We start from the raw sequence: 1,153,433 nt of genomic DNA on the forward strand, positions 1-1,153,433 counted from the left end.
CATACCATATGTATATCATAACATATGATATCATAGCGCACTATATTATTACATACTGTATCATAACATACTATATGTATTTTAACGTACTATATCTTAACGTACCATAACATAACATGTCATATCACAACATACGATATCATCACATGTGTCATAATATATCATAGTGCACCATATTATAACATACTATATCTTAACATACCATAACATAACATGTCATATCACAACATACGATATCATAACATATGTCATAACATATCATAACGCACCATATTATAACATACTGTATCATAACATACTATATGTATTTTAACATTCTATATCTTACCATATCATACCATAACATGTCATATGACAACATACGATATCATCACATGTGTCATAACATATCATAGCACACCATATTATAACATACTATATCATAACATATGTCATAACACATCATAGCGCACCATATTATAACATACTATATCATAACATATGTCATAACACATCATAGCGCAACCATATTATAACATACTATATCATAACATACTATATCTTACCATACCATACCATAACATGTCATATCACAACATACGATATCATCACATATGTCATAACATATCATAGCACACCATATCCATACTCAGTCCTTCCAATTTACAACTGCAATACTAGTCCATAAACCCAACTCAGTCGCTCAGCTACAACGAAGAACACTCGACCAGTCACGTGAGCGAATACTATTTCTCAGAACCGTACGATTCTCGATCGCGGTATCAAGAAGCCAGCGACCGGCGGCACAGAAATTCGAAAAACGGAATACTTAATCTCTGGCTGCATATACGCATTTATCTGGCGGCTTACGTAAGGTATTTGTGTCGTACAAAGAGTCACCTTTGCTGATCGCAAAACAAATTGTTAATCATCGAAATACGGCGTATCTTGGCGTTACGTAAATGGTTTACGCATGGTAGACACCCGCACACATGCAGAGGGTCCCGCGTGGCCGCTTTTTTCGCCGGCATTTCAGAAGGACGAGCAATCTTTATTATTCCCCGCACGCAGTCGCCCAAACGTGCACTCTTGCCAAAAATCCTGCACGATCTTTCCAGACTTATGCCACGCGACATCGAGTCTATGATTACGTCGATCGTTCTTCTACTTTCGTGAGATACTTCGGGACGTCGCGAGAATTCGAGATATTTGCAAGCAGGAAACATTTTACGAATTTTGTCTTCAAATAGAATGAAGTGGAGGCTTTTTAAACGATAGGTGTTTACAGTGGATATTTTAATTTAGAAAAATAATCGAGATTCGAAATATTTCTTCGTTTTTTAATAGAATATTCTGTTTGCAATACAAGCAAGTTTGATTTAACTCTTCTAAACTAACCCGAGAAATTAAAGTTTGATTAAAAATAAGGTTACAGACGTGTAAAGAAATTGTGATATTAAATTTGATACATTTTTGTGAAATTTTGAGCCCACACGAGTCTTGCCGATCACAGCTGTTTTTATTCGTCAAACGATACTGAAAGGTTCATCTTCATTACCTTCATCAATGTGACGTCACATACCCCCAATACTCCACTATCTTCCTCCCCGCAACTCAATCTTATTTATTATTTTCTCTGTTTACACTTTCTTCTGGCGCGTAATCGGGGGTCGAGTAAAAATAACGCACGATTGCCGTATCAATATTTGTTTAATTAATCGTTGGTTATCCCAGGAGCGAGTATTTTCCCGCATTTTTTCCGCCTGGGAGCTAGACCCTCTGACATAACTCGCCGCGAGTTTCACGAGACCCATCAGGTTTTCGCAATCTCACGGTAAACGCGCGATTTATGGAATCACTCGCAACTGGAGTCGCTGGTGTTCGGCTCGGCATGCGGGATGAGAGAATGTCCCCGTGGGGATGGCAACACTTTCGGGACGCGGTTGCGACACTTGGTAAAAATGTGGCTAGAGCCGTTCCGCTGGAGGACTATGTTTGGAAGCGTTACGTAAAGTCTCCTCCGCCTGGCGATCTATTACGAGGGGGACCTTATTAGATCAACGATGGAAAGCCATCCGCTTGTAAAATCGCTGTCGACCAGATACGATGTACAGTCGAGAGCAAATCTGACTTCTCTAGAAAAAAATGTAGCAAGGTAGAGGTACTCTGTTCTGTGTTATTCGCAGAGTTTTGGGGATTCGATATTTTGTGAACAAGTTAGGAATTTGGCAGTTGAGGTGTTTCACGTTTGGTGATTGAAGGTGTAGGAATAAGAAGATTTAGAGATTTGAGGAAGTAGAGAATTGAGTTTAGGACTTGACGAGGTATAGATTTGAAAATTTAGGGATTTGGAAGGCTAGGAATTTGGGGAGCAAGACAATTTAGGGGTGTGAAGATATTTGGGGGCGTAAAATATTGAGGGTGTAGGAATTTGGGGACCAAGAAATTTTAGGATGTAGGAATTTGGGGACGTAAGAAATTGGGGGAGTGGGAATTGTGGAAAATCTAGGAATTCGGGTATCTAGGGATTTGGGAATGAAGAAATTCGAGAATTTGAGTATTTGTAGATATAATTAATTTAAGTATCTAAGTAATTTAATGATTTACTTCTAAAACTTCCAAATCATAAAATTCACAAGTTTTTCAATTTTACAAAAAAATCACAAAAATTAATTGCCTATGACTATTAGTTGCCAAAAACAGTTTTTCCCCAAAAAATACAATTTAAATTAATAACAGGTTGTATTAGATAAATACAAAATCTGTTCAGTCCATAAATTGAAGTAAAAAAAAGATACATTGCACACTTTTTAACGTAAATTTCATCTTTTAGCCGGAGTTTCACAAATTATCGTTTTGTTCCACTAGGCACCGTTCCAAGAGCAGAGTAGTATGCACTGCTTGCCAGTGATTTCATGCGATCGATATCGTCGATCTTTTTACCGTGCATATTCTATTTGGAGCTAATTTCGTGTGATTATAATTCTTGAACTTGGTAACGTATTCCGGCGTTCCTTTCTTGAAAATTTGAGGAGAAGTTATGTCAGCAGTCTATTAATTGATTACATCGAAATCTATGTACATTCTACGTATTATACAGATTCAATAAAAAAAATGGTATCGATATGTTTTCATTATTTATTATTCGTAAATCATATAGTATTATGATTATATTACAGAGCGTTGTTAATGTAATTATACTGATTCGTTTGCAACAAGTTAAAACATAATATTTTTATTATTATCGTGACGAAGACAGTAACAACAACAATAACAACGACAATGTAGACGATAATAAAGATGATAACAGTGGTAGGAATAATGACAACGAAAATAATAATGGCGACGAGAACAAAAACGATAACAGCAAGAAAGACAATAAAGACTGAAAAATACTATGAAGATAATAATATCAATTCTACTGTTATTGGAAATAACGATGATAACGGCAACAATGACAATGGCAAAAAATAACAGAAGCAATTATGAGCGATAACGAGGCAATTATAATGACAACAATAATGGCAATACAAATGACAACAAAAATAGCAGTAGCATTAACAATAGTAATAACAATAGCATTAACAATAGCAATCACAAAAGCAGTAACAATAGCAGTAACAACAGTAATGACAATAGCAATGACAATAGCAATGACAATAGCAATGACAATATCAAACACTATAGCAATTACAATAGCAATTACAATAGCAATGACAATATCAAACACTATAGCAATGACAATAGCAATTACAATAACAATGATAATAGCAAACACTATAGCAATGACAATAGCATTAACAATAGCAATCACAAAAGCAGTAACAATAGCAGTAACAACAGCTATGACAACAGCTATGACAATAGCAATGACAATAGCAATGACAATAGCAATGACAATATCAAACACTATAGCAATTACAATAGCAATTACAATAGCAATGACAATATCAAACACTATAGCAATGACAATAGCATTAACAATAGCAATCACAAAAGCAGTAACAATAGCAGTAACAATAGCAATGACAATAGCAATGACAATAGCAATGACAATATCAATTACAATAGCAATGACAATATCAATTACAATAGCAATGACAATAGCAAACACTGTAGCAATTGCAATAGCAATGACAATAGCAAACACTATAGCAATGACAATAGCAATGACAATAGCAGTAACAAAGCAGTATCTATAGCAATATCAATAGCAATTTCAACAGTAATATCAATATGAATAACAACAACAATAGCACTAACAATTGCAAAAGCAACAGCAACAGAACGCAAGTAACATCATCAATAAAAATAAAAATAACAATATTAGTAGGAATAACAAATCGGATGACAATAACAACAATATTTTGCTCATACTGTCGCTCAATCTCATGTCCACTGTGATTTAGCTGTAACGTTAAAAGACAGGTTCTTGAAAAAAGTGCAGTATGCGCGATTATCTAACAGCAGTCGCAAACATGTCGATAATACACGATGATAATCTCAGATCGACGATCAAGTTTCGAATTAACCTTCATCACGTTTTGACTGATCAATGAACACCGATGACTCAGTTTTTGGAAGGTGACCAAAAATTTCCGCTGTCACCGTTTCCGTTTCCTCGTTCAAGGTATCAAAGAAGAAAATTGCACGTCAAGGAAATCGCGAGTTCAACGACGCACGTTACAATACGGTTTATCGCCGCGTGACGTGTACTCGTAGTTGATTCGGCGAGGAAAAAAGAGCGGTCGCGATAAACAGCTATATAGGGAGAGGGTATCGCCGATCGGATCGCGGTGAACCGTCGTCGATTAAAAATAAAATGTAGCCGCTTCTCGGTAAACACCGGGAACCTTTATGTAATGAATGAGCGTGAATTAACAGAGCGTCAACGGGTAGGGAGATCGAGTTTAGACGATACAACTCGAACCCGCTCGATACGCATACATGTCGCATGTGTAGACTAATAGTACTCGAACATGACTTCGTTCTTAACGTTTGAAAATTGGACGGAGAATTTTTATCAAGGTAGTCAGCAATGTGTGAGAAGGCATTTTTATTATTAAGGTTGAATTGTTAGCCATGCTTGGGTGTCTCATGCAATTTCCAAATTCCCCAATTTCCCAATTTCTTAATTCTCCAATTTCCTAAATCTCCAATTTCACAATTTCCCAATTTCCCAATTTCCCAATTCCCCAATTTCCAACTTCCAAATTCTCAAATTTTCAAATTTTCAAATTCCCTAATTTCCAAATTTCCAAATTCTCAAATTTCTATTTTCCCCAATTCCTAAATTCTCAATTTTCCAAATCTCTAAATTTCCCAATTCTCAAATTCCCAAATTCGCTTATTCTCTTATTCTCTCATTCCCCCATTTCCCTATTTGCCCATTCCACCATTCCCCCAATCACCACATTCATAATTCTCCAATTCCCCAATTCCCAAACTCCCAAATTCCTTAATTCTCAAATCACCAAATTCCCCCATTTCCAACGTCCCAGTTCCCCATTTCCCCAATTTCTAAATTCCCAAATCCCTATTTTCTCCAATTCCTAAATTCCCAATTTCTCATTTCCCAAATTCTCACATTTCCAAATTCCCAAATTCTCAAATTCCTCAATTCTTAAATCACCAAATTCCCCCACTTCCAACGTCCCAATTCCCCATTTCCCCAATTTCTAAATTCCCAAATCCCTATTTTCTCCAATTCCTAAATTCCCAATTTCCCATTTCCCAAATTCCCAAATTCTCACATTTCCAAATTCCCAAACTCCCAAATTCCCAAATTCCTAAATTCTCAAATCACCAAATTCCCCTATTCTTAATTTCCCAATTCCGCAATGCCCAAATGCCCAAATTAACAATTATTTATTCGATAACACACATTATATTTCAGCAAACTTCAGTTGAACGTACAAATATAAAACGTCGCATTTTTATTATAAAGTGGATCGCCATGTCAGCCATATTTGGGTGACGCTCTAATTTATTCTTGAACTGATCTCCCAATTTATGAAAAAAATTCTTCATTTCTTAGTAGTGAGTATCTCTATTCGATGTTACTTATTTTAGTAAACAACCTTTTTATACATAAAAGTGGGACGAAGCATCTTTATTATTAAATTGACCGACATGTCAGCTATGTTCGGGTGACGCGCTAATTTATTCTTGAACTGGTCTTGTATTTTATGAGGAACATTTTTAAATTCTGTGTAGTAAATACCGTTATTTATTTGATAATTTATATTATATTTTAGTAAACATTCTAACTTATTAAAATTACACGAAGTATTTTTATTATTAATTTGATAGCCTTGTCAGCCATATTTGGGTACTTTATTCCTGAACTAGGTCATCTATTTTTTGAGAAACATTATTAATTTCTGAATAGTAAATATCGTTATTTGATAACAGATATATTTTACTGAAGTCCATTTATAACGAATAAAAATTAGACGATGTATTTTTATTGTTAAGTTGACGGCCATGTCAGCTACGCTTGGGTGACGCACTAATTTATTCTTGAACTGGTCTTCCATTTTGTGAGAAATGTCCATAATTTCTGAGTAAAAATATCGTTATTATTGTTGTAGTTATTTTTTGTTATTATATTGCTTATCGTTATATTTGTATTATATTTTATTAACCTTGTTATTTCAACTATAGTTAGATACGTTTATAATAATGTATTTATAACAAAGTTTGATATTCATCCATCCAACATAGATAATAAACTTCTGAATTATATAAAAGTTACGTCAACGTATTAATAATTTTATTATACATTTTTGATAACAGCAAAAAAGTCTTACGTAAAATCTCAATAAGTCGAGCAAAATAGTAACAGAATTAAATAGTTGAAAATATGTATAATAAAAAGAATGTTGTAAAAATTGTGTATCAGGTTCGTTGAAAACAAAATTAGCTCTGATTTTCAACGAATTTCAACTGAAATTATATAATCATCGAAATTATATAATTATATAATCAATAGCAGACAATCATTGAAAATTATTTTTAAAACGTTATCAAAGCCAAATGCGTAAAACGAAATATAATTAAGTTATATTGCACATCGTTCGAACACCTCCCTTTATCGAATTAATATTTTAATTAACCTTCGCTGTTAATTCACACAGGCATTCTTACATTTTTCAAAAGATAAATATAATTCAGATGAAAAATTTGTTGGTTTATGAAGTATTTGATTGTGTGTAAAATACTAAAAAAAAAAAATAATAAAAATAAGAATCAATTTTTCTTTGAGTTAAATCTCTTTTGCGAATGGCTTAAACAAGAAACAGTCAACTTTGCAACGTCGAAAGTCTGACACGGATGACATAATACATTTACTTCGTGGTGTATAAATTTAAAACCTGTAATTCAACAAAAAAGTTTCATGAAAATAATTTAACAAGTAACTGTTTAATGATAATGTTTGGTAAACTATACTTTACTGATACTGTTTAATAAGTTTCACGAAAATGTTTAATAAGGTACAGTTTGAAAAAAGTATTTAATAAAGTACAACTAAATGAAAATATTTAATAAACTACAATTTAATGAAAATATTCAATAGAGTACAACTGAATGAAAATGTTTAATAAAGTACAACTAAATGAAAATATTTAATAAACTACAATTTAATGAAAATATTCAATAGAGTACAACTGAATGAAAATGTTTAATAAAGTACAACTAAATGAAAATATTTAATAAAGTACAATTTAATGAAAATATTCAATAAAGTACAACTGAATGAAAATGTTTAATAAAAAACATTTAACTGTACCTCAAGAAAAAATTTGAATTCTACAGTTTCATGAAAAAAATTAATAAATTCAAACTTCGATTATTATTCTTAACATAAAATATCCAATTGCCAATTACAGCTAGAAATACTCGAATTCAAACCTTATAAAAAACCATGCAGCCATATTTCACTATTGATATCAATATTATTTCAATACAAAATCTTAACATAATTCACAAAAATTTATATCAAAGCCTAAACACATGGAACAAAATAATTTTATCTTTATTAACAATGAAAGGTGTCATACAAAAAATTCACAAAATATCAATTTCCTTAAAAATGAGTTAACTCAACACATCAAAGCTGTATCTCACATATGTATTATTTTAATTTGAATTGAAAAACTTTCTAAAAATAATTGTTCAGTCCCCATCAGAAAATACATTTAAAATTTGACGTGGTAAATTATTAACTGTATGGTAAATTGTTTATGGTATATAGTAACTGAATAAAATATATATGCGAGTGGTAAATCGTAATCGAATTGAGTCGACGCCACCGAGTTTTATTCTCGGAGCGGTAAACAATACGTTTTACTAGAGAGCACCGATCGGTTAGAGTAGCCCGTAGAATCAGCATTATGTAATATATTTTAGATAGAATTCGTACCTTACATAATTGCGTTGCGCTCGATTGGAGTTCGCGATAGTAGCCAACTGGGGACTAACACCGAGTCAAGAGTTTCCTGCCTTGCGGCGGATCTTATATCGGCGCTTGAACACCTTTTGTTCGCGAGCCTATGAAAGCTTTACAAACTTATTTTTCTCCAGTTGTATAGGGCTGTAATTTTACATAAATTATTGGTATTTGTTACAATATTTTATTGATATTAGATATTTCAGACTGTAAGACTGACGGTTAGTTTGAGTCTCAATTTATTTTAGTTGCAATTTCTGTGAAATAATATTACATTTTGTATTGGAGATATTATGATTGATTATGTAAGTTAATTTACAAGTTTGAGGGTTTAAAAATTTAGAAAATTTCAATTCTACATTGTAGTAAATGCAATGAGAATTTTACAAGAATTATAAGTTTTAGAATTATACATTTAGAATTTGGAAAGTTGAAATTCTGAAAATTTCAAATTGAATGCTTGGTAATTTACAAAACTAAAGCTAAAGGTTTAAGATTTTTAAATTTCTAAATTTTCGATTTATCAAATTTTTTAATTGTGAAGATATAAAAACTGGTAATGTATAAAATTAGTAATGAAAAATTTGGAAATACAGGAACTTAGTGATCTGGTAATTTAATTTCAAAATATATAACTGTACAAAGTAAAGAATTTGCAAACTTAAAAATATAAAAATTTAGAAATTTAGAAACTTGAAAATGTGCAAATGTGAAATCTCTAAATTTTCAAATAACAAATGACAAATGCATAATTTACAAATGTAAGAATGTAGAACTTTCTAAATGTAAAAATATAAAAATATAAAATATAGAAATTTCGGGACGTAGAAATTTGTAAAATTTTCAGATTGCGAAATGGGTCCATGAACAGACTTAAGTGCCCTCCATTTGCACAGTTGATCGCCCCTCGAGAGCCCAATCGCTCATTGCTGCCAAAAGATTAATACCACAATATATCATGTCTGACAATTCCATAAAAAATTGATCGAAACACAAGAGTGAATTTAACAAACAACGATTAACGCAGGTCAAGTTAAGAAAACGAGCAATGACGTTCGAAGATTATCGAAATCGGTAAATAATAAGCACACGTGACAATCAGCTCGCTTTAAGTCGCTTAATTCTGAGAAAAGCTTGTTTTTCATGAAAATTAACGCTATATGATGCCGTGACGTAACAATAGTTACGCAGACGAAACACGTTGGTCGACGACGTGATGTTTCTCGAAGCTATTGTCCGTTTCGACGGTTCTTGCACGAAAGCAGGCCGACGCAAATAAAATTGACAATATCATACAATAAACAAATAAAATAAATATTGGCACATAAATCTATAAAATAATCGAAGAGTAAACAAACAAGTTCATTGACAAATAAAATCAACAAGATCATTGTTGAACAAACAAATAAGATCATTGACGAATAAATGAATAAAATCATTGGCAAAAAAATCAATAAAATAATTGAAGAATAAACAGACAAGATCATTGTCAAATAAAATCGACAAGATCATTGATGAATAAACAAATAAGATCATTTGTAAATAAACTCTATCAGATTATTGACAAAAGAACAAATAAGATCATTGACTAATAAACCCAATAAGATTATTGACAAAAGAACAAATAAGATCATCGACGAATGAGCTAATAAGATCATCGACAACTGAACAAATAATATCACTGACAAATAAACAAATAAAATCATTGATAAATAAACGAAGTTCATTGAAAATTAAACAAGTAAGCAAATAAGATCATTGACGTACAAATGAGTCATCCACAATTTATATTTTGTGTAAAATGTCTCATTGTCTCATTATGACCCGTGACATCCCCTATATGAAACAATATCACCATCTGAACTAAATATTCAATATAAGTTGATGAAGCTAAAAAAATGCGTGATTCGAGGCCAAAAACGCGTGTAACTTTCGCTAGCCAAGTAATTAATTATACAGGATGCGATGTCTGTTTACGAAACAGTCCGTCTAATTATAAGCTGCTCTCGGACGATATTTATGTAGAAACTTACGCGACTCTAGAATTTCGGTTAACATTAAATCAATCCGTTTAGGTGATTATATAAACACGATATCAATGTTGACAATGGAAAAATCGGCGAAAATAGAACGATTCGGAAGAGAAACTGGATTAGCGCGTTAGGGTTGCGAGAGCTGCCTGTCATAGGAATAGTCAGGAGTAAATCTGGTTTTATTGGAGGAAAATATTCTGAGTGTAGAGAATGGGGTTTACGATTTTATGATTTTTAAGGGTTCAGAATTTGTGTAAGTTTGAGAAATTGGGGATGAATTAAGAATTTGGGGATTTGGTGAATAGGGGATTTTGGTATTTGGGAATTTGCGGATTTGGGAATTTGGGAATTTGGAAATTTGGAAATTTGGGAATTTGGGGATTTGGGAATTTGAGAATTTGGGAATTTGGGAATTTGGGGACTTGGGGATTTGGGGATTTGGGGATTTGATGATTAGGGGATTTTGGTATTTGGGGATTTGGGAATTTGGGAATTTGGGGACTTGGGGATTTGGGGATTTGGGGATTTGATGACTAGGGGATTTTGCTATTTGGGGATTTGGGATTTCTAATAACAGACTATTATTAATTGTATTAATTCAACTTACTAATTATTTAACATAAAAATATAACAGTACAAAAATGACCAAAAAACGAAGTAAAAATGCTAGTAGCAGAAAAAGAATAGTCGACAACGTATTAAAAATAACAGTAAGTGCTAATTTCTTCACCTTCGTTAACTGACTAAGGAAACATTATTAATACTTATGTAACACTGAGTTAAAACTGATCTAAAATCGACTGGGGGAAGGTTAACCGATATCGAGCACCTATATAAGAAATAACGAGTTGCAATTCTCAAATTCTCAAATTTCCAAATTTCCCAATTCTAAGTTTCTCAATCCCAAATTTCCCAATTCCAAGTTTCCCAATTCCCAAATTTCCCAATTTCCCAATTTCCACATTTCCCAATTCCCACATTTTCCAATTTCCAAATTTCCCAATTCCCAAATTTCCCAATTTCCACATTTCCCAATTCCCACATCTTCCAATTTCCAAATTTTCCAATCCCCAATTTCCCAATTTCCACATTTCCCAATTCCAATATTTCCCAATTCCTATATTTCCCAATTCCCACATTTCCCAATTCCCACATTTCCCAATTCCCACACTTCCCAATTCCCACATTTCCCAATCCCCAAATTTCCCAATTCCTAAATTTCCCAATTCCAAATTTCCTAATTCCCACATTTCCCAATTCCCACACTTCCCAATTCCCACATTTCCCAATCCCCAAATTTCCCAATTCCTAAATTTCCCAATTCCAAATTTCCTAATTCCCACATTTCCCAATTCCCACACTTCCCAATTCCCACATTTCCCAATCCCCAAATTTCCCAATTCCTAAATTTCCCAATTCCAAATTTCCTAATTCCCAAATTCCCCATTTCCCAAATTCAAAAATCCCTAAATCTCCTATATACCAAAACCCAAATTCCCAAATCCCCAAATCCCCAAATTCCCCAATTCCCAAATCCTTAAATTCCCCCAAAATTCCCAAATTTCCATATCCCCAAATTCCTACCCTTCAATCTCCCAAAACTCCTATACATTCAAATTCTGGAATCTCCAAACCCCAACTTAAAAATCCTCCAAACTGCAATGTTCTCAGCTCCTCAAAGTTCACACAAGGCGATCATCGGATTCCGTTCAAATTATTTCAGCCTTATCTACGGGACAAATTATCAGTCATCGATGACGTTGTTCTGAATAATCAGTTACATAAGAGAATCAGTTTTTGTCGATGGTGCTCAACATCGTTGCTACGTGATCGCACGCTGCATCGTTTACAATGAAATTACGCTTTTTCTACGCGGTCAAAAGCATAAATATTAATGTACCGATGTATGTAAACAAGAATCATTCTCGTAGCGTAATTTCTTGAAACTATGATTACTTGTCAAAAAAAAGGAGAACCTACTCTTATATGTGGAACGTATGCAATCGTACCGTTCAGTGTTGTGTAAAGCAGATAAAATAGTTGTGAACTGTAAATATTCCGTGGTTATGTTGGTGTTATTATCTGTGTTAATTGATTCGTCATTATATAATCGCCGGTTACTGTTTATACAGATTTGTCTCCGTTGGAGCGCGAAGACGAGATACGCGTCGCGACGCACGCTTTATCGCTCGTATCTTCCTCCGAAAATGTTTTTATACGGATTTAAATTATTTCTTTATCGAAATGCACGGCTGCAACGATACGACGTTAATCCTACCAGCGTATAATGCACGCTGGTTTCGAAATTGAAAACGAATTCGAAAAATAAACAGATGATAAAGCGTAAATTATTGTACAAATTAATTCTTTATCTTGATAAAAGTCGACGTAGATTTCGAGAGCACTACCTTAACAAATTGTGCAACTAGTAATGAGAAACTTGTGAACCGGTCTTTGGTAATTTTAGTGTTAATACGTTCACTGTTACATCATGGCGCTTAGCCCCTTGCATTTCAATATCGCCTCCCACACGTGACGCATTCACTTCGACTGTGACAAATCTTACTCGTATATTTAGAATGCTTTAATTTGGAGTTTAAGTACAATTATAACTTGCAGAGATTGAATAGAGAAATAGTGTAAGATTTCAACTTCTTTTCTTTGATTTGACATGGTGTGATTAGTTGACGCACCTTATGCGTCATAAAATAAGATGTTAATACTGGATTTACGGAAATCATCAAAATGATGGGTCTTAGATTTCTTATTCTTAGCTACGAACTTTATTTCAGTAATAGCTAAGTATGATAGTCAATAGGTTTTTGAAACATTTTTATTAAATTCATCTCTCCGGATATATGGCCATGCATGGTTCTGAACGGTGGTTGTATGTGCAAACATTTTTTTAGATTCACTGTCAAACGATTCAATTCTCACATTATGAAATTCTGAAATTTTAAAAGATTAAAGTACTAAAATTTTATAATTTTGAAATTTCAGATCTACATAGTACTCCAACTCTTCAAATCTACAATTCTAAAATTCTGTAAGTCTACAATTTTTCAATACTGACACTCAAAAATTCCGAAATTAAAAAATTAAAAAATTGGAAACTTGAAACATTTGAAATTGGAAAATTGAAGAATTGAGAAATTGAGAAATTGAGAAATTGAAAAACTGAAAAATTGAGGACTTGAGAAATTGAGAAATTGAAAAACTGAAAAATTGAAGAATTGAGAAATTGAGAAATTGAAAAACTGAAAATTTGAAAAATTGAAAAATTGAAAAATTGAGAAATTGAAAAATTGAGAAATTGAAAAATTGAAAAATTGAAAAATTGAAAAATTGAAAAATTGAGAAATTGAAAAATTGAAAAATTGAAAAATTGAACAATTGAACAATTGAACAATTGAAAAATTGAAAACTGGAAACCTGGAAAACTTGAAAATTTGAAAATTTGAAAACTTGAAAACTTGAAAATTGAAAAATTGCAAAATTCTAAAGTATCAGTATTTCAAAGATAAATAATTGCACAAATCTCCAATTCTGCAATTGTAAAACAACTTTAAATTTGCAAGTAAATTTCATGAAATCGTAGAACATTTAATCGCCTTAAACCATACAAAATTCATTCCACGGCATGCTGTTTTGAAATTAAATTGAAAAGCTACATCGTGGCATTTGATAATAGAAAATGTGGCTATGATACGGTTATTAACTATGGTTTCGTTGCGCTTTCCCTCCACTTTGCTTCAGGCTTCAATCAGCAAGGAATTTTCTCGGGTTAACTTATGAGAAACACGTGGAATGCAATAATGTTAGTAACACTGAAAAATGTCTGTTTTTTCCATTGTGTCGTTACATATTAATTAAGAGAGAAACACGTCTAATTAGCTTATGCATCCTACGAGATCGATTAACATTTTTCATTCACCTTTTTGCTACTTGTTGCGAGGAATAAAAAAGACTCTTTTGTAGTCGAAAAATGACTCAGTTAACAGCTGTCAGGAATTAGTAGACTTTTTGAGAATCGAATAAGCGTCTGATCGTTGTCAATTTATTGATCAGATCGTTGCAGATGTTTTTGTACAAAGAGAAGACTTAATAGAGATGTTATGCAACATTATTTTCAAAACTGAAATTTTTTTTTACAGCACTCATAAAGTGTATCTGTATTATACTTATTTTTTTATTGTTACGATAACCTCGATAATGTTTTTATCTTTCGAAAATTAGGAAAAACATGTAAGTGTTATATAAATTGCAAAGTAGAATTTAGCATTGATATCGCAAAAATTGTAAAAATATTTATTATTTTGTCAAGATAACTTTTTTTTTAATTTTGCACAAACAAATTTTGATGAATTTGTAAAATAATTCTTTATAATTGCATGACAATAGTTTTTCATAATTTTTGTATGAATATTTCAATTAATACTTGATTCGTAAAGTTTTTTGAATTCCCAAATTCCACGTTTTCCAAATTCCTTAGATTCCAAATTCCACAGTTTCCAAATTCCCTAGATTCCAAAATCCACATTTTCCGCATTCCCTAGATCCCAAATTCCACATTTTCCAAATCCACTAAATCCCAAATTCCATATTTTCCAATTTCTACTTTTTTCAAATTCCCTAGATCCCAAATTCCATATTTTCCAAATTCCCCAGATCCCAAATCTCACATTTTCCAAATTCCGTGGATCCTAAAGTCCACATTTTCCAAATTCCCCAGATCCCAAATTCCACATTTTCCAAATTCCCTGGATCCGAAAGTCTACATTTTCCAAATTCCCCAGATCCCAAATTCCACATTTTCCAAATTCCTTGGATCCCAAAGTCCACACTTTCCAAATTCCCCAGATTTCAAATTCACATTTTTCAAATTCCCTGGATCCTAAAGTCCACATTTTCCAAATTCCCCAGATCCCAAATTCCCTATTTCCCTATTCCCCAAATTCCTTTGATCCCTAATTCCATATTCCCCAAATCCCCTAGATCCCAAATTCCCTATTTCCCAATTTCCCTATTCCCCAAATTCCCTAATTCCCAAATTCCCTACTTCCCAAATTCCCCCATTTCCCAAATTCCACATTTCCTAAATTAGATATTCCACAACCGTGATTGATCCATCTTTCCTAATTCTGATTTATGTTGATTTTCTTATATACATTTTTAAAATTCTATAAATTATTATTTTTGAAAATTATCATTCTAAATATCATTTCAAATTTTCATTCTAAATATTTAAAAACCAAAATAAATATATATGCAATTTGATAAAAATTGTGATTTATAGCAAATAGATTTATGCTTATCAGTTGAAAATATTATTAAAAAAGTGTATCTTGATCCGGAGGTACCAAGTTTGTAACGTAGAATTAGTTAAATGGTTATCGTATCAAGAGTTTTGCAATCATCCAATACATAAGAACAGTGATGTAATCATGCATTAATTATTAGCACTTTTAAGACGTGCTCGTTATGTCACGACTATTTGCAGTTCTACCTTAAAATTATACCTACGTTATTTTACTCTATCTTTTATTAAATATATTTCATCAAACAGCAAAAATATGAAATGCCTCTTTGAATTCTATACTTACAAATTTATTATTTACAACGTATAACAAACATTTTATATACATTTATAAAGATAGGAGTCCACAAAGAAATTCATATATTTGATAATGTGTTGTATTATTTATAATTCATATAATAAATAAATAATGCATTTATAATATTATTTCAATCATACATTAATGTATATTTCAGTGGAATATTGTATACATGTATTCATCTAAAAATTTCAATTATATATTTTATATACGTTATAAATTTTGTACCATTTCTATTATAAATTTCTGAGTTTCCAAGATACGAATTTTTACTTATGTTAACAAATATTACATATACAGATAAATATATAATGAACACGTCGCCCCAATTTTATGAAACAAGGTGATAAGGAAACTATACTACATTTTCAACTTAACATAGAAATGTTGCATAATGGCATTCTCATGCTACCAGGTGTTTAAAATGTTCAATTATACGCAGTTGTATTCTTATCGCTCCGCTATTTACTTGTTTCTCAATTATTTCATCCAATATTTCAGACGTATGAAAACTTTGTGCTTCAAAAAAGTTAAACTGCGTGACAAGATATTAAATTATGTGTCAAATCGTGACAAGCCGATGAACTATTACGATCTGAGAAAGTTTAATCATCGTGTTTTTTGAGGTGGTAATTATGATCGGTGTCTTAAGATTTGACTGATCGATTGATTTTTAATTTTGTGTGTACTTTCACTAGAGGTGGTGTTGATATAAATGAACGGCAGAACTGAATCAAAATAATTCTTATTTTATTTTTCTGGTATTTTTTAAATTTTCCAAATTGTAGAAATTTCAAATTTTCAAGTTTCTAAATTTTCGAGTTTCTAAATTTCTAAATTCCCAATTTTCGAAATTCCTAAATTCCCTAGATTCCAAGTTCCCTAAATTCCAAATTCCCTAGATTCCAAGTTCCATAGATTCTAATTTTCCTAGATTCCAAATTCCCTATATTCCACGTTCCCTGGTTCCCAAATTCCCTAGATTCCAAGTTCTACAGATTCCAAATTCCCTAGATTCTACGTTCCCTGGATCCCAAATTCCCTAGATTCCAATTTCCCTAGATTCCAAATTCCCTAGATTCCACGTTCTCTGGATCCCAAATTCCCTAGATTCCAAGTTCCATAGATTCCAATTTCCCTAGATTCCAAATTCCCTATTTCCCTGATTCCCTAGCTCCCAAATTCCCTGTTTCCCAAATTCTCTATTCCCCAAATTCCCTATTCCCCAAATTCCCTACTTCCCCAATTACACATACCCTAAATTCCCTATTTTGCAAATTCCAAAATTACCAAATTCCCAAATTCTGTAATTTCTATATTTCCAAACCTTCAAACTCGTCAATTTCTTACTCTTTTCAATTTCTAAATTTCCAATTTTCCAAACTTCCATATATCTAACATTCGCAGATCTCTAATCCTACATATCTTCAGCCTCCCAAATATCCAAATTCCTAATTTTTCGAACCCAGAAATACACAAACTCCCAAATTCTCAATATCCACATTACCATTCGACATTTTTAAACATCCCCGTCCATCCCTTATACAAAAATACCAGCATCAGTAGTTTTACCAGCATCGGTAGCCTGACCGTCATCGGTATTTTTGCAGGAAGAAGGAAGAAATACCAGAAAACATTCGTATACCACACCGTTTGGCAGTGACCCGTGTCACGGATGACTTCGCAACATAAATGTTAGAAAATTTGCACTTCGGGCCAGGTTAAACACGTGCTCGAGTCGCACGCCGATCGTCGCTCCTCGGGCTGACCACGTGCGCACAACTATGCTCCAACATTGGCCTAAACTTTACATAACACGACTTGGTCGCACGCGTGCGCTCCACGTACGCGAACGATCCATATGTACATATCAACTCACACGTACGTACATATCTGCTTACACGTAACTGGGGACGCGATACGTTAGCTTAGCAAGAAGTCGCCGTCCGCCTGTTTCTGTCTAAGCTTTATGTAACCAAAGATCGCATTAAATGGACTCCTCTTTCTCCATCTTCCTCTTATTTTTGCAGGAACGAAGTCTTTTTGGATTTGGGATTAATTAAAATCCAAAAAGGATTTCCTCTTTAGGGAAGGACATTTGATTTAATACCACTTTAGTTTACTAGAGAGGTTCATTATTGATGGTACTTTTCAAATATTCTTTTGAAATGGATGATGATTAGTAGGATGAAGATTAAAAAGGGTACTTTTTAGTCGGATTCGAACTATGGTTGTGAAGGATTGTGAACATTATGAACTCTTGACTCTTTCATTGCTGTACGGGAAGTGGAGCTAAGGTGCTTCATTTTTATTATGATGGCGTTTGGTGACAAACAGCCAGACACCCATAGAGATGATGGCGCCTGCAGGGTCTTCTTATGATAGGCAATAGGCAGTTTTTCACACTGTTACATTTAATTTCGCTAATAAACTAACATCTACTGTGCTGTATATGTGGATCAGTTTAACACTACTTCCAGTTTACTACTACTCCAATAGTACTTTTCAAGTATTTTGTTCATTAATCTTCAGTAAGCATATGATGTGTAAACAGTACAGAAAATTAACCATTAAAATGACTTCATTTCTATGTATTTAAATAGGCATGTAAAAGTTTTGAGCAGTTTTGAGCAACTGTGGATAACTAGATATATGATTAACTAGAGTGTATTCAGAAGCTGCAAACTTCGATTACTTCATCAATCGTTTGGTAATTAGTCATGCATAAATTGTTTTAATATTCATAAATTGTTGTAATATTCATAAATTATGTATTTCTTACTTGAAGTCCATTTTGACGAACACAAACGAGCTGTAAACTTAATTTGATTGATGTTAATTTGACTGACGTCGTTGATTGTTTGGTGATTGGTCATTGATAAGTCCCAATAAACTGTCGTAATATTTGCAAGTTATGTATTTATTAGTTAAAGTTAATTTTAAAGAATTACAAGTTAATAGATAGCACAATTTTGCTGTCCCTACACGTTTATTTACCAACGAATATTCTTACACTCATATAAATTTCCAAAGGGATAACATTAGTTTTCTTTCTTACGAGCACGAAGACAAATCAACAGGCAAAGACTACCAGTGAAACAGCGATCTAAATCATAGTCAGAGACTGTGACTAATCCTAAGCAACGTTTACTCATTCAGTTTCATCATACTCAACGATCCCCCACAAAGGGACACCATTACGCAAAAACTGAACGTACAATCCGGTCTCCATTTCCAAACTGATTCACTACATTTCCTCCTACATGCTCTTTCTCTTCTCTGCTAATAATTATTCTCTTTTTCGTTTTGTAACTTCACATGCAACAGAAGTTGTTCAATACTAGAACCATCATTTTACTTAAATTTAAATAAAACAAAAAAATGAGTATATGAATAGTAAAACGCCGATGGATGTAACCACTCTTTATTTCGATAAAATGTGGTAGATATTTTGACGAAAGAACGGTAACAAAATGTGAAACTTGAAGCCGGCCATTTTGGTTGGTAGTCCTAGTATTAAAATGATTTCTATCATACTGAAAATTTAGACAGATAGTATTTTTATGAAATATATGTCGTGGAAGAAAGGGGGCGGTTTTGATAAAACGTAATTTATTTCAAACTTGACAAGATGAAAAATGTATTATTTGATTTTACAGGATGTTAATAATGTGAAGGTGTCAGACAAACATTTCAAAAATATTATGTTGTGGATTATTCAACAAAATTTCTTCGAAAGTTTCTTTTTGAAGATCGTGCCTTCGTAAATATAACTTGCTATACTAACAAAAGTAATGTTTAGATAAATATAACTGAAGATTTGGATGCTTGAAAATTGATGAAATTTCAGATCCTGGGAATATGAAAATTTGTAAAATTTAGAATTTGAGGATTGTAGAAATTTGGAAATGAAGAAAATTGAATATTTAAAATATTTTCACATTTGAAAATTTGAAAATTTAAATTTAGAAAGTTGATAATTTGAAAATTAAAGAATTTAAGGATTTAGAAAGCTGATAACAGGAAAATTTGAGAAATAACTAATAAGGTAGAGGTTTGGACATTTGAACGTTTTGGAAATTTCCGACCTTGGAAATTTGGAAATTTGCAATTTTGGGAATTGACAAATTTGCGAATTTGAATTTTAGAGAAATCTGTGAATGTAGAAAATTTGATATTTAAAAAATTTTAGAAGTGTAAAAATTTGGAAACTTGAAAAATTAGAAAGAAAATCCAGAATTTAAACACTTGAGAAATCTGTAAATTATAGAAATTGAAACATTCAAAAAATTGTTAAATTTCAAATCTTAAAAGTTCAAAAATGACTACACTCAAAAGTTTAGATATTTATGAAAATATATAAACATATAAAATTTGCAGACGTGGCAATTATCAACCTATCATTCCGACATTGAATCACAAAAATAAAAATAACACAAATAGCAGCAAAATCATTATTTAAAGTCATAATGACTTCCAAGTGTGTGCAACAAAACATCTTTCAGACGAACAATACAACGTTACGAGTAACAATGTAGCGATTTGCTGAATTTTCATAACCGTAACAGGAACAATAGCAATTTACGTAAATGTTTAATCGCCAACCGACATTGAACAACGGTGTCCAAAGAAACGGCTTGCGTAACGTCCAGCTGTTATTCAGCGAGAGATGAAAAATCTATAAATTGAGCACGTAGAGTAATCGAGCAAGTTTCTAAGAATAGATGAAAAGATGCCGCATAGTTGACTAAATATCGCAGCATCATAAACGCCTACATTAATTATAATTGCATCGTAAATATTGATTTCGATATTTAAACAATGATTATTCTTATCGGTACAGTTGCAATTTGCCAAGAACTTTGACCTCATTCGGCTGACTTCTCACAATCGAGCAATTTTTTAAGATAATTGTTATAGTTTATGAAATATACTAAGTATAAAATTATGCTTTCTTTTGTATGATAAGGATAGTTATGGAGTGCATTAGTGTGTATTGTTTGGTTGTTGGTTTGTTGGTTTTAAGATTTTGGAAGTTTAAGATTAGGGGTTGATTTAATTTATTTTAGTTGAAAGGGGAATATTTGAATTTGGGGATTTGGAGATGTGAATATTTTGAAATTGGGTCAGTGGAGATTTGGGATTCTGCAAAGGTGGAAGTTTCAAATTTGGGAATATGTGGAATTTGGAAATTTAGGAGTTGGGCATTTGGTAATTTGGAAATTTAGGAGTTTGGACATTTGGTAATTTGGAAATTTAGGAGTTAGGCATTTGGTAATTTGGAAATTTAGGAATTTGGACATTTGGTAATTTGGAAATTTAGGAGTTGGGCATTTGGTAATTTGGAAATTTAGGAATTTGGATATTTGGTAAATTGGAAATTTAGAAGTTTGATCATTTGGTAATTTGGAAATTTAGGAGTTGGGCATTTGGTAATTTGGAAATTTAGGAGTTGGGCATTTGGTAATTTAGAAATTTAGGAATTTGGATATTTGGTAATTTGGAAATTTAATAGTTGGACATTTGGTAATTTGGAAATTTAATAGTTGGACATTTAGTAATTTCGAAATTTAGGAGTTTGGACATTTGGTAATTCGGAAATTTAGGTGTTTGGACATTCGGTAATTTAGAAATTTAGGAGTTTGGACATTTGGTAATTTGGAAATTTAGGGAATTGGGGGTTTTTAGATTTTAGAATTATGGCATTGGGGACTTAATATTTTCATTTGGTAATTTGGTAATTTGCAAATTTTGTAATATGGAAATTTGGCATTTTTGAGATTAGGAAATTCAGCTGTTTTGAGGTTAGGAGAGGTTGGGAGTTTTGAAATTATATTCGAAAACTTAGAGATTTGGAGACATAAAGATATGAAAATTTAGAAATGTCATTCAGGGATTTGGTAACTTTGAAATTGTAATAATTGTAAATTTTCAACTTTAAAATTTGGGGAATATAGGTATTTTATAATAGTAACTTGTAAGTTTAAAATTTATAAACCTATAAATTTTTTTAAACAAAAATTAATAAAATGTCTTATTTCCCTATTCATAAAATTGCACTCTATATTTATTACAGCAAAGTATGTCTTCTAACAAAGTTGACTCTGTAGTTCTAAACAAAATGGCGACGACAAAATGCCACATTCTACAATTCCCAAACTTCATAAATTATCTAATTAAATTTTACATCAACTGTTACTATAATTTTCCAACTAAAACTTCCAACATATAATAAATTAAAGCTAGCCTGACAATTTATTATAAAAATTAAACCGAATTAAGTAAATATAAGTTTGTCGAAATAAAGGAAAGTATCTCGAAGTTACAAGTACTTCTTTCAGTACATATCGAGAGATTGATATTTCTTGCCGCTACTCTATCGCTTTTCTTTCATCATTTTTCCTCGAATCTCTTTTGTATCAATCTGACCTCTCCATTGTTCACGAGAAGCATCCCGCGTTCCATCGTCCTCGCGTTTTGTTCAGCGGATTCTGTCACAGGTCGCTTACAACAATAAGAATATTCGTGCTCGACAGCGTCGCGACGTCGCCGTCGTCCTCGCGTCTTTCAATGCCTAGTTCGACCATTTTGCAAACGCGATTCTCCAAACGTTCCCGAAATTCTCGTTCGCGAATTCCTCGCGAGCGTATCGCACGTTAGACACACATTATTTATGTAACACCATAGATCGTATTGTAAGTGTTATGTAACGGAGGTTATGTAACGTGTTTTCCAAAAGTGAAGAAACAAACTTAGATCTCACCAAGCGATTTCAGCAAGAGGACGCATGAACGCTTTGATCTTCTCTTTTCTCCTTTGGCTGCCTTTTCTCTTTGGTGCCCCTATTCGTTTCTACCTACGTATGTGTACGTGTGCCTTTACAGCTGGAACGTTTCGTGGAAAAAGTATTGGGTTTTCAAAATAATCATGGGAACTGAAGTTGTGCATTTGAACGTTTGAAGTTTCGACTGACTGCTGGATTTTAGATGTTGAAGTTTCTGGTGGGAGGTGGGGGAATTTTGGCATTTGAAAGGTTAGAGGTTTGCAGAGACGGGGATTGGGGAATTTGGGGACTTAGGAATTTGGGGAGTTAGGGATGTGGGGATGTTAAAAATTGGAAGATGAAGGTATTTGGAGATGAAGGGATTTGAGAATTTGGGAGATTAGGGATGTGAGGACTTGAGAATTTGGGGATTAAGGGATTTGGAAATTTAGAGATTTAGATATTTAGAAATTTGAGAATTTAGAAATTTGGTAACTTGGTAATTTGGTTGTTTGGTAAGTTGGTAATTTGGTAATTTGGTAATTTGGTAATTTGGTAATTTGGTAATTTGGTAATTTGATAATTTGGTAATTTGGTAATTTGGTAATTTGGTAATTTGGTAATTTGGTAATTTGGTAATTTGGTAATTTGATAATTTGGTAATTTGGTAATTTGGTAATTTGGTAATTTGGTAATTTGGTAATTTGATAATTTGGTAATTTGGTAATTTGGTAATTTGGTAATTTGGTAATTTGGTAATTTGGTTACTTGATAATTTGGTAATACAGTAATGTAGAAATTTGAAAAATTGAAAAATTGAAAAATTGAAAAATTGAAAAATCGAAAAATTGATAAATTGAAAAATTAGAAATTCCAGATCAGAAAATTTCCCACCCTCAAAGACTCAAAAACTTCAAATCTTCAACCACAAAAAATGTCAACTTGTCAAAGTCTCTGAAATCCTCCAGAACTCCCAAAATCCCTAAAAACAGCTACAGCTGTACTTTCTACTGTCAAAAAATGAATCAGAACGGATCGAAAGTTATATTCAAATCACATCGATGTATTCATTAAATCACTATGAAACGTGATTCGCATGGTTCATAATAGAATAGTCACGCACGATAAATCAATCAGAATGGACACCCTTGATCCGTCAATAAATAAAAAAAAAGTCATCGATCGAAACAAGTTCGCGCCTACATGATCTGAACGAGCGAATGTCCGTGAGTCGCTATCTAATGAGCCGCGTTTAATCTACATCGTACAATTTGTTCAAACATTAAACGACCGTTACGTAAAGAGTAACGCAGCACGGTATCAGCCGAGCGTTGTATAAGCCCGTGATCGGTGTGTTGTGAAGTAAGGGAAGTTCAAATAACTGTATTGGCTAGGGTTTTTCGAAGAACTGCAACTAAGTTGCACAAGATATGTTTCCTTGGCTGCTCGACCATGCAACCTAAAGGTAAAGGTGCGTTTACAACGGACGGACGGATGTTTGATTTCTTTGTTTACGGTAGATTTCAATGTGTGGAAAGAAAGGAATGAGTATTGGTTTATTAGGATATGTTTCAATTACGATGATTGTAAATTTGTTTGCACGATCCTATATTCATTAAAACGTACTGATACATGAATGTTATGTATGTACAAACATATGTGTCATTAATCAATTATTTATAAAGATTTTATTTATTTTATTTTATTTATAAACAAATGTAGTCGTATGTGTCATATATGTTAAGCATATCAAATTATATCATATATGTTGTGTCATGTGTTCCATATGTGCCATATGTGTCATGTGTGCCATGTGACATATATATGTAATATAAGTTAGGTATGTCACATAGGTATATCATATATGTTATACATACATGTCACACATGTCATATACGTATGCATTTCATGTGTGTCATATGTGTGATATGTTGTCATATGTATGTACATCATATGTATTATATTATAGCATGCTTGTCATTTGTATCATATGTGACCCAAACATCATACATACATGATTTCTATGTATATGTCATATACTGTCACGAACGTCACACATGTCACATGTGACATGTATGTATTAAATGTCTCAAACATATCAAACAAGTAAAATCTGTCAAAATGCCAAATATGTTACATATATGATACATGATGTACGTGTCAAATATGTCATATACGCCCTATGTGTCACATATGTATGTCACATACATACTGTCCTCGGATATACTACACCAAGAACATTCTCCAAAAAGCGCAAACCAGTATTACAACACAAATACGTTCAATAATAAAGTATACCAATCTAATACAAACTTCATTAAAATTTTTTACAAATATGAAACAAAGTCCAAGCATCGATCTGCATATAAAAAACTTGTTCAGAATGTTGTCCCAGACAAAATATATCAAGGTCACTAAAATTAATGAAGTGTATTGACTGAATATTGAACGAGTATTGAATTTTACCAAAGCAAAGATTAGAGCAACATTTGCTCGCTCGGTGTAAATGCACGATAACGTTGCATCGTTGTTTTCCGTCTGACCGGGTCGATCGATCGATCGGTTCGGAATTATTATCGAAGTTCCACGAAATTTGGAAGGAAGCGACGTGCTGTTACTCACGGAATATACCAACTTACGTAACCTCCTCGATCATTACCGAACCGTTAGAACCGGAGATCGCGTGGCATTCGCCGAAAAGAAACCTCCAGACATCCTTTATGCGAGTTTCGATCGATCGGACTGTATAATCGAATCTCAGACTGATAATGCAGTGGTGATACGTCGATAGAGAGGTACAGCCATCGATTATCGATATCTTATCGATAGTGATTGTTATTTAGACTGATATGAACAACGTTATAACGGCAACGTAAATATTGTATAGACGCAATGTTCAGTCAGGTGTCGATTAACGAAGTATTGATAATATTAGCATCGCTGACGCAAGTTGAAGGAGGGAATGGTGAAGTTGATTGTTTAGAATTTGAGAGACGGAGTGGTTGGGAAGGTGGAGGGGACATTGTGAGAGTTAGTTAGTAGCAGTTAAAGGATTTAAGGATTTGGGAATTGGGAATTGGGAATTTGGGAATAAGGGAATTGGAAATTTGGGAAATTTGAGAAGTTGGGAATTGGGGAATTGGGAAATTGGGAAATTTGGAAATTTAAGAAGTTGAGAATTTTGGAGTTGTGGAATTAGGGGATTATGGAATTGCGGAATTGTGGAATTGTGGAATTGGGGAATTGGGGAATTGGGGAATTGTGGAATTGCGGAATTAGGGAATTTGGAATTGGGGAATTGGGGAATTGGGGATTTGGGAAATTGGGAAATTTGAAAATTTAAGAGGTTGAGAATTTCGGAGTTGTGGAATTAGGGGATTATGGAATTGCGGAATTATGGAATTGGGGAATTGTGGAATTGTGGAATTTGGGAATTTGGGAATTGTGGAATTGTGGAATTAGAGAATTGAGGAATTGGAGAATTGGGGAATTGCGGAATTGGGGAATTGGGGAATTGGGGAATTGGGGAATTGGGGAATTTGGGAATTGGGGAATTGGGGAATTGGGGAATTGGGGAATTCGGGAATTGGGGATTTAGGGAATTGGGGAATTGGGGAATTGGGGAATTGGGGAATTGGGGATTTAGGGAATTGGGGAATTGGAGATTTTTGGAATTTGGAAATTCGGAAGCTTGAGAAGTTGGGAATTGAAAAAATTGGGTAATTGTGAAATTGGGGAATTGAGGAATTGGGAAATTTGCTAATTCAGAAATATTAAAAACTGGGAAATTAGGAAATTCGGGAATTGTGAACATGGCTATTTGATAACTAGACAATTTAACAATTTAAAAAAATATAAATTTAGAAAATATTTGACAATTCAGAAATTTCGAAATCTGAGAGTCTAAGCAGAGAAATATAAGAAATAAAAAGCTCCTAACATTTGGAAACGATTCAAAAAATCTTTCGCTGCTCCCCTACTCCAGATATCCCAAGCAATATTCCATCTGTTACTTAACCAAGCACTAGTAGGACTAATCAAAGGCGAATAAAAAGGAGCGTTCGTAATCTCATTCGCATCCAGAGTTAACGTTGAACGTCGGCGTTACCTAAGGAGACTTATTCGCGCCATTTTCGTAACTGCATTATTACACAGATAGGTATAGCCTCCTACTTGTTGTGCAAGCGGCCGTGAGGTTATTCGTTACGTCTCCGAACCCAGGCAAATAATCGTTCCCTGTCCCGCTTTTCACTCTTACATCTATAACCGTATAAATGATAACGAAGAGAAAAATTTCTTTTCGTGACAGACCATCGTTTACGTAATCGGTTCCAACAATTGTCACAATTTCATGTCAATACGTAACGCCACTGCCGATGATACTTTTTGTCTCGTTCTCCAAGACAGATCCATTAAACGAAACAATTAGTCATCGAATATTGTATTATTCTTACTGGTGCGTGAAATTGATGGATCGACAGAAAGAAACAATATGACGAATTTAGATTGTAAATGGCTTCGGTGGAATCTACTCAATTTTAATTCATTCTTTCATTTGGAAAGCTGGTGACGTTGCAGTAAATTGAAGAGAATATATGTATTTGGGGAAGTCTTGTTTGTTTTTAATATATTTTTGTATTAAGTTGTTTTTATTAATATGTTTGCATGGTTAAATATGATGTAAGTAGAATATGGTTTGATTAAGTAGGTGTAGAGTGCAAGACAATTATTCATTTCTGAATTTCTAAGAAACCAGAATTTCGAAGTTTCAAATTCTCAATTCAATGATGAATGAATCAATCAAGGAATCGATCAATGATCATTGAATTTTGACATTTCCTAATCTTAAGATCTAATGTTTCAAGTTTTCAACTTATTAAATTTTAAATTACGTAAATTATCCAATTCCTTCATTTCTAAATCGCCAAATCCACAAATCTCCAAACCTAGAAATATCTATCTTCTCTAACTTCTCAAATTGTTAAATCTTAGTGTTTTCAAAAGTCCCAAATCCTCAGATTCACATATCTCTACATTCTCAAATCTCCAAACCCAAAACTCTTCATATTTCTCCAAATTTTAAATTGTCAAATCCTAAATTATTCAACTTTCTCAATTCCCAATTATCAAATTTTCAACCACCCTATCTCCCAAGTTCTCATTTGACTAAACTCCATAATCTCCCAAATTCTCATCTGACTAAACTCCATAAATTCCAAAATTCTCATTTGACTAAACTCCATAATCTCCCAAGTTCTCATCTGACTAAACTCCATAAATTCCAAAATTCTCATTTGACTAAACTCCATAATCTCCCAAGTTCTCATCTGACTAAACTCCATAATCTCCTAAATTCTCATCTGACTAAACTCCATAATCTCCCAAATTCTCATCTGACTAAACTCCATAATCTCCCAAATTTTCATCTGACTGAACTGCATAATCTTCCAAATTTTCATCCGACTAAACTGCATAATCTTCCAAATTCTCATCTGACTAAACTCCATAATCTCCCAAATTTTCATCGGACTAAACTCCATAATCTCCCAAATTCTCATCTGACTAAATTCTATAATCTCCCAAATTCTCATCTGACTAAACTGCATAATCTTCCAAATTCTCATCTGACTAAACTCCATAATCTCCCAAATTCTCATGTGACTGAACTCCACAAATCCCAAAATTTTCACCTAACCAAACTCCATAATTTCCAAAATCCTCTGACTAAACTCCACTGTAGAACTCTGACTAAATTCCAGAACCCCCACCTGACTAAACCCCACAATTTTCCAATATTCCATCAACATTTTCTCATCCGAAGCCCCCAAAAATGGCGACCTGACATGTCGACACAGCCCCCGCTCAAAAACTTCTGCAACACTTGTATCGATCGATAAAAAGAATTCGCCAGTGCGAAACTGGATGAAATTCGATTCGTTCGATACGCGTGTACCGAGGCCCGCGATTTTTAAGCATAATAGTTTAAGTAACGTCGTGTTTCACAACACGGATTCCACGTTCAAGTTACTCAGCAGGAAAGTTATAATATGATATAATGTAATCGTCATTTCATAATTGCTAGGGATACGTTTTACCGTTTATGTAACCGGGATGAACGAAGAGCAATCAAAAATCTTGCGTAAGTCAACGTATCCATTTGGACGTTTATTCGGGTCGACGAGTTATCTCGACGCGCGATCAACGCTTAATTTTCTACGTATTATATACCTGAGAAATCCGAATTCGGCCATGGATCGCCATTTTTAGACGAGATACATGCCTGACCTCGTCCTTGAGACGAGAGCAAAAAACAGTTGATAATAAAATATGAACGGATTACCGTCTGCTGGAGTTTAAAACAACCGATGGACGGATCAAATTATATTTAACTGGTTAACTGTTCTGTTGGGAATCTGTGTCAAAAATTAATTTTTAGTGAGTTGATTATTGAGTTGTGTAATGTGATGAGTCAAATTAGAAAATTGGAGGGAAGGTTTGTTTTTAAATGAAAATTGATCTTTGGGTTGGACGCTGTGAAAGATAGAGAAGGAATGCGAGGGACATATGAGGGGTATAATTTGGAGGGTAATTAGTAAAGTTGGGGAAATTTAAACTTGCAAGATTTCCATTTTCCAAATTTCTAAATCCACAAAGTTCCAAATTGTCAGGGTTTCAAACTTCGAAATTTCTAAATTCTCAGAGTTCGAAATTTCCAAGCTCTCAAACTTCTAAATTTCTAAATTCTCAGAGTTCTAAATTTCCAAGCTCTCAAACTTCTAAATTTCTAAATCCACAAAGTTCCAAACTGCCAAGGTTTCAAACTTCTAAATTTCTAAATTCTCAGAGTTCTAAATTTCCAAGCTCTCAAATTTCTAAATTTCTAAATTCTCAGAGTTCTATATTTCCAAGCTCTCAAACTTATAAATTTCTAAATTCTCAGAGTTCTAAACTTCCAAGCTTTCAAATTTCTAAATTTTTAAATTCTCAAAATTCTAAATTTTCAAGTTCTCAAACTTCTAAATTTTTAAATTCTCAAAATTCTAAATTTTCAAGTTCTCAAACTTCTAAATTTTTAAATTCTCAAAATTCTAAATTTTCAAGTTCTCAAATTTCTAAATTTTTAAATTCTCAAAATTCTAAATTTTCAAGTTCTCAAACTTCTAAATTTTTAAATTTAGAAAATTCTGAAAATTCTAAAACTCTCTAATACTCAACTCTACTCATACTGTAATACTTCCACATTTCCAAATTTTTCAAAGTACCAAACTATCAAATTTCAAAAGACCAAATTTCAAAGTTTGAAGAATTATTTTTGAACATCACATAAAAATAATCGAATGTTAATTTTATTTAAAAAGTCGTGATATTTATTTAATAGGTATGACTCACAGTCGAACCAGCAACACAGTCAGATAATTAAATAAAATGTTAAATCGTGAACAATAAAAGAATAAACATCACGTCGGAAGATAACATACATTGATTAAGAACAAGTTAGTATCGGGAGTAAGAAAAACCTTGAATTCTGAAAAATATTGATAACTAATTATAGGACTTGGTTCGAAAGATAAAAAAGAGGTCATCTTTTGCAAATAGAAAAGGTGTCGTCTTCCAATGAGATAGCGTTAAATCATTTGTAAAATTCATACAATTTTCCAAATTTTCTATTAATTCAATCTAAATGTATAAAGTCATATATTTAAAAATTTGTAATTAAAAAAGTTTCATTTTTTCACATTTTCCCATATAAAGTCAAAATTCCCAAATTTTCCCACGTCCTAATATTCAATCTACCCAATGTAAATTTAGAAACCCAGAAATTTAGAAGCTTAAAAATTTGAAGAAAATCTACAGATATTTTTGTAAGACTAAAACTTGAATCGGAACTTTTACATAACTGTTTTTTGCCGAAACGGTCCGCGTAAATCACATTAAGACTAACGCGAAGATACGTCCGTAAAGGGTGCTCTATCAGACCTCTTTGCGTCATACTCCGCGCTTTGTATTGCGTTTCGATGTTGAGATCTATTGTGGGAAAGAGTTCAATTTATGTAACGTGTAGATATTGCTCGGAGGTAGGCGCATTCATACTGTTTCGTCACGGAGTTGGAAAACTCCCAGTTCACCACTAGGTGAATGTTTGATAGGTCGGAAATAGTTATAGAAATATAAATTATGACTTTTCTGAGGAACGTTAATACTCACTGTTTCGACACAACTTTTCTCGGTAAAATAACTTCATTTTGCTTCATTTGTTATATGGCCTTTAAGGACCAAACTTTATTTCGTGAATACGGTTTACTTTTATACTGCTATTGACAGCTATTGGCAGTATAAGAAATTGTTGTATGGTGCTTGGAAATTTTTATATCTACAAACTTTTAATTTAATGTATTTATAGGTTTTATATCTTTGAAATGTTGTTAATTTAGGTTTTTGTAAATTTGTGATTTTTAAGGGTTTTTGTTAGAAGGTTCTTTAATTGAAAGAATTTTTATGTTTGAGAGTTTGAGAAGTTATGAATTTATGTATATGTAAATTTGAAATTTTTAATGTCTTTTTATCAGATGAATTTTTATATTTTTTAGCTTCAGAAGTTGTAAATTTAAGTACATATAAACTTACAATTTTCAATGTCTTTCTATTAGATGAATTTTTAAATTTATTAGCTTGAGAAGTTGTGAAATTAAATAATTGTAAATTTGCAATTTTTAAGGTTTTTTATTATGAGGTGCTTTAATTAGAAGAATTTTTAAATTTGTTAATTTAAGAAGTTGTGAATTTAAGTATATGTAAATTTGCAATTTTTAATGTCTTTTTGTCAGATGAATTTTTATATTTGACAGTTTGAAAAGATGTGAATTTAAGTATATGTAAATTTGCAATTTTCAATGTCTTTTTCTAAGATGAATTTTTATATTTATTAGCTTGACAAGTTGTGTATTTAAGCATTTATAAAAAAGTTCTTTAACTTGACAAATCTCTAATACAATCTAGAGCTTCATGAATTCCACTGTTAATTCTTGCCATTATACAGTTTCATTCGTTAAAATATTAATTTAAATTCGTTTAATATTAATTCATTCCCTTCAAACATATTTCTTCAAACACCTTTTCATTATTCAACCACAGACGTTCACATAATCAACCCCCTCTTCACGACTCTCCATCCCCCATTCCCTCTTCCATCTTTTTCTCTCCATTCCCTCTTCTCTCAATCCTTCACCTACTCAAGTCCTCCTACAAATTGAATCATATCAACCTAATAGAGAACTTATATCTCGTTAAGATATTAATTTCGCGACGGTGAAAGACTTAGTTACGACACTTAACATTCGGCAGAGACCGGCGCGGTATGCAGCCACGTAATGCACAAGAAAATTGCGAGTTGTTGCTGTTGCTATTGCTGCTGGCAAGAATATGATGTGGTAATCTCACTGGAAGAAAAAGAAAGCGCATTTAGAACGCCACACGCGATTCCCGTTTCCCATTCAATCAAACGACGTGGGCGAACGGAAAATTTACCGACACGAGTTTCATGACTCTCAATGATTCTATTGATGGACTTTTATGAACTTCCGATGCGTCGTAAAGTGTACGATTATGGAACTGTATCGGGCTGTTACAAATTTTTTAAACTGTTGATGTATGACGTTCATCACCAAACTTGTGATGTTAAATTTCATGTAATAGAATTAGTAATGGAATTTGATTATAATGAGAAGGGAAATATTAATGAAAAGGACGTATTTGGATATACATTTGGAGAGAGGACATATTTGAAGGTGAATTAATATGAAATATACATGTGGAGTATGTGGAGTTAGAACAAGTGTCAGTTTAGAAATTTTCTAGTGGAGTATTTGGGGATAAGGGAATTGGAAAATTGAGAAATTGGGAAATTGAGGAATTGGGGAATTGGGGAATTGGGAAATTGGTGAATTGGGGAATTGGGAAATTGGTGAATTGGGAAATTGGGAAATTGGGAAATTGGGAAATTGGAAATATGGGAATTTGGGAAATTTGGGAATGGACAAAATTGGGAAATTAGGAAATTAGGAAATGGGAAAATTAAGAAATTGGGAAATTGGGGAATTGGAGAATTGGGGAATTGGGAAATTGAGCAATTGGGAAATTGGGAAATTGGGAAATTGGGAAATTGGGAAATTGGGAAATTGGGAAATTGGGAAATTGGAAATTTGGGAATTTGGGAAATTTGGGAATGGAAAAATTGGGAAATTAGGAAATTAGGAAATGGGAAAATTAAGAAATTGGGAAATTGAGAAATTGAGAAATTGGGAAATTGGGAAATTGAGCAATTGGAAAATTGGTGAATTGGGAAATTAAAAAATTGGAAAGTTGGGAATTTGGGAAATGGGGGAATTGAGCAATTGGAAAATTGAGCAATTGGGAAATTGAAAAATTGGGAAATTGAGAAATTGGGAAATTGGGAAATTGGGAAATTGGGAAATTGGGAAATTGGAAAATTCTTAAATTGCAATGTAACATTGAATTATCCCAAAAATCTACACCTAATGCAACTAATCGTTCTCACACCTCTAGTCAAAAAGAACGAAAGCAACGCGACATCCATGTTAATTCGTGACGCAATATCGCACCTATTGAATTTGGCAATCAAATCCAGGAACAAATCACCGTGCTAAAATAACCGTTTAATGAAATAAACACCGCGAAAATAGTATAATTTTAAAGGTATAATTAAAACGTCACGGGAGACTTGGAAGCGTAATCCGACGGTTTTAGTTGGCCGGTTCTTTCTTTTAGCGCGGGAGAACGACGTTTACACTGGAACTCGTAATTGAAACTCGTAAAGTCGACGCACGGATTTGTCCCGACGTTCTTTAATCAGGTAAGCTTACGTAATACGGTCCAATTTAGCACGAGTTCGTTCGGTTTGTTCGTTCTCCAGCGATGGTGTACATGAACAGAGCGATTCTTACAGTTGCGATGGAGATTGGCCAAGAAATCTGCAAACTTGCAAAAACGAATCGAAAGTATATACCGTTTCGAACTTAGTTAAACTCGTATAACGTTAAATATTGTAAGGAATGAGATTTAGGGATGGCAGAAGTTTATGAAAGTTCTCAAGGAAAAAATGGGGGAACGTTTGCAAAAATGCTAGTTTCAGGTTTTGGAACTTTGAGCTTCTGTAGTTTGGGAAATTCTTTATTTGCAGGGTGGGAAATTTTTTATTTTCAGAGTATGAAAAGAGGGATGTAAGTTACAAGATTTCAGATATAGGAATTTAGAAATTTTTTATGTTATAGGGTTTTGGAGTTAGAGAATGTTAAATTTAATATTTTTCAAATTTCAAAATTTTCACTTTTTATATTCTCAAGATAGTAAATGTTTAAATTTTCAAATTTTTAAGCTTACTAATTTCTAAGTTTTTCAATCAATAAAATCTGCAAATTCACAAGCGTTGGATTACCACGCGTTGGATTACCACGCGTTGGATTACCACGCGTTGGATTACCACGCGTTGAATTACCACGCGTTGGATTACGACGCGCTGGATTATCACGCGTAGGATTACCAGGCGTTAGAATACGACGCGTTGGATTACCAAGCGTTGGATTACCAAGCGTTGCATTACCGCGCGTTGGATTACCACGCGTTGGATTACCACGCGTTAGATTATGGCGCGTTGGATTACCAAACGTTAGACTACTACGCGTTCGATTAGTACGTGTTGAAGTACCGCGCGTTGGATTACCACGCGTAGGATTACCAGGCGTTAGAATACGACGCGTTGGATTACCAAGCGTTGGATTACCAAGCGTTGGATTACCAAGCGTTGGATTAACACGCGTTGGATTACCACGCGTTGGATTACCACGCGTTGAATTACCACGTGTTGGATTGCCACGGGTTGGATTACCACGCGTTGGATTACCACGCGTTGGATTACCACGCGTTGAAATACCACGTGTTGGATTGCTGCGGGTTGGATTACCAAGCATTGGATTGCCAAGCGTTGAATTACCACGCGTTGAATTACCACGTGTAGGATTACCACGCGTTGGATTACCACGCGTTGAATTACCACGCGTTGGATTAACAGGCGTTAGAATACCACACGTTAGATTAGTACGAGTGGAATTACCACATGTCAGATTACTACGCTCTAGATTACCACACGTTAGATTATGGCGCGTTGGATTACCACACGTTACACCACTACGCTTTGGATTACCATACATTCGATTAATACGAGTTTGGTTACCATGTGTTAGATTACGGAGCTCTGGGTTACCACACGTTAGATTACGGCGCGTTGGATTACCAAAAGTAAAAATTCACAAACCTACAAATTTATAAATCTAAATTTACAAATTTCAAATCTGTTTATGCATTGTAAAATTTGCAAATATTTGCATTTAAAAGTATATGAATTTAGATATCAAATTTTTATAATAAATTGCAGCATGAAAAAGTGCCACTATAGTTTTATTAAATACCATATATTGACTGTAGGGTAAAGTATAATAAAGCACGTGGCATTTAGGGTAAGTATTAAATTGCAATTAATACAAACTTGTCTGGAAGCTAGAAAATGTTGAATAACGACATTTCACCGTGCGCCATCTTACGTAAGTACGTATATTTTTAAATTATAATACTCGAATCTGATTATCAATCAGAATATTCGAGTTGATCTATAAATACAGATTCCAGAACGTAGCGGGACGAGAACGATCGAGACGTATATTTTTATATCGTGGCCGTAATTCCTCGTTCGAGCGTCGTGAACTCGTTTTATGGCCGTTTGATGGATTTCGTCGAATCGTTTACATAGGCCCAGGAACGTTACCAAGCTGAATTCCCTTCTGCTTGCAGTTAATCGATACAAGAATGACCGAAACGTTGCCGACAGTTAATTAATTTTGCTAATGTGTCTGGGCTCGTTTTACCGGCGCGTTTAATTATTCGATACGTTTCGTGATCGCATATTTTATTCGCCTAATAGGAACGCGTTAACGAACCGTTCCCCGTTCGAGCGAACAGGTTACAGATCGTGTGCTGCTCGCTAACGATCTCCCTGGAATTAAAATGCATAAAACGACGAGACGTTTGCTGTACTTGCATGATCTTGTTTTAAGGAGCTCGGGAATTGAAATCACTGGGACGGGAAATTTCGCTTTATGGGGAGGAACTTTGTTTTAGTGAATATGTTTTGTTGCAAATACATGTTGAATATGTTTAGTTGCAAATACATGTTGAATATGTTTAGTTGCAAATACAGGTTGAATATGTTTTGTTGCAAATACAGGTTGAATATGTTTCATTGTAAATACAAACAAAAGTTTTATCTGACACTGCTGATAAATGAAGATTGTTGACAAATAGTATAGAAATATATTATTTTGTTGAAATATGTTTTCATGTATTTAAATGATAGCTTAACATTGCTAATAGTTTTAGATTGTCCTTATCGTAACACTGTTACAATAACAATATAATAGGTTTGTTTCAAGCTAAAAATAAATTATAATACAAATTGTTAAACCATATGGATAGATTTTTTGAAATTGTTCATATAGCTTGAAATAAAATAACGTATTAAATATGAACCACATCTCAACTTATTATAATTCAATCTTCTAATATAATAGATTAATTAAAAATTTCGTACCATTCCACCACACACACACATGAATTGTATTCAACACATGAATTCAAACTTAAAAGAGTAACTTCCCAAAATTAGAACTGACACCCGTCAGCGCCTTCATCTTCGTAAAGCCATTCACAAACAACTCAGAACCAAATTTACTATATTCAACAATAATATAAACTTGTGTAAACTAACTATTGTTTGTATAGTTTAAAAATTGTTATGCATCATTCAAGTATATAACGTAAAACGAAAAGTAAAACTAACAGGATTAAATTATTTTTAAAATTGATATCAGAATTTTTAATTCTATTCAATGCACGTGCTTACATTAATGAAATGATAATTAGGTTTAAACAAAACTTGCCATTAACAACTCACCTGATACAGCACTCACATAAAGGTATTAATATTTTATTATACTGACACAGTATCCAAAAATAAAATTATTTACTGTAAAAATTATCATCATCGCCTGAAAAGGAGCGTCTCATCGAACAAAGGCTGTAGCCCTCGGGTACGGGCGTGTACACGCAGCAGGATGAGGATAAAAAAGAAAGAATACGAAAGAAGCGCATCTTGCAGGCTGCACCGCAAGTGCATCCTGGTAGCTCGATCATACGACTCTGACCTTGTCTGGATGTTCACCCCACGTTGTTCTGCTGGTTTGTTCGTTCGTTCGCTCGATGCTGGTCGCTTCGACTTTGGGGCCGAGTCTGAGCCGGCTCGCTTATGTAATTTAAAGCGGGTCACGGCCAGACACACTCGAAAAACCCGCCTTTCGCCGTCGACATTAGAATCGGCCGCATTGCAGAACCCTCGACAGCTACGTTTTACTGTTAAGTGAAAACTTATGCAAAGATGTGCACTTCTGCGATCTTGGAGGTAGATAAATAATATTGCAGTATGATGTGGTTTGATATGATTCCGTGTTTTGGGATTATTTTTGCGATGAGTTATGTATACAGTTTAGGTGGGAATTTTAGTTTAAGGTAGATTGATGGGGTAATTTTTTTGGTATTATTGTGATTTTAGATTTTTAGAGTAGTATGTGTTAGATTGCTATGCGTAGGATTATTACATGTTAGATTACCACACGTTGGATTATTGAATGTTAGATTATCACGCGTTGGATTACGACGCGTTGGATTATCACGCGTTGGAATACCACGCGTTGGATTACCACGCGTTAGATTATGGCGCGTTGGATTACCATACGTTAGACTACTACGCGTTCGATTAGTACGTGTTGAGTTACCACGCGTTGGATTATCACGCGTTAGATTATGGCGCGTTGGATTACCAAACGTTAGACTACTACGCGTTCGATTAGTACGTGTTGAGTTACCACGCGTTGGATTACCACGCGTTGGATTACCACGCGTTGCATTACCGCGCGTTGGATTACCATACGTTAGACTACTACGCGTTCGATTAGTACGTGTTGAGTTACCACGCGTTGGATTATCACGCGTTAGATTATGGCGCGTTGGATTACCAAACGTTAGACTACTACGCGTTCGATTAGTACGTGTTGAGTTACCACGCGTTGGATTACCACGCGTTGGATTACCACGCGTTGCATTACCGCGCGTTGGATTACCATACGTTAGACTACTACGCGTTCGATTAGTACGTGTTGAGTTACCACGCGTTGGATTACCACGCGTTACATTACCACGCGTTGGATTACCACGCGTTGGATTACCACGCGTTGGATTACCACATGTTACACTACTATGCATTGAATTACCACAAATTAGATTATCACACATTAAATTACTACGCATTAGATTACTACGTCCCAAAAATGTAAATGGTACAAATGTGACTTTTTTATACATACATTTTGAAAAACACTAAACGCAAGTTTTAGCTGAATTTCGTAAAATTTTCACCATCAATGACAAACGATGTTACTAATCTATCTAAACGAATCAATGCAATTCACTTCGGCAATTAAAAAGAAGTAATCAACTTATTGTTCGTTTATCTTGATCACGCGTAATTGTCATTATTATATAAAAAGACTATTCCTGATTAGGTATAGCCATCCAAGGATATGAATTTGCAAAACACAATGCATATCTGGCATCAGTGACACGAGGGTACTTAAATAGCATTGGAAAGTGGCATCGTTGCGTTAATTCACCCGCATTGCAGAATTTTTAACAGAGTGAATGTAGCACACGTTGTATTTGGCAGGAACATACTTGCTAGAAATTTGCAACTGCAATGGAGAATATTGATTGAGGGTTACGAACGATTGTGATCACGTTTGGATACTTTGATTATTTTACTTTCAGGTAAAATTTTCTTTTTCATAATTTTGTTAATACTTTTAATTTTTGGAGTTAGTATAATTTTAGTGTCTATTTTTAATTTTGTGGGGTTATGTAACAAAATATATTGCGAAACATTATTGTTCTAAAACAATTTGAAATTTCGCAACTTTAATCATTTATATATTTGTAAATTTTTAGACAATTTGAAAGTTGGTGATTTTGAAAATTTGTTAATTTCTAAATTTCTAAACTTAAGGATGTTAAACTCTCAAACTTTTATATCAGAAAATCTGAAAGCTAACGAACTTGAAAATTGTTAATTAAAAAACTTGTAAATGTATTATACAAACTTTACAATTTCATAATTCTGAAATTTAAGCATTCCAAATGCAAAAATTCCGAATTATCTAACGACAGAAAATTCAAACTTAAATTTTCCCAAACTAAAATTTACAAATCCGAATTTTATTAACCTGCATTATCATTCGTATCTAACAAATTTTCCTTAACATCTATAAAAAATGATAATACCACTAAATCAGTAATAAACACAATAAAAACAGCAATAAATTATTAAAAACCCTTACGCATAAAAATAATAGCAAAGTTATAAATAACTTTTAACGAGTATACCTAACGAGTCCCTTGTTAGTCTTCGTAAGGTTAAAACGTGCTCGCAACTTTATTTACGTTGGCCAGAACTAACAAATCTTTCCAGAGTCGAGATAAAAGTTCATGTATACGATCTCGACACATGGTGGAACGTATCTAAAGGAGGAGCAAGGATCATGTTTTAGAACGACGGCTCGTAAAAAAGTCGGTTTTACGGATCCAAAATAATTTGTGTAAACCAGACTGGGAGGTTGAGGTAAAATTAGACAACCCTTCAACTTGTGCCTGCTTGTGCTCCGCTTTGGTATATTTACAACCTCGATGTCGTTGTACAAGAACAATGCTGGGTAATCTTTTACCATTTGTCTTCGAGGAATAAATAGTCAACACGTTTCGCGCCATTTCAACAACAAAAGGAAGTCGACGGTGCGTGAATCGCATTTTAACTGATGAGGAGTCTTCAACTGGCAAATGATAATGGACTAAAAATATCAGCGCTAAATACTTTTGGATTTTTCTCTTATTTTTGTTTTCGTATATTTTCGGTGACCTACATGAATTGACATTTAAATTTTTCTAATTTTAGATGTTTGAATTTTTGTTTTAGAATTTGTGAGTTCGTATGTTTGTTAGGTTCTAGAGGTACAAATTTCTGGATGCTTGAATTTTTATATTTTTGAATTTCTAGATACCCAAAGTCTCAGTTCTCTGTATTTCCAAACTTCCAGATTCCACAATTTATAGGTTTAAACATTTCTGAACTACAAATTGAAAAATTCCCAAATTTCAAAATATAAAAATTTGCAAAGAGTTAGACTCCCAGATTCCTAAATTTCTAAATGCCTGAATTCTCAAATTTTTAATTTCCTCCACTTCCAAATCCCAATATTTCAAAATACTCAATTTTAACAAATTCTGAACTTTACATTTGAGGTAAAAGTCCCTCAATTATTAAATCTTCAAATTCCCTAAATTTCCTAAATGCAAAATTCACAATTTCTTTCACTTCACCCCTAAACCTTACGCTAACCGCACGCCAAGGCGTGGTAATCCAACGCGTAGTAATCCAACGCTTGGTAATTCAACGCGTCGTAATCTAATGTGTGGTAATCCAACGCGTGGTAACTCAACACGTGGTAATCCAGCGCGTGGTAATCCAACGCGTCGTAATCCAACGCGTCGTAATTCAATGCTTGGTAATTCAACGCATGGTAATCCAACGCGTGGTAATCCAACGCGTGGTAATACAACGCGTGGTAATCCAACGCGTCGTAATTCAACGCATGGTAATCCAACGCGTGGTAATCCAACGCGTTGTAATCCAACGCGTGGTAATCCAACGCGTGGTAATCCAACGCGTGGTAATCCAACGCGTGGTAATTCATCGCGTCGTAATTCAATGCATGGTAATCCAACGCGTGGTAATCCAAACCGTGGTAATCCAACGCGTCGTAATCCAACGCGTGGTAATCGAAACCGTCGTAATCCAACGCGTGGTAATCCAACGCGTCGTAATCTGAGGTGTGGTAATCTAACGCGTAGTAATCTAATATGTGATAATTCAGCTCATATAAATCCAAAGTGTGGTAATCTAAATTGTAAATTTCTGAAGAATGTCCCGAAATCTTCGAATCTCCAAATCTCCAAATCTTCAAATCTTCAAATCCTCAAATCCTCAAATTCTCCAATCCTCAAATCTTCAAATCTCTACCTTCCCAAATACCCACTTAACCTAACCTAACCTTCGTAACACATTTCCACCGTACATTAAAAATCCTAAAATTATACAATTTCTAAACCGCTCAAGAAAACAGTTCTTCACCGAGTTTGCATCGCAAACGTTATGAAATGCAATGTGAGGAGGCGGGGTTGCACGATTCCGCTCCCCGTTGCATAAAGTCACCTGTGCAGCAAGAAATGGACCCGACACGATCGATCTACCCACGATCGTTTTTCTCGAATAATCACTCGACGATCGTCGTCCCATTGTTTCGCCTCGAAGTCTTCCTAATTGCGAAATCATGGGTCGCGAGAAAATCTCGACTCTTCGCAATGACATGAACGCGTAACCGACTCACACAACCTTGTCATGTTCACAGTGCCGGTGGCATTTTATTCTGCACCCTGGAATAAACTAAAATATTTCAAATTTGATTTTATTTAACGTAAGCCTTCATTACCTTTCTATGATCATTATACAGCACGACATATTTATATGAGAATTAATAGTTACATATTTCACAATTAATATCATTTTGAAAACTGTACATACATTTCTTTAAAATTCCTTCGTTCAAAATCTTTTCCTCAATTCTTTAAAATTCCTTTCTACCAAAATCCATAATTTTTGAACTGTGTCATAAGAGTCGTTAGACTTCTTCAGTTATTATTATGATCATACTGTTTAAATAATTATTATTATACTTCTAAAATTACTTAGTATGCATGAACTTCTATATGACCATCTTATGAATCAAAATTAAATACGCAATTGAAATTTTATTATTAGAAACATTTTATCTGAATTTTTACTATAAAACTGTAAAACGAATGCAAGTGTAAAATGAAGACATTACAAAGTTTTTGTAATATCTTCACAAGAAGATAAAGTTGTTAATGGAAATATGGAAATACCTTGGTATTTAAGGGTTAATTCTAGAGTCGGCCCTGCATGTTCATACACTATTTACACGCTGCGATCTAATGGCACGATTAATTGTGGTTTTGGCGCGGGCGAACGATCGAGATGGCGGCAGAGATACGATTGTTCCTCTGACGCTATCATTTTCTTGCCATGCCGTGGAAGTGGAACGAATTTTGCTGTCGATGTGGAAATTGAAAATGGACGAAGCTTATTTATTGCTTGGACTGGTTTCGGTGCGTTACGAAACTGACGGAGCAATTAAATTGTTCGATCCTGTGAACTGATATCGGTTCGACAGAACGCTAGATACTGATACTTTCCACTTGTATTTTATACTGTACAGTTATTTTGTTGCAAGTATTACATTTTCTTCGTTTGTATGTAATATTATTTCTTAACAATTTTTTGGTCAATCATTTAGTTATTAAACATCAGTAAATATTCAATGAAAAATATTTTAATGTGTATTCGAAAATATCAAATTTCCTTGCTTTTAAAATTTCGAATTTAGAAATTTTGAGATTTGGTGCTTTGGCAATTTGAAAACTTGGAATTAGGAAGTTTGGTGACTTGTCAGTTTGAAAGTTTGGTAATTTAATATTTTGATAATTTTCAATGCAGAATTTTTAATTGAAATTTTTAAATTATGATAATTTAGTAATATAGAAAATGTGGTAATTTTATAACGACGCCAGAAGAAGACTAAACATCACGAACAACTTCATTGAAGCAGCCACATAAACAGCATACCAAAACACATTATTAAAATTCTGTAAAACTATAGGAATCCTCAGCCAACTGTGAAAAAGTGATGTTAGGTCATCCACTTCCGACCATAACCCTATCCCCTTAAACTGGTCAACAGTCGCTAATAACCTTGGTAGTTGATGCGACTTTAAACCACTATTTAAAAAAAATGTGGTAATTTTGAAATTCATAAATGTACAAATCTGTAAACTTAAAATCTTGAAATTGACAAATTCCAAAAAGCACAGAAGTGAATTGCAAAAATCTGGAAACTCAGAAATTCAGGAATTTCATAACAGAATGTAGAATGTCTTTAAAATTCCTCAGGTGAGGAATACTCTACACATTCCACACAAATTGCGCGGCCCTGTTCAAATCGTTCCAGCAGCTGTTACCGCGAGCTCCGCGCGCGTAACCTTTCGTGCGCGTTTCTATTGTCGACTGTTCGACGAAGCTGACGAAATCAACGTGCATTATGCTGACTAGCGAGTGGTTAACCGTGAGTAGGTGCTGCTAATCGAACCAATCTCCCAGAATTTCTCGAAGTACACTGAACTTTCGTTATATCTTCGAGGTCGACTTTGAAAATTTCAAGATTTTTTTAATCTTCTTTGAGTTTCAAAAATTTTTGGGACGTTGAAGAATATTCGATAAATTGTAAGCACTCATCGACAAAACGTCAAAGCGTATTTGAAAATTTCCGTCATTCAAAATGGCGCCATTATTGATGTCACCTATTAACTTTTTTATTCTTGCAACTTTACTGATATTCCACTAGCGTAAGATAGTATAAAATTAATACAAAAAATGATAGAAATGTTATTTCGTTGATTCCTGTCTTTTATGAATGAGCTTTGATGTATTTTTTCAATAAATACCCATTTTTAACCTATCACACAATAACAACGTGCCACACACGTGATTCACCCGCAGTTCAAGTCCTTTCCTATATTTTTAGCCTGGTTGAATGTTCAATTTAAGACTGATCGTATTTTGCAGAGTTAAAGATCGTTAAACGCGAAACAGGCATGACATTTTAACTTTCTTCAGTCGCCTTAACATTGTAGCAGTTCGCATGTCTGACGCATCAACCGAATAAATGGTGGTGCAAGGGTTAATAAAAAATCTTGTTTGAAAGCAACTTGTTTAAGGATTCTCGGTCACGTGCAAAGATCAAAAAGGACCGTCTTCGAGCCCACGATTGCCTTAATACAACGGTTTGACTTATAAACTTGTTAGTCAAATGAGGTCATCCGTTGATCAGTGGACGGAAAGTGATTCACTGACACTTAACGTCGGGCATGATGTAACTCAAGATAGTTAGAGACGATGATACAAAGTAGCTCGAAAATCGTCTGCGCCGCTTTAAAATAACAGTCGTGAAACGACGGGAGTCGAACACGAAATTTTTCTGCTATATCACCGCCATAAAACCGTGCTTTTGTTTTTCTAACGCATTCACGCTCCGTTACGCAACCTATCTAATCAGCTGTTCTCCAATTAAAGTTCATTGGCGCGATTTTTTCCGCGGGAAAGAAGAAGCGTCACGCGTCTAATTACCCGATGATAATCATTACAACCTCTGCACGATTGCATTTCTTGCCAGTGTACGCAACCGAGAAATGTCACGCGAGTTCGCACACGAATTGCTTTTATCTCGAACGATTATCTTCGGTTTCGCAAGTAGAGGCGATATTCGAAACAGTGAAAGTTTGTAAATTTTCAATCCATCTTTCGGGAACAATACGGTGTAACACGATCGTACGATTTTCTATCAATAACTCTACAAATATTAAATTACCATTTGCTATTTCAAATATTTGGATATCCACGTTTGTGTTTATGTTAACCGATGTAAACTAACCTGTAATTTAATCCAAGTATATGGAGTTTTAATTTAGGGCCAGTTCCCCAACATCCATCTTCCCAATTCTCGAATTCCCTAATTTCTCAATTTCTGAATTCCCAAATTCTCACATTCCCAAATTTCTAAATTCTCCAATTCCTAAAATTCTTAAATTCCCTAAATTCTCAAACCAAGCATCCAAACCCTGTATTCTTCGATTCTTAAAATCTCCAATTCCACAAATCCCCAACTTCCCAGCTCCCCAATATCCATCTTCCCAATTCTCGAATTCCCCAATTTCCCAATTTCTCAATTTCTGAATTCCCAAATTCTCACATTTCCAAATTTCTAAATTCCCCAATTTCTGAATTCTCAAATTCTCACATTTCCAAATTTCTAAATTCCCCAATTCCTAAAATTTTTAAATTCCCCAAATTCTCAAATTTCCAAGCATCCAAACCCTGTATTCTTCGATTCTTAAAATCTTCAATTCCGCAAATCCCCAACTTCCCAGCTCCCCAATATCCATCTTCCCAATTCTCGAATTCCCCAATTTCCCAATTTCTCAATTTCTGAATTCCCAAATTCTCACATTTCCAAATTTCTAAATTCCCCAATTTCTGAATTCTCAAATTCTCACATTTCCAAATTTCTAAATTCCCCAATTCCTAAAATTTTTAAATTCCCCAAATTCTCAAATTTCCAAGCATCCAAACCCTGTATTCTTCGATTCTTAAAATCTTCAATTCCGCAAATCCCCAACTTCCCAGCTCCCCAATATCCACCTTCCCAATTCTCGAATTCCCCAATTCCCCAATTTCTCAATTTCTGAATTCCCAAATTCTCACATTCCCAAATTTCTAAATTCCCCAATTCCTAAAATTCTTAAATTCCCTAAATTCTCAAATTTCCAAGCATCCAAACCCTGTATTCTACAATTCTTAAAATCTCCAATTCCACAAATCCCTAACTTCCCAGCTTCCCAATTCTCGAATTCCCCAATTTCTCTATTCCCTAATTCTCCAATTTCCCAATTTTCCCAAATTCCCCAATTCTCAAAATTCCTAAATGTCTACCGCTCCAAATCTCCAAGTGTTTGACCAAATTATGATACTAATGAAAACTTCACACTGCTCTAAACTTATTAATTTCTACTGCTCGTTACCTAAGTAATTAAATAGAAGTTTCGAATACATGGAAGAAGAAGTCTAATTAAAATTGATGGAATGTCGTTCGTGTTTTAAAGGGATTAACGAAAGATAGAACGAATGAAATAGCATAGGGGAGAAAGAAAGATGGTGATAGAAGGAGAGTCTCATAATATGGTAATGCCACACGTTCAGTGGGGCATAGACGTTATATAATGGCACACGGGAGTACGGGAGACATCGCGATACACAAACTGGCTGGCTATCAGAAACCTCGAAGGCATTATACAACAGACACACGAGCAACAAAGAATCGAGAACATCATTACGAAGGTACATGGACGTGATCTATAAAGGCAACCCTCGTATTCAATTATTCGCTATAATCTGAGAGCTACAGTTTCTCGGTTCTAATCACTTGGCTCTTACGTATTCACTACTGTAATATTTCAAATATCTTCGCGTATTTTATTAGATCTTTTCTATTTTTGTTTGTGGCTTTTGATGTGTACACTATATTTAAGACGATTGAATGATTATTTGCAGATTTAGTAATTGAAATTTTAATTAGGTTCTCAATATCAGCTGTTGACTGTTCCTAAAATACCATCTTTTTATTATTATTTAATTTGAGAAATTCTGAAAATGTTTAAGTTTCAAAACTTGTAAGGTTTTAAATTCTTAATTTTGTGGCTTATTGAGTTTGGAAGATTTCGAAATTTTCATTTACTGGATTTTTGAGGATTTTGAAATTTGAAATCATGACCTATTAGAGATTTGGAGACATGGAAATTTGATAATTTCAAATTTTGATCCACTGGAAATTTGTAAATTTAAAAATTTGGGAACGTGAAGACTTGAGAATTTAAAAAATTCTAAAACTTCAAATTTTCATAATTAAGCATACCTAACTTTAGAATGAAAAATTTCTACCCTTTTCCAAAGTAGCATCTTGAAAAATTAAGCTTAATCCAGTTGAAATAATTAAAACCTTAAAACTTTGAATATCTTTAAAACTACTCTAATATTAAATATCAGACTTATAAGATTAAAAAAGCTAATCAGATATCGCACTAATTAACGTAGTTTTTCTACAGCGCCATTTAACGCGTTAATTATGCACGCAATTACTATGTGCTTTAACTATGTGCTTAAGTAGACTTACGCGTTATCTAACTGATTTAAATACCTATTTTTGTGACGCGATAATCATAAATTCTTCAACGAAATATCGTGTATAATATAGTCGATTTTATAGTGACAAGGGATAAATGTAATGGTGTAACAGAACTTGTTTCGGAAACGCGAACACCGTGTACGTATTAACGTGACATAAGGTTTATTACATAATATCTGTTCTATATTAGCGAATTTCCATATTTAGCAACTGAAACATTTGGTTTACTTGTTTCGGTGTATACCACTAAAATTACCGCCCCGTTGTTCGTCCACCACATTCTATTCCTACATTTGCAAGTTCTTAAATTCGCAAATTTTCAAGTTTTCAATTTTATAAATTTATAAATTTGTAAATTCTCAACTTTAATAAATTTTTACATTTTCAAATTTCTATGTCTAGTAATCCTAAACTTTTTTCAATTTTTCAATTTTTCAATTTTTCAATTTTTCAATTTTTCAATTTTTCAATTTTTCAATTTTTCAATTTTTCAATTTTTCAAGATTGTTAAGTTCCCAAGATTCCAAGATTTCAAAATTCCCAAAATTCCCAAAATTCTCAAGATTTCTAAATTTCTAAAATTCCCAAGATTCCCAAAATTCCCAATATTCCCAAAATTTGGAAGATTTCTAAATTCCCAAAATTTCCAAGCATCCAAATCCTGTACTCCTCGATTCTTAAAATCCCCAACTTCGGAATTTCCCAACTTCCCAGCTCCCCAATATCCATCTTCCCAATTCCCCAATTCCCCAATTTCTCAATTTTTGAATTCCCAAATTTCCAAATTCCCCAATTCCTAAAATTCTTAAATTCCCTAATTCTCCAATTTCCCAATTTTGCAAATTCCCCAATTCTCAAAATTCCTAAATGTCTACCGTTCCAAATCTCCAACCGCTTAAATTTAGAATCGAATATACCGTTCAAATCCAACACCCCTTTCATACAAATCACCCCTGATCAAACAATTAATTAAGTCCAAAGATCCCAAAGTATGTGATAACCTCCCAAAAACCTGCTACAGAGTTGCCCACGCTATCGCATAAATTATCCCCGATTGTCTAATGAATGTTACCGGTTTAAATTAATGTCATAGACAAAATTAACATCTGATGAACACGGTGTAGAGTTTAACGAGGAGTGCGGTTTCGTTTCGGCAAAGGACCGCAGAAGTGATTCACCATCGGGTTTTCATCGTTCGCTTTACGCGACAGCTCGTTTTCCGCGATGTCGAGAATTGAAAGTCACGGTATGCATTCTGCAACGCGAGCTGCGGTCGCATTTATGCTATGAACCGCGAGCTTCTCGTATTATTATTATAGCGTCTATATTTAGTGCCAATTAATCAGCTGTCGGGCGTATCCGCTTCAGTGGCGGTCATTTTTAACGAACGCTCGCAAAGAATGTCGTTCTCGGCTACATTGAAACGTGTCGAAGTTGCACGATTTGTGACAATTTGCATAATTTTTTTGACGAGAAAAATTCGATGATTTATAGATTAAACCTGTCGGGTTGGTATTAATTCATAGTTGCTTATTATAATTTATACTTAGTTTGAAATTGAAACGTATAAATGGACAATGAAACGTAGATTATAAACAAACGAGTATTTGTTTATCTTACCCGATAAGTTAAACGTGTACCGTTTGAAAGGTGTTCGTTCGTTCACGCAGAAACGATGAGACATAAGGGATAGAAAACAATCGAATCGCGTTTCTACGGCTTTCGATATCTACGCTGCGCCCATCTTCCTTCGAATTTTATTCAAACCGTGCGAGAATAATGAACCTGATTTCCATTGTTCCCCTAAATGTCCGTAATCCATTGTTCGAGCTCGATGAAAGCACGTGAACGCCTACATGCTCGGGAACTAGTTATGAGTAATAATAGCCGGACTCTTATGTATTGAATGACCTATTTTTATCGGGGATCTATTGCCAAATTTTAATGGAACTGTTGCGATTAGTTATTGTCGAGCTAAAAGGTAATTTGATAAATAAGAGGTATTGATTCAAGGTTTTATTGTGAGAACGGGTTTTACTGGAAATGGAAATTAGTGCATGGAGGTGTGGAGGTGGAGGTGTGCATTTAGGGGCACTGATGGGGAGTTGGTTTTGTGAATTTTCAAGATTCACAAATTCTTAAATTTCCAAATGTACAAAATTCCAGTTAGCCACATTCACAAATTCCTAAATCTTCAAACTTCCAAACTTCTAAATTCCCAAATCTTCAAATTATCAAATCATTAAATTCTGAATCCTCCAAACTCTCAACTCTTCAAATTCTGAAAATTCCAATCTCTCAAATGTTCAATTTCTCCAATGTTCAAATTCCTAAATCTTCAAACTTCCAAACCTCCAAATTCCCAACTCTTCAAATTACTCAATCATTAATTTCTGAAACCTCCAAATTCTTAACCCTTCAAATTCTGAAATTTCCAATCTCTCAAATGTTCAATTTCTCCAACACTCAAATTCCTAAATCTTCAAACTTCCAAACCTCCAAATTCCCAAATCTTCAAATTCCTAAATCATTAATTTCTAAAACCTTCAAACTCTCAACGCTCCAAATTCTGAAATTTCCAATCTCTCAAATGTTCAATTTCTCCAATGTACAAATTCCTAAATCTTCAAACTTCCAAACCTTCAAATTCCCAAATCTTCAAATTCCTAAATAATTAAATTCTGAAACCTCCAAACTCCCAAACCCTCAAACTCAAAAATTTTCAATCTCTCAAACCTTCAATTTCTCCAACACTCAAATTCCTAAATCCACAAACCACGCGTCCACTTCAAATATCCAAAACCCCACTTCCATCAGCAAAGTCCACATCCAAGAACTTTGAAACTTCAGCCAACTGTAACCCATTTCCTGATAAGAAGACATTACTTCCGAACATTACTTAAAACTTCAGGTTAAATCTATTTGCAGAATCACGTTATCTGCAAGAAGATCCACATCAAAAGAATGCAGGAGCATCAGAAGTTAGCGGACTGGTTGAGAGGACCCCCCTCTTGTAAGTTGAGTAGATCGTTCTTCCGCTTGTCAGCTCTGCAAAGATTCCCGTCATAATCGACGGGACCAATTTCTCGGACAAAGAACGAAGTGGATCGTCAGTTAAAGATTAGCCAAGTCGACGATAACCGGGTGGGATCGATAAATTCACGGTCGTGGTGTTGTTAGCTCGTTATATAAGTCACATAGGACGTTGCCTCGGCTTATCCTTGGCGCCTCGTTCGAACCAGTGTCGAATAGCTGGATCGTGCATCGTTTATCGGGGAGATCTTTCTTCCTCTCGTTTCTTGGAACGTGAATCGTATTGTCCTTAATTCTATTCGTATTCAATATTTTTATGAGTGTTGAATAATTTTGTGAGTATAGAAATGGTTGGAAATTAGGAGGGAAGTTTTTAGTTTTGTGGAGATTTGGATGTGGATTTGGAAAGTTTGGGAAATTAAGGATTGGAGAGTTTGGAAGTTTGGGAGAATTTTGGGATTTAGGGATTTGGGGATTTAAGGATTTGGAAGTTTAACTATTGGGGGACTTTGTGATTTGGAGATTTAGATATTTAGGGATTTAGAGATTTGGGAAGTTGGGAAGTTGGGAATTTGGGAATATAGGAATTTGGGAACTTGGTAATTTGGGGATTTGGGGATTTGGAAATTTGGTAATTTGGGGGTTTAGGAATTTGACTATTTCGGGATTTGGAAATTTAAAAGGTTAGGAGCTTGAGAATTTGGGGATTTAGGGATTTGGGGATTTGGCGATTTGGGGACTTGGGGATTTGGGGATTTGGAGATTTGGGGATTTGGGAAATTAGGGAATTTGGTGATTTGGGAATTTAGGGACTTGGAAATTCGAAGATTTGGGAATGTGGAAATTCGGGAATTTGGAAAATTAGGGATTTGGAAATTTAGGGATTCGGAAATTTGAGAATTTGGTAAACTAGGGGTTTAGGAATTTGACAATTTTGGTATTTGGAAAATTGCAAGGTTAGAGGTTTGAGTGTTTCAGTATTCGAAAACTTGGAAATTTACAGATTTGAACTTTGAACAATGTGGAGATTACAAATTAAAAAATTTAAGAATGTAGGAATTTGAGTATAACTATTAATTCGTCACTTTTAAATTTTCTAAAACATAAAAAAGATTCATTTAATCTCAAATGAATTCTCTAGCTTATCTCAAGTGTAATGTTGAATAATAAGAACTTGGCATGAGCGAACCATATTGTTACTACGAGACAGCTTAAAAATCAAAGAAGCATACGAGCAGTAACGTTCTGGACCAGCTCCTAACATTCCATGCATTATGCGTGTTCCATAATTAATCGAGCCACGCCCTTGCCAGAAGTCTCAAGACTGCGAGTAGTATCTTACGTATACCTACCACGTACATAAATGCATCGAGCGTTCGTTTCAGTGAGCGCATTTCCCTCTGCATTTTGATCGAAACGACCAAATGAAGAGCAGGTTTCTTGCTAGAAATTTTGTTACGAGATAGAAACTGTGAGAGCTATCCATTTCTAGAGGAAGTGCGCTTGTAGACTCAGATGTGACATACGCAGATGTACTTTGGGTAAAGATTCACATGTGAACTTGAAATGGTTTACGTTCATAAGGTAGTATGGGAACGAATTCTTTAATTTTTATATTTTTAAACTTTTGAATGTTATTTTTTTTTCAAATTTTCGAGGGTTCAGGTATTCGGAGGTTCAAGTGTTTAAATTCTCAAACTTTCAAATTCTTTCATTTGTTAGGGTTCAAATTTACGAATTTCTAGGTGTTCCAATTTTCGGTTGTTTAAGTGTTGAAATTTTGAAATTTACAAACTTTCAAAGTTTCAAAGTTGCAAAGTTGCAAAGTTGCAAAGTTGCAAAGTTGCAAGGTTACAAAGTTGCAAAGTTTCAAAGTTGCAAGGTTCCAAAGTTTCAAAGTTGCAATGTTTCAAAGTTTCAAAGTTGCAAAGTTGCAAAGTTGCAAAGTTGCAAGGTTCCAAAGTTTCAAAGTTGCAATGTTTCAAAGTTGCAAAGTTGCAAAGTTGCAAAGTTGCAAAGTTGCAAAGTTGCAAGGTTTGAAAGTTTCAAAGTTGCAAAGTTTCAAAGTTTCAAAGTTTCAAAAGTTTCAAAGTTTCAAAGTTTCAAAGTTGCTAAGTTGCTAAGTTGCTAAGTTGCAAAGTTGCAAAGTTTCAAAGTTGCTAAGTTGCTAAGTTTCAAAGTTTCAAAGTTGCAAGGTTCCAAAGTTTCAAAGTTGCAATGTTTCAAAGTTTCAAAGTTGCAAAGTTGCAAAGTTGCAAAGTTGCAAGGTTCCAAAGTTTCAAAGTTGCAATGTTTCAAAGTTGCAATGTTTCAAAGTTGCAAAGTTGCAAAGTTGCAAAGTTTCAAAGTTTCAAAGTTTCAAAGTTTCAAAGTTGCTAAGGTGCTAAGTTGCAAAGTTTCAATGTTGCTAAGTTGCTAATTTTCAAAGTTTCAAAGTTCTAAAATTTCAAAATTGCAAAGTCTCAAAGTTTCTAAGCTTCAAAGTTGCAAAGTTGCAAAGTTTCAATGCTTCAAAGTTTCAAAGTATCAAAGTTTGAAATTCTGTAGTTGAAATTCTCAAGTGAACTACATTATTGAATTTACTGTAAGCGGCTTGGTAAAAATGAGAATAAATAAATTATAAACAAGTTTCTAATTAACCCTTCATCCGAGGGTTAATAGAAATCATTGCATCGCCTCATGCATAGATTTGCAACTCGAGTTGCATTTCGTTGCAACTCGCGTTTCGTGTTTCAGTGGGTTTACAATTTCCCCCAGAAATTTTGTTGCAAGAGCTTTATGTAGCAACATTGTAGAGACTGCATAGTTGTCGATACCGATTGCACCATTGATATTCAATACATTATTTCTCCTCATTATACACGGATCAATGTTGCTCGAACTTGTTTTAGATATAATGTCAGCTGCATGTTTAATAACTTTTGCATGATTGAATTGTTTTAACCTGAATCGCAATAATAACCAGTATCTATATTTATATAACTCTGCAAAGTGAATAGTTTTTTTTTAGCTTGCAACGTTTATCGATGCAAATTATAGGCATAGTTTAGTATTGTCAACTTGTTGCATTGTCTTGCAAACATGCTGAATAAAATAGTGTATTATGAAATACTTGGTCACATTTTTAAATGCCATATCTTTTTATAAAATGCACTTTTCTATATTATATTTACAATCAAATATATTTTTGAGTATTATATTTTTGTTAAACATATTTTTGAATACTGCATTTTTATCAGACATATCTTTCAGTACCATTTTTATGATCAAATTTATTTTTAAATATCACATTTTTATAAAACATCTTTCAATACCATTTTTGTGATAAAATTTATTTTTAAATATCACATTTTTATCAAGTATATTTTTTAATATCATATTTCTATCAAATATATATATTTTTAAATATCACATTTTTGTTAAATATATTTATAATTATTTTTGTCAAATATATTTTCAAACATCTTATTTTTATCAAACATATTTTTAAATATTACATTTTTATCAACTATGTAACATTAAGCAAAATATTTTTATTTCAATATTTTATTTAATTTTTATTCTAAGTTTATTCATTTCTTCCAATTTTTTATTTTACTTTATTTTATTTTATTTAAAAATTTTTCAATATTTTTATTTTGAACACAACATATATCGATTGGTTTGGTAATCAATGAAATTATCAAAAAAATTTCTCACGGTTCACAATTAAAATTTGCGTTCTACTCTTAAATTTTTATGATTCGCAATATTATGTTAAATTAACAAAATTTTCAATTAAATTGTTTTTCTTTTAAATAAGTTTGAAGGTAGAAGAAAACCTGTTCGTGAAAAAGAGGTATTTCCATTGATACCATTTACGGTACTTGAAGAATGAGTTTTTTAGAAGACTGGAGATAATCATCTAACGAAGGGTTAACGTGTTCGTAACTAAGCATGACAGGTATGAATACGAACGTGTTAAGAGGGTCATTATCGAGCGAAGTAAATACTTTGTATCGGCGGTGTAATTAGCGTAAAATAAATGTTGCTTCGCGACAGACGAAGGCTTCGCGGGAAAGTTGATTCTTGGAATTCGATGCTGCAACTAAATGGAATTCCAATTTATATCGTGATCGTTTTTAACAGTATGATACGGTTTAACATCGTATCTATCAAATCGATGAATGAAAATTCTTGATGACAATTGCTTCATTGCTTAAACGAATCGCATTGCAAATCAGTTATTGTGGCTTTTTATGTCTCTAACGCTTTAGGGTTGCAAACATTCGAATATTTAATTATTTCAATTATTTTATCAAAGATTCTTTATCTCGATAAAGGTTATTTCAACTAAAACTTCTTAATAATTTTTTGTAACAAGGAGTCTAAGATCTGCCATTTTGTGTTCTGCAAATCTCGTATTAAATGTCTAATTAATAGCAGCGTGTACCTTTAATACGCCGCGAAGAGGTACGAGAATTAATTAACCCTGATTATAAATAATCGCGCATTAATCACGCGAATCGCGGGTAACTGTAGTTGGTTACGTGGGAAAACGCGTTTGATGCGAGTACCGATGAGCGATAAAGGTCATCGCGATGTTGCGAGTAGATAAGAAGTTGTGGATCAAAGACACCAATAAGATCGATGGGTCTTTTTACTCTGTCATTCCTCCACAAACGACCTGCACTTTATTAGGTCTTAGATTGCATATTACAGCGAGGGTACTCGCAATCAGTACAATTTTTTAGTGACACAATAGTTTAACCATGCAATAGTTTTTCGTTATTTCACATTCGTAGTTTCAAATCAATTCTTCAGTACAATTTGTTTAGTCTTGAACGAGTTTTAATTGGATAAATAGAACACTGGGTGCAATGTTTAATAACGGGTTATGGTGTTCCTGAAGAGTTAAGAGCAGGTTCGGTTTTATTGGTGGCATATTTTTCTTCCGGTTTGTTTGTCACTTGAAGACATTTGAATTATGTATAGAAATTTTTGTGGGATGTGGGATGGATTGTGGAGATGTTTGGGATGCATTTTGTTTTGGAGATATTTAAGGGTTGAATATTAGAGGTTAGGCTGTTTAGCTTGGTTAGGAGATTTGGAAGATGGGGAAAGGGAGTATGGAGGTTGGGGATTGAAGATTTACAGATTTGAACATTTGGGGATTTGACAATGTGAGAAGTTGAGACTTTTAGAGTTTGAGAGTTGAAGAGATGGAGAGTGGGAGAATTGGAAAATTTGGCAATTTAAGAATTTAAGAGGTTGAGAAGTGGGGAAGTTGGGAATTTGAGAATTTGAGGATTTGGGAAGTTGGAAATTTGAGAAGTTGGAAATTTGAAAAGTTGGAAATTTGAGAAGTTGAAAATTGGAGAAGTTAGAAATTTGATAAGATGGGAATTTGAGAAGTTGGGGAATGTAAGAAGTTGGGAATTTGGGAATTTGGAAATTGGAGAAGTTAGAAATTTGAGAAGTTGGAAATTGGAGAAGTTAGAAATTCGATAAGATGGGAATTGGAGAAGTTGGGAATTTGGGAATTTGGGAACTTGAGAATTTGGAGATATGGAAAGTTCTGAAATGTGAGAAATTGGGTATTTGGAAATTTGGAAACTTGAGAATTTGTTAATGAAGGAAGTTGAGGAATGTGCGAAGTTGGAAATTCGAAGATTTGAAGCTTTGAAATTTTGAAAATGAAGAAATTTAAGAATTCAAAGATTTGTAGATTTGTAAATTTGTTTAATGTGCACATTTGTAAATTCAGAATCTTTCCATTGTTTATTCTAAGTATTTCAAAATTGTCGTCCAATTGTATAATCTATACTCCATCTACATCCATACTTAATCAAAGTTTGCATTGTGTCCATGACCACTATTGTAGATCACTATTGTATCTTATTACGAACATGTACATTAGTCATTGAAATCCAGCCCAAAATAATTCTGTATCAATGTAACACGTAACTGTGCATTATTGTAATAGTTCAGGGAAATTAATGATCCTGTTTAGACTGGCTTTGCATGATACGTTTTGCCACATGATCGTTCTCTTAATAGCTATCATGATAGGTGAGTAACCAGTATCTGGTGTCATTACGTAACATATCTATTATTATTAAGATTTTAACGAACAGGAAGGTTAACACCAGTGAAATTTGGCGAAGATTACTCGGTCACAGATTTATTTATATATCTTTATTTTGTTATTTTTTATTCTTTCAATTAATTCTTTTTTATTATTTCTTCTTTAATTTTAATAAGTAAAATGCATATAATTACATTTATTTCTTATCGTTTTTTATTTTAGTTGAATTGAAAATTGAAAACTTGTCAATAATTTCCCCGTTGATTTCAGGAAATTTAAACAAACGTAAATAAACGAAATAAACGTTGAACAAGAACAAAAATTCAGAAACCTGAAAGAATTGAAAATGAATTGTTTATAAATGAATTTGTTCACTTACCTTTTACAAAAACTCCGATCTTTTTCCTTAATAATTCAAAAACGAAGCTTCATATCTCATTTTTGCAAAGGGAAATCTTATTCAGAATCACGTCAACTACCCCTCATTTCAGGGACCTACACTAATTGTGAGACACCCTATACAACGCTCATACATTACATTCATCGTACAGTGTCCAAAATAAAAGGTACACAATCATGTTCATACAAAAAATGTTTACAGAGCTCACCGATGGTACATGTAAGATTGTTTACATACATATTTGAAATATAATTTAACCAAATAGAAAAGAAAAATGTTCTTCGGGGTAGATAAGTCATATTAGAGAGTAGATAGCGAAGGTGGTGTCGATATTCGAAGCACGTCATTTCGTTTCACGCTCGTTCCAACGAATTCGTAACGAGGGACGCTGTAACGCCTTGTTACAGAACTACCGCTCACGTAACAATCAGCGCGTTGAGTAACTCGTTCCTTCAAGTTAGACGTTACGAGGTGAGCTTTACATTGGTGCCCACGGGCGTAAGAGCGACACGTAACCTGCTTTACGACCGTTTATTGTCCTGAAAAAAAGAGAAGAAGAAATGAGAATTTTGACGATGTTACCAGCGGAAGCGTTAGAGCCGTTTTGTTCGCGCACGCGATCATTATTCTTCGACTTACGCAACCGTGTAATTCGACAAAATACTCCTGTACAAATTTGGTAATCGGCAATTTTGTCCTTTTTATCGCGTGAAATTCCTCCATTTTGTAAATGGAATGTTCTACGATAGGTGTTGCGACAGCTAAGTGGCTGAAGGAGTTTCTTCGAAAGAGAATTTGCGTGGTTTCTGGGAAATTGAATTTGGATATTTTATGGGAGAAATGTTTAGAAAGACATTTTAGAAAGAAAATTTATAGCAAGGAACATAATGAGTTAAATAATATTTTCTATATTTAGGACTTCATATATCTACAGATCTTTATTTTTCTAGACTCTTGCATCGCTAGATCCTTACCTCCCCAAATTTCTATTTTTCCAGATCCCTATATTCTCGAATATCTATGTCCTCGGATCTCTATGTTCACAGATTCCTATATTTCCAGATCCCTATTTCTCCAATTTCTACATCCCTGAATCCCTATCTCCCCAAATTTCTATTTTTCCAGATCCCTATGTTCTCGAATATCTGTGTCCTCGGATCTCTATGTTCACAGATTCCTATATTTCCAGATCCCTATTTCTCTCTATCTCTATTTCTCCAATTTCTACATCCCTGAATCCCTATCTCCCCAAATCCATATGTCCCTAACTCTCTATTTTCCCAGATCTCTGCATCCCCAGATCTTATATCCCCAAATCTTCACGTCCACAAATACCCATATTTCCAGATCCCTATAACCCAGTATTCCTATATTCCTATATCCCTATAACCCAGTAACTCTATATCCCTATGTCTCTCTAACCTTGTATCCCTATAACTCAGTACCTCCCTATCTCCAGATCCCTATAACTCAGTACCTCCCTATCTCCAGATCCCTATAACTCAGTACCTCCCTATCTCCAGATCCCTATAACCCAGTATTCCTATATTCCTATATCCCTATAACCCAGTAACCCCATATTCCTATATCTCTCTAACCTTGTATCTCTATAACTCAGTACCTCCCTATCTCCAGATCCCTATAACTCAGTACCTCCCTATCTCCAGATCCCTATAACCCAGTATTCCTATATTCCTATATCCCTATAACCCAGTAACCCCATATTCCTATATCTCTCTAACCTTGTATCACTATAACTCAGTAACCCCATATCCCTATATCTCTCTAACCTTGTATCTCTATAACTCAGTACCTCCCTATCTCGGCATCCTTGTACTCCTATATCCCCCTATCCCCAATATCACTTGTATCCCTATTACCTTGCCTCCCCATCACTTACATCCTTACTCACCGATGACAAAGCTATACAATTTCGTTTGACGACTAACGTGAAAAGATCGAATGTAACTTTTGAAAGAGGTGTCACGAAAACGCGACGTGACATAACAGAAGTCAGCTTCCTTAAACCGATAGACACGAAAGACCATTTTCGAAATACGAATTTGCATTTCACGATAGCACGTCGCCACAATATCATTTGCCAAGATATTACATAAGATTATATAGATATGGGTTATTGCGCAACAGCCATTAATGCATTTAACGACTCTTACGTTGTCGTACATTAGGTGGTTTTGAGTTTGAGCATAGCAATGAGCAATATCTGATCGTATATTTATTTTTGTTCGCTAGCCAGACGATTCTTGAATTGATTGAGTAACGAGTGATTAATCGTGGAGTTTATTGCATTGTACAGGCGTTTAATTATGGAAGGTTCATAGGACAATTAAATGTAAATGGCAGGATTGTTATTAAAATATTTCTGTAAATGTATAAACGTTTCTGTTGTAGAGTCGTTTTAAAGGCATTGATTTTATTGAAATTCATTGAATTTTTATTGTTTGATATTTGTATATGGAAATTGTAGTTTTTGTTTGTTGTTACAATGTTATGATTTAATTCTCTGCGTCATTTTTATTCATTATAACAATTATAATTGAATGATAATTGTACGTACGTTACGAGTTAATTGACGTATAATCTTCACCTACTTGAAGCAATTTTTCAAATTATATCACATGAGATGTTATATAAATTACCAAGGTGCTCAAACATCTTTTGTAGGAAATCGCAGGTCGTAAATCATTTAAATTGCTTCTTTTAGCTGATTACATGCTTCTTCGATAGTTATCGACTACATTTTACATTTAATACGAACAATTGCAAGATAACTTTAATACAGTCGCTATTAAAAACGATTATAGTCGCTCGTTACGAGGCGACCGCAGCGAAAGTGTTGAAAACGCTAATGAAAATATATGTGAAAATAATGTAGCGTGTTGAAATAAAAATGCTTTAGATCAATACCAATGTATGAGATATGTAAAGCAATCAGCATAAAATAGAATGAATAAAAACATTTTTAAAACTTTATAGCAACAAATAGTGAGTTTGAAAGAAGTTATTGTAAAGAGAGTAAAGAATGTTTTAATATTTTTTGGAAATCTTTTCTTGTATTTTCATGTGATAAACATTAACAATATTAATTGCTGTTGATATTAACTAATTTTATCAAAGTTAATGCAGGTATTGATTAATATTATCAATGTTAATATAAGGTTATGTTAGGTTAGGTTTGATTGGTTAATATTATCAAAGTTAGGTTAAGTTAATATAAATATTAATCAATATTATCAAACAAAATTAATATAAAGACTGATTAATATTATCAAACAAAATTGATACAAATATTGACTAATATTATTAAACTAATCAAATGATCGACATAAAAGTTTCTTATTTTGTATAAAAATATTTGTTAAAATGGTTTTTGTGAAATCTGTGATTTTTAGAATTATTGTAATGGAAACAAAAAATTAATACGTACATCAACTTATTTATTTATCTTTCGAGATCACTTTTAATTTTAGGTTAGTGTGCACTCAAAATGGCGGTTTAAATTACTGTATAATTATTTCCCAACTTCATTTTCAATTTTAAATTAGTCTGCACGTATTTCTCTACATCATTTTTCATTTTGAATAAGTTTGTATTCAAAATGGCGATTTAAATTACTGTATATTTATTTTTCAAACTTCATTCTTATTTTTAAATTAGTGTACATGTATTTTTCTACATTATTTTCAATTTTAAATTAGTACCAACATATTTAGTGCTAAAAAGTCATTCTTAAAGTCATTCTTAAAAGTCCAAAGCAAATAAAAAGACATTTTCTGAAAAAAACATAAATATTATAACAATATCTTGTCACATTTATTATGTATTTACTATATACAAAATACATTTCAGTATATGTTTCACAAAATTTTTCATCAATGAATGTAAACAAAAATTGTAAAAATAAATTTCTGAATACATTAGCTTGCCTCAGTTTCTCCTACAATATTTTACTGCTCGGTCGGCGAATTCTAGCTACCGCTGGAATTTCATTTGAAATATTGCTGCAATGTAAATGAGATTTAACATGGTACCTTACGAGTGCATCCGGTTTTGTGTCGAAACCGGTCGTGCGCCGCTCGTTACCATCATTAAAAGACCCCGCTAATGAGAATAGCATTGTGTTTAAGCGTACACGCTCGTAACACCTCGTCCTCTTTTTGTCAATCGACTGTTCATTTGCTATCAATTTTACTCGACAATTACGCACAATTTGTACGTTTCAGTTGGATGATGTTTAAACGAAGTGGACACAGAGTGTACCAAAAGAGAATCAAATTTTTTTAATAACAGAACAAGTATTATTTTTTGGGGGAAGTCAAGATGTATGTTTAAAAAGTATTTCTTTTTGGATAAGTTGGAAAAATATGTGAGTATATTTGGGTTAATTCATTTTATTTTGAAGTTTATAAATTTTGGAAAATTTGATAATTAGAAAACTTTTAAGTTTTGCAGTTTTCGATTTGCTAGATTTAAAAATTAAGTTTGTAAATTTCAGGATTTGATATTTTCTATTTCTGAATTTTTAACTGCTCAGAATCTAAATTAATAGATCTCTACACTTGGAATTTTGCAAATTTAAAATTAAGAAATTTGAGGATTTGTAAATTTTTATTTTGCAAATTTCTAAATTTCCTTTATTCCAAATTTGTAAGTCTGCAAGTTCTCACTATTTCAAATTTGCAAATTTCTATATTTTCACTGTTCCAAACTTCCAAATGTGTAAGTTTATAAATTTCCAACCTTCGAAATTTCTATATTTCTGAAATTCTAAATATCCACATCTCAAATTACTAGATTTCTACATTTAAAAATTTGAAAAAAGTATAACCTTGTAAATGTTCAAATTTGAAACATGTGCAGTCCTAAATTTCCAATCCTCTACATTTTCAGATTTCTACATTTCCATTGTCCCAAATCTCCAAGTTCGTAATCTTGTAAATTTCAAATTCTAATATTTTCACATTTTTGAAAACCTAAATGTCCACATTCCAATATTTCTTAATTTGGGAAATCATTCTGAAAATGTTACCTTACTGACATTTTATACTTCAATATTAAATTATTGAATACTAAACTTCCACTTGACAAAACACAACAATACAATGTTTGTATCATTATTATATACATATAAGTGCACACGTTACTTATTCAAACACGTTACGTATCATGTTATTTCATACCGTAATTAATTGATTAACATGGTTACATGCGCATGTAAACGCATGTTTGAACAATCGTATACAGTCAGTACGATGATACATATTTCCTTTAGCCGTTCAAGATATTTACACATCTTGTCGCCTACGTGTAAGTAAAGGCTAGTGCTCAATGATACTCGCTGCGGTCCGCTTCATGAATAAAAGAATCCGGCCATAAAGCAACAAGTTAATATCTCTGGCAATGAACAACACGTTAATCTTTCTGCTTTATTGTCTACCGGATAACTCGTGATTCAGATCTGTCCTTTGTGAATAATTTCCTATGCAACTGTCAGCTGTTGCAAACGTGACCTATTATAGTGGAATGATAACGTGGTCAGTGGCGTAACTAGATGGGAACCGGGGTGGGTCACTGTGATATCTGGATGGAAGGTTCATAAATTGGGACTGAGACATTTAGTTGTTAGAAATTATTGGAATATTTGCGTTTGATTGCAAAGTAGATTTAGGGGGGTTGTATATGAACATTTCGAGAGCTTGAATAATTTTATTTTTAGTATAGAAGAATTGTCGAGGTTACAAGAAGCAAATTTCTCTATTTACAAGTTCTCGTATTGTGAAATTAAGAAATTTTCAAGTTTCTGAATTTTTAAATATTCCAGGTTAATTTATGAATTTTCTAACATTTTTAAATTCTCATATTTTTAAGTTCTTGTATTCGTATGAACCTAAGTCCCCCAATAACCAAATTCCTAAATTTCCGAATCAGTAAATACCTAAATCCCTAACATCTCAAATTTACCAAATTCCTCATTTCTCAAATTCCTAAACTTTTTCAAATTCCCCAATTTCCAAATCCCACATTCCCCAAATCCCAAATCCCACAAATCCCAAATCCCACAAATCCCGAATCCCACAAATCCCGAATCCCACAAATCTCGAATCCCACAAATCTCGAATCCCACAAATCCCAAATCCCACAAATCCCAAATCCCACAAATCCCAAATCCCACAAATCCAAATCCCACAAATCCCAAATCCCACAAATCCCAAATCCCACAAATCCAAATCCCACAAATCCCGAATCCCACAAATCCCAAATCCCCCCAATCCTAAATCCCACGAATCCCAAATCCCACGAATCCCAAATCCCACAAATCTCAAATCCCACAAATCCCGAATCCCACAAATCCCGAATCCCACAAATCCCGAATCCCACAAATCTCGAATCCCACAAATCTCGAATCCCACAAATCCCAAATCCCACAAATCCAAATCCCACAAATCCCGAATCCCACAAATCCCAAATCCCCCCAATCCTAAATCCCCCAAATCCCAAATCCCCCAAATCTCAAATCCCCTAAATCCCAAATCCCCCAAATCACAAATCCCCAAATCCCCAAATCCCAAATCCCAAATTCCCTAAACTCCACAAATTTGCCAAATTCCCCAAAATCTCCAAATTCTCCCAATTCCCCAAATTCCAGAAATTCCCCAAAATCTCCAAATTCTCCCAATTCCCCAAATTCCAGAAATTCCCCAAATTTTCAACATCCAACTCCCAAAATTTCTGAACTTTCCCACTCCCAACCCAGAATCAACCCAAACCATTTTTAATTACACCAAAGAAGCGTATGCGATAACAGAGAGACGTCAATTAAGCAGACCAGTCCGTCGTCGAACGAAATAAATCTAACTTCGTTGTTCTCTCTGTCGTAATCGAGAATGCGAAACGTATATGGCGGACGATATTGTAACAAGTTATCGGGGCGCGGTTGTATGGGCCATAAATCAAGGAAATCGTGCCGATCGCGTCTGTTATCCGCGGGTTGCTGGTGCCACGGAATTTCAAACGGTCCCGATTGTAAGAAGGGCAACGAACGCCGGATTTGCCGGCTGTCAGCTTAGAAAGGATTACATTATCGTAATTGAACGTTGCTCCAGACATGCTAATGGCAGGGGCTGTTCGTAATTATTTAGCTGTGGCTGCAATACGCTCCTCACGTGAAAGCAGAAACGTTGCAATCAAGTTTTGTAGAAACCTTGGAGCTCACTCGTTAGGAACGTACAATGTTCCAAATTAACAATGAGTTCGGGGACTAACATAAAAATTAATGAAACTGGTTAAGTTGTGGGGCTAAGGCCGGGGACATTCTGTTGTCACGTCACGTCACCGCACGTGACGAATTAAGATTTAAATTAAGTATTTTCATTGAGAAGAATGGAGTGTGTTCACGTTGCAAATCACGCCATTTCAAGTGTGAGTGTGATGACATTTTTTAATTTATATTTACAAAATTATTGGTTTACCAATTCATCAATTTACTAATTTGTAACATTTGCTGAGTATTCAATGTATTCAAATGTATAATACAAATATTTATTCTTCCTGTGAACGTTTAAAAATTGTGTAATTTGAAAATCTGGTAACTTAAGCGTTTGGTGATTCATAAATTTGGTAATATGCAAATACCATGTTACCAAATGTTCAAACCGGAATATTGTCTGCATGTTAAATTCATAAGTATACTGTTCCATTTAGGCCTTCTCCGAAATATAGTATAGAACGTACTTATAAGTCACGTTCTTTTCAAGCTTTTTTAAACGTCTTTATTTACGTTCTTAAACGTCCTCTAAATTCTCCTCTTCTAAATTAAAAATTTAATTATAAACAAAATCTACTCTCAGACGTAACCCAAACAATCAGTATTCTGTCCATCGCACCGCTGCCTGCATCAACGCTTCATTCAACCTCTCCAGCATACAAATTGTTAAATTACTGTCTTGCATTAATCCGAAAGAATATTTGATAACTCCGACAAGTTTTTTAAATAACCTAAGAACTTTTCCCGACCGTTATCTCGTCACGTCCAATAACGAATAAATTAATCTGAAGTTTTCTTTCGTCGTAAACGTCAATATTTTCTTCCTAGCGTCAACGTGGCTCATTCATGAAACTGGTTACGCTATTTATAAATAACATATCACCGTTTAATTTACGTAATATTTCACGAGTATTTACATATCCCGATAAGTGGAATCTAATGGCACGATTTATGCTTCTGAATCGGAAAGGACTCGGGTTGCGTAGGATTGTCGTTAGAAAAATATCCGATCTCACGGTATCGCGCTGGCGAACGGTTTTACGATCGGAAATATAAAAGGGGGAAAAAATGTCCACGTTTCCCGATTCCCATTGTACGTGCAAACGTTGCTCAATCAATGCGTTGACACGCGTACTTACGTAACCCCGTTGGAATTCGAGAAAAATTTGAAATCCATCTGGAAATAGAAACTCGATCGAGTCACGCTCGTTCGAGATAATCGTCGGTTCGCCTACGCGGCTTATCTTTGTCGACACTTCGATCTAAAAGTTCAATGTTCGATTCCTCGTGTGACACGAAACAATTGTGCAATGATTTCGCCAGAAAAAAATCTATTCTAACGATCTTATTGTGTATTCTCGCCGTTTAGGAGAGGGAACGTAACACGAGTGCAATTGGCGTTAAATAAATACTGTGAGTTATATCTTTTATTCACTGCATTTATATTTCTATGTTTTTGTTATCGATATGCGGGAGTTAATAATTTTTTCGATACAATTTTATGAGAATACAAGGTGGGTAATCTAATGCTTTGATATTTGGTAGTTGCACATTTGACCAAATGATACATTTAATATTCACTTTACACTTTTGTTATATTTCGTATTCACTTTATACCAGTAAACTTTCAAGATACCAAATGTCTATACAGGGCGACTCACAACTAGTGTAGGACCGTGAAATGGGGAGTAGCTGACGTACGGACCAATCAGAACGCGAGGATCACGCATGCGCAGACGCGAAAGCAACAGCTTCGGGCCTAATGGCTGAGGGGGCGTAATCCTCACGCTCTGATTGGTCCGTACCTCAGTTACTCCCCCTTTCACGATCCTACACTAGTTGTGAGTCGCTCTCTATAGACATTTGGTTAATAAAATGGGTACACAAATTTTTTGTCGCAAACTGTATAATAATAATCTTAACTTTGAATGTGGTTAACCTACCTCGTGTAATAATTATTGAAATATATTTCAATGATTAAGTTATCCAATAAGAAGAGTTTAAATACTTTATAAAATTTCAGAATTATTGAATTATGGATCTAAAAATAATTGTTAAATGCTCCCCAGTTTCATGAACGATTTACCTGTCACAAAAGAATTCGAATTTCAATTTTCCTGCCGATATTAAAAACACCGTATCACGTTTGAAGGCTCGTATTTAACACGTCGACTGGAACGACGAAAATGGTCATAGACTGCGAGACACGTTGTAATTTCAGTCAAACCTTAAATCCGATTCGTCATTTTTTTTTAATTTAACATTCTTTTTTCTAATTCCACTATTCGTGGAAGTAATATCATACTATTTGTGGAGATTAGACAGATTGCGGTTGTTTAACTCTTCGATGCATGATCTTTTCAATTTTTGAGAAGAATGCGTTCCTAAATAATTATACATTAATTATATAATAATTATGTATTGTTATATATTGTATAATAATTGTATATTATTATATGTTATTATTATTAACTGACGAATAAATCATAGTTCAAAGAGTTAAGGTTTCGTCAAAATGTTAATGTTCGCCCAAATAAAGAACCACTTATTATACCAATAACTTGTCAATTAAAAATAAGTAAGAATATGAGAAATTAAAGATGAAGAATACAATAAGGTATAAATATGGAGAAGACGTTAATAGAACAAGTAATTGATAAACTACCATAGTCCCCAAATATTAATAAGAGTGACTATAACGATTGCATTCTCACATTCGCGGTTAAACAGTGCAATACGGTTACAGCTTACTACAATGGGGAAGAAAAATCTGCACGTGAAAGTATCCCGGCTTTGACTCGATGCTTACGTAACACGAGTGGGAGTAAAGAGTAAACGTTTTAAAAGCGTGCAACTGTGTGCTATCACGATTTGTTCGGTAGACATTTAAGGGGAAGTTATAATAAAAATAAACGAATTATTGTGTCCCGTTGTCGCGTTGCGTTGGCTTCGACGGCATTGTCGAAGATTATTTCGAGTCGGAGGGAAATAACCTCCCACGAATCCGCTGAAACTATTATATCGTAGCTTGATATACATTTAATAAATTTATGACGGTCGTTCACTTTTTGGGAACGTTTATTGAAACTCATATCTGCGGATTTATATGCAGCTTTCTAAAGCCTTAAATTTTCGTATTCTTATGTCGTTGGTGTTATTTGATTTTCAGGTTTGTAGAAATGCAAGTTTGTGTGTTTTGAAACTTTCAAGTTTTTGTATCAACACGTTTGCAAGGTTTTATGCTTTTTAATTAACGAAATCTTCCGATTTCTGAAGATTCTCAAATTTTTCAATTTTTAAGTTCGAAGACTAAAGAGCGGAGGTACAAATTCTAACGTTTTTACATGTACAAATTTTCAGATTCATAAATTGCAAAATTTTCCAAATTTATCGGATTCATATACTCTCAGGTTCGCAAATTTTTAAATGACTAAAACCCCAAATTTTCAATTTCCCACATTCTTTAATTTTGCAATTGTCCATCATCCCAATTTTCCAATACTTCAATTTCCAAATTTTTGGTCACCCTAAATTTAAAAATACAAAATTTACAAATTCTTCAATTTAACATTTATCTAGTTGGTTAGTTGCCAATTCCATGGAAATTGTGGATTTCCTAATTCCCTAATTCCATAAATCTCAAATTCCAATTTCCTCAAATTCCCCAAATTCTCCAATTAGGCAATTCGCAAATTCTCCAAATCCCATAAATCCCAAATCCCACAAATCCCAAATCCCACGAATCCCAAATCCCACGAATCCCAAATCCCACGAATCCCAAATCCCACGAATCCCAAATCCACCAAATTTCCCAAATCCCCCAAATTTCCCAAATCCCACGAATCCCAAATCCCACAAGTCCCAAATCCCACAAATCCCAAATCCCACAAATCCCAAATCCCACAAATCCCAAATCCCACAAATCCCAAATCCCACAAATCCCAAATCCCACAAATCCCAAATCCCACAAATCCCAAATCCCACAAATCCCAAATCCCACAAATCCCAAATCCCACAAATCCCAAATCCCACAAATCCCAAATCCCAAATCCCACAAATCCCAAATCCCACAAATCCCAAATCCCACAAATCCCAAATCCCACAAATCCCAAATCCCACAAATCCCAAATCCCACAAATCCCAAATCCCACAAATCCCAAATCCCACAAATCCCAAATCCCACAAATCCCAAATCCCAAATCCCACAAATCCCAAATCCCACAAATCCCAAATCCCACAAATCCCAAATCCCACAAATCCCAAATCCCACAAATCCCAAATCCCACAAATCCCAAATCCCACAAATCCCAAATCCCACAAATCCCAAATCCCACAAATCCCAAATCCCACAAATCCCAAATCCCACAAATCCCAAATCCCACAAATCCCAAATCCCACAAATCCCAAATCCCACAAATCCCAAATCCCACAAATCCCAAATCCCACAAATCCCAAATCCCACAAATCCCAAATCCCACAAATCCCAAATTCGCCAAAACTTAAATTCCAGTTTCCCTATATTCCCTAACTTGCCTAAATGTCAAATTCCTCAATTCTCCAATTCCCAAATCCCTAATTTTTCCAGTTCCCCATTTCCCAAATTCCCATTTTCCAAACAACCATAACTCTAAATTCCTCAATTCTTAAAATCCCCAACTCCCCAATTCCTGAATCCTTAAAATCCCCAACTCCCCCATCCCTACCTTCTCACCTTCCCACCTCCCCACTTTCTCAAACTTTCAACAATTCCGAAAGCAAACACAAAAATACATCGAACAAAGCCCGCATCTACTTGATAATTACCACATTTACGTAGATAATTGACGACAATTATCGATTAGGCGAAACAGACGGTAGGTTAATTGCAAGTTAATTAGCGAAGTACGTTAATACCGATCAGTTTTTCTGTCCAACCGTATTTCCATATCACGATGGATACGAACGAAAACATGGACGGCACAGAGATGATCGTAAAGTAAGGTAAAGATCGTGTGTTCGTTTAAATGTCGGTATCGTGTTCTGTCGGCGCGGTCGCGTGCATCGTCGAGATTAATCAACACCTACGAGTTGCGAGCTTCCAGCCACGGTAAACGTAATCATTGTCGTGTACCTATGATGGCACAATCGTGTTTGCAATAAAGTGGTAACCACGATCATAATTGTTCCTTACGATCGTAATTTGTATCGTCAAGACATTAACTCGACGCAGCAGCTTCAAATTAAACTGATTTAATACTTTGCGATTTTGTTGCACGACTTGGTTCAACTTTTAACGAGGCGAATTGGGGAATTTTTTTTTCTTGGAATTTAGTGTTTGGAGAGAATTTTAAAGAGGGGACTTTTTTTAATTTTTGAAGTTTTTTTGGTTATAGTGATATTGGGGTTTTGAAACTCAAGAACTTTTACTGTTTACTATTTAGTATTTAAATTCTATTTAAATTCTTCAATTTGTGAATATGACAATAGGTAAATATCGAAATTCCTGAATTTGTAAAAATGACAATCGGTGCATGTCTAAATTCCTCAATCTTGAAATATGGGAAAGAATTTTTCTATTTCCCAAACCCCAAATCCAAAATTTAAATCTAAAATTCTCTAACTCCCCCAGTAAATTCTCGCGCACGAACTTCATTAACCAGAGTCTCCATTTTGAAAATTGCTATCGTTACCATTTCGTGCGCACAGGTGGCCATAAAAGCGTGCAGCAGTAAATTGCAAAGCGTACAACGTAACTGGATATCTCAATTGACGAATTAGATGTTCACCCTCCAATTCCGTAACAATCTCCCATTCCAAAGTATTCTCCAGAATCCACGACCACAACTTTTCCTATACTTTCAACTTGAAAGTTTCAACGTGTCATAAATATTCGATCGTGTAAACAGCTTGCGCGTTAAACTCTAACAACTTCATCGTGATCGCTTCATAACATTTTTCTAATTCGATCTCCACGAAAGATCTGTTTGGCAAGTTTGAAAACACGTAGTGTTTGATGAATTTATCGACTAGATTGGAGCGAAATTATCGGCAGCAAACACGAAAAAAAAAGAACATTACGAAACTGCCTGGCGATGAGTTTAAGTGACGTTCACGATTCTTAATGGTCACTTTATGTAACAACAATTCTACGCCGCTCAATATCTCGAGCGAACCGTTTGCTTCTTTGGCACTAAACGCGATCGTATATACGTGTGTACGTGCAATATTATTCTCGTTTGCTCGTCGAGTTCACGTAAACGAGCGACGGCATTATAGACGGCATTAATTCGACTTGTGCGCGGTCGAATCTGGCTTCTTTAGAAACAAAACATAGCAATCAAGTAGGAAGAACATTTGTTGATTTATAGAGTCATTTAGGAACTTGAAATTTGCCGGTGAGTGGAGGATTAGAAGATCTGGGAATTTGGGGAATTTTGGGAATTTGTTATTTGGACAAATTGAAGATTTAGGGATTTAGACGATTTGAAGATTTAGGGATTTAGGCATTTAAGGAATTTGAAAACTTAAGGATTTAGGGAATTTGTCATTTGGAGATCTATGAATATGGTAATCTAGAGAGTAGTAGCAGTGATAGTATTGGTAATACTAGTAGTAGCAGTAGTGATAGTAGTGGTAATACAAGTAGTAGTAGTGGTAGCAGTGGTAAAACTAGTACTAATAGCAGTAGTAGTAGTAGCATTAATAGTAGTAGTACTAGTAGTAGTGGTGGCAGTCGTAGTGGTAGAACTAGTAGTAGTACTAGTAGTAGTGGTGGTGAAACTAGTAGTAGTACTAGTAGTAGAGGTAGTGAAACTAGTAGTAGTACTAGTAGCAGTGGTGGTGAAACTAGTAGTAGTACCAGTAGTAGTGGTGGTGAAACTAGTAGTAGTACTAGTAGTAGTGAAACTAGTAGTAGTACTAGCAGTACTGGTGCTGAAATTAATGGTAGTACTAGTAGTAATGGTGGTGAAACTAGTAGTAGTACCAGTAGTAGTGGTGGTGAAACTAGTAGTAGTACTAGTAGTAGTGGTAGTGAAACTAGTAGTAGTACTAGCAGTAGTGGTGGTGAAACTAGTAATAGTACCAGTAGTAGTGGTGGTGAAACTAGTAATAGTACCAGTAGTAGTGGTGGTGAAACTAATAGTAGTACTAGTAGTAATGGTGGTGAAACTAGTAATAGTATCAGTAGTAGTGGTGGTGAAACTAGTAATAGTACCAGTAGTAGTGGTGGTGAAACTAATAATAGTACTAGTAGTAATGGTGGTGAAACTAGTAATAGTACCAGTAGTAGTGGTGGTGAAACTAGTAGTAGTACTAGTAGTAGTGATAGTGAAACTAGTAGTAGTCCTAGTAGTACTGGTGCTGAAACTAATAGTAGTACTAGTAGTAATGGTGGTGAAACTAGTAATAGTACCAGTAGTAGTGGTGGTGAAACTAGTAATAGTACCAGTAGTAGTGGTGGTGAAACTACTAGTAGTACTAGTAGTAATGGTGGTGAAACTAGTAATAGTACCAGTAGTAGTGGTGGTGAAACTAATAGTAGTACTAGTAGTAATGGTGGTGAATCTAGTAATAGTACCAGTAGTAGTGGTGGTGAAACTAGTAGTAGTACTAGTAGTACTGGTGCTGAAACTAATAGTAGTACTAGTAGTACTGGTGCTGAAACTAATAGTAGTAGTAATAAATACAAAAAAAATATCCCAATACCTAACAATTTCTATTCCAAAAATTCATCCCCCCAAAAATTAACACTACATTCTCACTCCCAACCCAACACTCAATTTCAAATTTCCCCTTTTATATAACCGAAATCAATTAACCCTTATCAAAACCTCCCTTATCATAACCTCCTCTTATTAACCTCCACCAAGCTAAAGAATCACTATATACCTTATCGTCCACGACTTATCTATTTATATAATTCACTCCCAATTTAAACCTATATAATCATTGTACATCCATACATGAAGGGTGCAATCGCGCAACATGTCGCTTCGCTACAATTTCAGATCGCAACGCAAGAGCATCTCAGCAAGGTTCACCGAGAAATCTTTCTCTGTTCCCTTTTCGCTCTCGATTTTTCTTTTTGTCGCGTAATCGAGCAACGTTATACCTATCGATCGTCTCTATTAACTAGTCCGTTACACAACGAACTATAACTATTGCCAAACAATAGATTATGCCGTGGCTGTGCGCCGCCGCTCGACGCGTAGGCCTGGTAGGGGTCTACCTTATGCAATCGTTACATACATTTGGTTATATTATCGGTATTACGTAAAGGCGGATTACAAGGCGCGAGAAGGGAGAAAAGTGTTATAAATTGTCGATATTCAGGATACTCGTTGATACACTACTTAACTGGGTTATGAGAGACAAAATAAACGTAACTGGTCATGGTGCTGAGACTATTGCACAATTTGCGCGGGAAAAGTTGACTTTGGGGCGGTCTGCCATCTAGTGAAACGTGCGACACGTTTACTACTTATGCAAAACAATATTTTTATAGTAATACTGTTTAATATTCTTAGGGAATAGATTATGGCCATTAGTAAAATTTTTGTCGATGCAGTAATTTCTTAAAAATCCGAACTGATCGATTATTAAGAATTCGTGCAGGAGTTTTAAAAGGTATGGTGAAATGTTTTTTACTTGGACTTAAACTAATAACTCTGAGAATATTATTATTAAATTTCATTTTAAGAGTAGTTTAATATTTGTTTAAATTTATTTTTGTTGTATGTGAAATGGGCTATGTAGCTTTTAAGAGTTATATTTGGTTATTAAGTAGTATGTATGCAGGTAATAATTTATTTTGATGAATACAATAATTTTTACTGTAATCGTCAATACAATATTATACATCACAGTATTAAAAATAACAATGCAAATTGTAACAAGAATTATTATAATATAATTCGCAGCAATAAGTAGAAATAGTAACAATAATTTTAATAATGTGTGACAGTACAAATCATAATAATGACCAGAACAATGTAATTTGCAATAGTACAACTTATAACAGCAATAATAACAATGAAATTAATAATAGTACAAATTATAATAATAACTATAGCAATGTACTTTATAATAGTACAAATTATATAAATAAATTATAAAAATGTAAACTACAATAGTAAAAATTACTTTCATACTGAATTTATCAAAATTTATAAAAATAATTGGTTGCGCTGTTTTATTTTATGTAGAAAATATTTCTTATTATTATAATAATATACCATCTTATTTTTTACATTATATTGTACATTGCATATATTATCCTCCCAATTCATGTAAACATTTTATGTGTAACATTGCATGTTATGTATGTAGTATAAGTTACATCATCAATTAATAAATAAATATATTATGCTATGTATACTTGAATTTTCTTTTGGTTTACCAAATCATAAACTAAAATAGCAGAATATTTTACATATTTTAAACTAACAACTCCACTCTATAGTCAACCAACCAGATCTATTTACGAATATAAAAGTAGTATCTGACCGCCATATTGTAATTCTTATATCAACGATATAAAGAGAGGATAACTCGACTTGGATTTCCAAGACTTGCTGCCAAACATAGTGGTCGTTCTATACATCATTTGATTCTCAGAACTGTGACGTAATTGTTAAGAATTCAAATCTTCAAATGCGAAGTTTGATATCGCGTTCGTAAGTAAAATAGACAGAGGTTTTATACCTTATTCTGCAATCATCCAATTAGTCTCTCTAAACGTATCTTCAAGATGTCCAAGAAATTACTCTTTGTTACTTGCTGAACAGCAACATATGGTTATTTTAAGGGTATAAATCGGACGACTACACTAATTCCATTAAATTATCCATCAAAATATCAATTTGATGAATCAATTTATAATATTCTTTATGCTGTAGTATTCCAATATGTAGTATTTCAATATTCCAGAGTATAAAACTCTCACGGTTCAAATGTTGACTTTCAGAATCCTTAAGTTCTAAAATTCCGAAATTACAAATCCTTAAAATCCCCAGATTCCATGGTACCAAAACTCCAACATTTCAAATTTCCATAATTTCACAAAGATTTTAAAATTTGTAAAGTTCGAAAATATTAACAATTTCAAAGTTCCAAGGCACCAAAGTCCCAACGTTTCAAATTTCCAAAATCTCAGTGTTCAAAAATTTGATACTTCCAAAATCTCAAAATTCCAAAGTCTGTAAGTACCAAAATTTCTTAAATACAAATATTCTAAAAATTCTAAACTTTCAAACTCAGGGGATTTGGGGATTTAGGGATTTGGAGATTTGAAAATTTGGAAATCTTAGAATTTGGGGATTTAGAGATTTGGGGATTTAGGAATTTGGGGATTTAGGGATTTGGGGGTTTAGGGATTTGGGGATTTAGGGATTTGGGGATTTAGGGATTTGGGGATTTAGGGATTTCGGTATTTAGGGATTTAGGGATTTGGGGATTTGGGGTTTGGACATTTTAAAATTTGGAAATTTTAGAATTTGCAGATTTAGAGATTTGGGGATTTAGGAATTTGGGAATTTAGGGATTTAGAGATTTAGAGATTTAGAGATTTGGGTATTTAGGGATTTGGGTATTTAGGGATTTGGGGATTTAGAAATTTGGGGATTTAGGGATTTGGACATTTTAACTCAAACGTAGATCACCCTCCTCGTTAACCCTTGCTCAAACCTATCAAATTCACAAGTTTCTTACCATTTAAAAATAAACAAAGAAACCAACATTCTTTCATAAAAATTCCTAAAAATTTGAAAAGCGATTCTATTATTCTATATAAACTAAATTTAAATCGCGAATCTTCTTTGAAGCGCACCCTTCAGCGCTGTCTTTAAAAGAAAAAAATATAAGTAAATCAATCGATTCTTAAGTACCTTTGATTTCTGTTTTTGTTGATAGTCAAACATTACGTGAAAGAGGATCGGAATCGGTGACTTTGAAACGTTCCTAGCTAGTTACGAAACGGGTCTTCTTACCTTGTGTAGCGTCGCATTATACGTTTATAGGAGAGGGTCGGTATAGAACCATTCGCGCGCGTAAGAGGTTGGTTACATGAGCGTGTAAACATTTCGCTTACGACGAACGGTTTATACATTGCGTTATGCGCACCTCTCCCGGTGCCTTAAACCTCGAATTACGTAAGCGATGCCGTTTGAAGTTTATGTAACGTCATGCCACGTTACCGACAAAATCAGACGTCGTCGCCGTCCAACGAGAAGCAGCGTCAGAAATAAGACCTACTTCTGCGCTTCGATTGGCCGCCATTTTAATGGTACGTGCCGCCATCTTGTTGTCAGGTTTTGTGATACCTAACCAAGTATTGGTGACTAGATACATATATTGGCGAAATTTTAGGTAAAATTTTATAAAATGTCATGCTTTGATATTGATAAAATTGAGCAAATAAGCTCTTTTTGCAAAAGAAGAAGTTTTTGACGGCACGAAAGAAAATTTGTTGTCATTCTTATGTCATTCCCTATATCATTGACGAGATACAGTATAGTGTACGAATTTTTGTGAACACGTAATCCGCATTTTCAGACCCTTGAAATATATTGCAAATCAATATTAATAAGTATATACTGTATTATTTAATAAAATTAATATTAATTGAATTTTTACGAAAGTGGAGCAAGTGAGGTGAACTGGAAAATGGAAGAGGTGAGCTACACACTTTTGAAACGGTAATTTAATTAGTTCTCAGGTTCTACCCCTAGATAGCGATGGACAAGACAGAAACGTGGTGATCATCAGAGTCGCTGGTCAAGAAGAGTTCTGCTATCATAGCCGTCGGTCAAGAAGAGTTATACTATCATAGCCATCGGTCAAGAAGAGTTCTGTTATCATAGCCGTCGACCAAGAAGAGTTCTATTATCATAGTTATCGGTTAAGAAGATTTCTGTTATCATAGCCGTCAATCAATAAGAGTTCTGTTATCATAGCCGTCGGTCAAGAAGAGTTCTGTTATCATAGCCGGCCGTCGAGAAAAGTTCTCTTTGCAATTCTCAACGAATAATCAATGTTTAAAGCAATCATCGTTTGATCGTATTCAACTTTATTGTAAAAGCAAAATCGTTTACTATTCATTTTATAATTGAACATTCATTCAAGAACATGTATTTAAATTAAATACAAAATCAATTTGAATGAAATTAGTTATTTTTGTGAAACTTCAAACGTTAATCGCTTATTTCTACCCCTAGATGGCTAAACATGTCGAGATCTGTAGACAAAGTCAATTTGCAAATAAATTATAATTTTATATCAAACATCTTTTGTTGCAGAATTATATCTTTTTGCAAATAGTTAGAAGCGAGACATCATTGAGAAAGCATTTAAAATATTAATCATCCAATTAATTAATTTGCAATTAGAATTTAAACGTGTATGCGTTGAAAAAATTAATTTGACTAATTTAAATTATAAAAAGAAGATAAATTTAGTAAATAAAAAATGTTTAATTAAAATACACGTCACAGGTCCATAAAATGCAATTTTAAAAATTAATTAATTTATTCATTTAGCTGGAGCATAAGTAGTATTATTAATTTGTTCTCAAATATAGCAATATTTGGTACGCAAATATTTGTTAATTTAATTTATAATATTGGCTTGGGGTGTTCCATTTCTGTACACAATGAGGAGATTAAAAATGAGATATATTTAGTGAATTTATAATGAATATTAAAAATGCGTGAAAGTTGATTTAATGAAATGACAGAATGAAATAATAATAATTTCTAATAATGAAATGCAGTAACAAAAAGAGGAAAGAATACTAATAGATTAATCATTGTTCCACTTGTGAAGTAATTAAAACTGCGAAATTAATTGTTTTGTATAAAAGTTTGATAAACAATATATGACGTCTTTAACATCTATGTAAAAATGCATCCCACTGTATTTTTAATTAATATTACAAAAATTAATGAGTATGGTTAATGAAAATTAATCAAATTTAGAGAATTATGTGAAATTACAATCATCTCATATTATGTATATTCAGACTATAACATATATTAGGTAGCTTCCTATAAATCTGTACTAAATTTATTTCAGTAGTAAAACTAATAGAATTTACCTAATACTAATAAAATAAATAAAAACTGATACTAATACAATTTACCTTTATTCTTCAATTGAAGCATACTTTTTTCTTCGTTTCAATTAATACTCATTCATTCATCTCTTACATCTCCAGTTTTTCAGATATCCCATATTCCTAATTTTTATTAAATATCCTCTCGAAATTTTTACCCAAAAAGAACGATTTCCCGTAATGAATACCCTTTCACTTGTATAAATACCCCATTACCCGATCAAACGACTAATTCATCGAATATCGAATAATTCATACAACCATATTGGCAGCATTACTTTTTCATCTCCAATTTGCACGTATGACGAAACATTACGAAAGCAAATTCAAACATGATTTATATCGCAGTATTAAAGTGTCACAGGAAAATAATATGAAATATTCTCCTATCTAAAAAAAAGCAGAGTATAAACACAGAGAACTTGAAGTACTTGGTTGCCATTTGTTTTGCGCTGCAAGAAGAAAGGGCTGTTATTGAATAGTTTTTTTCGTTAACAAATACGCTTTGAAAGGACACAAAGACACAACACAGAGCCAAATTGGAACAGTGGAAGCTTTTAATCGCAAAAACTCCTTTTAAAGATTTACGGTATTTCGTGCTTCGTGTTCGGATATCAAAAGATCTGGAACAAATTCAGGTATTTGATGAATATTTGAATCTCCAATATATCTGAAAAATAAAATAACGTCTATTTTTCTGTAGTTCTCTTTCTCTATGCATACAGAGAAAATGTTAATTTTAATGCACTTACTTAACAATTTTAATCTTTAGTTTATGAATGATTTGTTTATGAGTTTGAGAATTTTAGAATTTGGGGATTTGAAAATTTGGAAGTCTTAAAATTTGGGGATTTAGGAATTTGGGGATTTAGGGATTTGGGGATTTAGGGATCTGGGGATTTGGGAATTTAGGGATTTGGAAGTTTGAAAATTTGGAAATCTTAGAATTTGAGGATTTAGAGATTTGGGGATTTAGGAATTTGGGGATTTAGGGATTTAGGGATTTAGGGATTTGGGGATTTAGGCATTTGGAAATTTAGGCATTTGGGGATTTGAAAATTTGGAAATCTTAGAATTTGGGGATTCAGGGACTTGAGGATTTGAGAAATTGGGAATTTGGAAATTTAAGAATTTGGAGATTTGAGGATTTAAGGATTTAAGGATTTGAGGATTTGAGGATTTGATGATTTGAGAATTTGAGAATTTGGAAATTTGGTAACTTAAGAATTTGGAAATTTGGGAATTTGGAGATTTTAGAGTATAGGCTTTTGATAATTACAAAATTTTCCATATTTACGAAATCTGAAAATAAAAAAAAATGCAAATTAAAAATTGCAAAATATGAAAATTCGAAAATGTGGTCACTCGAAAATTTCAAAACTTCAAAACCCGAAAACACTCAGAAAATTAAAGAATTTAAAAAATTAAAAAATCATCAGTATTATCAAATTTGATAACATACAAAATTGGCATCTTAAAAATTTGACAGTATCAATATAATTTAAAAATGGAGTTGGAAATTGGACAATACGAAAATTCAATAACTGAAGAATTCCTAGATCCAAAAATTCGACAACAAAAAAATGTCAAATATTTGAAGATACTCACCGTTATGGCGCGTTTAAATTTCCATGACAACGCGTAGCCTCCATTTGCAGAAGACAGCTACAAAGCGAAGCCGCGAAAGCTCTTAACAAGCAGACCATTGTGGCTAAGCAGCTAATTAATTCTTCGCTGTGCTAATTTACAACAACACCGGCATACGAGTTCGGTGTACACGTAATTAGAGCTCGTTTCGAATAGCACGCTGAAGGTGACAAGGATTTAAGTAAAACAGACCAGCGGGACATTATAAAATCCGTATACTTGCGTACTTTCTACATTTACAGATCAATTATGCGTCGATAAATACAGACAAATTATTTCAATGACGAAGGAAGACTATTTTCATCTACGATCGATTATTTATTTGTATCGGTGGTTTCTAGCAAGTGTAGAATTTTATTTTACGAATGTTCCTTCTTTTGGAGAACACAGTTTCATGGGTTAGTGTTCCTTTTTTAGTCGGAACACTAAAAACTAGCATGACTTTCAAAACGGTAGAAATTGATTAAAAAGTTTGTCGATACATTATTCTATAGTATGTTGAAACAACCAGTGGAACCGAAAACAGTTTTAACCCTTAGAGTACTAGAGACGTACAGATGTCAACCCACGAGTTGGCGCGTGACCCAAAGTAAAGGTTCACCACCGTGAACACTTCCAGTTACATTTCGGCAAATGAGGATAATAATGACGATAACAACTGCTGAACGCAATTCGCACTATTTCTCGAGACGTTCGTCTGTCATTTTCGCCTAATTGGAGAATTTTGGAGTTTGACAAATTGAGAGTTTGGAAATTTGGGAATTTGGACATTTGGGAGTTTGGGAACTGGGTAATTGGGGAATTGAGGATTTGGGAAATTGGAGATTTGGGGAATTGGGGAATTGGGGATTTGGGGAATTGGAGATTTGGGGAATTGGGGAATTGGGGAATTGGGGAATTGGGGATTTGGGAATTTGGGGATTTGGTGAACTAGAGAATTTGGGAGTTTGGGAGTTTGGGACTTTGAGAGTTTGGGAATTTGGGAGTTTGGAAGTTTGGAAGTTTGGGACTTTGAGAGTTTTGGAATTTGGGAGTTTGGGAGTTTGGGAGTTTGGGAGTTTGGGAGCTTGAGAGTTTGGGAGTTTGGAAGTTTGGGACTTTGAGAGTTTTGGAATTTGGGAGTTTGGGAGTTTGGGAGTTTGGGAGTTTGGGAGCTTGAGAGTTTGGGAGTTTGGGAGTTTGGGAGCTTGAGAGTTTGGGAGTTTGGGAGTTTGGGACTTTGAGAGTTTGGGAGTTTGGGAGTTTGGGACTTTGATAGTTTGGGAGTTTGGGAGTTTGGGAGTTTGGAAGTTTGGAAGTTTGGGACTTTGAGAGTTTTGGAATTTGGGAGTTTGGGAGTTTGGGAGCTTGAGAGTTTGAGAGTTTGAGAGTTTGGGAGTTTGGGACTTTGAGAGTTTGGGAGTTTGGGAGTTTGGGACTTTGAGAGTTTGGGACTTTGAGAGTTTGGGAGTTTAGGAACTGAGTAATTGGTCTATCGAAGATTTGGGGAATTGGGTATTTGGAGAATTAAGGAATTTGGGAATTTAGGAATTTGGAAATTTGGGAGTTCGACAACTGGATAATTAGAAAACTGCGAATTTGGAGAATTGGGGAGTAAAATTTTTCTATAGAAAACTTCGAATTTCCAATTAATTCATTATTACATAAAAAGTATGGTCTGCTAGGTACTCTAAAGGTTAAAATTGATCAAAATTAAACAGTTCCAAAATCTTAAGAGTATTTCGAATAATTAAATTCGCACTTTACAATATAGTTGTATATTTTCGAGTACTCAGGTAGTAGAAAAGAACCGAACGACAGTGTACATCTAAAATAAATAAAATGAACGATTAATTTCGCACTTTTAGAGAAATCACAGTGATTTTAGTCTTCGATCTTCACGTTCTCGATGCTTCTTTCTTCCAAGTACCGGCGGTTGGTAATTTTCGATTACTCCGGTCCAGATTACTTCGATTCTTGAAGCATTTTCGACACGTCAGTCGCCAGAATGCCAGCCGAAAGTCGGCTGAGTAAAAAGCGTAGATGAATGGATTTATGGCTGAATTGATCCAACCTGAAATTAATCAGTAAAACCTTGTTAAATCATCAAACTTAAACTTGAACCTAATTATAATTATCATGGATTCTTAATCCATAGTTCTGAACACAATATACTCTTGTTATATTGCCATTTTATATGCGAATTTTTAAACTAATTTTAAAAATTGTCAAACTAATGTTAAACTAATTTTTATAAATTGTAAACAAATTTTACTAATTGTTAAAGAATGTTAAACTAATTTTAAATGTAATTCTATTAAATTAATTTTAAATACAATTCTATTAAACTAATTTTACATATAATTGTATTGAACCAAAATTTAAATATAATGTTGTTAAACTAATTTTAAATATAATTCTATTAAAATAATTTTAAACGTAACTTTATTGAACTAATCCTGAATATAACTGTATTGCACGAATTCTAAATATAACTCTATCATACTAATTTTAAATACATGTCACTATATTAAACTTCATATAATTTTATTAACACTTTAATGGCCGCCTACGTAGTCATGTCGTCAAGCAATATTTCTAAAGATTTAATTTATGAAAACTTTGTGTAAATTCATGAAATAATTCAACGTATGCGAACATACAATTACGACACATTTAATACAACAAATTTAATTTTCTTCTTTGTGAGATAATTATTAAAGCACCATCTACGTTCATCAATCGTCACGCACGCGTGAGCGGCCATTAAAGTGTTAACCTAAAAAGTACAATTCTATTTCCTTTTTCTATAATTCAATTTATTATCACTTTTAAAAATCTCCTATTAGTGGAAATATAACGAGAGTCTACTGTAACATTCATTCACAAATTGTCAATTTTTATTTAGTATTATTTCTAATCAAATTATGATAAAACCTACAAAACATTGAATTAATTAAAATTAAAAGCTAATAATTTTTTTTACATTGAAAAATCTAATTGATATGAATAATTTAAATATTAAAATTCTGTAGTATTATAAATTTATTAAATATCACAATTATTTAAATATTAAATATTAAAAAAAAATTGTCCTCCTAGATGAACACTTCTCATTATCATTCCTTGATATTTAAATTATTCCAAGCATCATTTTTCGATGCAAAAAGCATCTTCCGTTTTTAATTTTAATTAAAGTAACGCTGTATACATTTTACCAAGTTCGGGTCACGATTAACCCAGCTTTGCCGTTCAAGATTTAAACTCGAGTAATTAAAGTTTCGAAGTTTCCGTACTTGCTTTTGAAAGATAAAAAAGAAATGACGATGAAACAGGTATTCAATTTTATCTTGGGATCGCTATGGAAAACGAAAGTTAACTTAATCTTATAAGTTATAAACGGAAACACAATTACAGATAACGAATGTGAAGACGCACGCGTGGAAGTTCATGCTGCGGTTTTAATCCCACACATTATACGGTTGTTTGTTTATAATTTAATGTTTTTACGACGCTAGTGTGCCGTTTGTCCCATTTAAATTTTCATTAAACTGCCGCGTGCAACTTTAAAAATACAATTTCATTTTCTTTATACATACAGACGCGTAAAATTTTCACTCCATTTTCTATAAAATTGTTGTTATGATTAAAATGATTGAAATTAATCAATTTTTGTCGAAATATAAATTAATGTAAATAGTGAGACATAATATTAGAATGTTGAATGTTACTGTTTGGGGGATTTGAGAATTTGAGAATTTGGGAGTTTGGGTGTTTGGGAATTTGGGAATTTGGGAATTTGGGTATTTGGGAATTTGGGAATTTGGGAAATTCAGATTTTGGGGATTTGAGAATTTGGGGATCTAAGAATTTGGGGTTTGAGAATTCGGGGATTCGAGAATTTGGGAATTTGAGAATTTGGGAGTTTGGGAATTTGGGAATTTGGGAATTTGGGGATTTGAGAATTTGGGGATTAGAGAATTTAGGGATTCGAGAATTTGGGAATTTGAGAATTTGGGAGTTTGGGAATTTGGGAATTTGGAAATTTGGGTATTTGGGAATTTGGGAAATTGAGAATTTGGGGATTTGAGAATTTGGAGATCTAAGAATTTGGGGATTAGAGAATTTGGGGATTCGAGAATTTGGGAGTTTGGGAATTTGGGAATTTGGGAATTTGGGTATTTGGGAATTTGGGAAATTGAGAATTTGGGGATTTGAGAATTTGGGGATTCGAGAATTTGGGAATTTGGGAGTTTGGGAATTTGGAAATTTGGAAATTTGGGAAATTTGGGAAATTCGGGAAATCAGGGATTAGGGAATTTAGGTATTTGGTAATGTGAGAATTTGGAAATGTGGGAATTTGGTGTTTTGGAAATTTGAGAATATGGGAACTAAAAATTAGAAAATATGAAAATTTAAAAACGTGGTAATTTGAAAATTTCAAAACTGCAAAATGTGAAAAGACTTAGAAAACGAAAGAATTTAAAAATGAAAAAACTAGCAGTATTTGAGAACTTGATAACATACAAACTTAGTAATTTAAGAATTCAACAATATCAAGATACAGATAATTTGAAAATAAAGCTAGAAATTCGACAACACAAAAATTTGATAATTTGAAAATTCCTTAAGACTACAAAAAATATTTCTGTAACAATAAACTACTTAAGAAGATAATACCCAGATCCCTGACAACCTTCCCAACACATAGAAATATGAACATAGCTACCTAGCCAAGTGAGTGCCGGCATAAGGATATCCGGTGGCGCCATGGGCATAAAAGGAGTGGCCAAGTACAGAATGAAAAAGGGTAGCCAACAAGCTACAAATCCACCTACGACCACTGCCAAAGTGCCAGCTGTTTTTGTTTCCCTCGCAACTCTGTTAATGCAGCTCTGCTGATGACTGCGTACTATTCCGGGCTTCTTGCTGGTCGTCGAAGGTTCCACTTCGTCAGAGCCCCTGTCATAAGTCACACTTCCGGTCACACATTCCGTTCTTCGTACTCTGATACTCTTCGCTCGTTCGATCTGCAATCATCGCTAATTTGAATGCGTGCGCGCGGTTAATTAACTATCGAATGGCGGAGCCGAATCGAGACAATGGCGCACAGACTACAATCGGGACTTCAAAGGACAATTGTACAAAGACGAAATGAGGTACTTTTTACTGCCATATTTGAACTGTTGAAAATTACGTCCGGTAGTATTTCTTCGTTTCAACTTAAAAAAATTTAAATGTTATTAAAAATTTTCATGATAGTTATATTTATTTTTTGTTAGAATTTTATTTGTAATATAATGTGCATCTTAAGGGGATGATGTGAGAGTACATATGAGAGTTAGTGATGTATAGCACAATTTTTAGGTTAATTCAGAAATTTTTACATTTGAAAGTTTGCAATTAATTTGTAGTACGTGTTTGGAAAAGGGGATCGTTGACATAGTTCAATTGTTTAATAGTAATTTAACGAGTTACCCTGTTATGTAAATTATATTATTAGTAATTGTGCATTTTTTGTATTTGGGTAGTTCTTTTTATTTTTCTTTGTTCCCTAAGATTTTTCATAGTTTGAACTTTATCAATCCTATGAATGTGACTCCACATTTTTCTTAAAAATAATTCAACTAAATTGTTTGGATTTTGTACAGCTTTATGTAACTTAGCTTAACATTTACTAATACGTCAATTTAATTGTACACAATTCATTCTTAACGTACTACGAATTATTATTTAAAAAATGGTGGTCACAATTTTCTACCGGAAGCTCAGGTTGAAACAACGAAGGGTTGTATTTACAAACTGTACACATCACATCTTTTCACTTACTAAACATCCAAAAAATCCATTCACTCAAAAATTCTTTAATATGAACTCTCAATTTTAATTGACTTATTTATTATAACCTCAAAAATTTTAATATCGATTTTAAAATATACGAATGATTGAAAAGAGGGAGTCAACAATTCATAAGAATTTTCAGTGTTTATTCAAGGAAGTAATAGTCAGTTAGATAATAACTTTCCCCTACAAATATTTTTCATTTCATTAAAGAAGTTCCATCGAATGAAATCCCCCTTGAGAAATTTTAATAATGAGTCGAGGAGAAATAAAAGTTAGTATTCGCTCATGTACATCGACTTTTATTAAAGTCATTGTGCATACTTTTATCTCGAGGAAGAAATAACTGAATGTATGAACAGATGGTTTATTAAGTTGGCTTCAATATGAGACCTGTTATGTATGATTGCTTTCGTCGCACGGAGGAATGTCTGTTTACATGGAAGAAATTATGAGTTCATATTTGTATATTATTAGAAATTCAAAAATTTAGAAATGTAGAAGTTTAGGAATTTAGAAATTTGAATTTTAACAGTTTAGTACTTTTTAAAATTGAAGAAAAATTTGATTTTTTTCTCACAATAAAATCATATAAATCAAAGTAGAATACAATATTGATATCAAAAGCAGTATTGAATTGAATATGTTAAATGTGCACATAAATACATATTCATGAGTTTCGCATTTAGCAGTAGCAAAGCCTTCGAACGGTGCCGTCTTAACAGGTTTATAAGCATTAGTATCAATGGATTCAAATTGCCAATCGATTTCTCATTTACACGAGCTCCTCGTTCTTTCCATTCAAACTAAAATCTGTGTTCGATTCATTCCAGCAGTCAATGAATCAGCTGGAATTTCAAATAGAACTGTGCTCCTCCATTTAAGTAAAAAAAAAGTTCCTCGATACTTCTGAGAAAATATCTATGCACAAAATGTAGTCTTATATAGATACAATTTTTGCTTGCATTTACATTCATAAATTATTAATGAATTTGGAATTTGGGGAATTTGAGATGTGGGGAATTTGGGATTTGTGGAATTTGGAATTTTGGGAATTTTTGATTTGGGGAATTTTGGATTTGGAGAATTTTGGATTTGGGGAATTTGGAATTTGGGGAATTTTTGATTTGGGGAATTTTGGATTTGGAGAATTTGGGATTTGAGGAATTTGGAATTTGGGGAATTTGGAATTTGGGGAATTTGGAATTTGGGGAATTTGGAATTTGAGGAATTTGGAATTTGGGGAATTTGGAATTTGGGGAATTTGGAATTTGGGGAATTTGGAATTTGGGGAATTTGGAATTTGGGGAATTTAGAATTTGGGGAATTTGGAATTTGGGGAATTTGGGGAATTTGGAATTTGGGGAATTTGGAATTTGGCGAATTTGGAATTTGGCGAATTTGGAATTTGGCGAATTTGGAATTTGGGGAATTTGGGATTTTGGAAGTTTGGGGAATTTGAGAATTTTGTGGAATTTGGGGAATTTAGGAATTTGGAAATTTGGAAATTTGAAAATTTGAAAATTTGAGAAATAGAACTCTTGCTAACCAACATTTCAAAATATAGAAATTTGCAAATATAAAAACTCAAAACCTTGAAAATTATACCAATTGAAAATTTGAAAACCCCATTCACATAGAATTAATTAAAACAGCAACAAAAAGACCATTTTAACCTTATGCATCCCAATCATTCCACCTCCACACTACTAATCAACCAATATTCACACAATGTTCAAAAGAAAAACATTCCACCACATTTCCCCTTATTTAATTTCCAATACCCAAAGTTATCTCCTGACCGTACATCAAACAAAAATAATAAAATGTTTGAAAATAATCTTACCAAAACATTTCTTCGTGGTCGCGTATTTTCGCTCTCGGTGGCTTCGAGGTTTCTATGTCGGCTGGCGATCACACAGGATATCCGCCCGTATACGTAAAGCATTACCAGCATGGGCAAAAAAAACGAACCCATAGCGGAAAATATCACGTACGAGGAGTCCATATTGTACGAGCATTTTTTACTGTCACGATTTGTCGCCCGTGGAAAGCATCCTAGTAAAGGTGGACTTGTTATAGCACCAGCTAACACCCATACAGCCACAATCATCAAACCAGCTAATCTTTTGCTTCGCCGTCGTCGACTGTATATCAACGGTTGAGTTACGGCTAGGTACCTTCGAAGGAAAATAAATCTGCTTTTAGATATTTTATTTCTGTAGAAAATATTTTATAAAAAGTGTTCGATTTTGCAATAGAGAGAAAAATTAATTTGGACGTATTTTAAAAAATGGAGAGGTAAATATTGTTAGTGGTTGGTTGATGAGATTGAGTGAGGATAACTGATTTAGTGATTCATGTTAATATCAACATGTTAGTATCAACTAGCAGATATTATTCAATTTTTGTGATTTCAGTTATTTAAACTTCAGTGTTTGGGAATTTGAGAGTGAAATGTTGGGTTCTTTCAGGATTTGATAATGAAGAAATTTGATAAGGGGTGCAATGATATATGAGTTTGGTAATTTCAGAATTTTTAGAGTTAGGAATTTGTGATTTGAGAATTCCATAATGTACAAATTTTGGTAATTTGAGAATTTATGAATATAAGAATTTGATAATTTGAGAATTTGTGGAATTAGATATTTGTTAATTTGAAAATTTGACGATATAAAAGTTTGATAATTTGAGAATTTTACAGTACAGGGTGTTTCACGACTAGTGTAGCACCGTGAAATGGGGAGTAGCTGACGTACGGACCAATCAGAACGCGAGGACTACGCCCACTCAGCCACTAGGTTGAAAGCTGTCGCTCTCGCGTCTGCGCATGCGTAATCCTCGCGCTCTGATTGGTCCGTACATCGGCTACTCCCCATTTCACGGTCCTACACTACTTGTGAGTCACCCTGTATAGACATTTACTATCTCGAGAGTTTAATGGCATAAAAATTTGAAAGTTTGAAAATTTATTAGATTCAGAAATGTGGTAATTTGTGAATTCAATAATTTGCCAATTCCTAGATTTTAATATTTGATAATTTACAAATCTGACAATATAAAAATTTGTTAATATCAGAATTTGTAAATTTTAAAATTCAGTTTAACAGTCCAACAAACTTGAAAATTAAAAAATGTTAAATATATATAACATTATCCTTTCTTTCCTATTGTCCCTTCATTTTCCAAAGAAGGCCCAAAGAAAAAAAATTTAACAAGAACATTTCCTTTCACGCGTTCGAATAATAAATCACGAATCATTTATAACAATCAGCTCCTTTAACCTTTCCTCCACAAAACGAATGTTACAGATTTCCCATAAATATCTTGTACCGAAATTTCTGAAACCTAAAAGCCTATTTACAACGGTTTGCCCCGTTCTCGAAATCGTGGCACGTAAACGAAACGAGATTACCTTCGGTGATATTTTCCTATGCGCCATGTATAGAACGTCCTATCGAATTTCACGAGTACAAATTTCCCGTTTAGTTGACGAGAACGTTGGAGAAAGAAGATCGTGCGAACTTTAAAGGAGATTTTCTGTTAACAAGAAGAAAACGCGGTTTTATTACAAATTAACTGGCAGATCACGTATGAGGTTTTTTCCTGTATACGCGCTTTGTATCGATCTATGCTTGAGGATACGTTGCTAGGTCATGGTTGGAAATTAAAAGCACCTCTGGCAAATTTTTATGTTCCATTTCAATTTTGCTTACCTATCTAGTTGAAAATATTTTATGGATTCCTAGGTGAAAATATTTTATGGATTCCTAGGTGAAAATATTTTATGGATTCCTAGGTGAAAATATTTGCTGGATTTTTATTTGAAAACGATGGGTGATGAGGATTCAATACATTACTATTTTAGCGTGAAGAACATATGTATACATATAGTTGTAATGTAGAAGTAGTGAAATAGTGTAGACAATTTATACTTTCAAGTACTAGGTTTGATATAGTATAGACAATTTATATTTTCCAACAACAAGTTTGAAGTAGTATACATAATTTACATTTTCAAGTAGTAGATTTGAAACAGTGTAGACAATTTATATTTTCCAACAGCAGGTTTGAAGTAGTATACACAATTTACATTTTCAAGTAGTAGATTTGAAATAGTGTAGACAATTTATATTTTCAAATAGTTAATTTGAAATAGGGTAGACAATTTATACTTTCAAGTACTAAGTTTGATGTGGTATAAACAATTTATATTATCCAACAACAGGTTTGAAGTAGTATACATAATTTACATTTTCAAGTAGTAGATTTGAAATAGTGTAGTCAATTTACATTTTCAAATAGTAAATTTGAACTAATATAAATAATTTCATATATCAAAGTAACTATAAATCTACAAAAATCATTTAATTTATAACATCCTACAATATAATAACCTAATTATCTAAACCTAACCTAACCTCTTACCTACTTTTCCAAAATGTATATTTCACTCCATAACAACACTACAACGTGCATTACAACCTTTTCACTAAATATTCAATTGTAATCACAGTTAAAATATATCAAAATCTCGATGTAAATCACATGAACTCGTTTCCATATTAATTTGCAATTTCCTGTCAATTCTATGAACATTTCGAGGATGTGACATGAAACTTTAGATTTTAACGCCATGTTGCTAATTCAGAACACCGAAGATTAATGTAGTTTGGAATATTCTGAAGCATACCGATGCTTTTGTTTCGAGAGTAATAGCTAATGTCAAAAGAAGAGAAGGGTGGATGCAGTGTTTCGTGTACGAAATGTGGGTACTGTGTGAATGTGCTGATTATGCCTCCGGAAACACTTGCTTCAACTGCGGGTTAATTTTAAGACGCAGAGCTAGCGTTTATATAAGACATTCTTTTACATCTAGGTTATGAGAGAAAATATTTTCATTTCCTTCTCTTGATTTTGTAAAATAACTTGATTTTGTTGAAGTTTTTTAATTTCATAAAATGATATGATTTTATTAAAGTTTTTTAATTTAAAATATCGATTTTCAAAATTACTTACTCGGTAACAAAATTAATTTATATCACCTTTCAGTTTGATATTTCAAAGTTTCGAATACTTCTTATTTTTCATTATTAATGAGAACACGAAATAAAATTATTTATTGAAGTAAATGTACCCATTAGCGATGATGTCCTCATTAGTGACCACTGTTTATTTCGTTTCATTAAAAAACAATAATTAAAATCATCTGTTGGTCGAAACTTTAAAACGCAGTTGCAAGTATTTTATTTAGTTCTTCAAATATTATGTTGTTACTAAGAATACAAACAAATTTAACAAAATTTAAATAACAAATGCAATTATAGATTTTTATAAAATAAGTTATGGAACACATATGCATTTTAGGTGGAATTGTATAGAAACTTAGAGCAGGTACCATTGAATGATCACTATATTATGTAAAAATCTGTATATTTTTGTAAAAATATGTATTATTAAATCATCATATTTTTCTTTATCTATGATGAGATTTATCTTTGTATGCCTAAGATATTGTGCATTTTTATTTATTGCTGTTTATATAAAGTTTTATATATTTACTGTAAAGGCACAAAATTAGCTTAACGTCAACACAACCATTTTTCATCACGAAAAAATAGAGGTGACACTAGATACGAGAATCGATGAAACATCAATTGTCTCTTTCCGCGGTTCGACAACTCAATTCTCGTTTTTTCCTGTACATCAAAGGCTACTATCAGAATTCGCAATAAAATTGATATTAAAAACATTGTTTGGAAGGAAATACTCTAAAAATGGTTTCTTTCTCTTGAAAATCCTCAAATCTATTATTTACAATTTTATTAATAATTGTGTCAAGTATATTATTACTAACAAACTTTATCTTTAAAAAATTGCACATATAGCATGTAAGTAAATTGTAACATAAAAAATTGTAACACCTAAGGAAATTGTAACATAAAAAATTGTAATACCTAAGGAAATTGTAACATAAAAAATTGTAATACCTAAGGAAATTGTAACATATAAGGAATTTGTAACATGTGTTGAAAAACACACGTAATAAGCAGACTTTCGCAATACAAAAGACTTGCTGATCAAAAGGATATATTGTCAGCTCCAACAATTGTTTCATTAGACAGTGTAATAGCAGTGTAACGAGAGTATATCTTTGATCTTAAGTGCAACAGTTATTTACGTCTAGCTTATAAACAATTATGTATAAACTTACCTGTCTATAGATATGGCGCATAATGACAGAATACTGGCAGTACAAAGAAGAATGTCAAGGGAGACCCACGAGTCGCAGAGTACTTCGCCCAACTCCCAAGTACCACCTGTGAGCTTCGACAAATTTGTTCGATTAAACTAATGTGTTGCTTAAGTCATAAATCCCTAAGTGAACTAACCAGTGTCCCCATGTTTCAATATTTTGTACCTCTCCAAGGGATTGCCTACTTCCAATTATTTTTTAATTTTTTTTGAAGCAGGGGTGAATGGATAGTAGACACTCTGAATGGATACGGAAATGATACAAAGAATGGATACGAATGTTGATGAAACAATGGATAGGGATAGAGAAGAACAAAGGAAAAAGAAATGGGAAAGATATATTTAAATGTACATATTTAAAGATATATTTAAACACTTAATATTTGTAATTAATTAAACAGTTAATATTTGTTCGTTTCCTTCGTTATCGTACTTTGCTTATCATGATTACTTTTTATTAAGTGATGCTATTTTATTGTTGAAACAATAATTATTGTTTTTAATTTCATTTGAGACGTCGTATATTTTCTGCTACATGGAGGACACTGATTTGAGGTTATGTTTTATGCAATTTGTTCATGATTTCTTTTTTTGGTATCAATTTTACCAGATATAAGTAGATCCTTAAAAAATTCTCTTTCAACGTTAATATTCTTTACTATCAATTTCCCCTAAATAATATCCTTTAATAAATTTTAATTTCTTTTTACATTTTTGAGGTTCATTTTTGTCTCAAGTTGAGATAATTACCCAGAGATTTCAGAGGTAATTCCTTCATTTTTGTTACTTTATATTTTGTTTCCTAAATTGATAGCAATATAGCTTATCATTGGTCATCTTCAATTAATATATTTATTAATGAAAAAACTATTGATATTAAAAGTATAAAATGTACACTTAAAAATGTTTTAATTTTGAGTTAAATATCTCACATACGGAAAAGTAAATTTTAGAAATCTGTGGTCTACCATAGTTAACCCACTTCTTTATGCAGATTTGCAAGGCTTCGGTATCCAAGGGTTAAACACAAAAGACTTCGTATTTCAAAGCAATCGCGGTTTGCATCGCAGTGCAACATCTAATTTGCGTTACAGATTCTTTTTGTGCGTTTCCCTCGTTCTATTTTAATCTGTAAATGGATGTATCCGAGGAATTGAGCCTCAAGGATTGGAAGTGGAGATGTCGAGACCGCTTCAGAGCCATATTTATTTTCCGTTAGATCGAATCGAAAAACATGAGAAATAATAAACTAGAGAAACCATAAAATAAAGATTGCTCTGTATGCAGGTACTCGATGTTGCTATTTGAAACGATTTAACGAACAATTTGGTGAAGTGGGCGCGTTATATCAGATTCAGCCTTAATTGAGCCTCGTTAATTGCACCGAATGCTTAAGCTCGTCAGCTAAAAAGAAGCTAGAAGTAAATTATTCTCGAGCCAGGAGGGCACTCTAGAGAATATCCTCCGTTCGTTATTTTCATTGATATTCCTTCATGGTGTGTTTCATTTACTAACACATCTTTCGGACCATTATGTTATTTTCTCCATAAAACTTGCGGACCAAATTGATAGTGCAAATTATGATTGCTTTCCATTCTTAGCTTTAGATTGCCACGAACAGTTATGGCTAAATTACTTCCTTTTTTATTAAGAATTTTTCTGCAAAATGTATATGGAAATTGTAATACTTTTATTACAAAATATACAATTATTATTACTCTTTCATTTTTCTTCAGAATTGATGTTAGATCAAGACATTAATACATCAAGTCTATTTGTAATTAGGGATTCAAATATTATTATAAACTGTATATTGTTACTAAACTGCAAATTTTAAATTAAATAGATCTATGCAATGTTTGTTAATAATATTTAATTCAGTGCAAATATAGATTCAAAATGAAATATATTTGAAGATATCGTGAACTCTGTGAGCGGCCATTTTGGGTCCGTAATCACCGTAAATAAGAAAATGTAACTGAATGCAATGAGAGTCTTAGACTTTAAGAAACGTCTCCACAGGATTTAGTTGATTGGATCGCGTCGTTCATTATGAGTCGTCTCGGCTTCAATCTATATGCAAAATTGCTCTTCGCCTTTCAAGAAGAACGAAGAATCAATGTTGGTAATTGTCACGTGACGTTGTTGAGTCAAGTGGTGAACACATTCGAAAAGCAAATGAGAAATTTACAATTCTTATTTCAAATGGCTGCTGTTTAAATGGCTGTTGTCTGTGTAGCAACAGATGAACTGTCGAGTCATAACTATAAAATATCAAGGTATAACTATTATTTCATGGTTATCAAATATTATTACTGAAAAGTACTAATATGTATTAATATGAGTATCAAAAAATATAATGAATTAATTATTAAATGGAATATTATAATTATCATGTATATTGTATATTGTAATTATCACTACAAACTAACAAATACAAAAATTACAACAAGTATTAAATACGAATGTATTTATATTGATATTAGATCAATAATATGTATATCTATTAATTATCAGCTACTAATAATGTATCTATTGTTAGTAAATATTTGAATACCTATTAACTAAAAACCACCAACTAATAATATTTATTAACTAATCAGTAATAATAGATATAATCAGTAATAATCAGTAATCGATAGCCTTTCAACACGTATTATCCAACAACCAGTAATCGATAATATTTCAATACTTCTTAATTAATAATTAATAACCGATAATCTCTCAATATTTATAACCAATAATCCTTAACATTTAAATATCTATTATTATTCAATAACTGCACATCAATGCATATCAACTAAAAACCGATTAAGAATATTTCAATACAAATTAACCGATAATCAATAACAATTTAATAACAATTATTCCTTAATAAAGAATAACCAGTACAGTTTGAGTAACTAATGTCTGACAGCGATTTAATAAATGATTGTAATGGTGATTTTAAATTTACACAACAGCCATAAAACACTGCATTTTGAACGAGTTCAGGCACCGTAAATTTTATCGAGAAATTTCTTTCATTCCTGTGCTGTGGTCCATTATTATCATACGCTGCGATGAACTTCACGAATGCACGAGTATGTGAACTTTATTGACAAATGACTTCCTATTGTTTACATGATTCTGAAGTACGTTTTTATACCTGTAATAGTACTGCTGGCGGCATCACAGCCAGGCCTACCAATAAATCCGCGGCGGCCAAACTGGATACGAAACAATTAGTTACGGATCGAAGACGCCTAGTTGTTATCACTGCGGCGATAACCAGTGTGTTGCCTACCTGTGATAAAACAGAAGGTTCGAATTTTAGTAGGAAATATTCACCACGTTGTCACATTCGCATCGGGTTACTTTTCATGTAAATTGGGATACTTTAGCAATCTAAAGGTATTTTAATATATGTGCTTTGGAACAGTAGCAACAATAATTTTCGTAATTGATATATTTTAATTGAAATTTTCAGAAACTGTATGCAAATAATTGGCCACAAATTTACGTATTGTTATATAAGAACTGGTTAAGAAAATGGAAGATTCTTGTTTTCCGATGCGAATGTATTACGTGTATAATAAATTTATTATTGCATAGAGAATACATTATACTATTATAATATATTATATATTATATTATTGTATTATGTTATATTATACTAGTTTGGAATACACACTGTTATATTTTATAGAATGAATTATAGTAATTACTGTAATGAATAGTAATGATGTCTGAGCAAATTGCTTAAGTACGAACATAACCTAGTTTCAAGAATTCTCTAACATTTAGATATACATATATTTACTCTCACTTAAAAATTAATTTCACTTTTACTAAAATTATATACCTAAAATAATTAAGTAATAACTTAATAATTTTGTTAATAATTTATTAATTCGAATTAATAATGATACTTAATAATTTTAATAATTCATTAAATAATTAACTACATGTGTATCATATTTAAAAAAAATTAAAATAATATTACAGTTATTAAAAAGATTCAATGAGGAGAAAAATTATTAACTGAAAGAATTTTTCACAATTTAAAAATGACAATCCAAATACCAATAATTAAAAGAACGAAGAAAATATACAGCTCTATTCTAAAAGAATATTTAATTAAGTTACGTCAACATCATCGAATAATTATTTTAAACATTTCACAATGTGATTGGCAGTTTCAAAGATATTCCAAGTTAAAGCTTCAGCTACCTTGGCATAGCTATTGTGTAACCGCTATAAATCTTTCATATAGTTACCGTATAGGTAACACACATATGTACATGTAGTATACGCGTGATTTCGCGTTCTATCGCGCAAAACGTCCGTTTTCGAAACTTGAAGGTAAAATTTCAACTCCATACACAAAGTTTCGAGCACCGTGGGCGACATGCTGTCATAAAATTTGCAATAAAAGACAGAGCAAATACCGCCAATCAAATCAAATTCATTCGATAATATCAATTCGTATTTCAATACACTTTTCGTGGACATTGATATGAGAAAAATAACAGAAACATTCGAGTACAGTGAAATCATGCGACGTGAGCGAGGAAGATGGCGAGATGCAAAAGTTTCTGCCTTCGGATTGATTTGCAGAAGAAAAATCGAGAACATGTCTTCTTTGATTCACTTTTCTGCGATGGTATAGGATGCGGTAATATTAAATTCTTCAATCAAGCAAATAGCAAATCTTCATCTAACGTGCGCTCGTAAACATATTGCGAAAGTTTGTGGCTTTTTAAAACTTGGCAGACATTTTGAATGTAGGGAAGATTCAGGAAGTGTGCCAAGATCTTAAGGTTAATGCTTATCGAACGATTTTGGGAATTTGGAGTGTGGAAATTTGGGAATTTCAAGGTTTAGGGGTATTTTACAATTTGGAGGTTTTGATACCGTGAGGGGGGAGGTTTGGCAAATTTAGAGATTGAGGAATTTGGTAAATTTGAAACTTTGGGGGTTGAACAGTTGGAAATTTATAAGAATTTATGAATATGTGAGTATGTGAGTATGTGAATATGTGAGTATGTGAGTATGTGAGTATGTGAATATGTGAGTATGTGAGTATGTGAGTATGTGAGTATGTGAGTATGTGAATATGTGAATATGTGAATATGTGAATATGTGAATATGTGAATATGTGAATATGTAAACATGTGAATGTGTGAATGTGTGAATATGTGAATATGTGAATGTGTGAATGTGTGAATGTGTGAATATGTGAATATGTGAATATGTGAATATGTGAATATGTAAATATGTGAATATGTGAATATGTGAATATGTAAACATGTGAATATGTGAATATGTGAATATGTGAATATGTGAACATATGAAATTGTGAATATGCGAAATTGTGAATATGTGAATATGTAAACATGTGAATATGTGAATATGTGAATATGTGAATATGTGAATATGTGAACATATGAAATTGTGAATATGCGAAATTGTGAATTAATTAAAAAATACTTGAAAAATATGAAAGATCAAAAACTCCTACAATATTCCCCTAATCCCCAAAGCAACAGCTTATCGCTTAATCCAACAGTGACATCATTGCACCAGTGCAGTATTAATCTGAACTACACCCAATGGTCTGATTGTTGCTTACTATAGTGACGATGATTAACATGGTGAACAGTCCCGCTAAAACAAGATCCGTCCAATTCGGCAGGTAATATTCGGTCTGTGTATCTCGTTCAGTGGTCGAAGTGGTACTATTCCATTGATAAACGTCCCCATAGTAACTGGTCGTTTGATTCGCCATGGCGTTTAACCCCGGTCCATCGACGACGATCTCTGCTCAAGAACTTGCGCATTTCCGAGCATCATACAGCAGCTTCCTGCAAGATAAATTTTCACGAGATGATTTTCGAACTGGACCATTGTGAAACGAAGAAGAAGAAGTCTCTTTCTCTGAATTACTTCTTTCACGGCGATCGAACAAGACATTTCCGGGTTTTATGTTGCCTCGATCACTCACGATCGGCAACGTAGGATTACCTTCTATGAAAGAGAACAATGTACACAAGAGGAGGTTCTGAAAGGGTACACCTAAGTATCTCTGTTACCGCAGATGCTCCGAGAAAAATAATATCTCGATGCTGGATGTACAGGGTGCACTTAATAAAATGTACTTTGGGATATGGTGAGAATTTTAAGAAATTGTGGAGGATGTTAATCTATGTTAACATTTTATATCTACATATTTTTCAATACATGTTTTTTGAAAAATATATTAGCTGGAACCATGTTGGATGTACAGGCACTCAATAAATTATATGTTGTCACTGAAAATTATTATATTTGCTATTATGATGTTACTACAAATTATAATATGTGCCAGTATATTGCTGCTACAAATTAGTACAATTTTGAGTGCTGTTACTGCAAATATTATTATTTTACAAATTTATATCATCTGCATATATCTAATTTATCATAAAATTTTTAACTTAATAATGTCAGCATGGAGTATTTTTTGCTAATTGTTTATTAGACTTGTTCTATTATTATTTTACATAAACTTCTTCTGCAACCCTCAGTAGAGATAACCATAATTAAAGTCCTTTTCGGAGTTTATAATTTTAATTTCAAGTTGCAAAGTCTCCACAGAGATTTTCTTTTTAAATATGCCTTTCAAGTAAAAATATGAAGAGAACAAAAATATTACTCTTTGAATATTATTCCATCAGAATATTATTAAATTTCTTTTACCTTTTATCATACTTCTAAGTAATTTTATCGCAGTTATTTATCTGGAGAATCTCCAAAGAGCCATTCCTCAGTCATGAAATTCCTTAAAAATTGATAAATCGTTCCAGATGAACGATAAGCCAAACAGACGCTCTAAATTCTCAACAATCGTTGAAAATTTCATTGAAAGGAATCATAGCAATCAACACATTTGGAACAACCCATTACAGCGAAAACCAATAGAAAACTATTGATATAAATCACCGGAATGGGATAGATTCCAACATTGTTGGCAATTAATAACTTCGATGGGATCTTAAAGATTTTCCGGGTAAGTTTTCGGCCCAGTTCTTGATTGCGAGACGATAAATTCAAAGGAAAAATCGATGGCTGAATTCAACCAAGCTACACAGCGTTTCTGCTGTTTCCGTTCTACGAACATGTTAAGATCACGATGATAACAGTAAATGGATTCGAAGCAAATAAAGAACGGGAGCTCATCGTGTCTTTAGATTAAAATCGCCTCAGGTGAAATAAAATTCTGCGATAAACTGAGTTATATACAACACTGCAATAATAAAGTGCAATATAATTAAACTATTTATTCTTTTAAATTTCTCTGTAACTTCATTTATGACTTATTGCAATTTCTTTAAAATTTTTTATAAAACTTGATTTAAAAATATGAGGAAGAAAATTGAACGGATGGATAAATTGTATTTATTGTGTTCCACATCTGCTGTTACATAAAATACTGTACGGATATAACATTTCATATATGTCATATTAACTTCACATAAATAAACTCAATTTTAACTAAATATAATATTAATACAAAACCTTTAACCTCATATCTTTTAATTTCATTTTTTAATTTTTCTTTCGATGGACTTCGTGCTGTAAAAAAATATAGGTTAGAAAATCTTTACTGTCCTTATTTCTGTGCTTAACTTGTTCAAAATTCGGTATAATAAATTTAGTATTCGTAGTATTAAATAATTATATATAATATAGCAAAGTAAAAATGTTTAATTTTTATTATAAATAATATTTTCGTTGCATGCAGAAATAAATCAATATGGCGCTATAGCAACACGGCGTATCGAATGTCTACTGTTATACAGTAATGGTATCCCGTAATAAAACACATCGTAAAATATGGTAAAAGATAAAAATCGTAAGGGAAGGTCGCGTGAAAGCAAATCGAAAATAATAATAAAAACAATAGAAAACAAAAGCGCAGGGACGACAAAGAAATAAATGCAACATGAATAGTGAGTGCTATATCACGTTTTACGTTTATAGCAATTCACAGGCAAAGTATTTTCCGTTGTTGGATGATAATGTTCTGGTAGTAATGCGTTATTTTTTACGTCGTGAAAACGTTATCCCATACAGAAGAGCTCGCGAGTTATCCACAACCTACATCTACACTCGTAGATACTTTTACCAAATGCACTTCCCGAAGGAAATACAGAAAATCTTCAAATTGTCTGGCGAATCACGAAGTATAATTACTAAATGGACAATTGTGGAGAGAAAGAAAGAAAGTTTCTGTACTGTGGATAATAGTAACATCTTCGTTCTGTTAGCGAATGTATTTACATAGGATTTTATCATTTCTTGCGTTCTTACTTTAGAATCATCTGAATACAAATTTCAAAATGGACGATAAAATATTATTAGTTAGAAATGGTGTTATAGAGCTTATTACAGTTTTATTATTACTACAGTTGTAGTTCAGTATACATACAAAGATGTTCTTATTTTAGTAAGATTTTGAAGAAAGTGGATAAGGGGGAATTTTTTCGCACTGATATTTTATGTAAGGAATGATGTGAGAATGGCTTAATATTGTAGATGTCTTCTATCACCTGTTGTTCAGCAGTTATGGTAAACATATGGGACACTCTGCATAGTAAGCGATTCTCAACCTCCTCGTGAGTATGTACCATCAAAAGCTGAATTGTAGAATTTTAGTACCAGTAAACAAAATGTTATTACATGTGTAGAAACTTAAGAGTATTCACCTAATTACTGTCATAAATTTAATATTAATAAAAATTTTCTTAAAGTTTTGTTAAAAATAAAATTGTAGAATTTTAGCATTAGTAATCAAAATATTAATATATGTCATATTACTGTCATATACTTATGTGTTGTTTATAATATAATAATTAAATGCACAGAAGAAATCAACGTACCTAAATAATACGATTATTCTTAAACAAAATAATTTCGTTTAATGTGATATTTGTCTTCCATAAAAATCAATTAATGTATGTTTGATTTAATTTTGCTTAATTTCTAAAAAGGAAATTCACGTCTGAAAAAGTGATAACCTTAAAATTTCCTTTATTTCTTCACACAAAAAGCATTTACGTCACAGTAACCATCTTGAGCAGTGTCTCTTCTATATTATATAAGTCTTATATAAGATTTATTCATGTTATTACAAATAATGGAAATATTCGAGGTAAAGTTCCTCCTCCACACGGAATAATGTAACACAAGAAACTCTTGAATTATAATATCTTCCTCCATAACTCCATAACAACTTTAATAGCTTTAATAACTCCCTTTAATTTTATCAAAGATTTTAACAATTTTTTAAGTATCAATTATTACGCTTCAAGGAATGAAAATTAGTAGAGGAGAACGAGTTAAATTGCAATTAAAATGGTGATTAAGTGGTGTCACTAAATAAGTGCGAAACAACTTCAATAAACAACGATTCTCGGATTGTAATTAACCCATTTTTCTGTAAGCTGAACAAGATTGCGGTTTCGTGAGCGATAATGAATGTAATTTCGTTGAACGTTCTTCCTGTTTTGTACGGTCTAATTATCGCTTTAATTGCTGAGGATTTAACTCTTCAAAGATGAAAGATTATCGATTCGCAATAATGTGATTGTTCATTAAGATTCGATTGGAAGCTGCTACTCTTAAATATTATTTACAACTCGACTTTCTATGATTTAGGTTAGAAGTCACTTTTATTATTTTTAGGTTAGGTCTGGATTATTTCCTGTTAGGTATAATTTAATAGTGTATTAAACAAACTTCAACTTCACATAATTTTTAAATATTAATTATTATATTATTGAATAAATTACAATATTAACTAATATTATATTAAATGTTGATAATTGAAATCATATACTTTTGTTTTCTAATTTCATGATTTTTCTCCAGTATTTCATAAGATGCATTCTAATTATCAAATTCCGCAAGCTTCTTTACCACGAATTTTTATTCCCGCAATTTAAATTCCTCCAGAATTTCCTTCTCTTGATATTTTTAATTTACCCACAATAAATATACCGCGGAAGTACACACCATTTCAGAAGAAGATAGAGAAGCTGGAAGATACACATATAACGTAACCGTATAATATTTAAGGAATAAATGCAAAGGATATTCCAGCTGCTTGCTGAAGCCAGGATTTTAAGCCTGCAAGGACATAAATTTCCGCTCGCAATAAACCTAGAGACATCTGCACAGAATAATTTGTAGTCTAGCGTACAACTAACTTGCATCTGTCCTCATTTAAACTGCATGTTTCACAGCTAAGAACATCTACATCCATTACATTTAGATCACAAATTACATGTTGATTAGATAGCAACTTTCTGATTGTATAAATTACTTTTAATTGCATTTATGGTGGCTTATTTTTATTGGGAGAAGGTGCGTCAGTTTGCGTCATATTAGATAAGTATGTATGTTCAAGTTAGGTTAGGTTAAATCAGTACATATATTTTAGTTATGTTAGGTCATGTTGGTACTCGTGTTTAAGTTAGGTTAGGTTACATTAGATCACATATTGAAGTTAGGTTAGGTTACAGTAATATATATATTTTAGTTAGGTTAAGTTAAATCAGTATAAGTACCTGAATTATGTCAGTTCAAATCAGCACGTACGTCTGAATTAAGTTATGTTATAATTTTCATTAAATAATGCAACTTAATATCACTGTTTGAAATTAAAATACTAAATACTGAATTTTTTGTTTGAAGATTAAATTAGTTTATTTAAATAGAAAGTAACATTCTTACAATAAAAAATAGTATCGTATCTCATCTATACGAGAATATTTAAACATAATGATAGAATAATCATGAAAACACAGTAATTCAATAAATTAATTTAATCTAACAGGACATAAAAATTATAGGCAAAATAAAATTCTATTAATCAGTGAATAGTTAATAGACAGCAGTGAATAGTTAATAGTAAGTAGACAAACATCAGCAGAAAGAAGAAGACATGTTCATTAAAGTAGAATAAGAAAGTGAGGGTAAGGGTTGAAAAGTGGTGAAAGGATGAAAAATTAGTTCACACGTGTCTGCCCTTTACTCGAACACGAGAACCTCCTTTACTTTCCAATCTCTTTAGCCTGTCGTCATCGGGGAGAAAGAACATATATACTAGATCGCGATTGAAATGGCGACATTCTAAAAAACGGCCCGACTACAAGGTACGAAGAATACGTTTCCATGTCATTGTGCAGTGCGCTGAGAATGCAGGGAAACTCTGCGCGTATATATCTACCCGCGAAATATTCTGCTGGACGGAATTTGCCGGGTAGGTGGCGTTTAAAATGAAACGCTTTCTTCGACGGTACTTAATTTCCCGCGACGACATTGTCGAGTAATTCTGCGGTGGTCCCGAAATGCTCCCATGCAGTGAAAAACGGGCGAAAAAAGGGGGAGAAAACTGATTGGAAAGTTCGGAAGTGATTTAACCCAACCAAAGGATTCTTCATTAGAGCTGGAACTTTCTTCTTTGAAATATTAGTCTTTCTAGAGAAGCTCGTTATCTGTTATAATATTCTATTGTAATTATCTATTTTAATTGTCTATTATAAGAATTAAGAGATGTAGTTATCTAATGCAAACTAATTATCTTCTTTTCTTTTTATTTAAATAGTTCCGTTCATACTGTGACTATTTTCCGACATACTGTGCATAATAACCCCCCGCGTTAATCAACTGACGCACTCGCAGTGGTAAACCTTGTTTATATTTTTAGTACGGTTCAATTTGAGTCTAATTGTAATTTGCACAGTTAAATGCAAAACAGTCACAGTTGGACTTTCTTCTTAACGTTGTACCAGTGAATAGTTCGTTATGTCCAACGCAGTAACCGGATAAATCATTGAGGTAGAGGTTAAGATGGTTCACGGTGCTTACGAAATGGTATTTAATAACCCCTGTTATTAATAATTTATAGCGTGCTATTAATAATTCTCGAAAAAGTCGCTATAAAATCTCCAGAATTTTCTCGTGATATCTTACTTATTTTTCTGGGAAAATTAATAGCATGCTGAACGTAAAATATTTTGCATAAACTAGAGGATTACTGTATATTGCATTAGTATATTACAAATAATAATATTATAATAATTCATTATAAATGACGACGTTATAATAATTCACTATAAATAATGATGTTATAATAATTCACTATAAATAATAATATTATAATAATTCATAATAAATGATGACGTTATAATAATTCACTATAAATAATGATGTTATAATAATTCACTATAAATAATAATATTATAATAATTCATAATATATGACAATATTAGAATAATATTTTAACAAAATCTTTTAGAGTAGTTTTTGTCAGTCTGAAATTAATTTTGCAAATAAATTAGAAACCTTACTCTACTACATTATAGTTTATACATAATACCTTACGCATGAACTTAAATACTACTAGAAATGTTGTCAAGATAAACGTAATTTTGTCAAGATAAATCTAGTTTGCATATCATACATTCTATTTTCTGCATGTCACCTTCATTTTTCTCTTCACCTCCAGCCTAAAAATAAGAGAACGTAAATCTAGCGTTAACCGCGATAAAATTAAAAAAATAACCGTATCACAAACACGTATAATAAATGGTTGAAATAAGGCGAAAATGATCGATAAGCGGAGTAACCTCTAAATATTCATCCGCAATGATTTATGCCAGCAATTTTCAGCTCCCAGCGTAAACAACGGTTACGTGGGTCCAGATTGGAAAGAGGCAAAATAGGATGAAAACAAAAATGCTGATCGATCCAGCCTTGGGGCGATCTTGTAATTTGGAAACTTTCTAGTCTAATCGATCAAATACTGATAGAGATATTCCCAGTTGCAAGGGAGATTCTCGGTCAGTCATAAATAATCACCGTTCCAACACGGTACCGAGGATGTATAAAATACGACTCACGGAAGATAGTGGATGAACGGGTCGAGTGTAAGAAGTATGAACCTGCAAACTGTGGTCGATCGATGTGAAAAATAGGAGGAAAGGGTGGATAGGGAATTCGTGGTGCATGATCGAATGAATGCTGCCCTTTTGGGAATATCAGCGATACTTATTCTTCTACAAGTGATAAGTAAAATGCTGACAGTGAGATTGACATTAGAACATCCCCTCAAAATGGTTCCAGGTCTGACATTTTATATCTCAAAATTTTGTTCAAATATCTATCTTAGGTTGCTGAGATAAAATATAGTCGATGATGCTTCATTTTACTTTATTTTCTATTTACAAGTAAGTGTGCATTTATTAGTGGTTCTAGGATTAATCAATTTCATTTTGGAGCAAGTTAACACAAACAAACAGAAAGAATGCCAATCTTCTGAATTTGTAATAATTTTCTTCGAGGGTAAATTAAAATTAATTCATTGTACGTTTCGTATAAGTTGAAATATTTAACAAATCTTAATTTTTAAGCAATTCATTTTTGTCTTCATTGTAATCGTAGGAAGAACATTTATCTAGAATGTAATTCATAATCCTGTAACACCTAAAGGAACGAGGTTAAATGAAAAGGAAATGCGGGTTGGTTTAACTAAAATCCTATCGCACGACGACGACGTGAATGCAGGTATTTTTAAACGTAAAATGCTTTATTTTCAACAAAAACCTTTTGAGACATTAAAAGTAACATAAACACATTCTATGACCGGTTTATAAATTTTTATTAAGTGTCCAATATTTACAGGACCTCCTTTTAATCACAAGAAAAATCTTTAAAGTATTTTTAAATAGAGGAAGATATTAAATAATGAATGTTTATAAATAATAAGCTTGAAAACTGTAACCCACGTTTTTTATTTTTCGACAACATTTTACTCAAGCAAAATTGTAATTCTTAAAAGAAATATATAGTAATTGTCCAATATTTACAGGACCACTTTTCAATCACAAGAAAAATCTTTGAAACATATTTAAATGGTGAAAGATATTAAATAAAGAACGCTTACAAAATAATAAGCTTACAAAATTAATATACAAGCTAAATCAGAAATATAAATAAAAAAAATTAAGCATTAAAATATACAGTGATATTTTATTCAAACAAGAATATTTTTATTGTCACAGTAAGATTGCCCAAATTGCAGGGAACTTAGCATCTAATGTATACCTCGAATTTATTTTAACGGCGTCCAATCACGAAAGCGAACCATTTGAAAGTTTCCTCGATGTAACGGGTCTCAATTGAACCAAGGATGTACTAATCTTCCTTGGAAACAGTTTTCCATTCGCCGTATCTGGAGTTAACCTCCAAGAATTCGATTTTCAATAAATTTACTCTGAACGAGGTTGATCCTGATACTGCTACGTTCTTCACTTCGTTTGCATATCATCGTTGGCTACAAACGGTTTACTCAAACGCGAACTTAGGATATCCTACCTTCGCTCAAATCTTATTCGTGTTTCATATTTTTATCTTACTTTACATTTTTGTTACTTTGAAATGAACTGATGTCCACGAGCTACATATGTTTTCTTCTATTTTAGAATAATTTTAGTATGTTGATTTTCATTGCTGTAAGTAGTACAATTATTATTAATATCGTTGGAAAAATTTATACTAATTTATACTGTTAAACATGTCTCATTTCGTACTATTTTTTATAACAATTCTCACCTAAACTTTTATCATTGTTATAATTAGTAAAATTGTAATATTTACAAAACTGAAAAATTAAATTTACATAATAAGTCATAAAAAATATTATAAAATGCAAAATATGTTCTTAATGTTTCAACAATTGAATCTCGAACTGTCTAGTTGTTATAAATTTCTTTTCGTAACTTAACCCTCTTTAAAAAATTTGTGTCCATTTAATATAAAAATGTTTTTATTCTCCTAACATAAAAATGATCGTGTTCACTTAATATTATAACGAATAAAAATAGAAAAAAAATTTGTCAGTGCCCAATAATTTAAATTCCACATCGTCAAAAAGTGACTGATATAAAAATTATTCAAATACGTCCTCACAAAAGAGAAATCGTAAAGGAAGAACTGCGTCAGCTTTTTAAATGTAAAATATCTCTTTATCTTCTTACCGTATTACAAAGTCAATGCATAACACAATTTTCCCAAAAATTTAAACGAGGAAGTATAAAAAATATCCAAGCTGCATAATATATACGTAGTTTTACGAGATCCCGTTCATTTTGACACGCTGCACGGTGCCAAACGACACTTTAACAGCGTTCGTCTAAAACGAACAAAAAAGCGTTTCTTAAAAAAACCCGATAAATTTGCTCTTTATAGCGGTCATGGTTGGAAAAAATGACTACGACGTTTAAATACGAAACGTCAATTTTCGACAGAAATGTTACGTTTTATCTTGAAAAAAGTGTACGGTACGCTCAGTAATGAAAAAATTTTGATGCAAAGGACTAGCTTTTCCTTTGTGAAATGTACACATTTTCAAAAGGATCAAAATATCCTGCTTGTGTGCCTCGGAGCGTATCATTTTACTTCCCTGATGCTACTTGTGACTCTTGCCAAACTAGTTTGCAAAAATCGTACTCTGGAAATACGGGAATATTCGACAAGCGAAAATTGTCAAACTTTAAATTTTGCTAGAGAAATTACTGTAATATCTGACACATGAATGCGTGGACTTATGTTCATTACTTAATATTTATTACAAAACATTATTTTTGGTTAGTGTCAAATGATGAATCAAATAGCTTTGATGAGTTATTTAATTTTATTTTTAAGGAATTTCAATTTTTTAAGACTACATTTCACTGTAGGTCTTTCGACAAAAATTCCATCCTATAAAATTTTAAATAATAGGTTATTGCATTTTTCATTTATAACAAAATATATATAACAAATTGATCAAGGTGGTAAAAAATGTAACAATTGTCCCACTAATCAAGTGCATATTTATGAATATAATATTTATAATTATAATACATCAAAGTCTACAAAATTACATAACCTATAAACAGTAGCTCTAAGACATTATACAATTTTTACAGATCTCGACATATTATAAATACCATACTATTTGAAAGAGAGGATATTCGGCGTGTACGTCACTGGTCGTGCGTCGTGTTTTGTCTTTGATGCGTTGGTGTCTCGGAAGGCATTGTGCGTTCGTGCAGTTCGTGTCGCTCTATCCCGCCTATCAGACACGTGTCGTGTAAAGTATAAATAAATGTAATGATACATATTAAATAAAGCTCACTTCTATCAGGTTCTGGGCCCAGGGAACGCTACCCCTGCGCGGTTAATAAAAATCGAGTGAGTGTGCGGGAAATTCAAGTAAAACGACGCGTAGAAAAGAAAAAGAAAAGAAGGTAAAATGGCCACGCATGGAAACCACGCCATAGAAAAACTAACAGATTCGAATTATGAATCGTGGAAGATACAGATGAAGAGTATATTAGTGTGGAATGATTTATGGCAGTATGTTAGCGGAAAAGTAGAGCAGACGGAAGCAAATGCACGTGAGTGGGAAAATAAAGATGAAAAGGCTCTGGCGCAAATCATCCTCGGTGTGTCCAGTCTACAGTTAAACCACGTAAAAAAGGCCAAGACCTCTCGAGAAGCATGGACGACTTTAGAAGAGCTACACGAATCAAAGGGCCCAATAAGAAAGGCCGTATTATATAAACAGCTATATAAATTGAAAAAAGAAGACAATCAAAGTATGGCGGAGTTTGTTACTGCATTTCAAAGTAAAGCGGAACAGTTGGAAGAAGCGGGCATCACGATACCGCAAGAACTCCTGTCGATAATGTTGCTGAATGCATTACCGACGCAGTATGCCAGTTTCTGCGTCGCGATCGAGTCGAGAGACGATGTGCCAACGATGGATGTTTTGAAAGTCAAGTTGGTAGAACAAGAAGCAAGACAAAATGAACAAATTCAGCAAGATGAAAATCAAAATAATGCCTTTTTACTCAAAGAAAGTTCAAAACCGAGAGAGCAGAATTGGGTGCGAAAGCAGCATGCGCGCACGCAACATAACCTCAAACAGTCGAGCTATAATTCAACGTGTTTCAAATGCAACAAAAAGGGGCATATAGCAGTGAATTGCCGAACGAAGACAATTCCAAAGAAGAAACCATCATATGGTCAAGGTGAAGCCATGCTGGTTGAAGTGGTTTTGAGTACAGAATCACGCGAAAGAGGACAATGGTATTTAGACAGTGGTGCGACGAAGCACATGTGCAATGATCGCGGGAAATTTGAACAGTTTGACGAACGATATAACAGTCAAGTATTCACAGCTACAAAACGTTCGCTCGAATCGAGAGGAATCGGAAATGTGAGACTGCGGGTAAGTGGATTAGGAAAGTATGTGAACGATATAAACTTGCAAAATACAATATATGTGCCCGAGTTCAGAAACAATTTGGTGTCCGTGGCTCGAATTACTGAAAGTGGTTACTCAGTAAACTTTGGAAGAAACATTGCAACAGTGCGTCGAAAGAATGGAACAGTGGCTATGATTGCAAAGCGCGAAGGTGATTTATATAGAATAATCGATAAGCACAGCCACGTTGCACAAGTGGCAGAATGTAGAAAAACTGGTGAAACAATGAAGTGGCATAGCAGGTTTGGACACCTAAATTTCAGTGACTTGAAAAGACTGCAAGCAGAAAATATGGTGCGTGGGTTGTCGGAAACGTTGTTAGACTCGTTAAACGATTGTGAAACTTGTGCGAAAGGCAAAATAAATCAGAGTCCACACCCTCCATCGACAAGAAGAGCGAGTGAAGTGTTGGAATTAATACACTCTGATATATGTGGTCCTATGAGCTGTCCCTCACTTGGCGGAGCAAGGTTCTTCATTACGTTCATAGATGATAAAACAAGGTACTGTGAGGTAATTATGTTAAAGCAGAAGTCAGATGCTTTGCGAGTCTTTCAGGAATATGTAAGCAGAGTGGAGCGACAAACTGGTCGTCGTGTCAAGACATTGAGAACAGACAATGGTAAGGAATATACGTCTGGTGAATTTACTGCTTATTTAAAATCATTAGGAATAAAACGAGAGCTGACAGTACAGTACACACCACAACAGAACGGTGTAGCCGAACGGGCAAACCGGACTTTAGTTGAAATGGCAAGATGTCTCATGATTGAGGCAGGTTTACCTCAAAGCTTATGGGCTGAAGCAGTCAATACTGCTGCATTTTTAAGAAACAGATGTCCAACAAAAGCCTTGGAGAAGATGACTCCATTTGAAGCCTGGACTGGGAGAAAGCCACATGTTGGTTTCCTTCGCAAGTTTGGAAGCGGAGCAGTCACATTGATCAAGAATCGAAGAACAGGAAAGTTCCAAGCTAAGGGACAAAAGTGTGTTATGGTTGGATACTCCCCAGAGTCGAAAGCGTACAGACTGTGGTATCCAGGTACAAAGACAGTGATAAAAAGTTGTGATGTACGATTTTTTGAGAACAATCAGCCCCAGTCCGTATTAGATGATCAAGCAGAAGTATTTACAGGAAGTGAGGAAACCTTACAAATCAAACTTGATCCACAGGACATTACAGAAGAAGATGTACCTCAACGAGAAGAAGATGTACCTCAACGAGAAGAAGATGTGCCTGAACAGCAAGAAGAAGGTGAATTTAGGGAAATAACCAGCGAGGAAGAAACATTTGAAGATGCTGTAGAAGAGGTACGCAATTCGCCAAAGAGAGCACGAGGAAGACCCAAATTATTGAAAACTGGAAATGTGGGAAGGCCAAGAAAAATATACCATGAGGCAAACATAGCAGAAATAGTGGAGCCGCAAACGGTTGAAGAAGTTCTTGGAAGAAACGACAAGCAATTATGACTAGATGCTATGGAAAAAGAAATGGAAGCGTTAAAAGAAAACAATACATGGGAGCTTGTAACAAGACCAGAAAATAAACGTGTGCTCACCAACAAATGGGTTTTTAAAATTAAAAGAGATGAGAATGGCCAAATAGTGAGATACAAGGCCAGACTTGTGGCAAGAGGCCATGAACAGAAGTATGGTCTAGATTATGAAGAAGTCTATGCACCTGTAGCCAGATATGAGATTATTCGTATGTTGTTTGCGCTGGCAGTGGAAGAAAAGATGCACCTACATCAGATGGATGTCGTGACAGCGTACATTCAAGGCAACCTAGAAGAGGAAGTGTACATGGAACAGCCAAACATGTGTGATGTAAAAGGTGAAAGTGACAAAGTGTGCAAGCTTAAACGGCCAATTTACGGTTTGAAACAATCAGGCAGAGCATGGTATAAGCGTTTAAATGAGTTCTTATTATCTATAGGTTTTGAAAACAGCGAAGTGAACCCATGTGTGTATGTGTGTGAGAACTGCGGCATAATAACTGTGGTAGTGATATACGTAGACGATTTATTGATAGCGTGTGCAAATAAGAACAATTTAGAGACTATAAAAAGACGATTAAGTGCAGAATTTAAAATGAAAGATATGGGTCCTGTCAAACAAATATTAGGTATTTCTGTAGAAAGAGATGGTCCTGTAGGTAAGATCAGTATAATGCAAAAACAATACATTGAAGATGTAATGAATAGGTTCGGTATGAACTGTGCAAATCCAGTAGCTACTCCATTTGAACTAGGCATGAAATTAACGAAAGAAATGGAGCCTAAAACAGAAACAGAAAGGGAAATTATGAAAGAAAAACCATATAGAGAGTTAGTGGGTAGTTTAGTTTATTTAGCAAATGTTACACGCCCTGACATAGCTTATGCGAGTAGTGAATTGAGTAAATATTGTGAAAACCCTGGTGTACAACATTGGAAGGCAGCAAAGAGAGTTATTAGGTACTTAAAAGGCACTAGCGATTACAAAATAGTATATGAAAAATCGGAGAAAGATCTGTATGCGTATGTAGATGCCGATTGGGCAGGCGATTTAAATGACAGAAGGTCGTGCTCCGGAATGGTAATTATGTTCGCGAATGGACCTATAAGTTGGAAATCAAAAAGGCAGAATTCAGTGGCATTGTCAACCATGGAAGCCGAGTACATGGCGTTGTCTGAGGTAGTGAAAGAATTATTGTATTTGAGACGATTGCTTGAGCATATGAAAATGAATTGTGAGAATGAGAGACCGTCGACAGTATTCTGCGATAATCAAAGCGCGATACAATTAACGAAGAAAAATGTACACCACGGTAGATCTAAGCACATAGATATTAGATATCATTTCTCAAGAGAGGCTTACGAAGCAGGAGAAATATCTTTAGAATATAAATGTAGCGAGTTAATGGCCGCAGATGTGTTAACTAAAGCGTTGAGTAAACCAAAGCATGACAATTGTATTAACCTTATTAAAATTAAAAGGTAATTGCGGAAATTTACATTGTGACACTGCCGAAAGGGGGAGTGAAAGAGAGGATATTCGGCGTGTACGTCACTGGTCGTGCGTCGTGTTTTGTCTTTGATGCGTTGGTGTCTCGGAAGGCATTGTGCGTTCGTGCAGTTCGTGTCGCTCTATCCCGCCTATCAGACACGTGTCGTGTAAAGTATAAATAAATGTAATGATACATATTAAATAAAGCTCACTTCTATCACTATTTAATTAATTATTTAAATGTACATTTATTTTTAAATGTATCCAGTTATTTAAATGCCAATGATGGTGATAAAACTGATCAATTTTTAAATGTAACCTAAGGGTTAAAACAAAACTTCGTATATTTTCCTATTCTTTTCTTCTCGCACGGTTCAATCTTTCATCGTCGTTCACACAATCGGATCTCTCGTTTTTGCAAACAAAGCTTTTTCTCGTACTGACCTACGGGGATGTAGGTAATAAACGGTGAGTTCGGCCTTTTTTACTATACGCACTATGCGTATTTCGGTAAAAAATGGGTCACGACGTTTCTTGGTATCCCGATCGCCATTTATCTACCCTTTAGGGTAAGTGAAACTAATTTGACACTTTGGAAGCCATTTTATATGTCAGAGTATCATTTTAGAACAGCTTAGACTGAAATATTATTTTCAAATGTACATATGGATCTTTCGTTATATTATCGACTCGTTTTAGGAAAACATATGTGCACATTTAATTTTTTTTAAGTTCAACAGTAACTGATATGTGAGTATTCTTTCTTGTATAGTATTAAGAAAGTACAGTATAAATCTTTTTTCAAAATCGTGAAAATTTCAGTTCGTGAAATTTGTGCGAATTTAAAATAAATAAAATATATTTGCATAAATAAAAATGGTGGAAATGAACTAACATTGTATACTGAAATTTCTAAAACTCTCAACAAGTCATAAAGCTTTCTTAATTTAATACATTTGATTGTATAAATCATTTGATTGTATAGATCTCGATTTTATTATAAAATTGTTCTACAAGCTTTCTGAACGAACGAATAGTTTCCATTATACGTAAAATGAGTTGTCCTCATAAATTCAAAATAATGTTCCACTTCGGGGGTGTTAATACGAAGAAAGTGCAGAATATATTTTTCCAAATTACAGTTATGAATCGCAATTTCCGGTAAATCTGGACAGTTTTCGGCGGGTCTAAAACGATCTAACGGGCGGAAGATTAATTCCAAATGAATTTTCCATTCCTCGTTAAACGATTCTGTCCTGCTAGCACCCGTACCGGATATCATCTGACTGGTTATTAGTTTCCGAATGAATGAGTCTGTCGTAGTGTGACTGCTCTGAAAATACCCACCTTAGTTAATCAATCTAAGTTATGATGATCATTACTTATAGTTTCTTGGTAATTTTCAGGTAATTCGATTTGTAACCTTTTCGTGTTGATATTTAGATAATTTAGTCTGTTACATTTTCTTGGTAATTTTTAGGTAATTCAAACTGGTACATTTTCTTGGTAATTTTCAGATAATTCTATTTGTAAAATTTTCTTGCTTGCAGGTAATTTAACCTACAATATTTCCTTGATAATTTTTTGATAATTCAGTGAAAGTTTCTTGTAAATTTTCAGATACTTCAATCTGTAATATTAACCTGTTAATTTTTAAATAATGCAATCTATAACATAGTTAATTATCAGATAATACAATGTTTGACATTTTCTTGAAAATCTTCACATAATTCAATCTGTAAACTTTTCTTGTAAACTCATATTATTCAATCTGTAATATTTTCCAGACACACCAAAATACTTTACTTTTTCATCTCATTTAATATTCAATAAAATAAACATATTAAATTAAATCATTCGTATACATACGCAATGCAATTAATTTCATGCGTATTTCATTTTCTTCTTCATATTAGTAGCGCCATCTTAAATTTACAGACCAATATTTAAGCAAATATGTTTCAATTTTTATCCATACAAATTCAACCGAAATTAAAAGTACGCAGAGTGGTCCAATTTTTTTTGGAACCACACCAGATGTCAATTTCATTTTTTCTCCTTAATTAAATCAACTCGTGCTTCATTTAGTATGCTACAAATTTAATCACAGCTAGTTGAAGACTCTACTATTTACATTCATTTCTCAAAACAAAATAATTCATTTTTGTTTACATATATTAAGTTATAAATTCTACAAATTGCTAGTAAAATATACGTTTTTATAAAACATATTTAAAATGCATTTTTTATAAAGCGTAAAATATACATTTTTATCAGATATATTTCAATATTATGTTTAAAATTAAGTTTAAATATAAATCAAATTAAATTAAATTCTAAATTAATGTTACAAATACAAGTAAATGAAACTTAGAATAAATAGACAATGAGAAACAAACACAATCCAAAAGAGATGCTTACGTTCTGCTGAAAAAGATCAAAGAACGCGTTTATTTCGTCGGTCCCTTCCCAAGAGACACTACTTTTCTTTCATGATTCTCATACTTTCTAAAGTAAACTTTTTTCCCATTTGTTCGAGCGTGTTAAATAGTAACCGTTCCGTGTAAAACCAAGTTTTTCCGTATTTCCTCAACCGTGTTAATTCAAGTATCTCATAAATCAAGTGCTAGATATACTATTTCACGATTAACCGCGTAATAATTATCGAATCAAATGAATTTCCATATATTTCAAACAAAAAATTAATTTCCAGCCAGTTCCGAAGAAATAAAAATGTTATTCCGCTTCAACTTTTTACATTTTCAACGTGCAACATGCGGAGGTTCGTGCTGGTCCAGTTAATAAGCCAGAACGAGTGCCGAGCTAATTGCACGCGAAATAGGTGTTTCTCTAAAAACGACATGCACTCTTGAATATAACTAGAATCCCTTGTGCCCGAAACCGGGAAAACATTTTTACTTAAAGTCTACGAGAAAATATGTTGACACATATTGTCGACTGCTTTGCGCTTGTTAGTCAAAAATAAACATGTTCCGATAAACTATTAAACAAACAATTTATGGTCTGACACTTCTGTAATGACTTTTCACATTTCTAATTGTAGATGAACATAAGAACATCTTTTGTTATCAGAAAAATTTTTAAGGTGATACTAATTTATTATTGTTACATATTTTTGTTTTAATTATTGCTTTAATATGAGCTCTAAATTAGATTTTGATATAAAATTATTTTACGTTATTTTTCGTTAACGTAAAATTTAAGTACGCACTGTTTAAGGATACTATTGTTTTTATATGGGAAATTGGGTAAAATTTGACCCTATTACATAGAGTATACATGTATGTTTGTATGTATGTATGTATGTATGTATGTATGTATGTATGTATGTATGTATGTATGTATGCATGCATGTATGTATGTATGTATGTATGTATACATGTATAATACATATGTATGTACATATGTATGTATACATGTATGTATGTACATATGTACAGTCAGTGTAAAAAGTATTCGTACAGTAATTAATTTCAACAAAAATGTTGTGAAACGTCATTTATTAAAAAAATTTGAACAAATAAAAAATACATACACATTCTTACATATAATACATAGACATCTAAGAATATGTATGTATTTTTTATTTGTTCAAATTTTGTTAATAAATGACGTTTCACAACATTTTTGTTGAAATTAATTACTGTACGAATACTTTTTACACTGACTGTATGTATGTATGTATGTATGTATGTATGTATGTATGTATATACATATGTATGTACTATTATTACACGTATGTATGCATGTACAATGTAAGTATATGCACATGTGAGTATATATATGTGAGACTATATGTATACTCTCCTCACTCAAAACATACTCCTACTAATAAAAAATCTATTCATAAATCTCCAAAATAATAACCACCTTGACAACCCAACAAAAAATAACTAAAAAAGAAGTATTACCCACACACAAGCCAAAATAAATCACATAATACATTACATTTCAGAATCCAGAAAAATAATAGGTAACCGAAGAATAAAAAAAGGTTTCTTCGAAAAGGATGAAAAGTTTCCTATACTTGTAGCCAGTTAAATATGTTGTGTCATATAATATGATACGGGATGTAGAGAGAAACAATCGTTTTTCCTGCAACTGTCGGTGAGTCCTTCGGGAAAATCCTGTCTTATAGCCCTCGAAATCGGCTTTTCTACACATGTCACACGCATACGGTGTATTTGTCATGTAACTGCTTTATCCCGAAGGAAGTATATAAAGTATCCGATTCCCAGATGTACGTAAACTTGTGCACACAAATAGAATAGTAGTATCGCGTCGTGTATTAGATGGATCTTCCCTGTGTGTATATTGGATTTTACCTTTGGTCACAGCCAAACATTCGATAACGTGATTATCGACGTAACACGCGATGTGTCGTCATTGACCATCGATAATAATATTAAATTTATCCGGAGTGAGTGTAGAGGGATTGGATACTTGGGGATTTGAGGTGTTGGGAAATTAGAGGTGTGAAGTTTTAGGAATTTGGGAATTTGAAGATTTGGGAATTTGGGGTTTTAGGAATTTGGGGTTTTGAGAATTTGGGGTTTTGGGAATTTGGGGTTTTGAGAGTTTGGGGTTTTGGGAATTTGGGGTTTTGAGAATTTGGGGTTTTGAGAGTTTGGGGTTTTGAGAATTTGGGGCTTTGGGAATTTGGGATTTTAGGAATTTGGGGTTTTGAGAATTTGGGGTTTTGGGAATTTGGGGTTTTGAGAGTTTGGGGTTTCGAGAATTTGGAATTTTGAGAATTTAAGGTTTCGAGAATTTGGAATTTTGAGAATTTGGGAATTTGAGAATTTGGGAATTTGGGAATTTGGGAATTTAGGAATTTGGGAATTTGGGAATTTGGGAATTTGGGAATTTGGGAATTTAAGAATTTGGGAACTTGGGAATTTGAGAATTTAGGAATTTGGAAATTTAAGAATTTGCAAATATGTCTCTATAGACCTTACCTAAAATTACAAATAAACTATAATGACATATCCCCCACCTTGAAAAATGACTAGTACAATTTCAATAATTCCCTCTACAATAAAATTTGCAAATTTAATTATTAACTTAATTATACACTTTTGACAGTTACATTACACAAAATATCCACGATAAACAATAGTGGAATTATCAACAATTTCCAAAGAATTTATAACTGAATTGATTCTGTAAATAAGAAGACGATCGATGGGTTACATGAATCATTGTACCAAGTAGAATTAATATCGTAATGTGTACAATAGAAATCCCTTATCATTTGAGCGCTATTGGTTTAAGCATTCCAGTTGTTTAAGCAACGAGATACAGTAAGAGGAGAGCAAATATTTTATGTATATATCCATTCACGCGGACACGTATCGTAAGTGCGATATTATGAATTCATCGATTTAATGCGTATCAAACTGTGAAATAATAAATCAACAGGAAAGGGGTAAAATAGTGTGGGATAAATTATAAATGAGGAAACTGATGTACGCGTAATTTATAAACAGAAACGAAATTGCGACGAAACAATTAATTGATATAAGTGAAAAGGTAAACAATTTGATAAAGAACAAATAATAAATTCTATTTTAAATTTTCAAATTATTATAAAATATTAAGCAAACTTAATATATATAGATAGAATTATATAGACGTAAAATATTTAAAATTATTTTACTGTAAATATTTTTTTATTCAAATTTGAAATTTGTTTCAAACTGTTATAAACTATTAAATAATTCAATGTAAGTGATAAGGAGATACATCAACCATGAATGATACATGCAATTATTAAGTTAAGCAGCTTGAAACTTTTCCAAAGCTAAAAGCATGCCGCGACTTGTTTGAAAATTCTATGCGACAAAAATCCGATACAGAGTGAATTTAAACTTTCTGCATAATGTTAAAGAAAATCACAATTTTAATATGATATACAGAATTGAATAATAACACGTTATTGTGGAGAACTTTACACGAAAATTATGCAATTTTATGTAATAAATTACAGAAATATTAACTTCTGAAATTTGGTAACATTAATTTTTATTTTTAGACATTTAGGAAGAAAAATTTTTATTATAGAAAGTACATAATCAATAACTATATTGCTATCAATCAATGAAAGTACGTAATCAATAACTATATCACCATTAATCAATGAAAGAACATAATCAATAATTGTATCATTAAAAATCAATGAAAATACATAATCAATAACTATATCACTATAAATCAATGAAAATATATAATCAATAACTATATTGCTATCAATCAATGAAAGTACGTAATCAATAACTATATCACCATAAATCAATGAAAGAACATAATCAATAATTGTATCATTAAAAATCAATGAAAATACATAATCAATAACTATATCACTATAAATCAATGAAAATATATAATCAATAACTATATTGCTATCAATCAATGAAAGTACGTAATCAATAACTATATCACCATAAATCTATGAAAGTACATAATCAATAATTGTATCATTAAAAATCAATGATAATATATAATCAATAACCATATCACTACAAATCAATGAAAATACATAATCAATAACTATATCACCATGAATTAATGAAAGTATATAATCAATGACTATATCACTACAAATCAGTGGAAACACATAATCAATAACTACATTATCATAAATCAATGAAAGTACATGAATGAACAACTATCGTTTCAAAAAATTACCAATATATTATATTTCAAACTAAAAGTACAACTACACTTATTTTTCATAAAAAATAAACTTAATTATAACGAATAACAGCAATTACATTTAAAAGTATAATTTGGTTAAAAGTAAGTACATATTGAATGTGACTAAAAATGAAGGATCCGCTGGCACACAACGTTAGTTTCCATGAATATAATAGAAGGATTAAACGGGAAAGACGTGCATTCTGACAAATGATTCAGAAGAAAAGTAAATAGTTTAAACGGAGGTGCATAGCTAATCGTCATCGATTTTCAGTGGATGTTGCGTTAAGCTGACAACGAGAAGAAAAAAGTTTGATCTGTGAAATTGGTTATAACGTGATTACCGCAGGAATGCCCATGGGAATTAGATTAAAATGCAAATCGGCCATCGTCCCAGTGCTGTTCAATGTTTTATCCCGATTGGATGTAACGTTTCGCCGCAGAATTGAATTTAGAATTAAACTGATTTCGCATCACTTCCAACTGCTAATTGCATGTGCTGTTGCGAACTGAGATTGCGTATTGAAAATTCACTGTATATTGCAGTTGCTTTTAATGATGGCAATTAATCACACCTTAACACATATGAACAATTCGGAGAATTATTGCAATAATCCTCAAATTCGAATTTATTCATTCGAGAATTGCAATCTCTGTTTAAAATAAAGTACATTCTTTGTTTAAAACAAGAAATTCTAAAATAATTTTTTAATATATGGAAGTTGTTCCAAGAATTTTTAACAGCAGCCAATTTTTTTTGGATTACTAATTTTTCTTTTGTAATGGATATTGATATTGTTCATTTTTTGAAATTATGTATAAGCATTTACTTATACATAATTAGTACGAAGATTATTGCGAAGATAATTACGAAGATTATTACGCGTTGGATAACTACGCGTTGGTTAACTACGCGTTAGATTCCTACGCTTAGAATTACCACGCGTTGCATTACTACGCGTTGGATTACTACGCGTTGAATATCCATACTCTGGATTACTACGCGTTGAATATCCACACGCTGGATTACTACGCGTTAGATTACCACGCATTAGATTCCTACGCTTAGAATTACCACGCGTTGCATTATTACACGTTGGATTACTACGCGTTGAATATCCACACGCTAGATTACTACGCGTTAGATTACCACGCATTAGATTCCTACGCTTAGAATTACCACGCGTTGCATTATTACACGTTGGATTACTACGCGTTGAATATGCACGCGCTAGATTACTACGCGTTGGATATCCATACGCTGTATTACTACGCTTTGTATTACTACGCGTTGGATTACTACGCGTAGGATTATCACGCGTTGCATTACCACGCGTTGCATTACTACGTGTTGGATTATCACGCGTTGGATAACTACACGTTATCCGAAGCTATCACTCTCGCGTCTGCGCATGCGTAATCCTCGCGCTCTGATTGGTCCGCGTTTTTCCTTAATAATTCAAAAACGAAGCTTCATACCCCATTTTTGCAAAGGAAAATCTTATTCAGAATCGCGTCAGCTACCCTCCATTTCAGGGACCTACACTACCCTGTATTAAAAAATTGATTTTAGTGTTCCAAATCCTCCAATATTTTCTATTTTTCGTTTTTACGAGATAACGCATTATTCATGTATGGTATTCACGAACATGGTCGACTTTATGCATGAATAATAAACGTCTTTTATCCGAATTTCACAACAGATTTTCGGCTTTAACCCTTCAAGTTTGCATCATATTCGTAAGATTAAGTTCCTTAATAGTCTCCCTGTTCACTATCAATATTGGATATGCAAATGTCTAGCTATATAGCCACTCCGAACTTCGACTTATTTACGTATTCAATCTAGTGATCGCGTGTTAATATTAAATTTCCAAATCGAGCATTCGCGATAACGTATGTGGATAGAAACGTGATTATGTCGTGGAAAATTTGCGAACCTATGGTTATCAATAGATAACGAGCATATTCATCTAAACTGCAGTGAAAGTGTAATCATTAACAATTTATGTGTTCTGTATATTCTGTTTAATTTATTAATTGTTAGATAAATGTATATTTTTAATCAAACATATTCTGTTCAAAGTAAAAGGTATAGTTCTGCAATTTATTTTTTTTATTTAAATATCTTTGTAGGTTTTCAAAAATAAATACAAATAGCTGTAACCATTACAATTAACATTTATTATTATCACTGTATTTAATATTTATATTAATTTATATTTGACAGATTTAATATTATTTATTCTGAAATACTCTATGATCTCATAATTTAAATAGTATATCAGGTGTTACTTATTGAACTTATTGGATTTACAATCTAACTTGATTTATCCTTGATTATTCAAATAATTTATTGCCTAGAATAACTTAAAGAATATCTCGTTTTTATTTTACTTAAAAATACAGTATAAATTTGCTAATTATAAATTGACTCTAACGAAAGTAATAACAATAAATCTAATCAGTGGACAGATAGTATACTTACAGACTTAATAAACAATTTGCGTGCCTTTCAGCATGAGATAAAACGGCCAATGCAATTTTTTAAAGGAATTTTTCAAAGGCTTTACTCGGAGCCTCGGAAACTCGCATTTCCCTATACCATTTTTCCCTTTAGTGAAAAATTTAATCTTTCCTCTCAGCGATCGTTAGGGGAACAATAATCGTTCACGTAATTGAACATGTAGCATCGATGTGCATTTACATGCAAAGCTGACAAGGACAGGCAAAGTGGCGACGTAGAAACCGTCTCGGATAGATATGAAAATACCAGGGAAATACCAGGGAAGGTACAGTCACGAGCAAATCTGGCTTTCCTTGAAAAAACATGGAAATGGATGAAGAAGAGGCCTACTATCTATTGATTTTTAGGAATTTTTGAAGACTTTAGGGTTGAAGAATTTAGGGTTGTAGGAAATTGGGGATTTTTATAAGTAGAGATTTACTGGTGTGGGAATTTAGGGATTTGGCGATATAGGAATTTGGGGATGTGATGATTTGGAGATCAGATCTAGGAATTTGGGAACACATGTATATTTTATGATACATTTAGAAATTAGGGAATGTACATATTTAGAAATTTGGGGATTTGGAGACATAATGATCAGAGAATCTAGGGATTTTAGAGTGTAGCAATTTGGGGATGTAAGGATTTGCAGACCAAAACTAGGATTTAGGAGTTGGGGGTTTTGAGAATTTAGGGTTTTAGGAGTTTGGGGTTTTGGGAATTTTGAATTTTGAAAATTTTGGAATTTTGGTAATTTGGGACCTTGGAATTTTGGAATTTTAGGGATTTGAAATTTTGGAATTTTGGAATTTTGGAATCTTGGAATTTTGGAATCTTGGAATTTTGGAATCTTGGAATCTTGGAATTTTGGAATTTTGGAATCTTGGAATTTTGGAATCTTGGAATCTTGGAATCTTGGAATCTTGGAATTTTGGAATCTTGGAATCTTGGAATCTTGGAATCTTGGAATCTTGGAATTTTGGAATCTTGGAATTTTGGAATCTTGGAATCTTGGAATTTTGGAATTTTGGAATCTTGGAATTTTGGAATCTTGGAATTTTGGAATCTTGGAATTTTGGAATCTTGGAATCTTGGAATTTTGGAATTTTGGAATCTTGGAATTTTGGAATTTTGGAATCTTGGAATCTTGGAATCTTGGAATCTTGGAATCTTGGAACCTTGAAATCTTGGAATCTTTGAACCTTGAAATCTTGGAATTTTGGAATCTTGGAATCTTGGAACCTTGAAATCTTGGAATCTTTGAACCTTGAAATCTTGGAATTTTGGAATCTTGGAATCTTGGAACCTTGAAATCTTGGAATCTTTGAACCTTGAAATCTTGGAATTTTGGAATCTTGGAATCTTGGAATTTTGGAATTTTGGAATTTTGGAATTTTGAAATTTTGGAATTTTAGAATTTTGGAATTTTGGAATTTTAGAATTTTGGAATCTTGGAATCTTGGAATCTTGGAATTTTGGAATTTTGGAATCTTGGAATCTTGGAACCTTGGAACCTTGGAATCGTGGATTCTTGGAATCTTGGAACCTTGGAATCTTGGAATCTTGAAATCTTGGAATCTTGGAATCTTGGAATCTTGGAATCTTGGAATCTTGGAATCTTGGAATCTTGGAAGTGGTAGAATTTTGGAAATTAGGGGTTTGGAAATTTGGAAATTTAGAAACGTGAATATTTGCAAATCTGCGATATAGAAATGTAGGAACACAAATATCTGAAACATCGAGATTCTGATATTTAGAAACTTGTCCCGCCTAGCAATTTGATAACATACAAAATTTAAGTATCGTTAGAATTCAAAGTCTTCCAAGTTTCCGTATAAATTGAAAATCAAATCCAAGGATATCCACGTTGCATCCGAGTGTACAGAGTACTGAGGTCATACCACGCTGCTAAATCGTCTGGTATTTCTGCACGTTGCTAGGCCGTGTATTCGCGACCTCGATACACAGATAACTACGAACGGTTTGGTTTCTATCTGGTCGTTTGTAAATCCACGTGAACGCTTACTTTGTGTATCTGGCTCTATGGTAGGTCCGATAAAAAAGGTGGCAAATCTAACGAATCGGTCATTTTCAGATATCTGCTGAAAAGGACATTATTCGTGAGTTATTGTTATCAAGATATCGAATGGGGGCAATGTAAACCGATTCATATAAATAAAAGTGGATTATCTGTCTTCTATTTTGAAATAACCTCATCTTCGACGTACTGCTGCTATTTTCATTTTGATTCAAATATGAGGAATATTTGAAAATTACTTTAGATTTATTTTTATGAAATATTTATTATAATAAAAATAAGTATTTTTATTTTTAATGAATCTTGTTTGTCATTTTCATAATAACTTATTATTTTTAACGTGTATAATTGTAAACAATTGATAAAATCATTTTAAATTATGCAGTAAGAAAACCACTTTCAATATGGACGATATATTATTATGGAAATTTAATAATAGCAGGAGCATCGCTCCGCTCATAAATTAAAACTAACATACTTAACTAGCATACTAAACTAACTAAACGATTAATGAATATTTAACTCAAGTTAAAGGTATTTTCATAAATTCTACTCCTGCAATTCAAGTATTTTTAGAGACTGTAAAATTTTGGTACAGTTAATAAATTATATTTGAATACTCGCAGTGTCTGTAGCTGGTACTACTGTACCACCATTTTGTTCCTCTTTCAGCTTGGTAGTGGACGTTGGAAGTTGTAGACAAAGTATTTCATTAATATAAATATCTATAAAAAGTATCTACATATTTTATTCTATACGTATTTGTATCTTGCATATTTCATGCTTGTCTACAAACTATTGTCTACAAAAATATATTTTATAAAAGATATAAATTCAAAAGATGTTAATCATTACTCATCGTTTTTATTGAATTATCTGTCTTTGGTAAATCTTCAGATTAATTTCATTAATTCTACTGTTTTATTATTTTGTTATTTTTTCTTCGATTTCTTAAGAAAAGGGTAGTATTTCTATTAAGGCTGACATCAGTTTACTCGTAATAATGTAAAATGAATAAAGATGGTAGTAAGTTATCAGATTTATGGTTCCACTAGCAAGCAAATCTTAATGGATCCTGCGAGGCTGGGAACATGATGAATGAATAGCTATTTAGTAAATGTTTTGCTAAAAATTTATGAAGCAGAGAATATGAAAAATTTGTTGTCAGATTTGAAAAACTTTTAATTTGGAAATACCGCATTTTAAATTGATCTTTTATGACTTGTGATACTATCCACTCTTTCTTCCACAAACAAATTATCAGTCAAATTTCACAAGAATAAGGTATCTGGGACATTAATTTTATTTCATTATTTTATCTCGAAAAAAATTATAAACAACCTTTGAAAGTTGTTCTAACATATTTCACAGCCGATTTCAGTAAATTTAAACGTTGAATACGAATCAAAATTCAGAAATACGAAAAAATTGAAAAGACGATGTTTCACAGAAAAATTCAAAACTTTTTTCGATTTTAATACAAACAGCGACAATTTTAGCTGAACACTATTGACATGTAGCAGCTTGAAAAAAAAATAGTAAAAATACTGAACTTTCAAAAAATTTTTAAAGTGGTTAAAATTGTAGCTAAATTGGCTGGGCTCGTTTCACATCCCAGTTTGATTAAAATAATTAAAAGAAAAAATATTAAAATACATGAATATACCAGTAAGAGAAGGGATGAATTAATATCAATATCAATAAAACATTTTCTAATTACGAAGAATAATCCATGCATATGTGCCAGTGTTTATAATAATCAAATAATTAAAAGAAAAAATATTAAAATATATGGATATAACAATAATAAGAGGATTAAAGTAATACTTATTTCAATATAACGTTTTCTAATTGAAAGAAATAATGAATGCATATGTGGAAGTGCTTATAAAGTATTAAAAAATAATTAAAAGATTAAATCGGGAAGAGTAGTCCAAGTGACACTAAAATCCAAGCAGTAATATGAAACAGCAAATTGAAACATTGGATCAAGAAACTAATCCTTAATATCCACGCTAATCCATATTATCCTGTGCCATATCACGCTCGGATAATTCTATTACAGCGGCCAAAGTGTTGAAATATGTATGTTTCATTATAGTATTCAATAACGTACGCCGTATGATGTTAACCTCCCTAGAGGAAATTACGGTGAAGGAAAAACATGTATCATTTGCTGTTTAGCTGCTAAAGTTTCAAATCTACCGATAATTAAATTTAGAAATTCAGAAATTACTAAATTATTAATTTTGGAAATTTAAAAACTTGTAATATAGAAATTGTGAAATTTTTAAATTGTGATTTTAGGAATTTTTGTATTTGAAAATTTGCTGTGCAGAAATTTAGTAGTTTACGAAGTTACAGATTTTCAAGTTTGGAACTTTGGACATTTGGGGATTTGGAAATTTGGGAATTTGGGGATTTGGAGATTTGGAGATTTAGGGATTTGAGGATTTGGGGATTTGGGAATTTAGGGATTTGAGGATTTGGAGATTTAGGGGTTTAAGGATTTGGAGATTTAGGGACTTGAGGATTTGGGGACTAGGGAATTTGGGAATTTGGGGATTTTGAGATTTAGGGACTTAAGGATTTGGGAATTTGGGAATTTGGGGAATTGGAGATTTGGAGATTTAGGGATTTGAGGATTTGGGGACTTGGGAATTTAGGGATTTGAGAATTTGGAGATTTAGGGATTTAAGGATTTGGAGATTTAGGGACTTGAGGATTTGGGGACTTGGTAATTTGGGAATTTAGCAATTTGGGGATTTGGGGATTTGGAGATTTAGGGACTTGAGGATTTGGGGATTTGGTAATTTGGGAATTTAGCAATTTGGGGATTTGGGGATTTGGAGATTTAGGGACTTGGGAATTTAGGGATTTGAGAATTTGGAGATTTAGGGATTTAAGGATTTGGAGATTTAGGGACTTGAGGATTTGGGGACTTGGTAATTTGGGAATTTAGCAATTTGGGGATTTGGGGATTTGGAGATTTAGGGACTTGAGGATTTGGGGATTTGGTAATTTAGGGATTTGAGGATTTGGAGATTTAGGGATTTGAGGATTTGAGGATTTGAGGATTTGGGGATTTGGGGACTTGGGAATTTGGGGATTTGAAGATTTGGCAATTTTAACACATGAGAATTTGAGGATATAGCAAATCAAGAATTTTTAAGCATATAAATTTAAACAAATGGAAATTTTGATATTATAAAGGTTTGAAACTCTATCAATTTAAATATTTATACATCTAGTAACTTAAACACTTCAAAATCTGTAAATTTAAACATTTAAAAATCTATAAATTACTTGAAAATCTGAAAATTTACGTACATTCAAATATCTAAAACCATGAAAATTTGCAAATTTTATAACAGCACTCACAGTAACATCACCCCGCACAAATTACACAAGACTTAATTGTCTATTTACAAGAGCAAGTTAATACCAGCAGATCTTATTTGCTAATTTGAGGGAAATGTTCGAGCAAGGTACGGAAACTCGTGACGGAAACGTCGGATGGATGCAAACAAATTGAAAATGCAAACACTGGTTTTGTATGATGCAAAGCAACTGGTTATTGTGATTCATGAAGCGTCTGCTGTCAACGGGGTGGTGTAACGGATTTAATTTCCGTTTTAACGCGAAGAACTCGGCCAGCAGGAATTAAAAGGGCAGATGGAATTCGCCGTTCGTGCATTTACATTTTTATACAAAATATTCCAACTAAACATTATCATTTCAATCGCATTTGCTCGATGTTCCCGCAACGACAGCGGAAAAATTCAATCTACGTGGGGAAACTTTTTACTGGGATTGCATTTTTATGTTTAACAAAGCGAACTAAGTGTCACTTACTTTTAACACCTTGGGCGAGAAAGCGTGGGTGGAAATATGTTTAATTTATTGGATACTTAATAATCCTTTGATGGTTTGTTGAATTATGAAGAAAGCCATTTTGTGGAAGATGATTTCTAACCTCTTATCGTTTAATTTATTTGTCAGATGCTGTTAAGAAGTAAAGTACACTTGAACTAACTGTCAGCCATTTTATATTGCAAACCTAAAAAGTGCTTATATATTTTTATTTTCATCCAGAACTTAACTTCAAACTGATGAACCATTATTATTGTTATGGAAGTTTGTTTTTATGGAAATTGTTTTATGAACTTAATTGACGTCAGCCATTTTGTGTTTCGAATTCAGCCATTTTGTATTGCAGACCATAAAAAGTGCACACTTGTCATGTTCATTCAACGCCTAACTTTAAACTGATGAACCATCATTATTGTTATGGAAGTTTGTTTTTATGGAAATTTTTCTATGAACTTAACTGACGTCAGCCATTTTGTGTTTCGAGTTCAGCCATTTTGTATTGCAGACCATAAAAAGTGTACGTATTGTCATTTTCATTCAACACTTAACTTTACATTGATGAACCATCACTATTGTTATGAAAGTTCGTTTTTATGGAAATTTTTTTATGAACTTAACTGACGTCAGCCATTTTGTGTTTCGAATTCAGCCATTTTGTATTGCAGACCATAACAAGTGCACACATTGTTATTTTCATCCAAAACTTAACTTCAAACTGATGAACCATCATTATTGTTATGAAAGTTCGTTTTTATGGAAATTTTTTTATGAACTTAACTGACGTCAGCCATTTTGTGATTCGAGTTCAGCCATCTTGTGTTTCTCATACTCCACATACTAAATTCAGTCATTCGTTCATTAAACAGTTGCGATCATAGAATTAAACTTGCGAAATTGTAATCTGTTTCATATCTGTTTGAAATCAGCTCGCATTTCCTCAAACGGAAGCGATATAATTTCAAGTGAATTGAAAGTGGTGTAACTTTAAAATGTTGCTCTCTCAAGCATCATTGAACTATTTCTCTGACGACAGCTGCGTTTAATTGCCTGCAACGAAATGCGAACTTTTAATTGTGCCGTATCTCCCTGTTTTCACTGCACTTTTATGGTAATCTGCAGTAGGTGATTAAAGCCGTTCCCTTATCAAGCGGCTAGCTTTAAAGTAAACGACTGTTAATTACAATGCAGCTACATTCGATACATAATTTCTGTTAATGCGTTGTTTGGGTTTAGATCGTGTATAGCTCAGCACCTGCGACTGCAATTTGAAGCGAGATCAAATTGCGAGATATGATTATATTTTCTGTTCAAAACGGAAAAGTTAGGTTAATACTAGGTTAAGTTAGGTTATAGTTAGGTTAATTCTGTTGCAATATTTTGTCCCGTGTGTGACGCACTTCAGTTGTGACAAATTGTGAATGCATTAAAAATTCGAGTAATATTAATGTATTTAACGTATTAAAAATTTCAGTAAAATTAATATATTAATGTATTAAAAATTCCAGTAAAATATTATTGTATTAAAAATTTCAGTAAGAATTAATGTATTTAATGTATCAAAAATTCCAGTAAAAATAATGTATTTAATAAATTAAGAATTCGAGTAAGAGTCAGAACTGAAGCGCGTCAGAGTGTGTAACACATGGGACACGATATTGCAAAACAAAAGGTCAACTAAATTTGTTTTCCACGCTTTAATTTAAAGTTTCCAATTATAATTTTGCATGGTCGATTGTTGACAAATTGACATAAGATTTTAACTTTCTCTGTTTTGCAGCTGTGATTAGTCAATTCGGACTGACGCACCTGACAAACGAATCATAAGGCAATTAACCCTTACAATATCGTGTCCCACATGTGACGCACATGTCTATTGAACTGCGACAAATCTGGCTCGTATTTTCACCACGATTGAATTTCAAGTTTAATTTTAACTGCGACGCAACAATGATCGCCGTGTCCAAAATAGCTCTAATTTGAACATTCGTTGTCTGTTTGCACAATGAGTTGGAAATTAGAATTTTATTAAAATTTGCAAAATTTAGGATTCGAAAATTTTTATCTACTCAAATAATTTCTTTGTATATTATATCCTTGTATATTGTATACCTCTTTTGTATGTTATATTAATTTTACAGAAAGGTTGTAATAAGAAAAATAGTTTGGTTCAATAGTTTTAAGCATTCAATCAAAGTTCGAAAATCAACTATTACCAGATCTTAAATACATTTGAGAGAACTTCGTGAGGATGTCAAAGTTTCCACTTTGTTATACACAGCTCTGTGAATAACTATTAAACTGTCTCGAAGATTGAAATTTTAGTCTTGTTACAGTTGGGTCAGGTAAATCGATACAAAATTGTTGAAAATCGGGTCATGGGTGAAACTATACCGTAACGGCTCTGCGCTCTGCATACATGCATCTATTATTTGAGGGTTACAAATGTTCTGATTGGAAGTGAGGAAAATGAAAAAGATTTTTATCCTGATTAAAGTTAAACTTGCAATCGTTCGTATAAATCACTTGTTCAAGCATTTGTATACATTTAAAATGATTCTAATCTAAGTACAGCTTTAAATTTTTTAGTTTCTCAATGACCACAATTGAAAATTTTTTAGTTTATGTTTAGTTAGGATGCTTCAAAATTGTTAAATTTCTAAATTTTAGAAATTCCATACCTCATTTAAAAATTTTTAACTTACAAATATCAACATTTTAGTTCTTCTAATTTGTTCACAACGGCATTTACAAATTAGTGTATTCATAAACCTCATCATTTTTAAATTTCTAAATTTCTAAACTAACAAATCCATAAATTTCCCTATGTTACACTTTTCGACATTCAAATTCCTCAATTTCCGAATAATTTCCTTATTGTAATCAACTAAACTTCATTCATTATCAAATTAGCTAATAACAACGTCATCAAATTTTCATAGCACGAATCGCGTAAAAAATCCACGTGTGAAGATTATCGATTTGCGTGACGATAAGTGGCGATACAATGACAAGTAAAAAGGAGTAAAACAAGTAAAAACAATCGTGAATCGAGTACATATGTTTTGGGCAATTATACTGGTGCTACACTGGAAAGCTCGTGTACATCTCGAAATCATGATTGCATTATCTACATAACTCTCATGAATGCAGCCATCAGAGTACAAGCACTCGGGATGTCAGTTCACAATGCAATTGAGCTGAATGCGATTCAGATCTGGCCGAATACTACGCATACGTGACAGATAAAGAGTTACGAGGAATCAGGAAAGGTTTGCTAATATCATTGCTTTCGATTGCTTTCTGATTGATCTGGTAGCTTTGATGAGCTCTTATGTCGATGAGGAATTAAACTTGGAGTACATTAACGCCTGATATTAATCGAAAATTAAGAGGCAATGGGTTTAATTCGTACTGTGCTGACTAATTAGGGAAATGAGGGGGTTGATTACTGATATGTTGATGCATAGCCAAAAGGCTTCAGATGAATCAAGTTTCAAATGAACGAATTTTGATTCTGATGAAGAATCAAACTTCAAGTAGAATAACTGATAGCAGTCAAAAATTAAGATTTAGTTATTTTAAGTGGTATATTAATGAAGGATTAGGAAGATCTGGTGTATGATTTATTAATTACACATATGTTGATGCATGGTCAAAAAGCTTCATATGAATCAAGTTTGAAACGAGATGAATATTAATTTTTATGAGAAATCATACTTGAAGTAGATTAAATGTGATATGAATATAAGATTAAGAAGATTTAATTGGTTTCACTTGTATATTTATTTAAGTTAATTTCCGAATTTTTCAGTTTCTAAATTTTCATGTTTCAACGATTTTAAATCTCTGACTTTTTAAATGTCAATATTCTTAAATTTCTAAACTTCTAATTTTTTATTTGTTCAATTTTTCAATATTTCAATAATTCAATAATTCAATTCTACAATTTTTTCATTTTTCAATTTTTTCATTTTTCAATTCTTCAATTCTTCAATTCTTCAATTCATTAATTCTTTAATTCTTCCATTCTTCAATTCTTCACTTTTTCAATTTCTAAACCTCAATATTTCTAATTTTTCAATTCCTCACCATATAAATTCTGAAATTTTCAAACCCTATCATTTATAAATCTCCCAGTTCGTATATTTTTATGGTACTTAGTACGCGCGCCATCTCAACTCCTCACTTCTTTATGAAAAGCAAAAAAAAAAACTGGCTGAAAATTGCCTTTTTCCTATCCCTGTTTTGCTATATCATCGTTCGCCGTTTTATTTCAGTATAGAGCATAAAACAAGGACTTACCATTCTCGATTATCGCCCTCCTGTCGTAAAGTGGCTTCTGTTTTGCAAGCATTACCCCGAATCCGATGAGAAAAGTGAACTACAGCTTGAAAGCTCCGTTTCAAGATGCTGTTCCTGTGAACCGGAATTGTGCATAAAATTACATTCATGGATAAATTTACACTCTATTTAGTTTTGTCATTAACACGTTTACTTTTCGTGCAAATATTCTTTTCACGAAAAGTAATTCAGTAAAAGTTATTCAGTTTAAACTATTATATGTATTATTTAGTACAGATCTAAAAAATTAATTTTAATAAAATTTGTATAACGAAAGTAATTTAATAAGGAAAAATGAGAAAATGATTTAGTTACATTAATTAGTATATTACATAAATTATTTAGTTACATTGAAAACTTCTATAAATATGAAATTTACATATTTTTAAATTTCCAACCATTCATATTTTCAAGCTCCCCAAACTTTTTTAATTCACCTAAATCTCTTGATTTCACTAATACTTCAAAGAATTTCACTAATACCACAATTCATCACCACCTAAACAACGTTAGAAAAATTTGCATTTAGTCTATTAAAGGAAACAGTGCTTGCAACATGACCTAATAATTTGAATAATTTCGTAATTCGGTAGCTTTGACCTAGGTGGCAATCTGACTATCAGATAGCTGCATATGAAACAGTCAATTTATTAGTTCAAGAGCTACATCCTTTACTTGAGAGACACCGTGTGTATAATGAACTTGTCATTTCGTGACACAATCGCTGTCACCTCCAGAATCCACGCTCCGCTTAACCATGAAATTACAGATAATTTTGCCGAGCTTTGAACCAGCTTACATTTTGTTGATCTTCTTGTTCAAAATTGAAATGTGAACGATAAAAAGCTCGCCAAACAAAGTCGGATAAAGAACAAACATTCTGTTTCAACAATGGGGAATGCAAACAATTCACACACATACTTTTCGAAATAATTAAAACACTGGTTATGTTTCGATTCTAATTATTTCTTTGAAACTTAATTATTACTCTGTTACATTTTAATTATGCGAAATTATTAAACTTCAAGGATAATTAATAGAAGTGTGTGGTATAAAGGATATTAAAATATGAATAGAAACTGGATTGGTTTCTTTGATAATATATTTTTTTGAATCTGCTTCAGTTGCATTATATTTTAATTAAATACTTTAATTAAATTTCATTTTACCTCTACTGCATTCCATGCTCTGGGGCTTAAATTTCAAACGTTCTATAGTAAATTGATCAGACCGAACACTCTGAGTATATCAGTTTCAAGTAAAGAAAAAATTTTCTAACAAAATTATATTCTTTATTTCACATTTTTAAGTGCACAGCCATTTTTCTCAACCTGTCATAAATTTTCAACTCATATTAAGATATGAACCCACAAACTAATTAATAATTTATTACCTTGAAACTCGATTATCTTCAATTGAGTCACACTCTAATTACGTGGCACTTTAATTAAATTTCACGAACATACGAACAAACTGTAACTAATAGTTTCTTCAATAATTTATTGCTTTGGAACTCGATTATCTTCATCTATGGTTTAGTTATGTGACACTTTAATTAAACCATATTTTAACATATGAGCAGTGGAACAAAATGGTGTAATTGATAGTCTCTGACAATTTATTAGTTTGAAACTCGATTATCTTCAATTATGTTACATTTTAATGTGCGATGAGACAGACTGGTTGGTTTTTAATTACATTTTAATGTACGATGAGACAAACAAGTGTGATTAATAGTTTTTTACCGAAAAAATTATTTTATTAATAGCCTTTGGACAAAAGCAGTCTCACTTTGAGGATTTAGGGCTGATGAATGAGGTTTATGGGTCATTTAGGTTCTCCTATTTTATATTCACAGGGCGCGATAATCGAAGAGCTTCGGGCAAGAAATGGTCGGGTCCAATTTGTCACGGGAAACTGCGAAATGAAATGGCGCCCTCGGTTAGAGACAATGCTGTATGATATATCTAATAAGAAGATTGCATGACTTTCGGAACGCCGATTTACTACAAACTTGGTACGATTGTAGAAGTCACAGCAAATAATAAATCAAGAAGATTATAGGGAGAATATTGTTGAAGTATGTAAGATCAAAGTAACCTTCAATTTCTATTCAGCTGATAAGGTTTGAAGATTCGAAAGTTTTGGAACTTATGAACTAAGAAATTTATGCGTTTGAAAATTTGAAATTTGAGTGGTTGAAGTTTATTTGATTGTTGAGTAATTTTATGCATTTATTATTTGATGATTTATTAATTTTACAAGTTCATTATTATATGAGCTACTAACTTAATGATTTAGTAATTTTATAAATTCATTATTTGATGAGCTGATAATTTAATGATTTAGTAATTTTATAAATTCATTACTTCATGACTTAAGAATTCGTTGATTTAATAATTTCATAATCGAGAAATTTGATACTGAGGTAATTTGATAATTATTAATAATAATTTGATAATTTAATAAGATAATAAATTAGTAATTTCACAATTAAATGATAGGCTAATTGGATAATGGGATTCAATAAATTATTAAATTAATAATTTAGTAATTAGGTAACTGAATACTTTGATAACTTGGTAACTTGATAACTTGGTAGTTTGGTAATTTGATAACTTGATAACTTGGTAACTTGATAATTTGGTAGTTTGATAATTTGATAACTTGGTAACTTGGTAGCTTGATAACTTGATAACTTAATAACTTGATAACTTGATAACTTGATAACTTGATAATTTGGTAAGGTGGTAACTCGACAGCTTGACAACTTGATAAGGTGGTAACTTGATAGCTTGATATCTTGGTAACTTGGTACCTTGGTACCTTGGTAACTTGATAACTTGATAATTTGGTAAAGTGGTAACTCGACAGCTTGACAACTTGATAAGGTGGTAACTTAATAGCTTGATATCTTGGTAACTTGGTACCTTGATAACTTAATAACTTGATAACCGAGCAATTTCATAATTTATTAATTCAATAAGTCAGCAATTTGATAATCGAATAACTTAATAATTGAATAACCTATTCATTGAATAATTGTGCAATTTAATAACTTGATAACAATTAAATAATCCTAATAATTCAGTAATTCGATACTTTGCTAATTTCCTACTTTAAAAATTAAGTACCTTGATATTAAAATAATTTGATATATATTTCAATTCATGAATAACTTTCTCAACTCCTATAATTCCTATAAACAATTCATATAACAAAAACATGTTCATTTCAAAAATCTATACACCTAAAAGTTTGAAAAAACTCGTTATTTACCATGGTCACTAAATTGCAACGGTGTTACACACGAACCAACACCGTATCTCGAGCGTGACATGGCAACATATCGCTATGGATAAGTACAGGAAGTATTCAGTACAATAGGAAATTACCCTCTCATGCGCAACCACGGGCTCAAACCATAAAGATGACGACGATAATAATAAATCGCGGCTATTAGTAGATCCACGTGGAAGCTTTAAAACGGCGATACATGTGAAGTAGCATCAGCGATATGTGGCTCGTCATTAGAACAGCAATTTATGCACGAACAGATACGTGACATTTACGACAAACCGATTATCAGAATTGGTAGCTACCCCGTTTAACAGAAGACAATACATCAGCTGTCCTAGCACGTTCATACGTCGGTCTTAGGTGTTCTCGACCAATTATACTATTATCGTTTCAGTCGATAACGCATGAATACTTAATCGAGCTGTAAAGACGTCAGAATTGATTTCATATGTGCTTCAAACTCTGTCGCTTGTTCCAACGAAGAATTTAATAAAATTCTTTCTATCTTTTATTAAATTCTTTGAGAGTTGCAGGAATTAGTATTGATTTGGTGGAAATTTGTGGAGGGGGATCCTGATATTTTCCTGCGTTAAAGGCTCTGTGGGCGGGGCTACAAGGCTAATTACAAGGTTCAAATTAACAGAATCTATACAAGTTTTAAATTATTACAAGGTTCTGAATTTCTTAATATTTAATATGCAAACATTTCCAGAATATTTGTTGATTTACTGATATTTTCCTGCGTTAGGGGCTCTATGGGCGGAGCTAACTACAAGGCTAATTACAAGGTTCAAATTAACAGAATCTATACAAGTTTTAAATTATTACAAAGTATTAAATTTCTTAATATTTGATATGTAAACATTTCAAGAATAAATATTTATTAATTTAAAAAGTGAATTTGGTACATATTAAACTCAGCAATTCAGAAATTCGACAGTTTAGAAATTTCAGAACTCAGTGATTTATTACATAAAAATTTATATAACTTAGAATTGACTAATTTAGAAATTTGATTATTCAGAATTTGAAAAATTGTTCATTCAGAATTTGAAAAATTAGAAACTTAAACCAAGTTCCTCAATTTCAACAAAATAACATTCTGATGCTCACATCATACATAAATTAGTATCTAACTTAGTTCCCTAATAACTTGTTAATCATCCGAATACCTTAATTCCTATAGGGACAGCAATAATTATTGTTGCTGACGTAGAATAAGCTCGCGTAACGTGTTCGTAACACAAACACTGTACATTATACGTGTAGGTACATACATTGTATCCCATTTCACAGGAGGTCAAGCTGGCACAAGCTGGCTAATATGTCGTAGTAAGCGGCTCGTTAATATCTTTCAACGATACACACACGCTTATTCATTTTCCTTGCGCTACCCTCAATTTTCGCAGCTTGAACGATGATTTCCCAACTGATTCCTTGGACCGTTTGCATCTATGTAAATAAACGACAATCGAATTACTCCGTTAATCTTTCGTAATTAACGAGGGATCGAAATCATCCGAGCGTGTTTCGCGGAAGTCTGTGAAATGATAGGACTCCGTAATTAATTACTCCACTCGTTGATTGGTAACTTGCTTAACGGGGAATGATTTATCGGTACCGTTTTCGAATTTCCGTCTTACTTTCGAATTTATCATCTTGGCAATTATGTGGAAACATTATGAACAATCGTTGAACCTCTATCGAACTACCGTTGAATCGTTAAATTCCCAAGTTTGCAAGTTATTATTTATATTTCTTGAAACTGTTATTAAGAAGCAATGTTTACATGTCCTATTACCCGTATTTACGATTGTATTTATATATAATTTATCGTTTATGATTCAGAGTAGTGACGGACCAGTTCTTGCTTGAGGGGAACAATGCATTAATCTAATTTTCAGCTCACCTTCATTGTATGCTGTAGTTAGTACCTAACCATTTTCTGCTGAGAAGATTAATGAGTGGTGCATGTAATGATTTTCCGTAAACCTTAACCTTCCTGGGATGTGACATAAGTGTTACTGTTGCCAAAGTTTATTTGAATTTTGTGCCATTTGATGATTTAACATGTACAACTTTGATGTTTGTCATTCGTTATAATTGATGCTTAGCTATTTTATATTAAGATATTAAGGTACTAGTATTTTCGTTGAACTTCAACCTTGAAATTTAAGTAACATGTACGTATTTTTGATAATTTTGTGTTATGAAATAATATGTGACTTTTATTCAGTAATATGATAACAGCTATAGTTTTGATATTCTTTGATTGTAATTGATAGCTAGCTATTTTATATTAAGAATATTGAAAGGTGCATGTATATCATCATTTTCTTTGAGCTTCAACCTTGAAATTCGTGTGCCACAAGTGTTAATTCTTTATAATTTTCTGTCATCAATATTAAGTTTCACATAACACATTCGTGAAACTTCAGATTTGAGGTACACTGTTCTTTATAATTGATAGTCAGCCATTTTGTATTAATAACGTTAATGAAAGGTGCATGTGTATCATCATTTTCTACAAGCTGTAAACTTTGTATCGACATTGCATAAGCCTTAATTTTCGATAATTTTCTGTCATCAATATTAAGTTTCACATAACACATTCGTGAAACTTCAGATTTGAGGTACACTGTTCTTTATAATTGATAGTCAGCCATTTTGTATTAATAACGTTAATGAAAGGTGCATGTGTATCATCATTTTCTACAAGCTGTAAACTTTGTATCGACATTGCATAAGCCTTAATTTTCGATAATTTTCTGTCATCAATATTAAGTTTCACATAACACATTCGTGAAACTTCAGATTTGAGGTACACTGTTCTTTATAATTGATAGTCAGCCATTTTGTATTAATAACGTTAATGAAAGGTGCATGTATACTATCATCTTCCTCAAAGTTTAACCTGTATTTTGATGTAGTATAAGTGTTGATTTTCGATAATTTTCTGTCATGAAATTGCATTTGTCTTATATGCAAAAATTTGATATGCATTTTGTATTAAGAACATTATTAAAAGGTACGTATGTATAATCATTTTAATTCTTCTAAATCATCAAATTCTATAAAACTTTTATAAATAACTTACTATGTTATAAACAACTAATAAACCTTACAATCTTACAATTAATAACCAAGCATTTCCTGCCAATAAAATTAATTAAGTTTGATCAAAATGATTTTTGCTTTACTCTTCAAATGAGTACTCTTCAATCATCTTAAATAATTTTGTCTTCAAACTTCAAACTCTGAAATATACCAAAAGAGTATTATACCTTCATATCAATTATATCACATGCTCTTTCATAATTTTAATCTTCAATAATCTTATTTGACTTTGTCTCTAAACTTCAAACTCTAAAATACACCAAGAGTATTATACTTCCACATCAATCATATCAAACCGTGACAAATTTCAAACTCGACAAATTATCTTAAACCGATAAGAAACGATAATGATGTTTCATACAATACTAAAATTACACTTCATTAGCCGATAACGCTGATAAATGATAACGTAAAGTATAGTACAACAGAAGTGCTCTACGTGAGCCAATTTTTATGACGCTATTTAATATCAAAGTTGCTGCTTCCGGCTAAATGTTAAAGCAGCATGGGTGATAAGTGATAATTACAAGTCTTTAGGTTGGTTCTCGTCCATTCTAATTTGCGACATACCTTCCTCGAAACCTTCCATCTATTACACAGGACGTGAACGTAGTACGGTCTTCTCGTTGTATAAAATTAGTGAATTGCACCCGGTCTGGCCAGACGAATTGTGCTTTTCTTTTATCTTGCACCCCTTTGACTGCATTCAGTTTAGTTTAACACAATCCGTGCATAAAACTACACCTGATACTCCTCTTTTTATTAGAAGCCTAATATTTTTTATTTTCTGAAACGTTAACTTTATTGAGGTCCTTTAACCAGAGAGTATCAATTTTTTAAATATAATTGATATTTACTTGTTCAAAGATTCATCGATATTACATCAGATCAATGAGAAATATTAATATTAATACTCTGAGGACCACTGATCGATACTGCAATATTCGGTTAATTAGGTTGACATAGTGGAGAGATAGTTTGAATAACACTGCTATGTTTAGTAATAATATTGCTATATGTTAATTTAACATCTTTTTCATTTTTAAATTAAGTCAGCTTCTCTACAAATTTATATCAAAAAATAAAATTCAATTTAATTCAATTTTGATTGAAATCTGAAAAATTAATTTATTTAGAGCAAAATTTAACAATAATTTTGTACAAATATTTTCAGTATACTGTTTGAAAAATTAGTATAAATAATTTGAAGTTTGATAAATAATACATGATCATTTTACATTTTCTGCAATATAAATTTATTGTTAATTTAAAAAAGAAAGAATTTTATATTTTTTACAAATGTGCTATGTACATTTTTACTAAAGTTTGATAGTTTTTTATTATTATAGTTTAAATACACAATTTCACTAGGAACTAAATTAGCAGCATTAAGCAAGTTTATTAAAAAATAAATTAGCAGCACCCAGCGATTTTAAAATTTACAATAATTTATATAAAAACGTGCATCGACATTTTTCCAATAAACTTTTCCCGAGTTTATCAATACCGTGACAGAACCCATTACCCGATGTATGTAAACAGAAATTATTCAACCCTTTTTGAAATAAGGCCGATTTTCTTGGGTCGAGCGTTGTCAAAGAAAGTATTTCCGTTCTCATAATCCACGATTTCCATTACTTGAAAAGACGTTTCAATTAAACGAACGCAACAAACAGCCTTCCATTCGTGCCAATGAAATATCGGCTAACCAGTTTCTGACAAACGCGGTGAAATAAAAGAACAAATCGAAGATTCGATACGCCGGATGGCCAGCTGCCGATACAATCTTCGGCTCGTCGAATATCGAAAACATTAGACGTTCAAAGGGGTGAAACGAGTAATACGGATCGAGATTTCAAAGGACTAACCTTTGCTAAAACCCCAAGCTATTTCCCTTTCTTTCTTCTACGATTCGGTAATCGCTAGAAATCGACGACAGAGGTGTATCGAATTTGTTCCAGAAAAGCAACCACAGTTTTCGCCGGACTATTTCCGTCCGAAGCTTTTGTAGTCTAGATAACATGGTTAAAGGGTCCCTGTCGTTATCAAAGTACAATAAACACTGGCGGTAATATATTCTCGATGGTGATAAAGGGAATTCGCTTAAAGCTGTCCCGAATCGTTCAAGTCAAAGAGGATCCACTTAAGGCTTTGAACCTATCGAACAGCAATTCCTTCTATGCGGTAAAATTGAATCCAGGAGACAATAGAGTTAATAATTAAGATGTGATTGTTGTATAGCAGAAGATGTAACAAGAAATCGATTGATAGGGTTGAATATTTTCGATTTGGAAATTCCCCTGAATGTTTATTGTGCGCGGTGAGTGTTTCTTTTTGATTCGAGGAAATCGAAACCTGAGAGGACATCGATATTCTTTCCTGGGATCTTGTGTTTGTACAGGGGAATTTATTACAAATAACACTTGGTTTTCCGTGACGGTTTTCTGAGAATTGGATTTCAATGTTGTGGAAAATTGAGGAGTGAAGAGAAAATAATTTGTACTTATTATTGATGTAATTAATTTTGGTAAAAATTTAAGGAGTGTTGGTTTTTTAAAATATACACTTTTAATGTGGCGTGTTTACAGATTCAAGTTTGATTACTCTTTAAGGTTTGCAAAATTGATGAGAATGTGTGGATCATGTTTTCTGATATTTGTTAAAAATTTTGTACTTTGTTTATTAAGTTAGGACAAAATTTTTAGATGTTCATTAAAATACATAATTTCTATATATTTATTAAATTAGTTCAAAATTATTGGGTTTATTAAATGAGTACAAAATTATGTTTATTGAGTGAGGACACAATTACCATATGTTTACTAAATTAATTAATTATCAAATGTTTATTAAATTAGTACAAAATTATCACATGCTTATTGACTTAATACAAAATTATTATGTAGCAATATTGAAGCACAGTTTCAATACCAAATACAGTTTCACTGTACCAAATATGTTAATCACCATATTATCACTTTCTAATTATGTTTACAATATCTATTTAGTCAAAGATCAGCAATAAAAATAACTGCATTACTATTTTTATAAATTAATTTTACTGCTTGTCTAATGTAACAAAAGAATTCATTAAACAATTCTGATCCTTGGAAGTTGAATAGGTTAGGTTACCAATTGTTATCCTAACCTATGCAGCACATTGAATTCTACGTTAAGTCAGCATTTAATTTTTCAATGATATTTGTAGAATTTTGTATTAAAAATTTGAACACTGTTATAATTAAATCAACATACTCATACATCCTAAATTTTGAATACTTAGATACATAATGTACATACTATACTATATTATATACCCTAATTTTTGAATTAAACAGTATCAATATCTCCTATTTACAAGAATCCATTACACGTATAATAACTGATATATTACTATCTTACAACCTGCATTATTCATTCCACGTGAAACGCACGTGTCTTATGAGTCAACTCACGTACCGAAACTTACGGAATTCAATTACACGTCAACCTAATTGGTCAGTTCAACCTGTGCCCGTTAAAATAGCAAATTCCACCTTTGCATAGTCAAATTTCGAATTCATACGATGTACCTGACTCGTGTAGGGCTCTAATACACTGTTATGCAATAGAGTATAATATTCCCTAATGTCGTAATAAATATTCTAATCTCCTTCGCCTGACACTATTCTCGTCTCGAGCTAACAGGAATTACGACCTGCAGTCTACGAAATTCTGTTGCCTCTTAGTTTAACTAACTTCGATACTTAAAGTCGACTTAATTCTGTGTTAGCTGCTCAATTTGAAATTAAGAGACCGTTTAGGGAAACTTTATTAGCTATGAATCCTTTATGCTTGATTTTAGTGGTTGAGTACGCAAAGTCCCGTTCTGAATGTCCAAGTTCAAACTTTTCTTTTGTACTTTTATAAGAAAATAATTCTTTGTATATTTTTACTAATATTTTAGTAAGAATTTTCGACGCGAAAAATTGCGTTCACAAAATTATTTAATTTATTCGTTTTGAGACACGTGTCTGATACAGGTTCTTTTGTATTATTTCAACTTTAATATGGTTTACGAGATTCTTTTTCTCCCTTACATAATTTGTACTATATTTTACGTCCAGCTTAGAGCATGGCAAGGAAACTAAAATGGTTCACATTTTTTATTCCTGCTCCTATGGCTATGGCAGTATATTGTCTGAAACCTCTCCAACGAATTGCTGTAAATAAAAAAAGAAGGCGCATAGAAATTGGACAATCGATTCTTGAAATAGTCATGCATGCAGGGAACTGCAGTAATTTAGAAAATGACACCTTTCATGTGTCATTTCGACTTATAATACTTACATTATTACATAAACATTTTTAGATAAACATCAGATAAACATTATTAGATAAACATTATTACATAAACATTATTAAATAAACATTTTTAGATAGATATCAGATAAACATTATTAAATAAACATTATTACATAAACCATTATGTTAACATAATAAAAGATATACTAACTTTCAAAAAATAGCATAAAATTATTTCAGTACTGGACATTATTTAAATGACAAGTATTGGATAAATATTAAAAGATGCAAGATTTTGAAATTTCGATACTTACATTTTTTTATATGCAAATATCTATTAATTTATGGATTTAAAATAAAAATGAACAATCTATATAGATTATTTAATAAATCATTGCAGAGTTTTCGAAAAGTACTGAAAGTACTGAAAAATAAATGAAGAAGAAAGATAATATTAAAAAAAGAATAACAAAATAATACTGAAGAAATATAAGAAAGAAAGGTAAAAGGTAAAAGGTAAAAGAAATGAATCTAAAAAAATAAAACTCATTACATTATTCTAGTATAAAATATCTATTGTACAATATCCCTGCAGAAGAAAATTGATATTTAAATACCACAGGGTACCATGATATGTAAGTATCATACTCTAATATGTAAATAAACATCTACGATAAATATTTAATCAGTGTTTCAACCTTATTAATTTTAAAAGTCCCCATGTATCACAATGTCTCCAAGTCGGTTAAAACACGGCACGGTGACGACTCAACTTCTATATGACCCGAGTGAGACATTACCGACATTGTTGGTACGTAGAAATATATACGGTTTCTACGGGAGCATTAGAGCTAGTAAACTACCCACAACGAGCAATAACTTTCCACGGCTACGCGTAATGGCCATAAAAACCAGCTACCTAGCAGAACGAACGAGATTTACAAAATAATTCGTGGTGGTCTTTCAACGTCGAAAATTGTCGATTATTATTGAACGGGGTTCGTTCTGTTGTGAGTACCTTTGGTGAGCGAGTCTCATTCCGTGGATGTGCACTCGATAATAAATACACGTACAGTGCGCTCATAGAGTGCACCTGGGGAGACACCATAAAGTACGCGACATCTATCTTATAAAGTGCAACACGGGAAACATTGGACGCATAAACTTATAAAATTATCGTTGGCTCGAAAGCGCAAATATATGTGGTAATTCGTGTTGCAGATTTATTTTGTTTCTAGCTTTATGTAAAACTTGTGCAATGAGTAATATTTATTTTTTCAAGTCTATTTTCCTGGAAACATTATATAATTCTATTTATTACATGTGTACGATGTCTGTTACTGTTTTTGTAATTATTATTTTATCATTTTATTTTTGATTTGTTTTATTTCTTATATTTTTGCGGTTTGCAAGTTGAATAAAGAATACTGTTTTTATTTACCGTTTAACATGTATGTTTTAATAGTACGTACTTATGTATTTAACCTTACTGTGATTTTACTTTAATTTAATAATTTAAGCACCCCCAAAAGAATAATTAATATTACTCGAACATCAGATGTTTTCCAATGACCAAAATGGAAAGGTAAAATATTACGAGAAGCTTTTATTTCTGAATATTTGTCATTCAAATTTCTCGTTGGACAAATCGTGAATTATTTACGCTTCGGCTGTATTTTCTACTACGAAGAAACTAATGTTTCCTCATTAATGCAAACACGCAAACGGGCAAACAATTGTTAGCCGCATTCGTAATAATGTGAGTTATGAAAAGGGTCGCCGCAATCGTAAATTTTAATTGTAGCATTGGCCACATTTGCAATCGTATAAATCGGTATTTATCACGTTAGTCAATATTTATTATAAACAGTGAAAATCAAGCATTTGTGCAACATTTTATACAAAGTGTGTTACGCTTGTTTTGAATCGTCCTGTATATTCATAATTCCTATGTTCATTAATTTTTATATAAATTTGTACGTCAATAAAGATAAAAATTTAAATATTTTTATCGCGAAATGACAAATACACTGCAGAAATACACACTTTTATAAATTATTATATTTCCTGAAAAGAAAAGAGAAAAAGATAAAATGTGCTGTGTAAATTTTTAGCGCGTGGAAAATCGTTTCTATGTAAATTGAACATGTTTACAGTAAATGCATTTGTCGCTATCGATTGTAAATATTTGAACGTGTCTGTTTGAAATATGAAACTATATTTTTAAAGATAAATACGAAAAAAACAAGCAGCTTTTGTAAATTATAAACTGTTCATAAATATCTAAATAAACGCTTGAATGTCTGAATGAACATCTAAATAAATTCTTGAATGTATGAATGTACATCTAAATAAATTCTTGAATGTCTGAATAAATATCTAAATAAAATTCACTAAAATCTTTTTTATTAATTTTTCTAATAAAAAGTTGTAAATAAATGAATTCTCGTTCTACATATTTTACAGATTTCAATTTAAAATTTAATTTTTGTTTACTACAAATGTATAAATCTAATGTTAAAATGGAAAAGACATCGGCACCAAAATTGACTTACATTATCTCGAATTTCCCGCCACACAGTTCTTTATTTCTCTACAAAACAACACGCTTGTTATTCTTCGTTTAGCGTTGCAGACTGCAGAAGAATTTCATTCTCTTTTCTTCTTTTCTACCCTCCCCCATTTCCTGTAGCAGGGTAGTCACTCTGGCTTTTTTTCTCATTTTTATTGCTAATTACGAACGAGCTGTTTCGGGATTTGGGTCATCCACTCAGCTTCTGCTTGTTAGGACAGAGACGAAGATGCACCATCAGGTTCTTGCAATCTCCTTTCCCTTGCTTATGTTCTTTTTTCATTTGCATATTGTATATACATTACACCATTTCTATTTACAGGTATGTGAACTGTATCTGCATTTCAAGAATTACTTTTAGCAACTTTTGATTTTTAGATTAATTTATTTCAAAATTTATGTTCTTATATTCGGTTTGAATATGTGATTCAACAAAATTTTAAGGTTAGGAATCAAATACTTGTATACAGTTCAATTGGGTTGAATATTATTAATAAATAATAGAGAAAGGAAATAAAATACTTTTTAGAAAAATAGTACTTATGTTTAGAAATTAGATTTTAAATAACTTCTTCATTATTATTTACTCTTTTAATGATGTTAATGTCAAGTTTGGTATAAGTGAATGTTAGTATACATTCTACATAATTATTTATTACATAATTTATTATTATTATTAACTTCGCCATTTTCTCTGTACACTCTGTTACATAATTTCCTATTTTCTCCATTTGCCATTAATAACATATTAGCTATTAATTATTTGTTAATATACGAGGATATAGCAATAGTAAGTAATCTTGCGCACCATCTCATACCGAATTCCACGAGTGAATTAGGAAACCTAATTAGCACTGTTGCCTCTCGGTTATCTAAATAACTTCTGGCGCTATTATTCTCAAACCTAATTTATGTTTAATATTCATGGGAGCTGTGAATCAAAACTAACGTCAATTGTTATCTGTTTCTAAATGTTATCATAAATACGAGATATGACATGAATTTTCGTTTTATTTCCCCAAATCAATTAATCTTGAAATTTATTTATTGCTCTTGAAATCTATTTCCTATTACTATGTTATTTATTACATATTTAATAGACACTTTCTTCTTAAACAAATAGTCTGTTTCTACAAATTAATTTTGACAGTAACAAGCTAAAGGAGTAGTACTTCTTGCATTCTGCATTGTTTGGTGCAATGAAGATATTATTGCAATTTGTAACGATGACATATTACATGAATTTTAGTTTCATTCAAATACTGTTTGATTATTAATAAATTGATGTGGAGTTTCGGAAATATAGGGATTCGGGGACACAGAGTATTTGAGAATGTAGGGATTTGGGGGTGTAGGTATTTGAGGACGTAGAGATTTGGGGGTGTAGGAATTTGGGGACGTAGAGATTTGGGGATGTAGGTATTTGAGAACGTAGGGATTTGAGGACGTAGGGATTTGAGGACGTAGAGATTTGGGGATGTAGGGATTTGAGGACGTAGAGATTTGGGGATGTAGGAATTTGGGGAGGTAGGAATTTGGAGACGTAGAGATTTGAGGACATAGAGAATTGAGAACGCAGGGATTTGGAAATGTCGAGATTTGGAGACGTTGGAATTCGGGAACGTAGGTATTTGAAGACGTGGAGATTTGGAAATGTGGGTATTTGGGGACATAGGGAATTGGGAACGTAGGGATTTGGAGACGTAGAGATTTGAGGACGTTGGAATTTGGGAACGTAGGTATTTGAAGACGTGGAGATTTGGAAATGTGGGTATTTGGGGACATAGGGAATTGGGAACGTAGGGATTTGAGGACGTTGGAATTTGAGAACGTAGGTATTTGAACGCGTAGAAATTTGGAGACGTAGGGATTTGGAAATTTAGGAATTTGGAAATTTGGAAATTTTGGGACGTAGGGATTTGAGAATGTGGGATTTCGGAGACGTAGGAATTTGAGAATATAGGAATTTGAAAACGTCGAAATTTGGGCACGTAGAGATTTAGTGACGTGGGATTTCAAGACGTAGGAATTTGGACTTGGAGACGTAGAAATTTACATACATAAGAATGTGTGAACGTAAGATTTCGGAGACGATTTAAAGATTTCAGAATGACAATTATTTGTTTTCCCTCTTCTCTTCTTTTTCCAACAACAGATTTAATAAGCACAAAACAAGAAATATAAAAATTCAACAACTGGCAATGCTACTAGCAGTTAGTTAACAGTAATGTAGACGCGCTCTAAGAAAATCGTACTGGCACCCTCCAGTCTAAGGACCTAAGAATGTCTGTCACCGAAAGCCATGGTAATAAACACAGTGCAAGCATAGTTTCTATTTTCCTTAAGTGGACGTCCAGATTTTCTTTTTGGGGATCTCAGCGTAGCTTCACTTCTCGTACACTTTTGAAAGAGTCGAGACGTTCTTACGAAGCATAAATAAAGTTCATAATTTAGAGAAGAGTACTGTTATTTCTTACTTATTTTCAATGGGGTTTCTTCACAAAATATGTACGTGCGAAATATTTATGAAATTATTTTTATAATGTTTACAAGTTTTAGTAATATTATACAATTAATCAGATGTTTAACATTTTGGAGTCCTATGTCGACTATGGCTTGACATCACATCTCATAAATAATTTAGATAAATAGATTGATTGAATATATTATATATATCTTCATTTATTTAGTATTTATAATTAACTATTTGTAATAAATGAAAAATTTATATGTCACATACTGCACACTGTTGCAAATATTATTGAGAACTTCTTTTTGATCTATTTTGTAAATGAAGAAGTTAGTAATAGAAATTAAGGAGTGCAAAGGGTTAACAGGTAATTGAAGTAATAGGATCAGGTGAAGCAGCTTTTGCGATACTGTAACAGCGATAATAAAATATATTTCTTGACGTTTTTAATACATACTAGATGGACAATTCAACTATATCTTTACAGATGGACATTGCTGTAATATATCAACGGTGTGTAATGAAACGTATATTTATGGCAAAGTGCCATTTTAAACTGACAGAGTTTTTTGTTGACAACTCTGTGACTCGACGTGGATGATTTGTGAGTTCATTTTTGTTCATCTGTTGTTTGAAAAACAAACTGTGAAATAAATATTGAAAATATTTATTTTAAAAGTGGAGCAATTACATGTACGAATGGTGACATGAAGAAATAAATATGGCATAAATATACATATATTTTGAAGAAATTAAAATTGTATGTCTAAGTGGTGAAAATACATCTATCTGAATATATTATAAATTTTATAATAAATTTATTATAAAACACCTTTGCACTCTAGAAGTTTGAAAATCTTCTTTTAAAATTATGTAGGTCTTGTTATACATTATTTAATATATGTGAATGTATATATTTTAATCGAAGTGTCATTTAATCTTGACTTACTGCAATTTAAAGTTAATGCATGTTAATTTGACTTTAGTAAATAATTTCAAAATTATCATAATAATCTGATCACCCATTCAAATTAATTATTATTTATTCTGATGACAGTAGGTAATTATGGTAATAGTCTGTAATCAAATTATTGAAATCAAAGCTGTTCGATTAATTAGAACATCAGATTATATCATCAGTATACAAACAATCATCCCAATTATTGTCATTCGATGAGGTTTATTTTAATTTCAAGCTTTTAATCGATACATGAATGTTACTTTGCAACAGATGTGTCATCAAATCATTTTAATCTCCACGCTAATAGGTTAATTAGTTTCGACCTTATGCTTCGAAATCATTTGGTGCAATTAACAATCATTAATAATTATTAATGAATATATGCAGTCATTTTCTCTGAACTTAAACTTCGAATTAATATGAAAGTTTATTTTTATGATAAATAATTATTTAGTTAATAACAAGACAATAAATACATTAGTAACAATAATAAAAGTAATTAATATAGTTAAAGTATTTAAAAACAGTAGTTTTGTTTCATTCTATATCACACACATATATTATCAGACTTTCGAGGTTATAAAATCAGTTATCTAATAATATTAATAGTATATTAATTACTAATATAATAATATAATGTAATAACATCTAATCTGATTATACTAATATGATAATCTTAAATAATCTAATATAAACTACTAACATAAACAGTACAAATTTCAGTACCGATTGTAGTATTATGAATGCATAATCTCTCATTATATTGCCAAAAAGTTTTTCCCTTAATTTTCACTGGTAGTTCCACAAAAATCTGTCCAACTGGATATCATAACCCTGAATCCAGTTACCTAACCTAACCATATATAATACCTAACTATTAATCCTTATTAATATTCAAAATAATTATGAAAAATTGTAGAATCGCAAAACTATGTCAAACAAAGTTGATCAATTAATAAATGCAACTGCATAATGTCAGCAAATTATTGAAAGTTGACCGATCATTCGAAAAAAAGTCTGGTTCAGTTTCTTTTTGAAGAGCTGGTAAATATTTAATTTCAATTCCAAGGAAACAGTACTTATTCAAGTATTCAGTAGACTTCAGAATATAACAATGGAAAGGAAGCGAATAAATCTTTTCAATGTAAATTTCTTTGTACTCCAGAACGTACAAATGATATACACTATTCATGAGGATCCGTAACGAGGAAGCTTAAGACACATAGAAATTAAAGAATAATTAGAAGAAATCTTATGACTATTACTTCCATGCTTTTTCATTCACTTAAACAATTCTTTCTTCTTTGTCTTGGAAACAATAAGTTGTGTTATTCTGCGTGTTTACGTCGTTCTTTGTTTTATTATTGTATGTTTAATTAAATATCTTTTAAAGTATATGTATATTTAACTGTTCATTTAAAAACGTAAATTTTAACTTCTTTTATGATTATTAATGATATTTAATTTTATTTTTATGAACCGGAGAACCGGTGTCATTTAAAATTTAGTTTATTCGTATATTTTAAACAAAATTTGCAATTTGTTACAATATGTAACATGTATATGGTACAATATGTGTAAAAATTAGCAACATAAATATTAATTTATTGCTGATTACACGTCTCATGAGTCTGACATCAGTATAAAAATATTTATTCATAATAAATTTAAGAAAAAACTAAGAAAACTAAGACAGTATTTACCTAAAATATGCAATCGAAAAGTATAGAACCGAGATCGATCTGAATTTAATGAAAATGTCATGTAACACCAACCGAAGGAAAATTTCCATTTAATTAAAGTTCATGCTAAATGCCCTAACTGGAACAAGATAATTTTTAATTGACACTTTAATTAATTTCAATAATTATTCAATCATTAATTACAAAAATTGAAATTAGATTATGCATTTTGTATCAAATTTTATTTGCAGATCAAAATCATTTAATATTTTAACAATTTAAATAAAAGAAATTCGTGAAGAAATTAGTAATCATAAAAATTAGTGAACTCATTTTTATTAACTTGAAATTATATAAGTTCAAAATAAAATTATATTCTGAAACGTATAATTACACAAAAATACAAAATGCAAAAACTGTAAAATTATGAGTACTCTTTTATATTATATTAGATAAATGTTAATGTAAGACTACAACTATTTAAATTTATGAACTAAATTATAATTTATCTATTGAAGTATAAAAATTTGATGCATAGTTACGTAAAATTGACAATTTAATATATTTACAGTTTCTGATCATCGAAACAGTAGCACACGCAAGGACGAGCAGGTTAAATTTCCCTAGGGAAAATGGCAATGTTAAACAGGCTTCATTAGCATGCAACTGGGGAAAACTTCATTTAGCATTTTTTGGTTATAATATTAGATTCCGTAATCAATACTCCAACAACCAATATCTAGTTAATCGCGACCGACATCTGCGAAATTATTTAACGATATTTAGGTGTAGGAGATAACGTATTAATTTTCAGAAAAGACGGCTCCACTGGAAAATAAAAATAATGCTGGATAGAAAGGTTAATATAAATTGTTGTCGCAGTAGTTGGCCACTGAAGAGTTTATGATTGGAAATGGTATGAAATTTTTTCCAAATTAATATTTTTAAAATTACAATTTTAAGAGATTTTGGGATTTTTGGTATTTTAGGAATTTTAAGAATTTCAGGAATTTTAGGAATTTTAGGAATTTTAGGAATTTTAGGAATTTTAAGAATTTTAAGAATTTTAGGAATTTTACCAATTTTAGGAATTTTAGGAATTTTAGGAATTTTAGGAATTTTAGGAATTTTAGGAATTTTAGGAATTTTAGGAATTTTAGGAATTTCAGGAATTTTAGGAATTTCAGGAATTTTAGGAATTTTAGGAATTTTAGGAATTTTAAGAATTTTAAGAATTTTAAGAATTTTAAGAATTTTAAGAATTTTAAGAATTTTAAGAATTTTAAGAATTTTAAGAATTTTAAGAATTTTAAGAATTTTAAGAATTTTAAGAATTTTAAGAATTTTAAGAATTTTAAGAATTTTAAGAATTTTAAGAATTTTAAAAATTATTCTTTCGTTTAATTATTTATGTTAGATTCTCAATGTGTTTACGTGTAAAAGGTTTACGGAGATTTTCATTACTATACATTAATGCCAGAAATACTGCGAATACTATGCTGTCCACTACATCGCCATTACCCCTAGGGAAACCTACCATAATTACGTACTGCCCCACCGTGAAAGTTCAAATTAAATTATAAATAAAGTTGAACTTACGTTATCCACGTTACATCTAACATTATCAGGTAAATTAAAGCAGTAGAGTAATTTAATCTATTTAATCCTGTACAAATTTACAATTTCTATAGAAAGAACTCAAATTATAATTTAACCTAGCTAATTTGTTGTAATAAGGATTGTCTCAAATTTTGTTTTTATTTAGGCATCCGTTTAGATTAATTTCAGAATATATAATTTAATGTACATTTCATGCAATGTTAATTTCTCCCGTCTTTTTCTTCATATGTCTTTAAAAGACATAATCACATAAGTAAATTCTTGATAAGCGTTTTTATACGACATTAAAAAATGCAAAGCGTTTCCTTAAGAAAAATGAAATATCTCCCTTATTAGTAAAACACAATACACTTTTCTTTTCCATTTCCTTTAAATTCTCACTGCATCTAATAAAAAGACTAGTCCACATTATCTTGAACACCCCATGCATAAGTTTGGACATGGGTCAGCAGTCTGAAGGATATTCACTCTTCAGATACCAAATAGATTTATCATCCTCATTACAGAACAAACACAGGAGAATTAAATTTGACACCCAAAAACGAGAGCATAAATCTCAAACTTGAAAACAAGAATTTATTTCAAACTTCAAACTTGAAAATTTTTTATTTGCAGAAGAACGTAAAATTTTAGACAGAAACATATGTGAAAACCACTCACGCTATAATGAAAAATAGTATTCCTGAACAACGTTACCATTCATGGTGAAGTGTCAAGTTTCTTTAACTTCGATGCAGCATCCACGAGAGTCAAAGAGAAAAAAATCGCGAAGAAAGCATATAGCGTTTGTCCCTGGAGCGTCTCTAGGTGCATTGTTCAGTCTCATCAATCATGCATGTCCCGCGAAGCAAAATGGGAGCGAGAGTGGATTCAATTACAACGTTACACATATTTTTCAATCTCTTCTTTTGCCTCACTGTCCGAGAACAGTTTCGCGTTTCCGACTAAATATGTATCCTGAGCGTAGTTTCGAAGCAACTGGCTGTATAAAGTCCGCATCACGAAGGAAACACGTAACGAACATTATCGTCTGCTAAATCCTCACAAGTCACGTATTCTCTACGAATAGGGAGATAATGCAGCTCATAGAATTCCAACGGGAATTCGATTTAAATAACACTCACCCGCAATCGGGATCGGATGTTGTTCAGAAACAGTTTTGTCATCTTTATGTTTATTTTTATTATCGATTTTAGTGCTACTTTGAACTGTGGATGCTCTTCTAATTACAATTTTTATTGTCACAATTCTCATTTTTTAATTACTATTTTTATCGTCACATTTTTCATTTTTTAATTACAATTTTTATTGTCATAATTTTCGATTTTAATTACAATCTTTATCGTCACATTCTTCCTTTTTTTAATTGCAATTTTTATTATCACAATTTTAATTTTTTAACTACAATTTTTATTATCGCAATTATTTATTATTTTCAGTGAATGTTTTGTATTAGGTACATATATTGTTAATTAATATTATATTTAGTCGTTCCCATTTGACAAACCTCCAAGTATTTAATAAAATATTCAAATTTAAATTATAAAATTTTAAATTGATAAAATGTTCGAAAAGTAGTGAACACTTTATGAACGAGCCTATACATATTTACTTTTATCTGAAGAATTTTTCCAACCTGAATATTTAATCATCTTAATCTATCAAATTATAAATTGTCAAAATTTTTTGAAGATATACAACATTTTGTGAATGAGTCTATACATATTTTACTTTCTCTGCAAATTTTTGTTCTATCTACATATTTATTTATTTATTTGAAATTGTGAATATACATGTTTATTTGAAATTATGAAATTACATTTTTATTTGAAATTATGAAATTACATGTTTATTTGAAATTATGAAATTACATGTTTATTTGAGGTCATGAAATTACATGTTTATTTAAAATTATGAAAGTACATGTTTATTTGAAATTATGAAATTACATATTCATTTGAAATTATGAAATTACATGTTTATTTGAAATTATGAAATTATAAATCAATAAAACATTTGAAAAGTAGTGAATATTTTGTGAATGAGCCTGTACGTATTTGACCTTCTCTGAAAATTCCTTCCAATGTACTAGAAAAGCTTTTTAACACACAAGCCTGCTCTTAAATCAGCATTTTCCTTTGTCTGTTATGAATTACAGCGGAATCGAAGTATTCTTACGAATCTATAATCCTTGGCATTTAATGAGACAAAGGGAAAAACTAATTTAGTAAAGAATCACTTGATCGTATTCTTTGTACGTATTCTAGTACTATGCAAATTATTGTGAACTGGCCAACTTCATAAAATGACAAGTGGAAGATTAATAATTTTTTTAGCCTTGTTTGAAAAGTACGAGTAAATAAATATTAATTAATTTTTATTGTAATTAATGTATTGTTGCATTGTATCAGAACAACTCAATTTTTCCGACGGTGAATACGCACAGTTTATTTCAATTATTATATAACACACGTATTATAATTTAGTCTGCGAGTGACATCAATATTACAATCAAAGCCGAAATACTTGATCCCGCAACGAAAGTCTTTGCAAAATATAAGTAAAGTCCGTAATGACAACAAGTATGTCCCGTAGTGACAAGTTATAAGTGAAGCCTCGTAAATATAAAGAATGAAACGCGTAGCAACAAATATAAGAGAATGAATCGAAGTGAAGTGCGGGCCCGGTGCCCTCGCTTATTTTATACGTTTCACTCCCCTACGACGTCTCCTAGCAACCACCCGATTTCTTCGAAATCTGCCACGTGCCCTCCGTCGACCTTGGCTTCGCGGTCATCCCTCTACGACCGATCCTTGCGATGCCGCCCGCCCTTTGCGGCCGAGCCGCCGCGCCGCCACGCCGCGCGCCGATACCGATGTCGCGCCGGCACTTGCCGGTACCCGCCGTCAAACGGAGCGGTCCGCGCCTTTGTACTCGTTTCTCGAAAATTACGCATCAGGAGACGTCGCCGAGGAGTGTCTTTCTTTTCTGCCGAAGTGCGCACCTGGGTTCGCCGGCATTTCGCGGTGGATCAAATACTTATTAATTGGCATTTTTCTCGGAATTTCAGAGCATGTGCCACGTGCCACTTTTGCCACGTGCCATTGCCACGTGCACCACGCACGTGTACATTTCTTAGAAAAATTAATTATCTATCGTCTTCGAGTGCGACCGATCCCGCAGACAGCTAGCCGGAGCGCAGGGCAAGCAAGCTCGCCCCCGCCCGGGTTCTCACCTCTCCCGAGCGGAGTGGCCCTCGGTGTTTTGGTGAGCACCACCACTCCCGGGCGGATTGGTTACCCCCGGTGCTACGATGGTGTTTTTCATGCCGAGACACTCATGGTGTTCGACGAATACGGCCACAGGTTTCCCCGTGCACGTAGGGCTTCGAGGCATGGAAACTCGCCATGCCTGCTGCTTTTGACCAGTCGTCCCCGAAAACCCCGCTAAATTCATTAAATCTTATGTTTATCTTTAAATTCTCATCCCATGCTCTGAAATGCCTCAATTGGCCAGTTCTATCCGTAACATGCATGATCTTCTCTATTTAAAATAAAAATATATTTTGAATTATAAGTAACAATTATTATAAAATAATAGTAAATAATTATTTTGTATTTTAAAAACTTATTCACAGAAAAATTGTATAACGTTAACAATTTTTTAAGGGTATAGTAAAATATGTTAATTGCAAAAGAAAGTAAATATATTCGATAATTTAATTAGTCACAAAAAATGCAATTTTATTCTTGACAAAACATATAAAATAACACTTTGTATACGTATAACAAAAGAAAGAAATTTTATAATTTTCCACCTCCGAAATATCTATAAGGTCATTTAATTAAATAATTAAGTATTATCGTCTTCGATTAACACTCGAATTACTAGCATTTTTTAATAAACGTCATTTGTTCGAGGTATACATGCAATGATTTCAAGCTCGCTTCAAATTGCTGAGGTCGGTTTAAGAACGCGCACATACCAAATTCTAGGTCAAGAGGTTAATCATTATGACTTTTCGGGTTTTCATCGTGTTTGACGTTTTCGTTGTCTGACCATAGTTGTTTTCCTCCTGTTTATGACCAAGCTTTCTAATGACTTTATGGAACATAACGCAGTTCGATCGTAAAATAAAACTCTTCGCAATTCAACAGTTGACAATAAACTGATTGGACAATATGTCTTATGAAGTGTTCGAGACTATAAATATTGGCGACAAATTTTTCGAAGTAAAATACTTGAATTTTGAAAAGGGAGATCAATTTTCATTTCATCAAGAAATATATTAAACAATTTAAATGCATTGAATATTCATGTATTTATTAAATGTATTTATATACGTATTTATTAAATGTATTTAAATATGTATTTATTGAAAATAAAGCATTTGAGAAAAATAAAATTTATTAGATATAGAGCTTAAATAATATTATTTCTGCAATCTCATGAAAATAATGTAATTAGTCAAAAAAAAAAAGAACATAATCTATTTAATGGTTTAATCACTCAAACCAAAAAGTTTACTTTGTGGAAAATCTGTAGAAAATTTGCAAAAAAGAGCTATGGTTGTTTTTTGCGTCTCTTTCGATTCCATTATTGTAATTGATTCACCACAATGATCTACGCAAAACCGCTAAAAAAATCAATTCTCCAAACAACGAGGACTCTTCCACTGGGAATTCGTTTACACGCTAACTGAACCAATTATAGAGGTACTAATTGTTTCTGGAAATAGACAGCAATCGATAAAAAAAGAAAGCAGAAAGAAAATAATTATACTGATTGTCTTTAGATTTATTATTGTTTCCAACAATTATTACAATCGAACAATTACAATATAATTGTATGTAATTTTATTGTGTCATAAAAGGTATCATTATAATATAATAAGGCGAATATATATTTACAAAATGTTGAATTATTTTGTTTATTAACTAGCATCTTTGTATTGTTAACTAGCATCTTAAACATATACATTTAGTTTAATAACAGCTTGCAGTTTACTTCGAAGTAATAGAACTTTATATCTCAATTAACGTAATAAGTAGTATAGGTCGGTAATTGCGCAAACATGGACGCCTACTCTGATTTCAAGTGCTATCAAAGTTTCTTAATTAACACATCGACTTTCGGAGTAATGTTGTAATGTTGAATACACAACTTACCTATACATTTTCATAATTTCGTATAAACAAAGTATTAAGTAACTAATATTCTACAGTTCTGAAAGTAAAAGTAATTAATCGAAGTTTTGAAAGTAAAAGTATCTATAAACAATACACCTTTTGTTCCGATAATTATTTGGGTATAATAAGTTTTTAATTAGGTTGAAACTATGTTCTCCAGTTACTGTAATATATTTATTAAACTTTTTCGAACTTGTAATATTTTATAATAAATCATTTATTATTATTTCTTTATTATATTTTAATATAAACAGCATAATTAATATACAAATTAATCATCACATGTAATGTTAATTAAGATCAGTAGATATTAATTTCATCAAATCTAATTGATCGAATAATTATCTGAAACCATAAAAGCATAGTTTGAAACAAAATGTTAAAAAATTTTATGAAGTAAGAGGTGAATTTTAAAAAACAATTATATGAGTAAATAAGTTATGATAACTAACTTATATAAATATATAATAGCAATAATTTATACAAATATTATAAAATATTTTTAAATACAATACATATCAAATAAATGAAGCTATGATAAATTTAAAAATTAATGCCACAGTAATAAAAAAATAAAAACTACCTTTAAAAACAATTCCCTTGTTTCTTCCAATAAAACAAACACGAATTTTGAAAATAAATAACACATATTCTAAAAAAATAAATAACTGTGTATGTAAACTGTATTTTTGTAAATAAGCAATTAGAAAGTTTGAATTTAATATCTGTTTAAAACACAAAGCATCAAACGCAAAAACAGCTTCACGCTTTTCAGTTGTAGTTATAAACAAACATACGTAACTCGAGTGGTTGTTTGAAATTATCGCTCGAAAATTTCGCCAGCACGCGAGTAAAAGTTTCACATTAAAAATGTAGAAATGTTCTTGTGAATGTGAAATGTGGTTGAATATACAGTTGGCTGTGGTGTGGAGAACCGTGATGGGATTACGGAAACAGCGATATTTATATATACACAAACGAATGATCTCTACAGCCCATAAAAATATGTATGCATAGATATTGAACGATTTTCGTGTCAATATCCAACCAGGTTATCTAAACACGCTGATAGAAGTTCTGAATCGTTTACTCCTATTCGACACTGCTTTCTTTTTAGTTCGTGTTGCATCTCGACTGTATCAGTTTTTAGATACTTTTGAAGTGTACTTGTATTTTCAAATGCATTTTGTGGGGAGTTTGAGAAATTAAATAGGATAGGTTTGTTGGTAGACTGTGGACATTGAAATTATACAAATTCATACTTATTTTTTGATAAATATTTTTCAAAATTTTTCAAATAATTTTTCAATGTATAAAATTACAGTACATTAGATTTTAAATTAAATTTATTTAGAGTAAACTTACTTGAATGAAATGTATCTAGATTAAGTTAAATAAAATTGAATTATATTTATTTAAATTTGCTTAAATTAATTTAAATTAAATCTATCAAAATTAAATACATATATTTGGGTTTAATTTAATCAAATTAGGTTAAGTCAAGTTTATCTGCATTAGATTAAATATTCTCTAATTTATGTTAATGACAATCTGTATTTATTTTAAGTATCTTAAAAATGATTTATATAAAAACCTGTCTGTGTCCAAATTTCTCAAAAATAAATTGAAGTCAACTCATTTAATATTGAAACCAGTAGCTGTTTAATTTGTATGTAACATATAGTTGTCAATAAAAATCACTTGATTACATCATGTACCAAAGTGTAAATCTAACTACTTCAATGTAACTACTTCATTAAAAATTGAAAAAAGACCTGCAAAATAATGTAATCTTTTTAGAAGCTATTTTCGACGCTCAATATTTGAAAGAAGAAAATAGCAATCCAAGAATGAAACATTAAGTAATCACAGCTTTAAAATATAGGAATATCAAGGAAAGTGGAAAGCTATTGGATATTTAGAATATAGGAAACGAGGATAGTAGCAAACTGGATAAGCTGAAAAACAACGAAGATTGAAGCCCGAAACAATAGAAACAATAGAAAGGATCGAGGCACTAGAAGTCCACAAAGCTAGAAAAATAGAACAGCAAACAGTTGAAATGCAGCAAATTAAAGGAACCTGGAAACTTAAATAATCGGAAAAGCTAACATCAATGTAGGGAATGAAGTAGTCCGCGCAAAGAGCAGTCCAATTGCGGGTAATTACGTATGAATTATAATTCTAACATTTTTAGAGCAGAAGTATTAACTTCGCTCGTTAAAAATTACTTCGCGAATCATAATGAATTCATTTTCATAATTTTATGTGAATTATGAAATTTCTTTTGAACTCGGACTAAAAGGTGATTTTAGAAGAGTCAGTAAAGATTATAAAGTGAAAAGATTGTCAACTTTAGGAATTTTTATGATATTTTAAATAAATTGTTATATATATTCGTTATTTGTAGCTTTGATATAATTTATTTCTTGTTCACTTGTCTAAATTTTTATTAATTTCTATTCATTTTTATTTACTGTTATTAAATTTTCATTAAATTTGTATGCTTAATTATGCAAAATGATAATAATAATAATAACAATAATGTAATATAATATTTAATAATTGTTTCTTTAAGTATTTCTTACATACTATCCACGGTTTCTTATATGAAATAAGCTAAATTATATTATACAGGGTGTCTCACAATTAGTATAGGTCCCTGACGTGATTCTGAATAAGATTTCCCTTTGCAAAAATGGGGTTTAAAGCTTCGTTTTTGAATTATTAAGGAAAGACACGGTCCAATCAGAGCGCGAGGATTACGCCCACTCAGCCACTAGGCTCGAAACCGTCGCTCTCGCGTCTGCGCATGCGTAATCCTCGCGCTCTGATTGGTCCGCGTTACGTCAGCTACCCCTCATTTCAGAGACCTACACTAGTTGTGAGACACCCTGTATACACTTAACCCTTTGCACTCGAGAGGTGACTGACATTCACCATTCAGTTTAATACAACAATTTGATATAAATAATTTTTAACTAAATCTATAACATTATACATGTATGAACACAGCAGAACAGACAATAGCGGCAATTAACAATGGTCGAATCTTAAAAAAATTCAGCAATCTTTTTGAACTGAAATGTTTCAAAGTTGATATCTGGCTGCAGCAAAAATGCCTTCGAGTGCAAAGAGTTAATTTCTGAAATACGAATAATAATGTTATTTGTCATCGAGTTGTTCTAATAAAATTATTACAGTAAATTGTGAGGCTCTCGTCTTTTGAACGAGATTATACATTCAAAATTAGCTTAAAAAAGATCCAGTCCCTAATCACCCAGTTCCTGAACGTATTTTGTTACCGACAGAAAAAAGAATCCGGTTTGTAAAAGAGGAAAAATGTCTGAATAGTCGTCGTAGCAATAGTGAAATCCCCGTTGTTCGTGATTCCTCTTCTAAACGATAAAAAAGTACGATGGGATTCGCGCGTCAATCAAACAGACTTGTGTAACTATCGTGCCTGGAAATCGCACAGAATTGTGAACGTTTTGATCTGTTCCGGAAATTCAAAGAACGTGTTAAAATTTCCGGAATTCCTATATCCTCTTTGTATCACTATTTGTTTTCTTTTTTTTTCCTCGGGGCGATCAGTTCATGGGTTATCTTTATTCAATGGAAAAGTATTCATATTGCAATTTTGCGTACTTCGTGTAAAAAATATAAAAAGTTATAAAATATAGTGTATGACATTGATTTATTGCAGTTTCATGTTATTACAAAATTCTTTTATAATTTTGTTTAATATATTGTGATAATAATATCAAAACGTGACGTTACAAAAAGATGGTACAAATAAAGATAAGAATAGTACAATAAATAATAAAATTAAATAAGATTATATTTTAAATAATAAGACTCAGTATATATAATACAGGAAAAACATTTATAATTTTAATGTAACTTAATTTAATTTTGAATCATAACAAAAGAACGTAATTTTAAACTTGTTTAAAGAACTTAAATAGAAAAATATTTAATATGAATTGTTTAAGAAAAAAATGAAAATAATTTAGAGAACAGTTTCAGAAATAAGAACTGTCTTTTTCAACGACTTCTGTTCAATGATTGACAGTAAAAGTATTTATTCTTATTATCAGATTATTTTCTATTGCCAGAAGTTTTTATTTACTTTTCCACAACCTAACCCATATTATATTAAATATTATATACTCTACAATAAAAATTGTTGACAAAAATGACCTAATTTGTCAAACTTACTAACGTCCTAATTTCCTCACTTGACTGCCACGATATATTGTAACAACTTAACCTCAAATTCTGCTTTAGAAGGTTAAGTAACATATTATATTTAATGATCCTGAAAATTGATTTCCAATGTTATTGAATTTAAGAAATAAATTTAGTCCCATTTTTTTGTAAAATCAAGTCAGTTCCTACGGGTATCTATATTGCAAATTCAATTTAAGTGATAGGAAACAGTTACGGTCAACTGGAATTTATACATAGTGAGCTACGTTTCTCTAGAGAAAATGGTGATGCAGGAAAAAGAAGTCTCACCACTTCGAATGAATAAAATAAATCTTCATGTTTATAAAGTTTCAAATGCAAAGGATTATACATTATTAGATCTTCCAATTCACTTGTAAATTTTACATTTAAAAATTTTTGTATATGGAAATTTGAAATTTTCGAGGCGTAGATATTTTATGATCTTCAATTGCAGAAATATTCAAATTCAGGCTGTCAAGTTTTCACATTTACAGACTACAAAATTTAAGTTTTCAAATTGTCGAGTTTTTGAAGTAATCTCGAATTTTTAATACAAGTTTTCAAGAAAGTTTTCAAACTTTCAAATTTGAATATTTTCAAACCTGTTACTTCAAAAATCTTCAAATGCAAAAATGTTCAAATACAGACCCTAAAATTTTCACATTTACAAACTCCAAAATGTAGAAATTTTCAAATGAAATTATCGAAGTACTGTTTCTCAAATTTATTAATTTAAGAACATAGAAATTTGAAAATGTTCAAATTCACAAATTTAAAAAGTTTTTAACTTACTAACTTTAAGATTCAGACATCTCTTCTATTTATGAGAAAAGAACATAATGAAATGATCTTTCAACTACAATTGTAAAATAAAACTATAAGTAAAACGCAATTTTGCATTTAAGTTCTTTAAAGCGAGAGTTACGACACCTGTCGCAAAAAACTTGGTCAGTATGCAAGTGTACGGGTTTATACTGCAATAAAAACTAGCTCCTTCATTTTCACGAAACGCTGTTTTAGCATATACCTACATATCTTTCTTCCATTCGAAGCTTTAATTAAATTGCACCTTGTTACGATCTCTCTCTCTTTGACAATCAACATGGCAATTCGATTTTATTTGCAACTTGTTTAGTTCTTTACAATATGTACATTCTTTGTAATGATTTAATGCTATGAGTTTCTATTAACGAATGATCTGACACTAATATGATTATTTTTATTAATAATAAAATATTATTTTCCTTTCAAATAAAGTGTTTTACATAGAACAAATGAATCGTCAGAACAATATGTGTTGTCTAACAAAATTGAATATTATCAAAATAATTTTTCGATATAAAAAGTACAGTAATTTAATTTAGTACACATTAATGATAATATTTGACGAGCAATTCTGTAAATGTATTATTAAGAAGGGAACATAGGTGCTTTGCAAATAATTCATAAGAGAATAATATTCAATATCGAGTTGTGTTAATGAACGAACAATTTTCAATAGCAAACACATTTGTCATCAACTCTTACATGTTTTTGACTTCAATTATTACTTAAAATAAAAATTCAACTGGTAAATCATTTAAAAGTAACTCCTTTGATAAATACAATTTTTTAATTTGTTTTCACAAGAACTTATTTGTTGCCACATTCGAAGCTACTCCTTTCACTTATTTGTAGCTTTCATTTGAAATAAAAATCGCATAACCTCTCTATCCCAGAACAATCTGCAGTTCAGAACAAATTTGATTCCAAGACATCAAAGTATAAGAAAATATGACCAATGTAGTTGAAAGCTGTGCGCCATGAAAGTTTCGAGAAATCTAGAGCAGATTTGGGAATCGAAGGAAAACATTAAAAAGTATACGAATAGAAATATTTCCGCTGTTCCATCGTCATCGTACTATCGACCCATCGAGAGTTTTTGAATTCTCCTTGACCTGAACCGTAGTGCCACCAAATATCCTACTGAATTTTCCTACCAAAATCTACTAGTTTTACTTGTAAACACTTCGAGGTTTCATAAGTTTTCTGCGACCTATCTTCCTGTAACTTCCAGACTTTTTCACCAACTATTATCGTGGGTTCTCTTTTCGAATCTCAACTTTAGCTCCAAATTATGTTAATAGTATTTGTCTATCTTCTTTTTTCTTTAAATATAAATAATTTGCGTTTGACGTGAATTTTATTAATCTTTATTTTTGTAAGAAGTATCATAACAGAGAATTAAGAAGCAAAAATTTTCAAACATGCTTGAATAACACTGTAATTAGAGATACTTCATGTTTCGTTTCCTAACCTCAAAAACCCTCCATTCACATAACAATTGCGTTTAATTCTTAAAATAAAAATTGCATCGCGTGCACTCAATAATTAAATTCTGTCTCCGTCCAATTACCAGAACGATTTTTATAATCTAATCCCAGAAACCTGCGATTTTATCTGAAATAAATTGAATTAAGCTCGTCACGTGCAATTGTAATAAACGCAGGTGAACAAAAATTGTCAATAATTTAAAGCGAAAGACACCTAAATAAAATATAATTAAAGAACTTCACAAGGCTTTTCTTCGTCAAGAATTCTCGAAGAAGAGGACTAAAGTGGGTTATAATTTTTTTACGGTGTATATTAAAATAACAAGTGAATTTAATTTCTTCGAACCGAGCTATGAATTTATCACGATAGGTCTCCAAAAGATAATATCATCACTTCCCCGAGAAAATTATACTTGGCCTGTCGCCAAATTAAACTTGGCGTACATCCATCCGGTCCTAGAAATCATAATGTTCTACACTAGACCTAACCGCGGGAAAAAAGTATTAATGTTTAACCGATACCGCTGAAAGGAATATTAAAATTGAAGACCGACTGCAGCTACCGAGTTAACCGTTAAATAATTTAACATGGTCGCTACCGACACTCGATTCATAGTTCGTACGTTGTAGACCGCTCTTTTTTTTTAACCTTCCCACGCGCCATTTTGTAACACGATTATCCGGCCGCGCGTTGCATTTTTAAGTAACATCACGATTTTATTGCTTTTTCTGCGACTCTCCACCTATCTTTCGTTTTATTTGGAATTCTAGTTTACAACTTTCTATGCAGAGGATAAGAGATTAATCGAATTTTTGTGCTTCTGCACTGATAAAGTGGACGTGACACGGTTTTTTGAAACGTAACTCTGTTAGCATTTTTGTTTGATGTAGTTGTTGTGACGTGGAATATTTTGCACTTTGTGTTACATTATCAAGGTTTCAGTATTTTAAATCTTTATATAATAATGTCTTAAAGTTCCAATATTTTAATATCATAAAATTCCTATATCTTAAAAAATCAATGTTACGAAATCTCAATATCCTAAAAACTCATTATCATGACATTCTAAAATCTCAATATCCCCAAAACTCAAAACCACTATATACCAACATCTCAATATCCAAAAATTTCAATATCCCAAAAATTCAATATGACGATATTTCAAAATATCAATATTCCTATGTCCTAATATCTTAATATCCCAACGACAAAAAATTCCAACATGCTAAGAGCTCAATATTCCACCATCCCAAAATCCCAATTGTCCACTGCCTCAACATCTCAATATGTATCTCAACATCCAACAACCCAGTATCCAAAAATCGCAAGATCCCAAGATATTAATATCTCAACATCTCAATATATTAATATCCCAAACTTCCAATATGTCAAAAGCCCATTACCTCAGTATCCCAAAACCTCAATGGTCGAATAACCCAATATCTCAAAATCCCAGTATTCCAATATTCCAATATCACAATATCCCAACATTCTAACACCTCAACATCACAGTATGCCAATATTCCAATATCCCAAGATCCCAATATCCCAAGATCCCAAGATCCCAAGATCCCAAGATCCCAAGATCCCAATATCCCAATATCCCAATATCCCAATATCCCAAGATCCCAATATCCCAATATCCCAAGATCCCAATATCCCAAGATGCCAATATCCCAAGATCCCAATATCCCAAGATCCCAATATCCCAAGAGTTCAACATCTCAATATCTTAAAAATCCAAGATTCCAATATCCTAAAAATGCAATACCCCAATATCTCAAAATCTCAGTATCTCAATATCTTCATATCTCACTACCTTAATGTCCCAAACTCCCAAAACCCCAATATTGTTATATCTGCAAACTCGATAACGTATTTCAATAACCCAATATCCCAAAATCCCAAAATCGCAACATCCTAATGTCCTGAAACCTCAAAAGCCCAATATTCTATAACCTCAAAAGTCCAATTACCCAAAATTTCATACAAGTAATAAGCTACCTCTCTTAAATAAAACTTCTATACAGAAATAATTTTATATTCCACCAATAATGATGTACTTGAAAAATACATTGAAGTGGACAAGACACGATGCAATCGCAACATGTTCATCCGTAGGATTCAAAAATATGTTCGATGTAATCATCTTCTCAACATCACAAAAGGTAAATTGAAGATATTGACAGAACAGTTATCGAATATCCTCTGTTGCTTATTGTCAGGATAATTCCCTTCGACTATTGTACAGCTTAGTCTCGACAATACGTATTGTTCCGTACTTACAATTAGATTACACGGATTTATTAAGCATTACTGATGTTCAGTTGTGCGTGCATGTTTCGACGCCATTTTCTTTCTTAATCCTACGTTGCGTTGCATTATACTACATATAACATAATGCTCTATGAGATATTAGGTAAATAAAATCGTACGATGAAATTGATTGTAATAATTGTAATGATTGTAGTGAAATTGATACATTGTAATCAAACGTAAATGCAAAATGATGTAAATGATACGATGTTATTAATAATAATGATCAAACATACATTAGTATTATACATTTACCATTGTTGAAATTGACTTTCTGAGTGTAGTATTTCATTTTAAATAGAAATTTTGCAGTATTGTATCAATTTTCATTGAATAAATTTTTAATATGGAAAACCATTGATTATTATTTCTGAAATGTGAATAACTCTTTAAAAGATGTGTCACACTCACCATTTTATTTAATACAAGAACTTGGAATAGGTATTTTTTAATTAAATCTATGATGTTGTAAGGTGTATACAGAGTGTAACAGCCAATAGCAATAAATAATAGAGAGATTCTTCGAAAGAATTCATCAAACTTTTCAAAGTTTCTATCTGTTGACAGCAGAAATATCTTCGACTGCAGGGAATTCCTGTAAAATTGGAAATATGACATCCAGCATAACTGTTGGAAAATCAATATGCATAATCCTCTTATTAAAATACAACATTACGAAATAAATTGATAAAATAACAGTATAAATACATTATTAAACGTAGCTTGATGTTTTTACTAGAAATTTAATATTTTTATTTCGAAAATTCATAATTAAATTAGTGGAACATATTAATTTCCACTAATATAAATATAAAATATGTCGATAAATTGGATCAAATATAATTTTTGTTAAATATTTAATGACACATAGTAAAACTGTTTCATTTACAAAACCTAGAATCAACGTAAACCTAAATCAGAACCTAAATATCAACGTAAACCAGAATTATTAGAATAAACCTAAATCAATGTTGAATACTAAGAGAACTTTTACTAAAGAATAATTATTTTGAAACTCATATGTTATTTTTGAACGACATGATCATCTCACATGACGAATAATGGGACCATTTAGTTATAATTCAATTATGTATTCTGAATAATGTGCATAATTACGTAGGCGCATCAACATATTCAAATGCATTATCAAAGCAGAAGCACTTATCCAGTTGGTAGCTAATCAAATTCTGCAAAAGAAGTTGTCGAACGCAATCTAAACTTCGCAGGTAAAGAACGTTAAGGTGCAAATGCACTGTCTCAACTTGTTATCAAAGTTGAAAAACAAAAATAACAGGAAACCATGAGCAGACGCTGCATTTAATATACTCCTTTATTGCGTTGTTACAAACATGGAAATTCTGACGACATAAAAATACCGTGAAATGTTATTAATTTATTTAATATCATCACTTTGTTGCTGAAAATATCTGTACGTGTCAGTAATATTTTTAATGCAGTGGCGGGTACACAAAGAATTCTTTTGTTCGTTACTGTCGAATACGACATATTTTACGTTACATTTATTTCATAAAATGTTTTGTGCCTTTTGATGAGGATATTAATTGCAATTTATTATGTAGATATTCTTCTTTAAATTGCACAACCCAATATATTTTACTCGTTAACAGTTTACAAACCACGCTAAAATTGATAAAACAGCTACCCCGCAATCTACCAAAAGATTAAAAGCCCTTAACGTACATCGAAATTACGAAGAATTTATGAAAATTTTTTATTAAGAAATTATGAAGAACAACTTCGGTAATAAGATAACAGCAAGTAAGCATCGTATGCAAAAAGCGCTGAAACACCGTAAAAGTTTCTTATTTCAGTCCCGAGTTCCGAGTCATCCCGAGGCAAGCAATCAATCAAAAATGTGCACAGAACATGCAGTAAATTTGAAACTGTCCACCGTTCAGAAGCATCCAATAAACATTCTCTAACTGCCACCTTCGAGGTCTTGTCCTGGATAGTTGGAAACATTTGACATTTGCCAGGGACGAAAATCAAAGTAAGAAAGCACGAGAATCGTACTTTGTTAAAGAAAAATATACTCCGAGGAGGATATGTCGTGGACTAATACGGAACGGTAAAAAAAGTCTCGACTGGATTTATAACGAATCGTTACAACATCGATTATATACCTTTTCCTTCCTCCGTTTTTATTTCAGATATTTTATGTTTACTTCAGAAGTAACTACATATACTCTTTAGAGTGTAATAATTTATTAGTTGGTAATATAATGCGCGGCTATAGAACATGTAGCGATACCACGTGCTGTTATGTAATTTATGACAGCGTATTGCGGAATGATTTACGACGTGGTTACACAATATGTTGTGATATAATGGGTAACGATCTATTGCTTACGATGTGCAGTGGAAATGCGTGATGATACGATGTGGAGCAATATAACGAATGGTCATATAACGAACGGAAATACAACGCGTAATGACATAACTTATTAGAATGCAAAACGTAGTAATATCACGTGTAGAAACAACGCGTGGAAATACAACGCATGGTGATATAACGAGTGGTGATAAAACGCGTGGAAATACAGCGCGTCGAGGTACAATGCGTGGAAATAGAACACGTGGTTATATAACGCGTGGTGATATAACGCGTAGAAATGCAACGCGTGACGATATAATGAGTGGTAAGATAACGCGTGGAAATACGATTCGTCAGAATACAACGCATGGAACTAGAACGCGTGGCGATATAACGCGTGGTGATATAACGCGTGGAAATACAACGCGTGGTACTATGACGCGTGGTGATATAACGCGTGGAAATATAACGCATGGTAATATAACGCGTGGTGATATAACGCGTGGAAATACAACGCGTGGTGATATAACGCGTGGAAATACAACGCGTGGTGATATAACGCATGGTAATATAACGCGTGGTGATATAACGCGTGGAAATACAACGCGTGGTGATATAACGCGTGGAAATACAACGCGTGGTGATATAACGCGTAGAAATGCAACGCGTGACGATATAATGAGTGGTAATATAACGCGTGGAAATACGGTTCGTCAGAATACAACGCATGGAACTAGAACGCGTGGCGATATAACGCGTGGTGATATAACGCGTGGAAATACAACGCGTGGTACTATGACGCGTGGTAATATAACGCGTGGAAATATAACGCATGGTAATATAACGTGTGGTGATATAACGCGTGGTGATATAACGCGTGGTGATATAACGCGTGGAAATACAACGCGTGGTGATATAACGCGTGGTGATATAACGCGTGGTGATATAACGCGTGAAAATATAACAAGTGGCGATATAACGCGTGGAAATATAACTCGTGGCAATATAACACGAGGCAATATAACGCTCAATATTACACAAAAAAAGTACAATTGCAAAAAGATACTCTACAAAGATTAAAAATGCCTATCTTAATTTGCAATATAACAAGAGTCCTATATCCCAATAAAAATCACAATCATTTTGTGATCACAAACATAATTTTTATGAATAAAATTAATGATATTTGCACAACAGTAACTAAAATTTAACACTGCACTAACACTAATTAAAAAATATTTTTCCTCCGTAAATTGTACTGTAAATACTTCTCCGTTATTATTTATATACCAAATCCAATAAAAATACTTTTAACTGAGATTACATTTCAAGAATTCGACAAGGAAGATCCTCGAACTCGACCAAGTCTTGCAGCATTACTCGATTCGTTTAATTACTTCTTAAAAGACTTCCGGACCGAGGCGCTTCACACTCGATGAAACTTCCAATGATTCTCAAGGAAAACATGGTTGCACCAAAAATGAAACAGTTATTAAAACTCAGTCGGTTAAACGATGACAATTGTGTTAGTTGCAGGAGAGTACCCCTTTTCATTTGATACCTCGTTAAAGGAATTATAAGTTCTCGTTTAAAGTTTTGACTCGGTTTGAGGACTTATTTGACGGGTCGTTTATTTTCTTTCCTATCTTCGCGATCTGGAGAATTGTTTTACTTCCGGAGAGAAGCATTGAACAATTAATGATATTTAAATGAAATTTCTTTGTGGTGTGATAATTTATGAAAATTAGATTGGACAAGCTGTTTGGATGTTATTTAAGTTTTATTAAAGCAGTTATAGAGTACTAAATTAGTAATCTATTTTAGTAGCTTATTCTTGTATTAATATTTCAGTTTAATAGTCTCGTATATGAGACCCATATATGAAGTCAATTTCTTAAATTTTTAAAAATTTTTCAACTTTTGTAAATAAAAGTTAAATTCGTTGTCAAATTAAATATGAAAGATTTTAAATGTTAATTTATAAAGATAAAATTTTTACGAATCTTGTTAGTTTTCCATTTCAGAATTACTGAAATTATGTGACATTGGCAAACAACTAATATTTGAATGTAAAATTTCACGTCTTCTTCCAGCGTCGAATGTATTTTTCAAATTATGTTAATTTCGATTCCCACGGGCGATGATTCAGATTTTTATGACATTCGTTAGAAAATTGAGAGTTCGCGCGTGATCTGAATGGTCGCCATATTTTAATGCACGCAGTGTTTCAAAATGAAAGACCGAGTAAAACTACGCAAATACTTTGTGAAAGCAATTGGGAACTTCTGTCATTTTACTCTGAAAAATTATCTGATAATAAATTATGTTAACTTATAATAATTAATACTGTGATAACGTTATTAATAGTGACTAATATAAAGAACTAAAGTACTTATAATTAGTCATATTATAATAACAACACTTTAAGAATTATTGTCTAATCTTAAATTATTATGTACTCTTCTCTTACATCATGTAAGTTCCATTTCGTCACGAAAATTCTTTCGATTTATTATTTTTATACCAATTTCCAGTGTCACTGAATAAATGAAAATTTACTCAGAGCCGAGATATTTGAGTTCAATATTTCACCGGCACTTTTCGTTAATTTTCTACTCGTTCCTCTCCGTCTTTCGATATAATCTCGAATAATCTAAAAGTAATATTAACCGAAGTAAAGCAGATTCAATGCAGAGAAGAGAACAGACAAAATGGGATAAATCGATTCGTGGCTGAATGGTAAAACCGCGTTACCGGCTCTCCTTTGTATTTGTAGTCTTTAAAGCAACTGCTACAGCGCCTACCGGTTCGAATCACTTACTTATCACACTGAACAATGCAATCTAGTAACTAGTTCGAGATATTGTACGAAGTACGGTTCACGACGCCCGGCATTGTTTGCGATTCGATATAATTTACTAACTTTGGAACTTCCAATCTTTACAGTTTACAGATTCGAAGTTTCTTGACACACGGTGAACCTGTCGTTTTCTTTGATACAATTTCAAAACCGCAAACTCTGCAATTTCAGTTCTATAATTACAGTTTATATATTTATGCGTGTACTTTAGAAATTGCGAACTTTTAAACCTGCTGTATTATTAAATCAATTTTTCAGTGGATTCTATTTTAACTTCAGAAGCTGCTAAAAATTATGTAATTTTACAAAATTTATTTATTTTTATCTCAAGTTTTAGTAAATAGTTAAATATACTTGAATCATCTGAACAAAATCAAAACACGATAACATTGAATTTTTTCTCTCACTACAAAAATCGAAAACCATTTTCTTCAAGATTATATTTAAATGAATTGACTGAAATCAAGGTCGGTTTGTTCATTGTCGACGAAACAAGCACCTGGTTAAGCAGAACCTTTGTCTTAAAAGAAGTCAAACAGAATTTATCGAAACAAAACAAATTGGAGGCACCCGTGAAAGAGCATATAATTTTCATTGCAAAATTAGGAATTGTTTTTGGGAACAAAAAGAAAGATGCATGACCATGACCATTTATTGATCCTTCCTCTCTCAAATAAGTCTTACTTCAAAAATATTCTTGTTTAAGATTAAAAAGTATGAAAAACTTTTATAAAAAATTTCCCTAATTTTGTCATCTGTTTTACAACTGTATTTTATTGCAAAACAGAGGAGACTCCTTGTAGCAGGTTGTCATAATGAAGAATTAGCAAATTTTAATATTTTAGATATTTTTATTTTTGACTAACCCTATCAAATATGATAATAATATTTTTATTTATTGCCCATAGTACCAAGTAGTTAATTGTACTAATATTTTGAATTAAATAAGTGAACAAATCCTTAATAATATCATAGTTGATATTATGGAAATATGTCACCTATGGTTGACGTGTCAGTCAAAATGTTAAGGAGTGATATTCTATCGTGTATTTATTTTTTAATTTTATTTTTAGTTTCAAAAAATGCTTCCGCCGTTGGATTTAAAGTTAATGCAACGTTTAATGGCGTCTAGAATCTGTCATATACGTATGAACACCTGAATCTTCTCAACAATATCGACTTTTGCCCCGGGCCCTGAAAATCGAGTGTCACCTCGCTAGATATGTGAAGAAGTAAATGTGTTTGAGTATATACAGGGTGTCCCTAGTAAGTTGCTGAAACTAAATGTACATCATCACCGTTTATGGCTTCGTAAAGTGTTCGTTGGACCATAATCGTTTACCTGGGACTCTACAGGTTTATTCTACCTTCAGAAGCGTGCGTGTCAAAATGAGTAATCTTACGACGGAAGAAAATGTATGACTCATCGAGTGTTTTTTTTTTTTTAGAGAAAAAGTTTACAACAGTGCTTGCAGAATATATACAAGAGTACTATAATAATAATAAAAGAGTACTGTAATAATAAGAAAAGGGTACTGTAGTAATAAGAAAAGGGTACTGTAATAATAAGAAAAGTAAAAGTATTCTAATAATGTAAAAACTCATTATTTTTGTACATTCATGTGCACCATTCTAGCTTCAAAACACTTTTTCATATTACTTGCATCTTTCGAATTATTTCGGATTATTATCTTGCAGAATTATCGACAATTTTATTAAATATGAGACACACGGTATTTGAGCCATTTATTATGAAACACCTTGTATGTATCTTCCGTATATATTATACAGAAATGCATAAAAACGTGTATGGTGCATCTAATTAGCACAGCGACTAATTAACCACTTATTCTGTAACGTGTCAATTAATTCGACTATGCAACAGCATAAATTTTTAATAATATTCATAAATTAAAGTGATAATGAAGTCGGTCGTTATGTGACAACGAAATTAGGTCATATTTAATTTGATAATTGTACAAGTTACTTGTGTCGTTATAAATATATTATTTAAACAAAATATGCCATGATATAGTTAATAAATAACTATGATAACGATGATAAATAACTATTTATAATTTATGATGATTTCATATATTCTGTATAAAAATTTATAATGTACGTAATGCACAATAATTTATAATTTATAATCATTCAATAAAGTTACATATGACAATGTATAATTTATGTTAATTCAGTAAATTGTATTTGACACTTTATAATGTATATTGATTTAATAAATTTTGAATGATAATGTACAATTTATATTAACTCAATAAATTTGACATAGCAAGCTAAAATGTATATTAATGTAATAAATTTTACATAACAAAATTGAATATACAGTTTTTTACAAATTTTACCATTTTTACAATTTTGTATAGTTTTAGATAACATTGCAGTAAATAATTTTTAATAAATTGTGAAAAAATTTTCATTACAAACAAGAAAGTAATTATACTAATATTTCAGCTGCTGTTAAAAGTATAGCATTAAGTATGAAGTGTTGTGTTTCATAATTCTTGGAAGTTTCTGACAGGCAAGATGAATAATTAAATTATTTAAAAGCATTACTTTCTCATAATTTATCATTCAACATATCTGATTCTGAGTGTTCGTAATTTATAATTACATTTATTTTCTTTGTTGATTTATTTTCAGTGGCAATGCATGTAATATGAAACGCGTTAATATGCATGTTGCACATTAGGTTTATCTTCTCGGTTAATATTACAGAGGCTGAACTATATTTCCGCAATAATAAATACAGTGTAGTGATTAATAACAAAGAGAAATGGATACAATTCACAATGACAGCAACGTCAACGCGCAGAAAATCAAAAAGAAAAAAATTATATCAGCCCTTAACTGCCACATTTCATCAGAATAACATATCTAGCACACTTTAAGGCCCCAGCCACTAAAAATGTTTCTTACAAAAAAGCTACTCATTATTTTAACTCGAGAAAAATTACAAATAATCTTTGAAAATTGCTTTAACATATTTCACAGCCGATTTCAGTAAATTTAAACGTTGAATATGAAAGAAAATTGAGGAACGTGAAAAATTGAAAAGATGACGGTCTTCACAGAAAATTTCAAAACTTTCTTCGATTTTAATATAAAAAGCTAAAATTTCAGCTGAACACTCTCGAGATAAAATAGTTTCAGGAAAAAAATAGTAAAAATACCAGGATTTATTCAAATTGTCAGGATATAAAATGGCTGAAATTGAAAATAAATTAGTTGGGGTCATTTCATATCCTAATGTGACCGTTAAGGGTTAAAAGTGGAAGAAATTATTTATCAGAAATGCACAAAATTATTTCATTAAAGTCAATGTTCCTTTTTCATGATGTAAATATTCTTCAGTTATTTTTATAAATCTATGTATCTTATATTAAATACACTTCTGCAATTCAATTTTAATTTTTTATATTTTTTATGGTAATTTCAAGGATCTTTTCGTGTAGTTATCCATTACGGAATATTCACTAATTTTATTCAATTTCACCATTAGTTTCGTTGAAAAAAACTTTTTCTTTATTGTTAGCAAGCTTTTAAAGTCAGGTGTTCCATGTCAGGTGCAGTTATATATACGTCTTTTGTAGTCAAACGGATAATGAAGAAAAGCCCGATTTCAGAAAAAGCAAGTGCTTGCGAAAAGCATTACCATAATAATTTAAGTCCGATTTCAGAAACAAAGGCGACTGGAATAAATTCCATTAATGGAGAACTAAAAGTTTTAGTAAAAAGCTAATGTCGTATATGAAACATCGATAAATAAGGTTTAAACAATATATTAAACAATTTAATAAATAATTTGTTCTTAATAAGAAAGAAGGATTCTTTAATCATATTTAGTTATCAAATATTAAATATTTAGGAATATTAGAAATTATTTGTAATCATTGAAATGTTTGCTTTTAAATATAATATTGGTGTTTGGTCAAATATTTATATTTCAATTATCCGGTTTGTAAATTACTGGATTACTAAATTAGTTTATGCATTTTTGAAATTTTTAAGCTTCTGAATTAACAAATTTCCATCTTTCTAAATTTAGAAATTTTCTAACTTTTAAGCTTCTAAATTACCAAATCTGTAAATTTCGTAATTTCGCAACTTTCAAATTACCACACTTAAAATTACTGGATTTCTAAACTTTCAAATTAACAACTATAGAAAATGTCTAAATTACTAAATTACCAAATTACCAAATTCCAAAATTTCTAAATTACCAAATTATCAAATCATCAAATCACCAAATAACCAAATTACCAAATTACCAAATTACCAAATTACAAAATTTCTAAATTACAAAATTTCTAAATTACCAAATTACCAAATTACCAAATCACCAAATAACCAAATTACCAAATTATCAAATCACCAAATTTCTAAATTACCAAATTACCAAATTACCAAATTACCAAATCCCCAAATCCCCAAATCCCCAAATCGCCAAATCCCCAAATTCCTAAATCCCCAAATTCCTAAATCCCCAAATTCCCAAATCGTTAAATCCCCAAATCCCCAAATCCCTAAATCCCTAAATCCCTAAATCCCTAAATTCCCAAATCCTCAAATTCCCAAATTCCCAAATCCTCAAATCCCCAAATCCCCAAATTCCCAAATCCCCAAATTCTAAAACCCCAAATCCCCAAATCCCCAAATCACCAAATTACCAAATTACAAAATTTCTAAATATCCAAATAGTCAAAATTGCAAACATCAGAACTAAATTCTTATATTTCTAAATTCTTCATCCTATCACCCACCTCATCGTATTCAGCCCATACCGACCATCACCCCTGAATTCAGCGACACACGACCTGTCCATCACCGTTCAATAAATAATTCAGCGAAGTGACCGAAATAAAAGATCACTAAAAAAGAATTGACCAAAAAGATCAGACAGCTAAAACAGTTTGGCAAATAAAAAGTAGAAGCAAAATTAGATTATCAAAAAAGTACAAACGAAAAAGATCACCAATTAATCCGTTTAACAAGGATAAACATCAAAACATAATATCAATAAAAGAACACCACGAGAAAATAACTAAATTCGAATAATTGTTGGTTAAACACTTTTTCCCTCGCCAGGGATACAACTTCCGTATTTTCTCCCCCAACGTGTTACGGCTGTTTCCTGAAGTTTCTAAGAAAATACAAAAACTACCCAACACTGCTGTTTCCTACATTACTCTAAGTGTTTTTAGTGGAGAAGTAATTACCATGTACTCCCTTTAAAGTGCGTTTAATATCACTCGAGAAATTTCCAACTTAAACTTCAACAGACCTGGTAGTCCATTTCTGTTCACGTCGCGACGTACAAAACTTCTGTGTACCTTCCAAATGACAAACAAAGGAAAAGATTGATGTCGGATCCGTGAATAAAGTTTTGCTAAATTAAGTACAGTTTAAGCTCCATGGAATCGCTTTTGCTGAGTATTTTAATTTGCGGTCAACAATGGGTTGCGATAATTCGAGTTACTGTTGGGTGTGAAGTTTAATAGAATCGGGTTCAATTTATACTGTTCGATTGCAACATTGTGTAAATTGAGGGACGTGTGTGGAATATTAGGTAGCTGGTATTGCATGGGGTTTAAAGTTGAAATGTACGATATTCATAAATATTTCAAAGATATTTCGATATTTTTGAATTCAGGGCATAGGGGTTTGGGGTACAGAGATTTGGAATTTAGAAATTTGGGATTAAGGGATTTGGGTTATTGGAATTTGGGAATTAGGAATTTGGAAGATAGGAATTTGGGATTTAGGGATTTGGAAGATAGGAATTTGGAACCTAGAAATTTGGGACATGGGGATTTGGGACATAGGGATTTGGGAATGTAAGGATTTGAGAATGTAGGGATTTGGGAATGGAGGGTTTTGGGGACGTAGGGATTTGGAAATGAAGGAATTTGGGAGTGAAGGGATGTGGGGACGTAGGGATTTGGAAATGAAGGAATTTGGGAGTGAAGGGATGTGGGGACGTAGGGATTTGGAAATGAAGGAATTTGGGAACGTAGGAATTTGGGAATGAAGGGATGTGGGGACGTAGGGATTTGGAAATGAAGGAATTTGGGGACATAGGAATTTGGGAATGAAGGGATGTGGAGACGTAGAGATTTGGAAATGAAGGGATGTGGGGACGTAGGAATTTGGGAATGAAGGGATGTGGGAACGTAGGGATTTGGAAATGAAGGGATGTGGGGACGTAGGGATTTGGAAATTTAGAAATTTGAAAACTTGATAATTTGGGAATTTAAGAATTTAACAATTTGACAATTTGACAACTTGACAAAATGCCAATTTGAAAATTTGAGAATTACAAAATCTAGAAATACACAAACTTGTAAATCATACAACTTCATACTTCAGAACTTTCACAATTTAAAACATTTAATATTTGAAGCATCATCCTAATGTCTATCGACCTCTATTACATTATTTTGATCTAAAATATAAAAATTCTCAGCAGACAGCTGATCGACGCAGATGTTCCTATTTTACGAGCGTTTTTTATCTGTAAAACCATCGGCTCCAGAAGCGTTACATTTCTTCCAAGTGGATCTTTTTTTTATAAAATTTATACAGTGGTATTCTGTAACGATCAGCTACAAAAAAAGCAACTGTGTGAGAGAAATACGTGATAAGGTTATGTATGAAGACATGTCCTTTTCTGATAGGTATGCAATGCGTGCATCCAACGCAAACGGCAAAATCCCTACAGTGACTGTAAAGGAAAAACCTCAAATATAATTTAATATTTTAGTGTTATTGATAAATTGCATTGTATTCTTCAAAATTTTATATATTTGAAAAAAGAAAATATTTGCAGTTATAATTTTTAGTTTCTTACGTTTGATTTCTTTATTTTTGGCACATTTGTTAATGTGGCTTTTAGAAAAAAGTACAATCAAGTTTTCAAATCTTAAAATTACAAAATTTACAAATTTTTAAATTGCCCTTCAAATTCTAAACTTCGAAATTCAATTAAAATTATTAAAAATTCCCAAAATTTTCTGCAACAGTAAAACTTAAATTTTCCAAAATTCTTACAATTCCAAATTCCCTAATCTCTACATCTCTAACATTCCAAATTTCGAAACTTACAATTTCCCAAATATTGAAATACAATTATTTCTAAATTTTGGAATTCTTAAATTTTGTAACTTGTTAAATGTCCAATTCTCCAATTCTGCGATTCTCAAATTGTCTCATCTCGAAATTGAAATAATTTCCGAATATTCATGTTCATTAACGCGGTAGGTGAAATATGTATAACGCGCCGGCATTATACCACCGAGTGTATATGAGACGCACTCTGCTGTACTCCAAAAGATTGAAATTCTAGAAAGCGCGGGTTCCAAGATTTCCATCGTGCTTACAAAAAACCCCGACATAAGGTAAGTAATTAAACTTTATATTTTCTATACTTTATAACAGAATATTCTTAAAAGCAGAAAACGGCTAATTACTTCTTTCGTTGAAACGTCAAACATCCAATTGCTTCATCACTTGGGAGTTCTAATCGTAAAAGAAGTACGCTTACTATACCAAAAAAGATTGTTTCTTAAAACACGTTGAAACCACAGTTTAGATAACACCATAACAGAGTCGCCACATAATTTAAAGTGTCGATATAACGTAGCAGTTTATCCGCGTGGCATGAATTATTACGCAGAGGTAGAACAAATAACCTTGCACCTCTTTAAACGTCTCACAGACCACACACTGTGATTACAAGTTAATGGAAAACAGCAAGTGGTTCCTAACTTTCATGATACTGTACGTTCAACGCTATATCCCACAAAATAAATATAAATCGTTCCATTTTTCACAGCTACCCTAAACGGCGTAGAAAGTTTCGAGCGCAAGCGCCACTCGCATCGAGAAGAAAAGGAATCATAACTCCGTGATCCTTTAATGTGTGCAAATCTCCTTCGTAGTCTCTAACAATAAGTATTCATAGAGAATTTAACGAGGCAATTCAAAGTGTACTTCGCTGGCAAAACTCCAGTGGTACTCACCGTGGAATCACACCGATAAAAGAAATCCCGTTGTTATCAAGATGTAGTTATCATTTGAACGGAAAGCACTTTCGCGCGCTTAGTCTCGGACCGGAAGTAACCCTTGTCGTGTTACACTTGAATGCGAATTTTTTATTTTTTAGATCATTTCTAGGTAAAAAACACTACTTTTTTTTAGGTTTCACTCAATTAAATCTTTTACCGCCATTTTCTTTACACTGAGAGCATCAAAACTCTTCAATAATCGTTTTACAAGCTTCTTATTTTGAATTGTAAAATTTGTTAAGACGGGTAAAATTATTTTACAAGGTTCTTATTTTGAATTGTAAAATTTGTTACGACGGGTAAAATTATTTTACAAGGTTCTTATTTTATATTATAATATTTATTGAGATGCTCGAAACTGTTTTACAGGACTCTTATTTGAAGTTATAAAATTTGTTACGATGGTCAAAACTGTTTTACCGGTTTCTTGTTTTAAAATATAGAATTTGTTACGGTGGTCAAAAACGTTTTACCAGCTTCTTATTTTAAGATATGAAATTTTTTGTATTGGTCAGAACCATTTTACAAGGTTCTTATTTTATTTTGTATAATATTTTAAGAGGGTTAAAATAATATTACAAATTTGTTATAGTAAAGTTATAAAATTTGTTACGGTGGTCAAAAACGTTTTACCAGCTCCTTATTTTAAGAAATAAAATTTATTATGGTGGACAAAACCATTTTACAAGGTTCTTATTTTATTTTGCAAAATTTGTTAAGAAAGTCGAAATGAAATTACAAGTTTGTTAATGTAAAGTTATAAAATTTGTTACGGTGGTCAAAACTGTTTCACCAGTTTCTTATTTTAAAATATAAAACTTGCTATAGTGATCAAAACCATTTTACAAGGTTCCTATTTTATTTTGTAAAATTAGCTAAGAAGATCAAAATTATATTATAAGTTTGTTATAGTAAAGTTATCAAATTTGTTGTAGCAGTCAAACACATTTTACAAGATAAAATTTAATTTCCTTCAAAATAAGAATTTAATGCATATATTGATTTTTAATATTTTTTATATTTAATCATTTGTAAACTCATCATTTAATTTCATTTCTAATTTCACTGCAAATGTGCATCTTACACTAGTAAGTACAATAAGCAATTATGGTCACCTAATCTATAATATTTTCGACACTCCAGTCAGAATAAATAACTAATGCAGTAATATAAACAAACTTGAAATCGCAGAAAAGACATAAAATGTCAAGAAAGAGGATTTTTTAAAAAATTCGTATTTTCTACCACGACACGAAAAGCCTCGAAATCCCAATTTATAATACTGTAAGGAAGCACGTCCCAGAAAAATGTGACAAAGTAAAGATTTATTTTGGAATGCACTCTTAAAAATCCTTAGTTCACAAGATTCTTAAACGATACACTCTTCCCGGCGAATTTATACCGTTTTGCATTGGGAATATCAAACAGCACCTCCCTTTTGCTTCTTTTAATTTTAACGCTTCCGCCGTGTTTCTGCAACGCTCATTTGCATTTTCCCTTACGTTACAAATTCACGCGTTGTGTAAATTCAGTATTAAATTTAAAGTGGATTCTCTTGTTTTTGAAATACATTCGCACTGTGTCTGACAGTGCATGTATTGATGCAATCGTTATTAATTTTCAATTAATTTTTGAACGACGCTTTCGTTTTAACGCTTCATTGATCGAGGAATATTCCGAGCAAACATTCGTGATTTGTTGCAGACGGACGATGAATGTAAACCACACGCGAGGTATTAATAATAATTGCGCCTAATAGGATCGATTCGTAGCTTGAATCTAATCGCTGCGATGAATATCTGATTGCGCGGTACCGATAAAAAATATTGGACCAACTTGACTTTCAACAGAATCATAAAATAATATTAACGAGAAGTGAAACATTATATACGTTACATTATAATATTTGTATATTTAAAAATAAATTTGATGTTCTTAATAGTAGATGGTAACCAAAATTACTGAAATATGTCCAAGCAAATACTTATCGAATACCCTCGAAAATGTCTGATGTAGCTTCGACATAAGCGTGCATGAAAATAACCCTTACCGCAAATTAATTAGAAAGTGCAAGTTTGATGGAAATGACCATATACATGCACTCTTCATTAATATTCTGAATACAAAATGGCTAGATTCTTGTTACAGCAAACAATACATTAACCAACTTACAACTTAGCTGTATCGATTACTATAACTGACAGCCAACAATTTTGTAACAAGGGTAATGAAATATGCATGTATATGGTCACTTTCGTTAAACTTGAAGCTCGAAGTTAATATTACATAAGTGCGGTTTCGCGGTGCTTTTATGACATCAAATTGTGTCGCTTGGTATTTATGTTCAGCGAACGGTCATCGTACGCTGAAACACACTGCCGGCCATTTTATATTAACTCTGTGGAGAACACATTCGGAAAGTGATAAATGATAAATTGTCGTGATTTATGATACTTGTTAATCATTATTTTATGTCAGTAGTGAATGCACAGTGTTTATTGGGGTGAAGTTTGTTTAATTTAAAAAATTTGGAAATTTTGGAATTTGGGAAGGTGAGGATTTGGGGATTTAGAGATTGGGGATTTAGGGATTGGGGATTTAGGGATTGGGGATTTAGGGATTGGGGATTTAGGGATTGGGGATTTAGGGATTGGGGATTTAGGGATTGGGGATTTAGGGATTGGGGATTTAGGGATTGGGGATTTAGGGATTGGGGATTTAGGGATTGGGGATTTAGGGATTGGGGATTTAGGGATCGGGGATTTAGAGATTTGGGGATTTGAAAATTTGGAAATCTTAGAATTTGGGGTTTGAGAACTTGGGGATTTGAGAAGTTGGAAATTTGGAAACTTGAGAATTTGGAGATTTGAGAATTTGAGGATTTGAAGATTTGAGGATTTGAGGATTTAAGAATTTAAGGATTTGAGGATGTGAGGATTTGAGAATTTAAAAATTTGACAACTTGACAATTTAACAATTTGACGACTTGACAACTTTACAAATAGGAAATTTGAAAATTTTGCAATATTTATGATTGTAAAAATTTGTGAATATAGAAACTCCAAATATAAATAATATATTAATGTATACATATGTTCTCAAATTCATGAATATATAAATTTATAGGTTTGAAGACCTCAAGTTAATTTTGAACAAAATCACAATTAACGCTTTACCAAAAATAAAACAAAGGAATCCAACGAATCCAGTTTCAGTCGAATTCGAGAAATCGGGAAACGAGTTCCGGTGAAAAGTCAGCGTGAAAGGAATGCTCGTCAAGTATCACCTTCGAGTGCAGAAATTAAAACGTATCGATCGTAGATTTTCAAGTGAACTCGCTTGTTTGCTGTTGAGCTTTGCCACAGAATTCTGACGACAAACTGTACCAGCATAATGGCCCATTAAACAGGGACTTTCTTCACCCACAAAAGATATCAGCAACTAGGAAGCAGAAAAAAGAATAGGGTGCACTCGGGTGAAACGTGGGTTTCCTTTGGCTAAGAACCAAGTGTAAGGGAACAGCTTTGCACCGACTGACTTCGATTTTAGAAAATCGTGTATACGAAGGTGGAGGTTTTTAAATTTTCAAGTTTTTAGCTTTCCGAATTCATGAATATGCAAATTGTCTTGTGTATGAACTTCTGGAATTTTACGTCTCTTCATTTGTAGCTTTCCAAGTATACAGATTTATTGTATTTTCGTGCTTCTGTGAAATGAAATTTGCTAATTAGAAAGTTGGGAATTGTTAGATTCTTAGATTTAAATTGGAATATTCTTAAATTATTGTGTTGGATTTATGGAGTTAGAAATTTTGGGATTTGCACATTTTTGAAGGTTTACATTTTTAAATGTACAAATTGTGGAAAGTGTAAATTTCCAAATTTTCAAATTTCTAAATTCCCAAAATCCTAAATTTGCAAATTTCCAATTTTCCAAATTTCCAAGTTTCTAAATTTCCAACTTTCCAAATTTCCAAATTTTCAGATTTCTAAATTTCCAATTTTCCAATTTTCCAAATATCCAAGTTTCCAAATTTCCAAATTTCCAAATTTCCAAATTTCCAAGTTTCTAAATTTCCAACTTTCCAAAATTCCAAATTTTCAGCTTACTAAATTTCCAATTTTCCAACTTTCCAAATTTCCAAATTTCTAAATTTCCAAGTTTCCAAATTACCAATCTTCCAACCTTCCAACCTTCCAAATTTCCAAATTTCTAAATTCCCAACTTCCTCAATATCCAAATTTCTAAATTCCCAACTTCCACAATTTCAAAATTTCTAAATTCCCAATTTCCTAAATTTTAAAATCTCTATGCTTGAGATTTCTAAGTTTTCAAATTCTCAAATTCCCAAATTTTCAAATTCCCAATCTCTTAAATTTGTCAAATTCCACAATTTCCATATTCTCAATCTTCCAACCCCACAAATCCCAATATTGCCAAATTTCTCAACTCCTAAACTTGAAAATGTGCTGTTCAAAATTTCCAAACAATGTATCAAACCTAACCTACAAATGAAGAGGCCATTTTCTCTTACACCGCCATTTTGTCCACCAAAGCCTTCTCTTCACTACAATACTTCTCATCTGAAAATACAAAATCTCTCCAAAAATATAATAAATGAAGTCAACATAATATTCTCAATAAAAAATTAATATCTAAAACCAAAGTATTAAAACCTTCCACTACAAAAATTGGTACAAATTCTTTCAAAACACAAATAACTTACAACGTTATAATTTCGTTCTGTCGCGCACCGTAGATTTGCAAGCTCTTTCACGCGCACCAATACCTCCTACAAAGAATATATTTTTTGAAACCACGACTTGCTTAAAATCTATTTTACGCCATGTTATGCATCCATTAACCGATAAATATTTTCTCTGAAAGTTGTATTAAATTATCAGCGGTTTTCGCTGCACATCAGTTCACGAATTTCGTTCCAGTTCATTGATCGGTGCGGTTGATAAACATTTTATATGAAGAATGTTAATAGAAAGTACATGCACATCTACTTACGTAGTCATTTACATGAAACTTTAAATTTTCAATTGACATCATTTTTATTTTGAATTACTTTTTAGTTGAATTATGTAGTTTTCGAGTGTTTGTACAAATATGTGAAATGAATGGACGAATATGTAAGATTAATATATGAATATGTAAAATTAATAGAGGATTATGTAAAATTAATAGGGCTTTTGTTTCCAAGTGAAACTTCTTCGTGAACTTTTTGTAAAACCATTTATATTGTTGCTTTTGTCATACATTAAGCTTTGTAGTTGAATTATGTAGTTTTCAAGTGTTTGTACAAATATGTTAAATGAAGAGACGAATATGTAAAATTAATAGACAAATTTGTGAAATTAATAGACGAATATGTAAAATTAATAGAGCTTTTGTTTCCAAGTGAAACTTCTTCATGAAGTTTTTGTAAAACCATTTATATTGTCGTTTTTGTCATACTTTAAGCTTCAGATTTATGTGCTACAAGCACTCATTCGCAATATTTTTGTGTCGACGAATCGTGCCTGACTTTTATGTAGTTTCAGACATTAAGAACCATCGCTTGATGTTCATCGTTTGTTGCAACTGACAAACATTTTGTTTTAAGAATATTAATGAAGGGCGTATGCTGCAATATTCTACGCATTTCAAGCTTTAAATTGATGTGGCATATATGCTATTTCCTGACACTTTTATGTCATGAAATCGCGACAGACTTTCGTACAGCTTGAAATATTACAAATTTCGATGCATATTGTTTATTGTAACTGACGTTTTATTTGAAAAACTTTGATCAGAGCATGTTGTCATTTTTATTGGGTTTTGAAGTTCAAATTGATGTGACGCTATTTCGTAATCAGCTTGCGTTATCAGATTGTGAAACGTGAAAGTTTTTATATTTTGAGACAGGTCGATTGGAAATTTATTTGGAAAAGTTATCAATTTGGGAATTTTTGGGATGTTGGGAAAGTGGGATTTTTGGAAGATGAGAATTTTTATTGCAAGTTTGGGATTTTAAGAATATGGAAATTTTTATCTGTGAGATAAAAATAACACAACTTAAAGAACGGCTTAGCAAAGCCATAATTACCTTCTTTAGAAATAAATAGTTCGTGACCGAATGTTGCAAATTATGAAAACCCTTAGACAACCCGTGTTTTGAAACGCACGCTTTAAAGCATGCACCCTAATATAGAAACCTTAATCCCCAGATTGAGGTTTTCATTGAAAATCTTGAAATTTTCTTGAAACCGTGCTTCGCTGAAGCCTTCCGGCAATGAAACGGTACCGCTATAATAGGCTATCAAAGACGATCCTTTTCACCATCCCCCCGAAAGAAACCAACAACGAAAACAAAAAACGAACGGTGTTCCATGTACGGAATCCCTGTACGATTGCAACGTTCTTGAAAATTCATCTGCCTTGAAGTAGAACACGTCCATATCCGTGGCGTGCGCAGAAAGAAAAGAGCTCTACTCCCTTTGATCTTATTCACGAATTTCTTCGTTCCTCCCCCGCACACGTACCTACCTAATTTACGTTCCACCGCTTCAACGCGTTTGCAGTCTTCCTCTTTGGCTTTGCGATCCTTTATTCCTGCGCTGAAACATCTCTGGCATGTTGTTTACCAAAACAACCATCCGATACTTCGAACTTTCTTCGACAAGACAAAATCGTTAATTACAATGCTACCTGGTGTCCACAGTGCACCGGTCTTTGATTCAACATTCGAATCTTGACAAGTCACCCGAAGCTCGAATTTTGCGGAAATTTAATTAACTCGCGAGTCGATTGATTTAAATTAGTGGAGTTCTTAATGAGGTGGTGTTTTTAATGAGATTCACAATGTTATTTTTTAGTAAGTTGTCACTTTGTTGGAGGAACGCGAGCGGCAGCCGTGTTTTCGGCACGGCGATCGCGCGCGTACTGAAAATCCCAGTAACCACCCCCATTGACGGCCACCCCCTTAACCGCCCCCGGATTCTAATACAGACACCAACCTGGACGAGTGTGTTGGCCTGTGTACGTGTGCACGCGCACATTCACACCCGGCTGACTCTGGGTTCCACGAAATTGTCGTCTTATCGGCTGCAAAACAACCCTTCGTTTCACGCTGATAGTGGCTGTGCGATTCTGATGCTCTTCAGGTATCACGAGTTGTTCGTGTCTTACTAATTGCATCGTAATGTCAACCTGAAAACTCGGTTGGAGCTTTGAAAAATTGTTATCGCCCTGGGTGAAGATTGCCACGTAATTTTTATTATTGTAAGGGTAGTTTGTGATGTTTATGACTTGAGGACTGCAGACTTCTTCTTTTGCGATTTTTTATTTTGGAAGATTGAACATTTGATTTGGAAAGTTTTTAGTTTGTTTAATTTTTAAATTTTTGTAGCTATAAATTTTCAAATTATCAAATTTATAAATTTTTTAACTTTTAAACTTCAAAATTTTTAAATCTTCAAGTTCCTCAATTTTCAACTTCTCAAATCTCAAATTCTCTAATTTTTGTAATTTGCCAAATGTGCAAAGTTAGCGCTTTTTTGACAATTTCTATAAAATTTTAATTATAGTTAATTTTGATTTGGTATTTATTGCTCTGGATGAAAAGATTTTAGTTTTTTTATATTGACAAACTATCAAGTGCTTAAATTTTTTAATAGTGAAGTTTTTGACCTCTCAAAAGACAGAATTACTAAATTTTTTAATTCCTCAATTTCCAAATTTCTAAATTTCCCAATTTTTTTATTTCTAAATTCCACATCCCTGAATTCAGAAATCTAAATTGTCTATTTTCTCAATTTTCCATTTCAAATTTTCAAAGTTATTATCTTTCCTACAATTTCAACAAAATTGTTTTTGTATCACTTCGACCATACATTTCATTCAAATTTAAAAACTGAATACTAACAATTGGTTTATCTAATACTCTTCATTCCATTTTACAGTAATCGGCTTTAGCATTGAAAATGTTTGTAAAACTATTTTCGTTGTAGTAATTATTATTTTCGATTATTTATTAATATTCTAACGATGCATATGTGCTAACAATATGCTAATATGGTAATAGTAATATATTGTAATAATAATAAACACTGTTTTCTTCGTAGATTTAAATTAAAATCTACGAAGAATAATAATAAATTATTATTATTATTTGTAATAAATTATTTGACTAGAAGGTGTGACCATCGACACAAAGTGAATGAATTCGATTCTCGGAAGACGTTTTCTGAATCTATTAAAGCATTCTGAAAGTTTTGCTTACGTTTCATTGATTGCAAGACGTTTGAAACTTTGGACGGTATTCAAAAACATTCTAAGAAGTTCAGTTCGCCTTTCGATAGTTTCCAGACTTATGAAATTTCATGAAAACGGGATCTCTCTGCTTTGCAGCAGTGAAAGTATTCTAGATTCGCTCATTGTTTCTTATTGAACAGCTCTTTGAGAACGTAAATAAAGATATATGTGGAGAGGAAGTAGAAATATAAATGTACCTCTCAAATGCAAATTTATTTAAATGTCAAAATTAAATTTATTTAGTTATGTTAATAAATTCGAGAAATGAACAAAAATATAAATGTGTATAAATCAATAATGTAAATTTATTTAAATATTAAAAATAAATCAACTTATTTACCTTTAATAAATTCGAGAAATGAACAAAAATAAAAATGTATCTAAATCTAAAGTGTAACTTTATTTAAATATCAAAATCAAATTTACTTATTTACTTTTAATAAATTTGAGAATCGAAAAATGAATAAATGAATGTAATAATAAACCAAATTCGAGAATTGAACCCAATTAAATCTCAAAATTAACTTTCAATAAATTTCAAACTTAATTTAAATAAATTTCAAAATTATTGAATTAAAAAATTGAACTTATCTACATCTACAAAGGAAACCAATTACTAATAAATATAGAAAGCATTAAATTAAGAAAACCATGAAATATTCGTCAGTAATACGTTCCGAAAATTCTGATTGATTCCTTGAAATTTTATTAGTCTGTTCACGTTCGAATGAATTTTAATCGATCCTATAAATTCAGTCGCACCTCAGTAAACATTTTTGTCCCCTCAAATTTTTATCAACTCTTTTCAGTTTCATTGAATTATTCTCACCAGAATGAATTTTAATCGATGCTATAAATTTAAACCAACGTCGATAAATACTCTTGAAATTCTTATCAATTACTTCGAATTGTATCAAAGCATTCTGAGATAATTATGAATAATTATCTGGCATTAGCATACGTTGTTTCAGCCTTCAATGCAATTGTGATTCATTTTATCATTGCATGAGATCATACTTATTTGCTCAAACTTTTATAATTATTACTTCCTGATAATAACTGTTTGATAATACATATCGATCTATAATTGCATGTTGCAGGAAGTGGGATTACATCATTGATAAAAATGATTTTTAATCTTACGTGAAGTTTATAAAAATTGTTATCTTCGAGACGTTTCTAGAAATTGATAGAACTATTGTTCCACTTGTTCGATTCATTGATATGAATACTGCAATTTATTTAATTTTTGAGTACTTCGAAAGTAAAATGGAGTATGTGATATTCAATATAATGACATTGAACATAATATTGTAAAACTGTTCATTTAAAAAAATTAAACAATGATGAAAATTTATGGAGAATTAAATTAGTAATGTACAGGAAATAAAGAAATAATGTAGTTAGGAAATAATTACATTTAGAAAATTATAATGTAATGAAGAATTAAGTGAGTCAGTAATGAAATAACTGATGAATTTAATAAATTAAACAGTAACAGAAACATTTAACATTAGTATTATATACTGCTGATAACACTATTACATCATTATAAATTAAATAATGCAATCAGTTGAATTAATGTTAAAATTTGTAGAAATATCAAGTCCTTAATTTTCAATAAAACTGAATTTATTCTTTTAAAAAGATTTGTAGTAAGATAAAAAATTTGAAAGAAAAATGTACAAATATATAAAAATAAAAAAGTCGGCTAGAGAGAAATAGCATTTGCAATTAATTAAAGATTTTACATTTTAGAAAATAAAAAGAAAATTTTTGTGTTACAAAAATTTGTAGAAAATTGTAAATAATGCTGAAAATTAAAAAACGAGTTGAAAAACAAGTATCCATGAATGACTTAAGATGGCGTCTCAAGAGTTTCGTGGATTTATACTATAAGACAATAATGGAATACTAGAATCGGATTATCATTTCCATTGACTTATCCTATCTCTTATCGTTATGTTGAAACTCGTGATTAACGCGTTAAAATAAAAAATTTATGACGAGTATATATAACGACAATTTCCAGTTGCAACTATGCAGTTTGCAGTATCCAGTGTAAAGTGTCACAAATTCGGTGTAGTAATCTCCAAACTAGAAAATGAAAAGTAAGTTTGGTATCATAAAACATTTCTTCAAAACTTCCAAAAATGTAGTATTGAGCATTGTTCGAATAACAAATAACAAATTTTCCTGTCATTTAAGTGAAAATAGAATTTTATTCTGAGGGTTAACTACAAAATATTAATTCAATCGTTCAATAAAATTCGTTGTGATACGTATAACCGTTAGTTACCATAATTACAAAATATAAACCGTTAGTTACCATAATTACAAATATAATGGGCCATAGATGAGTCAAGTTACCTTCTTCATTGACCCAGTTACCTTTTCACTGCACAAGTTTTATTATACTTCTATTAGTTACATAAGTATCAAGAGTTGTTAAATTTATCAATTAAGTCTTTTTTCCTATTTCTTTCAAGTTTCAAATTTTCAATCAAGTGAATATTAACGAAAATTGTTTTTCAATTTTTAGCAGTAGCATTTGCTGTAGTTTTCTTGGCGGTCGTTTATATCGCGCAAGCGATTGAATGTCCGCCACAAAATGAAGCGGACGTCACTCTGCTCCAAAATCCAGACGATTGCTCGTCTTTCTACCTGTGCAACGATGGGATACCATACCTTATGTTATGTCCAGAAGGACTTCATTTCAACCCTAGATTAAGGGTGTGCGATTTACCTGCAAATGCACGATGCCTATCTGGAACATCTACCACAGAAGAACCTGAAGAACCTTCCACGACCCCAGAAGAACCTAAAGAACCTTCCACGACCCCAGAAGAACCTGAAGAACCTTCTACGACCCCAGAAGAACCTGAAGAACCTTCCACGACCCCAGAAGAACCTGAAGAAGCTTCCACGACTGTAGGCACGACGGAACCCAATTTGAACGCAACCGTGATAGATTAAACAACAGTATCCAATGCCACAGAAGAAGCTTAATTCATTAAAAATCAAATTTTGATCTAAATTCTAAATTTTTGTAATTTCATTGATCAATTTTGGTACTAAATATGTATTAAAAGAGTGAATTATAATTTTTAATCTGAAAAGCATTTTGTAGTTAAATCCTTTCTCTACTTGTCTCATCATTATTTTATGTTAATCGTAGTTGTGATAAAACATGATCCCATTTATACTACGGTAGCGCAGAAAGAAGATATTCTTATAAAAATATTTATAGATTTTACAACACCCGAAGTATTCATTTTGTGTATAAAACTGGATTTAAATAAATATGTTTTCCAGAATTAGGTTTTAGTTTATAGTGTTTAATTTATACAGTTATGTATTAGATTGCTTTGAGTCGCTCTCGCGTCTGCGCATGCGTAATCCTCGTGCTCTGATTGGTCCGCGTTACGTCAGCTACCCCCTATTTTAAGGACCTACACAACAACAATTTGAAATAAATAATTTTTAACTAAATCTATGACATTATACATGTATGAACACAGTAGAACAGACAATAGCGACAATTAACAATGGACGAATCTTAAAAGAATTCAGCAATCTTTTTAACTGAAATGTTTTGAAGTTGATATCTGGCTACAGCAAAAATGCCTTCGAGTGCAAAGAGTTAATTTCTGAAATATGAATAATAATGTTATTTGTCACCGAGTTGTTCCACTAAAATTACTACAGTGACGTAAATTGTGAGGCTTTCAACCAACTTCTGTTCGTTGTATCGAAACGATAAACTGATTATTGATATCTCAAGATTCCTTTTATCGAATTTGTTACGTAGTAACTGCTTCAATATATTATTAGTGTTTAGTTGTAATACGCGATAAAGAATAAGATAATTAAATTTTAACTTCTAATTTATGTTCAGCAGAATTCATCTGATCTCTTAATTTACTTTACACGTTTTCTTAATTTATCTTATACATTTTCGTATTTTCAAGGTAAATTATTAAACTATTAAAAACTGAAGCATTTAATGATTAAAACGAAAATAATTGTACAGACTATTGTTATGTAACTGGAATGATACGTGTTATCACGACATAATTCAAGGATGATTCACCTTATCGTTTGGATGAAGATAATAAGATCCATTGATAAGCTGCGACATAATTTGATGGTCATATGATTCTTAAAGAAAAAGAAGAAACATAGTCATTTAACTGTACAATGCATTATGTTTCCAATGTATTACATAAAATAATACGCTGTAATATAAGAACATTCCGTTAAAATATAAATGAATAACAAATTTCATATTTAAATGAACAATTTCATAATTACTAAAAATATCTTTCGTAATCACAAAATTATGAATTAATGTATTTTAAAAAATAATTTTATATAACCTAATTTGATTTATTTTGAATATATTCGTATGCAACATTCCAGTTCATTATTGTGGAATTTATTATGAAAATATCAAAACAGATATTACTAAAAACATAGTTACAGAACATTAAATTGTGTTTATATTAAAACAATAATCATGTGTACATTAAAAAATTAAATACAAGTGTATATTGGAACACTAAATTGTATTTAAAAATGGAAGGCATTATATTAATTAATAAAATACTTTATTGAAACATTAAACACATATATTGAAACATTAAAATACAGTGTATACTCAATGAAATATTAAATACATTATGTGCACAATGAAAGAGTTAATACACCATGATTAAACGTTGTGTATATTGAGACATTAAATAAAGTATGAAGTGTTAATTACATTGTGTGTATATTGAAACATTCGGTATATTATGTGTTTATTAAAACATGAAATACATTATGTATATATTATTGTATTAAAGATGAGCCGGCTCTTCAAAGAATTCATTTTCCGCGTCCAAGGGTTTTGCGGGACAACCAGCTTGGGGCACACATTTTGCAATCCATGGCCATTCACATCTTTGTCTTGGAGGGTAGAATTGAAGACCTCGAGGACATGGCATGGGAGTAGGACCGGGTGGAGTGCAGACATAGTAAGTGTTGCAGTCACATGGATGAGAAACCAGTAGCGGATCTTTTTCTTTCAATTCCGGGCATTTTACTTGGATGTCATTTTGAGCGTTTATGTAGACCACGCAGGCCAAGAGGGTGAAGAGCAGTACTAAAAAATACAAACGGAATTAGGTACATTTTAGAAATGTAAAATACGCGACACCGGACGGTCGTAGCACGAACTAATCAAAATGGCGGCCAGTAGAGATCGTAAACAAGCATAACAAAAATATGTAATAACGAAGAAACTTAAGGAACTACTAAGATTTATAATTTCAAATTTTTTATTAAGTACATTAAAACTTAATTTTCTATTAAGTTTTTTATTAGATTGTCAAATTTTTATACTTCTAAAGTGCCTTTCCAAGTCAACCTTCCCTTCTATGTTTATGGATGTAGGAATAAGTTTCGAATTTTTTAATTGACAAATTCGTAAATTTAAAAATACATAAATTCTTAAATTACTAAATAACTAAATTCCGAATCCTAATTCCTGAAATTTCTAAATTTTCAAATCTCAAATTCTCGATTAAACTGAAAAGCTAAATGCAACAATGAAATATTTTAAAAAATTATACTCCTTGTTAAACCCTTAAAATGTGACTGTACTTTCTATAAACTTTCACACTGTTTATAATAAAATTAAAGTTTACAATTACACACATATCCTTGAGTGACTTGTCTAAAAATCAGTAATGAACATTTCAATAAAAAAATTCTTAAACTAGTAAATAAAATACTTTGAAGACTTTGGTTAAATTGAATAAACAACGTGTCTATTAAATTCGTAATAATACTTCAATACTGAAATACTTGTTACATAAGCTGTTTAACTGGAAGGTCTCTGTATGCCACAATATTTAAAAAGCAATGACACCTCACGCGATACCGCGTGATTGGCAACAACGTTGTCAACCGAGTACACACTAACAAATGAGTGACAGCAAACATTATCTACTTATTTGCACATATTTTTATTCGCGATAAAAGTCAATATCTTGAAGAGAATTTTGAAACTGTAGAAATTAGGTTAATTAACTGTATTTAGAAACTAAAAAGTATTTTGAAATTGTAGAATATATTGTGGAAGAAAATCTTGTATAAGGACAGAAGATTGACAGAATGATGGATTGCAATTCTTGGCAATCAACTCACCTTTCATTTTATCTTGGTGATATAAAGAGACCAAAAGTTCACGTTACCAAACCAATCACGACTACCCAACAGAATTGTCGGCCGCTTTATATATTTATTCGGCTAATTAATCTATCTGTAAATATCGATCACTTCCTATCCCTCAATTTTCTTACGGATCTTATCGTTTCCATTACAGCACATATTCTTCGTGTGTAAGTTTGATATTTCAATGGGTAATCGAAGATACAATCGATCAGTTATTGATGTTTGAACAAGATACAGAATGTATAACACTTCTGAACAATTACCACATACGCTGCTCAAAAGAAATATGGCATAGAAAAATTTTAGGCAAAAATTGGCCAAATTTGACTGATGATAACTCCGTGAAAACTCATTGCAAATGTATGCTCTTTTTTTTTAATTAATGCTTGAGATCTCTACTTTAAGACCCTGTAGTTTGATTTTAAATTTAATGCATCCCTACCACAATGACACCGTAAATGTGAGGTCATGTTTGCAATATTGAAAATTACAAAGTTTGACGAAATGCATGGACTTGCCACATTTTTTTTGGTGATACCGTTTAAAGAAGCATAAAGTCCAAACCTTCATCTTTAATTTCTAATATGTGAAAAACCTCTACCATTTTTTTTCCGCAATGATACCGAACTTTAAAGAAACCCTTGCATTTATGGCATATAGCGCCGGCATTAGCATTACCCGATATGCACATCGGAGAGGTTGCTGTACAGATTTTGCACATCATATGGCTCTGACAAGAGCCTTTTTTTGTGTGTGAGTATCTTTTAATTTAAATTAATTTACTTTTCTATTATAATTTAATGCTCCTTTAGTTAAATTTAATTTATTTTGTTAACTCAATTGAATTTAATTATAATCTATAATTTTATTATAATCAATCCATATAATCTATATAACATATTTCAATGAAGTGAAATTAATAAAATAAAATCAATGTAATAAAAAATTCAAATATAACCTGCATGATAATTTGTTAATTTGTTATAAATTAATATACTACTACTAGAATAATACTTTCAAAATTCCTACATTACAAAATTTCACAGTAAAATCCCAAAATTCTACAATTCTGCAATTCTAAAATCACAAAATTTCATAATGCTAAAATTCTAAAATTCTAAAATTCCAAAACTCCGCATTTTAACATTTCTCAAGCCCCAAAATTCTAAAATTCAAAAGTTCCAAACTTCCACAGTTCTAAAATCCTGAAATTCAAAAATTCAAAAATGCCAAATTTCTAAGGCATTTTCTAAGACTACGTTTTAATACTGTTGCTTCATCGTCCATACTCTTCCATTCATAAATGAGAAAAAGCAGATATCTGTACGCATAAACAAAGAAGTTCAAAGTACAACGCAATTTACATGACAAATTGTAAAATATAATCTGGACAACTTAATACGCGCATTGTGTTCTGACAGGAAGGAAAGTAGCTCCCAATGATATCTTATCGATTATTTACCCCACTTCCAAAATATTACAGATATCGATCATTAATGTCTCATACAGCGTCATTTCACGGAAAAAAGAATTCCTTTTCAAATCTTGCTTCAACTTACATAAGGTTTCGTAAAGATAATAAAAATTCGTTTAGTCACTATCATTTCCAAGTATTTATTATCGAAATCGTGTTCAACAAGACACGTAGCTATATTCCGACCACTCGGCGAAAGCATCAAGCATAACGCATTGCTCGGCAATGCATCAAAATGTACCCGTTGTACCGTTTCGCAAACTCGTAACAGAAATCGGGAACAAATATTACATATCTCGGTACAATGGATGCGGTAATATCAATTAATCATTCTGATACACGTTATCAATTAACAGCTTAGATAAGAAATTTTCTGTTCAACAAAATCTTAAACAAAGAAGACTGTTAATAAACATTTCAATAATTATGGTATGTATTTTATTTTCGACATCAAAAAAATATTGACTCATATTTTTTTTAAAGCAGTTGTAAAAATTATAACTTGTACTGGCGTTTAATAAGATGACGACAATGTAGATATTGATCTTAATATCTCAGCACAGTCTTCTCAATTTTATTTCTTTTTAACACGAAATTTGTCTTACGACTTTTTTCTTGAGATCTGACAGAAATATTCTTTAAGTTTAGGTTTTTTAAAAGATACCAGTGCTATATTATTTTGTATTATTTTCAGGTGATTTTTGGGAATACCTTGATCGTTTATGTTTATCAGAGAGATAATTATGAAGTGCAATGAAAAAGATTTGGCAAATTAAAAACAGCAATATGGATGTGAAGGTGTATTATAATTTTTCTACTATCGATTTATCTCCCTACGCTGATTTTTCTGGTAATTATAACATTCAAGATGGCAAAGATATCATACTAGTGTGCTACCACTTCTAACAAACTCCAGCGCTGAAAGATCGGGAAAAATAAACGCGATATTCGCATGACACTGATATCGCGACGGATAAGAATAATCGGCAAAAATAGAGAAGGATGGACTTCCAAGTGCGAGAAAGAGGATACAATTAAGACTTATAATAGAAAGATATTTCGGCAATTAATAATTGGTCGAATGAGTATATATAGTGGCACGGAAATTCTGCAATCCAATCATAGTCAGTCTAGGAACTCGAAGCATCAAGGAGCTAAGTGACTCAAAATGAAAGGTGAGTTCGTAATAAAATTGTGCATAACAGAAGTAATAAAAAAATTAATTCTGACTATGTAACAGAAATCGGTGCTCGTACAATTGATATATTTATTATAGGGTTCATATTAAATCTGATTTCTAATCCATTATTTTGTGTTTACTGTAGCTTGGAGAAGGTATTGATTGAGGATTAATTTAGAGATTTGGGAAATGTGGGGATACGAAAAATTTGAGGATTAGGGAATTAGGGAATTTACATATTTGGTGTTTTGAAATGTAACAATTTAAAAATTTGACCATGTGAAAACTTAAGAAATTAGGATTTTTTAATTTTAGAAAATTGAGAATTTCGAGATATCGGAACTTGAAGATTTGAAAATTTTTAATTTTTAAACTTGACATTATGGAAATTTGGTGACTTACAAATTTGGGAACTGAGATCTTGAAAATGTGAATATTTGGCAAGTACAGATTTGGGAATTACAATACATTCATCCTCTGTACTCGCAGATCTCGTTTGTGCATTCAAAACGTCACCTCCGAGGCGACAATCGAGTGCATAGGATTAAATTCATATACAGAAATGATTCGATCTAATATTTAATATTTTTCAGGACTGCTGTTCACCGCCCTTGCCGCCTTTGTTGTGGTCTACGTGTATTCTCAGGACGAAATCACAGTAGAATGTCCACCACCCAACGAAAATGCTACACTCGTTCCACATCCATGCAACTGCAGCAGTTACTTTGTCTGCTTCGCTGGCGATAAAATTGCCATGCCATGTCCTCCAGGTCTTCACTTCAACGCGACTGTCCATGTCTGTGACTGGCCATGGAGAGCAGGCTGCAAAATTAATGAACTGTGTCCCAATTTAACAGCGAAACACGAATTGGCCGAAGGACCGGCTTACGTTTAAAGCTTCTTATGTATAATATGTTTAGTTTAATTCGTTAAGTCAGTGTCTCAATTACACTATCGTTAATGACACCTTTGTCTCCGACGTGTAAGTCGTTCAATAGAATACATTTTCGTCTGCAGCTTTAAAAATCCTGGTTATTAGAAATTTTTATCAATATTTGATAACATTGCCGTGTTATGTACATGTATATTTGACTGAAATAAACAATACTTTCTTTCACGACACTTTTCGTTAATGTGATTTGCTTCTTCTAGTTTTGGGGACTGATAGGTAGCATTAAGTTCATAGTGCGAAAAATTTAAAAAGTTGTATATTTTAAAACTTGCTTGCTGTAGTGTACTTATGTTTCCCTACATATTTTCGTATACTATTACAAGCATAAGTTGAGATGAAAAGTGTATATAACATTTTTGCGGACCATTTTAAGAGTTTTATTCTTTGCTTGAAACTTTTTGCTCCATATTCAATAATTTGGGTGATATTTAATAAAAACTGTCAAAAGGGAGTTTAAGGGGGACTGTGGTTGAACGAGACCTCGCTAAAAATCATTTTAGGGATTTTCTTTTCTAATCAACGTTAAAAATTTAAAAATTAAATTACGTTAAATTAAAATATTCTATTAAATTAATAAAAATTTGGTTAAAATTCCAACGCGAACAGAGATTTGTGCTTTTTACAATTTTATCCTTATTTCTTTCTATATTTCTTATTGTCAGATCAGGCTAAGGTTTTCTTGTACTTTTTTCAATCTTCCACGAATCGATATATCAAGTTTAAAAGTACATAAAAGGCGGATGACCCTCCGATTTCACGGTAGTTTAATTATCGATTCACTTGCAATCTTCCCGTATCGTGAACTCTTTTTAAAGGTATACATGTATACAAGAAAGTTTCGAGGTATTAAAGTTAATTATCGTGAATGTATTCACGTAGCATGCACGTCTTTACGTTGTATCAGTTGGTAAAGTTTGTAAATTGAAAAATCGACAGATATGAGAATTTATAATCGTGAAAAGATGAAAAACTTAGGAAAATTGAAAATGGGAATTAAAAACAAGAAAATTTATAAACTTGTAAAAAATTTGTCTACAGGGAAAAAGAATTTCTAAATTTGAAAGTTTGCATAAATATAAATTCGTTGGTTTGTTAATTTGTCAATTCGTTAACTTAAAATTATTTTAATACTTTTAAAAAATGATACACAAATATTAAAACACGTTTAAAATTATATTTCACAAGTTATACATGTAAAGTACAATTTTATACATATCTCTTATAAGTTGAAAGTTTTTGTATGATTTATTGTCTTAAAGAGTACAATTATACTTAATAACCATAGATAGTGAATTAATGGTTTCCATAATAATATGTATTTCATAATATACTCGAAATGAATAATTTTTATTTACGCTGGTATCGTTGACTTAAAGTGCATAATGCTTTACAAATTTTTCACGGTATGAATTATGTCGCTTTCTGGCACAGTTGCTCCAACTTGTCTATTTAACAATTCTAATAACATCAAGCAAGTACTTGATAGCGAAAAGTGTCGTGATAGAATATATTGTTTATTTCAATTGGTTTACAAATGTACTTACTAATACGGTAATATTACCGAACTATAAGTAGATTGATAAATAACAATCCTGATCAACAGGATCTTCAAAGTTGTAAACGAAAATATATTCCATCGAACGACTTACATGTAGGAGACAGGAGTTTGATTAACGAATAACGCTTGAAACGGAGATATAACGCGATAGACTAAACATATTGTGCATAAGAAGATTTAAACGTAAGCCTGTTCTTCGGCCAATTCGAGTTTTTCTGCTAATCTGGGACACCGTTCATCAATTCTGCAGCCTGCTCTCCATGGCCAGTCACAGGTATGGACGGTCCTGTTGAAATGAAGACCTGGAGGACACGGCATGGGAATGACTCCATCAGCGAAGCAGACAAAGTAACTGGTGCAATCGCAAGGATGTGCGACTAATGTAGCATTTCCGTCCTTAGGATCTGGACAGTTTACGGGGACCTCTTGAGAATACACGTAGACCATAACGGCCGCAAAGGCGATGAAAAACAGTCCTGAAAAATATTAAACAGATCGAATCATTTTTGTATATGAATTTAACCTTCTGCACTTGATTTTCGTCTCGAAGGTGACGTTGTAAATGCACAAACGAGATCCGCGAATAGAGAGGATGAATGTATTGTAATGATATTAATTCTTTTGCTTGTCGAAAGATTGTGTCATCGTGTCAATAGGTGACCTTAAAACTTGACCTGCAAACTTTCAATCTGTAAATTAGGAGAACTTCTAATTTCGATGTTCTTAAATTATCAAGGTTATAATTCTTAAATGTTCAAGCTTCTAATTCTTAATTTTTCGAGGTTCTAATTCTTAAATTTTCAAGCTTCTAATTCTCAAATTTTCAAGGTTCTAATTCTTAAATTTTCGAGCTTCATAATTCTCAAATTCCCAAATCTGCACTTGCCAAATATTCACCTTTTCAAGATCTCACCCCCAATTTTTAAATGACCAAATTCCCAAGATTTCAAGTTTAAAACATACAAAATTTTCGAATCTTCAGATTCCCATATCTCAAAATTCTCAGCTTCTCGAAATTTCTAATTCCTTAAACCCCCAGATCGCCGAGTCTTTTAACTGATAAATTTTCAAACTTGTAAATTCCCGAATTCAAGAACTTTTCTAATATCTCTGATTTCTATATCTCTAAATTAACCCTGAGTTAATACTTATTTCCAGGCGATAGCGAACCGAAGATAATGAATGTAGAGAAAGTACTTCGTTTAATCAAGTTTGATTACGATAATAAATTTATCGATTGTACGACCGAGTACCAATTTCTATTGCGAACTGAGAATTACTTTTATTATTACATATAATTTTATTACGAACTTACCTTTCATTTTGATTCACTAAAACTACTCGTAGTTCCAAGTTGCAAGATTGATCACGATTGTGTCCAAGAATTTCAGCTCCAGTATATATACTCAATCGACCAATTATTAATTCGAATTATCTCCTGACCTTCACTATGATCAATTTACTATTTCGTTGTATTTCTTATCACTCTGTGTCACGATAAACATTATTAATGATAAAAGACATATTTTGATGCGAGATCAAGAGATTAAGGTTTAGCTTCGAATGTTCGAACAAGAGTTTGGCATCTTTGAACTGTTATCATCTCTGACGATATTTAGGGCACACCTTGATTGGTAAGAAAGAAACGTTTTCTACTGAAAATGTCTGTCGTGTTTAACACGTTTTTTAAATTTTATGATAATTTGTAACAAACAGAAAATTGCAGTGATATCGAAATTGGTGTATTTGCAGTTTGTGTTTACACCATTTTGCTTTAAGTTTGAACACAAAAATATTGTTTGTCGTTTGACTCAGATGATTCAGTGGAGATTGTGAGGATAACGGACTTCATAATTCATTTTTAGGGGAAAAGTATTTCTGATTGCAAGTAATGAAATTTTAATAATTTCAAATTGTAAAATTCTGTGATGGCAAGATTATCAGATTATAAAATTTTCAATCTATCAAATTGTAAAATTCTCGATTTTGGTAATTTATGAAATTTCAAATTCCGAAATTATCGAGTTCCCAAATTCCCAAATTCCCAAATTCCCAAATTACCAAATTCTCAAATTCTCAAATTCCCAAATTCCCAAATTTCCAAATTACCAAATTACCAAATTACCAAATTGCCAAATGCCCAAATTCCCAAATTCTCCAATTCCCAAATTCCCAAATTCCCAAATTCCCAAATTCCCAAATTCCCAAATTTCCAAATTCCCAAATTCCCAAATTCCCTAATTCGCAAACCTCCAAACCCCCAAACCCCCAAATTCCCAAATTCCCAAATTCCCAAATCCCCAAATCCCCAAATTCCCAAATTCCCAAATTCCCAAATTCCCAAATCCCCAAATCCCCAAATCCCCAAATCCCCAAATCCCCAAATTCCCAAATCCCCAAATCCCCAAATCCCCAAATCCCTAAATCCCCAAATCCCTAAATTCCCAAATCCCCAGATCCCCAGATTCCCAAATCCCTAAACCCCCAAATTCCAAAATCCCTAAATCCTCAAACTCCCAAACATTCAAAGTCTCGAACACCTTTTGCAAGACTTTGAATATACAAATTTATAAAAGTTACAACTTCTACATTTTTAAACTACGCAATTAATATATATTTATCAAAAACTCTGGCTCTAAAACGTAATTGAATAACAAAGTACAATAAAACACACGTGTATCAAATTTAATCTGATTTATCTCACCATTACATTCTGTAGCTATGGTAGATTTGTAACGATAATAGTAAGTGATCATTGGGATATCTTTTTCATCCACCTGCTACTACATAAATACAATTTTGATGAAAATTTTGTTTAGAACGTTAAATAAAATATATTAATATGATACATTAAGAATAATCAGTTACACAGATAAAAAAGTTACAAACAACTTTTCTGGACAATACTTCCGATATTATCGATTAACGTTCTGTTTGCTATGCTGATCACTGATAATCGACATTTTAAATTTTGCGTCATCGAATTATTATGAAAATGGAAGAAACAACAAACTGTGAACAACACTGATATTACATTGTCTAATAACTAAATATTTAAAAACAAATAATGTGTGTATTTTTGAGCACGTTTTTGGAACTCATTTGACATTCATTAAATCTTAAAAAAAAAACAGATAATATTTTTCTCAATCCACATTTTAAAATTTATTTAAAAACATTCGAATTTTCTTACTTTCAACAAAATCTACGGAGCATTAAATTTCCGAATCATCGAAGTGATTCCCTTTTCAAAGTTCCATGTTTGCAAATTCACAAATTCCCTACTTCGCAAACTTCAAAATTCTGAAATTATAAAATTCCCTGACTATAGTTTATATCTAAAGTACGTAATTATACTTTAGAAAAAGATCCCTAAATTCACAGAATAAAATATGGTTTTTCTTTATAAAATAATACTAATTATTTCATAATTATTAGAACTATTGTTTATATAATTCGTACATAAGATTTCCACATATCTTTACTTTTCAGACAATTTTCAATATCTCCTTTTATCAGTTTTGTAATCTGTCCTTCACGTAATAACGGCTTAAGAAGTTTACACAGCGACGGCCCTTTAATACTTCAAATGAATCGAATGAGAAAGAAGATACAATAAACCAGTGTAGATTATCAGTTAACCTTGTATAAAGAAGTCTAATAAATTGATATTTAGGTAACACATGTCGCTTGTGATTGAAGGTAAATAAAATTGCTCTTAAATGTCTTTGACTATTATCCCGCTTCCAAGAATAATCTCAAAGAATGTGTACCACGAAATCATAAATTATCTCCACATATTGAAAATTTTAGATAAATGAGTGATTAAAGATCAATTGATTGTCTATCAATGGTATGCAAATTTTACAAAGTTATGTGTACTCGTCATTTTTACTTACGTAAATTGCAAAGTATGAGAGATGAGAAATACAAAAATAATTTAAACAGTTAAAATAATTTTGTTATTGCTATTTGTAATTCCATCTTTGTATAAACTTCCCAGCATTTCATATATTCAGATTCCTAAATTAATTTTGACAAAAACCGGTTTGAATTTATAATTCATAATTGTAAATATACCAGGTGTACCGGTTAATATTTCGTATTTTTTTTAAGAAACAATTTAAAGGGTCTAGTCAAATGTGCCCTTGACTCAAATGAAAAACCCAATATGTCAGTAGATAGCATACACAAAAAACCTCTCGCACCAAATTTCAACCCTCTATCTCCGTGGGAATAGTGAAAAAGAAAAAACGGAATTCCAGTTTTTGGCTGATTTTGCCTACTTAATTTCGTAAAAAAGTTCTGAAATATTGAGGTCCACATGCCGCATATTATAGAATTTTTTTAGATTTTTTGATCGCAAATTGTAGCTGTGAAAAATCAAAAATAGAACAAAACGCTTTATTGAAAATATACATCATTAGTTATACGTTTTCCAATCCACCCTTCAAATCCTCCCCAAAAAATTGTTCACATACTGAGAGAAACCAGTCATCGATATTTTTCGACATCTTAACCGCTGAAGTGTTCCTGAAAAAGTACGTGAACCACTGATGAAAACAAGTGGTACGAAAGGACCAAGTCTGGTGAGTATGGAGTGTGGGACAAGAGTTCCCAACCAAGTGCAGCAATTGTGCTTTTAACCGTTTCCGCTGTCTGTGATGCGACGTTGTGTTGCAAAATCACTTTTCCGTGTCTTCTGGCCCAATCAGGACGATCAATGCATGGTTCAAATTGATTGTTTGTTGACGGTAGCGATTGGTATTAACTGTTTTCACGTGGTTTTAGCTCGTGACACCTGGTCCAAGCAAGTGCACTGTCTTTCTGCAGAAGTGATTCTGAATGATGGAAGTGATGGTGGTTGTGTCAACCTATGACTTTCGCGTTTTGGCTAAGCAAAACTAAAATATAGTACTAAAGCAAAATCAAAACGTGCGTATTTCGGTAGGACATAGTCATCGTAAGTTTCTACAAGAAGGCTTACTCTTGCGTTTTCCTTTTTTAAAAGTTACACGATTAGAAAATTAGAAAATTCGAAAGGTGGAAAATTAGAAAATTAGAGAACTACAAAATTAAAAAATTAGAAAGATAGAAAGTTACACAATGAAAGGATTAACATATGATTTATTTCAGTCGGTTTACAAACATACATCTACATAATAGTACAGTAATGTAATTGAATTCTAATTAGGTGGATAAATAATAATACTGACAAAGAGGATCTTCAAAATAGCAAACGAAAATGTATTCATAATAACGCTTGAGATATTAGTTTAACGTGTTAGGATTATTATACTGCGCTTAAAAAGATACTTTAAAAGGAGGGCTCTTCGTACTCCAAGTGGGGTTTTGGTGGTGGACAGTCGGGACTAACTTTGCATTTCGCTCTCTTTGGCCAGTCACAGACTTTTTTCTCCTGGTTGAAGTGAAGACCCTTTGGACACGGCATGACAATTTTTCCAGTAAGAGAGCATACATAGTAACTGCTGCAATTGCACGGATTTGGGAGGTATACAATCTCTTCGTCATTAAAGTCTGGGCATTCCGGGTCGATTTCTTGAGAATACACGTAGACCATAATGGCCGCAAAGGCGATGAAAAGCAGTACTGAAAAATAATAAACAACAGATCGAATCATTTTTGTATATGAATTTAATCCTATGCACTCGATTGTCGCCTCGGAGGTGACGTTTTGAATGCACAAACGAGATCTGCGAGTACAGAGGATGAATGTATTGTAATTCCCAAATCTGTACTTGCCAAATATTCACATTTTCAAGATCTCAGTTCCCAAATTTGTAAGTCACCAAATTTCCATAATGTCAAGTTTAAAAATTAAAAATTTTCAAATCTTCAAGTTCCGATATCTCAAAATTCTCAATTTTCTAAAATTAAAAAATCCTAATTTCTTAAGTTTTCACATGGTCAAATTTTTAAATTGTTACATTTCAAAACACCAAATATGTAAATTCCCTAATTCCCTAATCCTCAAATTTTTCGTATCCCCACATTTCCCAAATCTCTAAATTAATCCTCAATCAATACCTTCTCCAAGCTACAGTAAACACAAAATAATGGATTAGAAATCAGATTTAATATGAACCCTATAATAAATATATCAATTGTACGATCGAGCACCGATTTCTGTCACATAGAATTAATTTTTTTATTACTTGTGTTATGCACAATTTTATTACGAACTCACCTTTCATTTTGAGTCACTAAGCTCCTTGATGCTTCGAGTTCCTAGACTGATTATGATTGTATTGCAGAATTTCGGTTCTCTTATATATACTCATTCGACCAATTACTAATTGCGATTACCTGTCGACCACCACTATGTTCAATTTTCTATTTCGACATGTTTCTTATCACTCAATGCTACTAAAAATATTATTAATGATAAAAAGCAGTATTCAGATGATAGATTCGGAGATACTGTTAAATGTTCAAACAACAGGTTAGCATTCGTGGACCGTTATCGTATCTGACGGTACTAAGACCCTTTGACTGTGAGGACAGACACTTTTCCAACCTAAAATGTCTGTCGTGTTGAACACGCTTTTAAATTTCAGAGTAATTTATAACAAGCAGGAAATTGCAATGATATCAGTGACGTTATATTAGCAATTTGTGTTTACACTATTTTTGCTTTAACGTTAAACACAAAAATACTTTTTGTTTGTTGCTGATGAATCAGTGGATGGGGTGGAAGGGGTGCAGCATCGTGATTCACTTTTCAGGGAAATTTGACTCGTTCCATTTGAACAAGTTAATGATATTTATATACTTCACATTGCATTAATTATTAATTCAGAGATATATTAGATATGTAAAGACAAATCAGCTTTTGCACTCCATTTGCAGATTTTGATGGGTATTTCTAGCATTTTGCAGTTGTCAAATTCTTCAAAACTCATTGTTCAAAATATCTGTAGGTATTTCTGTGTTTTCACATTTTTTAATTCTCAGATTTTCGATTTATAAAATTCTCAAATTTTCAAATTTGAAAACCAACAAAAAAGGAAATCCACAAATTTCTAAATTTTCCAAAAATGTCCAAGTTTTGCGTATGAAAATTTGTGAATTTGTGAACATTATTAAACTTCGAAATTAACATATACTTAGCAAAGACCTTGACTATAAAACGTCATTCCATAGCCACGTATAATAAAATACACGTGCAAGAGATTTAATCTGAGTTATCTTATCATTACATTCTGTGGCTATGGTACATTTGTAACGATAATCGTAATTGATTATTCCAATATATTTTTCAATCACCTGCTACTACATAAATAGAATTTTTACGAAAATTTCGTTTATTGGAATGATAATTAAAATATATTAATATAATAGGTTAAGAATAATCAGTGACGCAAATAAAAAAGTTACAAACAACTTTTCTGGACAATACTTCCGATATTATCGATTAACGTTCTGTTTGCTATGCTGATCACTGATAATCGTCATTTTAAATTTTGCGTCATCGAATTATTATGAAAGTGGAAGAAACAACAAACTGTGAACAACACTGATATTACATTGTCCAATAACTAAATATTTAAAAACAAATAATGTGTGTATTTTTGAGTACGTTTTTGGAACTCATTTGACATTCATTAAATCTTAAAAAAAAAACAGATAATTTTTTTCTCAAACCACATTTTAAAATTTATTTAAAAACATTCGAATTTTCTTACTTTCAACAAAATCTACGGAGCATTAAATTATTAAATTTCCGAATCATCGAAGTGATTCCCTTTTCAAAGTTCCATATTTGCAAATTCACAAATTCCCTACTTCGCAAACTTCAAAATTCTGAAATTATAAAATTCCCTGACTATAGTTTATATCTAAAGTACGTAATTATACTTTAGAGAAAAATCCCTAAATTCGCATAATAAAATATGGTTTTTCTTTATAAAATAGTACTAATTATTTCATAATTATTAGAACAATTGTTTATATATTTCGTACATAAGATTTCCACATATCTTTATTTTTCAGACAATTTTCAATAGCTCCTTTTATCAATTAAGTGATCTGTCCTTCGCAGAATACAGGCTTGAAAAGTTTACACAGTCGCCACCCTTTTATACTTCAAACGAATAGAATGAAAAAGAAGATACAATAAACCAGTGTAGATTATCAAATTAGTTGACCTTGTTCTAAGAAGTCTAAATCACTATTTGGATGACACATGTCGCTAATAGCTCGCATAAAGTTGTTTGACAGTTATTTGGCTCCCGGTGATAATCTCAGAGATCGTGTACCACGAAATCGTAAATTATCTCTACGTGTTAAAAATTATAGATAAGTGAGTGTTTAAACTCATATCAATTGATTTTCTATCAGTGTGATGCAACTTTTACATTTATTCTTATTTAGCGTATAAATACGTATGAAAATGAGGAGCACAAAATTTGTATGCTACATTGCTACCATTTAACAAACTTGTTGCGACAATGAACAACTTGGATCAATTTTGCACGCCACTCTTGATGGCCAGTCGCAGAGTTGTGTCTCCGAGTTAAAGAAAAGTGGTGGTTCGCACTTCTTGACGTATTTTTCACCATCTCTACATTCGAAGTAAACGTCACATTTGCACGGGTGTGGGGCGTTTGCATAATCTCCATATATGGGAACTGGACACAGCACACTTAACTCTGGACAGTCTGCAGATGCGTAGGCCACAATGACCGCGAAAACGATGAGTAACAGGCCTGTAAAGTATAAACATATCCAATTATTTCACATCTGTAAATGAAGGAAATTAGATCTATGAATTTTTGACAAAACCACACACTGGCTATCAAAATGAGCATGCAGTGTCGATGCAGAGATTTAAGAATAGTCGTTTTTTATGTGGTCCTGAAAATGACTAGGTCGCATTTTGCGGCACCGCTGATCTCGATGTTAAGTGATTTTTCGGTGATTAGTAAGTAATCTTGAAAGAAGTAATTTGAGTGTGTGTGACCTATCAGGGTGAAAGTCTTTCGATCATGCGAGTGGTGTAATCCGTATGTACGGGAAGTCGGGATTTTTCGTGAGAGGTCAAAAAACACCACCAGAATTGACATCTAAACTCTTGTTATCGATCATTCTCATTCTGAACGATTTCGATAGTATGCCATCAAAATTTCTTTGCACGAAAAAGGGAATATTTGAATAAATTTACAATTAGTTTTAAATGAAACGATTTTAAAAATTTAATTCACAAGTTTATTTTAGTACTCTCATATCTCATTTCTAAATTTTTAAACTACCAAAGTGATTCTCAGAATTATTTTATTTTAAAAAGTGAACTGTTTAAATCTTTTGCTGCGACTTTGGAAAAGTTATTGTATTTTAAATGGTAGTTTTTTTGTGGATACTGCACTTTACCCGTTTCTTATTGAACACAGTAGAAAATCACAAGATAGTTTTTATGAATAATTTGAAAAACAAGCATATTTTGCACAATTGCCGATTAACACCAGTTAAATCGATACTTAGTTCCTTTTTCGTGAGGCAGTGGTTGTTACTGATGAATTCTCTGATCAACTACCGATATAGAATTATCGACTGAAATGTACTATAGTTACCTTTCATTTCGTGTTGGAAACTTATCGACGTTACGAGTGACTAAATTACACACGAATGCTCGGTAGAGTTTCAATTCTAGGTTATATATACTTGTTAAACCAATTCACTAGCATTATCTCATTAAATTTATTTTGCGCCTCTTCCTTATCACTTTATGTTATAATAATAAGCATTGCCCATACACGAATATAATCAAGAGATAATTGATCATCACTTGTTGTACATGAGTTTGCGTAATTGCAAAATTATCATTCTAACATTTTAGAAAGGCACTTCAATGAGTGTCTATCATGTTTTCCAAGTTTCGGTAATTTTCAATATTGTTTAAACGTATTTAAATTTTTACAATGGTCGAAGAGTATATATCATTTTATTTATACTTTATAGGATCCTCATTTCTAGTGAAATAACAAGAAATTCTTAAAGTAGAGAATTATCTTCCTTTAAAACATGGAATTTCTCTAATTAGTGCATCAAAGTCTACCGAAGTCTCATTTGATGTCGTGACACAAAACACGTACTGTGGAGTCTTATCTCTTCCAAGAAACGTTCTGTTTCAATTCGCAGTGATAAATGTTTTGAAGAAAATTGAAACGTATATTATTTAAATTAATTGGCAATTAAGGATAAATGAAAAGAGAGAAATCATTCATTTTATTAAACAAAACTATTGACATTTTGTTAGTTTTGGAAGAATTTTGAGAATAAAAATTTTCGAATTTTTCTACATTTCTAAATTTCCGAATTCCCAAATTTTCAAATGTGTAAACAAGTATTTTTAAATTAGCAAGTTTGCAAATATTATAATTTCTATATTGCCAAATTATCAGGCAATTAAATCTTCAAATCTTCTAATTTGAAGAGGTTCAAAAGTTTCGACATTTCAAATGTTCACACATTCAAATATCCAAACTCCCGAATTCTGTATTTTTCAAATCAAAAAATATTTGCAAATCCCTAACTTCGTAAATTATTAAATTCCTGAGTACTCTTAAATTAAAAAATATCTGAACTCCACTTCTCAAAGTAATTTGATCGTAAACTCTTGACACTACACCTGAAGCTTGTAAATGAATATGACCACATAATTGCACCCCGAAACGAAGTAATAAAAAGAAGTATTCCAATAATAAGTGTTCCAAGTAATATAATTCAGGCTCCATACCTGCCAGAAACAAAAGGATTACACTCTACCAGCTGGTACAGGGTTTTTTAATTCATGTAGTCCGAGGAACCCCTCTTAAACGTATTTTCTATGGACCCCATCCTATAATTACATTTTTACTAATCATTAGTTGTATGCAAAGTTGAAAGGCTCATGGCCTGCATCGATCGGTCGATTTCTATTTTCTAACATTCTTGTCAACAATTTCCGAAAATTTTATATCCAGAAATACAGAATCTATAGAAAAATGTGAGTCAAGTTTTATAATGTTTACATGTGAGAGGCTGAAACGCTGATCATAAAACGCAGGTCAAAAGATAATAAAATACATAATGTAGTAGATTAAATCTGACAAGCCTTAGCACTATGCTTTTTAAGAATATTAATCTGTAAAGATAATGGCACTTCCGTTTATTATTGAACTTATCTATACCGAGTACCATTACATCAGATTTTAAATTGCGTGTTATTTCCACGTGAAAAGATATTAAAGAATGTGTCACACGCGTGACGGCATAGATTTACGCATACAACAAAATAACACGCTATACATATATGCAATGAAACAACATACTATCAATGCAAGTATACAGGGTGGCTCACCACGTTTTGCCATCTAGATTCGCGTCATTATTACTCATAGCAAACAATGTTTCAGATGAAGCTGAATGGTTTCGAGAGGGGCATATGCTGGTGGTACATATTTTTTGTAGGTGGACGTGTAAAGGACATATGAAGGTCATTAATGTTTTTTTTAATGGAATCATACATGTTTTATTGCATCAGCTGATACTCCTTCATATTCTTTACAAAAAAGTATTAATCTATTTGTGTGAAAAAATCATTGGTTTAGGAGATATTTTAATTTTGATGTCTATTTACAGAAAAGGTGAACCACCCTGTAGAATACATATATTACTTATATTTACATATATTACATAGGTTACTTAATAATTTACTACATCTATTATTTAATTGAATTACACATGAGATAGGATGAATATAAGGAAAAAGAACTTTACATGATATTAATGTTACAGATATGATGTAAGATATGAAAACTGAAATTTGAAGAATAAGTTTGTGGTTGACCGAAATTTATAAACTAAATTATATATTTATTTATTAAATTTAGTTACATTTACAACAATACAAATGCGATAAAATTATACAAAGAGTAAAACTATATAAAAATTCATAAAATATGAAAACTTGATATTTTCATATTTCAAAGTCTGTAGATTTAGAAATTTATAAATTAAATTATTTATCAAATTTAGTTACATTTACAGCAATACAAATGCAGTAGAATTATACAAAGAGTGAAACTGTATAAAAATTCATAAAATATGAAAACTTGATATTTTCGTATTTCAGTCTGTAGATTTAGAAATTTATAAATTAAATTATTTATTAAATTTAGTTACATTTACAACAATATAAATGCGATAAAACTATACAAATTTGAACAAAGTAAACTCTATTTCATAATTAATGCAGTTCAACAATGTATAATCATACATCATTTGCGTTTGAACTTTTGTTGGAACTAGAGGACTTTATTAGGGGTTCAAGTGGTTCGACGCGTAAAGCACCATGAATGGCCTATGCCTCGAAATACGGGTCAATGGAGGACCTTTTGTTTACCAAGTCTCGTGCGGATCAGTAAACACGTGCTTGCCATAAATCGTTTAACGTATACATTTTTTTGCAGTCTTTAACAAGCTATAGACACTTTGTTAACATTCCATTTAAAGTCTTAAGATGTTCACGAGTTTTATTTTAGTTTTATCTTCATAAGGTAAAATAGAAAATGGCATCGTACTGCTGTACAAGTACGTCAGGTTATACAATTTTTATCTGAAACGTCTTTCATATTATTCCAAATGTTTTTTAGTACATTCAAATAAACCGAATTTACTGTATAGTGAATACTGAATAATTATGGATTATTTCGAGCAATTATTATATTAAAATAAAATATATCCAAGCTTGATATATCATTACCCAGTTCTAAATGGATTAACAACACAAATGGAGATCTTCGAAAGTGATCAACGAAAAGAATTCGCATGCAAAGAGATTTAGAACAAACTGTATTTGAAGCACAAAGAAAAATGAACTTGAAAGACGAGAAGAGGAATAAGAAATAAAAAATGGTAATGTTAAAAATGTTGTACAAAGGTAATTGTAATTATTTATTTAATATTACATTTGAAAACGATATTGAAGAAGGACATCTTTTGGTTTTTACATTATCCATTATATAAAGAATATTGTTTACATCTAATAAGAAAAGATACATTGGCACGAGTTGAGACATTCTGTTGCAACTTTGCAGTTCACTTTTTGTGGCCAATCGCAGATTTGTTCTTCCGCGTTGAACTCTAATGGCGATGAGCAAACCTTCACATCTTTTTTGCCATCTCTACATTCGTAATAAACGCTACAGTTGCATGGATGAGGAGCAAATGAAACGTCTCCATATACGGGTTCTGGACATACTACTGCTAATTCTGAAGAGACGCTGACCACAATAGCCGCGATAACAAAAAGTATTAGTCCTGTAAAATGTAAAGAGATTTAGTTATTCTAGGACGCATCCACAAATAAAGACTATGAATTTTTTCTACATGTATTAATTATCAAATTATTAAACTAATAAAGGGAGAAATTTATAAATTTGTAAATTAACTAATTATCAAATATAAAAATTGTCAAATTTATTTTAACTTGTTCATATTTGATCACTTCTGAAATTACCGAATTTCTACACATTTAAATTGTTCAATTTATTAGTTTGTAAATTCAGATATTCAATTATTTATTAATTTCCAAATTATGAAACACCTAAATTAGAATGTTAGGTAATTACTAAATTACCAAATTACCAAATTACCAGATCACCAAATTACCAAATTACCAAATTACCAAATTACCAAATTACCAAATTACCAAATTACCAAATTACCAAATTACCAAATTACCAAATTACCAAATTACTAAATTACTAAATTACTAAATTACTAAATTACTAAATTACCAAATTACTAAATTACCAAATTACCAAATTACTAAATTACTAAATTACTAAATTACTAAATTACTAAATTACCAAATTACTAAGTTACCAAATGACCAAATTACCAAATGACCAAATTACCAAATTACCAAATTACCAAATTACTAAATTACTAAATTACTAAATTACCAAATTTCTAAGTTACCAAATGACCAAATTATCAAATCACCAAATTACCAAATTACCAAATTACCAAATTACCAAATTACCAAATTACCAAATTACCAAATTACTAAATTACTAAATTACTAAATTACTAAATTACTAAATTACCAAATTACTAAGTTACCAAATGACCAAATGACCAAATTACCAAATTACCAAATCACCAAATTACCAAATTACTAAATTACTAAATTACTAAATTACTAAATTACTAAATTACTAAATTACAAAATTACAAAATTACAAAATTACAAAATTACAAAATTACAAAATTACAAAGATATTCGAAATTTTCCTAGATCTTTAACACTTGATCACAGAACACAGCAATGTGCACAAACTTCTTAAAAGCACTTTCTATATCCAAAAAAATTGTATTCTATTTTAAGTAGCATACAAATAATTTCTATAGACCCTTTATTACTCGTTCCTCATTATGAGACGCAGTAAAAAATCACAAATAATTTGTACAAATAAACTGAACAACATTCAGAAACAATTTTAAAAAATAATACACATTTTACACAATAGCCGAAGTTATTCAGTTCCTTTTTCCTAAGACTGTTATAAATCTAATGTATCATCTATGCTCCACTACAAAACACTTTACCTCTCATTTTCCGTTTGCTGAAAATGAATTTATGACAGGCCTAACTTTTTACAGGGTTTGTCTACCTTAATCACGATTCTTCTGCTGTGATTTAAATTTGCGATATATATTATACCCGATAAGCCAACTGACTAGTGTTATCAACAGGGGGGTCCCACTTGGACGTCGACCAATTGGACGGTCCCGATTCGATGTTCAAATTCGAAGCTGTTAGGTTAGGTTAGGTTAGGTCCGATATGCTCTGCTTTGAATTGCAACGCGTCGAATCGGGACGCGTCCAATCGGTCGGCGTCCAAGTGGACATCACTTGTTATCAATGAATATTAGCAGAACATTTCTTATCATTTTGCGTTATGATAGTAAAAATCACTAATATAGAAATACAACTGAATGGTGGTGGATTAAACTTTGAAGTTTCAGTATTAGTTTGGAACCATTGATCAAATATTATTAAAGCCTCGTAAGCAGATATCTTACACTATTTATACGCATCGGCGAATTTAGTAATTGATAAGAAATAAATTTTGATTATATCGAATTTGTTATATTGCAACTATCTTTTGTGCTACTTTGCTACATGATGGACTCATAATATTCGTGAAAGTCCCTTTTGAAAACGTCTTGTCATATCAAATAAAATTAGGTGACAAATAAAAATAAAATGTAATAATAAAAATAATAAATACGTATAATAATAATTTATGATATAATAATAAATAATAACTTATATATAAATACATGAGAAGCTATTATAATTTGAAAATGAAGATTATTTGAAAGAGAAAGGAAAATGAACTTCAGAAGAAAGACAAAGAAACAGAAAAAAATATACAAAGGTTATACATTTAAATAAGTGTTAATTTATTTATTTGCTTCATTTTTTACGTGAGAAGTCTTGTCAAGTAAAATGTGTCTGCAGTTACATAACATGTCTTACCAAAACTATTTAAAAAAAACTAACCCTGGGTATTTAATTAAATATATTGCCTGTGAGATTACATAGATTAAAATTGTTTAGGCATTAACAACAGGATTAGGTTTACATGTAGACCAGTCAATACAAGATTGATAAATTTTGCATGCCGCCTCCTGCGGCCAATCACAAATTTGTTTTTTCTCATTAAAGTAATATAACGGTGGACACGATCTGACAACCTTTGTTCCATCTTTATAGCATTCGTAAAAAGTTTTACAGTCGCAGGGATGTGCAGCGGCTGCAACATCGCCATATAAGGGTTCTGGACATATTACTGATAATTCTTCTGCTGATATGCAGACCGTAATGGCCGCAAGAAGGACAAGTAACAGACCTGTAAAATATAAACATTTCCAATTATTTCACATTTGTAAATGAAGGAAATTAGATCTATTTTTGACAAAACCACACACTGGCTATCAAAATGAACATGCAGTGTCGATGCAGAGATTTAAGAATAGTCGTTTTTTATGTGGTTCTGAAAATGACTAGGTCGCATTTTGCGGCACCACTGATCTCGATGTTAAGTGATTTTTCGGTGACTAGTAAGTAATCTTGAAAGAAGTAATTTGAGTGTGTGTGACCTATCAGGGTGAAAGTCTTTCGATCATGCGAGTGGTGTAATCCGTATGAACGGGAAGTCGGGATTTTTCGTGAGAGGTCAAAAAACACCACCAGAATTTGTATCTAAACTCTTGTTATCGATCATTCTCATTCTGAACGATTTCGATAGTATGCCATCAAAATATCTTTGCACGAAAAAGGGAATATTTGAATAAATTTACAATTAGTTTTAAACGAAACGATTTTAAAAATTTAATTCACAAGTTTATTTTAGTACTCTCATATCTCATTTCTAAATTTTTAAACTACCAAAGTAAATCTTAGAGTTTATTTATTTTAAAAATTGAAATGTTCAAATCTTTTGCTGCAACTTTGACAATTAGTTTTAAACCCTCTCAATTCAGGGCGAGTTTCATTAATCTGTTTAATATTGTTTATAAGAGTGTCTTATTTGTACACATCCTATCGAATATCTGCTTAGTCATCCGATAGAGATAATGTTTCGAATTGTAATTAAATGATTTCGAAGAAGAGATAATTCGATATTAATAACTTTTTTGTATGATGAAATTTGAAAGACGTCTACACTGAAATTTCTGTACTTTCAAGTATTCAAATTTCACAATTTTTTAATTTAAAAATTTTCGAATTTGCAAATTTGTACGTGTAAATGTAGCTACATTAATGAATTTCCAATTTATGGAAATTATAAAATTGTCTTGAATTTTTAATTTTAACTACAAAATTTCCACACTTTTAAATTATTTAACTTATAGCTTAGAAATCTAATAATCCTATATTTGTAAATTTATAAACCTGTAAGTTACGAAAGTTCGAAATTAAAAATATAGAAAATTAGAAAACATGAAAATTAAAAAACTAGCAAAACCACGAAAATGTAAAAGCAGAAACCCGAACTCTAGTACTTGTTCACTGCACACACCGATGACCATAATTTTTACACAAGAAATTGTATCGCTTCGTACAATTTTAAAGAAATTTTAAACGATATAAAAATGATTTCTGTGGACACTCTACACTTTGCTCGTTCCTCGTTAGCACATTGAAAAGACACAAATAATTTGTATAAATATATCGGAGAACGTTCGAAAACAGCTTTGAGAATTGAAACACATTTTACACAACGGCCACTCTGAGTTAACACCAGTTTTAACTTAATTTCTTGCTCGACATTAGTTGTTTTGTCAATTCTACAATGCACGGTTTATTATCAACTAAAAGTAACTATTATTTTACCTTTCATCTTTTGTTCACCAAAAATAACTTTATAACAAGCTTTGGCTGTCTAACGTAAGCGCGATTGCTCAGGAATGTTTTACCTGTACGATATATATACCCGATAAACCAAGAAATTTATTATCGCCGAATAATAGCAGTATTACATTTTTTTATAATCCTTATCATTTTGCCGGATGATACCAAATTTCGTTAAAAGACAATTAATAGCTTAAATATTTCAACAAGAGTTTTGCAATACTGAGTTATTTTATTTGACGGTACTTCGAACAGAAATTTCATGAATCAGTGTCACGTACTCACGAATTTCATAATTTACAAGAAATATAAGATTGCAATTATATTCGTCACATGTACAACTCACTTTTATGCCATTTCGTTTAAATGATTCACAGATGCCTTATAATATTTATTAACTAAACCTACCGGTGTGCAACAGACTTACTCTGAAACTAAAAATGAAGTTGAGAAATAAATAAGCAAGTTATAAAACATAAATTAATATACATATTAATTCTTTACTTTCATGAAGATTAACAGAGATTCTAAAGAAATTGTCTTAAAAAATTTTGTAAGTTAAAATGAGAAACTTGTGAAATCATTTGACGTTTTTAGTAGTTGTAGTGTTAAATTCTACTTCTTCGAAACACCTTGTCAACCGAACAAAATTAGGTGACATGAATAAATAAAAAGTCATAAATAAGAAAAAGAAGGAATAACAATAAGTGAATTTTCAGACACTGTTAAGTCTGCAAACCATTTCTCATCACTCCACTTTTACAGAAATTCAATTTTAAAGATAGAAATAGTTTCTAAAATTAACAATTTTACATATTTCAATCAATGTAAATTCGATTCGGTAATTTTCAATATTGTTTAAACGTATTTAAATTTTTATAATGGTCGAAGAGTATATATCATTTTATTTGTACTTTATAGGATCCTCATTTCTAGTGAAAGAACAAGAAATTCTTAAAGTATAGAATTATCTTCCTTCAAAACATTGAATTTCATTAATTAGTGCATTAAAGTTAAAATTTAATATCGTGAAACGAAATACGTATCGTTCACTGTTATCTCTCGAAAGGAATGTCTGTTTCAATATCTTGTAACGAAACAATTACAACTGTTTATTCATCGTATTATCTGGATTAAATGATAATTACAGCTATAATATTTGTCATAAGCAATCGATTATTGCAAACACAGTTAATTAATTGTGACTCGATTTTTGGAGGTTCATCTTGAAACACTGATGTCATCTTCACAACAGCAATCATCTTCACAGCAGCAACCACCTTCGCAGCAGCAACGACCTTCGCAACAACAATCACATTCGCAAAAGCAACCACCTTCGCAAAAGTAACCACCTTCGCAAAAGCAACCACCTTCGCAAAAGCAACCACCTTCGCAAAAGCAACCTTTGCAACTGCAATCGCCTTCGCAATCGTCTTAGCTGGCATCGCGACGACTACCGGTACCAATAAAATAAATACATAATGTAGTGTTATTCTACTTATTTGTTATAGCCTAACTACTATTCTCATTACAGATTAACAACAAAAAAGACTGAGGACAAAGAAAACAGAGCAACAACAATAACAACGGCAACAAGTAGTGTGGAAACGGAGGTCATTGAAATATAAATAAGAGAAGAGCAAACCATTAATGTTGAAAGTATGACTATCATTATAAATCGTTGAAACTAAAACTATATTTTTAAAATAAAACTATAACTATATTTAAATAAAACTATATTATAAAGCGTTTATATTATTTGTTTATTTAGCTCACCTTCCTTCAAGTAATATACAGTAAAGTTTCTATTGTAAAAGATTTCTTAGTTTACATTATAAAATGAATATGTTATGTGACTTAATTTCTATAAGATATGAATTAAATAAATGATATTTAGTCAATTGAGATCTATTGCTTTTATTGTAAATAGTCTATTAGCTTCCTCTTCATAATTTTAGAGAAAAATTGCGCCGAACAGAATTTTTGTGGCTTTTTGGATTATAAGGGTGGTAGTATACTTAACCCAACTTACATTCGATGATTGCGAAAATACTTCACAAATATTAACAGAATTTCTAATTCAATATAAATACAAGTTCATTTGTCTGTATTCTAAAAACTGCAAGACACTTCGCACTAAAAACGTTATTTGAAAGAAGATGAACCAATTCGGTATCTTCTAGGTTAAGTATACTACCAACCTCATATTTTGGAGAGGTCACTCAAAAGTCGTATACTACCGAAAACCTAAATACTAAGTAACAGGTTCATCGGTATCGTTTAAAAGATCATCAATTCCTAGAGTGAACCTATCATTCTTTTTTGTAGTAATACTTCGAAGTCCAATATTTCCGCTAAAAGCTCCTATTCTTTGATGAAGCGGAATATAAGATTGATCTATGTCAGCAAATTCGTTAATAGATTCATCAGCAACTGTACTACATTCACCAGGCTTTATTTCAAAATCCCTTATACTACTTGTACCAAAATTTAGAGATTTTTTACTCAAATTACTTTCATCTTTACTTATCTGTACATCTACATCAAATTGAAAAGCTCTTTCTTTGCATATATTGTCTATTATTTCTGACATGTCTAAATCAAAATCTTCATTATCGCTAACAAAGTCATCAGGCGAGAGTTCGTTGAACATTCTGTCTAATGTATTATTTAATTTGGAATTTACTTTCTCTAACTGCAATACTTTATCGAATTGAGGACCTCGTCTTAGTTTAATATTTTCTCCTCTATTTTCTTGTTGTTCGACTAAGGGCTTAGATCTTTTGGGTGTAATACTTAATCTGTCGAATGATTCTTCCAATGATAAACAGCGATCTTTACTTATGAATTCGTCGATCTTTCTATTGCCTTCTACAGCTACAGGTACTTTTCCAGCTTTCCTCTGGCGTCTTTTTACTGGTTTACTTTTAACTCCTTCAGGATCGGCATCATTTTGTACTTTACTCTTAACTGTTCGTTTCTTCTTTTTTGCATTTCTTGCGTTTTCAAATACTTCGACTAAGTCTGAATAACATTCTTTCACAGCGTTTTGCGGTTCAATGCTTGTTAATTCGGACAGAATTTCTTCACTATTTTCTTCATCGTTTTCTTTACTCATTGCTATGTATTCTTTTAATCTGCTTATCACATCGTGATCAGTTTTCCATATTATTTCATAACATGCTACTGACCTAATATTTCGAATCTTTTTTATTTGTTCAGGTATAAATAAATCAGGTATAAACCGACTTTCGATAGAAATATTTGGAAGATGTAAAAGTTGCCAACGTGTCGCTAAGGGAAATATCTTTTCAAACGCGTACTGCGGTTCCCAAGACAAATGTCGTTCCACAAAGTCCTAATTCAAATAGATTCATATTTAATCATTAGAATGATAGTTTTAAATTTATATTAAAACTTACAATGAACTTATCAACTTGTGGCTGCTTCCATTGGATATCGAGTTTTGTAGGCACTGAATCTTTTCTAATAAGAAATTCGTCTATCAATTCTTGTTTAGGAAAGTCTGGAACAAGTAGTGCTTTTTTTCGTAATGAAATTTCATTCAGTATTAATGCCCTTTCTTCCCTAGAAAATAAATATCATAGTTATTATATTTTATAAAGCCATAATATTACTATTGAACAGAAATTTACTTGTATGAATTATTGCACTTCACCACAGTACCACAGTCTATACAACCTGATTTTGTATGCTTTTGCACTTTACCGCTATGGCCGCAAGATGAACAAACATTTGGAGACAATAACTGTGATTCTTTATGATCTAAAGTGTCATCTGTTCTCCAACTTTTTAGGCTACAGAAACCAGTAATATATACACATATTAACTTTCTATAAAACATGTAATAAAATTTTGTGGAGTTGTGTTATACCGTTCAATAATATCTTCATCTTTCACAATTTTAAAAAGTTTCATAGCAGCCTCCTTGCCAACGCCGTTCAATCCCTCATCATAGTCACACCCACATAATAAAGCTAAAGCTATCATTTTATTCCTTCCTAAGTCTAATGCCTTTTCTATTTTCTCTATGCTGTACTCATCCACAGCACCACCTGTACCTCCACGATTTCCCTGAGCACTTGTACAAAAATTTCTGTAAACTACTTTTGCTCCATAAAGGAAACAATCGCTATCTTGACTAATACATCCATGGACAAGCTACAAAAACATTTACCAAAGTAAAAACTGAAATGAATTCTTTATTGTACATATGTGAATGTAGCATACCCCATCTTCATTTAAATGAGCACACATTGCTTCCGCTTCACCTTGACCTTGTATACATGCTAAACCCATATAGCCAAGTAGTTCTTTGCATTCTTTAAGAATTCTATTAAGCTGCGGTCTTCTTCCTTTACCAGCAGTTTTCCTTTCTCGAAATCCATTACGAATATTATTCCTTTTCGCGATAGCATTATGTTTCAAATCCGGTGCTTTCCCTTCTAACACAAATACTGGTTGTATCTCGTGCATAAGGAGAAATGCTGTACGAAAGTACAAGTTCCTGTAATAATTTTTCACTTCTATCCAACTCTAGTCTACTTCAAATGTACAAAGTGTCACTGGTAAACAAACCTGAGGTACATCTTTGGTTGAGCATGATTATCAGTCACCGTTTGACTGTCTACGACCCAACCACTTATGTCGATTGCTACTGTTTTCCCTTGAAGCTCAAACATTGGTTTCCTCTCGCACAAAGGTGACAAAATATTCCACAGATCTTTGACTCCCATTTTTAACAATTTGAATCAAACACTGTAAACAGTTTTCCAGAGAAGATGACTGCGACTGCGTCAATAGGCAGTGCCATCTAAATAGAACAGAAGAATTTACGAAACAAACACACTGATGATAATACAGGGTAGTGCAATTTTTTGTTTTGAAAATTCTTCACTTTTTGGCTAGTTACTAGTGGCAGTTTTCTGTCAACGCGTATAGAAATATAAATTTTAAAATACTTGTAAGAGTGAGATTTTCTAAATGTTTTGAAAATGGGAATCTGACCAAATGTTAGCTTCAAAATATTAGCAAATATTATATCGAATTACTGATGTAAATACAGCATAAAATTAATGTAAAAAATACAGTACAATTATCGGAAAAGCAGTACTGTTTAGCAAACTGCAATCAGTACTTCTTTAAAATGTTACCGTTCTCCGATAATGCACTTACCGATCTCTGAAATGATGTAACTGCAATATAATTTTTGAAATAATGAAACCATTTTGCAGATAACGATAATTAAAACTTTTAAAACGAATCTATAAGTTATCAATCTCAGTCATTCAATAGATTATATCTAAAGCAATCACTCCTTTATCGCTTTTTATTATATTGCTATATAAAATTATATACTGTGTTGTAGTTTGTTTGTTTAATATATCTTTTGACATAAGCAGTTTTTTTCCCCATATTCTCATATGGACATTTTAAATGTTACTTTAAAGTTTTATTTATAACAAAATAGTAACGTATTTGTAAAAAGAAGTTTTTAGAAGATGAAAGCTTTATTATATAGTTTATTTTTATTTGCTTTTTAGTAAAAATTGTAGTAATCATTTCAAAATACTGAAAATAATATTAACAAAAAGATAAATAATGAACGAATAATTTCTTTCGATCAATAATTATAACTTGGTGTAATTTTAATTTTATAACGTAAAGAACGACAGATTTAATATTTTTAGTCCACAATTTTTTCTAAGTCGACAGCAACTTTACACTGTGAATGTTTTCCAGATGAACAGATATTTTTTTAAGTCTACAAATTTCCTATCCTAATTTTCTTGAAACGATTCTTATTTAAATATTGTCATTGCACAAAATTACTATTTTTTAATGCAAAATAAAATTAACATTAAAAGTTTGTCACTATCAATAAAGTCGAATAAGTAACTTAAGAAGAGATGCTGACTAATAATAACCTCTATAAAAAACAGAAGAGGAAAATCAACGTCAATAGTATCATTCCGATGTTTATCAAGATATCGTTATATTTTAATTGATTGTGCAACATCTGAACAATCACGAACTGATATGCGAGAAAAAAGTGCAACTAGTATATAAAGGAAGTTTCTAACTGCATTTGTACAGTTATAGTCTTTCCCTATAACCGAAAGAATCAATTACGAAGTCAACATGAAAGGTAAGCTCAGAAATTTTTATAACGTAACATTGGTACACAAATCATGATAGAAAATAATTTCTTCCTTCTAGTTAGGGCATTTCATTTTATTTTCGTTAGGTTTCAATTCACATCAACTATAAATCTCATTAATCGAAAAGGTTTTCATTAAATTTTGTATTCATCTTAACTTTGCCAGTGGATTTTGGAAGATAGTCCAATTATGGACTTAGCCATTTTTTATCAGACCCTTTTTGAAAATATTTTATAATATAAATACTGTCTTATGTCAATTCAGTTGTTTAATTAAGGAGTTGAAAAGTAATGTGTTTACAATTTTCAGCGATATTCGCAGTAGTGCTTGCGGCACTCTGTGTGGCTGCTTATGGCGCTGAGATCAGCTGCCCTCCAGTCAATGGTGTGGACGTTACTATACTTCCGAATCCAGAGGACTGCAAAACTTTCTACATCTGTAACGAAGGCATACCGTATCTGATGAACTGCCCTCCTGGACAGGAATTCAACGCTGAATTAAGAGTATGTGATTTGCCAGAGCAAGCAAATTGCGTAACATCGGGCCACAAACCAACCCATCCACCACGACCATCAACTACAACCCCTCCTCCAGCAAAACCATCAACTACACCAACCCCTCCACCACCAGGACTAATAAATACAACAACCCCCGCAGTTGAAGGAACTACTCCAACTCCAGCACAAAATTGTCTTGGATAGACAATTATATAAAACATGCAATATAAAGATGCAGATATTTCGGACATAATGTATTTGTATTTTCTGACAAATTCAGTTTTAATGAAAATAAGTACATGTATTACAATTTATTAATGAATACGGAGATGTTCAATATAATTCAAAAGCAATAAAGTTGTTCAAAGCATTGTAAAAATTGTATTTATTATCCTTCACCGGAAGTAACAAGTGAAACAGTAAATTTAAAATAAACATCTACTTCAATTCTATTTTTTAATATTAAGAATTTTTTGTTGGAAAATATAAAAAGTAATATTTCGCAAATTGTTTGTTTCGCAAATGTTATTCATCATTTTGCCTATTAAGCCCAAAAAATCAATTTTTATTTGACCCCTTTACTGCGTGTACGGGCATACGTTTTTTCAGTTTAGTTCGCAGCTTCGCCGCTAGATGGCGCCACTACTTTTGTCCATAAAATGACATTTTTTTATTTTCTTTATTAAAGCCTTTAGAAAGCTTTTATTGCATTATTTTGCTTTTAATGCGATCACATAACACTTTCTGGGCCACAGAAGTACTCAAAGTTCGCTAATTTTCGTGAAAATCGCATTTTTATATTTTTGTAGTTCCAACTTTCACCGCTAGATGGACGCCAATTTTTTAGTCCACGTTTAGACCTATTTTTCTATTTTCTTTTCTAGCGCTTTTAGGGGGTTCTGGTGGCATTATATAGATTCTAGAGAGGTCACAGAACAATTTCTGACCCTCAGAAATACGTAAACTTGCCTAATTTCCAAAAATTGATTTTTTGGCTTTATTAGGCATCGAAACGCATCAAACCCTAATAGAAATTTGTTTCTAAATGCCTCGGGAACCATACTACGTCGCGTAAATGCCGAAATATTCGAATTTTTTTATTTTTCTTATATGCGTGTTGGACCCTCATTTTTTCGACGCCAATTTTTTAGTCCATAAACAGCACTACTTGTAACGGTTTGCTACTGCGCATGGGGTCAAAATTCAAAATTGTCCGTTAATTTCCAGAAGTGTATTTCAGCGCAGAGTGAAATTTTTTCACCCCTTAAACCTGGGCGGCGAATTTTCCCGAACCATATTGTCCCATAAATTTCATAACAGAAATTTATATTGCAGGATAGGTTTGTGATTATAACAATTGAAATAATGGATTAATTTTTATATACATCTTATATACATTTAAATGAATTTATTAGATAACACAATGAAAACATTGAAATTATACTATAGAGCTTATTAATTCGAATAAAAAATTTTAATAACATGGTTATATCATAATACAATATATCCTAAAATAATCTACATGTCGCATATTTGTTTAAGGAATAATTTGTTTTGCATTGAACATTCATCACATTCTCTCGTACTTCTAATATCCTTCCACACGCACACCGAATGAATTAACAAAAAGTTCTGTAGTTACAAAATTTCATAATTATAGTATTAAATATTGAGCTACCAATTTCCGTCGGTTTTTGTAATGCCAAATGTTTAAAATCGTCATGTCCTTAACACTTCTTGCATATAATGATACAAAAGCTGTTAGCAGAAAATGCCACAATATAAGTCGGTTATATACAGAATTTACAATTAGATCTGCTTTTACGAAAATTCGATTAAGTGGGTAATATATATCATGTAGAACACTTCTGTGCGAAGTTTCTCATTTATATATTCAACATTTCTAAATTATTCATTAATACAGAAAGAAACAAAAGGTTTTTACTTGAACTATTCTTTACGCACGTTTTTAAATACGCTTTATACAATTATAAAGCATTCTAAGTTATGAACAAATTTTAAATTTCACGATTCAAATTTAAATTAACGTTGACTACACCTGATCACGCATGCTCAAAAATAAAGATTCTACAAATGTATCGTTGTTTTGTTACAATTTTGTTGTATACGATACATGACGATGCGCTTTATTTGAGTGCGCAGGATTACTGATTCGTAGTCCTACAGCTGTGTGCAATTAATTTTGTTTTGTTTAAACATATACTGTATAAATATAATTAATTTTTCTCCTCTTTCTTTTCAGGTCCATCTTCTTGGCTCTGGCTCTGGCTTTGACTTTGGCTTTGTCCCTCCCGTTCTGCCGCCATCTATAAATAACATTTGACGAGAAATATTAAATTCATGTTTCAGACGAACAGCAAAATATAGTGCATACCTTCTTATATGCCATTTCGAACAACTTGAGACTTGCTTGTTGAAGTTCGTTTGTCTGTCTCTTAATTTCTTCTGGTTCCATGTCGTCTTTCTTAGCCAGTGTTTCTCGCATTTTTGCAACCAATTCCCTCAACTTATCACACTGCAAACATTAAATGAAGTTATAAATATATAAATATGAAAACTAAATAAATACAATCAATGTCCACATAAGAACTGGAAAATGTTCATATAACAGTAGCCTTACTTCGTCTTGTGGTAATTGCGCTTTGAATTCTTCTAATTTTGATTCTGTGTCGTGAATAATACCCTCGGCTTGATTTACGGCTTCAACTCTGTCCTTCTTAATCTTATCTTGCTTGGCATACTGTTCAGCGCTCTTCACCATGTTTTCAATATCATCCTTACTAAGACCACCGCTTGATTGAATAACAACTACAAATTAAACAAATTAGTATAATATATTTAAATTAATTTAAATTTATAGAATTAAACTATCTACATACTTTGCTGTTCTTTGCCGGTTCCCTTATCTCTAGCGGATACATGCACGATACCATTGGCATCAATATCAAACGTGACTTCTATCTGTGGTACTCCTCTGGGTGCAGGCGGAATTCCGACTAAAGTAAATTGTCCTAAAAGTTTATTGTCAGAAGCCATTTCTCGTTCACCCTGATGTACTTTAATTTCGACTTGGGTTTGGCCGTCAGCCGCTGTAGAGAATACCTGACTTTTCTTAGTGGGAATAGTCGTGTTTCGGGAAATTAATCTCGTGAAAACACCGCCCAACGTTTCAATACCTAAGAAAGAAACACCAAATTGAAGCAATAGCGTAAACATAATTACAAAATTAACAATTTATTATAATAATATATTAACTCAGTGTGACTATATTCATCAAATTGTATCAGTGAGAAGATTAGCCATTTGAAACATCACGGTCTATGAATAACTTAGGGCACATATGAGGAAATAATTATTTACCAAGTGACAGAGGAGTAACGTCCAAAAGAAGCACGTCCGTTACATCACCAGCAAGTACACCACCTTGAACCGCAGCACCAACGGCTACAGCTTCATCAGGATTTACGGCTTTCGATGGTTGACGACCGAAAATGTCCTGCACAGTCTGCTGAACTTTAGGTACTCTTGTCATACCACCAACCAGCAATACTTCACCGATATCAGACTTTGTTACTTCAGCATCAGAAAGTGCTTTCTGGCATGGCTGAATGGTACGTTTAATTAAATCGGAAACGAGGCTTTCAAATTTACTCCTTGAAAGCTTAAGGTTTAAGTGCTTTGGTCCACTTGAATCCATAGTAAGATAAGGCAAATTAATGTCGGTTTGCAAAGAACTCGACAATTCAATTTTCGCCTTTTCAGCTGCTTCTTTCAATCGCTGCATAGCCATTGGATCTTTTGCGACATCAATACCTTGCTGTAAGAGGAAGATTAGAATATGCGAATAAAATGAATTTTATCACGATGAAGATATAATTCGATTTTGATGCACATACATCTTTTTTGAATTCCGCCGCAAGATAGGTGACTAATGCATTGTCAAAGTCTTCTCCTCCTAAGAACGTATCTCCGTTCGTGGATTTAACTTCGAACACTCCTTTCTGGATTTCCAAAATTGAAATATCGAAAGTACCACCACCTAAATCGTACACTGCAATACTGAAAAACATTGTATATGTAATATTTCTCATATGCGAGAAAATAAATAAGACTATCATACTAGAATTAGTCAGTAAATAATTTCAGCATCTTTGATGAAATCATCCTAAGCGACGAAAAATAATAGCATCATTCTTTTAAATATATCATAACAATATTTATGTGGTACCAAAAGCACCACAATTCTTACATTTTATCTTCCGTTTTATCCATGCCATATGCAAGGGCGGCTGCTGTTGGTTCGTTGATTACTCTAAGTACATTAAGTCCAGCAATTTGACCAGCATCCTTGGTAGCTTGTCTTTGGGAATCGTTGAAATACGCGGGAACAGTAATTACGGCATTTTTTACTGATGTACTTAAATACGATTCGGCTGTTTCCTTCATTTTCATGAGTACAAATGCACCGATTTGACTAGGAGAATACATTTTACCATCGCCTCCCTGCACCCACGCATCCCCGTTAGAAGCTCGTACAATTTTGTATGAAACTGTTTTCCTGCAATTAGACATAAGTAGGTATAAATTGTAATAATATATTAACAATAAAACATGTAATACATACATATCCTTCTTTACTTCTGGGTCGTCAAATTTTCGTCCAATTAATCGTTTCGTAGCGTAAAATGTGTTTGCTGAATTCGTAACTGCTTGACGCTTAGCTGGCATACCAATTAAACGTTCTCCATCTGAAAATTGGTTAGTTCTTCATAAAACCAAAGATGATTTAAATATACTAATATAGCATTTATATATCAATTTAAGAACTTTGAAGCAGCTACCATATACTTTGAATTGCTAATAGACAATGGAAGCAGTCTGTTATGTTAATTATATGTAGATGATAAGAGCAGTTACAGAGTTAAGGTAAATATTCTATAGGATTGATAACAAATTACTCTTAATAAGAGTATGATGCAATACTAATTCTAATCCTTTTCAGGTGAAGTGCTCTTAAGCTTGACATAATGCATGTATGAAATACTGTTTATTTATATTATATTCACATAGAAATAAAAGCTTTTACCTTTAGTGAATGCCACATAAGACGGAGTTGTTCTCGATCCTTCTGAATTTTCTATAACTTTTGCTTGTTTTCCTTCCATAACAGCTACACATGAAAATGTTGTTCCAAGATCAATACCAATAACCGCGCCTTTGACACCTTCGGATCTGTACAGGTAAACAATTGCTTTGATACAACATAAAATCAAGTATTACATAGTTAATTATGTTATTCCAATGAACAAATATTTAACTACCGTTAACCTTATAATGCATACAGAGAAATTTTAATAGTTACAATCTCACTGTAACTATCTCAATGACTTTAGATATACGTGTATATAATGATCATACAATAATATTTGTAATGTCTAAAAAATGTAAAGATGTTTAAAAATAAATATTCAAAAGTATAGCAGTTATATCTACTTATTAGGAAACCAGGTCAATACATGTTCATGCTATTAATTGCTAAAATGATGTATGTAGTTTGATTTGTTAAAACGATGTATACATTCTGAATTGCTGCAACAATGTATGCGTTCTAAGGTTAAACACGCTATATAAAATATTTTGTCGAACTTACTTGTATCGATACTGATGTAGGTCTGTAGGCCGTTGTGGCGTGATAAATGCAGGTGCTGCAGCCTGAAAAATATTGAATAATAATAAACATTTTAAAACGTTCAATTAACCAAAGATAATGTGATACCGACTATGAAATAACAATAAAAGAAACACGTGTTATAAACAATATATATAAAATCATAGCTACAATAAATGTTGTTACATACACAAATTTTTTCCACGAATAGTTTAAAAGATATAAAGACTAAATTGAGACCACATCACGTGCCGGCTACAAAGTCGGCACGTTTTAAGCGTTCATATTACAAGTATTTCTGATCAACTAAGATGTTCAAAACTAAAAAGTAGACATGCTAGGATAAATTTAGCGTCGAGTATGCGACGAATTAGATTTGGTATTCTACAAACTGAATACGACGAGAAAACGTTCAATAAAAAGAACGATGATCAGCGTGTCGTGAATCGCCATCGTAACTTACATTTTTAAGGATTGTACTAAATTGCTGTTTCCTTGTGACATCGCAGGTAATACCAGTACAGGTACGAGATAATAATCTAGCAGCAGCCAACATTTTGATTTTTACGCGTTTTGTCGATCGAATTTATGAAAATCTAGAAGAAACGCAAACAGCCCAACTTCACGTGTAGTGATGCAACCTTCAGAGAGACTCGTAATGCGCACACTACGCGCGCACTAGAAATTTGTCCCCTCCCACTCCATTGTACGTAATCTTATCCCACCAATGACAGCTTGGCTCTAAACGAATTCACCAATCATCGCTTTGCATAGCCATCCTGTTTCCTAAAGCTCGAGAAGTATCCCGAATATTCTACTACACTACTGATATTATAATTGGCTGATTAAATATTATGACGAAATACCTGTTATTGAGAAAATCACAAATAAAAAGATAATTTAATAATTTAGATAATCCGTGAGTGTAAGCGGACAATGATCATCGTTTTTCTGTCTTCTAAATCAGAAGAAATAGTTCTTCAACAACTTAGTTTGTATAGGAAGATGGTGCTCGTAGTTTCCGGACTTTAAATGTAGTCTGATGCAACTAGCTTATAAGGTTGCTGTGTTTGAGTTAATAATCAAAGACAGAAAGATTCCATACAATTATTGGTGTATGTAAATAGACCATATTACACTAATGTAAATTACATATACATTACATTGTAAAATTATAAAATAAATAAAGAAAGAAGTTCAATTATTGTTTTTCATGTACATGCTGAAATCTTTCAGATATATTCATATCAATGAATATTACAATTACATTGTTTTCATATTGAAAGATAATAATAAAAATTCAATAGAGCTAAATTTCTTTTCCTTAACATGAAATTATTTGTTACTGTAGGAAATTAAATTACTGCAGAGAAACAATAATACCAAATTCAAACGTTTATGCTTACAGTTTGCAGTAATGAAGTTCACATATTACAAAATTATTATTATAGATATTGCAAAGATACAAAAGAATTAAGTATAAAAGTACAAAAAAGAATGAAATATTTGAGACGAATAATTAACATGCAAAGTATTAGATAACGTTTTGCATATAAAGAATATCGTTTACAGTTTCTAAGTACAATGCTTTTTTTAGCTAAACATACAGTAAAAAAATTACACATTATTTACAAGTGATTCATTTTCACGCTAAATATTTTATGGAAGAATTTATGTTGGATTCTCATTGAATATGATAATTATATTTAATAATTGAGGAAACAAGTACCTACACGTTCCTTAACGTTAAATGCAACTTAAAATTAGCACGGCGTTTAATTTCTTTACGGTAAGGAACAATGCTGATTATGTGAACACCTGGCCTCTCTATTAATAATAATTAAGAATAACGCTTGTTATGTACAATTAAACATCGCTTATAAAAAGCGTAAAAATTAGGACTTCTGTTCCTTCCAAGCAGCAAAATTCGGTGAAAGACTCGTTAGTGTCGTACAATTTATCATTTCATTTCTGAAAACGAAATATTTGTCATTGAAATACGTTAGAGTTCATTTTATTGGAAACAACGAACTTACAGAAAACGGTCTCTGAGAAGAAATGCTCTGGGCTGCATCCAGCTCAATCTTTCTCCATTGTAACACAAAATTTGCGCCATCTTAATTTTCCTAATTTCCTCTAATTGATTCAGAGTGAATGATCCGGGACTGTTCGCATTTTCGTACCAATATCTGTCACCTACAAGATAATTACAAAATTAGGTAATAATTATGCATAGATATAAATTAAACAAAGTGACCATTCATCTTAAATTTCTTAGTATAGTATTGATTTTTAAACATTTGTACTGTTAACAAAATTTATTTGTACGAATTTTAATATAATTGACTTCTAAAAAATTATTATATTTCATTCCAACTAAATGCAAAATATTTTTGTATAAATCTAATATCAGAAATTTAATTAAACTTTCTCGGCTATATTAAAAAGTTAGAACATAAATATTGATTAAATATTATTTTTTACTAATTGCTATTCGCTATGAAAATAAATGATCACTGTACTGTTGAAAACTAGTTAAAATTACTTACCCAAACGAATGTTTCGAAAAGTACGACCTAATAAGCAGAGAAACGTGGGTCCCAAAACAGAATCAGGTAAAGGTGCTTCTGAAAGTGCTCCAGTCACTAAATCAATATCTTCCACATTTCTATAAAATTGGAAAATTAATAAATACAAAATGTGATAGTATTAACTATATATGTGGTATTAACAAAAAATAAAATAAATAAAATATATTGATTGGGGTTGATATCAATATATTTTGATTTAATTATTAATTTACTGTTTAAGTGATGTGACACTTTTTCACATAATTGTAAACATTACCGATAAACTCTTCGAAGTCTATTTATGGTGTCCATGGCCATTATCCCTCTAAGATCATCGAAACTATTGATAGGCGATAAACCGCAGAACGATCGCCAACTGACGTAAGGCGGTAAGCCATGATCTCTTCCCTGTTGTATGATCTGAGCAGCATAATCCACCGCAATATCGTTGCTTTTTCCGTCGTGGAAATATCGTTCCAAAAGGATTTCATTCAGTCCCGGTGGTAATGGCTTCCTAGAATGTCCAGCTGTCGCGGAAATTAAATCTTGCATCCTAGGTCGTTATTAAAACCAAACTCCCATGGGACAATGTGTCGGAAAAGCAGCGTTCAGTAAAATTTCATTCAATTTCTATTTGCATATACATTTAAAAAGAAAATACTTGAAGCTTCGCCGAAACGTTAAATTAAAATTGGGATAAACAATTCTTCTCCCGAGAAAACTTTTATGTTGAACAAAAAATGGAATCAGAAAAGTGAAATTAGCATTACTCGCCGTTCAAATTCAAGTTTTTCTACAAAGTTTTAATTCATCCGCTATTATTTCGTGATTTTAAACAGATGTACATAAGTGATACAAAGCATTGTAGGAACATAATTCGATTACATAAATCGGTTCATTGACCTTTGATCACACGAGAAGGTAATGATGTAACTAGAACCCTCGATACTTTCGAATGTGACATGCACTTAGTTCATGCCATTTGAGGCAGCGTCGATTTTAATGACAAACCTGTGCCGGTCTTAGCTTCTTAAACAGAAATTCTTCGAGACGTTTAAACGAGAAATAACTCGAACGACAGATTTTTAGCACGGAGTCATTTTCGTCGAATTTGCATACAATTTCAACTGACCTGTAGCGCCGACGATCAAACGATCAATAGCACCAGCTTCATAGAACTCTTGAGGAGCGTAGAAGGCCGATAGCAAAGACCTTTCTCCAGACTTTAACGCCGATCGAGAGTCAACTAGGTCGAGAGTTTTTGGGGTCAGCGTGGCAATGAAGAAGAGTCCAGCAGAGGCGGCAGAGTTTGAGAGTGTCGCGTCCGTTCGGGTGTCATATCCTCGAAAATATCCTCGATTTGCTAACCGCAACTGGTACCTTCCGTGCATTAAAATACGCAATTATTCTTTGGATAAAATAGAACATCGAGTTCATGAAATCCTGAATCCAGCACGCTTTAAAATTAAAAATGAAACTGGGAAATAAATAAACTTATCTTGATAAGAGTAGATGTAAATTTCAAGAAACCTTCACAAATTTTGTAATAGACACGTTAATACGAGAATGTTAATACAAAAATTGAACTAGTAAATGAAATAGTTCAAACATCAGTGTTTGCTGATTTCAACCAACTAATTGGTTTACTTGTTACTATCAATGAAATTAAGCAAACAGCTGATCACGAATGGTGACATGATCGAATACATTTACCTCAATAATGTAATAATTCAGTAACATAAATAACAAGATCAATACAAAAAGAAACTGATGCAAAATCAGTCAATTAACGCAATTAGAATTTCAAAGGGTATAATTCCCCAAAAAGCATACTATATTAATTAAAAAAAAAATATATAAAAAGAACATAAGAACGGATTGAAAGTTTTGTTGAATTCGTTTGCCGAACGAGTGGAGCCTGTTAATCCGTTAAATTAATTATAAAGGGAAAGAGAGTACACGTACTTGTCGAGAGTTGTTTCGCCGAGAACAACGGGCAGAAACTCGTTATAAGTTATATGCTCCATTTCCGCGATAACGATCCTTCTTGCTTCCTGGTAGAGTCTTTCGTCGTCCCAGTGAGGATTCAGTTGTCCCAGCTCTGTTGCGACTCGGTTATGTTCACGTAGAAAAAGTACGTGCATTAGAGTGAGACCAGGATTCTCGTTTACCCGGGTATCCCCGCTAAGAAAACACGGGAAAGCTTTGTTCATGCTCCTGCAACTTTCGTACTTCGTCGAGGGCATGGGCAAGTTCTTCCTTTGCGTATTAAGCAAACCACCCTTGCCGGAGCGCAGTGCTTTTGCTACCTCTTCGGAACTCCCATAAACCGGAGAAAGGTCTAAGTACGATGTTGCTTGGTTGATTTGCTGTCGAGGACCCAATTTGCATCCCTACGTTTAAAAAATTCTTTTTTTAACTCGTTCACAATTAATGCATCATCAAACTTTCAAATTTCTAAAGTTTCAAACCCCTGAATTATTACACTTCCAAATCCTCTCATTTTTGGATTTATGAATTTTCATATTTTCAAGTTTTTTAATTATTCGTATTCTATAAATTCTTCACATTCTTCAAATTCTTTAAATTCTTCAAATTTTGTATATTCTCCAAATTCCTCAAATTTTACAAATCTTTCAGATTCCCCAAATTTCTCAAGTTTCTCAAATTCCTCAAATTTTATCAAATTGTTCAAATTCTTCAAGACTCTCAAATTCTCAAATTTCCCAAATTCGAAAAATTTCAAATAGCTAAACTTCCGAACTCAAAGCTCCGCAAATCTGATCTTCGATCAACCAAAATCCAACTACTCATACTCTCGTTTCCCTACCTAATTCTTCTATGGAAGCCGTCAACTACAAAGGTCCTATTAATCAAGAACAAGCGAAAGACTCGAAGGTTAGCACGAGCATCTACATTACCTGTAGCGAGTTTCCTGGGTGCGGCGCCGACCTGGAATATTCCATGCAGCCGACAGCATTATCGGCTCGGATTGGAAAGCATTCCGGATGGAAGTGTTCGTAATCGACGTCGCAACATTTCAACCTGGCCCCATCAGGTAGTTCCATCTTCGGCGTATGAGCCAGATCGTGAACGAGAAACTGTCCAAATAACGCGGTGAGCGCCATCAGGTACGGATGTTTAAGATCGGATCCTCCCGAGTGCACCGCCAAGGAGACCTCCCTGGCGCTGGGCAAATCCGTCCGCGGCAAAGAAACGCCGTCCACGTATTCCGCCGGTAAAAATCTCACGTAAGCCTCCATGGCGGCACCCCATGACGGATGCAAACCGTTGTTGCATTTCCCGGTGTGCGTTCTGTAACGAGGATCCACGTTCTCGCAGGTGTTCGTCAGCTGCAGAAATGTGGGCGAACCGTTGCAACTGATAGCAGCCACGGAAGGCAACACGGAGGATGCTTCTTTAGAGGACATGTTCAAAGCCTCTACCAACATCACAGCCATCGTTTCGATTCGCAAGGCCTTCCTGGACAGGTTCTGAGCGTGTTCGGTCATCTCGTGAGACGCGCCGAGGAACCATGACGGTGATCCGTGATTCAGATGGGTGTGCGATGTCAGTATCGCCTGTTCCGCTTGTTGGTACTTCTCCATGGATATGTTTGTACGTCTGCCCAGATCCAGCAGCATGTTGGACGGCAGTATAGCGCTCTCGACCAGTACGAACAAGGTGAGCAATCTGCGAATCGGAATCTAGGGATAGGAAATACAAACTTGTTCGTGCGCAAAGCTGGAACATGGAGGGTTAACTTTTATCCGGTCAAGGCTTATCCGCTCACATTGATAATTCGTTTGTGGTACAAAGTTACCTAATAAAAGGACGATGCTTATTTAATATACAAAATTTTTCGTATTTGTCTTGTCAATATTTTCATCTTTATAAATAACATAGTCGTTATTTTTATACACTTCCATCGAAGAGACCATAATGAATTGTTTGTTTGAAAGTTTAAATGAAACCTTCTTTTTGGTATATTATAATTTTAAAACATATTTATGTAATATTTAAATATTATTACAAAGTAAATGAAGCATTCCTAAATTGGGTTGAAGTCGAATTTTTAATGTGGAGATATTTTTATCAAAATTGTTTGAATATCAATAATATTTTTATCTGTTCTATCAATATATTTTATCTATCCGGATTTCTGACTACCACGATTAGATTGAGTGTGTGTTAATATTTACATGAATTAATATCGTTGATAATGAAAGTAGAGTGCGAGATTGTTTTCACAGAAAAAGGGTTAATGACAATGGTGGATGAAAGGATCCTATGAGAACAGAAAGGATTCGCACAACAGATACTTCGAGGTTCTTGCAATAATTCTAGTTACTTGAAGTGTAATCTTGTGAGAATATACTCGTCAATTATCTGTAATAAAGTCGAAGATAATGCGCTTGTATGAAATGTCTTTGGTATTCATGTCGTGAGAACAAGGGGATCTTTACGTTGTTTCAATGTTATGTTTATAAAATTGTCAAGTTTGCGAAACATTTAAATCTAGTAACAATTCGTATTTGTATATCTCTATATTCTAGATCTACAATTATATCTAGATCTGTATACCTAAATCCCCATATCTCTGAATTTCAACATTACTACATCTCTATACATACCTCGGATAGATGTCTCGACCTTTCTCTAGTTTTAAGCAGATAATATCTAATCACACGATAAAAATTGAAGAATTACTAGATACGATTTGCTAACGATCTTGAACTTTTAATATCGCGAGAATTGAACACTGCAGTCAGTTCATACTTTCCTTTTGTGAAGACGTGAGAAATAGTTTATGACTGTTATCAGAAATGGTTGAATTCCAATAGGCTTAATTATTGTAATTGATTTTGTAACATAAACGCTATGGAGATTTAATTAACAATATAAAAACAAAATATATTTCACAATATAAAAAGTGAAAATTGATGACTTCTATATTAGTGAGAATATTTACTATCAGAAGTGGATGAACTTATTAATAATTTTTATGAATAATTTAATTTATGATTAATTCTTTGCTGCATGACTTTTTCAATTTTAAGAAAAATATATTATCGTACTTTTCCATATAAAAATAATAAACAAATAAAGAATATTAAGTTGCAAGATAATAAATACAACCATGTATAATTATACTAAAAAAAAATTATGCTGACAAAAAGAATAAATATTTTCGATTATGTCATCAACTATGAAATCTGCAATTCATTAATGTTTAACAAAATACGAAAATATTTTTATGCAATACAGTTGCAACACGCTATAACAAGGGTTAGTAATAATTTTAATTACTCATGTGACAGAGATATCGTAAAAGAAAAGAAAATGCACTGGGTACGTGGAAAACTGACAACAACGAAACTTAAACGCGCGACATCATGAGAATAGAAAAGATGTTGAAAACACCATAGCAATTTTTCAGCGTCCTCTTGTGAAGCCGTGAGAAATCATTTGTGACTAGAAGCATGCGTTGATACGTGGAGCAGGACGTTGCCCAATAATTGTCATGTAAATTCAATGCATTCTTCATAACCTAACTCAACAATCATGAGATAGGATCTGTTCATTAAAAATACAATTGTAGGGTTGATCGCATTTGGATTATAAATCCCTACGTCCGTTGCAAACGAAACTAATCAACATTTCCACGCGATGCGACCGAGGGTAGAAGAATATTCACACGATTCCTCGATAAATTAAGTTTCTCGTTGGTAAAATAGTCGAGCTAATGAATTTAACGATAGGAGAGAGCATCGCGTGACTAGTTTCAACATTTATCGCAAGAATCACAATGAATCTTAAGAGACCTTGTCCAGGTGATGGCATTTCGCTTGGATCGTATTGTTTATCGCATTAAATTCATTCATCGATTCACCTATGTTCCGAGGATAAGCCTTTCGATCAGTTAATTGTCTTTTCTCTTTTTTTTTGCCCCGAGTGGAGATCGGGGAGGACACGCTGTTTGACATTTAAGCTCCTTCCTGATCCTTTTGTGATTTTCTTACGTAATCCTAGCTGTTCCCGTGATTAGTGTTCGTATAAATTGATGGGAGCCATTATCTGGCTACGTGATTCGCTTTTACGAAAGAAACTTTTTACAATCGTTAATTTTCTTCTGACACCGAAACCGAATGGTTGCTATTCGTGCTACGTGCTTCTTTAATGTTCGATTTTATGATATCATTTCTAATAAATCATGCTTAAAGCCCGATCTTTAGTTTATGGAGTAATTCTATCACACAAATAAATAAAATAAGTTTTTTAACTAGATGAGTATGAACACTGTGTGTGTATGCATAAATTAGCATTTTACATAGTAATAATTTAAACTTGATCTTCAAAATATTCGTTTTTGCATTATGCAAGAGAATTTTGGTCCATAAAATTATAGTTATGCTAAATATGTATAATATATAGTTTATTACTAATTTATGATACTAATGTGAAATTCTAAAATATTGTTATTTCTGTAACTAATGTTTTTGGATGAATATTTTGAAGATTAAATGCAAATTTCTGTGAGAATCACTGCAATAAAATTCTATTATGTAAAGTTAGTTATATAATCAATATTTTATGCATCTAAAAATCCAGAAATACATTTTAATTAAAGAAATAATTAAATGGCGCTTAAAAAGCATCAAAATATTTTTTTAAAATGAACCAACTTGTTTCGTGCAGGTAACTCGCACATATCAAGCTACATCTAATTTTATTTATTAAACAATAATACCAAAAATAATATCTTTTGAAATGATATATTTCATTCTTTACGAATATTGATACAGAATGAAAAAGATTATAATTTTAAGAAAAACTGTTTATCAATTTACAACACATTTTATGCCTCTACATTTTCATAGCAAAAATATATACAATTGATAATTCGTTATATATTCAAAATAAGAATTATTCTATCGTTCATATAACGGATGAAGGAATTTTTAAAGCATTCAATTATTCGAAGACTCAAACTTTATTTGCAAAATAAATATAACTGTGCCCTTCGTTTTAGTACATGATAATTTTAATAAAATAATATATACAATATACGTTACAAGATACACGTTTCCAATTGTTCTGAAGTATTACATTTTATTATAAAAATAAGCCGTAGTGTACAAAATAATTTTATATAAACACGTGTTATGAAACAGCGTCTATTCGGTGACAGGTAATATGGAAAACGCACGATTAAGTATTATCAGTAACTGACTGATCAGTCTACCAATATTTTCAAGTATTTAAACGAAACTTTATATCTCCTTCTTACCCTTCGTCGCATTTTTTCAATTTTGAAAAAAGATGTCTCACAAATTTTACTAATAAATAAAGTATAACAATGTGTATTAAAAAATCTTTAAAGAAAGATATGTTTCATCTAAGACATAAACATTTCAAGACATAACAAAAAATTGTAATTTCGAAAGATAAGAAAAATTTTCAATAAATCGTTCAAATATGAAATTTACTAGTTACGTTTAAAATACAAGATTTTGCTATTGTAGCATACATGAAATATGCAACGAAAGGTTAAGGACCCAAGTGTTTAACTACCCACGAAGTTATGTTAAGAAGCTTCAATCGTTATTCAAACAGTAAGAAAATAATCTCGGGGTTGCGTTATCGGTCATCTCGAAGAATGAAACACTCACCGCGACAGGAAGGCGAATGTACCGTTGATCGGTCTTCGTTTCATTTTTCAGAAAGTGCAATGTCAATTCGCGATAGAATTCATTTGAAATCTCGTAACGGTCACACCGGTTAATATGTGCAAGAACACGAAGCTGCAAAGCTGAACTAAGACCGATTCTCGAACGAAAGTAAAACTCTACCAGTCCTGCACGGTCGGTTCAAAGAGTGGGGCCCCTGTGAGGATAACGGTAATACAGGGTGTCAACAATGTACAGTGTATTGTACGGTAAAAGTGTTGCATCGGTGTTACGAGCAAGACCAAGGTTCACCTTTCATGGAATCTAACTCGTAGTCGCGGTTGGACGTACAGTTTCAAGGCCCATCAACGTGCACTCGTACTTTTCTATCTTATGGTACGCTCTGTGGACACATCTGCGCAGTACCGACGTTTGCGCCGGGCAATCGGGCCATTTGTGTGCCCAGACCCTGTGTTTGGGACTAAAATTATTTAATTTTGGAACTTTGGGACTTTAGGATTTTTGAATTGTGGAAAGTTGGAACTTTGGGACTTTTGAAATTTGGAAAGTTGGAACTTTGGGACTTCTCTCTTTTGGAAAGATAAGATTTTGGGACTTTGGGGCATTGTGCTTTAGAATTTCTAAATTTTGGGACATTAGAATTTTTTAATCACAGAACTTTGGTATTATGATTTTGTGAAAATTTGGACTTTGGGATTTTAGGACTTCATAATTGTTTAACGTTGATACTCTGAGACATTGGAATGAGAACTTGAAATATTGTGATTTTACAATTTTTCTAATTAGGGACTTTAGAAGTTTGGAATGTTTTAATTTCAGAATTTTGACGCTTCAAAACTTTGTCATTTTGAGATAATGAAATCCAGAGATATTAGGTCTGTTGGCACTATGGGGTTTTGGAATTGTGAGGTGTTGAAACTTTGGAATTGCAGAACTATAGGGTTGTATAATTTAGAGACTTTGAGATTTAAAGATGAACTTTGTGACTTTGACATTTGGAAAATTTGTAATCTAGGAAAATATACTCCATAACAAATGTGACAATGGGTAGTTTTTGTGGTGTCCTTCATTTACTGTCCTAAGTGCTCATTTTGCTTGATAACAAATTTCTGTTTTTATTAATAGAATTTGAGTTAGCGTCGAGATAGATTTGAGTTACATTTTCATAAGGCTGTATCAATTACAGAGTCTAATAGTATCAACAATTTGTTACATGTATGAGATTCTGAAACCAAATGTCAGTGAATAGTTCATCATAAATTTTGCAAAACACTACAGTATCATACTGTCAACCTAAAAGAATGGTACAACTCAAAACCATCATTTACAAAAAAAATAGAGAAAACCAATAGTCGCACATTCTAAACATCTCAAGCTTGAAGTAGTGTATATTTGAAGCGTATCAGGTTTGAAATGTATAGATGACACTACTTCAGTCTGAAATTATTTTAGAACCGGGTGTACATGTGCTGGTGCCGGCTCTGTATCTATCTTCTTGATCACATGGACTTTTACTCAGGGTTCCACAACCTTTAGAGGCGGCTCTGATCCTGTGTGCATCTTCGCGACATACTTTGCGTTTTTTTAGCAGCACAGTGTCATCGCGCTATGTTAATTGACACTCGCAGGCTTGACCGTAATGTCGACTATGGATTAACATTCTTGGAGACGACGTTGTGATTGATTCACTGCTTTATGCGCCTACGATCTTACTGCGAGAATCCACAAAAGGATATTATGCGTCACGTGCAGTTATTTATGTCGCGCGTGGGAAGACATACTGAAAAATATAGTCTAGAGTTTAAAGAATGAAAGTTTGAAGTTTTGTCAAATGATCAATGTTCTTCAAGTATAAACTAAGATTCAATAATAGAATCACGTAAAACGAAACATAAACATATTTTTTAATAATACCTTGAAGGTATCAACAAATTTGGAATTCATTCTAAATGTTATTATCACTTTGTGAATATTTGTTCAATAGCTAATGGAAAGTATAATCTTGAATCGAATATCGATATTTACATAATATGTAGCTATATTTCTGATTCATGAATTCACGTCGAAGACTCAACTACACATCTTGGATCCAAGGGTCTCTAGCTACTTGAAAAGAAAACTATGTTATCAGAGGCCTTGAGCACTTTTATTTTCGCGCTGTGTGCCACTGCTTACATTTTCACTTTCTCACTATGCTTCCATAGTAATTACTTATTTAAATCGTACTGAAATTATCTATAGTTGCATTTGTATTAGCATTAACATTTATTGCTTAAATTACAGAGTGGCTTCTAAGAATGAATATCATCCGTGTTATCGAGAACCGCCCCACTGTAAGCTAAATCCCAGTAATGTTCAACCTGGTGTTTCTTAAAATGTTCCCGAGCCATCTTTTCGATCGGGCAAACCTTAAATTTGATTTCCCCAAAATGACGTTGTTTACTAGTACCTTCCCATACAAGTACACATTTGTTTGGTACATCGTTTCCATCGTTGTCTTTTATGATATCTTCCTCCCACTTGATACGATGCATCATCAATCGTTTATATTTACTTAACTGTTTTGCTCCCCCTTCTACTACGACAACATTGCAGTCGCGGAAAAGCATTACACAGCCTGTGAGATACAGCTGTTTCGCGTTTGTTTCGACTTTAAACTTCTTCGAAGCGTTGTTTACAAGATCGCGTATTCTGAAACAGTAAAAATAAAAAATACATAAAGTTATGTGCAGTAAGCAATTATGATTTATAGCAACGTTCAGATACCCGAGATTATAAATTGGGGTTAGTTTCCGTGATGTAAACAAAATATGTTTCGTTTAGAAGTTTCAAGGTTATCTGACAGCATTTTGTTTGAAAACAAAGAACCGTATTTTTCTGAATGTAAACCGAAGTTACTTGACATATTAGGTTATCTGGCCCGTACGGAATTATAATGAATTAAATTTTACCTATAAACAGCTACATGTACACCAAGTGTAGTGTCCTCCTTAAGTTTCCGCGCTTTCTTTTCACGTCGTTGATCAGCAGTGAGTCTACGTGCCGCATTAGCATCCTCATGGGCCTTTAATCTTTTAGCCATTTGCTGCCGAACATGGGCTTCAATTTTAGTGGGGTCTTGTACGGCTTCTGTACCTAACACTCGCATAAGATTTGAAATTCGTAATTTTGGTTCTGGTGGCGGCTCCAGACCTAATCGAATTTTCTCTTGTTCTTCCTTCCAAGCCTCCCGTCTATTTTGTCTACGTAATTTTTTGCGTTCCTTCTTTGTTAAAAATACAGGCATGTATATCGGTTTTAATGGATCGGCTAAAATAAAAGGAAGAAAGTAATTACAACTGTATATATACATCCGGACGATGAATATATTCAAATACGTACTTGGCGGTCGCATTTGTGTAGGATGTTCCACTAGATTCGTAATAGTAGAATTTTTAATGGTTGTAGGTTCATCTTCATTTGGATATCCCCCTGTTAATATAACAGAATCCCACCATTCTACGTTAGGCACATCTTCGCTAAGGGCTTCAGTTTTTGGCGCTATGAGCGCCAACTTTGTCGCTGAACTTATACCAGTTTTTCTAGCAATTTGACTAATTTCATTTTGCAATTTCTCTAACTGGGCTTTCATACGAATTCTTTCGGCCAACTGTTGGAATTTTCCCGGTTCATGAAATTTCAACGTACGCTTGCCACGTATTGCAGGTTTCACACCTATTCTGGTGTCGAAGAAGTGCGTATCCTGGATTTCTTCTGGACCTTTAGATTCTTGTAACTGTGCTTTGAATTCTTCGCGTTTCTTTGCTCGGATATTTGCTTTTAACGTTGGCACTACTTGAGTAAGTTGAACTTCCTTGCCCGTTATATCTACAGTTCTTCCAGATTCATCCAAGATCAATGGAGTTGGTTTATCTGGTACATTGACATTACCCAGTAATCCCGAGCTTAGTTTACTTCTAATTTGAGCTTGTAATGCAGCAATTTTTCGTGCTTTGTCCGAATCTGTTTTACTTAATAGACCTTGATTATACATGCTTCCTACTGTTGGCAACGAATCTCGCGCTTTTAATAAAGGTTTCACTGGTGCTGATTCTTCCTGTTTTATCGCTTTCAATGCCCTCTTCCTTTCTTCGATCTCTCGTTGGGCATTAGCCATCATTTGTCGTATCTGCATAATGAATTAATAAACACGCAATTAATATATTATTAACATCATTGTACTTATATATACATAAACTAAATACCTTATCTGCTGATAGTTGTGCTTCCGTTGTTTTCTCATTTTTGACCTCATCGTCCCTGAATCTAGGTTTCTTCGCATCTTTGTCTTTATCTTTGTCTTCCACATGATTACGCTTTTTACTTTTTTGTGCTGCCCTAGCATCGTCATAAATCGCAAATATTTTCTCAGTTAATTTTGAAGCCTTTTTGTCTTCCAACAAAGCAGATAATTTATCTGTAAGGTATTTATATATTATACAAACAATTATTGAAGAAATATATTAAATGATTCAATATATTATAATTATGTTACTTCTTATGCTCCAAAATAAGTGTTATACTTATACATTTTTATATCGTAATAATGTTACTTTAATTTTAAAGTGAATCGTAGCAATGAGCAAATACATTTATAAACTGTAAGTAACAAATAGCATTTATAAAACTGTTTTACAGTCTTTATTACAATGCATTGAGGATGGAGAATCAAAACACAGCTGCGTTCCAAGAGTTTAAAGTAAGAATTAAAAATTTAAGTATTAAAATAGTTTTTGGACAAAGGTAGTACATAATTTTTATTAAAAGAACCGACTACTAACCCGCTGTTTTGCGTTTATCATATCCAGAAGTAATACAATTGACAGCAGTGGTAACAATAGCAGGTTCTCCAAAACCGAGAAACTTATGAACCGCTTTTTCAATTTGCGGTTTCATTTCATCTATTTCCTTTCTCGTCAAATACGACATTTTGCAAGGTTTGTTGTAAGAAATTCCTTTAAAAAGTCTTTGACTTCGTAGAAAATTATTTACTTCACAACATAACCTCTACAAACTATAAGGTTAAGTATCGCATTTCAGTGATACTATAGATCAGAAATCGATATTTCATATTTTATACAGCACCGATCGATCACTTAATTTAGACAGGATTGTCATGATACTTGTTTATAATGTAATATTCGTTTGTGAATAAATCTCTGTTAACATAGTCCACTACTATCGACAGCACATTGAAACACCGTGATTGTTATTTGGCTATGTTCAAGTATTTTCAGCCAGCGCCACCAACTTTACAAATTCGTTAAAAAATATATTCCTAGGTAACCTCATGAATCTAGTAACATATGCAAACTTCCGACTTTTACGAAGTTTGACACTCGTCGATTTTAACGAAATTTGAATATGATGCAGAATTCGAAAAAATATCCAATGCATATTTCTTTTTATCGTCCACTTCGAAAGGGTTGCCTTTGAAGTTAGGGTTGCAAACCATATTTAGCCGAATGTCAGAGAGATATAGGGGGAATATTGAAATACTGCTGCTATGTCAAATTCATTTATATAAAGAGACTTACGAAAAAGTAATTTACTTAAAAAATATTGGATGCCTGCAGGTTAATAAATTTTCGTTATGAAACTGATATTTTAAGAACACTAATGCTTTTACTATCTCATGCATTTTATTTCGTAAAATAAATGGAATAACAGATGAAAGGTATACCAGGGAACAGGAAAATAAAATACATTTAGAATAAGCAAGCGAAAATGTAATAAAACATTTTATACCCTCGACGCTTTATTTATTAACTATTAAAACATGATAGTAGTGTTTTGTAAAGTGTAAAATACAATATCTTTCTTTCAAGATTATATTTAGCGTATAAACAAAAGGAGGAAAGAGGATCGACTTCAAATTTAAATTATCACATCAAGTTCATAATATCAATTTTATTTTCAATTTGACAGCAGTGGAGAATAATTTTATAAATTTTACATTCTACTTATTGTTATGTTACAATAAAATTATAATTATGGGAATACAGATAATGGATAGACATTGATTATTAATAATTATATTTAGTACAAAATTTATAATAACCTATTTAATTAATTAAAAAATTGTTGAAATTTTTATGTTCACTACAATAAATAAAAATTCAAATAAATATTTTGGAAGACATACAAATTTAGTTGTACTACAAAATCTAATACAAAAAAAAATTTATTCTACATTTTCTGACAATACTTGGACATCTTATACTTAAATCTATTTTATTCTGTACACTACATTTGTTTAATTAAGTAATATTAATGAAACTTTTACCTAAAACCAGAGAAACCTGAAGTAAGAATATACCAAATATCAAACAGGCGAAACGTTTTCCTCAATCCTGGTGTCACACAAGAAAACAATATTATCTAACAAGTCAGCAGTAAATCATGTTACGCGTTCAGATAAGTTCAATAAGTCTTACAATATAAGGTAAACTTGTTAGAACAAAATATATGAAGGTGTAAGGGGACGAAAGCAGTTTGTGGGGAAACGGAATGGTAGTGGACCGACGACCGCAAATGAGAATGGTAGAGAGAACTACGGTGTTCCACGCTTCCCTGGTGACCGATGAGGCCAATTCATGGAACCACATTTGTTTCATTCGAGGCTGTTGTTCGAAACTTTTCTGTTAATTGAAACGAAGAAATTGGAATACTGCTGGCCAACGGTTATCTTGGTTCGTCGAGTTGGAATTTTATAAAAGAAAAAACTAGCGTCCGCAAACGTGGACAAGTGGTTCGGGAAATCGATTTAGGATGGCAGAGAAATGTACATTCATTAAACCACTTTAAATGGTCTCAAGGAAGCTTACCTGGTTCGAACTGTACAAAGCCGATTGGTAACTGTAGCTGAAAGGACGTTGCAGTTTTTATAGTCGTTGAAATATCGCTTGCCCGAGATATTTTGTACTCTGGTCACTAAATAAATTAGTGCGACATTGTGGAAGATGTACAGGCATTGGATAGTTTAAAATTGTCTTTAACATGGATTTCATGTTTTAAAATGGGACGCGTGATTAGGTGGCACTTGGGGATCAGAGATGGGAAATTTAGAATTTAGAAATTTGACAATTAAAAATTTGAAAGTGTAAGGATTACAAGCTTGAAAATTTGGGAATTAGAAATTTGGGAATTAGGAGTGCAGAATTTAAAAAATTGAAGGTTCAGAAATTTGGTACTTTATAAATTAGAAATGTGGAAATTTAGAAATGTAGAATTTACTAACTTGAGAATTAGAAGTTTGTGGCATTTGGGAATCAGAGATGGGAAATTTAGAATTTAGAAATTTGACAATTAAAAATTTCAAAGTTTAAGGATTACAAGCTTGAAAATTTGGGAATTGTAAAGGTGTAAATTTGGAAATTTGCAAATGAGATATTCGGGAACTGGAAGTGCAGGATTCCAAGAATTGAAAGTTCAGAAATTTGGTATTTTATAAATTGGAAATGTGAAAATTCATAAATGTAGATTTTACAAATTAAACATACAAATTAGAAATTTAATAATATGTAAATCTGTAGCAAATATAAAAATTCCTAAATCCAGAAATAGGTGAAGTTATCCAAATTCCCAAATAAAAATTTAAAAACCTTGAAAAACCTTGAAAAAGCTTGAAAAATAAAAAATTTCTAATGCGAATTATACGAGTTCCCCACAGCAAGAACCAATCCATATTTTGAGTACGCCAGACGCACCCTAATCCCCATCTATCCACACGTACATCCTATTCTCGTGTCGAAAAAGCGTTTCCATCGAATTTCATTCGTAATTTATCTCGATGACCGGGTTTTTTCTCCGCGACCCAGGGAAACTCTCACGTTTCTGTCGGCATTCTGACGCACACAACATGCATCGCGTGGTGCCACTAATATTCAGTCAGTACGTATCGGGCCAGCCGTGTTCCTTCGTGAATTTAACGATTTTACCAGCAGACGTGGCCACGTCCCGAAATGATGTACGGTTCGCTCGTATGACTCGGCAGCTAATGCTTTAATATGCGCAAAGGGTGCCATGCCTGTGTCACGCGGATTACCGCTAATTGTAGTTTATGCTTTATACTACGCTATTCTCTGTACGTTCTGTCGAGCATTGGGTATTCGATATACACACATACACTCACACGGATCCTCTGTTTACTTGTGTATCGGCGAACGCACCTTCCCTAGGGTACGTAAGTACATATCCGTACAACAATTTGTATTTGCGGGATCTTGTTGCGTTATGTATCAGATACAGTTTGTACAAGTTGCTCGTTTCTGTTGACGACAATACTGTTATTGTGCGCCAGATTAGATGCTTGCGTGGGAAAACTTGCAGAGGATTTTGATTATCTTTGATACTGGAGGTGTTTACGTACGGAAAATGGATTGCCGTCTCAAAATTATTGCATGCGGAATGATATCGTAAGGGGGGCTGTTTTAAAATTCAATTTTCAAAATTGGGGTTTAGAAATTTGATGAATGGAGAATTTGGAAATTGGAGATCTGGATGACTGACAATTTGAATATTGTATTGCTGTCTGAAAGTTATTGTGGTACGAGGAATGGAATCTTCAAGGGAGAAACTGTTTTAAAATTCAATTTTTAAAATTGGGGTTTAAAAAATTTAGAAAGATGGTGATATAGAAATTTGTTTAGTAGAGAACTTGAAAATTGGAGATTTGGATGACTGATAATTCCTATATTGTAAATTTGGAAATTTTTGATATGGTATTTGAGAATTTGAAAATTTGGAAAACATAGAAATATCCCAGTTCATAAAATTTGAATTTGGGGAATTGGGAATTTTGGAAATTGCGAATTAAGCTTGAAAAATTGGAAACGTGTCAGTTTGGGTATTTTGAAATTTGATGCTTTGCAAATTTGGGGAACTGGGAATTTGGGAAATTGGAAATTGCAAACTTGACAATTTGAGAATTTTGAAATTTGATGCTCTGCAATTTTAGAGAACTGGGAATTTGAGAAATTGGAATAAGGTCTTGGAAATTTGGATACTTTGAAATTTGATTCTCTGCAAACCTGAATTTGAGAAATTAGAAACCTACCTATTTAAATTTTTAGAAACTTGATACTTTGCAAATTCCCAAATTTTTACATTTAAAAATTCATTTCTAAATTTCTATATTTCCAAAATTATCAATTCCTCAACATTGAAATCTCCAAACTCAAGTTCTTAAATTTCTAAATTTTCTAAATTGTTAAATTTATAATATAGAAAATTTTCTTGTCATCTTTGCATCTGTGTTCAATAAAAGCTCTAATTTACAGAGAATTTATAACCATTTTAAAAGCATATAGTAATTCAATCGTATAAAACTTTTAAATAAGATTAGAATGATTTCGTTTTAATTAAGGTTTCGTCGTATCCTTAGAACTGTGAACATTACATTAACGTTTAAATGCATTGCATGTATTTGGTCATTTTGAAGTTAATTCGATTAAACGAAACCGAGATATCTATTCATATGCACGAACGTTGGCTACAGAAGCGCAACGCTAATTAAAGCTAGTAGGTGTTACGATCCTCCTTAAATGGATTCGTTGCTGCATACGTTTACGTTGTGTAGGATAAAACCGAAATTTCTCTTAATATCTCTATAAATTTTATCAAACTCTTTCAATACTTCCCCAAACAACAAACTTTCATTGGATTTATAAATTAAATTGAAAGATTGCAAAAGTTGTGAATTTAATATTTTATTACAAAATAAAATAATGACTTAGGTACCTTTTTTTATTTTTACTTAATTTTCTTTTATCTTAATATTTTTACAAATTTTATTTTTTAACTTGACTTCAAATTTAATTAATTCTTAATATTTATATAAAATACTGTATGTTTAACACTAAATAGTCTTCCTAAAAATGTCAAATAAATAACATTTAAAAAACAGCACATTTCATAATTTTTCTCTGAAGTAATGTAAAAAATTGTACTGCAAAAATTCAAGCACAAAAAAGGAACTTCTATGTAAAATATATTATAATTCCCACCTGATCAAAATTAATAAAAGAATATCATCACATATGAAATAAAAAGTAAGTTCCCTTATCTCACAGCTTATAAATAATGAATTTATACTTACTTTGAAGTTTTAAAAATTCCTCCCCACAGTTTAGACATAAACCTTGCCAACAGCAAAAACCTTGTATGATTCATGGTTTTATTACGTTAAAAAGGGATATTAAAGCAGAAAGTCCTTTACAACGATAAAAAGTTAGTTCCTTAACAGAACATTTTTTCTTACAAAATTAAACTAGGGAAAATTTATCAAATTCATACTATCAATTTTGTATAGTATATCAGGTACAACCTAATTTCTCGTTAGGAAGGATACAAGTTCTGCTATCAAACAGCTTTTAACGGGTTGTTAAAACATTCTATGTAAAAAGGAAACCGTAAACTGTACACAGTGTTTTCTAGGATGATATGCTTGATAATGTCAGACAAAACTTATGCTTCTGTTGTATCGTTAATCTTCTGGTCAGACTGGTACACTTGTTCGTGTTCCACGTCTAATCTACTTATAATCTACAATATTCTTACTATCTTTGAATAAGCTTGTCGTATCTTATTTTAGATTGTTATCAAACGGCAATATATTATTGCTTATTCGTGATGCCGCAGGAATCTTGATTAGAGAAGTTCATAAAAACCAGGTGGACAGGGAAGAATAAAATCGTAGAACTGGTTAAAGGTATAATTTATTGTTCGTTCACGTGTATCGCTTAAAGTTTAGTTTCTCCTGGTGAATGATGACGAGAGATTATGCTTCTAAGGTTTATATATTGCACAAGTTCAACGATTAAGGATAGCGGAGCGAATCGATGAGACGATTCTTTCGATTCACTTCTTTTTTTTTGTGTTACTTTCGTTTTTATATTTTTTGCGTTTACGCTGCTTTCTGGAATATTATTTTTGAGTGGGTGAATTTGAGGGTTTTGCGTTTTTTGAACATTGGAATTTTAGAAATTTTTGAATTCTGGAATTTTGAAATTTTTGAATTTTTAGTATTTTTGCAGTTTAGATTTTTGGAAATTTGGGATCTTGGAATTTTTGGAATTTTAGGTTTTTGGAACTTGGAATTCTTGGAATTTGGAATTCTTGGAATTTGGAATTCTTGGAATTTGGAGTTCTTGGAATCTGGAGTTCTTGGAATTTGGAGTTCTTGGAATTTGGAGTTCTTGGAATTTGGAGTTCTTGGAATTTGGAGTTCTTGGAATTTGGAGTTCTTGGAATTTGGAGTTCTTGGAATTTGGAATTCTTGGAATTTGGAATTCTTGGAATTTGGAATTCTTGGAATTTGGAATTCTTGGAATTCTTGGAATTCTTGGAATTTGGAATTCTTGGAATTTGGAATTCTTGGAATTTGGAATTCTTGGAATTTGGAATTCCTGGAATTTGGAATTCTTGGAATTCTTGGAATTTGGAATTCTTGGAATTTGGAATTCTTGGAATTTGGAATTCTTGGAATTTGGAATTCTTGGAATTTGGAGTTCTTGGAATTTGGAATTATTGGAATTTGGAGTTCTTGGAATCTGGAGTTCTTGGTATCTGGAATTCTTGGTATCTGGAATTCTTGGTATCTGGAATTCTTGGAATTTGGAATTCTTGGAATTTGGAATTCTTGGAATTTCGAATTTTTGGAATTTTTACATTTTATGTCTGAAAAGTTGTAATTTTCAAATTTTTAGACTTTGAAAGTTTGGAAATTTGACATTCCCAAATTTTGATATGATATCATTGAATATTTAAAATCTTAGAACTGTCAAATTTAAAAATGATGATATCTTAAATTGAAAAATTGTCACATTCTTAAATTTTACAATTTTTCAACTCTTCTGAATTTCTAAATAATTCTTGACAATTCATTTTACATAGGAATAAGAATTTATAAGAATAAGCTGTACTTACCTTTTTACACATATGATCATTCTCTTACACTAGACTCTCGTTATATTGCAATAATCGAATATTCATAAAATTCATAAAATGTATAATACATTTGATAGACACAAAATTTCCTGCTATGATATTACATAGAAACGTATACATAAAAAACGGTAATATAACAAGAGTCTACTGCATACTGCATATCTACCTATATAAATAAATAAATCAGACGAAGATTAATAAAAACATGCATCGATACGGAATAGGTCTGGCAATAAAAATAACAAGATACATTTTCTATAATATATTTTACATTATAAACCAACCATACATCATCATAATAATATCTTATACTCTTAAGCCTAAGCGTGTTTTTAATCCTATTCCCGTTTATATACTTCCTTCATATTTATACTTTGTTTACTTCTTCATAGTATTTATATATATATTTTTTTTATTTATTTATATTCATCATTATTTATAATATACTTTATACGCTATATTATGTATATATATAATATCATACATGTTTTTCATTTAATTTCACGCACATCCCAGGGCGTTTCTCATTTTCATCGTTAACATCCTTTGAGAATTGTCTTTTGGAGGTATCTATCCTTTTCTTTTTCTTTTAACCACGTGCACGTGTTCTATTTCATGGTAAAAGTGTCTGTCCGTCACGTCATCCCTTTTATGTGTACGTGTGTATGTAAGTGTGTGTCTGTGTTACAAATTACATGTACATTATTACAAGATTTTCATCATTTTTTTTGCCCTACCGTTGTTCCTCAAAGCTGTGGCTAAATTTGCAACGTGGCTGCCGATGGGACCCCGGTAGCCATTACAATTATTTTCTTCTTAAGCTTCAAAAAACCCCTTCCCTCGAGCCCCGGCGATACATAATTTTTTTCCATTTTCTTTCTCGTTTCTTTTGTTTTTTGACCTCAAAATACATACACACGATGAAGTGAAAAAAGGCACCTTACTCCTTAGCGTACGGTCGTAAGTGATATGCCGCGTACCGCGCCGAGGGTGGGGGTCAAAAGCGACCCATGATATAATTAAGGGCCCGGGTTTCACCTACAGGTCGAACAGGAAAATACGAAACAACGAAGGAACGTTGTAATCGTTACTGGAATTTTAACCCTCTTGGGGATGCTGGATCATTCTAGACGCGACTATCAATGATTTGATAATTTCGTACAAAACAATTGCTTTTTTTCAATTAAATGTACAGGTGACTCAATCTATATACTCAATATATCTGTATCGTGTTACATGGACAATGTGCTTACACGAGTATCTTTTAAAAATATGACACATGTTTTTCAGTTTCCTAATAATTTTATAATTTCGTGACATTGAAACGAAAATTTTATTCCAATCTTCGTACTGTATTTTGAACTTGAGAAATTTTGCCGAAATGTTCATGGAACTTATGTATAAAAATTGTCCGATTTTATAGGTTATGTAACAAAATGGCTGTGCAAGGAATTTCGTTCCAACCCTTTATTTTTTGTGTGCTATGGGTGATCAAATTATTGGCACTCTACGAAAAATATATTTAATATAAATATATGTTTGTGACAAATAATATTACGTTGTCAGATGTATATTTGCAATTTTCAAACTTTTATGAAATATTTTGAAAATTTAGTACGATCGAAGATTTGATTTGAAATTATATTAATGTAGAATTTTTGCAGGTGGTGTTAATAATTTGGTCATCCATTGTAATACACTTTTAAATTATTTGAATTTTTCAATGGTTTGTCTATTTCGTGTTATGCTTGTGTTCTTAAATTATAAGATTAGCTTTGGTATACATATATTGTACGCACCAGTGTTAAATAATATTTAATTTAATTATCGTAAAATACAAAACTAGTATTTTGGATTAACTGGATTTCATCCATTGTATTAACTAATACAACTTTGCATTACAAAATAATATTTAAGTAAGTTTCGAATTTTTTTTCGAAAATGAACGAAAACCATTTTAGGAAAAACATTCATAATATAGAATTTTAATTAAACGATGAAAAAATGATGATTAATGTTACTGATGTTTATAATCAATAAAATTTTTAATCGTGAAAGCAAATTTAATTAATCGACTAAATGAATCGTAATTTTTAACGATTAATTTCTTTCACTCGCAGACGTTAATTAATCAAACAAAATAAAAATTTTAATCGATTGATGACTAACACGCGTACACGTCTATAAAAATATTGATTAAATTTTTACCTCTAAAGACTTTAATCTAAACAGAGATGATGCATACATTCACTGAAACATATCGCAAAACTATTATTAATGTTCAAAAAATGAAAACGAAAATATTGACACTTTATTCGATACATTTATAAACATTCGCATATACTAAAATAAACATGTACATAAAATATACATTTTGTTATCATAAACTAAAGTTGTCATATGACTATAAATAAATAAATAAATAAATAGACTACAGAATTAATCGTGAATTAATCCTTTTTTAAAATCTATTAAATTCATTTGGTTTACTAGCTTTAAAATGTACTGGGTTGATCAAACACCCCCATTTAAAAAAAATTCAAACATAAATCCCACATGTACGTATAAATAAAATTTTACTGTATATTGACTCTTTTTCTTTAGTTTATCATCTTCGACTTTCCTATTTTCACTTGCGAAAAGGTGCACTTTTTACAAAATGAGAGAATACAGTTTACATCTTATGACAAGATTGTGCCGACATCTTTATAAAATTTAGAAGTGAGCTTCTAGGTTATGTATGAATTTTTTAAAACAAACCTAACGTTTACCTAAAATTAGTTCTTAGAGAAACTTCTTTGGTCAATCCGATAAAACAATACACGTAACTATTATAATATTATAACTATGGTAAGTGCAGTTGCGAATATTTTTGTAAATAAAACCCTGGAAAGACACAAAACTTTATATCTTTATAATCCTTCAGACTATACGAAATTTTATATCTTTACAATCTTCCAGATACAAAATTTTATATCTTCATAATCCTTCAAACACAAAATTTCGTATCCCTGTAATGCAAAATTATAGTCCTCGTATTTCCCGAAAACGTCTTTACACAAATTATCAAAGTCGCCATCGAAAATGAGCCAGCATCCGAGGATAGACTTTGCTTCTCGAATCAGCTAATAATTCTTTCGCACGTTTCTTCATTCACTCCTTAGCAGATGCATACTTCCTTCCGTTTCATTTTTTCCTCATTTTCATCGAATCTACGAATGTGTTGAAAGGGCCGAGGGGTCCTCCAGGCTAGCCATAACATCCTCTCCGTACATCGCCTCAATTTGTTTTCAAGTTATCTTACGGCTAAAAGGTATTTAACACAGTACATCGCGGAGCACGCTTTTAACAGGTGTCGCGTTTCCGCTTCCGCCCGTTCCTTTTCCCATCTCTCGGTTTTCTAAGCTTTTATACTCGATATAATCTCTAGAGTTGTCGGCTAATGTTATCATCTTACACATTTATATCTGTTATGTATATATAATACACATGTTCTTGTAATATTATACGTATATGTGTGTATATATACACATATAGATGCGCTTGTTGGTTTTTTGTAGTCTTTTCTTTAAATATATATATATACGTATTTTTATATATATATATTTATATGATAATATACATATGTTAGTTTAAGGTATGCTCGGTGACTATGTTTACGGCTCCTACGGTTTTTCTTTTCTTTTACTGCGTGCATCGTCTCTTAACATTCTTGCGTTAACCTTAAAAACTGTTTTTTCACGGCTCGCTCCGCATCGGTTATTCCCCAAAAATGGCCTGACTGCTGCCTTCCTAACCTTATGCTAGTTCCCGATACACCGGATGGCGGGGCTGAATTTAAGCGAACGATTCCTGAAAAGATTTAGAACTAACATTGCTGATTTTCTTTTTCCTGAATCGGTCGAACCTTTGTTGCCACAGTTTTGTTCATTTAGTTTGCAAATTGAAATACAGCCTTTGAACAAATTTTTTTTTAATGTGAAATATGTAGTTTACTTATCGTAAATTACAGAAATAATTTCTGTCGAAAGTTTTGAAGGCTTTGATTAATATTTTTTATTATATGTAAAACATGTAGTTAGTATTAATTGAATATATGTATACAAGAATGTAATCACAGAAAGAGATTCTCAACCAGTGTTACATTTTTAAAAAATATATTTTTTATTTTGTTACTTTTTGAATGATATATTCAAGGTATTTAACATTGTATTTAAGAGATACAGAACAAAATTTCAATTAGTATCTTTATGTTTAAAATGAAATATATAGTCAAATATACAAAGAGAAATTAGTATCAAGCATGTTACATATTAACTATTTTGTACAATTTATTAGAATCAAAATGTGAATATACCATAGACATTCTCTAGTAATATTGCAATCTATGGATTTTAAATTTGATGGCACCATTATATAAAAAGGTTGAGAACCATTGTCAAAGAAATAATATAAAAACAGAAAAATATGTACATAATTTATATATTACATTTCACAGTCAGGACAGAATATTAAGTCTTATATAAGTATTCATTAATAAATCAAATTACCCAATATTTCATTGGTTTAATATTTAATTACTGAGAAATAAATACTTATATAAGAATACACAAATTACAAAATTTAAGTAAATATAATAAAGCGAATATTAAATGCTAAAGAAGTATACGCAAAATTGTAATGCATTGGATAAAATATTAGCATTATGCAGAAATGTTTATATATTTTATAACATTTTGATGTTTTATGCGTTATAATTTGGGTAGATGATAAATCATGCTCTTAATCAATATGGACGTTTAGTGATAAAATCAATCGCACTTTTTGCATTTTTAGTTTAATGTAGATACTTCAATTTACAAAATTAACGAACGTATTAATCGATAGTACTTTCACTGAAAATTCCTTTGACTTTTTCGCGGAAAAGGAAAATCAGACTTTTACAAAAAATCCTCTTAACTCGTTTTTCTGAAAGTCACGTTTTTGAAACGCTTCCCATGATATTACTCGGAATAAGGATTAAAACTTATGAGACTTTAACCTAAATAATATTTTATCAATATTTAAATATGGTAAATAAAATAAGTAGTATACTTTTCATGAAACCTGTTAAATTCGAGCTGTTATCATTATTTTGATTAATACAGTCAAAAAATCTGGAGTCATTCATAAAATACCAATAATTTATTATAAATAAATTTGTACAATAATTATTACAAAATGTAAAATTATTTTTAGGAAACAGTTTTGCATTAAACAAAATAATGGTACTAGTGCAAATTTAAAACTATTTTAATATTTTCTTAAATGTTAAATATTAAACAAAATATTATTTATGTTCTTTGCATTATCATGGGCAGCAAAATTAACAACCACTTTTTTTAATTTTTCCAATTTGGCTGAAGTCATATTTTAATTGAAATCTATTTAATTTTTCGGAAGCTATGCAAAAATTTGTTCTTTAAACACAATGAACCACCGAGGCAGCTATGATTAAAATTTAATTTCAGACCCTCATTCATTTTTATTTGTATATTCTTTTCGACATCATTGTTTTAACACGCGCTCTAATAAAGCGGACCATTGAGGAAATGTGAATTTAATTCTGCAACCTTTTCAATTTACTAAATATACTCCGGATATCATTGTTTTTAACTCGCGAAAATTCTTCGAAAAAGTAATTTTCAAAATAACTTTGCGAGCTAGAAAAATTTCATTAAACGATTTGGTGCTTCTTTAAAAAAAGAGGTTCTTCTTCTTGATTTTTCTTTAAAAAAAATGGCCTAACCCAGGCCATTCGAGGGTTAAACACCGACGCAAGAGGTTAAAACAGCGCTTCGTTGTTTGCTCGATAAAAGAATGATATCGCAAAAATGAGATCTATGTGACATTGTTTCGCCATTTCCTTCGGTGCCGGTGCCGGTAACCCTCGATCCATCGTTCGTGAAAGCATTCCGGAACGTCGATAATTATTTCCATTTAGTCATTGGTAAAAGAAACTCGTACAAAATCTCTAAACGTATGTTTCTTCAATGATTGTCGGCTACCGTAGTCGGTAAATTTCCACGAGAAGAATCTTTCTGTGTTAAAAATCGTCTGCAGAGAGGTTAGGTTCGTCCGGCACGGAAGGACCCGAGGAAACCGGAGAAGACGGAAAAAAGAAGAGGACCGACCGGTGACGGAAGAATGTCGCCAGGCCTTGATACGTAATAATGAAAAGGGAGTAGAAGATGCCAGTAAGTGTGAAAGAAGAACAGAAAAGAGAGAACTGGGTCGTGGTAACGCGAGAATGCCGTGATTCGATAACGGCTAGGCGGTTGGTATGCCAGCTTGCTGAAGCTTAAACGACATGACGGTAAAAAAAAATCCTCGAAACGATGAGAATTGCACTATCGGCCACGTTAAAGGATCCTACAGTGTCACGAGAGCATGGACGAAGGACGAAGGCAGCAGCCGCAGCTCGTTTTCTTATACAACTGTTGTCTTTCTTTTTTAGTTACAGGGATTTTAACCTAACCCGCTTCGAAACCCGGTTAACCCGTTGGTCTCGATAGGTTACGGAGGTTATCCCCTGTGGAATTGAAATTCTGGCTAATTGTAAGTTTTACAAAGCGTTGCGGAGAATTTTCAGTTTTAATGAGGATCTTGATCAAATATTCTCTTTGTACGGTTGTGTTCGTTGTACAAAGAATTTTTAGTCTTATGAAGCTTTTTTTGGTAATATTTTTAGAAAGATATGCTGCTATGGCGGATGTGACTGATCAATCGAATTGAATGAATTGTAAAGAGATAAGGTAAATTTCGAAGGGATTCGAAAGTTGAAATTTGAAAATTAAATAATGTTATTAATTATAGTTTTCATGTCTTTACTGTCAATGCATTAACTTGCTCTTTAACTCTTTGTTATTGTTTTGAAAATGCAGTTTCAATTTTATTGAATAGCAGAATCCGTATGAAACTATGAATTTTATTATTAGATTGTCAATTAATATTGTTGTAAAATTAGTCTTATAGTCACACATAGAAACCCTAATTAAAGATATGTGCATGTAGTAAATTTCGAAATTTAATATTCAAATTTGCTATATCATTTATTAGTATAATAGCAATGTTATAAAAATTTCATCCTCTTTCCTTGCTATTAGGTTAGTCAGTCAGACATATTAAAATATAAACATTTCATTTTCAAATTTAATCTTCAAATTTGTTGCCTTATAACACAATAAAAAATATTCGAAACGCTTTTTCCCTTCCTTTTTATTACTAGATCAGTTACTAAAGGGACTTCCATATTTTCTTCGCAAGATTGTTCATTCAAATTGTACAAATTAAAATTCCCAAACATTTTAATTAATACTCTTTTGTATTCATTCGTGACAGAATTTCAATCTTGGAAGAAAATAGAAAGTTTCAAATTCAGTTTCTAACCTAATACTAACTCCTTTACCTCAAGATTTAACATCTATCATCAGTGACCATCATAGCAGTATAACAATTTCCTATTTTACCCAATAATAACAAATTTTCCTTAACATCTCTCTCTTCCGAATTATTCTAAATTTTGATATCGCTAATTCAAAAACGAGACCACATTAAAAAGTACAAATTACGAAAATGTTCACAGTACTCCAAAGTAGCAGGTTAACCGGGGAACCCGATCAATAATTTACGAAAAATCCCTAACCGGGATTCGACTCCTGATTCTTTACGTGGGTTTACTATACTCACCACGTTAATACTAGATTCTACAGTCTCCTTTTCAGGATTCCTTTCAAAGAGTTCGTCAAAGAACCCTTTGGTTAGGGTTAAAATCCCTGGAATGTAATGTGTGAACGTCTGCGTGTGTGTGTACGTGTACACGTGTTGTGCTGTGTTACGGTGCTGATTGTGATCTGCGGATATAGTTATTGCGCTATTTTTTTTCCATTTTACGTGAACATTTTTCTTTTTTCTTTCCTTATTTGTTAACCTAGCGAAGCTAGACTAGATTAAACTACGTTTAGAGCTGTTGTTAAGTTTCTCACTTCTACGTTTTACATGTACGCTGCTTTTCTTCTCTGTAAGAGTTTCGTGTACGTGTACCTGTGTATTCTTATCATTTTTTTTCATTTTTTGTGCGTGCGTAAGTGTAACAACTGTCCTTGTGTTTCGTTCTGAGCGCGATTATGCACACGACTTAGGTACCATATACGCGTTCTATCATTTTTTTTTTTGTATGTTTGTTTGTATTAAATGTATCACTCGTGCTCTCTCTCCCTTTCACACTTTTTCGTTTTTTCCTCTTCTTGCTTCTTTTTATATTTTCAAGCATCACACACTTTTTACCTAAACTTTTTACACGTTATACTCCTTGATTCTCTATTCTCGCCTCATGTTCGTTTACTTTCCGAAACTCCTACTAAATTAGATATACATTAATTATCTACTTATCACTTTATGCTACATTTTGGTTTCCCCTTTGCGCCACTTTCACTTGGCCTGCATCGTTTTATTCCTCGATTTATTACCTAGACAACATATTCGATACTATCGCCTCAACGCTCAAGGCGGTAATTCTCCAAATATCTTCTTTTTTTTTACAGGACGAGGATCCCCGCTGATTCTTTAAAAGAGTGGGGTGGGGATCGCTCTCTTTCATTTCATCTTTTTTTTCCCGCTGAAAGTGGAACCGAGTCGAGAAGGGGTGCGTGATTATACCGGGCGAAGGAAGTGTTCAAGGGTGGAAAGTGTACCAGACTTTTGTGATTTGATTTTCTTGCTCCTTTCTTTTAATCGATTTGTCCTTTCACTTTAAAAATCCAACGATTCCGTCCGCGTACACTTTGACCCTTGCCTATCCTCTTCTCCCGCTCGTTCCACTTTTCAAAAAATAACCTATATTTTTACTTTTTTCCCATTTTTCTTTTTTAATCGTTCGCCTAGCTAATAATGTACACGATATTTTGTTTCACTTATGTACTTTAAAGTCGCCTCTTAAAAGCTATTTTTTATCTCACGCACAGCGCTTTCTGGTTTTTTTTCTCCCTCTTTTACGACGATTCAAAATAACAGCTTTCGTCGCCGCTGCACGATAGTTTATATATATATATATATTTCTTGTATTTATATGTATGTATATATTTATTTATAATTCTTTCGTTTCTTTCCTCGCGACTGGTACCGTGTCCCTTAGGCTGCGAATGGGTCGAGAAATGGAGAATGTTTCTTTGTTTTGTCACGAAAAAAGTTTGCCAATGCTGTTCCGAGTGACGTACGAATTTCGAGTTATTTCGTTGTATCTTCGTGCGATTGTTTACGAACATCTCTCGCGTTAATTTCGTATAAAAAGCAATTGACGGACATACGGTGAAATGTGTTTGGTGTTGATCTTGGGCCACAATTCTTATGTTTTTTAGGTACTCGATAGAACATTCTGTATGCTTTTGATTCGTTTACGGGGCTCTCTAAAGGGGCGAAAACGAACCTTAAAAGAAAGGTGATTCTTGAATCGCTATTACCGTACAAAAGATAAAACTATTTTCATTCAAGGAAATAATATTCGAATTAACGGTCTAAATTTCAACAAATGACTACGTTCAAATTTCAACTTCGAGATAATTCTTCGTACTGGGAAGACGCTATAAGAGATTATCGAATCACGCATAGTCTCGAGATATACATAAACTTACGTTTTATATATGTTTCAGGCGTGTAAACGTTTGCTCGTGTTCGCCCACCGAAATATAGAACGATCATTATGTTTACGAGGAATTAATGGCACGAAATATTTGTGGTCCGCGAGATGGACTGAAGGCACACCTTTTATAATCCATAACCACGTGCTAGCTATCGAATCACTCGGAAAATTCATTAATTTTAATGATTAATTCCTAAACTCTACTGTTTGATTTCATTGTCATTCTTTTGTTAACTGAAACTTCGATTTCAAACGATTCTATAGAAATTTATATGAATTGACAGCTTCAGATTTAAACAAAAATAAGACAATTTATTATGTTTCTTCGCTTTAGGATTTTTGTGAAACTTTCATTGTTCGATTATTATAAATTGTATTTGTTAGGATAATATGGAAAAACCTTGCCTCAGGTGAAATATGTGAAATGAAACAAGAACGAAAAATATGATTTTTGTAACATTTGGATGTGATTATTATATCTTGAAATATTTATGGTAGTATGAGTTATCTGACCAAATATTAAATAATTGAATGTAACATAAATTATTAATGCAATCTAACATAACACGATATAAAATGTAACATGAAAATGTAATGTGATCTAATATAATATAAATTGTCAATGCAACCTGACCTAACTAAGTAATTAGTGTAACCTAACCTAATAATCATAGCTCAAGTACTTAAATGTTAAGTAACCAAATATAGTCTAACATAATATTAGGTTGTTTAAGAAAATAATATTTGGGTTATGGCTAAATTTTGTTGATCTTCGTTTAGAAGATAAAATAAAATTTTTGAGATAAGAAAGTTTTTGATGACAATAAAAAATGAGGTTTGGGGCGAGGCTGATTTTGATTAGGTAGATAACCTAATATAGATAATCTAATATTAGATAACCTAATAAAATATAGATTACCTTATCTAACCTAAACTCATAACCTAATACAATATTATAACATTAATATTAAATATCAAACTTTATGTAAGATAATAGAAAATAAGATTTAAGTACGTAGAAAATAAATAACATTAGATTAACATAAAATATCACAAGATTATCTTAATATTGATGAGATTGTTTAATCTGATCCAAGTCATATTTGAGATAACAAAAGTTAGGTTAGGTGACTTATGATATTAATATCCATATAAACTAACCAAATAATATCTGTCCACATCATAAATTTAATTTTCTAATTTAACTTAATTCAGAAAGAAGTTGAAGATTGCATAATAAAATTAAATAAAACCTAACCTAAAATTTATTAAAAATAAAAACGAGACAAAATAAATAGTTTACCAATTTCTACAGATATTTTCACTGTCTAAAGCAGCCATTTCGTATCTATTTTTATAGTTACTCTTTCGTGTTCGATCGACATTCAACATCAACATTTCAGTGTCGTTCTTTGATCATCGAGTTTTTGATTCGTGAACGTTGAACGTTCTTTTGATTCGTTTAAAGCACGATCCGTCTATCCTTTCAATTAACAACAAAGTCACCGTCTATCGTTTCTTCTATTTCCATTCTCCTCTTTTTCACTCGTCTAAATCCCGTAGGTTTCATTGTATCACAGTGAAACTCGTGGATTTTATGACGAGACAGTTTCATTATCGACACGCAACGAGACTATCGATAGGTGATTTCAAGGGAATTGAAACAGAAAGAGAATAGCACTGGATCGTGCTTAAAATCGAAAGAGATAAAACATCGGGGTAAGAATAGTCCAAAGCGGAAGCCGTAGTTAGACAAATGTCGGCTGCAATTCTTTCCAAACTTAAAAAGAAAACGTACAGCCTTTGGAACATTAACTTTGCGCAGTTACAACATATAATTCCACATGAAAAATTATAACAAAAGAGAAACAAAGAGAATTAAAAATCAAATCAAATTTCACAATAAAATAAACAAGAAATTTAAATTTCCACTTATTACATTTCAATTTACGAATTTTTTTCTATAAAAATATGCACTTGCATTAACAAGTGTAGTTGATGACGTATGCAAATAAAATTTATTTATTACAGAAAACAAATTATACATTCAAGTATTAGGAAAGATAAAATCGACACGCGTGGCTGCGGCTTAAGGCACCATATTGATTTATTTGGATTACAATATATGTATTATGTTTCTACACCAGTCATCTACTGCTGCACAAAACTGTAGTGGACTATGTACAATAATGCGACAGTAGATTAGGGACAATAGATATGTTGTAATTCGAATAAATTAATTCGACATGTGATATGCTGCCTTAAGCCGCTGTTACGCGACTTGTTTTTGATATCGGTACAATTGAATATTTAATAATTACGTTCATTTGGGGATTTGAGAATTTGGGAATGTAGGGATGTTTGAAATTAGATATTCGCAAATTTTGCGACTTGGACATTTAAGGATTTAGGGAGTTAGTGATTTAGAAATTCAGAGATCTGGAAATCTTTAAATTTGAACACGTGGGATTTGTGGACATGGAAATTTTAAAATTAAAATAGAATAAAAAATTTGCAAATTATGAGAAAATGTACAGATGTACAACGTGTACAATATAACTTTGCAAAATACTTTTTTATCCTCAATTCCGCAAAGTTTGGACGAAACGTTCCAAGGGTAGTACGCTAGCATCATTAATCCTCTCGAACGTTCCTTTTGTCACCTACTGGCAATAGTTTCGAACGATTTGTTTTCTCGATACGACGGAATTAAATAGAGGCAACCATTGAGTGATCGAATCGTAGGACAGGATACACATTCGCGAGGAAGGAACTCGACTCATCTAATCTAACTTTCTGTGCTGTTTGTGCAATGTGTCTACCTACGAATTGTTTAATTTCTTTCTCGTCTCTCTTGTGCTGTAATTTTCATTGTTGTTTCACTCTCACTCATTCTCACCCTTTTATTTATTTTCAGCGTGCTCGTTCCCTCCCACGCATGCTGTCTTCATTTTGTTCTTCGTTAAATCGGCCAAGTCGAAATTCGGGACGCAAGACAGACCGTACGGATCGAGATTCATCCCTGTTTCTTTCATATTTGTTTCCTCATGAAAACTCACCCCCCTCCCCGAAAAAATCTATACACCTTTCGTTGTCGCGAATTCGTAGTTTCACAAAGCTGGACAGCTCAGAGCGAGTTTTACAGCAGAGAGACGCGAGGGTTTCGTTCTCTTTCCTAAGCTTAACGATTTATTGCTTAAGCGTCTTAAAGTGCAGACCTTTATTCCCTTTTGTTTTATCCTCTTGGTTCTATGGTATTATATAAAAATCTAAGGTATAAGTTAAAAACCACGGTAGACCCGAAACACGATTGATTGAGAGTCGACCGCATCACCGGACGCCCCGTTATGTTCTGCAAGACACGTCTCGGCGCATACGACTGATCTTTTATAAAAATATCCAACTGTCTAAGTGCCGCGATCAGAAGGATCAAATCGAACAATAAAAACGACTCCTCGACCGTTATCATTTTTATATTTTTATCTTTGGCGAACATGAGTCTCTGATGTACAAAGAAACGCAACAACCGAAGAGGGAGGGTCTCCTTGCAATGGCGGAGGAGAGTCCTCCATTTTGAATACGCGTGGATCTATCGGTTCCGTGGTTCGCGAGAAGATGAAACAGTTTCTCATGGAACGCGGAATCGTCGAGTTCATTTTGTTTTTTTTTTTTCTTTTTGTTTCGCTTGAAGGTCTGTTCCCGCCGAATTTCGAATAGCCCTCGAGCAACGGTTTCATTATAACGTACCTACCTAACTATCTAACTACGGTTGGATTTTCGTTTATAATAACTCCCTCTTCTTCATCTTCATCTTCCTCCTCATCTTTTTTTTGGTTTCTTTTAAATTTACTTTATGTATATATATATTTTCTTCACGAAGTGTACACGTGTTCCGTTCATCTCTCCTTATAACTCGTCGTTTTATACACCATTGATTACTCTTTTTTTTTGTCGGCCGTCGTATCGCGCTTCCGTTCGCGTCATCGACTCGATAACGCTTGTTCTCGCTGTTTAAAGCCCAAAACTACAAAAATAATGAATCCGGGTTATACGGGTCACGTTTGTAATTGGCTGCGATTCCGTCGATTGGTTTCTTTCTGTCTTTCTCGGTGTTTTCACGCTTTCTTTCGTTCTTTCAATTTTTTTTTTTGTTTCTTTCACGAGCTGCTCGTTTCTCTTCTTGTTAACCGATCCTTTTGTGGACGATGCAACACACACAAACACACACATACACACACAGAGAGAGAGAGAAAATATTGGCTGTTTACGTTACAAACAGGTCTTTGATGATCACATTGGGTGGTCCGCGTATCCCGGAATTCGTGTTTCATTACCGAAGCTTTGACACTACCGTGACGGCAACGCTATCTATTAAATTCAAGCCGAGAGAAACGGTTACATTATCCTTACTAGACTGGACGAGAGGATACCTCCTGATTTTTCGTTTCACGGTTACACCTGGTGTTCCTCTTTTATTTGTTTATTTGTTTGCTTTTTGTTCGGTTCAATTTGGACGTGAGAATTTACGAGAATTCCGTTCGTTTCTTTCAGAGACAACAATTCGTTCTCTCCATTTGTCTGTCGTTCACACGTGATTTGTTTTTCTTTTCTAAAATACTCTTTTTTTGTTTTTATCTCCGGGCGATCATTGCCCTTTTCGTTTACGATCAAGCCGGCAGCGGCACGATCTTTGTCGCTTTTGCAGTCGCGGTGGCGTCGACGGTGACGGATATTTTGTTGTTGTTGTTGTTGTTGTTATGGTTGTTGGTGGTTGTTGTGGTTGTGGTGATAATGGTGGTGGTAACTGTTGTTGCTGTTGTTGTTCCTGTTGGTTGGGTGTACTTGCTTACCATCACACTAGAAGGCTAGGCGTCAGCCAGTCCTCATCCGCTAGCTGGACCGCAACCAAGAACACACTTTACCATTTGAACACACAAATGCTGGTTAAAGTCTTGGTCCGAATTTCAAGAAAGTAATAGAAATATTCTCGACATCTATTTCATTCGTTCAATCGTCATCTGCCACGCACTATTGGTTCGAATTCGCCAACGATCACTTTGGCGCGAAACTAATTGCGGTTTCTAGCCAACTTCAAATCGCTTCTATGATAAATTTTTGCTTTATCATTCTTATTTTCATTTTTCATTGCGTATCATGTATCATAGGGGTAGATTTGTAGATATTATATGATTTATACAGAGACAATATCTTAAATAATATATGTACACGTTTATGGGGTTAGGTCATGTGACCAGGAAGGATCTAAAACTCATGTATCTTTAAATATTAAGAATAGTTTTTTATTCTTAATTACTCTTAATGGTTACTATGAAGTAATAGTTTTCTTTTTAACTATTCTTAATAGTTACTATTAAGTAGTTACTATTAATCTAATAGTTAATTATGAGAATAGTTTTAATTGTTTTTAACTGTTTTTAACAGTTTAGAAGACTATTCTTAATAACTAAAGATACAAAACAGGGGTAAAATTAAATATTGTATTTCCTATATTTTTTACTGATTGCACTTTGCAACTGTATTCCCTATTTCTTCTTGTAATGGAACTATGTACAGGTAACTGTTCTACACACGTATACACAGGTTGCAAAGTGCAATTGCATTATTTTAGTCGAACTGTGTAATTAATTATTCTTACACGAGTCGAATCTTTGGTTTATTTTCTGTACAAAGAAAATTGTAGCTAAATTTTGAATTAAATAATTCAAGATGTAATTTAACTCTTTTGATGTGATGCGGTAACTCTTCTATAAGACTAGATTTCTAGTCTTTCCCTATTAAACTAGGGACTAGAATTCTTATTATGTACTAAAATAAAAAAGAAGATATGTATATTATATAAAATTTGACATTTCATATAACAATTATGAAAAAAGGACTCATGTTTGAAGTACCTTTAGTAATTACAAAAATCTGAGATGTTAAATGTAAATTACCATAAATAAAAGTACTATTTCATTTCTTTATATTTTACTTTAAAAGAATATTGTATACAATATTACAATATTTAAAAAAAAACTAAAATTTAAAATTGAACATTCGCAAAAGTTTTAAAAATTTTATTTCAGGAAATCAATATTTCATTTTAGGAAATTTTTTAACATGTTTTTCGTCAGATGTTTTTTTCTTCCTTCTTTTCTTTCGATCACATTTTTATCATTTTATGTGACAATTTTTATCTTTTCCAATTTATTGGGCACGTTTTGAAAAGTGAGTGACACGAGTCATTTATCTGCTTCCTGGATCGTGTCACTCACGCGTGAGTGACATCTTTATTATAAATATACAGTAACCTTTATTTGTTTATTTGCCTATTTTTATGACATTCTGTATCGTTTGCAATAAAATTGATTGAAAGTTATATGGCTTTAAAGAATAGATATCATTTGAAATTTTCCAAATAATTTTTAAATTCTCAAATTTCTAGATCTTTTGAAATTTTTAAAATTTTGTAATTTTTAGATGTTTAAATTTTGGATTTTTCAAAATTTAGAGTTTTCAGATTTTTAAATTTCCAAGTTACAGAATTTTTAAATTCTCAAATTTTCGAAGCTTCAAATTTTCAAATTCTCAAGTTTCTAAAATTTCAAATTTTCAAATTCTTAAGTTTCTAAAACTTTAAATTTTCAAATTCTCAAATTTGCAAATTCCCGAATTCCCAAATTCCCAAATTCCCAAATTCCCAAATTCCCAAATTCTCAAATTCCTAAATTCCCAAACCTCCACATTTCCAAATTTCCAAATTCGAAATCCCCAAATTTGCAAAATTCCTAAATTCTCAAATTCTCAAATTCTCAAATTCTCAAATTCTCAAATTCTCAATTTCTCAATTTCTCAAATTCTCAATTTCTCAAATTCTCAATTTCTCAAATTCTCAAATTCTCAAATTCTCAAATTCTCAAATTCTCAAATTCTCAAATTCTCAAATTCTCAAATTCTTAAATTCTCAAATTTTCAAATTCCCAAATTCCCAAATTTCTAAATTCTTGAGTTCCAAAATTTCTAAATTTCTAAAAATTTCCAAATTCCAAAATTTATAAATGTCCTAATTAAAAATCCACAAGCCCCTCTTTACTTATCACCATTGTCTCTACATAAAACTAACATTCAATATTGTACCCTATACATATTCAATAGTGATACATGCATACCTATGTATCCCAATAAAAAATCCCAATAACACCAATACTTATAGAAGAGTTACCTCAGCTCCACCCAGAAACACCATAAACCGCAATTACTTTCGCGCCAGTTTTGATTATTTCCTCTGTTCACACAACCCCTTTCATATATCACTCAGATACACGCGCACACGCACACACTGATTCGATCTGAATCTACCTTTACCGTGACTCAACCTCAATTGCTTTTAACAATTTAAAAGCAATCAAAGAGATACTTGCCCTAATAATTGTGTTGCACAACGAGGGGGAATGTATCAGTGAGGTGTTACATAAGTCTTGTAATTACTTAAATGATGGTGTTCGAATGTTATCTATCATTTCTTTTGACGGATTAACGGTTAGGTTGAATAGCAACGTGATCGATACAATGAAAGTCTCTCGCCGTGTTTTTCGCTTTTGTTTCTTGAGTCTGTCCCATTTAATTGGCATTTTATGCTCAACGACGACAACCATTCTATAAATGCGTTCTCCAGCGACATTTTTCTGGTCGATTGCGAGGTTGAGCCCGGTCGTAGATGCAGTTTTCTTGATGCAAAGTGATATTTGAAAGTAAGGATAAGCCAGGCCGTGCGATGATAGTGGTAGCGATCACTGTGCCTGCGAATCGAAATATGTAAATAAAAATGATTTTTTTTAATGGTTTCAAGTATCTCCCCTGGTTAGGTATCGTTTCGGACAATAAACTCTCGTTACATTGCAGCTTTCACGACTTACATATTAATTAATGTGTTATACATTAGTATTAATAGCACGTTAATCATATTAATATTAACACATCAAGTATGTGTATTTATAATACTATATTACATTAACATATTTTATTAATATCATATTAATATTAGATTTAACAATCATATTTTATTAGATTTTATTAACATTAATCTATTTAACATATTTTATCTTTGTAATGCAGGGGGTGCACAAGGGATGCACAACAAAATTCATTCAAAATTCATTTTCCCGCAGTTTCATTGGCAATATAAGGAGAGTCTACTGAGCCACTTGTTTTTCACGTAACTATAAATATTTCATGAAAGTTATCTTCTATACAAATCTGAATTATTCGGAAATTCATATTATTCATAGGATGCTATTTAAAACTCATTAAAATTCATAGAGTGTTATTTTTTATACTCTTCTCGTGTTGATTTAATTTTTATACTAGCCTAGTATAGACAATCAATTTTTTGTTTTCAAATATTTCAGTATTTTGAGTTTTCATACAGGGTGTCTCACAACTAGTGTAGGTCCCTGTAATGGAGGGGTAGCTGACGTAACGCGGACCAATCAGAGCGCGAGGACGCATGCGCAGACATGAGAGCGACAGCTTCAAGTTTAATGGCTGAGTGGGCGTAATCCTCGCGCTCTGATTGGTCCGTGTTACGTCAGTTACCCCCCACTTCAGGGACCTACACTAATTGTGACACAACCTGTATATTTCTACAATTTAAAAATGAAAATCTACTAGTTTTCAATAATGATGAAGATACTTTTTAATTTTTAAATTTTAATGAGTGTTTGATTATTTGTTTATGTACATAAAGATTAATCATATTGATAACATTATTTACAATTTTTAATTGCTTCACTTCACGTTACTTTTTAATATTAAGATTTTAACAAGTGTTTGATTATTTGTTTGTATGCACAAAAATTAATCAGATTGGTAATATTATTTACAATTTTTAATTGCCCTATTGCAAGTTACTTTCTAATATTAAGATTTTAATGAGTATTTGCTTCGTTTATTAGTTGCTTTATTACAATATTGGAATTCAGGATTTTAATCAGATTTTGAAAGCATGATTTGTTGTATTACGTGTCTGATAACGAATCGAGAATAATCCCAGGGAGATACTTGATTTTAAACAAATGAAATTGAACAAGCGTGTATTTTAGCCTTTTAATGTTACAATAAACATTCGTGCACCATGCAAAATTAAATAAAAATCACTGTAATGCTTATCTACAACGAATTTTGAACTTTATTGTTCAGCACAGTCGATAAACATGTTGGAAACAATTTCTCTGTTTATATTGCATGTAATTGGAAAAAAGAGTAAATGTAAAATGTTGATACGGTCTGAATAATTTCAATTTTTTACAAATTTATACGAGTTTTCATATTTGCTCTCGGTATAAAAATTAAAATTGTTATTAGCATGGAAGTTGAAATTCTGTTCAGCAAAAATAATTTTTTACTGAAAATAATTCCTTATTTTGTACGTGGCTGAAAAAGATAAATGAAAAATCGTGAAACTGGTATTGTTCTCAATGATTCATTATAAATCAATATGAATTTTCATCCCCTTTTTAAATAAATTTTAATCGTGTGTATTTAAAAAAGAAACCAGACAGAGCGAACAAAAAAGGGCCATCCAATATGTAGGTTTAATTCGATCATATATTTATATTGAACTCTGAGGAAATCAATAAGTTTTATTTAATCCTGGGTTTTATAGATATTGGGGATGAAACGTTAATACTAGAATCAATTGACAGATTTTGTCGATAATAATTTATAGGTACGTTACAATCGCAATTTTCTAGGTTATTTATTTACTAGTAGTTATTCAATCCACAAATGAAAATGTTGGAAAGTTAGTCCTTGTTATTATAATAAAAAAAATTTATTTGTCAAATTTCAGCCTCGAAATATTGTTATCAATATTTTAGCATTCTACTGTAAAAATCAACATACAATTAAAATAAACTTTGCAACAATTACAGTGTCCTGTAACTTTTCACAAACTTAAAACTACGCAAAAAGAAAGTTTTATAAAAATGAAAATTGTACAGTGTACAACACAAAATTCCTTGTACATGAAATGTGTCAAAAATCAAACGCACAAAAATATGTAAAATGTTACACAATTTTTCAATAAAGAAAACTCATAGTGTTGCAAAACAAAGTACGTGTTGTACGATGACATGCATGAACAAATTATTGAAAGCACAAACAAACGTTAATTAAAGCTCTCCTTTTTAAGGAAAAAAATGCAATTAGAGATGACTTGTGGAACTGCGTGCACAACAAGATAAGCGATCAAGAAAATGCAAGTGAAATTCGCTGTGTAACATGTGACAGTCGAAGGGCGCGGCATTTATTGTGCAAAATGGGAGCAAATTTCAAAATGGAGACATTCACTGAGATAATGGAACCAGCATTCCTATTGTAAAGCCACTCGTAACACAAGTTTCCGTATGAAACGTCATTCAATCATTCTCAACAGATCTTTTATTGTATATAGAAGCCAAGACTGTATAAATTTATAAAACTAGTTTACAGAATTTGGTTCATTCATTAGGTGGCGATCGTCAGTAAATTGTATAAAATAATTGTACGAAAATTCTAAGAATTGTACAGAAGAAGTATTTGTAATAATGAATTGTATAAAACAAGTATTTGTGATAATTTAAAAAATGAACGAACTTAAACATTTAAGTGCATGGTATTCGAATTTAATAAAATATTTTGTTAGAGTTAAAAGAATTTAAGTGAAGAATTTAATTCCAAGAATTTACCAAAAGCTACTTAATAAAAAATTGAAGGTAAAAGTTCAATGACAATTTATTTAAAATTAGGTTAGAAAACAGAAGAATGAAATTGATAAAAGATGAAAGAATTCAGGTAAAGTTAAAAAGAAACGAATGTGCACAAAGTTAAATTAATTTAAATTTAGTAGTTGTCAGAAAATCAAAATAATTTAAACTAAGTAGACAACAGTCGAAATGTATAAAAAGTAAAGGGAATTTAAATAAAGAAAACGAAGTAAAAGGAAATATATTAGTATTATCTTAATTCATTTTTCATTTCACTTTTTTCTAAAAGAAAATTATTTATGTGAAATATTTTTACATAAAATAAATTTCAATACTTACAACTTAAAATATAATGAATAGACTATGAAAATATTCAATTACAATTAATATTTTAGTTTGTGAAAATAATTTTTTTTTTATACAGATAAACAAGTTCAAATTAAAAACACTTTGATTGCCATACCAAATTATTTGAAATTCCCTGTAAACACTAATAAATATTTTTATTTTTAATACACAATTTGTTTCGTTTATCAATTGTATTTTAAATCCATATTAATTTACACTTATTGGTACAATAATTTATAATTATAATTTTTCATAAAATTCTTTATTAATTTCTCCCCTTGTGTACTGGAATAATTTATAATAATTTTTATTTTAATGAAACTTTTTATAATTAAGTATTTTAATACATATACGTATACAAAAGATTAATTCTCTATAGACTGCCATTTTTTCCAAGATTTCCCAAAAATTATATTTCATTTGAACAATATCATAAAATCTCTTATGGAAGACCATAATTTATAATCAAAGATTCATTTTGATTTTCCTACACCTAATTACAATTACGTAAATTTATATACAATTATACATATACATGTACATATACATATGTGTACGTACACATGTATGTATTATTATTAAATCTTGTAAAAATACTCAAACAAAATTACGTACATACTTATCAAATCCAGTTTATGTACTCCCATAAAACTGTACACAATTACCAAATCCCAATCCCTCATACTTGTCCATAATTACGTGTATAATCACCAAATTCCAACATACGTGTTGGAGATATATGTGAAATTCCAACATACGTGTAAGAACCAATTCCCGATGAAAACACACATATTCAGATACTAAACACTATATTCAAACACTAGTGGTATGGCAGTCAAATTGTTAAAGGAAAAAAATCTTTCCATCGCTTTCCGCAAAATTATATCAATTGTCGCCACAGTTTCCCAATGAATGAATCAAAAAGATAACACTCGATGCAAAAACCATGTAAGGCAAGGTACATACACGTACCAGGTAGAGGTTAACATACATATGTAACGAAATGTGCAGGTGTATAAATAAAAGATAGGGAAAAGTAATGGTTACCTGGAACTGTTGCATCGGGTAAGCCATCATTTGCGCTGGGGGTGGTGGTGGTGGGGGTGCGGCTTGCACCCCTGGGGGTGCCGCGACCGTCGTGGCGTGGTGTGGCGGTAACTGTGGTCCCCCAGGTAATCCCTGGCCCCAACCTGCTGCCGTGCCAGCGGCATGGACACCCATTCCCATTCTGTATTTACAAAAGATTACACGTGTAATTTTCATCCGAACACATAACCGTGTTTTACGGAATTAAAAATGTCACGCGATACATCGTGAAATTAATTGCGGTGTGTTGCTGACTTTGGCGATAGATTTACGGAAACTGCCAAAATTATAGATCTACGGTTCTTATAGGACTTATAGTTCTATACAAAATTGTGAATTTTAAGTTATGGGATTATGAAGATTTTCAAATTCTGAATTTACTAATTTATAAATCTTTGGGTGCTTAAATTCGTAAAGTTTTAAAATTTCAAATTCTTAGGTTTTTGAATTTAAAAAATTTGAGGGAATGTATTTTTATATTCTAAATTCACAAATTTATGAATCTTACAATTCACAAATTTAATTTTCAAAATTCCGAATTCTCAAAGCTCTAAATCTTGGAGGTGGTGAAGTTCAAATTCGCAAATTTTTAAGTTTTCCAAATTCTGAATTTTCGAGTTCCCAGATTGAAGATTTCCAAATTTCCAAATTCCCCAATTTCCAAATCGTCAAATCTCTAAATTTTCAAATCTTCAAATTCCCAAATTCCCAGATCTTCAAATTCCCAAATCTCCAAATTCCCAAATCTCCAAATTCCCAAATCTCCAAATTCCCAAATCTTCAAATTCCCATATCTCCAAATTCCCAAATCTCCAAATTCCCAAATCTTCAAATTCCCATATCTCCACATTCCCAAATCTCCAAATTCCCAAATCTCCAAATTCCCAAATTCCCAAATTCCCAAATTCCCAAATTCCCAATTTCCCAAATTCCCAATTTCCCAAATTCCCAAACTCCCAAATTCCCAAACTCCCAAATTCCCAAATTCCCAAATTCCCAAATTCCTAAATTCCCAAATTCCCAAATTCCTAAATTCCCAAATTCCCAAATTCCCAAATTCCCAAATTCCCAAATTCCCAAATTCCCAAATTCCCAAATTCCCAAATTCCCAATTTCCCAAATTCTTTAACTTTAACTTTAAATCAGTATTTAAGCAAATTTGAATTTGTATATCATTTTTGTGTACGTGGAAAATTAACAGATATATATTCTTTCATACATATCTATCTTAAATAATAAATATTCAACTTGCACGATTAGGTTAAATCATGTAACCAGGACAAAGCTGTATCTCTAAAAAATATTATAGAATTCATTTGTCTTTAACTATTATATCTTTAAGAATTAAAAATAGTACAAGATAAAAAATGATAGTCTTTATCAAGAGTAATTTTTTATCTTTAACTATTAAGATAATAAAGGGTTACATCGTCTTTTTAACCTAAGCTAATCATTTCTTTCTACTCGAGTCGTTTGAGAGAGGGGTTGACCTAACCTAACCTACATTGTAAGATCTTCGGGTCGCCGATTTAGTTGAAACTTTGCATACTGGTAGATTTCGTTATTCTGTTTATGGAAATGTAGTATGATAGGGGTAGATACTCAATGGTGAACACGAGATTTAATCTTGCAGCCGAGACGAAACGAATAAGAATATTTTTAATACATATTCGATAAAAGTCAGCAGGCGATTACATAAATTTATTCGGGGAATAAAATGATATTAGAATTTATAAACGAATCAGAATATTTTTAATACAAATTCAGTGGATGATTACATACATTTATTTGAAGAATAAATTTTCGAAATATTTCAAGTTTGTATTTTTTAAATTATTATAAACTTAAATTATTAAGTTTGTAATTTTGTGAATTGATTAAACAAATCATTTGAAAATTAGCAAGTTTCATTATTCCCTAATTTGTAAATGTATGGTATTGACAATTTTTAACCTACAAATAAAGTCTATATTAAACATAGTTTATAAATATAAAAATTTCTAAAATTTCGAATTTGTGATTTTGATAACTTCAACTTAAGAATTATGATTTAATAAACACCTAAATATTCAAACTTAGTATTTAAAAAATATTTTTAAAAAATTCATAATTAAAATTTGAACTACGAATTTTCAAAGTTCATAATTTTCTTCAAATAAAAATACCTAAAATCAAGAATTATAATTTACGAAAGTTAAATATAAAAATTCTAAATTTCATCAGAACCTACAAAGACAAATTGCAGTGCCACATTCGAAGAGCCAATAAAATATTGAAGGCGTTATATAACGTGCCGCTGGTCTCCGCCATGTTAACATAACCTATCAGTAATAAATTTCCAAAGGAGCAACATGCTGTAACGTTATATTTTCGACAGGAAAATGGTTGAAACATGAAGTCACACGTTTTAGATTCATGAATAAATGTGTCGTTACATAAAAACGTGAAGAAGGTTTCAAAGCTTTATCAACGGTGCACGTGACTGAAAAGTTGAGGCTATCTAGGATGTGTTACAGTACATGTTTACAATCGTGGTAATACTTGAAAAGCATTCGGGTACGATGTTTAAGGGCACCGTTTCACGGATCGTAAAAACCCTGAAAGATATTCTGCTTGCCAGAAAGCACCCTCGTTCGTTCGTGCCGTGTAATCTCTAAAAATTGCGCGATCGGCAAATGCACAAATTCGATTTGATGTCTATGTTGAGGGTGCATCGCGTGCCGTTTTTACCATTTTCTTCGACGATCAGAACGGTTAGGCATTCTATAAAAATCTCCTGAAATAAAATTCTTCCATTATCGTAACGTTTAATGCAGTTTTCTTCGGATAGAGAATTACAAAATTTCTTAAATTCACTGCTGAATTTTTTGTGTAGTTATTTTGTTATCTGGGGACATTATGAGAGTTAAGAATAATGGTTCACGAATGGATTTTCTTAAATTCTGTATAGTATTATTTTATTAGTTGTTTTTTGTAGAATTTGTTGTAGAATTATTTTGCTGTTTAAAAACTAGGGATATTATTATTAATAACAGGTAAGAAATGTAATCACTCAACAATGGAGAGAACAGATATTACAAATCGATATAATACGAAGTTAAAATAAAACTTCATATGCACTTAATTATATTTCTATAATAAAACCACTGAAAATATTTCTTGGCTCTTGTAATTACAATTTCATGTTTTATCTCTGCAAAATATCGTAAATTAAAAACGTTACAAAAATTGTTTAAATTCATTTTTTAATCAAAAAGTATTCATTTACTGTTACTATTTATAAGATAAACCATATTTTCATAAATTATAAATTGTACAAATGTATTTCTAATATTATAAAATGGTTCACTAACAATTTTCAACACTTGATTAAATTTATGAAACTAATCGTTTTCAAGGATGAAACAGAAACAAGCTCGATGTTTAAAAATCATAACTGTATTTTTAACTTACATTTAACTCGCTTTAAGAACGAAAAAGGATACTGTAGTTATAGCTATAAATTCGTTACGTTTACGTGTCATAACCATTCGTTCGTACAAAACTTTTCCAAGAACAACATAAAAGTTATTATTAGAATGAAAACTTCTTCCGTGTTCACGAAGAAATGGTTAAAAGTAATTTTTCAACAAACTATTAAACTTGATAAATTGTCAGAGATATTCAAACAGTTTTATTCAAAAGTTGTACCAAACGAAAGTAGTTTGAAATGTTATTATTCGTCATTTATTTAGACCATTATTAAATTCGAGAAGTGTTCTCCCAAATTTATTAAAACTTGCAATAAAATTTATTGTTTAAAACTGTAATAAAATTTAAACGTTCTGATGCTTTTCTAAATTAACTAAGCAGCTGCTAGAAAAAAATGTAGGGTGTTAAAAAACCAGAGTTAACTCCAACCAAAAGTTTTATACGTTCCAATGTTTATTTATGTGAACCATAATTAAACATGCAAGAAAAGAGATTTTGTCTTATTTTCCCATGAATAAATGTTTAAAAGTATGTTTTCAGAATCACCACGTGTCTTACTACAGTTCTGCAAGTGATTTATTAACGGTGAACGTCGGAAAGAATTCGAGAGCATGCCTAGCGTTTCTGCAGCTTTTCTGCTATTCAAATCTCAAAGGGAGCGTAAAATGACAGTTTCAGCCCTGCGTTGCGCGACGCACACACAATTGAGAGCTTTAGCTTATTTCCAACGTGTACCGTTTCTACTTTACAATCCTGAGAATACTCCAACAGCATTCGGATACCCACTTTAAGGGCGTCGTTTCATAGATCGTAAAAGCGTCGAAAGATATTCTATTCGAGAAATTACGTTAAGCTTTATACCATGTGATCCTTAAAAGTTGTGCCCCTTTGTACCGCGGCCATTTGCACTGGGCGTATACCATTTTATGACATCGTCAAATTTTCAATTAAATTTATCCGCCGGTTTATCGCGCGCAGTTCTTGCAAAATACGCATTGTATAATTCTGAATAATTGGAAATTACGGGAGTACGAAAGCAAAAAAAAACCGGGAAGAATATAACGAGAAAAGATTACTCTTTTGGACGAGCGGAAGAAAATGTTTCGACGTAATATTATTGAAATGCACGAATAAAGAAGTTTCAGCTTGTTTTCTTTCTCAAGCTTCTCGTTTGTTCCCTTCAAGTTTGGCTTCTGCAAATGAAAAGTATCTCTTTTGAAGGTCTCTTTGCAATTCGTTTTTCAGTAAAAATAACCGGAAATAAATGAACCTGAATAATGAACACGGGGATATTTTTGATAAATTGACGGAATTATTGAAATGTTGGGAAACTAGTATTATTACAACTTATCGGAATATTGATATATTCTGACTGAAATCTTATCAAGTTTACTATCAAATATATTTGTGTGATTGTATCAGACTTTATCATCGTTTTTTGACAGTTTATATTAAATAATTGTTGTAAATTAAGAAAAGTAACACAATAATAACATAATAAATGAGACAATAGGATAGCACTATGCTGAATCGAAAACTTAACCTCAAAACCTAGTAAACTCCACTAACAGTGAAGTTACTAGCATTAAATGTGAAATTAGTTTTAGGTTACTTTGGAGATCTTGCAAAATTTTCTACAATCATTAACAACTAGTATTATACATTTCTTTCACATCTTCACATCAGTTTCAAATCTTTCACTACTTCATTAAGAGAAGTTTCTAATTTTTTATAATGTGAAGCTTGTATCTTTTAAATTAGCTACTAGGTTTTGCAATTGGTTTTGCAATTTGCAATTACCCAAATAGTTGCTAACAAAAATTAGCAAAGGTAGATTTTTACATATTACTCGTATGTACCATATCAGTATAAACTAAGATGTAGATATTTGTTATCTCCCCAAATTAAGTTTCCTAACGTCAGACGTCTGATACCTGTTACATTTTGTCCCCCTGTCCTACTATGTGCCTGCCATTCCCTAGGGCATAGTTTACCTGTCTGTAGTAAGTAATTGCCCAGGGCGACAAAATAACTGCTTCAGACGCACTGAGTTGATTAGGCCTGTTCTACCACCTAACCCAAGAGTCTGCTTCAAATCTTCAATATTTCGTTTCAGGGAAAATGTGTTGAAGTCTTAGTATAACTATAAATCTTTTTTAGTTCTTATGAACTTTTTTGGTAATGGACCTTTTCTGGCTGTTATAATAAGTCTTCTGTGTCAATTATAACTATAAATATTTTGTTGGTTAGTATAAACATAAATATTTTTGTGGTTACTATAAATGTAAACCTTTCCTGATTAGGTCACTCGTAAACCCTTCGGCTAATAAATGTATCTTTATAATTATAAATTATAAAGTATCATTAAATAAACATTTTCTGACTTGTATAGTCATAATGTCTTTCTGACTGGTAACAAAACTTTAGGCTAATATATGAATCTTTATTAGCTGATATAATTATAAGTCTTTAGAATCAAGTACAACTATAAGAATTATATCATAAATCTTTTCTGTCATCCGTGTCACTACTGCAGGCACCATGTTTGTTCATATTAACAACATGGTGTAAAAGCAAGTACCAATTTGATGGCACCTGTATCAGTATCAGACTTTTTGGGTCTTGTTGAAGAATTGATTTGAAGCTACAAGTGTGAATGATCGAAAACCCGTTATAATATTGTATCGTTAGAATCTTGTACTCGCTGTAATATGAATCCTAAGATCAGATAGGGACTCACCCCATGTATTGCGCCTGTTGGTAACCAGCGAATTGTCCATAAGTGTATCCTTGCATTCCCTGCAGAAAACCACCGGCCTGCATCTGCGTCGCTGTCGTTGGATAAGATTGGGGCGGATACCAGTATCCGAGCTGTCCAGCACCGCCGACGCCGCCGACGCCTCCGACGCCCGCGACGCCCGCCGCCGCCGCGGCGGCAGCCGCTGCCGCCGCGTAGTATGGGTACGTCGCCGACGATAACGCCTGGAAGAACACCGAGATCAATGAAATAGAAAAGAGTAAGAACATTGCCTGGATTTTATGCTTAACGATGTCAATAGGGTTAAGGATGGTAATACCGTTCCCGACAGTAGGATTCTCGTAATGTCTCACATGTGCCGTTAAATTGTCAACACGCCGACGATTCGACGATTATTTCAACATGTTGCAGCGTCCTCGTGGGATCTCTTATTCGAATTAACGAATCGGACGTTTCTTTAGATCGTTGCCAGTGGAAGGGTGTTACCGCTTATTGGCACGGGACGTGAAATGTTGAAGGAGTTGGTGATAACGGAAAGGAGGATGCGAACCAATGTTCCATATGTTATTAACACCGGAAGGAAACCGATTTCTGGTTTTAAAGCCGAGGAATTATTGAGTTCTCGATGTGCAACTTTTGGAGGAATTCTAGAATTTGATTTATTTTGATTTCAATTTTATTTAATTTTGTTATTTTTGTTAATGCAATGTAAGAAACGGAGGACCTCTTCTAACGTTAATTCATGTAACAAATCATTTATAATGTTAATCATATAATTATTGTAATAAATCTTTTATGACCTAACATATTTATGACCTAACAGGTGTTCTTCTGCTATTTGATGAATGTGGAAAAATAACTCTTAATATATTTGCGAAACGACAAGGAAAATTTTATTTACTTAGCAAAAAATGAATTGTGTCAACATGAATCTAGAGTAGTTAAAAAATGACTATCAAGTTAGATTAAGGTAGAAACTACGAGTCTTGTTCACAATTAGCTAGGTTTAATTTTGTTATAAACGTGTTTCTATATAGATCTTCATATATAAAATCAGTTATTAGTTATTTTGAATATACATAAAAAATAAGGTTTCTATAGAAATCTTTATATATAAAATCAGTTACTAGCTACTATACATAATATCTCGAAAATACGTGTTTCTGTATAAATCGTACGTCGAACTGTTTCAAGTACAAGGCTAAGATCTGATGAGATGCGATACGATATCTCAGTAGTTGGTATTCCCAGTGAGAGTACGGCGTTATGGGAATAGGGATCAATTAGAGCGATGTCACGGGCCGAGTAACAGTGGATGGATATAGATGGATGGATGGATAGATGGATGGATGGGTGAGTGCAAGGGACGAGGAGAGGTCGTACTTGGGCCACCATTCCCAGATCGGACGTACTTACTCGTCCTACCAGCGCTAATTGCTGAGAGACCTCGACAGACACACTTTAGAGAACAGGTCTCGTGAATAGAATCTTGCCCGAATCTGTCTTCACCCTTCCGTTTTTACTCATACAGCTTGTACCAATCGGCCATATATCAAACGCGAAGTCCGATCCAGATTATCTTTCTTTCGCGGTTGATTTATTCTCTTCGATTTTCGTAACCGGCTGCTCTGTTTATAGCAATTTAGGGAACAGTCGATTTTTATCTTTAACTACTAAGATAATAAAGGGTTACATCGTCTTTTCAACCTAAGCTAATCATTTCTTTCTACTCGCGTCATTTGAGAGAAAGGTTGATCTAACCTACATTGTAAGATCTTTAATTTTGTATCAGTTTGTATCGATACAAGTTTGTACAAATCCATGAAACGTAAAACCTGAACGAATATGTTTTCTCTTCCTGCATTAGAATTGCACGAGGTAGAAGTATTTTTTATAGCTTACTATCCTGAATTTATACATAATTTATTTCAAATTTTATAGAATACCATGAGCTAAATAAATAAATGTCTGCATGTATCAAAGAAATGAAATAAAACAGTGAATTTTGCTAGATTTTAATACCACAAAAATTGTTATTTTTCTCTGTTCACTATTTTTGTTCCTAACTGCAAAATTCATTCACGTCGCATTTTTAACTACAATTTTTCCCAGTCTACCATTTTAAAGTACAAAAAAAAATGTTGGCTTCAAAATAATGGAAATAGAAATCGTGTAATAACGAAGGATTGTACTTTGAGCTTTCTTCTGATTTAATTTCAATTGGAATGTTACCCAAGGAGATATATACGATGTCGATCGAACGGTCTTATACGATAATGCATTTGCCAAGATATCTCAATCCCTAATTCAAACCAAACTCGGTTCTAGTTCAAAGTGAACTTGGTTACTAATTGCTAGGATCTCTGGCACATACTCTAAACTTCAAACATAGTTCGTTCATGAACCTGTCGACTGATGTTCTTTCCAAATTCATATAGCCTTTTAATCTTTGTGGATTCAGGTTACTGAATTTTATCCATCATTCAGAGATTCGTTAAACAAGTATTCTCGTAAGATTATCTCTGGAATATTGTTTTGAACTAAAAATAATATTATTTAATTTTTAGCTTAATATTTTAAATATTTTATATTAAGCAATGTTTAATATATTATTTCAAAGTAAATATAATATTGCTTTAAATATTATATTAAATTAAAAATAGTACTGTCTTAAATACTGTCTAAAATTGAAAATAATTTAGAAAAATAAATAAATGAAAAATATATTGATATACATATATGTAGTTATGTATTCATTTAGATGAAAAATAAATGTACTTTAATAATTAATGTAAAATACAACAAATTCTAATAAAATCAAGAAATTCTAAAAATGTGACTAATAAAAGAAAATACAACAAATTCTTCAAAATACAATAAATTTAATACAAAATAAAAGATACAGCAAATCCTTCAAAATACGATAAATTAAATACAAAATAAAAAGTACAAAATTCTTGGTAATACAACGAATAAAACATAAAACAAAAATATAACGAAACACAACGAATTACAAGAAAGAAAGCTCGTATTAGTAAAAGAATTTTACGTAAAGGAATATCCACTTTGTAACGGGTAAACGTTTGTAAATGCTCTGTGTTGCAGAGACATTTTAAAGGAATTTTTCTGTTTTCCTTTCTATCGTCGGTGTTTCTCGTATGACCGATAAAAGAAGAGGGTGATTTCGAATGTTACTCGAAAGTTTCTCTTAAGTATCGTTTGAAATTTCATTCGGGTTTCAATCGTTTACCTGTCCAGTTTGTTGAGCATTGTTTGGATCTCCGCTCTCCTTGCCCCAGCTGCATTTTACCGTCTGGCCATTGATATCGGTGTTGTGTACCGCCACAATAGCGTGTGTCGCCGATTCTTTGGTAGAAAACCTGGAATACAATAAAAAAAATTCGCATTAGTGTTTTATAGATTTGAAGATAACGTTATATAATATTTTATTTATTATATCAATGATTTGTGTTTGATGTGTTTGTATTTGTTAGTTGTAAATATATTTTGATGTTGGAGCAACAGTAGGATTTTAAGAAACAAACTTGAAAGTTCTAAGTCTTAACATGTATACATGTATATATTTTAGTTGTTGAAGTGGAGAATTGAGACTTTGCTGTTTAGGAATTTTGAGATCATCAAAGTTTTTAGATTTAGGAGTTTGAAATTTTTGAATTTTATGTAGGCTTGAATTGTAGTATAGGAAATAGGAAAATAGTAGTGCAATGGTATGGTGAAATAGTACAATAGTGGGAGAGTTAAATATTAAAATAGTGTAATATTAAAACAGTCAAACAGTCAAGTAGTCAACTAGTCAAGTAGTCAAATAGTCAAATAATAATCGAATCATAAAAAATCATCAAATAGTCAAATAGTCAAATGGTCAAATGGTCAAATAGTCAAATGGTCAAATAGTCAAATGATCAAATGGTCAAATGGTCAAATAGTGAAATAGTAAAATAGTAAAATAGTAAAGCAGTAAAATAGTAAAATAGTAACATTGTAAAATAATAAAATAATAAAATAGTACAATAGTAAAATAATAAAATAGTATAATGGTAAAATAGTAAAATAGTGAAATAGTAAAATAGTAAAATAGTAAAATAGTAAAATAGTAAAGCAGTAAAATAGTAAAATAGTAAAATAGTAAAATAATAAAATAGTACAATAGTAAAATAGTAAAATAGTAAAGTAGTAAAGCAGTAAAAATAGTAAAATAGAAAACTAATAAAATAGTAAAATAGTAATACAATAGAAGTATAAAACAATATAATCAAGAACTATGTCCCAAATTTCTGTTTGCCATAGAGTACAACATAAAAATTCAGTTATTCCAAACTTTCGAATTCCAAAATTAAAAAACGTAGAAATATAAAAATTTTATACGAATCCAATAAAAACCCTTCTTGCACCCAAGTGTACAACTACGTTCACTGACGACGTTAAAGGACTAAATCTCTCGATAAATTCGATGATTTTTCGTTGATCGTAACTACCAGCCGGTATCCTATTCGTCAATTTACCACCCAGACCTCGTAAGATACTCGAGCGACGAAAATTGATCGAATTTTGTTGGGAAACGTGCTAGGAATGGATGAACGAGGAGCTCGTGTTCGTTTTAGGATAACTAGATAAGGCGATACGAACATTGAAAGAGATACGATCTACCATTATTTAGATATTTGTAGTTTGTTTCAAAATATTTCAAACTGTAGTTTTATGGAGATTATTAGGATTATTTTATGGAATGATATTTATTATTCCTTATTTAGATTTATAAATTCTAACAACCATAAATTTCAAGGTTGCTAAATTTCTATGCTTGCAAACTCTTAGATTCAGTCATTCAAGTCATTCAAACTCTTTAATTATGCTAATAGATCTATTTCTGTAAATATAATAGACTACAGGTTCTTAAACTGTGGTCTGCGAAATAACTTTACATCCTTCAATTCTTCTCTGTTATTCAAATAACCTATTTAATAAAAATTTTACATGAATAATATCTCTTGTTTTAGTTGTTACTTAACTAGTTATTAATAGAAGTAAACAATAATTGATGAAAATATAATTATGGTGTGGGCAAGAAAAATGTTGTTGAAGAGGTGCCCATATGTTGTACATATGTTGTATACATGTACATATGTGAAATTATGAATATATGTTGTGAAATTAGGTATATATATTGTCTAAGAATATGAAAAATAAATGATCTTTCCTTAAAATGATTTTGTTCACAATATATGTATTTTCAAGTGACGTCACACATGATTACAAAGATGCGCAAATAGCAAGAACCACCCTATACCTACTAAAATACTAACGAATAACATTTCTCTATTTCTAATCCTTCCTCACATTTATTTAGAGAATTCAGATTCGTTCCCTATACAATAAAAGTTTCTGTGCAGATCTGGTGCACATCCTCAAGAATGGTCATCGTCAGCAACCTAACCTCCTTCTCACACCCAGCTATAAAGCCTGGACCGATAATCAGCAGCAGATAAGATTCTTTCTTTTCATCGAGAAGAAAGGAGCTCTCGTTCGGCGTCTCTCTTTCACCCGTCCAGATTTGGCCGGCTGTCCCTATACACAGTACCCAGAAGTACGTCCATACGTCATCCCGGGATATTCGTTTCCGGGGTTCCTGACTACGGAAGAATGGACGAAGGAAGAGCAATTAGACGGAAGATATCCGAACGACGGACATTGTCCACGGGTGGCGGAACTGCCACGGACACAGAAGAGATACCGGATGACGAAATGGCTGTTACCGTTCGAATCCGACGAAAGAATGCGACGGAGAAACGTCAACCAGGTCGAACACCGCCACTACCAGGGGAAGAAAGACTTTTTTCGAACCCTTATTCTGCTCGTTTACTACCCGACTCTCACGTTTCAGCTGAGGTAGGTCAGGGAAATCTAGCTGTCTTTAAGGGAGCGTTCACAGCGTGACTGGAGCTAGTAGCCTTGTTAGTAGGTAGTCGAATTCTTGCGATTTTGCTTATATTGGGTCGGGTGGAAGGAGGAGGCAAAGGAAGGAAACCTTTAAAGAAAATTTTCTTGGAGGGACTTTTGAGAGTTTTAGAACTTGAAGAGGGGAGAATACAGGGATTTGGGAGGTAGGATTTTTGGGCAATTTAATGATTTGGAGGTGCAGTGATTTGAGGTAAGCGATTTGGGGACTTGGAGATTTGAGGATTTAGGGATTTGGGAATGTGGGGGTTTAGTGAATTGGGGGTGTAGGGGTTTTGGCATGTAGGGAGTTGGAGATGTAGGGATTTGTGAACGTAGGGATTTGGGGACGTAGGGGTTTGGAGACGTGGGGATTTGGGGACGTAGGGATTTGGAGACGTGGAGATTTGGAGGCGTAGGAATTAGGAAACGTGGAGATTTGGAGACGTAGGAATTTGGGGACGTAGGGATTTGGAGACGTGGAGATTTGGAGGCGTAAGAATTTGGGGACGTAGGTATCTGGAGACGTAGAGATTTGGGGACGTAGGAATATGGGGACGTAGGTATTTGAAGACGTAGAGATTTGGCGATGTGGGTATTTGGAGACGTAGAGATTCGAAGATGTTGGGATTTAGGAATTTGGGAATTTGGGAAAATGGGAATTTGGGGAAATGGGAATTTGGGAAAATGGGAATTTGGGAAAATGGGAATTTGGGAAAATGGGAATTTGGGAAAATAGGAATTTGGGAAAATAGGAATTTGGGAAAATGGGAATTTGGGAAAATGGGAATTTGGGAATTTGGAGATTTGCAAATTTGAGAATTTGAAGATTTGCAAACTTGAGAATTCGAAGAATTGCAAACCTGAGAACTTGGAGATTTGCAAACTTCAGAATTTATAAATCTGAGAATTTGAAAATTTGCGAATTATTTTATAAAATATAATAGTATCGTTTAAAGTCTCTTCAGTAATCAATGAACTTGAAATCAAAAATTAGTAACAACGTGGTAACAATTTTTCCCCAGTCTTTAAACTAGCAAATTCTCCAGTCTTAACTAAAGGAAATGTACTTCACGAGATACCTTCTTTAAACAAAAGACGATAAAATGCAGAAAGGACGTTTGACTAATCAAGAACAATCTGAAAAGATTTTCAATTCGCATAACTTCTGTGGAATCGGAATTTTAAAAAGCAATCAGGATAAGAATCATAAGCAAAATGGAAATTCATCTTCTACGTCTCGTGTAGTATAAGCTTTGAAAATTGTAATAAAATATTTTAATGGAAAATCAACAAAGTTTCATGCATAATGTCTTTGCTCAAAAAACGAGGAGGATATGCTCTTTCATAATAGTCGAGGGTAGATTCAATATTATACTTTGGATGTTAATATAAAAAACGATAGAAATTTATGGAGTGGCGTAATAGATTCAGTTTTCATTTGTATCATTCGCAATTAATTTCTTCGAACAATTCACAATCTATTATTTGATATAAATATTTTACTTAGAATTTTTGTTTAATTTATTACAAATAAAGAACTTGTAATTGAAGGAAGTAAATTGACATGGAATAAGGAAGATATTTTTTTTTGAAACAAAAATGAAATGTCGAATGTTGACAAATTTTTTATAAACTGAAATGCTGAATTTTTATTAAAATAATAATAAAATATATAATTTTAAGTAATATTGTACAAACTTAAATGTTTAATTACCTTTTTACTGAAATAAAAAATAGAAAATATAATATTGAATAATATTATGCAAACTTACATTTCTGGTCACATTTTTATTGAAATAAAAATTGGACACTGAAAATGATACAATTTTAAATAGTCTTAAATGTATAATTAAATTTTTATTAAAATAAAAAATAGAAAATATATTCAAACAAATGTTGAATTCAATTTTTGTTGAAATAACAAAAAAATAAAACATAGAAATAAAAAGTAACAATCTTTTATAGAAATAAAAAGTAAACATAGAACATAAAACAATTTTATATGAACAGAAATGTTCCACAGCATTTTTGTTGAGAAAATAATTTCCATGTAACATACAACAAAATTGACATGAAACACAGCAATATATTGTGTATTACTGTACACATTAGATAAATTACAGCCATAGGCATCATATAATTTTCCTTCTTTTACGATCCCCTAAGCAGTGAATAGGTTTTTCAAGATCGTAAAGTCTTCAACGCTTATGAAACTGGTACGCTTTATCGCTTTGCACCCATTTTAAAGCTCATACCAACCCATCGTCTTCAAGTCTTCCTTGATTACAGCATTTACGAAATCGAAGAGTATTAGCGAGAATTATTTACAATAAATAAAATAAATAATAAAATTAGTACATATCCTAATTTAAACGTCCAAATTTTCAAGAATCCAAATATCTAAATTCTTAAATCCACGTATCTCCAAATTTCTAAATTTGCAAATCCGCAAATCTCTAAATGCACAAGTTCCCAAATATCTAAATTTCCAAATCCACAAATTTTTAAATTTCTAAATTTCCAAATTTTCAAATCTGCAAATCCCCAAATTTTTGAATCCATAAATCTACAAATCTCCAAAGGTCTAATTTTCCAAATCCATAAATCTCCAAATTTCTATATTTCCAAATTTCCAAATCCCCCAATCTCCAAATCTCCAAATTTCCAAATCTCAAAAGCTCAAAATCACCAAATCTCCAAATCCCCCAATCTCCAAATCTCCAAATCTCCAAATCTCAAAAGCTCAAAATCACCAAATCTCCAAATCTCCAAATCCCCCAATCTCCAAATCTCCAAATCTCAAAATCACCAAATCTCCAAATCTCAAAATCACCAAATCTCAAAATCTCCAAATCATCAAATCTCCAAATCTCCAAATCACCAAATCTCCAAATCTCCAAATCTCCAAATCTCCAAATCTCCAAATCTCCAAATCTCCAAATCTCCAAATCTCCAAATCCCCCAATTTCTAAATCTCCAAATCTCCAAATCTCCAAGTTTCCAAATCTCCCAATCTTTGAATCCCTAAACCCATAAATCCCCAAACTTCAAATAATTAATCGTCCAGAATGCACTTTACGACAATTATTTCGACAGTACACAAAGGAATAAAAGACTAGAGCTAAGACGGGATAAAATATAGCACAGTAACTTCTTTTATGATAGCGTTCGCAAATTGCCCTGAAACAGACCAGATGAATTTCTGGTTATGTGCGGTCTCCGAAATCGCTCGGTCATGCTCATTTTCCTTCCGTCTGTGTTGTACCGACATAAAAGAATATCGATTCGATACGTAAGTGATTTTGGCTGCATTCCGAAATCAGCTATTAATTTTGAAAGCATCATTGCACCCTTGTCAAATGCCAAAACTTTGGGTAAAGACATCATGATGTTGTTAATGCTTTCAACGATCTCCATGACGCATCTTTCCTTGCACATTTTGATTGTACTCTTTTTGCCAAAGGAAATTTGGCAAAAGAACGCTTTTGGCTCGGATTGATATCTTGTGTAGTTCTTTTTTTTTCTAAATGACATCGTTGCTAATTAACAACTATTTGTTATTATTTTATGGGACATTTTTATTCTTGTCAGCATTCTTTATTAGAATTTGTTATTTGTTATCTGTAATGTGCAATTTTAATGCAGGGTTTTTAAATATTATTTTTATTCAAATCTTTAATTATTTATAAAACAGAAATTGTTTGAAAAATTGTACTTTGTCGTTTTCTATCAATTTTATATAATTAAATGTAATATAACACGAATTTAGTATAATTGAATATAACATGGCGTGAATCCAATATAATTGAATACAATATAACATAAATTTCATAGAATTAAATATAACATAGTATGAATTTAATAAACTTGAATGTAATATAAGTTCAGTGTCATTAAATATAATAAAATAAAATGTGAATATGTAAATACGATAGAATAAAAATTTAATCAAATGTAGTATAATATAAACTTAACATATTGTTCATAAAACAAGTTAAATAAATATTTTTTGCTATTTTTAAACAGTGAAATTTAAAAGACAACACTATTGTTTTTAGAAAAAACAAACTATTTCCTAAAACTTTTAACGAATGCTTTGAGTCTCGTTTTATCTGCCATATTATCAAATATTTCTCTCGAGCACAACTAACTTCCTGTATCAGAACAACTCAATTTTTCGACGGTGAATACGCGCAGTTTATTTCAATTATTATATGACACACGTATTATAATTTAGTCTGCGAGTGACATCAATATTACAATCAAAGCCGAAATACTTGATCCCGCAACGAAAGTCTTTGCAAAATACAAGTAAAGTCCGTAATGACAACAAGTATGTCCCGTAGTGACAAGTTATAAGTGAAGCCTCGTAACAACAAATATAAAGAAAGAAGCGCGTAGCAACAAATATAAGAGAATGAATCGAAGTGAAGTGAAGTGCGGGCCCGGTGCCCTCGCCTATTTTATACGTTTCACTCCCCTACGACGTCTCCTAGCAACCACCCGATTTCTTCGAAATCTGCCACGTGCCCTCCGTCGACCTTGGCTTCGCGGTCATCCCTCTACAACCGATCCTTGCGATGCCGCCCGCCCTTTGCGGCCGAGCCGCCGCGCCGCCACGCCGCGCGCCGATACCGATGTCGCGCCGGCACTTGCCGGTACCCGCCGTCAAACGGAGCGGTCCGCGCCTTTGTACTCGTTTCTCGAAAATTACGCATCAGGAGACGTCGCCGAGGAGTGTCTTTCTTTTCTGCCGAAGTGCGCACCTGGGTTCGCCGGCATTTCGCGGTGGATCAAATACTTATTAATTGGCATTTTTCTCGGAATTTCAGAGCATGTGCCACGTGCCACTTTTGCCACGTGCCATTGCCACGTGCACCACGCACGTGTACATTTCTTAGAAAAATTAATTATCTATCGTCTTCGAGTGCGACCGATCCCGCAGACAGCTAGCCGGAGCGCAGGGCAAGCAAGCTCGCCCCCGCCCGGGTTCTCACCTCTCCCGAGCGGAGTGGCCCTCGGTGTTTTGGTGAGCACCACCACTCCCGGGCGGATTGGTTACCCCCGGTGCTACGATGGTGTTTTTCATGCCGAGACACTCATGGTGTTCGACGAATACGGCCACAGGTTTCCCCGTGCACGTAGGGCTTCGAGGCATGGAAACTCGCCATGCCTGCTGCTTTTGACCAGTCGTCCCCGAAAGCCCCGCTAAATTCATTAAATCTTATGTTTATCTTTAAATTCTCATCCCATGCTCTGAAATGCCTCAATTGGCCAGTTCTATCCGTAACACTTCCATTTACACTCGTACCAACTCACCAGAACAACCAACACAAAGAAAACTAAATTTCAGCAAATTGCATCGCCCGCACTTATCAATGTAATAAATTCAATTAACAATAAACTCCATTTTCCTTTCTTATCTATTAAATCTTAATGCACATAATTTACTGTGTGACGCTATAATTTCAATGCACATAATTTACTGTGTGACGCTATAATTTCAATGGACATAATTCACTGTGTGACGCTATAATTTCAATGGACGTAATTAACTGTGGGACGCTATAATTTCAATGAACATAATTCATTGAATGGAGCTATATAATTTTACCAAAGTACATACATTTTTTTCTGACAAATGCATGACGTATATAATGTATTGTGCGAAGGTATGTCGATGTACTGATCTCAACCCACGAGTTGACGCGTGAGGACTCAAAGTAAAAGAAGCTCTCACATTTTCAGTTACATTTCAAAGAGGAACGAAATCTCACTTTCACTGTCGGTAACTTAGATTGTTTATAAAATATTAACATAGCGTTGCATTGTCTTTTTCTTCATAAGTAGAATTACAGGACGATAAACTACAAGAACGCATCGCATCCGAAGATTATAACTCACTATAAGTATTCCATCAACGAATGTCAAGTCTGCGAATGAATTACTCGGAACACTAGAAACTAGCGTGACTTTCAAAACGGTAGTTTGATTAAAAAGTTTGTTGATTATTCTATAGTATGTTGAAACACCCAGTGGAACCGAAAACAGTTTTAACCCTTAGAGTACTAGAGACGTACAGATGTCAACCCACGAGTTGGCGCGTGACCCAAAGTAAAAGCTCCCCACCGTGAACACTTCCAGTTACATTTCGGCAAATGAGAATAATAATGACGATAACAACTGCTGAACGCAATTCACACTATCTCTAGAGACGTTTGTCTGTCATTTTCGTCTAATTGGTGACCGCTCAGCCAATAGTACCGCCGAAAATACGTGTGAGGCGTCCATTTTTCTATTCTGACCAATCGGAGCCTCTTCTGAACACCTGGGTCAACCTCACGCGCCAACTCGTGGATTGACATCGGTACATAAAGAAAGTTGAAATATTAAGTCTATTTTGCATTTGGTTGTTGACTATGCAAATTATAATTCGAAGTAAACTAGAATTTAGAGAAGTGGAAAATTGGTAATTTGGGTATTTGAGGATTGGAGCATTTATGGATTTGGGGATTGTTGACATCGGTTCACTATATTTTATCTAAGTAGATTTACCTGATAAATGCATAACCCTTGTCCTTGAATACACGAATCTCTTGGATGGATCCAAAAGGCGAGAAGGTTTTTTGCATTAATTCTTCTGTTAGACCATTGGTTAGTCCTCCGCAATATACCGTGCAGTTGGTTGGACTACTTTGATTGTACACTTCGTCGAATGTCAATGGCTTCGCATTTGCTGCAAACAAAAAATAAAAAAAAGAAGGTTATTATGATAAATCTACCGGCTCATAAATCAGGATAATCCTGCAACATGAAGTGACTTCAACATTATGAAATATTATAATTTTCTGCACGTTCACAGTATGCTCACTTTATTATTAGGCTGGTGCAGGTGAAATGTCAGATTGCTATCGGTGTTAAAAATTGTTGGGAATGTTTCGGGTACGTTGTAACGATTGAATTATGGTTGTATAAAGAGTTATTACACTAACTACTCTTTTATTAGCTTCGAAGAGCTAATATTATATATAATAGGCTTCCGATTTCTGGATTTGAAACATGTTTCAAGTTTAATTAAGTTTAATCGCTTTAAGTACCTCGAAAATAGAAGAGTTAAATTTATAACATTTTTTATGTGAAAATGCAGACTTAGAGAATAAAGAATTAGTTTTTTTTAATAAATTTAATTTACTTGCTTATATTACTTAAATATTTAAATATGTCTAAATATATAATTATTTTAAAAAAGTAAATTTAATAAATATAAACAATAGATGGTATAATGTATTAATTAATTTATAACGAAACTTTGAATTTAATAGAAAGATACTTTTTAAATAGAAAATTTTTGAAAACGATTTAATAATTTACTGTTCTAATAATTTTTATATTAACTCTTTCTAGAAACAATTTTCTAGAAACTCTTTTCCTCATAGTTGAAACTTCGTTACATAAAATTTAGACATCGACGTAAAATATTCAAAGTAAAATTTTGTTTGACGATAACACATGTCACTCAGAAAATACATACGTGACTAATTAAACATAATTAGAAATTTTCGATCTAAAATTCCTCGTAAAATTGATTAGCTTATCAAAAGTTACACTTAAGTCTAGTTAGCTACAAAGTTCACTTCCACTACGAAGATTAATCGTAAAATTGAAAATAAACGACGTGCTAGCTACAAGGAGGGTTAGGAAATTTCATCAGAAAATTAACAATCTTCAGGGTTAATTCTTGTTCGATACAGTGTTTAAACGATGACTAGTACAACGGACATTTTACATTGTTACATAAACCACTCAAACTTTAGTAATCTCTGTTAAATGTACACTATCGTTTAAAAGTTTTAGGTTACTTAAAAGGAGTGCACTTTCGAAACACTGATTGGGTGTAAATTTTGTGTGGTTATTGGAGATGTCGAAGATAATTAATTTCCAAAATTGTAGTTGTAAATTGTATTAATTTCCAAAATTGTAAAAATACGAAGGTAGCAAGTAAAAATATTTAATTTTATAAATTTCCAATTTTCCCATTTTCCCATTTTCTAATCTTCCAAATATCTAATTTCCAATTTTCCAAATTTCTAATTTGCAATTTTCCCATTTTCCAATTTTCCAATTTTCCAATTTTCATAGGGACATAGGGATTTGTGGATGTAGAAATTTCAAAATGCAGAATTCTGGACATGTAGACACATATGTGACTCTGGGGATATAGGGATCTAGGTATATAGAGATCTATAGGATAGGAATATAGGGATATAGATTTGTAGAATAAGGATCTATAGATATAAGGACATAGTGGTATAACCATATGTGGATCTGCGAATGTAAAAATACAGGGATATAAATTTATAGGAACTCGACATATAAGGATAGAAGGATATGATCTGTGAACCTTAGGATTTAGATATCTAGATATCTAGATATCAAGGTATCTAGGTAATATGTAGGATTCTAGGTACCTAAGTATCTAGACATCTACCTGTCTAAGTGACTAGAAACATAGATATCTGCAAATATGGACACCTATTAGAGGGAATAGGTATCCAGATATCTGGGTATGTAGTTATCTAAATTTCTGGTGACCTACATTTGTATCATACGTTTATATGATGCATCCAGATGTACCTAGGTATCTAGCGATCTAAATACCCAGATATTACTCAGATAATCCAGATAAGTTTCCATGTACTGTTTCTAGATACCTCAGTAGTAGCTATCTAAGTACCTACACATATAGTCATCTATATATCTATCTACCTATCTATCTATCTAGCTATGTACCTACGTATCAAATGATGCAGATTACCCAGCAATCTGAAAACACAGAGATCTCAAACTCCGATGATATGCATCTCCACATAATGCATACCAGTTCCTTTCACAGCACATATCAACGACGCTCTATATCGACGTTTTAACACGATAGATATCCATCGTTCGCGCGTCTTAGGTTCGCCGATATGCGAGTAAAGGGGTCAGGTTTGACGACTCGGAACTAGCTAGCAGCAGGCTAGTTGTTCGAGATATCGAACGGCAATGCCAAAGAGGTTGAACCCCGTCAGCTAAGTTTACGATCGCACGGGGGCTTAGCCTATACGAAGGTAGCAGGCCACGGGTGTAAACGCGACCGGTAAACCACGGCCTGTAATTGCCTCGTTCGAGGATAGAAGGTTCTCAGGACGTCGGAACGTCCCGTTAAGAACTTACCAACGGGGACGTTCTCTTCGTTTCTGAAAGCTCGGCATTATCTCTTTATTGCCCCCTGAACGTTATTCTCAGTATTCTCGGAATGTCGCTACCGCGCGCTCGCCTCTGTTATCGGTTCGCTTTAAAAAAAAAAAAGGGAAAAATTTCTTCCCGCTAAAACGCTTACGTTGCCGCTATAATATCGATTTTTCTCTCGTGTCCATGAAATTATTATTTCCCTTTTACGAGGCCTCGAGACTTTCGATCGATGCTGGATATCGTGAATGTCAAAGCATCGCGAGTGGACATTCGATGCTCTTTTCTTCCCTTTAGGACTTTGCGTGTAAAATATAGCTGAAGACTTACTGAAAAACTTGAGGTAGCCTTTTCAACGCCGTTGGAAAATAATTGTGAAGAAATATTTTATCTGGGAATATTAACACTAAAACTATCAAACCGATCAAATTACTGATCCATAAGCTTCTTATTGTAAGGAACACACTTTGTTAAAGTGCATTCTTTAAAATCAGAATTGATTTTCATCAAGATATAGAATAAATATTGTACTAATTTATGTTTGGTTGTTCGTTTATTTATTTTTCAACTTCATTTTTAATTTCAACTTAAGTACACATTATATGTCGGTAGGTTTAGTGTTAACTTCCACCTGACTCTTGATTTGACGAGTTTCATTTATAGCTCAAATGTGACAAACCATATTTTGAATACTTCAATTTGAAATTTAGGTACAACTATTGCTTGCATTATCAAGGATTCCTGAATATAAAACACTCACATTTTAATGGCATAATACTTATAGTATCAAAAATTGAATCACCCTGTATTTTTCATTACTTCATATCCCAAACTACAAGTTAATATATGCACCTCAAAAGTTAGGCTATCTATCAGATTTATAATAATATAAACTAACAATACTCCTTATAACAATAGTATATTATATTTTGTACAAGGTATACTTTATACGTCGTATAGAATTTCAATTTACAAGAAATTATTAAAGAAAATATAATTCATGCTTCCTTTAAGCAACTTTTACGAGTTTGTCCCCGTAAAATAACAAAGCAATAAATCATCCCGCTGTTAAACATCTTATCAAACGTTACTTCGAACATTCATTATATATATAATAACTGAATTTATAATATTTTCGTTTTTGTGCTGGATAATTTGTTATCGGACATTGTGCAGAACTTTTTTATTTGGAAAGTTTGTGGCGACACGCACAATCTTTTAATCGGACGGGATACTTTAACAAGATGCAAATAATTCTTCTTATCGCGAACAATAGGCGTGTCAGATAAAATTATAGAGGATTTAATATATTAATTTTGAACATGCGAAATTACTTTCGCTATATGATTCTGTTGTTACATCAATTAATTCCTTTGTATGAAAATTTTAACTCCAAATGTCTTTCTTTTTAATTACATTTAATTTATTATAATTATATTTGATTATTTCTAGACGATTTTTTTAGTAATTTTGTCATAATGAATTATAATATTGTATAATATTATCGTTGTATTGTCTAATTAAAATTTATTGTTATTAACAAAATACAAGATTTTTCTTCATCTGTTAGTATTAAATTTTTGGTAGTTAATTTGCTAAAATTTTAATAAAGAAATTAAATTATTAAATTATTCTTTTTAAATTAATTTAATGTTACGTTATTTGAAATCTGCCTTCACCATTGATTATTCAATTAAAAAAGAAGTATTAATTCACATTAATTTTAGACACAAGTTTACATAAAAATTCAAATTCTGTAATTTGTATCATAAAACTCTATCCACAACGAACAATCACTTTTTAAATATTCCGCGCATGGAACATCGATCGATCGCATTATCATACTATAATTTCCAAGCTAATAGGAAAGGAAGTCAACTGATTTCCCCGAATATTATATCTTCGTACTCTATCTCTCACGGAATCGATGCCCGAAAAATCGAAATTCATATCGGATGATCTATTCGAGAAATTGCCACGGAAGCTTTAAAGGAGTTACATCAGGTATACTTGGCTGAAAAATCGAGGGGTTTACTATAGATCCATACTATCATAAAGGTTTTCATACTAGCAAGACATCGTGAATGAAAATCAGCTTTAAAAGAAAAGACCGTGAAGATGAGATTGGTTTCTCTTGAGAGGCTTCCTTAAGTAGAAAGAGTAACGATTTGCGATCGAAAATTCTATCCGGGCTTATTCGTGCCTGAAACTTTACTGAATTTTGAGTTATTCATCATAGATTCCTGTTTAAAATAATCTGATTTTATGTCGCCACTAAAATATATAACCTATATTCAAGATACCCAAATTTTGACAATTTTTAGCAATTTCATTTTCATTATCTCTAAATTCATTACATTATACATTCATTGCCTAACTTTTTCTTATTAGTCAAAAAAAATAACAATACCATATATTAACTACTAAAAAATTATTTAACAAAAATATGTTACAATATTTCAACTATTTTGAGAAGGTAAAAACTGTGATATCAGTAAGAATATATAAAAATTATTTAGTAAAAAAAATTTATCTTAAAACTATCTATAAAAAAATTTATCATAAAAATTATCTATAAAAAATTTATCTTAAAATTATCTATAAAAAATGTTTAAATCTATAGATACTTTTAAAATAGTAAATGAAAAGTAACTAGTATGAGAGCAATTGTCAGAAAGTTTTTAAACCGCATTGTCCTCGAGACTTCTTTCCGCAAACATTCATGAAAATTCCCTAAAAGTAGGCGACACTTTATAACCCCAAAATTTCCTGCACCATTTACTCTCCAACAGTGGCGTCTTTCAATAAGCGATCTATATTAGGCGTATGCGCGTCGCAGAGTATGAAAGACGGACACATCTCGTTTAAGGAAATCTATCCGGTTCTATATTTACCGAACCTTCCGATTCATCGTGTCGCGGTGTAAGACGGCCGGTGATTTATGGACCGGTCGCTACATGAGTACACGGCGTAAAGGTACGCCATTAAGGAACGAGCCTGTAGCTCGACGCAAGCTCGGTTCATTAGGCAGAGTTGATTACAGGAACGCGACTAAATCGAACTTCAACATACTCAATCAACTCGTGCCCGTTCGAACTTTATTCTTATCTGGTCCGTGGAACAACTTGGCGATCGGGTAACTAGATTTATCGCATGGATCTAGGAACTTTTTACTCCCGATAACTCGTCCCGTTCCGCTCGGTCCGGTTCGTCCCGAGATGAAAGATCAACAAGAAATTCGAGGGGTAAACTCGAAATTTTCCCTTGACCGAGCTAGCTCGTAGTTTCGAGGTCAAACAGAAAAAAGGGGATGGCGAGGGGTGGGAAGAAAGAAATGGCGGGAAACAGGGAAGCGAGAAAAGAGGAGAAAAAGACGAGAGGACGATGTTGGACTTTCGCTTGCTCTCACTCCCCGGGAAGGAAGTTTCCACTTTTCTCCATTTTATGGCGAATGGAATCTCTAGTGGTCGACGATGGAACTCCAATGTACGTATCTCGTACCCCCTTAAATAACGCAGATACTTGAAGTTTCGTTGGCACTGGCCAACCCTTAGCAAACGCGCCAATATTCCGCCGGGGTAAATTCGTGCTAGCGACCACTTTAAGTGGACATTGGTTCTCCGTCATTTTTTTTTAACCGTTTCTCTCCATCCTTTTGCCAGTCACCGTTCACAGATATTTCAATAATTAGTTCTCTCAGGCTGTATTTATAACTTTTCCGTGGCCCTTTAGAGCCACGGGCTCTATCGACCCGCTATGAAAAAGATAAAAATTGCCTTTCTGCTTCCATTCTCTTCTCTTCTATTTTGTGTCTCTGAGAATGCTTTGCTACTAGCTCCGCACTTTGCGATTGTTGTACCGTAATTGTTATCCGTTTTTGCGGTACTGGAACAAGCGTTTTAAGTCATTGTTCGGTAACGGTCTTACAATGACTCTTGTCGAACAGCGATCGTTGAATCTGGTACAGGTTTAATTTCCACTGAATACAATTAAGGAAAATGTGTAATATTTATCTCTCTTTTAGTCGTTGACACTGAGGGATTCACCTAATCTTTGCTGGTAATAATAGCTTCTTTAATGATACTGCTTCAAAGCATGTATTCTTTTTTCAAATTATTTTTAGAAATGTTACTTATGTTGATGTCTTTATAATTATTCAAATATATGTTGGTAAAATATATCTTTATAACCAATAAGTGTTTAATAAATACTCACTCGATAAATATCCACTTATGTTACATATAATACCATAATATAATATAATCGCATAAATGTTATAACTGATAATAATTATATTTTATAACAAACAAATAAACTAACTGAATTAATTTTATTCATATTAACAATTACTATCTTAAATAAGTAAAAAACTAACTTCGATCACCTTAATTATTTTTATTATATTTAAAAATATATATAGAAAAATTTATTTATGAAAGTTGGGTGATTAAGAGAGTATACTTGTAATTGTTCGATAATTACCCAAAGAGCCCCTAAATCGGGAATTTATCGAGTGAGTACCACGACACATTACATAAAAAAGAATTATTCAAGTTATATTTTTCTTTTGGTAATAAAATATGACTTTCTAAAAAATATACTATATTCGACAATTATCTTAGAATATAATACATTTGAATTTCTTGTGGAATATTCTAACAGAGATTAACCGTTTCTAATAGTTTCTAACAGAATAGTAAATAAGTAAATAACCATGCACAGTGGTATCCTTCAGATGAATCAACGCTACTTTCGTTAAAAAAAGGGAAGCTATGGATATACGTTATTTTACTCTATCATTATAACTCTAGTCTATAGTCAGGCAGACTATGCAGGATTCGATCAAAACTATTCGCTATCTCGAAAATTCTTCGACACAATACTTGAAGATGATGTCAATAATATGCACGTGGATAAAAGTGCGCAAGTGATACAAAGAATAAAAAAATAGTTACAATATAGTTATAAAATAGTACTAGGAACTATGTGCGAAATATCACACGGATTGCTTCTATCGGTGTTAGTTGTTGCTGAAATTGTATTATTCAGGAATTGTGCATACACATCGGTGCTCCTTAGGAAGCACACGTTTAATCGGTACCTTCGTTTCTAAAAAAAAAAGAGACACTGCAGAATAATAGTGAAAGTATCAAAACAAAATGAAAAGTATCAAAAGTGAAGGAAAAATGGTGAAGAAAATTTCAGCTCGTCTTTTTTCTCTCGTTTCTGCAACTTTACAATCTTTCTCTCTTTCTTCCTTCCGCTCGTGTTCTCCGCGATATTTGTTGCATAATTTAGAACGCCTCGTGTCGAAGTATCTCTCGAACAACGGAAAGTATACGAGCATGCATACCAAAGCCAATGTGTACACATTGCATTATAAAACGTTACGATACAGAAAATTACTTTGAACAGGACTCGAACCTGAACATGGATACACCGGGTATACGGTACAGGTACAGTTTATGCGTAAGTAGGGTTATATGAAAGGAAATTCATGGTTGTGACAGTTGAATGAACTAATAAAGTATCCAACGTTTATTTGGGTGATGTGTAATCTTTTTGGTAACGATGCAGTTGTATTTAGCTTTGACATTTTTTAATCGTGGAATTAGGTTTAAGAGTGGAAATTTTGGAACTAGGAAATTTCAAATTTAGTGAGGCTAATTTGCTAAGTTGGGAATTTGGGAAATTTGGGTTTGGGAAATTTGGGAATTTTGGGAATTTTGGAATTTTTGGAATTTGGGGATTTAGGGATTTTGGAATTTGGGAATTTTGGAATTTGGGGACTTTGGAATTTGGGAATTTTGGGAATTTGGGAATTTTGGGAATTTTGGGAATTTTGGGAATTTTGGAATTTGGGAATTTTTGCAATTTGGGAAATTTGGTGATTTGGGGATTTTGGAATTTGGGAATTTTGAAATTTGGGGATTTTGGAATTTGGGAATTTTGGAATTTGGGGATTTTGGAATTTGGGGATTTGGGAATTTGGGGATTTTGGAATTTGGGGATTTTGGAATTTGGGAATTATGGGAATTTTGAAATTTTGGAATTTGGGAATTTTGAAATTTTTGAAATTTGGGAAATTTGGGGATTTAGGGATTTTGGAATTTGGGAATTTGGGAATTTTGGAATTTGGGGATTTTGGAATTTGGGGATTTTGGAATTTGGGGATTTTGGAATTTGGGAATTTTGGAATTTGGGGATTTTGGAATTTGGGAATTTGGGGATTTGGGGATTTTGGAATTTGGGAATTTTGGAATTTGGGGACTTTGGAATTTGGGAATTTTGGGAATTTGGGAATTTTGGGAATTTTGGGAATTTTGGGAATTTTGGAATTTGGGAATTTTTGGAATTTGGGAAATTTGGGGATTTAGGGATTTTGGAATTTGGGAATTTGGGAATTTTGGAATTTGGGGATTTTGGAATTTGGGGATTTTGGAATTTGGGAATTTTAGGAATTTGGGGATTTTGGGAATTTGGGAATTTGGGAATTTGGGAATTTTGGAAATTTGAAGTTTTGGAATTTTGGAATTGTGGAATTGTGGAATTTGGGAATTTAGGAATTTGGGAATTTTGGAATTTAAAAATTTGGGAATTCAAAAATTTAGAAATTTACTAAATCAGAAATTTAGAAAATTACACTATTACAGTTTCAAAGCTACAAATTTACAGTGTTACAAAGTGTACTAATTTACAAATGTACAAAGTCGAAAATTTACTAATTTTCTAATTTACTAATGCAAGAATTTATTAATATACTAACCTAGTAACTAATTTACTAATTTGCTAATATATTAACTTACAAATTTAAAAATGTATAAGTTCCAAATGTCCAAAGTTACTAATTCCAAATTTACAAATTCTCGAATTTCAAAACTTACAAATTCTTCAATCTTCAAATTTACAAATTCTTCATTTTTCAAATTCACTCCTTTAAATCCTGAAACGAGTCTATACCACCGGCAATATACCACCTCGAAATTTTAAATTACATTGACCATGCATTGATACGAAATATACAAATTTGCAAATAGAATTAAAAAAAAAAAATACAAAAGGCATCAAATTAATTTACAGACTCAATATACTCTACTAATAACAAACTGAAATAATCTCTGTACCGTAATATAAAAATCCAATAGAAGGTATCTAAAAATCCAATATTTGATCCTTATCGATAAATTAAATAATCCTGCAAAAACGCAGTGTTGTCGCAGCTAACGTGATAAGGACGAAAGAGAGAAGAACAATTGTATATACAAGGAGAAAAATAATAGCTATGAGTTGTTTTTTAACAAATCGATTTCGAGCTTGCTGATATTTTTCTCCACGAGATAACGTACGTATTAATAAAGGACGAAGAGAGTGGAAAATGTAAAGTTTTAAGAGAACGTATAATATAATATAATAATGTTAATTAATAAATACAACGAATATAAATGGTAATATTAAGGTATCGGAAAAGTTAGAAGAAATACAAGTAATGATATCGAAAAAGAGAATAAGAAGTAAGAATAAAATTGTATGAGAAACGTATTTTTAATAAAGGGTAAATTAGATATAACGTTCGTAGCTAGCTTGCTTTGAGTTTTGGTACACTTACACACTTTGTCTAAGCTCTCATTCCCTCTCTCTCTCTTTCTCTTTCTCTTTTCTTTGCTATTGGCCTTTAACTCCTGCCGTATCACCCTCCTGCAAAATATCCGTGTTAAAACGACACGTACGAATAATGGCGAATGTGCAACGACGCTCCCTATAGAATACGATCTTTACTACTCCCTAGTATTTTATTTTGTAAAAATATTATTGCTGGATTTGGGCATTGCTCGAATAATTTTTTAATACTTTTCGATAAAACGAATATATCTGAAAATGACTGGAAAGATTTTATAATGCATTGTTTCTTGGGAGATTTCGTTAAAAATATGGGGTTGGTTTGATTAGTTTCAAATAAAATATTGAATTAGTTTGTTTTTCTTTTGAACAATATCCTTGGTGTAAACTATTTTACTATTTTGAGGATAAGGTTAAAGAAATTTGTATTTAGATATTGTACTTGAGTGATTTTTACTATTTTTAAGGATTTCGAGTTAGGTTAAGCTTATCTTATATTTTAAAGAGGTTAAGTGTGCTACCTTATAGTTTTAAGAGGTTAAGTGTGCAATTTTATATTTTTAATAGGTTAAATTAAGTGTGCTACCTAATATTTTTAAGATGTTAGGTTAAATTTAAGTTTAACATTAGGAGGTTAAGTTACTGCCTAACCTTGTGTTTCGAAGAGGTTAGGTGTGCTATCAAGTTTAAATTTTGAAGAGGTTAAGACAGTTCTATTAACCTTATATTTCTTTGAGGCACTAACCTTGTGTTTCGAAGAGGTTAGGTGTGCTATCAAGTTTAAATTTTGAAGAGGTTAAGCTAGTGCTACTAACCTTATATTTCTATGAAGTTAGGTTAGGTTATTAATCTTATATTTTTAAACAGTAAGGTTACATACGTTATCAACCTTATATTTTTAACAACTTCTACAAAACAATTCTTAATTAAAGTTAAATATACAATCAGAATCAGTTTTCATTTAAAATAAAATTTTATTTGTAATAGTTTTCAATTTAAATAAAATTATATTCGAATTATTTTTCATTTTAAATAAGCTTTCACTTGAATTAGTTTTAATTCAAAATAATATTCTATTTCAATTAGCTTTAACTTGAAATAAGATTTCTCTTAAATTAGCTTTTATACAAAATAAAATTTATATTTTAATCAAGAATTATTTGCCTTGTTTGAATGACTTGTTCAATTTTTAATTATTCCAGTAAATCTTCGTTTATAACACAAATTAATTCCAATAGAGAATTTGTAATTTTCAAATATCTTTGTTTTATTTTAAACTTTTATTAGAAAATTACTCGAATAATGCCCAACTGTGTGTTTGACATATAATAATACAGTTAGAAGTGAAATGAAATGAGAAATAATCAATAGACAAAGAAAAATACTAATTTAATACTTGTAACTAAAATATAAAATAGATTATCACATAAATACAGAATTATAAAATAACTATTGGCAGAATTGTAAATGTATGTAATTGAATCGCAATTTACACAAATATTCTATTATTTCTTTTTGTACCGATTTTATAAAACTAAATAAATTGTGTAGTTTGACATGTTAAAATAAAGTTGTGTAGGTCATTTAGAAAATAATTATGGTAGTTTCTTATTTTTTCTATGACTTCATCATCTAAAACTTTCAGACATCTCAAATTCCAGAGGTTTCAGATTTTAAACTTCCTGCAGTTTCAAAATTCTAAATGTTAAAATATCTAGTACTTTATTTTCCAAAGTTTTTAAGTAATTAAATTGTACAAATATGTAAATCCTTAAATTAAAAAATTTCTTAAATGTACGTCTCCAGTTCTTAGATCACCGAATTCCCAAACTTCTCAGTTCCTAAATTTCAAACCATCCCAAATTCCCAAATTTCTCCAAGTCACAAACTGTCGAAGTCCTAAACATCGATATAACCAAATTCCCAAACTTCCCAGAATTATAAAATCCTAAAGCCCCCATATTACCCAAATGTACAAATCTCGAAACTCCTAAATTCTTAAGTCGCCATATTCTCAATCTCCTCGGTTTCCAAACTCCAAAACATCCGAATTCCCAAATTCCTCCATCACACAAATCCTCAAAGACCTCAATTTTGACATCACCAAATCCCCAAACTCGCTTTCCAAATTAAAAACTTTTCAAATTCCCAAAGTTTCTAAATCCGAGACCCGACAACTTCCAAAACGAATGCACGAAGAGCTGATTCCGTGCCGCCATTTTCCCTAAGAAAATGCACCGCGCTCTGCAGTGTACAAACAGATGTTTGCTATTAGGTCATGTTTGACTCTGCAGTGTCACGTTATCCGAGGGTTAATGTTTCAGGGTTTGTTAGTTGTTCGTTCTTCCGAGCAGGATAATTGTTGTTGTTGTTGTCGGTGGCGCTACAAGTATAGACCATTAACCAAGATTTACTCGTTCACCGTTGTAACAAGCGTACGGCTGTAAGACGGCCGTGGATTTCTAAATAGAGGTGTTTTCGGTCTGGCAATCGATTACCGTAGAATCTGGAACTCAAGGAGACTCCTAGAAACGGGTCTAGTCATGGCTGCTTCGTGCTCTGCAACGTTCTACATACTTGGTTTTCAACTCCCTTCTCTGTGCTAAGCCAAGATTTGTAGTCGCAGCATAAATTTGAGCTTTCGACCCTCTCTTACTTGCTTTAATAGATTAGTGTCCTCGATAAAGCAGTCCAATACGTGTATTGAGCCGTTTTATACTCGTTCTCCTCTCTACCAGCAATTGATTTAAATTAATTTATCGAACGTTTAGTTTGTTCCGCGTCTTCGATGGAGCTCTTCGTTCTGGGAAGGTGATTTTCTCTTTGGAAATAACAAAGTGCTTCCCATAATTTCTTTTAGTTATTTTCCTATTTTTAGAACCGGTACCTTAAATTATGATATTTCTTCTTAATTATTTTTATGTTATATTTGTATGGACTTATTTGTGTCATAATAACGGTTGATGTAAGGATTGTTTTCAAATAAAATTTTATTTTCAAGAATTTGTTATCTACATTTTTTGACATAGAAATTTTTAATTTTCAAATTTAAAAAGTTAGGTGGTTATGAATTTAGACATTTCAGGAATTAGAAATTTTTGTAACCACTGCAATATAACCTCACTCTACATAACTTTGATGATAATAAAGAAAAGAGTCTTGTCAAATATGAACTGCAGTGTGCATCACATGTGTGACACGACATTGCAAGATGAATATACTTTACAGCATAAAAAATATTTTGACAATATTCGTTTTGACAAACAATATTGACAAACGTATCCTCTGATGAGTACAGTGTTAATGATAGACCTAACTGTAGGAAATCCGTGTTTATTTTCCAAATGACACGTAGAAGTCTCGATACGGAGAAAGTGGCAGGCCCGAAGGCAGTAGAAGAAACGGAAAGTAAAGAGGGAAGGTTAGCAGCAGGAACCGAAAGGAGATAGAGGAACATGGCGAGAGCACGAGAAACCGATCCAAACGCTTAAAGAGCCACGGGGGTGTTCAACAGCGTTCCGCACTCGACGACGAAATGGCCTCCCACCGCTTTATCGAAACGGGAAAACCAATCCTCTCTCTGCACCTTCGTTCGCCTTTCGCGTATGTGCCTATATTACCTTCGATCCGCATCTCTGCAAGCCCTGGCCATCCCCTACAGCCCACCAACGTTTAACCATCGCCTGGAAACACTCCACCAACCCTCTATCCGCCCGCCAGCCCTCGCCCCATAGCTAACGTGTTCGGCATCCCTTCCCGAATCAGCCTTCACGGAGAACTAGGAGCTATGTTCCTAACCGAGACCCCTCAGGAATTTCATTTCGTATGCTAGGATAATTGTACGCCGGAGTTTTACACGTGCGCTTCTTCCTCTTTTATCGCTGGGCCATCGTTATCTTCTGCTTTGTTTATGGACGAACGACTTTTGTATGATCGTGGGATTATAGGTTCTTTGATTTTTCGCGATTTAGGACTGTTTTTGGGAATAGTGGATGGGGGAATTTATTAAGGGGGGATATGTGTGAGATATTGGTGTTTTGATATGTGTGACATGTGTGAGTGATGATTAGATGGGGGTAAAGTATCTAACTGATAGTTACATATGTGTACAATATATGTATAATTTATAATTCGACATGTGTAAAATATCTAACTGACAATTACATATGTGTAAAACGTACAATTGATAGTTACACACGTGTGAAATATCTAGCTGATAATTACATATGTATAAAACGAACAATTCATAGTTACACATATGTAAAATATTTAACTGATAATAACATATGTGTAAAACGTACCATTGAAAGTTACATATGTGTAAAATATCTAGTTGATAATTACATATGTGTAAAATATTTAACTGATAATAACATATGTGTGAAACCTACAACTGACAGTTATACATGTGTAAAATATTTAACTGATAATTACGTATACGTAAAACATGCATTACATATATGTAGAAAGTTATTCCAGGCAAGAGCACCAGGATTGAAAAACTTCTCGCGCAGAGAAATTCAATCATATTCTTAAAGAACGTCAAATTAAAATTTACAACACGTAGTTAATTATTTAATTACAATTTTAATTTACCTATATACATCGGCAGATTACCGCTCGCCCGAAGGCTACGCTATAATCGAAAGCAATTTCGCGTACAGAATCTCATGCTCTTTCCCGTGAAGTCGTTACGAAACTAATTTAAATTTCTTGAAAACGTTAAATTCTTTGAAGCACTCTTAAAATTTTAGAATCGCAATTGACCCAATTGTCAGCCATCCCGTAAATTCAGGGAAACAAGAAACCGTTCGTTCACGTAAAAACCTATCCCCACCGTCGCCATTTTGTTCTATTCACCGTGTAGAATATGGATTTCGTTAAAATTGCTTAAACTTTCGAGCGTTTCGCACCGGTAACGAGGATCCTTTAGACCACACGAACATACGATAACTGTTTCATGCAGTTGTCGCATCCACCGAAAGCAATCTATCCGAGAAAACGATACGGGGGGATCGAAGGGGGATGAAGAGGAGAGTGTGGGAAGGGAAAATAGTCGAAAAAAGAAGATTGCTCGCGGGAAAAGCGTATTATTGTGGGGGTTCGCTCTAATACGAAGGTGCTGATAGCTGTGATTGCTCGACCAACGACATAGGGGTTGGTTAGTGGTTGTAGCGGTGATTCTCCCGGCAACCAACCCCCTCCACATTCACCACCACAAACATTCAGTCGCTGTTCGGCTCACCAACTCTTTCCGTCGTTGTTTCTTTGCCTATCCATCTTCGTTGCCAACCGTGCCTATGTTCCTTCTAAAAAGGATCATCGTTTTCTTTGTTCGATCATCATTTACCTCTTCACGGTCTGTGATCAACGGTAGGATTAATCTTTGCTGTTTTTGGTTTCAAAAGACCGTACGGGTTAATTCACGGTTTGGAGGTTTAATCCATTAAATTATTTTCACGGGTTTAGGTTTTTGGTATTTAAGGGTTAGAGGTAGTTTTGTGAGGGTTTGAGTTTGGGTATTTAGATTCGTATAGAATTTAAAATGTGAATTGTATTGTATGTGAGGGAATTTGAGTAATATAGCAATTTAGCAATTTAGCAGTTAAGTAATTTAGACATTTAGCAATTTAGAAATTCAAATATACATATAGACATTTGAAGATATGAGTTTCTGAAGATTTTGAATTTAAAGATTTAAAAATTTAGAGATTTGAAAATTTAGAAATTAAAACATTTAGTAACGTGAAAATTGAAAAATGCAGAAATTTAGAAACGTAGATATTTAAAAACACAGCTATTTAACAACATAGATATTTCAAAAACGTCGAAATTTAGAAACGTAGTAATGTAAAAACGCAGAAAAATACAAACGTATAAATTTAGAAATGTAAGAAATTGAAGATATAAAAATCAGAAATTTAAAAATACAAAAACATTAAATTCTTAAATGGTGAAGTTTTCTACTTGATCAAGTTAAATATGAAGATAAAAACCGTTTTAAGGTAACAAAGTGAAATTTTTCATTCAACATATGCCTTCCTTTTTCCCCTTTTCAAATATGCATTACAAACGAGTGGACCGCTAAAAAAGATCCCTTCTGAAAGCAGATCTTGACCCAAAAATTTAGGAAGCTCTTCTAAACGCACTCTAACATAGAATCTCTCATTTTCTCATTAATGATCTTCTTTATCTAACAAAATATAACCCTAAATTGCACGAAATTATACGTTATATGTTAATAACATATGATATACATTAAATTCTACAAATTCTCTAAATTAATATAATTTTATATATTTTTTGTTAAATGTCATATTTTTTAAATTTATCTGTTTTTATATATTTTTCGATTTTCATTTAATTTTTAAATTAATACATTTATTTATATTTACTAAATTAAATTTCATGTTAATAAAAGATTGATTAAAATTCATAAAACAACTGATTTATATTTTCTATACATTTTTTGCTCAATTTCATATATTTTTTAAATCAGTACATTTTCATAAATTCACTAAATTAAATTTCACGTTAATAAAAAATTTCTTAAAATTCATAAAATAACTGATTCATATTTTCTATATATTTTTTGCTAAATTTCATATATTTTTTAAATTAGTATATTTTCCTAAATTTACTAAATTAAATTTCATGTTAATAAACAATTTCTTAAAATTCATAAAATCATTGATTTATATTTTCTATATATTTAAACGTTTCTTAAAGAATAGTTACAAAAGTTACAATAGTTAACTATGATATATTTACAATTTCATTATTAGAGTAAAATAATATATTTTATTAATTACTTCACACTTCGTTTCTGTCTTCCATGTTGAAGTAACCAGTTCACAGAAAGCACGATATATCAAAGTTATTTGCAATAATAATTCCCTTGGTCTATTTCCATGCAAAAAGATACACGTTTCCAGCGGTGCACTTGTGACCCCTGAAAGTGATGTATGATCTTGATTGGTTGAATCGAAGTAGACGTCGCCGAGAGAACAAACGAGCGACGATTTATATTGGAAATCCGGCCTGGGGAAATTGCACTAGGACGGAGTAGGTTTATCGGTACGATTTGTATAATTATCAAAGTTTTTGGAACCGCATCGAACAGGATCCTACACATACTATTTCAATAAAACTTTATTCATTTTCGTGGTGATTCAATTTTGACAAAGTTTAGAAAAATTACACCAAATTCACTGAAACTTCATTTCAGAAAATTATTAACAATTTAAATTTGATACTTCATCATCGAATTAACTATCTGCATATCAGCTTACAAAAATAAAGTGTCTAAACTGTTTCGTCATAGCAGTAAATATTAGCAGAAAATTTCAAAAACTAGTTAAAATAAAAAGTCTGCAGTATAATTTCCTCCAGTACAAATATTTGCAAACCGACGTAAATAAAAAGCAGATACGATCAACGAAATAAAAATCTGCCAAAAAAATGTAAACCAAAATTTTTCCCGTAAAAACTAATTTGCTCTGCGTTCCAAAAAAAAACCGAACATTTGTAACATAACCGCAAACAAAGCCTAATTTCGAAACGGTAAAAACGTGCAGTTTCGAAAACAATTCTGCGATAATACCGTTTCACCGTTTCCAAAACAATTTGTATAATAATGTGATTCGTGTAAATACCGTTCGAATACCAAATCACGGGCTATTATGTAAACTTTAATTAAACGCTTTTGAAGCTTAATCGGACACAAATTACAAACCACTCCATTGAAATCATATTGCGGAAAATAAAACAATCGATTAAGTAAATTGATTCGGGACAAGCGAAAAAACGGCTTTTAAAAGAACTAGCTCCATTTTAGCTGTTTACACTGTTCGCCCCGAATACGTGTACCTTAAGGCGAGTTTCAATGTAATTATAGCGAGAGAAATAGCTTTCGATCGGTTTTCGAGAAGAAGAAAAAAAAATAGTGAAGTACCGTCTGGATGTTTTAATGGCCGAATGGATCTTGCGACTCGGTGTTTAACTGCAGCTCAGGATGGCGATACAGAAAAGATACATAGCCAGGATACATTGTCTCTGGTGCAAAATACATCTCCGGTAGAAGCACTTCTCCCAACAATACCCTACGGGACCCTGTGCTTCACCTGTACGGATCAGGTTTCCGAAGTATCGCCACCTTCGAAAGAGGTCACCAAATGCGACCCTTCATTGGTTTGTTAGGTTGTCGGAAAACGTACGGATGTAATTGGTCATTTTCTCGGGATACCGGGACTCCTGGAATTCGATCAATAAACCAATTGGGAAAAATTTATCGAGGAGGAAAGACTATAACAAATGCTTCTATAATATTACCGGCCATTCTTAATCTCTAATGGCCTGAAAAATTTATTGCTAGAAAATCTGGAGATCGAGACTTGGGCGGAAAACACAAGTTGAAGATTTTGTATTTTTATTGATTATTGGAGACTTGGGTTAATTAAAAATTAGGATGTTCTCTTAGCAGGTTTTTAGGAGGTTCATTCATTTTGCAGGAGCAAGATATTTGAAGTGATAATCAAAATTAATAAATAATACAAATTATCGTGATATGAATTTTTGAAAAACTTAGGGAGTTACAGAGATGGAGTTTGTTTAACTTTTTGTGTTCGATAAAAATTACTGAATTTTGACGAAACCTTTAAAACTTGTTTTCGTATCATTTGAGTGTTATAGGTTATGTTTGATCAAGTATATTTTAGGCTATAATATGATTCAATGAGTATATTACAGGTTACATATGATTTAGTAAGTACATTGTAAGCTACATATAGACTACATATGATTCGATAAGTATATTACAAGCTAAATACATCTATGATTCGATAAATGTATTGTAAACTACATATAGGTTAAGTGTGACTCAATACACACATTATAGGTTATATGTATGTTATAGGTTACATACAGATTACAAATGATTCAATAGGTATATTATAACTCGCACGTTTCAAATTATTATGGATAGAAAAGAAAAGATTATCAAGTGGAAATATGATAACATCAGCGACGCACTGACACGTGACAGCGAAACAAGCGATTATGGCGGCAAAGTGTCGACAAGTGGACATTTTGTTTCCTGATTTTATAAATCACCCTTCAAATGGAATGACGTGAAATGTCAATTAAATACAGAAGTACCACTACTAAATACAACAAACAAGTTTAAATAATTTATGGTTCAGTAAAATTTTGATATACGGAATTTTCATATGAGAACATACTCTTAATTTATATTTTGTGCAGTTTAAAATTTAAGATTAATGCTAATTATTCAGTATAGACAAAATACTGCTAATTAAAAAAATGTTAAAAGAACTGAATATTTTTTCTGTTATGGTTAATCCACTTCATCAAAATATGAAACATTGTAATACAAAATCAGGAACGTATATTCGTAAGATTAAGAGGAAGGTTCAAACAAAGCTCATTAACACAGACGAAACTAAAATAAATAGCTCATTATTTATTCTTATTCGTAAAAGCCTGCATTTTTCTCCTATGTGAACGTTCCGCCTTGGGGTTAACTTTTTCCGCTCCCTTTATAAAATATTTCCTGCATCATTTATTGTTAGCTAGACTGTAAGTTGCGATATCCATAGTAATAAGGGTAAGCGCGAGATACCTACTCTGCAAGGTGGTACTTTTATTTTTTATTCAGTAACTCTATTATACGTGTAATTACGGACTTTATGAGTGGAAAGGCGGAGAAAAAAGAACGTGGACGATATATGAAGCCGGAGAAACAGTCGCGAAACTTTTCCAGCCGGGCACACGCTCCAAGTAATCCATAATACTTGTTAGGTAAATCATTTAGCAGTTATATTTTACCAGATAATTTCAACGAGGTGAATGAATATGAAGGTTCATCGAGTGTGTTGCTCGTTGCTTTAACAGTTTATCGATCGGCGCACCCTGCGTGTCTCCTTTCTCGACACCTTTCGCATTTAACCGTCTCTGGACATGTTCGCTTCCACCGAACACATGGTTAAACTCTACGGATACTAAACGTGTTTTGTCCTGGAAATAAACTCATCAAACTAATGGATATACTGCTTTTCGATAGACTTATCCGGCAATCAACTTCTTTTGCCTTTTCAAGCTTTCAAATTCACGCGAGACACTGTTCACATAATTTGTTAACAATTTTTATTTGTTTGATTAAAATCTTAACTCATTAAAATCTTAATATTAAAAAGTAACTTGCAATAAAGCAATTAAAAATTGTAAATAATATTATCAATCTGATTAATTTTAGTGTATAAAAACAAATAATAAAACATTCGTTAAAATCTTAATATTAAAAAGTAACTTGAAACGAAGCAGTTAAAAATTGTCACTAATGTTATCAATATGATTAATTTTTTTGCATACAAACAAATAATCAAACACTTGTTAAAATCTTAATATTAAAAAGTAACTTGAAATGAAGCAACTAAAAATTGTAAATAATATTATCAATCTGATTAATTTTTGCACAGACAAACAAATAGTCGAACATTCATTAAAATCTTAATATTAAAAGGTAACTTGAAACGAAGCAATTAAAGATTGTAAATAATGTTATCAATATGATTAATCTTTATGTACATAAAAAAATGATCAAACACTCATTAAAATCTAAAAACTAACAAGTATCTTCATCATCATTGAAAACTAGTAAATTTTCATTTTTAAATTGTAGAAATATACAGGTTGTCTCACAATTAGTGGAGGTCCCTGAAATGGGGGGTAGCTGACGTAACACGGACCAATCAGCGCGCGAGGATTACGCATGCGCAGACGCGAGAGCGACAGCTTCAAGCCTAATGGTTGAGTGGGCGGTGTTCACGCGCTCTGATTGGTCCGAGTTTTACCTTAATAGTTCAAAAACGGAGCTTCAAATCCAATTTTCGCAAAGAGAAATCTTATTCAGAATCACGTCAGCTACCTCCCATTTCAGGGACCTACATTAATTGTGAGTTACCCTATATAGTATGTCACTCCGCCTTGTTGCAATATATTTTTTAGAAAACCTTCTTCTTCTATTTTGTAAATTAAAGAGGTAGGTAAAATACATGGAAAGAAGGGTTAGAAGAAGAAATCTATAATTTTGCGTTGAATTATTTGAGCACGATATTTAAAATTTCGCAGTTAACCGGTTAATTACTATTGGAAACTGGATGGAATTTATCCGTTAACGACGCTTCGATCCTCGGTTCGACGTAGCCCGTCAACGCAACTCCGCTTCAGATTCTCCTTATGTATGTACGTGTACATAAACCCGTTCCGAGAAACATCGATCTCTCGCGCCTTGACAAGCCACGTATTCCACGCAAACTTTCCGTTTCCAAAGTAGCAATCTAACTTGTCTCATTAAGATAATACAATAACGTGATACAGTCGTTCGTAGCCGCGAAGCGACGATCGACAGAAATTGTCAGGCATCCTCGGCAATTTAAACGAACCAGAAGAGAATGGCAAACTATTACTCTAGCTCAACTCTTTAAAAACTGTTCGAACGGCAGGAGTTTCCAATTCCTTCTAGTGCCGAGTATCTCTGGGTCAGTTTGACTTTCAGACTAGGTAATGCGGCGCGATGTAAAACTTCCGGACAGAATACGAAATCCGCGCGTGATTCGAATTACGGAAATGGGAGCCGGGACAGTTCGTTCCTTTGAACACGACGTAAATCCAGCAGAGTCGGGATGGAAAATTCGACATTTTCCAGGGAAAGTTGCGTCAAAATGACGGCCGAGGCCGTTAGCACAAGTACGCGAGAACGTTGCAGCTGCCAAATTGAAGAAAATTGGAAGCTTTGTTATTTACAATTGACTGGGGAGGAAGTGACGGCGGGACCAGCTTATCGACCCCCTTTAAATCCTTCGCTTCCTTGTTCTTGTTTCTGAATTCTATTTCCTTTCTTTTGTGTGCTTGTGTCTTTGTTTAGCTCGAATGTTATCGTGAAGAGATGTGTAGACTAATTAATATTGCCAGTATGGTTACATACTGCACTTATATTGCAATTTCTTTTAGGTTATATTGAACAAAATTATTTTGTATGATATTATATTATACAAAAATAAATTATGCATTCATTTGACAAATTCTAAAATTCCCCAATTCTCAAATACCAAAATTTCAAAATTCTAAAATTCCTAAATTCCTAAATTCCAAAATTCTCAAATTCCCAAATTCCCAAATTCCCAAATTCCCAAATTCCCAAATTCCCAAATTCCCAAATTCCCAAATTCCCAAATTTCCAAATACCCAAATTCCCAGATTCCAAAATTCTCAAATTCCCAAATTCCCAAATTCCCAAATTCCCAAATTCCCAAATTCCCAAATTCCCAAATTTCCAAATACCCAAATTCCCAGATTCCAATTTCTACCAATTCCAAATTCCCCAGATTCCAATTTCCCCCAATACCAAATTCCCCAGATTCCAATTTCCCCCAATTCCAAATTCCCCAGATTCCACTTTCCCCCAATTCCAAATTTCCCAGATTCCAATTTCCCCCAATTCCAAATTCCCCAGATTCCACTTTCCCCCAATTCCAAATTTCCCAGATTCCAATTTCCCCCAATTCCAAATTCCCTAGATTCCAATTTTCACCAATTCCAAATTCCCCGGATTCCAATTTCCCTAAATTCCAAATTCGTCAGATTCCATTTTCCCCCAATTCCAAATTCCCCAGATCCTAATTTCCTTAAATTCCAAATTCCAAATTCCAAATTCCCAAATTCCAAATTCCCCAGATTCCAATTTCGCCAAATTGCAAATTCCCAAATTCCCAACTCCCCAAATTCCAATTTTCAAAAATACCAAAATACCCTTAATCCGAAATTTCCAAATTCCAAATTCTAAAACTCAAATATTCTCCAACCTCCAATCTCCACATTTCCCAATTTCTACTCCAATAAATTTCCAAATTCTTCCATTTCGAAACCCCGAAACTTCCAAAATCCACATCCAAATATTCGCAAACTAATTTAAAAATTTCTCCTTCCAAAAAATTTTGTAACGTCCATATTCACAATTTACCCAAACTAAACTAATGCCGCAAAGGAACGTTTCCTTTTCATTTACAAGCAAGACTGTCCATTTCACAGGATGAACACGTCATTCAAAATTCCCCATTTCCAAGGGAATAACGGGCGATTTATACGGAGCGGAAGTGCAAATATTGATTCTCTGATAAATTACACCGTTTTGTTTGCGGCTGAATTTATTTATAAAGGGAACATCGAGCGTTCAAACAAAATTTCAAGTGATACAGATCCGCTTTGAGCAGACACTTTGCGGCCTCGGCAGCCACGGTCGAGATTTCATCGCAGCTTTTCCAGCAAACAGTCGTTCAATGGTTAATCCCGCTTCGAATCGGTCTATCGATGCCAATTTATTCGCTGTCAGTGATCGATGCACGACGAGGATGCCCGCAGGGCATGAATCGTTCTCGTTGCTCGCAGCGTTATGATAAATGTTGAGACTTGCCGGAGTATAACCGTTGCTATATTTGTTCAGAAAAAGAACAACATTGGCGCACATTGCTAATTGTATTCTGATGCGTTTAAATTTTCAATGCAAGCATACCCTACAGGGGCTGCATTGTTATTCAGATTTATGCGATGCATGCATCTATGGTTTGACTAAAATCTGTCATCCGAATTTCCGGATGAAAGACTTGTATTGATAAAATGTTAATTTTATTTTGTACCTAATTTGAATGAGGAGTCATTCATTGGATTTAGTGAATTAAAAATGAAATTTTGATCTTTAAAAAATGTTGGATCATGAATTCAGTTAATAGTTAGGTTATTAGAGTCAGTCACAATTCACATTACTGTACTCAATCCACATTATTAGGCTTCTGACTGTGAATGCTAGATTCAATGCACATTCTTAAAGTCGTGTGGACAGTACATGTAATTTACATTCTTAATCTCCCAAATGAGACTACAAGGCTTAATCCACATTCTTAAGCCTCTGTGGAGGTACACACTCTTAATCTTTCAAATGAGTGCTACACTGAATCTACATTTCTAAGTTGTATGGATAGTAGACACTTCAAATTCTTCAGGTTTTAATTAAGATTTCATTCAGATAAGTTTCCAGCTAAATCCACATTAGCTTTGTATACTCCATCCATACTCTTATCCTTCCAACTATAAACACTAGACCTATTCTATGTAGTTGATATGTAGTCCACATTCTCAATCTTTTACGAATACCAGAATGAAATGATTGTGATGTGAAATGATAAAGTTTAGTGATAATTTCGGCGTGATAACTGTAGGGTTTATTCAACGATTTTTGCAACTGTGTATTGCAGTTACAGGATGGTGTCCTAGTTCACCGAGCAGCCTGTTCATTTCCTAAGGGATAGAAACTTCCAGTTCTGCTACAATTCCGGTAAATTTACTATTTATGCCGCTTCGATATACTCCTAGCCGTGAGCTGTTGTGATACGGGCAACCAATCAAAAACTCTGGTCGGAACAACCGGCCAACCCAGCCGTCGGCGCAACAAGCAGAAACCTCGGTTCACCGCCTGCAGCGAGGATGAATTGGCGGCGAGCGAGCGAAAGAGACAGGGAAATAGAAAGCAACCGGGCAAAGGTGGGTGTAGGAGGGCAGAAGGGTTATATATGCTCGTCTGTTGTTGGTAGGTTGTTCCGTTTGTTGACGTTTCATCCGACCACCACCGGTATTTCATACACGGCCACGCATATGCGAGTACAATGATGTACACTTAGCGTGTACACGTTGCTCACCGGTAGAGAAAAGACCACTCGACTCGCCCCCTTAGGCTATAAAAGTAATTATCGCCGGTTGTTAACGATTTAGCGTGCGTGCACTTTCGAGATCGCGTTTCAACGTTGCCCTGAAGCAGACCCAGGGAAACGGATATTACCACGAGTGGTATTTAAGTGCGATGAGCATAAAGGAATCTATTGACGTCGCTTAGAGCTTTAATTACCGATTTATACGCTGACGATGGAAGTCGATGGTCCTTTAACAATCAACATTGTTTTGAAATTTTTCACGGCTGTCACGTTCTCCTTTGCTCTTCTAATATTTTAAACTCAGGATTTTGGGTTCACAGTTAGTGTCACGTGGACCCACGCTTGAAGTGTAATTTGGGACTACTTTTACAGAGTTATTTGGAACCATAGTATTTAGTTTGGATCAAACTTTCTTGTGTACTTTGGATTTCTACTTAAAGTGTAATTTGGATGCATAGACTATAATTTGGATACACAATTACAACAATATTTGGGTACACATTTAGAGCAATAGTTGGATTCACATTTACCCATTATTTACCCATACATTACCCATCATGTGGATCCACATTTCACTAAGTGAGACTCGTCATTTGAATCCACATTCTATGTGTAATTTGGATTTACATTTAATTCAGTATAAGTGGAACTATTACTTGAAGAAGCATCTAGCATTTCTAGAACATGTGTGAAGTTTCACTCGCAATTGTACTTTTCTGTTATTATTTATTATATAAATCTGACATAACAGCATGAGGTATGAACAAAACTGTAACTATAAAATAAATGTAATGCACGTTCACATGCATCGATATGACAAGTTTTGTAATACATTATAAAAATAGTTAATCGGATCTAAAATAAGATAGCAGATGAAAATATATTTCATGACGTTAACGTTCACGTCGAAAGGTTATCGAAATTGGTGAATATCTTTTTCTGTAATTGGTGCACATTTAGGCACGCATCGAGAAATCCTGAATGACAATTGGAAATCTTGGAAACGTCGTGACCCAGTTCTTCTTTTCTGGAAACACACGCATCACTAGTAGCGACAGTAAAAAAACGCTGACTCAGCTTTTGACGTTAACAGTCGCACAGGTGTCAAGTTTAGGTTAGGTCAGCAAAGACGTGCGAGTAGGAGGTTCGACTTTACGAGCGAGAAAGAAATTGCTTTTCACTATAAACGACGAGATCTCGGCAACTGAAAGTCGTAACGCGATGAAACAAAATTTAAAGAAGAATCTATCGGAAATACATTTCATTATGTGAACTATGAATATTTATGCATTTATGATATATCAAAACAAAGTAAACAAAGCATAATGCATTCTCTGTTATTCTCCTAAAATATACGATTTATTTGTATTTTGAAAACATTGATAATTCATGAATACATAAACATTTGATGGGTTAAATATGTCCTGAAGATACCTGATATCTTCACTTAATTTTAATACGATAGTTATTAACAAAATTCTAATAATAATAGTAATAAGTGTATAATGATAATTGTAAAAGAAAATGGGGACTCTAACAAGCAATTGATGACTATAAAAGAAAATGGCGGTTGTGTAAAAGGCAACTACCGGTTCGACTGTATTATTGAAATCAATATGTGGAGCAGCGTAACGATATAAAAATAGATTGGCGTTGGAAGCTCGCTGTAAAGAATATGATGTAAAATATAATATTTACAAAACACATGTTGTTTAAATAAACCTTTTAATAATTTAAAATGATTTAAATTACTGTTGAAGGTAAAATTACAGGGTACCATTCCGATATTTTAGCATCCATTTTATTTTGTTTATTATTGCGAATAATGTATGCATTATTTACCGTTATTATTTACTGTTGTGAGAAATGCTTATGAACAGGAGAGTGTTTAAACATTTCGAATCGTTTGTTAAAATATATTATAGCTAATTTACTGATAACGTTAATTTTATTTGTAAGGACGACGTTGATTATATTTAGAAAAATAATGTAAATTATATTAATCAAAATAGGGTGAATTATATTAATAAAAATAACGTTAATTATATTAATAAAAATGAACGTTAATAGTATGAATAAAAACAACATTCATTATATTAATCAAAATAAACGTTAACAATATTAATAAAAATAAACTACAATAATATTAATATAAATATCATTCATTATATTAATAAAAATAAACGTTAAATACATTTATAAAAATAACGTAAATTGTATTTAAAGAAATAACGTTAACTGATTATATGAACACATAAACAACGTTAAATTATTATTATTAACGAACGAAAGTTGTGTTGACTGAAATATTTAGCGAAAGTTTTCAGCATTTAGAAGATTAGTAATAATTTTCGTTGACGATGAAAAATATAATATCAGAAGAACTTAGGTAGTCAGTACAGTGAATTCCGCGCTAACAAAGTATCCTTGGTACGACTAAATATTCAAAGTTTCTATTTAGCGAGAAAGTTCAGGAACGGTGCGTAATTTAATATTAAGCGTGTTCGAGCACTTTCTAAGTAGTCCCCAAGTTCTCGGATTCCGTCCGAACTCGATTCTACCTTCGATCGTGAGAAAAGCGTCGACAACTGCCTTGTAATAGAAGCTCGATGCACGGTATCGCGTTAAAGTTTGCACTACTGATATGAAGGACCTATTGCATATACACGTATGCAAATGATACGAATAAAAAATTCAACAGAAAATGTTAGATTTATTATCATCAATGAAAATACACTGGTTTGCAAAACTAGTTGTACCTGATAATCTATAAGTTGATCTTCTAAAACTACTGTACTTTTCAAACCAGTACTAAAATGAACCTCAACCAATCAATTGTTCAAATGATCCTCTACCAAACAACTATTCAAACAGTTTTCTACTAACCAAGTGTTTAAATGTTCCTCCATCAATCAAATGTTCAAATGATCTTCTACCAACCAAATACTTAAATTGTCTTCTATTAAGCGAAATATTCAAATAGTCTTCTATCAGCGAATTGTTCAAATGGTCTTCCAGCAAACAAATATTCAAATGGTCTCCTACTAATCAAGTGTTCAAATAATCTTCTACCAAACAACTATTCAAACAGTTTTCTACTAACCAAGTGTTAAAATGTTCCTCCACTAAACAAATATTCAAATGGTCTCCTACTAATCAAGTGTTCAAATAATCTTCTACCAAACAACTATTCAATTAGTCTTCTATCAAGCAAACATTCAAATAGTCTTCTACTAACTAAATATTTAAATAGTCCTTCATCTGTCAAGTGTTCAAATGATCTACTAACCGAATACTTAAAATGTCTTCGGTCAAATAAAATATTCAAATAGTCTTCTATCAACGAAATGTTGAAATGATCTACCAACCTAATATTCAAATGGTGCACTAATTAAATGTTCAAACAATCTTTCACCAAATAACTATTCAGTCTTCTACCAAGTAACATTCAAGTGTTCTACCACTCAAACGTCCAAGTGGTTTCCTACCTTGCTCCAATATCGTGATCTAGATTTGTGTACCTATTTTTGCGTCCTTAGCGATAATAGGCCTTAATGGTAGCGTCGGTGCGTATAAATGGAGCTTTATACGTTCGATGTCCGTAGATATGAACGTACCTTAACGATGAGACGGTTATTTACGAGTCGACTGCACGCATACGTTGCGTTCGAGTACACAGAGCTTGTACAACGATGTATCCCTTCTATGTTCTCGAGCTGTTGGCCACTTTAGTACCGGCAAGCATGCCGCCAATTTCCAACACGGCTCGACACTTAACCCTAGCAAACGGACTGGCTCGCTTATTCAATGCTGCCACGTCGACTCTACGTCACTCCTGATGGACTGGTCTTCCGGTGCGTTAATGTTGCGTTAAGCCTGCCTTCGCAAATCCATTCGCGTGTGTGTACCAGCTTCACGCATTATTACCTGTATACCAACGGAGAAAATTGCTGCCGGTGAATCGAGCTTCATTTCATCCAGGATTTTCGTATTTTCCTACCCCTGCAAATTCTATTTCGTAGGCTTCGGGATGAAATATGACTCGTATTATGCTCCTTTCCGTTTATGACCGGCATAAGTGGAATTGATTAGCTCCCTTTTCTTCCTTTCCTTTATGACGCCCGTAATTCTTCTCCTTTTGATTGGATTTCTTTGTTTATTACGTCGCGTTTTTTCCTACTTGTTGCTATTCTTTTTCGGTAATTGATTACCTATTTTCTCCTGCGTTCACGAGGGTCCTTTTCTTTTATTTCTGCTTTTTTACCGAAGACGGAGTTTTTCGTCTTTGCTTCTGTGATTCTTACTTTTTTGTGAGGCATTTTCTCATAGAAATTCGAACAGCGAAGTTGTGTTTTTGCTCTTTGCTTTTACTTTTTTATAGTGAAGGATTAATTTTTCTTCTTGCCGTGGGAATTTCAATTTCTTCTTCGTCAAGTTTCATTTATGATACATTTTGTTACCTACTTCTATTTGTTAGGAATTTAAGTATAAATAACTTCTATTCTTTATTTTTCACGCAATGGAAATTATTTCTCTTGATTTTTTTATTATTAATATCAATTATAATGGATACTAATTTTTACTGTAGTATAGTTTGGACATCTACTATAGTTCATTAGAAATTCTTATTCTTTTGATACAAAATATAATTGTGACAAGCAAAATTAATCTAATACGTAAGAAATGTTATGAAACATGTGAAATCACTAATTTCACATTAAACGAATAAATGAATCAATATTTCCTTCTCTGCATCTAGTGATTCATTATCCTCAATTTACAGTATTTTGATTACAATGGAAATATTAATTACGACATCTAAACTTCTATTGTTTGTGTCCATTCATGCTACAATATCTATTTCATTTTAATGACAAATTATTATGTTTAATTAAGAAATGTTATTATCGAATATGATTCCAAATTCAATCACAGCCACCTGATTAATTGCAAATATAACTGTTTGCAGACTTGCTTCTTTTATACATCGTATAAACAACCATATTATTAATTTAGTATGAATTAATATGCACGTTTGTTGATCAATAATTTAATTATCAGTAATTATTGAGACAAATAATGTAATTATTACTCGAATGTTAAAATGGATTTGAAGAGAAAGTTGAAGATAAAAAATTTTTCTTAAAAATACATTCACAATTATATTTAAAATATTCTTGAATTTTGAAAATAATTAACTTAATAATTAAAATAATTAATTTATTTTGTGGACATTGAAGTAATTAATTTATAAATAAGTTTTGTATTAATTTGATAAATCTATGAATAGATTTTATTTCATAAATAAATTTCATTTTAATTTTATTAAGTTAAAAATAAATTTTATTTTAATTACATGAATAAAGAAGTATTTACCATTTTTCTATTTATTTATAACACGTTAATTAATACATAAAATAAATAAAAATAGCTTTTACTTTTATTCTTGTACAAATTTTAAGGCTCCGATATTTTTCACGATTTTCACAAGTATTTAAACTATCATAAAAGAATTGTTAAAACTTCTCGTGCAAATTGGGCATAAAATACTCCTCCGAAAACATCGAACCACTAAAAAGTTTTAAATCACGCTTAAAAAAAAGTGAATATCGGTTCTTGTATCGAATCGAGCGTGCGATCTTTGACCGATTAACTTTCTCAACTCGAGGTAAAGTCATGGAGAGTTAAATGCTAATAACCAACACGAGACCGGTTAAAAGCGATAAAAAGAAAAACCAGCGGAGGTTTGAACGTTTCATTTTTCTAAAGGAAGCCTCATTTTGAAGCTTTCATTACTTCTCCTGTCTTTAAATAGGATACGAAAACCTTGTTGCTTTATATCTCTGCAATAAGTTCCGTCTCAGAGATTAAAAGTCGGAAAATGAAGGAGAGTCGTTTGGTTCTTTTAAAGAGAAACGATGCGAAATCGACAGTAGTCATAGTTCGGTTACAACCACGGCAGATACAAAACTTTCGACATTAACCAAAGCCCAACTTGGTCTCTTTCACACGCCAGCAATCATATTTTTGCCTGGCAGCAAAATTATCTAATTGCTGGGGCTATAAAATATTGACCCAGTTGCTGACGAACTTCGGGACTCTCTCGAATTAAATGCTGCTTTGCCCTGATTATTCTGTCCTTTTCTTTCTCTTTTCTACAATTCTAACTAATTACAAGGTGACCATTGTCTCCCTTTCTTTGTTACGTTGTCAATAGACGTTTATACTTTCATTATATCTTCAAACCTAACCCCACTTTTCTGCGCCATTGCAGTTTTGCCAAACTGAACTGTCACTGGTACAATCAGTATATTTCTAAAGTAAGAATATTCTAATAATTTTCAGGATGTATAGATTATAAATTTTTTAGGCATAAATTGCTCTTCAGGAGCAAACCTCACTTGTCAATAGACGTTTATACTTTCATTATTCAAACCTAACCTCATTTTTCTGCCATTGCAGTTTTGCCAAACTGAACTGTCTTTGTCACTGGTATAATCAGTATAATTCTAAAGTAAGAATATTCTAATAATTTTCAGGATGTGTAGATTATAAATACTTCAGACATAATTTGCTCTTCAAGAGCAAACCTCTATGATTGCACCACATATGCAAGTCTTCACATATTCCAGAAGCAAAAGTATGCCACTGATATGCAAAAATCTTAACATTTAAAATGATGAAGGAAAATATTTGACAAGATAGAGTTTGCAATTTATTCAAAATGATGTTTCATATTAATTCTCCACATCTCTCCATTTTCAATTTAAGAGTAAAAAGCTTTGATATTATTAAACGTCTCCGACAAAAAGCGAGATTTCTGATACATGATCCTCAAATATTTCTACACGTTTTCATCGTTGATAAAACGCAGTCGAGCAATTATCTCGTCGTTACCTACATTACGGGGACATAACCGTGCATTCGAACTTGCAGGTTACGTCTGCGTTCACCTTTTCTTGAGTCGTGCTTTAGGGAAAAACGTGAAATTCTTCGCGTACCAGCCCATGAAACGTAATTTTGTATTGTCTGGCTGGAGCGGCCGTTTCCATTAAAAGCACTCACCTCGGCATTGAAGTGCGCTATTTGAGCCCATGCATTATATTGAGACTATTTACTGTCTCGAGTGTTCTTATTGTTATGGAGTAACGAGCACTAAGCCGGGGACATTTCGCGAACAGGCTTGAATAAATAATAAATTGTACGTGATCCGTATTAAAGATGAACGTCACAAAGGATATCATACTTTGTATGATTTTATTGTCATTAATCAATTATATATAATTGTTACAGGCAGCCATGGATCATTACTTTCAATTACAGTTCTCGTGTTATTCAATTAAATGTTCCATCAACGGTGGAAACGAGTACAAACAGCACGAAGAAAAAAAAATGTATACACGGTTGTTATGTTCTACTTCTCTTTTTTTCGGTGAATAGCTTTCATTGAAATGTTCGCCGTGTTTACAAAGGTATCACTGATTAAATAAACGAAAAATGTTTACGAACGTAAATGTATCCGACAAACATTGATGTTAATTACACTTGTAAATCGAGGACCATTGTTTGGTCATCGCTGAATTGAAACACCTTCATTCCTATTTTTCGTTTTATTAACATTGTTAACTTGCGCTATTAGTATGAAAAAAGAGTCGCGTGTGCGAAATATTTCAAAGAGAACAATCGGATTTTTAATCGAAGAATTCAATCGACAACCATAAACGCATGTGTTTAACTTCCGCGTTGAAATTGCGTTATTTTAGGGCGAAAGATAAGGGTTGATAAATGAATAAACGAGCCTTATGATAAGGGACGATAGAAAACGTGAAAAATGAAGGTCGGAGCCGAGAAGAGCGAAGGAGCTGAAAACTGAATCAATAAGAAAAGAAGACTGGAATATTGTCGAGGAAAATAGTATCTTTGACTTCCAGAAATTTTATTACCGCACAGATTTTATTCTTCTGGCTCGAAATTAAAATTCTACCAGGTTTTATCTCGTGTTACTCTAACAACGCAGTGCATCTGACGGAATAAAATTCTTTTCATTGTTTCAAGAACGCGTAAAAGTGTTTTTAAAGGCACGTGTGTTCTGTCGATTTAAACTTTAATTTCAATTTTTCTGAATAAATTTTAAAATCTCATCCTGAGACGAAGTGGTCGAAGTGACATTTTGATGTAAATTGAACTGTAGGACATTTTATTAGTCTGGCAATTTGATGACATCAAAGTATCACAAAATGGCGGCTATGCTACAACCGAAGCTTAAGTTTACGCAGCAGACTTATGCATAAGACAGCGGTACGAAACTAATACAAAACGGTACAATTTATTAACAAAGTATTTAGGAATCAATGTTTATATGACATTTTTTATTTAATTTTGTTCATAAAATATATTGGTGAAGTCTCGTTGAAAGAAAGTGAGACATTCTGTTTAAAATCCAACAGCAAAGTTCTGATTTTAATAGAACGAAAGTAGAAAAGTACAAAAATAGTACAAAACTGTTACGACTTGTTAATAAAATATTTGAGTCAACGTTCACCTAACATTTTCGCAATTTTGTTCACATAATATATAGGAAAAGTTTAGAAATAAAAAATTGGGACACTGCATATAAACAACAAAGCGTCATGATTTCAAAAGTATGAAAGTACAAAAGTACGAAAATAAGTACTCTATAATAACTTGCTACTAAAGCATTTAAGAGTAAATATTTATACAAAATTTTAAACTTAATTTTGTTCACAGAATATTAGCAAAGTTCCACAAAAAGAACTGCACATAAAAGAAGTATAAAATCAGTACTAGTTTATAATTTTAATAAGAGCCAACATCTACACAATATTCTTTCGAAAATTCTGTTCGTAGAATGTGTGAGATTGTTTTTACAGTATAATGGGTTGGTAAGAGTGTTGAATGAGGTTCGTAAAAGTAGTAAGAAAGGTTGGTTGCTGAGTGAAGTTGGTATGAGTGAAATATTTTATAAGTTGGTATGAATGTTGAGAGAATCGGGGGTTGAACGGAGGGTGCTTTGAATGAGTAAGATGTCCCATTGATACATTGAGTAAGGCTAATTAAATATTGAAATTATGTATGTTAACACTTTTACGACCGCATCTTTGCGCAGTGAAACGTCGCCATGAGCCGGCAATACTTTTGACATCACGTGGGAGTCAACGGCTAATAACAACGCCCTATCAATGACACCACGTAAGTGTCACCGGCCAACAACGACTGGCCTGCCTATGGCACCACGTTGGTGTCACCGGTCGTGAAAGTGTTAATTATTATAACTATTAAATATACAGAAAGAAGTCTTCAATATTTTCCCCCAAAGAATATACCAGCAGAAGGAAAGTAGTACACCCTGTACATAATTACCGACGCTTAAAATGCAAGGTGATCCTGACATCCAAAGTCTGGTTCCGAATGAAAAATCGAGCTCCTAAAAGGAATCTTTTACAACGAGTGATCCCACATATAGAGATGTAGGTCAGCCAGTGATTTACACATTGCTCAGCATTAATCGTCATTAGCCCCATAAAATTAGCACCGTTAACGCCAAAGGAGTAGCTCGGAGCCGGTATAAAAGCACGGTGACTCGGTAGGGATGGTAAGAATCCAATTGAAGTTATGAACTAAACGCATAATGAGCTTGGTAGGTAGCACTCCGAGAGGCAAGTAAGTATTATTATATTATCATAAGCGGCTCTTCTTCTCGTCGACCGGCGGACTCCGTTGTCGTCCATCCACCGAGTCACCTCCGACCCCCTATCTCTCCTGTCAGCTAACTAATTTCATTCCGCAAGTCTTTAATTAGTATTCGTCGCCGAGCGTCCCAAAGTTTTTCACTAGACTCGTCCTACCAGGACCGTTCACCCGTATTTGCATAGGCGAAAATTTTCCAGCGTGAAACACTTTCTTGCACGGCTCACCTTCGCGTTTAATAATTCCGTCTCGTCTCTTCCTAAATTTCATATCGGGAAAAATGATTATTCGTTAATGAAATTTCACTGTTGCCCGTCTACTGCGCCACATGTGCACGCCGGTTATAAATCCCTTTGTGCCTCGCTCCGCGTTATTTATACATGTAAATCGAATTAAGCTGAACCAGCCAGGGAAAGGAGAACGAAGAATAATTACGAGACGGTTACGATCACTCGTTATTCTGCTAAAACGTGGTTTATTCGGGGGAGGGGGCAATAAACATTGCGTGCTTTCTCGAAGGTCTTTCGAATAATAAATTCGAACGTTATTTTCTTCAACGGGAAAATGGAACAGGATTTTTTTATCTCGTTTTGGCGGTAGTTTTAGAAATTTATTTTATCTTTTAAAAAGTTATGGTGGAGGCTAAAACTGTTAAGAGTACTTGCAAAGGTACTTTACTGTGCGTTTCTTTGGAATTCAATTGGATCTTAATGATAACGATGTGAACGCTATTGAAGTTTTAGTGGTTAGGTTAGGTTGTAACGTAAGGGTGAAATTATAACATTCTCATAGGAAGAGTATTTTAAATTTATAAATTTAGGTGCATCTTAATTTTTAAATTTATGAATTTTCACAGATAGAAATCCATTTCAGCAACATTCTAAATTTGAAACTTTAGAGGGTTGTGAATTAAAAAATGTCAAATTTTAATTCTAATCATTTTACAACAATTTCTGCGTTCAATAAAGGAATATAAAATGTAAATAAATTATGGCACCATCTTCCACACTCGAAACACATGTGCATCTTACAAATTTCCCTTGCAACACATAAAATTTTACGGAACCGAATTTCGTCGAATACGTTCCAACGAAAATCGTACATTTCCTCTCAGCTCCGAATTTTCATTTTTATATCTTTTAAATGCGTTCATCCTGTTCTTGAATCTGTCGCGTTTATCACCCTCGAAGGATAGAAAAAAAACGTTAAAGCACGAAGAATATCGGCCAAGGCCAGAGGTAGCTTAGAGGCGTGTCGTTTAAACTGAAAGCGTTTGAAATCTTGCTGCGCGATCTCTCAGAGTCTAACGAAACCCACGAGTTCTGGGTGAATCTGTTCCCGTCGAACAACTTGGGGTTTTTGGTGAAAGTTTTTGCATAATGTCAGAGACCAATCATCCTCGTTAAATTCGTATTTTCATCTTTGAACTTAAGTTTTTAGAGTTTCTGCCCCCGTGAAAGGAGCTTTGGACGGTTCAATTATAAAATGTATATTCACTGTCGTTTAAAAGATTTGGGACGGACAAGAATATGGTAGGATGGATAATTATGTGAATTAAATGAAATGTTGTAGATGGAAAGTTAGAGAAGATAAATGATATAATGGGAATTTGGAGGAATTGGAATGGTAGGCTGTTTGAATTTTGGCTGGTGAAAGTTAGTTGGGTTTTTAGTATTAGATTCTTGAAGTCAACGTTAGTGAATTTTATTCACGTAAATGTCAAAATTTATTTGAAATTTAATTTTATTCAATTTTTCAATTTCTTAATTTTTCAATTTTTCAATTTTTCAATATTCCAATTTTTCAATTTTTCAATTTCTCAACTTCTCAATTTTTTAATTTTTCAATTTTATAATTCCACGATTTTAAATTTCCAAAATTTCCAAATTCCAAAATTTCCAAATTCCAAAATTGCCAAACTCCAAAATTTCCTAATTCCAAAATTTCCTAATTCCAAAATTTCCTAATTCCAAAATTGCCAAATTCCAAAATTTCCAAATTCCAAAATTTCCTAATTCCAATATTTCCTAATTCCAAAATTGCCAAATTCCAAAATTGCCAAATTCCAAAATTTCCAAATTCCAAAATTTCCAAATTCCAAAATTTCCAAATTCCAAAATTTCCAAATTCCAAAATTTCCAAATTCCAAAATTTCCGAATTCCAAAATTTCAAAATTCCCAAATTCCAGAATTTCCAGATTCCAAATTTCAAAATTTCAAAATTGCAAAACTTCCAAATACTCAAGTTTCACAAATCCAAAATTCCAAAACACCCAAATTTAAAAATTGCAAAATTTCCAAATACTCAAATTCCTAAATTCCTAAATTTCTAAGTTCCTATGTCTCTAAATTACTATGAAAGTAAGTTGCTAGATTTCTTAATTTTCAATCCTTCATATTTAGATTCCTAAAAATCTACATTTCCAATTCTTTAAATTTGAAAATTCCTGCATTCATAGATTTAATTTCCTAAATTCTTAAAATCCTAAATACCTACATTTTTAAACGTCTATATCGCCAAATAAATCTCTAACTTTCCATATTTGATAACATGTAAACTTGATATATGTAAACTTAAAAACTCAGTTTCAATTATAAATTTGAATTCAATTTAAACAGCCTACTAATATGTGCAAATACATACGCGTATAAAATTACGTATATATGTATATTTATTTCGTGTATAAAAGTTCTAAATTTCCAACGAATAAAAATGTATTTCAATACACAAATATACCTAACTCTAATAAAATTCTTATATACGCATCAGAAAGCTTGTTGTATTAAAGAAACGAACGTTCGAAGTTGTTGAGAGGCAGAACATCGAGGCGCACAATCTCGTCGGCAATAAAATTAAAACGCAACGAAGTAAGTACACAGAGGACAAAAAATCACAATACAGTATCATGAACGAGTGGATCGCATTAATTGTAGACGCTTCGTGTTCAATTATAGCTCATTAAGTTCCTTCTTTTCTCATATTTCCGCTCGTTTGCGTAGGCCGCGTTTTAGCTCATCACCGTGAAGCCTTATTTTTACACTAGCTCCTTCGTTTCGTCATTGATCCGTGGTATGCGTTCGCACTCATCCGTTTTATTCGTTGAATAATTTTACTGCTTCCCGAGTTGATCCAGTCGGCCAACAAGGACATTGAAAAATGAAAATAAACACGGTTGTTTCATTTCGAATTCACGACTGGACGGCGATCAGATAATGGCGGTGATTGCGATCCTAACCTAAATATCTAGTTTTATTACACAGCATCTAAATAGTAGGATTCGGTTGCTCTACTGACTCTATTTCTTACTGGAAAATTTTCTCTTTTTGGTGTTTTATATATTTTTATAAAGAAAATGTTAATATACGTTAATTAGGGAATCAATTGGTTTAATTTCATTTTTTACTGAAAAATTTTTCTTCTTGATATTTTTAAATGTTTTTACAAAGGAGAGCTTATAATGCAAAAATAGATAATTAAGGAATCAGTTGGTTTACTAAATTTATTTCTTACTGAAAAATTTCTCTTCTTGATATTTTTAAATGTTTTTACAAAGGAGATCTTATAATGTAAAGATAAATAATTAAGGAATCAGTTGGTTTACTAAATTTATTTTTTACTGAAAAATTTCTCTTCTTGGTATTTTTAAATGTTTTTACAAAGGAGATCTTATAATGTAAAGATAAATAATTAAGGAATCAGTTGGTTTACTAAATTTATTTCTTACTGAAAAATTTCTCTTCTCAATATTTCAAATATTTTTATAAATAAAATACTGTTATAAGTAAAATATTATTTTGCCAACTTTGGTACTTACAACTATATTTATTTTCACTCCACAATTAATTTTTTGTTAGTTTAAAGAATTATTTTAATGTTACGTTAATAAAATAATTTAGTTTATTTCAAGTATAACGAAATATTAGAACAGAGGATCTTACAATATGTTGAAGTGAAAATATTATTATAAATACATGAAGAATATTTTATATAGAAAATTAATTTTTTAGAAGTTATAAATTTGATACTTCTATTGAAGAAATTAATTTCTTCTTCAAGATGGTGTCTTGATAAATATTTTTGTTATGAATGCAGATATTAGAAAACATAAGTAATATATAAATTGATATTTCTGTTAAGTACATATAGTTATAATTGAACATTGTGGGTACTGTTAGGTTAGGTTACCTCTTCAATGGCGTTCGAATTCAAAGCTAACGATTTTCAAAAGAAAGAAAAAATTAAAGAAACTCCTTTGTCAAAATCGATCAATTTCGCACCCGATGACTTGTTTCGAAAGAAGAAACTCTTTCGCATGTACCATTAAAATTGTACAGTGGATCATGTTAGGTTAGAGTACGAATTCGTAGCCGTTTTCGAAAGAAAGGAAAAACGAAGGAAACTCCGTCGAAATCCATCTCGAGGTATCGATTAACAAACACGAGCGATGCCTTTGCAGGTTGTGGTTGTTTTTTGTAGAGCAACCGTTCGCGGTGAAACCGTTTCGAATTTTTCTGAATGACGGGGCGAAAGCTCTGTGTGTCGAACGAGCCTTCCGTTGCCGGTAAAAGAGACGGACTTTTTGAACGAGTAACGCGATCGTGCGCATCCATTTGTGCAACGTGGAGTTTCGCAGATCTAATCGAATTCCGCTTACGTCAAGGAAAATTCCGAGTCCGCAAACGGTGAACACGATATTTAATTTCGACTTGGCGGTTTCGGGTTCGCGCAGCTCGATTCCGCGGATATAAATACAAGGGATTTCAAGAAATAAGGGGAGAAAATTGTCCGGAATGCTTGACTTGATTCATCATAGACGGAATTAGGTGGAGGCCAAGGATATTTTAAAAGAATCAATTCAGAGAAATGCGATTTGGGAGAATTATGGGCAATTGTGAACGTGGGAGCGCGATGTATGAACGTAAGTGGCGGGCACTTATGGGTACTGATAAGACATCGGTTCTCAAATATGAAAATTTTAGGTTCTTGCATTTTTCCGAATTTTTCAGATTGCAAATTATTCAATTAGAAATTGTATTTTTAAACTTGAAAATTAGAATGTTTGTAAAATTGAACAATTTTAATTGAAGTATATCTAGGATGTCAAATTTATAAATTAACAAAGTTTGTAAATTATTCAATTATGTTTTTAAACATGAAAAATAGAATGTTTGTAAACTTGAACAATTTTAATTGGAGTATTTCTAAGATGTGAAATTTGTATATCAACAAAGTTTGTAAATGATTGAATTACATTTTTTAACGTGAAAATTAGAATGTTTGTGAAGTTGAAAAATTTTAATTGAAGTATATAGAGAATGTGAAATTTGTAAATTAACAAAGTTTATAAATTATACAATTATAAATTATATTTCTGTATTTGAAGATTAGAATGACTGCAAATTTGAACGATTATAATTCCCGTATTTTTTAAATAACATATTTGTAAATTAACAAAGGTGCTAATGTTTTATACAATTGAATTATGAACTCCACCAAACTGCCAAATTTTTAGATATGTTTTCCAAAATATTAAAAAAGAAATTGGTCAGAAACGTTCAAACTATAAAACAAAATAAACTAATTTATTATGTCATGTTAAATCTGTCCTGTTAAATTTCCACATGCCCCGAAATTAAAATTACTAAACCTTCTTAAAATTAAATAAATGAATTTTCCTTGTGTTTTCTCTATATTTTCATTCTTCCTAATAAGTTACTTCAAAATTTGAAAAAATATTATTATAAAAATGTTATAGAACGAAAACACAAGTGAGAAGAACATTGGAGTTAATAAAACTGCAATAGATAGCTTTATCTAGGGGTTGAAAACAGTTACGATATCGATTTTGCTTCTCGAAACAGTTATAAAGAACGTTTATTCTGAATAACTGTTATAAGAAATTGAAATTTCTGTCCATATCTGTTTCGCTCACGGTTTCAATATTGATTCTCATATCGGCTCTATATCGTTCATAAAACAATCTTAAACCGATTTTCCTATGGACTTTACAGTACTTGATTTCACCACATACCATCGAATAATGTAATATTAAAAATTACATTTGGTTACGAGAAAAATATTTCTCTCAAAACTATGAAACATTTTATTTATTATAAGCATCATTTTCAAAAATCTAACATTTCAGTTTCAAACAATAAATTTGTAAATAAATGTACTCCGATCTTACATTTACTATTTAATATAAATCACCTCATTATTTTTTGTTAATACCTCGAAATACCTTTATTTTATATTGTATTAAAAACGGTGCTCGATTTTGAATTGAATAATGTAATAGCTACCTATCTTCCGATCACGCGAGCCGCTCATTGCAACAGAGATCATGCACCATCGTTAACAACAGAATGCGAAAAGAAGGAATGTGTATTCTTACTCACCTTCAGATTTTGGCGCAGGAGGTTTGCGAGTCGCCCAATTCGTTCGAATACTCCTGCTACCCAGCCATTGTCCATTCATCGCACCGATAGCACTTTCCGCTTCCTGAAACAATGATACCAAACATTGTATCTAACACTGAATATAGATTATATTTACAACACAGAAAATTGTTCTGCATCAAAAAGTGAACAACTACTCCAAGTACATGGTTAAAATTCTACTTTAGCTTCAATTCTAATTGTAATCCTCATAATCAATAATTGTTAAATGCAAAACTTGTCTAACTTTTTAATTTTCTTGATTTGTCCTCACGTTGTAGCAATTATTATTCATTTCTGCATGAAAATTGTTTTAAGTTAAAGGATTAAAAGTTCTATTAAAATCTTGTTTATACTATATTAACATCGACTAAAATAAAAGTATCTTAATAAAAACCATATATTTCTTTAAAAACAGCAGAATTTTTGAAAGATACAAAATCGCAGTGAGTCGAAAAAAAATGAAAGACCGTAGTTAACACATTTTGATCAAACACAGCAAGTAAATTGTATGGCACGTCGTTTAACGTGTTAAATACTTGCCGTAAATATGAAATTTCACGCGCCTCAAAATCTATATTCCTTTTGGGCCGATAGAAACAAAAATTGTTCATATTTCCGGGTAACCGATACGCGATAGGTTCTCCCATGTTCATTTACTCGTTGGCTACGATCAAAGTGCTTCCGATTTAGGGGAAAGCGTTCGTGTGCAATGGAAGCCAAAAAATAGAATGATACATTTACACGAAATTGTTCACCGCATACGATATTCCTTTTAGATGCTTCACATCGATATTCGTATTCATACGTACTTGAATATGCACATGGCCTATCATGCATGCACGGGCTAACTAAATATTCTGGTATTAGAAGCTGAATGATTGGAAGCTGTTTACGTATAATTTTATTAGAATAATCGGACAAAATATACTGTCTGTCTTTATAATGTAAACATTTTATTTTTGGATATTATATGTGTCTGATTACATAATATTTTAACTTTTATTATTTGTTTTAATAATTTTAACTGAAGCACTGAAGAAATTGTACATTAAGGGATTAACCCTTTATCCTACAATTTTTTAAGCAGTTCAGTGAAGACAAATAAAGAAAATTGAAAAATTATGCACGTTTTGTATTCAATCCTTAATTTCGAAGACTGCAATTAAAATTGAACCCAAAATTCATTTGCAATGAAAATATAAGTCTGGTTCATCATATGTGAACTTTCAAATGTTATGACGAATCTAGTTAATTTTTATTACAACTGAATTATATGTATGAGTTAATCTTATGTATCAAATATTTATTCAATACAAAATATCAGATATTTGAGAGCTAGAAAATATTCAGTAACTCAATAAAAAATATTGTAAATGTCACTCATCTCATAGAGTATCGTATAGATATTATAAATTATGTTTATAAAATTGTATTTACAATAAAATATTTTTTATATACATTTTTATTCTTAATCCATATATTTAGATTACCAAAGTACGCCTATAATATTATAATACTTTACGAGTCATAATTAAACAAATGGTTTAAATAAGTCAACTACCAGTTTATTACTGTTATCGATGTGCTTATCAATTTTAAGTTTTTATATTTTATGTCTGGCCACAATATTTTACCAATCGCAATAAAACAGTAAATAAAACAACTAACAGTTTATTAGTGTTATAGATGTTTACCAATTTTATGTTTGAACATTTTATATCTGGTAATATTTTACGAGTCACAATTAAACAAATCAACTAACAGTTCACAAGTTTTAAATAATACATTTTATGAGGAGTTGAAATGAGCACACGGTATGATGGAAAAAATGCTGACAACCCATATTTCAAATAGGAGTAGAACAATAGATTCGATAATAAAGCAAAACAATAGAAAGATATTGCTTTCACGCTGCTCCGTAACTGCAGGACACCAATAACTTTCTCTGTAAAATGTCGCTTACAATGAAACATTTTTTTCTCTACGTATTTTTATTTTTATTTGTCATTATCAAAATAAATGTCAACCAATAATTTTCTTCTTAATCTCTATTTCTCATGTTCTCTGTATATTCGTTCATTTTATATATAAACATTGCTGAAACACTGGTGCACAGTGTTTTATTTTAATATTTATGAATGGTTCAAATTTATAAACTTAAATTCACGAATTTAGGAAGTTGGAAATATAAAAATTTTTAAATATTCAAATTTATAGATTTTTGAATTTGAATGTTTTTATGGTTCTAAATTTCAAATTCGAAAATTTTATTATTTTGGAAATCTGTAATATTTTGTGGAAGATTACGAAATTTTAGAATTGGAAATTTAGAAGTTTGGAAATTTGGAATTTGGGAAAATTGGAATTTGGGAAATTTGGAATTTGGGAAATTTGGAATTTGGGAAATTTGGAATTTGGGAAATTTGGAATTTGGGAAATTTGGAATTTGGGAAATTTGGAATTTGGGAGATTTGGAATTTGGGAGATTTGGAATTTGGGAAATTTGGAATTTGGGAAATTTGGAATTTGGGAAATTTGGAATTTGGGAGATTTGGAATTTGGGAGATTTGGAATTTGGGAGATTTGGAATTTGGGAAATTTGGAATTTGGGAAATTTGGAATTTGAGAAATTTGGAATTTGGGAAATTTGGAATTTGGGAGATTTGGAATTTGGGAGATTTGGAATTTGGGAAATTTGGAATTTGGGAAATTTGGAATTTGGGAAATTTGGAATTTGAGAAATTTGGAATTTGGGAAATTTAGAATTAGAGAAATTTAGAATTTGGGAAATTTAGAATTGGACAAATTTAGAATTGGAGAACTTCAGAATTTGGGAAATTTAGAATTGGAGAAATTTGGAATTTGAGAAATTTAGAATTTGGAAACTTAGAAATTTGGAAATTTGGTGATTTGGAAATTCAGAAATTTAGAAATTTCTAACTTGACATATTAATTACACATAATACAATAGTTGTCCACCACTACATCTACCAATATCCAAAAAAATTATCCAAATATCATTTCAAACATTCCCTCTTAAATCTCTCTTTCGCACACCCCCTCAATTAAAATAAAATCCAAATTACACAAGACAGTACCTATACATCAGAACCACTTAAAAACATCAATATTCATTATCCACTAAAAAATAAAAAAATAGTGGCATAAAAAGTAGAACAAACTTCTCGAATGACCTACTTCACAGGAATTAAAATTGTAACCAGTTTATGGTCCATTTTACCCTAGGTGCAACATCGATGGCCACTCTCCGTTCGGATACTTGGATAAGTAAAGAAGGGACCAAGAAATAGATGTGTTATCCGGCGTTAAAAAATAGATCGTGCAAGTGGAATAAACAAAAAGCTGGGAACATTACGACCAACAGCTAGAGACCGTAACTTGCAGTACACAAGATGGTAGCCGTAACTTTTATTTACTACTGCACTGCTTTGAGAAGCATAGCACGAGTGGATTGAGAAAAGTGGTCTATTACTGTTTCCCCTGCATGGAACAGCCGTAATAAATACGTATACATTACCAGAATATTTTCTGTTTTACATTGTGATACAACCGATGCTTTAACGTTGTTATTTCATAGAATTATTCGGTTCTTCGGGAGTTCGTAATGAAATTTCATGGCTTTAAGATAAAACTTTTATGTGATCAAATGGTTTTAGATGTTATTTGTAGGATTTTGGAAATTTCTTTTGAGTGATGCGAGTTTCTCTTATTAACCCCTTGCTCTGTGATTTATTTGTCAGACGCGTCAGAACTAATTACAGCTACAATATTAAAACAGACAAATAATTGGAAATGTGATGTCAATATGTTATTGTACAATCATTGACTATGTAAATTATAATTGGACTTGAACACCAAATTGTCAGACTCGTCAAAATAGTGCAAGGGGATCAAGTTTTTAATTCATTAATATTGTTAATACATGTGATGGATTGTTATATATTTGTTAACAGAAAACCAGGAATTCTTTACTTTCATTTTGAGACTCTCTACCAAACATCAAACACTATCACCTCAAAATAGAAAAGCAACAGAATCATGTAGTCAGTGTGGACCACATTGAAAACAGTCAAAAATTAGTTGAATGCTGCCAGAAAACCAGGAACCCTTAACTTTCATCTTGAGATCCTCTACCAAGCATCAAACACTATCACCTCAAAATAGAAAAGCAACAGAATCGCACATAGTTAGTGTGGACCACATTGAAAACAGTTAAAAATTAGTTGAATGCTGCCAGAAAACCAGGAACCCTTAACTTTCATCTTGAGATTCTCTACCGAACATCAAACACTATCATCTCAAAATAGAAAAGCAACAGAATCGCGCATAGTTAATGTGGACCATATTAAAAAGAGTTAAAAATTAGTTAAATGCTGCCAGAAAATTGGGAACCTTTAACTTCGTCGTGAGATTACCAAACATGAAGCACTATTACTAGGGGATGGAAGAGCAACAGAAGTCCACATTGAAAGCAGTTTGCTCTGCGTGGTAACAAAGCAGTCACTCTAGTCCGTCTATCATAAGTCCATTACGCTATCCGTATGAAAAATAAGAGGAATCGTAGAAGCTTGCAGAAGAAGGTCTGGGAGCCAAGAAGAGTTAAGGCAGATGGAGGGAGGCGGTGTTCCGCGGTGAGGCCGTTGCGGAGGAGAAATGGATGTGGAATAACAGAGGACGACGTTGGTAGTAACGCACACAGACGCTCGGTTGCGCGTAAATGTGAACGTTCGTGACAGGGTGCCGGTGGCAGTCGAATGGCTGATGCGAAAAGAGGACGGGATAGGAAAGCTAAAAATATTCCCGTCGCGGGAATCCCCCTCCGGAAGGCTCGACTGTTCGAGAAGCTCTTCAGCAATGCGTACGAAGAGAGAATTCCCCCCTTCCCTTTGCCCCCCTCTGCTAGCCATTTGCGACTTTTCGAGGATATTCTCGGGTCCACCTTCAGACGGTAACCTTTCTCGATTTCCTCGTTGCGGTACCATGTCCCCACGTTTCCGGCGATCTTGGCATCACACCGCTCCTCCTCTGACCTGCCTCCGCGGGATAAAGTGTTTCCGATTCGAATTTCCATTCACGATATCACCGGGAAACCCAATACTCGCCTCTAAGCCGATTCTAAACTACGCTCGATAAGTTGCTACTATCCTTTAACTATGGGGTCAAGTAGACATCGTGAAAATGTCCCGACCATTTATGGACCGTGGAAGATCGTTCGTTGTTCGGTAACTATGCACGTGTAATTACGTCATCTGCTCGTGATGGCTGAATTTATGCAACTATTCCTTGAGGTTCACGGGTGTAAGCTGTGTCCCTGCGGGATTATGCTTCGACGTTTCGTATTAGTGCGTCTTCAGACTTCTGACGATGTGAAACGTCGGAACACAACTGCGCAAGGTTTGCACTTTCAGGAAGAGTCGTAACCTGGATCTTGATGGCCTTATTGCGGAACTAAATCATTTGGAAGGTGGGAGGAATCATTTAATATAATCAACCTTATATTAAAACCGACTTTATATTAACACAAGCCTAATTCTTCATTGCACTGAAAGGTCGTTGCTGCCTTTGCAATAATTAATAATATGATAATGTACTAAAGTAATAATTGTAGTAAAGTTGAAGTTTTAAAATCAAACACTTAACTGATACCTCATTGATCACAAATTGGTGCTACTGTATCAATGCTTGAATAACAAGGTGAGCATCTTAATATTCGTTTTGGATAAAATTACTAATTTAATTAAAAATATCTTTGAACGCTGCAGCTATATTTTGTGCCTTTGAATAAGTTATACATAAAGACATTCATTGAATTCCACAAACCACATTTTGATTGAAAACCGTAAATGTAAAGGTAGCCACATTTTTATCGAGAGTCGTAAATGGTAAGGTAACCAGGATTTTTGACTGAGAGTCATAAACCTTTACGTGACTAGGATTTTTGACTGAGGGCCATAAACGTTAATATGACCAGGGCTTTTAACTGAGAGTCATAAACGTTAATGCAACTAGGATTTTTGGTTGAGAATGTTGATGCAATTAGGATTTTTGATTGAGAGTCATAAATGTTAATGTAACTAGAATTGAATCCCATAGATTTACTGGTAATGACAAGGTTTTATATTAGGAAAGGGCTTTTGAAGTATTTGGAGGTTTGGGAGTTTGAGGATTTTGACGATTGAGAATTTGGGGATTCTAGTCTGATTTATCTAAGAAGTTTACACTAGATTTATGAACTTCTGATGACTACATATTTTATTAGGTATTATTTAAAATGAAGTGAAAGAAAGTAGTCTGTACAATTGCTGTTTAGTTATGTAAACTAATATGTTAACGTAATACAGTTAATATGTGAATTAATATGTGAACCAAGCTAATATGTGAACGTCGTATGTTCACATGTCGATGGTGTAACATAAATTAATATGTTGGTACTCTAACGTAAATATGTTAAAAGTTTAATGTAAGCTAACACGTCATCAATTTAATGTAAGCTAACATTTTAATAATTTAATCTAAACTAACACTTCATCAATCTAATATAAGCTAACATGTTAAGAGTCTAATACAAGCAACCATGTTAACAGACTAATCTGAGCTAACACGTCAACAATCTAACGTAAAGTAACATATCGGCAACCTGACGTAACTTAATAAATTAACAGCCTAACATATGTCAACAGTCTATCTTAACATACAAGTTGATAAAAGCTCCCTAATAATTTGTAATTTGAAGTAAATAAATTCGAGATCTATTAAACGAGTTTGAGAAACCTAGCGTTGATTTGTCCAAGTATCCATCAAATCGAATTTCCTACACGGTTAGAAAGTGTCTATAGACCCATCCGTTCTAAACAAGCGAAACCAAGCTGCTTTACACGCATTATTAAGTCATAGACGGATTACGTGGCTTTAACGAAACCGCACACCTCTTTCCATAGGGGGACGGTGACGTCACGGCTGCAAAGCACCCGGGGACCAACGATCGGATATTTTATGGGGATATTATGTCGACGCCAGTGAGGTGGGTAGAAGGAAAATTTTGGAATCAACAGCGACGTGGAAATTAAGAATATGAAATGAATTTTTTGCCGAACCTTTCCTTCCGACCTTATCCCGACACGGATTTTATCGATGGAACGTTATGAAAGCTTTTTTCGGGTTACTTGATTTATTGCTGGCCGGATTTATTGATCTCAGGTTTTATCGTTCGAAGTGGCCAACTTTTGGTACTATGATATAATCTCGGTATTGCCTTTAAGACGATTTTATATGTTCATTCTTGATCAATAATTTTTTTCTTATTTAATATTTCGAAATGGAGCACTTTTTAAGCTTGAATTGATTTCACATTTTAGCTGGAATAGTTAAGATTTTTTTTAGTTTAAGATTAATTATAATTTTCTTTAAAATTAACACTGTAGTTAAAAATTTGATTGAGTAGTATTTTTAAAAAATTTTGTCCAATATTTTCACAATTTTCGTGATAAATCAAGTGACGAATATTTTAAATTAGACCAATAATAAAATTTTTAATAAAAAATGATTCACATTCTCTCATGTGTGTTGACCCGTGAAAAAATGTTTATTTAAAAATATTTTACATTACGTATATTACATACATCGTGTATGCAATTTGAACAATGCAATTTTAAATGTAATTTATTTGTAAATGAAAAATTACTTTTTTAGTTACGAGTTCATTTCGAACACATACAAGTTTAAATATACTATATTATGGAAGTTGTTAGTATTATTTTTAGAAAAGATGTACAATGCGGAGTCTAAACGTTAGAATGGCGGTTATTTGCATCTGCCTTATATCGTTTCCGTAGAACTTGAATAGCGAAACCAGGTCAATTGTGACTCAGACCTTTGAAACTTCGTCTACAACGGTGTTATGAATGTTAGACTAGGGTTAGTATACTCTACCAATGTAACCTAGGCCTTAGTAGTCTATCAACTGTACTGATCGTTCACATAATCACTTTTTTATTGGTAGTTACTTAATTAATTGGTGTAATCAGAATTTAGAGATAATTTTTAGTTAACATTATCTGATAAGGAGTATCATATATTCCCTTATTTCCATAAGGAGCAGATTCATTGTTGCTTCATTTGCTGTTATATAAAATAAAATTGTTATCTCACATATGATAACAATTCATAACAAAATATAACAAAATTTGTATAATTTATAAATGCACAAGATTACACATGTATAAGATATTTACATTTAGGAAAAGTTTTATTGTCTCTCTATTCTTTATCCTAATAAACTCAATTGTTGGTTCATTTGCTTTTATACAAAAATTGTGATCTGACATATTGTAACAATTAAAATAAAACTTGAATAAAATATAATCGAACAAAGTAATACCTTCTGCAAATTGCTGACGTGTCAGACAAGTTCTCTTTATCACTGTTCTACCCTAACAACTTAATTATTGGTTATCTCTAGCAAAAATTCCTATCTCATCTATCAAGACTAAAATTCGTATAATTTATAAAAACACCAAAACCTATAAATCGTCAGTGTGTCAGAAGAATATTCATCACCGCTCTACCTTCACTCAACTGTCCATACCCTAACAAACAACTCAAGCTTTCATAAAAATTCCAGTCTCACGTAAAAATTAAGACAAAGAGCAAAATGATACCCATAAACCGTTAAAATATTCGTCACCAGCAGTTTCCAATCAAAACTAAGTTTACACGTTTGAATTTTTTCCGTAACCATCTTATGTTCCAAAAGTAGCAAACAACTGCAGCGGCAGCAATGAATGGCGGTGATCGAAAGCATCGGAAGTCGTATTGCTTGAATGGCCGTTAAACGCAGTTGGATGTCGAGTAGCAGAGTGTAGGTCGAGGTGAAACGAGAATCCTGGGAATTCGCATTTCCTCGTACATCTTAAAAGAGGTAGGATGTTGGACGCCCGGTGATTAGAACCCGCGATTTAGGTACGTGTATCCGGCGGTCGAAGGATATAGTGGCGGCAGGATACGGGAACGGGTTTCGGGGGGGAAGAAGAAGGTGAGCCAACGGGGACGGGGGGCAGGAGAGGAGACGGAGAAATTTTCGCGTGTTCCTCGAGGTTAACGGAGACACCCGGAAAATTTATACTTCGGTAATAGTAATACCGTGGGTGTGAGGGCAGGTGCCGGGCGGTTGGTCCAGATCGATAGAACATTAAAACAGAGGGGAAACGAGAGGGTCCGTAGCCCGGGGGCAGCCTCCCCGACGAATAACCTCGCCATAAGCGGACGAAGGACTTCTTTTACTCGCTCGTACATCTAACTTCGTCGTGATTTACGTGGTGGATTTTCGTGGGTCACGGTGAATGTCGGCTCGCTATGTGTTTCCTACCGAAAAATCATGCTCTAAAGCCTGACACGTTCGTCTCCTCTCTTTATTTAATCAACGGGATGTTTCGTGAAACTAGACCTTATGGAGATAACGGCGATCCTTCTTGGGAAATATAATTTCATATATAGTTTTGTAGACGGTGGCAACATTTGATTTTTAAGGTTTCCTTTTCAATGAAACGATGTGATAAAGTTAATATGGGAAATGTGGAATAAAAGGGGTGTTTTTGGGTGGAGGAAAAACAGGTCGGAACTGTTTAAATGAGTCACAACTATTTTATAGTTACTTATTATTGCTTAATAGCTTGCCTATTATTAGTTATCTACTGATGCATTCTTGTTACAGCAGCGTGATTTGTTTATTATCGGTTTCTTGCGTTTTCTTTATAACTATGAATCAGCTAATAGTGGAAGAGAAATTTTTATTGTTGAACTCTATTTATCGTAAGAAGTTTTGCATTTGCATCATTTATAGTGTGAATTTAATATGTATATTTATACAGGGCGTTTCAAAAATCGCAGCACAAACGTTTAAATAGTAATTTTACAAACAGAAATGAATAAATAAGAAAAGAATTTAATTTTGTTTATCATAAAAAGAATTTTTTGACGAGTTATAATTTTTTTTTATTAAAGTAAAAATGCAGCTACTCATCATAAATGATTGATGATATTTTTTCTAATCAATGCATAAACTATTTTAATAAAAATTGAGCATAAAAATGTACTAGCCAAATTTTAGTGTAAAAAAGCAGCATGACCGTGAATAATTAAAGCTTACTCGGAGAGTAATTAGCTGAAGAGAAGCTTGTAGCTAAGGCTCTATCCTTGAAGGATTCATTATCTTAGCTACAATTCTATTTGCATCAATAATAACAAATTTAGTGACTTACCGCTTTTTTAACAAACGAAACAAATCCATAACCCTTGGATTTGAGTGTCTGTGGATCTCTCACGACTCTGCAATCTCTGTAACAAAAATAAACAAATATTTTAATATGTTATAATTATTGTCAATCAAGTTTCAGTTTTTATTTAAACTCTTTCACAATTTTTTGAAAAGTGCAATGGTTCTGATATTAAACAGGATTGCATACGTTTTAAAATCAATTTAATAAAGAATATTCATGAAATTGAATCGCAAAATATGATACCTATTTATTACGAGAAATTGGAAAATTTGATGCCTTCATTGAATCAAATTTCCTGAGGATTAAATAAAATTAAAAGTTAAATTTGTCGAAATTGAAAATTGTTGAGGATTGCTGCTATCTTTTTAATAATACTTGATGTGTATATACAAATCAGAAAATGAAATTTTATATTGTATATTCGGGTCCTAAACGACCCACTACCTATCGCATTCAAAAAATTAAATGAATTAAATAATTCCTGACTGAACAGTTTTTTTCTGTTTGTCAGCTATTTCAAAAATTTCTCTGGAAAGATAGAAATCTACAACATTAGTGATGATTTAATAACGCTTCGACGAAGAGCTTAATCTATTTTACGTTCCAACAAATTTCGAAGCATTCGTATTCTCTCGAAAACTGTCGACAACATTGTCAAGCGAGTTGGAGCTGGACACCCTCAAATTCTTCCTCATAATTAAGATTCCTGCAATGCCTAGCAGACGAAATTAGGAATACTCCGTCACGGTTTGTAGCTGCTGATCTTCAACGTCGTTCTTCTTCGTTTAACCCTTTCGTAATCAGCGGGTCATATACGTAACTTGTTCCAAGAGTAATGAGACCGTATTATTTACAGTCGCTTTACAATGTTCTGTTTTACTGTCTTTTATTGGCAAACGATAAAAACGTATTGTTGTAGTAAATTGTAGTTAAAATGTAATACTATGTTTTATTAAAATATGATAAGATAATGGTACTGTATTTTTTTAAAGTAATGTAATATTATTGATTAATAAAATAGTTTCTAAAATGTTCAATTCATCAACGGTGTCATCCACATAAAGTTTAATTAATTTCTCCCAATATTTCAAAATTTAGCAACTGAATTTTTGAAGTACAAAATAAATCTAAATCTGCAAACAAAAATATATTTCCTCCAAAAAATTTGCAACGTAAAACTTTTGCAAGTTCCCAAGTTCGAAAAGTATGAGAAATTTTGCTACTGGGACATTAAATAATTTAAAATAAAGTTTAGTCAAGTGTTATAACTATTGGACTTGAAGACATAAATAATTGTGTACAGTGCAACAACAACAACAGCGTATGAGCATCTCTTTCATTTCCCATTTTCATCGTAAAGTAGAACATCAAGTGGTAAATTGAAATAAGAAGGTCAAGTAAGAGCTCGAATAGGCAGTAGTTTCCAGCAAATTTTATTTAGAACTGCTGTGCCGCACAAGAACCTAAATAAAGTTGTGGTCAACTATACACGTAGGCTTTCAGTAAAGTTAGGCATTTACTTTCTCTCTTTATCATTAAATACTTATGCTCGTTTAAATTGCTTTTTCGTCAAAGTCAGTATTTAGTCAACTCTTAATCGTCCCAGTTTTCACGCAATAAAGGCGAAAGCATACATTTCATCTTTATTTCTCTCGTCAAATTAAAGATCCGCTTTTATATATTTTTCGGTGAAACTCATATCTTTTGACGTTTAGAAAACAGTTGATATCTAAAAGTTTCAGTGTTATTTATAAATAAAGCGATTCATAAGCGGATTTTCTTGTGTAATTAACTGTTAATTAGTAAGATGGAAATTTTTATTTTTCTTCTTTCAAATTTATAAGCTTCTAAAAATAGTAAGCTCGGTTCTTTTAGATTCATGAATTTTTATACATTTTAAGCTCTCGGTTTTGGAAATATGAAATTAATAGTTTAGGGATTTATTTGGAAGTTTTTAAATGTGGAAAATTAGAAATTTTAGGGTTCCGGACTTTACTAAGATCACTGCAAATTAATATTTTAATTTATTAAATTTTTATCATTTTTATTTATTAAATTAATTGTTCTGCGAGGAAAGGATATAACTTTTTATATGTATTATAATTTCATATATTTTTCACTCTAATTTTATCATTTTTAAGTACACACATACATGGTATAATTTTAAAATACATTATAATGTATCATAATTTAAAAAAACATTATATGTATCATAACTGTAAAATACATTATACATATCATAATTGTAAAATACATTATATGTATCATAATTATAAAATATATTTATTAAACACTATAATATTATCGAAAGCTAAATTTATAAGAATATCCTCTTCAAAATAAAAATCTATGTCATAAATAATTAGGCTAATGAAGTCGAATTCTTAATGTGAGGATATTTCTGTCGAAATTGCTCGACTAATAGCAAAAAATACGGTTTGCTTTAATCGTTTCTGATTAATAATCCAACTCTAGACTTATCAAGAATTTAATGCACGAATTCGTCACTAAAAACATTAATATCTCTCTTTAAATTATAACGAATACAATAATATTTGTAATGTTTCTCAGTAAGAAACTAATGGCAACATTTCAAAAATAAAATTAGTACGTTTTGTGGACATTCAGTTATTTTCAGACCAACAATAAATAAGGGATGAAACACAAAGTAGCTTGTACAATTATTTTTCATGTAGACAAAAATTAAAATGTATTTCGACAAAAGCAAATCTTAATAATTCAACTACCAAAATTTTACAAATACAAATTAATTAATTATAAAATTTCTTAATACCATTTTCTTGAAATATGTGCTAATTTTCATCAAGATAAAGAATTAATACGTTCATTTATGTTTGTTTATTTATTTCTTAATTTCAAAGTATACATTGTACCTGATCTGATAAGTACAAGTGTTTTTGTGCGTCAGTAGGGTAGCCTAAATTTCATTATTTAATTCCAGTTTCAACTGTAGTATACGAAAACTAAAAAATTTATTTAATGGTTTAAGCAGCATGAAACAGTACATATTTGAAAGCGTCTGTTCGAATCGCGTCATTGTTTCCCGTGACTTTTCAGTCAATGCCGTGGAATGTCACAGTGCTACTCGCATGAGTAATAGTCAATATAAGTTAGATGTAGAGCACGCCAGTCGCATATGTCGTTGCCCACACTTCCAAGTCTCTCCCCACCCGCGGTTCTTTCGCATTCGATATAGCCAGGAACCCCCTCTGGCACGTTCTCATTTCAAATCCCCACCTTTTCGCCCTCCTTTTTCGTTCTCTCTGCACGCCGCCGCCGTCGGAGAAACGAAACAATCGTCGGCTGTCGTGGATTTACGTTTTCCACCGTTAAAAATCGTAAATTAATGCACGGTTATTGACGCGATAAATCTCGAAATTTAATTCAAGTTCCATCGAGAGCTGTCCAACCCCGACACCATCCCCCTATCCCGCGTCGGTCGGTGATATAGCCGCGACAATGGCGGAGCTTCGTGTAGCTTCGACGACAAAGCCCAGATAGGATAAAGAGTTAGTTTTTAGATTTATTGCCGACCATGCTGGCCGAACGCGATGGACGTCAGAATGGAAACCCAGGCACACGAACCTCGATGATTCAAATTGCACGTCGTAGACACCGTGTCCGGTCGTACATAAGCATTGCCTCGTCTTTCACCCCGATCCACCCTTTCCAGCCTTTATTCTATCTGACTGTCCAGATATGTAAAGATGGCTTCTATTTATTTGCCTCTCTGAATTCAAAAGTCGATTTGTGATTTTCGGGAAAACTGTTCAGTGAGCTCTAGAGGCAACATTGATTTATATCGTGGTTTTTGGGAACTGATGTAACTAAAATTATTTGGTATTTATTAAGCAGTAAGTATTTTATATATAGGTGAAATGGGAATTGTAATTTTTGTTACTTTTTTGGTCACTAGGTTTGTAGAAGCCTAGATTTTTATGTTTATATATTTATAGTTTGCTGTATTTCTTTGTCACTATATTTTGAGATTTCTAGGTCTCTAGAACCTCTATTACTGTAGAACTTATATTTCTACGTCACCACATTTCTGAATCTATAAATCTCCATATCTCTGTATCTCTACACATCCACATATCCACATCTCTGTATCTCTATATCTCCATATCTCTAAATCTCCACAGATCATTATATCCTCCTACCCCTATATCCCCAGATCATTATATCCTCCTACCTCTACATCCCCAAATCCTCATATCCATCTACCTCTACATCCTCAAATTCCTACATCTCCACATCCTTTAATCCTTAAACCATAAAATCTCTATATCTCTAAATTTTCTTAGTTCATAAATAGCACCAGGTACACAAATTAAAACTTTTAATATTTTCTCGAAACGATAAGTCTTGAAACCAAGCGAAACTTAATGCAATGAAATGTTTTTATACTCATTCAGGTGGTTTCGCTTAATCCAGTAAAATATTTTATCGTGGCGAAGACGATAAGAGATTATCTTACGAATTTATACTACCCGTGCTCTTATTATAATCCAAAATGATATTATTGTAATGAACGAGCTTATGCTGAGAATTAAACAAATTTTATGCTAAAGATTATGTAATGAAAGCAGTTTTGGACAATAGATTTAGATAACTTGTAAACTACTTCTTTGTTAAATTAATATGAAACGGTAATCACAATAAATTTCCATTTGCTGGTTGAAAATTTGCTACAATAACTTGAATGTCGATATCAATATAGATTATGTGTAACGCCAACCGGATGCAATTACGAAACTGACATAGGAAATTACACCTGGGATTTGTCTCGCATTTCATCCAATTAGGCAACAATCATTCGCCACGTGTTCGTATCTGTTACTTTAATTTAACACCTCATTATCTGTAAACCTCTATAAATATTTAGGTGCAATGTTCCAAACGTAAACTGCAGTAACAAAATACAGAATTAAACACTGTTGTCTAAAGTTTCTATTTAAATAATAACAATTTAGTGTTTTACATCCAACAAGGAAATTCTTATTTAACACAGTTCAAACAAGTTCAAATATTACAAAATTGTTTCTCAAAATTAGATAAAATTTATGAACTTCATTTTATACTGTTTCTAATTTAATACTCATACTTTTATTAATTAACTACCTAAAATAAACATGCGCCTCCATTTTATCAGAGTACACTTCAAAAACCTACAAAATATCTTGCGACATACACGTAATTAAAAATGAGAATCAGTTGTTATTTCAATAACTCAGAATTATAATTTAAATTAAGAAAAATTCTGAAAGCACATCATAGACATATTAATTAACGAAATTTAATCGAAGTTTGCCTTAAAAAAACCTGTACACGTCGAACAACAAAAGGTCGTGCCACACACCAGCAAAATCTTGTTCATTTTTTCATCAGCTAACCCTGCTCTTAACCCACGAAACTTTTACGCTTTAGCTGTCACTGGCGACACTTTTTCATGTGTCGTCAGTGTTCCATGGCAATCTAGGTACCCATAGAAGCAGTTTTTCTCGTCGTCATCGGACCGAGTCGTGAACCCATTAATTACTGACAATAAAAAGGAAGACGCGTCAGCACGAATATCTTCGTCCTTATCATCATACACGTAAGAATCGAACGGAACCAGCGACGAAGGATATCACTTCCGAAAGACCGGAAGCATCTACACCGCGAGGGATAAGAGATATGAATGCTCGTTTCTGCAGCTTCATCAATCTATCTGCTAATAACTTGGTTACAGTGTCACTTTCCTCGGTTTGATCGTTAACGTTGCTCGTTTTAATCCAACCCTATCTTTTACAGACATTACTTTATTCTGTCTGTTTCTGTTTTACAAACTCTATTTATATTTTTATAGTGTTCATAGGGAGAGAGATATTTTCTACAATATTATAAAATGAGATAGTTAAGGAATACATTAACTAATAATAAAGATTTTGTTCAGAATATTGATCTAATAATATAATGTTTAATTTAAAATACATAAACCAATGATATAAGTTTGGCTTCATCAAATTGCTATAGTTAATGTTGCAAGAAAGACATTCGATTTATACTTGACATAACTCTCTTTCACTTCGAGTCTGTCAATTATAAATAATTTTGTTAAATATGAGACATTTCCAACGAAAAACGATTAAATATCATAAAAGTTGCGTAGCAGATGCACTGAAAATATTCAAAATCGTCTGCGCAAGCGTAATCTCAGATGTACGCATGCCAATGTGCGCATGTATCAATCTGCGCATGCGCCGACCAACCTGCGCAGTTGCAGTCAAACTTGCTAATGCGCATACACGTTAGAACAGTTTCAAAACTCTTCCAATACAAATTCCATTGATTTGTATTTCATAATTAAATACCTAAACCTCTCTCTTAAACAAAGTATGAATATTTATAAAATATAATCATGTATCTTACTGTGGAGCTAACGAATTACTTGAACTTTTGACGCTCGATCGATCTCGTAGCTTCTAAAAAAAACATGACGAGCACGATCAAAAAAATTTACGAAGGGAAGTCAAGAGAAAAGGAAAAAAGCAATCGTTCAATATCTTGCAGCAGCCGTTGAAACAAGCCATCGGTGAACTATAGTTCGTAGTTATCGCGATGTTGGTAGAAACCATTCCGGTATCGGATGAAAACGAAAGGGCGCACAACGGGGGGAACTGAAGTGGAAAGGCGGGGGGCAGGGGGTGGAAGTTTGCTTACTTTTCGCTAAGTGCACTCAATGCCGAGCGCGCGAACTAATTGTCGGTAGGATAGGTTGGCCCCAACGATGAAGAGAGGGTGGGGTTGAGACAAAATCGTGTGCTCGCCTGCTATCCAGGGACTCTCGAAGATTTCAGAGTGGGCTTCGATTTCGAGATGCTCGATAAATGAAACGGGTCGTCGTGGAAACGTTCCCTTCTCGATCCGTATTTTTTTGCCGGTGTAAACCGCTTATTAATGTCCCCCTTTTTCGCTTCGGTGCGACACCGAATTCGTTGATTGCCATCGCTCTTTTTCCCCCCAGAGCACCACGGTTTCTAGCTTTAATTCTGCTAGGGCTCTAGGATCCCCGAGCGAAATCAGAACCGGGCCGAATTGATTTATGATGCTTATGAAATTTCGGTCGATCGTGACGCGAATAATTCCGGATCGTGGCAAACGCGTGACTGAAATCGTCTAACGCGGATTACTCGAGTTTCTTTGGCGAACGGAAGTACGTATGTATGATTCCTGGCTATCCGAGACGTCGTCGACGAATCAAGTTTGAACGCTTGCTTTGGGGGATGAAAAACGACTGTATATCTTTTCGTCGAGCTACTTCTGTATATCCACAAATGCTGACCGTGAGAAATAACGGAGGGATAAAGTATGAGTGACGTTTATAATACGCTCTTTTTTTCACCGGGAAAGTATAATGGAGGTCACTGAAGGAAAATGGAGGACAACTGATTAATTGGGGAATACACATTTAAAAATCTCCTGCGAGATAATTGTAATTAATTTCAACAATGATGAACGTACAAAGGCAGGGAAAAACATTAGCCTGTTATTAACAAGAAATTATTTTCTTTTTAGCTTATTCTAAATAATATTTTATTTTATACAAGTAACCAATAACCAGGAAATTTTTGATCGACATGTCGAATGCGATTGACTGGTTAAAAAATTAAATTTGAGAGGTACCTAAAAAATTGATATACTAAAAAATTTTGGAAACATAAACTTACAAAAAGTATTTGAAAATTGTTTCATTTCTAAATGAATGAGCCTTGAAATTTTATGCAAATAAGTTAATGACCGTTTGAAGAACGATAACCCGATATAACATCGAAGAAAAAGTGTAATCCTTCACTTAACGTGAAAATTTTTATCATCTTTGCATCATATTCCGGTTCACGTCTGCTTACGAAACGAGCTGGCAGTTAAATGACATCATCTAGAACATAATCTCGTAAAATAGTTACGGCAAAGTGGTCGGCGCACAATAAGATGGCGTATAATCGTAATTTCAAAATAACGTCAGGAATATATTGAACGAGAAATAGGCTTCTAACTGCAGGTTGCCCGAGCGGTATAATACATTACCACATAATTACTGTGCAACTCCAACGGCGGGTTCAGTTTTATTTAAGTTCCCGGTAACTGTAATTATCCTATTTACTTTAGACGCAAGTACAACACCGAGCTTTGCACGGAATAATTTACCTTTTACGCCTTCTTAAATTTGACTTCCCGACCACTTTAAAGTGGCGTTTGATTCCGAGACTGCAGTAAATGCCGGTGATTATTGTGGGACGGTATTATCTTTCGATAAACTGGTTGATTGCGAATTTATTTTTAATTCTAATTAATTTCAATTCTTTGATGACCTGACGACATTCGATGCAATTTTAATTCAAACATTTCATAAAATTCATCGAGAAATTTTATTCTGTGTACCAGAATTCTTACTGATTATCATTTATTTGTTTGTTAATATTAGCTCATTTATTTGTTATTAATATTAGGTTAAGATAGATAGGATAACTTGGGTAGGTTAGTTAATTCTGATTTAGTTAGGTTAGGTAACGGTAGGCTAGCTTAAATGGGATCAGTCAAGTTTAGGTTAGTTTAGGTTAGCTTTGAGTGGGGTAGTACAGATTAGGTTAGTAATGCAAGTTAGGTTATGTTGGTCAGTCCAGGCTTGGTCAAGGTTTTTAAATTTCTAATCACCTTTTGAAATTTTCTAAGTTTGCAAACATCTGAATTTAAAAATTTCTAAAAATCCTACAAATCATTATTCAAACTTTCTAATGTTTTTATACAATAAATTTCAGAAAATGCGCTACATTTTAATGAAAAATATTCATTCTCTTGCCATAGTTTTTATCGTCAAATCTAGAACGTTTTCACCGCAGATTTCTTTACACAGCAGCGCGATTAAAAAGAGTACAAAGTGGCCGAACAAAAGCATGGTGTTCCTAGAATCCATCGAATTTCCGTAATTCACCATTAACCTCGAACGAACGACAACGCGAATCGCGTCATATCGTAAACATTACACGCGTATCACGCACCGGTGCAGAGAAGACCCATAAATTCCCAATACTTGGCTTGCCGCCCGAACGAATTCACCACCGACGAACTTCGCAAAATAGCATGAGCGTAATCAGCAACGCGTTATCGATATTCACCTACGGATTCGATCCTCCCCCACCCCGGCCCTGACCCACCGGCTATATTACAGCAACCTTTTGTTCGTTCATCGTGAACAGTCGGGGAGTAATAAATATGTTATTAAAATTACCGTAACCCCGTTTGCCCACGAGTAAAACAGCGCATTTTGCAGTTAATTTTCCAGTTATCTTGGTAATAATCTCGCTTACGCCAGACCCGGTTAACCCTTTGGTTATGGAGGTGAACGACGAAAGGGGATGAGTACGGGTGAAAGGTAAACCAGCAAACAGGGGGTAAAAAAGGGCTTTTATAATGATCGACGACGATACTGTCAATATACATCCAGTGCAATATTTCGGAATTATTCATTATTATGGTACGAATTAAATTGTAGTAACTGTTTCTTTGTTAGAAAATAGTGATTATAATCTATAACTATTTCTTGACTGAGAATTGCAAACATTTTCAAATTTGAAGTTTTCAATTCCCAAAGACTCAAATTCGCAAATTTCTAAATTATTAACTAAATATTTAAATAATTAAGAGACAAATATAAGAGAAAGATTTCGAATTCCACTAATATTTTTTGGAATGTCGCTTTCTGAAATTTGAATAGTATTTGTCTGAATTCAGTAACACGATGTGTTACCATGCTTTAATAATAATACCCAAAATATTACTATTTGATGTATAATATTGATACAGCTGTATCCACACGTTACATAAAAAATGTGAGACTCTAGTAAGAAAAAATGAATATCAAATATTCCATAACAAGCCCACATTTCATAGCAGACACTCCTAAATCTAGCAGCACGATCGTTCCAGCGATCAACGTCAGTTTCGCGTGTTAGAACAACGTAATCAGTCAATTATCGCTATAAATCGAGATCTAAACTCAGCGTATAAAGCGAAGAGCAAAAAATAGCGTCGAACTCGATTTCATTTTACAGCGTTTGCACTTTCAGTTTGCACGTATTTTATCACCCCTCGCAAGAGACAGGTCCGAAAACCTAGATAGCTTCACGGATGTGTGTCATGCGAGTTAGTGACGGGTTTTACTGGCGCTCGTTTTACGAACGTATCGCTATCAAAATGGGTGACGTACTCGTTGTAACGTCCGCAGTATTCTACACGTTGTCGAATGGCCAGCACTCGAAACGAGGCTATTAGCCGGTGCAGTACTTTTGTTTTCAGGCATAGAAAGAATCTTCTCTATTTTATGCCCGCCCGTTGGTCAGCTATTCCTCCGTCCCTTTTTGTTGCTCCATTTTCGAACCTTTCGCGATTTTCTGTCAGGTAATTGCATTGCTGTTTTATGACTCTCGAATGGCTCTTCGATCAAATCGAGACGAGACAGGTTGTTCGCTTAAACGTTCACATTATCTCATTAACGAAAGTGCGCACGGGTTGCCATTTTGTTCTACGCCATTTTACATTTATTGCTTTCGTTCACGAAATCGAATTCGTTCAATAAATTTTTATGACGAATAACCTTATCTCACTATACAGAACATAGTTTCTTATAGGTAAATTTCACCATTTCATATGTAAAAATAAAAACATAGGGTTTTAATCAGAGATCTCATAACAGCTTAAATAATCAACCATCACAAAGCACATCACTCTGCTCTAAATATTGCATAGCTCATTGCATTTGTCAGGTATCGAATGTATGTAATATCAGTGAGTAATCGTTGTTGAAATTCTTTCCAGTTGTCAATGTCGGTAAAAGGTTCTCGATTCAGCGAGACGCTTTCTCTCGCTCGATCTAGCACAATTTCAGTTGACGTAACTTCAAAGCCGTTTAATCCTCTTAACGAAGCCATACCAGAGGGACAAGCTACAGTCTCTACCCTTGTGTTCAGCATCTTAACCCTTCGTTATTTTGGCTCTTCTCCGGAAGTTAACCTCAAGAAAGGAGGAACAGTAGGTTCACGTGTATGGGCCATCGACCGCACTTCGATAGATGCAAACTTTCTCAAACTATGGCCGATTCGTTGTTAACTCGTCCTGGCAACTTGTTTTAGCTACCTAGAAAGCCAGTAACGTCTTCGGAAGAAATAACGAGCTCCATCTTCTAACCGACGAAACTTGAAAACGAAACCGAAGCCGTAACTTTTAAACAGCTTCTATCGTTATTGATATTTAATAGAATTTACTTTGTGGAATCATTAGCGATGGTTTTGTAATTATGTTACGATGAAAAGTTTTTTTTTTCAGGAGATATTTCGTTATAGATGTAATGTGTGACTAAAATATTATTATGTATATTTTGCTGTTTCAAGATTTATCATTAACTAATTTAAAATGTAATCATATGTTATAACAATTAATGTAATATGTAATATGTCATATGTCATATGTAACGTGTCATATGTAATATGTCATATGTAACGTGTCATATGTAATGTGTCATATGTAACGTGTCATATGTAATATGTCATATGTAACGTGTCATATGTAATATGTCATATGTAACGTGTCATATGTAATGTGTCATATGTAACGTGTCATATGTAATATGTCATATGTAACGTGTCATATGTAATATGTCATATGTAAAGTGTCACATGTAATATGTCATATGTAACGTGTCATATGTAATATGTCATATGTAACGTGTCATATATAATATGTCATATGTAATATATCATATGTAAAGTGTCACATGTAATATGTCATATGTAACGTGTCATATGTAATATGTCATATGTAACGTGTCATATATAATATGTCATATGTAATATATCATATGTAACATGTCATATGTAATATGTCGTATGTAACGTGTCACATGTAATATGTCATATGTAACGTGTCATATGTAATAAGTAACATAATGTAACGTAATGTAATATGTAATATATTGTAATATAACTATTAACACAAAGCACAATAGACTTTTATTATATCATCACCGATGGAACTTTAGAAATAGGAAATTTCTTGGTAGGAACAATACATTGAAGCGATTAAGATGTTTTCAGATTGAATGTACATGTAAGCGTGGTGATATACGAGAGTCTACTGTAATTTACTTAAGTGCTATTTAAGCACTTATTTATGAACAAAGCAGATTGCGAGGTACTCAAATATAAAGTCGTAGAACTGAAATTTCTGCAATTATGATTTGGTAGATGTTTATAATAGTTTAACACGCGAGAGCATAATGCTTGGATATATAAGTAGTAGGTTCTTGTTATATTGTCATAAATGGAACTATAGTAATCAAGTGTTCCACGTGATAGTTAAATGTCTACAAATTTGAATATCTGAAAATTTGTATGATACCTCAAAAATTTGTACACTTAAAGGTTTCTTAATTTTCTAATCTAAAAACTTGAAAATTTTTTAATTCAAACGAATGAAAATTTGTATATCTAAAAATTTTCTAATTTAAAAAATAAAAGATGGGTAAATGACAACATTCGGAAGTAGAAAAATGTAGGAATTTATAAAATTTGGAAATTTAGAAAATTTGAAAATTTGGAAAACAAAAAATTCGCAATATTGAAAACTAAAAATTTTTTATTTCAAAAAAGTGAAATTAAATCTAAATATACTTCAATTCATAAAATTGTAAATTTGTAAATTAATAAGCTTGCATATTAAAAATTTGAGGAAGGTTAAAATAATTCAGCTGATATCGCCTCTACAAATATCGTTTTTTACAGCAATCGCTTTATTTCCTTGCTAAGGACATAATACCGATTTTTATGTAAACACACATATTTTCCGTTTTAAGCCGCTTAAAAAAGTATCATTGCATTTTATATGTTTCTCCACATTTTAAATATTCCACAATTTTTTGCCACTTTTTAACCTTTTGATACAGGTGCATAAAATCCGTAGTCCACTAAAAGGTATAAAAATGATTTTACGTTTAAACGTTTTTACAAATATTTCATATGCGCTCAAAATAAAATGATAAAAATTAAAAATGGAGAGATACCAGCCACATATCGTTGCATATTTTTCTCATAAGCATCTTATATTTTAAACAGAAAATAAATTTAAAAATTGTTACTCTTATTAATTGAAATTTAATTTGAAAATATTAATAGTAACAATTTCTAGATTAAAATTAATTCAATTTTATGAAGTATTTTTGAAAAACTTCTTTTTACAATTTTAAAACAATTTTTTATATTATAAACAAATTTTATTAAATAATTTCTTTTGGTTAATTATTTATTGTGATAAATTGTTGTTAACATTACAAACGCAAGTTTAAATAGCACGTCAGCTAATTCGTTAACATTAACTAATTTAGGCAAGTATTTATATATATCTAAAAAAGAAACAGAAGGATTATTTAACTGAATTGCCGTTCACTCGACAAATTCCCAAATCCTATCATTCTTTTTGAAGAACAGTTTGGCGAGTTCCCTAAAGAAGGCATAGCAGGAAAAGGAAATCAATTGAAGCACGAAAGTAAAAAGGCAGGTCCAACTCTATGAAGCGGAAAAGTTTCAAAGCCTTACAAATATTTGCCGAATAAAAGTGCTTGAAACTTTGTGTTTGTTCGTTTTACAAATTTCAAAAATTTCCTGGCTAACATCGAGATCAATCGAAAGATTTAGAGCTGCGCGATATCTGCAATTCGCTCGTCTGTGGAACGAACTTCGCATAAGTAGCTAGTAAATCGTACCTAGATGGTTATTCAAAGATGCTTGCATAAATTTCCTGTCAAAATGCAGTTTCCTACATTTCAATTTCCTTCTTATAAATTCAACTTTCGAAGTGTTTCAATTTCACGTAAATTTAAAATTATATTTAGATAGAGTTTCATTGTTTTTTTTTTATTCAATAAATTGTGTCAAACTATCTCTTAGTTGGTTAAAACATTTTCTGAATTTTTCATATCTTTGGTTAACTTTGAAACTTAACCTAACTAGTCTAAATTAGTGGTTCACAGGTTTCATATTTTAAATCATAAAACTGATTACATATCTATTTTTTAAATCTATGATAGTTTTTGTAAAAATAATAAATCGACGTGTATTTTATTTGATATTTTACCGTTTGTGTATGCATCTCTGATTTTTAGTTTTAATTTTAGGTTAAGTGTGCGTCGTCCAAGGTTTAAGGTTAACCATTCTGTCAAGTGCGTCAGCCACAACTAACTATCCAAAGCTACAATATTAAAACAAATAAGGAGAATTAAAATATTACGTCAATTTCAGCGAACCTCAATTATTACACAAATTACAATTGCAATTAAATATTCAATCGAAGCGTATTAACCTAATTTGAGCAAGATTCGTTTGAACTTGGAATGCGTCAGACTCGTCAAAATACAGCAAGACCTTAGGAAACTTTCAAGTTTGTCTCTTTATAAAATAAGACTATCAGATTTAAAAAATGTCAATTTATTTAATACATGAATTTCGAAGTCCAACATTAAAAATTGCAGCAAGTTTCATGATATTTAAACCTTGAGTGCGTCAGACTCGTCAAGGAGTTAAACGCGTCGAACATCAGCACTGATTCGTAGAGTAGCGACGAACGTTTGAACGGCAGCACGAAGGAATACGGTGCATGTATAGTGGATGTATTCGTGGGAAATTCCTTTAGGATATTTTATTCGAGATCAGGCACAGGAACGCAGCTGGGGAAGAGTAAGATACAACGGGAAAACGGGAGTAGAGGTCGCGGTATTGCAAGCTGTATCCCACGTGGGATGAAAGTTTGCTCGCGGCTTCGAATGCATTTATTCGAATCTTGATACAAGAAATTTATTCCGCTTGCTCGCTCAACCTGGCGTTATTCGATTTCTATTTGACGGTATCCCTCTTCCCGTAATCCGTGAAACCGCGTTCTGTCACTTTGCAGATCGTGCGAATTAGAAAAAGGAAATTAATGCTAGACTATCAAGTTGTTGATAAGATGTTTAGCGTTGCACTAATTAGACGGATTTTTCTGTTCACCTCGCATAATGAAGATTTAATATATTTTTTAATTTTTAAAAAATTAAAAAGAGAAAACATTAAAAATTATTATATTAATTTTCATTAAAGTGCTCGTTATTGGAAATAAAATATAACAGAATGTTATTATATAAATTTTCATTAAAGTGAACATTGTTGATATTATCATATTAACTTTTATTAAAATGAACATTATTAATATTATTACCTCAACTTTTGTTAAAACGAACATTAACAATATTATTTTAATTTTCATTGAGATGAACTTTATCGATATTTATAATTTTAGAGTATGTAAGCATATAAATAATAATTTTTTAATATCCTTTGAGTGAAAATCTTGTCACATTTTACATCGTCAAATAATTCAAACAAAAATGCGACTCGATGACATAAAAGTTCTGTAAAATAGTGTGCATGGTGTCAATTTGAAGGTTAGGTTTGACAAAAATAATTAGATGGAAGCACCTGTCAGCTCTAAATACAAAATGGTGGCTAAATTCGACAAACAATATCAAAATAATAAATTTAGATATATCTTCTTAACGTTTATTCACGTTTAATAATGAGCTGTAATTTATGAGTTAGCTGTACGAATTGAATAATAATTTATGAATTCATAAGTTAAATTATGTACATTATTAATTTCATAATATTTTGACATTATGGGTGGCCCTCAGGCTTTTATTGTGAGAATACACATGTGTTACATGATAGAATTACGATTTCGAAATAACAATTATTAATTATGATTCCATAATTCTTGCATGAAATAAAAATAGCGTAAGGTAGACCATTATAGAAATTTTCGATTTTCATGTCGTGACGTTTCTAAATTTATAAATTTCATGATTTTCAAAAGTTTGAAAATTTTAGATCTTTAGATTTTCATGTTTTTGAGTCTTGGAAGTTTTAGATTAATAAATCCTTAGATGTCCAAACCTCAGTGGTTAAAAATCCCTAGATTCCTGTATCTTTTCACTTCTGCATTCTTAAATCACCAAATTCTTGGATACTCAAATCTAAATTTGTAAATTCACCAAATTTCTTGACACCCATAACTGTAGCTCTGAAAATAGATTCTAAAATCCTCAATCCTCCAAATCCTCCAATAAGCAAATTCCTATATCATCAAATTACTTGACACCCAAATTTCTAGATTCGTAAATTTGTAAATCCTTGAATTCTCAGAAACTAAAACCCCTAAATTCTCAAATACCCAACCTCCTAAATCCACAGAACTTCAGATCATTACATCACCAAATTCTTGCATTGATCAAATTTCAAAAGTATCTTAAAGTCTGCTGCGAGCTTACATTTCACACCTAAAGTTTCAAGTCCTCAAATTTCCCTACTTTTACATTTCCTAAATTTTCCTGCATCAAGCTCTAAATTTTCCCCTTTGCTAATATCTCTCCTAACCCGTCCACCCTCGTTATCAAAACCCGTCCTCAATATTTCCACAACGCAACCCCAGCGTATCGATCAAATCCCTAAAATCCACTAAGCCTAATGGCATTCGACTCGCGAATTTTCGTGAAATTTATAAATCTTTGCCATCGGTTCGCTCGTTTATCCTCGTTAGTCTTCGTTAAAAGGACATCTCGGATGCGGTCGAGGATACCCGCGAACGAGAAACTTCTCAGTCGTCCGTTATTTCGAAGTGGGAACCGTCGGTGTGACTCGAATAAAAAAGAAACCGCGCATAAATTAATTCGCTGACTCGAACGACCAGGTTCTCTCTTCTTTTATTCTCGTTAAGCTGGAAGAGGAGAACGAGCGAGACCGGCGAAGCCGAAAGAAGGAAGGAAGGGTTAGTTGACGCCCTGAAGCAGGCACAGTTGGCTCGTGTCGCGGTAGGGTGAGAAGGATTGGCGATGGTGGTGGGTTGGATGTCGAAAATGGGTTCGAAGTGGAAAGAGACGACGGCGGTTGGCGAATCTGGTGGGTTGGCGGCAAGCCATAAACCTTTCCCCGCGTAATCTGGATGGCTTTATAGATTTCTAATAAAATAACGCATTAAATCAGACGCGTCCCGACTGATTGGCCTATCGAACCGAATCGGCTCTGCACCCGGACGCGTACCTAGAGCAATCGAACCGACATTTATTATGCCGACCAACGACCACTAAAATCTTCCATGAGCTACGTAAGGAACAACTATTTTATGTCGGTGAAATCTTCGAAACCACGGTGGCTCAAAAATGGCGCTGCAGTTCAATGCTAATCTCGTGTATCTAGAGACTATATGACGGTCAAGTGAGTACTTTCGAGCCTCACAGAGATTATCAAAAATGACAAACTGGAGAAAACTTAATAATTCAAGAATCCAAAAACAATTAATTTTGTTTAAAATTATAGAAAATAATTTCTAAATTTGATACTTTAAAAACTTGCAACAAAAGAAAATAAAAGATATAGGAAAACAATAGTAAATTAAAAAAAAAAAATATATAAAATCTAAACATCTTTGTCATTTTGCTAACAAACAATATTTCACTTAAATTGATAATTCCATAATTTTCATCAAACTGAAACTATAATCCTTGTATTAGTAATTGCAAATAAATTTGATTAGTAACTACGTTTCAAAAGCGGTTATTAAATAAATCAAACTAAATTCTTCCTTAAAATCCGCGGGAACAGTTACATTCGAGGGAATATTTCGTGCAACCATTGGAGTACTCGGACGGTTGAATTTTATTCAGCGCGTTATCACGCGATATAACAAAAGGGACTGGGTTCATTTATCGAAAGATATCGATTCCCGCGAATTACATGGAAGACGCGTACAAAAGTAATCCTTAGAAAAGAACGCTTTTCGGTGGTGTTTTCTAACCCGTCGCAAAGAGTACCATTCAGCCTCGGCATCCTCATTAAAAATAATCAATATTGCAATGTTAACAAATGCCCTCGTGGCTTTACCAATTGCCCGTCGCGACTTCGCCGGGCTTTTCCCTCGTTTTTCCCACGTCGAAATCAATACACCAAGCTGGAACAACCATGCCGTGGAATTATAGAAGGCATTCTTTAAAATGCAAGCATCGCGTCAACTCCCGGGTGGATTCCGCGAGCGTACACGATATTATTTGTTTGCCGACTGTACTTTTAAATAAACGAACTGCTGGCAAACCGTTAGGAAATATGGAACAACTGGTCGCGACAATGCGCGGGAATATGAATTGAAACGGTGTTTCCACGATGGGAACTGGTTTGTGTTTTCCATTCTTCCAGCGAGATGATATTTGAACGATGATTTTTCCACGAAACATTATATGTTAAGTGGTGCTAAGGAAATGACTGTCATTTTTTAAGGGAATTTATACGAATCTGTACGAAACAGATGATTTCTTCTTATTTTAGTGCGTTTGCGTCAACGTAGGTTAGACTTAACCTATAATTTTTAAGTTAGGTCAATCAGAAATGTGTAATTACTGTCATATTGAAATGTTGGGCATATTTTATATTTAACGATCTTCAATTGCACATATTATCATTGGTATCGAACTCAAAACTCGATTTTTATGCAAATATTAAGTTTGTCATATTTCAACTGTGACGTCACGTGACTACGTTATAAGAGGTTAGGATATAAAGTTTGGAAATTTACAAATGATTGATAATTTTTGAATTTAATGCTCAGAATTTAAAAGCATTCTATTTTATGTTGGGTTAAATATATAAACAGTTGAACTCGATTTTTATGCAAATATTAAGTTTGTCATATTTCAACTGTGACGTCACGTGACTACGTTATAAGAGGTTAGGATATAAAGTTTGGAAATTTACAAATGATTGATAATTTTTGAATTTAATGCTCAGAATGTAAAAGCATTCTATTTTATGTTTGGTTAAATAAACAGTTTAACTCTAAAAATTGGAAATTAAAGTATATACAATGAAGGTTGTATTTGAAATTATTAAGGTAGTAATAGCTGTATTTAAACGATTCAAATCTAACGAGGTTTAAACAATTGAAATATAGCGAAGTGTTTACAAAATTAAAATATAGTAAAGTGTATAAAAAATTGAAATGTCTACATGTACATTGAAACGTACACCGAAATGTCTAAAAAATTAAAATATAACGAGATGTTTAAAAAATTAAAATACGACGAGTATTGTATTCTGCTAAGATTTCCACGATTACAAAGTTTATTAAAATATAAAGAGATGGTCTAATTGCAGAAATTTGATACAGAATTCCTATAATATATTTCTTTCATAAATCACAAATAGGTTTGACACAGTTTGACTGAGAATATTTCACCGAATATAATGTTCCACTGAAAATTCAGCACAGCCGTCTACAAATATTTCAAATTTTCTTTATTGCTGGTCACGCAACGATTCTTTGAAACAATGGAAATTTGCATTTTGCGAGCGATAGATCGACGCCACGGCGGCCAATAATTTTTCAATGCACCAGAACTTTTAACGAAACTTCAATCATTACCCGTTCAAAAGTATTCGCCGAAATTTCCATCTGAAACTTCCATACATCAACGACTGATATCTACAGTCACACTGCATGGACGAAATTTCAAAGTTACAACAGCTTCGAATTTCAATATTCGACATCAGAGAATCCAGACATATGTATTCATGTTTCACCATGCTTGCCAGCTCCGCTTGTTGTTTCTATGCAAAATTTATTTCGACTTTTATGCGCGGAATTTTGCAAACGCTTCGGAATCGTAACGTTCCTACAACTTACATTTATTTTTTACGGTACTAAACGTTCTAAACAAAATTTCACTTTCAACGATGTCAGATTTAATCTTGAACGCAGTTGAACAAATATGGGATCAATGATAATTTAATTTATTGGCTGATCTTTAAAGTTATTTATAAAATTCTTGGACATAAAAGAATTCTTGTTCATTTTACAAAATTCTTCGGTCACTTGAAGGTTAGGTTAGGTTATATTAATTTGTACGTGTATAACAAAATAATTTATTAGATATAATGAAAGTAAATTTCCCATTATGTAAATTGTAATAAAATTTTGTAATAAAATTCCTGTAAAAAGAATTATTAATAAAAGATATCATATATGATTCGCAGTTCATATGTGATGCTAACGCACATATGTGAACGGTCGTAGACCTAACGTTGTTCTTCCATACGAATATCGTCAACAATTCTCCACGTAGAATGTCTCTCCACGAATCTGAACACTTTTTCTGTAGAATTTCCTCTTGATGAAGTACCCAGACTATCCGTTACACTCCGTCAAAACTAATATCTTTTTTTTCTTCTCACAAGACACAATTCCTCCAACACTGTCCGGGCCATCAAGTCTGTTGCCTGAACGCAGTCTATTCATTCCAGCCTCGCAATTGTTTTGCAGTTTTAATATCCAAGATGGTGAATACCGTGGAAATAATAGCGAAAGGCGACACAGAAACACGAAGGTTGGTTGCATTTTAATTCCTCCTGTATCAGCATCGTCTATGTACAACTCTACAACTATCGATTGCGACTGAAGATAAACTTCACATTTTTATCACTGGCTGATCAAAGAATACTGAATAGAATACGAACTTCAGTTGATATTTTGTAGAAAGAATAATAATACACATTTTTAGAATTGTGGTTGGATTTTTGGTAACTTTATGAGAGCAATTATTTTGGGACATTGTATCAAATTTTCCAAATTTCCAAATTTTCCAAATTTCCAAATTTCTAAGTTTCCAAATTTCTAAATTTCTAAATTTCCAAGTTTCCAAATTTCCAAGTTTTCAAATTTCCAAGTTTCCAAATTTCCAAATTTCCAAATTTTCAAATTTCCAAGTTTCCAAGCTTCCAAATTCCAAATTCTCCAAAATCCCAAATCTCCAATTTCCCAAATCTCCAAATTCCAAATTCTCCAAAATCCCAAATCTCCAATTTCCCAAATCTCCAAATTCCAAATTCTCCAAATTCCAAATTCTCCAAATTCCAAATTCTCCAAATTCCAAATTCACCAAATTCCCCAAATTCCAAATTCCAAAATCTCCAACTTCCAAATTCTCCAAATTCCAAATTCTCCAAATTCCAAATTCTCCAAATTCCAAATTCTCCAAATTCCAAATTCCAAATTCTCCAAATTCCAAATTCTCCAAATTCCAAATTCCCCAAATTCCAAATTCCCCAAATTCCAAATTCCCCAAATTCCAAATTCCCCAAATTCCAAATTCCCCAAATTCCAAATTCTCCAAATTCCAAATTCTCCAAATTCCAAATTCTCCAAATTCCAAATTCTCCAAATTCCAAATTCTCCAAATTCCAAATTCTCCAAATTCCAAATTCTCCAAATTCCAAATTCTCCAAATTCTCCAAATTCTCCAAATTCCAAATTCTCCAATTCCCCAAATCTCCAAATTTCAAATTCTCCAAATTCCAAATTCTCCAAATTACCAAACTTTCAAATTACCAAACCTTCAAATTCTCAAATTCCTCCATTTGCAAATTAGAAAATCTTAAGCCATCATTAAGCGGCAATATAACGAGATCTGCTGTACATAAGTTCAACCTATGAATACATACAAACTTATACTATTAATCTATTTGTATGAGCAATATATTACTCTCAATATATCACTAGAAAATCTTCAGTGTTTAAAGTATTAAGATAAAAGTGTTAGAATGAATATAGACAGCATTGACCCTGTTACATGAAGAAAACGATTAGTGAAGAATTCAAGATATCGATTCAGAAATAAACAAGCTACACACTTAAAAATTTTTCAAGTTGAATATTATTCATATTTATGAATAAAAGATTTGAATTTGTAATAAGTAAGGTAACAGGAAGATAATTGGAATTGTACGAAAGAAAAGATACTTTTATAACTTCAAATATCAGATATAGGGTGTACCAAAAAGTATGTATGTACCTTAGTAGACCTATTACCAGAATGAATTATACATTACACATTATGATTACAACAAAACTTTTCAATTATTAATTGAATGGAATGTTGTAAGTGAGAAGATTCGTAGTTGAAGTGACGTAATAAAATTATATGAAAAACGAAACCTATTTATTAATAAAGTGTTACAATATATGAACGGTTTAATTCGTGCGAAAAACAGCAAACAAGTAACATTCAAAAGAAATAACGCGGGACGAAATTTAATCGTGATGTGAAAAGTTTTCACAAAAACGAAACTTTTCAATTATCAACTGAATGGTTATCAACTACTAATGGTATCAACTATCAGAACAAAATTTACCAATTACTATCAGAACGAAACTTACCTCACCAATTACAGCAAACTACGTCACCCAACACGACATATTCGATGAAGTTTGAACGAGGAAGCAATTTGCGAGGGCAGAATTCACGGAGTACCGCGACAACAGAAATCGTTACAGGCGTTTCAATTAACAAACCTGATTCGAATAATTAGCAAGCGAGGAACGAGGATCCTCATCATACGCGAATGGCCACTTTTCGAAAGTCAAAGCGTCTTTCTATCGAACGATACTCGGCAAAGGACGCAGTTCAAGTGGCGTTCATAAGGGCGCGTCTACATTATGCCAGTAACTGGTGCTGGTAGCCTTGCCAAGAGGCAGTCGAATTTTTTCGTTTCTTGTTTTGCATGGAATAGGTCTATCGTTGAAATGAGAGAATGTTCCTTGTCTTCTTTTTTGAGGACAGACCTGGTATATGCAAGGAAACAAATATTGTACAAATATTTGATTACCTATTGGCTAGGTTATTAGCATTGGTTATAGGCATATTGTAGATGCTTCCTTAGGTGTGACGTTGGAAAAATAAGACAAGAGAGGAAACAAAACAATTCTCTTTGTAAAATCTACAAGTACCTATATCTCCAAATGACTACGTCCTCAAACTCCCACGTTCTTAAATTTTTACATTTCTAATTGTCTAGATCTTCAAATAGCTGAATTCCTAAATTCCTTAATCCTGGAGCCATCTTTGAATATCTACATCTTCACATTCCTACATCCTCGAATTTTTATGTTTGCGAATATCTAGACCAGCAAATAGCTGAATTATCAAATTCCTTAATCCTGAAGCCATCTTTGAATATCTACATCTTCACATTTTTACATCCTCGAATTTTTATGTTTGCGAATATTTAGACTAGCAAATAGCTGAATTATCAAATTCCTTAATCCTGAAGCCATCTTTGAATATCTACATCTTCACATTCCTACATCCTCGAATTTTTATGTTTGCGAATATTTAGACCAGCAAATAGCTGAATTATCAAATTCCTTAATCCTGGAACCATCTTTGAATATCTACATCTTCACATTCCTACATCCTCGAATTTTTATGTTTGCGAATATTTAGACCAGCAAATAGCTGAATTATCAAATTCCTTAATCCTGGAACCATCTTTGAATATCTACATCTTCACATTCCTACATCCTCGAATTTTTATGTTTGCGAATATTTAGACCAGTAAATAGCTGAATTATCAAGTTCCTAAATTCTGGAGCCATCTCCAAATATCTACATTCCGAAATTCCTATATCACCAATTTCCTACATTCCCAAATCCCCACATTTCCAAATCCCTACATCTTCAAATCTCTGAACTCTCAAATAGCTGAATTTCCAAATTCTTCAATTTTAAAATCTCTACATCCCCAAATATCTATATCCCCAAATTGCTACATCCTCGAATCTCTACATCCCCAAATACCTATATCCCCAAATTGCTACATCCTCAAATCCCTACATCCCCAAATACCTATATTTCCAAATAGCTACATCCCCAAATTTCTACATTCCCAAATCCCCACATTTCCAAATCCCTACATCTTCAAATCTCTGAACTCCCAAATAGCTGAATTTCCAAATTCTTCAATTTTAAAATCTCTACATCCCCAAATATCTATATCCCCAAATTGCTACATCCTCGAATCTCTACATCCCCAAATACCTATATCTCCAAATTGCTATATCCTCAAATCCCTGCATCCCCAAATACCTATATTTCCAAATAGCTACATCCCCAAATTTCTACATTCCCAAATCCCCACATTTCCAAATCCCTACATCTTCAAATCTCTGAACTCCCAAATAGCTGAATTTCCAAATTCTTCAATTTTAAAATCTCTACATCCCCAAATATCTATATCCCCAAATTGCTACATCCTCGAATCTCTACATCCCCAAATACCTATATCCCTAAATTGCTATATCCTCAAATCCCTGCATTCCCAAATACCTATATTTCCAAATAGCTACATCCCCAAATTTCTACATTCCCAAATCCCTACATCCCTAAATCTCCACATCCTCAAATCTCTATAACCACCAATATCTATATCCCCAAAACCCTACATCTCCAAATCTCTATAACCACCAATATCTATATCCCCAAAACTCTACATCCCCAAATCTCTAAACCCCTAAATACCCAAATTCCTAAATCCTGACATCACCAAATTCCTATATCTCCAAATGCCTATATTCCTAAAATCCTAAATCCTGAAATCTCCAAATTCCCAAATCCTCAAATCTCCAAACTTCAACACCACTAAATACCAAAATTCTCAAAACTCCCAAAAAAAAAAATAATTTTTCTCCTTCCTTCCTTACTTTCTCCAACGATCCAAATTGGACTACCTAAAAGCAAGGCTACTACTGGTAGCTATAGTCCGTTACTGGCATAATGTGGACAGTCCTTAAGACATACAGCTAACGAGGAACGCACATGTACGTAAGTACGTTACGTGCAAGGCAGCCGAGAGTTGTGAATGGGAAAACGGAGAAAAGGAGGAGAATAGGAGAGACAAGAAGAGAGAGAGGGGAGATCGCGTAAATCTGAACGAAGGGTTGCTGAGCATGCTTGTACGCGCACTGTCCGTGGCCAAACAATGTCTGTCCGAAACAGCCGTGATTTCTCTTATCGCGCATTCAAACGCTAAATAATGGCGCAACTTCTCCTTGGTCAACAACGACAACTTGGTTAGCCGAACGGTACACCGCTATCGTGGATCCTGTGAAACAGTCGGTTGAATTTCATGCCCGTTCATCCCGCTAAACAGCGTGCTCTTTATTTGGACGTAAGGGTGCAATAGGCTTTATTTGGATGGGGATGTATGGGGACATATGTGCACTTCGAAGATTTTTGCTTTTTATATTACTCAATTTTTTAACTTTCAAATCAGTCAATTTTCAGACTTCTAAATTGTTGAATGGCTACTTATATATTTTTTAAATTTTTCATTTAAAAATTTGCAGATAACTAAATATCAAGGTTTGAACTTTCTTCTTCTAAATTTTCAAAATCTTCAATTTGCAGATAGCTAATCTGAAGCTTCAAGGGTTGAACTTTCTACCTTTCCCAAATTTTCAAATTACATTTTCAGGTATTGGATTTTCTAATTTTTCTGGGATTCTTAAATTTAAAAATTTCGAAGTTTACAAATAGCTGAATTTCACAGTTTTCAAGGGTTGGATTTTCTACTTTTTCTCAATTCTCAAATTTTAAATTTCGTAATTTTCGAATAACTAACTTTCAGAACTTTCGAGGGTTGAACTTTCTGCTTCTTCCAAATTCTGATATTTCAACTTCCTCAATTTCTGCAATTTTCCAACTTTCCAAATTCTCCTATTCCTGAATTTGCTATTTTTCTAACTGCTCAATTCAGTAAATTACCACATTAAAAATGAAAAAATACTAATTTTTTCTAACATCATTTTTCAAAACCTAAATTTTTAAGTACAACGTTTCAAACTCACTAATAAAAACTATTATATTACAAAATTTCAAAATTTTCAAATTCTTTTATCCTCAAATTCCAACCATTTAAACATTTCGAAACTGTAACTCTCAAAATTCTCCCATTCAGTAAGCCACGATATACAACCGCAACATATAAAAACGAAAGAGAAGCGCAAAAAAAAACCAAACGCGTGAATGCAATCAAAATCGAAATCCGCGAAAAGCGTCCATTTAAAGCGATGCAAACCTTTTAAACAAAGAACGACACCGGCGTCGTTAACAGACACATAGAAAAGTCATTTTCACGTGGTATAATACGAAACGGTAATCAGAAAGGTAGGAACGGAAAGTGAGGCAGTGATAGTGGTTAGCGGACATCCGTTGAACACATATTTGGTCAGGGATCAGAGAGAATAATCCCCTGGATTACCCCTGGTTTTCACCTCGAATTGTACCCCCATCATTGCCTACGTTCGAACCATCCGCTCTCATCCGATTGGAATATCGACCACGGATTTAAACGCCTTTCTGTCGAATTTCCAAATCCACGGATCGACTTTGGTCGATGCTCAAACACCCACAGCAATAAGCTTGAGTACTTCCGTTCAAGTAAACATTATCAACAATTGACGGACGGTACTGTGGATTCGGATGCGATGCTGAATTCGTTTGGGTTGCAATACATAGGTCATGTTGGACACATTTTTAATTTTCATACTATAGATAGATAGGATTTTGGAATTTTGGAACTTTGGGGTTCTGGAATTTTGGAATTTTGGACATTTGGACATTTGGAATTCTGGAAATTTGGAATTTTTGAAATTTTGAAAATCTTGGAAATATGGGAATTTTTAAATTTTTGAATTTTTGAATTTTGGACAATTGGAAATTTGGAATTTTGGAACTTTGGAATCTTGGAAATTTGGAACTTTGGAATCGTGGAAATTTGGAATTTTGGAAATTCTGGAAACTTGGAAATTTAGAAAATTTGAGAATTTTGGAAATTTTGGAAATTTTGGGAATTTGGAAATTTAGAATTTTGGAAATTTGGGAATTTGGAAATTTGGACATTTGGAAATTTGGAAATTTAGAATTTTGGAATTTGGAAATTTGGAAATTTGGAAATTTGGAAATTTGGAAATTCGGGAATTTGGAAATTCTGGAAACTTGGAAATTTAGAAAATTTGAGAATTTTGGAAATTTTGGGAATTTGGAAATTTGGACATTTGGAACTTTAGAATTTTGAAATTTTGGAATTAGGAAATTTGGAAATTTGGAAATTTGGAAATTTGGAAATTTGGAAATTTGTGAATTTGGACATTTGGAAATTTGGAAATTTAGAATTTTGGAATTTGGAAATTTGGAAATTTGGAAATTTGGGAATTTGGAAATTTGGGATTTTTGTGAATTTTAGGAAGTTGGGAATTTTGGAACTTGGGAATTTGGGAATTTAGGAATTTTTTAATTTGAATATTTACTTATCCCCAAATCCCTACAGTGTCAGCCCTCAATATTCCCAAATTCCTATATTATCCCTAAACCGAATAAACTTGTAACTCCGTATCATTTCTCCGTATCATCTCGAAATCTTCAAAGTACTTCCAATCACAATAAAAGTCCAATACAACGTACATATACCTCATACAACATTTGTATAAAATAAACACGTTCCTACACCATACACCTCACAATTTATTCAACTGGTACAAGTCGCATGGACCGCCCTGTACACCACCGTAATAAAATACCGTTTCACATCCCCTGCATCTAACGTCTCTTTGCCCGATACACATCGGTGTTCGAGGCAAAGGGAAAAAAGCGGGTACGAAGAAAAGAAAGAAAACGAGAAAATATCGTGAAACGAGTAAGTGTAACCAATTTTCTCGTTCCCAAGGGAATCACAAGAGAGCAGGAACACGAGGCTACGTGAAAGACGAACGGTGGGTTGGCTTCGTCGCTAAAACGAGGAGGCGGTTGAAACGGGAATCCCCTGAAAGGGACGTGCAACCAGGACGTTATTTTCCCGCGACGACGATCAATCGAGCAACAACGTTAGTTAATTCCTGATGATCTCCGATTTCGGGCTCGCTGGCCAAATGCGACCGGTTTTCGTGGACCTTTTGATCGCGGAAAATAGCCGACAGGGAAGAGTCCCGACGAGGAGGAGGGAGTTTGTAAGGGAACAGGGCAACGAAAGGTTCCGGTTGCACAATGTATATAGAGAGGAAAAGACCCGGGTCGATACCTGTTGATACTTCGTTCAAATAAAAGTCAACTTGTACGGAGAGTGGTTTAAAAGTCACACACACTCGCAGCAAAGGGGGACCGCTGACGTGTTTCCTACTATAACGTTCTCTTTCACGGAGTTTCTTCAGGATCGAGGGAAGGGTGGTGTAAGCTCCAGACGAGAAGGATGGAGGATGGCTCTCGAGTACACGGAAAAGTTTGAGGAACTTTCGTAGATACTGCCGCTGTCTGTTCCTTCGGGCGTTTTATTATTTTAACGCTTCTGATACGAGAGCTTTTTCAACCCTCCACCGCCATTCTGGTCTCGGTTCGACTTTGCGGTTTTATTTCTCAAACAAGGCCTTTCATCGTTCGTCCTGTTACTCTTAATTCGAAATATTGGCTTTATCGAGCTTTTGCCAAGGAAACTGTTGTTTCCTTTTGCTCAATACAGGAAGCTGGAATTTTAAGGAACCTGCAGTTTTAAGCCTGTGCTTGATTCATTCGAGTACACTTTCCTTGAGAAAATATCTTTTTTACGGTGGATTACAATTTTATATTTTTTAATATTTTTGTGCTAGGTTAATTTTGAGTACTGGTGGATTACTAATTGAGACATTCTTTGAAAGTATTCATAGGAACTGATATGTTATTAGTTTGATAAGAATTTAGAGTGTTTGAGTTTAATCTTATATCAAATGTTAATTATGTTAATTCCTTATAAGAAATTAATGCAATACAATCTTACTATTTGGTTCTTTTTTATATGAACCTTTGAGCAAGTTATTTTTATTTCTATACATTAATGGAGGACATTATTGTAGCTAGGTGCATCACGTATGTAACAAGATATGTGTATGTAGAATAAGAGGTTAGTACAATGCATCTACCCTGTTAATTTCAGCTACAAAAAGCGATATCTATTCCTTTTAATTCTAAAACAATCAATACTAAAAGCAGTTATTTTAATCATGAAATATATATCAAATTAATTCCTCCTAATCATAGAAGATTAAATGTTCAATCTATTACTTTCAGTCACGAATTATTAAACACTAAATCAAATTCTCTCAATCATAAAATATTAAATATTAAACCGATGTCTTTCAATCATAAAGCATTAAATATAAAATCTACTTCTTTCAGTTACAAAAAATTAATATTACAGTTCTATTAATAAATCATTAAAAATTAAATTTAATTCTTTCAATAATAAAGTACATATTCTTTCAACCCTAAACCCCAAAATATTAAAGCTTTCAATCACGAGAGATAAAAGATAAAATGTAGAAAATTTGATGAAATAAATCGTTGGTGAAATGGTTAATTAAAATTCGTTGAAGATCGAACGAAATTGAAAGGATCGATCGGGTCTAACCAACGGTTTCTCATTTCAGCGAGTAATGGAACACAATATCACGAGCGTGAAGCACTTTCGAGGCTTTGAAGTGCACGAATGGATCGCATCTTGGTCACCGACACCGGCTGGCTATTGGCCTATACCGATTCCTCTGTCACGATGGCTAAGAGTTTTGCTACCCTCGAGTTATCAACTCCGACCGAGTACGGTTGAGAAACTTGACGAACCTTGCGCGCAGGTTGGCTACACTGGATCTAGGTTGAAGTGTAAATCAGCCTCGACTATCGTGCTCGATCTCTTCGTTCTCCTCGACCCTCTTCACCGACCCCCGTGCAGCCCCTTCTGCCAACTATGTCGAAACAACCTGACGAAATTCTCTCCGCCATCCACGCGTTCTCTTCGTTCCCTCTTCTAACGTCGTCGAAGCATGATAGCACTCGAGCACACGTTACCGGGACAATGGTGGGGCGAGAAAGAAAGGAAAATAATGGGACGACAGAAGAAAAATAAAGAGGTTAGAAAGTAGCTCGCCCTCCGACACCGACGGTGGTCCTCCGCGGTTCGAACGAGTTCCGCTTCGCCTTCCTTCCGGTCGACAAATTGAAATCGTCAGACCGGGAAAACTCGGGCCGAAATCCACGCTCGTGAGGAACAGGCGCCAAGAAGAATCACAGAAGAAGAGGACAGAATTGGGGACAAGGATGGACAGAGACAAACGAGAAAAGAGAGGAATAGGATAAATTCCTCGGTGATCGAGAGAGGGAGATAGAACTCGGTCCCAACGTGCTCGTAACCGACGACGTTGCCTTACAGAACGATATTTCACTCGGTAATTATCTTAGCGTGCTTAGCGATAGTGCGAGGCCCGGGCTGCCGGTATTAATGCCCGTTGATAATGTACCAATAGTGTCCTAATGTCTCCCTGCACCGACACAACTGAGTAATAGACAGCTCGAATGCACTGTATTGACCGTACATCTCTAAGATATTCAACAGAGTGGATTACGGACCTTATACTGTGGCTACCATCCACTGCTAGATTTATGACGGACAAACAACAAGCTGTTGCGTTTCACCTCGATTGCGGGAGAAAATATTGGTACAGGAAAAATTAAGACGTAGGTGAAGAAATATGGAGGGATACTTTGCATACTGTACTGGAAGTATAGTTTCTGTGTTATGGAAGAGTTTCTCACTAAATGTGTACACACATGGTGAGAAGTATATTTTCCATATTATATGACTAGTAGTTTCTGCATTTTAAATGAAGTATAGTCACTGTGTTATGTGACTGAAAGTGAAATTTCTATGTGACTAAAAGTGTACTCACACATGGTCACATGGTTAGAAGTATACTTCCCCTATTATACGATTAATAGTTTCTACGTTTTACGACTAGAAGTGTAGTTTCTATAACATACAATTAGAAGCATACTTTCCATATTAAACAACTAGAACAGTAATTCTTATACAACTAAACAGTTTGCACAACTAAATAATTTACCACGAGATGACTACTATTAGGATGATTAATGAGATTAAATGAAATTATTTAAAACGAAATAAATGATTTTGATATACATTTTTGACAGCAGCCAACAAGTAGTTACAGAGGTCAGACACACTTTAGTAAATTGAGAGATGTAGAAAGTAGATTTGATTGTATAGGACCATCTTAAATTATTTAGAGGATTACGAGTTGGTTTGCACGTAACGTGGTACCAAGGATGGAGTGAATTGTGTGGAATGTGTAGAGTATTGTACAGCTGGAAGTAGGTTGTGTGCGGAATTTTACACATGGGATTTTCCTGCACGTGGAATTCTACACACGGGGCATTGTTCTGTGTGAAATTCCACGCTTGAGAATTTGGAGGACATTTTTTTTAAGTATCAAATTTCTAAACTTCTATACCACAAATAGTGAAATTGATAAACATTTTTACAAATTTTTAAATTAAATTTTCTTTTTAACTTCTCAAACTAACATGCTTAGAAATATTCAAAATACCATATTCTCAAATTTAAAATTGATTATTCAAAAATTAAAAAATTACAAATTGTTATGTCTTTAAGTTCGAGCGTCCCATTTGTCATATTATCATTTTTCTTCAAGGACGTTCAGTCTTAGTGAAAAATTTAAGAAGGAACTCAGTTGAATGCAAAAATATTGGCGGATGGAAGGTGCATAAATAATAGATTTTTTAATCCGAGTACGCAAGGAAAAATGAACCTCCGGAAACTGGCTGTAGATTCATTTTTCTTTGCAGGAGACCTCCAGAGAGATCAAACAACGGAAGGAAAGAATCTTAGTTTCTCTTCCTTTTCACTATTTCACGAGGTGCTCGAAAAATTAAGATCTTTGGTACTGTTCATCGAGTTTCTACTCTGTCATTTATGCATCTGCCAAATCATTACATCAAAATCGATCAAATTACGTTAAATACCTTTTCTGATATTATTTATACTTTCACGTTTAAAATCAAGGAAAAAGTTTTATTATTTCTACAAATTTCTTAGCATATTTGCGACACGATTACACTTTAGGGTATTCATTTTTGAGGTTATGTTAGAGATCAAAATTAATTGTAAAAAGGACTACCTTCCTCGAAGACAATTTTAACCTTCATGGACGAGTCTTGCAAATGTAAAATGAAACCAGGTAAATATAATAAAGAAAACAATAAATTTTTACACTTATGAAGCTTGAGTTTTGTCAAAATAAGAATATAAAAGGTTGGTTTCTAAAATGCCTAAAAATCAGGTTTTACATAACTCAGTAATTTTCTACTAAGAGATCATTAAAAGTGTGGAGTTGATATTTACGTGCTATAAAATGTCTGATTAGTATTCAATCAACAGCGCCGAAAGGGAAACATGTTTCGTAGAAGAAAAATCTGGAGGTTTGAAACTCAATCGGTAGCGGCAGCCAAGGTAAATCTCTCAACGACCAACCCTGTAATATCGCGAACGAGGCAAGTGACTCGTTCCTTTTTCTTTTTTTTTTGGCAAATCAAGCATGTGTTTACACGACGCCCCAGCTATTCGTTCTGAAGAGGCATAAATGTCGCGAGGCAGATTGGAAATGCTGCCAAGGGAGGAAGGCAGGCGTCTATGTACCCGAGAGCACAAAGGCAGAGGGTAACTCTTAACGGAAGAAAGGTACGGTTTATTGAAACAAACCAGAATCGAGGGTCGTGAGAGGGTAAGGATTGGGACTTGGGCTGGTAGTTTTACTCTCTGGAGATTCGCATTCGTTCGACGTCGTTCCTAAATCTCTCGCGAACCCTTGTTCCAAAGCCTCGTAGCCTGCATGTCGTTATCCTACGTGTAGTAAAGGGAATCGAGCGGGAGAAAAGGAAAAAAAAAATCGTGACAAATTTGCTACAAACCGGTAGATAACGTAAACGCGATTCACTGTTCGTCATTTTTCTTCGAGAATCGACTCGGGAATAAAATTATTCCCCTTTGGAAGGAACAGCCCGCAATGGAATGAGAAACGGAAACGATTGACTTATCAAAAATCAATGCAGATTGCGGGAAAAGAAACGTTGGCAAATGGAACCCTGGCTGGAACGGGTTATGAGTTAAGTGGTTTCGTCGCTGATCGGGAATGTAACATATTTTCCAATTTCCATATAATCAGGTTTCTAGGTTTACAGATTTCAAGACCTTGAATTTTGTGGTTTTCTTATCTTTCGATATCTCAGATTTTTGTAATTTTTTAAATTCTCAAAGCCACAAATTCTATAACCTTTAAATTCTTCAAATTTTTAAATTTTTCAAATTAATAAGTTTCATTACGCAAATTTTGAAATCTTTAAATTACTCAAATTTTCAAATTTCTAAAATTTTTAAATTTCTCAAATTATTAAATTTCTCAAATTTTTTAATTTCTCAAATTATTACATTTTTTACATTTATTGTTTTGCTAGTTCAGAATTTGTCAAATATCTGTGTTTTCAATTTTTATAGTTTCAGGTTTTTAAATTTTCTAATTTCCTAATAATCTAATTTTTAAAGAGTTTCCCACTAATTTAGATTTAAAATTTCAAAATAGCCCATTTTTGTATTATTTCCATAATTCTTAAATTTTCAAAGTCTCTCATTTCCTCAATCTCGTATTTGCGAAACTTTTGAATTTTGTATTGTGTACTGAAGATTATAATGTATTATTACTACTGTATTATTATTATTACTCTCTATTAATTATTAGTAGTATATGATCATTATTAGTTATTATTTCTGTATTATTATTATTATTATCAGTTATTACGGTATAGGTGGTAGATCTACATATTATAATATGGTCATTAACCAGTTTATTATCAATACGACATTATGTTTATTATTATTATTAGGTTATATTATGTTTGCTATAATCAAGATACATTTTATATCACGTTACATTTCGCCTCTTCGTCATTTCCCTTCTACCTAAACTCTGTCTCTTATTTGCTTCAAATGATCATAAATCATGTCAAATCCTTCTACATTATACTTCCTGTACAAAAGAACATTATCCCGAACATAAATTCACTTCCCAAATAAAAGAACATTAGAATGACCAGATATTTTCATTTACCGAATGATCAGATACTTTCATTTTACATTTGCTGACTCCGTACCATATTTCTCGATCTCCTCTGAACATTTCAAAATGGAGGAAGAGCAGAAAAAAGGAAGAGGTAACAGCTATCCGTTGCAACGTTAAATCATTACGAAATGAACGTTTTCATTCCGTGCAACCCCCTCCGTCGTCCCTTTTTACGGAGGAAATAACGAAGAAATCGGAACGTTGAAATTTATAGCCTCACGGCAGTTAAGCTTAACAAGGTGACCATCGCGATTCCGATCTCGAAACGTTCGGTTATACCGGTCGAATCGTTCTTTCTCGCCACGGGGTGTATCGACATACAGGCCGAGGCGTCCGATACCCATGTAACAATTAGAATTGCGGCTGAGTTTGGGGTTGACCGCGACAAAGCGTGCACCAGCGAAGTATTGAGCCGTGTATTTCACGGTTCTCCCTTGTCCCCTCTCTGTATCGCTGCCATTCAACCATCCCCGTCCACACGTACGAGCACATGCACAATCGTGAAAGCACCAGCCCTTGCCTGCTCTTTCCATGAACGGACAGTTTGTACAGGCATACATAGTAGTTATATCTATGCCTCGTCGATCGTACGTTCAGGCTGATCTACACCGACATGGCCTGAAACCAATACCGGTTCTGAATCGAGGGACTGGAACGACCCACCCTCGTTTGCGAACAGATTGGCCCCGACAGTGTTCCGAATACACGAAAACACTCCAATGCTTTGGAAATCGAAGGAACGGCCATTTTGAATGTAGTTACTTTTCATACAAGGATTGCGATTTCAGAAGTTTACAGGTGCTAAGAACACTTCTTGTACTTTTACTAATTTTCAATTTTTATTTTATTGCTACACAGATTTTATGAGGACCAAATTAACATATGGGGTATTATAGTCGTCAGTGGACCTAAGAATATTCAAATTCAGGTGTTTGAGGTTAGTCTAAGAGAAATTTGAGAATTTGGGGGTGTGAAATTATAAACAGTTGCAAATTAAAAAATTGTTAAATGTAGGGTTTAAGATATTGGGTACTCGATAATATAAGAATTTTAACTGAGACTAAATCCTTCTAAAATAATAAATAAATAAATAATGAAACAAACCAATCGATAACTGAATCCACATCAAGCGAATTCCAAATAAAATTGAATACTAATAAAATTGCCATAATTCCAAATAAAATTGAATACTAAACAAACAAAAATCTCTGAAAACGATATTCATGTCAGCGAAAGAAAGAGCCGTTCAAGAATCACGAAAATGGAACGTAAAATTTTGAACGTTGAAAATTGTTGCAGCACGCTATTGTCGCATCCTGAAAATCGCTTTGTACTTCAACGACAATGAATATTACAAGGACGTTACATATTCTTCGTAAGGTTTTTGTATGAAATACAGGACTGTGTAATGAATTAATGGATTTTTCTATTTATAAAAGTGTGTTGCACACGAGGCCATGGTATAAGTGAGCCCGTTTACATGTACGGCATGTTTAATTCCTACGAGAGCATAATAAATTAATCTCTCACTCTTTCCCCTCTTTTCTTTCTCACCCTTTCCAGGGTGTATTTAATTCATGCGTGAGATTTATTTTCAACACGAGAAGCCGATGAATATATATCCCACCCTTTTTCTCAGCTCGGTTAGCTACGACTTATTAACCGAAGACCGTTCTCATCAAGGCACTGTTTCATCTAATTTTACATACAACGCGTTTATTTTTCTCGTAAAATGTTTTACGGAATTTTGTCGGAATAGTGGTTCATTTTTCATGTTTCATTCGACATAATTTTGTCAGAATATTAGGGTGCTTATTAGGGTACTTATACAGTACTTTTAAAATGGTAAGAGGGTGAAGTTACATGAAAAAATAGGGTGAAATATACAGTACAATTTTTTAATATTTTCAGTTATTGAAATGTAAAAATTTTTATGTTGCTATCACTGGTTATCAAGTTATTACTTAATTATTATTCCCAACATTTTTTATTGATCTTTTTTTTGTGTGGATAAATTTTATTGAAAAATTTGCAAAATTTTGTAAATTTGTAAATATTAAACTGACCCAATAAATCTTCATTTTTGAACGTTTTTACAGAATATTTTATTTTAAATTATAATAATTCCGATTTTACACAATGCGAACAAGACATATTTTTTACTAATACATAATTATAATGTAACTTGATATAAGACAACTATAAAATGTTTGCAATGTTGTGAATTTACATGAAAAAATAGAAAGGTACACTCACCATTCAGCTTACAGTTAATTTGTTTATCAAATACTGTTAAATTATAAAAATAAAAATTACCACCATCATGTGATTACTACAAAAAAGCTTCAGTAAGAGAAAAGAAGAGTTTATATTAAAGCCACGAAAACTATGAATTTTTAGAGGTATAATTGTTATCACAAACTGATACGAGAGCAGCATCTAACATTGTCTGAGTTGCTCGCAAAGGTTGAATCGCAGAACTAAGATTATCATATTCAGTCGCATTATAATTATGAATTACCAATAACGTTTGCAAGGTAAACTCCGTATCATTTCATACCGCTGCACGACGCATAGTTAGCGTTCTTCATAATATACCTGTTTACTTAAGACGCACTCTCACTCAAGCAGCGATGAATAACTATTGTTGATCCTTCGTATTTCTTGAAAAAGTTGCCACTTGAGGTGAAATGTTTATCGACGCTTTTCTCGCTGAAAATTTCTTAAATTGGAAAGTTTTAAGGCAAAAAATTATGGAGTTTTATAATTACGAAATTTTGGTTTTACAAATTTTGGAACTTCGAATTTTTAAACCTCCAAATTGTCAAATACTCAAATTAACTTTTGAAATATCCCAGCTTAAAATTGTTAGATTTCAGATTCACAATTTTTTAAATTTACAAACTTCAAAATTGCAAAATTATAAATATTGAAATATTTGGTTTTATAAATATTTTAAATATTTGTGCAAACTTGTAAATGTACCAAGTTTCTAAGTTTGTTAATTTAAAATTTAAAATTCCTCATATTTGACAATTTTGGAATTTAAAAACACAATAAGTACAATAAGTCTTAAGCTTGAAATTTTCAAAATTCTCAAATTTTTTGTTTTATACTCAAATTTTTAAATTTATAAATTTTCAAATTTGAAGATTGCAAAGTTCCCAGATTTGAAAATCTAAAAATTCTCAAACTTAAAAATTGCAAAATTCCTAGACTTAAAAATCTAAATATTCTGAAACCTGAAAATTACAAAATCCCAAAATTTGGAAATCTAAAAATTCTCAAATTTGAAGATTACAAAATTCCCAGACTTGAAAATCTAAAAATTCTGAAACCTGAAAATTAGGAAATCTCCAAACTTGAAAATCTAAAAATCTCCAAACTTGAAAATCTAAAAATTCTCAAATCTGAAAATTCCAAAAGTCCCAAACGTGAAAATCTAAAAATTCCAAATTTCTGTCAACAAAAATCTCACAAAAGGTGCCTGCGTCCATAATTTCTCACCCACCTCACTACACACATGTACACATACGTACATCCATACACATATGTACAGATTTCAAAACCATTTCACCCTAAAATTTAACCTAACAAAAAATCTACCCCTAAACCTTACCATCCCTAAATCTACATTAAACTATAATGGCATCCAAATATCTTTGATAAATCACCTCTTACCAACACTATTACCCTTAATCTTTCCTGTTGCGTGTAAAATTTACCGCCTACACTCGATTTCTGTGGTACCAATCGTTCCCCATGAACTCCCTGTACTTCTGACGATTCAAACGAGAATGAATAATGAATCACCAAGGATTCCCTTATTTATGCGGTCGATTCAGACCTACGGTGTCTGGTATTACAATCTCTAACAACTACAGTCACGAAAGTTGCGTTTTCATCTTTCCCTGTACCGCTTCTACCCTTTCTTTCGTCCACGATTCGCAGGACAATTTGTTCTTCGGTAAACTTTCGAGAGTACGTTTGTCACGCTATAAATACGATAGAATTACGCGGATATGTACGTTTGCGTTCGAACAGATTATGCGCAGCTAATATTACCCCATAGGATGTACGATCATAAGCGAAACTGTATATTCGTGTGCATCGGTATGTACGTGCGTGTATGATATTGAAACTGCTGAATGCATATGTATGTACTATGTACCTGTAGCGAATGTCTTTCCAGATGTACATATCGTATGTTAAACGGCACCGAAGCGGAGATAATCTTATAATTCCTTCAACATTTCCGATAAAACATGCGAATACCTCTGGCCGCACTTTGCACGCTGCATTAACGCGTTGCGTATGGGGCTGAATGGTCTACGTGAAATCTTGTATAATTGGGTAATTAATAAACACGGAGATATTACTGTGTTTTGATATTTTGTTAGGTATTAACCTCCTACACTACGAGTCACACACCTGATACTACAGTTAAAATGTGATAGGCCAAACTGGTATTTTCACGGTTAATTAAATTTTGGGTTCGATTCTAATTATAATCTGTATCAAGGACTGCTGAAGACAAAATCTAATTTTTTAACGTTCTTTAGTCGTCTTTATGTTGGAGCAATAATTAGGTGGATGTGAATGACGTAACTGCCTAGGAAATTATAAAGGGTTGAATGCAGACGAGGATTCGTAATTTTACAATTTTTCGATTTTACGAGTTTTTGATTTTTCAATTTTTCAGTCTTTCAATTTTTCAAGTTTTCAATTTTTCAGTATTACAATTTTTCAATTCTTCAATTCTTTAATTTTTCAAGTTTTCAATTTTTCAGTATTTCAATTTTTTAATTCTTCAATTCTTCAATTCTTCAATTCTTCAATTTTTCAATTTTTCAGTTTTTCAATTTTTCAATTTTTCAGTCTTTCAATTTTTCAGTATTTCAATTCTTCAATTCTTCAATTTTTCAATTTTTCGGTCTTTCAGTCGTTCAATTCTTCAATTCTTCAATTTTTCAACTGTTTAATCAATTTTTCAAGTTTTCAAGTTTTAAATTCTATTTAAAAATGTAGAAACGTAAAAATTTGGAAGAATAGAATTAAAAAATTTCAAAGTTAATAAATATCAAAATTGATATATTTATAAATTTGAGAAGTTGAATATGTAAAATTGTAAAAACAATGCAGAAATATCAAACATTTAAACCTCGATACCTTCAAAATTAAATCATATAATTTGACAATCCACAAGTTTCAAAATTCAAGGTTTAAGAACTTAGAAATTTCAGCCCTTCAAATTTCCAAGTTCAGAAACAGACTACATGAGAAATTTACTGTTCTTGTTCTCGCTCCACGTTCTTGCTCATTCATTCTAAGCACACCCTAAGATGTACCAAACTGAGGCAATAATTGAGTACCCTAAACTTCAGAGATATACATCAAACTACTTAAATCCTACTCTACATTCTGTGATGCGCCACTTACAATACTTACGCAACAATCTGTATTGTCAATAGATTCTCTCACGAGTAGTTAACTGCCTTAAAAGTATTTAGAAAAATATAACGCTGGTTCCAACAATGTTACACGTTCTAGGGACGTACAGACTAGATGAATTACACCAAAGAATTAGAAAAATTTCAGTGAATTCAAAAATTGCATGACAAACTACACAAAAAGAGATATTCCCTTTCTTTAGAATATTTACAAAATTATTTTTGATATGCCCAAACGATGACGGGAGTTCATTGAACAAACTGGTTTGCAACAAAATAATAGAACTGCCACTTTTTCTACATATTATGTATGAATTCTGTATTTCTCATAAAATATAAATAAATTATTGTGTGAAACTAGTTGTCTGTTATTTAAGATCACACATCAAAATCTTATAGTTGAAAAAAATCGTTTTTATATTTTCAGTCAATAACAAATAATTCATGTTTCCATAAAATAAGTAGTACAACATCTCTTGCTGTGTACAATAACACAGATCAGTAAGAAGTGTATAACAAATAATTCATGTTTTTTTAAAATAATCAGAATGACCTATAAATCATCCCTGCCTGTATAGAATAACAGATACAGTAAGTAGTGTACAAAAATAATTCATGTTTTTGTAAAATAATCAGAATGACCTATAAATCATCCCTTTCTGTATAGAATAACAGATACAGTAAGTAGTGTACAACAAATAAAACATGTATTTGCAGAATCAGTATGACATATAAATGATATAAATCTTGTATACAATAACAGATACAGAAAGTGTCGGAATATTAACGGGAGTATCCATCGGATCGAACCGGTAACCTGTGGTACATCGTCGAACGAGAAAGGATGTCCTTCCTCATCTACCACAGTATCCACGTGGTAGCCGCGCGTATAATACAGGGAACGTTTACGACCCGAAATTCCGACAAAGAGCTGGTCGAAATTTCGTTGTGCAAGGCTGCACGGCGAGCCATCCACAGCCACGTCCACATCCATATTCATGCGGACGGTGGCTGGTATGCAAATAACAGTATAGGTTAAAACGCACCGCTGAGTGGCTACGAAGGCAAGAGTTAGGGGTGAACAGGAAAAAAACGAGAAAGAAGGGAAACAGACAGGATACGATATAGGTGACGGAATTTTTGAAAATGTGGAAACTAATATCACGATCTTGCTAGCTTCTTGACTGGTGAGACTCGCAGCCTCTGGTTCGCGTCTCATCGCTACGGAATATTCTGTATCCTCTTTCGACCCAGCTTCTTTCTTTACCTTATCCTATCCGCTTCCACATCATCGTTCTCGTCGCTCGCTCACCCATGCTACGCTTTTATGTGTCTATACATGTGTGTGTGTGTGTGTGCAGCTACTCGTATATACCAAAGGGATGTGAATAACGTGCAGCGTAGCTGACAGGTACGGGTATCTATATAGCTTGGCCACGATTCACGGTACACCGACTCTCATCGGACCGCCTGCGTCGGCAAGAGAGAGCTTTCTTTATTAAAGCTCGACGGAGTGACCAAAATATGAGTTTATATCAACCCCCGACCTTTCTGCGCCGTTTTACCCTTCTAATGACGCTTCGTAATCTTTTACCCGACCTCCTCAGAAAAGACCAACGTTTCAAGGACTACTGATACGAATCAAACATGCGGTAAATGGACAGTTTAACGACCTTTCACGATTTCCCTGTTTTCTTCCTCAAGGTGGAGAAAATTTCTTGTTATTTTTTAACATTTGTCCATCTTGTTACGGTTTGAAATTTGTGCACCTTGTTATTTTTTTGAATTTATGCATCTTGTTATTTTTAAAAATTTGGCCGTCTTGTTACGGTTTGAAATTTGTGCACCATGTTATTTTCTAAAATTTGCGTATCTTGTTATTTTTTGAAATTTGTGCATCTTGTTATTTTTTAAAATTTGTTCATCTTGTTACGGTTTGAAATTTGTGCACCATGTTATTTTCTAAAATTTGTGCATCTTGTTATTCTTTGAAATTTGTGCACCTCGTTATTTTTTTAAATTTGTCCATCTTGTTATTTTTTAAAATTTGTGCATCTTGTTATTCTTTGAAATTTGTGCACCTCGTTATTTTTTTAAATTTGTCCATCTTGTTATTTTTTAAAATTTGTGCATCTTATTATTCTTTGAAATTTGTGCACCTCGTTATTTTTTAAAATTTGTCCATCTTGTTATTTTTTCAAATTTATGCATCTTGTTACTTTCTAAAATTTGTGCATCTTGTTATTCTTTAACAACGTTGATCTTGATCAAAGTTTGATCAAACCCATTTCATCTTGATTTCCTTTTATTTCACTGAATGCAACATGAAACCAGAAGCAATCAATTTATAACTTCATATACGTATCACAAAGATATTTTTCATTCAAACAGCATATAACTCTAACTATTAAATAAGTGTACTACAATATTGCAAAATAAAAAGTTTTAAAATATTAAAATAAAACCGGTTGTATAAAAATGTACAAAATCAGAGCTATTCATTACAATATACAATAAAATTAGAACACATTAAAGTTTATAAAAAGTTAAAAATTTAAAAATAAATTACTGCATATAAGTGTCTAAATTTAATAAAACAAGTTCGAAGAATTATTGAAGCGAAAATAAAGTGCAAATTATGATGAGTAGTTTCCTGAAGGAAAAAAAGTTTAATGCAAACAAAGTGCAGGTATTAAACACATAACTTCGTTATTTGGAGTAGTTCAACAAGGATGAGCACGTTATTAATGAGAAGTGTATTAGTAAAGGTGTGCACTTTGGAAAACAACCATAAATTCGATATCGTTTGCAAAACGTTTCTTCATCATATTATCAACAGCATGCATGGGTCCCACAACACTTTCCGATAATAAAGCATATTTCTATGGAACTCTTGGGAATTATAGGAGCGTTATGGTTAAACAACTCAGTGAATGAATGGGGCTCTAGAGACTATCGATTTTTAATCGACTTCACGGTGTTTTCAAAAACCTAACCGAGTTGTCTGGTATAAAATATTTCGGTGGTATTTAGGTTCTTTAAATTGGAACCGAGAATTGAATCGCTTATTTTTACAATTAGTATTATTTATTGAACTCTGAGTCTTGTCATTTAGATATACTCTTAAGAGTATTTTTAAAATAGTATTAACATATTTTAATATTCGATGAAGATAATATAGATTGATATATGCAAGTACAAATTATGAAAGTAGGAAAAATATTCAGAATTAATGGAAAAGTAAAATATTTTCATGAAGGTGAATTTTAAGTATTAATTACTTTTTCGGATAAAACTTGTGTATAAGTTATATACTTGATTTTCTGGGAGAAACGGTATTACCATAATTCCTGACCGTATTTACAACTTGCATTTTGAGCGTCCAAAATCAAGCACGAATCCCGAACTCGAAGCGGGGAAAAAAAGGGAAAATTCGCGAACCATTCTCGCGAGGAACCGCAGGAAACCTAAAAGTTCACGCGAATAGGTCAGTCCTTAATATCCTGGCTCCTTCAACCGGTTTCCGCAACTTTGACTGCAGACACCCACGTTTTCACAAGGTTCATTCACAAACGCGCGCACACAGAAAGGCCGTACACTTCGAAATCCAAGCTAACTCCCGGCATTCTATCTTTCTTCCCCGTCTTCGTTCATCCTCGTTCATCGTACGCTTTTCTCATCCCTCCCCAGAAAATCTCGACCTCCTTCTTTTGCTTGGTTTTTAGAGGTCCGAGTTGCAACCATTCTACTTTCAAGGCTCTTCCTGGGCGATAGGTGGCCCGGGAGACGTGGAAAGGAAGAGGTACCGTCCAAGAAGAGTCTTTTCAAATCCCTCGGCATTTAAATATTCCTACTAATTCCACCACCACCACACCCGTTCAGCCCGGCGAGTTTCGAGCTACCACCAGCCCCTCGAGCTACCCTTGGTCGACCAACGAACCGACACGAATCGCGGTTGTATTCAAAGAGCTCTCTCCCCGCCATCTCTCTTTCTCCTTCCATCACCGTCGCGTCTCCATCGTGTGGATGCAGTAACACACGTATACACGCACAAGGAGTCACCCCGGCCTCACAGCTTTCTACTATGTCCCTTTAGCTAGGTTGTCGATCTACCCGGTACACTCGCCGCCAATGTAGCCTTCATTTGGATCGAGATACACATGCACACTGGACAATTTATACGGTCAACAGTTTCTACATTTTCGAGCTTATTGAGGATTCAAGTTTTCTAATTCTCTGGTTTTCTAATATTCTAGTTTTCTGGTTTATTATTTCTATAGCTTTCAAGTTTATAAATTCTTAAGTTCACAATTTTATAGTTTTCAAGTTGTCAAGCTCTCAAGCTTTCAAGTTCTCAAGTTTTCAAGTTCTCAAGTTCTCAAGCTCTCAAGTTCTCAAGCTTTCAAGTTTTCAAGCTCTCAAGTTCTCAAGCTCTCAAGTTCTCAAGCTTTCAAGTTTTCAAGCTCTCAAGTTCTCAAGCTCTCAAGTTCTCATGCTCGCAAGCTCTCAAGTTCTCAAGCTCTCAAGTTTTCAAGTTTTTAAGCTCTCATTTTCTCAAGCTTTCAAGTTCTCAAGTTCTCAAGCTCTCAAGTTCTCAAGCTTTCAAGTTTTCAAGCTCTCAAGTTCTTAAGCTCTCAAGTTCTCAAGCTCTCAAGTTCTCAAGCTCTCAAGTTCTCAAGCTTTCAAGTTCTCAAGCTCTCAAGTTCTCAAGCTCTCAAGTTCTCAAGCTTTCAAGTTTTCAAGCTTTCAAGTTCTCAAGCTCTGAAGTTCTCAAGCATTCAAGTTCTTAAGCTCTCAAGCTCTCAAGTTCTCCACTTCTCAAGTTTTCAAATTTGTAGATCCACCAATATCTAGATTGCAATATCCCTAAAACCTCAAATTCCCACGTCCCAAGATTTGCAGATCCCTACGTTCCCATATTCCAAGATTCGTGAATCCCCACATGCCTATATCTCAAGACTCGGAAATACCTACATCCCTACCTACATATCCCAAATCTCAAATCTCTAGATTCCCACATGTAGAGTCCCACAACATTCTCAAATTCCTACACCCCGACACCTACATCCCAAAATTTCCACATCCCAAAGTATCCACATCATCCCTAAGTCCACGCATGTCTTCCGTGTCATATTTTTTCCTAGGAAGTCGAGATTTGCGATCGACTGTACGCGGGTACAGTTGCACAGAGAGGTGTGCGTTATTGGGGAAAGGCAGTTTCATAGAAAGGCCGGCAGTTTCTGGGTCTGCATCGTTTTACGCGTTGCGTCCCGATCGTGAATACATCGACCGACCCGGCGTCGCTGCCTTTATCTGTTTCTCTGGCTGCTGCGCTCATTCCGCCATTCCCTTTTGAGGCCCTCTTTGTTCGAGCCAGCTGGCCAAGCACCCGTTAACGTCCGGCAAGAGCTGTTCCGACTTCTTTCTCGACGCGTACACAGCCACACCGTGTTCGATCCACGGTTTTCGATGAGCTAATGCAAAAACTTGCCAATTGAACATCGCGTCCCGTTTCGCCTCAGATATATACCGCTGCCTCTGTCCTGCTCTTTTCAACGGGGCGACGTTGTAATTACGATTGAAAGTATGTATGTATATCGGCGAATCATCTGTTACGTTTCCTTTTACCCGGGCTGGACATATTGCCAACGTTACAAGAACGACGCTTTATTACCTGCCGCCTTTCACGACGCGTTCCTTTGAGGTCTCTCGATTCCATCATCAACTTTTACTGTTAATCTTGTCTGTTTCTGTGTTTCGAACACTTTTTCGCAGTGGCCTGTGAATTTTCCTCTTTTAATTTCGAAAGTCCTTGCTTCGAATTAATCATTAACGGAAATAATTTTTATTTTGTTTGCTTTAGATAGAAAATTTAAAAATGTTTGATAGGACTTTGCACGGTTTTAGATAAAATAATTTTATCGTTGATTATAGCACATAGATTTGAATTAACTTCTTGCTGTGCGATTATAATTGTCAGGCGCGTCGGTCAAAACTAAATCCACTGCTACAATATTAAAACAAGCCAAGAGAGTTAAAATATTTTGTCACTTTTATAATTAGTCATCCTTGAGTTTGCAAATTACAGCCACAGTTAAATTTCACATTAAAGTGTATTAATAATTTGAGTAAGATTTGTTCGAACAAGTACACGAGTCAAACCCATCACTACGAGTTTAAGAATCTCCCAAATTTTTCAATTCACAAAATTAAACACTGTCAAATTTAAAAATGTCAAACTGTTAACAAATTTCGAAGTCTCAAATGATAAAATTCGGTTCGATACTTGGAGACTGAGAAAAGGGAGTTAAAAATTTACCTTGCAAATTTAATCATCGCGTTTGTATCTAGTCCAGCTATATTTACGGGGGATTTAAATCCGATGTTAAAAGGTTAATGGTATCGATCCCATCAGTAAGCAGGATACATACTCTCTCGGTTTTCATACAGTTGACAAAGAGACACGATCGAAAGGAACAGTTCACTAATTCCGCTGGATGTATCGGCGGCGATTTGTCGGGGCTGAGAAGCAGGTAATCAACATCGATCCGGTGAATAACGTTCCTCGATGTGGCACAATCCTGGCGCGGTATTGTGTGCCCTTCGAGGCGATTCTTTGTCCGGAAGGATGAGGATTGATCCCTTCTCCTTACGGTCGATTGCTTACAGGAATTCGTGAGATTCGTAGAGGGTCGCGAAAAATTGATGCACTTAATAACGCGGCAGAATAAACTGCGGGAACAGTGAATGGTCTTCTGGGACTGTCTGAGATTGATCAATATTTAGCGAAAGAGCACGCACGATTATACAGTGGTTGGGCAAATTATATTCAACGGATTTCTTTTTAACCCTTTCGGTATAATAAATTGTCTGATAATGATACTGTTGCTCGAAATAATGCGTTTGTATTTTGGCGCAATGACATTGGATTTACGGAAACTGTTAAATGAGAGTTTTTTGTTTTGAATTATGAAGAGTATTTAGTTTTTTAATTTGGAGGTGTGGAGACTGAGACTTTGAAGAATTGAGAACTTTTTGAGTCCCAAATTCCAAATCCCCAAACTCTAATTCTTAAATCCTCAAATTGTCAAGTACACAAACACTCAAATTCTAACTCTCAAACCCACAAACCCTCAAACCTACAAACCCTCAAAACCTCAATCTCTTAAACCCTTAAACTCTCAAGCCTGCAAATCCTCAAATCATCAAATTCTTAAATTCTTAAAACCTCAAATCCCTAAACCCTCAAACTTACAAATCTTCAAATACTCACTTTCTTGAACCCTCAAACTCTCAAGCCTACAAATCCTCAAATCCTTAAATCCTCAAATTCTTAAATCCTTAAGTCCTTAAAACCTCAAACCCTCCAACCTACAAATCCTCAAATTTTCAAACCCTCAAACCCTCAAACCTACAAATCCCCAAATCCCTAAATCCTCAAATCCTCAAATCCTCAAGTTCTCAAACCCTTAAATCCTCAAACTCTCAAACTCTCAAACTCTCAAACTCTCAAATCCTCAAACTCTGACTGCCAGATTTTAACGCTGAAACCCTCAAGCTCTCAGTCCGAGAATTAAATAATCTATAAACCGAAAATTCCAAAACCTAAATACAAGAAACTTAGCAAGTGCAAAGAACTATGACTGAAAATATTTTCAAGTCCACACGTATGGTTATTCAAAGGAAATTTCTCCACGACAGCGACGTTCACTCCGCTGCCACGATTCATATGTCTGTTAACAGTGGATAGCCACAAGGAACCCTTGAAATGTAGAAGGGACTCACGGCAAGGAGCGGAATGGTTTTCCAGGTCGTAGAATATCTGGCAAACTGAGCCGAATTGAAAGTAGTTCCATAGAAGGAAGCGAGAGACTTTGTGCTGGGGTAGACTGAAGAAGGGTTAGAGAAGCCAAGTGGGGAAAAGGGTGGGCACATATCATTGTGCCGTCGAGTGGGTTGAATATTTTAGTTGGACAACAAGTGCCTGGACTCGGCGTCGATACGCTTCCACTTCGAGGCTGGTTCTTTCCTTACTTGGTCCTCTTTCGAGGAAGAAACGTGGCGGACGAGCTACCTCAGCTTCTTATTCTTACTCCGTTTTCTCTCTACTTTCTCCTATTTACACCTACCGTACTACGAAACGAGAGAAACAACATGGCGGTACAAGAGGACTGCGAGAACAAGAGAGGAAGTCGTGGATGGGCTCCGAGCGGAACCGACACGGCGAAACACCGAGAGACCGAGAGGAATAAAAAGAAGAAACCCGCTTGAAAAGCCTACCCCTGAAAGAGTTTGCGTTATAAGCGCACACTTTCCTAACCTAATGAGCAAAATACTGCTCTATATCTATACTTCTGGCTTGATTCGTCTTCGTGTTTTTTAAACGATTGTTTTTCTTCTTAATGATACTGTTTCACTTTTTTTTGTTTATTAGCGAAAATGGATCATTAGACTTTTGGTAGAATTACAATTTTTTAGCAAGAACCGACCTTGTCAGATTGCAAACAACTTCTTTAAATACATAATATAGGTCATGGAAAAGATGAATTACAAAAGAATAATTGTAACTACCCGTCATCACCACAAATTTCACTTGGGGAAATATGCAAAACGTGAATGTTAAACTATGGAATAAAATCCGTTTAATTTGTAACGGAATAACAGCGGCGTCGCCATTTGGAATGCGAAAGGAGGAAGCGATGTATCGTGGCCATTTCCGAAAATGCAGTTGAACTCGTTCGTTCAGCGAGGCGACGTGAGCGGGAAGCAAATTAAGAAGGTAGACGGGAAAAAAAGGAAGAAAAGAGGAAAGAACATAGTAAAACTAAAAGCTCCGAGACAAGAATCGCGCGTAACATTGATTTCACCGGGGTTCGACTTCTGGCAAATAAGATATTGAGCTTCAAAGCGGGACTCGTACGTGGGCTGTTTTTGGATGTTCCACGACCCCATCTTCTTCTTCTGGTTCGTGTTCGTGCACGGGGCAACGGGAGTAGCCCGGAGATCCTTAGCAGGGTTTACAAAGAGAATGCACAATGCGACCTCTCGCTGCGTCTCTCCCGTCCCCTGTTTTCCTTTTACCGGGCCTGTCTCTCTCTCTTCAGCTAACTAAATACACACCTAGCTCTCTTCCTGGTCGCTCGATATTTCAGGCTCTAAGCATAATTTTAGCCCCGGTGGACTACGGGGATTCTTCCGTGGTGACGGAGAGCTAGCCCTCCTCATTGAAATTTCATACTCGTTGACCTACCTACCGAACCTTACCTCAGACATGCTCGGTCGCCGTCAAACATCCTGAAAACTTCCTACCGGAACAATCGACCCATTACACATCTTCCCTTCGCTGAATGCTCTTCCTAACTTCCACGAGGTGTTTACGGACAATCCTTCGACGGATGTCGTTAAATAAGTTACCGGGACACGTGACCGCTGTTTTCGTTGACAAGGTGGCTGCTTGGATGAGTAATGGGCACATGTCATCGAAGTCATATGGTTTAACCATGAGAGGATGATTGTTTCAAATACGCAAATTTGGAAGTTTGGGAAGTTGTGACCTTCTTAGCTTGGGAAGTTGGCAGTTTCTGAATTTGTGGAGATGTGAAGTTCTGAATATGTGAATTTGTGGATTTGTAATTTTGGTAATTTGTAGATTTATAGATTTGTAATTTTGTAGGGTTGTAGATTGGCAGATTTGTAGATTTGGTAATACATGAATTTGCAAATTCGTGATTTTTTGAATTTCTAAATTTCTAAATTTGAAAAGTACTAAATTTGTGAATTGAAATTTGTGAATCAGTGAATTTAAAAAATTGTAAATTTGGCACTTTATGAATCCATAAAATAGAAGTCGTTAAATTTGCGAACGTCTAACTAAATGTCAATAAGCCAGGAATTTTAGCGGTGTAGAATTCAGAAACAATCAAATTAAAAAATCCACTAATCCTCCCTAAATTCAAGAAAGAAGAAACGTGTACTCCTGTAAGAAAATCCGATAACACACAAAGAAAAAAAATGTTAAACATTGCAACCACAACACAGCGCCCACAAATGTACCCAGCCCAGCGCAGCTCCGTTCTAGTCGTTCGGCGCCAAACTAAGGAAGAGCTTACTAACGAGATAATTACGAATGCGGTAGGTAGGTACGTTGAAGGTGGTCATAACTATGTCACCGTTTGGTTGGACCAAATTCTCTTTGACTATTTGCCTCGAAACGAAACGGTGGTCAGTGGCCTAGGGACGCGGAGGTCTGGCTAGAGCCAGAGAGATGACCAGGGGGTGAGGGTAAGTTTACGGGGTCAGTTTGTCGAGAGGCGGCCGTGGGGTTGAAAGGAACGGGTTGGCTGGTCGTAGGCGAAGTCAGGGAGCAAAGAGGAAAGGGTGGATGGTGGCGTTGCAGGGAACAGGGGGGTAAGAGAGGTAAGATTTAAAACCCTGACAACGTCTCAAGTCCGAGTGCACCGGTCGTTCGGTAGATTCGGGCGCCTCGGTGACCGGCTACTATTACTACCATAACCCAGCCAACCACCGAGATCTGCCCTGGAATCCCCGGACATCCAGAACGGGAGGACTACAGTCTCCGGGATTTTAAGTGCCTACCATCGAACCAGCGAACCGCATTATTCGCCGACTTCCTTCAATCATTTCACGGAGTATCGCCGCCTTTTGTCGCTACTGTGACCAGCAACAACTTACGACGGGAAAAATGAAATTATATTGCCGATGAAAATCGGGCTGTGATCTTAGGTCGATTCGAGGATACCTAAATTTAAGTTTAGCTTTGGTAGGAGCTTAGATTCTTTTTAGTACTAGTGGACCTGTCAAGGTATAATGTATATCTCATACTGTAATGCACAAGTCAGGTACATGTCATGTTATAATATATATGTTCCATTGTAATCACATCTTATGTTATAATGTACATATCAGATTACAGTATATGGATGTCATGTTATAATACACATCTCATAATGTACATGTCATGTTATGATACCTCTCATGACATAATGAACATGTCAATCTCATGTTATAATATACATGTCATGTTATAATACACATCTCATGTCACAATATGCATGTCATGTTATAATATACATCTCGTGTTGTAATACACGTCTCATGTTATAATAAACGTCACATGTTACAATACACATCTCATGTATACATCTCATGTTATACTGCACATGTCACATGTTTTACTTCTTAATTGAACTTCTCAATTATTAAGGTCGCATCAATTCAATTAGCAACATTGATATCACTGCCGAGTTTACTTAAATCTAACGAAACATATTCACATCTTTCAGAAACGCTAGGGTAGTCTTGTCAAGTGAATACTGTTCAAGATTTTGTATAAACTTGTAGGAATTTTATACTGGTTTATACTCTCATATTTTGTGTGTTTAATTAATATATGTTTGAGGAAGATGTTAACTTCACAAGTGTACCATAAATGGTACAAAACAAGTATCGGCTTCAGTTATTAGCTGTAGATGTCGCATTCTTTTGTTTTCAATCGAAATATGTTTAATGTAACTTATTTTTGAACATGTCACTGCAATTATAATATTTATTTTCTCTTTGCTAAATGTAATAATTGCATAGATTTAGTATAGCATGAAAAGTGAATAACTATTGCGTACAAAATTTCAGAGAAGATTTACTGCATCTAAAGAAACATGTATTTGTGCGTATGGTCTAGTAACTACAGTATTCATTCTATAATTGCCTGATGAGAAAGGTAACATCTACATCATTGGATGAATAGAACATCGCAGATTTCTCTCAGAGGATGAGTGATCTATGAATTTCAACCACTAACCAGAACTCAAGACTATAAATTCACTTCGTAAACCGTGGCAGGAAGTCGCAAACCATTCAGAGAAGTAGCAGAAGCTCTAAGAGCAAGCTAGAGGGTGAAGATGGAGGGTTGGCTCTTAGCGGAGGAAGGAGTGATAATCTTAAGAGGCAATAAATCAAGTGACTGCACATTCGCAACATTCCCAACTGTATAAGTATAAATCCACAGGGAGCCATACAAGATGCTTCCTGCAAATTGTTGATTATATTAATCTAACATTATAGTAAGTCATCCCTCGTGCAACGTCGTCGTTCATATCGTGGGAGATAATGGATCGAATGATGCATTGTGTACCTTACACTTTTTTATGAAAAGATAACTATAACTAACACGAAAAGATAAATATGATGTGGTTGATAGCTGCATGGAATATAAAATATGGTAGTACGAAACTTGTAGTAATATTGGTTATGAAATTGTATTTAAATTCTCTTTTTTATTTAAATTTTTCATTGATGGTTGAGTAAGAAGTCAGTTTTTGTAGAAAATTAGTTGGAAGGGACATGCAAATCTATGACTATTTAATCAAAAAGGGAACTTTATTAACTCTTTGGATTAAAATATATCTTTCAGACATAATAGTAATTTTTCAAATTAAGCAACACGAGTGATATATACAAATACTATTAAATTGGTACTGTTAATAATTGATAATTATTATCAATAATTATGATTTGGTGTTTTTCGCTAAATGTTTCATATGTGTTTGTTCGTAGATCAACGATTTAACTAATTCATCAAAGTAATAATTATTTACAAAAATCGAAGGTTGAAGATTATTTTATACCCAAAATTAGTTGAATGTCATTATTTAAAAGTTACGTAATTAAAAGGTATGAATAATCGATAATGTGATCAGTTTTCGATTATTATCCTTGATGAGAGCCCCAAGGGTTGAAACGGTGGAAGATATTGATTGGTAAACACTATTCATGATAGACCGAAGCGAAAAAAAGGACATAAAATTCTCATCTATTATAACGTAAACAGTTTTAATTTAACATTAAAATTTTCTGATGTATAAAAGAACATGTCTGTCAAATATTTCACAAACATTTTGTTCCATGTCTTTGCACAGACATTTTGTTCTGTTAAATCACAAACAAAATGTTTGTGAAATCTTGTTTATTTAGCAAACATTCTTTTTATGTCTTATAAAAGTCACAAAATTAATTATAACATATTTACATTAATTATATCCATTTTTAGTGAACTAATTTTTCTATTTAAATTAATTATATTAAATTTGAATGAACTAATTTTTCTATTTAAATTAATTATATTAAATTTAAACGAACTAATAATTCTATTTAAATTAATTATTTATTTTTTCTGGCTGCATAAATATTTATAATTTCGTAGAACTTGCATTGCAAATTAAATAAAATTCGATTTAATTTATATTGCATATTGGTCCGAATAATGAAAAATCGTGTATATTTAATACAATATAAAATTTTACTCTAAAAATGAATATGAAATACTTGCACAGTAATCCATATACACTACAGTTTATTATAAGAGATAAAAGTTGGTAGTTTATTGTAACTGATAAAGATATCGTCGGTTAAAAATGACTATAAATTAGTTAAGTTCAAAATCAATAGATTGTGTTTATATTCTTCATAAACGGGTACACTGAAATAAATTATACTTTCGGTTAGCATCAATATCAGTTTTAAATCGATATAAAACATAAAATTCGATAAAAGCAGATAAAATAAAGTTACAGTAGACATTTATATTTCATGGTATAAATCGATTTAACCGTACTGTTTATTTCAGTCCTTGTTCATCGAACAAATTCAAGCGAAAAAGAGCAAAAAAAATAACGCAAAACTGTGAATCAAAATAGTCGTTCATATTTTACACAACGGGCTTAACCATTATAATTATTTTATTCTTCGTTAACTGAAAAGATAAAAAGGGCGCAACAAAAACGCACAAAAGAACGGGAATAGAGTGGTATAAACTGAATCAAAATAGGCGTTTGCGTTTCACAGCAAGAATTAGCTGTGTTAATTATTTTAGACCGCGTTTGAAAAAACTCAACAGAGACACAAGGGAACATGGTAGAAAGCGGATGAAAAAAAAGTGGAAAACTCTGGATGAAAGTGGGGTTTTATATATTTAACAGAGTAACTTCATCGTGTAATAATTATTTTAATTTGTTAATTGAAATATGAACGAACAAAGAATACTAATTTGGTGAAAATAAGTTGATAATTAAAATTATGAATTTATATGCAGAAGTTGTTCAAGTTTTTATTCATAAAAACAATTTGAAGAAAAGATATTGGAAATAAAATATTTCATAAACGGTTAATCGAAATTAGCATTTTAGAGTTTCAATTTAATTATTTTACAGTAGGTGTTTAAATTATTGTAGTTATAACAACGATTTTAGCAAAAACAATTTAACAAATATTTGAACAAAAAAAATTTAACAAAATTGTTAAAGTAATTTAACAAAATTTGTTAAGCGATTACAGATCTCTATCTAAAGAATAAAATCTGGTTTTCTCAAAAAAAAACCTTGAATTCACTATCAAACAATTAATTCATGTTTAACTAAAAAGTAGTCTACAAATAAAAGACATGACATAATCTAAACAAACATATTAGGAACATTTCAAAAAATTGTCTAGTACTTTTTTTTATTTTGTTATAAAAAGCTTTAGTCATCTTTCAGAATGCATCCCTATTTTAAAATAAAATAAAATAAAATAAAATAAAAATAAAGAAAATAAATATAAAAAAAATCAGAAGAATAAAAAGGACTGCACGTAAGAATTTTTCAATACCTACGATGCATGATTTGTGTCAATTGTTGCTTGGAATCGATATTATTTTGAAGCACAGGATAAAATGTGTTGACAGTTAAATAGCAGTTGGGTCGCTATGAGAAATACTAGAATGCTTTGGGATAGCCAATAAGAGGATAAGTAAGTACGCAGCCAACGAAAGCTCCGTAAGTAATAATTCTCTTCCACCCTCGAAATTCGATATCCGATGGGGTAAGCTATTTCGTCGGATTTTGCTTTGATCCTTCGTCCACTTTAGGGTTTGCTTCCAGCACAGGGGCTGACATGTGCATTGGCAAACGAAGAAAACCGAGACCATTCGACTTCAAGGGAAATTATAGGAAATTTAAGAACCGTCAAGAATTTAGTATCACTGAATTTCCTTTTACTGTTCAACTATTATTCATACTGTTTACTTAATTATATTTATAGGGAAATCTATATTCATGTATATAATATAATAACTGACATTTATGAGCTTATGATATATTGAAGTTTATAAAGTCAATTACTGTGTAAGTTGCTGACTGTGAATTTTAGATCAAGTGATTTCTTATACTTTTCAAACCTTACGCATTGTAAACGTATAAGTATGTGCACATATTATAAATGTATAAATAAGTGCAATATAATAATTGTGTGTTAAAATGTTTATCCACAATAATTCTATGCCTTATGTATAGGTACATTCTGTAGCTAAGTAATAATTCTCTCAATAATAATTTTATATTAATTCTTCCTTGCATTATATTTCAAGTATTCCACAAAAATCCTTAAACATGATATTAAAAAAAACATGTTCCCTTCAAAAAGTACCTGTTAATCGAGAGATACAGAGCTTCTAATAGACTCATAATTGAGCACCATACTTGCATCTTCAAATCAGCCTAATTACCAAATACGTTCCCTAAACATCAGCCATTCAGCCCCCAATTGTCCGCTAATTGACAAGTTAGTCCCCGAACTTATTTAACCTGAATGAGACTTCATATTTAATTCCGTACAATAGCAACAACATCGTTGAATAGAATCGTCGAGCCGCTTCTGAATTTTCAAACGAAATACGACCTTTATTATCATTTCCCGGTGCCGCAGCTGCATAACATAATAGCCGGTGGAGAAGAAAAATCGTTTTCTAAAGCGATTTTCCGCGCCGGAACAATAGCGGTTGAAATAGCTCAATTAAAACGATAGAACGTATCTGTGTGTCTCTATATATAAATACGCTATATAGATATTCGTCGCGAGACTTCGAAACGTAAAAGTCCCAAGCTGTATCGGTGCAATTAAAAAACTTCGATGGGTCGAAACTATCGAGTGCCGCTCATCAATTGTTCGCCTCGATTCGGGAATAAGAAAAAGAAGCAACGGGTCAAAAGAATCAGGGGTGGGGGGCTCGGGGGAAGAAGTAACACAGGGAAAGAGACAGTAAAGGCTGAATTATTATGTCCGGACATTACAATTGAAGTAGTCGTATCCCTTGGCTCTATCTCGCCGATAGCACGCGAAAGTTGTTCGTACTTTTACGGATAAAGATCTCGAACAGAGAAGTACGGTCGTTTGCAAACTAATCGAGCCGTCGCTTTTCCTTACAGGGTGTCGAAACTTTCCAAGGCTGTCAACTTTTCCTCGAAACCGCCCTTTACTTTCTTCCATCTATCCGCCACCACCCCCCGTTCATCGTTTTTGCACGCCTTTTCTCTGTAACGACAGCGACGATCTGCGAAAGTGAAGCAGGGTCGTGTTCTTTACGTTTTTTTTTCTTTTTTTTTTTGCTTTATCTTTTGTCCCCGATGCTTCTGTTTCTTTACGTGTGCCAAGAAACAGCAGTTGTATTCGGCGCTACTTTAAGGAGAACATTTGAAAAGCGTTTTCCGCGTTACTACCACCCACCCCTTAACCCCACTGTTATTTCTGGAGCAGAGGGTCGATAGGAGAGTAAAAATATTATTCCATCGTCGTACGTGCATAAATTTCCCTCCTGTCGCCGGGAGTGGTTTTGAGGAAGGAAAAAAGGAATATTGTTCCGAGAGTGGAAAGGAAAATCGAACTTTGTTCACTTAAACGCCGGTGATAGAGAGAAATTAATTTTTTTACGAGTCGAATATTTGGAGAGTGTTAGCACAGCTTGGAGAAGTGGGATATTCGCGAACAGAGTTTAATTATGGTGTTTCATATATGCGAGGGGTGGACGGGCAAGTATTACGTTTACAAGTTGAAAAATTGCTTGTGCTCCAAATCTTCGCAATTTCACATTTTGAAATTTAATAAGGTACTTTTGCGTTTTTAAATTTTACAATTTTTAAATTCCTGAATTTCGAAATTTTTGAACTTCAAAGCCTGAATTCCTACATTTCTGAATATTTCGAAAATAGTATATGAGAAGTAATACCAATATTTAAATATTTAATACTTAAAAAATTCTTAAAATAATTTTAATAATAATATTAAAAACAGTAAAACAAACATTTCATGTGACGAATGTATAATTAAGTTTTTGATCAAAGCTTAAAAGGGGGTGCACACATGTATCAAACACACAAATGAAAATACACTGAATGTCATAATATAAATCCTACACGATTCAAAGATGGAAGAAAAAATGAAGGAAACGCGTTCGACGAAGTGAAGGCGAAACATAACTTAGTTAAGCGTTAAAGTTACGAGTAAAGAGGTGTGCAGTTAAACCGCGTTTCAATTAACACGTACATCCATTACATCGAAGTCGTGGTAGGCTATAGAAACGGGCAAACGAGCTCGATACTTCCTACGGGCCATGTATTTTGGGCAATCCGGTACAGCGTTAGGCCGTTAATATCGCAGCTTGATCTCAGCCCGGAGGAGCAAAGCTCGCTTTCAGGTTTAAATGGCGGCTAAGTAAGCTTTACTCCTCTTGCTCTTCACCCTTAACCACCCTTCGCCGTTACGTGGTACCGACTAATACGTATAACTGCACCTTGCGGTTGCCAGCACCATCCGATGCATAGACAAATACCAACGCCAAAAGCTCTCGAATATCATTCTTCTCTCTCGTTCTCGCGTTACAAACTATCCTACATTTTCTCTCTTCAACTTACATCCACCGGATTCTAACTTATAATACACGACGGCGTCGTTACCGTCAGTTCCCTTCTTGGCCGTGATTAGCGTTTCCTACATTCTGCCTCGCCAACTATCTTAACACCTGCAGTATCGGATCACGGTGCCTTCGTTTTTGTTTGTTGTTATCGGGACGAAGTTCTACACATTCTGACATGTATTCAAGATTCGTATTCGATATTCAAGATTCGGATTTCGTAATTTGATATTTGGTCAACTGTCAACTTTTTAGGTTTCTAAATATTCTTAAAAATCAAATAGTTTTCTTGCTATATTATCATTGTACATTACTGTATTATTACTAAATATTATTACAGTATTATTATATTATTATACATATTACTATATTATTCTTATGACAGTCAAACTCGCTCTTGATAGTCCTGTATACACATTATTACAATTTATATCGCCTTGTCAATCAACGACAACAGTAATTTCCTTCAATTCCTCTTTCATCTTAAACAAAAATAATTTTATATCATATACAGTAATTTTAACATAGATAAACGACGTCCAATAAAAATGCAATCCACGTGCATTTATTCAGGTCAAAGAAACTTAAATAACAGTTAAAGAATATAAGTGAATTTTTTATCGTGTCCATCATAGCTTTCATTTCCACACATAGAAAATAAGGAAACAGTGTCGGAAAGATGGCACGTGACGTCGATATAGTCTCACGAGGTTGCGGAAAAGTATAACGAGCTATGGACGACGAGGTTATGCGACGTGTCCCTTGAGCAACCCCGGAACACATTGCCCTGCGCGAGATTTCGTTATTAATATTTAACTGCGCCAGAAAGATTAAAAAGTTTCAGGAATTTTAATATAGCCACCACCCCTAGGGGAGTCGTTTCAACGCGGAGACCACTGCCAGACGCATACGACCCGAGTTTCCCTATGCTCCAGCGGATAAATAATACCGATGTAACTAGGGATGATAACTCGATCTCAAACTTATTTGCATCTTACTCCATACTTCGCTATGTAACCAAATTGTTCAACTTTGCTGTATAAGCAATGGGGAGTTTGAATAATATTGGCGAGAATTATCGAACTTTCTTGATTTCAATCGATACTGTCGGATAAACTTTAGCTTGGTTCTATTTAAGGAAACGCAAATCGATGACCGCAAATTCGGAGGCAAGTTCGCGAATCGAAGTTTAGATAAAGTTCTCGCGTCTTTTTAGGTGAAGTTCAAGTACAAGTACATTGTTTTTGGAGCTCTGGAAAGTCGATAGTTTTTACATTTTTTAATTTTTATATTTTCAAATTTTCAAGTTTATTGATTCCCATGTTCTCAAATTTCAAGGTTCATAAACTTTTCAGGCTGAAATTTCCAGTTTTTTGATTCCTGTATTCGAAATTTCCAATCCCCTGCATTTTTGCATTTTTGCATAAATTCTCAAATTTCTAATTTTCAAGTTTTTAGGATTCCTCTGTTTTCACGTCCCTGAACTCTCAAAATTTCGATGTTTTTAGAGACCTACATTCCTAAATTTCCAATTCATCCAATTTTCAAGATTTTATTGTTCTAACCTCCCAAATTTGACAAACGTAAAACACAAAAACTTGAATATCTCAAACTTCCATCAATCTTCTCTATTTTCCCAAAAATTAAAACAACCAAAATTATCAAGCTAATTTCTCTCTTCTTTGATAATTGCATAACTACCAACTCCCAAAGTCAAATATCACAATTTAATAAAAATTTTTTAATTATCTCAAATTTGCATTGCAACTAAAATAATGAATAATTCTCATTTCACATAAAAAAAAACTTGAATTTCACATTGAAAACAATGTAGTAACCAATCAAACATAAATTACAAGAAATCGGTTGTGCATTGTACTCGTTATATTAATTAAACAGCAAATGAAAGGCGTGATCTAAGTTGCATAACTATAGTATAGTTTCAGTGAATCTTTCCACCTGAACAAGCGCATAACTTTCTTGGCAACGGGACAATATTAATTGGATACATCGTCGCTAACTTTCGTGATGGTAACAAGCGTGGAACGACCATAAAATGGTATTCAAGGGAGTGATACGTAATGACAAACGGTGAAACAATGTTTCTCTATAATTCGTCTCATCTACTGTTTTCATAATTGTACATCTACTTTATGTTTGTTGTGTTTGGTTAGATTTACTAGTTTAAGTAAATCAAATTTCGACTATGTTATAACATGTATGTACTTCTATTATTATACATATGTTTTATGATATACAACACTATTATACATATATGTAGTAATAGTAGTATTATATGTATATGTGTATATACATATATGTATTAATATAATGTAGTACATGTTCATACATTATTCTGGGTCATCAAAAAATATGTTTTTATGTTGCTATATCGCTATTTTTGAACATCCCAAATTTTTCTATTATTGTACTCAATTTTTATATCCCCATTCTTTTATAATAAATCTGAAATCATATATGAAGCTCAAACTACACATCAATATATGATTTTACATATTAGCATGTTCCAGTCATTAAACATTGCAATTCTTTTGATTCTTCTCAGACTTCACTATAAGAAAAACTTCTTTCGACACGTACAAAAATAATTTTTCAAAATCAATGAAACCTCCTATGTTGTAGGATTAACAAAATTACTACTCATAAAAATTTATAAATGACTACATTAATTACCAAAAATAAATGAATGCATAAATCAATAACACCAATACGAATAGCAGAGAGAAGAAAAATAAGAAGCTAATAATAATTACAGTGGTATCCAAATATGTTACAGTAACAGTCTACCTAACCTTCAAAACCATCCACCAATATCAATTTAATCGCAGTTACTGGCCGCAATTACCTCAATACAATTAATCCAAAGCATTTACCATCGTAAGAAAAGCGTTTTTGACCCAGGTTGGTCAAGGAAAAGCGTGCACTAGAAGGGTAGAAAAAGGAATTCGGTGCATAGAAAGAAGCAAGAAGGCCGTGCAGGATAGGTCGGTCAGGGGTTGAGGCGCAAGGGCGGCGTCGGGGAAAACAAAATAAAAGAGGAAAACCGCTGGCAATTTTTCACTAGCTTTTTTAAGCGTGGCTTAGGTACTCGTAGAGCGAGTTTGAATCGATTTTTCCAGCGGCACGGAGCGAGGGGGTCGGCGGGGGGCTGGAGGGGGTGGCGTTGGTACCATTTTTCTGCCGTCTCCTTGTGCCAAGCGATGCGAACTGTACCTACTTTCAGCTGTTTCGTCGGCAAACGCGAATGTCACACTAAGTTCGGATTTTAGATCGAACTCCGAGATCCTGGAACTTACCGCTGGATTTTCCTGTCAAACGAATGCTTTGCTCGATACGCGGGGATTTCGGAGATTAAGAGCACCGAGAAACGTCCGGGTTTAAACGACCCACCACTTACTTTCCCTCCGTTTTTGACGGTGATACGTTGCGAGCACGGGGGGAGAAAAAAAACCTGTTCCATGACCAGACTCGTGTACGCTGCCGCTTAAAAATTTTGCGGCGCTACCCGTTTTTCCCTTCTATTTCGTGTTTTTTTTTCCTTTTCGGACGATACGAAATTTTTTGATGCACGCTCGTTTTATTGGAAACAGTATCGCGTGCTCCATCTGACTACGCCGCCATTAATTATTTTGTCATTTGTAAAGCTACCGGCTCTCGGACGTAATGCGAGCTTTTCCTACAATTTTGCGTTTACATTTTTGAGTAGGACGCTTTCGAATTTGTGTTTGCTGAATTTGGTTTCTGTTGACATTTTCAGCACGTATATTTTTGTCAAGAACGACAGTTTTTATGGGAACCTTTATATTTTGAAATTATTTTAACTGATAATTAGACCCTCATTTAATATTTTGAGAACGGTGAATTTTAAGAGAACAATTTATATTTTATGAGGTGTGTCACTGTATGTAAGTTCATTGAATGTATGTTAAGTTCAGGTCGATTCAGGTGACGAGTTATAAAGTTTAATTCTTGAACCAGTTTTTTAATTTGATTTTGCTTATCAGTAGCACATATCTTCATATACTTGTGGAAGGTTTACTTTTTAGACTGAAATTTTGACTATTTTTAAAACTGATTTACATTGATAATTGATCTATGTATCTCACATATGTTTCATTAATGTATAATTACAACTGTATTGCTATATATGAGATAGTGTAATTATATAATTAAAGTTACTGTATAAATTATCATAATTATATGTTATTTTATATTACTATAAATAGTGTATATTAGCAAAAATATCTATTTCGAATTTATCTCAATATTTTCTTCAATAAAAAAGTTCTATTTGCAAAACTCGAGGTGACCCGATTTCTCCAGGCAAACAAACTGTTTTCGAATTGTTTTTTACTCACATTGTACTATATCCTGTAAACTTTTTTTATCTAATACAAATAAAAAATATGTTTATATTTTTTCATATTAGTCATTTCTCTATGGTTGCCATTTTGCGTCGCTTTCTACAAGAAAATGCAGACAAGCGAAGAAAGTACGTAGAAAAATATTTAGGTGCAAACTAAATATTTGAAATCGAAGCATATTGATTATAAAATTATTTGATCACGTGGCTGTTGAAATTATTTTATAATTGTAAAATTCTGACAGAACTTGTTACCGAACGAAACAAAATGAAACAGATTACCGAGGACCACGTTGAAACCGCAATTTTACCTTTTTCCGTATATTTAAAACGTAAACGTTTCGATCAATACGAGCCTGTCATTTCGATGTTGAAATATCAGCGAACAGTTGATATCATTTACGATTCAGACTCGAAATCCTGGCTCGCAGTTGAATATAATATTTCATGCAGGCGCGATAACAAAATACACACTTCGACAAATATGATTTTACCAATGAAAGCCTGGTTGAATATTTAAACAGTCTCGCGTACAAGAGAGAGAGGAAAAAAAGTATTTCATCCCGTGATAATAAATTACAAACACGCGTGACATCGAGACTGCCATTTAGATTTTATATATGGTTGTTCATAACAGCGTGCGACTCGTATATTTTTCTTTTTTTTTTGAGGCTATTAAATATCAGGAAACGACCGTCGCTCCTGACCAATATTAATTGCCACGTCATACTTAGTTAGTGGCCCATTTAGATAATTATAAATGATGCTGCTCGGTAATTGCAGCTATTGCTAAATATCGAAATAATGATTAAACTTTTTAGTATTAATAGCAGTTTTTGAAAATGTATCAAAACGACTATTGCTGTTAATATTTTTTTTTTAACATTTATATTAATCTTGCATTTATTTATAGTTATAAGTAATTTTTATTACTATGTCATTACGAAGGAAATTATTAGATATTTTTATGTACACATTAAAAAAAAAAAAATTTTTTATTAGCAAAGTCTAAGAACCTCAACTTCTAAATAATTGACTAAAAAATCAGAAAGTAAAAACATTTAATTTTTGTATTCATAGAAAAGTAACAATTATATTCCTAAATGAAATAAATCAAAATATAATGAATTGTCTCCAAAAAATATACTATAAAATAGTTTCATGTTATCCCAAAAATAAATTGAAAAAAATACACAATCAAATTTGTATATTTTCTGATACTTTTGAAATCGATCGACAGGCAAATTTTGGAATCAATCATTTTATTACCAGTCATCAGATTTTATTATCAGTTCTAAAATTTTATTATTCATCAATTACCCAATTTTATCGGTCCTCAAATTTTATTATCAATCGATTACCAAATTATATTAGCAACCGCAGAGCATAAAGATTTCGATCAACGAGGTTTCAATTTTCGGTCGGTAATAAATCGATTTGGCGTATCGATTTATTGACACGATTCATCAGGAAGTCATATTTGCGTGAATTCATCTTCCAATAGCGATGACCGACTTTGAAAGCAGTCGACTCTCAGAATATTATCGTCTTGCCTTCATCGATCCATGAGTCGAGACGGGCTCAAGATATCCAAGCTTTGTAAGTTAGGTAGATCACGGATCATAGCATGATAAACATTATTATAGTTCGCTTCGATGCATCGTGAAACGTTGAATGTTGAGGACCCGTAAAAGGTAGCAACGAGAAGAACAGTTTAGGGTCGTTCAAGATACGATAAATCCACGAAATCTCAGTTAATTTAACGATGTTGAAGTGTACGAATATTTTAGTCATTTTGACTCATTTTGGGTGAGTTTATGCAATTATTAATTTTGATTTCTTTGACGTGTGTCGATATGTAAATACAGTACACTTGTGAGCAAATTTGGATAGCGGAAATTTTTATATTTTATATGGATGGCAAGATAAATGAGTTATCGGATTTAAAGCTGATTCTCATACTGAAATTTAATTTCAGGTTTGTTTTATAAAATAAATTTATTTTAAATTAGTCGCATTGACAGTAGAGTCACTAAATTGATTCTATATACCATGTTCAATTCTCAAATTTTATTATATATATTTTTTGTTATAATGTATATTGTTTGTTTTATAAAATAAATTTAATTTAAATTAGTCACATTAACAGTAGAGTCATTAAATTGATTCTATATACCATGTTCAATTCTCAAATTTTATTACATATATTTTTTGTTATAATGTATATTGTTTGTTTTATAAAATAAATTTAATTTAAATTAGTCACATTGACAGTTGAGTCATTAAATTGATTCTATATACCATGTTCAATTCTCAAATTTTATAATAAATATTTTTTTTAAATAACACTCTTAAAAATTATTTCCTAACACATTATTTTAATACCAAAATTGCTATACCTAACTTCAGTCAAAATTATTACACATGCCTCACAAGTATTATTCAGCATTACTAAAGACGATGAAACAACTACTGAAACAATAACTAGATAGAACAATCACCAAACAAAGACAAAGATTATTCGATGTCAGCAGAATTTCAGCCGGCGTTAAATTAAACTAGTAAATAAATGTAAGATCTGTTTGAAGGAAAAGTCACTGAACCCTGACACGGATAAGTGAACATTACATACTGTTCACATAATTTTACGTCAGTGTTCACGTTATATAGTTATATTATCACTCGTATACCACGAAGAGAAGGGTAAGTCGTCTTTAATGAGCGAGATTAAGAGGACTTACGAGATTTCGCCGAAAGGAGCGAAGGCTTCCCTTAATGTCTGCGTCTCGATCTCCGGGCTCAGATCTCCAACAAATATGTGGTAGTGTTCTGAAAAAATACAAATCAAACTGTTACAAAAAATTTGTAGAAACAAGGTTTTTGGGCACAAAGTTTAGATACATGTTCTAGGTTTAGGATAATGAATGATTACGATTATGTACTTTTATTTGAGATGTATAGAAAGATGGCTTTTTAGGTTAGGATGTTATTCAGTTTATGTTCACTCTATATGGAGGATATTGGTTGATCAATATGTTCATTTGATTTTACAGGTTAAGTTCACTCCATATCCCAACTCTTCAAATCCGAAATCTCCAATTTCTAATTTTCTAAATTCTGAACCTTCAAATCCCAAAATCTTCAAAAGCCAAATCTCCAAATCTCAATCTTCAAATCCCCAAATATGAGTATATCCCAAATCTCCATAACCAAAATCGTCACATCTCAAATTTCCATATGCCAAATCTTCATATGTTAAATCTGCAAATCCCAATCTTCAAATCTCCAAATCTTTAATTCTGCGAATCTCCATATCCCAAATCTCCAAATCCCAATCTTCAAATCTCCAAAGCTCTAATTCCCCGAATCTCTATATCCCAAATCTCCAAATCCCAATCTTCAAAAGTTCCAAATCTCTAATTCCCCGAATCTCCATACCCCAAATCTCCAAATCCCAATCTTCAAATCTCCAAATCTATAATTCCCCGAATCTCCAAATCCCAATCTTCAAATCTCCAAATCTGTAATTCCCCAAATCTCCAAATCCCAATCTTCAAATCTCCAAATCTCTAATTTCCCATATCTCCATATCCCGAATCTCCAAATCCCAATCTTCAAAAGCTCCAAATCTCTAATTCTCCGAATCTCCATATCCCAAATCTCCAAATCCCAATCTTCAAATCTCCAAATCTCTAATTTCCCATATCTCCATATCCCAAATCTCCAAATCCCAATCTTCAAAAGCTCCAAATCTCTAATTCTCCGAATCTCCATATCCCAAATCTCCAAATCCCAATCTTCAAATTTCCAAATCTGAGTATAACCCAAATCTCCAAATTCCCAAATTCCCAAATCACCAAATCCCAATCTTGAAATCTCCAAATCTCTAATTCCCCAAATCTCAATACCCTAAATTTCCACATCCCAAATTTCCATATTCCAAATCTCCCAATCCCAAATTCCTAAAATCCAAATTCCCAAAGAGAAGTATAACAGATATTACCCCAATCCATCGATCAAAGCAGTAATCAAAGTGGTCATACTGTTAGCCAACGAAGTGTTACAGGAAATGTACAAACGAAATTTCGTGGCATGATCACTAATTTGTATCCGGCATCGCGTCCATGTATTGTATGTCAACTACAACGGAGTTTGAACCAGGTATTAACCAACGTGTGACATTGCTCGACTACTTAATTAAATCGCTTCCACGTATGAATGCACCGTTGCAGGGGAACAAATGTTGCGTCTACGCAAATCGTATCATTGGCTGATCGAGTGATTCCATTGTCTCTGAACAGCTTTGTGATTTATAGCAACGTTATCGATCATCGTTACAACGTTATAATTGCAGCTAAATAAGTATGTTCGATGTTCTACATATTCATACATATCAAAGTATCAAAGTTATTAACGTCGTACATCGCGTTGTATTGATTTGGTGGCTAATATGGTGATTTATCTGGGGATAGGGCGCTGGAGGGAAAGGTTAGGTTCAATGAACTTAGTTTTTTAATTCACAGCTTTAATGATTTTTAAAGAAGCTAATTTCAAACTTCAATTAAATTAGCAAATTGGGAAGTACCTAAATTCTCAACTTTGCAAATGAACTTTGCAAATTTTCAAAACTTTTAATTCCAAATTTTGTATATTCTCATATTACTGGATTTCTACATTCTCAAATCCCTAAGTCCTTGAATTTCAAAATTCTCTTATACCAAATTTTCAAATCCTCAAGTTTCAAATTTCGAATTTTTCAGATCGCTAAAGTATCACATCTCCAAAATTTCCAAATTTCTAAATTTCCCAGTTTCTAAATTCCAAATCCCTAATTTTTGAAATCTCTAAATTCCCAAATCCCTAAATTTTTATTTTACTAAGATCCTAAAATTCTAGATTCCCAACTCCCTAAATTTCCAACTCTCTGTGTTCCCAAATCTCTACACTCTCAAATTCCTAAGTTCCCAAATCTCTAAATTCCTATGTCACTACATTACCAAATCTCTGGATTCGCAAATCCCTAAATTGCCAAATATGTTAATTTCCAAACCCCCAATTTCACAAATTGCCAAATCCTTCCAGTCTCAAATTTCTAAATCCCCAAATTTACAAATCTCCACACCCTAAAATTTCAAAAATTCCAAATTCCTGAAATCCCCAAATTTTCATACTACCAGTTTCCCAAATCCTGTAATTCTCAAAACATCAAATCCTCAATTTCTTTAATTTCTAAATTTAAATGTATAAAAATAGGAATAACATGCAATATAAATGATGGCAATTTGAACCATTTTCGTTTAAAAATTCTCCCTTCTAATCCATGCAACTCATGCGTTCCAAAGATTAGGGTCGCGATTGACCCAATCCATTTTACGTTCAGGGTTAAAATCAGACCCTGATGTATATTCGAACCGATAAGTATTGCGTACTTAAGCCGATAACTTCTGAGTTGTACGTGCTTAATTAAATCGGTGATTAGTCTTCCTTGACAATTCACTGTACCGCGTTTAGACAAATTTATAGGTAAAATCGAATACTCGTAATGGAAATTCGCAGATTACTCACGTTGCATGCATATAGATCGGGCAGCGAAATTATGCGGCTGAAACTGGCATCAGTCAAACGTAGCTCTAAATGCATTTAGAGCTGTTCCATTTAACTGATTCTATGTGAACAGTGTTGGATAAGTGAGAACAGAATATTGATAATCACGGTGATATTTGTTAACTGCAATATGATTTTCACTTGGAATTTCGTGTGATTAATGACGGAATGTGCTGAGTACATCGCGATATTCCATAAGTTATGTCGCTTTTATTTCATTCATACGTGCAAATGTGTTCACTTTGCGACTGTTTATTAATTTCGGCGATGTTTTATGCAGGTTTGTTTACGGATTGTAAAAAATATTTGTTGAAAAATTATTATTGTCGATATTTGGTAATGGAATACGTCACAAAGTATTTATTTGAAATAAATGGTATGCACTATGTACTTTATTTATTATATTGTTTTTATATTATGTGATGTTCAATTTTTTTTAATGCATATTGGGCTAAAATTATATACAATTTATTTTAAAGAACGTTTTAAAGAACTTTTCTGTAAAATTTAGAATAATAAAGACAGTTAGGTCAAAGACACTTTACCATCTTAGGTACAAGCAACATTACTTAATAATTAAATATTTCTTGAAATAAAAAAATTAATTATAACTTCTAAAATTATAGGAATTCACAAGAATAACCAAATATGAGTCTTGTTTATCTTGAAGATTCATTAGGAAAAGTAGTATCAAAATGGCTGACCCAAAACTAACCTCTCCTCATCACAGCTATTCGATTATACATGTATGTTACTATTTGAGTCGTTACGTAATCGAAGACACGTAGCAATCAATATATCATAACGAAAGAATTCATAACTTCTTAAAATCAAAGAATTATTAACTATCTTCTAAAACAACGATTCATAAAAGTATAATAAGAAAGATTCAACAAGAGAAATTTATATCAAAATGGCTGACCCAAAACTAACCTGTCCGTGTCAATCAGTTATTCGATTATATTACTATTTAAATCGTTACATCATCGAAGACACGTAGCAATCAATATGTTAGAAAGGAATCATTATTGTTTAAACTCAAGGAATTAAATATTAACTATCTTCTCAAATAACGATTCATAAAAGAAGAAGAAAGTTATATCAAAATGGCTGACCCAACTAACCTTAATTCGATTACGATACTTAATTCAAGATGTCATGAGTGACAGATAGCATCCAATATATTATAAAAAATTGTTAGAATGTTGTCGTGCAGTGTAGTACGCGAAATTCCCTGTTCTTCACATATTTCTGTCGGTGCTCTCCGGTGGAACGCCTTTGCCCATCGAATTGTCGACATTCGTCTTCGCGATTAGATGCGGTTGCGTGATAGACGGTGGCCAACAACGAACATGATCGGCAAAGGACCGCCTCCAGAATATCGAGAAAATCCGAGGATGAACATAGCAACGGCAATTCCGGCGTTATCTACGCTCGTCTAGGGACAATGCATCATGCATCGCGTTGCCGTTGCTGCCGTCGTAGAAACCAACGTTGGTAGTATACCATGAGCCATAGCACAGTTTGAGCTATGCATTGGCCAATATGTCGTTCATCCCCTAAATCACGACGATTTACAGTTGAGCCCGGTCGCGCTATCAATGCCGGCTCGCGTATACCTAACCTACGCTCTTTCGTTTGTCACAGGATTGACGAAATAAAAACTGACATCGAAAAATTCGAGAAACACGCAATTTCTGATGCTTTTTTGCCGCTCTTCCCTTTTGTTCCCTGACACGACAACGGCCAACGGCTCACTCGTATTTTTGTTCGACACAATAAATGCATCGAAGATAGGATGACAGAAGGGAGATACACGGAAGGTACACCGGCATTTCATGGCGATTGCGAACCGAAGAATGGGTTAGATATTATTCATCCTTCACATTTCTTCTATCAATTACTTCTCGTACTTTCACAGTTTGTACAGGTTAGATTAGGTGTATAGGCAGTTTTGGTTACACATTGATAACATATGAGAAGAGTTATGTTTAGGAGATATATTGTAAAACACTAGTTTTCATTAATAACAGAAGGATAATATAATTATTGGAATTTGAAATATTGTCATAATTATTAGAAAATCATTGTTTATGAGTTATCAATACATCTACAATTTACCTATGTCTATAATTGATCTAAAATATCTACAATTTATAAATGTATGTACATCCATAACAAATTTCAATTATTCATTCGTAATCTCAATTACCCGTACGTAGATGCAAATACAAGATGATTTTCAGTGCACAAAATGATCGAATTCGCTCCAAAATGGTGGCTGTCACATATCCACGAGCGGGAGTTAATGAAGTATTTTATAATTTGATGAACGAGTGCAAAGGCATATTGCATTTTTGAATTGAAGAGCACTTGGTCCGAAATTTTGGTGAATCGGTTGCACGAAATAAAACGAATTAACGATTGATAAGCTACTTCAATTAACCCAGCCACGTTCGGGATGGAGGACGCCTTTCCATGATGCATTCAACCAACGATGGTTGGTCTCACGATTCGTAACAATGCCACGGAATCGAAAGTGTATTGTGGGACGCATAATAGGAGCACTTTGTGATAAATTGATCGTTCTACTGGCAAGAACGTTCTCCGGTATGAACACCGTGAATGCTTGTTCTATGGCGAAAAATTGTCTCTGGCAATGGACCGAGCCTTTGACCGTTCGCAATCAACCAGCGACCGACAAATTTCCGATTCTATTATGAAGAATCAACAATTTAAAATATTGAACGAGAACAATTCGTTCGACCATGTTCGACCAGCCGGTTATCAACGTGACCCAGTGCGATTGTACAGTTAGAAAAATGAACAATCGTGGCGTTTCGACATCGAAATAATCCTTCGGAAAAAAAGGCTGGGGGGTAAATACTTCGGCAGAGTTTCCTCTAAATTAAAGTTAAATATTGAAATGTTTCGGAATTTTTCAATGTTCGCGGATTGTTCTTCCGGCCGAAAAGGTATAAATCAGATTTCATGCATTTTTTACCGGCTACAAATTGTACGAAACATTGAGCTACGAGTTGAAACATTCGTTTGAAAAAATAACGCAATCTGTAGAATAATTAAGCTTCGCCGTGTTTGTCGAATAAAATGTTTCACGGAACGGTGAAATACTGGTTTCGGATACCTTAAAAAAAAGAACGGAATAATTCAGGGTATACTACGATGTTTTTCATTTAATTACTGGTGCGGTTCGAACGTGATTATAGTGCACGTGTATTGTGAGATCGTGCTTGTGATTAATACATTTTCATTAACTACGATGAGGTATACAATTATTGGCTAGTTAAGTGGATTATTACTTTCACGGTGCACAGTTTTAATATTTGTAGATTTTACGTTTGTTATTTTATGAAATTTTGCAATTTTGCAAATTCGTTATGTAAATTTGTAAAGTTTAAGTTTGTACTTTATCAATATATCAATTTTACGATTTGTTAATTTATGAAGTTTTAAATTTGTAAAGTTCAAGTTTGTACTTTATCAATATTTCAATTTTACAATTTGCCAATTTGTCAATTTCTCCATTCGTTAATTTGTCAATATATCAGATCGACAACTTATCAACTTTTTGATCGTCAAAATCAAAATTTAGATATGTGAAAATTTGAACGTTTGAACAATAGAAAATTTCAGAATTTGAGAATTTGAAAGATTGACAACGTATAAGTTTGCAACATTGCAAATTCGTAAACTGATAAATCTATAAATTTTAAAATGTACCACTTTGTAGCATGAAAGGTTTGAAGATTTAAGATATGAAGATATGAAGGTTTAAGCATATGGCAATTAGATTGCTTGAATATTTGAGTATTTGAACACTGAAGAATTTGCAACAATGGAAGCTGAAAACTTGCAACTTGGCAACTTTTCCACTTTGTTAATTTCTCTATTTGAAATTTTAGTAATTGGAAAATTTGAAGCTTTGAAACTTTGAAAACCTGAGAGGTTGAATAACTGAATATTCGGGAACCTCAATATTTGAAAAATTGAAAAATGGGAGAATTGAAGAACTAAAAAATATAAGAATTGAAGAATCAAGGAATTGAGGAATTGAGGAATTGAAGAATTGAAGAACTGAAAAATTGAAGAATGCAAGAATTGAAGTAATGAAAAATTGAAGAATTGAAAAATTGAAAAACCGAAGAAATGGAAAATTGAAGAACTGAAAACTTGAAAAATTGAAAAACCGAAGAAATGGAAAATTGAAGAACTGAAAACTTGAAAAATTGGAAAACCGAAGAAATGGAAACTTGAAGAACTGAAAACTTGAAAAATTGGAAAACCGAAGAAATGGAAACTTGAAGAACTGAAAACTTGAAAAATTGGAAAACCGAAGAAATGGAAACTTGAAGAACTGAAAACTTGAAAAATTGAAAAATTAAAAATGAACAAGTTTGTAATTTTGAAACCTTACAACCATGCAACCTTGAAATTTTGCAACTTTCCAAATTTGCAACCTTGCACTTTCGTACATTCATAAATTTAAATATTTTAGAACTTGAAACTACAATAATTTATAAACACGAAAACTTAAAGATTCCTAAATTTGTACGACCGTAATTTTGATTAATTGCCTGGTCATATTATCTGTCAGAGGATTGCTAACGATGATATAGCTCATAATTCCACAAAAGAACCGCGAACAATTACTTTTCATTGAGAAAATTATTATTTTTCATGGTTGCGATTTGGTGCATTCAATCCATTGATAAGTCATGGTTCGTTTTTCACGGTTACCAATGGCTGATCTCTTCTTCGATAGCAGACTGGTTGGTAGAAAAATTCTTTCACCGGAAGCGATTAACTAAATGTCCCAACGGGAGTCAATCTGGTTCAGATCCCGATGGAGAACCGGGGGTAACTGTTTATTACCGACCGTGAGAAATGGAACAAGATTCACGCTGGGGAAAAGAAAGGATGAGATCAGCGACCGAATACAAATGCGAGAATTAAGCGCTGATTGGCCTCAACTCACTCAACTATGCGTGATTCGTTGGTTCGATTTTGAATTACGTTGTGAGAATTTTTCATGCTGGGAAAAGTGAGATTTAGATCATTTTGAACACTGTTCCTTTATCGAAGTGAGTTTCTGTATTCTACAATTTCTCTATGTTTAAAGAAACATTGCTTCGTTTTCATATTTACATATATTCAATCATTTAATAACATTGGTACAATTCCTTTTGTACAATAAAGAAAATTAAAATGCAATTTTTAAGAGTGTAGGTAAATGTGCAGCTTAATGTAATTATTATTTAAACCTTCGCCTCACGAAAATGAACCTTCGATAGTTGTAAATTAAAAATTGATTGTTAGACAATAACTGTGTCATTAGTAATTCAACATACACTGGTGTAGAATGTATAATTCAACGTATAGAGGGAAAGAAAATATTGGCTTTACAATCAAAGTTTGATACATTGCTGAAAGTTACGAGGAGGAGAAAACAATCAAGGATTGTAGCCCGCGCAAACTAATAATCACTAATCAAAAGTTATTTATATAACTAAAATTGATTGTGAGATAATAATGCATCTATCTCTCAAATTACTATAAAATTCAGTAGATCGTAAGTACTTGGAAACTTTTAACGACGTAGAAGAGCAGCAGCTTCATCTTTCTACCTCTGACAGTAAATCGTTTTACAAGGACGATATTCGTAAATTGGGTACAATGTAAAAAGTTATCGAACAAAGTAGCCGGTTATTGATTAAATCGCAGTTACCGATATTTAACGTTCCTCCAACAAATTTTTTATATTGATCGACAAATTTTTCTGATAATGTAACATTAATCGAACGAAGTATAGTGTTGCAGTAAAAAAATCTTCACGTACCACGTTCTCGTACTAATCACGATAAAATCGACGTGGTAATTACTATTATGAAATCGCTGTCAGCAGATTTTGATAAACGATATGCTAACTAGGTTACCAACGATGGGTACGTACGTTTAATTTCATTAGAATACGTTGAACATCCATTTAGAAAATTGTGCGTGTTAGAAAACAAGAGTAATGTACAAGGAACGAGACTGGCTAACAAATGTCCCGTATCATGGAGCACGCAATGATAGCCATAACTCAGTTATGTCTAATGAGCACACGTAAAGCATGGAGTAATGTACGAGCACGCATACGAATCTAAAAATAGTGTAAATTATGTGGATACCCGGTTCGTGGAATAATTTTTTATGTCTCATTACTTTCCGATTATTTGGCCTCTACTTTTATCATCACTCGTATGGAAAACATTGCTGATAAATAAAATTCATTGTAGGTATGTGAAGTAATATAACTGTTACAGTGATTGATATATTAGAGCTATTGTAATGTTTGGTTCATACTCCAATTCAAATATTAAGTTCATAGAAGTTCATAGAAATTATAATTATTATGTTATACATATCACACATGGAACATATGTAATGTGTGTTGATACACGTATTATTGTTATGATTGTTATGATTAACACGTATAACATATATCACACATGTGACACATATGTAATGTATATGGATAACATGTATAACATATCGCACATGGGACACATGTGATTATGTATAACATGTATAACATATATCACACACATGACACATATGTAATGTATATGGATAACATGTGTAACATATCACACATGGGACATATGTGATTATGTATAACATGTATAACATATATCACACACATGACACATATGTAATGTATATGGATAACATGTGTAACATATCACACATGGGACATATGTGATGTATATACATATGTATAACATGCATAACATATCACACATGGAACATATGTAATGCATGTACCATAACTCGTATAATACATATCACACATATAACACACGTAATGTCAGAAACACATATAACATATACAACACGTATAATATGATACACATAACACATGGAACCGTAACGAATAACACATGCATTAAATCTCACATACTTATTTTTATCGACCATCAAGTTCGGTAAACCGAAAAGTTGATAAAAAAGCGGCAACGCGTTTGAAAGACCAAACCCAAGTAAATGTCACCGGTAGGTACACCAAGCACGATCTTTTCTATTGGTCCGAACCGCAGTCCGATCGCATACAAATCCATGCTAACGTATAATAACGACAAAGCATAGTCGCGCGTCAAGACGCAAGATAAACTGGCAATTTCGTAGCGGACTTTCGTGGTCGCAATACGTATCGCGTACGATTCGTATAATACGTGGCTAGCTGGAAAAGCAAGAATGGAACGCGATTTCAGCTAGGATAGGAATTGGTATCCATTCAGGCAGGACAATACGAAGAAGGACGCACAAAAGTCCGAGCAATGCCATAGATCAAGAATCGAACACGGATGGCTCGTAGATCAAGGATTTCCTTAATTTCGCGAGGCAACGGTGAAATGTTGATTTAGAGGGCTTGCGCCAACGGGGCTTGCACGCACGCCTCTGCCCACGAGGAACCACGTTACACAGTGAAAGAGAGAGTAGGAGAGAGTAAGAGAGAGAGAGAGAGAGACCTCTATTAATTCTCTGTGCGGCGAAAAGCTAGCCGGGTGAACAGAATCGAATCCCGGCTTGGTTGGTCGCTTCCAGACCTCACGGTGCATCGGTGCACACGTGGTGTCCATAAGCCTGGGTTTGGCTTACGTTCCACGATGGGAAATATGGGTCACCACACAGCTGACACGCGACCATTCTGTACCTGTGACCTGTTTCGCTTTCCTTTTTTCTCTTACACGAGTACTTCGGAATTTTGAATTTCTAGCGAGGTGTACACGCTAGGGAACCTATTAGGAATCGATCGTTTTGCTATATCTTTTGATCCTTTTCTAATAACTATATATTCAGGTTTTCAAACTGCTACATCTTTAAATTCTAACTTCTCGAACTTTTTCAAATTTTTTTAATTTAAAGATTTTTGAATTAGAGAGTTACTGAACTTTCAAATTTACAAGTTCATACATTTTTGGGATAAATTTCTGTTACCATCTGTGTTATTATTATAAGTAGTAAACATAAATAATAATAATCTCATCACTTTGTTTATTAGATTTGTATATAATTAAATCAATATGTATAGATGACTGCATATGAATATTATTGTTAATTAAATTATTTGATTCATAACATAATGTTAAAATTGGAAGATAAATTTAAAATAGCAATTTCGAAAAATTGTTTCCAAACAGAATAATTCTTACTTGATTGAAATTAAATTAAAACCTAAATTTCATTGTGTAGTTATAAGTAATCGAACTAAAAATTAATTAGATATTAAATAAATCAAATTTATAAAAAAATTAGAAAATTAGAAAATTTATAAGAAATTAATTATTCTTAATCAGAAGATGTCTTAATAAAAAATTGAATATTAATTAGTAACTTCTTGATTAAAATTAATATTTAATCATTAATTTCCCAAATTTAAATTTCATCTGTGAATCAGAAAATCATTCAACAATTTATCTTTCTATTAAAAAATCATCCATTTACCTTTCCATTAGAAAATTCACCTTTCAATAAAAAAAATTGTTTAATAATCATCTTTCAATTGAAAAATAATTTAGAAAGCATGTATAATTTAATTCCGATGTACATAATTTTTAAAAAATGAATTTTTATTTAATTACCAATTAGAAAAAGTTTAATTAATTATCTGAAGTACAAATACGTGAAAGTAGTTGCAGTATGTAACCATAAAACACTGCAACGTGTGTACAGTTGTTTACAACATGCCAAGGTTCGTTTCATCCTCTAGTATTGATACGAGAAACAACATTTTCGCTCGGCAAACATACATAAATCATGTCGGTATACAAACGACCATCGTTCAACATTCTTTACGAGATTCCCAGACAGTGAGTTCCTAGACAAGATACCCACTAAATTATTACTCGAAACGTAACAGCTTCTATTCTCGCAGTCTGCCGTGCTTGTGTCTATATCACTTTCTGATGCGGTTCAGTCATGCAGGCATAAAAATAAATGGGGGAAACGTAGAAAGACGATAAAATACAGCGACACGCGTTTTCAACGGTCTACTCTATTATTTATCGCCGTATCAGTATTAAAAGACTGACAGCCAGCTGAATATTTCATATTATTGTCCCACGTGTTTTCGTTCTATTATGAAACCGATATCGTATCCATTGTCGCATCGGCTATTAAAATAACGCTATACCGGTCTATAAATACATCAAACTATTTCTGTGGATTTACGGCGCACTGTTATAAATGAAATATTTTTAATTCGCATCGTTCGTAATTTTCCTTTTAAAATATTTAGGAGCTTACGAGTTTGCGATGCGGCATATCATAAAACGTCAAGTGCGCGATAAAACCGAGTTGCATGAGGTTTATTGCTCGGAGATGGAGGGAATAGAAATTTCAAACGTGTTACTCGAAATTTTATACTGAATTAAGGCTTCGTTAATCTTCAGCGTTGGTCAATTTTAACTATACTTTTATTACTTCTAACGTGTGTGAGGTTAGGGTGGAAAGTTGTTGTCTGTTATTAAAGTGTTTATGTTTTTGGGTACTAACTTGTATAGTCATAGACTTTTAGATCTGTACATACTTAAATACCTACATACCGAGTATATACTGGGTTAGGTCTGAATTTTCATATATCGAAGTTTCTGTATCGTCAGATTCTTATACGCTAGGTACACTTATGTAGGTACACACATGTAGTCATAGGTATACATAGTATACTTAAAGGTGTAATTTATATTATATATCTACTATCCTTTATTAATATATTTTTACTAGTTTATTACATAAAAATTAACAAAACAATATTTATAAATATATTCATTACACATATAATAAACAATGCATCTATATTTATAAGTATAAATGAAACCACATGACGAAACTTAATCTAACGTTCACACAGTTTTGCTGTCAACATAGTACTATAAATTCAATGCAAAACTGAATAATAGTCTATTAGTCAAACCTCCCAAGAATTATGCAAAAATACCCACCTTGAAAGGTCTAAAATAAAAAAAGACCAAGATGTAATCCACAAATACTATTTTTCACAGTGCAACATGAAATTCGTAGAGGTACGAATCCGTCGGCAAAATAAACTTTTGTCAATTTCCTGCTGATTTCCTAATAGTCCCAAAGATTCCGGCACGATGCGATGGTGTCGGAAAAGGGTGAGAGAGAAGGTACGGAGGGACGGAATGACGAGGTTCGGACTAATTCACGAAAATGGGCCACAGTGTGTGCCCACCGGAACCTCCGACCACCGAGGATAGACCATCAAACCGATTGTAATCAGACCGCCCTTCGTTTCCTGCACCCCTCTCCACCCCCGTACCCCATACCACACCCTTCCACTATTTTCTTCCAATGGAACACTCCTCCGGCTGTAACTCGATTTTCGACTACTCATCTTGACCCACTCGGTCCCAAATAACCCGTGGAAGGTGATGAAATGAGTGAAAGATAGCTGCTGCCAGAATGAACAAAGGAAAAGATTGGCCGAGGGAAAATGTTTATCGAGTCGATCTTTTCGGTTACGATTCATACCTTTAGGGAGCAAGAATCGAAATCTAAATTCTGGTTTTGATCTGGAGATCGTGGATGAGGTACTCGGGGTCAAATGTAGAATTCCATCATGCAGAATCGCGGAGAGGTTCAAGTGGGCTTCGGATCTTTGGATGCTATCTCAGATTGAGGTTATGGTGCAATTTCGTGAAATTATAGGTTTAATTAGTTTTGGGAAAATTTGTTAATTATACTTGCAATGCAGCTTTTGATGTATCAGGTTTCTTAGCAATAGATTGATTAGAAGACATCTTTCTCAATCACCAAATTTCTGAATCATCAAATTTTCATCAATTTTTAAATACATTTTTAAATTTTTAAATTTCTATCAAAAATACATGGTTTTCTACCAAAAACAGGAAAATATTTCTTCCATTTCTACTGAAAATACTCCTGTTCCTAAAATGACATTCTTACAGCCCCAAATGTATGGAATTATCGAACTACCGCAAAACTCTCCAAATAAAGTTACCTACTCGCATCAAACTAGACTTAATATTTGAACTAATTTTAAAAACGCAAGCTCAGTGAAAATCGATAAGTAATTTAATGTCGATTGGGTTCGGGCAATCGGTATCGTGTTGCTTTTTCCGATCGGATTGAAATTCGTTGGTTCTCAAGTTGTATCGACGGGGTCCAGACAGGTGGCGAGGGGAAAAAATGCAAATGGGGTCAACAAACCGGCCACGTCAATAGTGGAAACGGGGAATGTACCTTAAAACTGTGGAGCAAAATGGAGCAATTAGGGATAAAGTAAACGAACCAGATTTCGCGGCGGGAAAATGCATATTCAGCGAAAAGCCGGAACAACCGGGCCGCCACCGTACTAAATCGACGGTTTTAACCGGCGTCTTTCCTTGCTTGGTGGCGCAAATATTATTTATTATCGCGTGAGATTTCCATAACTTCGTATTAAAGGCTCCCATAAGTCGTAAAACGGCGCGGTTTTCAATCTCACACTCGGTATGCCTTACCTTGGAACAATCAATGTTTAATGCGATGTGTCGGGGTGAAAAATGAAAACATGTGAGATGAAAGTGTAAGGGGAATAAATAGAATACTGAAAGATACAGTGGTATTATGGTTATTTTCTATTTATAACTGTTTCGTGTACTATCTGAACATATTCTCGTTACTTGAAATCATTAAAGTTATTACATAATTAAGGAGTATTTAATATGCATACATATAGTCTCCCCATATGGCGCTCTTTAACGCTGTTCGCTATGTTAGTACTTCCGCTACGTTGTGTGCAGATTTTAAAAGTAATTTAACAATCTTAAAATATTATAATTTTTATGTTCGGAAATTTCTGTATTTAGAAATTTAGAAATTCAGGAAATTTGGAAATGGTGAAATTTAAGGTAAATAATTGCAATTTGAAATTTAGATATTTGAAACGTAGAAATTTAGAAGATTATGTTTGTAATGTAGAAATTAGGAAATTTGGAAATTTAAAAGTTGGAAAATTAGGAAATTTGGGGATTGGAGAAATTGGAAATTAGGAAATTTGGGAATTAGAAAATTTGGTAATGTGATAATTTGGCAATTAAAAATTTTAGTTTTGGAATTTATGGAAGTTGGGAAATTTGAAAATTGGATAATTTGGTATTTCAAAAATTTAGTAATTTGATAGACTGATATCTTGCTAATTTGTAATTTGATGATATGATAATGTAGTAATGTGATAATTTAGTAATTTACTAATTTACTAATTTGTTAAATTGATAAACTGTTATCTTGCTAATGTGTAATTTGATAATTTCGTTGCTCACAATAGAACAGTCGTACCAAAAACGATAACTGCCAAATAATTTTCCATTAAAGGATTAAACTTTCATTTCAGTAATACGTTCCAAATTATTAGTTTGTTCTACATATAAAGACTAAGCGTTTTAATTAAAATAACCAAATACATCTTGTACCACACACTAACAACCAATACCCACACTTCCATGATCAATAAACGTATAACATACCTAAATAAATCCTCATTATTTACTCATATTTCATTTTACCCAATTACTTTTGCTACACGTTTACCAATATTTATCATAACACATATTTTCAATAATTTAATAAATATACAATATTATTACGTTGCTTCTGTTTTATACAAACATATTACGATACGATAGAAAATTCCAGTATATCGTAGCATTTACACAATCGACAAAACAGTGGATAAGTTTGTTCAAAATGAATTGAATTTCGACGATAAACATCGCGAAAAAGGAAGTAAATAAAGTAATATACACCGGTCGGATAACTCCGAGTTGGTTAATCGAAACGGAACACCGTTGTAAATGTGCAATTAATATCACAAACAAACATGCTTTACCAATGAAATTCACCAACGTCGAGATATATAAAATTGCTTTTCAAATAAGCTCGATGCGTTACGACAGAACGGGATCATGCGAGTTGCGGCACCGAATAAAATTAATCGAGCACGCTCGATATTAAATTAGTTGACAACAGCTATTAAATAGGGGTCTGTTCAACGACGATACAAATAATCGAGCCAATATGCGATATCCTGCGAACATGAATACGTTATTGACAGGAAATATTAGTGTAGACGTTAGCATAAAGCTTCTGAGTTATATTACAGCTGACCTATGTTTTGTTCATGTTGGAGCTAAATTTAATCTGTTAGAGCTGAAAATACGAGTGGACATGATACACTGAATAGATCATTTATTTTTTAATAGTTAATGGAGATTTTATTTATTTATCTAATTATGCGAGGACTTCAGTTTCTAGATTTTATATTTCTAAATTTCTGAATTTCTAATTTTACAACTTTTTGTATTTCTAAATTTCTAGATTTGCAGATTTGTTAATATCTAAATTGATCAATTTCCTACTTCCTAATTTCCTCATTTACCAGTTTCTCAATTTCGCAATTTTCCCTTTTCCGATTTCCCACTTTTCCCATTTTCCAATTTTCCAATTTTCCAACTTTCCAATTTCTAAATTTCCCAATTTTCTATATCTCTAATTTTCTAATTACTCAATTTGCCAGTATTCCAATTTCCCAATTTTCTAACTTTTCTAATTTCTAAATTTCCCAATTACCCAATTTTCCAATTTCCAAATTTCCCAATTACCCAATTTTCCAATTTCTAAATTTCCCAATTACCTAATTCTCTAATTTCCCAATTACTCAATTTGCCAGTATTCCAATTTCCCATTTTTCTAACTTTTCCAATTTCTAAATTTCCCAATTTTTCAAATTTTCCAATTTCTAAATTTCCCAATTACCCAATTTTCCAATTTCTAAATTCCCTAAATACCCAATTTCTAAATTTCCCAATTTTCTATTTTCCCAATTACCCAATTTTCCAACTTTTCCAATTTCCCGATTTTCCCACTTTTCCAATTTCTAAATTTCCCAATTACCAAATAACCAAATTACCAAATTATTCAATTCCCAAATTTCCCAATTTCCAAATCTTCCAATTCTGAATTTTCCAGTTACGAAATTAGCAAGTTATAAAATTACCAAATTACCGAATTATCAATTTACCAATTTACCAAATTCCCAAATTATCCAATTCCCAAGTATCTATGTCAAAGTATTATGTATCAATATACAAAGTATTATTGTATCTACGGCAATATATAAATTTGAAATAAATTATTAAAGAATCCTGCAATTCCCTCACGCGGCAGAATTAATAAAATCAGAGACGTAGCCGACACAACAGTGGGACTATAAAAATTGACGTCGGAAAATGTTGCGTTTCACGGGCATATTAAAAACGAAGAGAAAGTAATTAGTTCCTCGGTGACTTTTATACCGTTCCAGCGTAATTAACGGCACCGCAAAGCTTCTGTCAATTATCGAGAAAAATGACTTTAATTTTGACCCGACGCACCTTAAATATTGTTCTTCGTGCTTTCAGTTTGCTTAACGAACTCCGCGGTTCCGCAAAGTAAACACGGCTCTGAGGCTTTGACGAGGGAATATTTTTTTCCCGTTATTCCGTTATTTTTACCGAGGTGCAATCTAGACGTTGATTTTCCACCGCAATTTTGGCCCAATTGAATTTCCCTGCCCCGAAATACCGCAGTGCCGTTGTCTCGAAGTTCCTTCGCGAGCTTGCATAACAAAAGCAAGAACCAGAAGGGGTACGGTGTATTATTACAATGCACAGAATATTATCTAATGTATCTAGCCGGCCCAGCCACGCTAAATTACTCTTGCAATTTTAATAGAAACAATGAAAGCATGCTTACATTCGCGTCCAATTTTCTGCTTGCCCAACCAGTCCATAACGCAAAGACTGCGTTGAATATTTCACGGAGGGGAAACGAACAATAATTTGCTTTTCATTTCGTTATTCGCGAATTGTTGCACGAATGGGACAAATTTCGAACACGAATTAATTACATCCACTGTGTAATGCAATTTGCGATGCTTTTGATCGTGCTTCAATGCACCACCACCAAAAATTTATGTAAATACATTATTTAAAGGATATTTCATTTGTGCTCCAATGTATTATTGACTTCATCGAGAGATTTACGATTGCTGTTTCTGCTTTGAGGTATTTTCTATGCAACAATGTTTCTTTCTTCAATTCGAAATTGGAATTTTTGCATTTGGTATTGTTTTGGAAAATTAAGAGGGACATTTACGGAATTGAAAATTTACTTTTTTTATGGTTTTCTGTATTTTTAGGTTTCTTTATTTTTATATTATTATATTTTTATATTTCTATATTTCTATATTTTTGTATTTCTGTATTTCTATATTTCTATATTTCTATATTTCTGCAATTCTATACCATCATATTTGTCCATTTATTAATTATCAAATTTTTAAATTATTAATTTCTCGAGATATCACATCTAAATTGCAAAATTAAGAAATCTATATGTATATTTAATATTTCTACATTTCTAAATTTCCAAATTTCCGTACTTGAAAATGTAAATAGATATGCAACTTTATCGTCAATTGGATCTTTACTAATCTCCAGTTCGAATCAGATTAAACGATGCACAACGATTCCGCGTCTCGAGTGCGTGCCATAAGGATCCGTACACATACGGTAACCATGTGCATATATGTATACAGCTATCGTGTATCCATCAGGGTGCGTGGTGGCACACTGCCAAATTGAAGCTATTTGCTGTCGCTATAAATTTCCACACTCTTAAATATTCAAATTTTCAAATTATTGAACCGCCAGAATACTAAATTTAAAATTTTCCAAGTTACAGAAGTTGGAAGTATAGAAACTTCATATTCCTATATCTTTACACTTTTCAAATCCCCAAATTCTTGATTTTTCAAATACCTGAATGTCTAAATTTTTAAATTCTCAAGCCTCTAAATTTCTAAATCCTCGAACCTCTAAATTTCTAAATTTCCTACATTCCTAAACCGAGATCTCAATTAAATCGAAGAATGTCCACAATCCAAATTCCAGCGTCCAAAAAGTAATCAGCGTTGATAGCAAACGGCGTCCACTCTCGAATCAGATTAAACGATCCGGCAATTCAGCGTCTCGAGTGCGTACCATAAGGATCCGTACACGTATGGTAACCATGTGTATATGTATAGAGCTAACGTGTATCCATCAGGGTGCGTGGTGGCGCAATGCCAAATTGATGCTGTTTGCCGTCGCTCTAAGCCTCAATCTGCTCGGTTGTACCGGGACGATCCTAACACGCGCGTGCTAAGCTCGCCGCATTATGGATACGTTCTATCCATCGGCATAGCTGGTTGCGAGTTTCCGCCAAAGTGTTAGCTGTCGTTGCTGCAATAGGAGTAGGATGAACAAAAGGAGTAGGGTTGCCGATGGCGATGCAAATGTCAAACCACGAGTTAGACTCAAAGTGAAAGAAGCTGAACTTCGAGTTACATTTCAAAGAAGAATGAAATCCACTTTTACTGTCGATAACTTTGTTTATAAAATATCAACATAGCGTTGCATTGTTTTTTTCTTCGTAGGTAGATTTACATAGCGATAAACTGTAAGAATGCATTGCATCCAAAGATTATAACTCACTATAAGTATTACATCAACGAATGCCAAGTCTGCGAATGAATTACTCGGAACACTAGAAACTAACGTGACTTTCGAAACGGTAGTTTGATTAAAAAGTTTGTTGATTATTCTATAGTATGTTGAAACACCCAGTGGAACCGAAAACAGTTTTAACCCTTAGAGTACTAGAGACGTACAGATGTCAACCCACGAGATGGCGCGTGACCCAAAGTGAAAGCTCCCTACCGTGAACACTTCCAGTTACATTTCGGCAAATAAGAATAATGACAATAACAACTGCTGAATTCGCACTATCTCTCGAGATGTTTGTCTGTCATTTTCGTCTGATTGGCGATCGCTCGAGCCAATAGTACCGCCAAAAGTACACTTGATAGGCATTTTTCTGTTCTGACCAAGTTGCGATTTCTAAACCTGGGTCAACCTTTTCATAAACTCGTGGCTTGACGGTACATCGACGAGTGACAAACCGATAGCTAGGAAACTTTCCAGGAAACGTGATTAACCGTTGCACATATTTACGTCGTGGCCGTAATAGAGAAAGTTCCGTTGAACGACCGGTTTCACCTGGCCCGATTAAGCTCCGCGAAGATATTCCAATGCCGAGATTATTAATTTCAAGCCCGTTCCGCGCGTCAAATACGCTCCGGGTGCTTGTTGTTCCTTCGTTTTATTCTGTGGTAACGAATACGTATTCTCCGATGCTCCATTTATTCCTGAAATAACGCCGATGCGATTCTTCGGACACAAAAACAACTTCATTTCCATTGTTTTTACGTTGCTTTGGTTAACGATGATGATCTTTCTTGTACAGATCTTTCATTAAATTTTGGTCAAACTGAGATTCGAATGTTGAGGAATGAGTTTTGGGGACCTTTTTCAGATGTAGAGACTTTAGGTGAATGTGGATTTTTGGAAGGGAAATTATAATGTGGAGTTCCCTCCATATGCACCCTTAAAAGAGTGTTTTTGGTGATCAAGAATTTTCAGGTTTTTATATTTGCATGTTTGTAAGGACTGAGTTGTTCAGATTTCCATAATTGTTTATAATGACAGTATTATATAAATTTTCATATCTGAAAGTTTGCAATGGTTTGCTTACTTAATTTCTTCGATTTTAATTACCTACATAAATTCCAGCTGCAATGAACTATTTCCCCAATTACTTTGAATTTGCACAAATTTATTAAAACGTTTAACCTTGACTTTACAGACTAAACAATAATCATAGTTTAATGACCAAACCATAAACCGAAACTAAATTATAAAAATGAATGACACCTAAATGACCTTGAAGAATATTTTGTCAAAAACCTAATTAAAAATAAAAAATGTAAAGTCCATCATTTCTCCGAGTTCCATAAATCGATTAACGTTCCTGACATTCATAGCCGTACACCATTCGAATACATAATATGATTTATGCAAACAAAAAAGAAAATGGATCTCTTTTTGGCCTGTCGATCGAGGGTTGCCCTTAAATATAGATTCTTATTTATCATTGGAACTCCGGTTTCTGGCCGCGTACCAAGAAACCGTCGGACATAATAAGTTAACAATATCAGCACACATGTATGTGTAAAGTATTAACTTCAGCTTGATCCATTACTCCGGTGAAATCTCGTCGATTACACAGCAAATGTTTGCAAGTGGCCGAACCGATGTCGAGTATCGACCACTGCGTTGACCACCCTTGGGGTCGAGTTTAAGCGACGGTAGGCGGAAAGCTGTCAGTTCGAGGAGTTCGAGGGAAGTGATAGAAGAGGTAGAAAGGGGAATTGCTCTTTTTACGATGATCTAAAAGAAGATCGCGATTACAGGGTTCAACGAATGTCACGTCGCGATAGGTCTTTTTGCGCCTCAAGCACTTTCCCTGCTGATATGAATATCGTTAAGCTAAATTCGACCGATCGAATTGTTAAACTTCGTACCGTTCGTAAATGATATCAAGACCTCTTTGATATAAATAGTATTTGGTCTACATATTACTGTCATCAGTAGAATGTTTATGCTTTTATCGAAGTCAAGTGGACATAATTGTATGGAAAAAATTGTCAATTAACCCCTTGCTTTACAATTTATTTGTTAGGTGCGTCAGTCAGAACTAACTATTCTTATTTACAATATTAAAACAAATAACGAAAGTTTAACTGTTATGTCAATTTTGTATTCAGAGATTCGTGTCATTGTAAACTATAATTGGACTCAGACTTCAAATTGAAACATACTCAAAATTCGAATGAAGTTCGTCACGTTTGAATTATGAGTGCGTCACGTATCAGACTCGTCAGAATACGGCAAGGGGTTAAACTAGAGTAGTCAGAGTGACTCATCGATTTTAAGCTTTCGATACAAATTTACTTAAAATTCAAAAAATTAAAAATGTTTGAAATCATATAAACATAGAAAATTCTTGATATTTGTAAATTGAAATACCCTTCCAATTCCCAAATATCTCTTAGCATATGAAAAACTGTCGAAGCGACTATTTACAACTAAATAAGTCAGCGAGCCATAAATTCCTCTCTCAATTTCAGCAACCTACTCTTGCTAACACTCGCACAGGACTAAAATATCTGAAAATACGAAAGATAGGAGGGTATCGAGCCTAGTCAAATTGAAGGAAGATAGCGAAATCGATACTGGAAGGAGTTTTCGATGTTCGGGGACAGCCGTGATGTACTTTTGGCCATCGACGAACCAGAACAGGCAAGGAAGAAAAAGATCGTCCGGCGAATACAGTGGGAAGAAAAAAAGCAGCGAGATAGGAAGAGGCCTTGTAGAGAGCAACACAGCATCGAAAGAAAGAGCAGCGAGAACACGGTGACCGACCAACTCCGGAGGGATACAAATTCATGTCGATGCAGCACAAAGTGGCGTCCACCACTTCTCAACCTATTCAACCCCTACCTCAAAAACTATCCAACGCCCAGCAGCTCTCACACCAGAGTTACCCGACCGCCTCTTCGACACTCGTCCAGGCGTTCCTATCGATCTAGGTAGTCGAAAAACTCCTGGAAACCACCGACGACAGCTTTTGCGGGCGCCGCTTAGCGGGACGTCTACCAAGGGCATTTCGAAAGAGAGCCTTTTTGCCCGTTGGACACCCGGGGCTTTCGATTAAACAGCCGGGCAAATAGAACGGAAGGAAGATCGGACAGAAATTGGCTTTAACCTCTGGCCGGAAATGGTTGGGGTCCTCCAGGACCCGACCGCTGCAACAAACGAATCTGTCTGATCCTCATTTGAATACTTGGACAGGCGCGTGTTCACCGTTAAACTAACGGGATGTGTTCTAAATTGAAAATAAAATGGAAGGATAGATTAAATGGAAAATAGTGTGTACAGTTAATTTCTTATTTTTTTTAGAGATTATATGTGTGTACAAAAATTCGTACAAATTTTGCTTACAAATAGGAAACTTGAAGATTGATCCTCTTCATTGGTGTTCATTTTAGTGTTTTGTAAATTGGAGGATCGTCGTCTTTATTTTTGTTAATAAATATTTGAGCATTTGTTACAATGAAGATATTTAATTATTACTATGCAATAATTATGATGGCAATTATGCAGTACTTACATTTTTTCAAACATTAAACGTTAGACTTGAATAAATTAATATTTATAACACCATAGTCCTGTATAGTTACAACGTTGCATAATAAGAAAATTTTGTCTGAATTTAAGAACAAAGACTCTCAGAGTATTTATGTAAAAAATATTTGATGAAAGATACACATAATTATTTAATAAAATTTGTATAACAAGTCAAAGAAAATGATTTTGTTCAAACCGATATCTATCAAAGTAAAGTATAATAATTGGCGATTCGAAGCATGAAATGTAAATTGCTTTCACAAAGGGTCGGACATTTTACGAATTCTGTACGCGTTGCGCCCTTTTTATCAATATTGATACCGTAACGGGGTACGTCGTGGCAATGGGTCAAGCGATTAAACGTTTCCGGAGGCAAATTGCGTCGACTGCGGATTTAGCGATCAGATCCGGAATTAAATATTTCATTTTAAATCCGAAATACCGCAAAGTACTGGATGTTACAGGGGAAAGCAGTCGATTAAATGTGTCGTTGAAAATCTGCTCTTTATTCCGTACACGCGATTGAAATAAAACGTTGGATTAAGCCGCACACGCCACATTAATAATATTTTACATGATTTGCAGAAACAGAAATTCATAATTTCCAACGGGATGAAATATAAATGAGAGTTTCCAGGTTTTTACCGTATTTCGACGTTTTTCTCGTTTGTTTAACTAACGTTGAAATCTAGATACGTCGTTTTCAATGAAACAAAAAAAAATTCGTCATATCCATTGCTATAGTGGAAAATTTTTAATCTCTTCGTTGCCTCGTGATATTCACGATAATACGCGGAATATTCAGTGAATCGACAAAGTGGCAATTAATAAAAAAGGAGATAAATAAAAATCGTTGATAAAGTCTTTTTTTATTTAGCCAATTTGCAAGAAAATTCACGATAACTATTTCCAAGGGACATTTAAAAAATCAGTAATTTTGAAATATTTTTATAAATCAATTTTACAAGCGATTTTCACATGTGAGTATCAGGATGTGATATTCAAAAATATTATAATATTCAATATGGACAATTTTACAATATTACGTTGTTTGTACTTTTCGATAAATAATCAATATACACAAGCAAATTTAATGATGTTACTATACACAGTTTATTATAAATAAAATTTTAAGTTCAAAGAAAATTATAAAACTCTTACGTGACAAGCTACGTCCAAATAACCTAATACATTATTATTCTGATTTAAAATAAATCAAAGTATTTAAAGTACAATTACTTTGGAGCAGTGGACCTCTAACGACTGAATTCATAAATAAACCTGAAACGTCATGAAATTTAGCTTAAGTCGTCGACACAGTAGCTTCGTAACAGCACAAAATTCTTAGGTCAAAAAAGGAAAACACGTTTCTGGTTTCAGAGGAGGAACAAAACGGCTATGATTTTCCATCGCAATGAATAAATTGGTGATCGAGATTCGTGGACGATGGAGATGGAAGAAATTCGAAATCCATTGGTTGGAAGTGGCTGCCGGTGGTTTCGAGTGCCGTACGCGTGTCAGAAAAGTCACCTAGACGGATATGGAAGGGATAACGTTCTCTTCAGGGTGATAATGTTGCAAATTTATATTCCGAAGGCGATCGAGCAAAGCTGCTGAATGTGCACTCTTGGCCGCGACTGGTCTGCTCTTCCCAGAAACGCCACTCCCACTATTCCTAAACCACTTCCAATCGGGTCTTTTTCCACCGCTTCTCGACTTTCTTACCTTTTGTGAACGTCACAGAATTCGACGGTACTCGAGGCTCTTCCGTCAATCACCAATCGACAATCAATTTCTCATGCTAAAAGAAAGTAGGACAAAATATCCTGCACTCTGCAAGAATAACAGCGTCACATGTGTCATCGAATGTACACCTTGTTATGATCATACTCATACTGAAGACCATAACCTGATATACACTTATCATATTCCTCTAGATACTATATGTATTTGTATTTGTATATGTATACGTATATGTACATGTGTATGAATATGCGTAGGCATGTGTACATATATATACGCATATGTGTATGTATATATGTGGACATGTGTATATGTATATGCATCTGTATGTATGTGTACATGTGTATGCATATGTGTACGTATGTGTACATGTATATGCATATGTGTACGTATGTGTACATGTGTATATGTATATGCATATGTGTACGTGTATATATGTATTTGTACATACATGTATAAGTATATGTGTATGTACATGTGTATGTATATGCATATGTAGTTACCATATCTGGCTGCTATACCAGTTACCACATCTTGCTATTATGCTAGTTATCACATGCTGCTATTATACCACATCTTGCTATACATATACTAGTTATCCTGCTATTATACCAGCTACCATATCTTGCTATTCCAGTTACCACATCTTGCTATTATACTTGTCATACCCTACTATTACAGTTACCATAACCTGCCAACCATCCAGAACTGTCCTCCTTAATAAACATTATAAAACCTAATCAATGATCAAACTTGCTACCACAAGAAAAATATTAAAAAAAGAAATCAGCAAATGATTTTTAATTACATCTGACCGTTTACCTTAAATTGTAGAGTATGGAGATAAGAAAAAAAATGTACCGATTGATCGTGTATGGAAATAAATCAACCCCTTGTAACAAGCCTGAAGTTTACCGTAGATGTTAACGAATGCCTTAGCGACAATCTAGAGCAAAATAAATCTCCCATCGATCCCCTTTTTGATAGCAATATGCGGTCGCGTAATTCTTTCCAACGGCCGATAACAGCAGACAGAAAACAGGAGTTTTCGCACGGGACTTGGACACTTTTCCACCCCCGGCCCATTCTCCGATAACTGAAACGATCAGAAAAGTTTGCGTAACGGGGAAACCCTGATAACGGGGTTGGGTGGTTGAAACGATCAGGTATTTGGAATGATGGTTACGTTGTCATGTTGGAGCCGATGGGATTGATTGTTTGAATCGATCAACGTACGGTTTTGTCAAAGTTGCCCTTAGATCCCGCATAAAATCACCCCTTTTACGCCCAGGCCTCACTTCCTGCCCTCTTAAGCCGTTCTCGCTTAGCAATCCAGCGTGGAAACACGCGATGCCTGCCAGAATACTGATCCGGAAACCACAATTAACTAATGGACGACCGTCCCAGGAACTTATGCGAACGCTAGTTTCCGCATCTAGACATCCCCTCAACTTCCTGGATTGAGTCGTATCTTATAAACATCCCTACTGTGCTTGACTCTAAGTTGCCATGATCTACCCAAAGAACTTGTGGCTCAAACGGTGTCGAACTTACGGGCATATCTGTGACCATGTGTCGCATAGTGTTATGGTGGATGGGTGCTTGCAATAGCTTCTGTGAATAATTCTCTCACGAGGGGTTCTGGTATACAAGTCGCTATCGTTTAAGTTAAATAGCGATGAGAGGTATTTTAGCAAAATTTTTAACATGTTCAATGATTTTAATCGTTATGTTATGGCTTGGATAAAACGTGCGGAAAAAATATTTCTATTGATGTCTTTATTTTTTGTTGTACTTTTATGGTTCTGATTATTGTTATTGTGAGTTGTGTGTATGAATTATGATTATTATTGTGAAATTATTCGTGGTACATGCATGATGATCAATAACGATATTATGAATAATGACATTGCAATATAATAATTAAAAAGAATAACATAATAATATGAGATAATAACATGTCATACAATATTAATTATTGTGATCATAATTGTAATTATTTTATAGACGTTGTTATTAATTTATTTTTGCAGAGCAAATCACTTAAAATACAGAAGTTTTGTAACAGAATGTAAATTAAATATTAAAGTAAATACTAATGTGACAAATATAGAAATTACTATTACCAGTAATAGTAACAGTTTTGCATGAAATTCGCAAATATTTTATATCGTTTCAGCAGTTGTTTATTTCACTAACAGAAGTCAATATAACTGAGAAATTGAAAAATTCCACAAAAATTGACGAATTGATAAACTGCAAAATTCAATGAAAATCTAACGAATTGATAAACTGAAAAATTCGATAAAAAAACTGAAGAATTGATAAATAAAAAAATTGAGCAGAAAATTGACAGAATGATAAATTGAGAAATTCAACAAGAACTGATAAATTGATAAATTTAATGGAAATCTGAAAAATTAAATGTACATCATTTAAACTGACATTTTTACAATATTGTTATGAAACTGCTTCCATTAATTTTTTTTCCAATATTAGTACAAAGGACAAGAGTACGTTATACCATGCAGTAAGCTTTAATAACTATAATCCATCATCATCCTATTATAAATTACAATGTAACATTTTTACCTTCCATTAAACTTTTTTATTAAAAGAATCTCGCGTTCATTAATCTTTTTGTTAATATTAATACCCGGTAAAAGAGTACAGATTTTCTACAAGATATCCTGAAATAAGCCATTACTGTATGCGCTAATTTCAATAAAAGATCGCTTCCATTTTGATGTATTATAATACGTTAGTTATAAATTTATTTCAATATTTTTTTTTTGAAGCAGACTCCAAAGTTAAACAAGGCAGATTTGGACTTTTTATACAAAATTTCTTATTCACCACATTTATTCAAGTATTTCTCAATAGTCGACAGTGATAAATGATTATGAAACACGTACAATAAAAAATTAACATCTCTAAATTGTGTATAAAATAAAACTAGTGAGACTTATACAAAAATTAAACATCTAGTTATAATTATTATTATAACTAATCATGACTACTCCATATAATTTTAAACCCAACCCAACTTAAATAGCGAAAGAAACAATAATCAAATTTAAACAAGAATACTTCTCCAATTTCAAAAAATTACGTTCAGCGATTAACAAAATTTCCTAAGTCGGTAATTCCCCGAAGTTCGGATAAAATCAAAGTTTGAAAGATCGTGCGATCCCTCGGCAAGCGAAAGAATACTCCATAATCATTTTAGTCTTTCAGAGTGAGATAATCCATCATCACATGCAACAATGATTATAAAAGAAGGCAGGGATCGAGTGAAATAGCCAGAACTTTTTCAGCAGCCTCAGCAAGATCTGATCGCAGTTGGCTCGAAGCTAAACCAAAGATTCCAAAGTTCCATCCTGTCGATTGAACGATATTAATTACCTTAATACGAACGAGAAAACGATCATCCCTTTCCACGATCCGGGTAAACCGTGGAGGCTTTCGATATCGGGTGTAGCCTGTCGTTTCTTGCGCTCTCCCAAAAATGGGTGGCGTAGGAACACGGGCAACAGGGTGGGGCAGAAGTTGAAAAAAAAGAAGAAAGTTGATGAGTGATTTATAATAGGAAGAATAATGGAAAGTGGGTTGGAACGGTGAACGTCGGTGAGAAGAGCGAGGGGCTCGTCGACGGCTCGTTTATTAGTGGAGCACGCTCTTTCTACCCTTACTTTACCACTGGCGTGGCGTGGTGGTAGGTCCAACGGCCCAACAGAGTTGTAATTAATTACCAAAGTAATTACCTGATGATTTAAGAACCCACCCCGTTCAGTTCGCACGCCGAAACTGAAACGAATTACTATTATCCATACCCGAAAACTAACCATCAGCGACAGTTAGGCGCGAACTGAAAGGAATTGGGGCGGGTTTACTGCGGGGGAACAAACTGCAATTAAAGTGCTAGAAATTTTGATTCGGTTCGGATAAAATGATCGAATTTACCGACGATCATCGCATTTTTGTTCCTATGAAAATAACGATAATATTTGAATTCGATCAAATCGTTAGTTTTATTTTAAACTGTTAATTTAATAAAATTGTAACTCGAATTATGTTATTTCAATTTTTATTGAATTGAACAGTTTTTGTCAAAATCGAAATTTTGAATAAAAATTATTTAAATGTTTATTGGATCAAGTATAATTATTTAAATTAATAGTGGATACGTAAAAGATATTGAAAATTAGTGGAATATGTCTGTAATGATATTTTTGCGTAAATCATATTAGCGATCATCAAACTGAACTATTTGAATTCCAAACGCGAACTGCCACATATAACGCAAAATTAACAATTCGAGGTCACAAAAGCATAGTTTGACACAGTCTCTAATTAGCATTAATTACATACTGTTGTTATCGACACTGCGTGGTTATGGTACAAAGCTTTATTGATGGACAACATTGATTCCATGAGGTAGATATTTCACATAAATACCGCATATGCGTATGCACGATAAATAAGATATGCAGCGTACTCTTGCATATTGTGCGAAACGTACGCATTGTGTGGAAGATATGAACTAAAAATTGTGTAATTACGATACTATGTTCTGTCTAGGTTCAGATATTAAGTTTGGCTGTTTTAAATGAAAATACTAGTTTGTGTGGATGATTGAATTTAGAGAATTGAAGATTTTGGGATTTGAGGATTAAGGGATTTAGGGATATGTGAATTTGGCCATGTGACGTGACTATTTGGGAATTTGAGGATTTGGGGTTTTTGGATTTGAGCTAAAATTGCAAATTTAGGAATTTGGGAGTTTGGGGATTTAAGCATTCGAGAATTTGGGAATATGGGAGTTTTGGGATTTGGGAATTTAGAGATATGGCAATTTGGAAATTTGGAGATTTAGAGATATGGCAATTTGGGGATTTACGGATTTGGGCACTTAAAGACTTGAGGATAGGAAGATACGAAGATTGCAGGATTTGGATAATTAGAGATTTCGAGATTTAGGGATTTGGACATGTAGGGACTTCGGAATAATGATATTTAGAATATAGGGATTTTTGCATTTGGGTCATTAGAGATTTCAGAATTTGGGGATTTGGTCACTTAGAGACTTGAGGATATGTTTCATCGCTTATTTATTTTTCTTTATTTTTAATTTCAAATTAAGTACACATTATATGGCCGTAAGTTTAGTATTACAGAACTGGAATATTTTCCAAGTGAAGTCAATCAGTGTACTTCATCCGATTCCCACTTGAAGTCATGATGGTCGGAATATTAATATTCTCGTAAGTGTCTCAAACACGCGATCGTAAAACGTCCGTCGACAGACTAGCACTTAACGATGGAACAATCTCTAACGAGCGTTCACCGATACCCGTTAACATTTCTGTATCAGCTTTTGAAAACGTTTCGTAACTCGAAAGTTATCCCAGCAAGTTGACGTTCGTGAAACAAAAAAATATTTTAATTGAAAACGCTAGGCCGTTTTCAATCGAGCAATTTCGCGGTAGCTCAGACATTATCGATTTATCGCGTATAAAGGAATGGCGAGATTAACATTCGAGTCTCGAGCGACACTTCGCACTAATTATTCAATAATTAAGAGACGTTGAAAATTTAGCCTACTGAGCAGACTGAATGGCCTCGGATGTTTTTGTTCGCATCGCGAAACTGTCGCAACTTCGCCGCTCCCTTATTATTTAGCCCGACAGTAATTGGTTATTATTTCTCTAATTTTGTTTGTTAATTAACACGCTGTCGCGTCCGTCTATCGTGTATACACTGGATAAGAAATAATTGACGAGTGAAGTTAGAAACGTATTGAAAATTATATAAAATCGTAGAAATAGTAAGTTCGAATCGATCGAGGTACGAATAAACTGATTTACGGATTAATTCAATATTTTAACTGAAATTCAAGTTTTTGCAATCATTCAGTTTCATAATTTCTACTCTGTTCTCTTCAAAGACATATTTTTAATATTTTATGCTTTTTATTTCATCTAAGTTCTGAGTAAAATACACATTCATATGTGAATATTAGTTTCCATGAACAAAAATACCAGTAAAAAATAATTTCTTTCTTATTTGTTTAAAAATATATTTTCCAAAAGCAATATACTTTAAATGAAAATATAAATAATGTGAATAAAAAAATAATTTTTTTTTAACAAACACAAGAAAAAATGATTTATTCATTTTGGTAAAGAAAGAGGTCATGGAACTAAATAATTATTTAAAATTTTTGAAAATTATGTTTTCAATATTTTTTTAAATAGACTCAATGATAAAACAGATAAGATTAAACTGTTTATAAAGAATTTCTTATTCATTATATATTACTAAATATTTTTTAATTATAAACAGTTAAAAAGTTACGATTATGATTATACTTATAAAGTAGATAACATCTTAAAGTGAAATGTTTATAAAATTTAGAAAAAAATTATTGTTACTTTGAAAACTTAATCAAAGCTGTGAAGCTCATAATTCCATTCATAACCTCTATTATTTTACCTGAGAGAAATATTTATTACGATTGAATAATTAATAATTTTCAATCACGTCATTACCGTTTTAATCAACAATTAACAATTCCCAATCATACCGCATCGGTTTAATGTATAAAGTCATCGATAAATTTTTGATCAATATTTATGTATGCAGATCTTTAATACACGTAGAACATGTTAATTCAAAATCAACAGCAATATTTATTCATAATAATTAATCATTAACAATTCGATTTACCAACCAAAAGTAACAAGAATAAAATAAAAATAAAAATGACAGTTTAATGGAAGAATTAAGTTGCAAAATTTTATAGTTATTTTTTGTTAAAAATATAGTTAAGTACATTCGATAATTAGGTGCAGTTAGCTGTTTTCTGTAGTTGTTAATATTTGTTGATTTTGTTGTAGAATGTGGAATATCTCTTAATAGTTTCTTATAGTTTGACAGTAAATTGTTCGATAATACTGAATATTTATTTATTTCTTATAGTTGTTTATGATTTCGTTCAATCATTTTTTTTTTTTATTGAATGCTTAAGGTCACATGCATCTATTCAATCATTATCGACTTCATTAAGTACATACATTTAATTAATTCGTAATATTGCTTGCACAGAACAAGAAAATTTCCAAATATTTATCAAAGCAAAAGTCGGTTCAAAAAATGGGTACAAATAATTTGAAATGTTTTTAATGGGAACGATGCTTCGAAATCGGTACTAATGGCCACTCAACCTAGAGCACCTCTAGATCAAAACAAATACTCTTTAGAGGCATTTGAAAGCGGACAGATGCGTCAATCCATGAAAGCGATAAATGCAAATTTTCATTTTTACACGAACGTCGGAACAAGAGCTTGCGGGGTAAAAACGCTCGTAATTCCATTTCAGAGGGAGTTTCGAAAGCTTCCCATCTGCAACACGAGAATCCTTAGCCCGTGCAGTTTCACCGTTAATGAGTGAAACGAAGATCTCGCCGCTTTTTGACGGTATTCGAGGTCATTAGCGGCAAGAACGCCGGAATCAGGGGAGCTTATGTCGCTTTCCATTAATCGTGAGCGAACCGTGGTCCACACCGACCTAACCTAACCTCCCTACCAACCTAACCTACGAGGGTTTGTGACAAACTGCACAACGCAGAACTTTCTGCGGCCTAGCTCGAACTGGGCAAAAGCGGGTTGAATAAAAGCGATAAAGATGCCTGCGAATCGTTTGTGAACAAAATCTACTGTAAATAATGCAAGTTTAAACGTTCACGGCTTCCCGTAAGTCTGTGTAAACTACTTATCCCGTTTCTCGCTTTAACCCTCGCGTCTCGGTGCACGAACCGAAAAGAGGGCATTTCAATGCTCTGGCTCTTTCATATTGCTTCATCGCCTGCATACAGAGCAATTAAACGATCCGATTCGTGTTTCTTTTCGCGGTGTATCAATGCTTCAAGGGAATTTCTATCTTTGAACTGCAAATTCAATTTCGAATGGGTTTTGTATTCGACAAAGTGGGTAACGTTTGAGAATTTACCAAAGTGTCTCGAATGCAAACGTTTTGCTGGAAATTTAATTATAAGATACTGGGTAGCAACGGGTAGATAATTCCCCGACTCTGGGGCTATGTGCGTGGGTAGATGGTATGCTTTGCAATTTATTTCCTCGTTAATACGGTTTTCTAAATTAAATGATACTGTTACACATTGCAATGATTGTCAAGTTAATTATATTTTTGTATGGAAATATTAATAATATACTTAATTGCATTATATCTACCAGTTGTGATATTTTTTCGTAACATTATAAAAACAGCTGAAATATTAATTTATATTTGTATCACATGCAGTAACTTATGACATAAGCAGTATTTGTTCAACAGCAGCTGTCGATATGAATTATTATAATTATTTGGATTAATATGCAAAAATATTGTGGAAATATAATGCAAATATTTGCCCAGGAACAAATAAAACACTATATTTATCTAGCCATAATAGCTATAACACACGAATGTAAATGATCACTAAAATTTAAAGACAGAAATTATTATAAAATAAACGACAGAAAATTATAAGAATCTTTAAAATTTAAAATCGATATCATTTAATCTTTTCAAACTTGTGTATAATTTGAAAAGGAAACATCGTAATTCTAAAGAAGCATGGATTTATGAAGATAATCTGCACGAAATCATCAAACAAACCATAATGGATGTTCGAAAGTGTTGATTATTCGCGTCAATGCAGAGTTATCATCTTTGTACTGCTGAATCACGTGCGCGTCTTATCGTCTTTGAATTTATTGGATCTATTAACATTCATGATCGATCCTTGCAATATCCTTGGGTTAAATTTGAATTATGTGGAATTGGACCTAACCTAGACTTAACTTTACTTCCCCGCTCTTTTAGAGCCTCTAAAGTTCTCAAATCTAACTTCACTCTAACTTACTTAATTTAATAGTTTGGTAATCAAATTCTCGACCTGTTTGAATATTTTGCTTGGAAATCATGCAAATTCTGTCATAGAAGTGAGGAAGAAAGAAACGAAAATATGGTCGAAAGTTATTGATACAAATTATGCTGATTAAAATTAATTATGAATTAATTTACCAATTATGAATGAATAAATTTTTCAAAAGAAAAATATAAAAAATTGTGAATTTAGTTGTCAATCTTATAATTAAGTGATTTCATAAATTCATTAACTATCGTACACTTATTTCAAATTAATTTTGAGGTTAGGAAATTAAAAGTAGAATGCGAGGTTAGGAACATATCGAACGAATCTGATCAATGTTAATACTAAATTAATATTAAAAACAATTAAATTTTAATTATTCTACATTATCACAATTTTTCACGAAATCCTCTCATTTATGAATAAAGTGTAAGAAATAATCAATTTTCAAATTTTCAAGTTTACAAATTTATGTCTCTTCCAAAGACCACCATTTATGACACTCTTACAATTCTGTGACTAAAGAAAAGAAGTAGTAAAAAATGTATTTATTTTTATATACAAACAAACGGAAATTACTTGTTCAGCAACCCTATTAAATAGTCACAACCCAACTAAAAAGACAACCCCGCAAATTCCCCCACAGTTCTCAGTTCGCTGAATAAGTAGAATACGAAATTAAGCACGCTGGTGGAGCAAAAAGACGTAACAAGTTTATCGTTATTACTTTTTACCGGTATCGGCGATATATCCTTTAAAAAAGCAGTCTTCCAATATCCCGTGCAAGTAACATCACGTAACACAACCATCCATCCACAAAGCGTTCTCCGTATCCCATCCTTACGTTTCCCTGCAGCTCATACGGTACTCTTCGAAGCCTCGAACCGTGAAGTCAAATCGTGCATCCGTTAAATCTCTTCCGAATCACGCGGCGCGCAAACAGTACATTTACTTCCGTATCGGCTCACATTGTCAATTAATCCGCGAACGGGGTGGCATCGATCGGATCACCCCCCTGCGTAAAGGGATACACCTATAAAAGATCTCAAACGATCCGCGTTCCTTTTCCTTTCAGTCGCCGTGCTTTAAAAGCACGCACAAGTGTGCTCAATCTGGCACGATGCACTGTTGCAAAGCGTGCATTCGCGGACAAAAAAAAATGAACGGTGGCGCAAAGGAACGAATGGAAAAGAGGGCATCGTGTGGGTGGTGGTGGCGATGGGTGGTGTTCGTAGTGTTGGACCAGGAACGAAAAAGGGGAGGGTAAAACCGGGGGGGAAGCGGCAGGAAAGGTGAGAGAAAGAGGGAAAGACCGAGAGTAACGAGCAGCAGACGAGGAAACCTCGTTGGTATAAGGTTGGGGGTGGTTTGATAACGCAAAGGGGATTGCGCACGTGGGCGGCAGAAAAAGAGAGGGGTGGAAACTGTGGTCGGGTGCAGTCTTGTATATAAAACATTCAAAAGGCTGTTTTTATTTCGGTGCGATTCAATGCATTCTATAGCGAAGACTTGCCTGCCTGGTTGCCCGGATGTGCCCCTGCTACACCCTCCTACCCTTCTTTTCCTCTACCTGCTACCATCGCGTTAACCCTCTCCCCCTTCACCCTTTCGCTTCTTTTGCTACACCGGTTGCCGCCGCATCTCCTACCTTTCACCCTTCTGCCAGTCAAGCCCGTTTCCTGTCTGCATTTCAAATTGATGGATTTACCAAGGAGAGACGCAGAAACAGCGAGAGGGAGAAAGACAAAAGAAGGAAAACCAGAGAAACGTTTACGTTCGCGACCGTTAGCCTACCTGTACCTTCTATTTAAACTGTTTCGTTTATATACATATATGTACTATTTTTCGTGTACCGTTAACATGCCAGCAATAGGGTACGCAATGAACGAACATTTGGTATACTGGGTTTTCGTATCGCGACCCAGAATTCTCGTAACCCGCGACAAACGTGGACGGGATGTGGATGTCCGTTTACAGATATTCTGACAAATACAAATGCGACCATGTGGCGATCGTTTGACGATGCTAAAACACGCAGATGTTTCAAATTTATTTTCATTTATAAAAGAAATCTCGGGGAGTTTTGACGTGATGTTGTCGCAATTAACGCTGAGATTGCAAATACGTACTATAGCTCATAATCAGAATTAAGCACCATTTCAAATAATGAACATATGTTTCGAGCAACGAAAAATATTTCAAAACTTGAATGAAAATAAAGTTTGACTCGTAACAAACATCTTAAATGAAAATAATGTTGTCACACATCTAATAAAAATTTTGAAAGAAAATAAATTTGTTTGACTCGTAACAAACATCTTGAATGAAAATAAAGTTATGACACCACTAATAAAAATTTTAAATAAAAATAAATTTGTTTCACTCCTAACAAACATTTTGAATGAGACTAAAGTTGTAACACACCCAATAAAAATTTTGAAAGAAAATAAACTTGTGAGGCTATTAAACAAAAATTATAAACGAACCTAAATTGTAAGACACATAATAAAAATCTTGAACAAAAATAAATTTGTAAGACGTGTAACAAAAATCTTGAATAAAAATAAATTTTTGAAATAATTTTTAAAAATCAAGTGTAATGATAAAACCACCGTGAAGGATAGGTAAAGCTACTATGTTCGATACTGTACAAGATGATCCACTTCAACAGCTATCGACACACAACAGCAATAACACCATAAATCAATCCATTGAGGTACTTCAGCCTGTTATCCTTGTTCCTCTCAGGATCCTGTTCAAGAATTTGCCCTTGTGGCAGCGGTTTTACCGCTCATGGAAATGGCGTACAAAATGGGTAAACTGATATCGCCGTCAATAACTTCGACAGTCCTCGACACAACCGCGATAACATCATAAATCAGTACGTTCAAGTACGTCAGCCTCTTATCCTTGTCCTCAGCACAGCTACGTCGAAGCGCTTGCCCTCGTGGCAGCGGTTTTATCGGTTATGGCAGTGTCATACAAGATGGTTTTGTTGACTTCGTTTTATGATTGTTTGAAAAAATTGTGAGGAAATGTTTACAAGTATGGTGATGTTTAAATATTTTAGTTGACTGGAGGGTGGTTTTGTTAAGTTTAAAGGTTTTGATATTATTTTTTATTTAAATACAAAATAATAAAATTTGTTCTTAAGGCAGATAAGTAGGTAGATCAGAAAGATATGTAGGAAGTTTTATCGAGGTTGTAATTAATGGGTGAAATGTTTTTGTGACGTTTATATAGGGGTACTTTAATGGAAAGTATATTGCGAGGTAATATATGATGAAAGGTATGGGATGTGTTAATTGTTACTTTATAATAAAATAATAAACAAGGGTAAGAAAGTAAAGTAGTTTAGTAATTGTATGGTGAAATAGAAAAATTTAGTGCAATTTTGTACTGGAATAGAGAAGTACAAATAATTGTAAGATAGAAGAGTAGTGGAACAGGAAAATAGTAAAGTAATGAAATTATAAAATACGACAGTACAGAAGTAAAAATAGTAAAATGACAAGTTGGTAAAATGGTAACTTTGTGTAATGGCAAATTAATAAAATGGCAAGGTGGTAACTTTGTATAGTGGCAAGTTGGTATAATGCTAAAAAGGCAAGATGATAAATATTAAAATGGTAAATTGGTAAAATGGTAAATTGGTAAAATAGTAAATTGGTAAAATGGCAAATTGGTAAAGTGGCAAATTGGTAAAATGGCAAATTGGTAAAATGGCAAATTGGTAAAATGGCAAATTGGTAAAGTGGCAAATTGGTAAAATGGCAAATTAGTAAAATGGCAAGTTGGTAAAATTACGAATTGGTAAAATGGCAAGTTGATAAAATTACAAATGAGTAAAACAATAAATTAGTAAAATGGTAAATTGGTAAAATGATAAATTGTCAAAATGACAAATTGCGTAGATACTGAACAAATTCTCGAGATTGAATTTGCATAAAGAGAAGTGTCGTGTAAAAAAAAAAATTATGCCATAAAAGGGGACGAATAAAATTCGACACTCTATGTGATTGAGTTAAATTAAATAAAGTTGAAAGTGAACGAATCGAATCGAAATAAATAAAACGAACATCTGCGTCACACAAAGCTATAAGGATCGGTTGTTAAATAAAATCCTGATGTTAGAAACATCATTTACTTTGGACATTTTTACCAGCGGCTTTAAAAGGCGCATTTTAGAGGTAAACGAGGTCACCTGCCGGCATCGTGAATCCAGGCTTAACGTTAAAAAAGAAAGCACGTTTGTCTCTTTCATCGATTTTCTACTTTTGTATCCTTGCTACGTTTCCTACAATTCAATTTAACATTGCATCACAGCGAACTTTCGATTAACCACCAAAATTTTCACAATCAACTCGAATTAAATGTTTCAACATCTTACGACTTCGTATTAAATCAACCAAAATATATTTTATTAGTAACTTATATTTGAACGATGCTTAAAATTCAAGCGCTAAAATACTGTCATATTAACATTTCATTCAGATGTATTTGGAACATTTTCTCGTTTAAAAAATTAACATACTCGTTTGTTTAACAAATGGATATATTCATATGTTCAAAAAGTGAATATATTCATATGTTTAAAAAATGGACATATTCATATGTTTAAAAAGTGAGCACATTCGTTGGTTATAAAAATGAACGTATTCGTTTGTTTAATAAAATGAATATATTCATATGTTTAAGAAATGAGCATATTCATGTGTTTAAAAAATGAATATATGTGTTTCCAAAACGAATACATACATTTACTTAAAAAAAGAACATATGATTAATTCAAAAACTCTTCTTACAATCACCATAATCTAACAGCAGTTGCTGTATGTTCAAACTTAAATTTAGAAAATTTGAAAATAGGAATCTTTCAATCTGTTCACTAACAATGTTCGATCTTGATTAAATAAGAAGTTTAAAAGCAGAAAAAACAGGAAGCGAAAAATTAAAGATATGTACCAAATAAGTCAAAATTACCATTTCATCAGTTTATCATTACCATACCAGTTTAAAATTATTTTCGTAAAATATTACTAGAAAAATAATTCTAATGTATCCCATACACCCGTTATTAGATCAGGCTAGTGAATATGATAGCAAATGATGTTAACAGTCTGTGGCTGATATTAAATAAATAAACAAAATGAACGTTTAAAAAATTAATAAGGAGTTTTCGATATTCTGGCTATTAAAGCACGAGTCCTCTACGTTCTTTTTAGTTTCATTGCGTCTAGGGCTCGATTCAACTTAGGAAGCAGCCGGATATAACGTAAAACCGTTCGTTCAAAGCCGAACAAAGCGACCCATCGTCGGTCCACCTTCGTGAGGGTTAATAATGGAATTATGAATCGCGTCGCGGCTAAACTTAATGCGATTTCCCTGTAAACCCCACCGTAAGCTCTGTGACCGATCAATGCAAGCGTTATAAGACTCTGATATTATATATTTTGTATGGCTTCCTCGTATCGTCCTTCCACTAGAACAATTCGTTCATTAATCGTCTCTTGATGAATTAGAAACATTGTGTAAACACTCAATAATGTTTGAATAATCCAATCACTTTACTGCTAAAGTATTAAATCACTTTAATACTGTGCTATGAGTACTGATTGTTATTGACGCTTTGATGTACAACAAAGTATATATGAGAATAATTTTTAGGATACACATTGTAATGCAGGGTGAAGTAAATGTGAATTAATTTCTTTTTCAATTAATTTCCAAATTACTTATGGTGATGTGGACGTAGATTATGGCCAAACATTAATTTTATATTATTTATGTATACTTTGCATTCAATTCTTTGTGTATAAATTGAATGATATAGAGTATTGTACATACTGAAGAACAGTACACATGCTTTTCATATGATTAGGATGTCTGTAAATATCCTCCCCTAAAGTCATAAAAATAATTTACTATATGACCAACATTTTGGAGGTCAAAATAGCTCAGTCGCTGGAATTTAGATTACAACTGAAACGCTATATGATCATTATGTGGTTAATAGAAATATTTCAAGTTAATTAAAAACTCAAGTATATGATTCCATAATCTCAAATGAAGTACTGAAAAGTGAAATATGTGGTGTGATGTATTCAGCGTTTGGAGGTTAGGTTGCATCATATGACCCAATTCGAACCTTATACTCCCTCAGGTTAAATACAAGTTAACTTATTTCAAGCCTCTGTTTTATAAACACACCGTATTATATCCACATGTGATTGAACGTTACATGCAGCGTTACAACTATCATTACATCTAGAATTGAAAGGTAGACTCATTCTTTATAATCGGTTTCTACATAAAATGCGCGTCTACTATTATTTTTGAAGAGCAACGAGAAACATAAACATTGAAGATCAAAGTGAACATTAAAATTGCAAATTGAAATTAGTCATGCGTAATAAACGCTTTTGATGAAAAACAAAGATCCATGTGACCGACGTTTGGAGGTTAAGGTGACCCGGTGACTGCAACTGGCAGTCTAAAGTATATCTCACAATGTTCGCCAAGTCGGGGAACAGACACACGGTGGCAGTTAGAGGCACGTGATCAGCATGCTAGATGGTTCCACATATTCTGTCTAACCGAGAAACCTTCTTCCCTCGTTCGCCGTTTTCCGACGCCCCCTTCACGTCCCAACGGATACCCCGTGTGCCTCGGTACTCGTCTGAAACCCCGTTGCTGCCAACGAGTTACTCGCTTCCATCGTACCATCTTCTAACCAGACTCAATTCAGCCTCTATATAACGTTCCGCTTGCTTCTCCTTATCTTGTTCACTGAGAAATCACGCACGGTGCCGCCTGAAATTCTCGTGTCCAGGCCAATCGAGGGGCCATGACCACGAACAAGCTTTAATTAAGGCGACACTGCAGGACACCCGGTCTACTCCATCGAATTCAGACGAGACTGGTCGATCAATGCGAACAGATAGAGCAGATAGAAGTCTTCGAGGCTGTGTTAGATGTGGAAAGAAAGACCATGATATTCCTCGCAATCTTCCTACCCATCTACCACATCTGCCTTTATCATTATGTGGTTAGATCTTTTCGAACGATACTAGTTCCTTATTTATGAGGCCACATCTTTCGGGAATTATACTAGCTGTTCTTTTATTCGTCGTTAAATCCTTTGGGAATAATAATAGCATTTTTCTATATACGTAGTTAGAACTTTTGGGAGATTAATGATACTAGTAGCTTTTTATGTATATGGTTAGATCTGGGAATACTACTCATTCATATTCCTAATTCTTGAAACTTGTATATCATTATTTTTATCAGTTATTCATATAATTAATATTTGAGTGTCTTCCGCACATGTAGAAACAGTATACAATTTTTAATTATTATAATAAAGTAGTTTTTAATAAAAATTTATAATAATACAAATAATACAATTTTGAATATAATTTCGTATTTGGTATAATTAAAATTCTGCATGCATATAAAAAATGAATTAAATTAAATCCAAATAAAATCGATATAATTTGTGTATCGATAAGAAGTTCGCAAAGTACTTTAAATGCAATAACGAGGACTGCATTTGTCTTGGTAAATTCGAAAAAGTAAAATCTGTTCATTATCGTCGTCCGGAAAATACTGCCGGTACGTGAATGCCGCAAGGAAGAAGAAGGTTATCTCTATGTGTAGTTTGTTTGAAATAGTGCTACTTTTGTCAAAGCTGGTCCATTTTCGGTTATGCCAGTAATGTGAAAGACGTGATATATCAGAAATCTCGAAATCCTACTTATATGGCATAAAAATGGTATCTGACAAAGCTAAAAATTTCTGATCTAATACTTTGTCTTACTGTGATAGAAGACTGCTATCAAGACGACATTTGAAAAGTTACTATCACAAGTTAGTAAGAAAGTGATTTACATGTGTAAATGTTGGGGAATTTGGAAATTTTGGAATTTCAAGGTTGAATTCAACATTTGAAGATTTGGGGAATCGGAGACTATGCAATTTAGAAATTTGAATATTTAGGTAATCAGAGATTTAGAAATTTTAACATTCAGAGATTTGGAGGTTTTGGAGGAACTTGAGAATTTTAAAATATCCAAATCTGAAAATTTTTGAAATTTAAATTTTTATAAAATTTAGATATTTTCTCCTGCACAAAATATACATACTTATATCGAGCTTGGAATATATTCTCTAATTTAATTTATATCCTACCAGCTTTCATCTTACATTTGTGAAATTCACCAATGTCCCAGCTCCTAAACCCATAACTCACAAACCACCCTATAAACTCCACGATACAACTGTCTTAGCCCCGCGTCCCACGTATTACAAAGAAGTCCAATTTTCCGTTCCACATATTTTCAAAATTCCGTACGAAAAGTAAGCAGCCGGTGATGTTTGCGCGGATATCACGAAGATAACCGAGTACTCCCCGAAGATTAAGAACGGTCCGTTACGAGGATGAAGACGGTGCATGCCGTTCGTCGCCTCGGAGGTCATCCTGACATAACAAAGTGGAATAACTATCCTATGGGACGGCCACATGGGAAGGTCAGCGTCATCCTGACTTTCCACAGACGTGGAAATAAATTCGTGTCAAGACAAATAAGCGCACTCGACGTCTTCGCCCCTGCCTATCCGCTTGTCCGCCTAGCTGCCACGCTTTCCGGCCCCCTTTTTACTATTTCTTTCCTCTCCCGGAAACCCTCTCTTCTCCATCCTCTTTTTCTGACCTTTCTCATCCCAGGAGATGCACCTCGGTGTCTTCGTTCGCCGTTTCTTCGACTTCTTTCCCGTCACCTACCCTCTTCCGTTCAACCCCTTCGCTTTTTCCCCAAGATTTCGACTTTCTATATCCTCTAGTCACCCTTACGAGCTAAGCAATTCACGGTCTCGTGACTTTTTTCTTATCTTTCTAGCCAACCCTCTATTTTTTTTTACTTTCTTTCTCTTGCATCAGTCGTAGGTATTCCTCGCCCTACTTTCGCCCTCCCGCCAATATTTGCTCTCATCTTTCGGCTTATTGGGGACTGCAAGGTGCAGCCGGCAAAGTCAGTTTCCGGTTCGGTATTGGCTTGGTGCTCTTCTGGAATCGACGCTAAGCTAAGTTAGCCTGATTTGTGCAAACTCAAGTCCCTTTCCTTTGCCTTACCTGTTCGCTTCTCTGTCTGCCTCCATCTCTTTCTCCCTCACGGTTCTTCGGCTCCGTTTCGTGCCTCCTCCCCCTGCAGTTTCACGACTGGTCGATCTTTACTCTCGATCTTACTGCTGTTCGTTCGGGATTTCGCATTCATCGACTATGGTTAATTACGATATTGCTCCCGAGACGCTGATGGCCTCGCTTCCCTCCTCCTGTCTGCTCGACCTCTCTCTGTTTCTATCTTCTTATCCAGACGAAAGATCTTTGCAACGAATCTTTGCACTTCGTGTTTGAACGACCTCCCTCGATCGAACAGACACTTTGACTGTTCCCTCCAACTTTCGTCAAACGAAATTTTTTGCGCGAATCCTTTACATATTTTCCCTGTTGTCTTTTGCATTTTTTTTATTGTATGAGTTGTTTATTTTGAAATGATGAACTCTTCAAATGTTATTAATTAATATTAAACTTGATATAAATAACTGCAGCCTTATTCGGGTATATTCAGCAGTAATGGTACCGATAGAAATATCTCTGTTGTAATATTCTCAGCTTGTCAAAATTTAACCGCACGGCCGACATTGTTTGCAAATTTCGAATATTACAGTCTGGTTTACCTGCATCTCATTTCGGTAAATGTTATTCATTTATGTAACAAATTACATTACCATTTTGAAATTTGGTCTGAAACAATTTCAGATTTCATTGAGGAAATTACGGCTTGTATACTCGTACGTGCAGTTATAACACATTCTATATAACTTTTAATAAAAGTGCAAAATATTTTATGTATATTTGATGTTTCGCTTCTGGTCATGTATTCTGTATTCACAATGTAACAAATATTTTATAGATATTAATATGTATTTACATTAATCTATTATATATTATAAATACATTTATTTATATTTTTTCATTTATATTATGTATATAATAATTTATTTATAATAATCATGATAATTCATAATAATTTATTTTTTTATAATAAATTTTATAATTTACAATTAATAAGAATGAATATTATTTATTTTTATATTGAAGTCCTAAGACAACATAATTTTTGACATGTAAAGTTTTACGTCAAGAAAAATTCTGAATTTTTCTAAGTCTTCCATTTTACTTTTATTAATTTTGTCGATGAACAAGAATGTCAATAAAAGTTTCATTTTAATCAAATCGATATTTCATTCGACAGATTCGAGTAATCTCGAACGCACACGCTTCGATCTTAAAAAATACGCCATCTTCCAACAACCATTTTCCCGCAGAATACAGAACTACAGGAAATGGCCACTTACCCCATGCAAAAAACAACAACCCGCATCCGTTGTTATTGTATTTTTATTCTCCGTTTTTATTGGCCAACGGAAGTGCAGTATACATTTGTGTAACATATTTTTCAGTAGCAACAGTAGAGTGTAGTGCATATTTGCGTAACATATTCTTTTTACTAACATTGCTGAAAAAGCTTCCTACCGAAACTGAAATAAAAATAAACTTTCTCGCGCAGTTACATGCGCGTGTTTTTCATTCGAAGTAACTAGAAAACTTTCCGGTTACACTATTTATTTATCGCGAGAGAAAGAACAATTTGATTACTTTGTACTGGTTAAACGCAACGATGCGAAAACGGTTAATTTCCTGGGTTACAAAATGTTCTTTGTAGGAGTGCGGTTATTCGTATAAATTTTTAGTAGAAATTCTTCGACAAAATAATTTTAATGGTTATCTGTTCTGAAATGGTCACATGTTTTGATAAATGGAACGTTGCGTCGTATCAAATATCCGATTTCGAAATAATGCATGTAATCCGACAGGATTTGATGGCATCAAAGAACCGCTAAATAGCATTTGTGTCACATCAATTCGAAGCTCATGGTTTGATAACTGCATAAATGTTTCATGAATGTCGTTCGTACGAAACTGATTCGTATGATTTGCAGTTTTTAAATACTTTCAATTAAAATTTCTGTATTTCCATGTTTTCAGGTATTAAAATTAATTCTGTTCATTTTGATGATAAGAAACTTCGAAATTATCTGGTTTTAATCATTTTTTAATTTTTAGGGGGAAAGTTGACAAATTTGAAAATTTTATATTTTTTCATTTTTGAATTAGTGACTTATTGAATTTCTGAATTGCAAAACTATTAGATTATTTTATTTGTAGATTATCAGCTTACTAGATTACTGGATTAGTAGATTGTTAAGTTGTTAGATTAATAGATTACTGGATTACTAGATTATTAGGTTGTTAGATTACCAGGTTACGAGATTACTAGAATACCAGAATACTAGATTACTGGATTACTAGATTACAAAATTTCCAAATTACTAAATTACCACAGCATAAAATTTCCACACTTTCCAAAACTGAATTTTCCAATTGCCACATTACCTAATTACCACATTTCCAAATTTTCCAATTCCCAATTGCCTAATTTCCTAATTTTCAAATTTTCAAATTTCCCAATTGCCAAATTTCCAAGTTTTCTAATTCCCAAATTTCCCAATTTCTCAATTGCCAAATTTCCCAATTTTCAAATTTCCCAATTTCCCAATTTCCTAATTTCCAAATTTCCCAATTTTCAAATTTCCCAATTTTCAAATTTCCCAATTTCCAAATTTTCCAATTACTAAATTACCAAATCACCAAATTACCAAATTACCAAATTAACCAATTACCAAATTTTTCAATTTCCAAATCTTCCAATTCTCAATTTTCTAGTTACCAAATTACCAAGTTACAAAATTACCAAATTGCCAAATTACTAAATTACCAAGATACAAAATTACCAACTTACCAAATTACCAAGTTACTAAATTACTAAATTATCAAATTACTAAATTACTGAAATACTCAATTCCTTTATACACAAATTTCTAAATTTCCGAATTAGTTAATTTAAAATTTTGAGAACAGACATTAAGTAGCACTTTTCCTACCTAATATCACAAATATAATTATCTTTACAAGTGCCAATAAAGTTCTTCATTAAGAACAAATTTTTTTCTCCTACCTAAAATTCTTATTCTTGTTCCCTCCATCTCCAAGCAACACCACTTCACAAACTCCTTGCACATTTGCACAAACATACGCAGTCTAATTATCAAGAAAAAAAGAGACAATTCAAAGAAAACTGAAAGGCTATGAAACACTGACTCGATTCGTGTAATATTTTCCATCGGTCCTCTCGTCACCACATTATTCCCCTGTTCATTCAGTGTTTGTCATGGTCGCACGATCTTTGGCCCATTTGAAAGAGATACTCTGGTCGTATCTTCAAAAATTCGATTGGAACGGTTCGATCGGTCTCCTTTCTCTCGATAATATCCACCTATCTCGATACCAACGAATATATATCCGAGTGAATCGAATGCTCTAGATGTCTGCTGAGTAAGACGGAACGGTGGCTCACGATTTTCTCGAACCACTGTGTACAGTCAGGAGCAAAGGCTTCTCTCAGAAAAATGTCGCAAAGTGTGCCTTACAAATTAATTATTCCCACAAATCACAATTTTGCAATTTATATTTTCATTTGCAATTTATTTTCACAGTTTTGCAATTCAGATTTCACAATTTGGGGATTCTTTGAAACTTCGTATTTGGGGATTTTGAGCTTTGAAGTTTAGAGATTTTCCAATCTTGAAATAGGAGGTTATTTAGTTTTAGGGATTTCTGTTCCAAGAATTTGAGAATTTTGGGGTTTTAGAAGATAAGGTTCTGAGAATATGGAGAATTGAGGATTTGGGGATTTCAGGTACAAGGTACTTAGAATTTAGGGATTTTTAGGACGTAAGGATTTTGACGATCTACAGATATGGGGTTCAAGGTATTTGGTAATCTAAGTTTTAGATTTAGGGGTCAATGAATTTGGGGATTTAGCTATTTTGTGATCTAATTATTTAGGGATTTATGTATTGAAGGACCTAGGGAGTTGGTGGTCTAGAAATTTGGCGATTTAGGGAATTGGGAATTTAGAGATTAAGGAATTTAGGGATTTGAAAATTTTCGAATTTGGAAATCTAGGAATTTGGGGATCTAAGGACTTAGGAATTTAGGGATTTATGCAATTAGGGACTTGGAACACTAGGGATTTAGAAATGTAGAAACTTAGGAATTTAGAGATTTGTGCAATTAAGGAGTTGGGAATTTAGAGATTTGGGAACTCAGAGGTTTGAGAACTTAGAGATTTGGGAATGTAGGAATTTGGAAATTTAGTGTTCTGGCAATTTAGTAATTTTGTAAACTACGAATTTCGATGTCTAGGAACTTTAGAAACTTATAAATTCATGAAATAGAGAATCTAGGAATTTGATATTCTTGTAATCTGGGAACTTTTCATTCTAAGAATTTGTCGACTCAGGAATCTGAGAATCTAGGATTTCGATGATCTGGCAATCTGGGAATTTCCTATTAAAGATTTGGTGTTCCTCAAATTTGAAGACCTAAAGCTTTAAGATTTATGCAATTACGTATTTGAAAATTTGAAAACTTGCAAATTAAAAAAATACAAAAATCAAAATATTTAAAAATTGAAGAAGTTTAAATAAATGTAGGAATTGGAATAAATTATAGAATTCGGCTATATGTCCAGCAGCACAGTAACGTTGCACCCGAGTGTACGTATTCGAACGGAACGCAGAATCCAATCTTACTCTTCGACTCTCCTGTCTTCCTTTTCTCTACTCGTTTCTTTCGTAGTCGCGGTAACGACTACGAACAGAGCTCCTTTTACCACAATCGGCGATATGTTTCAATAAAAGCCGAAGTTGTGTTTTATAGCATCCGTGAGAAACAATAGAAAGGTTTTCGGGCAGAGAAGAGAATTAAAATGGAACGTGGTTCCTTGGTGACCGTTTGCATGTCGGTTCAAAGAAATCGATGAAACGAAATATTTCCTCGCTCGCCCCGTGAGTTTGCAAAGGAATCAAACTTGTTTTTCAACTTTTATTTTCCATGAAATCTCCGATCGGGAAGAACGGGCTGGCCTCTTCGAGCGAAAAATTGAATTAAAACAATTGCGGTTGTCCAAGGAACCTTTTGATCCTAGTTTTCGACCCTCCTCAAACTTTCCTCCTTTCAAATTTATTATTAGAATAACGGTACATTCTTATCAGCGTTTAATAAAATTAGAAAATTACTAGAATTTTTTATCGAAGTACTTTCTCATTTTTTCCTTTGATATTAAATTCACGATTTTTAAGGTGATTCGCTATTTATAATTCAACAAATTCTAATGCCACAACGTAAAGTAAAATTTAAGATGAACCACAAAAATTGAACAGCACTAGTTATGATTAAAATTTAAGATAATCAAGATATATTTAAAAATAACACATAGTTAATAGCAATAATATAGTTGACTATATTCTAAGATTGATTCAAGCTCTTTTTGACTTGTGACCTTACGAAAAAATCAAGAAAGTATAGTTGACGAAGGGTGAGCATGATTTAACTCGAAATCTGTCCTACCCCTTCAGGCAGTGGCCAGAGTGTAATGATCTGAGAAATTGTACTCCGATATGCAATATCGATGGGCGGGCAAAGAAGCCAATATCCATGCCATGATACAGCCATGTACGAGGAGTTCCATGTACTCGATAGTGATATGTGTGCTGCTCTGTTTACGTGGATATCTTATGCTCGTGTTGCTGCTTCGAATTACTGGACGAAAATCATATTAGATTGTAGACTGTAAACTGTCTTTACTGTGTACTTGTGATGTTGAGTAGTGATGGAGGGATTAATGGAGACATGTGGGAAGTCATGGACATATGTGTGCATCTCTATGCACAGTTTCAAGCTTTTTAATTTTAGAATTAGGTAACTGAAGTTTAATTTGGACGAAAATCATATTAGATTGTAGACTGTAAACTGTCTTTACTGTGTACTTGTGATGTTGTATAGTGATGGAGGGATTAATGGAGACATGTGGAAAGTCATGGACATATGTGTGCATAGAGATGCACAATTTCAAGCTTTTTAATTTGAGAATTAGGTAACTGAATTTTTTAATTTGGAGATTAGGTAATGGGTTCATTTTTAATTTAGAAGTTAGGTAATTTATGAATTGTGAAATTGAGAAGATAAGCAATTGGTAAATTTTTTAATTTAGAAATTTGGTAGTTGGGTATTTTTCAAATTGAAAAATTTATTGATTGGGAAATTTTCAAATTTAGAAATTTGGTAATTGGTAAATTTTTTAACTTACAAATCAGACAATTGGTAAAATTTTAAATTCAAATATTTGATAATTGGTAAGTTTTTTAATTTAAACATTTAATAATTGATAAGTTTTTAAATTCAAACATTAAATAATTGTTAAATCTTCGAATTCATAAACTAGATAAATGACCAATTTTTAAATTGAACAGTTAGGTAATCGGGCAATTTTTGAATTTAGAAGTTAGGTGATTGCTAAAAATTTTATTGTAATTTAATAATAGAAAATTTTCAAAATTTAAAACACTTCAAAATTTTTTCTCTAACCTAAAAATTCAGAAATTCAACAATTTCGAATTTCAGAACATCACACATTCAGATCACAAAATTCAAAAATCAAAGAACTTAGAAGTAATGCAAATTTCCAAATATGCATCACATAAAAATATACATTTCGTTATATATATAAATTACTAAAACAATTTTTATTTGAAATTTCAACCGAGATATATTTTCACCGAAAAAGTAGTACGTTCTAAGACCGTATAAATGAGTCGGAAGATAAAAGAAGATACCGTAGAGATTTCTTTTCGGAACTGAGAACATTATTCCTTATTTGAAAGGAAAGATAGGTTGAGAGACACTGCATAGTTAAACCCTCAACGGGAAGATGAGCAGTAGGTGGGCCACGAAGAGGAAACGGTCGCCATTTCCTGGTGACGCGAAGACTCCCAACCGAATCCTGAACCATCAACCCCGAACGAGTGCAGTCTCACTTCTGGCTATCTATTCTCTCAATATTTTTCCAACATCTACGTAGTTTATTTTGCTGGAAAAACACAAACTTGTACCACTAATAAAACAAACATGGTGAGAGAAGAGATTGAGGTTGCGGGTTGATAAATATTGAAATGCGAATGAAAGTAATTGAAAAACTTTTGGGAAAATATTGGGAAATTACAAAATTGCAATAATTTGGGGATTTGGGGGTTTAGGAATTTTGGCATCCAAAAATTTCGAAATTTGGGTATTTGGGAATTTGGGGATTTAGAGATATGGCAATTTGGAAATTTGGGGATTTAGAGATATGGCAATTTGGAAATTTGGGGATTTAGAGATATGGTAATTTAGGAATTTGGGGATTTGGAAATTGGGGGATTTAAAGATATGGCAATTTGGAAATTTGGGGATTTAGAGATACGACAATTTGGAAATTTGGGGATTTAGAGATACGGCAATTTGGAAATTTGGGGATTTAGAGATATGGCAATTTGGAAATTTGGGGATTTAGAGATATGGTAATTTAGGAATTTGGGGATTTGGAAATTGGGGGATTTAAAGATATGGCAATTTGAAAATTTGGGGATTTAGAGATACGGCAATTTGGAAATTTGGGGATTTGGAGATATGGTAATTTAGGAATTTGGGGGATTTAGAAATATGGCAATTTGGAAATTTAGAGATATGGCTATTTGGACATTTGGAAATTTAGAAATATGGCAACTTGGAAATTAGGAGTTTTAGAGATATGGTAATTTGAGAATTTGGGGACCTAGAGATATTGCAATTTATAAGTTTTCTGATATGGGAACTTAGAAACTTGGGAATGTGAGGATTTGGTGATTTAAAAATTTGGAAATTCAGAAGTTTGCAAATTTAGAAATTTTGAATTTTAGAAAATTAGAGACCCAGAAATTAAAAAATTAACAAATATACAACTATTAAAATTGATGGATTTGGGAATTATGAAATTTGCAATACAGAAATGTAGAAGTTCAAAAATGCGAAAACATAAAAATTAAACAAATTTTGAAAATTTGTAAACTTATATACTTGACAACTACAAAATTAAAAAATATAAAAACTACAAACTTGCAAATTTACCAACAATTACCCAAATTTCGGTTTGTTGAAAAAGATCATCCCTTAGCAAATATCGTTTTCATTACCACGAGATCGCCCTAAACTTAGTAACCGCAACTACGAACACAAGGAGTGATTAATGTACGTTAACTCCATTGCATATAAATCACAATAATGCATGCTAAAAAAACTCCTATAAAAAGTAGTCGATTTTCGATAGAAATTTGCCACGTTGCCTTCAAAGTTTCACGACTACGAGAGTTAACCTTCGTCCAACAAAACCCTTTTTGCCTCAGGCTTTTACCCTTACTCGTCGAGGCAGAAAAAACATTTGAATCTCCTTCCTTTAACCCAGATACTCTATAAAAATATCGAAAATTCGAGAAAGAGACGTTTCCCCTGTAGAATATTCGATGCTCGATAAACGGGTGTGTTTCACAAACTCGAAAAGAATTAAATGAATCACCTGTGGCGTGTACTGTGTACCGTTCACCGAATGCTATACAACTTTCAGCATTTGCATACATTATTCCGCTCACAATGGCCACGTCAAACATTAATTGTACATCCACTATATCGAATCGGTGGCGAATAGTATATTTATATTTCAGCCGGTTGTTTTGGCTGGTATTAATTGATACACATGTTGAACCGCTACAAATAAACTCATTAACGTCTCATACCGTTGCATAGATTACTAACGCGGAGATAAATCGGTTGGTATAGATTCAGTCCGTACAAACACGTTTACAGCTACCCTTTGGCGTCATTAAACAAATTATACGGCCTATGGTAGACGCTGAAAAAATTCGAATAAAAAGAAAATGGGGTAGACGGATAAAATGCTTTTTGTTCAACCCTTATCACTCCTACGTCGAGTGTGACTCTACATCACGTTTCTTTTGAATCTTGTAAATAATTCGGATAGATTGGTTGTACTTCCATTTATTTACTTTTTCTCGGGAATGGAAAGTATTTGTCTGTCTGGGGTAATTTTTATGACCTTGATGGTGATTTTGTAAATTAGAGAGGTGTAATTAGAAATTAAGTAAAATGAATGAAGGGGGTGGTTATGAGCAAACATTTAGACTGGTCAGAAGATTTCTACATTTCTAATTTTGGTAATTCTGGAAATTTTTCAATTTTTCAATTCCTCAGTTCTTTAGTTCTTCAATTATTTAATTATTCAATTTTTCCATTTTTCAATTTTTCCATTTTTCAATTTTTCAATTTTTCAATTCTTCAATTTTCCAATTCCTCAATTCCTCAATTCTTCAATTTCTCAATTTCTTAATTTCTTAATTTCTCAATTTTCCAATTTCTCAATTTCTCAATTTCTCAATTTCTCAATTTCTCAATTTCTCAATTTCTCAATTTACCAATTTCTCAATTTACCAATTTCTCAATTTCTCAATTTCTCAATTTCTCAAGTTCTCAATTTCTCAATTTCTCAATATACCAATTTCTCAATTTTCCAATTTCTCAATTTCTCAATTTCTCAATTTCTCAATTTCTCAATTTTCCAATTTCTCAATTTCTAAATTTCTAAATTACTAAATTACTAAATTATTAAATTATTAAATTACTAAATTACTAAATTACTAAATTGCTAAATTTAAAAATTTCTCAATACTTGCAGTTATAAACTCACTAATACATCACTAAAAAAAATTCAGAAATTAAAACATTTGTAAAGATGAAAATTTAGTAATTTTTTCTTTTCCTAGTAATTTTTAATTTCAAATATTTCAATCTTTAATCCAAAAACTTCTAAACATAAAAATTGTCAAATATACAAATTTTCTCCTCGACTAAAGAACATGACATTTTTCTAATATAAAAATTGCCTTTGAAGGTGAATAGCTTTTGAAAATGGCTTGAAAATTTGAAAACATAAATTTCACAATTGCCAAAAAAACCTTGTCACTTCCCAAATTAAGCAATTATAATTTCAAAAATTTCACCGTTTAATAATCGTTAAATTATCAAAAGAATTTATGAACTTATAAATTAAATTTAGTAGTAAATTTAGGAATTAAAAAATTCTTACTTTAAAAATTCACTATGCAGTTTCGGGTTAGTAATTTGATCAGATGGCCAGAAGGTTAATTATAGAAAACTGCAATTATATTAAATTTATTAACCTTTGTTTCGCCTGTCCCCGTTTCGCTTCAAAATTAAACGAAGTGTAGTTTTCTCACTTAATTAAAGTTGCGCCTCTGATAAACGCCATGGGCCAACCGTTGGCACACGCAGCATGGAACATGTTAATAAATGAAATATTACTTCATCTCGTGCACCTCTTAATTCCTCGAGTGAAGTTTTTGTAATATGAAATTCATTAATTTCATAGCTGACCACGTACAGTTGCGGAACACTAAGGAAAACCGCCATTTCCTTTTGAATTGATTAAAACTGCTATAATGTTGATTATGGAGATGAAAATGATGCATGAAAGTATTAAAATTAGCGGAGAAAAGAAAATATTCTCTTAACAGATTTATAGGTAAAGTATTTCTGACTTCTTTATTTAAAATGTGAGAATATTTAGCAATTAATTAGTTGATTTACTTGAATTGTTAAGTATTCTGTATTTCCCTCTTGTGTATATTTTAGGTTATGTTGCATGCATTGTTCCCTTTCATTGCCCATTTTGATTTCAACTATAATTTGTATTTTTATTTACTTTGAGTGATTGTAAAACTATGTTATTTAATAAAATAACACTACATGTGACATTTTCTTTATAATTACTTTAATTTCTTTTATAAATTCAATACGTAATAATTAAACTTAAAAAATAATAATTCATTTATTTCTTTAGAAAACAACTGTCTTTACATAAAAAATTCTCTTTGAATAAAATAAATTAAATATATTAGAAAAATAAAAATTTTCTTCGAATAAATAAATAATATATATTACTTTTTATGCTGAATTATTACTTATTTTAGAAAATAATTGTACTGTTCAAAAAATAAAATTGAAGGCTTGATATTAGAAGCTGTATATACTCAACAATATTTCCTGAAATTAATAGTAAATTTTCAAAATTAATATTTCAGAATAAAATTGTTCTTTGCAGTATTGTCGATAGATGAGATTGAAATTAAATTCGCAAATCGATTTTTGTACGAACCTAATTAAAACGAACATACCACGCACGTAATTTTAAATTAATTGGAATTTTGCGCAATACGAGAATTTCATTAGAATTGGGAATTAATTTCGGTGAATCTGCGAACGTTATTGTTGACAGAATATATTTTTGGTTCATTTTAATTCAGTGAAAGTGCTCAAAGGGAGTGTCTGGGATTTCGATATTTACTATAAGTACGAAAATAATTGCATTATTGCAAATTTTTTAACGTGAAAATATTATTTTAAATGTATTGAGTTCAAGTCAGTTAATTATGAAATTTGCTCAGTGATAAATTTTAGAAATATTAAGTTTATAGATGTTATAATTTTTCACAAATTTTCTAGTCTTCAAATTCCCAAATTCTAAAATTCCTAAATTCCCAAATTCCTAGATTAGTAAGTTTCTAAATTTCCTAACTTCAAAATTCCCAAATTCCCAATTTCCTATATTCCCAAATCCCTAAATTCCCAAATTTCTAACTCCCCAAATTCCTCACTTCCTAAATTTCTAAAACCCCAAATTTCTAAATTTCCAAATTCCTAAAACCCCAAGTTTCTAAATTCCCAAATTCCTAAAACCCTGAATTAAAAAATCCCCAAATTCCTAAATTTCCAAATTTCTAAAATCCCAAATTTCTAAATTCCCAAATTCCTAAATCCCTAAATCCCCAAATTGTCATATCTCTAAATCCCCAAATTCCCAAATTACCATATCTCTGAAACCCCAAATTTCCAAATTGCCATATCCCTAAGTCCCCAAATTTCCTAATTGCCATATCTCTAAATCCCCAAATTCCCAAATTCCCAATTACCTCTCTCAAAAACCAACCCCACCCTCAACCTCCCACACCCCTCCACCAATAAAAACCCTCCAATACCTCTATTTTCCCTACTATTTCCACAACAAACATCCTAAGAACCCCCCAAAAATTACTTCTCCCCATCACTACCCTTGCATCTCACCAAAAACTTCTCTCCTGACATTAAAACCATACCATCACGAACCACCGTAATTCAGTGATCGGTGCACACGATCTTCTCGAGCTTGTCCAAGTCTACGTTAAGACGCGAATTGTTATTCGTTCCTCATCACGGCAAGCGAAACGAAAGCACAACAAGTGACATCGCAATTCCGATGGGTGAATTTGAAAACGGTTCGCAGGCCAGGTCGTTTCATCGTGGCCGAAGGTAAAGCAGCGCTGAAAATAAATTATGCACGCACTTCGCGTACGAATGCGCACGGTTGGTTGGCCGGTGCTTTTCACGGGAAACGGCTTAACCGAGGGGAAAGGGTGGTCGGGGTTGGGGGTGGGCACGAAAACAGAGGGAAGGGGTGAGACAGAGAGAAGGCCAGTTGACGAGGAGGGGGTTGCAGGAGCGAGAAAGCGACACGGGGCTGAAAGAGGGTGGATGGGCGGTTCGCGTGGAATGGGCGGGCAGCAGAGGACTGTAGGAAACTGAAACGTGGCCAAATCGAAATTAACTCGCGCGTAATAAAGCCGCGACTGAAATATTAATTATCTGAAAATTAGTTGGATATGGGTCACCAGACGGTGAGTTATGCGGCTTGTACGTGCGAATCTCTGTGTACGTGTGTGTGTGTACCCGCCGTAAATACGTAAAACGCGAACATCCTCGTGATTCTCCTTCTTTTTTTCTCTCTGTAGGCCGGAAACCCGCTCCGCCCATCTCGAGCACGGGTTTCTGACTTTCTCGCTGGAAATCCATTGGTCGATCCATTTATGCACGCTGCGGTTCTTCGAATCTGCACCGACTGTATACTGCTTTCGGTTCGTTACTCAAATAATTTTGTTGCACTTAGTGTTGGGATCATTTTCACTGGGCATCGAAATTTGTAAGGGTACTTATAATGTGGAGAAATATTGACTCGTATTTCGTTTAATTTTGATAATTCGAAATCAATATTTCCTTTATGATTTTATAGCGTTACACAGGTAATGTTTCAACTCCAAGTGATTATACATATAATTTAAAGAATAATTTAAACAAAATTTGTAATTAGAAAATTTGTGTAAATTATTCAGGATTTTTGTTTGAATCGGTCAAATTTTTTAAGTAGGTTTTAGAGTCGCCACGAGAGAAATGTATTGAGGGTTGTTGGGGTTGAGAGATGTAAAGGGTGAAAAGTAGGGTGTACAGGGGTAACATTACACAGAATCGATTTTTTATTTTCCAGCGAATTTGTACAACATTGATCCCTGTAATCATTGTAAAAATCTCTGTACATTTCTGTAATTTTAATGTGAATTTTAAAGTAAATTTAACAGTGAAATTAAATTTTAAATTGTAAATTTGATATTTCATGATATTATATGCATTTGAAAATTTTGATGGATCTTGTTTCTTAAAATAAATTACGTAAATATTTTTTATTGCAATGGAGCAAACTTATGCACACATTTTTGCTTCAATAATAAAAATATTAATCATAACTTGAAATTTGCACATTTATACAATAATATTGAAAACATTGAAAAGTTAGGAATAACAGAATATTCTATTATTCCTGAAATAGTGAGATGATTCTTTAAATAACAAATAATTTAATCATAAACAGTGACATATAATAGAAGTGAAATATATAAAATATAAAATAAATATAAACTCAAATGAACCTACAATTTTTTTCCAAAATACCTACATTCTCTCCATTCTACATTGCAACAAATTCAGTGGTTTATCGCAATCCCACTTTAAAAACATATAAAACGGCAGTATTAAATCAAGCTTTTAATCCACTTAATTAATAAATCGGTAGATATTCATTTTGATTATTAAAAGCATGAATAAAGTTCCTCTAATAACGTTAAAATGGTTAAAATATTTATGAAATTACGTATCTTCTCCAAATTACACAATTTGCTTCACTTGCATAATTTGTACCAATGTACATGATTGCTGCAATATTTTATTTACCCGTTAATTACGTCGTTGTTAACCACATGTTGTAACGCCAATATGAATATGAAATATAACGACAAATTGAAGTGCGTTCCCATTATGTGAAGTATAAAGTATTAACGTTCGATTTCAGAAAAATAAGGGTGGAAGCCTGTATTTCTCTGCGATGAGTAATGGTTGGGTCTGAAAATATTAACAACGAAAATGAGGTTCAAAGGCAATAACTTGTTTTTCACAAATACAAAGTTTTTCAAATTGTTGTTTGATACAGTTGTTCTAAGTACTGAATAATAATTCACTGAGTGAAATAATTTATAAAATTTTTTAAATTCTAAAAATTTCGGAAATGTACCTTTTACCTCACTATTGCAATCTGAAGCATGTGTCATATTTCTCTGATAATCGACATGAGATTTATATGTACAAGTATATTTGACGAGAAGATTACTTCTGTATATTTTTTTGATGTTACAATTTTACATCTATTTAATTTTGCAAATATTTTTTAATTTATATAGCCATTAAATTTGATGAATATCCTTACGTTTATACATAAGGAATTTTACGAATATCCATCGATACTGATCCCTTTCGAAAAGTGGTCCAATTACTGACCGAACCCTAACATTAACTGGACATCAAAGTCAACGAATTATACAAACTTCCCCGTTATAAATACACGAAAAAGCGCTAGACCAAAGCGAAACAACAGAGTCCAACATTTTTTCCTCTCGGTAGACCAAAAACCCATTCTGGCCATCTGTATGCCGGGTTTCTGACTTTCCAGCTGAAAATCGGTGTTACGCCTCACCGCATCGCCACGATACAAAGTTTCTCGCGCGGAGGACATTTGCCACCGGTTCCTTCACCTCAACCCCCATTCAACCCCCTTGTTCCCACCCCCTTTGCACGCGCCTATTCTCTCCTAACTTTATCAAAGTCGTTTCCAGGCAGCTGGGTTTTGCACGAACCGAGCCGGTTTGTCCGCAACGATTCAATCCGTCCGATGGATTTCACCGCAGCCGAAGAAAAATGCTCAACAACGACCGGTTGAGTTACGATCTTCTCTCTCTCGCGCGCACATGCACACATTTTTTTTCAGGGGTTGATTTCGTTGGGTCACGGGACGAGGTCGAAGGTGAACTCGTTCCGGAAGAACGCGTCCCCGTGTTATCCAGATTAACTCGTCACTCTTCCGGTCCCTGTGATACACGTATGGTTGGCTGGATTTTTGCGCGGAATCGTTCTGAATCTTGCATGCGGCCGGGTGATTGATGCCATTCAAGTGCTACGAACGCCTGAATCGAACGATGCTTCTGACAGGGATCAATCACGGGGCGCAGACATGTTTATGGATTTCACGAAATGACGAGTTTCTGGGTTTCTGTGTTTAAGGAATCTATTGCTGATCTGCGAGTAATGTGACTCGGAAACGAGAACAAGGACTCCGTCAGTTTTGTGTGAAACAATGTTGGAAAAACGAGTTTGATACTTTTTTGTACTTTCAAGCGCAGAAATATTTTTATGTATTCTCGTATGCGAAAAAATATTTTGAAGATGAAAGAGTTGATGTGTTAACGCTTGTGGTGTCATATGTGACAGTCGTGGCTAATTCTGTTAAATGAATTATTTATAGGAGAAACAAATTAACATTTTTGAAACCTTAGTGTGGAAAGAATGATATACATTTACAGATTAAAAGATGAAGTTAGAACATTAAATATAATTGTTTTTAATTATTTTTTATTGTAGTGTGTCTGATCATAAACGTCAGTTTCTACTGTGGTGGTCAATGCATTTTGTAAAATTGATTCAAGTTTAAGTTTTTGGTGGGTTCTAATTTCAATAAAGATTTTAAGTATATTTAATATTCAATTGTATATATACTAAACATGTATATTTGATACCTACATTTATACACTTAATGCACATATTTTTATCTAAATATATATATATAATACTTAATTTAGATATGTATATTCAATATACACGTATTTTGTGCATATTAAGCACTAGATATCTAAAAAATGAAACTACCTGTACTAGAGTGTAAAAATAAAAGTAAACCAATGATGGAACAGTGTAAAAAATTTGGAACAAAAAGATTTAATTTTAGGAAATGGAAAAAAGTTCTGGATCGCCCCATCACTACATGAGCTTCACATAACCCCTTGTGAGTTAACGAATGTGTACATATCAAGAAATTAAACGCATGAACGTGTGGGTTCTGAAAGTGTGTACAGAACCAGCGATATTTGTGAATACATATAATTAGACGATAGCAAAATGCCTTCATGGTCCATTAGCTGAGACAGCAATTATACATAGATACATATAAGAATTTAAAATAGTAATTATCTGTTTTATTACATCTATTGTATTTTGTCACATTTTCTATGTAAGTTAAAGGACAGTTATAACAAACAGAGTGATAAAATCATTTTTGGTTTTTATTGTTAAAAAATTTCATCCAAACTTCAACCATCAAAGTAAATTATATATGTAGTTATAAATCATGTTATCTGAAGAGATCTACAAACCAGAATCAAAACATAATAAATTACCCTAAATACATACTAACGTATTCACGTATGAGGTTTTATAACCTCCATAACCTATCTTGAACAGTACAATTTGTTCTGTGTATCAAAAAATATCTAATCCGTAAAATATCACTGTATTCTCCTAACATACATAAATAACGTGTCATCGTCAGATTTAAGTGTTTTCCTAAATTTAACCTAAAAGTGCAGGAATAAAATTAAAAAAAAAAGTCGCGCAAATGAGATTGGTTAAAACCACGAAGGCATCAATGTACCGTGTGTAACAGTTTATGGGATGGGTCCGAATGGACCCGAAGTCCGCTGGGTGAGGGTTAAGTATACATTGGGGTAGTGTGTACTCAGAGTCTAACAAGGGATGGCGCACGTTACAGCCACACAATCACGGTCGGTACTAATGGAAATAACACACACCTGACTTGCGCTAACTAACATTTAGTTCGAACATGGCGTACAGGTTCTGTTTGTTTGATTGTTTGCCAAAAGCCCGCAAATATTGGTCGATCCATTTACTATGCACGTTGTGCTCATCTTTAAACGTGCACCGCTGTATACGTATTGGCTTTCCGTCGGTAGCCGAGCTTAAAAATATTTGACTTTCGTTATCGCATTGTTCTCGGATTAGTAAACAATCGGTTTGTTCCGTTCGATGAATGGACAGGAAACACTTGTCACTTGCGATCGGTGATTTTTAAGGAAATTGTTGTTGTATCTCGTTCAGGTATTCGGAGGCCCAACTTCACTTTTATATTTTACTTCTCGCGTTCGTTTATGAAACAATGAAAAAAATTAATATCTTTCTTGTTTTCTGCATTTGGTCGCTTTAGGTAAGGAATATAGGCAAGGTAGTAAAAAATATATACTGTAAGTGAATTTTAAAAAGTTTAAAAAAATGTAATAAGTAAATCTTAATGTACAACTCATACAAAATTAATGCATGTACATGTATAATAAAAAATACACTTCATCATTTATAAAACCATACTAACAGAACCATACTATTCAATATTAATTCAGTATTAATTACAAAATGTCTCGATTAAAATATACAAAAATTAAATGATTTCACTCGACAAATTTCTCCCACATTTTATCTAAAAAATGTCTACAGTCAATCAAAAGTTACTAGAAGCTGGTATAGCCATTTTGTGTTTCTTGACAAATTGTGATGGAAATCGTGATTAAACGTAGCAGAACAAAACGAGTATCGAAACGAGAAACACTAGTGTTTCACGCAACTTTGAAAGGCCACGTACCGGTGTTTTCTGCCGTTTGGTTTTCGTTGTAACCAGAAAATACGGTGTTATTTGTCGGAAGTCATTGCTTCGCGGAAAATTCACCGTGAATCTGTGCGACCGCTACTTCTGCACCGACGATGTAATAAAGGGGCTGAAATGTAGTGAGTCAAATTACACAAACGAGAATTTATGAAACGGCCACGCGAGTACGACTGGTGTGTCCAATGCGTCGCCTGATGGTCTATACGACACTCCTGGTACCACTGCCACCCCCCTTTTGCACCCTCAACAAATGGCGCAAAATTACATTTTATTTTTCCCTTGTTTCCCAACTACCGGTTAAAATTGCCACTACCCTTTGAATAATTAAACGAACGACTGATCGATTCGTAAATGTTCTTTAAAAAACGTTTCGACCAGCGATTATTGGTTGCGATTTAGAAACATTAAAGATGTATTTTGAATATTATTCTTTTACGATAGTTTAAATATAGTGATATCTAATTTGAAAGAGGGATTTCAAATGTTATTTTAAATAGAAAATGAAGGTTGGAAATTTGGATGATATTTTGAGGGGTGAAAATTTGGAAATATGGCAATTTAGAAATTTAGAAATTTGGAAAGTTGGCAATTTTGGGTATTTAGGAATTGGGGATTTGGTGTTTTGGAAATTTGGAATTGGGTGTTGGAGATTTGGAGTTTAGGGAATTTGGGGTTGTAGGGGATTTGGGATTTGACGATTTGGGAATTTCGGAATTTGGGAATTTGGGAATTCAGAATCTGAGAATTTGGAAATTTGGGAATTTGAGAAATTATGGAATTTGAAAATTTAGAATCTGAGAATTTGGGAATTTGAAAATTTGGAAATTTGGGAAATTGGGAATTTGAGAATTTGGAAATTTGGGAATTTGGGAATTTGGAAATTTGGGAAATTGGGAATTTGAGAATTTGGAAATTTGAGAAATTATGGAATTTGAAAATTTAGAATCTGAGAACTTGGGAATTTGAGAGTTTGGAAATTTGGGAAATTGGGAATTTGAGAAATTTGGAAATTTGTGATTTTGGAAATTTGGGAATTTGAGAAATTACAGAATTTATTCAATTATCCCACAATTTTCAGAATCAACTTCAAAAATGTCTACAGTGCTCCTCATAAAAAAAATTTGTATCACATCATTAAAAATTTTCTACATATGTATAGTTACTTAAAAATAACCGTACATACATCGTACAAGGATAGAACCCAGTACATGTTCATTGTTTAACTTTTTAACAAACTTTGACAATCGTTCGAAAGTCCTCACGACTTTGTTCATTCGATTGGTCCTTCCTTTAAACCATCGTAACTATTAGTTCCCAAACTTCTTACAGACCCATCGAAACTGTCTTTGTAAGCTCGATAAGATTTTACTTCTCCTTTTTTTTTAGCACCAAAGAAATCTCCGCGAAATCCTTGTTCTACAAGTTTATAACGACATCGAAATTCTGCAACGAATTTCACTTCGACTAATGGTTAAACAATATAACTCGAAATCCTGTTTTATAATACGTGTGCTAGTTTACTCCTCGAAATTATCATTTTGTTAGTAGAATACATATTACAGCGAGAGGACCTCGGTACAAGTTTTATATACAATAGTTTAACGATTTTTCGTTCCTTCACATTTGTAGCTTCAAATCAATTTACCTGCAGCAATAAGACCCAAGAAGTCATTACATTCTAGCGAGTATTTTATTGTTAGTCACATCTGGTGAACCCTTAACCTTAGCAGTAGTCTTTTGTTTGCAGTTTTCTATACATGTGGTATTGCGTTTTATTACTTGCCACTTTGTGTAAACCAGACCACTTCATACGTCATTTGTATTTCCATCTCCAATCGAATTTCAGATAAACCAATAGAAAAGAAACTGTTTTCTCACCTATGTTACAAAAATTGTACCCACTCCCAGCTTTTGTGAAACGTAAAACTTCGAAGAGACACTCGGACACAAGTGTATAGCAAAATAAACTCTAGTCTTACTGATGCGGAATGTGTAGTTTATGTGGTTACTGAAAATATGTTTTCACATATTAGAGTGTCTGCAAACACCACATATGATAAAATTAACTGCAATACTAGTAATGTATCAGAGTATGTATTCGACAGGAGTGGTAATGGTTAGAAACTTTTAGTAATATTGATTTTATAACATTCGCACAGAAAGAGTATTTGATATTCATTTCTTAGGTACACTTATATTTACTTATTGGAAATTCTAACGATTCACGCGTCGTTTAATCGTCACTTAATACTGACGTTATATGCACATGCACATTTGATAATTGTTGTGGGGAACGGTTTGAATGAAATACGAATTTTAATTCGCGTAAAAGGTGGAACTTTTATGGAGAATAAAAAAGCAAGTGGTGTGTACGTATGTCGAGTAGCTCGGGTGGATCTGCCATCAAGTTTTTAATTTAACTCTGTACTACTAATGAACGAATTTTAGGAACTTCACCGTAGCCATCAATTTAATTTACATCGTGAATTAATTGTTATAAAGCGTTTCAACTTCTCGTTTCTGGAAATTGTGAGAGGCAGCGTGTTTATTTTTACATTTGGAAAATTGTGGATGCAACGAACGCGACCTAATTTGGAGGAAACGTATGAAAATTGAAAACAAAAACATTTTATTCTCGCGAAACGTTTTGAAAATTAGATGAACTGGAGAAAACGAAGAGTTTTTGTTGAAATATACTGTACTTAAGTAGACTGTGTTACAAATAACGTGTTTCAAATTCTTAAATTCACATTTCGTCATGTTATATATTTAGTGGTATACTATAATATTGTGTCAATAAATGAAATTAAAGCAAAATTATCAAAAACTAAATAAGTTTAAAATAATTATAATTTAGGTGGACAAGTAAAGCATGGCATCTTTAATAAATATCCATTTAATGGCAATAAATAAATACTCACTTTAATATCCATTTAACCCAATACATTTTTGTCACTTTTATTAATTTAAAAAGATTAATTAGGCATATGGATTTATAAGTAGTTCAAGCTAAAAACTAAATGAGAATTTAATAAATTATGTTGAATATTGAAATTATATTAAATTATATTGAATCGTATGAATCCTCATTAAAATTTCTTTTACTTTACTAATTTAAAGTGAATAAAAATTTATTCTACTTTACATATTTAAAATAAATGAAAAATTATTTCGTCCATTCTTATATAAAGAAAAAGTAGCTGTTGAAAAGATGATACTTGAAGATTGAACTAATTTTCACTCTTCAATCACGGTTGTGTTAATTGAATTATTCTGTAATTTAATTACATTGCATTTCAACTACATAGTAATTAAATAACGTTGTAATTTGAATTACATAATTCAAATTCATTCAGACTCTTCAATTAATTTAACTGTTAATTACAATCATGACCTTAATTGAATACAAATTCTTCAATTAGTTCAATTGCTAATTACTGTAATGATGAGTACAATCGAATTACATACATTTCGGTTCGAATATTATAAATTTGTGAATAATATTTGATTTGTTCATATTAATTATTTTTTGATTGATACTTTTGGAAAATTATGGAATTTGGGAAATTGGGGATTTGAGGATTTGAGGATTTGGGGATTTGGGGATTTGAGGATTTGGAGATTTGAGGATTTAGGGATTTGAGGATTTAGGGATTTGAGGATTTAGGGATTTTAGAGGATTTGGGGATTTGAGAATCTGGGGATTTGAGAATTTGGGGATTTAAGAATTTGGGGATTTGAGAATTTGGGGATTTGAGAATTTGGGGATTTGGGAATCTGGGGATTTGGGAATTTGGGGATTTGAGAATCTGGGGATTTGGAAATCTGGGGATTTAGGAATCTGGGGATTTGAGAAATTGGCAATTTGAGAAATTGGGAATTTGAGAAATTGGGAATTTGAGAAATTGGGAATTTGAGAAATTGGGAATTTGAAAAATTGAGAATTTGCGAAATTGGGAATTTGAAAATTTGAGAAATTAGGAATTTAAGAAATTGGTAATATGAGAATTTGGAAATTTGAGAAATTGGAAATTTGGAAAATTGAGAAGTTGGGGATTTGCGTAATTTGAAACTTCGAAGATTTGGAAATTTCCCAATTTGCCAATTAGGGAATTTGAGAACTTAGAAATATTATAATACAAGAAACTTGAAAATCACAAAATGTACAAAATTTAAAAACTTGATAATTTGAAAATTTAGAAATCACCTTACTATGAAATCAGTAATTCACTTGTACGAATCTAACCTACCTATCGCAATCAAATCCCAACCCTAAACAATTCTCCTACAACATCCCTCACCTCCATCTCCAATTACCGCATTATCAAAATTAGTGCAGTTCACTAAATCACACGAATCAGTTATTCCACCCATAAAAAAAGGAAAGAATCAATATCGGCCTAACAATTTCACACTTCTCTCTGTGGCCACTTTTGGCCACCCCAACGAATTGGATTCAGTTATTCCTAGCAGGTCTCGCGTAAAATTGAGCGGTCTGAGGATATTGGTGGAAAAGCCTGCCAAGTTGAAAAAAAAAGGCAGCCAGAAATCGGGTAAAGGGGGAAACAAGAGGGAAACTCTCGGACTCGGAGCTGTTAAACGTCGAGAATCGAAACAATGGGTAGAGAATATGCGACTGGGAAAAGGTTTCCCGCTCATTTCGTATTCTACGAAAGATTTACACCTTCTTATCCATTACCTCGGTTTTCCTTCGATCCACGGGTTTTACCGATTACAGACTGCTTCAAGTTTGTATTACGAAGTTAACCACGTTTGAATCATCAAACTGTTAAATTGGTTGGCTGTCAAAGTTTTCCAGTTTGATCCTTCTTACTAGTTTCAAATAGCGACCTGGAGAAAAGAACCATTAAGCAGGCCGGATGAGTATATTTCGAGCTGAGATTATTATTGGAAATCGAGGGCTTGGAGTCTGACAATGTTAAGAAATTCAGTTTTTGTGGTTAGGGTAGATTTATTTGGGGAATTTGGGAGATTAGGTGGAAAATTTGGGAACTTATTACAATTGGAAATTAGGAATTTGACCTTGTAATAAGTTTGAAATTTTTTAGTTTGGTGATAAAAGGTGGGGGTTTGGAGAATTGGAAAATTGTAAATTTGGAAATTTGAAAATTTGAAAATTTGGAAATTTAGAAATTGGAAAATGGGAAATTGGGAAAAATTGAGAAATTTGGAAAACTGGGAAAAAGAGAAATTGGAAATTTAAATACTTAGAAATTTGGAAATTTAGAAATTTAGAAATATAGAAATTGCAAAATTGGAAACTGGGAAAATTGGAAATTTGGAAAAGTGAAAAATTAGAAAATTGAGAAATTGGAAATTTGGGAAAGTGAAAAATTAGAAAATTGAGAAATTGAGAAATTGAGAAATTTGGAAAAGTGAGAAATTAGAAAATTGGAAAATTGAGAAAATTGAGAAATTTGGAAAACTGGGAAAAAGAGAAATTGGAAATTTAAACACTTAGAAATTTGGTAATTTAGAAATATAGAAATTTGGAAAAGTGAGAAATTAGAAAATTGGGAAATTGGAAAATTTGGAAAAGTGAGAAATTGGAAATTTAAAAACTTGAAAACGTGCAGATTTAGAAATTTGAAAATCCGAACATTAAAAAATGAAAAAATGTGAAACCACAAAAATATAAAAACTTGCGAACTCCAGTTTAGAACTTAATTTAACCATTAATTTAAAAATAAATTACAATAAATATTTCCTCCTGAATCGAATCATAAAATATCAGTTTCAATTCTCCGCCCGTATCGATAATCCATTTCGCGCGTGAAAATAAGCAATCCCCAGAAATCTTGAGAAATCACCAAGCCACAATTAAAATTGATATTTTGCACACGATTGCTTTCCACGTTTCGTGCAACGAAATCAATCTATCGATTTCTGTCTTATTTCAGCCCGGCACCAATAACGTGTCGGCCGAATGATTGAATTTACTCGAAATCCTCTGATGCAAGAAATAATGAAATATTGGAAATCGCCAGACGTCGGTTCCATTCGAACCGGAGACTTTAAGTCGACAGACACTCGATTCCAAAGGAAGCTTTCTTTCAAACCGGACGTTCAAATTGTCACGTTGAATCATCTAATAGTTAAAATAGATTGGTACAGTCGATCAATAGAAACGGCTAGATCGCGTATCACCAAGTCGGATGAGATTCTCGTCCCGGAGAAAGTAAAACGATTTTGTGTGAGCACCAGCTTTTCTACCGGTATCCTATCACTAGCTCAATTTCGCAACTGATGGATGACATCTGCCATTTCTTTCCAAAGGATGTGCTTTATTCTCCGATTGTACAGTAAGGAGAAACGAAAGATCGAAATTCTGGAGATATTCGGTTTTAATCGTAAAGATAATTTCACTTTAGTTTTTTGGGTTAAGGGTTCGATTGTAGATAACGCGGTAGACGCACGCTATATAAATGCACGATAGTACTGATTCTGTGGTCAAAATCTTTACATATTATATCTTTGCGAGCACATTGTCACTTGATTATAGAAATATTACAATAATTGTATGAATTGTATTTTGTTTAATCACAAATAGTTTCTTTTACCTTAAGACAATAAATTTCTTTCAAATTCAATTACTTCGAAAGTAGAAAATTCACATTTTATTTAACGATTCAGCCACAGCGAATTATTGATGTAACCGGTTGCAAGGATCCCCAAGAAAAATGCAAGCTGCAGCAGCAGCAAACCAACGAAGATACGAAAGATCAGTTTTCGTTCGTCCAAAGTTTTTTGTAAGTCTGCGTCAGTCTACTTTGGCCTGGGTCAAAGGGAAAAAGCATACACGTTACGGTTGCTTTTTAACCTCTCTAGTTTTTCATCGCGAGTTCAAAGGAGATATTATAGGAGTAAGGAAACAGTAGCAGAATGAAGATCTTATACAGGGTGGTCCAGTAATCGTACAACTAAAAAAGGTTTCACTGCTTTTCATAATATAAATGAAAAATGTAGAATATTTCTCTTATGCAGGATATTTTCATTCGTTTACTATTCAGTAACTTTCAAAGATAATTTAAACAGATTTAACTTAGATAAGTTTAAGGAGATTAAGTTTGAAAATCTGTCAGAATGTTTTACTTCTGAAACCATTTGCATGTTGCTAGAAAATATTTCATCAATTTTTAGTGAATTAGGCAGTTTATTATGCAGCAAAGTATTCAAAATAAGACTTTCAAAACTTCTTTGTTAATAAAAAAATTGTTTTTTAAATTTCTGTTTCACTTCTTACATATTCATAATCTTAATTTCATAAGTTTATGAAATTTTTCTAATTGCATGAAATTTGATTACATAAATTTTTACTAAGTACTTAAAATTTTTCTAACTACACGAAATTTAACTAATTATATAAAATTTTATTGAATATATGAAATTTTCCTAATTGCACAAAATTTTTAATTTCATTAATTACATGAAGTTCTATACCGAATACAATATCTAAAATACTGTTTTACATTTACTTGATTATATTTATTTACATATCTTCTTACGATTGTGAAACAGTCATGGACGAATTAAAACCAAACGCAGAATGAAACAAAAAATTTCAAGCATTTCCCGCAACCAAAAGTTTCCGAACACAAAACAAAATTGATACCGTTGACAGGCAGTATTTCTTAGTAGGGGATGAAATTGAATCCTGTTTATTAAATACGTTGCGGAAAATGTTAAGTACTTTGACACGGGTCCGTTATCTTTTGCGATACAATGGACGGTCTTTAATCAAGCGAAATGCGCCACGGTGGAAAGTTTCTAAGCTATGATCGTTTGTAGTTCACAAGTTTTAATTGGTACGAGTCAGGATAGATCGAACTTTATTGGATAGTGGTTTTTCAAAACATCCTCGTTATTTGATTTAATAATAGAACCGTTTGATTTAGCGACGTGCTTTTTATTCTCGAATACTGTTTCTTCTTCTATAAAATAATTATAGTGTTTGTTTATTAATTTTATATTGATCGACCAATTTCATTTATCCAATCAATGCGGTTAGAAAATTAAATTGTTCTTTTCATCTTGATTATGTTTTGGTCATTTAATTCTGTTTGGATATTTTATTAAGAAATAATTTTATTAACAAATAGTTCATTATATTAACAAATCATTAAATAAAATTTGACAAGTAAACAATGAAGTTTCGTATAATAAAAGTATTGTGGTGCAAATACAATATGAAATTTTTGTATTTTGTGAAACACAAATTAACTGCTAATTTCTTAATGGAACTATGGAAAAAATTTCTGATTCTTTTGCAATCATTGCTTTTTAAAATTCTGAAATCTATAATTTTACAATGTAACACAATTTATCTATTAACAATTTCTTTACAATTACTTACATACAAAATAGCTATTCATTATTTTTGTTTGTACATAAATGTATTTTCTATTTGTAAAAATTGAAAACATGTTTAATTTACAAGACAAAACATATATTCTTCACTAAAGATTTTAATGTTCAAATACGTGTAGAATCAAATCACAAGCCCCGTTAGAAAAAGAAATTTTATGACAAACCATTTTTGTCTAGGATTTCTCTGTACAAAGAATTCTGTCCAACCAAAGAACGAATTTACTTGCTTTATTTATAAGGAATCTCTCAAATGTCACCGATTCATTATCTCGGAGGGGTCATTGTAGTCGTTCAACGTCTCTCTTTGAAATTGTAGATAGGAAACTAAAAAGGAGTGAAGTAGAAGGAACTTCTTGTTTCAAACTCCTTTATATGCATAGTATATACTTTGAAACGGTGTCCTTTGACCTATGAATCGACTTTTCCATCGCGTTAAAGAAAATTCACTTGCCTGAAGCGGTCGAAACGTTCTCACATAATCTTTACATAATCTTGCGTGTCTATAAATAAATAAATTCATACATTTTCTTAGGTTTAGATTCCTAGAGAATTTCTGTACAGTAGATTAAAGTCTACTTTCAATCTGAATTATTTTTAGGTTAGGTTTATATTGAGGTTAGTTTATGCGGACGACAGTGACGTCCGACATTTTGTTTTGAATACAAGACGTAATTCGATTGGAAGTTGTACTAATATTCTAATATAATAATTTCGGATTTGTTTAAAGACATCAGCTTTTTAATTTTTGCAACTTTCATATATGTTTATGAGAATTTAAAGTACTTAAGTTTTCACAACAAAATGAGTGTAGTGACATTTGTAAGACTTCAACAGAAATAATAATAATTTTCAAAATTAATTATAATGAATTTTTACGAGATTGAAGCATAACTACATTATTATCTTGTTACTTATAACATTAGAATTAATAATAAAATTTAAAGGTGCTACAATTAATAACAAAACTTAATATTAGAATTGACAATAAGAATCGCACATATCTAACCAAATATAGAGTATTGAAACAAGGTAAGTAACAAGGTAAACATAATAACGAAACAAGCAGCGTTACCGAAGCCTCCGAATATATCGGTATTCAATCTCCGTAGCATCGTGAAACGAATAAAACTATTCCACATCGTTGAAAGGTGCGAACGGGTCTACGATAAAATCAGACAGAGGCGTCGATCGATAGAAATCAGCCTTTTATTTTACCGATCGGTGTTCAGTCCAACCACGATGTGCTCGAGCGTGTCGGCCATGATCCCGTGAAACCATTTGGTTGGCTGGAACCAGCAGTGCCGCTTTGTCATCGAGATTTCGGTCAATTTGCGAATTATCCTCGATCGCGGATTTTAATAGCGATGCTGGCAGCTCGGTAGACAACCCTGTGTGTATATACACACACATATTTATAGCTACGGGCATGTACGTGCCCAGGGGGGATTCCCGCTCCAACAAATTTCGTTGGAATTGGAATAAAAGTAATTAGAGGCATTCGTGTCGTCCTGTAATTAGCTTGTGTGTGCACTTTCCAGCACGCTACGCCCGACGACTAATGCGATTCTTGTGACAGCGTCGTCCAATTTCATGCCGCAGTATCGCAGCCAGTTATTCCAAGAGACACGAAACGCCGTTTATCTATCCGGCCAAATAAAAGGAGCAAGATGGGGAATCGCGGAGGGGTAGATCATCGTCAACTTATTATTCACTCCTCTTACATATCGATTTGCCATTCGGAACAATTTTATGACAATTCGACCGTCTATTAAATTATCAAATTATTTATTATATTGGCAGGTAGAATTATTGGTAGAGTTTTATCGACTGTCAGGTAATCATGCATCTGTAATTAGTTTTTGTGTTTATACTCGATAAATGAATATCTATAGCAGGGGGGCCAACCTGCGGCTCTTTGAAGGATTATTTATGGCTCTCGATAAATGTACCCAAGTTCCTTTTTCATTTTTGTGCTATTATATTTTAAAAAATTATTATCGTTCCGTATGTGTTTCAAAATGTCTTTGGAATTACTGACGACAAATATGAAAGGCTAAGTGCAACGTTGTAACAAATTTCATTTCCGTCCAAGTTAAGAATGATATGACTCATTGAAAATTGCGGCTCGCAAAACATTTCAAATTTTGAAAAATGGCTTGGACTATCAAGGAGTTTGGCCACCCCTGATCTATAGTCTATCGATTACGAATTGATTAAATTCAATCACTAACCTAACCGAGTTATTCAAGTATGTCTTTCAACATTTGGCAAATCTTTTTCGATGTTTGATAAATATTATAAAAATACTTTAACAGATGATACCAATTTTTTACCATTGTTTGTAACTTATTGTGTTTATTTTGAGTTGGTTTGTTTCTAAATCTGCTATTATTTGCAGAAATTTGAAACCTTGTCCATTCTTACTCTTTTTAAATAAACTACATAAATTTTTATTCTTTCTCAAAATATTCTTATTATTAGTCAACGAGCTTATCAAATACTAAGACAAAAATATACTCATTTAAAAATATTTAAAATAAATTAATATTATTTACAACAGTGTGATGTATATAAAAACCCACTACATATTTTGTCAATAAAAAATTTTGGTGAACGAAAATTTTTTCCTTCCAGAAGTAAAATGGAGGTTGAATTACTAGTACATTAATAATCCAACATTGAAAATTACAAGTTCAAATTTGCAAGTTTGTTATACGTATCCTTAATAATTAAAGCGACAACGTGCCTCGCTACACACGTCCATTTTCACCATGGTGGTCAGCGTGTTAATGCTCACGTTAATCCTTTCATTAGTAAAGGTGATTATAGTCAGCCAACGTCAAGCCCTCTCTGCATACTAAAGGTGACTATTGTCACCCACTGCGTTTCATGTTTCCCAAAAGTGACTATACCTCTCAAATTTCCAATTACTCCACATTTAAATATTCAAACTTTTCAACGAGCGAACTTCTGCAGTTTCAAACAATATTCCGCAGAAATTTTCAACAAATGATCCTGCACCTTTTCTCGAATAAAAATATGGGAAATTCTTGTATTCTTTATATTCGGTTGCATTTCCTTTATAGACATTGTTTAATAGACATTGTTTTGGTAGACATTGTTCATCAACACAAGAAACAAAATGGTTCGCAATGATAGACCATTGCAGCAAAATAAAATAAGTCTCAAGAAATAAAATAAAACGAAGTCGAATGAAATGAATGGAAGTACTCCCGAAGAGATTTGTCGTATTTTTTAGTTATTCCTGTTCAGTAAAGCATGGTATTACGTTCAATCTGTATTGAAACGAGATCAAACTATTCTCACTGACGGAAACGCGTGCTTACATCCTGCAGTTTCACTCAACAAGATCATTACTCCACCTTGCTATTATTCTCTGACCCACTTACTCTGCGTCCATTGTCAGTAAAACCTGTTTAACTATCTTTATCCACGCTGATGATCTCCATTTCTTTTTGTCCCAACTTGCTGCGTAACGAAGGAACTCTTCTTCCTCAACTTCCTTCTACCATCCATTTTTCCTCTGAATGCATGTCAAATACACGTGCTTAGCTTAACTTTACGAAAATGTTTGAGTAAAAGATGGTCATCTTTCATGAAGTACACACATATCCCTTTTTCAAAAGGTCGCTGCCTCGAGGATGGTCAAACAGCTAATTTCAAAACAGTCTCACATGATTTCGTGATGCAAAATTGTTACGGAGCATCACTTACGGTACATCAATTTATAGCTCAAAATTTAACAAATTATACGTTTAAATTTTATTAATATTCGCGATATAAAATGACTGACTTTTCGATGAATAATGATCACTTACTTCGTTCATGAAAACATTCAATTTTTAAATGTTTATATCTAAATAATAAAGGACTTTCTAATTTTTTTTCAATTCATTTAGCAGAAGTCAATAGAGAATTAATATACATTTTTCTGGGGGTGATTGAACCTAATTTTTGTCAGCCATGACATGACACGGTAACTCTCCTTGTTCAGATTGTTAAACCCATCACTACGTAAACACGTATGTTCTTCAAGGATATATTATTACTTCCAGAATATGTGTTACATGCATACACATACATTATACTTTATATTGTATACGTATATTTTTATATGTTGTATATGTATATTTTATTATTGCATATTAAATTTTATTATTGTATATGTACATTTTTAAGAACTTTCTGTAGTGAACATCAGATACGTTCGATGAGTAACAATCCTCTATAATATAGACTGACAAAGAGTTTATCAGAAATGGAATACATAATTTTTAAAATAATTTGATATTTTCTTGATGAAATTATTTTTCAAAAGACCCAAGACCGATTCAGCGTGTTCTCCGTCATATTTTCACGAAAGCTCCTTAATTTTCTACAAAGACTTAACGCGTTTCGGGCAACAGTTTTCGCCGTTGGAGCCGTGATTCATGGCCGCGCCTCGCCATTGTTTTGCCGCCGTTTATAAATCACTATTAGTTTATAAATAGAAACTGGAGCTAATAAAGTTGCCCCCACGAGCATCAAGGTACGAACGCAGGCGCAATTTAAGATGCTTGCATTTCTGCACGAGGGTAATTATTCTCTCTTCTGTCTCCCTGCCCAACCTTTAAAGGTTAAGAAGAAGGAAACACGAAACTCGTCAATTTGCCGATACTTTTCGATGATGCATTTTCCTTGTTTATGAAATGTTTGAAAAAATGACGTTCTACGATCAGAAAGATTTATTTTCTGTATAGTTAATGCGGGGTTTATTATAATGATGATTTCATTAAATGTTATATCACTGAAAATTTACAACCTTTTTCATAAGGTTTAACAATAAAAAAGCCAAGAAATATTTTCAAGAATTCACGTTTGATTAGAAAAATTCCAAACCGTATTTTGCTCAACAAAACAGAAAAATGTATCAAAGAGTCAGAACAACATCAAAGTTGCATTTTCTCAACGATTTCGTTACAAAATTATTTCTGTTCTCTTGTAATTATTGCTATATGCAATATAACTATAATTGCAGTCCTCTTTAGATTTTAATTATATCCTTTGTTCGAGGGAAGAATTCCAGTGTTTCATACAATGACGGGTTTCATAGCAATCGATCTTCGATTGTAATTCTCACCATTAATTGCTTGTAAAACGCGGTGTTTCATTTACGTACAAAATGAGAAGCATCATTAAATGAGGTAACATTATTGCATCTAAATTATTCACCGATTTTATTGAACGTCATATTCATTAAAATATCAAGGTTGATAAATACTCAACATTTTTGGTGTTATTTATTCATAACCTCAATATTTTATGGTAACACTTTACGGTAAACTCTCAAGATATCACTGTTGTATGGTCAAACGTATCGTCATGTGTTAGTTTGCCACGCATTGTATAGCCATACATTAGACTGTCATATGTTAGATTACTACACGTTAAATCACAACGCGTTAGATTGTCACACATTAATTTGCTACGCGTTAGATCACTACGCGTTAGATAGCCACACATTAGATTGTCACACATTAATTTGTTACGCGTTAAATCGTCACACCGTGGACTTCTAAGTGTTAAATCCACACGGTCTCTAGGCGTTAAATCGCATTAGATCACCACGCGTTAGATAGCCATACATTCGATTGTCGCACATTAATTTGTTACGCGTTGGATTGTCTCACATTAATTTGTTACGCGTGAAATCGTCACATGGTAGATTTCTAAATGTTCACACGTTAGATTTCTAGTATCGCTACGCATAAGATCGTTAGGTGTTAGGTAACCACGCATTAAATTACTGGGTACATACTAAATTACCACGTGTGTATGTGTACCATACTGCAATATACATATGCTGTCTTACCATATGCTTTACGTACTGTAAAATGCACACATATTTTAAAATTAAAGGTACAATAGAAAAATAAACAAATGACAAAACATGATTGAACATACGTGTTAATTCTTCTTCTACATAAAAATATCGATGTATAATACACACATGTGAAAATAAAAATATAGTAGAAAAATGAAACGATAAAACAGAATACAATTCTAGAATATAATTCTATTACAGTAAAAGTTGAGGTAAAAAATGTGTGAACCGATCATTTGATCGTTTTTGTGCGAGTGTTACAAATCCTTAAAATGTTTCCTTGGCGACACCATGAGAAAGACCTTTTATTCTTCGAAATATTCACGTCACGCCGAACAAAGAAGATAATGCATTGTCACCGTGGCAATTCGGATAAACTCGAAATTACGATTCGGTGAGATATTCGTAGTTCCAACATCGCCATCAGCGTTAATAACTACGAAATGATATCCAGGGGTAACTCTAATTCGACCGGGTCCGATTCAAAAGCATAAAAGCGAGCCGAACATACGAGAGGACGTTTGACGTTAATTGCACAGCTCCGATGGACGAAGAAGAGGCTTCCTCCTTTCTTGGTATCATCGACAAAGACGAGTTAATCCGTTCCGCGCTATCGGCTGAGTCGCTCGCGCGCGAATGACAATGGCGGCAGACAACAATAGAGAAAGAAAGAGGACACGGCTGGTGGATGAGAGGAAAGCAGGACGAGATAGAGAAAGAAAGGGGAAAAGGAGCAGAATTCAGGAGAGGAGAGAAAAAAAACGTCGTTGGGTCATTCGTGTAATTCTCAGAACAAGCCGTTTGTTACGACCGATTCGAGCGGAGGATCGATGCCCTTCTACGGGACCTTTAATTTACCTTAGGTTACCGTGCGAAATTATTGCGCAGATAAAAATTTCCTCTGCAGAAAATTTTAACCCTAAAGCCATAAATTTGTCACGAACTAATATCACTTTTATTTTGAGTAATCTTCTAACTTTTGCACCATCAATATATATTGAAATATTTATGAAGTAAAGCTTGTTGATATCTTGAAAAACTAGATGTTCCTTATTTAAAAAAATAAGTGTAACTTAAAAAAAACTCAGAGTTGTACATTAAAAAAAAAATAGATGAGAGTTGTATTAAAAAGGCTAACGAACGTCAGAGTGACAGAAATATTTATGTGATGTGAGCAACGTTCAGTGGACAAACTGTATGTACGTGTTTGAGGTAAAATGTCAATTGGTGGATCCATCAGATATCGAAATGGGGTGTACGAAGAGGCGGCGGATAAAAGTCGAGATGTCTTTCCAGGGAAATTAGAAGGACGATGTAAAGAGAGCAGAAACGTGGAGGAGCGTCGAACATCGAGAGAGGATTAAATGGCAAAATATCACTCAGAGAGGTGCACTGAGCTTGGAAGCTCCGGCATTTGAGAGAGAACGATGGCTGGTACGTGACCAAAATATTCTTCTCTGGGTTTCGCAATTGGAGGGACAGAGAAGGGTTTAACGGGCGGTATAAGGGTGCAAAGAAGACAGCCGAGACTTCACCGACCCTGAAATATATAGGGAAAATACCGCTGGATGGTCTAACGAGGGGACCTTGACCACCGATGTGCAGTCACAGGTACGGACGTGAATTACTCTTTGAGACACTTATATCAAATCTCCGGCAGATCGTGCGAGAAAATCCGATGGTTTGGCACTTGCGAGACTTACGGTCGGGTATTAAACCAGTAATAAATGAGGTTGCCTCGCAGAGTGAAATAATTAACCGACCGTGGGATTAAATTTGTGATAAAGCAAGATATCAAATTGGACTTTCTTTCATCTCTGTAAAACGGTTTAGGGAAAAATTATCTTTCATTGAATGATATTTACTCTAGTAAATGTACGAATATTTTGAAGAGGATATAAGTATGAAGTTTATAAACATGTATCTTTCTAAGTTTGATGAAATACAAAAATATAAATTAACGACTTAAACATCCTTTAATTAAGAAATTAATTAAGTTAAGTTATATTAAGTTAAGAAATATTAGGGGTACCGAAAAGTAATCAAAATTTCTTCGATGATTTTAAAGTTTTTATATGAAAAATCGAAGGACTTTTTTTAAGAAGGGAACAATTGCCTTTACGATGGCAAAAAGCGTTAGAAAGTGATGGAAATTATTTTGTTGATTTAAGATTTCTTTAATAAATAAATATTTTTCGCTAGCAAACAAAATTTTGATTACTTTCCGGTACCCCTAATATGAAACCCTAAGTTTTTAAACGTTCAACTCGGTAACAAAATTATCAAGTTCAAGGTCTTTCCCAACAATGCGTTGAAGGATATTTGAGTCGTTTCATAAAAAATTGAAGTATCTCTAAAAAATTTCCTACCATTAACATTATGCAAGGACTCGTCAAAATCCGTCAAAATACGACAGTTGTTAAACATCAAGCAGTTCAAGTTGGTGCATCTCGAACTTATCTCGCATCCGTCGTAGCATACATTTTACAACGATCCATTAACGGCAGAGTCGCGTTAAAACGGCATCCTTTTCCCATTTTTTCTCCCTCCTGGCACACTTCGTCCTTGTTTTTCCGTTTCCGTTTCGTGGTTCTCAAGAGAAATCTCATTTCCTCCCCCGCGTTGTCGCACCCCGAGCGACATAACCCAGCCAGCATTTTCACCTTTAACGAGCCCCACGAAGAATAACGTAACGCGCTAAATTAACAATTAAGACCTAAACGGGTGGTAATTAAGCGACGCCACTGAATCCTGGAGGAACGGCTAAGCCGAGATGCAGTGGACCATGGCGAAGAAGGGATCAGAAGAAGGATGAAAACAGCGAGCAACGGGCTGAAAGGAAAAAGCGAGAGGGAAAAAGAATGGCGGAAAGGCGAGATGAAGGAAGAACACAACGTAAATGTACCGGATTCTTCTGACGCTAGTCAGATAATGTAAAAAGCTTCCGTTTAATCCGTGTGAGTACGTTACTAAGCTGTCTGTCGAGGAACTCGATGTTTTTAAAACGTTGGCGGAAAAATGATTTTTGAACCTCGTATAATTACGAGGAGGTTCAAGGGAAACTTAAGCTGTCAAAGTTAAATGAGAATGGAAACAAAGTGGACGTTTCGTCGGTTAAATCTTGTTTAAACTGAAGGAAATGAAATTTATTTCTCGACGAAACGAGCTACAACTTATTCCAAGTATCCGAGGTCCACATTAACGGCTTATCAGAGAGTTCAGTCCCATGGTCCACTTTCACGGCTTCTGTTTATCTGCTTACGTTCCCTCCGATTATTGAAATCGAGTTTTTAAATTGTTCATTGTCATTGGGTACTTTCATGGTGCCCTGAACTTTAGTCTATGTTACACCGCTTTTATGTCGCTACATCGTAATAAACTTGACATATTTTTGAAATCGATTCCCCGTGAGCCATTTTATGGCGGTCATTTCGTGTTAAGAACGTTAACGAAATATTTATATAGCTTTCACGAATTTTATACTGGTATTCTGCGGATATTTTATAAACTATTTCGAGGTATTTTCTATCTTGGACTTTTATAATATAGAACCTGGGGTTTTAATTTGTTCTCTGCAGCAAATGATCAGCCATTTTGTGTTATACGTATAAGCCATTTTCTTAAAATATTAAACTGTAAATTGATTTAATATATTATTGAGTATACTTCTGTGTCATAAAATTGAATTACTGTGTTTATGCAATACTTTGTATATGTATTTATTTGATGTTCTTATATGTAACTTATGTACAATCAGTTTGTATTAATAGCATAAATGAGTGGTGTTGATCAGCATCCACTTTCTTAAGATATTAAACTGTAAATTATTGTAATATATTATTGAATGGTATTTCTGTGTTATAAAATTAAATTAAGGTGTTTATACAACAATTTGTATATTTATTTGACTTTCAATATTTCATACACAACTAATAATCAGACATTTTGTGTTTATAGCGTACATTAATGGTGCTTGTCAGTATCCATTTTCTTAAGATATTAAATCATAAATTAATGAAATATATTATTGATTGCTACCGATCGATGTTATAGAATCGATCGAATTGATGTCACATAATTAAATTAAGGTATTTATACAAGAATTTGTATATTTATTTGATATTTAATATTTCCTGTATAACTAACAATCATCCATTTTGTATTAAGAATATAAATGAGCAAATCAATGAATATGGACACAAAAGATTCATGAGATTATGCAAACGATAGCTCCTAACGATACTGATTTCCTTTGTCGATACACCATTCAAATTCTCATATCCGCAAACCGATTTTGAATGGATGCACAGTAACCCCCCATTTAGAAGCTTAATTTCACATCTCATAAAATCGTTGAACATTGAACCAGATCCTGGCAACCACTCGCCATTATATCAAAAGCGAGACTCCATCGTTGAAAAACGAGCATCGGCTTCTCGTTACCGTCGTGCACGAGTAGCTCCCACCCGTGTATCTCCTTTTCCCATGGCCAACGAGAAAGCTTATAAGCATGGGGGTGGAAGAGGGCTACGTTTCGCTGTAATCCTACGATACAAATCGACCAGAAGCTTCTCCCATAGATACATACCTTCGACAGATGCGTTCACGCCGGGAATACATGCATTTCGGCTCGGTGATTTCCAAACACTGTTACCTTCGATACGTGCATATATGTCCCTTACGTCACGGAATTTCGATATACGAACGATCGATCGGGATCGAGGGTTCGGTGACACGTTGGCTGATTTCTTGGCTGGGTGAAACTTGACAGAAACCTGACTTCTTTCCGTTTTTCAAAATTAGTAGTCCATTTTTTATAATTTGGTCGGACTCGTGAATGTTGAAAATTTGAATAATTACTTTTAAAATATTTAATATTCATTTTTAGTAGAAAATCTTCTTCTGTTCAATATATTTATACATAGAATTTAATACAAAAATTAGTAGTCCATTTTTTTAAACCCCTTTAGTCGAACTCGTGAATGTTGAAAATTCAAATAATTATTTTAAAAATATTTAATATTCACTTTTAGTAGAAAATACTCTTCTGTTCATAATCCTTATAAAATTCAATATACAAATTTTTGAAAAGTAATACATTTTTTTTCATTCCCTTAGCTTCAGTCAAACTTGTGAATGTTGAAAATGTAAATAATTATTTTAAAAATATTTAATACCTACTTTTAGTAGAAAATGCTCTTCTGTTCATAATCCTTGTTTAATCCAAAAATTTTAAAAGTTGCAAAGCGTACAGAAAAAACTGTATATTTTCATTTAACATATTAGGTATTATAATAAGCCGCATATATTATAATCAACTAATTGAAACATAAAGTAAAACTACACTGAAACTTTAATAAAATAATTAAAAATATATATTCTCAGTAAAAAATAATGGAGGTATCCATAATCATTACGAAATTCAACGTAAAAAATTTCGAAATAAAATGCACAGAAAAAACTGTAAATTTTCATTTAAAATATTAGGTATTATAATAAGCCGCGGGGTGTATATTATAATTAGTTACTTAAAATAATAAAATCAACCGCAGTAAAAATTTAAAAGAATGCTTAATATTCAGCAGGAATTACCCATGATTCTAAAAATTGTTATTTTTACCCAAAATAAAAAGTTGTATATTTTCATTTGAAATATTAAATCGTAATAAACTCAAGGTGCAATGAAAATTTATTTCTTCGAGCGAAAATTTGAAAATAGAACAGAAGACAAAGAATCAGATAAAATGAATTTTTCAGCGAAAAGTTAACAACGATCGTCATTTACGATTTAGTATCGAACTCCCGGCGAATGTTATTTTCCGTCGAAACTTTATAGTATTGTAACATGTTCCAGTGTTCCAGTGGGCCTCTCAATTTCGAAACTGAACTCGCCTCGTAAAATCACGATCGTTCTAGTAAATTAATGGCGTTCAAATATTGCGTATTTCGTTGGTTCACTATGCAATAGCGAGGGTAAAATTATTATATATCCGCATCGGAGTTTATCGTCGAAGAGCGGGGTTGATTTTTCGAGACTGACTGTTGTATTTCTCTCAGATACGTAACGCGAAACAATTTCACGGAGAAAGGGGACCTCAGTGCCCGAGGGAGTAATACGAACCTGACCCCACAAATATCCGACGGTATGAGTATAAAATTTTCGTGGGCCGGAATTGGATTGTTATTTTAAAATGTACAGCCGCGAGCGCGATTAAATCGAGAGACTGGGCACCGGGAACAAAGTGCAACACTTTAACGCTGGATATTGAAACTTCAATAATGAACACTTTGCATTTCCATATTTTTTCGTTCGAAGGAAATTGAACGACCTTTTCGATTTTATAATGAAAATCGAGATCCGTCGAGAACACTTGATAATACAATCAAGAGAAATATCGAGCGTACGCGATTGTCATTGAGATGTAGCACCTGACGGTCGCAGCTCACTTTGTTTTCGATTGATCGGGTATCGTTCCAACTTTCGTATGCAGAGATTGTTCAAAATCCCGCGTTTTTATTTTTATACCTGATCTGTTTTATTCAGAGTTAATCAGAGTGTAATTTATTCTGTTAATGAGGGTTGCAGTTAACAGTAGATGTAGATGTTCATTCGACAATTTAGACATTTTTAGAAATAAATTAATTTTTTGGAAAATTATTAGAGTTTTAAATGTTCGGACATATAGAAATTTAGAGGGTTGATAATTTAAATGATTACAAATTTTAGCTGTTTAAATTTTCCGATTGCAAGATTTTCAGACTTACAAATTTAAGGTGGAGAAATTTTCACACATACAGATTTACAGTATGTACAATTTCAATCATAGAAATTTGAGGTATACAAAATTTCCAACATACAATTTTGGAGTGTAGAAAATTTCAAATATAAAAATTTGAAGTATAGAAAATTTCAAATATAAAAATTTGAAGTATAGAAAATTTCAAACACACCAATTTGAAGTGTAGAAAATTACAAACACACCAATTTGAAGTGTAGAAAATTTCCAACGTACCAATTTGAAATGTAGAAAATTTCAAACATACCAATTTGAAGTGTAGAAAATTTCAAATATAAAAATTTGAAGTATAGAAAATTTCAAACATACCAATTTGAAGTGTAGAAAATTTCAAACATACCAATTTGAAGTGTAGAAAATTTCAAACATACCAATTTGAAGTGTAGAAAATTTCAAATATAAAAATTTGAAGTATAGAAAATTTCAAACATACCAATTTGAAGTGTAGAAAATTTCAAATATAAAAATTTGAAGCACACAAAATTTCAAACACGCCAATTTGAAGCACACAAAATTCCAAACTTCCAAATTTAAAATGTCAAAACTTTTAACCTTGCATACTTGAAATATATTAACCTTCAAATCCTATTACCTGCAGTAACTAGCACAAAAAAATCTAACTAAGTGTTTCTAAATTCCCGACAAAGAAATTGTCAAATTTCGGAATTGAATGATAGAATATCCACCATAGCAGATACATGTCACTAGCATGTTCCTGTAGCGCATCCCTGACAAAGACAGTTGTCCATCACCGTTGTATAGCGCTCTAATCTCTATGAGATATCATCTGGCGCTATACATATAGCGAGGAAGTATAGCATCGCATTTATATCAAACAACAGTATCGTGTCTCTCCGAAACAATATATAGCAATTGTACGGTTAGCAGTGCGAGGCTATATCCATAGTAAATCGTACTATGTAACAGCGTATACACACAAGAAAGAAGTAATAGAGGGTAGGTAAATAGAGAAGGTTTAAGGTATCAAAGCGATAGATAAACAGATCGCTGACTACGAGGTTAGGAACGTATTGTTTCTGTAATCAAAGCAAGACATTTTACGAGCGAGCTGCACGGCTCACTGATTTCTTACCGTTTTAATTAAGATAAAGGCAATAACTCTTGCTGCAGCTACGAAACTTAGTAGTTCGGCGACAATGCCCGGATTGTACAGTCGGGTGAAATGTAGGCTTCTGTCGAATGACACGTACGGGGAGATTTATGGTGGTTTCGCAAGGTTTTATGTGTTCAAGTTTTTTGAATTTTCAGATTTTTTATATTTGCAAATTTTTGAAGCAATTGCTACGCATTACAGATTATCAAATTCTCAATTTTAGTAAAATTCTTATATTTATAAATTCACAAATTAACAAATTTATAACTTCTCTAATTATGAAGTCTCAAAATGAATAAATTTGAAGATTTTTAAATCTCATAATTGTCAAATCAAAATTTCAAAATCTCTAAATAGCAAAATTCTAAATTTCAAATATCCTAAATTCTCAAAATCCTTAAATTGCTTAAAATCCTCAAAATCCCCAAATCCCAAAATTTCAATATACTCAAAGTTCCAAACCATCAAATCTCAAAATATTCAAATTTTTTAACACTGAAATATCTAAGTGACTGTCTCGATATTCCAAGATTCTCAAATCCCTACATCCCCAAATTTCTTGTCTGTCAAATCCCTAAATCTCCAAATTTATTGTCTATCAAATTCCTAAATCTCCAAATTCATTGTCTATCAAATCCCAAAATCTTCAAATTTCTAGTCTATCAAATTCCTAAACATGCAAATCCTAAACTTCCCAAACATTAATTTCTAAAAGCTTATACCAGTAAAATAGCTACCCAAATATCCAATACCCCAAATCTCAACATTCCTATATTTCCACATTCTTAAATTCTTAGATCCCCAAAATCCTTTGTCCTCAAGTGCCCATACCTTTAAATTCGTAACCCTTCAAATTCCCAATCTCTCCAATCATATATCATCAAATTTCTCGTCTCCACATCTTCCTGAAGCTCCAAATCCCCAGACTGCCATATCCATACATCCTCAAATCCCTAAGTTTCCAAATTTCTATATCTCCAAATTCATAACCCATGCCATTATTCTCAAATTCTCAAAAATCCCAAAAAGTCAACAAATAGATCTGTTGATATTGATTCTGAAAGTCGTTAATACTTCAAGTATTAAATTACAACACAGTTGCACCTATGACTCATTAATCAGATAGAAAGCTACGTAAAAGAGTAACACACGGATATGGTCTATTACGTAGCGAAAGTAATATAAAAGAAACGAATCGATCTAAGAAATCGATAGGCTGACCCCCACATTCCGTTCTCTATAATATACATATACACATGTGTTACAATTATGTATGTATGCTTAACAGTAGTATCGTGTATCCAGATAATCGGTAATTACCGTTCACTTAAATTGAGATTTCCGTGCACTGACAGTTCGCAACGAAATCATTCACCTTATTAATTCTTTATTTTAACCCTCGGTAACCACCTTCGCATTTACACCGTTATAGATCAAACAAAAAAGAAAAATTTTACCCGGACTGTAATGGCTGCTTGATCTCTATCTAAATTCGTACGAACACGAAAACTGGTTACACTGGTCTCTTATTCTCGACCGAGGAAACGTTTTTCTCTTTATTAACCACGCGACCCGTAGAATTTTCACGTAGACCAGGTTCCCGTTGCTGATAGAACTTTCAATCACCGGCTCAACGGCCGGATGAAAATTTTTACGAGTTGCGTGGAAACACGTCCACCGAATAACCAGGGCGTATTAATTCGTTTTACTGTTCGGTACTCGTTTATTGCTGGACGAGTATCGAACATTTTCTAACCTCCGCTGAGTTCGCCGAATTTTTCGCTTTTTGCTATTGTCAAAACTTACTGGGTGTACTGTTGTATATTCTAATTTATTTGTAACAGCAGTTTATTCATGTGAAGGTATTATTTACTGTTATACAATTAATGTTGAAATTTACAAGGGGTAAGTGAATTTTTAATAATATAGGCGATAGATTCGTACGTTCAAGTGTCACCACATATGGATGAAGTCGGACTATTAATCTTGAAATTGCATTTGGCAAAATTAAGAAATTCTCAAGTTTAATAATGTTTAGACATTAATATAAATGTATAGATATTAAATCTATAGACATTGGAGTAACAATATGGATGAGATATGTGGAAACAGTTTCCACATATGTGACTTTTCAAGATTAATTTCAATTGAAAATTTTTTCTCGATTATTTCAATTAAATCTTAATGTCTCATCATGTGCACTTCAAATTGTATTCCAACATAATCTACACATATGTAGTCTTAAGTCTTAAGCTCCACATCGAGTCACACATTGTGACATGCATCACAATTAAAATATAACAAAAATCGTATTTGTCCTACAAAGATAAATTCAAAAGATGTCCAACATTTCTTTTTAGAGTAAGAACTAAATCACAGAATCTACAAATGCTAAATTATCCCACATGACCAACAGAATCCAAAGGGAATATTTGAAGCTGTTCAAATTTTCTAAAACAGACAACACTTCTTAGAAAGCATATCGAATGAACTATCTCAGCTCGCAAACCCCTCGGAATTTTATGAAATAACACCGAGGCAAATCAAAGAGAGTCTATTCAACAAATAACGACAGCATGACATCTGTGAATTAAAGCAACTCATCTCCCGAGTATCGCGACTCATCTCGACTGCGAGGAAGCCTGACTGAAGCGCATTTTCTAGTAAAAAGATTGATGACTTCGTAGCTAAGGTATACGTGTACGATGTTGCGAAACACCGATGCAAAATCTTTCGTGACTAGCTAATGTTTTGTAGCGGTTCTTGTTCTGGCACAAACGTTGATAGATCGTCTGGTTGACCAATGACGAGATCAAGCTCGTCCGTCGCCCACGAAAAGAACGATCACTGCCGAACTAGCGAACACGTAAAAATGCCTGTTTTAGATTGTGGAACATCATTTACAAGGATACATCATTTGCAATTGTTTATAGTCGATGGTAGCTAATTTTAAGGGGACATAGGTTACATAAACCTCTCACATTTTTAATGACCTAAACTTTTGATAGGAAATTCAGTGTTCGTGTTAACAGTGTCTCAGTCTTAACATGTTATGTTAAATTTGCATATGTGTCATGTTAAATTTGCAGCATGTAAAAAATAAATTAAAGAAACGTTCAAAAAGATAATTTAAAGAAAGTTGACAGACGTGAATACTAAGCTGGGTTATATAATTTGTAATCACCTAATTGTACTAAAAAGGCGATACGATAAAAAATCGATAAACTAGAAAATTAAGCTAGAACGTTAAGCTAAAATTTCTAAGCTTCGACAGGATTTTTTTATATGAACCTAACCTAACTTTTCAGATGAGAAAAAAGTTTTAAGCCACCCTTATGACCACATATCCGTACAGATGTATTTGAAAGTTTTATCTGAGTGCAATTATTTGTATAGCTCGGTCTCTATTGTAAAAATTGTTCAATGAACGTGATTAACTGTTGAATAAAGAGTAACGGACAGTGAACGAGCTGAAACGTGCGTTACTCAAGAGGCGTATTAAAAAGTTCCTTCGCGAGTGAAAACTGAAAACAATCGACGACGTTGTGAAAAAAAAATGCTTGAAATGATTTAGACGCCGAGCTAACACGATTATTGGTCGAAGGCAGGAAATGAAATGTCTACGAACTTTTTCAATATATGCACGCTTGTCGACCTACTTATTTTCTGAATGAAACTTTTCACCGTGACAAAGCATATGGGTATAATACAGTTGTCGATTTTAATCCATGGAATTAGCAATTATTTAAAAAAAACGCCTGTCGTCGTACAGTCCTTGTGTTCCTTTCAATTATACAATTTCGATTCAGCGAAATTTGTTTAAATACGACAGACAGAGTTTCTCGCTTTTCATCGCTGCCTTTTATTCTTCGACGTTTTACAAATTTATGATTATGCTTTAAATGATATTTTACGTTCGGACATTCAGGTATTGACAATACGTTCAAATATTGATGGAGTACTTTAAACGTTTTGAATTCACTGTTCTGTAAATACAGGGTGTTTTAGAAAAGTACAGTCGAACAGGGGTGTGTATTTGAAAAAATAAGGCAAAAATATAGAATACAATTTTTGTACATGACACATAAAATGATAATATTGTGTCTAGTTTATATTTAGTCACTCAATAAATAATTCTTTAATCATACAAAAAATTAAACAATTTCAAATTTTCAGTACTTGTAACAATATTTGAACAAAATAAAAAGTACAAGATTAACAAAATTTAAACTCTATTATTATTCTTGAAATTTTTCAATATGTTCATAATAAATTTTCAATATATTTAAAGACACATTTAAAGACAGTTTATGGTTGTTTTTAGTACGATTAAATAATATTTTTATAGTGTCTATAAATCTATATTTGACCGTCATTGAAAATTCGTTTATACGAACAGACAACTGCTACGATCAAAATGTTATTTCACCATGGGAAATAAAAAGGTGACGCGTTGAAGAGTTTCTCGGTCTGATAGGTTTTGAAAGAATCGTCTACGCGACTTTTATATCCCGTGTCCTCGGCACTTTGAAAAATGAAACTCGAAGTATTCTCGAAATTTATGTACTTGTACCTTGTAGTCCGGATAAAAGTTGAACTAAAACGTACAGCCCTGGAACTTCTCCCCTGTGGGTGTGAAGCATCCAAAAAGTTTCGGTACGTTTTCGATAAATACGGAAAGTTATGCAACATTCCTTCCGATGGATGAAGTAAAATGGAACTGGAAATGTTATATTTGCACGTGTCTATTGAAAACACTCTCTCTCTTTTTGTATGTATGAATAAATGGAGGGAGAGATAGAGAGGTCGTATGTACAGCGGAAAAAAAATATTCGCACAATTTGCTCTTGAAATTTGCAGGAAAAAGTGAAATATTGGGAATTTTTTCAAGGGATGGACAAAGGGTTGGTTTTGAAATTTGATAGTTGAGATTTGGAAATTAAGAAAGTTTGTGCAATTTTAAATTATTGCAAGTTTTGACATTTCTGAGTTTCAGAATTATAGAGACTTTGAGAGAATATGGAAAATTTTGTGATTTGAAAATTTGGGATTTGGGAATTCATGAATTTGTAGGTTTTAGGGGATTAAAAATATTGGAATCTGAAAATTTTTTAATTAAGTAATTTATAAATGTAGAAATTAGAAAATTTGAAAATGCTGTAAGTTGTAAATTTGGTAATTAGGGAATTTTGAAATTTGACAACTTAGGAATTTGATAACTTAGAAATTACAAAATCTTCTGGGTGGAGAATTTGCGAATTTAGTACTCGATAATTCCCCACATTTGGGGCTCCACATGAGTCCACACCAACACACATCTTCTTCAACACACATATGCGATGTCAATATACATAACAATAAACGTCAATACTTATGTGATAACAATATACATAACAATAGAAAGCAATAAAACCATTTATACTAGACATACACTCGAAATCAAGCTTGATAGATAGTTTCGTTGACCGGCAACGAAGAGAAGCTCGTTCGTCGTCCGTGAGAAGAATGATCGGTGCACCGTGACGGGAGACAGTGGCAAAGGGGGATGGATAAAAGAAGAAGAAAAAGAAAGAGAAGGAAGCATAAAGGACTAGGCGAGGTTAACGGAAAGACGGCCAGTTGGGTACCTGCCTATTATTCACGCGTCAGATAGGTGGTGGTGGAGGGAGGGTTGATCTAACTCGATCTAGAAGAGGCCGAAGTGAGGCCAGACTTAGGAAGGTAGGTTAGGGGTTCGTGGCGAATTCTTATAAATCAAAACAGACACGCTATCCCGTCTCATAGGGTGTTTCCACCCTTTCCTGCCCCCGGCACCTATGCCTTCTTACCTCTTCACCTCGTGCTAGAGGCTACGGAACAAAGGAAAGATGCCGGGGTGAGCAACCAGGCGTACCAAAGAATCGAAGAGGAAAAGGCTGGCTGAGATGGGTCGAATGAAACTCACCATAGGTGTATTATTGCGTTTGCTCAACGATCGATGGGTTAATCGGTTCAACGTTAAACTATAACTGCTTCTCAGAAAGTACGGGATGGTCCCGCGGGACTGCAACGTTTTTTCACTTATAGTTTGGAGGGAGTTAAAATTATAATTTCATAGAGTATTTTGGGGATTTGGTACACAGATTTGGGATTTTAGAATGAAATGTTTAGAGGGTGTTCAGATAGAGCTGGTTCGATTTAGGGGTAATGTAGGAATTAATTTAATTTAATAGGATTTAGTAGGATTTAATTTAGCAATAGTGCTAGTTTGGCAGTGGTTGAGTTTAGGGATAGTTCAATCTGGAATTTGTACTATTTGGGAAAAGTTATATTTTGGAATAATTCAATTTGGGGATACCTTAGTTTGGGAATTGTAAAATTATGGGACAGTTCAATTTGGAAATAGTGCTATTTAGAAGTGGCTCAATTTAGGGGTAGTTTAGATCGCGTTGATTTAACTTAACAATAGTTCTAAAATTTCTAAGAAATTATTTATACGAATGTTACCATTTATACAAGTATTTTGTACCGTCACAAAAACGGTATCTCGCTCTTATCACAAAATATCGCACTTCCTTCCTGCGCTAATCACACTCGCAATGACAAGCTCAAGTACGCAGCTGGTGGAAAGCAAACGTCGGCAATCGCGTTTGGAACAACGCGCTTATAAGAACGAAATAAAGAAAGAAAATAATAAAAGAACTTACGGGGGTTCTGGACGTGCACAGGAGACGGAGGGTTGGTTCGCGTGACGACAACCGGAGGAGGCATCTTGGCGTGCAAAGCGGCCAGGCACGAGTTCGCCACGTCGTAAATGAGATAGGCACTGTAGTATCGTCCCGCACTGCCCATTTTCAATTTATTCTTACCCGGCACCACCGCCATTTTCACGTCCACACGTGTGCACGATTACCTTCGGGTTCACCAAACACTGCGTTTCCTCGGAAGATGATCAACGATGATCAACCAATTTGATCCCCCGGTCGGACACGTTCATCTTGATCGAAACTTTGTGTGTACACTCGCGTGCAATTATCACGTCCTTTGCATGTGAGCATGTATGGAAACTTGAATATTTGTGACGTTTGCTATATGTGGAAACTAGAATATTTGTAAGATTTGTAACTTATGGAAACTTTGCAGAATATACGTTGAATATTTATGAGATTTGTGACATATGCAGACTTGAATATTTGTAACGATTGTAACATATGGAAACTTGAATATTTGTAAGATTTTTTGCATATGGAGATTTGAATATTTTTAACACATGCAACATATGGAAACTTTGCTGAATATTTGTGGAATATTTATAAGATTTGTAACATATAGATATTAGCATATGTGTAACACTTGTAACATATAGAAACTTTGTTGAATATGTGTAACATATTCGTTACATATGGAGACTTAAATATTTGTAACGTTCGTAATATATGAAATATGACATATGGAAATTTGAATATTTATAAAGATTGTGACACGTGGACATGTGAATATTTATAACATTTGTCACATATGAAAATTTGTAAATTTGCAAAGTTTGTAACATACTAAAATGTGAAAATTTATAACTTATGTAACATGTGCAAACTTGAATATTTGTGGTGTTTGTAACATATGGAAACTTGAACATTCTTTTGTTACGAAACTTTCATGTGTGAAAATTTATAAAATTAAAAACTATTATCATCTTAAATTTCTTGCATCCCAAACTACAAACTCGTCAAATCTCTAGCTTGCAATATACCTAATTTCCTATATCTCAACATCTTCAAATTCTTGACCTAACCCAAAGCTTTCAAATCAGACCCCTTACGTATCGTAGTCCCTTTATCTTCGTTCACCATATTTTCCCTAGGAGAGTCATATTTGCTCTTGAGTGTGCAGTCGGCAATATAAGCGGTTCATTGCTTCCCGTTTCGATGCAAACACTGCGGATACGTGCGTAACACTGTTTGTCCTTTAGAGTACCGGCTAACCCGAATGTAGGGTATCAAGCGAGAGATTTCGGGAATAACGACCTGTTTGCGATGTTATGATTATTGAAATTGAAGACCGGATACTGTTACGCGAAAATCGATTCGAATTACGCAGAACGGGGCTTTGTGATCGAATTCAATCGTGTATCGCAAACACCGTATCATTGGTTGCGTTGATTTTTTCGCTGTGCTCGTTTGTCAGAAACGATTAATTTCATCAGACCTGGAGACCAATTTTTGTTTCGGATGAAAATCGATACTTTCCAACAATATTTCAATGTTGTTTCCGTTATTGTTATTTCCAAGTAAAAATAACGGGGATTTATTTGAAATGACAGATTACTTCATTAGTTGCTTAAAATTTCTCGAGAAGAAATAATTGATAAAATTATTCAATTGAAATATTTTGTTTGATGAAAATTGTATAGTTTGATTTAAACTAAATTATTTTTTGTGAGGTTTCAGATAGAGACTGTTTGAAGAATGTTTAATAATTATAGGAAAAAAATGGTGGTTCTAGTACTTTTATTTATACATTCCTACATGGACAAATTTTTATAAAATAAATCCATAAATACATCCAAATTAATTATTTTTAAAATCGTTTCTTGAAATATGGAAAATTAAGAATTTGGCTATTTGGGAGATCTGGAAATTTTTTAATCTTTAGAAGTACGGAAGTTTTTAAATTTTGAAAATGTAGAAGAACGAGAATTTGGAAGCATGTCAAGTTAGCCTTCTTGAAATTCGAAAACTTTTAAAACTAGAAGAGTAAAGAATTTGGAAATTTTGATGACAATATGGAAAATTGGGAAGAAAAGGAATTCGGTAATTTATAAATTTGGTACTTTGCGGATTTGTAAATTCGAATATCATGCTTTAAGCTAATAGTGAATATTAATAATTAAAGAATTATTTTCCCACATACTTTTTTACCGCAAATTATATTGTGGAACTATAGCAACGATTATAGTAATCATTTTACAATGTAAAATTGTTCATTCACTAGAAATTTATATCTATCCATCGACGTCTATTATCATATCGATAATCGTTGTTATTAGACAATTTTCAATAATACCGATAATACCCTGCATTACGTCTTTCATGAGCATCGATATCACAAGAGCCCGATCGAGATTGGTACACAATTCACTCGGAGAATAGAAGCACCCTTTAGTCGAAACTTTCGCAATGGAGACATAAAAATCGAAGACACTGTAAAACGATGCATTTCCATCATTCAACTCAACTTCCAACAATTTTACCAAGAATTTCCAATAACAAATATCTTTAAAACAGACACGTTAAACCTGAATCTCAATCTTATTCTACATAAATCATTTCTTTCCTGACGTTTCACGTTCTCTTCTAAAAATTATACCAAACTCTTGTATAAAATTATACCAACAACTCTTATAAAATTCTAAACTTTTTATTTTCTAATTCTTTTTGAACTCCTAATTATTCTAAAGGTTCTCGGAGAGTTTTTTAAAACACATTCGTAGGCGAACGTCTGAAGTTTAAACGTTCGTAGAAATATTCGTTGAGCTGAAAAGTATATGTACTCACAGAAGATCAAAAACGTTCCTGGAACGTAAAATGAATCGATGTTAACTACCGATAAAAAATTACGCCATTTGTGCAAATATCAAGTAACTATATGATATTGGATATCTCGGATAGCAGATGTAAATTGAACCTTCGTTAAAAAGGATTTCATTCTATTTGCGGTGAACAAAATAATTGCTATCGAAAGATAGAATTCATTTTTACAGAATTCTGGGGAGAAACGTAAGATTTAAAAATGCAGTTAATTTTCTGTAATTGGTATTGTGTTACATTTGCAATAAATTGAAGACTCAATATTTTTTGAACATATGTTATATTAGCTGTTATGTTAAATAACATAAAAATTTCTTTATTTAAGGATGATGAATGAACTATTTTATGCAATAAATTTGACTATAAAATTATAAGAAAAGACTAAATTTATGGACCAACAAAAGTGAACAAAATTATTCTCTAATTAAATTATTCTTAAATTAACTTTAACTTCTGTAAAACTATAAGAAACGACTACATTTATGGACCAACAAAAGTGACAAAAATAAGTGAGTACATAAACAAAAAATTACCAAGAATATTTACAAAATATCTCCCAAATTGAAGATAAATCTCCTCAAATGAAACCAGCGTTAAAATACAGTAAATAAATTACAGAAAATTTGAAAAGATTTAATTCCGAAATTTGATCAACGAACACTTTAAAACGAACCGAGTAGACGATCCTTCTGACACTGATCCATAAACCTGTCTGGCACTGAAAACGAGCGAGGACGCAGACGTGGCGCCACCGGTTCGTAACAATAACGAAAATCACTGGAATCAATTATCCAGGGGCCCAAAAACGAATATATGACGTCGTTGTTTCACCGTGACGAGACGCCGGCCACTGATTTCGATAGTGTTTCTCGAACACCGATCTGCGATATACGACGTCGACCAGTGGGCTGGCCAGTCGAACGGAAACGGTGCGGTTCCGCGAACCGGAAGCCTGGACCGGAAACGTCACGAGTCAACGGGCGCCTCTCTGATTGCATGCCGCAAACTCGGATAGATAAAAACGATCGTCGTACGTGGTCTCTATTTGATTACGTTCTCGTTGTTTTTTTAGGCTTCCGTGAGTCGAACCGTTTGCGCGGTTTAAGAAAATGAATTTCGAAACTTTCGAGTACGACCACCTAACTACGTTTCCGCAGAAGCTTTCAGTAGGGTCGTTGGTGAATTCGGATTCTTGTAATCGTGGATATTGACTTCTTCCGTTTTATCGGGCGATGCGAGAGGTGGGGAAAAGTTTTTGAAAAATTGAGTTGCGGTTTGAGTGAACGAGAAGTTTTTAGAGTGACTGGTGTACAATTTGGACGGGGAAAGTTCAAGCTGTGTTTGTAGATTTTTAGGTTTTAAGTTGCTGCTGTTTTATGGCGATAGATTTATAAATTTTTTAATTTGGTGGTTTTTGGAATTTTTGACTTTTTGTACTTGAGATTTGAGGATTTCGAAATTCTAATATTTATGAGTTTTTTAATTTTTACTAATATTTAACATTTGAAAGTATTAAATTCCTAATATTCAATGTTTATAAGCATCAAATTCCCTCAAATTGAAAATTGATCAATCCTATACAAGTGACTGCGTCTCTTTTCCTTTTGCCGCCATTTTCCTTAGGAGAGTTGACCATTTTACTTTACACACATGTATGCATACATTTAACTTGTAATACATATCTATTTACAAACGATATTATTTAAAATTATGCACCAGAACATGCTTATTTCTTCCATTATCTCTTCCAGTGTCATATATTAACATACAGTAGTGTATCAGTATATCATATGTTATAATCATATATTAGCATTAGTCCATACCAATATGTGCACAATATATTTCACATTTTATTTATATTTAATGTTCCATAACCTGATTACCATATAATTATATACCATTCCCTGCATATTACATACAAGAACAATATACTTTCTTCCACTGTACTTTTTCATAACATACGTTAGTATAAATATACACTCACGTCATATTTTCTTCCTTGGATGATAATCATTTCATACGACAGAAATATGCTTATGCACTTCTTTCGCTTCTTCCTTCAGCATACACGTTTCACTGGTATACACTAGTATATACTAGTACTCAGTAGTATACACTAGTACACACTAGTATACACTAGTATAAGTATCTAAATACTTACGTTACAGTATCTTCCATGATGAATATTTCATACTATGTAGGACAACGAAACGATATATTTACTTCATGCACTGCTTTTTTCTGCATATGTAGGGTAATTATAGCACTGGTACAAGAATACGCACACAATAGCATATCATCACAGCCATAACCTGTACGCTATTTTTATCGTGTAATCTACAGTTTCTATCACTATTTCTTACTATAACATTCTCTTGTATGAAGCAAATATTTTTTGGTATGTAGTATGTAGTGTATATTGGTACGCACTTAGTAGTATGTACATAGGCACTAATATGTTTTAGCATATACTAGGGTACAGAATTTATATTTTGATTTAGGTACAATTATTATAGCTTTTACATTCATATTTGATTTTTTAAATAAGTGAATACATATGTTTTAAGTAATCAAATACAAATTCTGTGATACTAAATATGATATTATTAGTATAATAAAAAGTTCCATTTATAACAAAAATTATAATTGTATTACTTACAATATTTTTTATAATTGATACTCTTGTTATACTTGTTATACAGTTCATACTTGTTATACTTGTTATACTTGTTACACCTGTTACACTTCAAGGTTATTTTGCAGAAATGGCAAATTTTAAAAAAAATTTTTTACTATCCCATCAAGTACGTAAAACTCAATGAATACAAAATGAAAAAAGTTTGATTCTAATCAAACTATTACATAGATCAATTTTTCAATTTCTGCAAAGTCTAAGAATTTTCCAAACTTGAACATCAAAAAATTGAACATACTCTCTTACCACCTAAACATAAAATTTAATAAAGTCTTATATATCTGTACATAAGACTTATGTATCTTCACATAAGACTTAATGCAAATAACATCAATTAATTTCCTCCCAAAAATCTCTGACACCATCCATAAGAATTTGGAAACGTGGAAACATTTTTATTCATAATTCGCAATACGCTAGTGTAAAAAATATGTGGCCATCAGCGGTTGCGAGAGACGTAACTCAAAATTACGGGGAGAAAAAATGCATTAGCTCGACTAAAACGAATTTCCAGCGGAATTTTTTGTTTTTCTACCATCAGTCTTGATCGCGTTTCCAGTAATTGACAGTCTCGTGTCCGACTACGTTTCACACTGTGTTTCCACCTGTGCGTTCCACGTTCTACATCTATATTATCGATCATTACCTACCACGTCACGCGGTCATGCTCCAACTATTGACGCATATAATTATCACCGGAATCGATTACATGCCATTTTGAGCCACGAATGTAGCGAACCGTGAAAGGAGCGCGATTCGAGCTCTATGTGTCATCGAAAATGCAACAAGTCAAACAAAATTAAAGCGGTTATATTTTTTATCGGTGGACTGCAGCATTCGTTTGGTAGCTTGAGGCAGGCGGGCATGGATGGACTTTTATAGGTTAGAGATTTCAAAACTTCAAATTTGCGATTTGGGAATTTGTAAATTTTGATATTTAGTTATCAAGTTTTTGTAGTTTTAAATTGGTGTGTTTCATTTATAAATTAAGAAATTTCCACGTTTGCAAATTATCACATTTTTGTACTTGTAAAGTGGAAATTTCTACATTAATAAGTTACTAAATTTCTACACTCATAAATTAGAAAATTCCTACAATTAATAAATTACCAAATTTCTCTATTAAATTACTAAATTTCTACGGTCATAAATTGGCAAATTTCTGTATTGGTAAATTACTAAATTTCTATCACAAATTACCAAATTTCAGTATTAATGAATTACTAAATTTCTACGGTCATAATTTACAAAATTTCAGCGTTCATAAATTACCAAATTCCTATGTTCATGCATTATCAAATTTCTAAACTAAAAAATTACCAAATTTCCCAACCACACTCTTTTCAAAATTAACAACTATTAATTAACATATATTTATTAATTAAATTTATTAACTAAATAACTAAATATTTTGTGTCCAGTTACAATCTACACAATCCACGAATACAAAATGTGTCTAACATCACAACTTTCCACAGTTATTTCAACATCATAGCAATAATTACTTTAGTTGTCGCAACCGCCAGAATTATAGGTTATGCACTCATTTTGCTACAAGAAGTAGAATTACATCACATCTTGTGATTACAATGTTCATTACATCATCCTTGTTTGACCCTAAACTCTACAATTAAACCCTAAATATGTTATCACACATTTTAAAATAGTATGTTTAAAAGCCTCGTTTCCACGAAAATGGTTAACGTACCGTAAGGGAGCACAGCGAAAGAAATTCACAAAGAAAACTACAATATTTTTCACGTCGAAACGCGGCGTCACAAAAACCATCCGTCGAACGAAGATTAATATTCGAACGTCGAGCGAGGAAAAAAGAAAGACGGAGAGGATTCAACGACTTTTATTTACACTGCGAACACAATCGAACTGTAACCACGAAGCGGTCTATTTTATCACAAGCAGTCTTATTATTGCACATGTAGTTTCGTTAATCATGTTTAATCAGAAATTAGAAGATCTTTAATAAAGCTCATGAATATTTATAATTTTGATTTAGAGGAAAATTTGGGGGTCATAATATAATACATATGTATACACACATGTTCGTTTATACCTTATTATATTGTAATGCATTATATACATATGTATATGTATGCATATGTACACATGTACACATATATGCATGTGTTCACATATTTTCTGCAACCTTTAATGGACAACTCATATTACATAACATTACGAAGTCAAAATTGCTAATTCTTATGAATATATTCCCTTTTGTAGGAAGAAACAATTACCCTCATCAGTTGACTATGTTTTTGAGGTTACTGAGAGGTGCCTTACTGTATTATTAAAATTATGTGAAAGAAGAATAAAAGCTTATGACAATTTTATTAAAACATTTAGACGTTGTTAAACAGGAAGATCTTATGAACTTATGACTTTGATTTAAATATGTAATATTTTGGATTTGAATTTTGTTTTAGTTTTTGCTGATTACTAAAATATTATTTAAATACAGTCACAAGCTTTTTATGAAGACTATTAAAATTTACTAATAATGAGGTATATCATGAACCCTATCATAAATATTATGGCAATATTTATTTAGTACAACATGCAAATTGCACGAAATTTATTGTCGTTATAATTGGTATATTTTGCCCATAAATATTTCACAAATGTCACAATTACAAAATTGTACTAAAATATAAGCACCTCGACGAAACGTAGAAGCATTATCACCGCATTAAAAATGTATCTGCAGTTCATAATTGGGTCTAATCTATGCAATGCCATAGACGGACAGTAATTAACGAAGCGAAACGCTTCGAATCGCACGATTGTTGAACTCGCAAGGAACGATTCTAAATAGAATGATTCTAATTTATTGCCCGAATAGCACACAACGTGGATAATTACTCGAATGCGAATAAACGGAGTAAATTGAATACTCGCCTCGAATTTAGAGATAAATTTAGAAGGTCGTGAACGAATTATTAGAATGCGACGGAAAATAATTTTGTATGTATGAAGCGGTTAAAAATAGAAAACAACCATGTTGCGATATCTGAGGAAATAATTTACGAAGGTTTTAAACAGTGATAAATAAAGTACACATTCTGCTTAAAAAGAATTGAGAAAAAAAAAACAGATAAAAAATTTGTAATTTTGAAGATTTGTAAAAAGAAGGAATTGCATTGAGTTAATTTAAATTAATTTAGTTGATTCAATATTGATTTTAATATTCCATAAAATATTAACAAGATCATTCATTTTTCCGGCGGTTCAAATTAATTAAAATTCACTCAGTTAATTTACATTGATTTAATTTTAATTTCTCACAAAAATTCAATAAGGTCAGTATTAATTTTTAGGTCGGTATAAAATATTAATTTAATTTGCTATTTAATTTGCATTAAATTCAATTTTGCTCCGTCACAAAAATTAATATTCACTGATTTTCTGTTATGAGTTCCCTTTTCTGCATTTACATGTGACATACAAAAATTGTTATTATATATAACAAATGGGGAGATTTAAAAAATATAGACAACTGAAAATATAGAAATTCAGAAATATTTGAAAACAGAAATTAGAGAAATAAAAATTTCGAAAATGAATCCCCTCACTTTGTATAAAAATTCTTCTGTTATTACAACCAAATTCACTAAAAATCACTAAAAGTATGCATGAACTCAATTTTCTCTTACCCTTCAACTCAACAACCTTAAATAAATCCAAACGTGTACCAACACCCACTCCGAACAATAACACACTACGCATTATCCAAACAAACTATTAAATCACGTATCAACATCAAAAATAAAACCAAAAATCAATCTAGAAACTTGTAATTTCATGTTCGAAGAAAAACGAAGCACGTGCAGCGGTTCGTTAACAAGAAACGTATCAACGTCGGCAATGTTATCACTGAAATCGATCAACTATCAACACGATTCGCGAAGGTTACACAGTGGTGAGTGGACACGTGTGTATAGTCTACACGTCACGAGAATAAAGACGATCGAAGGAGAATTGGTCGAATATCGTAGGCGGTGCTCAAGCGGTTGGAGTTGCACTGAAAAACCACTCGAACATCTAGCTTAAGGTAGCACCCACAAACACATTATCATATGAGCTATAAAACATGCTAGAGTGGTGGCACAGTCATATACACAGGTGCGTGAACCGTGGCTAACAAACTGATGAACATTTATACAGTATGTTTTAACCGGTTAACTGTGTTCGATTATACAATCCAAAACTTTATCTAAAGAATTCATAATTTTTTAGTGAGTTAAAATTCTTCTTTCTTTTGCTATCTTTTTTCCTTAAATTTGTAATAGGCGAATTTTTCTCAAGATCGACGTGTATACTTGTCATTAGTTCATTTTAACTGGTTAATTATTCTGGACGTGTGTCTACGTCAATCTAAAATTTAATCTCAAGAATTATCAATTTTTCAGCAAATAAAAATTCTTTCTTCTCTTGCTTGATTTTAAACAAAATTAAAAGAATACTAATGTAATTGTTTTTCGATCTGTTTAACTATTTTCGTAAAATTTATAATAGCAGCATATGTTCTTCGATCGACGAGTATATACGTCAGTATTTAATTTAAACTAATTAACTATGTTCGATATGTACATACACTAATACAATCATTCCACATTTTCTTTCATCATATCTTCATTTGTTTGCCTTCGACGTATATATTCGTCACAGCTCGAAACTACATATCATAAAACACATTTTATAATAATTTATCCCTCGTCATACGAACATTTAAAATTAAATTCCGCAGTAAACTGTTTAACAAGAATCGTTGAAAGATCGACGAGATCAGATGAGAAACAATCGGAACCGAGCAATAATTGCATCGAATGAAATATTCAGTAGTGGAACGATATCAAATTAAAGTATCCACTTCTCACCCTCGACACGCTCGCGATATTAGCGTTGTAACGTGGTCGAATGTTTCGCGACGGAAATGACAAGGTGTGCCACACCGTTTGGTCGAGCTCACGTTCGCGGGCACAGCTGTGCACGCTTGTGTACGTGTCATTGTGTCGACTGTGAAGCATTTGATATGGCCGCCTTCCTGTCGCGCGTCCATTGTCGTCGAGTCGCGTCGCGACGCTACGTAACTGAGCTAACCGGCTTTCTCGGTGTACGAATAACCCGGTGATACGATACTCCTCTATGCGTCAGCGTTTCCCAAATTAATTTGCGATGTGCGTAAAACCTGCGAAGAAATGACAAGAATGCGACGAATGCATTTTTTACTTCGTAAAGGAGTCATATTAATATTTTGTAACTTAATTGACCAACGTATTCAGGCGAACTACTCGATCCGCATTTGTTTGTACCACGCTGCTGGACGCCATTTTGGTTCTTTTCACATGAAATTTTGAGGGTGGACCCTAAAGTAGTGTTTTGAGGATGTAGAAGTTTGAGTATGTAGACGTTCGGAATATTTGTACAGGATATTTTTAAAGATATAGAAATTGAATAATGTATGTGAATATATAGAAATTGAATAACATATGTGAGTATATAGAAATTGAATAACATATGTGAGTATATAGAAATTGAATAACACATGTGAGTATATAGAAATTGAATAACATATGTGAGTATATAGAAATTGAATAATATATGTGAATATATAAAAATTGAATAACATATGTGAGTACATAGAAATTGAGTAACATATGTGAGTATATAGAAATTGAATAACATATGTGAGTATATAGAAATTGAATAATATATGTGAATATATAAAAATTGAATAACATATGTGAGTATATAGAAATTGAATAACACATGTGAGTATATAGAAATTGAATAACATATGTGAGTATATAGAAATTGAATAACACATGTGAGTATATAGAAATTGAGTAACATATGTGAGTATATAGAAATTGAATAACATATGTGAGTACATAGAAATTGAATAACATATGTGAGTATATAGAAATTGAATAACATATGTGAGTATATAGAAACTGGAGGATATACTAATTTGAAATTGTAGTAATTTATAAAAGCTGGTGTAGTAAATATTTAAAAATTACAGGACATAGAATGAAATAATTCTTCCATGCCATAAAAGCAGATATAAAATAAAAATTTTCTATCATAAAAATACAGTGAAATCTTATACACAACTAGTGTGATATTCGTACACCTAATAACTACATATGCTACCTACATGTAATTAGAGATCTCACATGTCGTAAAATAATAACTAAATAAATTAGTGTTCGTAATAAATTAAAGTCTATAATTTTTATTGTAAATTGTTTATAATACTTTTACAATATGCGATGCGATTCATGAACAAGCAATAGATACCATAACTGGTGTTGAATTGATGTGGACACATATTAATGCAAAGCGAACTATAATCATGTACACGGAACAGAATATGTATCGATCGCTATTGTCATCAAGTCATTCGATCAAATCGTAACACTAATGTTTCAAACAGACCATGAACCGCGGCTGAATATTTAATTTGAACCATTATTACGTTTCTATCGCGTAACGAGGAGCTACACTTTCAGAAAGCCAGAGTTAATTAACGCGCATGCTTTGTTAATGACTCTTTCTATTTCGCTTTGAACGATCTATTAACTTTGCAAGAATACTGTGCTGGAAAACATCGTTAAAATCGTGAATACAAATTCGACGATTTGCTTATAAATGATACTTTAATGTGATCCATGTAAATTAGCAATTAATTTGGGACAAACCTCTACCCCTACGATTAAGCTTTGATCTTTCAACGACAAATAAAGTTCTGAATTTTTGGTGATATTGCTGATATTTTGTATTACGTTATGCGAATTTTGGGATTCATGTTTGTGAAGCTTGAAAATTTTTGGAACTTCATTTGGTAAATTAGTAATTTAGGAATTTGGTAATTTGGAAACTGGGAAATTTAGGGTTTTGAAAATTAGGGAATTTGGAAATTATAAACATTGAGAATTTGGGTATTTGGAAGATTTGGGATTTGGAAGATTTGGGATTTGGAAGATTTGGGGATTTGCAAGTTTTGGGATTTGGAAGTTTTGGGATTTGGAAATTTTGGGATTCGGAAGTTTTGGGATTTGGAAATTTTGGGATTTGGAAGTTTTGGGATTTGGAAATTTGGGGATTTGGAAATTTTGGGATTTGGAAATTTTGGGATTTGGAAATTTTGGGATTTGGAAGTTTTGGGATTTGGAAATTTTGGGATTTGTAAGTTTTGGGATTTGGAAGTTTTGGGATTTGGAAGTTTTGGGATTTGGAAGTTTTGGGATTTGGAAGTTTTGGGATTTGGAAATTTTGGGATTTGGAAATTTTGGGATTTGGAAGTTTTGGGATTTGGAAGTTTTGGAATTTGGAATTTGTGGGATTTCGAAGTTTTGGTATTTGGAAATATGGAAATTGAAAATTAGTTCAGAAATCGATTTTCAAATAAAAAATCTAAATTTCCTAAATCTCCGCTAATTTACACCTACAGCACCTTAATACTTACAGCAGCCTAAATCTTTCCCCTAAAAACATCTTCATTAATTCCCCGAACCTTCCACTAGAATACATCATTTTTCCCAGATAAATATATCTCCTCAAATAATTAGTAACATCGAAAAACTACATACCCAAAATGAAAAATTACCCTCACATAAAATTAAACACGTCCTACGAACCATACCGTGAAGCATCGTTCGAAATTTGTCCGATAAAAGGGCAAAAAAGGGAACCCGAACGGTCGGATAAAATAACGAATTATGCAAATGAATTCGAATTCCATTAAGGAAGTTAAATCTATTCTTCAGAGTGGTTGATAAACTTTTTCGAAGAGTCTCGTCCACGAACACGTTGAATAGTAACCACAGAAAATTGGGTGGTAAACCTGCCCCCTTTTCCACAGGAATATTTCACGTTGTCATCAAAGGATTAATTGAAAATGGAGATGACACTGTCGCCGCTTGAAAATTACTGGGAATGTGGATTAACGGAACGGCCGGGATAAACGTATGTGAGTAAACGAACCAACGTGCCAGGAACATTGTTGTACCATCGCGAAATACTCGTCCACGTTACAGGGGGTTGATTTTGCGAACGTAACCACAAAACCGAACTTACAATTCTGCGTAAATCAGCAAGTTAAATAATTCACCTGGCGAATGTAAACTGCAGTTACGTCGAGGGGATGCTTTTTCGAGGACATCGTTTGTAGCTTTTATCTTTTGTTCTATTACAAAACCATTTTGGGGATAAGGTATAACAAGCAAACAGGAAATAATGCTCTTAGCGATTGTTTTTAACCAGCTGTTTACACGATAAACAGTGTAATTATGTTTAGTCTGACGTGTAATCCTCTTATGGCATTTATTGTCTTGACAGATTTGCAGAGAATTTCGTTTGTGAAAGATGTGGCAATTTGAAAAAATTTAATTAAATATTCTTTGCATTTTTATGTTTCATTCGGTGAGAGGTATTTTTTTTCGGTGAACGAGAATTTGCTTTGTTAAGGAGCTTGATATGTGGTGATATTTTGTGTGTAGGTGGAAGTTGGGTGTAGTGGACTCTTTTTATAAGGACACTATATGTATATTACTTCGTATGTGATGATACACATGTGTAAGTTGAAGTGTGGTGGAGTCTTGTTATAAGAACACTATATGGATATTGCTTGACATGTGGTGATACATATGTGTGGCTTGAAGTTAGATGTAGTGGACTCTCAATATAAAAACACTATATGTATATTGCTTGACATGTGGTGATACATATGTGTGGCTTGAAGTTAGATGTAGTGGACTCTCAATATAAGAACACTATATGTATATTGCTTGACATGTGGTGATACATATGTGTGGCTTGTAGTTAGATGTAGTGGACTCTCAATATAAGAACACTATATGTATACTGCTTGATATGTGGCGATACATATGTGTGGCTTGAAGTTAGATGTAGTGGACTCTCAATATAAGAACACTATATGTATATTGCTTGACATGTGGTGATACATATGTGTGGCTTGAAGTCAGATGTAGTGGACTCTCAATATAAGAACACTATATGTATACTGCTTGATATGTGGTGATACATATGTGTGGCTTGAAGTCAGATGTAGTGGACTCTCAATATAAGAACACTACATGCATACTGCTTGATATGTGGTGATACACATGTGTAAGTTGAAGTTAAGTAGAGTAGACTCTTGTTGTAAGAACACCATATCTATATTGCTTGATATGTGGTGAAACAAAGAAAACAAAAAATTCACATACTTGTAAAAGACACCACTAGATCTAATTTATCTACATCTAATTCCAATACACTCTATGCATCAACGCAAAAATCATGAAGACAAAATAACAAGTATGAAATAATAAAGACGATAAGTAAATAAATACCTGTCAAGCGAAGAATAATGTTGAAACAAGAACAAAAAACACGTAAATAGAAAAGAGTTTGCCAGCAATACATGCTGTTACGTACGGAAAGACGACAATCGGGATATCTAATTTTCGATGGTGAAATGTTTTACGCGGTCATCAGAGAATTAATTGAAAATGGAAATGTCGCCGGCAGCGTTCTGCGAGAACCACCGTGGATGGACACCAATGGTAGGTGTGAATTCATGAAAGAGCAAACGAGAATAATAGCCATTGCATTGCAAAACAACCGGCCACGTTGCACCTTTCGTATACCCGTTATACATTCGCTAATTAGTTTATACGGTGCTATTATTATTTGAAAGCATCGCGTCGAGTGTTTGTGACCGCAAACAAATAATAGTTGTCGCATCCTCTTTTAGGTTTGTTCGGCTTTGCTGTATCGACTTGTTTCGCTTTTAAGATGAAACTATGAAGAGGATGGTATTATGTGAAAAGATTGAAATATCGATATTTTGGTTCTTGAGACATTTCATACGGGTACTTGGTGTTAGATGGGAATTTCGGAATTCGGGGTTTTGGAAATTAGGGAAATTTGGGAATTTTGGGGGTTTTGGAAACTTCGGAATTTTTGAACTTTAAAATTTGGAAATTTTGGAATTTGGGAAGTTTGGGATTTTGGAATTTGAGAATTTTGGGGCTTTGGAATTTTAGAATTTTGGAACTCTTGGAAATTTTGGAATTTACAAATTTGGTGATTTTGAGATTTTGGAATTTAGAATTTGGAATTTGGAAACTTGGAAATTTGGGAATTTGGGAATTTTAGAATTTAAAAATTTTGGAATTTGGAAATTTTGAAATGTTGAAATTTTGGAGTGTGGGAATTTTGGGGTTTTGGAATTTCTAAATTTTGGAATTTTGGGAATTTAGGAATTTTGGAATTGTGAAATTTTGAGAATTTTGGAAATTTAGGAATTTTCGAATTTTGTAAACCTAGGAACTTTGAAATTTTGAAATTTGAAATTTAGATTTGTAATTTTTTAAATTTATAACTTCGTAAATTTGTAAAAATTCCAAAACTTGCAAACCAGCTATCACCAAACATTATTTATTTCAAATTTCACTTCACCAAGCTAAGTACCAATATAATTACATAAATTACTAAAAAAAATAAAAATTTATTAAAAAAAATTAACTTCTGACAATTTTTTAAAAATCTCTGAAGCACTTACTAGTTAGCACTACATAAAATATAAAAGAATCAACTGAAAACAACATAAAGTTGTTAAAAAAGAACATTAGAACGATAAAATTATACAACTGCATCCGAACACGTGAAAATAATTGCCTATCCTTCAAAATAATTGTTACCGTAAACTCGCTTTAAATTCAGAACTTCCGAAGCAGAAGTTTGTTTTCCAAACTTTAGCTTTCAATTTTCAAATCCTTGACCGGTTAGTAGGCAAACTGCTAAAACACCGGTATACCGTTGAACGGCGGCAGGAATTTGTTTCTTAAAACACTGGTTAACGATTTAAGCTAGCGCTACTCATTTACATGGTCCATAGAGAATTCCGGTGATAAAACAATCTTTAATACCCGCTATCCGGGCACGGTATCAGTTCAGAATCTCCGAACTTTCAGAATCACTTCCGTTATGGTGCACTTAATTGCCAAATGATCGTTGGAAAGACCATGGCGCTGCAGATTAACGGCGTTGATACGTTCATTTATTCTCAAACGGAAGGAAAGTATGGTGTAATTGTTCAACTTCATTATACCCTTATCTGTTTATATTTTCCCGTCGGAATTACAGAAGTTGAAGAAGTTTAAATTCACTTTTCGTATACAGGGTGTTTAAGTTATGATACAGAAGGTCATTCGAAAACGACTCGTACATGATTTTCAGGAAATAAAATTCTTTTATTATGAATCTTTTATTATGAATAAAATTGTGTTCTTTATAAATTGAATGGTGTGCTGCGGTATACAATTATTGTAATTATTTGCTGTACAATTTTGTGTATTTTCTAAGTACTTTCAATAATAATTTTATAGTTGTGTAATTCACTATCAAGCAAAAATGCATAAAGGCAGTGAAAATGTTTCTTATTTTACTTTAAGTAAAACTGAATTTTTGTTCCCCCTAATATACTTGTTATTAAACATACTTATACTTGTTATTAAATATAAAATTGACCTTGTAAAAAAATTCATATCCTCGACATAAAGAGCGTTAATTTGAACAAGATTTAATTGATCGTAAATTAAATAAAATTGAGTAGTCCTTCATTAAATATTTCAAGGGTTATCAAAAGTTTCGAGCCTGTTTTTAGAAGGGCCTATTGGAATTCGAATTAATCATCCAATGCCGTCTCAGAGATCTTAAAATAGATATTTGCAACATAGTAGTTAAAAGGCAATCACGTATTAACGTAGTCGTGTTAATGCATCAAACGCGATTATTCCGACCCAATGACTCTAACTATCCTTTGCAGCTTACCAGATAGTAGAACACTCTACCGTGTATATATGCGTGCGTTGCATATAAATACATCCTTAATATGCAACAATCTCTTCATGTACGATCGTAAACATTTTAGCTGTATAATAAAACCGTTGGGAATTTAACAATCTGTCGGAAGTTTATCAATTATCGTACGTTTTCAAAATAGTTTACATTAAAGGAAGTTTTGCTAAACGGAGACATAAATTTATTTCACCGAGAAAAGATAAGCGAAAGTCGTTTCAAGCAAATATTTGAACACAGTTATACCGGAGATTCCATTTTATCAAAGTTAAGATTTCAGTGGCAAACTTCAGAATTGCATTTGGAGAGCAAATTTCTTTCTTCAAGGAAATTTCGATGTCTATTTTCTTTAAAAGCTGCTGGACCGGTGGTAAATTAAATTTGATAAATTATAACCGTGAGCTTAACCTAAAATTAAATGAAACCTCTAACCAGAGATTAATTGTAGGAAAACCAATATTAAATATTTATATTTGTACCTTCTGTTATGTATTTTGTATTTTAAATGACCATAAACGCAGATGTAATCTAACCTCATATTTAGGTGTAAGACAAAAACCTAACAGTATTAAAAATTTGTATTCGAAAAATATTTGAAATTTTAACATCTTCAACATTTAAAATTATAATCCAGAAAAAATATATTTACAAAAAAATTTAATGTAATCAAAAACACTGATTTTTATTTAAAAAATCCGAAGTACACAAATGACATATTTAGCAAAGGTAAATGAACCTAAATTGAAAGAACGTAAAGTTTCACAACACGTTTATATGATAAAAGTTGATTAAAAAGAAACATACAAACGAGTATCCCACTCGATTGCCCACATAAGGGTTAAAGTCCCTTCGAGGATTCTGCCCTTGCCCACGCATCGTTTGGAATTATCATTGGACTCGTTCGTGTTCACCATTGTTCACGTTATAATTCTCACGAGCCACGTTGTCTCGCGTGTATTTCCTCGAGAAACTTCATCCCCAGACTTTCGCGCGTATACGGACACACACACAAACATATATCCGTTGCTCACCACCTACGCGAACACACTCAACAGGTTAGCGGGGGCCGCACACAACTTACAGCCGTACCATGTACATCCAGGGGCAATTTGTTTTGTTCCCGTAACAGGGTCACGCGTTTTCCGAAGGTAAGCGAAGCAATTAAATCGCTAACGAAAAACTTGTCTCACGAGCGAGTGGCAGGAGAGTAGCCCTTCACGTGGAACTCGTTGGGTCTCCACTTCAGTTAAAGTACACACTCGTACGCCGGCTATGTTCCAACCAACGAAACAATGAATCTCTTTCGCGTCGATGATCGCCCGCTCGCGAAAGATTGCCCTCCCTTCACGCGAACTGCAGAAGAATGAATTCAGTGGAACAGAAAGATGCGCGTTACGTAAGCAGTCTGTAAGTGATCGGAAAACATTGAAACGAGCTGCGAGACTCGAACCGACGGCAACAAGAACCTGCATTCATGCTGAGCCGTTTGAAATATGAAAACGACCGTCGCTACTATGTAGTTGTACAATCGTACTTCTACTTGTACGAACTTGTTCGTACAGATTTTTGGGGACTTTGAAATTTCATGAGTTAATTTCGAATTTAGGTATTTTAGGATTTAAGTCATTTGTGATTTGGGGATTTACTGCTGAGGGAATCTGCCGATATGGGAAGCTTGGATTTGGACATTTTGGGATATAGGAATTATTGCATATAGGGGTGTGGAAGCATGGGTATTTGGAGACATAGGTAGTTTGGAACATAGGCATGTCCAAATCAGTGGATTTAACAATCTAGGAAATTGATGTAATTTTGGGATATTGCATTCTGTATATTTAGACCTTCGGATTTGGGACATTATTTACCACCTTTGGGATTTGAGAAGATTATGATTTTGACATCTACAAATATAAGAGTGTAGAAATTAAGTAGTCTACAAACAGGACTTAGAAATTGAAGGACATAGAAATTTGTAGACCTAGAAATATGAAGGTGCAGAATTTGGCAACCTTTAAAGTCTGAGTAGTTAAGAATCTAGAAAGAGTACAATTAAAGTAACTGAGCAGAGTCAGAATAAATAACCCCTTACTCTAACGAAGCTCCACATCTACTTGGTTAGTGTCCTAATATCTGAGCAGAAGAACGTCTTGAGATCATCATTCGAATAGAGCTAGAATAACCGAGATAATGCCCAGATTTCGGACAGCCAACGATCGTCACGTTCGAATTATAGAGGTGTGGATCGGCGCTCAGAAACGGCTGTTTGCACAAATTACGCGGAGGACACGGAAGTGGCATTACGCTCGATTCGGGATTTGAAAATTTTGATCGATGATGATAACGACGAGAACGCGGAGTTTCTCGAATCGAGTCAGCGGGGACGATAAAAAGCATCGGTTACAGATTGCGAAGAGCCACGAGAATGGAATGGCTTGGCCGAAGGAGAGACTGACTGAGGGGTTAAAGGTGAAGGGAGGAAGAGATGGAAGAAGAGCGAGTTCGTATTAAGGGTAATGGGCATTATCTCCATCGATCCCGGCTCACTATCCTACCACCACCCGACACCCACCTCGCCCATCACCCACTATTCCAGTGCTGCTGGATAGCTGGCTGGTACGTTCGAGTTGGTCACGGACAAAAACGCATGGGAATTCATCCGTCTATAGTGAACGGCGGATCGTAAAATGCGGGTAGCTCGACTGAAAGATATCGCGTACTGGAACTCGCTTATTTTCCTCGAAAAACATAATTACCCGTTGAAATCGCCGCATTTGTTAATGTCCCGCGACTTTTTTGCCGCGTGCTGAATGAACATGAGACTAGACTCATCTTTTCGTTTCATACTACTGTGCCGCTCTTTTTAATCGTGTTATTATCAGGTTCTTCTAGTTATTCCGAAAGGATGCATAATTATATTCAGATGCATATTCAATTTCTGGTATTATGAAATGATGTTGAAGTACTAATTTAGGATGTGGGCGATATAAATGAACATAGATGATACTATTGTTATTGATGTAAATAGGTAACCATTCAAATCGTTCATACATTTAGGAATTATATTTCGTGTTGAAACTAATTTAATTTTATTAAGGGTATTATTTAAAACTTTGTATTATTAAGGTATTATTTAAAATATTGTATTATTAAGGTATTATTTAAAATATTGTATTATTATGGTATTATTTAAGAGGAGAATAAAAATATAGATTATTTAAAGCCAATGTGATCTGACCCTTTAAAGTAAAATGTGAAGAAAGGACATAATTTTCTTCGTCCTTATCTTTTATGTAACCTCTATACGTCACGGAGGTCCCTGACAGATTTTTCTTAGAATTCCTTGATTTTCTTCTAAAATCAACAGTAAGTGACAGAAGGCTCCTGTCCTTTTACCCTTATCTGATAAATGTCGAAAATGCACCTGCACCCGTAACCATGAGATGTACTTGCTCTCATAACCATGAAACTTCTTTATTAAAACTCGCATCTTATGATATAAATCACAGTTTTTTTCTGTGCGAATTGTATAAAATCAATATTAGTAAAAGTTTCTGTTACCACTCCTGTCGAATATACATTTTGATACATTACTAGTATTGCAATTAATTTTATCACATGTGGTGTTTGCAGACACACTAATATGCGAAAACATATTTTCAGTAACCACATAAACTACACATTCCGCATCAGTAAGACTAGAGTTTATTTTGCTATGTACTTGTGTCCGAGTGTTTCTTCGAAGTTTCACGTTTCACAAAAGCTGGGAGTGGGTACAATTTTTGTAACATAGGTGAGAAAACAGTTTCTTTTCTATTGGTTTATCTGAAATTCGATTGGAGATGGAAATACAAATGACGTATGAAGTGGCCTGGTTTACACAAAGTGGCAAGTAATAAAACGCAATACCACATGTATAGAAAACTGCAAACAAAAGACTACTGCTAAGGTTAAGGGTTCACCAGATGTGACTAACAATAAAATACTCGCTAGAATGTAATGACTTCTTGGGTCTTATTGCTGCAGGTAAATTGATTTGAAGCTACAAATGTGAAGGAACGAAAAACCGTTAAACTATTGTATCTAAAACTTGTACCGAGGTCCTTTCGCTGTAATATGCATTCTACTAATAAAATGATAATTTCGAGGAGTAAACTAGCACACGTATTATAAAACAGGATTTCGAGTTATATTGTTTAACCATTAGTCGAAGTGAAATTCGTCGCAGAATCTCTATGTCGTTATAAACTCGTAGAAAAAGAATTTCGCGGAGCTTTCTTTGGTGTCAAACATATTCTATAAATTATATAATCATCAATTTTATTAGTATCCTAAAGAGAAGAACAGAACCGAGACAAATAATGTACGCAGACTGAAAATGGAATCGTCGAGAACCAAGGCACGAAAGTTTTAAATGAAAACGTCACTTACAACGCGTCGACCCGCGACTTTTCTATTCCCAAGTAAAAAGTAAATTCTTATTTTCGTGGGACTCGTTGAGCTCCGACGATCCGACTAAATCCAACATGCTCCTCCCGTACGAATCATCGATCCGTAACGTCCAATCGGTACCAGCTGAATCGAACGAGGAAAGAGTAACGAATACGTTCTTTCACTTGGACTTATCGTGGGTCAGTAATTGTCCTTGCTATTGGTTTTCACCGTGGCCGCTGGATAATCAGTGTAAATTAGGCCAGTGATGTCCGTTTAAGCTTCGAAAGTTACTTTCTTACCAGCATCATGTGCTGTGTGACGCAAGCTAATGATCGTTCCCATTTTAAGGATTGAAAAACTGCTCTCAACAATCATGAGGGTTTATCAATTCTTTTTGGGAATATTAAATGTTCGTAACATTAGGATTCAAATATTTAGTACTGAGTTATTATACATAATTATAACTCGGATACTGTTTCAGATGCTGTTCACTGTTCGAGATGTTGTTTTAACTTATTTCAATTTCTATAAAAGTATCGTTTCCTTTATTTTCTCATGTTCAATATTCAATATGATATTCAAACTGTTTCAATGCAGGAATATTTTTATACTCTCGCTGTATTGATATATAAAATTCAGTTTTTTTTGTTATATTTAGCAATAATGGTTTCCTTATCAGAGTGTTTTAGAATCAAGTTTCTTTTGTTTATTATATTTCATAACAATGAAGTTTTCATTCTTTATTATATTTTCTAATAATCAAAACTCCTACATTTGTCATATGTTTTAGTGATCAAATTTTTTGCATTTATTGTACTTTTAAATAATCAAGTTTTCTACATTTAATACATTTGATAATCAAGTTTTCTTTATTTATTCCTTCATTCTAATAACTGTATTTTGTTATTTATTGATAGTCAAACTTTTATTGATAGTCAAAAAGTTTTTTGATAGTCAACATTATTTTATTTGTGACATACTTTACCAAACACTTCCAAAATCGTTAAACAAACATATTATAACAGTCACAATATACAACTATATACTTGAGTAAAACAAATTTTGTAAATTCAGAAATGACATTTAGTTAGACGTAATTTAGTTAAAGTTTAGAATCAGCAATAGTCGAAATTCGGTATATAAGAAACGAGCAATTTAACCGTAAAGGTGCAATGAAACGTTTTAAAGTTATTTTCCTTCCATCTCGGAATACGAACGAGTTTGGATCAGCTCTTTACGACGATTTTACCTTTCTTCCATTATTGTCGATCACTCGTGCGTGATGCGTTAAATGGAAAGAGGGTGACGGTGACTAATTGTCGCAAAGACGATCACGATATGTCTTTTCTCGTAAATCTGATTGGATTCGCTTGCTGACCTCGCTCGCAAACTTGTCGATTCGATTCACGTAGAATTTGTGGGACACGTAGTACCCAAATGCAATCACACTTTAATATACTTCTTGCGTTAGATTGTTATTAGAAATGAGAGGTGTATCGCATGTTTCGTTAATTTCATTGTACAATGTCAAGGACGGTACTCCTTAGGGAATGTGGGTATCTAGGGAAAAGGACTGTACTATTAATTAGTTTCTGACGGAGAAATTTTTCGTGTATAAGTAGAAAAATATGCGAGTTTGAGGATTTGAAGAATGAGGTTATTTGAGAAGTTGGGGAGGTCATATGAAAATTTGACAATTTGGGAAATTTGGGAATATGAGGATTTATAGAATTGGTAGTTGAAAAATTTAGCTATGTAGTAACTTATAAAATCGACGGTTTAAGAATTTAGTGATTTGGTAATTTGGAATTTTGCAATTTGAGAATTTGAGAAATTTAAGAATTTAAGAAGTTGAGAATTTTGGAATTTGATAATTTAGGAATTTGAGAACTTGAGAAGTTTAGGACCTTAGGAGAATGGGAAAATTAGAGAATGGGAAATTTGTAAATTTGAAAATTTGTGAGTGTGAGAATTTGATTATGTGGCAAATAAAAAATTTTGAATTTGAAGATTTAAAAAATTGAAAATATGAAAATTGTATAATTTATTGATTTGAAAATTTGCAAAATTTTTAGATGAAAGGAATAAGGAATTCTCCCATATCTCTATCTCTATATCTAACCGATAATTATCCTCCATAAATTGCAATAAATATCTACTACAATTTTACTGTTATCTTTGACTACAACAACTAATACCAAAAAACATACAAATTCATACTACTCGCACAACAAAATTGAAATTTTAGAAACTCACAATGCATCAAGTCACAATATTGCAACGCAATCACTGTAACACAACAGTTTGCTTGATAAGCAGAAACTTAGCACAAGTGTTCAGTACCTATTATTACCTCGTGAGTGTCATTATCGCTTTAACGTCACTCTATTTCTTACTTGAAGGAATATTTAAAAGTGTGTAGTGTACCTAACGGCATAATAAGCCAAGGAAAAGTATGTCGATCCATAATCCACAGATGTGAACACTGTATTCAAATGAAACTGGAACACGTGGAATACCTCTTGCAAAAGTGAAACTAAACTTTCGCACTTTACACTGAAAATGTTAACACTTGCACGGCGATAGACTTCATTGAATAATAACCACTTATGTCTGTATGAAACATACTGACATGCATTATGTTTAACAGACTTCAGTGAACATTTGATTATTTTCAACAGTTAGAGAAAGTTACAATATGATGTTAAAAAATCATGAAAACTTATAACATACTTTAAAAAGAAACAAGAAGATTGTGGTATGATTTGTAAAAATTAGAGAAAGTTGCAATATAATGTTCAAAAATCATGAAAATTTACAATGAAATTTCAGAAAATCATAGAAGATTATGTTATGATTTTTAAGAGTCAGAGAAAGTTGCAATATAATGTTAAAAAATTGTGAAAATTTTAAAAAATCATTTCGAAACAAGATTAAGATCGAAGCATGATTTTTAAAAGCCAGAGAAAATTGTAATATAATTTTCAAAAATTTATCTCGTCAAATTTGATTTCATTACATCAACATGGATCTATTTCTTTACAAACACTGTTATTGATTTTCTAATATTACACCTTAATACTTTATGTAAAAAGTTCGAGGTAATTCACACGAGTAAAAATATACAAATGCATCTGCAAATATATTTGAATTTGTTGAATGCACCGTTTTTACAAAAAAAGGAAACGGAGTCATAAAAAAGTAGAAATCCCAATAAACTTTTTTTGTATCTCTCATCAAATTCGAGATACAATTGATTTTATTTACACCACGTATACTAACATCTTTTACTTTTTTAAACGAATGAACATTAGAGAAGGAAAGTGTCGAGAAAGTACTCGAAGCAAAAAAGAGGCAGAAGAACAAGGGAGATTATTGTGGCTCTCCATGATGCAGGATCCGCATGACGCAGATCCTCTCGCGGATAGAGTAATAAATACGCAAAGAAACTTTCCTCGTTAACCTATCGATTCGACAGACCGTGGTCGCCGTTTATGCTGAATACGTAGATCAGATAAAAACAATCCATTCCAAAGTGAGCCCGCAAAAAATGCTCGTTCGTATTCAGCGCGCGTTGAAGATACAAAGTTCATTTCGTACCTCAAAATGAATTAATAACTTATTTTTAATTCGTCAATCTAATTTCGGAAAATTTGAATACGGGTCACCATTGACCCAGGGAAAATTCATTTTCTCGGTTGTTCTATAATACAACGTGATTGAAAGTGGTGTTTTGTGTAATACCAATCTCGAAACGTAGAACTCTTCTATCCCATCCTCTTTCAGCCTCTTTTCTTCCCGCCCTCTTTCCGTGTTCTCCATCTATCTTCGTTCGTCGAGCGTAATTCAATTCTCTGAACGGAGTGGAACCATCAAAATATTAGCATATTGATCAACCTACCTCTAGCCCGCCACTCTTAAATCCACAAGCGTGAAACGCACTTAATGCGAGCAACCACTTTGGACGTTGCTACAACGAATTCGCTATATGCCGCTCGTTATGGCCGCCCGTATTTGTATCCGGTGTCTGTCGGCTACAACTTTCTTTAAGAACGGTGTTACGTTAATAAGCCGTGAATCCCGAAGAAATGATGGAACTTTAACGCGATAAAGGTGTACAAACTTGACGAGGATGCGATCTATCGTCTGCTAGCTTAGCCGCTAATAGCATGACTGATGCAAAAGGTCGGACAAACTTTTGCGTTAGTGTATTAATCCCCCAACCGGTACGGATGTATTGATTTTTATTTACTCATCAATTATTCAAGTTATTTTCCTGAATATTCTTCACACTTTTATATACTTCTATATACATTAAATATTTTTGATAAACGTTAAATATTTTAAAGATTTCGAGTACTTTGTCAAATTACATTTTAGAAATCACTGATCTTGAGGGAGGATTTTAGGAGAAGACTACCCTAACATTTCTAGACTACCTGCTTGCAATTTTGATCAGAAATTTATACCGTCATAAATTCTGAAATAATCAGTAGAAAATATGGAATTAGATCCTGTAATATATTTAAAATATACTATATGAAGATTGAAAGGTCCACGTAGATTATGCGAGGTGTAATAATTTTCGTGATGGTTTACCAGCATGAAATTCGAACGTCTACATTATTTTCAGACTTTCCAGGGTTTTTATACATAGAACAAGTTCTATTACGGACTCGAAAATCATTTCTAGCGTGAAATTCAACTTAATCAGATCGTCGCGTGTCGTGCGAGGGTTGTTTGAGGAGACAAACACCGACATAGGTTCCTCTTTTCAAGTACATTGCCCCCGTGTTAAAATTTGCGGTCATTAGGCACGTCCACGTGTCGCTCTTATTACTCCACGTTACAACCGATAGTTTTTGTATTGTTCAGACATAAACCTTAATTGAGCCCGTTTCGTTTATATTACTGTACTAAAAAATGCAAATTGTACACTCACTTTGCAGGGAGTTCTTTTAGTTTACAATGAAGAAAGTAAAGGAGAGATTTAGTTACTTTAAACGAGGCAATTTGTTAAATAAATATATTTCTAAGTAATAACATATTTATTAAATAAAATAGTTGGTCATGAAAGGGATAATTATTTTAATTTCATTTTAGCTAAAAATTATACAAAATCTGTTTAATGACTTTAGATTATGATTTACTTGTAATTAATACTAGTACCTGATAATTATTTTTATTTCTAAGGTTTAAAAAATGTAAATGTTACTTGCAAAATTTGTCAAGAATCAAGCAAGGAAATTTAAGTTTCTTTACTTATAATGATACTAGTAGATTTTTTATAATTTTTAAATTAGTATTGTTATGGTTTGAAGCAAGGAGAGCTAAAATTAGTAGGTGTTGTAGCGTAGAATAAACTATTTCAAACAAGCAGATAAATAAATTCCCATGCAGTTAATATTGAATAATGATAAATATACACAACGATAAAATTATATAACTTGAATAATTTACTATATCACATAATAATATAATAGTATAATCAAAAACTATCGACTCTTGAATCAGTAAAATGATGAATTTGTTTAATAACCTAATTTGGTTTTCTTATACTAATACATCATATTATGCCTACCCCAAGCTTTCATCTAAAAGTCCATCACAATAAATCAAACTCGTAAAAAATTACAACAATTGAAACAGATAATTAAATAATCGAATCAGACATTTCAGAAGACTAACTCATAATAGAAACTGCATAATACTCATAAAATGCAGCATCCTAAAAATTGCATTCGCATATCATTAAATAGTGCAAAACAGCAGAACGCGGTGATATTTTAAAGAAATACGTCGACTCCTGTTTTCCGGGTTTATAGAAAGCTTTATCTTTCTTCGGTAAGTTCGTAAAAAATGCTGGCATTTCAGGAAGCTTCGCTCGCAGCACTCACGCCAGCACTTCGCCGATCATTTGGTGGTCATTCGTTTGATGGATTAGAATATAGGACCCGAACGTTTTCCGCTGAGTAAGCGATTCATCCTTTCTCTGAAAGCGTGCAGCTCGCAAGAAGCTTCCATTATCTCGTATCGAGGCGAAAACGAGAGAGAATTCGCGAGAGCTCGCTCGGGCAGCCCCGGACACATTTCGCTGGCTTGAAAGGATCCTTCTCGCGATCCGGTGTCGATCGTTGACGAACGAGCGACATTGTTTCGTGCGAAATCATCTCTCACGTCTTCGGGTCCTCTGGTGATGCCAAAAATCCTGGATTTATCCTCCGGCCGAGAACGAGGTCAGATTTTGCTCCAACAGTCGAAGGCAGCCGGCCAACTTGCACGCAAGATCCACGTGTAATCCACGAGACCTCCACCGTTAAGGCGGATACAGAGACATTCGAGAGGGATTCCTGCGACGTCCACTTCCGTGGCGCTTCGTTCTTTCGATGTATCTTGGCGTCGTCGGCTCAGCCGTCCCTATATCCTGCCACTGAACCAGTATTCTTAGGTAACCGTCGAGTATTTCTATGTCTGCGACCGAATATCTTTGTCCGCGACAATATCTGACCCCTCTCGCGTCGCCGCCATTTCCTTTCCGAATGTCCCGTTATATTCGCACAAACGAACGTACGTACAGTCGAGAGCAAATCCGGTTTCCCTAGGGAAAATGTCGCGAACAAAGGGGAACAGTTCGTTGATTTTTAGTGGTTTATGAGGATTGAGCCAATTTGGGGGTAAGCATTTGAGAACGTTCATAGTTTGGGATCTACTTTGGCGAGGTCGTTGAAAATCTAGGAATTTGAGTGGTTTGATATTTGAAAACTTGGTATTCTGGGTGTTTTAATATGTGAGGACATATCTATTTGGGGGTAATAGTATTTTTTGGAGATCTTGGGGAAATTGAAAAAATTCCAGAACAGTAGGATTTTAAAATATGATATGAAAATTTGAAAACATAGAAGTTCACAAATTTCAGAACATACTAAAACTGCAGTGTTTACATATTTATCCTGATCTAAAGGTAGTCCATGAGCCGAAGTATCCATACAAGTACAAGAGTACTTCTCAATTTTTACCAAGCAAAATGGTGTCTAAGCATCGACCAAGGACTCATTCACCGGCAAAACAATACCGTCTTATCCGTTCAATGGGAGCTTTCTATTCTCCGTTTCGGTTAGAATGGCATAGCAGCGACGATTTCTACGTTCCATGGATGGGCTGCAAGTCGGCAGTCGTTCGGTCCTTTGGGTTTAGGTTATGGCACAGCTATACGGCTGACCGGGTGCAACGCTAGCGCCGCCAACTATATCGCCGTCTCTCCTTTTCGTCCCCCATTCAAGTTTACTTTGGCGCAGCGAATTTCCAAGTACCGTTTTACGAGTTTTCGTTGCCACAGGGAATAGACGGATCAGTCGTTACGCTGCTAGGGTAAATGTTGTTCACGAAGTGACTGATTTCTCTTCGGTTATACGGCACACGTTCGGCTGCCTCTATGAAACCGCTAGGGATAATCAACTTTGCAGGGGGATTACAATTCGTTTGCGACTGCTATCCAACAACAGGACGATAATACCTTAAACCGTCGGGCCATGGACGCTGGGTCATTTGAAAACCGGACCTAAATCTCTCTTATGGATAGGCACTAGGGTGTTTGAAATCCAACTTTTAAAATATTGGGGCACCTTGATACTGTTTTGTACGCTAGGCGTTGGACCTGGGTGAAATTTTAGAACGTTTCGGGATATTTTGTAGGGGGTTGGTCTATCAAAGTGATTGAAATGATTGTCTGACACGTCTAAGTGACGAGTGATATGGTCTGAGTGACAAAGTTTGGTAAGGTTTCTTAAACTGATTTTCGTCAAGATAAAAAATTATATTAATTTATGGTCAACATTAATTTTGAAATTATTTCTTTTCAGTATTGTAATTCTTTCTTAATTTATTGTTTCTCTCAATTTATTGATTGCATTAGTCTATTGTAATTTACTGTTGATTTATTGCTTACATAAAGTTGTAATTTTTAAAAGTTGTTTACAAGTTAACTTTATAATAATATTTCAGTGGTGAATATTATTAAAAATTTGTTCATTTATCTAATGAGATATGGACATATTAAACATTAAATATAAGAGAATATTATGAACATATTTGAAAATTTGCAAATTTGAAAAGTGGTAGATTTGCAATTTAAAAATTTGAAAATTTGATGACTCAAAAATTAAGGAATAAGTAAAATGCTATAAAAATCACAGGAAAAATATGAAACAGCAAATTGAAGCATTTTATTAAAAAACTTTCATATCTCCAATAAACCATTTCAAAGCATGCCTTACTAAATATACCTATTTCTACTGTGAATGCGCTAGTCTTAAAATTGACTCGCGAAACAAGTAATCAAACATAATTTTCATTTATTCTATATTAAAAAATTGAATATATGCTTAAAGTTATCAATAGTGAAACAAATACTAAAATTTGTAAATGCTCGCAATGACGGCTCATTTTCCTACATCGCCATTTTGTCCAAAGCCATGCTCGCCATTATGTAAAAATGAATGCACATGCGAGATACTATACCAAAATCACCCTTATTTCATTTAAACTCTGAATTACAAAAATATTTAAAATACTAAAAAAAGAGAACAATTCGATATAAAATTGTGTAACGAGAAAAAAAGAGGTATTTTTATAAACAAAATATTAAATTCGACGCATAAGCTTTAAATCTGTTACACATCCTCCATTTGAAATGTAGTTAGTTGCAAAACGTTTTACTTTGTTCAATGGTACTTTAATACGACAAATGCGATCAATTCAATTGGCTTGTTGAATCTTTGTTTCCCGTGTCGTGTATTGTTTGCATCAGTTTTGTTTTTTACTGCGATACACAGTATGCCCGTATTTACATGGGTTTGTTTGCTATCGTTATAACGGAATTCTATATGAATAAACGTTCGAAAATGCTCGTTCCATGTTTTTGTTTGTTTTCGATATGTCAGAGGGCAACCGTGCGCTTGTTTCGCGCTTTAAATTCTATTTACGAAGAAATGCCCGTTGCTTTAGAATTAATGCTTGTACAGGTAATTGCAATTAAGTTTAGTAACCCGTGCGATTGCATTGATTATTACAATTTCCGTTGAAGGGATTCGAGGACATGCAACGATTTTCATCAATTTCTCTGATGTATTTTATTTACAACCTTGAAATTGCAATACTGTTTCCGATTGAGAGATTACGAGTTACGCAAACAAAGCTGTATCGTAAATGTTAAATGCTTGTTAATACACTCGTAACAGACCTTTATTCGATGCGAACGTAAACAAGAGAAAACGGCACTTTTCACGTATATTTTACTTTTATCCGTTGTTCTGTTTTTTTTTCATTACTTAATATTTTCTCTAGAACTTATTTCTTTCTTTTTATATGATTTTATATGATTTACCAATGATTTTTTAAGTTTATCATTACTTTCTGAAATTCTACAAAGTTTGTCAGTATTTATTTTTCTTTATGTTTTGTTATTTATTCTTTGATGAAGTAGTTAAGTAACTATATTGCAGTTTTAATTAATTTTATTCGGAGTGTACTGATTATATTCAGTATGTTAAATATATTAAATACATTGAATATGTTAAGTGTATCTAGCAAACTGAATACGTACATATGCATATTAAGTATATTACATACCTCTCCCTATTTAAATAATGAGACATACCATATGGGGTGAAATTATCAGCAAAAAACTCTAAAAGTAATATACAAAATATACATAATAATTTTTTAAACAACATAATCCATATTTTAACATAAAGAAATAATTTCTTTATCAACCACCCCATATTTAACAAAAATTATTATATCTCAAAATACCTAATTTGCAAATAAAATTAATAGCCCAGTGATTTCCAATTTAAACTAATAATCCCAAATGTATAAATCATGTATAAAATTTTGATTTACTCCTTTAAACAATGTCATAATTGCGACTTATTTTTTATACGTAACATTTCATGTGTTGTACTCGATATTTTTTTTCACGCAGCATGTGGATATTGACAGTCTCTGTTTACTATAGTACAGCAGGACATAGCTGCGATATTTTTAGATATTATATTATCGTGATTAATACAAGGTTACTTCATTCCCCGACTCTTTGATCGATGCAATAGTTCTTAAATGCCTATTAAATTTCAGTAGATATAATTTACGTCGCAGTTCAATCAATATTCAAATATTGCTACTCCTTTTTTATCTTTCACTGGTGCATACTTAATTCACTTGTAAGAACGATATGAAATATTTACACTTGTCTGATTTTAATTTATATTGGTTTATAATATTTTAAGGGTGTATTCTGATTAAATGTTGTGGAAAAGCAATTTTTTTAGGATTTTACGATTTTATTTCAAGGAAGCTAGAATGTAAGAGAGGGGTTAAAACTGTTTTTAAACTATTATTACTATTACTATTATTCGTATTTTTTATTTCATTCAAATTCTGCAAAAGCCATCCCCTATCGTAAAAATAAAAAAAATTGATTCCTACACATCATACGTAACACTTCAACCTCCTACAATATAAAATAAAAAAGAAACTTTTTCTAGCTTACAATCGTATATAACATATTAAAAATTAACAAAAACTCTCTATTTCTACAAAAAGTTCGAACATTACGCTGAACCTCTTGCTATACAATTTATCTGACAGATGCGTCAGAACTAACTATCCACTGCTACATTAAAACAAATAAAGAAAGTTAAACTATTATGTAAACTTTATACTCAGCTATGCAAATTATAATTGTGACAAACTTCAAATTGAAGTTTTAAAAACTGTAGTAAGACATATCAAGTTTAAACTGTGCGTCATGAGTTAGACTTATTAGAGTAAAAGAGGAGGTGAACCTTCAGCACCGGAAGTTTGCTGTTGTCAAATATCGACCTTAAAACTTTTCAATTAAAAAGTTTGCCGAATTCATTTAATTCCTCTATTAATTTACATAATTGTATGTTTCACTATATTTACACATCATACGTGTAATACTGTGAATTCAGTTAAGAAATATTTATTTCAAACTCACCGCGTTTACACAACATACATATAATACTGTGAATTCGGTTAAAAATATTTATTTCAAATTCAATACGTTTATACGCCATACTTATAATGCTGTGAATTCAGTTAAAAATATTTACTTCAAATTGTATTGAATGAGTGTAAGTCGTAAGTAGAAAATAAATGTCCAAATTGCCCCATGAGAAGACAAACGAACTTAACATTACGAACCCAGTTGCCCCATAAACGGATATAAAGAATGATCGTTAAATTTTCGAAAGCACGAAGGAGGATTACGGTCAGGGATAAACCGCATCATCGAGCTGATTTAACAACACGTGCATGACAGTGAATCCGATCGGAAAATCGGCCGTAGCGAGCGGGTAGCGGCGAACGAACGAAAGGGGGCAGCAATTTTCCAAGATAGAACAGAAGTCGACAATGGCTGCACTGATGGGAAAGAGGCCGACGACGAAAGCGGAGGCGATGGATGGCTTTAGCTTCGGTTTCCTGACGAGGTTACCGAAGTTTCGTCCACAGATTCAATTTTAGTTGGCGCGCCAGCCCGCGCCACCACCATCCGCGCCGTTGAATGCCACGTAGGTACCTTGCAGAGGGTGGTTACCAACCCCCTCTCACCCCCATACCAAGTCTTTCTATATTCATCCTTCCACCGCTGCCACCTAACCCACACTACTTGCCGGCCTCTTGCCAACGGGCTGCTCCCGAGGCCACTTTATTCAGCTCCGTTTAAGTTCTCGCGTTTTACGCGCCTTCCACCTGATTGCGGTTTGTTTCGATCTTGACGTCGCCGTTCGATGGATTCATAGACGCAATTTTTTAACGAGGCGACGAACGGTCAACGGTGGAATCTTAGGGTCGAGGGATACTCAAGGTTGAAAATTTAAAAATTTCAAGTTTTTGAGTTTGGGAGTTTGATGATTGGGGAACTTGCGGTTTAGGAAATTGGGGCTTTGAAGCGGTGAAGATTTTGAATCAGAAAATTTGGGAGTTTAGGGAAGTAGAAAGATGAGCATTTAGCTATTGGAGACATGGAAATTGGACGACAGAAGGTTAATTTAGCAGTTCAGGAATTTTGTAATATGGGGATTTAAAGATTTGAAAATTTCAGCTAAAACTCATACTAAATAATACTGAACCAACAGAAATTTACATAAATACAAATCCCAAAAAATTTGCTTTTCAATTCGTAGTAAAAGTACCGAATACTTTTTCCCTCCGACGTTTCGCAACGACAAAAAATCTTGCATGAAACGCTTAGCAAAACCGTGTGCGAAAAGAATGGAGTCGGCGTAATGCATCGCGCGACACCGTTCGAACGCGTGTATTTATCCACGTACGTGTGATCCAGAGGGTAGTATAACGCAGGGCTGCCAATAGGGCAATCCCTAGCTGTGCACACTTAGCACGTACTAACTGTAGTTACCGTTACATCGCGAGTGTACGTGTCGTGGGAGCATAACAAGGGCGCAAGTCCCGGCGTCGTACACCACTTCGCCACGTATACCCGCTACCTGCGTGGCATGCACGTAGCTAACCGTTAGGCAAGTGGATGCATGGAATTTATCGAAGACCACCAGACGTCACGGCATTTGGCCCCGTATCGGACTTCGCCGTTAAATCAATCCTGTTTACCTTATACTTAACCTTATCGTCCGACCAACCGGCGAAATTCGACCTCTTCTCTGGCGCAAGCCTCTACAACCCGTTAACCACCCCTTCTCGTCTTCCGTTTCCGCACCTGTTCGGACGCATGGAGTACAATGAAGAGCAAATCTGCCTTCCGATAAGTATGCCGGGCAAGAAGCTTATTTCTGGTGATTCTGGTTTTGGAGGATTGGGTTGAAGTGGGGTAACATTTTGGGGACACGTGAGTTTGGAGAGTTAGAGTTGGGAGTGTAGGGACTTGGTAATACGGATTTGCGAATATAGAGATCTGACAATATGCGAATGTGGGAATTTGGAAGTATAGTATTTGCTAATATAGAAAATTGGTGATGTAGAAATTGGGGAATCAAGGAATTTTTAGGCATAGGGTAACAATTTGGGGGCATATGAGTTTGGCAAGTTAAAGACTTGGATATGGCTAGTGTAGGAACTAGGTAATATGGATTTTTGAATATTGGGATATGTCAATATATGTGAATGTGGGGATTTGGAGGTACAGTACTTGGTGATACGACGAAGAAAATACATTTTTTGTTATCTTGTTTAATGGAAAGATACTCGTTCTTGATACGTTTGTATATTTATTAAGAACTCAATTTTTACGTCCGATAAAATAATATCAACGTAAACCCTCAGGAGAAATTATTTCATCCTATGATTGCATATCAACACAATTGTTTTGAAAATTTAAAAACTGTAATTAACAGTATCGAAGACTGAGTAAACTTGGAATTATCGAGTTTGTATTTTCTGTTGGTCACGAAAATTTTTAAAATCCTTTTTAGAAATAATTCAAATAAATTAAAATAATTTTTAGAAGTTGTTGACAAATAATTAAAATTGTTCAATTATTATTATATGATATTGTTGAAAAGTTATTTTTCTAATGAAGTTCCAAGTTATTGTAAGTCTAATTTTTATGAACTTTTCTCTCCAACTAAATATTCTAATTTTTCGAATTTTATTTAAAAATTAATTTAATATCTGGCCCTTTTGCTAGATAAATTTTATATTAAAGTAATATAATTTTACACAATTTTGAGTTAGTAACACACGAAATCAATCGCCATTATTTAGTCGTTCTTTAAAGAATTTTCAAAGGTTCTAATGAATGTTTGAGGTGATCAATCAAATCCATTTGATTAACTGATTAAAGACTCTTAATTAAATGACCCGCATCACCCTCATCTCCGCTACCGACTTTTTATAACATAAGTCTCTTTATAACACAGCTTCGTATAAATCTCTCTATAATCTATATTACTCTACATTATTACTCAAACTTGACGTCAGACCTCTTCTCACAAAAGATACATAATTTGTAACTTTCATAAAATACACAATATTTCAGTTTATGAGTCTCATAAACTTTTATAACTCCATTCACTTTATTTCTTTTTTTTTATTTACAACTATTGAGGAATTTCTTGGTCAAGCTGTGTATCTTGTAGTTCTGTACTTTTTTGTGCAGCTTCAAAAATATCAATAAAAGCTATATATGAGAAAAAATATTATATTGATTTTATGTGAACGAAATAGATAGTATACATAAAATATATAAATAATACAAAGAGACAGTGTTAATTTTTTCATTATTATTAATACATGATTTATCATCGATAGTCGACAAATTTAAGCCTTAACTATTATATGAGGGTATGAAACAACCCTAAACAATTTTGCTTCAATTTTAGCCACTTTATATCCTGAAAATCTGAATTAAATTTTTTTTTTTAAATCCCGACATTTTTACTATTTTTTCCTCGAACGTGTTCAGCTAAAATTTTAGCTCTTTATATTAAAATAGAAAACAGTTTTTCAATCACTTTTTCAACGTTCTGATTTTTTTTCATGTTCAACGTCCAATTTTACTAAAATCAACATTGAAATATGTCAAAACAGTTTTAATAAATTATTTATAATTTTTTGAAGTTAAAAAGTAGTTTCTTTGTAAGAAATATTTTTAATGACTGGTTTTAAACGTCTCAGTGTACCAGGTATGCTATTCTGGCGAAGTGTGACCATTAAGAATTATCACGATCGAATAATTACAAGATAAAATGCTTAAAATAATTTTATGTAGCATTAATTTTGCGAGGTACCAAGCGAAAATAAATTGAGAAATAAAACGATCGTATTCGAAGTAATTAGAATTATACAGTGTCGTGCTACATACGTCCATTTTTATTACGGCATTTAACGTGTTAAGGGGTTTGTGGACATATCAAACACTTGCAATCATTTACGGAATGTTCAACCCATTTGCATGATCGCAAAAAGAACGAAAATAACTAATATAATTAAACGTCGAGACGTGGAGGTAGTACAATGTACGTACATATATGCAGAGTTCTACACATATCATCATCCAGTTTTAATGGAACAGTCAATGCAGAATCCCATTTAAATATTTTAAAATAAAATCTCAGATAGCACAAAGAGATTGAATTTATTACACCGTTTTTATATTCTGAATTGCAATAATGCATATATGGAGTGTGTGTAATTTGACACACTTCAAACGCACCCTCATTGCGAATTTCAATGCGAGTAAAAATTAGGCAATTTCAATTTTTTAAAATTAGACAATCTTAATTTCATAAAACTAGATTTCAAGTTTCTAAAATTAGTTCTAATTTTTAAAAATTAGACAATATCAATTTTTTAAAATTAGATGAAATTTTTCTACAATCAGACGATTCACAAAATTAAAAATTAAATAACTTCAATTATTTAGAGCTTGATAATTAAATAATTTTAGTCTTTTAAAATTAGATACAGTCTTTTAAAAGTGGACTTGTATAACTAAATTCTTCATCGAAATGATTAAAGTCAAAATAATCATTTTGATCTGTGATCAAAATGACAAAGAAAATGTCCATCAACAGAGAACTTGTGGAATAAATTTTCTTTGGAAATAATTGAGGCGTAAATAAACGGCCTGATAAGATTGTCGTTTTCTTTTACTTTTGATTGTATACCTCATCGAGTACAAGGTCTGTTTCGGCCCTCTAACAATATCTCGGTTATTTTTAGTTTCGAATTACGAGTTGAAAAGCAACCGTATGCTCGAGACGACACTTAACGGTAACAGTCAATATCTAGAAATTGTTCCACGGATAGTTTTGCTTATTCAACCTTCAAAATTACATACGGGACTAAATACACTCTGGAAAGTTAGACGTTGACCTCGTTGCAGGAATTTCCTAGGAACTGACATTTCTCAGCCGATAACGAGCAATTCGTGAATACTGAAACCCCGTGATCTCGATCAAAAACAGCTCGTTCGTATGACATTATCGACGACCCGTGTAATACGACTATCCGTCATATCGGATGCATCGATTTCGTAAAATTTACGATCCATAAAAATCACCTTGCATCCCTTTTAATCGCAGCCCCTCACGAAAATAACAGAAAACCGAGCCCCGTTGTTGGCAAATTACTGCCGGCGCAATTTGTAATCAGAACCCCATCATTGCATCGATGAAATTGCTGCAATCGACTGATAAAGGATGCCCTGATAAGATGAAGCTCGTTTTAAAAAATGTTCTATTCGTGTAGGGGTTCGAACTGTACCATTATATATCCATTTTATTCTGCATATTTTAAATTGTTTTCGAGATTATGAAAATGTTAAATATATGGTAATTTGTGGTATATGTAACATATGTAATATATATTAATTTATGATGTGTATAGTATATGTTAATTTACAATACATGTAATATATGTTATTTTAGGAGATATGTAATGTATGTTAATTTACGAGACATGTAACATATGTTAGTTTACGAGACATGTAACATATGTTCATTTATGATATATGTGATGTGTATTAATTTAAGATGTATATAATATATATCAATGCATGATATATATTGTATGTGCCAATTTGTGATATATGTCTATAACATATGTTAATTTATGAGATATGTAACATATGTTAATTTGCGACTTCTATAATATATGTTAATTTATAATAATTTATACAGGACATATATTATATGTTAATTTTTGATATACGATAATATACTGATAGTCACAGAAATATTTGTACTAAATAACTTGTGTTTATACGCTGTTGACATTTATTTAGGGTAAATTTTATCAGCCCCTCAGATCGCATTTGAATCGCGTGTCGAAAAAGAAAAGCAAACAATCCGAAAGCAAGGGATAATACTTCATGCATGATATTAAGAAATTTTCAAATATTTTTGTTGAAGAAAATTTATGATTTTTACAACGTAACCCATGGTAATCAGATTAATTAATTTTAACTTTGCATTGAATTATTCTAATTTTTTCTCCCTTACTATCAACTTATGTTTCTATAAATATGTATTATATAAAAATACGAAAAAACGTATTAAACGTCAAAATATATAAAAATACGTAAAACCGTATTATAAGAAAATTTTCCTAAAAACGGTAACAACTTGAAGCTCAAAAAAAGTACAAAATCTTACCAAAGTTATTATGAACTTAAATAGTCATCAGTTAGATTTTTTCTCGAATTGTTATATCTCTGAAAATAAAATCGGAACTCGAAGTGCCAAAAAACCCAGCAATCGATACGACGTACAAAAACCCCATCGATAAGAAAAGAATTTGAACAACTAATCGGAAAAATATCGTCAACCACGTACACTCGAACATTTTGACTTCCATCTTGCTGAAAGCTCTCTAGAACTTCCGAGTGCCTGTACCTATGGGATAGCAGGGCACTCATGACTTCCGTTTCAAAGATGAACAACGTCGAGTGTGGTTACATCCTGCCAGTAACTATGATTTTCGTTATCACACGGCTACAATTGGTATGTGTTAAGTACCATTTCAGTTTTGGCTTCAAAATAAAATTAATTTTTCGAGGAGAACAAATGGAAGAAGAAAGACAACTTACACAGAAACTTACAATTATAAAATACCATAAAGGTATTCTCTGAAGATTTTCAAAGCTGTTAGACACTTTAGAAATACATTTGAATTTGAATTATATTAAATGCAAGTGAATTAAATCTATTACGAGGGAATTCCGACGTTAGCCTTCCTAGTGTAATTTATTTTTTACTTTAAATTGCAATGATTTCCATGAAGGGGAAAATTATATGAAGAATATTTCATTAATTTTGTACTATTTACATAAATATTAAGAATATTTCAAATATTATTAACAATACTACAAAAATGATTATGCAAATAACTTGTGATATAAAATACACATAAATAAAGTGAGGAATGATTATTTAAAAAAAAAAAGACAAATGATAGACTATCCCACATTTTCTCCGCTAGTTTTAGGGTCCTGCAAAGTTTAGACCCAATCGATGTCACGAAGGTCATGTGTTCTCCTTGTTAGACTTCGAGAACGCGATACATCCGTTTTCCAGTTGGTACGCAACGATACGTGGCAGAAGATTTCACTGGAACGAAGAAAAGATTCTGGCAGGAATTGTCGTTTCGAGTAGCGGCTACAAAGCCTTGGACCCAGGCCAAAGCTTTTTTCCGGCGGCTTTGTCAGCCAGCCGGTCGAGTTATAAATTTTTAATTGAGCTGTAACGTTTCGTCGGGGCTCTAGGCAAATGTTTATTAGCCGGTAATTACCGGTAGATAATTGGCCAGGCCCGTTCGGAAGAACGGACGGTCACGAACGCTTAATCGGGGAGAAAAGTCGACATCCGTAATGGGTAGCAATTAATTCCTGCCGATCTAGTTTATTACTTTTGTCTTAGATAAGTACTGGAAGTACAGTGGGTTCACATAAACATTCGGAAACTCTCAATTAGCAGGACGTGCATGATATTCTTTTGGAAGAACTAAGAATATTAGATTAACCTCTCGATTTGATATCAGTTTTATTGATGACATGTGGTGTCAAAAAATCTAACTTTGTGATTATTTAGTTCGAACTCAGATTATAGGTAGACATTATTTTGCAGGTCTGGGTGAAGTTATCGGAGTTAACCTTTACATTTTATATTTTTAAACGTTTTGGTGGACTATTGACTTTAATGTACACAGGGTGCAATCGAAAAAATTGAGGTTATGTATAAGAAAATTAGACAAAAATAGAGGACATGCTTTTTACATATGTGAATTTCGTTTTCTAGCAAATAGACCTTGAATATTTTCAATGTATTGAGATATGCTACTAAAATTTTTACAAATAAGGGAATGTTCAATTTGATTTCTTCAAAAACAATCATATATGAAGAAGTTGTGTTTTAAATTATGTTTCATCATACTTTTACGCCAGTTACATATATTTCAAGCTGTTAAGGTTCTTATACTTAAAATTTCTCATTTTCAAGACACACATGTTTAGAATTTTAGACATGTATCTACATTTATAAATAAATCTGAACTGTTCGTATCTATGGAACTGATCATCTGGCAACATTTGTGGGCTTGATATTTACATTTTGAGGAACAGTTCACATTTGTTACTAAATTTAAATGTTTATATCTATGGAAATGGTACTTGTCTGTTTTCATTTATGGAGTTGATACTAGGATTTTAAGAAAGAATTCAGATTTGTCGGTAAAAGTAAGTAATTCACAAGTTACTGTTACTGTTAACAGTTTATATCGCTGATCGAAAAAATAACAACATAAATCATCTCCAAAGAAAATTTCGCTCACACGTATAATCAAATAATGAACAAATTTAATAATGTCGAGAACAAAGCAAATATTGCCATATTTTTATTTGTGCTTTGCATAAGTTTACTTCGAATCAATACAAAAATATGATGTCACAATTCTTAAATTTACCCTTCTCATTATGTCACTATTCAGATTTGAAAATTGTGAAACTATATCCTTGTAATTATGCAATTGCTATGCGAGGAGAATATTCCTGAGACCAAGAACGCATTTAACAGAAAATTCGCAGCGTTGCAGTTATGTCATGCTCCTGCAAATCAACGACATAACCACTGCTTTAAAACACGCGTTAGGTTCAGACTGGTGGAACGCAATTTAGCAGCGCTTGATGACAAACGATAACACCGTTTAAAAAACTATAATGACCATTCATTAATCGGGGGAGTAATACCGTTGGCCGTATACAGCAATTTCAATGCGGGTCACATCCAAATCAACCGACCTTGCTCACTTCCCCTTGCTTCGTACCCCACAAGAAGTTAGCACTTCTTTTATGAACGTCGGAATTGGAACACAGAATTGCGGTAGTTTCGCGGCAGCGAGAGTATCAGGATAAAAAATTGCTCGAGTTGTTGCTTTCGTGCAATACTCCAGATGTAGGCAACGTATCAAGATAAACAAAGGCTCTAGAAAAAAAGGAGCACGGAGTTTATTTGGTTGGTTTTTGCCTACGAAGAAATTCCCCCTGATATCGTGAACGCGAGGTTGCTAGGCTATGAAATTAATTCGACAAACAGGGCAGGAATACATTTATCCTTCGTAAACGAGCACGAATAGGTGTTCCCTGAAGGCGGTTAGGTGGAAACGTTAATCGGTGCACGAAGGCACCTAACCGAATACAATAATTTGATCGATGGCCATTAAGCGGTTTAAAACAGCGCATCCCCCGGCAAGTATCCGGCAGGATGCGACGTATATCGTTCACGGATTGACAGGAGCAACGGAGCGTACTCGACGGCACAATGTACCGGTGAAATTGATCTTAGAGCCGGCCTCGAAATGATAGCGTTAAGCCATAAATCTGCAGTATAAAGCGGTACCTGATTTGTTGGCGGCTGCTGCCGTATGGGTGAGCGTAGCTGCTGCGGTCAGCTTAGGCGGTTCTATCTTCTGCGGCATGCTGTGCGCCGGTATAGGTCCTGGATTCGTCATCGTGGTCATCGTGGTGGGCATCATCAAGGTCGACATGGTCAGCATCTTCGCACCGTTTCCGTCTTCGCCGTAGCGAACTGTTCCTCCAGGCACGTGAACAGAAAAGGATTTATTCTCGACGGATAGCCGTTCGAGACGACAACGATAACTGGCTACCGTTGGATCAATCGGTGACCTGAGTGTCCCGCGAACGTGGCATCACTTGGTCAGTGCTATTGCGAACCCGTTGACACCTCGTTGACGTTTGTTGCGATAGGGACCGAGTCACTGCATGTTAATTTCTGCGATGTCTGTCAAGCGCCACGTCACGAAGATCGCGGTTGCTCCTCTCACTCCCGGCATCACTTTACATCCCCTTCGACATTCGTCCGTTTCGAAAGTTTCCTTCGCGGCCAGCGCGTCGTTCGGCCGGATATTGTTACGAGTATAATTCCCCAAACTGAACGTGGAACTCACTAAAGCTCTCTAGGATCCTGTCTTCGGCGATCTTCGACATAGATTCAGGCACAGGCTACTCGATCCAGAACCGCAACGCGACGAGCCTACACGTGATCGCTGGTGATTTTACCACCAACCGAACTCCTTTTTACGGTCACTCACTACAGTTTCGTTTAACACTCGTTCGATTCCCGTTGGCGCACTTGCACTTCGAAATAATGTTCCCGGCTAGTTCGAGCGTCCACGCAGTGGCGTGCGAACGCACGCGGTGCTGCGTGTGCCACGACGACTGGCTGCGTCGGGACGACTGATAACGAGTCGACGCTCGAGTGATCCGCGTCGAGGATACGTCGGACGTAGTCGGACACTGTTTGATATCACGGCGTGCACGGGCACAGGTGTTTGTATTGTGGACAAATAGAAAGAGAGAGAGAGAATGTGTGAGAGAGATCTTGTGCGACAGAATGAGAGAGAGAGAAAGAGAGTGAGAGAGAGGGAGAGAGTTGACAGGAACGACAACGACGGCGACGACGACGACGGCAACGTTGACGACGATTAGAACGACGGCGACGACGTTTCTCTACGCTCTCCACGCTGTGCGCGTTACGTCACGTCCGGCCGAGCGTAGAGTCGGAACTCGTCTGGCGGGGAGAGCGCGAAGGGATGCCTGCCTTTGCCTGCCTGCCAGCCTGCCAGCCCTGGACACCCGCCGTCGCGACGCCCAGAGGCGCCGGCGTTCCCGAGCGTTCGCGGAATCGCACGAGTTAAGACGCGAGCCACCAGTCGCTCGCTAACCGCCAAGCTGAAAGGGTTGCTCGATACGCCGGCTTATGAACCATTCAGCTTACGTTCTTTCACACGAATTACTATACTTTCTCTCATTTATATTTTCTATTTTTATTTATCTTTCTTTCTTTCGAATCTGTTAACATTACGATGCTTCAAGTATTATAGCAACTTTTTACTCTTCTTCACAATTGTGCATATTGTTCTTTCTGTTTATGGTTAACCTCTTTTTATGTTTGTTACTATTCGATTGCTTAACAATAGCATTTTACTCTTTTTTTGTATAATGCACGCTATTTTTTTAATTAGTTATATTTAACCTTCTTTTTATTTATTTTTATCTTTTCTTATTTATTTTATTTCTTACTTTTAGCTTTTAACATTTGCTGATTTTAGAATAGTGACAGTGTCTTTTTTCTATTTTTGAGGCCTGCACGCTGTTTTCTCAATTTTCCCACTTTTTCATGCATTTAGCTTTGATCTTGTTTTCATTTATTTTTTTTTTTTTTTTTTTTTTTTTTACTGCTTGAGTACTGAATAATGGTGATAACTTTTTTTTCTGTTTTTAAGTTATACACATTTTTACAATTTTTCGAATTTTCCATTCGATTAATCTTTATTTTATTCATTTCTACCTTTCATTAATATTGTTTTTAATTACTTTTGCTTTTCATTTATTTATTTTTTAAATGTTTGTTATTACTCCGATGTTTCCAATTTTATATTTGTTTGTCTTTAATCTTCTACAATATTTATTTTTGTCGTGTATACCTGTGCTTTTCTATTAAGCTGAATGTTTCTACTTATTTCTACCTTTGATTCGTTTATTCTTAAATATTTGTTGCTATTGGAGTGCTAAATATAATAGCAATTATGCTTGCTATTTTTCAATTTCCTCATTTCTTCATTCGTTTATCTTTAATTCTCTTCTTATTTATTTTTACCTTTTACTTGTTTATTTGTTAGAATTTGTTATTACTGAACAGTGCACATTTCTTTCTTCCGAATTATGCACATTATTTTTCACAATTTTCTATTTATTGATATTTAATCATTTTTTATTTATTATTATTATTTATTCATGTGTTTTAATTGTACTTGAACAACTGATATATCTTTTACAAATTGCGGACAATCTCCTTTCCAATCCACAGTTTATTTATCTTTAATTTTCTTTTTATTTATTTATTATTTAGCGTTCAGTGGTACTTGAACGATTAATATAAAAAAGTGAAATCTTTCTCTTCTTTCGAATTATACACGCTTTCACAATTTTTCCACTTGTTTGTCTTTAATTTGCTTTTATTTATTTCTACTTTTCATTTATGTTTTCTTCAGTACTTGATGGTACTTGAATGGTTGATACGGAGTACTAATTGCTTTTTCCATCCCTTCGAATTATACACACTGCTTTTAACCACCTTTCCATTTCTGTCAATATAAATATTTTAGAACATTCGCAAAATAGCAACAAATTTTAATACGATCTAATACTATAATGTTATCGTATAATACTATAATGTTAATTGTAAATAAATAAATGTATATTGCTCAAAATTATTCGAAAATCAGTTATATGGCTGTATTTTTTATTGGAGCAACTTTCTTTTCAGTAATTTTTAATAATTCTGTAAACAATAGTTTCTTACCATTTTATTTAAACTACATTTATGGTATCTTTCATATCTTTCACTAAATATAAGTCAAATATTATTAATACTTTTTTTAAAAAACCTGTGTTAAAATATTTTCTGTTTACCTTTTTTCATCCATTTATCAAATATGCTTTATAAAATATTACTGCAAGTAACATTCACTGAATGTATTTACATAAAATAATAATATAAAACCTGTATTACTGAAAATTGCAAATGTCAGAGTTGTTTAAAAATTTATATTCAAACAATTTCTACTCGTTTCTGTTTATTAAATTAAAAATGTTATTGCCAAATATTGTAGACGTTATTTTTAATTTTCGTTAATGTAACTCTTTATCCAGTATAAAAATGTAACTTCACTAATTAATGATTAATGATAAAAATTTACAAATGATTTACAGTTAATAATACAGTTTCTCAAAGAGCCATTTGCAAACATACTTGTCTCTGTTTCTAAATTTGTGACAATATTACTAACAAAATATTATAATTGTCTTTCATATTAATTAACGTAATTCTTAATAGAATGTAAAACATTCCTGTAGAATGCTAAAATTTTTACAAATTAATGAGGGTTGAAAAGTCGCAAATGATTTGAAAATAGGTTTACCCTACGGCCCTACGTATTTCGCAACAATTCAGCAAGGGTAAAACAATTAGCACGTGCAAGCAAAGTAAGCGTACATTTAGACGACGATCGATGTATCTGTATAGGAAACTTTCAGTCTACGAGGCACGTTTTGACTTCGGGGGAAGGGTGTTCGTTTAGTGCCATCTGCTGTGCAAATACTTCGCATTATGTCCTGGAAATATTCACTTCACTTGGGATGCCCTACAGATGTTTGAACTTTTGGCGATTGACAGTGCTATTTCCACGTCTGCTGGTTATCGATTACTACTTCCAATGGATTTTGTCGAAGATGTATATATGCCATTGGCAATTTGTTTACTTCCATACAAAAAAATTCCAGTATTCGTCTAAACGTAGTCTAGTAATTATTGCAACATACTAATATGGTCTGGTTATCATTTATTATTCATTCATATGTTTATTTTAATGTGTTGATTGCTGAACTTAATAAATTGAGTGTACCGGGTATTAAATTAACAAATTGAGGTTAATGTACTGAGTCCTAAATTTAAGATGTTGAGGTTAATGTACTGATTAGAAAACTTAAATTAAGCTTAACAAATTAAGAATAATATACTCATTAGAAAATTTTACAAATAGAGGTTAATGTAAAAATTACTAAACTTGACAACTTAAGATTAAAATATTCATTATAATACTTGATAAATTCAGGTTAATGATTAGTAAACTTAAATTAAGGTTAATATATTCCTTACTGAGTAAACTCAATATACTGACTATTAAAATTAACATATTGACATTAATATACAGACCATTAAACTTAACATACTGATATTAAAAAGTCACAACATGGAATAGTAAATCTACAGTTAAAAAATATGTAATATTTCTAAATCCACAACAAAGCTCATAACTGTACAAATTATTATGTACCACTATTCTAACCTCAAAACTAATGTAGTTTTACGAATTACTTATTACAAAAATTTTAGAAAACAGAAAGTGAAAAAAAGTTTACTGACAAATAAATGATACGTGCACTTTTTGATAGACCTGGTTTAATTTTGAAATAAATGAGTGTTAAAGAATAATGCCAATGAACATAATAAATTTGAGTACATTTAAGCTTGATGTTCTTAATAAATAAATCATATATACGTCCCTCTATTTTCTTTTTTGAAGAAATATAAAAATGTTACAGTTTTCATGCATTATTCAACACGTTACTTCAATCGCTACATAAATTTCAATTTTTCTCGTGCTTTCTTTATTTGAATGTTTCGGAAAATTACAAATATATTTAGAATTGAAGTGTACTTAGTTCAATCCCATATTATTAATTTTTAAACATGTTTTATTTAAAGACGAGAAAATATGAACTAGTATATGAATATACGAATATATGAATAGTACTAAAATTTCGTATTAATTAAGTTTGTTTATTTGTTCTAAATATTAAGATCGATTTTCCATTAAAAATTTAAATTGCAATGAATTTTATAGTCATACTTCAACGTCAAGGATTTTCATAATTCAGCGAGTTTTTCAGAACGGAAGGACACCTGGAGCTCAAGATACTTTCTTCGAAAGTAATTATGCACCGAGCGTCTCATAAACTATAACCGGTCTAAAAAGTTTGCCGCATAAAACGATAGAACCGCCGAAAATTTTTCGTGCTACCGGTGTCGGTAAGATGGCGACGTGTATTTTGCAAATCTGTACTGAAATCTTGCCGCTGGTTTCTCGAGCAATCTGCCCTTAAGGACACGAAATCCACCCTTTTCACGATGACTGTAGCTGGTACGCCTTTTGTGCGGAAAAGATCCTATCGTTGAATCTTCAATATTCTTCAGGAACTTTCAACCGAAGAAGGTATTGTTACTGGAATAAATTTACCTACAAAGAGAAAATCCAAGTAGACCCGAAGCAAATGTTTTTGCTTGCAATTCGATGTCAAGAAGCTCCGTCTTATCTTCTCTCGTGTTTATTTAAAAAGCAGCGGTACGCTTATTTGCATGAAAATCTCCGCACAACAGATACACGGGCAAATTGACTCAAACAAGATACAGTGTTTAACAATTTTACCCGATTTTCGTCTTCAATGTTTCGAGAAATTGATATCTGTGCTTCGAGGATAACGATAATGAATTTTAAACCGAATTTATTTTCGGTGGATTATTGATTTTTCTTTTTATTATTTGTTGGATGATGTTCGGTTATGTGGATCCTCATTTTAGGTAGTGATTTTCAATTATGAGAAATTAATTATATTTTAATGAATGCTCTAAAGATAACAGAATGTGTGAGATGATCAAAATGGATCAAGATGGACGTTATATTTATAATACATTGTACATATAGGTTATATTATTGTGTTTAATTACGTACCCTAATGTAATTTTAATAATATTTCTTTTTTTAATATCTTTAAGATTAAATGTAAAAATAAATTACTTTCTAATAAAATTGCTTTATTTAAAAATGATGCAAACCTTGTTATCAATATTATTAAAGTGTTAAATCAATTAATTAATGTATATTATATTGATTATATAAAATAATATAAATTAACATATCATACGAAGATATTGTATAAAACAACACATAGTATTTATTTATTCATTATGTACTTTCTTGTAAAACAGTGATGAGATTAGTAAACCTAACTAAAGAATATTGAATCGTAAATTTAATTAAAAAGTGTTAAATATATTATTTCAAGAACGTTACCAAAATCATTTTTCCCCAAATATATTAACTAGACCTAACAATTTGATCAACGTATATATAATATTGTACAAAATAAATAATTAATAGGATTATTATCATAGATTTCAAACAAACTGCCTAAATAAATTTATAAATCATAATAAATTCATTATGTATTTATATATAAAACTGAATTGAATTGAAACAACGACATCATAGATACATAATAAACCTGATATACGACACACGCCCCTTTCAAAACACAGTGACAAGAGTGACACAGTAGTGCGAGCCAATATTGTCTGTATCCAGTATAGCCAAGGAGAGCACCACGTCTGACCCAATACCGTCCGAGACTACTTATCCATTAAGTGGCGCCGCACTTTGGTCGTAGATCGAACTAGAGTGATTGCAATGCTACTCTCCGTTCGAATACTGAAAGGATTTCATCGCTGTTTTCGGTAACATTGATGCAGGGCAAGGAAGGAAGCTACGGTATTCGTTTCCACAACTACGCGTTCTTTCTTCCTACTTTTCTATTTACTTTTTATTGCACTTAACACGTTATACAGCGAGGATCAAAAGTGAACAGATATTTTTACAAAAATTAAGTTTTGTTTAATGTTTGCATATAGAACAAGAAACAAAATATATTAAGTACATTTTGGGTTTTCAAGAAAATTTAAACAATCATGATATTCTCCGGAATATGGTGAAGATTAGAGAGGCAAAATCAAGTATGGAGAAGTAGAATAAAGTATAACGAAGCACAATGTAGTTCAAAAGTGTAGAATGAAGTGTAACGAAGTAGAATGAAATACAACGAAATGTAACGAAGTGCACTGAAGTGAAGCAAAGTACAGTGAAGTATAGTGAAGTTCAGAGAAGTACAATAAACTAAAATGAAGTTGTACCTAGGATAAGTGAATTGCAAATTTTATAATGCACGAAATTGTCAGAAATATTTCTCCTCTCTTTTAACTGCAGTTTCCACTGTAATAACGTTTAGTGACATACACGTAACGTATAAATGTGAAGTATATCACTTCTCTTACAACAAATTCTTGCAAATATAATAATATACAATGAACCTCTATTTTCGTAAACACGAATCAACTTCATATTTTGCAATTTATGTTAACGTTGAAAATATTCCTTGTCTTTCGAAAGTATTTTTTGTTTGTAATAATAGAAAATATTTTATATGTGCAATATAACATTATTTCTCTTTTAAAATATTCTTGCGAGTGTTCTGTATAAAATATACAATAAAGTCTTTATATTTTGGTGAACATAAATGAATTGCAAACTTTGTAATTTGTGATTTGTAATTGCAAGCTTGTAACTGAAAATCTGTAACTTGTTATTACAGATTCAGATGAAATCTATTCGTATTCAAAATTGAGATGAAATACATAAAGTATATTTATCTTATTTATAGAACTAAATTACTGTATGTACTTTTTCCAAAAATACAAGAATACAAGTTCCTCGAAAATGAAACTTCAATAGAAACTAAATCTCTTTGACATAAAATTATTCAAGCACAAGAAAAAGTTCAAAGCAAACGAAAAATACTTTCCGCATTTTAACTGTGAAGCCATTTCAGAGACATCTCTACATTTCCCAAATTCCAAATTCTCCAAATTCCAAATTGTCCAAATTCCAAATTCCCCAAATTCCAAATTGTCCAAATTCCAAATTCCCCAAATTCCAAATTGTCCAAATTCCAAGTTGTCCAAATTCCAAATTGTCCAAATTCCAAATTCCCCAAATTCCAAGTTCCCCAAATTCCAAGTTCCCCAAATTCCAAGTTCCCCAAATTCCAAGTTCCCCAAATTCCAATTTCCCCCAATTCCAAATTCCCCAGATTCCACTTTCCCCTAATTCCAAATTTCCCCCAATTCCAAATTCCCTAGATTCCAATTTTCACCAATTCCAAATTCCCCGGATTCCAATTTCCCTAAATTCCAAATTCGTCAGATTCCATTTTCCCCCAATTCCAAGTTCCCCAAATTCCAAGTTCCCCAAATTCCAAGTTCTCCAAATTCCAAATTTCCCATATTCCAAATTTCCCAAATTCCAATCCGCAATAAAAAATAACACTTCTAAGAAAAAATAAAATTTGCTATAGGTAACAAAATAAAAGTAAGAGATTTCAAACTGAATTTTAAATAAATAACAAATATCGTAAATAGCAAATATCTACATTTAAATAAAAGATCCATTTTAACACGAACTACGTGACACAAGATGGTGGATATCTCAGTACACGCGAATTCACTTGACCTCAGCTTGACGGGCAACGAATTTACGTATAATTAATCGTCTAAATTGTACTTTACTCACACGGTACGTTTTTTACCAACCGGCTGAAATCCGCTTACTGAATAACGTTTCCAGAAAGAATCGCCAACGCTGCATCGGGGTCTGAGAAGTAAAAATGTTCCCGACTATCATTACTTAGCGTGATTTACAAAACTACTCGGCACGAACGTTGGATCCGCGATGTGAAACGAGAACCAACGGGAAGCTTGAATGTACGATTTGTTTAAAAAATAGATTACGAGCAGTAGCATCGAAAGGGGTTTGCCGTATGCGTGATACAGCTCTTTTTTTTCCAAATAAAAAAGAGAGGCTTTAAATCGAACCCCCAAAGGTTTCTGGTATCAACGTTTCCCCGTCAATAAAAATATACGTTTCACGGTGCGTCGGAGTTTCTAAAGTTTCGGTATCATTCAAAAATAATTACGGTGTGCTTGCTGAATAAACTAAATGTTTGAGGATAATGAAACAAACCACGTCCTGTGAGAGTTTCAGAGTGACCAGCTCCTGGTAATTATCTTGCTTGAATTGGAGGTATTTTAATTAAATGAAAAGCACTCTGTTGCGATATTTGTGTGGTAAGTTTGCATTATAATTTCGTGTTTGTACGTGCACTCGATTCTTCGTATTAACACTTTGCGCGCAGGATGTCTAATTATCCTTTGGACACCGGACGTGCTTTAACTGATTTAATACAGGAAATTTCTATTTTGATATGTTTATGGATTTCTGGGTATTTAACGTGTATTTGGAGGAATGGTCATTTGCGGGTTTGGTGTTTGTAAATTTTTCTGTATTTTTATGTTGAAGTATTAAATTTACAAATTTCTAAAGTTATAGAATTGCAAAGTTTTAAACTTCGATGATTTCAAATTTCTATATTTGCAAATTCTTATATTTCCGAATTCCTCACTTTCCAAATTCCCAATTTCCCAAATTCCAAATTCCTCAAATTCCAAATTCCCCAAATTCCAAGTTCCCCAAATTCCAAGTTTCCCAAATTCCAAATTCCCCAAATTCCAAGTTCCCCAAATTCCAAGTTCCCCAAATTCCAAGTTCTCCAAATTCCAAATTTCCCATATTTCAAATTTCCCAAATTCCAAATTCTCCAAATTCCAAATTCTCCAAATTCCAAATTCTCCAAATTCCAAATTCTCCAAATTCCAAATTCTCCAAATTCCAAATTCTCCAAATTCCAAATTCTCCAAATTCCAAATTCTCCAAATTCCAAATTCTCCAAATTCTCCAAATTCCAAATTCTCCAAATTCCAAATTCTCCAAATTCCAAATTCTCCAAATTCTCCAAATTCCAAATTCTCCAAATTCCAAAATCCCCAAATTCCAAATTTCCCAAATTCCCCAAATTCCAAATTCCCCAAATTCAAAATTCCCCAAATTTCAAATTCCCCAAATTCCAAATTCCCCAAATTCCAAGTTCCCCAAATTCCTCCAAATTTCCAATTTCCCAAGTTCCTAATTCCACAAATTCCCAAATTCCTAAATTCCTAAATTCCTAAATTCCTAAATTCCTAAATTCCTAAATTCCTAAATTCCTAAATTCCTAAATTCCTAAATCCCCAAATCCCAAATTCTCAAACTGTCCAATTCCTAAACCTTCAAATTTCTAAATCCCCAAATTCTCAAATTTTCAAATTCCCAAATCCCTAAATCCCTACATCCTCAAATCTCCAAACTCCCAAATTCCCAGTCTCAAATTTCCCAACACACAAACTTCCAAATTTCCAAATTCTTTCATTTGCAAGATTCCAAATTCCACTTTTCCAAATTTGAAATATCCGCAATAAAAAATAAAATTCACTATCATAAAAATACAGAATAAAATTACTGAAATTTGGCTCAATTTGTAAAAAGATATATCAGGCAGAAGTTGCTCCAGAAATTTTTCAGGAAACCTTAAATATTATTTTTCTTATTTCAAGGCAAAATGAAAATTAAATTTTTCGTTCCTTAAAATGTACAGAAGTATGCTGTGAAGAAATTTTTTCGGAATAAAGTCGAAATTCGTCTTTCTTATTATTCTACTTCGTCAAATACAGGAGACTATCTTCAGCGCTAAATTCAGTAGAATGACTCGATGCAAGTCAGACAAGCACCTTGAGCTAAACCGCTTAATGCAAATGTAGTATTAAACACAACAATATTGAATAAATTTATATTTTTTTATCTCGATCTCTGGCGTAGAATGATTTAATCTTTTTAGTTTGTAGTATCTTTTATTTCATAGTGATTTTACATGAAATGCATATAGTATTTTCTTCTGAAATTTTCTTTTTAAAATTTTTTATTTCATTCCACTGAAGATGAAATATTATTATTTTCATCACTTTTACTTTTGAAATATTATTTTCACCAGAGGTCTAAATATCTTGATCAGTCTTGTAATTAGTTTTAAAATCAAGAAAGATAGTTCTACGTGAAAAAATAATACGATACCCAATAAAATTTTATCAAATGCAGTTTCTTATCTGGAAAAATTGAACTTTCGAATTTTTATAAAGATCTGCATGTTAAGAAATCTTGTTTATAACATACATGATTCAATTTTTAACGTTTCTTAGTTTAACAATTAGTATCTCTATGAATATTTATTATTCCTCAGGTCATTGTTAATACATCAATATACAAAATGGTGGATTCAGCTGCAAGCCTAATAAATGCATACAATGTATTTACATAAATGCATAAATAATATTACACGGAATACTAATAGTAATATTTTCACGATATTAATGCGTAACACTCATTAATATTTAAATTGACAAAGTGATTGTTATAATTTCTCCTTTGCTTATCGTAAACAATTTATCTCGAAAACATCATAAAGAAAGGACCTCGATCCAAGCTTCTAACAATAGTTATCGTTTCTTTGCCGTTCGAATACTTTTTGTAATTTCAAGTCAATAGATCTTTTACTCACAAGCTCCATCCTCACTGTGAAACTTCCACATTTCAAAGAAGAACGAAATCTCACTTTCACCGTCGATAACTTAGGTTGTTTATAAAATATTAACATAGCATTGCATTGTCATTTTCTTCGCAGGTAGAATTACACAGCGATAAATTACAAGAATGCATCGCATCCGAAGATTATAACTCACTATAAGTATTCCATCAACGAATGCCAAGTCTGCGAATGAATTACTCGGAACACTAGAAACTAGCGTGACTTTCAAAACGGTAGTTTGATTAAAAAGTTTGTTGATTATTCTATAGTATGTTGAAACACTCAGTGTAACCGAAAACAGTTTTAACCCTTAGAGTACTAGAGACGTACAGTTGTCAACCCACGAGATGGCGCGTGACCCAAAGTAAAAGCTCCCCACCACTTCCAGTTACATTTCGGCAAATAAGAATAATAATTGCTGAATTCGCACTAGTTCTCGAGACGTTTGCCTGCCATTGTTTTGGCCCAATTGTGCGACCACTCGAGTCAATGTCACCGGCGAAAATACATGTGAGGTGTCCATTCTTCTGCCCCAGTGGGGCCATAGGTCACACCTGCCCCTGTGTCCGCCTCGTAGTCAGAGTCAGTATAAGACTACGTAACAATCGTGATCGATCATGTTGCATCATTATGAATGTTTAATTGAGCAGCATCGTAATGAAATTGCAGAATGTGGCAGGATCATTTTGATCCCGTGCCTTATCCTGATATTCAGAGAAGACGGCTAACGTCGGGAAGCGTCTTAGTGGCTTGCGGAAGAGCTCTGGCTCATGTTCAAACTCATAAATAATTCCGTTTGTGATCGTGGGCGTAGCAGTTGTCGACTCGACGGAAGCACGAGGATAAACCGAGATGCGGAACGTGCACGTGGTGACGCGTACACCGACCACCATGGAATCCACCATGAGCTATTGGCAACGACCTGACAATCCAACCGCTCTTGACGTTCGTCGAGGCACGCTTTTTCGGCGTTCCTCTCTTTTTTTCGTCGAGTTTTCGTCGCTTTTTTTTCCATTTCCTCTACAACCATCGATACGTTACCACGTAACGGCATATTGTCCAGCACTTTGTAGTCGAAAAAAGTTTACAACGCGATCACGAAACATGACTTGCACTCAACATGAAACTTTTAGCAATCACGCGTTGCTGGAGAGATGAAAGATATTTCCAACATGTAAGGTCCCATTTATTGTTTATATCCTTCAAACTTCTTTATCTTTAATGGCGAACTTTTGGTAACGTGTTTGCGAGGTATGCAGTACTGCTTCTGTGTTTAAATACTAGTTCTACTGAATTAGTGTTATAATGGCTGAGTATTTTTAAAATTATTGAAATTCAAGCCACTGTAGAATTGTGGAGATTACATATTTCTTTAGTACTCTGATATTTGTATATCTCATACCTATTTCGCACTTATGTATTACTGTATTTATTCTACATACATGTATATACAATTGCGACTTCTATGTATTTTCTACATTGAGTATTAATTCAATCTATAACTCAACTGTAGTTCATTTCTACAGTAGTATATGTATTTACATTCTGTATACTAAATGTGGATATACATTTTAATATACATTTTAAGGATTAAAAATATCCTATTAATTTCTTCAATTTGAGGTTAGGAAATGCACCATTTTGGTGCGTTCCGTAAACCTTGTGTTAAAGTAAAAAATGGCTACCGATTGATGGCTATAATCTCAGATAGATCTTGTTATGTAAAATCTCATAAAAATCGACAAGTATCAGTTACTGTGGTTCCTACTACTAAATGTGTACTGTCAATTTCAGAATAATAAAATAGTAGTACAGCAATGTATTAATACAGTATTAATTCAGTGAGATATCAGAACAATAGAATAACAAATGAACCTTTACCTAACCTTCAAATTACGACAAAATTCTAATAAAAAAGAATGCACACTCCTAAGACCGAAGTAAAAATTTCATTTTATGAACGATATATCATTCTATTCCAAAAACAACTGCAATTTATTATCCCTCAGCCTCGACGCAAATAAATTCCAAAATTTCCAACCCTCCCACGAGAAAAATATTAATATCGACAAACAGCACGATAAAATGAATATGAAAACCATCATTTATAAACGTTATCGTCGGCGCACGATAAAACATTTCATAAATAAATTAAAAGTTACCAGAACCAAAAAAAAAAGAGAGAACCAATAAACATACTGCTTCCGTAGCCACGCGTGAACGTTATACAAAACCGCGTTACACGGCTGGCCAAGTTTTTCTCATGGAATTGTAAATCAACGCCGGCGATCATAATTAATTTTCAATTCGTACGAATTTACAGCCGCCGATCGAATCAAACGCGTTCGCGTGACGCGACAATATTTAATGCCGTGTCCCGAAGAAATATTTCCATGGCTGCCGTTTTCGTTACAGCTAATTGAATTATACATTCATGGCCGGATGCTGCACGGTAGACGCGAGAATAATGAAAGCGATGTAGCCTGCAACCTACCGAAGATGAGGAAGGGAAAAAAAGGAACAAGGGGGTTGAGAGGTCGAGGAAGAGTTCGGCCGTAAGGAAAACAACAAAAGTTTCCTCTGAAGGATACCGATACAAGCAGCTTGTACCATTATATCAGATAAGACTCCTCATTATCCATCTAAAATCTCGAATAATGAGGGATACGACAACGGAGACCATGTTAGAGGGAAAAAACAAGCTAACCCCGTCGTTCTTCGAATTTTCACTTCCTGTTCAGGAAAGAAAAAATAATTCCCGAACGTCGAAAAGAAGAAAAGACGACTATGAACGATTTTTATTTTCAATGTATTAGTTTAAATTCCTTCGCAAATTGGCTGTTTTATGGGAAATGTCCCGGAGATGGGGTTGCGAGAGGGTGAAGGAATCGTTGCACAACAAGGACGAACAAGGAGGAAAGGATAGAAGTAGATAGAAAGACGAAGCCTCGGGCGATTCGCTCGACATTGCTATGTTACGGTAATTGTAGCTAATTAGAGCTTGAACTCCCTCTCGTTTCTCTTCTGTGTCCTAGACACCGCAAGACTTTCTCGCAAGAATGGAATACAGTATCCATTCACTCTTTTCGTTCGGAATTATTTATTTCTTGTAATCAGTTATTTTGAATGCGTCAAAGAGACATCCTCATTTTGGATAGTTTCGTATGGGAAATTTCTCCTTTTTTGCGAAATTTTAATTTAGAATTTTTTATGGATTGTGCCCATTTTATATATCTGTAGAACTTTATGTTTAGAATTTTTGACGATTATGTTCAGAATTTGACGATTTGAGAATTTAAGGATTTGGGGATCTGAGAAGTTGACGATTTGAGGATTTGGAAATTTAGGGATTTTTGTATTTGAGAAGTTGACGATCTGCGGATTCAGCAATTTAAGACTGTGGAAATTTGGAGAATTAGGAAAATGGGTATTTGGGGATTTGAAACGTGAAGATGTGAGAATATAGGGATTTGGAAATTTGGGGATTTGAGAAGTTGACGATTTGAGGATTTAGCAATTTGAAATTTTGGGAATTTTGGGAATTGGAGAATTTGGAAACTTGAAATTTATGTATTCAGACATTTAAAAATTTAGAGACAAATATAAAAATTTTCTAATTTATTAATTTAAAAATTTGAAAAATTGAACAAAGAGAAACCAGATAACTTCCAAAAATGAAATCATAAAAATTTGCCATGACAAAAATATTAATTCCAAGAAATTTATAAAAACTTCCATAAATTGCATTCAAGTCATTATTCATCCACATGCATAATTATTTAAAAATAATTTTAGTAAATAGTGTAACAAAACAGAATAAGAACGTTTCAGAATAAGTTTACTTTCTTGAGTCCTTCAAGACAGGTGCACCCGTTTAATAATTATTCTTACAAAACTTCACACGCATTCAAAAAATTGAAACTAGAACTTGTTCAAATGTATTATGTTTTTAGAGTCACATGAATATTCTATTACTTCAAACGATCAACCATTTACATATTCATAGTTTGTACATATAAGACCTACATTTTCCACGTTTCTTCGTTTACCAATTTACATACTTACATGCACTTCTCGAAAACGTTTAATGATTTTAATAATAACGAAGTGTGAGTACTATTGTGCAGTATTTAAACTGTTTGTTATATGCTATTGAGAATTTACATTTTCAAGGTATTCAAATTTTCGAAATGTTCAAATCTTACAAATTTCGTTTATGAAAATTTTAAATATTTTAGGTGTTCAAAATTTTTAACGTGGACATTTTTTAAGTTGGAGATATACAAGTTTTCAATTTTCTCAGTTTCTATATTTTTCGTTCTTTAAATTTTCATACTTGGAAATTTCAAATTTATGGATTTGTGAAGTTATGAATTTTCTAATTTACCAAAATTTTCCACCCTTACGTTTACAAATTTGCAAAGTTACAAATTTTCTATTGCCATGTTTACAAGATTCAAATTTCCAAACCTTTCAAATTTCGTTTATACAAATTTTTAATACTTCAGGAATTCAACATTTTCATTACAGAAATTTTTCAAGTTGCAAGTTATACAAGTTTTCAATTTCCTCAATTTCTACATTTTTCATTTTTTACATTTTTATACTTAGAAATTTCTAATTTACAAATAATTGACTTTCACGTTTACAAACTTACATATTTACAAATTTACAAACATTCAAATTTCTAGCTTTTCAAGCTGATAAATTTACTACCCATCAGTTCCTACCAATACACATCACAGTACAATCCCTCATCATCCTAGTACAAAGTATTGAAAAATACCGATACAAGTTTCCATACTCCTCAAAATGACCACCTACAAAATAAAATAAAAAATAATAACGCAGAAAGCAGATCTAGCCATAATCTTCATTGAAATACCATCAAGTCCAAATGGTCACAAAAATAAAATAAAAATACGACATAGGAAGATATTGCAATAAAGATCACAGATCTTGGTGTTAACGACAATGTACACTCGAATACCTCGAAGTCTCGCGAAATCCCATTTGTCCACGTCAAAGTAGCCATTGATATTTCGAATGGTTGAATGGAGTCGGATAGTGAACCATCGGGCAATTATATATAGTAGCCAGATGCTATGTCCATTAGCGTGTTCCTTTAACGAGTTACCCACCTCGAGCCAGGATATTGTCTCCCAGAGTTTCACCGTCGTTACCACGCTCGCTTAGGTTTGATCGATGACTCCTCCATCGAGCTGATAGGCGACATCGGCTGCAACCCCACCTTGTGTACTCGCCTATAGGAAGTTCATGCCTCTATCGCGTACACACGTATGTCAAGAGCAAGACTAACGGGGACAGCTTGTCCGCGTGACTATACAAGCCTGCAATGACGTGTATAAGAATTTATAGCTGTTCGGTTCCCCCAAACATCCTTCAAAAAGTTTGCTAATGACGTCGCTTTATGACACACTGCCGGTATCATCTACCATTGCTCGCGTGTCTGCTTCTCGAATTTAGAACGTCTGCGGAAATTATTCATACTGATCAGTCGGTGAATTTTTGTCATTTTATGAAATACGTCAATCGGAAATTTATTATGCAACATTTGTGCGTGTCTGCATTTTTATATTTACGGACTTGTATATTTTTGTGTACTTTTGTGTACTTGTATATTTGGATTTATACTTTCTTACGTTTTTGTATTTTTCGATTTTCATTAGTTTTGTGTTAGGTCCTTTTTTTAGGTACAGTTGAAAGATAAAATTGACTTAAGTAAAATTAAAAGATAAAACTGACTTAGGTAAAATTGAAAGATAAAATTGACTTAAGTAAAATTGTAAAATTAAATTGACTTATTAAAATTGAAAGATAAAATTGACTTATTAAAATTGAAAGATAAAATTGACTTAAATAAAACTGAAAGATAAAATTGACTTAAGTAAAACTGGCAGATAAAATTGACTTAGGTAAAAGTGAAAGATAAAATTGACTTAAGTAAAATTGAAAGATAAAATTGACTTAAGTAAAATTGAAAGATAAAATTGACTTAAGTAAAATTGTAAGATAAAGCTGACTTATTAAAATTGAAAGATAAAATTGACTTAAATAAAATTGAAAGATAAAATTGACTTAAGTAAAATTGTAAGATAAAATTGACTTAAGTAAAATTAAAAGATAAAACTGACTTATTAAAACTGAAAAATAAAATTGACTTAAATAGAATTGAAAGATAAAATAGACTTAAATAAAATTGAAAGATAAAATTGACTTATTAAAATCGAAAGGTAAAATTGACTCAGGTAAACTTGAAAGAATCACGTATGAAAATAATCATTGAATTTCACGTTTACCTTAGACTTTCTTTTAATTTTAATTAAAGTTAATTTACTTTAATTATAATTACAGCAGTTTATTTACTTTATCATCGTAATAATTTAAATAGAAGTTAATTCACAATGAGGTAAGTATTTTTATCAGAAGGTAAGAATAAAAATCATTTTAATGGACGCAAGAATTAGCTGAACGCGCAACTTATGGATATTCATCGAGTACTAAATAAAATGGCGGTTAACGCAAGAGTAGAGTGCAGACTGTAAACAGTAAAGTAGAACAAATTTTTGCATACGCGGTATCTATGGTAAATCACGTACGATTCTAAGTGAAGTAAACCGTGAGTTATGATTATTAAATGCTGCAACTCCTGTTTATGTAGTATGCAAATGGGATCGTGCGTCAGTTTTGATCTTTTGTAAGAAACTCCGGAACTTGCACGCACGAGAACCAAGTTATCGCAGCTACTTTGGAGATGAGCAACTATATCTTCAACGTTCACTATAAATTTCCTTCTCTTCTTACAGTTTGATAAACATTTATGGCCTTAAAGGTCCTTGTATTTAGTAAAGAATAAATCCACGGAAAAAATTCAATTTATCTTTCATTCTTTGATCGTTTAATGGAATATTCAATTATTCGTTAAATGTATATACAGTGATACTAATATTATAATTGTAGTAATTTCACAGCTACAACGAAAATAGTATATTGTGCAAATTTTAATAAAAATTTTAGTCAAAGTTAAAATATGTAATACAAGCTTATAAGCTTGTTGAATATATCTGCAACTTATAGAAAATTTTTCAATAACACATTTTTAGATTACAATACACTATTCAGTAATTTTGTCTATTTTATTAAAATCAATTGAAAATTATTTTAAAATTGCAAAATTTTATTAACAATTTTTTTCTAACCTCAATTTTTTTTAAACGTCGATTGCCAGTCTTTAATTAAGCCATTTTGAGAAAACCTCGTATTTCAGCGGGGAAGTTTAAAAATATTTTCTGGCAGTTTCGCATATAATTTTGTTTATCACGAAAAGGTGTTTTCCATTATATTAATGGTAACGTTAAAATGAAGAAACATGGGTGTGCGTAGAACAACTGTTAATTATTTTGTGAATTCTGTTTGCATTTCGCGGCACCACGGTACGTGCGCTGACAAAAGGATGTGTATCTGTCCTTTTTCCTTCAGGGCGAACCAAAAAAGAAATGACAAAACAAAAAGCCGAAAAAGTAGAAAAATTTACACGACCATATACTCGTCACGGATACAAGCGAGAACACAAAACTGAATTTGCATGCTTTCTGTCAAATTTTTATGAAATCTCTGAGCCTTCAGGAACGGGGTAAATTGAAATCTGTTGTTCGAAAAATAATGGATCAATTTTTCGAATCGCATTCACTTTTGATTCTCTTCGATGCACGGGTTTACAGGTTGTTGACCAGCGAAACGATCGCACAGTTATTTACATGGTCGAGCGAGTTTGCGTGATTTAAAATATTTTTGAAAATATCGAGGCGAACGCGGCTAATCCGAACAGCTGATTCTGAATGCTTGTTAAAAATACAGACGTGCTTTCTTTTCAATTAAATCTACGTTAAAACGCGGTAAAATTGATAGATATTTGAGTACTATTGGCTGAATATACAGAGGTTGAGTGTTTTTTACTGCGATCGTAAATTGTGCAATATTCTATTGTCATATTTTTGAATTTCTAAGTTTGTGCATTTTTACATTTTTAGATTTATAAGTTGGTAAGACGGATATTTTTTAATTTACAAATTTACAGAGTTGGTATATTTGTGAATCATCAGATTTTTTAATTTTCATACTTTTGGATTCTTATATTTTAGAATTTTCACATATCCGAATTCCCGTATGAGCAAATACCAATATGTCAGCATTCTCATATTTCCAAATTTCCATATTCCTAGATTCCAACGTGTCCAAATTCTCATATGCCGAATTCCCATATTCCCAAATTCCAATGTGTCCAAATTCTCATATGTGGAATTGCCATATGTCGAATTCCCATATTCCCAAATTCCAATGTGTCCAAATTCTCATATGTGGATTTCTCATATGTGGAATTGCCATATGTCGAATTCCCATATTCCCAAATTCCAATGTGTCCAAATTCTCATATGTGGAATTCTCATATGTCGAATTGCCATATGTCGAATTCCCATATTCCCAAATTCCAATGTGTCCAAATTCTCATATGTGGAATTCTCATATGTCGAATTCCCATATTCCCAAAGTCCAATGTGTCTAAATTCTCATATGTGGAATTCTCATATGTCGAATTCCCATATTCCCGAATTCCAACGTGTCCAAATTCTCATATGTCGAATTTCCATATTCCTAAATCCCAATGCGCCTAAATTCTCATATGCCAAATTCCCAAATTCCTAAATTCTCAAACTCCTAAACACCTAAATAAATAAATTCCTAAACTTCATATCACTTTCCTCCTTCATCTTCATTTCAAGTATTAACCATCATCTTCCTATTTCATTCGAACACCAATCTCTTCATTACACAATGCCAAAACATATCGCTTACATTAACCTCCCTTAAAATAGTCCTAAACTAATTCCTTAAAAATAATCAACTTACTATATCCTACTTTTCATCAAAATCGTACACAAACGTTTATTTTGTACAGAACTCAACAAGTGTCCTCGCACTTGCGATTAAACGTTTACCAACACTCATTCCATTCATAAAGGTTAAATCTTCGTGTAATACGCGGCTTTGATTTTGCAAAATCCAATCCAATTTTCATGAGTGGAAACAATGAAGCACGAGTTAATGAATTCCACCCCGACTTGACGAAGTTCTCAATGCTCGAAGCAGATTAGTTCATTCGATGAAGTCCATATCGCAGAATAGCGTTTCAAATTATGGATCTGCGTTTGTGGATGTACCAGATTATTGCTTGTCAAATGGCGAATTCCGAGGACATGATTTCATGACAGGAGGATCAGAAATTTGAAGCTTAATTTGAAGCTTAAATCGGTAATTTGAAGCTTAACGCTTGATGAAATCGACGAGATACGTTTATCAATACTTCTTATGTATTGAGTATATAATATTGAATATTATGTAATGAATGTATAATGAAACTGAGGATACATTTAATTTTCCTTTCCAAAATGGCGTATTAGAACGAACTAAGAAATTTACAAATATTAACATGTGATAGTATAATAATATTGTGAAATATGATATAATACGATACTTTTATTTTGCTTCACATATCAAGAGTTCAAATCCACACTTACTTTAAAATGAAAACTGAAGTTACAAAGTAAATAAATGACACATCAATCAGTATATACATTATTTCTTTATCTTTATGAAGACACAGATTTCAATTAAATTACCTTAACAAATTTTGCAACTTAAAATAAAAAACTTGTGGAGCAGATGCCACTTGAAGAGCCATTTGAGTGCCTTGGCAGTTTCAGTGCTAAATTGATACATAGTTTGAGGAGTCTTTCCTGAACACTCCTTTTTCTCCACTCCATAATTAAATTTTCAGTAATAATTTAGTTAAGCTAATAACTAGTCAACAAATACAAAAAGTTCACGTAGACTATTAAATGAACGAACAAAAGCGATAGGAGTTAATTCAAAAATTTCTTGAATCTCAGATATTTGTGGATCACAATTCAAAAGCCTATGATCTAGAAATTTAGAATAAAATATAAGGTATGTAGAATATAAAAATGACCAGAAGTATTATGCTCGCAAAAAATGTTTTCTACAAAAATAATTTGTGCCGAATCGACTGATAGCGACAGATTAATTCGCAAGAGAAGAAAACTATGAAAAGCCGAATGTTGTCTTTGGTGTAGCCAATAAATTTATCGGCGCTGTTATCATAGTAGCAGGTGCAGTCGTATTTTTAAGCGGAAACGCGTACATGCGGGCACACGCTTTCGAGCTCGCGGTGGTAGCCGGTTAGGAAGCAGTCAATAATTCACGCATTACTCTTGGTTATTATGCTACCGTGGTCTACCGTACTCGTGCGGTCGCCAATTCGGCTTTACGTTTGCTTTGCCAACCGTTATGCGGATCGGTTAGATATCAGCCCGATCCCTTGATGTACTAATTTGTAACCGCTCGTTGTTCCCGATAGCAGAGTACTCTATCAACTTATTTATGAGAAGTTGCAACTGTTTCAGCGTTCGCCACTCCTTGCCTTTTGTTGCTCCCGAGAACGCTTGCTACCTTTGAGGTCGATCTGCGTTTCGAGACAAAGAGGCAAACATTGCGTGTACATCTTCCCGAATTGTTACGCGTATATATCTGCATGATAATAGGGGTAGCTCTTGGATGCGATCACATCTTTGGGCGCCTCGGTAATTTTCCGAGCGTGCAACACCGGCCGAGATGAAACATTAGACCAGGAATTTCCTAGCGAGCTAGATTGCTTTTGGCGAACCATCTTGATTTCCTCGATGGTTTCTTCGTATCTGGCCACCGAGACCGCTTAGAGAGCTTCGCCTCGAACCACGCGAAATGACGGCCGTTTTATTGGCTCCCGGAACGAGGCTTGATTTAATGTTATTGGTTTATTAGCGTCGCGTAGGATGGTTAATCGGTTAATTAACGACGCGTGACGACAATCTATTCGGTCTCCTACGATATCGTTCATTTGTGCCGCATTAACGTTTATCTGATATATACGAGTCAGCCTCCACAGTTATTTCGGGCCAAACGGGACAGATTATTCATCTTTTTATATCTTTCGAACGCGTAAATTTCGCTTTTTCGTCAGCTTTAGCACCGGTGATTTAGGGCAAATGGAAATTTTAAATCATCGGGAAATTCTGTGTACGCGAATGCGATATTTATTTTATGCGGTCATCGCGGTCTTTGATGATGGAATATTATTAAAACTGTTAATAGATCTTTTATGTGATAAGGTTACTGGTTCACTTTTTCACTCACTTGCTATCTGATAAAAATATTTTAATACAAAAGTTACAGAAAATAAAATGTATTGTGAAATCTTAAGCAATCTTGATTTTGTTAAGAAACCAAACTTTTCAAATTCCTTTCACTGTTATAATGAACAAGACCATCTCTCCTCCTTTCAAATATATTAAATTTCCTTTTAAATATAAAAATATACTTACATAAAATCTGTAAGTGATTCCTCAGCTTTGTTAAAGAAATATGAAACAAAATTAAACATGAAGAACTCACGAAGTAGTTTAAAATCGATGAAGACAGAAATAATCAATAACCCAAAATATGTTAAAAGATGACATTGTCGAAACATTCCAGGTTTAGCAGCGATAGATGGTTCCAGAAGAAATTAAATGTCTAACCATCATTACTTGCTCGTCAGTGACAGTGAAAAGGGACGGAGAAGAGGAAGAAAAAAAGGGAGAAGAATATACCTTTTCCGCATTGAAACTGTAACTTTCGACTGTTTGTCTTGCGCTAATTAACTGAACATGAAATATTTCCCGAGGACGCCTGGGGACTTTCGTGTCGTACAGAAGAAAAGAAGCAGAATGCTGAGCGGAATACTATAACTGGATATTTTTCTTCCTTTACCTTCGCCGTATCTTTAAACGTTGCACCGAGCTTTGCATAATCTGCCTGCGGATAGTATTACTTTTCTAAATGTACGAGATTCATGGTAAACAGGAAATTGTGGATTAATTTTGTGGGGTAATGAGAATTACCATGAATGGTAGACAAATTTATTTATATAATTATTTAGATTTCTTCGTTTATCGGTTTAGGTTATTTTGTTTTATTCAATTTTGAATAATTTCATTCATTTGTTATTATTTATTTAAGCTACAAGTATTATTATACTTTGATGACGAAGTACTCTTACTCTTTAATTATTTTTTAATTTTCTTTGAATAGTCAATGCAGTAGTTTCTTGTTATATTTGTATGAATGAAATTGTATATTAAAAATTTCAATTTATCAAATGTCAAAATATTTTTACATTTGATGAGTGACATTATCCTATTATTACCTAGATCTCTATATTTTTCTGAATAATATATCCGAGTATGGTAAAAGTGAAAATGGAGGAAGAATGAAATAAAATTACACGGTATACACGTATTAATATCAGTTTCCTATTTCAATCAACCCGCCGCATTTTATATTTCCTCATACATCGAATGTTTTCCAGTAGCTTGTCCCCAGAACTCAATTTCTCCATCGGCACAATTGAAAAGGTACCCGCGTAAACTGAATACCAGAAACGCAACAATTTACAACAGGAACCAAATTGTCCGGTTGAGAAGATGAAAACCAAGCGCAATTTCCTCTCTGTAACGATCAAAACAAGAGAACGTTTCTCTATACATTTCCTTTCTTCCCCGGCACAAAAAAGAGAAGAATGCCGTCGACCATCTAAGAATTGATTCCGCAGAATAAATAGAAGGGGGACCGCGTCTGGAAAGAAGTCGACGGTGGCTGTTTGAAAAGTACGTGCGTAACGGGAATTCATTTTCTCTTAAAACGTCTCTTTCATCATAAATGTTATTAATCACTGGAGGGTCTTTCTTCCTGACGATGTTCAACATTTAAGTGTCGAAGTTTCTTCCCGAGTTTTTCCACCCGTTTGTCCCCCGATTTGACCTCGCTGACGTCACCCCCCGCCATTTTGTCCCACGTTCGCCGGAGTTCCGTTCAAAACGTTTGTCTTAACGAAGTTAGACTTCGGTGCCGTTGCGAAGTTTTCCGGTTCGTGCCGCACGATTTGCAACGGGAGTTTCGCCGAGTCTCTCGGAAATATATATCTGCCCATACCTGCCGCGATACACAGCGAGGCTTTCCCCGAGTCACTTAAGAATGATCGTGCTAGGGAATTCTTAAGATTTACTCCCGCTGTATCTCGTTCGATGCTCCTAATTAAGTCGGCAATCGCGATAATAACAATTATCCGGCGTATGCACGAACTCTAAGCTTCGCCGGTGATTACCTACGCTTCGCGATCTGCTCCCGGTCTGTTCGTGGGTAATGGGGTCACGCATTACTTCATGGCTCTAACTAATAGTCGGGAAACTTGTTTCTGACACAAGTGAAATTCATTTCGCGAGAGAGGAAAGATAATAATGTTTGCAGATGTCTGCTTTTATTTTAGACCCGGTGAAGCGAGCTGTTTTCAATCTGCGTTAGTGTTGCGGTTCGTTTGAATTAACTTCGAACAAGTCTGCGAACGAATTTTTTATAAATTCTGGTTCGGACAGTTTTTACGATAACTCTATTGATTTGTTTATTTGTTACACGAGTATAGAATATTGTTTTATGTATGTACAATTGATTTAACGCATAACGAAATATTGCTGAAACAGAGAGTTGCGGACAATGTAACAACGTAATAAGTTTGTTGATCTTACTGTTATTTATGATAGTTTGGCTGTTCATTAATTGTTGAAGACAGATATCGTCAGAAACACAAATTATATATAGGCATTTTTAAATTTTCAATATATTATTTGTATTCTTTTAAATTCTAAATAACCCTTAACATACATATCATAGATCATTTCTCAGTTACCCTAATTTTGCAAATATCTTAATACTGAAAGAGACAATATTTCAAGAAAGTATCTTCAACATCCGAAACATCACTTTAAAAAATTATACCGAACTACTTCGTGTACTTACACATTGCTTATCCAGATTTTACCTGACTTAACTATTAACCTTTCCACCTATGACTTTTCAGCAGCTGCGTCAGTTAAATCTGCCTAACTATCATTAAACTATTAAAATAAAAGAAATAAAAAAAACCTGAAATAGTACATGCATTTAAAATTTACCAATCTTGAATACGAATAACAATTGGTAACAAAGTTCTAAATTCATGTCCAAATACGATTAAAGTGACATTTGCAGCGCAATGTGCATCACGAGTGGATGCTATAAACGAGAAGGTTAGCGTTCAATCCAAGTACTTTTTCTCACAAGGGAGATTAAGGTATCCTACGGATCATTTGTAGTAATTTTAAGCAGAGAGGTGAATGTTGAATTTAAGAAGGGGTACGGTAACCCGGGGACGTTAATGAAAGAAAAGTGCAGCACTTTAATTAGGTTCAGTGAGGCTAGAAACAAGCCCAGAGTTGACAAACTGCCTCCATCCACCCGGTGTTCTTCAGCGTCTCTCTGTTCCGTTAACTCAAGGCAGCGTGTTGTTTCCATGAAAGCGAGCGAGAGAGAAAGAGGCAGCGACGCTGAAACGGCATAACATCGCCCCCATCATCTCCTAATAAGACCTTGGCTCTCTCTTATTTAGTTGGAACTTTTCTAGGGAGAAAAGGCAGTAAATTGCGTAACGCTACCTCGAAATTGCCAGTTTCTCTCTGCTTTGTCTCGGTGCCTTCTTTCATCTCTGAGAGAAACCAGGGAAAACGGGTGAATGTACGATTTCCACGGGCGATTATACCGACACGGGACAAAAATAAGCCATACAACAGAAATATTAAGCTGCTCCTTCCTTTTTCTTTATCTACCTTAAATATGAATGTGCACTGAGCTCTTTCGCTTCATGAAATTACTGAACAATTGATTTATCAAACTGTGATAACTCAAGGACAAGAATGTGAAAATCAGGTGAAAATTTGACTTATTGTTACCTTACAAATTTATTGATAGATCAAATTAAATTATTTCATTGACGAATAAATACAGATAGAAGTTAGATCTTCATCGTAAACATTCATAGCAAATAATCTCCACATATATCAACATCAAATAATCTCCACATATATCAACATCAAATAATCTCCACATACATCCACATCAAATAATCTCCGCATACATCTACAGTAAATAATCTCCACAATGTCTGCATGCATAGTCAATAATCTTCACACTGTATAAACCACCCTAAGTAATTCAAGGATTAATTGAAGGTGAGGAACGCATCAACTTGAAGACGTCAGAAGACAATATCTAAAGGTAAACATGTACAGAGATGTTACAGCAACTTCATTGAACCACTGTCAAAGCATCACTTCAGATCGTACAGCACAGATCTGCCGTCTTGTGGTAAGTGTAATTAATTAGTAGGGTGCATCAAATACGGGGGAGTTTCAACATTGTCCACATGTTCAACAGGTTACCCTCAGCAAAAAGTATGAAGCACATTACACGTGTCTGCTACGTTATCATCGAGTGGAGTATTGTTTATGAAAGTTACAGATGTAGGTGCGATTATGAAAGTGACTTTGGTCTGCGTAGCAAATATTCAAGCAATATTGTTCTATATAGAATTTTGATCTCACATGCAAGGCCTTACTCTGATTAAGACCTTACTGTAACTAGTATGCTGTGACTAGGTAACTATGACTAGGATCTTGCTGTGCCTAGAACCACGCTATGAGTATGATCTCATTATGTATGACTAGGACCTTGCAGTGACTAGGATCTTATTATGACTATGATCACACTGTGACTGGGATCTCATTATGATTTGGAGTTCACTATGACTAAAATGTTATTGTGACTAGAACCTTACTATAACTAGGACCTTACTATTATTCTCCAGCTATGAAATATACCTTGCACAAAGAACGTTCTTCAATCGCAACAAGAGCATAACAACTTGGCTACACAAACTACCATCGAAGCATCGATCAATTTAAAGCACGATGCTTAATTAATTCATACGCAGCTCCGTAACTCCGGCGGCAAGCAATAAATCGGCCATTGCCAGGGAAAACGAAGCGGTCCAGGAAAAGCTACCACGCGATCCGATTCTCTTTCAATTAATTCACTCTGGCTCCCGGTGGAATTTAATCACAGGAAATCGATCGAAACATCCGGTTTTTTAGAAGCTCCCGTGGCGTCCATCACGGACAAATCCACGACGAAGAGCTCCCCGTTACAATATCCCTTCGGTCCTGGCCCCAAGAGGGTGCACAGACAACGTTTACACACGTACGACATGGATACCTACGTGTACCCCTTTCTGATACCGCGGTTCATCCGGAAGTCACTTCGATACGGTTCACTCGTCCGTACGTTCCGCAGAGAAGTTTCTGGCTCTCCGGTGAATTAACAACAACGTGGTCCGCTCTACTTGAACAGTCGTGTAATCTCCTCGTATAGGCTGTCCCTTTCCATAAACGTGTGCCAGAGCATTGTCGGTTGCACACGAATGCCTGGCTACCCAGTGGTTACGGTAATGAAATTGCTACGCTACCCCCCTACAGCTGATATTATTCCGCTTCCAACAGGAATACCGACCATTGCGTCGGTTGGTTTAGGGACCGGCCCGAGTGATATTTCGAGAAGTTTCCTCGAGCTATTCGCGAGCTAGGCTACCATTAAGCACGTATATTGTCTGAGCTATAACTGCCGGATACCGTACGCGAAAGATGCCCATACAGGTTTTACAGTTCGTCGTTTTCGTTCATTTACGTGGTACGCTCGGAAGCACATATGCTTTCTCGAGGGTATACCAATTTTCCTGGTAAGAAAATTTCGACCACTGATTTATTTATACAGATTTGGAAATTGGAGGATGGGAAGGTTTGGTGGTATGTGGGATATGTGGGCATAGGAATCTGGGATTTGACGCTATAAAAATTTTGATACACATATGCTTAGGGAAACACGCATGTTCGAATGTGGAAGACTTGGAATTTGGAGATATAGGAATTTGGAACGTGGGAAATGGGGATTTAGGGATTTGGGGATCGAGAGATTTGAAGATCTGAGAATTTGGAGATATAGTTTGGGGATGTAGGAATTTGACACTATAAGTATTTAAGGACTCAGGGATTTGAGGATCTAAGGATACAGAAAATTTGGTATTAGAGAAATGTGAGAATATAGAGATTTAGAAGGCTAGAAATGTGGAATATGGAAATTCAGGAATACTGTAGAATTCAGTAGATCTCAAGATCTAGACTAGAATTTTCTACTAATATAATTTCTTAGCCTTACTTCTTAACATACCAACTGTTACCCAAATACTAACATACTAAATATTTCCTAACTTCTGCATCTTCTCTATTTTCAAAATTACACTTCAAAATAAATACCACAAAATTATCTATTAAATTTCTTACTCCCAAAAGTTCAACTTTCACAAAACAACAAAATTTCATTAAAAAAAAAAAGACTATAACTTTCAACAAGTTATAGCAACGTTCGTGTAATAAAATAACCTAACATATTTTCATTCCATTTCTCGTTTGTACACAAAACGTTGATGTTTGGTCTGGTTCAGAGCCCTCCTAAAATATGGAGAACGAGTAGAGTAATAATGAGCATAGAGTGCTCTGCAAAACGGTAAATACGAGATTGCAAGGTATAAATTACGGCGAAATTTGTAAATGAATCATTTCGTAGGAAAGTGTGGGAGCAACCGAAGGTACATATTACCGTGCAGTGAGCATTCCTGTTTCCGTACTTGTCCAGTCAATATTTACACAGAAAACGCTGAGCAATGAATCCGTGCAGTCTCTGTGAAATGACATTTTATGTCATGTTTACGTTTTCATTATTTATTTTAGACGCTACCAGCTATCCTACGTTGCTATTGTACGTAACGCGAGGAACCGGGTCTCTGTTTCAACAACGTTAAGAACCAAGATGTTTTTAAGGGATCAGTATCCGAAGAAAAACATTGAAACGTTAAGTTAATGTTACTTAGGAATTCTTCTGATTTTGTTTGCCCTTACTGCCCTTTGAATATTCATTGTTATGGTTGCGCAGAATCAACAGACGTTCTTCATTCACGATCTTTATACAATTTCAAATGAGATTGAATTAATTGCGCGGAAATAGGGAAAATACTCCGTAAAGGTCTGCTTCTGCATCATTTTTTTATTTTAAAAAAATATACTCTAAAATTTTTAATGCTAGTATGAAAATAGCAATAGTCCATTTATTTTATTTTAGCAAAATCATTTATTTTGACGGAACTAAAACTACTTTTTTTAACGCAATTAACAATGAATGACTATACAATTTTTAACGTAACCTTATTTCAAGATTAATTTAAAAAAGAACGTTTTTGTGACCAAACAGAAATTTTTAAATAATTTTTGAAGATTATATTTTGCCTTGGAAGAAGGACATTTTGTGATTATTTTTGAAGATATTTTATTTCAAAAAAATTTTTAAACAACTCTTGCAGATCTATTTTAGAAAAATAATTGTAAAATAGCATTTGAAGCATATCTTATATCAGAAAAAGACTAAAATAAAATAAAATAAATAGATAAAAGTTTTTAAATAATTTTTGAAGGTATATTTCTAGAAAAGGGGTAGAAGTTTTGAAATAATTTCTAAAGATATTTTATCGAACTACACTTATATCTAAATACAATCTTATACCCAAATGAAGAAATGTTAACATTTAACAATTGTAAATAATTTATAATATATTCGATGTCAATGAAAGTTATAATCGAACCGTTAAATATGTCCCAGCAAAAGTACCTTAACCCATTAAAGTTGCGCACAGCAGTCAAGATTTATCATCTCAACACCTTTGAGGAAAACGAAAATATTTTCAGCGCGAAAATTATGCTAGCCGTGGAACGTTTCCGAATCTAAAATGTAAAGGACACAAAGTGCATATTTGAAACGAAACAAGAGAACCGGGAAAAAAATGGGATCAAAAGGTAAAAGAGAATCACGTAAGTAATAACGTATAAGGAGTTTAAGTGGAGGGTTTAAAGTAGAATAGCTTTAAAGTTAGCACCGAAGGAAAAATTAGAAACTGTCGAGTAGCTCTCACCACATTTCAAGAACAATTCATGTTCCTGTTACGAAATGTACCTGTAATTCGCTTTTTCGAAGGGAAGTATCGGAATAATAACAAGAGTCCAGAACCATGTTAATCCCTTTGCTCGAATAAAGTAGTCTCGAATTAACATCGAACTTTCAGAAACTTTTACCAAGATTCAACGTTATTTCTAATTTTCCCTGTGTTCTCGTGGTAAAAACGGCGCAAACATCGGCTTTCATAGTTGTTTTTAATAATCAAGCGTTTAACACTGCGAGGTAATAGTCTGTGTTTAAAGTTTGCTAATTTCGCGTTACATAATTTTTACTCGATTACGACAAGGAAAATTGAATTCTAAGAAGTCGTTTAACGAAATGCATGTTTTGTTAAAGGAACGTGTGCGGTGGTATTGTAACGAGGAAGAAGCGTTTGATTATTTATTGAGCGTGGTTCAATATCCTGACGAAAATTTTACTCTTAGTTTGCATGAAATTATTTAACAGTTTCGTGATAAATAATACATTAAATGGTAGCGTCACTCGTGTCAAACTTCACCCTATTTAATAAGACAAGGTTACAGAGCCATTGTTCGTAAGATTCTCCACATGTTTTATTCAGCGATTGACCCTTTCCGACCTCAAACTTCGGGAAACTTTGGCGATAATAAAAAATTCAATCGACCCTACCTCGGAAATTCTCTTTAATTAACTCGGTTACTTTGTTCGCTTCAGTTTTCAGTTTGATCATTCATCTTTCCATTTACGGTTATTAGTTGAGATAATAGTGCTCAAAATCCTCTTTCCCTTTTTATTAAAGGTAGTATATAAACGTGGAAATTGCAAGATTTTTGATTTTATTAAAGCTTGATATTTCGAATGTGATGAGGAATATAGAAAAATTTGAGTATATCGGTGATTTGGAAAAATTGAAGATTAGCATTCGATTCAAGAGTCATTTTCTTAAACTTACAGCTTTATGAATTTCTAACAAATTTAGTTTCTGAACTTTTATATTTCTTGATAATATTTTAGGAGAATATGTTTCTAAATTTCAAAGTTGAGAAACTGAGAAGTTGAGAAAATGAAAAATTGGAAAAATGAGGAATTAAGACATTAAGAAATCGAATAACTAAGAAACTGAGAAATATGAAAATCAAAGTTTGGAGACATTTGAAAATTTGGAAATTGAAAAATCGAAAAATTGTGAAATTGAAGAATGAAGAATTAAAAAATTGAAGAATTAAAGAATGAAAGAATGGAAGAATTGAAGAATTGAAAAATTGAAAAATTGAAAAATTGAAAAGGTTTGGAATTGAAGAATTGAAATATTGATAATTAAAAACTTTAGAAATTTTCACATTTTGCAGCTCAATGATTGAAAATGTACAGCAGTTAAAATTACAGAAATATAAAACCTCCACATTTATAAATTCAAAATTTCCCAACATTCAAACTTTCTAATTTACAAATCTAGAATTTCAGAAATGTAGAAATTTAAACAAATAATTTTTAATTCTCAAACAGAAATAATTCATTACCCAATGTTGATTCAATTTAACAGTCTCATACCAGTCAAAATTGCATTAAATTTGTATAGTACACACTACAGTATTACTTCTCTCATGATCAATAGCGGCTATTCCTCGAATACGTGCGAACTCCAAGAATCATTTTAAGAAAATGATGAATGTGCTTTATACATCTTTTAAACAACACGTAGTGAAATACAGACTGCTTCTCGAAATAATGTCGGACACGTTTCAAACATTTTATTTAGGTTACTAAAGAACCCCATTGCCTATCAATCACAACAAACAATATTTTATCAACTCCATGATATCCAATATTTTTGATAAAATGATTTCTTTATCTGTTTTTTCTTGTGCCATTAGAATACACAAAAATGTAATGGTCGAACTTCCACAACACGTATAATACAGATATGTATACAGATTGTATCATATTATCATTTTGATTTATGTCAGTATTATTATGTTAGTCTTTAGAAATCAGATATTTTGGAACGTATAAAATTGGACGAGGTTTATGACAGAAAGTTATGGGGAAATACTATATATGTTGTATTAATATCGTTACGATAACAATTTAAAGCTTGAAGGTTAGCAAAAATTACTGTCTAAATCAATTCTCAATTGACTCATCAAATTTCCATATTTTCATACATGTATTCAAATCTTCAAATCATCTAATTTCCACGTTCCTAAATTTTCAAATTCCTAACTTCTCATGTACCAGCATTTCTCAATTTTCAAATTTTGAACTTTCTAAAATCCCACATTTTTAAATATTCAAAGCTCTAGTTCTCTATATTCACTAATTTCTAAATATCCAAAGTCCTATCTGTTCAAATGTCCACATTCCTAAGTCTTTACATTCTCATTTTTCTACATATTCAAATTTCTATCTCCCCAAATTCTCATACTTCTAAGTATCCAAATGTCTACCTTTTCAAATTTCCTCATTTCTAAATATCCAAATGATTAACTCCTGAAAGTTCCACATTTCTAGATATCCAACCTTCTAACTTCTTAAAGCTCCACATTTCTGAATATCTAACCTTCTAACTTCTCAAACTCCCACATTTATAAATATCCAAATGATTAACTCCTTAAAGTTCCGCATTTCTAGATATCCAACCTTCTAACTTCTTAAAGCTCCACATTTTTGAATATCTAACCTTCTAACTTCTCAAACTCCCACATTTTTAAATATCCAAATGATTAACTCCTGAAAGTTCCACATTTCTAGATATCCAACCTTCTAACTCCTCAAATTTCCACATTTCTGAATATCTAACCTTCTAACTTCTCAAACTCCCACATTTCTAAGTATCCAAATGCTAAACTCCTTAAAGTTCCACATTTCTAGATATCCAACCTTCTAACTCCTCAAATTTCCACATTTCTAAACATCCAAAATCCTAACTTATGAAATTCCTACATTTCTAAATATCCAAATGTTAAACTCTTAAAATTCCGCATTTCTGAACATCAAAATTCCCAAACATCAAAGAACCCTCAATTAACAATTTTCTTTTCTGTCATCACATTTCCCTATAAACTACAACTCGCTAACAACGAAATCCTCTAAATTATTCGTCAGGTGTTTAAGCAAAATTACCGTCTTATATTACATTTCGAGTTCTCTAGGATGTTTCGATTAGCCTTACTGGAACAACCGATTAATCCGGTACTTGAGTCGTCGGAACAATAGTCCTCAGGAAGCAAGATTGGGTAACCACGGGAGGATCATTATCATAGAGGATCTGAAAGTAACGGAAGGAAGTGAGAGCCACTGGTTGTTTCTGCAGCAGTTCAATTACAGTTACCCCGTTAACGACCGTGCCAGAGGGCCGATAATGTCCCGATACGGGTCAGGGGTTAGCCCGTGTTTCCTTTATGCTAACGAATGCTTGTATACCGCACAGACAATCATATATCGACTAGCGAAGATAGCGGAGAAATTAGCTGAAAACGGCGAGTTTCGGTGATTATTGCGACGGTCAATCTTGACCCCCGCCCATAGTTATTCGAACAGTATCAGCCTCTTCGGCGTGAAAGCGCACACCAATTTCCGATGGTTAACCGAAATCGCGGGTAATTTACAAGGGTCGTTTACATTCGCTGGAAGGGTTTTCGACTAATGTTCGATTTGCAATTCTTACAACGCCATTCTCGCTGCTTTTGGTATATACTGTTTTCTGTTTATCGCGAAACATTATTTGCCGAAACAATAATATTGCGTTCTGCTGTTATTGGCGCATGTATTCGATTATAAACTTAGCTTATATTTTGGAAATTACACATGAAATAAACTTATATTAAAGTGGAATAATAAATGTAAACCAAGAAATGTAAATTAAATTGAACTAGTAAATGCAACTCAATAAACCTAAATTAAATTAGTGTCACTCAATTCATTGTAACTCAATAAATTTAAACTAAATTAGTCTAATAAATGTAACTCAATAAAACTACGCTAAATTAAACTAATAAATGTAACTCAATAATTAAGTCAGTAAATGTAACTGAATAAATTTAAACTGAATGAGGCTAATAAATCTAACTCAATAAATTTAAATTGAACGGGACCAATAAATGTAACTCGATAAAATTAAATTACATTGAACCAGTAAACGTAAATCAGTAAATCTAAATTAAATTGACCATTAACTAATAAATGTAGCAAAAGTTTAGAATGTGATAGGAAATCTTTTCTGCGTTTCTGATTGGTCGCCGCCATCTTGAGCTACACTGAAAGAAAGAGGTTATGTGCTCAAAAAGTGTCTATCACAAAAATTAAAAATTGAAATGACGAATAAATAAAAATGATTAAAAAATCCTTCACTATAAAAAATGTATTATAAAAATTTGATTATAATATTTGCAACACCAAAAATTCCACAAGAATATTTCAGAATAACAAAAATTGAAAATACTTTCTTTTACGTTTTTTATTTCACATGATATTACATACGTATAAGCAAAATAATACACTTGTACCACCGGGAGATAATAGTTAACAATTTAAAAGAAGAAAAGGCAAGCTGTAAATCAAATAGAGATAAAGTACAATCGTGACATTGTCTGAAGAATGATAACAGAATAACCATGACCATAAAGAATACGTGAAGTGCTTTCTATATAAGGGTAAATCCTCTTGGTTTCTTAATGGTAAACCTCATTTTGTATGTGTACTCCGAGCAGGGTTATCTCGTGGGAGCTTTACAATTTATATTAATGAAGTCAACACATGAACAAACAAGGACCAGTGTACTCGATATCATTTTCCTAAGAAGCATGTTGATAGATGTGTATTGTACAATGTCTTCTTAATATTTTAAAACTGCCACTAATTCCTTTGGGACTGCAGTGAAGGAAACTTTATTTTTTTAAATTCTTTACGATTTTTAGATTCTTTACAAATTTTCAAATTCCCAACTTCCCAAATTACCAATTCCATAAGTTTCCACTTCCCAAAATTCTCAATTTCCCAAATTTCCAATTCTGAGTGTTTCAAATTTCCAATTCTCTAAATTCCCAACTCCCCAAATTTCCAATTCTCCAAGATTCGACTTCCCCAAATTCCCAAGTTGCCAATTTCCTAATTCCCTGAATTCCCAACTCCCCAAATTTCCAATTTCCCAAGTTTCCACTTCCCCAAATTCTCAATTCCCTAAATTACCAAATTTCCAATTCTCAGTTTCTTAAATTTCCACTTCCCCAAATTCTCTAATCCCTAAATTCCCAATTCCCCAAATTCCCCAAATTCCCAAATCCCTAGTAACCCAATTCCCTCAATTTCCAAATCCCTAAATTCCCAAATCCCTAAATTCCCAAATCCCTAAAATTCCAAATCCCTAAATTCCCAAATCCCTAAATTCCCAAATTCCTAAATTCCCAAACCCCTAATTCCCAAACCTCTAAATTCCCAAATCCCTAAGTTTTTTAACTCCCTAAATTCCCAATCCCCCAATTTCTAAAATTCTCAAATCTCCAAACCTCGAAATTTCCAAATTACCTCTAAATTTCAAACTTACCTGAAACAACCTCACCAAAAAAGTCACCAAATTCCCAAATTATCAAATGCATAAATGAAATAGTTACAAAATTCCCAATAAACGTTCCAATAAGCTTCCAACATCCAAAATTAAAAATTCAACACTAATACTCCCTTCTCCAAATAGAATATTCAAGAAAACCTTGTAACCACGATTTACGGCAATATAACGCGATTTTACTGTATAAAACACATCACCGGTACATCTTCTCGAGTTAAACTGTACCCATTCAAATGTTCTTCTCCATCTTTCATTGCCTCACTTTCTTCTCTTTTACCTGTGCCACTTCTTTTTTCTTCTTCTTTCCGTTCTCACCCTCGATGCGTTCGCTCTTTTTCACCCTCTTCACACCTAATTGGACATTCTACGCCTCTCTGTGCCGAGATATTATCACGTTAATAGTTATACAAAGTAGCGAAGCACCGACCTGGCACAGTACGGTAATACCATGCTTCTTCTCTGTTCCCATGGTCCCATCTTCCGTCTCTCTCTGTTTTCTCCATCGAATGTCTGATTTCAGGAATCGCCGGTATCCTTGTTCGAGTCTGTTCTGTTTCACTTAATCGGAATGGAACGATCTCGTCTTTATACGCGGTTTTCCGTTCATTTGTAGGGAAATTAACGTAAGGAAAGCCATGGAATTACCTGCGCTAGTCTGCTACATATGCCTCCGTTCGAAACTTTGGTTAATTGCTTTGTAATTTTGTGGGTTAAATGGAAATACTCTATTTTGACTTCCAGTTAATTTTAGTTCACTCGTCATCTCTTTGAATGATATATCAAATTAACTGAATTGAACGTAGTCATTTTTCAGATCTCTAGAATTTAGATATCTAAATATTTTTTAGGTTATACTTCATATTTATCTGAAGTTTACTGAAAATGTTGTTGAAATTTTATTTATTTCTACTTTAGTTTATTGGTTTCTATCTTATTTTTTTCTGCTTCATTTTATTTATTTGTTTCTATTTTAAATTTTACTGGGATATTCTGGTATCTTGATATTTTATTTAAAGTTTAGGTAAATCGATATGGTCGAAATATTTGCGTCAGGGAATTGGAAAATTTTGAGAAGTCTGACCATGAAAATTTTAAGTATTCTGACCTTGAAAATTTGCAGAATTCTAACCTTAAAATTTTTTAAATTCTGACCTTGAAAATTTGCTGAATTCTAACCTTAACAATTTCAAAAATTCTGATCTTGGAAATTTTTAGAATTCTGACCTTGAAAATTTCAGGAATTGTGTTCCTAATTTTTATAATTCACAATCTGAGATATCTTAACTCAAAATCATGTCATTGACAATCGTTCACTCCTCGATTGTCCAAAATATCGCGAACAAGAAAAATGAACAAAGAGTTAATAATTTTTACAAAGAGAAAGTAACTTTCGATTTAATCAATGTTGCAATGTTACTCAATTTCGATCTCCTCAATACCGAATGTCTGCTGTACTATTTCCACTAGAGCTCATCGTGCATTACCCGATAGTATTTTACGGGAGAGATAAATTTTCATGAAGATATCGTAGGTACGTATTTCTGAGACAGACTGTAAGTGGTCACCGTATGAGGAAACGGCTACATGGTAAACGGTGGTGAGGGTAAGTGCACAGAAAAGGGTGTGGATAGATGCAGTAGGCGAACGGAAGCAATAGAGGTAACTACTAGCAAAAGGTGGATACGAAATGGATAGAGGGGCGAGGAGAAGAAAGAGCAGGCTAAGCAACGGAGTTTTGCGCAATGCGCCCGCTAGCGTTGCAGCAGGGTTTATTTCTGATCTCTGCGTAAGTTCTTCTCTGTTTGTGAGCTATCGAGTGACGGAGAGCTTGCAACTTTTTTTTTCGCCGGCATTTTCTTTATCTCGTATGCAGCGAAACTCGTGCGCTCTTCTTCGCTCTATAATGTCACTCGCAGTTAGTTGCCTAAGTTAGTAGCGGATACGAGATAACTTCTGAATTGATTTACACGCGCTTGGTAAAGTGAAATAAAATTAAATAGGTACAGATGAAAAAGGATCACGAGGATGGTGAAGGGAAATGCAATATATGGAGTGTTGTTGATATTTATGTATTTGTGATGTATTGAATGCAGAATTGATTCATTTCACCTTTAATTTATATTGAACATTTTTTCTAATTTTATATTTAATTTGAAGAGGTCATATTTGTATGTAGCAAAATTGTAAATTAATTGTACTATTATTTATTAAATAAATTTTATTTTATACCTTTCAAATTTTATTTGATTAGACAGATAATGATAGGGCAGCGAATTAATATACAATTTTGTAAAACAGAATTAAGATCATCAGGTTTATATGTAGAGCAAGTTTATAGATCACCTACTTATAGCTAATTATAGATTCAATAAATAGGTAATTCTTATTCAACTATCTTTTTAATAGATAATGATAATAATGGTAGATATTTATTTAGTAGATTGTCCTATCATTAATATACATACATGTATTGCTTAATATTTTATACATATACATATATTGATTAATATATATGATGATTTTATATACATATATTGATTAATACATTTTCTCATATTTAATATGTGTTCCCTGATCGAATTTGACCATATTATTTACTCATAAACAATAAAAATATTTTAGATCGCCTAATAATTTTGTTTCAAAAAGAAATACTTGAATACCACATTTATGTTTCAATGAAAAACATGAAATCTTTCTTACCCAGCATCGATCTCACTGAGGCATGAATTTTTTTATAACGAAAGACATTGTAATTATTTCAGATATTTTATTATGTAACTACCCTTTATATTTCACGTCAGTATTTCTCTGATAAATTTGATCAACTCATGGAATATACCGTAAAACATAGAATCCATTTCAGTAATGGAACCAGATTACAAAGATAATGAATAAAAAAAATACTTGACACTGTCGTCTTTCTGTTTCAATATTCTCCAATAGTAATTCAGACTAATGTAATTGATTTTTATCAATTTCAAAGTATTTTGTACGCACGCTTTGAAACGTTAAGTTACAGTAATTTGCGTAGACACGAACATGTTGGGACTTAATCAAAGCAGCAATTAGATTTAAACTTTTTTCAATTTTCTAAAATTGCTGCGTGACATACTTTTAATGGAACAAATCTGATAATGAAAATTGCTACATGTGCGGGAATAGTAATTAAAATTTTTTAAACGTAATAATTAAGAGAACTATTACACTTTGCATCTCGATGATTGTAGTGCAAGTTAAAGTGGGTAGATATTCAAATGAAGTTCAAATGAGTTGTAACTATAGAATTAAGCTATTTTATGCACAACTTGGTTTTTGAGAAATTAAAAAAATTTAATTATGCAACAGTCATGCATAAATAATATATGCATTTTTCATTTGCTTTAAAGTTATGAACTATCAAATCCATGTAATTTTAAAGTTTAAACAAAACATTTAATGACAGTTGTTATAGCATTAATTAAATTTACCAAATGATTCGTGTTAAACAATACAAAAATATGAAATCTTTCAAACTCACCAAACATCATCCACTATTTCTCTACCATTTCTTATCATTCAGTTCATGCCTTCTGCAGGTATTATTTTATTTTCTCCCGTTATCCTACACCACTCTAAAATATCAGCTATAACACGACCTACCTCCAAGTGTATCATCGTCTATGTTTCTGCTCTGGAAATTTTAAACCACTCGGAAGATGAGGAGTTCCATTCGATCGATTGCCACTGATACGTACTGAACGGTCTCGAAAACGAAACGAACATGAATGTATCCTGGTGCTAACGCCGAAGAAATAGAGGTCAAAGTGAACAAGTGTCAAATTTCATCTTCTTGATAAGTCAAGGAACAGCTGCTTCAAAAAGTTAGTACAAAGTTTCGTCTTAATAAATTATAACGAACGGAGAAAGTCAACGACCTTCTTCATCCTGTCAACAGCGTAATGGCGGTCTAACCTCTAAAAGTTTTGAGGTTAGTAATTGTAATACTACTAATAGTTCTATTACTTTTGCTAGAAACATTCTTCAATTTATTAGGACGAACTTTAATACATTTTTGTGTTTATAAGTTTGTGTTTAAATATTCCTGTGTTTGTTCAATATTTGATAATAATATTATCTAGGTGTATATTCTTTTACCATTCTTTTTCTCCTTTCTTTTATTACAGTATTAGTACAAATTACAAGTTATGAAATACTAAAATTTATGTTTAAATAATTTTTTGAGAAACTGTTTATTACTTTATCTAACGACACTAACATAATTATAAAAAAATGACGAGGTTATGAAATGAAAGTAGATGTACAGATTCTTACTATAATCAATTGTATAAACCTACAATTTATTTTACAGATTAACTCAAAATGTGAAATAGTAAACAAAAAAATATTTTTTATAACAAAATGAGCAGACGTCAAAAAATTTACAAGGTATTGTAAATTACAAATTGTGGCGAATAAACGACGTGAAAAAATTACGCGAAATCGATGAATCAAAAGGGATGTAAAGCATAAAATATAAAAGCTTCACGATATTTCGATAAGTCCTGTGGAACTGTTTCTCCTGGACGGAAGTCTATCAAACGCAATCCCGACGGTCGCTTTAAACAAAAGTTATACGAGAACAAAGGAAGCAACTCGCAGAGGGGGAAAAATGGAGGAATGGGGAAGCGAAATGGAAAAGTCACTTTTCCACATTATCTGTTGACAATTCATTATTGGACCCAATACGGCCGTTCTCGAATTCCAATAGCGAAAACTTTTCCACCACGTATCCACCCTGTCCGTACCTATTCTATCACAAACAAACAAACAAACCAACAACCGACCACGATACGACCTTCACTCGCACTTATACGGATCCTCGAAACACACCCCGTTGCCGAAGGGAACAGCGTGTTTGTTTAGAAAATAAAAACGCGTCGTTGAAACTTGTATACCCCTGCAATGTCTCTGTTTCATCCCTTTACTTTGTACAAAGACTCACATAAGTACTGGTATCCTTTCAATTAGTCCTAGCTATTTATTACAAAAAAGTGTGTATACAACATGGACGGTTGTTTTTCATTTCGGGTCGAGAGGAAATTCGGCTTTTTTAGAAAAAAATATGGCAATAGATTCTGCTTAGTTTGGGAAAATTAAAAATTTGTACATTTTGATATTTTGAGAAATTTCAAAACTTGATTGCAGATTAAAAATTTAGGGATTTTAAGAATTTGAGACTTGAGAATCTACTATTGTGGAGGTTCAGGAATTTGTAGATGGGATTCTTGTAATTTCATTTATGTCTACACTGTTCCTTAAAAAATTGTCCACACCCGTAAATAAATAAATGAATGTATAACACTCGTGTATTATTAAGCCAGGTAGAAGTTTAAATAAACCACGTTCCACAATACAATACCAGCTCCCTGGCATCTGTTTCTTCCTTCATTTCACGGCGTTTTCATTCGTCCCTTATTTTCCCTGCAATATTTTAGCGATATTCTTCGAGTCATATTCCGTAGAGTTGCACCATCGACGACTCGGGCACCCTTTGCGACTTTAATACTTTCAATTCCCTTTATCCTTCCCCCGTGTCTGTTTTCAGGTTCTTTCTTCGTGTCTTTTCTTCCACTTCCGTTCACCAATATCATCGGGTGCCCTATCTTCCGGTGCCAATTTCTATCTCGATTACACACCTGTACTACCCAACCACATTTGTATTCCACGTTCCTGGCATATCGTCTCACCTTCCTTTCCGCAGTTGGTTTTTGGGGCTTCTCCCTGCCAATCGATCTTTCGTTGCTCTTTTCGAATAATTTATCCGAAAATAGAAGCGGTTAATAATTTATGACCACGATAGTAGAGCAGACGAGGCAAGGGACGGGACAAGTTTTTGGGACAAGGGAAATGGTTGGAGTCTGAACATACTCGGTCAAATATACCCCCGGGACGAATAATGTTATCATAGCGTACGTGTATACAGCAGGGATGATGAATGACAGTGAAAATTGCGACCCCGTAAACAAGTATGAGGATCTTCAGGTTGGTGCAACGAAGCTCTTCTTCTGTGACCTGATTATTATTGACCCTTAAGGGCATTGTGTTGCCGTTTGGTAGCACATCTGCATCGTTTCATTTAGCATACACGGGAACATGGAAATATGCATACTACGTTTCTGGGCATATACAGTATTTAATATTGCGAAATAATAGTGCTCTATTATGATACAGTGCTACCTTGATGGAATAGTAAAATAATTGTACAGTAGTGTGGTAGAAGAATGAATTATTTATATGGCGAAATAGTATAATTGGAGATTATTGAAATAGTAAAATAGTGGAATGGCAAAGTGTCAGAATATTAAAATGATAAAATATTGAAATGTTGAAATGATAGATAAATTTGAATAACTGTAAAAGTGGTTATAGGGAATGATAAAATGGAGAAATGTTAAAATAGTAAAATAGTAAAGTAGTAATGTAGTGAAATAGTAAAATGATGAAGTAATGGAATAGCAAAAAAGTAATATAGTCAAAGGATAAAAATTCAAAATATTAAAATAGTGAAATGCTGAAGTATTAAAATTTATGGAATAATAAAATAGTAAAATAGTAAAGTAGTAATATAGTGAAATAGTTCAATAATAAAGTAATGGGATAGTAAATCCATAATACAGTCAAATGATAAAATTACAAAATATTAAAATAGTGAAACGATGAAATAGCGAAGTTTATGGAATAGTAAAATAGTGAAATAGTAATATAGTGAAGTAGTTACTATGGGATAGTAAAGCAATAATACAGTCAAATGATAAAATTACAAAATATTAAAATAGTGAAACGATGAAATATTCAAGGTTATGGAATAGTAAAATAGTAAAATAGTAAAGTAGTAATATAGTAAACTAGTAAAATAGTAAAATAGTAGAATAGTAGAATAGTAGATCAGTAGAATTATAGAACAGTGCAATACCAAAGAAGTAAAATAATACAAATAACAAAAATACTGTAGTAATGCAGAATAAAACAGTAGAATGGCCAACTAAAAGAATACTAACACTGAAACAGTACAATAATCGAATTTCTAATTCAATAAGAAAATACCAAAATAATAAAACACCACAGACAGATAAATGCATAGTTTTCTTAAACAACATCGCAAATTACTAATCATCCAAAATGATTATCCCGCTATATCACATAATTCATACTCAATCTCACAATACCCTTATCAAAGTTAATCATTCTATCATCAGCTTCAGTCAGCCCCGATACTTTCCGAACGCGATGGCGCCTGGAAATTCGATTTCGGTTGTGACGTGTATCACGCGGAATTTCCGGAGGATTTCAGTGTCCCGTGGCGTAAGAACGAAAATAAATAGTGTACACAGAAACAAAAAGGAGAAACGGGATGACCGAGTGACGACAGGGTGGCCTGTTGAAAACGCAGCCGCGCATAACTCAGCGGTTTAATCGCGAATACAGCCACGGCACGCGTAATGAAAACGCTACGAAAAACAAGCTAACAGTGCCAGCAACATCAGCACCGTGTTGCTGCTTGCTGGAACACAAACCAATGATATTTAGGAGAGCTGGAACGGATACTGGACAGCATTCTTGCGGCCAGATCCTGGAGGATGGCAAGTCGACTCCTGAATTCAACTCCCTGACTGAGTCGGATAAAATAAATATTTTTCTTTTTTGCTTTTTATACTGTGCACTTTATTTTAGTAGATTCTCTTTTAAGGAAATGTTAGTGTGTTCTTGCGGCAAGTGAATTCAAGTCCTCTTTAGTTAACTGACACGGAAAGAGGAAATATAGGAGCATATATGAGATCGCTGCTTTTTCAAAAATCTTTCTTTCTGTTCTAAATTTCTATAATAGTCAGTAAATGTATGTGCATTTAAAATATGTTGAGATATATATACATATGTGATCATATACACATATGTAGAAATATAACTTGCAACGTATGGTTTATCTAATATACATATGTGCATATGTGTACATGATCACATATGTAGAAATATAACGTGCACCGTATGGTTTATCTAGTATACATATGTCCATATATGTACATGATCACATATGTAAAAATATAAACAGAATTTTCAGTAGAAATACATATGCACTAACGTAGGAGCATACATGACATATGTGTGAGATACAATGAATTTCATAAACATGATATGTGAACTAATAAACATAAACATATGTAACAATGTTATCGATTGCTTCAAAATTATATCCCTGACCAAACTTCATGTGTGAAATCTCACAATCATATATCATATTTTCTGAACATATTTACTGAACATTATATGATAAATTTTGCAAGTCACGTATGTCATGTTACGTATGTCCTATGTTACACATATGACTATGCATGCAATACCAATATGTAACAATTTAGATAAGTGTAAAGACTGTTCCTCGTACATTAAGCCGGTATATTTAACAAAGGGTATTAGTGTAATAAATAAATAAATTTTCAAAAAATTAAGTCGAAGATAGATTAGTATAATTAAGTAGAAAATAGATGGTAGATTTCTAGTAGACTACCTCGAGGTAAATAATTGAATACGCCGTTACCCTCATTTCAGGTACGCCTAGGTGTTCGTGCACCGCTTCTCGAAAATTCCGTTTGTGAATCTCTCCTTTCAATATGAACAATATCGCTGTTTCCGGAAGTTCCTCTGTAATCCAGGCAAAGGCGGGCAGAGCCTTTTAACGAATGAAGATGAAACAAAGCGGGGGTAAAAGAATTTTCCGCAGTTTCGTAACGCGAGGTTTCCCGCGTCGATTAGCAACGAGACAACGAGGAGGTAAAGGTTGGCGCAAACGAGAGTACCCGGTTGAACACTGCACGCTCATTCACTATACTCCTCGGACTCCTCTGTTAATTAATAAAGTAGCCGCGTAAACTAACAGTTTTACCGGGCTACCGACAAACTTAATACAAGAGAAACAGCTTTTGTTCTTCCGCGCTAGTGTAACGAAGTCGCCTCGCAGAAGCCAGGCCAGATTACTCGTTGCATACTTAAAAACCTTAACAACCGGGCCGCTTTGAGCAAAATGCCGGACCTTTTTTTTCCCTCCACGGTACGCCCATTCGTCCTACTTCGAAAATTTCTCCAGCTGGGCAAAAGGAAGAAACTACGGAAGAAGTTTCGTTGCTACTAAATGCGCACTTTTTACCAAGTAGACTACCAACAACTTCCGCACGGAAGTTTTGAAGGCCTCGATTTTTATTCATGCGTCGTTTCCGGATTCGTTTGAACGACGACACGAACCGATAACCAGAAAGATAGGTCCTCTATTATACAGATATTATTGATTTTTCTCGGCCGCGTAGAAAGTTTTACGTTTAAAGACACCCGAGGAGCTTTCTTCGAGATACGGTTCCCGTAATGAATTCCTGATAGCTGTTCTGGAATCGGAGGCTCATCGCGAAACGGACGCCATGCTGGGAATTTACATGGAACTACTAGGTGCCACAGAAATGGATTTATGTACGTTCACACAATTACCTTCAAAATTATCGTTCATTTTTATGAATATTTCTGTAAAATAATCATCATTCATTTTTACGGATATTTTTATTTTGCATAAAAAATACCATTCACTTTTATGAATGATATTTTTTTATACGTAAAAAAATAATAAAGATAATATTTTCGACGTGTAATCCTCACTTAAATTCAAATTAAAAGCGAAGGAGGGAGATAAACAAATGGCAGAACTAAAAGGGTACATGTACTGAAACGTGGGTAAAAAAATAATATTATTTTTTAGAGACAGAAAATAACGACATGAAATATAATAACATGTGAAAGAATAGCGTTGTCAGAGTTGTAAATAATTCCTTATTTTGGAAAACGAAATTCTGTGAATTTTCAAGTTTGGGAAATTTAATATATTTACATTAACTTGTCGAGTCTTTTTGTCAGATATTTTCTATTTAAATTGCTAATGATTCATTTAAACTACAATTACACTAGTATCAGTTTTGTATTATATCGATTTTGATAATTAATTGTTTATTACAGATTAATGTTATGTAGGTTAACAGTGTAACAGTTTGCTCGGTATAATATTTTAATTGGATTACTAGTAATTTAATATTAGTGTCCTCTTATAAATGCGATTAAATTTATACATTAACGGTTAATTTGTTTATAAAGACTATTATTTCTATTATTAAATGTTAAATATTAAACATGTTATAGATGAAATTTGTTACACACTAAATCTGTCATAGATTAAATTTATTGCACGCTAAACCTATTACATATTAAATACTGTTTTTTCATTTTTGAAATATTAATCCTGTCACAACTTTCAAATGGTTAATTATTTTTAGATAAATTAAAGAATATTATTAGGAAAGTAACTTCCTCATCAAAACTTCCCCTTTTTTAAAGTCAAGTCTACTGTAAGGAGTACTCTCTGCAAGTCAATTATCAAAGTAAAGAAAAGACTGAGCTTCTGAGACAACCGACAGAAAATGACCTACAGCACTGTCTTGTGTAAATACAACAAGGATGTATACAGAAAGGCTACAGAAGTTGAAGCGCATTAAAGTGTATGTTTCTTAACTAATCATGACCTAATGGTCTCATTACGTACTAATCATAACTGTTTTTGACTTCAATTATGAACGATAATTAATACTGCTTGCAAAATGTTATTTTTATTAACGGTGAAATTACAAGCAGTATTTATTTCAGATAAATTAAGTTTTTACCTAAAACATAACATGTGTGAATCATGTGAAACATATGAAATATTTGAAATATGTGACGTGTATAAAACATGAAATATTTGAAATATTTTTGAAGTATATAAAATATATGTAACATGTGAAACATATGGATCATATGAAACACATGAAACATATGAAGCAGACGAAACATATGAAACATATAAAACATATGAGGCATGTGAAGCATATAAAACATATGAAACATATGAGGCATGTGAAGCATATAAAACATATGAAACATATGAAACATATAAAACATATGAGGCATGTGAAGCATATGAAATATATGAAACATATAAAACATACGAGGCATGTGAAGCATATGAAACATATGAAACATATGAAATATCTAAAATATATGAAATATATGACACGTATAAGACATATGAAATATTTGAAATATATGAAATATGACATATTAAACATGAAAACTTGAAGTATATAAAATAAATGAATAAATAAATGAAATCCATGAAATAAATAAAGGTCCTTATATCATAAATGTAAAATAGAGGTAAAAAATGTGCTGATAAAAAATGTGGCGAATTAGAAATTAATGTTCGAGCACCAGTCGTCCCGTAGGTTCATATATATTTGAACGGTCGGTGATCCGAAGAAACGAGCAGTGACGTAGCATTTGCATATTTCATGGTAGCCGTAGGCGGCCAAAAGAAAAAAGGAACGCAAGAAAAAACGGTTGCTGAAGAACCAAGGGAGCGTTTCGGTGATTAGCATGTCAGAGGGCGTGCTACCTCACCGTGTCCTCATCTAACATTCTGTTTAATTCGAGCGCATTAGCTCGACTTTCGAAAAAGTAACGTGACCATCCGACGCTGTGTAGACGCTGGGTTATACGAGACGACGACGCCGGGCGTCGGGATGGGATTCGTAAGGTGGCGGATGCCTTGCTGAAAGTGGATATAACGGAAGGGTATTGAAGAAGAGTACGGATCCCGCTAGGGAAATTAAAGAGCTTTTTAATCCCACAAGACGAATCGCCGGCATCTTACGGAAAATTTCATTTTCACGCGGCATAAACGGAAGATAATAAAAGTAAGCAAGCGAACGCTTAACATATTGCCCCGTGATACAACGCCGGAGATCTCGTCTGATCTATAGTAAGCAGCTTATCGGGGTATTAAAGAGAAAGTGCAGCTTCCTGCTCTGCTCGGCTTGCTTCCGGCAACCCATTCCGTTTACGCCATCCTGACAAATGGATTGATCCTGCAAAAGCTTGTTTCTTTTGTGAATTTCTGCTATGAGAAATTTTCAACCCTTGGAGTGCTACGTAATGAAAATTGCTGTCACCTGAAATGACTCGCGGAACTCTTCGTTTTCTGAAATGCTCATTTTCAGTCGAATAATCATTCTCTTTTAATCAAATGATGGAGCCACCTAAAACACTGTTAACCCTAAAATTACTTAAGTTTAAATTCGCACTTAATTACAAAAATTAATAAATAATGGACAACGCGTAGCTTATACAGTGATTCTTTAGTTTGTTAAAAATTAACATTTTCACAAAAACTTCTCAATAATTTTTGTAATATAAAATGACGAAGATCCATCATTTTGACATTTTAATAAATGGGTTACATTTAATATTAATATCGTTAGTGTTAATTTCTTTAAAAAATTTATAAAAGTACTAAATAAAATATCCAAATCATCTGCAATAACTATAATAGCAATGAAACGATTTACCCATATGGGATTTAGTTTCCCCAAAATAAAATCTGAAAATGGTGAAGGAGTACTCGTGCAGAAAAATGCGGTCGAAAGTACATATTATCAAATGAAGGAAAGAAAGATTTTTCGTTTCGCGAAATACTCGAACGCTAGAGATGACTTTATGCTTGAAACAATGGAAAACACGCTGTGTGCAGAGGAACCGAGAGAAGGAAGAAGTTGAGGAATGTAAAGCATCGAGATAACTGAAAGTATTAGAAATTTCAAGTTGCGACCGCTCAGGATCTCTCGACACGGATAGTAAACGTAGTTGATTTTGTACAGACGCGAGACTTCAATAGCAACAATTTAAGGAATGAATAAAGAATAACAAGACTGCAACCACATTATTGTTTCAGAAGAATAATTATACTACTTAGTATTTCTTAGAATTTGGTGTTATTTCAGAATTTTGTGCTTCGTGCAGAGCTATATTGTATGGTAAGTAATTTTTAATTCAATTTTATTCTAAAAATTGTATTACTATTTTGTAAAGATAAGAATTTATGTGGAGGTGCTGATATTTTATATTTCTGAAATTAAAAAATTTTTCGTAGGAAGATGCAATTATTTTGCAATTATGTTATGTACTTTGCAAGGATTAATATTATGGGTATTTTATTAATAATAATAAATACTGTATGTATTTCAATAATAAATACTGTACAGTATAAACACACATATGCATACATATACATATACACACATATGTGCTTCAATAATAATTCATCTGCAATATAAATATAGATATTTCAATAACTCTTCTACGATAGAAAAATATATTTTAATAAACCTTCCACAGTATAGTCATATATATTTCAAAAATAAATCCTCTACAATAAAACATATGTTGCAAAATATTTTATTTATTTTATCCCTTACACTGTTTTTTATCAACTGAAAAATTAAACTCTGCTTTTCAAGTAAAGCTAATTCTGTAATCTTGCTAATCTTATAGAGCTCAAAAAATATTTCTCTAGCAATAATAAAAAAATCTTAAAAATGATTAATAATAAAATAATAAAATTTGCAGGATATCCTCAAATTTTTCCCGATTACTTTCGATAATTAAAAAGTACGATAACAAAGTTCTATTCGAACGAGGTAGCCAAAATCCCTACCCGATCTCGCGTCGATTTTTCTTCTTTTGTTCCGAAATTTCACCTCCAACGAACGACGCTGAACGTTGTAACGTCGGTTAAAAACGACGGAACCGTCCGATTCGAGAGCACGATGTTTTTCCGCTCGTGGAAGCGCACACAAACGTTACGTCCATCCGTCAGTTTGCCAGAGTGTTTATTCAGAACGACGAGGAATATAGAGGGGTGGTTGCAGGGAGGAACGGAAGGTCGGGAAGGGAGGGTCGCCTAGCGAAAGGGGGTTGGAGGGTTGCTTGGAACTGTGCTCGCCCTTGGGCGTGTAATTACGCGCTTCGTTTCTCGAAAGCCTCCAGGGTCAACGCGAACTGCTTCTCTTTTGCTCTTTTTACAAAGAACCAGAACGATTTTCTCTTTGTCCTTTCGTTTCTACTCTTCTAGCTACGCACCCGTCAACTCCTAAACAGACCATTTCACTTTCTTTCACTTTTCCTACTGTCTGCAGAATGCACCGATTTTAGGGACCTTTGGACCTTTGTTACAGATTAATTAATCGGGTCCATGTGACCCGGAGTTGTGGTCTGACAATGCGTAGTTGTATTTGCAATTCAGATAATTATTTTAGTTTGCAATTTGCAGAATTATTTTAGTTTTAGGTTCTGTTTGTTTGGTACTTTTGTGATCGTCGAATTAAAAAATTTAGAGATTTTTAAATTTATAGTTTACAATTTACAAATTTTCAGATGGTTTGGTTCACAGATTTATAGCTTTACATATTTAAGAATCTACAGATTTACGAATGTAAAGATTCAGAAATTTAGAAAAGTCCAAACTACATGTACAAACAAAAGTTCAAAATGTTAACCTTGACAAAATATTTCAAGATCGGTGAAGCCATTGTATAATCGTCATATTTTATTCTCAGTACGAAGATTATTTCATTGATCCAAATTTGGAACCCTTCCTCCATGTGTACCGCATGAAAATTTGCTTGATGTAAATAGAACTCAATACGGTTTAGGTGAATTTTTATTATCGTGGAAGCTTTTATTCATGGACCACGTGACATAACGAGGGATTCATGGACGACTATGAATGTAAATCAAGTGGACTCTTGATTATTAGGACGGCCACTCAATTTCGATCGTACGCGTTACGAGCACGTATTAAGCGAGTCGGAAATTTACCGTGAATTTGATTACCGGTCGTGCTTAATCGATGCAATGTAAACTATCCGGTTGATACGTTAAATATTTAGAGTTTCTCGATGTACAATGATTTGCATTGATGTATAACCACGCGGAAGTGTTTTCCGCGTGTAAAGTAATACGGCTAATCGCAGTCTAGAACGATACATGCACATGGTTAGGTAAACATTCGCCTTTATTATCCTATCAAAATGAAAATATCCTTTGGTAAACATATGGTAACCATCAAGCAGTTCAGCCCCTTACAAGAGTCATTAAATATGTACGTACTAATTTATTATTTACGGACACGTTACTTGTAGCTTGCGTATAAAGTGAACGTGCACTATGGATGAACTTCATACTAACCGAAGATTGTAAATTAAAAGTGGCAAGAGTTGATGGTCGGAAATTAATTCAAAATGAAAAATAACTGTTATATCATTGTAGCTCAGCTAATTTTAATTTTATTAAATAAAACTTAATTTACGAAATTAAATTTATGATGATTAGATGTTTCTATGCTGAAGTGACAGAAGTCATTTTTACTTTTTGAAGAGATATTCTACTTTTGATTTTATCTCGGTTGTAATGGACAGGAAATTATTGCCATAAAAGTCGAGCAATTAAAATAATTGAGATCTAAGTCATAGTTGTTTCTATCATTTAACGTCCTAATCAACGTGCAGCCAGAGAGCACCAAGGGTCGATTGAAGGCTCATCTTTTCCAACGAGCGTAAAAAGGTACGCTCCAATTTACCTCTCAAACTTCTTCGATAGGAAATGAAGATTCTAAACTTTGGACAATGAATCTCAATTTTTCCACCAAAGATATTCTCCACTTTTACCGAACGAAAGCTCGTAAAACTGAAAGTGCTTCAACTCAAAGATCGCAATGCTTTGCAATTGTATCGTAAACTCTGGCAATGGTAAACGATAAAAGGTTATTGCATAGTAAATCATGTTTAAATTTCAGTAAAAATTAACGGCGTCAGCAGTAAACGTATTCGCATTGTTGAAAACTTTTCAATACTTGCTACGTTTCATAACATCTATATTATGCGGGGGCTGATTTATATCGGAAACATTTTCCAATAAAACATGTACATCGTTTGCTGGTAAATTTTCTTGAGTCGCTAATTTCGTGGAATAATATCACAGAAGTGTTATTCTTTAAAATGCAAATTTCTGTGGATTAATTGTAATAATTATTGTTTTGCTACTTTTGAATTTGGCTATTTAAACTTGATAGTCCAAGCTTAGACCTAGTTGGTTTGACTTGATAGTCCAAGCTTAGATCTGGTTTATGGTTAGACTTGATAGTCCAAGCTTAGATCTGGTTTATGGTTAGACTTGATAGTCCAAGCTTAGATCTGGTTTATGGTTAGACTTGATAGTGCAAGCTTAAACTTAGTTTGTGGTTAGATTTGATAGTCCAAGCTTAGGCCTAGTTTATGGTTAGACTTGATAGTCCAAGCTTAGATCTGGTTTATGGTTAGACTTGATAGTGCAAGCTTAAATCTAGTTTGTGGTTAGACTTGATAGTCCAAGCTTAGGCCTAGTTTATGGTTAGACTTCATGGTCTAAGTTAGACCTAATAGACCTGTATAGCACGGTATTAAGCATATGTAGTATAATTCCAAATATAGTACTAATATAATACAGTAATTATATCATTCAACACTACAAAATATGGTACCAGTATACAGAGTGCAATATAGACTACAGTGACCTAGTATTACTTCCATACCCCTATGTATCGTTTACTAACCCATAATCTGAACATCACATATGGTATCATTCGCTTCTTAAACCTTAGATACCATTACAATATCGGACAGCAGTATATAATACTAGTATAATACAGTAATTATATAATTCGATACTACTAAATATGATACCACTGACAATGAGTACTATATTGATTATAATGACCTAGCATCGTTTCCATACCCCTATCGTTTTCTAACCCATAAGAACCCTATCAAGCTTTAATACCATCGTGTATGGTATCGTTCGCTTCTTAAACCTGAGATAGCGTTACAATATCAGGCAGCAGAAGTTTGTCGAGCTTTTGACAGTCCTACCGCATAATTCCTGAAGCCTGGTTTGTAACCAGCTCTTCTCTGAAGTCGAATCTAAGGCAGAAACGCTGGCAGGTATGTTTTGCTTACAATTAGAGAGAACATAATGTATATGCTGGCTGTGGGTTTAAGGATAGGGCAGAATTGGCCGAAGGGGCTCTGCTAGGTAGGAACAACTGCCACGACTTCCAGACCCAGAGAGTAGCCTGTAGTCCGCTCAGGTTACCGCAACATGCCGACGGCCTCTTGAGCCTGGACATCCTGGGAGTTTAGCAGGACGCTACATCTAACCTTACCGTTGCTCTGCCGTTTCTCCGCGTCGTCTCTGTGTTTGCTCACAAAGCCCCGGCGCTTTCCTCCCGAAAGGGAGGAGGTTAATTAATTAACGAGTTTTTACTTAGGCCACGGTAGACCGAGCGGAGGCCAGGCCACACCAGGCCACACCAGACCAGTCCGGCCAGCTACCGTTTGTTTGTTGTATCCTCAGCTTGTTGGTAACTGTTAGTCATTTATGTAAACGTAATTTGGAAGAGGTCGGGTGGCACTAGCCGCAGGCCACATTCCGCGCTAAATCAAACATAGCTATATTCCAACGGGCCGCACGAATGAACCGTAGGGGGCTTAATGCTTCGAAAGCGTATGAAGGATCGCGACGAATACACGAATACCGTGCCGCCACAAACTTTATCACCCACGGGCACGGCCATTCGCTCCCAGACAATGTTATTTTGTGCCTGTTACTATATCTCTAGAAATGAACCTGCTGCTAGAGGAACTGTAGCGATGCTCCCTCCACATGTTTCATGTCGTGTCTCATCTGTCTTAGTTTATTTCAATTCCTTCCTTTGTTGTGACTGATTAAAATATTTCTCGTATAACTTAAACTTAATGTGAGATGGGATATTTAATGCAATAACAACAAACTATATTGTAGTAGCTTCAAGCGAAAGACTTTATCAATTAGGAATCTTGAATTATAGGATCTTCGGCAAACGATGTGAACACGATAAACAGAATGTTGGTATATTAACAGCAAACAATCAAGATTTGCCACTTGAATGATCAAGACCGTTAAGGATGTAAACATGATACGATAAACGGAGAACAGCTAGCGTATTAGCAGCAACAAACAGAGTAAATCAGTTAGAAAGGCAATCATCTTCAATGATTAAAGACTTCTACAAACGGTGAGAAACGATGTAATAACACACACATACAAATATATTAATCTATAAGCTCTGTTATATACACACTGCATTTATAATAAACACAAGAACAATGCTTGCAAAAAGACATTTATTAGTAAATATATTATTTTTCAGATAATGTTCCAAATTAGTCTAAAGCCTAAGTGGAAGCCTAAACCCTAAGGTTTGTGATGAAAGCTACTAATTCGCCCTTGCATGCACTAATTCGATAACAGAATTAAAGAACCGACATATTCCCTTGTTCATTGCAAGAAACAGAAGTCTACATATTTTAGTGCAACGTACATAAGCAATTGATGTTATCAAGTTAATAAAACCTTTCCTTCCACAAAATGAAAATTAAATGGCTCGTATTACCTACCATGACTTATACTTCTTGAATTAAAGAAGTTGATTCAAAAGCTTGATAATTAATCTGATAAGCGAAAGAAAATGCAAAGTATAAGAAAGAACGATAGCAACTGAGAAATATGGGGAAGTGTAATATAACGCAAGCAATCGATCACATTTTTATCTCATTAATCTGTATAACGAATTGTTCTACATTCTACTGTGAAAGCGTACGACGTCGATTGAAAGAAGAAAATGTAATTAAATTTCAGATTTTTGTCAAAGACAAACGCATTGCACAATGTAACGCAATTAACGGGACAAGACTGAAAATGACAGGTTTATTTTAATCGCCTGGGTTACACAGCAGTTAATTAAACATGATTTTCCTTTATATGTACATAAATTAGGTATTAATATTAAAATCGAATTATGTCCAACAATTATGTAGATATAGAAATGATATTTTGATTTTAAAATTTGTGATTTATTCAATTAAACCTTTCTCGTAATAAATTTCATGCAACGTCACATTATATAATGCCATATGAGTTAATTTAATTTCATATAATTTAATTATATTCGTGTATCATTAAAGCACAAAATATGAATATTATGCAGCCTGCTCAAGTAATATTTCTAAATTATATTTCTTGACTCAAAGACCCCACAATTTCGAAGTTACAAAATTCTCAAATTTCCCAACTTTTCGATTTCTGAAATTCTTTGACTCTCAATGTTCCAAATTTCTCACGTATCCAAAATAAATAAAATTTGCCATTGATTATACATAATTAAATTTTCTTGCAACATCAAATGAAAGACATGAAGTACGCGAAAAATCGATAAGTTCCCCAAAATTTTTCCAACGACCTATAATTTTGAAAATGCACAAAATTTCGAAGATTGTAATTTTGTCTATCTATCCATCCAGATATCAGTAATAAATATAATTTCGACGTCCAACGTCTATAATTTTATTCCGTCGATCATAAATTGATTATCCGCTACCGCAGACCAAACAACGAGTTGTCAGTTTTGAAAAGGTGCGCACGGTTGTAATAATTATAGGAACGGCAATCTCGGTGATAAGAAATGATGGTGAAATAAATCGAGTATCGCGGGGAAACACAATGCGTACAGCGGAATAAAATGGACGTCGATCGTGGGAAGCACGAGCCAGAGCAACAGCAAGTGCCCCGTTGTGTACGATTTCCCTCTGTTCCCTCTCCTCGTCGGTTGTTTTTCCCCTCTCTCCATCATTCACGCTTTCACCCTCTCTTTTTATGCATTTCCCACCCCCCTGGCAGCATTCACTTTATTTACGCGCGTGGAAACAAATACAGGTATACAGAGGCACCATGGCCACCATAAAGGACTGCACGCATCCATAAATCCCAATTACAGCTACCAATGGTGCAGGCCAGCGGCCGTGACACGCCGCAAAGTGCGGCACCGTCCATAAATTCTGTCCAGGCCGGACGTACCGAATTTTCCATGCAATTTGAATAAGAGATACGCATTTTCGGCCAGATAGAGGGGAGGAATATAGAGCCGCATAGAGCTGACGTTCGTCCATCTCCGTTCTTCAATGCGAGCGAAACTTTCGATACGAATCATCGTTCAAAGCGCTCCCGGGCTTATTGTCGGGGCTGCACAGCTTCGCTATTATTTTCGTATAAATTCGAATTCGGAAAAGGATCTCTCTTGCGCGAGCTGGCCATCGATTCGTTCTCAGGTTTCAAACCCTCCCATACAGTCAGACTCGTATGTCTCGTAAACTATTCAAAATTCAGTCGTTTCTCGACACCCCTTTATGTTTTTTTTATTATACGTGTTTAATAAGGTTACTGGATTTTAATATACGTATTGTGCAATATTTTCGACCTATATTATTGATGGATCGTAGGTGTATCATTTAACTGAGTGAAATAACGAAGCTACTTTTTAGATATTTAATTGTGAATACTTGATAATATTCAATGACGAGAATTTTTGAAAGTTGAAACTTTTTATCGGAATTACTGATTCATGTTGCAACTAACTTTTTGTGTACGTGTACAAATAGGGATTGAACGTGACAGTCTAAATATTTTTTTTTATTACAAAAACAGGAAAACTTTGATATAAAATTAGCGTTCACTTGTATTTGGTTCATCTTGATCAATTTGTACAATTGAGTAGGTAGGTATTTAAATATGATTACAATGAACGTTTCATGATGAACAGAAATTTGTAAAAGTTGTACTATTATTTCAAGTAAACTAGTAAAACGAATACGAAGTATTTAACAGAAGAAATTTTAATTTCCTCGCAACGAAATATACGACCTATTGTATTTTTTGATTCCGTTTTCAATGACATTCAGAAAAATTTATTATCTTGACGGTGTTCTAATTCTTTGCCTCGAACAACGGCAGCCATAGAAACCACGGATGCTGCAGCATTTTCGCGAATTTTGCTTTGCAATTTACCCGGAAGTGTTAAGCGCTCCACTCAAGAATTCCGTAATAGAATTTGCTCTGAACAATGAGAATAAAACGAATGAAACAGCACCACAAGGAATTAGGTGAACAACGACACGGTCAGAAAGCATTTCCTTATTCATCACGTTAAACACGCGATATTTATTATATTTTTTCTTCTTTACATTGTTCTCGACGTTATTTACATTTTTTCTTTTATTCGCCTCGTTTCCTTTTCTTTGCATGCAAGATACATTGTTTTCTTTTATTTTGATTAACACATGGTCTAGGTTATGTTATCTTTTTGGTTTCTTCCCGTGTCTTTATACTGTTTTTTTTATTTTGAGTAACTTTATGTTTTGGTTAGTTCTGCTTAACGTATGATAGGTAACAAATTTTCAGTTTGAAGTTTTATATTTTCACCTCGAATGCTTATGTCAGAAATCTCGTAGATCGTTAAAAAATTTTATTTGTGTTTCAGTTATGACTGAACTAACTCAGGTTTATTAGAGGTATAGCTAAAAATATTTAGGTTTGATCAAAGATATGAAAGCAAAGAAATGCAACTGCAAATATGAATAAAATATTAAAGAAAAGAGAAAATAATTTTTCCAAACAAAGTTTTCACTTTCAATTTCAAGGAACTTTACCATACTCAAAGTTTTAAATTCACAATTAATCTTGCAGGCTCCGCATGCATCCTACAATATTATTTAATAAACGTTGAATACCATAATGAAAACGGAGGTAATACGATATTAACACAATTATTATTAAAATAGTCTTATTTTCCACTTTTAATATACAAGGTATATATCTTTATTATAATAAACCCTGTCTAATATATTAATAACGCTATTCAGAATGTTCCTTCATTTATTCAATTATACTACAATTATATCTCACGTTAAATAATTTTCATTAAACACAATATTTCGTCCGCGATCAAATTCGTATTTCAAAGCAAAATATGAGGAAAGTTCATAAAATTTCCTAAAATCATAAACAATTCTTATCGCATCCTTGCGACACAAACCCCGTCTGTTTACCCGCATAATAATCAGCAAACTTGAAAATGATCGCATTAACGTAGCAAATCATTTCCTGCCACCATTATCCGGCATACACAATTCTGCTGAGGTCACGTAAGCACGGCCGTGTATTCATACGTGTGTACAGCTTATTACTTGTTAATTCAGCAACTGTGGACGGAAGGATACGGCCAGCCATGGGGTAAATATAGAGGGGCTGGCGAAGGATAAACTATACGTTTTGGGCTTGTCACATAAGGCTGACCTGCGCGACAAAACATATCCATTCGTGTGTTAGTTAGTCCGCCTCATTAATGGTTAAAGCTAATGCCTGTGGCTCAGGACTAATGGAAATAACGCTACTACCCCTCTGATTTCGAACTATCGTACTCCTGAGGCGCTTCCTGTCATAGAGTAACGCTTTGCCGGTGTATCACGGATTTATTTGATCAAAGCTCTTCAAAGTCCTTAACGAAATCCACCTATAAAATATTTCTGTAACGTTACATTTATTATTTTTATATTTCTGTAAACCTGAGCATATCATGTTAGCAATATACAGGGTGTTTCAGAAAGAATAGCAAATTCTTCAGAAAATAGGCTGTGTGTAAGAAATATAGACTGTTTAGAATATTTTCATATAATCATATGTTCATTCATATTCAAGCTAAAATCACAGGTAAATTAAATATGATCCAAGTTGTTCCCATCAAATATTCTCTACAATATCTACTATAATTAATTAGCGAGACTGAATGTTTTTAAAACCGTTCAAAAAAGCAATACTCAATTATTTATGATTCTGGGAATCGGTGAAAAAATAATTCATTAATCATCTTCACACTCCTGATTAATTATACATGCACCTTTTCTGGGGTGAACAATTTCGATAACAGAGTTTCAAGCTAGCTTGTCGCACGTTCCAACGATAATTCCCCGATAGATTAGATCAAATTCGAACATAAACTACGGGCAATACGGCGGAGTACATTCAAAGAAAATTACAGTTCTTTACCATTTTTCGGCGTGGATTCAGGTCGAAGGTGGGTGGAACATGCGAGTGGAACTCGAAAAGTAATAGCAGCCTCCCTGGGACCAGCCGAGGAAAAATGATAATCTTGTCCCACATGCAAGTGTATCCCTGCATCTTGGCGAGCTAGCAGACGCATAAATAACAAAGTGGATTTCCAGATTTTTCATATGACCACCCGTTTCCTTTCTAGGGATTTATCGATCGAGTTGCATCGCGGTCGGAAAAAAAGTCACCTTGTACTCTTATTTCGATCAGGTTGGATGGCGTACCTAGGGTACTGAATTTACAATCTTTTAAAAATTGATCTGGCATATGTGAGGACACGGCATTCAAGTATATGTGCAAATATAATAAACTAGTAATAACCTATCAATATACTGGAATATTAAGGGTATGAAGGCAACAGTTCAGAGATTAACTATTATCGTTAGAAAAGTTAATTTGACTAATTCATAATTTAAGAGGTTTTTGAGGCATCAAATATTTCTTTGCCATAAATACAACATGGTACAAAAAATAAAATTTGTTTCCGTTCTAAATTATTCCTACAATATGAAGCTTCAAAAAGATATTTATCTTACTGCGACTACCACAAGCATTTCTCAAACGTGATCTAACCCCTTAATTGCGGGAATCTCGAAACCCATGCATTTTCAGCCCCAATGCAACAGCATGCAAGCCCAGTGCAACAATCGAGGTTCCACCATCTCATTTATTCTGCAGCGTTACAGTTTGTCACGTGCATCGAGCTATCCCGGCAAAATATATCTGGTATCGTGTACTTAGAGTGCCCTTAGAGAATCCGCGACCCTCCTGACCAACGATCACCTCGCAACCATTAATGTAATGCCCCTTAACCTTAGGAACGGTTAGATGGATCGCGTCGGGGGTGCTTTGTTGCTCTATGGGTCGTAATAAACGCGATTCCGTTTAGCTGGCAGTTGCTCACGTGCACGAATAACTTTATAGATCTCGTCGCAAAAGCCGTTACAGACTCATCGTTGGTACTTTATATACTCGAGCTATAGCCGACAGGCTATCCGCCTGAATGGTATGGACCAACGAAAAGGATCAGCATGATCGCTCGATTCTTTGCTTCATCCCCTTTCGAACATAGACATCCGTTTACGGTGTACCGGTTATCTTGCTGGACGACGTCTGCTCTATTTATTTTATAACGCGACAGAATATCAATTTCTTAACGTCCCGTACAGCTTCGACGTGGATTGTCTTTTTCACAAATCTTTAATGATTTCAGGTACGTTTCAGTGCTTCTAAAATGGCGGTATAGAAGACGTAACTCCATAAAACGCAGAAAATAGAATCTCATTTATAATATCATTTTTTTTTTTTTTTCAAATAAGAGAGGACAGTTTGAAGTGCTTACAGAATTTGATTATCATACATAAATGAGAAATGCAACTATTATTTTATTAATTTCATAAAAATTAATTTCGTATGCAGGTTCATTTTTTTTTTTAAATAAAGGAGGACAGTTTTAAGTGTTTACAAAAATTTGCTTATCACACATAAATGAGAAATGCAACTACTCTTTCAGTAATTTCATAAATATTAAACTTAATAATCACAGCATTGATGCATCGTTCCGGACTAATTATTAAGGAGTTACAAAATTGTAAGGGGTTAAATATGAATGTATTAAATCCATTGAATTGTTTGAATTTCAAAATATTTACCGAGGATGAATAATATTACGTTAATTAACCAATAACGTTTCAACCCAGTATAATTCATCGAACAATACCGAGAGAAGTCAGTTTATTGTACGTTCCACTCGAACAAGGCAGTTCATAAAGTCACCCTAGCTGTTGATCAATTATGAAACTGGAAATCTCCGGAAAACACTTGTACATTCGAAAATCCATATTCAACCGGTGAATCTGTCGCACGAAATTGTAGTACACTTTTTTTTCCCTCTTGTTCCTGTTCTTCCTCTGTCCTTTTCGGTACCACCCCTAACCACCCCCAGGGCGCAACGGCGGAAATGCGTTGTGAAATATTTAACCCGGTCTCTCTGGTACCATCCCCTCCCAACAGCAAACCTCTCTCGCTTCACCAATCTTTCTCTCTTTCTCTGTCCATCTATTTGCCTTTCCCCTTCACCCTTTCTCTCTTTAGACAGCCTCGCAGATTCGATGCCGAGCTACGAACATCCGGTGTTCTGCATTATTAAATGCGCGACACCGACCTCTGGTTACCTTGATTTTATGGGAAATCCGTGAATGAAATAACTTGTGTTTCTTCTTCCTTTTTCCTATCAATGCCTTCGAGTTTGCTTGTTTCGACTGACAACAGGCAAAACTTCAGCCCTTATCTGAATTACTTATTTGTGATACGTGGATCAGTGATGCGGTCACTGAAAAAGTTCGTGAATTTTAAAATCTGAATTTCAAGATTTTTCAACTTTCAAACTCGATGATTTGAAAACTTCAGAACACTAAATTTATACATTCTTTAATTAGTTTTATTAATTTACTAAATATTTTTTTCTGCACCCAGCAAATGAACATCGAATTCTTTCGCTCGTCGCCATTTCTAGTATGTCCGCCATTTCATGCGTACCCCACGACATAACCCTAAATTCTAGGAATAATGAATTTCACAAAGCAGTCGTGTCAAACGAATTACAACAAAAAGTTACTTTCTCCATAATCCCAATTCGTGTTAATTAACAGTGGTATACGCAATGCGTAAGGGTGGGTTAGAACTATCAATAGTTATGCGCGAATACGAAACTGAAAAAACGCACACGCGTTATTGTAATTCAAACCCGTTATCATTCGATCGGTACGTACTATGCCCGTGGTGTAATTAAAAATTTAAATAAAAGCCACGATAAGGAAAATGATCAATCACGAGGCGTGTTGCAGTCGTCGGTGGGTCGGGTTCACCCACCTTGCCCGTTCCCTGCGTTTCTGCTCACTATAATGCGTGCTAACGTGAACGCGGGCTGTGTGTAATCCTATTGCATATTCCCCACGTGCCGTGACATAAATAAGGAAAGGCTCGAACGTAAAAGCCCAGTTTTACAGCGGCACATCTACCGTGAACAGGCTCGAAGAGTTAAGGGGGCACAGTTTCATTAACAGCGAAACGGATAAAACCGGACATACCGGTTTTCCTCTACTGTAATTATGCGGTATCTCCTGCTAATTGAGAAACTTTCGTCCAATTCGCGGCACTGGAACGTCCCTTTTATTTTAATTCAAACGACCGACGGTATTTCCTGCTACCCTTTATAGCTGCGGGGTAGTACAGGTTAGTTGACTCGTCACCTTTGGAGTTGTTCGACTGTCTACATTAATACTAAGTAAATTGTAATTGTCATATCACGGAAAGACTCTTAGTAAGAACATAATCGAGACAAAATCTTTCGTAGAAGATATCTAAGAACGTGATTCGTTAATTTTATTATACATATATATATACACATATGCTGAACTTTGCTGGTGAAATTAAATAATTTTTTGTATTCACAAAAATGAACATGCCATGAGGTTAGATAAGAGATTATAACTTAATTACTGAACTGATTGACGTTAAATCGTGAAATAAGTATGATGGATTCAAAATTTGATCGATAGCATTAACCTCCTTCTTCATATAGGTCACATATGTCACATACTTAATTTGTGCTTGTATGTGGCAGTGTTGTAACATATGCATGTTCATGTATACATGTGTGTAACACATGTGAAATATATGAACAAAGAGATCAGCAATGTGGACAGAATAAATATAAATAGTGTTATAACATATAAATATTCAAACCGTAACACATGTATTACATATGTGTAACATATGTGTTACAGTCTGCACGTCACATATGTACATCCTGAGTCCTTTCCATATCCAGAATATTTTTTTACAACAAAATATCACTCAATCACGAGTGTTAAGATTTTCTTGACACCCATATAAAATCTACTCCAACTTCCATACATATTGGATCTTATTTCATCTTCATAATGAAACTGCATTGAAAATCGAGATACGAATATATTTGTCTTAATATAGTATAATATTTGTACTTCATAAAGTATTATATCAGAACGTGCATCATCACAACACTACAATTATAAATATGCAGCAATAATTGGATTTCGTGGTTGTCGCACATCATAATCTTCCACAATGATCAAAATTAGGTTGCACATTTTATTCTACATACACGAAGAACATGCAAACTAAGCTGATAGAAACGTAACAAACAGCTCGGTTAATCTCAAGTAACAAATCAGCGTAAAATTTCCGTCCTCAAAAGGGATCAGATAACATCAAACGATAAATTCTTTGCGCAGAATTCACAAATCGTACAATTGCGCAGCACGCGTGTAATTTTCATTCACTGGTAGATAAACGAAGAACAAAAGAAAAAGCAGCATAGTGGCAGAAAAAGTGAAACTTTTGTTTCGTGTTCATTTTCTACACGTGTACGTGTTATCTAACCTATCTAACGTGCTAGCCGGGCTAAACAGTCATAAACAGGCAGCTAGCCAAGATAACATACACGTTGGTTGGCTTTGCTTCTGACCGTTCAAGCGTGTGTAACGATATTAATTATTAAAAGCAAAATGACAACAAGCGACGCCGTCAAAGCCTGTTCGTCGACGAACGACGATGCAGCTACCCGTTAGGTTATCGTTTTCTTTTATTTTTTCGTTGTGTCCCGTGTGCCATTCTCTCTCCACGCCTGGGTTATTAGAGACCAAACGAGAAGGAATATCAAGAAGCTGAGAGAAGCTAATTGCGATTCTCCAAAATTTCCCGAAGAAAAGTTTGACCCTTCACGAAGCCCGCGCGAAGAAAGTTCTTAATAATACCGACTTCCTTCGCCGCAATTCGTGTCGGCTATATAGCCGGGCAATCTGATAATCATGAGTTCGCGAATGGCCGGGCTGTTTAATAATGAAATGGCGAGCAACGTATTATTGTTGCGCGAATTGTTTTTTCGGTATTGGATTAAATCTGGGCTACGTTGATACGAGTTCAGGGGAACGTGAATAATTTCCGTTTCGACGGAATTATCCTCTGTACCGTGACGATTAGCATCGGTTATGCAAATCTGGATTTATTATTAACAACTTGTTGATACCTTGGACACAGCGTGTCCCTCGCTAAGCTTAGACCTTCCCTGTTAACTCGATTAATAATTCGAGGGAAACGCTGATATTGATTAATGAAATATAAAATTGCTAATACATGCTTATCGCTGATGCGAACACGCTGCGCTGGAAAATTATCCCGCAACAGATTTGCCCAATTAGCGGTATTAACGATTGAAAGATTATAATTGAAATATTTAATTATTAACAGCGGTTTGCGGATTACACTGTTTTTCAACGGGTGTCACAGCTATTAATGATTGAACTTGCTGTTTAATCGGTGGTCGCATTAACGATCTGTTATTTGGTTAGCAAATAGATTGACAATTGTGTATTAATATTTGTATAACGCGTATTACCTCAGCTTCAGTTGAAAAGTTCTCTCTCACCAATGTAATTAATTTATTAACACTGCAGATTCATTATTTAGTGGCATTCATTGACACTGCAGGTTTATTTGTAAAAATAAATATAGGAATTTTTCATAAATATGTATGAAATATTTATTTTTAATTATATACTAATATGTATATTATTAATTATTTATAATTATTTTTTTCTCCAAATTCTGTTTTGTATATAATAAGCTTCATATATTTTTTTTCAATATATACATATATAGTATAATGTTATATACGTTCATTTTTAATGTGTATAGAATATAATGTTACACACATTTATTTTCAACATACTTATAGTATAATGTTACGTACACTCATTTGAAATGTATACAGAATATAATGTTATATATTTTTTAATAAACATATAGTATAATATTACGTTCATTTATTTTTAATGAATAACACAATTGATATTTTATACACGATAAAAATAAATATAATTCTATTTAAAGCAAAGGTCATGAAACTGTTGTAAACAAGTATACAGTGCGATCAATAATTTCACAATAACGTTTTCAAAAACGGGGGGGTATTTATAAATTGCAGTCTATGTTGCTAAAAATATATCTGTGCCCGAATACTTTATAAATATAACATCTCTGGATAATTGTTAGTAGCAATAAAATTGATTTCAATGTCTAACTTGAACGAGATATCCGCTACAATCTTATTTGTCCAATAATAATTACCTACTGCCATCAATCGTAATACAAACAAAGGGGTGTCGCAAACGTACATTTGCAATAGTTATAGGAATAATAATCGATAAAAAATAATGTGGAAACAAATCGAGAAACAATACAAAATAAATCAGTGTTCTTATACATATGAACATAGACATTCGCAACAGAATGCAACGCGTTACCACGAAAACTCCTGGTCGCGTGACGTTACTGAAATCATTCCTCAAAAGAACGTATCGCGATAATTTGCGGCAAGAGTTTTTTTCAAAACTGTCCCGTTGATAAAGAGTGGCCGTTAAATGGCTTTTATACGCGATACCTCGATGCTAATGAGCAACGGTCGTAATTACGCTTCAACCGGCGCCAAGTGGTGGGCGTCCAATTTTCTGTCTTTCTTTCTTATACGGATCGAGCCTGTTCCCGGGGGTTAAGAGCGGCCCAGGAAATTACGAGGAGCGGGTAATGCAATTCCGCAACGCGGCAAGTGGACAGCGGCGGCCATGGTTGGAAAAGAGTCGGCGAGAGGGGTCTCCGGGCCAGCCTGGAATTTGGCATTCCTGCAGCTCTGCCTAATTGCTATGGGCCACGCACACGAGGAATTAATAATTAAAATAAAATACAGCGGCGAACGGGTCCCCTCCTTCCACCCCCTCTGTTTTACTCGGCGACGGTGCTGGGAACGCGAAGGGTGTGCCGGGATACGAGGGGGTGGTTGGCGGCAGTCGTGCTTTGGTTTTCAGCCCCGCAGGCTGTAATATACATAATTAAACATACGTGACTTATCTGCTGAAAAATGTTGCGTTTAACACCCCACTCGCCCCGCAAGAGTAGCCGTGCACACCTCGCCCCGGTTTTACCCCCTCCTCGCCCCGCGTGGCTTCGTTTGCCATCACCCCAAACCAGAGAGCGTGACATAGTGCGCGTGGTTCCCTGCAGATACCGGTGTATCGTGTGTCCGCGGTTTTCCAAATTATTTTTCTACTTTTTTTTTCACCCACCCCTTAGCTCGTTTCATCCCCTTTCCTACGCTCACCGCTTTTCCTTCCCTTTCGCTGTTTCCTCCGCAGAGCACGATGTATATCGGCCATCGCCTCCTGCATTTGTGCGCGTGTTTTTCAACGCGTCAACGCTCGTCCGTTTTCCATCGCGTTTTTATTAACTAACGAATTGCGTGCCGACGTTGTAAAATGTTCCGAGAATTTATCTTTCCTTTTTTCTTGGCTTTTCCGTCCTTTCCTTTTACAAGGTGTCCGATCTTAACGCGCTCGATCCCGCAAATCGATAAAGCGGACGTAAAAAACAGTTTCAAATTAATGTACATGTTGCTGCAGCTTTATTCGAGCATATTAGATTTTTATCACTCTAGGTCTAGTTTTGGTTTTGGGTGTTTCCATACTTTTTATATGGTTTTAGGTCTTTGTGATTTCATAACCAAAGGGTATTTAATCACACTTGGAACTGAAGGTGTATTATATGGTTTTTCAAAACAGGAACACGTTGCACGAAAAATATTTGGAACTTGATCAATTTGACTGAGTACGCGATTTGATGACAAATGAATTTGTAAAAAACACAGAAAAAATCTTGCAGTGTTGGGATTTTTTTACTGCAGAACTCTGGAGATCGTACGTTCCTGAATTCTGAAATTTCGGGTCTGTGGATGTAGAAGACTTTAAAGTTTTAGAAATTCGCGACTCAGAGTTTGACAATTAAAAAATAACGCATCAGTTGATTTTGTGAAGCCATTATTAAAATTAGGTGTAAGGCAATAAATTGATATGAAAATAAATGATAAGAACCACTGGCATAAGTGTTATCTTCCGTGTCATGAAATAATATGAAAATTTCCATGCATCGAAATCGCCATTTAATATGCAAGACCTAGTGTAATACTTTCCAACTTTTGTATACTTTATCGATAAAATTAAATATTTGGTGCGTGCTAGTTATTCAACTGATCCTCGATTATTTGTTCTGTCAAGCCATTGAGACACGAGAATGTTGTTATGCAAATGATCTTGAAATAAATACGTAATAACTAACGGGGTGGCAATCACACGTTAAAGAGAATGTTTCGCATATATGCACGGCCTCAAAGCCTATACTTTCCTTCTTCCGTGCATGTAGATATCTTTTTAGAATATCTAGATATTCACGTGAGGTCTGGATATGTATGTAATTGATGAATGTATGAATATAAATCAGGCTTGTTAATCTCGGCGATGTGTCAACATCAGTTATTCTTATAACTGATAACGAATTCCCAAGACATCGAGACCCCGAGAAAAGTCGATAAATTGCGATTCACCGTGCACTCGTAACACTTTCATCGATCCTGGCATCCAATCAAGGACCGTTAAATATACCATTCTCCACGATAAAACTGAGTGTCAATTAGCGCGATCGATTACCACTTGTTTCGACGATTAATTACCACGCGGCTCGTTATGCACTCGACGAGATCCGTAACCGCAGATGAAATCGTTTCACTGTTTACCACGGTTCCCGTCTCGAAAATCGAAAACGCTATCGATCATCTCTGAATAAATACCCTGTAACGCTTGTTACCAGCTTGAAACGTCGTGTCGAAGGAAAGCTTACAAGCCGTGAAGTGAAATTCTCCAGGTAAAGCGATCTTACCCTCGTTTTCATCGTATGAATGTACTTTAACACGTTCTGTTGACAGACTCTCACTATGTGGCTCTGCATGGAAGTCCGAAAGAATTAATATCGTTTCAAATTAGTCAAGACAACAGTGTTCATTTTACAATTTTTTCTCTTTGTTATATCAACGTTCAATTAATGTACACTCCTCAGTATGATCATATATGAATTTAAATATTAAAGGCAGTTGAATATATATATAATTAATGATATTTAATTCTGAGTAGATTATTATTGACTCATAAAATTACTTTTTCTATATTGATTTTTAAATTTTACACACGAATTTTATAAAGTTTTATAATTTGTGAATTTGAAGAATTTTTAATAGTTTGGTATAAATAAGAAATTAATGTTAGCTACTTAGTGTCAAAAAAAATGAGTAGAAGAAAATGGATATCTTGCTTTAAATAGATCCCTACGTAAATGATAATGTGTCCCGTATGGGCGAAGTGTTAAGTGGCCAGCGGTAACAGACACGTGACGCGGATATTTTTTTTCTTTCTGCTTAAGAAGAGCTTTTTTTCTGGGGACATTTTAACAATGCAACAGGGAACCCCGGCTATCTCGGCCAGTATTTCAACGTGATACCAGTCTGTGACAAATAGCTACTGATGTAATGAATATGAAACGCAACCCCTGGACTCGCTTGCTCCTGCAACCCTTTCACCCCTACCAATCTTCCGTGTACTATGACGTATAACGATTGTACACGTGGTGCAAAGTTGAATCAAAGCATGTACAACTTGTTCTCCTTTGCATTTGAAATACTTGACACTATCTGCCGCGGTATGATTTTAATTAGAGAATGTGGACGACGGGATTGAACGTAAATCATCGGTAATGTTAATGTTCTCAGATTGGGTGTTTGAACCATTATTACACTATATGAATTATGGGTATAACATAAATTAACATTTTCAACTTCTGACGTTATTAGCCACTTAGTACCGAACGTTATTACTGCAAAACTTGTACTTGAGCGTGGAATATGAAACAAATTTTGATGTGAGTAAGATCGATTTGATTTAATGATGTAATCTTGCAAGTTTCAATACATACAATCATGTGTATAGCCTCTCTTTCATTAACAGTTTTACCTGGATTTACCTAAAAGTCTCCCTCTATATTTACCTTAAACCAAGAAAAGCCTACATTGTATCTAACAATGAGTGTATACTTAAATACAGATCTTCCTTATTGTTAACTAAGAGGTACAAAAGAAAGAATGTCTAGTATAAGCTCTCCTTAGGCTCTCTACGCCCTCTCTAGTCTCTCTTTAATCTCTCCTTAGGCCTCAGGCTCTTTGTAGAGCGTCCCGAAGTTCTCCAGAAGTTCTCCATAAACTACCCTCGCAATCTCCCTAAATTCTCCCTAGTCCTTCCTCTCGAGTGTTACCAAAATCCGAGGGAAAATCCTCCTTTTCTCTCGAAATCAAGAAACTTAGTTATTAACATATCTTTGAAGATTACACATTTTAATATACTAACACCAGATTTACGTTTGTTCGAAAGTGAAGCTGAAGTGGAAAGATAAATAAGGGATGAGTCTATTTTGATATTAATATTGTCAATATTTTCTGTAGCTGTGATTTTTGTCTGACCTGACAAGTCATAAAGTTTTAAGGTTGAAACGCGTGTAAAAACCAGTATAAAGGAGTATTGCGCATAATCCATGTCAAAAACTAAACGCAAATTGTCTTAACAACGGTAAAACGGAAAGAGTGAGCGTAGGAACGGAAGGCTGGCACAGCATGAGCGAGTGAAATTTAATTGTGTGGAAACTCTTGCGTTTAGCTATTGTTAGATACAGGCACGGGGGGTTGAACTCGAGGCAACCCTTGCAGTTTCATAGGGGTTTACTTGAGTCAACCGAGCAATTAGCATACGACGTAGCTACCGAGGGCAGGTAAGAGTGAGAAATAGTGATAGGGAGAAGTACGAAAGGGTGGGGGAGGGGAAGCTCGAACGCGCTTGGAACAGGAGAAACGAGGGCGAGAAAGGGGTTGAACAGGCTGTTTGTTCATTTGTCCTGGGATAATCTCTTCGTACACATCGCTAAAAGATGTTACATACGCGTCTGTCGCTGGTATTTATCTTTTTCCGACTGTACCGGTATGTTATGATCGTAGAGGCTCGTGAATAAAAAGGGTATTAATTCGATAAATCAACTAGATTGCGCGCTTTAATGACGTGTCGTTGTCAGTATCCGTAAAATTTGATAATTGAACATTTGGGGATGATTGATAACTTGCAAAATTAGGGCGATAGAAATTTGAAGAGATTGGGAATATTAGAAGTTGAAGAATGAAGTTTGGAAATTTGAAAATTTAAGAAGATAGAAATTTTAATATTTATTAACTGTTTAAAAATTTAGTTATGATCTGTAGATTTAATTATACAGAAATTCTGCAGGGTTAAAGAATTTTACGAATTTTACAAATTTAAACATTTATGAATATGAAGTTCGAAGACCTGATTTCGTAATCTTTAAACTTAAATATGGAGAACCTTGAAGACTAAAATTTTTACAGTATAAAATCTTCAAATTTATACATGTTTCATTCGATTTAAGTATAATCAATGATATACTGATGACCAAAAATCTTGGAAATTAAAGGAAGAGAAACACGTCTATGATAAAAAATTCCACTTACCCTAACGAAAAGACTATATCAGGAGGTAATTTATAGAGTACTATTAAACTGAGACGTTACACTGAACGATTAGAATAGATCGTTGCGATCACAATACACTGAACGATTACAATGGATCGCTGCACCATAAAGTACACGTGCATTCGATCGCAAGTAATAAATTAAGTAAATCCAACAAATCTTTATAACCAATAGAGGAAAAATGATTGATCGTGTCCCGTAATTCTGTAGGTGTCACACCGGTTTGATTAAATGTATTCTCTGACGAGCGTAAAATATCCGAGGTACTCGTACGTAAGAGGCTTATCTTTTATCAGTCATCCCCGAATAACGTCGCAACGAGCTAAGCATTTTTGATGGAGAACGCTCGTATCGACGTTCTTAACACGCGAACGGATATGCAATCACTCATTCACGATTTTTAACAGATATTCGGACGTGATCCGTTGCATTCGTGGACAACGGACTGAGAGATAAATGCATCCTGGCGGCGGCCAATGAAATTTATGTCAAAGATAATTGTCACATTGCTACGACGTCAGTCAAGTTTTTTTCAGATGGACAGAGGAGGAAATCTCCGGATGCCACGTGTGCAGATGTTTTCCTCGCTCGTTTTGGCCTCCTCGTGTCGGTACGTGATCGAAATTAAATCGTGCCTTGAATCGTTTGCGAGCAATCATTTTATGCTCTGTTTTTTTTTATTTATTTAATAACCTTACGCACGTTAATGAGTTACTCGTTCATTAATGAGCTGTTACTTTCAAAAAATAATATGGGATATAATAGTTTGTATTTCACCCCTTAGGGGATGAAACATATATTAATTTACGTAGCTATTCAATTTTTCATGTAATAATTGTTCTTTAAATGAAATTTCTTTGTTGATGTACTTTTTCATAAAACTTGAATAAAATGTATAGAAAATGTTTTACAATAACTTCTCACAATATAATTCATTTACTATTAAAAATTGCAAGCAGTTAATTCAAGTCTTTCCAACTAAAAACAAATTCTTAATAACTTAACTGACTTTGTACAAAAATTTAAGCATCATCCATATATGTGTGACACGATGATTTGAATGTACTGGTAAAAAAAATGTATTTAAAAATAATAAGATAAGTAAGTGCATCAGTAACGAAAAAATTCATAATTTTGAAAATGTAAATATTTTAAAAATTGATTAGTGAGTGAAAGTAATTCAAGTTTTCAATTTACGGTAATTTTCTCGAGTAGCCAACGTATCTGTTTCGAGCCCTTTGGGACAGTGTTTAGAGAATTGCATTACCGGAGGTCCGTTCATGCGTGCACACTTCGCAGTCTGTATTGCGAATTTGTAAACACCGTTACACTCTGCTCACCGTATTGCGACTAGAGATAAATTTGTCAGTTAATTAATGCAAGCTACAACAAAGCGAATAATTAAATTACTGCTCGAATTATAGCGCGTTTAATCCCGTGAAATGATCAAAGCAACATTTGAACCACCAACCACCCAATGCGTATCGAATAAAGTTATTAAACAATGAGGGAAGGGGATTATATGTAATTCGAGTTACTATTTTTAAGCGAAGGGTAACAATCGCTTTTGGTACTTTGTCGATTCTCAGTGAAATTTTTTACGGAGAGATATGTTCTGTGTAATTATTTTTACGCTCGAGAGTTTGTAAATTAAAATTGTTTAATTTGTAAATTAATAAATTTCCTGATCAGAGAAAATTTTGTGATTTTACGCTTTTTAATTTTTGATTATCTGAGATTTTCCAGACTGGAAGAATTTGAAGTTTTATAATTTTGAACAATTTGAAGTTTCATAACTTTGAGAAGTTTGAAATTGAGCAACTTTGCCAGGGGTGAAGTTATGTGATCTTGAATATTTGAAGCTCTGCAACTTTGAAGAAAATTGAAACTTTGAAATATTTAAGATTTTGCGACTTTGAAACATTTGACAGTAACTTCGAAAAATTTTAAGCTTTGTAACAAAAAATTTGAATCTTCACAACTTTGAAATATTTAATACTTTGCAACTTTACAGTTGCAGCACAAATTTACAGTTTTGCTACTATGAAATTTGAAACTTGAAGTTTCAAAACTTTTAAACCTTCACGTTAAATCTGAAAATCAAATTTGCGAGTTTTTAAAGTTAAAAATTTGCAGACTAAATTTAAAACTGGAAAATTCACAAACTTAGGTGAACATTTTTCCCATGTTATTCAATTATAAAAATAATGATTTTTTTCTAGCAAACATGTTAAGCCACAAGATCTCTTTTCGTTAAAATGTTCTCAAACTATATTTCAACCCACAAAGAACTTAATTAATATCATTAAAAATTTCCTTACAGTCATCAATTTTAACAAAATATTTAATAATCTACGTTCTGACATATTTTCCAGAAATATTCAGAACGTAAAAATCCAATACAATACATCTCCAATGCAACTTATTACATTAGATTACATTTGAGGTAACAATCACAAGCAACTTGAATGGTAATTAATAGTTTAACGAATATTGTTGGTCGAATCGTTTCGAAGCATATCGTAATTGCTTTGGCACTGATTAACGTCTCCATTCATGAGCCAGTTTCCGTTTCATAACGCTGCTTGAATCCAATTCCTACGCAAAATCTCGAAGACCGGCTCGCCTAATAGGCAAAGCGTTCACACCAGGCTAGGGCCTAACGTCACTAGGTGGAATCGATTTTCAAAGCGTACTTGAACCTCCTTTAACCTCTCTCGTGGTCGATCGATCGAGCGAGCGAGCGGCAGCGACGAGGGAAAGGTGCGAGTTTAATGAGTGTTGGCATTCGATTTAATACGAGTGTTGGTCTACCTCTGATCATCGTCGACGCGAGAACGCGACGAAATTGCGAACGACTGAGAATCGTCGAACGAGAAATTTCAAGAGAAGAAACGATCGCGGAACGACGTTGATATTCAACTGTTCAGAAATTCTGGATACAGTTGCAATATCAAACACTAGCTGGGGACTGGTGGGTTTCGAAAGCATGGAATGTCGACTAATGCTGTTGGGGTAGTATGTGAGACCGAGATGTGGGAAAGTTTGAAAGCTGTTGAGTTTTTGATTTTTCGAGATTTCGAGTTTTTAAGTTTTCAAGTTAACAAGTTCCAGGTTTTTAAGTTTTCAAGTTTTCAAGTTTTCCAGTTTTCAAGTTATCGAATTTCCAAGTTTAAAAATTTCCAAGTTTTCCAGTTTTCAAGCTTTCAAGTTTTTAAATTTCCAAGTTTTCAAGTTTTCAAATTTTCAAGTTTTCAAGTTATCGAATTTCCAAGTTTTCCAGTTTTCAAGTTTTCAAATTTCCAAGTTTCCAAGTTTTCAAATTTCCAAGTTTTCAAGTTTTCAAATTTTCAAGTTTTCAAGTTTTCAAGTTTTCAAGTTTTCGAATTTTCAAGTTTTCAAGTTTTCAAGTTTTCGAATTTTCAAGTTTTCGAATTTCCAAGTTTTCAAGTTTTCAAATTTCCAAGTTTTCGTGTTTTCAAGTTTCCAAGTTTTCGTGTTTTCAAATTTTCAAGTCCTCAATTTTTTTCACTTTTCAACTTTTCAAGTCCTTAATTTTTCCACTTTTCAACGTTTCAAGTTACTCATTCTTTAATACCGCAATTCTTGAATTTTTCAATTTTGCAATACTCCAATTCTTGAATTTTTTCAAATTTGCAATGCTTCAATTCTTCAATTTTTCAATTCCCCAATTCTTCAATTCTGCAACATTTCAATGCTTTAATTCTTCAATTCTTCAATTTTGCAATTCTAAAAGTCTTCAATTTTGTAATGTTTCCATTCTTCATTTCTTCACTTCTTCACTTCGTCCATACTTCAGTTCATCAATTTTTCAATTCTTCAATTCCACGTTTGTAAATGTACAAATTTCCAAACATCTAAATAAATTTACACACTTCCAAGCTTTCTTATTCGCATTGTTTCAAGCACTGTGAATTTTCAAATTTTCAAAGTCATATTTTCTGATGTACTTTTATGTTTTCTAAAGTTTCAAATTTTTAAATTGAGATTTTAAGATCAACATCTTGACCATTGTATCTAAGAAGATGAACTGATCAGACTATAACAAGTACCACATACTCAATCCCTCTCATACTTCCTCCTTAAACCAATTTTTGATCTTCACATAATAATTATATTAGCTAATTATAATACGACTACACGATCATAGAAAATTAATAATACAGTTTCACTTGTTACTTGCAGTTACATTGATATGTTGCACATCACAGCGGTAATCATTCTATTTTCGACAAAGCTTATACACCGTAACCTACGTCAACGACGAGGAGAGCACATCGTGCACAGTGAGAGATTAGCCGTGAAAAGGGGCAGAGAGAGCGAAGGGAGAACCATGAGAGAAGCGCGCATACATCAAATCAAGGAACTTGAGGGATCGACTATACCGTCAGAGGAATTCGTTCGTGACACGCGGTGACATTTGACGTGATCTATGGCTACGAAGGTGCTCCTTGTCTCTGCACATCACGACGTGTCGATACACATAATATTGAGTAATTACTTTCTGATCCCGAAGAGACGGAGCTACTCCTTCGAGACGTCTTTATTGTTTCTTGATACGATGATTGTTCGAAAACTGAAAGATAACTAAATCGAGATTAATGCAAATTAACTCGATGCGGATTGTTGGGGAACTGAAAGATTGACTTATTTATAAAGTTTTCAAGAGTTGAAGGTTTTACTTATGTATACATTCTTGAAAATTGATAAAACAAGGTTTAATGATAAAGTTCAGTCAAGTCTGAAGCAAATAAGTTATACTCAACTGTTTTTAATTAATTGCAAGTTGATATTCAAAATTGTATTCTAAAATTTTTTGTCGGTAGAAAATACAGTGTGAAAATTTTTCGTTGTATTGTTGTAGTAAAATGTAGTAAAATTTATTATATTGAAAATGTAATAACAATGTAAATGTACAAATTATATCCAGTTATATTTAGCTAATTAAGACGAGATATTTAAAGTTGTAGACTAATAGCTTTTGTCATATGTAAAATTACGAAAAATAAAGTAAAAATAATAAAATGTCCAATAAAAATAACAATAACCGTATTAAAAAATATAATAAAATTTACCCACACCAGCATACATAAGGTATGGAAATATTTTGAAAGTAGAATTTCAATCTCCGCGTTAACCCTCGATCAAATCCCTGAACTCCGAGCCCCGTCTCGATCATTTTCTTATCCCCCCCAATCGGATTCTTGAAAATTGTTGAAGTTTTTGCAATACTTATCTCGCAGACGGAGGAACAAAAAATAGTTGGGTTGTTAAGGGTTAATTAACGGTGTCTGGTTGAAAGGAAAGTTTGGCCGGCAAGAACGCGGTAGATTAAAGAAGGAAAAACAAACGAGGTGGTTGAGGAAAACAAGGGGCGTCAGGGGGTACGTCGGCAAAAGGAGCCCGGATAAGGTTGCCAGAGGTCCGTTGTACGTTTAATTAAGAAAAAATCCCATAACCCGCTAATGGGCGTAACGGTGTCGCCGAAAAAGAAGGGTAGGCACCACAAAAGAATAGAAGAAAGTGCCACGGATTTCGCGTAGCCACGAACAAGCCATGTGCCCTTAATTCCGTAATACGAATATATGCAGCTACGAGCGAGTAGAAGAGGAGGAGGTGGAAGCAGGGCGTAATGCACGCTCGTCTAAGTACAGTCTGTAATTATGAAATAACCCCGGGACCCTCTTTACGCTTCTATTATCATAGCTTTTTACGCCGGCAGAGGAGAAACCACGACAAATTTTTCCGTGCCCAGGGTCCGGGCTCGAAAAGTCGTTCTCCATTTTCCTCGTTTTCCCTTCCACCCTATATATCTGCACAACCAAGACCCATATGCTACCCGTTGGCTGACAAGCTATCGTCATTGTTCCCGTCCCTTGTCCTCTCGTTAAATGTTTTTCCTTCTTCTTCGTTCTCTACCCTTTTTTCCCCTTTTTACCCCTTTCTAACCGACGGAACTACGCCGTTCCTCTCTTCTTCCTTTTTCGGCTGTAACTAGATTTTCCACTTCCACTGTTTATCGTGTATTCCATCGGGGATAAAGTGATACACGCGTGTTCATAGCGGCGAGAAATTTCAGAACTTTTGCAATTTTAACCGGAGTTACAGTCGTCTGAATTGCATTCGTAGCCCGTGTAATCCCTTTGTATAATTCCCTTACCGGATTCATCACGATTTATCGGCTTTTGTCGGGGAAACGGTTCGGATTAATCGTTCTAGTGAGTTGTTATTGGGTATCGTATATGAAAGTGGATTATTATCGTATTCATCTATATGGACACTTAATTAGTCGGATGGATTTTCGACGACCACGTGAAACTTAGGTTCTGCGGGACAAATTTGTCGTTATAGGGAATTGGTACTGGAAATCGCTTAAAAAATTGAATTATTATATTTATGAATTATGAAAATGATACAGAGTTGAGGATTGAGGTTAATGGTTATAATTAATTGTTACCAGAAGTTATTTATAAAATTGCATTAATATATTATTTTTTACATTGTCGTACATTAGTCGTTTAGATTTTAAACAATCTCATAAAGTTTGAGTTATTTGGTCAAGATATTGTATTAATCTATTTGGAAAATTATTAAATCAGGTAGATTTTGCACAACTTCATGAAAAGTCAAATGTCCAATCCACCCTCGTTTCAAAAATCTCAGTATCACGATGCAACCGTGCTATACTAAAATATTCAAAATCTAAATGTAGATTTAAATTTAAATGCAAAATAAACAGTATTATATTGAAATATTTATAATTTGCTCTGAAACTTCAAATAGATGATGTTATACTAAAATATTCGAAATTTGCATTTAAATTTCGAGTAAATATATACTAAAATATTTAAAATTTGCAGTTAAACTTCAAATAAATAGCTATATTAAAATATTTAAAATCGACAGATATTTCAAATAAACAACGTTACACTGAAACATTAAAAATCTACCCTTAAATTTCAAATGAACAATCGAACTAAAATTCTTGAAATTTACACAAAAATTTCAAATAAACAGCATTACACTGAAACATTAAAAATCTACCCTTAAATTTCAAATAAACAGTCAAACTAAAATTCTTGAAATTTACAAACGAATTTCCAATAAACAATGTTATACTGAAAAATTGAAAATCTACCCCTACATTTGAAATAAGCAGTCGAACTAAAATTCTTAAAATTTACACAAAAATTTCAAATAAGCAGCATTACACTGAAACATTAAAAATCTACCCTTAAATTTCAAATAAACAGTGAAACTAAAATTCTTGAAATTTGCACAAAAATTTCAAACAAACTGTGTTACAGTGAAACCTTAAAAATCTACCCCTAAATTTGAAATAAATAGTCGATCTAAAATTCTTGAAATTTGCACAAAAATTTCAAACAAACCGTATTACTCTCAAGCATTAAAAATCTACCCCTAAATTTGAAATAAACAGTCGAACTAAAATTCTTGAAATTTGCACAAAAATTTCAAATAAACAGTGTTATACCAAAAACCTGAAACTTGCACCTAAATTACTAATAACCTACCAAAATCTTCCAAATTCCAATTGTCATACCAAAATACTTTAAAATTCCACTTAAATTTCAAATATGTCATCAAGCCTATAAAATGACTGGCAAAGAATATAACCAAAGCGATAAATATGAAATATCACTGTTGACGAACTTGAATTTCCCAAATTGTCAAAGGCTAGAAATAACGCTTTATCATTAACGCAGTCGTCTAAATCGCGCGAAATATCGTTGACGCAAAGGTCGCGTTGATTTTCCGGAATTTGTCATGGTATTGCAAATTCTCGATAAATCATAATGCGCAGGTTTTAATGGAATTATGAGGTTCTGAAATTTTCTGGTCGCGTCGGCAACAAGCGTCGACGGGCGAGCATACAGAACAAGCGCAAACAAAAATATGCAACGGGGGTGCACAATTTGCAACACAGATATGGACGAAACCTTTTAAAAGCGTGCAGCGTGGCGTGGCTGCTAAATCGTGAGTGATAACGGATACTAATGCACGTCAGCGTTTCGAGCGTTCGTGGCAGGATAGCTTTTAATAATATTCGGTACAATAGCACGCTGAATGGTTAATGCAAGCTATCCAGACAAACGTAAAACAAACAAAAGATGAGCAAAAAAACGTGTAAACGAGGCTGTTTCACCTAGAATCGCTGCTCTATAGCTTCTCTATTACCGACCCGATATTCAATTTCTGCTCGAACAAAAATATTCATCGATATCGAAATCTATAATTGTTCGACATAGTTGGCACAAAAAGGCTGCGCTCGAAAGTTCTTAAAAGTACGATAAATAAAAGGCTGGGTCGAGTAAATGCGTTTTGGACAAAGGAGAGACGTTTATTTGGGAAAAATAGCAGCAGACATTATTGTTGTAGCAAAGGGTTTTGTGATAGAATCGATCAAATAGAAATAATTTTTAATTTTATACATTTCAGATAAAGGAGAGAGGCTTATACTAAGTGAGGTGTTTTTTGTACTAAAATTATAATTTTAATAAAATTTAATTAGAAATGTAATTTCATAAAATTTAGTACATTTTATGATGTGTGTTTGAAGTACATTTGGAAGGATATTTTTGAATTTTATCTTTTGTATGGTAAATTTATTATTTTTTAAGCTTTCGGTGTCTTTGAAAGATTGTGCATTAACAGGAAAGTTAAAATTAATTTTCAGGCAAGATTAAAAATATTTTAATAATAATGAAATTGCAAATGTGGAATACAAAGAAGATTATTGTTACATTTTCTCGTAAATAGTTAATTAACAAAAATTATTGAAAATTTTACTTTTTACAATTGCAATTTTGTAATGCACCTATTTAAAATGTTGCAAAATTGCAATGAGTGCAATAATTTAAATCAGAGGTTTTAATATATTATTAACCTCTAAAAATCATGCAATGAAACAAAAATACTAAATTAAATTTTTTTAATTAAATTCGTGCAAAATAATTATTATTTTCACGTTATTACCATACGTGTTAAATATTTAAGAATTACTTGAGAAATTTATGATTTAAATATTAATATTACTTTAGATATGCATTATTTTCTGAAATTGAAAAAAATCATGCAACGAGGGGTTAAGCGTCGCATAAATTCTCAGGAGCAAAAATTAAAAGTGTTATTAATATTACAAGGATAATAATCAAGTAACAAGTTATGAAATTAAATCGAAAAATTACAGGTTCGTGTACTTAATAAGCGCATTATCAAGGTATAAACTTTCGAACGACGGAACGGGGTTAATCGTGACCCACACTTACGAAACGTAATCAATTATACTTCGACGTAGAGTTACACGCATCAACTGTTGAACGAAACAGCTTTATATATCGGAAATATTTAAACTACAGTGCAAGTATGATGAAATAAAATGTTTTTGAAAGAGTACAAATATTATGAAATAAAATTATTTCAGAAAAAATAGTGAACACGCAATATAAAGAAATAGAATAATATGAAATGCAATAATATTTGAAGTGTAAAAATGGTACAATAAAATTATATTGGACGATGCAGTGTAATTATAAATAATTTTTAAAGAAATAGTCATTTTGAAATTAGACATGTAGAAATTTTAGAAATGTGAAAAATTGGAGATTGAAAGAATAGGAAGTTAAAGAATTAGGCATTTGAGAATATAAAATTTGAAAATTTAAAAAATTTAAAAAATAAGTAAATTAGAAAATTAGAAAATTTTTAAGTTTGACAAATTTGAAAATTATGAAATTTGAAAAGTTAGAAGATTAGAAAATTGGAAAATTTGTAAATTTATAAAATTGGAAATGTTTCAATTATGAAGTTAAGAAATACAAAAACCTCCATGTACTAATTTAAAAATTTGAAAATACAGGAATAGATCATTTAAAAATTTCCAAACATATAAATTAAATTCTCCAAAATTTACATGTATGAGAATGTAAATACATTGCTCAACACTTGCACCAAATTAATAAAACTCGTTCACCCACCTAACAAAACAGTAACCGTTAATAAACCCCTGCTAAATATTAGCAAGTGTCACCCACGTGCACAGACAAACTTTATCGAAAATAAAATGACTCTCCCGTGAGAGATTTCGCGAATGTAGCAGTGAAAGCGCTAAAAGCATGTAAAAGCATCTTTACTTTTACACACGTTGTTGATATTTGCTTACAGCACGTGAACCTTTTAAGCTCTCTTTGTTTATTGATCGAATGGTTGTTGCATTTCAATGAATCCAGTTGTCGGAAACCCGTATACATACACCACTTACTGCGGTAGAATGCTAAACTAGAAACCTGTGTGAGAACACTGGCACAATGCTTGTCTAATAATACTATTTCACGTCGATCGACGAATTAATCTGTAACTAATCCACTGATTAAAATCAATTACAGCGGCCAAATCGCGGGACTAACCCGAACGAATAGGCGTCAAGCATTGATTAATGACAAAAAGCTATCTAATTTAGTGCGATACACTCTCCAAATGCAACATGCGTAATGTGATAATGTAATATTCAAAATTATATCTGTAATATAATACTCATTTGAATTGGAGTTCTAAAAACTATTATTGGTGACTTTTTGTATATGGTGTGTGAGTTAGTGCTTTATGAGGTGAACGAAAAATGTAACTTCACACTTACGTCTATTTTGACTTATTTGGGGATAGTAATTTTTGAATACTTAAGATTAGAATCCAGACACATTTCTGGTCAACTGAAATACCACTGTTATCTGAAATTACTATACAGCAGTTTTAGAAATAATTTGAAAAATTTTGGGAATATCACAAATTGATATGATAAATTTTGATAATGGAACACGCCATAAATGACCATCTGAGTTTGACAACTTATGGTAGTATAGCACTTGGAAATAATTCTATATACTTGCAAAATAAATACAAAAAATAGTGGACAATAACAGTTAGAAAAATACCAATAAAACTGATTTAACTGCACTTAAATTTTTAATTATTTTAATTTGAATGTGAAGGAAATTCATTGAAAGAGTTTTGACATTACACAAATTTGAGGTCTCGCTATACCGAAGACTAGTTTAACTATAATCAGATATAACATTTAATAAAGACATCAATACTACAGTGAACATGAGTCATGCTTTGAGATCTCGCTACATCGGAATCAAGTTTAATACTATAATCAGAACAACATTATATAACAAAGTCAATGCTTCCACAGGGAACAAAGAGTACACCCACAATTTGAGACGTATGTCGCAATCGAAGCTGTCAGTCGAGGATCGAACGTGTTAAGCGTCCATTTCGCCAAAGGTAGCGAATGCCAAATGGGGATGAAGGGTGGGTTAAAAGCAGATGGCCAGCAGGAGATATAGACATGGAAAGACCGAGTGAGCCGAAAAGGCGAGAGGAAGTAGATAGGGTCATCCTGACACGGCAGCCGTTTGCGCTCGTCGCACGGTATGTAGAGCTTTAATGCGAGCAGACTGAAATGCAGACCGGACTCGTGTACCTGAGGTCGATGGAGTGAGCTGGGTAATGAATAGGGTGTTAGTGAAACACGATGTAACTGCTAACGTTGAAGCGGCCACGCGGCTGTATAACGCGTGGATATCCTGGATAAAGGACGGACACGTTTAGTTCGCGTTTGTATTGTGTCGGTGACGTCAACACGTATCGCCTAATAGTTGTTTCGACGAAACGGAGAAATGCTTTTTTGCGTGGTAGAGAAAAGGCAATGTTGAAAATGTTGTGGAAACATTGGAAAGTGCTCTTCCGATATATGATACTGTCGTGAATGTAGATGGAGCTTTGGGAGACTTTTGAGGAAAGGGAAATTCACTTATACCTTTAATATTCCGTGCTTAATAGTAGTTCCCGGATTATTAAAAATATGCTGAGTATGATATGATATGAGTATGAGTATGATATGACGGTGGGAATTGAAGGAAAATGAGTACAGATATTAAGCCATGAGTTGGCGTGTGATCGACCCAAAGTAAAAGAAACTCCTCACTGTGAACACTTCCACATTCACATTTCGGCAAATCAAAATAATAATGACAATAACAAGCGACGTTTGTCGACTCTGTTCAGTCATTGTTTTTGACCTAATTGGTGTATGTCATCACCGAAGCCGTCTATCGATAAAATTTTAGCCGAAAATACGTATGATAGGCGTCCATTTTTTTATTCTGACCAGTTCGACCCCTAGCTCTTCTACCTGGGTCATCCTCATCGCCAACTCATTGACATCAGTAAATACGATAAAAATATTGACACCAATACACTCGTCAAAAATAAGCCAAAGTAAACATTTCAACTGAGTAAAGACAAAGCATCTGATTCTCTAGAGAACGCTTGACACCGCCTAGACAGTATGATGTTTGAGACGAGCAATATCGTCGCACGAGACGGGTCGAGGAATTCAAAAAGACGAGATTAGTCGCGTGTGTGTGGCTGGTGGTTCCCACTTAGAACCGTGTCTCGCTATTTACTATGCAAATAATCCATTCGACCCACCCCTCGGTGTTTAGTTGCACACATTCAGCCAGCCGGCACAAGTTCCATCATAAATATGTATCATCCGGATGTAGCTACGTATCTAAATACACACAGCTATGGGCACACGAGTGTCTAAGTGTAATCGCTTGCATTACTTATACGTCGTTTTCGTAGACACAGAAGCGTGAGGATCCACACGCTGATACGTTAAGCGAGCGGTGTACAGTCAGGGACAAATCTGGATTTTCTAGGGAAAATTTGGCAAGCGTAGTTGAAGTATTGTTTGTTCGATTTTAGGCGTTTTTGAGAATTTGAGGATTTGGTGACGGGTTAGTCTTGGGTTCAAAATTTAGGGACATTGGAATTTGGGGATGAGGGGGGGTTTGGGACGTGGAAATTTGGAAATGTAGAGATTTGGGGATATAGAAGTTTGGGAACATAGAGATTTGGGGATGTAGAAGTTTGGAAACATAGAGATTTGGGGATGTACGGATTTGGGGACGTAGAGATTTGGGGATGTACGGATTTGGGGACGTAGAGATTTGGGGATGTAGAGATTTGAAGATAGGCATTTGGGGACGTAGGGCTTTGGTAACGCAGGAATATGGGGGCGTAAGGAATTCGGGGAAGCAGAGATTTGGAGATATAGAGGTTTGGAGATGTAGGGATTTAGGAATACAGGAATTTAAGGACGTAGGAATTTGGAAATGTAGGCATTTGGGGATGTAAGAAATTCAGGGACATAGGAATTTGGGACGTCAGGATTTTGGAATGTAGAGATCTGAAGATGTAGAAATTTGAGAATATAGAAATTTGGAGATAAAGGGATTCGGAACCTAGGAATACGAGTATATAGAAATTTGAAGATAGAAATTTGGGAAAATTTTTGAAGACCTAAAAACTTGACAAAATAAATATTTGTATAATTCATAACATATACATCTTCATCGGCTCATCCCTAAATGCTCAATTTTAATTTATCCCATTAGACCTGCACATATACCAATAAATCAAAGTTAAATATACCTGTAATAGTCAGTTAATGAGTACACTTTTACAGAATATGCTATATGTTCTAAACAACATCATTTTTGAGTCACCCTGTACATATAAACTTTGAAATACTTCCAGAGCTAGAGAGTGACCAAAAGTCGTGGAATTAAGGCGTGTTCCGTGAGAATGATTTTTAACGCGTCCAATTAGAGAGGTACATGTTACAAACATGATTTTCATGGAAGATAAATGAATTTAATAAACGGAAGACCCGGCCAACTTAGGGGACAGTAGCGACCTGTGCTGTTAGGCGGCATATGGAAGCGACGCGTGTCTGAATACGAGCCACCCTCCGTTTTCTACGTTCCGTTTCTGCTATGCAGACCTGTAAGGGTAATTATCGTCGACGAGATACACTTTACTACCACCTGCGAGGCTCGTGATGAGGAGCTCCTTACGCTGCCAAGTAAACACGGCGAACAACAACGGAAAGGTAGAAAATTCTTCGACAAAGAACCTCCGTCGAAACGTTGCTCCGCGCTAATGAAACTGTTACCGATGCTAATGCGAGCCACCGATGCGGCCAATTCCGGGGTTAGAGACACTGGAAAGGAATCGAGACACGAAATGTGTCGAAACCGAGGGACACCGATGACATTTTCTGAATGTAAAGTGCAATGGAGAATTATGCCGCATGCGAATTGCGGTGATCTGCATATTTTAATCGAGGGTATTATTTTATGGAGGGATTTGAAAAATAGATGGGAGAGATTAGGGTAAGTTGGGTAGAGATGGTCATTCGATAAGCTGTATGCTGTTAGATTTATTTGACGTCGGGTTTCGAATTTTGAACAATTATGGATATTAAGATTGACAAGAGCACTTGGTCAGAATTTTCAGAAGGAAGAAATTTTCTGTAAGAAATAACAATTCTCTATTATTAACAGTAATTAATAATAGAGAAATAATAACTTCCTCTATTATTAACAGTAATTAATAATAGAGAAATAATAACTTCAGAAGAATTCATCTTTCGACGTTTTCAACCAAAAAGGTTCAGTTTTAATAACAGCAGATGTTTCAGTATAGAGGGTTAAGAATACTAAATGAAATTAAATCAGATACGAGTATTTTATGGATATCTTTTAAGTCTCCTTAGAAAATGAACCGATAATTTCGATGGTTGGAAAGCGGTATAACTATATAAAATTCCTGGAACACGTTAATGTTTTGGGCAAATGCTGATGAGCCTCCGTTCCGCAAGTTCTTGAGCGTTAACTTTCGGCAACCCTATTACAAATGCACGATTCCTATATTCTTGTCTGATAACAAGGCACGGTAGAGCCTCTCTGATATTCTTAACTGCGTATAGAGAACGCTTGGAAGAAGTTCCGTGCGTTTAACCAGTCCCAAAGGGATGCTTCTCTTAAACCCAGCACGCGGCCATAACCAGAACGAATATTACGTACAGTGGGGCCATCGTGTGCCGATGAGTCGTTCTACAAAAAGTGATAGAACTGATGTGTAGTTGAAAGTTACCGTCCTCCTCCGACCAGTAAGGCCATCGTATGGCAATATCGGGGCCAGGTAACGATGCCAGGGCAACCGAAAGAGCACGGTACTCCCCAGGACCATGGGGAGTCGTTAGATCGTCAAGCTTCTTAAATTAACAACGACATAACGATAGTCGAACAGGAGATGGGTGGAAATGAAACGGACAGAGAACGTAACAGGAAGCGTGGTGTTGCTCGATATCGAATAGGTATAAACCTCTGGGTATGCAAATGCAAATGGTTCCGAAAGCCCCAGGCATTCGGGCGGCGATGTGAACGGGCCCGTGATGGCGGCAACTTTTCTCGTACGCTTGTTCAACGGCTTGAATGAATGGACGCTTTTCTGGCCACGGCAACACCATCACTCCTACTCCTAGTGTAGAAGTGTATTCGAGTGCTGTGGGTAAAACTAACTGTATGAATGCGTTGCGAACTATGGATAGTTTGTTTCGTGCTATGTTCTTTGCGCGCGATGATGGATTGTCAACGCAGATTCTGGATTTCTTTGGGTAAATGATGATGCTGGAGATGTCATTCGTTAGAAATGTTTTTGTGGATATTTGAAATTTATGTTTTGACTTATGAATGTTAATTTATATCTCGATTTTTGGTCATAAAGATACATTGTAACACGTAAAGAATATTTGATGTTTCCTGCATCCACAATTCCAAAGTGACCTATTAATTTTTAAGTAATTATATTAATATTTATTAGTCCATTCAGTGTTATTAAAAAAATATAGTACACTAAGATTCTTAAATTTCTGAGTATTTATAATCGTTCTATGTACCTCATTTATGCAAAGTTTTGTATATCCAAATTTGTGAGATAGTTGTACACAAAGATAATATGTTCGAAATGTGAAGTGGCAATGTTCCTTACCAAAAATTTTTCGTGTGTCTGCAGGGATGATTTGTTTGGACAGGCGTTCGACAGATTCGGACATTTTCATTTGCAGATCATATTTCATCGGTCGAGACATGTTTGGTCGTCAGATTTATGGACGGTGATCCTAGATGGGTTCAAGTTAGCTGTTTGCTACCCTTTTTCGCGAGCGAATTAATCAAGTGTATTTCCATCAAACAGTTAAATTCAAACGCTCTAAACATTGTATATTTAAATAACCGATCGATGGAAATTTTGATATAAACATTTAGATAATTTATTTTAATTCAAACAGAGTACTTGTTTGAGGAAAATACTTCAATATTTGCTGCAAAGGTTTCTTTTAACATACAAATTTTACTAAACTTCGGAATTATTAAAAAGTTTTAAATTATGCAAATTCTCATGGTTCATTGTTAAACTACTCAAAGTTCACAATTATTGCAAATTGTATAAAATTTATGAAAATTATTTAATTACATCGAATAATGCTGCTTTCAGAAATATTTAAAATTCCGCCTCTCTTGAAATATAATTCAAACGAGAATTAACTACAAATTGTTTAACATTTATTTGCAATTTTAGTGTATTTTTAACATCTTCACCGTTCGCCGGAATACACTCCGACCCTGGAGCATAATTTCGACGGAAAAGAGACCATTCGTCGTGATGTAGGCTAATTCTGTATCCCTCCTGGGGTACAGTATAACTCGTCCTTCAGGAGCGAGTTAACTATACCGGAAACTCTTTATCGCTTCCTAGCTCCTCACGGCATCGTGAAAGTTTATAAGCGATAGAAATATCAGCCTTCACAACGATTACGAAGTTCCTTAATCTTCCGCAATATTTTTGCCCGTTTTACATCTCCGTGCATGTATTCAGTTATGGGAGTTACGGGATTGTTCGTTTACCATCACGAATTTCCATTGTAAAGAAATTCATGTCGATTTTCAAAATCGAAACTTAACTCATTACCAAGGAAACTTCGACCTTTAGTTATCGATACAGTACTTTTGCCCTATCCCGTAAAACGTACATTATCTCCGAGTATACCCATGTTTGTTTAAACTTTGTGAATAAAGAAGACGTTGTATTAGCGTGCGAAGCAATTTTCTGCGCTACACGGTTCAACAGTTTCTCGCAAATCATCTTCAAAGAAAAAAGCATATTCAATGGCGTTAATGTTATTCTAATAATATTGAACTGAATTTTTAAACTGAATGATGAAGTCAAAAATGAGATGTACTTAAATGTGTGATATGATGATATTAAACATATACATGTATGTATGACGTTGAACTACATACATGTTAGTTTGATACATTTGCAAAATTTGAATTTTTAGGTGCAATAGAATATTTTTTACTGACTCATTATTTTCTGTAAAAAGAATTGATACATTTGCTACAAGTGATACTGAACTAAATATTTCTTTATACATATATTTACGTAAGTATTGTACACTTTTTATAAAATTTGAATTTTTTTCTGTAAATTGTTTTTAATTCACTCTTCGCGTTACGTAGATCTCACATTTACAAATTTTTTAAAATAATATTTTGTTATTGTATATCCGTAAATTTACTGTGAAATATAAGTGTGGTCATGCAAAATTACAGGAAGTAATTTAATATAACATAGAATATCATTTAACTTTATTAATATATTTGAAAACATTTCAACATGCATTATATGACAAGTCAACGTGCAATGTTTTTATATGGAGTATATATAAGATTCATCTGGATAAACTTGAATATATAAAGATTTGAAAATATGAAGCTTTGCCAATATGGAAACAATATAAAATCTAAAATATCTAAAAAGTTAGAGATTTCGGAGTTTAGAAATGAAGGTATTTAGTAATAATTTCAACGGGAAAATGAGCACATATGAGAACTTGGAATATACAGATTTCAGAATAAAATCTGGTATGTGGATTTGGGGCATACAGTACTTGGAAACACAGAAACTTGGGAGCATAGAAACTTGGAAACAGAGACTTGAATAGTTAGCAGAACATTCCTCTGAAAATATAGAGATTTGTAAAATATATAAATTGAGAGACATACAAAGTTAGTTTAGAAATTTAGAGATGTGGATAGTGAGAAATGTAGATATTTAAGAAATATAAAAATTGTGTCATAAAATGACATAATTTAAGGACAGAAAGGTAATATAGAATTTAATAGTAAACTTTGATAATAGAAATTCAGTTTCATTGATGAGAAAATTCTGAAATATTCACGTTTCAGAAATATTCAATGACTCTACGATATGTAACGATTTATATGTATAAGTGAGAACTCACCAACTACTCCCCATTTTTAAAAAGTATCCCTCTTTAAAAACATCCCTTAACACAATATCCATTTCTCAAAATGTAAGTTTACCTAAAAATAATTAATAATGATAGAAAATAATAAAAATTGCTATAAAAAACCAACACCCCTAACACTCGACTTCACAAAATATTTGCCAATATCTCGAACTTGCAAAACGTTTTATGAACAATGGTAGTAGAAACAACGGGAAGTACGATTCTTGGTTTAATCGAGTTTTGCAGTTGCTGTGCGTGCAGGCTCATTAAATTGCCCTCGTATGCACGCACGGCAGTTCCTTGCGACGGTATGTGAATATCGATTACCGTGGTCGCGAGTTTTTTTTTAATGGCGAAATCACTTAATTGCGGCGCATAAAATTTGCAGAAACTCGAATACACCCGGGAGAAAGTGAGTCCAATTTGTATGTAGATTTCGCTTTAACACGGTCCTGTTTATAATAGAAAATTCTAGGCTTCAGGATGTAATCATCTCTATTACAATTTATATGCAGTACAGGCTTGTTTTAGATGCGAATACATTCCAATTTCGTTTCGTGTTTAACCTGCATCGAGAATTAAACGTTTGTTGCACGCGTTATCAGTGCTCTCGAAAAAAATAACAGTGGAGGGATAAAATAAAAGTTCGTGTAAAGATCGATATCATCACCCGGCAACTTTAAATTGCATTTCGTTTCTGCGAAAATTTATTTGTTGAATTAAGCCTAGAAAATTGGGGTATTTTCGGCAGAACGTGTGTTATTACTAGGAGTTTGTGGTTAAGGGCTTGCATTAGTAACTAGGGGTTTATGGAGGTTGTTTTGGAGAGCAATTCTTTTAATATTTGCAGTGTTGAGAAGTTTGTGAATTCAGAATAATGAGTTTGGGATTTAAAAGCTTGCGAACTTTGAAGTCTGGTTGAAAATTTTGAAATGAAGTTTGAAATGATGGAAGTTTGGAGATTTAGAGAGCGGAAATTTGGGGATTTAGGAATTTAGGGAAAGTTAGGGATATGGAAAGTTGGAAGTTCAGATTTGGAGTTTGGAAATTTAAGAATGTGGAAATTTGTGGAGTTGAATATTTAGGAATTTGACTATTTAAGAATGTGGACACCTAGGTGATAATATGAACCTAGATATAAAGCAGAAACATATAGAAATTTGAGATATTGCGGATGTTGGAAAATTAGAAATACTTGGGGACTTAAAAAATATGAATCAAGTAATTTGAGAATTTGACATTTTGAGAAAATGGAAATTTAACATTAAAAAAACTCCGTAAATCGAGTGTCAGGTAATGTAGAGATATGAAAAAGGCTTAAGTCATTTTGATTTGAAAATTTAAAAGTTCAGAAATTTAGAGATTGGAAGATTTGATAATTTAACTTATGTACAATACTCTGCCACTTGCACCCATGTGATAAAAACAGCCCCATATTCATCAGAATGTAAAAATATGACCTGAATCGCATCAATGCATTCATAACTGCATAATCCTCCAAAAATAATATTCTAAAGAAAAATTAGAATACTATCAAAATACCATAATTCTACACGAAACACGTTACGATATACCGAGCTAATTAAATTATATTTCTATCTTATTAGTTTTCTAAATATCTTATTTTAGAGGAAATCACGGATGATCCGGTAGGCGCGTTTCATCCGTCTCGTTTTTATAATTTGCAGCGAGCTGTCGTACTTTTTGGAGGCGAAACGGGTCGAGCCGTGAAGTCCTCATTAGTGTATAATTACCGCTAAATGAGCGACAACCGGGCCAGACTGCGTGGTTGCATCGTTCACCTGTAACTCACCCCTCCCTTTATTCTGGCGACAATTACTGGCACATCGATGCAGTATCGTGTAACATGTAGCTGGCTAGATCAGCAGTTACGATAAGCCAAGAATTATGTTGACAGTGTTAGTGAGTGAAACACGCGTTAAGTCAGCTGGCAGGTGCCTTTGCTGCTGGCTTAAGACAATGTAGTTAAATGGATCTTGCTGGAGGTGTGCAAACTCTTGCGAGCAGTTCGTAAGATTCAAGATAGAATTTTCACTTCACATTTCATTGTAATCGCGCGTTACGATCGGTTTCGCAGCTGCTAACTTCGAACCACTTCGTTCGCTATGACTTTTATGCGAGATATTCATTGTCGGAACGAATTAATCCTTTGGATTGTCACGTGTTACCCTCTACATTTACAGTTTGCAGATTGTATTATTAAGACTGCGATACAAATTTTTTGATGGAGTGCACATGTGAATATGTATATTAATTTATCACCACAGAAGTCTTGTCTAATTGTAGAACAGAGCTATTGTCCTAATTATACAGAAGAATCACAAGTTACAGTTAATTTTAATTCTTAAAATTGCAGTGAACACATGTCCACCGCAGTGATAAGCTTCACATGTGTACAAAAGTTCAGAGTACACTCGCACAATTTTGAAGAGCACAGAGAGTATTTTCTCTAATAAAAATATCGTTGAAGATGTCTTTTCGATGACGAACGAAGTCTACCGGCGCACGTGTTCCCAGACATACTGAATTTTTATCGTTTGTTCTTTATTTCCGCGGTTTCAAGCTGCCTCTGACATCGGTTGAAACGTTAGTCGGTAGAGAAAAGCGGGCAGTTTATGATGCGAGCTCGTGTGCAGGATGTGTGCTGAACGAAAAACCGCATAGGTGTTTTGAATAAACTGCTGGCGGGCACGCCATAAGCTACTCCACGTGACTACGACCATTTTCCAATGCGAACCAGTGGATTAACGGAACACGACCGCTTTAGGGAGGAGGTGATGGGGAAAAAATTCAGCAAAAATTTGCATCGAACTCGGCCCCGGCCCAGTAAAAATGCAAATTTCACCGAACACCCGGGCGTGACTGGTTTTTTCGTAAGAGGAGGGGTAACAGAAAAAAAAGCGAACGCGAAGACAATAAGTATTGTCGCTCAAAAAAAAATGACATACCTGCGATGGGATGAAAAAAGAAGGATGCCTGGACACGAAAACACGACGGTGCCGATTCATTTAAATTTTGATGAATTAATCGCCAAGCAACGACAGCGTCTCGTTACTGTAGCGCTTTTACTTTGTAATTTGATGCATGGCGAATATTACCTGAGTCTTTGTTCTTTTCTGTGCTATTTGTATAGTATTCGGATTTGTTGGGAGTAATTTGTGTAATAGGTAGATAAGGTAAGTTTAGGTATTTTCAGTTAATGAGAGGTGGATGTTTGAATCCTTCAAATAGTTTTATAGAGAATTTGGAGAAAACTTAGATTTGTAGAAATTCCTAAATTCTTCAAATCCTAAATTGCTCAATTTCAGAATTCAACAGTTGAAAATTTTAATTTCGATCACTGGAAAATTTTACACTTGCAAATTTGAATTTTCTATATGCAATTTCCTAAACTTCTGAATTTCCAGCCAACTAAATTCCCAAATTATCAAATATCAAACTTTCCAACTTGACAATCTAACCAGAGTAAAAAAGTTTTAATGTTGACCTGTTTGAAAATTTTGAAAACCCAATAATACCTGCAGTAACTAACACAGAAATAATTAAATAGCTATGAAAGTACAAACGAAAGTTCTCTCACACAAAGGCACCATGAACGTTTGCAAAATAATCCAAAATGTGAACCGTCTACATGCGATATAACAGCACAAAGACACATTATATTAATTATCTTGTGCTGTTCGGCTAAATTAAAGTGACAAAGGACAGATATCATGCAATTTGTTAGTACAAAGCAGGTGTTTTACAAGCATGATCCATTTGCAGTCGTGCAAGTACGAAGAGGAGCCTGCAGAAAAGTGGGAAAAAGAGGAAAAAGGAGAAAAAACGTGAACGTGTGTGTCGACCACTCTATGCAGCATAATCTTTACAGCCGCCATAAACTCCATTTTTCATAGCTCTCGCAAGCTCCGTTACCCATACCTCTTTCTGTTTCTCTCCCTTAGGCACGTGTCACGGGGACAAAATAATTTTCCTTCCGTAGTGGATAAGGTTTCCCTAGGTGAATTCTGCATTTTAAAGTTACTTGTTTAGTCGGTTAGAGGGGTAGATATAAGGTGACGTGATTTATTTCTTTGTCAACGCTATATTTTAACGAGGTGATCGTTGCTCTTTCGAGTACGTGCTTCACCTCTAAACCTCAAGTGTGGTATTTTATCGATGAATGTTGATAGCACTGTTTTCACTAGTCATGGGGAGATCTGGAACTCGTTAGAATGGCTAATGCACGGTGTGTAGAGGAAGGGTTACGATTAGGTATGCGGGGTTGAATGCGGGAAGGTTGAAATTTGTAAATTTACAAATTTTTACATATTCTAATTTATAAATTTATAAATTTACAAATTTTCAAATGTAATTTTTTGATTTATAAATTTTCGAATATTGATGTTATCACAGCGATCAACTTTCAAGTCTTCAAATTGTTAAATTAACAAACAATATTCTAATTTTCAAATTTATTAACTTTCAAATCTCCAAATCTTATTAAATTTATAAACTACCTACATCTACCTTGATTACACAGCTCATAATATTGTGAATATCACATTAATGAATACACTAAATAAAACTGCAAACAAAATAATTATATGACTGCATAATACATACACATGTGTGATATAAAAGATAACTGAATGTATGACAGAATTGGTCATCAAACAATTAAAATTCTTAGTTTGATTGATTGAGGTTCACTATTAAAACAGATTAATGATGAAAAATCGTGATTGATCAATTACTGCTTTGTCACTGAAACTTAATTAAAATTATATTTGATGCATGCTTCGCGTGAATGAGACAAGAATTATTTTTAGCACATTCATCACTTTCATCAATTTTCGATTGCAATGAAACAACGGAAATGTATTTTAGAAAAACATTATGTATTCGAATATACTTTTAAATATATGAAACATTATATGTTTGAATGCACGTTTAAATATATGAAACATATGTGTATGTTTAAATATACGTTTAAATATATGAAACACATATGTTCATATATGTTCATACATATGTTTACAACAGTTTCACATTATATCGTATTATAGTATTTTATTATTTTGCACTAAGAATAAAATTATTATTATAGATTTTATTATTTTTATACTTGTAAATTTATACTTGTTTTGGAAGAAAATATATGTTACATAAGCTGATGAAGAAAGTGGTGCATTATATGTATGTTTTAAATACGTTTGTATTAAAATAGTTAATTATTATTCGAATCCGTAATTATTTCTATGGTTAGACATCTATTTTAATTAGTATTTGCAATTATACATCTGTTATACCAGACAAAAATATTATAATTGGTAATTACGATTGATAATACAATATTTCAATTTCAACCGATAATTATTAATTATCGACTAAATATTACCTAATTAAAAGTTCATTAGACTCGAACAAAAGAATTATGAATTGTTATAATCAAATTGAAAATCTCCAGTATGCATTTATATAAATTATTTTCTCTCTCCAGTCAATGAAATTACCTCAATTTACATATTTTGTATATTTGGAAAATTCTTCCACAAGTTGTTACAATAATACGTTAAATCACATACTCCCTATATTAAGTATGTTGTTCTTGTTTTATATAAAATAAAACATTTTTTCATACCTACAAACATAAGATAGAAATTCGAAAAACTCACATGCATATAAAACCATAAAATACTGCCATAAAGTACTGAAATTTATAGTTATACATGTTACACAGTATGCATATGTCACTGTATAAATCAAATCGAACACCATTACACATGTCACGTACAGTAATACATTATATATTACACATTTCAAATATACCAGCACACACTATAAAGCTGAAATCCTAACACCGTCACATATGTACACAATGTGTAACACTCTCCACATAACAGTGCAGATTCATACAGTGCCACACACAGTACATGTTAAAAGCAAATTCGCCAGAATGTTTCCAGAAGAAGATTAACCAACAGCCGCAGCAACTAACGAGGCTAATTCCCCTGGCTGAAATTGAAAAATTGCCATAATGAGACGTCGGGACGTATATAAGTAAGGTCTCCCCGGTGTTCGAATTAAAAAGTGTAAAAAGAATTGGCAGCGAAGATGAACGCCTCTGGACTTGTTCGGTGACTGAACATTAGCATGTTAAGAGTTCTCGCGAGAGAACTGTACAGGGGTTGTTTCGCATCGTATCCGGTGCAGGGTAGCCAACATCCGTGCATAAGACCACGGTATCGAACGGTGAGAATCACTGCAATCCCCGGTGTATAATAACTCAGGTAGCGTGAATAAGCTGACCTCTTGTTGCTCGAACATACCGCCATTTATGCAACAACACAGCATCGCGTCCAACTCTTTCTCTCACGTTCGCAAAACCCTGCTGTACGTGTGTCCTACATGGCCGAGCGATTTAACATCCTATCGTTTTACGGCACTCGTTAAACGCACAGCGGGTACGAAAGCTGTTTTGTGCGGCTGTGCGAGAGGTTGTTTCTATTTTTGTCAAAATTCTACGTGTCGGAGAGCTACCGTTGTTTTTTTTTTCAACGATCCTCCATGACGTGACGTTGTTGATTTGCCAGGGGGATGGATTATGATGAGACTGTTTGCCAACTGTACCACTTTGCCACTGTGATTGGAAAGCAATTTGAATGTCATTGTGGAGATTGGGGATTAACAAGTGCTGGAGTTTAGCGAAATGCGGGGAATACGGCGCAAATTGTTTTTTGGGCGACTTTTGGAATTTAGCGTATGTGGAAGATTGGGTTTTTGGAGTGACATTTCAAGTTTGAGGTTGAATTTAAAAATTTCACTATTTAAATAATTTGCACAGTTTCAACCAGAAGTTTAGAAATTTTTAAATAAGAATACTTTCACAAAATACCAAAAGTGAAAAATTGAATAATAAACACAATCAACACGAAAAATTGAAACCCTCCAAATCGCATACAAAAAGAAACAGCATGTGCATGCTACTTTAATGAAAAAACGTAACGAGTACATAAAAATCGCAGTAGCATCCGGAATCGTTTCGTGATGCATCCAAAAAACGTTTCTTTTCAGTAGAAACGGCGAAAAAGAGATTTCGGAATTGGCGGTGTATTTTTCTCCGAAGGCAATCTGCGAGAAACGTGCTCGCAAGAAGCGGCCGGTGGTTCGACTTCCGGTTGGCACGCGGTGGCACCGTTTCCAAACCTTGTAACGTCCATAAAAGTCACTCTACATCGTTCACGTGCACGTTCGTGTTCGCACACATGTGTACACAAGCGAAGTTTGGACACACAGAGAGGCGCCACGTGGTTGCATTAACTTGATTAAAGCGCATATCCTTCCATCAACGGAACGTCGATGAGCGCACGTGAACATAATCCTTAAAACTTCGGCTTCGTGGAAAATAACGAATTTTTTTCTCCACCAGATTTCCTTTGTAACGGGAAATTGCACGGACTCTGATTGTTTTCGGACCACTCTCGCGCTGATGGGAAAACGTAATAATCACCCTGTCGTATTTGTAATTATCTGCAAAAGCGTACGCGGTCCGCTAATGCTGTATCCCTTTACTGTGTCCCCGTGTGCGTTATAAGCAATATACTAATGCGAAATCAGCACACGTAATAAGAATTGCGAGAATCGCGGGAGAAAATTATATTCTCCGTGTAATTATTGCGTGGAATATTTTTTGTTATTTTTTGATTTTATGAAGTTTTGCGCGAGGATGGTAGGAAGATTTTTTTTGAAAGATTCACGATAATTTGATTGATTAAAAGGAAGGTTATGGGTAAAATCGATTATGGATTTTTGTACACGCGTCTCAATTTTTGATGATTAAAAAGAATCTCGTTAATTCTTAATTGAACACATATGTATTTTGTACTTGTTTCATAGATTTCATTTATGTCAAATAGAGTTTCAAATTGTATCTTTACGAGAATCAAACTCTTCAAATTATAAAATTTTTTAATTTTCAAATTTATTAATAGTCAAGAAAAAAATAGTACTTGATCAAAATATACGATCTAAGACGATTCTACCGTACTAAAATTTTTCACACAATCAGGACGAATAAAACAGAGAAGATAAAAAAATAAAAAAGCAAATATTTATGAGAAACCATATTTTACAAAAAAGTGCAAGATAAAGTTGAAAATAACATTACTGTATTATTGTTGTACAGGCAATATGATTGTTGTATGAAGTCCGAAAAGAGCCGATGACATACGCGGTGGTATTAAAGCACAATATTTGTCGTGTCTATCCAATTCAATCTCACGTTACCGGAAGCTCGATTTCCACCGGTTGAAAAATCACGGTCGTTCAATCAGACGGCCATCAACGTGGCGATTGGTCTGTGCACGGTCGAAAATGAAATTTTCTATTTTCCCCTGGACGGCTTGATTCGACTAACAAATTCGAGCCATAAATTGCGGACGGTGTAATCTCTAGTGGCAAATCTCGAGCCTCCATGTTGAGAGAGGTAAGTGACATAAGCTTCGAGGACAGAGCCGCGTATCCACGTGTCTATTAGCCGATATATGATGGCAGGCCACCCATACCATCCTCCTCGACCACGCACTGCCCACAAATGCCATCCGCAGTGCTATCTCCACACAGGGCTACCACGAGTCGGCGATACACCAGGGGGTCGACCAGGATGCTGCCAGGACGTTGTGCATCGAGCTCGGTTTCGGTACAACGTCGAGGACAAAGAGAATAGCACGATGCACTTGTCTATCGTGGCCGATCCTATTCTCTCGGTCCATCGAGCTCATCGTGTCGTCAGTTAAACGTCCGTTATTCCTGAGTGACCCCATGTTCAACCATCGTTCGTTTACAACCCAAGGAATCCGGATTCGGATCGGATACTAATTGCCGGTGGTTCCTTTTTCACCTCTGCCAGCTGCTATGGTTGTTGATTCAACCAATTAGTTGATTGTTCAGGGAATTAAAGTAGCTGCTATGACGATTGTTAATTCAAGTATTAGCTTTTGGTGATTTAGGAAAAGAATTTGACTTAGGTGTGTCGTTGTGAAGGATATGACCCATTTTTAGAGAAGGGACTGAACTACTGTGATTAGCACATTTGTGGACCTATTTATGATTAATTGAATAACGACGTTCGACGAAATTGAACACTTGAGTGAACATTGTATACTAACTTGTTAGGTGTATATTAACTACTTTAAGGGAATATTCAAGTTCGGATTGGTAATTCGTGAAGATTCGTTTTTTACCTATGCTAGCTGTTAGGTTAGATTGAATGAATGACTTTAATTGCTACGACGATCGAATTAAATTAGCTACAGAACTTTCAAAGCAATTTGATGAATTGTAGCTTGTAATTGTAAAGAATACATACTCTGAAGAATTAAGTGATAAACGTTATTCGTATGTTCGTAATTGAATATTATACAATTGAGTATACTAATTAACTAAGTGTACTTCAAGTTAATATTCGAATTCCGATTGAAATCTGACGGTGTTAATTAGCGACAGCTGCTTTCTGATCGATGTGATGATTGTCGGAACGATTATCAGGATCATAGTTAATTGAACGGAATTAGCTGCGCTATCAGGAATCTTCCAAAAGGATTGCACGGCTTTGGATTTAGTAATACTAAAGGATATGTTATACCTAAGTGAATGATGTTTCATGAACACGGCTGGATATTAAATCTCGATCTGAAGATTGTAGATCGGATATAAGCTTGACAACTACATACACAATCTTTATATTTCTATTCATAAAACAATTTACTGCAGTTTAACGAATAACAATGTTAAATTTTGTATCAGCTAAATGAATCTTTCTGAAGTTAATCATCAAACCCATCGGGTAGGACGAATCGGTGATAGTTCCTTTCTGATCAATATTTAGATGATTCACATTTTTATTTCTTTAACAAAAGAATTTGTAATTCAACGAATAACAAAATCATTTGCTTCAGAAATCCATTCGAATGTTAAACTTTGACCTGAAAATAGTAGACCAAATAATACGAGCTTGGCTAAATAACATTGACAATCTTCTCAGCAAACTAATTTATCACATTTCAACGAATAACAACATTTAGTAAAGTTGTATTTATCCGAATTATTACAAAGCATGCACGAGGGCAGTGATTAGGTCATTGATTTATAAAGATATATACTAATAGCAGGTAAAGCATAATGGAGACCATGCAGTTGCCGACGTCTGACATTTACAATTAGTCATACCTAATTTAAAGTTAACATGCAAACCTTTGATTCTTTCTATTAAGATGTTGAGATTTGGTTGAAATTGTTGACATCAAGAAGGATGCTTTGCATGTACCTGTCAGATAATAATCTCTAATGAATCATTCGTTAAGATTCAATGAATCATTGTGCATTGCACACGTTCTTTTTACAACACGTATTTCAGCAATGTAATAAGTCATTGCGATTACACTGCTAATGAAATTTGTAGAAACTACTCATTTGCATATCTGTTATACTGCTGTTTCTATTAAATAGATGACCAGAATGTAAATGTAGACCTATCGTGCTCCTTAACTGGCAAAATTGTAACACGACGAATACATGTATTTCGAATAAATATCAGAACCGAGAGCCCATTCTTATGAATCTCGAACAAATTTTAACATCAGTATTGAATACAAATGGACTTATAAGCTTCTATAAATTTCAATACACATTAAATTTCTATGTTAATATGAACTCTCTGTAGATATCTCTTTGAGGTCCCTATTTGAATTATAATGAAGAACAGTATGATGCTGATTACTTTTAAATATCATTTTCTTAATAAGACCATTTTCTTTGGGAATTCATTTTATTCTATCAGTTTCTTCAGCAATTTGTACGATTCTCATTATCATTTTCTTCACCAATTTGTTTGAATTAAACCATCATTTTCTTCAACAATTCATTTGACTGATACAATCATTTTTTTCAACAATTCATTTGACTGATACAATCATTTTTTTCAACAATTCATTTGATTAATACAATCATTTTTTTCAACAATTTGTTTGATGCATACAATTAGTTTCTTCAATAATTCATACGATTAATACAATCCTTTTTTTCAGCAATTTGTTTAATTACAATCAATTTTAGTATATACATAAATTTTTCACATTAAAGATGCTTCAACTAAAATTCAAGGATCAATTAAGTAAAAACTTGACTCCTCGCGCCATTTTAAAAACACGTTATTTATAATGTTTGAACGCGGTGAATGTGGACATCAAACTAACAGCAAACTGTTCCACGTGGCGGCAGTTTTAAAAGAAGCGAAAGAAGAAAAAAGATGGAAGAAAACAAATTACGAGAGCGCGAGAACTAATGACGCGAATTAGAGAAAAATATTTATGCTCGCGATGAGGGGAAGCCAGCACGCGGACGGGTCGCTTCAAAACACAAACCTTTACATTATTTCCACGTACGTACATTAATAAAGAAACACGACTCGTGAAATTTCCTGCTCTCTCGCGAGTCATTAAATTTAAGTACCGCGTTGAGAGAAGTGAAAGAAAAAAAAGGAGGTAAGCTCGCGAAAGAGAAAACGTGCGACAAGGTGAATATCCATGTACCGGGTGTCCGCAATATACGATTCGAGTGGAGACGCGAAATAAATTATTTTTTACGTTGAAACAACCGTCACCGTGTATATTATCGTCAGAAAGTTTGAGACTAAAAAAATTGACATTCATCGCGTAGTCATTAATTTTAAAATAATTAACTGAATATGGGTATGTAAATATAAAGCTGCTCTTTTGCAAAATATACATTTATGGATATATTTATTATTTAGTATTTGTTAATCGATAAATTGATTTATTAATTCGTTATTAAATGTGGAAAGGAACAATTGAACTTGTTTAAAATTGAAAAGTGAATAAAGTGAATATAATCATTTCAAGACAAATATAAGTTTCGACGAAAACATTTAAATAATTTGTGTAATTTAAAAGTAGATATCCGAAACTCGTCACAGTGACATTTGGTTTCTAAGGAAATTGAGTTAGGAGCTTTTATTTGCGGTAAGATAGAGAATTCCAGGAACCTCTTCATTAAATTATAAAAATTATCGAAATATATAAATGTCTTTAACTTGTAACTACGTTAACTTTCGTCGAGGCAAATAGTTTCCTTCTCTATTAATTATTAATATAAAACTGCTTGAATGTCCATAAACCTGTAACAGACTTATCCTATCTGTTCACCTCAATTAAGAGATTTTCTAGAGTAAAAATCTAGTCACGATATCCATACTAATTTTTACAGCTCCACAACAGAGTTAACACCCCGTCTTGCCATAATCGCGCAGTGTACACGCAAAATCGTCGGATATGAAAGAGTGCGAGAAATTTGAAGCGTAGGAGGCTCAGGGTGCGCACAAAATGGCAGAAAATGAGAGACGGGAGAAAGACAGCTCGTGTTTTGTTAATAACGATAACAGCCACGGTAATGCATATAAACAGCAAAGGCGTACGGCTTATGGTATAACGGTGAACGCTTTGCAGGAGATAAACGGAATACGGTAGTGGAACTCGCGGTGTAACCCCTTTGTGCCGAAAAGCCCCGTAAATACTGCCACGATTATCCCCTGGTGCGATTCATAATGTAGGAAAAACGATGCGCGATTACGCAGTCTACCAGCCAAGCTCAATCTGACTCTACACCACGACCTTCCAATCCGCTTTTTTCTCTTCCATCTTTCTCGGTTTCTTTGTACTTTCTCTCCTTTACCGACCCCTTTTTACGCAACACCTTCCCTCTGTTTGGTAATCACGGTGAACAAAATGGAACTCGGATTCTTCTTCCTTTAGGAACATTTGCATACCTGATTTAACCCTTTCTTTATCGAGATGGGGAAAAATAAGGGGATTTAAAGGCTTCTTCTGCTGATTGTTTCAAAGCGAGTTTAATAGAATGAACAGTGATAAGAATTTTTTATTCTTGGGGTATTAGTTCTTGTTGATGTTTTGAGGGGGTTACTGCTATTTCGAAATATTTTTTAATACATGATAGAGAGAAAACTTGTAAGTTTATGAATTTTAAAATTGAAGGTGGATATTAAGTTGTCATGCTTCTGATGTTTGTAGTCTTTCTATTCTGCGAATTTGCACAATTTGTAAATTTGTAAATTTAATGTGTTAATCTTTTCAAGTGTATTCACGTGTATGTCACATTTAAAAGGGTACCTTAGAAATACTATAGAAATAGTAGATATCTTAAGAAATTTGATCGAACTCTTCGTTCTTAACACTTTTCCAACCATAAATAAAAAGGTATCAAAAAAGTATACCCAACGATGTTGAAGTACTACTTATGCTACTAATTCCGTGACATCAAATTGTATGTAATACATGAGTGAAAAGCACAACACCGATGAAATTATTAAATAACATAACTCGACTCCATAAATAACACGCAGAGAATCCCTTCCTTTCATGTCCAGCCGCGAGAAAGCCCAAAGGGTGAACACGTGTGTCCCACCCCCGTGACACACGAATAACATACGTGCGCTGGTATGCGTGTTTGAAATTCAGTGAGGTGCGGCAACTATATTTAACTCAGTCTGAAATTCCTTTTTTTATAGACTTGTAAAACCGTGACAGGCACATGGGACCCGATCCTACCTTCTCCAACTGCCCCATCCTTCACCGGTGTCTCTTCTCCATCCCCTTGTTACCTCCCCCCGCAACCCCCTTCCGTATACCATCTGAAACGGTTAGACGGTAGTTCTTTCGACCAGCTTTTCCATCGCTGGTCCACCCTCCTCGAATCCTCGTGCACCCTCCGCGATCCGAAGCCGCTATACATGTATCCCCGCGGACAAATGCAAAACTAAAACGCACCAACCCTGTTCTCTGTGTGTAAATATGCCTGGGAAACTACTGCACGGTCGTTGAACGGGGTGAGCACACTTTTTTCCCAACCCCGAACCGTTTTCCTACCCCACGATTTTCTGTACGCTCTTCTGCGTCGAATAGCTAGCTAGCTGCTTGTTGTGCGCTTTCCGGATAGAAACGAAGCGTCGATGGGCCGCGGTTGTTTTTACTTTTACGGGGAGGGATGCGAGGAAACTACGGTGCAGTTGCACACCTGCACCTGCACTGCCTGCGACCACGTTCTTACGGTTTAACGAGAACCTAGCACCGTTCGTACGATGAGATCGCTGACGGAACATGGGACAAGAGATTGCGATTGGTTTGATAGAAAAGTGTATTCTTTGATTTATTGATATTTTTGATACCAGGGAAGGTATTAAAGGTATTAAGTTATGAGCAGTGTGGGCAATTTTGCGAATTTAGGAATTTGGTAATTTAAGTATGGAAGGAGTGGGAAGTGGAAATTTAAGGAGCTTAAAAACTTGATGTGGATTTGAGAATATGGGGATTTTGGGATTTGGGAAATTAGAAATTTGGGAATTTGCGAAATTGGGAAATTGGGAAATTGGGAAACTTAGGAATTTGAGAAATTTGGTATTGGAAAATTGGGAATTTGGGGATTTTGGGATTTGGGAAATTAGGAAATTGGAGATTTGGGAATTTGTGAAATTGGGAAATTGGGAAACTTAGGAATTTGAGAAATTGGGTATTGGAAAATTGGGAATTTGTGGCTTTGAGAATTTGGGGATTTTTGGATTTGGGCAATTAGAAAATTGAAGATTTGGGAATTTGTGAAATTGGGAAATTGAAAAAGTAAGAAATTGGAAAATAGGAAAACTGGAAAATCTCAAAATTGGAAGATTAGGAAATTGGAAAATTAGGAAATTGGGAAATCTAGAACTCCAGAAATTAAAAAATAGTCTCCTAAATTAATAAATAAATTTCATATAACCTTCGTATCACGAATAAATTAAAGTTCCTACGAAAATAATAAAGAAATGTCTAGCACGATGTCCAGAAATATAACTGTACAGATTCCAAGTTAGTTCTCCGACTGATGGACAGTGAGTTTAGAACCATGGTGGTTTATTGGTGGTCGTAGTGCATGCTCAGGGAATTCACTACATATAGGAATATCGCCCGAAGGCAACAATATACCATACATATCTATACAGAATGGAAAAGCCGGGATGTAATGAGAGGAGATTTCGGTGGTTACGTTCAGGTGGAGAGAAATCTTTCGGATTTTTATGGTTTTAAATCTGGTCCGTGATACGAGTCATAAACGGGGTGGACATTTTATGGGGCCTTATAAACGTGTAATTGGGATTTATACCGTGGACGGTGGAATATACGTAAGCAGACTATCGTAACTGGTAAGCAGCTGTATAACCGAAGTACCTACGATATTTCCGAAATAACAAAGAATATAAAAATTTATGTCTCACATTTGATTGAAAATATTAGAAAATATATGAGCTTGTAATTATTTTTTATAGGATACGGTTATTTTATATTTGTGGTAATTTATTTAATACAGGTCTTTTTAGTTCCTCTTGAATGAAAATTTACATATTCGTATTTTATGTTTTTTAACCTAGAATTTTTTAACCGGTGGGAGAAGAGAATTCTACATAAAACGTTTATGTGATTGTAAATAAAAATTTATTATCTAGGTGTATGTAATGAAAAAATAATTTTACTTTCAACGTACATAAAATGTAGGTCTTTACAAATTTCCTGATTTCTCATTTTTCTAATTTCCCAATTTCAAAATTTCTAAATTCTCTAATTTCCAAATTCCAAAATATTAATCATGAAAATTCCCATTGACAAAAATTCCTAAATTTTCACATTTCAAATTCCCATGTTTATTACAAAATTATCATATAACTAGTATTAGCCTATTACACACAAAATTACTAGTATGTCAACTAAATTCTTGATCTTTTCCCTTATTTTCCTTCAAAATTCAAACTCTACTCCGAGAATGTATCAAGTAAAGAATGTATCAAAAACGTGACAAAGCATTATTACGTTGAATAATACTTATACCGATACTCATATAAAATTGTTATTAACTTCTAATAAATAATTCTGCATGAAAACATGTGAAGTTCCTTTTAGTGTAAACCTAACACACATTTAGTTTAAACTTAATACAAGTACCCTTAAAATATGGAAACGACCATTGACATCATTAAAAAAATTACTGTAATATTTTTTCAAATTAAAACAGTAATTGTTAATGTAACACAATGAACGTCTACAGTTACACATATCGATTAGAATAACTAACAATAAGCATAAAACAACGAATTTATTACCCAACGCGGGTTTGTTCAGTACGCGAGAAGTCTGATACGTGTTGGTTAATATTATTGCTAACACTCTCCCTCTCGGGACAAATTATCCACCTCGTGATAAGCAAATACTTCTGCTAGTATTTGCAAATGTAATTAGCGAAATGGAATGCCGGAGTGTATTTAATTATAATAAGTTTGCCCCTGTTAATTGAAAGTACTTGCGGTGTAATGAAATTTTTCCCGTCTTTTGTGCGTCCACAAAACACGGAAATTAAACGAGACATCAACGTTAAACAGAATTTAAAGGAACGAAAATGAACAGGACGGTGCACGATGCTAATGCGTCGGAGATTCTCGTTTTCGCGTGAAAGGTCACGATTCAGGGAACGAAATTTACGATGTGGTTAAACAAATGGGGGCACAATGAAATATCTGACGATCTAGATATCAGAGCTATTAAGAAAAACCGTGAGGACCATTCTCTTGTAATGTATAGAATGCCTCTGGGGATTCGTTTATTTAAGAATTTGCGATGTATTTACTTATTTATTTAAGAAAAATTGTTGGGACCATTCTCCTTTTATAGAATGACTCAGGAAAATGATATCTAAGAATTGTTTGCAATGTAATTATTTACTTATTTCTTTAATAAATTTATGACAAGTTTAAATAGATAGGGGCAGTGTAATGTCTCTGAAGATTTAGATATTAGAGATATTAAGAATAACCCTAGGGACCAAACCCTCCCGTGTATAGAATAATTTAAAAAATTAATTAATTTGAAGACTGTTTGCAATCTAATTACTTATTTACTTATTTACCACGTAAATTGGCGATTTGGTTAAATAAATAGGGCCACAGAAATTGGTAATGGTCTACATTGCTATTGACAATTTGAGATAGGAATCTTGAAATTTGGAATTTGTTCATTTGAAATTTGCAAATTTAGTCATTAAAAATTGACAAATCTACAAATTCAGGAAACTTGAATTCTACAAACTTTCAGATTTAAAAATTGCCATCTAAATTGCCAAAAATTAACATGGAACTTTCAGATTTAAAAATTGCCTACAGCTGCAGGTCACCTAACCTGAATCTTGCAGAAAATATTTTCTATCAACATTATTACTATAATACAAATTCTGACGAGTAAATCTATTCATAATTTTTCCAAGATAAACCATGCAAATTATTTAAACAATCAAATGTGATTAACATCCAACTTGTCGCAGGGATTCCACCGTAATAAAACGTACGGATAAAGCAGGCTATTCGCGATTCAGGATATCAATTTTTCTCGTTTTTTTTTTGAACCATAAGCAGTGGAAATCCCCGGAAAGGAAGTACTTATGACGGGTTTACTGGTTTGCGGCTGTGTTCCTACGGAGATAGGGAAACAGAGAGCGAAAGAGCTTACCAAGTGACGTACGTTTAATGCCTAACCACCCCTCCTACCGGACAACCCTTACACGCAGAAATTATAGTATGAATACACGAAACTGCTACTTCAAGTTCTGCATCGTAATTTCCACCGATTCATGAATACCCGCCTTCAGGATATTCCACCTTTAATCACCGTTCGAGGAGAAATCGAGACGAGCGTGGCTGAAATTACAGCACAGCGGAATAATTTTCTTTATTATAGACACATTCTTGTTTTAATTATGGAACGAAGCACGTGCATCGAATATTCAATGCAACATGTACCGCCGTGGATTTCATGCACAAAGAACGACAAATTAGTCTCTTTCCGCTGGCTGTACGCCAATTAGTTGATGAAAAATTTGGCATTAATTCGGATATCAGTTTGCTCTGCGTAATGGAACCTACACGGCGAAATATTTGCAAATATTTTCTTTTAATATCACATTTCTTTCATATCTCCGATTCTTTCGAGGGGTCGACGTGGATTACACAAGTTTATTTTTCTTGTTAAATTGCTGTGTTAAATTTAATTGTGTATTGAATTTTTTACTTATGAAACATAATACTATCATACATAAATAATATATAATAATATATCATTCATGATATCATACGTAATAAATTGTTATACATAATATCTAATAACATATTATATATATTATAATATACATATAATATACATTATAATTATATAGGGTCTGAGACACCTTGTATATTATAATAACATGTTATACCTATTTTTCATAAAGTTATTTTAAGATGATTCACAATTGCAAACAGGAAATGTCATTACTAGAGCCACCATTGAACATAAACGCAGATAACTATTTTGCAGCTAAAAATAAATTGGTGCAGAATTTAAATTTTGATGAGAATTTTTATCACCGTCGTCATTATTATTACTGCAGTTGGCTTGTTATTGTTAGTAAATTATCATAAATTTTATAGACTAGAATGAGCAATTGGTAAGCTATTTTGTGAAAGAGTGCTGTAACATTAAACAGTGAAGATGTTCAGTTTAATTTGGAAACGAGTACTCATTAAACGTTCAATTTTAGCATCTGACTGAGTATAATAATTTTTATAGTGAGCAGAATGAATCGTGATCATATAATGAACATTTTATGATGATGAAAATCGCTAAAACACGCTTCATTTAAGCACAAAAGGCCGAGGTGTTTATTCAATTTGTGACAGATTTCGATTAATAGCGTAAATGTATACGTGTAGACTAAACGCACCCTAGGTGCATGGAATATGCAGATTAATCATGAATTCAATAGATTCTAAAAGCTTTATTTAGCTGTTATAACGTGTGATGATAATTTGATATAATCGTGTCTCGATAACAATTGAACATCTTAGTAACTTCGATGAATTTCGATTTTAAATACTTTCGTATTTGATGTTATTTATAATCTTTTAATGGAGAATTTTGAATATCATTTTATATATATTTCGTTTATCAGAAATGTATTTTAACAGAGTTGTAATGTTGGAGATATTTAGTACATTTCATATCAACATCGTATTTATTATAAATGTACATGTACGTATACATGTGTCACATGTGATGCATATTAATGGAGACTGCTAAGTCATTTATAATAAAATTGAAGTAATCTCGTTATTTAACGACATATGCTTCACTACGTGCTACAAACATAAAATCTAAAAAATATTGCAAATAACATTTTTTTGTTAAGTGAAGATCTTCTTTCGATGTTAAAGATTTATACACATCTTCAATTCCTTACATAAGGTCATCATTAATTATTTTACACGCTTCAAAATAGAGTTTCTCATATCAAATGTTATCATATAGTTTAAAAAATGGTAAAATAAAGATCAATCTATAATGTCCTAAATTATACTACAATACTTTATATTATGTTATTTTGTAACAAAAAGAATAATTTATGATGAAGAAATTTTGTATAACATGCTGGTGACAAAACCTTTTATTTTATTAATAATTCTACATAATTAAAATTCAGAAAAATTCAAATAAAATTCACAGGAATAATATCAAAATTCTACGTTCAGAAAAATACTATATGCCTGATGTTACTTTAATAAATATGAAAGATAAAATTATTTAAGAATATCTTATAAATGATTTATTCAGTAATAAATATTGCACATTTTATAGAACAATTTGTCAGATCTAATATGTTTCATAGAAATTTATTTCATTAAAATTTATTAGTAATGAATTAATGTAATTAAATATTTTTTAACAATGAATGTATCTAATTCAAATTGATTTAATTATACGCTTTATATGAATCTGATAAGCACACAAAAGTCGTGTTATGGACTATCAATCACTACAAATGAGTGGGACACATGAAAAAGGGAACAAATAATTTGTACAACATTGATATTAATTTTGATACAAAGAAAGAAACAATAGAAGGTATTAGGTACTCACTGCTGGTGTCTTGTTTTGGTTGGTTTCCCGGAGATGTCACCCAGTTAACTTTCATTTCCTGAAACATTCAAAATAACATACATTAATTGATGAAACATATTTTGTTTAGCATTTATTCATATAATTGTTTATTGTAATATACAATATTCAAATTTTTGAACTTCTAAATATTCAAGAGAAATTACAATCAAAATTAATATCCCAATCTTCCGCTTTAGCTCTCTTATTCATATCTCCTCGAAACAAAGTACTAAAATAACCAATAACAGGCAAAAAATCATCCTCGATCGGGGGTTAAACCAATAATTCCTCGAAATTACAAAATTGCTGACCACAATCTCAGTTTACAATTGTAGATCGGCGAACAGCTCGCGAAACATTCCCGAGCATCATTCCATATTTCGACACGTAAAATATCGGCATAAAAGATCGCAATAAAACAGCAGGGATCCGTTTTCTTAGGGATACAAGGCAGTCGCGAGTATACGATCAAATTTATATTGTTCGGTTCGCAAGTCAGACACCTTAAAACTGGTTCGGCTGATAAAGCAGATACGCTTCCCGCTGTACGAACGAAATTTTGCTGAGAGACGGGCAATTCCGTTTATAGAGAATCGGGTTGGTCTTTACTCGTGAAGACGGCTGGTAATCCGTAGCAACAGGAAGCGGTATCACCGCCAAAAAGACGTCGGCTGGCGGAAATGGGACGTGTCGGGGTGTCGTCGGGTCCTAACAGATCCCATAAACTGGATTCTTTATGCATCGCGATGTACCTAGCCGTGACGTTGCAGATACTCGAAAGATAGTAGAAGTCATTTCGTTAAAACCACTTGCAAGGAGGGATGCAGTTCGAAACTGCATCGGTTATCTTCTTCAATTTCGTGTATCGACAGAAATTATTGGAAACCCTTCCAACCTATTTCTGCACCATTAATCGATATGTTATAATTTCTTCTTTAATTTCAATTTCAATTTCGATCTGGGGTTCTTGGAGGATGGGGATTTGTTCTTGAAAGTGAAGCAGGGGCTCGTTTAATCTTATATTATTATGTTGATTTCTGACTTTTATATTGTGCTATTATGCTATAGTATTGTATTATTTTATATTATGTTGCTGTGTCATGGTATGTTACATTATATTATATTATTATACCATTATAATGTAGTAATATTTTTTGTCATATTGTGCTTTACTATTATATATAACATAATAGTATAATATAATATTATAATACTATTATATATATACATAACATGTTGCTATGTCATGGTACGTTACATTATATTATGCTATATTATTGTACCATTATAATGTACTAATATTTTATATCATGTTATGTTATATTATAGTATTATGTTATACATATAATGTTGTTATGTCAGGTTATGTTCTGCTACATTATAGTATGTTATATTATTATACCATTATACATATAAAATTATTATATATTATATAATACTATAATACTATTCTATTATTATAATACTACATATCATATTGTATTATATTAATATTCTGTTATACAATTCCAGTCATACATTTATACTATTATATCGTATTATTATACTATGTGTTTATATTGTCTTTACTATTATTATTAGTAATATATACTACTAGTATACTTATGCTATTACATTGTACTAATATAACACATTAAATGTGCTATTATATTGTACTCTTATAACACATTAAATTATTATACTAATGTACCAATATATTATTATATTACAGTATTATGTTATTATACTATTGCAGTATTATATCATACAATCATATGATGTTATATTATTATCACTATAATATTATTATACATATAATACGACTATATAATTCAATTGAAATTTTACCTCCTTTTTCTCCTCTCTCACTTGCAAATTTCTACTTCAATACTTCGTATTTATTATTCACACACATTATACGACAATGACAATTACCTGAAAACAGCATATACATTATTTATCTTATACAAAACAATATATTAAAGAGTCCTTTAACACTTTTGCTTACCTCTTCCATTGCTACTTTTAATTCGAACGTACATATTCGTAGTTTGACAGTGATATAACCTAAAAACACGTACATCTGTATTTATCTAGTACAACATAGTTATTATTCTTAACAGTTGTTAGAATTAAGTAGAAAAATAAACCAATTATATGAAAGTGCATGAAAATAACGTACATGTTTCGGGTGTCACAAGTGTCTTTGCTGTCTTCAACTGTCGAACGCTTGACTGGAACTGTCGTTTTGGCGGTAAAACGATGTAGACGGAAGCGACGCGTGCATAAAATGCGCGCGCTTTAATGGTTCCTGTTTTGTACGCTACTCCCAACAATAATTTATTAAAAGAATAAGATATATAATATCGTCTATATATAATATCGTTACAATAATATTAAAAAATTCTTTAATCAGTTATTTTTTGGAGTAACGTACAAAACAGGAAGCGATTATAGCGCGCGCATTTTATACACCGCGTCACTTCCGTCTACATCGTGTTGCCGCCAAGACGACAACTATAGTCAAGCGTTCGACTATTATATGTATATATTATTATAATATTAATATTAATAATATTAATTTAAATAACGATGTCCAAATATATTTTAAAATATAATATTTTAGCTTATTAATTGCAAAAGAAAGTACAGCTATTCATCGAATTTTAAATTTATATCGAAATACATGTTCAAAACGATGAAACAGTTTATTTTATACATCCAACGTTGTTCTATTATTAGAACAATAAAATTCCATATCTATAAAAATGATGATATCCATTATTCACAGAAGTGTTATAGTCTTTGACGATATTGCTCATATCCGATTTTCATATTTCAAATCTGGCGCGGTCATATCATATCGCGCTTCGATTCCATACGAATTTTATTTTAACGTTATTATCATGTTTAAGCTTACAATTCATAAACTATGAAGAACAACAATCATAGTGATTTATTTTGCAAGTACTAGAGGTTATGATATTTAAAAATGTATCTTGTTAAATGAAAAGTTTGTGAATGCTCTAAAAATGTGTTTTCTCAGGTGAAACGATTGCAAATTGCCTTATGTTCCAAATAAAATAATTATACACACTTAAAAATGTTCTCATATAAAGTGTTTGTGCATCGTGTTAAATTCAAAATAAAATAATTACAGAATTATTATGGATGAAATAAGTACACAATTGAAAGCGTATTAAATAAATGCTCATAAATTTTGCAGAAGCATATTCGGTCGATGAAACCTCGGTAAAATTGAAAATACGAAAGCAAATATTAACATTTCTTTATCACAGAAATGAAAAATAACGGTAAAGCAAAAACAGGGATCGTTTAACTTCATTGATTTTTAAATGCAATTAACGAAATTAATACTACCGAATTAGCCGTGTAAATTAATTATTGTCGCAACGAATACATCTCCTCTGTTTAATACAGTTCAACGATTAATTTTCCGTATTTACGTTACAGACTGGGCATTATTAAATTTTAAATGAAACAGTCATTCGTAATAAACAGTATATTAAATAATGTATTTGTAATAATGGTCATCATTTTCAATTCAATAGTATATTATCGGCCAAACATATGCGATCACTGCATAATGAAGTTACAAAATGGAATCTTTTTAATTTCCAATGAAGCATTATCAGCTTAACCCTTATGTTGTGACTATAATCGTCCTACATAAAGCGTTCACATTTAAAAATAAAATCAAAGGAAATAGAATATAAGTTGCGACTTAAAATTCAAAATTGAGAAACATTTGTAGCGACTCTTATTTTAAAGCGTTATGGAGAAATGTTATGGAGAAAATAATTTGGAACAAAATTAGTCTGAACAAATGTTTGAACAAAGTATACATTTTGAATAAATAGCAAACAAGAATAATAATAAAAATGATACAAAAAAATAATATAATCTTGATGATAAAAAATTTTAAATATTTCTAACTATGTACAAGTAAGCATAAAATATCACAAAATTATTCCAACATAGAATATAAACATTAATATAATATGTTACTTATTGTGATTAATATTTGTGCAAACATAATAATTATGACAAAAATATTATACATATAAAATTAACCTTGATACTAAATAACTTTAACCATTATTAACCTTGAAATAACCAGCACAAAATGTATAAGAATAAAATTCTTCTAAACTTGACTAATTTTAAAACTATAAATGTGAATGACATAAATAAATGTGAATATTTAGTTCACATCCATCGCAACTATTTAATGACATAATAACAATAAGGGGTATAACATAAGGAGTAAAGCATATAAAGCGTAGAACGTGCAAAATTATGTAAACATTGCATTGGTAAAGTCCGTATATCAGGTTAAATAATTTAATAAGCGCGTGTGGAAGGATTTTATGGCGGAAGGGTTGAAATAGAAATTTGCTGTGTTATCTTAAAGTTGCAAAGGCACAGTATATAGGTAACGTGGTAGAATAACGGTCAAACCAGCGATATCGTAAAACCTTGCTAGAGGATGGCATTAGTGTAGACAGACTTAATGGAAAAATGGTGTCATCCATGCAACGATACATCGTCGACCGTATCAGTAGTGTTAATTTGGTACACGCAACGGCTGTGCTGTTGATATTGAATCGTTACTTTTCATTTCCTTAGCCATCTATGAAATGACTTTAACATTCCTGGTATTGCATATACACCCCTATTGTACTGTGCACTCTTTTTCTTCGTCCCTGATTTTTAATCATGTGATTATGTTAAACTTGAATTAATCGTTGGTCATTCTTAGTATTATCATTGTGTTGTTTACTGTGAACGTACGTTCCTCATGTGTAGATTATAATCTTGTGAGTTTTAGTTCATTCATCTAGCCCTTTGCGCTCGAGAGGCGCCTCTCAGACGCCATAACTTGAAATAAGCATTATTTAACTAATTCTATAATAGTGAAACAGACAATAGTAGAAATTATTAGTAGAGAAATAATAACCTCAAAGGAACTCATTTAACATTTTAATTAATGAGTTTTAAAGTTGTTGTTTGCAAACAATAAAATTACCTTCGAGTGCAAAGGGCTGATAGTAATGTGGTAGCAGAAAGATTTGAAAGATGCAATGGTAAAAATATTTTAAGAATAAAATGTAATAATAAAAGTATTTTAAAAATGTGATGTAACAATAGAAATATTCAGAAAATGTAATACAACAGTAAAAATATTTAAATAATATAGTATCGTGTATTAGTAATGTAGGATATAATATAATACATTATGTGCTATAATTTGATATTATTATGTAAATTCTATGAATCTATTACGATGTTGAATTATTAAAAGCTATCGTACGATAACTTTATGAATAATTGTTAAAGAAACAATATTTTACTTCCTTCTTAATATTCATTCGTACACGGAAATGAAATTTTGCTTTAGTTAAATATTCCCGTCTTTTCCTTTCTTCATTTAGAAACTGATATTATAAAAGTTCAATTAGTATGGTAATAAGTAGTAGGCAGAAACAATTTCCTCTTCTTACAGTTTTATGTTCCATTTTTAGGTGTACCTTGAACCTTTAGACTCATTATACGTTTTAGACTCTTGGAATTATACAACGTTGTTTTTAAAGAAATGTTTGTGATAAAAAAATATTTACATTACTGCAATTTTAGAAAACTATATGTAATAAATAAAAATAATAAAAAACTGTAAATAGTAATATTAAATAATTTGGTGAATTATTTTAACTTCCCAATTGGTACCTAATAATTAGGTTAATCTCACCAAAATTAATATATGTATAATACTTAATAATTAACATATCTATGATAATATTTATTACTTCTAATACATCTAATATTTAAATTTTGATCAAATTAATTAAATTTATAATAAAATTTAAAACCTCTTGTACCTCTAACAATTTCATTAAAACTACGTCTATAATAACACGAATAAAAGTAAAAATGTCCCTTGATTAATACCCCTGAATTTCTTTCAACAATTGATATATATTTAATTAGCAATGTCGGTCACCACAAATTCACGATAACCCCTACGGCATTCAACGTGATAATTGCAATTAATTCCATGACGTTGTTCTTCTATACCATTCAACTCCAAAATTGCCCATTTTCTGGCATTATCCTTTGAAGAACAATATTTTGACGTCATATCCGTTCCTGTTCTTTTTACAATCGCCTGCGGGAAACGATGCTAACTACGCTCTTCGGAGTTTGATATAATCAAACGATAATTGAACCGAATTGCAATGAAAAGTGCAAACGGAAGCAAAATACTGTGCTCGATAAAGCGTTTGCGCCGACGAGATGCTTTGTTCGATTACCAGCACGCCGCAGCTTTGCGAAATACTTTATACGATATATGTACATATACGGTTCGCATACAGGAAAGGGAAGCTACGGCAAACTGGCACAATAAATGCCGTTAATACTCTTTACTCTTACACGTATTAAAGATCCCTGTATCGTTTGCTTTATTAAACGTTGACCATCCGACTGGAAAGAAAATGACAATAATCAGAACTGGTGAACAGGATAATTAACGCAATGCGTTTACTCATCTTGCTTTCTGTCGTTTTGTGTTCGTGTACTTAACGCGTTACTGATTTTCGATTAGTTTGTGTCTTCTTTCGTGGGGAATGATAAGTAAGTTTATATGGCACTTTATAGTAATAGTTATCACATTTCAAATTTTTGAATTTTTTAATTTTGTAATATCCGAATTTCTGGATTTCTCAAATTCTATATATTTCAATTTGTGAAATGTTAAATTTCTAAATTTTTAAACTTTTAGACTTATGAATTTTTAGACTTCTGAATTTCTAGATTTTTGCATTACTAGACTTGTAAATTTTTTAACTTTCACATTTTTACATTTTTATATTTCTAAATATCTGAATTTCGAAATTTCTTAATTTCTAGATTGGAAAATTTCTAGCTTTCTAAATTTGCACAAATTTGCATTTTAATTATTTCAGTACTCTAAGATATCAGAATTTCAGAATTTAGAAGTTTCCCAACTGTCAAATTACAAAATTTAAAAAATTTTAAATTTTCGAAAGTCCAAACCCCCCAATATTTAAATTTGAAAGTTTCCTAATATTCTTCTAAACATCACTTTTCCAACATTTTTTATATCAAGTACGTTGCTTAAATCAAATATTTTTAAGAATTAATGAATGAATTTAATGTCTAGCTATAATCAATAATTTAATAGATTGGATCAAATAATTTTATTAATTAAATCAGGTGAATCAGTCCAGTCAGTCTAATTAATCAAATCAGCCAAATTACTCAAATTACCCAAATTACTCAAATTACTCAAATTATTCAACTTACTGAAATTATTCAAGTTACTCAAGTTACTGAAGTCACTCAAGTTACTCAAGTTGCTCAAATTACTGAAGTTACTTAAATTACTTAAATTACTCAAATTACTTAAACTACTTAAACTACTTAAACTACTTAAACTACTTAAACTATTTAAACTACTTAAACTATTTAAACTACTTCAACTACTTAAATTATTCAACTTACTTAATTCACCTTAATTTGATTTAATTAGTTTAACTTATTAAATTAAATGAAACAGTATAATTTCACAAGACTTGTATCCTTTGTGACTTTTAATAATAAAACGATCTGTTGAAATTAAACTCGTAGCGTTTATTAATCGCGAACCTCGTTAAATGTAGTTGAATTTAGGTTTCTTTTACATTCAGCAAACTTTGAGGTAGGATTAAAAGGACCGAATACATTTCCTATTCTTTTTATACGTCATTCGACAACGGCTGGATATCGGTTTGATGAAGAACGTAAGTTTTCTGTTATTACAGTATTCAGCCGCTGTGGTCTGTGCCATTTTTCAAGTACTATCCAAATATTGCTTTTGCGCGGGAAAATGTCGGCAGGATTTCCTACCTACTCAATCTAACTTTACGTTTTCGAAATTGGTCGAAATTATCAATTGATACTTTGTGTTTTAGAGAACGGAGGCTGTGGAACGACTTGCAACCAAGTAATATTTTCTAACATATTTAACTTTCAAAAATTAATAGGTTGCTTTAAGATTATTTATAATATTTCTCTTGTTTTGTGTACCTTCTTTTTAAAATACTGTTTCTTAATTATAGATATATTTTTTAATACACGTATTTTTTATTTATTATAATTAAATAGGTATTGATATAAGTTTTGTAATTGTATGTATTTACTTAAAAGAAATAAGCAGTAAAAAGGGATGATAGAAATTTAAAATAATAGTGAACGTCATGTAAAAAGCTGTACATTATCCTTCGGTGCCAGCTTCTTTAACCAGCAAATTATTTCAACAAATATCTCTGTAAACGCAAAACCGATTAATACCACATGTTCATTAAAAATCAATATAGAACACATTCTGTGGATTACATTTAAACCGCGATATTTTCAATAAAAATTATTGTATTTCAATATCTGCTTCAATTTCTATGGTAGCTTCGAGTAAAATATTTTTACCTATTTATTATTTTATCCATTCTATAAACAGATAGAATCCTCCGAAACGTAATTAATTTGATACAACGAAATATAATTAATTCGTTACTGTGAGATACAATTAATTTTGTAAAATGAAATATAGTTAATTTGTTGCAAATTCATCACGGATTGCGTCAAATTAAAATTCAAGTATTACAAATAAAATTAACATATAAATATCTAATGACTCTGTTGTTAAAAAGGACCACATAAAATTGAAACTGAAACCTTGAAATCAATACATATTTAAATCACGTAAACACATTGAAATTTCAAAACGTTGAAAGAATTTAATAAAAAACAAGAACACATAATTACAATTCGTAAATTATTAGAACCATAATCGATCAATAAAACCAGCAAGTTCAGCGATTAATCACCAATCAGCTAACAAAGTTATTACCATAGAGATCCACAATCTAAACACCATAAAGATAATCACATCGGTGCTTAGCACCGAAAGACAAATTCACAGGTTACGTCCACATAATCTTTAAACGTGTTTACGTCGATACAATCGAATGAATAATTCATTTCCTCGTCTGTCGGAAATTATAAGTCGATAATCGGATCAGAGACCAAAACCAGGTGAACACCGGCCGCGTGATAATCTCCCGTTTCTCCACTGAAGCCGAGTTTCAGTTGTGTTTCAGCTTAGCCCAGGCATCGAAAGTTCGGCCTCAATAAATGCGGCAAAAATAATACACGAGCTGTTGAAAAAGTTGTTTCGTTATACAAACTTTCTACCTGACTACGCACACCTTTCGGGAGTTCAGACTAGTTGCGGCAGATGCGAAGAAAACAACGTGAACAAGTAATGTTACGGGAGGAAAGTGTGGCGTGGAAAGAGGCAAGGATAAGAAATAAGTTAGTAAAACCAGTGACTATATAAGTAAAAGAGCAAGTAAGTTAGGAGAGGACGGTGTGTCCAGAACAGTCGGGCCCGCGGTGTGTCTGCAGCAATTTGCAACTTTTAATAGTTGCTGCAAGTTGCGATCCCCCTCTTTTATAGTTTATGCAAGGGGTAAGTTTATATGCCGTACTTTTGCACACCTAATGCGAACAACCTTCTTTTGGATGCCATGTTTACGTTAACCACATCCTCCGAGGTGAGATTCAACTCACCGAACCCAGTGACTATCAATTTTATCGATATAGTTTATTCTCAGTTTATGCGCATCGTTTCAAATCTCGAGTCATTTCTTTAAAAGATGCGTAATTTTGGACTTGTTTTTATTGGTCATTCAGTAATAACACTTGACCACATTTTAGCTAAAATCACCCTTTTCTTTATGTAAAACATCAAATATAAAGTTCATCAAAATCATCCTTATCATCATGTTTAAACATTTAACAGAATAATTCGATTATATTAAATTGAAAATATTACCGAAAAGTCACTCATGAAGGATCCTTCAAAAAGCGTGTCACTTCGTAATTTCAATTAATTTCCCAGCTAAATTTTGTCGATTGTAGTGGTGAAATGACCACCTTATCACGCCTCTTGCAACGGGTATCAAAGGCCAATAAAACGAGTGACATTCGATCGCAGGAATTCCTGGTTCGAACACGGCACTTTAATGTGAGGCTTAAGCCACGATTACATATCGCAGAATCTAAGGTTTCAGTTAGTAGCGATGGGGAGGAAGTCAGGCAGAAATTGCAAGCTGCTGCATTTTTGACCTTAGCTACTCTGTCGGTCAGATATTTATTGTCCTATTATCGTGATTGATGCACGGTCGGCTGGCCACCGGTCTGCTATCTTCTATAAGTAACATTTAATGGCGTACAGGTCGTTTCGGACTTTCACATGATGAAGGGAGGCCGCTTGTCTTGTTGTCGTCCGACATTACGGTCTCGGCTACAACCACCCCCTCCACAGGGTTGCTTATACGTTTCCTTATACTTGTATCTTCTTATTTTCCAACCACATGGCGCCATTAGTCGCCACGACACCAACGACGTTTCTCGCCTGCCTCTGGTAATAAGTTACGGAAATACTATCGTAAGGAATTTACGAGACACAAGGTTACTTTTCGTTGGCGATGGCATGCAACCACGTAAGTACTCTGCGGCACTCTTTGCTAAACTCCCAGACGATCCTCTGTACCGGTCCTGTCATAAATTCCGTCCCGAGTTGCGATACCAACGTTTCGTTGAATATAAAAGAGCTATCGAGCAACTTCCGCTCCGTTTGTGCATTTCTAAGTTACCTGAGAAATTAGGGGGCATGCACGTGTTCTGAAAGTCCTTTCAGCTATCGTCGCTTTTTGTGTTTAATCTATTGGGAAAGTAGTTCATTATTTTACTAAACTTTGCTAGTATGCTACGGTTGGGGTAAAGTTTTATTTAAACCGAATCGTGTTAGGTTATTATTATAACAAATTCTGTACTCTAATGTACTGAGAGAATTCTCATTCAAGCAATCTTGAACATCATACGAACAATATCAGCCATTTTAAGAACATAGGAAGTCCTTGTGTCCAGCCATTTTCATCAAACCCTAACCTCAAATTAATACCATGTAAATGTCCACTTGTAATACTTTTAAGTTAACAAATTCCTTAAATTACATTTTGTTTAAATTTAAAAATAATCAAGGTTGACTATGCTTGAGCGTAAATTAAGGTACAGTGAGTGACAGTATACTGCAACAATTCGCTAACATGATTCCACCTCTCGCCTGTGCGCGGCAGAACTTTGTCAGTCAATTTTCGAACAATTTTATATAGTTTCACGGAATTACAATCGATTCACTATCCAACCTGAACACAATTTCCTACCATAGTACAGTGTACACAGAAAAAGTATTTCCTTGTGTCAACTTTTCCTCGGCTCTACTATTTATTCATTGACCAAACCATTTACCCGTCGTTCGCGTGCGCCGGGCAACTTTCCATTCTTGTTCGAAAAGTTAGGGAAACTACCCCGAAATCCCAGGTAGCGAACATACGTTCGAACAGTGACGTCGATTCGTGCGCGAGGGTGTTTGTGTTCGCACACCGGGGCAGTTTAAGCGATTCCAGTCGAAGAAAGAACGGGAAAAGTGGCAGGAAGAAAGCGTTGGCTGTACGCGAGTTCTCGAAACCTTTAACGCATTGCACATCGTGTCTAAACAAAGAAAATTTCCTCTGGGATTCGCGGTTTCTGCAATTCATACTCAAATTATTTCGTACGCCGCAGAACTGTGCACATTCATTTCTCACACGTAATTGATTCCTCGATTACTGTTTGATGAAGAAAAACTACACAATAGCGGAACCTACTCTACTTAATTAATTACCGATTCATTGTCAAGGTGAATTATAGGACATTCTGAAATTGGAGAGTACAGTTTGCACGACAGTTTTTCATTCATGACTTATAAATTTATGAGTTAAGAGATGTCATAAATTCTCGCATTTGAATTTTATTTCTGTGCATGGTTAATTCTGGGATATTTGAAGAATTAGATTTTTTAGGTAATTTATATTGGAGTTACGGTGGAAATGATAATGGATGTTGGAAAGTGTATTTATTTTGAGCGATTGTTTATTTTAGCTATTTTGGGTATTTGTTGAAGTCCTGGGCGAGCGAAGTATTCGCTGAAGGTCTCATGGGCATTGCAGATTATAAATGCGATTATGAAGAACCGTACAAATTTTAAATATAAATGTTAAATATTTTGACGAGTTTAATGGATTAACTGATTAACAAGGTAGGTAAATTGCATGAAAAATTGAATAGCTTGAAGCTGAAATGGAGAAGTTCAAGGATATATATAAACTTCCCAACTTGTTAAACTTCACTACTATAAAAAACAACAATATTATATTAGAAAATTAATAAATCTTATTATAATAGTCATGAATAGCGATTAACGAATAGTGAACAATGTAGAGTGAGTAATGAATACTAAATAGTGATACTCAGTACCAAGTCATGAGAACAAAGTTCTAAGTAACTCATAAACGCACAATTAAGATTAATTAACTCACACTAGTAATAGTACCCACCTCCCACAAACAGTACACGAAACTAACAATAAATTACGAGACCCTTGTAACTAACTTCCTTAACACCACACTGTTCAGCAGTATACCTATGAACATGTACATATAAATGTAACAGAGAATCTCACCTCAGTTAATCAGTTCAGTTCAGTTGCTCATTAACACACTGTGCAAATTTGTTTCCATCCTTTGTAGACACTCTGTATAGGGCCTACCGGATGGCAACGCGGTCGAGTACGCTGGTAGTAATATAATATATACATATATATATAATAAGGTATGATACGAACAGAGGGCATGCGGCGTAATCATATATCATAGGTTAGTGCGGTGTGGCAGAGTGTTCCTCCGGTTTGCTACGACCGAAAGCACAGCCCACCATGGCGGATGCAATCACCGTCTCTGCCAACCACCGCCGGTACACAGAAAGATAATTCGCTGTAATACAGCTTCGCAGATTTTGCGATAACCCAGGCCTCTGTTACAGCCTACAAATTCTCCTTCCGTTCAAAATCCTGCTTCCGGGGGAACTGAGGGTGGATTACTAATGAGTCAAGTGTGTGGATCCTTATTTTGAATGCGATGCTATAGAAATTCAAGTATGACCGATGTATTTTATATTTATTTTGACGTGTTTGTTAAGGTTCTTGTAAGAAATAATTATGTTCATATAGGTGTTTGTAAAAATTCACAAATTTTGAAAAGACACAAATCTTTAAATTGCCAAATTTTTTAGTTCTTTGAATTCATGAATTTCCAAATTCTCATATTCTTAAGTTCCCAAATTCCCAAATTTCCAAATTCTCCAATTCCCAATTTCCCCAATTCCCACATTCCTCAATTCTCACATTTTCCAATTCCCACATTTCCCAATTCCCACATTCCCCAATTCTCACAATCTCCAATTCCCACATTTCCCAATTCCCAAATTCCTAAATTTTCACATTCTCCAATTCCCACATTCCCCAATTCCCACATTTCCCAAATCCCACATTCCCCAATTCCCATATTCCTCAATTCCCACATTTTCCAATTCCCACATTCCCCAATTCCCACATTCCCCAATTCTCACATTCTCCAATTCCCACATTTCCCAATTCCCACATTTCCCAATTCCCATATTCCTCAATTCCCACATTCTCCAATTTCCACATTCCCCAATTTCCACATTCCCCAATTTCCACATTCCCCAATTCCCACATTCCCCAATTCTCACATTCTCCAATTCCCATATTTCCCAATTCCCACATTTCCCAATTCCCACATTTCCCAATTCCCACATTCCCCAATTCCCACATTTCCCAAATCCCACATTCCCCAATTCCCAAATTCCTAAATTCCTAAATTTCCACATTATCCTAATATTATAATGTTACATTCTATGTTATATTATAATGTTATATCCTATATAATTCATCCATCATATTACGACATTATTATGCATATTATGTCCTTTGCCAAAATTTTCTAAAACTTATACGGAGGAATATACCTTAAAATTTCTGCCCTTCTGACTGACAGCCTGACTACGCCCCCAAATACCGTATTCCCCCGAAAAGGGAAAAAGTTTTGGGGAAAAGAGCACACTAGGGATGCTATTACGCAGGCCACTGTTCCCCTAGTTGGTCGGAAAATCTACTTGAGGAGCAGAAAAGCGATTCCTAACCGATATACAAGCCGGGACTCTACCAAATATGCATCCCATGTGCCTCGTATCCACCATCGCTTTAATATTACAGCATCGATCCTCATAAATCGTATCCGTTAGACTATCGTACGCATGTTGAGGTCGACCGTCTACGTGAGCAATCCTCAGGATCTACCACATTAAAATATGCAACAGTAACGGGGACGATTGTTGTCGAAAATATCACATACTGAAATAAGAACAGTTTTCAAAGAAATACACACGTATAACATTGTATTATTTGTTGATGAATTGTTAAGAAAAATCTTTTGTTATGTTTATTAAATTATGGAGTGTATGAGACAATTTTACAAATAAGCGTTTGAATTGCTTTTTGATTTCTATATTAATTTGATAACGGGAAGAGTTATTTTGGAAAGATATATCTTGATGGTGATATTTATTTTATTGTTAGAATAGTAGATTTTGTAATTGAAAACTAGTTAGTTTTGTTATTGAAATAGGGAACTAGCCATCGATTTCGCTGTTGAAATAGAAAATTAGCAAATTAAATTACCCAATTAATTTAGAAATTAATTAACAATGTAAATTACGAATATTATGATAACTTATACGGAATCTAATAATAACGTAACCTAACCTAACAAATGATATCCTAACCTATTTTTACTGTTTAATATTTTTAATGTTTCCTACTATGTGGATATTATAGTTCATAAAACATTATCTATTAATTACAAAGATTATTTTTTATTACCGAATAATATTTTCTTCTCACATTGTAACCTAACTATACTTCGTATATTATAACCTAATTAAACCTAACGTAACCTAATTATCCATATCCTAACCTATTTTTACTATTTAACGTTTTTAATGTTTGCTACTTGTACATCATAGTTTGCAAAACATTATATATTGATTACAAAGATGATTTCATTAGAGAATAATATTTTCTTCAATTTCTATTATATTTCAACGCCAGCATGAGTTATTCAGTAAACTGCACAAAATTCATCTCCGTAGCGATTTGAATTTCCGTATTGTTGCGAGCCCTTTATGAAAGAGAATGCATAGGTACTTCCTTTTTTTTCATCATAGATGAAAATTCTTCTTTTACGGGAACGCGAAGATGAAAATGAAAATTTATGGCGGGAAACAAAATTCCTGGCGAGATAGGAGGCTGGAAGGGGGAAGAACCAATTGCGAAATTTGAATATTCTATTCGGTGCAATGTTGTACGTAAAATGATGCAGCCGAAATGGAGTTGACCTAAAAAGTAAATCACAAGTGAAGAAACTGGTTTATGTAAATCGTTCTTCAACCGTTTTGCCGATCGGAACCGGCGAGGATGCATCGTGAGCTACGTTCGAAGGATACGCGGAACAGAGACAAACGCGGAAGAAAAGCGAGAAGAAGAATCGCGTTGCTCGAAAAATCGTAATAAATGTATGAACGCGAAAATGAAATGCACCGTTTGGTACATTTTTGAAATACGCTGAGAGACAGCTCGAAATTATCAGCTTAAATCTGGCAAATTTCACGAGAAATTAATAAAGAGAATTTTACAAATAAATACATTTTAAATGTCTTTGATATAATATGTTGTAAAAGGAATTTTACGAAAAACTTAGAACTCAATTTGTAGAGAAATAAGGACTGGAATAAAGGATTTCAAATGAAAAATTATTATAATTATAAATTATAACGTGGTGTTATTTCTTTTTTGATATTTTAGTTATTGAATTTTTAGGTAGGTAGAAGGAATATTTTTCAGTAAATTGTGATGATATCGAGGATTATTAGAATTTTATGAGAATTGTAAATTATATTGTATTATACGTAATACATAGATTCTTATTTATGAGTCAAGAAGAATTTCTTATCTTTGGCGTTCCAGTTACTTGATGGCGACACGTAGTAATTAATTCTGTGAGAACAGTTTTGGAATAACGCCACCATTTTGTTACGCGTTTATCTTTTGGAAATTGAAATATACGGGTGAAAATTATATTTGTATTTATGAATGTAATTTATATGTATTATTTATTAATAACTATGTTATATTGTAATTAGTAATTTTATTATTTACAATATTAAGTACTTATGCATATATTAAATACATTCTGTAGCAGTAATACTCATATAATACTATATGTTGAAACTAGTGGATTTTGATTCTTGAAAAAGAGAAAAATTTTTATTTGAAAATTTGTGAATCTGGATATTTAGTAATTTGATAATTGGGGGACTTTTTGGTTACTTGAAAATTCCATAATTTGCGACTTTGATAATTTGAAAATTTGGGAATTTAACATTATGCTAATTTGGAATTTGCAAATTTGGGGGAATTGATGATTTGGAGTGTTGGGAATCTTAAAACTTGAGAATTTGGATATGTGGACACTGAACGATTAGGTTCACAATATTTGATAATTTGGGAATTTAAAAATTATGGAATTTTGAAATTTGGAAACTTGATAATTTGGGGAATTGAAGACTTGAAAATTTGGGAATTTGAGAATCTCAGAATTTGGACAATTGAAGACTTAAAAATTTAGGAATTTGAGAATCTCAGAATTTAGTAAACCAGTAACCTTGAAACCCGAATTTCAAGATTTGAAAATAATCGAATGTGGAAATTAAATAATTCCGAATTTAGAGATTTTGTAACTTTGAAAATTCCATTGTGTCACTAAAAGAAATTGAAAACATCGAAATTTAGAACTTTATAAATCAGTATACTCAAAAGTCCGAAATTGTAAAAAATAACCTTGAAAATTCCAAAATCTTATGATGAAAACTACTTAATCTCCAAGTATAAATACATCTTCTTTTCTAAATTTCTTCACATTTCCACACACAGGAAAACCATACATGTACAATATAACCATACATTCTACACAATTCACGCTTCGTGTAATATAAGGAGAAATCTAAAACGAAATAACTCTTTCTTGGGATCAATTTTTTTTAACTCATACCTCGTAAAACGTAGTTTGGCCATAGTTGAAACAACAGCACGACGACGAACGATGTGCCATGCATTCCTCACAGAAAGCACGTATTTCGTGAGCTAAGGTTAAGCGAGAAAGCTGGGGCACGCTTTTGGTACGAGCCTCTCTTCGTGAGCACACCCACTCCCATGGAATGTGTTCCTCTTCAAGTGGCTCTTCGTCTCCCGAAACATTCTAAACGCGTGGCCTACCTCTTTTTTTCTTCGACTATAAACGTAAAAGTGCCAGTTTGAGAACGAATTTACCACTTTTGACAAATGGGACGATACCGATATCTTAGACTACTACAATTCACTCTTTCTTTGATTTTATACATTTTTGAACTATTTTCATAAAGTGCTAATTATGAAAAAATATGCAATTATTTATTTTAATTTGTATTATTACAAATTATTTTATTTTATGTTCATTTATTTCTATCACATTCTTCATTGTTTTATTTCATTTTAAATTATGTTGACTACTTTTTAAAATTATTTTATTTTGTCATAATTTATTTATGTTGATTGCTACAGTATCGTATTTTATTTTAATTTTCTGATGCTAAATGTTTTTTCTGTTATTTTATTTCATTTCAATTCTCATAATTGTTTTCTGAATTATTTTATTTTATTGATGTTGACTGTTTCTTTTGTTATTTTACTTTAATATATTTATATATTATTTGTACATTTCTTAATATTTTATTTCATCTTAAAATATCGACGTTGATTTTTATTATTTTATTTTTGTTTACTTTCTTTTTATGCTTCAATCTTCATTTCAATTAGGAGACTCTCTCATAAAATATCGTTCTTATGAAATAAATTAAAACGTATTCTAAAAAAATAATTCATGCTAAATAATACAATTTTTTTAACTGGTAAATTATTCTCCACTTTCCCTAACATTGATAATTGCAACACAACAAATTGTACGTATTAAACGATCAAATGCGGTACATATACATGAATAACTAAAAAGACTCTACTAACTGTAAATAGTTCTTGTGCATGTATTGGAAACGGGATCGATTGAACACAGGAGATACACAGTGTTTACAGTGTTTACGTATTTAAAGGGCGGACAGGCTTTGTTGCATATTCTAACGCATTGCCGAGATCAATGTTTCATCACAGGCATCAACTAAGCACAGTAGCCAAAATTCAATATTTTCCATAAACGTGTCAATCAACTGACAAAATCCCTAGTACATCTCGTAAAAAATACATCCACGAGGTACCCAGAATATAACAATATCGGTGTCAGGACATTGCATTGACAAACTGTCATGTGGACTGTAAAAGAGGTCAACGTTGCCGGAGAACAAATTTCGTTTACTATGGTACTAACACTTATTTATGGAAGTAATGGAACTTAATTAATTTTCTGTATAGGAAGTAATAAACGAATATATGATATACTATTGAAAGCTTTAATAAAAATAAAAATTTGTTTAATATCGAGTTTTTGTTGGCTTAAAGTGCAATTTGTATAAAAATGTAATAAATTGTTAATTTAAGTTATTATTAAATTTGTAGAGGGATTTTTGATTATATTGTATAAGTTTTATAGGTTGTACAGGGTGTCTCACAATTAGTATATAGCGCGAGGATCACGCCCACTCAGCCACTAGGCTCAAAGCTGTCGCTCTTGCGTCTGCGCATGCGTAATCCTCGCGCTTTGATTGGTCCGTGTTTTTCCTTAATAATTCGAAAACGAAGCTTCAAATCCCATTTTTGCAAAGGGAAATTTTATTCAGAATCACGTCAGCTACCCCCCATTTCAGGGACCTACACTACTTGTGAGACACCCTGTATAGGTTAGTAGGTTAAATATTTTATGGGTTATATGTATGGTATATGTTATAGGTTAGTAACTTAAATGTTACTCAGGTACAGGTTATTAATAATTTAAATGTTATATATATTATCGATGAATAATTTAAGTATTGTATGGGTTATATAGGTTATGTAAATAAATTAATTACAATTTCAATTTCATAGAGCACAAGCTATTAATTACAAGCTATCTATAATTAAATCATTTATATTTTCACTGCTATCTTACTAATAATAAATGAAGCGACGAAAGGTGAGATAAACCTGTTGGAATGATTAGCTCGCAATCAGGTAGGATAATAGGAGGTAACAACAAGTTAGAAAAATCTAATGCCAAAGAAATGAACGAAGTAGTTTGTCGAAGAAAGTGCCATTCGTAGTTTCCACGGTATTGCGTCCAATTGAACTTCACAGAGTTCTTAATCCTTTTCTCCGTGTTACCTCTTTAAAGCTTCCAGACTTTCAAGTAAACTTTCGCATCTATGGAAACTCTATAATCGATATGGATTTATTTGGATCCACGCGTTCCCACGGAAATCTAGCATTAATACGCTGATGAATACGATACGAACGAATATTATGGAATGCGTAAACAGGGTGATTAATAACATAATTTATAAATGAGTATTTCATGGAAACTGAGAGCTACGAGGAATAACATCCAGTGAGAAAAAGTAGGTGTTAATTTTTTAAATTGATTTTATGGAACTGCAATAGTACTTCGATTTAATCAAACATATTTTATATTTGATTACGTTCATTGAATATTAATTAAAAAATTGTAGTAATTAATTATATCACACCTTTTGTTTTTAACTCCTTTATGAATGTCCCACATAGTATTCGTCTTCCATTAATAAATTACCATTTGTTTTTCCATAAAGGTATTTTAAAAGAAACATTATTCTATACTAATGAATTTATGCAGAGTAAATTTTCCTTCGATACAGTAAATTAAAATGAAAATGGTTTTGTCAACGGATTGAAACCATTGTATAGCAATGCATTTTGTTTAGTATTATTCCTTGGAACTGTTATTACAGAATTTCAATCAAGTAATGAAGATGAACTCGATTATATATGTTTATTAATTTGTTAAAACGAGATAATTAAAATTTGAACACAATGATGAAGACCATCAGTGATAGTAAAATAGCTGAAAAGAATTCCATCAAGTTTTTAACAAGGAAACTTCGGGTCGACACTTTCTTACAACATAAATACACTCAGGTGTTAAGAGTTAATTGCAAAGTGCATTATGCACGTGTAACTTTTTGAGATCATCCCGTCGTCTTATTTTAAAAAGGAAGGACATCGAGCATGCTCTGAATTTTGAATGTCCTTCGAGACTACTAACACCTGTGCTGGAAAATTTTTATATTACACGATGTCATTTGCTTATCATTAATATCAAAGTGTGCGAGATGTAACTTTTACGCCTGATGCTACTGTGTACACATTTTGTACGTGAAATTAACAAGAATAGAATTAACGTAATTAATTAATAAATGAAATTAATAACAAAAAATTAATACAAGAAAGTATTTAATGTAAGAGGACTTTAAATATATTGAAAACATAAATTTAGACTAACATAGATTTAATTAATTTAGAAATGATAAAAATTTAGATTTTAATGTGTTTTACTAGAAATATTTATTTCTGTTAATACCTGATGCATGACAACTGCAATACAAAATTTACATGATATTTTTATTTATATCAAAGAAAATAGAGTGTCTGTAATTAGCTTATAATTGTGCACAATAATTAATGATTATAAGATTATAAAAAATTTTTCTGCTCTTAATAATTGCTTACAGCATCGACTTTGATAAGTAATTAACCCCTAATCGAATGCTAACTGACTTGCTAATCAGCGTTTTGTGAGTCAATGCGACCCCTCCGTTTCTGACTTTAGAAAGCTCAGATGCTTTCGATTCTGAATGATTCTGTTTGCTGACTGATTGCCGGTTGACTAGATAACTAACTACTAACTAGTCACTAACTTCAGAAGGTACCGTGACCTCGTTTCCACTGTGTCCATAGCACGGTTTCCTTGGAGAGAAGGTGGAACCGCACCTGTTCTGATAATTTACTAGTTGCTGCAAACTTAACAACGATGCACGGTTTCCATCCTCGAATTTTCCATTCAAGTTTTACAATTCAATTAGCAATCATTTTTATTGTGGCACTCAGATCCTTTTATGAAAAATACCAAATTATAATATTTACATTTTAGATAGTCTCTTCTGGAGTTGGGTATGGTAATTCAATTATTATGAAGAAATTTTATGTAACTTTGAACGTGGCAATTTAAGAACATTAAAATTCGCAATTTAATTTAATGGATTATAGCAGAAAATAATTAATCAATTTTTTTTTCATAGTACAATGTTTTTAATCGTGTAGCTATTTTAGTGAAAAGTAATTTTACTGAAGTAACGTACAAAAATGTCTTTCTTCCCTTTGCAGTAACAATTTGAAAATTTCCAGCAACTTTCATTACACTTTAATTTAGAAACTGAAGTATCGATTACAGCAAATACATACACTAATGTATTAATTGTATAGGATACATTATATTAGGTACATAACACATTAATTTAAAAATTGCAGATACATACATTAATGTATTAATTGTACCTGATACATTATATCAGATACATGAATCAATTATATCAGACATATTATATATTTTACATGCAATATATTTATCTATATTACACAACATAATATTACATATTCGTGTTCCTTAAACCGGCAATTTGTCATCATATCAGATACAGTCCTAACGTTTCAACGCTACAGTCAATGCTAAAGTTAAAAACGCATGCTTCAGAAATATGAAGGTAACGAACAGAAATCGAAGCATACACTTTACAGGAAACATAGAATATCTGGTGAATAGTGCAGAAAGAGCCGAAACGCAAGGGACAATAGATAACTTCCTTTGTTTCCGCGGGCCTTGTTTTCCCTTCGGTTCGTCCCTGCATCACAAGACGCCAGGAAAAGACGCCGGGCGTCTAGGCTGTCTTTGACTGGCAGCGCCGGAAAAGTGGCGAATACTACAGCTACCGAAGTCAAACGGTGAATACTTCCGTCGATATTTAAATTCCGTGTCGGAAGGTGACGAAAAAGGAACGGGGAAGTAGACGACAAGAAGGGTCACGGACGTTGTTTCCTCTGACTTTGATCCTTCGAGTAATTACATTCTTTCAGTTCGTAGAACGTTGCCATGTTGCTGAGCTTCTACCCTCCAAAATCTATTTTCTCTACCCCCTTTTGCTACGTTATGAACTACACCGTCGACCATTACACGATCATTTCAACCTTTTACGCTTTCATGTCGAGGGCTTGTTATGGTTCATGTAACAAACTTGAATTGTGTTTTTTAGGTATTTTGTCTTTAGAAATAAATTGGTATGTGATGATTGCACTGTTGTTATATCTTCTCTTGATACGTCGAGCTTTTAATATGGTTTGCGTTTACTAGTAATCGTCACATTGAGCAGATATTTATCTTTAGGCACACATACGATTATTCAAGTGTCCTTCTACTCTTTGTTCACCAATTTATATATAGAACTATGGTCACTGATGTTATCATCGGATTATCAAATCCTGCTAATGTACTTGAGGAAGAGTTCATTTTTTCAGTAACTTCGTCGAGTGTTTCTAAAATAATATACTCAGCATTTCTTGTGACTGATTTATGAGATTGTCCCAACTCAGAGTATCTCAAAGATTGTACCCACGCATTAACTGATTGTTACATTATATATTCAACTTCATTGTGTTTGTATTTAGAGGTCAAATAAAATAAATTCACAGCAGATAATGAGTTATTGGTGGAGTAGTTTATTTCACAAGTTGACACATTTGTGTTCGAATGTGTCATTTTTCACCACGTCTGAAAATGTCCAACTAAATTTTTTGCAACTTTCTGTATTCACAGTTAAGTTTGCAACATCACTGATAAAACAAGAGAATTTCTAAATAAAATAAAAAGTGAACAAATAAACCTATTTATACATATCTTGAATTTTAAATGTAACCAATTATAATTTAAGTTCTAATACTATGAACTCCATACCAATTGCAATTAGTACAACTAAAGATCGCAAAATTGTACCTCAAAATTGTAACGCAACATTTTTTATTTACTTCGATCTTCATCACGTTTGCAAAGCACATATCTTAAAGAAGAATCTTGTAACCCATACAAGTTGGCTCTACTCACGTTTCTTCTTATTTCGTGAATATCTGGCATCTTCTTCGTGTTCTACCATGGTCTGCCACATTGTACATATGTTCAGCAGTTTTTGTAGACATTCCACTATTTCCTCTTCTGTTCTTTGGCACAGATTCTTCACTGGATATCGGCGTAACACGATACTAACGATGGAACTTCTTTATTCTTGATTCTTCTAAAAAACCTAATAGGGCATACATATTCCAGAGACGTACAAGTAGTTCTATACTGAATAATGGAGAGGAAATATAAACACGGTGCTGTGGAGTCTCTGTTATGCATGGCGTTTTCGAATTTTATTTAGGACGGTGACGTAGACTTCAATAATTTAACATTTTTGGTATCCTTGTAATAATTTGATATTTATGTTATCGATGTAATAACTTGATATTTATCATTGTAATAATTTGACATTTATATTGTCATTGTTATAATTTAATATTTATATTATCATTGTAATTAGTCGATATTTATATTATTATTGTAATTAGTTGATATTTATGTTGTCATTGTAATAGCTTGGTATTTATTTTATCATTGTAATAATATGGTGTTTATGTTATCATTGCAGTAATTTGACAAAAATGTAGGTTATGTTGCAATATTTCAATTTAAACTTTTCTAAAACATTGGCATTAAAAAGTGAATATTTTTTAAAAAACTAAGCATCTTTGCTATACCACTGTTATATTTATTAATTATGATGGAGGTTACTTCGAAATGCAATTCTGACTCTACACCAGACAACTCAATCACAGATACTCATTGAGTAACAAGACAGATGTCATTATTGGTATATACATATGTATATGTATATCAATTTACCAGGTATATAAATTACATACAGGGTGTTTATAAAATGATTCAGTTCTTACATGAAATATAGAATACAAATATATGAACAGAAATGTATGATACACGCTGCACTTTCATCAAGTCTACCATATTTGTAAAATAATTGTGATGTGGAGTTTATGAAAGTTGGTGACTCTATAAGTGGCTAAATGTATGAAAATAAAGTATGACAAGTGCTTTTAATAAATATAAAAAATTTCAGTAATAAATCATGACACCATTCAGAAATGTCTACATATGAATATCAATTAAGCTCTCGATCTCAGGTTTCATATAATATACTATAATATAAATATGAAATAGTATTTCATTGTACACTTCACTCTACATCCAAACAAGTGAAAAAACAATACCACAACTCCTGCAAAAACGATATTCCCACAAAACCCACCTATTTCCACCTGACTCCACTATTACCTCTTCTAATGCGTCGAAGTACAAAATAAAACACTGTAGCATTCCATACCAAGATTCGGTCATTCGCAGGTGAGAAGGTACGGAAAAATTTCCATGGCAAAGTCTATGGGGGTATGGAACGCGGATGCAGGGGTTGCCGAGAGGATAGGAGGTGTGGCAGAAAGGAAGAAAGCAAGGGAAGCATCTGGGCAGACTCGCATGAAAGTTTAAACCGATGTTTTACGATGGCTTTTTGTTTCGCGTGTTTTATTGAGCAGAGAGCGGATATTCACGTCAATCTCGCTCTCTTGCAATCCGCGAGAAACAGCCAGAGAGAAGACTACACCGATCCCTCTCCTTCTAACCCTTCGTTGGCTCGGTTTCCGCCCGTCCCTTTTCTTCCCGTTTCCCTGCGTCTTTCTTCTTCTTTTGGTATTCCCTCTGAATCTCACTCTGGTCCTCCACCATTTTTCATAAAACTTTCAGCATAACCCGGTGCCGGTGTAGGTGTATGCAAGAGACAGCACCGAGTGCCCCGAAGGAAGATTTTATAGGGTTATAGATTAAAGCCTCGGTATCCTTTTGTACTTCTGAAAGACTGTTTAACGCGCTGAAGAATATGGAATGCCGTTTTGATTACGCGTGTTACAAAGGACACCCATTCTGTTTGGCTCACCGGAATATTTCTGCGAGGAAATTCTTCGGATCGGGACTGCGGTCTCGACCTTTGTTGTCTTTCAAGAATCGTTAACAAGTCTTCTTGTTGCGAAACATGGGAAAAGAAATTCAATTTTGAACCTTTTAAAGTAGTGAGTAATGCCTGTGTACGGCGATGCATAATCAATTTCGCTATTTGACAGCTTGACAATTTTCCATTTTATAAGTCTGAAGTTTCTTCACCATTATTTTTAGGGAGCTGAATTTTGTAGTGAACTATTTCGAGGATGACGTTAAAAATGTTTGTGCTTGTAATTAAGAGTTGATATTATTAAATATTTATTATACTCATTATCATCGAACGTTTAATATTATCAAATATCATTTGTTATACCATAAGTGATATACAAAATAATATTACTATATCCTATGAATAATTTACACGTATAAAATGATGTTTCATATATACCAAAATTATGCTATAATTTATATTATAATTATACTGAAAATATTCCGATTTCAAAATTATTTACTATTTTCATATTTTGTAATTTCCCTTACCTATTAAATAAAACATTAAATATCTGCTCTCACCCTACGATCAGAGTCTATAAATAATTATACAAAAGGTACGTCGTAATAATTTAAAATTTAAATTATGACAAAAGGAAATAATTTAAAAATTATTCACCATTGTCATATTTTATAATTTTCCTAAGCCAACCTATTAAATATCTAGTTTTACTCTAAGATCAGAGTCATCCAGTTTCACATAATGCAACAATAATTCGACTTTATAAGAAAAGAGAATGGTTGATAAAGTGTTGAAGCATCGTGTCGCTCGAGTAATCAAGAATTCTGATTATCCGTTTATTTATTTCGAAAATTCAACTAAATCTTTCGACCGGTCCGGTACAAAGACGTCAAAAGAACTATCCGATAACTCGAAGCGTAGGTACCAAAGCCCTTTGTGCTCGAAACAAAAGAAGTCTATCTCTAATCCCACCGGGATGTTCCTTAACTAGAAGAGGCAAATGAAGAAGATAATACCCGAGGAAGGAACGGTAGCTTCCTTTGGGTTTGACCTCCGCTCGAACGAAAAGCCCCGGTAGTCTTTGTCTGCGAAATTAAATGATAAAAACATGTCGTACTTCCGTATCACCTCGACTATGTTCACGACGCTTCTATTCACCTTATTCCTGCCATTATCCTTCTTCTCGCGTGCCTCACCCTCCTTATATTCCGTTGTCCTGCTTTTAATAAGAGATTTCACCGAAACACGAAGACTTCCTTGTTCGTGCTTCCGTTCTTTTCCCAGATACTTTTCTGTGCTCTGTGTACCGTGATATCACCGCGATACTTTGCATGCAGAAAGCTTCCAATGAAGGGCTACGAAATTTTATGACTTGTCGTATCTATCATAGTAACAAAGGATAGTTCTAACCTTCGGTAGTTTAAAACGGTCTTCTCTTTGTGAAACGAAACAGTTGCTAGCTGTTATAATACGCTGGAATTGTATCTCGTATTCAATATCTTTTCGTGATTGAAATAAAATTGTGGTATATGGAAAAGTTAATGTGTTGAAATGCACGAAGAAAATTATAACGTGGGAGAGATGAAACACTGGGTTTTGAAGACGCAGGAAGTTGGATAAACTACTGGTTGATTTTTAGGGCTTTTAGCTCACAAAATTAGGTTTGTGAGTGGGGAGAATTGAAAATCCGCAAGTTAGGAATTTAGAAAGTTAGAATTTTGGAAATTTAGAAATTTAATCAGCAACATTACTTTGAATTTATAAACTTGTTAATGTGGAAATTCAAAAATTTAGAAATGTAGGAACGAGCACTTTCAAATCATAAACTCTCAATACAGGAAATCTATAAATGTACCTATAAGTATAATGTATGTAATATTAACCTAACCTAATATAGCCTAATCCCTCTCCACACAGGTCATGTGGCAAGTCGTTTACAAACACTAATAACGTTATTCAAATACATTTCAATGAATAATACCTTACACACATTCTGGATTAAAAAGTATTATTCATATTTTTGAAAGTATTTACACAAAATTTAAAGTTTGCCTGAAATACTTGTCTGCTTTAAAATATCCATTGAGATTGGAACCCAGTCGAAATATATTGAACGAAAAGAGTGAAAACCTGGAAATGAAGAATAGGCTAGGGACACGTGATCCCTTTTATTGCAGGAATAAGCCGTGTAAATTAATAGTCGGCAGTGTTTTATGAGATTTCGTATGTCAACGAGTTTTAATTCACGATCGCTCGCAGCCTGTACTCTGTACTGCGATATTAACTGGAATGATCATATATTGGATTTAAAAATTAAAAAGTTCCAATTTTTCCCCTTAAATTCAACATTTCGCGAAGAGAATTTTTTTAATTTCTATGATTTTAAAACCTCGATTTTTCATGATATTTCGCTATTAAGCAATGCCTCTCGATTTTATTTCCTTTTTTTTTTGAGGTAGTTTTTTCTGATAAAGTGTTTCGATCGAGTTGCAAATTTACGGAGGTCTTAAATTCAATTTTCCACCCTCCTACCGTGAAACGATCGCGACATATGTATACACGTATGTACTCGTGTGATCGATCGTTTTATTTATTTGAAATATGCGTGTGCGTATTTGATGCATTCGGGTTTTTATATTTTTAGGCAGAGATTAGGGATATTAGGAAAATTAAATGGTGGAGGGATGATATAATCGAGATTTATGTAAACATATTTAGTGTGGCATTTGTAGATAGGTAGAGGGCTCAATATCTGATTTAGAATTCTAGTATTCCTTGTTTATTGAATTTTCAATTATTTTATTAGAATTCTCAAATCTTCAAATTTTAAATTATCAAACTTCCTAATTCCCAAATTTTCCAATTTTCCTATTTTTCTATTTTTGTTTTTCTACTTTAAATTTTTCTATTCTCCTATTCTATTTCCCTTAGGCCCATTTTCTCCATTTCCCCATTTTCCCCATTTTTCCTATTTCCCCCATTTCTCCCATTTTCCCATTTTTCAATTTTCCAAATTCCTAATATTCCACGTATTTGATTCTCTAATTCTCAAATTTTCAGAGTAGAAATTATTCAATTCTTAAATTTTCAAAGTAGAAATTATTCAATTCTCAAATTTTCTAATTTTTCAATTTCTAAATAATAAATTCTTTTGAAATTTGAAAATTTCAAAATTCCACCATATAAAAATTAAAAATTTTCAAAACTTCAATATACCCCAAGAATGATCGACTCCGTGAATTAGCTCTACCAAATAACTCATCCAACTTCCAAATAAACCAACAACAAAATGAAATCCAAAACACAGTAACTATAACAAAAATTCCCTTTAACAGCATCAAAAGCATTTTTCCAATAAAGCATTAAACAATAAAATCGAAATTTCCAAAAGCTCCGTACGCTACAGTTTCCAGCACGAAATCCAATACACATGCAATTCGCTCAGCAAGGGTGTATTTCTTTGAGACACACCAGGCTGGAATGTCAATGGAGACTGATTCAAAAGCATCGCGTAATAAAAGGGTTACTATCCGATGAGGAAGCACGAAACGGAAGAAGGAAGAGAAAAGACAGCTGTAATCGGTGACATTATCTCGGGATGTCTGACCGTGCACGTACATCTTCCACTAGAAAGAACATCGCCCCTTTCTTGGAAGCCGTTTCGTCGTCTTTCGTTTGTTTCTATCGTCGGCTGTCTCGAACACGCTCGTATCCTTCCTTGAACACCCAGAAGCTACCTGTGTCCTCTGTCCTGGAAGTTTTTCCAACGATTCTCCTCTTCTTTTGTGTCCAAACGGTGCACCACGGAGGACAGATGTCAAAGACGCAGGGGAAATATTTATGAACGCTGCGATAACGTTACTCTGCTTTTTGTTATGGGGAATTCAAATGGTAATTTACGTCGACTGAAACGTGTAATACGGTTATGTTGCGGGTATAAAATATTGAATGCATGTAATCTATGGAAACGATTCTGCTTTTTTCTGGGAGTCTTTGATGCATGGGTCTGGGAGATTGGAATGCTGGGAGGAATCGGTTTGGTTTTGGATTTAAGATGCATATTTGTAACCTCTGTGGTATATTTACGTTTTAGTCAAGTTAGGTTAGGTTAGGTGAAATCTACTTGGCTTTTGATTGCATGTAAAATACAAAGGATTATATTATTAAATACAGAGTTAAAATATTATTAAATACACAGTTAAAACGCTAATTGAACATAATCAAAATTGATCCTAATATAATTAAACATCTAAAAGACAAACTAGATATAATTAAAATTGATTGCGAATAAAATAAAGTTAAAATTGAAATTAGATCAAATTAGAATCGATTGTCGATGAAATGCATTAAAACATACAATTTAAACGTCACTTGGTCATAATTAAAATTATCTATAAATTAAACACAAATGAAATGGAAGCATAAATGACGTATAACGTGAATTTGGTATAAACACAGTTAAATTTTGATAAAAGGATTTTAACACAGTAAAATTTTTTCCGTGCCAATGCACTTATCATTAACCAACGAAATATCTACGCAAGGCATAATGGGTATGAAATTCCGAGGGAGCATCATAAACAGAGTGAAAAAGGATGTTAAACCGGCTGCTGTTGTTACGTTCTAATCTGTAGGTGAAGTTGGCTGCAAAGATTAAAAGATGCAGAGCGAGATAAAGCTTTTAATACACAGGGGACCGATGTTTCATGTTAAATGGTTGCACAGAGGGAACGTTATTGTAGGAAAATTTAAAATCTTAGCCGCGTTAAGGTACATCTTCTGGACGGACAGGTTTAAATGTTAATTTACACGAACGTTTCTGTAGAAAGTCGTGGAAACGTTTGCTTAGCCCGCTGTAACGAATGCGTCTTCTGCTAATGAAATCATTCATAAAAGAAGCGAACATAAATAACGTCCATGAAATTGGATGCTTCGTGCTGTAATCAGAGTTACGGAAAATTCGCTGGCAGAGAAGGGAACGAGGGAGACAGAAGGGGCGAGAAGAAGAGAGGGGAAGCATGACCGGAAGGTCGGTTATTTCCTGAAAGTATTTCATCTGTAAAGCTAAATTTGTGACGTATCGAGAGAGTATTTCTTTTGTTCATTGACGAAAAGTAATCTGTCGGTTCGTTGTTGCGTGACAGCTCGAAAAATTAATTCTCTCTGTATGAAGCAATATGCTTTTTGAGAGGGTTCACGGTTTCAATCGTTGTTTCATCTCTGTAATATCCTCCGAGTTTTTTTTTTAAATACACTAGATTGAATTCTGCTAGTTGGTCGAAAGCGATTTTAAGAACACGGTCTAAAACAGGGAACGTTTCTGCTGCGATATGAAGTGTACAAATAATTTATATTACTTGAAAAGTGAAGTTTAATTGACGTTTTATAAAATGTAGTAACTGTTGTTTTTGGAAGGCACGAAGTTCGTATGTGTCAATTTGTTTTATTGTATATTGTATAGTTTTGTATATATATTATATTGTTATATAGTATGTTTATATTATATTTTGTATATTTTGAGATTATGTTAAGTTTCATTTTCATATTAAATTAAATTTTGCTATATTACATATGTGTAGTTATAGTGATATGCGTTAACATACATACAAGTGTATATGGATGTTATACATTAATGTTTTACATTAACATATGTGTAGTTATATATTAATGCTATACATTAATATACATAATGTTATACATATACTATTACACATATGTGTATTATAATACACATACTTATACATTGAGGTTGTGCATTGACATACACGCAATCATACATTAACAAACAATAACATACATGTATTAACATCATACGATACCTACAATTACAGAACAATTTAATCACCATAACATATAATTAATATACTCAATATTTCCAAAATAACATACTTAATATTATCAAAATGGTATACTTAGCCCTACTAATGTACAAAGTGCCCTTGATACACTTAACAGAACAGTGTAATAAAGTATGTGTGCACATGATCCAGTAAGTTTCCTCTCAAAAACATTACCATAACATCTAATATACTCCCACGTGGAAAAATTATGTTTTTCCAAACTTCTTGATCGATCGACTGCGTAATCGCAATAATCGAAGCATTATTTAAATAACGCCTTTCAAATACCAACAATACATCAATCATAAAGGAAAAAACTTCGGGCATTAACATATTAGGGTGGTATATATGAAATGTCGGATGCTTATCACTTCATTGAAAAATTAGAATTTTCTTAGTGTAAAAAAGATTACTGTACAAACTTTGTCATTGATCGCTCAGATATCAGATATTTTGCTTTTCATATTTTTTTAATCTCCGGCTTTTGGAGTGATTTGTATAAATTTTGTGGTAATTGCTTTCTTGCTAATTTTCGAAAATCTTTTTGTTCGAAGAAAAATTCAATGATTACAGAAAATGGTAATGATTAATTTTAAGGAATATAGATGTTGAAATAAAATTTCGTATTAAAATTTGATAACATACAGGAAGATTGATACATGAAGTTTAATTAATCATTGAATACATTATAGTGAAGGAACAGCTATATCAGAGAGTAAATCTGCCTACCCTAGGGAAATCATAACCTCCGACTCGTTGATTTTTACGGCTGTTTGAGGATTTTAAATTTTGAGAAGTTTGGGATTTGGAGATCTTGAGATGTGGAAATTTGGAGATTTATTGACTTAGGAAATTCGAAAGCTGAAAATTTAGGGATATAGGAATATGGAAATTTAGGAATTTACGGATATAGAGATTTGAATACTTAGATATGTGGAGACATAGGTATTTAGGGATTTTTAGATATGGGAACTTGGAAGTTGTAGATCTAGGGATTTGAAGACATAGGAGTTTGGGAACTTTGAGATATAGATATCAGTTCTAGAATTCTGGGTATCTAGATATTTGAGGATCTAGGAAATTGAAGAGTTAAGGATTTGGGGATCTAGGAAAATAAAAATTCAAGAATTTGAGGACCTACGGTTTTGGAAAAAAATTTAAGAACTTATTAAATTTAAGAACTTATCAAATGTCAAAACTAGTAAATTAAGCTATTTGCAGACTAAGAAAGTTGCATATAAAATTGTTTACATATTAATCTCTATTCAAAGGAAGCACATCCGAGTATACATCATCCGCAGACCTAACATTCTCAAAAGTTAGAAAGTGGCAACGGCTTAGGGCGACAGTGTCGAGTCCCGAGTAGGTTTATTTGTATTACGACGTATCGCGTTACCGGTTGGGTGCTCATCGTTGTTTCAGCCAAACACAGGCAACAACAACAACAAAAACATCCTTGTTCCTTCAGACGCGTACCTTCAGGTAACCAAGTGCTTTCGGCGAGCAACGTGGCATCGTTAAAGCGCGTTTTTCCAGCGTGTCTACCGATTGGTCCACCTTGGAGGCTGCGCATCCGCGCAAGTACGATATTGGCCAGCGCACCGAAAGACGAGGTAACCCTAGTGCCTTGCGATTGGTGAGGGGCGGAGCTAGTCGAAGCTTTCGTGAAAGCTCTTTCTCCCTCTTTGTCCAACCGTGAAGCTCTCTTCCCTTGCTTCTAACGTTCCGCCACCCCCTCCGGTTGTTAGCTAAACACGAAGGCCTCCGTTCGCGCAATTTGGGTCACTTCTTTCCTCCTCCACGTTGTCGTAGATTTTGTTAACCAAACAGCAGATCCACCTACTTAAATCTGCTCCTGTTAACACACGTGGCTTCTCGAAACACGCTGTCGACTGTTATTCTTCGCCAGATCGTCGGATTTATAAATTATGACTGCAGTCGGATGTCTGTAGCATCGGTTTGAACGTTCGGGGTATCCATTACGCCAGCTGGACGATACTTTTCTCGAGGGAGGAGAATCGGAATAGGTCTAAGTGCGCAAAAGAAAAATAGAGGTAAAGGAAGCCGGGGATTCGTGCTGGATAGTGAGCCTCTGCTGGAGGTTCTTAATAAATATATTAGCAGCCAACTCGGGTAGCAGCTGACCCCACCTGTTCTCTCATGGGGGCGAGATTTTAGTCTCCGACACCGCGAAGTATGCTTAAGATAATCAAGCTTGTCAATAATGTAAGCTACGACCGGGTAAATAGGTACCTTTATCTAGCGAATTTTTACCTACCTGGTTATCTTCTGCTTTCTGCTCTGTCAGACCTTGTTTTTTCCTCTGTTAATCTCGTTTCGTGTACATTGTATATACATTCTGTAATTTGCTTGCTATTTTGGGGAAGGAATTTTCTTTCGTTGCTGGTGAAATGTGGAACTTTTCTGAAATTGGGTATCAATTATTTATTTGGGTGGAATCACTGTTTTTATGGAAAATAATTGTTTAGGATTTTATTTAGCAATTTCACTAAAACTTTTTGGTAATTTGTTTTACTAATATTTATTGATTTCTTTCAGTACTATTTATAGTTTATTATACTAGTATTTAATATTTGTTTTGATATTTAGGAATTTATTTTACTAATACTTCTTCAGTAATTAAATATGCTTTGTGTCATTCCTTGATTTTAATACTTATTTTATAATTTACTGTCGTTGATACAAAATTGTTACAGTCACCACAGGGAGTTGTATCTTTTTGATATTTGATAACTGGCTATTGATTGACGTGTTTAAATTAATTTTTAAAATTCAGCTGTTAAAAAATTAAACATCTAAAACTTTCGAAATTAAGAAATTTGAATATTTGAGCTTTAAGAAGAATAAAAATTTGAAAATGTTAAAATAAAAAATACAAAAACTTACTTAGACTTTTCTTAAAAATCTGACAATTTTCCTAACACTTAAATCTTGCTATTCCTGCAAGTCATAATTTACTCTTCTAAAATAATTCGTACGTTAAAACAGTGATCATTTCATTTATTTTTAGATATAAACGAAATTACTATAAAAAAAGTGAGATTAAAAAACTGAGCGTTTGTATCGATACAGAGATTCTGTATCGTCCCACGGTTGGTTCAAGGCTTAATTGAACGAACGCGCGCTGCAAAACTGAATTAACCAGCTAATTGAATAAGCTTTTATAATTGATTTAAATAATTCCTGCTCGTCTAAATTAATTCGACCGGGGAACTTGGTTATCCTCAGTGGTAACGAAGTCCCCATTCGTTTCTTTCCAGCAGCGAACTTCCGAACTACTTTCAGACTTCATGTCTGCCGAGTCATACGGGACAGGAATGGTCCCCGTTACTTCTATAGCATATTTAACGAGCCAACGGAAAACCGTTGCCATTCTTATTTTTCCAGGAGAAAACTTTCTTCTCGATAACCACGCCACGTGCACGGAACAGCTTGATTAGCTTGAATTTAGAAAGTAAAACATCAACGGTTTATTAGGAGTCGTTTGCGGGACAACACCGAAACCGCTGCTCTTTCATTTGAAATTAATGAGCGACCCATCCCCGCGCTCTTTCTACCTCTTTCTCCTATTTAGAGGACACGACAAAAGTTCTCTACCCTACCGGTGAATAAAATATTCGACCGACGAAACAGCACTGCCGTATACACGAATTGCCGGTGAATCAAAATTAAGCCGCTCAACGTCCCAGCCCGGCTAAGAAATTGCGACAGCGATGAGGAATTAAAGGAAACAGAGGAAAATGCCTTTTGGAGATTAGACCGAAGGGACGAATAGAATAGCTGAATCGGTGATTAGCTTTGGGAAACACATTTTTCTTCTTTCCGGATCGGGGCCAAGATGTAGCGAGGGTTTTACCTCCTCGCTTCCTGAGGGCTGTTTTATTGTCAATCTACTTTAACAGGGAAATTCGACAACGGCTGCAAAAAAGGGACTTTAAATTTCTCTGGGATAGTCGGGTTAATTAAAGTAGTTGTTGTTTGGGGAATTAAGTGGTAGGAAAAGTACTTGTTCGAGGAGATTGTGAATGAAATTTAGACCTTGATTGTAGATTTATGTACTTTGTGTGGAATCTTGGAAAATTATTCTTAAAGTAAGGCAGTTTGAAAAATGGATTTCATTGAAAAAGGTTATTAAATTTTAGGTTAGGGTTTGTCATATTTTTTAATCAAAAGGGACAGTAAATAAAATTTCAGGCAATAGATTTTCAAAGTGGAGGAAGGTTTAGGTTCTAATTTTTTTAATCGTAAAACACTTCATAGCTCCCTTAGTCTTTAATACAACCTTACTGATATCTATCGATGTAATTATCGTTTTTACAAAAATGAAAAATATTTATGAATGTCAAATATGAAAGAGGATATAAAACTGTATGTGTATTTTTGACTCGCCACATTTCATTAAATTTTTGGAACCCTATCAAAAGTCCTCTTTTTCGTCTGAGTTTCTTCTCTTTCGAACTCTGTATGATAAGAGATTTTCCGTGGAGTCAGTATCTGGAAAATTACAACGTAGAAGTTTCGGAACATTTAAAGGAAGCTGAGAAGGGAGTATAATAACACGTATAATACGACGGTTCGCAAGATCTGCCCAGCGTTTCGAATCAAACTACTAATGGCAGTTGGCACTCGTCCTTCAGAAACGATTTTAGTTGAGACGGGTCGTATTAAAGGTAGCCCACGTAGGTGTACGATTTCGTACATCTTTAAGTAGAGAGTTACGAGGACGAATTCAGAACTTGCTCTTAGAGTTCCCTACGTATTTCCTCCACTGATGCTGCTCCTCTTAACTTTGTAATTCGCTATTTTGCCAAATTCACTCGCCCTGGCTTCTATGGAGTTTTATGACGGCTTACGTGGCGTCGTTTCGTGTTCCAGAAAAAGAAACTTCGTTGCTTTAGCACGCAACGATGATCACAGTTTCGTATCATTTACAGGTTTATTTACATGTTAGTCTTTGGAAAATCTAAAGAAGTAGTTTTCAATTTTTTATTTTTTGAATCGTTCAGTTGTTGAATTACGGAGTCTCTGAATTTTTATATTATTTAATTGTTCAAAAGAAAATATTGTTCATGTTGGTATGTTCATTTTGGTACACAGAGAAGAAAATATGTGAAAACAAATCGGTTAAGAGGTTAATGACTTAACTAAATAAATTATGACTATAAAAGCAAATAAAATTAACGGTAAATTAAATAAAATAAACAGTATAATAGATCATAACACGGTGTTCCAAACATTTCTCAGAATACGAGACTGAGTTATTTTCCGCAAATCTGAGCACTCCGTTTATGACTTTTAAAGCGAAATACGGTTCTAGCCGACAGACATCATCCTCTAATGGCATCAAAGATTGAATGAAGAAATCCGTGGATACCACCTTTCGTAATCCGTCTCGGACGAAAGCTTCGAAGCTACTGAAATCTCGTGTCTTGACATTAGCAGATCCCAAACGTCACTGCTTTCATCCCTGTTCTAAGAGGCTATTAGTCTTACACGACATCTGGACATGTTAAGGATAGAGCTTTACGATGATTTTTATTATTTTCAAAATTGTACGCGAGAATACATTGCTTTTATTTAAAAGAAATTATTGTAAAAATATTTTGACGTTCTCTATTTGAAAATGGAGAGTCAAACTGTTTAGTTTAAACTGTCAACAAAAACGGAGAATAAGGGATAAATAAGATAAAGAAAATAATCCCTAAATTCACAAGATCCGTTTCCATTTCCAATTCCAAAAATCCTAAGATTCTTACACTGTACAATATAAAAGTTCCCCAGTATTCAATCTCCCTTTCTAAATCCTCAAATTCTCAAAATCCTAAATTTCCATATCTTCAATTCTCAAACTCCCAAACTCCCAAGTCATTAATTTCCAAAGTTTCTAAATTCCCAAATTCATAAGTTACCCAACTCCAAACTGTTTAAAGTACATTCTCTGTACGGCAGAATTCGACGCGAATTACGTAAACGATACAGCACTACAATGAGTGATAATGCTGTCCTCCACACGAGTAATTGAAATGTAGTTTTCGATAATTAAATTTTTTCCCAAAGATATAATACATATACTTTAACTTTGATAATTTACTTTTTTAGAAAATTCACAGAATATGTAATTTCCAAATGTTTCCAATATGTATTAGTGCAAAGAGGTGCCACGGTGCCTAAACTTGGCGTTACCTTTTATTTACATGTAATGTACTTTTGTGGGATTTGTTAATACTCTTATAAAACGTGGTGAAGGCAAGAAGGTGCGAATCAAAATATATGATCATTCAATTGAAACGGTGAGCGAGTCAGTAGAGGCGCCGTGTAATCTACATTCGCGAAAGCCACTATAGTGGTCGTACAGAGAGATGGTATCCGCGAAAGTCACTATAGTGACGCGTCATGCCTAAGAGGTTAAATAACAAATCAGATTCAACAGGATGATCAAATTTCCGATCGCAGTTACGCTATCGTAAAGCAGCGAAAGCGACGCCATAAAAGCGTTTTCGACATAGATTATAAACCACTTCCCAACGAGGAAGTAATCGTAAAACAGCGTCCTATTATTACATGCGTCGTTATATAGGCCAGACCAAGGGAATCTCGTAAGCTGTGCCGGCAAGAAGTATAATTTACCCATTTAAACGCCGCTTTATCGGGAATGTTTTAATCGCTGCACGTGATACCAGCTAGTATACGTCGTTTTTAACTAAGCCCTCGCGTATACGCCACGCTGTTACCTACTGTGATAAACGTTTCTAAATGAAAAAAGGACCGTACGCGAGCATGTATTATTTAAAGGTATACTGTGAACGTGTACGTTGTTGTCCTTAATTGACGCATTTTCATGGGAACGAACGCTGTAAGTGACGTTGCCGCGAACCGGAGTTTCAATATTGCGAATGGAGAACGCGGTCTTCACGGTTGCATAATGTGATCAGATATTGGGAAAATTTGAATATTTGTTCTTCCATCGTGTCTGTATACAATATATAATTTACTTAGTTCATATATTTTGTATAATTATTGAAAATGTATATTTTATACTTTCAATTTGGGGAAACAATTTAAAAAGAGATAAATGTGTACGAAGAAATAAAAGAATAATTAATAACGAATGCAAACGAAAATAAATGAATGCACTGACATTTTTTGAACGAGAGTTCATTTTTTAATAAATCAATATTGCAGTAAATAAATGTCTGAAAATTGATGTGCACGTTTTTGTCTGCAATTTGCGGTGAAAACGAAGGAAATCATTTTTGTATTAATAGATATAATGATTTTTTATTTCTTGTTTTTTATACTGTGAATAATTGAACAACTCATATTTTATTGTTTGCTTTTTATTAGGCAATATAGCGAGTTTGCACACTCGACAAGTTTTTAACATCGATTTATTGAAGAGTAAACAACGTTGTACATTTTCGACCGGTCTGTTCATGTAGATTTACCAGACTGGAAGCATTGTGTACAATAATAGTTGTAGCGAATGATTTTTGATATTATGAGTTGGAAGGAGTTGAACCATCAGAAGGGATTGTTGTGGAAGTTCAGTGCGTAATTTTTAATTTTGGAAAAATTTATTTTCGAGTTCTTGTATCAATGTCAACAAGAATATAATAAATAAATGTTTTGTAATCATAAGATTTATTTAAAGGAACATTGTATGATAATACTTGTAATGTTTGTAAAAAATTAATTAGAATAAAACATTTAATTAAAATTATATTGAATAGTAATATAATACAGTATAATATAATATAATACAGTATCATACAGCAATATAATAAAACATATATAATAAATATTAATTATTAATATTTTTGGATATTACGAAATACAAGAACAAATATTAAATATTAATCTAACAGAAAAATTTGGAAAAATTATGTAAAGTATAATTAATGTATTAGAATTATAAAATAAAATTATTTTGACAAATTAAAAACTGAGAAATGAATAAACAAATTCTGAATAATTAAGAAAATAGAAAATTAATAAATAAGAATTATTTTTAATAATTTCTGTTGATCAAATTCAGATTTAAATTCGTTGTTCATTTATTTCATGCAGTATAACAATACGCAACGAAAGTTAAATGCATTCGTTCTTTTATCAAACGATAATAGTTTTATGCAATAATAATTACAACAAATTGTGAACAAATACACGAAATGGAAAGAAGAAATTAATTTTCAGTATTGCATGCTGCGACCGGATTCTATGAAAATTAAAATATTTGTTGTTTCAATAAAGGGTCATATTTGTGTATCATAATTGCTGTTGCAAAGGGCATTTGAATATTGCAAATGAAAACAGAGTTCATTTTTTAAAATTGAAGTTTTTAGACAAACAATGCTATGCCATTTTCAGGTTTTTAATATTTCGTGATTATGAATGTTTTTAATTGTCGAATATTGTTGAATATTTTGTGGTTTCTGATGTTTTTTGAATGAGTAGCAGGCTTCTGTAAATTTGGAAGAATTTATTTAATTATAAATTCAATTTGAGTTTTACAATAAAATTTTATTATTACTTTACAAAATTTTAAATTGATGGATTTATTATTATTAGAGCGTGCAAAATTAGTCAAAGTTCACCTTAATATTTTTCGAATATTTTGCAAAGAATAACAATTTACTGAATCATACGTTATTAATAATTAAACTAATGAAAAAATAACATAGTAAAAAATTGTAAAATTATAATGAAATTTCAAGTAATGCTAGACATAAAGCAATATTTGTTTAATATCGATCACAATTATATTGTACAATTATTGATCACAATTACCGCGTGTCAAAGCAAGAATTTCATAAATCTAAAAAATTTCACACTCACACAAAGTTGCGAATAAAGAAAATACCTTGCAACCTTAAATTCAATCCCAAAATATCAGTGCGAGCCACAACTGCTTCAGCAATTATACTACTCAAATATTTAAGTAGAATAACCACAGTACGATCAGCCGCATTCCACAATTAACAAAGTACAAATATCAGTACTACAATAATTAAAATTTCAAACTAATTTCAAAAATTTGAATTATTAAAACTTGAAGAAACTAATAAATGTAAGAAAATAACACAACACAATATTAAAAAAATATCTCCGTAATTCAAGAACCCAACAATTTACAAAGTAAATAAACGAAGCAATCTAAAGATTAAATAACGCAAATAAAGATTAAATGAACGTCAATGCAGTCGAAAGGTTAAACGAGTATGCTAGTATTATCACGAAACGCTTTTACATAATTATACGATAAGTGATGAAGGAATATAAATATATTGAAACGTTTCTAAAACAGTATTCCATTTGAATTACGAACGTCAGTTTCTACAACTCCATAACGCTGAACTACTTTTTCATAATTTATCATAGTTAGCTCACTAAGGGTGCAACCTAGCTATTTCAAATTATCGCACCTTTTTCCCAGGCCGTTATAAATACGCAAGCTATGCAAACATCATTGCATGGAAATTTATGCGATTGTGCATGCATACATGCATACATTACAGAATTTATGTGCGTGTCGATGGTAGTAAACTACACTTTTTTCCGGCAAATTTTTTTTACGTCGAAACGCGAAAACTTATCTCTGGTTTTCTTAATGCGAACTGCGAGCACAAGAAACTTTGCTGTTGCGCAACACAGCTGATTCAAAGGGTTTTTTTTCATAGAAAAATTATTTTATGAATGCTTCGATAAATCATTATTAATGCTTTTACAATGACGCATTATTTTACGCCTTTAGCACATTTACATTTTTAATTCAGCGGTATTTTGCTAACATACGGTCATCGGGGTCACACAATATTATTAGTACAATTTAATCTACGTTTTCATGTGTGAACATTTATTATAAACAGCTACATAAAGAGATACATAAACAGCTTTAAATAAATAAATATGGTGAAAGAATTTTACTTTTAAAAATATTATGTAATCATTTAAATTGTCTTCAGCTGTCTTCAATTCAGATGTCTTCAATTAAAATTTTTCTGCTTGAACTTTCAGAGCAATGTACACTATATTTTTATACTACACTACACTGTATACCCTACATGCTACAAGTATGTACATACGTGTACATACTACATATGTAGTACATATGTGTACATGCTACGTACGTAGTACAGACGTATACATGTACATACGTACACATACTACATACGTGTACATACTACATACGTAGTACAGACGTATGCATACTACATACGTGGTACATACGTGTACATACTACATACGTAGTACAGACGTATACATACTACATGCATGGTACATACGTGTACATGCTACATACGTGTACACACTACATACGTAGTACATATGTATACATACGTACATGCAGTGTATACTATTGCTATATTATGTACTACATGCGAGAAAAATATATTTCGATCCTCCCCTAATGCATACACAGAAATATACCTTACAGTCATACCAACGAGCTCTATAAAAGAAAAATACAAGGAGACCAAAAATAATATAAAACCGAAACTACACCCTTAAGACCCGTCATCCCAATCTCATTTCGGTAATAGTGTATCGTGCCTCTCAAAATTAATTAAATTAACAAAAATATCTGTGGACGTTATTTCATATTCTTGCTACATATGTGTGAAGAGTGTGACAGTCGTGTGTGAGTGAGTTTTCATAGCGTGTAGATACGTAGGACAGATAAGTACGTAAGAGTGAGGTTACGATGTGCTAATTGGGTTAAGTGCTCTACAGCGAAACGGACAACAAATAAGAACATTATAAAGGCCAAATGGACTGAATGGTGTAACTGTCCTCTTACGGTCGCGCCGCCTTTTGGTTTCGCTAAACGTGCTTTACATGCTTTTTGTTCATATACGAGAGTAGTAAACGTCAACCGACGATGCCGGCGCATCTGCTATCCCCATTTTCATGTTCCGCACATGTTTCGAAGCGTTTTGTTGGATTTTGAACGTGTGGTTCATTTCAAAAGCGATGCGTCCGTGTATGTAAAAGGTTTTCTGTGTATCGCTGTATTTTTGTTAATATTGTTATGTGTCTTTTTGTGGTTTACTATATTTTTCTTTGTGTTACTGGATTTTTTCAGATGTTATGTTTTCTCGATCTGTTAGTATACTTTTCTTAATATTATATTTCATAACATTTTTTACTTTATTATACGTTACTGCTTACTGTATTGTTACTGTATTTCTCTTAATATTATATATTTTTCTTATTATTATTTTCGTGATATTTATGTTTTATGTTACTATATTTTTCGAGAATTAAAATATTTGAAATTAAGAATTCATTGGAGTGTACCTCTCAATCATTGTGTAATTACCTATCATAATTTTTTAAACCCTCATATGCATATACCATGATAACGTATGGTCACATATGGTATAATAACATATGGTAACATATCACATGCATATACCAGCATTAAAGACATTGGAAAATAAAAAATATGAAGAAGTACCTGAAAATAAAATGAAACTTTGTTACACATAAAAATTGTGTAACATTAAATATCAATTAGCACATGTATAATTAACTCTACCAATAAATTCCAAAAACTTTAAAACAGAAATATTTTAAAACTATCTCCCAAAATACTGAATGCAAATTTTATTATTTACTACTATCTCAAATTATTCTACATAATTTTTCATAAATTTCTACACCACAGAAAAATGAATACAATGCAGACTTACATCAAATGAAAACTAGTTTGAAATATCTCAAATTGTGTCAACACCAAGTACACAAATAAAAATTCTTAATTTAATTAATCCAAACACGAATCCCAAATAATCAATCAATACTAACTTGACAAGTATTAAATTTAAAAATTGTGTAACAGTTCCATACAAAAATATGTCAATACAGCAAACGCAAACTCACGAAGTCTATTTGCTACAAGGATAAAGATTCGTACCGCAAATGTTGGAAAAAGGGGAGAAGGTGCGATAATGCTGGACGGGTTTGACAAGGAACGGAAGAAGACGGCAAATGAGTGAGTGAGTTTTATGTTTTATACCAGTCGGGTCGTAATGTTCCGAGATTAGCATAGTACACGATTGTAAAACCACCCCCTTGGTAAAATGCAGAAGCCGCAGAGACAGCACCGGCTACGCGGCTTGCCTTTAACGTCCGAGTTTGCCGTGTTTTTCGCGACCGCGAAATTATTTTCTGAATTTCTCCAGTTCCACGACGTTTTTCCGCTTTCCTGTGGCCCGAGCCGAGCAAATGCGTTCGACTAAACGTGAATGCGGAACGAAAGTTTGCGTAGAAGACGCGGAACCGCGAGGAAGGAATTCTTTTTCCGGTATTGTGCCGGATTAGTAACGAGAAACTGGAAGATTCTTGCGATACAGAAGCTAATGAGTTTGGGTACGACAGAGGGGAAGCAGAAACATTTGAAGTCTGAATGTTAGACTTCTGAAATATTAATAAATGCGGAAGGTGCTGTAGTGGGGAAAGCTGAAGGAAAAATATTTTGGGGATTGGGAAACTCGTCAGATTTAATGAGGGAGATATTATTATAAAATTGTGTTTAATGGTGTTCTTATTGTTCATGTGTTTGAATTTTCAAATATCCAAATTTTCAAATTTTCTATTTTCCAAGTTCCCTATATATCAAATTCCCTAGATCCCAAATTCTATATTTCATAAATTCCCTGGATACCAAATTCTCTATTTCACAAATCCCCTAGATCCCAAATTTTCCATTTCACAAATTCCCAAGATTCCAAAATCTCTGTTTCACAAATTCCCCAGATCCCAAATCCTCTATTTCATAAATCTTCTAGATCTCAAATTCTCTATTTCCCAAATTCCCAGATCCCAAATTCTGTGTTTCCCAAATCCGCTAGATCCAAAATTTCGTAGATCCCAAATTCTCTATTTCCTAAATCTCCTAGATCAAAAATTAACTCGACCCCGAATTCTCTATTTCCCAATTTCCCTAGATCAAAAATTCTCTAGATCCCAAATCCTTCAAATCCCAAATTCCGTAGATCTCAAATTCCCTAAATCCCAAATTCTCCAAATCTCAAATTTCCTAGATCTCAAATTCTCCAAATCCCAAATTCCCTAGATCCCAAATTCCCCAGACCCCACATTCCTTATATCTAAAATTTCCTATTTCCCAAATATTCTAGATGCCAAATTCCCTATATTCCAAATTCCCAAATTCCCAAATCTCAAAATTCCAAACATTTCCAATCCCTCAATTTTCCTATTTCTCTATTTCCCTATATTCAGAATTCCAAAATGCTAAATGCCTATTTCCCAAGTTCCAAATTTCTAACTTCCCTATATTTCACATTTCCACATTGGAAATACCTTATTTCCCAATTTTGCAAATCCTAATTTCCCGAATCCCAATTTCTCAAATTCCTATATTTAAAAATTCCCAAATTTCCAAATTCGTAAATTCTCAAATTTTCTCATATAGGAACCTCCGAATCCTAAAACTCCCACGTTTCGACAATTCCTAAAATATATCGTTCTTCCTAAATTTCCGTAATTCGTTAAAAAAGCAGGAAATTTGCAATGCGTTCGTTAAACGGTCAGCAAAACCAATTTGTTTCCCCGGGGGTAGCAAGGGGGTGTATCAGCGATCAGAGACACGGGTGAGAAATTTTCTCTAATTCTACTCGATGAGAAATGGACATCCGGGCAGAGAAGCAGAGAGTCGAAGCTCGTACACCGTATCCGTATCGAATCGCATTGCATCGAATCGTATCGTATCGTATCGTGTCCAATGGTATCCCATCGTATCGCATCGCGTGGAGTGTACGCTCGCTTTATTGTTCCACGGAAAAAAGAAAAGCAGAGGAGGATGGTGCGGAGCCGTGGAGGCAATCCGCGACCGGAAATTTAAAAAGTTGCGCAAATACACGGGCCACCACCAGGGGGAGTTAGATGGGAGCCAAGGGGACGTGGCGCTAGAAGGGGTCGTTTAGTAGGTTCACCGTTCTACAACAGAGACAACCTTCCGTACGATATATACGCGTGTATGTGTACACACTTGGTAGGTTACCCCTGGCAAAATTACGTAGTTCCAAGCAATTCGCATCCGAATGACTCGTGAATGATCAAAGCTACCTCGCATGCTACGGGCTGATATCCTTCGCTAAATACTTCTACGAACTTCGCTTCAATTTCTTCTGCTGTGCTTCCTTTTTCAGCGGCATGCTTAATACCCGCGAAATCGATGTAGATTGTATCGGGTTCCTGGTAAATTGAGAGACGCTCCTGCGAGGAATGAAGTGATTAACGACTGTTTAAACAGGGTTATTGCTGTTTGCGGATGGATTATTACGTTGAAAGGAAACTTTATCGAATTAAAAGCATTCAAATTAGCTAGTTTTAGGTTCTTGTTATTTGAGGTCTGGCGTGCTGTAACGTGACGTGGCACATAAGTCTGATGCGATGTTTTATAGGATCCTTGATATGAAATTATTTAATTGGGGATGGTTGTGTGTGTGTGTATGTAGAATACACTATATGGTACATAGGAGTTGAATTGAATATTTTTATGTAATTCGGTATGTCTTTAATTTTGGAATGTAATTGTTTGCATGTCTTAAAGTTTGATAATTACTAAATTTCTGAATTCATGTGTTTGAAAATTTGGTACGTCGACTACTACAAAATTTAAGAAGTTGTACTCTTGTCAACTTGTAAATTTGTGATCTTGAAAACTTGTACTCTTGTACACTTGTAAATTTGTAAATATACGACTTTGTAATTTTCTAAATTAGCAAGCTAATTTATGCATTTCAAAATTTTTAAATGTACGTAATTATTTTTTGAGGGTGATTAGTAAAGCGAAGTTGTAAATGTAGAAACTTGTATATCTGTAAATTAGTAAATGCACCCATTAGCGAATCTCTACATTTTTTAAAAGCCAACGTGTACATTTCTAAATTTGTAAATTTATAAACTTGTAAATATGCAAAAATGTAAATTTGTGAACTTGTAAACCAGTAAATCTGTTGATTTGCAAATTTATACATTTCTATCGCAAGCACTAAATTTTCTTAAATATGCAAGAGAGAGCATAAATAGAAAATTTTCATTTAATCAATTAGAAATTTCAATGAGCTCATAAAGCTTTACTGTCTGTAAATCTTTTTTATTAGACTTCGAAAATGTAGATAATTTTGTTACCCAATTTGTCGAAGTACGAAAGACCATTAAATCTTTCTTGAAGTAACTCCTATAAGCCTCTTATAACTTTCGAGCTATCATTGAAAAGAAAAAGAATAGCCACTTATTCATTTTCGATCAAGTTTTTAAGATGTAATAACAAAGTATTAGAAAAATTAAATATTTAAACTCTTAACATGATAATATTATTTACAATTCTCTACAGAAACATTATTAATGCAATTATTACATTTTTTATTATTAAAAATTGAGACACTTAGTGTTACAAATTAAGCATACTTTAGCTTCATGCATGCAAATATTAACATCAATCATTTGACATAATTTTTCGTTCGTTTAATATGGCACACATCAAGTTGAAAGGCTACAAATTACCCTTCCGAATCATATAGCTGTAAACGATACTTGAAAAATATATTAACAGCTAACGTTTTCCGGAATTTTTCTGTGCAATGCGTTGAAATATATTCGCACGATTACATTTGCAGTTCGTTATCAATAAGTTTTAACGTCTTTTTTAATGGGACAATTTTTCAATGGAACGGACGGAATTCAACTTGTCATTGTGATTTATGTATAGGTATTTAAAGAAATTTTTTGTAAAATAAATGTAAGTTTTGCATTACTGTTATTCGTTACGATTTGTTGCATGATTTTTTCAATTTAAAATAGGAAATGTGTTTTTGGGGTGTCACGAGTAATGTTTATGAGAAAATAATAGTAGACATTTGTTCTGTTCTTTAAATTTATTTATCGAGGTTAATTATTTCGGTGATTGATAGTTTGGTGGGGTAAATGTATAGTAATGTGGTAGTTTCGAAGTTTGAAACCTTGGGAACTTAGAAATTTGGTAACTAAATAGGTTAATAATATAATATTTAAAAAATTTGATACTCTGATAATTTCACAATTTGATAATTTGAAAACTTGAGAATTTAAGAACTTTGGAATTTGAAATCTTGAAAGGTGTTTGAAAACTTGAAAAATTGTGAGTTTGAGAATTTGACATTTTGATAATTTGTCAGTTTGATAATGTAATAATATGAAATACAAAAAATTAAGAAATTTGAAAATGTGTTGAATTGTGTACATAATAATTTGGTAGTTTAAAAATTTAGTAATCACTAATTTGTAAGTGTATTAATTAGAAATCTGAAAATTTAGTAATTTGCAAATTTGAAAATTTCTAAACCTAAAATTCTAAATATACATTTCAAGAACTCGAATAACAACATAACCTGAAAAGCACTATACCAAAATTTCCCCCTCACTTCAAAAAAAAGTGCATACAATAATTTTCCATAATTTTTACTTCTTATCTCCTACAATTCTACTAAATTTTAACCAAATTAATGTCCCAAAAATCATGTACCTCGCATATCACAAAATAATTCCCATAAACTCCCCAAACCACCTAACCTCAATTCTTAAATATCCCACCGAACGCACAATAAAGAATTAAGTGCGTAAAAAAGAAAGTACTCTGTATAAAAAGATATGGTTTCGTTTAAGTCTGCGAGATAAAAAGAAGAATTTATCGAAGGAAGACGCGAAACATGAATCATCAGAGAATCGCTGTAGCATGTCGCGTTCTCCTTGCGGTATTGAATAACGATCCATTTCTCCATTGCTGTAACTCTCGTAGCTAAAACAATAAGAGTGTGCTACCGTGGTATCACGTTGATTTATTGGCAATAATTTCGCCCATGCATGCGTCCATGAGCGACTCCGATACAGCAACAAAGGCATTGTGCAGGTAAAACTACGTCTCGACGCTTTCAAACTCCCTGCATATATTAAAATTCTATTAAAAAGTTCATTTAATTATGGACGGAATTATTTTATTATTCTATTTCGTCGAACACTGCTGAGCTGTGGGTGTATGGTATTGAAAAGATGTATACTATTTTTATTTTATTTTTATTGGTATTTTGGTAGATTGGAAGATTGGAAGTTTGCTAGATTGGTAGATTGGTGGATTGGTGGATTGGAATTTGGGAATTTTGAAATTCTGAAATTTGGGAACTTGGAAATTAGGAAATTGGAGATTGAGGAATTTGGGAATTAGAAAAATTGGGAATTGGGGAAATTGGGAATTGGGGAAATTGGAAATTGGGGAAATTGGGAATTGGGGAAATTGGGAATTGGGGAAATTGGGAATTGGGGAAATTTGGAATTGGGGAAATTGGGAATTGGGGAAATTGGGAATTGGGGAAATTGGGAATTGGGGAAATTTGGAATTGGGGAAATTGGGAATTGGGGAAATTGGGAATTGGGGAAATTTGGAATTGGGGAAATTGGGAATTGGGGAAATTGGGAATTGGGGAAACTGGGAATTGGGGAAATTGAGAATTGGGGAATTGGGGAATTTGGGAATTGGGGAAATTGGGAATTGGGGAAATTGGGAATTGGGGAAATTTGGAATTGGGGAAATTGGGAATTGGGGAAATTGGGAATTGGGGAAACTGGGAATTGGGGAAATTGGGAATTGGGGAATTTGGGAATTGGGGAAATTGGGAATTGGGGAAATTGGCAATTGGGGAAATTGGGAATTGGGGAAATTGGGAATTGGAGAAATTGGGAATTAGGGAAATTGGGAATTGGGGAAATTGGAGATTTGGGAAATAGGAAAATAGGGAAATAGGGAAATAGGGAAATAGGGAATTTGGGAATTTAGAATATAGGGAAATTAGAAAATGTAAAAGTTAAACCTTCCAATGGCAGTTACAAATCATAATAAAGCTTAACATCGAACGAACAATAGCCACCAAATTAATTTCGTAGCGTTCACTAAAAAACATCCACGAAACAGGTATATCTCTAAAATGAAATAGTAACTGTTTACTAAAAATTGCTTCGAACGCAATGTAAACGATAGAAGTGTTACAATGGCGTAGGTAAATGTGATTTGAATGATAAACGTTTGAGTTTACTGTATATTTAGTTTCATGGAAAGCAGTGAAATGTAAATGTACGCGTTGTAAAATTGCATCCGGCCGAATGAAAGCGTTTAATTGGTTTTCACGCTGTTTGCGTTAAACGGAAATTCCTTCGTGGCTGCAATATACCCTACGTAGGAACGGAAACGTTAATAGAGATTTTTAATTCCCGTGTAATGGAATCAACAAACTGTTATTAATTTCCACATTTGTAACAAAAGGTGCATAGGACGTTTATCATAAAAGTTCTCTAAATAAATATTCTTTCAGGGTTAATTACAAAATTTGTAACAAACAGAAATTTTTCATTTCATATTTTTCCATGCAATTTCACAATATGGTATATTTAATTACTTTTCAATATTGAATCATTAATTTTAATTTGTAATTGCACATTAGTAATCGTTGAAGATTAATTAATGTTCAGTTTATATAATTAATGATTGGATTAATTAGCTACTTTTATTAATAGTATTTAATTTATTAATTTTTCAAGTAATTGGAAAAGCAGAATCATTACTTTTAAATTATTATAATTATTTTGATGTATATAAGTACAGTATAATAAATCACACATATTCCAAAGAATTTAATCAAACCTTATTTCGAAATTATAAGTAGCAATTAATGAAGTGAATAATCAAATTAATTTTCAGATAATCATTTTCATTAATTATTTATCAGAAAACTATTCAATTAGAGAACTAAAGAAAGTAAGATACTAAACAAAGAACTAAAAGTCTTGTTAAAAAAAATAAAAAAGTTTTGTCATCCATTTAGAATATCCTCAGCATAAATATATGCAGAAGAAAGTTTTTAATGAAAGAATAACTGAGTGTAACGTCTTAATACTGGCACAAGCGTTTTCAAACGCAGATGCACCGTTCTCAAAATTAAATTTCCTTTGTGCCGTCGGTCGAGGATTGGAAGACAATAAAAGAACGACGATTGGTTGTCGATTTTGACAGAGAAAAGTAGAAACAGAAAGGATGATATCACGTATCCGTCGAAGTAGCTGGTCGAAACGAATAACGGAACTTAAACCTCGAGGGGGAGAAAGGAACGCCAAAGAAAAATGGCGGATGAGAAGGCTGTTGGAATAAAATAAAATATCGGATTCCCCGTGTATGACTGACACGACGTTTGGTGGAAGATCTGTTTGATGTTTTCTCCATATGCCTGCCAGCGATGCCCATTTCTTCTGCACATGGTCTGACCATAATCGTGGAATAACCGTAAAAGGGGTGATTTCTCATACAAAATAAATCGAATGAAGCTTTGCTTTTAAGGAGATCAATTTTATATTGTTTACCGAATATTCGCATTATTGCCATATGGTTCGCTCAGTTTATTTGCGATCGTATCGGTTTATTAACCCCTAACAAACATGATATACGTAACATGATTTACAAATCAAAAATGCAATTACATTTTTAGCTGATAATTCAATTGTGAACTTACGTGATTTTGTAAAATATAATTTTTTCTATATTGTGTCTTTTGTTTCTATAATTATAATTTGCTAGAACTTACTGTTTTATTAAAATTGTGATATCATATGGGAATTTCGTTCCTATAAAAATAATTTTGTTCCTCAATCATATATTTTATTATATATGTGACAATATACACAATGCAGAATTCTTAAAAGAATAACTAGAAACAAGAACTTTAAATGCGAATTCCTTTTCGCAAATCTCATTTGCATACAACAAATGCATCAGGATAAAAATTATATTTCCGTAATAGGACGACGAGTATAAATTAAAGTTTCCGGAAAGAAATTCCAACTTCTTATTCCCTTACGTTTTCAGTGATTTTCATAAATACGTGAAAGTTTTGTACTGGTATATCCGCGACGTTTTTTTTTCTTCTTCCTCGGGTCTGTAAGCCGTTTGTGACGGCTGGCAAATTAAAAACCGTCCAAGTTTTCAGAGCGAACGTGTCTCGACGAACGATTTCGAGTAACGACCGGAATAGAACGGTAAGTGTACAAGTAACGATTTAATAAGGGTGGATCACGCCAAGTTTCCGGCTACCGGGCTATTCTCACGCTTAGGCAAAACTTTGATTTATAATGCAACTATACACGAGACAGCCACCGAAGTATTGCAGTGAAATGTGACGCATGCAAAATTATTTCAAAATTTTCTGCTTTTTTCGTTTTTAGAAAATAGGAAATATTTGCTTGTAGTACCACGTCACTTATGATTTTATGTATTTTCATGATGGTGATTGTAGATCAGGACGATCATAGTAGACAAATTATTTTATTTTTCACATAAGTAATGTGATTGAAAAAAAAATTATATCATATTATTCCATGGAGACAACTCCATAGAGACTGTTACTTCATAGAAATTATACAATAGTGTGTAAGTGAAACACCAAGTGTAGTTACAGAAGAAAAACACTTTTGATAATTTCACACACATTGAAATATGTTTGTTACGATACAAAAATTCATAGCGTATTTTATGTAAAATGTAATTGAAAATATAAAACAAAGGGTTAATAGTCAGTAATGTAATCACAAGAAAATACCTCATCTCCTCAATTTAGATTTTTTCGTTTTATTTACAGAATATTTGATAAGTAAATTAATTTTTCACTATTTGTCTTATGATTTTTGCTTCATTTTTATGAATTCAATCTTCCAGACTCTATCAATCATAAATGAAAAGAATGAATGAAAGATGTTTGATTGTTCGTTTATGACTTCTTGAAATCTTCAAATCGAGTTCTGTCACCTTCAGTCATCATTTATAATCAAGAATATAATGAGTCAGAGACAGATCTGTTGACTTTTAAGTTTCGTTCGATCATGCTTACGGCTGTTACTGGACGTTCTCATTCCTCCATTATGAATATTCACGAACCTACTCCTGCCTTGGTTGTAATTTTTCAAGTATTATACATCTTGAAACCTTTGTACGAAATAACTGTTGTAAGAAATAGAATGGCTGGAAAATTTAAGCACTGCAAATTAATTTATTTTCACTATTAAATTAAATTATTTTTATTTAAGAAGAAGTGATGTTTATGTTTAAAATAAATACTTGAGGTTCTATAATATTGTGAGACATGTGTGATATATTTTTGATAGTAATTTCTTCTGTAAATTCTTGATTAAAATTCTTATTTGAAATACTAGAAACATGCAGTCTCTGAATTCTTCTAAATTTAATTTAAAGTCATTTAATATATTTAAAACACATTTCAGACAAATACAATTGAAACGTAAAATATAATACTATTTCTGAAAGTTATTTTATTTTATTCGAATTATAGTCTTGTTATATGTATCTTTACAAACTGAGAACAAAATTGAGACATTACTGCAGACATCATATATTAAAACATCTATAAATTGCTAAATTGCTAAACATTTTATAATTTCTAATCTGTAGAACGCTTCAATAATTAATATTATTAAACTCATTTAAAATACCTTACAGAAAAGAGTTTTATAATCCATTGTCATAATGGTAACATAATTAAGTTTGTAATTTAATTGTAACATAATTAAGCAACTCGAGTCCCATTTTAAATATCATATTTTAAATTTATTATTGCAATTTTCTAATAACATGTAAATTATTATCTTCGCACACATTCCCACCCGCTAACAGAATAACACATCGCGGGGCAAAATAACAGCGTGTTTCCCGGCTGAGGTATTCAAACGAGGGGAAATGTCACAGTTAACGTCTACATATGATTACTGGGTAACCGGAAATGCCTGAAACATTTCCTCTAATAGAACAGAATAATCTTTCTGGCAGTTGTTAAATCGCGGCTTATGCATTCTGCGCGTAGTCGTGGTACACATTGCATTGTTAATATCGTTGAAATCTGTGTAGCTCCCTTCAGCATGTGCAGGGCTGAGGTTTCCCCAAGTGTTCACGCGTGTACAATTCATGTGACAAGTATATAAACATCACATGTGTGTATTTGCACAACGTTAAGACACGTATACACGGCACACATATTGATCGTTCATGCATTCGCTAGTAACGCACGTGCATTAACCGTACGTAAGAAAGTTCAACGACCTTCATCTCGCTTAAATATTCATTAATGAATATTGCTGACTATAACGAGGAACTTGCCGTATTAGGAAAGCGAAAATCGGTTGTTTTAATCCGATTGCTAATATCGTGACATGTAGAAGGGTGAACGCATGAGTATGAAGTTACAAAATATTCTTGTATGATGATTTATTGTTATGGGGAGGGTGATGACATAATTAGGGGATGAAAGTTGTAGGAAATTTTGTTTTAGTCAACTTTTCAATTGAAAAGTTTCAAATTTCACTGTCATCAATTGCCACCATTTTTTACTTCTATTTCGCTGTCATTTAAAAATTGGTGTCATCAAAATGGCGAGTGTGTCACTTGAAGGTAGTCAATGTTAAAGGTAATTAAGAAAGAAATATGATGTTAAAATCATTGAAAATTATGAGCACAAAGTAATCAAAGATAAAAAACTAATTATATAAATTACCAAGTACTCTAAGAAAAATTTTTGTCTTAAAAAATCATTCAAAATTTTCAAAAACATCAAAATTCGTTATCAATCATAATTCCACGAAAACAATAAGATACCTCATTCCTTATAAAAAATATATATAAAATATAAAATACATTTATAAAATAAAATTTGCAGAGAAATTAGTTTCTGAGAGAATATTTCTTGGTTTTAGGTTCCATTAAAGCCCGAACGATTTCTCGTGGAGATAGAAAGGAAAATATCAGACGAAATAGCTGATGCAAATCTAAATTGGCAAACAGAAATCCCCTTGCCGTAGCGTTAACGCAACCTCGGCTAATAAATCAGCTTTAATTCTTAAGACGAAGTAATGTTCTGAAACGCTGACTCTAACAAGACAATACGAACTCGCGGAACGATTAAACATCCGGCGAGGCAAACATGCAGAGGAGAGTTTTCGTGATGTTTCATTTTAATCTGAGTTTCTCACCGAGTTGTTCTTCGCTGCTGTCTCTGCTCGCGTTGTAGACCTCTTCTCCTCGTTAAGGAGATACACGAGCCCCGACCTTGTAAGTTAGTCCCGGACTCTTGATTCCCGACTTCTCCATAGCCTTCTAATATCTTGAAACTGTTATCTCCCAACTACCGCTATTTACTTTATACCATCTATCGTAGTATTCTTCCCTACGCTCGAATTTGTTTTATCCTTTCCTTTATCGCTGAGAATTTGACAACTTTGTAAGGTGGATGTACTTAACGTTCGCGTTCAAATGTTTAGAGCGTTGTAGTTCGTCTAAATAGCATATTTAATGACGCTTTCAGATGTGTAATATAGTTTCAACCTTTATCTAACTGAAACTGGAGTTTATATAGGGACTTTTATTACTGGGGAACGGTAAAAAGTTACGTTTGGGGAAATTGCATGCACCGTGTGTGCGACTTTGCTGTGGTGCTGCGGACTTATAAGGACCACTGCAACATGCTATACTTGTCAAGTTATGCTTGAAATGTGGATTTATCAGTAGAACTATTAGAAATTCTGTAGAAATTATGTGAGGGACTGTAGACATTATTATTATATTCTAAAATTAGTAATATTGTTATATTATTACTGTTATTAATAATATATATACAGTAAATTTTAGTGTAGTCAAAATTATTATGTTATTATGTAAAATTATTCTTATTACACTCTATAGACGAATTTTCATGTAATAAAGTATGAATTATGTGTATTATATTATTATTATATGTATTATATTTCAGTAAATAGCTATATTACATGAACATTTTATATTTCATTGATGGTTCATATTTCAGTGAACCTAACCTACAATTTGTGTGTCAGAATTTCTTACTTTGCAATCAGAACGATTTTCACTACGTCTCTGAAGCTTTAGTTTGTCTCACATTTATTCATACTGAATTTCATTCATAATTTACATTTCAGTGAATAGTTACATTACATTAACAATTTAGTGATGGATCACATTTTAGTAAACCTAACCTAAAATTTCAGTGACAGAATATTTTGCTATCAGAACGATTTTTAATACGTCATCGAAGCTTTATCTTGTTTTCACATTTATCGATACAGTATTTCTATCAATACAGAGTTTGGTCCTTTCATGTGGCCACGTATGTACATAAAATAACAAGGTTCCCTATAAGAAACGATTGTAGCCGGAGGCATCGCAAGCGTTCTTTCCATCAGGCACAGAAGTCATAACGAATATAACAAGGAGACATTCGAAAGAAAAACAGATCGTCGACGTGAAATAATAAGATCCGTTTCGTATTCTCTGATTCGCCTATACATTCCATTAAACAGTAACTTGTTCGTCGTCCTATTCAGAAATCTGAGGACTTTAAACAAGTTTTGCCGTATAATTAGATCTTATGGATCTTGCGTACACCGTGCACCATTTAGATTAATTACCTTAATTATACGCGAGACACCGTGGCTCTGTTCATTTTGCAAAAAGCCCTGCTTTAACGTCTCATTCGAGCAATTTTCAGAAAGTTTCAGCTGGAATTAAAGATAACTTTCGACGACAATGTACGCGTTGCTGCTATTTCCACCGGATGGAACAATAATAACTTTCGATGATTACTCTTTCCATTTAATCATTGTCTCCGGTGATGGATACCGTGCTAACGTATTTACGACGAACAAACGAGTTATTTTTAATTCCTACAATTTCGTGTTGGAACATTACGAACTGCTATTTCAATATTAACCTGCTGTTAACAGTTACTTTACGGAATTAATGTGATATTATGCTTTCACTCGGTACTTTACGAGATGCGTATAATATTAATACATTGTGTTATTAATAGTAATGTTATGTTATTAATGTTGTAATTATTCATTTTGTTACTGTATTTACAAATAGAGTATTATTTATTCATTTCTCGTTGCACAGCTTTGTGTACTAATAAAATAATTACAATCTTAACATAGTTAATTCTAATAATTATAGCTTTATCAAAGACAATTATTTTGTGTACGATTTTGAAATCAGTGAAACAATATTAAGAAATGATGCAGGAGATGAAAAGATCAAATATTAAAATATTGAAACTATAAAAATAAATAGTGGAAAGAATTTTAAAGATATTTAAAAATACTCTAACATCGTTTCACAGAATTTATTCGAATAAAAAATATTTTCTCACTTTTTTCGTTTGCCAAAAATCAACGTTGAAGGAAGATTTTTTGTGCCACTTTCTCCATTTTCCAAACCATTTTATCGACGAAGTGATGTTCGGCTATTAAAATAGAATGAAGAATAATGCAATAACGAATAAAACTTTCAAAAATCAATCAGCCAAATTCAAACCCCTTTCAATAACTGATGCATTAAAAATAAGTCACTTTGCATGCGAACGTTACATTATATTTAAACGCCATGAGTTAATTCTCTTTTTCGTGCAGAATGTTAAATTACCGAATACAATAATCCTGTTTGTTGCTACAAATATTATAAACTGAATGGATATCGACCGTTGTTTTATTCGACACCGAGCCACCGATATTAATGGATTTTAATGAATTCTGAAATGAACTACGCCACTAAATGCAGATTTACAATTGGCAAATAAATGAAGCTGAATGTTTCCATTTATTAATTAACTCCATGACTTTTCAATGTTTTAAAAGTCACTGAATTGAAGAAATGGAACAATTATTGCAAACCAAGGATCACTGATTTAAATGGTATTTCGACTGAAAATTATTTGCTGTCAATAGTGTGTTTGATTATTTGATGTATTTTATGCAGTGACATAATTGAGGAGTATTTGTTATAATTTTACTGTTAAAATATTTTATAGTTACTCAATATTATAATAATAATATAAAATGCAAAAATAATAAACGAGTGATTAGCACTTTGATGGCTACACATTTTGTGAATTTTAATTCTGATACAAAATTAGTTTGAAACAACATTCAATACACTGTAAAATTATTAACTTTTAAATTGCAATTAGCATTTGAATAAGTGCAGATAAAATAAAAAGTAGTAACGCAAGCTGAGTCAAAATTACAAATACAAAATAGCAGACATCAAAGTGTTGGTTGTCTCACTATTCTATGCAAAATTTGAGTTAAAAAATTTACTATACATAAAAATTAATTTGCTACATATAAAAATGGTGTCGCTAAACTGTCACTGTACAAATGTGATTGAAAAGTGTTAGGTTAGGTTAAGTTAAAAATAGTATCATTTATTATATATAAAAATGGTGTCACTATACAAACACGATAAAAAAGAGAGGTTAAGTTTGATCAGAAAGTACTACGATTTTTCCCTTTGTTCCCCAAAAATTATGTAAAAATGTATTTCGCAATGGTTACATAAAGGAAAATGTTTGAACGAAAGAGAAGATATTTTGAGCTATTCTGGCATAGATAATTATGGACTAAATAAACAAACGTTACGTCTTGGCTAGAAGTTTCACCATCTTCCGTATGAAGAGGAATGAGTTCAGCGTAACTAAGGGGAGAAGCATACATCCTGATGAGAAATTCTGAAGCGTAAACTTCGAGAACATCCGTTTTTATACGGTACAATTTGCGCTCATGACGTGGAGCAGTAACTTTTCTCGTGTATTAAACCGTGCCAACCGCAAGCATTTCCCTAGCTATACTTCCTTAATTAAAATATTAAATCTGTAAGTATCTCTGTGACAGATAAGACCTACCAATCCTTTTTTATATTATAAAACTGTGTGTTAGTCATTGCATTTTGTATATAAATGTTCGAAGGTTTAAACAATAACTTGGAGGAAAAGTTTGAAAAAACTACAACGTTTATTTATCGTGTATATAAAAATTTCGTGCAATAAATTTAACGGAATATTTTCATTTTTAGCACAATATTCTCTGCCAGAGGGAATTGTTATTTTGTTAACAACGTTATGTAATAATATTAATTTAAAATTAATGTATGCTTGCATAATATGTATTTATCGAAATTTCAAGAGATGATTAATTAAAATATCACTGCTAATTACTGTGGAAACCAGTATACCTAGTATTGTTTGAATTTCGATTGTTCATTAAACATTGTGCAAAGGATATCATCCTGGAACGAGGGAAATGTACGAATATGTAAAATGTGTTGATATTTAAATTAATTATGGAAGTAGTCAGAATTGAGAGTAAGTCAGTTCGGAATTTTCAGTTGAGAAGTAATTAGTACGCAATTGTTATGAAAATGCACAGTATTGAAGCAAAGTTATGAACATTCAATCACGGCAGAAAAGATTTGAAATAATTTTGGAAGCAAGTGAAGTTAATTTTAAAATTTTAGTTCGAAATATTCGAACTTGAGAGTTGTTGAAGTTAAAAGTTTTTGAACTTGAGAGTTGCTGAGTTTAGTAGTACACTAAGTTGTTGAAAATAGAAATATTGAAACTTGAGAGTTGTTAAAATTAGACATTTAAATTTGAAACATCATAAAATTAGCAATATTCAAATTGCAGTGTTAAGAAAATTAGTAATATTCAAACTTGCGAATTATAATTAAAAATATTCAAATTTGAAAGTTGTTAAAATTCGAACAAGAAAAAAAAATGTTAATATTCATAAAATCCAAACATGAATATTGATAAACTTAAAAACATTCAAACTTGAGAATTTCCGAAATTACAAAAATTTAGCATGACGTCGAAATGAAAAACATTCGAACTTGCCGATAAACTTAAAAGTAGAAAATAAAAATCTGTCAGTAAATACCAGTAAAACCTAAATCTAATGAGACACTGAAAAATTACAAATGTAAAGTATCCAGTCTGCAAATGACCAAAATTGATAATTTTTCAAAGCAGCGTCCCGCTGCAATCCATAACCTCAAAATGTAGCAATAAAAATTTCTGAACTTCGTCTCTGATTCTGAATGATCATATATCACTGACATAAGACACGATATAAATCAAACTATCCTCGAAATACAACGGGAGCATTATCCATTCCGTTCTTCCATGACAAAAAATGAAGTCCACACAGAAACGATAAATCTCTCTCAGTCAGAACGGATTAGATATATTTAAAGTTGGCGGGATTAGCAATTACTGAAATAAGGTACATCAGTGATTCTCAGGAGACTGTTCAGGAAGAACCGGAAGATCGTTAGTTAAAATTGAAAGAAGAAAAAAGGTGAGGAAGGTTAGGTAATGTTAAGAGTAGCAGAGATAAAACCCGATACGTATTTAACTCACGTGCCTGCCTAAGCCCGGAAATCAATCGGTTCTCCCGAACGAATTCGACCAGCCGTCAGACGAACACTACCTGACGAAAATCAAAACCTTCTATCGAATCGTTAGCCGCAAAATGAAAACGGACTTTTTCTTCTTTCCCCGAGGGAGGTGGCCGAACGTGCGCTCGCGTGTACACAGCGTATGTATTGTCACCGGTTACATTTTCCTGTTTATTTAGCCGGCAACCGCAAAAATTTTTAATTAATTTTTTCCATCGCAATTGCGTTGCTCGTTTTTCTTCCGTTTTCACCGGACGTAACAAGGGGAAATGGTATTTAACTTCCGCGACAGATTGTTAATTTCGCTTCGTTTGTATACTTTAAGGGCAGCGAAGTTCCATTTAAACGGAATTCCTTGTTTCTGTTTCCTTTGATCGTATCTTTTGTTCAACGTTTAAGTTGAAATTTTACGGGAAACTGTGATAATAGGTAGAAAATTGCGTGCGAATTGTGCCTCTGTTGCGTTTAAATTTATTCGAAGACATCGGATTTATCGTCCTGCTAAGTTCTATAGCGACAAAATTTATTATTAATGACGTCCGCGAAACGAATATTTCTATCCGATTAATAGAAACAATGTATCGTCATGTTATATGTATTATTAAATCATTATGCAAACATAAATTCGCTTGTTGATTTATAATATTGAGAGTAAATTAAAGCGGTAATAAGCAGTGAGGAATATGAAATTATTTACATATTAATAATGAGGAGGTGCTCGGCACGATCGGTGAGGCGAAACGAAAGAGTCGATTAAATATGGAAAGCTTTTAGTTATTCGTTTTAATATGTGCGATTAACTGGTAATTAAGCGTTGTTTTTCATGAAAGTGAAGTGCAATTAATAAGTCGCTCATGCGGCAACACGCGTAATCCACTTAATGTAATTAACTCGGTTCAAAAGTGAAAAATAACGCGAATATGGAATGCATTAGTTATCGTTTAATTAACATTTTCGAGAGAAGTATTATTATTTCGACCGAAATAAATGACTAACGTTAAATGTGTAACAAATGTTATGAAAAATATGTTTGTAGACAGATATTATTGCCTGTAGCTTTTGCCAAAAATATTTTCAAGTTTAACGTTTCACGTCATTGTTAAATAATATTTAGATACACTTTAAACAATACTATTATTAAAGTAATCCGTTCTACATTAAAAATTAATTATTGACATTGTAATACTAGATTTTTGCGTTGATGAATGTGAGAAGTATGTTAAACCGTTCGTAACCTAACCTAACTTTTCTGGAGATGATTCTTTAAGGTTGCAAGACAAAATGATACAATAGTTTTATTTAATTATGCTGTACTCTAAATCTGTTACAATAAAATAAACTCAGGAAAGCATTAATAGTATACAATGATGCTTAAGCTTAAATGAAAAAAAGTATGCAATGATGACGTTTACAAATATGTCTGCTCTTCAATTTGAAAAAGTAACTAAACATCCACATAAGTATAAGTATTTAAAGAGATTATTTAAGTTATTACTATGTGGTGCATTCATTGATATGTATCAGTTTTAATAAAAATTATAAAAAATTATTTTGACTGCACAATTTAAAAATACAAAATTTGACGAAGTATGTACTCGAGACATATCCTATATACTCGAGACATATTTCTAATTTCGAAACTATCCAACTACCAATTTACGGACCACAACACAATATAGAAGTTTCGCGATACTGTTTATCGAGTTTACGAAGATCGGTTGCGATACGTTCGCGAGAAAAATGATCGTCGTAATCGGGACACCGGCTGCTTTTCAGGCTGTTCTTCCGCAATGCGATCCGTCAATACGACACGTCGGAAAAATATAACGATATTGCGTTTAACCTGCTCAGATATTGCGAGCTACCATATCCCGGTAATATTGACAAATATGTCCTGTTATGATAATAGAATAATGGAGCTTGAGGTAACACAACGATGTGTGGAAATGCTATTATCTGACGAATGATAACGGAAGCTGTTAGAGCGATCCTCCTTATTTTATTTCACTTTCGTAGAAATCTGTGATTTTGATTTATGGTACTATTTTTGCAATCCTCTACTAGCATTTCAATTTTTGTTATTTGAAATTTTTAATATTGTTAATTTGGTAAGAATTTTATGATTTTTTATTGTTTTGGTATTAGGTGCAATTTGTACGACTATTAGGTGTAATTGTAATATTTTACAATTTGTATATGCTACTTGGTATTTCAATTTTTGTAATAATTTATGCTGTTTATTTAATCTTGTGAAAACATTATTAATTTCGAAAGAAATTAAGTTTGGTTTTCTTTTTGGTAACATTCTGAATATTATTTTGGTCTTCTTCAGATTTTGATGGGCAAAAATTATGAAGAATATTATAAATATGTATGAAAAATGTTATGGCAAACATTATAAAAAAGACTATGTAGAATATATGTGAATAATATTATAAAGAATATTATGAAGAATATGTATCAACAATATTATGAAAAATGTGTAAGAACAATATTATGAAGAATATGTATGAAAAATAATATGCAAAGTATTATGAAAAACATTATGAAGAATATTATGCAGAATATGAAGAATATGTATTAAACTGTGTACAACATTAATATTTTGCAATTTGTTAATCTTCATTTCTTACGTTACAGGTACATCAATTTTAATAAAGGCTGATGCTATTTACCCCATCTTGTGAACAGAGCATTCTCAATTTGAAAACAACTTCACACTGTTCATTACTGCAATAATTGATCACTGCCTTGCTTTTAAAACCAAATTACGAAGGAAAATAAGTAGACATTTACATAACCTTATAATGCCATGCAATTGTAGAGCACGATAAAAGTGGAACACATGAAAACTTTTGGCGGGAAGTTTATGTCTCAAACATTAAACATAATTAACTTATAATTGTAATAAAAATTTACAATACAGAATTTATTCAAATAAATTCGTCGAGCAACTTGAACAATCAACCACAGCGAAACATTACTGATGTCTGAGAAATGGTTGACCGATTTCCTAATATTGATCTATTAAAATTGAAACGTCCTAAGACTTTTGAACAGCAGTGTATCGCAGAGCGATGGCGCGCGTACAGAGAGACGTAAATATACATCTGTGCACATGGATGGGTCTCGTACACCCGGTCCAGGCATTAAAGTTAAGCCTGTATTTTATTGGATGCTCGTATAAATCAAAAGCTTCGGCTAGTCAAATATTGGAAGCTTTGCATACGCCAATACGAGCCGGTGATGTACAAAATGCGGATACCTGCCTATCCGTTCTCGTATACCTGATTGGCCGGTTGGTTCTCATAAGCACAAACATGCGTCATCCATGCAAGCCGGGGCTATCTATCGGTGTTTATCGCGGCCGAATAAAAGCGTTCCTGTTTGCTTTACGGATAATAATTAGTCGGGCCTGGCTTATTTGTGAGGCAAATTACGGATTTTTAGCCCGGTTCCCCGTGTTGCTTCCAGGGGAAACTTTACAAACGACGTTAATGTTTGCTGACGATGCAAATTTTGTTTCGTTTGTATTGGTAAGCTTCGAGAATCTGATACCTTTGAAAATAATCAAATGCTGATGATGAACTGAAGCACGGATAATCCGCGTATAATGCGGTAATACTACGGCAAAATTGTTGTTATTTTAATGGCCCGATAAATGTGTGACAATTCTTTAGTTTCGTTTGCTGAAATATCTCAGAAAAATTTGATCGATGTTACTGTAATTGGTAATTAGTATTTTTTGGTTATTTCTATAGTACATATTTAATAATATTTCATTTTTGGTATTGTTCAATTTTTGGGCACTTTTATCTTGGTTAGCATTCGAGTACTGTTCAGTGTTTTTATATTATGCAACGTATATTATTATTTAATATTTCCATGCTATTTAGTATTTGTATTAGTATTTATATCAGTACTTCTAATTTATTTACTCTTACTGTATTTCATATTTAACTTAGTACTTGTAGAAGTCTCTAAATTCCATTTCTACAATATCCCTTTTCTAAATCCCTCTACTCTTATATTCTTACATCCTTTGAACTTTGTATTTCGATGTCATTATATTCTTACATTTCAATATCCACCCACTCCAACATCCCTAAATTCCTATGTAAATATCCCATTATAATCCTAAACCTTTAAATCCCTTTATCTAGAAAATGAAAAAAAACTGTCGACACAGAATAAACGTCACCCACCGACAACCTCGAAATTACTTTGTATCCAACTCAATATTTTTAAAGATTGATTGAAACACGGTAACAAATGAAACTCGACATCGACAGAATCTGTCCGTTGTCCAATATGTATAAAATTTGCTCCCAAATTTATGTTCATTTAAAATTCCCCATTCGCTGGAGTCCCTTCTGCACTTTGTGTAAGGTAGCAATTCGTTCAGGGTGAATGCGATGTTCATAGCATAAACTTTTATTACATCCTAGAACAACCCTGAAGAACGGAATAGTTTTAGTAGCTCTGTTGGTACATGCTTTGCGTAAAAGTGGTGCAGGTAATGCAGACTCGGTCGTATACGAGTACGCACGGCTTAATTTCATTATTTCGAGCAATGGCTGAGACCACAATGGAGGTGCTAAAAAGGAAACGGCTAGAGGATACTCGTTGTCCGGCAGAGGTAAGACTTGCAAAACCATGGAGAAGAGCAACGATGACATTCCCGGGCTTTTTCCTGTTTTGTTACGTAGGTATAACGCCGTCGCGATGCTACGGACACAATTAACAAAGTAAAGGAAGCAAATACAACCGGGAAACCCCGGTGACGGCCCTTTGAAATGTCCAGGAATTGTACGAAAGATTATTATCAAAAGACGGAACCTTTCACCGTGATTAAAAACACTCGGGATATTATTTCGAGCGGCGTATTCGAAATTCGCTGAATAACGAGGTATAAAATTGCCCGGAACGATTTTAATTTCGTTCTGATAGCTACAATAATATTTTCACCTCATTAACGATACTGCTCGAAACAACAGACATAATTACGTTCATAAAATTGTAATTCAAATCCCGTTATCGTGCACGAAAATTTTAATTATCCTGCTCGTTATCAAATGATCCCCGGGAGCGTCGATTTACAATTGAAATATTGACGCTGAATTTAACGAAAGAAACGAATTTTAATTCCGCCCGAAAATATAAATAAAACATCGCGTCGACGGAAATGAAGAATGGGAAGAATATCCACGAATTTAACGAAGTAAACGCGAGAGGACGAAGAAGAAAAAAGGAAGAACTTCATCTAAAATGGCCTCTGTTGGCGGTACGCTCCTGTGGGAACACCTACACATACACGGGTGTACGGCTATACATTAAATTGCATCCCTGTTCACCAACAAACTGCCCAAACTGGCTGGCCGCCGACCGGAAGTTTTAACCGGAAGCAGCCAGATGAACGCTGTGCGCGTGACTTACTTCGAATCACGCCAAATTGACTTTCTACCTAGCTACGCCGTGGTCTGACGTATCTCTTCTGAAACGAGAATATCGCAAAGCCAGCGAGAAAGATTGGCTGGACGAGAGGGACGGACAAAGTGTACCTTGTATCGTAGCCGTACGTGACGAAACCACGGGGTTTCTTCTAATAATGGTACGTGCTTTCCTATACTTTGTTATTTACGGTGCTTTGGTACCGTCTTACGGTCTCGCTGATGCTTATTAATGTTTGCGACGTTAAGTAGCCACATTACTATTCTATATCGCCCATGAGATATTAGCGAAATATGATTGATTAAAAAGTAGATTTATTTCTTCCGTACGTTGTTTTATTTAGTACTTTCGATGAGAGTTTAGCGGTCATAAGGAGAAAATTGGAGGAATTGGACTTGCTAGTTGGAGTAAAGTTCGTCTTGTGGCAAGTGCATGGTAAACGGTTCCCGTTTGGAGCAGTTAGGAGCAAATGTGATTTCTCTAGGGAAAATGTGCTAGTTAAAGAGCTGATTTGTTAGATGCTGGTAACCAGTTGTTATCTACTGATTTTTATTTGGTAAATTTGTGAATGAAGAATTTTAGAAATCTAGAAATTTGAGAACCTGAATATTAGGGAGGGTTGGAAGTCGCAATTATGAATTTTGGGATTCGAAAATTTGCTATCTCGAAGAATCTTCAGAAACTTCAAAAAGTTGAGAATTTCGGAACTTCGAAATTAGGAAATCCGAAATCAGTTATTTTCAGCAATTACCAACCAATAATTAAACATCAATACTTTTTTAATATCCAGCATAATATTCGCAGACTTTAAAATTCATGCCAGGACCATAAAATATCATAATTATTTAATTCCATAAAAATTTTTGTCAATCTTGAATGCAAGTGACAAAAAAAAATAATTAAAAAGTGAGACAAAAATTGTTAAACAATAATATTAAAAACGAAAGAAGTTCGAATAAGGGATTGAAAAGAAGAATTTGAAAATTAGGTTATTGCGTCCACGATAATTACGTACAATGACAAAATGATTGAACGCAATTTGGCGTTACAATACCTTTTTTGCACTTCGCATAATTACTCAGGGTATTTAATTTTATGCGAGCCCAAGCGAAGCCTGTTTCTACTGCAAATTAATACGATGCAAAGGAGTTTTAAGGTAACGCGTGTGCATACTAATTAACCTCTTCGCATGAGATGTTACGTGGGAAACAGCGAATGGAAGGCTCCTCAAGACTTATTATAATTTCTGTGCTCGGTTAATTATATACATGTACGACTAGACGCCTGTAGCTACACTATGGGTTATTAGCTCATTAATTCTTACCTAATGTTATTTTACCAAACCAGCATTCTATTATGTTTTCATACATTATAAGATTGTTGTGCGCGCTACCGCTGAAAAATTCGAGACCCTTTAACGCCTTAAATCATATTTGAACCGTTATTAATTATTCATAAAGGGCTAGTTACTTTTAATACGATCCATTAGGACGGTACACGTTCTTTCATCCCCAAGTATTAAGGGTGCAAAATTTTTTTTTACACTTGATATACAATAATTACGAAATAAATTTTTGCAAAATGAAGAATCAGAATTTTTGTACAATCGATATGAAATAATCATGAAATAAATTTTTGCAAAACGAAGAATCAGAATTTTTGTACAATTGATATGCAATAATCATGAAATAAATTTTTGCAAAATGAAGAATCAGAATTTTTTTACAATCGATATGAAATAAATTTTTATCAACTCGGTATTGTTAATGAAACTTGTAAAATTTGTATTTTGAGAATTTTGTTATTTTTGCTGACATGTATGTTTGTATGTTGATCCGTGAATTGACTTGAATTAAATAAATAATCAATAAATAACTAAATAAATAATCAATAATTAAATAATGAAAAAAGAAAAAATTGAAGAGTTAAAAATTCGAATAATCGAAAATTTACAAAGTGGAAAATTAAAAAATCCAAAAATTCGAATATCTGAATATTTAAAAAACTAAAAAGTTGTAGAACTGAAAATTTAGAGACAGAGATATTAAAAAATGAATTCGAAAAATTAAAAAATGAATTCGAGAACTTAAATCTGATATCCGTAAAAATCCGCCAATAAAAGTCGTGCAAAACATTCACCTCGAGTCTTCTCATTTCTCTACTTAAAATACCTTGTACTATGCGCAAAGCATACTAGATAATACATATTTCATCGGTTGCGAGGGACATCGTAGTAAAAGATCCCAAGGAGCACGTAATGACGCATACTCGGATGCAAATGCACATCGAAGTTTCTTTCGATCCAGCTACACTGCGTCAACAGTCGCGTAGAATTCTGACCGCGTTCGCTAAAATGAGACCTCATCCCGTCCTTTTTTCCTTCGAATTTCAATTCTTTCAGCGAAAACTTCGATTACAAAGCGCAGCAACCGTGTCGTTTTCCCGACCCCTGGTCGTGTAACTTGTCTGCCGCCGGTAATATCGATACAGAAAGTAGAATAAGTCAATAATTCGATACGTCTGACTTTCTTTCGTTTGCAGGGAAATTTTTAAGGAAATGCACGGAGAGTCTCGTATCTCTGTTTAACTTCCATAAATTTATATATCGGTAGATTCGCATATTAATATATTTTTATATCACTAGATTTTTTGAAACCACGAGTTCATAATTTTGTGCAATTTTTATTTATTATATTCAGTTCTGTCAACTCTTAGCTTACGTTAGATACCTACATTACTAGTTTATTAGAGTCTTAGATAACTATATTACTAGATTTCTAGATCCTTAGATAAATACATATTTTGCTTCATATAGCCTCAATTCCACATCCCTAGTTCTCTAGCACCACTTGGTCTCGTGTGTCCTTATACCACTAGAGTCCTATGCTACTATTCTATTTTGAATCCCTATTTTCATTAATACTTAGATTTCATTCCCACATCTCCACATTCTTAATCACACCTCATCTTACAATAAGGTCAAAGAACTAAATGAAACATTCCGTATCCGATCGTTCGAAATTCACGAAAGACGTTTGTACATACCAAAGATGTATCTATTGATTAAAGAAAAGCGATGCGAGGTTAAATCGAATTCGGAACAACGACAGTTGGGAAAAGTGGCTCGGGTTAAGCTGTGTAACGTTTCGTGCCGCCACCAAGGGATCCTTTTTTGACATGGCAGCAGCATCTTTTTTGAACTATCGCCCCGTTCGAAATTATCGGCTTGGCAGCAATTCAACAGAAATGTATTATTAAGAGGCTGCGCTTGGCCGTGTACCAGGAGCGCAGCATCCAAAAAGAAAAGTCCGTCGATGCTTCCGGCGTTGGAATATCCTTCAAGGACGTCACTAGATTTTAATAGGTTCGCTGAAGAATGCATTGGTATCCGTGAATCGAATCTGAATAAGTGACACGTGTCTGATTGGACTAGGACCTTTTTGTAGGGTAGATGGTGAGACACATTTTCTTTGGGTAGTTTTGAAACATTTATTTCAAGGTCAATTGCTTTAACCTCTTTGCGATTTGGATGTTTCAATTTTTGACAGTAAAATTGACTGTTAAATAGTTATATGTGAGACTGAAAAGATTCGATAATAATGAGGTTAGGTCTGCTTTTCGCGATTTTGCACATAATATTGTAACATAATCACAAGCTCATTGCAATATTGTTCATATCAGGTGTCGAACTAATAAAAATATTAATACCAGAGAATCTATTCAATGTATCAGTATTATTTGTCAAATTAGTGATATCGATCTGAAAATTTAGTTACAGCATACTGAGAGCATGTACAAGTTATAAAAATCATTAAAATTGCTCTGATAATAACAAGATTAATAATCATTGTAGTGATAGTAATAGTTATAGGTGCTAATTTAGGTACTGAATTAATTATGTACTTACACTTATTATCTACTAAATTAATTTTATATTTACACTTACTAATTATCTATTAAATAAACCTTGTACTACCACTTATTAATTACCTACTAACTAAATTTCATATTTTCACTTATTAATTATCTATTAATTTAATTTTGTACGTCCACTTATTATCTACTAAATTAATTCTAATCTTGCACTCATCAATTATCCACAAATCCCTATCAATTATGAAACCAACGAAAAAATTAATGAAATTATTATGTGCCACGAATTACAACAAATAATTTAAAAAATAATGAATCTTGACTTTCTCTAAAACGAACTCGTACAAAAAAATATTATTCTACTTCTTCGGTCTTTCTTGGCACGTAGGGTCATGTTCTTCTCACTCGTGTCACCAATACTGTACTGTACCGTATAATATTAACATACAGTTACTAAAAATAACATTCACTTTGGCAAAAAGCCCAATATAATCTCGAAAAGTACTCCAATAAGTAGAATCAAGAATGGCGAAAGATAAACTGCGTACATGTATAAGTTACACTCACCTCTTGTAAGAAACACGAATGTAAAATATCTTTTTTATTATCGATGTATGCTAACAGCCAACTACTATGTATACTTATTCTACGACTTCTGATTTCAATAAATTTGCGGTAATAATATTATAGTTACTTATAATGATTGGGTCATCTATTAGGTTATTAATTTAGTAACCTACTAAGTATTACTTGCTCAAAACAAGTTATTAAAATTATATATTTATCCGGAACAAGTTATTAAAATTATACACTTACCCAGAACAGGTTATTGGAAATGTTTACTTGACCAGAACAAGTTATCAGAAATATTTACTTATCCAGAATTAATTACTAAAAATATTTATTTGTCTAACGCAGGACAAAGGTTCTCACAGTTGTGAACACAGCATCTCTATGTATCCTGATACTGACATGTCTATCTAAAGACATCTGATATTTCTTTTAAAATGCAAGTTAGTAAATGACTTTAACACCTCATTACAGTAGGATATCTCATATATTATAACTAACATATTATCACATATTGACTCACATTCATAAAGTAACTTAATGTCTGCAGCTAAGAACGGTCATCCAGAATGATATCACATTCTGAGCTCGCACAAATGATACATCCTTATAATCTGACCAGCTCCACACATAGCAACAACGGTGCACATGTGGAGCGAATGAACATACGTCAAAATGCCATTTCCAGTGACATCAAGAGTGACAGTGACAGTACTCATAACGACTGACACTCAGCTCTAATCCACCTCAATTGAACGCCGCATAAACCTAACAGCATCACAATCTGCGGACCGCACGATTCAAGTTCGCAACAGGACCCTCGTACGGCAATTTTCCGAGCGAAAAAAAAATCGGTACCGTGTTCGACGAGGAGGATTCGTTTCTGTCTCGTTCCATGGAAACGCGACCGGAATTCTGTGCGTCGGTGGCCGCAAAAGCGTCGGCATCGTCCGATTTAGCGTCCTTCAGCGTGCGGCGAACACACGTGGCCGTCTCTCCACGCTTCGTTTACCCACACACGTACGACGATTTTCATTTCGCGCGTTACGTGGAAGGGCCAGAACGCGTGGTTTCTGCGGCACCACGCGCCCCTCCTATATCATCGTTTAAAATAATATTGCGTCCAAGGGGGGCATTCGCCGCTCTCATATCCGCTGCGACAAATCACCCTCGCCTAACGCCTACACGCGCGATATCGCCGCGGCCATGGCGCGAAAGAATCGCGGAGGGAAGAGAACACCGACCTGGCCCACTATTGTTATTTATACCGGCGTGCTTATTGCTTGATTTGATTAATAATTCGCCAGACACGTGCGCAAGGAGCTGCCAGGATAATACGTGTACGCGGTGAATAATAGCCGAGAAGCTGAGGCTGTCCGCTCGAAATACAGACGTTCCGCTTGGTAAAGGCGCTGGAATTTTCACAGAATTAACTGGGCTGCGATTTCTTGCGGGATTGTTCAAGATTTTATGCGGCATAAAATACCGATTCTACGCGAGATTGTATCGTGAAAATTGTAGAGGCCACAGCAAGATTTGTCATTAATATATCAAGCTTCTAAAAATTCTTGTTTTTGCTATGAGTGATTTCTTGATCGGAGAGGTGAAATTTGTAAATTTGTTTTAGGATGATTAAAAATTAATACGGTTTATTTCAGACTGAGAATTGATAGTTTGTTATCAACCTTAACATTCTCGGCAGTTGCCAGATTTACCTAATGCTAACGTGTTAAGGTAAATTAAGGACGTTGCTATGTTAGATATATTTCTGATTTATCTTTAATTATACGAATAACATTCGTAAGACTCATAAGTTGATCCTCATGCAAATACAATTTAGGTTTGTCTCATTTAAACTGTAACATGCGTCACAAGTCTACCTCGACAAGTTAAGAGGTTATGTTTGATTTAGCCTGATAATTAAAACTGACAATGTTTAGCATATATTTATTTTTGAAGAAGTGGAAAAATAAATGGAAATTGAAACATAAACATACAAATTATTTATCTTGACAGAAGTCTTCTATAAAAGAAACTTTACAAAATTTTGTAATTTAAAATGTGAGATCTGAAACAATTTTGATCTCTAGTTCTAGTGTTAAGTTATGCGTCCGTGTTTAATAACTGAACCACCATTTTGTACTTGCGATGCATTTTAATTAAATATACACTAATCGCATATGTGAATTCAGAATGCAAAATTGTTGCAAATTTAATTTGGATTAATATTAAATAACACAATATTGATTTAGCAAAGTACATTTATAATTCTATTATTAATTAATTGGAATTAGAATTCATTGTACAATCTTCGTTTCTAAATTTGAAATATTTTAACAAAAGTAATATTGAGGTTTATAAATAATGAACAATATGTACATATTCTCTTTCAAATCTTTTGTTTGAATTTTCAATTTCTCCCCTTTAATTTTTAGGGTTGCCTATACACAAATTGCTAATTATAAAGCGAGAACAGAGAAACGTTGACAATAAATAAAACTGTTGCTAAAAGTGTACATCGCATACAAAGTAACGGGTGAATGTTGTCAGTGAAACTTTGTCCTTTCAGGGTTTCAACTTTTGTTGAATACCCGATACCTTTGCAATTGCAAAATGTAATTTAATTGAATACGCTTATTTCACAGTAAGAGGACAACGGGGATATATGGCGGTAATTAAATTAACATCGCAGTAAAATACGTGAAAATTTATATTTGGTTTCTAGAACCCGAATGGAACAATTCTTGGAATAATGAACTACAATTACGTTGATCGTGCTAATAAAATCAACATACGATAATTTCTGAATGTCGGCTCGTTCGAATGAAATAAGTCGTTGGCCGTTGTTAAAGTCGACGTAACTGATGTGTATTAGGGGTAGAAGTCGATCGTTAAAGCAGCTATAAACGCCACGCAACGATATAATGTTAACGAAGCAATTTCGGTATCACCACGTTCCCTTTAATGATTGTATTACACCACTCGTTGCAGATAGAACATAAGTAGAAACAAATGGTTCCGACATTGTTCTCTGCGAACGCGAAACTTTTGTCCGATGGCCACGGTCCGTGATACTTGCCAACAATTTACCTTCTTAGCTTTCTGACAATCGATTCGTCCCTTTTGTTTCACCGTGCTTAATCTCATATCTCTAATCAACCTTTCTATACACTCAACTTATCGAGATTTCTCTTTACCTCGTTTACTTCCTATTTGTTGCAAATAACAATAAGCAAGTATCGGAGAAACAATGGGGGATATTGTGTACATTGATTCGTATCTTACAGCTTGTTATTTTTGCAATAATTATATTGCGTTGTGGTCTTATTTGGTAGTTTGTATCGTTTGGGATAATACGAATTTAAAGATTTTACGATTGGAAGAATTTAAAAACATTTAGGAAGATCATATATTAGAAATTTAGGGATTTGAGGACTTAACTTAAGTTCAAGAAAATGGCAAATTAGAAACAGATGAATTTAAGAAACTAGGTAGTTAATTTGAAAATTTGGGGATTTAGTAATTTAGAAATTTGCAGTAAAAACTTAGAAGTGTAAAAATGTAGAAATTTACAAAATGACAAAATTACAAATTAAGAACTTGCAGCTTTAATATCACTAAACTTCCAAAATTCCTACATTCGTCAATGCTATGCAAAACTCACGTCCTAGTAAGAAACATAATTTTCCCGCCGTTATATCGACACCGTCCCAGAACATTACAAAAGAATCGGCAATATAACGAAGAAAGAGAACGAATGAAAATGTCAATAAGAGAAGGGGTGAAAACGATGCGGTTTCAGGAAGCGACAGTTCGATGCAATTCCGATTTCATGCGGTAATCAGGCGGCACGAGTAATTGCCTTAATCCTGTCGATAATTTGTTCGAATAATTAGTTCGAGTGTTACCGACGCGTTCGTGGAGATCGATCGACTTTTCACCACCTCTTTTCCCAACGAACGTTCCGTGCAATCGACATCCGTCAGAGACAGTTCTTTGTCAAACGTCGCATGGTCCGAGTGTTGGTCTGACTAGTTTTGACGTTTACCACTTCGGATCACTGTCACGCGGTTCATTTGGTACGACTGTTTTGCCACGAGTGTCACTGTTATCCATTCTGTTTCACAAACTTTGGATAATGAATCTACATGACGGACGGATCATATGTGCCCGTGCTGGGCAGCTTAATTCCCTGTGACGCAGTTTAACCTACCAGTTTTTCGCCAGTTATCTACTGCAGTAAGATTAATAACATTTAACTGTTAGATATATTTTAGCTATCTTCAATTATATAAATTATAATTTATACTCAAAACTAGACTTTCATGCGAATTTAGGTTTGTCACATTTGAACTCTAACGTCAGATGTCTGACTCAATGTTGTAGAGGTTAAACAATAGACACATAACTTGATGTCTTCTGATTTAACAATTGTTTGAGAATATTAGATACAAAATTGAAATACAGTTCATCGATCACCAGAATATTGCAGAAATTACGAGTCGAAGCAAGAGAAAAGCTCACATCTCTGTCATGTGATCTGCGTATCACTGTTCCATCATAAAATCTACGTTAAAATGAAAGTCATAGAATGAGGGTCTTAGTAGAATATGTCCACGTGTTCGAGTCATGATGATGCAACCATACTTTTGTCCAAGCATAACCCCAACCCTAGGTTCTGTCTTTTTAACGTAACTTAATTTTCATCCGAACTTTAGCGGGGTCCATTAATTTCGAGCCGGAGATAGTCTAGTCACCGAACCGACTATGCCGCGACCATGTATAGCTTAAAGTTCGTGTCGTGCGACCTAGTCCTAACTGGACATTCATTCAACATAAATGCAAGATAAATGGGCGGTGATATCGACCACACGTCACGCGATGGAAGCATTGCAACATTAGTCTCAGCGTGGACGCGGTTAAGTAATTAAATATCTTCGATAATGATTACGGGATGGATTCGGTGTCGGTGAGTCGCGAAATCGCGCTCCTGTTTGCCACACGTTAAATTGTCTGTGCGGGCATTAACGTTAATGAGTATATTGTTAAAACTAGCATGCATTTCGATTAGCCGGCCAATCGAATTTGTTATCGTTTGGGATGGCGCTGCTGATGTCGGATATTTGCGGTTTTATTAACCGCTCTGTTCTTTTTTCGCGTAAACGTCACACGAATTGCTTTGGGAACGAGTCACCCGGTAAATCTTGAAATAATAGCAGCACGACTCGATTCCTATAATCGTGACAAATGGTCGCTTTTTCTAATGAGAACGAACGCTTTCGGAAAAAGGGAACGTCGTTTCATTGTGATTTGATATTGTACTGTATTTTTGTTATGGGGAAATATTTCTGGATCCGTTTGGCGTTTGTTGACCTTTCGTTACTTTTTTAATCAGAGAAATGTAGTTTTGAAATCTCGTAAACAATAATTGTGTAGAAACATTTTTTTAAAAAATAACTTAAACATATATTTAAATAATTCCATTATAATAGTTCTAATTATTATTATTAATAATAAACATGTTTATTAATAACATAATATATACTGTAGCATTTAAAATATTCGCTTGCATGTATGTGAAGAAATCTTATATAAAATTCAGCTGTGTAAAATTATATACAAAACTTTGTAATATTTTATCAACTTAGTAATAAAAATTGTAACAACAAATTTAATAAGAAAATAATTATAAATTGAGGGTGAAAAATAAAATTATAGAAGAGTCTCATAACTCCTTTACAAACTCATTAATTACAAAATATCGAAATTGAATTAACAGTAACTGTCAATGAAATATAAAGCTTGAATGCCCAACAATGAAATTGAAATAATAAAAATGACAAAAATTGAAATGATAACATAATTGTTCAATGTCCACAGTTGTCAACAAACAAAAAGAAATTTTCAATCGTGGATACCAAGACTAAAGTCACAAAAATTGAAACAAAAAATATGAACAACCTATACAAGTATTCCAAGAAATTAGATTAAATAAAAAATTTGAAATTTGTTCCGAAATAATTGGGCCAAAAGAGGTTAAACAGAAAGAATTTCAGTTAAAGGTCAGGGTGAAAGAAAGAAACCGAGGAAAAACAGGCTGCTTGTTTTTTTGCTGCAAGGAATAAGCAAGACGAGCTAGAAGATTGGCCAGAAGATTGGTTAACCAGAAGGAAGCTACATTTTATTTACGCGCAATTACATTCTGACTAATCGTCCGCCGTGTAGTACATTCGGGACCCTAATTTCTTTCTTCCTTTATTTTTTTTCCTTCTTACTTTTTCGTGCCACTCCGACGAACCCATATCCGAACGGTCTCCGCAAGTCAGCTATCGCGTACCTTTTTTTTATATACATTTTTTTTTTATTTTTTATTTTCCGAGTTTATGCCTCGACAGAGGGAGAGACCATTAGCTGCCCCCGGGCCTTCCATCTAGCGTGAAGTTAATCGAAAAGTATCGATCGTGGTTAAAATGAAAAAAAAATTCTTCTAATGGATTTATCGTGTCTGTATGCCTGGGAATTAATAACAAACAAATGGCCGTGTTGCATTTCGTATGTTCTGTGACGTATTTTAACTTTAACCCTAGATTTACAGATGTTCAAATTTAAATCGAAACTATAAAAATATAATATAAACTAAAAAATATAATATAATGGATAAACTAGTTTATATAGATTTTTTATGTTCACTAAAAATAACATACATTTTGCAGGAGCCTCTAAATAATTTTTATTTAAAATCGAAATACTATAAAACCCCCGACCACTCTCTCCTACACGAATGTACAAACCGTGCCAGATATGACTTTTTGTTAGAGACTCAAACTTTTTTGAAGTGGATCAAAACCTATAGAAAAATTGTGAAAAGTGCCAAAAGGTGGCTAACGGGAGAGAGCCACAAGCGAGCGAAAACGAGTAAGAAATTTGTCAATTTCTGTCAAGACGTTTGCCAGTTTTAGTAAAGAAATAATTTCAGCAGAGTTCACAGAACTTTTCAAGCAGTTTGATAGCTGTTTTAACTTGACTGGGTTAAATTGCGAATGATCATAATTGGATACCGTTCGGTAAACATACCACCTGTCAAATTGCATAAATGACACGGTAACGTTAATAGATGCAACCTCCTTGCAGTCACGTGATTCGAAAATTAATTACAGTTGGTTGTGGGTTCGTAAAGAACAAGGACTGAATAATTAAGTTAAAGCATATCGTGGGCCGTGCTAATTATAGGCCCCTCCTTTTCTGTTCGCCTGATTAGCATATTCGTTAACTATCGGGCCTATGGTAACGAATGTGTACAAGTATATACACATACGTGTATATAAGTACGTGTATACTTGTATATGTACGTGTATATTCTTGTAATAGAACTATGTCGTTCGTAAGCTTGCGTGCGTTAATATTCGCGTGAACGTGCGTGTCACGGATCCGTAGCACGTATGTTGACGTATTTATGTATGTGTATACGTGGTTCGCTGGCAAACTCCTCCAAAATGGAGTAAACTGCCGCATAAGTTTCCTCGTTTATGGATACGACTATTATACAACATTCCAGGGAATATTTTCTAGTTAACCGTACGATATGGGATGGTTCGAGATAGAATGCAGTTAGTATATAATTTTCCCCTTTGTACGTATTGTCGTTAAAACTTTAGAATGCTCGAGTAAAGAAAGTTTACGGGAAACTTTATGGGTACTTTATAAATTTTCAGCTGCGTGTTAATGATCCTGACGTGTTCGTGTGTTTGGTAAAAACTTTCTGATAATGATTGTTGTTTGTGGATTAACCTGGTTTTCATTTTTTATAACTATTTTATTGGATGTGGGAAAGATTTGTGGGGAAGGGTTTGTTCCTGTTCTTATTGAAATATGAAGACAGGTATTATTTCGAAAGTTGATTGTAGTTTGCATGATTTTATCTTGTGTCTTTGTTACTTTAAATTTGAGTTGGCAAAATAGCAAAATGACAAAATAGTAAAGTAGCAAAATAACAAAGTAGCAAAATAGCAAAACAACAAAATAGCAAAACAGCAAAATAGTAAAGTAGCAAAATAGAAAAATACCAAAATACCAAAATACCAAAATACCAAAATACCAAAACACCAAAACAGCAAACTAACGAAATAACAAATTACTAAAATAATAAAACAATAAATAGAAAGTGAATAACACGAAATAATAAACCTAATACAAAAAGTTTCTTTTCCCCCAAACAGTAATTAAATAGTCAATCATCGAAAGTTGATTGGAAAAGAAATGTTGACGTCGTTTCGATGAAGACGTAAACGCAGCAGTGGAAGGCCAAGTTTACGCGTATTCGAACGTTTATCGCGCTATGTTGAGTGGAACACGCAATCCCTAGGTTACACACCCTCTGTAGTGCATTCGCTAAGCGGAAATACTACTGAATTCCTGTAATCCCTTTTGGTCGTGCTCACAAGTACGAACTTTCGAACGTTCCAATCGTGAAATCGGTTTTGGTGCTACAGGTTGCGTTCCGAACAGCTTTCAAATGTATCGAACGAGAAGATCGCATCACCTCTCGAAACTCCTCGAACGGGATTCTAGAAAAAGTTTTTCGCGTTAAAATTTCACGGATTATCACCCATCTGAATCTGTTAATTACATTCTGTAGGAACAACGAAAAATTACAAGGAAGATACAAACTTGTTAGAGCTTACAAATACATATATTAATTACATTATATGTTATTTATGTATTTATACATATTATATTATTTGGAGGCGCAAATATATTAACCATGTAAATATGAAAAATTTTGTTATCAATTTATTTACAGTATTTCAACAAGTATTTACAGTATTTTAATTAAAAATTCAGGAATTAAGAAATTTATAAATTTCCAAATCTACAAAATTCTGAAACTAAAATTTTTTAAATTTGCATGAAACCTTTTGTTATATTGCCGGTTCAAGGTTCTGTGTGTTTCTTCAACTGGAACAAGAATCAAATATTTTTCAAATTTAATTAAATGTAATAAAAAAAGTTTATATTAAGATCACCGAAATTTAAAGAAAGTAATTTAAATTTAATTTTCGACTACCCCAGATATTATTTTTCAACATATAAAAAATTTATGCAGCAAATTTTAGCGGTAGCAGCGCTGAATACATTTTGTACGTCTGTATTACGATTGTACCAGCTTCGAGAGTTAATTAAGCTACTAGAGCCTCCATAAACACAGGAATACTAAAATGAGTACCTTGCCTATAAAAGTGAATGAAGGATTTTACGATAAATTAAATTCTTAAGTGAAGCTTAAAGTATTAATGACAAACTCCTTCACCAACCAAAACCTTTAATACAAATCAGTCAATCACGTGATAATATCTGTCTTTAATTTATGCGAATATTACAATAATAAATATTTTATTAAAATAATAAATATGTTATTAAAGTAATAAATATTTTATTATTTAAAATTGGAATTGGTTTTAGATAACTACTTGAAAGTTCCCAAATCTGCAATCTGAGAAATCCAAGAATTTATTTGCTACATTTAAAAAAAGTACCCATTAAGCTGTTTTATTTATTACCAAATACCACCGTTCGTCAAGATACATCTTCCCCTCGGTATCGTGATAGTAAACATCATTTCCCGGGTCGTAATTCAGTACGATGTTTATAAAAAGGCAATAAGAAAGAGGCAATTAGGTAATTATCGAAGCCGAGCAGGAGTCAGCGACGAAGTGGAAGAAAGAAGGATGTTCTTAACCACGGCCAGACCGGAACAGTTAAAGAACGGAAGGAGAGTGAGAGTATCGTGTCGCATCGTGCCTATGGCCAATAGTTTCACCGATAAATGAGCAATAATGGTCGCTGGTTGGGGTAATGGTTCCGTTTAACGCCCTCAGCTCGTTCGTTCGGGTATCGTTGCCCCGGGACTAACGGCAATCGGCCAGGAAAAAAAGTATATCGATGCCACTGTTCTATCGAACGGAAGCGTTATGTGGGTTTAACGAATGAAAAGTTTCCGAAGCTTTCTTTTGTTTCGTTAAATCAACGATAACTTCGGAATTGACGTTTCTTCTGTTGGCCGACTTTCGCGTTGCCTATCCCCTCGGATCTACCATCTTTTTTCGGTTACTGAAATTTGAAAGATTTTGTACATCAATGGTTCCAAAATTATTTCGTACTTTCACTGTTTGCGAAACCAGTGATTACTGGAATTTGAAAGATTTTGTACATCAATGGTTCCAAAATTACTTCGTACTTTCACTGTTTGCGAAACCAGTGTATTTTGTGGAACAATTTTCTCGCGGATTTTCAAATATGCGTGGAATTTGTTGTGCTATTCGAATCGCAATCAATTATTTAAATTTGACCGCACGTCGAATATCTTTACACATTTCATAGAATAATAGTGGACGCCTTTGTTTAATCCGAGTTTTCGGCTTGAAATTATAGATAATGTGTAAACAAAGGCTTATATAAATTTGCATGAAATTTTAGCTAACTTTATTTAAGGATTATAACAAATACATATTATGTTCAGTTATTAAATAGTTGATCATTACATGTTACATGACAAATTTCGTTTGAAATTTGATAAAAATAGCTACATACATGCACTCTTCATTACTGTTCTTCATACAAAATGGTTGATTTCAACTGCATGATTCGACGAATGAAAGTATATTTTTGCAGAGAAAGAAATCTTCAAGAATTTTTTAAAATGTTTCATCAATCCTGTCAGAGTATATCACTACTTCATTGTTTTCTACATAAAAATACAGAACATCTCACAGAAGAAAATTTGACGTAAAATTTATGTGCGAACCAAATTGTGCTTCAAAGCTTGTGTACTATTTCTGATATTAATTACATTTACCTTGGGCGTTTGAACCGTCCATCTATAAACTGAGATATAATAGCAGGGTAAAACAATGTTTCTCAACAATTAACAGCCCGAGTAAATAGTATTATTGCTAACAACAATATTATGCCTTTCAATACGGTGACAATGCAATTCAAATAACTTGTCGTCGTGGAAACAGCACTAAATTCAACGTGAGCTAGAACAATGGTCGGACCACAGTGGCGCTCTACTCTCTGAATAAAGTTCTCAGTGTGAAACGAAATTGAAGGACTATTTATGGAATAACTGAACAGTTTAATTTGCCTGGGAAACTCGACTTCAAACACGATTTGTATTCATTAGAACACATAGACGAATGTAGCCACGTCTGAGCGGGGGGTTGACAACGGGAAACAAGAAGTGGAAAAGGTCACCCAACAATGGACTCGTTGAAGGATTCCCAGATCTGAATTCGGTATTCCCAGTGTCCCGAAGTATCCCGGTTTTCGTTCTACCGTGAAATAAGTCTGGGACCCTCTGAGGCCACACAGTGGCTGACTATTTGCACTTAGCAACTAGTGGTGAGGTACCTAGGTGCTTTCAACTAAAATACTGTTGGATGTCGGAACGCCTTTAGCGAGGCTAGTGCAATTTAAATTTCAAATCTTTTTCGCGTAGATACGCTCGTTTAATCCTCTGCATTGTGTTCGGTAACTGTTGCGTCGATGTTCATTGCGTCAAGTCGGTTTGAACTCGTTTGTGGGTGAGATATACACTGTCCAAAAGGATCGGCACCAAATGCTCGATTTTAAATGAAACAGTTTGTATAAACTTGTGTTCGAATATGTTTTATTGATGTATGCTTTTAAATTTATATATGATGACAGGATTTATGAAATATTTAAAAAGATTCTTCAAGATCACTTTCTGTGCAAGAATATATTTTCATTCGTCGAATCATGCAATTGAAATCAACCATTTTGTACAAAGAACAGTAATGAAGGGTTCGTGTATGTAGATATTTTTATCAAATTTTAAATTTCAAGTTTTATGTCACTTTTATGTCACGTTTGTCATGTCACATATAATATGTGTTTGTTATAATCCTTAAATAACTTTATATATACCCCACAAAAATTTGATTGACTTCATTTTTTGTTTTAGAAGATATCTATTAAAAGATATAGGTATCGAATGTGATTGATATTCATTAATGTTTGTGCTGCGCATAACTGCAGCATAAGAACGCAGGGCACGTTATCGTTCGAATATTAACGACTGGATTTTATAGAGAATTTATGGGGAAAGTAATGTGGGGGCAATTAAAGTTATCTATTTAACTAACGTTATTGACCGTCGCATTGGTTACCACTAATTACGCAATATTCCCCTATCGAAGCATAATTAATTATGCTCCAAATGGTTCTAATGAAATTCTTCCGCAAATAAACGAATCTCGTGCGCACAACTGCGCATCGTATTAATCAATAATTATTGCGGGAAAAACATGTTTAGCCGATATACTGACGGGCAAATACGCAATCATTATTCCATTTTAATGATTATCGATTGCATTTAAAAACACGAGTAAACAGATCCGAATGGTGAAACGCGAAAAATGAAAATCATCAAAAACGTGGTAATTGCTTTTCGCGCCATTTTGAATACTGACCGTCTCTTATAGTTTTATTTGTTGAAACTAAATATTAGTTGTACAGTTATTGTCGTTTTTAAAAGGATATTTTAAATAGTAAATACGCCGAGTTATTATTGGTTATTCATATGTGTATTGTGTTTTCAATCATTCTTTTTTGATGCAATATCTTTCGCAATTTCATTTGCAATATCATTGAAAAATTAGCAAAATTATTTAACGTTCTTTTTTAATAAACTTACAATGTAAAAAATATTTGTTGAGAACTACAATAAGAGTATAATGTAACAATTCGTATTATAGGTACGAAAGAAATAAAGATAATTGAAAAAGACAAGGGAGGTTTTCATAATTTTGACAACAACAAAATTTGCAATTCGTTTATGCAAAAACTGTAATGTACATTATACGATGAAGAATATTGTAGTTAAAATATAAACAAAAAATATTTTTCATAATTTTTATAAGAATGTCTACTTTTAAGATAAATGCAAACACATATAATTATGTATAATAAGTAAATATTATTTGTATACATGTATGTGCATATTATACTTGAAAAAGACAAAGTACTTTCCATAATTTGAATAATAATGAAATATACAATTTATGTTTGACAAGTAGCAAAAATTGCATAATGCATTTATCTCTTTCAGCGTACAAAGTGGCAAGAAACGTAGTAATTAAAAATGAAATTTATGCCTAAAAAATTCAACAGCTGCATGATGAGCCCAAGCAGCACATTAATACAGTATAAATCCACATAATTATTTCTCCATTTAAATCAATTATCGACTACATAATTTCACAATAGTATTCTAGTAACGAATGCGTTTAATCAGTTTAATCAGTCAGATTTCAGTTTGATCTCATAAGATACCCTTGGATGAGACTGCAGCAGGGTCATTTTGCATAGCACCAAAAGGAGACAAGATGAATTTTGAGCAACGACATACGAAGAAAAGGAGTAAAACGCGTTGTGCAGAAAGAGGGAGTGACGGGGGATGAGACCGCAGACAGCATGGTCGTCTCTCTGTTTTCAAGATGAGCATCGTTGGTTGTAAATCATAGAATGCGATGGGTAGAGCAACCGCGTGCATAGAGCACAGTGATGGGAGAGGGTGCAAGAAGAGGAATGTTGGCAAGGTGGGCGAGGGCAGAGGGCAGAGCAAGCAAGTCTGTTGGGAAATAAGGAGGCAAAGTTAAGCTCTCATACCCTACTCCATCTCGTCGTTCCTTGCCCTCGGCAAATAGCTATGTAACCCTACTATATTCCATCCCTATCGCGCTAACATTACGTCCGTTCCGTTCAACGTGACGAAACCAACCCCTGGGTTGACGTAACCGCCATCGTTTATCCATCTCTTATATACCTCCGATAGTTGTGGTTTATAGTATCAGGCTGTTTAACACTGCATCTCATTCTATTTCGCTGATCTTGAACAAACTATGCTTCTCATAATCTTCTTGGAAAGGGAGGATAAGATTCTGTGCTTTCTCAGTAATTTTAATTTTAATTAACGACTATTATTATTATTACGACTGTTATTATTCGACTACTATTATTGATAGTAACTTTAAAATGTATTTTAAGAGGAGATTTTTATGAAATAAAATCAACTGCTTCAGGGTGGAGCAACACAACCCTGCTTAATAATTTAATTAAATAATTGCAAACACTGGAATTTCGTGAAGAAACCTTTTATTTAAATTAGTCAAGAATTTTTTTAGTTTGCTAACTAAAATTATTATGGATTGTAAAAGAATCAATTGTTTATTTACAACACTTCAAGATTTAATATTATGATTGCTGCTGAAATAAGTTTCATCTAAATATTAATTAAAATATTTATAATTGAACATTTTAGTTAAACAATTCTTCCGCAATTATTATCAACAGCACCAAAGTAATCTTTGATTTAAAAATTATGTCCCGAAAATAGTTACTCTGAAATTATCACTACAATTACTTTTATAATTAAAAATTTATGGTGCTTGTTATAGAATAAACTCGTCCGCCCATTATCTGCATTAAAACGTGTTTCAGAGTACATTTAATTGAACAACTGAAAAATTTACGTTTGTCGGCAGCACACTCCGAATTACAGAAATATCACGAATATTATGAACACTATAAACGTACATCCTTACACGTTAAGCATTTTATACCCGAGAAACATAGATTCAAAAGCATTTAGAATGTGGATATTTCATAATACCTTGCACACGTGTTACGCAAACCATATCCATCTTCACGTTGTGTGTATGTGTACGTATGTGTGTGTGTTAAACACCAACGCTTCAGATTTATCCGACTCATATCTGCTGTTCTGCGGAAACGTTTCACAAAAAGAACACCTTCACCCTGTCGCAGCCATTAAAGCTGTGTACGTGCCTCTATTTCTTTGCCGACAATTCCCGAAAATTTCACCGTGCACGCGGGTCAGATGCTCGGGAAAAAAACAATATTGTTCGAGAAACGAGATTTAGAGAAAGCACGATTCGGTTCTAAATTTAAAGCATTACTGCAACACGGATGACATGTAAATAATTTTTTCGATATTGCCTCGTGAATTAAAACTGGTCGCATCGAGGTCGAATATTACAATTATCGTAATAAACAGTACCTATTTATTTTTATTGATCATTATATTTTACTTTCTGGAAACTGTTTAATATATGTCACTTTTGAATCATTCGACTATAGAGGTTCATCTTTATCTTACAATATTGTAATAATTAATTTTCTATTGTCTCTTATTGAAAATTGTCTATGATTGATTTATATTCGTATCAAAATAAATCTCTGTATTTCTACAATTTTACCACAATTTGTATTTTTACTAATTTTTCATTTTTACCCCGTCACAATTTTATTTTATTATTGTATATAATTCTTACTAATTTCTCCATTTGTATAAATTTTAAACACTAATTCTGCTAAATAAATTTATAGCCGTACACCGCGAATATTAGATTGTCAGTGTGACACGATGCGATCTTCAATAAAAATCACGATATAACGTTCCGTTTATGTGTCTCGTCGCTGATTTTTCGGGTGAACGTGAATGGCAAGAATTCGGCGACAGCACCCACAGAATGTTTCATTCTTCGAAATCTTATTTAGAACGTAACGTGTTATATAGGGTGCGATTCTTCGCGCAATATTTCGTTCACAACAATTCGGCGTGCAGGAACGCCTTACGCTCGTGCATTTAATACGCGAAACCGGGTCTAAACCTCGAAATTGCATCGTATGCGACGTGAAGCGAGTGCAGAGAACGTTCGACAGTCTTTGCTGTTTCGGTGAAGTGAATATTTGTAGATTAATTTGATTTAGGAGGTGATTTCGACGAAAAGGTACGAGGGTATGTTTAACAACTAGTACGTCAGTGGATCGTAAAACGAAAATGTATGAAGTAACTGCGTCTGATATGAAATACTGGATTTTATAGGAAATATGGTGGTAAATTTTTGTTACAACGGAAGTAGCTTAACAAGTTTTTGGTTACGATAAAAATAAGTCATGTAATTGGGAGTTTGGAATATTGGACTTTTGGAAATTAAAAAGGTTAGGAATGTGCGAAATTTTGTGAATGAGTGTTTGAAAATTTGGGGATTTGAGAATTTGAGATTTTAGAATTTGGGGATCTGAGAATTTGGGACTTGAGAATTTGGGGATTTGAGAGTTTGGGATTTTGGAATTTGGGGATTCGAGAATCTAGGATTTGAGAATTTGGGACTTGAGAATTTGGGGATTTGAGAATTTGGGATTTTGGAATTTGGGGATTTGAGAATTTCGGTTTTTGGAATTTGGGGATTTGAAAATTTGGGATTTTAGAATTTGGGGATTTGAGGATTTGGGACTTGAGAATTTGGGGATTTGAGAGTTTGGGATTTTGGAATTTGGGGATTTGAAAATTTGGGATTTGAGAATTTGGGGATTTAAAAATTTGGGATTTGAGAATTTGGGGATTAGAGAATCTAGGATTTGAGAATTTGGGGATTTGAGAGTGTAGGATTTGAAAATTTGGGATTTGAAAATTTGGAATTTGAGAATTTGGGGATTAGAGAATCTAGGATTTGAGAATTTGGGGATTAGAGAATCTAGGATTTGAGAATTTGAGGATTTGAGAGTTTAGGATTTGAAAATTTGGGATTTAAGAATTTGGTGATTTGAGAGTTTGGGATTTTGGAATTTGAGGATTTGAGAATTTAGAAAAGAGTTATAAATTCAATTATAAAGTATAAAGAATCTGAAAATATGACAAGTTTAGGATTTTGTAATTTTTGAATTTACAGAATTGCAAATTCTTGCAAATTTAAAAATGCAGAAGTTTCCCATATTTGAGAATATAAGAACTGACAAGTACAGAAGCTGCGAAAGGCTTAAAAATTAGAAATCTGCTGACGAAAGCACATAATAATTAAGTATACATAAAACGCAGTATCAAAAACTTATTTCTCACCCCCTAAAATCCTCACTTCACAATTCACCGTTGACCTCAAACATGTAACAAAAATTCCTTCCAAACGAGCCACACCATTTGAAACAATAAGACAACCAGTCCTCACGTTTCTGTATCTGGTTGTTAGCGCAAATAACTTAGGAAGGTTTCTTATGAAAAGCAGCGAGGACAATGTCGCGTGAAACACGCAGCAAAGGTACTCCGTTGCTTTGCTAGTTTCGTGTACGCTAGCTAAGCAGACGTGCACGTACATGCACGTCCCTTATGGCACACAGCATTTCTATCGCATGCACGCCTTAAGCAACGTCAGAGGGTAAAAAAAGAAAACGTGTAAAACATTTCACAGACTTGAATTTCACAAGCTGCCGTCAGGTCGATCCTGTCCACGGACTTTGATTGTCATAGGGCTGCATGTCGAGTATATTGTGAGACAGGATAAACACCCTCGAGCCAGTTGCTGTCGACCGAACGGAAATGTTTGAGGGGTTCTTTGTAAAAAAATGACACAACAACCGTTGACATTTGCAAATTAGGTTACATCGGAGTATTGATGTTTCGTTTGATCCAAGTGACGTCCACTGTTCTTTGGTTATCTGGTGAATCAATAATTAAATTGCTAAATCTGGGTTTTGTTTTATTGGTTAATGTAGACTTGTCTCTGTTGGTGATCTAGGAAATCGATAAGTATACTTGTAATTTTATTAGTTTTATTTTATTGTTCTCTTATATATTATGTTATTCTTCTCTTATATATAATACGTTTTATTATATTACCTTCGAAGGAGTAGAAAGTGAATAAAATTCTGAAGCTTCGTAAAATATTTTCATGGTTATTGAAAATGACCATGATGAAAATTCTGGTGAAAATTCTTTTGAAAATGAGACAAAAACATAATCGCGAAAGTATGCCTCAATATAGTGACTGTTAAGTACAAATATACTACGTAACATAAGAATCTAAAATTACAATTTCCCTCATAACAATTTTCAATGAATTTCGACTTCCAAATGCCTGGCAAGCATGAACTGAATTTGCAGTTCATTTAAATTATGTAACTCTCCAATAAATGTTATGTAATCGTATGTTATATATTTTCGACATGCATTCATACTTCTGCCATAAGACTCCATTATGAAATAAAATATGCAGAATGGTTGTGGATTTAATTATCAGTTCAATATCGATTGCAACGAAACCTTAGTTAATGTAACCTGTAATAATATAGGAATGTTTATTCATTTCATACAAGTTTTACTTTTAATGGTACCTGAAGAGAAATTGGATCATTGCATATCGATTTATCATACCCAAAGGGTTAATCGTATCGTGAAACTGAAGCTTTGTCTCGGTTTCAGTATTTCAGATATTTCAGTAATGAAATATCTTTGTAAAGGAAGCTGTTACACTCATAACGTTTTATTTCAATTTCAGTAAAGATATTTTTAAACATTACCTGCTGTAGGTATAAATTGAATCAATGTAAGATATGCGGGTACGAAATTATTTTAAAGGCTCGAAGAATTTAGTTAGAATTGTTCTTCTATTATGCTATTATATAGGTTAGTTTATAGGAATAAAAAATTATTGACGAACAACCCAACATACACAAACATTCACAAACATACAATTTTGTAGACATTAAAATTACAATTAAATTATAGAAAACTGAATATAATTATTGAACAGTAAATGCAATATTCTTTTAAATAATACATTAAATAATATATACAATAATATATTATGTATGTTATAAAATTATGGTTTATTCATATACGCACTTAACAAAAAAGTACACGTACAGAATAATAAACGCATTCCACGAATAACGAATAAAAAACAAGGCCCTAAAAACAAAAAGAAAGTTACTATGATTTAATGTAGCAGACACCATAGAAACTCGTTCCAGTGAATATTAATTTCATTAATTGCAAAAAATTGTACGTCATATATTATTCGAATTAATAGAGAGCCACATAACAAAGACAAAAGCGATAATTGTATAAAATGTTTTTAATTTTTATTCGTCCCGTAACAAAGAAAATTAAATATCTCCTTTATATTGCATATTGTGCGTGCGTTGGAAATACTTTTATAAAGGGCCCTTTGTAACAAAATAGGTACAAACCGATTCAAATTATTAATTATTTCTGTCTCAAAACACATTATCGTTGTTTTAATTCCTTTCAGGAATAAGTTTAAAAAACCGAACGATATTTATAAAGGATTCATTTTATAAAACCATAAAATTTCATGCATTATTAAATGTACATGCACAAAGATAATTTCGAAAGGAATATCTACTGATTCGAATAAAACGTAAATGAAAAAATTTATATTGCAATAACGAATTACAGATATTTTCATTTACAGAAATTATTAACGCACTGTATCTATACATATTTTTATCTTCGCTGCGAGATAAAGATTGTATATTTTTTTATTTGTTCGTATATTACCAAAAATAATATTCAGATCAAGGGAAAATATTCTATAATTTCCGAACTAAAATTTCAAATAAAATCTACATATTTCAATAGTAATAAAGGTTTACTTCAAGTAAGTTCTAAAATATTCGAATTATAATAATTTACTAAATTTGTTAAATTATAAATTAACAAACACACATCTGAAATTAAATCAATCCTCTAAACAAATATCAAAATTATATTTTTAATAATAATTACAAATAATATGTTCCTATAAGTAAAATTTAAGTTGACCCCGATTTCACCATAAAAACAAACTATTTTAAAATTGCTCTATTACTAATATCTGTTGTACACTTTAAACTCAATAATTCTTGTTTTAAACTTTTTTTCATCAAATAGCTATAAGAGGGTGAAAAATACGTCGCGTCAGAGGTGGCATTTCGCGAATTTTAATTAATTTATTATCTTTTCAAAAGAAATACGGTCACCATATAACGGTGACCAGAGTGCTAACTAAACATGGAATCTCCAATGCTTGTCCCCTTTAAAGCAAAGCATTGATTTTACCCCCGATGAACTTGAAGCGTATGTAGTGACATGGTATGATGCCAGAGAAGAGCAGTTAGGGGTGCAATAGTTTCGTGGTGTCCGATTATCAAAGGGCTGTAAACCTATCCACGAGACCCACGACGAAGTTAGATCTGGTTACTCTGATATTAAATTCTCCTTTAAAACCTTATGCCTCTCGAGCGTTCCATCTAACCATAATGTTAATTCCACAGTTATTTATAAAAAAAAACAAATTTTTATTTAAATACACATCGTTACTGTAAATATTCAAATCTTTACTTAAAATATTAAACATGGATACAAATATGTATTGTCACTGAACATGTATAAACATATGTTTCGTTTAGTATTATACGCATTTTTTGTATAAAAATTTGCAGCCAAATTTATAATATTTTCAAATATAGCAATTCTTGATTTTCAAATATAATGAAAATCTTCAGTAAATATTTTATGGTTAGTAATCGTGTTAGAATACTAATATACAATAGAAAGGTATTTATACTAAATACACTTTTGTAGATGAGAAACATGTGAAGAATCAGTCTTCGTAGATTGAGTTACGATTTTAATTAAAATATAAATGTTAAGAATTCGAATGTCACCTTTAATTACGATGTACATATACTTTACATATGCATATATAATATATACTTAACATATATGTATATATCAAAGATTGATTCACAATAATTTATTCTGTAGTATGTTTAGTTACATTAGCTATCTAACGAATTTTAAAATAAATTAATTATTTGAACAAGTCAACCAAAATGGAGTGTTCATGTACGTACATAAGTAGATTTAAATATATCCAAATGAATATCACTCAAAAATATTAAATAATGTGAATCAGCAGTTTCTAGTTATCCTTGATATTTACCTCGATTCCTTATTATTCGTGATCATTTATTACAATATGTCAGAATTAGAATATCAGGTTAACACACTATAAACCCATCTATCGAGAAAGTCTCGAATTCCGAAGGGGTTAAGTACATAACTATGCAACATAACCTCAAAATTATTTCCTGCAGCCGAGTTAAATTTGTTTACCCCATAAACGCGTGCCAATCGAACATGATTCATTTGCAGGACACGAAAGTAGAAGGTTAGAAGTTGATTTAGCGAACGTCCGAGAGCCAAGGGTGAAACGAGGAACTCAGCAGTTCGTTATTCCATTTCCGTGTCGAATCGTACTAGAATCCGCGGCTGTGCATTAATTTCAATCCTAAAAATAATGATAGCGTGCCCCAAACCGTGAGATCGGAGGGCGAAAAAGAGCCCGGAGCCGGACCGCGGGCGTAAGACGGAAAGAAAGAAAGGATAGGCACGCTCGGCGCATTACTTTGTACAAATAACGCAGCCCGGTGTAATTTGCGAAATTCCCGTTATTTTACATTTTAAACTAGAAAATAAAACGGCCTGACCGGCGGCTGCTTATCCGCTTCAAGGGATCTCGATGCTATCGCCTCTAGTCACGCTTACGCCGCTGCAAGCAAACCGAGCACGACTGTTCTGAAAATTACTGTACCGCCATGTACGTGGCGTGAGTATTATTTCTTCCCTCTGTTTTTTTTTCACCCCAGGCACGCCACCCCGCCGTGTGTCCTCGGTTCCCGTTCTCCACGGAATGCGAAGATTCGAGGCAGATTACCGAGCTTCGAGACTCGTCCGCTCTTCAGGTTCCCTCTTTATCAACGCAGGGGCGTCGGGATGCCGCTTTTCGACAGGAAAAAGCGAACTCTGGCGTCATCTAGTGATCCCGCTGCGAACTAGGGTAGTTACCCCTTCGTCAGAGGGGTTTTAGGGGTGGTTTCGAAGTAGGGGTAGCGTGCAACCGGGTGGGGGCTCGATGTACAAGTCCATGTTACCCTCGTCAAACTTCGTTGTACATTTTTGATCGCATGAGATCGGTTTTGTTTATATATTGTTCGATTGCATCTTTTTAATATTATAAAATATTATTTCAGAACTGTTAATAAATATTAACGTTTATAATATATTATTTCAGAACTGTTAATAAATTTGTGATACACAGTTTTATAACTTAATCACAATTTAATAAATGTTAATCTTTATGACATATGCCTTCATAAATGTTAATACATATTTATATTATGAAACGCATTTTTAAACCTTTTAAATTTATTTGAGCATGTCAAGTGTTACAATTAATTCGTGTGAAACTGCTACAATTAGCAGTGAACATTTAGTGTTAAGTATGAACTTAACAGAACATGACTTGAACAAATAAATACATGAAAGAGGATCATTTCAATAATTTTTGTCATTTAGATTGCATTAAGGGTTTTTTAATGAATTTGATCGTTGTGCACAAAATATGAGGCACTGTTTAATTAAAAGGAGGTTAACATAACCTTTACTAACATGACACGAGTCCATTTTGTTTCTCTTAAATTAAAATGTCCTCGTTTTTTAATTTGCAGATAACACTCGAGCATCGTGCAAATAATTTAAAATTCATTTATTGTATTATTGTTGATAATTTGAATCATCTAAAAAATATTAAAAAATATTGGAACTCTTTTACACTATAAAAAGACTGGCCCGAAGTCCTCTGTTTATTTATTAACTAAATTAAAAATATTCTTTTACAATTAGACAAAAGTTCAAAATTAATTTTCCACTTCAAACTAAAAATTAATTTCAACAGATTAGTTAAATTAAAAATCAAAGTTAATTTTTGATTAAATGAATTAAAAACTGCAATTAATTTTTACTCGATTGCTCAAGTTAGAAATATTAATTAAAATCGTTCAAACTTGTCAATATTAATTTACATATTTGAAAACTTTTCAGTACATTTGCATATTTAAACAAGACTTTATATGCATGATATTTAAACAGACAAAATACACATTCCAGCAATTTAAATTTATAAAAACAGTACGATTTTATTAATTATTTACAGATAGCAACAAGTGATTGTATGAAAGTATCGAAATCGTTGAAATTAATAAATAATCGTTGAAACGAAATAAAAGATGTAAATCATTTGTGATGTCAAAGAAATTGAGATAGTTGTTTGAAGAAAAAAAGAATTTGCCTCGTGAACAGTGGACTAACTGTCGGTTCCCCCACCAGCAAACTTGTAAAAGTCGGTGGGGGTGAATCGATACAGCCACGATACAACGAGTTAAGTCTCGAAACTCGAAATAGGGGTGCGCACGCACCCCCTTCTATCGGCACCCTATCGAGCCTTGAAACAATGTAACAGCCAGCGAATCATTTCGTCGCGAAGAGGTGACTCTATCAATTCCATTCGCAACACGTATACTTAGCCGACGACTATTTTCGACATTTAACCAGATCGTAAGTGTTCCAGTTTCGATTCTTTCCAGGAAGGAGTGTTGTTGACTGAGTGTTGTAACATGTTGTGACCTATATATCTACATACCCTTGCTAGTTATATTCATTCACGAATTCGGTTCATTCAGAAGCACGCGAAGATGTAGTAAAACACATTTGTAGATTCATCTTACAGATGTTTTGTAAATATTTACTATAGTGGCGAGGATGTTAGATCACTTTTTCGTAAATTAGAGTATGGTAGATTACACTAAAGTTATTAAATGTCGGTTTGTAATTCTTATTAAATTATTTGGACAGCAGAGAGAATAATAAATTGTTAATACTAGATAAATAATTGTGAATAATAAATTATAGTAAGGGTTAGTTAATAGCAGTTAATATTAATAAATAGTTAATAATGGTTGTTTCTGTAATATTTGCGAGTAAGTTGATTTATCATTGATTTTGAACGTTTTCATTTATCATGTTTAATTTTGGCAACATCATATGACTTCGAATTTTGTATAATTGAGTAATTAATAAATATAGGAAATTTGAAACTGTGTTAATTTTGTAGATACTGATAATATGAGGCAGTATTATGATAGTTTCAATCTGAAAGTTATCCAATGGTGTCCGTAGTAATTAAGGTTCTAATGTGTCTGACTATAGATATATATTTCTACTTTGAAGGAACAAATTTTTATTGATGGAAGATAGCTAACAAATTTTCAAATTTTAGAATTGGAGAATTTGGATATTTTCAAGTATGGAAATTTGATGATTTATAATTTTGAGGGTTTGAATATTTAATGATTTGAGAATTTAGGAATTTGAAGATTTTAGGAGTTGGAAATTTAGAGATTTGAAAAATTTATAATTCATGGTATTATCGAATGAGGATTTGTAAATTTTAGAATTTGAGAATTTGGAAACTTTAGAATTTGGAAATTTGAAGACACGATAATTCTTCAATTTGGAAATTTGGAAATTTAAAAACTTGGTAATTTGGAAGTTTTAGGATCAAATGATTTCAAGATTTAAGAATCTGAGAATTTCAGAATTTGGAAATTTGAAAACTTAAATATTTAAAACTTTAGTAATTTTGTAATTTGATAATTTGGTAATTTATCTGATCATTTGATTATTTTGTCATTTGATCATTTAATCATTTAATCATTTAATCATTTATTTATTATATCACATTTCGACGTGTGTTAATTTTAATACAAAAGTTATACAAATTTTGTGCTTTCCACCTCTGCACCCTTCCATGAGTAAATGTTTTCAAATTTCCCTATTGTACAACACAATAATACTTATCTTCTGCTGCAAAATATTATTTTATTATTATAACTGTATGTTTCGTGACATTCATTTCCAGTTTTCATTGCTATCGTTGTTGCTAAAACTTTTTCCAACTATTCTAATTGTCTCATTGTTCTAAGGTTACTGGTACAGAAAATACCAAACCCTAATATGCGCATGATAATTTTAAAGCTAATAATACTTTATTTAATACTCGAACTTTGTGTACTCACTGTATTGAATTTTGATCATTGATAATCTGTAACCAAAATTGATTTCTGTTATCAATAATAGATTTTAATGGTAGAAAAAAGAAGGCTATTTATAACAGTTACTGACACCATGTTGCATGATTTTTTCAATTCTGTAAAACAGTTAATTGTAGCCCTTTGTGAACAATAATAGTAAGCAGAATGTACTGGTTGGCAAATTACCATGTTAACCAATATACTTTGCTCTCGATGTGAATAGTACAATTACTTTTTCTGTACCATACATGTTCAATAGAATTATATATAACATTTGTTAATAACATCATTAAATTATCTAAGTATAACGTTTGTTAATAACATCACAATACTATCTATAACAATTAATAACAATATTAAAATGTTATCAATAATATTTCACATATTTATCCACTACATTTCATAAGTCTAATTTTACACGCCACCCTAACATACATCCATAAAATCCTCAAGAAAACCTCAAAACAAAAGGAATTTGTAATGGAGTCACCTTAAATAACAAGAAGATACAACTTCCTACAGAATGAAATTTCCATAAAAATTTGAAAAATACGTGTTATTTTGTACGTCTGTAAAATTCTAAAGAACTCGTTGAAATAGAGACGCAAAGCGGACAACACTTTTGCAGGTATCGTAGCGGACGTACGTGATCGCGCATTGAATCTCATTGGTGATAGCCGAGAGTGGCGGGTAATATATCCAGAGCAGTCAAGCCCCTTCCTTCTGCACCCCTCCGGGTCCTCCACCCCCGACATCGAACCCCGTCCCACGCAATCCACCCGTCCAGTGTCCCCGGTGTGCGGCCATTGTGCGAAGCTTTGTTCGAACGGTGACGGGGTCACATTAATCTGTCTCTCACCCCTTCAGCATACCGCGTACGTTATACGATGTGCACCAACGTATTCCCCGTAGGTACCGACCGTTTCCCCCCTCCGATGCAACCTCCCCTCCCGTTAGTGAAAAGTCAATCTATCGACCTGTCACGAATGTTGATCGTAAGAATCATCGGACGAAGATATTTGTAACTTAACATCTTAGTTCACGGTTACCATGTCTCTGTATGACCACTATAGTGGCTTTCGCGAATGTGGATTACACAGCGCCATGGTGTCGCTTTCGTTGCTTTACGATAGCGTAACTGTGATCGGAAAATTGATCATCCTGTTGAATCTGATTTGTTATTTAACCTCTTAGGCATGACGCGCCACTACAGTGGCTTTCGCGGATACCATCTCTCTGTACGATCACTATAGTGGCTTTCGCGAATGTAGATTACACGGCGCCTCTACTGACTCGCTCACTGTTTCAATTGAATGATCGTTTTCATATGTTTTGATTCGCACCTTCTTGCCTTCACTACGTTTTATAAGAGTGTTAACAAATCCCACAAAAGTACATTACATGTAAATAAAAGGTAACGCCAAGTTTACGCACCGTGGCACCTCTTTGCACTAATACATATTGGAAACATTTGGAAATGACATATTCTGTGAATTTTCGAAAAAAGTAAATTATCAAAGTTAAAGTATATGTATTATATCTTTGGGAAAAAATTTAATTATCGAAAACTACATTTCAATTACTCGTGTGGAGGACAGCATTATTACACATTGTAGTGCTGTATCGTTTACGTAATTCGCGTCGAATTCTGCCGTACAGAGAATGTACTTTAAACAGTTTGGAGTTGGGTAACTTATGAATTCGGGAATTTAGGAAGTTTGGAAATTTATGAATTGGGAGTTTGGGAGTTTGAGAATTGAAGATGTGGAAATTTAGGATTTTGAGAATTTGGGGATTTAGAAATTTGGGAGATTGAAAACTGTGGAATTTTTAAATTGTGGAGTGTAAGAATTTTTGGATTTACGAATTTTACAATTTTACAATTTTACAATTTTATAATTTTACAATTTTATTTGACAGTAAAATAATACACAGTCCTCGTATATTTCATACTTATTTACTGGCATGTTCGTCGTACGTTCAGACTTGAATATTTTATTTTTAGAATCATCAATAGTTCTAAAATACAATTTTAGAAAAGTAACATGTTATTCAAACGATATTATACACTATCTTCGTAAAGTAATACCCTAACCTCAAAAATGAACAAAGAAACATTTAAAACATCACAAACATTGTACTAATGACATAAAACAACATATTAAATAATTGAATTACAAAATAAATAATTGTATTGTATAATATCAAGTTATCTACCTTCGCCAGGTATTAATAATGACACAACTAAAAAATGGCCTCCCTCATAAAATGGATCAATCAATGATCTCCCTTCACATTCTTCAAAATACTAATCACATTTCTTAATGATTACTTCATTATAAATATATTATTCTCCTAATAAAAATGATTAGGTATAATAGATAAAAACAAAGCGAATAAAAGAGTCCCATATTGAATAAAAGTAAACTTCCTTTTTTTTTAGTTATGAGACTACCAATGTCGAACAAAGATATGTCAGTTATCAAAAACTTTATCAAACAGCTCTTTACTCCTGAACTTCTTCCTGTAGATTTTCTGATTGAGTAAAATATCTATAGGAATTTGATAGGGAGCAAGGGGATGACCACACCTCCAGAGGGTGGGTTCCACTGCGCGCGCACTGTAACCTTCGTTCCTATCGGGGATGTTTCCTATATTTGTTCACATTCCGTCAGAAGCTAGTGAGAAGAACGCATCGAACGAATACTATGTCGACAAAAACAATTAAACATCTTTTTCATCGATAGAGGGATGTTTTAATTTTAATATCTATTTAATCTGATAGTGGGATGTTTTCTATATTTATTGACATTTCATTAGCAGCAAATCGGAAGATGACATTGAATGAATAAAATTACGGTAACAATAATTATATATATTATACTTTTTACCCATGATACATCTAGGAGGGTAGCTTTATAGAAATAATTTAACAGTTTTGAGAGTGTGCAAGAATTTTATCTCTGTGTATATCATTTGAATGAAGACTGTAACAATTAGAAAAAATATCAATTACTATAAATCTTCAAAATATTGATTTGAAGTATTACTATCATTATTTTCTAGAATATATGTATCTTAATTGATAAATTCAATGGAAAAGAGTCACATGATCAACGTTAACCATGCACTTAATTTTTCATATGAAAGTACTATCATTTTCTTATAATAACACTACTAAATCTGATGTCAATATTTAAAACTAGAATTTAGTTTTGCATTAAAGATTTAAAATTATCGACAGTCGAAAATTATCGAAATTATCAAAAATTTTGCTTCATTGATGAATTTGTTATATTTAGAAAATGAGTATGTACAATTAATTTTTTATATCTAACAGTAACTTACTATATTTTTACTTATTTGGAAATATATTCTAATCACAAAATATATCAAATTTACGAAAATTGTTAAACTCGACTGAAATCTAGATATCAGACTAAAATTTACTAAATTTACAATCTCGCGTCTACAGATCTACGAACTTCTAACGAGAATCTACAGTAGTTGTACATTCTCTAGCCGTCCCAATTTGCGATCGAGCTTAACTTCTGAATACAGAAATTGAATACAGTCTCAGCTTATCGAGTCGAATCGAATTCAATTACCACAGAAGTCTCTAACCAGTTCCGTATCCTACGTACGCTTTCAAACATCAAAGCTTATGAATCACAAAACTGACTCTCCATAATCAACACAGTCGTAAGTATTTACCATTTTGTTTTTGTGTTTCTTTATAAAATTTTAACACAAACAAAAATAAATTAATGTTCCATTCAAATAATTGAAATTTTATTGAAATTGTTTTATTTGAATTTTAATGAAAGAAAGAGATGTAGCAAATTATTACAGGAATGTAATAATTATAAATTGTTAAAGGTATAGCGAATTTTAAATAACATTTAGTGAAGATTATAAAAATTTATTAAAACGGTATATTTGTATAGAATTTTATTTTTATATTTGTTCATAAAATTTTAATAGAAATGCATTGATAAAGTACATTGATAATTTTACTAAAAGTTTATTGAGGAATATGAGACTTCATTGAAGTTTTTATATTGGACAGTGTTTTGACAAGAATTTAATGAAATTTATTTCACTAAAAAATATATAACAATGTTGAAGTTTTTATATTGAATAGAATTTTGACAAGGATTTAATAAAGTTTTCAAAAATTAATTAAAATTTGTATGCTGAATGGAATTTCAAGAAAAATTTATTGGAAATATGGAACATATTGAACAAATATGGAAATATTGACAATTTAATGAAGTTTACAACAATTTATCAAAATTTTCATATGAGCTAAAATTTTAACTAAAATTTGCAAGAAAATAGGTTTATTGCAATTTTAGTATTAAATGAAATTTTAGCCAAAATTTGAGACTGAAATTTTCACATTACATAAAGTTTTCAAAATAATTTGAAATTGCATTTAAAAATTATTAAAATCAAGCGATTATCAATTACGCAAACAGAATTCACACGGAAGTCCCGACAAAAATTTGTCGAATCTTTGTCCCCTACAAATTTATATTTTATCCACGTGTCTCCAATCGTAGCACCCCATCGCCATTTTCCCCAAGACATTTGCCGCGTCAAACTAAAAACTCAAAGCAGCAAATCGCAAGAGCGTCCAAATCGCAAAAAGTAGAAGATACAGATCGATATATCCGACAGTTCGTTTTTTTGTCAGGAAGATAAAGGGGACAGTCCGGTGTACAGGGGTTGTATTTTCCCGGAAAAAGTCCATTAAATCACTGGAAAATCTGTTCCGCCGTGAGTGCCATGGTTGCCAGGTCGCAGCAGAATAAAGAGGGGCTTATTATAAGCGACGGTAATTCTCGAATAAATAACCGTTGGCTTGTGTGAAGATCGAGAAGGGATCGTGGGTGCAGAGAAAGTCGCGGCGGAGGAAAAAGGAGTGTCGAGGGGGTCGGGGGTCGTAGGTGGTTGATTTATTTCGGCGCCGCAAAGATCTGGATTCGCGTACGTGCCCCGTGCCTCAAATTACCAACTTATAAACTCTCAGAACCTCCCCTCTTTTCACCCTCATTTTCTCCTCCTTCGTTTCGCAGGTTCCAAGGGCCACCAACGACCTTCTTTGCACCCTCATACCACTTCAACGGAATTCACTATGCATTGTTGCCCGAGAAATATCAAAATTCGATATAATATTATTTCAAAATTCGAAGACTCGAATAACTTCGAAAGTTTTTCAGCTTTTGGGAGATTAAGATTCATCTGATTTTATAAATTATTCAGCGGTCAGGTGTTCTTGAATTAATATTAGAGTGTACGAATATAGAATTCATTTAAAAGTACTATAGAGTTCATGTAAAATTAATGCAAAATTAATGTGGAATTATGTTAGTAGCTATAGTTTAGTATAATTACAATTTTTTGAGTATGTCTAGATAACTGAATTGTAGAAGAATTTTTGGGAAACCGTAGGACAATTTTGATTTTATTGCAGAGATGTGACCTACCTTGCTATCTGGAGTCATCGATGACCACTGGATTATGGTTTTCGATCGGTTTGTACTGTCTTACCTGAAACAAATGACACAATTCAATGAACATCATGTCAAATGATATAAAAAAAAATACATGTCGTATGAAACAATTAATTGTTTTTAGAAATGCTATGGTGAGAAGTGTAGTATTAGATAACCAGAAAATCAGTAACTTGAAGCCTTTCGAGGGTTTGTAAATTTTTTCCACATACTTCATCTGTAAAATTAATACCTTAATAACATAGCATAAACTACATTAACATAAATTCCTTGAACCCTGTTTCTTGCACAAGTAAACCATAAGTGTAATAATAAAACAGATTTCCCTCGCAGAATTCAATAATTTTCCCTTCCACCCCAACTGTTTAACAAACGATCGATTCTTTTGCACAGCTGTTCCCATTTCGTTGTGCAGCCTGATGAATCCTAATTAAGTGAAGGTTGACAAAGAAGAAAAGGGAGAAAATGAAGGAAAAGGTAACGAAGTTAAATGTAAAGGGTGGCAAGGAACAAGTCAAGCAAACTCCCAAGTTTTTTTCGGCAGCGTTAACGCATTTAATTTATCTGACGATAATGGGGTGACGACGATACGATGAACAGTGGAGAAAAAAGGCCGACGGGTGGGGTAGTTCTGTCCCCTTATTAAAATTCATTAATTTCGTCCATCTATGAAAGTTTCATTCTCATGCAAATCCGAGCGATAATCCGGCGGAAAAAGAACGAAATCGGATGACTTTAGAAGAGTCACAGGCTCTCTGGTAAAATTTGTTCGTATTTGGAGGCAAACATGGCAGACGGCTGAGAATAAACTTTGTTAATAAGAGTGAGCTGTATACGATAAGCATATTTTAAGAAGATTACTGTTATCATTTCGATATCAGTCCGTGTAAGATTATCGTTATGCCTGGAAATATTCGGGATTATGATAACATCTACACTGTTACAGGGTTTGAGGAAAGAAAGGTATGATTTTAGGTCTTGATAAACTGGCACTGAATTTTCTAGACGCTCGAGTTGGTGTGGAATTATAATAGAAATATTCATGTTATTAGAATATTCGAAATATAATTTTATTCGAGTTTTCAAATTTCTGTAAGTTTCAAGTTTGTTCATCAATTTCTTCATAATTATATAGTAAATCAATTCGAAACTTAACAGAAGGATTTGCACTTCAAAATTAGTTTAGTTCTAAAGTAAATTTCAATTTTGGAATTTAAAGACTACCTTAATAAGTCACCTTGAATTTACAAATTTACCTAATTACTTTCATAAGTCATATACAGTTCCCCATTCGTTTAAAAAATGTCTCGTACAAATGTCTTTGTCCCAAACTAATTTTGTTTCAAATTCAAAACTGATGTCTAGTCCCCCATTACTATGTAATAATGCATAAATTTTCACCAACAACATCTCAAAAAAATATACTTTTAGAGAAAGATTCCTTCTCCCCAAAATCAGCTTTGTATCAAAGTTGTACCATGAGCTCCACTACCTTAATAAGTGAACCTAATAAGTGAACTATACAGTTAGTAGTTTAAAGTAAATAAGATACCCGGAAATATAGAGTACACCCGATCGAGTTTGAACAGGCCCGAACAAATGGACGCGACAGAAATCTGGCACGATGTGCAATGAGCGATTGCGTGTTCCCAACGGTAACCTCAGAAGGAGCGAAATTTTCCGACCGACAGCCACGTCAAAGCGATTTGTCGTCGGGCTTCCGGAGAGAAATGCGAGCCGTTTCCCCTGTCCGTAGACGAAACGACCATTTTCTATGTCTCGAGGGTCGCCCTTGGCCCTCCAACCCCCTCACGTTCCAACACTGTTCCTTTAGTCTTCTTCTCTTTCCCTATCTATTGGTTATTTATTTAGAATCAGTCGATGAACATAGTGGTACCCCTGCTACACTTTCTGTTCATATATTTCAGAGGGTTGTTACGCAGAGTGATACTTTGTATGGAAAAATGTATTGATTATGTGGAATCAAGCTTTTTGATACTTCTGGGATTTTAAGAATATTTGCGCACATTTTTGGGGACAATGGAGGGTGCGCTTTATATCGTCATTTGGCTGAGAAGATTGCAGAATTTTTCATTTTTTTGTTTCTTAGTTTTTAAGTATATTTGTGTTAACTTTGGAGACAATGAAGGGTGCTCTTTATGTCGATATTTGGTCGAGCAGATAGCAGAATATTAAATTATTTTTAATTTTTAAGAATATTTGTGTCGATTTTTGGGTGTTCTTTGGTTAAGAAGATAGCAGAATTTTCAATTTTTTGATTTTGGTGAATCAAGTATGTAAACATGAAAATTTTCTGTTTCGATTTCAGATTTCAAAATAACATGCAAGCACTCTTCGAAATTTGCTAGTTGATGTAACTAGTTACAATCGAATTTGAAAGTAGTGTTAAATGTTACATCCACAAAAAATACAAATTAATTTTCCAATGCACCAAACTTTTTACAAGAACATTTTACTTCAATTTTTTAATGTAAAATTACCCTCTGCCCGATTGTACACTGTTTCCGTCATGTTCTGTATACACCAGCGGCTTATCGCGTTCATGCAACATTAGGCTTCTCCGTTATTTATCGCGTTTTCAACTGTTCCATTTCTCTCCTGCTTCTGCTCTACCTTCTTCTGTGCCCTGCTTTCGAACCAGTTAACACATTCTACGAGGGCAACCGTCGAGGTTCCGAGCAAATCTGTGGCGAACGACTTGTTTCCCGTCTTTCAAGGCTTATTTATATTCATGCGCCCTCAAAGACTCTTCTGGAAGATGATTTTGAGCCACTGAGCTCTTACGTCACTTCCGTCTGGGTAATGCATATTGCGTTTATGAGTTTGTGAGGAACGGGGCGAAAGAACGACAAGGGTGGAAGAGAACATGAAAATGTTCTTTGGCAAATAATAATACACAGTGTGCTACTGAATTTTACAGATGTTCTGTGTCTGCCAGTTGGAATAAAAATGTAGCAACCTTTTAAGATTATATTTTTATGGCGCTGTTTGGAGAGAGAGGTAAATTTTATTATGGGTTAATATTACGTAATCAGAACAGGCGAAGAAATTTTTTAATAAATGTGAATGAAATTTAAATGTTTGTAGGTAGATGAAATTGAAATATTTGGAAAATTTTGCAAATTTGGAAGTTTGTCTAGTTTTAAAATTCTTTAAAAATTTTAAGTTGATTTTTTTTTAAAGTTTGGTAGTCTTGAATATTAAGTACTAAGAACAGTGGAAGAAATATGCGAATGAATATTGAAAATTTAGAAATTTGTAGAGTTTTAAAATTCATCAGAAATTTTAAGTCGATGCATTTTAAAATTTCTGAAATTTAGAGAACTGACTTAAAATTTAAAAGTTCCCATTTTTATCACAGTAAAAGCACATGAACTGAATATTAATTGTTTCTCGGCAACATTCCTATATCCTCTAATTATTTTACAAAACCCTAATCTGCACATTTCTTAATAGAAGAAAACTTTGCGAAAATTCCATTGTCTCTCCCTAAGACATTTCTGCATCCTAAAAGACCATTGTCCCATAATATATACTATTTATTAAACGTCCTCAAATCGAATATTTTCAGCGATGAAATTTGGTTTCCATTTCGTATTACGATCGATTCTTGGCGAGTTAACGTTGTCCTAGCTTGGAGGGTTATGTTAATACAGGTAACGAAGATAACACAACTGTACATGGTCTCTGCTAGATACATGTATATACATTTTCCGAGAGCTTTTTCTTCCTTTCATTTTATGCGCCATCCTTCGCGACGTTCTAAAAAGACGGTGCATATGAAAATATGCAGACCTTCGAACCGACATGAATTCGCTGCATAATCATGCAGTCAATGAGCTCGTAGCGGTTAACCATGCGGAAAAGGAGAAACGATGGGGGATTTATGGATGTACGTATGGGGCTTGATATTAGATGAAGATATACGTTCGAGAGTTTCACACTTGACTGCTGCTTCATAATGAACCTTTTATTGCTTTAATTATTTGTAGGCTGCATTCTCTATGAATATGCGCCATTTTCTTTTAATACTTTCACTTACAAGTAATATGTTTTAATTTTACCAATAATATGTTAAATATTATAGTTACTTAAACTTTATGAAGTAAGACAGTTTCAAAAATTTGTTTTTCTGATAAAAAATTAACTTATTGATTTTCAATAATGGTATTATATATTTGTGACTTTTTGAGGTTATGGCCATCAACGAACTTTGTGATCTTTATGTGACATTCAATTTATTATACAAAAGATGAAAGTGTCAATTTCTTGTGATTGTATAGTGATTTGGAAATCGTCAAGTTATACTAAACATTTATTATTATTATGTATTTTTATTCACAAATAGTTTAATCTTATTTCTGGGCTACTATTTAATTATTTTAATTATTTCTGGGTATTTAATGGTTTTAATTGTTTCTAAACATCTATTTAAGCATTTTAATTACTTTTGAGCGTCTATTTAATGATATTACATCTAAGCATTAACTACTTGAATTAATTATCTGGATTATTTCTGAGCATCTATTTAATCGTCACTAACTGATTCCAAGCAGCTATTTATTATTGAGATAGTCAATAGATAATTTCATTTATTATGTATACCTTAAGTAAATACAACCTTAAAGATCATATCAAAGGTCGTTTATATAAATTTTCTTTAAGTGACATTTTTTATAAATTTCATAAATGAGTGACTCTACTTGAGACTTCAGGCTCCATCGATACTATAGTCTGATTACAACCACAATTTAATGCATTAAAACCAAAACTTTCTTACATTTTCAGGTACAAAATGCCATGCATCGTACAAAACCCGTATTCTTCCCGATTTTGGACGAAAATGTAAACGGTCCAAAGTAGAAAGACAGGTCGATATAGCAGAGACTGTAACTCTTATCGCGAGAAAGCCGGCGGCGGAAGAAGAAACATCCCTCGTAAATACAGAAGGTATAAAAGCTACCCTTTTGATGGAGTGGGCTTTTAAGGGTCGGCCCGGTATCGGAGCCGTTCGTTCACCGCAGGATGACCAGAAGGATCGAAGGGTGTATGGTCTGTGGACGTAGGATACCAACCATGCTTAACGACCATCGCTTTACGGGTTTCGTATTTTGTTTAAAATCTAACCATAAAGTGGCCATCGGTTTTGACCGTATCGTGGCATTTGCTATTACGAGTTTTAAGGCCATACTATACCGTGAACGATCGCATAAACCATAAAACGCTAGATAGTTTGCATTCTAACCCCTTCCATCATATCAAACTTTTATTCATTAACTTTGTTCTACTCCTTTCTCCATTATTTCATTATATTTTATTGCGTTCTGTTTCTTTAGAATCTTGAATGATAAAATTATGGGTCGCATAAAATTCATCGTTGAAATTCAAATTTTCAAACTCTGTTAAAGACAAAATTATAAAATATTTTTTTTAATATAAAGTATTGTAAGTTATTTGTCATAAATTATTTGTAATTATTGCAAAGCTATTAGTAATTTAATTATGTTATTCAGTTGTGATAAATTATTTATAAATATTTTTAATATATTTCTGTCTTTAATTGGGGTTTGAGGATTTGAATTTTACCAGTGAATTTTATAATTATTTTAAGTCTGTCATTATAAGTTAGAAACTTATTAATAAATATATAAATTATTGTCTATATATTATTTACAATTTTCACAAAGTTGAAATATTTTTAATGCAATTATGACTTTAGTTTAAAGATTTTAATATTATCAATTTTATCTGACAAAATTTTTTAATTATTACAGGTTATCTACTAAAAGACACTTATAATTATTACAAAGCTATTAATAAATATTTTTAACACACTTTCATCTTCAGCAGAGTTCCCAGATTTCTACAAACGCCTCCATCAAACAATTGTACTCGACAATAAAAATTTTTACATAGAAAATTAGTCCTGTCCATGACACAGTTTAAACAACATAAAATTGTGAAATGATTATACAGTAATTTCCAGATTGGACGTGTTTATTTCATGAAAATTGACCCGTGTCCGCCATGTCAAGTAGTTCAAGGGTAACACAATGTAATAGGCTACTTCTGAAACACTTCACGTACGCAGTTATTCGGCGTGTTGGTTGAAACGGCTATATATCTGGCGGAAAAAAAGAAATCACAGCTGCTCCCATTTTCATTCCGCATATATTTTCGGCTGTTTGTCTCGGGAAACGATTTCTTGCGGATAGTGCGCGATGATAGAAAGCATCATCGAAATTCAGAAGGAATCGTCACAAGGTATTCCCATTTCCGGCGCTCTTTCGTGTTTGCGTAACGACATCCACGAGGTTATAGAGCCGTGTCCGACTAGGGTGAATAACTTATGCTTATCCGCATGAATTCTCGCGCTCGATGCCACTTAAAGATTCAAACTTCAATCAAATATGGAAATCCTGTGGGATAAACTGACTTCAACCTTTACACCGCACGGTTAATATTTCCGAGAAAAGTTTGTGTCAATTCATTTTCAGATTTCTAACCTCAAGGATTTTTATTTCAAATTTTTCACTTTGTTTTTTGCAATTGTTAGTTTTGGTAATAAAGTGTTATGTAATGTAACAAAATAAGTTTAAATAAGTTTATTTGTCTCACTATTAATAGTAGTTGTGGTGTTAATACTTGTTGTAATTTATCAAATTGACATATTCTCAAATTCTCAAATACCTAAACTTGCAAGTTTTAAAATTTCTAAATTATTAAATTACCAAATTCCAAAATTACTAAATCTCCAAGTCATCAAACCCCAAAGTTCCAAATTATTAAATTAAAAAATTTGTGAATTCCGTAATTATCAAACTATTATATCCCCAACTTCCTAAACTTGTAATTCCCTAAATCCTCAAATCTCCAGATACCTAAATTCTCAAGTCCCCAAATTTCCAAATATTCCTACTATCTGTCTCTCCTATACACTAAAATAAACAAATATCATCGCACCTCATCAATTTTCCACCAAACACCCCAAAAATCCCCAAAAATGATATTCAAAGTATTCAATGCTTATACCAAACCCTTGAAGGCTTAACGCACAATTTTTCTCCGCACTCCTACCATTTTTTTCACCGTGTTTTCCTTGAAATCTCTCAAATCCTTTGACAATGATACGCGTTTACGGGTACCGCGGGATCGTAGACGGGTTTCTGAATAATTTTTGTAAATTGGCCCCATATGTATGACCGTCCAACCCTCTCGAATTCACAACTAGAAGGGGAAGCTAGCATTTGTATTTTTGTAGCCGAGACTCGGCTCGTCCCTGAAGTCGTCTCGGTTCGTGGTTCTTCTCGGTGTCTCGCTTCGATCCTGTTTCAACCCTCACCTTACACATTTCAAAAGTGGTATTTTAAAACTGCCGTGTAGAAATAAAAGAGCTTTATAGCCAGTGTAAGCTCCGGTGTGGTTCCTTCTCGAAATTATAACCCCTCGTGTGTCCTTTTCAATGCATAATATTAGAACAGTGAATTGTAATAATTCATTCTTTATGATATTATGTTGCTACATTATATTTTCTTTACATCTTTGATAGTAAAAACAGAATTCGATATTTTAAGGAAATTAATAAGATTTTTTATGTAAGAAGTTGGATTCTAGTTGTTTTTATCAAAAAATGTAGGTTTTGTGTTTAATTCTGTATCTTCAAATTCTCAACCTATAGCCATCACTACTTGACGTTATACTTACTCTATACTTCCTTAAATATAAATCCGCAAATACCAAATTTCCCAAATATCTATTCTCAACCCATAACCATCACTACTTAAATGTAAATTCCCAAATCCCAAATTTCGCAAATTTCTATATTCCCAAATTCTCAACCCATCACTACTTATCATTACCACTTCAACCCATCACTAATACTTAACATTTTGTACTTCCTTAAATGTAAATCCCCAAATTCCAAATTTCGCAAATTTCTATATTCCCAAATTCTTAACCCATCACTACTTAACATTACCACTTCAACCCATCACTTCTACTTAACATTTTGTACTTCCTTAAACGTAGATCCCCAAATCCCAAATTCCCAAATACCTACGTCCCCAAATTCTCAACCTCAATTATCTAAAACCCTACAAATCCGAAAAAATCAGCGAGCAAGACTCCAGCTACCTCCCGGTTGTCACATTTCCCCCAGGGAAACGATATTTGCTCTCGACTACGCTGCACGCACAGCGTACTTAGTTTTGAGATTGTTTGCAGACGTCTAATTTTTGCTTTTGCGGCGTCCTTCAGCTCGCCGATTCAAATAGAGCGCAAATAAACGCGGCTCTATTGTAAATTCATCTATGAAACGGTCTCAACGGTGGCTCCACTTTCACGGTTATTTCAGTTTTTACCGGGAGAAGCCGTGGCTCGCTCGAGAAGGCACGAATATACTAAATAAATAAAGTACAATGCACTGAAAGGCACGGACCCGAGACTCAAAAAGTAAACTAAAGGATCGTGGAGTGGCTGGCTTGCGGAAGAACACAGGGAAAAGTTGAAAAATAAAAAAAAAAAAGAGGAACGAAACTCGAGGTGGAGACGAAACCCCGCGGGTCACTCTTCCGACTTTGCGAAATAAAAACTCGCTTTACGGGAAGCTTTTATTACGGCTTTCGTTACGATGCCTTTCAATCGGTTCAACGGATGCCTAGTTTACCAATGGTCTCTTAGGGAATACCCTGTTTCCGTTTCTCTTTTATTTTTTATTTCTTAAGAACTTCTTCTGTTGCTCCTTTGTCTTTTGGTTTCTCGCTGCCGCGCCTCTTTTAATCTCTGTCTTCGCTTCTCGCCCGTGAATCAACCGCGATTAACGCTTTAACTTTTACGTCCGTGAATTCTGCGCGAAACCACGTCAGAATTTTGTTGAATAATCGGATACACGCGTTAGGAGATTTATTCTTGAATACATTAACTGATGCTTCTTCTTTTATATTTTACTTTATGATTATAAATACATTTTACATTTTTTGAAGATGAGGAATCATTTCTTTTGGAAAGTAAAAAATTCTAGAGACAAAATTTATGTGCATGCATTAAATATTAAGAGGAGATGTTTTTAAGTGGATTTATGGAAACGTATTTTATGTTTGTAGTCAGATGAAGAACTAGCTGTGTTCATATGTCTAAAATAACTGAAGATAACAATAGAGTTATCAAGTTGAATTAATGTTATTCAATTAAGGAATACAATTTAATATAAGAAAACTGACGAAGAATTGTTATATTAATTTTGTAACGTATATATTATCGGAGTAGTTCAAATTTGAAATTAAAACAATAACTGCGTTTATGGCACACTATGTGTGGTCATTTTAATGAGGTATGTTTGACGAAGTGTTAAAAAGTATTGTCGATAATTGTGTGACGAACCTTAATTAATTATGACTAAAATTAATTATGATTTATAACCGAATAATTAATATAATTAAATCGACAGCTGATTAATTTATTTAATTGAATATTATACATTGTCTGTTTGTAATTAAATAATTTTTACAGTAATTAAGTCAGTCACCATACAATTAAATATCAAATATAATGCCATGAAAATCGTGCTGATCTTTACAAGTTTGAAGGTGAATTGAGAGAAATATTATTTTTAATATTTATAGCATTACAGTATTTTAAGAGTGGAGCAGTAGATAGAATAAAAAATAAAAAATTTTCAATAATTCATTAAAATTGAAATTACGTTACATGACAAATATATTTAAATCAATTTTGCAACCTTTAATATCACTTACTAAATATAAGTAAAATCTGCTCATAGCAATTGTTTATTAAGATTGTTAAGTGTATTAATCAATCAAATTAAATTATTTAATTCAGTTGCAAACAAATTACCTCTAATGCATATAATGTAATAGATAATATATCAATCAATATATCAAATAAATAATATATCAATCAATAAATAATCCAACAAATAATGCAAATAATTCTCTACACAGATGTCGAAATATATTTAAAGACACTATAGAAGTTTATCTCGGATCATTAAGAACAAACATGAATATTATCAACTTCGAAGAGGAATACCGCAACAAAGTTCAGTAGAAGTTGCCGTTATGCTTCGATCAGGTGAAGATTAATTTCTCGTGGTTAATTTGGCAATTAATTTGCCAAGAGGAAAAGTGGTTCTTACATCAAGTTGAAGGAGGGCCTGTCAAGAGCACTGATTGAAATGTAGGGTAGAAAAGCCTCGGGCGGTGGATTCGAGGGTGGAATATTGGGGGTGGGATGGTGGGCAAAAGTGTGAGACGCGCAATTTAAAATGGCTAACAACATACCGTCAAAGGAATGATACTTCACTTTACAAGCAAATACTTTCTACTTAATTCGAAAAAATGAAACGTTATTAGCAATATTTTCATCTACGTTACTGTAAACGATTTCTCAATTATTACTCCTCAATCCTTTCATTTTTTATATTTATATTCAATTTTCTTCGTAAAATTATAGAACAAACTTTTTTATCTTGTACAAAATATTAAAATTCTGGAGTAACTGATTGATTAATCTAATTAATTTAATTAATTGTCTGAAGTACACCATACTTGTACTTCCACAAAAAAGAATTTTAATATTTATATGTTGGTATACGATATTCTTAAAATTTGAAAATTATTTTTCTCATAACTATTTTAGAATTTAAATAAAAAATTGCAGATACATTTACATTATATATTGAATTATAACTTTAATTGCAATCTATAAAATCTGTGTCGAATGTCACATGAACCGTTCATAAATTAAATTTTCTAACCCCTCGATATCCCAGCAGAAGGTTAATCTCGCAAGGTAAATCGTTCGCAAAAGCCAATACCGGCATTCTTTTTCGAAGCATTTCACAGGAACAGCCAACGTGACAGAAATCTTTCGTAATTGCGCAAGATTGGAGAAAATTTCGGTCCGTTTAGCGAAACAACGAGCAATACGCACGCCTGCCTGCATTCCCCTGCTATCCTGACTTCCTTCCTGTTTTTCTGGATGTAATAAACGAGTGGTGTTTGTAGCGGAGCTCGCAATTAAACCGTATATACAAACGGCGTACATACCGTGTATGTACCGCGCAGAGTCTAGGCGCGGAGCGACTGGTAAAGCCCGTTTGTTTTGGAAATTGCGTTAATTTGCCAAGCGCAGACCGGCTGATTTTGTGAGTGACGTCGCAATCACTGCGCAATCACCGGAAACGAACGAATCGCCGAGGTGAACCACCGTGGTTACCGTGTACCAACCGGATCGTGCGCGTGCAGCCACGCTTTAACAATCGGATTCTTCGAATTGCGACGTCGTGGAACAAAGAACGGACATACCGCGTGCAACGAGATACATGCGTGAACGGTATTGCTAGATTAAACAGGGTTCCACCTGCGCTCTTACATTTTCAAATGTTTTAGTCCACTAACTTCAACTTTTCAAACTTTTAATCTTACGATAGTTCAAATCTTCAAATTTCTTAGTCTTTCAATTTTGAAATTTTTAATTTTTTTAAAGCTTAAATTTTGAAATTTGTTAATCTCAAAATTTTTGAATTTTCAATCATACAAATGATCACATCTTCAAATTTCTTCGTTTTGAAATTTTGTAATTTTTAATTTTAGAAACTCTCAAATATTGAAATTTGTTAATCTCAAAATTTTTGAATTTTCAATCTTACAAACGTTCACATCTTCAAATTTCTTCATTTTGAAATTTTGTAATTTTTAATTTTAGAAACTCTCAAATATTGAAATTTGTTAATTTCCAAATTTTTCAATTTTTAATCTTACAAACGTCCAAATCTTCAAATCACGAAATTTCGTATATTCAAAAAGAATCATTTACTCAAGTACAGGTAACTAGAATACAAATCCAGTAATGAGAAAATTTTAAATTATATCACATAGTTAAGACCAACCACTTGAAAAGTATTAAAAATGAAAACTAAAAAGAAAATTAAAAGAAAACTTACTTAAAATACCAACATTTATTTACCTTCTCCATAAAAAATAACTACTTATGAAGAATCGATTGTGACCAACGAAGTTCATTCTCTCACACATCAAATAATGAAGTACCACATGTAAAAGTCCTTAAATAACTAATAAAGCAGAATTTGAAAAGGTAATAAATAATTATAAGATAAATGTTGTTAACAAGTGCAATGTAAATAGAAGGAGAATGTTCGACAAGAACGTTTAGGGTTGTTTGTCAGATGTACACTTTAGTAATTAGCATCTTCAATGTAACATCGTTAGATTTAGTAATTAGCATCTTCGATACGTCAAGCGTTGAATACATTATCCCGTGAAAACATCGTTGTAATTACAATGGCTTGGCTAGGGAGTAGCTTGTAATAACACAGAGGAGGAGACTAGGTAAAATCTAAAGTGTCATCTTGTTAATTAATCATATATTAATTGGCAAGAAAAGACGTTCGTCATCCTACGAAATTACGTGCTCCTGAAAAGACCAGTCTGTCGACCTGTTAAACGTTTTGGCTTACTATTTGCAATTAATTAGTATCCATCTGTGTACGAATGAAATTAAACAGCTGGCACGAGCAAATTGCAATAAAATTCGAAGTATGTATAGATTAATTACATTACGTAAAAGCTTCGGAGCTCGACTGTAATAATTAACGTTTGCTATATGCAATTAATTTTAATTGAAACTGGTAAGTGTGAGAAGGCTATTGTCAGTTGTGTGTGAGAATAAAAATTTGAATCCTTTGATAAATGGGACATGTAAATGGTATGTAATGCTAAAATTGGAACAGTCAAATGACTTACTTCTGAAAATGATTGATTCAAAAATTCACTAATTTAAGGATTCATAAATTCGAAATTTCACAAATTCTTGAATATATCAATTGAAGAATTTGCAAATCTCAAAATGCGTAAATTGCAAAACTGAAAAGGAGAAAAATTGACAAAATTTTAGTATTAACAAGGTGAAAAATTTACAAATTCCAACATTTATAAATTACAAAAGTGACAAATTAGAAAATTAATAAAGTGGAAAACTCACAAATTACATAATTGACAAATACGAAAATTCCCAAATCTCCAATTCCCCAATTTTCCAAGTACCCAAATACCCAGATTCCCAAATTCCTAAATCCTCAAATCCCCAAATCCTAAAATTCCCAAAGCCTTAGACGTCAAATCCTTATAATCCCAAATTCCAACATCTCCAATCTCCATATCCTTGAATTTTTATATGCTCAAATTCCTATATCTCCAAATCCCTCTATCCTCAAATCCCAATATCCCCAAATTGCAATATCCCCAAATCCCAATATCCCCAAATCCCAATATCCCCAAATCCCAATATCCCCAAATCCCAATATCCCCAAATCCCAATATTCCCAAATCCCAATATCCCCAAATCCCAATATCCCCAAATCCCAATATCCCCAAATCCCAATATCCCCAAATCCCAATATCCCCAAATCCCAATATCCCCAAATCCCAATATCCCCAAATCCCAATATCCCCAAATCCCAATATCCCCAAATCCCAATATCCCCAAATCCCAATATCCCCAAATCCCAATATCCCCAAATCCCCATATCTCCATATCCCCAAATCCCCAAATCCCCAAATCCCCAAATCCCCAAATTCCCAAATTCCCAAATCCCCAAATTCCCAAATCCCCAAATCCCTAAATCCCCAAATCCCCAAATCCCCAAATCCCCAAATCCCCAAATCCCCAAATCCCAAATCCCCAAATCCCAAATCCCCAAATCCCCAAATTCCAATATCCTCAAACCCCCAAATTTAAAACCCCAAATTTCCTAAACACATACCACCTCTCCATTAATCAATTAAAACTTTTCCGTAAATTTTCATTAATTGCTTTTGAATTTTCAATTAAACTTGAAAGCTCGCAGAAATCAATACCATATTAAATAATTTAAAATCTTGATAAAATATTCATGTACCCAAATTTATTTCTCAGTTACAATATTTAAAAATATTCCTTCCTACAATAATATCACAATCCAATGTCACACTTTCATCTTCAGCTAAATTCACCGATTTTTTATCAAGGATTTAACGCGTGTTCTAGTCCGATATGAGAATACCTCTCTTATATTTTTTCTAATCCTATTTCCGTTTCCCTTTCGCTTGTTCTTCCTGTCTGTCGTCACTCTTTCTGTCTGGTACGCTAACGGCGGGGACATGTGGTAGCAAATAACGTGTGATTGATTTCACAAAAAGACCGTACCCTCCTGGACAGGGTCGCCACTGGTACAAATTGAAAAATAAGTTACACGTGTCCGCTCAAAGGTTTTCTACACTCGTTACCCACTATTTTCTGGTATGTCCGACCAGAATGAAATGCTCGTTGCTGTTGCGTTTATCATAATGTACGGACCGACGCAGGAAAATATTGATTTTTATAACGTACGAGCAAGGGAGTCCAGTAATTGCAGACAGAGCGAAAAATCGATACTTGCAACCGTGCGAGTTGAATACAGCGATTGCAATCGGATGAAACTGGTTAAACAGCAACAGCAAAGTAGACGGAATTTTTAATGAAACAGACGTACGCGTGTGATGTAAACATTGAAACTTGTGTATAGTTAGAAAGTAATTATTATGGTCATAGATTTTTAGGAGCTTCAAAGGGATTTTGTGTGCACAACTAGGTGATACCTTTAGGAAAAATGATAGAGTAGACGAAAGAGAATGTAGTCACTATTTGATAGTTATTGCAATAATTATTAAAATTTCTTACTTATATGATATCTTTTATAATATCGTTTGTTATCTCCTTTTCAATTTGAAAATTTGAATATTTTGTTACTTAGAAATTTTTTAATTTGAAAATAAAAAGATTTGGAACATTTATTTGTACATTTATTTATGTATTTTATAATCACGTTACTTTACGTATGTATTATATTACATATTTTACATACGTAACTTATTATCATTACACGTTACTTATATAAACTATAAGTTTAACTATACCTTATAATCAATCACACAAAATATTACAAAAATTGAAAAAGAATATTTATCACGAATTAAATATGTAACAAGTTGACAACAATGGACACTTCAATTTATTAACCGAGAAAAGAAAACGTACAAAGAGCATCCAATAACAATAAAATAACATCAAAGAATATTTCACAAAAGGAACAAATATAATGCAGATACGCATTTGCATATGCATCCGCAGTTATCATAAATCAAGCACAAGTGAAGCTTAAAAACCAGTAAAACTGCATTTAAATAACACTGCAAAATATAAAAGGAGGTTCGCTTATGTAATCGATGGCTTGACAACAATGCTTCTGTCCACGGTGACTATCCTCGCTGTAAATAAAAAGCGCAACCTCGATGAAAGCTTTCCGGCTGAAAAAGTATACCGCGGGAGGAAAACCGGGCGAAATCTTGAAAACGGGGGAAAGACAGGAGAACAAAGGACGTTTGCAAGCTTATCAACATGGTGTTTGCAGCTTTGATAGTTTTACATCGGATCACTGGTATTTTAACTTTACGTAATAGATCTGCACATGGAGATGAATTTAGAGAAATTCATACATTCTTTTTTTACCAAACTTACTGTTAAAAGTTAAATAAGTTAACTATTTACTCTAGCAATGGCTACATACACTGAGTAACGCCGAAAAATAGCCTTTCCATTAAATGACTACCTTTCAAATGACTGCTCGGACATGTCTGACTTCCCGACCCATACTCATTTGAACGTACGATTCACGTAGAAAGAATCAAAGGTAGCATTGCCAGAGGGAGTTGAACCCGACTCTCGCCACCCAGCAATTTACTTCGAAATCATTTGCCTGAAGGAAGGACAGGGAAAGAGCGAAGGGGAAGGAAAAGAAAGGGGTGCAATCCGAGGCTTTCGAAAAATTACTCCCGTAAATTTCCCCGGCAACTATCATCATTTACCTAAACGTAGAAAGTTGTCTTACGAGGACAATTGTTTTCCCAACGTGACTACCAAAGCCAATTCCGGATGTAAGGGTAATTGTTTGCAATTATTGGCTCGCCTGGGGCTAATTTTACCATCATCTTGACATGCCGACCAGATCGTTACCACCCCTTATTTCTCACCCCATCGTTCGATCCCTACTTCATTTGTCGGTAGTCCGCGAATCCCCTTCTTCGACCTTTCGTTACTTACGTCTCCTCCTGTTACCGCTTAAACGACTCCTTTCGTTGACGAAATTGAACCCCATCCCCTGCGCCACTCAATTCCGTTCGACCGATCGTTTACATCGCCATCGGCTGTCACAGTCTCTATCCAGAAATTATCCTTCTAATTGCTGCGTCGTACGCGGCTAATTTCGATTGCTTTATAATAAATTGAAAACTTTGTCACTGAAATTAACCCTTGTGGACACTTGACACGTGTGTGACTTGACGTCATGTGTTAGAAATTACTCAGTTGTGAATAATCGGTATATAATTTTGTCACCAATCTCAAAAGAGGGTTGACTATCCTGATGGATGAAGATTTTTGCAGCTAGCAAGGACTTCAGTATACATACTACAGTCTCAGATCAAGGGTGAAAGACATTGTGATCAGTTATACCAAACGTAGTTGCTTAAACAGGTATTAATCATGTATCAATCATGTACTAATTGTATGCTGCAATTAATTCTGATTGTCCATCTGCAATATAATATCGTCCACGTAAATGTAGGTAGGTGTACCTACGTCGTATGGATAGGTATACCATCTACACAATAAACATAGATCATATAATGATCACATAATATCTACTTAAGAATTAAGTGAATGAAAACTACTACATGTTTAATCCTAATGAACACATCTTAAATAAGAGTTAAATAATTGAAAACTACATGTTTAATCCTAATGAACGCATCTTAAATAAGAGTTAAATGATTGAAAACTACATGTTTAATCCTAATGAACGCATCTTAAACAAGAGTTAAATGATTAAAAACTACATGTTTAATCCTAATGAACACGTCTTGACTAAATCAGACATTCAGCAGTGATACAGCGTGTATTAAGATATTCTGAAGGGTGTGAATTTAAAATTAGTGGAAGAACTTAAACTCCCCTTAAAAAAAGAATCATGGCCATAATTTCGAGGAGAAACTGATTAGTAAAAATAAAGATGGTATATTCATGCAGTGGATATGAGGGTCGTAATAAAGATCGCTGAAGAGGCCCAGAGTTCAGATGCGGTATCAGAAGCGATAAGATAGGGAATCTCGCACAATACAGGGAAGATTCGAGACACGAAACGGGCTAAGATGGCGGCTTTTGCTTTGAGATACGGCGATACATTCTCAGGCGTGGTCGTAGCATTAGGATTAACATTCGACCGAGCTAACTACCAGCCAGACCAGGATTCTCCAACGAAATTTACGGTAACTCCGTGTTAAACGATAAAACCAACAGTGGCTTGCTACCAGAGAAGAGACGAAATATATATGTGTGTGTACGTGTGAGCATGTATTTGCATGACTGAGAGGATTGGAGGGAGGAAAAGGGACATGTAGAAAGAAGGGACATGGTAGCGTCTCTTGTCTCTAGTATGTGCATACTGCAAGTATATTGTACGCTAGAATGGTATATATAGTAACGAGCCCCTCCATATTCATGGTGTACGACATACTCGCGCAAATTTAATCCACCTGCACACCCTTACCCTTGTTCGTCCTCTGCTTCTTTCTTTCTCCACCCTCTTTCTCTCCGTTTCTGCTTTCCCTCTCTTCGTGTAATTTTCTACAGCGAGTTTTTCTTCCTTTTTTCGACCCCCTCACGTACGATGTATGTATGTTACCCCTACCCCTAACGTGCCATCGACACGTTCGATTATGCACTGTCAATATTTATCAGCAACCATGCAGTCGGTTCGATCGAGTATGTACGCTCTCTTATTTTAGAACACCACGTGTTGTAGTTTATGCACGGTTTTGTCTGTTTCTTTCTTATTCGTTTTGCGATGGAATTATTGGACTTTTTCGTCGCTGTCGATTACGTTGTTTCATTGCTACGGCTGTGAATTAATTAAGGGTTTAATTGTGTATTGGGTTGGGAGCTTCTTTTGTTTAAGAATATATTGGGAGGAAGCTTATTGTGCTTCTTGATTTTTATTTTGGATGGGTAGGTATGAAACGTCCAAGAGTTTCTCATTTCTGATCTACCAATTTCTATTGCATTTAAGTACTGAAGTTGATAAATTTTCAATTTTTTAAATTGATAGATTTGTAAATGGTCAAATATTCAAATTTATAAATTTTCAAGTATTCAGATTTTCAAAATTCCAAATTTCCTATATTTTCATATTCCCGAAATTCCAAATCTTTATATTTCAATTTTTTTAATTTAAAAATTCCTATATCCATATGTTCAGATTTCGAAATCTCTAAATTTCCAAATTCTTAAAATTCCAAGTCCTTAAATTACAAACTTCTCGAATACCCAACCCTCTAAATTCTCAAATCCTCAAATTTCTCAAATTCTCAAATCCCCAAATTTCCGAATTCTCAAAATTCCTTAAATTACCGAATTCTCAAGTACCCAAATTCTCAAATTTACAGATTTCTAAATCCCCGAATTCTCAAGTTTCCAAATTCCTATATTCCCACATCCTTAAATACCGAAATCTCAAAATTTCCAACTTCTCAAAATTCCAAACCTTTAAATTTTTTATATCCTTAATTTCTAAATCCCTAAATCTTCTCCACAATCGGCTAATTTTTTAAGTAAAAATAACATTATTTTTAAAACCGTTTGACATAAACTATTGATTATTTTGACTCAAGTAAATTCGTACATGAAACGAATTTTGTGTTATCAACTTTTCGACACCGCCACATAAAAATAACGTTGTGTAGGTGGGAAAAGGCGTCGGGGATTTGTCTGAGACTATCTAGAATCAATTCAGTTATAGTAGTCAACCCCTCGTAGGGAAGTTCAACCCTTAGCCGCTCCAGTTTGTCGACTGTGTCAATAGCTGATAGTATTAGCACCACCTATTTCACGCTACTGTCATATATTAAAGGTGCAGAACTCTCGGTCATTTATTACATAATCTCTCGTGTGGGAGAGGTTTTACATTTTAATATGAATCGTGAATAGTATTCAAAATGGAGATGAACCCAAACAAAAATTCTGTTCTTACATAACGTTTAATGCTGTCTGTAAAATAAAATTTCACTAGCATTTTTCAGAGGAAGAATGTAAAAATACTAGTAGATTTTGTTGAAGTAGATCTAAAATTTCTGAATTTTTACCTGGTTTATATGCGGCTCTAATTGATCTATATTGCTCTACTATTTTGAAAATTTATAGTTTCTGTTCAAATTTTGTTACTAAATGAACTATTTTTTTGCAACTATGTGCACTATGGACTAAAATAGAGAATACGTGTTTTTAAAATTTCTTGTTTTTAATAATGTTTATTAGATACATAGTTTGAAATCCCCTCCTGTGAGGAAGGACAATCTTTTTCTTAAAAATTGTGTTAATATAATCAACATAATTTTTACAATCTTCTACAATATTCTGTACATTAAATAAAAACGTACGAAAATAATTGAATGTACAAGGAATAATTGAACGACGATAATTTGACTATATATCTGATATAATATTCAGATAAAATTGTGTTAATATAATATTAACATAATTCTTACAATCTTCTACAATATTCTGTACATTAAATAAAAACGTACGAAAATAATTGAATGTACAAGGAATAATTGAACGACGATAATCTGACTATACATCTAATATAATATTAACATAAAATTGTGTTAATATAATATTAACATAATTCTTACATTCTTCTACAATATTCTGTACATTAAATAAAAACGTACGAAAATAATTGAACATACAAAAAATAATTGAACGACGATAATCTGACTCGTGGAAAGAACTGTCCAGTCTAAAAAGTAGAATTTGTCAGAGAATGAGAAAGTCGATAATCTTGATCTTGCAGTCGGAAATCGAAATACGTACACATGCTTCTCGAATATTCGAGGATCCCGATGTAATCGCGGAAAATTGCAGCTTTCTCTCCGCCGGAAGCGACAATACTTTCCCATTGCTGGCGGAACGGTTCCCCCTTTCGTGCGAACCTACCACCGTGGAAAAAATCCAATTCGACGTGCCGATTTCGCGACTTAACCTCTTAAACTTGCCCCAGCAGATATTCATAACTCTTGCACATACACATAGACGGCCTGCCATGAGAAATGGCTTGGAAATATCCGTCACGATCCTACCCTGTCGATTCGAATCAACGCAAAAATGGTACTTGTCAACGCGTTGGATATTATATAACGTCTCGTTATACGACGCTGGGGCTAATAATTATTGTTAATGCTTTCGTAAACTGGTGTTGGTAGGGAAAGGATAAAGGGTCAGGGTAAGGTATGGTAAGGTAGGGTAAGGTAAAATAGGACAGTTGGTTATTAAGGTTGAGAATTTTGGAATTGTAAGTTATGGAATTTTGGAAATTTGAGGATGTGGAATTTGGGATTTTAATATTTTGGGGAGGTACGTTTGGGGTTTTGTTGCTTTGGAAGGGTGGAATTTGGGAGTTTGATATTTTGTGATTGGTAAATTTGGAATTTTGAGATTTTTTAATGTTAGAATACGGAAATTTGATATTTTGGAAGGATTGACAACTTTAATGCTTTGGAACATCAGGATTTGGAATTTTGGTATTTTGCGAAGCCAGCCTTTGGAATTTTGATGTATCCAAAGACCATCGTTCCAATTTAGACAAAGTCGTTCCGACTTCCGAGCGACGCAGACGTCACAAAGCACGGGCTATTTGTTTCATGTTCCTTAAATTTCGTCTGCTCGATAATTTGTTCTGTAGCGTACGATACAACCGGGTTTGACCCGTTACGCAAGATATGCAGCAACGAATTTGCATTTTTCGACCGTAAAGCAGAAAGAAATCCAACGACCTCGTTGTTTTCTCTTTCGTGTATCAAATGCTTTGCAGCAAGAGTCGCAGCTTTGCAGGGCATACTTAATGATACTTTGAAAGCTGCTCTTTTACCGGTTCCGATTCGCTAGCTGCCCACGATAATAGAATTCAGCCCCATAATCCTGTGTTTTACGAGAACTGGCGGAGATAAAGATGGCGAAACGAGGTTTCGAGAGAATGGAGGACCATCACAGGAAAAAAAAGACAAAGACGGAGGGGCGGGAGGACGTCGAGAGGTTTCGAACGAGAGGAGACGATAGACAAAGAGGCGGACAGGCGGGAAAGCTTGTTTTCTCGGAAGATAAAAATGTTAATTTAAAAATAAGGCGCTAGTTGGGATTAATAGGGTAATAAAAAGACTCGTTTCACCGACAGCATTTTTCTTCCTCTCCTCTTCTGCTACGTTTCCGTCTTCCGCCTGTCTCCGGGCTACGAAATGGGATAATTTAGAATTATTGCAAATTAGGAAGCCGGAACACCACGTTGTTTGCGAATAATAAAGCTTGTCCCGCGGGACGTCGGAAATCGGATGAAAAGGGGATGGAGAGCTCTCTCCTCGCTCGACATCCGGCGACATCAAGTTTCTCTGTAATGCGTTACGGAATATTCAATTTATGATGGGATAATCCACGCTTTTTGTTTCACTGATTCACCCTTCGTTTCATGTAAGGTTTATTTAAAGAAATATAGATCTTCGAACTGTTCGAATTTCACGCGTTTATGACACACACTTCCGTCATGAGGTTAAAGACCAAAATGCTATTCTTTTAAAGTAGTATTAATTGTAATATAAAGATACATGAAATCCATGAAATGTTCACTGCAATTTATATCATTTATCAAGTCAACATTAACACGTCTGCACATAACCTCAAAACTTAACATAACCTAACACATCTCATAACCTCAAATTTTCGTAAAGATACAGATTGTCACCAAATTCATGTGTACAGAGAATATGTGTACGATTAAAAATTTTCTCACGTAACAAATTCAACATGCTCGAATTACCTGTAACGATGAAGAATAAACGTAACAAGACTGAAATATATTAATGTCAATGAATCATCGTCAATCATGGATCCGCCTATTCTCCGCATGTTGCTTGAATTCCTAAAATTTTAGAACAATTAATGTTTAGCCCATATTTGTACGTAAAATAATGGCCATTTCTCAACGTCGAAATTACACGAAAAAACTCTTTCTACATTTATAACCATGAAAAAAGCTGTGGCGTATGTATGAAACACGAATATTTCTTTGGCGAGACAGGAAACGAGGAATTTGACTCGCTATCAGCGAATATTCCCGGTACCCGACACAAAATAACCCACGCGTTTTGATAAAACGTGGCCGCTTTATATCGTTCAACGTTGAATTGCTCCATTATGACGAAGCAGAATGGTTCGGTCCGTAGGCGGCCGCGTAAATCAAAATCTATAAAACTTGTTTCCGGACGAACTTTATTAACGACCACCTGGTTACGATCTGACAGGTTAAAACTGTGGGACGAATTGCGACTACCTATCGCGATCTACGCTATCAGAGTCTCAGGTGTATTTTTATATTTTCCGGAAAACCAACCAGGAAAGGGGTGGGAAAAAGTTGTAACAACCCTAACCCTCGGGGGAGAGAAGCACCAAGTTCGTGAAAAGTGACTTCCTGCACTGCAAAACAGTACACGTACGGGCTTCTAAGGATATGACGCAAAAGGAGAGAAAAAAGTTGTAAAAAAAGAGGAGTTCCATGTTTGGGGAGAATTACCTGGAATTTTTTCGGTTATGTGGGGTGGTTTGTGTGTAAAATTTGGTTTGTTTTTGACTTCTCTAGAATAAATTACTAATTCATTTGGTACGTTTTTTATGACACTTTGTGTACCGTGTGTGAGCGTTTTTTAGAACGATAAATTTGACATTGATATTATTTATATTATTTTGGATCATGATTTTTTAACAATTTTCTCAAATTTAAAAAATTTTTGAATTTCAGAAATTGATATGTACGAGATTTGTAAATTGAAAATTACAGAATTAAATATGTAAGTTCAGATAGCAAATCTATGCTATAGAATAATGTGTTAAATTTAATTTCGATGATTTGACAATTCGAAAAATTGAAGTTGCTAAATTTTTCAATTTACAAGCTACCAAATCTCTATCAAAGTTTTTAAAATTCTAAACATTTGAAAATTTGCAAATACCAAAACTTGAAATTTCTGTATTAAAAAATTCCAGTTTGCAAAATTTCAAAATTAACAAATTTTGATATTTACAAAATTGATATCCCATTCATCCAAATATCAATTTTAATATACCAAATATTGAAGAAAAAAATTAATTGCCAATATCGAATACGTGACACGTGTCAAAACAAAATGGCGGCTTTCCTGAATTCTTTCGTCAATTTTGTCACAATAAACAAACAACAAATTCCTACTAGTCACAGTAACAAAAATATATTCGGTACAAACCGAATAAACAGATTACAGATAAAACACCGTCTACCTATACGGTTGCCTAACCTCCACCGTTAAGGGGGTGAACTTACAATACTCCGTTGTATGTTTGCAGTAGAGAAAAGTAGCGGATAGATATCCAACCTCGTACTCTTTCTCTTAGTAGCTTTCGATCTCGGTGTTATGAGAACCACGGTAGGAATACGTTTAGAAGCAGCCCTGTAAGAAGAAAGGGATAACATTCTCGTGTTCCAGGAAAAGCGGACTATGAGCTGTTTGGTATTCAGATCACGATCGGTGCTATCTGTTTATTCCGAAACAACCGCGTCTCCCTGAGCGCCAACGTTTCCGACGCTCTTGTTCCTTTCTTTTATCGAGCTTCCTTCTTTCTGTCGGCTTTGTCTATCTGCATCGACGTCTCTCTCCAAAGGTACATAGCTTTCTACCTATCGTTTTTTGTAGAATTCATCCGCCGAATCGCGGAAGCGCTTTGAAGATGGTAGCAATGTATGCTAAATCATTTCCATGAGACATTGTGTAATATCTAATATAATTAGTAGTCATCTTGTTTAATTATTGGAATATTAATTTAGTTTCGGTAGAATTAAATAAATGATGTATTGAGTAAATCAGGTGGGAGATGGAGATTGCTTGACAGGATTCTTTATGCAGGTTGAAGTGAAGGTTGTATGTTATGTCGTATTTTTTAAATAAACGAGGAAAAGACTGATGGATGTTACTTGACATGGTTAGTTCTCTATGCAGGTTAAAATGAATATTACATTATATGTATATTATATATTAAATAAATAACAAATAGGCTGAATTGATATCGCTTGACAGGGTTAGTTCTCTATGCAGGTTAAAATGAATATTACATTACATGTATATTATATATTAAATAAATAACAAATAGGCTGAATTGATATCGCTTGACAGGGTTAGTTCTCTATGCAGGTTAAAATGAATATTACATTACATGTATATTATATATTAAATAAATAACAAATAGGCTGAATTGATATCGCTTGACAGGGTTGGTTCTCTATGCAGGTTAAAATGAATATTACATTACATGTATATTATATATTAAATAAATAATAAATATACTGAATGGATATTATTTAATGTGATTGGTTTTTTAAAACAGGTTAATAAATATTACAAGTGCAACATGCTATAAAGTTAATGAATATTTAAATTATTATTTTGGTTTCCATTAGGTACCACTACTTCATACCAGCATTCAAGCGATTTAATCTTGATTAAAAACACGAAATAAACGTGGAATAAATTAACGATCCGTATCAGGTGGATTTCGTACGATCCCTTCCGTCAGAAACGTTAAGTCAGGATATTTTCCTTTGACAAATGCGTCTTCATTGGCCCCTTATTCGTGACTGTTCGTCTATGAAATGCCTTCAATCGAATCAACGTGCAATCACCTAAATTCCTCGAGAATTTAATCAGAACGTGAGCTTTCTGTCCGTCGGTTCTCTGTCCGTTTCTCTTTGTCTCTCCCTCAAGTTTCTCCTTCGGTCTCTCCTTCTTCCACCATAGTGCTTGGTGGTTTGCGGACAATAATTCTACCGCGAGTGTTTGGCTCTCTGGTCACGTGCATGGACTTCCAGTGGCTTCTTACAAGTTCAACGGACAAGTTTGGCTCTTTTCGTCTTTCGATATTTAGGTTTCAGTTCCTGCCTCGTAAAAACTATCGCTTGTTCGTACACGACTGTATCTACTAAATATCGCGCTTAACTTTAGCTGAAATGTTCGTACGCATCGAGATGTGTCAACTGCGATGTGACATACTTTTTTTTTATTTTCTTAATAACAGAAATACATGTTTCACATTTTATGCGATGTTTGAGATAATGTCTAGTTTAGGAGAAAAATATTTTACATATAAAGAATGTATTTTATTTAAAAATAATTTAAACGTATTTATCTTGTTAGATAACAATCGACCTTTGGTGCATAACATTTTATAAAAATGAAGAGACGTTTAAATAGTTTAAAAGTATACATGGATGAATTAAAAATTTGCTACAACTTTCAAGCATATGAAATAATAAAAAATAGAGCAACTCAAATATCTAATTTTGTTGAATACAAAATTTTTAAACAAAACCAATCTATCAAATAATTACAGAATATACTTCAAATCGCAGTAGTAAAATTTAATAAAAATAAAACTAAAATGCTACTACGATTTGTGAAAAAGTAGGGTGTCTCAAACAATGTCTAACATTGAAAATAAATAAGACTCGTATCTGGAATCTCTGTACGTTTTCATATGGACTTCAATTTTCAAGAAACTGATCACCCGTAATAAAATGAAAGTATTGATATTTGTTCGTTTGAAATAACAGAGAAGGTACGTCACACCATAGGTCGTTGAACGAACCCGTTTTCACGTAGCTTTTGAAAATTTCATAAAACCCATACTATCGCAGCGTCGAATTTCCGCAGCGATCAAATATCGCCGGTACAGCACGTACAACGGCAAGATAAACAGAAATAAAAGGTAGAAATTAATATCCATGCGAACCTCGTAATTGGATATTGTCCGGTCGAATTAGAGTTTTAATTTGGCTAGGCAGAGCTCTGTGACCCATGCCATTCAGCTCTATTCCTCCGAACCGACTGGAAACGAGCTATAGTTGTTTTCCTACGCTAAAGCACCGAATAACAAAACAGTTAATCGCACTGAATTTACGATACTGACGTATTTATTTCATAATTGTTTTAGATATTCGAGAATTTCCTGTGCTAATTAGAGTAGAAGACTGTAATGCTTAGAAAACGGCTGGATACACAGGGTGTCCTTTTTTTAGATAAACAGATAATAGATCGATAAACATTGCAATACTTTCAATTATTCGTTTACTGTACATCGTTCTTAAATTCAAGAAATTATTCAATTTTTAAATTGTTGAATGTTCTAATTTTGAAATATTCAAATCTTTCTGAAATGTTCAAATTAACGTAAATTTTTAAATCTACAAATTTATATCTCCTTGTATTCTCAAATCCACAAGTTCACATCGTTGAATTCACAAATCCTTAAATTCATATCTCAGATTCTTAAATCCTGAAATTTACATTTCTCTAAATTTTTAAATCTTCAAATTTATATTTTCCTAAATCCTCAATTCCCTAATTTCCGTCTCCTTAATTTCCCAAATCTCCAAATTAACGTCTCCCTAAATCCCCAAATCCCCAAATTAACATCACTTTAAATTCCTAAATTCCCAAATTCACATTTTCCTAAATTCTCAAATTCCTGAATTCATATTATTTTAAATTCCCAAATCCCCAATTTCCATCTCCCTAAATTCCTAAATCTCCAAATTCGCATTTTTCTAAATTTTCAAATCCCTAAATTCAGATATTACTAAATTCTCAAATCTCCAATTTCCATTTCTCTAATTTCTCAAATCCCCAAATTTTTGCAACTCTGTAAATTCCCAAACCTCTAAATTCACGTCTCCCTAAGTTCCCAAATCCCAGAATTCACATTTCCCCACATTCTTAAATCCCCAAATTCGCATCTTCCTAAACTTTCAAATCCTTAAATTCCCAAATTCACAACTGTTCAATTTCCTAAATCTCTAAATTCACATCTTCCTAAACTTCCAAATCCTTAAATCCCCAAATTCACATCTTCCAAAAATTCCCAATCCTTAAATCCCCAAATCCCCAATTTCTGAAACAGCCCCCAAAAATCCAAAAATTCGCATTTTTCCAAAACGTCAAACCCACAAATCCCATGCTTATATATCCAGCAATTATGTCCTCTTTCGATCGTACCCTCAAATTACAGTATTAATATATGCATCATAATGCTCTCCTTCGCCACCTACAATCTCTGTTCCCTTTTTCACGTCGTTCCCTTTCCACGGTACTGGTTTTCGCACCCTCTCACCCCTGCATCGACTGTCGGCATCCCTCGAATTGCTTCATTGCCGGTCATCCGTCTCTATCCTCGACCGCATTCTCTCTTTTTTCCTCCGGTTCTCCATGATTCTCGGTCAGCCTCGTCTCGCCGAGGCTCGCGGAAAGCTGAAATATGCTGACTTTTACAGGCGACCGAGGGCCGTGTCAACCAGAGAATGGGGAGGGACCGGGAACGAAGAACGAGAAGGGACTAGACCACAAAGGCTGCGGTCGTGCCGATTTTACCGGCAGACGTGTCCTCGGCAATTATCGAACTTTTAAAGTCCGAAAGGGCTCTGTTACCCATTACCTAACGCTAGACACGTCCATTGTGAAATTGTCGACGCTTCGTGCCGTTACACCCTTCGCTCATATTCCCCCGGGAAAAAAATAAGGTGCCGGAAAAAATTCCTCCGGTAAATTAACGCTCCTGCGTATTTATTGCATAATTTTCTATAAACTCCACAAATTCCATTGTTATATTACGTTGCACGAATATACCCTTCTATTTTTATTATTACCCGGTCCTCGCTGAAAATTATTTTACACAAAATTTTGCATTGAAGGTTTTCAAGATTTTCATAAATATACGAACTAAAGAAACTGTGTAATTGTGTTTATGTATAAAAATACGAAACTTTATCGTGTTCTCACTGATACGAATTATTTGAAATCACTCCCATAAATTTTCAATGGATTAAGGGTGATTAAGGATTAAGAATGAAGGATTGTTATTAAACAAATCTGGTCGTTTATCTCACTAAAGTTTGCTTTTAGCCGAGTGGCATGAATATGTGAATGTGGATACTAATGTATGAAACAAGGAATGAAGTCAAAGAATGAATCCTATAAGTCAAAATTATAATTTTAAAGTTGCAGTAGTTTGTATACATAAAAATATTGAATTAAAATCGAAGGGAGTTTATTGCCGAAATTATCGTGGAAACAAACAACTCGATTGTCCAGGTTGTCCTGAATGTTGCAGAATGAATCCTATAAGTAAAAATTATAATTTTGAAGTTGCAGTAGTTTATATACATAAAAATATTGAATTAAAATCGAAAGGAGTTTATTGCCGAAATTATCGTCGAAATAAACGATTCGATTGTCCTGCATGTTGCTATTTATCATGATTTCTGCTTAGCAAGCAAAGCTGGATCATAAAAGACGAAATATCCAGCGTATAGAGCGTCGAATAAAAGCAACAAACAAGTTTTTATCTCACAGCCGTCGAAGCTCTCGGCACAATGCTTTTGTGTACGTGTTTACGTGTGTATCAGATCCATTTGATTTCGACACGTGCACACATGACCCACATAGCACATAGCTTGACCAGCCAGCACGACAGAGTTAAGCGCGAAATTCCACGCTCGAGTAGATAGACAGACATATGTATGTATATGCACGGTCGTACGGAATGCACGTCCCTAGTTTGCAAACTAATCGACAATTCCCTCTTCCAAGTGTTATATACATAGCATCGCTTGGTTTGAAGCGTTGCGGACGGTTTGGTCCCGGGGTGAGATGCATGCATATTTGGCAGTCGGACAGACTTGTACCACGGTATATAACTTGTACCGGTAACGGTTCAGTAACTGTCCCGATATGCAAATATATTCATTACGTCCCTCGGTCATATCCTCTTTAACTTCCGGCCACCGTGCCAAAAACTTCAGTGGCAACGATGTGATCCGGCTATCCGTAAACCGACCCTCTTATCATTCATCACCGAATTTTTACTGAAACTATCATTGCTAGTTGGTGCGTCAGCCGAAAATGATAACATTTCACGGTACTCGTTCGCTCAATTCTGTGGTGAAATTTCTATATCGTTAAATATGCTTTATTGTTACTGTAGTGTATGTCTGTGGTTAATACTGATTGTATATTTGTACGATCGTGCTGGAAATTTATATTCATGTCGATTTTTGCGAATGTAGTTACTTGTTATTTGTGCAGAGAGAGATTTAGAAATGTTGAGTGTTTTAATGACTTTTATTATTAAACATTATGATATTTTTAATTTTCAAATTTGTAAGGTTGTGAAATTTTAAGGTTATGAGTTGAGAAATTTGTAAACTGGCTTCTAACTTATAAAAGCCAATCGATCAAATTATCAAATATGTCATCAAAATTGTTATCGAACGTTCTGTAAAGGTGCAATTTTAATTTCGATGCTCCAAAAGATTCATCCTCGACAAGGCATAGTACACTTTGAACCGGACGAGACATTGATTTCGAGATTCCGATTTAGATAGTGTCACTCACGCGTGCATATATGTGTAAATTTCTCTTGTGACACTGATACAAAGCCACGGTAAACGAAAGGAGCAACCTAAATCCCCTATGCTATTCGTTTAAGTGTATCCACTTAAGTTGCCAACTAAATGCGTGATCTTTCCACTTATATTACTTCAAAATCTGCAAAACTATACTTCGGAGGGACAAAAAGATTATTAGAATTATGATAAAAGATTATAATTGTTATATAAGATTATTACGATAAAAGGTTATAAAGGTTACGCTGTAACACCTCGCTTTATATCACCATGCGTTATATTACCACGTATTGAATCTCCACGCGTTATAGTAGCACGTGTTATATCGCCACGCGTCATATCGCCACGCGTTATGTCACCACGCGTTAAATCACCACGCGTTATATCGCCAGGCGCTATATCGCCACGCGTTAAATCACTACGCGTTATATCGCCACGCGTTAAATCACCACGTGTTATATCGCCACGCGTCATATCGCCACGCGTTAAATCACCACGCGTTATATCGCCACGCGTTATATAACCACGCGTAATATCGCCACCCATTATATCACCACGCGTTAAATCACCACACGTTATATCGCCACGCGTTAAATCACCACGCGTTATATCGCCACGCGTTAAATCACCACGCGTTATATCACCACGCGTTATATCGCCACGCGTCATATCGCCACGCGTTATATCGCCACGCGTTAAATCACCACGCGTTATATCGCCACGCGTTATATCGCCACGCGTTATATCGCCAGGCGTTATATCGCCACGCGTTAAATCACCACGCGTTATATCGCCACGCGTTAAATCACCACGTGTTATATCACCACGCGTTATATTGCCACGCGTCATATCGCCACGCGTTAAATCACCACGCATTAAATCACCACGCGTTATATCGCCACGCATTATATCGCCACGCGTCATATAACCACGCGTAATACCACCACCCATTATATCACTACGCGTTAAATCACCACACGTTATATCGCCACGTGTTAAATCGCCACGCGTTAAATCACCACGCGTTATATCGCCACGCGTTATATTGCCATGCGTTATAAAGATGTTTTCTTTCCTCCAAATTCTGATGTCGTTATCACTTTCATCTTCATCAACGACTATGTACTCCATTATAAAATTGCGTATTTCAATAAACATTTGTACATAAACTTAACGACTAACCTTCGCTCGAAAATCATCGATAAGACTCCCGTTTCATAGATTATGCAATAACTCGTTGTACCCATAATTATTTCGCATTTTCCTCAGACCTGATCTCGACCAGAAACTTATCAGTGATATTCATAAGGTGCGGAGGAAACAAGAACAGGATGAAATCCGAGAAAAAAAAAATCGTGAACCGGATTCGCAGTATCTTCGAGGATATTGTGCCTGGCGTAGCTTGAAATCGCGTTTCCTGAACGCTTCTCTCTCTGCTTTCTATTATTTTCCTGTCGTTCTTTGTGCTTCGCGCTGAAAACTTTTGTCGTTCAGCTACGCGGAAATCAGAGAGCCAGAAAGGAATCTGGTATGACGTCGTGTACCAAGGTTTTTGTTAGAAATTATACGTCGGATAATTCGATAAGTATGATTGAAGAATATCTGCTCGATTATTAAACGACAAGGAATAATGAATTCTTGGTTGCGTAACCGCTAGAAAGAGTAGTTTAACGATGTTTCTCGTGCTAATCGATCAACCGTTGTGTAACTTGGATTATTATTCGATTCGGAATCGTTCGTTAGCATCGGGCAAATGGGGCACCTGCCGCCGGCACCTCGTACGGAAACAACACGGAGATTTAAGTTGGAAGTTTAGGATATACACAATTTGGGAATTAAAAAATTATAAAAGTCAAAAATGGTGCAATCTAATAATTCTCAAATTTAAGATCTCGTTATTTTTAAATTTTTAGATGTAAAAGTTGTTAAATAAATTTCAATATTTAAAAGCTTTGAAATATTCAAATTTATAGGAACAGAAACTTTGGTGTTCAGGGACATTCAAATTTAGAAATTGTATAAGTTAAGAATTTAAAAGATTTTGAAGGGCTAATACACTTGCAAATTTGCATATTTTTGAGCATAGAAGTATTCAGATTTCACTAATTTTATATGGAAAAAGGAGAAAATATTGGAATAACGTTATAGTAATATAGTAGAATTATAAAATAATCACAAAATAAAATGACAGAATATTACAGTAGTTAAATAGTAACATTGTAAACTTGTAAAATTGTTAAATTGTATAATTTCACAAGTAGCGATTAGTAAATAATAAATTGTAGAATAGTAAAATACGATAGTGGTAAAATAGTGAGGCAGCAAAATAGTAGAATAAGTCAATAGTGAAATAGCGAAGTAGTTGAGTAGCATAGTAGCAAAGTAGCAAAATATAAAAAGAGCGAGAGAATAAAGTGGCGAAGTACCAAAATTACAAAGTGCCAAAGTACCAGAGTACTGAAGTAGCAAAGTAGCAAAATAGCAAAGTAGCAGTTTCATTAAATAGCGAAATAGGGTAATAACAAAATAGTGATATAACAAAAAAGCAAAATAGTGAAATGGTAAAATAATAAAATAGCAAAGTAGTAAAGTAGTATAGTAGTGAAGTAGTAAAGTAGTAAAGTAGTATAGTAGTAAAGTAGTAAAGTAGTAAAGTAGTAAAGTAGTAAAGTAGTAAAGTAGTAAAGTAGTGAAGTAATGAAGTAGTGAAGTAGTGAAGTAGTGAAGTAGTGAAATAGTGGAATAGTGAAATAGTGGAATAGTGAAATAGTAGAATAGTAGAATAGTAGAATAGTAGAATAGTAGAATAGTGGAATAGTGGAATAGTGGAATAGTGGAATAATGGAATAGTGAAATAGTGAAATAGTGAAATAGTGAAATAGTGAAATAGTGAAATAGTGAAATAGTGAAATAGTGAAATAGTGAAATATTGAAATAATGAAATAGTGAAATAGTGAAATAGTGGAGTGGTGGAGTAGTGGAATAGTGAAATAGTGAAATATTGAAATATTGGAATATTGAAATATTGAAATATTGAAACATTGAAATATTGAAATAGTGAAATAGTGAAATAGTGAAATAGTGAAACAGTAAAATAATAAAATAGCAAAATAGCAAAACAGTAAAATATTAAAATTCTCCAAAAATGACATCTCTCCTCTTGAACCCAAAAATTTCTACAAATCTTTCAAATACATTGCAATAATCAAAGCGGTAACATTGAAGTTAATTGTTAACTGCACCCCAAAAACTATTTCAAATTAAACACGCCGTCGCTATCAAGTTAATAGAATGTTCGATAATAATTTACGTTATGTATGTTTTTGTTGCGACGAGAAGTTGTTGAATAGAAGGCAGTAAAATTGAATGGAAACTTAATAAATTGCTCGCGGAACTTGGGGCGTTTGCATTATTAATTTGCTGGAAATAATTCTGATTTAAGTGCTCTGGCACATAGAGGATAATATATATCGTGTACAGTTGCAATGGCGGTATCTCGTGCCAGAATTCCACGCAGAGTTCACAAACCCTCCTATTCTTGCTTGAGGCATCGTCTCAACTCAGCAATGTGATTTTCATGTTTTCTGTACGCAGATCGTTGTACGTTTATTGTACGTTTCTGGAAGCGATGTAATCATTACACATTTACATCTTTCATCTACGTTTCCGCGTCTATTAACAACGATTTTGGCTGCGGTTCAATCAACGGGTTTGTTAACCAAAATGTTTGAATTCATTTACGTTGCGTTACAAATTTAATTGTGATACTGAACGTACTGAATTAAATTCTGTTTAAATACTTTTGTCTAAATTTTGCTTAAATACTTTCAACAAAATTTTGTTCGTATCTGTTGCTTCTTTGTTGCATGATTTTAATAATTTTGACAAAAAATATACTTTCGAATTATCACAAATAATAAGAAAATTGTACAAAATAAATTTCTTTTGTTCAAAAAATTCTTTTAAAGAATATTCATTTTCATTTCAGAAATTTAAAAAATTATAGAATTTCATTTTATTTCGGAACAAGTTTATTATATTATAATTAAACATTATGGTTATTATTCGTTACAGTGTATGTTTCACTCAAACTTATGTGTTATTAGTAATATAAGTAGTACAAGTCAGCCATCAGTCAGTAGTACAAGTCAACGCTTCATGCGACTATAGACTAATTCGAATAGAAAGTTTGTATTTACATTTATGACACGCAATAAACAATTGTCGAAGCAATAATATACTGCAATATACTTAAAAATTAATTAGTTTAAAACATAAAATAAACAGGTTATTTTATGCTTATAATAATAATTTTAACATTTCGTTTTTTAACAATCAAATACATTTTGCATCTCAAGCTCAACAATAAATACGAAAGTTACTTATAAATATTTATAATATACACATATTTATTTTATCATAAATTTAAATGTATATATACTTGTTTTTCTTCTTGGTAAAATTTCGGAAATGAATTTCTACATATTACACATCATTTGTATACTAAATTTAATTCGATCCATCTGAATCAAATTTTCATGTCTTTCCACTATGTTTTCGATCTACGATCGAATTCTATCTTGAAGTTCACATTGACATTGCAGACAAATTCGTGAAATGCAATTGTTAGAAACAAAAATCCCGTGAAGAGCCCCGAGGCGTAGAAAAGCAAATGCAATACAGATATACGTGAAATTTTCAATTTTGTTTAAAGTTTCAAGACCCTAGTGACTTTCATGACTTTATAAGACTTCCGAAGTTTTCGAAACTTTTAAGGCTTCCAATACTTCGTAGATTTGAATAATATTTGAGGTACTCTAAAGTTTTCGAAAGCCTGGCGCGATTGAGAATTTTTGGGACAATGCATTGAACATCATTTACTGGGAATTGCAAAATTCAAACGCGACAGCGATTTATTTTATCTTTGGTAGATTTTACAAATTCTTTTAGTATGTTGCTGTTATATGTTAATTTTCTGGCTGCATTTTTTAGTATATTAGGTACTTTAATAATTCAATTCATAAAATTTTTAATTTATTCAGTTTATCAAATTTTTGTTTCTATTTCATTATTTTATCGAGTTTTTTTAAATTTATTTCATTTGTTACATTTTTCAGATTTAATTAGTTCGCTGAGTTTTCTTCGACATAGTTTGTTAAATTTTCTTTAAGATATCTACTTTATTCAATTTTATTTACTTCATTTCAATTTATTTAATTTATTAAAAAAATTTTCTAAGTTTTTTCATTTTTCTTCTTTCAAAAATTCCTAAAAATTTATAACGTCACATCAATCTGTTTCTAAATTCTTCAAATTAAAAATATTAGTTTATTTTGTTCCTGTTAACTCTTGTAAGAGTTCCAGAACACATTTACCACAAAATTAATAAACCTTGTAAACAGTTAACAGTAACTCTACAACTCATCAAATTTTTCCGACAACAAATCTCAAACTCACTTGTCCACAACTTTAATCAAACATTAAGATTTACATTTCCGTACTTCCATTTATTGTTCTAAACTGAAAAGTTTTATCCTTGTTTCGCACTCGGCCGTGTTAGAAGGGACAGTGTGTGCAAAAGTGGGAGGGGATTTCTCCAAAGCCTGTCCTAAGGGAGTTTCGACTAATTTCCTGTAGGTTCAAGTCGCGATAGACCGTTAACACCCTTGCTGCAAGGATAGAAGGCAAGAGAATGTGTGTCGGCAGAACAAGGAAGACTATACGGATAGAGAAGGGATGTGAAAGGGTGAAGGGAAGAAAGGGTGAGATGTTCGTACAGCAAGGAAGATTGCCAGAAGGAGGATGGTAAAAGTGAGAAAGGGCTGAGAGTTTGGAGTCAAACAGAAACTTACCCCTTTTACTCCTTGACTTGCCGTTCTACTCTTTCTCTCTTTCTCTCTCTCTCTCTATCTATGGTATACCTTGTAACGACCGGAAATTTGGAAACTTGACACTGCGAAGCGGATCGGCACGGTTCTTGCGCGAACACTTCGAAGTTTCTTCGCTGGACAATGTTTTGCTCGACGACAGAAGTCGTTGCTTCATTCGCTATCTTCACTACCCTTATCACTGATTTCACAATTAAATTTTGTGTACGTTTTTCATCCACTTTGGGTACACAGTTTGTTCTGTGTAGTATATTTGCTTTGTTAGTTTGTCTTTATTTTGGATCTTTTTCTGTGAAAATTCTTCTTGTGGCCATTATTCAAGATGAATAAATTAAGTTTCAATAATAAGCTGCTATAGTTCAAATTCTTTTTTTGTTTAACAATTTAATGGCTTCACATGTACGCAGTAAAATGTCGCCAGAGGCCGGCAATATTTTTGAAGAATTAATTTAAAGAAACTTTATGTGAATTCACGAAATAGTTCAGCATGTAAATTCCGATAATGTTAATAACATGCCAAAATAATGGAAACTTTTCATCCCTTATTTAAAATTATGAGACTGCATTTGTTATAAAAAACACGAAGAAACCATAATGAATCCTACTTTATTTATTTCATTCAAACTCCGAACAAAATTAGCTTTCTCTATTTGAAAGGAAAATGAAGAGAATGTCTGAAATACATAATGTCGATTATTTTTCGTTATACGTCGAATAAGAGGCACGTAATTCTGATCGGCAGAAATATCGCCGTAATAAAATCGATTGGACGCGCTTTAATTTTTCCGACACGCGACAAAGCGAATGCCCAATATTTTTCCGTAAACACCCCTCGAAGGCCCGGTCCATTTCATCGAACCATCGTCACTCGTAAGTGGAATCGTTCCACAACTCATTGTCGCTCGATTAACCTTTTCCCTCATGGTCGGTCGAGTGTTTGTTTCCAAATTCACGAGGACTTTCTGCTCTCCTTGTCTCTCGAACCTCATCAACGTCGATTCTTCCCCTTTCCGTTCCCTCTCTCCCTCTTTTATTTCAATTCTCCACGGTCGCGTGTACACTCCGGAGCAAATCTGACTTTCTCGAGAAGTATGGGAATTAAAAACATTCGATGTTGAGTTTTAGGAATTTGAGTTGGAAGCTTGGGAAGTTTTTAATTCGGGGATTTGAAGAATTGAGGTTTGAAAAATTGGGGATTCGAGGGACTGAGAAGTTGGGAGTTCAGGAATTTATAGATTTTGAAATTTGTTGGTTTGAGGATTTGAAATGTGAGGATTAGGGTATTTGGGAATTTTAGAAAGTAGAGATTTGGGAAATTGATAAATTAAGAAATTCAGACATTCAGACATTGTGATATTGTGATATTGAAGCATTGAGACATTGAGACACTGAGACATTGAGACATTGAGACATTAAGACATTGAGACATTGAGACATTGCGACATTCAGACATTCAGACATTCAGACATTCAAAAAAATAAAACTTCAAAAAATTTATAAATTGAAAGAGTTAAAAGCCTAGCAGTAAAAAAATGGAGTATTTTATATATTTTTAACCTCAGACATTCAAAATAATAAAAATTCAAAAATTTATAAATTCAGAGAGTTGAAAACTTATAAATAAAAAATTGAGGATTTCATATATTTACAACCTCGCAGACAAAATGATAGAAACTGACGAATCTTAAACCAGTCCCAGAACGAAAAACAAGTGATGACGATGCAAAACGTCTGAAAAACAAATGAAAGCTACGTTGTACCCGAGTGTACGTTGTAATAACAGGCTGAGCGTAGAACGCAAAAGAAAGGGACAAAGAGAAAGAAAGTGGGGGATCACCATGGACGTATACCCCAAGGAGGAGACTGAGCTTTATAATAGCACGATGGAAACACAATGGCAGCCATTCTCTACCTTTCTAGCTCATCCGTCGTCCTCGGTTACCCCAGGACTACCCCCTTTTTCCCTCTCCACCTGTGCACCTGGAAACTTTGCATAAATATACTATAACTATTGTTTCACGAAGAGCCATTCGTGGCTGCGTGGCCGGTTATTTATCGTTGTGGGTTAATGAATTTCCTCTTTCAACCTCGATTTATTGGCTAATCCGACCCGTTTGCCGTCTGAATAACTTGTAGTGGCTCCCACAGGATACCGGGACAGTAGTTCGAGATCGAATACCGCGTTCCACTGATATCAGTTGGTCCGCTTGTTGTTGGATCTCTTCTTTAATAAGCTGTTTACTGAAGGAAAGCTTCTTTGATCACGGCAACCTCGATGAATAAAATCGAGGCGAGAACGAGCATCCATCGAGAATCACCTCTGAGAATACCAACGTTTTTAATTATGAAGAGTCCTTCAACCTTTTTTCCTTAGTTCGTTTATTAATAGAAGAACGATTGAAATTTTCAGAGATTCGGTGAGTGCCTGGATACTGACATTCACTACTGGAATCGCGACTTTTCAAATAAACGATCTTATTAAAATTATTTAACCTATGATAAATTAACGTCTTTTCTGCACTTGATTTTTTAACTGCACCTTCGTTGACTGACATCTTGGTTAAAATGTAAAAACCATGTATTTGAATAATTTGGGACAAAGTGTTAAATTTTTGGAGTTTCTAAATTGTGTGATATGGATGATGAAGTATTGAGTGTACTACTGTATAAGGAATTATTGAAACATAAACAGAATTGTGTAATATTTATGCAAACTTAATTATGCTTTATATTCGTGCTAACTAAATTGCATTATTATTCATACAAACTAAATTGCATTACATCAACATAAATGCATTATTGTTTTTTTGTCTCACCTATTTACCTCAGAAAAATATTAAAGTGTTTCACGTGTATATAACTAAAATCACAATAAATTTCATTCACCGTTCTACTTCTATTTCTTTGCATTGTAGTATAAATAACATTATATGAACACACATAAAACTGCATTACAGAAACAAATACACATTATGTCTAATACAATAAAACTAACTAAAATCTTGCTTACTTCAGAACACATAGTACTCAACTCTTAAATTTGTAGTACATGAAAAAAATTGTTGAAGCGATATAAATTAATTTAGCGTTAACAACGATCTCCAGTTTTATTCCATTTCAGATCCGGAAGAACAGTCAGAAAGATTTTGCCCGTGTCGTGATTTGTGCGTAACAGTTAATTCATTTTCCTCGCTCGTTCTCTTTCGCCCGTAGCAGATTGGCGCCGGCGAAATCCACAAACGGGAAACTATTGTCGACTTGTCTGCCTATCAAGCTTCCTCTCTGGTCTTTTCACGAGCTTGCAAGAGGATTCCATGGCTCCTTCTTCCTACCACTTTCGCCAATATTCCGCCTCGGTTTCGGGGAAGGAAAATCACGTTTGGCGGGAAACTATGGGGCTGTCGTTTTATTAAGGCCTCAGTTTCTATGCTACTTTATGACCCATCCCGAGGAGTACGTAACAGAACAGCGTCCAATATCGTAAAAAAAAAGAAGGAGGTAGATATTCCTGTGGTCACAGTGATCATGCGAATGCATGGACAATCTTGGGCAGCTGGTCATGCGAACGAAGTTTTTATGCTCACTGTCGAGTCATAAGTTTTGCTTGGAAATATTTTCGATCTGATAAACTTTTGTTCGTAAAATTTTATTAATATTAAAATCTGCGTTTCTTTGCTGACGGTTTATAATAAATGTACATTAGGTATTAGGTTAAACAATTGCTCTATAAACATCCCTTGTCCTTGTAATCACCCTAAATGCAAGACCCTAAATAAACAAACCTGAATGCATCACAGAAATTTCAATTTTAAACACCTAATAAATCCATCCAATTTTTCACATATATCACATGTATAACATGTAGTACATTGTACAAAAACATTCGTTTCAATATTTGATGAGCGAGCAACAAATTATCGAAATTAAACCGTAAATAACAATCGTCATTCTTTGCAATAAATGCAGACCATCACAAAGTAAAGAAAGGAATTCCTACAAAAGTAGCCCCTAAGCATTGAGGTTTAAAGCACCGTCGAAATTACAGTACCCCATTTCATTGACAGAATCGGTTACCATACACCATAGTAACCATGCATCTCGATGTAGGGTTGTATCGCGAAAAGGAAACCTGTCGTTGGGCCGGTTTCTCTATTTTCAGCATGTTAATTGTCAGTACTCAGCAACGGCACACGTGCGAGAAACGCTTGGGCTATTCATGCAAACAGTTTTCGAAAGTTTAATCGGCGCATCCGTTGGCTGTGCCGTATGGTCGTTCGTTCGTAGTTCATGCGAGCAACCGACAGACAAGGACAGAGTTGAACAGGAAGGGTGAAGGGTCAAGGGAGGCCGGAAACAAAAGATAAAATCGAAGAGTAGGAGAGAAAAGAGGGGTGGCACGAGCGGCGAAGGGGATGAAACAGCGAAAGCCAACGGGGCAACAGAGAACAGAATAGTGAAAAAGAGTGAAATGTAAGGCTGGAACATATACTGGGTGTCTGTAACTCGTCACATTACCATTAACATGAATACTAACTAGCTGTGGTACAATACAAATATGGTACAAAAATAAAAATTAAAGGTTCATGATTTTAGAGCAGGTTTGTAACTTTGTTGTATTCGAAGAATTCTTAATTTTATTAGGAGCTAAAATTTAAATGTACATGGTACTTTTTCAAACATGTAGAGGTACAAAAATTAGGATTATATTTTTGTCACATAGATGCATCCGTACAATATATTTTTCAAATGCACTATATCTTTAAAAAAATATTCTAACTCCAGTCTGTGAAATAAATATCATCAATGATAATTGACAATAGTAGCTAATTATTTACAACAGACATCCATAACAAATTTAGTGAGTCACCCTGTATGATTTCACTTAAAAATACAAGTAGCCCTACATAAATAATTCCATATGTAAAAACGTAGATGTCCAAATAATTTTTCTGTAAATTCTCCTCAATGATAATTTTAAACAAGATTTCCCCTGTCCATCGAATAGTTTTGACATAAATAATTATGTTATGATGTGTTTGGGTAGTTCGTGACCACCCCGTACAGTAGACAGAGAGAGAAGAGTAGGCACATCGTAAATGAGACGGAAAGAAACGAATTGGAGAAGGGAGAGGCAGATACAGGGCGGGAAAATCGAGGAATAAAAGTGGGAGCGAGAGAAAAGTTGTTATCTACCTCACAGGTGGTGATAAGGCTGCGATTTGTTTTCACGTGAGGTTCCTAGGCATAGATTAAAACTGTTTAAGCTCCGTCAATCCCGTGAGGCGGCGGTACCTACACCGGTTTAATCTAACCTCACAATTCCCCGGTGATATCCGCCGTTTCGAATTCACCTCTTCTCGCGGAAACGTATTAAATCCTTTTTATAAATGTCGTTAAAAAAGAGTGGAGAACAAGTAGGAGAGAGTTAATAGAATTTCGCGTGGATGCATCATCGAGCGAGGAAGATTAATGGAATATGTGGCGAGTGGTCTCGTTGGAAAAGTTACACGCTGAACCGACGTGATGCAGAAACGAACACACTCGTTTCACGTTTTCTCGTGGAATTTGCATGAATTAACAGTTACGACGCAATATCGACTGGGCTTTCGTACGATATTTAGATTTTACGCTCGCATAAAACGAATAATTTGCTTGCTTTCAACCTTATCGCCGCGAATTTGTATGCAATTCGGAGTGCATTCGGGTACTTTCTGTAATAGAATGAAACAATTCTGAAGAAATTTGCCGTGGAGTAGTCTAATTTTACTAGATTTTCACCAAACGATTGTGTACTTCGCCTTTGAATGGGCTACTGAAAAATGTATTGTCGTATGTGTTTTGACTAGTTCGGTACTTTGATTGAGGACATATGCAAATTTCCTTTGTATAGTGTCACAACACTGAAGGGGGAGTAAAAAGAAGGGGAAAAGTGTCACATACACATAAGTACACTTATATGTCTATAAAAATCATATTAACCATCATTGGTATTTTTGCATTCTAATTTATTTTCACTAATAAATAACGTATCCTTTCATTACAATATATCTTTCTGCACTTTTAGTGCACCTATCTCTGTATTATAATGTATCTTTTGAATTTATATATATGTCACAGAATTTTTTCCCTGGCCAATAACTGCAAATAATATCCTACTCTCTATTTGCAGAATACAATAATAAAGTTTGATCACATAACTTTGAATCACCGTGTATATGTAAATACACTACGTTAACATTCAGAACCAATGAAAATGTATAGAAAATGAATACCATTTGACGTCTACAATCTGCAGTTAGCGTAATTAGCAATTACCGAAACGTCTTAAGTGAAGAGATGGAAATGACAATGGGCCAAGGAACGGCCAAAAGGATAATTTTAGTCTTCGACTCTTCCCACGCCCATTTCCTCAATCGTTAAGGCAAAATCGATACCGTGATGTGCAAGGGATGTTTCCAATTATCGCTAACTATCGACAAGGACGAGATATATCGTATCGCAATCACGCGCACACGTATGCCTTAATGTAACTAACGGAACCTGTTCAAAACTCTCGGAATTCCCTCGTTTATGGATAAAATGGCATCCGTTCTTCGATTACTAAACAAAAGTACTGCTACCTCCAAAAATGGTGGTCGCATCGCACTTTTAAATATCTAATTGTAATTTGATAAATAGTTAGACTGTAGACGGTGCTTTTAATATGTGATTCGAAAAATAATTAAAGCAGGAATGGCTACATTTTTTAAATACACAACTATAGTCATCAAAATTGTAAGAATGATTAGATATTTTTAAGTACACAACTTTAAGCAATTAAACTGAACAGTTATATGTTTTATATGGTTTAAATATAAAATTGCAAATAGGTAAATGATTAAACTAAGAGTGCAACATGTTAAAAATACATAACTCTAATTATCTAAATAATTATATTAATAATGAACAGTTATTTTGAACGAGTGAAAATTAATCAAACAACCAAGTCTTTTGATAACAATGTTATATGAAAATGTTAGACGTAATTGAATATTAATGAAACCACAAACATCGATACCGAAGGCAACAGGAAGGTGATAGAAGTGCGTTTTACGCGCATTTCAACGGCAATAAATCAATCCTAGGGTGATTCACTTCACTCCTACTTCCTCGTTCCACAGTTTTCGCGATCAGACATGCGATGTAACAATTACTGCTCGCTCTCAGCGTCATTCGCAATATCTATCATCCGCAAAACCTGAAGGGGAACGTGCCCCGATGTCCCTCGCTTCGGCCAGCAATTTTAGGGAAGTGTGTATCATCACTCATCCTGCTTCTACCTACTAAATGATGCTTTCAGTCAAGTATTCAATTCCTACGATGGTTCACAAGTTTCCTATGCTCAACGTGATGGCGGTTTGTCATACGAACGACGTGTATAGGCCATTCCCTGATTCGGGAATCTTTATTGCCATATTGTTTCTAATTATTTATGACGCAAGTAAGATAGGGGGATAAGTACGATGAGTGTCGGTTTTCGTTTTCAGTATTGGTAATTAGTTTTTGTATTTGGAGGTTTGAAAATTTGGATTTTTTCAGTTTTGTATTTATTCAGGTTTTAAAAGAGGTTTGAAGATTTCAATAAAAGTTTGGAAGTTAGAGATTTTTACTTTTTTAAATTTCTTGTTAGACTTTCAGTTTCTGTACTTTCAAATTTCCTAATCCTCAAGTTTCTGTATTTTCAAATTTCCTAATTTTCAAGTTTCTATATTTTCAAATTTGCTTATCTTCAAATTTCTATATTTTCAAATTCTCTAATCTGCCAATTGCAATATCATCAAGTTCCTAAATCCCTAACTATCCGAATCTTCGAATTTTTATATTTCAAAATTTCTGAATCCTTAAATTTCCAAATCACCGAATTTCAGTATTTCTAAATTTCCAAATGTCCAAACTTTATAGCCTTGAAATTTCTGTCTTCAAATTTCTAAAACACTAAATCTCTAAATCTCCAAATTGTTATACACTTAAACTTCCAAATCTTGAAACTTTTTAATCTTGAAATTTAATTTACTAATTTCTAAGCCTCCAACTTTCTATGTCTTCAAGTTTGTAATGTACCAAATTTGCAACTTCTAAAATTTCTAAAATTTCGAACGAAATATTTAGGTTTCTCTGTTTCGATAATTCCCTCCCACTTCATCCAGTCTCGATTGGTAATCATCGGTTATTAATCACAGCCAATTATTATCAATGATAGTTAATGATAGTCAATCAGAGTCAGAATCGCTGCAAAACTAGTTCCTAATTAACGATAATCAGTTACAGTTAATCGTAGTCAATCATCATCTTAATCAGTTTGAATCAGATATTCAGGTCACATCAGGTGTATAGGTAACGGTTAACTTAAATAAGTCATAGCTAATCAGAATCAGCAATAAATAATTATTAATCTGCCACAATCAATGACCCAGCAACTTAGCGAAAATCCTTCAAAATAAATCAAGTAGAGTTTCGCAAGTAGTGCAGGTCAGTTCATAGTCCGCCAGAATCACATTTCACTTCGAAAACACAAAACAAAAAATAACGATACAGCCCCTCTGATTAGTTCTGATTAGATCAGAACAAATCTACATATAAAACATAAATTAATATAAAAATAAAAGTGTATAGAATGATAAAAGACACAACAGCATAGGACTCTACGTAACTCTACGTTGTAGATTACATAACCTACTTTCGAAAAGAGAAAACAGCAAAGTTCCCGTGCAATTACCAGTGTTCAAAAGTTGCACTGAAAACAGCGCAACCATGTCACTTAGCAACGAAACGAGTCGAATCAATTTGCGCTCATCAAGTTGTCCAAGTGTGCTGCCGTGTTAAATGCTTGGAGATGTTGAACAGCCTCGGAGCTGTAACCGTTTAGCACTTCCGATGTACCGCGAAAATGCCAGGGAGTTTTCGACGATGCAACTCCTCCGTCGGGTATTCCTATATAATTACTGAAAAATAATGCTCTGCCGTGCCGCGTGCGAGCGCAATTAAGATCCGTAGACGGCGTAAAGCGTCGAGATTCCCTAGGTTGCTAATTACACGGCGCTTCGCGGTTCTTATGCGCCTACCAGGCCAGATAGGTAGTTGGCAATAAATTTTCTGCTTCGCAACCAACGGCCACACCACAGCAAATCCGGCTGAGTTACGAAAGAGAATAATGTTTGCGGATGCGTAAGGTAACGCGGTGGGCGAAGTCGTACCTTCTTGCGCGTCCACATTTCGATACCAACACACTTGAGGCGTTAGGTCACCTTTGTGTACAATCGTTCGTATATATCTAATCAAACCTATTGCAGATAATTAGAGAAGGTGGTTGTACACGAATTTATGAATGCATCTGTTGATGGATGATACTGGTTTGAACACGAAAGGTGACATTCGGTTTCATACATTTATGATGAGTATTTTTTAATACATTTATGGAGTCAGAGGTTATTAACAATACATAGTTACTTCGACAATACTTAATGTATATGATAATTTTTCAAAATAGTAATAAGTTCGTTATTCTGCTGAAAGTGTTTAAAATCTCTCCAGACAGTGAAGTAACCGCTCGATAAATAACCGCTCGATAACTGACCGCCATGTAACCTTCCCAATAAAAAATTGAAAAGTAATCATAAATAAGTAAATTGTAAATTATAGCAGTAATAATAAAGCAAAACTTTGTAACCGAATAATCCAGAAAAAGTCTTACAAATCATCCATAAACACCTGTCACGGTATGATTGTACAAATCATGAATTCCCAATACAAAATTGCCACTTTAAATTTCAGAATACGTTTGCTAAACATGATGTATTCAACAGAAGAGGACCAAAAAAGGGAGAATAGAACCGTATTAGCATTTCTCGCTTTAAAATGCCGTTAGCAACAGCTCGAATAAACTTCTCATAAATATAAATAACACGAGCCACCAAATGAAACTGTGATTCTTGTCGTCTAAGAATTTTCATGCAATATTTATGCTAGCAGGTGTAAATACACGCCTAACGACACTCCCTAAGCGTTTTCTTCGGAATTCCGTTTTCGCTCGTGGAGAAACAACGATCCACCCCCCGTTCGCTCCCTCCACCTACCCCCATCTTGCATCGCGTAAATATTTTCGCCTGGAAACAAAGTCGCCGAAGCGAGGAGCTGAGAAATATTTAATGCAATACACCGTCGAACGTGGTGTGAATATACGGTACGATGCGTTAAACGACCGTTTGCTTGTCTATCTCTGATCAAGCTGCAACATTAATGTGCCATTTACGGTAATGGTCTGAAATGGCCTGGAAAAGAGACTAGGTGTTTCGTTCTTCTTCGCGAAACTTCATCCCTTTATGCACACACATGATCATGAATTGCATTATACGGGTCCAAAATGCTCTAATTTATCGAGCATTTTAGGACAGTATGTGTCCGTCGTTAGCCTGAGAGTTTCGGTTAGGTAGGCCACTTGATAATCATGGGTAGACCGTTCGTGAATTTATGATATATCGAACACCGTGAATTATGCATTTATCCGCAACGTAATAAGATTGACGGTTTATGGATTCATACTTGGAAATGTTCATGGGTCAAATAAGGTCCTGAAGTGATCAAGTTTGATCACCACTTTCTGACAATCAATGTGCACCATTATTCTGAGTGTTTGGGTTAGTGATGGCAGTTGATAACATCACTGGTAGACTGTGGACGTTCATGCATTTATAATATATTGAAGACTGTAAAATATGTATGTATCTGCAACATATTGACATGGACAGTTCATAGACTCACATGTACTTTGCAGAAATGTCAATGGGTCAAATACAAAGGTCCTAAAGTGATCTTTGATCATCACTTTGTGACAATAAACGTGTAACATTATTCTGAAAGTTTGGATTAGGTATGACACTTGGTAACATCATAGATAGTCTATAGACGTTCATGCACTTATAATATATTAAAGACTGTAAAATGTGTATGTATCTGCAACATATTGACATGGACAGTTTATAGATTCACATGTACTTTGCAGAAATGTTGATGGGTCTGTACAGATCCGAAGTGATCGACTTTGATCATCATTTTGCGACAATGCATGTCGTTAGCCCGAGAGATTAGGTGTGATACTTGATAACATCATAGGTAGACACGTGCATTTATGCATTCATGACATATCGAAGGCTATTAAATATAGATTCCTCTGCATCATATACATATTCACGGTTTATTGATTTATGCATATTTTGTAGAAGTAATCATAGATGAAATACTACCGGTCTGATGAGGTTTCATTTTATAACAGTAAATGTGTACCGTTGACCTGAGAGTTTTGGTTAACTATGACACTTGATAACATCATAGGTAGACACATGGACGTTTATGCATTTATGATATATCGACGGCTATTAAATGCACATTCGTCTGCAGTATATAGAGATTCGCAGTCTGCGGATTTATGTGTATATTTTGCTGACTTGATCATGGCGTACTATGCAAGTAATGAAATTTATTGATCGTTTTGGGACATCAAATATGTTTGTGGATCTGAGATCTAAATTAAATGTAAGATATGATACTGTTCAAATAGTAGCCATAGTGTTGAACTACTTGAATGGAGAAATTAATAGAACAGCATTTTTATTTCTATTAAAAGTGTTCACATCTGGCATACACCTCGTTAACCATTTCAACTGTTCAATTATACAGATCAGATAATAATACCAAAACTTTCATGGAACAACCGTAGCTGAAAGTTTCAGAACGATACACGCGTATCAAACTAGGACTCTAGGGTATTCTAGCTCGACTAACCTCGCTGGATGCATCGATAAATTTTCATTAGCCAGCCCGATGCACGACTTATTCCACAAGAATGCATGGCTAAATCTCACATTCCTCGAGATCCTTAATAGCCCCTCTACACGGTGTAACGTGGGATTCCTTTAGAGCAGGTCACATAAACTTGACAAGTTTTGAAATTTCGAAATTTTTGTAATTCCAAAATTCTAAATGTTCAATTTATTTTTGAGTGTTCAAATTTTCTTATTTTTAGGCATTATCTGTACTTTCAAATTTTCGAGCTTGACTCAAATTTTCAAATTTTTGAAAATTGACATTCTTCAACTTTCTAATTTTCTGGGTTTGACAGTTTGGAATCTTCAAATTTTACTGGTATATTTCAAACTTTCAAAATTTTCAAACTTGATGATATTAAATTTTTTAGTTTTTCAAGTTTCACATTTTCTTAAATTTGCAAATTTTCAAACTTTTCACGTTTCACTGTTTTCGATTTTCAAATTTTCCAGGTTTCACATTTTCTTAAATTCGCAAGTCTTCTAATTCTCAAATTTCCAAATTTTCAAATCTTTCAAGTTTCACACTTTTCAATTTTTAAATTTTCCAAGATTTACATTTTCCTAAATTCGCAAATTTCCAAATTCTCAAATTTTCAAGTTTCCAAATTCTCAAATTTTCAAATTTTCAAATTTTCAAATTTCAAAATTTTTAAGTATCCAAGAACTCAAATTTCACTATCCCTAAATCCCAGAACTCCAGTTCTTCAAATTTCTAGTTTTCCCCATGCACAGATCTCCCAGCTCCAAAACCCACAAAGACATAATCCCCAGTTTCACAGATTTTCCCTAATTTCCCACATCCCTAAATTCTTAATCTTCAAGACCCTCAAATTTCCTACTCTCTAAAAATGTCTATGTCTCCAAATTCCTGGGTCAAAATTCCTAATTCCTCAACTCCTAGTTCCCTAAATTCCTAAGCTCCCACATCTTCAGATCCAGCAACTCTAATACCCCTAAATTTATCATTAAATCCCTAATCTTCCACATCTCCAGATTCAGCACCTCCAATATCCTAAATTAACCACGAAATCCCTAAATCTCACTAATCCTTGATCCCCAAACCTAAAATTCCCAAACTGTGAATGACAAACATAAGAGAATGCCCAAACTGCATAAGAACTACAATAACCCCAAAATTTCGAGTTGCAAGAATCTCTAAAAATGAACCACTCTTTCCGATCGTTTGCCATATTTTCCCAATAATCCTTGATCCCTAAATCCCAAAATTCTCAAACTGTGAATGACAAACATAAGAGAATGCCCAAACTGCATAAGAACTGCAGTAACCCCAAAATTTCAAGTTGCAAGAATCTCTAAAAATGAACGACTAAATCATTCCGACCGTTTGCCATATTTTCCCAATAATCCTTGATCCCCAAATCCCAAAATTCTCAAACTGTGAATGACAAACATAAGAGAATGCCCAAACTGCATAAGAACTGCAATAACCCCAAAATTTCGAGTTGCAAGAATCTCTAAAAATGAACGACTCTTTCCGACCGTTTGCCATATTTTCCCTAGGGAATCCAGCTGTACTCACCAGTGTACTTCAGCGGCGTCTTTTGAAGAAACGCTTCTAAAAAAAATCCGGGTGCAAGTTCTCTTTCTGTGTGTCAGCGACCCTTAATAAATCTCCGTGGCAGACCAGCCTCGTGCTCGGTCTGGCTGGTAAATAAGCTGGCCGAGTTTTAATTATTCCTATTTTCGCATCCATCGACCGGTCACGAGTTTTTCTCCCTTTCTCCCTCAAGATTTAATTATGCAAATCACAGGGCCACTAGACAAAACCAATATTTGCTCGAGTTCTTAGATGGGGCGGGCCTTGAGGGAGGGGTAAGAGGATCGGGCAAAAGCGGCACCAAGAGGCCAGGTAGGATTTCGCAACTCATAATCAGGCGGATTCATTTGCCTGGGTACATAAAAATATAATCTTTCACTCTCCTCTTTCTTGGCCGGTCCTTGTCTCTGATAAATACATTTCCAACTTGAATCGTAATAGCTTGCGCTGCTGATTAAAGCTGAGCATTAACGCCCTTTGCTGCATAGAATTACGGGAATTGTATTGTTGGCCCGAACCCTTTCGAAACGTCGAGCAAGGAATATACGTAATGCGAATGATGCAATGGAGATCTCTTTTTTATTTCCTTTTTTATCCGTTGTTTGTTTTGGAGACGCGTTTTCGAATTAATCGCATAGGAGTACAAAGGGGCGAATTAATTATTGGATATCATTGTTCAGTTTTTAATTACCCCGATTGCATTATAATTAGTGATCGGTTTTTGTCGAACCGATTTAGAATTTCATGTTTAATTCGAGTCAATTCGGAAATTAAAATATGATTTTTAATTCGGGTACGTTAATTAATGAGCAAGTTTCAATTGCTGGAAATTTGTAACTTTTAATTCGGGAATGACTAATTGGAAACTAAAATTCGGGGTTTAATTGGATCTGCGACGAAAATATAAATTTCATTTTTGATTACGCTTCTTTTTAAACGGTAATTATAAATTAATTTTGAGTGGAAAGTGTGATCGAAAAACGATGTTTAACTGCTAATTGAAATGTTGGTAATTATTGAAAGTTTTCACTTACATACATTTTTATTTTTAATCGAATAAACTGTAAATTTTAAGTAAGATTTCTCTCCCTCCTTTTTTTAATAACTATGGGTTAATTAATTTTTTAATTATGGTCTCGTAAAAGTTTGATTGGACTTATATTATTTAAAAAAAAACGAGTTCCTTTTCCACTATTTTCTATTTGTATGAAAATCAATATTTTCCCGTTTAGTTCCTTTAGTGAAAATAAATATATGTCCACACTTATCTAAAAGTAATATAAAATATTGAACGTAAGCTGCTATAATTTCCCTTTCTATTATCCTCGTCAATAAATTGTGAGCAATCGACATCATAAAATTAAAAATTCATTGATAAATCCACATCTTCATGATTGATTTTCCTCATAAATTTGATCGATAAAGGAAATCGCGAAACGGTGCGTAATTAGTCAGAGTACTTGTTAAACAGGATATCGCAATATCTGAAAGCTATTTATAGCATGTTTGTTAACAATAAGTCTTCGAACCGATTAGCTATCGGACAAATCATCGGCATTAACGTGTAATTTCACAAATATCGAGGGGAAAATCCGTGACGTTATAATCACAGAGAATAATGCAGTGGCATATTCGAGTTTCATAAATTTACACTGCGCTACGTGGGAAATTATAGTGCTCGAAGCGATGGCCTGGATTAAATGCAAATAGACCGCCATGTATCGACTTATCTATTGTAAATCCCCGTTTTAGTGTAAACTTTTCGTAAAGTAATTTAACTTCCATAGAGGAATAATTTCATTCATTTATATAAAAGTTCGTGTAAGTATCCCGAGGAGAATCCGAGGGATCCGAGGAAGAAAGTTGCCGGGGCAACGACTCTAGAAATAACGCTTTCGCCGAAACAGTTGAAAACTGGAAGAATGTAATTATTCATCCTGTTTAACTTACTAATTACGATGTCATCGTCTTAAATGCAACGGGGCATCTATCGCTCGAAACTGGCACGCTTACCGAACAAAGGTAATTCAATGTTCCCTTAATTTCCTTTTCCCGTTTTGTTGTGGTTAATTCGTTTACCCGACATCGTTTTGTGCATTAACTACGTTTATTTTCAAATTGAGTTGCTATTCTGAGTTCTTGCTGCAATGTAATCCGTTCAGTTAACACTACAGTAATACGCTTTAAATTCAACGCAATTTAATAACATTTATCTATTTAAATTCATTTCATAACATTTATTTATTCAATTCAGTCAGAATTGTTTATTCAATTCCTTTCTGTGAAGTTTGTTTGTTTCATTCTGTTCAATAACATTTATTTATTCAACTTCATTTAATGAAATCGTATGTTCAACATTTAATAAAATTCATTATATGAAATTTCATGAAAATTGAGAAATTCATAACTACTTAATGAAATTTATTTAATCAGTTTCATTTATTGAAATCGTATAGTCATTCTTTAATAAAATTCGTTCAATTAAATTTTATAAAAAATGAGGAATTCATAGCTACTTAATGAAATTTATTTAATCAGTTTCGTTTAATAAAATTGTACATACATCCTTTAATATAATTCATTCAATTAAATTTTATAAAAAATGAGGAATTCATAGCTACTTAATGAAATTTATTTAATCAGATTCATTTAATAAAATCATATATTCGTTCTTTAATAAAATTCATTAAATGAAAGTTTTTTAAAAATGTGCAATTCATAACTACTTAATGAAATTTATTTATTTAGTTTCATTTAATAAAATACATTCATTCGAAAGTATTTCACCTTACATTCTAAATAGAACTCTAAATTATTTGATTAAATTGCAACGCAGCGAACTTAATCGTATAAAATATATCTCCGTGCAAACTTGGAAATGTTTCGACATATCACAAAATCGTTTCGATTCATTATTAAATGTTCCTACATTCGTACTCATTGAATTCCGCATTCGATGAAACTGGCAATAATTCATTCAAAGGGCATTTGTAAATCGAGCATCGGGACAAAATCGACGAAATTACAAGCTGGATGGAACAAAAAACCCCTAACGACGACCGTCACGACAATTATTCATTATTTTCCCCCCTCACGGTTTCACCATGAAATCTCTAATAACGGCCACTGCAGCCACCGTTCGAGTTTAAAAGCCTCCTACTCCCACGATAAAAAAAAAGAAAAGGAAAACCGACGGTAGTCAAGCAGGTAATGTATCCAGTTAAAAGTTTCCCAGGTTCGTCGAAGGAGAGGGTGGAAAAGTTCTCAGGCCGTCGCCAAGTATAAGGGGCCAAGGTGCCAGTAGAGACTAGAGATTGTGCATTTGTTATTCATGGGGACCGACGCTTCAGTTGGCTTCAGCATTTCACCGTGTTGAAAGTAGCCGCTTTCATTCTACACACCGTCTGTGCAAACCGGCCACAATATCTCTGGGATACACATAAAGCATGTCCAATCTTTCAACGAGTTATCGATCCAAATTTCCACTGCGTTTGAATGATGGACTGAAAGAAATTCGTTTCTTGAAATGTAGAGTTCAACACTGGTGGATGGGAAGGTGGGTAAGAGTGCAATGACTATGGGGATCAAGGAGTTCAGAATCATCTCAGCTATAACCCTATTTCACGAGTTGCATTACTTGAGAGACACCTTGAATACAGATATTAAAGTCTACGTCTTTGAAATTTTAAAGAAAATTTGAAATTTAGTGGTTCAATAATTTGGATATCGGAAAATAGGAAATTAGGAATTTGATAGTCTGGTAACTTGATTATTGCAAAATTTGAAATTTGGAGCTTGGAATGTGGAAAACTTGGAAATATGGAAACTTCGTATTTTCAAAGTTACATATACTTAAATTATCAAATTTTTATAATTAGAGATTTGATCATTCTCAAATACCAACACTCACATACTTAATAATTAACAAATTTACAAGTCCATAAACATAATATTTTCAAATCTAGAAAACTTGGCTAACAGGTAAAAATTCTGAAGCAACCTAACCTATAATCGATATAGTCCAATTTTCATCAGCGTATAATTAACAAAAACAAACATTTCAAACGTACCAAAAATTCTTTTACAAGTGCAATGACGTTACGCAATAATTGTTAATCAATTTCAGTCCCTCGTGGGAACGAGAATTTTAAACAAAACCACATGACACCGCAATTTTTTATTGAATTGACACGGTGTCGGTCAATTATGAGTGGTCGTGTTCGCAAAGGTACAGGGACAATTTTCAGTGGACACTACCTGTCGATATTCCCCTCGTACATCTTTCCCGTTATAATGTGCACTGAAAGGGAACTCGAATGAAGGGTAGTTGGAACGTGGCAGCTCGAAACACCCGACTAACGATGAGGTGAAATCAGTGCAACCAGAATCAACACGGTGGCTTGATTTTTAACCGTATTGATTTTGCTGTTAATGTACTTACATATACTCCACGTTAAAGCTATGCTGCTGATATGACAATTCGTACTATGTTGACAATGAATGTTGTTCAACATCGTTGACAAAGCAAATACACGTGTGGGTACTTGTTTTCAATCACTTTGTTGGAGATTTTTTTTCTTTCTTTGATGGGTCTTATTTACTGTTGAGATTGTATTGGTTATTTGGGTTATTTGGGTTATTTGGTCTATTTGGGTTATTTGGTCTACTTGGGTTCTTTAGTTTATTTGAGTTATTTAGGTTATTTAGGTTATTTAGGTTATTTAGGTTATTTAAGCTATTTAGGTTAGTTAGGTTATTTAGGTTATTTAGGTTATTTAGGTTATTTAGGTTATTTAGGTTATTTAGGTTATTTAGGTTATTTAGGTTATTTAGGTTATTTAGGTTATTTAGGTTAATATACCTAAATTGGACTAATATGTCAAAGATATTAAGAAATTAAATTTAGAAACGATAAATTCGTAAATTTACAAATTTGTAAATAAAAAATTTCTACTTTACAAATTTAAAGACTACCAATTAAAAATGATTAAATGATAAAACACTCCACTTTAAAATACTTAAATTTAAAGGTGCACTAATTAAAAATTTGTCAATTTTAAATATACCAAATGAAAATTACAAAATTTTTAAATGTACCAATTAAAAATTACAAAATTTGTAACTTCACACTGATTTGAACAAATTAATGAACCTACAAATCTGTAACGTTGCAAATATAAAAATTAAATCCAAGTTTTGACAATATTTAAGCTCGAAGAACTAATTTCTCATACGTCCTACAATATGCAAAAATTAATTTACGCTTCAAACAAAATTCCAAAACGCTCCCCTGTGTTTCAGGGTTAATTTCGCCTGAAAATATTGCTGTGCTTTAAAATACCATTTCGAAGGTGGAGCATAAATAAATGGGTATTTCATTATGCGAGAACGTCGCGTTTTTGAAAGCATCTTAAATTTCTTGAATGACTGTGCTTTTTTTTCGAAACTACTCAGAGAAGAACGGGTGAGAAAGAGGCGCTCAGGTGCATCGTCTCCGCGACGTGGCTCGAAAGCGTTGGGGAACGACGATATGAAATTTTTCCCTTGCCTTTTCCCTGCCCTTATCTTCTCGTGAGTTGTCGTTATTTCGTTTCACCTCCCCTTTACTTCCACCCTTCGTCGAAGCGACGACTCTCATCGATAAAATGTACGAACGAGTATTCCCAACGGTACGTTCTGTTTCCAGAAAGTTTCGCCTCATTTGCAGTTAACACTTAACATGCAAATCATTATATAATTCTCTGGAACTTGCCAACAAAGGAGTTATTCTGCTATTTTGTCACCATCCTGGTCCGAAGTTTTGATTATATTATCGTATTCGGGAGACTTACAGGAAGAAAGTTTGTCAAATATCGGTTCAAAAGTTATCAACGTTCGATGGAACAGCCAGAAATTCGAATCGAGCAATTTGAAAGTTGTCACGACAGGAAAATTGTAACGTAACGAGCGTTGGAATTGATTTTGTACTTTCGAATGATTTCAGTTTTAACGGAAATGGAAATTAGGGTTCTTTGGTGAGCACGTGTGTTAATCCTCTTTTACTGAATCAATTCTGACCCATTATGTGATGAATATAAAAGAGTAGTAATACTATTAATCTTGATCGTGGACAAGTTATTAATGGCGTAATCTATCTAAATAGATTAATGATGGAGATGTAAACAATGTATAATAGAATCCTCTAATGAACGTAGGACAAAATGCAGTCAAAATTATGCATAGGCTCACCCTTGTGTTAAATACATTAACAGTCTAAAAGTACGTTAAGCTTAATTTTCAATCCCAACCTAAAAATTGTATTATACATAGTTCAATAATATTAAAATATGAAAACCTCCCTATTTTTGAACGGTATTTCTGATCAATTTCTGAACATTACATTACCCAAGAAAATTAACCAAAAAGTGAACCTCAATTTTCCAACCTAAAAATTGCATTACGTAGCAATCATATAGCGTTGTATCACCAAACAGTAATATTCCCCGAAATTTACACGATAAACGCTGTAACAATTAAATTATTGTTCACAAGCTGTAAACAACGCATCGATCGTGGTGTAAACAAGCGAGCGCTCCGGTACGTTTAATCATACAAAGAATGAAACACGATGCACCAATAAAATTCCTCTAAAATTGCATCGTGCTCGTACGATCGAGCATGCGTTTCAGGAGCAGCCGAAGCGTGGTGGTCGACGTGTGTTTCGCACCCCCTCTTTTCCCGAAAACGAGCATGAATCGGGAAGCTCGAATTAGCGTGAGATTTCGAGCGGGTTTGATGGTAATTGGAAGCAAGCGTTTTTAGCCGTTTCGTCGCAATTGCTGGTGGGTTTGGTAGACAGGTAACGCGATAGGTATTTGTTTGCCGAGGGTACGGATAAATTAATCATCCGTTAAGCTTGGGCAAGACGTGTTCCCCGTTGCTGGTTATTCCGGTTTAATCCAGCTGGCTCACCCCTTTACACCAACGACTTCCCTCCCTCGTTTTAGTATCATCTCCGTGACTGTTGTGAAAGAGACGTAACCCGAGAGATTCTCGTTGCGACAAAGTTACCGCCTACTTCAATACCGGCTGGATTACGTTATATCCGCAATCTCTTCGTTCTCCTTAATCTTGTTCGGCTGCCACGTTAATTCTTTCTTTCTCTTTTTCGCGGACGATGAATCGCAGAACCTCAACCCATAGTTTCGACTAATTGAACGGTGCTGGTTAATGTGGTATTAGAATTTTATGGTGTGGAATTGTGAATTTTCGAATTTATACCTTCAGACACTGCGATTAACGGGGTAATACGGTTTTACGAGTGAAAGGGGTGGAATTGTAAATTTTCACGTTTAAATATTTTTAGCTGCTGCAAGTGACGGTTGAAGTAGTATTATTAATATATGTTATAAAAGCGACCAAGTCACTTCCATAAATATCTTCATCCCCAAATTTAGTTCTAAATTATTTATTTCCAAATGTAATACCCTCTATAATGACACATTTTCAAAAAATTCGATTGTCTCAGATAACAACACATTCACCTGTTTCAGGTATCTCCAAGATACATCGATCTCGATCCACCTGAACCTGAGGAATACCTGGCGAACCCTAGTATGGTAATCAACCTCATACACCACGAAATGTCCTTATCGAGTGTCTCGTCGATGTCCCTTTTGTATGCGGAAATCGTACACGGCGGTAGAGGTGAAATTCGGTTCAGATTCGAGGTGGTCAGCAGAACGAGTTTCCGGTCTGGAGACCCGATAATCTCGATTGCTGCACCGTTCCACGCATGGAGTTGTCAATCAGGGTTGATGGTGTCCCGTTGGAACGTCCGCTGTCTATCCGACTAGTCGACGGATATATACGGGGTCCGGACACGGTACGACATCCGTACTATTCATGCAGATCTATCTGATCGTCTTCCCGTTCATGACCTACACTATGATCAGTTTGCCTATGAACTATAGACCTAGGTGTTGTATTAGCAATTGTACTCTGTTGGATGACAGTGCTCTGCCGAAAGTATTAGTTTATTCATCACATTTATGCGCTGTAAATATATATCGTATTTTATTTATGTATTTTTATATACATTAATATTCGGAGTATGCAATCAGTGGACGAACAGTATGCAGTCATAAATAAGATAAAAATTTATGTAGTCTCTTGAAAAAAAGTAACTTGAAATCTATTTTTCACAGCATCAAAATATGAGGTAAATTTTTGCCGAAAAATGTTGCTATACATTTTATTTCATTGCTATAATATTTCATAAATGAGTGGAAATAAATAACTATAGTTTAAAGTTAGAAAGTCCTTCTACGTATCAATGTATTACTAAAATATTTATTAGTTAAATACATAAAATCTTTTTACATATAAAAACAATAAATATTTATCCATCATCCAACAATAAATGACAATCATTCATACTTACTGGCATTGACTTTAACCAGTCAATTGAATTCAAGGTGTATATACGTCAATTCAAAATTTCGGTTCAATTCGACGAATTATTAATTTCTTATAGAATGAAAATATAATCCTTCGTAGCTGTACTTGCCTTTTTTTGTAAACTCTGTAATACGAAAATACTCGTTGCTTGATTTTAATTAAGCATCAGTAGGGCGATTTATGAAACTAAATTCCGTAGTTAATTGATTGACACATTTTTTACATAAACAAGCTTTTATATGTACATTTTTAAAAATGGATGTACTTTATGTTCTATATGTAAAAGTAGATGTATTCAATATACACATAAATAGATGTCTTTTATTACATTTATAAAAATAGATGTAGTTTATAAACGTACACGTTCATAAAAATAGATGTATTTTGTATGTATAATCTTAAAACATGTTTCAGAATGTATTTCAGAAACTGCCAGTTAAACAATGTAGTTTGTTTTAGCTTGAAATAAGAATATCCAAGATATGGGCAGTATCATGCTGTTCGTGTTTACGAAAATAGCGTCGAATTGCGCCACGTGGCGATAGCATGCGGTGAAGAATACAGAGGGTTGATCGTGGTCGTATCGGAGACAATAGTCAAAGATACTTTCTCGAGTTGAAACGGTGAGAGGGTAGAAAGAAAGGAAGGCCAGGGACACAGAAGCGAGATAAAGCGAGGGTGAAAGTGCAAGAGGGTATATAGAGGAAAAGGGTACCGGTGGGTGCCCAAGGGTGGTTAAAAAGGGGGTAGCTAGACGAAAAGGGGGCACCAATGTCTTGGCTTGAAAGCTTCGAGGTCCTCCCGTCACCCAATCACGTCCTGGCGAAGCTCGCCATATTTCGCGGGGCGGAGCCCTCTCCTCTCGCGACCGACTCAGCCTCTGTGTTCTACTATTATTTTAAACCCTTCGCTCTCTTCTTCCCGCTCGCCATCCCTTGCCCCTCTCGTTCACCGGTTTCATCCCCCCGAGTCTTCCTTACCACCTCTGCACCGACACCCCCTACGATCTGGTCCCGCTTCTCCTTTTCTCTTCTGTTCGGTTGCTCTCACCTACCCCGATCTACCCCTCTTATATGCTCTATCTCCCTTTATCTCCGTAGATCTACCCACCTACCGACGTCTCGTGCCTCCAGGCAGAGATGAAAATTTCCAGACTCCTCGCGATCGAAACCGAATTGTTATTTCACGAGGTAGTCGACCCGTTCGCCACCCCTTCCACCAACTCTCTCTTTCTCCCTTGCCCTTGGACAAGAATTACACACCGAAAGTCCTTGCTGCCAGCTTTCTACTCTCTTTTCTCCACTTTCGTTCTTTCTTTGCGTTCCATCGTGCGGTGGATTAAGAACGGGACTACGACGGGTTACTACCCTCCTGCCAAGTTTGTGGGATGTGTAGGCTGCGGATGAAACAATGGGTTCGTCAGAATTTTTCGACTCTAAGAATAATTGATTGCAATTTATGTTTGGTTAGGCAGGTAGATTATTTAAATTCTAATGATACTATAATCTATTTAATATTGGAAAACTTTGTCATCTTGTGAAATTGATGTACTATGTATCACTTTTAAATTTTCGTGACGGTGATGAATATATTTGATATAGTACTCGCACTTTCAACTTTAAATTGTATAATGTATTGTGTATAACTTCTACTGTACTGTACATAACTTTTTAACACTAGAACTACCAAACCAAAATGATTTACAAACTCATCTTAAAAACTTGCAATGATTTTTATCGATACGTAGAATTAATGTATATTTTATTATTCGTTTGTTTCTTATTTTTAATTTGAAATAGAATGTGAATCATACCGGTAGATACAGGTTTAATTAATATACGATTATGCAAACTTAAAGCCACCGTATTTGGAACGCACCCCTTATTCCTCCAGTGAGCCCGAGTACATTTCATAACGTGAATTGGATTACAGAAGTAATTCTACTTTACAGAAATATTCGCAAATATCGTAATTCGTGCAATTTACAATAACCGTGTCAGTGACTCGGAATTTACCGCCTCTCTTATTCCCATTATTCTCGCGGCAGTGATTCTTTCGCGAATCTGTTTCTTTGAAGGCACCTGCAAGATCTCTGAACAGGTCACGGTGCAAAAGATGGATGGGAAGAGAAAAAAGAAAAAGTAAGGTACGGCTACCTTTCTCTCAAACAGATTACACAAGCAACCCGGTGGTGCAGCTCTTTGTCAGGTGTAAGAGAACGGAAAAGAGGCTTACGTATACCCCGATTGAAACTGCAAGATGCATGAATTACAGGTACAATCTCAATGCGCTTATTTCACTGCGGCCTTTACGAGGGATGGTACACGAGCTTGTTACTCACCTTTGTAAAAGGTTTTACGCGAAAGCTGCCCCGTAACAAGAACGACTGACATCGGCACACTGATACGACACTCGAATCATTCATAACCGTGTTGTATTTATCCGACCATTAATTGGAGAGTATTGAACGATTAACGACGTCCCTCGTTAAACGAATTTCGTTTATTGGTTTCGTTTTGAAGCTCGAGCCCAATTCGGAAAATATGCTTAACTCTGCTCCCGAAAAGAAAGAGACGCGTAATTCCTGCCAAATGAGGCTTTCGGTGAATCGCGGCATTTTCTCGGCGATGAAATTTAAATTGGTGAAATCGATTTTAAATTTCCTGTGGAGAGAAGTGGCTGTTAGTACGGTTTAATTAATTATGAATATTGCAGTGGTCAAGGTATTCGGAGTACGTAGAATTTATTGTCGATGCGTTTTGCACTGAGATTTGAGGTAGAAACAAAGTTTAGAGCAGTTCTACATCAATGAAATATATGATAGAGGATAATAATGTGGATGATAGCGTTCCTATTAACTTGAGTTATTTTTCAAATTCGATTTAGAGAAATGTCTTCAATATTTCTTTCAGAGTCCAACTCTAAAACTGTGTTTACAGAACAGAAGAATATTAAATAACGAAGGTGTTTATAAAGAATCAAGTTTAACTTGTTGAAGTTATTTTAAAGCTTAATTTCGAGAAAACTTTTAACAGTCGCTGTAAAGTGCAAGTCTAAAATTGTGTTTGCATTACAAGATTTATGAAGGGAGGATTAAATTGAGGGAAGGTTCGACGGAAAAGGGGAAAGGAGGAAAGAATTATTTCTATTCAAGTGACGTGGCTAGCAATCTCACGGTAATTAATATGGCGGTCGTGTCTAGTGATTCAGCTGGTAACCCAATTAACGGTGATCTCGGTACTGTAACGCATATTTAATATGCAAGCGTTGTCGCGACAGGTTCTTCGAATTCCTGTCATGCTTTCTAGCAAAGAGAATTACTGCATCTTCCTGGCTTACCCAGACATGTGCCAATTGTTTAATTCAAATACAAGACTGAGTAATAATTGCGATGCCAGAAGAGAGTCTCTTTTAGAAACATGATCCTAATTTGGGAGTTTGGGAATTTGCGAGGTTGGAAGTATAGGGAATAGAGAACTGCGAGTTTGGAAATTTAAAAATTTAAGAGTTTGAGGAGGAAATTTAGGGGTTTCAGAATTTAGAAATTTGGGAATGTGGGAATTTTAGGGTATGGGATGTTGGGAATTTACAGGTATAGAGATTTAGGGATTTTTAATTTGGGGATTGTGGAATTTGGGAATTTTAGAGTTTGGGAATTTTAGAATTTGAGAATTTTAGAATTTGGGAATTTTAGAGTTTGGGAATTTTAGAATTTAAGAATTTTAGAATTTGGGAATTTTAGAGTTTGGGAATTATAGATCTTTGGGATTTCAGAATTTGGGAATTTTAGAATTTGGGAATTTTAGAGTCCGGGAATTTTAGAATTTTGGGATTTCAGAATTTGGGAATTTTAGAGTTTGGGAATTTTAGAATTTTGGGATTTCAGAATTTGGGAATTTTGGAGTTTGGGAATTTTTGAATTTTGGGAATTTTAGAGTTTGGGAATTTTAGAATTTCGGGATTTCAGAATTTGGGAATTTTGGAGTTTGGGAATTTTGGAATTTTGGTGTATAGGGATTTGGAATTTTGGAATTTTGCAAGTTGGGAATTTAGAAATTTAGAAATTTAGGAATTTAGGTACTAGGGAATATAGGAATTTGGAAATTTATGAATTGAAGAATGTGAAAATTTGGAAATGCAGAAATATTAAAATGTCCCTTAAGTATAGAGTCCCTAGAGTAAAAACCACATCATTAAATTGTCCAAACTATTCAAAGAACAGTATAACTACAACACCATCTCTCATCGATCAATCTTCGATCTTCATCTCGTAATCGATTAACTAACAGTGTTATCCATTTTGTCGCAATGATACCGCAGCAGTTCACTGTAAATTTCGGCCCCAGCTTTCAGTCGGCGTGACCAACATGGCGATCGATGTCCTGCTCGAGCCAGGCAATTTGTCGTTTACGAAATTACAGAAGGACCGTTTGGCTAGATTAGCATAGCCTTGACGAAAGCCGGGAAGACCAGGATATCCGGTAGTGGCATCGTTTATCACGAAACGGTTAATATTTAACCTGACGTTGTAAAGGCAAACGTTTACACGCGGTTGTGAACAAAGTGGCACAGAACGAGGTAGTTCCGTGAGGGGGTGGACCGAGGGTGGACAGCTTCCGTTCCACCTAGGTCTTGTTTCGTTTACGATAATCCTTCGTGAAATTAAAAACATTAGGGCCTCGTAAAGATAAAGATATTGTCCGTTCCATAAGCGGCCGCGTTATAAACGAGCGCGGCCACGATATACCACCACACTGCCGCCACCAAAACGAGTTAATATCTACATCACGTATTTCCAGTCTATATAGGGTGATTCACGAAACATTCGAAGTTAAATATTTATTTATAATTTGAATTTTAAATAAATATTGAATGATTATACTAATCACAAAGGACACTACATATTGAAGGACACTACGCAATTTTTACTTTATGAGCCAGTGTAATTGGATCAAGCTTCAATAATTCGTTTAGAATTAAAAATCCTAGGCTCTTAAATTAAAATCCATTCTTTCAAATTCTGTTGTTACTACTGCTTTGTTGTTAAGGGAGAAGTTTAAGCATCTCCTAAAATTTTCTTAAAATACTTCGATGACTAATAACTTTTTTATTATTACTTATACTTTATTAGTACCTCCATACTGTTTTATGTAGAATTACAAAAGAAACTAAAGTCTGTAAAAAAATGATGCATTTTTATTCAAGAAAACGAAGCAATCGAACAAATACTATTGTACCATTAAAAAAAACTTGATTTCATGAATGTATAATACGATTCCAAAATTTCAACTGAATAATTCATAATTCATCGTAATTCATAGTTTAATATTTTTACGAACCATAGCACTGATCATGAAAATATAATTTGATACATTTGTATGAATCACCCTGTATACCTCTTTCCATAGTCATCCTTTCTGCTTCGCTATCGTAACTATTACACACTGTGCAATTCGTGCTGCACAATTGACCGTCTTATGTTGATCGCAACTTTGATACGTTTAGGGCTTATTTCCACTTGCAACTGGCTGAGCTGCGACACTTGAGCGCGCATTGGCGTAACTAGCACTTTTATTCCGACTGGGTTGGTACTTTCATTTCATCGCTGCAGTTTTCATATATGAAATAATTGAATGCGTTTTGGAAATTTGGGAAATTGCGGATTTAAAATTATTGTATTTGGGGAATTTTTAAATTCGACTGTTGCAAATTTGTATATGAGAACAGTTAATATTCAAAGTAAAATGAAGGACAACTTTTATACATGTACATATATATATTTGCACATGTGTGTAAACATATATAAAATGCAAAAACACGCACATTATACAATACATTTCATTTAACATAATTCTAGTACACGTGATAAAAAAGATGCATATGTGGACAACATTTATACACATATATTTTTACACATGTGTGTAAACACATATGTGTAACACATGTGTAAATATATATGTATATAAATGTTTTCCACATATCATATACATATATATTTACACATGTGTGTAAACACACATATTTATGTTTACACACATGTGTAAATATATACATATGTGTATAAATGTTTTCCACATATCACGTGTACTAGAATTATATTAAATGAAATGTATTGTATAATGTGTGTGTTTTTGCATTTCAGTATTACAAATTATTTTTTCTTTCAATGTTCCCTAAACTGTAAACGGTCCTCCAATAAAAATATCCTGCAACCCCTAAAATTTACAACTCACCCGAATTATCTTCTCACGCCTAAAATTTGACAAATAATCTATTAATAATAGAAAGTCAAATGTTATTCAAAAGTGGAAAATGTTGCACAACGAAACGAACCTGCTGACAGAATATAAGTTAGAAGAAATAACTTGACGTTAGAGCAAAGTGAGTTTTAAAGCTCGAGACGTAGCCAACATACATGTGATTGCTCAGCTTTCCAAAGGAAATTTCTAACCATCGATCACGTGTCCAATGCAAGACACAGTAAATTCAGAATGAATTGGATCTACCGGAGGTTGCCCGAAGCTCTGCAACTGACACGAGTGATTAAAAGTAATTTTAGAGCAACGTATCGTCGGGCAAATTGAGAAACTTAAAAACTGTGTCTCCGCAGATCGAGTTCTCTAATGAGATGTCCTTTTCTGCGTTTAAAAACGTGTTTACTTCGTCCATCACCGAAATGGATTTTGTTACAAATGGGTCTGGAGTTCGATTTAAAACCGAACAGTTTCAACAATGGAGAAAATGTAAGCTTCTTTTTTGGGTGAAACTTTTTAATTATATATTTTCGATCAGATTTCAATTTAACATTAATTGGAGTTCAATATAAAATTTTCAGTAAGTTAGAAGAAGTTTTCAGTGATGTGTTATAGCGAAATAATGAACACTGAATTTAACCTTTGATTATTTTTCTACTGAAGTAATAAAAAATTACTTTTTAAATTAATATTTTGCAGAGGTTAGATAAAAGTTTCATAATGCTATCACACTTACTAATTTATTCGAAGTACTTTGCAGCAGTGAGTGAAAAAATTACAAAATATTTCAGTTGAATTCTGGTTTATTTATTGCATTCCCTGCAAGGAAATTGCGGTCACTGAAAAAATATGAAATTTCAAGAATAATTATGGAAAAAATAATGAAAACAGATCTTTAGTCCTATAATAAGGATTAAGTGAACTATTATGTATTCCATATATAATTATGTAAAATAAATGTTCGAAACTATTACTGAGACTAAAAATAATAAAACCAAACATAATTGAAAAAGTATCAAATCTAAATTATAATTCATGTACCTAACAAATGGCATAGACATCTTTCGAGAATGATAAAATGTTATTAAATTGCTGGTTAAACGTACTTGAATTGCAGAAGGAGTTGCCTACAAACAATTACGCCTGTAGAAGTTTTTACCTGGCTCAAAACCACCATCAATCTCCCTTAAAAAGGCCAAGAAACCACTATTACAGTAAAAGCTCTTAAAAGAAACGTGTCAGGTATAAACCACTCTTGCTACCACACATTTTTCTCATCTTTTACAGACTGATCAACAAAGAACAGATCGGTTAATTAAGTCGATACCCGCAGTTAGAGGCAGCACATTTCTGCTAGAAAATTACGCCATCTCGTAAGTTAAACGTGGTGACTGGTTGTTTCTTTCTATATGAAGACATATTGCCGACCGACTCGCCACTGACAAAAGAAACAAACGGAAAAAGGGTACAAGCAGCGATGTACAATATTGTTAAAAGCTTCGAAATAAAAAGATACGAGACACTAGACAGTGCCAGATGCTACTGTGTAACGTTCTCAAAATTTTCTTTTTATTTAAGTTAAATAAAAATTGTTCTGTAATTCATCTAAATGTGTAGGAGTATTTTATGTGTTATAGTTTATTAGGTTAATTAGGTTTATTAGGATAAAATTGAAGAGAAAGAAATTAAAATTAGGTTTGTTTTGACAGGTTATTCTACTGCAACTTGATTTTTTAAATTATGGAAAGGTTTTTATTTCTCAGTATTTTTACAAATTTATAAACTTTCGAATTTTTGGGTATTCATGTTTTTGTGTATTTGGACTTATAGGCTACTTTATTAATGTACTTTTATATTTTTACATTTTTATTTTGACATATTTTTACATTTCTAAATTTCTAGAATACTAAATTTTTTAATTTTTCAATTTCTACCTTTCTATATTCTTAAGTTACAAATCTTCGAAATTTTAATGTTTCCAAAATTGTAAACTTCCAATTATTATGTTTTGGAAACTTTCAAATATAAAAACTTTCATATCGACAAATTTCTATATTTTCAGATTACAAACCCCTGAATCTCCAAATCCCCAAATCCCCAAATCCTCAAATCCCCAAATTCCGAAATTCCGAAATCTTCAACCGCTACTCTCTAATTACCAAATTTCCCAAATCCCCCCACCTCCAATCCCGAAATTCTCAAATCCCCCAATCTCCACTTCCTAAATCTTCAAATATCGAAGTCTCCAAAATCCCCAAATTCACAAATTTGTATATGCCTAAATTCCCAAATACTTAAATACCAAAACTCCCAAACCTCCATATCCTCTAGTTCCCTACCTTTCAAACCCCTAAACTTCCAAATCTCCAAATCCCCAAAATTTCCAAAATCCTCGAAATCATCAAAATCCCCAAAATCTTCCAAATCCCAGAAATCCCCAAAATCCCAGAAATCCCCAAAATCCCCAAAATCCCCAAATTCCTCAAAATCTTTCAAATCCCAGAAATCCCCAAAATCCCAAAATCTCTAAAATTCCCAAAATCCTCCAATCCCCCAGATCTCAGAAACCCCCAAAATCCTCAAACACACAAATCCCTAAATCGATAAATTTCCCCATTTCTACATCACTCTATTTCCAAATCTTCAAATCACCGTAATTTAAGTGAAATTTTAATGACCTATCGATATTTCCTTAAATAAATATTCCGTTACAGCAGTCGGAATAGCTACCGTTCGAAGTTATGAAGTGGATTGTTGTTTACATAACCGCAGCAAATGCTTCTCAACAGTTACTGACAGATACTACAGTACTTGTTGGTTATTAGCCTTTTCGTGTTATGGATTGCTGACTTTAATTCAAGCAGCTGCTCGAGTAAATTGGAAATTTCCGCCGAATTCAGACAAACCAAGAGGGATATTCTCTAACAGCTATGTAAACAGGATCAATGCTTGAAGAGTCCAGAGAAAGAGAGGGAAATAGAGAAGGTGCGATAAATGGAAGGCGTCAAGGCGAAGAAATGATTCTGTAAGGGAAAATCTTTTCCCTCTCATTTTCATCCACTTGATCGCCGTTCTGCCAATAATATTCTCATAATTGTCTACGTTTTTACGTAAAATCGAAAACTAAACCGATATTGCTTCGTGTATATTATCAACTATATATTTATACACAAACATCATTAATGAATTAGATAGGTAATAAATATTTATTTAGATTAATATTAAATAGATTAATATTCGTCCAAAATAGAACCAGAGTAATCATGAGTGATGTTCCAGTAAACAGATGCAAGATTTTGCACCATTTGATCTCATTGCGAACATGTTTGTTTTTAATGTGAAGAGTTGCTTGAATATGGTAAGATAGTAACATGTGAGAAAAACGTGAATTAAAAGTACTTCATAAAATAATATTTTTAAAACTACAAACTTAATAGCAAGCATAGCAAGATACTGGAATACATGGCTAATTTTTATTAATATAAATGTGTCGAGTGAAAAGTATAAATCACAGTAAGTTCAGTATATGAACGTGTAACCTTAAGATCTGAAAAACAAAGTGCTTTCACTTCACAGATTTGTACAAAGGATCCCCCTATTCATTACAACAATTGTATTACATAAGACTTACCGTGACAAATGTATCAAACATGTATTACTCAGAAGATAACTAGATATTTGCCGTATCGTGTATGGTTTATTTCCCATTTCCCTCATGGGATTACACTTTTCAGATGTTCTGGTCCACCCATAGCCACCCACAGCGGCTTTTGCGAGCAGCAAAGCGACAGTATACACCCCATGGATAAAGGGGACAGCATGGAAAGCGAAGGATAATAGGGATGAGTGGGCCAAGGGGGTATGAATCAAGCTGAGCAAACATTGAACTTCGAGATACGGTATCGCCACACGAAAGCTGCACACCATAGCCAAAGAGCAGCTAGGACCCACCTCGAAGTACACCTTGGCGATTACAATTCTCGACCCTGGTTCGTAGTTTCTCCTGCACAGAATAGCGTCCCTCGTTTAAGGGGACCCCGTAACTCCCGGTCCTTTCACCACGGAATATGTATGTGCCAAATATTGGTAGATACCGTCGTGTGTACGTTTGCGGGGAGAGTTTCGTGCAAAAATTTTCGGTGGACTTTCGGTGAGCTTCGATACAGGAAAATGAGAGGCAAGACGAAGGAATTTTAAATACAACTTCGAGTCACTCGTTTGAGTTCGATGTTTGTCTTAACGCATCGAATGCTGCTGCACCTACTACACCGAAGTTTCAGAATTATTAGAATTGCTTCGGAAACGTTCCAGTTTAGGCAATTAAAGTTTCCGTGTACGTTCTGAATGCTTCGATTGGTCGGTAGAAATTAGTCATTGGTGATTTGTTTGAAGATGCAAGTTCGGGGTTTGTGTAAGGAACTTGTATTTTAATTGTGCTACCAGTAATATTTTATAAGAGAAGACCTACAGTTAGTTAGATCAATGTTACACTTTGGCGACAAGGTTTATTAAAATTGTTTTAGCAAATGGCTAGCATCAGTTTTGTATATTCACATTTATGCTACGAAGATATTTGTTAGATATACAAAATATTTATTATGTACATGCAGAGTACGTATATGAGTAATGTTTTATTATACATATGCAGAGATAATACAGTAAGGTTTTATTATATATATGTACATAGAGTGATTCATTTAAATAAAGTCTCTTATACATCTCTTCCAACTGGTACCAAAAATATTTTATAAAAAATGTATTAATATCAATATTAATATTAAATATTAACTCAAAGCAAATTTCTATCTAAAATTGATTGCATCAAATGATGTTCAGCAACTCTGTAAGCAATAAAGAACGTAACTTGTTTAATTATCTGAAAAATAAAGAGACAATTTATTCCATATTTTCTCCTAAAGCACTTATAATCATCGCCTTTTGTATCCCAAGATTCAGAGTACCATTTCGAGATCATAGTGAAATTGATTTCAAGGCAGCCCATATTCCAACGTAAATCACCATTATAATCCGTAACTTCAGACTTTTCATTATGGTAATCTTTCATCAAGCAGATTACCATTATTCATCGGAGTACGATTAATCATCATTTTGCTCCGTAAGTAACGTTCTCATCAAACTCTTGTAATTGATGATAGCTTGTATCGCTATTTAAAAGCTCCACGTCACGAGTTACTATCTTCCTCCAGCGAACGAATGTTTTAGCAACGAAAGTTGATTTAACGACGAACCGAGTGACCCTCCGCTAATTACTTGACTCGTAATCAAATTACGGGTATTACCAGTCAATCCGAAGAGCGGTCGTATTTTACACGATTTTCCCCAAGATTTGCTGCTCTCTCTGTCTGTTTTTTGCCAATTAGAATATTAACGATTTATCGCCAGGGTTTTGGCAGGCGCGGCGACTCGGTCACCCCCGGCCGATGTCGGCGGTGTATAAACGATCAAGTTTTTGCTTAAAAAGTCCCTGCCCGTTTAAGATATTCCGGTCTGGTATAGCCGGGGTTGGCTAAAACATTCGGGAATAAGAGACCAGAGGGAGGCTACTCTTCTGATATCCCTCGGGATGAGAGACGTTACGTTTCTACGAGCCGAACGCACCCTTATCTTCTTGTAGTCGCCGCCTTTTTTTAGAGGACAACCCCTCTCGTCATATTCCTCCACGTCTCAAATATGCGAACACGAGTATTTCGATATTAAATTATTTACTCGGATCCGCGAATGTAACCTTTGCATTGACCACACCCTTCAACCCCATTACGGTATTAATTGTGGGAGTTTCTAATTTTCAGGTGATTGTTTTATTTCAAGTTTTACGGTTTTTGTACATTGCATTTTAAACTTGTTCCAATACATACAATATGTATATAAATATACATTACAATATATGTATGTGTATGTATATGTATATGTATATGTATATGTATATGTACATATATGTGTATGAATATGTATATGTATATGTGTATGAATATGTATATGTATATGTGTATGTATATGTATATGTACATATATGTGTATGAATATGTATATGTATATGTGTATGTATATGTATATATTGTGAACGAAAGTACAAAATGAACACGTATGAAGCAAATTTGAAAAAATATATTTGATGAATCAAAAGTTTATGTCATACAATGTCTATGAAATGAAAGTCTAAAAGCTACCCCAACCACATAAAACGAATGCACCTAACGAGGGTGCACCACAATAAGACTAATAGCACCTCCACAAACAGTATCAACACAGTAATGATAATTATACAGGAACTACAGTGAAAAGAATTACAACCGCAACAAAACCGAGACATTTTAGGGTGTCTCCATAGATTCCTTTTCGTTGAACGCAGGTTTCAAAGAAATTAAGTCGTCGCTAAACGCAAACACGAAAAAAAGTCGGTGGACCGAAATTCGTGTAAGAAGCGGCACAATTTAGAAAGAACAAATGATAAAGGAGTGGGAAAGGAGAGACAAGGAGTCTGGAAGAGAGAGAAAGGATCTTTGTGCGAGTTGGCACACAATAGTAATGCGAAAGTCAGCTCCCTGCCGCGCCGGAAGTCGACGGTCGGCCATCTTTCCAACCGGATGTGCATCCTAAATGTCTCGCGAGGTTTGTATATACGAATTGTATACGGCATTCTCCTTTGCCTTCCTACTCTGCTTCCATTCTTTCCACCCTGTTTCCAGTTTTCCTGTCCCCTCATCCTTTCTGACTCGTCTTCTGCCGTTTTCCTTCGCTTCCTTCTTCGCTGCCCTCTTGTACATTAGCGTAGTCCAGTAAATTTGGATACTTAGTCACGTCGAAATTTTAGGTTTTTTAGTTTATTAACTTGCTAGCTTCTGGGTTTATGAATTTTTTAATTGACAGTTTTTAAGGTTAGAGTTAGTGAAAGTTGGAAATTTGTACAATTCAGAAAATTCAGAATACGATTTTCAAGTTGCAGAATTTAGAAATTTATACAATTTTCGAATTAAATAATTTAGATACCGCATTATTAGTATTATTGTGTATTATTAACATATTAATTGTTATAACTAATACATATACCAATGTATATACTAATTGTAACTAAAATTTATACTAACTTAATTAACAATCATTTTGCAACATATCTGCTGGAGTAAGTTAATAAAAACGAAGAATTTGAATAGTTACAAAAACAATTTTATAAATAAATAACTAAAAAAATTATTTTAATAATTCATGTTTGTCTTAACTTCATTCAGATGTTTCAGATTTTTATTTAAAAACTCATATTAAAAATTTTGAAAATTCTCAACGTTATAAAATTGTAAATTCACGTCAATTCATGAACTACTATTTGCAACCAGAAATTTAGGAAATTATTATAATGTAAATAATCTAAGACCATTAACGACTAAACTAATAACAATTGAGTATATCGCTAATATTACTAATTACATGGCTCAATTCATGTCGAGAATTGATAGGTCCAATTTCATCAATCACCCCATCCAAGAGTCCGTGACGAAATAACAAAGAAGACGATAAAAGCACCCTAAGTGGCGAGCAAGATGTTAGGATGGGGGGACGGTAATGAAATTTGATAAAGTTATGCCGCAAGGCTGTGTCGTTCCCTCGAAGAAATATACGGGATGGACGCGATAAAGAAAAGGATGAAGGACAAGGCGAAAGACTGCGGAGAGGTAGGAACGAAGAAAACGGCACTGACGATTTACGTTTTATGTTGTACGCCTTGCTAGGGTGCACCGCGACGCTTTATGCGTTTCTCGTTCGCTGCTTTCCTGCTTGCGACTTTATATTGTTGGCGTGCAAGCTAGGCAATGCCCGTAAATGCATAACACCTACTGTGCGTGCATGGCTGTACGAAACGCCACACCACTTTGAATAAAGTCGTATTCGCCTGTACAGTTTGGTACAAATGTGGTGGCCATTGTGCAGTTACGTGATGAACGTGCAGTTACGTTGGTACAGAAATTCAGTAACGGAGTCAGTTGAAGGAGTTCTGAATTGATTTAGTTCTTACTTTGATATTCACTCTCTTTTTAATTATTTTGGGACGGAATTTTTTGGGCTGTACTGATGTAGTGTGATTTGATTAGTGATGGATGCTTATGGTACAGGTTTTGGGGATTTACTAGATTTATATAGAATTTCTTTTTTGTTATGGGGGTTTACTAGATTTCTATAAAATATATTTGGTTTTGGGAATTTACTTGATTTGTATACAATACATTTGGTTTTGGAAATTTTTTAGATTTGCATAGAATACATTAGACTTTGGGGATTTACAACACATTTGGCTTTGGGGATTCATTAGATTTGTGTAGACTATATTTGGTTTTGGGGGTTTACTAGATTTGCTTAGAGTACATTTGGTTTTGGTATTTACTAGATTAGAGTAGAATACATTTGATTTTGGGTATTTACTAGACTTGTATAGAATACATATTGTTTTGACGATTTAGTATATTTGTATACAATAAATTTGGTTTGGGGGATTTACTAGATTCGTATAGAATACATTTGGCTTATTTAGTATGGTTATGAGTAGTGTTACATGTGATTAGGTAAATATTGTAGACTAAGTCGATCAGAAAGATTTATTAGATAAATATGATAGATGATATAGATATATTACATTAGACATATATGATTGATTACATAAATATGGTTGTGAGTACCTTCATTTTGAGTAGATATTGAGTTGGATATGATGACTTAATGATATAGCTGAGATTAGTCTAAATTGACAGTCCAAATACTGTTCTCAACATTTCAACATGGGATTATATATTAGGTTAGGTTCACATATTTCAATTAGGTTATAATACATATGTTATTAATCTTCCAGCTCCAGTAACGTGGTGAATGCTAAAAAGGTAGTTGAGTTACGGTTTACTTAGAGTACGTTTATGATTAGGTTAGGTTTAAGATGAGGTTGGAGCAAGGTTGGAACATGATTAGTTCAGGGCTAGCTTATAAATAAGATCAAATTATGGTTAGGTTAGAATTAAGATTGAACGATGGTTACCATAGAGCGAAAATTAAATGGTAGTTAAGTTACCATTTGAATTAAATTATGGTGAGTTTAGAATTGGAACGAAATGATAGTTTGGCTTGAATTAATATAAAATGATGCTTTGATTTCAATTAGAATTTAATAGTGCTTGCAATAGAGCTCAAATGGCGTTGAGGTTAGAATCAAAATTCAATGATATATCTTACAAACATTTATCTTATTCAAACTTACATATCATGAAACTGATTTTATTAAAAGAACACATATTCATTTCTTATTGTACTACCTATTTAAAAAATATAACTTCTTCAGTTGAATCTTGCATTATAACCTGATTCTCTAAAATAATTATACCTTGCAAACGACAGAGGACTATCAATTGTTTTTCCTCAAAAATCTTTAATTAATTACTATGGATTTGTGGTTCAGCATCGTTTGCAAGGTACTGTGACACGTTAGCTGAAGCAATAGGTTGTCGAAAGTGAAACGACACTGTTGAATACGATGATAATGGTAACGCTTGGAGGTGTCGTGGTTGACGGAAGATGGATGGGCAAAGCATTGATACCAATGAACATTGACACCTACGTTTCTGCGTTTGATCGATGGTACAAACTCCACTTTGAGATATTTAGATGTATGATAATTGATGGAGTTTGGTTGTCTGATACGACACGAAGAAAGTTGGGAGAAATTGAACCACTTTGAAAATTGTGATTGTTGATTGTTACTTTCGTCACCTCGATTGATGGATGTGGTCAAACGTTAATTCTCAGATCCTTCAAATATTTATATTTCGGTATTCAAATTGTTAAGTGCTAACTTTGTCGACTTGACTATTAAGTCAAATATTGAGATTGCATTTTCAACTTGCATTAAGCTATCCAACCTTCACAACTTGCATTTTCTATACTTCATAATTAGATTTTGGAAGTTTTGTCAATTTTTGCGATTGAAGGACTGAACGTGAAGTCTTTATGATTGAAGTGTTTTATGTACAAGAATTGTTAGTTGTTAGTCCTGTAGAGTATTCTGTAATTGACAGATTAGGTCGAATGATCAAATACAGCTGAGAATTAATATACACTAAAATCGTTATTGTTATACTTGTTACTATACTAAATCGGTTACAAACAGTGTAAAACGTAGGGACGAAAGTTTCGAATTTATGATAGAAAAGTTACACAAAAGTTATCGAAGCGTAGATGGCGTGTAGACTGGCATTTAAAAGTTTTCGGATACTTATTAAGTTTCACGTAAACCATTGAAAATGTTGCGAAGTTAAGATCTACAGTCGGTGAAAAAGATGTATAACTCTAAAAATTTTATTAAAACACGCTAAATTTTATTGGGGTCACAAGTGACTCATGCCATAAATATATATACTTGAATAATTAATAAATATATGAATAATTATCTGAAATGAAAGATTCTATTTTACTATGGCATTTTTATTTTTTAATATTGTGGGAACAAAAAAATGATAGTTTCAAAAGGCTACAAGTATGACTGATAATTTCATGTCTTCATATTTGACATTTTATATCACAAAATTTTGTCACCGTTCTATAGTTAAAACGTTTATCATAATCTCTTTTATATAAAGAATGTTAGAGAATGATTATTTTCCACTCCATGATGTTAAAGCTAACATCACTGGTAGATCAACTGTTAGTAATCAAAGTATCTTGTTCACTTCAACGTGTTAAAATGTTCATCAAGATGATCAGATCACCGCAGAATTTTCACCAGAATTTCCAAAGTCTCTGAAGTTTCAATTTCCTAGACGCCTGTACAGCAAACGTTTCGAGAGCCTGCAGTTATAATGCTCTCTAAGGGGTTGGAACAGTTTAGAGCAGGCGTGATAACTTCCGTTTAAAGTTGACCGAGATAAGAAACGATAACAAGCAACGAGACAGAGAAGAAAGGAGGTCGAAAGATCGGTAATACCCAGGGGAGTGGTTTTTCCCGGAGAAACGGTGTTCCGACAGGAAGAGGAAACTGCCTTGATCCGAGAAATATTCTACGGAATGTTAGGAGAACGGTGAATTCGCGGTAACTCAGGATTGCATGTCGGTAAATCCTTGAAATTCTTTGATTTAGTTTACCGCCCTCTGCGTGGCACACGCGTTCGAGGGTGCTCGTTCGCGATGCAACACGAAAATGCAAAGATAAACTGTGGGGAACAGGATCACCCGTGGATAAAGAAACATCCGCGACACATCTTATTTCATTGCGTTTTCTCTTTCGCCGTAGGTGTTGCTGGTTCGCTGCCTCGTTTTAACTTATGGCTTGATTCCAAACGTGTCTGCGATTCCTTAGCCCCGAGATATTCACCGGGATATCGCGTTTATGGCATGCCAAATCATTTTCCGTGACTTCCTGCGCAATCGAGCTAACATTATCACGAGAATTTTACAAGCAATACAACTTACGTGTTCGCCACGAGATGAGAAATGCTGGAAAAGACGGAGTGTAATTATTTTCAGTGGACAATGTTGTTTGCAAGGTATTTTTGGCGAGGACAAATAATTACAGATGACAATATTGGAGAATATTGCTATTATGACAAATATAAAATTCCCTACTTAAATTCTTAGTTCATCTGAGTAGTTTAAATAAAATCTTGCAAATTTGCAAATGGATTTTTTTCAAACTTGGAAGCTTAAAAATTGAAAAATATATCAGCTCAAAAATTACAAATGATAGTCCAATTCAATAATATTTCCAAATAAAAAAAAATGATCGATTTGCTTTTACGTTAAAAGAACAGAACGTTCGTCGAAATCGTTGAAGAATAAAAGAATGTGAAAAGAATGGACAAGAAAGTATAAGACGAAGACCTTTCTTTGAAATGATATGCTTTATGCTAATAGATGGGTTATCGTACGATACTAAATCTTTCGTGTAATCGTTTTTAGTCTTCCATTCCAGTCTGTCGAAACAGATCGACGCGATCTGGATTTTCACACTGACGGGATTCATCGCTTTTCCTCTCTTGTCAGACAGACGGCTTCATACTTTCCCTGGGGAGAGATCAAAGAATTCGATCTGCCATTTTCCCTGTTCGCTTTTTTCCCTCGATGACATGTCTTATCATTGTGAATAGAAAACTTCAACCGTTACACGATTTCAATAGAAATTTACGTTTATCTCCTTTAATATGTAAATAAACTTCAAAATATATTTAAGGTTTATTACTGCATTTTGGTTTCGTTAAATTTATTAATTCTCAATTTTATTTTGTATTATGATGCATTATACTATATTATATTATACTGTGTTATGTTATATTTTATTGTACTATGTTGTATTAAACTATGTTATATTATATTTTGTTTTACTATCTTGTATTATACTTGTATTACACTCTTGTATAGTATTATATTTCACTGCATTGTATTACATTATAACGTATTATATTATATTATGCTATATGATATCATATTATATTGCATTTCCTATCCAAAACACAAAAGAACAGTACCCCTAATTATCAACAAGTAAAAAACAAAAAATACCTCAAAAAGAAACCTAAAATCTTACACAAAAATCTATCCAGTCAAAGACGAAAAATCGATTAAACAAAATAGTAAAAATGAATCCAGCACACGTTTAACGTAATATAAAATATAAACAGCCCTGGAATTTTTTCCAAAAATTATCAACGAAATTGTTGAAACTACGAACACGAATATTGAAAGATAATGAATATACATACATCAGATAACGGACGAAAACAGCGTTGCTTTTCAACGAGAATACCTTTTGCAAAACAGGCATGTAAACAAGGCGAAGCTTGAAAATGGGAATAAACGATACCGTAGCGTTCGCGAATATATTTACCGTGTCAATAGAAATAAAACTAACAGAAGCTACGAGAATTTATTCAGCTCTTGTTTGTAAAACGCGTGTAATACAACATTTCGTCGTAGAAAGGAACACAAGTGCCGCTTGTGCAACGGCACTTCATTGAGAGAGAGAGCCGCACAAACCGGGGGTGGTTCTTGTAATACCGCTATGTGTACGTAATTGCAAGGACTCTGCTGTACCGTAAATTCGTTTAATGCGCCACAGATTTAGCTGGTAAGTGCACATAATGATAGCAACCAGCTATACGGACTAGTCAGGTGAGCCACTAGTATTTCTCTTCTTAAATAAGTGAATAGTGGGGCACCATTTTCGTTGGTTACCTTTAATTAACCCCTTTGCATCCACACGAGAAACAATGAAAATTCGAAAATTATTCGTGGTAATCTCCTGATCTAAATTTTAGATGAAATAATATTCAGAGATTATTTTTTTTTGTATGAGTTCAAAAGAAAATAGTTAAGATGTTATCTTTAGACTTCCTAGTTTTCTAATTTTTTATTTTGTAATTTACTGATTTACTGATCTATTGATTCACTAATTTTTTAATCATAAAATTTTCCAATTTTATAATTTTATAATTTAGTAACTTTTTAACGTGCTGATTTGCTAATTTACTAATTTGTTAGCTTGCTAATTTAAGAAATTCTAAAATTTCTCACTCCTCTAGCTTTATAAAATTTGTTAAACCATCTTGAAAAACTTGTGTAACATCGACAAAGCTATCAATTTAAAACCCTTTCACATACAACAATCTTATTCATTCCGATCTTCGTAACACGTAAACAGAATTGCATCTATAGAAAATCCTTGAGCAGAAAATACGTGAAAGAGGCTCAGCATGAAATATACGCAATTATTTTATTCAGCAGAGTACTCTCAACGAATAATTCTCTTCGTGAAGAAATTAATCAGATTGCAATTTGCGTGTCCCCGTTACCCTCTCCTTATCCGTAACGTTCACCACCCAACACCCTGCGATATTCTCGCGTCTTTACACACCGCCGGTACTTATTTCTCCTTTCTTCCCCGTTCTCTCGGTTTTTATTATTCGCGAAGCCTAATCAAGAAGAGTAAACGCTGGAAGCCCTGGATAGGGGTTGGAAAGGTGGAAGACAGAGGCACGTGGTTGGAACGCGTGTTACAGGGGTGAGTTAGAAACGAATCGATGCATTACGAACAGTCGTCGACGGAAGAGGACCGATAGAGAATCGAACAGAGAGGAAGCTATAAAAATTGACACTCGAACGAAGACGGATGAAGAGAGAGTCAGATTCAAGACAGGGTTGATCGATAAAAAAGGAGAACGCCGTATTGTATGCACGTGTACGAGCCGGAGAAAATGTTAAAAAGGAAATGGCTGCAAACACGCTCGGAAATGGTGGTAGTGCGTATATATACGACAGGGTAGTTAGCCAATCGCGCTGCAATGGTACAACGGATGAATATCAATGAGGGAAAAAAAACGTCCCATTGGCATTTAACAATTTTCTTCCGTTTGTTGTCTGAGGAACAGAGAAGACACGATGGGGAGGGTGGGCTTGAGTTGTGCCGCGATCGCTTGTTTACGAAGGGGCTGATTGAAAACGCGGTTTCTCATCGAACAATCCGGTTACGAAGTTTCGTCAAAGTTGAACGAGAAATCGACAGGGGAAACTTCTTTATTACGCTTGCTGAATAAAGACATACGATGTTTGAATGATCTTTCGTTCGGAAGAGTTATCCTGTTGGCAGGTGAACTATGATTAAGTAAACGTGGATATTATCGTTTTAATTTTGTTTGTTTAATCAGTATTGGAGTTTGCGAACTATGTTATGCCGTTGTTTTTGATTGCTTAACTTCTTTGGGGTTACGCTTGATTGATTGCGGTTTGAGGTTATCATTTTTGTAACCATCTTGTTTGACAAACAGTTTTATTTTGTTTGTTTCTGCACAGTTTTATCGTTGAGTATGGTTGAGCAAATTTACGATTTAATTAACATTTTCACGTTATGGAAAATAGCCTGGATATTCTTTACGTTAATTATGTTTATGTCTTATATCTGATGACTTGACATTCTTTATACACGTAAATCTAACCTAACTTTATTGCGAAACTTCTCTCTCGATTTCTAACATTAATATAAAAATGAAGCCTTAAATACTAAAATATTTGAAGAAAACTATTAAACCAAAGTGAATCTTGAACACGAATGAAATTTTGTTACGAATATTATAAATTATAAAACGAAATATAAGAAGTACTCATAGCAGCATCTTTAAGTAATTGATAAATGGAGGAACGAATCGAATGAAAATTTGAAGAAGAGACTTTTTCGAGAAGCTATGAAGATTAAACGCAACATGTAAATGTACAAGTTGATTCCATTAATCTTTCGCTTACTCTATTCTAGTTTCTGCTCTACGCCTTTTCCGTCAGACGAGCTTGTTTTCAAAAGAACCAGCGGACGTGAGAGTTAGACGGAAGCTGAAAGTTGAACGAAGAGTAATAGATGACTGAAGGAAGAATATGGCTGTAAAGAGATTGAGAAATGAAAAATGATGTTAAAGGAAGAAATGGACGAACAAGAAATTGAAAGATGAGGAATTACAATACGATTGAAGGAACTTTTATCCTACAACACAATTGCTGCATCCATAATTCCTTATTTAAATCATGGCAATAACGTGGACATGGATGTGTCAGTTTCTTCTTGATTTCAATATTTTTGAATTTTTCACTTTTGGAGACAAATATACTAGAATTTTTATTTTATCAGTTTCGTTATTTTAGGGCAGCTGCTATTAATTTTGTAAAATTACTGATTTTTGAAAAATTACTACAATTCTTGTTGAAACATAAAAATTTTTATAGCTATTTCTGTTTTGTTAATTTTATTTTATTGTACTATAACTTTATATTTTTACAATAAATACAGACTGTGATTATAATTTTATATTTCCACGAAAAGAAGTAAAAATTTCGTATTTGTACAAATTCATATGTGTCCAATAAAAATCCACATATGTATAATAATTACATATGTCCACTATAATTTTATATTTCCACAAACAAACTTTCTACTAAAATTTCATATTCGTAAAAATTCATACATGTCCAATAAAATTGTACATACGTATAATAATTACATATGTCTACTATAATGTTATATTTCCACAAAAAAAGTGTTTATTAAAATTTCATATTCGTAAAAATTCATATGTGTCCAATAAAAATGCACATATGTATAATAATTACATATGTTCGCTATAATTTTATACTTCCACAAAAAAAGTTGTTACTAAAATTTCATATTCGTAAAAATTCAGACATGTCCAATTAAATTACACATACGTTCCTATATAATTATCCAAAAATTCCTTCAGAACATATACAAAAATCTTCTATCATCATTCGACCTACCCCAAAGGATAGAAAAAGTAGGAAAAGGGGTGAAATGATCGAAAGAACTTTGCGAACTCTGCGACACACCTAATAGCATACGGTATGATGAACAAACGACAAGGGCAGAGGGGAAAGACGAGAAGAGAAATACAAGCCGGTAGCCATCTCTCAAACTTACGGAGCTGCGCATCCGGTGTATATTTTGCTGGATGTTTTCATATACAGTGACGTAAACGAGGGGGAAAGAAGAGGCAGCACTCCGTTGCTGTAAAACAGAGCATTATTATCCTTCTAGTCCATTAACCAGGACACTACGGAGGCCGGGAAACCGGGTGGAAGAGGACCCCACCCTCATCGAACAAAAACCAAAAACCCGGGTAACTACGAGCAAGGGCCATTGACTGCAACACTATCGCCTTTAAACCTTCGACGTGATTTATTTCCCCCGATTCTTGTTTCTCGATTTTCATCTGTTTGTTTGAATTCCTCGATCAAAGGACCTTCGTTTCTTTATTGCTCTTAAAGCGACCACGACAGAGTATGACATAGCCCATTTTTCAAATTGCTATTCTTTCGCTAACTGCGCTCGGTGTTAATGGTTTTCGGTACTTCTTTTTCGACCATTTTCTTTTGTTGCGACGAGTGTTTATGCTGCATTATTAAGATTGCCAAAGCAATTTGTGTTTATTTCTCGATGGGAAAGGGGTGATTAATAATATCGTTCAGATATAATCTTTAAACCTTTTAAAAGCTTGTTTGGAAATAATTGGTACGTTGTCAAAGTATGGGATTAGTTTTGTACTTCGTGTCATTTTGGAATGTGTTAATTAAAAGAATACATGCCACATGATTTAAAAAAAATAAGTTGCTTGAGAACTTTATGTTAAAAGTTCATATAAAACATACATTGTTTAAGGTTCTGACAATTATTTAAAAAATAAATTCCATAGAGATGTGACAAATACTTAAAAAATAAACTGCTTAAAAATGATATGTCAGACAATTATTTAAAAAATGATTTTCTTGAAGATTATGCATTAGACAATTCCATAAAAATGACACATTCGACAATTATTTAAAAAAATAAATTGCTTGAAGATAATATGTCAGATAATTGTATAAAAAATAAAATGCTTGAAAATAGTGTCAGATAATTGTATAAAAAATAAATTGCTTGAAGATAATATGTCAGATAATTGTATAAAAAATAAAATGCTTGAAAACAATACGTCGGATAATAGTATAAAAATGAAATTGCGTGAAGATAACAGGTTAGATAATATAATATAAAAATTGATATCCAGAGTATAGCGGATGAAAGACGTATTTGATCGTAAATCAATAAAACGTTGGTTCGTTTGCATAACATTTTCGCTAACACCTCCACGTAATTTACGTCGATGATCGATTACGTAGAGCCGCCACAGACGCGTTTGTGTGCGTTTTATTAATAAATCACAAGCGGTGAAAATTTTTGCATGCAAAGCAACGACGTAAATTAAAAATAAATACGCAATCAAGGCGGGCGTAATGTCTGTTGCATGAAACTAATGAGGACAGCCGCTCATTTACATTGAATCAATAATCAAGAAATTATACTTGCATACACAGATCTACCAACGCACACATGTTGCGTTGTTATTTTTGTAATCGCTGGAAAAACCATATCGCAAAGTATAAATTACAGTCAGTTATATTTAATAGGATTTAAAAAAGGTATCGTTGTTTCGAAGGTTAATTACCGTTCTAGTTTCAGCTTATATATAAATTTCAGTTTACCGCGGATTTGTTGATAAATTTTATCAAATAACGTTTTGTGTCAAAGAACGAGATATTTCTTGAAATATATGGACAATATTGTACTTACAAAGATATTCGTAGAAATGAACAATTTTTTAACGTTACTTAAAATATTCTTCAAAAATCACAAATAACGTACTATCAAACAGTAGTTAATATTAAAAATATTAATAACAGTTAATATTAAAAAATTGTACATAACATAAAATGCCAATATTATCAAAATATTTACCATGCAATAAAAAACCTATAAAATAAAATAATTGAGTTTCACGAATTTCCAAACGCGTAAGCGTCTAATGGACTCCATTCACACCTAGAATCCTCAAACGGCACACAGCAGCATCGCGTATAATAGTGTTAAGTGTGATGCCGCAAAACTTTTACAAAGCACGCTACATTCTCGCAACTGTCTTTGAAAAGCCCCGAGCAGAACCTTTCCCCTTTTTACCTTGATCCCATTAAACTGAAATGCCTATGAGGTATGCGTTCACGGCCGTGGAAAGTTTCCTGGCTCCATGTTACGCATCCATCGTTGAAATATCTCGAAAAGTCTCCCTTCTGGCGAGCAGGCAACATAATATCAGTCTCGCCAGAATCTAAGCATATTTAAGCCAGTAACGGAGGAAGAAATATAGGGAACGCTCTTGGAGACCGTTCCATGGGGGTTGACGCGAGAGTATGGGGCCTGCATACCGGTCTTTTTTATATACTCGCGTCGAGAAAGGTTATGAACACCAAGTTAGAGGCGTATGAATAAAGTAGGCAAGTTTTTTCCCATGTTATATCACCCAGTAATGTGCATGGTTTTAAGTGTATAGTTGATGCAATGGTCCTCATAGTTGACGGCTAATGGTCCAAGTTTCGTCTTCCGGATTTGGCGGGAAATTTAAACGAGTGACTGTAATTTTTTTCGTTTTTGAGAATTGGAGTTGGAGATTAGGGACATTGTGATGTTCTTTTAAGATTAATTTTGTTTTATGAAAGGGAGTGGTATTTGTGTTAGTTTCTAGGTTCTGTATGATGGTTGTAGCAAGGTGTAATTTTGCTGTATTTGTAGATATGTGTAGGGTGTTGCAAAAAACAATGTCCTATGTGAAAAATATATAGAAAATATTTAGTGAGTGTTTTCATATACTACTTCAATTTTGAGAAAGTTGCATTTAATACTCTTACAGATATTTCTATACAACATAAAAAAATAGTGAATAAATACAATATTAACAAGTAATATCATAGACATATATTAAAAAATTTCCCTACATATACAAATTAGAATATTGAACAATTTTTCTTTGAATGCTACCCTAGCAAAACTGAACTCGTCAGATTCGAATAAAATAAAAAATATAAAATAGTTAATCGCAAGTGCAAAATGAATTTTCTATTTATAACGCATTACTATCTTCCATAAAATAAACATAAAATAAATGACATCTCTAAAAATAATATCCTATGAACATTAAATACACAAAGTATATAAAATAAACATTCCAGAAAGTAACTGCAGATAAAATAGAAAGAAATCGCATCCATAAGGATCGACCCGAGTATCACAAAGAACGACACGATTGAACGTTTACGTGGGGGTAGAAAAAGCCCGTTCCTGCTAATCCGATTGCAGGGTGCCATTAAACGCATAATCCTGTCGAATTATTACGGATCCGTACACATCCGGCAAAAATGCCTACGTGTTCTCGACTGGTTCCGCCACCTTTTCATCCCCTTCCCTAATAACACTTTTTCTTCCCATCTCCGCGCTACGAGCGCAATCATCTTTGGCGTCTCCGCTTCGATTTCGCGTATCGATCGATCAACAACCGCGAATCGAGCTATCGGATAAAGATTAGGCGCGACGCGGTTAAAACCGGGCTGCTGAAAGAGCGGCAAAAAAAGGAACGATGGAAGAAAAGTGAAGCTTGCTTTAGTTTTTTGCGCGCGTCGCGCGGACGGAGACCTCGGATTAACTCTCGTTCGCTCGCGATACGAGCGAGTACAAGGCTAGACGGACAAAGGGGAGGAAAAATAGGAGAAAAGCAACGGGGATGGCGAACGTCAGACAGCGGGGGAGAGGAAAAGCGGAGAAAGAGAACCGGGGGAAAAACGAGAGAAATGAAAAACGGTCGAGAAGAGAGAGAGAGAGAGTGGAAAAAAAGGGTGTAGTCGAAACGTGGAAGGGGATGATGACGAAGAATGAGAAGCACGAAGGTGGGTACACCTTCATAAATACTTCAGAGTCAGACTTCGAGAATTTCGCACCCCAATTCCGGTCGACTAATACTCGGCACGCTCGTCGACGAGCAGGCGTACTCGCGAAACGGCCAGAAAAAAAGAGGCTGTCGGAGATGGAAGGCGTACCGAAACGCAGACTGCACAGATTACGAAAATAGACTGACGAATAAAGCGGATGTATCGTTGTTCGATACTTCACGGAAATTTTATCTCGTTTTATGGCCCTTTAACTTCTCATTATTTCGATTGTCGTATTGAAGTTTAACAACTAATATGAAGATACATAGTTCAAATGTTTGGTGTATTTTACATTTAACTTTGATTATACATAATTAGTATCGAACTCAAAAGATATACATGTGGTTTCACATATCTATATAGTAAATTTTACTCTACCTAAACCTAACGTAAAAATGCGTATCTATCACTAACAAATAGACTACAGATATACATTTGCGATTCATCAAAATGAAGGGAACATAACTTATATTTATAGTTCTTGGATGTGGCAGGGAAAGTCATTTATTTATATTCCGCAGATTTCGATACATCGTAAACATCGGTAGTAATGAAGAAATATCGAGCAGCAAGAAGAGTAACTCGTGTATTCTCAAATTCCGCATATATCCCATTGTTCTCAATCAAAATAAAATCTCGATACGACGATCCGAAATTAATAACGGAAACGTCGCGAGTGTACATGATTTTTGCAAGGTTTATCGTTTTTTATTTCCACGTCCATTCCTCTGTATCAGCGGTCGCGATCGCGAAACTTCGCGAAACAATAGCGGCTACCGCACAGGTATTATTTCAGTTTTACCGCAAACGTTATCAGAAACGCCATTCATAAAACGGAGTCACGTACCGCGTATATCCACGCCGCGGCACGGTAATCAACCACGAGCAGAGAAATTAAAACGTTCGATTTTTCATGCCACCCTACCTACGGCAGTTCGTAATAAATGTAAACTGTGCGAAAACTACGCGTTCCCTGGACACCCTACACTATACTCCGCTGAATATACATACACTGCGCTCCTGTCGGATGAATATTTATGATAAATCAATGGTTACGTTCAATCAGTATTGGTGATTATACGGAAATAGGAACTTACGTGTTTTACATGTTAACGCTATCAAAAATCGTATTAAACTCTATACCTACTAATTTCCTGTTTTCATTTTATAATTTTAATTTTAAATTGTAAAAATGTAAATTAGATATAACTACACTATGTGCTATAAATCATACTAGATTACCAGATGTACTAAATATAGCTTAAAATTATAAACAGTAATAAAAGCCTTTTTAATATCACCCTCGAATTTTACCTTCATTCATGTTTAAATAAAAGACTCTGTATCCCCCACCGTTGTGTTAAGTGATGCAAGTTTGACTAGTTAAAGGCTTCAATCCAATAAATTCTGGTGTTTAAAGTGTAGTATCGAAGAAGCTTAAAATCCTGAACCGAGTACCCCAAAAGGCCGCAGCTTCTGCCAATTAGAGAGGCAATACGAGACATTGTAGTTTTCGAGTACGCGAATTTTGTAAAGGAATGCGCGTGTGTGTCTAGCGAAAGGGTACGCGTGCAATAGACGTAGTTTATTCAAACGAGGCAAGAGAAAGCTATTGAAATAAGTAGGGTCGAGTGGTAGATACGATGTGGAGGGATCTCGGTCTCTTTCTCCTTCACCCTTCCTCTCTTCCGGCCCATTGGTCGCCCTCGTGATTTAACCCAGCGTTCTGTTTTCCAAACGGCGGAAGGGAAGTGACTGGAAGGTCTTCTATGAGGAGTACCGGTTCATTTTTCCGAATATCAAGTACACACAGTCTGGACTTCATTCTAAACGCGTAAATGTTAGGCACGCGGGCTCATTCGAACGCGATGGCTCATTCATGGACGAATTTTCATTTATGAATGCTGTTGCGTGTAATTAGTCTCGTTTGATGGATAAAGTTTTCGTGGATGTTTGGCTTTTTCTGCAAAGTGCTTTTATAGGGTTTATCGATGATACTAGATATAATAGGACCACGTATCTTTGGTAAAGTACTATAAATTCTCTTTATATCAGAACTTTATTTGAACGTTTTGAGCTTCAGGCTGCTTCAGATGGAAATTAAGCATGGAACGCGCCTTTAATTGTGTCTGCAATATTTTTATATGTTTATGCATAGATTTAACCGATGGATTAGTTTTAGAAAATAATCCTTCCCCAATTTATGCTGAAATGGTGCCCACATATGTATGAAGGTATTAGGTCAAATCCTCAAGAAGCATCAAATGCTACGTGACTCAAAATTCATACTGCATTCTATTTCCCAGTTTTGTTTCAGTATACTGAATGAAGCTCATTAATATGTCTATATACAACCCTAATGATGGTTTTAGTTCCATACTATTTACAGTCAGTTGCTTTAATTCTTAGCTCACATGCACCTAAACGTCTGAAGACTTCTAGGACCTAGTCATATTGTGACTATAAATTAAAAATATATAAAGTAGGTTTGTCTTTTATGAGTAATGTCCTTCGTGCACCATAATCAAATTTATAACCCATCACAGAAAATCTATTACCACCACATGATAGCTCTAGATCCTAAAGTACAGTGCAGTCAAATTTTTTCATTATTAAATGAATCTACACTACTGTCAGGGTAACAGCATATGTGGCCAGGAAATAAAAGTTCTATCCTGGCAAATGCCCTTATTTTAGCGTCTAATTCGCGAGTTCCTGATTAAAACGCCCCCGTTTCAATCTCTGTACAACTTCCGCAAGTTTACCACGTTCTCTAAAATATTCCAGCCAATCGTGATAACTTTCGGAAACGATTTCACGGCTACGTCCAATCTTCGCCTTCCAATCGTCCATACCTTATCCAGGATATTTCTCCGTATATTCAACGGGAAATGGCTAGCTTATTTCCACGGGATCACCTTGTTCGTGATCGTATGTACACGGTCCAACGCACGCGTGTGTTGGGACGGTAATATTACCGCGGCGATGCCGGACAGTTGGACAAGACAGAAAGGGAAGGCAAAATAAGGCAAGCCAAGATTCCTTTGGCGAACTCCAATTTCCCGTAGATGGTTGTTACCATATTGCTGGATCTCGTTTCTCTAACCGAACTCCCTCTCGATACTTCTCAATCTTGGTCCAACCATAGCTCGTGTCTGTCAGAACGTAGCTGTCGCGGTGGCGAGTTTGGGCCGGTTTCCAACCACAGTCGCGGAACTTTCTCTATAAAAGTCAACGATACGATGAAAATAAAAGGCGACATTCGGGTAACGCAACCGCGGTTGCCGCTCGTCGAGGCTAACTTCTGATCGTAGCCAGTGGTGCATTTTCATTCTTCGTGTATCGAATTTCGTTTCGGGGTTCGACTTTTAATATCCACGATCCAACAATGTGCCACGAACAGAATCTCGTTTTCCACTTTCGACGAGAGTTGCGGGGAAAATATACCGTCGCTCTAGGCAAAATCACTTCCCATGACTACCATTATTTTCTGCTCGGTGTTTGACACTGTGATCCTTTCGATCCAGGGTGATCATTAGAAGCTTTTGCTATTGTCGAAATCATTAACTGACTGACTCAATATGTCCGCAATTGTTGCAAATCAAACAATGTAAACACAAAATTGATTCATGTAAATGAAATGATTAGATATATGAATGTTGTGTATGGAGATATGAATGACTATGAGCATATGTGAACGATTATGTGGAAGAATACTCTTAAATACAAATTTATAAACGATGTTAAATATATATGAATATTTTTGAATATGAATTTAGGAATGTCTCTGTGAACATAGATGAACAGTCACATAAAAGAATATTGTTAGACACGAATTTATAAATGACTCTGCATAGGTGATTACATGAATGAATATTGTTGAGCATGAACATATGCGATCGACTACATAAGTGAATATCGTTAAACATAAATGTAATGAGTCTGTGAAGAATCTATGAAAAGAAGTCACTCAACCGACGTGAAAAAGTGCAGCTACATTTAATTAATACCCATGAAGGTTCATTTTAATAAAGTTCTTTCTCACAGTAAAAAGCAGTGATTGCATTTTAGAAATCGATCATCGTCATATAGAAAAGCAGCGAGGTCGCCCTCATGCGTTCCAGGTGAAAAAAATAAAAAGAGTAACGTCAGAGCGGGCAGACAACGTTCCCGTCTCCGGAGCAAACGGAGACCACTGCAATGAATGAAATCTACAGATGGCTGATTTCGGAACAACGTGGCGATGGATGTTTGCACTAGTGTGGGTGGGTCCAGCGCAAAACAAACAGGGCTTACCGCATTGATCGCCGTAATCCCGGACACGTACGTCGTCTCTCTTCCTATACGGCTCTCTCCTAACTCTCGTCGATGTTTCCATCCCCTTGCGTAGAGAGCCCATTCCACGGTACGGTGCCCTACGTCCCTGGTGGTACGTGCCCGTTCCGACTATGCCCCTGGTCCGGAGAGACGCTCATGAACGTGTACGAGAGTGCGTGTGTGTCTTTGTGTTTGGGCGCGGATGGATTGTCATAACAGCCGGGACACTAGACTAAACACTCCAACGATCGTGACCATCGACAGAGACGATGTGTTTTCACTGGCCGGGTAATATCCTTGACAAGATCACTCTTACCTATACCTACGTCCCTGGTTACTCGGGACGTCCAAGGTTAGAGTATGTGGAGTGATCTTGATCTGGTCGATAGGTGGAATTTTATTAACTGGTGGATGAAGGACATGGAACTTGTGGGATAACGTATTAGCTACGTATTTTAACGTGCTTATTTTGCAACTCTGATAATTATATGACAATTCTGCAATTGACAGAGTTCATTCAAAATAATTATTTTTTCAAGGCACACAATTTTTAAATCTCGTATTTATAGTCAGATTTTTCAAGATTTCTAAAGTGTTAATGCTTGTTATTATTATTAGCACAAAACATCAAGCTAATATATTGCCAATCTACATACACATTTATATAAAGAGTAAACGAAGTATACATTGATCTCCAATCGATGGCTTCAATTATCAAAATAATTTAGTACCTACTTACATTTAGTACCTACTTGCAAACAGGAGTTGAATATTTGATAAAACTATTAAGGTTCATTAATGTTTACGTACAGTATCGCTTTGAAGATATTTTAAGGATATCGATATTAATAACGTTGTTAATTATACAACTTCAATAAATCATTGTTGGTACACGAAATTTCCCAAACATCGATTGTTGGAATAATATTGAAAGGAACGATTGCAGTAGAATAATTAACAGGGAGGCTGAGGTTCTCGTAAAACGAGTCGATTATTCGATAACATTAATGGCTAATGAGGAGTAAATTAGCTTCTGGATGGAAACGAAACGTTTCGAGGCCGAAAACGGAATGAGTAATCAAGGAATCGGTTAATTGTGGGGGTCATGCTTTATGATACGCTTCCTACTTTCCCCCGCTCATTATAGAATACGAACAGAAGGTTAAAAACTCTAGGGTTCTGGCATGATTTATAATCCGGGGTGGAAGTTGAACATGTGCTGTGCATTAAACTTTACAGACTGTAACCCTATTACCTTTAGCTATCTGGCAAATTATATTTTATATCGCGACAAATAGATGTTAGTAACTTTTTTTTTAGTTGCAGCAATATTTTATAAGATAATGAAAAATATGAAAAAATTACTTCGTATACTTGATTAAGTTGAATGCTTAGTTCTCAATGTTTCAAGCTGACACAAAGAAATCTTTAATAAGTATATAAATATTTTTTACAATTTTGAAAATTGTTAAACTGCTATTTTGGGATCGAATAAATTATTTTTATCCAGTCATTAACTATTGCATATTTCAAGCCTCAAATATTTATAATAATATTCGTAATCGAGAAACGTTCACGATAATTTTGATATCTTATTTCGATTAAAATGAATTCGACGGATAAATTTGTGAACGTAACGTTTATAGCCGGGCTGAAAAATTCATATGCAAGTCATCAGTGCTGCTGAATACCGCATGCGATTCCATGAGATTGACGGACGAAGTAAGTTTTATTAATTGCAGTAATTACGTATGAGTTTCGTTTAAATGAATATCGATTATCGATACTGTCATTCGTCTGGTACATTCAACAACGCAAACACGCGAAACTGAATTTCACGGCAGTTTCAATATAGCGCACGTTCTGTCATGTGTTTTTCGTTATTTTTTACTTTTTTTTCAACCTTTGACAAAATTGTAATTGCTACAATCTTTGCAGCACGTACTCGAATTGCATCTGTAACAGCAGTTAATTGGTTCATCGCTGGCTACGATATTTATTTTATAGTTGGAATATTCATCGAAAAACATGTCATTTTTATTTGTTACATTTCTTTGTTTGTGACTTTTTATTTGAAGGAGGTTGAAATTTTTTATAAAAATAGTGAGTTAAAATCTGAGGAAAATCTTTAAGTAAACTATTGGTTACGAATTAAATTTTAGGTTATGAAGTTAGGAATTTAGAAGTCTAGAAACAGCATTTTAAATAGAAAATAAACAAAATAACATTATAAATTATATATTACAATTTTGGAGATCACAATTTGTATAAATTTATATTGTAGTTATAATAAAATTAAATGAATGTGAAATCTTAAATAATAATTTTATAATGAAATTTATTTTTATCGCGCAAATTTTATTCACATTGTAAATCAAAAATTATACTTCAATATATTACAAATCGTATTGAAATCGTATTCTCCAAAGTACACTATCATCCGCCCCAGCTATTTGCCCGCCCCCGCACGCACAGTGCACTCACTATACCCGTTCCAGGTTCGAAGTATCGACATCGTATGCAAACCATGCAAAATTCAGCTTCCATTCTTTAAACTGTCCTTTAAACTACCGAACTCTCAAAGCAACGTCTCCATGACTTCTCAACGTTTCCCCTCGTCCCAGCACTTTGTCTCTATCGTTCGATTGTTCCTTTTTCCCTCTGCAGCGTCGTTTAACATCGCACCAAGATCGAAACGCGGCAGGATTATCCGAGAATCCTGGATTCCAGAATACCCAGAAACGCTCCAGTTGTTTCAACGCGATATTCGTGACTCGATTTCCGAGAGTGGCTCGTTTTCTGCTAGCATGCATGAAACCCCCGCACGCACGTGTGTACCCCTTGTCGATTCTTTCTACGTATTCACAACCTCATCGATTCGTTGTGTTTCCAGATTTGCAGTAAACGGAGCCTATATATTTCGCTTAGACTTTATTTACTATTGGATGTACAGACATTAGGCAAAATGGATATGCACCTGGGTGCATCGTGCGCTTTGCATATGGACATGTGTGTACTTTGATCATTTTTTAAGTTTTAGATATTCAAGCATTTAAATTTTTCAATTTTTCTATTCGTTAATTCACAATTTTCTATTAATGAAAAAATGTTAAATTGTTTAAATTGTTACTGAGTTAATAAAACAAATTGTTAACATTTCTTTTCATACAAGTGGTCTTCAACAATCTCCCTCTTTGATTTTTTCAATAATACTAGATATGAAAAATTATTATTTTATACTCCTTACTAGTTTCTGTATATAGAATCATTCTTGTTTTGTTTCTACTAAGGCACTCTATGTATGTTACACTTCCACTACAAAAGCTCTAACCACGAATTCGCATACAATCATCCCCGTAGCACTCAGTATAACTCTAACCTTTCAAAATCGATTTTTCACGTTTCGAACCATGACAATCAACTAATCGAAACTTTAACCGCTGCACACCGTGCAATCTTTAACAAAAAAAAAAGAAACTGCTGCCAGTTACGGATGAATTACCGTATATCCCATCGATTGGTAACTTTCACCGTTCCCATAATCACATATCGTGAACTTGTTTCCCGCGTTCACTTTTTATTTCCCTAGTGTTCCTTCTCTGTTCTCTCCTGAAACTCCGGGAAAAGCTGTGCTCGTTTGTGAGCAACCTCTGTCCGACCTGCCATCCACGCCACAGGCACAGGGGTTGAAAGGGGTGAGGCCGAACTTTCGAAGTTAAAAATTGTTTAAATTGTCGGTTAACAGTTAGCCGCCGGAGCTAATGAAACGTGGAGGCCAACTATCAAGCTCTGGCTACACCCTCTCGACACCACCCTGCCTACCACCCTTCACGTTGTAGACCAACCCTTTGACCTCGTCAGTCGGTACACGGACCGTAACGGGAAGTTCGCAATCACTTTTAGACGTTGGATGTGCCGCAGGGATAGTTTCGTCCTTGCAGTTCCTCTTTTGCCTCGTTTCTCTTCTTTTTTTTTTACTCTTCAACTCGTGACTTTCAACGAACCGGTGGTTACACGGTTGTGTGGGTGTTGCAGCTTGATATATTGATTCTTTGTAATTCAATTTGCTTTTTTACACGTGGACTCAATTACGGGTTGCTGGAAGTCTAGGAAAGTTAGGCTGACAATGTTGCGTGAAATATTCGTGGTTTTGAAGGTTTAATTGATGAGATAAATTCTCTATTATAATAGGACTGCTTCTACAATAACCCCTCTATAATCGTACACCATATGCTGTAAATCTTATTTTAAACTGTTTATCTGATAGCTCCAGATAGATGATAAATCTTGCATTACAGGTTATCCTATATAAGTCGGTTCATGACTACATTTATTAACTTGTAACATTAAAACGCACGATTTTTGGAACATCTTGTACTATTAACTGACAATTTTACATTTTTTGTGAGATCCAAAATAAATGAATAAGGAGGTTCACATAACATAATTTTTCAACTTGCTGAAGTTCACTAAAGTCCTCCATTATTGAAACACCTTGTACACCTTATCTATTTAGGTCCAAGTAGGTCCAAAATCATATATAGATAAATTTACAACAGAATAACTCATAACTTTACAGAGACGGGTATAGTGAGTGCAGATAATCTAAGGGTCACACTCGAGGTTATCGTAAGATAAAACTGACCCACTTATGAACGAACCTTCAATGAAACCGCTATTCCGAAGCATCAAATGTCACTCCCACAATGAATCAGAGTTGTAGAATTCTGGGTCAAACACACGAGCCTGGAGTACGTTTTCGAACCCAGTCACACAGTCTGCTAGGTATCGCAGTCATCTTCATAGTGCACTTCGAACGCATTTTGGGCCAGGCAATTCGGCGATTTCGCGATTCCATCATAACGGGCAGCAACAGCAGCATCAGAAACGGGTGTACCGTATTGAAATTTTTGTCAGAGAGAATACGAGGAATGCGTTTCTCCCTTTTGGCCTGGCAATAGGGTACCGGAAAGGGGTAACGGTGGCGTAAAGGCCATACAGAGAAAGAGGAGAGGAGCGGGCGGAGAGGAGAGCGGTATTTCGATGGCCTGTTGCCGGCACGCCGCACGCCGGTAATATGCAAATAGCGCGGCTGAAACGAGCCCGTACGATGACAGAGGGGCTGGGGGTTGGGATTGGGGGTGGCGGAGGGTGGCTGAAGCTTCGACGACGACGGGGTAAAGGGTGGAGAAGGATCGAATGTACGTAACTGTACACGTCGGCTTTGATCAAGTGTAACAGCCCTTCACGCTGGAGTGAACTCGATGAACGTTACGCGTGTAACCGTGGAGTGTGGAAGAATTTCGATTGTAATTTTCTCGAAAATTTCAAACGATTTCCGTACCGTACCCCCACCTTGCTGGACCCGAGGCTATCTAGCTATCCTGCTTTGCAATAAATTCGCGCGTTTTCACAGAACACGACTACCTTTGAATTCGTATTAATAGCTTCTTTTTTCAGTATTTTTTTTTTCGCTCGATCAAATTCGACGAGTTTGCAACAATTTCAAAGGTTCGACCGGATGACGTGGATTTTCGAAATTCTGCACGGTTCACGGTCCCGGCAGCTATGCGTAATATGCTGGCAGGTAGAATGAGCTCTGATTTAACGAACCAAGCCCACTTTGTGCGACGATGTCCGGCGAAACGTCATTGTCCTTTGTTGGTTAAGCCGGAATATTTTGTTTCAGGAGATATTGTGCCGGATAACTTCCAAATGAGCAGAAATTAAAACTTTATGAAAACGTTCGCTCGTTCGTTCTGGATATTTAATACGAGATGCACGACGCTCTTTTCGGTTTCAACTTCTGCGATAACAACGGAAGCCATGGTGATGAATAATTTAAGTGCATACGCGAGCTGTTAGTTTTTCGAACTTATTCGAGTGTACTCCTGATTCAATCTGAAGCATGATGCTACTGTTGTAGGACACATGGAGCAAAGTTTCATTCGAACTTCCACTTTTCAAATTCACTCCCTGTTTTTACTTACAGAAATTACCATTAAGCGAATTAATTCTACCACCTTAATCATTGTAGTGTATTTGAAGGAATCTAATATTCTTCATTTTGACAGGTGTGCTCGTTCCAGTGTTAAACGCTCGTAAACGATGGACGAGCTTCCAAGAATGTTGCCAGGTTATGTTGGGTATGCGGCATGGGGTCACAAACGAGGCCACTTCCTCGGTAATCAACAACGTGAAACTTTGTCCAACTTACTTGAATTTCCGGCAACCTCGACTCAGACGATTCTAACACCATTGTGTTGTTGTCTTCGTTTCTTGTTACCGTATTTGATATAAAAGATTGCACTGTAAATACAAGTCTTTATTTCGTTAATTTAATCAAATATTACTATTATTTAATAAATTTTACTCTCCACCAACTCGGTTAATTTAATCCGACACACTACTTTAATTTTAATTCGTTATGTAATTGTCTTTTTTTCTATAATTTATTCTAACCTTGCTACTAACTGATTGATAACATTTAAAAGAAATCATAAAATCAAGTCTGAGGTTAAATTTCATATTTGAGGTTAAGTTTTATATTTTAGGTTAACCTTAATATTTGAGGTTAATTTTCACATTTGAGGTTAACCTCCATTAATATTCGTGCATGTGATTGAATTATTCCACAACGTGTAAATGAGGTGTCAAATGATATTTGCGACACATTGTGCCGTCAAAAGTAATTTGAGAACAACAGACAACTTTAATCTTTCAGTTACTTTGAATATCGTATGAATGAGGTATCACATGACAATTGTAACATATGATAAGGTTGAAAGTAATTAGGAACTGATACACACAATAATTTTAACAATGTAATTACGTTTAAATGATTGAACATACAACGGTGCTGAAAGCAATTAGAGAGTGATATATACAATAACTTTAAACACTTTGTAACATTATTTAATGAAACTAAACTGAGAATTGTATAACAGAATTTTATGCAAATTAATTAAGCTTGTTAAAATTTACTTAGCTCGTTTTAAAAGAGATTTTAAACTGAGCTTATAATTGAACAATGAGTTTTTGGCGAGAAAAATTGGAGCAAGTGTTTCACTCTTCTAATCTCATTTGGATTATTGCATGTCTGTGACACCGACATCTTTCAATTATTTGTATCCTTTTCAATAAAAATTCCTTACAAGAAGAATCCATTTGCACTGCTTACTTTGGCGAAAATTGAAATAAAAATGCCTAAAGGTTTAATAACTCGAAATTGTTGTTAAAGCCAAGCGTAGCGACTACAGAACTGTCTTAACCGCTAAATCGTGCGGTTAAAAAACTTGGAAACTGTAAATAATCCGTTCCTTTGAACGGCGATTTAATATCTCCCCAACGTAAATTCAATTTTCTCCAAGAACTTTCAAACGACAATTGATAAAGTACCGTGCGCTACCACGGCGTTCTATGCTCGCGAAAGTTTAATTTGTATCAGAGCAAACTTGAACGTAAACTGCGGAACGTTTCCGCTAGGACTTCAAACATAATCTAATAATACCTTCATCCTTGCGTAAATATACCTTTCCTCGATACAAGGGAAGCGGTCAAACGACCAGAATCGACTTTCTTATCGCCCAGCTCGTTGAATACACAAAGTCCGTTTCGAAATCAATGGCCCTGTGATCAAAGGAACCGACGAGCAATATCGATACCATGTAGAGAATGTTTGATACCTTTAACGAGTACTTTGGGAAACGAGAAGTATTCAATTTTTGTCAATTTTTTAGAACCGTTTGGTGATGTAAGAATATAGAAATCTGGGAATTTGAGAGATTAGAAGTAGAGAAATTTTGAAACTTGAGAAGGTAGAAGACAGGCATTTGTGGATCTTTGAATTTGGGAATTTGTAGATACAGAAATTTAGGTCCTGGGAATTTTGAAATTTAGACACCCAGTTTGAGGACATAGGAAATAAGGACCATGACCTACCAGAGACTTTGAAATTTAGTAATCTGAAGATATGAGAATCTAGAAACTTAGCTAATACTTTAGTAACCTGTGTGACAGTGATATTACCAGAAGTCACTTTCCTTTATAATAATTATACGTCACTACCAATGACACACCATCGTTTAAAAAATGTACATACACAACTAAAGAAATCTGAAACTGATAAAACAATGTTCAGACACAACGCTAAACAGCATCAAGTCTAAACAGCCGATATCCGCATTCGCAATGCTCAAAACTTCTTAACCAAATTTATCAGCGTAGAGCCCGAAACTTTTATCGCAGTCTTCATCGCATCTCGACACCCCCCCAGACAGTTACACGAAAGAAAAATAATCGAAGTAGCAGGGTGCGGTGTAAACGGAACGGAAACGTTCAAGCTGAAGGGAAGTTTCTCCTTTTTTCTTTATCCGAAGCAATTCATTCTTGAAACGCAGTAACGCCTAATAATGTAAACTTCAGATAAATGAATGGGTGAAGAAGGTAAGATCCTTGTCGTCCTCGGGGCCTAGCGGAGGGATCGACTGCGCTTGTTCCCGACGGAAACACGGGTCTGGGCAAAGAACGAGGACAGCGAAATCGGCGAAAGAGGAAGAGGGATGACTGCTGGGAGAAGGGAGGGAATAAGAGGATGGTCCTTAAAAGTTCGAGAAGAGCGGCTCTCTACTGGAGGTAGCCAGAGCCAGGGAGTTGTTATCTAATTTTACTCTCAACGCTTCTTCGATTTATTCGCCAACTTCTCGGCGCATTACAATATGCTGCTAACGGAGGCCGGATCGTCCTCCGCGTCCGTCCTGATCCTGCTTCCACCCTCTTCCGTTTGCCACCCCTATCTCTTTACCCGCTAAGAATCCCCCCGAACTCTGGTTATACATACTTGCAACCCCCTTTTTCGTCTGATTTTGGCAAACACTTTCCTTATTTCTCCGCTATGAGCTGATCAACCGAACTGCTTTCTTAACCTTCTCTGATTTAGTCGTAAAGAAATGTGCGTTTGCTGTTAGGAGCGATCTGAATATTGGGGTGGGGTTCATTTCGTTAGCCACACTCCCGTAGATTGATTTTGGGTAATACTGAATTTGTTAAATAACATGGGATTTTTTATTAATTTCAAGCTTTGACTTGCTGTAATATAAGTGTTTAGGATAATTGTCTTTTAGAGCTGCTGAATTCCATGACTGTCAAATATAACTAGCACCCAGTCATTTTATAGTTAAAATAATTATTTAAAATACTATGTAGCTGTATAACCCCAAAATGGAATGTATAAATGTTTAGTCAGATGTTCTCTATAAGATGGCAGATCTTCATAATTGGCTGAATGTAACACATAAAATGTTACCCTTGTAAGAATAACATAGAAGTATTTATATGATCCTTTTTACTATCTTTGTAACTTATACACCATAAATACTTTACACTTCCATCATCAGATCTGCCTATGTCCAAAATTCCTTCCATAATCTAAAAGATCCATAAACCAAGAAAAAAGAACCCACATGCGTTAGTAAAACCAGAAGTTCTTGAATCAAGACTGAAATTCCGAGAGTGCAATCAACTCAACGCCTGATTGAATTAGTCGAAGAAACCGCGACAACAATCGCGCCGTTTTCCCTATCGACAGAAGCGTGTCGTCGTTTAACGACGTTTCTTACGAGCTGGGAGGGCCAGCCAACATCTCGGGACAAGAGGAAAGGATAGATAAAACAAGAAGGCGAGGGGCAACGCGTGGTGCGTGAAACAGGAGCGAATCAAACGAGCTATTAGACCCGTGTTACGGCAACCTTCGAAGCTCGAAACTAACCCTCGTCGTCTGCCGGACCGTGTGTCGCCTCTGGGTCCCGAGGGAATCAACCAACGGTCTGCTCTGACTATTACATTCTACCACTCACTGCCTGCAGCGTAACAATCATAAATCTTCGTGCGGAGCTATCCCGTTACTTCGACTCCGTCCCCATACCTGTCACCTTGTCGAGGTAAATACCCTGCTCCTTAATCTTGTCGCTACACCGAGCTGACTGTCACGCGTCTCTTCGTTGCGGTATGTGCCCATCCGCCAGGGAATGAGGCACCCCTGTGTAATGACGGCCTTAAGAGCCGTCGGTTGTAACAATATATGTTACAAGCCAATACAGGGGCTGTCAAGTTATGCTATCTGGGAAACTTACTTCAGATACGATTCCACATGTGGTCTCTGAAATGGGTTAAGTTGTTTTGGGCTGTTTTAATTTTTATTTTTTTTGGCTCATCTCAAGAAAGAATTGTGTGCTACAAAATACAAACATAATTTCAATACAAAATTTTAAATAAACCCACACCCATCACATTAAAGATTCCAGGTCTTGGAAAAATTAAATTTCTTAATAACAATAAAATTAAAGATGAGGGTAATCCTACATTTGTTCGTATCATAAAAATATTTCACCGGATCAATTTAAACGTAACACCCTATAAGTAGCTTTAATAGTTCCATGTACTCTGTAAAGACGTGAACAATGACCAATGCACCCTAAACTCCCCAAAAATGACTCTGTTAAACCCGACGAGAAAAACGCGCGCTGAATCCCCCAGCGGTGCGTCACAGACGCTAATTATGTTTCGAGTGACGAGATCAAATAGAAAGCCGGAGAGACAGTTCTGTATGCAGAAATGGACACGCGAGACTGCGTGGTGGAGAACGTTGGGTGGTGGTTTTGGCCGGGTGGAGTGAAGGGTGTAACCGGGAACGGCAAGCGTGGCGGTTTTGCGGAAAACCGCAGGCAGGCTGAACCCGACGGATCTGGAATAATCATTTGCAGCCCGAATACATTACCTGTGCAATTTATTTCGGTTTTGTTTCCATGATTTAGTTCGGTTGTTAGCGTAGCGACCCCGCTCGCCGATCATCCCTCTGGATAAAAAGAAACGCTCGTCGGAGATAAGGAATCGAGAGAACGCGGTTTATGTTTCGTTTCTCTTCGTTGCCAGTATTTTACTCTCTCTGTTTTTCGTTCGATCTGCCTCTTTCCGTCTGTCGACCAACCCTGTTGTACCAGGCGTGTTTCAGCCGGCCGTCTATTGATTCCTGACGCGGGAGTAATGTTCTTCTATTAATGATCATGTCCTGAATAAATCACTCGATTAAATGGGTTCGTTGTTCGTGTGCACTCATCGCTGGTCCGGCGTCATCCCCCGCACGGAGAATAAGCGCAAAACAAATTGACAGTGACCACCGGTGGTTATATCCGTCTCTGTAATTCGTTGTCCGTGGTAAAAGGCGATACCCAACGTATTTGTTTCGTTTACCCTCGTGATTAGGCTTGCGTGTTTCGTGGGATTTTACGGTTTGGTAGAGGAAACTAGTTTTTTGAACTAGTGATGCATTTCGGGAAATCGTGATCGAGTTCTATTTAGTTCTTAGCACGATTTATCTAGTGGTGTTTTGGGAATTTTTTCTTGGATAAAAATATGTCACTATTGGTATATGAATTTTCAACCCCTATGATTCATTTGTCAGGTATGTCATTCAGAATTAATTAAAAGAGGCAAAGAAAGTTGAAATATGTCCATTTGGTATTATGCAATTTATCACAGATGAACTACGAGTGTGTCACGAGTCAAACTCATCAAAATAATATAAAGATTTAATTATTTCATGCAATGGTTCATATATGTAATATTAAAATAATTTTTTTTTTTTAAATTAAATTTATTATTCATATTTTTATACGTATTAAGTATAAATAAACTATTGTACAAGTTTTCTTAAATTTCTGTTCCTTCTTCCTATTGTACAAAAGAATTTTTTCTTGGTAAAATACTGTTAGTGTTGTTAAATGAATTTTTCTGTCATACAATATTTTATATTATATATTATATTTCATATCTATAATATTTTACGTAATTTCAAATAATTATTTCATCCACTACTTCACGTTACATATTGCTATATTATATTTCACATTTGTAATATTCCATATAATTGCACATAATTAATTCATAATTAGAAATAGTTTATTTGTAGTTAAATGTTAAAAAGGATTTTTGATATCATCCTGAAATAACGAAGGTCATAAGCAGCAACGTCAGCACACAAAAAGATACACAGATATTTTATTTCGAGTTTATGTACACAAAAATGACCGAAAACAGTGTGGAGAACGATTTCGTAAAGTGCAGTGTAGTATCATGGAGTATAATTTCTCCTCAGTCTCTTGTTAGTACACTTTACTACTCTGTTGCGCTGTAATTTATCCTGCAGACAAAGATTTCACTCTGTTCTAGTAAACTCTGTATCCACCACTAACAGGCACGAACGTAGAAGCAAGGGAAGTGAATCTCGATTGTTTCCCCCTGTGCGTTGTAATATTTACGACATTTAACCCTCCTACCTTAGGCCCGATTTTCACGGTGAATTAATAATTGAGCTCACGTAATGATTGACTCGCGATTTCGTATGTTACACACGTCGAATTGCTCTTCTCTACACTTTAATTTTCCTAAAAAAATATTTTACATTGTTTATATAATTTTTGTTATATTTTTTTACTTTTCTGATTCTTCTTCAATATCTATTCACTTTCATTTCTTAATTTATTTCAAGCAGTTGAAATAATAATTTAGGAAGCAAAATTTGTTTAAACGTCACAGTATTTTGAATGAAATCTTAAATATTTATTAGTACTAAAATTGATTATAATTTGTAAATTAAATTAGAATGGACAGAATTTATAAAATCACTTTCAAATATTTTCAGCAAACAGTGATTTGAATTAGAGTTTAATAATGTTATCATCGTTTTGTATAACAGTTCGACAAATTCCATCTAACAATAAAAAATACATCATGTATAATGTATAACCATTTTCATGAAAATTCGAATCGTTTTTGTTTCGTTACCTTCGTACAGCTTCTGAATGTTCTCAATTATATTAAAATATTCGGACGTTCGATAATTAAACGCCAGCTTAATAGGGAAAAACAGCGGACAAAGTGAAACGATTCCGTTGAAACTCAATGACGCTCAAAAATTGCATCGGGGCAATCGCGTTGAATTAATAATTGATTATTGGAAATAATTCGTTGCGTCCATTAATTGACACAGTTTCTTTTAATTTTGTTTTCGTACCGATTCCCATCAAATACTGTAGTTTATATTAAAGTGTTCATTATTTCCCAAATATCTCTGGCGTTTTAATATTCTATAACACGATTATGATCAAGCGTGAAGCAACAATGATATCGATTAGAAATACCGTGTACATTTCTTGCGTTTTAATATTTCATAACACGTTTACGATCGAAACAATGATATCGATTAGAAATTCCGCTGTTATTGCACATGTACCGAATGCAAAACAATGAAAATGATTGACAGCAAAATAATCTATTGACAAACTATTGAACTGGCTGCTATGAATTTATGAAACCTAATTTCCTCTGGAACAGACATGAATGCTGACGTTCTCATCCCTTATAGTACTCCACGACGGATTTTGACGGAGAATCCGATTATCGAAAATCGGGGTTCGGAAATCGTGCAAGCGGAAATATAGCAAAATTAGCTGCTTACCGCTTTCTCCCCTTCTTGTATCTCGACGATTCCTTGCCACGTGTTATACAGTGAAATAAAAGAATAGACTGATAGAGGATTTCAATTTTCTCTTTGAGCAAATGAGAGAGTGAAATCATTTCGATATTAATAGACTTTGTTATCGTGAAACATTTACTTATTAAAGTTGGACATTCTCAAAATTATTCACTTTCAAGTCCTGCAATTCTTGTATAATAATATATCAAAATTTTCTTCTTGCATTTTTCTTATGCACAACTCTGTTTCTATACAGTAAATTTAATAACAGTTCAAGCTTTAGATCTAACCCAAAAACCTAACCTCAAAATATTGAAATCTTGCACTTTCCTTATACACACCTTTGTGTACACAGTAAGCCAGTAATGATTATAATACAATATTTGATAATATTTCAAGCCTTTCAGTAATCGTCACACAAAGGAAATACGTTTCGATCTTTTCTAAGAAATAACATCCAGCGACGCCATATTGAAATCGCTCCTAAAGTGACTCCATTACACTTCCTTATATTAGGTTTCCATTACAGTCCCTCATGCTAGGTCTCCATTACACTTCCCTTACAATTTACTAGTATAAAAATCTGTGGATTGTCTGGAGGTGTAGGAGGGTCCATGGCGACGACAGAATGACCGTTGTCGGTAAATGGATTAGCCAGGCAGATATTACGAACGTAGGGGCTCTTTGATGAGCGTCAGTTCGTTTATCGTTAATTTACAATAGTACCTACCACGTCCCTTTCCACGTTTCTCTGGTACGCACACATATCGCCACCCTCTCCCGCCACCCCATCGACACACCGGGAGAGTATCCACCCATTCCACTTAACCTCCCTGCGCTTCTGGCCCGAATCGAATTCGAGGATGACCGGAAATCCCCACCCCCTTCCGTCGGCTCGGCCACCAATTATTGCATTGGTAATCGATTGGATTATCAAAGTTTTGATAACGCATCGAGCTCTTCCGGCCGTGCTGCGCCACCCTCGGCACACACCCTTCTCACATCTCTCCTATCCCCCTTCTCGTTACCATTCCACTGTGTTCCGTGCCATGGCAAATTATTTGCTCCGACGAAGCATGAATTCCAACCGTAATTACATTTCGCCTGATATTCAATTAGAACTGCCGGCAACGGCTATCGGCAACCGGGGAAAAAAAGAGGAAGAACAACCCGGTTGGAAGCAGCCTGCGAAGAAACTGTACGGCTGCGCCACCGGAAACTGGAGGATCAAACTCCAGCCAGATCGTCTGTCTGATATTCGAGCGTTTGACGTCTGTTACGACTGGGAAATCGAAGATGACCGGCCACAATTAACTGCGAGATTACTACCCCTCAGTGTAAACGGACCTTTGGTAGCTGAGACTCGCGGAAATACAATCGAGTTACTGCGTTTTTAACTCTCTGCGCGTGGAAGCCTTATCATTCGATTTCGTACAATAATTTGAAATAGGTACTTTTTCAACAAATCTATACGTGTGATGTATGATCTTTTTTAAGGAATCAGTTTTAAATATGATTTTTTATTATGTATTTAATAATTCATTGCAGTGGTTCTTAATTTATATAAATGTATGTACAAAAATAAACTAAAAAGAAATATTCATAAGAACAGATAAATTTATTTACTGAAAGTAAAAACTTCAAACTCGTATGTCATAGTGTCTAATAGTAAATATTTTAGTTTTAAAATAACGCAAAATAAAATAAAAAATAAGCAAGAAGCGTTGAAGAACAGCAAAACGAATCTGAAGAGGCAAGAGAGCTAAAAATGAAGAACGAGTAAAATTTAGAATAAGAGAGAGAGAAGAGAAGAGGAAGAAAGGTAATAATATTTTCGGACCTGCGTTTCCCCGTATTTTTACGAGAGACAATGAAACTGTACAAGGAAAAGAATTACCTTTGTGTAAAGCAGCTCATCACCTTTTTTATTTCATTCACTCACGTAACCTTTCGTGATAACACATGATATAGAGCGTGCTAGAATTTGAAGATCTCGCGTGCATGCGTTCAACGCCGCAAACAACGTTGGTTTTGTTTCAGTATCCCGAGTATTTTCCTTGGAATCGTTGTTGGTGATAGCGTTCCCTCGAAAATAAACCGACAAATGTTTCAATAAACTAACAAATTTTTATATCGCTCTTCTGTGTTATTCTTTCATCGAACATAAGAAATATTTATTTTCGATCGAAAACCAATTCCGATAGATCGATCAAACGTGCTATCAATGTTTGTGCCACTCTAAACAATACGTTCTCGTTTCACAAACAATAAATGATACAACGTATACATTATAGGGAAATGTAATTGTTATAGGGAAATTTCACATTAAAATTGTGTAGAAAATAACTTGTAATCTTTTGTCTGTAATTGTTAATATTTTAGTATTGTAGTTTTATAACGAAGTTTTTTTGAAAACTACTTTAAGGAAGATTTATTGTAAATTGTAATGGAGGCTATGTAAGTTCATTCATTTATAAATTTCTTACATTTTTTATAACATATAAAATGCATTTACAATATTATATAAATATTATAATATACTATAACTTTTTAAGAATATCACAAATGTTTTAAAGACAGATACGAACATTATAGGTTGCAACACCGTAAAGGAATATTTAATCTTACAATATATTTTATGTTTAATTTAATTTTAATATATATTTTATTCACAACAGTCTAAAACTCCTCGAAAATGTTTTAGATTTTTTAGAACACATTTAGCATCGCTAAAAATAATAAATGCTAAGACATCTTACATCAGTCACGTGTCGTCGCGAAATTCATGCAGAATTTTTTAAAAATGTTTTCGATTATTATAGTTTTAATATAATTAATTATGCCCAAGAAATTTTGATCTCACATTTATCCAGAATTTCCAAGTTACCAGATGAAGGCAAAGGTTTTCCTTGCTCATCCAAAACCCAAAGCAAGAAAGAACAATGCTCGAGCAGAATTGCGGTCCAGATCGTAATTCGAAAATAAGTAACGGCCAGCGTCGTCGATAAATATCCGGTCACGTGGTGGTATACGCTAAGTTGATCACTTCCGCCAAAGATCGTAGCGTGTCGCGTACTCGAGGACCATAAATCCTGTATCCAGGACGATGGGCATCTGGTTCTAGGACCGTTTTTCACAGTGTCCTTCACGTATACACGAGGGCCACTTCGTGGACAGATTACCGTGGCGCTAGTCGCAGTCACACGCCGGAGGTTCCCGAGGGAGTTTAATTTGCAGTAATGGGCGCATCCTCGCACGAGCGAAAGATTAAAAGCACCCACCGACGTTACAGTACCCTCCCTTTAGCCTCCTCCCTCCATCACTGCCGCCATTTCGTCATCCACCACCATCTTCTCTGGCTCGCACACCGACAAAATGGCTGTTCGCTCCTGTACCCGTCAGAAAAGAACCAGTTTAGATACCATTTAGCGCTTTCCACGCTTTATCCTTATCCTTCCTCGTTTCTCCGCTGATTAAATGCGAAATTCCGCTCAGTTCTTTCGCGTTCATCTGTTCCAGCTTCAACCTCTCGTCTCGCTTCTTGGCTGCCCTCTCCTCCTTCTTCGAACCAGTTGTTTTCTACGTCCACATCTCGTTTCTATCCTCCTACTCGATGTTGTCTGTCTTTCAAACCCTCTGCTTCTGGCAGGGGATATTGCCTCGCGCTCGAAAGACGTGAAAGCCGCTCACATCGGACGGATATTTGTTTAACGCTAATTGGAAAATACTCCTCGTCTCACGATACATGGGTTACTACTTTCCGAAGGTTCTTGAATGTGGTTACCGGCTGTGGAATAAGATGAAAGGAATTCAGAGTGTTACTAGTATTTCTTGACACTGTTTCGATACTTTCAGTTGTGGAAAAGCTGGTATGAATAGTATGAACATTATAATTCGTACGGATTTGAGTTGATGTAGAAGAATGTTTTGTCACCAATTTTGGAAGATAGAATGTGTAAATGTAAGGATCCAAATTTTTAATCTTGTATGTTTCCCAATCTTAAATCTCCAAGATTTCCAAATATGAAAATTACATATGAACAAAAATTATGGAATTGAAATATGTATTTTGAGAGTGCATGAAATCTCAAATTAATAAATTATCAAATCCTAGAGTTTATAATTTTCCAAATTTTTAATTTTTCTGACAAATTTGTAATTTTTTTTAAAACCTTAAATATCGAAGTTCTCAAATTTTTAAACTGTGTTTGAGTTAACAAAATTTTGTTGGACTTGAATAATTTTGTAACAAGGTCTAAAAAATGTTTACGGCCTTGACTGATTCTAAGTGTTGGAACTTGAGTTTCGGCGAACATTTGCTCGTGTCGCTTTCATTTTCCACGTTTCCCTTCGATTTTCTCGTCCGCCGTGACGCGACACTGCCTTTAAAGTACGTTTTCGCATGGCAGTAAATCGCGACATTTAGATACTGTTATGACAGAAAATGCCATGTCGTTTTCAACTGACAGTAGGAGTCACCGTTTTTGCTACAAAAATATGATGAATAAATATTTCTCCGAATAACAAACGCTACTCTAAATAAAAAACCCTCTTACCTTTGTAAGACTTAAGTCTGACCCCACCATGATTCTTAAGGGTTAAAATTACTTTCCATCCATCACACACATAACTCTCAATTAACATAAATATCATAATGTATTCCACCCTGAATAACAATTTTTGCTTCCGTGCAGAAGGCAATAATTAAACCCGCTTATTTAATTAAATTGATTTACGACGACAAATACACAGTATTACGAATTTGATTTCGTCAGGATCGCCATCAGTATGATATTACGTGAAAATTAAACTTCAAAACAAACGCAATTCTCGCATTATCTTATATAAACACGGGCGATGCATTCAATACAAATCAGAACACGCACAGAATAATATTCAACGTTGCACGCGATCGAGGCGTAAATTTCACCAAACTCCAGGAGTTTGGGTGCCTTTTGATTTGTGGGCACAGAGATGTAGAAATTTTGGGATTTTGGGGTTGAGAAGTTTGGAGATGTAGAAATGTATAAATATGTGAGAGATTAGGATTTTGGGGATGTAGGAACTTGGGAAAGCAAGAATTTAGGGATATCGAGATATAGGGATCTAGGGAAGTAGAGAGAAATTTAGAAATTTTGCAAAATTTGGGAATTTAGAAATTTGACATTTTTCAATATTTAGGCACTTCAGAATTTGAAATTTTTTAAAATGTAGGAATTAAGAAATTTGAAATTTTGCGAAATTTCGGATTTGGGAAATTTGAAATTTTGCAAAATTTAGGAATTGGGAAATTTGAAATTTTGCAAAATTTAAAAATTGGGGAATTTGAAATTTTTTAAAATTTGGGAATTTGGAAATTTGAAATTCTGCAAAACTTAGCAACTGGGAAATTTGTGATTTTGCAAAATTTAGGAATTGGAAAATTTTAAATTTTGCAAAATTAAAAAATTGGGATATTTGAAATTTTTTTAAATTTGGGAATTTGGAAATTTGAAATTCTGCAAAACTTAGCAACTGGGAAATTTGTGATTTTGCAAAATTTAGGAATTGGGAAATTTGAAATATTGCAAAACTTATAAATCCGACCATTCACATTTTCCCAGAAGTGTTTTAAAACTCAAAATTTTGCAAACTTCACAAAGTTGCAAATTTAACGATACAAACATGGCTGTTCAACGCAAATGAGTATCACGCGATCGAGGCTTAAACGTCCATAATTGGCGTTTGATAAAAAGCAGAACATTTGTCGGGAAACTTTTGAGGCGTTTTATATCGATAGTAATATTCTTGGTGAAAAATGAGTCTCGCCGAAGAACAAGCCGATGGTTGGCGGTTTTTATCGAGCCACGGTTCTCGTAGCGGCAATGATCTGTAATCTGCCCTTTCCAATCGTGCCACCGTGCTGGCTTCTGCAAAGATACCATATCGTGGAAGCTCAGGTTCATCAATGAGAAGATAGAAAAAAAAAAAGCGGAGAGGAAACGGTTCTTTATGTACCCCGGCAGGCTGTGTTCCACGGAGTTCAGTGATGCGACTGTAAAATGGTGGTTTCACTTGGTGCTTTTGACGTACGATGATTCATCGTTCCCATGTCATTTGTCTCAATGCAGTCTCGTTTCGCGACGTCTCGCCAGACGCCAATTCCAATTGCAAAATGTACCGAATGCTATTCGAACAGGTACAACCCATGTGTGCTAATAAGTTTCATTCAAATATACCTTAGTTAATCTGATGGAGGGATGTTCATTTGATCAACATTTTTTTATGTAATTCTGAGGTACTGTGGATATATTAAATATTATAGCTTGTGGATACTAAAAATTATGAATTTTTATTTTTATTTTAAGTTCACAGAATTTGCAAAATTTACAAAATGTACAAAATTCACAAAATTTATAAATTTAAATATTCTCAAATATCATAACTCAAATATACAAATTTTCAAATATTTAAATTCTTTTATTTCAAAATTCTTATCTTTGAAGTCCCAAACTTTCAGAATTCCAATGTCTGAAATTCAAACTTTCCAAAATTCCAAAATTCTAATGTTCTAATATTCTAAATTTTAAAGAGTCTCGAGAGATCCCAAATTTCTAAAATCCTAAACATCCAAAATTCCAAAATTTAACAATTTTATAACCTAAAATCCCCAACTAGAAATATTCAAAACTCCCAAAATTCAAAAATTCCGAATTTACAAATTTCTAACATTCTACAACCAAAAAGCCCCAACATGAAATATTCTATACTCCCAAAGTTCCACCATCCTAATTTCAAAGCTCCAAGCCTAAAACATTGCACAAAACTCGAGCAATTACCCATAACCTCCAATAATCGACCAAATAAGAAACTTAGCAATAAAACAAAGCATCAATTTCCGAACTAATCCACCAAACATTTATTAGCCAATAAATTTGAACCACTTCATCTGCAAAAGTATAAAAATCCCCACAGCGGAGTAAAACAGCCGAACGAAACGTTTGCATAGTTCGGCTTTCGTGTACAATTCCGTAGGAACGAGGCAATAAAATGTTTCGCAATTAGAGACGTTTATTTCATGTTTTTCATTATCCCATTTCGAAAATGGGTTGTTGAAAATTCCGGCCAATAATTCGAACGTCACGCGAGCTTCCGTTTGGCAAACGTTAACTACAACACGATCCTGGCAGCGTCAATTCGATAGGAAGATGAGGAACATCAAACGTTTAAAGACCTTTGATGTTCAATTGCCTGTTAGGCATGAATGCTATTGGACGAAACCGTCCCTTCGATCAGAGAGTGTGAATTTCATCGATCTGGCCGCGATTAATACCGGTAAATTGAAGGCTTGCGCGTTTTCTGCGATAGAACAAGTCGTTCGTGACAAACGTGGACAGTGGTGGACAAAAGATCCAACCGAATCTCTATACATTTCTGCTGCCCGAAAATCCTGAATTTTTCAGTCTTTGAACTTTGGGAGGATTGCAAATTACATCGGTAGAGTCATAAGTCTGACTTTTGTAGGGATAATAGATTTCTTTAGGGGACACGAAAGGGGGCAGATCAGTTGTTTGATCATTACTGGAGATTTGAGAATAGGATAAGGATTTGGAGATTTGGCGATGGGATAAGGATTTGGGATGTGAGAATATGAGAACTTATGTATTTGGGTCTTTAGAGATTTGGAGACATGCTAATTTATGGATATAGAGATATGGGGACCTAGGAATTTGGGGATGTAGAGTTTGGATACGTAGAACTCGTGGATCTTTCGATTTGGGAATAGAAAGACAGATTTGAGATTGAAAACCTGCCCCTTAGTCAGTCAACTAAAGAGACCACGAATCTCTCCCTTGAAGTCGCCCTTGTATTACAGAATTCCCAGTACTTGAACCTCCATATCTTGTGAACATTCCAATTTACATTCCACAGAAACTTTCAAACTACCAAACATCCAAATTCTATAATTCTCAAATTGAAACTCCTGCGGCCCACCAATACCTCAAAAATCACCACAAATCCAAATAACCAAAGTTATAAATACTAACATTTCCTCATCATACATCGGATGAACTACAGCAACATAATCTTGACGAATCTAATTAAGCAATATTGTTCACGATTAACCAAAGTATCGTTGGAGTAGCGTAGTAAAACGGGTGTAGCGTAATTCGCCTGTTCCTCACGCTACACGTTCAGGGTTCACTTTGATGACAGCGCGTTTTAGAATTGACACCTCAGGCTTTCTCATCGAACTAAGTTTCATTGTCGGTGACGTATGCTTCCCCGTTTCGGAGGACAAGTTTCGGAGATGGCTTCCTCGAGAGCCAGCGGCACGAAACTCCCACAGCGGAAAGTCTGGCTCCGAGTTAGATTAAGCCGTGGCCAGTAAGCCACCTTCAGAAATTGCTCGTTGCCCTTCGGATTTCATTAGCGTTTCAAGCGAATCTCATATTCCGCAAAGTGCTTTTCCAGAAATTTGCGGTTCCCTGGCCCTCCCTAACTTGAACAGAATGAGAGCAGTTTTTCCCCCTGAACGCTTGAGCCTTCGGGGCCGTTTCTCTGGGTAGAAAAGGAACTGTAATTTTTTAATTCAACGTGCCTTCGACTGATCGACGCCTCTATCGTGGTTCCAGAGTAGTCTCTTGCAAAAATTTTAGTGGATCTAGAGGGAATTTCTGGATTTTAGGGATTTTGTAGAAATTCTAGAGATTTTGGAGAGATTAGGAAGATTCCATATTCGAAATGTTTTACAGATTCTAGACAGATTAGAGGAAGACTATAAAGAGATTATAGACAGGTTTTATGGAGGTCCTAGGGAAATTCTAAGGAAGTTCTAGAGAGATTATAGAGAGATTCGACGGAGATTATGGTCAGATTCTAGAAAAATTTTCTAGCTGTTGCAGACATATTGTAGAGAGATTATAGTCATATTTTATACAGGTCCTAGACTTAGGGACTTCTAAATTTTGAGGATTCTGAGATATGAAAGTTTGGAAATTTTAACATGTCAGAATTTGGAAGATTGTCAAAACATTAATACTTGAAACTTAAAAATTTGAAACTCGAAAACTTGAAAACTTGAAACTTAAAAATTTGAAACGTGAAAACATGAAAACTTGAGAACTTGAAAACTTGAAAATTTGAGAACTTGAAAACTTGAAAACTTGAAAACTTGAAAACTTGAAAACTTGAAAACTTGAAAACTTGAAAATTGGAAAACCTTATACTGTAAACTCGAAAATTTGAAAACTCGAGAACTTGAAAACTCAAAAAACTGAATACTCAAAAACTTGAAAACATGCAAACCTGAGAATTCTACAATTCAAAAACTCAAAAACTAGAAAATCATAAGAAACGACACCTCAAAAATTTCTAAATTTTATTATCCATAAATTTTACGTCTAAAACTTTTAAAGTGCACATTCAAGTCATTTAAGCCTTCCTTTCCCCCCCAGTGCATACCTCCGTCAGCATAAGTATCCGATACAAGTATACAATCCCCTTAAGCATAATATCCTACTTACACAGAATTAACCACTTACTAAAACCGCAAATATATTTCCACCAAACAAATATCCATCATAAATTCGTACTCCACGACTTCGTCACGAAAAGGTAAAAGAAACATTCCCATAAAAAGCTCGCCCTTTGAATACGGAAGCGAAGAAGGTGGAGAAAAGCGAGGAAGATCTGGAACGGAACGTATCAGTGATAAAGGGATATTATTCAGAGCAAGGCGTGTGTGTACGAAAAGCTAAATGGACGGATAAGCTTGCTCGAAGAAGTCTGAGAAGCAGGCGGTTGCCATCTACGGTGGTTCTCAGCTTTCCCTGCGGATAAAGGCTACTGTTCTTGCTATGCTGATTTGATTGCTATGCAACATCACGAGTTGAGCGAGCCTGACGAACACCGCTATTCTACCGGAGGACTTTATTGACTTTTAAGACGGCCGTAATTAAAATGTAAAGGGTTGTCGGCTCGCTCATCCCCTTTCGTCCAAACTCCCTTCTACAGGGTGATTCGTATCTGCACGTTAGCGACAAGAATTTCTTCACTGCTATTGATAGCACAAGAATATTACCAAATTTCAAGTTTATAAAATATATAGGGTGTTTAGATTATTAATAACTATTTATTTTTCAATAGTGAATGTTAGAAAAAAAAAATTAGAGAGGAAATTAGTACTATTTTTTATATGTAACACAATGACATGTGCATTTTTGTTTTATTCAAATTTTTATAGAAATGAAGGTGAACAATTTTTTAAATGGAATATTTGTGTCATATGAAAGTTTCTTATATCATATGAACATTCTTTATGTTGACCTTAACCTATGATTTTTGGTACAGTCAGTCAGAGTCAATCACGATTGCAATATTAAAGTAAATAAAAAGACTTGAAATGTTAAAAATATTTAGAATGTACCAATTTTTAATTACACACACTGTAACTGCTACAATACTTGTATGTACCCTACACATAAATATCACCATGTTTATACACCATATGTACATTCACCTAAAAAATATTTATTTTAAATTGTATTATTATACCGAACCCCTTCTGAGTGCAAGGGTCAAAATTTCGCAGGGTAATCAGTATTGCAACAGTGTTATGATTACGTGTGCAGTGCTGATCTTTCTTGTCAGCTTGTTCTTTGGTCATTCTATTTTCTTCCGGCTTATTTTATTTATCCTCTATACCGGAATACGACGTGCCACGTCGTCGTCAACGTCATCGTGCTGTTCTCTCCGGTTCGTTCCATTTCGCTTCGTTCTGTTCGTCGAGCTTCCATTCATTCCGCGTCGCCGTCCGGAAAATAGATATTATTATACCGGATGTGCTCCCTCGTGTCCCGTGGATACGTCCAATAAATATCAAGAACGACCGATGCCTTGCGGTTATACGAACGGACACCGCCGACTTACGATTGCGAAACTCGAACGATCGAAATTATTCGAATTGGGTTGTGCGAGTCCAAAGTTTTCTAATTATGGAATATAGTAAGTATGATGATGTATAACGGAACGTATCGTAACAGTACACACTGCGAAAGAAAGTGGAAAGATCGTTATCTCACAAAGTCCTGCCTTCGCAGCCCCGACATCGGGTAATTATCGATACGTCACTGAACATTCACATATTTTTCATTATAAAACGTAACCAACCGTAAACATAGATCTTACAATAATAATTAGGTCCAAAAATACTCGTTCTAACTTTAAAAATCACTATTTTTTCATGCGCGATTTAATTCGATCAAAAGTAGAATTTAAATTTCAGCTCAAACGTTAACATCGCAGTGAAACATTTCTCGAAGCAACACGTGAGAACTGCACTGTCAAACGCTGGCACACAACGATTCTACTTAACACCGTTTAAAAGCACAATAACAGTACCTTAATTGAATTTTATCGTCCACTTCCACCGGACTTCCAACACAAACATCAGCGAAACAAAACTCGCGTCCTCGAAACCTGTTGATACAACCGCTGGAGCTCGCCAAAACACGTCTTACGCTTCTCCTCCGGCTTCGTCCTTGTTTTCCGAACGTTTATGCATATTTCAAGGATTCCTCTGTGCCTGCCAACGAAGAGGAAAAAAACCGGGGGGAGGGGAGCGAACTAAATAAAGGAAAGACAGGGTGGTTTCGCAACGAGACGCTCGTTAAATTACCCTCGCGGGATCGCGAAAAGAAACGAGGGTTAAAGATGGAACAGGAAGTCAATAGTTTTCACGCGAGACATTTGAATGTATTTTATTTAACAGGTGAACGCGCAGCAGCCGTTTGAGCTTTTCCCTCTTCGGATCCTACCCTCTGCTCGACACGTCGACCGTCTTATTGAGAATACTCGTTAATTACATGCCCACCCTCTGCTTCTGTCAAGATTCAAAGTCCTCGGCGAAGGGAATACCGTTTTTCAGGTTAGGCGAGCCGGAAAAGAGGCAGGTTCCTATCCGTTCGAATTCTTCCGGCCGTATCTTTCGGCCCTTTGACTTTCGTGTTCCATCCTTCCTTCGCCGGACGTCGAAATAATAAAGCGACAGACGATACCGGGGCTGGGTTAAGTTGGGTTAGGTTGTCCAGTTAACCTTCGTTCGAATTCGGTGATCTTGTACAGCTTCAGTGTAAACTTAATATTTTATGATACTTTTGAATAGCATTCTTTGCTACTTTTGTCACATGTTCATAAAACTGCCCCATAAATGTAAATACTTTATCCTTTTCATTATACATCAAACTCTCTTAATATGTTCATATGATCATGTGTTCATATGTTCATATGTTTATGTATTCACATGCTAATATGTTCATATGTTCATATGTTTATGTATTCACATGCTAATATGTTCATACGTTCATATGTTTATGTGTTCACATGCTAATATGTTCATACGTTCATATGTTCATATGTTCATACGTTCATACGTTCATATGTTCACATGCTAATATGTTCACGTGTTCATATGTTCATACGTTCATACGTTCATATGTTCATACATTCATATGTTCATACGTTCATATATTTATATGTACATATGTTCATTCGTTCATATGTTCATACGTTCATATGTTCATACGTTCATATGTTCATACGTTCATATGTTCATATATCCATATGTTCATAGTTTTACATGTTTATTTAATTGCATAAAAGAATCAGAACAATGTATGATAAAAAATTGCCAAAACAATCGAAATACATAAGAAAGAGCTCCCACGTTATATGGAATTCTATTAAAAATGATTACATCGTGAACCGCCGTAAAAACAAAGGCAGCCCCGAAAGAGACGAACAGATCGATTTGACAAGGTACTCCCCGAATAACCATTATATTCGGTACGTCCGTGTAAGAACAACAAGATATCAGCTTTCTGAAACCGTGAGCTCGAGAGGGTAGGCCAACATCCATTTATTCATAGAGCTCCATAAATAAATGTATGAAAGTAACGGGGCAGTAGAGAGGCGAACAGCTACCTGGACGCTCATCTTCCACCATCACGACCATACACGTAGGTAAGTCGTCTCGTTTATTTCATTTCGTTTCTTTCTTCTCTTCCTTTTTTTCGTTTTCAAGTTGTATACATTTATTGCACGATAAGCAAGAAATCCAACAGGCGTACGTTTTAACGTTGCCACGAGCAAGCACTTTGCAGGACGGACCATTTAACTGAGAACTCGGTGAATCCTACTAAAGTATGAAAGCATGAAAGAGAGCCCGGTCCGTATTTTATATACTGCACGAAATTGAAAAGATTCGCGTGTGCCTGCATCACGTTGACGAATATACGCGGCCTAGCTGGTACGTCCGAGTATTATACGCGCACCGTGACACGAAATTGAGGGTGATTTAACGTAAATGAGAGGATTTAACGAAGATTTGACGAAAAGGCTAAGATAATAACTAGTGAAGAACTATAATGACACAGAAAAAGTTATAAAGATGCTAAAGTAGAAATGTGAAAACGTTGAAATAAGGTATTAGCGGTAATATGGTACTAAGAGTAAAAAAGTAATGTATAATATAACAAATTTTTAAATTAGTTGTATAATTTTCATATTAACAAACTTTCAGTTTTTTATTATTAATTATTTAAACTTCCAGATTTCCATGTTATTAAATTCTGACGTTTGCTTTAAATCTATATACCTTGAAATCCCAAAATTTTTTAATTCACTAATTTTCTAATTTTTGAATAGTAAAATTTCTAACCCCTCAAATATAAAATTTCTAAGTTTCATAAATCTCGAATTTTCAATAACTTAGAAATTCTACTTGAGCGAATCGACACGTAAAATTCATAGATATTTTATGCATAAAATCCATCAATAAAATTTTGTCTCGTCTCAGTTTACCGTTTCAACCTACCACCTCAATATTAGTACAAGATCCGAAACAGTTCTCCTTGATTATTTACCAAAATCAGCTGCAAGTTTTCATTTTACCTCTCAACTTTCCTAGCATTCCAACCAAAGAAGTTTGTCCAACAAGAATGACACTTCTCTTTGTATCACAGTCTCGATGATATTTAAACCGAGTTTCACTTGAACACTTACGTGAATCAAGAGGCCGACAAAAAGGAGGACGCATCGTTGATTGCGCAAAGGGTTAAGATTACGTGCGGAAAGACAGAGGAGAAGAAGAAGAAGAAGAAGAGGCTGGAAAGAACAGAAGCTTTTGTTCCATGTTTCGAGTTGCTCCCAGAGGACAGATTAACCCATGCTGTCTTTCAGCCTTTCGGGAAGGTAGAAAGGGGAAATAACAAGTAGAGAAGGTGAGTGGCAGAAGGTAGAAAAGTTGGCGTTGTATGCTGCCTAGTTTACAATACAGGATTAAGCCAAGAGACCTCGTTCCTCTGCTTCACTGCATCTCCTGGCAAAACTTAAAGCTCTTGATAAGCTCTGCTACTATCTTGCTCGCTCTGAAACCACCAAAATCCCCTCCACTTTTACCGGTACCATTCGAACAGAAATACTTTGCTCCGTTGAAACGAAACGTCTACACAATGTGCCGTCGTTCCAAGGCACAACGGAGGATTAACAAAAAAAGAGAAGAGAAAAAATAGGAAAAGGGAAATGCAAGCACGATTGTTGGAAACGAAACTCGAGACGGGTCGGTGTTGAAGCTTATTCCTCGGTTCTGCTTTAATTTATACCCCCTCCGCGCTGGCCTGCACCCCTTTTTAAGGCGGAAAACGTCGACGTTAATTTATCCCCACGGACGGATACCGGCAATAGAACATTTGAGAATTCCTTTCTTTGCGTTTGTGCGGAATGTTAGGAGGTGGCTGCATTCAGTAGCGGAACTCACTGTCTTTTTTTTTAGATAGTCTTTGAAGACGGTGACTGTTTTGTTCTTATACGGTGACTGTGCTTAATTCGAGTTGGAATTGTAGGAATTAAGAGTGACGTGGTTTTCTGTTTGGTGTATTTGCAAATATTGGAAATTATTTAGTAATATTTAGAGTGATAATAGAGCGAAAATAGATTAGAATATGTGACAATAAAACGTTGTTGATAACAATTCATCTGTTTGTTAAGTAAAACAGTTAATTAATTAATAATTAATAAAACAGCTTTTCTACTTATTCAAACCGTAATATAGTAGAATAGTAAAATAGTAAAATGGTAAAATGGCAAAATGGTAAAACAGTAAAATAGCAAAATAGTAATAAGTAAAGCAATACAATAATTAAATAAAAAAAGAATAAAATAGAGTGAGACAGCAAAATAAAAAATGGTGCAATAGTGCGACAGAAAAGGGTAAAATACTGAAGGACTGAAGACGTAAATTCCTGAAACAATAAAATAGTAAACTAATAAAAGAAGACAGTAAAATAATTCAATAATAAAATCTCACAACAGTAAACGCGGTAAATTAACAAAATAGTAAAACTGCAAAAAGGTAAAAATGAAAAATAGTAAAATAACAAAATAGTAATTGGGTAAAATGGAAAAATATCAAATGCTCTTATCTTCCTAAAGTGTAACATATAAAACAAGCGTATCATTCACCTAAACATAATAAGATATCATTCCCCGTTAAAAGCTTACCGCAATTCATCATGCAATACACAATTACATATCACGCGATGCAGTGTTCTCCAGTAATATTTCATAAATAATATAACAACATTTAAATAATAAAACCAGCACCTGTCACATCAAAATCTCTCTGAGCATAGCAAAACTATCTGTACATCACCTATAATACACGCGACCGATGGAAATTTCTGCGTACCCTTATTAACTTTTTTTAAAGCAACACCATATCACCCATATTACGAGCGAAAAATAATCGAAAAAGACATGCCGCTATCTCGGTGGACTTCGAAAATATGATTTCATTTATGAAATTACCGTAGTGTCTCTCTGATAGGGGAGGAAAATAAGATCAGGCTAAGTCGAGCACATTGCTGGCGATACCTAAGGGGTGGTTTCCACTCACATGTCCGAAAGAAATACTAGCTATAGACTACACCGGGATAGATATAATGTTATGGTACGTTGACCACCACGGCCCATGTAGTTCCTAGGATGTCGGTGGTGCCACGCTACGCTGGATTTACTTCTCATACTCTGCCCGTATCCTTCCTTTTCCTTTTTTTCTTCCTCCTTTTCATCCTCGTTTTTACTTCCACCGGCGTAGCTGCGTACATCATTCCCCTTTGCATTCTTCATTTCGCTTGATGTTGTAAAAACGGTGCTCTGGCAACGGGGCTTAATCCATTTAGCCCTGTTTCTTCTGCGCCGTCAAATTAAGCGTAGTGCTTCACGAAATAAATGTCTTCGCGGCTTTCATTCGAATATCGCCGGTGTAAATTCAATTACACCCCTTAATTGCAAAATTTACGACTCGGATTCTGCATCAATTTGTCTGCAAATCGCGTTTACGTGTTTGTCCGGAAATTGTTGTAAGACTAAGTTCTATAATAATTATTCACAAGTTTAAAGAACAATATTGTTTGCTTCAATGAAACGTTCTTTGAACGATTCTTCTTTAATAAAAGAATTCACACTTGATGGGAGGTTAGATTTAATAATGAAACATTAATTTCTTAAACAAAAGAATAGTTTTTTAAATGAACACAACGAGATAGTTAAATTAGTATTAATTCTGTTATCTGTATTAAATGGCGCAATCATTTATGAAATAATAATGTTACAGTTTAATACACTAATATCCATCTGATTAGTTGTCCCTCGCAATTTAGGTTAGGTTTGTATTCCTTTTGGTTAAGCTTTGCTTAATTCAACTCAGTATCCAACAGCGTCGAAAATCTGTTATATACGAGGACCTGTATCTTCTGCACGCATGAGTTCCCAAACTTCAGATTTCATATTTCATATCTGTCTTTTCCTCCCATAACACGTGCTAAATTTCATACCAACCCATTTTTTTATTTGCACCAGACATCACAAATTTTTTAAATTATAACTTTTGATATTTTCAGTGAAACATTTTACGAACACTTGTTATCAGTGATTATAAACTTTTGTTATTAATATATGAACCTAGTGTGAGGTGGACCAAGAACTGATGTACTGTGTCATTAAATTATTTGTACAAAATGTTCAATATTTGTATATAATGCTAAATTATATAACGTACTAGAAATTATTAAAATGAATGATGCAGTGATGTCATTACATATGTACCTACATGCATACAGACGGACATATGTAGAAATATACACACATGTGCGAATATCATACACATTTCTTTAAGCATTTATATATTAACTGATGAATTCAAAAACCCTTTAGAAAGTTATCTCACAATTTACAAGTTACATGTGACGTATAAACCCAGTGAAAGAAATAATAGTTAATTCACAATAGAAAAATTCCTTCAAAAGTCATCAGAGCTAGAAAATTTTAGTATTAGTGCATGCAAAACTACCTTCCATTGCAGAAGACTACTTTAAAACCACAATGTCATTCATAGTTTTAATTATTAATATGCGAGGCTAGATATCTTGCACCAAAACTACCTAGAACACAACACGCATCAGTTGCAGGGAATTTAACCGGGACAACTTTTACGAGTAGAACATGTGCGTGGTCCTTTCATCAGATAGAAGAGAGACACAGTGTCGAGCCAGGCCAGCGATCACTCAGGTCAGTGCAGTGTCACAGCTTGACCGATTTACCGTGGCATTAAACGCGTGCGTGTGCACACACGTGGAATCGTGGCAACGTGTCGACACCGTGACGATACGCAGCTTCGCTGTTGCTGATAGTGGTGGTGGAAGGCAACATGCCAAACTGTCAGACATGTAGCTGCGTGTAGCTTGGCTACACGTGTTAACGGGCCCTTCTGTAACCATCGGTATGCCAATAGGACGGGGTGTGCCACATCACCCTTCACCGTTTCCCGCCGAAACGCTTTATGCCACGGCTATCTGATAACCCTTTAACGTCGCTGTGACCTACTATGCTGCGTTTGCACGCACGCACACTTCCGGACGCCCATCGCATCACCCCGGTATTAATCACTTTCAATCTCGGTTCTTCGGTTTGTCCTGGTTGTAGACGGTGCGAGGCACCGAGACGCTTCCGTGGCCACTTCCGTTTCTATCCGTGGACGTGCCGTTTCCTGTCGGCACGGATAGAAACGCCGACACCGTTTACCCTGGCTCTGCTGATTAGTTCATTTGTAATTGGTTCTGGTAGTTGGGGCGAACTCTGCTCGGATACTTTTGAAAGGTACATATTTCTTCGGGGTGGAATTAGGTCTGTCATTGTGAATTGCTTTTGAATTGCAATGATGCTATACTTGCTTCCGACACGATATACTAACGAGGCTTCTGATCGTTCTCGTGGATTATGAAACTTAACGTGATAATTGCTTTTTATTTAAAATAAACAACCTTAGTCTCAAATAGCTAATTATGGAGAAAATTTCGAAGTTAAAAAATTTATCAGAAGATATACAATAAATATTAGAAATTAATATTGAGCGAGGATTACAGTGTAATGGTTTACGTTTCGAATTCCTTTTCTTCAGGTTTTGCATTCAGTTGGGGAAGTTTTTTTTAATAATGTGAAATGTTACAGTTATGGAACTCAGAATTATTTAGTGTGTACATGTGTGTGATTATATTAACAAAAAAGTTCTAATGTTAAAAGTTCTAATCTTCCATCTTTATTCCTTTACAAAAATTTCTTCGTGTAAATTTTATCTCGCAACTTTTGTCTCGTTCTTAAAACCATCGCAGATTTCAAAATGAAACCTTGCACTGAAAAGAAAGTATTCTTGAAAAACCGTCTTAAAAGAAGAGCTGGAAAAGATGTAACCGAGAGAAATAGCACTCGACGAGGTATGGAAATTCGAAGGTATAGAGTCAGCAACAGTTCAACAAGATGGAGGGTAAGGTTCGAGTCGGTATCATAGGGAACGGCCATAGTTATTGCTATGCATATGGTAGCTCGAACAATAAAACGAAATGGCAGCGAGCGCAATAGGTTCGGTAGTGTGAGAACGGGATTTTAGAGTCGGTTTTAATCGGATTATCGAACTGGGACCAGGTGAATGCGACGAGACGAATTGCACGAGCCTCGTTCTTTCTCTTTCCTTCTTCCACGCTCTTCTCGACTGGTGCACGAATTTTCTGAACGTCGCACTTTACATTTCCACCTTTAGTTTCGTTCCACGGACCTCCCTCACGTGTCGGCGAAACTTCAGTCCATCGATGTGCAAATGCGGACCTGACCGGTCTGCTTTAAGTGTATGTACAGTCTCGGACAAGAATTAGTATATTGTATACACTGTGACATTTATAAAAAAAGGACTGCAATTTTATTAACGACGTTCACAAGTTTATTAACTGAGTGTTCACATGTATTTCATAATTATTGAACAGAAGAAAGCAGGGCATGCGATTTTTATTTGTAACTCTAGTTACATACACCATACTATTATCTATATAGCAGTATGAATGTTTTTTTGTAAAAGTGTACTGCTGCTATGTAGTTTATTATGTTGTATTATATAGTAGTAAAGGCAGGGAATAATGGAGATAATTTCTGTTTTATTTTATTATAGGAATGTGTATGAAGAATCGTATATACCTGCACCTATTCATGTTAAGTTATTATATGTTATATTAACATACTGTCACATTGTCATTAACTGTAAATGTAATTGTTACTAATACACTGTTATTTGATTAAAAATTATGTACATCATACAGTCAACCAATCACAAAGGTTATCTCAAAATGAAGAATTGTTCAAAGATTCAGATTTAAATTCGTTTGCGAGAAACATCAGTCACTTCCGACAGCGACTGTACGTACACCTGCTGGTGTCGTTCGGTTTCGCGTGGATAGGTAAGAAAGAGGAAGTATAAAAGGGTGGGATTCAAAAGCGGGGGGTTAAAGGGAGCGAAGCGGATGCTGGGTTAGCACCGGATTGTATCTACTCGAGCACGAAACGGTTTACATTTACTAAAAGTTTCCAATTGCATGGAGCACGCCGGATATCCACTCTACTTTTCCTCCTTCCGGGGATGTCATTTTACTGGCGGCGATGGGCTGACTTGGATGCGAGCGACGACTACGAAAACCACCCTCCCCAACCCCAGCACCGCTTTTCTTTCTCTCTTTAGAAACAGCGAACGACTTCAAAGTCGTAGCGGTGAATCGTTTCGCAAATCCTTGGAGAAGGCGTATCATCGGCCACCTTTTTCGTATACCCTCGCACGCTTCCTGCACCGCCGACCATTCGACTTTGTCTCTCTTTCCGGCTCTCGTTATCTATAATGGCTTTTCCTCGTTCTTTAACGGAACTACAGAAATCCTGTCTACCGTGTAAACTCGTTCGTTCTTTATAATTATTCAGTGGATCCGACGATATTATACCCTCGGTGCTGTCTTCTCTCCCGCTGTTCGAAACGGAGCTACAGAAACGACGAAAAAAGAGGAGGGAACTATCATCCTCTGAAAGAGCTTTAAGCCCTGCGCTGGAATTACAACTATATTTAAATCGTAATGGAAACGTTGGACTCTGAAAAATGAAACAATTTGCCGGACTATCCGGCGTCTGCGAGCTCCCGGAAGGATTTAAGGTTTATCGTTTACACCCGGATTGAGTCGAAAGGATGTAATTACGAACGGCCAAACTTCCTTGGCAAAATAATCGCGGTCGAAGGTCACCGTAGGATCGAGGGTCGGCCAGTGAAAACTGCCAGGCGTTGGGTTGGTAAAACAGAGCGAAGGTAGCAGGGCAAACGTAAGCGAGATTCCCCGGCGAAAAAGCGAGAGAAAGAGGTGGACGAGCCGGTTACAAAGTTGCGAATTAAAAACACAAAGAAGGACGAGAAGGGTGAGAAAGGTGGTGGAGGTCGATCGTAGGAGGGTAGGTTTGAGACAAAGGGTGGCACGGGAACAATTGCTTGTAATCTCCAGCCCTTAGAATAGCCCTGTCCTGCGTTGCTCCGTTGAAACTCGGGTCACCCTTACCCTTGCCTTTCGTCCACCCTCTCCGTATCGAAACCACGATTTTCAACTCGTAGCGAGCCGGTCTCTCGATAAGCGGCTTGTCAGATCGGACAGAGTACAATGAGCCGTTTAAATGAATCAATTTTTGCTCGATTCTGCTCGGAAATTCCATTTCCTCTAGCGAGAAGCCGCCCTGAAGAGCTGCAAGAAGGGATGATGGCAAATGGGCGGTGACGGAGACGACTCGTAAAAAAAGGCCAAGAGATTTTCGTCGCGGAAGAAATGTTACGTTACGAAAGCTGGCGTGAAAATAAGAGGCTGAAGTGGAATTAATATCGCGTTTTATGTCCGCTGAAGCGAGAATGATACGGCGAAACGAGAGAACTCGAAGTGCATTGAATATGAATGGCGTGAAGGATACTCCCCACCAGTCGTTTAAACACGTTTCGTCGATTCTGAGGAAAATATGGGGTTCTACATTCGGATACTCAACCCTTTTGCTGTTAATCTTGGCTATAGTTGTCGTACAACTGTGGTTCAATATTAGCACTGAAAACAGTTATGAACACTGTTCACTGCAGTTGTCTATGAAACAGCATTCGAATATTAACATTCGGGATATAAACGCTATAGTTCTCATTCACAAATTTATACTTGAATATCAGCGTTGAGAACAATTATTATAGACGCTATTAAGTATAGTTGTCATGCATAAAACATATAAATATAGACTCTGATAAATGTTGATACTAACGTTTTCTATAGTTCATAAAATAGCAGGTGAGTAGCACTAGGACATTTATCCACAACTGTACGGATGTATTAATGCTAAGTCCACATAACTATATTTTACTAATGCTGAATACACCTGTCATTTATGCTGAATACACTTGTGCTCTAGGTGCAAATGTTCCTATAAAATTCACAAGTATCCACAACAATATTATTCCATAATAGTTATTATCTGCGAAACTTTGTATGAGGGCCACTATCAAGTGTACCTGTTATTCATGGAGCAGTGGATCTTAACGTCAGGTGTAATTGTCTCTCGAAACAGTATTTTAGGACTATAAGTATATTTGCTATCTATGAAATAATCAGTGGGTACTAGTATCAAGTATAATAATCATTCAAGAAACTTTGTATGGCAACTACTGTCAATTACATTTGTTATTAGTAAATGGGTATGAATATTAATGCGTGCATAGTAGTCACTCACTTAACAGTACTTGAGCGCTAGTGCTAAGTATAGTTGTCATTCACAGAACAGTGTTTAAATATTCATCATCCATGACACTGTACATATATAGCAGTTAATTTCATTACAATTGTCATCAGTAATATGCGTGCTAACTGCTAAACAAGTGTGCTCCATCAAAAAATATTTTAAATTACAATATTTATTATTTGAAACCACCCTTCTGATACACCTTCATACAAAGACATTAAAACGGGTGAAATAACGCGTATAACAGTAAAACTAAATTCCCAGCGATAGAAAACATACGGAACATTTTCTAGCCGGGTAATAAACAAACGGGTACTTTGACAAAAAAATACACGAACGCAGTAAACGTGGAAGCGGTGAAAAATATAAAACGACGCGGTCGAGAGCCGGCATCATCGTGTTTTCGAGCAATTAAACATTTCCATTTTCAATTTCTCGTTGGCGTTGAACGTCGGACCACGGTCGGCGGTCAGCCTGTGGCTGACGATCGTTGATTCGTTTATCGTTGATCTCTCTGTTCCTCCAGCGATATCATCTTTTTCTCTCTTCCGTTCTGTCCGTCTCTCTTCTCCCTCTCGATTTATCCCCACCCCTCGTCGCGCAACCCCTTGTTCACCCTTTCGGTCTCTTTGTTGCTTCAATTTTTTTTTTCCTTTTTTTCGTGGTTTTCCATTTCGAACAGCCTCGCTTCAACCCCGGCCCATCGACAATCCCGCTATTCGAATCACCCTCGAGAATCGAACGGATACCAAGCAATTATTTAACGCCGCGTACTGTGGCTTCGGTTTGTCTCGTTTGAAATACGCCAGAATTTCTGGCTCTGTATCGGCTTGAACGCCTCTTGCGCCAGCTGCCACTTTCATCATCGATTATATCCTATTATCATTACGCGATGAAAACAAACAATATTATAGAATAAATATTCTATCACAACGCTATTTTTATGCGTTGATCATTTATGTGGTCGTAGCACCTGCACAGTTATACTTGTTAGGTTATTCAGGATTGAGGATATAGTCACCTTGCACATTCTTTCTAACATTATACACTGTAATATTATACGTTTGTCATAAACTATATATTAATTCTTGTCACATCAAATCACAGATATGAAGTCAAACCTCATAAAACATCAATAAAAAGTTACTTATACAAGGAATTTATACGCAAAGAACCTGAAAGTTTGTTCAGTACAAGAAAATCAATCTAAAAAATGCAAAGAAACGTATGGAAAGAAATTGTTTAAAATCAAGATTCAACATTTTGAAAATGCTACGTCCATTTTTCCCCTGTTGGACTAGCCACCATTAATCAACCGTGGTGGTAGCTTTTAAATATCCGTTGTGCGTTTTATATCGTGTTTCCGTGCTGCCAATTTCTACAAGCTGGCTCGAGAATTTATCCGTTCTATCATTCACGGATAATAGATGGGAAACGGTGGCCCGTTGCATCGTGATAAATAGGATGCAAGGTGGTTGAGGAGAATCGATGGAAGACGTCAAGCAGGATAGAAGGTTCCACGAGAAATTGCTATAGGCACGAGAATGTGACGAAGTCTACAGGATCCTGAGTCAAGGATAAATATCAGATCCTTATTACATTGTTGGAAAAACAGCAATTGGATTAACGGTAAATCGAATGCTGATCAATTTCTGACGTCGTTCCTCTGATCAACTTACTATATTTTTATATGAACACATAATACACTCAATGTTCAAATTAAGCTTAATCACATACAGTATATGTATATGGTTCATCATATATGGTTGAAGTTCTACGTATATCGATTTAAATCTATTAAACGTCAAATGATTAAAAAACTACTGCGACGTCCACCTGATCAAAAACAGGTATGAAATAAAAACAATAAAAAACTACATATAAAAGCAGTTAATATAAAATCATACTAACCACATATAAAATAGCAATAAATATGACGAAAAGTTAAGTACCTATCAATCTCCTGTATGCATGTTTTTCATCCTTGTAATAAAAGCTCACATGTAACGATCAAGATCTAAAATGAGGTTGAAACGTAACATACACAAACGTTTAATTGCACAACCACTTTCATCGAATAGAATTTTAACGATACTTTACAGTCGTTTAAAAAGAACAACAAGGAATGTGGACCGGCTCAACTTTTTAGCAGAGGTGGGTATAGCAGGTGCTTGTTAGCGAATTCGTTTCAAATTCACACTTGTGAGAAGCATTGTCCAGAGACTTGTGTGTTGTTGCATCCAGAAGTTTACATTCGTAAGAACGAGTGTTTTGAAAGTGAGTTTGTACAGCCACGTTAGGGAATGCATGCACGGATACCTGAAATGTGGCTTAAAACGTTAACGTTACTAGGCACCTTTGTCATGCCTGCCCTGTGAAGCCCTCCCGGTGCCTCGTTATCTTTTTTTTTTATCTCCTACTCGTCGCATCCTTCTTCTGGAGATAGGGAAGGCGAGCTCACACGAGACACCCACATTAATTATTTTTCTTCGTCCTTTTGTTTTGTCCCCAGCCTCGCGAGTTCCCTCGGTGGTCGCCATTTTGTAAGAGACGTCACTGACCGCGGATAGCTAACACGCGGCAAGATATTTCTGTCGCGAAAAATGGGTAGCTGTCCATTAAAAAAATTAAAGATCCTCTTCGTTTCTCGAAATATATTGCGAACACGCGAAATTTATCTACAGTATTTTGTTCACGAATGAAAAACGGTGACACCTTTCCATCCTTCATTTTTCTTCCTCTTTTCTGCTGTTTACGATTTGCACTGTTAGAAAGATTGAAACTTTTCTTATTATACTGCGTGCTACCATAAATCATAAAATACTTATCTTTTTTGTTTCTTAACTTCCTCGTTTTATTTTTGAGGAAATTTTTAAGTATGATGTTTGGGAGGTCAAGTCCATACGTTTAAGACTCTACAGAGTTAAAAGTCTTACAATTCTACTAAAAAATTCATGAATGTAAACATTGCATTAGGAGATATATGAAGAGCGCCAAAATTTATAATCTAAAAATGGTCTTTGTAGATCAATGACTTATTGAATTACAATGTTTGTAGCAATTATTGTATAACTCAACTCAGTTAGGTTAAAAATAAGGAAATTAGTGACACAAATTTTGAGAACAGTTACAAAGCATTTTGTAGAAAGACGTCCACATAAGGTCAATAAAAGGTTAACATAGATCAAGAAACTTTGCAATATAATATAAAAAATAAAGACTGCAGTAATTTGTAAGCAGACGCCATATAATTTAGACTAAAGATTGCAGAGGATATGCAATAGGAAATATCTCGAAGGGGTTTCCGACAAAGACATTTTCGGCTTCGATAGCATCCGTAAGCCTGCACACGTTCGTGAAGCGTATACTGCAACGTGTCTTCAATTTTACCCAATAAAATGGAACCTAGCGCCTTGTTAAGCCACCCTTTGGCGCTTGCTAGTAAATTAATGAGCTCACTGCAACACTACACCGTGCAAACCCTTATACCGTCCCGGCTACCCCCGTGTGCTTCTCACCCCCCTACACCACCCCGTTTTACTTCGTTGCCAGTCTACTCGCTCTACGGTCTACTCTCCTCGGTCTACTCTCGAAACCAGCATTAAATCATACATCAGCGCACGATGTGGTGGATGACGGGAAGGGGGAGGAACAAGGGGGTGGCGGTGCTGCTGGAGAAGAGTAAAACGGGAAATGCTACGGGGGTTGTCGCGTATCCTAGTAACCATCACTCGGATGAGAGACTAGACTTTGGCACGGTTTAGAAGAAAGTACCGGCGAATAATCCAGTTGAATTAATATTAGCAAGTTTTAGATGAGCTACAAACAACTCTACAACTTACGTACATGTCTTCAGAGATGAATCGTTTAATTTGTGTTCAGAATACTGTTAAAAGGTTTATGCTGCTATTTTATGGAAACTTCAACATTCAAGTTGATTTAACGTGACTGTTATTTTGTGATACTTTTATGTTATGAATATTTGTTCAACGGTTTATGTTACAATATTTCATGTAGCTCTGATATTTACTGATATGGCTGTCGGCCATTTTGTATTAAAAATATTTTTACAAGGTGCATATATATAGTCATCTTTATTAAACCTTCAGCTTCAAAATGGTGTAATATATGTACCATTTTGTGATACTTTTATGTCATGAATTTTTGTCTGACTGATTACATGACAAATATATTGCAACATTGCTTTTATATTTATTCGTCACTATGTCGAAGACTCAGCTATGTTATGATAATAATTGTTAACAAAACTATTATATAGTTATTTTTTGTAGACTTTCACCTTTAAATTAGTATATCATAAGTGCCATTTTCTGATACTTTTAAGTCATGAATTTTTGTCAGACTTTTTACGTATCAAATATATTAAAAATCATTGCTTCGATGTTTATCTTCCGCTATACAAACCCTGTCATTTGTGTCAAGTATCTTAACGAAAACATGCAGGTAATTTCTTCAGGCTATGACCTTTAAATTAACGTGCCATAAGTACAATTTTCTTTATGTCATCAAGTTGTGTCGAATAATACAAAATTGGTCATTATATATGCAATAACCCGATATAATGTAACATAGTTAACCACAGGTATTTGAACAGTAATTCAGTCGAAGTTTCGAAATAATTCAAACTGCTTTCTAGCCACATTTTAAGGCTAAAGCTTTCAACCGATCGTGACGAGTATTTCTCAGCAAGGTAGCTCGACAGCAGACACTTTATGCTCGCAAGCCTTGGCGGCATGTCGCTCCGCAAGTTCGCGACGCTTTCGTGACTCGCATGCGAGTCACTAGTTATCGTCGAGATTATATCATCCCCCGTGAACACGGTATGCCATATTGACCGTTGGTTGCTTATTAGTGTCGTTCCTTCATCATCGATCAGTCGTGTTGCACGTTTTGAAAGTATAACGTGGCTGTACATGAAAAAATTTCGCTGAAAATTTCAGCTTCGCACCTACTGGAATTAAGGCAAACACGTTTTTTGAACATGTAATTTGTACGCTGCGCTGCAACTGCCGCAAAATTCATTACTTAATTACCGGTGACAAATTTCACTCTTTGTCGAATACCTGTATGAGGCGTTTTGAAAGGAGGGAGTTAAAAAATTGCTGTTTGGGGAAGAATTCATATGGGACATTTAAAACTTTAGAAATACAAAATGTTTAATTTATACATTTATTCAATATTTCAAATTTTTCAATTTTTACAAATTACTAAACTTCAACGTTCAAGTTAAGCAATTTTAGAATTCGGAGATTTAGTAACTTCAATTTTGTAATTTGAGAATATAGAAGATAAGATGTTTAAGAATTCAGAGATTACAAATTTATAAACTTGATTATTTTATAATTTTGAGAATTAATTTGATCATTTGAAGCTTGTGAATTCCGAGAACTTTACATTTAAAGTTTTAAGATCAGAAATTATACAACAGAAATGTACACAGTTCTATATTACTTCAACAACATGAAATGTTCAAATTTCCAAACGTACGTCAGATGTACATTTACACTTCCTGTCCCAGAGGAACGTCCGACCTGCATTTATAACTTCTCTTACATAACCATTTTTTCATTCCCCACGGAAGCGGCGATTCTTCCTCGAAAGTCAGTTTCCTCCGCTATTTCGCTAAACGCAAACGAGCAACAACAGTACGGCAATTGTCGCACAAACACGCCTAAACGAAACAATCGTGGAAGTTTGCGATCCGCCTTCATGTAGGCTAATCTCGATCGTTAACCGCGAACAACAGCGTATCTCTGGCTTAATGTCCACCGTTTTGAACGCGGCTTGCCGACGTGACAGGGCATCGCTGGCGTTCGCATCAAATTTAATTATTCCGGAGACGATCACACGCGGTAATTGGCGACGCGCCCCGCATTCATTTTCCGCCCGCCCGCCCACCGTACGGCTCTGATTTTCCATTTGCCCCGGGAATCGACGGCTGAGTTTCACCGTAACCGTCGACGAAATCGAGGCGTTCGCTGGGAACGCAATTGCGACCGACTATCTAGCTCGACAATCTGTCAATTAATTAACGAAAATCACGTTTTTGCTAAATGAACAGCAGACGGTGTATCCAAGCGGCCCGAGTCGGATTCAGCCTTCGAGATCGTCTGTTTGAACGGGATCCGACCTGGTGCTGCTTGTTGTCCACGGTGCGACTGCGAACGTGTTCAGCCTCGCCGCGAATTACCGGATATCTTAATGAGTGCCGTAATTAATACGGACGCAGATTGGAGAGACGTTCGCCAGGGAGCGGGGCGAGATAGCGCTTAACCGGAACGTACGGGCTTTGTCACGGACGTGTACAAGATAACCGTATATCTGCTGTGAAATGCAAACCGAGCCGACGACCACCGTGGACACCCTGCTGCGCCATCCCAGAATGGGATTGCGGTAGATCGCCGCCGACGAACCGCCCATCTCTCTGTACAGTCAACAGCAAATCTGGGTCTCCCTAGGGAGTGTGGCAACTTCTTCCCAGACTCAGTTCTAGCGATGAGGGTTGTAACATTTTTGGCTGAATTACTTTGAGTACTTCAAGATTTGGAGACTTAGAGATGGAATCTAGGGACTTGGAAATGTAAGAATTTGGGGATGTAAAGATAGATGTATGGATGTGGAAGGCTGGGTGGGGAGAGTTCGAGGAGTTTGGGATCTGGGGATCTGCAAGTGTGGGAAGATGGGAGTTGGTGTATCTAGGGATATGATGAGAGGGAAATTTGAAGGTTTAGGGATGTAGGAATCTAGGAATTTGGGAATAGGTAGTAGGGTTGTAGGAGCTGAGGGATGTGGGACATAAGTGTTTAGGGAGTTTGGGATTTGCAGAATGTGGAAAACTGAGTTTGTGGATCCAAGATTGTGATGTCTGGGACCTTTGGAGACCTGAAGATTGGGGATGTAGGGATATGGAAATCTAGGAATTTGGGGATGTAAGAATTTGAGAAATTTGAGATTTGAAAACCCACATATGTGGAAAATTAGATTTCTGGGTGTAAGAGTGTGATGTGTGAGTCATTGGAAACATGGAAATTGGGGATTTTGGGATATGGGAACCTAGAGATTTGGTGATCTCTAAATGTGGGAATTTGGGAATGTAGAAATCTGAGGGTTAAAAATCTAGGAATACTGAAATTTGTAAATTTGGAGAGCTGAGGATATGGAAAACTAAAAATTTATAAATCTAGATTTTTGAAAATCTCTAAAAAGAAATTTAGTAATTTGCGAACTTTTTGATGTGAAAATTTTTCGTGATACATAATCTCTTAGTTAGAGTGTTGTATCTAGTTTATGACAATCGACGAAATATCAACATGATATCTATAGTATTGTAGATCACCTAATACAAAAATACCTAATTCATTCAAATATGTCTTTATACTCAAAATATGTATGCAAACTAATTTTGACATTACAAACCACATACGTGCACATTTAGTATCTTTGCTATTCAATACTATTCAGTAACAATTGTACGTAATTTCACTTATATTTCAAAACGTCATTTCATATAGAACATTCTTGCAGAAGTATACAAGTAATGTATTTCGTTAACAAATCACGATGCAAGCGGCACGAACGAATAACTCATTCTTTGATTTCCACGAACCATACAGATTAATGCGGTAAGGAAAGTTTTCTTTAGCATTTAGCCGGAGAGTCGGGGCCATTTTCTTGCCGCCCTCTTTTACTTTTCACGTGCAAATGGATTCCTGGAGAGGCTCGTCTAGCAGCCGGTTAAATAGCTGGATATTCATAGATCGTTGCAACGGGAAACGGGCTGTATAGTTCACGTCGTTTATTTCCCTTCGTAATCACTTTCATCGAAAATGCGGCGAGTTGGAGGGCGAAAGTTTTATGTTGCCCCGTAACACTCTGGCCAATCCTGCCGATCCTCATTGCCTTCCAACGCTGGGCATCTAATAAATATTAACAAGAACCACGACGAGATGGTAATCCGCAGAAGTTTTTCTTTGTGGATAGACTGGCAAGGAGATGTAAAATGGAAAGACGGTGGAAAAAGGGGTTGGAGAGCGACAGAGTAGTTGGGCAAAGTGAAAGAGGATAATTCAGACGGGGAAACACAATGAAAATTTGACAATGTAAATTATCCTGTTATTCTTCTTCTTCTTTTATTATCTTGCCTTCCGTCCTATCCACCAAACTTGTCGCTGGGAACTTTTCAAACGATGTTTCGTGTTGCTTCAGTGAAAGAGGAAGCTGCTGATGGTTGCTATAATATCTATTGTTGAAAGAATAACTCTGTCTGATACGAATTTTATGACGGTTTAATTATTCGAAACTGATGCATCGACAAGTTTATTAACTGCGAGGGATTTTAATTGTTTGAGTTTTTAATTGTGAATGAGGTTTAAGAATGACTGGAAGTATTAACATGGCTGAAACAAGCAATTGAATATTTTATTAGCTAATATTATTTCCAATGAATTTCCATTTTGGTTTTATAAATTTTTACTTTCTTGCGATTTTGTTAGACTGGTTTAATTTGTTGCCTTCATTGATATATTTTATATTGCCGGTCTCTGTATTTTAATCCTAAACCTATCAGTATTCACTGCAGGTTTTAATTCATTCGTCAATTCGATGAAATTGGTAATCCCTCGTTTCCCGCTCAAAAGAAGTTGAAATGAATAAATGAATCATCGAATAAACCCGCATGATATGAGAATTCATACCTGATGAGTTACAATGAAATTTTGCATTTTAAAAATACAAATATTCTGTATTTTTACGTTTTTGTAATTTAATCGGTACGATTAATGATATAATACTGAATTATTAAGTTAAATCAATTTAATTCATTGAATTATTAAGTTGCATCAAATGTAGATTTAATTAATTAGTAACGTATTGGTAAGTTACTTCTAATGATGCTAATTAACACATCATTTTGAGTTAATTGTAGAAATGAAGATACTATATGTTCAATTATAATATTTACATATGTGAACATACTACACAGTATATTTATAAATTCACATATGTAAAAATATTACATAAAATATGTGTATAAAGATTTACAAATATGAACATATTACATAATATATTTGTAAAATTACATATGTGAACATACGTTACATAATCATAAATTTACGTACATGTAGATATCAGATAATATAATTACACAATTGAAATTAATTACCAACTTTCATATAAATTATGATACGTACAATTCATATGTATTTTAGTATATGCAATTAGCTATTAATATTGTAATATTGTATTAATATGCAATAAATTAAACAATGTACTAAAAGGTTCTAAAAAATACATATTTAATATAATATACAACATACATGTCGTATATTTATTATTTTTGTTGGATTTTTTAATAATATATTTTTTAATAATTTAATGTAATAATTGTATGCATTTTTGTATAAAGAAAAATTCTCGCCTCTCAACGATTAATCAAAATTCCCAAAAAATGTAATAAAATTGAGGGCGTGAAAAACGATGTTTTCAGATTTTCACTAAAAATGAAATATTTGTCTGTTAGAAAGGGCAGCGTGTACACAAACAATTCGTTACGAATTCAGTCTTTACCAACATAAAACCCCCAGATAGCAGTTCCCATTAATTGGTGTATCTGCACAAAATTTCGCAAGACCAGCTCGATATCAACCATGAACGTATCCAATTAAACGAAACTTTCCTGACGGCTTGTTTGTTACGATTAATAATCAAAGTAACGAGGATAAACAATTGCAAGTGATAACCATGTACAGCAGGCAATTAATTAGAACCTGCTACGTGTGATTATCTTAAAGCTCCGTATACAAATCAGTTTCCAATTACGGTTGTTCGATGATTGCGCATATCACCGTGACGTTCAACAAATTAATAAAGAGAAAAAAAAACAGAATCAGTTTTTGCTGTATGCGAATAACAATGTACCATGAAAATGTGCTGTTGTATATTGTATTTTATATTACAAGCATATTGAATTGTAGCATATTGGATTTTAGGTTGTAAGGATATTCGTTTGAAAGATTCATTATAATGAAGTGTCAGGATTTAGAATATTGCACTATTTCAAGATTTGGAGATTTGGGGGTTAGGAAATTTGGGGACTTGGGTAGTGATGGATTTGGAGATTTGGGAATTTGAAGATTTGGAGATTTGGGGATTTGGAGGTTTAGAGATTTGGAGTTTTTGGAGATTTAGAGATTTCGAGATTAAAAAATTTGGAGATTTGGAGATTTGAGGTATTGGAGATTTGGGGATTTGGAGATTTGAGGTATTGGAGATTTGGGGATTTGGAGATTTAGAGATTTGGTGCTTTTGGATATTTAGAGATATCGAGATTAAAAAATTTGAAAATTTGGAGATCTGGAGATTTGGAGATTTGGAGATTTGGAGATTTGGGAATTTGGAGATTTGAAAGTTTAGGGATTTGGAGATTTGGGGATTTGGGGATTTGGAGATTTGGAGATTTGGAGATTTGAGGTATTGGAAATTTGGGGATTTGGAGATTTGGAGATTTGGAAGTTTAGGGATTTGGACATTTGGGAATTTGAAGATTTGGAAGTTTAGGGATTTGGAGATTTGGGAATTTGGAGATTTGAAGATTTGGAGATTTGAAGATTTGGAGATTTGGAGATTTGGAGATTTGAAGATTTGGAGATTTGGAGATTTGGAGATTTGAAGATTTGGAGATTCATGAATTTAAGGATTTAGTATTAGAAAAATCCTAAGATTGGAAAACTTAAAATTCAACAATTTAACAATTTGTCGCTTTGAGAATTTAGACATTATACTATAGAAGATATTAATTCATTAAATACTATAATTACACAGTTGCAAATTCCTAAATACATATACATATTACTCAAATAATCTAGAAATACAAGATTCAAATAAAATGAAGAAAGTAATAAATAATACTGTATTCTAGTAAAGGTATATTCTAGAAAACTTCCCTATAAACTTAAAAACTAAATCACGATGTTCTCAAAACCCGACGCATTGCATTTTCTCGCCCCAGGCGATATTTAAACTTATTTCTCCATCAGTCAACATAATATATCGTCCTAAAACATAAGCATCAATCACCAAGAACGAAATACACAATTCTCCTTTAAGTCAGGATATGAAGTGAGCATTCACGGAAAGCTGCATTTGCTTGATCATTATTATTTCGCTCACGCGTTAACATACTTTATTCCCTTTTTTAACCAACGAGGCTGTTCAAAGATCCATGATTTATCGGAGTTTAGCGTTTGTACGAGTAGTTTACTGGCGTGCAACGAGCTATTTAAACGGAACACAGACTAGGTGTATTGTTGTTAGGAGCATCTTGGGAGTAACCAGGTGCTCCCGGTCGGTCCCTGAGGAGATATCAGGAGATCCACGGTAACCAGGAAATATATATCCCGTAGACAAAGGTTTTGCCAATGTCGCAACAAAACTCGTAAACGCTCAAATCCCGTACTAATGTCGTAATATAATACGATCGTTTCGATTGCGGGGGCTACTGAAAACGCTCGATCATTCTTCGTTTCCGGCGATATACAGCACCTCGCATATACCGTGCACCTCGCGTGCAATCGTGGATGCATCATGAATGATTAAAACACCTCTTCACGCGTGTTTTTTAGCGCGGGCAAAAAATGCCCTGTGCGTGTGAATTAATTAACACTGGTGGATTAAGTTGGATGGAAGAAACTGGGGAATATTTATGAACAGATTGCTGTGATTGATCTGCGCAGGGTGAGTCACGTAATTTGACTATCTGAAATGACTGTTGATGGTTTCGTGGAAAAGTTACGTTTGAAAGGTCAGAATTTATAATTTGAAGTGTTTTGTGAGGGTAGAGAATATTTAAAAAAATACTGAATTTGTGAAGAAGGTTTATGTGACAGTTATTATTATTTAAAACTGTTATTAATCTATCAGCAATACATTTGGATATATTGTAATAGCATAATAAATATTTTGTTCTTTAAATATTTAAATATTCATTTAGTTATATATTTATATACTTAAATAGTACTTAATAGTACATACTTAAAGAGTAATGATAAATTTATTACATACATGCTAAAATATAAATAATGTTAAAATTAGTAAGATGCCATGAATGTGACAAATTATACAGGGTATCTCACAATTAATGTAAGTCCCTGAAATAGGAGGTAGCTGACACGATTCTGAATAAGATTTCCCTTTGCGAAAGTGGGGTTTGAAGCTTCGTTTTTGAATTATTAAGGAAAAACACGGACCAATCAGAGCGTGAAGATTACGCCCACTCGGCCATTAGGCTCGAAGGCATCGCTCTCGCGTCTGCGCACCGTAATCCTCGCGCTCTGATTGGTCCGTGTTTTTCCTTAATAATTCAAAAACGAAGCTTCAGATCCCATTTTTGCAAAGGAAAGTTTTATTCTCTATCATGTCAGCTACCTCCTATTTCAGGGACCTACACTAGTTGTGGGACACCCATACAGGGTGATATACAATCATGTATACTGTACATACATGTACATATCGGTCGAAGATATATGTATAGAAGCCTATGTTATACAACGACATATATGTATAATAAAATATACTACATACATATATGCTATAAATACGTATAGTAAACCATACAGTATACATAATAACTATGTATAATAAACTTCACTATATACACCATAAAAATGCATAATAATCTATATACCATGTACACAATATACACTGCATATTATAATATAATAAATGTATACACTGCATATTATAATATAATAAATATATACACTGCATATTATAATATAATAAATGTATACACTGCATATCATAATATAATAAATATATACACTGCATATTATAATATAATAAATGTATACACTGCATATCATAATATAATAAATGTATACACTGCATATCATAATATAATAAATGTATACACTGCATATCATAATATAATAAATGTATACACTACATATCATAATATAACAAACGCATAAAATATAAAGAATAAATATTCCCAAATAAAGGAAAATGTCATTTCGTGTCATAACATCAACAAATAATATAAACGAACTTTTGCAAAGGCACGTTCGTTAATTCGCCGATCGATCACGTCGAAAATTTCATCCCATCGTGCCAGCTTGATGCAATTGCTCGAAATGCAAATTCGCACGATTATTTATTCAGATGGTCAAAGACGATGGATACACAATAGATTTGTACAACAGAACAGGTGAGGCGAAACGGATATCTGCTAACCGAATCCCTCTTCGTTTCATAGTCTGGATAGCTATACTCGTGTTTACAATAATAACGTGTCTCTGCTGCCATACAGGTATTCTATATACATATATAAGCAACAAGCCAAAGCAATTACCGTGGTCCAGGATATCGTCGTTGTTATGCCAAATGCTGTACTCCATTACATTGATTAGTAACGAGAGATATGCATCCTTCGCGATTGACAGCGATCGTTGATCTACCAATTTCGATGTTATCGATATGTCAAGGACTTCCTCTTTAATCATTGCGTCGATCCAGAGCAAATCTGGTTTATACTAGGGAAATGCAAGTAAGGAGAGATCAGGTGTCTCATTCGAAGATTTATGGGGACTTTTGCAAATTTTGATGGTTGAAGGTGGGTTAAGAATGTAGAAATGTCAGAATCTTGGGATTTGGAAGCTTAAGAATTTCAGAATTTATACGTTAATTACAATATTTTTAAGTTAATTAAATTTTGACTGCACTATTTAATATTCATAAATCAATTAAATTTTTACTGTACTATTTAATATTTCTAAATGAAGTAAATTTTGACAGCACTACTTAATATTTATAAATGAATTAAATTTTGACTATTTATTCACTTGACTCTTCATTGGCTATTTATTATATTTCGAAACATAGTTCAACTCACTCAAAATCGCCTTACGTTAATAATAACGTCGGATCACCCCACGTCACCCAAAACTCAACAGAAATGTATCGTAAAATGCTTGTCACTGGATCGATTCAGGTTATCGCAATTTTGCGCATAGTCACTCCAGCATTTTACACGCACAAAGCAGATATAATCCTATACAATACGAAGAAACATTTTATTCGTGTCAAGTGACGTACAAAAAGAACACTCACGCCGGTGAAAGAGTACTGAGAAAGGTGAAAGGAAAGAGGATCGCAACAGGATGAGCAAAACGAAACCTCTGGACGGTGGACTGATCTCACGTTGCCCACGGGATTAAAAATCTCCGCAAGAAATATAGCCATTGGAAAAACTCTCATTTGCAATCTACTACCTGTGCTCTCCGTGTCTCGTCACGATACTTTTTTATTGGCAAGATGACTGCGGAGATGGACAGAAAGGATTATGATCGCGTGGAAGTATGATTGGCAGACTGTGTGATCGTTGAGGTATTTGTGGACGAAGAAATTTATAATATTTTAGATTTGAGAGACTTTGGGAACTTGGATATTTTAGATTTTAGAGGTTTGTGATTTTGGGGACTTGTGAATTTAGGAATTTAACTTGGGAGTTAAATGTGGAGATTTGGGGATTTGGGGATTTGGGGATTTGGGGATTTGAGGATTTGGGGATTTGGGGATTTGGGGATTTGGGGATTTGGAGATTTGAAGATTTAGAAATTTAGGGATTTGGGGATTTGGGGATTTGGAGATTTGGAGATTTGAAGATTTTGAAATTTAGGGATTTGGGAATTTGGAAATTTGGGAATTTGAGAAATTGGGAATTTGGGAATTTGGGAATTTGGGAGTTTGGGGATTTGGGAATTTGGGGATTTGGAGATTTGGGAATTTGAGAAGTTGGAAATTTGGGAATTTGGGAATTTGGTAATTTGGAAATTTGAGAAATTGGGAATTTGGGAATTTGGGAATTTGGGAGTTTGGGGATTTGAGAATTTGGGAATTTGGGAATTTGAAGATTTAAGAAATAAGAAATTGAAAAATATAGAAACCCTAAGAAGTCAGGGAATTTGATAACATTTTTAATATAGAGATTTCAAAATTTATACATCAAATGACTTTCGAATTTAGTGACATGAAAAAATTTTGAAATTTTATTATTTTATATCATTTACCATCATTTTAAACACAACCTCAATAAAAAAATATATTCTCTATCATATAAAAATGAAATATTTCTATATATTCTTTTTTTGATCATCTTGATCCCCGACAATTAAATGGGTCAGCAATTTATAGTCGTAATAAGTATCAAAGTTTATCGTAGTTATATAGGACATTATTACTCGCATTACCGCTTGATCATCAAATTCGGCTATCGTGGACAGTTAATAGCCCGTCGATTTAGGTTTAGTTGCAAATTTTCTGTTATCTGACTAGGTTGTGGCTTCATTCGCTCGACGTTCGTTAGTGCATTATTTTCGACGTTAATTCTGAACGTAAATACGGATGATTGTTTTTAATGGTGTTTTAATGGCTAGATACGGAATTGAACAGATAATAAGATTAACAGTGAGATTACTAACAAGCTTCATATTCTAACAAATTATAGAATCCGAGGATAATGTTAATTCCTGGTAAATTTCACCTAACATTTGCCTTTTCTAGATAATTAGTCACTTTTTAATATAATAACATTTTTAATTTATAATTACTGTTATATATTTTTATATATTATTTCATATCATTTCATTTAATAAAATCTTTAAGAATTATTTAAAACAATTTTATGTTGAAATTTTCTCGTTGTTATGCATTATTTTTTTGTATTGTTTTATAATAATATTGTACTCAAAATTTTGATATTACTATATACTCCTTTTTATACTATTTTATATTATTATTATATATAAAATTGTATACTTGTATATACTATTGTTATAATGTTCTATAATATTATTGTATGTAAAATTTTTCTTCATATTATATTATTATATACAATTTTTGTGTATTATTTTATATTATTATAAATGCAATGTTTGAATTATTTTATTATTACATTATTACACTATTTTTAATTATTACGACCGTGAAGTATTAACTCAGAATTCATAGAATCCTCACTTATTTGTACTACCAAATATTACTTATTAAAAATTATAGTAATAGAACAGTCTGATGCTAAAATTACTGAAACGTATAGACGCATTAAATTTTAACGACATTTAACAGTAGCCTCAGCTAGTAGTTTAATATGGATATGAATTTCTATGCAGCAGTTAATTTCATTGCGAGGACACTACAGGACATATTTAAGTAAGTTTAGTGCTACTCGAATAAGTTTTAATCAGTATTAATGACTAGCCTAAATGAATTGACAGTGTGTACGCAGTCTGAACTGTATAAAATTATCACTTCTGTTAAAAATGTATATCATTTTATGTTATCGCTTCTGTTAAAAATGTATATTCCTATAAGAAGTCTAAATAAATTAGTCCAAAGACGTTTAGAGTTTGAATACTTAATTAAAATAAATTATTTCATTATCGACCATATATGATTATTATAAAACAGTCATTTTTCACTGACATCTACCTATTTCTACACAAAATATTAATCACGTGAAGTACCTAACTATCCCAATTTTTAAATGTAATATCAAGTATTTACAATAAAGCTACTACCACAAATTTTGTCTAATATTTTTATTGATCATTGCTTACCACAAAATATAAAAAATTTGAAACTCCAAATAATTGTGATCAAATTCTCATATTATTATTCCACAAATAATTCGCATTAAACTAATTAAAACACGAACAGGTCATGACTCTCTGTGCACAGCAAGAGGAAAGAAAGTATATCTGAGCTGCAGCGCGCATAAAGTGCGCGGCTGTGAAGATCAAAGACGAGCCGGCCGCTCGGTCGAGCAAGGCAAGCGTCATGATTCAAAGTCCAGAAAGATGCTCGACACGCACGAATACCTACAGTACAATCCTTATTTTCCTTTCCCCGTATCCCGTATTTTCTCCAACGTTCGTTCACGTCTCACCTGAGATCCAGCTGCCCGTGAAACGGGCTTTCGGATCAGCCAACGCTTCTAACCGAGGGGTCCGCATGTTGTTGCAGAGAGATCGTGCATCGGATGAGGAGGTGGAGGAGTAGAAGGTTGGAAGAGGTCGAGGAGGTGATGGTGAAGGTGGTAGAGGGTCGAATGTTGAGAGAGGGTGGGGGGTTAACGACCCCGATAGTCGCGATAGGACGTGCGTGAGCCCTCGCACGACTGATTACGAGTGAGCGACCCTTTGACGATCACGATCGACCAACCTGATGCACCAGAAAGAGAGGCAACGGAACAGAAACCGGCAAGATAGAAAGAGAAACAAGCAAAGCTTCACATGTGATCGATCCGAGCGTGAGCGCCGAAGAGAGCATCGCCTTAGGGGCTCTCCAGAGTGAAGGGGTTAGTTACACTGATGTGGTATACGCGGCTACTATCGTGTATCAGCCTAGATAAATCACCGGATGTACTTTGAGGTACACGCGTTGGAAAAGACGTCGTATTAACGTTTTTGCAGCCATATACGAGAGCTTTCGTTTGGCGACTTCGATGCAGTTTGATTTATCTAGTTGACCGCTGCAAATTTCACATTTTTTGTCGGACTATTAGATTATTGAGAACAAGGGTATTTAAGGGTCAGGTCTACTGACTCAGGACTGATTTTCGAGATCTCTGACAGAAAATTGATGCATGGTCCGCGTTTATCTTATACTGTTTTGGTTAAAGACAGATGACTTCCAAAAATGTGCATTTGACAAACGACTGACACGGTTATCAAGGATATGCGTAGCAACGCTATTGCCTGGCAAGAAATTGCGCTGTATAAACCTTTATTACTCTTCAAAAAAACTTGTAAAAATTAAAAACCGTAAAATACATCAACTTGTCCCAACATCTACGAAACGTAGATCTTATGCTCACTCCCAATTCAAGCCGTCTTTAAATTCGCAACGACGTTGGGCCTAATCAGGATCGTCGGTGAAGTTATGCGAGATATAGTCATTTGTGGACCCTTGAATTCGTATTTATGTTTGTACCCGCCGTTTGGCAGCGGCTGTGGCAACGGCGGCGGTGAGAGTCTCGTGGAATTGAAATGCAAATAGTGGGATCCGGGATGCAAATTCCGGTTGCACGGGGTAACGCCAGCCAGCCATCCTGAACGAATGAGCGAACGAACGAACGAAACACGGCCCAGGGCAGGCACGGATCAGTTCAGAACGGAACCAAAAAGGAATAGAACTGAGTGGACTGCGGATAAAATGAGCCGGGGGTGAGAAAGAGGGTGAGCGATGAGCGGGGTTGAGAAAGAAAGACAAAAAATTGATTGCAATTCGGCGCCACTCTCGGCTTGCTCGAGATAAAAGTAATGCGTTTCGTGCATAACGAGTCCCGCCGTTTCTATCCAACCCTCTTATCCTCGCGTGTTGCCCACTTTCTTCGCCGAACCATCCCTCTGCGATGCTTTATGCCGCCTTACTTCGCGCTACCACTTTGTCTTCGACTTTCCGAGACCGGAGACTTTATGGACCTCGATGGGTTTCATCGTTTTCACGAACCGATCAACTGGTCGATGAGCGCCGCTGAGAATTGCTCCGTAATCAATGACTGTCATTTATATTCATGGAACTAACTGCCTAACACGGTATCTACCCCTCGATGATAAAATTGATATGTACGCGCTGTGGATTCGCTTGGATGGGAGTACGTAGGTAGGAGTCTGTGATTGAACATTTTTGAACTTCATAGTATTTCAAGAATGACTATAGTAATTTAACATACATTAATTATTAGTTACACTACATACATTAATTATTAGTTACACTACATACATTAATTATATGTTAATATATTAATTGTACGTTGTCATAGGTAACTATTATTAGACTCTCTGTGTTGAATATGATTATACTTCACGGTATATCAAGGATAACACTGACCATAAAATAATCATGATATGCTAAGATTAACTGTAGGTGATCACAAGTGGCTACCTGTTATTAAGCACTCATAATATGAGTATACTTTATGGTGTATCAGAGATAACTATAGTAACTGACCATAAGATATATGAACATAGTATGTTAAGAATCATAATATGTAGGTGGTAACATGTGGCTACCTAGACACTCATATTAAAGATGACAATATTTCACATCCTAAAAGTGATTGCAGTGACTCATCACTTTTTATAAAAGTAACAAGGTGCACCTCTCATTGTATATGAAGATCATCATATATCCAATGAAAGTATAGCGATCTATCACGAACTAATCGTAATGTGCCAATACATTCACCTGTCATTAAACAGTCGAGTACACAAAGAGTGATTATACTTCATCATATATCTACTGTACTAATTCATCACAAAATAATCGCAATATGCTAAAAGCACAGTATGCTATATCCATCGTCAAGTGCTCAGAAACTATGACTATGCCTTATCACTACAATAAGTTGGGCCAATGACCATAGCAGTCGAGGCCCAAACGACAAAATCAATCAATCAATCAACTACAATAAGAATGACAACACCTTATTACTGCAGTAAGAACTATATCTTATCACAACAGCAACTCCTAAAATAATCCTGATCCTAGCTAAACCCGTCTTAAATAAATAATAAAAAATTGTACCGCTTCATCCTCAGTATGAAGACCGTCAGAAAATCAAATCGTTGATACGAGTTGGTATTTAATATTAACAGAAGCTCGGTAAACACGTAACAGAGTTGAGCGCAGCACAGAAATATCGGCAATTAGTGTCGCGGAAATGAATATCGTTTGGTAACCTCAGTGTCATTACACATTCACGAGAGGCGCAATGACGCGGACAAGTTCCAATAGCTACTTGCGTAATTGTTAATCGAATCAACATTATAAGTGGAAACGTGACGGAAAATTGATATGCACGACGTATGCAAGTTGGTGGGTATGCAAAACAGAGAGCCTGGCTAATACTGACAACCGACAACCTCTACCCATCCAACGAATTACAGACGTGCTCCGCTGGCTGGTAACTACGAGTGTCCAATTACTTCCTGTTAACCGTCCCGATTGTCGTCCATCGCCATGCAGTGATACTTCTATCTCGAAATAAGCCATGGTACGGGGCCAGTCATTGCCGCCAACATTCTGCTTAATATAATTACAAAGTATCGATCCTGTCCGGTGCAAGCGACAGAAGCAAAGAGGACGAACGACTGGCTAAACGTTTTGGCGATTATCGTTATCCGATCCTGAACCGTGCATTCTTTCTTTTATTTTAGTGATTGCTATTTTCAGGTTTACGCGGGAAGATTTATGGTGGAAATTGATTGAGTTCGTGTGTGGACGTTTTATTTGTTTTCGGGGATATTGGGAGAGCTTATGTGGACACAGTATTCCGGTATTGAACGTCTTGAAATTTTATGAGCTATTTTTTATGGGTTCGAAAGGTGAAAGTAATTGAGACTTAAGACTATGGGAAAGTTTAGGTTGGTATTTTTGTGGGCTAGTGTGGCGACTAGTAAACAATAAATAAGGAAAAATTATGCAACACTTAGTAGCAACTGATAAACAGTAAATAGATTATGCAACAAATTTGTAACGATATCTGAACAACCACTAAAAATTAACATTAACTAGCAATAATAGTATACAGTTTTAAAATCACTACTTGTCATTACACATCAAGTACTCAATTTCAAAAATCGAAATCCGGACATGTCATGCACAGGCAACATGCGCTGGCACGCGGTTTATCAGCAGAATCTGCAATGCTCGTTTAATCAGAAGCGGACTACTTTAAAAACGGTTCCAAAGATTGGACAAAAAAGTTAACTCGTATTCGTACAACGGAATAAGATTCATAAAATATAATACAGGGACCGGCAATTTTTGGTTCTATTGATTTGCCGGTTAATAAGGCCAACCACGTTAGATCGGTATACTCTGCGATTGGACGAACAAGAAGGGCGGAGGGTGTCGGATAGAACATGCTGGTAGCTCGGCAAAGCGAGTACCATCGATTACGCTGAAATTAACATTTAAAACCGGAAAATTTGCAAGCACTGGAAGGCCAGCGCTGTGCTAACTGTGGACTACACCGAGCCAGCACCGTACATAATGCAGCCTGCACACATCTGCACTCTTGTTACCAAGTGCAAGCAATTCGTTGGGGAGCATGGGACCGGGTGGAAAGAGAACGGAGAAAAGAGAAACAATCATTCGAATGTGGTGGAAATATTGTTAAGAAATTTTTAGATCTGGAAGGTGGTGTACAACTATGAAACTCATTGGTAGTGATGCAAGTTACTAAACTTCAAATTTGCTACTATTTAGCATAAGTCTACTTTACGTTTCTATTTTTATCATGTTCAATGACATATATATATGTGACAGTTAAAAGTAATGATGTTTAATATAGCTTGTATTTAGTACTTGAGATGCAAGATTTAAAACACTCTTGATTGCAATATTTATTCTTGCAGACTCTAGTATTAGAAATGGGAACCTTGATAACATTCTGTTCCAAGTTGTATGGCTATCGTCAGGCAGCAACATATTTCTGAGCATTTCTGCTCTCGGTATTTGTGGATATATTTTGTAGCAAAGTATGGTATTTCTGGTTTAGTTTGAAGTATTCAAATATTTGAAAAAGCACGAGCGATATCGACAAATATTTCAGACAAAAATTGTATGTTGTCAAGAGAGGTATAGGAGCATAGAGATCAAAGTGTCTCGAGATCAAAGCATTTGGGTATCTAGGAATCTGCGATGTTAAGAATTTGAAGTCTGGCAATGTAAGGATTTAGGTATATGGAGATATATTGTAGACCTAGATGTCTAGCGATCTGGATATGTAGATATGTGGAGATCTAGCTATATGAGAAGAAAGGATATGTACAGGTCTAGATATTTGGAGATCTAAGAACTGAGGAATCTATATGTTTGAGGAGGTTGAATATTTAGGGATTTAGGTATTAATCGATCTAAGTATCTGCGAATGTAGATATTAATGAATCTATGTATCTGTTGATATAAATAGTTGGGGATCTGACAATCCACGTATGTGAGTGTCTAGATATCCTCTGCAGTAATTTAGGAATATAGAGATCCCTGCAACTTGAAAATCTGTGGATTAACCTGAAATCTAAAAATCTAAGAAACCTCTGCATGTAGATATAAAAATTCTAGGACATGACTGAAGAATATAGCGATGTATCTGAAAGTTGAGCAATATAGATTTCAATATAATGCATATTCATCATTACACAAATTTATTCGAAAAATGTGAAACGTTGAAATTATACAAAAAGGACTTATTTTATTTGATGCAAAAAGCGGAAATCCCCCTTTAAGAAGGATATATGCACGGGAACAAGAGAGGGAGAGAAAGGATCACCCTCGCTGCTAAATGTAAATGTCCAGCATTTGTTACTTGGCCTGTATGACCCGTTGTTTATTTGTATCTGCGTGAGCACAACGCCACGGGGGTGGATACATTCAGAGTAGGTGAACAGGGACGAGGAAATGACGTAGGCAGAGCAGTATACCTGTGTCCAAGTATTCTCTTTTTTCCTCCCTTTTGGTACCCGCAATTTTTTTTCTATTTTCACCGCTGAACTTTAAGCCACCGTTACGACACGCTCATTTGTAAAATTTTATGATAGCACCCCCCGTGCGTTCTATCCATTACCGTGCGACCGAATTCCTTTTTACGAATATCGTTTTAATTACCGACCCCTCCGGCCACCAAGACTAAACGTCGTTGCAGATCGATCTGGGTTGTCCAGGTATTCCCCCAGGACTATTTGAAATCCCACGGAATTGCATCACCTCCCTCGCGGGCTTTCCCTCCCCCTTTCGCCGCGTGTAATTCTCTGCGCTCGCGTCGTTCCGGAAACGGGGATGGTAGGGGTTAGGTAAAAGAGCAAAGGGCTGAAAAAATTTGCTCGTCGATCAAAGGGTTTAACGGGAAACCCAAGGAGAGACGATTAGTCACGCAGTCGCGCGTACACGCGACGCTTTTGAGAATGTCCGATTATTATTTTTCATAAACCGTTATACTGGGTGTTTCCATAGAAATTCCTAACTGTGCAGTATTTTTATGTATATTTATATGCATATACACGTATGTGTGGTACTACAGACATGTAATTATCACGTTCATCATCATTGGTCGATCCTTCACGTTTTTTAATGTAGAAATGGACGATAAGAAAAGTTTACAAAGTTAACAAAGTTAACTTAAATTTACAAAGCTAACAGAGTTAACAAAGTTAACAAAGTTGACAAAGTTGACAAAGTTTACAAGGTTAACAAAGTTAAGTTAAGTTTATAAAGTTAACTTAAGTTTCGTTAAGTAAGAGAATAAAATTAAGTTTGCATAGGGAAAATAAACAGTAGAGTAAGTTTGTTGAACGCATTGTAAATAATATTGCTTTTATTAAGGAAAGTAAAGGTGAATGAGCTAGGCATACTATTGTGAAGAGGGTTAAATGTATTCAATGCTATGATGGATTTTGAACAATTCGAAGTATTATTAATTACATTTCTACTTTATTTGATTTATGTATTCAATAACTATGCTCATTCATTTGTTTTTTCTTTATGTACATCATGCATATATTTATTCTGTATACTTTGTAATAATTTTGTAACTATGTATACTTTTATAAAGTCTTCTATAAGTACCATTCAAACTGCTTTAATTCAACATTTCAATTATAATTCTAATATTATTTCAATACTCACTTAGTAATATTTTTCTTTCAAACTTTTTATATTTTTAACAACAAAAAATTTGTTATTATTACTTATTCTTCGTGAAGTAATACGAACCATTTAATTATTGTGGCTATGATATTTTCGTGAAATACAAATGGTTTAGAATAATCCAAAAAATAACGTAGTTACAACAGAGGTCAGCTAATGATCATTAAAATTCAACCACAACCAAGGTTTCTTTATTACTATTCCAATGCAAATTTTCGGGAAACAGAAAAGACCTTCTTGTCAAACAATGCTCTGTGTTGCCGGCACAAACGTGACTAGCGAGACAAACAAATATTCGTTATCACTGTTGCGAGAAAGGATACCCTCGGGAGGGATATGTCCTGTTTCGATTTACAATGTTGAAAATAACGTACCACCTTATATTTTCTGCATTTTTATTTCTGCGGTATGTACAATTGCGAAAATACTAGATCTCCATAGCAAATGTGGCGATATAAGAAATGCGATATTGATTCACTTTTGGTTGACAAATTTTCAAATGCGTTATATTTGGATTTATGAGTGTAGGGGTTTGAAAATTTAGGAATATTTGGAATTTTGGGTTTTTGGGATTTTGTTAATTTGGGAGTTTAGGGATTTAGGGATTTGGAAATTTAAGGATTTAGAGATTTAGAGATTTAGGGATTTAGAGATTTGGAAATTAAGGGATTTGGAGATTTAGGGATTTGAAAATTTAGGGATTTGAAGATTTAGGAAGTTATTTGGGCATTTATGGTTTTAGGGATTTGGAGAGTCAGAAACTTGAAAATCAGAAAATTTAAAATTTTGAAGATTTATGGATTACAAAATTAAAAATTTGAAAGTTTGGAAATTTGGGTGTTTAGGAATTTAGAAATTTCAGAATGTAAGAATTTGGAAATTTGAAACCCTAGAAATATGAGAACTTGGAAATTTGAAACCCTGGAAATATGAGAACTTGGAAATTTGGAACCCTGAAAATAAGATAACTTAGGAATTTGAGAATTTTGAAGTTTGAGAGTTTGAAAGCTTAACAATTCAATAATTTGAAACTTCTGAATTTGTGATACGAAAACATGAAAATTCATAATTTAAACAATTAAGAACTTAAAAGCCCAAAACACCATCAATCTCGAAACATAAACCTACACAACAAAAATTCAGTACCATCTAAATTTAACAATTCTAAAATATAAAAACTTATAAATTCGAAGATGAAAAATTGTCAACGACCCCTAAACATATCAAAGTAACGTAACAAAAAGCAACATCAAAAAATATTAATAACTTCAGCTAAATTAGCTACCAGTTCAAACAGAAGACTACGAGTTCAAGAAGCGTCCTGAGTTTTAATTTTAAATACACGCCCCTTTTTTAAACAACCCCTTACAGTTATCAGTTGGAACCACCACAACCGGAACTTTGAAAGTTGAGTAATATGTTTGAGTTCGTGTTGCGCGATAGTAACACTTCTCAGCAATGACCGAGTATCATATTTCCAGTTTGGTAACAACTTTCCACATTTGCCTCAGAATCCTTCGCGATTCCGCTATGTACAACTAACTGGATGGAAGGTTGGAATTACTCAGATATATATATGTGTATATATATATATATTTTTCCGGCTACTCTTCCCAATAGTTTCTGGTGCTTGTATAGGGTGTCCTAACAATTTTGTGTTTCTGAGAATTGGATCATTGTTTAATGTCTCTACGTTAGTGTTAACTAATTTTATTTACTATAGTATTTACTAGTATTTAAAATTCGGATTTTGAAATTTTGGGATTTGGGAATTTGAGAAGTTGGGCATTTGAGAATTTGGGAATTTGGGAATTTGGGAATTTGGGAATTTGGGGATTTGAGAAATTGGGAAATTGAGAAATTGGGAAATTGGGAATTTGGGAGTTTAGGAATTTGGGAATTTGGGAATTTGGGAATTTGGGAATTTGGGAATTTGGGAATTTGGGAATTTGGGAATTTGGGAATTTGGGAATTTGGGAATTTGGGAATTTGGGAATTTGGGAATTTGGGAATTTGGGAATTTGGGGATTTGAGAAATTGGGAAATTGAGCAATTGGGAAATTGGGAATTTGGGAGTTTAGGAATTTGGGAATTTGGGAATTTGGGAATTTGGGAATTTGGGAATTTGGGAATTTGGGAATTTGGGAATTTGGGAATTTGGGAATTTGAGAAGTTGGGAATTTGGGAATTTGAGAAGTTGGAAATTTGGAAATTTAAGAAATTGGGAATTTGGGAATTTGGGAATTTGGAAATTTGGAAATTTGAGAAATTGGGAATTTGGAAATTTGGGAATTAGGGAATTTGGGAATTTGAGAAATTGGGAATTTGGGAATTTGGAAATTTGGAAATTTAAGAAATTGGGAATTTGGGAATTTGGGAATTTGGGAATTTGGGAATTTGAGAATTTGGGAATTTAGGAATGTGGGAATTTAGGAAACTAAAATATAGGAAATTTGGGATTTTAAATTTTTAAATTTCTAAGTATCAAAGCTTTAGGACGTATGCATTCTAAAATTCTGGGAACTTTGAAGTTATAGAATTCTAGTTCTTGGAATCTCTGAGACTTTGAGATTGTGGAATTTCAATAATTTTATAATTTTTTAATTTTGCAACTTTGAAACTTGAGTGCCTCGAGTGTTTGGAACTATGGAACTTCACAAATTTATATCCTCAAAACTAGAATTTTTTAATTTTCAACTTTTCTATGAAGCTATAATAGCTAAACTTTCTTTAAATAGTTGCTTAAATTTAAATAGCTCTAAGTAATTTCAATATTAAAACACATAACTAAAACCTCACAAAAATATATAGTTAATTCAAACAACTGGTAAGCTACGCTTCATGAAGTACATTATTAAACTTTGTTAAAAATAACTACACAGATTTATTTACTCTTTCCTGAAATAATGTCTATGCAAATATTTTATTTACACAGCAGAAACGGATAATTAATTGAGGTAATGTTTAACTCTATTACCGTTAATGGAATTACTTGATTGAAATGGTACTGGGGAGAAGCTGTTATAACGCTAAGAATGGAAAGCCTTAAAAAAGGAACGTCAAGAGGTAAATGTGATAATTCTTCATAATCACCATTAGCTCATTACGTAAAAGTACTATTCGTAAGAAGAGTAAGAATTTTATGGTTTTTACAATTAACAGGTAACTGGAGAATTTTACAAACAAATAAATTTCAACGTGTTTCAACAAAAACATTAAACAATTAAAAAATTACTTTAATTTATTAAAATTAATTTAGTAAATAATTCTTGTTAAAATTATCTTCTTTTACGCTTCATTTGCATTTAAAAATGGTGATTCAAAATTTCCACATGTCTCAAAATTATACCATTTTTATATTTCATGATTTCAAGTTTAAATTTATGTTATATAATTTCATAATTTCAGATTTAAATGTATATATCCGAATTTTTTCATTTTAGTTTCCTTTTTATTTTTTAAATTTATTTTTTCAAATTTTATAATTTGCAAACATTAGAATAATATTTCTCAATTTAACTTTACGTTCGAATTTACATTTTCAAATTTCATAATTACAGGATAAAGACTATAATTTTTACATTTCTCTACTTTTAAAGTAAAGTTAAAAGTCGCTTTATTTTCTGAATAAAATAAATCGTTTTTGTCAATATACATTTTCACATAGCATATTTGATTTTGACGAGTAGATGTATTTCACATATGTATACAGTATGTGCTGCACAATATCAGTTATAATCTTCATCATTTTATATTACTATTAAGTTACTGTACTGTATATGTATTATATAAGAAACAATATAAATTACAATGTATATTATGAAGTGAAGTAAACAGCGAAGTACATTACTGTTCGTTATACTCTTTGCTTTTGATTTAGTCTATACTATGACCTTCACACTGAACCCCGCTCATTATGACACTTGCATATTGTGTTCCTCGCTTGTTCCACATACACCACACACATGCAGTATCGCCTGCTGTACTCACAGCAACAGCCATCCTTTAAGAACCATCAAAAAAGTCTTCCAAGTGACATCAAATGAAAGTCAGCATTTAAACTGTGTTCCAATCCCACGCAACAGTTATCCGAAAAATCGACTGGTCTGTATTTCGTGCGGATCGAACGAATTGAATACAGTGGATGCTTATCTTTATCTGATAGCACGGTTGAACTTATTCCGACAATAGGAAGCAGCTTGAGCTAATAATATTCTTCCCTCGCGGGCAAAGGGAGAAGGTGAGCCTCGGAATCAGAAAACGGCGAGGGTTACTTTGGCGCGCGAGCCTTTTCCTTCGGCAAGTTTCTTCTTTGTCCCGCAACAGGAGCCAGGGTTCCCTTTTTTAAACTGACAAGAAAAGCATTGTGCAGAAAACTTGCACACGCCGCACCAGGGCGAAGCCGAGCCGACGACTGGTCGTACTTGTACGCGAGGGCCGCCACTCTTTTGATATTTCAACGTAGTAGACGAGTGGCGTGTCGTAATGAAATCATCTCCAGTGCTTTGATCTTCCCCTTGCTCGCCTCGCTTCTTTCCACCATGAGCAACCTCCGCGTCGCTTTCCCTTGAAAACGGCTATACGCAACCCCTAGTTCCGACCATCCCCCGGCCAACTTTCCGCCCCCTCCATTCACTACGTACCCTCCCTCCATCCATCCCGTTCGCTTCTTCACAACTCCCTCTTTCACCACCCCCAACCTCCAACCCCATCGTTTCGCTCGTAATGAGTTCCTTCCGCGCTTTCTTCGTCGCTGCGATACATTTTTACCATGCGAGAAGCAATCTCCTAATTATGGCAAGCGCTAACTGGTTGTCCTTTGTCGACAGAACGGCTCCTTTCTTTCGTTGCCACCGACAGTCGACGAGTAATTACTTTCTCGCGAGAAAATACACGCGATGAGCTGCTGCGAAACGAACTATGAGTCGAACTTGTTAAACGGGATTTCTGGGATTATTTATGAGAAAGGGTACTTAAGGTTTAGGAATCGGTGTGAATCCTCATGGTTTGTAGGGTTTGACTGGATAGTAGTAGGGTCTGCATATAGTAGGGTCTAAATATATGCATTTAGTAGGGTCTATAATTATTATATAATTTAATCAGTGTATACTTTAATCATTATACATGTATATATATAGTTCAATCATTATACATTTCAGTCACAATATGTTCTAATCACTGTAAAATTTAATCGTTGTAAGTGTACACTCACTGTATACTCTTTCTTAGCCTAAATAAAGTTCCCTAAAATAATTCAGAGGGAAGGTGAATTTCAGAGGCGCCGCGTTTGCATGAAACACAATGAAAGAGCGGCGATCTTTTGAGACGCAATAACGCAAGGGTACGATCCATCGGATGTTACACCGGTGGACATTGACGTTGATCGATACAGGAGATAAGAGCGTCGAACAAGACACCAATAGATAAAGCAGACGAAGAAGGAGGAGACGGTCGTTCTTCTTTGTACGGAAGAACCACGAACCGTGGGTAGGTATATAAGGTGTATCGAGCAACAAGGACTAACGGCCTTTAATTAATAAAGTTACGGGAACAACTCTCAAAGTCTTCCTACTCCTTCTACATAGCCTTCCATCGGCGTACCAGCTATTTCCCTTGCTTTAGAAATTCTGCTATTCCCTTTCCGCCAAACCATTCTTCTTTATCGCTTCTTCCTCGAACGCTCACCTTGCAAACTTCTAACCCTTTATTGGATGAAAACTGCACCTTATCTTCAAGGTTTACTCGTATTTCTATTAATTGCATCCTTCTTGATTATCAGCAACCGTTTCAGACGTTCCGCTATTGAATATTATGAGTATTTCGGGATTCGTGGAAATAGTTTCACGATACGAATCTTGTTATAAGAGATTTGATTATGGGATGTTTTATTTTCGCGTATACGTGTCTTAAAAAGCTGTGATTTGAAGACTGATTTTTCGCGATGTATTATAATTGTAATTCGATTTAGTAATGACGTTTCGCTTTTGAATATTGTATTTCGGAATTCTTGAAAATAGCTTCACGATATGAATCTTGTTATAGGGTATTCGATTATGGAATGTTTCGTTTTAGCGTGTATAGCGCGTTTCAAAAGGGCTAGGTTAGGTTAGGTAATTCAAAGACCAGATTGTTTGTGATAAAATAATTAGTGACTCAATATAATATAGTTTTATAATATAGAAATTAAAAACATCAACAGTAATGAAATGAATTAGTGCGAATAAAGTTTCGTGTGAGGTTAGCTTTGGTTACTGAACTTATACTCAAACTTTCAAATTTACAACTTCACGATCTTCAAATTTTACAAATTTCCAAATTTACTCATTCACAGTTTCGAACATTTCCAAATATGTGAATTTTATTTTAAAAAATTCTGGAGAGGACTTGAAAATAGCTTGAAAATCTGTCACGGGACGAGTATAATCGTGGTGAATCATCATAATTTGCATGATGAAAATGGTTTTGTTTATAATTACTATTAATGACTAATTAGAATAATAAGTATATTGAAACTGTACGACTTTATTATTAAACACCAAAGCAATCATACACTGAAGCAATCGGTTTATGGAATAAATTTCAATATACCCTAAATTAATATGTCCAAATATGTCATGTGTAATTTATGTACATATGGTGAAGAGTACCACATTGATTTTTTAATCAGACAAAAAATATTCAAGATACACAAAACTTCACTAAATTAATTGTCCGCTAAAATTCATCGCCAACTTGTTATTCGTATAGTACTCTAAGCTGCATACGTGTATAGAATCACACACACTGTTGTGTATACAGTACGTATATAAACTGTACACCTGGGTATACACGAAATGCAATTTATATTAATATTGCCTAAACACGTTCCAAGCACGGTTCGTATATTACACGAAACTTGCCTTTAAATGAAACGTTTATATTATTTTCATAATCCTCTGAACATGCGCATTCCCGTTCATTCCGTTCAAAATCTTTAATGAAGATTGGATATTTTGTTTTTTGTACTTTTCTTCCTGCTTTATTATCTTCATAATTATCGATTAATCGATAAGTATTATTAAGCTGTAGTGTAATGCACGGCCTTAATTACTCGTCAATTTTTTTAAGCAAAAAGCGTGTTTAATGAGTTGTTTAAGAGCAACCGAGTGGATGTTGGTATGTTCAGTGTACGCGCACGTGATTTTTAATTCAGTTTCAGCTTATTTTTATCGTAGTTTAACGATTTAACTTCTTTGTTGACGCAATTTGTGGTTCAAAGTAAATTCGGTCTTAGATTCTATTTCACTAGTCACTTGATTCTCTTTTTTTCTAGTCTTTTGATTTCATATCATTTCTTCAGATGTCGTAGTTTTTCAGATGATGTATTCGCTCAATTTTGTTATTCAAAATGTTAAGAATTGTAATATTAATTATTATGGAGATAAATCACGTATGTATACAATAGACTGTACGGTGAGTTAATATTTTGGATTTAAATACTCCAAAAGCTATGTTAAATTAGACTTGATATATATAGTCTAACTTAATCCAGTTCCATTAAAAAAAAAAATACAATCCACGCAAATTATTACAATTCAACATAAATAAATACACAGACATCCCATACTTGACAACCCCAACTATTTCACCACATTAAGAAGAAATATTAAAGATGTCACAATCTCCAATCACTATAATTCATCACAATTTCAAACAAAAATAAAACCCACGTACTTCAACTCAGAAGTGAACCCAAGTCACAAGATACAAATATTCCAAACAAATGTATATACTAATCCTTTCAAAGTACCTCACCCAATGCCTAAAACAACCGATAACTTGAAAATATCTCATCACTACAATTCTAGTATCACTACAATTCGAGCTGATTTCTGAAACAAATATGCAACGAATAATTCACACGAATTCCACCAGTGACATCCCATGCTCTCAGCACTCCTGATAATTGATAACTAACAGGATACGTCTTTTCTTCAGATCGGCGAGCCGGCGCCAACGGCGAAGATAGTCGTATCATATCGTTTCGTGGAATACCACGCGGTATAGCACCAGAAAAGAGAGGAGGAAACACCACCCGCGGATTGCCAGACTTGAAGAATTAAAGGGAAGTTCTCGGTGGCTGGCAACGGCAGCGTGTCGCTGCGTATCTTCGGCGACGGTAGCTCGAGAGGAACCCTGGTACGCGACTTATGGCTCGCTAAAGAAAATTGACTTGAATCCTAGCCAGGATAATAAAAGCGCGTCGCCTGCGGACAAACGTGGGCGAGAAGAATTGAAGAAAACAATATGGACACGATACCGTGCACAGGAATCTGCCTGGGAGATCAGAGCGGATTGGTCAACTTACTTGAACTGGAGTAATCTGACTGTGTGATAAATTACTTGAATTCAAGTAATCTGACTTCTTATCATTGTCTAAAATGGTAACTGAACGTTAAACTTGTGTTCACATCTATTTAATTAAATTCAAGTGCTCATGTTTAAGTAACCTTAAGTTTGTGTCCCAGTTACCATTCAGTGTCCTCAAGTGTTTCAAGTTATTTAAATAATTTTAAGCTCGTGATTATATCAATTCAGTTATTTTTCAAGTAATGTGACCTTAAGTGTTTATAGAAGTTATTTAATTTCAATAACCCCTAAATATTTTCCCATAAAAAACGATCCCAAAAGTTGAATAATTTTAAGAAACGTACAGATGTATAATAACGAGTGAATCGCGGATATAATTACACGAATAAATAATCGATGGAACGGAAGGATAACACTTCGAGGAACATAATCCACACGCTAATGCGTATTGTTGGCAATAATTTCCACGTGACATGATAATAAGTTCGTTTCCGATAAATACGTACTGACAAGGTCAGCTAAAATGTCATCAGAGTCCGGGTAGATCATATAAGCAGCGAATTGTTATTTTATTTATAGTTGGTCAGTTCCGATTTTACGTTCAACTGGATGCATTGAATTGAATCGGTGATATGTAAATCAGCGAACTGGAATTCTAGTAACTCGATGATAAACGGCTCTGTCCTGACTATTGAGACACGTGCATTATTTCTTCTCTTTTTTAACTGTCACGATCAGCAATGATGGATCGGAGGATTGTTGCGTGCGATATTCCTGTTAGCTCCGAACAGAAATCCGTTGAAAATTCATTTCAGTCCGTGCGATCTGTAATTCTTTTTCTACCTTATCCTAAGTTTGTTTCCAATAAACTTTTAATAGATACGCAATTATCTTTTGTTACTGCATTAACGTATCCGCAATAACGCAATTATAGTACATACTCCTGAAGCCTAGTAACCTAAGTAAACAGGTGATAAACGGATCAACTAAGTAGACCTCGCAAACTAAATAGGCGATACACAATAACCTAAATAAGTGTACCAGGTATACCAAATTGGTAAATCAAATAATCTGAACAAACGTACACCAAGTACGTAAACTAAATGATCTAAATAAGTGGACCAAGTACACCAAACAGGTAAACTAGGTTACCTAAACAAGTTGGCCAGGTGTACCAAATAGGTAATTCAGGTAATCTAAACAAGTAGACCGCATAAACCAAGTAGGTAATCCACGTAACCGAAGCACGTGGACCTGGTACACCAAAGAGGACATCCAGATAACCCAGATAAGTGCACCAAGTACATCAAATAGGTAAACCAGGTAGTCTAAGTAAGTAACCCAGTAACCTAAACAGGTGGACAATGCACCTAAACATACGGTGATAGTAAATCAGGTAACCTAACATTCCAGGTAACCTAAATCAGGTTACCTAGCACTAATATGACCACAGCGTTACTAGTGAAAATAGAGTCACTATGTTATCATAGTAACCATGCAGCTTTTATTTGTACAGTATAGTAACTATGTAGTTAACAGTGTATCATAGTAGCTATACAATGTACACTGGTCATGATAGTCCAGTGACTATTCTCCATACGCAGACCTATGGGGCCCAAAGCACTTCAGTGTGGTGCTTCAAAGGCATAAATGGGAGCATGACTCTTCCGGCTGAATCAGCCGGCATATTTGAGAAATGTTAACGAAATATTGTCATAAACATTCTTTTTACCTTGTTCGGTGTGGTCGCTTGTTGCTGCGGCGAACAACTGGTGCTGTGTATGGTCGGCTGGTTGGTGGTGGCCGGCACAATGCCTTGGTGATTCAGGTGGCTCAGCTGATTGAGCTGGGTGAGTTGTTGCGGTTGCTGCACCGGATTCTGGGTAGTGGCCTGCAGCTGTTGATGATGCGTCTGATGCGCAGGGTGGGTCGTCTGGTGATGCGTCGCGGGGAAGGTGGGCACCGTGAACGGGACGAACAGCATCGGGCTGCCGAGGATGTGCGCACCACCTCCACCCAATGCCCCCGTCTCCTCCCTACACCTTTTTCGTGGGTTTTTTGGTTTTGGATAACTCTTTTCTTTACTCCATCAACCGTGTTTCTTACTTCGACGTGAACTACTACGTTAATACTCTTATTTGTATAATTAGTACTTTTTATTTCAAGAAAACACTGTCGACGACGACGGCGACGAGTAGAAGCGGATGTAGCGGTAGTAGTAGTAGTAGTAGTAGTAGTAATAGTAGTAGTAGAGGTTAGAAGTAGTGGTAGTGGTATTGGTAGTAGTAATAGTAGTAGGGTTAGTACTATATGTGTCGAAGTGAAGCAACTAATGTATGTTTAGTAATTTACTATTACCTGCACTCCTGCCCCAGCCCCTGGTGCTGGGGGTGGGCGTAGGGGGCGGCTCGGACGGAGGTGGTGGACGCCACCCTCGCTACCCTCAGCGATAGACCGCCCCGCTGACTGGTAAGCTGGACCGAAGCTGGCTGGTGATCGCTATGCACGCAGCAACAGGCACGGCAACCAATCGGTTGTTGCTGACTCGGTATAGCCTGGAGGTGATGAGTTAAGGGGCCCCTGGGCCCCGTGGAGGAGGGAGAACACGGGTACACCCCAACAAGGCAGCCCACCACCGCAGCCCCGGGGCCCGGTGCACTTGGTGCCAAGGCGCCTGTGGACGAGGCCACCCCAACCTCGCTGGCCCTTCTGCAACCACTGCACCACTGCACCCACCCTCCTTGTTGAGGGGTCTGATACGGCCTACTGACGCCGAGCGTTGACCTGGACTGGACCACCTCCACCTGGGCCTCTTTATGTTCACGATCCCCTGCGGGCGGGATTTTGCTGCTTTGCAGCTCTCCTAGGGTATCCAATTCCAACCGCGTTTTTTAATTATCGTTAATCTTCACCAGTAGCTCGTTTCGTTGACCGATGTATCGGTAAAAACCTTCAGGCGCTTCACTTCGACTTGCTTTCTTCTTCGCTTCCTCGATCGCTCACTCACTGTGTCGATGTCTTCGCGAATACGACTATCAAAGTCAATGGACGTTCGGTTTGTTTATGCAAATAGGATTATCAAATTCAACAGACGTTTACACGTAACTTGTCGATAAAATCACCTGATTCGTTGTATGAATTCACTATTACTCCTTGGAACCGTGTAGACGCGTTTCTCGTAGGACGTTAAGGACCAGTGGACAAACGCTCGACTACGATCGCTATAATCAGTCTTGTTGTGTTTTAATGCGCTTTTAATCGCTCTAAAACGCAGGTGTAAGAAAGGATTGCTTTATGGTAATCTCCTTCGGAACGTGTCGAAGACCCTTGGCGTGGGTGATGCACACTCATAACCACGTGGTCGACTTCGGTAGCCTCGTACGTCTGCTCCCTTAGATCAACGCTGCAAACACGACTGGCATGGTTAACTTCTTGATACACCTGACGGAAAGTTTCTTTTCGATGCGGAGAACTGTGAAACGAGTTTCAGCTGATGTCGGTAGTATCAAATATTAAAAACGCGATGCCGGGTATGCCGGTTCAACAAGTACACAATTGATTGCTCTCCTGTTTCTTCCTTCCGGTAGCCGTGTTTATCGACTGGCGATGTTTGTGTTGAACTGTCAGCAATATTTTCTCGCCAAGTCGACGTACTTTCGATCAAGCCTGCAGTGGTCAAAAATCGTACCAGCTCAGCACTTCCGCCGTTAATTCGGAGTCTGCAGAAATACTGTTCCTATTCCCAACGGATATCACGATTCGCGCGCACAACTATACAGAACACGTTCCCTAACGAATCACACGATAATCGCGACAACGCACCGTCACTGTCAAAATGGCATCTCTGTTTAAACTCCTGTTTAACACTGCTCCGTTGCCTCCAACGCGACAAACCGTGTCTCAGTAACCAACAACTTCAACAGTCATCGTCACATCCGTATCCTGCGTACCAGAAACAACCTCGATATTTTATCCTGGCGTGTTTCCCCAGTCAGGAGGTCCTCGCGATCCTGTTGAATGAGGACGAAGACGCGACGGGCGGAAAAAGAGGGAACCTAACCCGTAATGTTGGAAGGTCGCTCGCCGACTGACTAGCACTTCCGTTCAGGCTGTTGTGCGATTCAGAGTGGGGGATGCTTCGTTGGGTTGTTGTGTGTAGGGGCTGGTGGCGGTGGGTAGACTCGTTGGTTGGTTGGCCGGGGTGGTTGTGTGTGCTCGGCTCGTGCTGTGCGCGGGAAACCAGGGGGCTTCGAGCCTCTACAAGCGACCCGGCAAAATAGCCACCAGTTTCACGTGGCTCGCACTACCTTCGGCTCCAACTACTTTCCTTCACTTTTGCTAGGCGTCGATATCTCTTGCCGGACCTTCTGCGCCTGAGATTCTCCAGCTAACAGTGGTGCAACTACTTAGGCCGTATATTCCCGAGTGAGTCCAGACCAAGTATCTCGTCCACTCGTTACACCGCGATGGTCACTCGCAGACTCAAACTCGTAATCAGGAACAATCCTTCCGTGCTCCAGGAATAACACTAAGAAACGACGGAACAAACACGCACTCCGGTACAGTGGATCCGAACACTTCACCAATAAAACAAGCAGAAAGTACGCGGACTCTGCAGAAACTTGAGCGAAACAGCCGCCGTCGGATAGTAGCACAAACTCACGGGTCACAGGGTTCCTCCGGATCGCTGGTGCACGTGCTCGACCGGGTCCTCCTTTCTCGGACACCCAAGTAAACACACTGAACTACGCACTGTTACACCATTCACAATCTACCGGCACTCGCGCGTTCGGCTCGAAATGATCCCGCTGGATCGAGATCGCGACGGGCAACGACGTAAAAACGAACGAATCGGTCCGTCAGCGTGCTCAGGTTGTACGCGTGCGTCACCGTACCCGCTTGTTGTGTTTACGAAGCACGGCTCTGTGTGTATGTGTGTGTGTTGGTTGTTGCGGTCGGGCGGGCTAGGGGGTGAGGACCAAGAGGGGAGCCGTATCCTCGGCACGAGGACACCGAAGAACCGTAGGAAAAGATGGACAAACGGGGAGAGACGATGATGCCTAGTGGCCTAGTGCGTGGCTATGGATTTGCTGGAGCGCTGTGTGACCTGCACGTAGGTAGGTAGCGTGGAGACAAGAACCGTGTATCGCAATGTATCGCGGTGGTGGCGACGACGACGACGACGTCGGCGGCGGCGGCGGCGGCAACGGCGGTGGTAAATGGAGGGGTGGCCTGCCGACGATGGAGGGGGCGAGTGGGTGGATGGAGGGAGTCTGACTCGTTCCTTCGTTCCCTCGAGGTGGTGGAAGAGAGGGTAGATCGGACGTTTGGGAGACCGAGGGCGCGCAAAGCGCCGTTGCTCGGGGGTTGGAAACGGCTGCGAGTGGAACTGGCTCTCCGTATTGTTTCACCTGCAGCGATTTTTAATTATAATATTTTACTTTTTTTTTTATTTCTCTATGATTTCTAACTAATTCAATAATAACTATAGACTGACCATTGTTCGTTAATGACGATCCGATCGGGGTTTGCGTTCATGTTCCGGCAGTGAGTGGTACGGTTGATTAATTTTCATTCTTTCCGTCAATGTTCAATGCAGGATAATGAGTATTGTGAACGGTGAATATTAGTGATCCTTCGATAGAAATTAGTGAGGATGTTCAAGAATCTGCGATTTTTTATGGATTTTATGTTTAGAAGTGAATTTTTATGAAATGTATTTAGACGTACACGTATAATTTTCAGATTTGTTTGACCTTGATTGTAATAAATATTTCCACATCCCTGTTAAATTTCTAGTTATATTCAAATTTTGAGTGATCTTAATTCTCAGCTTCCGATGTTGCGACTCTATTTGCAACGTGTCACATTTTAATTTGACGCAATTATTGCTTCAAATTTTCTATTTTCCAACAGCAGCTGACAAGGGAGTAACGATCCGTGTTGTGTGTTTAATTTCAAAGTTTATGGGAATTTCCTAAGTTAATCTCCTTAGCTAGAACGGCTGAGAAAACTGAAAATAAAAAGATCGAATTATATTTTTATCCTTTCACGGAGCAAATTAATTTGTTCCCCGTCTTCGTTAGTTGACTACGAGGCGGGAATAACCAAAGCCCTGCGGTTAGCGAAGCATCGATCGGTACCCGTCATTTTTGTCCACTTTGTCGCGCGTGTTAATTAAAAATTGCTCGCGGTCATTGTCGTGGAAGAAATCACGCAGGTCCCTGTAATTAAATCCGCGATGAATTCTCGTCAATCGACTATCAAGCAATCATCGACGCCCAATCATTCAACGGCACGCGAACACTCTGTGATTTGAACATTTCCCATTTTCGATTGCGCTTGTCGGATCGGCACGAATTTATTAAATATTTCCTATATTGACAACTGTCAGATTGACGCTGTCGAAGTACAATTAGGTAAAACAAACGTGATCGTTCGACATTTCACGATGGAATTAATCAAATTTTATTTGTTTCTGTTTCATCGATAGTATTCGTTTAGCAGATTTCGACGAAGCTATGTTACTATTCGTTCTTTCGAGCTACATTCTGGTAAAGAGAAAAGTTGAATCTCGAATGTTTAATTTTAGATCACATAAATTGCAAAAGTCATTTAATTATCTCTCTGAATATGATAATGAGAATCGTAGTTATGAAATACAGTTAATTAAGTCACCTGCTTAAATGGGCAAGTAAGAAACTCAGTTTTCATTAAGGTCTCCGAAATCTTCCATTAAATAACATTAATTAAATAATTTCAGAAATCTTCAAGAAATTTGAAACAAGAGATCGAAAATTTTGTGAAGTATAAAAGCATTCTTTTTGTAAATTTTAATGAATAAACTTTCCTTTAAAAGACTCGGTTACTTTATTAAGATGCTAAATGCCTCAGTTTACAGGAACGATTATTTTGTATTACGGAGTAAATACAATTTCTTCCATTCAACGCCCTTTTACCTTCATTAATTATGTTCAGCAGAAAATACATGCTCGCCTTGCAGGAAACTGTAATCGGTTAATCCTAAATAACATTAAAAGTTAATCAAGTTTCGAGGCAGCTCACGTTCTACCAAGGTGCAAGCAAACTATGTATTATCACGTCGTCAATTTATTTCTAGGGCAAACTTCTAAACTGTAGCATTACTGTTCGTAAGTGTCCATAAACCGAAAGAGTTACTCCTTTCGAACTCATAAATGCTTTACGATCATGGCATCCCATATCCAATGTCATAATGAACTCAAGTCAATGCTCTTCTTGATCGCTCACCTGTCTTTCGTATGTTCGATAATAGGTTAATTTAACTGTTTATTGTAACGTATGAATGAAATGTTGGAAATTTTATCAAATTCTGAGATGGTCTTTTTTGGAGAAATATGAGAGGGACGCCATTTTTAGTATTCATAGAACAACTCGAGAATGGTTTTGAAAGAAATAAAATTATACTGGGTCTGTTCCAAGGAGAATTGCTTACAACACCGTAAAAATATTGTGGAACTAATTTTGTCAAGTAATTGTACGAAATAAAAACACGTGAACATCGTATGAAAATTCGAAATTTTTTCATTTATGATTTATTACCTTACATTTCTTTTTAATTCAAATATTTATATTTTTCTGATTCAAAAATTTACAAACTTGAATTTTTTTAATTTAAAAACTCGTACACTTACTCCCGAAATTTTCAAATTGACAAACTTTCAAATTTACAAATTTTCTAACGTTCAAATTTGCGAATGTAAAAACTGTGAACGCCACTTGATATTTGAATATTTTGAAATTTTGAAATTCGTAAGCTTGCAACCTTCTGAGTTTCTAAATTCAGAAATTTTTTAAATTAAATAATTTACGTGCTAAAACAGTAAATTAAAAAATTGCAAATTTCGAGGCACTATAATAAAATTTTATTATATTATTACTACTATTTGTACTGGTTATTATTATTATTAGCTTCCAACATATTTTTAGCTATCTTAGCTAAAATCTTAAAATATTTTATCTAGAATACAGTTAAATCTTCCACAACAAAAAAGGGATCTTTGATCTTTTTTAAAAATTTACTTTCTGCAATTTTCTATCTTTAAAAGGATCACAGCACTTGTTTCGCACAAAGCTTAACCGTCTACGTAATTCTTTGTAATATTAAAAGAAGTCCCTTTTCTGCTTGTAAAACTTGTCCATAAAATGTTCTTGGTTAAACATCCAAAGCTAAAAGAATCTAAAAGTTATTAAAAGTTCTCTGTCCGACGATCAAAGTCTTACAACTTCAAAATTGTTTCTTTACTACATTAAAATTTGATCAGTTTTCCATTTCTTCTATAAAATTTCAAGAATGGTACATTATCTCTGTTTAATTAATAATTAATAAATTATTTTTGTCTGAAACACTAGTTTTCTTGTCTTACATATAATACAAACGTATAAACATTATTATAATCATTCCACATATATACTGTACATATTTTTTTATATTTTAATAGGTGCATAATAAAATTACACAGAGTGTTGTACACAAATGAGTCAAATTTTTCACTCACAATTTTGTTAAATATTTAAATATTCAAGTAACACATACATACATAATTTTAATTTTTAATTTTTTTTTAATTATACCCAGTCACAATTTCACCTAGTTAAAGTACATAATATATCTACAAATACATAGATAAATATACTCCACAAGTAACGAATGTTCAAATAAATCCGAATAACGTCCACAATGATATTAAAGTCATAATAACATACAGTACGTAATTTTCCCATTCGATCATAGATCTTCTATATATCTTTCATCTACCCTTTTTCTTTTCCCTCCGCCATAAATGTATTTATCCTCGTCCGATGCTTCCACAAGAGTGGTCGATGTTTCCCGCAGGACAAACAGCATCTAGCAGCCACGACAGACACGACTCGCACTTTGCGTTCGGTAAATTTCGTATTTTCACGGCTAATGACTGAGGAACGAAACGGTAATGTATTCCACGCGGAACATCTACTATGCGCTTACCATTAGCATTTGTAATGCGTGCCTACCCCTAACCCTTGCCCGCGAGCGTTGATGCTCGGTGTAAACCCATCAACGGTGCCATTTGTAGCACCGCACAGTCTACGTATGTGTAGACAAAAGGGACTATTAGTCTGGGCAACAACACATATGCACGAACAATGATACTTAGATATTAAGTACATGTTATATGGGTCGTAGGTGACACGAGTAACGTGCCTTTTACCTGCTTCCACAAACGTTTTCGGACACTTTGTTTTTCATAGTTGCGGATATGGTTTGTTCCGGCGAGACGCGAGGGAAATATGGTTACACTGAATTGGATTACTAGGTTTCTATAACTTTCTTGATGATACTAGGGACTATTTATATTAAGCTAAATGTATGGAAAGAACGTTTTCATATATCTCGATTCGTAAAATAAAAATTTTTTAAATACCAATTTAAAATGGTATTTCCAAATTTCTAGGTGTTCAAATTTCTGAGTTTACAAGTTCTTCAAATTGGATGTACGAATCCTGAGATTTTTGTATAGCAAGATCCTCAAATTTGAAGCCTCCCAAATACAAGAATCTCCAGGTTCAGAGACCTTGAAATGTCTAACTCTCCTAGGTCCTAGGTCTCCAAATTCCTAGTCCTCCAATTCCAAAAATTTCGAGGCGTTCAAATCCCTGAATTTCCATATCTACAAATTCCCAAATCTCCAGAGATCCTGAGATTCAGAAGTATCCGCGCCTCCAAATTACTACGTCCTCAAATTCCTTGCTTCACAAATCCCAAAACTGGCAAATCCCAATATCTCAAATTTATGAATTATTAAATTTTCAAATCTTACTCTAAAAATTGTACAAATCAAATTTTCAAGTCGACAATCTTGCAGCTCCCCAAAGTCCAAATTTCTAAATCCCCAAATTCAGAATTTCTAAATTTCCAAATCCTTATCACAACAGCATAAATACACAAATTCTCAAATTCCCTCCCTCCCAAATGCTAAAAAATTTCTAAACTAAAAACGTGACTGACTTTTCAAATTTTAATATTTCACTACTTTAGTACATTAATCAATTAATTACAATAGTAATGACGAGCAAACAATTCTTCTCAAGAACATACTTTTTAAAATTCAGAATAATTAGTGTTCTTTTATGACGGCGTCGAGAAACGTCAACATCAAATACGATACTAAAGTTGACAGCAGCCTTTCATAGCTTGTAAAAGTCTGAAATTTAGGCATTTTTCAGTCGGTTGCTACGAAAAGCTACGCTAACCAGTGAAAATTAGATACGCCATTAAAAAGCTTTCACACGTCACTCGAACATAGCACGTCGTTACTGTCGCTTGTCGTAGTTTCTCTGTGACGTCGTTCAAACCCATAATGATTCTTATTTATTCCTGTTGAGCTATGATACCGTACGATACATTGGCATCTGCTGAACATTTCACGAGATATTTAAGTTTTATTAACTTGTAAAAATTTTTGCAAACTTACATTTATAACGTCAGAAAAGGATGAGTATCCTCATCAAATCAGGTCCTCACAAATTTTCATACAAGAAAGCAATGTGAGTTTTGTTAGGTTAGGTTAAATTAAATTTGTTATTGAAATTAAATTATGGAGCTCTTTTGTAAAATAACTACGATCAATCATGACTGATATTTTCTTTTAATAAAATATTGACTGAGTCGATCATAGTTTCAATGCTCTCTAAATATTTTGAAAGTCCTAGAGATCGAACTGCATTCATACAGGTCTTCATTCAGCTTACAGTAACTTAGTAATTGAAAATTTGATCTAAACTTCATATAATAATTGAAAAATTGCAAATATACTTGTGTTTCATATAATTAGAAGAATGAGTACTTCATGGAACTATTATGATCTATTGTCAAGCATTGTGAACACGTGTCATCCAAGCGTTTAACAAGCCTTTAAAATTGTTAACCTCTATTTCCCCTTTCCCGCAATCCATCAAAAGTTTAACCTCCCTTACAATATCGCGACGCACTCGTGACGCACCCTGTTCACACATGACAAACTACATATCTTCATCAAAATTGAATTTTGGTTTCAATCCTAATTATAACCAAGGTTGAATGCAGAACCTAACTCTTAAGTTTACTTGTCTTCACGTTGTAGCAATAATTATTTAAGAACTGCTATTAATATTGCCTATTATTATACCTATTTAGCAATTACCTGAAATATTGTAGGTTAAGGGGTTAAGTCGGTTTCAGTTCCTAGTCACGGTTTCCGCAGTGGGTCTGAATCGCGAATCAGCAGGTCGCGTGTCCCCGTAAAGACTCAGTTTAGCTGGAAAATTGCGGCCGGACTCGTGTTTTACGCGCAATCGATGCGAATTTTCCTGTTTCGCCGGAACGACAACTTGCTACGTTCGTACAAACGAACTTGCGGATACCAGAGAAGGAAAAGGATGAGGGGTATGGGGACACACGTGGACGGAGCCCTCTGTCACGTACGAGTACGATGTGGGATAGCTCTGTACGATATGCAGCCATTTGCATACATATAGGGTCATTATAAATATACCGACTCCCTATATCCCTGTCTCTCCATCGTCCGGCCCATCAGGAGCAGAGTCGCTCGCAAACTGTCCGATGGCCCCGCTTATCCGTTATTGCGCTCGCCGCCTTCGCAGTCACCACCATCATCGGTTCAGCCTGTTTTCGAGTCTCAACGGACATTTCGGACCCGAACAAGCGTTTTTCACGCAGATTAAAACCGTTTCGGGGAGGAAGAGTTAAGCGACACCATCAACGGATTATGGGAAATGTAAAACAATGCCGCGGCTAACAAGCTTTGTCGCTTTTTAAGCAGGTACTCGATTATAAATCCAACGTATGCGACGAACATTTTAGATCATTATAACTCTAGAATTTCTGTGACCTTAATATATGTTCCGAAGGACGTCGTTTTGAACAACTTTTATATGTACGTAATGTCAATCATCATTAAAAATATTTTTAATGTGACAATTATTTGCAGGAAGACATAAGCTTCACCGATTGCAATGACCTTGAAATATGTTCTCAAGGACATTATTTTGAACATATTTCCTCTATACAAATATTCATCATTGAACTTTAATTTCAGAGATATTCGCGAAAATATTTTTGGTGCAATAATTATTTATAGCACACATGCTTCACCGATGTTGACCTTGAAATATGTTTTCAAGGACATCATTTTGAAGAACTTTTCTCTCTATATATTTCCCGTGTTCGACTTTAATTTCAGAAATATTCACAAAAATGTGAAAATGTTAATTATTCATAGAACGCACCCTTCAGACTCACCACCATCATTTCACTGACCTTGAAGTATATTATCTTCAAGTAAGTTCAACATCCTGAGAAATTTTGTTTATGTAATGACTTTATGAACATTGTAAAATGTAGTTATCGAAAAAGTAAAAATTGCAACGACTAGAAATGTTAACAAAAATTTTGGACTACGAAGTAGAACATGCAATCGATCGCTTGCCATTCTCAAATTTGTTCACCGTACACGTCGATAGGATGCGTTGCAACACGCATAAATTATAACGATAAACATGTTATTTATACGCGGACATAAATTAGCTATGCTAATTTCAGCTGATTAACGCGAAGCTGTAGTTGAAACGGGCCAATTTCTGCTCGAATGAAAAACCTGCATCAAATTCGCGTGGGAAAATGTATTAGCGTATTTGCTAAAAGGGGAAAAAGTTATTTATGAATCGAATGAAAAGTTAAATATGGAAGAGCAGTGTACTTTTAAAAAATAAAAATCTTAACGGGGCAAAAATATATACATTATTTTTCAGATACATTGTAGTAAGTTTACTGTTAAGAATGTTAAGTTTATTCTGAATTCCCAAATTTAAGGTTTGTAAATTTCTTGTTCACCAATTCTAAATTTCTGAATTCATAATTATCAAATTTTTTAGTTTAAAAATTTCATAAACTTGAGATTTAATGATAGCACTTATTGTTAAGAACACGAATTTCAGAATTTTCTTATTTCTGAGTTTAAGACATATTTTCTAGATTTTCAAATTTCTCCATTTTTCAATTTGAAAATTATGCCTAAATACTAGCTTATGGAAAACCTTGTAGTTTTGAAAATTACAAAACATCTCAATATTTAGATCTGACAATTTGAAAATTTGACAGGTTGAAAATTTGAACGTTCAAGAATTTATAAGCTTGAAAATTTTAATCATGAAATGTTTGAAAACTTAAAAATTACTAAATTTGCAAATGCAGACATTAACCATGATCCTGTACAGTGCCCCCAAACGTGTTGCCCACACTTGTGTCTCATAAGTGTGTCAACGCTTATAAGTATCATTCGTATGAAGAATTTAATTAACACAATTCTTGTACATTCCCACGATTCACAAAATCAACGATGCATTTCCCTCAACGAGATCGCAAGAACGATGCTACAAAAAAAAACTCAGTTAGCAAAATTACATAAAAAGATACATCTTGGTATTCGTTTCACAAAGGCACCGGCGTGAATTAAGTTACGTTCCTTGCAGCCCCACTATTACAAAGTGCAACGATAAACCAAGGCAAGGTAAAAACTAACAACGGCGGTCGTTAGTTTCCCTCATAACATACTTTGGCCTCCGCTAATCTTGTTTTGTAGCATGAAACCGTGAACTGTCTTAAATAATTGTAAGTTTAAACGCGTTTTTCCGCCGGTCGAACAAAGGAAACGAATAGCCAAAGGGAAGGAAGAACGTCAGCCAAGGAAAGTTTACAAAGCGTTTGAGGATGGCGTATCCGTTACTTCCTCTATCCACCAGCTTCCCTGAAATACTGGATAAATACTTGGCTGATCGTTTACGTTGCAAACGAATAAACGAAACTTGTTTTTCGAATAGTTAACCTTTGAAAGAAGCCATCGACCAAATTCTTTCTTCGCGTGTAACCAGCTAATTTTATTAACATGTATCGTTTTCTTACGAGGTACGAACTACTTTTCGACGTAGTTAGTTTAATCGGGGTTTAATAATTTAATCACTTTGCTCGTTATTTTTGCTGAGGAAGTTGAGGAACGCGAGATAGGACTAGTTTTGAAATATTTAAGTAGTGGTAATTAAGTAACATTTGAGGTACTCAAATAATATATCAAGTTTGTTTGACACTTTCTACATTATACTATTTTCTATGACTTTAATATCTTTTATAAATGTTCGCGTTTAGCTATGGACGCTTATGATGAAGTAAGAAAATGTTTAGTCCAAGAAGAGAAAGTAAAAATATGACAAAGAAAATTTGTATAGACATAATATCAGATCACATTAGTTATATAAGGAACGTTAATGGAAAATAACAGCAATATAATTTGAACGCCAATAAATGAATTATACCAATTCGTGCTCTAGGAAGTCGGGTTAGAGCGCGCCGACATTATGCCAGTAACTGGTGCCAATAGCCTTGCCAATAGGTAGTTGAATTTAGAGTTTGTTGCTTTGCATATACTAGGTCTGTCATTGAGAAAAAAGTTTCCTTACATAATTCGCAAATTCCCCAATCTGCATCACCAAACCTTTGCATCCCAAAATCGCTAAATCACGTTCCCAAACTGAATCCTCAAACCTCCAAATCTGTAAGTTCCTACATTCCCAAATCATGACATTACAAATCTTAATATCAGATTCCTGCGTTTCCAAATTGCTATATCTCCAAATCTCTACGTCCCCAGATCCTTGAATCCACAAATCTCCACATACCAGAACTGGTACCTCTCCAAATCTTTGCGTGTCCAAAACTATATGTCCCCAAATTCATATGTTCCTAAATCCCTACGTCCTCGAAACCTTACGTACCCGGATTCCTATATACTCAAATCCATACATCCCCAAATCCATACGTTCCCAAATCCATGCGTTCCCAAATCCATGCGTCCCCAAATCCATACGTCCCCAAATCCATACGTCCACAAATCCATACGTCCCCAAATCCATACGTCCACAAATCCATACGTCCCCAAATCCATACGTCCACAAATCCATACGTCCACAAATCCATACGTCCCCAAATTCATACGTCCCCAAATTCATACGTCCCCAAATCCATACGTCCACAAATCCATACGTCCACGAATCCATACGTCCCCAAATCCATACGTCCCCGAATCCATACGTCCCCAAATCCATACGTCCCCAAATCCATACGTCCCCAAATGCATACGTCCCCAAATGCATACGTCCCCAAATCCATACGTCCCCAAATCCCTACGTCTCCGAAACACTATGTTCCCAAATTCTTACGTCTCCAAATCTCTATGTCCACAAATCCCTATATCCCCAAATCCCTACATTCCCAAATCCCTCCATGCTCGAATCCCTGCATCCCCAAGTCACTAAACCCCCAAGTTTCAAAATTTATAAATCCTTAAATCCCCAAACCTCGAAGTCCTCCAATTCCTAGATCACCAATCCCTACCCGCTGAGTTACCGAACGCTATAATTTCTAAACTAGTTATAGATATATCATACGTCCCATACCAGAAGACCATCAACAACACCACATCGGTACTCATCGAGAACGAGAACAGAAATGAAATCAGTATCGGATGTCACGAAGGGTGTAAAACGTAAAGAAAGCATAACTGATTGACAGGTCTGCAAAAGCCAAGCTGGTAATATAGACGTCCTAGGGAAGAGCATAACGAACGGTGCCCGCCCCTCGGGTAGTCCTTTGCATAGCCTGAGGGAGCGGCCTGAAATTCCAGGGAAGATTAAGACGTGCGGATTTGGGGGTAGGGCAAGCGGAAAAACAGGAGCTAAGGGCAGAGAACGGGAGCTTAGCTCGCGGCTACGGAAAACCGTAGCCAGCCTGTTCGTAGATATCAAACCTTCTTCTGCTATCTCCATCACACGCTTATCCCGGCGCGTTGCGTTCGTCTTCGTCGATGGCTCTCCTTCTCGCGATGCTAAGAAAGCTCAATTTCAATTTCGAGCCCCGAGGGTGTCGTTCCGAAACGAATATAATTATACGGAATAATTCTGACACAAGGAGGGGGTTCGGCCGGGCCACGGTCGTGAGAAGGAAGCCTCGTTTAAAATGGGCGGCCTACGGTGACTGTGTGCACCTTCTGAGTACCGAGTATTCCGCGGTTATAGGCTCGCCCTTAACGCACGGCGAGCCCGTCGAAAGATAGCGAGTGCCTAATGGCTCGAAATTCCGGCTGCCGTGGAATGCCCTGAATGAAAATTAAGTCAACTGTACAGTCGACAGCAAATCTGACTTACATAGGGAAAATATGGCAGTCGAGAGAGGCTTTGTAATTCCTGGTATTTGGAGATTTTTGGGTATTCGGGAATATGCGATGATGTAAGAATTTGGGACCTTCGAATTGAGGGATTTATGAATATAGAAATTTAGGGATTTGGCCATTTACGAATTCGGAGTGTAGGAATTTGGAGATGTAGAGATTTATGGTCATAGAAATTTAGCGATCTAGGGGTGCTACAGATTTTGTGATGTAGGAATTTGAGGATATAGGGATTTAAGATTATATGGAAATCCTCTAAATCATTTGTAATTTAAAAATTGTAGTTAAAATTGTAGTTCATAGTTCATAGTTCATAGTTCATAGTTCATAGTTCATAGTTCATAGTTCATAGTTCATAGTTCATAGTTCATAGTTCATAGTTCATAGTTCATAGTTCATAGTTCATAGTTCATAGTTCATAGTTCATAGTTCATAGTTCATAGTTTATAGTTAATAGTTTATAGTTAATAGTTTATAGTTTACAGTTAATAGTCGATAGTTAATTATTCATATACTTCATGATTATATAATTAATTTATTTAATTAAATTTTGATAAATAATGCACATATCTTATGCAACACCTAGTTTTAACTATTTATAGTATAATACTATTTGTAGTACAAAGTAAATTTTTATCGGTTAATAATTTTACTTTCTTTCCAGGAAAATTCATTCGAGATATTATTTCACCAACGATATCAAATTAATCCCCTCGAGATAGAAAATAATTCTTCAGTATTTCTGTCCGCGAATTCCTGTCCCAATCATTTCATTCCCTTTTATCAATTGCCCTTCGCCGGAATAACTTCACACTTCTCTCGGGCTCTCCTTCTTCGGGGCTGTTCACCCCTACTTTGACCTATCTTCTATCTCTCTTTCGTCCACCCTCGTTCGAAACCAACTGAGACGAAGGCAGCTCGTTCTATTACCCGGTTATTAGCCATCAGGGACCCACGAAAATGTTACGACTTGAATAATTTGTTTCAATGTAATTTCCAATTAACCGTTTATCGTTCATTCCAAGATTAAACGCGTCCGATTGTGACATTATAAATCGCGTAACTGTACCAATAAATGCTGCAGCAATCTGTATAGTTTATCTTCGAATAAAACAGCGAACGTTTTGAAACAATACACTGTGGAGCAATTTGGAATTCTCCAGGGAATATGTGGTGGTAATTATAAAGAACTCTTAATCCTTGATTTTTAGAGATTTTTGGAGAAAATTAACAATTGTGTAAATTGTGAGACGAAAAGGAAAAAGCAACAGGATTAAGTTATTTTTAAATAATTTCAGGATTTAATTTTATTTTCATGATAGATTTTTTTCGTTTAGTCACGATGGAGACATTTGTTTATAACAAAACTCCTTGTTTACAAGTCACATGGTTGCTGAATCGGTGATTTCTCAAAACAAAGGCGATAATCGATATGTAATCATGCTGTGTCCAAAAATAAATTATTACAAAATTAGAAATTTGAAAATAACCACTTTGCTTAAAATTGAAAGTAACCCTTTAAGAGAATCGCCTGTATAAACATTTCTTCGCCAACTTTTCTACAACCCCGACGAAAGAACCATTTCCCTCCGAGATAGCATTATCAAACTCTCGCAAGAATATTCGAAAAAATTATTCCAACAATCTGTATTCGATTCTCGTACAAGCGTTCGGAGCATCAAACAGTCGTTTCTTCCGCTCGATCCGATAGCCATTGTTCCCTCGGAACGTCTCGATAATAATCGAGAACTCGATCGCGAACCTTTCACCGAGATTAGACGCGGAAAATCTGAGAGCGTTGCCTCATCCTCTAATATTCGCAAAACGAAGCGCGAACGTAGATTCCGGAGGTGAAGTTTCGAACGTTGAAGCGTTTTCCGAGTTCGCCGCTGTAGCAGGGTGAGGAGACGAGCGGTTGTGTCCCGAAAGGAGATTCCAGAGAAGATTAGGAAGGCCGTTTCAAGACGAACGGAATCATCGTGCCTTTTGGAGCTTTGGAGGATATCCAAAGGGGGAAAAGGGATTCCATGAGTAGAAGTAGAAAGACGAAGCTACTAGATTGCAGCCCGGCACGCGTCGCTTAGCGTGGATTCTAGAACAGACGAAGAAGAAGGGAGCAGTCGGATGGCAAACGAATCGTTTAGGATTCCACGCGGTATCCTTTCGATCCTCCTCCTTCTCGCACCCTTCGGATCGTCCCTGGAAACTGTTTTGTCGCACCTGCAGGATTTATAAGCCGTTCCATTTTGTGCGGGGAACAGCGTTATTGAAAGCGACAACAAATTACGGACCTGTCGAGGGGCGGATGAATTTTCTGGATCACTTTTAAATTTCGTGATGTGGTCGTGTTGGTTTATTTCGAACTCTACCAATGTGTTAACTCAAACTAATATGTTAACTTATTCTCAATATGTTATGTACACTAAAATAAATACACTGGATATAAGTTATACTCAAATTTGTATGTTAACTTTTAGGCTAATTCTTAGTTTATTAATTCACTTTCAATTCATGAACTAGAAGTTCATATCGTAAATTTGAAATGCATAAAACTGAAACAACAAAGCTCGAAATCGATATCCAAGCGTCTGTGATTACAGGACGCAATTTGTTGGGCAGACGGTGGTGGGTAAGAAATATTCAAATACAGTGTTTAATATTCAACGATGATTTACAAGTAAATTGTAAATTTATTTTACAGTCTTTCATGAGCAATGCTTTTTTTATGTACATGTACCAATGCATTTAAATTAGTTGCTTTTATTAGATACATACCGACATGACAGTACGACTATACAGAAGCACGTTCACAAAGCAAGCATACAGGGTGCAAGTGTATAGGGTGTATAAAGCAGTTCAGTGAATGATTACCTAGTAAATTGTATAACGTAGGTTGAAATAGTTTCAAATTTACTGAAAACTTGTGTTTGTTTGTGTTGGAAAATTTACTTAGATGAATTATTCAATCTAAGTTTGCAATATTTTATTTTAGATTTTAGTTTATGATATTTAAATTAGGGGATGCTTATGTTTTTATGTGGGTTTTAGGGAATTTGGAATTTTGGGAATTGGAGACTTTAGAGATTTGGGGATTTAGGGATTTGGGGATTTAGGGATTTAGGGATTTAGGGATTTGGGGATTTAGGGATTTGGGGATTTAGGGATTTGGGGATTTGGGGATTTGTTGATTTGGGGATTTAGGGATTTGGGGATTTAGGGATTTGGGGATTTAGGGATTTGGGGATTTAGGGATTTGGGGATTTAGGGATTTGGGGATTTGGGAATTTAAGGATTTGGGGATTTAGGGATTTGGGGATTCAGGGATTTGGGGATTTGGTGATTTGGAAATTTAGGAATGTGGGAATTTGGGAATTTGGGAATTTGGGAATTTGGGAATTTGGGAATTTGGAAATTTGGAAATTTGGGAATTTGGAAATTTGGGAATTTGGAAATTTGGAAATTTAGGAATGTGGGAATTTGGGAATTTGGGAATTTGGGAATTTGGGAATTTGGGAATTTGGGAATTTGGGAATTTGGAAATTTGAGAATTTGGGAATTTGGGAATTTGGGAATTTGGGAATTTGGAAATTTGGGAATTTGGGAATTTGGAAATTTGGGAATTTGGGAATTTGGGAATTTGGGAATTTGGAAATTTGGGAATTTGGGAATTTGGAAATTTGAAAATTTGGGAATTTGGGAATTTGGGAATTTGGAAATTTGAGAATTTGGGAATTGGGAAATTTCGGTATTTAAGAGTTTAGGAATTTTAAAATTTAAGAAGTCATGAATTTAAAAAATTGAAACATTAGGAATGCAGGAATTTGAAAATTTAAGAGCTTGGTTCTTCTAAAATTCATGAAATTACGCTACAGAGTATTTACCAATTAAAAAATTGTGTCCCTTGAAAATTCACAAAATTGCGATTATTATTTTAAAAACTTGTAAAACTACTAATTTGAAAATCTTCATAATCAAAAACAAAAATCCTAAAATTTCTAAAATTATTTCCCCAGAAAAGTTTCATTAATTCAAAAACTACAAACGCGTCACTCTCTCTCACTAAAAACTTGATTACTAAATTTCTCACAAATAAACGCGTTTGAAAGTCATTCCCGTTTTTCCCGTATAATTTTCCAATTCTTTTGCAAAACATTCACCGACGATAATTTCAAGCAACGATCAGAGAGCGTGTCGCGTTGCGGTCGACGGTGACGAAAAAGTCCTGTGTCTACTACCCCCCCTCCCGAAAGAACCTTAATTAATTTTCGTATCCAGCCGCTAATACCTCACGGGGGTGGTCCACGCTCGAGCTTTTTAAACTTCAAAGCTTTCGTCGCAAGGGTGAGCGAAGTGGTATGAGGCGTGTACGACAGAGACAGCTAGAGAAACAGAAACAGAGAGAGGGGAAAGGAAAGGAACTAGAGAAAGATGAAAAAAGAAGGACAAGATGAGAGACGGTGATTTAAGGCTCGGTTCTGCGCTTAGTTCTCTAAACATTTTAGCCGACCTTATTTCGCCTGCATTATTTCAACGTTAAAACGGAGCTGAGGAGCTCTACGCCTTCAAGTAGTGCACAGGGGCCTGGACCTTAGAGGTTTCCTCTAGAGCAGTGGTTCTCTGGTGTTTTTTTTGGCTATGCTTCTCTTTCGTCTCATATGTTGGAAACTAAAATCATTCTTTGTGTCAAATTTTGTTTGTTTTATTTATTCGGAAGGGTGGGTATTTGAATATTTAATCACTTTTATGAGGTGATCAATTTGTTAGGTAATCAAAGAGTTTTTGTAAGATAATTAAAGAATTTTTGTTAGAAAATCAAATACTTTTTGTAAGATAATAAAATTATTTTTGTACAATAATAAAATAGTTTTTGTAAATTAATAAAACAATTTTTGTAAGATTATTAATTAATTTTTGTTAAGTAATCAAAGAATTTTAGTAAAATAATCAAGTAATTTTTGTTAGACAATTAAATAATTTTTGAAAGATAATAAAATCATTTTTGTTACATATGTAATCAAATAATTTTTGCAAGACAAATAGTTTTTGTAAGATTTTTTTAAAATCGAGACGTGATGTACTTATAAATGTGAGATAAAATTGATATACGTTTATTAGTCTCACAAATGCATTAATTTTTAATTTTGAATGTTTTTAAATATTAAAAATGATGACTAACATATCTAAACATGGTTAGGTATTATTCATTTATTAATCCTCGAACAGTCGATATCGGGTTAATCATGGTCTAGACTGCGCAAAATTATTAATGGTGTTTCAATTAAAGTCAAACGTATCAATAAACAAAGGATTGTGTCCACTGCAAAATAGAATTTAAAATAATTATACAAAGTTCTGCAAATGAAAATACACAGTGTATAAAATTGTATTTAAATTTTTATTAACGCAGTAGACAGCAGTTCGAGTTTTGAGATTAAATTTTCATGTTCTTAAAAGATTTAGTCAATGGCTATTTATGACTTTTATAAATACCTTTGTATTTTATTTTTAACACTTTATAAAGACATTATCAGCATTTCCAATTTTGTAATTAATCCCAGATTTTAACAGTTAAAAAATTAAATTAAAATCAATGAATAATTAAATTGGTTTTAAACAAGAGTCAAAATATAATTCTTGTAATGTTCTAATCGAAAAAATATAAAAAATATTTGTAAAATATTTATAAGACTATTCTACAAAGAATATTTTGCAAAATCCAGAGAAAATATAGCTTCCTCACCTCAAAGTCCTAGCAAAGCAAAATCGTATTTTTTAATTCTTCCAACACAAATATAACCACAATTATTTACCCACCCCGTATATTTCTAACTTAATTTAAGAGTTAACCTCAAATCGTGCACATAGGGCTAATTGTGAACGTTTACATCCCCCGTGGTGAGAGCATCATCAGAACGATTCACTTTATAGCGAAAAGAAGAGAAAAAGTAACAGTCTAACCTGAAATTAATCCCCGGTTGAGAACCGATGTCTTAAAGGGAGACAAAATCGGGGCTTAAAAAGAAGCTACCAGGTCGGTTAAGTGGGCTGATACATAAATATGCGATTAATCAAGTTAACTACCTCGTCGTGGATGTTTCCCCTTTCCCCCCCCCCCCCCCATGTCTTTTTCCTTCGCGAGACAGTGGGTTTTCTCTGGTTTTTCTTTTTCACGGGGACGATGATGGCCTCCTGTGCCTCTGTCACGGCAGATGGGTAAATAGAGCCATTCGCCTAAACGACATCCTGCCAAGCGCATTATGCGAATTCTGCGGTGTACAAAGCGCTCGTACTCGAACAAATGACTCGTGAAACGAACCACGATTTTCCCTGGGATAGTTTGATCGACGTGTGGATATTGTAATTCATAGTTCGTGAGCTTTCCGTTACACGGATCGTGAATTCACTCGTAAACAGTAGAAACAGCCGTGTCTGGCACGGCACATGATAATATGGATCATTGAGGACAGACATGGGCGTGATACAAACCGGAGTTACAAAATAACATTTTTTATATTTGAAAAATTGAATAAAAGAATTTTATTTGAAGTACGCTATTGAAAGAAATATTTTGGAAGTAACACGTTTATGGATATTCATTTTTAATTTTGATAATTAAGAATTGTTATGAATGAGATTCTTAGTAACCCTTATCGATGATAGAAATTATTTTTGGTTAACAATAACCTTTGTAAAAGAAGGATATTTAATTTTGATAATTGTATCTGTAATTAGAGTACAATTTTAGTCATTTCAGTTAGTAGTAAAAATATTAACAAAGCCATAATGATAATAAGAAAATTAATTTTTTGTTGTCTATTATAATTAATTGTACCTAAAATTCATTTCATTAAATATCATTAACTATTGTAGCATTATATTCTATTACAAATAATTAATATTGAAACACATCGCAAAATAAGCATAAAATGTTGTAAAATTTAGAGAAATATTTTTTAAAAGCAACCCACATTACCCCCATTACAATTAATCACATTAATGTTCAAAAGATTGAATAATAAGTGCACCGCAAAATCTGAATTCTTATTAATTTATGAATTGCATATTTCGTAAATAACATTTTACTGTTATTATTCAAAGTACAATGGCATCAAGATTTTTTTTAATTTTACGAGCTGCCCTACATTCTCGTTAAAACACCCGCATTTTAATGACACATCAGCGAACTACGTTTCCCTCTTTAAACAGGAATTAAGCACAATGCTTTCTTACATGCGACGCAAAAATGCGCCAGTGACCGGAATATTACAATATGCTTCGGAACGTTTAAGTCATTTCGACAAAGTTTCATATACTACGTGGTGTATAGGGAAATTTAAGGGTTGTGGCTAGTAACAGATTGTTTCGTTTCACTGCAAACGTTCTAAGGTTTGTATTTGGATTTGACAAAGTGTTGTAGCTTTCTTTACAATTTTTAGGTTATAATTTTAAGTTATAACTTTGATGTGAGTTACAATTCCGTATAATTCTATATGGATAGAAATATGTATATTTAAAATCTTTCTTTCAAATTATGAAATCTCGTTAATACTACTCTTGCATTTAATAAACATTGATGCATGTCAGCCATTACAATAATCTGCTAATGTGGAAACAAAATGTCGTCACATTACACGTTGACACTTTGGCGCCACAGTCGCTCACGTATTTACACATCACTGTCTTTATATTACCTTGACAACCTATTATTAAAATTTTTATTTAAATTATAATTGACTAAATTATATGTACCTAATAACAAATAATGCAATAACAAAAAAGGAAACACTGAAAATTTTATGAAACTGTAATTATAAAGTACAATCAAACTAGCAAACTATTAGTATAATCGTTTAATGTTTCGACGTGACATGTAACTTGTTGTAATAAATAAAATTATATGAAATATTCAACGTATCCATGAAATAGCGTCGACGATCTCAGTAATACATTGTAAACGTAGAATAGAAGGGCCATTGTCCTTCAGTTTTGTCGTAAACAACCGATATTAATATATTGTTCGTTGTTTGATCAATTCGTGTAGCTCTTTACTCGGCGCGTTTCAATTAACGGATATTTACCGTGGTGCTGATGTTTGCCGCGTACAAGGGTAAATACGATTTGACGTTTTAACCGTGGCGACTGCGTACGGTCGAGCACCATAAGCCGTGAAAAACAGGATCGAATGACAGGATAAAGTTCTCTCTTTATCCTGCAGACGGGCCAGGTATAAATGTCGCGTTATTTGTCCGTAATTTATTTCTCTCTGTCGGACCTGCACGCTAACGAATGAATAATTAAAAACACCGGGGACCGCGGGGGAAAGGGCACCATGCAAAAATCTCTCGACGTTCGGAGGAAGCGAACTAAATCGTTAGTACGAATTAATGAAGCGAACGATAAGGGTACATAACGACCCTATCCGTACACTTACGGAAAAAGAGAAACGATCTCGCGTTTCAACCGACGAAACGAACAGGATTCCCTGTAATTCCACGTGCATCGCGATAATTACGCGCGTTACGGTTATGTCGAATGATAAATTGTACGTTTCAGTGAACGAGCTGGAAACACGCTGGAAATTCTCACATACTCGTGAATTTGTGACCGATTCTTGCAATCCTCGTCTCTAGCTCGCGGATTTAATCGTCGTGCTAAAATTTTGATGATCCTAAGGGAGTAATTGTACCGGATGTTCCAAAAATTGTGATACAAATGATTATACAGACATAAATGTGACATTTGTTCGTATTTCGCTCGATTATTAAGAAAATTGAATTTGAAGATTGTTTGGTGTAATTGGATGAGTAATTGTATGCAGTAAAAATGATAATTAAAAATAATTAATAGTAAGTTTTTACTAAGAACAGTATTGAACTTTTTATCTAAATAACTTTTCCAATAATGTATGAATTAATTCGTGTTCTTGATTTGTAATTATAAATAATAATATTGTAAATTGTCAGCCATTTTGCGCGACGAAGGTATTCATAAAATGGCGCTGGAAAAATTAAAATGTCTGATGAATTTCAAACTTAAAGTTGGACATAAAAATAAATAAACCTTATGTGTCTAATGTGTCTGTATTTTTATGTCTGACTTTTTAAGTTCAAAAAATTAAAGTATTTAAAAAAAAAATTTTAATGTTCAAATTGAAAAGTTAACTATATCTCGATTATAAGCATGTATCATTGAAAAACAATAATTTACAGAAAATAGAAACAACAATCCTTATTCAGACTAAATTGATTACTTCATATTTACTCGTACAATTGCGATTTAAAGATCTCACAAATATAAGCTTGCAATTAAATCAAACTCGTTCCTATATTTTAAAATAGAAATCGTGGAAATAAATAATTTTAAAGTGAGAACGTATAGCCTGTCACCACTTCTCAATTAACTAAACGATGTATAAATCTTGTCGCCTAAATAATTCAAGTCGAAGCCACAATTTAAATTTTGCACTCAGCAATAAAATAAACTTAATCGAAGTAAATAAAGATCCAAATAAATGAAGTAAAGTTAACCTAAATTAATTAAGTAAATAGAGTAAAGTTAATGTAAATTATAGAAACAAATGCTTAAAAGCACCAACGTAAGCCATAACCATTAGTTCTTTAACGCCCTGTAGGTACTTAGCCGAAGATTTACGTTATTCAGTTTCGCGTAGGAAAGGCGTGAACATTTACGATTCTGCACGGGAAATCATTTTACTCGGACATCGATTTCCTCTCTTGCCGTTCGTACTTTTAACGATTCATTTGCAACACACGGCCAGAACCATCCCGTTCTACGGGGTTAGTTGCGAACCCCCCATCGGGTGACCGTTTCGAGCTCTAGAATACGAGCATAGCCTGGTTATTAGAGGATATGGCAACGGTTTTTACGTCTTCTCCCTTGATTCCTCGTGCTTGACTTCCGTGACCCGCTATGCAGAACGGAATCGTGCACGGAGATTTACGGACTCGAATAGGGACAGGCTGCAGAGATTACTTTGCTTTTTTAGACGGCCACTTTCGAGGTGAATTATTGTTCTTCCCGGAGTAGCGATTGCGTTTTAAATTCCTTGGCCGTTTGGAACGACGTACGATCGAAAAGTTCGAGACTCATTCGTGCCTGGGAGATCTCGTTTTTACGGGGAACAAGTTTTTGCCGAAGCTTGCTGGCTGGCTCGATAGTCGCTTTATTGTTCGCGATAAACAGCTATTTCGTTCCCAGATTTCTTTACCTTTGATATAACCATTATTTCGTGAAGTACAAAAAATAGTTAACCATTTTTTCATGAATAACTTACATAACAAACTTAAACTTGTTTAATAAAAATTTGTCTTATGATAAAATTTTCATAATATCCACAAGTAAATTTTACGATGAACAAAACTTGATAACAATTATAACCTTAAAATTGCACAATCACAACTTAAAGCACAATCGCTTTTGCATAAAGCACATAGTCTAATTTACTTAAAATATTTATCTGATCCAAATTATTCCCTACAATTCTTCCTCAAAGAAAACATAAATTTCGTTCAATTTTGTGAGTACATTTCCAAACTAATTCAGACTTTCAGCGCTCCAAAATCATAGATTTAATACGCAAAATGTTAACGCGTAGAACATTTCATCCCAGCGGCAGGCGAAATAAAATAACTCTGAAATTTAATCTCAAAATTTTAATTAATCCTGCAGCAACCTTCGCTCGGTGGCGGTAAATCATGTGCGTAAACCATGGCCATTATTTTTTCAACGACCTGTACGGATAGAAGAAGATGGCGGTGGTTGTCGAGTGCTGGTATGATGCCGCTACCGTATAGCTGTTGCACACCTCTAATATTGCGTGCGTCAGTGCTGAAGTATTTACGGCCAGTGGATCGTATAAGAACGATGCTCGCCTCTTGGATTCTATCTTATCCCGGTCTTTTTCAATATGAAAATCTCCCTTCCGTAACACTTCCTGCTTTACGACGCCGTCCATGCAGATACGTACGTTTTCCGTTCATGAATTTCGAATAACGTATCGTTTTATGTTTCCGTGTTAACGATGCAAGATTAATTACGCCTTGAGATGAAAATAAGAGATATGTAGAGTGATACGGTCTCTAACGATGAGACTTGTCTGAATTCTTTAAATGGTCAAATACACGAGAAGAATACTATTGGAATATTATTGGTAGAATACTATTGGTAATACTATTAGAATTATGGTAATTTTGAAGTAGGGGGTGGGAAGTTTAAATTGTAAGGTGAAGTGATAATACTGTGATAATTAGTATTATATAATACTGTGATTAGTAGATTGGTTTTAATTTTAGATTTTTGGGAATGATAAAATTACACGAATTTTTGTATTGTGGAGACACAGGATATGGGCTGTAATAGGGAAACAGTGAGTAGCATATTAATGAAGTTGTATATCCCTAGAATTTTGTATTCCAAGATTCTTACATATCTAAATGTATGCTAGGATCTCTACATATCTCTACAGCTCTATATCTATATATTCTAATTTCACTATATCTTAATGTACCTACATCCTTATAAATATACCTACATCTTTATAAATAGACGTCCTTATATCCCGATATTTCTATATCCAAATTGGCACTATGGTCCAATGTCCTTCTACCCCGGTATTCTTACGTTCCAGTATACCTACGTAAAAATATCCCTAGGACCCGACATCTCTATATACTGGCATTCTTACGTTCTCATATACCTATGTTCAAATATCCCTATGTCCCGATATTTCCATGACCCGATATTTCTGTGACCCAATATCGCTATGTCCCAATATTCCTATGAGCCAATATCCCTATATCGCGATATTCTTACGTTTCGATATACCCACGTTAAAATATCCCTATGTCCCGATAATCTTATGACCCGATATCCGTATGAGACAATATCCCTATGTCCCGATATTCGTATGAGCCAATATCCCTATATCGCGATATTCTTACGTTCTGATATACCCACGTTAAAATATCCCTACGTCCCGATAATCTTATGACCCGATATCCCTATGTCCCGATATCCCTATGAGCCAATATCCTTATATGCGATATTCTTACGTTCCGATATACCCACATTAAAATATCCCTACGTCCCGATAATCTTATGACCCGATATCCCTATGTCCCGATATTCCTATGTCCCGATATCCCCATGTCCCGATATCCCTATGTCCCGATATTCCTATGAGCCAATACCTTACATCGCGATATTCTTACGTTCCGATATACCCACGTTAAATCCCGATATTTCTATGATCCGATATCCCTACATCCCCAATATTTCCACCTCCTCACATCCCTATACCGATATTTGTACATTCAGCTATTCCTATATCCTGTCATTCCCACGTCTCAATATCCAAAACATCCCTCATTCAAAATCTTCCAAAAAATCTTCCAAAACTCTTATGTCCCTACCTACAATTATCTCCAAATCACAATAAAAATCTACAAATCTTGAAAAACGAAGAAGAATAGTAGAGATTCAATTGTAAATACGTTAAACGAATAAATTGTATTATATAGATATTTGTCGTGATCACAGTTTTAATATATGTATATATGCATTTCTCAACTTGTTTACGCAAATTGCTCCTCTTTCGAGTGATCATTCTGTTTGCATTGAAATGTTACGGATCGCATCAAAGCATTCACCACTTGTCCTTTCACTCTCCTCTCGAGAAGCTCTTTGGGTCGAGAAGTTTTCTCACCTTGACATTGCATGCATTCGACACAAGAGTCTTATGAATATCGTCTACTATCTCGTACTCCATGCTTAAAATGTATGCCGCAAGTTTATGATGCTTGCTTTACTACATTTGTATACATTTGTAGTCGAGAGCCACCTATTAACATACGTATTGTAATTTCATTCATTTCTACTTGTTTTATTCAGCGGAATAGTGCATTCGGATTGGATTCCATTAGTATTGGAACGGTGACTGGACTTTGGATGGTCCGGTACAACTTTATGGGTTCATTTGGGTACAGGGGTATTTGAATAAGAAGAAAAATGGAGGAACTTTTTATTGGTCTTTCATTTTGGGATATTAAATATTTAAAATTGATTATTTTGAATTGTGTCCTTCATTGACTTTTAAGAAATATGTTTCTACAAATTTAAAAATTTCTAAATTTCTACTTTTTTAAGTTTACAAGTTTATAATTACGAAATTTTCAAATTCCCAAATTCCTAAATTCTCTAAATCCCCATTTCTTCAAATATTCAAGCATCCAAAAATTCCCATTTTCCCAAATCTCAAATATCACAAATCCTATAATTTTTAAATTCCCAAATTTTCATTCTCTCAAATCCCAAATCCCTGAATTCTCAAATTTCCAAATTTTCATTCCCCCAAATCCCCGAATCCTCAAATTTCCAAATTTTCATTCCCCCAAATCCCAAATCCCCGAATTCTCAAATTTCCAAATTTTCATTCCCCCAAATCCCAAATCCCCGAATTCTCAAATTTCCAAATTTTCGTTCCCCCAAATCCCAAATCCCCGAATTCTCAAATTTCCAAATTTTCATTCCCCCAAATCCCAAATCCCCGAATTCTCAAATTTCCAAATTTTCGTTCCCCCAAATCCCAAATCCCCAAATTCTCAAATTTCCAAATTTTCATTCTCCCAAATTCTCAAATTCCCATATCCTTAATTCCTAAATCCTCATTTCCCTCAATCCTCAAATCTCCAAATTTTGCAACATTCCACATCTCAAATATTCAACCTCTCCAAATCCTAAATTTCTAAATGTGCACATCTCCAAATTGAAAAATTGTTAATTTTGAAAATTTCAATCTCCCCAGGTTCTCCGACGATGTAATACAAGCAACATGATGGAAGGTTCAGCCGCCTAAAGTTATCATTAGCTAAAGGTAGCCTAGGTTACACCCAAATGTACAAAAGGTAGAAGGCAGTCAAGGTATATTTTTCCAGCAAAAGTGATGAAACATTCGCGGAAGCGTTTATGGCACGCCATAAACTCATAAGCTCATTCACCTCGAAGTCATAAACAAAAAGGAACATTTCTCAACCTGTGCCATGGTTAATCCATATGTATACCGCGTATATTACAAAGTCTGGAGAAAAACAGACTGAAAATTCTTAGCTGATTATTTAGGTTGTTATAATGTTTAACTTATATTTAATTCATTTATATTTAAAGTTAAATGTTTAGTTCTTAGAATGTTTAATTTGTACTTGACTTTAATTATTTAGGTTTGGTAATATTTAATTTATACTTGATTTTACCTATTTAGTTTTTATAATACTCATCTTACGCTCAATTGTAATTATTTAATTCTTGTAATGTTTTATTTACGTTCAACTTTAGCTATTTAGTTCCTATAATCATTAAGTAACTGTTTAAAAAATGTTTAACATAACATTGTATACAGCAGTAATACATCATTAGTTAGCTACATAAAAGTACATAATAAAATGTATGTAAAATATATTACACAAAGAAAAATATTAAATTTGTTGTATTAAATATGTCATAATTGTGTGTATGTTCACACATGCTGAATTATTTCGTGAATCTACATAAAATTTTTTAAAATTAATTCATCAAAAATATTGTCTGACGACATTTGACTGTACAGGCGGCCATTAGAGCCTTAACTTTAGGATTTTATTCCATGTAATTATTTTCCGATGTTCACTATGGTTTCATCGTAAAGAAGACGTGTCTCCATTTCTGGCAAGCTTTTAAAATCAGATGTTCCATATTAGGTGCAGTTACCTTAATCGCCAAAGCAATTAAGAATGTTTTAACGAAATTCCTTTTTGGTATTTCCTGATGAATTAGCGAATGTGTTCGACGTTGCCTCGGGTTCACACGAGAATTCACGTGCTGGGTACGGTGTAATGACATAATGACGTGACACTCGGTAACTTCGTTCACCTGAAGCATTTAGTTTGGACGGAAACAACGTTACGTGCTACACGGCGTCGTAAAGTGTCCTTTACCAGCCGTTCCTCTTCTCTCGGTTACAAAGCGCATTTTTTCATCTCCTCTTTCTTCGCCGCAACGTTATGACATGGCGATGATACGTGTAAAGAAAACTCTGTTTAGATCTATTCAAAATTGTCATCAAACTTATTTATTATTTAACGTAACTGTTGAATGGTCTTGTATTATTGCTATATCAAACCTTCAATGTTATAAACCGTCTTAAAATGTAACATTATGTCTACATATCTACACTGAAAATGCCATTTTAAATAATTGACACATGGTTATATCACATATGATCATATATGATCACATAACATATGATCATACATGCTCACATCACACATGATCATACATGGTCACGCCACATATAATCATACATGCTCACATCACACATGATCATACATAATCACATAACATATGGTCATACATGATCACATCACATATGATCATACATGATCACATAACATATGATCATACATGCTCACATCACACATGATCATACATAATCACATAACATATGGTCATACATGCTCACATCACACATGATCATACATAATCACACCACATATAATCATACATGCTCACATCACACATGATCATACATGGTCACACCACATATAATCATACATGCTCACATCACACATGATCATACATGGTCACACCACATATAATCATACATGCTCACATCACACATGATCATACATGATCACATAACACATGATCATACAAGCTCACATCACACATAATCATACATGACCACACCATATAAAATCATACACGCTTATATTGCATATTAGTGATATGATCTCACAGTTTTCAAAAATAACTAACATCAAAACTGAGGATCAAGGACACAGTACAAGCATAAATATTAATCGTTCGAAACATGTAAATACGTACAGGGAGACCTGTGACGTTCAGGAGGACACTGCAACAGCACGTCCATCCCAAATGGACCATTATTCCATCAGCCGCACAAACTGTTGGGTAACTCGGTCGAGCAAAGCGGCTCGTAAACTCTCCTTTGGTCTTCCAGTCCTAGCTACAGGGTCACATGAAATAGAACTAGAACACACGCTACTGTTTAGAAGTCTTTGGACGTCTTTACGTTACCTGAGAAATAACACAAACTTCGATACAAAATTTCAATTCTCAATCTAACATTTTCAATTTTCAGAAATTCAATTTTAGGTGAAAATCTTCAGTGTTCAATCGAAAATTCTCTATTGTAAAATATAAAATTTACAACTTTTAATACAAATATTTATTTTCGATCGAACTTTTCAATTTTCAGAAATCTTCTATATAAGTTTAGGTTTAATATTTAAATTAGAAATTTTCAAATTTGAGTCAAATATTTTCAGTACTGGTTTTCAATTTTTAATCTGAAATTTTCGAAATGAATTTTCAAATTCAATAAAAACTTTTAGCATGTAAATTTAAAATGACAAATTGTTCTAACATCAGGTTATGACTAAAACATTTAGCAAACTGAATGTTTGAGAATGTTGATCTACTTGCTAACATAAACCAGTTTATATAATTCCTCTACAATTTTCTGAAAGGACTTCCCAAAAAACTGTTACTAATTCTTTTATTTTTATAATACTCAAATAACAGTTAAGTTACATCGAGGTAAGAATGTGAAATAGTCAATTTGCAGCAAGTGTTCAGATGTTTATCTGCACGTTGTTTGGCGAACAAAAAGCAAGGATGAAGGTTTAATTTCTACGAACAGTTGCCAGAAATAATCTCCTGTTCGTCCTGACTAAGGCTGATTGCTTGATTTCGACAAACATCACTCGTTCGAACCGATCTTCTCGTGCTATTGCCTGGGTCTATTCGGTCTCCGAGAATTAGGCTGTCGTCCAACCGACCGTCCTTCGCGGTCGGCATACCAAATACAGTCGGAATTTCCGGTTTCTTAATCGAATTAAGTATACCTCCGGTACATCGTGGTGACGTGTACGGAACGAAACGCTAACAACGTCAGGATGACGAGTGCTGGATTTTATTCTTCGCAATTTCGACGGTTCTCGCGGCGAAAACTGACGAAAATATTTATGTCAAGACCTAGATTGCGTTTGTACAATTTTTAAATTGAGTTTGGGATTTTATTATTTAAAATGTCCTAGATTTACGGACGTTCAATAATCACTTTTAGCTGAAACTGAACTACAAAAATAAATAAATAATGGATAATACGTAAATTAACTTATGCAAAGATTTCGATGAAGTTAACATTTTGTCCGAAGCTTCTTCATAATTTTCCTAATTTAAAATAAGAAATCTAAGATCATTCTGACGGGTTTCGTAGATCTGTTAAATTTCAGCTTTAATAGAAGTCAAATTTATTCAACTTTGTCTTTATCCTTCAAACTTTTTTACTAGCTAAAAGTCAGGGTGCATATGTACGCTGCAGACCACACGTTGGATGCATGTTGCTGGCTAAAAATTAGAGTACATACTAGCTAAAAGTTAAGGAGTTCCAAAAGTGTTTTACAATTTCTGTTCTTATTGCGAATATAAAGCGAAACTAACAATTAAGTACGTAAAATTTGGTAGACTAATGTATAGTGTGCGAAACATATGACGTAACGAACATAACCTCAAAGATGTAGAGTTGCACTATGAAAGCTTTAAATAATATTAGTCACTTAAATTTTATATTTATAGAAGAAAAAAGCTTTGTATTTTTATAACAAGAAAATCATGTACTTATGTATGCAAAAGTTGATGTGATAAAATATTACAGACTATAAACTTTATTTAATACCATGTCATCCATATGTGATGGTAGAAGTTTCATAAGAATTTATCATTTATGTAAAAAATCTTAATCTGACGGAATTTGGTTAAATACTTGAAAGTATTCCAAACTGAAGAAGCTGAAGATCCGAAAAATGGTTTACTTTTACTGCAACTAAAAATAGTATCTACAAATTGGTACGAAAACTGCAATTTAGTACGAAATTAACGTAACAGTTCGGCGTAAGAGTTACGTATGTAATAGATGTATCAAACTTTTCGAAGATTAGAAGAATAAATTTAACTATGACTTATAAAAATGGCCCACATATGTGTATTTGCGCTGTAAAATAAAACTATATATAACAGCCAAAGAAGCAATAGTGTTTTCAATACTGTATTAACTGTTTAGCAATACTATATTAATAGTTTAGTAATTAGTATGCAATATCGACTAATATTTGATTCTGTGTATCCAATATCTGGTGCCTAATACCTAGTATTTAATATCTAATAGTACTAGTATTCAATAATGTATTTAATACTTTATACTTAATGTTCAGTACATATCTCGAATAAAGTGATTATTATCCAGTAGTAATTATCCAATATTATTTCAATTTTCTTTATCTCCGCAATGCAAACAGCCCCATAACATTTCTTACCCCTCAACAACACAGCCTGCATTAACAGCTAATTGCAATTTCGCATTTCAGTATTTAGCAGCTTGCGAACTGGAAATTGAACTGAAATCTGTAGCCGGTGTTTAATGATCGTTATACATTGTAATAACTATTAAACAGGGCTTAATGATAATTCGTGCATATATGAATCGCGAAAGTTATAGAAATCGCAACTTAAAATCACCGCAATTAGCATAAATTCCATTTACCATCGGACTGTTATGCCCCGGGTGAGTGTAAAAACGCATTAGCATGCCAGAGATCTCTGTTCACGTTACAAACGTTCAAATAAACGTTCCAGTTTCTCGTCTGGGGCAAAAATACAGGCAGATTTTCAAATTGCCAATGATCCTTTTTTTTACTAATTATCGCAAAAATTGATTTCTTTTTTACTCTTTCATTCGTAACATTCTATTTTATATTTTATGATATTCATTTTGTAATGGCACAGTCTGATTACTTTTTAATTGTTTTTAACTTCTATAACGTCTCTCTATAATTACAGCATCGATATGATAAAAGAATACTTAACGTTAATTTTGTATGACTTTGTGCGTATGACAACAAATGTGTCAAATTAGGTTAGAAAATTAGGTTAAGTGATCTACACATATGACCAAGCTAGATTTTAAATATACAGAAACTAGTTTAAAAATTTTGTTACCAAATTTTAGAATGTTGATATTGTTTCAATGTGATTTCATTAAATAAATAATATAAGTGTGTAACATTTCTGTGTGTAACAAAGTCATAGTGTCGTATTTGAAGTTAATTCATTAATTGGTTTCAGATGAACTTATTAAAAACGTATATATGAAACATTGTAACACTATGTATTTAATATGACAAAGTTTATTTCATATAAACAAATTTATTTTATATAGTAAAATTTATTTTACATAACAAAATTAATTTCATATAATAAAATTTATTTCATGTAATAGAATTTTTCCACTTTATGTTAAAAATCAGATGAAATATTTGTTACATTTCAGTTCCAGTAAATAATTGCCAATGGTTACTATTTAAAAAAAATAGCTAGGCAAAATTCAGTTGATATTTTCGAAGTATACATGCATATAAAATTATTTGTTATATATTTACGTCACCTTGTGGTATAATTTTATTTTATTTACCCCAGTGATAAGTAGTATCTTTTGAAACTTGACGGACTTGTAATTTGATCGTTTTCTTGGCTCTCTCCTTGAACGAGGAAGGAAAGGGGATCCTTAATGATTGCGCATTGTCACGAAAAGAAGGAGAAAGGGACAAAGCGGGCTGTGTTTAAGACCAAAGGGGTTTTTTTTAATAAGCGACCGACACCCTTCTGCCGCGATCCGCTCGCCAACCCTTTATTCCTTGGATAGAGACAAATATTCAGCCGAGGGAAAAAATAACGTGACGCCGCTAGGGTTGTGCCCTCAAGACTCATCCATCCTCTGGACTGTGATAAATGCGGTTGGTTAATAAAAAAAAGCAAAAAGGAAAGAAGAAATATATCTAACCGAGAGTTCAAACGTCAGCAAACATTTGAATGGTTCAATTTTTCTGATACTGTTAAAAATAAATATGGAGGTAATACAAACAACTTTGATGTTGCCACTGTGCAAACTATGATAGAAAAATATTGATATAAAATTTTTCGTAACTTTGCGTTTGTCTTTTTATTGCATACAAATTTTTAATTTACAAAATAAGGAACGTAATAGAGGTGTAACCTTCATTAATTAATGTTTATTGAACATTACCTGCACATATATTTATATGAATGAATTTGTACTATAAACATGTTAATCATTGAAAAATATTGAAACATAAGACTAAAAAATAAATTATCAAGTAAAATTGATATAGGAAACATGCTAAAAAATATTGGTTAATATACTTATTTTAAAGCATTGCAAATTTAGACAAAGCTGAGTAAAAATGTAAGAAATGATTATAAAATTTTTAAATAGAAATATTATTCATTTTTACTTCAACATAAAATGGTGATGAATACTGTCAATGTTACCCTCATTTTTATTCTTTAATTTGATGAAACAACTGCGTCACTGCGTGCACAGAAATTGTGAGGTTAGAATACTCTGAACAACAGAGTTCTACTTCTTTTAATAATTTTATTTCTATTTCTTTATACCCTTAGGTAATAAACTGATCTAAACAGTTAATTCGACACAGAAGAGACTGCAGGTTTCAAAATTAGTATGCATCGTCTCAGTGACTTTTTACGATTATCAGGTGATTATAAGCGACGAAACTTCGAACCGAAATTCGAGATTCATCTATGTTTCAGTACGGTGATTATAACAACGCCGAGGTAATCATGATTAGTCAAATTGACCGCCATGAATCCGGAATGGAGGGTGAACACAGGGAAGATCGAGAAGCGAAGAACTAAGTGTAACTTCAGCAAGTTCGCGAGATTAAGATTATGCAGGGAATTATTCAGAGTAATTAAAATGCAGATGCGACGCACAAATCATACTGATTTTTCGGCTTGTTCAGAGGGACCGTTCTTCTCTGTTATTTTATTTCTCCGCTCTAACGAGAAACTTCTACTGATTTTACATAAAAGAATCATACGTATATGAGTTACATTACATTGAAAAATTGATATTTATTCAAATTTATTTGATCCAAAAAATATCAAATTTAAATCGATATACTCAAATTTAATCTCATAAATGATTGGAACTATTAAATAATTATTTTGAAATAATTGTAATTGTATCGAGTATTTATTTTTTTTTTCACAGAAAGACTGTATGGACGTAATAAATATGTACAGATATGTCCATTGCTTAAAAACTTGTGCTAAACGTTTTTTGTTAAATAGCTGCAAGAGGGTGAAAAATCATGCGTCGTAGAAGACACAAGTTTTGTTAATAAAATAAATTAGTACCTGAAGAATAGTTCTATCTGATATTTAAAAAATATCTAAATTTGAGAATAAATAGTATTTGAAATAATATCGATAGCCTCTTGATTTAAATCGGCAACAAATGCTGCGAAACGCTTATCACACTTGTATTATTTAAAATCGCAAATGGCTGTACCTCGGTCGTTTCGGCTTTGTAAACCAATTATGATTTCAGACTTAATCGGATCACCGAACGAATTTGTTTTATTTAACGGTGCCAGCTTGCCATGCGTTTTAAATATGAATCCGTGAATGATTCGCCGTGAGAACGAAAAAGCCAGGATTCTGCGTGTACAAATGCAATTAGCCAGTTAATGGAATTATCGCAAATGGAGATTAAAAATTGAAACGCTTGAACCTTATCCAATTGCGGGAGCCTGCATAAACGTAGGCCAAAGAACGGAGAGAAACAGAAAAAAAATGAACAAACATGAGTGCATATTCTCGAACAGATCATTGACAATTACGTCGTATATATGTATATATCGATGACTTTTGTTTAATTGATTAATTCGATAATCGTTTGTTTCGAACAGATGTATGACGTTTTAATGGAATTCAGGCGAGCCACTTCGATAACGAATGCGTTTCCATTTTCAGAGATAAATATGTATTTTTCTTTCTCATTTTTATATTCATGGGTATATTTACGGGAGAACGTTTTTATATTTATCGTATTGTTATCGTATGTATGGGGGAAAATTGTAGGAGTGGAATCGCGATGGTCAATTATATATTATTTTTGACAGTATTAATGGAGAGTTATAGTTATTGATATTTATATATTTTTTGATAATTTTGTGATTTGAACATTTTTTATTTGACTGATTGAGAGTGTAGGATTTTGGAAACTTGGAAATGGGGGTTGAGAATTTGAAAATTTGGGAATCTGATGATTCAGGAATTAGGAGTTGAGAATTTCAAAATTTTAGAATTTGATCATTTAGGAATTGGGGGTTGAGAATTTCAAAATTTGGAAATTTGATGATTCAGGAATTAGGGGTTGAAAATTTGGAAATTTGAGAATTTGATCATTTAGGAATTGGGGGTTGAGAATTTCAAAATTTGGAAATTTGATGATTCAGGAATTAGGGGTTGAAAATTTGGAAATTTGAGAATTTGGTAATTTGGGAATTGGGGATTGAGAATTTGAAAATTTGAGAATCTAATGATTCAGGAATTAGGGGTTGAAAATTTGGAAATTTGAGAATTTGGTAATTTGGGAATTGGGGATTGAGAATTTGAAAATTTGAGAATCTAATGATTCAGGAATTAGGGGTTGAAAATTTGGAAATTTGAGAATTTGGTAATTTGGGAATTGGGGATTGAGAATTTGATCACGAGAGTAACTTATCGTTTTTCCAAAGGTAAAAGAGTAACAGATTGAAAGTATAACCGATCCTCCACTTTCGATCCACCGAATTGATAGTTAATTACCGGGAAACAGGGGTGGTTCGGATAACGAATGGTACAGGATGTCGGTGTAATTCACGGGGAACGGATTTTCGTGTTCCTTTATACGAAACGTAACGCGGAACCGGACGACATCCGGGGGTAGCTGCAACCCTCCTCGAATCTTTAACCTGCCGGAACTGAATATTTAACCTGTCTCGACGAGAAGGGATGAACCGAAGAGAGATACTACCATCGGGGTAGATAGATTTGCGTTCGTTTTAAACGACCTGTCGATTCGTGTCTAACAGAATTCCAATCAACCCCTGCCGGTCAATCTTGACGAATCTGGCCGGATCCCGACGATTTTTCTGCGTGAAACTTCGAAGGGTGCAAATGGACACGCGGGAGAGTAAATTAATACAGATGTCGTGTAGAAAGGTTCGAAACGAAATTTTTAAATTGGTGACAGAATAAAAAAAGTTCCTTTTTGTGGTTTATGAAGGCTGAGTTTGTCAGGGTTGAATTTTATGTAGAGGAAATTTTATTTATTTGTTTAAATGGGTATTACATTTATTAATATATAAAAATGTACAAAAACGTATAGGAACATAAATTTTTCCTTTAGCATAATCAATCAATTTTTTTCTGTATGTTCGCCTTTCGCAATTAGCAATTTTGTGAAAAGTTTCTGCAAAAATGAATATATTAAAAATGGATAAAAATTCCAAAAATTTCTCTGTGAAAATAATAATTAATTTTCATGTGAATTTTATTAAAGTTCCTTATGTTACATGAACGTAAAAATTATAAAATACCTTACATTCTTTTTGCATGATAATACTCTTATTTTTTAAAACGAATGTGCTTCAACAAGAACATCAATTTTTATATTGTTATTTTTATAATAATAAATTTTTAGTATTACAAAGTTGCTTGAAGACTAAATTGCAGCAGTTAGGTTAGGTTCGGTTTTAGGTTAGGTTTGAACATCATTGTTTAAAAGAAAAAGATTTAGAGAAGGGAAGAAGAAGTTTATGAAAGTGATGAGTTTTTTAGAACGTTTCTTATTTATTTATGCAAAAATTTCGATTCTTCCCGAGTTTTTGAGCTACTCCTGATCATTTATCATTACGACCCATTCGAGCTACGGCAACAGTAATTAATTTTCTTTTAATTCGCGAGATTAATGGATCGACGGATTTTAGCTCATTGAAAGGGAGGCCTTGTGGTATTTATCGATCCCTTAAAAGCTTCTTAACTGTTTAAACACAGCGCGAAATACAAGCATTCTTATAATCTTAAACGTGACTTAAACTTTCCTTCTTTTATTTTTTATTAAGGTTAGGTTAAATGTGCATCATATTTCAGATGCACAGGAGTAATGCTATTGTCACTGCTGCCAGCTGTTGCTAAATGACGCTATAAAGTAACTTTATTCCAGCTGTCGCGTTCATATTATCTGCTAAATGTTCTACAGTTCACTTTGCAACGAATTTAGACGTGAAAATATTCAGTCAATCTTTTTAACTTCAGAGATGGGTTCGAGAGAAATTATTTTCTTAAACGGTAAACAATATGAAGTGGTTTCTTTTGGTGGGAATTTAAGATGTATACGGAAGGATTGGTGACTAGTTGTTTTATGAATGATTTAAATTCTTGTGAAGTTTTGTTCAATTGTAGTTTAAGGGAGATATGTTACACAGTTAGCAAACTTTGTAATTTAACAAATTTAGGGTATTCGAATTTTTTCATTTTTGAACTTTCAATGTTTTCAAGGTTACAAGTTCAAGGTGTAAGTTCCCAAGTTTTAAGGTTATCGAATTATTAAATTTTCAAGCTGTTAAGTTTTAAAATTCTGAAATTCACAAATTTCCAAACTCACAAATTCCTGAATTTTCAGATTCTCAAACTCCTTCATTTCCAAATTCTCAAATCTCTAAATTTCTCAAATTCCTAAATTCTCAAATACGTACATTTCCACTTCCACAAATTCCCAAATTTATAATTTTCCAAATCTCTAAATTCCCAAATCCGTAAATTTCTCAAATTCCTAAATTTCCAAACCCTCACATTTCCAATTCCCTAAATTCCCAAATTCCTAACTTTCCAAATCCCTCAATTCGCAAATCCATCATTTCCCAAATCCCCCAATTCCCTAAATTCCCAAAACCCTAATTTCCCAAATTCCTAAATTCCCAGATCCCTAAATTCCCAAATTCCTAAATTCCTAAATTCCTAAATTCCCAAATCCCCCAATTCACAATTCCCTAAATTCCCAAAACCCTAATTTCCCAAATTCCTAAATTCCCAGATCCCTAAATTCCCAAATTCCTAAATTCCTAAATTCTTAAATTCCTAAATTCCTAAATTCCCAAATCCCTAAATTCCCAACACCCTAAATTCCCAAAACCCTAATTTCCCAAATTCCTAAATTCCCAGATCCCTAAATTCCCAAATTCCTAAATTCCTAAATTCCCAAATCCCTAAATTCCCAACACCCTAAATTCCCAAATTCCTAAATTCCCAAATCCCTAAATTCCCAAATTCCTAAATTCCCAGATCCCTAAATTCCCAAATTCCTAAATTTCTAAATTCCTAAATTCCCAACACCCTAAATTCCCAAAACCCTAATTTCCCAAATTCCTAAATTCCCAGATCCCTAAATTCCCAAATTCCTAAATTCCTAAATTCCTAAATCCCTAAATTCCCAACACCCTAAATTCCCAAATTCCTAAATTCCCAAATCCCTAAATTCCCCACACCCTAAATTCCCAAATTCCTAAATTCCCAAATCCCTAAATTCCCAAATTCCTAAATTCCCAGATCCCTAAATTCCCAAATTCCTAAATTTCTAAATTCCTAAATTCCCAACACCCTAAATTCCCAAAACCCTAATTTCCCAAATTCCTAAATTCCCAGATCCCTAAATTCCCAAATTCCTAAATTCCTAAATTCCTAAATCCCTAAATTCCCAACACCCTAAATTCCCAAATTCCTAAATTCCCAAATCCCTAAATTCCCCACACATACCTTACAAAGAAATCATAAACCCACTTTTTAATTGCTCTTCTTAAAATCCTCTTAACTACAGATATGAAAACATTCAGTCATCAGAATAAAAAAGTGGTAGAAAGTAAGAAAGTCATAAACCCGTTCATAAATTCATTTACTCATTTAAATTTATTCACTTCTATACTTCTAAAAATGGAAAGTAACGAAGCTACATCACCGTACTCATTTACGATGAGATATCCGAGATGAACTTAAGTGAAACGATCTTGGCACTCCTCCTGGAGTCAGGCTCCGCTACCAGGTTAGAGTAGTTCGCTGAAATTTCAGTTTAGATGTCAGCGTTGGTTGTTTATTAGAGACAGTGCAACGCGAAGCCGCAAACCGTCCTCATCATTAAACGTGTACAAACTGACTGTTGCGATCCATGTTAATTAAATCAGTCGGCGTACACATCGTGAGATTCAACGACGTATATAAGAGTGAACCTTTGTGCGCCCGGCAAGTTGAAACAGCACGGAACTTTGTCGCGCTCACACATAGACGATTAATTGGTTCTTCGGTGCAGTGAGAGCAACTTTTGACGTTTAAAAAATATTGAACCGGTTGATATACGACGTCATAAATTCGGAATCCTTCCTGCGATAAATAATTGAAGGACAAAAAGAATCACCGTTGTTCAATTCTATTCTTTTTCAGGGGAGACGTTCATAATAGGACACATTTATTTTACTTTAGAATACTCTTGCATTTCGAATGTTTTTAAAATTCGGGTTCAAAAATTAAATAGCGATATTTTGTTATTTGGATACTTTTCAAGTTGTGTACAAATGCTTTTGCTTAAAAAATAGGTTTTGCTATACATAGGGTTGTGTAGATGAATTAACTAACATTTTATATGTTAAACTTCAGAATTTTAGTTAGAAAATACTACTCGAGAATGTAAAAGATATACAAATTGTCAAATGCTCTGAAGATGCATTAATAAAAATTTAAAAGCATTCTTCTTCAAATCAAATCATCGAAATACTATCATTTACAAAAAGAGTACATGTTCGTAAAATAAAACGCTAAATTAAATATAAAAACTACTTGTGTATAAAAAAAGTTTCCTACAACAACTGCAAAACTTAGTAGAAATTACATGATCCAAGTTCAGCAAAGCGATTTGAAGAGGAATCAATTAAGAGAGTACAAAAGGAGAGGACATTTAAGAAACCGATGACCCTCCAAGTAGAATAAGACAATCCTGGAACAAGGTTTTCAATGACAAATGCAACCTAACCTTGTCTTGCAAGACAACGCGCGAAGAACAAAGGACAAAAGCGCGGGAAAGGCGGCATGCCGGAGTTGGAGGGACTCGTTCCGGCACGGAAATAATGAAAGGGTGTTTATCCAGAATTAGGTCCAACCCCCGTGGTACCCCCATAAGTCCATCGTTCGCTCATTCAGACAAATTAGCCCAGCGGCGGCCCTTTGTAGTTTCGCGATTCAAAGCGCGTGTTACTCTTACCCGGTCGCATTCGTGTTGGCAGAGCTCTTCAACACTTCATTTAGACTGGGTTTCATGGAAGAATATAAAGGATACCCGACCGTGCTCGTTTATCGACGAAAATCTACGTTTTCCTGCCTTTGAATTTCTTTTCTTGCAGGGATTCGTCATCTTTTGACAATTATATCAGGTTTGGGGTATGGAGGATGGTTAGGTTCAGGGAATTGTTGTGTAGTTTCAAATTGTCAGTTTTTGGGCAAATGGGTACTTTTCAGGGCTGTGGGGCACTTTTCAGGGCTCAATGGTCACTTGTTTTGGGTTCTGCGTATGACACTGCATTGGAATTTTTTTATTTGCAGATTTTTAAGTTTATAATCTGAGAAATTCGACTTCTTGAAATTATTGAATTTAGAAATTTTTCAATTGAGGAGTGTATTAAGTTTAAAAATTTAATAACTTTGAAGCTTAGTAATTTAAATATTTGGAAAATTGAAAAATTGAAAAATTGAAAAATTGAAAAATTGAAAAATTGAAAAATTGAAAAATTGAAAAATTGAAAAATTGAAAAATTGAATATTGGAAGTTTGAGAATTATAAAATAAAAAAATGTGAGAATTTAGAAATTTGAAAGCTAAGAAATTTCAACATTTTAAAAGCTAATTTAAAAATTCCGAAATTCCGAAATTGAACACACAATATTTAAAAATAATGGAAGTTTCAATAATTTTTAATTTGAGTCTACCATGAATATAAACGCCGATGCACAGATTCAGTATTGAAAATATAAGAAAGCGATAAAAATGTCAAATCGATATCGTTTGTTATAGGTGGTCGGTTCTCAGCTCTATCAGCTTCGTCAAGCGTTTCGACCAATAGAATTAGAGCACATTTGTGCCGTTTAATTAATACATCTCGGGATATCCGGTCGAAATGGAAATTGCACGCGCACGGTATTCCAGATGCCAATGTGTATAGTTTTGCATATGTATAATACGCAATGCGTGCGGTCGCTTATATACATTTAATAATTAGTTTCATCGAAAACAAAATTATTCCTGAATTGGAGCTGACAAACAGCTGCAAAACATTCGCTTCTACAATGGACAGTTGTGTTAGAATTATTCATACAAATTTCTATTAGACTTTCCCAAGTCAAAAAATTAAAATTTCCCAAGTCCAACTACCCAAATGTCTAAATTTCTAATTCCAAATACCCAAATTTCCAAATTTCTTTAAAATTCTACCTTACACGAAGCATGTGTCTGCACCAAACCGCATCAAACAAAATTAAAACACAACATCTCGATCAATCGATCGATATCCCCGATCGCAGCGTCCGGGTCGCAAGCATCGGCGCAAATTGCAAAGAAAATAAGAACAGAAAGCGAAGGATACCCGTAGGAGCGTAAAAATCGTGAAAGAAATTGTAGGAAGACTCGAAAAAAAATTAAGGTTACATCCAAGTGAGAGAAAGAGAAGGAGAAAAAGGTAGCACGATTGGGCGACCGTAAAGGCATGTCGAAACAAGCGAGCGTAAAAAACGGGATGCAATTGGCGTTGGCTTTAGAGTAAGTCCTCCTGCAGGCTAAACTCCCGGGAGGTAGGGGAATTCCCGGCGTGTGGGTTCTGTGTGCTAGGGTGCCGGTGGCTGCAGTCCTCTTTGCGGCCCACCCTCCGTAATCGATCAATTGAGAATCGTTCGAACGACAATCGATTTCGAATCAATTGGAGCCACAGTGTAAAACTAACTGGATACGTATTTCTCCGGTCGCCACCCCTTGGTCCACAGTCGACTTCCTCTCCAACGATTCCTCCATTTCTTTCCGTGTCCCCCTCTCCCCCTCCGGCCGTGAAACTTCCCCTCTCTTTAAACCCTCTTGCTCGTTGCCTCTATCCTTGAACGATTTTTTTCCTCTTCCTTCCCCCCTCCTCTAACACCGACCATACTCGTTCCTTTTGTTTTCCATCAGCCGAACACAATTTTGGTTACAGTTCGTTCCATTCTCCTTTATCTAATTTCTATTAGAGAACAACCATCTGTTCCGCTTCTAATCAATGATGCACGACTCCCTTCCGTTTTCCGCTACGCTGTAACAATTTACTTGCTTGCGCTTGTATTTGCTACGCTTGTAATTGCGTTACTTGTACTTGTATTTTGTAAACTGGCTCCTGTTCGATTTCTTCCTTTTTGGTATCGACGTGTACGTGATTATTCCTTGTTACTGGATCGATGCAGTGTCTGGTTTTTCTGTTTGTTAGATATGTTTGGTGCGAATGACTTGCCTGAGGAATATATACCTAAGGAAGTTTTGCTTAGATTTGAGATTATTGAATTTGAAGGTTTGGGGATTAGGTTAGGAAATAGGGATTTGGGGATTTATGGATGTGGGAATTTAGAGATTTACCGGTGTAGGTATTTGAGGATATGAGAACTGGGAGATTAGGAAATTTGGAGACATTGGAATCAAGGATTTAGGAATTTGGGGAGCTATGAATTTGGAAATGTAAGTATTTGTGGTATTGTGGGAATGAAGAAAAGAGTTGGTAGCTGAGAAATTTGGCGAACTAGAAACTTGGAAATATAGGAATTGAGGGATTAGGAAATTTGGGGTGCATGGATGTGGATGTTTAGGGATTTGGTAGCTAAGGAATTTGGAGAATTAGAGATTTGAAAATGTAGAAAATTGGGAATTTTGAAATTTGAAGACATGGAAAGTTGGAAAACAGGTATTTGAGATTCTTGAGATTTATAATCCCCAATCTTCCAAATTTTTAAATAACTGTATTCCCAAGTTTCTAAATCCTCAAACTCCCAAATTCATAATTTCTGAATCCCCAAGTGTCTAAATCCCCAAATTCGCAATTACTAACTTTTATGTCTACAAACTTTCAAGTTTCCATGCTTCCATATTTCTAAACTACCAAAATCCTTAAATTGCAAATTTTCAAATTTCCAAAATCAGTATTGCAAATCTAAAATCTTCCTATTTATTATATTTCAATATTTTTCAATTCTTTAATTTTAATATGTATTAATCAGAACGTGTCTGACCATATGTCTTGATTACTACTTGGAGTAAATCAGACAAGCAGTACAGTAGTCAGACAAGTACGTCTGACCAATAACATAGCATACTACTTACTCGGTATTAGAACACCGATGATACCTGTATCCATACATGCCTGACCATATGTGGTGAATTCTACTTGAAATAAATCAGACAAGTAGAACAGTAGTCAGACAAGTACGTCTGACCAATAACATAGCATACTACTTACTCGGTATTAGAACACCGATGATACCTGTATCAATACATGTCTGACCACATGTGATGAATACTACTTGAAGTAAATCAGACAAGCAGTACAGTAGACGGATAAGTATGTCTGACCAATAACATAGCATACTACTTAGTTCGTGTAAAATGATGATACCTGTATCAATACAGGGCTGACCATGTATCTCGATTACTACTTAAAGTAAGTCAGACAAGTAGTACAGTAGTCAGACAAATACGTCTGATATATAACACAGTTTACTACTTATTCAGTGTGGAATACTGACAAAACCTGCATGAATATACAGTACAATAATTGCACTGCATTTAGCAATATATTTGTTATGTACGTATGGAAATAAAAGCACCTTGAATTGTGGATCATTTCAATGGAAGTACAATATTAATAAATTATCAATTAACCGATACTACATTTGTATAGACATCAATCTAAAACTTCATTATGGTATATTGGACATTAATCAATTGTTAAAATTTTAACAAATAAAAGCATGATCCTTTTTCCTTTTACTTTTATTTCATAAATAAATATATTTGCCCTCTGCTCTTATCAACTTTACTTGATTTTACCTACGTATTCTATGAGAAGTTCATACAACTAAAATAGTGAATACAATCTTAATGATCAATTTCGATATAAATTCTTCAACATTCAGCTAATAATGAAGAACAAATTTCTGTGAAATTCTGAATGACTCTTTAAGAATGTATGAGAACCATGATTGAATAGGAGTACAATTGGTGATTAACCACATGAAGAATCGTCGTTTAATAAAATTCGTCGAGGGATTCAAAGTCGGAAGAACCGGATGTTATCGGAAACTAACGACGACCGAAGATACGAAATCTCATTAAAATTCTGCAAGCTGAACTTTTAAGTTTCCTTTTTCTCTCCCTGTTCATCTCGGTTTCTCTATTGCACTTGTACACGACTCTGTCTCTCTCCCACCCGATATTTCGATTTCTTCTCCTTTCTGTTCTCTATCTGAGCTTCTTCTCATTCCTTTCTTTCTTTTTTCACATTTTCTCTCGTTTCTTCTGTTGGCGCACGTCTCAATATTTTCTTGCTCGCTCAGACGAAGCAGGTAGTACAGAATTTTCTCGTCGAACCACGAAGCACCTGATAATTTAAATCGAACGAATCGAGCTGCATGTAATTCTCAACACAGCGAGCTAAACGATCGCTTCGTACTTTGAAAATGTACCTATTCCGTCGGTGGAATATCCGGAAATTATTTTCCTAATAGATTTCCATTCAACGTTAACGACGAACGTGAACGGTGTATAAAGATTATTGCAAAATACGGGAAGAATTAAACCGACCTGGTTTTCTCAACAAATAGTTTTATATCGAAACACAAAGAAATAAATATAATTATTTGCAATAATATCAAATCAATTACTTGCAAATTTTCAACAAACTAATTTTCTCATTTTCTGTTATTAATTGATTCAACTGGGTTGTTCACAAAAACTGAATTATAGAAAACTTTCAATAACTGAAATTCAAAATAATATCTCTTTAGGAATAATACAGTATCCTCTGGAGATATTTAAATAAAACGAAATGTAGATCATGACTGATATTTACAAGTCGTGAAAACTTCAAAATAAAGCAAAATAAAACTTATAGGCTGTTAGTAAATAATTTATAAAAATTAATTGTCAAACGCGACACGTGTGTATCTTCACAAACGCATGACAAAGAAATTTCTTTCCATTGCCCCTTTCGTTTCAGCGAGAAAAGTAGGATAAAGCTCAGGACAGGCGAGCAAAAGGGGCAAAGAGTTGGTGAAAGAAAGATGGAAAGGAGAGGGAAACTTAATGAAACGCGTCTGACGAATAGACCAACTAATTGTATCTGAGAGGAATTAATAAAAACGTCTGATGGGCCGAACTGCTGGTAACTCCAGGGGGTGCTTCCTCATCATTTATTTCATTTTTCTGAAAGCGCCGGTTAAGTCTCTTCTTGTAGTAACGCTGACATCCGCTTATCATTCAGCTTCGAAGGTAATTTAACATGTCTGCGTTTCACCATTTTGTTTTTCCTCATTAAGCACCTAAATAGGTTAAGTAAGGTTAAATATTAATGACAATTTCCGAATTGTTTATGGAATATATTAATATAACCTGCATGTACATACTTGCTTATAAAAGTATAACTAGATGTATGAATTAAATGGCTGCCTTAAAAAGTAATTTCAATTATTAAAATAATCATTTTTGGCACTTTTGCCACCTATCGATGTACTTCGAATTCATGAAAAAGGCGGGAAATATTTAAATCATGAATTCTTTAAATAAAGGAACTAATTTAGTTTGTGTAGTTACATATTATATAATGTAACATAATTGTATATTATATAAAATAATAATAGAGTTATCTATATATTAGTGTTACAGTTTATCGATTTTATTATTGTAATAAAAAATATTAAAGTTAGAGTTTCTGAATCCAAAGATTAAGCAAATTGCAAATTTATTTGACAACCTAATTCATGACGAAAATATTTAAATATTTCCTGCGATTTAGAATTATGAATAAATTAACTATTAGGTTAGGTTCACTTTATAAGTTTGATTACTTTTCTATTAACATAAATAGGTTAGGTCGTTATTCAAAAACTGAAGTCGAATATTTATTATAAAACCTATTGGAATCATTATCAGATATTGATTATACTGTTTTATTAATTGTATTATTATTTCAATATTATCAGTTATTATTTATGTTATTAAATTATTTACATTATTGATTGAATACTATCAAATTGTCATCCATATAACTTATTCAAAAATATATTATTTATATCATTACTTAGTATTACTAAATTGTTACAAATATAAAATATTAAATATCAGTAACAATCTTACATCTTCCAATAAAAGTGCACCACCGAAAACGAAATAAAAAACCTTTCAGTTAAATAATTCTTATTCCTGTTTTTCTAAACGTCCAGTTAATTATACTCTTAACGAATTAAATTTGTCTCGTACAACAATTTATCGTTTGACTTCCTGGCCAGAGTAACGAATAGAGGGCTCTTTTTCAGCGACTGACGTAACATTTCCGGGTCCATTCAGATCGCCACAGCAAGTTCGTCTTCAACAATGTCACGAGGAACCTACAATTCGCCCTTCACCGAACACATTGTACAGTTTTCGCCCGGATAGCAGGCTTTTTGCACACTCGGAACTCGGTTACACTAAATTTCTGGCCGAGCAGAGTCCAAGTTGTGGCAAGCGGGAGACCAAAAATAATGGCCGCCATGGCTAAAACCAAAAATAATCGGACACCGCCTGCTGTTCCCTCACTAAATCACCCTTCTCAACTGGTAGCCAGTGAGCAATTTCCGTCTCTCTTCCAATTTTCCTCCTCCCACCTCTTCACCTGCTTACCTACCCTTCCGGTTCTGTCCACGTGTCTTCCCGTCCGCTCTACTGGACATCTCATTATTCGCCATAGTTAGTTGCTATTTGTAAAATAATTCATTGTTTCGAAGTGTTGTTATTTAATAATCAAACTCTCCCTGTAGTTACATTATTTTCTACTAATATTTATTTTTTTAATCAAACATTTGAGTTATGAGTGTTGAAATAGTTGACTTATTTAATAATCAAACTCTTGCTGTAGTTACATTATTTTCTACTAATATTTATTTTTTAATCAAACATTTGAGTTATGAGCGTTGAAATAGTTGACTTATGAATTTTTATAAATTTTGATATTTAATGGTGAAATGATTCTATTAGTGGGTCTGAAGGTTTTAGAATTATTGTACTTTGTATTCGAGATATTTGTAATGTCTTACATGTTTATTGTGTTCATTGGAGCTATAGTTTAGTACTGCACATAGTGACTTTGTTAACCCATTTAATACAGCTATTAGTCTCTGTAATTTATGGTATTTGAGATAGTTACAAGAGTTACTATGTTTATAGTATTCAGTACAGTTATAGTATAATAACTTAGCGTGGTTATTTAATATAATTATAATGTTTGATATAGTAGTTAAGTATTAAGACAAAATTATAGTTGACTAAGTTTCCCAATATCCAAACGTCTAATTATCAAACTCTTAAACAAATTCATTCTCTTATTTGAAAATTGGCATCTTAATCCAATATTTTCCACATTTTACAATTTTCAAATTGCAGAACTTCTAAATTTTCAAATCCTCAAATTCCACATAACCAAACTTAACACCTAACATTCGAAATTAAGAAATTAAAAATGTCTCCGTATCTTGAGCATACCACCCGTGTCCGTCCGCCCACGAGTTTCCCATTGAACCTGCCCATCACCGATCCATAGGAATGTCCATCCCGAAGCACCATAGAACACAGGAAGCCGCCAAACAGGAACCAAACAGCGATGATTTATCGCAAAGGTCTCGCTCAATAAATCTGTTAGATTATTCCAGCCGATAGCATTGCGCACACTCGGTATGAGCGATGAACAGTAACAGTCGCTAAATAAAAATGCGCTATAATAACGACAGGCCGCGTGACGACGTAGAATGAGCCAGAAACGTCCGCAACGCTTTGGCAAATGCATCTGTCAGCGAGGGAAAACGCCACGGGAATAGCTTTCCTCCAACACCACCACCCTTCCCATCTTCCCTCGAAACCCGTCCAGTTTCACCCTGCACTCACCCCCTCCTTTTTCACCCTCCTGTCGATCGTTCCGTCCCTCTCACTTTCTCTCCGTCCCGTTCCCTCCGGCAATTACTATAAATCAGAATCGCAGTCAATATTTAATCCTCGTGGAATGGTGTTCAGCGAACAGAGAGGGGTGGAATGGGACGGACCGTTGGTAGGGGGTGAGAATGGTGACCACCGAGAGAGGGATGGTAGGAGGAACTGATGCAACAATGCCAGTAATGCGATAAAATATACTACGTGTCGAGCGATTGGAGGGGGGCTGAAGGGGAAAATGGGCGAAATGTCCAGCAATGTTCGTGCCGGTGACCATCGTTCGTTCGTGTTTCATTCGTTCGAGTCTCATGGACGTTGTTCCGTCGACAGAGTGCTTCCAGATAGACGGGGGTTGGAAAAAGAACGACAACACGGGCTGCAGGTTAGCGATGGATATTCGATACTCTCTTTTCAACCCTATTCGAGACTCTCGAACCGCTTCGGTAATTATTCGATCTGAAAAATTCGAAATCTTCAAACTTTCGAGGAGATCTTTTTCGTGAAAGGGAATCGGTGTTAGAGGCTCGGCTAGTTTTTACTAACTACTTCGAACCGGGAACCTAACCCATTCCTGAACCCTACTTTTCAACGATCGTCACTAATTTTTATTTACAAAAAATTACAAATTTATTTACTGTTTTTACTCTGGACAAGGAGACATGCCTTATTATAAATAAATGAAAAAGATATTTTGAAATATAAATTATTATAACCTATTGCTAAATAGAATTGGAGATGTAGGTTTGCTTTTAATATTATTTGTATATTATTATTTTTGATTGCCACTCCGTTTTTACCAATTTGAAGCGCTTTCTACCTGCACAAGATGTTCCTCTCATTTTTATATCAGTGGCAGTATCGTAATTAAAAACAAGAAAAATATGTGATGCAAATATAAGTCCGTAAATATTAGTTTGAAAAAATGGATTCCTATCCATTAGTGATATTTACCAGATTTCTTGTTTGTTCAAATTATCTGTTCTTTATACGAAATTCACATTGCTGGCAAACGTCAAACAAGAAATGCAGAATCAAACAAGAAATACAGAATCAAACAAGAAATGCAGAACCGAACATAAAATATAGAAACAAGGATCAGTTATTTGTTTATTCATCATTTGTGATTTTAGAGCTCCTTCATAATTTGGTATTTTATATTGTAAATTTTAATTTATAATTTTAAAGTAAATTTTAATTTATAATTTTGTTGCTAAGTGTGTCAAAGTATTTATGACTCTATGCTTACATAACATTCTTATTTTTGATTACTGGAAACTTCACGTTCAAAGTGATTGGCCATCACTAGTTGCAAAAAGATCGTTCAGTAATTGCGAGAACCGATCGTAGTTTTATTCCGCTTACGAGACAGCAATTTTGCGAGCGACACACGCGTGTTTGCATTTTAATTAAATCGGTGACGTTAAACAACAATTTAAGACTGTTCATTTGCATGCTGCTTCTCTTTTCTCCGGCCTTTTGTCGCTTTAGAGGTAGTTAAGGGAACTTGGTTGTGAGTAAGGGAAAAAGAAGGAAGAGATCGTTTCTGTTGGTGCTGCTGGCACAAATTGCGCGCTTAAATGTCAGGTCCTTGGAAATTCGAGTTAGAGGAGGTGAAACTCTCTTTCACGCTTGGAATCTCGGATATATTTTATTTTTCGAGGCAAAATTTCTCTTACCGTTTAAGTTAAATTTTCAATTTCGAAAGAATTGGCTGAATACTTTATTTCAGAAATATTTGACTGACCAGTTTTTCTTGAACGACGGTATTAATTTATTAAGGAATTTATTCCTCTTCCCGATGGAGCAATCATTCTTGTGGAAGGATGATAGAGCATTTCTGGGCTAACAGCTTTCGAATGATATATAGGTTAAATAGAGCAATCAACGGATAAATTTATCATTGTTAAATCTGAGCTGATAGCTCAACTTCAGTGGCCTATCTGAAATATTTTATACCACTGTTAACAATGATATTACAAGTTTACAGTTGTCATTTCACATCTATTGCAATTTACACAATTTTGTGTTGCAAGTCACATTACTGATATCAGCAAGTTATTATTACGTAATAATTATTTTTATATTATGAATACATTGATATCTCGATACTTCATTGAGTGCTTCACCAGTCGTTCAGTGCTTCACCACTTTGTTACAATTTTGTTGTATTAGTACTTTGATTAAATAGAATTTTTGTATCCTTTGATTCATTGATACCTTGATGTACTATTATTGTCTTAACCAAAAATTAAATTTTACAAATCAAAAGTGTGTTTGTCTATTTCATTAAAGATAAGTCAAATTAACCGAAATTTTACAAATGTTACAAAATTGCATTGAAAAAAGCAACGAAAAGCCCACGATCCACCAGCACGATCGATGTGCATAAACGCAACGTAATAAATAATCATATAACCAGATCAACCGAAGCAGGGACATTCTCGATCTCTCCATGGAACAAGTAGCAGCTAATATTTACAATAGAAAGCGAAGTGGTCGCGTGACAGCGAGTCATAAACGGCGGAATTGCAGCAACTTCTGTTTTATTAGGAAGGCGAGTCCGGCAGCGTACCAATCTCAATGTCATTATTGCGGCAATAGTGGTTCGTGATCTTATTACTGTCATTATTATTGCTATCGTGGCCGAGTTGTACGGTTTTCCACCATTCAAATCGTTCGGTCATCCCGATAAAAAATATTTTAATACCCTATCTACTATGTTACGGCAAACGGTACATTAAAATCCTTATCGAATATTATTTTATTCATCGAATTATACGAAATGGCTTACTATCGCATGATCTATAACGGTGGCTCGTAGCTGAAATTAGTGCGGCTGCAAATGTCTTTGTTTTAAAATTGTGAAAACGAAGGGAGACATGTATGAAGAGAAAAATTCAGAAAATTCTAAAAGAACGAAATAAAACATTTTTTCTTGCTCATCATATTTTATTATGTTACTTGATAATGTCAAGTCGAATAATAATGTAGCTTATTTACCGATTAATTTGTACCACTTCATAACCTAACCTCTTCGTACAATCTGTAACAGAAGAATTTGCCCTGCGACTTCGCCAGATGCCAAAAAAGATTTTTCAAAGCAAATGTCATAGATGAGCGGTTAACCTCTTAAAGAAAAATTTCGATAATTTATAAAATAGTTGTCCAATGTTCGTGACACGTTGCCACCAATAGCGAGCGCGAGAGTTTCGCAATGGAGATGAAGTGCCGCGAGGGCAATGGGAGTCATTGTGGGCAGAAGAATGGTTTCTCAAGGGTTGGCTCCTCAGGGAAATCAGAAGGCAGTGGGCCTTCGGGATAAACCAAGCAGATCTCGGCGGAGGTTCGCCAAAGTAGCTTGTCAATAACTTAAATCTCAATCGTAACTTGCTGCTCCCAACTGATTTCCGTTTCTGCGACTCGTATCTTCTGCTTTCCGATATTCATACGCTGACGTATCTTCCGCGTGGTTACAGAGAGCATCCGGATCTCTGATTTCTTATCCGCCTATCCGGTACCAAAGATACTTCGGTGTTTCGCAGTATTTCCATTCAGGCTGTTATCGTGTTCCATCTTGAACGTATTTTATATTTTATGGCAAGAGATTTCGTGTTCTTGAATGTTGCGGCAAATTTTATGAACACTGTCTTGTGTTATGTACATATTAACATGTCGAAGTATGACAAGATACAATAATCTACATAATAATACAACAGTTGTTAGTGTTACATTAAAATGATAGTATATCAATATCACCCAATTAATACATGTACCAAAATATTGGTATACTAAACTAACGTTAGCCTTGAAAAAGAAGAAGGAAGAAAACAAATTTATTTAAAATACAAATTAACTTAAACATTCGAATTTATAAAAATATAAAATAACTCGTATTTCATCCGAATAAAGTCAATCATCCTGGAACAATTTCGGAAGAAAAACAGGCGTCAGAAACGATTCTAATTAAGACTTCTATCAACAACTAATTCGTCACGGGAATCTCTTTTCCGTTTCCTGTTTCTCGGCCGGTAACCTGTTTCGCCACGGAAGAAGAATATTTTCCAACGAGAAATCCGAGGCGCGCCGCGGAGTAGAACAAATCTCTTCTTAGAACAGGACACGAAGAAGAACGATGAGTTGCATTAACGCCTGAAACTCGCCAGAAACTCGGCACGATCAATCTGTAGCTCGCGAGAGATGCATCTCCCTGCCAGATACTTAGTTAATTCGATCCTGGAACGGTTGAAAATCGTGGCAAGCCTGCAGCTGGAACGATACGGACAAAGGATATACAGGACACCAACTATACTTGGATGTACATAGGTAATTTCACGGTGTTGCCTCGAATTAATACGAAAGTAAGTCGGGACAAGAGCCGTCCGTGTTTTAAATACGACCAACACTCGTTGCTGTTGGACTGCAGAAGAAAACCGTTTCAACAACATTTCATCGCAGATGGAGATTGAATTTTAAGCCTGGTTCACATTCACCTTGATACTTCGTTGCTCAATAACTTGTTTTTAATTGCTTTTAGTTTGATTAATACTTTCAAATTTGTTTAGCACTTCAGTTACGCATTTAATTCTTAATTGAAAACAATTTTAAGGAAATAAAAAATCAAGGATAAAAAATAAAATTGTATGTGTGTAAAGAGGACGTGTTTTAAGAAAATCATGTTAACAAAATTTGTAATTTAAAATAGAAAACTTAAGATAACACCATTTTAATCGATTAGGTAATTTTAGTGTTAATTATAATTTAGATTGCAGTTTAAAATTTATTTAACTGTTCTACTATTCTTCAAAATAATGATGACTCTACTTTACTTAAATAAATTTAAAAAATTGTTATAATAATTTATTTGTTATTACTTGAAAAAGTTATTATTTTATATTCTGTAAATTCTGAAAAAATTATAATGTCAACGTACTGTATCCTACATATAAATTGAAATATTACAATTATTTATAAATTAATTTAATCGAGAAGAAAATACTTGTTTCATAATGTATAAAAAATGTTTGTAAAACGTAACATGTAAAGTGTAAAATTGTGAATATAGCTCTCCCGTAATATCGAAAATCAAGCGTTGAATAAATAATACTAGAATGTCAGTAATAACTCACATTTCAATACGTCAAATTAAAAGTACCTATTTCCGCTACATTTTTCGTCGCTCCAAACTCCGAATAATTAGAGTATAAAACTTTCCATGTACCCGCGAAATTTAATGCAATTATAAAATTCCAATAAATCGAATTACCTTTAATAAGAAAATGAACAGCATTTCTAAAAATGTTGAAATCTTCCTTTTTTCCTTAGAAATAACGTTGTTTGAAACAACTGAAATGCTATTAAATAATTGTGTTTCGTCTTTCACACGAAGACGAATATTTCTATCACGATAAACCTAAACAGTTACTTGGCGTCTTACTATACACTGATTTGCCTCGAGCAATTTCACCAATATATCGAACTACCGTATAGAGTATAGAAATTCAGGCAAACAACCTACACGGTTGACCTATTTAACCGTCCAATTGCCAATTTGACTAACCGATTACTTGCTCAGCCGCGTGACTACAGTGCCCTAATCGTTTGTTACTCCTATGTACCAAACTAACCGTTAATATATGTGCATGTATCATTTCGACCCTATTCGAATTCAAAACTAAAATTATCTTTGCACGAAACTTTTCTTATCGAAATAGAAAATCTATTTTTATGTCAAATTATCAAACTTCTACATTCACTCAGAATTGTTCATTAAACTATTTGAAGTTATTAAAATAATTTAAATTAAGTTTTAATTCTTTAATGAGGAATATACATAATAACCCTTATATACATAAGGGTGTATAACCTACAATTTTCTAGACAGTCATGCAAACAAATTATTTCAATGTGAAGATAAATAAAGAAACTTGAAAAATTACACACGTTCTGTATTCGACAATTTTTTAATGTGAAGACTATAATTAGAATTGAACCAATGATTGCAATTGAAAATATGAATCTAGTTTTTTATGTGTGGTAATGTGTGACGAGTGTGACATAATATTGTCAAAGATTAATAAGATTGTAATATATTAATAGCAAGAATATAATATATCCTATAAAAATTAATCAACATGTCGAGTCAACCACTTTGGACTTCCAAACTATCCAGAAAAGAAGCCTCCATACGTAAAATGTATGTAAATTGAGCCAAAAATCGAATCAGCGTCCAATCAAAATGGGAGAGAAAAGCGCGTCACACCGAATAAGAAAGAAATTTTTGTTAATCAAGTTTCAATCAATCGATTCGTAACCCAAACAGCGGATAGGTTAAAGCATTTGTATACGTCACGTGATACAATGTTGCTAAGTCTATCAAACCTTGTGCTTTCTCATCAAACACATCCATCACCATAACGTCTGGAAATGGAATTGCCAATCCATCTGTCCGTCATTTAATTTTCAATATGAGCATTGTACTACCGGTGTGTCGAATGGTCGTCGATGCATCTCTCACGCAGCATTCAGTTAATAGATCTGTTACGGTAAGTAATGTGTGTTTCCAGGCTGATATTTGCACGGTACACAAACGCGAACACAATCACTTTAAGTGGATACGTATTCCCTGTATAAATGTTTTCATCGTTTAGGTATTCTCTGACGGGAATCTTCGTTTCAACACAGTCATGATCCAAACTGAATGTTACTGAATTCAATGCCGTCGTATTTTGTTAAGCGTGTTAATTTATTTCTTTTGAGAACGTGGACAAGTTTCTTATTTGTTATAAAACTTTACACGTTTTGTGTGCTCATTTTGATTATTTTAGGTATTGACAAGAGACTAAACTCTACTGTAAAGAGTCTATTAATGAAGGTTAGGTGAAAATTATAGGTTATGTTGACTTTTGAGGTTATTACAGGTTTCAGGTTACTTTGATTCATTTGTAAGGTACAGAATGGCTGCTCAAAATTATAATACAACGAAATAACAACAGAATTTGATATATAAATTAGGAGCAATTAAATACAGAAACAGAAAGAATATTATGTTAAAGAAGTAGTGTATAACACTTCCCATAAATTCATCATAAAGTTAAACTACATAAATTGTATGAACCATCTATGAAACAATTATCATGAACAGAGAAAGTCTTCATACTTAAATTTTGCTACCTGAACATTTTTATAGAGTACAATTTTCAAATCTTAAGCAGCTACAAATGAAGTCTCTGACCTAAACTGACTGAATGACTAAGAAACGTTAATAAATTGAGCAAATTAATATGATAATAAATAAAATTCACAGCACATTGCTTTGTCAATCAGCATCAAGCAATTACAACAGGTCGCATTGTTCCGAGAACGTGCATCTATTCCGAAGCAATAAATCTGTAGCCCTCTTTTGTATGCAGCACAAAGCCCCGGTATCGAAGCATCTCCTTACCTAGGTAGACAAACGCACACTGTAATTAATACTATCGCTATCAGTCATCATCGACAATAACACGGAAACACCAGCGCAACTACGGTATCCTATAAAGGGTAACAAGATAACGACGAGGTCACAGACTCCTGTTCATTGTTCCTCCATTGACTTCGTCATGGTCCGTCGCTGAAACGGACGGGTGATAGACCGTCTACGATCGTGAATGCAAATCGAGAAACAACACGTCGGATCTCCCCTTTAATCGTATTAATAATCTTAGCTAGGAATTATATTTCGCCACGCACGATCGCGTTGCCGGTGGTAAAGTATAATTCGAGGGGACTATGTTTGTGCAAGAGGGAGAGGAAGAAAATTGGAAGGGGTGAGTGAACTGACGCGAAGGTGGTGGCGACGGGGTGAACAAAAGTGGTATGGGACACGGGGAGGTAAGTAAAGTAAAGTCGGCTGGTGTATCGCGTTTAAACTTGGGGTTAATTCCCCTACTCGTTACATAGCGAAATGCCGGCGCATTTTCCTTAGCGATCGCAACGTTCGGTTGAACACTTAGGACCGCATTGCGGACACGGTGCGGGCGCCGCTAATTTTTATAAGAAAGTTCGTATTAAAATCTCTGTATTTAACAAATTATACGTGCATACTCATCTAACAATCTATTAAAAGTATAACCTATATTAAAAACATTATGATTTAACCTCTATTAAAAACCTACATCTCACATAAATAATCCCGTATCCAAACTGACCTTGCGGAATAAAATTGACCAAAGCAATTTTTTCTAAAATAACTCTATCGATGAAGCACGTTCACCGATAATTATCCGAGCACTTATGGGAAGCCCGAATCGATGATTGCTTACCAATCGATCAAACAGCGGCAAAGTTTGAAACTGAAACAACCGTGAACTTTCAAATTTATCGTTCTCGTTACATGCGCCATATTTACAATCTCGCCTCGTTCTATATTCCACGGTATTTTACAGCTTTACAAAATAAAGGCAAGCAGAAATAACAGTGTACATTATGTACATCCTATATCTTGTAACAATGGCACTTGGTCCCTGAATGTTAATAAAATTTACAACGTCTCCTTAACACCTTTCTCTTTGGCATCCACGAAAGCGATAAAGCGTTATATTACTCCGTTTCGTGATAAACACACGGTTGAGTCATTGTTGAAGGGCTGCACGTCTTACATATCACGAATGTTTCATACATGTTTCCATATTTATACGAAAACGATGCACATGCTTGCAAATAAACTTGCGTGATAAGGTTTACGACCTTCATTCAACGAACGCGTTTGTCTTATTTCAATGGGAAGCAGTTGATTTCGCAACTGTCCCGCAGGAGATCTCGAGTGTCTCGTGTTGGACGCATCATTAACAACATTGTTATCTACGACCACCTTGTGTATACGGGAAGTCATGTAACTGGTGATTCAAGCGAAAACAAGGGGATTCTTCGCGCGGAGTTATGATGAAGATGAATAAAACCATGAGTTCACGTAAGACCTTGTTTTTAGAAACATCTTATTATTCTTCATATCTTTCCATAATTCTATTCTTGGAAATTTTTCTCCGAACACTGTTCATGAAATTAGTTTATAAAACTTCAAATGCATTTTGCTAAATTGTTGCTGCCAGCTCTGCAGGTATTCTGCCATTATTTATAAACGTACTGACTGGATGAAATCAGGCGTCAAATTTATTTTAGTAAATTTTAAATTATATGTCTTTACCCAGAGCTCTTCAAATCTGCAGCTCCATTAATATCTGCAACGATGTCAATTAAAGAAAACCTTCAATAATACATTTATATTATACATTCTAACATGTATGAATAAAGTTCAATAAGCTTCATAAATTGCAAACTGCATTTACCTTGATACAAATGTCAAATAACAGAACTTAATTCGCTGTGTGAACGAAACAATTTCTCTCGTTTGCAACCAGGAACTGATTGCTACGCATTCGTCGAGTTCGTAGACCACAACCGCATCCGTGGCTTCAACATCCTTGAACCAGAGACTTTTCCTGGACGAGGTAAGTCCAAAGTTATCTCTCACTTTCTACAACCGCCTTCTTATCCACCGCAACCGTTTATCTTGATCTCTCGCTGAGTTTACAGCTGCTTTATCGTTTCTCCGCAACTTTTCTTACCCCATCAGTCGTTTCCACGCCCGTTTCAATTTTTTCCGAACGTTGAGCAACCGGGTCACATGACACCTCGTATTAGACTATCGATCATTCTTCATCTTCGACCTGCATTATTATAATTTGTTTTAGGTATATCAAGTTTGATATCACTTTTTAGTACTTGGACTCTTTCACATGGTACTAAATACTTAACGTATGATTTTTTTAGAGTTAACCCTTTAATATATGTAATACGACTATGTGTCATATGTGTGACACACCCTCGTTGGTATGTGATGGACTCGTATTTTTTATGTAATTGAATTTTGGGTTCAATCTGTATCATCAAGGATTGTTGAAGGCAGAACATACCTAATATTCTAATATTCTTCAGTCGTCTTAACGTTGTAGCAATATTTAGGACGCAACTAGAAAATTATGAAGATTAATTACATTAACACATCTTGAACTGCCTGCACACGAGCGCATTTTATTTCTAACTGCCTGAACTATTGATCATAAGCAGCAATCCCGAAAGCAATGTCTGTTAGCAGGGCTTCTTAATACTTGGGCACATCATAAGCCGTATGGTGCGACGAGAAAGCGCGTCTACGTGGGATAGGATAAGTTTGGTAGGATTTCGAGAGCTCCCTGTCTCGACCCACCCTGAGCTCCTTCCTCGAAGGCGTATCCGAAATTCTATGTACGGTTAAAGTTCTCTCGTTGACGGTCACAAACCGTGTTCGCGGTGTTCGTCGCGAGTCGGTTGCGGGAAAATCAGCGGTGGTAAGCAGCCAAAGAGGGGAGGTAGACTGTGGTTTTGATCGGAGCAAGACAGATAATAAGTCGAAGAGAGAAGAGGAACCGTTAAGGTTGTACTCAAGGGTCTGCCAGAGGTTCGGAGAAGGTATTGGATCCAGTTGGAATAGCTAATGCTCGAATATGTCATAGTTTGGTAGGATGCGGTCAGAATTATACATGCTTCGAGATATACGCGCGAATTACCTCATTCTCCTCCATTGCTTCCCTCCTTTCTTCTCCTGTTCTATCCCGGTCTTGCTTCGCACCTCAACCGCCAGCCTCTCTCGCCCCGTTAACACCTACTCCCTGCTTTTGGTTCATGTTGCAAGACCTCCATTTCATATACTAACACCATCAGCACCCCACCGATTCACCATTCTGCCGCGACGTATATCGCGGACCGTAACGCGGAGAGTTACTCGGTTAGTTTAGATTCGCTCAAGCAAGTTTTGATGTCGCCTACTACCCTGCCCCTCTGACGAAGGTTCTCCCTGGTCGACCCTCTGTCAGCCGCTTCTCTTACCCTTGGCCAAACGGGGAGTCTCCTTCGGGAACCCGGCTCTACCACCCTCTCCTTTTAGACAACCACCACCAGGATCCACGAGTTCGCCACTACCGTCGACACATTACTAATTCCGAACTGGTCGTAATAGATTGGATGCCTGGAACTTGGATACGCCAACTAATGTGCCAGGCCAATCCCTTTCACTCGTCACTTCGCTTAACGCTCTTGCACACTTCTCTTTTCTATGCATATTCTAAGAAATCTTTAAACGAGTATTCATTTTTTATTCGATAGGTCAACATTCGATTTAATACAATTTAAAAATATTTAATTACATCTGTTGTTATGCATGTGATGTGCAAACATAGGGATTGTCAATGATTATACATGTGATGTATACATGTGTAGCGACATATAGTTATACATATGATGTATAAACATAGCGAAATAGACAGTGATTATGGTATATAGGCAAATAATTATGGGAGGCTGTTTTTCATTGTGAATGTGGTTTAAGGTCAGTATGACTTGAAGGAATAAAAAAGAATGTTTGTTGACATGTTCTTTAAATTAAATCGATATTTTGACACTATTCTGAAGTCGTTATTCTGAGCCATAAATATGGAAGGTTATAATTAAATTTCTTGAAGGTTATCTCAAATATTAATATAAAGGTACGGCAAAAAATGTAAAAATATGAATACCATCGATAGCCACTATCAATCGACATCGAAACTCTACCACATTTTACAAAGGCGGCGAATATTAAATTTCGAACAGGTACCATTTTACTTGGTACGTCGAGCGCAGTCGTGGCCCGGTGCCAGGTAGCAACGAAAAAATACGTAATAACGGAAAAACGCAGCTGGGCGTAAGTTAATTACAAGTAGCTACTCGCAAGGGTGCTAATTACTTATTGTAACTTTTGCGTTAATTGCAGCCGGTAATTGCTTTCGGTAATTGGACGTCCCCTTACCCCTACGTTTACCTGTGTAATCCCGATAGCCACTGCGAGGATAAAAGTTCCACCGATCAAAATGGTCATCTCGAGATTCTGTTCAATTAACAGCGTAACGTTGAACGTCTTTTAACTTTTCTACCCTATCTAGGGACAAGTGAACGGGAAAGGAAAAGTCAAGGAACACTGGGACCAAGGCGCGAACGTCCAATTTGAGAAGTTAGCAAGGGATCGAGAACTGTTGCTAACTTCTTTAATGAACTACGTTTAGGTCTCGATTCGTTTAATTCGATAGCGCTACTCTTATCGATTTAACGATCGAAAGTAAGAATTTGGTTTCCACGGTTTTCAAATGTACAATTATCAGTATCAGTGATTCCTAGGGATAGAAACATAGGGGATGAGGGTATAATTTGATATCTGATTGATAAATCTTTTATTTAGAACTAATTTAGGGTAATTTTTTATTAGTATTTGGAGACGTGGACATTTGAGAATTTTGGAACTTGAGAGTTTCAAATTGTGGATATTTGAGAATTTGTCAGGTTGAGAATCTGAATCTTTAGAAATTCAGAAAATTTAGAAATTTGGATGTTGAAAAGTGGAACCCTTAAAAATTAAGAAATTTGAGAATTGGGAAATTTGGAACCCTTAAAAATTAAGAAATTTGAGAATTGGGAAATTTGGAAATTGGAAAATTTAGAAATTTGAGAATTGGGAAATTTGGAAATTAAGAAATTTGAGAATTGGGGAATTTGGAAATTGGAAAATTTGGAAATTTGAGAATTGGGAAATTTGGAAATTGGAAAATTTAGAAATTTGAGAATTGGGAAATTTGGAAATTGGAAAATTTAGAAATTTGAGAATTGGGAAATTTGGAAATTTAGAAATTTGAGAATTGGGAAATTTGGAAATTAAGAAATTTGAGAATTGGGGAATTTGGAAATTGGAAAAATGGAATATTTAGTGAAATAATAAATTTGATAATTCGAGGACTTGAAAATTTGAAAATTTGAACACACATATTGCTATACAAAAATGTATTATTATAATCATACTTTGATAATATTCTATAAATAATTAATTACATCTCTAAAACGTGAAATTAATTCTCAGAAAATTTGAAATACTCTAATCTGAAATTTATTGCGTTAAATTTCCTATTGCATATTAATTTTTGCTCAGTCAAATTTCTTTTCCAAATAAGTGTCACGATCTCAGCGTTGAATTTTCAATCGCTAAATATAAATTGCGATACACGGTTCAAGTGTACCATGCTGGAGTGCACTAAAGGTTTTTAATGAATGCTATTTAACGCTCTCACGCTCCAAGCCAGTTTTTACGTGAGAGCTAGCCAGCAGCCGTTATTATTTACGAGCGTTGCACATTATCCGGAAAATATGTGATATTTGGCGCCGTTCGTTCGTACCGTCCATTAATCTCGCCGATGAAAATTGGTTTGCATTTCGAAAACGTGCCCCCTGCCCTTATTCAGTCCCGTGACGATACTTCGATTTAGCTTCGTCATTTGTGGGCAAAACACGAAATAAAATTGTATTTTTTCATCTCTTTTCATAAAACTATTATTTCAAGCTCCTCAATTTTGCTTTCATAAGAACTGCATATGGACTTTCACACATATTATCTCTGTACAGTACATATAAACTTCCAACATACCACAGAAACAAAAACGAACATGTCTACAAAAATCTCTATATATCTTTCTGATGATAGCAAAATCTCCAAATACAAGATTGAAAGTAATTCAAAAAATCACAGCAGCGTTAATTTCATCTCCGAACAATTCAACCTACTTAATTGTTTCCACCCCTCCGAGTAAAAAATGAAATCAACCAGGGTAGGAAACAACGGTTCGAATTTGGGACTCGGTTAAATCAAAGCGTCGACGAGTTCGAGTGTTAGATTGTTCGTTACGTGGACTGCAACAGTGACGCTTTCCAACGAACAATATCGATGGATATTGACGGACCGTAGCAAGGTGTGATCCAGCAGGCTGTATTTCGGTGACGGCGGGAACGCATTAGCCTCGCTGTTTGTATTTGGACAGAGGGAAGCGTTGGACATTGTAATTAGGCACGACACATCGCGCCCATGGGACCAAGCCGGGCAACCTTCTCCGTTCCATCGGTTCACCCTCTATCATCCGGTGTTCTCTAGACTGCGACCTATGTTACCCCCAACGATCAAGTGGATGCACTAAAACAGGCGCTTCCAAAATTTCTATTCCCGACTTTTACAGAATTATTAGAAATTTTGTATGTACTTCTATAATTTATATTAGGGACACAATCCCATTCATCAGTGGTACAGACACCATCATATAGTATTAAATCACACTTAAAGTATCAAATCATACTTTTAAAATTTCAGAGAAGTCGGAGATACAAAAGCTTACAACACGGAGTTATAATCATATTACATTATTACATCAAAAACCAGATAAGGTAGATACAGCTGTTACCATCGCAAAGAGCACATTTCATCTTGAAATCACATGAAATATTTTCTGAAGAAGTGGACTTAAGCACACTGTGTCCCTAGGTCCCAGATGTGCAGCGGCTATAGTAAAGTCGCGTTAACTGATCGTTAAAATCCCTCGGTAAGCGCAGACCTCACTAGTTTATGAAACTGTTCGTCGACGAGAACAAAAAAGTGTGCAGTGATCTCGATTAATGTAGCCACAGCTCAAAACCATGTAATATAACAGTACAGTAGAACGTAGAACATAGATATGCTTAAGCTTTGACTACACTGATCATACGTTGCTTCTTTTTCATCAATGTCCCTCGAAATCTACCTCGCTCACGATAACTGATCGCGCGCAGACCCAAGCGATCAGTTAACGCGACCTCACATGTGACATGCACGTACGACATGTTCAATCTACGATATCTACTTTCGACCGAAAATCGAAATAGCATGGGAAGAAATTACGTGTGTGCATCAGATCTGAAGTTAACTGATCGCTCGGTATGCGAGAAACCCTAGAATTTATGCGCCGTAAGACTCGGAACTCGGTGAAAATAAATTCTGCACCGGATACAATGGAAGGGTTACTTAGAAGACGAAGGAGCGAAGAGGTCCATTACCATGTTAGCCCGCGAGTCCACGTCGGCCTCTAGACGCGGCCCCGCACGGAATTCGTCCGGCCTAGAGGGAGGCGGTTAAGGGTGGTCGAAAAGGGTCAAGCCTCAGCACGCAGAAGAGGAAGAGGTCGGCATGCTTGGCATTCAACGTCCTCGTGGAATGCAACCATAGCGCGCACGTACTTCATTTCGGCTGATTATGCTAGCTGCCGACCGCTAACCACCGGCTACGCGTCCGACCTCGGCTGGCCTTTCCATGCTGGCTACTCTAGCCTGTACTTAAGGGCCGAGATGTAGTTGTTGCGTCGACTACTTCGAAACCGATCACGATATCGTACTCGGGTAGCCCCGGAGAGCATGTGTACTAGGTTACAGTTACGGATACCATGGCAGTACGTTGCTATAGCGAGCTGCGTGGACGTTGCTGCGTTCGGGGACCGTCCAGCTAAATCACTCCCTAATGGAACGAGCCGCTAATCTCTGATAGACTGCACGCTACCGACCCTCCTCCTCTTCACCATCCTGGTTCTATATACGTTTCCTCTCGTGCTAGATTTCCTCGCTTCTCCACGACCCTCCTTCCTCTTCGAATCTCCCTGTGTACTTATGGTGCTGCCGCAGCAGCAGCTGGGGCCGAACATGCACGCATATGTTGCACCGTTAATTCTACCCTCTGACTGGCATCCGTGCCTTTTGCTGCCGATAAAGGGCCTCTCCCTTGGCTAATTCCGATGGCTGTTTCGCTTAATAAAACGTTCATGGCGTTGTCGTGATTTCGAACGACCGGCACGAGGTCGGAATTTTTAATTCGCACGTTTCTCGCATTTCGACAGAAAATTATAAGCCGAGCTGAAAGGTTATAAATTATGCACGTTCCGCTTCGTCTTGAAGGAGTTTCGAAAGTTGCCGACAGCTCGAATGGTGCAATTTTCGACAACGTCGCTATTGCGTCTAGTTAATTGCTGTCTAGGTAAATTCTTCGGCGCGCACGGTGACAGTTCAACGTCCCTTTCGCCACGGAATTTAAACTGCTATCAGCGTAACATGGAGAATAAGGGACACGAAATGCACAACACAAAGGAAACGCTTTTAAACATGGAAGTTTAAGGGAGAGGAGGGGTAACGCTCGAGTTTCATACGGCACAAGCCACAAGCTTGAAAGGCAACTTCAGAGGACACGAAAATTTTGGAATAAAATTCCGTCCAGGACTGCATCACGTGGATGCAACATTCCATGGAGGTTCCAGAACAGTGAAGAAAGTTTCGCACGCTCGGTGTATCGCAATTAAATATATACGTATATATATACGTGTACACCTTTTTTGTCCCGAATTTTTTTGCCCTACAACCCTGGCCAGTGTACCTTCGTCATGGAAGGTGTATTACGTATAACCCGGAGAAATTCACGCAGCGAACACAAGAAGCCTAGCGTGTTGCGGGACTGTAAATTTTCGTAGCACACGCGGGTCATGCATAAAATTTTGCAAACAATCAATTAACCGGCAGGAAGCCTCGATAATCCATCCGGTCAATTTGAACGTTAGTTGAAAATCTTCGGACTTCCCCTCACGAAACGGGACAGGAACCCGGGATCCCAGGGTACGTGGAAAGGGGTGGCAATCTTTATTGATATCGCTTTTTCAATTCCGAGGCCTCTCTATCACGAAAACTCGCCGAGATTTTTGTGTTTTATGGCGTTGAAGAATTGAGCCTTTAAAATTGATGTTTCATATCGTGATTTGATATGTCAATCTTTTTAACCCCCTACAGATTCTTTTTTTGGTGCAAAATTTGTTCTTGTCAATTAATTTATTATTTGAGAAATGTTTACATCATAATACTTTGAAGAGTATAAATAATGTAAATATGGCGACAGAACATTGACTCGTCATCTATTTTTAGGATCGAAGGGTTTACAAAGAAACAATAAATCGGTATCGTTAAATTGAGATCTCGTTATTCTCACTCGGTAATACACGTTAGTCCGAGATTTCTGTTGCGATCTCAAGATTGTCCCAGTTTCTGCGACGTTTCGTTCTCTATGAAAAGAAGGGATGGGGTTAAGATGAGCAAGGGGTGGACCGTGTCTGATCTGGCCAGGCGATCTTTACTGCCGAAAATCCATTATTTTCCCCATTAGATCGCTCGTCCCGATCTTCCGGGGCAGGCATTTTCGTTTAGCAGTTTTTCTTCCGATTCACGTCGTTTATGACTACCCGACTCCGTTGATCCCCATCCACTATTTCGTGCCGTTCACTATGGATGATCTCGCACCTTCGATAGCTCACTTCGAATCGGGGAATCTCGTTTCTTTGGATACCAGATTTCGACACGTTTATCGTGGACAAAATACGTTTTGTAAAATCTTTCGACTCCATGCTCAATTGGTTAAAAAATATCATATAAGGGTGATTCTTTTTTTCTACTAATTTAATGTATTTTTTTTATTACTTTAACGTATTATGGTATGCCACTGTACTTTGTATTACTTGCACTTATGTGCTAGTGGTATTCGTAGCATGTTGTTGAATTATACCACGGTTAATATATTAAGATTATAACAAGTGTATTTGTACTTTATATTTAAACAGTAATTACAAAATTTGATATTTCGACATTGTTCAATTTTTGCATATCTTTGTAACATTTCACTGTTATAGAAATAGCTTTTCTTAAATTTCAGATAATAAATTTATATCTCATGTAACAATATTTATGATCTTTAATATCTCTAGAATTTCACAATTCAATTTTGCTCTTCTCACAGACTTTTCTAAAAGAAAGTCTATCTTTCAAAAACTGTAAGTATAGTGTCTGTAAAACAGAGACAGAGTTACACATTGTAATATTTAAATAAAAGTGGCAAAAAAATATTTACAAACATACAGCTCGTTTATGAAAGTAAATTATTTTTGACGTGTATCTTGTGGAATTGAAAATTTATTCAGTGACGAAATAAAAATCGTTAGTACAGCAATTTAGAATGCTGAAACAATCGATATGTACTTTGTTAATTAAAATTTATCGACGAAACCACCATACACGGTTAATCAGGTAAGCGGTTAACTCTCCAAACAGGTTAATGAACTAAATAGGTCAGCCGGTCAAAATTGATTAATCAACTGAATTGGTTGCCTAATTAAGCACACTGATTAAACTCGAGCAAATAATCGTAATCATATTTTCTGCTGTATTGTTGTACTAGTAACTCTGCCATTGTTGCTAATTTACTAATAAACGCTTTAATACAGTAACATCAGCGGTAAATGTATTGAAAGAAAATAACAGAAATTGAAGCAAGCAAATATTACTATAAATTGTTATAGGAAACAATTATTTACATTATGCATAATTTGACAGAATTATTTGTACAAATATCATATTGTGGTGATATGAATAATTTAAGTCATAGAACAATTACTAGAAAATATATATACCATGAAAGAAAATATTAAGAATTTTTAAACCAATAAAATTTTATTTTAGAAAAATTCGAAATTTAATATTTTACTTGACTTTAAAATTCAAGATCGACTGAAGACCATCTTATTATAGGTTATGTTCATATTGCAATACAGCATTTAAAAAAGTGATCTTGCATTGACCTTGCAAAATAATTAAATCATTAATGCGATTTTAATACTTAATCAGAAAACATTCGAACTAAAATTAATTATGAAGTCTTACCGCAAAAATGATTATATACAAAATATCAATGACTGAAAATTCTGAGAAACGTGACATTGATAGAAATTTTCTTCCACGCGTTCATCCTTTGATATATCGCCAAATTGCACATATAACATTTATTACATTATCACAACTGTGTAAGTGATTATGTTAGGAAAACCATCCTGTGTAATTAAAAATGATCATCATGAACTATTCCATCGTTCCTGAACCACAGAATATGACCTACTCTTGCAAAATTCCATATTCAAATATCGGAAACGCACGAAATATCCCACTACACAATTCACACTCGAAATTTTATAAATCTCTCGAATAGTTGAAATATTCAGTGTGTGCAGTGATCATATGATCAGAATGAATAATTATTTCAAGGACGTCACTATTCGACGTGAAATTTGCAATTCCTTGATTCGAGGGGCTGTTCCGAGTATTTATGATATAAAAAAATAAAACAAATTTTACACTTTACAGAATAAATTACTTTTACTAAGTATTGGAAATAAAAGTATTATTTTGTTCAATGCTCTTGAATTTTTAAGCGGAATAATTCAGACATCAATCGTGGTTCAAAATTATTTTATCACCAAAATCGGACAAAGGAAATAAACAATGCAATCCTTCGTTGTTTATCACAGAAACATCGGCACTATATGATTCTTTTATAATGGCTATAACGTTAATATCCGAATATTCAGCATGTTCCACCCTCCAGAGTGCTCGGTCTCATTCATGTCTAGGATCCTATGAAAAATCTCTGAACGACAATGCATCCGGTGACTATGGGATGCGCCACTGGGGGTGTAAAATATTATGAAAATACGTAATATCTGATGATGGTTAAAGCCACGGATATGAGCCTCGAGCTGCTGGCTATTGCCCCTCAGGAAACCGTGCTTTTATGGGGGTTTTTTTCTCTTCCTTTTTTTTACAACTCCCTGTTACTTTGCGGATGTCGAGCAAACCTTGCATAACCTTGCTGCGAAAAAAAGGACAGGTTGCCATTTGAATGCTGCGTTATGGCGTGTATCTGCAATGAGTCCCGTGTGATCCCATGTCCTCGGAGTTGTTCGAGCGAATGAACGTGTCTATGGGAAATTCTTCCTGTTTTTTCGCTTTCTGTCGACTCCGTTGTTCTAGCTAACAAAGATATATAATTTGGAAAACTATTTCGTGCTGCTTTTATCAGGACATACTTGTTCTCAAAAATAGTTCTACTTCTGTTATTATTTTCATTTTTATTTGATCATGTGGTCACTCCACATACTGCAGTTTTTGAATATTTTAACTATTCGAGTGATTTGAAAAATGTACTTCAGAGTGAAATGAAGTGATAGCTTCATTTACTGATACTTCAAGTTTAGAATACTTCAAGTTTAGTGGAAAATGTCAGATATGTTATGATGTCAACCGATGAGTTGGCGTCGACCCAAAGTAAAAGACTATCCCCACAGTGAACACTACAGTTACATTTCAAAGAAGAAATCTCACTTTCACTGTCGATAACTTAGATTGTTTATAAAATATTAACATAGCGTTGCATTGTCTTTTTCTTCGTAGGTAGAATTACACAGCGATAAACTACAAGAATGCATTGCATCCGAAGATTATAACTCGCTATAAGTATTCCATTAACGAATGTCAAGTCTGCGAATGAATTACTCGGAACACTAGAAACTAGCGTGACTTTCAAAACGGTAGTTTGATTAAAAAGTTTGTTGATACATTATTCTATAGTATGTTGAAACAACCAGTGGAACCGAAAACAGTTTTAACCCTTGGAGTACTAGAGACGTACAGATGTCAACCCACGAGTTGGCGCGTGATCCAAAGTAAAAGCTCCCCACCGTCAACACTTCCAGTTACATTTCGGCAAATAAGAATAATGACAATAACTGCTGAATTCCCATTATCTGTCGAGATATTTGCCTGTCATTGTTTTTGGCCTAATTGTGCGACCACTCGAGCTGATGGCACCGTTGAAAATACGCGCGAGACGTCCATTTTTCTACTCTGACCAATTGGAGCCTCTTCCGAGTCTCTTCGCCAACTCATGGGTTGACATCGATAAGATGTCGAGTCAATTAACGGTTCCATGGGTAATTTTTCCCCTCGTGAAGCATCCCCTCAGCATTTACCCCGTTTGTGAAACTGTTCTTTCGAGGCGGCGATCGATCGAATTCTGGATTACGAGTACGAGGGAAATCACTTTGCAACGAGGCCGATGGAAGAGAAACGCCTCCAGCAACCTTCCAGAAATAACCGAATCATTTAGATTTCGAGGATCTAGAAGGAAAAGGAAGAGGAGGAGTCTGCTGCCAGGCTGTTGCAGAGGCAACAAGAACGGCTAGGATCGAGAAACGAAGAAAAAGGTGAGGGTGGGAGGGATGGTCTCTCACAGGGTGGAAAAAGGAAATCTTTTATCGATACCAACGGCCCTGAAGCGGCTACGAAGCGGCCTCTTTCCATCGTCTTTACTTTGCCCAAGATATACAAACAGCTATATGTATACATAGCTACGTAGGTGATCGCGGCTCTTTGGTAAAGCCGATTTAGGGGCTGAGGGAATACAAGCATCCCGGAATCCGTTTTTGAATAATGAAACGGAAGATGCGAATTAAAGCTTGCCATAAAGTGTATAATAGACGGGGGGAGAACACAGGAAATTACCGAGCTACTTTGCCTTTAATAATAGATCTCTTTTGTGCATACTTCTGTCGAATCAAATATTCTTATTCAACTCCGTCGTAATATAACACATTTTTTTCATTATGTTCCTGCATTCTTCTTCTTCGAGGGTAGTTTACCTTCAGATTTACAGGTTTGGTAATAAGGAATGAGGTTTTCAGTTAAACGTAACATCAGATGGAAAAGGTTTACAAACAAAGAATTATATAATACAAAACTTTGAATAAATTTAATATTTAATATTTAATATTTAATTTTCAATAATTATTGATTATTAGATGTTCAGAAACAAAAATATACTGACATAATTGAGATTTAAAATACGAAATTAAATTAAGCTTATAATAATAATTATTGGAGATGTGGAAACAAATGTTTATTGACAGAATTGAGTTATGAGATCCAAAATTTATGTTCAAATTCATTATTCAATTTAATTATTATTAACTATTAGATATTTAAAAACGAAGACATATCAACACAATTATAAAATACAAAAATTCTTAATTGAGTTATAAAAATTTCAATCATGAAATGTTATTTTCATGGAAACAAACAAATTTTTGAAAATTCAATACCATTTTTCATTTCCTCACAACATTAATAAAATATTTGAAAAAATTATTGTAAAGTCCTTCTAATTTATAAAAGGACACTGTTAATTTTGTATTAATTTAACTTCTATTCATTCAGCAAATAAAAATATAACTTCACAATAAAAATGCAATAATTCCTATCAGAAATAATTTTGCACAAAACAAATACAATTACTTGAAATATCACAGCACCATTATTCTTACAATCCTTATAATTGTTTAAATGACCTCAGTTTTCTCAAAAAATAAATCAGCAACAAGTTCCTAAAATGATCGTTGAACGAGCAATTAACCTCTGATCCCAGCAATTCGCACAATGTCTTAATTTCGGTCGTCGGTGCGTTTGACAGAAAAGGGGTGCGATATCTTGCAAGGCTGCAAAATGGCGTATAAATAAAGAGAAACAAGAAGAATACGAATTCACGTGTGTAGATGTAGGTGGTCAGTTTCCGGTGTCTGGTACCAACGTGAATGCCAACATAGGCCTGAATAAGAAGGGGTGGATTTCAGAGGCTTTAATATGAATAGGTACACTACGTATGTACTCGATTTCACCTACTGCAGCTAGAAAAGGTAAATTGAGGTGTTGAGAGAAAGAAAAGGATAGAGGAAGAGAGGAATGGACATATATATATATATTTTTCAGGGAGGGCCAGCCAAATGCCTAGAATTGCCTCGCCTCTTCCGTGTTGGTGTCCACTACGATTCATTACCTCTCTATTCATCGACATTACCGACTGTACGTTCTGCTGGGCCCTCGAAAATCACCCCCACACATCCCCTATCTACTGCACCCTGCTCTTCGCCACTCTTCAACGTCCTTTTACACTTGGCCTTGTAGTGACCACCCCCTAACGCTCGCCAGAATCCTCGCATTCTTCTGTACCTGGTTATTAATCGACTAATCGAGTGTTTCGCTTATTTTTATATGAAGGTGCATAAAATATTAGTACATTCTTGTGTGGAAATTTTAGAATATTTTTATTGTTTCAGAACACTATATTTGTTACAAAATTATGGTAAGGGTTGTAATAAATGTATACCTTAGGGGTTAAAACTGTAATCAGGGAAACTCATGAACCTCTGTGTTTTAAACTGTCTTAAAAATAAATAGATAGATGATTTGATCGTTAGAATCATTTCGTGTGTCATTTAATATGTGATCACAGTTTAGAGATAAATATAATTGACGTTTTATGGAACAATCTCCTCATACATTAAATTCGTAAATAATGTACAATGAACGTCCTGATATAATTTCATTGTAACGTAATAATTAATTAATAATAATTTACAAAAATTTATGTAAAATAAATGACGAGATTATTAAATATTAGTATAAGTACAAGTGCATAAATATGAATAAAATGTACACATACGCAACACGACTATCAATTTCCAAGCAACCCTTCCCCAAATTATCCAATTTCATATCGAATCACGTAGGACGATAAGAATCAAATGAAAAAAGTACACCCGACCGTGTCTGGATTCTTTTAGTTGTACATTTCAACGTGACTGCAATTTGCTTTCACGTTACATTGTATCGGGTAACAAATTACGGTACGACAGTGACGTAAATATGTTTGCATGTGTTACGCGATACATTTTCGCGTTTTCGTGTTTCGTGTATGAAACCGTAATACACGGAATACGCGGGGGTGCAGGGGGTTGAAGGGGGATGGTTTTGCACCGGGTATTGAATTATATTTCGCGTATCATTTTGTTTTCATGTTGCTGCTAATAGGCGCGGCTGCTGAAAGCCTCTACCCCCTTTTTGCCCTCTCAACCCCCTTAATTTATTATGAGAGTCGCGTGTTGAAGCAGTGCGTACATTATGTACGATTTTTGGCAATTGAACAACGTGTACGAACGGTGCCTGCTAAAACCAACCATTTACGTTTTCGCTGTTTCACTCGCTTTTAAACGGGAATATAATTTAACGTATCGACACGTTTACGAATAAGCTTTATATCTTCGAAGCTTACCCTGTTAATGTTTGCTGCTGTAAGATTTATTCTTTTACTTTGTATTTTAATGTTGATAAATAAAATTTGGATGCTTGTGTGTGGTGTGTCGAGGTCTCCAATGTAAATCACGTAATTTATCATTTGGGGACTGTTGGTTTGCTTTGCAGTTTCGTTTTGCAGACTTTGATTCATTATAATTGAAAAAATACGCAGTTTTATGATAATTAATTCTTATTGTGGGTATGGAGAGTAACAAGTACTAAATTTAGAAGATTTTTAATTTTGAAAATTTCTAGTTTGCAAAATTGTAAAATTGTAAAATTGTAAAATTATAGAATTACCGAATTACAGAGCTACTTATTTACAGAATCACAAAACTACAAAATTACGAACTTGAAGGACTACAAACTGACAAACCTATAAAATTACAAGATTATAAAATTTTGAAGTACCAAAATTCAAAAAATTCAAAATTCCAAGTCTCAATAATTCCCTAATTCCCAAATTCCCAAATTCCCAAATTCCCAAATTCCCAAATTCCCAAATTCCCAAATTCCCAAATTCCCAAATTCCCAAATTCCCTTATTTCCTAATTCCAAAATTCCCAAACTCCCTAGTTCCCAAATTCCCAAATTCCCAAATTTCCAAATTCCCTAATTCCCTAATTCCAAAATTTCCTAATTCCAAAATTTCCTAATACCAAAATTCCCTAATTCCAAAATTCCCTAATTCCAAAATTCCCTAATTGCAAAATTCCCTAATTCCAAAATTCCCTAATTCCCTAATTCCAAAATTCCCTAATTCCCTAATTCCCTAATTCCCTAATTCCCTAATTCCCAAATTCCCAAATTCCCAAATTCCAAAATTCCAAAATTCCAAAATTCCAAAATTCCAAAATTCCAAAAATCCAAATCTCCAAAATTCCTAAATTCCCAAATTCCAAATTGTCGAAACACCAAGAATCGAAAATTTCAATTTCCAAAATTGTCCAAATTCCCAAATCGAAAAATGTCCCAACTTCTCAATTCTTTAAAACCCCATAATTAATTGCACCTGCAGTAAGCTTAACTATAATATAAAAAAGGAAAGTGTCCTAATCGATGTTCATTATTTTCTCATAGTACATCAATTTTGTGCATAAGTGTTCGCACAATTTACCCCGCGCGGAGAAATTCGAAGGATTCTAATAACAGGTGGAGCGAAATATCCAATGGTTGAATTTATGTACCGACAGATAGCAAGGACAATATAAATGAGATTTTAAGTATACCTATCGGGAACTTGTTGTCGGAAACGAGGCCTCTGCTGCACTCACCTCTCCCTTTTAAGCATATTTTCTATTTTCCACGACGAAAAGGGACGCGATAAATAATCGACGCATAAATCTCGTCGCGTGGCACGGACGTATTCGATCGTTTAAAAGCGAGAGAGGAGGCGGGCAACCACGGCTATTATTTTCTCGGCACACTCAGACGACGAATTTTCACGGGGAAATTCACGGCGGCGTGCCTTTCTTTTCTGAAACTCGAAAACTTCTTCGATCGTTATGAATATTTAACGCCTGAAACGACTCTCTTTTCGCCGATAATCGACCATCACGTACAGAAGGCTCGTTGGAACGTCTTTGGATCAAAGTTTCAATTTCCACGGTGACCACATTATTTTGCTGTTGCATTTAGTCACCGAATGGTCTTCGCTGTACAAATTCATTTACAAAATCATTTATTATATAATTTTCTGTTTAAAAAAATTCGGGTTTGAATTTTAAGTCTCTTAATAGTAACAATAAAATTTATAAAATTTATTTACAGAAAAATATGACACTGTGTACATGCAATATCTTTGAACGGTACAACATTTTTATCAAACACGTGTTTCATAAGATATAATGATTTTATGTTGCATATGTACATAATACAACGAAAATATAATCAATGTATCTACAGTATAATTATACTGAATTTATAACAGTCGCCATTGTCTATCATTTGTGGTTGAAGTAGAGAAGCCATATGATCAAATGGATGTGAAACGAATTTGTAATAAAAATGAAAATAAAAATTTCTCCGTTTAATAATTTTAAATCGATGGCACATCGCCGGACAAATATATCGGGTGAGCAGGTAAACAGCTCGAGTTTATAATATTAAAAATTTATTGGTGGAAGGTGGTTCGCGTAGATGGCATTTTCCGTCGATAAGTAATGCAACGATGTTATAAAGGACATAACTTATTCCGACAAGTCCACTCGCAAGAGGCGGAAAGACGCCATCGTTGGAAAAAGGGAAATACAAGATGTGGGAATAAATAAAGGAAGCCGATCTAACGTGCTTACGGAGTAAGGTAACCGGTTTGAGATGGTTTAAAGCCAGGGTCCTTCGGGTCTGGGTTCAGGTGGTGTTGCAACCAATATCGTAAATCCCGATCGACTTCGAGAGAGAAAACGGTTTTCTTTCACCTTTCCCTTTACAACCACACGCTGTTTGCCTTCTTTTGCATCTGTGCAATATCTTCATAATGTCGGTGATAGGATTATGAGGCTGCGCATTCGAGCTGTAAGAATATGCAGGGACTATTTCGATCTTCGAGTTTGAAAATACTGTTGAACGAATGTGTCCGAATCAGGTGATGAACAGAACTTAGGTTAGACAAGGCGTTCTTTAAGACATCTGACAAATAAGAGGTTAGAATGGGAGTTTCAAGGTATGAAGTATGCAATGAATATCAGCAAAGAAACAATTCAAAAATAGTTCTGTTGTAGGAAAAGAAATAATAAACTACTTAAATACTAATTGCAACAGTAATCTGTAAATGAACGAAATCGTTGATGGCGCCAACTAGTCAGCCATTTTGTATTAAAAATACTAACGCGTTCACATAACCTTTTCCTCAAATTTTAATCTTCAGAGTGATGCATGTTTTCTGTTATTATTCTGTACGTTGCTATATTATTCTGTAATTCGTACTGAATTACTAAATACATTAATTGATTCTCTGGATCGTCAGCCATTTTGTATTAAGACTACTGACGAAGCGTACACACAGTTTCGATTTTCAATCTTCAAACTAATGTGCTTTGAGTGCAATTTTGCTATAATTTTCTATCGATGCATATCAAATTACTGAGCACATAAGTGGATTTAATGAATGGTCAGCCATTTTGTATTAAGAATATTGATGAAATATTTATACGGTCTTTTTTTATATTTTATTCTTCAAATTGAAACATCACAAATCTTATTTTGTTATAGTTTTCTGACATTGATTCATATTGAATTACTACATGCAGTGATCGATTTAACGAATGATCGGCCATTTTGTGTTAGGAGTACCGACATATTGTCGTCAAACTTAAATCTTCAAATTGATACACATACATCTTATTGTACCACAATTTCCTCTCATAAAATCATGTCAAGTTATACACTATTTAACGTTCAAGAATTAAGAATAATTCTATAAAAATTTCCAAAGAAAAATACATAATAATTCCACACATTAACTATTATAAAAAATGATCAAAAGAAAACTAGAAAATACACCCAATTAAGTATTCTTTTTACACATTTCCGAATTTCCAGTGAAAGAGATAAACAGATAGTCGTACAATCCAGCAACCAAAATAAATTTCTGAAGCATAACGCAGCCCGATCAGGCAATCGACGTTTTACCGATAAAATTAGATCGGAGAAGAAAATGACGGGACGCAGGCTTTTGTTTTTCCTGTAACATATTTTCAACCGGTTGAAAGGGGTCGAGGCGTGGAAATTTCGAAAGCACGCTTGTTCTGAGCACAGAATCGATACCCACACTATCGAAAGGGAAGTATGTACGCGCGTGTGTGAGTGTGTGCGGAGGGCACAGCAATTCCTGATATCGTTCCTGTCGATCAATCGATGCGTGGGTTTCAATAATCCAACGGATTGTTATCGGTCTCGTACATAAAACTCTGGCAGGATATCGCACGGCATCCCGACGATAACCGATCGAACTTTAATCGGGGACCTCGTCGAATTGGATAGCTGACGTGTGATCCTCTCCAAAATCCACGCAAAACGCGATATGCCAGAAATCAATCCCCGATGTGTCATCGCCGACTTTGGTCTTACCCGTACTAACACACGACCTACACTGTTCCGCGTGTGTCGAATTGAAAACTTTTTGGCGATATATGGGACGTCAGAACTGCAATCCTCTTTTTTACCCGACATTCTGAATGCTTCAGTTTTCATGGTTCAGTACGGAACAATGAATAGCAACCGAAGAAAATCAAATTTGCTACTATTTCGTTCGGTTAGGTTAGGATGATTGATGACTGCTTGATTGAAATTGTAATTTTGAACGTCAAAACTGTAACTTAAATATATGTAAGCTCTATTTAATAAATTTTCTTATTACCTTAACTGACTTAAATTTATTTCTCAATTTTGATATTTTATAATTATAATTATTGTTGATTTGATTATGGTTTAAAATTCTTAAATCTTGTAGGTTTTACAGTTACTAACCCAATCGCATAACTTCACCGTCAAATTTTGATTTCATTTTAGAATTTTGTTAATTAGTAGCTTGTGAATCAACCCTTAAACTCATTAACCCAATTGTAGCATAAATTCACCTACAAACTCAGATTTTATTTTATAATTCCTGTAATCGTTAGTCTGTAATCTGAGTTTCTTCCTAAATTTAGATTCACAGAATTACAGAATAATAGTTCTGACGCACCTGATACATAAATCATTAGACAAAGGATGAATTGCTGAATTAAAATACTGTCTTATAAGTTTGATAATCGCCAAAAGTAAAGAAACTGTCAGCTAATTAGTCTCTTCACGATAAATTTCTAAATCAAACATAACCTAACCGTAACATTTTCTTAAACAAATTTTTATATCTTGTGATCAGTTGGATTCGCCGCAATCAAACGGGGCATTCGAAAACGTAAATAATTCCGGCGAAAAGTGTAGGAATTCGAGGCGTTCAATTATTTACGAAGTTCATCGCGTCAGGTCACTGAAACCAGAGAGCAATCCAATGGCGAGTAATTAAAACTCATGTTACCCAGGCCTGGGTCGGTTAGAAGTGGCGTCGCTGAAAGCGTTTCTAAACTGGCCAACGCCAGTTTTCGAGTTTGCCCCATGAACCACGAACCGAGAAAATTGTTTTCGGTCAAACGAAGCATTTATAAGCCGTAAAAAGCTTGCTGTCGCATTCCGAACGGGCAATCTATTAAATTTTTATGAGCTTTTTCACGGCAAACCCCGCCGGCACATTCGATTCTGTCGTTCGGACGGTTTCAAGCTTTCACGGACAGATTGCGATGAAAAAGTATAGATTAGAAGTCAAATATATATACATATATGTATGTATATATAAAGCCTCTCTCTGACTTGTTTACGAACTCCAAAAGTTTGCATTTGCTTTGAGCGTATTGGAAAACACGGAAGAGCTGTTTTGAAGGTACATATGCTTTGGACATCGGCGATATTTTGTACCTGGATTTCAAAATGTTGGACGAAAGTTATGAAATAGGGGATATAGTTGAAATGAAAAAAACAAGTTTATAGTTTTAAATTGAATAAATACATGGTTGTTTTAGAGTAAAAGGTGTGGGGAATATAGTTGTAATTGATTGTCTGACGTTTTAGGTTATGTTCGGGACTGTACAAGATGGCGTAAGTTCGAAGGAATTTCAGGTTTCGAAATTTTCGTTGACTAGCTGGATGTTCTTTAGATTGAAATTTGAGGAATTTAGAAATATACTCGTTTGGAAATTTTGAAATAAATGTATGAAGTTACGAATTTATAAATATACACATTTACATATTAATACATTTATATAATAACACATTTATATTGTAACACATCTACACATTTAAGAGCACATCAATTTTCAAGTTCAAACGAACTTACGAACATTTAAATCTTGAATGCTCCACAAGTTTGGAAGTTTGAAAATTGAAGAATTATGCAATTTAAAAATATAAGAATATAATATTCAGAAATTCCAGATTCCCAAATTTTTAGTTAGCAACTTAGAAATTTAGAAGCTGAAAAATTTGATAGTTTAGTAATTTAAGTAATTGCAAATTTGAAAAGTTAATGTCAAAACATAAAATTAAAAAATTTCTGAATTAAAAATTATTATATCCTTAATTAGTTGCATAAATATCTAAGTTTTAATTATTAAATGTAGTAGTACAGTAACGTAGATAGAATCTACAATCTACATATGACATCTACAAATATAACCCAGCAGTCAAAGGATCCATTCTTCTTCAGTGTTTGTCTTATCGCGTAAAATTATAATAATCTTCATAACCCGTACGGCTGGGTTTGATCCCCATAATCTCAGGGATTAGTACTTCTCCAAAACAATGCCCTTCCTTATGGGGGCTACCCTACAGAATTCTATAAGTTCTATATGCCTATTCACGTACATGTGCATATACAGTCACTCGTGAAGGTACAATAGCATCTCATTAATTTTAAAACTTCAAAAATTTAAAAATTCAAAGATTTCCAAAATCCAACATATGAAACTTCAAACACTCTGAAATTCCAACATTCCGAAATTCCAACACTCCGAAATTACAATATTCCGAAATTGCAACATTCCGAAATTCCATCATTCCGAAATTCCAACACTCCGAAATTACAATATTTCGAAATTCCAACATTCCAAAATTCCAACAATTCGAAATTCTAACATTCCGAAATTCCAGCATTCCAAAATTCCAACATTCCGAAATTCCAACATTCCGAAATTCCAATACTCCGAAATTACAATATTTCGAAATACCAACATTCCGAAATTCCAACATTCCGAAATTTCAACATTCCGAAATTCCAACATTCCGAAATTCCAACATTCCGAAATTCCAATACTCCGAAATTACAATATTTCGAAATTCCAACATTCCGAAATTCCAACATTTCGAAATTCCAACACTCCGAAATTACAATATTTCGAAATTCCAACATTCCAAAATTCCAACATTTCGAAATTCTAACATTCCGAAATTCCAGCATTCCAAAATTCCAACATTCCGAAATTCCAACATTCCGAAATTCCAATACTCCGAAATTACAATATTTCGAAATTCCAACATTCCGAAATTGTAACATTCCGAAATTCCAACATTTCGAAATTCTAACATTCCGAAATTCCAGCATTCCAAAATTGCAATATTCCGTAATTCCATATTGCATTACCCAATGTTTGAATATTAAAAAATTCGAAAATCCGCTTCCAAAAATTCGGAATTGCTAAATCCCCAAAAATGAAGCCCTATCCTCTTCCCTTGCTAAATTACCTAAACCTGTACCAACCAAACTCCTCTAAACACATACTCTACACATCTCAACCCCCCTCTAACCACCACCAACATACAAAAACCCCACAAGATCCATTGATTCCATAAAACATGGCGCTAAATATATCGACGTGCGCAGAATTGCAAAGGCAAATATTCATACACTGTCCTAAAGGACTGTATAATGTATACCATGATGGTTCGAAATCTGAGCATACAGTCGTGGGTGTGTGATGGCGGTAACACAGAGGACGGAAGGGCGAGGGCAGAAAGGGTAGAGAAAGAGGAGGCACCATGCGTCCAACTCCGCTCGTAATGAACTTGTGAATATTTAGTGGAGTAATTGCCCCTCGTGGCGAGTCTCTGGTGCGTCTACAGCTATAAGGGGTGTCCACAAAATTCAGAAGCAAAACCAATACCAGTCGACCACCTGTGCCCGACGTTCATTATACGTCATAGGTGTACATATGTACGTACGCGGACGTTGGCTCTGGCTACTGCTGATAATTTGATTTCTCTTAGGGACACCAGAGAATGACCAACAACTACATCACAGACTATTCTCTTTCTCTTTCGACGACTTTGTCGGTACAATAGAATTTCCCCGTTGCTTCCGGCGGGCTCCGGGTAAAAGAGCTTTCGTGAATGTCAAATGTTACATTGAAGCCTTTGGAAATTGTTTTTATCTCGTGAAGGCGATTTTTAGTCGGGAAAATTGCAACGGTCGCTCTGCTGGTTTTTTGCGCAAGAGAGGGAAATATTGGAAATTGAAGTTTCAATTTTTCGGGTTTTCGATTTTTGAGGTACCAATATTTTTTAGCTTTTTAATCTTTGTAGTCGTAGTTTTAGCTTTGATATTAAATTTTCTGAGTTTAGGAATTGGGAATTTGATAATTTGTGAGTTTACGAATTAGGGAATTGATAATTTGGAAGTCTAAAAATGTGGAAATTAAAAAGTTAATATTTAAAATATTATTATATTGTTAAATTCGAAATTTAAAAATTTTCAAATACTCCTATTTCTAAATTAAAAATTTTTATATTTCTACATTTGCAAACTTCCAATAAAATTAATATTGTATTCATTTTTAAATATCCATATTTCATATCCAAAGCATAGATTCCTGTAATTAGCCTCCTCAATTCCACGCATCGCACACCGACGCTATTTTAATACAGTAATTTAAATTCATTACCGAACAGTACCGAATCACAAAATTAATGACAAATCCAATAGTATAATTAAGGTATTCGTTCACGTACCGATACAAGCATTCTGCGACATGAAAAATACCTTTCACGATGCTTAGACACGTTTAATTCGTTCCTGACGTTGTTGTAACCCTCTTTTTAGATCCTTCCAACTTCTTCTATCGCATATTTCTTTTTCCTGTCCGCGGCAACAAAAGGAAATCCGAATGGCACGATCGGCCCGGTTAATTTATGCTGTCTGTCTAGCTAGGTGGTACGTTCTGTCAGGTTGCTACTCGCGGCAGGTGGTGAGATGAAATTAATAGCCAGACATATTTTTTTTTATTCAAGAAGAGAATGCACGGAGGAAGAAGGAAAGAATACCGATTATAAAAGCGTTCGGATGGCGTGCAAGAAATGCGAAGGCCTCCATTGCACGAGACAAGCTCAAGCTTACTATTCTTGCGTGTCTCCTTAGACTTGTACATTTATAACGGGGCTGATAATTCCACAGTTAGTGGATTATCGTTTTTAATCGACCCTCTGAATGCTTTTCTTTGTTATATTTTTGTTAATCCTTCAATGTTTGTTGCTGTTTTATTGAGTAATTATTGTTTATTTTTGATATATTTGGGTATTATTCATCGTTTTTGTGGATCAGTGGTAGATTTTAGAAGGATGTGTAATATTATTTGATGGAATGAGAGTGTTTAGCTGTAGCTAATACAAGAGTGAAATAATGGGAGCTAGTTTAGTTTGCATTTTTTAGGTTAGGATTAATGGAAACTTTATTATACGTATAATAGGTTGAAGATTAAGTCCGAGTGTTAGAATCACTAAATCTCCGAATCTTCAAATTTCCGAATCTCCAAATCTCCAAACTTCCAAATCTCCAATCTCTAAGTTTCTAAGTTTCTAAGTTCCCAAGTTCCCATGTTCCCAAGTTTCCAAGTTTCCAAGTTTCCAAGTATCCAAGTTTTCAAGTTTCCAAGTTTCTAAGCTTCCAAGTTTCCAAGTTTCCAAGGCTCCAGATCTCCAAATCTCCAAATTTCCAAATCTCCAAATTTCCAAATCTCCAAATCTTCAAATCTCCAAATCTCCAAATCTCCAAATCTCCAAATCTCCAAATTCTCAAATCTCCAAATTCTCAAATCTCCAAATTCCCAAATCTCCAAATTCTCAAATCTCCAAATTCCCAAATCTCCAAATCTCCTAACCTCCAAATCTCCAAATCTCCAAATCCCCAAATCTCCAATTTCCCAACTGTCTTAACCTCAAAATCCTCAACTCTACAACCTTCTAACCTCCAAATCACCCATTTCAATATTTCCTTCAAATTCTAACAAACAAACCATACATACCTTTCCAAACAATAACAAGCAACACGATACAATTTAATAGTATAATTTAGAAAATCAATAAAATACAACAATAAATCACCCCACCCTTCAAACTAAACAATTCCTACAACCAATTACCAAATGTAATCAAACTAAAACCAAAAATATTACACAGTGAATAAATAAAAAATATAAGCGAAAATTATCGAGGAGCAATTTCAACGAAACGTTCGATCGCGCAGCACAGTATCCCGCTAGCGGGGTCAAATATAACCCGAACAGGATCATAAATCTCGTACGAGGGAATACTAGAGCTCGCATTCATGGCTATTAATCATAACAAGTCGTGCTGTATCCCCCAGTTAAACATCACGACACCATCGTTTCTGGTGTTCATTCGTAGCGAGGACTTTACAATTCAATCTCCTCTTCCTCCTCGTCCCGTTTCATGAATAAGTAGCAAGGTAGAGAGCCGTTCGATCCGGACATTATCGGCACGATCGATGGAAAACTAAGGCAAACGATCGGAAGGAAAGAAGATGAAAACGTAAGCGTAGCCGATAGTACGATGAGGAACAGATGAAAAGGGAGCTTACAAGAGGACTTTCGAATTCCCCGGGGATTGGCCCCCGTGTATCGTGTGCAAAACAGGAGAAACGTTGAACTAGGAAGGTTCCTGTTAAAGTGGGCAACGGTGAGAAAGAGACGAAACTAGAAAAAGAGAGATCTCATCAGAACGGCGACACTTAAATTCCCTATTTCGTTTGGTGCTCTCAATTCAGCTACCAAACACACACACACACACAGAGAAAGGAAGGTTGTCGAGTCGGTACTGTGCAACGAGGACATTTTCGTCCGTCAGTTAATGTCGTATTCTAGATGTAAAAAAGGAAAAGAAAACGATAGAAACGGATCGAGACTTCTTATCGGTGCGAGTCAGCTACCGGCTGTGCCAGCTTCGTACACTCGTATGTTCCTTTTCCTTCTTCCACCACTTCCGTTTCCTCTTCTGTCTGTTTCTTCTTTCTCAGGAATTCCCTTTTTGCCGACCCTTCGTCATTGCGCCGGGAAATATAGCCGGTTTTGAGGAGGTTCGAGGGAAATGTTAATGGAATCTATTCTTGTTGTCAAATTGGAAACCGATTGGACGGCCATCTTGTCAATGCGTTAAGGTATAAATGGCGGCTTTCTCTCATAAACGGTGAGCATTGAATGAATGTTAGTGCAAATTTCAACTACACTTTGTTGCTATTAACCCTTTTTTACAATCTTAAATACCGTACGAAATAGCACGATATCAGATTCTTGTATTTTTGTAAATATAAAGGAATTGCACTTTTTCATTTAATGAAATTATTGACGATTTTTCTGGTTTATTGTTTGTTTCACCTTTATACTGTTTTAAAACAATGCTAGTTTGCGATACTACAAGGTTTTTTGTTAAATGAATTTATTTATACAGCGCACGTGAATTTAACGTGTAATTTTAGATGAAACCAATCAGAGTTATCGCTCTTCTGTATTGCGAAGACCTCAAGTGATGGACGTATTTATATTGAAAATATTTTAAGTCTTCCAAGATTAATCTTTTTTGTCACTGAAATATTGTCGATATTTCAATTAAAATATTGAAAACTCAGAAATGTTGACTGTACATAACCTCAAAAAAATTCTATTCATATTTCTTCGTTTTTAATAAACGTTCAATACTTTATAGATTTATATCTTTAAGAGTCATTATTAAATAATATGTTACCATGGAGATATTAAAGTAGCATATTAATATTTATTTAAGAACAAGTATATAAATATTTATGTTCTAAAAATTATTATCGCCGAAAAAGAAATTTATATTTAAAATTGTTAACCAAACTTCACTTTCATTTTCAGATTAACATACGTTGAAATTAAACCTTGAAAACGTAGTTAAAGTTTAAGCAAGCATATTCAAATTATAAGTGTACTCTATTAGAAGCACTTAATTGCTAATTGTGGCTTATTCCGGTGCACATTGAGAACAGAAGATCAGTGAATATTCTCTCATAATCCAATTAACCTACAAAAGGATGAAGAATCTATACAGAAATTAGAAATCGCAGTAAACAAACAGCAAATGATCGCTAACTCAGAAATTTGGGATTCTGTAAGATTGAAAATTCAAAAATTTGAAAATTTGCAAAATTGAAAATTCATGAATTTGAAAATTTTTAAATATAGAAAATATTTGATGTACCAAAAATTGGGGCATTTGAGAATTTAACAAAGTTAGGTGTGAAAAAAGTTGGTCAATTGAAAATTGAAAAATTGGAATATTTGGAATTATAGAAAGTTGGTAATGTAGTGGCTTGAAAATTTGAGAATTTGAAAATATATAACTTTGGAAATGTAGATAATTGATAATATTAATTAAAGATTCTGAAATTTGCGAATTTAAAAATTTGTGAATGTCAAAATATTAAAAATTGATAATTTGATGAATGAAGAATTGACGATTTGATAATCTGAAAATTGAGAAAGTCGAAAATGGAAGTGTAACATATTAAAACGTCAAGAATTTATAACTCAAACTCTGCAAATTCATAAACCCAAAAAAATGAGCTCAGAAACTTAGAAATTTAAAAACAAAACTAGTTGAGAATCCAAATTCGAAAGCCTACGTATTTAAAAACTGCCAAATAATCTAAAACCGAAAGAACATAACTCCCAGAAAACTGCTAAGATAATCAAAAAATGAAAAGCTCCTAAAACCGAAAATTTCACGAAGCAATTTCTCGACCAAAAAATCCGAAAAATTCAAACCCTCGCAGCAGTAGAAACTTCTGAATCGCATCGTCCATCTCTTATAACCACGAAATCCCCTCGGTCTGTATCACCAATAAATAAACTGAGAGCGATCTAAAACAGTTCAAAGCTAAAGAAGCAAAAGAACGCTCACAAAGTGTGAAACGAACCGAACAAATGGAAAGGTTGAAACAGGGAAAGAGCCACGTTACTAGTAACGCTCACATGTACGTATTATACGTGTATGTGAATCAGAGAGAAGGAGTAAGAAGGAAAGAGAGAGAAGGAACTTTGCCTGACATTCGGACAATGCCGGCGTGGTGCTGTCGCGTTCGGTTCCTGCTTATGGCGGGTGCACAATGCCTATTGTCGAGCAGCCTACAACACAAACGTGTGTGCCAACGCTTCCACATAACGGGCTGGTGGTCTACGCTCTCGTTTTACCTCCCTGTTTCTCTTCAACGGTACACAGGTTGATTTTTCTTCTACCCTAACTGCAAGACGGCCCAGGGTTACTCGTGGCTTCTGGCAAGGGCAATAAGCCCCGATAAAAAGGTATCGATTTCTTTTTGCCAAATTGTCCCGCGAATTTCTCTAGGTGGATCAAATGCTTTTCTTCGGGTGTTAACTCTTTCAAAGATGATCATATTCACAGTTTAGTTTGGCAATGTTACTATTAGCTTATAACAGTTGTTATGGAACGTTTGAATTTCGCGCGCTTTTGATTGGCGCGGCGTATTAGAGGTTAGCTTATGGCTTTGCTGATGAATCGATGCTCCGACTGTTTTTCTTATTCTTTCTGTTTGTGCTACCATCATTTTGACGGTACAGTTAAATATGTTAAATGTTATTGCAAGAAAAACAAAACAGGTGGTTAATGTTATTATTATACATACAACAGCAACGCTCGGTAACTGTTAGGTACTAGGTAGTTCTGTTTTTAAATTGGATATTAGATGTCTGATTTCTCATTTTGTTGCACTACTTTGTACATAGATGGTGCTCATCTTAAAAATTTAAGAATTTAGGATTTCGAAAATGTGGAAAATTAAGAATTTTGAGTTCTGAGGATATGGAAATTTGCGATTTTAATAATATGGAAATTTGTAAAATTAGAATCTTGAAAATGTAGAAATTTTGGATATTAAACAAGTCTTTCTAAATTTGATAAGTTCAAGATCTGTAAAATAAATTATACAAAATTGTAAAAAAAATAAAAATTATGCGAAAATGTAGAAATATAATTTGATTATTCAGAAAGTTCACAAACCTGAAACTCAGAAAATACGAAAACCTTCAAGATGCAAAAATTTGTAAGATTTATAATACTTTTTCAGTGTAAAAATCCCTAACAAAAAATTCACTATACTCACCCTGAGAATAATAACGTAAATTGTCGCATCCAAACACGAGGGTGATCATCCTCAAACGGCCATCTTCACTTTGTACCGGCGATAAAGGCAGTGTCGCCATAAATTGAGCTCTCAAGAAGGCCTGCGAACCCCATGGAAAAGGTGAATGGGCTATTGCACGGGTAAGGACAACTAGGTTGTCCCTTTTTCAGTCCTGTTCTCTTGGTCCTCTGCACTTCCGGGCTCTCCCTTTCCACAATCCAATGCTCGATATGCAAAATCGCTGAATACGGCCGTAAAACGCAGGCGGCGTGTATGCCAATATGGCAGCCACGCTTTTCTCTCGTTCTCTTTACTACGTATCGGTGAACAGCCGGCAAATCGGGATATTAGCGTTAACGTTGCGCCAAAATATTCGTCCAGGCCCTATCCTACTTCTGTTACTGGCACCAGTGTCAGCCGATTTTATTCCTTTAATGAGATAACGTTGCTCCGACGAAGAACGAAATAATACTAGGTACGGAGGTTGGGTATTATTGCTTAGGTTTCGTGTAGGTTTCACGAAATTTCTGTTAAACTTGTTATGGTATTAAATGGTTTGATATTGGTAATTTTTAATTTTCGGATCTGCTAAATGGTAAATTTGAAAATTTTTTAGTACGAAATTTATTTAGGCTATCCACCTCATCACATATTGCACTTTTGACATCGCGTTAAAATCCGAAAGAGAATTGCTCATAACTTGACAAAAATTTCGATTCTGCGAACATGCAGCAATTATCCACATTGAAACCTTATGAAAAGAACTAAAGTCCATACTTTGTGCGATAAAAATTATTACTTTAAAAATTAACAGAGACCGTTTGATTCAACAAGCTTTTTAACAAATTACCTTTATGCGCACTATGTCCGTTTACCACGATTAATATTTATCATTTTTACTACCAACTCAGGACCTATTTCAAGTTTTACCCAGTTCTGTCTTTCCTGGCTAGTCGTCATAATTGAATAAGCAGCGAGATAAGCAAGAGTCGTTCGCTTTGACCGCCCGCTTTGCTTCGCAACTCGCCACCCAGCTTCATACGGGTCGATTCATTTAACCCTCGAGTGTCTCGAGTCCACTTGATACCGAACTCCACCCATTGTGTTCCCTGTGACCTGTGCACGCTTTCGTTTCCGCGAATCAGCCGGTTAATCAATTTGTAACATTCGCTACCCACCGTGGATTTTTTCCAACCCTACGCTGATCGAGTTCCGCTCGGTTAACGAACGTATCTTTGATAACGAAAACGATTCGAGGGCGGCTGAAAAGCTCCTGACTCAAAGAGATTAGCCGTTCGTACCCTTCTACACTTTCTGTATTCGTAAATATTTTCTGCGTAGAAGGTTGCTTTTACGAGCAGATTGACTGTGGATGACAAAGTGTCAAATTGATGGGTTCTACATGTGATGTCTTCTGTAGCAGTGGTTGTCAATGTTATCAATTTGGAAATAAATCAACAATTATGGTTAATTAAAAGTGGATCATTTCAGAGAAATATTTTTTATCTATTTAGTTTAGTACTAGTTTATTATGTTTTGAGTACAGGAATTAAGGGAATTTGTTTTGTGTACAGGAATTTATAGGAGACATTAGAAGCAGATAGGATTGAAGAGGTTTTTATGAAATGTCTACACACTGAAGATGTTAATACTGAACGTGGTACAGATATATCAGAGGACATTGTCAGTGGTAGACATGTACCTAACCTCAAAGTAGGTTAGTACAATATTAGTTTGTCTATGCTCATTATATCTAGTTGATGCAATACCAACTTATGTCTGTTCATTATACCTAGTTGATACAATGTTAACTTATATCTGTACATCTATTAAATTATGTGATATTTGTTATATTATATATTTTATTGTGACGTTTTATATTTTGATTTCATTCAAATAATTGTTCATGAAAAATACATGGGGTTGGAGAATTAATATGTGCTATGAAATAAACAGCTACAATTAAGAATTTCATGTTCATATCATATATGTATCACACATATCATATCATACATATCATGTCATACATATCATGTCATACATATCATATCACACATATCATATCATACATATCATATCATACATATCATATCATACATATCATATCATACATATCATATCATACATATCATATCATACATATCATATCATACATATCATATCATACATATCATATCATACATATCATATCATATATATCATATATGAATTTCATATATGTATGCTGAAGAATGAACACATGTAAGTAAAAATTTAACACATGTTAAAGAATGAACATATATGTATAATTAAAAATTTAACTCATGTTAAAGAATGAACATATTCAATTTAAAGTTTGAATCGTGTTAAGGGATGAACACATAAAAGGAATGAACAGCTACAATTAAAAATTTAATACATATTAAAAAGTTAACAGATAAAATTAACAAAAAGTATAAATATAAAAAAGAAGATTTAATTTAAGTTCACATAAGTTTCATTGCAACTCAAATTTTGTTTGACAATATTAAGAATAAAATGTTAAACAATGAGCTTGTTATGTGGATATCTGTTATAGTATCTGTTAAATTGAAAGTACGATAGTTGAGAACCGTTGTTCTAGATTATTGTTGCTATGCAAAACATGACCGATTTCGAAATGTAAAAATCTGACATGAGTGGATGACATGAAAGCACAGTATCCGTAGAAATATATACCGTGGTCGTAAATATCGGCTATCAGTAAACTGATACATTTTTCCAACGTGAAAAAAAATGGCGACGTCGATTAATGACGCAACACACAGATGTCAGTTGAAGCAAACGATGATCGATTTTGAAACACGTAAAATGTGATATGATTTGATATGCCATATCAATTTGAAGTTTCGAATTTAACAAAAATTACATACACACATACACCTTTTATTAATATTCTTAATAGAAAATGACTGACTGCGAGCAATTTTCGTTTATATTTGTGACAAACGACGGACATTGAAATATTGTTGGCAATTTTCTGTAACATATTACATTGTTGCATGAAGAGTATAATCAAATATTTTGTATATTAAAATTGAAATTTTATGAGTAATTACAGAACTGTTCACAGAGTTATATACAAATATATTTGTAGACTTTGATAATAACTAGAATACATATACATTCAGGCCACTTACAAACTTTGACTTTGTAATAATGTAAAAGTTATATAAGATTATTAATACGACAGGAAAATAAACCCTTTGAGCTCAAGGGGTGACTCTCAGTCACCATTTTATTTAAATAATTTGCAATAAGCACTTCTTAACTGATTTTATATGACACGTGTGAATATAGTACACGTATAAATATAATAAAACAAACAATGGTAGAAATTATTAATAGAGAAATAACCTCAAAAGAATTGAGGTTATAATTTAACCCCATTTAACTTTTTAACTAGTAAGTTTTAAAGCTGCTGTTTATAAACAGTCAAATTACCTTGGTTTGCAAAGGGTTAATAATATAACAACAAACTAATATATTTAATAATATAATATATGATTTAATGATATATGATTACTAATTAGATTAACAAACCTCAAACCATAAATTGTAGTAGCATATAAACTCTTCTTAAGAAGTAGAGTCTGAAAATCAAGAAGATCTAAAATATCTGACGAATCTGAAAAGAAAAACAAAAACAAAATAAACGGGAACAGAGAGCAGAGGTGCAGACATCGAGGGGTGGCTTTAACGGCCTTTTGTTTGGTTAACTGCATTGCTTTTCAGCATGCTGGTAATTGCCACAATACGAAATGAAGAACGAAAAAAAGAACAACAATGCAGGAAATTAGAGAAGATGCTTAATCGAACGACAAGTCGATTCCTAATTTTCTTTTCGACGCACATCTGCGTTTGTGATTAGATGTTGACAAATTAAAAATTAAAATCAAACTAAAACAAAATAAATTCAAACTATTTAAATTAAAAATAAAAATTTAAATTGTAATTAAAGTAATAAACATAAAAATTAAAGATAGACTGAAATAAAATAAATTAAAATTAAACAAAAATGGAATAAATTGATATTATTTATAATTGAAATAAAAATTTTTATTTTAATTGAGATTAAACGATTACAAATTTTAATCAAACTAAAATAAAATGAAATTAAACAAAAATGAAATAAATAAAAATTATTTAAATTTGAAATAAAGACTTTTATTTTAATTAAAATTAAACAATTAAAAATTACAGTTAAACTAATATAAGTAAAAATTATTTAAACTTGAAATCAAGATTTGTATTCTAATTAAAATTAATCAATTTAAAATTGCAATTAAACTAAAATAAAAAAGATTACAATGAAACTAACATAAAATGCAGTAAAATTCTAATAAAAACATAATTAGAAAAATTATAATTAAAATTAAGAAATCATTAATTTGTTAATTCTTCAAAATTATAGAATACTCATTTCAACTGAAATTTCAAATTTCGCGACATACGAAAATGTATAAAAGATTCAGTACAATTTGCAATACTTCCGATAAGACAGAAAAAATACCGTCAAGCGTTTCCTGTCTGGTGTGCCGGCGGTGCTTTGAAAATTGCAGAGGGTGCTTGGTACATTCTGAGCACGATCGAGCCTTACGGAAATTTGGATTGACCCTGCTAGGGGTAGAACAATACTTGGCTTTGTGGCAAGTAACAAAAAAGAGCAGACGACAGTAAAAATATCTGACCGCAGTGCTGTAACATCTCTCGGTGGTCATCTGATATTTATAAACGGCTGTGACTCACGTTCAAAAGAGTACCGAGCGCACTTATTGCTGTCGCTCTCTAAAGTGCATGATAACTTATGGACAGTATAGCAGGTAAAAGGAAAAGAATTTCACTTTACATTGATCCATATTTCACACAGCTATAATTGTATTCTAAAATATTATCGTCGCTTTAGAAATTCCATACAATTCTATAATCCCATGAAATTTTAAAATTCCGTAAAATTCTATAATCCCACTATAGCTTAGAAGTTCTATAAAATTGCAAAACGAGACAAAACTTTAAAATTTGTAATAAAATTTTGTTATTGTCAAGCAATTAAAATTACACTTAAGAACAGTGATTAAGGAAAATAATAATATTTATTTAATTGTGGAATTTTTGTTTAAATTTTAGAAATTATTAATTATATTGTAAAATAGTACAATATTACAATAGTACAATATAATATTTTAACCAAGTATAACATCTTCACAGTAAATATCTTGCAAAATAAATTACGAACAATGAACATCGCACAATTGACAAATAAGCAAAACGTCAGAAAATAATACTTAATAGAAAGTATTTCGAACAATCTATACTGGAACTCAGATTTTTATTGAATAATTAAAAACGTCAGTGGCAGGTCTCTGTGCAGCTCTTACAATCTCGAGGAGGGTAGAGGTCCCTCTTGAAATTTGCATAGCTGCTTCAGCAATAGGAGTTTCGTTGAAATATGGGGTTTTATTATTTTCAAGGTACTCCACTCCGTTAAACGTGCGAGGAAAACTGAGCTTCTGAAATAAGCGGCAGCAAATAGTAGAAAGTATAGTTTTTCTTCTATATTTGCACAACTTTTAAATGAAAAAGCGAAAAGGGAGATATATATGCTGTGTTCTCTTTTTGTTAGAAAATTTTGCTCGCGAACTTGAGAACTTTAAATGCTTTTATAAATTGATTTTTGAGGGCGCACGAAGATGAACTGTGACACAATTACAAAATTAATATTTCTTGTCAAATCTTGAATTTGTGCTAAGAATAAATGTATTTGACAATAACGATGTATCTACAATAGGGTCATAGGTGACTCAAACAGTAATCCAATTCTTAAAAAAAAAGGGAAAATAATTTTTAACAGTGTAGAATTAAATTGACAATAAACTGAAAGTAAATAGATATGAATATAAAATAAAAATTAGTACACAACAATAACGATAATTCACTACAATAATTCTCAAAATTAATAATTATTATATTCATAAAGAATTGATTGCTTTAATTTAATTTAATTAAGGAACTAACATTTTTTTTAACAATTTAAATTTCATCGTGTCTGATCACATATGTCTATTTCTACTGCAATGACGTATTAATCGATACATTGGATATCAAACATCATTTATTTTCATAAATACATATCATTTTTTTAACAGATATTCGATATGCAGAATCTAATATTCTTTTCAAATTTTGCATTAGATTCACCTGAAACAATCAAACCCGAAATTTTCTTACAAGCATAAGATGGAAAACCAAGAATATCAGTATCTGCCAATATGCCAGATATTGGCTGACCACTGCAGAAGATACTACTGGCGTGTACCAGTGGTGCGGATGATATAAAGTAGAAAACTGATAAAGCGACACGTCGGAAATGTGACATTTGCTGCACGTGTTTCACCTATCTACACGTTACCAAACAATCTTTTGTATTTCTACAAATACATATGATAAAATAAGGTACAAAGGTTGTTAAGTTTAATATATTCGATTGCTTTCGTTAATTGTTTTCAATTATTTCTATTACATTTTGCAATAAAGTAATAATTAAAATATTATTTGGGATATTGATAGTTTGATCATTTGATAAGTTGGAAACTTGGAATTTGGAAACTTTAGATTGGTGGATTGATGAATTGGTGGATTGGTGGATTGGTGGATTGGTGGATTAGTGGATTGGTGGATTGGTGAATTGGTGGATTGGTGGATTGTTGGATTGGTGGATTGGTGGATTGGTGGATTGGTGGATTGGTGGATTGGTGGATTGGTGGATTGGTGGATTGGTGGATTGGTGGATTGGTGGATTGGTGGATTGGTGGATTGGTGGATTGGTGGATTGGTGGATTGGTGGATTGGTGGATTGGTGGATTGGTGGATTGGTGGATTGGTGGATTGGTGGATTGGTGGATTGGTGGATTGGTGGATTGGTGGATTGGTAAATAAGTAAATCGGAAAATCGGAAAATTGGTAAATTGGTAAATTGGTAAATTGGTAAATTGGTAAATTGGTAAATTGGTAAATTGGTAAATTGGTAAATTGATAAATTGGTAAATTCGTAGAGTGGTAGAGTGGTAGAGTGATAAATCAGTAAATCGGTAATTTGGTAATCTAGTAATTTGGAAGATTGGTAAATTGGTAATTTGGTAATTTAGAAGATTCGTAAATTGGAAAATTGGGAAATTGATAAAGTGGTAAATTGATTGAATAGTAAATTGGTAGATTGGTAAACTAGTAAATTGGTTGAGTAAGAAATTGGTAAATTGGTTGAGTAGAAAATTGGTAGAGTGGTAAATTGGTAAACTGTCGCAGTAGTAAATTCGTAGATTAGTAGATTGGCAGATTGATAAACTGATAGATTAGTATTAATGGTATGAATTCCAAAATTCGATACTTCTAAAATTCCAAAAATCCTAAATCATAAATTCCACAAAATTACACTTTCCAAACTTCCGCATAACAAAAAAGTACACAAAATGTCTGAATATTAAAAACTTCGTGCACAGTAGACCGGTCGGTATTTACTCGATTTTCAAGGCCAGTTTGCGAATTACTCTCGCGTCTTGCCCTTCTCGGTCACTTGGCAAATTTCACCGTCGTCTCCGCTAATCATCACCGAGCACTCCAACAAACTTTCAAAGAGAAATGAACTATTCATTGCGGTCGAGACCCTTACGGCAGCGCATACCACCCAATGGATCGCCCTTTCCTTCACCCTTCTCCGTCTTTCCGCCAACCACCACAACCTTTACCGTTCCTCCCTCTTTGTTCTATCCTCATTAATTCCATCGTTCCAGCTTCCTTCTGTCCCTCTTTCCGCATCCTGGAGAGAGGAGTGTCGAAGTAACGGCCTAGTTGGTATCGTAGCTGTTGCTCCTATTACCGCATCCTTTCATAACACTAAATAATTCCATTTAATTACGCGCTCTTTGACCCGCGAACCAGCACTGGGATATTATTTATCGCGCTTTTCAACTTATTCTAAGGACCAAACCGTGTTTGCCACCCTACCAATCTTCGCTCATTGACTGCTACTTATTCGTACTGCTTTAACCCTTTCACTATTCGGAAACCTGAATGGCTTGGAAACTGCTTGACACACAAAGGTACTTTGACACCATTAACATCGGTTCATGGTTTTCACTCGAATTTTAACTTCCTAAATTTTGGAGTACGCGAACACAAGTTCTGTGAACTCATGTGAAGGAAAAATTACGAAATTTTTTAATTTTTCAATTTCATATTCGTAAACGATGTCATTTTTAAGTTCTCAGTCTCATTTTCCAGATCAAGAAATTTTGAGATTCTCTGATTTTCAAGTTCTCAGATTCCTACATTTTTTAAATTAATTTATACTACACAGTATTATCACTTTCTTCTATATTTCTTTCAACCCCTTAGCTTATAATATCAACTCATATGTAGCTTATTAAATTTCAAGTGTGACAAACCTAAATCATGTAACAAGTTGTTCGATTTCTGACTTAAATGCTAACTATAATTTTCACAATTGATCTCCAACTCCAAAATGGTCCTAACATTTCAATTTCCTTCCATCTCAAAATTCTACAATAATTAACTCTTGACTGTCGAAAGGATCAAAGTTTACGGCGCTACGATGCAGTGTACAGAGTTAAGGAAGCATTAGAAACAGGGATAGTTTTCTATCCTTTGAAGCATGTACCAACTGTACACCGTGTAAAGTTGAACTCTTCTTAAGGGTGTCTACATGCGATGCACGATCGCTGGTAATGGCGGAAAAGAGGGTTTGGGGAGCGGTGGAAACAGAGACAAAAGGAACACAGGGTTTGCGAGCTTTTCGCAAAGGCTGCTGGCAAGGATCCTTCGAGTCAGGCAAGTTTGGTCGCTTAGTCGAGCTTACCGACTCCTATTTACATTAATTCCCAATAATCGGACAACAGCATCCGTCCTTAGTCGAGCTCACCTTATGAAACGATCTCCTGAAATCGCTTTAACCTTCTTACACATTGTTCCTTGCGATCATCGCCACGCACCTATCCACGCAAATCCGTACACCTGAAGCAGAAGCTCATCGAGTTTCTCCATTTGCATCCGTGAATGACCTATTTTCCATAATGCTGCAACGGGGGTTAGTGTTCCGAGCTCCGTTATAGCTCCTGGGTCAATGTTTCGGCGAATTTTCTAAATAGATGTTCTATGTTCTACTTATTAGCGAGAGATTACTGGATTCTGTAGTGAAAATTTGTTTGACTTACGGACTCTTCACTTCTTGTGATGTTATCAGAGTTTGATGACACATTGGGTAACTCATATTTGGGTAGTTCATATTTTTAGTTCATAATCTTATTTAAGTTTTTAATACATACTTCAGATTCGTGTTCTTACTTCGTAGTCCACCTTCCAAGTGTTAATGCATAATCCACATTCACGTCCTTAAGCCACAGTTCATATTTGTATTATTAATCCACATCACATCTTTCATAGACATTTCAGTTACACACTGTTAATTCATAGTCTACATTTACATTGTTGACCCATAATTCACATCCACATCCATAATCCACTCTTCAGATTCACACTTTTAATTTATATTTACATCCTGAATACACAATTCACACTCACATCCTTCATCCATAGCCCACATACATACTCTTAATTCATAGTTCACATTTGCATTCTTAATACACAATCCACATTCACATCCTTAATCCATACTCCACATTCGTATTCTTCATCCACAATATAGATTTATATCCTGAATTGACAATTTACGTTCACATTCTTAATCCATAATCTACATTTGCATCCCAAACCCACAATCCACATGCACGTACTTAATCCATAATTCACATTCATATTCTTCATCAACAATACACATTTACATCCTAAATCGACAATTCACATTCACATTCTTAATCCATAATCCACATTTACATCCTAAAACCACATTCTACATTCAAATCCACATTCATATTCTTCATCCACAATGCATATTCACATTTTTACATCCTAACCCACATTCACATCCCCAATCCTTCATAATCCACATTGACATCCTCAACCAATGATCCACATTAAGTCACCAACGTTTAAACTGTTTTACCACAGACTGTAAAAACAAATGAATTAGATTAACTCATTTAGTTCATGAATTAGATTAATTCATTTAGTTTGTGGATTAATTCAATTCATTTAGTTCATGAATTAGACTAATTCATTTAGTTTGTAGATTAATTCAATTCATTTAGTTCATGAATTAGATTAATTCATTTCGTTTGTGGATTAATGCAATTCATTTAGTTCATGAATTAGATTAATTCATTTAGTTTGTGGATTAATTCAATTCATTTAGTTCATGAATTAGACTAATTCATTTAGTGCATGGATTAATCCAATTCATTTAATGCATGAATTAGATTAATTCATTTAGTTTGTGGATTAATTCAATTCATTTAATGCATGAATTAGATTAATTCATTTAGTTTGTGGATTAATCCAATTCATTTAATGCATGAATTAGATTAATTCATTTAGTGCATGGATTAATTCAATTCATTTAATGCATGAATTAGATTAATTCGTTTAGTTCATGGATTAATCCAATTCATTTAGTTCTCGAATTAATCTAATTCATTAGTAAGCGGTGTAACGTAAAGGAACAAGCACTTATGGACGTATCCGTAGATTTAGAGGCAAAATTCTCAACGGAAATTAGTGGCAACAGCAAATTGTGCCGGTCCTGTTCTAGCAAAACAATCTGTCGCCCTTTTCGCTCCTGCTCGGTTATTCTTGGTCGGCTGGGTCGGAAAACGCGACGCATCTGTTGCCAAATTATTTTGCCCACGGGTCCGTGAAAAATTTCCCCCGCTGCTATTATTGTTCCGTTGCGCGTGAGAATCTAGTTATTTGCTCATTTCATTGTTCCTTCTCGCGGCCTAACCCAGGGAGAATAGGTGATGACAGTTCGCTGACATTCCGCGAGCTAACAGAAAGAATTTCTCGGCGTACATTGTTCAACGAAAGTAGGAAGGAGATGAAATTTCTGGATGTGGCCAGTAAACGAGAGTTTCATGAAGAAAACATTGAACGTCCATCGTTTTTCATAAATGGTTTTTACAAGTTAACTTAATAATTTTATAAAATGCAAGTTATATCAATAATTTTATAAAGTTAAGTCATTAATTTCATAAATTATAAAATAGATTATTATGGCTGTTATATTTGAAACGTATAGGACAATGACATTCTTTGTTACAAAATTTTTTAAAAGTTAAGTTTCGTTCAACTTATAAAATTTTTACAAGATTCGACGACTATTAATTTCTTTCAAAAGTTAAACAAATTGCTTGAACAACATGTAGTCATTTTTATTCAAATAAATCATCTCAAATCATACTAATTTGTTCATTATTATGTCAAGATGTTCTACAAGTGCAAATGGCAATATAACAAGAGTACAGTTTCCTTCTGCTTAAAGAAAGTTATTTGAAACGAATTTTCAGAACGATCCATCAGATAAGTAATAAGCTTAAAAGTGTGATTTACTTCAAAAGGTTAACAAATTTCTTTTGTCGCAAGTTATCAACGCATGTCGCCTTTAGAACACGTGACAATCGTTTGTCTATCGACAAGATTCCAATTCTCTGGGTTAGGGTGAAGCGAAAGAAGAAAAGGGGGTGACGAAAATTGTTTCTCGTGGCGCACAATGAAGAGGGGATCGTCTTCCCGACAACACGGTTAGGGTGATAAAAATCAAGAACAGTTTGCCACTCAACGTTACTTGGAACGGAGATGGTTCCACAAAAATGAACGTTCGATTGCTACTTTCCATGAGATATTTATCGTGTGAAGAGATCGTTGATTAGATTCATTGCTTATAATTCAATGAATTATTTTATTAGCCTTACCAATCTTGTTCTTTATCAGTCTTATATTAATTAGACAACTCGTATTATCAACTACGAATTTATATTATTGATTAGTCTTTAATAATTCATAGTATTCTGTATCTATTTCACTCGGTGCAGTGAACGCGTTAAATGATTTTTGTGGTTAATTAATAGGATTAAAGCACTTTAATGAAACATAAATGAAGTAGCCATTATTTAATTATCAAAAATCTAGTATAAATTACATTAAGACTCACAAGTTTTTATACATTTCAACATAAATTTCTTAATGGCTGTTACAGTTTATTTGATTTTTTAAAAGTTTCCATTTAAAAATTTGATTTAATTTGCATTGTACATTTTGGAAGCGCAACAGACATGTTTCATAAGGTTTTTCAAATTTTAAATATGAAATATTTTATACCGTTCAATGAATGTTTAATAAATTTAATAAATGAGTGCAACGATAAAGTGAGAAAGAAATTTAACACATAGATGAATTCAAAAATAAAGAAATGTACTAAAAATATAAATGAATAAAGGTTTAAAGAAATATACTAAAAAAATAAATAAATAAAAATGAAAGCACAAAAAAAATATAAAGAAATGTACTCAAAAGATAAGAAAATAAAGAAATCAGGATATATTTTGAACAAATAAAGAATTTCACAAAGTAAAAAAAAAAACAAAGAAAAGTACTCAGCGTAAATTTAATAAATACTTTAAACATAAAATTATTTCTGCCCCCAGTAATTTATAACTAGTTACATTCAACAAAAAATAATTCCTGCAGATAAAATGTATCTATACACCTTAACCAAGCAGCAAAGTGTTAATATTGTTCTAACACCCCACCCTGAAGGAAACACAGTATCGAAACATCGTAGATCCATGAAAAATTCCAATTTTCTGTAACCCCATAGTCATCCGTTGACCTCAAACACCATCGATACCCGCAAAAAGTATTTCGCCGGACCATTTCGAGTACATATGAAAAGTCACCCTCTACAAGCACTCGGTCCACGAAAGAATACCTGATACCGATTGCCTGGGGCCACGGTGTTGTGAAACTGTTCGAGCCCTCGATAGATCGAAGGGTCACGGAAGGGTGAGAAAGAACACAGGCGTTGTCGGAAAGATGGGGCTGACGGAGGGGGTTGGTTCGCAACTTAGAAATAACAAGGCTGAATGACAAGAAAACAGTGAAGAACGAAAGACAGGCGGCTCGTTTGGTCGCAAAATGACTGGAGCCGAAAAGGGTGGAAAGAGGTGAGGTTAGGGTGTCGAATCGTTCGGAAAGGGTGGCGGTATAAAGATAAGGGCGTTACGTAGGCGACTCATTAAGGCATGCAAATTAACCAGAGCACGATGCTCTGTCCCTAGAAACTTTGTTCCTAAGCACCCTAGACCTTCTAGTCGCAGTTCGCCGGAAGTACAAGGTGCTTCGAACCGAAGGTTCGAGCGTGTAGCATGCATACAACCTATCATCCACCGCAGCTGCCACCTTTGCCAACAAAGAATACCGACAGATCCTAACATCATATTTTTAGTTAACTCTCAGTTACACTTTCAATTAATTTTATTGACAATTATTGATTTAGGAATTTAAGAATTAGAAAATTTTGAGACTGAGATTTTGAGATTTTGGAAATTTGAGAATTTGGAAATTTGAGAGTTTGGAAATTTGAGAGCATGGAAATTTGAGAGTATGGAAATTTGAGAGTTTGGAAATTTGAGAATTTGGAAATTTGAGAATTTGGATATTTGAGAGTTTGGGACTTTGAGAGTTTGGAAATTTGAGAGTTTGGAACTTTGAGAGTTTGGAAATTTGAGAGTTTGGAACTTTGAGAGTTTGGAAATTTGAGAGTTTGGAAATTTGAGAGTTTGGAACATTGAGAGTTTGGAAACTTGAGAGTTTGGAACTTTGAGAGTTTGGAAATTTGAGAGTTTGGAAATTTGAGAGTTTGGAAATTTGAGAGTTTGGAACTTTGAGAGTTTGGAAATTTGAGAGTTTGGAAATTTGAGAGTTTGGAAATTTGAGAGTTTGGAAATTTGAGAGTTTGGAAATTTGAGAGTTTGGAACTTTGAGAGTTTGGAACTTTGAGAGTTTGGAAATTTGAGAGTTTGGAACTTTGAGAGTTTGGAAATTTGAGAATTTGGAAATTTGAGAATTTTGAAATTTGAGAGTTTGGAAATTTGAGAATTTGAAAACTTGAAAACTTGTGCTTTTAAAAATTTGAGAATTTGAAAATTTGGGAATTTAAGAGTTTAAAACTATGGAAGTTCGATATTTTAAGAAGTTGCTAATCGAGTGCTATCACATAGCACTCATAGTATTCCAACAACTCAATACATACATATTACATCGCAATAAAAAACGTAAATGTCCTCAATTCCAAATAATTTGCACGTAAAATGTTACCAAAATTGAGTTCTCAGTTTTCCAGAATTCTTAACATTCTCTTGTCTCATTCAATTTAAGGCACTTCTGAAACTTCGGACATCCTTTGTGAATGACTGTCCGGTTACCCCATGATTTATACCAGCTTTTAGTTGGTACGCCTACAAAAAGCTGACCCATTGCTGGACGCATATATTCGTGAACAGAGGCAAAACTTTCCGCGATACGTTGAAACGCCGTGAAAGAGAATACTAAATTGAAAAATTCTCGTTCCTGAAAAGAGCTTTCTAGTTAAAAAACTTCGAAATACAAATAACTCACGTTCACCGGTGAAACGGGTTGAAGCTCGAGTGACTTTTAAGCAAAACGTCAAACACAATAATAACGAGCAATAATACATTTACTAACAAAAGGGTACCAGCCATCGGTTTACTATTTATCGAGCTGAATTAAACTGCAGCTTTTTGTTCGATAAATTTAAAGGAACTGCAATATCGTGACGAAATCATATTTTAATCGTGTGTATGTCTCTTTTGGTTATAGAAATTATACAAATTTCATACATTTGATCTTTCAGTCTGGTACAAATCTATACATAATTATTTCAAACTTCTCTTTGTATTTTTCAAATATATTAAAAATCTAGATTCTTTTTTAATAAGTGTTTGTTACGTGTCCTCTTTAGATATATCTTTTGGTGATATTAAATTCTCTTTTGTAATTGTTAACTGCACCATTTAATTCTTCTTGGAAAAATATTTTATTCACGAACAGGCAAAGGTATCTTAAGTTTTATTTTATATTTTATGAAGTTTATTTTATTAAGTAGAGACTTTAGACCTCATTACATACATCATATTTTCATAGATAAAATAATTGATTATATTACTAAAATTTCGCTACTGCAAATAATGGAGTTTTTGACCCTTGCTTAAATAAAGAAATTTACAGTATGCATAATTTATTGAAAATAATGGAGTTTGTAGCGTACAAGCATTTTACATTAACATTCAACGAAAATTGTCTAACGTTAAGTAGAGGTTCTTAGATCAGAGTCAATTGATAGGAGTACCGTTGGCCAATAGAATCGGTTGGATCTCCGAATGAGAGCAAATCGACCCTTGGAAGGGTTCCCTAATTAAGAAGGAATGCATTCAGGGTTGGTAGGCAAGTAGGAAACCAGTAGGGAACAACGTTCCACAGCTTCCACTGGGCGTTCTTAGGGAGTATTAGTGACCACTCTGGAGATCACCCAGGGGCTTACCTTTACGAATTTCCGGCCTGGAACTATCCAGTTCATTCCCACCTCTCGTCGTTAATTCATCCCTGCTAGATTGACTGAGGATACAGAGAATTCGACGACTTAACCCCTTACTACGAATGCGCAAAGGAAGGTTAAAACACTTACGACAACTGTTGTTAACCCTTGAACTTCTCTTTTGGTTAGGTTGTGTCGAAATGTGGATTATGTTCTTAGAGACTTGTTTTATTACTCGAAGTATTTAGTTAAATCGTCAAAGTTGAAACCAAAGTTGAACAAAGATTTTTTATAGATATGTTACATACTTATAAAAATGTGTGACAGTCATATATGAGTCATATATGAGTCAAGTATAATTATCATTCGACTGTTAAGTACTTTAAGCTTACAGTAAAAGAATAAAATAATGAAAGAGGAAATTTGTTACATTGAAAGAAATAAGAATTATTATTAGAATCGGTAGACACGAAAGGGTTGAAGCTCGATAATATCGTCGAAGCGGGCGTAAAATTCTGTGCGCCATATTCTGGCACGTCGAAAACGGATTCCAGGTCCGTTGAAATATGTATTTGAGTTTAAAAGTTGAGCTATTTGTCTTCCTCACTATTTATCTTGCCTGGCTCGCCAGGCAACCTGTGACGGCCCGTTATAAAGAGTAGAATTCACTACCCCGGTATAAGCGTAAGGTAAATGTAATGTAAAGTAGAATCAGAGGCTGTCTGAATTATTGCTCTACAAACTTAAAACGCTTTCTTTCCTCATATTACCACGTGTATCGTCCATCTTTCCTCGCGTTGCAACCCCCGGCAAACCGTAAACCGTTCACGGGGATCTCCATTGTACGGGAACGCGATTAATCATTTTCTAACAACGAAGACGTTCCATCGTTTAGCTTTCTCGAAAGGGTACGCGGTTAGATCGGCAACGGAACGGGGTACGAAGATAGCGGGCTGTTAAAGAAGGCTGATGGAAAATGACGTTATCTTTTGGCGTAAGTCGGCCGAGTCACGAGGGAGGCAATTCGTAATTGCTTTAGTTAAGGAATGTGCGTCGCGATTCGAGCTTGGACGTCGGATAAAAGCTGGAAGGAGAAGCAAGAAGGGGAAAAAGGGGGTTGGTAACAGAGGGAGAGCTAGGGGTAAGTTCAACGGCATGGGGTGGCTATGAATTTAAATTTCTCTAATTAGGACGCACGGGAGATGCGGTGACGCTGTTGGTAGCTACGACCACCCCCTTTAGGCCCTTTTCTTCCCCTGCCTTCAACCTCCCTCGCTCTCTCTCGTAATACTTTCTTTCTCGCTGCCCTTTATACTCTTTCGTACATATAGTCTGGCGCAAAAGTAATGAGACTGCGGATTGTGATACAATTTTAAACGTCCTGTGATTGATATGTATAATGATTATTGATATGTCCTAAGTTTCTCTTAGGAAACTAGGACTTTTTCACAGTTTAATGTTGGTCCGCTGATATATCGAATTTAGGAGAAAGTGAAATTTAATAAATAGAAATGTTTTTTTAGAAATCAATAATATTTTTTTAACTTGATTATCAAAATTTATCTACAATTTAGTTTTTTCTGTTAATTTATTGAATTACTTTGTAAGTACTTAATCCACAATAATTCACTTGATAGCATTAATATATGTATAGTATATGCAAAAAATAAAAAACATGAATAATAGAATACATTTTCCTTGAGAAAAGATTTTTAGAAAATTTGCAAATTTTTCTTCCCTCTTTTTATAGATGTAAAGATTCTTTTTATTCGTTAAATGAAGATTGTTAACCTGTACAGTGAAACTACAGTATCATTATCAAAAGTACTGTATTATTGTACCAAAAATTATACCAGATATACAATGTGTCAGTGTACCCCTTGTGAATCATACTCAGAAATTTTTAAATATTTCAATTAATCATTTAATAAGAATACGTCAAAATTTAGAAGAAAGAAACTGAAACATCCTGTATAAACTAGAAGTCTGTATCTATGATACCCAGAGTTTTTTTTTATGGAAAACGGTGAGTGCTGTAATTACGCTTGAAACTGGGGTTGCAACGTTGGATGTACATTTTAATGTAACATAGTCTACCTAAGGGTAAGGGTGAAATGGAGGAACTTCCCATCATTTGCTTTCAATTTTACCCTTAACACGTCTCTGTTTTCCCTAGATTCTACTAGAATTGAAAGCAAACAGGAAGGTTATTCTACCTTTATCTTTATGGAACATAAAGCATAATATTGCAGATAATATGTAAATAGTGATACATGTATTACAAGTATTACAAGTTTAATGTACCGATGTAAATATAAATTATAATAATACAGGAATTTTGAATTTATATTATAGTAAGTCTTATGGAAGTTAAGGGAAGATTAGTTGGTGATAATGCAGGTTGTAATAATAGGGGTGGCATGAACAGTCAAGTACAATTTAGGTTTCTTTTAAATTGGTATAGATGTTTAAGGATAAGAATTTTCAAATACCCAAATTTTCAGATGTCTAAAATTTGTATTGTTCGAATTTTCAAATTTCTAAATTAAAAATTTTTCTGTTCTCAAGGTTTTTAGATTTCGAACTTTTCAAATTATGGAATACTCGAATTCTAAAATCCCTAAATTCTAGAATTCGCAAATTCTAAAATCCCGAATTCTGGGATCCTCAAATCCTGGAATATCCAAATTCTAAAATTCTTAAGTTCCTAGATCTCCTAATATCCAAATACCCTATTTTCTCCACCCCCAAGTCCCAAAGATCCCAAATTTAAATGCTCCCTAATTCTCAAGTCCCCACTTTCTGAAATCCCTAAATTCTGAAATCACAAAATTCTAAAATTCCGAAACTCTAAAATTCCAAAATTCTAAAATTCCCAAATTCTAGAATTCCCATACTCTTAAATTCCCAAATTCTGAAATTTCCAAATTCTAAACTTCCCAAATTCTGAAATTTCCAAATTCTAAAATTCCCAAATTCTAGAATTCCCATACTCTTAAATTCCCAAATTCTAAAATTTCCAAATTCTAAAATTTCCAAATTCTAAAATTTCCAAATTCTAAAATTCCCAAATTCTAAAATTCCCAAATTCTAAAATTTCCAAATTCTAGAATTCCCAAATTCTAAAATTCCAAAATTCCAAAATTCCCAATTTCTAAAATCCCCAATTTCCTAAATCCTTAAACATCCAAATCCCCCCATTTCTGCAGCCCCAACTCCCAAAGATTCCAAATTCAAATATTCTCAAATCTCTAACCCCACACAATTTACTCCATTCGCATAATATTGATTCCCCAAAAATCCCTAATAATTTTCGCAATGCATCATTACTCAGTATCAAATTTTCCTTAGAAAACCTCATTCCCTCCTAACTTGTTCTCTAAAGTACTAAATACACAACACAACCTAAAAAATTCCTACACCCACTTATTCAACCCCTCAAAAAACAAAAACTTGCCAATAAATAAACATCAAAAAACGAACACAGAAACTGTTCCCTCACACAGTTAACTGGTCTTTTCCCCTGCAGCTAAGGGTAGGTTAATCGCTATAATAAGTGCATTATAGAAAGTCCAAGCATTTTAATTGCTTTCACACCACTTTGTCGCAACGATTTCGCTCTTCTTCGCGTCGGTTCAAACCCCTATGACATCCTCCTCTCTTTCTCTCTCGCGTTCTCCCCCCGTTTCCTGCAGTTTCTTCGTTTCACCCATTCTGTCACCCTCCTCTCTTCTCTCGTTCTTCCGCTTTGCGTGTCTCTCTTTCCGGGAAGCGTTAATTAACCCGCGCGAGCCGGCATCAAATAAATTTCGGTTAGAACGTGAGAAGCAACAAATCTGAGTCAGGTGGTGTCAACTACGGTGAACGCGAGCCACCTCTTACTTGAGTTACTTCAACGCCAAGCTTTTGTGGTTGCCACGGTATTATGGTGAAACACACGCGCACGTATACGTACGTATTTGCCTGTACGCAAAAAGTGGGACTGCATTTATATAGAAATTGAGACTAAAAGATTTTGATCTGGAATTAGAAGTCTGGGTTATAGGACACGTGTTCAGGGTGAAGAAGTTTGAAGTTTTATTTCAGAAAATTTTACTATCGTTGATGATCACTTCTGATAAGAAGGAATTTGGTAATTTTTCAATTTTGGGACCTGGGAATCGAAAGATTTGAGGAGCTAAGAATTTTGAGGTGTAGAAATTTGGAAATGTGGCAATTTGGAGATCTAGGAATTTGGGAATTTGGGAATTTGGGAATTTGGAAATTTGGGAATTTGGGAATTTGGGAATTTGGGAATTTGGGAATTTGGGAATTTGGGAATTTGGGAATTTGGGAATTTGGGAATTTGGGAATTTGGGAATTTGGGAATTTGGGAATTTGGGAATTTGGGAATTTGGGAATTTGGGAATTTGGGAATTTGGGAATTTGGGAATTTGGGAATTTGAGAATTTGGGAATTTGAGAATTTAGGGATTGGCGAATTTAGGGATTGAAAAATATGAGAATTTTGGGATTTGGAAATCTTGAGATTTGCAAATATAGGAATTTGGAAATTTAGAAATTTAGAGATATTGGTATCTGGAGATTTCGAAATCTGGAAATTTAAGAAATCTAGGAAATTTAGGAAATTTGGAAAATTTAGAAATATAAAAATGTTGAGATTTGGAAATTTAGGAATTTGGAGATCTAGGGATTTTGGATCCAGGTATAGGAAAATCTAGGGATTTCAAGATCTCCGTATACAGATATTTAGGGATTTGGGGATCTAGGTACATGGAATCTAGAAATTTCAGTGCCTAGGTAAATGATAACAGAATAATATTCTGTTCACCCAATTGTATTAAAAAATATAAATGTGTATCTTTCCTATCGTCCACCATAGAAATACAGAACAGAAATTACGCAAGAGCCAAAAGGTCCACGTAAAACATTCGAGGAACTATTTCGATAAATTAAAGCGGTCCTTTTTCGTCGTTATCCGTTCGGTTGACTGACCTGAGCGGTGGTAAGGAATTTTCAGGGTGTTTCAGCGACCATTAGCGAAGACGGGGACTAAGCCGACGATTTAACAAAAAAAAAAAAGAAGGGAAGAAGTTTCCGTGATGCATACATTAACCCGTGTAACTGTGAGCAGCTACGCCGATGTGTACGAATCTTAATTCTTTCTTTGTTATCTCTTTCCACTAATTCACGACAATCGCTCGGAGGACGAGCAGCGCCGAAGAAAAGTAAGGGGAAGCCATGGCGTTTTTCGTCTTCTTTGTCTCGAGAGATTAAAGGCTTAAAATGTTCACACCCATCCCACATATTTCACCCTCGACCCGTGGCTTCGAGAAGCCCAAACTGTTTCATGAATAATTTTCCGAAAACCCCGCTAACTTCGGTTACACCTTCATACCGACACAATGAAGAATTCACGGCTACAAAGGATCGATTTCGTTTAACATTCCTGTCCTTTTGTATAATTAATACTTAAATAGCTGAATAAAATTGTGCTGCCAATTTTAAAACGCAACAGGTAGGAGAACTTTCTAATCTAACCTAAACTGTTTCATGATTCCACTGTGGTTATAATTGCAAAACAAACAATTTTCAAGACTTTGATGAAAACTTTCAGTGTTTTCACCCTTTTTTGAGGTTCTTTGCACATAATTTTTAAATTGCTAGTTTTGCTGTTTGCACAATAAATGAGTTAGAACTTAAATCTTACTATTATTCACTCTTTTAATTATATTAATAATGTGTAGTTTATATATAAACTATTACCTAATACATAGTGTATACGATATATAAAGTAGATGTATAGAAAGGTTAACAAAATGGCTGCTTCATGTACGCGACACGTGGTCTCAAATAAGGTTATGTTAAACGACTCCATAATACAGGCATACAAATCTGAAATGATCAAAAACAAATTAGAGATGTAACTTCAATAACTTTAACAACTTTGTAAGTTTTAACTTACTTTGTAAGTTTCCCAGTCTCTTAAATAATTTCCAAGATTAAATTCATTAAAAGCAGATCTTTAAGCAAGCCCATATTTAATTTTCATTTAAGATAATTTGGGGAGTATAACTTTTCACGGTTATCACTCGGTATTTTGTAATAATTGTTTTTGTAAAAATCTGCTCGTTAAGTGAAGTAAGCACAAAGGCAATAAAACGGCATCGCGCGAGCATTGACGACTAACGTTCGACAAATTAGCTCCGGGTGTGTTAATTAAAGGCGCGAAAATCGATCTGAATATAGAGGATGGTATCATCGATTTCATATCCAATTAAAACTAAACTACCGTCGAATTCATAAAAATGCGATAATTAAAAGTATTGATTACCGATGCGAATGACCGATGCGAGTAAGCTGGCAGCTATATAGGGGAGGGCAGCTTGCTCCGTACACCTGTTCATTAGGTAATGAACTTATTAAATCAGAGAGAGGTGCGGCTTCGTAAAAAGTTTTACCAACCTTCGCGACCTTCGATCCGTTCGTAAACTTTCCTCCCCTTTCGGTTCGTTCAATTACCCAACCAAAAGGATTAAATGTTATTGGAAACAGTAACGGGTTTAACTAAATCTTCTTGGTAATCGCGGCTGAACAAAGATTACGTAAAATATTTGCTTTCATTATGCAGTGTCTCTGGACTTTTCAACTTCTTCTGTCAGCGCTGTTATTATTTTATGGATTCATTTTTCAAATTTTTATTCTGATACTAAAATTTATTATTATTGTTTTAATTGTTATTATTCTAAAATTTATTTTTATTCTTTTATTATTTTGATACGCGTTATTATTCATTATTTGTTTTATTTGCATTTTCATATTATTTTGTTACTGACATTTATTTCTATTTTAGAAGTAATTGTAAATTTGAAAATTTTAGTATATGAAGTTTTATAATTATTGAAATATGAAGACTCAAGGACTTGACACCAAAAAATTTCAAAACACAAACATTTAGTAAGTAAAGAATTTAGGTAAACAAGTACTGAACTTCAGGTATTGAATTCATCAATATATTTATCAATATTAAACAATGCAAACATACATGAAAAAATTGAAAAAGATAAAAATGCGGTAATTAAAGATTTAATGAATTCAGGTACTGAATATGTTAATATAGTACGTTAAGTTTACATTGTACATGAGTGAACACGTATGTACGTGTCAAGATAGATACAGCACAGAGGATTTGAAATACCGACGTAAGGGCAGTGATTTTAATGCGGGTGGTTCTTAAATTTTATGTCAGTTTCCCATCTACGTTCCAACGAGCACCGCCATCGTTTGCTGGTGGACGCGGACGCGGAACGCAGGATTAAACTGTACCAAGGGGGTAAACCTGTAGCAGGTTTCCTACGGTGTTAATTCGGTTATGCGGGTTAGAACGTCGAGGGTGCACCCTTTCCTACCGTGAAACGTTTCGAGCGTTTCAGTTGGATACACTGAAAAGTTGCTTCTGCACTCCAGAGAAACGTAATAATACGTTCCGTCCGGGCGAACGATGGTTCAAATGAAAATATGACCTGGTAATAATGGGAGGATGCTGTTTTCTTGCAGATGGAGTTCGGGGGTTGAAAGGTTTATTCTTAAAAATCGATTGTTTTATCAAATTATTGGGTTATCTTTTTAACGACGAATTGATAACGGGTTGTTTGAAATCTGAAATTAGATTTTGGAAAATTTTGTCGAAATATGAGAAATGTGTTTTTGTGGATCTTAGATTACTGTATTCATAGATTTTCAAATACTCGAATCTTGAAATCTCTAACTTCTAAACTGTTTAAATATCAAAATTTTCAAATACCATAGATCTCCACATTCCTAGATTGTAAAATCTTTTTATGACAATAACTCGGATCGCCAAATACCAGAATTTCCGAATTCGAAAGATCCAAAATTCTCAATCTATTGCTAGATCAAATCGCTAAAAATCTCTGAAAATAAACGATTGATCTTCTTTCCCGGTTGCCATTTGCGGGAGCTCAGATTTGCTGCTGACTGTACATCCCTCGAAGGTCCGCAAGTGTATAAAGGGTTCGCAAAGTGACTCGAATTACCGCACAGTCGACTTTACGAGACTAGCTATTGCTAATATCAGAGCATAAGGGTTGCTCTTCTTTTCCCTTCCCAGAGCCACCCTTAGACCCTGGCAGAAAAGCAACTCCCTTGAAGAAATTCCTTAACCATTCGACCCTCTGTGACATTTTTAGTGGCCATCAAGAAGCAACGCTGGCTTAATTATGAGGGCAGAACCAGAAATCTTGGTGCTCTCAGCCACCCGGCTTGTGGCCATTTTAGTACACTTCCCTGCCACTTTCTTCATGGTTCTCGATGGTCCTTTCAAAACTCTGCCGTACGAACGCCTCGAGGAATCTTTTGTTCCTTGCTTTCTTTTTTCTCTTCCCTGTTCCTGAAAGAGAGGAGGGAAACCAGCGCAGCGTCGAAACAAACAATGGAATCTTTTCGAAACGACGGTTGCTTGCAAAGAGCTGTATGACGGCATTTTTTTTGTTTTCGCGAGACGGATGTAGGTGAATCGAGATTATTCGACCGAAATGCGAGCTCGACTAATTGCGGATCGAAAACGTGCGTTTCGGTAGCCGCGTGTCGATTCGACTGATTTTCAGGGAAGTTCTCTAAGCACTTGACACAGCGTGGCAATGCAAACGCGTTCAAAGTTTGCCTCGTATATTTGCCCAAGAGTTGTCTACGCAAGCAACGTACAACAGGTTGAGCAAGAGTTCTCCTATGCCGCTTGCGCGAGGATCTTACAAATAAAATGTTTGTTCTGTGGTTTCCTAATCAATGTAAAGTGACTTGAATCGATGAATTTAAAATGGAATCGGATATTTGTGAAATGCTTCAGTCGGAGCTTACTAATTCTTCAGACTTGGGATCTGATTCTCAACAAGATAGAAAATAATGATTTTGTAATATAATTTCTTGATGTAATATGAAACTAGGAGTTCTATGTGATATCCTCTTTTTACTAGCATTATTTCAGTATAATTTTGTACTGGACAGGACTGAAAGAATTAAGGAGTAGCATCCACATAAGCAAAGAAGAAATGCAAAAGTCTGAATGATTGAGGTGTGGAGGATTTTGTTTAACGGATGAGCCAGAATAAAAATGTTATTATCAAAATAATAAAAAATACTACAGAAGTTATAAATACTCGTACAAGCAAGTTTATCACGTTCATTATGAGCAAGTTTACGATCATGTTATCAGCAAGTTTATGATATAATATCCATCTAATACTAGCTGTACGGCTGCTTTAAAATTTCTTTTATCCACCACAATATAAGCAAGGTATCTTATAACTCTTCAGAGAGGACCAAGTCATGAACCCTTATGATCATTCCTAGTTTAATCAGCAGCGATTAGACCCATAGATAAAAAATATCGAAATAGTAAAAATTCAGGTGCAGGGCGGGAAAATTTGTAACTTTGCTGAAGTGCTAAGAGGTCCAACGCACAAAGGCAGGGTTTGGTGAAAAACATCGTCGAAGCACTTGCACACCGGTCTTGCGTGCATATTGCGGAGAAAATAGCTTAGCTTCGCCGTGGGAGCGAAATTAGATTTCGTTCGAGAAGACGTTCCAAATGTTCGCTCTTCCGACCTTCTTTCCTTTATCTGTCACCTCCCCTCGAAATCCTCCCCTAGCGCCGTTCGGGGCTGCATTTTCCTCCTTCACCGTCACTGGCACCCTTCTCTTCAACCGCCTGCTCTCTTCCCTTTCGACCGTTCTTTTTTTTTCTCTTCTGCTTGCAATTCGTTCTCTTCTTCGCGCTGGGATTCCCCGTTTCCCCCGGGACACTCGACGACGTCGCGACGCTCCTCCACGTTCCGTGGTACTATGCATATTTCACCGATTTTTATGGAATTCCTTCCAGACCCGTTCCTTTTCCTACCACGCTTTGCAGCCTATCCTCTCGCTCCCTTTCTTTTTTTGTCGTCTGTCATTTTTCCCTCTCGTTGTTACGCGGCGTGTACTTTAGCCGTCCCGTAGCCGTCGCTCCAACCCCTTGGGGCCGGATTTTCTACGGAGATTTTCCGATTAACCCCGTTGAACCGACGATCGATCAAGCGGAACAATATCCCGCTTCGGTGTTTATGAATAACCTGCGATCTTTCATGATTCCTCGTATACATCGCCTTGATGAATGCTGGATAATCGCTGTTCATTCGAATATTAACTGCTATTCACAATACCATTGTCAAAAATACTCACGACTTACGAAATTATATCAAGAAGTATCAAATAGTGAATTATATTAGTAATGGTGAAATATGAATTATGAGTACAAACCTGACGAAATAAATTATCTGACAACATAAACAATAAATTACGAGCCAAATATCTAACAACATGGACTTACATAAAGTTATATTATTGTAATAGGCCTACTTGCCTTACTTGCTCTTTAGGAAATGTAGAAGTGTTTGGTTTAGACTTCTCTTAGTCTTTCGTTAGTCTGTTCCAAGCAAGTAGTAAATTGGGCGGGAGTTTGACAACAGGCTCAAAGGTAGACGTAGACTCTCAACCTCTCGAGCTCATAGAACTCTTGTATGCTTTATGTTTTCACATTCTGTGTCTTTCGTTCCACGTGCAATCTCATTCGCATCGTGTACGGTCACATCGTTTACAAAAAGCTGACGTAGATTCGTTCTCAAGCAAATTCAGCACCTGAGTTCAATAGGCGTTCTCGTGCTCAAACTGTCCTAAACTCTTCTTTAAGTTTGGCAAGTCTTTCTCTCTGGTTGTTTCTCTTCACTTGTCTAGCCTAAATGCAACCTAACTAACAAGTTCATTAGCGAGCTCTGGGCTTTGTATTCAAATCTGAATTTAAATTACAGGAGCTTTATAACATGTTCTTAGATAACCTTGTTGCATTGTAACCTAAAATATTGTGATTAACGTTTATTAAAATAAACAGGATCATAAACATAAATAAGGTCTTGAGGTTATATTTTTTAAGAAAATCTCTTAACAAGAATTGAATTTTTAATGAAATTTTGAGACAGTCTCAGAGTGATACCGCTATTACAGTAATCTGATAATTGTAAAGTTTGTTTAAAAAACGTCCACTAAGAATTTTTCGTGGAACCTAATTAAAATTCCTGAAGTTTTTAATTATAACGTTTCGCATACCTTACACGTTTGAAACAATTTAGCATATTTTACAACGGCAAATTTCTTATCATTTTATCCATGCAAAGAGAGGCTCCTCACATTTTTTACGTGACATTTAATAATGTACAGAGTTAGTTAATAAGATTACATTCTCGCAACGAAAATAGTCGTACGCAGATTACGTCACTCAGGATACACTGTTCGGCGATAAATTAATTATGCAAATGAAATATTGCATCGGTAATGGGATCAACTTGATTAGAAATTATGTGTGTATACATGTAAGTTATATCCTTAAATTCCCAGTATTTCTCAATTATCCGGATAATTACATCATACGAGCCAGTGACATTTGCTGCTTCTGCAATTGCGTAATTTTGACAGAGATGCAATGTTGGAGGACAATTATGTCAATCACTGTTTGAATTACGCTCTGTACTTGAGTATATTCAGCGCACGGTACAATGATCAAGTCACCTATTTTTTAAAAACCTTCGATAATTTTTAACTCGTTATTTCATTTATATTCTCAGAATTTATCTTTACATATGTATCTTCAGAACAAAAAATTTCATTACATCTACATAAATTTTCTTGACAAAGGTAAATTACTAATTTTGCACATTCTTGTTTGTGTATTTGAAATTATCTTTCGCTAGATTTTCTGTTTATATAATTACTAATTCTATGTTATTGGTAATACCCAATTATCATTACTATTACCACTGCAATGATCAGCAATGTTACTACTGCTATTATTGCAGTAATCACTCGATAATTCCCCGCTTTCGGGGCTCCATAGGCGGGCCGTTATAAAAGAAGAATTCTTCAGCGTTAATGGCACCAACGTTTTTTTTTATAAATCATTTATTTATTACTATAGTTACTATTTATTTATATATTAGTTACTTGCACATTAATTATCCATCTGAAAAACAAGGAGTACTCATGTGAACACGTAGCGTTATAAACAAAAAACTAATGGCAGGAAATTATTGAAGAGTTACTTCCTGCAAAAATACTAGAACCAAGCAAATGAAATATACAAAATGAATGCCAGTCAATGTGTCAATATGACTGTGTCAATATTGATTTGTAGATTCTTGTATAAAACTGTTTTATAAAACGTAGTTTCAAACTGATGGTTTTGAAATTTTGTTGTACATGTTTGAAGACAATTTTATACAAATTATACTATAAATTCTTGAACAATTCGCTACAGAGTTTCCCTAAAGTACCCACAACCAGATATTTTATGCTAGCACTATTGAAAACCCCAAAGTCCCGAATTTAGAATATTATTTTTATCGTTCCGGCGTTATAGCTCGACTTTCTGACAGAACGAAACCATAACCTCAGCAGAACGTTAAAGCGTATGGTAAGGTGTACGAAAGAGGCGCGAAACATGGTGAACGAGTTTTGGAAGGAGCGAACGGCAGCCCGTCGCTGTTTTATTTTCTTAGATTTAACTTTTAGCGACTATAGATCGTTCCAAAAGGAAAGAACAAAAGACAATTTTGCCCAGGGCGAACGCTATGCCAACCAGACCGACCAACGATACGCCTGAGACTCTCTTTCTGTCAAGTCGCCTTATATTCCGTATATACCACCCGGGAGGTGCAACGACGCTCCTCCCGAGATCAGTATGACTGTCGGTGTGTACGTATACCGGCTCACTATGGAAATAAAGCACTTCCAGAGCTTCGCGAGAAATGCATACGTTCCCCCTGGCTACCTCCCCGCTGCGGAAAACCCTCCTCCTTCGAGATCTCTGGCAATCCCTCCTCGTCACCAGTCCTCCCTGTTTCTCGAGGAGCCGGTGATACCTCTCTCGATTAAAGCTACACGAGAAGGAAGTCGTTACGGTTCCTTCGAGCTTGTCTGAACGCTAACGAAATTCATTTCGACGTTGCTGCTTGCTCACGTGACGGCCATTTTCTCTCTTGTACGCTGGTTAACTTCGACCTACGAACCTGTTTACGCCGTAGGGGTCCTGCAATGAAAGAGGATACCTGTTTGTTGTCACCGTTAGACGACACCAACAGCACAGAATTATTCTACAGGGTGCACGATGTTTAAAGTCCTATAATCTAACGCTTTCAGTTAACGTTTTCACTAATTGTTGCTTGCGTGGTGGCGAGGTCTGCCAGCTCTCACAGGGAGTCAGATGATTTATTTTGATTGGACAACGCCAATTTTGATTAACACGAGCTCTGTAATGATGCTCTGATGTGTCGTTACGTAGGCATACACCTGGCAAATTTGATGTGCAGGGCGTGAAAGACTTCCCTAGGGAAAAGGACGGTGTGGATCTCACCTTGACCCTGGAGAGTTATATATGACTAATTTGTTGAGGAAGTGTTCATTTTAGCTAATTGCTTAGAGTAATCAGTTGAATAGGTGGCGATACTTGTTTCGATATTCGAGCTAGGTCCTAGGAGGATTTACGGAGAGCCTAAGGAGAGTTTATGAAGGATTTTGAGCATAGGGAGACTTTGTGGAGAACCTAGGAGAGTTTGGAAAGCCTAGGCAAAGAGGGAATGTAAGAAGAGCTAGAGAGAATTTAGGAAAAGTGCGTAAGTCATTAGGAAAACTCTAGGGAATCTAAAACCTATGGTAAACCTAGAAAGTGTTTAATATCTTTAATATCTAACCTAACCGTGCTACGAAACACATTATACTTAAAAAGTAAAAATCCAGTAGAGCCAGAAAAAAAGTGATATAATCTCTAAATTCTCTGCAGATTTTAGAAAGATACTATTTTTTTTAAATATTAAAAATTCATGCACCTTTCAAGTTAACTTACAAAATAAATGAAATGATACTTTCATTTTAAAATAATTATTATATCTGTTACCGGAGTATAACAAGAAATGTTTGATTTGTTAATTTTGGTTTGAAAATGAAATTTTGATGGAACACCCTGTATTCTCCAGTTCTTTAACATCTGCGAGAAGAATTCCAGACTCGTTCGGATGCATCTTCTTGCGTAACGAAGCGGCAGGAAGTAGCGAGCGGAAGAAATGCTTCGGAAAGAAGAAGAAACAGAAGATGAATACGAGGGAAGAGGAATAAGGTGTGCAGTTATAATTTGTGGAGGGAGTTTGACTTTAACTTGCTAACGACGCGGAATGATGATGCACGAGTTGCTTGGTTTCTTCAATCCTAGTCAACTTCAGTTCGTTCACACGTTAACTGACAGAATAAAAATAGTGCGATAAAACTACATATTGCAATTACTCGATAAAATTAATATATCAATTAAACACTCTTTGGAGCATGTGACTACACCTCTTTTTAATTTTGAATTCATACATGTTTGATATTTAATTTAGAAAATTTTACATGTATTCTTTTTCAATTTGAATTAATGTGAATACAATTTTTATGTAAGGGATGTTCAAAGGAAGAAATAGTGCATAATAAGTATTAACATTTTAACCATAGTAACATTAATTAACATTTTTGAACCATATATGAATGTCACTTAAATTTCCATACGAATCTATCACTCATATTATGAAGGATTTGTTCACTCGCCTAATTAAAAATATTTGTATTAACTAGAGCTACGAAATATAACAAAACATTATGAAAATATTTGATAAAATTTATTAAAACTCAGAATGCTATCTAATCAAATTTTCAACTGCTTCAGTCTGCTAAACAATGTGTAAAAATATCTAAGGTGCGAATCTCATAAGTAAAAGTTTAAGTCGACTGTCGAAACATATACCTTACACAATTCGTGTACTATTCCAAAGAAGCCAGTTGATTTATAGTGTATGAACACCGTACGACTTCTGAAACGAACGTTTGTAGAGAACGTGTTAACGGGCTACCGTTAAAAGATCAGAACGAACAATTAACGCGTCTCCAGGGCAAATTAACCAAGCGGAAATCTTCGCGTTACCGTACACGCCCGGTTTTATAACCGAAAACGTGCGAACATTCTCATGGTTTAGTAGAGTTTCAGTTTGCAAAGGAGGCCTTATATGATCGCATTGTCTGGCGCGCGAACAACGGAATAATGGAGGAAACGAGGAGAACCATAGCTGGCAGAAGCGACCCGAACGAAGAAGGGGGAAAGAAACGAATGAAAAGTAGAGGAGGATCGAGGATCCGATGGAAAGTGAGAACACGTTAACCTAAACGCCATAGCGTTTCATTTACATAACCGTAATCCTACTTAGCGGCGGATGCTTAATTCCTCTCGTACATTTTCGTTTCGCCGTCGTACCGGAATTTCGACGGAACACTTTCGCCGACGTTTTGAAATTGGATTCGCAAATCTGAAACACGAATCTCGAGGGCTCAGAATCGAGATTATAACTGCTGGAATAAACAGAGGGGTGGAAAAACACCGTGATCGAGATTAACGGTGTACCGGATGCTTGGGAATTTTGTGAAGTGTCCCTCAATGTGGAAGGAGCCGTAATCCGTTGGATGCGATGCTCCTTTTGTCAGTGGATGCCTGTCATAATTTGTTAATATGCTTGCATTACAAAATCTTCTTACCTTTTGATGTAGCAATACATGGTTTGATATTGGAATATTTTATTGGATATATAATTTTCAATTTTATATTGAATTTTCAGAAAAATTGACATTTTTATGCAAGAGTTGAGGAATAACTTTTAGAAGTTTTGTCTTGAAGCTTGAATCTGGAAATTTCTTTTTAAAGATTTTGTAAGAGATACAACATAAAAATTGGTGCTTAAAGTTTGAAAAGTATTGGATTAAAAAATTAGTAAGTCTGAAATGTTAAAATTAAAATGCTAGACATTTTTTAAATTTTTAAAGTGAGAATTTTGAAAGTAATTTATAAAACTTAAACATTAACTGCTCAAAATAGTTTAATACATTTAGAAGTTTAAGACAGTAATTTTAATAGTTTATAATTTTAATTAAATTAATTTTAATAGTTTAAAAATTAAATTGAAGCTTAGAAATAAAATAAAGAAAAAATAAATTGCAATAAATTAATACAAAATAAATAAAAAAAAATTAAAATAAATTAATGCAAAATAAATAACAGTAAATTAATACAAAATAAATAAAAAATAAATTAATACAAAATAAATAAAAAATAAAAAAAATAAATTAATACAAAAATAATCAAAAATAAATGAAAATAAAGTAAGTAAAAATAGAATTATCTATATCACATAATTATTTAAATATACCACAATCAGAATAACAAAATATATACAAAATAGAAACTAAAAATGTAACTCGAACTACTGAAAAAAAATGCAGGTCAAAGGAAAAAAAATGAAAGAAATCCTTCTATTTACAAACAGTCGTATATTTACACTCTTAACATAACTCCGTAAATACACGCATGTATAAAAATTACAGTCGTACGCGTCACATTCAACGAATGACAAAATCGATCGCGTAACACGTTAATTACCACCGTGCAAACAACTTCAATACGACTCTTTAACAACATTGTCATTAACTGTCGCTATTTTTACTATACAAATTGACAAAAATTTGAAGTTTACAATCGCACCGACAATTACTGGCAATTTGTTAACACTTTGACTGCCACGTCCACATGTGTGAACTTTCCATATGAATCACATGTTCGCTAACCTAACTAAATAGGTTATATAACGAAATCATGCCTGAAGCTATGAATAATAAATATAACAAAATCTTCATAATAAGACCTGTTAAAAAATATGTAATAAAATTTTGTATATTTTCAGTGTAGCAGTCAACGAGTTAACGTGAACGATGATCGCACAGTTACTATATAAAAGAATAAATTAAATTACACATACATATAAAACAAAAAGGAAAGAAGAACAATAGGAGGTGGAGTTAGAAGGAAATTGACATGTTTTATGGCTTGGCAGCTTTGTAGCTGCGTGTTTCTTAACAACCGAGCATCTCCCTAAGCTTATATACGCTCTACTTATTTTAACGTATCCGCAATACACCAAGTTATGCATAACCATTCGACCTGGCAGCACTATAAAAGTACAAGAAGTTTCAAGATTACTCTGAATACGAGACGTGTGCGTCGTTGATAACGCAACGGTGTTAAACCCGGCGTCGATGAACGGCGCCTGCCTTGCATGCGAAACGCGTTAACATTTTATTACCTATATTTCTGGCCCAGGTTATATATTTCAGCATGTGATCGCATAGGTTATCAACCGGACGACAGAGTTTTACTGCTTCTCTATATATGACTCATGTATCTTTGGGTACTTTTGCCTCAAAATGCTCTCACTTTGAACTCTTTCTATTGCGGGAAATTACTGTACAGGTTCAGTATTCGAACAGCATTGTAATTCGCGAATGAAGTTATTTCTTCACACAATTTTGAAAGAATATTGACCATAATTTTTTGGTCAGGGTGCCTAGTATGTAGTCTTCAAAGTAACAGACACCAAATAATTGTTTAGTCAAAGTGCCCAGTAATATAGTCTTCAAAATAACGTACACCAAATAATTTCAAATAAAAAGAAATAAGTTCAATTTTCTTCTCAAATTCAATTTCATCGTGATACCTTAAATATGTTAAATAAAGTAGCCTAAAGTTTAATCATCAACTGTGGAACAATCTACGTAACTCTCGAACACAGTGCTGTCCAAATACCAGTCATAAATACTATTTTCCATATTGCTCGTTTCAAAAGTATCGACACAAACAAGAAGTAACACTCATAGTAAATTATCCGAAAGTGAATTAAGTAAGAAAATCTCATTCTCGGTGCATAACTGGTATAACGTATTCCATAAAGAGCAACGGACTAGATATATGCATATCTACCTGTTATCGTCACAAAGGTATGCAAAACCGTGTGTGTATCGCCCGCAGACTCGAGCAATGCGTTTCACTCGAAAACAAGATTTTTCCCTGAAAGGTAAGCGACATTACTCGAAGCTGTTAAACGAGGTTTTGAACTTTCACCAGGGTGAAGGTTCGCCACGAATGAAAGTGGTTCGGCCGTTTGCGAGCCAGATGAGCGTTGCAAAATATTGTAACCGATCAAAAGCGATTCTAAGTTCGCGATTGTTCCTGAAAAACGGCATCGATACCTCGTTCGAAGCTTGTTTCGCCGAAGAGTTTTCGAGAGAGAAACTGTTGCAATCGATGAAACACTTCACGATTTTGTACCTTGCGGGTTTCGCGATAAACATCTGTTTTTTAACGAACGAATTTAACGTTTGGGTTATGTAATTATTGTTTGAGGAACGAGAATTTGTTGAGCAAATTGGACGCTTTGCTTCGTAACCGACCATCGACGTATTAGCCAACAAATAATTATCGTTCTCGCTTCCTGGATGAGCGAATAGGTTACGTAGGTTGTAACTTGTTGTCTTTAATTTCGATGAGAAAGACAACGTGTATTTAGGAGGCTAATCGTCGATTGAGGAATGCAATTCTTGCGTTGCGAAGAATTGTTGAATTGATGAAGAAATATTGGATCGTTGAAATTAGTAGAAATTGTGGGAATGCAACTTGACACCTTGGGAACATTGGAACAACTAGAATGTTTTTAGGGTGTGTTACTGAACGTGTGAAAGTATTACACTAAACAGGATCTATTGATTTTTGTGGGGTAATAGAATTTGAGCATTTAGAAGTTCAGATATTTGGGAATTGAATATTTGAATAATTGAATAATTGAACAACTGAACAACTGATCAACTAAATAATTGAATAATTGAACAATTGGACAATTGGACAATTGAACAATGGAACAATGGAACAATTGAATAATTGGACAATTGAACAATTGAATACTTGATTACTTGAATACTTGAATACTTGAATACTTGAATACTTGAATACTTGAATACTTGAATAATGAAATAATGGAATAATTGAATCTTTGAATAACCGAAAAATTGAATAATTTCTGGACTTAAGAATGTTAAAATTGAAATTGAAGAATTGAAATACAGGATTTAGGAAAAGAGAAGTTCAAAAATTTAGGAATTTAGCCATTTAACCTAATCCACCCTAATCTCCACCTAGTTGCGCCAATGGTGATAGATAAAAAAAGAAATTACTGAAATTTTCTACATACCTACGCCAAATTGTTACTTTTGAAATTACATTTACATCGGCCTAAGAAATGTTAATTCACCTTGATAACAATTATGTACTCAAATGCCATTAATTTTCAATCAGACAATAATAAATAGAAGTAAAATTAGGCTAATCTTCACTTTTTCTATAATTTCTTTAGAAACCAATGATAGACTATCAGTTCACAATAACGGACTATCAATCAAGACACAATGATGGACTATCAAGCAGTTCGCAATGACGGACTATCAATCAAATCACAAAGGATGATTTCAATGAACATAATTCTCAACCTCGAACCTGAGGAACGAATTATGAAATATTTTGCGATGGCTTATCCTTTCCATTCGAACAGCTAAGACAATCCTTTTCATGACACTCTAAAGATGTTAAGAAGATTTCTCTTTACTTGCACCTTTCGCTTCTTCCGAAACACCTACATTCTCGCTTTTCGTTACTGACCTGGTCTCCTTGCGGGAGTCACTGTATTGATTATTGAAGAAAAGAGCAACAGCTTCCTTCTTCGAAGCGTCTGCTTTATTAAATTCACTCTCGCTTCTGTCGCTGGCCAATTCACCAATATCCTTTTTCCCCGATCCCTCCTCGACCGTGATGTAATGTCCCTTAGGAATGTCGGTGTTCCTAGCATCCGGTAAATTACTGAACACGTGTTGCAACGACTGTGCTTCGGGATGACCTTGAATCTGAATCTGCCCTTGCTCCGGTTGCTCAATGGCCGCCAGTATATCTTGCAGGAGTCCATTCGATAAAACCTGATCATGTCTGATGCTGCCATCCGAGTTCTCAGTGCCTAGTCCTCCATCGGCAGCCTGAATCTGCAGCATATAAGTGCCCTTGGAACCCTGAACTTCGAATCCGTCACCTCCAGTGGCCGATAACCCTTTGGCCAGAGCCACAGCTTCGTTGCTTTCAGGATTGTTCAAGAGCTGACTGATGTCCACCTCGTTCGAGCCAAGGTTCTTAGCCTGACCGAATCCTTGGTGACTCAAGTTGGCGGTCAAAGCCTCCGCCCTTATTCCAGAATCATGAGAACTCGAAGAGAACGAAGACTCCTGGAGCTGCGTCACAGGAGGAGCCGACAACACGTTAGCCACTTCGGACGATTGGCTGTGGTCGCTGGCCAAAACGTTGTCCGAGTGGTCGGAACTCGTGTGAACTCCTACCGGATTACCGTAACTGTCCTTCAAATTGGTCTTCGGCTGCTCGTAGCTGTGCAGATTCAGCTGACTGACGGACTGAGCTAGACCCAAACCTCCCAGACTGTTCGACAGTGAGCCCACCTTGAAATTCTGACCCAAATCGGCGGACAAGGACTGAGTAGGAAAAGCGGCGCCGAAACTGTGAATCTGGGGTCCTGAAGTGGCCAGGTAGCTCCCGGTATCTTCGAAACTGTACTGCGAGCCAGAACCCGTCTGCTGGAAACCGCAATCGTGACCTCCACCTGTCGACAGCGGTAAACTCACCACGGGGGTGCCATAGGTGGTGGTTATGGTATTACCGATACTGTCGTACAGGTTGCTCCCGAAGCCGGTGGAGGTAGAAACGAAAGAAGAAGCTGGGCCAAAGTTTGGAGCCCCGTATGTCAATACCGGTGCCGGGGTGTTGAAATCGCTGAAGGACAACGGCGTGCCATAGTGAGCGTTCGGAGCAGCCATGGGCGAATTTGAACCGAGGCTGTGTAACTTGTTGAACGCTACTGGGGCGCTCAGGCTGGGCAACTGCTGCTCGAACGACAGGGTCGACACGAACGTCTTCGGTGATTTCAGGTCGGAGTGTCTGGGTGGCGGCAGGTAGCGATTCAGGTTGCTCAATAGTCCGCTAGGGATGGGTTCTTTGAACTTGATCGGCTCGCGATTACGAGGCGGTATCAAAGAGCCTGGAGGTGGTGGAGGGGATCTGAAGGACCCGTGAGGACGATAGTGATGTATGTTCTGCTTAAAGAGAGATCCACCGTGCAAACCGAAGGAAGAGAACGACGACGCTCGACCTGCTTCTGCGAGAGGGTACGGTCCATTGGGTGAATACGAAGACAGGGGAGGGAAATTGTACGTATCCAACAAAGGAGGTGGAGGCAGAGGTATTCCGGTCTCAATGGAGTTCAGTTTTCCAAAGGATACACTCGTCAATGGAGGACCATAACTGTTGGCCAACGCATTGGCTGAGATCTGAGACAACGACAAATCGTTTCCTAAATTCTGAAACGCATGAGTGTCTCCGAGCCCAAGATTGAAATGTGGCGCACTATCCAGCACCGGTAACTTCAAACCGGAGAGGTCTGACAATGACGAGGATGTGGGCAATATTTCAAATCCAACCGTTTTGATGACAGGCAGAGGTTCAACTTTAGGTACCTCGTACTGTAAATTAACCTGGCCAGACACGAGCTTGTCGGGTAGATCCTTCTTCGGCGGGTTCTGGTTGTCGTTGTGGAAGGGTTCGTACTCGGGCAACGATGGCGGTGGTAGTCCTGCGTTTTCATTAGAGTTCGACTTCACGGAACTCTTCAGATCCTGAGCTTCAGGGTTGTGTATCGGAACCCCGTAAGAATCACTGGGCACATTTGGATTGTCCGCGGCATGCACATTCGTAGATGACTGGTGCACGTCCACGGAGTGGTGTACGTCTGATGGAGGTCCATAGGTGTTTTGAGGTCCCTGCTGATTGCTCAATCCGGCAATCGGTTGCCAGCCGTCGTATTTGATGTCGGGTGGCGTAGGCGGTGCTGGGACACCCGGTGGAGGAACCGGTGGAGGAGGTGCGTACAAATCACCAGACGGTGGTCCATACTGAGATTCGGGCAGCGCTGAAATCGGTGGCGGTGGTGGTCCATATTCGTCGTTTGATTGAGCGTTAAACTGAACGGCAAGTTTTTGCGGGGGCTCGTAGGTCAAGGGTAGTGAAATAGAAGGCTCGTGCACCGGTTTCGTTGCCCTATGACCCGAAGACACCGCGGCGATGTATTGATTAGATATGCCAGAAGTGAATTTCAATGGAGGACCATACTGAGGCTTCGGTGGCCTAAACGAGCCGAACGAATATGGTGGGCCATAATGTTGCTTCGGTGGCCCGTAGTGGAGTTTCAGCGAGCCGAAGCTCAATTTTGGGGGCAAAGGAGACAAAGGAGGACCGAAACTTTGCTTTGGTGGACCGTAGACTGGTTTAATGTTTCGTGGAGGTCCGTATGAAGACAATGGTGGCCCATACACCGGCAACGATATCTCCGGTGGCGGCGGTGGATATATAGGCGTAGGTCCTTGATCGCCTACCAGTTCCGGTGGACCATAAACTGGCGCTGGTCCTTTCAAGTTAGATCCAATCGGTGGACCATAATCGTCAGCTGGTGGACCGTAATTGCTTATCCTATCATCGGCTTTTATTTCGTTTGGTTTACTTTCTTCGTTCTTGATAGGTGTCTGCGCCTTGTTTACCACTGCTTGAACATGGTGTCCGATCAGCAGAATACACAGCAATGCGATCATCTGAAATCAAAATGAAACTTCTCTTCAACTTTCGTTCGGTTTTAATGATAGTGAGTTTGGTTATAATTGAATACCGTGTCACAGTGCGATGAAAGTGAGACAGGTGATTATTGGACACTTGTAATTACGTATTAGAAGGTTATGGCGGGTAAATGGAGCGTGAATAGAAGTAGATCATGCGGCGGTGTGGAAATATTAAAATGAACGCCAAACAGGTTTTATTTGGTATGGATATCTTACAGCTTCTGACTTCATTGATATTACTATTATTGCATAATAATTGCTATTTAAATGAATTGTCTAGTATGGTTAGTTTAAGTAACATTTAATTCACACCTGATATTTATACAATGACTGCTATAACTGATGACTCTATTATTATATAATAACTCATATATAATTGGTACAGCCAAATGACTATTGTCCTACTTAAATGGTGGTGCTGGTATGATAATTATAATAGAATTATTATTAATAAATAACTACAACTTAAGTAATAGTATTAGTATTATTAATTCAATGAATATTTTGACGAATAACAATTATTAATATTACAACGTATTACTATGTAATAGTAACTATTATTTAGCAGGTATAATAGAATGTTTAAACACTATTATTTAACAGTAACTGTTAACTGGAAATGAATGTTTGAATCCATGAAAGAAAATGAAGACATTGAACGTTCCTTTCCGCCATTTGTCGAAAAGTAACGACAAGAGTAGAATTTCTAGATTTGAGAGGAGTTAGCTAAACTACTATGGCATCCTCTCCAGTTCTAATTAGTTCGTCGGCTGCATAACTGTAGCTTAGTATCGCGTACACATTTCGCTTGTGCATTGTCTACAAACTCCATATTGAAGGCCGTGGGAGACTTTAAGCTAGTTTACGACCTTGGTTGCCGCTAGATGAGGTAGTCGTTCCAATGTACGTGAAAATTATGTGAACGCGCATTTACTTTACTCGCTGCGAGTATTAAACTCATGGTTCCGTGAATAATTACGTTAATTGCAAAGATACCGCGCCACAGAACGATGGAAGAAATGACAATTTCTCTTTAATCTACGATTGTTTCCTGTCCCGACTGATGTTAAATAACAGTGCAATCTAAGGTATATATCTCTTACTGAAATGAAAGTTACTTCGGTTGTATTGCTATATACAGAAATTATATAAAAATAGGAAATACTGGATATTAAAATTAAATTCAGTTATATGTGTTTTTGTTAGAGGTTTATATGTGTGATATAGGTTCGTGTCGTATGGCCTTTAGAAACTGTATAAATGGAAGAAATTGTAAAATGGTATAATAAGAGGATTTTTTCAATGTATATCCATATTACGTTCACTATATATCCACATTAATGCTTAATCAAATAAATTAATCAGCTCTAATCATTCATCTATAATTCATATAAAGAAATATGTACTTTGAAATGACCTCATTACTGAATAAATACTAAGTGTATGTAGCTACTATTATTAAATTATTTTTACTTAATCAGCAGGTATATAAATATCTAAATTTCTGGATAAATAAGAAATTTAAAAGTGAAATTATCATACAATATTAAATAATAAATATTGTAGTGATTATACAAGAACCTGAAAACTGTATTTCAGATTGAAGGATTAACTTCATAAATTGTTTAAAAGTTATTATTTTGTAAAAATAATGTTATTGAAAAATGTATGTAATGGGGTTGTGACTCTGTAGAATGACATAATTTACAAAAATAAATGTTACGGAAGATGTTCTTCGTCTTCATTGTCGAGAACATTGGAGCAGAAAAACAGTTGTGACCTTTTTGTAGTAATAGTCATTCACTATGTCCGTATTACACCATAATAACCAATTTGTGTCTTTTTCGTGAGGAATATTGGATACAGGACAAGAAACCTAGTTATTACCATTAAAAAGCCATTCTGGGAAGTTTCAAATGGCACAATGACCGAGATACAAGGTTAACATAATATGCACTTTCTCTCAAGTGCAACTACGAGAAGTGCACTCCGAGAATGCACTGAAATAAATAAACAGTAACAATAAACCTTGTGTTGGATTTCTTCAAAAATAGTAGGGAATGTCATATACTTTAGGTATCTCACCTTGCAAGAGTATTTATTGCAACGAAATAAAATGCGAAGTAAATAAAATCAATAAAATCAAGTCAAAATTTCATAAAAAAATGAAGGAATGTAGTTAATGTAAATTAAAATTTATTTTTATTTTCCAAAAGATGTATTACATAAACATATTCTTAAATAAAGATTTAAAGGTAAATACTAAAGTTTTGAAACAACTGCAAGTTAATTTTGCTTCAACCTAATATTTAAATTTCTGTAAATCTCGACTTTCTTTCATTTAATACACTCTTTTATTTATTTGCAAATTTACAACAACGTTTTCATCATTATTCTTATCTTATCGCTTTTGTATTAGTCTTAAATTTCAATCAACTCATAATTGTCAATAAATTATTTATTTAAAATTATGTGATTTTAGTTGTGTTCTTAAAAATTAATTTTTATTGTTTTTTTTTAATTTTATTTAATTATATGTATATTGTGTCTAATAGCATACAATAATTGATGTGAAATAATAAATAAATTATACGATAAAAATATATTATTTCAAACGACAACAGCTATTTATAATAATTATCAGATACAATTATAAATATTAAAAGACATAATTTGCTTTTAAAAAGCCATTCAACGTCTTTCACTTGTCCAACAACAGTTCTTATTTATCTGCAAAAACTAAAACACTCAATTTGTGAAAAATATTACTCCTAATTATACTTAAAGGAAAATGGAGATATTTGACGTTCGACTCTTCTGTAATTACTTTCGAGACATCAAACCTTAATTACTTTCATTGCTTGATCGTTCTTGTATATACGCTGAATTATTTTAATGTCGTTGCTTTCTATACTTTCAAGTTTAATTGAACGGCAAATATAATCACTTTCATCGAGTTTGAGTATTTTTATAATGTTGATGCGACTAAGTCTCGATGTTAAGTGTAATACGATCCACCATTAATCAAATAGTTGAAAAGTTTTAACTTTCACGTTTCGTGATAGAAATGTTTTCATTTCACTTCTCTTTTTATATTTCTGTTCGGAGAATTTAAACAACTTATTTGGAGTTTATTTGAAAAGTCCTGGGTTTTATTGAAAATCCATTGAAAATTTTATTGAAAATTTTATTGAAGAATTATTTAATGAACTTGGTTTAGTAATTTTGTATTTCATTTCATGTTTAACGCTATTAAGAAAAAATTGGGTAATTATACGTCACGTTCAGCGTGATTGATTAACAGCAAAATCTAGACATACATAAATGAATAACAAATAAATTAGAGTATTAATCATTTCTGATCTGAATAATCATACATACAGTAAAATAGAAAAATATTAGCACACTGAAATTTCAGTAATAATTATAATTGAAGAAATAAATAAATGTTATACAATATATGCACTATTGTTGAACAAGTAATATAATATGATAAAATAAAATATATATTTCAGATATTATAATATATTCGAAATAATAATTTCATACAATAAAAATTAAATAAAAATTTCAAACTTAGAAATTTTCCAAAGTGAAAATTATACATATTAAAACATTCTAAACTAAATTTTTCAATATTAAAATTGTATAAGACAAATTTTAATGATTATCTAACCCATCTTAACAATTTTTATCTCCTTAAGAAAATATAACAAAAGCACTTCAAATCATACTTTGAAAATTTTAACATCAATGTACATTTTAAAGCTGAAAATTTTGACCTTAGTTACCCACAGTATTTTCGTATTATAAACGAATTAATAATTTCGTTAAGCTTCTATAAAAATCTAAAATTTGCTTGGATGTTCTAATAAGAGTAGTATCCGTACGTTAATGAAAAGTGTTTACGTGATAAGTAGAAAGGTGTCAGTAGAAAGGGAGAGTAATTTCCCCTAGATTAATAGCACCGGAACAACCAATTAAGAACAAGGAACGCCAAATCGATTCTTGTCAGAGTCCGATAAGAAGCTACTAGCTATTTAATCTGTGCTCTAAAACGCTTCTCAAATTTTACTATTTTTATTCAATTAACAATTTACAAAATTCATGTTTAATTCTGAAACAAAATAATTTAATAAAATTACTAAAATAATACACTTTAAGAAAATGCAGAGTTACATTTTTATTTTAACTAAATATAAAATAAATTCCATTTATTTAAAACAAACGTATGTGCAACATATGTTACATTTTATATCAGTAGTATAAAATTCGAAAAAGATTCAGTTTCAAAAGAAATGTTTAGTTGAATGAAAAATATTAATAGAAGATCGATGTTGAATTAATTTGTACAAAATTCTGCCAACTAAATCACGTCATAATTTTTTCATAAAAATATCTTTCAAAGAATTCCTAACATTTCATTTTTCTAACAATAATCTTTTAAATGATAAACTGTTTCATAACTTATAAAATACTTTGTTAGAAATAGCCTTTCAATTTTACTCTTCAAAAATAGCCTTCCAACTGTTTCATCCTACTTCACTTTTACTTTTCAAAAATGACCTTCCAACTACATTCTACTACGTTTTCATTTTACTTTTCAAAGACAGACTTTCGACTCTATTATTCTACTTCCTTTTAATTCAACTGTTCAAAGGCCTTTCAAGTATATCCTACTTCACAATCGGACACCTTTTACAACAAAACCGTTGAGACTCGATAAATTAACCGAATAGAACACACTCGCACTAAAATTTAAAGGCAGCATGCGGGTTAAACTCGTGAAAGGTTAACAGTCCAGCATATCCGGTCATCGACATTCATCGTCGTCGCAAGTTTTCGCGAAACTCTTTCCGATAAAATAGCATCCATCCGGTGAGTTGCAAGAAAAGATCCCTTGGCGCAATCACAGATCACGTTAATACACCTCGAGTAGATTAATCGAATACGAAAGAACCTCGTGACAGACACTGAGTCGAGCGCACTGACCATAAAAGGCAAATCACTGTATAAAAATCACCGATCACCTACCTTGTTTCCGATCATGCTGCACCCACGTAAATAATTGTCCACACTGTACACTGATCAAACGACACTATGCGTTTCCTCTCTTCACTGGATCCTCACGAACGATATTCGATCGTTGCTTTCTTAATCGAGCACATCGTCGCACGTCATCCTGACGGTTTTACGAACAGCCACCAGACTCTGTCACTATCAACACAAAAAATGCACGTTCAGGTACGAACAGTCCACTTATATAGACTCCGAGAGGGGTACCGGTCGAAGGAATTCTCGGTTGAGTTTGCCTGAGTAAATCGAGGAAACGACAGACAAGAGGAGAGAGAGAGCAGGGAGAGACGGTTAAGAGAGGAGGGAGAGACGGTACCCTCGCACGACGAGTTAAAAATTCTCTTTGCAGAGAAAGTAGGCTAGCCCTGTCTCTGACTCGGCGAAGAAAGATGCGCTACTCGGAAGTATTCGACCATTCATATTTATCGATCCTCTGAACAGGATGTATTTTATTTTTAGTTTGGCTGGTAGGTGGATGGACCATGGTATTGATGGTTGGAGGTGACAGATCTGATTGATCAATGACTTGACAGTGGTAGTTACACCTTTTTTTTGGAGAATAGTGGTGATTTCGCAGTGTCTGATAATACTATTAATTTTGACTGATTGATTTATCGTATTGGTATTTATTGATTGATTCATTATATTGATATTGATTAATTGATTTATCATATTGGCACTTGTTGATTGATTCATCATATTGATACTGATTTATTGATTCAACATATTGATATTGATTGATTGATTTATCATATAGGTATTGATTGATTGATTGATCATATTGATATTATCTAAATGATTTATTATATTGGTACTGATTAATTGATTGATCATATTGTATTAATTGATTGAATTATCATATTGGTATCGTTTGATCGATTTATCATATTGGCACTTGTTGATTGGTTCATCGTATTGATACTGATTCATTAATTCAACATATTGATATTGATTCATTGATTTATCATATAGGTATTGATTGATTGATTGATCATATTGACATTATCTGAATGATTTATTATATTGGTACTGATTAATTGATTGATCATATTGAAATTAATTGACTGATTTTTCATATTGATAATGTTTGATCGATTTATCTTATTGGTGCTGATTGATTGATTGGCCACATTGATATTGACTATTTGATTTATTACATTGTGACTGATTGATAGATTTATCATATAGGTATTGATTGATTCATTGATCATATTGATATTGACTATTTGATTTATTATATTGTGACTTATTGATTGATTTATCATATTGGTACTGATTGGTTGATTGACCATATTGATATTGACTATTTGATTTATCATATTGTGACTGATTAATTGATTAGTCATATTGATGTTAATCGATTGATATATCATATTGTACTAATTGATTGGTTGAGTCTATTGATATTGATTCATTGATTTATCACATTGTACTGATTGATTGATCGATCCTATTGATATTGGCTGATTGATTTATCATATTGATACTGATTAATTGATTGACCATATTGATATTGACTATTTGATTTATTATATTGTGACTGATTAATTGATTGATCATATTGATGTTAATCGATTGATATATCATATTGTACTAATTGATTGGTTGAGTCTATTGATATTGATTGACTGATTTATCATATTGATATCGATTGATTTATTTATTATATTGGTATTGACTGATTGATTGATCATATTAATATTGACATGATTATATTAATAAATGTACTAATATAAATATAACACAGACACACTTCATATAATTCTCCAAGCATAAGTTCGTCAAATACTTAAATTTTCAAATGCGACCCACGTTACAAACTGAATAAAGAACTCTTATCAAATACATTAAACGCATGAATAAATAATTCGAGCACAGCATGTTGCTTCTCTAACGATAAAAGATAATTATATCAAATGTAGCTTATCAAATGAACGACGTGAAAATGTTCAAAGTCTGACAGGATCAAACGATAAAGAAAAAACATTGTAAAGTAACATTCATGTCGTTTTATTTTGGACCCTTTGGATACGGCCGGTGTACATTTCATCGCTCGCCATCAATTAAAAGTGTCACAGTGATAACGGTCTACCAAGTTACCAAGCTATCTGAAATCTCGCTGAAACAGTTAATTATCGTACAACAGTAATGTAATTCTCAGTTAACGAGTGAGCACAATGAAATAGAAACGCGACCTGTTTCACAGCTTAGCTGAGAGGAAATCGTCATTTCGCGTGTCAAAATGATGCTCTGTGTAACCTTTCCACAAAATGGAGGATCTTTCTTTTAGTTCGCACTTTTGCCTAACTGTTATGAGAAAACGCTGAACTGATTTGTAAAAGCTTTCCAACTACTTTCCAAATTTCCAAATTTCCAAATTCTCAAATTTCTAAATGTTCAAATTTCCAATTTCCATACATTCCAAATTTCCAAATTTCCCACTTCCCAAATTTTCAAATTTCTAAATTTCCAAATTCTCAAACTTCTAAATGTTCAAATTTCCAATTCCCATACATTCCAAATTTCCAAATTTCCCACTTCCCAAATTCTCAAATTTCCAAATTTCCAAATTCTCAAATTTCTAAATGTTCAAATTTCCAATTTCCATACATTCCAAATTTCCAAATTTCCCACTTCCCAAATTTTCAAATTTCTAAATTTCCAAATTCTCAAATTTCTATATGTTCAAATTTCCAATTTCCATACATTCCAAATTTCCAAATTTCCCACTTCCCAAATTCTCAAATTTCCAAATTTCCAAATTTCCAAATTCTCAAACTTCTAAATGTTCAAATTTCCAAATTTCCCACTTCCCAAATTTTCAAATTTCCCACTTCCCAAATTTTCAAATTTCTAAATTTCCAAATTCTCAAACTTCTAAATGTTCAAATTTCCAATTTCCATACATTCCAAATTTCCAAATTTCCCACTTCCCAAATTTTCAAATTTCTAAATTTCCAAATTCTCAAATTTCTAAATGTTCAAATTTCCAATTTCCATACATTCCAAATTTCCAAATTTCCAAATTTCCCACTTCCCAATTTTTCAAATTTCCAAATTTCCAATTTTTCAATTCTATTATCAACAGAAAAATCCTAAACTTCCATCAATCCATAATAACCGTGACTCAAGTCCACAAACGTTTTCAAATTAAATTGTCAGAAAAGTGATTTAAAATAATCAATGATAGTTGAAATATAATTACCACCACAAGGTATATGACTTCATCGCTAAATGTCAACATATACCAACGAGAAATTTCAAGGAAAACAAACACTGAATTTCGTAATTAAGAAACATGAGCTCACAATAAAAATTCTATTTTTATGATGAACATTTCAAATTTACAATATTGTTAGTCGAAGGCTACACGTATAATTCGAATCATGGATTTTAACAACGTGTAACGAAAATTCAACATCCTCGGCACTTCCTTTTGAGTTATAACAGACATCCACTTCTGGTTCGCGTATGTACATACATACAGGAGTTCCTACAAATTACAAGTAAGATACATGTTCCTTCCCTTAATTAACAAAACGGTTGAATACATACAGACATTTCGGGTAGATCCCTTTAGATGTTGCCTTAGCTGCTGGGTACAAGATTCTGTCTCAAATATCTTCAGACGGAATTTGGAATATTAGTGAATCAATTGCACCGCTGTTATTTTGGAGCAAATCACGTAACGTTAATTCAAAACGAAGTGTAAAGTAATCAGACGAATATTGTTCTGTTCGTTAGTTTTGATTTCTGGTATAATTGTAAGATGGGAATTATGAGGGAGTGTTAAATTCTGAAATTTTTTACTTTTTTCGATTTTTGAAATTTCAGGATTCTGATTTGTGGAAATCTAAATTTGCAAATTTTGCAATTTTTATATTATTATAATGGAAAATTAAAAAACTTATGAATTTGGAAATTTTAGAGTTTCTAAGTTTCTAAATTTCCAAATTTTTAGATTTCCAGATTTCTAGACATTTACATTTCTAAATTTCTTGATTTCTAAATTTCTAAATTTACAAATTTCATTTCTACATTTTTACATTGGTAAATTTCTAAATTCCTAAATTTTTATATTTCTATATCTGGAAATTCCAAATTTTCAAATTTTCAAATTTCCAAATTTCCAAATTTCCCAATTTCCAAATTCTCAAATTCTCAAATTCTCAAATTTCCAAATACCCTAATTCCCAAATTCCCTAGCTCCAAAATTCCCTCTTTCCCAAATTCCCTAGCTCCAAAATTCCCTAATTCCCAAATTCCCTAATTCCCTAATTCCCTAATTCCCTATTTCCCAAATTTCCTATTTCCCAAATTCCCTAGTTCTGAAATTCTCTAGTTCCAAAATTCTCTAGTTCCAAACTTCCCTAGCTCCAAAATTCCCTAATTCTCAAATTCCCTAATTCCCTAATTCCCTAATTCCCTAATTCCCTAATTCCCTATTCCCTAATTTCCTATTTCCCAAATTCCCTATTTCCCAAATTCCCTATTTCCCTAATTTCCTATTTCCCAAATTCCCTATTTCCCAAATTCCCTATTTCCCAAATTCCCTATTTCCCAAATTCCCTATTTCCAAAATTCCCTAGTTCTAAAATTCCCTATTTCCCAAATTCCCTAGCTCTAAAATTCCCTAGTTCCAAAATTCCCAAATTTACAAATTTACAAATTCTTAAATACCTAAATATTTAAATCCTCAAATTCCCAAATAAGTAATTCCATAAATCCCTAAATCCTCAAATCCCCAAATAAATAAATCCCTAAATGCTCAAGTTCCTAAATTCCTAAATATCTAAATCCCTATATCACTAAATCTATATATCCTCAAATTCCCAAATTCCCAAATCCCAAAATTCCAAAATCCCCAGGTCCTCAAATCTCCAAAACTTATTAACATGATTTTCTAAAAACCTCCGCCACTTTTCCTCCAAATCATCAAAATATGAAGTTCCCCACAAAGTATACAAACTATATCAATATTCCACTCTAACAATTTTACAGCAAATTTTCAAATAGAAGAACGAAGTTGCATTAATCCAGAAATCCCGTTCACTGCGTGCACGTTTTAAAGACATACCCTGTACGTGCGTTGGAAAAAAGAGTGGAAGCGTAGTTTCCGGAACACGTGCATGCAAGATGAAACGGTACATGTATGTATCTGCGCAGCTCCATTGAGGTCCATTACGTTGGCATCAATAATTCAGGTTAAAAGTGCCGGTCCCTCATGGTTTCCTTTTGCTTGCTCGTCCACCATCATATATCGGATGCAGAAGGTTCAAAATAACGAAATAGCGACAAACAAGATTGTGTCGACACCGGAAGTCATTGCAGTATGCAAACACGCCGAAGGAGACCGGTCGCCGACACGTGCTTGAATTAATTGTTTGACTCTCGCGTGATTTTTCGAACGATGTGCTTTTGTTTATGCTACTTTCTCCGTTTCTCTTGTTTTCTTTTTGTTCTTCAATTTCGGAGTTTCAGTTAAATTATGGTTTATTAATTTTTGAAAGTAAATTATCAAACTCTAAATTTTCAAATATCCAAATTTCTTCATTTTCAGCGCCTAAATTTTTAGTACTCTAAATTTCTAAGTTTTCGATTTTCTAACATTTAAATATCCAAATTTTCAAATTCGCAAATTGCTAGCTTTTCTGTTCAAATATTTTCAAGACCCTAAATTTCCAAATTACCGAATTATCAAATTACCAAATTACCAAATTTCCAAATTCCCAAAATCCTAAATTACCAAATTACCAAATTACCAAATTATCAAATTTCCAAATTTCCAAATTCCCATAATCCTAAATTACCAAATTACCAAATTTCCAAATTCCTAAAATCCTAAATTACCAAATTACCAAATTACCAAATTTCCAAATTCCCAAAATCCTAAATTACCAAATTACCAAATTACCAAATTACCAAATTATCAAATTTCCAAATTCCCATAATCCTAAATTACCAAATTACCAAATTTCCAAATTCCTAAAATCCTAAATTACCAAATTACCAAATTACCAAATTTCCAAATTCCCAAAATCCTAAATTACCACATTACCAAATTTCCAAATTTCCAAATTTCCAAATTCCCAAAATCCTAAATTACCAAATTTCCAAATTCCCAAAATCCTAAATTACCAAATTACCAAATTTCCAAATTCCCAAATTCCCAAAATCCTAAATTACCAAATTACCAAATTCCCAAATTGCCAAAATTCTAAATTAAAAACTTCCTCAACATTTAACTGCTCTAATGTCCAAATAAAAAAATTATTAAATATTAAAGTTTCCAAGCTTCCTGATGAAATTTCTAAATTTTTTAAATTACCGAAATTTTGAAATTTTCAAAACTACCGAAATCTCTAACTTCCTAACCTTGTTCCTATACACAATAAATAATTCTCGAAAACAAATCATCCATTAATGTATTTACCACAAAATGGTCGATTGTTAGAGCGAACAATGGTTCACAGTGAAATTCATTCACTGTTCCTTTATGAATTTTAATTAGAAATTCCGCAACAAGAATTATTAACAATTTAGTACACACAAGAATTTAAAATATATACATCATACCATTCTCTGTTTTCTATAATCTAGTTAAAATTATTACTTATTGAATAATTGAACACAAGTTACGTTTCGTTTATTCTGTAATTGAAAACTAACGATCGAATTCTCTGATCAATGCAATATTTCTAATTGAACATCATGAAGTAGCTCAAGACATATATCATAAGAGCAGGAATTTAATTATCAGCTCATTACGTGAAAAGAGGTAAGTGTTCCAAGATGATTCACGAAACCTGTATTTCAAACTTTCACTGTCCTCGCGTTACTCAAGTTTCGTTTAAAATAAATCATCTTGAAACTTCCAAAAATTTCTTCCTTTCTAATATTTCTCTTTCGAAAAGGAAATTATACTGTAAGAATAATATACTGTAATTTAATTCACTATAGGATGCATCGCGCTGTCAACGTCTCCTTCAAATAACATCATATCAACATTTACTCTAAACCCTTAAAATCTTAGTAATTAGTATCCTAGTAAATAATTCAAATCCTACGCAACGTTACTGCAATAATAATAAGAACCTTACTGAACCATGACCATCATAAGAACGACCTTCGTAACCACGAATCAAATTCATTTTCATAGTTTCATAAACAATCGCCTAACCGTTTTCCAAAGAAAGCAGAAACCCGGTGTTCAAACACTTTCTCGGAAAACCACGCACGGTATGTGTAAATTCGTCGTCTGACCGAGATATTTTCGCTGAATATTCAACAGATGATTATCAACGATGTCATTCCCTTTCACGCTCAAGGCCCACACGAACACGTTTCGTGTAATTTAACGCGGTATAGAGATCCTTAGGAAGGTGAAGGTACATAAAGAAGAAGAGTGAACCACGGTCAAGTTGAATGCTCCACAGACATTCAAATTTTAGGGTCAAGTCGAATGGAATGCGCGCAGGTGTGGCAGCATCTCCCAGCCTAAAAACTTTCTTCTTTCTTCTCGAGGTCATCTATGTGACATACGTTTAGAGAAATCACCGCACCAAAGAGGCTCATAAACATAGGGAAACTCCAATTTCCCTACTACCATGTAAATTTAAGTATTGACTATTACATTCTTTGTTAGAGAGCATTGTTTATCAAGGTTTATTACACAGAAGATTTGAAAGTGTCTTTGGTGTCGACATGGATTTCTATGGTTTGCTGAAAATGGTAATTGAAGTGAGATTTTGAATGTAAAAGTGAACGTTTTATTTGCTGTTTTGAATTATTGTTTTGTGGAAAAATTTGCAGGTTTTTGAATGATTAAATGATGACATTTTTAATTATTATTAATTTTGGAATTATGTAAGTTGCAGGCTTATAAAGTTTTTAAATTCGCAAGTTCTGGAATTCTCAAATCTTAAAAATTCGAAATTTCCACATTCTCAAATGTAAAAACTGTAAATTTGAAGAATTCCAAATTTGTGAATTGTCGGATCCTAAAAATTCCAAGTTTGCAAACTTAAAAATTCAGAAATTCTTAAATCTCAAGAATCTTAAATTTCCAAATTCCCAAATACCTAAATTACAACATTTTCAAAGTCTCATATTCCAAAAATCATAAAAATCCCAAATTCCCAAATCCCAAAAATCTCAAATTCCTAATTTCTAACAGAAGCAATTGACAAATTCCTATATTTTAAAATTTGCTTCTCTCAAAAATCCCAAATCCCTAAATTCCTAAATTCCTAAATTCCTAAATTCCTAAATCCCCAAATTCCTAAATTCCTAAATTCCTAAATCCCCAAATTCCTAAATTCCTAAATTCCTAAATTCCTAAATTCCTAAATTCCTAAATTCCTAAATTCCTAAATTCCTAAATCCCTAAATTCCCAAATATCTAAATTCTCAAAATTCCACAAATTTCACAGACATTTGTCAGTACAGTGTCTATAGGATCAAACGTGGTTTTTTAGGAGGATTGGTATAATTTTTTTTCCTTTTGTATCGATTGTTCATTGTAGCTTTGTGGTGGGTCATTCAACAAATACACTGTGTATTGACATTACGGACCGTTTGCATCACTATGTTTCCACGACTAAATCCATATTCATAAACCAAACGAATTTTCCACTTTTTCATGGTTCTACAAAAATGGGTCAATGGATAAAGCAAACATTGCAAATATACAGCGAAGACGCATCTTTTAAACTATTCAACTTAGCACTTGAATTTTGCGATAAAATTAAATATATCATTACAAAATATAATATTGAACAATTTACACTACAATTTATATAATTTATACAATTTAGTTGATGTTTTGAAATAAGAGATTATAGTCTTTATATAAGATATGTGCGTAAATATAGGACAGTAATAATATATGTTTACTTGTTTTGGAAAATTTTAACAGAAACGTTTCACCCATTTAACAAATATTACTGAAAATAAATCTTATAACTGTGAAAATATTATATATAAAAGTTTTCTTACTGCTTAGAATTTGAAAATTATAAAAATTGGGGAATTTGGACATTTGAGAATATGGGATGCTTGAGATTTGAAAACTTTAGTACTTGAGAATTTTTAAATTTGAGGATTTGAGAATTTGAGAATTTGAGAATTTGAGAATTTGAGAATTTGAGAATTTGAGAATTTGAGAATTTGAGAATTTGAGAATTTGAGAATTTGAGAATTTGAGAATTTAAGAATTTGAGAATTTGGGAATTTGAGAATTTGAGAATTTGAAAATTTGAGAATTTGAGGATTTGAGGATTTAAGGGATTAAGAATTTGAAAATTTGACAATTTGAGAATTTGACAATTTGAGAATTTGAGAATTTGAGAATTTGAGAATTTGAGAATTTGAGAATTTGAAAATTTGAAAATTTGAGGATTTAAGGATTTGAGAATTTGGGAATTTGAGAATTTGAAAATTTGAGAATTCGAGAATTTGAGAATTTGAGAATTTGAGAATTTGAGAATTTGAGAATTTGAGAATTTGAAAATTTGACAATTTGAGGATTTGAGGATTTGAGGATTTAAGGATTTGAGAATTTGAGAATTTGGCAATTTAACAATTTGACAATTTGTGAATTTGTGAATTTGGCAATTTAGCAATCTCAGAATATCAGAATTTCAGAATGTGGAAATTTGGGGTGGTCACTTCTCACAGATAACACCAAAAAATAATCCTAAAACGTAAACCTCTCATATACTTCAAAAATGTCGACATAATAGTTCACTGACCCAAAGAATCCTCCACCTCCACCCACTTCCGAAAGTCACACCGCAAATTTAATTACTTCCCATTCATATTTATTTCTCCCAAACCACCGATCATCATCATTCGCCACTTCCTCTACGAAGCATTAACTTATTACACAAGCAACGGACGTATTAGGACAGAGCATGATCAATTTACCGATCCAACCCATATACACGAAGCAATTTACCGAATCAATGTAGAGATTCTAGCGTGGGTAGATTAATTAGGAGGAAATTATTATAATATCGGAAAATCTGGGAAATACCTATGCGGGTCATTTATCAGACGCTGTTGGCTTATCGCACCTGATCTCAGCGTTAAATGAGCTAAATGTCTGGCCGATGGTGTATGAGCACAGCTGGTCCAGTTCGTAGCCGAGTTATCCAGCAGCGACTCGGTCTAATTAATGTTTGGTTTATGTCGTTAAAAAGTAGATGAAACTTTACAGTACCTTTCTGTTTTGTGTATCGCAAAACTGTCCACGCTTTTAAAGCCTGATAAATAACGCTGAGAGCCATTGCGTTTCGCGAATTCTCCTCCGCCCCTCTAAAAAAAAAAAGAGCGGAAAAAATTTTCGTTATCCCTCGAATGTGCTGAATGGAGATTTTTATGTCCAGTCATGTGTACGGTGACGAAATCTTGTTGACCCATGTTATCTATTTTTTCTCTTCTCTTGCTATTGATTTATTTTTCGACATGAATATGCAGAGAAATCACAGAATTTTTAAAATAGCTTGGTTATATTTCTGATATAAATTGGGTCGTGCTTTATTGGATCACCTGTGTTGAAATTTTTTGATTTTTAACTGTTTGCAACTGTATTCAATTTTTAGTTCCATATGGTTGGATTAGGTTAGGTTAGATTACTGTCATATTGACATTTCGAAAATAAATTGGTTCATCCATGCTTTATTAAGTCACTTGTATCAAAATTTTACGAATTTTACTTGTTTGCAACTGTATTCAATTTTTAGTTCCATATGGTTAGATTAGGTTAGGTTAGATTACTGTCATATTGACATTTCGAAAATAAATTGGTTCATCCATGCTTTATTGGACCATCTGTACCAAAATTTTTCGAGTTTCACCTATTTACAACTATATTCAATTTTAAGTATATTCCATATGATTTGATTAGGTTAGGTTAGGTTAGGTTGCTGTTATATTGTCATTTCTGAAATAAATACGATCATCATATGTTGCATATGTCTTCATATGATTGTTTTGCTGAAATTATTAAATTATACAAGACTGTACACTATTTATTTTATTATGTTCGTTGAAAATATTGTTCAGTATGTTTGTCTTGTTAAAATTATTAAATTTGAGAAAACTTTAAATAATGTATTGCATTACATGTTTTTTAGTATGTTCATTTTGTAAAATTATGAAATTTCAGAGAACTCTGAACAATATATTCTATTATGTTTTTTTAATATGTTGTTTTACATGTTCATTATGTTAAAATCATTTTATTATGCAGAATTTTGAAGAACATAGTGTTAATGGATGAATATCACTGTTTTATGATTAGATTTTTGTGTTTATGGCATTTAAATTGTTACTATTATTGCGTTATCATTAAGGTATAATAGTTTATATTATTAATGAATTCAAATTCTGAGATACATAAAATAATAGTATACAGTACAGTTCTACAATCATTACTTTTGTGATAATACAAGAGACAATGGTAAAAGAAAAATAAACGCACTGAAAGAACGTTTTAAACTCCATTATGAAATAATTCAGCTTATACGCGATAGTATTATCAAACGAGGCTGTTTAAAAATAAAATAATGCATAAAATTGAAGAACCGTCGTCAAAATGCACGCATGCATTGTTTCATTATGCAACAACATACTTCAGCCAGAACAATGTAGCATCCTTCATGAGGGTGAAAAACGGAAATATACGCTGGCTGGTGGTATTTCCCTTCCATAAATTCATCCTCGTAAAAAGGAACGAGCAGAGTTTTCGTAACACGACTGTCTCCATAATCGAGAGATGTAACGAGACACTTGAGAGAGGGTCACGATGCAACAATGAAAATTCGGTGCATCAAGTGCTCGCTAGAGTCGTTGCTTCACTTCCGTTTACGCCCGTGTCATAAATGTAACAAATATAGAAGAATCGTGCATGTGCACACGTGTACGCTCCACCATTATGGCCATCTTGTTTTACAATTCGCGAAGGAACATGTGTTGTGGACTGTAAAGGAAGGAAAAAAGGGAGAAATACGGAAAGGCGAGGATATGTGGAAAATTCTTTACAATAATTCTGTAGTTGATAGAGAATAATAAATATTTACGTAATTTTCTATAAGTGTACTGTATTTGTATAATTGTATTATGGATTGCAACTGAGAACTAATATTTGTGGTGCTTGTTAACTGCAACTGTGCAATAATACGATGTATTGGCTAATTACGGAATTAATAATAACTATGCAATAATACTGTATATTATGTTATTTTTACATATAATTGACAAATTTGACGAATATACCATAATGACATAATTACAAAATTAACCTGAATTTTGAACTTAAATATAATTAACTAGTTAACAATTAAATTTCATACAAAATTATCAATTATTGTGAAATTAACTTATTAATTTATTATTACATAGTTAACTCTTTGGAACGTACACATGTTAAAACGTATACGTGTATATGTGTGATAGTACTGTAACGAAAATAAAAATAACAGAACAATTTCGTTTTCATGCTACCTGAAGCGATGATCTACATATGAGACATGAAGTTAATGTTCAGAGTCTATCTACTTCTTCTACCACATCTCTTCTATTCTATAATTTTAATAAAATTCTACATTCAAATTCCATAAACGAAAAATTGATTTTTATTCGGAATTTTTAACGAGATCTTTCTGCCACATTTTTAGTGATTCTTAAATTTGTCGTTGTGAAGTATAAAAAATTCTTAAATCGTTTGGAAACAATTCTGCAGCAATCACAGGAAGCTGTTACCGTCATCCGATGAGGGTGTATCTCGGTGTGTGAACAGCCTAACGATCGTAATACACGCGTCGTGTAATATCCTGTCGGTGGCAATAGAAACGTAACATTGTGATTTGTTACTCTATTTATCGTGGCCTGAAAACTTTCATTACCTTCGTAGCACAACCTTGCATTTCTGTAAATTGATATCAACCGCATTTGGTAGAAAGTTGCAATAAGATTACGTTAAGAATATTTGGAGAATTTAAGAGAAATACTGTGCAGAATGTTATAATCATTAATTTGCAACGTTTATTATACCATTTGTACCATATTTTAGTTTAATGGATACATTAAATGGATACTTTTAATGGATACATTTTCAAAACCAAAGTGGAAACAAAATGGAGTACTCGTTTGATTTTGAGGTTAGGTAACCTCAAAGAGTCATCGAGCAAAAATGAAATATATTGTTATACTATAATTTTTATGTATTACTTTATAAACCTTCATTTATAAAAACAGGTTTCTGAAAATTTGTTTAAAAATTGAAAAGAAGGAACCTCAAAGTTATATTAACACAAATAATTTAACTTGTACAGACTTAAGCTCACGTATACAACATAAAAGAGATCACATCAGTGCACAAGTGTAAAGTCAAGAACAAATCATTCTCTTGTCCTGAATATTTTAATTATTTTCCGCATTTTCTTGTAAAAAATAATCATCAAGATTGAAAGATATATTTGTTATTTTAATATTAACAGTTCAAAATACTTTAGTAGAAATAAAATGGTGCAAATGTAATTATTATATGACATAACAGATCTCGCATGCACAATGTGTACTTTTTAGACTTGTAATAAAAACAAGATTACACAAATATAATTATTAGGTAAAATAAAAGATCCTTCATGTTCCACAAGTATTCTTTAGACTTCCAATAAAAGTCAAATGGTAAAAATATAATTATTATATAACATAAACAATTTCTTATAGTCAACAAGCAATTTTATAGACTTTTACCAGAAATAAACTATTACAAATGTAATTATTATATAACATAAACTGCCTGTCATGCTCAACAAGAATTCTTCAAATCTCAAATAAAAATCAAATGGTACAAATGTAATTATTACATAACATAAATTATCTGTGTTCAACAAGAATTCTTCAGATCTTCAATAAAAAAAAAAAACATTACAAACATGATTATTATATAAAATAAAAGTAAACGTATACTTTTTACCTGGAAGACCAAAGTGAACTTTTTCTCCTTATTAGAAACCAATTTCAACCTTTTCGTAGTTCCGTAATGCCCTCTCCTTGTTCACATTCGTCATGCTCGCATGTCCGCTTCATTTTCACCGGGAATACCTGCATAGGATGACTCTTTCGAAGTCGAAAGCCAGGAAGTGACCACACGTCGGGATTCTTGCGCAGTTCTGGGTCAAATCCTCCATACAACCAGGAACCGATCGAAATTTACAATTTAAACGCGGATACGACGGAGTTTTCACCGGATTGATACAAGAATGAATCACCTGGTGAAATTCTGGTGTCTGATGATTGCACCGGATGTATGGGAAAGGATGTGGCTGACAAATGACAGAATACGATTAATGTTTCTATCTTGAGTTAAATGGGTACAGAATATATTGCACGGTTGAAATAAATTAATTGCAGAAAAAAATTGTATAAGATTATATGTTCAATTTGATCTTTTAATTTTTGGGTGTTCATGTTAAGTAATCAATTTTATAATTTAATTTTTATGTCGTTTACTATAAAATATATTTTGCATAATTATTTTATGCGAAAGAAAAATAGATAAGTCTTTGAACTTTGAATGTATGTATGTTATTTCAGATTTTTATTACATTTTTTATTATTCCTTTTTTGTGCAATACTATAACGTAGAAAATGAGAGAAGAACAAATATTTATTATATGACAAATAATATGGAAGTTTCATGATTGGAGAAACAGTAAATTCGTTGATTTTGGAAATTGAGAAGTTGTAGAGTTGTAAAGGTGTAAAATTGTAAAGTTGTAAGGTTGAGAAGTTGAAAGGTTAAGAATTTAGAAATTTAAGCACATGTAAATCTATGTAAACTTATGCAAATTAAAAAATTTAGAAATTGAAGACTAAATTTGCAAAATGAATTTATAGATTTGAAGCTCTCAACATTAGTAAATTTAATTTGCAAATCTAAAAATCTTCAAATGAATTTGAAAATCTGAAGACAAACGGCTATAAATTTATAAATTTACCTTGAAAAATTAGAAAACTTGAAAGCATAAAAATTTAAATAGCCAAAAAACTATTAATTAAAAAATAAAAAAGTTTGAAGATCCACAGAGGCATAAATTTCTTACCTCCACGATAAAAAATAAAGAACTGCTGCTCTTTACTAAAGATCCGTGCAAATTCAAGTTAGAAATTCATTGACCGTGCAAAGAAAGGTGAGCAAAAACCGGTACACAAAATTTTTCCAACGAGTTTCTATTTTTTAGAAAGTTTCCAAAAATATGCGCGATACGTACTTGTTTTAAACTGTGACTCGATTTCACGAATTTCGTTGTAAATCTGTGTCGTGTTTTCACCAAAAATATAACCGCACGCGTGTCATGTCGGTGTTTTCGATTTATCCGTTAGAACATCGCTACAAGTATCGACAAATTGAACGATTACGACTTCTTTGTACGATTGATTTCTTCCTGTTGAAGCATATTTACCGTCATCCCCAATAAGGAAGTTTCCGTGAGCGAAAGTAACGTTCTGGGAAGCGGTTGTTTCTTCGACTCAACCACGATTCGACTTTGTTTTATCGTTAAAACATGCAGAACGTAATCATTCCTTACACAGAGCACAAAGACACGTTAAACGGACGCAAATACCTGGAACCGATGTAAGAACAAACGTTTTGAAACGATAGAAATCTTGGCCGACAAAACAAAGAGAAAGGATTCCGTTCGAAAATATCCGGATTCTGAAAACTATTCAATCGCTGAAGAATTCATACGAAACACACGATTTGTTCATAAATTTTACGACTGCGGTTAAATCACGAGAGAAGAGTTCACTTTTCTTTCATGTTGACGGTTCATATATAAGATGTTTCTCAAAGTCGATTTTTACGAAGATTGTCGGAGGAACTTTATTTTATAGTGATTGACGAGAAGAGAAAACGGTTTGAGGTTATGATAGTAATTTTCTAGTGATTGATGTGCAAATTGTAAATTTTTAATACGAAGAAAGATTGTTAGAAAAATTTTATTTTGTAGCGACTGACAAGAAGGGAAAAATGATTTAAGGTTATATTTACTGATGATTGATATGCAAGTTGTAAATTTTTTGTATAAAGAAAGATTATCAGAATTTTATTTCGTAGTGATTGAGAAGAAAGGAAATAGTTTGAGGTTATGATAACGTCATTTGTTAGCGATCGACATGGAAATTGTAAAAACTGGTAACTATCAATAAAAGTGACTAATGTATTACAATAAAATAAATCACACATTTAAAAATACATGATTATAATAAATAATTATAACTCACAAGTAATTGCGGCAATGTAATGCAACAATTATAGTAATACAGTAAAACAATAGGGTAAAATAATACAGTAAAACAATAAAATAAAACAATATAGTAATTATAACTTGCAACTTGTTAAAATTACAGTAATAACTTGCAAGTAATTATAAACACAGTAATTATACAAAAATTTAGTAAAATTCTAATAATTCACAAAAGTTTTACCTACCATTCGATAACTTATTCATTTAATGATAGTAAAAGTTCTATAACAAAAAAATCTTCAAGATCTTAGTTATAAACGAAGAAACAACACCAACTGCTCCACAATAACCAGTTACAACGCATAACAGGTGCGAGACAAGTTCACGAGACAAGGACGCTTTCACAAACCTTTAGCGGTCATTTAATGTACATTCTGAACTTCTGAAGAAGTTTAATATCCCACTTAAATGTGTGCATACCTTCCTTCATAAAAACAAACCTTTTTTATTGTTTATATAATTATATGCATTATACAATTCACAATGCTGAAATTTAAATTTATTCATCTACTATTTGTTTTAATACAGAATCAGCCATTTTGTGTCGAACTGACATAACGTACCATTTTGAGAAACTTTGTCATTTAATTGTATTAAACTATTTATACAATTGTTTGTGCTGTTTATATATTAAAAATCATAGTTTTAACCACTTTTTATATAAAGAAAATTTATGCATGTGCGCATAGTCATTTTTATTACCTTTCAAGCTTCATTTCAATATACTATAATCTTCATTTCGCAATACTTTCATGTCACAAAATAATCTCTGACTTTTCCAGCAACAAAAATCACCATTTCGATACTAATTATTTTTGTACCTAACACTGATCATTTCATGCAAAGAATGGTAATGCACGCAATCATTTTTACTACACATGAAGTTTCATGTAGATACCGCTTAAGTGTTGTTTTACGCCACTTTTATGTCATGAAACAGTGTCAGACTTTCTATGTTTCGAAATGTCACAGAACATTGATCGAAAACATTTGATTCCTTAATGGACCTGCTCCATAAAAGCTTGCTTTCCTATTCCACTTTAAAATCAAAATCATTCGAAAGTTCTCCATCCCATCGGTCTCTTCTTCTCGTTACCATTCCACGATAATTGATTTAATAAGATTCTGCTAACGTAGGAACTCGTGTTTCCCACTGTTCTTGCCAATAGACATGACACAATGATCAGAAAGTCTGAACTCGTTCGGTGTTCAACAACGGCTCGATGAACTCTAGAAAAAGAGTATACGTTCAGACACGTGTTCTGCATCGGCATGGTTATGTCTGCTCAGGTGTAAAAGACCAATACGCATGTAGTGATGGTTAAAAGTGGTCGGTGAATCCCACGCTTGGAATTCAGTCGTTGGAGAAAGTACAGTCCTCAATCGAACGACCGTGAAGCCTACTCGTACGAAACTACATGGTGTTCCTGAAATAATCACTCAAACTTTATTCAGATGTGAATGAAACTCTATTCATGCTAGGATGAAGAAAATTCATCATAGATGTTTTATAAAACATGAAGATGAAGATGTTTTATCAAACTTTCAGAGTAAAATTATACATATGTATAATTGTGTATGCATATGTGGATATGCACATGTGGGTACGCACATGTATATGTGGACTTGTATCTAATTATGTATGTGTAATTGTAACATGTCTGATGATTCAATTGTATCAATTTATAGAACTGTACCTAACTATGCAATTGTTTATGTAATTGTGGAAGTGTATCTAGTAACGTGTCTAGTTGTGGAACTGTATAAATAATCCACGCTAAATCTACTAAAAAATAAAGACCTTCGAAACTACACCTCTAAAATAAATCTGTATCAAACCTATTAATAAACTGAACTTAACTTTCAAATTGAAAATAATGTTTTGACCCCACAAGAGATATAACCTGAAATTATTAGCCTAGAGTGGTAACAATAGAGTAGCACCAAAAATTTTCCCAAGTGCAAACCGTATAATCTCCCCATTGCGTTCGTAACACGAAGGATTCCCGGTAAGAAAATTGAAAGCAAGCAAAAGAAAGGAAGAAAAAAAATGGGGCAAAGGAAACGGCACGCGATACGACAATGCCAAGACCCAATGAATCCCAGACACCCGACAGTTTCATCAGCTCGAAGCTGTTCTGATCTCGAACTTTCATTCTTCCATCGATCAGAGGGATACTCTGTTCGCGATTACACGCTGCCTACCTGTCGAGGCATCGTATCACGCGATCAACGAAGAGAAAAAGCCGAGAGAGGGAAAGATGAGGCTGATGGAGGACGAGAGGCGGAGGTGACAGACATCAGATGATCAGAGGCACGTGATCGTTTCTGTACTTTCTAAACGAGACGTAAGTTAAATCGTTGAACTATTACGGGGCCAGCTAGGAAGCCTACGAAGAGGAACACTGGTGTGGGTCACTGCGTGCTAGAGACGATTCGTTCCGGTTACTGAACGACCCGTCGACGGTGGGTAGTTCCTTTCTCCGGAAAATCCGGTCGCAATTGCGACCACTCGTCGCTCGGAAAAGGAAACACACCGAAGAAAGAGAACACACACCGTGGGTCAATGGTGGGACGAGGACACCTACCGAACGTCTGAACGAACGTGGGACGAAGATAGGCCGATAGGTTACCTTGGCACGAGAAACCTTCACCGTTCCGGACGTGGTCCAAATGAATTCGTTCCGAATGCAATTCGCAATTTGTCGTTAGAACCGACGAGAAGCGAGACAAATGCTCTTACTGTTGCGTTGTAAATGCTCATCGCGGTGTAATTAAGTTCGAACCCGGCACACGGGCCCGCGTGTTCGTTGAATAAGAATGGTGTGTACTCGATTTGGCTGAATAAACTGTCACGTACAGCCTGGCGATCGATCGATCGGCTTGGCCTTTGCGATTCTCTGCTTTTCGGATAACGGCCTTGTTCGCGATTAATTGAAACGATTTGTTCATTCGATACGTGCGATACGCTCTTATTTTTCCTTTTTATACTTTCTTATTTTTGGGGCGTTTTAATACTTCACTACTTTTGTAAACGAACGATGGTAAAAGATTTTCAATATATACTGCAAAATTTTCAGTGTGAAATATATTCAATATATTTATATAAAATAATGTTGATGAACAGTAGGAAATTTGCAGTAAATTAACAGCAGTATAAACATGTAACTTAGCAGTAAATTAGTAACAATGTAAACATATAGCTTAGTAGTAAGTTGACAATAGTACAATAAACATATAGCGTAGGAATAAATTTATATTTCCTGTCAATTATTTGAAATATTGAATATCATTTATTTATTTCACAACTAAAACCAATTTTTTAATTGTCTGAATAATATAAATAAATCTTTATACGATAAAAATGCGTACGAATATCATACGTTACTTCGTCTGTTCTCACTGTTGTCAAAATGGCGGATTGTCTGCCAAATATGGACGAAGATGACGCACAAAGCATCTTTTGTTTCCAATGTTGATTTTCAATAATGAAAATTACAAAATTAATTATTCATGTATTTTTATTATATGTATATTAAATTGTGTAGTAAACTGAACATATTAAATTGTGTAATAAATGCTACATATTAAATATGGTAATAAAAATATTAAATTGTATAATAAATTTTATACATTAAATATGGTAGAGAACATATTAAATTCTGTAGTAAATGCTACATATTAAATGTGGTAATAAAAGTATTAAATTATATAAAATTTAAATATTAAATATGGTAGAGAACATATTAAATTCTGTAGTGAATGCTACATATTAAATGTGATAATAAAAATATTAAATTGTATGATAAATTTTATATATTAGATATGGTAGAGAACATATTAAATTCTGTAGTAAATGCTACATATTTAAATGTGGTAATAAAAATATTAAATTATATAATAAATCGTACACACTATATGTGATAGTGAACACATTAAATTGTGTAGTAAATTGAATACATTGGATGAAGTAGCGAACGTACTAAACTATGTAACAAACAGAACATTGTAAACACGATAGTGAACTTGTTAAAACCATGTATCGTTTTTATAAACTTATTGTTCGTACAATCTTTTTCAAGCGGCGTGTACCATAAAGGCGAATCGAATTAGTATTCATTTAACGTAAACGTCGATCGTTGGGTGTCGATAAAAACGAGTAGTAAATTGTTAACACTTGATGTACTTGCTCGTTCGTGCACATTAGGACTCTAGATCTGAAAGTGCATTAACGGAATCGCGTATGAAGAGAAATTTCCTCGTTGCATCGTGCACAACGGCTACGAAGGGGAAATTTGTTTCGTTTATTCTCTTTTCGAACGACCAATAACTTCCGGAATTTCCCATCGTGATATCATGCAACTGTGATACAACGTGCCAGTCGTACGTTACGTATGTATCAACTTGCTGAAGCGTTTTCATTTGAAACAATTAAATTCCTTTTTTTCGTGTGCGCGTTTTTGATGTTCTACAGTTTTATGAAAAAGTAAATTGCTACTACGCGGTGCAAGTGGTATTGATACTTAAATAAAGGGAATCAGTAATTTTTAAGTTTGATTATTTGTGGTAGGAAATATTTTATTTAATTATAATTATTTTTTTTTAAATTAGTATACAATAAATGTTTCCTATCACGTTATTAAATATGATACGAATATAAATATTTTGTTGAAAAAATTGTATTAAATTAGTTCTATGAATTTTTTCTCATAAAAGCTTCCAAAAGGAAGTGTAGGCTTTGAAATAATTTTAACTAATAACTTGAAAACAGTGAAAGAATGTTAATTCATATAGTATGTATGAACTTCGAAGGAATTTTAAAAGGATGTTTGCAGGTAGATAAGATAAAACATGTTTCCGGCACTTGTGAAGTTTAATGCATAGATATCTTCCGTTTATCCTACTTTCACATAAAATAGTTGTATTTACATATGTAATAGAAACTTCATAACAAACGCACAAAGTTATGCTGTTAATCAACATTCTTCGTACTGCAAATTATTACAACAACTACTTATAAGTAAGTCAAACTTGCATGACTTTTCAATTTGTAGAAAATATATTTTTGAAACAATATTTTAAAATAATATATTTAAAAAAAAAATTCTTACAGGTAGTAATAATAAATATTTTCTATTTAAAAAAAATTGTTTAAAATAAATTATATGATGATAGTATACTGTGTATCAAACTAAATGAAATTTAATTTAATTATATTTGACAATATTGATAAATAAACTTGTGTTAGAATATTATACCTTTGCTATACTTTCTATCAGATTTATTTACTTCCTATTATATTGCATGTGTATAAATTATATTGCATAAATATATTTACGCAATTATACATTTATATTAATTCTTTGGCTATAAGTATATTACATACAGTACCTACAAAGTACTGTTGCACTGTATTTATTTTATTTTTATTTCTTGCAAAGGCACATTGTTTAAAAGTTCGTTCAGCCCTCAAATAAATTCCTACAATTTCACTAAAAAGTTACGTAACGGAACACATAAAACCTTCTCCCATGTCGCATTACGATATTCTTCAAACAAAAACGTATTAACCGAGTCAGCAAATATTAGCGAAAGATTTATGTAACGAAGTAAAAATATTGCATTTCTTCCTCTTACAAAACATGGTGTTCTATTAGCACACGATCAACATTCGCTAAGATCCTAACGGCAAAAGACTCTATTGCTTTCTTTAAACGAATATATTTGATTAACGTTCGTGTAACAATTTCCAAAATCAAGTTGTCGCTACAGGAATCATGTATTGGGACCACTTTCTTATTGGAAAGGACACCATTCACTAAACGAGAATTCTGACATACTCCCTGGGGCTCGTTCATGGCCCACATATATGAATATCTTTGGAATATGATTTCCAGACATTTTTGCAGGATATTCCCGAACGGATATCGCGTATTGCTAGTTAGCTTTATTATTACAGCCTACAGAGAAGATCTCTTTGATATATAAATTGAAGAATCCTTCAATGAAGAGAGAAGCAAAGAAATTTAATTCTGCAAATTTCGAAAATGACAACTTGAAAATTTGAAAATCGAAGAATCTAAATATCCAAATCCTATCACAAATTTATTTACAGTTCCTCCACCTTAAATATTAAAAAATAAAAAGAATCATGAATTGCATATAAAAATTCTAAAAACAAGTAACATAAAAACCAGAAGATTGAAAAATGAATTTTTACAACATACTATCAATCGCCCTCAATATTTATCCTGGCGCACGTACCGCAGGCTTATTAAATCAGCTCTGATCTCAGCGGAGACTGGCATCGGCGGATTAATATTCAACGAGCCATATAGTAGATGTACAGCAATCGAATTGAATTCAGTAACGAACAGACTTACCGACGCAAGTTTCGCAAGTGAATTCGAATGTGATCAGCCAGTGTCAGGGCTGTGTAACAAGATAGAAGGGCATAAGGCCAAGGTGTCGAGCTGTCACACGTGGTCGAAGGCCTAACTGATCGTAACCGTAACCAGATAGTCCAGATTCCTCCACCCTTCGGTTACTAGATGATACGAAGCGTGAAATCAGGTTCACGTTCCTGTAACGAGCAGATCAATGCACGAACGTGTTTGGTTTAACGATCGCTGCTGACGCAACCATCCATTTTTTATGCTTATTTTGCCGGATGCGAGATAACTGGACTGTAGATTGTTACGCAAACACGTATTTTCATGCAATATTTTCTCTTTCGAGATAATCAGAAGTATAATGGTTGGAGGAAGTTGGAAGCGAGATGTATGAGGCGGAGGAATATGAATGAAGCTTATTGAACGCGAAGTGTAACCTAACCTAACCATTAATGGTCATATTGAGGTATCGAATGACCCCGGGAAATTTAATTCCAATTTTGGACACTAGCTTCTAAACATCTGAATAAGAGTTAGAAATTTGGAAATTTGTTGAGTTAGACTTGAAATAGAATTTTAGAAATTTGGTTATTTGGAAATATAATTTGATGACTTGGAAAGTTGAACATAAATACTAAATTGTTCAATTTAAAAATTTCAGAATTAAGAACTTAAGAATCCAGAAATAAAAAAATGTCAAATTTTCGAATTCCATAACCACAAATTTTTTTAGCCTTCAAATTTTCAAATTTCCAAATTGTTATCTTGTGTGGTTCCATAACTTAACTTGATGAACCACAAAAATTTATAAAACTATGAAATTACTTGATACCATAAAAACTTTCCTAATAAATTCCTAATAAAAATTACCAACAACAATTATTCAAAAACTATTACAAACTACTTAAATTGAGTTATAAAGTTAAATAAGTGAATATTCCCAGGAAAAATAAATTGAAGGAAGGAAAGAAACGAATAATATACTTTGAAACCACAAAACTTATTGTATTGTTGCTAAAAATAAAGTCAATTCGTGAAAACGGTACTAGGAGAAAGTAGTTGCCCTCACTGCGGCTAATCTTCTATGCTTTAAACTACATCCGGATGTGTATCTATTTCATTCTTTTTACTGGAAAGAACTTTGTTATGTAATATGGTAACACGGTAAAATTAGGCCAGTCACAGCAATGCTATACTTATACTACTAACGAGTAAACGGTTCGGTAGTTCATTTGTTATAACGATACTTCGTGACTTTCAATTCTTTTGCATCAAAACTCAAAGAGCATGAACCGTAAATAAATTTGATTGTGTTAACAATTAAATTCAGTTAAATTGTATCAAATTGCAGTAAATTAAAATAAATCACATCGAATCGAAGTACAATAAATGAAAATAAAATACATCAAATTAAAATAAAGTAAATTAAAATAAATAATGTCAAATTAAATGAAAATAAAATGCATCTACTTAAGTTAAATTAAATTAAAATAAATTACATAAATGTAAGATCAATAAAATTAAAATAAATTACATTAAAGTAAGTTCAATCAAATGAAAATGAATTATACCAAAACAAATTAAAATAAATTGCATAAAATCAAATTAAACTGAATTAAAATAAATTACAGCAAAGTATAATAATTAAAACTTAATTAAAATAAATTACATTAAACTAAATAAAATTAAAATAATTTACATAGAATTAAAGAAAATTGAATTAAAAGAAATTAAATTAGATTAAAATTCTGTGAATAGCACTTTTTAATGTGTTAAGCATCGTTTGAATTGGTAATCGATTGTTCTTGTTTTGGATAATTTTTCGATTTTTCTGTCGTTGAACTTAGACAGTTTTGAAGCAAAATAAGAAAATAGATAGTAAATTAGTTGTCGATGTTTAGTAATTCTAAATATTGAAAATTGAAAAGAAAAGAATTCAAAAATTCTAAAAATGGAAAAGCTATATATTCAGAAACATACAAACTTTTCAACATGGAAAGGAACTACAACTTTTCAACTAGAAATGATCAAACTTCATTATTTAAGAATTTACAACTCCAGAAATCTCACTAAAAGACAACCCATAACAATATAAAAATAAAACAAAAAATAAAAAGTATCATACCCTAACTAATAAAATTCAAGAAAACTTCCCTTTCCAAATAATAACTAAAATATTTCGAAACTTGTAGAAATTTCCTAAAATAAATAATATACATAATTCAACACAGCAATCACTAAAAGTGAGAAGCTAAATAAATTACTTTCAAGCCTGAAGCACGTTTATAACCGATTTATAATTAATTCGTGAAATTCGGTGGCGTTTGTAAGCCAATAAAATTCAAGAGAAAGTCTTCCTTCTAAGGCATATAAAGAATAATTTTAGAAAAGTAAACCTTATGATACATTAATTTGGAAGTCAAGCAAAACACGTTCTGCCCTCTTGAACTACGAAAAAAAAAAAATAGTAGCCACCTGGTTACACTACGAGTAGAAAAGTTGCGAAGCTAGTGTCGCGTAAAGAGTGGAAGCACAAAGTTCAAGAATGTATTAGGTCAGGAAGTTCAGGAACGTACACAGGACATTACCTTTCTTTTTCCTGATGAATATTTCAACAGAAAGACGATGTAAACTATGTACGTCTCGCAATACCGACTTTAAACTTATTTAATCAAATAAAATGAGCCTCCATGCGCGGAAGTTTGCTCGTTACCGCGTAAGATTCATTAATTCATATAGCAACGCTTGAAAAACGGCAGATTTTTTTTTTATGTTTTTCCTTTTTTTTATATTTTCGAATTGCTGGACGTTGCTGGGAGACATATTTCGCTTGATACACGTGTTCTCGTGTTTTATTTATTAGTGGAATATGGAGGGGGACTTGTTGGTTGGGATTATGGTGAAGTTCTGAGTCTACATGAAAAAGTAAGGGAAGATTATGTTGTATGACAAAAATAACATACGTTGAAGAATAAATTGACTGAAAAAATGATGATTTTATGCAAAAAAATGAGTAAAAATTGAATCATGTTAGAAAATTAAAATAAGTTAAAAAATATATTAACTGGTAAAATTGTGGCCTTGTGTGAGCGACTAAATAAAAATGAAGTCATATGACAAATAACAAGTTAACTCACTAGACAAATTAAGATTTTATGTGCAAGCTAGATAAAAATTAAATCATGTAACAAAATTAAAATAAGATACAAAATAAGTTAATTGGTAAGATTGTGATTTTATGTGAGAAATATTATATCTCCTAAGAAATTTTGCATTCAAAAATTATATTTCTAAAATGTATTATTATTACATTATTTCTGAAACTGAAGGACTATTACCTAAAGTTTCACAGCGTATCACTTAATTAACGTTCTAATTAAAAACTGGTAATTATAACTGTCTGTCTCTATGCTTAATACCCGTTGCTAACATAATTTAACACACATCAGCAACAAAGTACCTAAAATTTTACTAGCAAAACTCATAACAAATACCAACAAAAAAACAGAGATCATTTTCTCCGCGCCGCATTTCCCAATTTAAGTGAAACCAAAAAGACGAAAGAGAAAAGTCAAATTCTTTCTCAATTATAATAATAACAGCAATTTACACGAAACAGCGAGGCTATCACCGTGAAGAGTCACGAACCACAGCTAATTTTCTCGAATACAAGCAATCGATTCGAGTTCTTATCGAGTCTAGCTATTAGAAAGCTTGCAATATCCAGCGAATTAATTCAAATCCAACTGGTACGTGCAGCCGGTGGCTGGTTGAAAGGTATCGCTTGCTCTTTATTAAACGTCAGATTTTTGGCAATGTAGGTCGCTCGTTTAATTTCCGCGTCACTCAAGGACGAGGCGAAGTTCGGTGTCCCGTGAAAACGGAATAAGGGAGAGGGATCCGGATGAACACGGATTTGACGAACGGAGAGAAAAAACGCGGGAAAAAAGAACGAAATTGAAAAAATAAACGTTTCGAGTGTTTGTACGCGTGGAAGATATTGTTATAATATTTTGGACCCTGATATGAAGCTATAATAGATTATTCAATCACTTATATCAATAATTATGCTGGTTAATATAATATGGTAGTAACCGCCATTTTTTACATACTTATAGCAACTTTATTGAATCTCATCAAATTTATGACAATTTTTATTTGTGACAATTTTTTATATAATGTTTTATTTGGACATTTGTAGGGATCATCATTGAATTCATAAATTATTGTTTATTTTTTAAGGCAATATTCAATTAATGTACTTTATGTTAGGGAAAGAAAGTTTAGAAATGAAGATATCGAACTTGATAATCTATAGTAAATATACAATAAATTTGCTCATTTAGCAAATCACCAGTCGATGAAATTGTCAAATTTATTGTAATTGATTAAATTATCAAATTACTAAATAATCAGGTTCAAAAGTGAGTGAATTTTAAAATGTAAAAATTAAATAATTTTAAAAGCAAGAGACTCCAATGTACAACTTATAAAACTAACCTCTTAATACTTACTACTACCCCACACCCTCATGCACAAACTACCCCACTCTACACAATCTGCCTAACCGAACATAACCGAAAAATCATATTTCAAACTACTAAAATGTAGTTTGATCGTTCACCCTTTACAACACTGCCATCAAAGATCTAAATCATGTTTCAATTCAAACTACTATTTAGTCAAATCGATGAAACCAGCAAAAAGAATTACTAGAGTAAATTGCTGTATCAATCTGACCAGTCTGCATCCAACAGAAACATCGTGTTCGTTTCATCCATTGTTCCTTTTTCCGCCTTCTTGTCTATCCTCGCAAGGCACATCTGACCTCGCGCGTCTTTCACGAAGTTCACGAGGCTGCCAGCTAAGAGAAGTAAGCCTGTACACCGAAGGGTTATACTTACACACCGGTTGTCTGCTGAAATACCAAAGATTCCTTCAGAGATTGCGGACGGAATTTCAGCGTAGTGACGGACGAACTCCTCTCCCTGCCCGCGTCTTGTCTTATCTTAGCCCTGCCGGTATTACAGCCTCGTCCTCCGGTGCCCTCGACTGGAGAAGGTATCCTCCGGCAGACAGATAAAATTCCAGGAAAAGCGAAAAGGCCCTCGACCGGGTTTCCCTTTGCTTCTGGAAACCTGAACACCTCGGTCGCGTTGGAGAAACTGCGTTCACGTATCCTGTATCCTATCAGCAACTGCATCCCCCTTTATCCGTGACCCCGAACACTTCGTTCTGAAATCGAAAGATCTCTGGTTAGATGAATCGCTCGCTGAAATGTATATGGTACTGCGAAATCTGGCACCTGGTTCCGATGCATACCTTTAGTGAATCAAATATTACAGTCCGATGGAATCTGCTGCTTTTCAAATGCAAATATTTTCGTTTTCTGTAATCTGATACTGCTGGAATTTTATTTTAATTTTAGGAAACTTGAGATTTGGGGATTTGGGGATTGGGGGTGTGGGGATTTTGGGATTTTGGGATTTTGGGATTTGGGGATTTGGGGATCTGGAGATTTGGAGATGTGAAGATGTGGGGATTTGGAGATTTAGGGGCGTGGGGATTTGGAGATTTAGGGGCTTGGGGACTTGAAGATTTGGGGACTTGGAGATTTGGGATCTTGGAGATTTGGGGTCTTGGAGATTTGGGGACTTGGAGATTTGGGAGCTTGGGAATTCGGGAGGGTGGAAATTTGGAGACTTGGAGATTTGGGGGCTTGGGAATTCGGGAGGGTGGAAATTTGGGGACTTGGAGATTTGGGGGCTTGGGAATTCGGGAGGGTGGAAACTTGGTGACTTGGTAATTTGGGGGCTTGGAAATTTAGGGACTTGGAAATTCGGAAGGATGGGAATTTGGGGACTTGGAGATTTGGGGGCTTGGGAATTCGGGAAGGTGGAAATTTGGAGACTTGGAGATTTGGGGGCTTGGGAATTCGGGAGGGTGGAAATTTGGTGACTTGGTAATTTGGGGGCTTGGAAATTTAGGGACTTGTAAATTCGGAAGGATGGGAATTTGGAGACTTGGGAATTTAGGAGTTTGGGAATTTGGGAATTTGGGAATTTGGAGATTTGAGAATTTGGGGAATTAGGAGATTTGAGGATTTGGAGATTTGGAGATTTGAGGGTTAGGGATTTGTCGATCTGGGGATTTGGGTATTTGGGAATTTGAAGATTTAGAGATTTGAAAATTGGAAGATTTAGAGGTTTGGAGAATTGAAGATTTAGAGACTTGGGATGTGGAACTTTGCAGATTTGGAGGTTTGCAATTGGAGTTTTAGGGACTCGGATATGTGGAGATTTGGCGATTTGTCGACTTGAAGGTTTGGAGATTTAAGAAACATCCAAGATTTAGAAAATTAGAAACTTAAAAATTTTAAGATTTAGACATTTTACAATGTGAAAATTCAGAAATTTAAGAATTTGTAAATTTGGAGATTTGACGATTTAAAGATTTGACAATTTATAAATTTGAAAATTTAGAGATTTGAACATTTAAAAATTTGAAAATTCAGATATCTGATAATCATATACCATTGGAATTTAATTTTAATTTTAGGAAACGATGTTACAGTTCTATCTTCTAACATAATTTTACTGTAAACTATCGTAACGATTATTTTAATTGTACTCAACACGATAATTCTATCTCTCAACTGCAGTTATATTTCACGCTATTACGATTTCGTTCTACGCTGTCATAATTCTGTGCTAGGTTATTACTATTCCAGACAATGAGCTCATAATTCCTCTTACTGACATTATAATTCTACGCAATACTACCATAATCCTTCTCGAAGTTATTTTAATTCTATTTCCAGTCATAAATACAATGTCTTTCGGTTCACTGATGCTACTGGATTTTCCTGTAATTTTTCACCACGGTAAAACTTCAATGAAGCGATCTGAAAATGTGCACGTGAAAAATCGATTCTCGGTGGAGAAATTACATGGCTCGTTATGGTATGGGATTGTTCAGTTTACTCTTATTGTACGAATGTATTTGGAGCGTGTGTAACGTGCCAATTGATTATAAAATGATTTATGCTCCGACTTTCTTGCATTGTTTGATAATTAAATATTTAATTACAATTGGAAAGAGTTGAAATGACAAATACCTTGTTACCTCGCAAAAAAGTCTGAATTAAACGATCATTTTTTATAAAGCTTCAACAACTAATTAAGTACATTTTAATTATAAAATGTGTCCAGATTAATTTTGCTCAATTTCACTGCTAAATTTACTCAATTTTGCTAAATTTGCTAAAAATTTAATTTTCAAAAAGATACTAAAAAAATAAATTTAAAAATCTTCATAGGGTGTTAAATAATAAATGTGTTAATATGCAAAATTGAATATTAAAAAATAGTTCATACATTTTCTTTGTAAAATGTCTTTAACGATATTTTCTCTTTTATTTCAATTCATACGAGATGAAACATAGTTGTATAATTTTCAATATAACTTTCACTGCAATTCATAATAATTTTATATACGGTTTTTGTAAGCATTAGAAAGTAATTTCAAATGGATCACAATGACACGCAACGGTTCCGAATAACATCGATTTTTCAAGGCTGGGATAAACTTGAACATCAGAACCTGTTTGCTGAAGAAGAAAGTCGACGTCCCAAACTTGATTCTCGAACATTGACCTAACAACTTTCTTGATGACCTCATTTTTCCTTCTTCATTCGGTTTCTTCGTTATTTGCGATCGGTGTATGCACAGGGTGTTTGAAAATTTTTGTACCAAAATAAAAATTGTGCAACAAATAATATTATTTTCACAATAGGAATTTAAACGATCATAAGTTGATACACGGACAAAAATGCGGTAAGATAATAGAGAAATAAATTTAAGTAGTAACAATATAAAACTGTATCGTAGTAAACATATTTTTGTACAAAAATAAAATAAATTTTGCAACAAATAACATTATTTTCATAATAGGAATTTAAACGATCGTAAGTTGATACACGGACAAAAATGTGATAAGATAACACAGAAATAAATTTAAGTAGGAACAATATAAAACTGTATAGTAACCATATTTTTTTCACGGCAGTTAATTAATGAAACCTTAAAAGATACACCTGCTAATTGACACGTTTCTGCTTCATTGTATGCCTGATTAACCCGGTACAAATGGAATATAATTCCATTCTACACTGTCGAATTTATACCCGTTACCCGAACACCACTATTTGACGATCGCTCTAATTAATCTACTAATTAACGACAAGAGCGCTCGGCCATTTGTAACGGTGGATCGTTATTAACTTTACCGTTACATTAACGCGCACGAAATCGAATGGAAAAATATAATGCAGAGCTTTGCAATTAACCTGTGTCCCGTTTATAGCACCGGTTGAAACTTTTAACGTAATTTTCGGCTATCGCGTCGACCCTGATTTATTCTACAAACTTCTCGTTATCGTATTTTATTATCGACATCGTGCCACAGTTTGATAGAATTTTAAATGAACACTTTGTTTAACCGTGTTTGGAGGCGGACCAATTAATTAGTCGGTCAGAATTCTTAATCACGTTATTGTTACGAGTGGGGAAAGTTTAATTTTCGAACCGATGAAATTAATGAGGAAAATTATACGACAAATATGTACGCGAAAAATTATTAAGCCTTCTAAAATTATGTTCTACAAATTATTTTATAAATCATATATTATAATTGTATTTTAAAAATTATTTTATAAATCATATGTTACAATTGTACATTAAAAATTATTTTATGAATCATATGTTACAATTGTACATTAAAAATTATTTTATGAATCATATGTTACAATTGTACATTAAAAATTATTTTATGAATCATATGTTACAATTGTACATTAAAAATTATTTTATGAATCATATTTTGCAATTGCACCTTAAAAATGATGGTATAAATTATATATTCAAATTGTATTTTAAAAATATTATTAATTGTAATATATATTAAAATTATATTTTAAAAATGATATAATAAATTGCAAATATGTATTGAAGTTAAATTGCAAATACCATATTGTGCATTACAATATGTATTCAAATTATATAAAATTACATTACAAATTTTGTACATTTTGTTCATAAACTCAAGTGCAAATTGCTTTGATATATATTACACAAAATGATGTTTTATTATTTAAAAAGTCATAAAATAATTTTTGACATTGAATAAACAGAGAATATCTAAAGGAGAAAAATCGTTAAATAGCTTTAAACGGTAAATAAATTCTTATTACCTAAACGAAAATAATCATCAAACAATTAATGACATAAACGTAAAATACCTAAAGGAGAAAAATCGTGAAATAATTTTAGAAATTAAATGAAACCTAAGCGAATGAAACAATTGCGACCAAAGCAATAAACACGAAATAGAAAAAGAATAAAAAGCTGGGAGTTTAATTTTGCAAGAATTCCGGAGCCCTTTGAAGCATCGAAGGAAACACTTTCCCGCGGCGAAGGAACAAGGAAAACGCGGAAATCGCGTGGGAGGTAAAAAGATGGCGAAAATAAAGAAGAAGCAGACATTAAAAGGGTATGCTTTGAAGCCAGGAAGACGTTGCTGGAAGCGTCACGAGGACTTTTATTTATGAACTATCCACGTCGCGTGATTTACGAGGTGAATCGTTGGTCTATGAACGTGGATGTAGGTGCTGGCTGGTACGAGGAAAAGAGTTGTTGGAACTACAGGAAGGAAAGGACTCTGGCGCGAAGCGGGAATAAAGGAAAACAGCAACGGGAGAAAGAAACAGGCAGCGAAAGTAAGCATTAGGAAGGTGTAAGGAGGGGTAGAAAGGAAATGAAGAAGAAAAAAAGAACGAAAGAAAAGAAGCAAAGTTGGAGACAAGCAAAGAAGCAGCCGCAAAAGGCCACGGAATCACCCCACTGTGGCTGCACCTTCCTCTGGAACGTCTCCAAATCTACTCTACAACCTTTTTCTATTTTAGCCCCTTATTTTTCCGTTCTTCTGATTTATCGTTTTATTGTTCGGCAGCCGAGTGCTGACACGACCGCCAAAATCTGCCATCTCTAACAACACTTCGATCCCGTTATTTCTATGTACTTTCCTTCCATTTGTATTTATGTAATTTCGTAACGATGCTCCTGCGGGATACACTTCAGAGAAAGTTTTTGAACAGTTCATTCTGCGAGGGAGGAGGAAATTCTTGTTGAAGTATGAAAGGGAGTTTTGAAGTTTTGAGATGGCGTATGATCTTTCTGAACATATGTAATTCTCCAGCTTGGGAATTTTTTTTTGAGTACCGCAGTTATAAATCGTTGTGAATAAATAATAGATCTGTTTTGTAAAAAGTTCTCTAAATTGCTTATAATCTCTTTGAACATCTGAGTTGGAGAATTCATAACTTGGAAATTTGAACATTTGGAGGTTAGGACATTAAACTTCTCTGGAAAATTGAGAATTTCGAATTTGAAGTTTGGATTTGTAAATATGAAGATTTGATCATTCGATTGTATAAAAATTTGATAATATGAAAATTCAAGATATTTGTTATAACTCATAGAAGTTGACATAAATACAATTTACTAAATCAAACTTAAAATGCTAATTATGAAGAAATTTAAATATTTCTATCGATATTATAAGTATCATACATATTTAACTTTAGCGATTAATCTTAAAATATTCAATTAATCGTCGAGTCAGATTTTTACACAAAATGGACGTAGCAATTTTTAATAATAACTTTCCGTCTTCATTTTAAAAAAGTTTCCCTTCCAAAACCAATCCATGTTACAATGAAGTTAGAAATAACAGATAGCAATGAATATTTGAATGAAATATTAAATATTTTAATCAAATATTTGACTCCAGTTTACCTCTCATACGTCCTACAATATTTTGGCAATGTTCAATGAAGGAATTTCGGAACAAAAAATTAATACACATGCATTCAAATTATTTGTCTGAAAGCACAAAAAGTCGACGTTCGAAGCAACCTAACAGGATAACGATACATTCTGTTGCGTTGGAAATCCGCCAAAATCACGACATCAATGTTCAAGCAACGTATCTAAACCTGTGATTGTTTCACAAACCTAGTCTTTGGATGCTTGTTCATACAAAAATAAAGTAACCGATACAGCTAGTGAACTTGTACTTCAGTTGGCAAATGTTCACAGGAATGTCTAACGTATTCCCTTGAATCTTTAAAGGCGATACACCGAGTTACAATCTTCTGTACCTCGCTTTTCGATGTTAAACTGATATTACTATCGTTTGTTTCAATTTTCGCTGAAAATTTGTAATTAATTCGAAGAGTGATTTAACCGATGCAAATATTTTGTAGATATCTGCTGCGCTGTTTACAGGTTACTGAAAGATACGAAGGTGGAACTGAAACAGAAGAAATTGAAACAGCAGAGCGTGGAAAATACACAATTATAGAAAATTGAAATACAGGGAAAAAAAGAGGAACGAAAAGGGCAAAAGTGAAAGAAGCAAAAATATAGAGATAGAAATGTGAACGTATAGAAGTGGAGGTCTGAAAATAAAATGAGAACAAAACGAAAAAGAAATAATAAAAGTGTATAGCCAGGAAAATTGGAAACTGTAATATGTAAATATTAGTTCGCGAAACATTAAATTGAAATTACATCGCCGAAACATTAAATGGAAACGATATTTTTCCGATCTTTGGTTTTTTAACTCGTACAATACTAGAATTAAAAAATATCGAGGATGTTTTATATTTTGACTTCTTTCTGATTTTCACTTCTTTGTAATAGTAAAAATTGCCATTTGTAATTTTTCGATAATGAAATAATTATCATTATATCTCACAATTCCTAATTTTCATTTATGATAATAAAAATAGCTATTTATAATTTTGTTAAATAATAAAATGATTAAACTTGATAATAGTAATAATAGTTTCTCATAAATAATTTAAATAGTAAAATCATGATTCTAGTAATAATAACAACGGTGTTACTATTTAAAGCGTTACAACCTATGCAATAATTTAACTTAACCTAACCTATGCAAGAATTAAATTAACCTAACCTATGCAAGAATAAAATTAACCTAACCTCTGCAATAATTTAACTTAACCTAACCTATGCTATAATTTAACATAGCCTAACCTATGCAATAATTTAACTTAACCTAATCCGTGCAATAAGTATTAAAAATTAAGAAAAATTCAATCAATTGAAAATATAACTAAAGAAAAAAATAGGAAAGGTATTTATAAATATCAGTGAGATAATCAAAAATAATTTCATTATTCACTTGTCATGTAGATAAATCAGAAATGGGAATTTTAAATTGAACGCGAGAGGATCAACAGCCACGTACAAACCGAAACTTGAATCAATTAAATACGATCGAGTGTAATTTTTGTCGGATCCCGAATAAACCCGTCACGTCCACGTTAATCGCGCCATTTTCCGATAACTTATCGCACTTTACAAACGGTCGATATAGTTTTCGGGACATGTATCATCCATGGAAATAACCCGAACGCTGCAGGCGGCTATCGATGAAATTGCGAGTGTGTATCGAAACACAAAGTGCGAATGAGTGTGTTACGATCGCAGCTCGTTTATCTTTGTAATAAACTCCGATAGGCCAAGCCCTTTCGAGCTGCGTGCTACACTTATGACCTGACAACGTTAATTACCGGAATAATTAGTACGGTTAAAAATCTGAGCATAGAGATGTATTATGCCGGCGATTAGATCGAACCACATGCGTGACTCGTTCTTAACATTCCCAAGGGTATAACGGTCTTACGAGCCGGGATAAATGGTCGAAACCTCTGACGGAGTTGGATCGATGATATCGTGGTTAAATATTAGAAAATAACAGTGCTGGAAATGAAAGAAGTTGCAGTTAGTCGAACAAAAATGGTGGAAATTCGATACTCTTAAAATTATTGTCGTGAAAATTGATTTCATTTAATATATGACATAGTACTGTTTGTAAAGTGTAATTTAAATTTCATATGTGGTTACTGTAATTTAAATTTTGTACATTTTATACATAATTGTATGAACTTGTATAAAATTATGTAACATTGTATGAAATTATATAAAACTGTGTAAAATTGTATGAAGTTGTAGAAAAGTGAATAAAATTATATATTTTAAATGAAAGAAAGAAGAGCCATGAAAAAATTAAGGAACTGCACAAAACCTCGTCTTACTTTTTAAGAAAACAAAAGGTAATGTAACAGTAACTGGACCATTTGAAATGGCAGACAATTTCGAGAACTCGTTATCAGTGTCAGCACGTTATTCGAAACGAATGGTTAACCACGTTAACGGGGTCATAAATGCGTGCAGTGGCCAAGAGCTGAAGATTAATTTGAAACTCGAATTTGATCGCCAAATCTTGATAAAGTAAAACGAACAACGGATTTGTAATCCCGGAAAATAGCGTGAGATGGATGTGTGCCAAAAAATCGTGTGTCCAATCTGAAGGATCGAATGAGGAACAGGCAAAAATCCAAATTTCCAAAATTCATGCAACGATTAACCATCCGTTGGTCTAAGGGATTAAAATTCGATTTTCTGCAGACGATCACATTTCAACGAATTTTGGACAGTTTAAACCTTGCCTACATCATTGAATAAATTCTCGTTTCTGATTGCACATGTCCATACTCAATTTTTTTTAAATTCGAACATTCTATCGATAGTTTCAGTGAGTTTCTCACGAAATTCAATTAGTCGTCGGAGATAAAATGAACGGATAAAATATTGTTTATTTTTAGTTATAAGTAAAATATGACGCGTTCTGAAATTTTTATGTAATCAACGCGTGTAAATTTGATATAACTGTAAAATCATACTTTGACTTTTAAATACATTTTTCAGGAAAAAAGGTAAATAAAATGTTATGAAAATGCCATTTTACGGACTAAAAACAAACAGAGCAACGACAGCATTCATTTCGTAGTTCTATATTTGTTTTTATTTAAAAAAGCAATTTGTTACAAAATGGCTGTGCGAACATGAACGTACAGTGTTAATAAAAGAAAAGTAAAATTTTACATGTTCCAATAAAATCGATTATTAGCACGGCTACATTTTCATCGTTACGTTCGTAGTAATTAAAAAATAAATAAATATAAAATTCGTTTCGTAGTTATGAATAAAAATAATACAAACCAATTTTTTTGTACAAGAAGTTCATTTATGTATAAGACCTATTTATTAAACATTAATTAATTGTACAAAATATATATTACCTGTGTAAAATACTATACATTAATTAATTAAGTAATATTTTTTTTAAGTAATTGTAAAATAAATTTAAAACAACATACGTTTATAAATGCATAAAAGATATTTATAAATGTGTAAAATACCTATCACTTTTATTTAAATAAATCCTTGAAATCTTAACAAATTGTCAGCAGTATGACTAACCAAGGAATGAAACTAAACATTACAGATTACAAATACTACCATTGAACCAAAACACTGAAAAAAAGGTATAAACCCATAACAACGTGAATTTAATAAACTTGAACGACAAAAGGAAGGTATATAGAAGGGTAGATGCAGCAAGGTGCAAAAACTAACACAATTGCGTTCACAATGGGCTTGCGACATAAAATCGTAATATCTCGAGCGACCAAGTTGAAGTTACAGCGAAAAGTGGCCATTAACCGACGTAAATACCGATAGTTAAGCTAGGTAGGAACATTTCACGAGGGAAATTTAGTTGACGAGATTCTAGGGACGAAAAGAGGAAACAATAGTCCGGTAAGTTGATAAAATACACACAAGGAATATTCGACAACCGCAATTTTTTATAATTGTTCAAATTGTTACATAGATCTACCAAAACGTTCAACCATTTGCATTACGGCACACTTTTAACCGCCATATTTATGTCCGCGAAAAAGTAAAATATATTTGTGTATCTACACAAGTTTCTGTCTTAATTAAAAATATTTTTATTAACTGAAAATAAGTTCTTAAAAATTAGGTAGTTTTCGGAATTATTCAAAGTAAAACTCCTCAAATTAATTACTATCTGCGCCATTTTGAATACGTAACTTGATGACCGTTTTGTAGTTGAGAAGTTTAAAGACAAGTGTATTTTCTGTCGCAACGGAAAGAAATTAAAATCGAATAGGAAACTAGTCAATTCACAAACGGTAAGTCTCGGAAACGCAGAAAGTACAATTGCATGTGCAAAGGCATTGGCTGTGCCTGTGAGAAGCCACGAAGTATCGCGAAAAACTTTAGTTTTGCCAAGACGATAAATCATCGTGAAATTCGCCCGGGCTGACAGGCATGTAGTTTTACGAGGGACTGCACGCAAAATGCAAAACAGCCCCACAGCAACCTTATGGGCTTGCACCGCAATTAATTAGCGTTTCGTGATACCCGTGCATGTGCCGAACCACTCTCTTTTTTTTCTTCTTTATGTCAGCTAACTAAAAACTGCTCGCACGATAAGCTAACGCCATTCGATGATCCCTCGGGACGTGGTAGCACGGTTTTAAAAAGGACATGTTAGATCCGACCGACGATTACGGTTACGACGGAATTGTTCCACAAAGGAACCACAGATAAGACAGTTAACGACTGGAAAATTTCCTTTCTTGTCGATTCCATCAATGCTTGCACTTACAAATCTGAATCAATTGCAATATCTAAATTTTCATAGGATTCTTATATTTTAACGAACGGAGTAGAAGCTGTGGAAAATTTTAGAAATTGGCAATGTAGAAAGGATCTTTAATACTGTATCATTATACAATAATAATAAAATATTATTATGGAACAGTATATATTAATTATAATAATATTAGTGATAAACATTAATGTTATTAAACAGTAAATATTTTCAAAATTAATATATTACCATATTTCATTCATTTAATATTTAAGATTTCAATCTTTTTTATAGAAGAAGATACTTTCAAGATTTCTTTTACATCAATAAATTCTTTATCGAACATCAGTGAACTCACTGAACCGGCAATATAAATGATAGCAATAATAGGAGTCTATTATAACGAAGAAAGTGGTGGTAATGTGGATCAAGATTTTGAGCTACATCCAGTTCATCAATTATCGCATAATTGGTTTACAGAAAAATCTCTGCGTATATGCTGTACAATAATTCGAACCACACTTTTCGAATATGGATGATTATTACGTGAAGAGATTTGTGGTGAACAAAAATAGAAAATTAATGTTTTTAGATACAATTCGCGTGTCGACTTTCTAAAATGAATATTTGTACTGCCATTTATTTCTTGTTACGCTTTTACTTGTTTTTATAGAATTTGCAATTAACTTTGAAAACGTCTCTTTCAGCAGGAATGAAAACAACTGTGAATCATTCGTAGGTTAAACATGCACTGAATTTATAATCAGACAAAATACTAAACTCAGCTATATTTAAATGAAGTACACATGTTCCAAAATGTAAACATTGCATTAACATACATAACAGAAATTGTAATCTCAAAAATATTCGAAAACAATACCAAAGACATGTACTAAAAGAAATTATAAACAGATCTGAAAAATTCTATTCTAACTAAATATACCAACTGAAGTCTACATCATATTTTACATTATTTATTTTATTGAATCTAAAAGAAAGAACAAATGTGTAGTATACGAGGAAGAAGGTACAAGGAGACAATAAAACCTCACATTTAGAAGAATAACCACATTTTATTAAAATTCTTGCATACATGAGAACGTAACCTAAATTCTCACGATGCAAGGGCATCTTTGAAAAAATTTATATATCCTATGTGCCTTAGACTTATTTATAAATCACTTATAAATTGTATATTTACAATGAACAATATAATTAACCTTCGTAGCTTTACTTTCGTATCGCAAACTCTAACCTCTGTTTTCCCGGTGTGACACCATCCATATTTAACGTTAGAGCACGAGTCAATAAACTGAACCAGTCAACTGATGTGCTTAAAAATTTGCATGTTGTTCAAACTTTAAAATAGCTCTAAGCGTTTGCTATTAACAACGTACGAAGGAACGATCGAGTGCGGCGAAAATTTTCGACAGAATATCCTAACGCAGCTTTAATGTACAAACAGGACATCTTTTATTTTATTGTCCATCGAAATTATCACTCAGGTACAACGCCAGCATCAACCTGATCAACAACTATTGAGTTTCACCATCACCATTATTTTGAAGTTTCTTAGCTTTTTACAAATTAGGGCGATCCTTTGTTGATCATGATTTTCGGACAAAACCAGTCTTTGGTGGTGGCCCGACGGCTTTCTCCGAGATAGGCGCGGTTGGATCCACTCCCATAACAGGTACTGACGATCTTACTTCACATTTGGTGGTTGAAGGTGTGGATGATATCATAGACATGGCAGGAGACGCTCTTTCTATCGTCAAGGTCTGCTGAGGAAGTTGTGCGTCTGTTTGTATGCCCGCTGATCCGTATATTTCCTTTAGAATCATCAGCATAGTGTCCTCGGATTCCCTGAATAAACAAATACTCGCAAAATTGAAAATTTGTTCATTTTTGTTTAATTATTTCATTATACTAAATAGCGTTGTCGTAATGGTTTGTGTAAACAATCTATTTATGTTAAACAACCGATACCAATGTCCTTAGTACAAAATGGTTGGTGGCCAATTATAATAAACAACAGGTACTAATGTAATAATTTTTAACATTTTCCTTGATGCTTAAAAGTCTAATACGATTTCATGACATGAAAATATTGCAAAATAGCACTTATGGTACATCAATTTGTGGCTGAAAGTTTTATGAAAATAACTACAGACATGCATCTAACCTAACCTAACCTACTTATTGACAATGTGACTGTACCAAATGGTTTATCCTAATCTTTCACATTTTAAACAGAACGTACAGAAGTTCCATGAAGTTTGCCATAAGTGTTCAATATTTTCATTAGTATATTAAGTAGTATGACAAATTCTACTAACCAATAACACACATGACTTGTCAACGCAAAAATATACTCGTTGATGTATTCGAACGGCGCTTCTTGAAGAACGTAATCTATTCTTCGTCCACCATTCAATTTGCCAATTTTGAATTCAGCACCACCATCGTCGTTATTTTGTTGATCCGTCACTGTTGGCGTTTGTTGCAATTGTTCTTCAACAACCTTGTCAATTTCTCGTTCTAACGTGCTGTTATCGGATCGATGGAACAGGGCTAATTGATAGACTGAATTCCACGTGTTCCTCACGGAATCGATCACCTTTTGCTTAAGATCCGCACCAACACGAGCCATCGTTTCCTTTAATTCTAAAATTCACATCAATTATTATAGAGTTAGTTATAACTAGTTTTTACACCTTGTGAAAATTATTTCTTCATAATTCTGTTCAATGTTTGTTCAATTGCAGTTGAATATCAATATACATTTACAGAATGAATGACCTTCATTTTTCAAACACAACTTCATAACTCTTTTTTCAAAAAAAACATTTTCTTTTTAATTCCAATTATCTTTTAGCACAAATACGATTTAAATTAACGCATAAACAGAATATAAATTTAGGATTTCCTTTCCTTCCTTCATTTCACTTATTTTGTGATAGTTATATGATTTAATATATAAATATAATACTTTAATGATAAAATAATTTCGGGCCAGAAGAACACCAATAAACCCGTCAAGTACTTACCCAGATGCATTCTCTTTCGTCCTTTATGATGAGGAATTAACATCGGCCGATATTTATGAGCTTCCGGATTGATTAGAGCCTCAACTCTGTACGCGACCGGATCGAACGGATGAAATATATTGAAAAAGGCTGGGCACGTTGGCAATATGAAATCATCCCCAAGCATATCGATGCCTCGAACCGTTACGAACATACCGATAGGGCTACCGAGAGCGAAAAAGGCACGTGGGTGAAAATTTAATTGCGGATAATGTATATAAGGTTGTCCCGTCCCGGCAGCACCCATCACATAACTTATTTTCTTGCTAAGACGACGTTTCAGAACTCGATCGGATGATGCTTGAGAAGGATCAGTCTCCTCGTTCTTCTGCAACAAAAATAACTTTATGTTAATACATAATACAATATTTATCATTTAGCGATAAATTATAACGTTGCTCAGAGAAGAATAGTGAACCTATACTATTCTTTTATCTCTATTTTTGAGAATTATGCAATTCTTATTATACAAATAATTCTTTTCATTACTTTCAGTTATTATTCTTTATGTAATTAGTTATTCAATTCAGTATAATACAGTATTACATAATAACATTATTACTCTTTATGCAATAATACAATAAAAATGCACATTGTTTGAAACCTTTGTTCTAAATGAAATGAATGAAATTTTTATATAAAAGTCAGTTTGAAACAATAAACACTTCTCTTGTACCTTTCTGTATAAGTATTCTTTAAGAAGAATAATTTGGATCTTTCTCAAACGTTACCTTTCAAATCAGAAACCTAAAAGTACTTACTTGATCCTCATTATCCTCTCCTTCATTCTCGTTCGCTTTATCACTAGGCAATGGTTTCTGATGGCACAAAAGGTCGAATAAAATCAAGCTACCTAACGAATGTCCACCAAGATAAATTCCTCCATTGAAATCTGGATTTCTATCTTTGAATAGAGTATACAGTCTATTTATTTCGCTGCCAACAGTCTGCATGATTGTTTGACAGTACACGGGACTAGTATAGAACAGTATATCGAGTAAGGTGTCGTTGGTGAAGTGTCGCAATTTTGGTATACTCTCCAACGTAATTGCATGTAATTTCTTGTCAATTCCAGTGTCCTCGGAATGGAGCGTAGTGTGCCAAGAAATCGGCAGAACTTCTATCCTGTTCACGGTTCTTTGTTCACTGGCGGTTCGATAATGCGACTGGACTAACTGCAGCGATATGCTTCGAAACTCATCCACTGTAATCAGAAGATTTTTGTTACACAGATGTGAAACTGGAATTATAGATTAATAAATCTGAGCACTGTAATCTAGTTTATAATTCTGTAATTCTAATCTTTCAGCTATAATTATTATAATAAATTACAGCTTAATTTATGATCTGATGACAAATGGTCTGATCCAAAAATTCAATTTCAAGAATCTCTAAAAGATTAAATAATTAAGACATGGAAAAAAAATTAAATGATACATTATAAATGTAGAATATTATTAGTAGGATATTTTGGAGATTGTAATCAGTGCTCAAATTTGTCAAATGTTTAACTATTTTGAAACATACCAACTTCCTCAACGGTTCGGAACTTCAAGTCACAAACGCTTCCGATACCATGAACAAGGAACAAAACATGATCCACTTTTTCAGGTTCGCCATCTTCGATATGAAACTCGTCCATACCTCTTTTAATCACCCTGGGCCTACTTCCAGCACCCTGTAAATATGTACTGTCCTCTGAGCCCTGTACAGATTGCGATTGAACATTTCCAACAGAGCCATGCGTGCGTTATCAAAAAAAAGTATGCATATAAGCGAGAGCAGTCGTTAAAAAAATAAATACAATATTTAGAATTATAAATTTATGAAGCTAACACTGAAATTTTGTACAAGTAGCTTGCATTAGGTACAATTTTGCATATAATTGAATAAAGCATATTTAACAGATTTGATAATTTGTTGAATGTAAAAAAATAATTAACCCTTGGAATATCATTTATTTTAACAATTCTTTCATTTCAAAATTTTAAATTACAATTAAAATAAAAATTTAAGTTTGTTTAAAGTTAAAGAAATTTTTATTATATAAAATAAGTTTATTTTCCAAATTTTTCATGAAAATATAAAAGTTGTGTTAAATCAACCCTGCTTTTATTATAATGAATAAAATAATAAGTTTGTATGTAATGAGAGAACAAAATAAATTCTTCGTTTTCAGAATGTGTAAAGAATGTATGAATTATAATTAAAAGAGAAGAAATGAAGATAAAACTTATTTCACATTCAAATGTTAGAAAATATAACTTTTATATACTACGTAAGGTTAATTATTCTTTATTTTCTTTAATATAATTTCAAGTGTGACTATTCTGAACGTTGAGATGAATATATTAATCAACGAAGAACATGTTTTGTGCCTTAAAATTGTAGACAACAAATTGATGATATTTAGAGGAATTAATGATTCAAATCAATAACTTGATCAAACGTAAATATAATAGTAGACATTTTCTTCTACGTCGCCATTTTGTCCACAAAACTCTACCACGCTCACAACAACCGATTTTGTTCGAAAATATTAGCGATTCAGTATTTAATTCTTTTCTCTAAAAAGAGAATCATTATCCCCCAAATAAAAATCAGCTTTCTATGACACAAAACTTCAGCAAGCAAATGTAATTTTAAAAATATGACTTTTACCGCGCTGTTGCCCCAGGATGCAGCCAATTCCGGAGAACTGGGTGTGAGATAGTGAACCTGAACCGTGGCACTGTGGAAAATAATGTACTCTCCATTGTTCAAGTCAATTCTTCGGTTCCAATTGTTCGTCATACACGCTTGTTTGTACTCCTCCTCGAGCTTCAGGGCGGTGCTCTCGTCGTAAGGGACGTATCTCGATTCTGTGGGTCCTTTGTAGAACCATGAACATCGCCTAACTTCCGTAGATGTTCCGCTCCAATAAACAGGAGATCTTTGACGTCGTAAAATGTCAACATCGTAACGACCCCCGTCAGTGGCGACCGTCGTTTCAGGGGTGATTTCGGTGGAATTATGAACCTCTTCTAAGCGAAGGCTATCTTGCATGGAGAAAGGAAGCCATAACACTTTGTGCTCCACCTCCTTGCGATAAAACCAGTGGTGGTACACCGTTCTGTACTGCATACGTTTATCTGACGGGCCAGTAGCCTGAAATTTATCATGAAACCCGGATATTCATGGTTTCTATTGGTTACGATGAGAAATTTATTCTATTCAGGTGTTTTTACAATGGTCTGAAGTTTGATGGAATGTTTCTGGAGTATGTGTGAAAAATAACAATGTGTAGCGTACAGAAAATAATTTATTGTAAGGAAGTTGTGACTGTAATTGGTTTTAGCAATGTGAGTTTCCGTAGAACCAAATGTATTATTTAACTACATAAATAATGTGAACAATAAGTATTTGTGAAAGTTGTAACAAAGATGTAACACTGATTGAGGTATTAATAAGCAAAGTTTTTGATAAGAAAATAAAAATGATTTGTATGTATAAACGTGACGAATGCAGGAAAAGATTTATGGTTACTAAACTTTGAGCGGTTAGAAAATTTAAAATTATAAATTTGCATGTGCCAATATTGCATTTACAAATGAAGCAGGAAATGAAAATAATTATCAGTGAAATGAGTGAAATCATGAATTTAATGATTCGTATGTAAAATTCATAAGCACAGAACGTATTCTACTTGTACGGAAAAGTGACTCATTGCTTACTGTGTCATAACACCCTTATCTTTTCGTCAAAAGAAAATAGATTTTTCACCTATTTATTCGCCTTCCAACTGCACGTTTTATCGCTTAAATTGCACAAAATGTATAATTTAAAAGTGTAATAACGTTATGAAACGATCGCTGTTATATAATTTCACGTGTACAGAAATAAGTAGATAACGATAATTATTACCATCCAAAGTTGATTTCTTATAATAATTTTTTGCCATAGTAACACTAGATAGTTAACGAGAGTGTGTTACAAAATCATTAATATCCTGATTAGCCACAGTGAAAATAATCGTATTCGATTTTGCATGTTCATGCTGTTTGCAATGACAAATTGGACATCTTCAAACTTTTTACTAGTTCTGCGTTATTATGCTCTAATCTATCATAATAATAATTATAGAAGTAAAGATAGAACTAAATGAATATCTTAATTCGTCCTAATTATTTACATGTAAAGATAAGAGGGTCCACATAGTGTTTTTAGGTTTACAGTTTCAATTATTCAAAAGTAAAATAGTGTCAGCCTCTTTCTTTTACTTACATTTGAAAAGTCCCTACATAATCAATCTTCTAATGCATTGAATATTATAGAGAATACTGACCGTTTATAGATCATATTAAAAATTGTATAATATACTGTGTGAATTAAGAATCTTCTAATTTTGCACAATACATACATTTTGTATAGTGTACAACCTTCCTGTATAATCCACAGATGACTAATATTACTGTACAATATTGAATATTATTGATCTCATCAGTAAATTATTAGTAGAAGACCCTACCAGTAGAAGGTTGCATGAAAAGAAAACTGAATCAATAGAAAATCGATCAGCAAAAAGTCTTATCAGTAAAAAGCTCCATCAGTAGAAAATCCTAACTGTAGGAGGTCCTTGCAGTATAAAGTCCCATATGTAGAAAATCTCATCAATGGAAGGTTCCATCAGTATAAAGTCCCATATGTAGAAACTCTTATCAGTAGAAGGTTCCACCAGTAGAAAATCCCATACATATGCAGAAAATCACATCAGTAGAAGGTTCCACCAGTAGAAAATCCCATACATATAGAATTCCATTAGTAAAAAACCCCATCAGTAGAATATACCAACAATAGAATACCTCATCAGTAGAATATCCCACCACTATAATATCCCATCAGTAGAAAATCCCATCAGCACAAAATCTCATCAGTAGAATATCCCATCACTATAATATCCCATCAGTAGAAAATCCCATTAGTAGAAAATCCCATCAGCAGAATATCCTATTAGTTGAATGTCACACTAGTGGAACATATAATTACTAGAACATCACATCACTAGAGGGAACATCATATCCCACCAGTAAAAAACCTTATAACTCAACAAATATCCAAAAATAATACTCACTAAATATTTAATAAGAAAGCTTCGAATGATCCCCATTACCCACTTTACAGTCATTAAATGAACCGACCTGCTTTGAAGTAAATACTGAACCGAATACTCATATCATATGATTTAACAGAAACTAACCCAACCATAGTACATAACACCTTTCAAGTATGAGACCTTGAGATGGATTCCTTCACCCCTACCTCATCTCTTCCCCTAGAAAAGGCTAGCATGAAATACGTTCATTTTCACTGTGGCAGTAATATTAAAGCAAACGTACAGTCACGTGAAAGAATATATTTCATTCAATGCCAACTAAAAACAGATATCTATCGTGTCTCTATTATAAATGTGAGTAGGAAATGACTGAAATCGAAAATGCACGAAAACGAGGAGACGATGTATGCAAATCATAAGATAGGAATTTGACAAAGACTCAAGCTTCATATCTTACCGAATTCTGAAAACTAGAAAATGTGCCGTCGGTAGAGGTGCGCCCAGCCAACGGATTAATTGACATTTGAACCGGACTTAAAGTAGCCGAACCAGTTGGTTCGGGTATCGTTGACATAACAACAGACGCGGGAAGGAACGCGCTGCTAATTCCACCTGGTATATCCTGCGCTGATCCAGATAGATTGTCGAAGTAACCTTGAGCTGGATTCACAACCGGTGGACCATACGACTGATTCGTGGACAGATAGTTCTGCAGTTCGTTGTGGAATTGCGCAGGATTGTAGAACAAGGGCGGTTGCGACGAGCTACATGTTTCCACCGTAGGCACCTGATTACTGTCCCAAATGTTGCGTCCCACAGGTACTTGATTAACAAAAGCAGACGCGACAGAGGTAGTCAACGACACTTGATGCAAATCGTTTCGCGAAGACGTCAAATCAACATTCGTTGAGCCTGGTGCGTTGAAGAACGAGCTAACAGGCTGTGTGAACGCTCTCGGATCACCGAACGTGTTCAAATTCGGCTTCTGATCAGCGAAGAAGTCGGATGCCAAAGACTGTGTCTGGAAGTACTGTGATGAAATACCATGACTTTGCGATGCATCGATCTTTTCGTGCACTGCACTCGATTCTTGAGGACCGGATGTGGGTTCTTGTTTCACGGTGACATCACTTGATGTATCCGACTTTGACGAATCGCCTTTTTCCCTGGTGTCATCCGGTTTCACAACACTGGCGAGTTGATCTTCGTTTCTGTCGAGTTTCGATAAATCTTCCTTTTGCTCGGCCAACAAGTGCTCCAACTTCTCCGAAACTTGAACTGCAGAAACTGGGCCGAACGTTACGCTAGGCTTCGTTTCTGCGGTGGATCGAGTTACCTTGTCTTTCAAGATCGAATTCGCACGAGTAGAACTGTTATTCGCTTCTTTCTCCGAGTTAAACCCTGAAGGTTCCTGTCTGCTCGTGTAACCGTCGTAGCCGAGGAAAGAAACGTTGGCTGGCGTGTTCTGGGGAGTTGTAGGTTCCGGAAATGAGAAGGGAATTGGTTCAGTGGACGATAAAGAGACGCGTGACTTCTTAGACAAGAAGACACTGTCAGCTGGGGTCAGATTTTGAGGTGTTACTTTTCGAGACGGGTCAGTTGCACTATGCGCTGCTCCTGTTGTGAGTGGACTAGATCTGAACGACTCCTGTTGAGAATTTGGTTCGGATATGATCTCTGGCGTTGAAAGTTGTACCGACGGCGAATTTGTAGAAGGTAGTCGAATCGGCTGACTTTGAGTTGATGTCGCTGCCTGATAATTTTGTGTCGACAAAACTGGCTGAGCACTCGAAGTTGACAAAGCTGTCTGATAACTTTCACTCAACGGCACAGACTGATAATTTTGAGTGGACAGAACAGGTTGGACGTCTGATGAAGTTGCCTGTTTATTCGGAACAGATGACTGATAGCTCTGAGTCGATGGAACCTTGTAACTTTGAGTCAAAGGTACAGATTGGAAATTTTGAGACGGTGGCTCGAGCTGATGAACCTCCGTTGATAGAATTGGTTTACTGTCAGCAGATGGTGTTGTCTGGTAATTTTGAGTCGATGGGTTGCTGAACGAAGCTGATTGCTGACTCTGAACCGATGTAGCTGTTTGATCACTCGGAGTTAACAATGCAGGTTTGAAACTTTGCGTCAATGGCACAGAACTCTGAGTCGACGAAACTGATTGACTACTTTCTGTAGACGGAATCGACTGATAACCCTGAGTCAACGGAACAGATTGGAGACTCTGAGTCGATGGGGCTGATTGATGAGATTCAGTCGACGGTATAGACTGATTACTTTGAACCGCTGAACTCTGAGTAGCTGATTGATGACTCTGAGTCAACGGAACTGTTTGATAACTCTGAGCCGGTGAAGGTGATTGATGACTTCGTGTGGACTGATCACTCTGAGTGGTCAGCTGGTAACCTTGAGTCAGCGGCACAGATTGATAGGTCTGCGTTGGTGGAGGTCCTTGGTGACTTTGAGTCGATGAAATTGACTGAGTACTTGAAGTAGAAATCGGATTAAAATTTGAAGTCAGCGGCACAGATTGATAAGTCTGCGGTGGCGGAGGTGCTGGATGACTTTGAGTCGATGGAATTGACTGGTTATTTTGAGACGCAGTTTGGTAACCTTGTGTCAGTGGTACAGATTGGTTTCTTTGAGTTGGTGGAACAGACTCATAATTTTGAGTCGGAGAAACTATTTCGTTGGGGTTAAATATAGTCGGAGTTGCAGCACTTTGTGGAACAAACGCTGGCTGAACCACGGGAGCTGAATACTGTTTGGAAGTGTTCGAGGTTAGGTCAGGTGGTGGCGCATACTTAAGACGTCTCTGATTACCCAGTCGATAGGAAATGGGTCCTGAAAGAAAAAAATGTTGTATGTTACTTTGTTACTATATAAAAAAGTCTCTCGACCTATCATAAATATGTATACAAAATAATATATGTATAATATGTCTCATTTTTTCAAGTTATTACAGTTCCTTTGCATTGCAAATTTTTATGAAATACAAAGTACTCTTTCGCTATTTATTGCACTATTATATATATCTACAGACGAAAGACGTTAATTATGTAACAAGTGAAGCGCTTACATTTTACCATATAATTCCAAACAGAAAAGTTATAAACGCATTACGTACGTGTGCATTTAATGTCTTATAAGTTCGAAGTCCAATGAAGCTGCATAACGTAATCGATAAATTTTCCCGAACATGACATTTTCCACAAATAAGCAAATATATAAATAGGCTACACAGAATTAATATTTATCAAACTTATTCATTACTTAGACATTTTTACGAGTTTGCGTTGATTGATCAAAATCAACAAAATTTGAAAATTTTTCATTCTTATCTCAATCCTTTTAACGATAACACTACAATAACAAATTGATTGAACGATTCACAAGAATTTTATTTTAAATTACAAATTTCTTAAGATGTTTTCGTCGAAGTTTGTGTTGATTTATGGTTAAAACTTCTTAAAAGTCTCCAAATTAAAAAATTGAAAAATCTCAAAATTCCATTTGTAGTAACATTAACTCTCTTTCACTAATTACACAGTGCAATATTTCTGACTCTACCTTTTCTAATTAACACCACACCCAAACATACCATGAGTCTAATTAAAAAAAGAGAAGGAAAATACCCACCGAAAGAAAATAGAAATAATTATTGCTAATTAATAATAATCAATAGTTATTAAGCTCAACAAAATTTTAATATGAACAACACACATAAATTCCGAATTTCGTAAAAACACAAGTGTGTACGCATTACATCACAAAAGCGTGTAAACTCACCGTTGGTGGACGACGGGACGGTAGGTGGCAGAGTTGGTTGTGGAGGAGCTGACAAACTTCCTGCACTATTCTCCACAGATCCTGCGAAATTGGTTCGTCGGGAATCGTGGAAATTAGCAATAATTGGCGGTGACGTATCTCTCAATGAATCACGACGTTCGTGCGAAGGCACATAGGAGTTCGTACTTTGAACGCTGCTCGAGTGTTCCTGCGTCCTGTTCGTCTGAGATCCTGACGAGTCGCCCGTAATTGACGACAGTGATAAATTTGGTAAAGAGGACAGGATAGAAGTAAGATATCCTTGCTTCACTGGTTGATTCACGGTATTCTTGTTTTCATCGGAATTTAAGGGGATAGGCGTGAATTCGCTGTCTGCATCGGGTGACGTTGTTGAATTGTGAGAATTGACTGGTGTTTCTTGACCTACGAAGCTGTCCAATTCAGCATCTGATAACAAAAATTGTTATTATTATTTATTGCTGCATTTGGTGTAGCTTATATAGGTAAAGAACGAGCGAATAATGAAAACAAATGTCAAATATTGAAAAATATTTTATTATTTATATTAACGTATATAATGTATATTTTATTATTTATTTATAGCAAAATATTTATAGTAACAGAAAAAATTATACCCAAACATTCTCACTTTGAGTGGCAATGTATGATCATAAAAAATTCTTACAATTAGTAATTTTATTTTTAATACAACTAATCAACAATAGAAATTATCATTATTGTCTTTATTTATTATATCAAATTCCCACCTTTCCTTCCCAAATTCAAAAATCCCTAAATACACAAAAGGAACCTTCCCTCAACCAACACAATACTAACATACTACCCCAAGTAGTACTACTCACAAAAATCCATTTAGTCACATAAACCTTGCCCCAAAAGTACAAACAACCGAATACCCTAACAATACTCAAAACTAAAACCTCCGCATACTACCAAGAAAAAAAATTTTTTAGAGCACCATGTAAGTTGCATCACAGTCATGAATCGACTTTAAAAGGCGTTAAAGGCCCCATAGTTCCTAATAACCGTGAAGACGTCAGCCGGATTATTCAGAAACGGTCAATATTGAACAGGATACAATGAACATAAGTCGAAGTGACAAAGATAAAGCTGGCGTCTCTTCTTTCCAGCGTCGATCGTTCAGGCATCCTGTCAGACCTCGAATTACTTCGATTTCTATATACTCCATCACATCCTGTACACGTCAAACACCTGCGATTGTGCAACAAACTACGTTTACACCTAGATTTACTTTGTCTGTCGTGTTATCAAAGAACGGACACATTTACCCTTCTGTAAACGTTTACGCCCGGAACCTTATAAAGTAACATAACCCGATTTTTATTGCCAGTATCCCGTCAACATTCTTCTCGAAACACTCGTCATGTGTTCGCGAGTCTTTTTCTATTCGGTGATCTGTTATGGTGTAGTTTGCGTGCAGTGTACCGCGATATTCGTCACATCGGTGAATCCTGTCAGCAGGAAGCTTTTGGAAGAAAATGTGAGAGAAGAGAAGTCGGATTGGGGATTTCGGAGAGAATTACCCTACGATGCTTCGATGGGAGGGTGGGCTAATGATGGATTTTTTGAGAAATCGAGGAATAGGGAGGCTGAAGGAACTGTGCTGTTTTCTGCGGATGAATGTTCTAGGTGAAGTATTGGGTTAGTGGGATAGTTGGGTAGTTAGTATAGTGACTGGATGAAGTATTACGCTATATTACACTATTATTGTATTATTCTGCTGTTCTGTTATTATAAAATACAATGCCGCTATCCCACTATTCTACTACTGAATTAATTCTACACCTATCGATTCCTACTTTCTAAATGTCCAAATTACATAAAACTTTTCGAATTGAAAATTTGCAAAATTGGAAATTAAGAAAATTTCAAATTGTAGATTTACAAAATTAGAAATTGACAAAATTTCAAATTGAAAATTTATAAAATTAGAAATTGACAAAATTTCAAATTGAAAATTTACAAAATTAGAAATTGACAAAATTTCAAATTGCGAATTTCCAAAATTAGAAATTGAGAAAATTTCAAACTGAAAAGTAGAAATAAATGCTGAATAATCATTTTCATTGCGAAATTCAATGTATTAAAATAATCTTTTCAATTCGTTTTATAAAACCGAGCAAACGTATAAAAAAGTAAAGATAAAATGTTATTTTGATACAAAGGTACTGCATCGGAAATGACCCCAACAAGAGCGATGAAGATTTTCAATATATAAATTTGTTTTGGATGGCTAATATCGCCGACATAACGGGTAAGAAATATTAAAAATGCAATGAACTGTAATCTCGAAGATAAGACAAAAATATTTGAAAAACAGAAAAAAGATCTCTATTAATCATCGACGAATGTAGAATCTTATATAAAGTATCCGTTACGTTGTGTCTACACTACTAATTTCTCATTATGCTATCAATAACAGATAAAGAAATAATCCAATAATAATTCCAAATTATAATTTCTCGAGAACAAACAAATTATTATTGTTCAAGTGTATCTTTACAAAAAGACAATATTAAACTTTAATACACAAGGATCTTTAATTTAAATGGTTAATTAATTTTTCCGACTGATAAGAATTAATTTCTTAAACAGTGAGATTAGTCCTTGATTTTTAATTGCAAGTAATAATTGTTTATCGATTGTTACTTGGTTAATTGAAATTTTATTAAAATTCTGTTTGATATATGACTTCATTAAAATTATTTAAATCATCTATTATACATATTATTTTTACATAAATGAAATATATGTATCATTTTTTTCAACATGCTTATTTATATACCAAGTGTATAACATATACAATTATTTATATAACAATTTTTTAGTTATTTTATATTTATTATTTTTTGATAATTTATGTTTCTGAAGATATTTGATATTACTGCAAATTTAATAAAAAAATATTATTGAAAAAGATTTTTAGAAAATACGAAATGGAAATCACATATGACATTATTTTTCGAAATTAACTGCAAATTATTTTCATTCCATCAGCTTTATTATATGCAAGTTTCATGAGAAATCATCAGATTAAATAAAAAGATTATCCAAATATAAATCAGATATAAATATATGAAAAAACATTTAATTAATCCTTAAGATTTACAAATAATATTCATAGTTAATTATAAACAGTATCAATTATAAAATTAATTATGAAATGTACTTAATTCTGATGTTTATAATTAATTATAATTATCTGCATAACATTATAGTTAAATATAATTTTATAATTAATAAAAATATGTATTTTATAACAATTTCATACAGTTAATTATAAAACGTTAACCGTTTCAGAATATCTTTTATCAAGTGGTCTCTCAAGATTAATGCCAGAAACAAATGACGTGCAAAGTTCTAACAACAGCGTCAGAAAATGTCAGGTACAGTTAAGCTTAATCTAATATACTAACACTCCGAAAGCGTTCACAGTTTTCTTTATTATACTTTTAGATTCACCTTGACCTGGATTGCAACATCACTAAAACAGGAACTGCTACAAATTTTGCAAAAAACGTGTCGGGAAATTTCAACGAGCACAATTTGCAACCCTTTGTGAGTATTGCTAATCACACAAAATTACATATTCACTCTTTATTGCGTGCTTCGTTCAACTTTTAACGACAAAAAAATGCATTTTTGTCTTGTAGTAATGATAGTTAGAAAGCAACAGCAAAAAAATACATTTTATTTAAACAATTTGATAAATTGCAATATTTTGATAATGTATGAAGAGTTGTAATTACAGATTTTTTTAAATAATAAATTATAAAATTTGTAATTCATGTATGTTTCAAATATGACGAAAATAATAATTTTATGTAGTATATTTACAATACGATGTAAATCCTAATTAACTTGACTTATAATTATTAATTTAATATAATTACTAACTTTCAAGGTACAAACAGCATTATTTTTGTCGTGTACCTAATATGTTAAATATGGTGTATCTAATTTGAGGAGGAAAATTATATCATTATTTGCTATTAAATAAACTATACACTTATCTTGAACGAATCTGATCCTATTATAATAATTAAAGATATTTAAAATAATTTATAATGAAGGACTAATAAAATCAATTATTGACAGGTAAAAATAGTGGAGAGACACAACTTAAGTAAACACACAGATATAAAGTTTATGGTAAATACCGCAATAAATCGGATTATCATCAATGTTGATGGACATATTTCAAACGCTGTGCTTCGAATACCGACAGGTGAGAGATTGCAAAATTTTTATTAAATATTTGAACAATTGATTGATATGGGTCAATTGCAATTAAATTTCTACAAAAAAGTTTGTAAAAATTTTGCAAAAAAAATTATTGAATGAATGTTGTGAATTATTCAAATATGGCGAATTTTAAGTAGATTAAACTTGCAATTTTGTATCTTCTTTTGTTTTAAAATTTCCTAATTATTATTCTTGCAATTTTTTACGAATTACTCTTACTTTCTATATTTTGCATAAAATTATTTATTATTCTTCCTGTGAAATTTCTTTTTTAACTTTCCTATATGAAGTCATTTATTTATTAGGGAAAATACTAAATACTACTTGAAAATTATATATCATAGACTCTATTTGTTGAAAATAACAGGGTTAATTTAGTAATTAAATTTGTTTTTACAAATTTAATGTATTAAATTTTTCACATGTGTTCCCCCAAAGAATTATTTACCTTTATTTTTTTCTTTTACATTCGTCACTTTCTGCAAAAGAATTAGTTTTCACTTTTCTGACTTGTAAAAATTAAAGAATTATTGATTCGTACATTCAATTTATTATTACCAAATTTTCTCACAAAATAAATTGAAATTAATTTAAAAATTACGACTCTAAACATTCTCTATCCTTTTCCGAATCCATTAAGGTAAAAATTGAACAATTCTAAAACAGATGCAAATATCTTGAATTTAATTGCAAACACAACCTGGCGAACACAAAACTGTCCAAAGAATTTCACGCGATGTAGTGTTGATTGCACAAATCACAATTAATAAAGAAATCAACGCGAAGATGAAGGTTGCAACTCGAGCCACGTGCTTTGATTCTAGCGTTTCCAACATGGCGACGTACGCTCTGTAACGTAAACTAAAAATAATTTTCGATACTGGGGTACGTAGGTTGGCCTGGTGAATTAATAGCACTAGACAATTTCAAGTATGTGTTCATTGTAAGGCAGGTGTGCGCAATTTCGTTATGCTAATGTTTAGAACGTTGTATAATTTCTCGAGACGCGGCTCCTAATACATAAAATAAATTAATGTTTCTACAAGAACTTTTAATTTACATAAAATAAGAGTTGAAACTGATATACATAGTGTAAAAACATATGAATATTTAAATTAATATTAGTATTATTTTATTATAAATATTTAATTTTATACTTTAATATTAATATTTAGACTCTAGTTAGACTTTAGTTTAAAGCAACCATCAATAATATTAAAAGAAGTAACCAAGAAATCAGTAATATTAAAAGAAGTAACAAAGAAATCAATAATATTAAAAGAAAGAAACTTCATGTTGCAAGAAAAATCAATTTCCTATACCTTTAAATTTTTTAGTGTTTTATTCGATTAAAAACTATATCAAAGTTTTAAAAATCATGAAATTACTCCATTTTCATAATAAACGAGTCATAAATTAATTTCAAGAATTGTTCACTACCTCTGGCAATATAACGCGAGTTCAATGTTATTCAATGACAAGTTTGCAATTTTAGAGTTTGAATAGAATGAACATTTTGCACCTACCTTTTTATCATACAATACTCATACAAGCATTGTAAACTTAATATTCTTAACAAGATATTTATCACAAATGGCAAGATTAATTTAATAAAAAATCACAAATGTAACAGGTATACTTCCATTGTTCACCAATAATCGCGCACATAACCTATCGTTCACGAGTATCGACCCCAACATAGTCACGAAGAATTCTTTTCAAACGTCACTAAAAAAACTAACCAAGAAATATTTTATACTGGAGGTCATGAATTGCATTCGTTCTCCTGTGAATACAATTCTGACACCGAGTGACTGTTGCATGCTTCGATCTTGGAACAATCGGAATTAAACGGAGGAATTTCCTGTTTTTTAATTAACTAATACAACAGCTAGGAGGCACGGTCGTGAAACAGTGATCTCATGGATACGTAAAGACGATGCGGATGAGGTTGCAATCGAAATACGGAATCCGCCATCTGGCGAGTGGTGGATGAAACTCGTGGGGGATGATAACTCGAAATACCACGTCAGGGTTGGAGGCGTCGAAGAGAAACCTGCAGGCGTACTATTCTCCCCGGAAACAAGAACGGATGGTAAGTAAACGTTTCTGTCGATAACTGTAGTTTATATTACTGATAAACGTGATAAGCTGAAAATTTACTAATTTACTACTTTACGTTATTAATTTTATTTGAAATGTAGTTAATATTACTGATAAACGTATTACTGATAAGCTGAGAATTTACTAATTTACTACTTTACCTTATTATTTATTTATAATTAAATAAATAACCGCAGTACGAAAGCTGTGAATACTAAAATAAAATTACCCTGAGAAATAAGAACACAGAATGACCAAACACCATCTTAAAGTCACCTTTCTAACATAAAATAAATTGAAAGTTATTTCAATTGTTAAAATTCAATTCTGAGATCGAAGAAATTAATCTACAATTAGATGTAACAAAAATTTAATGTAAACAAAAATTAATCTACAAAGATACATTTTATAACAAACCTTATAACATATGGCTTCTGGTATGATATTAAATTTGTTACTACAATAATGATACCATTTAAAGTTTACGGTTTCTCCATTAATTAATTATCTAATTATACAAAAATAGGTGTTGGCCATTACAGATCTGCAAAGCAGATAACATGTACTAATTAATCTGTATTATAGTGCGTCATAGTAGATATGGCTATATCTACTGTGGCTAAGCTGGTTGCAGTGAAAGCGGACGTGCATAACAAGACACGTTACATATCCACCGGAAAATGTTCTGTGGTCTTTCTGTTACAGATAAAATCAAAAGGAATTAGATTTGTTATTTTGTAAGAATGACGTAACGATGATATCATCAGAAACATACGTTTTAGTTGGTGTTCGTTAGTGATGAAATACCGAAGATGGAAGGATATTTGAAATTTTAGGGTTCAGAAAAGATGTTCGCAAAATTGGAAACTTGGAAATGTACAAATTTAGAAATTCAATAATTTGGAAATTCGGATACTTCGAAGTTTGAAAATTTAGTGATTTGAGATATTCCAGATTTTCAAATTGTCGAAGTTACACAATTTTTTTATTATCGAATTTGAAAATATTTAATTTATTAAATTTGCAAGTTTCTTAACTTAAATTATTAAATTTGCAATATCTCCTAAAATCCAATATTTTCAAATTTATAAATTTGGCCATTTAGAAATCTAACAATTTGAAACTTTGAAAACTCGTCGCTCAGCGTCGTTCCCATCACTAATGTACACTATTTATACTTTTCTTTCCTTTTGAAAACTATTCTCTTTCCAAGGTTAAAAATACAAATAAAAAAATGGGAGTTTCTGCAACCAAACTTTTCGAATCTAAACTTGGGTATACAGAACGTATTTATATCGTGTATATGAGAAACATACTCGTCTTTGTTTCCGACCTCGGTTATTGCCTCAAAAGTGCACTCGTGGTTAAATAATTTTATGCAAACATAGAGCATTTAAAGTTCATTAACAATACTAACTAAAAGAAAATTAAAAAACATGTTAAATATACGAACAACTGTTTTGTCTTTCTTTAAATAAAATTATAAAAATTTTAGATAAATTTAGAAAATCATGAAATTATAAAATTAAGATCACTTGAGTTTCGACGAAATATATTATTAACCCAACAGTAATATTATTAAAAATTTCTTTGTTTAATAACTCAAAAAAGTTTGAAGCGCCTAGTTATCTCCACAAATAATCACCATAACACTTGCTATTCCAAAGATGTAACAACTCGATTTAATCCAATAATTTGAAACAAGTATTTTTCTAAATCTCTAGCATTATGCATGTAATACACAAAATATGGTTATAGACACCAGTTGTACCGAGCCAATAATAACAATTAACAATAAAGAAGAAATAACTTCAAAATAGTTGATCAAACTTTCTAACCAGACAGTTTTATAATTGCTACCAGCCAGCAGCAAAAGTACCTGTGAGTGTAAATTAGCATACTACATTCAACAGATCAAAAAAACTGTCTACAAAAACTTGTCTCAACCAAAACAACAAAGTGCCACGATCTTAGTTCATTTGTCGCAACGGATCGATCGGTAGCCCCGAACACATGGAAAGCTTACCTCGACGCGATCAATTGAACAACACGCGAATTATTCAAGAAAAATGACCGAAGGCCAACGGACACTCGATTCACGAATCGTCGACGAGCGACGTCGAATTTGCACGCGTTTGTATAACGTCGTCAGAACGATCGAAAGTTGTTCCCGACGCCGCGTCGTCCATCTGACAACTGGCTAAGCGTACGAGCAGTCGTTTGCTTGCTGGCTCGAAGACACCAGATATTGTGCAACACACGATGAGCGTGCCCTTTGCTCGCCAGCTCGCGTGTTTGCTTGACGCACGCTAGATTCAGAAAAGAATAAAGATTCGCCAATTTTTATGCTCTTTGGATTAAGAACAACAGTTGTAGCTTTAGGTCAGAGATGTCCAAACCTTGCCCCAGCCGGAGTAGCTCTCCCCGCTTGGGGAGAACTCCCTTCGGGGGAAGTCCCCGCGGACTATCGTCGGTAATGTCACTCTCTGTCGGTAACTGGTGTTACAAAACTGTCGAATGATGTACCGATGTCAACCCACGAGTTGGCGCGTGAGACTGACCAAGGTGTTTAGAAGAGGCTCCAGAATAGAAAAATGAACATCTCACACGTATTTTCGATAGTATATAGGCTCGAGTGGTCATATCAATTAGGCGAAAAACAATGAGAGGCAAACGTCTCGAGAGATAGTGAGAATTCAGCAGTTGTTATCGTCATTATTATTCTTATTTGCTGAAATGTAACTGGAAGTGTTCATGGTGGGGAGCTTTTACTTTGGGTCACGCGCCAACTCGTGGGTTGACATCTGTACGTCTCTAGTACTCTAAGGGTTAAAACTGTTTTCGATTCCACTGGTTGTTTCAACATACTATAGAATAATGTATTAACAAACTTTTTAATCAATTTCTACCTTTTTGAAAGTCACGCTAGTTTCTAGTGTTCCGAGTAATTCATTCGCAGACTTGACATTTCTTAATGGAATACTTATAGTGAGTTATAATCCTCGGATGCAATGCATTCTTATAGCTTATCGCTGTGTAATTCTACCTATGAAGAAAAGGACAATGCAACGCTATGTTAATATTTTATAAACAATCTAAATTATCTCGCCGTTTCTAGTCAGTAAAACGATTCTATCTGTATGCGTTAGCACGAAAATGCACTTGCTTCAATTCCCGGCGATAAGCTTTCAGTGGCAACAATCCGAAGCAAAATATTTATATCCATTGAACGATTTACGCACTCGATAGAGAAACAAATATTATCTACAATGTGACAAACAGGAAAGAATACGCGTTTTTTTATATTTATATTGATGATCATTTATTACAGAAACGTTTTATTATTCACTGTTATGACCTCAAGGATTATTCTCACTAATAGTGCTACGCAAAACTCACAGAAATGACGTATTAAATACTTTATAAATATAGACATTACAGAGAAACTATATCATCAAATGATTCTTTCTGTTCCATATTTTTTATGGAAAAAGCAGTACTTCCAATTGTTTCAATGATTAATGCAGGACTGTACATGTATCTCTAAATCCTTGCATCCTTAGGTCTGTACATAGATTCATAAATCCTTATACATATATTTATATCTAAGAACCTTACATCCTTAGATACTTGTATCATCAAACTTCTATATCTCTGGATTACAGTATTTTCAAATCTCCATATCTCAGATCCTTAGGTGTCTAGATTCCTATTTTTCTGCACTCCTAGATCCAAGATTTTTATATTCCTACACTCCTAGATCCGGGATTCCTATATTCCTACATTCTAGATTCAAGATTCCTATATTACCACACTCTTAGATCCAAGATTCCCATATTCCTATACTCTTAAATCTAAGATTCCTATATTCCTACACTCCTAGATCCAAGATTCCTATATTCCTACACTCCTGGGTCTCTAAATTTCTGCACTCCTAAATATCTACATCCATATATACCTGGATCCCTATATACATGGATATCTATATCTCCAGATCCCTAGATTCCTAGATCTCGAGGTTCCCAGATCTGTATATCTCTAGATCCCTATATCCCAAGATCTCCATATCCTTGGATCCCTATGTCTCTGCATCCCTATATTCCTAGATCTCCATACCTCTAAATCCATACATCTCCAATTCACTACACCTCTACATCCCTCTACCTTCAAATCCCCATACTTCTACATCACTAGAAAGAGAACAGTACTCTAGATCATGGTATCAAACCTTACAAAGGAACGTGAATTTATAATACTGATCACCACTACATGATATTGCATAATGAAAACAAGTTATCAGTACAATAAAAATATCAATGATAACATCAACATTAATTATTAGTATTATAAAGAAAAACTAGTTAAAATAATTTAGCAGATGAATAATATTCTTTCAGATGCTGACGCAATAACGATTACACCGCATCGTCCAGATATTAAAATCAAACCTGATTCGACTCTAAATATAGAAGAAAAATCCGACATGTTGAAGGTAAAATCAAATGAACTGTACAATGTCTTTTTGATGTATTTAAAACAACGATGAAACTTAACAACGACAAGCACGTAATAAATCCTTCTAGACAACCGATTTCGACGTGATCAAAGATGAACAACGCAATTTGGACGCAACAAACAATTCTAAATTAGTGGATGATAGACAGATAAGTCGTGAAAGGTCGTTGAAACGACGAAAACATAGTGAACGACCAACAAAGGAAGAGATAAATGATAATGAATCATCAATGATCGCTTCTAGCACCGATAACGAATTTATTAATTATGCAGAGTACTTTGCTTTCGGGGATGATAACAAAAACGGTACTATTCCAAAGAGAACGGACAATGGTGAAAAATTTCTCGATAAAATGTTTTCAATGGAGGTAATAGACAATAAAATCCGTATTAATATTCCCTATTCCATTATTCCAAAACACTAAAATCCTAGAATTCAAAAATTTCCAAACCCAAAACTCCTGAATTTCAAAGTCTCAAGGTCGCACAATTTAAGTTCCAGAATCCTTAACTTCTTAAAATAGTACTCAGATACGCAATTTCAATGTTAAACATGAATATTGTATTTCAACCTGCAGCTGCAGGATGTTGATTTTCTGAAATGTATTTTTAGATACCTAAAATACTGATTCACAAGACAGAATTTTATAATAATTATGTAAAATATGATTTTAAGACATAGTTTGCTAGCACAAAGTAGATTGTTAATATGTAAACATTAAAAGATACATTGCCATTATAGGACCAGGACGAAATTCATGCAAAATCCTCAATTGGTGTGATTGAAAATCTTGACATTGACAATAATGAATCACCAAAAGCAGACAACATTGATATATCAGTGAGAAAAATAGAAACTTTGGATAATGAAGAATTATCTGAAGAGCTACTGAATTATGCTAATGAAAATACTATCGAAGAAAAAAAGATGCTTGTTGAACTGAACAGAAACAGCAATTTACTTGTCAGACCAGGAACGATACACAGAATTGTTTTTGATGTAATGAACAATTGTGTTTTGCCAGTCAGATATGCATTTCAAGTGAAGAGTACACCTTTTAAAGTGTATAATATTCAACCTGCTTAGTAAGTTGCTACATATTGTAAAATGGATTCAATAATAAGGACAAGTCCTGATTCTATTTTAGATATAAGTATAGAAAAATGGTAAAAGAAAAAGATTGAATAATCATATAGTTCTTTATGCTTTTGTTTTACATTGATATTATACACATTTGTAGTGCATGGATTTATTCTGGACAAATGAGTAATGTGGCAGTGGATTTAATTGTACCTAACAACGTTGCAGCAGATACAGCTAATACAGTTACATTATCTATCTTGGGTACAGAAATAAAGGAGAAATCAGTACATCTATATGTACAGGGATCAGTTTCAAAGGTAATCATAAATACACCTATCAAAGGAACAGTTAAACATGAAACCAACAAGTATTTATTACACAAAATATTTAACTAAAATTACCTAAGTTACGCATTAAGCTTCACAATGAAATAAAATTTAACTAGTGAAAAATTTCTTTATTTAATTGTTAAATATTACAATGTTCAGTTGACAGATGATGTTAAGCCAAAAATCAAATATTCGTTCAATAATAACTGTGCTGGAAAACTAGGCAGGGATCATTGTTATAAATCCTATTGGAGTATGGATGTTACGATTGAAGACTATGAATCAGGTTTCAACTACAACTTTTAATATTTATTTATCACTAATATTACAACAGGTTCTCTAGAGAATTATTTCTTTATCGTTGATACAGGTCTCAAACGAGTAATTTCATCTCCAAAGAATATTTACCCACGCACAGATTTTATTAGTGGTACAAGGAGTCCTGTAATGTTTTATTATTCTGCTACGTGTTGTGACACAACTGCGAAAATCATAGCTATAGATCTACTGGATAATTCTAACACTTATACAGTAGATGTCACAGGTAATAATTATTATTATCACAGTTGTTAATATATGTCTTTAGACATATCAAGTCCAGATTTAACATATGGACTATCATGTTAGAGTTAAATAAAACACACTATATCTAATGAGGCACACATTTTTAATCAAATATATGAATAAGTTCAAAATGTCAATATGGATTATTATCTATAACATTTAAAATAAGATTTTATTCTTTTAGCATGGGACAACTTATCAGAAGCAGAGATAGCAGCTATTACAGTGGGAATATTATTAGCTCTACTATTCATTATTTTGATAATTCTTTTGATAGTATATTGTTTTCGAAGAAAAAAGAGCCATGATTTGCCTTATACACAACGATATGGTTCCAGACCTCCAGCAAGTGCTGAAAGAACTAACTTTTAACTTATTTTATTCTAATGAAAGAATATAATTCGCATTATACAATATTCTTTATTAACATAAATTAATATAGCAATTAAGTTTTATTCATACAACACACATTTTTGAAAAATGTAAATATTTCAATATCATTTCTACTATCATGTATAATTGTATTTATGCTTTTAACTTTATCTTGTATAAATATATTTTATGAAATAAATATACAGTTACAACTCGACAGATTATATGTAATAAATGAACATAATAAAATTTGGAGCTGAACATCTGCATCTGTAAAATTATAACCTCGCTTATTGTAGTGTCAATAGAGAAATTATGTAAATCTGGTTAAATCTCAATATTTTTGACGTGTATGCTACTTCATTTCACAATATGGAACATAATACACGTTCAATCCTTAAATAGTCACATATGTGTATCAAACACCCACATTTATTTCTTAAATAACAGTATAAAATATAGTGAACAAGACCATAAAATTTTACAATTTTGTAATTAGGAAAGGATGAATAAAAATTAATGATCTAACATTTGTTCGCTTCATTACTGATGACATAACAAATAAAATGCATAGACAGATGGTTGATCAGGTACTAATGATGATCTCGAATATATACATATAAACTGAAAAGACATAAAAATAAATAAGCATGAGATCGATTAATTTTATGATCAATGTCATTGATAAATCCTGTCACGTGTCAATGAAATTACGAAAACATAAGCCTACAAATGCCCCACCCAGGTGTTTCGTTGACAGACTCACCATCGTGGAGTACTGCAGGTGTAGCGGGAGTAACAGGCATCAATAATGCATTTTCTGCATAATTCTCGAAAGGGAAACCTTCACCAGCTGCTGACAACAATGGATTTTTCATTTTACGTGATGCACCACTCATGTTTGCACTGACGTTTGCACCACGCGCCCGAAACTACTGCCATCAAAAGATTACTGAACCACAAATTACAAAACACTTAAATTCACCATAGAGTATACACAACTGAACTCTACCGCTACGTCCACGTAAGCACATATGTTATAGAGGTCGCATATCAAAAATTTCCTCTCTTCGTTTCACAATCATTCAATGACTAAGTTTCCACCGAGGGTTCAAATCGAGTTAGAGTCGGATTAGAGTCGGGTTAGAGTTCAGTTGCCTTGCCTGTTTCCATCAGATCAAAGTTACTTAATCATAGAGGATAATAGATTCGAAAATTGTGTCTATTAGTAATTTTGATTGCAATTCCTACTACTAATAGCGCTGTAATGCAGTACTAATCTCAATCGATACAGTAGAACTTGCACCAAAAATGGTAAGAGAACTCTAGAGCTTCCGAATTGTGACATAAAAATGCATTGCGTGAGTGTTCTATTTTGTAGCTCATCTGTGCCCATGCATTTCTGGAATTGCTCGGTGGGAAGTGAAAAAAAAATGGCGAAGGTTTACGTGTAAAGACGATCGTCAACACGGATGACAGCGTTGACAGAAACTAATGAAATTGGCTAACGTCAAACGTAAAGAACGTTATGTATGAAAAATGCTCCCTTTAGTTAGTACCGTCTCGGTACATTTCATGTGATTGCGTACAACGTTTTATACAAGTGTTTAATTGCGCGATAAAAACGAAAGAACAAACGGAGAACCATAAGATCCAGTGGTTGCGAAACGTCACGAATCACAACACGGAACGGGCCACTTTAAGGCAAGACGTTCCATCTCGTTCTTAAGGAATCTCCGATCACGTAAAAATAGTGATAATGCGAATGACTATGTATCACGGGATTCAGCAGTTGTTCGCTGTGGAATCGCGATGACCTGATTTAATCTTATCATTCTAAAAGTGTATCCTAATCTCGAATCGTGTATCGTGCAAGGTTATGTGTAGTTATGCGTCTGACATTTAGATCTTTTACGAATGTTCATCAAGGATCTTTTAATCGTGTTTGGAAATTAGTGTGACATAAAGTCACGATTAATTTTATGCCGTGTAAAGAGAGTGCAATTCATATTATCTAACGATGGCTTGCTACTCAAACTGTTTTTAAACGATCTTCGAATACCATTCGAAGTAAAATTGAAGTACAAACTGCTGAGAGTTGAGTGTAATGATAGTTTATATATATTTTATGTTAATACTTTTATGTTATCTGTTCGAATTTGTAATTGTTGAAATCTGTACTAATTTACACTTTTGTCCGATTTTGCCCAAAATTGTCTTTTTTACTCTACTATTATATTTGGACAAAATTAAATTTTATTGTTCTTTATTGTTGTGTAATAATGTTTCTGATGTGTCATACTTACCTTGTAATATTAGCTCTTTACTTGGCAGAATGCCTAAAATGTGCTTGAAAATGTAAAACTATGTGCTGTTGAAGGGAACATATAGAATAAGTTTTAAAGACAAAATTTCTATGGTACAAACAAATAATTGATTGATATTTTCAATTTACATATTACAGATATTACAAATGAGTCAAGTAGAAATGGATCAGGAAACAGTGTATGGGACCCATGAGGACAGCCATGTGGTCATGTCAGAGAAAGTACAGTCTATGGCTGGTAGTATTTATCAAGAATTTGAAAAGATGATAGCACGTTATGATGAGGATGTGGTCAAAGACCTAATGCCTCTCCTAGTCAATGTTCTAGAATGTCTAGACATATCTTATATCGAAAATCAAGATCGTGAAGTTGAATTAGAATTGTTAAGGGAAGATAATGAGCAGCTTGTAACACAATATGAAAGGGAAAAGCAATTAAGAAAAGCATCTGATCAGGTAAAATCAAATATGATGTGTACTTTGTACACTTTATTTGGAAGTATGTTTTGAAGAAAGTAATGTTTCCATTCCTTCTTTCATTAGAAATTGTTTGAGCTCGAAGATGTTGCAGAAGATGAAAGAAAAGAACTTCTAGCAAAGATTGATAGCTTGGAGTCGATAGTAAGGATGCTGGAACTGAAGACAAAAAATTCACATGATCACGGTACAAATGCCAATGGTTCTCTCAGACCATCCCTTCACAAAACATCCCGTTACAGTAGAGTAGAAAGTTTTTTTGTTTTATGTTTGCTTATATTTATGATATTATTTATATACAATTGATTAATTAAATTATATTATGGGTTTAGATGTTTTGCATGCACTTTCACAAAAATTTATTTTGCTATATATTTATCATAGGGTACAATAAGGTGAATGACATACTTTTGTATTATGTATATATTTCACTATTTAAGTTTAAAATATATTTAGTCATAGTTAGGCATTATAATTATAATGTCAGATATGGAATGTCAATTTTTGTATTTGTTTAGTTGTTCGTCTTGAAGAGAAAGAAGCAGAAATGAAACGCGAATATACTCGTCTGCATGAGAGGTATACAGAGTTGTTTAAAACCCACGTAGATTATATGGAAAGAACAAAGATGTTAGTTGGAAGTACAGAAAGATTAGAAAATGCAACTAGCGGTCGTGGTCCATCTCGTTTGCCATCCCTTGGTCTAGCTCACATGTCTCGAAGTTCTGGGCCATTGAGTTATGGTTTTCAGAGCTTAGAAGCTAGCATAAACGCGGAAGATTTCCAAGAAGAAAGCCCACCAAATGCTGCTAACTTAAAAACAGAGATGTTGGATAATAGTAGCGAAGCTACAGTTGAAACATCCGATAAGAGTCAATTAACGGATAAACCAGTAAAAGCAAATAAAACAACGGCAATCTCTAGACGTACGTGTTCGAATTATTGAATTTCAATACTGTTAGGCAATGTATAATATTGATATAATATGGAATATTCGATCATAGACGAAAGTCCCGAAACCGAAGCACCTCCATTGTTGGCTACACCAACATCACCAACTGTAGAAAAATTAGCTACTACTCCAGGTGGGAGGAGTAGAACGGAAAGAGAACAACGAAGTGGTAATACACTATATCAGGAACTTAGTTTTCAAGATGCTGATGCATTGGGTGAAATGGACGAAGGAGCGGACATTACTGGTAATTCTTTATCACACGTTTGGTTCGAGACTAAAGCATAAATTTTCATACATCATCTATAAACTTTCAGGTAGTTGGGTTCATCCTGGAGAATATGCATCATCAAGTATGTTCTATGAAATAATTACATATTGATATAAAATATTGTTTATTTGTTAATCCTTTGAGTTCTAACAAACTGTTTTTTATAAAAAAAAAAAAGGGAATTTATATTTTGCTGTACGAAGTAGCCTCAAAGTACATCTATTTTTTTTATTATTTTAGAAACAGCATGTCTTACTTTTCTTGACTAACTCTGGTAAAATTAATGTTATAAATTTTTTGCATGCATGAACTTCAAAATTATTAACCATATTAATTACTATTAGGTAATTAATTACTATTAGGTAATTAATATTATCAATTTTGCAATAGTACATAGTTATATAGAAATTAGAACTCTAAGGGTTAATATTGAAGTTAAAATTCAAATTATATTGTATAAAACATGTACTAATGCATTTTTATGTTTTATCGTTTCCTTCCCTACCTATGCTGGCTGTAATCGTGCCCTACCTGTATAATCGCATGATATGATAATACTCCATGCAGTTAATGACAACTTCTTCGGTAAGATATTTTTTTTATTTTAAATATATTGTATGTATAACCTTGCGAATATACTTAAAATAACTGTTCCTAATGTCTTATTAGGAATGGGCAAAGAGGTGGAGAATCTCATTATGGAAAACAATGAGCTTCTGGCCACGAAGTGAGTGTTTTATAGTTCGTAATTGTACTTTTGCACTTGCAATGATATCTGTGTAACGTACTTAACTGTTTTTCAGAAATGCGCTTAATATTGTTAAAGATGATTTAATTATCAAAGTCGATGAACTGACAAGGTATGTTGTCCCAAATTCAAAATAATACGTTCTTCATACATAGTGCGTAATATATTGATAAGTAAATATATTGTATAGTGAACAAGAAATATTGCGCGAAGAAGTGCGAGGTTTACAACAACTTAGAGAACGTCTGCGGCAAAGAATCCAAGCTCTTGAAGATGAACTGAAGAAAGTGAAAGAAGAAGCTGAAGCAGCAGCGAAAGCAGCCAAGAGCGACGACGAAGAAGATGTACCACTAGCACAAAGAAAAAGATTTACTAGACTAGAAATGGCTAGAGTGCTTATGGAGAGAAATCAGTATAAAGAACAATTCATGGAACTTCAAGAAGCTGTTAGATGGACTGAACTGATAAGGGCCAGCAAAACTGATCCTGCTAGTATATCAGGGGGCAAAGGTTCGGTGTGGAAGTTGTTAGTATCATTTGTATAAAATGAAACTAAAGTATTGAGTCGAATAATAATTATTTCTTTTTGCTTTTAGTTTTAGTAGTCTTTTTACACCCGCGGATCGGGGAGCCTTGGTTCGCGGACCACACACATTACCTCATATTAGGTATAGTGCACCAACAAATCAAGTTGTCCCAGCATCATCTTGGGGCACCATGCGTAGACGTACGTTGAAAGGTCGCCATGAGTTTCTCGACCAGGGAGACACCATGTGAGAAATCAATCAAATTCTATATACGCACTTAGATATTGTCAGTTTGACACTAAAGCCTGCCAAAATTTTTCTCTATTCTCTGCATAGAGATTTTTTCTTCATTGTCATGCTTTTTTTTCAACAACGGACTCACGGTACTGTGATCGTTTCCACAACGAAAACTTTTACAAAGATATAACCACGATACACGAGTTCTACACGCGAACTTCTTTTAATATTTTACCAAAGCTATTGCAACGGCAACAAAACGTTTTTTATCCCGGTGGGACAGATTTTTGATACGTTATAACTTTTTAGTAATATTTCTGAATCCAATCATGTTTCCAGATTAGAGGCCTCTTTGGTCAATTGGGATCCATAATCTTTTGTCGCGACTCTCAATTACTCTTGATTGCTCTTAGAAAAATGTGAGTCATTTCTAAATAATTTGTTGCCTGAGCGATTTGTAAATGTGATGGTTTTTAACAAATTATTGTTGCAATCCTTATCTGCCAATTTTTCAATTAAAACAATAAAAATCGTAGGTTTACATTTCATGCGCATTATTGTATGCGCTGATAGTCATTGGAATAAGATCATAGTCTATTGCACACAAATAAAATATTACTTTTTTGACAATTTTTCTTTTACTAATATATCTATCTTTATTCTAATTTCTTATATATATATATAAATAAAGCTGTAAATGACTGTATTGAACTGAATCGTTGCATATATATTTGTGATATAAATCAATTTACTATTTACGATAATGATTTACACGTTTGAATTAATTCAACAAAGTAAATTATTCTGTTACCTTTTAAAGTCATGCTTGGAAAGCAATAGTTTTGTAAATGAACGTTTGTACATTTTTGAAGAAAAAAACACCAAATATGATCACTACTGATCAGCAAATAAATGACGTTTTGACTATGTTATAATCTTGGCTTTTATTTCACTCTTGCTCTACGCTTTAATTTTTCGTTCGGGTTCATCCTTGCCTCTTCTTCATGGCGTTGTCAAGATATACCTGGTTTTTCTGGTTTTCGGTGGGGTGCTTATTGGCCAGCAGGTAATTCTGTTTCTGCTGTATGTCTAACATTTCGCTTTTAAACGTGGATATAAAATTCGTTGTGCGAGTAATAACGAAGCCGACAGTTAGATATGACCGAAAGAGAACAGTCAGATTAAGTCTTCGTTTGAATTCAAGACAAAGTGTGTCCAGTGGTCAAGAAAATCTTCGTAGGAATATACGGTTAAACAGGCAACAGTATTCAGTAAATCTACTAACTTTTATAATTACAAACATCTAGTTTCATCGCGTATGCTTTTAAAATATGCAATAATTTGCGTTTTATACATTTTTACAGATCTTCTGAAAAACTTGTTGCCAGACGAGCAAATGAACGTAGAGAACAATATCGTCAAGTTCGGGCGCATGTTAGAAAAGAAGATGGCAGATTACAAGCCTATGGTTGGAGTTTACCGGGCAAACCAAGTGCTCCTGTTAGACAACCCGTTCCCGTGCCAGTCTACTGCAGGCCTTTACAGGAGTCAGAACCTGGCATGAAGGTACATTCAATTTGTTCTTAATTAATGATTCATATGCATCATATAGTAAGACTTCACTGTGTATCTGTTTATGCAGATATGGTGTGGCGCTGGTGTAAATTTAAGCGGTGGTAAAACAAGAGACGGTGGTTGTATGATTGGTGGTAGCGTGTTCTACGCAGCTGAAGCTCAAGAAGTAAGTACCAATTCAAAAGCTGACGCCGAAGATGCTATCGAGCATTTGGATAAGGAGATTCAGGAAAATGAGAATCAGAGGGTAGAAGCGGAACAATTAGAACAACAACTTAGCTCATTGGTTTGGATCTGCACTTCAACTCAGAAGATGTCGAAAGTTACTGTGATAGATGCTAATAATCCAGCCGATATTTTGGAAGTCTTTAACGTTTGTCAAGGACATTTACTTTGCATCGCAAGTGTACCTGGAGCCAAAGAAAGTGATTATGTTCAAGCAGTGAATGAAGAGCCGGCCCGAACTGCTAACGGGGTGAATGACAATGAGGGTCACGAGGAGACGGTCGATCAGAATAATCAGAAGAATAAGCAAGAAACTCAATCGGAAAAGAGTAAAACTGAATCCGACAGTATGTCAGAGGATCAGAACAACGAAAATACCGAGAAGTCGGACGATACTAATCAGAACGTTACTACCGAGCCACAAAGTTTAGAAACTGTAGATGGTGAGACCATGAATTTAGGGAAAGTACACTTTGTAAAAGTTAATGTAGATGTACCACCGTTACGATTGAATGAAAAAGAAGATACGACCGAAGAAAAACAGCCTGAAGCGATTGAAGAAGGTACACCTATAGAAAAGATGTCTTCGATACAACCGACAATGTGGCTCGGAGCTCAGAATGGTGCGGTATTTGTTCATTCCGCTGTTGCTAAGTGGTCAGTTTGCTTGCATTCGGTCAAATTGAAAGATGCTGCACTGGCGATCGTGTATGTACTTTTAATTAAACAGTAATCTAATTGAAGTTTACAGTGCAGTCTCATTATATGGTATATCTATAACTTTGTAATTCTCGAAACCATATACCAAGACTCCGCTGTAAATTAACTGGACGGTAACTTAATACGCAACATAAACGTTGCTTTTTATTTTAGACACGTACAAGGACGAGTTCTTGTCGCTCTCGCCGATGGAACTGTTGCATTATTTCGAAGAGGTGCAGACGGACAATGGGATTTATCTCAATACCACGTAATTACCTTGGGTAGTCCACAACATTCAATCCGGTGCATGACTGCTGTTAGCGGTAGAACTGTATGGTGCGGATATAGAAATAAAATTCATGTTATTGATCCAGTTTTAATGACGGTCGAGGTACGTATATTTGTTTACAGTTACTTCTTTTTAATAGAAAATTTTACATGTAAAATAAACTTTCAGTGTACCGTAGATGCCCATCCACGTCGAGAATCACAAGTGAGGCAATTAGCTTGGTTAGGCGAAGGAGTGTGGGTCAGTATTAGATTAGACTCGACGCTTAGACTATACCATGCCCATACTTATCAACATCTTCAAGACGTCGATATTGAGCCTTACGTTAGCAAAATGCTCGGGACTGGGAAACTTGGTTTTTCTTTCGTAAGAATTACCGCCTTACTCATTTCATCGAATAGGTTATGGATTGGAACAGGAAACGGAGTAATAATTTCAGTTCCTCTGGCTGAAGGTAATTTAGCATTGGATAACAAAATATTTTATTTAACACAATAAACGTTTGCTCATAAATGAAATACGTGCGTATTTCAGGTGCTCGAAATTCAATGGCAGTGTCCAGAGTTCAAGCAACAAGCGGGAAAGGTGATGCACCAGGAGTTGGTGTTAGAATCTTCGCATCAGATCATGGTGTTACACTCGGAAGTTTTATACCTTACTGTAGCATGGCTCATGCTCAACTTAGTTTTCATGGACATAGAGATGCGGTGAAGATGTTCGTTGCAGTGCCTGGTACGTCATTATATTCATATCATTTTATCTATTCCTGTAACATACATAATAATTTTGTTTTAAACGATTATTGTAGGTCATGGTGGGCAAAGTGCAGTATCCGATTCTTCCCAACCAGCCATGCTTGTTCTATCTGGAGGCGAAGGGTATATAGACTTTAGAGTTGGTAAGTAATTGTATTCATGAATTCCTTTGCAGCAGATAATTAATCATTTATACATTTAACATCCCTAATAGCATGGTACCGATAATATTGTGTCATTAAACTTCCTAACATATATATATCAAGTATGACCAAGTGTGTCTCTGTAAACTAGTTTTACCTGATTGTAACACTTCCAGCAGATGAGGCAGAAGACGAGAGTGACGTGGCCACTCATCTGATTGTATGGCAGTTGGTCAGGTATGCCCCCAGAGAGAAATGAAAAGAGGTCGATGGGTCTTTATGTCTTTTTACATACAACTGTTTGTACGTTTTCGTGAATCAGTTTATGTTATTGGTTTATGAAATTACTTATACTAACTACTGAGACTATACTCTGCGCACGGTGTAATGAAATTCTGAACTAACAAATTCGCAAGTAGTTAGACGTTTCTAACCTCGACATTACAAAATTTTTCTGTCGAAAATGTCAAATTTTCTCATTAAATTCATTAATTATCAAGCTGAACGTTCGTGAAATTCGATGCGAGACTATTTGCTTCTGTACAGCACAAAATTATTTTCATAATTTCTATTAATACAAGAACTGTTTTGCACTTTTGTTTCTCAAGCTCAACTACATACGATATAATTGTTCCGCTTCTTTCGTTCCTCTGGGGGTCGGGCATTTCCAGCTGACATGCATTTTATTGTACACTTGGGTGCAACGTACGCTTCCTTCGATTAAAATCAAGGTGTGATATCTCTTAAGGAAGCCTATGGTGTGCCCGAATGTACAAAGAACGATTGACAGTCGCACTTTCTTATTTATTCTTATCATGAATCATCGTTCAGGAAATTTGTGCTGCATAGCTGATTGCTGTTTTCTCAGGTGATGGCGAAGATACGGAAGAAAGTATGGAACATTCTAACAGTGCCGTGTCAGCGAACGCCGAAGAGCACGGAGAACAAAGTCATTTGATCGTGTGGCAGGTGCAATGCCCTTTACCAGCGCCAATGAATGACTAGCCCAGACATTTTGGAAACGCGCTGATCCCGGTGTATGGCCGAGCTTAAATTTCCCTACACGCGAACCAGAGGTTTAGCGTGGTTTCCATTCAGTGTTGTCGAGGCACCGATAAAATCACCAATTCTTAGCCTGTGGTCAAACGAATGCTCTATCTATTTAATTATACGTATAATAAAAATTGTAGCGCGGTACGCTAACGATTCTACAAATCATGTAACAGCGACGGAGGAAACGTTGTAATGACTTTTAACCATTTTACGGATCGTTTTTGGTATTTCTTTGTGGATCGGTGAAAACATTTTGCCAAATGTAACTAATTTGTTAGGTGCTCGGTGCTCATTGGGGAATTTTTTTAACCAAAAGACGTAACTAGAATCTCTTAACTCGATGCTTATAATCTTTAGCTTGAAACTTCTAAAACGGTTCTTCAAGGTACTCTATGCTAACGTATTAATTTTCATTGAAGATCATGCATGTCTTCGCGCGTCCAACGTCTCGGAAAACGAGAACGTTCGTTTTGATGTTAGGTACCGTAATTTCGTGCGCGAAACAGCTTTTTATTTGAGGGTCAACAAGAGTGGCAGAACAAGTCATAAATTTGGGACAACGATCGATGAGTTTTGCTTCGTCTGTATTATTCTGCAGGGGTAGACAAGGACAACAGATAAGATAACATGGCTGCTGTATCTGTCGCTCCTCTACAAAACAATGCATGAAAGGCAAAGATCGCCAATTCTTGTTCGGAGTTAAGGTCTCCAATATTGGGCCCGTACTGTCACTGTTGATACGTCCTGGAGTTGATCGAGCAACACTCAAGAAAATAGTGTTGTATTTCCGCCAATCATTGTGCTAATCGATGCAGATGCGAGACAATGAGTTTTCGATGCTGCCGTGACATTTGCTACCTAGTTGCAGTAAGATCAAGATTACCGTCAGTGATACAGGAACTTTTGTACATGTTCATTTGCAGGGTGCAACCAAGTCGGGTAGTGATTAGGAATAATTTATTGTACATTGTTTGTTTAGAGAATATATTTATGTTTTACAAATATAAGTGATTTGATTCGCGTAACAAAAATTAAGTGTATACATATATATACATATATATATATATACGGAGTGTAATATATTATTTTATATGTTCTGCTATGTCTTTGGCGTGCGGTTTTATCGCATCTGCTTTATCCAGAATCATGTTGTAGAACAGTGATGGACACATGTGAGGGTGCGAATAGGCAAGTAATGTACTCACGGGCACTGGTTAATTAGCTCATACATTTTTAAAACTTCTGAATTCTCAAATTTTTAATTTCTTAAGATTCTTGAGTTCCCAATTCTTCAACCCCTAAATTTCAGAATTTCTTTGATTGTGCTCGTGATTACTTTGGGATCCCTACATCTGGCCATCACTGTTATAGATCATTGAACTTATGTACATAACCGTAAGATGTTTATAGCTCGTTGCGTAGATTTTTAACTTATGTTTCCGTCGACGAAGTAGAAAAGATTCTGATCATGGCACATACAAACACGAAGTACGTTCAATCGTCGATCACTGTGAACTTTATTTTTACCGCCAACAATCTCTTCCCATTAATATTTACCAAAGATGAGGTACGACTTCTTGTACACTTTGTACGATCTCTAGCAAGAATTGTTTCGCATCGTGCGTTTTTAGGCCGATATATAGCGACCCGACAAATCTAGAGCAACAACAATAGCAACAATCTTCTGCAATCGAGCACATTGAATAAAAGTCGCTGTCATTCGGGCTTGCGTGATTTCTGTAAATTCCTATGTTAAGTAACGAACGGTGAAATTCAGGATGTGTACGTATGTACGATGTATAAGAGCTGCACATTTATTGTGTGCGGGCTCGCTTTTGGTGTCGAGCTCGGAACTGTACCTGGCTCAGATGAAGCTGCAATGGCGTTAATAAAGAAACTTGCGAAACAGGATCACTCTATTTACTTTCTATTCTTCTTAACGATAATTATCGAACTTCTGATTAGGGTGGTTCTTGTTACATGTACTTAGTCACTTAGCGATACGATGTGTGGTAATATAGCGTGCGGTCAAGCTAGCGAGCTCCCAATTTCGAAACTTGAAAATTTCTAAACTAATTTGAAAATTAATTTTCCTGAAGTTGAGAAATTTCTAAATTCCCAAAGTGAGAAACTTGAAGATATCTTTATTCCTAGATTTGAAAATATCAAAGTTGGTATCGACTATTTTATGAACAACTTGAAACTGTATGTATGTGAAGTGCACTGATCTCGTTAATTTTTATTGTACTGTAACGGCTGTAAAAAGTAGTGTGTTTACAATTGCCTCACAGAAAATGAAATCTAGATCCAAATATTTGGATTACAGGTACGTGAAGAGAATTGTCTATAAATAAGCGCTCGTGTGAATGCTATACGTAACACTATATTCCAGATGACATAATCTTGTCAGTATAATCAAATCGATCAAAAATAACTGTCGATATTTATAGATCTTTCCATATATAAATCAATCAAATCCAATATCAATAAATTTGATACTCGATGTAGGATGAAATTTTTATTTCAACTTTTTGATCAACTCTTTTAAATAATTCGAGTGCTTTGAGACAAGAACTGGGTGAATTTGTGAAATAAAGATGGTAATATTTTCAAGATTATAAGTTTAGAAATTTTCAAATTCTGAAAACAGGGATTTTTAAATTGCCAAATTTGTAAACTTTGAATCACTACATGCCAAAGTCACGTTCTACATTACCAACAGCTTCAGCCCCGTCCGTAAGCAATATAACGAGAATTTATTGTACTCGTTGATGTCTATCACTGATTTAATGCAGCTTCGAATGTCAATTTTTGTCCCGGGCCTCACAAACACTAGCGATGATTCCGTTCTGATACGACTTTCAATAACGAATGTTAACAATAAATTAATATTTAATTAAATTAATTCAATCATCGAGCTTTTGATATCGAAAAATCATTCATTGTAATTCACCCTTAATTACATATGTTATAATTCCCAATCATGTAGCTCTTTTACATCAGCTTCAAACCATTAAAAATTGTATACATTTTTCATATTTTCATTTTATACAATATTGTCACTTTAAGCTTTCTACAAAAAGAAATTTTGCCTACGTGAAACAAAAAATAGTTGAATATTCTTTACGGTTGGTCTCTGTTCGAAGCCAAGGCTCGATTTCTTATTAGTAACAAATCGTTTCTTTGTTTCCTTCCAAGTAGTTTGCATTCGCGTGACTCATTCATTTTAATTTTATGCAACTCCACTTCCGTTAGCGCAATTTCGCGAATATTACATTTCATAATATTATCACTAGAAATTTGGAATATATCAGTCATTGTAACAAAAAGTGCAGTTACTCCATTATCAAAATTGTTTCACAAGTTAAAATATATGTTGCGTATATCTTTGGAATAAAAAGTCGATGATTAACATGTATGGGCCGAATTACTCAGACCATTAATCTTTGTGACATACTAAGATTATTGGCGACCATGAATTTTTATTTGGAGACAAATGGGAATTTGTTGTGAGGATTTTAGGATTTGGGGATTTATGGACTTTGGGGATTTGGGGATTTGAAAATTTGGTAATTTGGTGATTTGGGGGTGCTGGTAATTTGGAGATTTGGGGATTAGGAAATTTAGAAATTTGAAAATTGGGAATCGGGGGATTTGGGAATTAGGGAATTTGGAAATTGGAGGATTTGGGAATTGAGGGATTTGGGAATTGGGGAATTTGGGAATTTGGGAATTGGAGGATTTGGAAATTTGGGAATTTGAGGATTTGGGAATTTGGGGATTTGGGAATTGGCGGATTTGGACATTGGGAAATGTGGAAACTGGGAAATTTAGAAATTGGGGAATGTGAAATTGGGAAATGTGGAAACTGGGAAATTTGGAATTGGGGAATGTGGAAATTGGGAAATGTGGAAACTGGGAAATTTGGAATTGGGGAATGTGGAAACTGGGAAATTTAGAAATTGGGGAATGTGGAAATTGGGAAATGTGAAAACTGGGAAATTTGGAATTGGGGAATGTGGAAATTGGGAAATGTGGAAACTGGGAAATTTGGAATTGGGAAATTGGGAAATGTGGAAACTGGGAAATTTCAGAATTGGAAAATTTGGAAATTTCAAAATAACACAATTTGAAGAAAATGAAAAACCTCAAGCAATTTGAGGAAAATAAAAAGTCAAAAGGAAGCAGTTCGATAAAGATTGCACTATTAAGGCTTAGTCATCTCCCATAGCGTGTTAACAAGAGCAATTATACCGTTTGGCTGCACGCTAGGTAATTATTCGGTAATTGAATTCCTACATCTTATCAATTTTTTTTTTCATACTCGTGAACTCTATGCATGAAGTATACAAAGAAATCTGGTTAAATCTAACTTGCAGAATACGGGGTTTAGTTTTTTTTCTATCGCAACTGATATTTTCACTTGCTTTACGTAACGACGTTCTGTCAGTTTTTTCATCGAACTTTAGGTAACATCAAAATTGCAGTAATTCTGGATTTCTTCACCTAAGAACCATTTCGTCATGGTACATTATGGTTCGACTCAAAAATCCATTTGCTTCTGGAAAATTGAGGATTTCATCTAATTTCACTGTTTTATTCTTCTTATTTCAAAATGTCAAAGTACTTTATAGCGAGTCTTGTGATTTACTGAAAATATTCATTTTTATTAGATTGAAGAGGTATTTAATCTATTGTCGAGTTGTTAAAAAATTTTGTACGATAGGAGATATAGATAAGAGTTATTTATAATGGGAATCTCAGATTCACTGTAAAAATTGGATACCTGTTTACTATATTGCGAAGAATTTAAAAATTCTAGCTTATCGCGTTGAATAATGACTCTAGTGTGAGATAATGCCATTAGAAAATTCTGCTGTATGACGTTTCTTTAAAAAATATAATGCTGAACATATCTGAACATATCTAAATCCATAAATTTTTACATTTCTAAATACTTAAAACTCCTAAACTCTCAAATTTCCATATACCCTAACTCCCAAGCAACCAAATTTCCAAATACTTACATTCCCAAATTCTCAAACTCCAAATTCTAAAATTCCCAAATTCCTAAAATCTGAAACTCGCCAGTTTTCACATTCCTAAACTGCCAAATACTAATATATCCCCAAATTTTCAAATCCCCAAATTCCTAAGTCCTCAAACTCTCAAATTCCCAAATTCCTAAATCCCCAAATTCTCAAATTCCCAAATTCCTAAACTGTCGAATACCTATATTCCCAAATTCTCAAATCCTCAAATTCCTAAATCCCCAAATTCTCAAATTGCCAAATCCCTAAATCTCCAAACTCTCAAATTCCCAAATCCCTAAATCTCCAAACTCTCAAAGTCCCAAATTCCTAAATCCCTAAATTCTCAAATTCCCAAATTTCTAAATCCCCAAACTCTCAAATTCCCAAATTCCCAAACTGTCGAATACCTATATCCCCAAATTCTCAAATCCTCAAATTCCTAAGCCCCCAAATTCTCAAATTGCCAAATCCCTAAATCCCCAAACTCTCAAATTCCCAAATCCCTAAATCTTCAAACTCTTAAATTCCTAAATTCTTAAACCCCCAAATTCTCAAATTGCCAAATCCCTAAATCCCCAAACTCTTAAATTCCCAAATCCCTAAATCTCCAAACTCTCAAATTCCCAAATTCCTAAATCCCTAAATTCTCAAATCGCCAAACTCTTAAACCCCCAAATTCTCAAATCCCAAACCTACAACTCTCCAGCATTCTCTGTATCGCCAACCCCTGACACCAAATCCATTCAAAAGAAAAGCCAAAACCTTGTAACAAAGCCAATTATCTTCCAACTGCGCATATGACTACTGTTCTTTGTCCACAACGCTTCGCCCATTCCATTTCTGCAAAGTTCTCGCTCTTTTTTCAGTTTCCTGTTTTCCTAATGCCCGTTGCAAAAAGAAAGAGACCTGCAACTGTGTTCGAGCGGGCAGACACACACAGATTCAACTCAAAGGCGGGAAACGATCGTCGCCGAAGAATGCCGAAGCGGTGTTCGGGCCTTATTCAAGTAGTTCGTGCGGTCGCGTGGGGCCGAGCACCGATACGTAACACCGCTCCGTTGCGTGTTTTTCACTCATCGGTCAATCGACATGATAAAAGTCCGTTGTTATTGCAACTGACCAGTTGCTATTCAGAACCCGGTCCGCCGTCAAGCGCGCTCCTCACCAGAAAACTTATACTCACACTGGCTTTCCATCGACTGTCGCTTAAAAGGTACTGCTGCAAAAGAGACACCAAAGAAGACATGTCCGAAACGAAGAGAGAACCTGCTGCTCAACAGCTGACAAATTACAAGAAAAATGCGAGGGTATGTGTTATCAACATCCGTTGCATCTTTTTTTATCGATGTCTATTTTATATAGCATATATTCGTTGCTTCGTGTTGTTTCAAATCGAAGATGCGGAGATTCATTTTTCAAACGAAAAATTCTATCGATATAGATCGACCGGTCGATCGGTACAACAGGCGTTGATCGATATGACAGATCAGTCGATGTTTGTTTTCAATTTCAAATATGTTTTTCAGAAAATCAATCATAATTAGTATTTACGATAGATAAATTCTTTTGCGCGTTTAGGTTTCATAACGTTAGTGAAAGAGCCTCGTGATAATGATAGTGCGGTTCAAGTGTAGTAACCGGTTCAAGGGTTATTTTCTTGTTTTTTGACAGAGTATATGGAAAGTAATCTCCTTTGAACAGTCGGCGCAGAAAGTATTCATTAATCTTTTCTAATAGAATATACCTTTCAAAATTTTAACAAATTTGTTTAAACTTTTATTACAAGCTCGAATGAAATATTTGTAACAAATGACTCAGCAAAATTGAATCTAGTGCGAGTTAAAAAATGTTAATCTGTTTAAAAGGATGTACGTGTACATTTTTCATTGATTGCACTCATTGTCACTATAATGCTTACTATTGATTACTACACGCAAACAGAGGTGTTTGTAACTGAATAATCAATAATTGTTACACATAGTTATGCTTGTACCGTAATACATTTACACTATAAGTATTTTTAATTATTTGTCATTAAACGAAACTGTTTAAACAATAATAGAATACCAAGAATATGCGCGGTTGAACGACGTGTTCTTATATTTAAAATCGTGCTATATTTAGCACCGCAGTATAGCGCACTCGTTCATCAAATATTACCATACACGTTTTGCCACCTATCTCTCGCAAGAAAATACCAGGAAAGTTAATGAATTTATCAAGTACTATTTGCGACATAAACATTGTCAAAGTAAACCGCAGCGAAAGTGTTTCTACGTCCTTGAATATGAATCGTAATTCGTACATTATTGAGTAAAAGAAGGACAGGAATCAAAGACATCGGTGGAAGTTTAGTCGACGAACAATGTTTTATTCATCGACTTATCGCCCTGGCCGGTTTGAAAGCGCGGCGTAATTATTTCTTTCCCAGGACTTCTGTCACATATATCTTAAAAATGCGCTGGTTTAACGAGGCAGAGAGCAGGCAGAGAATTGGAGGACAAAAAACGTCTGTGATTGCTGATTAGGTGGAATTGGAATAAAATGATTGAACTTGGGATGGAGATGTATGTTTGTGTAGATATGTAGATAGTTGGAGACCTGAAACCTAGATACCTAGGTACCTGGAGACCTGGAGACCTAGATACCTAGATACATAGATACCAAGATATCGAGATTCTTAGATACCTAGGAACCTAGATATCTAGGTACCTAGATGGGTAGATGCCTAGATGGGTAGATACCTCGATGGGTAGATACCTAGATGGGTAGATACCTAGATGGGTGGATACCTAGATAGGTAGATACCTAGATGGGTAGATACCTCGATGGGTAGATACCTAGATGGGTAGATACCTAGATGGGTAGATACCTAGATGGGTAGATATCTAGATGGGTAGATACCTAGATGGGTAGATACCTAGATGGGTAGATACCTCGGTGGGTAGATACCTAGATGGGTAGATACCTAGATGGGTAGATACCTCGATGGGTAGATATCTAGATGGGTAGATACCTAGATGGGTAGATACCTCGGTGGGTAGATACCTAGATGGGTAGATACCTAGATGGGTAGATACCTCGATGGGTAGATACCTCGATGGGTAGATACCTAGATGGGTAGATACCTAGATGGGTAGATACCTAGATGGGTAGATACCTTGATGGGTAGATATCTAGATGGGTAGATACCTAGATGGGTAGATACCTAGGTGGGTAGATACCTAGATGGGTGGATACCTATATTCCAAGATACCTAGATCCCAAGTTACCTAGATCCAAAAATACCTACATTCAAAGACACCTAGATCCAAAGACACCTAGATCCAAAGACACCTAGATCCCAAGATACCTACATTCAAAGACACCTAGATACAAAGATACCTAGATCCCAAGATACCCACATTCAAAGACACCTAGATCCAAGGACACCTAGATCCCAAATTAGTTAGATCCCAAAATACCTACATCCAAAGGCACCTGGATACCAAGATACCTACGTCTCAAAACATGTGGATATCTAGATCTGTACATTTCTGTATTTATATATCTCTAGTCTTCTATATCCTTGCATTTCTAAGTTCCTATATCAATAGACTCCCAATTGCTCATGTACCTATGCTTCTACATATGTATGTTCTCATATGTTTCTACCTATGCATCTCTAATTATCAACATCGCTAGTGTTCTATATTCCTACAAGTTTCCACCTGTGCATCTCTAATTTTCTATATCCTTAAACTCTTATATTTTTGCATTCCTAAATTCTTACATTAATAGACTCCTAATTGCTCATATACCTATGCTCCTATATTCCCATATCTTTCCACCTTTGCATCTCTAATTTCCAATATCACTGTTCTACATTCCCATACGTGTATACCTTCGCATCTCTAATTTTCAATATGACCTAACTTCGTGACTAAATTCCAATGACTGGTATATTTACGTTAGCTTAAGTACCGAACATTGTTTTCCTGTTCACGCTGATGACGATAACGATACGCTACGGTAGATAGTGAAATTAATCAGAATTTTCTGTAGATAGCATTATGGAAGATCGTGGGATGGGAAACAGGAAGATGACCTTATACCACTTATACAAAACCTTATACAAAACAAGTACAAAACATATCGAGTTGGATCAGGGAAATCAAAATTCTGAATTATACCCGCAACTTTAGCCTATTTTAAAAATACTTGCTGATCAGTCGCACGACCATTAGCGTTTGAAGTGGTCGCTAATGAATGAACGTAAATTTCCATGAGTAAACGAGTTGCAAGGAAATCATGATTGCAGGTAAACATCATCGCTTTGAAAACGTACCCCGTAATTTCGCAATGGATAATTTCACGATGAGAAGTATTTGATCGCATTACGTAAGCTTGTGTATCTTGTTCATTTTCTTTCTGCAAGTTAAACAACCAGATAAACTTCGTCTATAAGCGCCGTTTATTTTCAATTATTATTTATTGCTAACTGGTTTTGGAATTGGGGAATTTCAGAATTGGGAAATTTGTAATTGGGGAATTTGGAATTGAGAAATTTGGAAATTGGGGAATTTGGAAATTTGAGGGTTTTGGAATTGGGAAATTGGGGAATTTGGAAATTTGAGAGTTTTGGAATTGGGAAATTTGGAAATTGGGGAATTTTGGAATTGGAAAATTTGGAATTGGGGAATTTCGGAATAGGAAAATTTGAAATTGGGGAATTTTAGAATTGAAAAATTGCGGAATTGGGAAATTTGGAGATTGGGGAATTTTGGAATTGGAAAATTTGGAGATTGGGGAATTTTGAAATTGGGAAATTTGGAATTGGAGAATTTCGAAATTGGAAAATTTGGAAATTGGGGAGTTTTGGAATTGGAAAGTGTGAAATTGGGGAAATTTGGAATTGGAAAATTTGAAATTGGGGAATTTGGAGTTGGAAAATTTGGGTATCTTGTACATTTTCTTTCTGCAACGACTTAATTTATTGCTAACTGGTTTTATTTGTATTTATGTTAGTACAATAACAGAAAGGTGTTAGTACGATCGCAACTCCGAGCCATTTTGCGCAATAATGTTTCTATGAATGAATGATACGATTTCAGGAAATATTCTAGGAAACTATTCCGTCATCGCGTTCGGTTGTTGGAACATCTAATTTTGTTAGAGTTTAATGGAGTCCCAGGAAATCAACCTTTGACAAATTTAAACTTTAATTCTGAATAAATGTCTCTGGCTTTAGAAATTTTCTGTCGAGTTAAATATTGCTGTTTCAAATTTTATTATTAATTTTTCTGGATATTAATTTTTTAGTCCGACAAATTTTTCGTTCAGAAATTTTACTGATGTAGGTTAATGAAATTTATTTTCATTTTCTTAATTGTGTATAAGAAGATGTTATTTTCGTAATGTAACAAGTCTTTTCAATTTTAAAAATCTTCTATTGAGTTAAATATTACTCCTCCAATTTTCATATTCATTTTTATGCACATTATTTTTATAATACAGCAAATGTTCCATTAAGAAATTTCAATGATGGCAGTCAATGAAACTTGTTCTTCTTTTCTGCATTTTCTATAAAATGTTCATATAAGGAGTCTATTTTTTAACCTTGCATATTTTATTGATGCATGAACTTTGAATATCGTGATACATCCACGTGTATACACATGTCACAATGAAACAACTAATCGCTGCGAAGAAGCAATTTTTGCCGCCACTTATGTAATTGATAACCGAAGTTTATTCGATGATAGTGGCAGCGAAATATCGAAAAAAGTAAACAGCAGTATAATCGCGAACAAACTGAAAGTTCGCATTCCGTATGAAATGTGAGTATCAAAAAGTTGAAAAATGAAATTCAACTGCAATTTAACGAAAGATGAAAACACTTGTGGGTGTAATGTTTTTAGGAGAAGTAGGTTAATGAGCAGGAAAAATGGCACAGAATTGTTGTGTAACATTTTAGGTGCAAGGTTTGAAATTGCATTTTTTATTTCGCGCTTTACAATGGTGGTGGATCAATAATTGCGTGATTCACACGTATCTTTCCCTACGAATCACCTGTTCTTGTGCAATCTATGTGTAGGCTATAAGTGAAAATGATGTAATAAATGTATCATATATTATCGGAATCGATGGGGACATTTATTTGTGGAGTTAGATTTGGAGTGAATTTAGGTTGGATTTATTATAGATTTAGGTTAGTTTAGGTTAGTTAGTTTAGGTTAATTTAGATTTAGGTTAGTTTTATATTAAGTTAGTGTTAACTTAAATTAGGGCTTTTGGTTTTAAATTTGATTTAGATTTCGATTGCATTTAGATTTAGAAATTTGTTATAAAACAGGTTAGGATTAGTGCTGAATTAGATTTGGAATTTAGGTTGTATTTAAATTTACATTAAATTTGTATTATATTATAATAAAGGTTGACCCAGTGAAGGCTAATAATAATGAACTGTATCTATCAAATTTAGTCTAACATTGAATTATTATTATAACAACAAATTTTCTAATAAATTTACGTAAAGTTTGTTTAATGTATTAGCGTGAAAAACCAGTATACTAATACTTTCATGTCAAGACCTCCTCAGCAGTGGATGACAATACAATAATCATTTCCTCCTTAATATCCATTAACCATTAATCAAATTTGTACACGAACAGGAATTCCCGTTTACCAAATTTCCAAATGAATTAATAGGGATTTCCCCTTCACCGTCTATTTTCCTGCGACAAATATTACTGTTTGATTTGATAAGATTTCTATTCCTCCAACCTTTGAGTGCCACCTCAACTCATTCAATATACCTTTCAATTACATCAGTATCATTTCCATTTAATTAATCCCATATTTTTAACAAATTAAATGTCTGACTGACAATGCTATATAACATTTTATTTTGTAATGCTAGACCCAGAATATGTAGTCTAAAGTGAATGATTATGATTTAAAAAAAACGAATACACTCATCTTGCAATAAAGAATGTTAATCATTCACATTAACTTGATGTAATGGTACTGAGAATGTTCAGCTACCTAACACACTACCTAATATCTCTCTGTTATTGTGAAATATTTAATCTGTGACGTTCATGAGTCCTCCCAGACACTCAACTCTAATTTTATTAACAAAACTAGGCTATTTAAGCAAACCCAAATAAAAATTATGTTACGTGTGACGTTTATGAGTCCTCCCAGATATTTAGCTTTAATTTTATCAACAAAACCATGCTATTGAAACAAACCTAGATAAAAATCATAACCACAATGTCTATCTACAATTACTATACACCCAATTAAAATACTGACATTACTCTAAAGGATTTGAAAGAATACCTGTGCAGCGATTATTAAGCCTAATTTACTTTGCATTTCCCAGAGAATCGCACATAGAGTAGGCGAATAATTGAACACGAGAATAATTGACGCAGTGCAGTTGTCCGCGGAATTGCAGAAATTGCGTCGCACTTATGCGCGATATACGTACCGCAAACTACCGTTTAGATATCTCGGAGAGTTTCAGCGATGAACGATGATAATTGCCACATCGCAACTAGATCTCGAACTATGTCATGGTTAGCGATAAAAAAACAGAATCACGCGATTGCACAAGTTCGAAAATGCGGTACGGTTTTCGTGATAACGTGTAACTAGATATCGTGTAATTTTCGGGAACTCTTCCTATTTTGGAAATCGATGTATAGTTATCGTCACGAATGGTGATAAGAAACGATTTGATCATCGTTAGAATTGCTCATTAGGGTTCGGAGGTTTGGGAAGTTGGAAAGTTGGAAAGGGAATTTGGGTATTTTAGGAATTTGGGGTGTTGGAAAATTTTAGAATTTGGGGTTTGAGGATTTGGAGATTTGGGACAATAGAAATTGGGGATGTGGAGATTTGGGAGAGTGGGGATTTGAGACGATAGAAATTTGGGGATGTGGAGATTTAGGACGATAGAGATTTGGGAGAGTGGGGATTTGGGACGATAGAAATTTGGGAGAGTGGAGATTTGGGGATGTGGAGATTTGGGAGAGTGGGGATTTGGGACGATAGAAATTTGGGAGAGTGGAGATTTGGGGATGTGGAGATTTGGGAGAGTGGGGATTTGGGAGAGTAGGGATTTGGGAGAGTGGGGATTTGGGACGATAGAGATTTGGGAGAGTGGGGATTTGGGACGATAGAAATTTGGGAGAGTGGAGATTTGGGAGAGTGGGGATTTGGGACGATAGAAATTTGGGAGAGTGGAGATTTGGGGATGTGGAGATTTGGGAGAGTGGGGATTTGGGAGAGTAGGGATTTGGGAGAGTGGGGATTTGGGACGATAGAGATTTGGGAGAGTGGGGATTTGGGACGATAGAAATTTGGGAGAGTGGAGATTTGGGAGAGTGGGGATTTGGGACGATAGAAATTTGGGAGAGTGGAAATTTGGAACGATAGAGATTTGGGAGAGGGGGGATTTGGGACGATAGAAATTTGGGAGAGTGGAGATTTGGGAATGTGGAGATTTGGGAGAGTGGGGATTTGGGAGAGTGGGGATTTGGGAGAGTGGGGATTTGGGACGATAGAGATTTGGGAGAGTGGGGATTTGGGACGATAGAAATTTGGGAGAGTGGAAATTTGGAACGATAGAGATTTGGGAGAGGGGGGATTTGGGACGATAGAAATTTGGGGATGTGGAAATTTGGGGGAGTGGAGATTTGGGACGATAGAAATTTGGGAGAGTGGGAATTTGGAACGATAGAAATTTGTGAAAGTGGAAATTTGGGACTCCACAAATTTTAAAAATTTAGAAATTTCGATAATTCACAAATTTTTACCATCGAGGTATTCGGAAATTCAATGGCTCCTCACTCTCTCCCTACATTTTCACTGTCGTTCCTCAGTCTCTCCCTACTTTTCCATGATTCCCTACTCTCTCTACACTTCCATTAAAATACCCTATGATTTCCTACAATTTCCCTACACCTTCTTCTACTATTGTCACAGTCCCCGTAAATAATAATAGCAATAATAACACCAATATGAAACCCTGCATTTGTTTATCTATGCCATCTCTTCATCTTGCAGGGTAAATGCCCAGTGCTCCTCACCGGAAATGGAGTACCCATCGCCGAGAAGAAAGCCAGCCTCACAGTGGGCCCAAATGGACCTATATTGCTACAAGATTTCGTTTACCTAGACGAAATGTCGCATTTTGCGAGGGAAAGGATTCCAGAACGTGTGGTACACGCGAAAGGAGCCGGTATGTCGATTCGTCACGTTCTTATCGTATCGAAGATTGTGCACCCTGATACAGAAAACGTAGAACAAACATCGACAATGATTTTCCGTGTCGTAGAAAATCCTGAACGATATTGGGGCTTTGATTCCTTCGATTCCTCGAATGTACAGGATTTCCTTTGTCGCGTTGCTACTGTTCGCGATTTGTAGTAATAAATCGGCAATTACTATCAATTAGCATATAGAACGTTGTCATAGATTATTACTTAATATTAATTTTGTTAGATGGTTTAATAAGGGAAGACGAAATTAAAGTTCTAAATGTAATTTAACTCGATTTTATTTGATATAAAAATTTTCGTGCAATATTCTGTAATGTGAGAACATAATCGTTTTTTTTGAAAATTTTCCGATATCTTCCATGCTATTTGGTTTTTTGTATAACGTATAGCGTAGCTTGAGGTAATATTATTAACGGGTTTCTGGTTTTTAACAATCCTATATTCACGATTTCGTTTCATGGATTTTCATTTGTAAGTTCAACGCACAGAACGGTTCCGGAAAGTTGTCGAGTCGTAGGTGGAGGGAAAGCCTAAAAGTCACATATGCACCATCGAAATATCCATAAAACGTTCGGAATGCCCGACGATCCTATAACCCTAGCTCGTTCTCCAAAGCATTATCCTTTTTCTGTCGCTTGGTCGCAGGTGCGTTCGGTTATTTCGAAGTTACCCATGACATCACAAGATACTGCAAGGCCAACGTATTCTCTCAGGTCGGGAAAAAGACACCTATCGCTGTGAGATTTTCCACCGTGGGTGGCGAAGTGGGCTCTGCAGACACCGTCAGGTAATTGCAAACTTCTACTTTTTATATCGATCTTGCTATTCTGTTTAACTTATGCTGTTTTTACTGTTTTATTGGTTTATTTTGTCCCTTTACTACCTTATGGTTTCACTACTTTATCATTTTTAGGATTTCTGTATTTTGGTATTTTGGTGTTTTGGTATTTTAGTACTTTACCATTTTATCATTTTATCATTTTACCACTTTACCATTTTACCATTTTACCATTTTACCATTTTAGTATTTTACCATTTTATCATTTTATCATTTTATCATTTTACCACTTTACCATTTTACCATTTTACCATTTTACCATTTTACCATTTTAGTATTTTACCATTTTATCATTTTATCATTTTACCACTTTACCATTTTACCATTTTACCATTTTACCATTTTACCATTTTACCATTTGATCATTTGATCATTTGATCATTTGACAATTTGACTATTTTACCATTTGACCATTTGACAATTTGACCATTTGACAATTTGACCATTTTACCATTTTACCATTTTACCATTTTACTATTTTACTGTCACATTACTCCATCACTTTGCTATTCTACAATTTGATAATCCTACTTCTATTATTCTATTATTTCACTCTCACACTATGCTACATACTATTACATTGCTATTCTATTCATCTACTAATTTTGTTGTACATCTGTGCAATTATACAATCATACCACTATGTACCTACACACCTATGCAACTATGCAAGTATGCACATATGCAAATACCTAATTATTCAATTCTACAACTTTGCAACTATGCATCGATGCACAATTGCACAGGTGCATCGATGCATTCATGCAACTGTGAAACTATGCATCAGTGCACCTATGCAATAGTGCACCTATGCATTTATGCAACTATGCAAATATGCAATTATGCAACTGTGCATCCACGCAACCAGCCATGTCTTTGTACTACTATACACCTACACATTCATACAATTCAACATAAACATATAATTATATTATTATATAATTGTGCTAGCATTTTACAAGTCCTCAGTTTTACCACTTCACATCGAACCTCAATCACGAACTACAAAAAACGTGTTCAATTAGTATTCAAATTACATTCAACTATAAATATTCAACATTATATCTTAGAAATATGTTCCTTCAAATCAGTACAATCAAGTCTGACAAACAAAATGAAAGACAACTGTCTAATTAACAAATTAGAAACACGCACAGTCACTAACACTGCCCTTCAATTTCCACAACACAAAAATTCAAATATTATTTAAACGAAGTACCGCGAAATGCATGTAATTGTTTTGCAAATTGAAATATGTAAAAGTTTATTAAGCTCGGGAGTGACCTGATTCCGTTCCCATGAATATGTATACGTCATAAAGCGAAAATATTGTAAAAGTCGATCGCGGTGACAAAAATAATTTTGAACATTTCTGTTTCCACCATACGGTGTATTCAGAATCGGCCTCAAATCCTTATCAATACCCGAAATGGCCGATAAACTTGTAAATTGCCACGAGCAGAACTCGTTTCAAGTTACAACCCCTACTCGCTGTAGATACATTTGTTCGACCGCAATTTGTAAAAAAAATTGACCACTTTTACCACAAAAAGTTGATCACTTTTGCAAAAAAATAGATGGAAGAAAATGGTAACTTTTATTGATGGTGTCTATAATCACTGGTGTTTGTAATTACTGGACAAATATTTGCATAGGAATTCTAACTTGGAACTTACTCGCAATTTACAAAAAAAAATTGACCAATTTTACCGCAAAAAATTGACTATTTCTGTAAAAAAATAGATGGAAGAAAATGGTAACTTTTATTGATAGTGTCTATAATCACTGGTGTCTATAATCATCGGTGACTATAATCACTGGTGTCTATAATTGCAGGACAAATATTTACATAGGAATTCTAACTTCGAACTTACTCGCAATTTACAAAGAAGAAATTGACCACTTTCACCACAAAAAATTGACCACTTTTGCAAAAACATAGATCGAAAAAAAACGGTAACTTAAATTTATTGACAGTGTCTATAATCCCCAGTGTCTATAATCGCAGGGTAAATATTTGCATAGGTATTCTAACTTCGAACTTACAAACAACAGTCGTAAAGTTTCCGAGTCCTTCCATCTTCTCGGGGAAAGTTTCTTCCCGATTTTCCGTCGTAAAATTAGTTCCCGTAAAATCGTTTCCTCCGCAACAACAAAACTAATGGGTGAGAAGCGGTGACTCAAGTAGCCAGTACTTAACAGTAATTACGAGCAGCAGAAGTGCCGGAAACGACGTTCGAAAGCGGTCGTTTTTCTTGCGTACGAATTAGCGGGGTTGGCCGCGCGGAAATGCGTGAAAAAGCGAACGAACACGCCGTCCTTGTGATTAATCGTCCGCCATTTCTGGCTGGAAAAGTTCCTTTTTCGAAATTGTTGTCACAACAATTTCCAATGAGTCACGGCGATTGCGCGTTCTTTTTTTCGCGTTTTTCGCTGCATTTCAACCGGTGACACAATTTGTTGTCCCACTAGTCCCGGCGATATTGGAATACGAGACACGAGACAAAGCATTTATCACCGTGAAACACATTTCAAACAACACCTGCACCGATTCGCTCGACCCTCGATAATTCTTTGTTTCTCTTTACAGGGATCCGCGTGGTTTCGCAGTTAAATTCTATACGGAAGACGGTATCTGGGATTTGGTCGGCAACAACACGCCTATCTTCTTCATCAAGGATCCTCTATTCTTTCCCAGCTTCATACACACGCAGAAGAGGAACCCTGTTACGCATTTGAAGGTTCGATGGTGATTTCACAGTTGGACATTTGGAAGTTTGGGAGATGGGGGTTTGTATGTGAGAGTGGCGGAGGGTTTAGGGATTTTTTGTTGAAGGATTTGAGATTGAGGGACTTGAGATTGGGAAATTGTGGACTTAGGGATGTAGAGATTTTGGGGACGTGGGAATTTGGGGGTGTAGGGATTTGGGGACGTGGGAATTCGGGGGTGTAGGGATTTGGGGACGTAGGAATTTGGGGACGTGGGAATTCGGGGGTGTAGGGATTTGGGGACGTGGGAATTTGGGGGTGTAGGGATTTGGGGACGTAGGAATTTGGGGACGTGGGAATTCGGGGGTGTAGGGATTTGGTGACGTAGGAATTTGGGGACGTGGGAATTCGGGGACGTGGGAATTCGGGGGTGTAGGGATTTGGGGACGTAGGTATTTGGGGACGTGGGAATTCGGGGGTGTAGGGATTTGGGGACGTAGGAATTTGGGGACGTGGGAATTCGGGGACGTGGGAATTTGGGGGTGTAGAGATTTGGGGACGTAGGAATTTGGTGACGTGGGAATTCGGGGGTGTAGGGATTTGGTGACGTAGGAATTTGGGGACGTGGGAATTTGGGGGTGTAGGGATTTGGGGACGTAGGAATTTGGGGATGTAGAAATTTGGGAACGTTGGTGTTTGGGAATGTGGAGATTCCGGGGACGTAGGAATTTGAAAATGTAGAAATTTTGGGATTGGAAACTTAGGGATGAATGAATTTAGGGATGTAGAAACTTAGGAATGAATGAATTTGGGGATGTAGAAATTCAAGAATATTTGTGCTTGAGAATTTGTTAATTTAGGGACTTGGATTTTGAGAACTCTGGAGTTTGGAAATTTTATAATTGTTTGATGTTAGAAATTTAAATACTTTAGGAGCAAGTAGGATGTTTAGAAATTTTGAACATTAAAACATTAAAATTTATAAACTAGAAATGTTGGTACTTTAGTTTCTAAGTTACTCATATTTCTAAACATCCCAATAGTTTCTAGTCATCTTGAAAGTTCATATAATTAATCATTTAAGAACTTGCGAATTTTATACTTTATAAATCTACAGTCTTGAAAATTTAATAAATGTATAAATTGTAAACTGTAGATTGAACGTGTAATTGCAGATACAAAAACCTGTAAATTTGCGAATGTAAAAATTTAGAAAAATTGAAACTATAAGAATACTTGTCATCACTTCAGTAAAATTCGAATTGAAAAGTGTGAAACATTGCATTGCCATGTACGTATCACGAAAGACGTGTAATTGCGCGTTTACTTGATCGTTAGAAGCGTTGCTCTGTAATTGTTCGGTATCTGCTTTCTACTGTGTATCCATTCCCTAATTATCACGCGCCATTCTAAACGGTGTGTTAATTGAATTGTCTTGCGCAGGACGCCGACATGTTCTGGGACTTCATTACTCTAAGACCGGAGTCGACGCACCAGGTGATGTTCCTGTTCTCGGATCGCGGTATCCCCGACGGTTATCGCCACATGAACGGTTATGGTTCGCACACATTCAAACTTGTGAATGCCAACAACGAGATGGTTTACTGTAAATTCCACTATAAGGTACTAGTTTCGTGCTATTGTATACCATAACGCGTTATCGTTACCTCCATTAAGGGAGTATAGTTGGGAATAGTTTGCCCTGATTTTCATCGACTTGGTTAATTACTTACTGGAGTTTGGAACTTTTATTTCCCTTTGGTTCAGAAAGATTTTCGAACTTTAGGATTAATATTAAAAACGTAAGAAATATAAAGAAATATTAAGGAATATTAACGTGTTAAGAAATGTTAAAAAATATTTTAATTAGGTGTTTACTAGGAACTTCGTTGAAATTAAGCAAAGTAAAATTATTTTAATACAAACATCAAATATCTGTTATAGTCATAAAATTGCCCATTGTTAATCTGAATCATTTTAGACGCGAATTCGCGTATTTTCCCGGATATCAACTTTCGTATTAAAATAAAAACTGTGTTATGGAAGATACGTTCCTAAAACGGATATGAATGTTCAATTTAAATATATACGCGAGTGGTATAAAATACGGCGGATCGTACTAACAGAGAATTACGCGAATTGGGTCAAACGGATGAAATGTTTAAACGTGCGCATCGATCCGAAGAGAATATTAACAATATATTAAACGTGGACCAAAATAATTGAAACCTCGAAACGAGCTAAATAAGATTCTTAGCAATACTACTTAAAAAGAACTTAATAATCCTGTATCGAATGTAGATTGATGTTGAGTAACTGATATTGATGTAGAGTAAAAAAATAATCTTTTGCAGACCGATCAAGGAATCAAGAACATTCCAGTGGACAAAGCAGCAGAATTAAGCGCATCAGACCCAGATTACTCGATCAGGGATCTTTACAACGCCATCGCTTCTCATAATTATCCAACCTGGACGTTCTCCATTCAAGTTATGACTCCGGAGCAAGCAAAGTCGTTCAAATGGAATCCATTTGACTTGACCAAGGTAACGTTCATTTGAAACTGCTGTCATGTCATTCGGCAAACAGTAACTAACCATGGGATTAATCGTATTGAAATTTTATGCAGATATGTACGAGCAACGATCAAAGTATTGAATATGCAACGGTGGCTACCTGCTGTCCAATCTCGATTATAAATATATTAGAAAAATGCAAAAATATAATTGCCTGCCCGTTTCGGTTGCATTGAAAGATGCTTATGTTTTATAAATAGATCACAAATACAGGGTGTTTCAGTCGAAAGTACAAATTATTTTCATTGGTAAAGATACACAAAAGTAAAGTCGGATTGCCGTGGATTTTAGAACGTATAAGAATTTGGTGCAAGGTGTTGTCTTTTCAAAGTTGTATGTTATAGTGAAAATAATTTAGAAGACTTAAGTGGAACACCCTGTATGTGTGAAGTATTGGATTTTGGAAATAGAAGCTCAGACACGATTTCATAGCATACGGTTATAGTACATTTCTTTAAAATTCAGAATTTGACAAACATTTCTGTCTAAACACTTTATTAATGTTTTTAATACAAGATGGATGGTAGAAAAAGTTTCTTAAAGTACCTTATGCTATATGATTTTGAAGGTGCTTCAAGAAACGACCACACAATTCTTCATTTAATACAACTAGTTAACCGCTAGTTAAATGACCGCTAGCTACAGAACCGCTAGTTAAATAACCGCTAGTGAAAGGAGTGCTAGTTAAAGCACCGCTATATCAATACGTTGAACATAGTACAGCTTTAAAATATCGGAAATCAGATTCGATGGCAGAAATACCGTAAAATGATAAATAAATTATATCAATTTAAAGCTATAAGTCCGACGAATAATATAATTTCGAATGAAATATGCAGATACGCGACAAAAGAGTATGCGGCACAATAGCACGATTAAAGAGGAATTTTCATTTTGAATGGAACAGGTCTGGCCGCATACAGAATTCCCGTTGATTCCTGTTGGTAAGCTGGTGTTGGACCGAAATCCTGAAAATTACTTCACTGACGTGGAGCAAATAGCCTTCGATCCGGCTCACCTGGTACCTGGTATTGAACCAAGCCCTGACAAAATGCTACAGGGTCGACTATTCGCTTACGGCGATACCCATAGACATCGTCTTGGCCCGAATCATCTTCAATTACCCGTCAATTGTCCGTTCAAGGTAATTTCTTTTCTGTTTCAAAATCGTTTATGAGTCGATTGTTCAATATAACCAAAAAATGTTAATTTTTCACTCTTGTATTTAACGAACGAAGAAACGATAACAATATTTTATAAAATATGCGTCCTCGTTTATATCGAACGAGTTTGAACACGCAACGCTGCTTCGTAATTCAAAATTAATTACTGATAATATAAATTACGCGTACCATACGATAATCGTAATTTAAATTATTGTTACAAATCGGTGGATTTGCTTTTGCCGTATCTGATGCATGAATATTAAAACGTCGTTATTAACATTTGCATGGGGGTGATAAGAATCAGGTTATGTACGGAACTTATGGTTCCATTTTAACGAGGAAAATGGCGCTGTTGTACTTCTCCTTTTTTACTGTGATTCAATACAGTCGTTAGAGAATCAATATTTTCTCTATTCGTATTAAGGCAACATAACGAGAGTCTAGTGTAGCAATGTTCTCTGACATTATTGGAAATGTCAGAATGTTTAAAATTTCATAACTTTAAAATTTGAAAATTAACACTTCAATCTAAATAAAAAAATGTAATTGAACATCAACAATGAATATTCTTTAATTTTTCAGGCAATTTCCGCGATGAACTACCAACGGGACGGTCTGATGGCGATACACAACCAAAATGGCGCACCAAATTACTTCCCCAACAGTTTCAGCGGACCCCAAGAGTGTCCCGCTGTTCGTTCACCAAAGTTCTTCGTCAGCGGTGACGTGGACCGTTACGAGCCCGTGAACGAGGATGATTTCGGACAAGCTAACTTGTTCTACAATAAAGTCTTGAACGCCGAGGAGAGAAAGAGATTGGTGAACAACATAGTAGGAAACCTCCAAAACGCGTCGACGTTCCTCATCGAGAGGGCTGTGAAAAACTTCACGCAGGTGGACGCTGATCTTGGCAAAAGACTTACCGAGGGTCTTCGCAACGTTGGCGTGAAGATCAACGTGTTCGGCAAAACAGCCAGTTTATAAAATTATACTCTTTTTTTACTTGTAATTAATACCTGCTTTATACTACACATCCGTACACTATGCAATTGTTAATTGAGCGAATAAAGCACATTATTTACTTTGGTTACACGCTGTGTTTGGGAACTTAATTGCGTTTCACGCGACGCTTGTGACGAATTTAATTAATGGATGAGAATAGTGCGGCGGGTCTAAATATTATAAGGCTTGAATTATTTGAAATATCAGGTTCAGCATTTTGGAGCTCGGGAAAGTCAGACACAATTAGGGGATAATATTTATTGTACATCTATTTGAAATTCGAAGTTGAATCATGAAGACTGCACACGCTTTATTAATATTCACGACTGCCATAGTTTATAGATAAATACAAATATTTAAAGTATTGCAGATTTTCAAATTCTTCACTTGTATAATTGTTCGATTAAATTTGTAAGACATACAAACATGTTTTTACAGAAACCCTGATTTGTATAACTTCATTCGATCTTCTTACTTTTGTTGTAATTCTCCGTTTCAATTAATAGTCACTAGAAAGAAAGAAGGAAAGGAATTTGCTGAAAGTTGCAAGTAGCATCATAAAGAGATCAACGTCCGACCTCCTAAGTGCAAAGGTTAAATTAGAAAGTCAAATGATCGCACTGAGCATAGTTATAATTACATCTTGTGGTATATACAACTGTTGCTCTGCGTCGGTGTGTCAATTATGATAAACTGATTAGTCAGACAAATTATACAGTTCGAGGAATACACAGTTGTCGAACGGGAACTGCACACACTTGTTCACCTTGTAGCGAAACAATGATAACCCTATAGGTTATCTTCGAGGAAAAACTTGTGACAGCGTTCACGGTGAATCCCACTGACATTCGTGTTCAGTTTACGAGAGATTTAAGAGATGCAGACACACGAGTTGCATTGTACTCACACACGGTGTCATTGTTGTCTGAATCGAACGTGGTAAACACGAATGGTACGTCTAGCTGTAACATACAGGGTGGTTCAAAAATCAAGATATATCTGAAGTTGAATTTTATAGAAAAGGTGTAATCAGAAACAGGTGCGATTAGAAGACCAGCTGTACAAATAATGACACTTGTCTTTGGTGAACCTTGTAGTGAATGAAGGGCCTTTCTAATGTGTTCACATGCTTTGTTTTATGTCAGATTTGTTGTTAAATTTTAAGACACAATCTTATCTAAGTTTGAATGTAAACAATTTGATGTAAAATATATTGAATAAAACTGTGCTACTAACAATTTTCAAGACTTATAATTTGAATTGTATTATTTGTTTAAAATGTATATGTATTTTATCAAGCTTCCTAAGATAATTAGACAAGTATTAATAGATGACAAAATAACAGTCTAATTATAATAAGAAAAGCTTGCACATGCATTGAATAAAAACCAGTAGACAACAAAGTAACAGTGTAATTATAATAACAAAAACCTGCAATTATCATTAAACAACAATTAAGCAAGAGCTTAAAGTTTACTTAATATCCACAGTATATTTATACGCATTGTTGAAAACTGATAATAAATTCGAGTATTAAAAAATCACAGCGAAGATAATGTCAGTGTGAAGTAACGGTTTGGAAAACCCAGCCGCAAACATCACGGGGAAGCACACGGCGTTTGTTCAACTGTATTGTGTCATATATCGTGTCAAAGTTTGCGTTGGAAGTATAGGTCATCAATGTTTCAGTTAATACCAGTACAAGCAATGAATTAAAGTTTGAAAAAACATATTCGTATGAATAATAAAACATTTCAGTTGCAGACAAAGGTCATATTCTGTTTAATGAAACATTTGTCTGAATTTAAAAGTAATTAAAATAATTTTAACTACGTGTGTGGACTAAAAAAGGATTATTGAAAACGTTACGTCCGAGAGCTTTTACAATGTATATTGTAAAATATGGCACAATGTCCATATTTGAAATTACAATTACTGCATAATATTCGAAATGAAAATAATGTAACGAGTATGTCAAATTTTATGCATGAAATAACGTAAAAATTTGCATATCGAAATTATAAATATATGATGTGGATCATTGAATTGTCAATAATTGTATAATATATTGTATAAAAAAAATAAAGTGTATGACTTTAATTAAATATTCGTATAAATTTCAAAATATTCTCAGTAAATATTCTCCACAAAATAAGTAACTTATTCATCTAAAGATTTATGCAATTATAAATAATCTCAGATATTTAGTTAAGATTTTTTTTCGTATATTTTCTGTCTCACATATTTTCACATAGTAACTTCAACACAAGTATTGTTAATTTAATTGTAAATTTCAACAATAACACAAGTGCTAGTAGTTCCTCTCAATTTCACTATGAACCGGAAAATCATGTCCTATGACCGCAACTGTGCACATATTTGCTTGGGGGTTCACCGAAACGTTATCATACGCAAAGTCAGCAGGAGAAGATTTGTATATAAAGCGTCCGAACAACGATCCATCATCAGTCACTTCACAGACTATTCTAAGGTAACTTCGACGGTTCCTCCACAAGTCTCCTCGAGAACTTCAACCAAAATGGTCAAGATCTACTTCCTCGCCGCTCTGGTTCTTATGACCCTTGCCGCCATTATGGCTGCACCAGTTGGTAAGAAATATTTTTTGTTTGGAAACTGAGAACCTCTAGTCTTGGAGGATTAAATGTATAAGTCTGAACTTTCCAAATCTTTCTGAATCTCTATTCTTAATTTCTTAAAGCCCTTAATTTGCAGATCTGTAAACTTTCAGAGCGATAAAGTTTCAAATCTAGAAGTTTGTAGATTCCGAAAGTACAAGTCTATAAATTTGTAAATTCTCAGAATAAGTTCAATGTTCAAATTTTTGAATCCTCGATTTTTTAAACTTGCAAATGTCCAAATCTTCAAATTTCTAAATCCTCAATTTCTCAAACTTGCAAATGTCCAAATCTTCAAATTTTTAAATCCTCAATTTCTCAAACTTGCAAATGTCCAAATCTTCAAATTTCTAAATCCTCAATTTCTCAAACTTGCAAATGTCCAAATCTCCAAATTTCTAGATCCTCAAACTTCCTAATCCTGAACTTCCAAACTCCTAAACTTCCAAATTCTCAAATGTTTGAGTCTCTGAACTTTCTAACACCCAAATTTCCAAATTCTCTCTAGAATCCTAGACTTCCACACCCCTAAATTTTGGGACCCCCAAATTTCCAAATGTCCAAACTTGCAAACCTTCAAATACATACAAAACCTTCCCTCATACTTCATAACTAACGTAAAGTACTTCATGAGCCTCCATATACAGTGTTTAAAATTTTTATCCTTGATGTTTCAGAAAATGAATATGAAGTCTTTGTGCCAGAAGTTGAAGAACGTGCTGACAGGCACAGAAGAGTGACCTGTGACTTGCTCTCCTTCGGAGGAGTCGTCGGAGACAGTGCTTGTGCTGCAAATTGTTTGAGCATGGGCAAAGCTGGAGGTCGTTGCGAAGGTGGAGTCTGCCTTTGCCGCAAGTAAGTTTTGAAATTTCAAATTTAATAGTCTAAATAATTTTTCTAAATTAAAGTTACTAATCTAAATAATTTTTCCAAATTAAATTTGCTATTCTAAACAATCTTTCTAAATTAAATTTAATAATCTAAATAACCTTTCCAAATTAAAATTTAAATATTACCTACAAGAGTTCGTAAGAGTGTAAAGAAAATCGATCTTTTCTGTTTCAGAACCAACTTCAAGGACCTTTGGGACAAACGCTTCGGCTAAATTCAATTTTTCACATCTGCACACACCTTTCACACGTAGCAGCCTTTCTGTGTACAACGGGGGTGGAAAGCAGACCGCCATTATCGAGAAACATTAATTCTTTCTGACGTTCGATAGATTCTTTATTATATTATTTAATGACGACCATAATACCTCATGTACGATTTTAAGTTCAGAATAAAATTTAATTTAAACAGAAACTTCAATTTGTGGTATTTTTTCTTAGTCTTATAAGGAACTATAGAAAGTCCTGACTTCATAGAAAATTCTTACGAACAAAAATCAACATTCATAAGTTTTATTCCTCATACAGGTGAATAAATAAACTTATGATTGTATTAGTAATTGAATTCAATTATTTGCCTGTCGATAGGAGAATGTTGGTAAGAAATGATGCATATGAAAATCGATTAAACCTTTCGCAATGAACACATTATTTCATTCAATTTGTTCAACTTATCAACCTTAGCCAATGAGTCAATCTTCGATACCTTCCTTTTCATATAAGTTATTTTAAAAAGATTGCTCAATAGGAAAATAAATTTGCTTCACTGAATGGTCTCAGAAAAGGCCATTTTATGATCTGTGATTTTTCTTTATTTAAATTAAAATTATATATTTCATCTCTTTTAGAAAAATATGTCTTAATTCACTTTACTACGAAAAATCTACTATAAAATTTGTGTAATATATAAAGAAATTCTACTACAATATTATTTCATAATTATAAACTACTGTATATTATTTTTGAATATATTTCGATGCAACACAGAGCACTCCAACTCGATAACTGCTCCACATTTCATCAAAGAATCACAAACGGCCCTTGATTCTATCAATATAAAACACTCACACGTATTCGTTCAATTAACAATCGCGAAACAAATTGCCACGCAAAATATCTGCACATTAAATACCAGTAACGAACGGGCATTTAGCTTATAACCGAAACATATTGCTTTTCAATATGTGATAAAGAAAAAAATAAATTGCTTCTACAGTTTCCTGTTAATTCTCACTTTTCGAACCATCATAGAATGTTTTCCATTTTGTATTCAATTATTGGATTCGATTCACACGCTGTTACTATTCAATTAATAAAATATCGGTCAAACTATGGAGTCAATATTTATATATTGCTATCTGCACTATCTGCAATTTTTAAATCTGCGGATTTAAAATATTGAGAATTTTAAACTTGACCAATCTGCGAATTTAAAAGCATTATATTTTTGAGGCTTACAGATGTGCAAATTAGTTGTTTAATTTCGAACTTGGCAGATATGCAAATTGAAAGATTTTATAATTTCAAGTGGGACAAATTTGAACAATTACATGCACTGTAAATATAAAATTCACAAGATAGCATAAGCTAAAGAAATTCATAACTTATGTTTGATTTTGTCATTTGGGCCTCGACTGTTCATTGGCCCCATAATTTATGAATTTGAATGGAAAACTAGGTGAATGTGCAAATTAAAAACTTCCACCGCTCAAAAATTTCAAAACTTAATAACCGCGACTTAAAAGCTATTATACAAACGGTACATTTAAAAGAAGAGTAAAAATTCGAAGATTGAAGGAGTGATAAACAGGTACTCGACGAAAGCTAGGGGAGCAGATTCTCCCGTAGCAGGCTAATGCCTTGAATCTGCCCATCGCCAGTCTAATATCATCGGCGTGAGCATCGCAGCGTACTAATCGTAGTAAAAACTAAGCGATGCCGTTCGCAAGGATCATTTGAAACAGGGTGAAAGACCGTGAAACGAACGAAACGGACGGAGAACGCTACTGATAAGTGAACGTGTACGAAAGAGAGAACACGACTGGAAAACCAATATGCCTTGTGCTTCGGTGTGCAATTAAAGGGTCGAGAGAGTTTACTGTCGATATTTTTCGACCAGCAATTATTGGAATCTTTTTTTCCCCGCCTGGTATAGCCTGGGTATAAACCGGATCGGAGCTCACCGGCCATGATAGTCCTGCAAGACTCTTCTGCGTGGAGAGCCCTTCAGGAGCGGACAAATGCGGCCACTATATGCACTTATGGTTCTTTCCACGCTTTCATTAAAAATTGGACTCTGGCTCTCTAAAGCACCTTCTTCTATCTTTCTCTATTCCCGGTTTCTCTTCCTCCACCATTCTTTCGATCCATACTTCCATCTTTCTCTCTTCATCTCTGTCCCTTTTTTTTCGCCACTTCTCGTTCATGCAGATCGCCAGGATATAGCTCGATGTCAGTCATATTCGTGGCTCGCTTTTCATCTTTGTTCGGCTCGTACGTGTTCGTCGAAAATTATTTCCTCCGCGGTATTCCGTGCCGGCATATTCGCCCTCTTCAGCTATAATTCGGCGACCGGATACACGGACTGAATCGCGAATAACCGGGTCGACTGGACCCGACTGTTTGGAAACGTTTGCCTTCCGGTCAATTGTCCGGGACGAATGGATACCCTGGATAGGCATCGAGACGAGTTCAGATTCATTGCGAAAGATACTGAAAAAACGATACAATTTCTGACCCGTGTTTGTAATTCGGATCGTCTTCCGATGGAGTGAAACGGTTTTTGATTGAAACATTAATTATTTTGCGAATCTTTTAAGGCTCTTCATTTTTAAGGCTCTTTCTCTTTGGTACGTTCGGTGGAACTAATTGGAACTGAACAAATTTAGGTTAAAATTTTATAGGACTGAATTTTTATCTTCTTGAAATTTTCTGTGCTTTCGGTTTTGTATATTCTGTCGTGTTTAAATTTTTAAGTTTTTTTGTTACAATTTTTTTTTAACTCTAAGATAAATTCTCAAGTTTCGAAATTTAATTGTTGCATTCATTCTAATTATTCTACTAAAATTACTGAAATTATTACAAGCCTTAAACATGCACAATTCGAGTCCGGCAACCATAACCTCTACAACCACGAGAACGTTAAAACTAACCTAAACAAATATCGTTCAAATAAAAGTATTGGTGTCACAGTAAAAGTATTGTTCATCTAATAATTGACTACTGATAATAATTATGTGCAACGATACAATAATACAAAATATTAAATATGAAATACAAAATGTTAAATATGAAATTCAATATATTAAATATTAAATATAAAAAGGTATCAAAAATAAAAATATTTAGACCCACAATTTTGAATGGAAGTAAAAAGTGATTTACTAAAAGAATTTTAAAGATACGTGGAATTATAAACCACTAGAATTAAACGCTTCGTTCGTGGAAAAACCTGGATCGAAGGGAAATAATTTTTTTCTCTCTCCTCCCATAAACTGCGTCTCGTGATTTCCATAGCATTAAGCTGCAAGCCCGATTTCCTAAAACGCTTGCTTTTTATATGCCATTGATTTACCAAATGCAACTAAACGCTGATACCTTTTCCTGTTTTCATTCGAGCGAAGTGAAATTAAAAATTAAAGGGAAGAAATTCTTTGCAAAAATAGAAAATACAAATTTTATTGAAGCAACTCGTAACAGTTGTGCGTGAAACTGCGAGGGAAAAATGGTACGTTTTTTATTACCATCGTATGAATTCGAAAAATGCAATGATTTAGTTTGCAGGAAATGAATGGAATAACGAAAAGAATTGAATATGAAACGTTTGATACGTCCCTAACGAGCATTTATGAAATTTCTTTGACGGACATGCGTTTTCCATTTCAGAAAGTTTGCAACGTTTTATTGTAGTTGAAGTTTGTAGGGGTGAAGTTGGTGGGATTGCAACATTGGACTCTCGTTATATTACCGCTGGGTTGCTTTGGATTGCATTGGGAATTGAACGAATTAGAAATGTGAAGTAGAAAATTTAAAAAATTAAGAGTATAAAAATTTCAAACGTTAAACATTGAAGTGTGGAAATATTGAAATCTCAAATATGAAAAACATGGAAACCTTAAATATAAAATTATAGAAATTGTCAATCAGTGCGATGTATCAAGCTTTATGTCAACCATGATTGCACCGTGTTGCAACAATGTCACCGTAATATTTTTCAAACACGATTTTCTTTACTTTTACGATAAAAATGAATCACGCAATTGTTTCCGTCCCTCTTTGTCATTATTCGAATAAATAAAAGTTGTTTTGAAAATATCGTTGTTTCGCGAGAACGAACAAGCATCGAATATTCGTATCAGCGGATCGCTCAATTTTTGCAAATTCGTTCGATAAATATAGCTATGGTTGACCTGGCTCCCGTAGCTGTAGATTTACCAAAAAAAATGACAATCTCGTCGCGGAAAAAACGCAGCTGCGAATCGAAATTGTTCGCTGCGAAAAGCAGCAAATCCTCAATGAAATATCGCCTGAAAGTAATCGTATTTTTCAAAACCCATTCGTATCTGGTTGTCTCGGAAATGGCGTCTTCGATCACGAAGAAATTCGTCTCCACGAGTTTTCATTTATATAACTTTGCAAGAACAAGTCAAATTATTTAAAATAACTTGTTTGTATTTATAAAATTTCTACTTGTTACTTTTTTGTCGCTCAGTTCTGTAGACGAAACATTTTTATACAATTAGAATAATGATATTTAATAAATATACAAAATGGCTGACCACAATTCACAAAATGGAAATTGACAATAAATTTAAATTTAAGTAAACATTTTACTGCAGACTTCAACTTCTATAACCTTGAATATAAAAAGAAAATGTATAGATTCTTGAGACACAATAAAATTTCAAATATTTCTTGTTCGCAAAGTTTGAACGTGAATCAGGGGTCATTAACGAAGGATTCCCAAGAGATAAAATTTTGAATATTAGCGAACGATCGTATGCCTTAATTACCCTCAAGGGAACCATATAAAGTACTACACACCGGTGACGATGAAATTTTATAGGCAGACAGAGAATTGAAACGTGTTCGGTCCTCGTTCAGCCATTTATCGTTCAGTGAGCATCGGATGATTTATGAATCCGAATAATCCATTGTCACAGAATTCTATTCTTATGGAAGATCACTGTCACATTCGAGGGGCAACGATCAGTTCTACACTTTGGAGATCTTTAAATGGGATGGAACTTATTTCCGGTTGAAATGGAGTCTTGGAAGAATAAGTTCATTTCAAGATCTTTAAAATTTTAGAGTTCGAATTTTTCATATGTTCATATGCTCATGTTCTCATATGTTCAAGTTTTCATATGTTTATATGTTCATGTTCTCATATGTTCAAGTTTTCATATGTTTATATGTTCATATGTTCATATGTTCATATGTTCATGTGTTCATGTGTTCATGTGTTCATGTGTTCATGTGTTCATGCTTCATATGTTCATGTCCACATATGTTCATAAATATGTTCATATGTTCATGTCCACATATGTTCATGTGCTCATATATTCATGTCCTCGTATGTTCATGTCCACATATGTGTATATGTTCATATGTTTATATGTACATATGTTCATGTGCTTATATGTTAATGTCTTCATATGTTCATGTCCACATATGTTTATATGTTCATATATTCATATCCACATATCTTCATATGTTCATATCCACATATGTTCATATGTTCATGCCCTCATATGTTCATGTCTTCATATGTTCAACAGTAATAATAAAATTGTAACTATACCAATCCAGCATAATCAATAGTCTTCTAACCAAAGTTTAAAACCAATGAATGAAATATAAACATACTATCTCTATCATGTTTGATAAATTTAAAATGCTAAGTCAAAAGTGTCCGAAAGACTAACAACAGAATCGTGAATCCATGAGCTCGTATAATTATCAGTTTTATCACCGAAAGTAGAACAGGGTCATCGAAGGATCAGAGTTCCAGTAACCATCAACCGAAATCCCGCGTATTTCAGCGACCACGTTGTTTCTGCGACTCGCGAATTAGCAATTTACCATGGCTGAGCACTCGAGGCTGATCGTCCTGCTCGGTCCAGGATAAACGCAATTTGCTCGAACGCAGGCTAATGCAAGAGTTACTAGACAGGCGGTGCCGTGGGCCACGACGTAATCCGATTTCCTCAGCGTTAATTCGCGTACCAACCGAACCGACCTGTACTCCTACGCTCGCATTATTTCCAAACCGGTCACTCGTTCCGACGACACGACCACCAAAACTCCTTTATCCGATGTCTCGACCTGCTTCCGGAAATGTTGGAGAACGTACATGCATCATGTGTCAGGCTTTTAGCTTTTGGTCAAACTTTTTTATGGGGATTAGGTTGGAAGTTGGAGAAGGTTAAGTGTTCGGTATTGATTTGGAAGCTATATCTTTGTGGACTTAGGGTACTTATTGGGGTTTAGGGTACTTGGAGAATTTGGTGGATGTATATGGAAGGGGAAGTTTTATGAAATATTTGAATCTTTATTTTTTTTAATTTTCAAATCTCTAAATCTTCAAATTTTTAAACCTCCAAGTCTTGAAATTTCCAAATATTCAAGTCTTCACATGTTCACATGTCCACATCTCCACATGTCCACATCTCCACATGTCCACATCTCCACATGTCCACATCTCCACATGTCCACATCTCCACATGTCCACATCTCCACATGTCCACATCTCCACATGTCCACATCTCCACATGTCCACATCTCCACATCTCCACATCTCCACATGTCCACATCTCCACATGTCCACATCTCCACATGTCCACATCTCCACATGTCCACATCTCCACATGTCCACATCTCCACATGTCCACATCTCCACATGTCCACATCTCCACATGTCCACATCTCCACATCTCCACATCTCCACATGTCCACATCTCCACATGTCCACATCTCCACATGTCCACATCTCCACATCTCCACATCTCCACATGTCCACATCTCCACATCTCCACATCTTCACATCTCCATATCTCCACATCTCCATATCTCCACATCTCCACATCTCAACATCTCAACATCTCCAAATCTCCAAGTCCCTAAACCTTGAAATCTCCAAATTCCCCAGTTCCCCAATTCCCAAATCCCCAATTCCCCAATTCCCCAATTCCCCAATTCCCCAATTCTCCAATTCCCCAATTCCCAATTCCCCAATTCCCCAATTCCCCAAATTCTCCAAGTCCCCCGAATTCCTTAAACTCTCCAAACTCCCCAAACTCCCTAAATTCCCTAAAATCTCCAGATCCTCCAAATCCTCCAAATTCCCCAGATTTCCCAACTTCCCAAAATTCTCCGAATTCCTCAAATCTCCCAAAATCCCCAAAATTCCACTCTGAAAGTACAAAACTGACCAGATTTTTTTTTTACCCAATAAATGTTTCACCGAATCAGTTGATAGCAGAATGGTTCCTTTCGAAAGTCAATTTCTACAAGTTGATTAATAGGATTATTAACCTATCGACCGCTGCAGGCTAGCACCGCTCACCTGCAATTTGATCGCTTCAATTGAATGTATCTGCACGGTCTGATTGGCACGATTGGTCCATGTTAGGCAATGTAGAAATTCCTGGAAATATTGCGTTAAAATTTGGACAAGTTTGGTAGAGAGTTGATATAAACTTGATGAGGTAAATTGCAATTTTGAATAATTCCGTCATATACTCTACGTGTGATCTGTCTCGACAAAGGATGTTAATATTCTCATTCAATTGATCATTTCCTAATATTAAATATATCACTCCTCGCAAATGTAAGATAATTCAATCAAAATGGGGTACATGAAATTGTACTGGTGTATTGATTTTACTTTTTTCAGATGAAATGGCTGTTATTGTAGAATATGTAACTATCTAAAAGTTCTTTTTTTAATTGGCAATATCTCGGTAGTTGATCTCTTCTTCTATCGTAAAAATACTGTTTGTCGAAAAGCTTGCAAATAGCATGTTGTTTGAAGGATTACTGTGTAGTTGTGTGTAAAAATTTATTCGCTTTGACTGCCCTGTGACCCATATGGGTGGCTCTTAAATTTCCATACAGATCTAATATCTGTATTATTAAAAATTTTTGTAGTTAACTGAGAATACTCGAATTAATTGCTTGGAAATATGGAAAATAAATACAACAAGACATTGTAAAAATAAAAATATTATCCACTACATTTTTCAATTGCTTCAGTCTTAGTATGTGATACTGTTAATATATTACACATAATCAATCAATGTTAATATGTAAATTTTATAACAAATATTTTTAACAAATTTTTGTCCAACAAATTTTTTAATGAAAGACTTCTATAATATCTTATTACGTAACTTTATAGAATGTTATCCATAAATTTTAAACCACTTAATTTTGTTGTTAAAAGTGAAGAATGTAAAGAGAGACGTTTCTGTGTAATGCAAATTTATGCCAGTTGAAAGGAGCAATAAATTGCTCGACAAGTCGAAAGATTTATTCGACGATGAGTCAAAGCATCAGGATAAAGTAAGTCAGGATAATCCCCCCTTCGTTTTCCAGCGATTGATATTCCATTCATAGTGAGACAGGGGTCGTAATAAAGCTGCGTCGGGCGGTTAACCAATCGTCAGATTAACTGGCACACTCGGTTAACCTCGGTGGTCGAGTATTAATTTCGACCTATTAATCGGCGCGATCACAATTGTCTGCTTTTCTGTTGCTTGAAAATTGACGAAATTTACCGACACAGAATTTCGATATAATTGAAATTCGGTTAACGATACAATTTTGTTGGACAATTTGATTAATGGAATATTCGATTATTGTGAATTTCGTTAAACGAGTTTGGGGCAGCAATTGTATTTATTTGAAAACGCGGCATTCTCAATTTGCAAATTTTCGGAATTCTAAATTCTCAAATTTTCTATTTTCAAATTTTCAAATTCGAAAAATTTCGAAATTCTCAGATTTTCAAATTTCCTAATTCCCCGATTTCCTAATTCCCAGATTCCCTAATTCCCCGATTCCCTAATTCCCAGATTCCCTAATTCCCCGATTCCCTAATTCCCAAATTCCCTAATTCCCAAATTCCCTAATTCCCCTATTCCCTAATTCCCCGATTTCCTAATTCCCCCATTCTCTAATTCCCCGATTCCCTAATTCCCTCATTCTCTAATTCCCCCATTCTCTAATTCCCTGATTCCCTAATTGCCCCATTCTCTAATTCCCCGATTCCCTAATTCTCCAATTCCCTAAATCCCCGATTTTCTAATTCCCCGATTCCCTAATTCCCCTATTCCCAAATTCCCCAAATCTCAAATTTCCCAATTCCCAAATTCCCCAAATTCCCCGAATTCCCCGAATTCCCCAAATCCCCCGAATTTCCCGAATTCCCCAAAACCCTCAAATTCCCCAAATTACCAAAATTCCCAAAATCACAAATCTCCTAACATCCTCCTAAAAAAACCACTAAATCATAAAATTAGTTCATAAAATATCCATCGTTTCGACCATCGAGATACAAACGAACGGTTTACGAGGTAAAAGAACCATTTTCCAAAGTAATATTACAATATTACAATGAAGATCGAGTGAAATGGGGTAAAAGTGATTCGAGTTTACAAAGACGTCGTATCCGGAGAACTTAACGATAGAATTTTCCAAGTTGGCAGGATTTCGCGTCGAAGTAAGCCCTTTATGAGCCATTACATACAAGTTTTACAAAAGAAGACATTCTTAAGTGTGTTCCGTTCTACTCGACAGTTTTCCTTAAAATTGTATTCAAATTTTTAACGTTGATGGGTTGTAAACTACTAATTTACAGGCCTTCAAACTTTTGGTGTTACAAATTTTACGAGATACAAGTTTGGAAATTTGGAAGTTTGTGAATTTTTTAATTTATGGAGGCTATGTTTAGAAATGTTGCAGTGTGGAAATCTGGGGAAAGATTGAAATTTATAGAAGTGTAGAAATCTATGGAATCATAGAAATTCATGGAAGAGTAAAAATCTATGGGAACATAGAAATTTATGGAAACGTAGAAATCAATAGAAACATTGAAGTTCATAGAAGTGTAAAAATCTATGGAAACATAGAAATTTATAGAAATGTAGAAATCTATAAAAATGTGGAAAATTTATAGAAATATAGAAATCTATAGAAACGTAAAAATTTATAGAAATGTAGAAATCTAAAGAAAGGTAAAAATTTATAGAAATATAGAAATCTATAAAAACCTAAAAATTTATAGAAATATAAAAATCTATAGAAACGTAAAAATTTATAGAAATGTAGAAATCTATATGAACGTAAATATAGAATCGTAGAAATCTATAAAAAAGTATATAAAAATCTAAAGAAACAGAACATCCAAATTTAGCGAAAATTTCTCCTCCGAAATTTCCTCCTACGTCTTCAAGTTTGCTTACGGCCATATATCGAGACTCCGATAATAGTAAAAGACAGTACATTTCCCCCAAACTGCGCGTTTCACATCACCGGCGTAATGTTATTCCACGGTACATTTATCGGCATCGAATCGCGTCAATCATTTAATAAGCAGAAACGAATATGGCGGGAGCACCGCAATATTTGTTTTCCAGCCCGTCAGTAGCCGTATAAAAGAATTCCACTGAATTAAGCGTATCCAATATACGAATACAAATATTTCATCGATAAACGTCACGTTTTCATAGAATTTAAATTTCCGCAAAATTTCATTCGATATTGTAAATTTCCACTTGGATTACCTCTTGTGCTCTATTTATTAACCCGATTCCCGTTGTGTCAAACATATTTAGTTGGAAATCAAACGAGGCGATTAATCGGTGTAATTAATCGTGCATTTTGATCAAAAGTAATTACATTCGCAATGAAATGTAGGTATCGAAGAATCTATCGAGCGAGCACAATGTTCTCTTCATGATCGTAATGCGTTTAACGTGTCGTTACGATATATTAATCTTTTTGTGGAACTTTATCGCGATCAAAGGATTAATACGAGTGGGAATGTAGTCGTTGGACGATTGATTATCTTCCCAGAATAATTAGGTTTGCCGCATGACAGATGCGATTAAATGGTTGGCCGGTTGTCCATAATTCATCGAGACTATCAGAAAACCCGTTACACAGCTGTGTCTCTTTGCGAAGTTACAGTTATCGTACTCTGTAATGAGACGTATAACAGACTCTCTTTATATTGCCATTTAATATGACAACACGTTTATAGTCGCCTAATGTGAAATATAAGACTGTATTGTACGGAGAGTTACACATTTTATTTTCTCATAAATTTTGTCGATTTCCTGAACATAACCATTATATTGGTTGGCCACTAATTATATTGCCGCTCGCAAAGTGTAGAATGTAGTTTTAGTCAAATATTTTTTCTTGTCATTTATAATTTGTAATAAATATAATTAACCATGGCCACTAATTATAGTACCACTCATAAAATGTTAAAAATGCAACTTCAGTCAAATATTTTTTCCTTGTCATTTGTAATTTAAAATAAATATAATTAACCATTAATTATATTGCCAATCATAAAGAGTAAAATGTAACGTTAATCAAATATTTTCTCCTGTTAGTTATAATTCACAATAAACATAATTAACCAACATAATTAACCACTAATTATATCGCCGCTCGTGAAGTATAAACTCTAGTTCCATCCGACTGAAATCCACTCAAATATTTTTTTCTTACAATTTATAATAAATATAATACATATTTAATGTATAATTATAATATACTTAAATAAGAGATCAAGATAGTAATTTTGATAATATTTGATCAAATTTTTTGATCATATTTTATCACAGAATTGAAATGTCTTTGAACTTTTGCTAAACCAATGGATCAAATGATTTCTTCTATGGACGATACTCTAAGAGCGTTACGGACGATTGATCCGACTGGTTCGCGAGATAAGAGAAAAGAAAAGCTGCTTATGGAACTGTTACCGTGCATGCGACGATGAGATAAAAATATTTTAGATGAAGTGGATCGTTTGACAAGCTATTGGTAGATTGAAACTTTATCGGGTAAAAGTTCCACTGATCAAATGGAGAGATTGCTATCCTTGTTTGCATGGATTTACTATTCAAGTTTTGCTGTTCCTAAATTTTTAAGTTTTTTGATTTGTCAGTTTTTGGATATTGAATTTTGCAATTTTGCAATTTTGGTATTTCTCGATTTTTTTTTCACTTTTTAAATTTTCAAATCTTAATTATCAAATTCTACATTTCCTAACCTCAAAATTTACTGATTTATAGAATAATAAATTTCCACTTTCTAATTTTTTCAATTTCCAACTTCCTAAATCCCCAACCTGCAAATTCCCAGTCTCCCAAATTATCCAATCTCTCCATTTCCAAACTCTAAATTTTCTAAATCTCTAATCCCCAAATTCACTAATTTCCAACTTCCCAAATCCCCAACCCTCCAATTCCCAAATTCTAAATATTCCAAATCTCTAAACCCTTTATTCCCTAATTCCCAACTTCCTAACTCCCCAATCCATAAATTCCCAATCTTCCAAACCCCCAATTCTTCAATTCCCAAATTCTAAATATCCCAAATTTCTAAACCCCCTATTCCCTAATTCCCCAACTTCCTAACTCCCCAACCCATAAATTCCCAATCTCCCAAACCCCCAATCTTCCAACTCCCAAATTCTAAATTTTCCAAAACTCCAATGCCCCAAATTCACTAATTTCCAACTTCCCAAATCCCTAACCCTCCAATTCCCAAATTCTAAATATTCCAAATCTCTAAGTCCCTATTCCCTAATTCCCAACTTCCTAACTCCCCAACCCACAAATTCCCAATCTCTCAAACCCCCAACCTCTCAATTCCCAAATTCTAAATATCCCAAATCTCTAAACCCCCTCTTCCCTAATTCCCCAACTTCCTAACTCCCCAACCCATAAATTCCCAATCTCCCAAACCCCCAATCCTCAGCTCCCAAATTCCAAAATTTACCAAACTCCCTTTCTAATCCCAACCAACAAGATTAAACGTAGTGAAACATGTACAGAATCAATCAAACGTTACCAGAAACACGAACGAATTGATTGCTGTCTATTAGTCGAAGTCAATGGAATTTTTTTCCCGGTGATCAATTGAACGTTTACAAGAAATCGTGCACAGCATGTAAATTGCCGTTCGATGCCGCAGTCGGTGGTCTTTTTTTCCGAAATTTTTTTTGCAACCGCAATGACTCCCTCGCGAATTTCGATTGTACGTATTTCCATAATTCCGATTCTACGCGTTTCCCATATTTTCTCGGTGGTGCAGCGGCGGTAATGGAACCTCCTTCTTACTTTCCTGCCTCTCGAATTTACTCAACGTTTACGACTCACGCTATCGTGAAACCCCGGTTCGAACGATCGCTGTAATTAAACAGAAACGGAATCATTATTGATTTTTCAGCGTAACTTTTAATCCACCTTTCCTGAATGTAAACTGAAGTGATTCATTATAAGGAAATATAACCAAGAAGCAATTTTTAATTGCAATCAGAACAGATTTAGAAATTTTAGAACGAATTTTAGACATTTTATTGAAGACACGGAATTTTTAGGATTTTCAGAAAATTCTTTAGATATGTACAATTTTATATTGGTCATAGAAAGGTCAAAATTATTTTGCAAATTTTTGGTGTAGCTGTTGATGATCTTGTGAAGTAGAATTAACATCGATGAAAATTTGTGAAGTCGACATTTTTTCAAGATATTTAGATCACGTCCATTGAGACAAGTTTTTGAAATTCTTGCACGAATGGATCACAAAGATCTGGTAAGAATTTATCTGTAAAGGTAAGGGTCCAAACGTTGAATCAGTGGTAACGTGATTTGTCAGGGTAACTTTCAATGTCCCACTTTCAACAGTATTCGTCTCGTAGACCAAATATAATAAAGTTGATGTTTGAATTACATTTTTACTGACGATCTAACTTTATACCTTCGACTTTACACTTCCATAAAAATTACTGCGAAGTTCATGGCGTTCGTTTACAAGATAAATTACGGGAGAAAATGGTTTAAACACCTATAATCTGTGTTCTAAAAAATATCAATCATCTATCTACAGAATCAACTAATTCGATTTTGATTCCTAAAATATTGTCTCAGGGCACAAAAATAAATATACACTTGATCGCGAGTTTTTCAATGGCCAGAAAGACAGGGGTTGAAAGAATAGGACGTTGGAAAAAAAAATTCAAGTGGTCGGAGAGTTTGGTGATCAAACATTGCAAACTTTAGACTCCGGGTATACGATGACCGACACACTGGGTTTACAAAGGGTGCATACAGAACCATCCCCTTAATCTCCCTTTGAACGGTGCTTCTGACTCTGTATATTACTACGACTACTTGACAACGGTAATTCGAACATTTATCCCATCATATTCATACACTTCGACCATAGCCACAATGTTATAGCATAAACACGTACATGATTTATAAGAAATAGAAAGCTAAGAAAAATTTCTGAGATTTATATTTCGACTTTTATCTAGGAATCCATCTATGGATATAGGAATGTCCAAGGATACTTTTGGGTACATCTCTGTGTAGCAATGTTTGGGAATATTTATTGATACTTAGGAGTAGTGGAGATACTTAGTAATATATGGATATTTAGGAATCTTTGGATGTGGAGATTTTTAAGGATGTGGAGGAATGTAGACATGTCTGGGGTGTTTAGGAGTAGGGGTATGTTTAGGAATTTCAGTGGCTGTGATGTGTGAAAATTTAAGGATAACTCAGTACTGATCTGATAAGAGAGTTTCTAGGGATAGTTATTCACACTAGGAATATGGGTAGACATTGCTTCTATAACTTTATTGTATGTCCGAAAGTATGTACAGATTCATCATATACTACTAAATTATTGGACTTCTATATTCTTGGACTATGTGTCTACATTTTTAGGTGTCCATATATTTCTATATGTATTATTCTTATACATACGTGTATAATTTTTATACATATGATGTATTCTTGTACTTATTCTTATACATATATGTTTAATTCTTATACACATGATATATTCTTATACATATATGTTTGATTCTTATACATATGATATATTCTTATACATATTCTTATACATATATGTATAATTCTTATACACATGATATATTCTTATACATATTCTTATACATATATGTTTAATTCTTATACACATGATATATTCTTATACATATTCTTATACATATATGTATAATTCTTATACATATGATATATTCTTACACATATTCTTATACATATATGTATAATTCTTATACTTATTTTTATACATATTCTAATACTTATTCTTATAGCTAATTCTTATACATATATGTATAAGAATTACTAGAGTATACATGCATGTACCTATTCCTCGATATTATACGTAGCGATTATGGTGGAGTAATGGTGATGGCGATAGTGCTCTGATGGCGAAACGCATCGATGTAGCTTCCTCATGGAAAACTGAAATTTGTTTTCCCGGCTTGGGGCGAGTAAGAGAGAAGAAAAAACAAAGAGAAAGAGAGAGAAGAGCCGAGTTCTTTTCCCCTGTAGCCGGGTAGTTGAAAACCAGACACAACGCGTCTGCGTCTCTTCTCTTCTATCTCTTCCTCTCCCAGTCTCTCTCTTCCTCGACCACCCCCGATTCCCGCCGAGTCCCGGCTCTCGCAACCCTTTTATTTCGCGATCTCGTTTCCGCGGCAGCGTTCCTTTTTTTCCACCCTCTATCCATCCTTCTCCGCACCTGCCCACCGTCTCTCCCTCTCTCTCTCTCTCGCCTCTCTTCTTTCCCCTAAAACTTCTTCTCTTTCTCTGCCCTCGCTCCAGCGACGCTTTGACTCTCTCGTTCCCGCCTTTTTTTTCCCTCCTACCCGATTCGAGCGTCTCTTTCGCTCGCGTTCGTATCCACGACGAAATCGATCGACCGAAACGTTCCGGAGAGCCGAGGACGAATGAAAGTAGCAAGAGAGAGCAAAACGGTGAACAGATTAGGGGAGGATGAGAATTCATAGGGCGATTTAAGGGAACCGTGGCAAGAAACGGACGAAACATCGCCACGCATCGGACGGCCGCAGCTTTTATGACCCGCTTGACATTTGTTTTGTTTTTGCGGAATTTTTTTCCGTTTCGGTAGATCTGCTTATTCCACTAGTACCTTACTTTGGTGCTCTTTCTGATAAACATATTATTATGAACATGCATATATTCGTTTAAATATAAATATAATTATTAATGTATACATAAAGATGTCTATGTGTATTTAATTTCCTTAAACAATTATTTATTGAAAGAAATTCATAATGAACATTGATGAAATCGTAGTACGTGCAAGATGAGGTTACATGTCAGACAATGAAAATTTAAAAATCGTTTAGACAGATACAAATTTATAGGATAAATATACTAGAAAATATTAGTACAATGATATTGTTGAATAGTAACAGTGTAGTAGAATTAGTACAATAGTTAAATGATAAAAAAATATATCAAAACAATAGTACAATGATACAGGAGCATAGTGGACCTACAGAAGGGTAAAATGAGAAGCTAGCAATATATTGCATGAAATAGTTATAATACTATAATGAAATTAAGCAAGTACCATAATGATACTTATTATAGTTATAGTACTATAATGATACCAAATAATAATAACAGATAATAGAACAGTATAACAGTACAATATTAGATGATTACTATAAAAAATGAGTAAAATAACAAATAGAATAGCAAAACGATAAAAACAAAAATATACAAAAAAACAAATTCGTAGTAAAAAAATAAAACACTAATTATAGAATAAAAAAATAATGCAAGAGAATAAGTAGCAGTCTTGCAGTCTACTGCATACAGTACCTATAATAAAATAGCATCCACAATAGAGCATTAGTATAAAAAATTAGTAAAATAACAAATAGAATAGCAAAACGATAAAAACAAAAATATACAAAAAAAAAACAATATCGTAGTAAAAAAATAAAACACTAATTATAGAATAAAAAATAATGCAAGAGAATAAGTAGCAGTCTTGCAGTCTACTGCATACAGTACCTATAATAAAGTATCATCCACAATAGAGCATTAGTATAAAAAATTAATAAAATAACAAATAGAATAGCAAAACGATAAAAACAAAAATATACAAAAAAAACAATATCGTAGTAAAAAAATAAAACACTAATAATAGAATAAAAAAATAATGCAAGAGAATAAGTAGCAGTCCAGCAGTCTACTGCATACAGTACCTATAACAAAATAGCATCCACAATAGAGCAGTAAAGTGATGGTAGACAACGAAAAGGACAAAACAGTGTAATAAGTGTGAAAAATGCAGCTCGTTGAATCGAAGACCTTTCTTTGTTGCTCAATGGATTTGATTCGCAGCAATTGCGACAGAGTGACGGCACTTCCCGTGGCGTCAGTGAAAGTCACGATTTAGCGTGACGCGAGAACGTACCTTAACCACCATCGGGTCGAAAAGCAGCAGGTTGAACAGGGTATCAGCACCGCCATCTCCATCAAGCTCTGGCAGCTCGGTGGTAGAAGCAACGGCAGCATCACTGCCAGCCATTCGTTCGACCCCTCTCGACGGTGGTGGTGCGCGCCGCGGCGCTTTGAATGTAACTAATTAGTAACTACGTTCAACGTGACGTAATAAGCAGCAGACGGTTTCCAGCAGAGAGCTCGGCGTACCGTGCACCGGCCTCGTTATCGTTTTATTTCAAAATTTTCATCCCCTTGACTCGACCGCCCCTTTTGCACCGACAACGAGTCCCCTTCTCAACCTGCTTCTTGCTTTTTTCACCGAATCGCGCGCGCGCGTTTACGTTGTCCGTCTCCACCGACCGTTTCTCTTGGCCGGAAGCGCGCGGAAAAGTACATACGCCCGACATCGGCCAACATGAAAGAGCCGCTTTTCTATTGAGGAAACTGCGCCCGGAAGATGCTTCCGCTAGGAAAGAACCGCTGCGGCGAATTAATCGACGCGAACACACGGGATCGAGTAGCCGACGAACAACTGGGTCAACTTATCGCGGAAAAATTTGATCGATAACGCGACGAATGCTTTATACCCGATGACCGGCGGGAGCTGAGTTTGCTCGAGCTTTCGCGCTGAGCGTGCCTCTTTTGTTAAACGAGAGGATATGGGAACACGTGGCTATGTTAGCTCGGACCTGGTATACATGTGGA

General features: G+C 33.9%; 19 protein-coding genes and 6 long non-coding RNA genes across 54 annotated transcripts; 8 read left to right on the forward strand and 17 right to left on the reverse strand.

Annotated features, from left to right (window-relative positions):
* Positions 1–5,882: 5,882 nt before the first annotated feature.
* On the reverse strand, positions 5,883–22,997 carry LOC143264550 (uncharacterized). Its single transcript, XR_013038298.1, has 3 exons — positions 22,843–22,997; positions 8,405–8,575; positions 5,883–6,541 (listed from the first exon to the last, which is right to left on the reverse strand). It is a non-coding gene; the product is annotated as an uncharacterized LOC143264550 (long non-coding RNA).
* Positions 22,998–78,660: 55,663 nt separating this feature from the next.
* On the reverse strand, positions 78,661–184,596 carry LOC100880189 (putative G-protein coupled receptor No18). Of its 5 annotated transcripts, XM_076531740.1 has the most exons (9): positions 151,047–151,333; positions 134,922–135,096; positions 130,306–130,419; positions 96,152–96,383; positions 93,686–93,823; positions 90,497–90,609; positions 86,129–86,462; positions 83,171–83,471; positions 78,661–80,515 (listed from the first exon to the last, which is right to left on the reverse strand). In XM_076531740.1, exons 4-9 carry the CDS (start codon positions 96,305–96,307, stop codon positions 80,340–80,342), a joined length of 1,218 nt encoding a protein of 405 aa, XP_076387855.1. In that variant the 5' UTR covers positions 96,308–96,383; positions 130,306–130,419; positions 134,922–135,096; positions 151,047–151,333; the 3' UTR covers positions 78,661–80,339. The 5 variants fall into 5 exon arrangements, with proteins under 5 accessions (XP_076387855.1, XP_076387854.1, XP_076387856.1 ...); XM_076531739.1 differs by lacking the exons at positions 134,922–135,096; positions 151,047–151,333 and adding an exon at positions 184,215–184,596; XM_076531741.1 differs by lacking the exons at positions 134,922–135,096; positions 151,047–151,333 and adding an exon at positions 184,211–184,596.
* A 3,405-nt stretch (positions 184,597–188,001) lies between these two features.
* LOC100882364 (peritrophin-1) lies at positions 188,002–189,301 on the forward strand. Its single transcript, XM_003702670.2, has 2 exons — positions 188,002–188,092; positions 188,524–189,301. Exons 1-2 carry the CDS (start codon positions 188,086–188,088, stop codon positions 188,955–188,957), a joined length of 441 nt encoding a protein of 146 aa, XP_003702718.2. The 5' UTR covers positions 188,002–188,085; the 3' UTR covers positions 188,958–189,301.
* A 1,297-nt stretch (positions 189,302–190,598) lies between these two features.
* Positions 190,599–192,235, reverse strand: LOC143264559 (peritrophin-1-like). Its single transcript, XM_076532213.1, has 2 exons — positions 192,174–192,235; positions 190,599–191,127 (listed from the first exon to the last, which is right to left on the reverse strand). Exons 1-2 carry the CDS (start codon positions 192,178–192,180, stop codon positions 190,823–190,825), a joined length of 312 nt encoding a protein of 103 aa, XP_076388328.1. The 5' UTR covers positions 192,181–192,235; the 3' UTR covers positions 190,599–190,822.
* A 1,571-nt stretch (positions 192,236–193,806) lies between these two features.
* On the forward strand, positions 193,807–195,974 carry LOC100880413 (peritrophin-1-like). The gene is made up of 3 exons (XM_003702653.3): positions 193,807–194,103; positions 194,369–194,849; positions 195,448–195,974. The coding sequence occupies exons 2-3, from the start codon at positions 194,843–194,845 to the stop codon at positions 195,747–195,749; spliced, it is 309 nt and encodes a 102-aa protein (XP_003702701.2). The 5' UTR covers positions 193,807–194,103; positions 194,369–194,842; the 3' UTR covers positions 195,750–195,974.
* A 1,079-nt stretch (positions 195,975–197,053) lies between these two features.
* Positions 197,054–198,791, reverse strand: LOC143264555 (peritrophin-1-like). The gene is made up of 2 exons (XM_076532198.1): positions 198,680–198,791; positions 197,054–197,840 (listed from the first exon to the last, which is right to left on the reverse strand). The coding sequence occupies exons 1-2, from the start codon at positions 198,684–198,686 to the stop codon at positions 197,542–197,544; spliced, it is 306 nt and encodes a 101-aa protein (XP_076388313.1). The 5' UTR covers positions 198,687–198,791; the 3' UTR covers positions 197,054–197,541.
* A 3,672-nt stretch (positions 198,792–202,463) lies between these two features.
* Positions 202,464–204,363, reverse strand: LOC100880525 (peritrophin-1-like). The gene is made up of 2 exons (XM_003702654.3): positions 203,573–204,363; positions 202,464–202,974 (listed from the first exon to the last, which is right to left on the reverse strand). The coding sequence occupies exons 1-2, from the start codon at positions 203,577–203,579 to the stop codon at positions 202,682–202,684; spliced, it is 300 nt and encodes a 99-aa protein (XP_003702702.1). The 5' UTR covers positions 203,580–204,363; the 3' UTR covers positions 202,464–202,681.
* A 913-nt stretch (positions 204,364–205,276) lies between these two features.
* On the reverse strand, positions 205,277–207,446 carry LOC143264556 (uncharacterized). The gene is made up of 2 exons (XR_013038305.1): positions 206,955–207,446; positions 205,277–206,093 (listed from the first exon to the last, which is right to left on the reverse strand). It is a non-coding gene; the product is annotated as an uncharacterized LOC143264556 (long non-coding RNA).
* Positions 207,447–210,311: 2,865 nt separating this feature from the next.
* On the reverse strand, positions 210,312–212,222 carry LOC105662342 (uncharacterized). Its single transcript, XR_013038304.1, has 2 exons — positions 211,978–212,222; positions 210,312–210,684 (listed from the first exon to the last, which is right to left on the reverse strand). It is a non-coding gene; the product is annotated as an uncharacterized LOC105662342 (long non-coding RNA).
* Positions 212,223–212,819: 597 nt separating this feature from the next.
* LOC143264554 (uncharacterized) lies at positions 212,820–216,237 on the reverse strand. Its single transcript, XM_076532197.1, has 2 exons — positions 215,941–216,237; positions 212,820–213,287 (listed from the first exon to the last, which is right to left on the reverse strand). The coding sequence occupies exons 1-2, from the start codon at positions 216,235–216,237 to the stop codon at positions 213,225–213,227; spliced, it is 360 nt and encodes a 119-aa protein (XP_076388312.1). The 3' UTR covers positions 212,820–213,224.
* A 456-nt stretch (positions 216,238–216,693) lies between these two features.
* On the reverse strand, positions 216,694–219,624 carry Gen (XPG-like endonuclease). Of its 2 annotated transcripts, none has more exons than XM_003702671.3 (6): positions 219,392–219,624; positions 219,044–219,320; positions 218,688–218,974; positions 218,449–218,610; positions 218,215–218,380; positions 216,694–218,150 (listed from the first exon to the last, which is right to left on the reverse strand). In XM_003702671.3, exons 1-6 carry the CDS (start codon positions 219,547–219,549, stop codon positions 217,047–217,049), a joined length of 2,154 nt encoding a protein of 717 aa, XP_003702719.2. In that variant the 5' UTR covers positions 219,550–219,624; the 3' UTR covers positions 216,694–217,046. The 2 variants fall into 2 exon arrangements, with proteins under 2 accessions (XP_003702719.2, XP_012139218.2); XM_012283828.2 differs by having other exon boundaries at positions 219,044–219,300; positions 219,392–219,587.
* Positions 219,625–220,752: 1,128 nt separating this feature from the next.
* Positions 220,753–221,860, forward strand: LOC100880861 (peritrophin-1-like). The gene is made up of 2 exons (XM_003702656.3): positions 220,753–220,961; positions 221,284–221,860. The coding sequence occupies exons 1-2, from the start codon at positions 220,955–220,957 to the stop codon at positions 221,673–221,675; spliced, it is 399 nt and encodes a 132-aa protein (XP_003702704.2). The 5' UTR covers positions 220,753–220,954; the 3' UTR covers positions 221,676–221,860.
* Positions 221,861–222,834: 974 nt separating this feature from the next.
* Positions 222,835–227,831, reverse strand: Hsc70-5 (Heat shock protein 70 cognate 5). Its single transcript, XM_003702657.3, has 11 exons — positions 227,624–227,831; positions 227,143–227,204; positions 226,579–226,724; positions 226,117–226,240; positions 225,742–226,050; positions 225,389–225,551; positions 224,853–225,309; positions 224,372–224,668; positions 224,113–224,300; positions 223,867–224,007; positions 222,835–223,798 (listed from the first exon to the last, which is right to left on the reverse strand). The coding sequence occupies exons 1-11, from the start codon at positions 227,714–227,716 to the stop codon at positions 223,709–223,711; spliced, it is 2,070 nt and encodes a 689-aa protein (XP_003702705.1). The 5' UTR covers positions 227,717–227,831; the 3' UTR covers positions 222,835–223,708.
* A 752-nt stretch (positions 227,832–228,583) lies between these two features.
* Positions 228,584–239,401, reverse strand: LOC100882585 (peroxidasin). Of its 2 annotated transcripts, none has more exons than XM_012283835.2 (8): positions 237,404–239,401; positions 232,652–233,423; positions 231,696–232,123; positions 230,863–231,110; positions 230,008–230,257; positions 229,710–229,828; positions 229,197–229,356; positions 228,584–229,131 (listed from the first exon to the last, which is right to left on the reverse strand). In XM_012283835.2, the coding sequence occupies exons 1-8, from the start codon at positions 237,445–237,447 to the stop codon at positions 229,056–229,058; spliced, it is 2,097 nt and encodes a 698-aa protein (XP_012139225.2). In that variant the 5' UTR covers positions 237,448–239,401; the 3' UTR covers positions 228,584–229,055. The 2 variants fall into 2 exon arrangements, with proteins under 2 accessions (XP_012139225.2, XP_076388310.1); XM_076532195.1 differs by having other exon boundaries at positions 232,652–233,437.
* A 144-nt stretch (positions 239,402–239,545) lies between these two features.
* On the reverse strand, positions 239,546–242,689 carry Prp3 (pre-mRNA processing factor 3). Its single transcript, XM_012283831.2, has 5 exons — positions 242,242–242,689; positions 241,666–241,877; positions 240,803–241,589; positions 240,373–240,730; positions 239,546–240,112 (listed from the first exon to the last, which is right to left on the reverse strand). Exons 1-5 carry the CDS (start codon positions 242,387–242,389, stop codon positions 239,713–239,715), a joined length of 1,905 nt encoding a protein of 634 aa, XP_012139221.1. The 5' UTR covers positions 242,390–242,689; the 3' UTR covers positions 239,546–239,712.
* Positions 242,690–253,110: 10,421 nt separating this feature from the next.
* Positions 253,111–907,576, reverse strand: LOC100882696 (nucleolysin TIAR). 11 transcript variants are annotated; one of them, XM_076532261.1, is made up of 12 exons: positions 648,934–649,021; positions 648,760–648,818; positions 648,600–648,686; positions 646,752–646,809; positions 405,805–405,892; positions 341,506–341,581; positions 331,187–331,289; positions 290,007–290,187; positions 280,744–280,873; positions 277,476–277,717; positions 271,226–271,406; positions 261,085–263,979 (listed from the first exon to the last, which is right to left on the reverse strand). In XM_076532261.1, exons 4-12 carry the CDS (start codon positions 646,804–646,806, stop codon positions 263,938–263,940), a joined length of 1,098 nt encoding a protein of 365 aa, XP_076388376.1. In that variant the 5' UTR covers positions 646,807–646,809; positions 648,600–648,686; positions 648,760–648,818; positions 648,934–649,021; the 3' UTR covers positions 261,085–263,937. The 11 variants fall into 11 exon arrangements, with proteins under 11 accessions (XP_076388367.1, XP_076388376.1, XP_076388365.1 ...); XM_076532252.1 differs by lacking the exons at positions 261,085–263,979; positions 648,600–648,686; positions 648,760–648,818; positions 648,934–649,021 and adding exons at positions 253,111–253,261; positions 904,191–904,500; positions 904,817–907,576; XM_076532250.1 differs by lacking the exons at positions 648,600–648,686; positions 648,760–648,818; positions 648,934–649,021 and adding exons at positions 904,191–904,500; positions 904,817–907,576.
* On the forward strand, positions 273,578–278,269 carry LOC143264564 (uncharacterized). The gene is made up of 3 exons (XR_013038317.1): positions 273,578–273,798; positions 277,541–277,752; positions 277,828–278,269. It is a non-coding gene; the product is annotated as an uncharacterized LOC143264564 (long non-coding RNA).
* Positions 907,577–1,023,854: 116,278 nt separating the features above from the next.
* Positions 1,023,855–1,035,455, reverse strand: LOC105662343 (uncharacterized). Its single transcript, XM_012283860.2, has 2 exons — positions 1,035,182–1,035,455; positions 1,023,855–1,030,123 (listed from the first exon to the last, which is right to left on the reverse strand). The coding sequence occupies exons 1-2, from the start codon at positions 1,035,194–1,035,196 to the stop codon at positions 1,027,013–1,027,015; spliced, it is 3,126 nt and encodes a 1,041-aa protein (XP_012139250.2). The 5' UTR covers positions 1,035,197–1,035,455; the 3' UTR covers positions 1,023,855–1,027,012.
* Positions 1,035,456–1,074,600: 39,145 nt separating this feature from the next.
* LOC100879519 (uncharacterized) lies at positions 1,074,601–1,099,832 on the reverse strand. Of its 3 annotated transcripts, none has more exons than XM_012283838.2 (9): positions 1,099,550–1,099,832; positions 1,085,530–1,085,976; positions 1,082,186–1,084,584; positions 1,079,298–1,079,783; positions 1,078,164–1,078,314; positions 1,077,398–1,077,840; positions 1,076,598–1,076,964; positions 1,075,887–1,076,214; positions 1,074,601–1,075,413 (listed from the first exon to the last, which is right to left on the reverse strand). In XM_012283838.2, exons 1-9 carry the CDS (start codon positions 1,099,680–1,099,682, stop codon positions 1,075,155–1,075,157), a joined length of 5,013 nt encoding a protein of 1,670 aa, XP_012139228.2. In that variant the 5' UTR covers positions 1,099,683–1,099,832; the 3' UTR covers positions 1,074,601–1,075,154. The 3 variants fall into 3 exon arrangements, with proteins under 3 accessions (XP_012139228.2, XP_012139227.2, XP_012139229.2); XM_012283837.2 differs by having other exon boundaries at positions 1,078,164–1,078,341; XM_012283839.2 differs by lacking the exon at positions 1,099,550–1,099,832 and adding an exon at positions 1,093,758–1,093,833 and having other exon boundaries at positions 1,078,164–1,078,341.
* LOC105662339 (uncharacterized) lies at positions 1,086,632–1,099,044 on the forward strand. Its single transcript, XM_012283836.2, has 13 exons — positions 1,086,632–1,087,200; positions 1,087,737–1,087,825; positions 1,088,872–1,088,957; positions 1,089,028–1,089,129; positions 1,089,670–1,089,799; positions 1,091,708–1,091,911; positions 1,096,317–1,096,411; positions 1,096,503–1,096,802; positions 1,097,177–1,097,520; positions 1,097,676–1,097,835; positions 1,098,007–1,098,133; positions 1,098,218–1,098,391; positions 1,098,596–1,099,044. Exons 1-13 carry the CDS (start codon positions 1,086,935–1,086,937, stop codon positions 1,098,781–1,098,783), a joined length of 2,265 nt encoding a protein of 754 aa, XP_012139226.2. The 5' UTR covers positions 1,086,632–1,086,934; the 3' UTR covers positions 1,098,784–1,099,044.
* LOC143264531 (uncharacterized) lies at positions 1,092,273–1,093,229 on the reverse strand. The gene is made up of 2 exons (XR_013038273.1): positions 1,092,695–1,093,229; positions 1,092,273–1,092,615 (listed from the first exon to the last, which is right to left on the reverse strand). It is a non-coding gene; the product is annotated as an uncharacterized LOC143264531 (long non-coding RNA).
* Positions 1,099,833–1,099,959: 127 nt separating the features above from the next.
* Positions 1,099,960–1,110,974, forward strand: syd (JNK-interacting protein syd). 11 transcript variants are annotated; one of them, XM_076532080.1, is made up of 19 exons: positions 1,099,960–1,100,097; positions 1,101,248–1,101,565; positions 1,101,653–1,101,827; positions 1,102,105–1,102,512; positions 1,102,591–1,102,785; positions 1,102,856–1,102,891; positions 1,103,377–1,103,394; positions 1,103,479–1,103,536; positions 1,103,613–1,103,669; positions 1,103,748–1,104,083; positions 1,104,154–1,104,330; positions 1,105,686–1,105,887; positions 1,105,964–1,106,829; positions 1,106,995–1,107,214; positions 1,107,281–1,107,566; positions 1,107,647–1,107,844; positions 1,107,921–1,108,010; positions 1,108,187–1,108,247; positions 1,108,879–1,109,015. In XM_076532080.1, exons 1-19 carry the CDS (start codon positions 1,100,095–1,100,097, stop codon positions 1,108,880–1,108,882), a joined length of 3,708 nt encoding a protein of 1,235 aa, XP_076388195.1. In that variant the 5' UTR covers positions 1,099,960–1,100,094; the 3' UTR covers positions 1,108,883–1,109,015. The 11 variants fall into 11 exon arrangements, with proteins under 11 accessions (XP_076388195.1, XP_076388196.1, XP_076388190.1 ...); XM_076532081.1 differs by having other exon boundaries at positions 1,108,190–1,108,247; XM_076532076.1 differs by lacking the exon at positions 1,108,187–1,108,247 and adding an exon at positions 1,100,165–1,100,887 and having other exon boundaries at positions 1,099,964–1,100,097; positions 1,108,879–1,110,974.
* On the reverse strand, positions 1,107,571–1,108,880 carry LOC143264532 (uncharacterized). The gene is made up of 2 exons (XR_013038274.1): positions 1,108,168–1,108,880; positions 1,107,571–1,107,878 (listed from the first exon to the last, which is right to left on the reverse strand). It is a non-coding gene; the product is annotated as an uncharacterized LOC143264532 (long non-coding RNA).
* Positions 1,110,975–1,114,984: 4,010 nt separating the features above from the next.
* Positions 1,114,985–1,131,747, forward strand: Cat (catalase). 2 transcript variants are annotated; one of them, XM_003702658.3, is made up of 8 exons: positions 1,115,007–1,115,403; positions 1,123,154–1,123,328; positions 1,124,014–1,124,155; positions 1,126,797–1,126,947; positions 1,128,359–1,128,538; positions 1,129,270–1,129,461; positions 1,130,399–1,130,635; positions 1,131,240–1,131,747. In XM_003702658.3, exons 1-8 carry the CDS (start codon positions 1,115,074–1,115,076, stop codon positions 1,131,639–1,131,641), a joined length of 1,809 nt encoding a protein of 602 aa, XP_003702706.3. In that variant the 5' UTR covers positions 1,115,007–1,115,073; the 3' UTR covers positions 1,131,642–1,131,747. The 2 variants fall into 2 exon arrangements, with proteins under 2 accessions (XP_076388199.1, XP_003702706.3); XM_076532084.1 differs by lacking the exon at positions 1,130,399–1,130,635 and having other exon boundaries at positions 1,114,985–1,115,403.
* Positions 1,131,748–1,133,898: 2,151 nt separating this feature from the next.
* On the forward strand, positions 1,133,899–1,135,600 carry Def1 (defensin 1). Its single transcript, XM_003702659.3, has 3 exons — positions 1,133,899–1,134,268; positions 1,134,973–1,135,150; positions 1,135,361–1,135,600. The coding sequence occupies exons 1-3, from the start codon at positions 1,133,995–1,133,997 to the stop codon at positions 1,135,398–1,135,400; spliced, it is 492 nt and encodes a 163-aa protein (XP_003702707.3). The 5' UTR covers positions 1,133,899–1,133,994; the 3' UTR covers positions 1,135,401–1,135,600.
* Positions 1,135,601–1,153,433: the final 17,833 nt, after the last annotated feature.

This window comes from Megachile rotundata, chromosome 5 (genome assembly GCF_050947335.1).
Source record: "Megachile rotundata isolate GNS110a chromosome 5, iyMegRotu1, whole genome shotgun sequence".
Classification (NCBI taxonomy): Eukaryota; Metazoa; Arthropoda; class Insecta; order Hymenoptera; family Megachilidae; genus Megachile; species Megachile rotundata.

Bases quoted from the DNA above. Each gene is read 5' to 3' on its own strand.
- Def1 (XM_003702659.3), top strand. From the start codon at position 1,133,995: ATGAACCGGAAAATCATGTCCTATGACCGCAACTGTGCACATATTTGC. The intron at 1,134,269-1,134,972 runs GTAAGAAATATT...TTGATGTTTCAG, and splicing joins CATTATGGCTGCACCAGTTG to AAAATGAATATGAAGTCTTT. The intron at 1,135,151-1,135,360 runs GTAAGTTTTGAA...TTTCTGTTTCAG, and splicing joins GGAGTCTGCCTTTGCCGCAA to AACCAACTTCAAGGACCTTT.
- LOC143264554 (XM_076532197.1), bottom strand. From the start codon at position 216,237: ATGCCAGCTAAGACGATTGCGAAGGCGATTGCAGTTGCAAAGGTTGCT. The intron at 213,288-215,940 runs GTAATTATCATT...TATATTTTACAG, and splicing joins TTATGACAAATATTATAGCT to GTCTGTTACTTGTCCTTCTT.
- LOC100882696 (XM_076532250.1), bottom strand. From the start codon at position 904,442: ATGCTGTTCGTCCCGTTCACGGTGCCCACCTTCCCCGCGACGCATCAC. The intron at 341,582-405,804 runs GTAAGTCCTCTT...TTTTTGTTACAG, and splicing joins GCTCCTTTCGGCGAAATCTC to AGATTGCAGAGTCGTGAGAG. The intron at 263,980-271,225 runs GTAACCATTACT...GTTGCGGTCCAG, and splicing joins ACCCGATGCAACAGTTCCAG to CTAGCGGATGAGGACTGGCT.
- LOC105662339 (XM_012283836.2), top strand. From the start codon at position 1,086,935: ATGTGTTCGCGAGTCTTTTTCTATTCGGTGATCTGTTATGGTGTAGTT. The intron at 1,091,912-1,096,316 runs GTAAGTAAACGT...ATATTCTTTCAG, and splicing joins CCCGGAAACAAGAACGGATG to ATGCTGACGCAATAACGATT. The intron at 1,096,412-1,096,502 runs GTAAAATCAAAT...AAATCCTTCTAG, and splicing joins AAAAATCCGACATGTTGAAG to ACAACCGATTTCGACGTGAT.
- Prp3 (XM_012283831.2), bottom strand. From the start codon at position 242,389: ATGTCGTATTTGACGAGAAAGGAAATAGATGAAATGAAACCGCAAATT. The intron at 241,590-241,665 runs GTATTTAGTTTA...TTCATTATGCAG, and splicing joins CACAACTATCAGCAGATAAG to ATACGACAAATGATGGCTAA. The intron at 240,731-240,802 runs GTACGTATTTGA...CTTTTATTTTAG, and splicing joins TACACAAATGCGACCGCCAA to CCGATCCATTAAAACCGATA.
- LOC100882585 (XM_012283835.2), bottom strand. From the start codon at position 237,447: ATGAAACGAAGACCGATCAACGGTACATTCGCCTTCCTGTCGCG. The intron at 231,111-231,695 runs GTACGTGTACTC...AATGCACGGAAG, and splicing joins GGCGAAACAACTCTCGACAA to GTACCAGTTGCGGTTAGCAA. The intron at 230,258-230,862 runs GTCAGTTGAAAT...TTTCCGCGACAG, and splicing joins TTTGATCGTCGGCGCTACAG to CTGGACATTCTAGGAAGCCA.
- Cat (XM_003702658.3), top strand. From the start codon at position 1,115,074: ATGCCGAAGCGGTGTTCGGGCCTTATTCAAGTAGTTCGTGCGGTCGCG. The intron at 1,129,462-1,130,398 runs GTAACGTTCATT...TGAATGGAACAG, and splicing joins ATCCATTTGACTTGACCAAG to GTCTGGCCGCATACAGAATT. The intron at 1,130,636-1,131,239 runs GTAATTTCTTTT...TTAATTTTTCAG, and splicing joins CCGTCAATTGTCCGTTCAAG to GCAATTTCCGCGATGAACTA.
- syd (XM_076532075.1), top strand. The intron at 1,102,513-1,102,590 runs GTACGTGTTCGA...ATTCGATCATAG, and splicing joins AACAACGGCAATCTCTAGAC to ACGAAAGTCCCGAAACCGAA. The intron at 1,104,084-1,104,153 runs GTTAGTATCATT...TTTTGCTTTTAG, and splicing joins AAAGGTTCGGTGTGGAAGTT to TTTTAGTAGTCTTTTTACAC.
- Gen (XM_003702671.3), bottom strand. From the start codon at position 219,549: ATGGGAGTCAAAGATCTGTGGAATATTTTGTCACCTTTGTGCGAGAGG. The intron at 218,975-219,043 runs GTATGCTACATT...ATGTTTTTGTAG, and splicing joins CTCATTTAAATGAAGATGGG to CTTGTCCATGGATGTATTAG. The intron at 218,381-218,448 runs GTAAATTTCTGT...TTTATTTTCTAG, and splicing joins AAGTGCAATAATTCATACAA to GGAAGAAAGGGCATTAATAC.
- LOC100879519 (XM_012283837.2), bottom strand. From the start codon at position 1,099,682: ATGAGTGGTGCATCACGTAAAATGAAAAATCCATTGTTGTCAGCAGCT. The intron at 1,079,784-1,082,185 runs GTAAGATATGAA...GATAAATTTCAG, and splicing joins TTTCTAGTTTTCAGAATTCG to GCTACTGGCCCGTCAGATAA. The intron at 1,077,841-1,078,163 runs GTATGTTTCAAA...TTCTGATTACAG, and splicing joins CCGAACCGTTGAGGAAGTTG to TGGATGAGTTTCGAAGCATA.
- LOC100880189 (XM_003702651.3), bottom strand. From the start codon at position 96,307: ATGGCGAATCAAACGACCAGTTACTATGGGGACGTTTATCAATGGAAT. The intron at 86,463-90,496 runs GTAAGTTTATAC...TTTCCTTCGAAG, and splicing joins TGCGCCATATCTATAGACAG to GTACCTAGCCGTAACTCAAC. The intron at 80,516-83,170 runs GTAGCTATGTTC...GATTAATTTCAG, and splicing joins GCCGGCACTCACTTGGCTAG to GTTGGATCAATTCAGCCATA.
- Hsc70-5 (XM_003702657.3), bottom strand. From the start codon at position 227,716: ATGTTGGCTGCTGCTAGATTATTATCTCGTACCTGTACTGGTATTACC. The intron at 226,725-227,142 runs GTAAGTTCGACA...TTACCTGTACAG, and splicing joins CTACATCAGTATCGATACAA to ATCCGAAGGTGTCAAAGGCG. The intron at 226,051-226,116 runs GTATGTATTACA...GTCTAATTGCAG, and splicing joins CCAGAAGTAAAGAAGGATAT to GAAAACAGTTTCATACAAAA.